At 39.8% G+C, this 1,028,497-nt stretch overlaps 9 protein-coding genes, 2 long non-coding RNA genes and 1 pseudogene across 45 annotated transcripts; 8 read left to right on the top strand and 4 right to left on the bottom strand.

Moving 5' to 3' along the window:
* Positions 1-2,502: 2,502 nt before the first annotated feature.
* Positions 2,503-26,552, top strand: GUCA1C (guanylate cyclase activator 1C). Its single transcript, XM_069592024.1, is given in 6 exon segments — positions 2,503-2,557; positions 2,560-2,617; positions 2,619-2,700; positions 26,431-26,447; positions 26,449-26,487; positions 26,489-26,552. Coding segments are annotated over 6 exon segments (315 nt in total).
* Positions 26,553-90,080: 63,528 nt separating this feature from the next.
* Positions 90,081-137,123, bottom strand: TRAT1 (T cell receptor associated transmembrane adaptor 1). Of its 2 annotated transcripts, XM_069579234.1 has the most exons (6): positions 136,807-137,123; positions 117,609-117,719; positions 109,843-109,879; positions 100,890-100,951; positions 98,463-98,548; positions 90,081-92,423 (listed from the first exon to the last, which is right to left on the bottom strand). In XM_069579234.1, exons 1-6 carry the CDS (start codon positions 136,811-136,813, stop codon positions 92,145-92,147), a joined length of 582 nt encoding a protein of 193 aa, XP_069435335.1. In that variant the 5' UTR covers positions 136,814-137,123; the 3' UTR covers positions 90,081-92,144. The 2 variants fall into 2 exon arrangements, with proteins under 2 accessions (XP_069435335.1, XP_069435345.1); XM_069579244.1 differs by lacking the exon at positions 117,609-117,719 and having other exon boundaries at positions 136,807-137,034.
* Positions 137,124-199,375: 62,252 nt separating this feature from the next.
* Positions 199,376-200,201, top strand: RETNLB (resistin like beta). Its single transcript, XM_069591884.1, has 2 exons — positions 199,376-199,484; positions 200,074-200,201. Exons 1-2 carry the CDS (start codon positions 199,376-199,378, stop codon positions 200,199-200,201), a joined length of 237 nt encoding a protein of 78 aa, XP_069447985.1.
* Positions 200,202-257,373: 57,172 nt separating this feature from the next.
* DZIP3 (DAZ interacting zinc finger protein 3) lies at positions 257,374-376,834 on the bottom strand. Of its 20 annotated transcripts, none has more exons than XM_069552738.1 (33): positions 376,484-376,829; positions 369,989-370,074; positions 360,412-360,513; positions 355,194-355,263; positions 351,107-351,262; positions 345,158-345,274; positions 342,587-342,667; positions 341,237-341,361; positions 338,341-338,455; positions 332,639-332,758; positions 331,081-331,182; positions 329,564-329,656; positions 328,827-328,879; positions 307,283-307,359; positions 305,019-305,636; positions 303,109-303,141; positions 301,909-302,075; positions 301,046-301,090; positions 290,628-290,653; positions 287,327-287,492; positions 285,185-285,304; positions 284,961-285,088; positions 282,254-282,322; positions 279,778-279,874; positions 277,475-277,578; positions 275,561-275,648; positions 273,236-273,337; positions 269,234-269,359; positions 266,766-266,905; positions 265,073-265,193; positions 264,168-264,311; positions 263,987-264,082; positions 258,699-260,426 (listed from the first exon to the last, which is right to left on the bottom strand). In XM_069552738.1, exons 3-33 carry the CDS (start codon positions 360,441-360,443, stop codon positions 260,316-260,318), a joined length of 3,642 nt encoding a protein of 1,213 aa, XP_069408839.1. In that variant the 5' UTR covers positions 360,444-360,513; positions 369,989-370,074; positions 376,484-376,829; the 3' UTR covers positions 258,699-260,315. The 20 variants fall into 20 exon arrangements, with proteins under 20 accessions (XP_069408920.1, XP_069408839.1, XP_069408978.1 ...); XM_069552877.1 differs by having other exon boundaries at positions 305,019-305,180; positions 376,484-376,826; XM_069552747.1 differs by lacking the exons at positions 369,989-370,074; positions 376,484-376,829 and adding exons at positions 361,885-361,950; positions 364,673-365,343.
* CIP2A (cellular inhibitor of PP2A) lies at positions 376,703-402,464 on the top strand. 3 transcript variants are annotated; one of them, XR_011249084.1, is made up of 21 exons: positions 376,703-377,073; positions 378,833-378,980; positions 379,808-379,920; positions 380,768-380,862; positions 382,109-382,205; positions 383,087-383,209; positions 383,357-383,502; positions 383,875-383,950; positions 386,715-386,933; positions 388,346-388,505; positions 389,751-389,892; positions 391,207-391,306; positions 392,758-392,876; positions 393,800-393,995; positions 394,659-394,733; positions 394,828-394,938; positions 396,611-396,807; positions 399,447-399,560; positions 399,799-399,881; positions 400,746-400,966; positions 402,184-402,464. XR_011249084.1 is itself a non-coding variant. In XM_069552913.1 (21 exons), the coding sequence occupies exons 1-21, from the start codon at positions 376,972-376,974 to the stop codon at positions 402,352-402,354; spliced, it is 2,727 nt and encodes a 908-aa protein (XP_069409014.1). In that variant the 5' UTR covers positions 376,703-376,971; the 3' UTR covers positions 402,355-402,464. The 3 variants fall into 3 exon arrangements, 2 of the variants coding, with proteins under 2 accessions (XP_069409014.1, XP_069409027.1); XM_069552913.1 differs by having other exon boundaries at positions 400,827-400,966; XM_069552926.1 differs by lacking the exons at positions 399,447-399,560; positions 399,799-399,881; positions 400,746-400,966; positions 402,184-402,464 and adding an exon at positions 397,808-399,203 and having other exon boundaries at positions 376,708-377,073.
* A 908-nt stretch (positions 402,465-403,372) lies between these two features.
* LOC138419825 (uncharacterized) lies at positions 403,373-405,389 on the top strand. The gene is made up of 2 exons (XR_011249088.1): positions 403,373-405,066; positions 405,108-405,389. It is a non-coding gene; the product is annotated as an uncharacterized lncRNA (long non-coding RNA).
* A 33,782-nt stretch (positions 405,390-439,171) lies between these two features.
* Positions 439,172-447,538, top strand: LOC138441167 (kinesin-like protein KIFC1; annotated as a pseudogene).
* A 1,852-nt stretch (positions 447,539-449,390) lies between these two features.
* On the top strand, positions 449,391-591,513 carry MYH15 (myosin heavy chain 15). The gene is made up of 41 exons (XM_069552446.2): positions 449,391-449,400; positions 449,469-449,575; positions 452,648-452,791; positions 454,432-454,588; positions 455,226-455,253; positions 456,773-456,866; positions 458,754-458,846; positions 461,830-461,893; positions 461,981-462,076; positions 470,397-470,500; positions 471,734-471,872; positions 482,593-482,711; positions 487,386-487,535; positions 488,123-488,293; positions 495,353-495,532; positions 496,634-496,766; positions 500,341-500,408; positions 501,212-501,299; positions 504,828-504,945; positions 505,885-506,008; positions 508,652-508,788; positions 514,112-514,367; positions 523,012-523,254; positions 524,281-524,457; positions 526,354-526,499; positions 529,951-530,041; positions 532,338-532,727; positions 542,982-543,108; positions 554,096-554,214; positions 556,772-556,968; positions 560,362-560,711; positions 562,815-562,939; positions 565,971-566,086; positions 571,983-572,175; positions 572,438-572,641; positions 576,694-576,819; positions 578,939-579,109; positions 581,170-581,274; positions 587,996-588,091; positions 588,934-589,068; positions 591,043-591,513. The coding sequence occupies exons 1-41, from the start codon at positions 449,391-449,393 to the stop codon at positions 591,055-591,057; spliced, it is 5,706 nt and encodes a 1,901-aa protein (XP_069408547.2). The 3' UTR covers positions 591,058-591,513.
* HHLA2 (HHLA2 member of B7 family) lies at positions 591,017-740,835 on the bottom strand. Of its 4 annotated transcripts, XM_069552574.1 has the most exons (12): positions 740,653-740,835; positions 704,160-704,239; positions 703,085-703,139; positions 696,448-696,736; positions 628,839-628,914; positions 608,867-608,956; positions 606,749-607,084; positions 605,497-605,766; positions 599,184-599,501; positions 596,729-596,854; positions 594,650-594,708; positions 591,017-593,899 (listed from the first exon to the last, which is right to left on the bottom strand). In XM_069552574.1, the coding sequence occupies exons 6-12, from the start codon at positions 608,928-608,930 to the stop codon at positions 593,849-593,851; spliced, it is 1,224 nt and encodes a 407-aa protein (XP_069408675.1). In that variant the 5' UTR covers positions 608,931-608,956; positions 628,839-628,914; positions 696,448-696,736; positions 703,085-703,139; positions 704,160-704,239; positions 740,653-740,835; the 3' UTR covers positions 591,017-593,848. The 4 variants fall into 4 exon arrangements, 2 of the variants coding, with proteins under 2 accessions (XP_069408675.1, XP_069408685.1); XM_069552584.1 differs by lacking the exons at positions 696,448-696,736; positions 703,085-703,139; positions 704,160-704,239; positions 740,653-740,835 and having other exon boundaries at positions 593,131-593,899; positions 606,749-606,999; positions 628,839-628,917; XR_011249033.1 differs by lacking the exons at positions 591,017-593,899; positions 594,650-594,708; positions 596,729-596,854; ... (3 more) ...; positions 608,867-608,956; positions 628,839-628,914 and adding an exon at positions 695,583-695,990.
* Positions 740,836-741,020: 185 nt separating this feature from the next.
* On the top strand, positions 741,021-810,657 carry IFT57 (intraflagellar transport 57). Its single transcript, XM_069552659.1, has 11 exons — positions 741,021-741,368; positions 744,467-744,629; positions 745,359-745,477; positions 757,810-757,900; positions 764,357-764,425; positions 779,782-779,904; positions 803,977-804,048; positions 805,312-805,443; positions 806,754-806,816; positions 809,400-809,466; positions 810,460-810,657. Exons 1-11 carry the CDS (start codon positions 741,157-741,159, stop codon positions 810,636-810,638), a joined length of 1,290 nt encoding a protein of 429 aa, XP_069408760.1. The 5' UTR covers positions 741,021-741,156; the 3' UTR covers positions 810,639-810,657.
* A 98,028-nt stretch (positions 810,658-908,685) lies between these two features.
* Positions 908,686-971,511, top strand: CD47 (CD47 molecule). Of its 5 annotated transcripts, XM_069552645.1 has the most exons (12): positions 909,039-909,392; positions 922,139-922,486; positions 932,018-932,107; positions 952,164-952,271; positions 957,214-957,306; positions 958,006-958,098; positions 959,380-959,472; positions 963,481-963,512; positions 965,081-965,105; positions 965,697-965,729; positions 967,169-967,199; positions 967,649-969,648. In XM_069552645.1, coding segments are annotated over exons 1-12 (993 nt in total). In that variant the 5' UTR covers positions 909,039-909,346; the 3' UTR covers positions 967,650-969,648. The 5 variants fall into 5 exon arrangements, with proteins under 5 accessions (XP_069408737.1, XP_069408746.1, XP_069408715.1 ...); XM_069552614.1 differs by lacking the exon at positions 967,169-967,199 and having other exon boundaries at positions 909,076-909,392; positions 967,649-971,511; XM_069552619.1 differs by lacking the exon at positions 965,697-965,729 and having other exon boundaries at positions 909,076-909,392.
* Positions 971,512-980,946: 9,435 nt separating this feature from the next.
* LOC138419751 (uncharacterized) lies at positions 980,947-1,027,829 on the bottom strand. Of its 6 annotated transcripts, none has more exons than XR_011249058.1 (6): positions 1,027,748-1,027,812; positions 1,020,450-1,020,634; positions 996,977-997,113; positions 984,840-985,063; positions 983,263-983,353; positions 980,947-981,530 (listed from the first exon to the last, which is right to left on the bottom strand). It is a non-coding gene; the product is annotated as an uncharacterized lncRNA (long non-coding RNA). The 6 variants fall into 6 exon arrangements; XR_011249061.1 differs by lacking the exons at positions 980,947-981,530; positions 1,027,748-1,027,812 and adding exons at positions 982,993-983,156; positions 1,022,326-1,023,353 and having other exon boundaries at positions 984,878-985,063; XR_011249059.1 differs by lacking the exon at positions 984,840-985,063.
* Positions 1,027,830-1,028,497: the final 668 nt, after the last annotated feature.

The following is a 1,028,497-nucleotide window of genomic DNA, read 5'->3' as shown; positions in this document are numbered from 1 at the left end:
CTTAGAATGAGAATTAGGTTTTCATTCAGTATTTACCCCTCAAATTTTATTGGTATTTTGTTGTGTTTGTAGTAATATTATAGGTTAATATAGGGAGAATTGCTTTTATATATAGATATATCTTTCTACTCAAGACCAGATAGGCTTTTCTGTTATGTTCAAGTCTTCTTCACTAGTAACCTATATTAGAATTTTAAATTTTTCTTCAACTACATCTAGCATATTATAGTTATATTTATTGTAATTAATTAGATTTATTATATGGCCTATTATAAATGAAATGTTTTTCCCCTTTATCTTTTGACTGGTTAATGTTTCTTATAGCAAGATTTTTAGACATAAATGTTATATCCAGTGTAAGAATTCTTTTTATCTCAAGTAATCATTATACAGATTTTTTTAAAGCGTAATTGGTATGACTGAGCACAGTTTCTGGGTCTCAGGTCCTTACATTCTTGATCTCTCCAAAGTTTCCCTTCCATGAGGGATATTCTTGGACCCTTAAACGTCATTATCTTCCTCTGGCATCATCAGTGTCCATTCTTCCTGTAATCTAAGAATTGGTGATTAATAAATGTTAATGGTGAGAAGTCAGTGCCTCTGAGCATTCTTCTGGCAGACATTTAGAAAGAGTCTGAAATGGGACTTCCGTAGAGAATGGTTTTTGAAAATTTTAACAGAGTATTCCTCATATTTCCTAACTGAATAATCCTCAGGGCTGAGTCCTCAGTATCTCAACTTCTTTTTACTCAGCATAAGAAATCTCATCTACTTTAATGGTTTCAAGTAATACTTCCAAATAAGTCCTAAATTTCTATGGCTTTATTGAACACCTATTATCTAACTCTAATTATAAACTAGAAATTTTCTGTTGAAAGTCTACATCGATGTGTTTGAAAGAAAATTAATCATAACCGCCCTGTTCCTGTCAAGACAGTTCATTTAGACTCCAGAGGGGTTTTATAGTGAAGACTAAGGAATAGGGACTAAAGCAGTGACTAGACTTATGAACTGAGTCAGCATGGGGATTGGGGAAATAAAGTGGAGTAAGCTTAGGGGAGGAGATTCATCTTGGTACCAGATGACTCTAGGAGGAAAGAGTGTAATTCTGTTACTCTTAAATATGGGTTGTAGCAAGATGGCTTGGGGACCACAGAGACAATTCACTTCCATTATTAGACCTTGGGTACAGTTTTTAGGCCCATTGGTTCAGCTTTGAAGTCCACTGGCAATTTGGGCTTGACTGGGACCAGATAAGCTCAGGGACCAGATAAGCTCAGGGACCAGAGTGGGATAAAACTAGCAGCAGAGAGTATGGTAGATGCAGGTTTGAGAGACAAAAGAGACAAGAACAGAAAAGAGGGTAGAGGCAGTGGCAAGTACAATGCCGGAAGACACAGCTCAATATCTTCCTTCTTTTGCAGACTACACTTTACAGCGATCACACCCAGAACTCTTCTTACCACTTATTCTTTACTTATTTCCCTCTCTTGTACATAGAATTTCTTTCATTTTAACAATACTCAGAATGTTTCATTTTTCCATGGCTTAAAACACATTCTTCATCTAAATTTATCTTCACAGTATTCAGACGTGAGAAGGAAAACGTGCTGTGTGCTAAGTCGCTCAGTTGTGTCCAACTCTTTGTCACCCCTGAACTGTCCATGAGATTCTCCAGACAAGAATACTGGAGTGGGATGCTGTGTTCTCCTCCAAGGGATCTGCCTGACCCTGGGATCAAACCCGAGGCTCTTTCGTCTCCTGCCTGGGCAGGTGGGCCCTTTACCACTCGTGCCAGCTGAGCACTGGTAGAAAACTGAAAGTGACTTCCCAGCCTGTGCCAGGCCTCGGCAATCCCTCAGTGGTCTCACTCACAGTCAAGAAGGAAAATACCCTTAATACTATTTCACTGATGAGAAACTTTGAGTCTTACCAAAGTAATAGTTCTATGTAGTTAATAGGTGATGAATAAAGCCTAGAACCCACACTTCCTGATTGTAAATTCCTTCCATTAAGCCCCACTCTACTACTCAATAATGTAGGGGTGTGTGTGTGTGTGTGTGTGTACATGCTCATTCATGTCTGACTCTTTGTGACCCCGTGGACTGTGCCCTCTAGGCTCCTCTGTCCATGGAATTTTCCACGCTAGAATACTGGAGTAGGTTGCCATTTCTTTCTCCAAATATAGGCGTAATTTATGGCTAACAATATGGCAAGGATAACCCTCTAAAATATTGTCTCTGTCCTTTACAGAAAAGTATTTATCTGAATGGTAGTAAGCAACAATCCCATCAGATACTAACCGATGACCTTGGTCTTAAGATTGTACAGATGAATTAATTTCACTGGCTTTCTATTCGTATTTAGCCTATAGCTGTAAGAGGTTTGGAGGAGCTTTCTAGGAGCATATGTAAACCTCAAGTTTTAGTGAAGTGTGAGAGACTAAATTCAGAAAGACCTTACATGAAAATAGAGAAAAAGCTATATAGACTGTGGATCAGGATGGGGACTAGCAAATCTGTAGTGGGTGGTGAGACAGCAGTTCCTGCTAATGAGACCTGTGGTACAGAAAACTTACAATGGAATACCCATCCAGTCTGCAAACACTGCCTGAGTTTGACATGCTTGGGTCTGCAAGGTCTGAATCAAAAAGTCAGTCAACATGTTGATCAAGTCTGTAATACCATGGACAAGAACAAGGTAAGAACTTTTACTTATCACTTGGGTATGGTTCTGAATTTCCTCCTTTTTTCAATAAATAAAATAGCCTGAGGTAAAATGTGTGTGTTCCACTGAATTGTGAGGTCTTCAGAGAACCCGCAGCTTGTAGGTAAGTGAGTCATTAAACACATTTAGCATTGCCGGCATGAAAATAATTGGGAACTAGCCTCTCCGCCCTTGGAAATGTTCTGCATGTAGGGAATTATTTTAAAACCAAATTAAATCTCGGCATGGAATTCTGATGCTATCGTTTAAACAAATCTAATAAGTGCAGATTGATTTACAAAGACTGTTTTCAAAGAATTTAATGCATTGGTGACATTTCATAGAAAAGCAAATTACAGGAACCTACTTTTAAAAGTGTGATTACATCTGGATTGGCAGATAAAATCAATACAAATTAGCCAACATGTTGTTCATATTCAAATCAAAAGTTAGAATGCTTCATAATCCTTTCCTTTTTTTTATGTCTGACCAATTTAGTTTGCGGAAAGCCAGAAAAAAAAAATACAGTTTTAAATTCAGATAAATGTTAGTTTCTAAAGATTGTTACTAAACTATTGTCTCAAATTTACACATTCCTGAAGAGATACTGCATATTTAATTATATGTCTTAAAAATAGAAAAATGAGAAGAGAAAAAGCATAGGATAGGAAAAATCAGACAAAAAGTAACAATCTGAAATACTGGGCTAAAGTCTTCCTATCTGCTTTTCCTTGTACATTTCAGTTGTTTTGCCTATAGATTTGTGTATTTCAAAATGTACTGATTCCATCTAGAATAAAAGGCAAGGGAAAATACTACTCATAGAAAAATGGATGACTTTAGAAGACTGTGCATGATAATAGAAGATAAAGAAGGGATAATTAATTCAGTACAGTTAAAGCTACTGGCTGTCCATTAGGATGTATGGAATCAAATACAGCTTTTGGAGCTTTTAAGCCAAAAAAACACAAAAAACAGATGACTTAGATGTAACAGCCAGGAATTTGGGAGTTTTAAACCTGAGTAAAATTAACAGCTATTTCAATCCTTGTGGCAATGACAGAAACAGTTTTTTTTAGGACATTATTGTCCTTTGTTCTTTGTTTTCAAATATGCATTAATGACATGACGTGCTTATCATGACAGTGTTTTCTTCCTCATTAATTTAATTTAGTGTAGATGCAAGCAAACCCAGCTCTACCCCCAAAGAGCTTACAAGTCAGTAGGAAAATGAGGCAGATTGTGCTTTTGTTCTTAACTATGAAAAAGGGTTTTGATATGCTATAGACTGAATGTTTATAATCCCTTCTCAAATCCTATATTGAAACCCCAGACCCCAGTGTGATGGTATTTGGACGTGAGGGATCTTGGGGGTGATTATATCATGAGGGCAGAGCCTCCATGAGTGGGATCCCTTATAGAGAGGCCCCAGAGAGCTCTCAGCCCATTTCTCCATAGGTGGACGTGGTGTGAAGACAGTTGGGTACGAACCAGGAAATGGCCCCTCAGGAGACACTGAGTCTGCCTGTTCCTTTGATCTTGGACTTCCCAGCCTAAGAACTGTGAGGAATACATTTTTGTTTAGACCTTCCTGTCTATGGTATTTTTGTTGTAACAGCCTGTTGTGCCCACTCTTATGTTGTGTCTCTTTGCCTCTGCCTATGTTATGCCTTTCTCTGCATGCTTCTTCATGCGCCCACCCCCCATCATTCTCTGTGTCTAACTCATGTGGCTGTTGCTGACCTACTCCCTGTGCTTGCTGTGAGCTTCCCAGTGGAAGTCTGCTGCTACAGACTAGCTTTTCAGACTCTGACGGTGGTATTCCTGAGAGTTTAGAAAATAAGCTATCAAGTATCAAGTACTTTAGTTATTTTTCAAAGGTGTTGATGTTATGTCCCAGACCAGCAATTTTGTTGTCAGCCCTGTGTTTGTGAAAGCACTGTGGGTGTCAGAGGTTTCTATGCAAGAACAAGAACATGGTGTCAAGAAAGCAGAGGCAGACAGTGGACAAGGTGTCTGGGATGTGTGTGCCACTAGAGTGAGAATCCTGTCAGTGACAATTGTGGAACAGCCATATCAGAGCTCAACTGAAATGACCTGGAACTTCTGCTCTTCGTGATTTATCATCAGTTCAGTTCAGTTGCTCAGTCGTGTCCAACTCTTTGTGACCCCATGAATCGCAGCATGCCAGGCTTCCCTGTCCATCACCAACTCCCGGAGTTCACTCAGACCCATATCCAATGAGTCCGTGATGCCATCCAGCCATCTCATCCTCTGTCGTCCCCTTCTCCTCCTGCCCCCAATCCCTCCCAGCATCAGAGTCTTCTCCAATGAGTCAACTCTTCACATGAGGTGGCCAAAGTACTGGAGCTTCAGCTTTAGCATCATTCCTTCCAAAGAAATCCCAGGGCTGATCTCCTTCAGAATGGACTGGTTGGATCTCCTTGCAGTCCAAGGGACTCTCAAGAGTCTTCTCCAACACCACACTTCAAAAGCATCAATTCTTTGGCACTCAGCCTTCTTCACAGTCCAACTCTCACATCCATACATGACCACAGGAAAAACCATAGCCTTGACTAGATGGACCTTTGTTGGCAAAGTAATGTCTCTGCTTTTGAATATGCTATCTAGGTTGGTCATAACTTTTCTTCCAAGGAGTAAGCGTGTTTTAATTTCATGGCTGAAATCACCATCTTCAGTGATTTTGGAGCCCCCCAAAATAAAGTCTGACACTGTTTCCCCTGTTTCCCCATCTATGTCCCATGAAGTGATGGGACCAGATGCCATGATCATTCCCATGATCTTAGTTTGCTGAATGTTGAGTTTGAAGCCAACTTTTTCACTCTCCTCTTTCACTTTTATCAAGAGGCTCTTTAGTTCTTCACTTTCTGCCATAAGGGTGGTGCCGTCTGCATATCTAAGGTTATTGATATTTCTCCCGGCAATCTTGATTCCAGTTTGTCAGCCCAGCATTTCACATGATGTACTCTGCGTATAAGTTAAATAAGCAGGGTGACAAGTTAAATAAGCATTGATTCACTCCTTTCCCAATTTGGAACCATGTTGTTCCAGTCCAGTTCTAACTGTGGCTTCTTGACCTGCATACAGATTTCTCAAGAGGCAGGTCAGGTGGTCTGGTATTCCCATTTCTTTCAGAACTTCCCATAGTTTGTTTTGATCCACACAGCCAAAGGCTTTGGTGTAGTCAATAAAGCAAAAGTACATGTTTTTCTGGAACTATCTTGCTTTTTCTTTGATCGAATGGATTGATGTCAACTTGATGTCTGGTTCCTCTGCCTTTTCTAAATCCAGCTTGAACATCTGGAAGTTCCCGGTTCACATATTGTTGAAGCCTGTCTTGGAGAATTTTGAGCATTACTTTGCTAGCATGTGAGATGAGTGCAATTGTGCAGTAGTTTGAATGTTCTTTGGCATTGCCTTTCTTTGGGATTGGAATGAAAACTGATCTTTTCCAGTCCTGTGGCCACTGCTGAGTTTTCCAAATTTGCTGGCATATTGAGTGCAGCACTTTCACAGCATCATCTTTTAGGATTTGAAATAGCTCAACTGGAATTCCGTCATCTCCACTAGCTTTGTTTGTAGTGATGCTTCCTAAGGTCCACTTGACTTCACATTCCAGGATGTCTGGCTCTAGGTGAGAGATCACACCATCTTGATTATCTGGGTCATGAAGATCTTTTTTGCATAGTTCTTCTGTGTATTCTTGCCACCTCTTCTTAATATCTTCTGCTTCTGTTAGATCCATACCATTTCTGTCCTTTATTGATTTATCATAAAGATATTTATGATTTCTTTCTCTTTTTATGGTTTATCATAATGATACCATTTTGCTTAGGAAGCAAGTAAACCTACGCAGTGAGGATTAATGCCACAAAAGTTGTGGGGATCTCAACCTAATATCAAGTCATAAAATGAGAATTGTAAGAATTGCTCATTATCACGTGATAGCAAGACATGATATACAGTTATGCATAGGAAAACAAAAAAAGCCATATATTTAATTAGATAAATAAAACTATCAGCTGTCCAGAAACCCAGAGGATTTACTCTTTCAATGGAGCTCCTCTGCAGTTTTACTATTCTGGATGGAAATCATTCTAGAAGACTTCTACTTCCTCAAAGTGCTGGTAAACATTTTCTCGATATTAGCCATTATTATGAACATTGATTGTTACATTTATGAAATGCCAAGAAGTACATACGCCTACTGAAGTTGCTGTGGCTACGTTTCATAATGTCAGAAATCCTGGAAGTACATGCTTTTGTTGTGTTTGCTTTTCTGTCCTTTTCTCTGCTGTCAAACATACCATACCCAGCTTTCTGATTGTTACACTAAAAAGCTTCCAGTCTTTTTCTCTCCTGCCATTTCTGACTGGCTTTGGTATGTACTCAAGCCTGTTAGAATAGTGCTTAGAGTAAATAGATTGAGAAATTTAGAGTATCAGGTTTATTCCTTTGGCTAATCACACTCCCTTGTAGGCTGATATTTGACACTCAGTAAAAATTTTGCGGTTGTGTCTGACTCTGCAGCCCCATGAACTGTAGCCCACCAGGCTTCTCTGTCCGTGGGATTTCCCAGCAAGAATACTGGAGTGGGTTGCCATTTCCTCCTCCAGGGGATTTTCCCAAACCAGGGATTGAATTTTAGTATACCAATGGGCTATGCAGAGAACAAAATTTACCAGAGTCACTAAAATAAAACTTCTGACTTTTATATTAATCTACAATTGTTGAGAGTAATGAGGAAGACTAGTGGTATACTGGGAAATGTTAACAATTAGTGTTCTGGGGGGAAATAGCCCTGGTAACATTTGCTGGTTTCCATGGTATAAATATGCCTACCCTGGCCAATTTCAAGCTAACAATCATTTAATACTTGGCTTGCAAATTTTCTGAAAATTTAACTGTCAGCCCCTACCAGCAGGTACTCCAGCACACCACTGGGATGGGTAGAAGAGTCATAGAGTTAAATCCTTGTCATTTTCTATAACAGGAAGTAAATAAAGTCTAAAATTGATAAATCAAGACATAAGCAGAATAAGTATCTCAATTGTAAACATGTAAATAAAAGGCTAGGAAAAAAAACAAAAAGTTCAAAGTTTTAAAGTATAAGTCTTTTAATTTTAGATATGTACATGTATGATATACATGATAAAAATAAAAAAAGATTTTTAAAATTTTATAACAGAAATGGAATAAAGGTATTATTATATTAGCCAATCTTTGTAGGTGAGGTCAGCGATGGAAATTGCTCTCCTCCAAACTAAGGTCTGTTTCTGTGCAAGGCATGACATAGGTGCCTTCATTTCTACCACTAGGAATTGTCCCTTCCATTATGCAAATCCTATGGATTTGAAGCTGAGGGTGGTGGTGTTCAGTTGCTAAGTCATGTCAGACTCTTTGCAACCCCACGGACTGCAGCACACCAGGCTCCTCTGTCCTTCACTATCTCCTGGAGTTTGCTCAAATTGATGTCCATTGAGTCAGTGATACTCTCAAGCCATCTGTCCTCTGCCTCTCCCTTCTCCTTTTGCCTTCAATTTTCTCCAGCATCAGGGTCTTTTCCAATGAGTTGGCTCTTCTCATCAGGTGACCAGACTACTAGAGCTTTAGCTTCAGCCTGACCCAAACTTGGTAGTGAGTAACTTCATCAAAACATGAAATCTCCATTAAAATATACAACACAGTAAAATAATGTAATAAACCCACATAGGGTGAGACAGCGGGACTTGAAGTTAAGTGGGCTCCAAGGACTGACCAGGGCCACCTCCTTCCCCACATGTACACCATTGATTTGCTAGGGAGAATGAGTCTTTATCTAACAACTCCCTGCCAAAGCAAAAGATGATGGAAGGCTGATGAGAATTTGAGCTGGGTCTGGGCCAGCACCAGTATTCCAAAAACATTATGAAAAATGTTATTGCTGGCTGTCAGTTCCTAAGAGGCTGTGAAAGTGGACACGGCTGCATTGTTCTTACCTGAGTATCCACATGCTTCACCTGGAGATGGATGCAAAAGGTCCAGTTCCCTGGAAACTGCCTCCTAAACTAGACGTGAACCTGCACCCTGGGATCTAAGCATCCAGCGTGGGTGATACTGAACTTCTTAATACTTCTGCTCTGCTGAGGTCCAGGCAGAGCCTGGCAATGAAGGAGAGCTCGGACTGCTATTCTCCTGTACTCCTTTCATTCCAGCTGCACTGCTTTCTCCATGCTGCACCTGCAGTTTGCTCTACTTCATTTCACTGTCCTCTTTTTAGATGCAAGTGATGCATCTATTCATCCTAATGAAACAAAAGTGCAGAAATATGAAGAATAAAAATGAAAAATGAATCATCCCCTTTAAGGCCCACATATTTCCCAAGATGAGGCACCAAGTGCAGTGGCATAAAGTGGATGTTGAACAAACGTTTACTGAGTCATTGAACAAAATAACAAGGGAAGTGACAGCTCTAGAAGCCTTTTATACATGGACCTCTTTCCATTCCTCTCTCTCTCCTTCACCTTCCCCTCTTTCCCCCATATTTATACCAAGGAGGGCTACTGTCTCAATTATCTCACAAATTTTAAATTATTTTTTGTGTAGCTGGTAAGAATTTCAGCTCACACACTCAGACATTTAAAACATGTTGCTTTAGTTTCCCATAATTAAGTTCTATTTTCAGTCCCCATTTTACCTAGAAGATTTCTCCCTCAACTTTTCAGGGTTGCCTATGAACCCCAAGGGTGCCTCTAAAACTCAAGGAATTAACAGAGGGCAGAGGAGCATCTGTCCCACCCTCGTGTTTGCTGAGACAGAATCTCTCCTCATCTCCTGCTTCACGTAGAAGGTCGCTGTCTCCACACGGCTAGGCCTGCTGTGTTGGATTCTCTCCCTTGGCTCGTCTCTACTCTTAGCCATGGAGACCCGTTAGGCTGGCTCGGGATTGTCTGGGCAAACACTCCTCACAGCCTTTCCTCCCAAGCTCAATGTGTTCTACCCAGTAAATCACAGGTGCTTCTGAAACTATTAGGTAGCATTTCAGGGGCTCTGAAGAGCTCTGGTCATTTGTGTCTCGGCACAGAAAGAATTTAGCTGGAAGAAAAGTCATAGACAAGTCATTTATTAGAATAAAGTGAGAGGGTGCTGTCTTGAGTGCTTCATGACTTACATGTTTGTAATCAAAGAAAGTGGGGAGGGGAGAAGACCTTCTTCATCATTCTTGAGTGGACATTACTCTTTCATCATCAGCTTCTCCTCCTGAGCAGGGGAGTTTTCTTGTCCCTATATGGTCAAGCTAGGTTCACAAATTATTTTTTTTTAATTTTATTTTTACTTTATTTTACTTTACAATACTGTATTGGTTTTGCCATACATTGGCATGAATCTGCCACGGGTGTATACAAGCTCCCAATCTGGAATCCCCCTCCCACCTCCCACCCCATATCATCTCTCTGGATCATCCCCGTGCACCAGCCCCAAGCATCCTGTATCTTGTATCGAACATAGACTGGCGCTTTGTTTCTTACATGATAGTATACATGTTTCAATGCCATTCTCCCAAATCATCCCACCCTCTCCCTCACAGTCCAAAAGTCCGTTCTATACATCTGTGTCTCTTTTGCTGTCTCGCATACAGGGTTATCATTACCATCTTTCTAAATTCCATATATATGTGTCAGTATACTGTATTGGTGTTTTTCTTTCTGGCTTACTTCACTCTGTATAATCGGCTCCAGTTTCACCCATCTCATTAGAACTGATTCAAATGTATTCTTTTTAATGGCTGAGTAATACTCCATTGTGTATATGTACCACAGCTTTCTTATCCATTCATCTGCTGATGGATATCTAGGTTGTTTCCATGTCCTGGCTATTATAAACAGTGCTGCAGTGAACACTGGGGTACGTGTGTCTCTTTCAATTCTGGTTTCCTCGGTGTGTATGCCCAGCAGTGGGATTGCTGGGTCATAAGGCAGTTCTATTTGTAGTTTAAGGACTCTCCACACTATTCTCCATAGTGGCTGTACTAGTTTGCATTCCCACCAACAGTATAAGAGGGTTCCCTTTTCTCCACATCCTCTCCAGCATTTATTGCTTGTAGACTCTTGGATCACAGCCATTCTGACTGGTGTGAAATGGTACCTCATTGTGGTCTTGATTTGCCTTTCTCTGATAATGAGTGATGTTGAGCGTCTTTTCATGTGTTTGTTAGCCATCCGTATGTCTTCTTTGGAGAAATGCCTATTTAGTTCTTTGGCCCACTTTTTGATTGGGTCATTTATTTTTCTGGAATTGAGCTACATAAGTTGCTTGTATATTTTTGAGATTAGTTGTTTGTCAGTTGCTTCATTTGCTATTGTTTTCTCCCATTCTGAAGGCTGTCTTTTCACCTTGCTTATATTTTCCTTTGTTGTGCAGAAGCTTTTAATTTTAATTAGATCCCATTTGTTTATTTTTGCTTTTATTTCCAGTATTCTGGGAGGTGGATCATAGAGGATCCTGCTGTGATTTATGTCGGAGAGTGTTTTGCCTATGTTCTCCTCTAGGAGTTTTTATGTGTGCTGAGAATATGTCCTGATTTACTGAGCTCACTGGGCAGGGTGTGGGGCGCATGCTACAATTGTTTTATTGTTTGGGGTCATGTCTCTTGGTTAGGTTACATGGTTCTGTTGCTGAGCAAGCCTGCTTGGTTTAGTGATTAAGCAAACTTTGTTTCTTGAATGATCATTAACTTACAGGTTTTAAAAAACAGAGACATCGCTTTGCCGACAAAGGTCCTTCCAGTAGTTATGTATGGATGTGAGAGTTGGACCATAAAAAAGGCTAAGCACCAAAGAATTGATGCTTTCAAACTGTGGTGCTGGGGAAGACTCTTGAGAGTCCCTGGGATAGCAAGAAGATCAAACTAGTCAGTCCTAAAAGAAATCAACCTGAATATTGATTATTGGATATTGTAAGGAGTGGGGATAGAGCTGAAACTCCAGTGCTTTGGCCACCCTGATGCAAAGAGCCAACTCATTGGAAAAGACCCTGATGCTGGGAAAGACTGATGGCAAGAGGAGAAGACAATGACAGAGGATGAGATGGTTAGATGGCATTACTGACTCAATAGACATGAGTTTGAGCAAACTCAGAGAGATAGTGAATAGGGAAGACTGGCATGCTGCAGCCCATGGCATTGCAAAGAGTTGGACACAACTGAGCAACTGAACAACAACTCATACATTTTCTATTTACAAGCCTCTAATGATTTTAACTATTAATCACCAACATTTAATCACCTACTTTGTTCCTTTATTCCTATTGCTTCTACCCTTACCTCTGCCAACTGCACCTGGTGTGTCTCTCCTCTACCCTTCCAACTAGTCTGCACCCTCACAGAGCAGTGCCTTTCTTCCCACTGTCTTGCAGCTCTCCTTTCCTTCCCTATTTGTCACTTCCCCTGCCTATGGAATTCTTATTTAACTTGAGAGTAGCTAGGAGAAACTAGAGAAACTCACTCTAATTATGTGTTCTTCCAGATCTTTTGTTTATGGCATAAATTTTATGCTTTGAATCCCAAATGGCTTAAATAGTTGAAACTCAAGAGCTAAGAATGACCTCTTGATTTCTGCTTTTCTGCTGCACTGTCTTATCTCTCAGGCAGTGAATGTCTTTACTGAACATGGGAGGGCTGAATGATGGAAGGGATTACCCGGAGCAAAGTCACATCCTTAATACACCATATTATTAACTCACTCTATTTGCAAATATTTTATTGAGCTCCTGGGAGGCGTGATGTAAGGAAGGTAGGCACAAAGATGAGTGGTAATTGGTCCCTGTCCTCAAAGGCGTTTACAATCTAGCCAGATGACAAATGCATCCTCATAAAAATAAAGTTAGTGAATAAAGAATCAAAGATTGAAAGAAAAGCATTATACTTACTCTCTAGCTTCATGGTTCATGATGGGTCTTGGGACTATAGGGCTGCTTTTAAAACTTGTCCAGCCTATTCTTAGGTGACCTGACAGGAAGGGCCAGAGAGCTCTTCAATTCCTTCCCAGTAGTTCAATTAACAGGAGAAAAATCACACTCAAGTTTTGGAAGGTTGTGGAGGTGGGATTGAGTATGTAGGTAGAAGACATGATTTCTGTGCCCTAAAAGAGTTGATAATCTAGTGGATAAAAGTCATGTCAAAATGAAATGCCTTAAGATGAAAATAAGTCAATATAATACAGTAAACTATAGCAGGGCTGTGCTATTCAAGGTACATTTACTGAGATCAGAAAATGCATTGAAAACCAAGTTGTAGAGTTAGTTAGGAAAGATTTTGTGGAGGCATTTTGAGATCTTCAAAGAAATGAAAAGATTGAATTATGCTAATAAAAGCTAATGCTTACTGAACATTTCTGTACAAGTTACTGTCTTAAAACACTTTATTTTATAAAATTCTCACAACAGTAACACAAGAGTAGGTACTATTTTTATCATTCCCATTTTACAGATCAGGACACTGAAGCACAGAGAGGCTAAGTAACTTGCCTAAAACCACACAGCAGAATTGGAATGCTGACAATCTGACACCAAAGGTTGCACTCTAAATTACTCTGGTATTTCCCACCTCTTACAAAATAAGAGAGAAAACAGTTCAACTTAAAGTGTAAGGTAGAAGAGAGATGGGTCAATGAGGACCTCGCTAAAGTAGAGGGTTACTGCGGGAGCATGACTGGGGAGCACACTCTCCAGGCGCCTCACCTCCACCTTGTGCTCCATGCAGACAGCCAGTCAATTTCTGGGACTACACTGATTCTAACATCATGGCTGAGAAATGAGGCACTCAAAGCACCTAAATGCCAGGAGTGATTTGCCTGGAGAATCTCAAAGCAGAAAGCCAGCCCTCAATCCCTGTGGCTCCTGGTCCGCATTCTTGCTGCTGCTGTAACACGTGTGAAGGGCAATGCATAGCCCTCAGGGCCACACCTAGGCATCTGGGTATGAAACCTTGGGCTAAATCCACTTCACCTGCCTTCTCTAATCAAGATCATTTTAAAACTTGCATGTCCTCCGAGGTGCATGTAGCCTCAACAATAAGATGTTTGCCTGAGTTGTTGTCCAGGTTCTTGGAGTCAGATGTGCCTGGTTCAAGCTGAGCCATGAAGATTAGAGAGGACCACTGACCCTCCAACTAGGCATATGTAAGTATCCACTCAGCAACCTTTTGAAGGTGTAGAGGCCCATAGCCTAGTTACGCCTGTGCAGAACGATGATGACGCACTTTTTCCCACTCACCTGTCCCTACTCCCCCACACTCCTCACATCCCAGACCAATGACGTGCTTCTCTAGTCCTCATCCCATAAATACCCCCACCTCTGGCCTTTGAAAGAAAGATTTGAGTTCTGTTTTTCTGTCTCTTTGTTCTGCTCTTTTGCTGCAAATAATTCTGTTTGCCTCAAATCTAGGCATCTTGGCTTGCTGTGCTTAGGTCAAAATAAACCATAGTGGTGCCCACCAAGCAGAATGCCATTTTCAGCTCTCAAACTGAATCTAAGTTTCTCTGAAAGAGATCTTTTGTCAGATACCTTCTTGAGGGCGGGGACGGAGCTGTTATCTAGTAGGGTAACGGAAGTGAGCTAACAGAAGCCTGACTGCTGGTACAGGAGGAATGTGGGGGGAGTGGGAAATGAGCCTAAAAGACTTGTTAGAAGCTTTGTCTCCTGTAAGACCAAGGTCTTACAAGGGAGGTAGAAGAGTTTCTTTGAATTTGGAATTCAAACTGTTACTGAGTCAAAGTTCGTAGGCCTTTCCTGCAAGAAGTTAGGAGATAAGATGTTGAGGCAAGAAATGGTGAGTTTTCAAAAAGCCAACAGATGAAGAAAAGGGTGGGCTAATATTCTAAAGAACTATCCTAATTCAGGCTTCTCTTCTAAGGAAAAAGGGGGAATGGGAAGGGCTTCCAGTAAAGGTAGGAAGGGGATTGCAGACTCTTGGAGCACCACCCCCTCCTCGAAGGAAAGCATCACCTTTTTCCTCTTACTCAGAAGAGCTGGATCACAGAGCTCTGGCAAAAATTCAAGTTGTTAGCAGTTACTTTTATTTTCCCTCTCATCTCTGTTTACATGAAAGCTTTCTAGGCTAGCAGTGAATCTATCTTACAAGTAAGGATCATGGGATGGGAACTTTCTTAAGGGAACTTAAAGAGCTATTTGGGCGCAGGAAAACATCTTTTCTCTAATGCCTAACTCCTGACATGCAGGGCTAAAGTCGTCAAATCCATAAGCTAAAGAATGAGGGAAACCATTTCAATGTGATGTGTATTCTGTTTTGTCTCTGTTCCAAAACTATAAAGTGGTGTCTGAGCCAGATAAACAGTCATCAGCAAAGATAATCAGAACACTAGGATAAAACAGCCAACACCAGTTTTCAGATTATGCAACCTCAAACCAATCCTGGGACTCAAGAGTGAGGGAATAGTGAGGAATTCTGAGAAACATGGGTGATTAACCTGTCCACAGGAAGAAAACGGAGGAAAAAGGGCAAGCTGTGGGACTGAATGATCACAATGTGCGAGTTTACCAATAATATGTATACAATTCAAATCTTTGCTTTAATATCAAAAAGTCCTGACTATTCTCAATGAGCCCTTCTGTGAATCTTCCATCAGCAGCACCTGGGAGGGGGTGGGATTGCCGGACTCTGACCCTACTCTGACCCTTACTGCTGTGTGAATCTTGGACTAGGCTCATGACCTGTGTTAGTATTAAATTCCCAAACAGAAAAAACCTATCCTTCCTATATTATCACTGTGCTTATGTGATAATGTGGGAGAAAACTCTGAAAAAATGTGTAATACAGCTTACAAAGGAGGGTATGCTTATCTGTAAAATGCAGGTGTGCATGCTAAGTCACTTCAGTCGGCTTACTCTTTGCGACCCCTTGGACTGTAGTCTGCCAGGCTCCTCTGTCCATGGGATTTTCCAGGCAAGAATACCGGTGTGGGTTACCATGTCCCCTTGAAGGGGATCTTCCTGACCCAGGGATCAAACCTGAGTATCCTGCATCTCTTGCATTGGCGGGTGGGTTCTTTACCAGTAGCACCACCTGGGAAGCCAGCAAAATGCAGTTAACACTGACCTCAGCCTCCACAGAGATTCTCTCCTTGTTATAGAGCTCAAATTATATTCCCAAATGAGACATGCCTAGAGGTACAGCGGTTGCTTTCCTGCAATTTCTTGTCTTTTATTGATCTGAGTGCATCAGACATTCATTTGTGCTCTTGGGGCAACACTGGCTCCATGCAACGATAGCCAGTCACAGAATGCAGTTAATTACATGGGAATCATCTGATGTTTTACTGTCTTGTCTAACCCAGGATACCTGAAAGGAAGCCCTAGCTCTACTCGAAATTCAGAAGTGACCTTTGGCTGTCTGAGTTCTTAGTCTCTCTTCATGTGAGAGCTCTTAAAAATTGCAGCAAGCAACCTGGCTTTTAACTGTTGTCATAATTGCTGCTGATCATTACTCCCCTGGCTGCCCTGCAGACTATAACACTGTATCTGGTTGTCTGGCCTATAATAAGGTGACCGCAATTACTGCCACTATTCATAAGACATACTTACTTGAAACATGACCATTTATTAGATTGTAAACAATTAGGCCACAATCTCTTAAGGGTGAAAAGACCAAGGCTACTAACTTCAGAACTACGACATAGGCATTCTTAGGAAGCATTTGCTGGGGAATAATAAAAACTCTCATTTGTTTAGTACTTCATAATTTATAAAGCATTTTCATATATACCACCAATTGTCAACATTTTGGCTGAGCCTCTCAGACTTTCACCCGTTAAACTATACCTGCTGAAGTAGATTTAAGCTGTTCTAACTCATATTTTAACAAAACCTGCTGGATCTCAATTCTGGTTAAATAACTAAAGTACAACTGAGTAGGACCCTATGGGACCTTCCCAGGAAAGAGCACCTCATGGCCTCTGCTTATAGAAAACTTACCTTCTGAGGCCTTCCCCAAATTCCAAAGAGCAAATTTAATCAGAAAAGTGAGAAAATGCAGAAACAAAGGAAAACAACCAAGAAAGACAGTAACAATAGCTTAGCCATTAAACACAAGCAAGGACCTTTAGTTCTTCCAGAGTCTCCATACCCTTGAGCTGTTTGCAGATACTGAAACCCCCACCAGGTGGAAGAAGTTAAACTGCATGCTGACCACAAGCCCTTAGATCCCAAATTGGTTGGAACCAGAAGGTTGATGTTGACTCCTGGCTAATTAGACTGTCCATGAGCTGATCACTCACCCTGCAAACCTCTCGCTCACCCTGTCTTTAATAAACCTTTCCCTGAAACCACTGGGGAGTTGGGGTCTTTTGAGCGTTAGAGGCTAATACTCCCTGATCAGCCTTGCAAACACTGCACTTTCCTTCATCACAACCTGGCCTCAGTAGATCAGCTCTACTGTGTGCAGGCGAGTAGACACAAGTTTGATTCGGAACAGAAGCACCTGGGGATATTAATACCAGGGACTGAGTCTCCACCTCAGTCCAACTAAATCAAAATTGTTTATGCTGTAAGATGATTCAAATGTGTAGCCAGCACTGTTATACCAAAAAAAACACAAAGTGACAGAAAACTGGTTTCTTGGCCAATTTCTGCCCCCACCAAAGAACCGTGTACCATGGATACATACAAATGGGGGAGTCTGGGTCCCAAACTAATAATTCAGAAGCAATTCCCCTGACCTTTTAGTTACAATTACAGTAAGAACAAAAAAATGCCCGGAATATACTACATACTTTCACCATCTAGTCTGCCATTGTCTGCATCCCCTATTGCCTCTCCTAGTCATTAACGAGGAGAAGGCAATAGCACCCCACTCCAATACTCTTCCCTGGAAAACCCTGTGGATGGAGGAGCCTGGTAGGCTACAGTCCATGGGGTCGCTAAGAATAGGACAAGACTGGGCGAATTCACTTTCACTTTTCACTTTTATGCATTGGAGAAGGAAATGGCAATCCACTCCAGTGTTCTTGCCTGGAAGATCCCAGGGACGGGGGGCCTGGTGAGCTGCTGTCTATGGGGTCGCACAGAGTCGGACACGACTGAAGTGACTTCAGTTCAGTTCAGTACAGTCACTCAGTCTGACTCTGTGCAACCCCATGAATTTCAGCACTCCAGGCCTCCCTGTTCATCACCAACTCCTGGAGTTCACTCAAACTCACATGCATTTGAGTCAGTGATGCCATCCAGCCATCTCATCCTATGTCGTCCCCTTCTCCTCCTGCCCTCAATCCCTCTCAGCATCAGAGTCTTTTCCAATGAGTCAATTCTTCGCATGAGGTGGCCAAAGTACTGGAGTTTCAGCTTTAGCATCATTCCTTCCAATAACACCCAGGACTGATCTCCTTTAGAATGGATTGGTTGGATCTCCTTGCAGTCCAAGGGACTCTCAAGAGTCTTCTCCAACACCACAGTTCAAAACCATCAATTCTTTGGCGCTCAGCTTTCTTCACAGTCCAACTCTCACATCCATATATAACTACTGGAAAAACCATAGCCTTGACTAGATGGACCTTTGTTGGCAAAGTAACGTCTCTGCTTTTGAATATGCTATCTAGGTTGGTCATAACTTTTCTTCCAAGGAGTAAGTGTCTTTTAATTTCATGGCTGCAATCACCATCTGCAGTGATTTTGGAGCCCCAAAAAATAAAGTCTGACACTGTTTCCACTGTTTCTCCATCTATTTCCCATGAAGTGATGGGACCGGATGCCATGATCTTCATTTTCTGAATGTTGAGCTTTAGGCCAGCTTTTTCACTCTCCTCTTTCACTTTCATCAAGAGGCTTTTTAGTTCCTCTTCACTTCCTGCCATAAGGGTGGTGTCATCTGCATATCTGAGGTTATTGATATTTCTCCCAGCAATCTTGATTTCAGCTTGTGCTTCTTCCAGCCTAGCGTTTCTCATGATGTACTATGCATATAAGTTAAATAAGCAGGGTGACAATATACAGCCTTGATGTACTCCTTTTCCTATTTGGAACCAGTCTGTATCATGTCCAGTTCTAAATGTTGCTTCCTGACCTGTATATAGGTTTCTCAAGTGGTCTGGTATTCCCATCTCTTTCAGAATTTTCCACAGTTTATTGTGATCCACACAGTCAAAGGCTTTGGCATAGTCAAGAAAGAAGAAATAGATGTTTTTCTGGAACTCTCTTGCTTTTTCCATGATCCAGCGGATGTTGGCAATTTGATCTTTGCTTCCTCTGCCTTTTCTAAATCCAGCTTGAACATCTGGATGTTCACTGTTCACGTATTGCTGAATCCTGGCTTGGAGAATTTTGAGCATTACTTTACTAGCATGTGAGATGAGTGCAATTGTGTGGTAGTTTGAGCATTCTTTGACGTTGCCTTTCTTTGGGATTGGAATGAAAACTGACCTTTTCCAGTCCTGTGGCCACTGCTGAGTTTTCCAAATTAGCTGGCATATTGAGTGCAGCACTTTCACATCAGTCCTTAAAGAGCAAATATCCAACTCTTCCAGGAGAAATAATGCAGTCTTGGGAGACAGGCTGACTGAATTAGGGTGAGCCTAGATTTTATCTATTGTAATACGGTTTAAGGAGACATGCTGATAAGAAATCAGGAACTTGAAGTTCCTTGCAAAAGGCAGCTATTATAGTCTGGTATGGGTCTTCCATACTTAGCTCCAGGAGTGATCAAACCTGGACAATGGTCTTGCCTTCCATAAAGTGCATATGAGACCAGCTTCCAAGATATGGTGGGCAGGGCATACTGAGTTGGTGGCTTTCTAGGGGTAGATGGTCAGCTCCTGAATATCCAGGAAGTGAATGAACACGAGGAGCTAGTTTGAGAAGACCTTTGTCCCAGAATCTTCGAATCTTGTACAGTCATGGCCAAGTCAAGAACAACTGAGTCTGACTTGTGTAACAATCACATTATAGAATCCATTTCCCAGCACAGCATATTTTCATTTTAGAGAGGCGAACCTCCTCAGGATGTTCCAGCAATTAATTCCATGGCTGAAAGAGGTTTTGTTTGCTGTTAGAAGTCAGTAGGTGAAAATGAGCTAGGTCGTAAATGCTGAACATTAGGTTTCTCTTACAGATTTAAAAAATTCACAAAAGTATTTTTTAAAGCATTCACAAATACTTGATGTGACAGAGATAGCGCTTATTACCTACTTTCTTTTCAGTTCCTAAAATGCCAATTAAGTATCACTGACAGTTGTTGGTTCACTATATAATGTGCTTATCACTTGCTCTCTGGGTTTCCTTCTGACCATCTGAGGAACCATTTTCAAGCAGAAATTTCAATTCATATGTTGCTACTGACCTGCCACAGCTGGCAAAATGTCACTGAAGTGTCACACGTAAAAGAATGAAAACATCTCAATGTCTCCAGGTTAGGGACTGTGACGATTCACGAATTTCTTAGATAGTGATTCTGTGAAAAATAGTAGAAAGTCAATGCTGTGGGAGGAAATGAGTCTTAATCTGGGCTAAAAGTTTGGATTTTTGCTGGATTTGGATTATTTTCCTGACTACGAGGGTGTATGTGCGAGTGCTGAGTTGCTTCAGTTGGGTCTCTTTGCGACCCCATGGACCATACCTGCCAGGCTATATGGGATTCTCCAGGCAAGAATACTGGAGTGGGTTGCCATGCCCTTCTCCAGGGGAACTTCCTGACCCAGGGATTGAACCTGTATCTCTTGCATCTTGTGCTTTGGTAAGCAGGTTCTTTACCACTGGTGCCATCTGGGAAGCCCACTCAGCTGTGGCTTTATAGCTAGTTATAATAAGTCATTTCTATTTCCATGATAATGTTACTAGAACTCAGATGTTGTACTTCTTGGTTAATACTGTTAGGGCCTTGTTAGGGTTAAATGAGCCCATATGTGTAAAGCACCATCCTAGTCCTAAATGTATAACAAGGATTACATCACACCAACAACTGTCACTGCTGTCATGATTAGTATTACTAGTCCAGCTCATTTATCATCTGAAATGAAGGACTGTTTCCAGAGCTGAAATTTCATGATTTTGAATCAATGAAATGAAGCCAAATTTTTGTAATATTATCCAGCTCATAAATTCATGGTTCTGTCATTGGGACAAAACCCTGAAGAGAATGTCCCTGAAATACATTAAGATAAATTTCAAATCTGTATCTCAAGATCACTGAAGCAAAGAGAGTGATGGGACCATATTGAACCTCTCAGATGATATGGACAGTGAGATTTTATCCAAAAGCTTCAGAAGTTTCCCTGCTGGCTCAGAGAGTAAAGCATCTGCCTGCAAGGCAGAAGACCTGGGTTTGATCCCTGGGTCAGGAAGGTACTCTGGAGAAGGAAATGGCAATCCAGTCCAGTACTCTTGCCTGGAAAACCCCATGGATGGAGAAGCCTGGTGCAGGCTACAGTCCATGGGGTCACAAAGAGTCGTACATGACTGAGCGACTTCACTTTCACTTTAGAAGGTGGGGAGAATGGAGGAGTGAGAGTTTTAATGCAGGTGGGAGGCCCCAAACAGGGGGAAATGATGAGCCAAAGCAAGGAGCAACTCCACAGTCATAAAGGAAGGCTCTAGTTTCCTAGCCAAGAGCGGGGGTGAGGACTAAACAGGGTAAGCTGGAAGAGAACTAGTGTGTGTATTGATTTATCTCATTGGCGCTCCTGGAGGGAGAATATCCCTGGGGGAAGCCATAAGCAATGAGAGACTGTTGTCTATGGGGGTACATATATGTGCGTGCTCACTCAGTCATGTGTGATTCTCTGTGACACCATAGATTGTAGCCTGCCAGGCTCTTCTGTCCATGGAATTCTCCAGGCAAGAATACTGGAGTGAGTTGCCATTTCTTTCTCCAAGGATCTTCCCAACCCAGGGATTGAACCTGTGTCTCCTGCACTGGCAGGCAGATTCTTTACACTGAGCCACCTGGGAAGGCCCTGTTGTCTGTAGGGTGCTCGAGGCTAAACTGTGGGCAAGGAGGGAGGGGCCAAGAATTCCAGAATGGACAGAAGTGTTCATCAAACCTGGATGCAGGAAGGGGCTGAAAGGAGGAAGAACACCTCCTGTCCTGCTTAGCCAGGTGGCTATAGTGGCAGAGTGAGGGAGGGCCCACAGTAGAGGCTCAAGTCTGCCTGAGGCTAAATGGCTTAGAGGACATGGCCAGCTTTACCTTGGGCAGTACCAGGTCTGAAGGAAACAGCACCTTCAGACACTGAGTTACCTGAGATCCCTGGAGAAAGAAATGGCAACTCACTCCAGTATTCTTGCCCGGAGAATTCCATGGACAGAAGAGCCTGGCAGGCTGCAAGTAAGGCTGACTAGATCTTAAATCTTGGACCCACCCACATCCCAGTTTTGCTGATTTAGCTGGTTTACTTAAACTCTGAGCATCAGCTTTCTCTTCTGTAAAATAAGGATAGTGCTACCAGTAAGGCTGTTGTTAGAGTGGGAGAGAACGCATGGAGAGCGACCAGCACAGGGCTTGGGATGCGGGCCTCCCTCGTACCGTTTCCTAAAATATACTAATGGTTGTTCTTTTACTTAATAAGAAACCAGTTATTTTCATGTGCATATCAGCTTTAACTTTCTACCTTCATTTCCAATTGATCCTGCTTTTAAATCAACTGATTTATGGCAGGTCGTGAATATCACCTGGAGATCATATTCCACCTGAGTATTTTCTGTTGAGCAGAAGTTGTACTGCATGACTTTGTTTCCCTTGTTTTTATCATATACTTCTAAAATTTCACCTCCTGGGGGAAAATCTTTTTCTTAAACTTTCTATATAGATGTAAAAACTGTGCCTTAGTTTCTGAGGCACACACATTTTAGAGAGACCTTGAGAAAGCTTAAGTTTCCATGTATTTCTCTTCCCCTCATTTGAACACCCTCTACAAAACAACATAGTAATGAAACCAAACTCCCTCAAGAAACAGAAATTTATGCTTCCATATCTTGACCCCCATTTAACTCTTCCCTGTAATCTACTCCATCCTAAGGACATGATGTATAAATCTATAAATGTTTGGGGAGCAAAATTGTGTATAGGCTCTCAAACTCTCCTGAGGCTCACCAGATGGCTTTGTCTTCATCCAATTTCCAACCCACCCTTCAACCTCAAAGGAAGATCCTTCCCTTACCAAACTCACTTTTTAGAGTTTTGTGATTCAGAATTATGAGAAATTGGAATAAAAGAATGAAATGTTCTCGTGGTAGGGCAGGCATGTGAAGGAATGGGGCAGTGGAGACCGCTGAAGATGGAGCATCAGGATGCATGTAGAGGAGCAGATGGGCGAGGAAGGGGGTGTTGCGCAGAAACCTATAAATGTCTTGCAAGTCACGTTCCAGAAATGAAAGGCTTGCTGTTACTTTGAAATTAATTTTTGGCTAGACTGTACTCATGACTCATTCTGAGGCTGAACCTTGTGGTTCATAATTTTTCTAATTAGTCTGAATAAAGGTTTATAAATTCATGTGAGAGTAAGCCATTACAGAGCCACTTGGAGAGTTGTTAGATAGTAACATTGTCTACAAAGATAGACATGGATAAGAAAAACAGAGTAGGTCCGTAATTCCCAAATCTTAGGATATGTAAGACATCACCTGTGGAACATCTTAAACTGCAGCTTCTTGGACTCCATCCCAAGTAGTTTTGATGCTGTTGTTCAGGTTAGTGTCTAGGAATCTGTATTTTGAGGTCCATACTTGATTCTGACATAGAATTTATGAACCCCATTCTGGCTCAAGGCCAATGTCAGACTTCCTACAGTTCTATGTGCTGTGGGGGCTCCCATAGTTCAACCACAGAAATACAAGTTTTCCTTTGGATTGCCCCAAAGAAAAGCTGGTTTGGACATTCTCTATTGCATGCCTCCTAGTCACATTTGGACAAATATCTTGCCTTTTCTGTCATTCTTTTTTCCCCTCTCACGCATCCTAAATCTATAGATCAATTGCAGACAAGTTTTGTTCTTTTTTACAGAACAAGCATTTTACTTAAAGCCGTCTCCAAGATGAACACAAACTATTAAATTACATTCACCAGAATTGTCTCACCAATGCAAATTTATACAAAATCTTAATGGGATGAAAATTGGAAAGGGATATCTGACTGCAGATTGTGAGGATTAATTTGCCTGACTACATAACAAACAGAATGCTCCAATGAAAACAAGAAATGTTGCTTGCAGGAGCCTTTGAAAGAGGCTGCACTTGTTTAAGTAAAAGGTCTTCTCACCCATAACCATCGACTTTGGCCATAGATGAGCCAAACTGCCCATTTTAAAACCACACAATGAAAATACTTTTGCTTGTCTCCTGGTAAAGGTTGCCTAGAGCTTTAGAAGCCTGAATAAGAAAATGTGTTAGGACCACCTACCCACTGTGCCTTATCATAAAATACCAAATGTTCTAAAGACAACACTGTTCAATCTACCTTGTTGTCATCCATCATGCCGAGTTGACACTGAAAATTGTGGTCACTGAAGCAAGACTCATAAAACGAATCATCACGAAATAAAAAATATAAAGTTTTATGGAAATACTGGAGTATCCACCTTATAACAAACCAGCTCTGTCTTTGCAAGGAAGATGCTTCTGTGACCTTTTGGTAATATACATAATAACTACCCAGGAAATGGCTGTATTGATTGGTCAGCCCTGGAGTCACAGGAACAAGACCTAGAAGCAGATGCACCTGTGGTTAGACATTGTATCACCCACCTTCTATCTTCCACACCTGCCAGTCCTGCTTCTGAAAAATAATGGTTGTGTGTCACCAAAGCTGGAGATGATACCTTGATGTCACCTTACATTTCAACTCTCTAATAATTTCCCTTGTCTCGGCCATAGCTCTGCTAGGGATTAACAAGTGAAGTGGAAGTGAGCAGTAGGAAAAGCTGGTGGAGGAAAGGTAAAACCACTTGATGTTTTGGGTACATTTGAGCTGACTTCTTTTAGGACACTTCTACCACACCCATCTGTTAGCAGAAGTCTTCTCTCTTATAAGACATTCACTATTGATGGGATAAAGATGCCTGCCATTAAAAAATCTAATAACCTAAAGGTAGTGAAATGATTTTTAAATATTTTCTTTTTCTGACTATCCACAGTAAAACTTTAAAGTATAATACATTTTGAAGAAATGCTATAGTGATTAACACACTAGCTTACAACATCTGAGATGTTGTCTTTAAAAAAAAACCAAAACTTAAAAGCCACCAACCAAGATATTGTATATATGTCAGTGCTCCTTTCTCAGTTTTCCTATCCTTTCCTTCCCTATGTTCCTAAGTCTGTTCTCTCCATTCCTTCCCTGCAAATGGGTGCATCAATACCATTTTTTTTTATCTTCTAGTGGGAAGCTGCTAAATAACATAGGGTGCCCAACCTGGCACTCTGTGACAACCTGGTGAGGTAAGATGGGAGGTGGAAGGGAGGCTCAAGAGGGAGGGGATGTATGTATACTTATGGTTGATTCAAGTTGTTGTACAGCAGAAAATAAAACAACATTGTAAAATCAATAATAAAAATGACTGAATTAATTTGAAAAAAAAATTTTTTTAATGTGGGAATCTCAAAAAAGCCATTAACCAGCCAAACAGGTTTTGCTTTACATCCATAAATGCTGGTGGGTTCTCACTTTTCTTAAACTTGGTAGAATTATGTCTCAAGCCTTAAAGACTCAAAACATATCACTTTATAGACCAGTAACCCTAAAGTCCCTTATTTCCAAGGAAAAAGAATACTTTGCAACATCCTGTTTTTGTAAATAGAATTTGACATCCCAAATAGTCCAAAGAAAATCAGCAGATAGCATCTTTTCCTGGGCTGAAGATGCTGCCCATCAGCAGCTGAAAGCACATGGGAAAACAGAATGGTCAGACAGCTCCCCTACAGCTGGCCACCTTTCTTAAAATAGTCGAGCATTTGGCTGAGCAAGGTTTGAAGTATATGATTCTAAGAATGGCACAGGCTGCTTTTCAACTGAGAATGTTTTACCAATTTAAAACAGGATGAGGGGAACAACCTAAACTTGCAACCTTGAATCTTTTCTAAGATTGAACACAACAAAATCTTAAAAAAAATTAATTTTGATTCATACTGAAAATGATGGGATTAAAAGGAAACCTGCAGATTAGCAGTTCAAAAACTTCAACCAGTTTCTCTAAAACAGTATGGAATTTAGCTACATACTGGATGTTTCCCCGTAATTGAAAATTGGTACCTGGTCTTCTCCCTGAGTAGAGGCAAAAACCTGAAGGTATTCAGAATAAACCACTGTAGGGTGTTCTCTGTGAGAACTCAGCCTTCCATCATGGCATTTCAGACTCTTTTTTGTCATAGGAAGTAAACATTTTCAGAACTTTCCTGGTGTTCCAGTGGTTAAGACTCCATGCATCCGCTGCAGCGGGGTACAGGTTCAATCTCTGGTTAGGGAACTAAGATCCCACATGCTGCGCTTGGCCAAAGGAAAGAAAAAGTGTACCTTTTCTCTGAAAATGTACTCACTTATTTATAATTACTTGTCTCTATACACCTTACACCAGTTCTTTTTAATGAAGTGCCAGGGAATAGTTCCATGCCAAAATCTCATGAGTTGTATTCTATTGTACTGAAGGTCCTGCTCATGAATGATGACTTCACAAATAAAAAATAATTGGTCTTCTTAAATATTTATTTCCCTTTCTACCTTGCTTTCCATAGGATGGATTTATTGACTTAAGAGTTTATTGCTGCTGTAAATCCAGTAGTTCAAGAAAAATGAAGCAAAAATTAAGTGGCATTTTGAGCAATATGATGTAGCTGGAAATGGTTCTGTTGACTAAAGGGAACATCTGTGTGGTGAGTGAAGTAGTAAGGCATCCTTTGCAGGAGGACCTTCTAAAGTTAACTCCGTCTTCCTCCCTGTGGAGTCAGTGACAGTTCCCTATGTGGTTGGCTATTCTTGGGACCTGTATTTGGAATGGCTGAAGCAATGTCAGTCTCTATCCTGTTGGTTACTGAATGTGCAACTGCATATCAGCATTTTCTTCTAGGTGCAGTCCACTCTGAAGTTTACAAATTTAGAAGGGTATTGAGGATGAAAAATAAACGTAGGTTGGCTACCTGATGCAAGGGGCCAACTTGTCTTTGGGAAATGACACTGGGAAAGATTGAAGGCAATAGAAGGGGGCAGCAGAGAGATAAAATGGTTAGATGGCATCACTGACTCAATGAACATGAATTTGAGCAAACTCTGGAAGATAATGAAGGACAAGGGAGCCTGGGGTGTTGCAGTCCATATGGTCACAGAGAGTCGGACACAATTTAGTGACTGGATGACAACAACTTACCTTTTTCTCTGTCTCAGTGCAGAAAGTCTCGTGGGGAGCAGCTGAAATATAAGGTGGTTTATATAGCAAGAGACATGGATGAAGAATAAAGGTCCTAAGGAATGAATCTTTCTGGGAACTTGACTAAAGCGTTTTCTAATAGATCGCTCAGGGAGCTCAGATCCTTTCCATCTCTGAAATTCAAGGACTCTCTTTGTAAGTCTTAACCCCCCACTATCTGCTAATGGAGTGAGGATAGTGATTATAATGGTATGAGATGAAATGTATCCCAAGTAAAATTGACTAAATGGGGCATTGTGCCTGAATAAAGATATGAAGCAAAATAAACATTATGAATATTATACACTGAATTTGTGAATGTCAGAACTAGGATCAGATGTCACAGAGATGATATGGTCCAAATCCTCTCATTTATAGATGAAGCTGAGTCACATAATGCACGGTATAAGAGGAAAATTGTGAGGAAAAATCATTGGGTAGAGCTATAATGACTATTTCAACAAAGCTGTTACACTATTTAGTAAATATTAACACATGGGAAGAATTCAAGAGTATGATAATACTAATATTGCTTCTACTTGAATCTCATCAAAAAAAGTACCAAGATATTTTGTAATTGAACTTTGTAATGTTAAAATTCAGAAATTCTGCATACTTTTTACATGTTGCAATATAAAACTGGGAATCTAAAATGTTCTATAGAGTGCCCAACCCAGTATAAATTTTTAAATAACATCTTAAATATACCTATTTTTAAAAAGACTAAGGATATAATACGGCATACAAATACTAGGGGTGCCTCAAAGCAATGCTGCAATCATGACATTTGTATCCTGGGGTCTATGGATCTATGGCCTTCAGGAATCCTTGGCCCCTCTTAGAATCAAGCACAGAATTTTGCACATAATCCACTTTTTTTTTTCCAGGGGAGGTAGGGGGTCAGATTTCCAAAAGAACTAGGAAGAGCAAAAGGATTAACTTTTTGTTGTTGTTGTTCTAAATCTTACAGGAAAGTTTACATAGATTTTCATTAGTTGAAATGTATAACTTAAGTTAGTGAGCCAAGGAAAGAAAAATAGCTAATTTGAGTTTTTCCCTAAAATGTTTAGAAAGAACAAAATGAAAATAGGCAAAATGAAATAATTAGCAAGAGGAAAAATTAATAATTAGATGCTGTTTGTCTCTGATTAATAGACAAACTCTGATAGATACTGATAGATACAGATAGACTCTGATTAATACTTCAAGTGTATAAAATGGTCAAGATGAGGGCTTGGGAGAAGGATTATTGGAGAGGATTTCTCATGTAAGAGCCCTCATGTCAATTGCATGAGGTTTTAGGGAGACCAGGTAAGGTGTGGATGTGCCCTGGAGTTTAGGGAACACACTGTTCCAGTCATACCTGAGAAATCTAAAGAAGCAGACCATGGCAACAGAGTACTGGGGTAAAGTTCAGGATATGTCTGCATTCCTGGAATCTGCTGGGACCAAAAATGCTTGCGGTTTTCCTTGGATCAGATATGGGCCACTGAGAGAGGAAGCTGGTAGAGAGCTTTCTTGGATCTTGTCCAGCTGAGTCACTTGGAGAAGCAAGGAATCCTCAGGAGAAGAGAGGTGGAGAGTGGTTCTCAGCCAGGAGCGGATTTTAGTCTCCTCCCTCAGGGGACAGCTGGCAAAGTCTGGAGACAATTGATGCTCAGCTGGAGAATGGGGGAGGGTGTGGTGTTGCTAGTGTCTTTTGTTTAGAGACCAGGGATGCTGTTAGACATTCTACCATGCATAGGACGACACAGGACAAGAAAGAGTCGAGTCCAAAATGCCAGTGGTGCAGATGTTTAGAATTGGGTTTCTAAAGAAGGAGCCTCAAGGGCTGGAATCAAAGTGCATGAATTCATGTCTAGGGAGTTGCAGGAGAGTCTCAGTAATGAACAGGGGGTGGGAGGCTTCAGAGAAGGAATGGGCTTTAAACGTCTGCTATCCAGAGAGCTCTGCGACCGTGAACATGATGGTATCTGCCAAGTCAAGGCTCTCTTGCTCTCCCTTCATCTCCTCCTCCCTCCTGCTCACAGAGAGGTCAGAGAAAGGGCTTAGCAAGTTGGGGGAGAAACAGACGTACTAAAGGAGGAAGGAAAGAAAACAAACCATGCCTCTTTGCCGCAACCCCCCCATGCTTCTCCTCGAAGAAGAGGGGAAACAGGAGGCACCTGACAACTCCCTCCAAATTATCATCCCCTTAGGCCTTAATCTTCCAGTCAAACCTTCATTCCCACTTATGTTGCCTGGAGTTGGGTGATGGACAAATTCTAAAAATCTCATCATCTCTTACTGTGACTTACACTGTTATGCCCAAGGTCCAAATCCCCAGAACTGAGAGAACAAGACATCCACGGCAATGCAAACACAAAAAGGGAATTTATTGCTAGCTCAAGCCAGGGCCCCGGCCACATCCAACACAGTGGAATAGAGCCAGAGCCCCAAGCCCTGGATTACAGTAGTATTTATAGGTTTAGGACAAAGACAGGGAACTGGCAAGGTTGGATTGGTTACAAGGGTTTCTTTGTATCTACTAATTGGCTAGATTTTCGCGCGTGCGAGCTTTCTTAGGAGATTTCTATCCTCGTCCCGATTGGCACAGACCAGGCTACGGGGAGCATGCTGACAGGCTGAGTCCTCCCATCACCGGTGGGGGTAATTTTGATCCCACCTGGGCAGTGTCTCAGCTGTTTCCAGGGATGCTTGCTACGGCCTATTTTAGTCATGGCCTCTATCAGGCCTCAACAACACATGCAGTCGAACATCACTTCAGGATGTGGGAATACTGGATGCCTCGCCAAAGTTTCGAGGCTTCTGGGGTCTCTGTCAAGACAACTGAGAAATCCTAAATGTTCATCTAATAGGAGACTGACTACATGTATCTTAATCATTGCACTAAATATTATTTAACTGAGATCTCGGCTTGCTGAGGCCAAGAGTGGTGCTTTGCCACTGTTCACTGTGATTATTCCTAGGATTTGAGATTAGTAATGTTTGGGAAGCAGCAAGAGAGAGTCCTATTTGACATACCTCTAACTGAAATGTTGCTAACTGTTTTTCTAAAGATTCTCCTGTTCAATCAAGATAGTTACATTCGAATTCCCAGATGACCAATCCATTCTCTAATTTTATTAATTTCTACATCCAATATGGGTCACTTAATTTAGTCACCTGGGGCAAGAGTCGGGGGAGGGAGAGTGGTTAAATCATCCCTCTAGGAAATCTGGAAATGTCTTTTTCCTTATGTCCCCTGACAGCTTTTATGACAAAAAGATGCTGGCAGACTGAGAGGAATTCAGGATCCTTCCAAGGCATGCATATCTGTCTTCCCAGTTGATAGCTCTGCAAAAAGGCACAAAAAAAGCCAAACATACCAGTGGTAGAAGCCAGTGAGAAAGCATTAGATGCTTATAGAACACCCTTTTATGTTCATCATAAGATCAAAGATAAGTCTAAAACTTGAGAAAACTGTCTTTTCTGGATCCAAAACCACTGTGATATTTTCTCCAGTGGGCTGTTAGTATCTTTTGTTACTTAGTATGTTGAGTGGATCCCTTTGTTCTGTGTAAAATAATACCTTAGACTAAACTCAGTTCATTTAATTTCCAAGTCTCATTACCCAGAACTGACATGCAATCTTTTTATTTGTTTTTGAACTGAAAACAGGTTGAATAGCAAACCTGAAATAAACAATTCCCTCAATTTTGTCACACCGAGGTAAGAAATGTTGCAAAATGCATTTGCTTCCAGAAGAGTTGAACTTAGATTTAGTTTGCAGAAGGTACAAGCCTTCAACCACCAGCAAACTGAGTCCTGAAGAGTTTAACACATTGGTGTTTTGTAAGAGATATAAACAGTGATAAAATAGCCCTTCACCTCAGGCTCACTTTCCTTATTGAGTAGGAGATAGATGATTTAGACAAAACCATGAACCTTTCAGGAAAACGTACTTGTGATATCACTTCAGTTCAGTTCAGTCATTCAGTCATGTCCGACTCTTTGCAACCTCATGAACCACAGCACACCAGGCCTCCCTATCCATCACCAACTACCGCAGTCTACCCAAACCCATGTCCATTGAGTAGATGATGCCATCCAACCATCTCATCCTCTGTCGCCCCCTTTTCCTGCCCTCAATCTTTCCCAGCATCTGGTCTTTTCAAATGAGTCTGCTCTTCACATCAGGTGGCCAAAGTATTGGTGTTTCAGCTTCAACACTTGGGCTTCATAATTTGACCAGCGCAATGTTCTGCAGCTGATACAATTTGACTGAATATATACTGACCCCATGGAGAAGGCAATGGCACCCCACTCCGGTACTCTTGCCTGGAAAATCCCATGGACAGAGGAGCCTGGTGGGCTGCAGTCCATGGGTTCGCTAAGACTTGGACACAACTGAGTAACTTCACTTTCACTTTTCACTTTCATGCATTGGAGAAGGAAATGGCAACCCACTCCAGTGTTCTTGCCTGGAGAATCCCAGGGATAGGGGAGCCTGGTGGGCTGCCGTCTATGGGGTCGCACAGAGTCGGACACGACTGAAGTGACTTAACAGCAGCATACTGACCCCATGGATTGTAGCTCGCCAGGCTCCTCTGTCCATGGGATTCTCCAGGCAAAAATACTGGAGTGAGTTGCCATGCTCCTCTCCAGGGAATCTTCCCAACCCAAGGACTGAACCTGGGTCTCCCACTTTGCAGGCAGATTCTTTACCATCTGAACCACCAGGGAAGCCCATATTGACCATATTTATATTCAATGCATAGTGACTGATACTTTGTATATATAAAGAGTGAAGGGAGATAAAAAGGGGAAAAAGTGGGAGAGTAGGGGATGAAGGACTCTCTGCTCTTTGTTTTTAGCTATGTTTTAGGGCTCAATTTCTTTCTACTGGAGGCTTCTCATCAAATTATGAATAAACTTAAGTTTTCCTTCCTAACTTCAATTATGCCATCTTCTATCAGATTTTTCCTTCTTCTTGATGATACACTTCTGGAAAGAGTTGTCCACACTTGCCTCCATTTCTGCTCTTTCCGTATTTATACTGACTGCTCACTTGTTCATCTCTTTTTTTCTTCCCTAAAACCTGGTTTCCTCTTTATCTCAGAAAAGTTGCCTTTCTTCAGAGGCAGGAACAAGAAGACACAACACAGATATTCCAAGAGAAGGGAGGGGTTTACACCAAATGGATTCAATCAAGGGATGATCGTGAAAAAGTAAGTTTGGAATTGTGGAAAATATGTTAGTAAGAGATGTTAAAAGGGGATCAGGGGAGGGAATAGATATAAGGGATTGAGAACCATGTTTGTCGTCATTCCACAGAATCAACCTACCCACCACGGATCACTTGTAGTGAACACTAGAGGGCAGTAGAGGCTCATGTTGAACGTAGCAGTTTGCTTAATCAAACGTGGCTGCTTACTCTGCAGGACGTGAGGAGGAGGAGGCTGGGAGAGAGTTCAAATGAAAGTGCTGCCATGAGCGATCCAAACATTTGGGCAAGAGTATAAAAATTCTCAGAAAAACAACTTGAAAATGTATCAAGAGCAAAGAGCTTCCTCTTAAGGACCCAGTCCCACATCTACCTCTTAGTCTGACTGACTGGTTTACTAAGATCAAAGTTGGTGTCATCACTTTATATAAGTCTACATGGATGGAGAATAAAGTAAGTCAGTACATGTGAAAGCTGCAAGGAACAATTTTAGATTGCCCAGAGTTGCTAAGGAGGCTAAGTGAAGTTAGAAAAGAACCAGAAAAATGGAAAGCAGAGGACCTGATGAGGCCAGTGAAAACCTTGATCTGAAATATGTACCTGAAATGGTAACCATCAAGCAGGAGAAATGCTGGAGATTGTTTTTTGTTTTAGACTTTAATCCTAGAGGTGCTGCAGGGTGGCAGGGACTGGAGGAGAGAGGGTTAAAACCATTCAACTCAAGGTCAAAATTGTTGATCAAGGGTGAGTGTTCTGAAAGTAGATGGAACATCATGAATACTTAAGACTTGGCATCATAAGTGAATTTCAAAAGGACAGGTCAAGAACGTTTGAAAATATCTATGACTCTGCTTGTAGTGCTGGTGAGGGTGGAGGGGGTATAGGAAACAGTGACTTCCCGTAGAGAGCATGGTGGTATCCTTAAGCAGAGGCTCAGTTTGAAGAGACAGATAACATGTTCCAGAAAACAGAAAATTATGCAGGAGGCATTTACATTTACGTAATCTCCTCAAGAACAAAGAAACAGACATATAGATCAATGGAACAAAATAGAAAGCCCAGAGATAAATCCACACACATATGGACACCTTATCTTTGACAAAGGAGGCAAGAATATACAATGGAGTAAAGACAATCTTTTTAACAAGTGGTGCTGGGAAAACTGGTCAACCACTTGTAAAAGAATGAAACTAGATCACTTTCTAACACCGCACACAAAAATAAACTCAAAATGGATTAAAGATCTAAATGTAAGATCAGAAACTATAAAACTCCTAGAGGAGAACACAGGAAAAACACTCTCAGACATAAATCACAGCAGGATCCTCTATGATCCACCTCCCAGAATTCTGGAAATAAAAGCAAAAATAAACAAATGGGATCTAATTAAAATTAAAAGCTTCTGCACAACAAAGGAAAATATAAGCAAGGTGAAAAGACAGCCTTCTGAATGGGAGAAAATAATAGCAAATGAAGCAACTGACAAACAACTAATCTCAAAAATATACAAGCAACTTCTGCAGCTCAATTCCAGAAAAATAAACGACCCAATCAAAAAATGGGCCAAAGAACTAAATAGACATTTCTCCAAAGAAGACATACGAATGGCTAACAAACACATGAAAAGATGCTCAACATCACTCATTATTAGAGAAATGCAAATCAAAACCACAATGAGGTACCACTTCACACCAGTCAGAATGTCTGCGATCCAAAAATCTGCAAGCAATAAATGCTGGAGAGGGTCTGGAGAAAAGGGAACCCTCCTACACTGTTGGTGGGAATGCAAACTAGTACAGCCACTCTGGAGAACAGTGTGGAGATTCCTTAAAAAATTGCAAATAGAACTACCTTATGACCCAGCAATCCCACTTCTGGGCATACACACCAAGGAAACCAGAATGGAAAGAGACACATGTACCCCAATGTTCATCGTAGCACTGTTTATAATAGCCAGGACATGGAAACAACCTAGATGTCCATCAGCAGATGAATGGATAAGAAAGCTCTGGTACATATACACAATGGAGTATTACTCAGCCATTAAAAAGAATACATTTGAATCAGTTCTGATGAGATGGATGAAACTGGAGCCGATTATACAGAGTGAAGTAAGCCAGAAAGAAAAACACCAATACAGTATACTAACACATATATATGGAATTTAGGAAGATGGCAATGACAACCCTGTATGCAAGACAGGAAAAAAGACACAGATGTGTATAACGGGCTTTTGGACTCAGAGGGAGAGGGAGAGGGTGGGATGATTTGGGAGAATGGCATTCTAACATGTATACTATCATGTAAGAATTGAATCGCCAGTCTATGTCTGACGCAGGATACAGCATGCTTGGGGCTGGTGCATGGGGATGACCCAGAGAGATGTTATGGGGAGGGAGGTGGGAGGGGGCGTCATGTTTGGGAACGCATGTAAGAATTAAAGATTTTAAAGTTTAAAAAATAAAAAACTAAAAAATAATTAAAATTAAAATTAAAAATTAAAAAAAAAATAAAGTGTCAAGCGAGAAAAAAAAAGAGGAAGAGATCCTTCAATATAAATATTCAATCTAAAATAATGAGAACAGGCTAGGACAGTATAGCACATGGCTTAACTAAGCTTTATATAATGAATGAAAGAAACTGAACTAGTTAGCCATAATTTAGGGTAGCTGTGACACTTTGAAATGTACAAAATATACATAATAAGCAGAGGACCATAAAATATTTGAATATTTTCAAAATAATTTCTTTAGTAATAACTGTATGATTTATAATGTTGTCTATGATGCAGACACAATCACTATTAATGTAAAAAAAAAAAAAGAACAAAGAAACAGTAAAATGGGCAGTGTGGTTGGAAAGGGCCTAGAAATAGAGCAGAGCTGAAAAACAATGTAAATCTAGAAGAGAGAAGATGTTGGCTCAGGGAATAACTGAGTTCACCTGCGATTAGGGAACTGGGATTTTGACCTGTAATAATAACTCAGAAGAAAGGGGATACTTTATGGTTTCTGGAACAGCTTACATTTACTCCGATATAAAAACTCATATCTTAAATATCATTGGTGTTTATAAAATGAAGATACCAAACTAGTCACACCTTGTAACAACAATGAACCACTCTTTCTTGGCAAATGCATATACAGAATTAAAACCAATAGAATTTGCTTTTATTTGGAAATTATTGGAGGTGGTTGTATCATCTCAAGGGACAGCTGGGCCATTCCATGCATCAAGATAAAAGTGCTAAAATTGTTGTGCAATGACAGCCCAGTGCACCAAAGGACAAGGAAGAGAAAGTAATGAAGGCATAGATGGTTGATATTTGTTGAAGTATAAAAGGATTTTGCCAGAATTTGACAGAAGAGGATACAGGGCTTCACTCACACCTAAAGGGGAAATGAGTGTCACAGATGAAAATATCATTTGCATTTTTATAAGTTATATATACCTCAAATAAGACTTTTATTATTATCATTGTTATAAAAACATTGGTGTTGGTAGAAATGGAGATGTTTAAATGTAGCAGAATAGTGTTGACCATGTGCCAACATATCTTTTTCTGATTTCTCAAAATAAAAAGTAACAAACACAGCATTTGTATCTGATCCAGTGTATATTGAGGCCAAAGATAAGAAGACTCCAGCACACTCAGATACAACCAAAAAAAGAAAAAGAAAACTTCAGGGATGTATATGAAAAATCCCAATTTAACTGAAAACTGTAAAAGGATGACCAACATCAATTCTGCTGGAACAGAAAAATACAGAATAGATATTTTTAACTCCAGACATAATTATCATTGGAGTTAGCAAATCAAAGTTAGATCAAAAGAGAGGTATAATTTTAGCACTAAGAAAATAAAGCAACAAAGAGCTATAAACTCCATGAGAGCAAGAGGTATTTCTGGGTTTTTATGTACTTTGGTGTTTCTTGTGCTCTCACACTTTCTGACACGTAATAGGTTCTCCATAAATAGTTGTATAATGAGTATCTGATAAGATGTCGTGGAAAACAAAGGAAAAACTAAAGAACGAGTAAGCACAGTATACATTGCTATCTGTAGGAAGAAAGGCATCTAAGAGACAAGTTTAGAAATGAACATATATGAAAATGGGTTTGTTTAGTCACTAAGTTGTATCCAACTCTTTTGCAACCCCATGAACTGTAGCCCGTCAGGCTCCTCTGTCCATGGAATTCTCCAGGCAAGAATATTGGAATGGGTTGCCATTCTCTTCTTCGGGGGATCTTCCCAACCCAGGGATTGAACCAGAGTCTCCTGCATGGCAGGCAGATTCTTTACAGTTGAGCCACCTGGGAAGCCCAAATATGCATTACAAATGTTGTAAGATATAAATACAGATCTATTAGCAGAACTTAATTGCCAATGGAAGGTGCTAACAGACGTGAGGCACAGAGAGAGGTTCAAGGTGGATTCTTTCTTTCATTACACTTCTCTGTAGTATTGGTTTTTTTACCATCAGCATGTATCATTGCTATTACTCAACAAGTTAGCTTATTCTTATATTATGAACAAAAGCATCTAAGAAAGGAGATTTTGAAGAGAATCACAAAGACAGAAAATTGAAGCTCAACATTCAATATCACTGAAGAATGAAAACAGAAGGGACAGCAAGACAAGTCAGGATAAATGATCAAGCAAGGAATTCTGCAGCCTTCACTTCGGGAAGAATAGCAATTGGCATGCCACTGTGTGCCTCTTAGGGCTCATTCTTGATGTGATTTAGGAAGATTTATAGACACTTGTTCACAACCACAAGTGCAGAAACTGTCCAGACAACAAAGTACCAAATAGCCCAGGGATAAAGGAGACTTAAAGAGGCTAATAATAAACTGTGAAAGTGAAAAGAAACAGAATGAAGCCAAAGAGAAAATGAGAGGGTGGTTATTAAGGAGGTAATTTGGGGTAAATAAAAACAGGGACAGAACATGAAGACCTTTTATTGAATGATTAACCAGAAAGCCCAGTTTCTAGACTGGAACACTGGAATCAAACTGGGAAACTGGGAACTACCAGGAAATAATAGGGAAATCAAGTTTCTTTATATGAGACAAAAAAATTGCAGCTTTTTTTTATAACACTCAGCTATAAAACACTACTAAATGCTTCTAGTGCCACCTTGCTAACGAATACAGAACTTGTGTCACTTTTTCTCAGCTCCTGAGACTGCAATTCCATCTTTGCTAATTTCCCAGCCCCAGCACAAAATTTCATGTTCTTATTAGAAAGAATTGGAAAGCAATTCCTTGACACTGGTTGGTTTATTTTCTAACCAACCTGACTTCTTTAGAGGGAAAAAAAAATGCTAATGGGGGCATACTCAGTACATTTTGATATTTTGGAAGGAAGAGGCAGTATGGGGCTTAAGACATTAATGGGAAGAAAGACATGATCCAGAAATACCAGCAAAACAACCAGATTCCAGAAACAAGACTAAATATTCATGGGGCACTGTCCTATCACCAATAAAACCACTGAACCTGGTCATGAGTGATGATGGAAAAGCACCCGTAACACTCACCTTCAGGGTCCCAAACAGCCCTATATAATATGGCTATACATTCTGTGTATTATGTATATTTCAATATATAAAAATTGTGCAATTTCTGAATGATACACCACAAAGATTAATGTGTTTCTAAATAGAAAACAAAAAATAAAAGCTCAAAGCTTTATTTTAGGTCCTGAGTCCCATGAGCTCTGGCTTGGTCATTTCTCATCAACTTAGACTCTTGACTGGTTGATCTTTTGATAGGAAATTTCTGGACCTGCACAGGCAATCCTTTCCAGGGAGACACAGAGCCATCCTTTTACTTCGTTTGGGCATAAATCCACAGACAAATCAAAGAGGACCAGGAAGTAATGTTTGAGAATATCAGATAAAGGAAAGCAATTCCTCAGCTGAGGTTTCCTGAGCACCTCGCATCTTTGCAGCCCTGGCTGGCCATGCTGGTAGAGGCATGCAGTGGAGGAAACGGCAACTGTGGTAAGGCTTGATGAATGTTTGAATGCTGTTTAGGAGGAAAAGAGTGAGGAAAACTTCAAAATAAGTATGCTAGAAATAGTAAATATCATTTAAGTTGCTTTTGGTAGAGGTTGGCTTAATTTGGAAAGGAGAATGTTTTTGGTAAGTGGGTTAGAGAACATGAAAAAAGCAAATATGCAGAATTCATAGGTATTTTGAAAAGCATAACAGCAGTGAAAAATTCCATCTTAAGAGTAAACCTTAAAAGCTGTGACAAGAAAAATTGTTACTACATAAGGTGATAAATATTGACTAAACTTACTTTGTTGCATCAAGTTATATTGCACCCCTTAAGGTAATATGTCAGTTACATTGCAAATTTTTAAAATTCCATAAGTATTTCATCTTTTTTCTCATTTCCACATCAGTAACTTGCATGGCTTTTTAACACATGCTGCCATATCCTGTGTTTAGTTGCTCAGTCTTGTTCAACTTTGCGACCTCATGGCTTCCTCTTATTGCCTACAGTGATAAAGAAGTGTTATTACAGTTGAGTGGTCAAAACAGATTTCAGCTCCCTTATCTCCACTCCCACCTCTCTTGCGGTCATACTGAGCCCCTAGAAATCTGAAAAGTCTTTTGGGTTGTAAACCGAGCAGCTGTGTTTTCCCTTTGCAAAGAAGACATTCTTATTTATGGCCCCCTGCGCTGTGACCACTACATCATGTGACCTTCCCCACTGCACGCTTACTTCTCCTTTCGCGTTTCAGATTTCCTTCCTTTTCTTTGGTTTGTTCCACAGTTGCGCTTTCCTAGGATGCATAGGGAATTCTGATCCTACCTGCTGTTACTGGGATTTTGCACAGACTTCTTTGGCATAAAAAAACATAAAGGAACAAAGATTAGATTTCTCTCTTTAAAGAAACCTTATTTTGCCATGGAAACCAAAAGAAAAGGATCTTATGAAAATGTGATTTATACTTGTTTGTATTTGAGCTACAATTGTGGTCGTTAGATATTTGTCTTCATCCATTAAAGGACAGGTACAGTTGGTGATGGACAGAGAGGCCTGGCGTGCTGTGGACCATAGGGTCGCACAGAGTCGGACACAACTGAGCAACTGAACTGAACAGTTAAACACTTGCTTTCAATATCCTGCTGACTTTCTGCCTCAGGTGCATATTCCCTAGTAAGTTACTCATTGTAACTTCACTTGACTTTGACTGACCTCCCACCAAGACACACACTCTATTAAGATAATCTCCTTGAGATTTGGAAATTCATCTGTGCTTTTTAACCTGAGTATACCCATTAGTGTAATCCAAATGACTTAAGTAGACAGAGAGCCCCTCCTCCACCCCCCACCCCCCAGTGTTGAAAAGTTTGTCTTGTGGGCTGAGGGTGGTGGAAAACACAGCAGCTGGTACACATGGGTATAAGTCAATAGTTTTGTAGCTAAACTGGAAAAGCTGGTCCGCGTAGACCTAAGGTTTAAGTCAAGGTGACACAATGAGAAATATAAAATCAGAAAAGGAGAGAACTACATAACTAGTGAATGAGTAAATGTTTACCCTTCTGTGCAGCTTTGGATAGTCCTTGAAGTCATTTCCTCAGGGAGAAGAATGTTAAAAACAGCCTTGCGAACAGTCATTTCCCTCTGATCTTAGAAATCGGCAGTTTTCACGTCCCTATGACTTGGCCATATCTTCAAGATTCAGTTCAGTTCATTTTAGTCACTCAGTCGTGTCCGACTCTTTGCGACCCCATGGACTGCAGCACGCCAGACCTCCCTGTCCATCACCAGCTCCCGGAGTTTACCCAAACTCATGTCCATTGAGTCAGTGATGCCATCCAACCATCTCATCCTCTGTTGTCCCCTTCTACTCCCACCCTCAATCTTTCCCAGCATCAGGATCTTTTCCAATGAGTCAGCTCTTCATATCAGGTGGCCAAAGTATTGGAGTCTCAGCTTCAACATCAGTCCATCCAATGAACACCCAGAACTGATCTCCTTTAGGATGGACTGGTTAGATCTCCTTGCAGTCCAAGGGACTCTCAAGAGTCTTCTTCAACACCACAGTTCAAAACCATCATTTCTTTGGTGCTCATCTTTCTTTACAGTCCAACTCTCATATCCATACACGACTACTGGAAAAACCATAGCCTTGACTAGATGGACCTTTGCTGGCAAACTAATGTCTCTGCTTTTGAATATGCTGTCTAGGTTGGTCATAACGTTTCTTCCAAGGAGTAAGCGTCTTTTAATTTCATGGCTGCAGTCACCATTTGCAGTGATTTTGGAGTCCAGAAAAATAAAGTCTGACACTGTTTCCACTGTTTCCCCATCTATTTCCCATGAAGTGATGGGACCAGATGCCATGATCTTAGTTTTCTGAATGTTGAACTTGAAGCCAACTTTTTCACTCTCCTCTTTCACTTTCATCCAGAGGCTTTTTAGTTCCTCTTCACTTTCTGCCGTAAAGGTTGTGTCATCTGCATATCTGAGGTTATTGATATTTCTCCCAGAAATCTTGATTCCAGCTTGTGCTTCTTCCAGCCCAGCGTTTCTCATGATGTATTCTGCATAGAAGTTAAATAAGCAGGGTGACAATATACAGCCTTGACATACTCCTTTTCCTATTTGGAACTAGTCTGTTTTTCCATGTCCAGTTCTAACTGTAGCTTCCTGACCTGCATACAGATTTTTCAAGAGGCAGGTCAGATGGTCTAGTATTCCCATCTCTTTAAGAATTTTCCATAGTTTATTGTGATCCACACAGTCAAAGGCTTTGGCATAGTCAATAAAGAAGAAGTAGATGTTTTTCTGGTACTCTCTTGCTTTTTTGATGGTCCAGCAGATGTTGGCAATTTGATCTTTGCCTTTTCTAAAACCAGCTTTAACATCTGGAAGTTCATGGTTCACGTATTGCTGAAGCCTGGCTTGGATAATTTTGAGCATTACTTTGCTAGTGTGTGAGATGAGTGCAATTGTGTGGTAGTGCAGTAGTTTGAGCATTCTTTGGCATTGCCTTTCTTTGGGATTGAAGGTCAAATAATCAATACTGTATAGAGATGTTAAAAAATTCATGTGTGAATGTAGGTATTATATATTACCTGATGTTCTCAACTTGAAAAGAGATTGTCACCTGTATTTTCACCAAACGACCCTAGCATTGAATGCTTTTCTATGGAAGGGTATTCAAGGAATTAAAAGTCTGAGATGAAAGGACCTAAGAATACCAATAAAAATGCCAGTGAATATATAGTATGTTAGTGAGGGGTGTAGACAAAGCCTTTTGCTAATTGTTCTTATTTTCTGGGAGAATTGACTTTAGAAGGATTTATCAATGGCACAGAAAAAGATCAGGGCCTTCTGGAAACTGTTTTCAAGAGCTTCAACTTTTCCAATGTACTGAAAGTAATCTGTGGTGGGAAATAGCCAGACACTGGAGAAAGGCTTCTTCTAAACCAACTGACAAGAATGGTGTAGGGACAGTGAAAGTTGAGAAGCTGTGGAATGGATGCAAAGCAAAGCACTCAGCTTTTGGTGGATTGAAAACTCTCAGCAGAGAAGAAATGTGATTTTCCTGCATGTACCTGCTATTGATTACATGCTTTTATTATCATTGGTATCCGCTTTTGAATACCCCACTTAAGTTCCACAGAGAACTCTCATAAAGATCCTAAAAAGAAGCACTGTTGCTTCTGTTTATACATCAGTCCTCTGTCCACATGTTAGAACATGATTAAACTGAAGGATTGCCTCCATAGCTATCAGTGCATACTAGAGCTTGCATGTCTGTTTTCTTGCTCACCTAAATTAGTCTGCATCTTATAGAACTGGATTATTCAGACAGTGTCTCAACAATTTAACATTCTTAGATTAAATGCACATTTGACAAATGTATTTGCTGCCTCTTGGTTCTTGTTTCATCTGTATATTATAAATGACTGAGTTCTGGTCTGTTGAAAAACTTTTTTTCCTGCCCTTCTTTCTTATTCCTTACCCTAAACACTGTCTTGAATCAGTAATAATGTTCTGCTCCAAAGGAAAAGTCTTAAACTATGTAGTAAAAGGAGAAAATTTCTGACTGGGCAATGAGAATGTTTCCATCTGATTTGTTATAAATCTGGGTCCAGTTGTACATGAAAATTCGATGCATCATCTGTAATTATTATGCCAGTTGGAAGTTTGATCAGAACAGCAGACAGCCAGGCTATGCAACAACAAGCACTTGACATTTTAAATGGTCCTGACATTATAGCTCTGACATTTCATTTTTTATATCCTTTCCCCCAAAATGAAATGATGAATGAGATTTCTTGATGGGCTAGAACTTTTAAAGTTTCGGGTTCTATATCACAGGCCTATTAGTACCTCTGTCAATGGCAGGCTATGCAAACAGTGGAGGTTGAAGAGCAGATGTGAGCTGTCTTTATGTTAAAAACTTCCTAATTACTCTTTCATATTCAAATTTGGGTTAAAAACACACACAGAGTGGACTGTCCCTGTCTCCCTGTAGTTACAGATGTGGATCAAGTATAGAGAGGGATAAATGAGGTGCACACGGCAATAGAAATGAAGTATAAATGGAAGTAGGAAGACTTAGGTAAACAAATTGATGAAGATGCAGTTTAAGGTCATAAAGATGCAGGTAGAAATATTCCGAGTGAGTGATAGCTGCTCAGTTGTGTCTGACTTTTTGGGACCCCAGGCACTGTAGCCCATCAAGCTCCTCTGTCCATAGAATTCTCCAGGCAAGAATACTGGAGTGGATTTTCTAGGATCTTCAAAAGATTGAGATTTACAAAATACATAATGTAATGTGAAATATGTTGAAGTGGAATGATCACGGACAAAGAAAGGCAAGAAAAATCACTGAAGCTGTAAAGCCACAAAATCCTGCTCATTTGCTGATGGTGAGCTACCTGCTGGATTCTGAGCTTCCTAGCAGTAGAAGTGAAAAGGAAAACATCATTACAGTCTTACCCAGCAGCAGCCCCATCCCAGCAATGGCAGTTGATTTCATTTTTTCAACCACATTCCTCTGAGGCACCCAATGACCTTTCCACATAAAACTGGGTCCTAGTTCCCCGCTTCCAAGCTTCTAAGTTCTAATTACCTCAGCCTCTTCCTTTTGTTTCCCTTGCCTAGGATGGGAGCTGCTCCTTGCCATTTCTGTGTTACTTCAGTGTCTTGCTTGACTTTTCCAGTCCTCCAATGTCCTCTTAACCAATTCTTTCTATTAAAGAGAGAATTTAAAATATTGCGTGTGTGTGTATGCGTGCTCAGTCATGTCCAACTCTTTGTGACCCCAAGGACTGGAGCTTGCCAGGCTCCTCTGTCCATGGGATTTCCTAGGCAAGAATACTGGAGTGGGTTGCCATTTCCTCCTCCAGGGTATCTTCCCAACCCAGGGAATCGAACTTGCATCTCCTGCATTGCCAAGTGGATTCCTTATCACTGTGACACTTGGGAAGCCCTTTTCTCTCTATGTACTAAGTCCTTACTATGGAATTGGCTGAGCAGGCTCAGTTAATACTGATGGCCCAGTGATGTGGCTGTTATCCCTGCTTTATGCCTGGTAGCTGAGACTCAAAGAAGTGGTATCATTTTCCCAGATAGCTGCCTGGTAATATCATATCCAGGTTGAGCATAACAGGGAAACAACTGGCAACAGAGCAATGTAGTCAGTAGGACCCCAACCCGGTGTCACAGTGTAAAATATGAAAAGATGGGTTTTGGAGCTGAGGGTTTATAGCTTAATTATCCACACAGATGTAATAGATAGGGTGAGCCAAGTAGACACTTAAGGATACCTCCCTACCCATAGAGACCCTAAGAACATCCGTGCTCTGCTTTATCCCATCTCCCACTTTATGTTTTGAGCCCTAGAGTTCTCAGGTGGCTTCCCAGGCTCCAGCTTCCCTGCTGCCTCCTACCTGGATGACGCTCTTCCACTCATCACCCTCTTTGGAATCGTGACTGCTCTGTCTAGTTTACCAGGCTCGCTTTCAGCTTTTTCCTTGGATGCTGCCTGGTAGGTTTCTAAGCTCTGTTCCATCACTACACCCAACACTCACTCCGGGTCTGCCTCTTCTCAAGTTGCCCCATGGCTTACGGAGAAGGTGAGAGCAGTACTCCGTTCTCTTTTCAAAGTATAGCTTTGCTCATGTGCGAGAATAGCAGACAGAGCACACGCTTGCCAGATTCTTAGGGAAATGGGTTTGTGGGTGCAGTTGAAGGATGTGAAAATGCTGGTTGCTTGTTGTAAGAGAACACATCGTAAAGTAATGTCTACTTCATAGGTTTGCTGAAGGCGGTCCTAAGGAGATGAGATGAAATCTAGGTATACAAGGATTTAGATTAAATCATGTATAGGCGAGGTAGAAAAAGAGGCTGGAAAAGCAGAACCATATTATTTCCTTTGGGACTCTGTCTCTTAATACCACATTCCTCCAAAGTCCTAGTCTTCATCATTTCTTCCGCAACTTAGCATTGTGATGCTGAGTCCAAGGAAACAGTCCTAACTGAGATATGAAGTCATATTACTTTACTTTAAAATATCTCATTCATTAAATTCATCCTTTAGATAAGCTTTAATCAGAGACTTCTGCCTAACGATTTTTTTAAATTTTGAATTTTTATTGTATTTATCAGAATTCCTCAGTTCCTGCTCCTCACCACCCCCACTCCCACCCCCCAGGGTTTTTACAGTAAAATTTCAAGCAAAGAATCCCATGACAAGCAAGACCTGGTTTGTGAAGAACCTCAATAACTTTTAATTAAATGGGAGTGACAGCCTCAGAAAGGGCAGTAGCCCAACCAGAATTATAGCCATCTAACAAGATTCTAGATAGTCCAATATATTTTCCTCTTAAAAAAATAATTCCTTGGCATTTTGAAGGAAAGGAACACTATTTTAAGAAAGATGAAAGGCATTAAAAGATCTAATTTTTACCTTATAAAAAGGACCCCTCCCCTTAAAGAAGGCTGAAATCCTATAACTCACATCTGTCTACATAGTTGAAGACTCACCAGAAGGCAGATGGCCTGATTCTTTGGCTCAATATCAACAAAGAAAGGAAGTGAAAAGGAAAAACAGATTGAGTGGCAGCTGGTCCAGGGTGACGACAGGCTCTGGTGCAATTACTTTCTCCTTGTCAATGGCTTGTGTCTACTGTTCCTTGTTTGGGTTATTTCTGGCAGAGAGAGGATAATCTCCCTAAGAGCAGCTACTGACCTGGAACTGAGGTTGAAAATACAAGAGTAGGCTGTGGAGGGCTCAGAAGAGTGGGCTATTGTTTAGTTGCTAAGTCGTGACCAACTCTTTGGTGACCCACCAGGCTCCTTTAGGTGTGGCAGATATTCCCTTCATTTTTCTTTCCAAAATGTTTTGGAATAAATGTAATGGGGGACTAAATGAGAAAGCAGGGTTTGTTTAAAATTTATGTCTGAGAGGCAAATGAGGAGGCCTAAAGGAAGGTTTGCTGCATGAAAGAAACCAATAGAAAAGAGCCTGCTTCTCTACTCCCTTTCTGCCCACCCCCCCCAAAAAAAATTCATATTAAAATAACCTTTAAAAATGAAAATGAAATACAGGGAAGTCCTGACATTTAAACCAAGCTAGGGTCTTATGCTTTCAAAAACCTAAATCATTAAAACAGTGTGGCCAGGGAATATCTTTCTCAATATTGAGAGTCTGTGAGGACAGTCGTAGGTAGGCAAAACCTGGACATTCATATGAAACCCAGGGAAGGCTAAGTTTATCAGTAGGATGACTGACAGCATTGAGAAAAATATTTCAGGAGGCAGCATTGCTTGGCAGAAAGAGCACTGGACTAAGACTCAGCCCTGGGTTCTTATGACATTGGACAAGTTGTTTATCCCTCAGTGTCTCAGTCCCCTCTGCTCACAAAGGGGTGTGGGTGGGGGCAAACCTCTGAAGTCCCAACTCTAGTTTTCTATGATTCCATGAAGCTTTCATAATGCAGGGAATGATACCTCAGTCCTTCAAAATAATTAGTTGTTTAGAAACACAGTTTAAGACTTGTTTGACACAAATCTCAGGAAGCCCAGATCATTTTAGGCTCAATGGCCAATGAGTTTCAGATTGCTACCCATGGGCTCTATTTCCAGTAATTACTTTGTGTCCTGTCTCTCATTCTGAGATCCTCTCCATTAATGGAAGGGAGGGCCAGTGACAGGCTGCCTACATAGAAGTCACCTGCATATCTTTTCCAAAATAAATGTTTTTATATCCCTGGCGCACCGTTGCAGCCACCTGCACTCCACAAACACATCTATTTCCGCTTTATTGACTATGCCAAAGCCTTTGACTGTGTGGATCACCATAAACTGTGGAAAATTCTGAAAGAGATGGGACTACCAGACCACCTGACCTGCCTCTTGAGAAATCTGTATGCAGGTCAGGAAGAAACAGTTAGAACTGGACATGGAACAACAGACTGGTTCCAAATAGGAAAAGGAGTACATCAAGGCTGTATATTGTCACCCTGCTTATTTAACTTATATGCAGAGTACATCATGAGAAATACTGGGCTGGAGGAAGCACAGGCTGAAATCAAGACTGCCGAGAGAAATATCAATAAGCTCAGATATGCAGATGACACCACCCTTATGGCAGAAAGTGAAGAAGAAATAAAGAGACTCTTGATGAAAGTGAAAGAGGAGAGTGAAAAAGTTGGCTTAAACCTCCGCATTCAGAAAACTAAGATCATGGCATCCAGTCCCATCACTTCATGGCAAACAGATGGGGAAACAGTGGAAACAGTGGCTGACTTTATTTTTATGGGCTCCAAAATTGCTGCAGACGGTGATTTCAGCCATGAAATTAAAAGACGCTTACTCCTTGGAAAGAAAGTTATGACCAACCTAGACAGCATATTAAAAAGCAGAGATATTACTTTGCCAACAAAGGTCCATCTGTTCAAGGCTATAGTTTTTCCAGAAGTCACGTATAGATGTGAGAGTTGGACTATAAAGAAAGCTGTGCGCAGAATTGATGCTTTTGAACTGTGGTGTTGTAGACTCTTGAGAGTCCCTTGGACTGCAAGGAGATCCAACCAGTCCATCCTAAAGGAGATCAGTCCTGGGTGTTCATTGGAAGGACTGATGTTGAAGTTGAAACTCCAATACTTTGGCTACCTGATGTGAAGAGCTGACTCATTTGGAAAGACCCTGATGCTGGGAGGGATTGAGGGCAGGAGGAGAAAGAGACAACAGAGGATGAAATGGTTGGATGGCATCACCGACTCAATGGACATGGGTTTGGGTGGACTCTGGGAGTTGGTGATGGACAGGGAGGCCTGGCGTGCTGCGGTTCATGGGGTTGCAAAGAGTCAGACACGACTGAGCGACTGAACTGAACTGATATTCCTGGTGATTCTAATGCATGACCAGATATGGAAACCACAACTGCTCACATCTGAGAGACCCACCCCCAGGGTCATCCATCCACACTGTCTCCCAGCATTGACCTTTAAGTCCTTTGGAGCCAAGGAGTCCTGCATAATTCATTTATATGATACATACAGCAGAAAAGATCAGTCTTGTATGCATGCATGCAGACTAATTTAACCCTACCGCCTCCATCACTAACTGTATTACCCTTGTCAATACAGGGTATTTCCCTCGGTGAGTCTGTTTCCACACACATGAAATGAGACTAAAAACACTCCAGTGAGTTATGAAGATGTCACAAGAGGCCATATGTAAGCACCTAGCAAAGTGCCTGGCCTACTATATGCTTAGTATGTGCTTGTTCCTCTAACTTCTAGAATATTCAAGGCCTTAGATATATAGAGTTAAGGCTACTTTTTAGGTAATAGATTCCATTTTGGCATAAAGGGACACTATATGCTTTTCCCAGACATTTTTATCCCTTGGTTCTCTAGCTATTAAAGGTATGCAGCTGACAGCCTACCAGGCTCCTCTGTCCATGGGATTTTTCCAGGCAAGAATACTGGAGTGGATTGCCTTTTTCTTCTCCAGGGGATCTTCCTGAACCAGGAATCAAACCCACATCTCCTGCATTGCAGGTGGATTCTTTACTGACTGAGCTATGAGGAAAGCTTTCTCTCTAGCTACATTTACTTGGCCCTTCTAGTGAAGTCTGAGAAAATCATCATCTAAGAACTATTCAGTATTTGGGTAGGCAAAACCTTTAACACATCCACATGGAATGGGTTATCTGTCAGCTGCAAACCTTTAATATTTTGTCCAAGCTCTTCAGATGACAATGAACCTTCATATACATTTTCAGACTAGAGTCTTACAGTTAGACTGTACTCTTGGTCCCTGTTCCAGAACATATGTTCATTCCTTCTGATCATGCACTTTACATTTCTATAACACTATACTTTTATGAGCATTTTAAGAAATATAAATAGCAGTTTAAGAATTTAGATATTACAATTATTTTATGGGCAATAGGATGAGAATATTGAGTAAAAATGTCCAGAACTTGACCCCTTTGCTACCAAGCTCCCACCTCCAATACCACCAACTGCTCTAGGCTACATCATCCCTGGATTATGAGAGTAACCTCCTGAGTAGACTCTCTGCTCCCACGCTTGACCCTCCAAAATCTTTTCTTAAAAAGAGTAGCCAGAGTGCTCCAACTATAGCAAAACACAGAACATGTCAATCCAGATGTTGTGTGGCCTCTGCTGCATGCTAAGCCACTTCAGTCATGTCCAATTCTGTGACCCCATAAGCCGTAGCCTGCCAGGCTCCTCTGTCCATGGGATTCTCCAGGTAAGATTACTGGAGTAGGTTGCTATGCCCTCCTCCAGGGAATCTTTTCCTGACTCAGGGATCTAACCTGTGACTCCTGCATTGCAGGCAGATTCTTTACTTTCTCTTAAAGTGAAAGTTAAAATTCTCTTCTCAGAGTGGTCTTCAGGCCTTTATGTGATCTGCCCTCCTCTCTCCTGTCACCTTTCTCAGCTTCTCTGCTGTTGCTCTTTCTCTCTTTCATCCTCTGCTCAGCCACAGTAGCCACTTTCTCTTCCTAACACATCTCAGGCACCGGCCCTCCCCAGGGACATTCTTCTTCTCTCTGACTGGTATGCTTTTCTCCAGATAGCAACCAGGCTTTTTCTGTCACCTGCTTCAAACTTTAGGCTTGACTGTCACCTTCTCCATAACCACCTGACCACCTGCCTGCTGCTGCTACTGCTAAGTCGCTTCAGTTGTGTCCGACCCTGTGCGACCCCATAGATGGCAGCCCACCAGGCTCCCCCATCCCTGGGATTCTCCAGGCAAGAACACTGGAATGGGTTGCCATTTCCTTCTCCAATGCATGAAAGAGAAAATTGAAAGTGAAGTCGCTCAGTTGTGTCCGACTCTTAGCGACCCCATGGACTGCAGCCTACCAGGCTCCTCCATCCATGGGATTTTCCAGGCAAGAGTACTGGAGTAGAGTGCCATTGCCTTCTCTGATCACCTACCTAAAATTGCAAATATCTTTTCTCTCCACTCTCACACTCCAGAGGCCCCTTGTCTACTTAACTTACATGGAATAAATTTTATCTTCTAACCTACTATCTCCTTGGTTATTTCGTTTCTTGGCCTCTCCCCATTAAAACAAATTCTGCAAGCCAGAGATTGTCAGTTGTTTGGTTTATAACATATCTCTAGCACTTAAGACATAGCCCAACACATAGTAATCACTCAACAAATATTTGTGAATGAGTGGAGGACTAGGAAACTTGCCAATGATTATGCATCTTAATGGTAACTGGTGCTAACAGAGCTCTTCTGAATCTCTCTGCAGAGCCTTTCTTCCACTCCCTGTGTCCTTTTATTATGTCATGGAAGCCAAAATAGGGAATAACTTCTTCCTTCATCCTTCAAATTAACTTCTATATGAGCTCATATAATCCAACTGATGCTGCCTTTTAAAAAATGCTTTTGAAATAGGCTTTTAAGCAGTTTCTTGATCACACAAGAAAATCATAATGTTATCATATTATCACAGCTGGCTAATGCTTTTTTTTTCAGTTTGTTCATTTTCTTACCAAAATGATATTTGTGTATCTATACTCTGGTTACCTCAATTAGCTATGAATGGTTTCTGGCTCTTTTTAGAATTAAAAATATATTCTCAAAGAGTAGAATATGTCACCATTGAGAGCAAAATGGCTCCAAAATGTGAACAGATTTTTAAACAGTTAAAAATTTAAACTATTAGACCAAAAATTTAAAAATAATTAAAATATTTGTACCAGTGTGACAATATACTTAAAATATAAAAGTTCAGACATTTATAGGTAAAACACAAACTCTGAAGATTGAAAGTTATCAAGAAAAAATCTGCAAAGGAGAAAATACAACTGATTACTGATTAACAGACACACATAAAAGCTTTTAAGGTCACAGGTAATAGGAAAAAGCACCACAGATTTGAACAAAACAATTTAACATGTCAAACTTAAAGTTTATTTTAAAAGTCAATCATGAAATGGTAATATTTGGGGATGTGGGCTACTAGATATAAGATAATTCCTTTTGTACTATTTTACAACTTTACTGTAAATCTAAAATTAGCTCAAAGTTTACAAAGAGAATAGATGGCTCTGTTCTGTCTCTATCCCTTCAATGATTTACTCTCAATTACTACAATGTTGTAATAAGTCTTTATGTGGTATTTGCTTTCTTCTTTGCAGTTGTCTCAGCACTCTTTACCCTTTCCCATATATAGTGCAAAATCAGCTGGTCAGCGTAAAATCACTATTGGGATTTTCCACTAGAATTACATTGAACTTACAGGTCAATCTGGGGAGAATGAACTGCAAGATAGGAGATGTGTATGTCTTCCTCTATCAATGCTCCCTGAGCTCCTTTCCCAGGTCCTGCATGTGGAATAAAACTGAATCTGATCAGAGCTTGCATGCCTTGCTCAGTTGCTTCAGTCATGTCCACTCTTTGTGATCCTTCAGGCTATACCCTGCCAGGCTTCTCAGTCCATGTTGTTCTCCAGGTAAGAATACTGGAGTGGGTTGCCATTTTCCCCTCCAGGGGATCTTCCCAACCCAGGGATTGAACCCAGATCTCCTGCATTGCTGGCAGATTCTTTACCACTGAGCCATTGGGAAAGCCCAGTCAGAGCTTAGATCTCTCCAGATTTACTCTCTGGTCTGATGGGTATATTCTTCCACTTGGATTATTACCTTCTGACAAAATTTTAATCTGGTATAGAAAATAAAGCATATTCTTTCTGTTTTCTAAACTAAGTCCTGTTTTAGCAGGTATGTGTATTATGGTTTAGAGTAAATAGATGACCCTACTTACACCACCTTAGGAGTAGAGGATGCTGATTAATTCCAAAGCAGTAGTCAGCAGAAACCTAGCTCAAAATAGCTCAAGTGTTTAATAGAAAAGGGAATCTATTCACACAACAAACATTCAGACAACTAAATATAAGGCTCGAAGAACATGTCAGTTCTCTGGATCTCATGTCCAATTGTCTCTGTACTTGGCCTCATTCTCCCCTCAGGCCACAAATGAACCTAATCTGAATTATTTTTACAACTCTCCATTCCAAAGAAAGAGAGCTTCACAAGTTAAAATGATCTGCTTTGCCTTTCTGGGCATTTAAGTTCAGGGCCACTTCTAGATGCTAAGTCCTCCCTATATAACCTGGGCAAAAGGAATTATTTATGTAAGACAACCTAACTCACTAGAGTTGGGTTCCCCACTGGAATAAAGGCCTCACAGTAACAAGGTGTGTTTTATAAGTCATAGAGATATGCTGCTGCTGCTAAGTCGCTTCAGTTGTGTCCGACTCTGTGCGACCCCATACATGGCAGCCCACCAGGCTCCCCCATCCCTGGGATTCTCCAGGCAAGAACACTGGAGTGGGTTACCATTTCCTTCTCCAATGCATGAAACTGAAAAGTGAAAGTGAAGTCGCTCAGTTGTGTCCAACTCTTAGCAACCCCATGGACTGCAGCCTACCAGGCTCCTCCATCCATGGGATTTTCCAGGCAAGAGTACTGGAGTAGGGTGCCATTGCCTTCTCTGAGAGATATGCTAGGTTCCATATATACAGAGAAATATCAATGCACGTGTTCTTGTGTGTGTGCTAAGTCACTTCAATCATGTCCGACTCTTTGCAACCCCATAAACTGGGGCCCACCAGGCTCCTCTGTCCATGGGATCCTCCAGGCAAGAATACTGGAGTGGGTTGCCATGCCCTCCTCCAGGGGATCTTCCCAACCCAAGGATTGAACCCGTGTCTCTTACATCTCTTGCATTAGGCGCGTTCTTTACCACTAGTGCCACCTAGAAGCCCTAAAGGTTTCCTAAACTCCAAATGCTAACACTGAAACACCTTGTATGCATGTATGTACTTGGAGATATCTTGCCTTTAACAAGAATTTCATGACTATCAAAGAGCCATTAAAGAGGTGGACGCAGAGCTCAATGCTTCGCCACCAAGACAAAATTGCAAAGAATCAGTAATCATGGGGGTGTAGGGAGTGGGAGTCTCTAGTTTTATTTAAAATTCAGGGTGTGGTGGTCATGATGATGTTGCCCAGCTTCCTCCTCAAGGAAAGACTTACTGATCCAGTCACTGAGTATATTATCATTAGACAACCTCCAGCTGTCAGCTCCTTCTGAAACTGTGCCAGCTGCAGAGAGTGGTCTCATTCAAGGTCATACCTTTGGTGGTAGGAGGGGATGGCCCACACAGCATAACTGATAAAGGGCAGGGGAGAAAGCCCTAGCCATTTCAGACCAAGAATAAGCACTCTAGGATCACTTCCACTCAAGAGCAACTCAGTGGGGTCAGACGAGGCTGTTCAGCCTACATCACAGCTGACTTTTCCCTTGCTTTCCGCAGGTGTTGTTTATAGGTGCTCCATAATAAACATTCTGCACACTATCCCATCTCAGAGTCTGCTTTCCAGACAGTCTAACCTGCAACAGTGGTCTTTCTATTGTTGTTTTTCAGTTGCCCAGTTTTCTCCAACTCTTTGCGACCCCATGGATTGTAGTAGGTTAGGCCTCTCTGACCCTCACCATCTCCTGAAGTTTGCCCAAGTTCATATCCATTGCATCGGTGATGCCATCCAGCCATTGCATCCTCTGATGCCCTCTTCTCCTTCTACCGTCAATCTTTCCCAGCATCAGGGACTTTTTCCAGTGAGTCAGCTGTTCACATCAGATGACCAAAATACTGCAGTTTTAGCTTCAGCATCAGTCCTTCCAATGAGTATTCAGGGTTGATTTCCCTTAAGATTGACTGATTTGATGATCTTGCTGTCAAAGAACTCTTAGGAGTCTTCTCCAGCAACATATTTCAAAGAAATCAGTTCTTCAGCACTCCACCTTCTTTATGGTCCAACTCTCACAACTGTTAGTGACCACTGGGATAATCATAGCCTTGACTATAACGGACCTTTATCGGCAAAGTAATATATCTGCTTTTCAACACACTGTCTAGGTTTATCACAGCTTTCCTGCCAAGAAGCAAATGTCTTCTGATTCATGGCTGTAGTCACCATTCGCAGCGATTTTAGAGCCCAAGAAAAGGAAATCTGTCACTACTTCCACCTTTCCCCCTCTATTTGCCATGAAGTAATGGGGCAGGATGTGATAATCTTTGTTTCTTTTAATATTTAGTTTTAAGCCAGCTCTTTCACTCTCCTCCTTCACCCTCAAGAAGCCCAGTTTCTTTTTGCTTTGCTGTTAGAGTGGTATCCTCTGCATATCTGAAGTTGTTGTTTCTCCCACCTATTGTGATTCCAGCCCAGCATTTCTTATGATGGGCTAAGCATATAGATTGAATTAACAGGGTAACAGACAGTCCTGTCACACTCTTTTCTCAATCTTGAACCAATAAGTTGTTCCATACAGGATTCTAACTGTTGCTTCCTTATCTACAGACAGGTTTCTCAGGAGACAGGTAAGATAGTCTGGTATTCCCATCTTTTAAAGAGCTTTCCACAGCTTATTATGGTCCACTCAGCCTAAGACTCTTGCACTCATCTCCCATGCCAGTAGTGTCATGCTTAAAATCTTGCTTGCTAGGCTTCAGCATTTTGTGACTCAACAACTTGCAGATGTCCAAGCTGGATTTAGGAAAGGAAGAGGAACCAAATATCAAATTACCAACATTTGCTGGATCATAGAATAAGCTAGGGAATTCAGAAAACATCTACCTCTGTTTTATAGACTATACCAAAGCCTTTGACTGTGTAGTCTTTCTATTATAAATGTATATAATAGTATATTCTTGAGAAGCCACATGTTCTGCAAAAATTGTGCTTGAAAAATTACCAGGCTTTTGGAAAGTATAGGGCTAGATGGAAAGTATTAAACAATGCTAATATATAAATAGAACACACACATACACAAAACCCAATAAAAATTGTAAGAAAATACTAAACAGTTAAATCTCCAATCACAGTCAGTAGACCCCAATGGCCTTAAACCCCAGCTCAGGTTTCCTCCATCAGTATGCGCACCCCTGACAGCATTTGCTTCTGGCAGAGGCCAACTTCATCAAAATTAAAATGAAAGGGTAGCTTTCATCAATCACCTTTTTTTAACCAAGGAGAGAATACATCTTTCACAGATTCTTTATCTGCACTCACAGCCTCAGCAGATAGCTTAACAGTATGGAAACTGAGGCAGTTCAGCCACTATTTGACTAAAAGAAGACACTCTTACAAGATGTTTATTTTATTTTATTTTTTTTCAGTTAACAGGAACAGGAACGTCGCTCAGTCGTGTCAGACTCTTTGCTATCCCATGGACTGTAGCCTACCAGGCTCCTCTGTCCATGGGATGTTCCAGGCAATAGTACTGGAGTGGATTGCCATTTCCTTCTCCAGTGGATCTTCCCGACCCAGGGATCGAACCCGGGTCTCCCACATTGTAGACAGACGCTTTACCATCTGAGCCACCAGGGAAGTTATTTTCCAGTTAAGGTTTCACATATTGTTAAGGTTTTTTCTTGAATTGTGAAAAAACTTGCCTTGATCACTTCAAAACACTAACAAGATGGAAGATTTCATGTAGGAAGCAAAGCAGTTTCTGTGTTATACTGACATCAATCCCTGACTCATTTCAAATTCAAGACTAGAGATAGACTGTGTCAGATTTTGAAAAAGGAGACTATAATTATGTATTATCTCTATTAAAATTTTAAATGTATCTATATGAAACAGGCATTCTGGAGAAAGGGAAACTAAACATGAGAGATAATTTGGTATAAAATAAGAGTAATAAAACAGACATACAACATGATTTTTTTCAACTTCCCCTGCCTCTTTGGACATTAATCCCTGTAATAAGAACTGTTCTTCACTGTGCATTTGTTGCTTGTAGGTTTACTGATCTACCACCAGCTGAGTTAGTCTTACCCACTGTTCTTGCATTTTCAGTTCATTTGGTGAAAAAGGTACCAGGCAGAGTGAGGATTCCGTTCTCTTAGGCTTCCCAAAGCTACTTCCACATCCCACATTGCTGAACATGATTAAAGGCAGTTTAGTGCAATAGAAATAACCTTGATTTGATGTCAAAAGACTTGGATTCTATTCCTAGCTCTGCCCCCAACAATGTGGCTTCAAAGGTGGAATAAGTCATGGATATAAAATTAGCAAGATTGATGGATGCAACTTTCTGTGCTCCCCTGATCACCTACCACCCTTACTTCTAAAACACCAACCTCACCAAATAGCTTCCAATTATGACTTCTACAGCTAGTTTCCACACTTACTTTCCTAGCACTTAACTGAAAGACAAAGTTAAAAACTGTGCAAGTATGCAGTAGGGACCAACCAGATGTGGACAAAAAAGATGCAGGTACCTACTTTGTGTTTTTGTTGAAATGGTCTGACAGCCAGGTTCAGAAGCAGGGAACAACTTGCCAGTGCTGGCTGACTTACAGTGACTACGGTCAGTTTTGAAAAGGATGATGGTTAGGCTGTTCTACCCTAGTGATCAGTTTATTAGGTTTGAGATGCCTGTGAGAATTGAGCTGTTGGTGGAAAGTTTGTAAAAAAACAACATCCTTGCTGAGTCTTGACATCTAAATAGCTTACAGTGAGAATTCTTAAGTTGATTTGGATTCAGCATTTTTGTTGTCTCTTGCTTATAAAAGTTTATATTTTGAATTTTTTTTCCCCTCAGATAATTTTTCCTCTCCTAAGAGGAAAGAGATTTTTTATTTTAGATAGTAGACATAGGAAATAGAGTGCTGAATTAGCACTGACTATCTCATTGATAGATGTCGCAGAAAGTGAATCTACACAAAAAAAGTCACTAATGAAATAGCAACATGATATTACACATGCACACTCTCCCATTTGTGACAATGTTGATGTATGCATGAACTTAGTCCACAGAGTCAGATATGTGGAGAATGGAATAAACTTTCTGTAACTGGATTTAAGATTACCATTCTTGGTAATGGACATGTAGTCTCCATTTAAAGAGCCTTTCATTCTTTCACCTGAAGTAGGTGAACTTACACTAATGCCACCAACCTTTCCAGTTGGTCCTCTACAAGGGTCCTTCTGTGCAGTATCACTCAAGCAAGTGAAACAAAAGCTTGGTTCAGGAGCAAAGGAAAGTTTCGATAAAAGACTGGAGAGGTACGGACAGACTTGAGCTCCAGAGTACACACTAGCCCAGAGAAAGGCCCTTGGGGTCTACTTGATAAAGCAGGGATCCCATTGGTGAGGAGGGAAAGGATGGGGTTCTCATGGGGCTGGCGCAGCTCAGCTCAGGCTCTAGGTCGCAGTGTGATTACAGCGTCTCTGTACAAGGCCGGCTGCCGCCATCTTGAACCTGCACTTGCTCTGCGAGCTATGTGGGGCACAGCAGCCATTTTACAGGAGGGACCTTGATCTGAAGGGCTGGGTTTGAGGCCGCTACATATGGCTCCCTATGAGCAAGTGAAACTAGACTAAGTGCAAAGGAAAGAAAAAGGTTGACTTTATCACTCAGATTTTATTTTTAGTTCTCAGGATTTGTTAATGGGCTTTGCTGGTGACACTGATGTATTGGAGGGTGGAATCTGGTTTGTGTTGCCGTATGTCCAACTGACTTCTGTAGCGATCAAGGATAATTATAAATACATTAGAAACATTTAAAATAAAATGTCACAGGCACAGACAATCAAAATGGGTGCCTGTAGTAACTAATTAGTACAAATGAATTGCATGTGCTGATGCCCTTGCCTTTTTGGTCTTGGTGAACTCTATTGGTTCACCCAAGTACATAATTTTGTCCCCACAGAAGATTCTTTGCCATGCTTAAGTGCTTCATGGGAGCAGTAAATGTATTATACTATACTCATCTCACTTTGGGCCATAGAAAGTGTCTTCTTTACTGCTCCTTGGAATTATGGGCCTTGCATCTTCATGAATTCTACTCAAGAATTGAAGGAGGAGGCTTGGTGTCAGAGAGTTACCCTGCTCTTGCTTTCCCCTTCCTTGACAAGGTTTGAGTTGTATTTGGACCAGGTTAGAGGCAGGGATCAGGTACGTGAAATAGGCAAAGATAATTTTTAGAAATCCTCAATTTCTAACTTTGTTTCATCTTAAGTTTTTCTAAAGAATCTTTAATAGTAAACAGTGTAACCTGGCTCCTCATATATATTCAAATATACCCAAAATTTTGTTTAGGACAAAAATTTTATGGTCTGAGTCCTTCATGGTTTTTTGCCTTGACTTTTGGCAAACAAAGGTCATTTTTCTATTCTGTTTCCCACCTATTGAGACAATAAATGTTGTCCATTAAACAGAATAAATGTTCATAGCATAATTTAAAAAAAAAAACCTCATAGTGGTAAAACTGATCAGCTACTGCATACCAACCTACCATATCAGCTTCAAGCATCTGATCCATCTGTCAAGTCTCTACATCTCATGCATGGCAACAGGCTTCCTCCTTGAAAGCCCACCCAGCCTTTGGGTCACTCTATTAGGGAGTTATTTGTTGTAATGTTCTGAAATCTGTCTGTATATAACTTTCCAAATTATTTAGGAGAAACCAACCAGTCACTTCGGTATTATCACTTTCTCTAGATCTCTCTTCAGATAATCAGATCTGTTCACCACTTTAATGACCCAAGGGCAGATCCCAACACCAGCACAGAGATGGAAAATTGACTTTTTGGAAACACGCTGTTTTGTGTGGCTTTTCTACCATCTAAATTCCTGCTCCAGATCTCTGCTTCCTGATTAGCAGTATGGGCGATCAGCTCTTTATCAGTATTCCTTATTGTCCAGTGAAAAGAATTCCAAGCCCAGTTGGCCAGTGTGTAATGGAGGTAATTTATCCATCACTGGAATTCAAAAGCTCCACAGGTCATTCATATGAGGCTTTACGATGCTCTGCTTTTTCTGGCTTTGTCTGTGAGCCTCAGTTCACAGTTCGCACTGTTCTGCCTCTGTGCCTTCTCCATACTGGGACTTTGGTCATGTTTCAGCTTCTCTTCAGACCATGCTTCCCCTTGACTTACACAGCCTTTACTTTGTTGTGACTTCTCTTGGAAAAGATGCTGTTCTTTTTTTTTTTTTTCCCCCTATTTATCCAGTACTACTCTCCTTCAGCATTTCAAATGATACATCCTTGAGTAAATGTCCCCAAATTCCCTAACAAGATTCCTTGTTTGTCTTTTTTCAGAGTCATTGATTTATACTCGTTTGTATAATTATTGATTTCCCCCATTCTACCCTCAGGGTTATCACTCAGCTGGCAAATGTCAGTAGTTGCAAAATAGTTCCTGAATGAATAAACAAAAAGTTCATACTTATATGTGAAGCTAAACCTGAGGCCACTGACTCGGCATGTCTTTCTTCACTCTCTCTTTTTATCTTTAAATGTTTCCTTTCCCTCTTTGACTGCAGTGCCTGTTTTGCTGGAAAAATGAAATGGAATAGAAGGTAATAGATGGGTAAATGTGTGTAGTTTTTTTTTTCCTTAAGGCTAATCACAGGCTATGGTGATGATTATCCTATGGAGTCACCAAGACCTCACTCAATGAACAATGTGAATCTATAGGTAAACAGTTTTTCCCACGGTTTGAATTGAATATTGCAGAGAGGTTGGAAAAAGAAAATGGTGAAAAAAAATTTCCAAATGTCATATATGTTGCTTTGTATTATTTATAGTGTATCTTGTCCAGAATTCTGCCTATTAAAGGGTGAAATGGCAGAATCCTCTCATAGTTGATATAACAAAACTCTACTCTTTTTCATATTTCCTATCCAAAATGTAACATATCTTTGGATGTCATTATAAATCCTTTGACATATAATTTCCCTTCAGATGTAGCCCACCAGGTTATACAAAATATTACTGAAATATATCATTTTTCACAGAAATCAGATATGTTAATTTGAACATTTAAAGTAGTCCTAAACAAATTCTTGATTACATTTTTATAACTAGTAATGCTTTCTCCATATGATTTCTTTCCAACAGCAGTTTTAGAAACCTACCAGGCACAATATTCAGGCAATATTATTCTGACCATTTCTTTCTTTAGAAAGATGATAGTAGACATTTTGTTGGCATGATTTTGAATGATAATCTTGTATTTTGGTCACACAATAAATTAAGCCTGGTAAGTGATGGCTATTTGAATAAGAACAGTTTACTGTCAAGCCAATCCAAGCTTAATTTTCTACAGTTATAATTAAAGTTGATAAATTCAGGAATAAGATATATGTTTACAGGAAGATGGCTTAAAGAAAGTTAAAAGTAGCTTATTTGGAACTGAGTAACAAAAAATGAGGCAGATATTTTATGTAAGATGCAGACATCCAGATCAGTTGCATTATCAAGAATCCATACAAGTTTAGATATGGAAAACTCTTCTACAAATAATTCAATTACACAAAAAAGAGTTAAAGACATAAAATCACCACCTGAAGCACTGATCACTTTAATTTTTTTCCAGTGCTATTCATTTGGGGAAGAGACTTCTTTTGGTTTATACTTATGCTTAGCAAAAAATTTATTAAATTTTCATAAAGAATATATGGCAATTTGTTCAGTGAAATGACACTGTTGAAAGTAAGGTAGTTTGAATTCAAAATATTGTTACTTGGATTTTTCCCGAAGTAATCTATAAAGGTAATCTGTGATCCAGCCATGAATTTGGGGGACTTAACTGCATTGCATCATTTTGAAATCCATCCTCCAATTTAATATGAGATGGGCTAGGAAAGGTGAACAAAGTTATAACCAGTAGTAGGAAAGTGTGTTTTTGGAAGTAAGGGAAAACAGGGAGCTGGAGAGTAGACAGAATCAAGATAGTTGCATTGGAAATGCAATACCTACATAAGCTCTAAATTGCTGTTTCTCTCTAGGCAACCCCTCTGAGTCCCTGTTGTGAAAAATGTGAAATTTGTGCAGTACCATTGAATGTCCAACATAATTAACATAACATGGTTAATGCAGTGACCTCTTGGTGTAAAATAATTGGTGTCTATACAAATGAAAATTAGTAGCTCTCTACACTGCCCTCTGTTCTGATTCAAGTTAGGAAATGTATTTTTTTCTATGTAGACTAAGACTCTATCCATTAAATACACACTCTCAGCTTGTTTCCTAATTTGAAAATTATTCAGTATTTTCCAACTACATTCTTCTAAGGCAGAAATATATTTCAACAAAACTAGTGTGATAACAGCTAGTTATACCTTTTTATACTGACTGAAGAGATTAAAATGCTAAAGTCACATCAAGTAACTTAAAAATGTGTGATTTATTTTGGATCATGAAACATTAAAATGCAGATACTATAGTAGAAAATCAATTATTTTTCTCCAGTTTGTTAGGATTTGTTAAGATGAACTTTTGACTGAAGAAGGCATGAGGAAAACCAGACCAATGGTCATATAGCTCAAAGAAAAAGTTCCTAACCAAGTCTAACATCAGCTAGGACTCAAAGAGATTATGCACAAGTATATTATTCTCAACTGAGTGAAAACCAAGGTTTTTTTTTCCTTTATTTATGTAATTGATGTACAATATTATGTTAATTTCAGATGTCAAATTGCTGTATACGTTTTACATTACAAAATGATCACCACACGTCTAGTAAACATCTATTTCACATGAAATTGTTACAGTATTATTGACCACATTCCTTGTTGCATTAATAATTGCATCCTCGTGACTTATCTATTTTATAACTGAAGGTCTGTGCCTCTTACTCTCCTTCACCTATTCCTCCCGCACCCCCACCACCCTTCCCTCTGGGAAGCACCTATTTGTTCTCTGTATCTGTGAGTCTGTTTTTTTAGATTCTGCTTAAGTGAAATCATATGACATTTGTCTTTGACTTATTTCACTTAGTATAAAACCCTCTTGATCTACCATGTTATCACAAATGGCAAGATTTCTTTTCTTAATGGCTGGGTAATACTCCATTGTACTATGGATCCTTGAACAATATGGGTTAGAACTGTGCAAATCCACTTATACACTTTTTTCATTGCTGAATGCATACTTCAGTACTACACAATCTATGGTTGACTGCTGCTGCTAAGTCGCTTCAATCGTGTCCGGCTCTGTGCAAACCCATAGACGGCAGCCCACCAGGCTCTGCCATCCCTGGGATTCTCCAGGCAAGAGCGCTGGAGTGGGTTGCCATTGCCTTCTCCAATGCATGAAAGTGAAAAGTGAAAGGGAAGTCGCTCAGTCGTGTCTGACTCATAGCGACCCCATGGACCGCAGCCTACCAGGCTCCTCCATCCATGGGGTTTTCCAGGCAAGAGTACTGGAGTGGGATGCCATTGTGGATATAGAACCAAGAATACTGAGGGACAACTGAAGTTAGGGTCAGCACCCTTAACCCTCATGTTGTTCTAGGATCAGCTGTGTGTGTATGTATATGCTGTATATGCGTGTATGTATGTATATGTGTATATATATATATACATATATATATACATACATATTTTTTATTAATATCAACAGACACAGGTTGCTTGCTTATCTTAGTTATTGTTAATAATACAGCAGTGAACATTGGGGTGTATATATCTTTGCAAATGAGTTTTTTATTATAAGCAAACACATAGAATTGAATGCTGAATCATATAGTATTTTTCATTTTTGAGGAACCTCTATACTGTTTCTCATAGTGGCTGTACTAGTTTACAGTCCCATCAACAGTGCATGAGGCTTCCCTTTTCTACACATTCCTTTTGTTTCATTTTTTTCAGCCACTTCTTTAGAAGGCAGGAGCAGCAGCCATCACCCCAGGTAGGGCTGGATATCCCTTAAATGTATGAGCTGAAATGAAGGTGCATCTACATTTATCTAACCACAGCCGCCACTGAGCCTACTGCCCAGTGAATTCTCCAGATAGAAAGATAAGTCCATGAGGCTGTTTGCTGCTAAGAGAGTAGAATTGATGAAATGGGCAGAAACAGAAAGAGATGTTCATTAGTTTGTTTAAGTCATAAAATATCTATTGTAGACGCCTTGTCTGTTGGACTCAGAGAGACTACAGAGATAAGAGAACATAAAACCAGATGTGGACCATGCCTTCTTTGAGCTTCCATGCCAGTAGGAGTTATTAACCAAATAAATTACATTAGGAATATAAAACCGCAAGTCTTGAGAAACACTGTGAAAGAAAGCAAGGACAATTCAACTCAGCATTTTACAAATAATGGTAATTCAGTTATTCAGTGGATGTGAAGGGTTTTCATCACACTTTCAGAATAGCTTTTGAGATCTTGGAAGGGGGTTATGTCGTTGACTTTCCCTGTTTCTTTGAAGGATGTGTGGTTGAATTGCTGAAAAAGTACAAGGAGGTGAAATTATGTAGATTTGCTATTAATGTTATCTGGAAGAAAACAAAATTCTCTGGAAATAAATATTTTCATTTTATTTTAAACTAATCAGTCACTACTTGTGCGGGCACAGCATAACTTCTTAAACCTTGGAATCAGATTGGATACCATATTTAATGTTTCCATATTGATTTTCACATAGCAACTTGTTTTTGGTTCAACTTTTATTTCTAGATAATTATAGATTCACATGCAGTTATAAGAAAAAAAATGCAACTTTTTCTGTACCATTACTCAGTTTCCTTAATGGTAACATCTTGTACAACTGTAGTGTAATATCACACCAAGACACTGACACGACAGTCAAGGTACAGAATGTTTGCCTGACCACGGGATCGCTCAGCTTGCACTTTCATAGCCCCATCTTCTTTCCACCTCCCTCTATCCCCCTATTCCCCCAAGCTCCAGTAACCACCAACATTCATTTCTTTAAATTTGGTATTTCAAGAATAATACAAATGAAACCGTGTATGTAACACTTTTGAGCTGGCTTTTTAAGCTCAGCATAATTCTCTGGAGATGCATTCGGGTTGTTGTGTGTGTCAATAGTTTCCTTTGTATTGCTGAGGACTATCCTGGTGGCTCAGTGATAAAGAATCCGCCCGCAATGCAGAAGACCCAGGTTTGATCCCTGGGTCAGGAAGATCTCCTGGAGAAGGAAATGACACCCCACTCCAGTATTCTTGCCTGGGAAATCCCATGGACAGAGGAACCTAGCAGGCTACAGTCCATGGGGTTGCACAGAGTCAGAGAGTACTGAAGTGACTGAGTACGTACATTCTGGAGTATGGACACACTACAGTTTGTTTAACCATCTGAGTTGTTTCTGGATCTTAAAGATTATGTAATAAAGCTGCTAGCTATAAACATTTACATACAGTTCTAGGATAAATGAGCTTCCCTGGTGGCTCAGAGGTTAAAGCGTCTGCCTGCAATGCGGGAGACCTGGGTTCGGTCCCTGGGTCAGGAAGATCCCCTGGAGAAGGAAAAGGCAACCCACTCCAGTATTCTTGCCAGGAGAATCCCATGGACGGAGGAGCCTGGTGGGCTACAGTCCACAGGGTCCCAGAGTCAGACACTACTGAGTGACTTCACTTCACTTCTAGGATAAATATCCAAAGGCGATTGTTGGTTCATACAGTAGTTGCCTTAGTTTTGTTTTGTTTTGTTTTTAAAGGAGTTGCCATATTGTTTTCCAGAGTAGCTGTTCCATTTTGCATTCCCTCCAGCAACACGTGAATAATCCAGTTTTCCCACATTCTCACCAGTGTGTAGATCACCACTATTTTTTATTAAGCCATTCTGATATGTAGTAATATCTTATTATATTTTTTTCCCTTTTCTAATGGACTAGATTTATTAATTTATTTAAGGCAATTAGCATATTAGTTCTCAGGCCAAAGGATTTGTAAAACATTACACCAAAAGGAGAAAACAGGCAGTGAAAAACAGCCCCTCTTGACACGCCCCAGCCCAGTCACCTGGGCACATGCCCCTCCCCAAGAGGCCCAGGAGGAGCAAGGCTCCATCCTTCAGTCTCCCATCTTCCCGGGGCTGTGCCCAAGAGGCTGGCCCAGACTCAGACGCTGAGGTCTACACACGGTCCACAGCAGGTCTAAGGCATGGAGGGAGTGGTGCAGCCCTGGTAAGGACTGAGCCTGGCACCATGAATAAGTTAAATAACAAAGCCCTAAAATCACTAGCAACAGCATCACTGTGCCCTGCCAGAGGCGGCAGAGACCAAAATGCAGTGCCTGGAATACAGAGGAAACCCCACTCCTTATCACCCACCAGGAGGAATACAAAGCAATGTCAGTTACTGCTTTAAGGGACAAAGCAATAGTCCTGTGAGAGGACTGACTTCCTTACAGTTTTGCATTTCCCTAATGGTTAATGATTGAACATCTCTTCACGTGCTTAATTGTCATCTGTATATCCTATTTAGTGGGATGTCTTCTGCCTATTTTCCAACTGGATTTTTTTTTTAATAGTTGACTTTTGAGCTTTCTTTATATATTCTAGATACTCATTTTTTGTCATGTGTATTTTACAAACACTTTGTAGACTATATCTTTTTAATAGGATCTTTCATAGTCCAAAGTTTTTAATTAGATAAAACTAATTTATCAATTTTTCCTTTTATGATCAGTACTTTTGGTGTCATTGAAGAATTCTTTGACTAATTCTATAGCCTAAACATTTTCTCCTATGATTTTTTTTTCTAATGGTTTATGGTATTTAACATTTAAGTCTTATCTGTTTTGAATTAATTTTACATACAATGAGATTTGAGTCAAAGTTCATCTTTGTGCCTACAACTGTCTGTTTGCTCTGGCATGTTGAATTGAAATGGCTGTGTTTCCTGTACTGAATTGCTTTTACAACTTTGTCCAAAAAATAGTTGGATATATTTTGGGTTCCCTATATGTGAGTCTATCTTGAGTAACTTATATGTCTTGAAATTAAGTAAACTGATTGCAATCCCTTCATCTTTTCCAAAATTGTTCCAAATATATTAATAGCTGTAGAAATATTTAGTTTTGTATAAATTTTAGAACATACTTTTTTATATCTAAAAATATTGCAAAGGTCTTTATTTTCCTCATGAACATAGAAACAAAAACCTTGGTAAAATATTAACCAATAGAGTTTGGCAACATAGTAAAAAAATGACAAACCATGAACAAGCATAATTTACTTCAGGGGTGACATTTGTCCAGTGTTCAAAAAAAAATCAATATAATTCACCCTATTAAGGGACTCAAGAAAAATGATCATATAATCACAAGATTGTATCACTGATGCAGAGAAGACATTTGACAAAATTCAACATACAATAATGACATGAATGTCTTTGGGTTTATCCTGTTTAGGGGTTGGTCCATTTTTTGATCATGTAGATTTGTGTCTTGCTAAATTTGGGAAATTTTCTTCAAGTACTTTTTCAGCTCTGCCTTTTTCCTCCTTTTCCATGGAAACACCAATGATATTAATGTTAGATTCTGTTATAATCCTACAGATCCCTGATACTCTATTTTTTTCATTTACTTTCTATTTTTTGTTCAAAAAGTACTGGGTAATTTCTATTCTTCAGTCTTTAGTTCACTGATTCTTTTTCCTGTTCTATCCATTCGACTGTTGAGCCCAACTGCTGAGGTTTCATTTTAAGGTTTCTATTTCTCAATTCCAAAATTTCTCTTTGGTTCTTTGTCTTCTATTTTTTTGCTAAGACTGTGTTTTCATTTGCTTTAAGCATGCTCATAATTTCTCACTGAAGCTTTTTTAAAATCATGGCTGCTCTAAAATCTTTTCACTGTAACACCTGTCATCTCACGGTTGGCACCTACTGATTGTCTTGTCTATTTGAGTGGTCTCATTACTGCTGGGCAATGCTGAGGGTCCTGACTCTCCGCTAAGCCTCCTCTGATGTCCTTGCCTCTACCAAGTGATGAGAAGGGCTCCCTTAAAATGGCTGGATGAAAGGTGGAAGTCCAGGTTCTCCATATGACTTCCACTGACACTGCAGGATGGAGACCTCACAGTGTAGCGGGTGGAAGGGGGATGAAAATCCTGGGTCTCCACTGGCTTCTTTGACACCACCCTAGCAGGGATTTGGGACTATCTCTTACAGCATCAAGGGTGTGGAAGTCTAGGCTTCTCTCTGAGTCTTCACTTGCATGATTGGAGGTGGGGCTACAGTTTTCTCTATGGTATTTGCCTGGAGCTGAGAAGTTATTATCTAAAAGTTTTTTGTTTTGTTAGGTGGCCTCTTTCCTGGCCCTTTAGCTATAGAGAGTAAGCTTTTTTGTTTGTTTGAGCTCATTGGCATTTTCAGGTTGCTTGGCTTCTTTAGTTCCAAATAGGCAAATTCGGGGAGATGGTGAGGAACAGGAAGGCCTGGATTGTTGAAGTCCATGGGGTAGCAAAGAGTTGAACACAACTTGGCAACTGATCAGTAACATGGGACATATGAGATAAAAAGAAAACCCAGAGAACTCATTACTCTGTTTCTTGGATGCTAGGTTTCTAGCTGGTTTGCAGCTTCCCTCAGTCTCTCAAGTTCTTCTGTTTGTCATATATAATGCTCAGGGGTTTTAATTGTACTTAGTGGGAGAAATAGGAAAATTATTTATATTCCATCTTCCTGGAAGCAGATGTCATTTTTTTCAATTAGTGCATTTTCATTCAACAAATGCTTTCTTGAGTTTCATATATAGACAGACCTAAAAAACTCAGAAAGGAACATGAACACTCGCAAAATACACACACAGAATCTAAGAACTCTTCATTGCTGCTACTACTGTGGCTCAAACCATCATCTCCCATCAGAACTATTGCAGTTATCTCAAGGTCACTTGACTGCCTACTATTAAATCTAATATAGCAACTGGGGAGACTCTGTTAAAACATAGACTAATCACTGTGCTCAAAATCTTTCAAGGGTTCCCTGTCACCAAAGACAAATTCCAATGGCCTATATGGTCCCATGCATTCTCCTTCCCTCCCCCTCCATTTACCTCTGACTCCTTTCCTCCTGGTCTCCCCTTATTCACTCTGTTGCTGCCGCAGTGGCCATCACAGCTGGACTGCTCACGTTGGACACAGTTTCTTTCATTGGAACATTCTTGCCCCAGCTCTCCTCATGAGTAGCTCTTTCATCTCCTGCAAATCCCAGATATTACCTTCTTAGGCCTTTCTTGACTACCACACTTAAAACTGTAACTACCCATCACTTCCTCTCGCCGTTACATTCTTCTTTTTGCTCTATTTTCTCTGCAGTTTTCCTTCTAACAATCAGATTATTTACTAATTTGCTTATTCTCTGCCTCTCCCCAATAAAATATAAGCCCCACAAGAGACATGGGGTGTCTTGTCTGCTATTTAACTGCTGCGTTGTCCACATTAAGAACAGTGTCTAGCATATACTAAGTGCTTGTTAAATAGCTGCTTAATGAATAAATGACCTATGTGTCCAAGTTCCAGTGAGACAAATATCTTCATGACACAGCAAATTGCTCTAATCCCCATTGATGGGAGCTCTGGTGATACAAAAGGAATTCTAGTCAACCTTCCTTTAGAGCCCTTATATATAGATCCATGTTCTAATATTCCACCACTGTGTCTCTCAGATCCTCCCTTTGTTTCTTACTATCTGTCTCATTCTAGACCCACTACAAATTTTTTTCAGTAATTACAAGCCTAAAAGAATAACAAGATTGACTTCGGTCCGGTGATATTGTCATCACACCTTAGCTTGAAAGAATCCTTATAACAGATCACATTATAGGTTAGTGGCCAGGGCCTACCTTTGGGTCAATTGTGGGTCAAGTGGTATAGTATGTGGCAACCTCAGCTGGATAAATTGCATTGGGCAGTTCTCTCAAAAGCAGCAAGCAGGCAAGGCAGAGGCCCAGAGAGGAGTAGATTCTTTATTCATATGCTGAACCACTTTGTCGATTTACAAAAATTTGTACAAATTTTAAAATCCTTAAATTCTTTCCTTGACTATTATACCTGTGTACAGGTTAGCCCACACATTAGAGAAAAGAAAACCAGATTATGATTCTGCATTTATCAAAGAGCTCTCTGACCTCTTCGACATTCTGTCTGGTAGAGGACTTTGCCCCTTGAAGAACTTAAGAATCCATGTGCAAGAAATAACAAATAGTGTAACTCAACTTTTATTTTTGAAAGGAAATTGAATTTCAATACAAAACAGAAGAAGGCTTTCCTCTTGAGTTTATGCATTGTCAGAAAAGTGACAACACTCTTTGCTTTGCAGTATATCCTGGAGGGATCCCATAAAACCCTTGAGAGTTACTGGGGGAGGGAGGCGCCATGTTTCAGATCTTATGGCTCCACTACAGTGATTTTGAGCTCTCTGAGCTCTTTGGAAGCATACATAAATAAAGTAGAAATGTCAGAACTAAGTGCTGAGAAGCATGATAGGTAAGGGATGGCAGTCTGGAGTCAGTATGTATTTGGAATTTTTGGCTAAGAATTCTTTTCTGGCTCTACTTGGGCAAAAATTGTTTCCAACACACAGGGCATAATTAGGCTCAGTGTAAAATATCTCACATTTTATGTAATATGAAAACACTTCATATACGAACTGTGCTGTGACAAGCAGCTTTCAAAACACAACAAAAAGATGAAAAAAATATTAAACATATTTTCTTTCCCAGGAAATTTCTATCACCTCCAACAGCTGTTGGTTGGTATGCTGTTTGGTGGGTTTCTTCCCTACCGTCATACCTAATGATGAAAGGAAAAAGCTGTTATGAATAAATCATGATAAAATTATTAAAGCCCAGAGAACCAGTGGGATGATTTAATGAGTATATTTTAGTTTTTGGAAAAATGGGGCTAGTTTCAAATTTTAAGAGACTTTTGTTTTCACTTCAGAATCTTTTCCTTTTCCTTATTGAACACAAGATACTGATTATTAAGCAAACATTTATTTACTTTTCAGTCAACAACCAATTGATTTTGAAAGTAGACTCAGAGTTTGCCTTTTGTTGGTGACACATAAGAAGGTGCTATTAAGCAAAATGCACATACAAATACCTGCTTCTGCTCTCCTACCTTATGGAACACTCCTTTATAATTGAGTAAGCTTTAATTACCCTGATTAGAATGCAACATTACCCAAATTGAAAGGAGGTAGATTAAATAGTAGCATGTCTGAGCTTACATGAATTATCTTCTGATGACATTAGAATGACAAGTGATTACCATGCTTTTTTCATCTTCATTTGCCCAATTATTGTTATTTAATTATCCTGCTTAGAAAGTAAGGCCAATAAAATTTTCAAGACAGAAATTTGTATCACCTTTGTACAGCTTTATATTAATAAACAGCAACCAATAAAATAATCAGGGCACAAAAATGTTAACATTTAAAAAGTCAATTTTATGATATTGCTTTCTTAGCATTTAGTACGCTTACTGTCAGAGCCATCTGAGGAAAGGACAATTATTAAATAAAAGCCTTGAAAGAAGTTGTGCTCCATATTTTTGCCTTTCTGCCTTTTCTCTCGCTGTAGTGCTGTGATTTATTTCTGCAAGAGAAACCCTGTTCATTTGGGTTGGTGTGTCTGAGTAGATCAGACTCTGAAACAAAAGTTAAATTGCTTTTATTGTGAGAATCAAATTAATTCTGGCTTCATTCCTTCAGTTGTTAAAATTGTGCGAAATTCAGTCTGGAGTGTTTTTGGAAACCTCTCTACTTCTCTAGAGGGAATCTTTCATATTGTCTGAACAAGAGGTCCTGCTACCATCTTTGCTCCTGCTGCCTGCGGCTGTTGACCTGTTTCTCATAGGAGTCCTTTCTCTGTTCTGTCTCAGAAATCTTTAACACCACTCTCAAGTGTGTCTGATTCAGAGACTGCTTCCAGGGACATTTCACAGCCAACACCAAATATGGGGCCCCAAGAGTAAGGAAGACACATATATCTGCCCTTTGAACATACCCCCTAAAACCCGCCATCTCCCACATGCCTGCAAAAGCCCTCTGTCTTTTCCTCCTCTCTCTCTCTCTCTCCTCCTTCCTTCCTACCTCCTCCTTGACCACCCGCCTCATTTTTTGGTGTGCTTCATGTCCCAGCAACAACTTATCTCCCCATCTTTATTCTCCTTCAAAAACATTTTGACTACTATTATTTGGCATCTACATTTCTATATAAATATTAGAATCAGCCTTCAACTTTCACAAAAGAGCCTGTTGGAATTTGCATGGAATTACACTATGGCTCAAACAGTAAAGAATTGGCCTGCAATGTGGGAGATGAGGTTCAGGCCATGGGTCAGGAAGATCCCCTGGAGTAGGAAATGGCAACCCACTCCAGTATTCTTGCCTAGAGAATTCCATGGACAGAGGAGCCTGACAGACTCCAGCCCATGGGTTCACAAAAGAATAGGACATGACTGAGCAACTGACACTAATAGATCTCTATTTATACAAATATAAATAAATGTAAAATATGCATATTTTTATTCCTCCAGCCTTGACTGACTTACACAAAAGGCAGCATACATTATACACTATTACAGACTTAAAAAGAAATTTTAACCTATACCCTGAAAGCTTTTTATATCAATGCACAATGTGTCTTCATTCTTCTTTATAGTTGCATAATATTCCATTTAGTGACTATATCAGAATTCACTTAAAAGATTCATATTGCTTTCAGAATTTTACTATTGCAAATATGGCAATAAATTTTGTGTAGAAATATAATTTCAAAGATATCCTAATATGTCCTAATGTACCTGTAGAATGAATGCTTTAAAATGGGGGTGCTATAGCAAAGAGCAAATGAATTCATAATTTTTAAATTTATTGCCAAATTGCCCTCCATTGTGTACTGTATTATATTCTTCACCAGTAGAGGAGGAGAGTACCTGGGCTTCCCTGATGCCTCAGATGGTAAAGAATCTGGCTGCAATATTGGGGACTCAAGTTTGATTTCTGGGTCAGGAAGATCCCCTGGAGCAGGGAATGGCTACCCACTCTAATATTCTTGCTTGAGGAATATCATGGACAGAGGAGCCAGGTGGGCTACAGTCCATGGGATCACAAAGACTCAGACACGACTGAGCGACTAACACATATACAGGAGAATATCTGTTTCCACTAGGAAGATTGTAAAGTATTGAGCCAAATTTTGTAACAATTTTAGAAAATTTTAGTTTTTCTCTTCTTTTCTTTAGTTTTGGTAAATTTGTATTTTTCTAGAAATTTATGCATTTTGTCTAAATGTCTATTCATTTCTGTATATATTTGTTAGTAAGATTCTAATTCAGTTCAGTTCACTGGCTCAGTCATGTCCTACTCTTTGTGACCCCATGGACTGCAGCACACCAGGCTTCCCTGTCCATCACCAACTCCCGGAGCTTACTCAAACTCATGTGCATCGAGCTGGTGATGCCATCCAAAAGTCTCATCCTCTGTCGTCCCCTTCTCCTCCTGCCTTCAATCCTTCCCAGCATCAGGGTCTTTTCAAACAAGTCAGTTCTTCGCATCAGGTGCCCAAAGTATTGAGGTTTCAGCTTCAGCATCAGTCCTTCCAATGAATATTCAGGACTAATTTCCTTTAGGATGGACTGGCTGGATCTTCTAGCAGTCTAACGGACTCTCAAGAGTCTTCTCCACCACAGTTCAAAAGCATCAATTCTTCGGTGCTCAGCTTTCTTTACAGTCCCACTCTCACATCCATACATGACTACTGGAAAAACCATGGCTTTGATTAGATGGACCTTTTTTGGCAAACTAATCTCTCTGCTTTTTACTATGCTATCTAGGTGGGTCATAACTTTTCCTCCAGGGAGCAAGCGTCTTTCAATTTCATGGCTGCAGTCACCATCTGCAGTGAATTTGGAGCCCAAAAAAATGAAGTGTGTCACTATTTCCATATCTATTTGCCATGAAGTGAAAGGACAAGATTCCATGATTTTAGTTTTCTGAATGTTGAATTTTAAGCCAATTTTTTCCACTCTCCTCTTTCACTTTCATCAAGAGGCTCTTTAGTACTTCTTTCCTTTCTGCCATAAGGGTGGTGTCATCTGCATATCTGACGTTACTGATATTTCTCCTAGCCATCCTGATTCCAGCTTGTGCTTCATCCAGCCAGGCAATTTGCATGATATACTCTGCATATAAGTTAAATAAGAAGAGTGATAATATACAGCCTTGATGTACTCCTTTCCCGATTTGAAACCAGTCTGTCGTTCCATGTCCAGTTCTAACTGTTGTTTCTTGACTTGCATACAGGTTTCTCAGGAGGCAGGTAAGGTGGTCTGGTATTCCCATCTCTTTCAGAATTTTCCACTGTTTGTTGTGATATGCATAGTCAAAGGCTTTGGCATAGTCAATAAAGAAGAAGTAAATGTTTTTCTGGACTCTCTTGCTTTTTCGATGATCCAGCTGATGTTGGCAGCTTGATCTCTGGTTCCTCTGCCTTTTCTAAATCCAGCTTGAACACCTGGAAGTTCATGGTTCACATACTGTTGAAGCCTGGCTTGGAGAATTTTGAGCATTACTTTGCTAGCATGTGAGGTGAGTGCAATTGTGTGGTAGTTTGAACTGTGGTGTTGGAGAAGACTCTTGAGAGTCTGTTGCTCTGCAAGGAGATCCAACCAGTTCATTGTAAAGGAAATCAGTCCTGAGTATTCATTGGAAGTACTGATGCTAAAGCTGAAACTCCAATCCTTTGGCCACCTGATATGAAAACTGACTCATTGGAAAAGACCCTGATACTGGGAAAGATTGAAGGCAAGAGGCAAAGGGGATGCCAGAGGATGAGACGGTTGGATGGCATCACTGACACAATGGACATGAGTTTGAGTAGGCTCCAGGAGTTGGTGATGGACAGGGAAGCCTGACGTGCTGCAGTCCATGGGGTCACAAACAGTCTGACACAACTGAGCGACTGAACTGAACTTGAAGATTCTTTGGCATTGCCCTTCTTTGGGATTGGAATGAAAACTGACCTTTTCCAGTCCTGTGGTCACTGCTGAGTTTCCAAATTTGCTGGCATATTCAGTGTATCACTTTCCCAGCATCATCTTTTAGGATTTGAAATGGCTCAGTGGGAATTCCATTACCTCCACTAGCTTTGTTCATAGTGATGCTTCCTAAGGCCCACTTGACTTGGCATTCCAGAATGTCTCACTCTAGGTGAGTGATCACACCATTGTGGTTATCTGGGTCATGAAGATCTTTTTTATATAGTTCTTCTGTGTACTCTTGCCACCTCTTAATATCTTGTGCTTCTGTTAGGTCCCTACCATTTCTGTCCTTTATTGTGCCCGTCTTTGCATGAAATGTTCCCTTGGTATCTCTAATATTCTTGAAGAGATCTCTAGTCTTTCCCATTCTATTGTTTTCCTCTATTTCTTTGCACTGATCATCGAGAAAGGCTTTCTTATCTCTCCTTGCTATTCTTTGGAACTCTGCATTCAAATGGGTATATCTTTCCTTTTCTCCTTCGCCTTTAGCTTGTCTTCTTTTCTTGGGTATTTTTAAGGCCTCCTCAGACAACTATTTGGCATTTTTGCATTTCTTTTTCTTGGGATGGTCTTTATCTCTGCCTCTTGTACAATGTCATGAACCCTCTGTCCATAGTTCTTCAGGCACTCTGTCTATCAGATCTAATCCCTTCAATCTATTTCTCACTTCCACTGTATAATCATAAGGGATTTGATTTAGGTCATACCTGAATGGTCTAGTGCTTTTCCTTTCTTTCTTCAAGTCTGGATTTGGCAATAAGGAGTTCATGATCTGAGCCACAGCTAGCTCCGGGTCTTGTTTTTTTGCTGACTGTATAGAGCTTCTCCATCTTTGGCTGCAAAGAATATAATCAATCTGATTGCAGTATTGACCATCTGGTGATGTCCATATGTAGAGTCTTCTCTTCTTTTGTTGGAAGAGAGTGTTTTCTATGACCAGTGTGTTCTCTTGGCAAACTCTGTTAGCCTTGGACCTGCTTCGTTTTGTCCTCCAAGGCCAAATTTGCCTGTTACTCCAGGTATCTCTTGATATCCTGCTTTTGCATTCCAGTCCACTATAATGAAAAGGACATCTTTTTTGGGTGTTAGACCATACAACTTCAGCTTCTTCAGCATTACTGTTTGGGGCATAGACTTGGATTACTGTGCTATTGAGTGTTTTGCCTTGGAAATGAACAGAAATTATTCTGTCATTTTTGAGATTGCATCCAAGAGTCTTTTGTTTGCTATGATGGTTACTCTATTTCTTCTAAGGGATTCTTGCCCACAGTAGTAGATAGAACTGTCGTCTGAGTTAAATTCACCCATCCAGTACATTTTAGTTCACTGATTCCGAAACTGTCAATGTTCACTCTTGCCATCTCCTGTTTGACCACTTGCAATTTGCCTTGATTCATGGACCTAACATTCTAGGTTCCTATGCAACATTGCTCTTTACAGCATCGGACTTTACTTCCATTACCAGTCACAGCCATAACTGGGTGTTGCTTTTGCTTTGGCTCTGTCTCTTCATTCTTTCTGGAGTTATTTCTCCCCTCTTCTCCAGTAGCATATTGGGCACCTAGTGACCTGGGTATTTCATCTTTCAATGTCCTGTCTTTTTGCCTTTTCTTACTGTTCATGGGATTTCTCAAGGCAAGAATATTGAAGCGGTTTGCCATTCCTTTCTCTAGTGGACCGCATTTTGTCAGAAATCTCCACCATGACCACCATCTTGGGTGGCCTTATGGCATGGCTCATAGTTTCATTGAGTTAGACAAGCCTGTGGTCCATGTGATCAGTTTGTTTAGTTTTCTGTGATTGTGCTTTTCATTCTGTCTGCCCTCTGATGGATAAGGGGTTTATGGAAGCTTCCTGATTGGAGAGACTGACTGAGGGGGAAACAGGGTCTTGTTCTGATGGGTGGGTGCATGCTCAGTTCAGCTCAGTCGCTCAGTCATGTCCAACTCTTTGCGACCCCATGAATCACAGAACGCCAAGCCTCCCTGTCCATCACCATCTCCCGGAGTTTACTCAGACTCACGTCCATCAAGTCCGTGATACCATTCAGCTATCTCATCCTTGATCGTCCCCTTCTCCTCCTGCCCCCAAGCCCTCCCAGCATCCGAGTCTTTTCCAATGAGTCAACTCTTCACATGAGGTGGCCAAAGTACTGGAGTTTCAGCTTTAGCATCATTCCTTCCAAAGAACACCCAGGGCTGATCTCCTTCAGAATGGACTGGTGGTATCTCCTTGCAGTCCAAGGGACTCTCAAGAGTCTTCTCCAATACCACAGTTCAAAAGCATTGGTTCTCAGCCTTCTTCACAGTCCAACTCTCACATCCATACATGACCACAGGAAAAACCATAGCCTTAACTAGATGGACCTTAGTCGGCAAAGTAATATCTCTGCTTTTGAATATACTATCTAGGTTGGTCATAACTTTTCTTCCAAGGAGTAAGCGTCTTTTAATTTCATGGCTGCAGTCACCATCTGCAGTGATTTTGGAGCCCCCCAAAAATAAAGTCTGACACTGTTTCCACTTGTTCCCCATCTATTTCCCATGAAGTGATGGGACTGGATGCCATGATCTTTGTTTTCTGAATGTTGAGCTTTAAGCCAACTTTTTCACTCTCCTCTTTCACTTTCATCAAGAGGCTCTTTAGCTCCTCTTCACTTTCTGCCATAAGGGTGGTGTCATCTGCATATCTGAGGTTATTGATTTTTCTCCCGGCAATCTTGATTCCAGGTTGTGTTTCTTCCAGTCCAGCGTTTCTCATGATGTACTCTGCATAGAAGTTCAATAAGCAGGGTGACAATATACAGCCTTGACATACTCCTTTTCCTATTTGGAACCAGTCTGTTGTTCCACGTCCAGTTCTAAGTGTTGCTTCCTGACCTGCATATAGGTTTCTCAAGAGGCAGGTCAGGTGGTCTGGTATTCCCATCTCTTTCAGAATTTTCCACAGTTTATTGTGATCCACACAGTCAAAGGTTTTGGCCTAGTCAATAAAGCAGAAATAGATGTTTTTCTGGAACTCTCTTGCTTTTTCCATGATCCAGTGGATGTTAGCAATTTGATCTCTGGTTCCTCTGCCTTTTGTAACACCAGCTTGAACATCAGGGAGTTCACGGTTCACATATTGCTGAAGAGAATTTTGAGCATTACTTTACTAACATCTGAGATGAGTGCAATTGTGCGGTAGTTTGAGCATTCTTTGGCATTGCCTTTCTTTGGAATTAGAATGAAAACTGACCTTTTCCAGTCCTGTGGCCACTGCTGAGTTTTCCAAATGTGCTGGCATATTGAGTGCAGCACTTTCACAGCATCATCTTTCAAGCTCAGTAAATCTTTAATCCAATTTTCTGTTGATGGGTGGGGCTGTGTTCCCTCCCTGTTATTTGACCTGAGGCCAAACTATGGTGAAGGTAAGGGAGATAATGGAGACTTCCTTCAAAAGGTTCCATGCAGGCACTGCTGCTCTCAGAGCCCTTGACCCTGCAGCTGGCCACTGTCGACCTCTGCCAGAGATTCCTGGACACTCACGGGCACGTCTGGTTCAGTCTCTTGTGTGGTCACTGCTCCCTTCTCCTGGGTCCTGGTGTGCACAAGATTCTAGTTGTGCCCTCTAAGCATCTGTTTCCCCAGTCCTGTGTAAGTTCTGGCAGCCCTATAGAGCGGTTAATGGCGACCTCCTTCAAGAGGGCTTGTGCCATACCCTGGTCTGCTGTGCCCTGAGCCCCTGCCCCTGATCCTGCGGCAGGCTACTGCTTACCCATATCTTCGCAGAAGACACTGAAACACAGTCTGGCTCAGTCTCTGTGGGGTCTCTGGGTCCTGGTGCTCACAAAGTTTGTTTGAGCCCTCTGAGCATCTCTGGCAGATAAGGGGTTTGATTCTAAATGTGATTTTTCCCCTCCTACCATCTTGCTGGGGCTTCTCCTTTGCCCTTGGATGTGGGGTATCTTTTGTTGGTAGGATCCAATATTCTCCAGTCGACAGTTATTCAGCAGCGAGTTGTAGTTTTGGAGTTCTCACAGGAGAAGATGAGCATACATCCCTCTACCCCTTCATCTTATATCACCAATGTTAAGAGTCTAATTAGCTTAATATTTTTCTATATTTGTGGACATGAGCCCCTTTTCATTCCTAATATTGTGTATTATGGCTTCTCCCTATACTTAATCCATTTAACTGAATAGGATTTCTCAACTTTGACCTTTTGGGTCAATGATTCTTTGTTAATAGGAGCTGTCCTGTGCATTACAGGATTTTAAAAATATATATTTTTTAATGTATTGGCTGTGCTGGGTCTTCACTGCTGCACAGGCTTTTCTCTAGTTTTCGGTGAGTGGGGCTACTCTAGTTGCCGTGTGCAGGCTTCACACTGCAGTAGCTTCTCCTGTGGTAGAGCATGGGCTATAGGTGTTATGCCCAAGTCGTGAAATCTCCCAATGACCACCAGAGAGCTGGTATCCGATGCAAAAGCAAGAAAGTTTTTGTTACCAAGCTCGAGCTGGGGCTCCCACCGTTACCAAGGCAGCAGCTAAGGAGAGGAGCCCTGAACTCTGGGTTACATTGCTTATATACGGTATTCTCATGCGAAAAATTCGAAAAATGGGAGTTTCCAGGTTGGGAGACGTCTAATTGGTTACCTTCTGTGGAAGGGTTAGGTGTTGGGTTCTGATTGGTTTTCATTTCCCTGGCTGGCCACGGGTTCTGATTGATTCCCATTTCCCGGGCTTAATTCGAATTTCCTGGGCAGGTCATAAGTCCTGAACGTAAAGTCAGGAGATCCTGATCTGGGATCTATTGGCTCGCAGGTGGTGGGGTGAGGTCAGGGGATTTCCAAAGACTCTTTCCTCAGAACTCTAAAATGGAGTCTTTTTTTAACAAAATGGGGTGGCTTAGGTTCTTCAGGCACTTGAGCTTCAGTGGTTGTAGCAGTAGTTGGGGCTTGAGACATGAACCTCAGTAGCTGCAGTTTGGACTCTAGAGCCCAGGCTCAATGGTTGTGGCACACTAGTTTAGCTGTGTGGCATGTGGGACTCTTTCGGATCAGGGATTGAACCTGCATTTCCTGCATTGTCAGGCAGATTCTTTGACAATGAGCCACCAGGGAAGCCCACATGCAGGATTTTCAGCATCATCTTTGGACTCTACCCACCATATTCCAGTGACACACTCCACCCCAGGTTGTATTTCCAATCACAGTTTGTCTTCAGTCTTCGCCAGATGTTCCCTGGGGAAGGGTTGGAAGACGAGGAAAGCAAAATTGCTCTCAGTTGCAGATCACTGATATAGAAGCTTGAAAGTATTGACATTATACCTTATCAAAGAATCAATTTTGGCTTTGCAAATTCTATATCTTTTCCTAATGAATTGCTGCTCTGTGTTTACTTCTCTATTTAGACTCTTGTTTATCGCCAACATTTTACAGTTGATATTTAATGCTTGGTTTTCACCCTATTTTTTAACATGAGCTTTTAAGACTACATTTCCTCTATGTCTGACGCAGGATGCAGCATGCTTGGGGCTGGTGCATGGGGATGACCCAGAAAGATGTTATGGGGAGGGAGGTGGGAGGGGGGTTCATGTTTGGGAATGCATGTAAGAATTAAAGATTTTAAAATTTAAAAAATAAAAAACTAAAGTGATGAAAAAAAAAAAAAAGACTACATTTCCTTCTAAGTATCAATTAAAACAACCCAAAAGTAGGTGGAATCATAGTTCAGCTTTACCTCTCAGTTTTAACTTTCATTATTCTTTTATCCATGGGATATTTAAAAATGTGTTTATCATTTCCAAATTTACTTACCTTTTAAACTTATTTTTTAACAAAACAACTTCTTTCTTAATTGTCAAAGAATGTGTCTGTAATTCTGCTTTTTTGACATATACCAAGGCTTAGTTTATGGCTTAGAATGTGGTCAATAATTTTCATAACTGTTCTATGTGTTCCTGAAAATATCTGGTTACTGAATATAGTTTTCTATAAAAGCCCACTTCTCAGTCCCTCAGATGTTTTCATATCATGTATTAGTAGCATAAATGAGTGGGGTTACTTGAGATCAGATGAGACTGGTCTGAGAGGCTCAGGACACCTACTTCAGCACTCCTAGGGCAGAGAGACTTAAGATCTGGACCAAGTTATAACCCTTTCACAGCATAACAGCTTGCCAGAGCACAGCAGCTTATAAGTTTTTCATTGAGTCAATATTAACAATATTTTCTACATCTTCCAAATCCTTATTGATTTCTTTGTGTATTAATCCATAAATTACAGAGAAAATTGTGTTTAAGTTGATGTGGCTCAGGGCAGGTCATGACAAAATATGCCAAAGTGGCATATTGATTATTTTAAAGTTATCTAAGAAACAGCCAGTGCCAGAAGGACACTCTGACCCTCTTTGTCCCCTTCCTTTGTTCCCCTGAAAGTAGGAGATAAATCTCCCATGAGAAAGGTAGCCTCCCTGTAGCAGGATGTAGAGAGACATCCTTATCACCAGAGACAGGGAATTAGGGCTGAGAAGGCTGTGTAAACAAATTCTGTTAGATTCTTCACTAATTAGTACTCAGACCTAAGCTTCTTTGTCTTGTCAGTTCCTCACGAGTTTATTGTTTCTTTGTCTAAAATGTATGAAAGCTTCCTTCTTTGCTTTGGTACCTTCTCTGAGTCTCAGGTTTTGGGGGGACCCCATAGTTACAAAGCTAAATTGACTTTTCTCCTATTAATCTGTCTTATTTCAATTATTACACCAGCCAAAAGAACCAGTAAGAGTAGAGGGAAAATTTCCTCCTCAGGGTCTTACTTTTATACTTTCTCTTTTTGGTTCTGTAAATTTTGGCTTTATGATATTAAGTTCAGTTCAGTTCAGTCGCTCAGTCATGTCTGACTCTTTGTGACCCCATGAACCGCAGCGCGCCAGGCCTCCCTGTCCATCATCAACTCCTGGAGTTCACTCAAACTCACATCCATCGAGTCGGTGATGCCATCCAGCCATCTCAACCTCTGTCATCCCCTTCTCCTCCTGCCTTCAATCTTTCCCAACAACAGGGTCTTTTCGAATGAGTCAGCCCTTCACATCAGGTAGCCAGAGTACTGGAGTTTCAGTTTCAACATCAGTCCTTCCAATGAACACTCAGGACTGATATCCTTTAGGATGGAGAGGTTGGATCTCCTTGCAGTCCAAAGTACTCTCAAGAATCTTCTCCAACACCACAATTCAAAAGCATCAATTCTTCAGTGCTCAGCTTTCTTCACACAAATTAGAAACACTATATATTCTTACTAAATGTTAAGTTTACCAATTGCTGTGCTTTATTATTGCTTTCTGTTGTCATGTCTGTTTTGCCTAACACTATTGTAACTATCAATTTATTTTATGTTATTTGCTTATTACATCTATTTTTAATCTTTATTTTCAACTTTTGTATCCTTTTTTTTTGGATATATTACTTGTAGGACACTTATAGGTGGATTATTCCTCCATTCTCAAAATATTTGTAAAATAATATTCCTCATAAGTTAGTTGACTCAATCTCCTAGTTAAAACAAGAAAAATTGCAGTCATTGGCTTTAAGTTTTTTGATCATGATTGTGACAAAATTGGAAAATGCTAGTGATTATTTCCTGATGTGACTTATTAATATGACAAGTATTTCTTAGGTTGGTACAAAAATAATTGAAGTTTTGGACGTGAATTTTAAATCACAACTAGGTTCAAATACATCTTTACTAATAAAAATAAGGACCGTTGCAATTAACATTTTTGCCAACAAGAAATGTCTGTATATTCCTGTAGTGTAAAAATGCATGCTTCAGGATTTGCTGAACCCTTGGAAAGCATTTTTTGCCTCCTGCTGGTTGTAGAAGCATTTTCCCTACAAAAAGTTGTCAAGATACTTGAAGTGGTACTCGGTTGGCAAGAGGTCAAGTGAATATGGTAGATGAGGCGTAACCCAATTTGTTCAACTTTTGAAGCAATTGTGCAATTGCTTCAATTCTTTGTGCATAATTCTTCAATTCAAAACTTTTGAAGCAATTAGTTGTGTAACCTGTGGTTGGGCATTGTCATGGAAAATAATTGGGTCCTTTCTGTTGACCAATGCTGGCTTCAGGCATTACAGTTTTCAGTGCATTTCATCAATTTGCTGAGTATACTTCTCAGATGTAATGATTTCACCAGGATTCAGAAAGCTGTAGTGGATCAAACCGGCAGCAGACCACCAAACAGTCACCATGATCTTTTCTTGGCACAAGTTTGGCTTTGAGAAGTGAGCTGCTCATTGTTTGTTGATGTATAAAATACACTTTGTCACACAGCAAAATCCAATTGAGAAATGATTCATTGTTGTTGCATAGAATAAGAGAAGATACTTCAAAATGACAATTTTTTAAACTTGCTCATGAGACACCCATTTATTGAGCTTTTTCACCTTTCCAATTTGCTTCAAATGCTGAACAACTCTAGAGTGGTCAACGCTGAGTTCTTCAGCAACTTCTCATGTAGCTCTAAAAGGATCAGCTCCGATGATCCTCTAAGTTGATCATTGTTAACTTCCAATGGCCAGCCACTATGCTCCTCATCTTCAAGCTCTCATTTCCTTTACAAACTTCGTGAACCACCACTGCACTGTACATTCATTTGCAGTTCCAGAGCCAATTGTTGTTGATGTTGATGTTGTTGTTGATGATGTTGCAATTTGTCTCTGCTGCTTTGCAAACCATTTTGAATTCAAATAAGAAAATTGCTCAGATTTGTTTTTTGTCTAACATCATTTTTATAGTCTAGAATAAACAGCAAGTAATAAGTCATTAGCAAAAAAACAAAGTGAGAAATGGGCATTAAAATGATGTATAACATAACCATATTTATTTAAGGATGTATTCCAATATCATTGCAAAGTTCAACAATGCAAAACCACAATTACTTTTGCACCAACCTAATACAATCTTAAAAAACACTGAGAAGACAGTTATAATACTATCAGTTTGGGTAAAATAACTAATCAGAACTGCAGATTTCTTTTGGTTATTGTTATTACAGGGCATGGCAACAATCTCTAAAGTCTTCAAAGTCTTATAAGAATCTTATCTTTAAATGCTGCTTCCAAGGACAAATTTATATTAATAGAACAGTTATGAATATTCACAAATCCCCTTGTTGCACAGGAAACGCGACTGATATTCTTGTGAATACTCTCTATTTAATACTTTATCAAATCAGACTATTTGAATTTGTTTTATGATGTAGAAAGCTCTCTTTCTGTAACTTCAGGAGAGAAGGGACATCATTTCTTTTAGACTCTTGTTAATTGTGAAGACTTCTACTTTTTTAATGCGAGTCTTTGTAAACTGCATTACTTAGCATAAAAAGTAAAAAGCAGGTCTGCGACCTCATTTTTACTTGCAAAAATGGAATAAGAGATGAATGGGATTGTATTTATTAACAGTGAGAGAGGATGCATATAGCATTAATCTTCCACGTTCTGATTCTGCAAATGAGATGTGTGCCGTTCCTCATTGAGTGCAAAGTATGCAAGAACGACAAAATTGACAGGACGATGTCAACAGATCCAGGAAAAGGTATTCCTCTTTTCAGGATAATTAAAGTTTCAAAACTACAGAGCAGAGGACACTGCAGCACTCCTGGCTGGAGGATGAAGGAAACTCGCTTGCCTAAGTGCCCTGCAAGAGGCTGCAGACCTGCCTTCCTCCTTGTTAGAATCTGATCACCTCACATCTCCATTGCTTGCTCTGACCTGTAACAGAGTTGGACTCTGCAGGCCGCTTGATTTACATCTTTGCTGGAACCTTGTCTTTCAGAGCCAGCTAAACTGACTGAATTAGGTCAAACTGATACCAACTCGGGATTTAAAAATACAGCAAATGTTATTGTCCTAACAATTTTATAGTAATATTTAGAGTGAATGAAGTATAATCAGTTAAGAGATAATTGTTGGTCTTTTAAAATTGGTTGTTTTAATATCTATTTAAAATGTCTGTAAATGTCTCGCTGAATTTTCAGTGATCTCCTTAAGGCACAGTTCTTTTGTTTCCTCTGAACTTGTAATAACCAATAAAGGTATGCAAGTGTAGTCTTCAAAATCATATGTAATAGGCTAAATTTAAAAGGAGAAGAAACAAGCTTATGCATATGTGAGGAATTTCAATATGCATTTTTCTTCCTAAAATGTGGCTTTTCTATGATCTCTAAGATTATTCTGAGTAGTATAAAACAGATACTAACCATGAATGTATGTCAATGGATCTCATTTTACAAACTTCCCTGCACCCTAAAGGACACAATTTTAGCATTCCATATTTCATCTTGGAGAAAAGTTAGGTAAAAAGTGAAACCAATGTATTTGTGGATACATGACTTAGATAAGGCCCACCTGGAAGTAAACAGAAAACTCAAAATAGCAATGGCTTAAATAAAACAAATTTCTCTCACTTTAAGAAAGCTGAATATAGTTGGCCCAAGGTTGGAGTGATGCTTCATGTGTTAGAGGCTTACATGCTTCCTGTTGTTTCTCTGCAATCCTTAGCCTGTGGCTGCCATCCTTAGCCTGTGGCATCCATCCTGTGATCTAACATGGCTGTTCAAAATCATCCATCACATCTTTTTAATTGAAGTATAGTTGACCTACAACATTGTGTTAATTTCTGGTGTACAGCAAAGTGATTCAGTTTTATATACACATACATATGTAAATAAATATATATATATACATATTTATACATGATTTTTCATATTTTCTATTATGGTTTATTATAGGTTATTAGATAGTTCCCTGTGCTATACAGTTGTTAACTCCAAATTATACCACCCTCATTCCATTTCCCTTTTGGTAACCATAAGTTTGTTTTCTGTGTCTATGATTGGTTTTGTAAATTTATTTGTATCATATTTTAGATTCCACTTATAAATGATATGGTATGTTAAGTCCTGTTTGCATGTGTGCTCAGCTGTGTCCAACTCTTTGCAACCCCCTGGATTGTAGCCCACCAGGCTCTGTCCATGGAATTCTCCAGGCAAGAATACTGGGATGGGTAGCCATTTCCTCCTCCAGGGGATCTTTCTGTCCCAGGGAATCAAACCTGTGTCTCCTGCTTTGGCAGGCAGATTATTTTACCACTGAGCAAACTGGAAAGCCCTAAGGCCGACTTGGTCCCCAGTTAAAAAATCAAGATTCTGTATCGAGAAAGAATAAATGGGATTATGAAGACTAGAGGACTACTGGCAGTTTGCCTCTGCTGGCTCAATAGCATTCTCTCCGTTCTTTTGAAGAATACAAAAACACAATAATGCTTAGTTCAGAAATTAATTTTTCTGTTGGTAGATTTTCAGATGCTGCTATTGCTTCTGTGATAACAGCCTATATAACACTTACAGTCAGCTGAAATTTGTCCCACCACCATGGTTGTAGACTTCCCAAGAGTCAGTTTAGTTCAGTTCACTCAGTCATGTCCGACTCTTTGCGACCTCATGAACCGCAGCATGCCAGACCTCCCTGTCCCTCACCAACTCCCACAGTTTACCCAAACTCATGTCCATTGAGCCGGTGATGCCATCTAACCATCTCATCCTCTGTCATCCCCTTCTCCTCCTGCCCTCAATCCTTCCCAGCATCAGGGTCTTTTCCAGTGAGTCAGCTCTTCACATCAGGTGGCCAACCTATTGGAGTTTCAGCTTTAACATCAGTCCTTCCAATGAACATCCAGGATTGATTTCCTTTAGGATGTACTGGTTGGATCTCCTTGCAGTCCCAAGGACTCTCAAGAGTCTTCTCCAACACCACACTTCAAAAGCATCAATTCTTCGGCACTCAGCTTTTTTTATAGTCCAAATCTCATGTCCATACATGACCACTGGAAAAACCATAGCCTTGACTAGACAAACATTTGTTGACAAAGTAATGTCTCTGCTTTTTAATATGCTATCTAGGTTGGTCATAACTTTCCTTTCAAGGAGTAAGTGTCTTTTAATTTCATGGCTGCAGTCACCATCTGCAGTGATTTTGGAGCCCAGAAATATAAAGTCAGGCACTGTTTCCACTGTTTCCCTATCTATTTGCCATGAAGTGATGGGACTGGATGCCATGATCTCAGTTTTCTGAATGTTGAGTTTTAAGCCAACTTTTTCACTCTCCTCTTTCGCTTTCATCAAGAAGCTCTTTAGTTCTTCTTCACTTTCTGCCATAAGGGTGATGTCATCTGCATATCTGAGGTTACTGATATTTCTCCTGGCAATCTTGATTCCAGCTTGTGCTTCCTCTAGTCCAGCATTTCTCATGATGTACTCTGCATATAAGTTAAATAAGCAGGGTGACAATATACAACCTTGACGTACTCCTTTTCCTATTTGGAACCAGTCTGTTGTTCCATGTCCAGTTCTAACTGTTGCTTCCTGACCTGCAAGAGTCAGTGATGTTTGTCTTATAAACTTGCTAGCTATACTTGTTATTATAATTACATAAGACAACTATTATGTGTCCTAATGATATATGAGTATGGCTAGAACTTTCTGAATGATAAATAAGCTTACTGTTTTGCAAAGAAAAAAATGTGACTTGCTTAAAAATTGCTGCCAATTTAGATGTGGGTAAAGTTCCCATAAAAATCTTGGAAGAAAAGGTCTAGAGGAATTCTGCACTTTGATTTCATCACAGATGTTTCTTATTTCACTTTAAAGAAACTAAAACTGGGGCTATAGACATTATTTTATGGATAGTGAGATTTATGTAAGAAAGATAGCATGAAACTCCCATCATAGACTTTCTTAAGAAATGGCCTTGGGCCTACATCAAACGTTTAATAAAAGATGTTTATACATTTTAAGTTAAAATGCTGCTGCTGCTAAGTTGCTTCAGTTGTGTCCAACTCTGTGTGACTCCATGGACAGCAGCCCACCAGGCTCCCCCGTCCCTGGGATTCTCCAGGCAAGAATACTGGAGTGGCTTGCCATTTCCTTCTCCAATGCATGAAAGTGAAAAGTGAAAGTGAAGTTACTCAGCCATGTCCAGCTCTAGTGACCCCATGGACTGGAGCCCACCAGGCTCCTCCATCCATGGGATTTTCAGGCAGGAGTACTGGAGTACAGGAGTACTGGGGTGCCATTGCCCTCTCAAGTTAAAATGCTAATAGTACATTTTTATTACTCAACACTTGGACCAGTTTTTTAATCTACTGTCTCAATCAATTTAGATGTAAACCAAACCAAATATCTAATTCTCAAGTTTGGTGATGGATACTGACTTGTTAAGAGAGTTAATTATATCAGAAGTGGCCAAAGATAGTACTGACTGAAACACTTATTCCATTCTTTCCATTTTGGTTTAAATAAAAATTTCTAAATGAGATAGCTTTCCACACCCATGTTCAATATTAGACAAAACTGGGCACAAAACCAGGTGTTGCCTGTAACACTGAAAATTTTCTTGCCAGTTTGTTTTGGGTTTTGTCTTTTATAGGTGTGAATATGACTTTAGCATCCAAAGTCACTAAAGTGATGACCTCTCTTTCCCCTAAAATTGGGATAGAAGACTGTTAAAGGGAAGGCATTTAAAAGCAAGTGGTATTAATAAAATGCTTGCCTGTGAAAACACTTTAATATGAAACTGTAGTGGCAGATGTCTTGGTGTTTATTAAAAGCCACAAACTCTCATTTACATGGATTTATATTTAGATTCATCCTAAATTAGAGACGTTCTTAGTTGGTGAAAACTACAATAGATTTTTACTATTTTTCAACATTTCTAATACTTTTTCTTCAATTTGTCTTAGTTAACCTTTTTTACTTTTAAATATGAGAAACCCAATATATTTAAAGTAGAGATGATTATCGGAGAATGGCACCCCACTCCAGTACTCTTGCCTGGAAAACCCAGTGGATGGGGGAGCCTGGTATGCTGCAGTCCATGGGGTCCCTAAGAGTCGGACACAACTGAGCTGCTTCATTTCACCAAGGACAATCCAAAACTTGGGCCTAAGGTGCTTTTAACCACCTGAAGGGATCAATTTCTCAACTTATCCAGCTCTGCACTTGGACTGCTATTTAAATTCTGAATCTATATTTGTGAAATATTGGGCAAGTTAATCTTTATCAGCCTTGGTTTTCTCATATGTAAGATTATAACAGCATCCATCTTTTACGGTGTTACGTGATTAAATTAGATATGCAGGTAAGTACTTAGCCCAGTGTCTTGCACTTAGTAAGTTCTTAATAAATAAGAGTTGTTATGATTTTCTGATTGATCAGAGTCTTGAATTCCATTCTCTAGCAACAATCTTCTTGTGTTTACTCTTAGTTTCTGCCCCCTTGCAATTGTGTCTTGTTTAATAGCAAATTCTCTTTAATAGCATCCTGTTGGCTCTGCCCCCACTGATGGTGCATCTTCTACACCAATCTGTAGATTAGACAGCTATCTTGATTCAGGTACCCACTTCAGATAGTCAGCCATAACTTAGTAGAAGCTGTGAGTAGGCAGGATGGCTTCTTCAATGAGGTTAAAGGAACACAAGCATCATTACTACTGCATCTGTTGAATTTGTCTTATTATCTTCTGTAAATTTTAATGTTCTTGTTTTTCACTGTCTTAATATAAATTATCAATTCTTTTTATCAAATGAAGACAAAACCTCAGAGATTTAAGTATATGTCAAAACTAATCATACTGCCTTTAATCTGCTAGAAATAAATCCTTTAATACCAAAGGAAAATGAGTTACTGCTCCTACTCTTGAGATTTGAGTTGAACTTTTTGGAACCTTAAGACAGTTTCAGTGAAAATCTTAAGACTGTGGAATTCATCTGGTTTTTGAGTCAAAATGTTCTCTGTTTTCTTTACATTTTTTCAGCTGAAATGTGAAAGTTTATAATGATATGTAATACTAAAATAACAGATTTATAACCAATAATCCAGCCATGAAAATAAAATGGAATCATAAAATACTGATATAATCTAGAAGCTGTCATAAAAAGAAGAAAACAAGAACAGATGAGACAAATAAACATATCAAAACTGTTGCTTTGAACCCAATAATATCAATAACTGCACTAAATGAAAATAAACACCCCAATTAAATGATAGATTTTCAGACTGGATTTTTTTAAAAAAGCAAAACTGTATCTGGCCCACAAAAAGTGCACTTTAAGCGTAAAAGATATAACTAGGTTGAAAAGATATAAAAAGATATCATGTTAACATTAATCAAAAGAGCTAAAATAACAATATTAATACTAGACGCAGTAGATTGCAGAGAAAACAATACTACCAAGGATGAAGATGGTTATATCATAATGATAAAGATTAAATTCATCTCAAATAATGCTCTGAACATGTATGCCCTAATAATAATAGAGCTCTAAAAAGCATGAAGTGATAACTGATAGACTAGTACAGAGAAATAGACAAAAGTACAAATACAGTCAGGTTTCAACAATCTCCTCTCAATAACTGATAGAACACATGGGCAAAATCAGTGAGGCTATGCATGTGTGTGCATGCTCATCCACTTCAGTTGTGCCCAACTGTTTGCCACCCCACAGTCTGTAGCCCACCAGGCTCCTCTGTCCACAGGGTTCTCCCAGCAAGTATACTGGAGTGGGATGCCAGGGCCTCCTCCAGGGGACCTTCCTGACCCAGGGATTGAACCCACAGCTCCTGTGTCTTCTGTATTGGCCGGGCCATTCTTCACCGCTAGTGCCACCTGGAAGACTTGAATAACTCTATCAACCAAATTGACCTAACTGACACTTACAGAACACTCTATCAATAGAACATACATTTTTCAAGTACACACTGTTACCCACCAAGATAGACTGTATTCTGACAGTAAAGCCACAATAAATATAAAAAGATTCAAGTCATATGTTCTATGACCACAATATAATTAATTTAGGAGTCAACGACAGAAATATCGGAAACTATAAAATACATTTATAAGTAACCCATTGCTTAAGAAATCAAAAGGGAAATTGAAAGTATTTGAAATAAATGAGTGTGAAAACATCAAAATTTGTGGGATACAGCAAAACAATATTTTAGAAAGGGGAAAATTTATGAGACTGACTACTTTAGATAAGAAAAGTTTTATATTAATGACCTCAGGTTCCACCTTAAAATGTTTTTTTAAAAAAGAAAAATGAAACATAAAATAGGCAAAAGAAAGGATATAATATAGATCAGAGGGTAAGTCAATGAAACAGAAAATGTAAAAACAATAGGAAATCGAACAAAAACTTTTTCAGGGAATCAAAATTAACAAACCTCTATATGGGTAAAAATTAACAAATTATCAGTATAAAAGAAAAGTCACTACAAATTCTACAGATATTAAAAGAATAATAGTATTTGGACAACTTAATGCTGATAAATTTAACAAATTCCTCAAAAGACACATTCACCAAGATCACACAGTAAGAAATAGGTAACTTAAAGAGCCTTATGTTTATTAAAGAATTTAAATTTGTAGCTAAAAATCTTCCTAATGTGCATCAGATATATCTGGTACATAAAACCTCAAAATATTTTAGAATTCAAATGATATAAACCAGAGGCAAAAAATTCAAATATTTCTAGATGCCAGGTAAATAATACAAGTGAATCCTGTGGAATAGTTATAGGAAAAAATAGTTGCTGTAATCACAATCTAACTTTATTTCTATTGAACTATGGTAATATATAAACATGTAACAACATAAACATGATAGCCAAAATTTTATTTTAAATTAAACATTAAACACAAAGTCAATATGTATTGTTAATTTCATTTCAGTTCTTTGGAATCAGAAACCTGACTTCTTCTGAGCTTAGATATTAATATTTTTTGTCTTTTCTATGGCATTGTGGACAACTTAAAATATTTTATAATCAGCATTTATTTTTCTACAGATTCATAATGGAAAATAATTATTGATAGAAGTAGGCACTTCCAAATAGGGATAGAAGCTTTACACAAAATGTGCTCTTTCTTCCTCCTTTTATGTGGGTGGTTCCTTCTCATTGTGTGTGGTTCCTTCTCATTGTTCAGTTCTCAGAATTAAGATTTCCTTCAGAGATGCCCTCTCGCTGTTATTGTCTCTCATTCATTTCTCTTAATAGTATTTTTTTTTTTACTAGTAGCTAGGCTTCTCTTTAACCTAATACTCATCTTCTATCCTAGCCTAGTTCAGTGGGTGCAGAGTCTGTTTCCATGGTCATTGCCTAACTTATGATATCAACAGCCACGGGAGCTCCACACATAACTGAAGAGTCACTAAAATCTTCTAAGCTCTGGTCAGAGGTCAGGAGCAATAGCTGTCAAGTATAATGTTGTTGTTCAGTGATTTCGACCCAATTGTCTACTCCAAATGGAGCGAGATAGAAAGCATTTTAGAAAAAAAAATTTGGAGAGCAATTTAAGAGCACTTATTAGCATTTAAACAGGGCACACACTTTGACCTAACTCTTAGCCTTTCAGGAATATAATCTATAGAGACTTACGCAATGCACACCTTTTAAAGCAGCAATCCTTTTCCTGGACATTTAGCCACGAGAAGTCAGACAAGTACCAAACATGTGCAAAGATGGATTCTCATTAAAATGTTATTTGTAAAAGCAAAAAATAAACAAACAAACAAAAAAAACCCAGAGACTGGAAATGAGCTAAATGTACTTCAAAATTATTTAAGTTTTGGTACAATCATCAATGAAATACTATGTAGTCATTAAATTAAAATTATTAACTATAGTTAGTTGTAGTTAAAAATAACAGTGGAAAGAAATTTATGATATATTAAGTGAAAAAAGTTTAAATAATATGTGTACAATCATCATTCCCTCTTTTAGTAAATTCAAAAGCTAGTGAGTGGGCCTATATATGGGTATATGTATGGTCATGCCGAGAAAAATATCTAAAAGAATATATAGAAAGTTGATCATGGCAATTATCTCTGGCTAGTAGAATATCTAAATTATTTTTCATACTATTTATTGTTATAAGGAGTATGGATTAATTTTATGATTTCTAGAACTAAAATTTCCATTTGTGGAAAATATTAAGAAGCTTATCCTTTCACTCTTAGAAATAAGTTTAAATGCCTCCTATGCCTTTCAATCAGAAAATTTCTCCAATTATGGGGTATTTCACATTCAGAAAGGAGAACTTTAAAAATATATATTGACTTCTTTCAACATGATCAAGAGCATATACTTAAAACCTTTTTTCGGGGGAGGTTTATGTCACTGAGTATTGTTTTGAAGTTATGGCTTCTATCAGGATCAATCTGTAAACTTGATTTTATTTATATTTTACTACATAGGTGTTTTTTAAGTGAATTCAAATAACTAAATAGCTAATTTGTATGGTATTCCATTTGGCGTGCATAACATAACCTCTGGATAAAAGGTAAGCGACCATCCCACCAACGGGCGATCAGATCATCACCGTGACAAGTCATGCTGTGTCAAATGGGTCTTCATTTCTTTGACAAACATGTCCAGTAAGAGCCAGTTCACTGAGCTAGATCATAGTCTAGTGAGTGTAAATTTTCTTTCTGTGCACGGATCAATCCAAACAGCCTGATGGGATCATCGTGAATGTTTTCCTCTATTTCCTCACTTTCTGGTGGGAAACTGTCCACCAAAGTGGTCTTAGAAAGGCTGATATCCATTGCATGCATCTGCCCCTCTTCATCCTTGTCTGACAAATGAGTTTTCTGTTTCTTGGGCTTTCTTCGCTTCCCCTCATTGTTGTGATCTAATGAGGAATAGCACAACCTTCCTTCAGTTTCCTAAAAGAGAAAGGCATGGTAAGTTTTCACTGTTAGCCATTCTTTTAACTTTGACCTCTGGGAAACCCCAAAGCCTACCAAAAACACACAAGATTGTTTTCTGGTCTTCATGGCCTTATTTGCCAAATTTGTCGATTAGAGTGATAACTACAAATAGTAAATTCAAGATTTTGAAGTGGAAAATGCTTAAAAGAAAACGGTTTTCTTTCTTATACTCAGAATACACATGAACTTTTTAGATGGATTTTTTAAACCAGTTTCTCCCCCTGCATTCACCTCAGGGAGTGCCTGCCCTGTATTTCACCTACCAAGTAACAATATTCTGATTTGTTAAACTGGGAACAAAGCATGACAGGAAGGAATATAACCAATCAGATATGCTTTACATATGTTTAATAATTGGTTATTTGATACCCACAAAAGTCTCTACTTTCTCTACATTTGAGACTCAGAAGTACAAGGTTAACAGGGTTTATTTGTATGACTGTGGCTTCCCTGATGGCTCGGTCAGTAAAGAAGATACTTGCAATGCAGGAGACCCAGCTTTGATTTCTGGGTTGGGAAGATCCCCTGGAGAAACCCACTCCAGTATTCTTGCCTGGGAAATCCCATGGACAGAGGAACCTGTCAGGCTACAGTCCATGGGCTTGCAATGGTTGGACATGGCTTGGCAACTAAACAACCAACAACCATTTACATGACCAGCATTTGGCGAGAGTTGCATTTCCCATTTTCCCCTATTACTTCCTTCTGCCTACCTGTCCTCAGATCCTCTTTGAGCTCATTTAGGTTTATCTTGGATTCATTTGCATCCAAGAAAGCCTGGAGGTCCTCTCTGGCCTAAAGCTGGGTCAGCACTAGATTAAGAAGGGCAGGAGACTAGAGAAACTTGCAGAAAGCAATAAGCCGGAAGACAAGATCTTGAATTTGGTGTTTGAAAGTTTTAAGATTGAATTCCAGCTGTGACATTCTAATCATGGGACCTTGGGCAGTTTTTTGTTTTTGTTTTGTTTGTTTTTTTTAACTATCAATATTTTTAACCTCTTGCTATCAAATGAGAGTACCTATCTTAGGATGTTGGGTGGGAAGTTCTCCTGGAGGAGGGCAACCCATTCCAGTATTCTTGCCAGGAGAATTCCATGGATAGAGGAGCCTGGAGGGCTACAATGCATAGAACTGCAATGAGTTGGACATGACTGCTGTGACTTAACATGCATCTTACAATGTTATTAGCAAATGGAGGTAATTTACATTTGACCCTTGAACAAAGTGGGAGTGAGGGATGCTAACCCCTTGAGCAGGTTAAATATACATATAATTTATATGTAATTTAATATTACATATAATTTTATAGTCTGCCCTCCATATCCACAGTTCTGCACCCACAAACTCAACTAACTCCTTGCTGTATAGCTCTGTAGTATGCATCTAGTGAAAAAAAAACAATGTTTAAGTAGACTGCACAGTTCAAACCTGGTTTTCGAATCAAGATAAGGTCCAAGGTATGGTGGTATTATGGAGCTGTAGGCTAAAACTTTAGAATAGCCATTGAATAAACAAAAATAAAGTTTACCATTCAGCGTAAGCCAAACTTATATCAATTTGTGGGGTTTTGGGTAAAGAAGCAACATTTGGATTAACAACCCCCAGATGCATGGATTAGCTTCTCCCTGTTGGCACTTGTTTTATGCTAAAAGTTAAAAAGTCTTATCTCCTCTACCAGGCAGGGGAATGGTTCTATTTATAACCTCTCTGGTATCTTTGGTCTGACTTCATTTCTAAAATAATTTCTGGATAATTGTAGATAGGTAATGGGTATCATTGCCATCGCATCTCTATACTCTGACAGTTAGCCCATATACTATTTTCAAATTATCTTCCTAAGGCATAACTTATATTTTACCATCCTGGCCCCGAAACTTTAGCCTAGAGTCTGAATTTTATAGCATAACATTCAAGGTTTCCTATGCTCATAATTCACACTTTCTATTTGATTCCCAGTACTCTCCTACATAAACTCTGTATTTCAAGGAAACTGGAAATTTCACTGCTTTCTTAACATAACTCATGTTTTAAAAGCTGGTTTGCCTTTGCCTAGAGAATATGTCAGTGAAGTTAGCAAAATAACCAAAGGGCATTCAGTAATAGAGAGGGGTGGGTAAATTTTTTGACTATCTACCACCTTATTCTATTCTCTTTCTTTAATAAATTCTCCACTTTGTTTTAGGAAATTTCCTTCCTCTATCTGGTCCTGGAGAGCCTGTCAATTACAATGCTGTATTCCATCTCAGCACAGGAATAAGCATTCGACCCAGGCTGGAACCAATTAAACTACCCATCCTCCTGCCAACAGAAGCTGGGCCAAGAGTAGGCATATGACTTCAGCAGAGCCAGTTACTTGGCCTTTTGGGGACTGAGGTACAGATGCAGAAATAGAAAAGATATCTTTCCCTGGATTTGGGAGAAAGAAAATCTGGGTCTCCTGTGGCTTTCCCAGCCTCAATGGAAGAGCCTGTTGGTAATAGAAGAGAATAAAGTCAGTAACAAAGAAGTTGACTTATTGGAAAAGACTCTGATGCTGGGAGAGATTGAGGGCAGGAGGAAAAGGGATGACAGAGGATGAGATGGCTGGATGGCAACACTGATTCGATGGACGTGAGTTTGAGTGAACTCCGGGAGTTGGTGATGGACAGGCAGGCCTGGCGTGCTGCAGTTCATGGGGTCACAAAGAGTCGGACAAAACTGAGCGACTGAACTGAACTGAACTGAACAAAGAACTAGGGAGAAGAAATGGAGGAGCCCTCATATTTAATCATTTCAAAAATAAGATACCCTCATATCTCAGTTAAATGAGCCAGTGATTTCCCTTTTATGATATAGCTTGAATTGAGTTTTTATACTTATTACTGAAAGTATTCCAGATGTTTTTCTGGTCCACAACTGGTCAACATTTATCAAGTCCTGCAGAGTTCAACGAATGTGAGTCTTGAGAAAAGACCACAAATTGTACGTGTAATGGTCATTTGTGATTTACCAAGTATTGTTTCAGTTGAATAGATGGGTGGAAAATACACGTGCATTGCATGCTCATGCATGTTCAGTTGTGTCTGACTCTTTGCAACCCCATGGATTATAGTCCACCAGGCTCCCCATGCATGGAATTTTCCAGGCAAGAATACTGGAGTGAATCACCATTTCATCCTCCAAGGGATCTTCCTGACCCAGGGATCAAACCTGTGTCTCCTGTCTCCTGCATTGGCAGGCGAATTCTTTACCACTGAGTCACCTGGGAGGCCCAGGCAATATATAGACAGGGATAAAAAATACATGTATCTGTGAATATAAACAGAAACTGGAGAAAAGTAAAAACCAGTTTAGGAATTAGAGACAAAAACAGGTTGAAGTAAAAGTTTTGTTGTTTTGTGTTTTTAAATATTGCAGAGATTTGGGTATATTTGTAAGTCAATAATACTTCATTCATTTAAAGAAATGGAGGCAAATAAATTGAAGGTGCAAGATCTTGAAAGAAGTAGAAGAAATAGTCAAGAGTCCAAGTAGGACTATTGGCTTTGGAAAGGGGAGAGGATGCTTCTGACATGGAGGGAAAGGAGGGATGGGTGAGGTTTTGATGTGAGGATAAGAGAAAAATAAGTTCACATTCATGTCCCTACAATTTTTAGGGGACTCTCATGAACCCATTTTGTCACTAAGTTTCCCAGTCAACTGTTCCTAGTTAATAGCAGACTTAGAGACTGAAATTGCAACTTTTGAACTGTACACATCATTTTCAAAGGACAAGGAGCTTTTTCCTGTTTCCAATATTTGATCCATCAAGCTTTTTTTGCATTGCATTTTGGATTCTTCACACTTTTGTAACTGACCAAAGTAACTGAGTACCATGGTAGCTAACTAAGCAGTGTTTTGATGATAATTGTCATTGTGACCCCATGGACTATACAGTTCATAGAATTCTCCAGGCCAGAATACCGGAGTGGGTAGCTGTTCCCGTCTCCAGGGGATCTTCCCAATCCAGGGATCGAACCCAGGTCTCCCACATTGCAGGTGGATTCATTACTAGCTGAGCCAGCAGGGAAGCCCAAGAATACTGGAGTGGGTAGCCTATTCCTTCTCCAGTGGAAATCTCCACCCAGGAATTGAACCACTGTCTCCTGCATTGCAGACGGATTCTTTACCAACTGAGCTTCTAGGGAACCCCTCTAACAAAATGGAATTGAGCAAATATAAGGAGATTGCTTCTGGTGGGATAAATTAGGAAATTGGGATTGATCTATGCACACTGCTTACTATATGTAAAACAGATAGCTAATAAGAACCTACTGTATAGTACAGGGAACTCAACCCAATACTCTGTAATGACCCATATGGGAATAGAATTTATAAAAGAGTGAATATACATATATAGCCGATTCACTTTGATGTACACCTGAAACAATACACAGCATTGTAAATCAACTATACTCCAATAAAAATTAATTTAAAAGTAGAGATTACTTCTAATTTGTGCAATTAAATTTGTGAGAAGGATAAAGACTAATTCCCTTAGAAGTGTCTTTAAATATAGAATTTATAAAATAACAGACTTTTAAAGACACTTTAAGGCTCTGCACAATTTCCTCTTGAGTATAAACCAGATGCAGCATAAATAAGGCCGACCTATTTAATTTACATGTATTAAACAGCAACTTCTATTCAAACAGCAACAGAAGTCTCAGTTCTATTACAACTAGGGTGCTGTGGATCACTGCATTTCCGGTGGTATAGTTATATTTTAACCTTTCTCAAAAGGTTTTCTTTTTATTATCATGAATTTTGCAAATCATATTATAACAAGCAGTTTTTTCATATCTTTTATCTAAAATACATTCAACAATTAATTGAATGTCACATGGCAGATTTGCCCATGAGAGAGTTACTTTACATTCTGCTTAAATCTCACCACATCTTGTTTTCATTAAAAAATTTTTAAGAATTTGATTTTTAGAAGGCTCCTATAAAGAAAAAGGAAATTCTGTCTTAATGGGACGTTTCCAAGTTTTGACCCATCATTGGGAGGAAAATGTTTTCTGTCAAGTGGGATTAACTTTGGATTCTGTTTCCGTACTTGGTTTCTGAGTCTCTAGGGCAAGTTTTATATCATCTCTGTCAAATGGGAATAATCATGCTGCCTCCCTCATAGGAATCTAAAATGCTAATACCTATAAAGCACATAAGACAAGCCTGATGTATAACGAGTACATAGGAAATGCTGGCCCTATGCCTGTTTCTAGGAAATAGCATGAAAGCACATTAAAAACAGGGATGCGATAGGGAAAGAGAAGAAATAACCATTATAACTGAAATTTATAACACTTCAACCACAAATACGCTAAGAATTGTGAACAGTAGTGCTATGTCTGAGGAGGCTGAACTGATGTGGGTAGGAAAAGTATAAACTACTCATTTCTTCTTGGGTTTTTCTATTTCTGCTTATGCTTTAGTCCTGCCTATCCCCAAAAAGCCGTGTGTAAATCTTGCCATAAGACAATAGCCATAGAGCTTGTATTAAATTTACACTCATTTTCCTTATAAAACAGAAGTATGTTCTTTTATAGTTAATTTCTTTTCACTAAGATCTTTCTCTCCCCATCCACCATCCATTCCTGACATGTAGGTCTTCTGAGCATTCTGTATGTGTCACTTTTTATAATTATTTCTTTGATACATGTAACTTTTTTTTGCTCTGAAAGAAAAAAAAGCTTAATTATTTAGGAAGAGAATCCACTTTTCCCTTGAAATCTACTGCGTTTGTAGTTGTACACAATTTTGACTCTTTAAGTGTGGCTCTGAAAACTATTTATTTGCCTTCTGAGTTTTTCATTACAGCTTAGGTGCTAGAATTTGACAGCAGTTCAGAATGCAAAATTTCTAACAGGCTGCTTCTGATGTTTATCAGAATATGCTGCCTTTATGCTCTTGAAACAGGGAGATGTGCCATGACCCAGGCTGCATCTGGCCCTTGATACAGGAAATAAAACTTACCTGCGAAGGTGGGGCGTCTTGCAGTTTGTTCACAGATCTGTCTGGTCGTGCTTTCATCTGTTCATAGCAGTTTTCATCCACTGGTTCTGGGGAGTTGAAAAGAGGTTTACAATGGGAAAATTAAAAAATGCTGGCACAAATCGTAATACATGACCCAAACAACACTTAGCTATAAATGTGAAACCCTTGGGAGTCATTTGATTAGTCTATTTTTGTGGCGCTGCAAAGGTAAGGAGGTACAAACTGCTCTCTACAGATCAGACTGTGGAGAAGCCTGTTGCCCCACAGTATTAACATCTAGACAAAAGATGGTCACTTGGCTATTATTCTTTTTATACCATCGCAGGACATGACAGTCTCTGCTCAAACTACCATTTATATGTTACAGAGATCCTATGAGTTAAAGGCTTGCCTGCACCCTTCTATTTAAGTATGATTACAGATGGTGCAGGTGGCATAAAGCACGGAGCACATATTTTGATGATCAAAATTTGGTAATTTTTTCCATAAGAAATATATTTTACTCAGAGGCCTTTTTAACCCTATACTATTTTTGAAAAAATATATTTTAGATTATGTTTGTTGTCCCACATATCAGTGACAGGACAGTTCATCCAGGCTGTTTTGAGGGGTATACAGTGGGGAATATAATGCTGATACTAAGTTGTTGGGGAGGTTTGGCCATGTCCACCAGCCAGCAGGCATGAACCTATTTCCTTCTGTGGGGGATGCTTACTGAGTCATCCATACCTTTCTTTCCCCAGATACTCTGTTTAAAAGGGAGAGGAAGGAGAGCTAATGACTTGTAGGATGGAGAGTAACGCTGCAGAAATGTTGATTGCACCAATTTGACCCCATAGATGAAAAGATGTGTTTATAATACAAGATACTTTGTAATGCTCCAACCCTTTCTGATAAGCAGTGTAGAGAACTGGCCCGTAATGTTTCTCAAAGCGTAAACCATGGGAAATATGCATTAGAATCACCCAGGGGGCTTGTTAAATAGGAGGTTCCTAAGTCCTGCTGTGGAATTACTAAATCAGAATGCACCTGTGCTCACTGCTCATGAAGACTGCAGATATGGTAGGCTTTGAGCTACCAGGACACAAAAGAAATTAAATCTTCAAATAGTATAAGTGGGCACCACAATTCTGCAAAGGGAAACAGGAAGGAAAATTCTTTAACAGTCTATTCCTGAAAAATAGTTTTGATTCCACAGAGAGCAGAGGATTAAAGGATGCTTTACAATGGTGGCAGGGGGTGGGGAGAGACAAAGATTATTAAAATTCTTGACTTCTATAAAATCTCATGTGTTTAACTTTAGGAGATTTCATACTGTCTTGATATATAGATATTCAGATAAATGTAATTCATTACTGGGAATCTGTGTTTGAGACGCCAGTAACAGGAGTTAACCCCACCTACCCACTCCAATACTCCTGCCTGCAAAATCCCATGGATGGAGGAGCCTGGTGGGCTGCAGTCCATGGGGTCGCTGAGGATCGGACACGACTGAGCGACTTCACTTTCACTTTTCACTTTCATACATTGGAGAAGGAAATGGCAACCCACTCCAGTGTTCTTGCCTGGAGAATCCCAGGGACAGGGGAGCCTGGCGGGCTGCCATCTATGGGGTCACGCAGAGTTGGACATGACTGAAGTGACTTAGCAGCAGCAGCAACCCACCCTCTACCAATCATGAATTAAGTGCTTACAGGGCAGGGATAGAAATAATTGGTAGCCCTTGTCTGACAGCTTCTCTTATCAGAGGGCTGGGATCAGATCACAACTGTTTGTTTTGAGACATTTAGGGGTTTTTTAGTTGTGGGGGAGTAGAACGTTTCAAGGAATAAAGGATTGCTGGGAATTGAAGAGTACTTATTACAAAAGAACAAAACGTGTATAACCCATCACTCATTGATGGTTTGGCTCTTCTCTTTCCTTGCTTGTCATCAGTGTAACCCTATATTCGCTACTTTAAAAGAACCAGTTAAAACAAAGGAAACCAGAGAATCTGTTCTTTTTTCCAAATTATTCACTGTAGATATGCTTTTGTGTACAGAGCATAAAGCACTGTTCCCCTGGGCAATCTTCTGTTCTAGAAATAGCTTTATTTCATAGAAATCTGTGTGTGTCAGAATTCATGGTAATTGAGTCTTCCGGTATTCTCACTACAAACTAGAGTGAAATAAAGAGAATATAGCAAAACAGGATGTTGATTCACACTGAATGTTGCAATACAACTTACAATATGCAGCTTTGAAAATACATAATAAATGATATGCTAAATATACCCGAATGTATGGTTACCATTGAAATATTTAAATATAATTGTGACAAAAAATAAGCTACCTCAAATTATTTGTGGAATTATGTGGGGGTAATTGATTTATAGGTAAATTTAATTTTTGGAAAAATAAAACTTACCTAAGGCCACATTATCTACGTTACCATAAATTGGTGTGTCTTCGAGATCATACTCATCTTCCCTATAAGAAGGAAATAATTTGCCTTGTTAGAATCTACATAGTTCATATCTAATTTCTCAGGTATTTTCAGTATTGAGTAAATTATTGCACATTCTTATCCAGCCTTGACCACCTAAGGTAGATATGCAAGTGAGTCAGTAAATACAAGTGTGCATGCATGTGCGTATGTATGAATTTGAAAAGTATATTCTGGATCTTCTTTTAGTGAATAATAGCAAATACTTATTTAACATTTACTGTGTGTCAGGAGTTACTTGAAGTGCATTATATATATTCATTCTTTTATATTTCTCACAATAATTTAACCAGACAGGCACTATAGCATTTCCACCTTATAGATGAGGAACCTGAGGCACAAATTGGTTATATAATATGCTGAAGATCACAGAACCAGAAAATGGCAGAGCCGGGACTAGAACCTAGATTATCTGTGCACTAAACAAAATCACTGCAGATGGTGACTGCAGCCATGAAATTAAAAGACGCTTACTCCTTGGAAGGAAAGTGATGACCAACCTAGATAGCATAGTCAAAAGCAGAGACATTACTTTGCCAACAAAGGTCTGTCTAGTCAAGGCTATGGTTTTTCCTGTGGTCATGCATGGGTGTGAGTGTTGGACTGTGAAGAAAGCTGAGCACAGAAGAATTGATGCTTTTGAACTGTGGTGTTGAAGAAGACTCTTGAGAGTCCCTTGGACTGCAAGGAGATCCAACCAGTCCATCCTAAAGGAGATCAGTCCTGGGTGTTCATTGGAAGAAATGATGCTAAAGCTGAAACTCCAATACTTTGGCCACCTCATGCGAAGAGTTGACTCATTGAAAAAGACCCTGATGCTGGGAGGGATTGGGGGCAGGAGGAGAAGGGGACGACAGAGGATGAGATGGCTGGATGGCATCATCAACTCGATGGACTTGAGTCTGAGTAAACTCTGGGAGTTGGTGATGGACAGGGAGGCCTGGCGTGCTGCGATTCATGGGGTCGCAAAGAGTTGGACACGACTGAGTGACTGAACTGAACTGAACTGAAACTATACACTGTACTTCTTGTTTGCTTGCTAAGAATATCACTCTGACCCTAACACTGTTTACTAAATATAGAGTGATTAAAAAATAAGAGGCCAGAGTAATATTGTAGACTTAGGCTGGCAGATGCAATAAAATGATTGATTACCTATTACATCCAAATACTGTGCTGTTCTACATACATTATATAAAAAACCCAGGGAAATCCTACAGAAATATTATTTCCCACTTTTCAGATAGATTAACATATTTTCCCTAACCTTATGTGTAATATCAGCAATAAATAGCAAACGTCAAAGCTTTTCTTTATGCCGGTTTTCATTCAACCCTCAGGACAACTGTACGGGATTCATTTATCAAAACTCCCCCTTTGTGCACATAAGGAATTTCCAAGCTATAGAGGCAAATTGCCAAAAGACACATAGTAACTGACAGTGCTAGGATTATAATGCAAGTCTGGCCCTAAAGTTCTAAATATTATTTGCTCTTGATGTCTGATTAAATTTCCTTATTGCTTCATCTGAATAATCCTATTAGGATTACAGTAGACAACTACTATTTTTGCAGGCAGTGACAAGGGCCCTGGTGACCAGCTTTCACAATAGCAGGCTGGCAACAGAAGAACATTTTAGGCAGTGAGTGGCATTTCATAAAATAGCAGCAACTGCTTTAACTTTGAGATTATATATCACCAAGAGCTGGAGGGATTTGCATCAAAGGGAAAAACTCTAATCACAAGGCCTAACACCTATATTAGTCCCATGCTTCTGAAAGAAGACAGTATACTTAAATATCAAGAATGTATCCTTAAAAAAAATCAAATGATACCTGTATGATATTATTTGAAAAGTCCAGTTGCTGGTATGTATTTGCCTTATTTGATAACAAAGAAACTCATCCATACCCTTTCTGTCTATTGGTAATTCACTACAGCTTAATATCGGGATACAAAGTTAAGTCCCTACTAACGGTTTTTTCTAGCTATGCAGAGAATAAAATAGCAAAAGGTGAGGAATTTTTAATAAGACAATCCATCCATTTTCCTAGCACACATGAATAGCAACCTGCAAATGATAAATCATGTCCAAAAAATGAACATCATTTCATTCCCTATGAAGAAAATAGGACGTGATTTATAACGCAGTGGCCTGTGTCTACAGGCAGGTCTCAAATGATTAATCATCACAAATAATCTATTATAAAGAAGCAGTCTAACCAACAAATTAATAAATATATTTTTGCTTGGCAATGCCAAATAGCTCCAGCCTATTGCAAATATCTAAAACTTCAAGCACAAATGTTTGGCAGTGTTTATGTTGAAGACATTACTATTTAGAGTAAATTAATAAATATGCCCAGAGGCTAGTGCACCTCTGAGTTTTGGGCCAGATCAGGTTCTCTATTGTTCTCAACATGTCTGAAATGATCCTCTAACCAATTAGCACATTTACTGACATATCAAAATTTAAAACAATATTGTGATTGTGTTGTTCAGTCACTGTGTCATGCCCAGCTCTTTGTAACACCATGGACTGCAGCATGGCAGGCTTTCCTCTCCTTCACAATCTCCCAGAGTTTGCTCAAACTCATGTCCATTGAGTCAGTGATCAACCATCTCATCCAACCATCCAACCATCTCATCCTCTGCTGCCCTCTTCTTTTGCTTTCAATCTACATCTTAACAGTTCAGATTTTCCACTTTCACGTAAATTTTCTCTAGTGTCTATTTTTAATGTTCTTATTCATATTTTATCATTTTTATTGTGAAGTCCTTTTAAAGAAAATGCCTCTTTATTATTTAAGATTAAATAAGTGAGTTCAATTTTTTTTTAAATCATTACTTTTGCCTGGGTGACTTTGAACATAAATTCCTGAAGTTTTAATTTCCTGATTTAAAAAACAGAAATATTAAATTATTCCCTATGTTGTTCTTTTCAGCTTCCAAATTCTAAGACATAAACGCGGGTTTCAACATCCAAATAAAAATGAAAAACACTTCTGGAAAACTAAATAAAACTGTTTTAAGGGTCTGGAAAGTTGAAAGATTGAGCAAAGAGTGAGCTTAGGGGTCTGTCAGACATTGGTTTTGCTTAACTTTATTTGCTTAATAGATATCTATTTGAAAGTCTTCCCTGGCGGCTCAGATGGTAAAGCGTCTGCCTACAATGTGGGAGACCCAGGTTCAATCCTTGGGTCAGGAAGACCCCCTGGAAAAGGCAATGGCAACCCACTCCAGTACTCTTGCCTGGAAAATCCCATGGATGGAGGTCCTGCTAGGCTACAGGCCATGGGGTCACAAAGAGTCAAACATGACTGAGTGACTTCACTTTTTCTGAACAGGCAGATAAAAGTTTGGGCTTTGCCCAGTGTGTAAATGTTACTTAAAGCCATGAGAGAGGATGAAATTACTAATGACATGAGTGTAGATAGAGAAGGGGTTCACTAGATGAGCCCTAGGCACTCTGTCATCTGTGGTTCAGGAGCCAGCAAAGGAAAAGGAGCTCCAGGTAATTGAGGAAAGCTAAAATGGAGGTGGGCCTCAGAGCCTGGATGAGCAAGTGTCTCAAAATTGGCAGTAGTGGTAAACCCGCCTGTCAGTGCAGGAGACCTAAGAGGTGTGGGTTCAATCCCTGGGTCGGGAAGATCCCCTAGAGGAGGGCATGGCAACTCTCTCCAGTTTTCTTGCCTGGAGAATCGCATGGACAGAGGAGCCTGGTGGGCTCCAGTCCATAGAGTCTCACAGAGTCAGACATGACTAAAGCAACTTAGCATGCACACAAGAAGGAGAGAATGACAATGTGTCATGCTGCAGATGGATCACAGGGCAGACTAAGATTTGCCACACATATTTCACTGGTGACCCTGACAAGAGCTGAGTCAGTGGATTATTGAGGACAGAGAATTGAATAGAGTAGGTTCAAGAAAGGAGAGGAAGAGAAGCTAGCAAATAGGGACAGAATGTACATGGAACTTCCAAGTTTTCCTGTAAAGAGTACAGAACAATGAAGAGGTGACTGCACGCAACCTGCTATAAAGAGGGTCTTTCTTTTCTTAAAGATGTAAGGTGTTACTGTCTCTTTATACACTGATGGGAATCAGACCAAAGAGACCAAAAAAAAAAAAAAAAAGATGCAAGAGAGAAAAGGGGAAGTTGCTGCAGCAATGTGTTCCTCTGTGTATCCTCAATAAATTTTTTCTTTGATAGGGACTGTACCATGAGTATAGGTTTCCTGAACTTGGCATGAGTGAACATCAAAGATAGACACTTGACCCAGGAGAAAAACATAAACCCTAGCAATTTTTGTATGGCTAGGGTTAGCTAAGAACCAGTAGTGTTTCCTATTGAGGAGATATTTTAATAGGGTCTCAGAGATATGACATCTAATACTAAATTTTTATTTTGATCAGTGTTCCAGTGCTCTTCTAATAATGCCCACTTTTTATTTTAGATAAAGTCAAACAGAAGCCTGTATTGCCAATGCTTTGGAGCACTTAAAGGACACTTAAAAAGTGTTTCTTTTTTTTCTCAAAGTTTGAGAGAAGGGAGGCTGAAAAGTTCTGCTATCTTGAAGAACTGTAAAGAGATGGGAAAGAAACCTAGAGCAGTGACATAGAGCTAGGCATGCCCCAAAGACAATCAAGAATAAGATTTTTGAAACCTGTAAGTCCATTTTGGGAGATTCTCACAAAGATTTGGGCAAGGGACGGGACTTCTTGCATTCACACAGGATTGGAGTTTGGATTATGGTTACTTGTACATTAAAACAAACAGAAGGCTGGAGAACATGGAGATGTTTTGGTTCCAAATGCAGCAGTGGTCATAGTGAGGGCCTATTCTGTGTATCTACTTGGAAATCTGATGCTAGGGAAGGCTACCCAAGAGTTCCACTATCATTAGGATGTTCAACCCTGGGAACAGGTGGAGATGACAGCTGAGACTAAAGTCTGTTCCAGGGCATCAGGTCAGTATATTCAGCAAAGATGGGACGTGAAGCGGGGTCCTCAACCTGCAGAGCTCTAGAAATCCAAGAGATCATTTTAGGTAGAAGAATAACTGAGATGAGATACGTTTTGTGATAAAAGCACCTTTCAATGCCATGCAGGAGGAGATCATGCAAAGGTTGCTGGAAATTTGTCCTTAGTCCTTGAGAGAGACTCTGAAAACTGAGTTATAATAAGCTTAATGTAAATCTGAACTGCTTTCCTAATTATCTGAACTGCTTTCTTTAATTAAGGGGTAAATATGCTTTTGAGCTGTGGTGTTGGAGAAGACTCTTGAGAGTCACTTGGACTGCAAGGAGATCCAACCAGTCCATTCTGAAGGAGATCAGCCCTGGGATTTCTTTGGAAGGAATGATGCTAAAGCTGAAACTCCAGTACTCTGGCCACCTCATGCAAAGAGTTCACTCATTGGAAAAGACTCTGATGCTGGGAGGGATTGGGGGCAGGAGGAGAAGGGGATGACAGAGGATGAGATGACTGGATGGCACCACTGACTTGATGGACGTGAATCTGAGTGAACTCCGGGAGTTGGTGATGGACAGGCAGGCCTGGTGTGCTGCGATTCATGGGGTCGCAAAGAGTCGGACACGACTGAGCGACTGAACTGAACTAAACTGAATAATCCAAATGGGTGGGTATTTTCTTAGACCTTAATTTAGACCTATAAAGTAGTCAGCTTTTTTTTTTTACCAGCTACTCTCTGTAAGTGTAGTATTATGTTATGATTCAACTTTAGAAATGCTCATTTCCCCAAGATTACAAACCTAGTAATTGCAAGAGCTGATTAAAATCCAGAACTGTTTGGATCTCAAACCCATGTTTTTCTCACTGCATTATCCCCTTAACATAGATCATAAGACAAGAATTGTGCAGAATTATGTTTAAAGGAAAAATAAAGTACCCTGGGATAAATACCAGGAAGCGGGTATTTAACTTTCTATTAGATGTAGACACTTTCCTGTCCTTTAAGTGATCATGTTCCTGACTTACTAATGCAGAAGCAGAAGATCAGAGAGGCAAATTTCTTTCCCCTCCACATAGCTTCCCACCTAAACCAGTGCTGAGAAGGAGCAGGGAGACAGGCAGCAGGGAACCCAGGGTGGGGTGAGCTTGCCTCCCTTCTCCTGGCCTCAGACCATGTAAGGAACTGTGGAAACATCCACGATTCTAGCCCTACCTAAGAAAGATACCTACCTAAGTCCTACCTAAGAAAAGTCAGTCCTACCTCACAGCCTCTTGATGAAAATCAAAGAGGAGAGTGACAAAGTTGGCTTAAAACTCAATATTCAGAAAATTAAGATCATGGCATCTGGTCCCATCACCTCATGGCAAATAGATGGGGAAACAATGGGAACAGTGACAGCCTTTATTTTGGGGGGCTCCAAAATCACTCTACATGATGACTACAGCCATGAAATTAAGATACTTGCTCCTTGGAAGAAAAGTTATGACCAACCTAGACAGCATATTAAAAAGCAGAGACATTACTTTGTCAACAAAGGTCTGTCTAGTCAAAGCTATGTTTTTTTCAGTAGTCATGTATGGATGTGAGACTTGGACTATAAAGAGAGCTGAGGGCCAAAGAAATGATGCTTCTGAACTGTGGTGTTGGAGAAGACTGTTGAGAGTCCCTTGGACTGCAAGGAGATCCAACCAGTCCATTCTAAAGGAAACCAGTCCTGCATATTCATTGGAAGGATTGATGCTGAAGCTGAAATTCCAATGCTTTGGCCACCTGATGTGAAGAACTGACTCATTGGAGAAGACCCTGATTGATGCTGGGAAAGACTGAAGGTGGGAGGAGAAGGAGGCAGAGGATGAGATGGTTGGATGGCATCACCAACTCAATGGGCATGAGTCTGAACAAGCTCTGGGTGTTGGTGAGGGACAGGGAAGCCAGGCGTGTTACAGTCCGTGGGGTCACAAAGAGTCAGACATGACTGAGCAACTGAGCTGAAAGAAAGATAGCCCTTATTTCCACTTGCTGTTTTAATATTAATGTCTTAATATTAAAGACAGGAGATAATTCATTTGTTTTTTGTTTTTTCCCTGAAGCCTCCATGCTCTCCTATAAAGGTGACTTTGGCTTCCAAACTACATAATCAGAGAAATAGACAAGCTGTGAAGTATATACATAAACTTGTGAATTAATAAGATAGCCTCTTTATAGATATAATCTGCATTGTATATTCAAATTCTGCCCAAATGGAGATTTATTACAGTTGATAACAGATTATTAAATCCTTTTTGGAGGGATCCGCATCTTTTCATCTTTGTATCTCTATTGTCTAACAAATGCTTATTTGTTAAATGAATATTTATTGAAAGAATGAATGTTATAAAAGAATCAGCCTTTTTTCTGAATTTTCCCTGCAGCCAAGAGCTTGCTTGTTTTGAGATGGGTATTTTACCAATTTTCCTTTCTGATTTCTTATCATCCTAATTCAAAAACCACCAGTCCCATCTTTGGTAGAATGATTGTATCATATTACTTTCTATAACAATGCATCTTAACTACCTTTCAAGTGAAGAGTATAAAATCAATTGTCAGATTAAGTTCTGCATGGCTATGTAGGATTCTTTTTGTCACATTTTTTTGTTGTAACTGAATTAGCAAATCACTCTTGATATGAACTAATGACTTAAATTATCTCATGTTGTAAAATGTAATGTTAAAAATAATCATGAAATATAAATTTTCTTTATTGTGTGGGTCTGCCTGTAGCCCAGATCTGAATCTTCCAGACATTTCCACAAGGAGAATAATTTTTTAAAGGACCTTTTTCAGTTCAGTTCAGTCACTCAGTCGTGTCTGACTCTTTGCGACCCCATGAATCGCAGCACACCAGGCCTCCCTGTCCATCACCAACTCCTGGAGTTCACTCAGACTCACATCCATTGAGTCAGTGATGCCATCCAGCCATCTCATCCTCTGTGGTCCCCTTCTCCTCCTGCCCTCAATCCCTCCCAGCATCAGAGTCTTTTCCAGTGAGTCGACTCTTCGCATGAGGTAGCCAAAGTACTGGAGTTTCAGCTTTAGCATCATTCCTTCCAAAGAAATCCCAGGGCTAAGGACCTTTTCAGAGGACAATAAAAGCTTACAGTGTTACCCTATACCAATGAGAAAGCTTTATGTTTTTGAAAGGCATTTTCAACCTTTCAGTTTACCATTTCAAAAAGGTCTTAAAGAATCCTCTAGAAAACTTTCTATATTTAAATTGTTTTGTCCCAAAAGAGAAATTTCCAATTTAATGATACACTTGGGTCAGAATATACTGTCTAAGAAAATGAAACTTCTTTACTGTGACATCATAAACCTTCTCTTAAAAAAGTATTACACAAATTTATCTGCAACTTGCTTAATAAATATGAGATTAAGTTATGTTACATCTATAACTGTATATTATTTAGAGTTTTTTCTTGGCAATACCCTTAAAATGGCACAGCACAAAGCATTCTTGTGTATGTGCATACATATATTAAATTGTATTAGATATTGCCACATTTCCTTCCACCTTGAATTCTTAAGAGCCGCACAATTCTATATTTAATTATTCTACATTCTTACAGTCTGAACTGAATCATAATCTAGGATATCTTCTTCCAAAATTAACGAGGATTCTGTAGATACCAGATTAGTTTCATTTTGTCCTTCATCCAGCTCTCTCATTGACTCAGGGACAGTAAATAACTAGGGTAGATAATGTTATAGCTATTAATCTTCAGATGGAAGTAAAAGTAATTAAAACTCATTTTTTGTTTTAACCCAAGTGAAACATTCCTAAGTCAAACTTATAAAGCAATATAACACTAGTTACTTTCCATATTATTTGGGAATCATAATCCATGACTTATTTTCTACGTACCTGGGAAAGTAGTCGTCAGAGTATGCGCATATTTTTTCTGAAAGATATTCAAAATAGACAAATTAAGAGAAAATTTGACATGTGTTAAACCTTTTAGAGCATGTTCTGAGAGGAGCTTAGTCTCAATGTCAGTTAACATCTTTAATCAAGCCACTTAACTCTCACTTAGGGGTAAAGATATCCTCTGATTTGGGCTAATCACATTCTCTCTTGGTAATCTGGAATGCAAACATAGTACAGCTTGGAAACCACGCAGAGCTCAAGTGAGTGGCCACTTTATGCATGGAAAACACCAAGCTGAGACCAGGGGAACCCTGTGCCTGCCTTTTCTGTGGTTCCAGTCTGTTGTGGGGCACAGCTGTACTTTTCTGCCTTCAGGTTCCACGAAACACCTCTGCTTCTTACTGACAAATTGCCCTCTTTGCCCTTGCAGATTTGAATAGGCTTTTCTTCCTTATCAAAAAACAAACAAACAAAAAAGTCCCTAGAAGACACTTCTATTTACTTATCTAATTTTGGAGTGCTCGTTAACTTTTCTTGGTGTGTGACAATCACATAAAAAAGGTGTTCAGGAACTTCCTTTGTTTATGATTCCATTTCATCCACATGGTACAAATAGAGAGGTTAGAAGAGAAAGGGTTCTAGGAGAGGAAATTCAGAAAAGGTTGACAATGCAGTCTCTAAAGTTGATCAAAAGAGTAGAATAGCTTTTAAACAAAACAGTATGCCGGTCTGCAAAACCAAGCTGGACCAGAGATTTGATGTAAGATTATAAATTCAAGAAAAAATCATGTGTGAAATCTCAAAGTACCCACTGTTGAAAATCAGATGTGGTGGTTCAAAGGCAAATGCAAAGCAATACGTTTACTTTAAATTAGATACATATATTCAAAAAAGGTAAAAGTTTCAAGAAAATTTTAGAAAGGTAATAACTGGCAGAAATTAAGAGAAATTCAGAGTTCAATTTTAATAATTAAGATAAAAATAAACCTGTATTATATGATCATCAATAAAATTTCTTTTAACTGGATAGATATATATAATGTGATATTTATTATATTTTGATTGCATGTTATTAATCTGGCACTAAATCAAAATCAAAATCTTGCAAAGGCTGTCGTATGAAAGTGAACCTAGTATTATCTATCTGACAGTGACTCAGAGACAACTGTATGTTGGTAGCAAACTAACTAACATTTCCAAATAATTGAACAAGTCACCAAACAACTACCAAAATTATTTTTAGTTAGATCTATGTATGACAAAGTTATTATCCAGAGAGGTCATTAAATGTTAAAGAAATATTATTCAATAATGTTTCAAATTATTAAAATCACCATTTGGAGGGTAAAATAGACATGCCACGTGTCAATATATTTGGAAGAATTCTGTGAAAGACCAAATGTGGGAATTTTTTGCAAATCACAAACATCAAGCAGCTATGCGACCAGAAGTGGTGAATGTAACCTATTTGGGATCTGTCACAAATATGCTTCTTTAGCCCACAGTAAATGTCTTACCATGGACTGTATCGGAAAGATGTAGCTGTTTTCGACTACCTTCAGATCAGTCTTGTGAATATGAATGTAACACGGATGCTGGGAGAAGCCTAGAGAAGTCTACTGCTGCACAGTACCCACAAGCTGGAAGCCCAACAAAATGAGAAAGCTTGAGAAAATGTGAATAGGTTCAATAAGCATAGGAATAAAAATTAGTTAATATAGACTAGAAAATTGTTAACTGGAAGATATAAAGTATGTATCGATTTCTTTTTATATGAAGTACATGTTTATACTCAGGTCATTATTATTCAAATTTGTCTGAAATTAAAGTGCATACACAAGAATTTAGTCAAACTGTAGCTTGATGTATTCAGGGTTAAGAATCAGAACTGGATTTGGGTACCAGCTCTTCAATGTATTTCATTGCAGAAGAAAAAGCAAATCATTGTAGAACTCATTCTTGATGTATCAGTAGGGTTAATAATGCCTATATCATGGAGTAGATGTGGGAGATAAACGAGGTAATTTATATAAAAACATTTTAGAAAATGACAAAGTTGGTTATCAATATTATACATTCTAAGTCCACATCCTGTAACAAGCCACATTTAATGAATTTGGGAAGTTTTCAGATTAAATAGATTAGCTGAAAAGTAGCTGATAGAATATAATTTAAATGTTATTTTGAAGACTTATAAATAAATCCTGATTTGAGATGAAATCTTCTTTTAGGAAGAAGATTGTCATCAACTGAGCAGTAAATTCAAAGAAAAGATTAAAACTAAACAAAAATAGTGATAGTACAAGGAAAAGAAATAAGTGTGCAGTAAAAATGTTTCTTCAAACTGACTAATACTTCGTAAAGATGATGTGGGTTTTCCAACTGGAGGTGTTTAGAGCATAAATGATGGTGCCTGGAAAATACACTGCTGTAATATGTAAGAAGGATAGCTCTCTAGAAGGAAAATGTAGTTCAATATATTAGCAGCAGAGAAAAGCAAAACAAAGATTTAGACCAAAAAGTTTTGTGTGAAAAAAGGAAAGAGAAAGGAAGCTAAAACAGTGTGAATAAGAAAATAAGGAATGGGCAAAGGGCTTGGTACATCAGAACACATCATACTGAAGAAGCACCCTGAAGGCAAACATTAAAAGTTCAAGGTCACCATACCACACTACTCTTAAAATTTAGATGTATAATCTGAAGCGAGACCATCAGTACTTATGCCCTTTTAGTCTGACAATGCTTATCATAAGAAGTGTGATAGAATATGATCTCTTTAAATAGGGGTACTACAATCAAAGGTTTAGAGGTTATAGCAAAGGAAAAAGATCAGTAAGTTCAGACTCCTGAAAAGAGCTTGCCCTGTCATAAGTGTATTGGTTTATGTGAAAATAAATGACATGATTTAAAAGCTACTTAAACATTTACGTTATATTTAATAAAACACATTTTTTATTTTATTATAAAGCAGGTATGTTTGCAAGGCTCAGTTTGAGAAAAGCTGGCTGAGTTTTCATAATCCTCTCCTGTGATTCAGATATAAACGCTGTGGTCAGGTTCATGGTTGAAAGGGTGCGAGCTGACATTTGCTTTTGTTTTCCCTTTTGTGGTGTTCACCCTTCCATGTGCAATACAGAACAATAAGAAACAAAGAGTACGTGGCTTAAACTCCATAATACAAATTTTATGATATGTCTTTAGTGTGAAATATGTGCCGTAATTTTCTAGCAAATAGGGGATACACTGATAGGACTTTGATGTATGAGCAAACCATACAGTTGTTTATCCTTCTCAAAACATAGAAGAAAGGTTAAAGAATATTTTTTAGGCTTAAAGGAGGAAAAAGGATGCATTCCTATTAGAAAGAGAAATAAATGTGATCCTCCTAAAGAACATATTTGGACAAAGAATCACATAAAAATGAAAGATTTACTTGGGGGGAAGGGAGAACTCCATTTCAAAGCTTCTACGGAGCCCTGCCTGCTACAGAAAACATCAAGGAGAGGCTTATCTTGTCTATCTGATTGAATTTGTAGATACTGCATTGTTGCTGGAATAGAGATTTTCTTTTGCAAGCTATTTAATACAACCAGAAAAACTTATTCACTAACTGTTCACCAAGGTGGAGTCATATCTTGTAAGTTTCTTAGCTGCAAACAATAGCACAAAGATGTAGAAATAAAAGTTACATGAGGCCAGATGTAGGAGCATTGTGTACACAGACCAAGGGACAGAAAAGCTGGCTAAATAGGATAGAATCACTGATAGTCTGTCTGTCCAGGAGAAACAAGTCAGGGAGAGTCCTCAGGTTGACTGCCAAGGAATCAAACAATTTGCAGGACTAATACCAAATCCACTTGGAATCTCTGAATAAGAAAGAAAGATAGTGTTCTTTGCTCATGTGAAGTGGAAAGGATGGTGATAATTAGTAACACCGCAGTGGTTGAGAATGGGCTACAGAGAGAAAAGGGGGAGATGGGATAAGACCATCCACAAACAGTGTTCCAAGGTTAATCTTAGATCTGCACACCAGTAAAGTGCAAGACCCAGGGTAATGTGCTCCTCCTGAAGAGTGAAGATCGAGTAAAGTCAAAACAAAAAGTCTTTTGTTTTTCCTGGGTCCATGAGCTCAAGGGTGAGCCTGCCTATGACTCAACCCCTGCCCAAGCCCTGGTGGAAGAGGGTGGTACCATAATTTCTAGCAGATTGCAGGTCTAAGGGATTGTGGAGCGGGTGTGGGAGAAAGAGGGTATCTGAGAATGGGAAGGTGCACATAATGGTGTGAGGTAACACCCATGTGTAAATTTGACCCTGTGCTGAAACTTGGGACTCCCCTTCAGAAAACCTCATCCTGCCCGGAGTAGCCAGACAGTCTGGACCTGGCTCAGATCTCGGGAGGGTGCAGAGTCCTTGGCTGGAAGCGATGGGGCACTGCTGCGTTGAGGAGCCTGAGCACCAGGAGCCTGTGGCAGGATTGGGATACTCTGGCACGGCTCCACTCCCCTCCCTCTAGGTGTCTGTTTCTCCCCATCCCCGGGGTCTCTCTTTCTCACCATCCTTAGAAAGGGAGATAAAGGGTCTGCAGCAGGGCAGCACACTGGGCTCACATCTGCAAGCATAAAATCACCATGAAGGAATCGGTGTGGATACAGAAGAGGGATACATTCCAGAAGTCTTTAGCTCTTTACTGCTCAAATAAATTAATTTGAGGCAGGTTGATATTTAGGAGGAATTCTATGAAGCCTACAGAAAATTCTCTAAAATGAACCTGTATGTGATTTGAACAAACTGTTATCACTAAAACTCAGGTCATTGTGCAGACATGTTAAATAAGAGACAGGGAAGGAATTGGGACGAAAGCTGGAGAGTTTGGGGATGGTGGGAGGGGTGACAACGCCAGAGAAATGAATGTTCACTGAACAGAGGAACGGATAAAGAGATGTGGTACACATATACAATGGAATAGTACTCAGTCATGAAAAGGAATGAAATTAGGTCATTTGTAGAGATGTAGATGGACCTAATCTGTCATACAGAATGAAGTAAGTCAGAAAGAGAAAAATATCGTATTAACATGTTATGTGGAAACTACAAAAATGGCACAGAAGAACCTATTTGTAGGGCAGGAATAGATACGCAGATAGAGAGAATGGATTTGTGGGCACAGGAGGGGAGGGAGAGGGTAGGAAGTACTGACAGAGTAGCATCGACATATCTGCCCGTGGGAAGCTGCCTGTAGCACAGGGAACTCAGCTCAGTGCTCTGTGTTGAACTAGAGGGATGGGAGCTCCAAGAGGGAGGGGATATATGTACACACATAAATGATTCTCACTCAGCTGGTAAAGAATCTGCCTGCAATGAGGGAGACCTGGCTTTGATCCCTGGGTTGGGAAGATCCCCTAGACAAGGGCATAGCCACCCACTCCAGTATTCTTGCCTGGGGGATCCCTATGGACAGAGGAGCCTGGCAGGCTACAACCCATGAAGTTACAAACAGTCGGACATGATTGAGCGACTAAGCACAGCACAGCACGTAGCCAACTCACTTCATTGCACAGCAGAAACCAACACAACATTGTAAAGCAACTATACCCAAATAAAACAAGGGGTGACATGAAGCCATAGTAAAACTTTGGCAAACATTTGTGGAAGGAAGGACCAGAGCCACAGAACGGTGGCGTGGGCTGTACCTTGTGCAGGACCCACCTACTAAATCCCCAGGACTGTGCTAAGGAGACTGCATACTTCTCACAGAACCCCACTGTCTAGATAGTATTTCCTACACTTTGGAGATAAAAAATCTGAAACTCAGAAGTTACATTACTCTAACAAGATCTCTCAGGTAAATAGTAGCAGAGTCACCTTGATTTCAAAAGTCATGATTTTAAAAACAATTGAGGGAGCCAAAATTGATTTTTTAAAGTACATTAATGTAATTTACAATTGCCTGTTTTTTTAAAGTGCTCTTCCCCACTCTGCTGATTTTAGGCAAGAGTCATTTATAGCATGCCGGAGGTGATAAGGGATTGTGCAATTATAAGGGGAAAAAAAAATCTGTCTTTTAAAAAACCTGCCTTTTTTTTTTTTTAAGTTTAGGCAACTGTCTTTTGACCATGGCCAACTAATTATCATAAACAACTCCCAAAAAAAGTTTGTATGGTGGGAAAATGGTATGAATATCCAATACTCTTTCCTGGAAAATCCCATGGATGGAGGAGCCTGGTAGGCTGCAGTCCATGGGGTCGCTAAGTCAGACATAACTGAGCAACTTCACTTTCACTTTTCACTTTCATGCATCGGAGAAGGAAATGGCAACCCACTCCAGTGTTCTTGCCTGGAGAATCCCAGGGACGGGGGAGCCTGGTGGGCTGCCGTCTTTAGGGTTGCACAGAGGAGGACACGACTGAAGCGACTTAGCGGCAGCAGCAGCAGCATGCATTAATAAATTCCAACGCACAATCAAAAATGAGAACTGGAAAACCTATTCACATTGTGTTGTAACAGACAAGCACAGCCAAATACTTTTGGGGCAGCAGTAATAGATCGGTAAAATTAGACCAGTCCTGATCTTATCATGTTAATGAAAAGTGATTCTACACATTGATATTCACCATAATTCAATGCAGTCATAGGGCTGAAATAAGGGACTACATGGTTGAAAGTGGGCTTCCCAGGTAGCTCTAGTGGTACAGAACCTGCCTGCCGATGCAGGAGACTCCCTGGAAACTGACCATGGTTCCAAATTAGCTTCATGTACTTTTTCTTGAACACATGTGTCTAACTCGATTTTGTTAACTTTGTTTTATTTATTTTCATCTGTTTAAAGAAACTGTATTTACATTTTCTGTTTATCACTTAAATGTCCCACTTCTAAGAGTTCTTTGGTTCTAGAATATTAAGAGCACTTAGAAATAGCTGAACCTTTATTCCTCCATCCACCCATCCTTGTATTCAACATACATACCTACGCTGAGTGTCTACTGTGTGCAAATGCGACGCCACTTACTAGGCATCACCCTAATTCAATCATGGCCCAAGAGGGTGAAAGCCACATGGTTAAAACTTCTGCCCAGTTTATTGAAAAGAGAGGCTGTCGGTGGCTGACCCTGGGAGTGTTTGATAACAAGACTGTGGTTCAATCTATCGCTTTTCCATTCCCTTCTGATCCTCCATCGAAGCCTGCTGCACTTTAGAGGCCCTGAATAATACTGAGAAGCTTGAGTAGACTTGAGTGGAAACTTAAAGAGCTAAAATTGGGACTCTGTTTACATTTCTAACATGAATATATGCTTAAGCAAACCCTCAGGGTAAAAATGGCATCCCACTCCAGTACTCTTGCCTGGAAAATCCCATGGATGGAGGAGCCTGGTGGGCTGCAGTCCATGGGGTCACTGAGAGTTGGACATGACTCAGTGACTTCACTTTAACTTTTCACTTTCATGCATTGGAGAAGGAAATGGCAACCCACTCCAGTGTTCTTGCCTGGAGAATCCCAGGGATGGGGGAGCCTGGTGGGTTGCCATCTATGGGGTCGCACAGAGTCAGACACGACTGAAGCGACTTAGCAGCAGCAGCAGCAGCAGCAGGGTGAAAAAAATGTATCAAATAGATTTTTCTATAGATAAAAACATATTATGAATAACATTCTATAGATAAAAACATATTATGAATAACATTCTATAAAGTTATTTTATTCTACAGGTTTTCCAGTGACTCCATCTCCATTTAAGCAGATATCATATGGCTATTTCTCAATGTCTTACCTTGTCGCTGCTTTTCCACATAGTGGAAAATGTTGAAGATCAGCGATATAGTCAGAGCTAAGCCCAAGAAGGCTAGAATTGCCCAGACAGAAAAATGGCATTCACCGCTTCCTGCAAATAAAAGCAAACACATGCTTAGTAATACTAGCTTACTCATTTTTTTGGAACTGGGTAGTCCCAAAATCAAAACCACTGTATTTTTTCAGAACGAAGGACAAATCCATCAAGAAATAAGCTAGCATTTGTTAGTCTGCTGCTGCTGCTGCTCCTGCTGCTGCTGCTGCTGCTGCTGCTGCTGCTGCTGCTGCTGCTAAGTCGCTTCAGTCGTGTCCAACTCTGTGAGACCCCATAGACGACAGACCACCAGGCTCCCCCTTCCCTGGGATTCTCCAGGCAAGAACGCTGGAGTGGGTTGCCATTTCCTTCTCCAATGCATGAAAGTGAAAAGTGAAAGTGAAGTCGCTCAGTCGTTCCCGACTCTTCGCGACCCCATGGACTGCAGCCCACCAGGCTCCTCCGTCCATGGGATTTTCCAGGCAAGAGTACTGGAGTGGGGTGCCACTGCCTTCTCTGATTTGTTAGTCTAGCTACTAAAGATTTGGTTCTAAATCAAGAACTTCAAATTATGCAGAATCATAATTGGCTACACTTATCCCCTTTTTTAAATCCTCTGTGTGTAGTCATACATGCTTTCATTTCTGTGGAGAATCACTTATTACCTTCTATTAATCCCAGTACTACAGGACACTGTGTGTTGGGATAAAAACAATAATACTGGAATCAGAGTAACCCGTTTTGTCAAGACTAGTCAGAAGGAATTTTCTCATACTATTTGGAGCCCCAAGAAGAGGTAATGGTGGATTGATTATGGTTCTCCTTCCCCTCTGCAAAGGTCTTTCTTTGTTCCTGAGCTATAAAGGGGGTTTTGTGAGATACTGATCATCAGCTCAGAGAAGGCAATGGCACCCAACTCCAGTACTCGTGCCTGAAAAATCCCATAGGCGGAGGAGCCTGGTAGGCTGCAGTCTATGGGGTTGCAAAGAGTCGGACACAACTGAGCGACTTCACTTTCACTTTTCACTTTCATGCATTGGAGAAGGAAATGGCAACCCATTCCAGTGTTCTTGCCTAGAGAAACCCGAGGACGAGACAGCCTGGTGAGCTGCCGTCTATGGGGTCACACAGAGTGGGACACGACTGAAGCAACTTAGCAGCAGCAGCAGCAGCAGCAGCAGTGACCATCAGCTGCCCTGGATTATTTACGTCAATGTTGACACATAGATGAGTGACTGCTAAGATAATTAGCCTAATTACAAATATATTATAAAATATAAATAAGATATATTTACATACATGTATAAAATTCAACTAATTATCTTAGTTGTCATATACCCATGTGAATGCTGACCCCAGAAAAATAGCATGTGATTCTATAGTACTACATATTTGTGTATTCACTCAATATCAGTTAGACATTTCTTCGTGCCAGGAACTATGCCCTATATTATGGAATCAAAGGTAAAGAAAACAGAATCTTTGTCCTCAAGGAACTCTGTTTAGTTGGGGACATGATTGTGTAAACGCATAATTAGAAATGCAGTGTAAAAAACAATTGCAATAGAGATTATGTTCCTTCATAGCTCCCACTCTCTTTCTCTCTGTGACTCCCTAGAGCATTTTAAGCGCTTTCAGAGAAATCCAAATACCATGATGTTAAACACAATACACAGTAGAGGCAAAAACTTAATAGGAGGAAAATTAGTTCTAGGCCCTTACCCTACCTTTAAACCATCAAATAAAGACCCCCTAGCACAAATGTCCTTTGTGTTGCTCTATTTCAGTTATATTTTGTATCTCAGATTTGACATTCGAATTGTTTAATTTCCTTTAAATTATTGACCTTGCAGTGGTTGTTGAACTGCCTTCTGTGTATTTGAGTTGCTTTATTTATTTATCAGAATCATTTATTTTTAAATGAGCATAGTTAGGCATGCTGCTGCTGCTGCTGCTGCTGCTGCTGCTGCTAAGTCGCTTCAATCGTATCTGACTCTGTGAGACCCCATAGACGGCAGCCCACCAGGCTCCTCCGTCCCTGGGAGGCTCCAGGCAAGGATACTGGAGTGGATTTCCATTTCCCTTTCCAATTCATGCATGCATTCTAAGTTGTTTCAGTCGTGTCCTACTCTGTGCGACCTCATAGACGGCAGCCCACCAGGCTCCTCTGTCCACGGGATTCTCCAGGCAAGAATACTGGAGTAGGTTGCCATTTCCTTCTCCAATAGTTAGGCATAGAGGTGATTAAATATATAAAATATATATTTCTGATATCGATGTACATATACATATAATTTGCATATCATTTATTCATCTATACATTGGTTTTGTTTGAACTCATCTGGGGGTCTTTTTGCACATCAGAAACTCTGTCTACTAATGTCTGTTATCTCTTTAATTTTGTATTAATTAGATGCTCAAAATATTACAAGTCTCACAAAAGAGGGCCATTTCTGTCTTCTGTTCTGCTGTGCCAGACATATAGTACATATAGGATTTATAAAATCTTGTCAAGAATTAATAAATGGGAAAAGTTAACTGATAATGGTAGTGAAATGTGTGGTTTCATTTCCTTTATGGGAATTTTTATATTTCATAAAGTATAAGAAAACTGAGAAGACTTAAAGTCTTCTGCAATAGTTTAATAGAACTGCTGCTGCTGCTGCTAAGTCGCTTCAGTCGTGTCCGACTCTGTGCAACCCCATAGACGGCAGTCCACCAGGCTCCCCTGTCCCTGGGATTCTCCAGGCAAGAACACTGGAGTGGGTTGCCATTTCCTTCTCCAATGCGTGAAAGTGAAAAGTGAAAGTGAAGTCGCTCAGTCGTGTCCGACTCTTCGAAACCTCATGGACTGCAGCCCACCAGGCTCCTCCGTCCATGGGATTTTCCAGGCAAGAGTACCAGAGTCGGGTGCCATTGCCTTCTCCTAGTCTTCTGCAAATTAATTTGGTTTAAAACACTGAGATTTGGAGGGGCCTAATTTATTCATCATACACATAATACCATAAATATTTATAGAATTCTATAACATAGTAAATTATCTTAAATATATTAGAAATTCTAGTTATTTCATGATACTGCATATATTTTTAGAAGTGTTTGATTTTTATGTCTAATTTTTTAAAAAAAAACAAGTGCTTATTGAGTACAAATTTTAAAAAGTCTGACTATCAAAATATAGAATAACATTCAAGGTCCTCTATTAAAAAACAATGGAGAAGGAAATGGCAACCCATTCCAATATTCTTGCCTGGGAAATCTCATCGACAGGGAAGCCTGGCAGGCTACAGTCCAGGAGGTCACAAAGAGGTGAACACGACTAAGCAAATGAACAGCTTTAAAACATAAACAGTGGGCCTCCAAGGTGGCGTTAGCTGTAAAGAACCTGCCTGCCAATGAAGGAGATATGAGATGTGGGTTCAATCCCTGGGTCAGGAGGATCCCCTGGAGTAGTAAATGGCAACCCACTCCAGTATTCTTGCCCGGAAGATTCCATGGATAGAGGAGCCTGTGGGCTACTGTCATGGGGTTGCCAACAGTCAGACATGACTAAGCACACATACATGAAGGACACTAATACGACACTCAGAGAACGAGGATCACGGCATCCGGTCCCATCACTTCACGGGAAATAGATGGGGAAACAGTGGACACAGTGCCCGACTTTATTTTGGGGGGCTCCAAAATCACTGCAGATGGTGATTGCAGCCATGAAATTAAAAGGCGCTTACTCCTTGGAAGGAAAGTGATGACCAACCTAGACAGCATATTGAAAATCAGAGACATTACTTTGCCGACTAAGGTCCGTCTAGCCAAGGCTATGGTTTTTCCTGTGGTCATGTATAGATGAGAGAGTTGGACTGTGAAGAAAGCTGAGAACCAAAGAATTGATGCTTTTGAATTGTGGTATTGGAGAAAACTCTTGAGAGTCCCTTGGACTGCAAGGAGACCCCACCAGTCCATTCTGAAGGAGATCAGCCCTGGGATTTCTTTGGAAGGAATGATGCTAAAGCTGAAACTCCAGTACTTTGGCTACCTCATGCGAAGAGCTGACTCACTGGAAAAGACTCTGATGCTGGGAAGGATTGGGGGCAGGAGGAGAAGGGGATGAGAGAGGATAAGATGGCTGGGTGGCATCACCGACTCGATGGACGTGAGTCTGAGTGAACTCCGGGAGTTGGTGATGGACAGGCAGGCCTGGCGTGCTGCAATTCATGGGGTTGCAAAGAGTCGGAAACGACTGAGCGACTGAACTGACCTGAACTGAGCCTTTTTAAAAAACCTACCAGTGTGTTTGACAGATTTCTACCATGTTAGGATGTTACTTTTAGTGGTTATATGGAATTTCTTAGTGTTGCAGTAATATAAATTACATACCCGATTCTCTAAGACAGACATTCTGATTTTTTAAAAACATTTTTCTTTTATAAACAATAATGCAAGAAACTCTACTAGATGGACATTTTCCACGTACGTGGGCTTATCTGCAGAAAGGTTCCTGGCAGTAGAATTGCTGGATTAGAGCAAATTTTTAAGGCAAACTTTCAGAGCTTAATTGTTCCCCACCTCCTTTTGATAACAACCCCTTTCGGGTGGTTGATTTAACTGTAATGAACAATGGAACCAGCAAGCTCTCTCTTGCCAGATGGCTCTCGTTTTCTTTCTTTGCTGTCATAACGTGTGTGTGTATGTGCTGAGTTGTGTCCGACTCTTTGCAACCCCATAGCCCACTAGGCTCCTCTGTCCATGGGACTTCTCAGGCAAGAATACTGGAATGGGTTGCCATCTTCCCAAGCCGGGATGGAAACCATGTCTCCCGCACTGGCAGGCAGATTCTTCTCCACTGCACCACCTAGGAAGCCCATGCTTTAATTGCCACTGTCACAATACAGGGTTATTAACTTCTGATTTCTGTTATTAATGATTAAACTAATGATTTTTATTATTAAAGATTTTTCTTCCTTTCTTTTCCTTGTATATGTCCCTTTAGGACCACAGTCTAGATACAGTCTCGATTCTTCCACATTTTAAAGCAATTTGAGTGCACACAGTCTTTTCTGTTGCAGTATGTCACAACTATCATTTTAGGTTGTTCACGCAACCAAATGTAGACTCTCATCATCACCCTCTACACTCACTGTGTCTGCTGCTGATGCTGATGCTAAGTCGCTTCAGTCATGTCCGTCTGGTGACACTTAAATAAATGAACTTTAATTGCTACAAAAAAGCCAGGCTTATACAATCATCCATGTTCAAAGTTAAAAACAATTAGTAAACTCAGATAAGCCAAAAAAGGATAAGAATCAGCTATAATCCTACTATCAAGAGACAGTCACTGGGAACACTTTGGTTAATGCACTTTCAAACTTATTTTCTCTGTAGAAGCTGTTTTGGTCATGAGGCATATGATTTAATTATACTGACTATACTGTTATCTGCTTCCCCCTGATAATTATAGAGCATGCTTCTTTTCCTATAAGCTAAATATTCCTTTGTTTCTTTTAGCTGCCCTATATTCCATTGTATGGATTTCCCATAATTTAATTAATCGTTTATTTTTAGACATTTAAATTGCTTCTAATTTTTGTTTATGTAAGAAATTTTGTGATGATTATCTTTAACCAAAACTATACACCCAATCTTAATTTATTTTAAGGTAAAAATTCCTGAAACTGAATTACTGGATCAAAGAATTTTGCCATCTTGATGGCCAGTGTTTGAAAACAGAGTACTAAGCAGACCCTTTTCAGGTCAGTTTGGCCTCTGTTCCTGTTAGTTCAATCGGCCCTGACTTTATGGATCTTTGTGTTAATCCTCGCTCCATCAATCACTACTCTTAACCCAACTACTATCTTTACACACCCTGTTCCCATACACTCCTCTTTTCCAGAATTTCTGGAGAAAGTTTTCCCTTTATTTTTTCTCTGGAGCCTGTGACATAGGTCCTTCAGGAGAAGGTGGCTGATCCTACCTCTGCCCTAAACATAGAGGACATCACACTTTTCTTTGCATATTGTGTGCTCAAAACTCTTTGTGATTCCGTGGACTGTAGCATGCCAGGGTCCTCTGTCAATGGAATTTTCCAGGCAAGAATACTGAAGTGGGTTGCCACTTCTTTCTAAGGGGAACTTCCTGACCCAGGGATTGAACTCGCGTCTCTTGCATTGCAGGCGGATTCTTTACCGCTGGGCCACCTGGGAATCCCTTTTCTTTCTTTACCATGAGTTTTGTCATTGTTGTTGTTCAGTCACTAAGTCATGTCCGACTCTTTGCAAGGTCATGGACTTCAGCCTCACCGACCTCCCAGCCCATCACTGTCTCCTGGAGTTTGCCCAAGTTCATGTCCATTGAGTTGGTGATGCTATCCAACCATCTCATCATTTGTCACCCTCTTCTCCTCCTGCCTTCAATGTTTCCCAGCATCAGGGTCTTTTCCAATGAGCTGGCTTCTTCCCATCAGGTGGCCAAAGTACTGAAGCTTCAGCTTCAGCATCAGTCCTTCCAATGAACATTCAGGGATGATTTCCTTTAGGATTGACTGATTTGATCTCCTTGCTATGCAAGGGGGCTTTAAAGAGTCTCCTCCCAATGCCACAATTTGAGAGCGTCAGTTCTTCAGCACTCAGCCTCCTTTATGGTTCACCTCTCATATCCATACACGACTACTAGAAAGACTTTAGCTTTGACTAAACAGACCTCTGTCAGCAGTTATTTCTACAAAATATTACTTTAAGTTTTCTGTCTGTCTTTCAGGACTTGTCTACTATACACAGTCAATAATAGATGATGCTCCAATCATTCTAAAGCACTTGCAATTTTCAATAGAGACCATACTTTATGTCTGGACATTTGCCTCTTTTCCTGAAATACCTTTCTCCTTGGCCATCTGACAAATTCCTTGTCATCCTTCAAAAGTGCCTTCTCTGAAGCCCTCACGCAGTACTGCCTGTCCCTCACCAAGCAACATCTCATATATCCCTTTACATTTCAACAAACATCAAAGTAATCATTTATGTATAAAAACTCCTCCCTGCTAGACTGAACTTCCCAAAGGAGAGAAAGTCTCTTTTATCTTCACACTTCAATTTCCTCAATGCACCTATTGTTAATAAGACTCATATAAATAGATTTGTGTAATGATGTTTCTCACTAATGCTCAATAAATGGTAGCTATTGCTATTGTTATTACCTTATTACTTTGGTCACCTGATGTGAAGAGCTGACTCATTTAAAAAGACCTTGATGCTGGGAAAGATTAAAGGCAAAAGGAGAAAAGGTCGACAGAGGATGAGATGTTGGATGGTATCACCAGTTCACTGGACATGAACTTGGGCAAACTCCAGGGGACAGTGAGGGACAGGGGGGCCTGGTGTGCTGCAGTCCACAGGGTCACAAAAAGTTGGACATGACTTAGCGACTGAACACACATAATAGTAAGACTCCTACTATTATTTCTATATCCTATTCAGCACAAGTAGGTGCTCACTAATTATGTGTCTGACTAAATGAAGAGTAAAGGGAAGAGGGCAACTTAATAAGCAGGGCCAACAGAAGGGTTCTGCTCAAGTATCAAATATAGACACATCCACAACCCAGGAAAAGACAGACTGAAAATCCTGTTACATATGTCTCTAGGACTATTGAGAAGAAGACCTATTTCCCAGGAGCTAGGAAACAGAACCCCTGAGAAAGGAGTAACTCATTGTCGCTTTGGTGAAGCTACTCATCAATTTACCATCCTAATTCTCTTTGCCCTGAGCCTGTATTTGCCAAAAAAATCTACCTATAAGTTGTATCCTAGGAAACTTGATACAAGTAAGCTAGTGCTAACAGTTGGCTATCTGATTAGATTTATGGGTGGTTACAACTATAAAGGTAAAATTTTATTTTCTTGTTTAAAAAATCAGTCTTTGAGGACTTTGAGTAGTGTCCATTCAAATCTCCTGAAAAAAGGAATTTAGAAAATACCGTTAGCTTAGCTAAGCTGTGAACTCTACTGCAACCCAGGATACATATGCTTGCATAAACCTGGGATGCTTGCGTAAAACACGAGAGTCAGGGTGAGTAGAAACAACTGTCACAGACCACATATCATTTTGAAAAGCATGAAATGGAGATGTGCTTTCATTCTCTTCTCAACCTTTACCTTAAAAAACTCAGGTGTTTACTTCTATGTATCAAATGTACACTTTCCTACTATGAGAACAGAAAAATGGATGTCTTCCTATAAGCTGACAACAAGGTTCTATCTACATAAACCAAGAGTTGCCTCATGAAATAGTTGTTTCAGCTATTCTTTGTCAGAGAATAATGGAAGACTAACTCCTGCATTTAAAACTCAAATAAGTTTTTGGCAAATGTTCTTTATGATTTCTTTTTATTTGGGGCCTAGAAAATAATATAGTGTAGTATAGTATAACTTATCTAAGAATATAGCATATTAACCAAAAAGATGCACTGCCTACAATTAAGAATTTAATAGATATTTTAATAATTTACCTTTGGCCAAATTAGGGGTGACTTGTAGCCTTGCTTGGGCTTCCCCGGTGACTCTGTGATAAAGAATCTGCCTGCAGTGCAGGAGTCTCAAACGCTGTGGGTTCAATCCCTGGGTCAGGGAGATCCCCTGGAAGAGGGCATGGCAACCCACTCCAGTATTCTGGCCTGGAGAATCCCCTGGACAGAGGAGTCTGGCAGGCTACAGTCAACAGGGTCATAAAAAGTCAGACAGGACTGAAGTGACTTAGCACAGCATAGCCTTGCTTTAGAAATGGTCCATCTAGAATTCAGTTCAGTTCAGTCGTTCAGTCATGTCCGACTCTGCAATCCTGCGGATTGCAGCACTCCAGGCTTCCCTGTCCATCACCAACTCCCGGAGCTTACTCAAACTAATGTCCATCGAGTTGGTGATGCATCCAACCATCTCATCCTCTGTCATCCCCTTCTCCTCATGCTTTCAGTCTTTGCCAGCATCAGGGTCTTTTTCAAGGAGTCAGTTCTTCGCATCAGATGGTCAAAGTATCGGAGTTTCAGCTTTAGCATCAGTCCTTCCAACGAATATTCAGGACTGATTTTTTAGAATGGACTGGTTGGATCTCCAGCACTACAGTTCAAAAGCATCAATTCTCTAGCACTGAGCTTTCTTTATAGTCCAGTTCTCACATCTATACATGACTACTGGAAAAACCATAGCTTTGACTAGACAGATCTTTGTTGGCAAGGTAATGTCTCTGCTTTTTAATATACTATCTAGGTTGGTCATAGCTTATCTTCCAAGGACCAAGCGTCTTTTAATTTCACAGCTGCAATCACCATCTGCAGTGACTTTGGAGCCCAAAAAAATTAAGTCTGTCACTGCTTCCATTGTTTCCCCATCTATGCGCCATGAAGTTATGGGACTGGATGCCATGATCTTAGTTTTCTGAATGTTCAGCTTTAAGCCAACTTTTTCACTCTCCTCTTTCGCTTTCATGAAGAGGCTCTTTAGTTCTTCTTCACTTTCTGCCATAAGGGTGGTGTCATCTGCATATCTGAGGTTATTGATATTTCTCCCGGCAATCTCAATTCCAGCTTGTGGTTCATCCAGTATGGCGTTTCTCATGATGTACTCTGCATACAATTTCAATAAGCAGGGTGACAATATACAGCCTTGACGTACTCTTTTTCCTATTTGGAACCAGTCTGTTGTTCCGTGTCCAGTTCTAACTGCTGCTTCTTGACCTGTAAACAGGTCTCAGGAGGCAGGTCAGGTAGTCTGGTATTCCCATCTCTTTCAATATTTTCCACAGTGTGTTGTGATCCAAATAGTCAAAGGCTTCGGCGTAGTCAGTAAAGCAGAAGTAGATGTTTTCCTGGAATTATCTTGCTTTTTTGATGATCCAGCAGATGTTGGCAATTTGATTTCCGATTCCTCTGCCTTTTCTAAATCCAGCTTGAACATCTGGAAGTTCACCATTCATATACCATTGAAGCCTGTCTTGGAGAATTTTGAGCATTACTTTGCTAGCATTTGAGTTGAGTGCAAATGTGCAGTAGCTTGAACATTCTTTGGCACTGATTTTCTTTGGGATTGGAATGAAACCTGACCTTTTAAAGTCCTGTGATCATTGCTAAGTTTTCCAAATTTGCTGGTATATTGAGTGCAGCACTTTCACAGCATCGTCTTTTAGGATTTGAAATAGCTCAGCTGGAATTCCATCACCTCCACTAGCCTTGTTTGTAGTGATGCTTCCTAAGGCCCACTTGACTTCACATTCCAGGATGTCTGGCTCTAGGTGAGTGATGACACCATCGTGGTTTTCTGGGTGATGAAGATCTTTTTTGTACAGTTCTTCTGTGTATTCTTGCCACCTCTTCTTAATATCTTCTGCTTCTGCTAGGTCCATACCATTTCTGTCCTTTATTGTGCCCATCTTTGCATGAAATGTTCCCTTGGTATCTCTAATTTTCTTGAAGAGATCTCTAGTCTTTCCCATTCAATTATTTTCCTCTATTTCTTTGTATTGATCACACTGACCATCTAGAATTACTGCATCTAATCATCGTGTCATATATTTTAGGGATTTGATCATTCATTTATACACATGGTTAAAAGGTGCAAAACAGATTTTGGAAGATTTTTTGACTCTCCCTGCAGATTTCCCCTAGGTCAACCTCTGAATGGAGGCTTTGATTATTTTTACACCAAGACATGTCCTAGTTAAGTTCCCAAGATTTCTTAAGAGAATATAGGACTTGCTTCCATCTCAGCTGATAACCCTGTATAAAATAGCAACAGAGCTAAACTTCAGGTTGTAGTCAGAAAATAAAAATTAACTCTTTATTGCTCTTTTTATTCTCTTCCATTTTCTACATTTTCTGCCTTTGTTATCAGGACAAAATAAAACTTATTTTGAGAAAAAGAACCAACTGTATGAAACTTGCTGTTGAATTTATTAATTATAGAGATGCTATGGACTAGAAGATATTATTTAATACCTCACTGGTATCAAAAATGTCATGAAATACAAAGCTTCTGAATGAAAATCTTCCTACTTGTAACTCAGACCATGTTACAAAATGTATAAGAAGCTGAGGATCTCCTCAAGAAAGGATAAATTTTTACTCTAATAATCCATGTGAATATTGTCACTGGTCAATATTGTCACTGATCGTCTGTCTAACCTTGTATATCATTTGACACGCAATAGGATTATATACTACTCTTGTGAATTAATTGCACCCTTTGCTCCTCTTCTCTTTGTGCTGATTTCTTTGGATCTCCTTTATGTGTACTATTCTATGTATTATTTATGCGTACTGTTCTATGTACTAATACTTCTCTTTCTTGGGGAAGGGTAAGAGAGCAAATAAACAGATAGAAAATATAATAAATCTCTAGAATTTATCATCCTTGGGAGAACTAATAAAATCATCCTTCGGAGAACTAACAAAATCAGTCTCCTTTGTACTTACCTATTTTTCCCTTTCCATTTCCCATAGAATCTAGTATTTAGTATATACTCAATAAATAGTTGTGCTTTGTGTAGATAAAACACAGCAGAGTAGGAAAAGGTGTACGTCAAAGCAGGAAGCAGAAAATCCTAATTTCTTTTTTTTTTTTCAGGACTATTTGCTTTTATTTTTTTTAAATTTTATTTTATTTGTTTAACTTTATTTTACTTTATAGTACTGTATTGGTTTTGGCATACATTGACATGAATCCACCACTGATTCTAGCTATAAATTCTTATCATTCACAAAAGTATATTTCACTTATGAAGTTTCCTTCATCCATTAATTTTTACAAGAAGATAATTTTGCTCTGAGCAGCAAAGAAATAAAGCAATATCAAAAGATTATACTTATACTAAAGGCTTTAGGAAAGCCCTAATAATTTTCATGAAATACATCAGCAACTCCAAGGAAAGAACTTGGACCACACTGTACATCCCTTTAGGGCTGGGTTTTGTCATTTGCTAGGACAGTAAATTTGCTTTATCAGTTACAGACATTTTAAAACAGGCTAAATTCTAATATGTACAGATTTGTTTAACATGGTCTCTAGTTTTCCCCTGATTTTAAGAGTCTATGATTCCTGTGTAACCCTTCTATTTCCCAAGATATTTTTCTTTTGTAATGCAACCAGAGTTAAAAGTAGGAAGGTTTTTATTTGGAAGTTTTGTATTTCATGACACTCTTGATATCTTTCAAAATGGCAATGGCGACCCTGTATGCAAGACAGGAAAAAAGACACAGCTGTGTATAACGGACTTTTGGACTCAGAGGGAGAGGGAGAGGGTGGGATGATTTGGGAGAATAGCATTCTAACATGTATACTATCATATAAGAATTGAATCGCCAGTCTATGTCCAAAGCAGGATACAGCATGCTTGGGGCTGGTACATGGGGATGACCCACAGAGATGTTATGGGGAGGGAGGTGGGAGGGGGGTTCATGTTTGGGAACACATGTAAGAATTAAAGATTTTAAAATTAAAAAAATTAAAAACTAAAAAAAAAAAAAAGAAAAGAAAAAATTTTTGATTGCCAACAATAAATGCCCTATTTTGAAAAGCAAAACAAAAAACACAGAGATGAGAAGATATTGAATAGCTAAATGGTGGAGATTTTTAACTTGAATGGTAGTTTTGTGTAAATGTTCACATATACTGACTCACACATATACTTCGTACCTCCTCTTCCTGAGTTCCTTTCCATATGCAGTACGCCCATGTGGGTGTCTATTCAATACTAACAGTGCCTCTTATAACAGTGGATGTGCAAAGTACCTAAAATTTCTTGCCTGACAAATGCAATCGTTAGTACCACTATTCATGAATTGTAATTACTTTCATATAGCTTTTAAAGAGTACTCTTACACAATTTTAATTTAGTTATCTATACTGTTAAAAAACTGAAAGTTTTTGGATGTTATTAGTGAGGCAATGTCAGGTAGGAAAACTATGACTGAAGTTTCTAACTCGCTTTCAACTACCAGGGGCCAATGTGTGTTTGTGAGTTGCTCAGTGATGTCTGACTCTTTGTGATCCCATGGACTATAGTCCACCAGCCTCCTCTGTCCATGGAATTCTCTAGGCAAGAATACTGGAGTGGGTTGTGATTTCCTTTGCCAGGGGATCTTCCTGACCCACAGATCAAACCTGGGTCTCCGCATTGCAAGCAGATTCTTTACCAGCTGAGCCAGCAGGAAAACCCACCAGGGGCTAATAGTAGTAGTTTAAATATAAGTTGGCTTAAAACTCAACATTCAGAAAACTAAGATCATGGCATCTGGTCCTTTCACTTCATGGCAAATAGATGGGGAAACAGTGGAAACAGTGAGAGATTTTATTTTCTTGGGCTCCAAAATCACTGCAGATGGTGACTGCAGCCGTGAAATTAAAAGATGTTTGCTCCTTGGAAGAAAAGCTATGACCAAACTAGTCAGCATATTAAAAAGCAGAGACATTACTTTGCCAACAAAGGTCTGTGTAGTCAAAGCTATGGTTTTTCTAGCAGTCATGTATGGATGTGAAATTTGGACTATAAAGAAAGCTGAGCACCAAAGAACTGATGCTTTTGAACTGTGGTGTTGGAGAAGTGTCTTGAGAGTCCCTTCGACTGCAAGAAGATCCAACCAGTTCATCCTAAATGAAATCAGTTCCGAATATTCATTGGAAAGACTGATGCTGAAGCTGAAACTTCAATACTTTGGCCACCTGATGCGAAGAACTGACTCCTTGGAAAAGACTCTGATGCTGGGAAAGATTGAAGGCAGGAGGAGAAGGGGATGACAGAGGATGAGATGGTTGGATGGCATCACCAGCTCAATGGACATGAGTTTGAGCATGCTCCAGGAGTTGGTGATGGACAGCGAAGCCTGGCATGCTGCAGTCCATGGGGTTGCAAAGAGTTGGACACGACTGAGCGACTGAACTGAACTGATAGTTCAACATAAAAGTTCTGATATTACAGTCTCCATGGATTCTACTCATGGAATGAACATTTCTTATTGTAGTGATCATTTGGTTGCAAACTAGGCACATTATTGATGACTCTTTGTTGCACGCTGCCACTGTCTACACAGCCTCTGCCACTACTGTCCATATGCATTATCCCATCAGTAAAAGGCATCAGAATCATGGACTGGATCACTGGAAGAGATTCTCAAATCTAGTCCCAGGCTTTCAAGTAAATAAGAAATTTTTTAATGCAAAAATTGAAAACTGCCAAACTTAAATGTGCCTATTATGAATAGGTTATTTGAAAAGTGAATGATACATGTTAGGAAGGGGCCATGATGGGAAGAGGGACATCAGCAATATGAAGCTTTGGAACATCTGTTTTGGAACAGTGTATAGGGAAAGAGGCAGAAGGTGTGACTTTCTGCAGATCACTGACCCTCACCATAAAGTGAAAGTGAAAATTGCTCAGTTGTGTCCGACTCCTTGCAATCCCATGGACTATGCCCTTCATGGAATTGTCCAGGCCAGAACACTGGAGTGGGTAGCTATTACCTTCTCCAAGGGATCTTCCCAACCCAGGGATCAAATCCAGGTTTCCCGCATTGCAGGTGGATTCTTTACCAGCTGAGCCACAAAGGAAGCCCGACTGTCACATTACTGCTGCTGCTAAGTCGCTTCCGTCGTGTCTGACTCTGTGCGACCCCATAGACGGCAGCCCACCAGGCTCCGCCGTCCCTGGGATTCTCCAGGCAAGAACACTGGAGTGGGTTTCCATTTCCTTCTCCAATGCATGAAAGGAAAAAGTGAAAGTGAAGTCGCTCAATCATGTCCGACTCTTCGTGACCCCGTTCGTGCAGCCCATCAAGCTCCTCCGTCCATGGAATTTTCCAGGCAAGAGCACTGGAGCACTAAGCCAACTATAAATATGGTGTTCAGAAACCATCTATGTGACACAAAGGTCCCCTCTTTCTAGTACATCATGATTCCTCTTAACCAATACTTATTGATTTTACCTGAGGAAAGTGTACATAGGGGAGTGAGACGGAGGGTAGATTTTAAGACAGCATGTTATGATTCCTGTAGTATTAGAATCGTCATTTCTTTCATAATTAAACTCTGAACTGGTAAGCTTGGGAAGACCTATTGGGATTCTGAAGTCTGCCAAAATCTCTACTGTAGATGAATCTGTATTTTTCTGTACTTTTAGCTGCTCCATTTTGTATATGTACTTACTGATTCCTGTGGGAGAACCACCTTGGTAAGAGCCTCTGAAGAAGGCATAGGTGTGCGCAACTTCATCCAACAAAATACTGTAACTAGTACATTTCTTTAATGTTTTAAGAAGGCCTGTTAATTGTTTCTTCCCTTTTTAAGTCAGGAATGCTGAGAAAATTAAATGAAAAAAAAATGTCTGGAAAAGAATTCAATATTTATTTATTTATTAACTAGCAATTTGTAGGTATTAATTTCTTAGAGTTGTGAGCTTTACGTGACAATCATTGCTGGGTTAACTGCTCTTAAGATCACTATCAATTATTACCTAATTAAATGACTGTGTTGGACCTATTTTAAAGAACGTCTGGGTTCAAAAGATTCATAAATGCGTCCTATCTAGTCTCTAAAAGAGAAGCTTTCATTGCTCTCAAAAGATGACTGAGACTCAAGGGAAAAGAAACTGAGTAAAGACAATGAAAATCTTTTTTTCCTTCAAAAAACAGCAATGTGTAACTAGAGTGAATCATTGTTTAAATTAAATTAATAGCAGCCCAAAGGAGTTGTTTTTGCCATTTGATTCAGAAAACCCTGATTGTGAGAACACAGGAGCACAGTAGGAACTGGGATGCTGGCACATTTACTGATGCAGGGACTACAAGCCACGTGTGCGGTGATGTACTTGGTCTCTCAGTCGTGTCCGACTCTTTGTGACCTCATGGACCATAGCCTGCTAGGCTCCTCTGTCCCTGGGGATTCTCCAGGCAAGAATACTGGAGAGGGTTACTATGACCTCCTCCAGGCGATCTTCTAGACCCAGCAATTGAACTGGAGTCTCCTGCATTGCAGGCTGATTCTTTACCAACAAGCCTTTTAGGTAGGGGAGAAGGAAAACTTTGGATTTTACTTTTCACACATTGTTTTTACTCAACTAGGAATAATCTCACTTTTCCATTGTGTTCACATTTATTTTCTCCTTTACTTCACCTATCTAATTTAAAAAATACTATACTCTGAGTCTCTCCTTTCATATTAAGCATGTTTCATTTTGTTTCTTGGCTTTTAAGATCTATGATGCTTTAATGGCAAATATTGTACATATTTTATCTTCTATGGAATTTTAGGTCTTAATTGTCAACGGAGGAGCTCCTGAATTACACTAGAAAAATCTAAATCTAAATTATGAAATCCTAAGGAAAAAATTTTATCATCTCCTCCAAATTTAAAATTAATTGATGGGAAATAGTTGAATGTCATATTCACTGCTCTCAGCCTTCCCACACTTGCCAAGTTTCCCATGACTGTCAGTTCATAGCAATTATTCATAGTATTGCTATGTTCATTTCTGCAGGGCATTAGCAAAACTGGTACAATTGTTTTCGTTCTTTGCTAATATATGTACATGTACCTGGGAAAGATAAAGAGAATTGTGAAAATCACATATCAATTTATGTTCCCTGTGGAATAATCTAATCAGTTTTAAAATCCATCAACCAAAACACTGGGAAGCAAATTCACAGATATTATAATATCTATTATCTTCTACAAATGGCTCATACATATTGATATTAAAAATAGTATTAGCACAATTAAAAGCAAAAGATATAATCAGATAATTCACAAGTGTTAGAAGTATAAACAGTTTTAAAACCCATGCAAAAATGTTCATTTTCATTATAATCAGAGTAAGACATATTAAACAATGGCTTAGCATGTTGTTAGTCATAACTTTCCTTCCAAGGAGTAAGCGTCTTTTAATTTCATGGCTGCAATCACCATCTGCAGTGATTTTGGAGCCCCCCAAAATAAAGTCTGACACTGTTTCCACTGTTTCCCCATCTATTTGCCATGAAGTGATGGGACCAGATGCCATGATCTTAGTTTTCTGAATGTTGAGCTTTAAGCCAACTTTTTCACTCTCCTCTTTCCCTTTCATCAAGAGGCTTTTTAGTTCCTCTCCAGGAGTTGGTGATGGACAGGGAGGCCTGGTGTGCTGCAATTCATGGGGTCGCAAGGAGTCGGACACAACTGAGCAACTGAGCTGAACTGAACTAGCATGTTGTGCTTATCAAATTAGTAAAGATGTATAAAACTGAGACCAACTTGTTAAGGAGAAATGCTTCTAGGATGAGAGTGAATTGACAACAACCTTGGAAAAGCAATTTGACAATAATGATACTTAAAATGATCATCACTTCTTATTCAGTAATTCTATGTCTAGGAATCTTTCCTAAGAAAATATCCTTAATATAGAAAAAGCTACAAAGTTGTTCATCCCTCTGTCATTTAAAATATAAAAAGACTGGATGCAACATAAATGTCTAACAATAAACAAATGACTAAGTAAATTATAACTCAACTGGTGTCACTGTACATTCATATAAAACAGCTAAGCAGAAGATACCATGAAGATGGAGATGGTGATAATGTTAGTGAAAAACACTGAACACATGATTTTATAAACACTATTATTTTAGTTATGAAAAGCAAACAGTAGAATAAAAAGAAGCAAAAGTTGGAAGGAAATACAACATAATATTTTCTAAAATGATGGAAACTAAATTTTTTCATTTGTATTCCACACTTCTCCCACTTCATATATTATACATATCTTCTCTTATAATTGGGCTTCTCTGATAGCTCAGCTGGTAAAGAATCTGCCTGCAATGCAGGAGACCCTGGTTCGATTCCAGGGTCGGGAAGATCGGCTGGAGAAGGGATAGGCTACCCAATCCAGTATTCTCGGGCTTTCCTTGTGGCTCAGCTGGTAAAGAATCTGCCCACAATGAGGGAGACCTGGGTTTGATCCCTGGGTTGGGAAGATGCCCTGGAGAAGGGAAAGTCTGTACACTCTAGTATTCTGGCCTGGAGAATTCCATAGAATCGCAAAGAGTTGGACAGGACAGAGAGACTTTCACTTTTCTCTTATAACATTTATTTAAAGAAATTAAAAGTACATTAAAGAATAAAGGAGGAATGATAGTTAACGTGGAGCAAAAATTAGGCTAATAAATGTGGATTCAATGCTTATAGTCCATTCCAAAGGTGATAGTATTTTCACTGGCCTTTGCAAATTGTCATCACTCTGAAAGTTGATGATTGAATTGATTTCTGGGAAGATAATATAATGCCTAAAGTGTAAGGAATTAGAATGTTGTTACTTATGACCTGCTTTTTTTTAACTTTATTTTATATTGGAGTATAGTTAATTAACAATGTTATTAATAGTTTCAGGTGTACAACAAGGTGATTCAGGTATATATATACATGTCTCCGTTCTTTTTCAAATTCCTTTCTTGATTAGGCTGTTATATAACACTGAGCAGGGTCCCCTGTGCTATACAGTAGGTCCTTGTTGGTTATTCATTTTAAATATAGCAGTGCATAAATGTCAATCCCAGAATGCTTTTCTTGCTTTATAATTAAACTATGAAAAGGAATATGCAAAGTCAAGGAGAGATCCTTTAAAAATAACAAGTACTTTAAATGGGAAGATTATCAAGGAACAGGAGCTTCCCCAGTGGCTCAGCAAAAAAGAATCTGCCTGCAATGCAGGAGACCAGGTTCTATCCCCATGTCGGGAAGATTCCCCTGGAGAAGGGAATGGCTACCCGCTCTTGCCTGGAGTATTCTTGCCTGGAGAATTCCATGGACAAAGCAGTCTAGTGGGCTACAGTCTGTGGGATCACAAAGAGTCGGACATGACTGACGCGACTTAGCATGCATCAAGGAACACATACCCAATAGCTACATTTAGCTTTATATTATAAGATACTATCCAACTTTTTAAGACAAAGTAGGCAATTTATGCTCATTGATATACTTCAAATACGTTCTAATTATAAAGTTCATCTCACGCTTTTAAAATAATTGTGTAAACTTAATTACTTTCCAAACCTTTATTAAGTATCTTTTTGCTAGAGGCTTAGACATTATTATGTAAATTCTTAGGCATATGAATTGAGCAAAATTTAAAATGCCACTTACCTGTCATGCTTTTTTTTCTATGAGAAATCCTTATGTAGCCATAAGCAAGTGTATGAATTAAAAATACTCCCGCAAGCTTTTTTTCTAAGTAATGTTGCTCTGTTGTTAGAAGTGTCAGTAAACTTTATCTGTACCTCAGTTTTTTCTCTCTTCTTAAAATCTTCTGCGTGTACTTTGTTCAGTTACAAACAGGAAATGTGGTGATGGAGGCTTGTAGAGTTTTGATCTGAAACCAGTAGGCTGTTAAACTTTTTTGTGAAACGTGAGAAGTAAAATCCCACAAGCCTCTGTACCCTGGCACTTGAACTTTTATCAGTACCTAACTAACGTTAAAACAAATAATAAAATCAATGTGTAAATTAGACCAGGCAGGATGAGATGGTTGGATGGCATCACTGACTCAATGGGCATGAGTTTGAGCAAATTCCAAGAGATAGTGAAGGACAGGGAAGCCTGGCGTGCTGCAGCCCATAGGGTCACAAAGAGTCGGATACAACTTAGCGAGTGAACAACAACAAGGATTCCCCATCTCTCAGGAGAAAATCTAGGGATCTCCTCCCAAGTGAGGTCATATGAAGACAAAATAAAATACACTAAACTGAGGAAGAAATGGTAAGAAGCCTGCAGGCATGCTCAGCTGTCGATTGTGTTATATTTGAGATGTCAGAGGAAAGGAAATTTTGGAACACTTACTTATCAGGTACCTTCTGTACCTAATTCCACTGGGAGATTGGGTGCCTGCCTTCTTTCCTGCCAACCTTGCCCCTGAAACATGAGTCTCTCTAGGGCCACACTGTGACAGGCTCCAGCTCTCTCCTGTCCTGGAGTCACAGTATCAGAAGTCCTTAAGTGTTAGTGTGCATAGTATGTTACATAGCATTAGTTTAACATGCATATTCCTTAGCCCTGCTGAATCAGAATATTTGGAGTGCAAATCTGCATTTTCACAATTACCATTGCTTATTTTAATATAAGTGTTGTGGATAATTCTCTGAGAAATCCATATGTGTGTGTGTGTGTGTGTGTCAATAATAGCATTTTATTTTTAATGTTAGATAAAAAATTGTCTTGGTCATATCTATGTATACAGTTTATAAGTATTTCTGTGTAAATATACCTGCTGCATATTTGCGTATGTGCTTATGCATATTTGCTTATGTACTTTGCCACTTTTCTTTAATTATAAAGTAATGACAAACCTGAATCCAGTTTATTACAAAAAGAGATGTACTTAAAGCTTTAAGAACTAAAACTTAATATAAAATTTAAAATAGGACTTTTGATGCACAAACTCAGAGCAGAGATACTAGGTGACTTGCTTTAGCTTAAGATTCCTGAGGGCAGGGAGAGCACTGATCTTATCTGTCCGTAACACTCCAGCATCTAGAGTAATGACTAGCACATTATAGTCTCAATAAATATTCTCACAATAATTGAATAAATAAAAGAATGTTAGTTTTCTGCTTTCTCCCTGCTCCATCACAGAAAAGAACTTCCCAGTAAACAAAATACAGTGCTTCTCTATTTCTTGGACAGAGTTAACAAAGCCATAACAAATTTTTCTACCTTGATCACTTTTTTCCAAAACACTGAATTGGCCAAAAAGTTCTTGTTAATCTTTGAATCAGAATTGATAAAACTGAAAGAAGTCATGGGGAATCCCTAGCCTAATCTTCTAAAAAAATTTTTCAAAATACGTTTCATAGAACACATTTTGCTCTAGGTTTTCAAGAAATCCTTGGAAAAAATACTCCTTTAACAAATATATTTGGAAAAATTGTATATTTTCATCTCTATAGATGCATATTAGTATATTAAAGTCTTAGATATAATCCTACCAAAAAGGAAACCTGAAAAACATTTTTTAGCAGAGCTTTTTCTAAACTTCTTTGTCCAGAGAACTTTTTGTTCAGCTGCCATCCATTAGTCAGATGGCAGATTGTATGAAATGGGCCTGGATGCCCACAGACAAAGATCTCAAGGAAACAGAAGTCTCAGGTACATGTAGGGACAAAAGAACAACAAAAATCAGAAGGATCCATCCAAGATTAGATAGAACTTAGGAATGGAGACTGAAGAGCTGACCCTCAGATTTCCAGAGAGGTTTGGACATCTGCAATCGAGGAGAAGGCTGGCTCAGGTGGCCATGAGGGGTTACCCTTTGGTCTTAAAACAGGATGATTGGAAAGGAGGCCCAGGTTCAAAAAGGAACTGTATAGATTTCCCAAGCAGGACCTTAGCTTGGGGGCAGAGTATTGATAGATTCCCATTTATACCAACTGGGGCATGCAGAGGACATCGGAGAAAGAGTTTCAAGACTGGACATTGAGGTATGAACATCCCCTTGTTAGAACAAGAACAGTGCTGAGGATGGGAACGAAGGTGCGAAGATGCCCTCATCCTGGCTGGTCCATAAAGCACAATTCTAGAAATGAGAAGGGTGTTCAGTAGTTGGCTTTGGCTGCAGAGAAAGTCAGACTCAGCGATAATGACTCAGATCAAAATGTAGGAATTCCACGGTGTAGCTCAAGAGGTGTAACTCTCAGTACAGACCAACAGGGAAGGAGACAAACGCTGTGGGACAGTGCCTGAAGATGGCTAAGGCTCGCCTGTCTCAAGTTTGCAGCCTCACGAAAACACAAGTCGGCAAAGATCTAGAAAAGACAAGGGCAGAGGAGACAGGCAGGGACTGAGCAAGGGTATACCCCCGACTTTGGGTCAACAAAGGCGGTCTGCGGTACCTACTGAGTGATTGCCTACTGGCTTAAAAGAGTTAACATACGTGATTGTGCATAATCTGCATGACCGACATTTCCAAAATTGTCAAACTTTGGCTAATAAACCCGAACCACTTCACAATTTCTAATTATTGTAATGTTCCTGGAAAATGACCTGCATTACAATGTTCCCCAAGTCATAGACTTACATACTCAGGAGATAGAACAAGATTGTCCAAGGTCATATGGAAAGTCTGTGTCTGTGCATTAGCTAGCTCCACAGATGTTTGAAATCTGCTAGAGAAAAATGATAGCTTTTCATTAAATATAGATGGCTGAGCACATGAAGACATTATCAGAATATAAACACCTACAGATATGCTTGTTATGAAATGCATTAGTGCATTCAGAGATTTGAATCCTGCCTTTATGAGTCATGTTCAAATAATAAATAAACATGAGGCTTCTGTACTACTGTTTAATGAGAAGGGTGATCAAAATGAAGTATAGAAGATAGCTAAACAAAGAAGAAATGTCCTGACAAGATTGAGGCAATTAGATGTGTTGTAGAAAATTTAGGGGAAAGGTGTGGTTTTGATGGGCACCTGTCAAGAAATAAGGACTTTAAGGCCAACAAAATTGAGGTTTTGTTGCCAAAAGAAACTAAAAACCATGTCAAAATGGCAAGAGGTTCCATACTCAGAAAAATGGGTCACAGAATGTAAAAAGAGACCCAGTTTCCAATCTGTATTTTATGGTTATCTATTAGTTTTTAAATTACTTTCTATCACTGTAGTTGTTTATTTATATCTGCATATACACATGCCTATATTATACACACACATATTTAAGGTGTTTCAAAATGTTTTGTTTTTCTCAAGGAGTTCCAAAATGTTAAGAGTAGCTATTAGCAGGGGATTACCAGGGACTTTGACTTTACATTTTACATAGTGATCTATTGTTTTAAATTATTTACAATAACATGTACTACTTTTATAATTGGAATAAAAAATGCTTCGTTATTTAAAGGCTCATTGAAATACCTTGTTTTATAGAATTAGAATTTCTCTCTCTGTGATTTTTTCCTCGTATTCTGGAAAATCATTCTTTAGTAAGACTGAAGCTAGTACAAAGTAAGCAAACAACTTTATGAAAGACAAAATGGAAAGGGCCTCTGTGCTTCCAATTATGCTGTTTTAAAATATGAAATTATTTAGAATTAGAAATTAATTAGAATGTTACAATTGCATCTGATTAAATCATACTGATGATTTATTTTTTCATCAAGTTTATACTATAAGATCCTTCAGAAAACATAATTACTCAGATGGAAAGAAAAAACATTAAAAGCAATAGAATGCTGCATAGATTTGGCCTAAGATTCTCAGATCTTTTTATTACACTTATAATAGCCTTGTAAAACCGAAAATCAAACACTGGAAAATCAAACACTGAAATAAAAGTAGATAAAAAAATTCAGAAATGAAAGAAATTTTCATTTTCTTACATGTAAAAGGCTGAAGCACCCATATTTTCTGGAAGAAAACAGTTTGCCCCATTGCACAAATTTCTACGTGATGTCCTTTAACAAAGTTAAAGTATTCTGAGAAACGTTGCTCTTATTTGAACCACAACTGGGTCAAACAAAGCAAACCAGCTTATCATAAAACTTCTCATAATTTTAGTGAGCTAATATGCAATTTCACTTCTCAGGAGGATATATTATGCAGCGTTTCCAAAACTTATCATATAAGAGAAGCATTCCTTTTTTTAAAAAAGAACATTTTGTGGAACTACTGTTCTGAGGTATGTATTTTAGCAACTTTTTCTTCCTGTTGAACTGGGTCTTACTTTCTGCCCTCGTTCCACATTTGGGGCCTGGTTTACTTGAGGAGTACCATGGAGAGTATCAATTTTACCATCTTTATAGAAATTTCCATTTTGAGATGTTTTGCATGAGATTATAAATGAATAGGCCCTTAAAATTCAAATGCCCCTAGACAGGTAGCAAAATTAGAATTCTCAGTATAGCTTGCACAGTGAGACTAGTTCTAGTGGCTCTTCCTTCAAGCAAGACATACATTACATTAAATTTTGATCAAAATAAGATTTAGGACTCGGACCTTTCTAAGGGAAGGTAAGCTGTAGTTGGAGGACCCTAGGGAGTAGGAACATAGAGTAGAAACAGGAACAACAAGAAGTGATGGGCAGTCAGAGCCCTGGCTGAAAACATATGCACCTTCAAAAGGAGGAGTTGAATGACTTTAATGAAGTGACTGGTGACAAAGGTGCAGTCAGGGCTGATGGAAAGAACAGGACATGGTGAAGCCCTTGCCAGGTAACAACAGAGGGAGTCCGTGACAACTCCTAGGCTTAAAGGTATTAGAGGAGTATCAGTTACTGGAACCAAGTGAGATATACAGCTGTAAGAAAGGGCTGCCAGGCAGGGACTATGGCTTTGTTAGCTCACCCAATGCCCACCCCCACCAAGAAAAACAGCCAGTGCCAGTTATGACCAGGCAAAGGGAAATCTGTGGAAAAAATCCCAATTTTGTTCTCTGCCCTCCAATCTCAGTCTCCTACCCATTTTCCTCATTAAAGCCAGTCAACCCGGGGAAGGCAACCTGCAAAAAACAGTCTATAGAGGTCAGCGTCACATGGTCTGAGAAAGGTGAAGAACAGAGAATAAGTCTGGAGAGAAAATGTGTGAGTAAGTGGCTGAGAATGAATTTAATTTTGATAGGTACTATCTCTCCTGATGGTGCTTCCCTAGCATCACAGATGGTAAAGAATTAGCCTGCATTGCAGGAGACTTAGGTTCAGTCTCTGGGTCAGGAAGATCCCCTGGAGAATGGAATGGTTCCCCACTCCAGTATTCTTGACTGGAGAATCCCATGGGCAGAGGATCCTGGTGGGCTACAGTCCGTGGGTAGCAAAGAGTCAGATAAAGCTAAGAAACTAAGTACGCACAAATATCTCTCTTGACACACATAGACTTTACAATTTTGTGAGTAGACTTATTCTCCAGAGCACAGAAGAGTAAATGAGAGCAATCAATTTTGAAATTTTTAACTAGATTCACCAAGGCAGTTTTATTGACCTTATAATAATAACCTGAGTGAGTGAGTGATAGTTGCTCAGTCGTGTCTGACTCTTTGTGATCCCAGGACTGTAGCCTTCCCATGGACTGCATCCCACCAGGTCCTCTGTCCATGGAATTCTCTAGGCAAGAATACTGGAGTGGGTTGCCACTTCCTTTTCTAAATAATAACCTGAGATTCCAAAAAAATAAGTTGGTTCTGGCACAAGGAAACAAAACGAAGGATAAAATGTATCCCAAGATGATACCAAAATGATGGAAGGGAGTACATAATAAAGGAAACTATATGTGAAAAGTTCCCAGGGTTTAATTGGGACTGGTGCACTGGGATGACCCAGAGAGATGGAATGCGGAGGGAGGTGGGAGGGGGGTTCAGGATTAGGAACACGTGTACACCCGTGGTGGATTCATGTTGATGTATGGCAAAACCAATACAGTATTGTAAAGTAAAATAAAGTTAAAAAAAATTTTTTTTCAAAAAAAAAAAAAAGAAAGAAAAAGAAAAAAATTTTAAGTCAAAAATTCAAAGGCAGTGGGAGGGGAGAGAGACAGTAAAGCCAATATGGCAAATGGTTAAATTTGAGGAATTTAAATGAAAAGTGTATGAGAATACTTTGTATTATTCTTGTAATTGTTTTGTAAAGTCTCAAATCATGTCAAATGTAGAAGCTAATAAATACATGTAAATTACTTAGAAGAGCATATGCTACATATGAATAGTAAGTATAGCATATGCTGCATACGAAACAGTAAGCATATATGTTGATGCTGTCAGTATTAACCTGATAGCAAAATCAGATAAAGACACTAAAAGAAAAGAAAATGACAGAAAAGTTATTCCTCATAAACATACATAGGAAAATTCTTAAAATTTTAGCAAAACTAATCCAGCATTATATTAAAAGGATAATATATTGTGACTAAGTGGGATTTATTCCAGCAACAAAAGATGGTTTAACCTTAGAAAATCAATGTAAATCATCAGGTTAATGACTAAAAAATTCAAAAAACAAAACAACCATGTGATCATTCAATAGAGGCAGAAAGACTACTTGAAAAAAATCTCAACATGCTTTCCTGACTTAAAAAATAAAACTCTCAGGAAAATAGGAATAGAAGGGAGCTTCCTTAACAGAATTAAGATACTTAAAAAAAAAGCCTACAACTTACATCATCCTTAATCATTAAATAGGGGCTTCCCTGGTGCCTCAGACAGTAAAGAATCTGCCTGCAATGTGGGAGACCTGGGTTCGTTCCCTGGACTGGGAAGATACCCTGGAGAAGGGAATGGCTACCAACTCCAGATTTCTTGCCTGAAGAATTCCATGGACAAAGGAGCTGGTGGGATACTGTCCATGGGATCATAAAGAGTTGGATACAACTGAGCGACTAACACTTAATCATTTAGGAGGTCAACCTTGTCAGTTACTGAATGTTTTCCCTCTAATATGGACATAAGGCAAGGATATACACTCTCACCACTTTAATTCAACATTGTACTAGAGGTTCTAGTCCAAGCAATAAGCAAAATAAATGCATCTGGATTGGAAAGCAAGAAGTAAAGTAAGAGGTCTAACCACTGACACGATTTTATGAAAATTACAAAAGCAATCTGCTTCAATTAATTAGAAAGTGTAGCATGGTTTAATAATATAAAATTATATATAAAATTTTATATTTCTAACAAAAAGACATAAATTAAAATAAGAACAGAAATGAGATTAGTATGTTTGGGGGCTAGAAGTTCAAAGAGGAATTGACTGCAAAAGGACAAAAGGGAACTCTTTTGGGAAAATTTAAAGAGGTCTATTTTGACTCATGATAGCACATCATGATGTATGCAGAGTACATCATGAGAAACACTGGGCTGGAAGAAGCACAAGCTGGGATCAAGATTGCCGGGAGAAATATCAATAACCTCAGATATGCAGATGACACCACCCTTATGGCAGAAAGCGAAGAAGAACTAAAGAGCCTCTTGATAAAAGTGAAAGAAGGGAAAGAAAAAGTTGACTTAAAGCTCAACATTCAGAAAACTAAGATCATGGCATCTGGTCCCATCGCTTCAAGGCAAATGGATGGAGAAATAGTGGAAACAGTGACAGACTTTATTTTGGGGGGCTCCAAAATCACTGCAGATGGTGACTACAGCCATGAAATTAAAAGATGCTTACTTCTTGGAAGAAAAGTTATGACCAACCTAGACAGCATATTAAAAAGCAGACACATTACTTTGCCAACAAAGGCCATCTAGTCAAGGCTACAGTTTTTCCAGTGGTCATGTATGGATGTGAGAGTTGGACTGTAAAGAAAGCTGAGTGCCAAAGAATTGATGTTTTGGAACAGTTGTGTCAAGTCCCTCAGACTTCAAGAAGATCCAACCAGTCCATCCTAAAGGAAATCAGTCCTGAATATTCATTGGAAGGACTGATGTTGAAGCTGAAACTCCAATACTTTGGCCACCTGATATGAAGAACTGACTCATTTGAAAAGACCCTGATGCTGGTAAAGATTGAAGGCGGGAGTAGAAGGGTACAACAGAGGATGAGATAGATGGCTGGATGGCATCACCGACTCAATGGACACTGGAGCTGGTGATGGACAGGAAGGCCTGGAGTGCTGCAGTCCATGGGGTCGCAGAGTCAGACACAACTGAGCGACTGAACTGAACTGATTTTGACTCTATGTAAAATTATAATTTGATAAAGCTAACTTCAAAAATTTGGAGACAGGAAAGAAAAGAATCTATAAGTCCATGTTGATAAGTAAAATAAATAAATAAATGATGAATAAGTAGTAAGGGGAGTTTGTTTCTTAAAATAGAATGGAAGGAAAAATGATGGTAGAACATCCAACATTTTGAAACTATCAACTTAGTAACTGATTCAGAGAAGATGGTCAATATGTCCTAAACTAAGTAAATGACCAAATTTTAAGAAATTACAAACTTTGACAAAAGCTCTACAAATTACTTACTATTTTAAAAGGAAAAATATTAGTTTATTGATAGAGAAACCTAGCAGATATAATCTTAGGTAAGTGTTAAAGTTAATGTCATCAATAATGAAAGAAACTAAAGTCATGTATCTACTGATAATGTACACCAAGGTAGACTTGAGAACTGACTGCAACTTTGAAAGTGTTTTTCACACACATAACCTCAATTGGCAACATCTGAGCAAGTCATGGAGAATTAAGGTGTCTGCTCAAATCATTGACTGACCACTAAGTTATGTAGACAGAGCAGCCCAAAAAAGAAACACTAAAAGAAAATGACCAGATACATTCAGTTTCAGAGCTGGTCTGCGGTTTGAGTCCAGGCAGATTACCAAAACAAACAACAGAAACCCACAATACTATGAGCCTTAGAAAAGTAGAATACACAGCTGCTCCAATTTTATCTAAAATTCACAGCTATCTGCCCTGTTACCACCACAACACATCAGTCTCAAAATTCACACATTCATGACAAGACATAAGAAACAGAAGAGTGTGAGCCATATTCAGCAGGCGGGGGAGGGGATGCGGTCAATAGAAATTGACTCTTGAGAACCCAGATGAAATAACCAAATGAAAATTCCAGATCTGGAAAGTACAATAACTGAAATAAAAAATTCACTAGGTAGACTCAACAGCAGATTTTAAATAGCAAAAGTAGAAGATTTTTTAAAAAGGAATGGTTTCAAAGATTTGTAGAACAATTTCAAGAAAGTATGTATTGGGAGTCATAAAAGGAGGAGACATTATATTGAAAATATAGTGGCTATACACTTCCCACTTTAATGAAAACTAAGAAGTTCAATGAACACAGGCAGATATGCAAATAAAGCACAACTAGACAATGGCACCCCACTCCAGTCCTCTCGCCTGGAAAACCCCGTGGACGGAGGAGCCTGGTGGGCTGCAGTCCGTGGGGTCTTGAAGAGTCGGACATGACTGAGCAACTTCCCTTTCACTTTTCACTTTCACGCATTGGAGAAGGAAATGGCAACCCACTTCAGTGTTCTTGCCTGGAGAATCCCAGGGACAGGGGAGCCTGGTGGGCTGCCATCTATGGGGTTGCACAGAGTCGGACACAACTGAAGTGACTTAGCAGCAGTAGCAGCAGCAGACACATCATATTCAGATTCCCAAAATCCAAAAACAAAAAAAAAAAGTCTTGAATGGAGCAAGAGAAAAGCAACTCATATAAAAAGGGACTACAGTATGATTAATATTTAACTTCTCATAAGAAACAATAGAGGCCATAAGAAAGAAATGACATACTCAAAGTACTGAGAGAAAAAAAAAAAATAACGCCACCAAGTAGCCTAGTAAAATTAGCCTTAAAGCAAAATATATTTCTAGATTTAAAAAAAATTAATAGTATTTATTTCTAGGAGACCTGAAAACACAAGGGAAGTTCTTTAGGTTGAAGGAAATGACCCCAGACAGTAATTCCGATCCACAGGAAAAAATGGAGCTCTCCAGAAATATGTAAATAAATAAAAACTATATGCACATATGTATAATGTTTTTCTTCCTTAACTTCTTTAAAGTTAGAAGAGTGTTTAAAATGTCAATTCTAACACAGTATTAGATTTACAGTACATATATGAAGGTTTTATATATATATGTCGACACAAAAAAATAGGGAGAAATGACATAGACCTTTACTAGTATGCTACATTTTAGTTATGTCAGTGCTAACTTTAAGTGAATTGTGAAAGTTAAAAATGAATATTTCGATCCCTAGGGCAGCTAACCACAACACAAAATCCCAAAGAATACAGCAAAAATAACGAACAGAGGAATTTAAATGGTATCAAAAAAGTTTTTGCTTAACAGAAAAGACACAAATTGAGCAATAGAAGACCAAAAGGAAGTGAGATATTAAGAAAACAAATAGCAAAAAGGCAAATATAAATCCAACTATATCAATACTTACAGTAAATATGAATTAGATGAACACTCCACTCTAAATTTAACACTTAGATGAAATGGATAAATTCCTAGAAAGTCACAAAGTACTAAAAACTGACTTGAGAACTAATAGAAAATCTGGATATACATATGCAAAATAATTAAATAGCAATTAAAACTGAGGGAAGAGGGGGCATTCAGAGATGGAGTTTATGAAGCTCTGTATTAGTTCAATCTTTTATAGTAAGAATAGAGTTCTGAATTATCTGTGTGATAATAGAAATGTCAGTTTCCTCCAGTTGTAGTTATTTAGAGTTCAACTTAACAATTAAACTCATAGGACACATCAGACTTCACCCAGCACCAGTGGTTATTTAGTTTTAGGAAAACAAATCGGAAATAACCCAGCATACAACAAAGCTGTGGTCTTGGACCTCCCAATCATAGCTTGCAATGTGCCAGCCATGCTGTTTACAGAACACACATGGTCACAGATATGAAGCTGAAAATACACAGCTCCAACAGCGCAGGGAATCATCAGCTCTGGGGACATGTAAGCTTTAGTCTTCGTCTCTTTGTTCTCATGCGTATGCCATTAGCCCCATATCTCTGCAGCTTCATCTCAAATACCAGTTATTCATCACTCATTCTCAATGATGAAGTATGGTTTGGTCCTCTAGTCCTTGTCCCGATCCTCTTTAAGCATAGAATTGCTCAAGTCCTGTTTCTAAAAATTCTTTCAGTTAAGGAAGGAAGGAAGACTGAACATGGATCAAATCTTCAATCATAAGACTGAACAAAAGTCAAAGAAACAACTGTTAGCTCCTTTTAAAAGGTCTGGACAGATATCACTCAAAGGTTAATAACAGGTGCGTGTTAAGATTACAGGCATTTTTTTTTCTTATTTAAACTTTCACCTCTTTTGTACTTTTACAACAAGCACTAATTAATTCAGAAAAATGAAGCTATTTTCCAAAAAATTTATAACAAATATGTATACTTATGGCTGATGCATGTTGATGTATGGCAGAAAGCAACATAAAATTGTAAAGCAATTAGCCTTCAATTAAAAATAAATTTTAAAACATTTATATGCAATCAAGGGTTTGCTCAGTTGAGGAAATAAACAGTTGACACAGATGGCAAATATTCTTACACTTGCCAATGTTGGAGTGACAATGAATGTCAGTGCTGTGTGGCATCCTTAAAAATTACATTTTAATTTTAACTATTTTTTTTTTTAAATTCAAGCTTCCAAACAAACTTTAAAACTGGAGAAAGGAACCTATTTTGAGTATATCTAATTTCTATTTTTGTAGCAGGTTGGGTTCTCAGGAAGGTGGCTCTGAGATAGGTTTACCAGGAGTGCACTAGGGATCAGGTGAATCTGGAGCAGACAAGAGACTAAAGTAGGGCAAAGGAAAAGGTCAAGGGGCAATACAGTCTCAAGCTTCAGGATCCCCAGCTCTGAAGATAGGATGACCTTTCAGAGCTGTTCTGAGAACGGAGAGGGCTCGGAGGGATAAGTGAAGGGAAAGAGGAAGGGCAGGGCCATGACAAGCCTGTGTTGAAGATAGCCTTGAAGCGGTATATCCTTGGTAAGGTGACTCTCCACGTGAAGAGATACCTGAAGGGAGCTGATAGCTTGAGGCCTGTTTTCCTTCTAGCAAACCTCCCAGAAGCTGGGTAATCAGTCCTAAACAGGCATCTGGGCAGTACATTATAATGTTCACCACAATTAGAAAATGACAAATGAGTTAAGCCGAGTTTGTCTGGTAACACAGTCTGTGCAGCAGACACTATTAGTTGCCTGGTCAAGATCCAGCTTCTCCTTGTGTCTAATTTGTTTGAAGTAGGATGTGCTTAAGTCAGGTGACATAAGAGTGGTATCTAAACCAATTATGAGAATCCTGTTCTCTGCTTCCCGGAGCCTACCCCTACCCTCCCAGCCTCTGCAGCGGTTACTTGTGGTCAGGGGGCCTGATGGTAATAAGATAATGAGACTCAGGGAAATGTCTACAATAGGAATTTTGAAAAATATTTTGTTTTCTTTATTAAAAAGGAACAGACGAAGCTGGCATCCTCTTACCTCTTCCTAATTCCTCTTCCTTTTCTTGTACACAGCTGTGGTACTTACAGATGCAGGAGTTATTTTGCAACTGAGAGGAAAAGAAAGGTCAAGAGAATTTTTGAGTTTGTTCTGACGTTCGTGAGCCACTCAGTAAAGCCACAAACCCATCTCTTGGTTTCTTGCTCTTTGAAGAAAATAACCCCTAATTACTTCAGTAGCTAAAATTGGTTATTTTGCCACTGACAGCAAAGCATAACCCAAACTGACCCAAGTTATATGCTAGAATGATGACTCTTGAAAATATATAGTTGATATACATGTGTGCATGTTTATCAAATTACATGTTTTCAATAAGTTGGAAAACACCAAATATTGTATCATTCTCTGAGACTTCACACTGCATATGAGCATGAATGATATTAATTATTTGCATTAAGTGTTCTGCCAGGGATAAACCTACTTCAACAAAGTTTATGCTACTTAAATATATTTGACCAAAAAATACCCTTTGAAACTTCACCTACTACTATGGAATGGATTGGGAAAACATTATTTAGTATGGGTTCTGATCCATCATGATCCATTAACTTGCTCCCTATTTCTAGGATTATTTTCTGCAGTAATATTCCTTGGAACATCCAGTTAAAGATGAATTAATCAAAAACAGTAAAATATGGTCATATTTTTTCTTATGCTTATGACTAGATTACTCAAGTAAGCAAACTGGCTCAGAAAAATCCATATGCTGAACAGTGTTTTAGGATGTGGTCAGAGCCCAAAAGATAAACATGTGTAGCAGCGCATTTGCAGGTTACAACTAACTTGCAAACTTTGTTTGCTGGTCACAATTAGCATCCTGTGCCTCGCTACCATGGTTATTTTTATCTGCCTGCAGTCAGCCTCCTTTCACTGCTGGGCTGGCTTGCTCATTGACAGTGCAGAAAGAGAAGTGCAGCTTCCCACACTGGAGAAGGAAGTTGCCCTCTATTTTGAGACAGAAAGTAATGATTGTTGTGGCTACTTTAACAAAGGTCCTGAGTAACTTTACAGCCTGGCCTCTATATGTGTGTAATGTATATATATCATGAAGGGCTTTGGTACACTCCCTCCAAAGCCATTCTTAGTGTGAATGACTGCATACTGGCCTTGCCTTTCTCCTTGACCTGAGTCAGCAATGGGCCATTTTCCCTCAATTGTTATTTATTCAGGTATTCTTCTGTAGGATGACTCAGAGTGTCTCATAGACATGTCAAACTAAAACTTTCTGAACCTGAACTTCTGATTTCTTATCCATCTTCCATATTCTGAGAATAGCACTATCACCACCGAGAAACGTAAAGCAAATCAGAAACCTAGAACTCATCCTTGCTGGCTTGACATGCCTCTTACCATCACATCTCATCCATTTTCATGTCCCAAATTGAAGGCTATGAACTCATGCACACCTGTATGAGTGCACCTGGAGGCCAAGCATCTCCACCCCCTGCCCAGACCACCACAAAGTACCTCCCTACTTCTACTCTGATGGTTTTATGATCTATCTGTTCGCTACACATCATCTAGAATATTTTAAAAACTAAATCAAGCAAAGTCACTTCTTTGCTTAGTGGGAACTTTCAATTGCTTTAGATTGCACTAATGATAAAATTCCAGCTTCTTACTATGCCCTCGGCCCCACATAATCTGGACTCTGCAGTGTTTCAATTTCAACACATTTCTTTTGCTCTATAGTCCAGACCACAGCAGGGCTTCCCTCATAGCTGTCAGTAAAGAATCTGCCTGCCATGTAGGAGACCTGGGTTCGATTCCTCGGTCAAAAATATTCCCTGGAGACGGAAATGGCAACCCACTCCAGTATTCTTGCCTGGAGAATCCCATGGACATACGGTCCTTCGGGTCACAAGAGTCAGACACAACTTAACGACTAAACCACCACCACCTCCAGACCACAGCAAACTACAGCCCATAGGCCAAATCTACCCCATTGCCTGTTCTTGCAAAGTTCTATTGGAACACAGCCACACTCACTCATGAACATATATGGCTACTTTTGTGTTATAAAACAGAGTTGAATTTTAACAGACAACACATGTCCTGAAAAGCCTAAAATATTTACTGCCAGACCCTTTAGAGAAAAAATGTGCTCACTCTTCCTCTAGAGTCTCATTAGCTTCCTTCCCCTCCCCTTGATCAAGATAAACTTTTAATTACCTCTAGGCTTTAAACTCATCCTCCTTTCTGCTTGGAGAGAGTAAAATGTTTCTTTACAAAGTTTCTTCCATCTTTTCTTCAATGACTCATCTCAAAACTTAAATATTCAGAAGAGCTTTCCTTTACAACTCTAACTAAAGTAGGGCACCCATCTCCCCAGGTACACTCTACACTATCATATCCTGTTTCCTGCATTACACTTTAAAAGAGAAATTGTCTTGCTCATGTTTTTGTTTGCCTGCTTTCTTCCACAAGACACCAAGCTCCAGGAAGTCAGGTCCCATCTCTGTCTTCCTCAGCACTGCTTCCCCACTGCCTAGAAAGTGACTGCACTTAGGATGTACTCAGCAAATGTTTGTTGATTAAAAAAAAAAAAGAAAAGTAACTAGTATAGCTATCATTGCTAAACAGCATTCAGTCATTTAATTTCACATCTACTATAAATTTTCCACAAGAAGTACTATGCTTCCTCTCCCCTCAAAACAGCCTAGAATACAAGAGAAGTTAACAACAAACACTGTCGTTGTAGCTCGAGCAGTTGTCTACTTGCTCTTTGTATTTATTCACACATGTATTAACCCAGTGAGGCTTCCCTGGTGGCTTAGGGGTAAAAAATCTGCTTGCAGTGCAGGAGACCTGGGTTTGATCCCTGGGTTGGGAATTTCCCTTGGAGGAGGGCATGGCAACCCACTCCAGTACTCTTGCCTGGAGAATTCCATGGACAGAGGATCCTGGTGGACTATGGTCCATAGGGTCACACAGAGTCAGACATGACTAAAGCGACTGAGCAGCAGCAGCAGCATTCATCCAGCCAATATAGACTGATACCACCTGTGGGCTGTGTGAGGCAAGACATGATTCGGTAGACTTGTCCGTTGGGCAGAAGCATGACTATGATTATCTTACTATGACTAAGAGATTTTGAAAATCAAAGGAATGCCTTCTGAGATTTCCCCAATGCACTACCCTACTTATCCTAAACCACCGCCTCAAAGACTCAGCAAGAATTTTTTTGTTAACCCCAGGACAAGAACAGTCAGCATTGATCTTAAAAGCCCCAGTGGAAACTGCTCTGTAGAACTCAGCATGGTCAGATGTAGCTGAAGCATTCTATAGTGGGGATAAAGTAATGGGTATTTCTTCTAGTGGCTGTGAGTCTGAACTAGGAAGAGGGAGAAGCAGGTTGGAATGGAGGACCTTTTTGGAGCTCAGTGAAATTGTACTTGGGCTTCCCTGGTGGCTCAGATGGTAAAGCGTCTGCCTGCAATGTGGGAAACCCAGGTTCAAGCCCTGGGTTGGGAAGATCCCCTATAGAAGAAAATGGCAATCCAATCCAGTACTCTTGCCTGGAAAATCCTACGGATGGAGGAGCCTGGTAGGCTACTGTCCAGCAAAGAGTTGGACACGACTGAACGATTTCACACTCTGCAAAGGAGAGTTTCAGACACTCCATTGTCACTGGGTATTTAAGGAGCTAGACCAAATTTCATCCGACAGCTGAAGATAAGGTGAAGAAAAAAACCAAAAATATAATTGTCCTTTGAATTTGTGTGTGTGCACGCTCGGTCACTCAGTCATGTCTGACACTTTGTGACCTTATGGACTGTAGCCCACCAGGCTCCTCTGTCCATGCGATTCTCCAAGCAAGAATACTGGAGTGGGTTGCCATTTCCTACTGCAGGGATCTTCCTGGGTTGGGTAGATCCCTGCAGTAGGAAATGGCAACCCACATCTCTCACATCTCCTGCACTGGTAGGTAGGTTCTTTACTACTGAGCAAACTAGGAAGCCACCTTGAATATATGACACTGTAAGTCATTTAATCACTTCTCTTTGGCTATGGCCACATCTTGCAGGGACTTACCTTATTTATCTTTACAGCTCTATAATGTCCAACTCAGAGATGTTCACACAGAATTTCTCAGATATTTGCTGAGGTAAATAGCAAGTACATTTTGAGAAAAGAGATTTTCCCTACGATTTCACTGGAAATGAATGCACCAGAAACATTTGCATGTTTTTTGTTTTGTTTTGTTTTGTTTTTACTGCAGTAAGGTTGGTGTTCCATGCTACTAAATCCAAAGTTTCAGTTTCTGAAACTTTCTGTAAATTGTACATACAGATAAATTTGCAGTGACAGTATTAAGGGTTTCTGGTGTTACAAGATAAAGCTGCCTGGCAGTTGTCATCTTGTTTGGAAATGGCAAATGATGGACTTCAGAATGATTAGCAAGCAATGATTTCATTATCCTGCCCTTCAAGTTAGTTTTACCATGACCTGCAAGATGGATATCCTGTGGGAAATTACCGCTCTGCCCCAACCCTCTCTTTCCCACCACAAAGTCTTAACTGACATCATTTTATCATTTTCAAGGAATCATTGCAGAGTTACTAAATAATAACAACGTGATTATTTTTAAGCATCTACACTTCTAGACAAAAAGGGGAAAAGGAAGGAATGTATAAGTGCTATGGACACAGCTGCTATTTGTTTAGTCTTAATGAAGCATTTTGTATATATTGGTACAAATCTTTTCAATTTTAGCCTGTTCTCACTATGGAGAAGATTGTTTTTAAAAGACTCTTTTGGCTATTTTCATTTTCACACTTGAGAGCCTCTCCTTGCTAAATTATTCCAGTAAATATTCATCCATATTTTTCCTATTAGCCACCATCTTTCTTGTATTAGAAACATCAAATTAATTGCTAGCAATGATTATATTAATCCAAGTTAATAATCCTTTTAATCCAAATTAATTAATACAAAAGCTCAATATTGCCCTGTTATTAACAAAAGCAAAATTGTTAGGATGGAAGAGATTATAATGTAGGGATTTCGCTTTGCTTGGAAATCCAGGTCTTTATTTGGATGAAATAAAGCCCAGGCTGAAGCCCTTAAAACCATCCAGATAAAAATAAGAAGCTAATAAATTGTTTTGAGAATTGTGGCCAAGGATAAATTTTTGTATTTCACAGCTTTTTAAGGAATTTTCATGTATTTGAACAACTGTGAATTAATTCTGACCAAAAGGAAAGTGAAAAAAATAGTTTCCAGATAAGGAAATGCAGACAATTTTTTTCTCTTATTTTTTGATAAATTTTTTAAAATAAAAAAATAATAGTATTCTAGCTCAATATCAATTGAGCTATCATGTGGTTGAGAAGAAACAACACTGTAGGCCCCCTTACAGGTGAAACATACAAACTCACTGTCCATCAAAACCTTGCAAGGCAAAGGTCCAATTTATTTCTGACTACTATTATAAAATATCTGAATTTGTAGAAAAGGATAAATGTTGCAAAAGTTGTAGTTAAAAAAACTTCAGGCTGTATTTTGCAATCTTCTTAGGGCAGACTATTTCTTATGCATTTTTGTGATTTTCCATAATGCCTAAAATAGTTCTACAAATATAGGAGATGTTCAATGCTCATTTACTAACAGAATGGAATTAGTGCTAAATCAAACTGGTAAACCTAGACAGTCCTCAATTATACAGTGACTTATCCACACTTTACACTTAAATATTATGAAAAGCCTCAATTTGTCATGTATTTAAAACTTTTTAATCTCTCCTGAAAATTCAAATTCATATCAGCTCAGTTCAGTCGCTCAGTTGTGTCTGATATAAATGGATAAATTAATACCAATTCTTAGTGAACAATAAGCAGATTTTATAGAAGACTAGTTTTTGAATTATTTATTCTATCAGCCTAATATATGGTTATAGTTTATCATTCAGAGTAAGCTAAAGAAATGCTGTGATCTTTAAGATGCACATTTCAGAGCAGCTTTTCTTTCTAATTCAAAGATACTTTATATTGAACTGTCTTGCCTAATTTTTCATTCAAATAATTCATTATCCACCTTTTAAAATAAAGGTGATTTTAGAACACTTTTCAATTCAGTCGCTCAGTTGTGTCCAACTTTTTGCGACCCCGTGGACTGCAGCACACCAGGTTTCCTGTCCATCACCAACTCCTGGAGCTTGCTCAAACTCATGTCCATCATGTCTGTGATGCCATCCAACCATCTCATCCTCTGTCATCCCCTTCTCCTCCAGCCTTCAATCTTTCCCAGCATCAGTCTTTTCCAAGGAGTCAGTTCTTCTCATCAGGTGGCCGAAGTATTGGAGTTTCAGCTTTAGCATCAGAATGAATATTCAGAACTGATTTCCTTTAGAATGGACTGGTTGGATCTCCCTGGAGTCCCAGGGACTCTCAGGAGTTTTCTCCAATGCCACAGTTCAAAAGCATCAATTCTTCGGTGCTCAGCTTTCTTTATAGTCCAACTCTCACATCCATACATGACTATTGGAAAAACCATAGATTTGACTAGATGGACATTTGTTGACAAAGTAATGTCTCTGCTTTTTATATGCTGACTAGGTTTATCATAGCTTTTCTTCCAAGGAGCAAGCATCTTTTAATTTCACAGCTGCAGTCACCATCTGCAGTGATTTTGGAGCCCCCCAAAAATAAAGTCTCTCACTGTTTCCATTGTTTCCCCATCTATTTGCCATGAAGTGAAAGGACTGGATGCCATGATCTTAGTTTTTTGAATGTTGAGTTTTAAGCCAACTTTTTCACTCTCCTCTTTCACTTTCATCAAGATGCTCTTTAGTTTTAGAATTACAGATTTATAATAAAGACAGGACAGAGAGTTCCCATATGCCCCACACCTGATTTCCCCTATTAACATCTTACATTACACTGGTTACACTTATCACAGTTAATGATGTATTTTTTCCTATCCCTTTACTTTTAACCTGTCAGTGTCTTTTATATTTAAAATGATTTCTTGTAAATCAGAAATACTTGGCTATTTTTAATCTATCCTGACAGTCTTCTAATTAATGCATTTAAATTATTCACACTTAGAATGATTATTGATATATTTGGATTAATATCAACCAGTTTTAGAACTTTTAAAATTCATTTTTGATTGGTTTAAAATGTTGTATTGGTTTCTGTCATTCATGAATCAGCCATAGGTATGCCCGTACGCCCTCCCTGATAAACCCCCCTCCCACTTCTCATCCCATCGCCCATCTCTAGGATGTTACAGAGCACCGGGCTGAGCTCCCTGTGTTATACAGCAACTTCCCACTAGCTAGCTCAATTTCCTTTACATATGGTAATGTGTATATTTCAGTGCTACTCTCAATTCGCCCCACCCTCTCCTTCCCCTGCTGTGTCTATAAGTCTGTTTTCTATGCCTGTTTCTCTATTCCTGCCCTGCAAATATGTTCATCAGTTGCCATTTTTCTAGATTCCATATACATATGTTAATATATGATATTTGTTCTTCTCCTTCTGACTGACTTCACTCTGTACAACAGACTCTAGGTTTCTCCACCTCACTACAATCTGACTCAGATTCTGAAGTGTTTTCTATTAGTTGCTAGAAGCTTCTGTTTCTGTCTTCTCTGCTTCAGTCTTTTATAAGATTCCAGTTTCTCTCCTCTCTTAGCATGCCAATTATATTTTATACAAACAAAATTTACTATTTGAGCGAGAGTTTCCAGTATATATTTTTAACTAAGTCAGCCTTCAATAAAACTACTCCACTTTGTGTATAGTACAGGAACTTTCTAACATTCCCCCTCATCCCTTGTGACATTCATTCATTCATTCATCCACTATGTTATAATCACCGTATAGACTATTACTCTTATTGCTCTAAATAGTTACTTTTTAGATCAACTATTTTTTAAATTACTTTACCTACACTTAGTCCTTCTCTAAAATTTGTCTCTTCTTTACCATAAATCTAAGTTTCTGACCTATATCATTTTCCTTTTACCTGAAAAAAGTCTTGACATTTTTTGCACAGTAGGTTGGCTGGTGATGAATTCACCTCATTTCTGTTTGTCTGAGAATGACTTCATTTCTCCTTTACTTTTGAAGGATAATTTCACATAGAATTTCACTATAGAATTCTAGGTTGATAAGCTTTTTTCTTTCAACACTTTAAGTGTTACACTTTCCTCTAGCTTGCTTCTTTTCTGACAAATCTGCTGTAACTCTTACCCTTGTTCTTCCATAGGTAGGTGTTTTTCTTCCCCCCCGCATCCCCCGCCCCCCTAGCTTGACTTCAAGAATTTTCTTTTGACTTTGGTTCCATGCAGTTTGAAGATGATCTATCCAGGCATACTTTTTTGATATTTATTGTATTTTGTGTTCTCTGGACTTCCTGGATTTGTGGCTTGATATTGTCACACTTTTGGAAAGTTCTCAGTGACATTATTTCAAATATTTCTGTTATTCCTTTATTTTCCTTCAGGTATTTCAATTGCATATACATGCACATTGTATTAAAACTGTCTTACAGTTCTACGTTCTGTTCCATTTTCTTTATCCTCTTTGCATTTCAGTTTGGGGATTTTCTCTTGCCCTATCTTTAGGGACACTGATTTTTCAGCCATGTTGAGTTTTTTTTAGCATTTCTTGTTGATTATCTTAGAATTTCTCTCTCTCCTTATAATATCCATCTTTTCTTGCATGTTGTCTATGCTTTCCATTAGAGACCTTGACACATTCATCACAGCTATCCCTTTGTCTGATAATTTCAATGTCTGTGTCATATCTAAGTTGAGTTCTAATGATTTATTTGTTTCTTCAGACTGTTTTTCCTTGCTTTTTGCCACACCTTGTTGATAGCCAGATAAGTTGTATTTGGAAACAGAAAGTCAGATATTAGGTCTCTGGTGTGAGGATTTACATGAATATGGCTAGGAGTTGGGCTGTGTTTAATGTCTGCTGTAGCTATAGGCACAGAGGCCTCAAATTTCTCTAGTGTCCTCATTTTTACCTCCCATCTTACTCTGGGCTTCCTTAAGTATTCCTCTTCAGAGGGAATCAGTGTCCTGTAGGTTTTTCAGAGCTAATCCACCGTGACTGTACTGCTGCTGCTGCTAAGTTGCTTCAATCGGGTCCAACTCTGTGTGACCCCATAGATGGCAGCCCACCAGGCTCCCCCGTCCCTGGGATTCTCCAGGCAAGAACACTGCAGTGGGTTGCCATTTCCTTCTCCAATGCATGAAAGTGAAAAGTGAAAGTGAAGTCGCTCAGTCGTGCCGGACTCTTAGCGATCCCATGGACTCCAGCCCACCAGGCTCCCCCATCCCTGGGATTTTCCAGGCAAGAGTACTGTGACTGTACTAGAACCTCGCTAATTGAGAAGGTGAGGTGTCTATGTGTGTTCATTGCGGAGGTGGGGTTTGAGGCAATTTATACCTTCCCACTAAATCTCAGCCTCTTCATGGGTCTGTGTCACTGGGCTATGACTTTCATAAGGATTTTGTCTTTCATAGCTCTTCCCCACCTCCTTTAGGTGAGGCAGGATGGCTAGATGGGGCTGGAGTAAAGGGAATGCCTTTCTGCCATAGCTCTGGAGCTAGGCTCTGATAAGATCTTTCCCCGTGAGTAGTAAGCCTTTGTTATGGGGGAGGCTTCAGGCAGATGAATTTCACAAGGATTACTCTCCTTCCCCCAAGCAGAGCTAGAAGGAATATATTTTTTATACCATCACCATGAGAACTTGTTGGGTTTCCTGGTGGTAAAGCTGATAAAAAGGGTGGGGTAACCTCTAAAGAATGCTCAGACTACTGCACAATTGCACTCATCTCACAGGCTAGTAAGGTAATGCTCAAAATTCTCCAAGCCAGGCTTCAGCAATACGTAAACCATGAACTTCCAGATGTTCAAGCTGGTTTTAGAAAAGGCAGAGGAACCAGAGATCAAATTGCCAACATCCACTGGATCATTGAAAAAGCAAGAGAGTTCCAGAAAAACATCTATTTCTGCTTTATTGACTATGCCAAAGCCTTTGACTGTGTGGATCACAATAAACTGTGGAAAATTCTGAAAGAGATGGGAATACCAGACCACCCGACCTGTCTCTTGAGAAACCTATTTGCAGGTCAGGAAACAACAGTTAGAACTGGACATGGAACAACAGACTGGTTCCAAATAGGAAAAGGAATCCGTCAAGGCTGTATATTGTCACCCTGCTCATTTAACTTCTACGCAGAGTACATCATGAGAAACACTGGGCTGAAGAAGAAGCACAAGCTGGAATCAAGATTGCTGGGAGAAATATCAATAACCTCAGATATGCAGATGACACCACCCCTATGGCAGAAAGTGAAGAGGAACTAAAAAGGCTCTTGATGAAAGTGAAAGAAGAGAGTGAAGAAGTTGGCTTAAAGCTCAACATTCAGAAAACGAAGATCATGGCATCCGGTCCCATCACTTCATGTCAGATAGATGGGGAAACAGTGGAAACGGTGTCAGACTTTATTTTTTGGGGCTCCAAAATCACTGCAGATGGTGATTGCAGCCATGAAATTAAAAGACACTTACTCCTTGGAAGGAAAGTTATGACCAACCTAGGCAGCATATTGAAAAACAGAGACATTACTTTGCCAACAAAGGTCCGTCTAATCAAGGCTATGGTTTTTCCAGTGGTCATGTATGGATGTGAGAGTTGGACTGTGAAGAAAGCTGAGAGCCAAAGAATTGATGCTTTTGAACTGTGGTGTTGGAGAAGACTCTTGAGAGACCCTTGGACTGCAAGGAGATCCAACCAGTTCATCCTAAAGGAGATCAGTCTTGGGTATTCATTGGAAGGCTGATGCTGAAGCTGAAACTCCAATACTTTGGTCACCTCGTGCAAAGAGTTGACTCATTGGAAAAGACTCTGATGCTGGGAGGGATTAGGGGCAGGAGGAGAAGGGGACGACAGAGGATGAGATGGCTGGATGGCATCACTGACTCAATGGACATGAGTTTGAGTGAACTCCGGGAGTTGGTGATAGACAGGGAGGCCTAGCGTGCAGTGAGTCATGGGGTCACAAAGAGTCGGACACGATTGAGTGACTGAACTGTACTGAACCTCTAAAACTTAGACCCCCCCCCCACCTCCAAGAGTTACTCACTCTTATCCTAATCCATCAGCCATTCATCACAATTACCACTTAAGTTATTTCTACCAGTTTATACCTTCAAGGACTCTGTTCTAGGTAAGCAAATCTCACTGTGATGTTGGATTTACCTATCTCTCCAGATTTCACGGCAGTGTTTTGCACTGGAAACTCAGTTCTCTAATGAATCAAAGAAATGGTGTTGATTTTTAGTTTGCGCAACTTGTTTTTATGGTAAGGACAGGAGTGATGACCTCTAAACGCTTTAAATATTGGAGCTGAAACTTGCATTAACTTTCATTGGCTGTCTTTTGCAGATGAAAATTTCATACTTAAGTCTTAAAAATGTTTGTGCTTTTCTTCTCGACAATATATCAACTTTCATTGATTTAGATTTTTATCACCAGCAATAAAAAGACCACAGACCATTTTATATCTCCTGCTGCATGTTTTGCATCTACGAGGCTTCCTTTTATTTTGCTGAAAATGCCTGGTTTTATATTCTTCAGTCACAAATCTAAACTGTACAAATGAACATAAATTACTAACACATCAAATAGCCCATTTTGATGTACACATTGCAACACCTTATGTTGCACTTTTTACCTTTTTAGTTTGAAATGGATACTTAAAAGAATGCCCAAGACACACATATACAATTTAGAAAATGATTATAAAATCATACCACCCATGTTAAAAACAATATTGCTAGTTAGAAGCTTCTAATACAATGTGAAATAGTTATGGAAATAGTGGGCATTCTTGCCTTGTTACTAATCCTATTGGGAAAGCTTCTGGAGTTTCTCCATTAAATAAAGTGATTACTTTTAAGTACCAAACTATATGCTTTCCATGTTAAGGCTGTATCTCAATTACTATTTTATTCAGTGTTTTTCTCAGAAATGAATGTCCATTTATGTTCAAATATCTCTCAATATGTATGGAGATATTCAAATTACTTTTCTCTTAAGTCTATTAATATGGTGAGTTATATTAACAAATTCCCTCTAATATTGAATAATCCTTATATTCTGGGGGTAAATCCTACTTGGTCATGACTTTTTTTTACTGTGCTGGTAAATTCAAGTTGCTAATAGCCATTTCCTCAATTTTTACAACTATTCATAATTGTTTATTATCAACTCATTGATAATATAGTTTTTATTATGCTAACTATCAAGTTTGTGCTATAGTTTATCAAGTATAAACTCTGGATGTCAGAATTACACTTGCTTTATAAAAGGAAATTTGATAACTTTTTCCTCTTTTCTCTGTACCTGGAGACAGATTCATAGCATTGAAATTATCTGCTCTTTGAAAGGTTTGAACACTCCCTCCTGTGAAACTGTCTGCTCCTGGTATATCTGTGAAGTTGTCCTTTGATAACTTTCTCTATTTCTTCTATGAAAATTGTCCTATTTAAACTCTTAGAAGCAGACAGTAGAATATTTGCAAGGGGCTGACGGGGAAGAAAAAAATCAGGAGTTTCTGTTCAATGGGTATAGAGTTTCAGTCATGTAAGATGGAAAAGCTCTGGAGATCTGTGGTATAACTATGTGTATATAATTAACAATATTGTACACCTAAAATTTTGTTAATAAGGTAAATTTTATCTTATATGACTTTTATCCACAATAAAAATGAGGTTTTTGTCTATTTCTTTTGGCATCTTTTGTTTCTGCTTCATAAAAATTATTGCTATGTTATCTGGCCTATAAATAAATTTGCTGAATCATATTCTTCACCATTATAAAGAATCCATGTATAGCATTTAAATTTGGGGACTGAATTCTATTTTTACCACCACAGCATTTCAAACTGCTTTATTAGTACATATATATAATATACATATATATATATATAATATATAAAACTTGGTAATACTTTGCCTATCTTTTAATTTTTAGCTTTTCTTAATCACTTTCTTTTAAAGGTAGCTTTTATATATGGCACAGGGTTTTACTGGTATTTCAGTCTTATAATCTTTTTGTTTTGATAGAGAATTGAAACAGTTTTGATCTATTGATATCACCAATATGTTTAATTCTTTCATCGGATTTTTATATTTACTCTTTGCAACACATTTATTGTATGTTTTCCCTAAATGATTAGTTTATGTACTTTAAAAAATATCTTTGGGGTTTTAGGAAGTTTTCTTTTTCTAGTGTTTAAATTTATACTTATTCCTTTACGACGTTTTTTTATTTTTCAAAATGCCTTTTGTTTGTACTTTTTGTTTTACCACTTTTAGACGATACACTTTGCGTCTCATTTATTACTTTAGTAGCAATTGGTAAAATCACTCCTCTTCCTCCTTCTCTCTCCCTTCTCCACTCATTTTTTTCCTTGTTATTTTGACACAAGGTTGAATTTTTCAAAGTCTACCTACTACTTTTACACTTTTCCTCTCATGTTGGTGTTTCATGTGGACCTATAATTAAACGTACCTTTTGCTTACCATCAGTTCCTTTGCCAGATTTCCCAGTCATCTTGTTAATGAATAAGGTTAATCCTCTGGTTGATTCTTCAAGTATAGCACCTTAGTACAGTAATTCCTGGATTCTTTTATGTTAAGCCTTGAATGCTTGAAGAAAAGTTTAGTTGAAACTCCTTGGCTACGTTTTTTTTTCCGCTTGTGTTTCTTGAAAATGTTGCTCCTCTGCTAACTTACATATATGTAGCAGTTGAAGATTAATACAAATATGATTTTCTTTCCTTTGTAATTGACTTACACTTCTGTCAGATTCTTTTCTTCATCTTATCTATTTTTTTACTGATTTGTATTATTATACATATCATACATATTATACATATGTATATTTAAGTTATCCAATCTGGGTCAATTTTCTTGGGTACACAGTGTGTCTTTTATTATAATCTTTCTGTTCCATTTTGTCCATGTTTTCCCCCCTCAGTGTTCTTTATTCTTTCATATCTGTCAATGCTTTTTTTTTAAATGTGTTTAATTTAGGTGTACTGTTTTTACCATTTTTTTCTGCTCGTGTTTGTTATTAAGAAATTTTTTCAAAATGAAAGTTTTGATTCTCCTGGCAATGGACTTGGAACTTGAAAGGACCAAAGGTTATTAAGTTGGCAGAAATGGATTTGCTTTCCTCTGCCTGTGGCCTGGGAGCAGAATTACTCTAATTGAAATTTCTTTCAGCTTCTTGGATACATCATAGTATATTCTCTTTATAATATGTTGACATTAGCTTCATAACACAAAAACAATGTTTAAAAAGGTGGCCAGAAGAAAACGAGACTTTTGCACACGTCTTCTTGTCTCACAAGTAAAATGTTGCTGCACTCAGTGGTTCAGCTATTGAAAGCTATGAGTTGAGGAGAGAGAACACTATGTCTGGAGTTTCCCTGGTGGCTCAGCGGTAAAGATCTGACTGCTATGCAGGAGACAAGGGTTCGATCCCTGGGTTGGGAAGATGCCCTGAAGGAGGGCATGGCAACCCACTCCAGTATTCTTGCCTGGAGAATCCCATGGACAAGAGGAGCGTGGTGGGCTACAGTCCGTGGGACCACAAAGAGTCAGAACAGTCCTGAAATGAGTCCTAAGTGATTCCTTTCGCTATCAGCAAAATTCTTACCCACCTCTTAAACATTTCCTTGTTTGCATTTGTCTTGTGCTAATAAATATCCACAGTGTACTCCATATATTATGTGTTGAAGGTTCAGCCCTGAAGAATAATCTGCTAAATAAGCTAATTTATGAGTACAAATTTATTCTCAAAATGGTAAGTAAATTCATATGTTTCCCTATTTTACCCTTTGCCACGGTGGAGTTTTCTTTTATTAATGAAGGAAAAATAGCAATTCAATCTTCAGTTTGAAACTCTGACTAGCAACTTGTCCTGGCTAAGAAAACGTATATCTTTATAGCAAAATACTTTTTTAGAAAGTATTAACTTTTTTAAGAGCTTTCCCAATGGCTCAGTGGGTCAAAGAATCTGCCTGCAGTGCAGGAGACACAGGAGACATGGGTCCAATTCCTGGGTTGGGAAGATCCCCTGGAGAAGGAAATGGCAACCTGTTCCAGTATTCTTGCCGAGAAAATCCCATGGACAGGGGAGGCTGGCTGGCTACAGCCCAAAGCGTCGCAAAGAGTTGGGCATGACTGAATGACTTAACACATGCTCCTCTTTTAAACTGATGATTTTTACCCCTCTCTTGGACATACAAAGGCAGACTTTGAGGCAAAGTGTCTTGCTGCTACATTTGAGAGATTTAGTGGCCATGTGAACATCCACTTTGGGATTCGTGTTTCTTACAGATTTGGCACCAATTTTCCCACCTCTGTACATACATTCCATTCAATAATGGAATGCTTGATAAAACTCTTACTAAAGTTTCATCAGTTGTTTTACCATCAAGTACATGATAAATTAATCTGACATTAGACATTACTGGTATAAATGTAATTAAAAATAAAGTGATCATTCATGTCTGTATTTTCATCCAGCTCAATGATAATCAAGCAAAATTTTAAATCCAACTTTGTCTACAGCACAACGCTTCCTCAGATTGTCTCCTCTTTTACAAGGCCCACCTTCCAAAGCAATCACCAAAACTAAACTTGAGGAAAAATGTCAGGCAATTTTATTCTGCTGCTTGATTGTGCATTTTAGGGTATCATTCCTCATCAAGATTTCTTTTCTTTTTTAGTTTCAGAAAAATAGAAATTTTACTAATGAACAATTGACTAATTCATGAACATTCTCAATTTTCATTCTTAAGGATTCCAAAGATTTTTTTGCATTTTAAGTCATCTCTGGGCCCTCCTTGGTTCTAAAGAAATCAGTAATGAGGAGGGAACAGTGAGAAAGACCAGTGGGAATTCTTCATTGGTGTGTCTAATATGGAATTAAAATGACACTAAGGTTGTGTACATTTGCTCTAAGAATTGGAGGTCAGCGGCAGTTGAGAGAGTTCAGCATAAGAGAAAGAACTGAAGAAAACAGACACTTCTTGGGTGGATGGTAAAAGAGCGTTTTTGAAGATCCTCACCTTGCTTTAGACTTTCCTCTTACAAGGTCCATTGAGAGACTGATTAAATTATCAAATCTTTTAAATTACCGTTTGGCTGCCCAACCAGACAGTGTGAGCTGCTGTATTGGATTAATTTCTATTTACATGACCTCAGGGCTTTTTAATACAAGAATCACAACAAAGAAGAATGACAAAGAACAAACTCTTCCCAAGGATATGATTTGGCTACAGCAATATTTTCTTCACCAGCTTGTTCACCTGTGACTATACCAAACCACCAAACTCCTTACTGTCCCAATAAGAAGATCCATTAGGCTTTCCCTGAAAAGCCTCCTTGGAGAAATCTTAGGAAGAGGTCATCTCAAGTAGGCCTTCCATAAAGCCTTCAGGAACAAAACAATTTCAATCTGTACTTGCTTTTGCTATCACGCTCCCTGTTTAATTTCCTCTTGTTTTGTATCAGTTTCTTCATGGAAATTCCCATCGGTCACCACCATGACAGAGAAGAGAGCTCAGCAGGTAAGCAGGGGGCCCACACCTGGGAACTGGAGAAGACCTGGCAAAGCACAAGTAGCGAAGTTTCTTCCTGCCTGCTGAGAGTGACAAGTCACTTCTCAGAAGCTTCTCCAAACCCAGGGTGCTAGTTCTGACAAGCAAGCATTCAGGAGACAAATTTCCAACCCCACTCCCAGTGCCCCCGTCCTCGGAGAGCAGAATCCAAGCCCAGCACGCCCATAGACAGGCCACGCACTGCCCATTTCCTCCAGTGGGGAGCAGGGAGTTAGGCGTGCAATTGGGCCGGTTCATTCTCAGCTGCACAGACTGACTGGGAAGGGGCGTGGGCGGTGCACCTCAAACCACACTGGCTCATAAAGCCGAGCTGCCTGTGCCTAGAGGCCCAAGTGGCTTGTCTAGATACCGCGTTTTACTCAGGAGTGGAACACCTTACTTTGTGGTTAGGCCTATATATATCCTCTCCCTCAACCCCAATCTTGAAATATCTTCAGTCTACTTTGTTCTCCACTGTTAAGTTGCTTTTAACTTTTCTCTCTGATGCTATTTCCCTCACAGGTGGGAAATGATAGAGCCCTTGAGGTGAGTGTATTGTTTTGAGAAGGAATTAAATCATCTCAGAGTAACGGCTGCTACAGCCTCAAAGGGCCAGCCACCACACAGACTGTGGTTTCCCTCAGCTCCGCTTCACCTCCATTAATGGGCTTTCACAGATGGGAGAGACTATTTCCATTGCTGCCCCCACTTATACTGATAAAGTGGGCTCTACTCGCATTACATTACCACCTTTTCTTTCACCACAGCCACCATGTATTGTGCTAATAATGAGAATACAGAGATGAGATTACTGCTGCCTCTCTGATCTACCAGAACCCAGGCACGAATATAACCAGTCATACTAGAACATGCAGTGAAATAAGTGTAGGACAAAGGCATTTATAAGACGCCATGCTTAATCCAGGTGACAGGAAGACATCAATGAGCATCAGTTGGCATTTGAGAAAGGACTTACAATGAGTAAATGGAGAAGGCAGGAAGGGGCTTTGTCACGGAATGGAACAGTATAACTTAAACCAGAGAGGCATCGAAAAGCATGGCATCTACTTTAAATCACTTGGGTTAACTATTTTTCAAATCCTTTATATCCTTGTTATTGTCATTATCATTATTATTTTATCATTTGAAATGCTAAGCTCTGTAGAGGAGTTTGTCTTCTACTCTATTTTCCCCAATTTTCCTTTTATTTGTATTATTTTTTAAATTTCCTGTATTTTATGCTCTGTTAATCAGGATCTAAACTTTCATCACTATTTTATCTTTTTGATTGATTACATTTTTATTAATAAATTAAATTGTCATCTTTGTCTCATTTAGTGTTTGGAGCTTAAAGTTCTACTTTTTTCTAATGTATTACTTTCATTAAATAAAGTAGTTGAGTCTATAATAAGGGACCTCAATCTTCTGCCTGGAGCTTGAGAAGGAATAAAGCAAAGAGAGATGATCTTAATTTCTGATATTGCAGCCTTGAGGGCAGTGATCAGGAAGACATTGGTTTGGTGTGTAGGAACTTGGGAAATAGCAGAAGAAAATTTTTTAAGAGTTTTGAGTCCTGGACATACACCAAAGCCAATACAGTTAATGTGACATTCATTTCTTTTTGGAAACCCAAACTGACTCCTCCAACTCTTCTCATTTTAAGAGATGTAAGGCTCTATAGACTTGAGTTGTTGTCAGAGAGAAACTATTAATACTTCCTGGATGCCTGGCAACCTGCATGTTCTCTCCAGGGGGAAAAAAATGTTCCTTCAATGAAACCATTCTACCATGGGACTAGAGGTGGAAAAATGGGAGGGAGAGTAGTGGGTTATATTTTTATCTTTGTTCATAAATAAATAAATCAATTTATCATTTTGGTGGAATCACCTGAGCTAAGGAGTGTCATTTAATTCAACTGGGCTGGAAGCCACTAGTCATTTTAACTCCTGTTCAAGAGACTTGGCTAGGAGGGCGATGAGATCCCAGCGAAGTGAGTCTGCAAGAAGCAGACAGCCCAGACAGCCCAGCTGCAGTCTGAGGAGCTCAGAATGGGAGCATGAAGACCCCACCAAGTGCACACAGAGCAAGAGCCAGGTCCAGAGAGGACAAGTGTGTTTAGGACGGCATTAAATGTAAACAGCCTGTCCCATTTTGCCTTTCTCCCTTCCTGCATTGCCACTGCAGAGGGCTTAGGTGAACTTCGGGGGGAGGGCAGAGGTGGGGTGGAGGATGTGGTAGAATAGCTAGAAAGGAGATCTGTTCCCAAGGAGCTGTGCTTAAAGAGCTGCACCCGGAGCTGAGGAGACATCCTCCCCTCACTGGACATAATGACAAGGTCTGGATTTGGGGCTGATGAGACTTTGGAAGTAATTATATGTCACATGTAAGAGTGATGTGAATTGTTGTATCTGGAGACAAGACTGTGACAATTTGTATTTTCCAAGGATGGATGTAACAAGCTCTGTCTTCTTCCTAGGCACCTCTTGCTTCCTTGGTCCAGCCACATGCTCTACTGTAATGTGACCTTGTCACTCCCCATCAGTTTTCCTCTGCTTGAATCTGATTTGACCTTTGTTACTTATTTTCCCAATAGAAGGTGGCAGAAGTGATGTTACACATTGCAGCTTCCTCCTCAGTCTCTTATAATACTTGGTCTTGTGAAACCCTTTTTACAAATCCAGCCGCCATACTGAAGGAAGCCCCAGCTCATGAAAAACACGTTCTGTTGCAGTGAACAGTCCTATTTAAGCTCCTAGCCAATGGCTAGCAATGTGCGTGAGCCCTCGAGACCACCAGCCCAGCTGAGCTGTTAAATGCCAACATCTGGCCATGAGTGCTTGAGTAACCCCAAGTGAGAACCATCCGGCTGAATGTGGAAGATAATAATAAATGTAGCTAGTATTCTTAGATTGTTGTAGTACTGAGCTTGTGGCCCCACAGTTGATGAAACAAGCTGCCTTTCCCTTTCCTTTTATGAAGATCATAGATGCTCAAAATAAAAAAGTTCCATCCCTTTCTGTCCCTCCTTCCTTCCTTAGAAAATTGATTTCTGCTATTCAAAGATTGTTTTCACTATCTGTGGTTTCTATTTACCTTTAGATTCTCGCTTAATTTCACTCTGATTCTAGGAAGTCATTGAAGAAAGATGTCTATTTCAATAAAATTGTATCATATGGTTTTGCAAAGCTCAAGAATTGAGCCTTGAAAACTCACTTACTTGTCAGTAGTGCAAGGATGAAGGGAGAGCAGTTAAGTGGAATTATTTAAGTTGAAGTACTGCTTTTTAACAAAGTTTATAACATCCACTATTTTTTGATAGAATAACAAGCAAAATTTAATCCACTACAAATAATATGCCTATGCATGCACCATTAACTAATCATTCATAGGCTGGAGGAGCCTGGTAGGCTGCAGTCCATGGGGTCACAAAGAGTCAGACGAGACTAAGCGACTTCCCTTTCACTTTCCACTTTCATGCATTGGAGAAGGAAATGGCAACCCACTCCAGCATTCTTGCCTGGAGAATCCCAGGGACAGCGGAGCCTGCTGGGCTGCTGTCTCTGGGGTCGCACAGAGTCGGACATGACTGAAGCGACTTAGCAGTAGCAGCATAGGTTTAATTTAATGTAAAGTACTGCAGTAGTTGCCTCACTCGTCTTACCTTATTTGAAAATCCCTTTTTTAATTTTTATAGTGACAGGTAGAATGTGGGTGACTTTAAAAATCAACTTTGAAGAAATGTTGATTGGCATTTTGAGAAAGCAGTCAAAAGCATATGAATTTTTCAACTAAATCCATCTGGTTGAGTAGTTTTCACGTGGACTTGGGTAAATCACAGAACCCTTTGAGACTGATTCCTCCTTTTTAAAGTGGGGAATGAGGCCAGGCCTACTGTGAGTAATTCACTGAAGTACAAAGCATGCTGCAAGTTGTGAATCCCCAACCCGCCTTACTTAGCTGGATTAGATGTCTCTCTCTGTATTTCCTCAGCCCCTATAACAAACTATTTTCTGGTATTCCAGTTTGTCTGAGTTATTAGCTCTTATGCTCCTCAAAGGCAGGGACAGTATATTGTTCGCCATTATATGCCCAGTTCTTAGACACATTATCTAGGCCACACTGGGCTCTTAGCCAGTGTTTCAGTGAATGAATGAATGAGACATCCAAGCTTGCTCACTTCTCAGAATTTGTGTATTAGTAAAGGTATTTTGGGACATTTCCATCATCCCAGAAACATCTGTTGGATGGTGCTGCAACAAATGCAGTATTAAACAGTAACCAGAAATAGTTTTGAATGAAGAGACTTTTACAGGAACAGTGCAAGACTGCATGTTCTATTTATTTAAATATGTAACAATTATCTTCTGGGCATGTTGCAGACCCATTTATGTGACTTACTTAAATTCACTAACATAATATACAAACCACATCTGTTTAATGCAAGTAACAATAAATTGTCTTTACGGTGAATGTTAAAGAGGCTTCTTAGGTTTATACAGGGCAATATATGTGACCTTACCAGGATTTTCTAGAACAAGTTGAATTGTAATACAGACACAATAGTAAATGTGACTGGGTGATAAGACTGCTCCAGCTGGTCTCCTAGAAAACTCTACTTGTGAATAATTTTAAATCAAGGAGAAGGTTGGCCTAAATCTTCAGTGTCCTTCCTTCTTGGAAAAAAAAAAAAAGATTCTGTGATTATATGAATTAAATGTTTTAATGACAATCCTCAGGAGGATTGTATGATATTTGGCCAAATGAGAGATGCAAAGATGAGGATTTCCCAGTTAGGGAAAGAGATACCAAAATATTTTTCTAGGAGGGGAGGCAGACGTTGAACCTGACCTTCAGATGTCTTGCTCGTGTTTGTTCCTTTTAAGCAGTCAGAAAAGTCTATCCCACAGATTAAAGGATGTGAGAGCATTTGAAACTAATTTAGAATCTTTTTTTAGTTTTTGAGGATACTGTTTGCAACAGAGGGCTCCTAACTGCCCCCTCCTATCTCCTTATATCCCTGTACGAGTGCTGTGCTGTGCTGTCCTTAGTCCTCAGTCGTGTCTGACTCTGCGACCCCATGGACTGTAGTCCGCCAGGCTCCTCTATCCGTGGGTATTCTCCAGACAAGAATACTGGAGTGGGTTGCCATGCCCTCCTCCAGGGGATCTTCCCGACCAAGGGATCGAACCCAGGTCTCCCACATTGCAGGTGACCCCTTTACCATCTGAGCCACGAGAGCTACTTGGGTTGAAATTTACAGACCACCACTTATTAAGCATAAATAGTTCATTATTTTATCTTCTAATTCTTGAAGTAACAGTGAAAGAATGCTTATGTCAGCAAATAAAGCATTATTCTAATTTATTTTTCCATCCCAAAGCAACCACTGTACCCCTTTGGACATCCAGCCTGTTTGCTATTTTTGCTGTCCTGCTCCTGCAATCAGAACAAATCTTTATATATTTTTATTAAAGCACCTCATTAAACTTTTATCACAGTGCATTATGAAAAAAGATGCCTCCTTCAAAATGTTACATACTGAGCTGCTTGCCTGGATGTCTCATCTAATCAATAGTAACTATGAATTTTTAATAAAAACACATTTCCTCCTGCTTTTCCCCAATAAGTTTCATGGACTGAAATCGTATGTTGAAGTACTCAGCCCCCAGGACTTCAGCATGTGACTATATTTGGACACAGGGCCTTGAAAGAGGAACTTATGGTAAAATTAGACTATATGGGACTGGCATCCTTATAAGAAGAGGAGATTAGGCCATAGACATGCCCAAAGGAAAGAACATGTAAGACAGAGGAGAAGATGGCCATCTACCAAGGAAAGAAACCGCAGGAGAAGCCCACCTTTCCTATTACTTTATCACAGACAGCTGGCCTCACACTGTGAGAAAATCATTCTTGTTGTTTAAGCCCTTTGTTATGGCAGCCTGAGCAAACTAATAAAGGCATCAATCAACAGAAACACATTATTTCTGACGGCAGAGCTGAGACCTAGGGTGGAACTAAACATGTGAGCTCGAATGTAAAACCCAAATTCAAACCCAGGAAGCAGACTGAGGACAGTGCATGAGTTTAATATTTTCTCTTCCCCTGTGTTTGCTGCTGTGTCCTCATGACAACGAGGAGTCTCTAAACATAAAGAAATTCATCTGAGAGAAGCAGGAAAGAATAAGACCAAATGAGGAGAGCCTGGTTTTAATTAGGGAGTCTTATGTATAAGACAAAAAGCTAATTTTTAAGGTGACTAGAGCAATGACAGGAAAACTGAAGTAGGAATCAGCTTAATGACTGCCATTTCCAACACTGAATAATGCAGTAAATAATATGTGAGCATGGAGGAAAGAGCTAAAAGCTAAATACGTGACTAGATTCTCCTGTTGTTTACACAGCAAGAATGTAAATACTGGGAACATTTTGCCCTAGCAATAATTTCTGAAACAAAAGACTGTCTTTGAGTATGAGGTTATTATTTCACTATGAGTTTGGGTGTGATTTATTAATTATCTCATGCTTAGAGACATACTAGAATGAAATAACATTTTGAAGCTTCATCTTTCAAACAAAGCTAGCTGCCTTGACAATGAAAAGAATTTGTTTCTCCATGTTCAAAATAAGCCCATTCAGGTTCAACAGCCTATTAAACAATATTTAGATTATTGAAATTTGATTCAGAGGAGAAAAATAATGCACTAATATAATTTATTACTGGACATAATAATAACTAACAAACCACCGTAATTTTGTAAACATAGCCCACTTAATTCTCATCACAGCCCTTGAACCATTGTTTCCCCATTATGGTGAGGAGGAAACTAAGATCCTAAGCAGTTAAGTACCCCTTGTCTCACAGCCAGGAGATTAGGAAGTGATGTTATCTCTTGAGGTTGAATCGAAGGTTATTTTGAGATTTGAGGCAGTGCAGGGAATTTAGGGCAGTCTTGAGGGACATGCCATAATTTACCAGTAAGAAACAACTAAGAGATCCAGGAAGATCAATAAAAGTTATTCAGCTTCAATATTTATTTAGTAGATGAAGCAGCATGTTCTTTTTTCTTCTTTAAATTTTGTCCAAAACTTTCAGCAGCCAGAGAGAGAGACCGAGAAATGCAAGACTAGAAATTGGCTAGGCAGAGAGAATGGCCAGAGTGGGAGGAGAATGATGAGAAAGTATGTAGGAGAATGGGAAACTAGGAAACGAATTGTTTTCATAGAAAGAAGTTTTTGTGAATGTGATATACCGGAAGATATACTGTGATGGCGCAAGAGCATGGCCAAGAGGAGTTACCCCGTGTCCAAGGTAAGGAGCAGCAGCTGCACTTTGGTGGAGCAGCCGTGAAGAGATACCCCACATCCAAGGTAAGAGAAACCCAAGTAAGAGGGTAGGCACTGAAAGAGAGCATCAGAGAGCAGACAGACTGAAACCACAATCACAGGCAACTAGCCAATCTGATCACATGGACCACAGCTTTGTCTAACTCAATGAAACTGAGCCATGCCCTCTGGGGCCACCCAAGACAGACGGGTCATGGTGGAGAGGTCTCACAGAATGTGGTCCACTGGAGAAGGGAATGGCAAACCACTTCAGAATTCTTGCCTTGAGAACCCCATGAACAGTATGAAAAGGCAAAATGATGGGATACTGAAAGATGAACTCCCTGGGTCGATAGGTGCCCAATATGCTACTGGAGATCAGTGGAGAAATAACTCCAGAAAGAATGAAGGGATGGAGCCAAAGCAAAAACAATACCCAGTTGTGTATGGGACTGGTGATAGAAGCAAGGTTCAATGCTGTGAGAGCAATATTGCATAGGAACCTGGAATGTTAGGTCCATGAATGAAGGTAAATTGGAAGTGGTCAAACAGAAAATGGCAAGAGCGAACATCGACATTCTAGGAATAAGCAAACTAAAATGGACTGGAATGGGTGAATTTAACTCAAATGACCATTATATCTACTACCATGGGCAGGAATCCCTTAGAAGAAATGGAGTAGCCATCATAGTCAATAAAGAGTCTGAAATGCAGTACTTGGATGCAATCCCCAAAATGACAGAATGATCTTTGTTCATCTCCAAGGCAAACCATTCAATATCAAGTTAATCCAAGTCTATGCCCCTACAGTAACATGGATGAAGCTGAAGTTGAACCTGTAAGACCTTCTAGAATGAACACCCAAAAAAGATGTCCTTTCCATTATAGGGAACTGGAATGCAAAAGTAGGAAGTCAAGAAACACCTGGAGTAACAGAGAAATTTGGCCTTGGAGCACAGAATGAAGCAGGGCAAAGGCTAATAGAGTTCTGCCAAGAGAATGCATTGGTCATAGCACAGTCTCTTCAACACAAGAGAAGACTCTACACATGGACATCACCAGATGGTCAACACTGAAATCAGATTGATTATTTTGTTTGCAGCCAAAGATGGAGAAGCTCTGTACAGTCAGCAAAAACCAGACAGGGAGCTGACTGTGGCTCAGATCATGAACTCCTTATGGCCAAATTCATACTGAAATTGAAGAAAGTGGGGAAAACCACTGGACCATTCAGGTAGGACCTAAATCAAATCCCTTATGATTATACAATGAAAGTGAGAAATAGACTTAAGGGACTAGATCTGATAGACAGAGTGCCTAATGAACTATGGATGGAGGTTTGTGACATTGTACAGGAGACAGGAATCAAGACCATCCCCAAGAAAAAGAAATGCAAAAAAGCAAAATGGCTGTCTGAGGAGGCCTTACAAATAGCTGTGAAAAGAAGAGAAGTGAAAAGCAAAGGAGAAAAGGAAAGATATACCCATTTGAATACAGAGTTCCAAAGAATAGCAAGGATCTTCCTCAGCAATCAATGCAAAGAAATAGAGGAAAACAACAGAATGAGAAAGAATAGAGATCTCTTCAAGAAAATCAGAGATACCAAGGGAACATTTCATGCAAAGACGGGCTCAATAAAGGACAGAAATGGTAGGGAAGAAATAGTAGGGACCTAACAGAAGCAGAAGATATTAAGAAGAGGTGGCAAGAATACACAGAAGAACTATACAAAAAAGATCTTCACAACCCATGTGATCACTCACCTAGAGCCAGACATCCTGGAATGTGAAGTCAAGTGGGCCTTAGGAAGCATCACTATGAACAAAGCTAGTGGAGGTGATGGAATTCCAGTGGAGCTATTTCAAGTCCTGAAAGATGATGCTGTGAAAGTGCTGCACTCAATATGTGAGCAAATTTGGAAAACTCAGCAGTGGCCACAGGACTGGAAAAGGTCAGTTTTCATTCCAATCCCAAAGAAAGGCAATGCCAAAGAATGCTCAAACTACTACACAATTTAATTCATCTCACACACTAGTAAAATAATGCTCAAAATTCTCCAAGACAGGCTTCAGCAATACATGAACTGTGAGCTTCCAGATGTTCAGGCTGGTTTTAGAAAAGGCAAAGGAACCAGAGATCAAATTGCCAACATCTGCTGGATCATGGAAAAAGCAAGAGAGTTCCAGAAAAACATCTATTTCTGCTTAATTGACTATGTCAAAGCCTTTGACAGTGTGGATCACAATAAACTGTGGAAAATTCTGAAAGAGGTAGGAATATCAGACCACCTGACCTGCCTCTTGAGAAACCTGTATGCAGGTCAGGAAGCAACAGTTAGAACTGGACATGGAACAACAGACTGGTTCCAAATAGGGAAAGGAGTACATCAAGGCTGTATATTATCACTCTGCTTATTTAATTTCTATGCAGAGTACATCATGAGAAATGCTGGGCTGGAAGAAGCACAAGCTGAAATCAAGATTGCCGGGAGAAATATCAGTAACCTCAGATATGCAGATGACACCACCCTTATGGCAGAAAGTGAAGAAGAATTAAAGAGCTTCTTGATGAAAGTGAAAGAGGAGAGTGAAAAAGTTGGCTTAAAGCTCAACATTCAGAAAGCTAAGATCATGGCATCTGGCCCCATCACTTCATGGCAAATACATGGGGAAACAGTGGAAACAGTGTCAGACTTTATTTTTCTGGGCTCCAAAATCACAGCAGATGGTAATTGCAGTCATGAAATTAAAAGATACTTACTCCTTGGAAGGAAATTTATGACCAACCTAGATAGTATATTAAAAAGCAGAGACATTACTTTGTTAACAAAAGTCTGTCTAGTCAAGGCTATGGTTTTTCCAGGAGTCATGTATGGATGTGAGTTTTGGACTATAAAGAAAGCTAAGCACCAAAGAATTGATGCTTTTGAACTGTGGTGTTGGAGAAGACTCTTGAGAATCCCTTGGACTGCAAGGGGATCCAACCAGTTCATCCTAAAGGAGATCACTCCTAGGTGTTCTTTGGAAGGACTGATGTTGAAGCTGAATCTCCAATACTTTGGCCAACTGATGCAAAGAGCTGACTCATTTGCAAAGACCCTGATGCTGGGAAAGATTGAGGGCAGGAGGATAAATGGACAAAAGAGGATGAGATGGTTGGATGGCATCACCGACCCAATGGACATTGGTTTGGGTGAACTCCGGGAGTTGGTGATGGACAGGGAACCCTGGTGTGCTGCAGTTCATGGGGTTGAAAAGAGCTGGACACTACTCAGCAACTGAATTGAACTGATACTGGTAATGAGAGGGATTTAACAGGACAAGAGGAGAATGTGTAGAGATGTTGAGTAAAGAGAAAGGTAAGCGATATACCTACTCTTGTTTCCTATTTCCCACCTCTGAATCTCTGAGTTATTCAAGTTGGGAGAAATTCAGAGTTACTGCTGAGATCCTGGCTTCCCTAGAACTTCAGGGTCTATCTGTGGCCTGAATGAATAAAACACACCTATTTAAGTGTGCGGCAGTCATGAGAAAGCCTTCACAGACCTCCCCTTCCAGAAGTGGAATAGAAGGAGAACCCCATTCACTAAGGGAAATCCATCAGTGTGTCAGAGGTATCCTAAGTCACAGCCACCACCCTCACCCAGCTACTGGTCACCTCCCTGCTTTCTTTCCTCAGGCTTTGCCCCTAATAAAATCCTCGGGACTGTATACAACAAAATGTTTTCTGTTGAGTTCAGTTCAGTCACTCAGTCATGTCTGACTCTTTGCAACCATATGGACTGCAGCATGCCAGGCTTCCTGTCCATAACCAACTCCTGGGGCTTGCTCAAACTCATGTCCATTGAGTCAGTGATGCCATCCAACCATCTCATCCTCTGTCATTCCCTTCTCCTCTTGCCTTCAATCTTTCCCAGCATCAGAGTCTTTTCCAGTGAGTCAGTTCTTCAGATCAGTGGCCAAAGTACTAGAGTTTCAGCTTCACTCTCAGTCCTTCCAATGAATATTCTGGACTGATTTTCTTTAGGATGGACTTGGTTGGATCTCCTTGCAGTCCAAGGGACTCTCAAGAGTCTTCTCCAACACCACAGTTCAAAACCATCAATTCTCCAGTGCTCAGCTTTCTTTATAGTTCAACTCTTACATCCATACATGACTACTGGAAAAACCATAGCTTTGATTAGATGACCTCTGTTGACAAAGTAATGTCTCTGCTTTTGAATATGCTGTCTAGGTTTGTCATAGCTTTTTCTACCAAGGAGCATGTGTCTTTTAATTTGATGGCTGCAATCACCATCTGCAATGATTTTGGAGCCCCAAAATATAAAGTCTCTCATTGTTTCCATTGTTTCCCCATCTATTTGCCATGAAGTGATGGGACTTGATGCTATGATCTTAGTTTTTTCAACGTTGAGTGTTAAGCCAACTTTTTCACTCTCCTCTTTCACTTTCATCAAGAGGCTATTTAGTTCTTCTTCACTTTCTGCCATAAGGGTGGTGTCATCTGCATATTTGAGGTTATTGACATTTTTCCCAGCAATCTTGATTCCAGCATGTGCTTCATCCAGTCTGGCATTTTGCATGCTGTACTCTCATATAAGTTAAATAAGCAGGGTGACAATATACAGCCTTGATGTACTCCTTTCCCGATTAGGAACCAGTCTGCTGTTCTGTGTCCAGTTCTAACTGTTGTTTCCTGACCTGCATACAAGTTTCTCAAGAGGCAGGTCAGGTGGTCTGGTATCCCCATCTCTTTCAGAATTTTCCACAGTTTATTGTGATCCACACTGTCAAAGGCTTTGGCATAGTTAATTAAGCAGAAATAGATGTTTTTCTGGAACTCCTCTTGCTTTTTTGATGATCTGACGGATGTTGGCAATTTGATCTCTGGTTCCTCTGCCTTTTCTAAATCCAGCTTGAACACCTGGAATTTCACAGTTCATGTACTGTTGAAGCCTGTCTTGGAGAATTTGAGCATTACTTTGCTAGCATGTGAGATGAGTGCAATTGTGTGGTAGCTTGAACATTCTTTGGCATTGGTTTTTTTGGGGATTGGAATAAAACCTGACTTTTTCCAGTCCTGTGGCCATTGCTGAGTTTTCCAAATTTTCTGTCATACTGAGTGCAGCACTTTAACCACATCATCTTTTAGGATTTGAAATAGTTAAACCGGAATTCCATCATCTCCTTGGGTGTAATTGCGAAGTGTTTTAGTATTTGTCAAATGCGTAGGGGTAATGATATAACAAACACAAACTCTAAAGGTATCACTAAATTCCTAAGCAGTTTCTGTTATTAATATTATGTATTTAGGTTTGCATCTCATATGTCTGCACTTCTTTCCACCCTCCTGCTCTCACCTTTCTCTGGGCTTCATCTGTCTACAGGGTTACTCATCCTCCTAAGGGTCACCCTCGCTCTTTTCTAAGCCATTCTCTGCGTGGTACCCAGGAAATACTCCTTGAACGCAGATATTTAACAAACAGAATCTTTCCTAATTCTTTTAGTGAATGAGTAGGAGAAGGCAATGGCAACCCACTTCAGTACTCTTGCCTGGAAAATCCCATGGGCGGAGGAGCCTGGTGGGCTGCAGTCCGTGGGGTCACAAAGAGTCGGACACTTACTGAGCGACTTCACTTTCACTTTTCACTTTCTTGCATTGGAGAAGGGAATGGCAACCCACTCCAGTGTTCTTGCCTGGAGAATCCCAGGGACGGCGGAGCCTGATGGGCTGCCGTCTACGGGGTCGGACAGAGTCAGGCACAGCTGGAGCGACTTAGCAGCAGCAGCTGAAGCAGGATTGACAAGCTAAAATCATCATGAAATTCTATTCTTTCTCCTGTGAACAGTCAACTCTGCTTTCTGTGTGTCACTTTCTCCTTGTTAGGAGGAAGTCTCAAGCAGGTCCTGTAGGTTTTCTGGGTACTCTTGAAAAAACCAAATAGGCCCTTTGCTTTGGCATGAAAAATCCAGTTCCAGCCAATGGTTTCCTAACCAGGTGAGTTACATTTGAGTGACTTTCCCTCCCACCCCAGCCTGGCCTTCCCCATGTGGAAATTTCTTGGTGGAGGGGCTGCTTCCTGCTCTGGGCCTTTGCCTTCCCACCTCAGTTCACTCAAGTTCTACTCAGGTCATACAGATGTCATTTCCACAGGGGAGATTCCTCTCTACTTCCTCATCCTGACTCCTAAATGGTGAGTATGTAGTTATTTCTGTGAGTCATTCTTTGATAGTTAATATTTTTATCCCTCACTAGACTATAATGTCTGTGAAGGCAGTTGTTGTTCAGTCAACTCAGTCGTGTCTGACTCTTCGTGACCCCATGGACTGCAACATACCAGGCTTCACATTCCTTCACCATCTCCCAGAGCTTTCTCAAACTCATGCCCATTGAGTTGGTGATGCCATCCAACCATCTCATCCCTTCTTGTTCTCCCCTTCTCCTCCTACCTTCAGTCTTTCCCAGCATCTGGGTCTTTTCTAATGAGTCAGCTGTTCACATCAGGTGGCCAAAATTTTGGAGCTTCAGCATCAGTCCTTCTAATGAATATTCAGGACTGACTTCATTTAAGATTGACTGGTTTGATCTCCGTTCAAGAGTTTTTCCCAACACCACAGTTTGAAAGCATCAATTCTTTGGTGCTCAGCCTTCTTTATGGTTCAACTCTCAAAGACTGTGTTTATTTTGTTGGCAGTCCATTTCCTGGACTCTTAATAGTCTCTCAATACAATATTTTAATAAATGAATACAAAAAGATTTTTTACTGGATACCGGGAAGTCTGACCACTATCATGGAAGTGTAAGTGATATTTTCAAAAGGGCTCCTTTAAAAAATTGTTTGGAAAACCTGTTCTGGTTCCCCTACAGTGGTGACACTAAGGTCAAGCATGGGCTTTCTTACATTATTTCTCTGCCAAGATCAGGCTCAAGCGTGTGACTTGGAGGAAGGATTTGGGGGAGCAAAAATCATAGTATGAAATAGAAGCAGCATTAGAATGTCAGATAGTATTCTGTTTCTCAAATTCTAGTCTTTTATTTAAATAATGAACCATTCCTCAGGAGAAAACCCAGAGGAAAGGATAATGTGTGTCCTGTGTACTCCACCTCATGCTTTGTGAAGAAAAGGGAAAATGAAGACCGAGAAATGCACACCTGAAATGAGCATTTTCCTCTGGGATGAGCTAAGTGGTTGGAGAGAACTCTGGATGGGATTGTCTTTACCTTACCTGGGCTGGAGACCTACAAGGTGCTTCAAGAGGAGATGGGAATCTAGATTTGAAAATAAAATACCCTAGGGTTAAATGTGAACTGATTTAATTTTTTTTTCAAAATGTTGTATAAGCCAAGCTCTTTTGCCAAAATTTGCCTTCTTTATATTATTAGATCTTCTTCATTTGCTCCTAGTCTTATTCTTTTACCCTTCACTTTGTCCCGGGGTCTGCTAAACTGCTGACCTCCTGGGTCCTGACTCTTGCTCTAAATGCCATACATATGGCATTTAGAGCCCTTGACCCTGATGAAAAATCTCTCCAAAAGCAAGGATTAGGTTAGATTAGCAGGTTGCCAGCTCTTAATTCACATATTGCCCAGATCTCCAACCCTAGCCCCAGACCTCCAGGCCAGACCCCACAAAGAGCAAGTGGAAGGGCTCCACACCAACAAAGAGTGACAGCTGCTTCCCCACAATACACACAAATATCCTGGGCCCTTGCCAGATTTATACAAGCATGAACTGTTGTCTTCCTGGCTGGCAGAATAGTGAGATGAGTGAGAAATAAAGGCTGTTAGGAGTAAAGAAATCTCAGACATCACAGAGCTTTGTGCCAAACTTGATGCCAGTAGGGAGTGCTGAGGTCACACCCCAGATGTCTTGGTTGGCATCAGAAAGCTTCAGAAAGAGCCAGTGGCTTAAATTCTTCCCTTAATCCTGGGCCAGAAATTCTTCACACCAGGGAGGAAGTGAAGCAGGAAATAGGAGGGCCCCTCAGCAGAACCAACTCCTTGACTCTAATCTACAGACACAACTGCCAAGTTAGGGCATGGGACAATAGTTCATAGTCCTTATATTTTCTGATATAGCTTTGAAACCTAATGGGCAGGGCTTGGCATGAAAGAAACAAAATGATGATAACGGAAGTTGATAGCAGAAGAATATGTCAGTGAGTGTGACATCCATGAGTATTATGCCTAGGGGAGATGAATGGAGAAAAAACTGAATATTGAAACTAGCAGCTGTCACAATTCTTTTTCCCACATGCCCCTGCTTCGTTTTATAATAAATATCAATTACCCAGTAGGAGAGGAGAGAGACAACATCCATCGCCAGGCATCTGGCTTTGGAAATACTTTGCTGGGAACGCAACCTGTGAAACTGAAGCTGTGCAGCTTCACTTTCTGCTGGTCTCAGGCAGTCTTGCATCCAGAGAAAGAAACCCCTTTGCAATTTTATTTGATGGTTATATTTATAGGACTGCATAATACTTTTTGGCTGCATAACTTTTTGGACCCTCGTCTTTTATGACCTACGATCCCACTGAAATGTGAAATGTTCCTAAAATTAGCAAAGGCCACGTGTTTTATCCTACCTCTCAGATTTCATTGGGCTGGAATAAGTGGGACAACATCATATATGCTTCCCTAGTGGCTCAAACGGTAAAGCATCTGCCCGCAATGCAGGAGACCCGGGTTCGATTCCTGGGTCGGGAAGATCCCCTGGAGAAGGAAATGGCAATCCACTCCAGCACTCTTGCCTGGAAAATCCCATGGACAGAGGAGCCTGATAGGCTACAGTCCATGGGGTCGCAAAGAGTCGGACACAACTGAGAGACTTTACTTACTTACTTATCATATAAACTGTAATGCAGAGGAGCAGAGAGACGGGTTTATTCCCAGCTCTGTGCCTATGAGGTCACTTATTTGTGACCAGAAGTAAGCCACCACTACTGTCTCAGTCTTAGACTGAGCTGTCTTTTGAACAGTGGGGTGAATTTGATCATCTCTAAGGGCCCTGGAGAGGGTATTTATTTCTATCCCTCTGGTGCTGAATTCAGGCTGACTTCTGAGACATTCATTGGCCTCATCCTTGAGTTTTCATTTCTGTAGTGTATGTGGATTACTAGCAGGTGGAGTGTTGGGAAGATATCTTGAAAATTTCCCCAAATAGACATCAGAGGAACTAGGTAACAGAGATCTTTCTATCATTTCTGCTTAGTATTCCTAAGTATTACTATTCCTAAGTAATACTATTCTATTCCCAAGTATTACTATTACTATTCCTAAGTAATACTATTTATTAGTATTCCTATTCGTTTTGCTGGGCAAGAAATAAAGACATTAAGAGTACCTTCAAAAATTGTCCTTCTCTACCCCTGGAGGCTCCAGTAGTTAGAAAGTTCTGAAGGAGACAAGGGAATATGGCCAGACAACCCCTCCAACAGCACCGATAGCTAGGAAGGAGGATCCACGGAGTCAGCTGACAGCCAGACAGAGGTGGGGGAGGAGTTGCAGCGATGGGGGTGGGGGAGGGGTCCTGTCCTGGGCCATCCGCAGGTACCTTGGAGAAAGTGTGCTCTATCAATGAGGAAAAGCTGCACACACAAAAAATCACACTCACTCTTATTTGCTGGCCCATCATAGACCACCATCATCTTTTCTCACCAGACAACCTTTCAAAACACAAGCTGCACATGACTGCCGTGAAGCTTCTATACAAACATCCGAGGTAATATTTTCAGGAAGTTATGGACAACCATAGCCAGCCTCAACTTCCTTTTTAAGATTAATGTTTATGCCGCTGTTTCCGTGACCTCTTTCTGAGTTAACACCCCAACTGGTGCTTGAAACAACAGTATTTTTTATTTCTCACCTTAAGGGGTTGATGGGAAGGCTCTTTTGCCAGACTCACCTGGGCTCAGGCACCCCCCCCCCCACCCCCTCCCGCATTCAGCTGGAGAGTTGACTGGCCTGGAAAGACCGTGATGCCTTTCATGGTGTCTAGCACCTGGTCCTGACTGTTGGCTGGGGTACCTTGGTTCTCTTTTGTGAGTCCTCCTTCCTCCCAGTAGGTTAGACCAACTTCCTTATGTGGTGGTTTCATGGCAGCACTTCAAGGGAACAAAATGGAAGCAACAAAGCTTCTAATGGCCTAGCCCCAAAAGTTGTACAACATTATTTCTGTCACACTCACTGGTCAAATCAAGTCACAAGGTCAGGTTAGATTTAGGAGATGGGGGAATAGACTTTGCTATGTTTCCCATCAGTGAATGGACTCTAAGACACTTATACACAGAAATCAGAGGCCTGATTGAATCCCTCTTCACCTCCATCTGTCATAGACACCGTTTAAATAATAAGAGAATAAACCATTGTAATTGTAGAAAAAGTAGAATATATCAATAATTATAAGGAAGAAAATGTCTGAAATCACCCTTAATACCACCACTCCAAGAGGATGACTGTTAATCTGATCAGCAAAGGCACTCCCAGAATTTTCCTATACCTGTCTATATCGGGTCAAAAAATGCATACTGCGCCCTGATTTTCATAATGTGACAACAGACCCTAAATATAATATCATAATGTATATAATATCTCATGTATATAACATGCTATAATTTATTTAAATATTTCAGATATTTTTACTACTATAAATAGTAATGAACTTTAAAAATATAAATCTTTGTGCATGTCTCTGATTTTTTTTTATTTAAAGCTATGATTTTTTGTTGTTGTTTTTTTTTTAGTTTTTTATTTTTTAAATTTTAAAATCTTTAATTCTTACATGCGTTCCCAAACATGAACCCCCCTCCCACCTCCCTCCCCACAACATCTCTCTGGGTTATCCCCATGCACCAGCCCCAAGCATGCTGCACCCTGCGTCAGACATAGACTAGCAATTCAATTCTTACATGATAGTATACATGTTAGAATGCCATCTCTGATTTTTTTAAAAGATTAAGCCCATAAAGTAGAACTTCTGGGTCAAAAGAAATACATATTTTAAAGCTTTGAGATATTTTGCCAAATGACCTCTCATGAAAATGTATTAATGATTTTATGTTTTCAGCAGGAAAATATCCCAAAGAATTCTTGCTTTCCTTGTTTTCTTAACCCTGGAGAATCTGAGAGGTAAAAACTGATATTGATAGCAATTTCCATTTGTATATCAGTATGAATTAATAATGTTAAACAATTTCTTCACTTTCATCAGCCACTGGCATTCTCTCACCCACTCAGTCTACTGCTTGCCTCTCCCTCTGGAAATATCTGGGAGAGAAAATGGAAAAGAATGTCGTAATGGAATGTCTGTCCTTAATTGTCATTATATTAGTCTCTTTTCCTGTAGACAAGTAGTTAGCTATAAATGTGAGTGTTTAAAAGTGATAACAAGAACTATGGCTCACTAGTCAAAGAGACCAGAATTCATGGGGCAGGGAGAAGAAAGAAAGAAGGAAGGGAGAAAAGTAGGACGGATGGAAGGAAGGGAAATGAAAAGGGAGGGAGGGAAAGGAAAATAAAGAAAAAAAAAGTTATTTTCTCAAGAGAAAATTCAGAGAGAGGTGGAAAAAGAAAGCTAGAATTAATTTTATGAGCAGAGATGGATCTGGGAGGTTAAGAAAATTGCTTGCTAGATTCCTCTGTAGTGCTGGATGAAAATAACATGTGGTATAAAATCAGGGACTCTGGACAACCCATTCATGCATCTGAGGAATGGTGGGGTGGATCCTTTTCAACCCAAAGTTAGTGATTGTCCTTTTAAAAAAATGACAAAATGTATGTTGGTATACTTCAACAGCATGAAAGACTCTAACTTGGCCCTCAAACTGTCTCATGATAGAACCAGGGTCTATGGCCATACCCCCCTGAACACGCCTGATCTCGTCTGATCTTGGAAGCTAAGCAGGGTCAGACCTGGTTAGTACTTGGATGGGAGAACCAGAAAGAAATACATAATAAGTTCTTAGGCCAAAATTCATCGACTTACTCATTCAGCTAACCAACCAACAGCTACTGACATCTGCCATGTGCTAGACCCCGTGAGTAATGGAGACAGAGAATTAAGCAATGATTCTGGCTTTTAAGCAGCTTAAAAATCTAGTAGGTCATCAACATTAGGGAAAAGAAACAAGTGGGCAGGGAAGAAATACCTGATGTCTAATTATTTAGGCTTATGGATCTACTATGTGTTCATCATTAGACCTTTAAACTCATTTGTGGCATTAAGATTGTCTTACCACTAAGAATAAACAAGTCAGAAACATGATTTTGCTCCAAACTATATCTCAAACTTTAGCACCCCCAATCAAGAATCTCCCAAGTTGCTTATTATCAAATCACAGGCAATAAATACCAAAGAGGATTCCAGGCTTTTCCAGAACGAGTTTCAACTGTGAGCCTCTGATCCTTGGTGTGGAGCCCAGGTCATCCAGTCTAGACTCCCTCCTCCTTCCTAATGGGCTCTCATTTGGGATCTTGGTGTCCTTTTGTGTTAACAGAACTCATTCACAGTCATCTGAATCCTCAAACTTTGAGTTAAAAGAATTATCTTAGTCCTAAAAATATGACTCTAGACATAAGGTTATAAAGAATTTGAACTTGAAAGTGAATTGTTAGAGGCCCTATCCCTTTTCTCCCAGTAACCTCTTTGGCCCCTTTATAAACGTGGCTCCCTTCTCCCTGTGACCCACCCAGCTCAGCACTCCAGGAATCCCAAGAAAAGAGTGAGTCAAATCCTAGCCAAATGTTTCCCAATCCCATATTTTATTCCTGGGTACCTGAAGATGATTTATCAGTTAGGTTTAAGCCAGTGATTATGATATGAATTAGAATCTGGTATCAAGGAATGCTATCAACATGGACATTTATTATAGGTGGCCAAATATACAGAAAGTAAAATCATAAACCTGATTGGGCTCTGGAAAACCATATGTGTTAGTCACGTATGCCAGCTCCTTATCATATATGACCAATTACCACGCAGCACAAAATAATAATGTCATTAAAATGCATGTGAATCAATACTGCGGTAGATTTCTCTGTCTTTATATACATATCACTAAAGACAGAGAGAGAGTGAGATACACAGACATACTCAGGCCACCTAGCTTGTCCCTGACCAGCTCTGATCTCCTCCTACACCTTCAAAGAATTAAAGGAAACTTCCTGAGTTATGCTGAATCTACCTTCACCCTAACCCCTATTTTACTGGCAGAACAGCAGCAGCAGTTGGAGAGTCAAATGAGTAAGCATCCACTCGCAGGAATATGGCATGAGTAATCCTACCTTTTGACTTTTTGACAGCCCACTATCTCCTATTGCCTCCACTGAGGAAAGGGGCAGTTCCCACAGCTCTCTCTTCTTTTCAGGGGCTCTTGTTTATCTCCCCCTAGATCTAACTCCTTCCTGAATCAGAGCCCTGGAATCCTCCATTACTTCTCTCTAGCCAACAAACAGACAGAACAAGTGAGGAAGAGAGCCCTGAGCTAGGATGGCTGCCATGGTGCATGGTCCTAAGGCGGATCTGGCCATGCAGACTTAACCTACGTCATCTTTAAACTACTCCAAGAAATGCTGTCTACTTCCAGGAACTCCGTGTGCCTGTACCACTTCTAGCCTCCGCCATGCTCGTCTTCTTTCTTTTGAATTCCTCTTCTCTATTTTCTTCCCTGGATGCTCTTCTTTCATTATTTCCTCCCCTGTGACTCTCTCTGTAATTATTCTCCACTCAGTATCTCTGTCCCTCTGCATAGTTCAGTCTGTTACCTAAGCAATGCCACAACTAACTTGATGATAGATAATGCTAAAAACATACTGTTGCCTTCATCAGAGGGACAACAGCTTTGGAAAAATCAATCCATCCAGCCATTCTAGGATATTTTTACATATTCTTTTTGCCCTCCAGAATACAAATTCTCTTCTTAGGGATGACTTGCACTTGATTGGAACCTTGATGAGAAGAGAAACTTTATGGTTTCACAGCTAATTGGAGGCATCAGCTCATCAAGTTTCACAGAACCAATTTTCCCCCTGCTTAATGATGCAGAACTCTGCAGTCTTAATCAGGTATCTCTGCAACCATTGAGCAGATTCCAAGATCATTTTTGAGGGACATTTTGCCCTATCTGCAAGCAAATCTATGACTAATCTCTATTCACGGTGGGTCAGCCTCTCAATTTTTACCAGCATCTCAGTTTTTAATCTCTAATATTGACTTGACTGATTGATCATGTCATATCTGAAGTATGTGAATTCACAAGATGAAACTGCAGCATTTAAACGCCTCATCAGAGAGCTCTCCAACTCTAGCCAAAAACAGAGCTGAAACTTATCCTTGAGGCCTGCAAGCTTCCTGTGGCTCTTGGTATTGGTATTTTTTGAAAAATACACCATGAGTTTTTAAAAATTAAGCATACATTTAAATGCATTTTAAAACTATAAACACCCAGCAATCCCACTTCTGGGCATACACACCGAGGAAACCAGAATTGAAAGAGACACATGTACCCCAATGTTCATTGCAGCACTGTTTATAATAGCCAGGACATGGAAACAACCTAGATGTCCATCAGCAGATGAATGGATAAGAAAGCTGTGGTACATATACACAATGGAGTATTACTCAGCCGTTAAAAAGAATTCATTTGAATCAGTTCTGATGAGATGGATGAAACTGGAGCCGATTATACAGAGTGAAGTAAGCCAGAAAGAAAAACACCAATACAGTATACTAACACATATATATGGAATTTAGGAAGATGGCAATGACGACCCTGTATGCAAGACAGGGAAAGAGACACAGATGTGTATAACGGACTTTTGGATTCAGAGGGAGAGGGAGAGGGTGGGATGATTTGGGAGAATGACATTCTAACATGTATACTATCATGTGAATTGAATCGCCAGTCTATGTCTGACGCAGGATGCAGCATGCTTGGGGCTGGTGCATGGGGATGACCCAGAAAGATGTTCTGGGGAGGGAGGTGGGAGGGGGGTTCATGTTTGGGAATGCATGTAAGAATTAAAGATTTTAAAATTTAAAAAATAAAAAACTAAAAATTAAAAAAAAAATAAAATAAAAAAATAAAACTATAAACACATAGTAGGATTATTTTTACCCTAAAACATATACAGACTGAAAATGTTAAAGATTGAGAATAAAATAAACATAGAAGCTCCGTTGTTTACTTCTTATAACTCAGTGGGTTATTTGGTATCCCTTTAGGCTTCTATATTCCACTCTGAAAACTCCTGCACCCAGGTGCAAGGGGAGTCATAGGGAATCAGTGCTGTGCCTGAGCCTAACCTATAACAGATGACCCTGTCTCAGCACCATCTCTCCTGCCTTTACTTTTCCCAATTTTCCAGTTACTTTTACTCAGATTTATGCCCCTGTTCTGTGCAGCCTCTGTCCTACGCTACCAACTTTTGCAACTTTTCTTTGCATTCTGTTTCATCTTATGTAAGTTCAGTTCAGTCGCTCTGTCATGTCCAACTCTTTGAGACCCCAAGGACTGCAGCACATCAGGCTTCCCTGTCCACCACCAACTCCTGGAGCTTGCTCAAACTCATGACCACTGAGTCAGTGAAGCCTTCCAACCATCTCATTCTCTGTTGTCCCCTTCTCCTCCTGCCTTCAATCTTTCCCAGATCAGGGTCTTTTCCAATGAGTCTGTTCTTTGCATCAGGTGACCAAGGTATTGGAGTTTCAGCTTCAGAATCAGTCCTTCCAATGAATATTCAGAACAGATTTTCTTTAAGATTGACAGGTTGGATCTCCTTTCAGTCCAAGGGACTCTCAAGAGTCTTCTCCAACACCACAGTTCAAAAGCATCATTTCCTCAGTGCTCAGCTTTCTTTATAGTCCAACTCTCACATCCATACGTGACTACTGGAAAAACAATAGCTTTGACTAGACAGGCCTTTATCATCAAAGTAATGCCTCTGCTTTTTAATATGCTGTCTAGGTTGGTCATAGCTTATCTTCCAAGGAACAAGTGTCTTTTAATTTATGGCTGCAGTCACTACCTGCAGTGATTTTGGAGCCCAAGAAAATAAAGATTCTCACTGTTTCCATTGTTTCCCCATTTATTTGCCATGAAGTGATGTGACTGGATGCCATGATCTTAGTTTCTTGAATGTTGAGTTTTAAGCCAACTTTTTCACTCACCTCTTTTACTTTCATCAAGAGGCTCTTTAGTTCCTCTGCCATAAGGGTGGTGTCATCTGCATATCCAAGGTTACTGATATTTCTCCTGGTAATCTTGATTCCAATTTGTGCTTCATCCAGCCTGTCATTTCACATGATGTATTCTGGATAGAAGTTAAATAAGCAGAGTGACAGTACACAACTCTGACGTACTCGTTTCCCAACTTGGAACCAGCCCATTTTTCCATGTCCAGTTATAACTGTTGCTTCTTGACTTGCAGACAGGTTCCTCATGAGGCAGATAAGGTGGTCTGGTATTCCTTCCTATTTAAGAGTTTCACACAGTTTGTTGTGATCCACACAGTCAAAGACTTTAGCATAGTCAATGAAGCAGAAGTAGATGTTTTTCTGGAATTCTGTTGATTTTTCAATGATCCAGTAGATGTTGGCAATTTGATCTCTGGTTCCTCACCCTTTTCTAAATCCAGCTTGAACATCTGGAAGTTTTCAGATCACATACCATTGAAGCTTCACTTAGAGAAATTTGAGCATTACTTTGCTAGCATATGAGATGAGTGCAATTGTGCACTAGTTTGAACATTCTTTGGTATTGCCTTTTTAAGGGATTGGAATGAAAACTGATCTTGCCAGTCCTATGGACACTGCTGAGTTTTCCAAATTTGCTGGCATATTAAGTGCAGCACTTTCACAGCATCATCTTTTAGGATTTGAAATAGCTCAGCTGGAATTCCATCACCTCCACAGCTTAGTTCGTAAGTGGCACTTCCTAAGGCCCACTTGACTTTGCGGTCTAGGATGCCTGGGTCCAGGTGAGTGATCACACCACCGTGGTTATTTGGGTCATGAAGATCTTTTTTGTATAGTTCTGTGTATTCTTGCCACCTCTTCTTAATATCTTCTGCTTCTGTTAGATCCATACTGTTTCTGTCCTTTATTGTGCCCATCTTTGCGTGAAATGTTCCCTTGGTATCTTGAAGAGATCTTTTTTCTTGAAGTCTTTCCTAGTTCCTAATTTCCTTTTTTCTAGTCTTTCCTATCCTATTGTTTTCCTCTATTTCTTTGCACTGATCACTGAGGAAGGCTTTCTTATCTCTCCTGGCTATTCTTTGGAACTCTGCATTCAGATGGATATATCTTTCCTTTTCTCCTTTGCCTTTAGCTTGTCTTCTTTTCTCAGCTATTTGTAAGCCCTCTTCAGACAACCACCTTGCCTTTTTGCATTTCTTTTTCTTGGAGACGGTCTTTATCCCTGCCTCCTGTACAATGTCAGAAACCTCTGACCATAGTTCTTCAGGCACTCTGCCTATCAGATATAATCCCTTGAATCTATTTCTCACTTCCACTGTATAATCATAAGGGATTTGATTTAGGTCATACCTGAATGGTCTAGCGGTTTTGCCTACTTTCTTCAATTTAAGTCGAATTTGGCAATAAGGAGTTCATGATCTGAGCCATAGTCAGCTCCTGGTCTTGTTTATGCTGACTGTATAGAGATTCTCCATCTTTGGCTACAAAGAATATAATCAATCTGATTTTGGTATTTTATATAAGTAAACAGTGGAAAATTAAATAGATGGGAAAAGCAGATAAGACAGATTAAAAATGTACCTCCACCTTTAAGCCATTGGGAAAGGAGTGCACTCTTAGGAAGAGGGTAGCTCTAAGGAGAAAAAAATATTAAAAGACTCTACTTAGTCTATGGATTTTGAAGGAGCAAAAGCCTTTCTTCTATCCCCTCTGTGTAGCAGCTTCTGACCATTTTCCAAGAATGCTGAAGTGGAAATTCTACCTTGTGGTGGCTGATTACAGGCAGTGTCTTCATACTATTAATATAAGCCATGAGTATCGAAGGTAGAGGCACAGGAAAGAAGCAGGATGCATTGTCTATAGAGAATTTAAAAGCACTAATACATCTCAATAAAAGTCAACTCAGCTTCTGTTATCACCATATACATGCAATTCTAAATAGTCAGTGGTAAAATACTCCTCCTTCAACACATAATTTGTTAGGCTAAACATGTTATGATTATTGTTCCTTTAATAAAATTTATGTAAACTTCAAATTAGCACAGTGTTATTACATATCTTTGAACAAGTGTTGTATTCTACATGGAAGTTAGTTCAGAATACTTCCAATTACATTGTTGGCCCCATGTGTTGATACTAGGCCTCAACTATATGCCTTCATTTTTAAAGTCAATTTGTAACAGTTAAAAAACATTTCAAGTTTGAGTATGTGTCTACAATTCCTATCCTTCTATGTATTCCTGCAGTTAAACAGTAGAATCTAAATAAGCGATGACAGCCTGGTGATTGTTAAGACAAATTAAACAGAACTTGAATTATATCAATTTGGTTATTCTGTATGATTATATTGAGTTTAATTGTGTTTTAAATTTAAATTCAGACAGTGCAAACTGGGAGGTATAATAATTTTGGTAACTACAAATTTTAGTTCACACAAAAGTACATACTGAATTTAAAGCATCTTTAAAACTGACATTTGCTCCTCTTAATAGGTTTTGTTTTAAAACTTTAGAATTGATCAAGAAATAATGATTATTACTGATCATTACATAATTATTACTGGAAGTATTTTTTTTTTATATAATAATGGGAATGTTAAAGAATGATCCCCTATGGAGAAGGGTGTTGGAGGAAGGGCAAATGGGTAAAGGGGTCAATATATGTTGATGAATAAAAAATAGGCTTTTGGTGGTGATCATGCTGTAGCATATTCAGAAGTCAAATTATAATGTCATATACATGAAACTTATATAATGTTATAGACCAATGTTACCTCAAGAAAAGAAACATCTAAACAAGTAATGGATTTCATCCAATCACTGGTAAGTCTTTTAAAAAGTTGTATAGAGGAAGGGGATGGAAACTAGTTATAATGTAATATTTTTCACTATTAAATAAAAGCTTCACTTTATTTTTTTCACTTTAAAATCTATTTTTAATTTAAAAATTGTGATAAGATACACATCACATAAAATCTACCACTTGAACTATCTTTAAGTGTACAGTTCAGTAGTGGTAAGTACATTCACACTGCTATGCAGCCAGTCTCCAGAACACTTTATCTTACAAAACTGAAATTCTATACCCCATTAACAATTTTTAATCTGCCCCTCCTGCTAGCCCCTGACCACTACCCTTCTACTTTCTGTCTCTTAAATTTGACCACTCTACATAGCCCACATAAATGGAATCATGCTGTATTAATACAAGCTTTACTTCTGCATTTTAAAAATGGGTGGTAGGTGTCAAATTGCCAAGACAAATAGATTTCATTGCATATATTTTTAATAAGTGTTTTATTTTAAACTGGTAAATGCTGGACTGGAAGAAACACAAGCTGGAATCAAGATTGCCAGGAGAAATATCAATAACCTCAGATATGCAGATGACACCACCCTTATGGCAGAACGTGAAGAGGAGCTAAAAAGACTCTTGATGAAAGTGAAAGTGGAGAGTGAAAAAGTTGGCTTAAAGCTCAACATTCAGAAAACTAAGATCATGGCATCCAGTCCCATCACTTCATGGGAGATAGATGGGGAAACAGTGGAAACTGTCAGACTTTATCTTTTTGGGTTCCAAAATCACTGCAGATGGTGACTTCAGCCATGAAATTAAAAGACACTTACTCCTTGGAAGAAAAGTTATGACCAACCTAGATAGTATATTCAAAAGCAGAGACATTACTTTGCCGACTAAGGTCCGTCTGGTCAAGGCTATGGTTTTTCCTGTGGTCATGTATGGATGTGAGAGTTGGACTGTGAAGAAGGCTGAGCACCGAAGAATTGATGCTTTTAAACTGTGGTGCTGGAGAAGACTCTTGAGAGTCCCTTGGACTGCAAGGAGATCCAACCAGGCCATTCTGAAGGAGATCAGTCCTGGGATTTCTTTGGAAGGAATGATGCTAAAGCTGAAACTCCAGTCCTTTGGCCACCTCATGCAAAGAGTTGACTCATTGGAAAAGACTCTGATGCTGGGAGGGATTGGGAGCAGGAGGAGAAGGGGACGACTGAGGATGAGATGGCTGGATGGCACCACTGACTCAATGGACGTGAGTCTGGGTGAACTCCAGGAGATGGTGATGGACAGGGAGGCCTGGTGTACTGCAATTCATGAGGCTGCAAAGAGTCAGACATGACTGAGAGACTGAAATGAACTGAACTGAACTGAAGCCTTTTGCTACTATTTACACTGATGACTTACATTTCTGAAAATCAATTCAAAAGGTATAAGGCAATATATAGTTTTCTAAATTTCATTTAGGGAGTATGTGAATAGAAAAGGTGCCCAGTGGTCCTAATTTGGTCTTTTGTGTTATACATGTGAGATTAAATGATTTGCATACAGAGATCTAATGCAGCAGAAGGAATCTAAGACCCCTCACACCTAAGAGCTCCCTGCAAGCCAAGATTCTGTTGTCCACAAATTTTATACATTTGTTTCCATTTTAAGGGCACTATTCACATATAATCTTATTTGTGAATACCTTGAACAGCCAAGAATCTTTTAAAATGAAAAGTACCCTTTATCTTGGATTTCCCTGGTGGCTCAGTGGTAATGAATCACCTGCAACGCAGGAAATGTGGAAATCTTATCTCATTTCCTGGGTTGAGAAGATCTCCTGGAGGAGGAAATGGCAACCCAGTCCAGTATTCTTGCCTTGAAAATCCCATGGACAGAGAAGCCTGGCGGGCTACAGTCCACGGGGTCACAAAGAGTCAGACACAACTTAGTGACTAAACAACAACCCTGTATCTCTAGTATGTTTGATTTTTATATAATAAACACAAATAGATCAACCTATATTTGGTAATATGGTTAATATTTTGTTTCAAGTAATATTAAGTATATTATTCCGCCTCGGTGGTAAAGAAACCACCAGCAATGCAGGAGACTTGACTTGTAGATGTTGGAGAGACCTAGAAGTCAGAAAATTACAGAAGAATACACTAAGGCACCATGCAGTAAATTGCCCCAAATAGCCTTCAGGGAATCCTGACCCATATTAAATATTAAAGACATGAATTCTGTGACTATTCACAAATATTTCTTAGTCTTTTAAAAAGAGATCCTTTAAGAAACTTCAAAATACATGAATGGAATAAAAAATTACTAACTCCTCTGGGTGTCAGATGCACTCGACATGCTGGTGACTGCAAGTGTCGCTCAGCGCGGGTGGTCACTCTCCCTGTCCTCAGGGCTCAGCTTAACCCAAGAGCACTCTCGTGATCCTGGGCTCTCTGTTTTCCTCTGTCACTCTCAACAAACCCACTAGTCAATGCAATTCATATCATTAAATCAATGTTTTTCTGGGCAACCACTTTTCAGTTGCTTTCTTTACCTGATTCCCTCAAAAAAAAAAAAAATCAGATTTCTCTTCTTTCATTAGATTATCTATGGCACTAATGATAAAGAGTCCACCTGCCAGTATAGGAGACACAAGAGATGTGGTTTTGATCCCTAAGTCAGGAAGGATCCCCTGGAGTAGGAAATGGCACCCCACTCCAGTATTCTTGTCTGGAAAATTCAGTGGGCCCAGGAACCTGGCAGGCTACAGTCTATGGGGCAGACATGACTGAGCAACTGAGCACATGCTCTTACATCATCTGTGGACTGATTACGGTCAGATTTGTATTTCTGACTCTCACCTTTCCTCTGAGCCCTAGACTCCTTATATCAGAGCTCCACCTGAGTGTCTAATAGACATATTAAATTGATCTTTTTTTCTTTTTTCAGTCGCTCAGTCGTGTCCGACTCTTTGCAACCCCATGAATCACAGCACACCAGGCCTCCCTGTCCGTCACCAACTCCCGGAGTTCACGCAGACTCATGTCCATCAAGTCAGTGGTGCCATTCAGCCATGTCATCCTCTGTCGTCCCCTTCTCCTCCTGCCCCCAATCCCTCCCAGCATCAGAGTCTTTTCCAATGAGTCAACTCTTCGCATGAGGTGGCCAAAGTACTGGAGTTTCAGCTTTAGCATCATTCCTTCCAAAGAAATCCCAGGGCTGATCTCCTTCAGAATGGACTGATTGGATCTCCTTGCAGTCCAAGGGACTCTCAAGAGTCTTCTCCAACACCATGTGATTGAATGTTCTGCTATACCTACTCTTCCCCCCAGGGATCCTCATGTCAGTCAAAGGTATCACTCTTCAAGAAGCTGTTCAGAACATAATCTTGATCTTTCATGACTCTCTTTCTCCTATTCCTCACACACAGTCCATCAGGAAATCCTAAAGAGCTCAACCTTCTCTGTATAACCAAACCCACCCAATTCTCACTCCTTCCTCAGCCACCATCTGAGTTCTAGAACTCTGCTAAAGCCTCCTGCCTGATCTTGTTTACCTGTTTTTCCTCCAATCTCTTTTCTACAACAATGGCCTTGGAAAGCTTTATAAAACATAAATAAATCACCTTGCACCACTCCCCTGAGTGAAACACTCCAGTAATTTCCTGTCAAATTTACAATGAAACTCAGAGCTCTTACTTTGGCTAAGAAGTGTTGTATGATTGGGACCAGGCTGTGTTTTAGACTCTAATCTGACATTGCTCTCCCTTTATCATTTCACTCTTTTCAGTCACATTTCTTTTACTGTTAATTCCTTCAACGCAACACCCATCGCCCTGCCTTGGGCTCTTGCTTGTCCCTCAGCCTGGAACATTCGTCCCAGCTCTGTCTACGGCTCACCCACACTTCTGTGGGTTTCTGTTTCCTGAGATACTTTGCCTGAACACACTGCATTGTGTACAACAGCACAGAGGCACACTCAATTGTCTTTCTTTCTTTAGTTCTTTATCACAAAAAAATTTCAAGCATATTCAGAAATAAAATAATATCAACATCTAACTTCAGTACTCATCAATACATGACTAATCTTATTCATTCGTATCCATCAGCTCTCTCTTGCCTAATAGATTGTGTGTGCTCAACCCCAGCAGATCATTTTAAAGCAAACCCCTGATATCATATGATGTCGTATTTCAGTGTACATCCCTAAAAGGTCAAACCACTTAAAATGATTACAGTGTCATTATGATACCTAAAATAATACTCATAAATATTAGCAAATATTCAGTCAATATTTCCCTAATAGCCTTCTAAATTTTTAATGGCTTTTTGTTGTTTGAATGAAGATCTATATAGGATCCATATTTTGAGAGTGGTTGAAATTCATTTCTTTTTCTTCAAGGCATTGTCCAATATCTGACATATTATATCTTTACCTCCCGCATTAGAATGTCATCTCAAGAAGGCAAGGACCTCGTCTTCATTGCCCACTGCTGAATCACCAGAGCTAAAGTTGGTACAGAGAAGCTCTATAAATAGTCACTGAATTAACAAATGAGTTAATCTACCCAACTTCAGACCAAATCTAAGCCTGTGCTCTCTCTTGCTCTCTATCACTTTTTCCTTTTCTCAAATTTCTGTCTGGTAATAAGGAAGAATCTCTGCCTCTTGCTGGCATCACTGAGCCCCACGCAAAGTTGCCTGAGAGGGAGAGATAAAGAATAAACAGCTGCTCACTAGAGGGCATCTCTGAGGAAGGGGCAGTGAGGCTGGCCACAGCAGAAGCAGGGCCAGGCTTCCCCACCGGACTGCCTCCAGTAGTTGTCATCCAACAGCCATTGTCTGCTTCTTCATCTTGCTCTTGAATCATGGCATTCCTCACAGTGATCACGTGCCCCACCTTGGAGGATGAATCATAGCACTCCTGCTCCTCCTGGCCATATATATACAAGTCCTCAATCACTATTCCAAAATCTAAAGGGCTCTACAAGCCTAAAGATGTTCCCCTGAGTTTGAGAATAATTCATTTGACAGCAAAACCTGCTATGGCCTGGTGTCAGGCTATTTATGATCTTGTCCCCATGTTTTGTGAATATTCATGTTACTGTAGCAGAATATTAAGATGTTTCATTACAGAATGTTGCCCCAGATCCCTTAGTAATAAGCACAGCATAATATATAGAATTTGTACTCTCTTTCCTTCTAAAATCCGAAATTTTTTGAATTCTGAAACATGTCTGGGGCCCACTGATCTTGGATAAGGGATTGTGGAGCCTTATTCAATTGCTCAGCCACACAGGGTGGGAAGGGATGTCATGTGACCCAGAACTGAAAAAGGAAGTATAACAGGAAATCTGCTTGATCTTCTAGAGGAAATTCTTGCTTCTAAAATGAAGATGGAAAGCCTCCAAAGAGCATAGGCTTACCCTAATCCCTTCTTCCTGCTCTGGGTATCAGTGGAGGAGGTGAGTCCTGCAACTTTATGACCATGAGAAGACAAGATCAAGGATGAAGAGCCAATAAACTGAAGATGGTAGAGAAAAAGGGGGAAAGATCAGTCTGTTAATAACTCTGAGTTTCCTAAAGAACCCTGAACCAAGCACAATGTCTCTGGTTAAGTAAATAATAAATTTCTTGTTTAAAAACCAGTGTTAAGCAGGTTTCCTGTTACTTTCCTACAGATGAGATTAGCCAAGGACAATAAAACAATGTCTAAACAGGTAACAAGTAGGGCCCTCACTTGACAGACCATAAACTTACCACTTCCCAGTGAAGGATTAAACAAGAGGCCTATAATACGGGCCTCTCAACAAAAGGCCCAGGTGCTGGCCTTGTCAGGCTGCTAAGAAGAAAGGAGAAGAAAGAACAGAAAGGCAGGAATTCTTCTCTTGGCAGAGAACCAGCATAAAGGCAGTTATTGCTCACCTTGGGCACACTGAAGTTATCAGTTTGTGTGCCACACCCCAGCAGACAGTTCTTTGAAAATTTACCAGGAAGAGTGCTTGTTTGCGGGTGCAGGCTTGTGTGTTAAGGGGTAACCCAGTCAATACTGCTATGTATAAAACATCCCTGCCTGACCAGCCTTTTCAGAACTTTTCTGACCTTTTTGGTGAGTGAGTCTGCTCTGAAGCTGTGCTCCCTGATTCTCCAACCTGCCTAGAGAGCGCCGGGCTCCTCTATCTTGACACGGACATTCTTCCATCTGTCCTCTCTGGAGACTCCACATTCTCTCCTTCCTTCCTTCACAACCACAGCTCTGAGATCTCAGTTTCTTTCTATCTTTCCTTGCAGCCCCAGGACACTGCCCTTCTACAGGATGAAGCCAACCTCTTGCTTCCTTCTCATCACCATCCCTCTTGAAGTGAAGTGAAGTGAAAGTCGCTCTGTCATGTCCGACTTGCAACCCCATGGACTCTCCATGGAATTCTACAGGCCAGAATACTGGAGTGGGTAGCCGTCCAGGTGATCTTCTCAACCCAGGGATCGAACCCAGGTCTCCCGCATTGCAGGCAGATTCTTTACCAGCTGAGCCACACGGGAAGCCCAAGAACACTGGAGTGGGTAGCCTATCCCTTCTCCATGATAATCCCATGGGGTGCTCCATACTCCTTAGACTGCATTATTGATAAAAAGATAAAAAATCCTCTCATTGGTCTAGGTAACTGACCGGGGTCAGGCAGTCAGAGGGAGGGAATGGGAGAGTAACCCCTGATTATAAACCTTAAAAGTTAGTGGGAGGCCTGATTATGGACACAGTGACACCTCTGGGAAGAAGGGGATTATGGGAGACAGAGATTATGGACAGTATCCCTTCTCTCCTACTCAGAGCTCAAGCCTCTGCCACAGAGAAGATGAGCTCATGTTTCAGTGTCAAGAATTCAGGCAAACTGTCCTCCTGCCCTGCAGGTGAATATCTCTCTGGGGAGGAATGGAGGGTGTGATGCCCCATGCCGTCCCCAGTCCACCCCCAGCACCTACCCCTTCCCCGATCTTGTGTTTCTGATATCCTGGGGCTGAGTCATAACTCAGCTCCCAGAGATCCCTTCCCATTCTCATTTCCTGTGAGGATCCTACTGAGCGGGCTTGGGCATCTGCCCCTTCCCTTCCTGCCTTCCCTTCATGGCAGCTGTACCAGCCCTTCCTCTCTTCAGTGGCCCTGCTATGCTCACGCACTGCCTCTCCCCGGTCTTTTGTCTTCCTTTCCTTGTGCTCCTGCTTTGGTTGTTTAAGGCCAGCACAGAGGTGTCTTTACCACTAAGAAAACAGAAATGCTCAGGCCCCTCACTTTCACAGTCCTAGGCCTAAATTTGTTTTAGTAGTTTTTTTTATTAATATTTTTTTTCTTAAAGAAGACCTTCAAAATTGAATTAGTTCTAGATCCCACAAACCCTAGCTCTACCTCTGGGATGCATACGCATGAAAGGTAATTATGAGTGGCTCTCCCTGCTCTCAAAGCCAAAGAAATCCGATGTCTGTGTCTCATGTGCCCACACAGGGTCTGTTGTCACTGGCTGTGCTTGTGGCTATACCTGTGGCTCCTGGGACATCTGGGGGAAAACCACGTGTCACGGCCAGTGCAGCCCAGTAGACTGGACCACTGCCTGCTGCTGCCATCTGACCTGAGAGGGAGGAGAATGAAAACCTCACTGTTTTGATGGTAATGAAACCATGATCCCAAATAGGACATCTGGGACAACCTGTGATGGACCCTCCAACCCCTAGTTCCCTCATTATTTAATAAAAGGAAAATGACCAAATACTTTGCTTGGACTGGAGGTACAAAGAGATGAAATAACAAATATGTTTTTATGAAGCCCAATGACTAGAATAGTGGCCAGACAGGCTTTCCAGCAAGTAGGCAGGCAAGGACAGCTTTGAAACAATCAGTTTCTACATATACACAATGGAATATTACTAAGCAGTAAAAAAAAAAAAGAGAATGAAATAATGCCATTTGTAGCAACATGGATGGACCAAGAGATTATTGTCTTAAGTGAAAAAAGCCAGGGAAAGACAAATATTATAAGACATTGCTTATATGTTGCTGGGAGCCAGCGGGAGGAACTCTGCCCATGGCAAAGGTCATGAGGAAGGAGACTTGGCATACGCAAAGGCGTGATCAAGCCTCAGGAAACCCCATGTTCCCGAGCATCTATCCCAAAACCAGAGTCTGTTTTATGCTCTCACCTACACCTCTGACTTTACAGGGGGCTCTCCCCCATAACCATTTCTCTCGGAGAAGGAGTTAACTTGCAGCTCCAAGTCAATAAAAATTCCTGGGCATGCCAAGAGTGTTTCAACTTATGGACTCCTCTGAAGGTTATCTAGCCTACCTGTATAGGTTCATCCGGCCACATGTGATTGTTTACAGCCTCCCAATCTGAGAGGCATGAGATGTTTTACACTTATTAAAGGCAAATTCTTCTGGGGAGTTGGAAATTATTAGTACAGTGGGTGGGTCAGGAATTATATTGGTGAAGGGTTTTTCATTTGTTGTCCCAATAATTGCTGCTAATTCCCTGCCCTGGGTGTGACAAGGGTGTCTCAGGTCAAACCTCTCTGCTGACAGACTAGCTTGTGTGACAGGATTATCCATACTCCTGCCACTATACACATGATTGTTTACTACCTCTCAACCATAAACAGCACAGAGAGTTTGGAGTATTTTGAAAGTCTTAATTAGCATAGGGCTTTTCTCATTGTTGAGTCAATGATTGCTGCCAGGCCTCCATATCCTTAGGCACCTGGGAATATATTAATCAATGTATTTGGAATATAGAAAAGGAAATATAGTAGTTTTTAAGGTTAGCAATACTAGATTTTTTGAGTTAATGAATTTTCTCTTTTGTAATAGATCACTGTACTTTGTTATAAATCACTGTGTCCTTGCTATGTAAAAATGTAACCTTATCACTATCTTAAGACTAAATAGATCTTAAGGGGAACATTGTTGAAAGGATTTTCATTTGTTGGGTTGATGTTTGCTGCTAAATCTCCATGTTCCCTGCCCTTATAATGAATATAACTAGCATATAGGAGAAATAAGTATTAACCTTTAAGATTAATCATGTTAACCTTGGGTTAAATAAATTCCTTTCTTGATTGTAACTCACTACACCCTCACCCTATAGGAATGCAACTTTATTTGGAGGGTGGTGCCTGGTTTAAGAAAAAGCACCTTTGGAAGAAATAAGCTTTTTGGTTATCAGAAAGAAAGGATTGTAAAATGTCAGCAGGTCTCATGCCTAGAAGATGATGTAAAATCCCTAAGACCTTTTTATGTGAAGCACCTGATTTTGATAAAGGTCAGGACTGCTGACCTCCACGTGACTCTGTATTCATCCCTATGTGTAACAAAAGGTATATAAGCAAACCCAAAAATAAAGAAATTGGATCAGTTTCCAGAAAGACTGATTCCCCCATGTTGTTTCTTTCTTGCTCCTCGTTTTTCTGGCTGAATTCCCATCTGGAGCATGGATGCTATTCCCCATAAACCAAGTGATACAGCCTCTTTTTCTCCACTAATTTTCCTACTACACTATCCGTTTCTAATCTCTCTATATATCTGTAATTAAATATGTATTTTTCCAAGGACGCCGACTCCGTTCCCACCTTCAAATCACCCTGGATCCACCGGGGCTGGACCCCGGCAGTGGAATCTAAAAAGATAGTACAAATGAATTTATTTACAAACAGAAACAGACCCACAGATATAGAAAATACACTACTTACCAAAGGAGAAACTGGAAGCAAGGAGGGATAAATTAGGAGTTTGGGATGAACATATACACAATGCTATATTCAGAATAGATAACTAAGAAGAACCTACTGTATAGCACAGGGAACTATATTTAATATTTTATAATAACAAATGAAAATAATTTGGAAAATAATATATATATTTCTTCAACTACACGTTAATTTTTAAAAAGGAAAAAGAATCAATTTCTAGATTTTTGGCATGCATGTGTACTCTTTCCTAGATTTACATGCCAGGCATCTGCTTTGTTCATAATAATGATTTGCCATGTCTTACCCCTTGGAAAAGCTATGACCAACCTAGATAGCATATTAAAAAGCAGAGACATTACTTTGCTGATAAAGATCCATCTAGTCAAAGCTATGGTTTTTCCAGTAGTCGTGTATGGATGTGAGATTTGGACTATAAAGAAAGCTGAGTGCCAAAGAATTGATACCTTTAACTGTGGCATTGGAGAAGACTCTTGAGAGTTCCTTGGACTGCAAGAAGATCCAACCTGTCAATCCTAAAGGAAATCAGTCCTGAATAGTCATTGGAAGGACTGATGCTGAAGCTGAAACTCCAACACTCTGGCCACCTGATGTGAAGGACTGACTCATTTGAAAAGACTCTGCTGCTGGGAAAGACTGGAGGCAGGAGGAGAAGGGCATGACAGAGGAAGAGATGGTTGGATGGCATCACTGACTCAATGGACATGAGTTTGAGCAAGTTCTTGGAGTTGGTGATGGACAGGGAAGCATGGCATGCTGCAGTCCATGGGGTGGCAAAGAGTCAGACACGACTGAGTGACTGAACTGAACTGAACTCCCTTGGAACAAAAGAGAAACTCAGCCCTTTCCTGTCATTGAACCATTGCCCTGTAGTTTACACCTTGGTAAACTACACTGGATGTGGCCTCCTCTAAATAGAACCACTATCCTTAAGAGTAGAGTCCTTAAGTCCTAATAGTCATAATAATAGCTGTTTTAATTGTATGAAATACGCATTATTTATGAAGACATTACAAGGATTTACTGATACAACATTTTTTCAGTTGTTCAGTCAATACATTTTTGCTCTTAGTAATAACAGCTAGCTCTTAGTTTTCTCATAGTTTCCCCACCCATTGAATTAATGGAGTCATTTCTTATATTTGAGTCTGAAAGCTGACTTATTTGAATCCCTAGGGAGGAAATAATGTTTAAGATCAGGGTTCTCTGAAAGAAAAAATTTAAACTAAACTCAAATTTTTTCCTTTTAGAAAGAAAGCCAAAGTCTGATACTAGAGTCTTAACAGAAGGTGATGTTCCATGTCTCTGTTCTGCCATGGGAAAATCAAGCAGATACTGGTCTTATGATTTAGGACATTGTCTAGTTTCTGATAACACTGATGTGTAAATCACATCATTCAAAGAACAAAGTTTCCACCAATCAAGTGCCAGTCTTTTCTTACACTGGGAAGAACTAGAGTGTAGGTTTGGGTCTGAGGACATCATCTGAGCGTTATCAGTTGGGGAGAGGAGTTATGACTGACTTCTGGTCTTTGATCTCCTCTCAGATCTTTTAAGGCTTTTGTCCTTCCTTCTCTCTCTCATCTTCTGCACTCCTGACCATTGTCCAATGCCCTCTCCTCACATATCCCTCTCTTCCAGGTTATATTAGAAGTAGAGGGTTTAACCATCATAGAATTATTTCCTCCAAAAACCCAGACAGAAAACTGGAGATCTAATTCTTTAAATAACGTATGTCACTTAACAAGTCAGAACATTCTTCTGGCTGGGAAATAATGACCAACAACAAATTACCTTGGGTTCATGATACATTTGGGGAATTATTAGGAATTTCTTCAGGAAATAAAAATCCTCAGTAAAGTAGGATTTACTTTAGACTGACTTGTGTTTCAAATCTCACCTATACATTTCAGTAATTATAAACATAAATTTTAAACATATGGTTTAAATCTCTATAATGTACTGATTTTGCTAAGGTATCATAGAATGAAGACAGAGGATGAAGATTAAATATGAAAAAGTAAAAGTGAAAAAGGAAACCCAGGAAAGGGGTAAAAATATAGGTGGTACTTCTGGTCTAGATAATATGGCAGGCTTATTTTTTCCTGCTAAGTAAAGATATCAAGTCTGGAAATAATGTAAGAGGCAACTAAAGGAGAGCTCTGAATGGTAGAAGCAGAAACTATGCCATGCCTGTGTGCTTAGTCGTGTCTAACTCCTTGTGACCCTTTGGACTGTAGCCCATCAAGTTCCTCTGTCCATGGGGTTTCCCAGGCAAGAATACTGGAGCAGGTTGCCATTTCCAGGGGATCTTCCTGACCCAGGGATCAAACCCATGTCTCCTGTGTCCCCTGCATTGCAGGCGGATTCTTTACCTGCTAAGCCATTAAGGAAGAGGAAGTCAAAATAGTTAGGAACCCCAGAGCTGGACGAAACACATAGTGGCTGTGTGTCTTACAACTCTCTCCTAACAGAAAGTCATGGAGGTCTGGCATTTTTTAACCTGAACCCAGTGATAGCAGGTGGTCTATGTAGGCTTATTCTTCTCCCCTAAAACTCTGGACAAGCCCAGCATCCTCAGCAAAAGGTATAATTTGGGAACCCCACTGACAGTAAGTAACCAAGGGAAAAACTTCTTTCCCACTGGATCTGAGGTGCCCCATCCCACAGAGAGACATCAGAAAACCAAGCAACAGTAGTAAGAGGGTTCCAGCCACAGGGAGTTCAAATCAAGGCTACTCTGCTACAGTTACAGGCTAAATCAAATGGCTCAGTCGAGAGAAACTCCTTCTGTTCTCTCAGGCAAAACAGGCAGGGACCAGGAGTAGTCCAAGTGGCACCAAATGTGCCAAGCAGACCTAAGCATCACTGTAAAAGCTCTGAAAATTAAATTTCATCAGAATCACAGCCCACAAAATAGGTCAGCATCTGCTTACTAAATGTAAATAGGGAAACTAACTATTATAATGACAGTTTTAAATGATATAGGATTTCTCACCTTAAACCAAGGAGGTCAAAAGGAAGTGTCACATTTTACCAGTGCTGAAAAAAGAGAACTGTCAGCTGCAATTTCTGTATCCAGAGACATTACCCTTGCGGAAACAAAGACGTTCTCAGGTGAAAGAACATAAAAAGAATATAGTACTAGCTGACTACCCTTGAAATAATAGCTAAAGGAAGTTCTTCAAACAAAAGAAAAATGATAAAAAATGAATCTTTAAGCATCAGGAAAGAAGAAAAAAATGGAAAGAGCAGAAATATTGTATATTTAAAATAGACTATTGGAGCCGATTATACAGAGTGAAGTAAGCCAGAAAGAAAAACACCAATACAGTATACTAACACATATATATGGAATTTAGGAAGATGGCAATGACGACCCTGTATGCAAGACAGGGAAAGAGACACAGATGTGTATAACGGACTTTTGGACTCAGAGGGAGAGGGAGAGGGTGGGATGATTTGGGAGAATGACATTCTAACATGTATACTATCATGTGAATTGAATCGCCAGTCTATGTCTGACGCAGGATGCAGCATGCTTGGGGCTGGTGCATGGGGATGACCCAGAAAGATGTTCTGGGGAGGGAGGTGGGAGGGGGGTTCATGTTTGGGAATGCATGTAAGAATTAAAGATTTTAAAATTTAAAAAATAAAAAACTAAAAAAAATTAAAAAAATAAAAAAATAAAATAGACTATCCTGCTCATGAGATTTATAAGTCTTGTTCGGCTAGTAAACAAAAATTATAACACCAATTGATACTTAGAACAATGATATTTTAAAATAAAGGTACTATATGAAAGGTATTCATACTTCATTTATAAAACATTAATGTCAAAAGATTATAATGAATTACAGATATGGTGTAATACCCAGAGCAATCAGTAAGAAACTATGCAAAGAGATACATACAAAAACAATAAATAAAGATAAAATTTTAAAATATATGTTTTAGTAACCAATAGGAAAACAACAAAAGTAAAACCCAAGAACAAAAAATAAGAAAAAACAGTAAATAGTAAAATGGGAAAATTGTGTTAATTAACCACGTATTTACCTTGAATTTCAGTGGTCTAAATATAATTAAAATTAAGACATAATCTCACATAATAAATACAACTCAAATGCTATTTATAAAAAACTTACTTCAAATTCAATGGCATAGGCATCTTAAAAATGTGGATAACAATAAATCATGTAAATACTAATTTTTTAAAGAGAAGCAGTTCAGTTTAGTCACTCAGTCATGTCCTACTCTTTGCGACCCCATGAACTGTAGCACTCCAGGCTTCCTTGCCCATTACTAACTCCCGGAGCTTGCTCAAACACATGTTCATCAAGTTGGTGATGCCATCCAACCATCTCATCCTCTGTCATCCCCTCTCCTCCTGCCCTCAATCTTTCCCAGCATCAGGGTCTTTTCCAATGAGTCAATTCTTTGCATCAGGTGGCCAAAATATTGGAACTTCAGCTTCAACATCAGTCCTTCCAATGAATATTTAGGACTGACTTCCTTTAGGATAGACTGGTTTGATCTCCCTGCAGTCCAAGAGACTCTCAAGACTTATCTCCAATATCACAGTTCAAAAGCAGCAATTTTTCAGTTCTTAGTTTTCTTTATGGTCCAACTCTCACATCTCACAACTCTCACATCTTACATCACATAAAACAGGATAATCTACATTAATATCAAAGTAGAATTTAAAGCAAAGAAAAAAATGTAAAAATGGCCATTCAGTTCAGTTCAGTTTAGTCGTTCAGTCATGTCCGACTCTTTGTCACCCCATGAATTGCAGCATGCCAGGCCTCCCTGTCCATCACCAACTCCTGGAGTTCATTCAGACTCATGTCCATCAAGTCGGTCATGCCATCCAGCCATCTCATCCTCTGTCGTCCCCTTCTCCTCCTGCCCCCAATCCCTCCCACCATCCGGGTCTTTACCAATGAGTCAACTTTTCACATGAGGTGGCCAAAGTATTGGAGTTTCAGCTTCAGCATCAGTCCCTCCAACGAACACTGAGGACTGATCTCCATTAGAATGGACTGGTTGGATTTCCTTGCAGTCCAAGGGACTCTCAAGAGTCTTCTCCAACACCACAGTTCAAAAGCATCAATTCTTCTGTGCTCAGCTTTCTTCACAGTACAACTCTCACATCCATACATGACCACAGGAAAAACCATAGCCTTGACTAGACAGACCTTTGTTGGCAAAGTAATATCTCTGCTTTTTAATATGCTATGTAGGTTGGTCATAACTTTCCTTCCAAGGAGTAAGCATCTTTTAATTTCATGGCTGCAGTCACCATCTACAGTGATTTTGGAGCCCAGAAAAATAAAGTCTGACACTGTTTCCACTGTTTCCGCATCTATTTCCCATGAAGTGATGGGACCAGATGCCATGATCTTAGTTTTCTAAATGTTGGGCTTTAGGCCAACTTTTTCACTTTCCTCTATCACTTTCATCAAGAGGCTGTTTAGTTCTTCTTTGTTTTCTGCCATAAGGGTGGTGTCATCTGCATATCTGAGGTTATTGATATTTCTCCCAGCAATCTTGATTTCAGCTTGTGCTTCTTCCAGCCCAGCGTTTCTCATGATGTACTCTGCATATAAGGTCAATAAGCAGGGTGACAATATACAGCCTTGACGTTCTCCTTTTCCTATTTGGGACCAGTCTGTTGTTCCATGTCCAGTTCTACTGTTGCTTGCCAATCTGCATATAGGTGCCTCAAGAGGCAGGTCAGGTGGTCTGGTATTCCTATCTCTTTCAGAATTTTCCATAGTTTATTGTGATCCACACAGTCAAAGGCTTTGGCATAGTCAATAAAGCAGAAATAGATGTTTTTATGGAACTCTCTTGCTTTTTCCATGATCCAGCAGATGTTGGCAATTTGATCTCTAGTTCCTCTGCCTTTTCTAAGACCAGCTTGAACATCTGGAAGTTCACAGTTCACATATTGCTGAAGCCTGGCTTGGAGAATTTTGAGCATTATTTTACTAACATGTGAGATGACTGCAATTGTGTGGTAGTCTGAGCATTCTTTGTCATTGCCTTTCTTTGTGATTGGAATGAAAACTGACATTTTCCAGTCCTGTGGCCACTGCTGAGTTTTCCAAATGTGCTTGCATATTGAGTGCAGCACTTTCACAGCATCATCTTTCAGGATTTGAAATAGCTCAACTGGCATTCCATCACCTCCACTAGCTTTGTTCATAGTGATGCTTTCTAAGGCTCACTTGACCTTACATGCCAAGATGTCTGGCTCTAGGTGAGTGATCACACCATCGTGATTATCTGGGTTGTGAAGATCTTTTTTGTATAGTTCTTCTGTATATTCTTGCCACCTCTTCTTAATATCTTCTGCTTCTGTTAGACCATTTCTGTCCTTTATCAAGTCCATCTTTGCATGAAATGTTCCCTTGGTATCTCTAATTTTCTTGAAGAGATCTGTAGTCATTCCCATTCTGTTGTTTTCCTCTATTTCTTTGCATTGATCTCTGAGGAAGGCTTTCTTATCTCTCCTTGCTATTCTGTGGAACTCTGCATTCAGATGCTTATATCTTTCCTTTTCTCCTTTGCTTTTCATGTCTCTTCTTTTCACAGCTACTTGTAAGGCCTCCTCGGACAGCCATTTTGCTTTTTTGCATTTCTTTTCCACAGGGATGGTCTTGCTCCCTGTCTCCTGTACAATGTCATGAACCTCTGTCCATAGTTCATCAGGCACTCTGTCTATCAGATCTAGTCCCTTAAATCTATTTGCCACTTCCACTGTATAATCATAAGGGATTTGATTTAGGTCATACCTGAATGGTCTAGTGGTGTTCCCTACTTTCTTCGATTTAAGTCTGAATTTGGCAATAAGGAGTTCATGATCTGAGCCACAGTCAGCTCCTGGTCTTGCTTTTTACATAATGATAAAAGGACCAATTCACCAGGAAGACACTAACTCTGTATATACCAAAAAAAAAAAAAAAAAGCCCTAATATAAAAAGTTCCCTTGGTGTCTCTAATTTTCCTGAATAGATTACATTCTGTTGTTTTCCTCTATTTCTTTGCGTTGATCACTGAAGAAGGCTTTCTTATCTCTTCTTGCTATTCTTTGGAACTCTGCATTCAGATGCTTATATCTTTCCTTTCCTCCTTTGCTTTTCACCTCTCTTCTTTTCACAGCTATTTGTTAGGCCTCCCCAGATAGCCATTTTGCTTTTTTTTTCCCATGAGGATGGTCTTGATCTCTGTCTCCTGTACAATGTCACAAACCTCATTCCATAGTTCATCAGGGACTCTATCAGATCTAGGTCCTTAAATCTATTTCTCACTTCCACTGTATAATCATAAGGGATTTGATTGAGGTCATACCTGAATGGTCTAGCGGTTTTTCCTACTTTCTTCAATTTGAGTCTGAATTTGGCAATAAGGAGTTCATGATTTGAGCCATAGTCAGCTCCTGGTCTGGTTTTTGTTGACTGTATAGAGCTTCCCCATCTTTGGCTGCAAAGAATATAATCAATCTGATTTCGGTGTTGACCATCTGGTGATGTCCATGTGTAGAGTCGTCTCTTGTGTTGTTGGAAGAGGGTGTTTGCTATGACCAGTGCATTTTGTTGGCAAAACACTATTAGTCTTTGCCCTGCTTCATTCTGCATTTCAAGGCCAAATTTGCCTGTTACTCCAGGTGTTTCTTGACTTCCTACTTTTGCATTCCAGTTCCCTATAATGAAAAGGACATCTTTTTTGGGTGTTAGTTCCAAAAGGTCTTGTAGGTCTTCATAGAACCGTTCAACTTCAGTTTCTTCAGTGTTACTGGTTGGGGCATAGACTTGTGATAACTCTGATATTGAATGGTTTGCCTTAGAGATGAACAGAGATCATTCTGTCGTTTTTGAGATTGCATCCAAGTACTGCATTTCGGACTCTTTTGTTGACCATGATGGCTACTCCATTTCATCTGAGGGATTCCTGCCCACAGTAGTAGATATAATGGTCATCTGAGTTAAATTCACCCATTCCAGTCCATTTTAGTTCGCTGATTCCTAGAATGTCGACGTTCACCCTTGCCATCTCTTGTTTGACCACTACCAATTTGCCTTGATTCATGGACCTGACATTCCAGGTTCCTATGCAATATTGCTCTTTACAGTATCGGATCTTGCTTCTATCACCAGTCACATCCACAGCTGGGTATTGTTTTTTCTTTGGCTACATCCCTTCATTCTTTCTGGAGTTATTTCTCCACTGATCTCCAGTAGCATATTGGGCACCTACTGACCTGGGGAGTTCCTCTTTCGGTATCCTATCATTTTGCCTTTTCATACTGTTCATGAGGTTCTCAAGGCAAGAATGCTGAAGTGGCTTGCCATTCCGTTCTCCAGTGGACCACATTCTGTCAGACCTCTCCACCATGACCCACCCATCTTGGGTTGCCCCGTAGGCATGGCTTGGTTTCATTGAGTTAGACAAGGCTGTGGTCCTAGTGTGATTAGATTGACTAGTTTTTTGTGAGTATGGTTTCAGTGTGTCTGCCCTCTGATGCCCTCTTGCAACACTTACCATCTTACTTGGGTTTCTTTTACCTTGAGAGTGGGGTATCTCTTCACAGCTGCTCCAGCAAAGCACAGCCACTGCTCCTTACCTTGGACGAGGGTTATCTCCTTACTGCCGCCGTTCCTGACCTTCAATGTGGGATGGCTCCTCTAGGCCCTCCTGTGCTTGTACAGCCACTGCTCCACCTAACAGAAGCAGAAGATATTAAGAAGAGGTGGCAAGAATACACGGAAGAACTGTACAAAAAAGATCTTCACGACCCAGATAATCATGATGATGTGATCACTAATCTAGAGCCAGACATCTTGGACTGTGAAGTCAAGTGGGCCTTAGAAAGCATCACTACACACAAAGCTAGTGGAGGTGATGGAATTTCAGTTGAGCTATTTCAAATCCTGAAAGATGATGCTGTGAAAGTGCTGCACTCAATATGCCAGCACATTTGTAAAACTCAGCAGTGGCCATAGGACTGGAAAAGGTCAGTTTTCATTCCAATCACAAAGAAAGGCAATGCCAAAGAATGCTCAAACTACCGCACAATTGCACTCATCTCACATGCTAGTAAAGTAATAATCAAAATCCTCCAAGCCAGGCTTCAGCAATACATGAACCGTAAATCCTTGATGTTCAAGCTGGTTTTAGAAAAGGCAGAGGAACCAGAGATCAAATTGCCAACATCCGCTGGATCATCGAAAAAGCAAGAGAGTTCCATTAAAACATCTATTTCTGCTTTATTGACTATGCCAAAGCCTTTGACTGTGTGGATCACAATAAACTGTGGAAAATTCTGAAAGAGATGGGCATACCAGACCACCTGACCTGCCTCTTGAGAAATCTGTATGCAGGTCAGGAAGCAATAGTTAGAACTGGACATGGAACAACAGACTGATTCCAAATAGGAAAAGGAGTACGTCAAGGCTGTATATTGTCACCCTGCTTATTGAACTTATATGCAGAGTACATCATGAGAAACGCTGGACTGGAAGAAACACAAGCTGGAATCAAGATTGCTGGGAGAAATATCAATAACCTCAGATATGCAGATGACACCACCCTTATGGCAGAAAGTGAAGAGGAGCTAAAAAGCCTCTTGATGAAAGTGAAAGAGGAGAGTGAAAAAGTTGGCTTAAAGCTCAACATTCAGAAAACTAAGATCATGGCATCTGGTCCCATCATTTCATGGGAAATAGATGGGGAAACAGTGGAAACAGTGTCAGACTTTATTTTTCTGAGCTCCAAAATCACTGCAGATGGTGACTGCAGCCATGAAATTAAAAGACGCTTACTCCTTGGAAGAAAAGTTATGACCAACCTAGATAGAATGTTCAAAAGCAGAGACATTACTTTGCCGACTAAGGTCTGTCTTGTCAAGGCTATGGTTTTTCCTGTGGTCATGTATGGATGCGACAGTTGGACTGTGAAGAAGGCTGAGCGCAGAAGAATTGATGCTTTTGAACTGTGGTGTTGGAGAAGACTCTTGAGAGTCCCTTGGACTGCAAGGAGATCCAACCAGTCCATTCTGAAGGAGATCAACCCTGGGATTTCTTTGGAAGGAATGATGCTAAAGCTGAAGCTCCAGTACTTTGGCCACCTCATGCGAAGAGTTGACTCATTGGAAAAGACTCTGATGCTGGGAGGGATTGGGGGCAGGAGGAGAAGGGGACGACCAAGGATGAGATGGCTGGATGGCATCACCCACTCGATGGACCTGAGTCTGAGTGAACTCCGGGAGATGGTGTTGGACAGGGAGGCCTGGCGTGCTGCGATTCATGGGGTCGCAAAGAGTCGGACACGACTGAGCGACTGAACTGAACTGAATATAAGAAGTTAAAAATACAGGGGAAATATATCTAAGTATATATCTAAGGCAAATTTTCAAAACCTAGTGTGCATACTCTATACACACAAGTGTTTGTCTTTCTGAAAGTTTAGAAGGGTATAGTCTCCTAAGTTTTGGATTATAATGGGGGCTTCTTTCAGAAGGTACAGGCACCTATTTCTCAGTATAGATACTCAAGAAGTATCAACAGAAGAATGTATTACCCTACTAGAGCCTGCTGCACTTTGACTTGTATATATAACCTCAACTTCAATACTGGCCAACATTATCATGGTAGTAGCCATACCTATGCTTACCCTGCTTGGAAATCTAGCCACTAGTTGATTTTAGCATCTTTTCACCACATAATAGTGATAAGAAGAGTGATTCTTCACCTGTTCAAACAACATTAAGTGTCTGGAAGCTACTTTGAGCAGTAGTATCCAGACCTCCAAGAACTATAAGCAATAATGTTAACCTGAACAATTCTCTACTTGGCATCTCCAGAACATCATGAACTATAGAGTCATATATTAACTCCAGTCTCTAGCTTTACCTTCTTATTTGCTCCCTGGAGTTGAGAAGCCTTAAGAATTTCAATCATTTAGCAGCAACAGATAAAGTACTAAAGAGAGCCCTGATAATTGACCATCCATTGTGAGGTTCTATCTCCAGCTGACACATATGTCTATATTTTAATAAATGTATTTTATGTTAAATATTTCTCTCTTCTTTTTGAAATTATAAATAGATGGAGCTGTTGCTTTATCTTTTGGCAAGTCCTTAAGGAAGTTAATGCACATGGTCTGCAGGGACAAGAATATATATAAGTGACTAAGACCAGGACACAATTCCTTAGGCACTAGTGAGAAATTAGAAGAGAAACCATTGTTTATGATGAGGCTGTTCTCTACAGTTACTGATGAAAGAGGCTACTGAAAAACAGCTCTCCACCTCCACAATGGCAGCTCTTCTCTGAACAAAGATTAGTTCATGATCTTCCTTTAAATGTTCTTATGTTTCATGCTAGGAATACTGCCATTAGTTTAATTTGGCTAGGCCTAGAAGTCTCTGAGCCCTCTTAAATACACATAACTACTTTGAGCCTTATCAAACAATGGGATGTGTATAATAGGAAGGGTAATGGAATGCAACGTGAAAAAAATCATGAAGGTAAATTTTATTTATGTCACTATGTACTCTGTTGTTTGTCATGGAGCTGACCCTAGAGGAGAAAGGGAGAAAAGAAGAAAAATATGTCTATTAGCATAAGCTTCCTAAGAGGAGGTGCTCTAACAAAGGAGTCAATGAGAAGAAAAGTAAGAAAGTAAGGAATTAAGGATGTGTGTACTACGGAAGTAAGGAAGTAAGTAATGCTCGGAGAAAAAGATTGGGGTAGTCAAGGTGCATTTAATGCTCTGGGGGACTGACTGAGACTGAGTGTACATAAATGAATGTACCTAGATGAAAGGGTAGCTTTCCTCTACACACAGGCTGAGGAAAACGCTCTACAGGATATAGTCTGATGAGTGAGACTTATGTGAGGCTATACAAAGCTTGATAAATGATCAAAGTCTATGAAGTCCCAAGTACCATTGGGAAAGACTAGAAATAGTACTCATGGGAGAAGGACCAGTAGAAGCTAAGTCTATACTCATCTTGGAAGTAGACATTTACTGGCAAAGGTTTAAAGTAAAAGTACCCTGGGAGACATGAGAAAATTCAACACTGGAATGGTAATTACTCAGATTCTAAACTAATCATAGAAACGGTGTTTACACCTGATAATCTTCCAACCTAGGTGTGAGGAACTTGCAGCCTTGGAACAATCTTTCACCTTTGGGTTACAAAACTGGGGTCTGGGGTCCATAGTGAGGCAATATGCTTGAGGGCAGGTATTTATTGAGCAAGATAAGGGATTTTCTATTGATACATTCTAAAACATTGACTTTACATGATAACAACAAGGAACATAGAGATTTGTTTTAAATCATAATGCTGTGAAAGCACTGCACTCAATATGTCAACAAATTTGGAAAACTCAGCAGTGGCCACAAGACTGAAAAAGATCATTTTTCATTCTAATTCCAAAGAAAAGAAATGCCAAAGAATGTTTAAACTACTGCAGAATTGCATTTATCTCATACACTAGCACAGAGAAGGCAATGGCAACCCACTGCAGTACTCTTGCCTGGAAAATCCCATGGCGGAGGAGCCTGGTAGGCTGCAGTCCATGGGGGTCACTAAGAGTCGGACATGACTGAGTGTCTTCACTTTCACTTTTCACTTTCATGCATTGGAGAAGGAAATGGCAACCCACTCCAGTGTTCTTGCCTGGAGAATCCCAGGGACGGGAGAGCCTCATGGGCTGCCATCTATGGGGTCACCGAGAGTCAAACACAACTGAAGCAACTTAGCAGCAGCAGCACACACTAGCAAAGTAATGCTCAAAATTCTGCAAGACAGGCTTCAACAATAAGTGAACTGTGAACTTCCAGATGTTCAAGCTGGTTTTAGAAAAGGCAGAGGAACCAGATCAAATTGCCAACATCTGCTGGATTATTGAAAAAGCAAGAGAGTTCCAGAAAAACATCTACTTCTGCTTTATTGACTATGCCAAAGCCATTGACTGTGTGGATCAGAACAAGCTGTGGAAAATTCTTAAAGAGACGGAAATACAAGACCACCCGACATGCCTCCTGAGAAATCTGTATGCAGGTCAAGAAGTCACAGTTAGAACTGGACATGAGACAACAGACTGGTTCCAAATTGGGAAAGGAGTCCGTGAAGGCTGTATATTGTTACCCTGCTTATTTAACTTATATGCAGAGTGCATCATGTGAAATGCCAGGCTGGATGAAGCACATGCTGGAATCAAGATTGCTGGGAGAAATATCAATAACCTCAGATATGCAGATGACACCACCTTTGTGGCAGAAAGTGAAGAACTAAAGAGCCTCTTGATGGAAGTGAAAGAGGAGAGTTAAAAATTTGGCTTAAAACTCAACATTCAGAAAACTAAGATCATGGCATCCAGTCCCATCACTTCATGGCAAATAGATGGGGAAACAGTGAGAAACTATCTTTGGGGCTCCAAAATCACTGCAGATGGCGGCTGATACCACAAAATTAAAAGACACTTGTTCCTTGGAAGAAAAGCTACGGCCAACCTAGACAGCATATTAAAAGACAGAGACATTACTTTGCCAACAAAGGTCTGTCTAGTCAAAGCTGTGGTTCTTCCAGTAGCCATGTATGGATGTGAGAGTTGAACTATAAAGAAAGCTGAGTGCCAAAGAATTGATGCTTTTGAACTGTGGTGTTGGAGAAGACTCTTGAGATTACCCTGGACTGCGAGGAGATCCAACCAGTCCATCCTAAAGGAGATCAGGCCTGGGTGTCCATTGGAAGGACTGATGCTGAAGGTGAAACTCCAATACTTTGGCCACCTGATGCAAAGAACTGACTCACTGCAAAAGTCCCTGATGCTCGGAAAGATTGAAGGTGGGAGAACAAGGGGATGACAGAGGATGAGATGTTTGGATGGCATCACCAACTCGATGGACATGAGTTTGAGTAAGCTCTGGGAGTTGGTAATGGACAGGGAAGCCTGGCGTGCTGCAGTTCCACGGGGTCGCAAAGAGTCAGACACAACTGAGTGGCTGAATTGAACTGAAATGAACTGATCTGTCGGGTAAGATGCAGGATTCATGTGCCCTTCACCTTAGCAAAGAGGAAGCCCTTTTGTACTAGGAGAATCTTGGAGAGATTCAGGTGGGATAGAACTTCTTATACTATCTGCATTCCCCCAAAAAATGCCTATTATTAGGTATCATTAGATTGTCCTTACTTGCCCAGGTGGAGTGAGGATCTGTGTCCTTCCATGGTTCTGACAGGTATACTCACCATTAACAAGTCCATCCCGCCTCTACTGCCTTGTATACAGGAAACATGAAGGGTTTAAAAACTTCATAGAACTTATATATTTTAGATCATCATTCATTTTAGCCCTGACTGCTCTCTCTGTTGATGAAGGCTCATGTTAATATCTTCATTTCTACTCCATTGCCACAAACCAAGCTCAGGCCCTTAATCCTTTGAGGAGAATTAACACTGACTAGCCCCTATATGCCAGATGCTTTGATAGGCATCTTACACATGGCATATCACTGAGTGTTACAAGAAGGGCAAATCCACTCATCTCATTGCTCAGGCCAAATATTTTGGAGTCATTCTTGACCCTTCTTCTTTCATTACCTGGCATACAGGTAGTACTCAAATGTTTTAAAGAAGTCAAATTAATTCTGTGGTAAAGGTGTCATCTACATTTTGCAGAACCAACTGAGCCTGTGGACCACTGAGGATCTTTCCTAAAGTAACACAGTTGAGGAGAGCCAGAGTCGGGGGTCTTTAACTCTGGTTTGTGTTAACTCCAAAGCTATCCTTCCCCAAACCAGGCTACATCCCAATGTGGACCTCTCCATGAGCCTCTGACTGCTCTCTTTCTGACCTGTCCTCACCTGCTGTACCCAACTCCGCTCATCTGTGTAAGTTCTTTCTGAATTTGTCTGTTCAAATCACTCCCCTATGCAAAATTTTCGCTGAACCCATTGCCTACTGAACCCAGCTTACCATCCTCAGCTTTGCCCTGGTGCCCTCCACAATCATTTCCAATCTACCTTCCAACCTTATCCACTGCTGTCCCCCTAGAGGACCTTCATGCCATCATAGGTTCCACTCTCAGTTCCCCTAGTTCACTCTCCGAACTTCCTTTTTCCCTCTGTTTCAATCCATTTCCTCTACCCAAAATGCCAGCCACACAGTTTCCTCCCCATACCCAAGTCCTGCCCATAGAAAGCCTACCTGTCCTTGAAAATCAGAACTAGAAACCCTATCCCCACTGACCAACCTCAGCCCACTGTGACCACAACTTCCTCTTGGCCCCAGTATGTCTACACCTTCATTTCACACTTGCAGGTTTCTTCCTGTGTTGTTGATTATCTCTTTTTGTGTTATGTCTCATTTCTTCTACTAAATTTTAAGTTTTCTTTGCAGCAGAGATTATGTCACATCCATCCTCCAGAGTGCTTAGGAATTTTACATAGCGTAGGAGTTTAATTTCTGCTTCTTGTAAGTATTGCTATGATCTGGCATTTAAATGATATATAATGAGATTCTGGAGTGAATTACTCCATCTTATAGCTTTATTTCAGAGATAAGAAGTCCATGCTGTGTACAGAGCATTGACTTTGTATTAGACAGATGGACCTTCACATCCCCATGCCTTCAAAGTCTGCATTGCATGGTTTTGTCCTCTCTCTTCACGGGATTCATGATGTCTCTAGAATAATCTCAGCCTGAACTCAGTGAGTTCTTACAGGCACTTGAGTAGATGAGGGTCTTTGATTCATCCCTCATTCTTTCCCATATTAGCATCAAAAGTGTGTGTGTGACCCCAAAGTATATCTTTCCCATATTAGCATCAAAAGTCTCAGCAGACTATTCCTCACTGAAAATTTATCTGAAAAACCTCCATCCCCCCAGTTCAGGCTACTATGCCTTCCCCAAGCACCTGTTTCATTGGACACTACATCAGTGATCTGAGTCACTGTCCTTAACTCCTGTCCTCTCACCTTCATTTCCTTGGAGGATGATGCTGATAGATTGCTGGGTGGTATCCCTTTCCTCTCCTGGCTACTAAGGCCTCTTCCATTCTTTCCTTCAAAGATATTTTGCCACTTGCTTATTTACAAGTCCATCCTTTCTGTCCTTTGGCTCCTCCTCACCTGCCTCTTACATGACACTTTCTGAACTCCCAAAGGTTTTGAAAGGATAGTCACAGGGTGAGGAAGGGTGAGCAAGAGTGAGGTGGAGTACGTAGAGTTAAGAATTCCTCCCTTTAGAAATTGAAGGACTCTGTCATTTCTGTCCCACGCAGGGTACCTCATTACTGCTTGTACTTGTGTCTATGACTGTAGTTCTTGAATGTTCTATGGAAAACCATCTGTCACTATTGGTATGCCATCATAGGCTGGATCACTGCTTGCTGCTGTAAAAGAAGAGACCTAAAGAGGTTGCCTTTGTGAGCCCTAAGGAAACCTCAGCCCCAGTCAGGAAACCTCACTGAGTAATCTGTAGTATGTCTTCTCCAGCACAGTTCCCCCTGACAGTGACATCTGTTCCAAGTAATAATGGTCTCTGCACTTCTCTGCCTCTGTGTTTACCATTCCCCTAGGGAATAGTGGTTTAAAAGTGAAATACTTATTTCTATTTTCCCCATGCTTTTCCTCTCCTTTTATTTCAAACTGGTAGCCAAGTTTTACCAATCCTTGCTTCAAGGACTCTGGCTAGACAGAAGTAGTGCCAATCACACAGCTTTTCCTGTGCCTATAGTGGTAATGTGTCATTGATGGGCAGGAGAGAAAGACAGTTTCTGATAGTAAGGACAAGGAGGAGACACTTCCCTGGGCTAGCAATTGGAGAAAAGTTTAAGGGCTCTCATAGTAGCAGGGCTGTTCATACCTCATCTTCATCACTCTATCTGAATGAGGTGAAAATACCTTAGAAGATGAGAACTCCATAGTTCTATATTCCAGCATCCAGAGTGCTCTGAATATAGTAAGGAAAGAGTGGAACTGATGTCCCCAAAAGGGCCATGGAGTTTGGAGAACAGGGATCTCTGGTAAATGACTGATCAAAAGGAATTCTCCTATTCCTTAGCTTTGTATAAGATGCTCATTCTAATGTGGATATCCTCACAAAAGAATGAAGTTGAATTTCCTCAAAGCCTGGAAGAATGGGGACTATGAATCAAAATTCATAAAGACATATGGAACTTCTTACACAGCCCAGCTTGTGATCATGTACAATGCCTCCAACTGCACCTCCTGATGCCCAAGTGCTCTCATCTCATCTCAAAGGATGTTGTGCTGTGAGAGCCAAGACAGACACCAGAATCCCAGTCCCCTCATTATCCCAGAAACCTTTATTGGACTTTGTTCTGAGCACTATCTAGGCTTCAGAGGCATGAAGTGGCATATGAACTAGCCATGCATATTAGGCTCATGAGACTCAGTGCATCAGGACTTGTTTTATCACAGCTTATAGCCTCCTGGTTTTGTTTGTTGCTGGTCACATCTGTGGCCTCATCGTCACTTGCTTCTCTTTTTCAGACAGTCCTGGTCACAGCCTGGCTCATATTCTTCAGGGGAAGTCATTAGCCTGTCATGAGCTCACCAGGTAGCCCTTTGGAAGGCACATAATTCTCATGTTGGGAGGATTTGAAAATGCCAAAAACACACAAGGAAGACTCATCCGCCTCATCCTTAAGGATCAGAGTTTATCGCATGTGTAGGAAGGACAAAAACAATGAAGAGACAGCCAGAAGAAGATGGGTAGCATTTTTATATCCTAGACAAAGAAAAAGTTGACCCAAAACAGAGATTATTTTCCCAAATTTATGTTTTCCTCGTGGGGAATAATTGAAACTTCATCCCAGGAAGCCATCATGAACTTTTAAAAGATTTCTTGATTGAAATATTCCTTAGCAAGCATTAATTTAGCAGCTATGGTGTACTTGACATTTTGGCAAGTTCTAGGTATGCAACTCAGCAGTGGCCATAGGACTGGGAAGGGTGGGACTCATTCCAATCCCAAAGAAAGGCAATGCCAAAGAATGTTCAAACTACTGCACAATTGCATTCATCTCACACACTAGCAAAGTAATGCTCAAAATTCTCCAAGACAGGCTTCAACAGTACATGAACCATGAACTTCCAGATGTTCAAAATGGATTTAGAAAAGGCAGAGGAACCAGAGATCAAATTGCCAACATCTGCTGGATCATCAAAAAAGCAAGAGAGTTCCAGAAAAACATCTACTGCTGCTTTATTGACTACACCAACGCTTTTGACTGTGTGGATCAGAACAAACTGTGGAAAATTCTGAAAGAGATGGGAATACCAGACCACCTGATCTGCCTCCTGAGAAATCTGTATGCAGGTCAAGAAGCCATAGTTAGAACTGGACATGAGACAACAGACTGGTTCCAAACTGGGAAAGGAGTCTGTGAAGGCTGTATATTGTCACCCTGCTTATTTAACTTATATGCAGGGTACATCATGGAAATGGCAACTCACTCCAATAATCTTGCCTGGAGAATTCCATGGACAGAGGAGCCTGGCTAGGTATGACTGAGCAACTGTCACTCACTCACTCACATCATGCGAAATGCTGGGCTGGATGAAGCACAAGATGGAATCAAGATTGCCAGGAGAAATATCAATAACCTCAGATATGCAGATGACACCTCCCTTATGGCAGAAAGCAAAAAAGAACTAAAGAGCCTTTTGATGAAAGTGAAAGAGAAGAGAGAAAAAGTTGGCTTAAAACTCAACATTCAGGGGGGGCGATCCTAAAATGACAGAGGAATAGGATGGGGAGACCACTTTCTCCCTGACAAATTCATTGAAAGATCGTTTGAACGCTGAGCAAATTCTACAGAACAACTTCTGAATGCTGGCAGAGGACACTAGGCACACAGAAAGGCAGCCCACTGTCTTTGAAAGGAGGCAGGACAAAGTATAAAAGATAAAAAAAGAGACAAAAGAGTTAGCGACAGAGACCCGTCCTGGGGAGGAAGTTGTGAAAGAGAAGTTTCCAAACACGAGTAAACCCTCTCACCAGGGGATCTGTGGGGAGTTTTGGAATCTCAGAGGGCAACATACTGGGAGGAAAAAAATAAATAAATAAAACCCACAGATTAGGTGCCTAACCACAACTCCCAGTGGAGAAGTAGCCCAGATGTTTGTATCTGCCACCAGCAAGCGGGGGCTGATCAGGGAGGCATGGGCTGCATTGGTTAGGGTAAGGACCAGCCTGAATGCCCAGAGGACAATCTGAGAGAGCTAACATAATATAGCAACCCAAACTATGAGATAGCCAGAGAGATAGAAAAAAAGAGAGAGAGAGAACTTTCCCGCAAAAAGCTCTAACCTAAGGCACTGCCAGGCCCCCTCACAGAAAAAAGACTGAGTGACCAGAGGAGAGCTAGCTGGCTGCGGACTGGCCCATCCCCCGCCGGAGGCAGAGAGGCAGACAGGCAACAGCCAGAGCTGGAAGGCGAGGGGAAATCTTGGCCCCAGAAATGGCATCCTCCACCAAACTGCGCACAGGCTCCCAGTTGCTAACCAATACTTCCTGGGATCCTGGACCATTGACAACTGCCAGGAGGGTCTCAGCCAGAGATTAGCTCCCCAGAGGAGACATATGGCACACCTGAGATGGCGCTCCCACGCACACCCAGGAAACCCAGAGGCTGGGACCAAGAAAGTGATAAGATGCACCCTCACCTGCGGAGAGTGCGCTCACCAAGCACCAGGTCACCGAAGCTGCTCGGACCTGGGAAGGGCACAAAACGCAGGCCCAACTGAGTCTGTGCCTTTGTGGAGTACCTGAGAACCTGAATCTGGGGGAAGTGCACACAACCCAGGGCCCGCTTTAGACAGTTCCCCTGCAGAGCAACCTGGAGCCTGAGCAGTGTAGACCAGGAAAGCACACATGCCATGAGCGAGGGCAAACCCAGTGTGGCCCAGACACTGTGAGCACTCCCCACTCGCCAGTGATATTTGCTTGCAGTGCACCTCCCTCCCCACAGTGCCACTGAACAAGTGAGCCTAAATAAGTGACCACCTTCGCCCCCTTGTGTCAGGGTGGAAATCAGACACTGAAGAGACTTGCAAACAAAAGAAGCCAAAATAAACAGAGGGAACCACTTTGGAAGTTCCAGGTGCAACAGATTAAAACCCTGTACCAACTACACCTGCACCAACTACATTGGAAGGAGTCTATAGACCTTGAGAAGTATAAGCTGGCACAAAGAACTAACTGAAACTGAACTGACCCCACACTGTCCTCAACAGCTCCAGAGAAATTCCTGGATATATTTTATTATTATCATTTTTTAAATTTAATTTTTTAATTTTTGTTTTTTATTGCTCCTTTAATTTTCATTTTTATAACTTATTACCTTGCAAAAAATACCTTATTTTAAAGAAAATTTCATATATTCTAAAAATAATTTTTGTGATTTTGTTTTGTTTTTTTAATATTGTATTTTTGAGAGTCTAACCTCTACTCTAGATTTTTAATCTTTCCTTTTTGGTATTTGTTATCAGTTTTGTACCTTTAAGAATTGAATCTTCAGTACCCATTTTTACTTGGGAATGTGATTACTGGCTTGATTGCCCTCTCCCCATTTTGACTCTCCTTTTTATCCCCCAGGTCACCTCTATCTCCTCCCTCCCCCTTCTCTTCTCCAACTCTGTGAATCTCTTTGAGTGTTCCAGGCTGTGGAGAACACTTAGGGAACTGATTACTGGCTAGCTCTGTCTCTCTCCTTTTGACTCCCCCTCTTCTCCTCCTGGTCACCTCTATCTCCTTCCTCCCTCTTCTCTTCTCTATGTAACTCTGTGAAACTCTCTGGGTGTTCCAGGCTGTGGAGAGCACATAGAGAATTGATTACTGGCTAGATTGTTCTCTCCCCTTTTGATTCCCCCTCTTCTCCTCCTGTGGAGAAGGCAATGGCACCCCACTCCAGTACCTGGAAAATCCCATGGATGGAGGAGCCTGGTAGGCTGCAGTCCATGGGGTCGTGAAGAGTCGGACATGACTGAGCGACTTCACTTTCATGCACTGCAGAAGGAAATGGTACCCACTCCTGTGTTCTTACCTGGAGAATCCCAGGGACAGCTGGGAGCCCAGAGCCTCATGGGCTGCCATCCATGGGGTCGCACAGAGTCAGACACGACTGAAGCGACTTAGCAGCAGCAGCAGCAGCTTCTCCTCCTGGTCATCTCTATCTTCCTCCTCCCTCTTCTCTTCTCCATGTAACTCTGCAAACCTCTCTGGGTGTCCCTCACTGTGGAGAATCTTTTCTCCATTAACCTAGATATCTTATCACTGGTGTGGTATGGATGGAGAAGTCTTGAGGCTACTGTAAGAATAAGACTGAAAACCAGAAGCAGGAGGCTTAAATCCAAAACTTGAGAACACCAGAAAACTCCTGACTCCAGGGAACACTAAACAACAAGAGCTCATCCAAAAGCCTCCATAACTACACTGAAACCAAGCTCCACCCAAGAGCCAGCAAGTTCCAGAGCAAGACATACCATGCTAATTCTCCGCAACACAGAGGAAAACATAGGCAAAACACTCTCTGACATAAATTACAGCAGGATCCTCTATGACTCACCTCCCAGAGTAATGGAAATAAAAGCAAAAATAAACAAATGGTACCTAATTAAAATTAAAAGCTTTTGCACAATGAAGGAAACTATAAGCAAGGTGAAAAGGCAGCCTTCAGAATGGGAGAAAATAATAGCAAATGAAGCAACTGACAAAGAATTAATCTCAAAAATATACAACCAGCTCCTGCAGCTCAATTCCAGAAAAATAAACCACCCAATCAAAAAAATGGGCCAAAGAACTAAATAGACATTTCTCCAAAGAAGACATATGGATGGCTAACAAACACATGAAAAGATGCTCAACATCACTCATTATCAGAAATGTAAATCAAAACCACAATGAGGTACCATCTTATGCCAATCAGAATGGCTATCAAAAAGTCTGCAAACAATAAATGCTGGAGAGGTTGCAGAGAAAAGGGAACCCTCTTACACTGTTGGTGGGAATGCAAACTAGTACAGCCACTATGGAGAACAGTGTGGACATTCCTTAAAAAACTGGAAATAGAACTTCCATATGACCCAGCAATCCCACTGCTGGGCATACACACTGAGGAAACCAGAATTGAAAGACACACATGTACCCCAATGTTCATCACAGCACTGTTTACGATAGCCAGGGCACGGAAGCAACCTAGATGTCCATCAGCAGATGAATGGATAAGAAAGCTGTGGTACATATATGCAATGGAGTATTACTCAGATATTAAAAACAATGGATTTGAATCAGTTCTAATGAGGTGGATGAAACTGGAGCCTATTATACAGAGTGAAGTAAGTCAGAAAGAAAAACACCAATACAGTATACTAACACATATTTATGGAATTAAGAAAGATGGTAACAATGACCCTACATGCAAGACAGCAAAAGAGACAGAGATGTAAAGAACAGTCTTTGGACTCTGTGGAAGAAGGCGAGGGTGGGATGATTTGAGAGAATAACATTGAAACATGTATATTATCAAATGTGAACTAGACCTCCAGTCCAGGTTCAATGTATGAGACAAGGTGCACAGGGCTGGTGCCCTGGGATAACCCTGAGGGATGGGATGGGGAGGGAGTGGAGGGCGGTGGTTTCAGGATGGGGAATACCTGTACACCCATGGCTGATTCATGTCAGTGTATGGCAAAAACCACTAAAATATAAAGTAATCAGCCTCCAATTAAAATAAATTAATTTTTTTTAAAAAAACTCAACATACAGAAAACTAAGATCATGGCATCTGGTCTCATCAGTTCACGGCAAATAGATGGGGAAACAATGGAAATGGTGAGAGACTTTATTTTGGGGGGCTCCAAAATCACCACAGACGGTGACTGCAGCCATGAAATTAAAAGACGCTTCTTGGAAGAAAAGCTATGACCATCCTAGACAGCATATTAAAAAGCAGAGACATTACTTTACCAATAAAGGTCCATCTAGTCAAAGATATGGTTTCTCCAGTAGTGATGTATGGATGTGAGAGTTGGACTATAAAGAAAGCTGAGCACCAAAGAATTGATACCTTTGAACTGTGGTGTTGGAGAAGGTTCTTAAGAGTCCCTTGGACTGCAAGGAGATCCAACCAGTCGATCCTAAAGGAAGTTAGTCCTGAATATTCATTGGAAGGACTGATGCTGAAGCTGAAGCTCCAATACTCTGGCTACCTGATGCGAAGAACTGTCTCATTGGAAAAGACTCTGATCTGGGAAAGATTGAAGGCGGGAGGAAAAGGGGATGACAGACGATGAGATGGTTGGATGGCATCATCAACACGATGGACGTGAGTTTGAGTAGGCTCCGGGAGTTGGTGATGGAAAGGGAAACCTGTCATGCTGCAGTCCAGGGGGTCACAAAGAGTCGGACATGACTGAATAACTGAACTGACTGACTGAGGTATACAACAATGATAAAGAAATTACTTCTGCTTTTTTTAGTCATCAAGTAGCTGGGAGACATCAATATACTTCCAAAAGAATGCAGTAAATGCTGGGTGGAAGGGGTGCCCCAGGTACAAGGGCAGCAGGATTGCAACATCTAACTCAGCACTGAGTTCACTACCTGAAAGACGTTGTGAGAATGAGAAGCAGTTTAAGTCTAGGGACTGGTATAAAGCCTCTCAGATGGTAGGTAGGTTCTCAGTGGACAGGAACACTTATTTTCTTATCAAATGGGTGGACTTGTGGGCACATGGGCCCAGGTTTCAGATGATACTTGAAAATGGAATTTTTGCTTCCGCTTTCAGTGCCTCTGTTATTCTTTTAAAGTGCTTTTCAAAATATTTGTAAAAGATTTTCTGTTTATTGATGAAAATGTAAATAGTCTCTGTGACACTTGTTTCCAAAGAAATGAGAGCTTTTGCCTTTTCTTGGACATTTTGGGGGATTTTGTGATGAAGTTATAGGCAGGCAAAGGAGAAGAAACCACCATTTGCCTTAATGACCAAGAACTAACCATTTTTCTCTATGCTTTTTCTTATGTTCCTCTGTTCAGCAGTACTACTCAAAACCACTCTATAGCCAATGTGAAGATTAAAAATCAAACATCTAAATGTTAAGAAATAACATAAACATGAGATAGTTGCATAATGTCTCTATGGCTGTCTCATCTAGAAAATAGGCATAATAATAATACACAGCTCAGAAATAAGTTGAAAAAATTAAACTATATGTAAAATACTATGTAAATATTAGCTTTAGTTATTTATATAATTAAATATATTTGAAATAAAAATTTCCAAAGTACCAGTTCAGAGCCTTGTATAGATTAAGTGCTCTAGAGTATTATTTATTTTGCCAAAGGTGTCACTTCTCCTCTGCTACTGACATTAATCTTTTCTTTCTTGTCTGCACCAGATCATTGCTTTTTCTACTACAAACAGTAGTGAATCTGGCAGAATAAGGGTTTCATCAGAAGCAAGGAGATCAAGCAAAGAGATGGGGAGCTGAGCCAGGGATCTGCCAATTTATCACTCTGGTAAAGATAAAGAAGACATTTCTGAAGCATTAACCTATGAGCCTAGAATTCTAAATTATATCACCTATAAATCTAAGCTCCCGCTAAGTGAGACTTATACCTGAGCTTGAGAGCTGAAGAATAATGGTGTTATTTATCTGCTAGGGCCCATTGGCTGGCAGAGATCCCAGAATTAACATTGATAATCAAGACCACTGAAGAAGCCCTGACCACTCTAAATCAGTTCTGAGTGTTTTATATGGTGACAATCTGTTTTAGCATTCAGACAGGAAGCGAGGGTGCCATCGATGGAAAATTCTCTGGTCACAGTCTGTTTGTTGGCTTTGGGTGGTTCTCTGGGGATGAGGGGCAGTTTCAGAGGGGAGTGATTTTTTTTTTTTCTCCCCTCAGGAAAAGTAAGTGTGATTATCAGGATTTTTTTTAACCTCATTGATGATTTTTAACTTTCTCTTTCCTCCTTCTTCAAGAATTTAACATTTCATGGTGGGTTAAAAGTAGGTTCTACTGTGTTAGAAGATTATTGGAGTTGCTTGCTAGTGTTGGTTATGCTACAAAAACAATTTTTTTTTTTCATTTTATTAACAGATTAAGCAGTTAGTGACTGGAAAGGAATGAGGTTTTTGTTTTGTTTTAAAGCCATTGCTCTCTAAGGAGAAATACTATAGACTTTAATGATGGTAAAAGTAAAAATAAAAAAAATCACCAAATGAAGCTCAGAACAAATTGAGTGCACTCCAAGTCACCTAGTGACTATTGAATGCCTCAGCAGAAGGAAAGAGAACTCATTTCCTTTAAATTTTAAAATAAAGCTATGGCATGTAACAAATAATATCCTAATGTTCTGATTAGAGAGGTTCTATGCAATCGACAAGGGCACAAACTCTGAAACAAGATAACTGGAAATGTACCTGACTTTTTATACTTTAAAAAGCAACCAGCTAGGAGATTTGTGAGGGATCTCCCTCTACAGCCAGAGCAGAGGACACACACACAGCGTCCCCCACCCAGGATCCTCCCCCGCCCCGCCCTCGCTCCACTACCAGGCAAGTATTTATCAAAGGTTCTAGCCTGGAATAGCTCATTAGGCACAAGAGAAGGAAGGATCAGCAGAGGACAGCATGATTCCTTTTCTGGATGCACAAAAAATCAGTCCAACGGCAGTAATTACAGTGAAAAATCAAGAGCAAGTTCAGAAATAAAGCCTTCACTTGGGTTCAGATTTGAGGTGACAGATTTTAGGAGGTAACAACAGAGTGGCAGGAAGAGAGAAGACCCAAGTTCTAGCCTCCCACTCTGCCAACTAACTGATTTCTGGCTTTGAGCAAGTTACTTAAACTCCCTGGGCTCCTGGGCTCCGTAGCAGAGGGGAACAAGGTGGGACCGAAGCATGCGCGCACCTAATGAAAGCAAATGCGGTCATCCTGCCGGGTGCCAGGCAACTCTCTCCTGTCTTTTGATGCATTGCAAGCCATCCACACATGACGATATGCATGTCTTAGAACCTGAAAGAAAGCAGGACATTTTGGACATGATGAATAAAGTAAAAATGTCTCACCTAAGAGTCCACTGTCTTGTAGAGAAGAAAAACGGTTAACAGTGAAGCACACTGAAAATGCATAACAAATGTTGAATTGAAAGTTATGTTGCAATTCATGCGAGTTCATTTCTGCTGCAATGGATGTACAAATAAGAATTCTGCAGGACTGACTACAAAATGGAAAAATACCTGCTTTGACAACAGGATTTCAGCCTCACTAGTAATTAAAAGCAAATTAAAGTAAAATTTTGATTTACCAGACTGACAAAGATTAAAAGAATAAGATGATCTGATGTCAGTGTGGTTGTGTAAGGAAACAGGAACCTTCACATAACTGCTATTAGGAGTGGGACTCATTTTGCTTTATCCAAAATAACAGTTTGGCAATTTAAAAAAGCTCTTTAAAAAGAGCTTTAAACCAGCTTATATTCTTATATTCTTTAAACCAGCGATCTCACTTCTAGAAATTTCTCCAGAGGAAAAAATTGGACAAGAGCCTCCAAAAATATGAGATTGTTCCGTAACACTATCTAAGACAGTGGAAAATATAAACCTAAATATCCATTGAAAGATTAGTTAAGTGAATTAAAACCATATAAAAGTTAAATAGCATATAGACACAAAAATAAAATAGTGGAAACCCGGGTGTCTTTGGGTTATGAAATTTGGGGGTGATTATAGATTTTTTTCCTTCTCAATTTTTGAAATTTTCTAGTGGTTGACTGTGATCGATTATTAATCTAACCCCTCAAAGAGCTGTTTGATGGGTAATAATTTAAGGTGAGTGGTATAAAACCTTCCTTGTGGTAGGCTCTCAATTGGCAGGAGCTCTTATGAGCATCTCATCAGTTAGGTGGACTTGAAGGCACATGGGCCAAGGTCTCAAGGGATGATTGAAGATGAAATTTAAGCTTCCACTTTCAGTGTTTCTATTAAAGCATTTAAAAATATTTGTAGAACATATTCTGATTATTGATGGAAATTTAAATAGCCTTAAATGTGATTATTGTTTCAAAGGAAATGAGAGCTTCTGCCACTTCTTGAACTTTTTTTTCTTCTTTCTGCAATGGGCTTATTGCCAGAAAAATGAGAGAAAACCATCATTTGGCTCAGTGACCAAGAAGTAACCATTTTCCTTTGTGTTTTTTCTTATCAGCTCAGAATCACTATCAACAAGTCCTCTCTAGTCAATGTGAGGAGTACAAAGCACACACCTGAATGTTAGGGAAAAGCATGGTATTTGAAACTTACTTCCCTCTGTCTTAGAATTTTTATTAAGAAAGCTAAGAAACCACAAGTTTTTGTGTGATACATGAATCACATTCTAGAAATCCATACTCTTCTGATAAAAGTGGATTCCAGTGATATTTAACAAAGCCAATAGGTCACAGGACCACCATCTTTCTGCCTTCAGCTGAGCTTCTTCAATAATCTGAAGGCAAATTATTATAGACAGGAGTATTAGCTTCATAGTCATTAAGAATCACTATGAGAGGTTGAATCTGTATCATAAGTTTTCAAAGAATTGGATTCTATCCTACATTGCTCTTTCCTTCTTTGATTCTGTTACCTCTTTTCCTTTCTCCCAGCTCCTTCTATTCTCCTGGTAACGTGACCTGCACTTGAGCCTACTTCTTTCTATGCAGTTCACATATACAGTTGTCAGATAAGGATTGCATCATAGGTCATTCTTCATATCTGAGCAGTCCTAGTCCTCCAAAATCACTGCAGATAGAAACTGCAGCCATGAAATTAAAAGACACTTGCTCCTTGGAAGGAAAGCTATGGCTTTTCCAGTAGTCATGTACAGATGTGAAAGTTGGACCATAAAGAAGGGTGAGTGCCAAAGAATTGATTCTTTCCAACTGTAGTGCTGGAGACGACTCTTGTCAGTCCCTTGGACAGCAAAGAGAACAAACCAGTCAGTGCTAAAGGAAATCAACTCTGAATATTCATTGGAAGGACTGAGGCTGAAGCTTCAACATTTTGACCACCTGATGTGAAGAGTCAACTCATTGGAAAAGATCCTGATGTTGGGAAAGACTGAAAGCAAAAGGAGAAGGCAGAAGCAGAGGATAAAATGGTTAGATAGCATTATCGACTCAATGGACATGAATTTGAGCAAACTCTGGGAGTAGTGAAGGACAGGGAAGCCTGGCATGCTGCAGTCCATGGGGTTGCAAAGGACACAACTTAGCAACTAAACAACAACGATTGATATTTTCTTTCCACCCAAGTAAAACACATTGATCATTAAAAAACTACAGTAAAGCAAAAATAGTGAAAATGAAAAGCATCAGTAATCTACCACTCAGAAAACCACAGTTACAGTTCAGAATATATCTTTTCAGTGTTTTGCTATGCATTCAAAAGAAATTTTTTACTAAAACTGGATCATAGTCTTACACAGTTTTCTAACCTGATTGCCTTTTCAATTAGTCACTGTATGAATCTTTCCATGTTAACCAAAATCCTAGGACTTCTTTTTTTCCATTTCAATTTAAGGAACATTTCCTTACAATGATAAACAAGCTTACATTACCTGATGGAGACCAGAGGTGACCAGACAAAGACGACTTTGCTTGCAAGCACAAAACAAGCACAGATCAAGTGAGTGTAGGGAAGGGATGGACAGGGTGTTATAGAAGTAAATACCAGGAAATTAAACTTTAACCAGAGGCTGGGGAAGCGCTCCCAAAGAAGCACATTTGCCTCATAATCAGAATGCAGGTATTCCAGCATATAGATGTACCATAGACTTATCTGCTCATGTTTGAGGTCTTCTCACCTGGCTAGGTCTACCAGGTGTTTACAATGATTAAAAAATTATGCTTCATAAATCCTATTAGCCATCTGGGTGTGGACAGTTTTGCTTCTTTGCTTCTGTCAATCAAGAGGGTATATGCATCAGTGGAAGCCTGGTGTCTCATAAATTCTCCAAGGGTGTCTTCTAGCCTGTGATTAAAAAGGAGTCACTTCAGTTCAGTCACTCAGTTGTGTCCGGCTCTTTGTGACTCCATGGACTGCAGCATGCCAGGCTTCCCTGTCCATCACCAACTTCCAGCGCTGGCTCAAACTCATGCCCATCGAATCGGTGATACCATCCAACCATCTCATCTCTGTCGTCCCCTTCTCCTCCTGCCTTCAGTCTTTCCCAGCATCAGGGTATTTTCCAGTGAGTCCATTCTTTGCATCAGGTGGCCAAAGTATTGGAGTTTCAGCTTCAGCATCAGTCCTTCCAATGAATATTCAATGATTTCCTTTAGAATTGACTGATTTGATCTTCTTGCTGTCCAAGGGACTTTCAAGAGTCTTCTCCAACACCACAGTTCAAAAGCATCAGTGGAAGCCTGGTGTCTTATAAATTCTCCGAGTTCCTAAGTGACTGGTGCTTTCCAGTCACCAAAGTGGTTTCCAGTTGGTTTCCTAGCATCTCTTGATGGTGGTACCACCAACACAACCACCTCAGAGGCATAGGGTCACTCTCCTGTCAGATTCCATACCATTTCCGCCACCTGAAGGTTTTCCTTCTGACAAAGAACACTCAGGATAAAAGCACCAAGTATTCTTGACTTTAAGGAAGCCCTGGAATCCCTTCCCCAAACCAGTTCTTTCACTATATATCCTGTGTGTTCCCTCCCTCTTCTTCCAAAAGAATCCAGGCCCATGATCTCTTTTCTCCATTTCTGCTGTTAGAGGTTGGGGCATCCTGTTTACATTATATATTTTCTCTGACAAAATTTGTCAGAGATACCCTTGCTTTTCTCTGTTTACTAAATATCCATCTTTGGTTTCATATTTAGAGAGAAAGGGTAGAATGGGGAAAAGAGTGATTTGAAATATTCAATTCAGGATAACATTCTGGATACCCAAAATATATAGAAAGTCCCCAGTGAAATATAGGACTTCCCTGGTGGCTCAGACGGTTAAGCATCTGTCTACAATGTGGGAGGTCCAGGTTCAATCCCTGGGTCAGGAAGATCCCCTGGATAAGGAAATGACAATCCACTCCAGTACTATTGCCTGGAAAATCCCATGGACAGAGGAGCCTGGTAGGCTACAGCCCATGGGGTCGCAAAGAGTCAGACACGACTGAGCGACTTTACCTTACAATGAAATATGTGAGCCAACAAATCCTCTTACCTCTTTAAAAGGGAAAGAATATATTTGTAACTGTGATCATTAGAGTAAATGTTTTCCTCCTTTGATATGGAGATTTGGGAAAGCAGAGTAGTTTTAAACGAAGTATTTTCTTGAGCAGCAACCAGCATATGCAACTTATAGTGTGGTGAACTGTCTCTTGATAACCAGCTTTGTGGCTTTTTTTGAGGCTAAGATCTCAATTTCTGGGTCTTGGCGACTTGATCATCACAAATGATCTAAAAATGCACCAAATAATACCTCCCAACATTACAGAAATGTCATGAGACTCACATAATATTTGTGAAGTGAAGTGATGTCGCTCAGTCATGCCCGACTCTTTGCGACCCCGTGGACTGTAGTTTACAAGGCTCCTCTGTCCATGGAATTTTCCAGGCAAGAGTACTGGAGTGGGTTGCCATTTCCTTCTCCAGGGGATTTTCCTGACCCAGGGACTGAACCCAGGTCTCCTACATTGCAGGCAGATGCTTTACTGTCTGAGCCACCAGGGAAGCCCATATATTTGTGAAAGTAACTTACTAGTGTTGAAAGTTCTGCAAAAGTTTATGTAGAACATATTAAAAAGCAGAGACATTACTTTGGCACCAAAGGTCCATCTAGTCAAAGCTATGGTTTTTTCAGTCATCATGTATGCATGTGCTGCTGCTGCTGCTGCTGCTGAGTCACTTCAGTTGTGTCTGACTCTTGCAACCCCATAGATGGCAGCCCATGAGGCTCCCCCATCCCTGGCATTCTCCAGGCAAGAACACTGAAGTGGGTTGCCATTGCCTTCTCCAGTGGATGTGAGAGTTGGACTATAAAGAAAGCTGAGTGCCAAAGAATTGATGCTTTTGAACTGAGGTGTTGGAGAAGACTCTTGAGAGTCCCTGGGACTGTAAGGAGATCCAACCAGTCCATCCTAAAGGAAATCAGTCCTAAGTATTCATTGGAAGGCCTGATGCTGAAGCTGAAACTTCAATACTTCAGCCACCAGGTGTGAAGAATAGACTCATTGGAAAAGACCCTGATGCTGGAAAAGACTGAAGGCAGGAGGAGAAGGGGATGATAGAGGATGAGATGGTTGGATGGCATCACCGATTCAATGGACATGAGTTTGAGCAAGCTCCAGAAGTTGGTGATGGACATGGAAGCCTGGCATGCTGTAGTCCATGGGGTCGCAAAGAGTTGGACAAGACTGAGGGACTGAACTGAACTGATTATTATTATTTTTTAATTTAAATTTATTTAATTGGAGGCTAATTACTTTACAATATTGTATTGGTTTTGCCATACGTCAACATGAATCTTCCACGGGTGTATACATGTTCCCAGTCCTGAACCCCCCTCCCACCTCCCTCCCCATACTATCCCTCAGGGTCATCCCAGTGCACCAGCCCCAAGCATCCTGTATCCTGCTTCGAAACTAGACTGGTGATTCATTTCTTATATGATATTATACATGTTTCAATGCCATTCTCCCAAATCATCCCACCCTCTCCCTCTCCCTCTGAGTCCAAAAGACTGTTCTTTACATCTCCATCTCTTTTGCTGTCTTGCATACAGGGTTATCGTTACCATCTTTCTAAATTCCATATATATGCTTTAGTATACTGTACTGGTGTTTTTCTTTCTGACTTACTTCACTCTGTATAATCAGCTCCAGTTTCATCCACCTCATTAGAACTGATTCAAATGCATTCTTTTTAATGGCTGAGTAATACTCCATTGTGTATACATACCACAGCTTTCTTATCCATTCATCTGCTGATGGACATCTAGGTTGCTTTCATGTCCTGGCTATTATAAACAGTGCTGCGATGAACATTGGGGTACATGTGTCTCGATTCTGGTTTCCTTGGTGTGTATGCCCAGCAGTGGGATTGCTGGGTCATATGGAAGTTCTATTTCCAGGTTTTTAAAGAATCTCCACACTGTTCTCCATAGTGGCTGTACTAGTTTTCATTCCCACCAACAGTGTAGGAGGGTTCCCTTTTCTCCACACCCTCTCCAGCATTTATTGCTTGTAGACTTTTGGATCGCAGCCATTCTGACTGGCGTGAAATGGTACCTCATTGTGGTCTTGATTTGCATTTCTCTGATAATGAGTGATGTTGAGCATCTTTTCATGTGTTTGTTAGCCATCCGTATGTCTTCTTTGGAGAAATGTCTATTTAGTTCTTTGGCCCATTTTTTGATTGGGTGGTTTATTTTTCTGGAATTGAGCTGCAGGAGTTGCTTGTATATTTTTGACATTAGTTGTTTTTCAGTTGTTTCATTTGCTATTATTTTCTCCCATTCAGAAGGCTGTCTTTTCACCTTGATTACAGTTTCTTTTGTTGTGCAGAAGCTTTTAATTTTAATTAGGTCCCATTTGTTTATTTTTGCTTTTATTTGCAGTATTCTGGGAGGTGGGTCATAGAGGGTCCTGCTGTGATTTATGTCGGAGAGTGTTTTGCCTATGTTCTCCTCTAAGAGTTTTATAGTTTCTGGTCTTACATTTAGATCTTTAATCCATTTTGAGTTTATTTTTGTATATGGTGTTAGAAAGTGTTCTAGTTTCATTCTTTTACAAGTGGTTGACCAGTCTTCCTGGCACCACTTGTTAAAGAGATTGTCTTTAATCCATTGTATATTCTTGCCTCCTTTGTCAAAGATAAGATGTCTATAGGTGTGTGGGTTTATCTCTGGGCTTTCTATTTTGTTCCATTGATTTATATTTCTGTCTTTGTGCCAGTACCATACTGTCTTGATGACTGTGTCTTTGTAGTACAGCCTGAAGTCAGGCAGGTTTATTCCCCCAGTTCCATTTTTCTTTCTCAAGATTTCTTTGGCTATTCGAGGCTTTTTGTATTTCCATACAAATTGTGGAATTATTTGTTCTAGTTCTGTGAAAAATACCGTTGGTAGCTTGATAGGGATTGCATTGAATCTGTAGATTGCTTTGGGTAGTCTGCTCATTTTCACTATATTGATTCTTCCGATCCATGAACATGGTATATTTCTCCATCTATTAGTGTCCTCTTTGATTTCTTTCACCAGTGTTTTATAGTTTTCTATATATAGGTCTTTAGTTTCTTTAGGTAGATATATTCCTAAGTATTGTATTCTTTTCATTGCAATGGTGAATGGATGTTTCCTTAATTTCTCTTTCTATTTTCTCATTATTAGTGTATAGGAATGCAAGGGGTTTCTGTGTGTTGATTTTATATCCTGCAACTTTACTATATTCATTGATTAGCTCTAGTAATTTTCTGGTGGAGTCTTTAGGGTTTTCTATGTAGAGGATCATCTGCAAACAGTGAGAGTTTTACTTCTTCTTTTCCAATTTGCATTCCTTTTATTTCTTTTTCTGCTCTGATTGCTGTGGCCAAAACTTCCAGAACTGTGTTGAATAGTAGCAGTGAAAGTGGGCATCCTTGTCTTGTTCCTGACTTTAGGGGAAATGCTTTCAATTTTTCACCATTGAGGATAATGTTTGCTGTGGGTTTGCCATATATAGCTTTTATTATGTTGAGGTATGTTCCTTCTATTCCTGCTTTCTGGAGAGTTTTTATCATAAATGGATGTTGAATTGTGTCAAAGGCTTTCTCTGCATCTATTGAGATAATCATATGACTTTTATTTTTCAATTTGTTAACGTGGTGTATTACATTGATTGATTTGCAGGTATTGAAGAATCTTTGCATTCCTGGGATAAAGCCCACTTGGTCATGGTGTATGATCTTTTTAATGTGTTGTTGGATTCTGATTGCTAGAATTTTGCTAAGGATTTTTGCATCTATATTCATCAGTGATATTGGCCTGTAGTGTTCTTTTTTTATGGCATCTTTGTCAGGTTTTGGTATTAGGGTGATGGTGGCCTCATAGAATGAGTTTGGAAGTTTACCTTCCTCTGCAATTTTCTGGAAGAGTTTGATTAGGATAGGTGTTAGCTCTTCTCTAAATTTTTGGTAAAATTCAGCTGTGAAGCCATCTGGACCTGGGCTTTTGTTTGCTGGAAGATTTCTGATTACAGTTTCAATTTCCGTGCTTGTGATAGGTCTGTTAAGATTTTATATTTCTTCCTGGTTCAGTTTTGGGAAGTTGTACTTTTCTAAGAATTTGTCCATTTCTTCCACGTTGCCCATTTTATTGGCATATAATTGCTAATAGTAGGCTCTTATGATCCTTTGTATTTCTGTGTTGTCTGTTGTGATTGCTCCATTTTTATTTCTGATTTTATTGATTTGATTTTTCTCCCTTTGTTTCTTAATGAGTCTGGCTAATGGTTTGTCAATTTTATTTATCCTTTCAAAGAACCAGCTTTTGGCTTTGTTGATTTTTGCTATGGTCTCTTTTGTTTCTTTTGCATTTATTTCTGCCCTAATTTTTAAGATTTCTTTCCTTCTACTAACCCTGGGGTTCTTCAGTTCTTCCTTTTCTAGTTGCTTTAGGTGTAGAGTTAGGTTATTTATTTAACTTTTTTCTTGTTTCTTGAGGTATGACTGTATTGCTATGAACTTTTCCCTTAGCACTGCTTTTACAGTGTCCCACGAATCAAGATTGCCAGGAGAAATATCAATAACCTCAGATATGCAGATGACACCACCCTTATGGCAGAAAGTAAAGAGGAACTAAAAAGCCTCTCAATGAAAGTGAAAGAGGAGAGTGAAAAAGTTGGCTTAAAGCTCAACATTCAGAAAACGAAGATCATGGCATCTGGTCCCATCACTTCATGGGAAATAGATGGGGAAACAGTGGAAACAGTGTCAGACTATTTTTCTGGGCTCCAAAATCACTGCAGATGGTGATTGCAGCCATGAAATTAAAAGACGCTTACTCCTTGGAAGAAAATTTATGACCAACCTAGATAGTGTACTCAAAAACAGAGACATTACTTTGCTGACTGAAGTCCGTCTAGTCAAGGCTATGGTTTTTCCAGTAGTCATGTATGGATGTGAGAGTTGGACTGTGAAGAAACCTGAGCACCAAAGAATTGATGCTTTTGAACTGTCGTGTTGGAGAAGACTCTTGAGAGTCCCTTGGACTGCAAGGAGATACCACCAGTCCATTCTGAAGGAGATCAGCCCTGGGATTTCTTTGGAAGGATGATGCTAAAGCTGAAACTCCAGTGCTCTGGCCACCTCATGCGAAGAGTTGACTTATTGGAAAAGACTCTGATGCTGGGAGGGATTGGGGGCAGGAGGAGAAGGGGATGACCCAGGATGAGATGGCTGGATGGCATCACTGACTCGATGGGCATGAGTCTGAGTGAACTCTGGGAGTTGGTGATGGACAGGGAGGCCTGGCGTGCTGCGATTCATGGGGTTACAAAGAGTTGGACACGACTGAGCAACTGAACTGAACTGAACAGGTTTTGGGTTGTTGTGTTTTCATTTTCATTCGTTTCTATGCATATTTTGATTTCTTTTTTGATTTCTTCTGTGATTTGTTGGTTATTAAAAAGCATGTTGTTCAGCCTCCATGTGTTGGAATTTTTAATAGCTTTTCTCCTGAAATTGAGATCTAATCTTACTGCGTTATGGTCAGAAAAGATGCTTGGAATGATTTTAATTTTTTTGAATTTACCAAGGCTAGATTCATGGTCCAGGATGTGATCTATCTGCTTTTGAGAAAAAGGTGAAATTCATTGTTTTGGGGTGAAATGTCCTATAGATATCAATTAGGTCTAACTGGTCTATTGTATCATTTAAAGTTTGTGTTTCTTTGCTAATTTTCTGTTTAGTTGATCTGTCCATAGGTGTAGGTGGGGTATTAAAATCTCTCACTATTATTGTGTTATTGTTAATTTCCCTTTTCATACTTGTTAGCATTTGTCTTACATATTGCAGTGCTCCTATGTTGGGTGCATATATATTTATAATTGTTATATCTTCTTCTTTGATTGATCCTTTGATCATCATGTAGTGTCCTTCTTTGTCTCTTTTCACAGCCTTTGTTTTAAAGTCTAGTTTATCTGATATGAGTATTGCTACTCCTGTTTTCTTTTGGTCTCTATTTGCATGGAATATCTTTTTCCATCCCTTTACTTTCAGTCTGTATGTGTCCCTTGTTTTGAGGTGGGTCTCTTGTAGACAATATATATAAGAGTTTTGTTTTCGTATCCATTCAGCCAGTCTTTGTCTTTTGGTTGGGACATTCAACCCATTTACATTTAAGGTAATTATTGATAAGTATGATCCTGTTGCCATTAACTTTATTGTTTTGGGTTCAAGTTTATTCACCCTTTTCGTGTTTCCTGTCTAGAGAATATCCTTTAGCATTTGTTGGAGAGCTGGTTTGGTGGTGCTGAATTCTCTCAGCTTTTGCTTATCTGTGAAGCTTTTGATTTCTCCTTCATATCTGAATGAGATCCTTGCTGGGTACAGTAATCTGGGCTGTAGGCTATTTTCTTTCATCACTTTAAGTATGTCTTGCCATTCCCTCCTGGCCTGAAGAGTTTCTATTGAAAGATCAGCTGTTATTCTCATGTGAATCCCCTTGTGTATTATTTGTTGTTTTTCCCTTGCTGCTTTTAATATTTGTTCTTTGTGTTTTATCTTTGTTAATTTGATTAATATGTGTCTTGGGGTGTTTTGCCTTGGGTTTATCCTGTTTGGGACTCTCTGGGTTTCTTGGACTTGGGTGATTATTTCCTTCCCCATTCTAGGGAAGTTTTCAACTATTGTCTCCTCAAGTATTTTCTCATGGTCTTTCTTTCTGTCTTCTTCTGAGACTCCTGAGATTGTCCTCATTTCTTTTAATTCATTTTTCTTTTTTCCTCTCTGATTCATTTATTTCTACCATTCTATCTTCTACTTCACTAATCCTATCTTCTGCCTCCATTATTCTACTATTTGTTGCCTCCAGAGTGTTTTTGATCTCATTTATTACATTATTCATTATATATTGACTCTTTTTTATTTCTTCTAGGTCCTTGTTAAACCTTTCTTGCATCTTCTCAATCCTTGTCTCCAGGCTGTTTATCTGTGATTCCATTTTGATTTCAAGATTTTGGATCATTTTCACTATCATTATTTGGAATTCTTTATCAGGTAGATTCCCTGTCTCTTCCTCTTTTGTTTGGTTTGGTGGGCATTTATCCTGTTTCTTTACCTGTTGGGTATTCCTCTGTCTCTTCATCTTGTTTATATTGCTGCGTTTGGGGTGGCCTTTCTGTATTCTGGCAGTTTGTGGGGTTCTCTTTATTGTGGAGTTTCCTCACTGTGGGTGGGGTTGTATCGGTGGCTTGTCAAGGTTTCTTGGTTAGGGAAGCTTGTGTCAGTGTTCTGGTGGGTGGAGCTGGATTTTTCTCTCTGGAGTGCAATGAAGTATCCAGTAATGAGTTATGAGATGTCAATGGTTTTGGAGTAATTTTGGGCAGCCTGTATATTGAAGCTCAGGGCTGTGTTCCAGTGTTGCTGGAGAATTTGCATGGTATGTCTTGCTCTGGAACTTGTTGGCCCTTGGGTGGTGCTTGGTTTCAGTATAGGTATGGAGGCATTTGATGAGCTCCTATCGATTAATGTTGCCTGGAGTCAGGAATTCTCTGATGTTCTCAGGATTTGGACTTAAGCCTCCTGCTTCTGGTTTTCAGTCTTATTTTTACAGTAGTCTCAAGACTTCTTCTATACAGCACTGTTGATAAAACATCTAGGTTAAAGATGAAACGTTTCTCCACAGTGAGGGCACCCAGAGAGGTTCACAGAGTTACATGGAGAAGAGAAGAGGGAGGAGAGAGTTAGAGGTGATCCGAATGAGATGAGGTGGAATCAAAAGACAAGAGAGCAAGCTAGCCAGTAATCACTTCCTTATGTGCGCTCCACAGTCTGGACCGCTCAGAGACGTTCACGGAATTATGCAAAGAGAAGAGGGAGGAAGGAGACAGAGGTGGCCAGGAGGATAAAAGGGGGGAATGAAAAGGAGAGAGACAGATCCAGCCAGTAATCAGTTCCCGAAGTGTTCTCCACTGTCTGGAACACACAGAGATTCACAGAGTTGGGTAGAGAAGAGAAGGGGGAGGGAGGAGACAGAGGCGACCTGGTGGAGAAAAAGGAGAGTCCAAAGGAGGAGAGAGCAGTCAAGCCAGTAATCTTGCTCCCAAGTAAAAATGGGTACTGAAGATTGGGTTCTTAAAGGTACAAAATTGATAACAAATACCAAAAAGCAAAGATTAAAAATCTAGAGTAGAGGTTGGATTTTCAAAAATACAATGTTAAAGAAAGGGAGAAGAAGAAAACAAAACAAAAAGTCACAAAAAATATTTTAAATATATATATATATGAAGTTTGCTTTTAAAAATAGGGTCTTTTTTTGAAAAGTAATAGTAGGTTATAAAAATGAAAATTAAAGGAGTAATAGAGGACTTAAAAATTTTTTAAGTTAAAAAAAAGAAAAGAAAAAGGAATGATCATAAAAATAGTAAAAATATATCTAGGACTTTCTCTGGTGTTGTTGTGGGCAGTGTGGGGTCAGTTCATTTAGTTCCTTGGTCCGGCTTTTATTTCTCAAGATCTATAGGCCCCTTCCTATGTAGTCGGTACTAACTACAGGGTTTTAATCTATTGCACCTGTCACTTCCAAGGCAGTTCCCTCTGTTTTAGCTTCTGTTTGCTGGTCTCTTCAGTGTATGATTTCTGCCCTGGCACAAGGGGGCGGTGGTGGACACTTTTTTTAGGCTCACTTGTTCAGTCGCACTGTGGGGAGGGAGGGAGGGACGCTGCAAACAAATAACACTGGCATGTGCTCGCAGTGTCTTAGGCACACTGAGCCTGCCCCCGCTCGCGGCACACACAGCTCAGGCTCTAGGTTGCTCCGCCAGGAACTGTCAGAGGCCGACCCTGGGCTGCATTCACCTCCCAGGTCTAAGCCGCTCAGGTTCAGGCACTCGGGTAGTCTTCAGAGGCGCAGACTCCGTTGGGCCTGTGTTTTGTGCCCTTCCCAGGTCCAAACAGCTCAGGTGATGTGTTTGGCAAGTGCAGTCACTGCGACTTGTCTCCTCTCCTGTCCCTGCTGCTTGGTTTTCTGGGTGTTCAACCAGTGCACCTTCTCAGGTGGATGATGACTGTCCAGAACCCCAAGAAGTCTTAGTTAGCAAACCTGCTTGCAGTTTGGTAGATAATGTCTCTCTGGGGCTGCGATTGCCCCCTTCCAGCTCTGACTGCCTGTCACCGGAGGGGCCTGGTTTGCAGCTGGCTAATTCTGTTCAGTACTTTGTTCTGTGTGTGGTCCTGGCGGTGTCTTAGGTTAGAGCTTTTCGCTGGTAGCTATCCCACAGTCTGGTTTGCTAGCCCAAGTTAGTTCGCTCTGATTACCCTCGGGGCATTCAGGCCCGGTCCTTTCTCTTAGCAATGCAGCCTGCGCCTCCCTGCCCAGCCCCCGCTTACTAGTGGTGGATGCAGGCATCTGCGCTGCTTCTCCACTGGGGGAGTTACCGTTGGGCTCATAATCTGTGGGTTTTAATTATTTATTTTTCCTCCCTGTTATATTGCCCTCTGTGCTTCCAAGGCTCGCCACAGACTCGGCAGTGAGAGTGTTTCCTGCTGTTTGGAAACTTCTCTCTTTTTAAGACTCCCTTCCCAGGATGGAGCTCTGTCCCTACCTCTTTTGTCTCTTTTTCTGTCTTTTATATTTTTTCCTACCTCTTTTCGAAGACAATGGACTGCTTTTCTGGGTGCCTGATGTCCTCTGCCAGCATTCAGAAGTTGTTTTGTGGAATTTACTCAGCATTTAAATGTTCTTTTGATGAATTTGTGGGGGAGAAAGTGGTCTCCCCATCCTATTCCTCCACCATCTTAGGACTGCCTCCCTGATTATTATTTTTTAAATGAGCAGCATCTTAAGTCAGTGGAGGAAATACTGTAAATATTGGGGAAGGAAAACATTTTCCTCCACCCCTTCTGTGTTCTTGTAGCTGGTCTAAGAATTAAATTGCTGTTAGACAGATGGACAGGAAAATATCAAAGTTAGTTATGTATGTACAGGGGTCTGAAAGAAAAAATATGACACACTGGGACAAGTTAGAAAATTGAGGCTTATATGCCATCTGAGAGAAGAAGGGAGTAAGGTACTGGGACTTCAGAGGTGAGGAGGGAAATTCACATGCAGATGGAAAAGCAAGTTTGGTAACAAATATGTGCTGGGACACAGACAGGATTTTGGGCTCTAGGCACTGCTGAGCTCCTCACACCACACGTAGCCCATATTCTTTGTAGGTATCTCTGGGCATAGTACTCCTCCTGGACCAGGCTCTTTGTTTAAATTCTTTTAGGTAGTTAAGGCAGAGGTAATAAGAAAGACCTGCATCTACTGTTCCTTAAAAACTAATCAGTCTAAAATAATCTTCATGCTAGAGAGACATTTTGGGACAGCAACTTTGTTTCTCTAAGTAAGGCTCCCTCCAACAAAAGTAACAAATATTTAGGAAATAAAATATATTCTTTTTGAATTCATTTCATGTATTCCTGTTGCCAATTATTTCTAAGAAGTATATAGTAGTTACAAATTGATTTCACACAATTAGCTAAGAATATTGCAGAGACTTGATTTCACTCATCAATGAAAGAGAGTTTCTGTGGGTTTTTTTTTTTTTTTTAACCTTTCACGTTTTAGCATGAGTACTTCTGATGTTTCTCTGCAGAGTCAAGGCTGGGCACAGAAAGCAGATGGTGGGTACAACTGCTAAGAGCTGAAGTCTGGTGTCAGCAAAGCTGGAGTTATGGTGACGGTTTACTTCCATTGACCTGCAGGTGCTGCACCTGCTTTGTGAAAGCATTGTAGTGGAGCAGGAGGAGCATGAGCGTTTGAGTCAGAGTGACCTGACTTTAAGGATTCGATGAGTCTTTTAACTTTAGTTTTCTTATCTTTAATATGTAGATGGTAATTCCTACCTTGCAGCCTGTTTGAGGACTAAATAAGGTGAAGGATGTTGAATTCTATAACAATCCTGGAACTTGAGAGGTTAAAAAAAAAAAAAAAAGATTCTTCTTCAGCAGATGCTCTGGTGTCTCCAGATGAGTTCCAGGTCACCTTGCTGCAGCAGTGATGGGGCAAGCTGGCACCAAGCTCAGTTGCAGCACATCCTTTCTCAGGAAAGGACCCTGAATTATATGACCATTTCCTAGGTATGGTACTAATTGCTTGGCCTTATGGTATATAGAAAAATGAATTCAAATCTGTGTCTTGATGAATGCCTGCTCATTGAATATGCACCTATTTATCACACGATGGCAATGACAATTTTTTCCACAAAGAAATGTTTCTGATTTACATATGTGTGGCTGATGCATGAAGTGGGTTTTATAAATCACTATGTCATCATCACAAAAAAATGCCCTCTAGCCATATTAAAAAGAGCCCATGACAAGGAGCCTATCAAATTGAATGGAAAGGCCATAAAACCATCAGTTCATTTGACATAAAGCTGATATATTATGTGATAATGCTTCAAGTAGAACCTGGGACCCCATTCATCACACAGGCTGCTCCTCGGCTAGGTTCTGAGCTGTGTGTTAATGAAACCGTCATGCTCGACTCATGCTGCAGATTGCAGTTCCCAATCAGCACTGGAAACCTACACACCAGAAAATGTGCCTGTTGAATACAGGTTTCATTCAGTAATGAACTTTCCCAGCAGAAATTTACATCAGGATAGAGGTCACACAGCTTCCTGGGGGCACAGTGTCCTCAAGTGTAAAAGGTCAGCTGGATCCATTGTCCTTAGTAAGAGAAGCACATAGACTTACCTGGCTGACCTATGCAAGTGCAGGGGCCAGGGCCCCATCCCAGGGCAGGACCTGGGATTCCTCAGCTTTAAAAGATCCTTAGGTGATTCTGATGCTCAGCCAGAGTTCAGCCTCTTTATTCAAAGTGTCATCTGAGGATTAACAGCATCAGCATCACTGAAAGCTTATTAGAAATGCAGAATCTTAAACCTTCAGAATAAGAATCTGAATTTTAACAAGATCCCCAGTGATTCAATGGACATTAACATTTGAGCAGCATTAGAACAGTGTTTCACAAACTTGGCCCCTTCTTAACATCTCTTGGGAAGCTTTTAAATATCCCAGTGCCCGCCTGCACCACAGAGTCAAATCAGAGATTTTAGGGGTAGAACCCAGGCATCACATATTTGGCTACTTTTAAAATCTCCCCAGAAGATTCTAATAAGTAGCAACATATGAGACTCACTAAATTAGAACCTCATTTACAGTTTACACCTGAGGCTTCAGCTGGCGTCCCAAAAGCACGTGATGATACGAGTGCAGAATCACTGGCTTAAGGAGGGGGCTTCAAACAACAGCAGGAAGGCAAGGCATTCTGTATTCACTCCCCTTCTGGCCAGGCACTGTCTCATCTTTTCAAATGTGCCTTCAGGATAACCCTGATAGGTAAGAACTGTTACATATTTTTGAAATGAGAAAACTGCAGTTCAGAGAGATAAATTGATTTGCGTGAGGTGATGTAGCTAGTTCTGGAGGAGGGTGTGGTGACCCACTCCAATATTCTTGCTTGGAGAATCCCCATGGACAGAGAAGTCTGGTGGGCTGCAGTCCATGGGGTCTCAAAGAGTCGGATATGACTGAGCAACTAAGCAGTCATGCATGTAGCTAGTTATGGGGCTTCCCTGGTGGCTCAATGGTAAAGAATTTTCCTGCCAATGCAAGGGACATGGGTTTGATCTGTGGGTTGGGAAGATCCCCTGGAGAAGAAAATGGCAACCCACTCCAGTATTCTTGCCTACAGAAGCTTAGAGAATCCCATTGCAGGAGCCTGGCGGGCTACAGCCCATGTGGTTGCAAAGAGTTGGATACAACTCAGCGCACACACAAGTAGTATGTGTTATCCCACTCTGAAATTCATGCTCTGTTATAGTGCTGCCCGTATCTCAGGTGCCATTGCTGCCACCCCCCGCCCACCCTGCTGTGCCTCCCAGGGTAGATCAGATTTTTTTAAGTGAGAGTAGTGTCAGGAGTGATAGGTAGAAACAGAGTGATTGCCAATCCAGGGTCATTCTACGAGTATATTCAGAAAGAGATGTGAGGGAAAGATCCAGGAAGGCAACATAACCGGGAGAAATAAAAAACCCACAGAAGACACACCTAACTACAACTGCAGAAAGGAGAACTTTCCGATGAAAGGCTCTAACTTAACAACCTAATACATAGCCTGGCCATCTCACAGCACAGACCAAAGGATTGAGCAAATACCAAAGGAGAACTAGCCAGCTGCCTACGGGCTCCTCCCCGCCCAGTCACAGAGAGGCAGGCTTTCAACAGCCAGAGCCAGAAGGCAAGGGACTGCTACTATCTCAGCCCCAGAGAGCGCATCTTCCACCAAACTGGGAGCAGGCTCACAGCTGCTAACCACGTCTTCCTGAGATCCTGGATGGTTGACATCCGCCAGAGGGTTGTAGCCTGAGATCAGCTCTCCAGAGGAGATAAACTACACACCTGAGACAGTGCTCTCATGGCACACCGAGGAAACCAAGCGGCCAGGATTGGGAAGGTGATTAAGATGCACGGTCCACCTGGGACAGTGCGCTTGCCAAGCACCTGGTCACCTGAGCCTGTTCAGACCTGGAAAGGGCACAAAACAAATGCTCAACCCACAGAGACTGCCAGAACTGTATCTGAGTGTCTCCTGTTGAGGTATGGGTCTGCAGTGGCCTGCTGCAGGGGCTCTGGGTGCAACAGACCTGGGTATGGCATAAGCCCTCTTGGAGGAGGTTGCCATTAACCCCACCATAGAACCACCAGAACTTACACAGGACTGGGGAAACAGACTCTTGGAGGGAACAAACAAAACTTTATGCACACCAGGACCCAGGAGATAGATGCAGTGACCCCACAAGAAACTGACCCAGAAGTGCCCATGAGTGTCCAGGAGTCTCCGGTGGAGGCGTGGGTTGGTGATGGCTTGCTTCAGGGTCAGAGGCACTGAGTGTAGCAGTGCATGCATGGGACCATTTGAAGGAGGTCTCCATTATCTTCCTTGAACGTGAACGTGAAGTCACTCAGTCATGTCCAACTCTTTCCAAACCCATGGACTGCAGCCTATGATGGACTACAGCCTATCAATTCTTCTGTCCGTGGGATATTCCAGGAAATAGTACTGGAGTGTATTGCCATTTCCTTCTCCAAGGGATCTCCCCAACCCAGGGATTGAACCTGGGTCTCCCTGATTGTAGACAGACGCTTTACCTGTGTCTGAGCCACCTCCACCATAGTTTGGCCTCAGGTCAAGCAACAGGGAGGAACACAGCCCTGCCCATCAACAGAAAACTGGATTAAAGATTTACTGAACATGGCCTTGCCCATCAGAACAAGACCCAGTTTCTCCCAGTCAGTTTCTCCACCAGGATGACTGATAAGACGCCCATAACCTCTCATCCTTATCCATCAGAGGGCAGACAGAATGAAACCACAATTACAGAAAACTAACCAAACTGATCAAATGGACCACAGCCATGTCTCAGTTCAGTACAGTTCAGTCGCTCAGTCGTGCCCGACTCTTTGCGACCCCATGAATTGCAGCACGCCAGGCCTCCCTGTCTATCACCATCTCCCGGAGTTCACTCAGACTCACGTCCATCGAGTACATGATGCCATCCAGCCATCTCATCCTCGGTCGTCCCCTTCTCCTGCCCCCAATCCCTCCCAGCATCAGAGTATTTTCCAACGAGTCAACTCTTTGCATGAGGTGGCTAAAGTACTGGAGTTTCAGCTTTAGCATCATTCCTTCCAAAGAAATCCCAGGGCTGATCTCCTTCAGAATGGACTGGTTGGAACTCCTTGCAGTCCAAGGGACTCTCCAGAGTCTTCTCCAACACCACAGTTCAAAAGCATCAATTCTTCAGTGCTCAGCCTGCTTCACAGTCCAACTCTCACATCCATACATGACCGCGGGAAAAACAATAGCTTTGACTAGAAGGACCTTAGTCAGCAAAGTAACGTCTCTGCTTTTGAATATACTATCTAGGTTGGTCAAATTTTCTTCCAAGGAGTAAGCGTCTTTTAATTTCATGGCTGCAGTCACCATCTGCAGTGATTTTGGAGCCCAAAAAGATAACGTCTGACACTGTTTCCACTGATTCCCCATCTATTTCCCATGAAGATGGAAGGGGATGCCATGATCTTCGTTTTCTGAATGTTGAGCTTTAAGCCAACTTTTTCACTCTCCTCTTTCACTTTCATCAAGAGGCTTTTTAGCTCCTCTTCACTTTCTGCCATAAAGGTGGTGTCATCTGCATATCTGAGGTTATTGATATTTCTCCCAGCAATCTTGATTCCAGCTTGTGTTTCTTCCAGAGAATAGCAAGAAGAGATAAGAAAGCCTTCTTCAGTGATCAATGCAAAGAAATAGAGGAAAACAACAGAATGGGAAAGACTAGAGATCTCTTCAAGAAAATTAGAGATAACAAGGGAACATTTCATGCAAAGATGGGCTCAATAAAGGACAGAAATGGTCTGGACCTAACAGAAGCAGAAAATAGTAAGAAGAAGTGGCAAGAATACACGGAAGAACTGTACAAAAAAGATCTTCACGACCCAGATAATCATGATGATGTGATCACTAATCTAGAGCCAGACATCTTGGAATGTGAAGTCAAGTGGGCCTTAGAAAGCATCACTATGAACAAAGCTAGTGGAGGTGATGGAATGCCAGTTGAGCTGTTTCAAATCCTGAAAGATGATGCTGTGAAAGTGCTGCACTCAATATGCCAGCAAATGGAAAACTCAGCAGTGGCCATGGGACTGGAAAAGGTCAGTTTTCATTCTAATTCCAAAGAAATGCAATGCCAAAGAATGCTCAAACTACCGCACAATTGCACTCATCTCACATGCTATTAAAGTAATGCTCAAAATTCTCCAAGCCAGGCTTCAGCAATAAGTGAACCGTGAACTTCCAGATGTTCAAACTGGTTTTAGAAAAGGCAGAGGAACCAGAGATCAAATTGCCCACATCCGCTGGATCATGGAAAGAGCAAGAGAGTTCCATAAAAACATCTATTTCTGCTTTCTTAAATATGCCAAAGCCTTTGACTGTGTGGATCACAATAAACTGTGGAAAATTCTGAAAGAGATGGGAATACCAGACCACCTAACTGGCCTCTTGAGAAATCTGTATGCAGGTCAGGAAGCAACAGTTAGAACTGGACATGGAACAACAGACTGCTTCCAAATAGGAAAAGGAGTACGTCAAGGTTGTATATTGTCACCCTGCTTATTTAACTTATATGCAGAGTACATCATAGAAACAGCCATGTCTAGCTCTATGAAACTATGACCCATGCCATGTAGGGCCACCCACGATGGAGGAATCATGGCCGAGAGTGCTGACAAAACGTGGTCCACTGGAGAAGGGAATGGAAAACCACTTCATTGTTCTTGCCTTGAGAACCTCAAGAACCATGTGAAAAGGCAAAAACGTATGACACTGAAAGATGAACTCCCCAGGTTGGTAGGTGCCCAATATACTGCTGGAGAAGAGTGAAGAAACAACTCCAGAAAGAATGAAGAGATGGAGCCAAAGCAAAAACAACACCCAGTTGTGGATGTGACTGGTGATGGAAGTAAAGTTCGATGCTGTAAAGAGCAATATTGCATAGGAACCCGGAATGTTAGGTCCATGAATTAAGGCAAATTGGAAGTGGTCAAACAGATGGCAAGAGTGACCATCGACATTTTAGGAATCAGCAAACTAAAATGGACTGGAGTGGGTGAATTTAATTCAGATGACCATTATATCTACTACTGCAGGCAAGAATCCCTTAGAACAAATGGAGTAGCCATCATAGTCAATAAGAGTCCAAAACGAAGTACTTGGATGCAATCCCCAAAACGACAGAATGATCTCTGTTCGTTTCCAAGGCATACCATTTAATATCACAGTAATCTAAGTCTATGCCCTGACCAGTAATGCTGAAGAAGCTGAAACTAAACGGTTCTATGAAGACCTGCAAGACCTTCTTGAACTAACACCCAAAAAAGATGTCCTCTTCATTATAGGGGACTGGAATGCAAAAGTAGGAAGTCAAGAAATACCTGGAGTAACAGGCAAATTTGGCCTTGGAGTACAGAACGAAGCAGAGCAAAGGCTAATAGAGTTTTGCTAAGAGAACACACTGGTCATAGCAAACATGCTCTTCTGGCAATACAAGAGAAGGCTCTACACATGCACATCACCAGATGGTCAACACTGAAATCAGATTGATTATATACTTTGCAACCAAAGATGGAGAAGTTCTATACAGTCAGCAAAAACAAGACCCAGAGCTAACTGTGGCTCAGATCATGAACTCCTTATGGCCAAATTCAGATTTAAATTGAAGAAAGTAGGGAAAATCACTAGACCATTCAGTTTTGACTTAAATCCCTTACAAATATACAGTGGAAGTGACAAATAGATTCAAGGGATTAGATCTGATAGCGTCTGAAGAACTATGGACAGAGGTTTGTGACATTGTACAGAAGGCAGGGATTGAGACCATCCCCAAGAAAAATAAAAGCAAAAAGGCAAAATGATTGTCTGATGAGGCCTTACAAATAGCTGAGAAAGGAAGTGAAGCTAAAGGCAAAGGAGAAAAGGAAAGATACACCCATTTGAATGCAGAGTTCCAAAGAATATCAAGGAGCAATAAGAAAGCCTTCCTCAGTGATCAGTGCAAAGAAATAGAGGAAAACAACAGAATGGGAAAGACTAGAGATCTCTTCAAGAAAATTAGAGATACCAAGGAAACATTTCATGCAAAGATGAGCACAATAAAGGACAGAAATGGTATGGACCTAACAGAAGCAGAAGATATTAAGAAGAGGTGGCAAGAATACACAGAACTATATGAAAAAGATCTTCAAGACCCAGATAACCACGATGGTGTGATCACTCACCTAGAGCCAGACATCCTGGAATGCAAAGTCAAGTGGGCCTTAGGAAGCATCACTATGAACAAAACTATTGTGGGTGATGGAATTCCAGTTAAGCTATTTCAAATCCTAAAAGATGGTGCTGTGAAAGTGCTGCACTCAATATGCCAGCAAATGGAAAACTCAGCAGTGGCCACAAGACTGGAAAAGATCAGTTGTCATTCCAATCCCAAAGAAAGGCAATGACAAAGAATGTTCAAACTACTGCACAATTGCATTCATCTCACACACTAGTGAAGTAATGCTCAAAATTCTCCAAGCCAGACTTCAACAGTACATGAACTGTGAACTTCCAGATGTTCCAGCTGGATTTAGAAAAGGCAGAGGAACCAGAGATCAAACCAATATCCAGTAAATCATTGAAAAAGCAAGAGAGTTCCAGAAAAACATATACTTCTGCATTTTTGACTATGCCTAAGTCTGTGTGGATCAGAACAAACTGTGGAAAATTCTGAAAGAGATGGGAATACCAGATCACCTGACCTGCCTCCTGAGAAATCTGTATGCAGGTCAAGAAGCAACAGTTAGACCTGGACATGGAACAACAGACTGGTTCCAGATGGAGAAAGGAGTAGGTCAAGGCTGTATATTGTCACCCTGCTTATTTAACTTTTATGCAGAGTACATCATGAGAAATGCTGGATTGGATGATGCACAAGCTGGGATCAAGATTGCTGGGAGAAATATCAATAACCTCAGATATGCAGATGACACCACCCTTCTGGCAGAAAGTGAAGCAGAACTAAAGAGCCTCTTGATGAAAGTGAAAGAGGAGAGTGAAAAAGTTGCCTTCAAACTCAACATTCAGAAAACTAAGATCATGGCTTCTGGTCCCACCACTTCATGGCAAATGTAAGGGGAAACAACAGAAACAGTGAGAGACTTTATTTTTGGGGGCTGCAAAATCACTGCAGATGGTGACTCCAGCCACAAAATTAAAAGACGCTTGCTCCTTGGAAGAAAAGCTATGACCAACCTAGACAGCATATTAAAAAGCAGAGACATTAATTTGCCAACAAAGTCCATCTAGTCAAAGCCATGGTTTTTCCAATAGTCATGTATGGATGTGAGTTGGACTATAAAGAAAGCTGAGTGATGGAGAATTGATGTTTTTGAACTAGGGTGCTGGAGAAGACTCTTGAGAGTTCCTTGGACTGCAAGGAGATCCAACCTGTCAATCCTAAAGGAAAGCAGTCCTGAAGATTTATTAGAAGGATTGATGCTGAAGCTGAAACTCCAATACTGTGGCCACCTAATGCAAAGAACTGACTCATTGAAAAGACCCTGATGCTGGGAAAGGTTGAAGGCGGGAGAAAAAGGGGACAACAGAGGAAGAGATGGTTGGATGGCATCAGCGATGCAATGGACATGAATTTGAATAGGCTCCGGAGTAGGTGGTGGACAGGGAAGCCTGGTATGCTGAAGTCCATGGGGTCGAAGAGTCAGACACAACTGAGCGACTAAACTGAACTGAAGCTTTTTGGGGGAGAACATCAATAGAATATTAGTGGAGCTCAGATCTGCCCAGCTGGGTGGTGGTCCTCGGTGGGTCCTGGTCTTACTGTCTTACTCCAGTTGGCTAAAGCAATCTCCTTAGTATGTAACAACCATAGTACTGTGTGAAATCCAGGACAAAAAAAAAAAAAGAAAAAAAACCCACAAAGCTTAATTGAGATATAATTGACATACAATAAACTGTACGTATTTAAAGCACACAACTTGATAAGTATTGGTATAAATATGCTCTCAGGAAACTATCGTCACAATAATGATCATATTTTCCACCTCCCAAATTTTTCCTTGTGCTCCTTCCTGTTCCTCCCTGCTCCCAGGTAACCACTGATGTGTCTTCTGTCAATATAGATAAGGTTTGGCGGAGGGGGGGTGGGACTTCCCTGGCTGTACAGTGGGTAAGACTCCACGCTTTCAATGCAGGGGGCACGAGTTTGATCCCTGGTGAGGAAACTAAGATCCTGCATTCCACATGGTATGGCCAAAACAAAAAGTAGATGTTTTCGTTTTCTAGAATTTTATAAGAATGGAATCATATAATATGTATTATATTTTTGTCTGGCTTCTTTCAACTAGCAGAATTATTTTGAAATTATCCAAACTGTTGTATGTATCAAAAATTTGTCCTTTTTATTATTTTATTATTTATCTATTTACATAGTAAGGGGTTGTGATATAATGAGATATATATGTTTGGTCTTTGTCTCCAGGTCTACCCTGAGAATTGTCTGAATGATAAGTTTCTCAGCATGCTAATGAGATGACTTGGCTGAGGGGCCCCTAGATAGCTTCAAGATAGGGGCTGGTCACCAGAAAGACATGTTGGAATTCTATGTCCTGATCTCATTTCTTCAAGGATGGGAAAGGGACTGGAGACTGAAGTATTCACCGATAACCAGTGATTTAATTAATCATGCCCATATAAAACCCCTTAAAAAATAGGTTCAGAGAGCTGAGTTAGTGAACACAAGGTGCTAGGAGGGTACCACACCCAGAGAAGGCACAGAAGCTCTGTTCTCCTCCCCCATACCTTGTGCTATTCATCTCTTCCATCTAGCTGTTCCTGAGTTGTACTGCGTATACTAAATGGGTAATAATAGTTAAGGAAAGAGCTTTCCTGAGTTCTGTGAGCCATTCTGGCAATTATGGACCTTGAGGAATTGGGTCATGCAAACCCCCAAATTATAGCCAGTCAGTCAGAAATATGGGAGTCCAGGGACTTGTGACTGGCATCTGAAGTTGGTAGTCAGTGAAGTTGTGGGTCTGAGCCCTTAATCTGTGAGGTCTGTGCTAACCCCAGGTAGTGTCAGAATTGAACTGAACAGTAGGACACCCAGTTGGTGACCAGAGCATTAGAAAACTGTGGTGGGGCAAAACATCCATATATTTGGTGTCAGAAGTGTTGTGAGCAAAATAGCTCAGTGGAAGGTTCGAGTTACTTTCAGTTTAGAGGTAACACAAATAGAGCTTCTACGAACAGTTCTGTACAAGTCTTTGTATGGACTCATGCTTTCATATCTCTTGGATAAATACCTAGGAGTGGAACAGCTGGGTCTATAGACGGTGTATGTTAAACTATACAAAAATTTCAAACTGTTTTCCAAAGTGATGTTTTATATTCCTGAAAGCAGCATATGCAAATTCCATATGCTCCACGTGTTTACCAATACGTGGTAATTTCAACTTTTTTAGACACTCATAAATGCATAGTGGCATCTCATTGTGATTCTCTTTTGCATTTTCCTAATGACTAATGATGTTGAACATCTTTTTGTATATTCATTTTGTAACGAGTATCTGTTCTAATTTGGGGCCCATTTTTTATGGAATTATTTTTCGATTGCATTTTGAAAGTGCTCTATATATACTGGATAAATGTAATTTATGTGATTTAATAATATTTCTCAGTCTATGGCTTGTCTTTTTACTCTATTAACAGGATCTTTTGAAGTGTAGTTCTTTCAGATGAAGTCTGATTTATCAGTTTCTCCTTCTATGGATTGCTGTTTTGGTGTTATATTTAAGGATCCTTTGGTATTTAACCCAAGGACACAGAAAAAATCTGTTCTATATTTTCTTCTAAAACTTGTACAGTTTAAAATATTTCATAGAGATCTATGATCCAATGCAAGGTGCAAGGTATGGATCAAAGCTTATTTTTTATTTGGATATTTAATTGTTCCACTACCATTTGTTGAAAGCACTAGTGTTTTCACTGAATTGCCTTTAAATTTTGGTCAAAACAAGTTGTTCATATATGTAAAGATTTATTTCTGGTCTCTGTTCCCATTAATGGATTTTTCTATTTTGACATACTATATTACCTCACTATCTTGATTACTATAACTGCGAAATTAGTGTAGAATTCAGGTAGTGAAATTTCTTCAGCTTTGTTCTTTGTTTTGCCTATATGTTCAGTTCAGTTCAGTCGCTTAGTCGTGTCCAATTCTTTGCGACCCCATGAATTGCGGCACGCCAGGCCTCCCTGTCCATCACCAACTCCCGGAGTTCACTCAAACTCACATCCATTGAGTCGGTGATGCCATCCAGCCATCTCATCCTCTGTCGTCCCCTTCTCCTCCTGCCCCCAATCCCTCCCAGCATCAGAGTCTTTTCCAACAAGTCAACTCTTAGCATGAGGTGGCCAAAGTACTGGAGTTTCAGCTTAGCATCATTCCCTTTAAAGAACACCCAGGGCTGATCTCCTTCAGAATGGACTGGTTGGATCTCCCTGCAGTCCAAGGGACTCCCAAGAGTCTTCTCCAACAGCACAGTTCAAAAGCATCAATTCTTTGGCGCTCAGCCTTCTTCACAGTCCAACTCTCACATCCATACATGACTACTGGAAAAACCATAGCCTTGACTAGATGGATCTTTGTTGGCAAAGTAATGTCTCTGCTTTTCATTATACTATCTAGGTCGGTCATAACTTTCCTTCCAGGAAGTAAGCGTCTTTTAATTTCATGGCTGCAATCACCATCTGCAGTGATTTTGGAGCCCCCCAAAATAAAATCTGACACTGTCTCCACTGTTTTCCCATCTATTTCCCATGAAGATGGAAGCGGATGCCATGATCTTCGTTTTGTGAATGTTGAGCTTTAAGCCAACTTTTTCACTCTTCTCTTTCACTTTCATCAAGAGGCTTTTTAGTTCCTCTTCACTTTCTGCCATAAGGATGGTGTCATCTGCATATCTGAGGTTATTGATATTTCTCCTGGCAATCTTGATTCCAGTCCTTAGAATTTCCAAATCAAATTTATAATCAGCTTGTAGATTTCTATGAAAAAAGTCTGTTGGGATTTTAACTGGGATTGTGTGGAATTTATAAATCAACTTGGGGAGAACTGAGACCTTGTATCAAGTGTTTCAATCCCTGAAGATGGTAGTTTTTTTCATCTATTTATGTCTGTGTACTAAAAAGGTTTCACTTCTACCTTTCCAAGCTGAATGCCTTTCACTTCTATTTTTAATTTCTCTGGCTAGACCGGTTAATACAATATTAAATTGAAGCTCTGATAGCAGACATTCTTGCCTCATTCCAGAACACAGTGGGAAAGTATTTAGTATTTCACCAGGGGTTTTAAAATAAGGTCATGTGGTGCTTTAGTTGCTCAGTCATGTCTGACTCTATGCGACCCCATGGACTGTACCCCACCAGGCTCCTCTGTCCATGGGGATTCTCCAGGCAAGAATACTGCAGTGGGTTGCCATGCCCTCCTCCAGGGGATCTTCCCAACCGAGGGATTGAACCCAGGTCTCCCACTTTGCAGGCAGATTCTTTACCATCTGAGCCACCAGGGAAGCCCTAAGGTTAGGTTATTTAAGATTATTCTTATTTCCTGAGGTAAGACTGTGTTTGATATAAACTCACAACTAACTGCTTTTGCTGCAACCCATAGGTTTTAGATAACTGGGTTTTTTGTTGTCATTTGTTTCTAGGTCTTTTTAATTCCCTCTTTGATTTCTTCAGTGACCCACTGGTGGTTTAATAGCACATGGTTCAGCCCACATGTTTGTTTTTTACAGTTTTTTCTTGTAGTTGACTTCTAATCTCATAGTCTTGTGATCAGAAAAGATGCTTGATATAATTTCAATTTTCCTAAATTTACCAAGGCTCACGTTGTGGCCCAGTATGCGGTTAGTTTCTGGAGAGTGTTCCATGTGCACTTGAGAATCATGTATATTCTGCTGCTTTTGGATAGAATGCTCTATAAATATCAGTTAAGGTCATCTGGTCTAAGGCATCTTTTAAGGTCTACGTTTCCTTACTCATTTTCTGTCTGGATGATCTGTCCATTGATGAAAATGGGGTGTTACAGTCACCTACTATTATTGTGTTAGTATTGATTTCTCCTTGATGGCTTTTAGCATTTGCCTTTTAAATTGCCATGCTCCTATGGTAGATACATACATATTTACAGCTGTTATATCTTCTTCTTGGATTATTGGTCCCATGATCATTATGTAGTGTCCTTCTTTGTCTGTTAGTCTTTATTTTAAAGTCTATTTTGTCTGATGTGAGTACTGCTACTCCAGCTTTCTTCTGATTTCCATTTGCATGGAATATCTTTTACTCTCCCCTCACTTTCAATCTGTATGTGTCCTTGGATCTGAAGTGGGTCTCTTGTAGACAGCATATATATGGGTCTTGTTTATGTATCCATTCAGCCAATCTGTGTCTTTTGGTTGAAATATTTGATCCATTTTTGTTTAAGGTAATGCCATCTTATTGTTTTGGATTTGTTTTTATAGGTATTTTCTCTTCCCTCCCTCTTCTGTTCTGTTCTCTTGCGATTTGAGGATTATCTGTAGTGTTGTGTTTGGATTGCTTTTTTGTTTTTCATCTATTGTATATTTTTGCTTTGAAGTTACCATAATGTTTTAATGTAGCAGGCTACACACACACACACACACACACACACACACACACACGACTGTTTTAAGTTGATGGTCTTTTAATTTCAAATGCATTTCCAATACCCTGCATTTGCACTCTCTTCTCATGATTGCTGCTTTTTATATCATATTTACGTGTGGATGGTTCCCCACCTGAGAGGCTGTGTGTGTGGATGATTCCTACCTGAGAGGTTCTGTGATAAGAGATTAAGGTATTCCAGGAGCATTTTATAAATGTAGAGGAGTTTTGCTAAATTTTGAATCTGGTAAAAACAAATTAACCATAAAAATAAAATTAATCATCTGTATTAGGACACTGTTGAGAGTAAAAGGGGGCACTATTAATATGTCAGGACAACAGGCATTAATTGAAACCATCCCAAGCAAACCAAGACATCGGAGGGAAAAGTCAAACTTTTCTTACCATACTGTATCACTATTACATATGTTTTTATGTATTCAATACCATGTTCATAGCCCAAAATAATCAGATTTACCATTTGTTTCATTTTATTTTGAAGCATATTATTTAAAATAATATTTGTGCATACACTCAGTCCAGAATGGGGAGACCACTATGAAGCACTGACAGAGAGAACACTAGCTAAGGCACAGAGATTTGCATTCAAATCCCAGAATGCCACTTCACAGCTGTGACCTCAGACAAAGTATACCCTCTTAGTTGAGCCTCAGTTTCACCGTCTGCAAAATAAAGAGGATAGTATCCACTTTCAAGTTATTAGTGGATCAAACAAAGTAACATTTGATCAAGGAAGGTGTCCCATAAAAGCTGGAAAATGTTATTATACACATGGACAATGAATATAAAGGAAAACACTACAAGACATATCTGACAGCAGCTGCAGCGATGTTACATTACAGGAAGTGTACAGATTGTTTATAAAGTAAATATTACTTCTCTCACTGAATTTTTGTGCAGTATGGTATTCTGCATCCTTCAGCAGCCACAGGCATGACAGCAATCATTGTTTATAACAGAATGACCGCTGTGCTGCTGCTGCTGCTGCTAAGTCGCTTCAGTCGTGTCCGACTCTGTGTGACCCCATAGATGGCAGCCCACCAGGCTCCGCCATCCCTGGGATTCTCCAGGCAAGAACACTGGAGTGGGTTGCCATTTCCTTCTCCAATGCATGAAAGTGAAGTCGCTCAGTTGTGTCTGACCCTTAGCGACCCCATGGGCGGCAGCCTACTAGGCTCCTCCATCCATGGGAGTTTCCAGGCAAGAGTACTGGAGTGGGTTGCCATTGCCTTCTCTGAATGACCACTATAGTTGTCTTTATTGTTAAACCTCAAAAAGAAAAACAAATCCCATTACCTTTAGCATCTGCAGAGTTGGACATGACATTCAAGAGCATGTTCCTACTACATTCTCTCTATGTATCAGCTACCCTGTTAAGTTCTCTGGCCCCATCTTTGGAGCTAAGAACAACAGGTCAGCACCAATACAGCCTTGCAGCTTGAGTTTATGGAGGAAACATGTGACTTACTGAGTATCAGGACTCTCTCAAGAATTAGGACTGGCTTAGCCACTATTTAATCACATGATCTAGGGCAAACTGTTCCTATAAAATGAGGCAATAGACCAGAGGATCATTAAAGACCCTATAAACTCTGACATTCTATGATTCTAAGATATTCTTGATATTTTACAAGTATAGATGACTGACTTCTTGGATATTTGCCTCCCCTTTCTCACAAGAGAAGATAAAGTTTAAGCATAATTAAACAGAAAGAGATGTTTGAAAGAGATTTCAAGTAGTTTTAGGATATAGTTACAGCGATAAACACAAATAATAGGCATTCAATTATGAAACATTTATTCTTTCCCACATGAAAGTGTAAATACAATTGTAAACATACACTAAAAAATGTTTTACAAGGTAATCTGCTATATGACCATGATCTTGAGGTGTTAGATGAGATAATTATTAAAGGCCCTGTTCTGAATTGTATAATTCTAAGACTTTTTTGGCACTTAACAAATCTAGATGACTGCCTTCACTTTGGGGTATTTTCTTTCACCTTGTCCAATCTATTCTCATTAGAGAAGAAAACATCATACAATTTCAGAAATAGTAATTTTAAGCAGAGATTTAAAATAACTTCAAGATACATTTATAGTGAAATATAAAGGTAAAATAGTTGCTGAGTCAGGAAACACTTATTCACAGAATGAATTTCATTAATTTATGGAAAATAATATGAACCAAGTAACATTTCTCTTACAAAGTAACTGAATTCTTTTATTAATAATTTTGAAGCTAGAGATATGTATAACACAACATTTACACAGTACTAATTTCAAAATAATATTTTTGACCTCTAAGAATGAAAGTTCTCAATGACAAGCTTTAAATGTGCCACTTAGCTCAGTGGGTGTCAACTCTGTCATAAAAGACAACTACACACAAACAGGACACCACCCATGCATGAGAAAGTGAAATCAGAAACTTTTAAGGCTGAAAAAAGATTCCTCCAAAGCATAAATGATTAAGGTCCAAAGAGCATGTTTACAAGTAAAGGTATTTAAATAAGCAAGTGGCTTAATTTGCATACTAATTTTCTTACTGCTTTCTGATTTCTGATTTGGGGGGCTTTTTATGGTATATCTACTGTGCAAGACATTGAGAACAGTAAGAATCATCAGGCATGGTCCCAGTGGTGTGCTGGTAAATCTTTAATAACAAGCTGTTGGGGGGAAGGGAAAAAAAGCCCTTACCTATAGCATTCACCAATTTCTGTGGTGTAAAATACCAGATTTCAAGCTAATAATAGTTTGAAAAACTGTTTCACAAAATTCCTAAAACTAAGAATTATCTCTCACACACCAGTACAGTATATAAGCCAGCTCCAAGACATCAGTGGTTGGTCCTCAACCTCAAGTAGCTCATAATCTATTCACAGATACATATTTTAGAGAATAGGAAAGAATGGGGAAGATAGAGATAAAACATAAATAAATAACATATATTTTATAAGTAATTTTAAAAGTTAAAAGGAACACTAAAATCTGAGGAATTTTCTTACTCTTGTTTACATTTAGTACAGGAATTAAAGTGTAGCATATTTAGGAGAAAGTAAAGGATGAGTGGAATAAGGAAAAGAGAAGACATCCTAAGATACATGTTAACAGTAATCACGTTTAAGTTGGAAGAAAATATCTACTAAAATAAGGGCAAATCTAATGTAACTTTCAAAATTTTATCTTCTTTAAACCCTTTCAGTTCAGTTCACAGTCCTGAAGATTTGTCCTCTCCTCTTTGGCTGCAGCTTTGATGAGATTAGCTAGCTTATTTTGAATAATACTGAAGAACATACCACTTCACATCACTCATACTATCAGCTCAAATAAGTGGAAAACTAAATTCTGGAGTCTGAAAATTGAACTTCCTTTGCATAGTCACCCTGCTGAATCAGATCTTGGGCAAGTGCCGGCTGGGGTGACCTGGAAATTCTTCTGGTAGCAAAACGTGGAGTCTGCAGGTTGGGCAGGTTCCCTGTTGCATCAACCAAGGTCTAATGCACTAAGGAGCAAAAAGATTCATGTCAGTCACTCAGATTTAGCCTAGCAGAGGCAGGTGTAACTCTATATATCAGGGCTGCCAACCAATATGTCTCCAGATGGATCTTAAGAGCCTTATTTGGTGGATTGCCATGAAAACTGCCGCCATCAAGGCACTTTGTCCATGGTTTGCTGAGCAATATAGTTGGTAACAGGACAACACTTTTCAGCCAGTTCATTTTAATAAGTTCCTTTCTTCAACTCCAATCTTCAGGTAGATTAGCACTTCTTCCTAAAAAGGAGGTTGAGGAAACCTGCTATATTTTTTTCTATTTATTATCTATTATTCTAACTGGTAATCTAGGAAAAGTCATATCTAAATATACAAATGTCACAAATATGTTGTATCAAGTACTTATTTGAAGTACTTGTGTTTGAAGTTAAAATCTTTAGATAATGGGTATACTTTTAAGGTCGCCTTTCTTTGGTGATAATGGTAGTACTTTTTGGCTATGAACTATCTATTAAGTTATTTGCTTGAATACTGACTCTCCAAAAACAAATCATTTTACCTGAATGAATAATGGAGAGCCTAGCCAGATGAGAGAGTATTAAGAGTATGAAGAATAGGCAGCAGACATGAGGCCCATTAACTCTATCCCTAGACAGTAACCAAAATGAATTACTTGCTTTCTATTCAATGAGCAATGGCAAAGAATAAAATAAGTTTGTGCAACATTTATTTTCTAGAGGAAAATCTTTGGGAAAAACAGACTGATTGCAAATAGGAAAAGGAGTACATCAAGGCTGTATATTGGCACCCTGCTTATTTAACTTGTATGCAGAGTACATGAGAAATGCTGGGCTGGATGAAGCACAAGGTGGAATCAAGATTGCTGGGAGAAATATCAATAACCTCAGATATGCAGATGACACCACCCTTATGGCAGAAAACAAAGAAGAACTAAAGAGCCTCTTGATGAAAGTGAAAGAGGAGAGTGAAAAAGTTGGCTTAAAGCTCAACATTCAGAAAATGAAGATCATGGCATCTGGTCCCATCACTTCATGGCAAATAGATGGGGAAACAGTGAGAGACTTTATTTTTTTGGCTCCAAAATCACTGTAGATAGTGACTGCAGCCATGAAATTAAAAGACGCTTACTCCTTGGAAGGAAAGTTATGGCCAACCTAGACAGCAGATTGAAAAGCAGAGACATTACTTTGCCAACAAAGGTCCGTCTAGTCAAGGCTATGGTTTTTCCAGTAGTCATATATGGATGTGAGAGTTGCAGTGTAAAGAAAGCTGAGTGCCAGAGAATTGATGCTTTTGAATTGTGGTGTTGGAAAAGACTCTTGAGAGTCCCTTGGACTGCAAGGAGATCCAACCAGTCCATCCTAAAGAGAGTCCATCCAGGAGATCAGTCCTGGGTGTTCATTGAAAGGACTGATGTTGAAGCTGAAACTCCAATACTTTGGCCACCTGATGTGAAGAGCTGACTCATTTGAAAAGACCCTGATGCTGGGAAAGATTGAAGCTGGGACGAGAAGGGGACAAAAGAGGATGAGATGGCTGGATGGCATCACCGACTCAATGGACATGAGTTTGGGTAAATTCGGGGAGTTGGTGATGGACAGGGAGGCCTGGTGTGCTGCAGTCCATGGGGTCGCAAAAAGTTGGGACATGACTGAGCGACTGAATTGAACTATCTATCTGGAGATCATTTAGGATTAGTCAATGCATATCTCTTAAAAGGGCAGATGAAAAATATAATTTTTACCAGGTATCACATTATCTTTGAAATGATGTTTTACAGATATGGCTTGAACAAGGTGGCTATCGTTTATTTCCCTGAGAAGCCTTTCTTGTGTAAGATTATCTTTTCTTGTGTCATGTTACACTTCCACAACAGAAGACTTGGATCATAAATAGCATACCAATAGCACTTGCACAGCAACAATGTCAGAAGTTAATCTATGTTGCCAACAAGTTAATCTATGTTGTTAATCTATAAATGCCAAGAATTAACAAAAGATATGCCAGCCTCACATTTTTCTAACATCAAAAGAAAACTATAAATGAGATGAAAAGACAACACTCAGAATAGGAGAAAATATTTGCAAATGAAGCAACTGACAAGGGATTAATCTGCACAATGTACAAATAGCTCATGTAGCTCAATATAAAAATAAAACAGCCCAATCAAAAAATGGGTGGAAGATTTAAATAGACATTTTTCCAAAGAAGATATACAGATGGCCAAGAGGCACATGAAAAGATGCTCAACGTCATTAAGTATCAGAGAAATGCAAATCAAAACTACAATGGTGTATCTTATCACCTCACATCAGTCAGAACAGTCATCATCAAAACAACTACAAACAATAAATGCTGGAGAGGGTGTGGAGAAAAGGGAACCCTCTTGCACTATTGGTGGGAATAAAAACTGATAGAGCCACTATGGAGAATAGTATGGTGATTTCTTAAAAATACTAAGAAAAAAAACTACTAGATAACCCAGCAGTTCTCCTGGTATATACCTGGAGAAAACCATAATTTCAAAAGATACATGCATCCAAATGCTTATTGCAGCTCTATTTACAATAGCCAGGATATGGAAGCAACCTTGGTGTCCATCAACAGAGGAATGGATACAGAAGATGTGGTACATACATACAATGGAATATTTCTCAGCCATAGAAAGGAATGAAACTGTGCTATTTGCAGAGACATGGATGGACCCAGAGACTGTCATTCAAGTCAAGTAAGTCAGAGAGAGAGAAATATCGTATATTAATGCGTATATGTGGAATCTAGAAAGATGGTACATGTGAACCTATTTGCAAAGCAGAAACAGAGACGCAGACGTACAGAACAAACGTATGGACACCAAGGGGGGAAGGGAGGGTGGGCTGAATTGGGAGAGTGGGATTGAAATATATACATTACTATGTATGAAATAGATAACTAACGAGAACCTACTGAATAGCACAGGGAACTCTACTCAGTGCTCTGTGGTGACCTAAATGGGAAGGAAATCCAAAAAAGAGGGCATATATGTGTAGCTGATTCAAAGATGTACAACAGAAATTAAAACAACATTGTAAAGCAACTATACTTCAATAAAAATTAGAAACAAAACAAAAAATTCAAGCCTTAGCATCTTCAAAAGCAAATACAGAAGCCCGGACAGACTGTTAAGATAATTCTTCTGTGTTGTAAAAGCAGTTGGCCATCATTAGGTGTAAACAAAGAACACTATTCATAACAAGTCAAGGTGAAGTGTCACTTTGCTAAATGGTCAACTGTCATGTCAATCAACATTCCTTCCAGTTCTGTTCATCTGTTCGAAGGAAATGCCACTCTGCCCGTTAAATTTCATCACTATCCCCTTCTCCTGCTAGGTATATCAAGACCTGAGAAAACACAAGGCAATCCATGGCTACGTATGGAGAAAAACACATAAACGTTATCCATACGTGAATATCCAGTGAAATTCATGACACAGCGGATGATCATACGAGTATATGATTTTAAGAAATGTAGCATGAGTTTCACTTAATTGATTAAACAGAGAAGCTTACCTGAGAATGGAATTTATGTGCGCAAGGCAAAACTGAGAGGTTATCTGGAGACAGATTCTCATGGCAGATCACACAAGGCTCTTCTTCCTCATCATCCTAGGGAAAACATACATATGGTTAAACTCAGCTCATTCTCTCTCCTAAATTTAAATGTATTTAGCATCAACAGTCTCAGCCTTACCAAATGATTGGCTCCTTCCTGTGTGACAGAGCCTTGTGAACCAAGGGGCCTCTGGGCTGGTTTTAAGGGCTGGGTAGCATTAGCCTGTGATGGAGTATGGCTAGGTGAAACACGGTTACCATTTGGCACTAATTTTCCTTTACTCTGAAAATAAGAATATCATACTTATTTTTTTAGAATTCCATAACACAGGAAGGACTGACAAACTACCATAGAATAGGCTACAGTGGAATTTAGCAAAAGGGGAAATCAACCCTGAATTTTCATTGGAAGGACTGATGCTGAAGCTGAGGATGTAATACTTTGGCCACCTGATGCAAAGAGCTGACTCACTAGAAAAAATCCTGATGCTGGGAAAGATTGAGGGCAGGAGAAGGGGGTGCACATAGGATGAGATGGTTGGATGGACCAATGGACAAGAGTTTGAGCAAACTCTGGGAGATAGTGAAAGACAGGGAAGCCTAGTGTGCTGCAGTCTATGGGGTCACAAAGAGTCGGACACAACTGAGCGACTGAACAACAACAAAAAGGTTAATAATCAGGTTCATGAGAAATCTTGAAGCAATTATGGCAATATAAGAACCAAGTAAAAACAAAAGTAACTCTAGGTGCTCTTTTAATTAAAATAAGTCTTTGCAGAAAATTAGAAAAAAAAAAGTTTCCTTTATGAAATATTCAAAATAGTCTAAATTTCAAAAGGCTTAGTTTTATTCTAGAATGTCAGGTGGTGTTTCCAACGCTATCATCAGGTTTAATTGTTTAATGTTAATATATGATTTAATATGATTATAATTGATTTCCCGATCATGTTATGGAGATAATTAGTATAGCTAACTAAAGATAAGGGTCAGGAGATAGTTTTATTTTTTGTTTTCTGTTGTTTAGTTGCTTTTTTTATTTTTTACCTGAGATCTCTTGGGGTCAATAAATTGGGAAATCTTGTGAACAATTTCATCAAATGTCAGTCCAGATAAGGACTTCCCATGAGTATCCTTCAATTTCCGTAAGAAATCTGTAAGCTCCTTTCTGGAAAAGATCAAGGAAAGAGTAGTGGTCATTCTCCTACTGCCTGAAGATGTGCCCTCCAAAGGAGATATAAAACCCTATCATAGGATAATATCCAGCGTACAGACGTGACCCTTTGGATCTCTGATCTAAAAACGCAATCATGGGTCCATCTACATTTATCTTAAACCAGAATGAAAATTCCTGCTAATGTGCTCATTAAGGATACTTAATGTGTTCATGATTGATAAAGTTTAGTATTTATTTTCTTCCCCCAATGAGATTTAACTGTTTATAAAAGCTCACTTGTGAAAATGAAATTTGCTATCTAAATACTTATTTATGTACTGAGCCTCTTTATATTGTACTTCTCAATGTTCTCTTACTCGAGAGAAACTAAAATATTTCTTTTCAATTATGTTACTATCAGTCTCTATCACTGTGCTATCAATTCTACTTTTATAAAATTCATAAACAGAAAATAAAGACTACTCTCTGGGAGAGTAATGGAGAATGACTTCTTTTAGAGGTGATAAAAAGGCTCTGGAATTAAACAGTGGTGACAGTTGCACAGCTTCTACACTTTAGAATGGTTAAAATGATTAATTTTATATGATGTGAATTTTACAAAAAAAAAAGAAAATAAAGATTGAACAGAAAAGGAAAGCAAAGACTAAAAGACACATTATGTGATAAAGAAACCTAGGAGTATTTTAATCGACATGCTATTTTTCAGTTCCCATGGCCCACTGACCCAAAGTCTGTATACACATTTCGGTAGGACAGGGTAGGATGATAAAATATTTTTTCTCAAATGAAATGTCATGTCACCAGCCTTATAAAACTATCTTTGATTTACCATTTATTTTCTATAAACATTTTTTACCACAACTATATTAAAATTCTATTTTCACTTTCTATTCACCATTATGTTTACAAAACCATAATATAACCATGAAACATAAGAGTATACAGTGTTAAATAAAAGCATTGGCCTTCAAATGAAAATGCTGGTGAAAACTAGAATTATTCATTTGACACAAGATTAAAGATAAAAGACAGTTCATTTCTGGAGGAGTAGAATTAAATAGCTTTCTGTGAAAGTCAGAACTGTGAAAAGCACAGTAAAATAATGATTTCTTGCATTTAACTGTGTTCCTTAACAAAGAAACCATAAGAACCTTCAATAAATTAAGGAAATCTGATTATGTTTGCGCTTACATAGCATACAATTCACTTAAAATTCACTTTGGAAATAGGTTATTACGATAATTATTGTAGCTAGTGGCATTAAAACTGGATAGGTTTATAACTAGCTGTACTTTCATTAAACAAGCAAACCTAAATTCGAAAGTTCATTCCCTCGTGACTTTAATAATTTTCGTGGAGAGGTTTAGCATTTATATTGAAAACTATCCCTTCTTAATGAATTTAATTTTCCTTACCAAGGTGATGGTTAGGAAACACCTGTACCTTCTGTGTGTTGGGAGGAGGGAGGGTGAGTGTTATTTCTCTGAAATGTTTAATTGGCGTAATTATGGCTATGGAAACTGTAGTATGATCTGTTCACAACACTAAAAGAGACTAAGCTACCTGGTCTGCTGTGGAAAGGCAGTTTTCAGCCTCTCTGTAATCTTCTCCCAATTCATCATAAGGGGATCACTTCCTAGACTTGCACTGGGAGGCATAGCTTCTCCCACAGGAGCTGGTAGTGTCCAGGCTATGCTAGTCATCTGTAAGAAACACAGTTATGTCATCAGCTTCAATTATGGGGAAGCAAAGTTCCATGTCAACATGACATCTCCATACCTCAGAAAATGGGTACAATAAAGAGGAATATTGACATGCAGTTCCCTTTTTAGAAGTTTTTTTTCCTTAACCAGCACAACAGTATTTCTAATTATTTCTATATGTTTACCTTTATTTTTAAAATGGCACATACTAGTCTCAGTAATTGCAAACATAAACAGAAATACAGAATGTGCATTTCTGACAGCAACCTAGTTTGTTAATAGAGGAATAAGTAAATAAACTGTAGCATATCTAATCAAGTCCTTAAAAATAGATCTATATGTCTGAGCATAAGAGATATCCATAATATATGTAATTTTAAAAAAGTCTATGGCACAGCATTTATGGTAGAACTCATGTTATATTAAAATATTTTTCAAATGTGTATGCATAGAAAAAGGACTGTAAGATATAAAATAACCCTTAAACTGTGATTATTTTCTAGGATTCAACAGCAGGGTAGTTTTGCTTTCTACTGTATATAGTATATATTTTGTATATACTATGTGTATTGTATTTTTCTAATTATAAAAGTAATTAATAAGATCACTAATTACTAATAATATAAGATAAAATTATTAATCAAGCAAATAATAAAGTTTAATTTTCAAACAACTAAATAAAGATGAGAATACTACTAAAATATCTGCCCAATGTCTCAAAACGTCACACAGGTGGTATATGGAAGTTGTAGTGACAACTCAGAGCCATGAAATCATCAAACAAAAATTGCCCTATATTTTATGATAGTTCTTGCTTAGAACCATTAAATTTGCAATATCAATATGTGAATATTTTAAGTGCTTTATCTGATTATTAGGATAATTATAAACAAAGTATCTTCTATCTAAGATTATAGATTATTTTAAAATAGAAGGTTACTACTTATGAAAAATTAGCAACTACTAACAGCCACTGAAATTACTCATACAAAGCCTGGTAAGTTAAAGAGCAGAATATCCCCAGAAATGTGGGTTTGCCTCAGTGTCCAAGCTTTTTCAGAGGAATCAGAAAGTAATCCTATTAGTAGGCCGAGGTACTTTAAAATTTTATAGATCCTCACAGAATGTTGCAGGAGCAAAACACATCAGCAACAATGTAATATCAAGGTGATAAAAAAAATGTAGTGCTTAGTTAACAGGTTAAAGCTTAGATACATATTTGCTTGTAGAGAGGCCTCTATGCTGCTGCTGCTAAGTCGCTTCAGTCGTGTCCGACTCTGTGCGACCCCATAGATGGCAGCCCATCAGGCTCCCCCCGTCCCTGGGATTCTCCAGGCAAGAACACTGGAGTGGGTTGCCATTTCCTTCTCCAATGCATGAAAGTGAAGAGTGAAAGTGAAGTCGCTCAGTCGTGTCCGACTCCCAGTGACCCCATGGACTGCAGCCTACCAGGCTCCTCCGTCCATGGGATTTTCCAGGCAAGAGTACTGGAGTGGGGTGCCATTGCCTCTATACAAGTAAGTAAATCTATTTGACTATACATTTCAAAGACAGTCTGTCAGCAATATACAGGTACAGAATAAACCTCAATTCATTAGAATTCAGTTATGACAAACTTAAGATTAGAGACTTTTTCATTAATTATATTAAACATCAATCTTCTGTGAGGTTTTTTAATAAAAAGTATACCTTGATCAAGATTACAACTAATAATCCTAATCATTTGTGGTGGATTCATGTCAATGTATGGAAAAACCAATACAGTATTGTAAAGTAAAATAAAGTAAAAATAAAAATAAACTTCTCTACTTTTTATTCAGGTTCTGATAAAGCTTATCTGGCTCTTTGTAACTAGGAAAATTTGTAACTTTGCAGTATAATATGTTTCAGGGTGATACTATTTATATTACCTGTTTATAGATAACCAATGTCCTACAATATACACATATGTATCTATGTATAAAAAATTTTTCTTTTGCTTTGTGGCATAATGTGACTTAGCTTCTTTGCTTTCCAACCTACCCAACAACCATGCTAAATATAAACTGTCTCTTAAAAATATCAATCTCACCCTGTTTTAGAAGCAAAACTAAGAATTCTCTACTATAATATCAGATTTATCTTTGTATCTAAAAACTAAACTATTATCACTTAATGAAATAGTTAATATATGTAATGCACTTAACACAGTACCTCATGGACATAGTCATTCAATTATCATCACTATTTACTGTATTAAATAAATGAACAAAGAGAACACATTCATTCTGAGAGTCTACTGTGACAATGGACTAGTTAATGTCTATTCTACCAAGGGGGTTTTTTTACCAAGGGAGATCTAGATGGACCAGTTGCAGAGACAATTCCAGAACAAACGGCAGGCATTTGAGGAACAGTGAGCATGGGTCTAAAGAAAGACTCTTTCACGATGGGTCTTCCCAAGAACTGCTGCATCTAAAATGGAAAAGACAGAAAATAAAAACAAACCCCCCACATAATTATGTAGTCAATAATATAAACTCATAGAACAATGCATTTTTGGGGGGGAGGAAAACTGATCTGAAATCTAGATACAAAGCATATTCGAAACAGTGCTGTTATAACACTAGTTAAATATATGAATATTTGAAAAAAGCAGGGAGCAGTAAAATACACTAGAGAGCACAGAGAGAGAAGAGAAAACTTGATTCTAGTCCTACTTTCTTTCCATCTTGCTGGGTAGCCTTGGATACCAAGTTATTAATCTATAAAATAAGAATTGAGGTTAGATGATCTGCAAAGTTCTCTGCCAAAAGGAATAATACAAAGGACTGTACAAAGGAGTTCCTCAATGAGTACTCTCCATACTGATAAACAATATTGACACTCTGAAATTCACTAAAGAATCAAAGTTGTCTATAGAAAATACTACTTTTGCTATTATGTATTGAAAGGACCTTTTACCACCTGGTGGAGTTCTGAACTTATGTTTAGTTTCAAGGATAGTAGAAAGTTAAAATGGGGTGGGCCAGGGGGATAAACCCTCCTACAGTGACTTTTAGACATGTCTGTGGATGTTACTGAACTTCCCAGGGATTCATAGAAAGCTAGCCCTTCTTAGCACCTACCAATGGGATGGATACCTTATTGGCTGGACTACAAAAGAGGACAAGTTTATGGGACATCTACTATGTGCCAGGTCTAGCACTGGCATAAAGTAGAAGTTCACCTATTTGTTGAATTTAAAAAATTAACATCAGTATAGCGCTTAAGTAATGATACTGAAACCAGAAAGTTGACAATTACTAGGGAACTTTATAATGGAGACAAGAATGACATTTGACTCCTAACATCACTAAATGAGAGGCACTGTGTCTTCTAATGTGCATATACTTCACCACCTATAAGGTACTCTTGCTAAAAATACTGACCCTGATTCTAATTTAACCCTCTAGACCTATGATCAGTTTACAGGAAACAGCAGAACATGTATAATGACATGTACATGTATAAGGATGTAATCAGTTACATCAATAATACAGGAAATTAGTTTTTCAACAAATAAATGATGTGAGTGAGAGAGAGGGTATTGGGTAGCTGTTACAACTTTAAAGAAAAATAATCAGCCAAATGAAATTATAAACCTTGTTTGGATTGCTTTTTTAAAAATAAGGGCTTTTAAAGTAATGGTAATTATAACCAAATTGGAAGTATTGTTAATCTAGTTAAGAAAAAGACATTTTTGAAACAATCTGGGAAATATGAATTCTAATATCAGATATAAAAATTATAATTTTCTTAGGAGAATGGTGGTGTGATTATAGCCAATAAGAGTAAGAGTCTTCATCTTTTAGGAATGCATACTAAAGTATAAATGGATGAAGATTATATGATATATAGGGTTTACTTTAAAATGTCCCAGTGGTGAGGAAGGAAGGAATAACATGAAACAAGATTGATAAAATGTTGATTATGATGTTGAAGATGGCTCTTGGGTTCACAGAGGTTTGTCATTCTACTTTTATGCATGTTTCAATATATTCGTAATATAAAGTTCTTAAATAACAAATGGTGATTCGGAATCAATGATCTTGTTCTTTTTGAGGACAACAACTACCTAATATTACTTTGAGAATTAGACAGCCAGGGTATAAAAATCAAAATATAATGAAACACATAAAAATACTGGGTTAAACTGGGAAGAGTGCCCATTATTCCAGACTTCCCAGGGTAGACCGCTATATTTATTTAAAGCCTGGTGACCATTCTTTATAACACTAGAATTTCAGAGAGACAGACGTTAGTGATCAGATCATCCAGGACAATTTCTTGATTTGTCAATAGGAAAACCAAAGTCTGAGACAGCTGAGTTTCCCCAAACCAACACAGTTCTGCACAGTTAGGACCTGAACCCAGACCTTCAAGTGTATTCCCATTGTACAATACCGCCTCAATTTATACTGAAAGAATGGTCACATTTTTAGCATCTGTGCTTTCAAACTGTTCCACTAATGCTCAGTGGTCACTAATGCCTGTATTTTAACACAACAGTCTTAAAGTGACTCTCTGATCAAGCACAGCAGTGACTCTCCTTAGGAACCACAAAAGATACACGTGCACCTCTTATACGTTTGCAAAGGATGCGTATTAATGTTACTGAGCCTAACTGCCAGTGGGTTTTTGCCCTTGACTAAACCTGGAAAGCCACATCAGACATAAGCAAGTCTCTGAAAGGATGAGGATGTAGAGGTCAAGGTTAGATAATGCTTCTCAGTTACAGTGTCACATATAGCTGTCACAGACAGCTGATGCCAGTCTGATTCCAGAAAACTCCAAAGAACAACTCTGTATCTAGCTTCCAAGTCTCTGGAGCCATTTTATGTTTAGAGTCATGGGAGAGTTTACAGCCTACAGGCGGAAGTTTGAATACAGGCAGAGGGCAACAGGGTTTCTAGAAATCCTACTATGTTTCTTCCCATAGAACTAAAGGGAATCTGGGATTTGTCATCTATGCAACACATTCCTTATCAGAAGAATTGGCAAGGATGTTGTTCAAAGCCTCGAATAAAAATATCCATAATACAAAGCTCCTATAAAACTTGAACTAATCAAAAATATAAAAGGCAATCCTCATTCTAAACTAAAGCCCATGTGTATCATAGAATACTTTCTCAGCTCTAAATTCTGCTTTTGAAACACAGTGTAACTCCACACAATTCACATATTAATAATTTTTAAGTTCTTTGATATACTGAACTAGTATTTGTAAAAATAATATTTTCAAAGTTCTATTACAAGCAGAAATGCTAATGTCAAAAGAGATCTACCCCTAAATATATCACAGCTTTTTTTTTTCCTTATCCTCAGATCTGTTATCATAATAAAAGCTATCATCTAGTGGTTCTGTTCTGAAAGGTCTTTTGGAAAACTGAGTCTACTGGGCTAAGGTATTATGTTTCACTTTTTTCACTTTTCCCCCCACTATGTTTCCCAGAAGGCTAACATAACTAGTATGGCATAGAGATTAGTTTGTCTGAAGAAGACCCATTTATCCCTAGCCACAATCAGGGAAGGGACCTAAATGAAAGCTGTCTTTGATGTTAAAAGGTAAGAATAGAAGATAAAAGTTAAGGAAACAAGGTCTGAAGTAGAAGTGGAGAAGTGAAGTCCAGCCTGATAGGGTATTATGCTGAGAGTTTTCAGTAGTCTAGTGGTAATTTGAGGGCATTTGGGAATTCTGAGCATTCATCAGTTTTCTCCAACCATGTAAATATGATTGACAGGATGAATGAGCATACATTACCTCTTTAGATATCAAATGCATTACTAAAATCCAATCATACAACCTATCTCTTGGCCTCCTCTGAGCCAACAAACTAGTCATACCATTTGTAGATGATACAACAGGAATGGACATAATTACAAATGATATGCACAACATGCGCCCTATCCACTGTGAAGACACATGAATGTACTGCTTATTCAGTGTTTTACAGTTCTCACTTATCAGGATGAGGATGGTGATTGTTCAAAATCTTACGCAACTGATTCTTGAACAACACAGGTCTGAGTTGTGTGGGTCCACTTATATCCCTATTTTTTTTAAACAAATATAGTCCCTGTATTTTCATTTTATAGATCTTTAAATGCAGAGTTTGCATTTGATACATGGAATCAAAAAACTAGGGTTTGAGTCTTGATTCTATCCAAACTGTCTCAGCTTTCTGCTCTTGGGTAGTCATTTATCAAATTCATTGTTTTCGAGTAGAGTAGTATTCAGATTCCTGACGGCATGGGGGGTTCGCACCCCCTCAACCCTTGTGTTGTTCAAGAGTCAACTGTATTTCTTACCAGTATCTCAGGACTGGGAGGTGGTGGAGGAAGATGGATTGGAGGCAGTGTACTCAACGCAAACCCTTGCTTCACCTTGCTAATCTGTTCATTGTATTGTGTCTAATAGAAGAAGAGAAACAATATTTTACAGTAAAATCAACTTCAAAGGAATAGCATATGGAAATACTGGATGTAGTTTTGAATAGTACAATACAGGTTAGTGATTCTCAATCTAGTATGCCAAAAATAATATAAAAATAATTTTTTGACATAAAACAACTCTATACACCACTCTCCATAAATGTAAATATTAATAGTTGTGTCTTTAACAGTGTCTATTGAGTGACAAGGTATAATGACACATAATTCACAGATCTCTGTGAAAATTCCTCAGTGTTTCCATAATTTTTAGCCCCCAAATGGTAACCACTGATTAAAGTAAACAATGTCTAAAGATCAAGATGTAAATAATATACTAGCTGATAAATATGGGGAAAAAGTATTTGTATCAGCTTAACTACTTGTAAATGTTCATTTTAGAAATGGAGGGGAAGGTTTAGAAAAAACTTATTAAGTGTTCACATTTTTTTATCTTAAAAGTTATACCTTTAGCTTTCTCCAGTTCCCCATATAGCTTTGTTTTTCTCCTCTTGGATTTTGCCAAAAGTTAAGACTCCCAACCTTGAAGTTTAAAAACATACTTTCTAGATTATTGGCACTGTCCCCATTTTGCTTTCCATATTACTTTGTAAACAACCCACAAGAGTGGAAAGAAAAAGTCTTAAAACATTTAGAAACTTTCATATACAAGACATGTTCCTAGAAGAAAACAATGATAGATAGAGAACAAAGGGCAGATCTTTTGAGGCCAGAACTTTTAATAAACCCAATAAAATGCTAAGCATCACTAAAAGCTGAGGATGAAAGAATCCAGGAGAGAAACAGGGAAGACCAACAAGGACAAAGCTAGACAAGCAGACAGTGCTTTGAGGCAGCTCTTTATAACTGAATGTCACTTGTTTTCCTGGCAGTATTATGGAATCACAAAACAATCAACATTACATATCAACTTTAATATATAAATATGAAATTATTCTAAAAACAAATGAATAAACTAATAAATATTCAGTGGTTTACCTCTTCACAGATTACCTTTCACACAGTCCTAATTCTATTACATGAATAATTAAGAATTTATTATTTTGCATTAGGGAGTAATTATTCATACATAAAAAGTTTAACATTGAAAACTAATACAGGTATTCTTGGCCTTCCTTTTAACTCTATAAACATATAATTACTCAGATAAAGTTAAAACATTCACTTATGACTGGAACACAGTTAGCTTTGGAATCCTAGGAAAATTAAGTATGAGGCACAATCTTTGAACGTACCATTTACTAAACCAAGAACCTAAAAGAAGACACGTGAGAGTTAGGATGCTATCTACAATCAACCACATGGAAGTAACCAAACCTCAAAAAGGCATATTTTAATAACTGCAGTGAAAAACATGTTTTCCTTAAATTTCTGTTGTCGTTCAGTCATGTTCAACTCTTTGTGACCCCACGGACTGCAGCATGCCAGGCTCCACTGTCCTTCATTATCTCCCAGAGTTTGCTCAAACTCATGTCCATTGAGTCAATGATGACATCCAACTATCTCATCCTCTGCTGCCCCCTTCACTTCCTGCCCTCAATCTTTCCCAGCATCAGGTCTTTTCCAATGAGTTGGCTCTTTGAAACAGGTGGTCAAGATATTGGAGCTTCAGCTTCAGCATCAGTCCTTCCAATGAACATTCAGGGTTGATTTCCTTTAGAATTGACTGATTTGCTCTCCTTGCTGTCCAAGTGACTCTCAAGAGTCTTCTCTAGCACCACAGTTCGAAAGCATCAATTCTTCAGTGCTTGGCCTTCTTTACAGCCCAGCTCTCATATCTGTACAAGGCTACTGGAAAAGTCATAACTTGACTATATGGACCTTTGTTGGCAAAGTGATATCTCTGCTTTTTAATACACTATCTAGGGCCTCCCTCACAGCTCAGTCAGTAAAGAATCTGCCTGCAATGCAGGAGACCCAGGTTCAATTCCTGGGTCTGAAAGATCCCCTGGAGAAGGAAATGGCAATCCACTCCAGTATTCTTGCCTAGAGGATGCCATGGACAGAGGAGCTTGGCAAGCTTTTTCCCATGAGGTCCCAAGAGTCAGACATGACTTACTAACTAAACCACCACCAGGTTTGTCATAGCTTTTCTTCCAATTGTTTTTAATATTAGATTTTGTTTTTTAAGTATATACCATCTATACCACTGAGTCAATTTACTCTAAATACTTCATGACTTACCCTGAGGAATGTGATCTTGTTTCTAACATCTGTCACAATGGCATTCCAACTGTCTACTGCAGCCTTTAATTGGAGTGATTTTAGGTTGCTGGCACAAACATGGAAACACAAAAGAAAGCTCTTTGTATATGCCACTTAAATTTCCAAAAGTTTCTATTATGTTCCCTAGTATTTACGTAAATAAAACAAAACAACAAAATTACCTCTATCACCAGTTGCCTCAAATGGGAAGAAAGTTGTATGGAAGGACTTGTTATTAAAAGTTTTAAGAAAAGACTAGGAAACAAACACAAGATTTCTTTTCTAAACAGTGGATATAACCTCTGCTTCCAGAACACTAAGATTTTTCTATCTTGGCAATATTTTTTAGGACATACTATAAAACCTCTGTACATGAATCCCTCCACTGAAGAAGGCAGGCAAAGAAGACCAAGTAGGGAAATTGCCCTAGCCATCTAGTTTGGTTTCCCAGGTGGGTAAAGAACCCGCCTGCCAATGCAGAAGATGTGAGACGCAGGTTCGATACCTGGGTTGGGAAGATCCCCTGGAGGAGGGGATGGCAACCCACACCAGTATTCTTGCCTGGAGAATCCCATGGACAGAGGAGCCTGGCGGGCTACAGGGCAGAGTCATGGGACATGACTGAAGTGACTTGGAACTCACAAGTGCATCAGTGCACGAGCAATCTCAAAGATGTTGACTCATCTTGGAAGCAGGTTTTGGACCATAAATTGCACAGACACAGAAGCTCTGCCCAGCAGCCCACCAAATGATTTAAGTAAAACAGTTTTAAGGTGTTTAGGGTCTGGTATCTCTAGAAGAGAGATTTCATGTGGCCTTTCAGAAGGTTCTATCTGTTGTAACATCCCCACCCCAGAATCACCCAGCACAATAACTTTAAAAGAGCCTAACAAGTTATCACTGAGATCATCTCATACAAAGAAGCTTGATAATATTCTAATTTATAGAGCATCATTTCCCCTTTGAGGACACAAAGACAGACTGATCACTTATAACAGTGCTTCCCTGACCTGAACGTACATCAGTAGATACTAGAAATCTTGTTAAACATCAGAGATTCTGATTCTTCAGAACTGAAGAATAATGATGATTATATTGAAATAATAATCGTTAAAAATAGTGATGCATTGGTCCCAGAGATTTTCAACTCAATTAATTCCTTAAGGTTAAAGGTGTACCTGGTAAAATTACAAATTGAAGAAGAATCCTATGCAACCCGCCCAAAATTTGAAAACCATTCATTTGTAGCACAGTAGCAAACTGCCTTTAACACAGTTTTAGGTATTAATGCTGATTTTCCCTCAGTGTACTTTTTCTAAAGGCATTTAAAATCAATCATTAAGAGAAAAGAATTATAAAAAGTTTTCAGTTGGAATCCACCTTGTTTTGTAAATATCTGGTGGCTCAGAGGTTAAAGCATCTACCTGCAATGCAGGAGACCTGGGTTTGATCCCTGGGTTGGGAAGTTCCCCTAGAGAAGGAAATGGCAACCCACTCCAGTATTCTTGCCTGGAAAATCCCAAGGACGGAGGAGCCTGGTGGGCTTTAGTCCACAGGGTCGCAAAGAGTCAGACACGACTGAGCGACTTCACTTTCACTTTCACTTTCATGCGTGTCTCTGACTGAGACTTTTAATCTGCTTCATTGTACAGGAAGGGAAAAATCTGCTAGCAGCTATTACTGCACTTAATAGACTTCTCCGTGCTATAGCAGGAGCAACAAAGTAAACACTCAAAGTGATTAAATGACATCTGAGGGTTAAAAAAAAATGGCTTCTTCATTCCAAAGATTCTGATGTCATATATGTAAAACACAACACAGATTATGTTCAACCTTGGAGCCACCTGTGAGATCTCAGTGCTCAAGACACATTAAGGAAGAGGGAGAGGTTACCTTGCTGCCATACGAGTCGCCCTGGCAAGCTGACTGAGACATTCCTTTTCAGTCTGCTCTAGATGAAGCAAACCAAAATCTCTACGACACTGTAAGAAATATACCTACAGATTTTTGAGAGAAAGAGAAAGAAGTGAAAGGTGTCCTTATAGAAGAACACATTTTTCTTCAAACATTTCAAGCAAACTTAAAGCTATTTTAAAAGATCTCTTCTAATAGCACCTGAGTTTCTTTCCTGACCATAACACATTAAAGCTCTTTGATCAATCCTGAAGTTCTACTATTTTTATTCAAAAGTTACATGGTTGGTAAATATTTTAGAACATTAGTTTTCAAACTTGCATATGCAATGGAATCATCTCAGAAACTTTAAAAAATGCTGCTTTGGTTCCAGAGATTTTAATGTAATTGATTCTGGTGAAACCTGGTAAATGGGGTTTTTAAAACCTCTCAGATTATGCAGCAAAGTTTCAGTTCAGTTCAGTTACTCAGTCATGTTTGACTCTTTGTGACCCCATGAACCACAGCATGCCAGGCCTCCCTGTCCATCACCAACTCCCGGAGTTCACTCAAATTCATGTCCATCGAGTCAGTGATGCCATCCAGTCATCTTATCCTCTGTCGTCCCCTTCTCCTCCTGCCCCCAATCCCTCCCAGCATCAGAGTCTTTTCCAACGAGTCAACTCTTTGCATGAGGTGGCCAAAGGACTGGAGTTTCAGCTTTAGCATCAGTCCTTCCAAAGAACACCCAGGACTGATCTCCTTCAGAATGGACTGGTTGGATTTCCTTGCAGTCCAAGGGACTCTCAAGAGTCTTCTCCAACACCACAGTTCAAAAGCATCAAATTTTTTGGTGCTCAGCTTTCTTCACGGTCCAACTCTCACATCCATACATGACCACTGGAAAAACCATAGCCTTGACTAGACAGACCTTTGTTGGCAAAGTAATGTCTCTGCTTTTGAATATGCTATCTAGGTTGGTCATAACTTTCCTTCCAAGGAGTAAGCATCTTTTAATTTCATGGCTGCAGTCACCATCTGCAGTGATTTTGAAGCCCAAAAATATAAAGTCTGACACTGTTTCCCCATCTATCTCCCATGAAGTAATAGGACCAGATGCCATGATCTTCGTTTTCTGAATGTTGAGCTTTAAGCCAACTTTTTCACTCTCCTCTTTCACTTTCATCAAGAGGCTTTTTAGTTCCTCTTCACGTTCTACCATAAGGGTGGTGTCATCTGCAAAGTTTAAGAACACTCAAAAGAAGTCCTGCTATTTGACTTTTAATTGATGAAGGAGTAAGAAAACAATGAGACCATATAGGACTAAGCCACCCAAATGGGGCTTGCAGGTCATCTAGTCTGATGTCTCTCCAAGAATTATTGAAGCATGGTCATTTGGCCTTTGTTTTTTTCTATGGATCACTCAATATTCACTGAAGATAGCTTACTATACTCTTGGACAGCATTAAATGTTTCTAAAATTAAGAAACTGAAGTAGAAACTTTCCAATTAAAAGCAGTGAAGAAGTCTACAAACGAGTTCTTAAGGTAATCTGAGGTTGTTTTCTTTCCCCAGTTAAATTTAATACTCTAATACATCACTCTCCAGGGATTTTTGGTGCAAAGATCAACACTTGATTGTTGAGCTCTGGATTTCAGAGTACTCTGTTAAAAACAGACCTTACCCATGACAAAGGTGAGAAGGTTTGTGATGATTTTAATGTCAATGAGCTCTCCAAAACTTTGAATTTTATTGTACATCAAGATTGGTTATCTACAAATAAAAATTACACACATACATAAAATCACATTTCTTTTGAGAAATCCTAGCTGTGGTGTTCAAAAATAACTTAGGAGAGACTGGATGACTTTCTAGGGGAAGAGGTAAGTTAGTTTTTGACTGGAATGTATGGTGTGTGTGTGGTTTTGAAATATCTATAGTTAAACAGCAAAGAAAGGATTTATTATAGCAGCAGTGAAATATTATTCTTAGACATTTGGCTTAGTCACCTGGTTTAATGAGAATTTTCCAAAATCAGTATGATATATATACTTAAGCAAACCAATTCTTGGAGTCATTTTGGGGAAAACAACGTAAGATCATCAATCTTCAAGTAAATATACAAAACACCAATGAGTCAAAAGAAAAGCACAAGAGTTTGAACTGTTTTTCTGGCTGGTCCTAAGATGTCTCAATTCTGTTTATTCAAAAAAACAATCTTTTCAAAATTCTTAAGTATTTTAGTATTTACTAGTACACAAGTAAAACTTCCCTCCCCAACTCCATCTCTTTTTTTTTTTTACCTCAGCTGTTAAAGCCCTGCTAGTTTCTGCATTCAGTTTGTTTAAGTATGTTTTAATCGTGCTTTCCAGATTATGCTTCTCCATTTCCCACTGAGATCTGAAACATACGATAATTAAAGAGTCAGTAACATTGCAGCAAGGTCAGACTCTTCCACTTTATTCAGGAGGCACACAGATACAAGCTATTCAATGAATAGGAAATGATTTTCTGAAAACTATACGGCACATAGAAGCAAGACGAGACACTGCTTAACCCTTAGTGTTATCCTTTACTATCACGAGTGTGGAAGGTTTAAAGTCGTCAGTACAGAGGTTATGACTTAAAACTTGGCAAAATCAAGCTGTCTGAAGATGAATCTGACCTTCACAACTTATTAAATGTGAAACCATGAACAAGTTACTTCCCTATACCTCAGTTTCCTCATATAGAAAAATGGAGAAAATTATATTCCTTACCTCAAAGAGTTGTTGTGAAACATTCATTCAGATAATATATATTAAGTACTTGCATCTGGCACATATTAAGTACTAAGTAATAAGCTATTATTATTAACAAATTTTACATCAAATAATGGTTCTACCAGCCTTTTTATAACAATAGCAACCATCCCTGTAATAAAGCTACATCACTGTATTAACATATTTTACTGGTTATCTCAGTGCTCATATTCAGCACCTCAGAATGAAAACAATTCCCGTAGGTTGAGAAAGAGAGGAGGAGATGCTGATAAGGATATTATTTATGAAGGACTTTGTGGAAAATGGTTACCTATGAGGTTTCTCTTTTTCCTAACCCATTTCAACTTCCTACACTTAAGCCCCAGAACACTAGACCATACATACCAAATTATATTCCCAATGAAAGCATTTAATTGGACATATAGCATTGTAATAAGAACTTTTTCACAAGGCTTTCCTCAGTGTTTTATTATTAGAAACATCTGGATGCTTGAATACCTGACAATATCTGACAAACATTTATGAGAAGCTTGATAAAACAATATATTGTTAATATCCATTAAGGCCTGAGTATATTGAGGGGAAAAATTATAAAATATGGCAAGAGTCAACAAAAAGGAATTATAATGCCATTGAATGCTGTGAAAATTTTGCCTGTGAGAGAAAAAAATAAATTGGATTTCATCAAACTTAACTGTGCTTCAAAGGACATCATCAAGGAAGTAAAAACACAATCCACAGAATGGAAGAAAATATTTATAAATCATGTATCTGACAAGGAACTTGTGTCCAGAATATACAAAGAACTCTTAAAAGTCAATAGCTATAAGAGAAAAAAGTGAAAGTAAAAGTCATGGTCAAGACCGACTGCGATCCCATGGACTGTAGCCTGCCTGGCTCCTCTGTCCATGGAATTCTCCAGGAAACAGTACTAGAGTGGGTTGCCAGTTTCTTCTCCAGGGGATCTTCCTGACTCAGGGATTGAACCTGGGTCTCCTGCATTGCAGACAGATTCTTTACCAACTTAGCCACTAGGGAAGCCCAGTGAAAGAGAAACAATCTAATATTAAAAATACTCAAAGGAAGTAAATGGACACTTCTCCAAGTAGATGCACAAACAGACAGTAAGCACATGAAAAGATAACTATTAGGAAAATGCAAATAAAAACCACAAAGATATATACCACTTCACAAATACTATGATGGGTGAAACAAAAATAGATAACATAAGTATTGGTGAGAATGTAGAGAATCAAAATACTCATACATTGCTGATGGGATTGTAAAATGGTACAGTCACTTAGAAGACAGTCTGGCAGTTCCTCCAAAAGTTAAACACAGGGCTTACTGCATGTCTTACCAAATCTACTCTTAGGTATATACCCAAGAGAACTAAAAGCATATGTCCACACAAAAAATTTGTATACAAATATTCATAACAGCATTACTGATAATAGTCAAAACTGGAACAAACGAAATGTCCATCAACTGATGAAAAATGTGGTATATCCATATAATGGAATGTTATCTGTCCATTAAAAAGGAATGAGTACTGATAGCTGCTGCAATATGGATGAACCTTGAAAACATCATGTTAAGTGAAAGAAGTTAATCAGAAAAGGCATGTATTATATGACTCCATTTATATGAAATGTCCAGACCAAAAAAAAGACTAGTGGTTGCCAGAAGTTGGGGGAAAAGAGAATCAGTGATTTCTAATGGCTCCAGGGTTTCTTTTTAGGGTGATAAAAATGTCCTAGAATTGGATAGTGGTGATGGTTGTAATCCTCTGTGAATATACTAAAAAACAAGTAATTGTATACTTTAACAATGTGAATCTTCTTCTATATGAACTAGATCTCAAAACAACAATTATAAAAAAATGTATGAATCAGAACAAAACTTAGCCAGTTTCATAAAGCAGTCACAGATAGCAGTAATGATTGCAATAAAGAGAAAAGAACTCATAAGCCCTAGTCTCTGACAGTAGTCTATTGTAGGACCAGCTGTTTGTTACCTTTTCATAGAAAGTTGCTCTTTAAGGTTCTTAATTTCATTATCTTTAGCATGGCTCTGACGCTGTAATCTAAGAAGAAAGAACGCCATAAAATGTTAGAAATCGTTTGTTATTAATAGTCAGAACAATTCTATTTGTAGCTGAGGAGGAACCAAGTATGCCCATCTTTTGTCAGAGTGTAGCACCTGTGTCGGGGGCGGGGGGGTGTGTGGAGCTACTGCTGTTTGGCTAGAGTAAATGTGTAGTGCCAAAAAGGTTTCATGTTATTCTATCTTCCTTTCCCTCATCATTTGGTTAAAGGGAACAGACTTTTCTTGGTGCTTTAGTGCCCCCCTCCCCTGTGCTTACTAGCAATTTCATGTTGGAGGTTTCTGCAGTGCCCTGTCTAGTATACATGGAAGGCAATAAGAAAAATCACTATCACATCATTCTTCAAGTTCCAAGGTTTCTAGACAGTCACCTTTCTTCTTCTACCTTTCAGAGTCTTCCTATGTTCGTTGTGTTCTATCCAGTGTGTTTTAGTTTTAAGGAGGACTTGCAACTCAAGAAGCTACTACCTGTTGGTGAAGTGGTGGTCCCTCTATTGTATGTAATTTTAATCCTCTCATATGAGGCCTAGTGTTCTACTGCAAATTTGGGAGCCTTCATATCGTCCAGCTTTGTTGCATAGATGTCTTGTATTGTGCTTCTTGAAATAATCCTATTCAGTCTTACTCCATCCCCACAGTGACCCTGGGATAGAACTGATGGGATGGTTGAAGGTTTGTGCCCACGGTCTTCTAGATCTTTGTGGAGGAAGAGTTTAAAGCTTAGTTTCATTCAATGATCTCAGAAAAGAAACCCACATGTTAGCATTGTGAAATAGGAAGCATACAGCCATCCACTGATAACAGGACGCAGTGAAGAAGCTTGCAAACTTTATCTGTGTTTGATGTCACATAGTTACGTCATTCGGAGAAGGCAATGGCACCCACTCCAGTCCTCTTGCCTGGAAAATCCCATGGGCAGAGGAGCCTGGTAGGCTGCAGTCCATAGGGTCACTAACAGTCGGACACGACTGAGTGACTTCACTTTCCCTTTTCACGTTCATGCATTGGAGAAGGAAATGGCCACCCACTCCAGTGTTCTTGCCTGGAGAATCCCAGGGACGGGGGAGCCTGGTGGGCTGGCGTCTATGGGGTCACACAGAGTCAGACACAACTGAAGCAACTTAGCAGCAGCAGCAGCAGCATATTAATCTGTATTTTCCACAAGCTCACAGTTAATATCTGATACGTCTTGGCATCTTTTACATGTCCTTGCATAATTGTTTGCACACTGTGGGAACTTGATAAATGTTTGATGTCCTCACACAATGAACACACAAGCTAGAATTTCTTTATGAGAACACCTGATTAGAGAATTTGATGGACTCAGCTTTTTATAACTGGTTGTGTACACTGGGTGAGGTGTCAGGATTGAAGAGGAACATCTCAGATAGTGAAGGAGAAAGGCAGCTGCATGGCTGGCATTGCTTTTCTGACCTCTGCTGCCATGTAACATATTCATGGATCGGTCATTATCTTCCAGGCTAAAAGACAAGGTTTTGAATCCTGAAGTATGGTTTCTTAAGTGATATCAGCCAGTTTAGTTTGCCCCAGCTATCTTAGGTCCACAAACCTGAAAGTGTTTGCAAGTGATATCATGTTGCCAGAGGTATGGCATCCTGTTCTTCCTTAAAACCCCTTCAGGTTGAATGATATGTTATGTGGGAGAAAATTTAAGACCAAAATCTCTGTCAAGCATTTTTCCAATTTTCCAATTGGCATCATGAGTTCCTTACACTGAGGTACTCCCTAGAACCTGTTTTCATTATTAGCAGTCTAGAAACTGCTGCTGCTGCTAAGTCGCTCAGTCGTGTCCGACTCTTCGCGAGCCCATGGACTGCAGCCTGCCAGGCTCCTCCGCCCATGGGATTTTCCAGGCAGGAGAACTGGAGTGGGTTGCCACTGCCTTCTCCGCTAGGAACTGCAGTGGATTTCAAATCAGACATCATGAATGACTGGTATTTTGTGGTATCACTGTTTATCAAAATAATATATTACAAATTATACTGTTATTTCACCCAATAGTGGTTTGAGGCAGTGGCTAGATTAAAAAGAATGGAGCAAGGATACTAATTTTCCATATTAAATCAGAATTTTTAGTCTTAGGCATTTAATACTTAAGGTTGTAAGAGATATGAGATTGATAGGGGAGAGAAGATTCTCCAGGAATTTGATTTGTTTTCAATATCTTGTGCTTAAAACACAAATACTCTCAGAAACCAACATTTTAAAGTATTAAAGTGAGTCAGTGAAAAAATAAATAAATAAATAAAGTGAGTCAGTGATGTATTTGAGGAATGTAATTCTCATATGCTATAAACTAGCCAATCATTAGTCACATTTTTACAAATTAGAGCCATGACCTGAAAGTTGATTATCATTCTCATGCAATTTTATTACCTTCACACTTATTCAGCCAATATATGAAAAGCTTGATATATAGAGTGAGCAGTTGCTTATTTCTCAATCCAGCTGGCAAGGCAAAAAATACAGTGGGTTTTTTAGCAAGTGCAGTCCTTGTGGTTGGCAGTTCCTAATGTGCAGTCACAATGCCACCTAGTGGCTACATAGGGATTATCTTTTAACACAGGATTTTCTTCTATCAACAGATTTGTACTTACTTGGACATCTTACTGATTCCAAAAGCCACTTGTTGGTTAAGAGATGCGATGATTTTATCTTTCTTTTTAATCTGCATTTGGTTTTCTTGCCACCACAAAGTCACTGTTTTCAACTGTCTTTTGAAATCCTGATTGATGAAAAATATTATTTCAACTAATTTTGTTCAAGTCTTCAGAAATTTAAAGAAAAAAATTGGACTCTTCAAAAACTATCTCTCACTTGCCTGAGATCTAAGGGCAGAAGTACTTACTTCACACTGATAGTGCAATTTACAAAGCTGCCGTTGTCGAGCGAGCTTTTCCTTCTCAGTTTCTCCATATTCTGTACTTATCTTGGTTGAGCCCTATTGAGCAAATGGAATATGAATGCTTTATTTTCCTCTTTAAAACAGCACTTAGGGGGCTTCCCCCGTGGCTCAGTGGTAAAGAATCCACCTACCAATGTAAGTGCCACGGGTTCAATCCCTCTCCTGGAAGATCCTATATTCTGTGGAGCAGCTAAGCCTGTGCTCCACAACCAGAGAAGCCACCGCAATGAGATGCATGCATACTGCAACTAGAGAGTAGCCCCCACTTGCCACAGCTACAGAAAAACCCACACAGCAACAAAGACCCAGCACAGACAGAAATAAATAAGTAACTTTAAAAAAAAAGCACTTAATATGACAGTTATTTAAAGGAAAAGCACTACTATTTTAGTTTTTGGTGGGTATTTAAGTTGCTAACTCATGCATTACACTTTCAATGCAATCATTCTCTGATTAGTTTAAATAAATCTACCTCTCTCCAATTACAGCATTCCCTGAACAATACCAGAGTTACTTGTCTGCTGCTGCTACTACTGGATAATGTTAACTGCAAGCTCACCATTTTTAAAGTTTTTTTCGTAATGCTTTTGTTGTCACAAGATCATATGAAGCAGGTACTCGATATTCCTGTTTTAGAGATGATAAAACTAGGTAACTTGCCCAAGGTCACACAGTAAGTGAAAGAGCCAGAATTCTAACTCAGGCAACCTTGATTGCTCAAGTACCTAATTATTACCTCAGGAATTATCACCTTAGGTTAATGTTCAATTTCTCCACTGGATTATAAAAACTATCATCACAGGGACCATATCTTGGCATACCTCTTGACACAAAGTAGGTGCTAAGTGCTTTTTGAATAAATGAATGAATAAACATTTTTCAAAATGTATGTGACATTTTGATTCTATTTTTGAGTTCTCATAGCTGTTGAATGGAAACTAAAGACCCCACATTTAAACCTTAGTGTGACATCTAAAGCCTAGAATATGTCATTTCAGTTAAACTTTATGTATTTTAATTGGAAAGGAGACAGAAAGATATGACAGTCATACTAATGTACTACCAGTCAGAGAATCATTTGCACTGTTTCCTTAGACAATCAATATTATTGATAATATCTACTATATATTATACTTAAACCCTGGAACAGGTTATCATAAAATTATCTCAGTATAAAATTCTCATGGGTAAGTAAATCCTGTGGTTTTTCACTAAAAACAAGCTTTCATAGTTTTGTCTCATTAAGTGCTCTGTTGAGCACATAGATCATGCTCATGTGCACCTTCATATATGTATGTCTTCCCCAGCACTGACTACTAACAGGAAAGGAACCCCCCAAAAGTGTTATTAATATTTTTGTAGATATTTCTTTGTAACACCCAAGTTTAATTATCTAAAAAATGAAAGTAGCTTTGTTTTATAAAGCTATTTTCCTAATGAAATTTAATCCAATGGGATTATCCTAGGGTATTTTTTCTTCCTTGTGTTATTTGAAAACTCTTTGTAAGGTATGCATTTGTAATCAACTCTGACCAATACTTAAAATCAGGAAATGGTTTGAGGACTAAAGTGAAGAGTTTCTAGTTCCTAGAGTTCTTTTTTTTCCACAGAGAAGGCAATGGCACCCCACTCCAGTACTCTTGGAAAATCCCATGGACGGAGGAGCCTGGTGGGCTGCAGTCCATGGGGTCGCTGGGAGTCGGACACGACTGAGCGACTTCTCTTTCACTTTTCACTTTCATGCATTGGAGAAGGAAATGGCAACCCAATCTAGTGTTCTTGCCTGGAGAATCCCAGGGATGGGGGGCCCTGGTGGGCTGCCGTCTATGGGGTTGCACAGAGTTGGACACAACTGAAGCGACTTAGCAGTAGCAGTAGCAGAGTTCTTTTGTATGTCAGCCATCCCTCTGTCCCTCCTTTCCTACTTTTTCTTTTTCCTCACAAACACAACATAAATCACTAGGTTAATATGATGTTCAAAGAGTCATGGGGAGAAAATTGTTAATAATTATTCTAGAAAAAGGAAGGCAGGACTGTACCCTCTCCAATCAGGCTTACCTGCTGTATCATGTCCAGAATATGCAATTCATCCAGACTATAGAACTTGTCTTCAGTTGTAGAATCTTCTTGAATATTGCTTGCATCATCTTTCATAAATCTACTGATTGCATACAGATTTGCTTGTTCTTTCTTCAACTGCTCTTCCTTTCCTATCATATTTGGGCTATAGTGGTGACATAACCAATGTGACCTTTTATAACTGTATAGTGTTTTTCATCTAAGCCATTATTTCCCAAATTAATATTGTACTGGTCTCGTGAGGTGCTTAGATCAGAAAGGTTCAAAGTTTGGACAGTGCCGATACCATGTATTTCTTTTGGAGACTCACAATGAATTTTAGCACATTTGAGATAGCACTCAATTGAGGTACCTATTCTGTTCATAGTAGTGCTTCTAAGAATTATGAGACCATGGAGTTCATTTTTCAAGATATAATTATTAACATCAGTTACTTTGAGAAACAATACTTTGGGAAATATTGACAAGCATTTCCACATCTGCTATATTATTTACTCATTACAGCATTCCTGACAGGCAAGTTGGTTTGATCAACTTCAGTACTTAGGTCTCATCTACATTTAAATAGAGGGTTCTGAATAGTAACATACATAAAGCAGATTTAAGATGGAGGTTTGTTTTGTAACAGGTTTTTGTGTGTTTTTTTGGTAACAAGATTTTATTAAAAAAAAAATTGTAGTGATAATGAATTTCAGTAACTAGAAACCACTGGGAAAAGAAAGGAAATACTATAAGTACAATGGCAATTAACTCATTTTTATACCTATGTCTAAAATTTAAATGCGTGCTAGTATCATTTCAGTTGGCCTACTATTTAATAGTTATGAATTTCCTTCCTAATCTCGCTGAATAATAACAAGAAATAGTACTTTTACATATAGCATGATATAAATTACTTGACTTTATTAGCAAATAGAAAATAGATACAATAGTACTTATTTTAGGTCAATGAGATCTAGAAAAAAGGACATATTATGCTTGTAGAATAACTTGTAAAACACTACAGAACAGTCATTACATATCACTGAAGTATTCTAGACTAACTCAAACATTTTGGAAAGTTCAATGAAATAAATTACTTGTTTAGACCACCATTCCAAAACTCAGTTTTCCATATTACTTCAACAGTTTTTAAAGATTTATATTCTTCCTGAAACCACAACAGATGTAAAAATATGAATTTATACTTCTGAAAAGCTAGAAAAGGTTACTTCTAAATTTTTAAAGTATGATAATAGCATTGTGATAATATAGGGAAATATTCTTCTATCAAAGAGATGTAAACTGAAGCATGTATAGATAAAATTATACAGTTTTGAGACTGAAAACATTCAAAAAATAAATGTGAAGGGAAGAATGAAGCAAATGTGGGAAAACAATGAAAACTGTAAAATCACAACAACTACGGAAAATTCTTAAAGAGGTGGGAATATCAGACCACCTTTCCTGTCTCCTGAGAAACCTGTACGCCAAGAATTAACAGTTAGAACTGGACATGGAACAACTGACTGATTCAAAATTGGGAAAGGAGTACATCAAGGCTGCATATTGTCACCCTGCTTATTTAACTTATGTGCAGAGTATATCATGTGAAATGCCAGGCTGGATGATTACCTGAAATCAAGACTGCCAGGAGAAATACCAACGACCTCATATATGCAGATGATACCACTCTAATGGCAGAAAGTTAGAGGAACTAAAGAGCCTCTTGATGAGGGTGAAAGAGAAGAGTGAAAAGTTGGCTTAAAACCCAACATTCAAAAAACTAAGATCATTGCATCTGGTTACACCACTTCATGGCAAATAGAAGAGGGGAAAGTGAAAGCAGTGACAGACTTTATTTTCTTGGGCTACAAAATCACTGCAGATGGTCCAGTGACTGCAGGCATTAAATTAAAAGATGTTCACTCGTTGGAAGGAAAGCTATGACAAACCTAGACAGCATATTAGAAAGCAGAGACATGAATTTGCCAGCAAAGGTCTGCATAGTTAAAGCTGTGGATTTCCCAGTAGTCATATAAGGATGTGAGACTTGGACTGTAAAGAAGGCTGAGTGCCGAAGAATTGATGTTTTCAAACTGCGGTGTTAGGGAAGACTCTTGATGGTCCCTTGGACTTAAAGAACATCAGATCAGTCAATCCTAAAGAAAATCAACCCTGAATGTTCTTTGGAAGGACTGACATTGAAGTGGAAGCTCCAATACTTCAGCCACCTGATGTGAAGAGCCAACTCATTGGCAAAGGCCCAGACGCTGGGAAAGATTAAAGACAAAAGGAGAAAAGGGCAGCAGAGGATGAGATGGTTAGATACCCTCACTGACTCAATGGACATGAATTTGAGCAAACTCTGGGAGATAGTGAAGGACAGGGAAGCCTGGTGTGCTGCAGTCCATGGGGTCACAAAGAGTCAGACAAGACTTTGTGATTGAACAACAACAGACATAACCTTGAAAAGACACAGACAGACACTATCAGTTCAGTGGCTCAACTTGTTGACAGAGAAAGTGAAAACCCATCTTGGATGATGAACTATTAATGTACCAAGTGGATCATGTCCATTATCAATGAGAAAATATCAACTACAAGATGCTTTAAAGCTAACAAAGTATGTTCTTGTTACCATTTTAAAGATAAGTATGTCCTTACAGAGAGTTCTCTATAGCTACTACTTTTCAGTTAACAAAACTTTTAACTGATCTCTTCATGGGATGTCTCTCCTACTTCCTTCCTCTACTACACGGTCATTAATCATGTTGCTGGAGAATATAGCTCACAATTATCTTCAGGCATTAACAGGTGCTCAGTAAAGGTTCAAAATTCACTGTTAACAACTGGGATCATAAAAAAATAAGACATCTTAGATTAATTAAACAAACCAAACCGCATGAAACTCTTTTCGTAAAAGGGGTTACTGGGACAAAAGATAATCTGTCTTTAAGGTTAAGTTTTATTTCGTCTACATTGGCTAACTATAATATAGACTGTATTTTAAAAGATTTTATGCTGGAAACAAATTTAGTCCTTATTAGCACTGGATGACTCTTGAGTAGCCACACAGAAAAATGGTGAGAGATTCTATTCTCCCAAAACAAGTGATAATTTAACTTTCTGTCACTTTCAATAAAAAACCCCAAAACTTATTAAGATAAAAAAACTGTCTTTTCTTCTCTTAAGAATATTACCATATTCTGAGAATATGTATCAAAGCAAGGTTGTGTCATACTGGTAAAGCACACTTGGAAAGTACTAAGAAAAATTTTTAAATGAAATAAATACTTACACTTGCTCTTCTTTTGATTCCTTATTCTGAAAAATAACATCAAGAATTAGTATTATATATTAACTATGTTGGTACAGTACAGTGATCTAACTAACTTTAGACATTTCTCAAGTTTTGGGGGGATCCTTGATGGCTCAAAGGTAAAGAATATGCCTGCAATGCAGAGGACGTGGGTTTGATTCATGGGTTGGGAAGATCCCCTGAAGAAGCGCATGGCACTCCCACTCTAGTATTGTTGGCCGGGAAATCTCATGAATAGAGGAGCCCAGCAGGCTACAGTCCATGGGGTCACAAAGGCTGGACACAATTTAGTGACTACACCACCACTGCCACCACCACTAAGCTTTCTGACCACAACCAAAATAAATATATTTTACATTATGACTTAAATGCACTTACATAGCTATTTTTATCCACAAGCATAAAACTGAAATATAAGTTCCATGAAACAAACGTTACTCATATTATGTGTGTTATGGACTACATGCTTGTGTGTCTCCAAAATTCTTACACTGAAACCCTAACCCTCAATGTGATGGTAATTGGAGGTATGGCCATTGAGAGGTAATTAGGTTTAGATGATGTGGAACCTTGATGACAGGATCAGTGCCATTATAAGAAGAGATCAGAGAGCCAGCTTGCTTGCTTGTGCATGCTCACTCACTCTCTTTCTTCAATATGTGATAATATAGCAAAAAGGTAGCTGTCTGCATATTAAGAAGAGGGCCTTCACCAGACACTGAATTGGCTAGCACCTTGATCTTAAATTTCTCAGCCTCCAGAACTGTGAACAACAAAAATCTTGTTTAAGCCATCCAATCTATGGTAGTTTGCTACAGCAGCCTAAACTAAGACAATGCATGAGGAACTCTAGAATTTTTTTATTCATACTAATTCTTTTCCTTTTCTAAAATTATAGCCATGGCCTACCAAATCGATTTTGTTATCTAACCACTGAGTCATGAAACACACTCACACACACACACAAATCACTGATTCAGATAATGGAAATGAATGTTGAGGTTGAGTTTGTACCTATTGCTATATCTTAGGACAGGGTATATGTAATTCTTATTTATGAAATCTGACACTAATTACAAGTGTTCTTGAAAAATCTACATGTAAAGAGAAAGCAGACTGATATACTAAGAATCTTACAGGGAAAAAAATGGAAAAGTTAAATAGCCCTAAATTTTATTTTCATGAAAACAAAACTATAAAGGCAACCTATTAAATAAAGGTAATATCAATGGCACAACATATTAATTATTCTTATATATCACCCTTCTATTAAGAGTATCAATTATTGTCATGTAAATTATAGTATTATTTTCTACTATCATCTCTTGTTTACAAAAAAATTCTGGTCTCTTTCCCCACAGATTCTATGATAAACTTACTAATTTGTTTTGCTTTATCATCTGCATACTAAGAGGATTTTTGCATTTCATTGTCTGATCAATGTCCAATGCCAATTTGATTCTACAATTTAAAATTTTCAACTCCTGCCTTGAGTGTACCTGAATAACTAAGTTGAAAAGAGTTTTGGTTGTTCATAATGAATACATCTTGGAAGGAAAGTTATGACCAACCTAGATAACATATTGAAAAGCAGAGATATTATTTTGCCAACAAAGGTCCGTCTAGTCAAGGCTATGGTTTTTCCAGTGGTCATGTATGGATGTGAGAGGTGGACTGTGTAGAAAGCTGAGCACCAAAGAATTGATGCTTTTGAACTGTGGTGTTGGATAAGACTCTTGAGAATCCCTTGGACTGCAAGGAGATCCAACCAGTCCATCCTAAAGGAGATCAGTCCTGGGTGTTCATTGGAAGAACTGATGCTGAAGCTGAAACTCCAGTACTTTGGCCACCTCATGTGAAGAGTTGACCTCTTGGGAAGGACCTTGATGCTGGGAGGGATTGGAGGCAGGAGGAGAAGGCGATGACAGAGGATGAGATGGCTGGATGGCATCACCGACTCGATGGACATGAGTTTGAGTGAACTCTGAGAGTTGGTGATGGACAGGGAGGCCTAGCGTGCTGTGATTCATGGGGTTGCAAAGAGTCGGACACCACTAGGGACTGAACTGAACTGAACTGAATGAATACATCTAATATAGTAAGTTCCCCAGCTACCCAAAAGTACATCATTCTCATGAAACTTTTCCAAAGCTGAAATGGCATGTGTTAGTTGCTTAGTCATGTCCAAATCTTTGCAGCTCCATAGACCGCAGCCCACCAGGCCCCTCTGTCCATGGGATTCTCCAGGCAAGAACACTGGAGTGGGTTGCCATTTCCTTCTCCATAAGGAACTACACAAACCGAAGAAATAATTACAGGCATACCTTAGATGAAATGAAAGTCTGGTTCCAGACAACTTCAATAAGGTGAATATTGCAATAAAGCAAGTCACACAAAGTTTTTGATTTCCTGGTACATATAAAAATTATGTTTATACTACATTGCAGGCAAGTAAGTATGTGATAATCACATTATATCTTAAAAAAGGAATGTGTATAATTTAATTTTAAAATACTTTATTGTTAAAAATGCTAACCATCATCTAAGTTTTCAGCAAACTGCAATCTTTTCTTTGGTAGATGGTCTTGCCTTGATGTTGATGGCTGCTGACTAATCAGGGTGAAGGTTGCTAAAAGCAGCAATGGCTACGCTAATTTCTTAAAATAAGACAACAACAAAGTTTGTCACATTGATCAACTCTTTCTTTCACAAATGATTTCTCTGTAACATACAATGCTGTTTTGATAGCATTTCACCCAGGGTAGATCTTCTTTCAAAATTGGAGTCAGTCCTCTCAAACCCTGCAGTTAAGTTTATGTCATCTTCTAATCCTTTGTTGTCATTTCGACAGTATTTATGGAACTATCACCAGGAGTAGATTTCATCTTAGGAAACTACTTTTTTGCTCATTTATAAGAAGCAACTCTTCACCCATTAAAGTTTTATCATGAGATTGTAGCAATTCAGTCACATCTTCAAGCTCCCCTTCTATTTCTAGTTCTCTTGCTATTTTCACCACATCTGTAATTACTTCCTCTACTGAAGTCTTAAATCAGTGTCATATGAGGGCTGGAATCAGCTTCTTCCAAACTCCTGTTAATGTTGATATTTTTACCTCTTTCCATGAATTATTAATATTTTTAATGGCATCTAGAAAGGTGAATCCTTCCAGAGGTTTTCAATTGACTTTTCACAAATTCATCAAAGGAATCACTATTTATGTCAACCGAAGCCTCTCAAAATTTCAAGTCTTAAATAATTAGACTTGAAAGTTGAAATGACTCCTTCATTCACAGGCTGCAGAATGGATGTTGCGTTAGCAAGCATGAAAACAATATTACTATCATTGTAGATTTCTATCAGAACTCCTGGGTGACCAGATGTACTGTCAATGAGTAGTAATATTTTGAAAGAAATCTTTCCTTCTAAGCAGTAGGTCTCTAGAGTAGGCTTAAAATATTTAGTAACCATGTTGGAAAGAGATGTGTTGTCATCCAGGATATGTTTTTCCATTTCTAGAGGACAGAGCTGATTTAGCATAATTCTTTTTGCTAGGATTTTCAGAATGGTAGAGCACTGGGTTCTACTTAAAATTAGTAGCTACATTAGCCTCCAACAAAAGAGTCAGCCTGTGTCTTGGAGTTTTGAAGACAGGTATTACTTTTCTTCTCTAGCTATGAAAGCCCTACATGGCATCTTCTTCCAACAGAAGGCTGTTTTGACTACACTGAAAATCTGTTGTTTAGCATAGTCACCTACGTTACTTATATTAGCGAGGCCTTCTGGATAACTTTCTGCAGCTTCCACATCAGCACTTGCTGCTTCACCTTATAATCTGAAGTTATAGAGACGGCTTCTTTCCTTGAACCAACCTCTGCTGGCTCCAAACTATTCTCTTGCAGTTTCCTCACCTCTCTCAGCTTTTACAGAACTGAAGTGCCTTCCTCGAGATTAGGCTTCAGTTTAAGGAAATGTTGTGGTTGATTTAAAATTCTATCCAGAACACTAAAATTTTCTCTATATCAGCAAAAAGGCTGTTTCACTTTCTTATCATTCCTGTGTTCACTGGAGTAGCCTTCTAATTTACGTCAAGCACTTTTCCTTTGCATTCACAAGTTGGCCAAGGGTTTGGCTCAAGAGGCCTAGCTTTTGGCCTATCACAGTTTTCAATATAACTTCCTCACTAAGCTTAATAATTTCTAGCTTTTGATTTGCAGTGAGAGACCTGTAATTCTTCCTTTCATTAGAACACTTAGCGGCTATTGCAAGGTTATTAATTGCTCTATTTCAACAACTGTTGCATCTCAGGGAACAGGAAAACCCAAGGAGACGGACAGAGATGAGGGAATAGCTGATTGGTGAGTGAAAGTCGCTCAGTCATGTACAACTGTTTGTGACCCCATGGACTGTACAGTCCATGCAATTCTCCAGGCCAGAATACTGGAGTGGGTAGCTCTTCCCTTCTCCAGGGGATCTTCCCAACCCAGGGATCGATCCCAGGTTTCCCACATTGCATGTGGATTCTTTCCCAGCTGAGCCACCAGGGGGGCCGGTAGAGAAGTCAGAATACACACATTTATATTTTAAGGTCACCATCTTATATGGGCATGATTTGTACCATCCCAAAACAACTGCAATAGTAACATCAAAGCCCACTGATCACCTCAAGTGGTGTTTATCCCAGGGATGAGAGATGGTTCAATATTTACAAATTACTCAATGTAATACACCACAACGACTGAAGAACAATAATCATATGGTCATCTCAATAGAGACAGAGAAAGCTTTTGACAAAATTCAATATCTGTTAATGATAAAATTTCTCCACAAAGTGGGTACCATTTCTGTGCTTTATTGAGCCCATCACTGCATAAAATGTTCCCTTGGTATCTCTAATTTTCTTGAAGAGATCTCTAGTCTTTCCCATTCTTTGGCTACCTGATGCGAAGAGCTGACTTATTTAAAAAAACCCTGACGCTGGGAAAGATTGAGGGCAGGAGGAGAGGGGACGACAGAGGATGAGATGATTGGATGGCATCACCGACACGATGGACATGGGTTTGGGTAGACTCCTGAAGCTGGTGATGGACAGAGAGGCCTGGCGTGCTGCGGTTCATGGGGTCGCAAAGAGTTGGAGTGACTGAACTGAACTGAACTGAAAGTGGGTACACAGGGAACATACCTCACATAATAAAGGCCATATACAAACAGTCTACAGCTATTATCATACTCAATGGTGAAAAGCTGAAAGCATTTCTTTTAAGATCAGGAACAAGACAAGGATACCCACATTATTCAACACAATACTGGAAGTCCTAGCCATAGACAAGAAAAAGAATGAGAAAGAATCCAAACTGGAAGGGAAGAAGTAAAACTGTTACTGTTTGCAGGTAACAAGATACTATACATAGAAAACCCTAAAATGCCACTAAAAAACTGCTGCCGCGCTGCTAAGTTGCTTCAGTCATGTCCGACTCTGTGGCTAGAGCTCATCAATGAATTCAGTAAAGTCACAGGATATAAAATTAATATACAGAAATCTGTTACATTTCTTTATACTAACAAGGAAATATCAGAGAGAAATTAAGAAAACAATCCCATTTACCACTGCATCAAAAAGAATAAAATACCTAGGAATAAATACATGGAGGTAAGGGAATGACGCTGAAGCTGAAACTCCAGTACTTTGGCCACCTCATGGGAAGAGTTCACTCATTGGAAAAGACTCTGATGCTGGGAGGGATTGAGGGCAGGAGGAGAAGGGGACGACAGAGGATGAGATGGCTAGATGGCATCACTGACTCGATGGACATGAGTCTGAGTGAACTCCAGGAGTTGGCGATAGGGAGGCCTGCCGTGCTGCAATTCATGGGGTCGTAAAGAATCAGACACGACTGAGTGACTGAAATGAACTGAACTGAAAAGCCTTGTAGTTGAAACACTATAACCCTAATAAAAGAAACTGGCTAACTTAAAGTGAGGGGCAGATATACCATGTTCGCTGATTGGAAGAATTAATATTGTTAAAATGGCCACACTACCCAAAACACTCTACATGTTTAATGCAATCCATATTAAAATATCAGAAGTATTTTTCACAGAACTAAAACAAATAATTATAAAATTTGTATGGAACTTCAAAGACCTTAAATAGTCAAAGCAATCCTGAGAGAGAAAAAGAGAGCTAGAGGTATCAGGCTCTCTGATTCCAACCTGTACTACAAAGCTACAGTAATCAAAAGAATATGGTACTGGCACAAAAACAGACACATGGATCAAAGGAACAGAGCCAAGAGCCACTCAGGAATAAACTCACACACTTATGGTCAATTAATCTATGACAAACGAGACAGACAAGAATATGCAATGGGGAAAAGACAATCTCTTCAATAAGTGATGCAGGAAAAAACTGAACAGCTACATGTAAAACAAATTAGAATAGTATCTCATATTATATGTAAAAATAAACTAAAAATGGGTTAAAGACCTAAATGTAGGACCAGAAACTATAAAGTCGCTGGAGAAACATTTAGGCAGAACATTTTTTGACATAAATTGCAACATTAATTTTTTGGATCTGTCTCCTAAAGCACAAGAAAGAAAAGCAAAAGTAAACAAATGGGACCTAATTAAATTTAAAAACTTTTACAGAGCAAAGGAAACCACTAACCAAAATGAGAAGATAACTTACTGAATGGGAGAAAATATTTGCAAACAATATGACTAAAAAGGGGCTAATATCCAAAACAAACAGTTCATACAATATTAAAAAAAAAAGAAACCTGACTAAATAATGGGCAGAAGACCTGAATAAACATTTTTCCAAAGAAGATATACAGGTGGCCAAAAGGCACATGAAAAGATGCTCAACACTGATAATCATCACAGAAATGCAAATCAAAACCATAATGAGATCATCCCACATGTAGCAAAATGGCTATGACCAAGAAGACCACAAATATATGTCAGCAAGGATGTGGAGAAAAAGAACACGGTACACCATTGGTGGGAATGGAAGTTGGTGTAGCCACTGTGAAAAACAGTACAGAGGTTCCTCAGGAAACCAACAGTACAATGACCACATGATATAGCAACTCCACTCCTGAGCATGCAGGAAAAGAAAATGAAAACGCTAATTTGAAACTATACATGCACTGCAATGTTCACAGAAACATTATTTATGATAGCCAAGATAGGGAAGCATCCTAAATGTCCATCAACAGATGAATGGATAAAGAAGCCATGGCTTATATACACAATGGAATACTACTCGGCCAGAAAAAAGAATGAAATTTTACATTTGCGAGAACACAGATGTATCTAGAGAGTATTAGGATTAGTGAAAAAAGTCAGAGAAAGACAAATACTATATGTTATCACTTATATATGGAATCTAAAAAGTAAAACAAATGAATAAATATAACAAAATAGAAACAGAGGCAAATATATAGTGGACAAACTAGTTGTTACCAATAGGGATAGGGAAGTGGGGAGGGACACCATAGAAAGAGAGGGTTAAGATATACAAACTACTGTGTATAAAATAAACTACAAGGATATATTATATAGCACAGGGAACACAGCCAATATTTTATAATAACTTTGAATGGAGTATAACCAATAAAAATTTTGAATCACTATGTTATGTACCCCAAAATAATATAATACTGTAAATCAACTATACTTAAAAAAAGATAACTGATCAGAGATCATAATAACAAAATAATACATTTGAATCAGTTCTAATGAGGTGGATGAAACTGGAGCCTATTATACAGAGTGAAGTAAGCCAGAAAGTAAAACGCCAATACAGTACACTAATGCATATATATGGAATTTAGAAAGAAGGTAATGATAACCCTGTATGAGAGACAGCAAAGGAGACACAGATGTATAGAACAGTCTTTTGGACTCTGTGGGAGAGGGAGAGGGTGGGACGATTTGGGAGAATGGCATTGAAACATGTCTAATATCATATATGAAATGAATCGCCAGTCCAGGTTCGATGCAGGATACAGGATGCTTGGGGCTGGTGCACTGGGATGACCCAGAGGGATGGTACGGGGAGGGAGGTGGGAGAGGGATTCCGGATGGGGAACACGTGTATACCTGTGGCGGATTCATGCTGATGTATGGCAAAACCAACACAATATTGTAAAGTAATTAGCCTCCACTTAAAATAGATAAATTTATAATAAAAAAATAAACTCTAATAAATGATAAAAAATAATAATAATTTAAAAGCTTGAAACATTGTGAGAATTACCAAAATGCAACACAGAAACAAAGCGAGTAAATGCCAGCGGGAAAATGGTGCCACTAGATTTTCTTGAGGCAGAGCTGCCACAACCAATTTGTGAAAGATTCAGTATCTGCAAAGTACAATAAAGCAAAGTGCGATAAAATGAAGTAAGCCTGTAAGTTTTTTTGTGTAAGCAAAAATACTCTTCATATTTCTTTTGGTTAGCATAGACAGATATTAATGCGGGTCTTTCATTAAAACAAAGTGGTATAAAGTGAACTTCAGAAAGCAGGAGATACCTGTATTTCTAAAATTCCATTTAAGCTCTTTCCAGGATAACTTCATGCTAACTTTATGTATCAGCCTGTCTTACATGCATCTCAGCAACTTCCCTTTAGAGAGGACATCCACTTGAAGAGCTTATTTCCTGCCATATTTTTTTCCCTCAATGCTTCTATTCTTTTGCCATCTGCTTTACCTTCCTTTTCTACTTCTAATGTCAGTTCCTCTGAGTAGGGAATAAAATTGGAAAGAAAGAAAGAACTAATTAACTCTCAAGAGTTATTTACAATTTACTGCTATACATACTAGTTAGAAGTTATTTTATTATCCCCTCTATTTGCTTTATAAATTGCACTTTTTGTCATCTTCATCCAGAGAATCCCTGATAGGTGTTTTTAGGACCTCAAATATTGTTAGGTAGAATGCTGAAAATGAGATAATTAACAGAGGACATAATTTCATGCATAAGGATTCTACAGTCACTCTGCATCACACAAACTTCTAATGAACTGTTTTAAAAACATAGTTTAATTTTAAAAATTTAATTTTAAGGTAACTTTCCATAAATACGTAAGTGATACTGATATTTTACTGATCAGATTAGAATAAAAATCTTTATCTTGTTTTTGACTTTAATAAGAATTTTGTAAATTTACCTTCATTGTGTAAAATTTCATTTATGACTAAAGTTTGTATATACATAACGTAAATTCATATATAATAAGATGAATTTGCAGTCGGGCAAATACTTTCACTCAGTTTATAATTTAATCTAGACTTTAAATATATGTTTCAAGCCAGAAATAATAAAATCATTTTGAGTCCAAATCTACTGAAATGGACAAGACTGAACCAAATTGTAAAGTGTGGACTTTGGGTAATTATATTATGGATGCAGGCCCATCAGCTGTAACAAATGTAACACCTGCAAGGGGATGTTGGTTGTGAAGAGGCTACATGCATGTCTGGAGTCAGAAAGTATATGGGAGATTCCATACTTTCTCTCAATTTTGCTCTGAACCAAAAAATTGCTCTAAAATTATTAATACAGTCTTGATTTAAAAAATTAAGCCAATAAAAAAATATTCTTGACTTTCTCTCGTAATTTTTCAAGCTATTAAGACACTTTTTGCTAATACTGCTACAGACTATAACTTGCTCATTTTACAACTCTCAAACAACAGGAAGAGGCATAAAAGAAGCTTCTTGGGTTTGTACCATTTTAGTACATTATTGCATAGTTGGCAGAGTCTTAGATACAAAGGAGAAAATCAAGATTTCTTAGGATTTTAAAAATTCTTCTGAACTCATCTATAGAAATATGAAAAGAAGCTGTTTTTAAAAGAGTAGGTATTTTTAAAATGAGAATGGTATGCAGAAATTAATGAAATTTCAAAGTGATTAATTCCATTTCTTTATATATTTAAATGTATATATTATGATTTAGAGAAATAAGGTAGGGCATATTATAAATTTAAATCATTTTCAGAATCTAACATATATAGACTTCTCTATAATCATATATTCAATAAGCTATGAACATTTATAAGTCATTTGTGCTACTTGTCTACTTGGACTAATTTTAAGTTCTATTAACAGTTAAAACACGGCTTTCCTGGTGATTCAGTGGTAAAGAATCTGCCTGCCAATATAGGAGATGCGAGTTTGATTCATGGGTTGGGAAGATCCCCTAGAGAAGGAAATGGCAACCCAGTCAAGCATTATTGCCTGGGAAATCCCATGGACAGAGGAGCCTACAGTCCATGAGGTCAGCAAAATAGTCAGGCACAACTTAGCAACTAAACAACAGTAAAACCATGTATTAAACCTAACTATTCATAATCAGACATTCCTCCATTATAATGCCTCTTACCTTTTTATTCTTGGTCTTTTTCTTTTTCTTTGGTTTACTCTTAACCTGATAGGTAAGAAATACATCTATTTAATATGCAATTCAAACTGCACAATAGATTATTTTGCAAAATATATTTCCTCTAACCACTTGGAATTTTATCTTCTAAAATAGACCATAGTTTCCTCTAGATTCTATGGAACATTAGTGTCATTTTAATTTCAATCTCAGTTTTCTGCTTGAGAAATCACTGATGTATAAAGGAACAATATATAACATCGATGAGTAGGCTACTGAAGAGAGCTCAGAGGTCTTCACTTGCACATGTGCATGTATGACTAACAAAGGTGTGTGTGTGTGCATATATGACTAACAAAGAAGAAGGCACCTTAAAAAAATCAACATATTCAGGTCCATAAGGTGAAAAACCAAGCCTAAAAAGAATTTAGTGACCACATATTAACTGCTACCACCTATCTATAAAGAAATACATCCTAGATGATTTTAATTCAACCTCTGTATATACAGTATTGAAATATCCCTGTTTTCTCTTCCTTTCTCTCTCCTTCTATTCCCTACTATGCTTTCTTCTACTTTCTGCTAACCTTCCACATTCACTCCACCACTTAGGATGAAGAAACATGCTCAGAAATCTAGCACAGTGCCTGGCACATAATAAGTGTTCAATAAATGCTGTCAAAAATACATGATTAAGGCAGGGAACACTGTAGAAGAAAGTACTGGGAAAATTCCAATTCAAGCTCTGTATAAACAGTATGATAATATACAGTAAGACTATCTGGGATGCTTTAAAAACAGAACATGTAACAAACTAAAAGCCTTGATTAAGTTCTTCTAATTCAAATATTAATGAGAGCTTATACTTCCTGGAGATCTTTAATAGATTCTGTTGAAGATTCACTCAGTATCGATGCCCCATCTTTATTCATTTCTGCTAACTGTACTTCAGGGATTGATTTCACATTTATATTGTACTCCATAAGAGGTGGACTTAGTTCTTCTTCATTTTGTAACTCTTCTACTTCAATACCTAAATATTAAAACCAAAACACTCAAAATCTGCATGCACATAATTTTAGCTTTATCAGTATTTTAAATATATTTACTCCTCCCATAACACCATCCCAGAAAAAAAAATAGAAGACATCTTACTCTATTCAAGTACTAAATGAAAATAAAATGTCTATTTATCAATGACCAGATAATAATAGGTACATAGAGTAGCCTGAAACCAATCAGTATGAACACAATCCTAAGATATTTTACTTTTATCTTAAGAAGACTATAGCTATTAGATAATCTAGAACTTAAGTCAACCCTAAATATAAGCTTTTGAGTATCCTGACACTGACCCTGTTAACACTGCAACTAGTATTATTTTAGGGCATAAATTTGAAACATAAAAAAAGAAGGAAAAGTTCTATTTATTTTTTTCCTTTTTCCTTCTTTTTCATAACCAAAGGTTGTTAAAGGGTATCAACCCCCTATTATGTAACTTCTTCTTTGACACCATGCTCCTTGATTGTGCTCCAGAGATCAATCTCTAAACATGTAAACTTCGTTTGACTCATCACAATTGGTTCAAACAAAAGCCATGGTGTTCCTTTCTTAAGTATAATTTTAGCTGCAGAATTTGAATTACATTTAAAAAAACCAACAGTACATAAATGAAAATCAAATAATTAGCAACCCATTACCTGGCAAAAAGTATACAGCTTAACAATGGGTAGTTAACCAAATAAAAGCTACATAAGCTAACGAGTAGCATATATGATCAGGTAGAGCAAGCAAGTACGCATTTTTGCCTGTTGAAGTGTTCTTTGTGTCGGAAGTTAAAATACTCTGTTAGGGTAAACCCCAGGGCACATGTACTAAGCGAAAGGCAGAGTTAAAAGGCTCATACTAGATTCAGTTGATCAGTAGTGATTTGATCATATAATTTCCCAAATATAGTAAACACAGTTTGTCATATAGTTTATTTGACAAAGTAAAAATCTACAGGTACCCCTTAGCTACACAGGGTTGAAAGGTCACTTAGGTATTTGGTTTTTAAACATACTTACGTTGACTGCCTGTTATTGACTGTAGAGCAATTCCTATGATACATAAAGAAAAACTTTAGATGTATAACTGAAAATGCAACCAACAAATATCAGACTAAGAAAAACCAGAAAATAAAGTTTTATATTGCACCAATAAATATTTTAGTTTTATTTTAGTTCTAAATAAAACTAAAAATAACCAACTTCACTCATGAATCCAGTTTAAACAAAGTATAATTTTTATATTAAAACATAAACTTTATGTTAGAACATAAAGCTTATCTAATCCATGATTAGAGAAAGAAAAGTTAAAAAAAAATAGTTCACAATAATGTCTAGAATACCAGTACTTTAAACCAAGAAGCAAATTCTTACAATTGACAGTCTAAGGTCATGAAGTAATAATAGGTAATTATGAAGCAAATCACCATTGTAAGTTTGAGCCTTTTTTTAAGCAAAATCCTGATAAGCAGTCCCTCTCCTTACCCATTAGTATTTATTAAGCACCTATGATATATGAGGCTGTATTAGGCTCTAGAGTTTCAAAGGTGAAGAAAAAAGATAACCTTCATAGAGAGTTAGTGGAGACAATGGATATTAATCAGATACACAAATGAAAACTACAAGTGTAGTAACTACTAGGGAAGAATTATAAGATTCTAGGAAAGCCTCTATTAAGGAGACTTGACCAGTAAGCTCTTCAGACTTCCACAGTGAGAACTGAAATACCTTGAATTTATTGCTCAAAGCTCTTTCCCAAATATTACCTTCATTCTCATGAAATTTTGTTATTTGAAATCTTAACAGAGTAAATGCAAAAAAGAAAAGCCTTTAATTTATAAGTTAATTTACAAGTCAAGGGTTCTTGCCTGACTTTCTTGTATAATCAAACTCAGCATTCTCTTCTTTCATATTCAAGGACAACTCTTAAAGGTTAAGCAGGAAAACACAATGATATCCCAGAGCCTTAGCTAAAGGACTGGGATGGGGTCTAGCAATTATCTCTGAAGAAAATCTGGACCAGGTCAACAATTACTAGACTTGGAAAGTTGTATGTTTAAATAGCATCAGTGTAATCATCAGTTGCTCATCAGGTAGTATGACTAATAACTTGGGACCAGGAAAATGCAGCCAGAATAGCACAGTGAGGGTTTCAGTGATGCTGAAATACCTTCACCTTTACCTTCCATGACAGCTGAGAAGCTATCCCGGAATGTGGAAAGGTGGTCTGAAGTCTCCCATAATGGATAATGTCTGAGCATGGCCACTGTTGACTTTAGACACCTTGCATAAATGTTATCTGATTTTTAAAATTACCTATGACCAATGGAGAGCTAAACCTCTAAACTAAAAGTCATAGTTCTGATAGAAAGGTGAAACATGCACTCATGGTATTTAAAAGAGCATTCTTGAAACACGCAGTACCTGTATTTCACAGTTTTAGGCATTCTTAATTTTGTAGAAGCAATAAAACTCCTCTACTTAAAAATCTTCAACAATTCCTTTATGAAAACACAAACTCCTCAGCATGGCAAGAGAAATCCTCTTGAATTTATTCTATGAACTCTCCCCTACGTTAAACTCAATACTGCCAACCTTTTTGTTCCTTGAATTATATTTCTATGTTTCTATACCTTTGTTCTTGTTTCCTTCTGAAACATCCTTATCCATCTTCTTCATTTGGCTAACTTTTACATTTAAGAATTCCTAAGATATTATATTCTCCAGAAAGCCTTTTTGGATTCTCTTAGACTATAATTTCCCATGGTGTTTTGAAAACATCTCTAGCACTGTAATTACTGTTAATGTCTTGATGAATCTATTCTCTCAAGAATGTGAGCTTACTGCATCTCCTGGCCTTAGCAGTGTGTCTGACACATAGCAGACACTCAGTGCAGGTTTACTAGCTTAGGTAAATAACTAGTTTGTACCTTGTTGATAGCAGGATAGCATCCTCTGGATGATTTCTGGTACGGGTATGCCTAGGTAGATGGACAGCTGATGGTAATCAAGGGAGATATTCTCAATGGGGTTCTCCTTCACTTTGTCAATATCTTCTTTCTTCATCCCAAGGCGCAGAAGAATATCTGAAACTTTTTTCCAAATTGAATTGAATTGTGACTCAGTGAGACCATTCATCAAAATCTCACTAAGGAGGATATCCCTGTATTTGCACAGCCTCAAGACGTCTGCAGACTTAGAGAGATCAGAAGGTGGTGGTTCCATATTCCAGCCTTTTTTGGGTGCAGGGAACACATTCAAATGTTTTATGAGAGCTAATAGGAGATATAAGTCAAACTGTTTGGACTGTGGTAGCTCCTTGTTTGGGGGATAAAGCAGATGCCATGCTCCACCCAAAGGGTGATTGGTCCAAAGATGGTTGTAGTAGGGCTCCAGTACATTCTTGTGTATAAGAAGCTCTTTTTTCAAAAGAGGGGGTGGCAGAGCCTCATCAAATATTTGCCGAACAATGTCAGTACCAGAAACAATAATTATATGAAGCAGATGATAGAAATAATTATAATCAAGTTTGAAGATAGGCATTTCATCTGAAAATGAATTTTGAGAAGTCAAAAGATTCCACATTAATGTTCTTTTTCTATGTGGTTTCAGGTATTACATCCTAAGTTCATGTAGGACAGGCACTATTCCAAAAGAATTAAGTATATAGTACAGAGCTTTGCCACAGCCAGTGCTCGATAAGCATGCTGCTATCTGCCTAGCTGTCAAAAAGTCAAAACAAAAACAGTATGTTCCAAGCAAAAGAAATCACAAAAACTCATCGCCATAGAGGCCTTTCAACCATTCAGTGCTTTGTTCAAATGATTGATCTGTGGCCACCAAATGGCATAAAAGTATTAGGCCTTTGAATATTTTGAAGACTGTCAAGAATGGTAACTGCCAGTGTTTAATTATACTTTATTTAGGCAATTATGTTTTACCTTAATCAGCATTGTCCAATAAAACTTTCTGTGGTGAAAATATTTTAAATTTCTGCTGTCCACTATCCACTGAGAGTGGAAATGCTGCTTGTCTGACATAGGAATTGAATTTGAAACTTCATCCAATTTTAACAAGTTTAAATTTAAATAGCCACATATGGCTAGTGGCTACCTTATTAGAAAATGCAGAACTATATTAAGAAATATAAAGTGATTTAATGCCTTGCTCCTCAAAGTATAGTCCATTGACCAGCAACAGCAACTTCCACATGGGAGCTGGCTAGAAATATAGAATCTCAGGTCTTACCCCAGAGTTACTGAAATGGCACCTACAGCACCTATAATTTAACAAAATCACAGATAATTCAAACATATATTAAAGTTTGAGACACACCAATCTAATGAACCTCTTAGTCTTATCTTACCCCAAAAATAAACTAATCATTAAGTAGGTGTTTCATCAATGAAATGAAATAAGGCATGAGACTGAACTATTTGGTATTTTTCTCTGGTTTAGTAGCACCTCCAAATGATGAAAGCAGACTGAGATGAATTAGAAAGTAATAAGAATTTGGTATATGACAGCATATTGTTAAACTAATAAAGTATTTATCATAAAATGTAGCTTTATGGTTTTATCCTTAATGAGTGTGTGTTTCAAAAGATTTTCAACGTAATATACTCTTGCTTGATATACTTGACATAAACTGTGGAGGCAAGCAAGGTTACAAAGCAAATGACTCAAGGAACTTTCCCTGGGCTGCCAAATAAGAAGCTAGCTAGAATCAGGGACATCCCCAAACAAGAAGGAATGCCACCAGACTACACTTCCCTGGAGCCAGGAGACCTTAAGGTCTCCAAACGCTGAGCAGCTGTCATTTGCTAGCACACTCCTGAAGAGGTGGCACCATTTGGACTTTGAGCCCAAAATGTTCATTCTTTCCATTTCACCCTTTTAACAGGGAATGCAGCAAAGAAGGAGAGGTTGGTAAGGAAGATCAGATGAAGCTCAATCTGTACAGCCACAGTTATGCACTACCTCTCTGTAGAGGCGAGGTAATGTGATATCCATACACCTGATATTTCTGTCAGTGAATTCTAGCCTAGACCAAGTGATGCTTGTTAGTATAAACCCAAGCGCATGAATGACAAACACAAATAAACATATGGTTGTTAATGGCATGATACTTTACACAGAAAGTCAAAATTTTTAACACAATTTTTAATAGCAGACATATGAAAGTAAAATATACCTTTTGTACCAAATTTTAAACTGATCTTCGGTCTTATATCAGTATCAGTTATTTTCAGAGACATCAACTTTTTATAGCTGCAATTGGAAAAAAATAAGTTAAAAAAGTCAGTGAAGATTTTTGATATCAGCATGGCTAAGTCAGTGCACACTTTCTTCTTCTACTCCTGGAAATAATTTAAAAGCGAAGGAGAAAACGGAATGAACAAATAAAAACACCAACAATAACAACCCTACAAGGCCATTTGCATTGGAATTCAGAGGCAAGGAGAATTGTTAGATTTCATACAAAAAGAATCACATGACTAGCTTGTTTGCCAGAAGACTGTATGGTAGCAAAAAAATAGAAGTCTTTGCATTGTAAAAAGTCAGCAAACCTGGAAGTCCTCCCACATCCTCTTCCACCACAGAATCTTCTTACCAATAACTATTCTAAAAAAACTCATTTAATTACTGCATGCATGCTCAGTCGCTCAGTCGTGTCTGACTCTTTGCAACCCTGTGGACTGTAGCCCACCAGGCTGCTCTGTCCATGAGATTTTTCAGGCAGGACTATTGGAATGGGTTGCCATTTCCTCTTCGATGGGTTCTTCCCCAACTAGGGATCGAACTTGTATCTCCTGCATCACTGGCAGATTCTCTACCACTGAGCCACTGGGGAAGTCCCCCTTTTAATGACTAGTGATTAAAAGAGACACAGAGAAAGAAACTGGCATAGTGTCAATACAAATAACTAGAAAAAAAATGAAAGAAAAGTAGCAAGATTTATTAAATAGACTAAGTAAATGCTGCCATGAAACAGATGAAAAAACTTGGCACTTGATGTTGAAAAGAACTCTCCCACAGAAAACAACACCAAAAAAAAAAAGAAAAAAGGGCAACACTAGAATGTACACTTAGCTTAAAGGACAGAGATGTTGGTGGTGGTCGTTACTGATTTTATCTCCAGCACCAGCATAACACTGCCAATCATCTGCTGCATTGAAAACATTTTAAACTCTAACAATATATAGTAACAGCAAAGACACTGAGTAAAAGGAATTCCACACTGCCAGCGAGAGTGTAAACTGGTAAAACCACTGTGGGAAACAGTTCAGCAAAATCTAGTAAAGCTGAAGATATGAATAGATGGCCTAGCAATTATACTCCTAGGAATACACTCTGGAGAATTTTTTGCACACATACACCTGGAGACATATATAAGAATGTTCATCATAGAACTGTTGTTATAGTCTAAAACTGGAAATAACCCATATATCTATCAATGGTAGAACAACTAAAGTGGTATAGCTATCAATGTCTCCACGGGATTCTCCAGGCAAGAATACTGGAACAGCTTGCTATTTCCTTCTCCACAGGATCTTCCCAACCCAGCAATCGAACCCAGGTCTCCAGTACTGCAGGCAGATTCTTTACCAACTGAGCTATGAAGGAAGCCCCATAGCTATAAATGAAATAAACCAATGAAATGAAAAACTGTAATAGGAAAAAAATTTCAATGTCTATTTAAAAGCATAAAAATGAGTGTTCAAATGTATATAAAGTTCAAAACAGAAAAAAATAAACTATACTTATAAGCAACAGTATATTATGGAATTTAGGAAATATGTAGAAGTAAAATATATGATCCACAAAAATGGGAAAAAATCAGACTTATTGTAATGCTCATATACTATATATGATGCATTATTTTAAAATAGATTTTTAAAGGTTAAAAATGTGTATCATCATAATACTGTAAATCAATTATATTGCAATAAAAGAATTTAAAATGTGTACATAGGTTTCAGAGCAGTCACTTAATATAATATAACAAAAATAAATATAATAAATATAACAAAAAAACTGCTATCAGGAAACAAAAAACAAGGGCAGGTGGGAAAAATTGAAAACAACCAAGAATATGGTAGATTTAAATCCAACACAATCAAGAATTACAGCAAATGTATGTGGAAATGATAATCTAATTTAAAGACAGACATTGTCAAACTGGATAAAAAAAAAAACAAAACAAAACAACCAAGACCTATGTTATCTGTAAGAAACCCTCTTTAAAGGTAAAAATATATATGTGCTGTGTGTTAAGTCACTTCAGTCATGTTCAAGTCTTTGCTACCCTATGGACTGTAGCCTGCCAGGCTCCTCTAGCCATGGGATTATATAAATTGAAGTAAATAATTGCAAAAAGCTATGCCACACAAACACTAACTAAAAGCTGGAATAGTTATGCAAATATCAGATAATAAACTTAAAGCAAAAATATTATCAGGGATAATCAGGGATATCCTTTTACATAAGGATAAAGGACTCAAATCATCAAGAAAAAAAGAAAGTAACCCTATATATGTGTGTAGTATTTAATGAAAAGAGTTTAAAAATATACAAATAGGCAATAGAAAAAGACAATATATAGACATCAAACTTCAACATTTCCCTCTTAGTAATTGATAGAAAAAGTAAACAGATAATCAGTAGTGATATAGAAACACTGAAACAAAACTAATAAATCAACTTGGTATATTAATAGAACATGGTACTAAGCAAAGGCAGATACAGTTCAAATGAACATGAGACACTTATCAAAATATACAATATTTAAGTGTCATAAAAGAAATCTCCACAATTTTTAAGGCTATAATGCTTGCAAATACATTCTGTGACCACAGGGAATGAGATTGGGATTCATATCTAGAAACATAGTTGAAATATCCCTAAATATTTGGCAATTACACAACATACTTCCATAGTTATACACATACACAATTAGAAGATAATGTGAGTTAAAAAACCTAAAAACAACTTACAGATTAAAATGGATGGGACACAGCAAAAGCGGTGATGCTAAAGGAAAGCTGGTTTATAAAGAAAAAAAAAATGTCACAAATGAATCATGAAAGCTTTCATATTAAAAAATTAGAAAAATGTGAGAAAGCTGAACCCAAAGCAAGCAGAAGCAAGGATGTATAACAAAGGTAAAAACAGAAAACAATGAACTGAAAACAGAAAAATATTAGAGAAAATCAATGAAATGAACTGATTCTTTGAAAGGATCAACAAAATTGATAAACTTCTAGTCATAATGATCAAGCAAAAAAAGACACAAATTTCCAACATCAGAAATGAAAAGGGTGACATCATTGTAGAATCTACAGACATTAAAAAGGGACCATATGGGAATATTATAAATAACTTTATGCAAAGATACATAACTTGAATGAAACTGACAAATTTCTTGAAAAAGACAAACTATCACAGCTCATTCAAGAAAAAATAATCTTAATAGCTATGTATCTCTTACATAGAACAACTATACAAAAAAGATTTTCATGACCCAGATAACCACAATTGTGTGATCACTCACCTAGAACTAGACATCCTGGAATGTAAAGTCAAGTAAGACTTAAGAAGCGTCACTACTAACAAAGCTAGAGGAGGTGATGGAATTTCAGTTGAGCTACTTCAAATCCTGAAAGATGATGCTGTGAAAGTGTTGCATGCAATATACCAGCAGATTTGGAAAACTTGGCCACAGGACTGGAAAACGTCAGTTTTCATTCCAATCCCAAAGAAAAGCAGTGACAAAGAATGCTTAAACTACCACACAATTGCATTCATCTCACATGCAAGTAAAGTAATGCTCAAAATTCTTCAAGCCAGGCTTCAACAGTACGTGAACTGTGAACTTCCAGATGTTCCAGCTGGATTTAGAAAACACAGAGGAACCAGAGATCAAATTACCAACATTGCTAAATCATTGAGTTCCAGAAAAACATCTACTTCTGCTTCATTGACTATACCAAAGCCTTTGACTGTGTGGATCACAATAAACTGTGGAAAATTCTAAAACAGATAGGAATACCAGACCACCTGACCTGCCTCTTGAAAAACCTATATGCAGGTCCTGAAGCCACAGTTAGAACTGGACATGGAACAACAGACTGGTTCCAAATAGGAAAAGGAGTACTTCAAGGCTGTATATTGTCATCCTGCTTATTTAACTTATATGCAGAGTACATCATGAGAAACGCTGGGCTGGAGGAAGCACAAGCTGGAATCAACACTGCCGAGAGAAATATCAATAACCTCAGATATGCAGATAACACCACCTTTATGGCAGAAAGTGAAGAACTAAAGAGCCTCTTGATGAAAGTGAAAGAGGAGAATGAAAAAGTTGGCTTAAAACTCAACATTCAGAAAACTAAGATCATGGCATCTGGTCCCATCACTTCATGGCAAATAGGTGGAAACAGTGACAGATTTCCACTTCTTGGGCTCTAAAATTATTGCAGATGGTGACTCTAGCCATGAAATTAAAAGACGCTTGCTCCTTGGAAGAAAAGTTATGACCCACCTAGATAGCATACTAAAAAGCAGAGACATTACTTTGCCAACCAAGATCCATCTAGGCAAAGCTACGGTTTTTCCAGTAGTCATGTATGGATGTGAGAGCTGGAGTATAAAGAAAGCTGAGTGCTGAAGAATTGATGCTTTTGAACTGTCGTGTTGGAAAAGACTCTTGAGAGTCCTTTGGACTGCAAGGAGATCCAACCAGTCCATCCTAAGGGAAATCAGTCCTGAATATTCATTGGAAGGACTGATGCTGAAGCTGAAACTCCAATACTTTAGCCACCTGATGCAAAGAACTGACTCATTTGTAAAGACCCTGATGCTGGTAAAGATTGAAGGCGGGAGGAGGAGGAGACAACACAGGATGAGATGGTTACTGACTCAACGGACATGATTTTGAGTAAACTCCGGGAGTTGGTAATGGACAGGGAGGCCTGGCGTGCTGCAGTCCATGGCGTCTCAAAGAGTCAGACACGACTGAGTGACTGAACTGAACTGATCTCTTAAAAAAATTTAATTAATATGTAAAAGAAAATTCCACAAAGAAAATTACAGTCCAGATGGCTTCTCGAGTAAGCATTCAAAACATTTATAAAATTGTTGATGTCCAGTCGCCCAGTTGAGCCTGACTCTTTGTGACCCCATGGACTGCAGCACGCCAGGCCTCCCTGTCCCTCACCATCTCCCAGAGTTTGCCCAAGTTCATACTCATTGCATCGGTGATGCCGTCCAGCCATCTCATCCTCTGCCACTTTCTTCTTCTGCCTTCAATCTTTCCCAGCATCAGGGACTTTTCCAACAAGTTGTCTGTTCACCTCAGATGACCAAAATACTGGAACTTCAGCATCAGCATCAGTCCTTCCAGTGAATATTCAGGGTTAATCTCCCTTAAGATTGACTGGTTTGATTTCCTTGCCATCCAAGGGACTTTTGGAAGTCTTCTAAAGCACCACAGTTAAAAGGCATCAATCAGTGTTCTGCCTTCTTTACAGTCTTGTTCTCAGAACCATATGTGACCACTGGGAAGACCACAACCTTGACTATACAGACCGTTGTCAGCAGAGTAATGTCTCTGCTTTTCAACACACTGTCTAGGTTTGTCATTACTTTCCTGCCAAGAAGCAACTATCTTCTGATTTCATGGCTGCAGTCACTGTCCACAGTGATTTTGGATCCCAAGAAAAGGAAATCTGTCACTACTTCCACCTTTTTCCCCTTCTATTTGCCATGCAGTAATGGGGTCGGATGCCATGATGTTAGTTTTCTTAATATTTAGTTTTAAGCTGGCTTTTTCACTCTCCTCCTTCATCGTCATCTAGAGGCTCTTTAGTTCCTCTTTGCTTCCTGCCATTAGAGTGGTGTCATCCACATATCTGAGATTGTTGGTGTTTCTCCCACCTATCTTGATTCTGGCCTTTAATTCATCTAGCCTGGCATTTCTCATGATGTGCTCAGCACATAGGTTAAACAAACAGGGTGACAGCAGACAGCCCAGTTGTACTCCTTCTCGACCTTGAACCAATCAGTTGTTCCATACAGGGTTCTAACTGTTGCTTCTTGACCCACATACAGGTTTCTCAGGAGACAGGTAGGATGATCTGGTATTCCCATCTCTCTAAGAGCTTTCCACAGTTCATCATGATCCACACAGTCAAAGGCTTTACTGTAGTTGAGGAAACAGAGATAGATGTTTTTCTGAAATTCCCTTGCTTTCTCTATAATCCAGTGAATGTTGGCAATTTGATCTCTAGTTCCTCTTCTTTTTCTAAACCCAGCTTGGACATCTGGAAGTTCTTGGTTTGCATAATGCTGAAGCCGACCATGCAAGATTTTAAGCATGATCTTACTATCATGGGAGATGAGTGGAATTGTCCAATGGTTAGCACAGTCTTTGGTACTATCCTTCTTAGGAACTGGGATAAGGATTGACCTTTCCCAGTCCTGTTGGCCACTGCTGGGTCTTCCAGATTTGCTAACATAATGAATGCAACACCTTGACAAAATTGTCCTTTAGGGATTTGAATTGTTCTAGTGGAATTTCACCATATCCACTAGCTTTATAAACAGTGCTTCTTAAGGCCCACTTGAGTTCACACTCTAGAATGTCTGACTCTGGGTGACTAACCACATCATTGCAGTAATCCAGTTCATTAAGATCTTTTTTTTTATACAGTTCTTCCATGTATTCTTTCCATTTCTTCTTGATCTCTTCAGTATCTGCTAGGTCTCTACCATTTTTATCCTTTATTGTGCCCATCTTACAGAGAAGGCAATGGCACCCCACTCCAGTACTCTTGCCTGGAAAATCCCAGGGATGGAGGAGCCTGGTAGGCTGCAGTCCATGGGGTCGCTAAGAGTAGGGCATGACTGAGCGACTTCACTTTCACTTTTCACTTTCATGCAATGGAGAAGGAAATGGCAACCCACTCCAGTGTTCTTGCCTGGAGAATCCCAGGGATGGGGGAGCCTGGTAGGCTGCTGTCTATGGGGTCGCACAGAGTCGGACACGACTGAAGTGACTTAGCAGCAGCCCATCTTTGGGTGGAATGCTACCTTGATATTTCCAATTTTCCTGAAGATATCTCTAGTCTTTCCCCTTTTGTTGTTTTCTTCTATTATTAAACATCGTTCATTGAAGAAGGCCTTCTTTTCTCTTCTAGCTATTCTTTAAAACTCTGCATTTAATTGGATGTACCTTTCCCTCTTTCCCTTGCTTTTTGCTTGTCTTCATTCTTCCACTATTTGTAAAGCCTCCTCAAATAACCACTTTGCCTTGTTTTTTTTCTTTGGGATGGTTTTGTTCACCACCTCCTGTGCAATATTATGGGCCTCTGGCCATAGTTCTTCAGGCACATTGTTATCTAGATCTAGTCCCTTGAAATAGTCCCTTATCTATTCGTTACCTCTACTGTGAATTCATACAGGATTTAAGTCATACCTGGCTGGAGTTGTATTTTTCCTGGTTTTCTTTAGTTTAAGCCTGAATTTTGCAATGAGGAGCTGCTGATCTGAGCCACAGTCAGCTCCAGGTCTTGTTTTTGCAGACTGTATACAGCTTCTCCATCTTCGGCTACAAAGAATGTAATCAATTTTACTTTGGTATTAACCATTTGGTGATGTCCATGTGTAAAGTTGTCTCTTCTGTTGTTAAAAAAAAGAGTATTTGCTATGACTAGTGCATTCTCTTGGCAGAATTCAGTTAGCCTTTGCCCTGATTCATTTTCTTCTCCAAGGCCAAACTTGCCTGTTACTCCAGGTATATCTTGACTTCCTACTGTCACATTCCAATCCCTGATGATGAACAGAACATCTTTTTTAGGTGTTAGTCCCAGGAGGTCTTCTAGGTCTTCACAGAGCTGATCAACTTCAGCTTCTTTGGCATTGGTGGAAGAGGGATAGACTTGGGTTACTGTGATGTTGCATGTTTTGCCTTGGAAACGAACCAAGATCATTCTGTCATTTTTGAGGCTGCACCCAAGTACTGTATTTCAGACTCTTTTTTTGATTATGAGGTCTACTCCATTTCTTCTATGGGATTCTTGCCCACAGTAGTAGATATAATGGTCATCTGAATTAAATTTGCCCATTCCCATCCATTTTAGTTCGCTGATTCCTAAGATGTTGTTTATTCTTACCATCTCCTGCTTGACCACATCCAATTTTCCTTGATTCATGGACCTAACATTCCAGGTTCCTGTACAATACTTTTCTTTGCAGCACTGGATTTTACTTTCGACAGCAGACACATCAACAACTGAGCGTCATATCCACTTTGGCCCAGCCACTTAATTCATTCTGGGGCTATTGGTGATTCTCTTCCATTCTTCCCCAGTAGCATACAGTACACCTTCAGACCTGGGGGACTCATTTTTTGGTGTCATATCTTTTTGGCCTTTTATACAGTTCAAAGCATTTATATAATAGTATCAAGGCAGCATTCTGACAAAATAAAAGTAGGAAAATTTTCAAATTCATTTTAGGAGGCTAGCATTACACTGATACAAATGTAGACAAAGACATTACAAAAACAAACAAACAAACTTTGGATCAATTTCCCTTAGTTGCAAAGGGCAGGAGGAGAAGGGGACAACAGAGGATGAGATGGCTGGATAGCATCACCAACTCAATGGACATGAATTTGAGTGAACTCTGGGAGTTGGTAATGGACAGGGACACCTGGCATGCTGCAATTCGTGGGGTCGCAGAGTTGGACACGACTGAGCGACTGAACTGAACTGAATATTGATTATCCTGGCCTGACTTTAGCAAGAGTCCTATTAGGTAAGTTTAACAAAGAATTATCCTTGATGATTCTTGGTAATTTTTCATCCACTGACTCCCACTCTCCTCCCTGACTATAAATTCCTACTTGTCCAGTCTCACTCCCTACTACAAAACCCTTAGCAGTAGTCTCTATGCCTCTCATGAAAGTTCTGAATAAAGCCTGCCTTATCATACTAAAACTTATCATGAATAATATTTTTAACAACACCAATGAAATGACATCATCAAGACAGCAACATGAACATTCCAGACTTCAGTTTCCCTCACAAAAAGACTAACGAGTAACTCTCCAGAGACAAGACAACTTAATGAAAATCCAAGAACCCAACTGTGAGGCTGATGCATCTCCCTGGACAACAGAGACAAAGCAGAGCCATCTTAAAAGGATTAGAAAAGCAGTCCTTCTTTGACCACATACCCGTCTCCCAGGCTGGCACAGCACTGAACCAAGAGGGTCTCTCTGGACCTACAGTTTCTCCAGTGAGAAAAGGAAAACTCAAGATAGGCATCTGGCAATCTAGCATTGTGGGAGGCTTACTAGGAGGCTTACATTTGGGTCTTGCCTCATAGGGATCACTGAAGCAAATCTATTGAGCTCAACCATTGGGTATCTGATAATCAGAGAAGAGGGGTAGAAATTACAGCAAGCAGTGCTTGTATCTTGGCAGACTACATTCCTTCTTGCAGTGTCTCCTGAAAAAGGCAAAAAACAAAGAATGTAACAAATAAATAAAGCTCAAGGGATTTATAGGACAATGATAAGAGAAACAATATACTCATATAGTAATCCCAGAAGGAGATGAGAAAGAAAAAGGGACAGAAGAGTATTTGAAAAAAATAATGTCCCTTTCCTAAACTTAAGGCGCAAAATGGACATCCAGATACACAGGGCTCAAAGAATCACAAATGGGTTGAACCTTAAAAAGACTGCACTGAGATGCATTATAGCTTATTTAACAAAAGTGAAAGACAAAGAGAGACCTTTGAAAGCAGAGAGGAAAGCAACATTGCCTTGACATCAGTCTTGGCAATGATTTTCTAATATGACATCAAAAGCACATATAAAAAAGCAAAAATAACTAAGTGGGATTACACCACACTAAAAAGCTTCTGCACACTGAATGAAATAGTCAACAAAATGAAAAGGCAACCTACAGACTGTAAAGAGTCTGCCCGCAATGCAGAAGACCAAGGTTCAATCCCTGGGTTGGAAAGACCCCCTGGAGAAAGAAATGGCAACCCACTCCAGTATTCTTGCCTAGAGAATCCCATGGACGGAGGAGCCTGGCAGGCTACAGTCCATGGGGGTGCAAAGAGTCATTCACGAGTGAGTAATGAACACTTCTTCATTTTATGTGTCCAAAGGCAATACAATTTCTGTCTCAGAGACATCTACATCCCCAAGTTCAATGAAGCATTATTTACAGCAGCCAAAACATGGAAAACAACCTAAGTGTCTGTTAATGGATGAATGGATAAAGAAAATTTGGCATATATATATATATACTATGGAATACTACTCAGCCATAAAAAGAAGGGAATACTGCCATTTGTGATAAATGGGTAAACTTGGAGGGCATTATGCTAAGTGAAATAAGTCCAACAGTGAAAGACAAATACTGTACAATTTCACTTACATGTGGGAGCTGAAAAATCCTGAACTCAAAAACCACCCCTGGTAATTGCCAGGGGTGGGAGTGAAGAGGAAAAGTTAAAATTTTACATAACCTCCTGCTCCTTCTGCTTCTGTAATCCAGGTTGCTCCTTGCAAAGTCTAGATCATGTAGGTTTCAGAAAGTAGGGACTCACAATACTAGGAACTGGAGCTTATCTGACTGACCTTTGTCCTGCTCATTGCAATCGTCCTAGCCCCTGCAAACCCGCAAACCCACTTAATCACGCCTGTTTGGGTATAAAAAACTCTGCAACCTCTTTGTTCAGAGCTCAGAGCTTGGAGTGTTAACTTCTCTGGGCCCCCTAGTATAATAAACTTGAGTTCTCCAACTCTCCGAGTGTGGTACTTCGTTTCTTGAGTACTTGTTACTGCAACATTTCTGGAGGCCCCAGTCAGATTCCAACCACAGTGGCCCCTTGGGCCACTGGACTGGTGGCTCGGCTGGGCTGGAGCCAAGAAACCCAGAGATGAATGAGGAGGTATGCTACCTGACTGTATTCCAGGTTCTCTTTCAGACAGGTGTTCCGAATCTCTGGACGGCCGAGCCCTGACTGGACTCATTGAAGGGACAGACCAACTCACCAGGAAAGGCCACAGGATAAGGTAAGGCTCTGGGGTCAGTCCCCAGGCCAGGTAGAAGAGACTAATCACCTCCTTGGGCTCCCAGGAAGGGAGCACTAGATAGGGAGAACTGGGGACTTGGGAGGAAGGGAAGATTTGTAACTGATAACCTCCTTGGGGCTCCCAGGAAGGGAGCAACAGTTAAGGAAACCTGGGGACTCAGGAGAAGGGAGGCACTGTGATAGCCTCTGAATGATTGTGAGTGCGTGATTGCTGACTGAATGTAGTGAGAGAAACTTTTTTGGGAAACTGCAAAGCCAATTCTTTTTGCATATACAGTTAAAAATAACTAGCTTGTTAAAAGGACTGCCAAGGAAAAAGCTTGAAGTTAACCCTTTCCATGTCTTTGAAATACACAGCCCACTTTGCCTGAGACCTCAGTCTTGGGCAAATTAGAACTTCACACAAAGAAAAAACAAGGAGTCAAAGAGATATTTTAAATCTCAAACAAAAAACTATAAGATCTCTGTCTGTCTGTCTGGATTTATGTATGTCTCAGTGTATGTCCTTTTTTTTTTTTCTGATAATATTGTTGAAGTGGTAAATGCATTCTAATTTAATTGACCTAAAGAGAAGTAAGTGCTTATAAATCAAACAATTCTAAGTACAAGAAAAATTAACCTAAATATATTTCAGATTCACATAAACCAGGAAATATTCAATATTAAATATCTAGTATTAATGTTTGTTTGCTAATCTAATAAGGAAGATGTATGTTTTTAATAAAGAAGATATAAAAAATAAAACTTTATTTTATAAAGGGAAAACAAAGTAGGTCTGACTTACAGGCGGCTATTACAGAAAGTGATTAAAAGGTTTGTGGAAAATGGACCCTAAAATGTTTTGTGCACCTAAATGAGTTTAAAGTCAGCTGGTGCAAAACTTGAACTTGGCCTTTCTCTCTGTTAACAGGACATACTTTCTTCAGATGTTGAACTACTTTCAATAATAGATTTGTTTCTTTACCTCTTAATTGATCTGTTCTAAATTTACCTTTAAAATCTTTTGTTAACTTTGGCTAGTGAATATTATTTCACAGTGACTTATATGATCCTAAACACTTTTGATATTTACTGATAAAACTTCCTAAATAACTTGACTTCTAGCTAACTTTGGGATGCTTCAGAGGGCCCCTGAGACATCCCAAAGAGCTATTAAGCTACCTGGGTTCAGTGGACATGTTAAATTACATGGGAAGTACTGCTGAAGTGACATGAAAGTTGCTCAGTTATATCTGACTCTTTGCGATCCCATGGACTATACAGCCCATGGAATTCTCCAGGCCAGAATACTGGACTGGATAGCCTTTCCCTTCTCCAGGGGATCTTCCCAACCCAGGGATCAAACCCAGATCTCCCGCATTGCAGCCAGATTCTTTACCAGCTGAGCCACAAAGGAAGTACTGTTGAAGGGGTGATAAATCATTTCAGACTATACTGTATGGTTGATATTACTAACATAGGTATCCTAAAATTGTGTAAAATTCATATAGATCTAATATGTCCTGATAAAATATGGTCAATTATAATTCTAGTTATCATATTAAAATGTTATGACCAGGTTTGTCAATTGCTACAGAATCAGATTTTAAACATGCTTTCTATGGTTTTATCCTCATGCCTTTAAAAAAATACTGCTAGTTCTTCAAGATTTATAGAAAAGAGTTTCTAAGATTAAACAAATAAACAAATTTTGTTATTAACAGTAAGCTGGTACCAGACTGGAATTTGGTCTTCTCTCTCTTTAGAGAACAAAGTTCTTGAAATGCAGCTTTCAATAACAGATTATTAATTTCTTTGCCTAAAAATTTAAGTGAGTTACATTTGTTTTTAAAATCTTTTTGTTACTTTTATAAAGTTAGGGTTAGGGTTAGGGTTATCCTGATGTCTTTAAAACATGGCAATAGTCTGCTCCTAAATCAGGAAATCAAAAATAGATAAACAACAGCTGAAAATCAAAGAGCCAGGGCTAGGGGAAATCCAAGATGACTGCTTGGCTTTTCCCAGCTCCCTGACAGACTTCATTTTTATTTGATGGGTTAAAGCCTTACCTGGCTACAGTGTTAATGCCCTCACAGTGAGTTCTCCAAAAAAAAAAAAAAAGAAGAAAAATGTTTCACTGAATATTAAGTCTAGTTTTGTTAATTAAGGTCTGTGCTTCTAAGACTCACTTCTGAGATAGTTCCTTGTTATGTTACACTGCCAAAAGTTTTAATTAAGTTATTAAAAAGGACACTTTAAGATTGTTTCTAAAGCTTATCTCAGTAACCAGTCTTTGCATAAAGGTCAGATGTTCCATAATATACAACCAGGAGATGAAAACTTGGCTATAATCATTTAACTGAGTCAAATGACTTGGGGTACAACAGGTTATACCCAGTGAAAATTCTTGACTTAAATTCTTGCTTGTGACCTTACTAATAACTGCTAACTATATTATTTTCTATGTAGCTTGCTTTAGAAGATTATCTCTTACATTACCAAATGCGTGACTAAGCCTCTGATAAAATGCTGATATGCAGTTTCATATGAGATCAATAATTGTAATAATGTAACTCTAGATATGGGTAGAAGCAACAAGAGGAAATATTTTCCTGGACCAAGAGGCTAGTAAGACAGGTATGGTCCAGAGACTTTTGCTACTTACAAGGCCTTGTCTAGTGACAACACATTGAGTGGCCTGTCAATGGAATCTTTGTTAGATGTGGGAATGAGCCTTCCCAGCACAGTGGGACAGAATGGCCATGAAATGCCCAAAAAATATGGCCAAATATGTGGCTATGAGGGGCCCTGCTGACTGGAAGGTGGCCCTTGCCAGTTGCCTCTACAAAGATTAAATCACGACCACTACAAAATGCTGACCTTCAACACACCCTTGAAAGGAGTTTAGGATGGAGACAAAAAGTAAGGCATTCTATGCTCTGGGAAAAACCAGAAAACAGGTCTTCAGATAAGTCAGATGTTTTTAGGTAAAGATTTTTATGAGTCCAAATTCTTATATTTTCTCATGGCTGCTGCTGCTGCTAAGTCACTTCAGTCGTGTCCGACTCTGTGCGACCGCGTAGACAGCAGCCCAAAAGGTTCCCCCGTCCCAGGGATTCTCCAGGCAAGAACACTGGAGTGGGTTGCCATTTCCCTCTCCAATGCATGAAAGTGAAAAGTGAAAGTGAAGTCGCTCAGTTGTGTCCGGCCCTCAGTGACCCCATGGACTGCAGCCTTCCAGGCTCCTCTATCCATAGGATTTTCCAGGCAAGAATACTGGAGTGGGGTGCCATTGCCTTCTCATGCCTAGAGAAGCACTAATGTCACAAACCAATGTCTGGACCTGGTTCTCCTGGCTAGCCCCACAACAGCTTTCCTACGTATATTAATCTTTGGGCTATATAACTTTAACTTTCTTGTTAAGTTTGTTTCTCCAAGTAGTAATACAACAAGAATATCCATCTGCACAGTCAACACCCAGACAATGCTAGAACAAGCTGCCTTATCATTCTGTGGGCTCTCCTCTTCCTCCATAAATGCACCCTGAGGTCCTCGGGCTATTCTCCCTTTGAGATCTTATACAGGAGACCACCCCCAGTAATAGAAAAGCTCAAGGGAGACCACGAACAACTAGCTGACCTAAGGATGTCCTGACACCTCCAGGCCCTGGAAAAGTCTTCAGCCATATTGCCCAAGAAACCTTAAAAAGGACACCCATTCCTTTGGGCAACTGGGTTTATCCCTATCAGTCAGGAGATGAGATATGGGTTAAAGATTAAAAGAAAGAACCACTTCAGCCAGTTTGAACAGGCCCTCACATGGTCATCCTGGCAACCTTTACTGCTGTTAAAGTTACAGATGTCATCCCTTAGAGTCACCACACCAGAGTTAAGAAATCTGCGGCTTCCTTGATGAGGACACCTGGAAAGCAGTTTGGGACCCCAAAAAACCTCCTCAAGGTCTGGTTCCAAAGGCAATGGCCCTCACCCATGAAGGACGCTAAGCCCTGCTCTAGTCACTCCGGAAGCTGACTAGTCAATGCACAGCAGAAGCTTGACGACTCTTCAGCCTTGCTCCAGCCACACTCTGGCAGCTGGATGGTCAACACATGGCAGAAGTTTGAGGATCCTGCCTTCGAAATATCAATGGATTTTCATTATTAACTCTGGCCTCTATCCCTAATTGGTATTATTGCTGTGCTTTTCATTACAGGACCAACTAGACTTCCTGGCTGAGGTGGTTTTACAGAATAGGAAAGGGCTAGACCTATGACACCACCCTTATGGCAGAAAGTGAAGAGGAACTAAAAAGCCTCTTGATGAAAGTGAAAGACGAAAGTGAAAAAGTTGGCTTAAAGCTCAACGTTCAGAAAACGAAGATCATGGCATCTGGTCCCATCACTTTATGGCAAATAGATGGGGGAACAATGGAAACAGTGTCAGACTTTGTTTTTCTGAGCTCCAAAATCACTGCAGATGGTGATTCCAGGCATGAAATTAAAAGACACTTACTCCTTGGAAGGAAAGTTATGACCAACCTAGACAGCAGATTGAAAAGCAGAGACATTACTTTGCCAACAAAGGTCAGTCTCGTCAAGGCTATGGTTTTTCCAGTGGTCATGTATAGATGTGAGAGTTGGACTGTGAAGAAGGCTGAGCACCGAAGAATTGATGCTTTTGAACTGTGGTGTTGGAGAAGACTCTTGAGAGTCCCTTGGACTGCAAGGAGATCCAACCAGTCCATTCTGAAGGAGATCAGCCCTGGGATTTCTTTGGAAGGACTGATGCCGAAGCTGAAACTCCAATACTTGGGCCACCTCATGTGAAGAGCTGACTCACTGGAAAAGACTCTGATGCTGGGAGGGATTGGAGGCAGGAGGAGAAGGGGATGACAGAGGATGAGATGGCTGGATGGCATCACCAACTCGATGGATGTGAATTTAGGTGAACTCCGGGAGTTGGTGATGGACAGGGAGGCCTGGCATGCTGCGATTCATGGGGTTGCAAAGAGTCGGACACGACTGAGGGACTGAACTGAACTGAACTGAGACCTACTGACAGCTGAAAAGAGAGGACTGTCTCTTCTTAATTGAAGAATGCTGTAAACCAATCAGAAATAGTCAAGGACAAGGCCCAACCACTAAGGGAATAAATCATAAAAAGAGAGAAACTAGCTAATTTCTGGGATAATTAGAACAATATCTGGAGCTGGGCATCATGGCTTCTCCTTTTAACAGGTCCTCTCTTCATGTTCTTTGCAGTGCTCTTGTGTGGTCCTTGTATTCTCATTGTAATTGTCAGTTCATAACCTTTTGAATTAAATCTATAAAGTTACAAATGGTAATAGCTCAATATAGCCCCTAAATGATGGGGAGCTCTGAATGTCCTACCAAAACATGAGATGATGTTTTCTACAATGAGTGATAGAAGCATCAAGAGGGCATAATGAAGAGGAAAAATTAAAATTTTACATAACTTCCTGCTCCTTCTGCATCTGTCTTGCAAAGTCTAGATCATGTAGGTCTCAGAATATAGGGACTCACAATACTAGGAACTGGAGCTTATCTCACTCACCCTTGTTCTGCTCTTTGCAATCGCCCTAGCCCCTGCAAACCCGCAAACCCGTTTAATCATGCCTGTCTGCGTATAAAAAACTCTGTAACCCCTTTGTTTGGGGCTCAGAGTTTGGAGTGTTAACTCCTCTGGGGCCCCCAGCATAATAAACTTGAGTTCTCCAACTCTCTGAGTGTGGTGCTTGGTTTCTCAAGTACTGGTTTCTACAACAGAATGGGTAAATGGGTCAAAAGGTACAAAACAGGGGTCCAAAATACATCATGTGACTATGATTAACAATGCTACAATGTATACTTGAAAGTTGTTAAGACAGTAGATCTTAGGGACTTTCCAGGCAGTCCAGTGATTAAGACTTCATGTTTCCAATGCAGGAGGTACAGGTTTGATCCTGAGTTGAGGAACTAATATTCTACATGCTACAAGGTGCAGCCAAAAAACAAAAGATCTTAAAAATTCCCATTATACAAAAAATCTATATGAGGTGATGGATATATTAACTAACCTTACTATATATAGTGAAGTGAAGTTGCTCAGTCATGTCCGACTCTTTGCAACCCGTGGACTGTAGCCCACCAAGCTCCTCCGTCCATTGGATTCTCCAGGCAAGAATACTGGAGTGGGTTGCCATTTCCTTCTCCAGGGGATCTTCCCGACCCAGGGATCGAACCCGGGTCGCCAACATTGCAGGCAGATGCTTTAACCTCTGCACCACCAGGGAAGCCCCACATTTTATTTCATGTTGCTGCTTGTCTTTTAATTTCTAGCTTTATTGAGCTATAACTGGTATGTTGTATGCACATATGTAGTATTCACATATTATACATATATAAAAGCATCACACTGTATAACTTAAACCTACACAATATTACATACCAGTTATAGCTCAATAAAGCTAGAAATTAAAAGACAAGCAGCAACATAAAATAAAGATCATGACCAATTAACTATGTGCTCCTGGAAAGTACATATGATTCAACATTTGAAAATAAACTGATGTAATTCAACATATTAACAAGAAAGAAGACAAAAACCATATGATTATCTCAATGCATGCTAAAAAGCATTAGTTCATTATTCATTCATTATAAAAATTTTCAGAGAAGTAGCACGAGAAATGAATCTCTTCAACCTAAACAGGAGCATCTGTAAAAATTCTACAGCTAACAGCATACTAAATGGTGAAACACTGAAGCCTTCTTCCTAAGATCTGGAAAAGGCAAAGATGTCTGTCTGGTCTCACAAGTGTATTCAACACTGTACTAGAGAACTTAGCTCATGCAACATGCAAAGAAAAATAAACAAAGAGCTAACAAATTACAAAAATAAATAAAATTGTCGTTATGCACAGGTGGTATAATCATTTATAGAAAACCTCAAAGAATCTACAAATAATATTAGAATTAGTAAGTAGCAAGTCACAGAATACAAGTTTGATAGACACAAACAAATTCTATATAATAGAAATAACTAGAAATTGAAGTTTTATAATTATCATTTACAATAGCATAAAAGTCAAATATACATGGATAGTCTAACAAAACATTTATAAGCCTGTACATAGAAGACTACAAAATATTTCTGAGTTACATCAAAGAAGAATCAATTAAATGAAATTAATTATACACCATCTTCATGGATGGGCATTCTCAATATTGCTAAGATATAAATCATCCCCAAACTGACCTACAAATTCAATGCAATGAAAACCTCAGCAAGAAGTCTACAGAAATTTACAAGGTGTTTCTGAGATTTATCATGTAAGAGCAAAGGATCTAAAATAGAAAACTAGTTTTGAAAATTTAGGTAAATGCAAATTAAAACCACAATAAGATACCATTACATTTCTTTTAACATGGCTGAAGTAGATCTAAATGTAAGACCAGAAACTATAAAACTCCTAGAGGAGAACATAGGCAAAACACTCTCAGACATAAATCACAGCAGGATCCTCTATGATCCACCTCCCAGAATTCTGGAAATAAAAGCAAAAATAAACGACCCAATCAAAAAATGGGCCAAAGAACTAAATAGACATTTCTCCAAAGAAGACACACAGATGGCTAACAAACACATGAAAGGATGCTCAACATCACTCATTATTAGAGAAATGCAAATCAAAACCACAATGAGGTACCACTTCACACCAGTCAGAATGTCTGCGATCCAAAAATCTGCAAGCAATAAATGCTGGAGAGGGTGTGGAGAAAAGGGAACCCTCCTACACTGTTGGTGGGAATGCAAACTAGTACAGCCACTATGGAGAACGGTGTGGAGATTCCTTAAAAAATTGCAAATAGAACTACCTTATGACCCAGCAATCCCACTTCTGGGCATACACACCGAGGAAACCAGAATTGAAAGAGACACATGTACCCCAATGTTCATCGCAGCACTGTTTATAATAGCCAGGACATGGAAACAACCTAGATGTCCATCAGCAGATGAATGGATAAGAAAGCTGTGGTACATATACACAATGGAGTATTACTCAGCTGTTAAAAAGAATTCATTTGAATCAGTTCTGATGAGATGGATGAAACTGGAGCCGATTATACAGAGTGAAGTAAGCCAGAAAGAAAAACACCAATACAGTATACTAACACATAAATATGGAATTTAGGAAGATGGCAATGACGACCCTGTATGCAAGACAGGGAAAGAGACACAGATGTGTATAACGGACTTTTGGACTCAGAGGGAGAGGGAGAGGGTGGGATGATTTGGGAGAATGACATTCTAACATGTTACTATCATGTGAATTGAATCGCCAGTCTATGTCTGACGCAGGATGCAGCATGCTTGGGGCTGGTGCAAGGGGATGACCCAGAAAGTTGTTATGGGGAGGGAGGTGGGAGGGGGGTTCATGTTTGGGAATGCATGTAAGAATTAAAGATTTTAAAATTTAAAAAATAAAAAACTAAAATTAAAAAAAAAAAAGCAAAAATAAACAAATGGGATCTAATTAAAATTAAAAGCTTCTGCACAACAAAGGAAAATATAAGCAAGGTGAAAAGACAGCCTTCTGAATGGGAGAAAATAATAGCAAATGAAGCAACTGACAAACAACTAATCTCAAAAATATACAAGCAACTTATGCAACTCAATTCCAGAAAAATAAACGACCCAATCAAAAAATGGGCCAAAGAACTAAATAGACATTTCTCCAAAGAAGACATACGGATGGCTAACAAACACATGAAAAGATGCTCAACATCACTCATTATTAGAGAAATGCAAATCAAAACCACAATGAGGTACCACTTCACACCAGTCAGAATGGCTGCGATCCAAAAACCTGCAAGCAATAAATGCTGGAGAGGGTCTGGAGAAAAGGGAACCCTCCTACACTGTTGGTGGGAATGCAAACTAGTACAGCCACTATGGAGAACAGTGTGGAGATTCCTTAAAAAATTGCAAATAGAACTACCTTATGACCCAGCAATCCCACTGCTGGGCACACACACCGAGGAAACCAGAATTGAAAGAGACACATGTACCCCAATGTTCATCGCAGCACTGTTTATAATAGCCAGGACATGAAAGCAACCTAGATGTCCATCAGCAGATGAATGGATAAGAAAGCTGTGGTACATATACACAATGGAGTATTACTCAGCCGTAAAAAAGAATTCATTTGAATCAGTTCTGATGAGATGGATGAAACTGGAGCCGATTATACAGAGTGAAGTAAGCCAGAAAGAAAAACACCAATACAGTATACTAACACATATATATGGAATTTAGAAAGATGGCAATGACGACCCTGTATGCAAGACAGGGAAAGAGACACAGATGTGTATAACGGACTTTTGGACTCAGAGGGAGAGGGAGAGGGTGGGATGATTTGGGAGAATGGCATTCTAACATGTATACTATCATGTAAGAATTGAATCGCCAGTCTATGTCTGACGCAGGATGCAGCATGCTTGGGGCTGGTGCATGGGATGACCCACAGAGATGTTATGGGGAGGGAGGTGGGAGGGGGGTTCATGTTTGGGAATGCATGTAAGAATTAAAGATTTTTAAATTAAAAAAATAAAAAACTAAAAAAAAAAAGAATTGCAAGTGGCAAAAAAAAAATTATGTTACAAAAAAAAAAAAGCTATTTTAATGACTCAACAGACAGTTCTATAGACTGTTAAACAGTCAGACTGAAGAAAGGTAAGACTGGAGCCAGAAAGACAAGTTTAGAAGCTATCTCAGAATTCCAAATGAAAAATAACTTTATTTAGCTTAATAGAAGCACAAGGGCAGAAGTAAGGAGGCATGTACAATATATTTAAGAAGCTGAATTAACTGGACCTAAAAAACGTTACACAGCAGTGTTGGGAAGAAATATTGTGAATCTAACTGTGGGCATACTGAACTATAGATCTTTTTGAAAAATAAAAATAGAAGTATTTAGCATTCAGGTAGATAGACCTAGAGGTTTGAGAGTGAGATCTGAAGCAGAGATAAAGATTTGCGTTTCATTAGCTCATAGAGAAAACTGATGCCTTAGGTATTCATGTCTAAGCCTGGTAGATTAAAAAATGGTAGACATTTTAAATAGAAGAAAAGAGAATCAATGAATTAGGATAAGTTTTATATTGAAATTCCTAATTTCAACAGAAACAATTTATAGCTCAATGAATTCCTGCTTATACATGATGTATAACCAGTATATACAGATACAATACAGCTTTCTCATCTAAGAAACAGAATGGCTCTAATTCTCAGATGAGCCTAGGGGCCTGGATGAGTTTTGAAAGCTAGGAGAAAGTTTTTTATAACAACCTAATTTAAATAACTTTAAGAAAAATATGTTTGGTTTTCATAAAGGGATTCTTTTCATACTTAAGGTAAAAGCATCCACATAATTTTCCTTTCTTCTTTAGAATTTAAGTGTCTACAAAAAGGTGGGGAAGGGTAAACAAATTAAATTAAATACAGTTTTTCACACAACTGATATTGTCTTTCAATTTAATGAAGCACCAAAAAGTAACAGAGAACACAGAAAGAAGCAACTGAAAAATACATATATGCTAAAAAAAAAAAAAGTAGAATATTTGATTTCAAACTTACCTTGCTCCTAAATTTTCAATGGTTATATATTCATCCTTTCTCACAACTTCAAACTGCAAGTGATGGGGAAAAAAAAAAAAAAAGCCCTGAAGTAGTTCATTTTTCAAAATTTTTTAGTGTTACTTCTTAGCCTTAATGTTTGAAAGAAGACAGTGAGAATGAAGCTATAGTGAATATACAAAAATAAAACAGAAGAAACAAGTTACAAACAATCTTAGTCAAATAGTAGAGCTGATCTCAAAAACCAGTTCTACTTTATATCACCATAGGATTTAAATGCCAAATCTAAAAGAGAAGATCATACCTAAACATAATAAATATATACATTTTTAAAATTTTGGTTTACTTACTGATAAACTGAAAAATCAAGAAAATATTTTATTAAAATGAAATAGCAAAACCAAGACTAAAAAGGGTTTGGAACACTGAAATTATTTTTAACCATATGTGGAACAGAATTAGATTATCATCCTCTGTGCATGATAGACTTTCCTCACTGGTATAGTCATGGCCTGTTTTGTCAGTTTCTGTGTGTGTGTGTGTGTGTTTTATTTTTTAAATTTTTTTACTCTTAAGTACCACTTATATACTACTTTAGAGAAATCAACACAACAAAATGTTAAACAGCTTAGTCACCATCAAAGAGAATATGACTAGGCTACTATTATTACGATTCCCAAATCTGTTCCAAGTCAAAAACATCATTCCAGTAAGAAAAACAAGAGAAAGATACTCACCAAAATTTTGACAATTCCAGGTACCTCACATTGCAGCATCCTTACCATGTCACCAGTACATCCTTCCTTTAAACATTTTTTTCCACTAAAACTCTATAAATTTTATCAACAGAAAACAATAATAACTTATTAATAGATAAAATAATATGAACAATAAAAATAGAAAAAACCCATTGATGTGCAGAACTGATTATATTTATATAAAGTTAGAAGAAAATATTGCTAGATAGTAAAACAAAAGATGTGAACAAACACTTGAGAGTTAGCTGTTCAAAGACAGTCCATTACTTGTACCAGTGGATTTCTTACTTAAAATGTATAATCACTTTTCCTTCTCATCATTTCTATTAATATTTCAAAATCTTTATATAGTTACATTATAAACTAAAATGAATTTGCTGCTCCCAGTGAAAGCAACTTCAAGCAAAATATACAAACTAAATAAGTACAAAAAGAAATACTGAATTTCTATTAGATAAGTGAAGATTTCAGCAGAAAAGAAAGAATAAAAATTTGAGTCCTCTGATCCTGATCTTGCTATTTCCTCTGGTTAATTTATTCAGTTTTCTTTTACTTGTCTTTCTAAAGTTGAGCAATACCGATTGCCCTAACAATCAAAGAAAGTGAAAAGTATTTACATACTGCTTAAAAAATGAATAACTGTGCCTTATATAATGATTTTTACAATGTACAATACAAGTTTATCTGTTAATCTTCACAACCTTATAAAGTAGGTATTACTATCCTCACTTTATGGCTTAGAAAAATGAGTTTCAGCCTAGTGTAAAAAAAAACTAGTAAGTGGTTCAATCTGGACTTGAACTCAGAACATTCAACTCCGTATACAATTGCTTCATAAGTCTTTTCTGCGGTTTGCACAATGTAAACACTTTAGAATAAAACATTATAGACCCAATATATGGCTGTTACCTCATTAAAGAGTAAACAAGTAACAGACTCAGGCATTCAATTTCTATTTTAATTTCAGTGGAAAAAATTCAATTTAGTTATATGATTTTAGGCAAATATAAATAATACTAATATATTTTGAAGGTTTTCTGTTGTTTTTTTTTTTTCGGCCATACCATGCAGCTTGTGGGAACTTAGTTGCCTAAGCAGAGATTGAAGCCGAGGCCTGGTAGTGAAAGCACCAAGCCCCAAACACCGGACTGCCAGGGAATTCCCAGTAACACAAATATATTTTGGAAGGCTATGAAATGTATCACTGTTCTCTAGCCTTAAAACTACACAGCTGTCCTTTCTTTTTATTAAGCAATTCTATTCTTTGATTTTATGTCCTTTATGTGAATTTACTACAAAGACCTGTTTAATAAATGGTAATGATGACCAAATGGTGAGGAGAAAAGTATCAGAGAGAATAGGGAAAGAAAAATGGAGCGAGAAAGGAAGAGGAAGGATGTAAATAGAAAGAAATGAAGGGGAAAGAATAAAAAAGCAGGAAAGAGTAGAAGAAGATATGCTCTAGTAAAGTTTTAAAGGAAGTATAAATATAATACCTGATCATTTTCACCTGGATATTTTAAATTCTTGAACTTTTTCCAACAAATTTTATGGAAGTAAACACAGCAGCTCTTACTGCACATTAACTGAAAAAATCCCTGGAGGAGAGTAAAAACTGTTGATAAGAGACAATAATCCATGCAGATAAAGAAAATATCACCTTAAGTCACTTTTTATTATTCTATAACTAGATGAGCTTGGCACTGAAAATTTATCAACAGATCACTGGTAATCAAAGAACTATAAAAATCATTTTTATATCATTAAAGACAAAAAATAGGCAGTAATTTGAATAAGTTAATATTTTTCATATGCTGTATACAACAAAATATCAGAAACTCAGTGAGTGACCTTTGTAGATGAACATGCTATCTGTTCATCAGAAGTTTTATATTTCTCTTTTCCTTCAGCCCCAATTCCATAGCATTATTTCATAAAACTGCTTTGTCATCAATCACCAGACCTTAGATTGCTATATTGGTGATAAACAACTCCTGAGCTACTGCACTTGTGAATATTATAAAAGCACTAGCAAAGCCAATTCGTTTTTTAAATTTATTATTGAAGGATAATTGCTTTACAGAATTTTGTTGTTTTCTGTCAAACCTCAACATGAATCAGCCACAGGTATACATATATCCTCTCCCTTTTGAACTTCCTTCCCATCTCCCACCCCATCCCACCCCTTTAGATTGATACAGAGCCCCCGTTTGGGTTTCCTGAGCCATACAGCAGAGTGAAGTAATTCAGAAAGAGAAAGATAAATATCATATTCTAATGCATATATACAGAATCGAGAAAAATGGTACTGAAGAATTTATTTACAGGGCAGCGATGGAGAAACAGACATAGAGAATACTTATGGACATGGGGAGAGGGGAGGAGAGGGTAAGATGTATGGAAAGAGTAACATGGAAACTTACATTACCATACATAACATAGATAGCCAACAGGAATTTGTTGTATGGCTCAGGAAACTCAAACAGGGGTTCTGTGCTAATTCATTTTTTTATTTTTTATTTTTTCCTTTTTTTTTTTTTTCCTTTTTTTTTTTTTAAATCTTTAATTCTTCCATGCGTTCCCAAACATGAACCCCCCTCCCACCTCCCTCCCCATAACATCTCTCTGGGTCATTATTGACTCACAGGATATAAATAATTCCTAATCACAATGAATCTAAGCTTTTGAGATTTTCAAGTCAAACAACTTCTCAGCTGTATTTTGCTGTAATTAAATAAAGTACTTTTTAAAAAAATTAATTTATTTTAATTGGAGGCTAATTACTTTACAACATTGTAGTGGTTTTTGCCATACATTGACATGAATCAGCCATGAAAAGATGCTCAACATCATTCATTATCAGAGAAATGCAAATCAAAACCACAGTGAGGTACCATCTCACGCAGGTCAGAATGGCTGCTATCAAAAAGTCTACAAACAATAAATGAAGTACTTTTTAAAGAGTATTTAGACGAATGATAATATAACAATTTTCACCTGTTTAATTTTACAATTACATTTTTAAAACACTCAGTTGATTGATAATTATAGTACCTTATAATTGGTGTTCTTTAAAACATCAGCTTCACAAGATCGCTCACAATCTAAATAACTGCAAATGGTCTGCTTCATTATATTACCCTCAGTTGTCTTGATGAAATTATTAAGAAGGTCCTAAATTTTAAAAATAAAAAATCTTATGAATCAGCAATAAAAAGACCACACATTTATATTAAGTTACAGGTTCATTTCATGTCCTTTTTTTGAAGGTGTTTTATGTTGTTGTTTTTTTTTTTAATAGGTATAGAACCTATTTCCCTCATTCAACATAAACAATACACAGAAGGGCCCTATACATGAAATACTAAATTTCTTCCTGAATACAAACACAGAGAAAGTGGAAAAAGTCTATATTTGAAGCTATACGTTTATTTTCCATTCTAACTCATAACAGCCAGTGGGTTCCTAACAAGAATTACTTTCTCTGATACAGAGAAACAACAAATTGTTGGCAACCCAGGAGAGTCCTTGCTAGAACTGGCCCCCAAGACACCATGTTGGCAGTGGGACTACTGTAGTGGTGCAACAGGCTGCTCAGCCAAAATGGGCAGTGGCAGGGCCAGAAATATGTTTCCAGTGTTCAGAGTTACAATTTTAAATGCAATTTCCATATTTTAAAAATGCTGGCTAAAGGTTGTGAAACATTATCAAGTCTAAGTTAAACAAGTCCTTAATACTGCCCCTTAGAAAGACATACCCATATATACTGAGGGTATATGACATGATAAAGTAAACCTCTATAGACTATTTTATGCATCAAGTCAGCATTCATAACATTTGTTTAATGATATTCAGAATTTTATGAAGAATAAAAATGTTTTAACCAAATCAACTAGAAATTTTTAAATGTCAAGAAATAAAGAAGCATCATCCAAGGACCTATCCATATGAAAGCAGTATATCCTATGAGGATAGCCAATAGTAAGTGCAGATGCTGAAATAGGACTTATAGTATGTATATAGCTACTGTTGTTTCACATGTCTAATGCTTAATAGTTCAATACTAATCTACTGAGTTGCCCACCAAATCTGTTCCTTGTTCCTTACTTCTTATTTTCTGCCCCAGTCATCGATACTCACTCATTCAACGAACATTTACTCAGTGCCTGTTACAGGCTAGGTTGTTGTGAATGCTAGGAAATGTTAGATGTTAAGGATACTGCAGTGAACTTAGAAGGTCAATATATACTTAGTTCTCATGGAACTTACATCAAGCACATCTACCAAGATCTATTTAATTTTCAACCACCAGGCTTGAAGTCATCCATTCCATAGTTATTCCATCACCCTTTACATGCAATATATTAGCAAATACTGTTGAGACTTCTCCCAAATTACACTGCAAATTTTTCTAATTCTCTCTCCATTAGTACCTGTTCTATGTCTTACCTAGATTACTAACTGTAACAACTGCCTAACTAGTCTCCCTCATCCCTGCCTACTATGCTCCAAAGCACTCTATAAAGAAGCAAAAGATCGTGTCAGTTTCTTGCTTAAAACTCTTCAGTGGCTTCCCACTATCTACCTTCCTACTACTTTCCCACTACCTTATTAAGACTGACTTCAAGGTTCTGCAGAACTTACAGCATCTGAACCCAGTATATGTATCCATCGCTAGCCCATCTCTTCAAATTCATCTCTAGCCTCAATCCCTATAAAATTCACATGGTTTTATACTTCCAGTTCCTCAAACTTTCCCTTCAAGTCCTGAGGGCCTTTTCCTACTCAATTCCATTTACCTAGAAAGTTGTTCCCCTACTCTTTACAGAGTTAGTTTCATTAGCAGTCTTGGGCTTCCAACTTAAATATCACCTCCTGTAAAGGCCTTTTCTAACCACTACACATAGACACACATACACATTTATGCATGCTGCTGCTGCTAAGTCACTTCAGTCGTGTCTGACTTTGTGCAATCCCACAGATGGCAGCCCATTGGGCTCCGCCGTCCCTGGGATTCTCCAAGCAAGAACACTGGAGTGGGTTGCCATTTCCTTCTCCAACGCATGAAAGTGAAAAGTGAAAGTGAAAAGTGAAAGTGAAGTCGCTCAGTCGTGTCCGACTCTTAGCGACCCCATGGACTGCAGCCTACCAGGCTCCTCCATCCATGGGATTTTCCAGGCAAGAGAGCTGGAGTGGGCTGCCACTGCCTTCTCCACATTTATGCATATATACATATAAATATGGATACATGCAGGTATATAAGTCTGTGTCTACATTTCCTCCATTTTCTCTATCCCAGTCCCTTGTTTTTCTTTAAAACACTGATTACAACTTGCAACTATTTTATTAACTCCTCCTTTGTCATAAATACAGAAACTACTCAAAGTCCTAAATTCTATAAACCATACTTTACTATAATTTAATTATAACACTCCAGTGTTTATAAAGCCTTAAATGATCTGGCTAACATTTACCTTTAACATTTACCTCTCAAGTGCAAGAAAAAAGGACAGGATATTATTTTATTTTAAAAAGAACATTCATAACAAGGAAACTCTTGGTAGATGATAGCTGAAATAATCATGGAAATTAAAAATTCAACAGAAGGATAGAAACAAGAATCATGTTTAAAATAATAACAATATGAAGGTCACCACTCTACAAGGGTGCCAGCATCTCTATAAGTATGATCTTCTTTTAATAAGGTAAGTTCATCTCAGGAGACACATGAGGATAGGAGCAACTGGGGCAGGGCAGCCCTCTGGTGGTACTCACCTGGAATTTGTCAATGTCAGATAAAGGGTACAGGCCAGACCTCTAAGTTTCCTTTAGAAACTAATCACAATGTCTGGGAAGTAGGACTTTTGGTGGGCTCACAGGCATAGGTACCAATTAAAACAGATAGGAACATGCTGGCCTAGAGAGAGAGCAGGATCATGGACACACTCTGCTCTCCTGCACACTAAAGCTTTAGTTATTGAATTTTAGAGAAGTACAGGGAGAGAGGGCTGGAAGAGAGTATAGGACATCTGGAATGCAGCTGGTTACCCAAATTATTTTTGAGGCAGAAACTATTTTCCAAGTAGTATGGAAATATTTTAACATTATAATAACTAGTATGATAGCACTAGTGTATACTGGCTGAATACTAGCTCTATGCAAAAAAGATGAAGTTAAGAAAATCTCCTAGAAAGTAGAAAAGACAAAAAATAAAAATTAGCATAGAGATAACAGTCAGAAATTCAGTCCAGGATGTCAAGCAGCTGAATAACAAACATCTCAAAAAGAAAAGAGAAAATGAAGAAGAAATAATCAAATAAAGAAAAAATTAAATGTCCTAGCACCAAAAAAACATAAATTCAGAATACTAGGGATATACAGAATATCCTAAAAATTCCCAGAAAGAAAAAAACAGGTTACAAGCAAAAGATTGAGAATCAGAATGACATAAAATATCTCAAAAGTACTATTATTGGAAGCTAAACAATAATAGAAATATAATTTTAAAAATTAAAGGAAAATTATTTTCAACCTATAATTTGATACCCAGGCAAGATACAAGTAAAGTGTACAAAGGATAAATTATTTTGAGACTTGAAAGGTCTCAAAAAATTTAACTCTCACGTAAATTCCCTTTCTAGGAAGCTGCTGGATGAAAGCTACTCCCCCAAAACAAGGGAGTACATCTAGAAAGAGGAAAACTTAATCCAAGAATAGGGGATTTACACAGGAGAGGGGTAAGGGTCTTCCCAGGAATAAGGGGAAACTCTAAAGCCAATTTAATAAAAACATGTACCTATTAATAGGATGGGGAATGGGAAGTGTCTGTGTGAAGGAGATGTGTAAGGAAATTACTAAACCCTCATCTTCCACAGTAGGAAATCAAAAGATGATGCCTAAGATGGAGAATTTTTTTTTAAATAGTGGTACAGCTTTTTAAAAGTACAGGCTAATATCAAAGGAAAATGCCTAGAGGGTTGAAATAAGTTATCTATATTCAGAAACTACAATTAGAAATGATGAACCACAGACTGTTAAAATCTTTTAATATACTTAAAAAACTGTATACATGTACTAGCTTGCATAAAACAAAAATAAAATTTGGATAAGAAAGAAAAATATTTTAAAAGGAGAAGGAATAGGAGAAAAACAAGCAAGACCAAGTAGGGGCTGCTTCAGGTAAACACAGAAATTCAATATTTTTTTTAAATGCATAAAATTACTACTTAATATATTAAGTCAAAGTTAAAAGACATATGATCATCTCCCCAAACACCAAACATTATCTTACTTATTCTATTGACTACTGAGAGAGGTATATTAAAATATTCCACTGTGACTGGGAAGTCTTCTAGTTCTCCTTTTAGTTCTACCAGTTTTTGTCACAAGTATTTTGAGGCAATATTATTAGGTATATAGAAACTTTGAGTTGTTAAAGATTCCTGGAAAAATTGAATTTCTTATTTTTATGAAACATCCTTCTTTAATCTGAGGAATGTATTTGGCTTTAAAGTCAGCTAAAATGTAAGGATCCAGAAAGGTTTAAAGTAAAAGCTTGGAATAAGATACCTCACTCAAATGTTAACCAAGGGAAGCCTAATGTAGCTATTTTCACATTAAACACCTAAAAAGTGACCAATATGGCTTATTAGATGGGTAAAAATTACCCAAAAGGTAAAGAATATCCAGAGAGTATGGGCTTCCCTGGTGTCTCAGATGATAAAGAATCCACCCGCAATGTGGGAGACCTGGGTTTGATCCCTGGGTTGGGAAGAGCCCCTGGAGGAGGGAACAGCAACCACTCCAGTACTTTTGCCTGGAGAATCCCCATGGACAGAGAAGCCTGGGAAGCTACAGTCAATGGGGTCACAAAGAGTCGGACACAACTGAGCGGCTAAGCACGTGAGGGCAAAAAGCAATTCTTACACTCTGTCTTGAGAATATAAATCTGGACAAACTTTCTGGGAGGAAATGTGGAAATACACATGAATAACTTATACAAGTGTGTAAACCCTTCACAATTCCACCTCTAGAAATTTACACTAAGGCAATGATGTGAGAAATAAAAAAAGATCACATTCTGTAACACTAAAAAACTAGAATGTTTAGGATAAACTAAATGTTCAATACCAGGGAATTGGTTAACCAAATTAAAGCACCGTTTATGATAGACTATGAAAAATTATACTTTCAATATACAATAATCTACTTGCTGACAAATTCACAATAATATATATTTTTATACTATAAATCAATGTATATAACATCACACCAATTTACTAAAAATAAAAAGTGTTTATACATGTGTGTATGGAAATACATAAATGAAAATTCTAACAATAGTTTTGCCATTTGAAGGAATATATGGATGAATTTTACTTTTATCTTTGGCATTTTCACATTTTTCAAGTTTTCTGAAGTGACCATTTAATAGTTTTAAAATTTAAATCAACAACAAAACAATGACAAATATAATTAGAAAAAATAAGTTAACTTATATTTATCTCTAACCATGTGAAGTATTGAACTAGTGCAACTTTTAATCTTCTTGTTATCTGGAAATGCTAACACATCCACTTCACTTCTCTCTACTTGTTGAATCATACTCACATTCTGTACCAGATAATGGAATCAAAGTTTTCTCATACAGAAAGCTAATGTCCAATAAAAGAATATGTTTGCTACAGAATGACATAGCATAAACTGTACTTTATCAAAGATAATTCTGATTAGCCATAGATTAAATAATTTCTTACTTTAAAAGTTGTAGGTAAATCTTCATCTTCTGTAGCCTCTATATCAAACCAATGATCATCTATGTCTCCTATTTCTTGTAAGCTTTTATGAAACTCTAGCAGTCCTCCATTATATCTGCAAAGTATTTTAAAAAGTTAATTTGAACAAGACTCTGTAACTAGCTTACCAATTAGACAACAGGCAACCCATTTGTGTGTGTGTGTGTGTGTGTGTGTGTGTGTGTGTGTAAGTAGGATAATGTCTAGCATGCTACAAAAATACGAATACTAGGACTCTCACCTATAATAGATTGGGATGAAATACAGGTAGAAGGGGAGGTAATAGATTATGTAGTAGCTCAAGCCTGAACAGTATGGGGGCCATGGTAATTAAAGGGGTTGTAGAGTTGGCTGGCTTTTGTTTACTGTCTTGGAAGCCTTGAAGAAAGAGAATGACCAGCACAGGTCAGCCAATGATTGACTCGGGACACAATGAAAGACAGAGGCCTCTGAGGGCAGCATTTAAAGAGACCCTCAGCTCTGACAGCCATAAAGATAATCTGTGCTGAAAATTAGGCCCAGATTTAACCACAAAATGGAAGAAACTGGCTACTACTATCAACTAAGGGTACTCTGTGAAAGTTAAAAGGCCTCTATGGTAACATTTAAAGAAATCTGACCAACTCTAAACATAAAGGCAGACCATGCTGAAAATAAGACCCAGTATTTAATCACAAGGATAGAACAACAGCAAAAACCAAAAGCACAGCCTCCACAAGACTATTATACTATCAGGACTCTGATATGGAACGAGAAGACCATGCAAATATCTGTACATCATCTGAGGTACATGTCCCAAAAGATGATGCTCTTCTTCCTTCTCAAAATCCTCCCCGATCTCTGCTCATTGCCTAAATACTGAAAAACCTAGGATCAGGTACAAGCAAAGCCCAAGTGAAAAAAGAGGAAGAAAAGGCTTGTTCACCATAAGCATTGCAGACTTCACTACTTTCACTACTATGCAGTGGCAGGAACGTGTCTGGGAGTGGATCTTAAGAAAGCTAAACCAATGGTCAAATATATAGCTGGATAGGGAAATGTATACTGATATGGGGCAACTCTCCCATAATTCAGCATTTCCTGAATGTAAGGACGTGAGAAGCCAATCCTAACATGTTGCTGAGGCTACTTGAAGCCGGGACACAACCAATGGCCTCTATAATAGTAAGCGAGATGAAACGTTGAAAATTTCTTGGCAGAGTATTCAAGAAAGCTCAGGGAGGAAAAGATGGTAGAATGGACATAACACCATTGAAGCCACTACCAGACAGGGTAGCCTAGAAAGGTCCAGAGGACATTCCATTTTATTAATGCAGTAAGAAATACAGAGTAAGAAGGACATTTTGAGCAGCTCAGTGGTGGCTGTTCTCTATAGGCCAGGGACAAAAGGAAATGCTGCTGTCAGATGACTGGGTTTTCTAGTGTCAATGATTTGGAAACTGGATTCTCGATGCCCATCAATAAAGAAAACAAACAGTAGTTCACATATCTGAAGGAAGGACAGCAGTCCAGATTCTTTGACTCAGAGCTATGTTAATTCTCTCCACAGTATTAAAGGGATTTTGATTATCCTGACTTTCTGTGAAATATCACAGTGGCAAACTACATTGAGAACATCATGCTAATAAACAGGAAGCAGGACATCTTCTGGATAATAAAAACCAAGCATGCCAGAGGATGGAAGATCAGCCTTTCAAAGAATCAAGGAACTACCATATTAAGTGATGCTTTCAGGGATTCAACAGTTGGGTCCAGCAGTAATCCTTCATAAGGATTTGCATAAGTAAATTTTTTCTAATTCATCTTTCAGACCTCAGCCAAACATTAATTCTTCAAGGAGACTTCTGATTCCCAAGAAACACACTGAAGTTCCAATAAGGACTTTGATTCTTTATTATATTTTTCTTCATAGCTCTTTATCATATTTCATAATTATTTAAATAACTGATTATTTTATTAAGGTCTATAAACCTTCACTATACTGTCAGTTAAACATGAGGAAAGAAACTGTTTTGTAAACCATTTTACCCCTAACACCTAGAGCAGTCTCTAACAAATGCTTAGAAATAAAATGATTGATTCTACAAATGGCTAAGGATATACATATTGGAGGGCTGGAATCTGCCTGTCAAGGAGATTCAAGTTCAATCCCTCAGTTGGGAAGATCCCCTGGAGAAGGAAATAGCAACCCACTGTAGTATTTTTGCCTGGGAAATCCCTTGGACAGAGGAGCCTGGCAGGCTACAGTCCATGGGGTTCCAAAAGAGTTGGATATGACTTAGTGACTAAACAGCATACACATGGGAAGTGAACAGATAGCCCATGTACATTCCTCTGTACCTAACTGTGTAATACCCAATACTCCTGGACTCAGAACTGGGACCCTTTCAATGTGTTATAAGCTCATTTATAACTTAAACAGCCATTCCAAGTGGTAATAATATTAATAACTATAATTATTATTTATTAAGAATAGCATTTTTGTGTCCTGAGCACTGAATTAATTACCTTAATAGGTGGGCACTGTTATTAGTTCCAAAGATTAGGCTTAGCAACATTAAATTTCCTAGGGTCGTATATCAGGTAAGTGATATAAAATGTATTTGAACTGGCCTATCAGACTCCAAAGCCTATGTTCCTAATGCCTATGCTATATCACCTTTTATTGCCATGGCCTATTAAATTTGATATTTAATATTCTCAAGTACATTAATGAAATGATCTACAGAATCAGTGACAGAGAAAAAATCAATAGAGCACAAATGTCATGATCCCTGGTATATTGTGCAAACTTTATTCCCATTACATAATGCTGAAAGTTAACAGGCAAGAACTATCCATTAATTAAAATTCTTACCTCTTCTGAGCACATCGAAGCAAACCACGACCAAAATAAACTAATGACATAAAGTTTTCACAAATTTCATTTTCTTGGATCACCATCTTCATCACTAGAAATTTATTCTCAGCTTCTATATAATCCTGTAGTAACATAAAACTAGGTTTGGCTGATGTAAAAACTATTTTTTCCTTTTACAATGAACAATCATTTGCCAGACTAGAAAAGACAGAGCTGCTTGAATACTGATTCAGTCATTTGGTCATTTATTCACATGTCTGTTTGTGGAGTCTCTGTATATGACCATTAAAAATGTACTCAGTGCTTAATAAAACAGTTACAAAAGAATTTAAGGTCTTTCAGTGTTTCAAAGTGAAACATCAAAATAATAATCTTTATGTCTAAAATTGACAAATATTGCTAGCAAAAATAAGGGCTCTTCTAATGACTATGGGAACATAATTCTTCCTATTTTTTTTCCTAATTGGAGCACAAATCTTCCTAATTTTTAAAATAGGAAATAGGTGACTTTTTGACCACACTTATAGTCTCTTTTGGGGAAGGATCATCTTGATTACAGGCAATATATGTATAGAAGTAAAAGTCTGAATCAGTTCTAATAAATGTTTCAGTTACTATTATTAGAATAGGCACAATAGCCTCAATCTCCGTGAGGGAAAAAAAGTGCTGCATGGCCTCATTTTAAAACATCCTCTAGCACAACACACTTCACAATAATTAGCATTATGTGAAATTATTTAAACTGGAAATGTTTTCAGTTTGGTGCTTATTAAATTCTACTTCACCTAATTAACAAGTTAGACTTCTTTATGAAACCAAGAAGAGAGTATAAATTTAAGAATACAAAAAATAAAAAGAGATATCAAGGCTGAAATTGAGAAATCATTAAAAATAAGCAAAAGAAAATGTTAAATTTGTAAGGACCCTTAGAGATCAGCTAGTTAACTCCTAGATTTTTACTTTTGCACTTCACTTTCTTTGATGAAGAACTGAGGTCAAATTCATATTTTATGTAAGAGGGTAAGATAAAACCCAGAGAGATTAAACTACATACTACACTAGAAAATGGATTAAAATGTATAAATGAAACAAGCGAAACAAAATTTTCTATTTTATACAAATGGTAAGTATTTCAAGGCTATAAGCTTACATTAAGTTTATCTTATCAATATTTTTAGTTTCACAAAACAGTCTCTGGCAGAAAGCTAAATACATGACAGAAAAGTCATGGAATGGTTGCAGTTTTTAGAGAATTTTTTTTTTAAATCAACATTTAAACTTACTAAAATGAAGTCAAAGTATGTGAAAAGATTTATTTGTAATGGACAAATAACACGTGCTACATACCTCTTTCTTTCCTCTTTCAGTGAGTGCTACTCCATACAAAAACAGTAATGTCAGGTAATAACCAATATTAATCTGATGTGCCTAAAAATATAAAATATACCTTAGTTGATTATTTAGACTATGCTACTTCTCAGTATAGAAAGCTTAGTTAAGTACCCTCGGCCTATTTAATAACTATTAAAAGGAGCTAAATTATCGTTTTATTATCAATCATCTAATAATCACTACAGAATTCATTTTGGATGTATTTAATAATTAGACCCAGAAGAAAGACAGTTAATAATATCAAAATAAAACATTAGAGTTTGAGCAAAAAAAAATAAAAGCAAATGCCATCAATATTTATTATACTAAAACTTTCCAAAAAATTCTAATTCTCCATTTTCTCACTGTATTTTAGGTGAAGAACACTCTGTTGTTGTTGTTGTTGTTGTTGTTATGTTAGTCACTCAGTTGTGTCCAGCTTTTTGCAACCCCTGGACTGTAGCCCACCAGGGTCCTCTGTCCATGGATTCTCCAGGCAAGAATACTAGAATGAGTTGCCATTTCCTTCTACAGGGGATCTTCCTGACCCAAGGATTGAACCCATGCCTCCTGCATTACAGGCAGGTTTTCTACCATATGAGCCACCAGGGAAGCCCCTAGAAACACTTTAGATAATACCCAAGTATCTACCATACAGCTTAAAAAGCACAAGGATCTCTTATCGAAGTTTTTTACTGTTCATGGGTGGTTTTGTTATAATACTGGAGTGGGGTGCCATTGCCTTCTCCGTTATAAAACAAAACTTTGTTATAAACAAAGTTTATCACTTATTTAATGAAAAATTGAAACACAAATATTTCCTTCATGTTCTCCTTAAGAGGACCTTCCTGACCCAGAGCTCAAACCCGTGGCTTTTGGCAGGCAGGTTCTTTACCACTAGTGCCATCTGGAAAGCCCTTATTTAAAAACAGCCTAGGCCAAATTAGAGATGGAGAATAGATTGGGGATTAGGAAGAGTGAGGATGGTAAAAGGTATATGTGACTATAAAGGGGCAGCAAAAGATTTTCATGGTGATGATATAGCTCTTTTATCATGATTGCAGCAGTGGTTACAAACATATACACTTGTGACAAAACGGCAGACACCTATACACACCTATACATAAAAAACCTTATCATATCTGGTCTGAGAATGTTATCCTTTGAAAGGCCTGCTTGCAAGTCTGACCCTTGGCTGGTGTCTGGAAATCTGGATTTCAAGAGTGTTCCCATTGTCCTCCAACAGGTGTGGCTCACTGTGCTTAGACTGTGCCAGAGATGCAACTTATGCTGAACATCAGGAAGTTTCTTCTGTGAGTCTGGAATTTTGTTACAGTTTAGACAGAGTATCAGAGAAGGCAATGGTACCCCACTCCAGTACCTTTGCCTGGAAAATACCATGGACGGAGGAGCCTGGTAGGCTGCAGTCCATGGGGTCACTAAGAGTCGGACACAACTGAGCGACTTCACTTTCACTTTTCACTTTCATGTACTGGAGGAGGAAATGGCAACCCACTCCAGTATTCTTGCCTGGAGAACCCCAGGGACGGGGGAGCCTGGTAGGCCGCCGTCTATGGGGTCGCACAGAGTCGGACACGACTGAAGCAACTTAGCAGCAGCAGCAGTATATATATCACCTCTTAGAACATGTCCTGAAAGTCCTAAAACAAAGATCATTTTTCCATCTCTGTGTACACTATTATAATATGGGAGTGGTGTCTCAGGCTGCTTTGTTTGAAGTCTGGGTAGTCCTTGCTTGAAGATAACTCTAATCCATCTTCTACATGTATGCAAAACTTAGTTTACTTTACTGACCCAGTTATTCAAAGAACTGCCTTTTCCTTTTATGTCCTATTCTATTGGTTCTTATTTTTGAAGCAATGTTTACATTTCCTCAGATTTTTTTCTATTTCTAAAGTATCATTTGACCTCAAATGTATGTCTTGTCAATTGTATCTCACATGATTACACAGATAAAAGATGTTCTAATTTTTACAAATACAGAAATATCAGTAGAATTACGTATAGAAAGGATAAACAAAAGTTCCTATTGTATAGTACAAGGAACTGTACTCAATATCCTGAGATAAATCATAACAGAAAAGAATATTAAAAAAGTACATACAACCAAATCATTTTGCTGTACAACAGAAATTAACACACTGTAAAATAACTATACTTCAATTAAAGAAAGAAATATCAGTAAAAAGAGGAGATGTCTATTAATCAGGAGGAAAGGAAGAAGCAGTTTTTGAAGTTCATATCTCATGTCTAATTGGGAAAGCCCATTTACACTAGCTCAAGGTTCTCTATTTAAGATGAACAATTTTATGGTAGGAAAAGAAACTAGAATAGGCTCATTAAAAAGTACATGAGGTCATGAGAAAGTACAAGACAAATGCAAGAAATCAATTTATATGTATTTCTAGAGGTAAGTAAGGAAAATACAAATTGGCCTACACCTTAAAATAAGCATATACTGGATGCTCTCTCATTGAAAAATGTTGTCAAATCCACTATTTCAAACTTCCAAAAGAAAATACTTACAGTATAATTAGTAGCTTGAATGTTCCTAAGTGCTGCTTCCAGTCGTGTTATTAAGAAACGTAAGGTCAAAGCAGGAACAATTTCCTCCCCATTCCGGCTACTGGCTACAACTTCTCTCTGTGAAAAATAATTTGGTCAAAAATTTCCTTAAGTTACAACAAATATCAACATTTATTTTTATTAAACAAATAATATACACTCATCATAGAAAGTCTAAAGAATAAAGAGACCTTAAAAAATCCACACAACCTAGATAAAACTGTTCTTATATTTGTTTGTTTTTAAGGATTTGACAAATCTTTATAACTACTTCCTAAAAATACTAAATACCAACTTTGCAAAAGAATCGGTAATGTCCACTCCTACTTCAGGGGAAAGTCATAATCCCACTTCCTTCTGATACCTTCTATTCTCTAACATAGCTAAAAACTTCTTTCCAGCCCTAAAACTCTAGTATGCAGGAAGGTTGCTTTAAAAATACCAACACCAGGGCAAATCATCTTATGCTGTCATCTAATTGAAACCAAGTTAATATATAAATTATGTACCATAGTTTGTTGCTTACATGGATGAAATAAAGGAAGACCTATGTCTTATCTTTGTGTCCATTCCCCAATGCTTTGTACCCTAAAGTGCTTGGCTTAAATTACATTCTTTGTTTAATGATTTACTACTATCTATGGGGGAAATTTAATCTATACTTTAACTCAGTTTCCAGTTTCCAATATTCTCCTGTTCTCCTAGGTTAACGAGATACTTTACTTCAGTCTCCATAACATTCAATTTGCTCTATCAAAACACATCCCTAGATAAAGTAATACAGCATCATCTTTTTAAATAGCGTCTACACATTGACAGTTTTCAAATTTATATTTTGAGCTCAGAACTATCATCTGAATTTCAGACTCATCTATCCAACCATGTACTCAAGAATATCTCTTGAATCTGAAAAGGTATATAAAATATAACACTGAAGCTCTACCTTTGCCAAACAGTTTACGTAGTTTCACAGCAATACTCTCAATCAGAACTTTAAAAAGCTGGATAAAGTACAATTTTTTTTTTTTTTAATTTTGAAAGCAATGGACTACCAAGGCACGAAAATCTATGGGGCCAATGTGCAAGAGAGGAGGAAGGCCAAGAGACAAGAGACTGATTTTGCAGTCACTTTTTTTTTCTTAATGCAACTGCTGTATTCAGTTGTGGCTGAGAGGTTGAAATGCTAGGCAAAGCTTTCAGCAAAGCTGCAGAGCTGGGAGGGAAATCGGGAGTGTATGACCTACCAAGAACAGGGTCCCTGGTAAACACCTTATTCTTTTGGTTAGAATCCTGAAGAAATTTACCCTTAGAGTAAAAGTGTCTGTTTTGGTTCCAATTGGAAACAGACCCTAACACAAAGATATGCAAGTACTTTATTTGAGAGGTGCAGAGAACAATGGTAGTGGAGTGAAGAAGGGAATCAGGGAAGAGAAAGCAGGCTTTAAATTAACAGTTGTGTTATTAAGCTAGTTACCACAGTGGCTGACTAGGGTTAATACAACAGAAACCATTGAAAAATTCAACCTCAGTGTTATTCAACTTAAGGAGAGAGAGAACTGGGATTTTTTATATAGTAATTCCCAAGGCTTATTGATAGTGTGCTTTCTGAGGTCAGGGAGAGACCTAATTCCTTGAGATCTCTAAAATTCTGTGAGAATTATAGCTTTCTGCAGTTCCAGGTGGCACAGTGGTAAAGAATATTTTTGCCAATGAAGCAGACTCAGGACACGTGGGTTCAATCCCTGGGTGGGTAGATCCTAAGAAATGGCAACCTGCTCACAGTATTCTTCCTGGAAAATCCCATAGACAGATAAGACTGCTGGGCTACAGTCCATGGGGTTGCAAAGAGCTGAACATGACTGAGTGACTAAGCACGCATGCATGCAGTTTCAGGAAAAAAAAAAAAAAAGCCTGAAACATAGAGATGTAGATATTGAAAATTAGAAACTGTCCAGAGTATACTGAAATGATTCAAGGGGCCAAGGAGTATGGGCAGGGCATCTGCCTGTAGTATCTGCTACAAAGGGTAAGCCACAAACAGATACTTCATAGAACAGAAGTTAAACTTCAAATCATCTCAATCCCTAGCTGAATTAAGTGATCTGTAAGAAAAGCACAAATAATCATTACTAAGAAAGATTCTGCCTTGTTTTTCTAGTTCTTCTCAAAAGAAGGCTGCCTGAAACCAACCCAGGCAGCCATTGTAAGTAGCAGAATTCTGTACTGACTTATAATAAACATATTTCAGGTACACAACATAGTGATTTGACATTTATCTTATGACATCCTCATAAAATGATGACTGCAATAACACCAGTTACCATTCATCATTATACCACTCACCATTGTACCAGTTATAAAATTATTGACTATATTCCTTAGGTATATATTATATCCCCTTGACTTATTTATCTTACAGCTGTAAGTCTGTATCTCTTAATCCCCTTCAGACAAAATAGATGGTTATGGAATTTGTATTGAAGCTTTCATGTTCATTTATTTATGAGTTTGGTTATTTTTGCCTTTTTTCTAACATTCTTACCAGGCTTTTGTTTTATTCTATTTCACTAGATTTGTCTATCTTTATTCTTTTTTTAAACTCTGCTTTTAATTTGCTGTTCTTTCTTCAAACTCTTGAACTTTGTTTAGATGACTGGTATTCAACCTTACTTCTTTTTCTACTATATGCATTTCAAGCTACAAATAATCCTTGCAGCACAGCTTTTATCTAATAACACAAAATTATGATACACGTTTTTCATATATTTTAGTTCCAAAATGTATCTAATGTCCAATATGCTGGCTTCCTTGACCCCTAGATTAACTAGATTAGAGGTATATATCTTAATTTAAGAACAATGATTTTCTAGTCTGTGTATCTGTAACTAATTTCTAAATCAATTGTACAAATGTTAGAGAACATGCTCTGCATGTTTTGATTCTTTGAAATTTGAAGAGACTTGCTTTATGAACTAGCACATGGTCAATTTTTATAAATATTCTATGTGTATTTAAAAAGAATATATTTCTTGTCACTGTTGGGTTCAATGTTACATATATATAAATGAATTACACCAAATAAATTAGACTAAGTTTGCTACACAGTTCTACTAGCTTTGTGTTCATGTTCTATCACTTATTAAGACAGCTGTGTTAAAATCTCCCTCTGGGACTGCTGATTGGTTCATTTCCCCTTTAGTATTATCAATTCTTGTTATCTTATACAAAAAATTCCTGAATATATTTGGGTCTACTTCTGGAATTTCTCTTGTATTTTCCAGACTTGTCTGTAGAGTCAAGAGCAAGTAACACAATCTTTTAGTTATTAGAGCTTCATAGTAAGTTAAAACTGGCAAACTCCCAGCCCTTTGTTTCTACAATGCTTTAATAATTTTCTTGGCTATTCTTCCTTTAATTTCTGATTTGAACTTTAGAATTAGCTTTTAGTAAATAGAAAACCCTCTTGTTATTTTTCTCGGAATTTTGTGATATTTGTAAATTTTAATTTCAGGAAAATTGGCATCTCTATCACACCATGTCTTCCTATATCTATTGCTTCCCATTCAGGTCTTCATATCTTACTTTTTAATAGAGTCTTAGACATTTTTACTTATTGTTTTAATACAGTATTTATTTCTAAACTTAAATGTGAAAAAATAGGTGTTTCGGGGTACCTGCTACAATGTAGATTCCCAGAGCTACCCCCAGAGATTTTCATTCTTTGAGACTAGTATGCGGGTCAGAACAGGTTCATATAAGTGGCTTAGAAAAAACTTTGAGAAACACCAATTTATTTCTTGTGTACTTCTTAAGTTTTTTCCTGGGTATTTTATCTTTTTTCTTGCTATCAGAAGTACTTTTCTTTCCTTCTTACCTTCTAATTGGCTATTGTTTATATAATAAAGGCTGCTGCTGCTGCTGCTAAGTCACTTCAGTCGTGTCCAATTCTGTGCGACCCCAGAGACAGCAGCCCACCAGGCTCCCCCGTCCCTGGGATTCTCCAGGCAAGAACACTGCAGTGGGTTGCCATTTCCTTTTCCAATGCATGAAAGTGAAACGTGAAAGTGAAGTCACTCAGTCATGTCCGACTCTTCGCGACCCCAGAGACGGCAGCCCACCAGACTCCTCCATCCATGGAATTTTCCAGGCAAGAGTACTGGAGTGAGGTGCCATTGCTACTGATTTATATTTCATATTGTGGTTTCTAGGTGATTTTCAAAAGATGAGAGGGAAAAAGTGGCATTATTCCATCAATTTCAAACCAGAATTCATATTTGTGGTATATTACCTCAGTTAAGGTTAAAATTATACATAAAGTGTTTGGATATTTTTAGAGCTTTTTTGAATTTTTAATAATAATAGTATTAATTTGTTTCATGGAAATAATTAATAATATATTCTTCCACAGAAAAAGTAAATGTGGCCTTTTTAGGACACCTATGGTGTTCTGTCTCCTTCCCCCAATTAACTGTCACAAAGAAGAGTAGATAATCATTTTCTTTAACTTTGGGAAATTTCATTAATTTACAAACTGATGGCTATCTTGTGTCAAAAGCTTCACAAATTATCTAGAAAAACCATAAGATGCAAATCAACAATCTATTCTCTAGAATATTTATCTCACTAAAAATCCAGAAGCCTTATTATTTTCTTTATATTTTATATTTTTAAAAGCCATCAACATTTTACAAATTTGGAAAACTGAAAGCAGTTCCCTCTTCCAGAAGAGTATGTTGCCCATTATTAGAATTCAACCCTAGACCTTATAAGCTAGTAACAGCTTATAAGCTACTAACCCACATCCTTACTATTATTCTTGAAAGGCTAGCATCAACTTTATTTAATTAATAAAAGTCTAAGCTGAAACCAAAGCCCTTCATAAGGTGTAAGATAGTTTCAAGAACTTAGTGTCATTGTTACGGTAAAGAAAGAAGGAAAGAAAGGGAGGGAAGAGGACGGAAAGAGGAAAGGGAGAGAGAGAATAAGAAAGGACGGGAGAGAGGGAGGAAGGGTCATTGTAAAGTAATAAGAGATACAAATATTGATCTGTCCCCAGTTCCTGCCAATATTTGGTCTTTGACTCTGGTTCTAGGCACACAGCTCCTAAAACCCTTGGAATTTCCTGGATGACAGGGAAGACAATGTCTTTTGTTCTAAAGTGGTAACTCTTGGTGGGCTTCTGGATGGACACTTGGGCACCAGATAGATCAAGCCATGATTAGAAATTTGAAACTTTTAGCACCATACCCCTAAAGAGGGGAGGGAAGCTGGAAGGTAAATTAATAATTAATACATCAACATACCTACATGATGAAGTCCCTATAAAAATTCTAAGACTATGGGGTTTGAAGAACTTCCAGTTTGTACATGCCAGGAGAATGGTGAACCCCAACTCCAAAAGGAGAGAAGTTCCTGAACTTGAGACCCTTCCTTGCCCTATGTACTTCTTCATGTGATTGTTCAGCTGTATCCTCTATAAATCACATCCTTTATCATGTAATTAACTGATAAATGTGTTTCCCTGAGTTTTGTGAGCTGTTCTAGCAAATTACTGCACTCAAAAGGGATCATGGCTAAGAATACAAGTGTTCACTGACTGGCCAATGGATAGCCAGCCAGTCAGAAGTACTGGGAAAATCGAAGACAGGTGATTGGCATCTGAAGGGGAGCAGTCTTAGACTGGGCTCTTAAATTGTGGGATTGGATGCTAACTCTAGGTCAATAGTGTCAGAACTGAAGTGACTTGTAAGACACCCAGAGAATGCTGGAGAATTGATGGGCGTGGGACTAAACCCACACATTTAGTGTCAGAAGTGGTGTGAGTATGACCGTAGTGTGACAGTCAAGGAACACAGTACGTCATATATAGAGAGCTATACTTCTGCCCCAAATACCAAATTATTATCTTACCTGCATAGTTTGGAAGGAAAAATCTTCTTGTAAGAACTTCTTGACGTGAGGAACCACACCTTTTGGTAGAGTGTTAATTGCATTCAATAATTTCTTCACTTCTAATAGTAGGTTAACAGGGACAAGATCAGTAGGTGTGTCCTTTTCCTGTTTGTCCTAGACAACATTTTTTAAATTTACACAATTATTCATGATCTTATTTACTTCAGTATTAAAACCAGTTGACGTATTTTTTTAAAAGTAACTTTCCATGCTCTATGTGATCACTTTGAAAGACCACAGAAAATCCCCATAAGACATTCTCTCTGTTCTCAAGGAATGTAAAACATAGCCAGAAGTTTAAGATCAAAACTCAAGAGGCTTTAATATAGGGAAGGCCATTATAAACACATTTATAAGTTATAAACAAAGCATAGATTCAAAGATGGGAATAATTATATCTTTTTTTATTGTGGCAGGATGGGAAACATGAATGATTTTAGACTTAAATGTGAGTTAAGCCTCAAAAAATGATTGCCCTTGAGAAATACACAACATGTAGTGAATTGGTCCATTTAAAGGCATAAAAAATGCTAAGTTTAAAATATTAAATAGGTTATTCTACAAAATAATATGAAAACTATCTCCGATGATAGTGCTTTTTACATGTGACTAATGATTCAGCTACTACATACAGCAATTTGAAAATGAATGCAGTTGTAATACTTTATAAATAATTAGACTAATATAATCTACACCTAACCTCAATTCAGTCACAGTTGAATAAACAGTAATAATCTTGGGATTTCAGGAACTGATACTTATAGACTTAATAAAGCTGTAATTAACAGTTAACTGATAGCTATATAGTCAAGTCTTGCTGAATTTTCTATTAACATTAATTGTGAGAAACGAGTGGGCAACAGAAATGAATAAATGTCCTGGAACGGATGGATGATGGCCTTCCTTCAAACCTTAACAAGATACCACAGTTCTTACACCCTGCTGAAATTTTGGGATTATGAATATGCAGCCACTGACCTAGGTATATAAAAACATTTTTACTGCAGAGGCCATGTAGAGTCACTGAGAAGGCAAAACAGTCACTGATATGGGGTGACACTGACTGGCAGGTTTCTAACAAACCTGGAACTACCCAGAAAAAAAATAAGGTCCAATGCAGGACTACTCCTCCTCCTCTCCCCTTCTGGGTTTGAGCATTAAGCTGAGATTCCTTCACCACCCACAACACCAAACAAATACGTCTTGCATTTTATGGTACACTTCATTATATTTACATCCAAAAATTTAGGAAATGTCAACAGTTTGTTAAATCTCAGTAAAGAGTATATGTCTTCACTGTATTTTTACAATTTCTTGGTAGGTATGAAATATTTCAAAAAGTAAATTTAAAAAAGCTTCTAAAAAATAACCAAACAAACCTTTACAAAGAATGATCATTGTCAACAGTGCATGTATTTCAAATTAAAGATCAATTCTGCAGTCAAAAGTCATTGCAGAATCATCTAAGACTAATTACCAAATTGGTACACAAGTATGATCATGGCATGAATAAAATTTTTTCAGCAGGAAATACTATAAGCTTCATGTTTGTTAAACAATCTTATTATAAACACAATTATAATTTTTAAGTTGTCAAAATAGTTGGACTCAATCTATTTTTGCAAAATAGATTTACATCTAAGCCTAATTCAACTTAAACTTTCTACCTCCTTTGCCTATGTCTTCAGAAATTTGTATCTAGAAATGGCTCTTCTAGATCAAGTCCCCCTAGTCCAAGTGTACATCCCTTGGTATATTTGCATATGTTGTATTTTCTCTGCAACATTCTTTTAATAACCTTCAGTTCAGTTCAGTTGCTCACTCGTGTCCGACTCTTTGCGACACCATGAATCGCAGCACGCCAGGCCTCCCTGTCCATCACCAACTCCTGCAGTTCACTCAGACTCACATCCATCGAGTCAGTGACGCATCCAGCCATCTCATCCTCTGTCGTCCCCTTCTCCTCCTGCCCCCAATCCCTCCCAGCATCAGAGTCTTTTCCAATGAGTCAACTCTTTGCATGAGGTGACCAAAGTACTGGAGTTTCACCTTTAGCACCATTCCTTCCAAAGAAATCCCAGGGCTGATCTCCTCAGAATGGACTAGGTGGATCTCCTTGCAGTCCAAGGGACTCTCAAGAGTCTTCTCCAACACCACAGTTCAAAAGCATCAATTCTTCGGTTCTCAGCTTTCTTCACAGTCCAACTCTCCCATCCATACATGACTACTGGAAAAACCATAGCCTTGACTAGACGGACCTCTGTTGGCAAAGTAATGCCTCTGCTTTTCAATATGCTATCTAGGTTGGTCATAACTTTTCTTCCAAGGAGTGTCTTTTAATTTCATGGCTGCAGTCATCATCCACAGTGATTTTGGAGCCCAGAAAAATAAAGTCTGACACTGTTTCCACTGTTTCCCCTCTATCTGCCATGAAGTGATGGGACCAGATGCCATGATCTTCATTTTCTGAATGTTGTGCTTTACGCCAACTTTTTCACTCTCCTCTTTCACTTTCATCAAGAGTCTTTTTAGTTCCTCTTCACTTTCTGCCATAAGGGTGGTATAATCTGCATATCTGAGGTTATTGATATTTCTCCCGGCAATGTTGATTCCAGCTTGTGCTTCTTCCAGCCTAGCGTTTCTCATGATGTACTCTGCATATAAGTTAAATAAGCAGGGTGACAATATACAGCCTTGACGTACTCCTTTTCCTATTTGGAACCAGTCTGTTGTTCCATGTCCAGTTCTAACTGTTGCTTCCTGACCTGCATATAGGTTTCTAAAGAGGCAGGTCAGGTACTCTGGTATTCCCATCTCTTTAAGAATTTTCTACAGTTTGTTGTGATCCACACAGTCAAAGGCTTTGGCATAGTCAATAAAGCAGAAGTAGATGTTTTTCTGGAACTCTCTTGCTCTTTCCGTGATCCAGTGGCTGTTGGCAATTTGATCTCTGGTTCCTCTGCCTTTTCTAAACCAGCCTGAACATCTGGAAGTTCACGGTTCACATACTGCTGAAGCCTGGCTTGGAGAATTTTGAGCATTACTTTACTAGTGTGTGAGATGAGTGCAATTGTGCGGTAGTTTGAGCATTCTTTGGCATTGCCTTTCTTTGGGATTGGAACGAAAACTGACCTTTTCCAGTCCTGTGGCCACTGCTGAGTTTTCTAAATTTGCTGGCATATTGAGCACAACAGTTTCACAGCATCATCTTTCAGGATTTGAAATAGCTCAACTGGAATTCCATCACCTCCACTAGCTTTGTTTATAGTGATGCTTCCTAAGGCCCACTTGACTTCACATTCCAGGATGTCTGGCTCTAGGTGAGTGATCACACCATCGTGATTATCTGAGTTGTGAAGATCGTTTTTGTGCAAGTGAATACTATAGTTATGTTAATATATTTTTCTAAGTTATCAGACAACTTTTATAAACTTTATTAACAAGTGGACATCATTCATTGTATAAAGCTATGCAGAAAGTGAAAATTGCATTAAAAAGAATCTATCAAACAAATCTCTCTCATCAAGGTTTCACTAAATATAAATACATATGGCATTCACAAATGTGTCTGTATCTTTTAATCTACTATAAAGTCTATTGTTGCTGGTAACAAGCACTTTATATTAGTGTATCATTAAGTTATTCATTTAGAACTGGAGGTTCTGACAGTAAAAATAAAAACAGGAAAAAGAATTAACTTCCAAAATAAATCAATGAAATTTCTTACTAAATAAAATTCTTTGTGTATGTTTTCTTGCCATGTGTATAGTGTTCATCTTGTTTGAATTTTGCTTAAAAAGATAAATAAGAGATATCTTAAAACTGGTTATTGTGATGTTTCTGGGCAAGTTAATTCACTTATCTACTAATTTAACTTACAGTGAGGATGGATGCTTATAATGATAACTTTGAGACACAAACACCAATTATGAAAAAAAGATTTAGTGATGACCACATAGGTAAGAAAACTTTTAGCAGATAATTAAACTGATTAGATTTAGTATTCTATCCTCATACAACATTGGTTAACTAAATTTTCTCTTACCAGTTGATCAGTTGATTTTTCTATCTTTTTCTTGGTTTCCTCTGTAGCCTGCTCTTCCAGAGGAAGATCCCTATTTTAATTGAAAAAGAAAGGTATATTCAGAGCCATCCCCTTACAAAGAACACAATTTAAAATCTTCGATGAATTTGTGCCTGTATTAGTAAAGACTCTAACATATGAATTTTTGCCTGAAACTTTCAAAAGTGTAAACAATACGTACCAAAGCCTGGCAATAGTGGTAGGTGCTCTCTCTCTTTAGGGACTCATGATAAAGAAAAGAAATTATTCCAAGTCCTTACTGGATGGTGGCAGAGAGAACAGAAAACTGATGTAAAACAAACATACAATAGATCAAAATAATGAGAAAAATTAACTTTATAGCACTGTTTCAGTGTAAAGGAAAAAAAGGCTGAAAAGACTGATATTTTGTGTGTGCATGCCTGTATGTGTTTAAGAAAATAATTAAACTTTGGGAAGTGTCTATCTTACACAGTTCTTTTTTTCCAGCTTCTTAGCATCAAAATTATCTGGTTTTCCAAAGTGGCTTTTGTAACTGAAGTAGAACAGTATCATATTTAGAAATTATTTAACTATTTCTGTAGAAAGAAATAACAAATTTTGCTTTTATCATATGCTTGAAATGTGAACATATGCACTATTGTTTATTGAACCAAAAATTTATTTATAAAATTGCTTTTGCCTACATACAGACAGAACCATGACACAAGATTTGAGAACCATAACATAGGGTCACATATGATTTATATAATTTGCTTAATTCTATATGCTAGCAGAGAGAAAACTGAGGTGATAAACCTATCAACTGATTTATTCAGAATTGTACTTTGTAAATATCCTATTTCACATTTATATACTCATTCGACTGACAATCATTTATCATCTACTATGTGCTAACTGTGTGGATCACAATAAACTGTGGAAAATTCTGAAAGAGATGGGAATACCAGACCACCTGACCTGCCTCTTGAGAAATCTGTATGCAGGTCAGGAAGCAACAGTTAGAACTGGACATGGAACAACAGACTGGTTCCAAATAGGAAAAGGAGTACGTCAAGGCTGTATATTGTCACCCTGCTTATTTAACTTATATGCAGAGTACATCATGAGAAACGCTGGACTGGAAGAAACACAAGCTGGAATCAAGATTGCCAGGAGAAATATCAATAACCTCAGATATGCAGATGACACCACCCTTATGGCAGAAAGTGAAGAGGAACTAAAAAGCCTCTTGATGAAAGTGAAAGAGGAGAGTGAAAAAGTTGGCGTAAAGCACAACATTCAGAAAATGAAGATCATGGCATCTGGTCCCATCACTTCATGGGAAATAGATGGGGAAACAGTGGAAACAGTGTCAGACTTTATTTTTCTGGGCTCCAAAATCACTGTGGATGATGACTGCAGCCAGGAAATTAAAAGACACTTACTTCTTAGAAGAAAAGTTATGACCAACCTAGATAGTATATTCAAAAGCAGAGACATTACTTTGCTGACTAAGGTCCGTCTAGTCAAGGCTATGGTTTTTCCTGTGGTCATGTATGGATGTGAGAGTTGGACTGTGACGAAGGCTGAGTGCCGAAGAATTGATGCTTTTGAACTGTGGTATTGGAGAAGACTCTTGAGAGTCCCTTGGACTGCAAGGAGATCCAACCAGTCCATTCTGAAGGAGATCAGCCCTGGGATTTCTTTGGAAGGAATGATGCTAAAGCTGAAACTCCAGTCCTTTGGCCACCTCATGCAGAGTTGACTCATTGGAAAAGACTCTGATGCTGGGAGGGATGGGGGGCAGGAGGAGAAGGGGACGACAAAGGATGAGATGGCTAGATGGCATCACTGACTCGATGGACGTGAGTCTGAGTGAACTGCAGGAGTTGGTGATGGACAGGGAGGCCTGGCGTGCTGTGATTCATGGGGTTGCAAAGAGTCGGACACGACTGAGCGACTGAACTAAACTGATGTGCTAACTGATTTTGTCAGGGGAAACTGGGACAGATAAACAGTACAGAACTGTCTACACAGTGAACATTACAACAAAAGCTGATTTATACACACAAACAATATTTCACAATAGGAGTCAGTGCCCTTTAAAAATGTCATGGTAAAAAGAAACCTGTTAACTGTTTTTTCCTGCACTTCTAAGCCCCATTCCTAAAAGGAACACAAGGCATCTGTGTTATCAAGGAAGGAAATGGCAACCCACTCTAGTATTCTTGCCTGGGAAACCCCATGGATGGAGGAGCCTGGTGGGCTACAGCCCATGGGGTCGCAAAGAGTCGGACATGACTGAGCAACTTCACTCAAGCAGTCTTCTGAAGCCTGTTACGGTTTGAGAGAGTACAAAATGTTCTCAAAAGGTATATTCTACCTGTTGACTCCACTTTAGGATCATCTACCTCTTAACCCAGTAGTTCTCAGTCCCAGATTTCATGCATATTAAAATTATCTGTGAAGCTTTGGAAACATCCAGATGTCCAAACCCTACTTCAGAACTTCTTAAACGAAAGTGTGGAACATTAGCTTCAATATGTTCCGTAGGTTCCATAACAAATTTTGATGTAAAAACTTGACTAATCTGCACTTTCTCCACAACATTAAAAGTACTCTAATAAAAGTTTGTAATGAAATTCTATCTGCTAGTCCAGTAGCTTTGTCTTGGGTCCTCAATAGTGACCCTTTCTGCATTATTTAACATTATACATCATAGACTCCAACCCTCCTTGAAAACCTCTACACCCTTTGCTGCTATTGTGTCTTCTCCTAGCCCCTCAGCTGTCCACTTATCAGTTTGCACCACTGGCTATCCCTCTTCCTTTCATTTACCTCATTATTATTTTAATAAGATTTACATAGAACTGCATATGTTAACACTATCAAACCATGCTCCCCATGTATTAGATCAGGACGGTACCCAGTGGTCATATATGGCATCTACTTTACTTTATTGATGGGTAAATTAATGCCCAGAGAAGTCATACACTAGAAAGCAGCAAACTAAAACGAAGTGTAAGACTAGTTTTTTCTTTTTTTTTTTTTTTTTGCTATTCTGCTACTTCTACCATCTGTGTACTTTATTCTGCTGCTGGGAAAAGCTGAAGTTTTGCTATGATAATAAACCTGAAATATACATATATAGCATATAGTAATATTCGTCATTTATCCCTCTTTCTTCTTACTATATTTTCTGTTTAAATCTATCTCATTTATGCCCAGGATGAAAAGTGAAAGTGAAGTCGCTCAGTCGTGTCCGACTCTTTGTGACCACGTGCACTGTAGCCTATCAGGCTCCTCTGTCCATGGGATTTTCCAGGCAAGAGTGCTGGAGTGGATTGCCATTTCCTTCTCCAGGGGATCTTCCCGACCCAGGAATCGAACCCGGGTCTCCCGCATCGCAGGCAGACGCTTTGCCATGGAGCCATCAGGGAAGCCCATGAATAAACACCCTCAAATAGGAATTAGGTTCTTCTTATTCACTATTTTTACCTTCAAGTCTCCAGCTCAACATCTGATATAAAGTAGGCACTCAAATATTTACTGAATGTATGAATATACAAACAAATAAATAAGTAAGCAAACTTCCATGAATTCAAATAGTAACCCATTCCAATGATTCACAAATCTGTATCTGCAACCTTAATTGTTCTTTGATGTTACAGCTACATATTTCCATCCACCTATTTAACAATCTCTGTACAACCATCTTAGCGACACCTCAATCTGCTCGTATCTAAAGTTGAACTCATTATCTGTCCTCTCTTACTTTCTCAACACACATTAAAACTGCTCTTTTGTGATCTCCATGTTACTTAACAGTACATATTTCCTTGTGATCATTAGAAACCTTCAACCTATCTCTACTTCTCCTCTGCCCCTTTTCTCATAACTCTGCACAAAACAAAGCTAACTCCTTATCAGGTGTCAAACTCCTCCCCAAGAATTTATCTTAAATACTTTTTTCTTGCTGTTTCCTCAGCTAAACAACCTCCCACGTGCCCTGCTTCTACATTCATCAAAAGCCATCTTTATCCTTTAAAGCTCAGTCTAAATGTCACTTTGTAAAAACCCACTGAACCCCTCAGTCAATAATTAGTGTTTCATTCTATATACAGCCACAGCATTTCTACTATAATACTTATGCATGCATTTTGCCTAAAGATAAGACAATTTTTTATATATCTTCTGACTATATTATAATTCTAAGTTGTTGTTCAATCGCTAAGTCATGTCCAACTCTTTGCAACCCCATGGATTGTAGTACACCAGGCTCCTCTGTCCTCCACTATCTCCAGGAGATTGCTCAAATTCATGTCCACTGAGTCAGCGATGCTATCTAAGTACACATATTTTATTTTAGTCTTATTCCCTAAGTGTCAAGGAGGTAATTAAATAGTTGCAAAACCACCACACTGCTTATTATATAAGATAGGGCAAGGTGGGAAGGAGATCTCCGATACTAACCAGCTCTTTACTATTTTATGGGAAAGGTCTAAGCAGGATGAACTTTCCCTAACAGGAGGGGAGAGACTGACATTTAGCCTAGGTCCAGTTGAACCACTCAGTGGTCTTCTGTGTTATACTAAAGCTACTTTATATAAAATGGAAAAAATAACAGCAGTCCCTCTTAGAGTTGTTATGAGGTTTATATGGGTTAAGGTTTGTAAAAGCATTCAAAACAATGCGTGGCAGAAAGTAAGTCTATTCAGTGTTTCTTGCTCAGTCGTGTCCGACTCTTTGCGACCCCATGGACTATACCCAGCAAGACTTCTCTATTCATGGAATTCTCCAGGTGAGAATACTGGAGTGGGTATCCATTCTCTTCTCCAGGGGATCTTTCTGACCCAGGGATCAAACCCAGGTCTCCCACATTGCAGGCAGATTCTTTACCATCTGAGCCACCAAGGAAGCCCCAAATCTATTTAAGAGCTTGTTAAATGATAAATAAAACATTACTTTGTTGTGAATGTCCCCAGTACGGCAAGCTATAGCACATTAACTCTTAGCTATTGAGTCAGGGTCTAAGTCCTCAGAGAAATTTTCTAAAATTAGATTTTACCCAGTTTACATCCTCTACTAAAAAACTGTTAAGTTGTCTTGAAATATAAGGGTATCTCATTCACACTAGCTTCTCAAAATCTTGTGAGAAAGGCAAATGTGTCTTCAGAATGTAACACCTACAGTCAGTTTTTGTCAGCCCACCCCTTACCTCACGAAAAATTCTTCTGGTAGAGAATCCATACTGCATAATATTCTTATGCAAGTCTTATTCCAAGGCTTGAAGACTGACTTTTATGACTGCTGTTTAAAGCTGTAAGGAAAGTAATGTTTTTAGTAGAAGGGTAGGAGGATTTCATTCTTTTTCCCCACTATTTAAATAGTATAGAATCATTAAAGAAAATTTTGAAACTGCTCTAAAAAGAAAGTGAAATCACATAGTTTCATCATCTAAACATAAATAATATAAATCATTGCCTATGTGTTAATATACTTTGTTCCGAGCATATTTTACCAATTTGTAATCATATTGAATATGGAATACACCATAGTAGCTTCTTCACTGAATTATATCAAAAGCACCTTTCATGTTATTTTATACTCCTAGTAAACATTCTCAATGGCTACATAACAGTTGATTGACTGTGGTTTCCTTAGTCATTTCCTGACAGTCGAACATTTCGTGTTTCCCATTTTTTTCAATATAAGTAATTAGTACTGTGATAAACTCCATTGCCTGTAATGGGATTAGTTCCTTATGATAAATCCTCAGAAATAGATTTCCTAGGTCAAAGACACAAATATTTTAAGCTACTAGGTGCATATTGCTAAATGGCTTCCCAAATGATTTGTAATAATTTATTTCCCAGTTATAAGAAGTACCTCTTTAACACAATCTTTTCTTTTTCTTTAATTGAATGATAACTGCTTTACAGAATCGTGTTGGTTTCTGCCAACCCTCAACATTTCTCTTAGTCTAAAAATAACATTTTGGAGAAGGAAATGGCAACCCACTTTTCTTGCCTGAAAAATCCCATGGATGGAGAAGCCTGGAAAGCTACAGTCCATGGGGTCGCAAAGAGTCAGACACGACTGAGTGATCTCACAGAAAGACAGAAAAAATAACATTTAGCTACTTTTCTTCACAACTGCATGAATCTCCATTAATAGGAGACGAGAGATGTGAAGAACTCTTGCATATTCTCTGATTCAAATATCATTGGATGTTGTGGATGTTTCCTGAAGAAAAAAAAAATAGTGCAGCAATATAAATGAAAACTAAAGGGGAATAAAGTATCATTAGCATATCTACATCCTTTATTATTGCTCTCTAATTTAACTATCCCAAAGCCAATTCTTCTAAAATCAGTCCCATTTGATCTATTTTACTGAGGGTTCAGGTCTCCAAAATATATTGCCATCTGTTATGCTGGCTTCCCTTTCTGGTCCCACTATACACAAGCTGAGTAAAAGTATTACAATAAAAGTATATAAAACTATTGCATGGTTCAGTTCAGTTCAGTTCAGTCCCTCAGTCGAGTCCGACTCTTTGCAACCCCATGAATCGCAGCACACCAGGCCTCCCTGTCCATCACCAACTCCTGGAGATTACTCAGACTCATGTCCATTGAGTCGGTGATGCCATCCAACCACCTCATCCTCTGTTGTCCCCTTCTCCTGTCACCTTCAATTTTTCCCAGCATCAGGGTCTTTTCAAATGAGTCAGTTCTTCGCATCAGAGCATGGTGCTCTGGGACAAAGAAAGAAATGATTCTATCTATATTCTGTATTTGACTTAGCATCCCTGTTCCCTGGTGGCTCAGACGGTAAAGCATCTGCCTACAATGTGGGAGACCTGGGTTCGATCCCTGAGTAGGGAAGGTCCTCTGGAGAAGGAAATGGCAACCCACTCAGGTACTCTTGCCTGGAAAATCCCATGGGAGGAGCCTGGTAGGCTACAGTCCACGGGGTCGTAAAAAGTTGGACACGACCGAGCAACTTTACCTCCTATCGGCTCACATGATAAAGAATTTGCCTACAATGCGGGAAACCCAGGTTCGATCCCTGCATGTGGAAGATCCCCTGGAGAAGGGAATGCCCACTCCAGTATTCTTGCCTGGAAAATCCCATGGACAGAGGAGCCTGGCAGGCTACAGTCCATGGGGCTCCTAAGAGTCAGACACGAATGAGCGAGTAACACATACCAACTCTCAGTTACACAAAAAGGCTTGAGAAACAAGGATAACTGTCTAACAATTCAATGCTAACTGATATTTCTTAATCAACTACAAATGCAAAGATTCACACAGACTTCCACTAAACTTCCTCATTTAAAATGGAGCTTTCTAACACCCATTTCCTGAACATACCTAATAAAACACTTCTTGCTGTCAGTATTTACATAACTTGCCTATACAATATAGTTCTCCTGGATATATTATTTTGTACTTTTAGTCTTATTTCAAAAACTCTGTATACAAAGTCATATGCCTATTAAAATTTGCATTCTCTATTCAAATACAAAGATATAAACTAAAGCCAATAATGAAGCAGAGAAAGGTTAGATAAAACTTGCTATTATTTCACACAAACTCAGATCTGCTTTATCTCTTAATAAAGCTGTACAGAAAAGGACATGGCTTTGAAAATTGTAGGACTGTGACCAAACTGATTTTATGGTTTCTTTACTGCTGCTGCTGCTAAGTCGCTTCAGTCGTGTTCAACTCTGTGCGACCCCATAGATGGCAGCCCACCAGACTCTCCTGTTTCTGGGATTCTCCGGGCAAGAACACTGGAGTGGGTTGCCATTTCCTTCTCCAATGCATGAAAGTGAAAAGTGAAAATGATGCCACTCAGTCGTGTTCAACTCTTAGCGACTCCATGGACTACAGCCTACCCGGCTCCTCCCATGGGGTTTTCCAGGGAAGAGTACTGGAGTGGGTTGCCATTGCCTTCTCCAGTGGTTTCTTTAACTTCCCTGTTATTTTAATTACAAAAAAAAAAAAAAGGAAAAACTGACATTATTTCATAGCCAGAGCATACAAAGTATACCTTTCCCAGAAAAAATAATCCTCTCATTTTCTGAATTTTTTTTTTTTTTTTTTGAGAACAGGGGCTGTTTATTCAGAGTTTACTAGAGCAAGAGATTTCAGCCACCATCATTTGCATTTGGCAGCGACTGAACACAAGCAGAAGAGTCGTAAAACTTTATAATTAAAAAAAAGAGAGAGAGACAACTTCTGGTATGCATTGCTGTCATGCTGGAGTACTCAGGTGACCAGAAGCAGGGAATCCTGTCTGATGGGTTTGAGGATCATATTTGGCTTTCTCTGGTTAATCCTGGGTTTGGGAGAGAGGGCAGAAGTAGAGGAGCTGTCAGTCATTGACCAGGCTTGACCATTTTAGGCTAATTGCTGAAAAGGTTGTGGTTTGGCTTCCTGACTTGTTAGTTGCAGAGGCTGTGGGTCAGAGTTCTGTTGTTATATATGATCCAGTCATTGTGCATTTGTACATTCAGTCTCCCATGTCCTTTCCTAATTTTCTTTTTTTTTTTTTTCAATGTCCAAATGCTTTATTACTTTTTGGCTTCATTTGACAATTCTTCCTTTTTTTTTTTTTCAAAAATTAAGTTATTCACCAGAATTCTTCCCCAACATTTTAAATTGTCCCTTCCTTGTTTTTTGTTTCTTTCTTTTTTTTTTTAATTTTAAAATCTTTAATTCTTACATGCGTTCCCAAACATGACCCCCCCTCCCACCTCCCTCCCCACAACATCTCTCTGGGTCATCCCCATGCACCAGCCCCAAGCATGCTGCACCCTACGTCAGACATGGACTGGCGATTCAATTCTTACATGATAGTATACATGTTAGAATTCCCATTCTCCCAAATCATCCCACCCTCTCCCTCTCCCTCTGAGTCCAAAAGTCCATTATACACATCTGTGTCTTTTTTCCTGTCTTGCATACAGGGTCGTCATTGCCATCTTCCTAAATTCCATATATATGTGTTAGTATACTGTATTGGTGTTTTTCTTTCTGGCTTACTTCACTCTGTATAATTGGCTCCAGTTTCATCCATCTCATCAGAACTGATTCAAATGAATTCTTTTTAACGGCTGAGTAATACTCCATTGTGTATATGTACCACAGCTTTCTTATCCATTCATCTGCTGATGGACATCTAGGTTGTTTCCATGTCCTGGCTATTAGCTCAGGCCTGGATATTCCCCTTTCTGGTAAGCTCTCCTTCAGTTAGTAGCTGTTTGCATAGATCACAGTGAGGCTGAAAAGGAGGAAAATCCTCTGGCAATAAGGCAGAGAGAATGGACGGCCTCTACTAAGCTATTCAGTGTTCAGTTTGAAAGAGAAAACATTATACAATTAATCAATAAATTAAAATGTATTTGGATCCTAAATTAAGAGTTTTAAAAGGCTAATGGCTTTCTGTTTCAGCCTGCTTTAAAATACAACCTGATATCAATCTCTGTGGTAAAAGGTTTTCCAGGAGACAGGGTCTTTCAGTTCAGTTCAGTTGCTCAGTCATGTCCGACTCTTTGCGACCCCATGGACTGCAGCACGCCAGGCATCCCTGTCCCTTCACCAACTCCCGGAAACTACTCAAACTCATGTCCACCACGTCGGTGATGCCATCCAACCATCTCATCCTCTGTCATCCCCTTCTTCTCCCACCTTCAATCTTTCCCAGCATCAGGGTCTTTTCAAATGAGTTGGTTCTTCATCTCAGGTGGCCAAAGTGTTGGAGTTTCAGCTCAGCATCAATCCTTCCAATGAATACTCACGACTGATTTCCTTTAGGATGGACTGGTTGGGTCTCCTCGGAGTCCAAGGATTCTCAAGAGTCATCTCTATCACCACAGTTCAAAAGTATCAATTCTTCATCACTCAGCTTTCTTTATAGTCCAACTCTCACATTCATACATGACTACTGGAAAAACCATAGCTTTGACTAGATGGACATTTGTTAGCAAAGTAATGTTTCTGCTTTGTAATATGCTGTCTAGGTTGGCCATAGCTTTTCTTCTAAGGAGCAAACATCTTTTAATTTCATGGCTGCAGTCACCATCTGCAGTAATTTTGGAGCCCCAAAGATAGTCTCTCACCATTTTCATTGTTTCCCCATCAATTTGCCATGAAGTGATGGAACCAGATGCCATGATCTTAGTTTTCTGAATGCCGAGTTTTAAGCCAACATTTTCACTCTCCTCTTTCACTTTCATCAAGAGGCTCTTTAGTTCTTCTTTGCTTTCTGCTATAAGGGTGTTGTCATCTGCATATCTGAGGTTATTGATATTTCTCCTAGCACTGGCATTTCACATGATGCACTCTGCATATAATAAGTACGGTGACAATATACAGCCTTGATGTTTGATGTACTCCTTTTCTGATTAAGACCCAGTCTGTTGTTCCATGTCCAGTTCTAACTGTGGCTTCTTGACCTGCATACAGATTTCTCAGGAGGCAGGTCAGGTGGTCTGGTATTCCCATCTCTTTCAGAATTTTCCACAGTTAGTTATGATCCACACAATCAAAGACTTTGGCATAGTCAATAAAGCAGAAGTAGATATTTTTCTGGAACTCTTGCTTTTTCGATGATCCAGTGGATGCTGGCAATTTGATCTCTGGTTCCTCTGCCTTTTCTAAATCCAGTTTGAACATTTAGAAGTTTACGGTTCATGTACTGTTGAAGCCTGGCTTAGAGAATTTTTAGCATTACTTTGCTAACGTGTGAGATGAGTGCAATTGTGCGGTAGTTTGAACATTCTTTGGCACTGTCTTTCTTTGGGATTGGAATGAAAACTGACCTTTTCCAGTCCTGTGGCCACTGCGGTTTTCCAGATTTGCTGGCATATTGAGTCAAGCACTTTCACAGCATCATCTTTTAGGATTTGAAATAGCTCAACTGGAATGCCATCACCTCCACTAGCTTTGTTCATAGTGACGCTTCCTAAGGCCCACTTGACTTCACATTCTAGGATGTCTGGCTCTTGATAAGTGATCACACCATTGTGGTTATCTGGGTCATGAAGACCTTTTTTGTATAGTTCTGTGTATTCTTGCCACCTCTTCTTAATTTCTATGGTGAAAGGTTTTCCAGGAGAATTGATCATTAATCCCATCATTTCCCAGGAGCTGAGCTGCCATGTGGGCAAGCCCCACAGGCAACACCAGCAGCAGCAGCACTTTACAGCCTTTCCTGGGAAGGAAGGTATAAATGCCTAGCAACAGAAAGGAAGCAGCCAGCCTGTAAAGTTACCACTGTACTTCTGAAATAATCAAAACTTCTCACTATTCTAGAAGAGGCTAAAGGAAACTTATAAAATCAGGGTTAATATGGGGGAAAGGGTGAATCCAGCTTCCCCATGTGTATTCATTTCAACAGACTTTCCTTGTCAGCAGGAAATGAAACATTTACTCTGCCTTTATGGAATTGAGGAACTGCCCTTCCAACAGGAACTATTCAGTTCTGGGTGGCTGACCACAGGGCAAGCTAAAGTTCAGTGTTGATCTAAAGCACACCTTTATCCACTAACCAAAATGATTTTATCTGCATGTTGCTATACTGGTTGAAAATAAGATATTGCCATCCATATCCTGAGGCAGCAAAATATCTTTTTTACTGTTCCCCCTTTCTGAACTTCCAGTTCCCACTTTTTCTCTCATGGAATTATAACAAGCTTTTTTAAATTTAAGAGTTTCCTTTCCCTATTTTTAAAGCTTTGCTATTCACATCAAAGTAGGTACAACTATTGTTTATAATCTTTTAATCATTCATTTAAACATTTACCTTGTAGCACTGTCAACTCCTTAAACTGTATATACTTACACTGTCTTTATATCCACTTAAATCCACTTAACTCTGTTACTTGACCAAGTTAGAGGCTCCACCTGGCCAACAAGTTTACATTTCAATGTATGGGTGGATGTCCTATGGTCCCATGAATTTGCTAGCCTTGTCAGTTGTGGCACTTACAGATAACACATTGCCAGGTGGGAAAAGTGCGTAAGAACAGCGTAAAAAAAGCAGTAAAAATAAAGTTCATTTTTCTTAATGCTACTAGCTTGAAAAAAAAAAATATTGGGCAGGGTAAATCTTGGTTATGAGAAGCTGTCCTATGCATTTTTAGGATGTTCAGAAACATGCCTAGCTAGCCAGTATATGACAGTAGCAACTCTCTCTCACCTCTCAGCCCCATTGTAGCAATCAAAAACATCACCAAACACTGCCAGATGTCTTTCAGGGACAAAATTGCCCACAGCTCAGAAACTATCTAATTAAATGAATTAATGAAACTATCTAATTAAAAGACTAACTAAATGAACACAGATTGTTCTCAGCAATTAAAAAAAAATCCTGTGATTAGGTATCATGTATGTGTGTGTGTGCTCAGCCACGTCTGACTCTTTATCACCCCATGGAATGTAGCCTGCCAGGCTCTTCTGTCCATGGAATTCTCCAGGCAAGAATACTGAAGAGTGTTGCCCTTTCCTACTCCAGGGGATCTTCTGGACTCAGGTATCATGTATAAACACAACAAATCATTTGTCTACAAGAAGGAGAAATTATAAAGTATCTCATTTAGTTTCCAGCAGTATGAAAAGTTGAGAGGTTGCACAGGATTCGTAGCTAAGAGCACAAGAGACATTGCAGCCAGTTTACAGGAGTATACAAATCAGCTTCAACATGTATTAACCATGAAAACTTAACTGGAATGAACATCTCTGTACTTTAGTTTCCTTATCTGAAAAATAGGGGAAAAGTTGATCCATGATTCACAGGGTGGTTGCAAAGAGTAAATGCTTTAAAGCATGTAACTGAACATAGTAAGGACTGTATTTGCTACTATCATCATCTTCATTTAATTTCATTTAAATTTATGGCAAAATCAGTTCACTTTCCTTCCAATTCTCTACCTTGGAGAAAAGCTATTATATGAAAAGGAATAGTAATAATGAGACTTAAGAAAATGGGTCAAAAACATCTTTCAAATATATCCTACATGATAACAACTGGCAGTTTAATCTGCATATATTTGGCACCTTGCAGTTTTCATATCAACACATATGAATCTGCCATATTCTTTAAACTGCATGATATGCCATTGTATAAATGAATCTATTTACCAGACCACTACTGATAAATACTTCAATTGTATCCAGTTTGTGTTTGTATGTGGGGTTTTGTTGTTGTTGTTGTTGTTTTTTGTATTATAAACAATGCTGCAATAAAGAATCCTGAACATGCAACTTGGTCAAATTTTGAAAGCTACTTTACAAAGCTGGGTTTCTATTTCAGCACTGAAGTAAATGTATTTCAGGTCTGTTACTAAAGCAAATTCTGACAATGCTAGTTATCACTTCTGCTAGACTTTACCAAAAGAATTCTAAAACACTCCTGTAAGTGGAGATGTGAGATGTTCTGGCCACATACAGTACAGTAACCACTCCAAGGCTGAAAAAACTATGAAGAGGACACTTTTTAGGAATAACTCAAGACATTTTTATGGGAGTTTCTTTGAACCAAAATTTTAACTATTATTAATCTATGTCTGCTAGTCAAATAGAAACAGTTATTCTTGGTGGCTTTGGAAAGAGTAAAGCAGGAGTTTTGTGGCTTCAGCACTCTCACGTGAGATAGTAAACAAGAAGGGCTAAAGACATCAGTTTAAACTCAAAGAATAACAGATTGTACAATTAATTTGTTATTAGCTGTCTGAAGAATGGCCAAAATATACTGATTATTTGATTTTCTAATTTTCCATTTATTTCTTCCATTTTGTATTTATTTAGATTCTTGGCAAAGACTCAAAATGAACATCTGCAAAACAAAGAATCCATTGCAATGCTGGAGACCTGGGTTCAATCCCTGGGTTTGGAAGATCGTCTAGAGAAGGGAATGGCTACCCACTCCAGTATTCTGGCCTGGAGAATTCCATGACAGAGGAACCTGGGGGGCTACAGTCCATGGGGTCACAAAGACACAACAGCAACTTTCACTTTGGCAAGGCCTCAAAATGAACATACCTACACAAGGGAAGCCAAAATATCATTTTCCCCCAAGGAAAAAATACATAGTTTGCTTAAGTAAACTCCAAGACTGATTGATGATGGTTGGAAAATCTTTGCAAAAGTTATCAGAAACCAAAGATATTATCTGTCCCAAAAGATCAGGGTACGACTCAGCTCTAGCTATTTAGCAAAGATCATTGTTGGCACTATCTGGCAGATCACACCAGCACACAAGAAAATAGCAATGCACACCCAATGCCCCATCCTTACAAATCTGCCAATATAGGGAACAACCTTGCCAAAATTAGCATCTTGTCTGAAGCCAGTATTTAATTCTCTTCAGACCTATTCAGTCATTTACTCCTGAACTTACACAAGCAAATTTGCAGAATATATATATATATGTTATAAATATTTGGAATGTATCTATTATAAATATGCACAGGTTAGAATTCACCCAAAAAAATCCAAATATTAAACAATCCATCAGTTTCAGGTTATTTACAGGTAGCACTGCGAAAACCATGCTATTCAAAAATGCAGCTAGGACTGTTGGAAGGACCATTTGTTAAGCAAACTCTCCAAAAGTGGGACATTTGCAGTCATTTAAAAATATTACATTGTCATTACAGTTGTTAGACAATAATGGAAAAAAAAGATGTGACAGACTGTTAAGACATGACGCATATGGGGATGACGATCAAGCAGGGAATGGAGAATACAATATATACTTGATTCTCCCACCACCAACGAACCTACCCAAATCTAACTTTATCCTCCATCAAGGTTACAGATTTTGGAGAAGTCTCCAATTTTTCAGATCACATACTTCTAAAGAAGCAAATCTGAAAATACAATGAAAATATATGGCTAGCAACTCATTTATGCTATTAATGCTATTGTAAGTACTACTATAAAATAAGAAGAGTAAGACTAAAATAAGTTAAATAATAACTTTAAAAAGTTCTAATATTTGTTCCCACACTGTACTAGTCAGTTTCACATATCTAAGATGTGCATACTCTACTTTGAACTCCCGTTTCAGAAAATGACTTCACATTTTAATTCAGGAAACAAATATATACCCCTTTCATGATCTTGATAATTTCTAGTTCCTAAAAGAGTAGAAAATTTTAAATGAGATATGCAGAAGACACTGCTCTGCACAGAGGCTTTCAACAAATACTATTTATAATTAAAAGTGATTACTGTAACTTAAAAGTGTGCCATTTCATGTTTACTTATCTATAAAATTAGATTCAGAAACAATGGATAGCACTTTTAAAAAAATCAAAAGTTTTGGGGATATGAAATTAGATGTGAAAATGCGGGACAAAACATTTACCCAAATTATCCATTCCTTGTATTCTTAACTTAGAGTTGAAGTCTGTGAAATGTACATTAAATAAAATCAGGAACTGTTTGAAAAGTGAGAAAGTTAATTTTATGGTTTGGTAAGTCATTTACAGATTAGCTTAATCATATATGGTTGGGAAAGAAACCAGGAAGAAAAATAATTGTAAATGGAGAATAATTTTGGTTTATTTAGGTTTCCTGGCTTTGTGATAGAAGGTAAAAATGAGAGTTGACATTAACTGTACAGACCGTTTTCTGGCTCTGTATAAAGGCTAAAATCAATTTAATATCAATACATATTTGAATTGTTTTAATTGTACTGGGGACATAGTATCCAAATGACCTCATGTCTAGACCTCTGTCAATTTTCTACCATTGATTTCTTTGTCTTGTATCTTTGGAACCTGGGCCAATAGGATTTTTTTCTACCTGCTGTTTATGCCTATTGAATAATCTCTCAGTTTTAGACTTGGCCTCATGCTCTATCATGGAAGTCCCACAGAGTCATAACTTTTTTTTTTTTTCTTTTTCTAAATCCCTTGCTACATCCCCAGTGCCTAGTACCTGGCATACTTCAAGCATTCAATACTGATATAAACAATAAAGAAACCGATCCTTCCTCATACTTCAAGTCCTCTGAAGGCAGAAATAAAGAGTGAAACCTGTATACAGATAAAGACTTCCTTCTCTGTTGACCTCGAGTCCACCTTCACAAGTTGAAAGCAGCCCAAATGCTACAGGTAACAGGAATCCCTAAAGACCACCACAGGGTAAACATAGGTCCCCTGTCCTCTGGCAACTACTTCTCAGTGTTTTTGTTTGTTTTTCCACATCTCTCCAACCTCTAAATATTTTAGTTCTTTGGGGTTCAGTCTTTTCTATCCTACCCACCCCATGCCATTTAGTCTTGAGGCTTTACATTTTTATCTCTGGCCTTGACCACTCCCTTGACTACAAATAATATATTGAACAGCCCACTCAACAGCTTCCAGATGTCTAGTAGATACCTCACCATAACTGAGTTTGAGTTCTGGATATCTCCCCTTCCCTAGAAAACAGCTGAAGTACCCACTCAGCCAAGTCAGGCCTTGATCAGACTAACTGCAGTCAACCCACAGACCAAAAAAGAAACTTTCACGGTTTCAACCACTGAGTTTTGAGGTGATCTGGTGTGCAGCAAATACTGATCAATACTTCACCCTAATTAAAATTGCAATTCTCCATCCTGACTCATATTTCCTATCTCCCTTCTCTTTCTTTTCCTATATAGCACTTATTACTGCTGCTGCTAAGTCGCTTCAGTCATGTCCAAATCCGTGCGAACCCAGACGGCAGCCCACCAGGCTCTGCCGTCCCTGGGATTCTCCAGGCAAGAGTGCTACAGTGGGTTACCATTGCCTTCTCCAATGCATGAAAGTGAAAAGTGAAAGTGAAGTCGCTCAGTCATGTCCGACTCTTAGCGACCCCATGGACTGCAGCCTACCAGGCTCCTCCATCCATGGGATTTTCCAGGCAAGAGTACTAGAGTGGGTTACTTATTACTAACACTCATATATTTTACTTATATCTCTTTTTTCTTCGCTATATCTCCCATTAAAATAAAAGCTCTACTTGGACAGACATTTTTGTTTATTTGATTCACTCCTCTATCCCCAGAACCTAGAAATGTACCTGCTACTCAAGCACTCATTAAATATATGATTAAATGAATTAACTATTAGCTCTGTATTCACACCTCCGATATAATTCCTTTATTACAATATTCAGTACTCTGCACTTTTGTCAAAAAATACAGTTCATATCTCTGTTCAATATGATTCATCTAATACAACTTAAACCCTGGTCATTACATTAAAAATCTCCATTTTACTATTTAGCTTTGAAGATATGCTCTTTAAGTTTTTCCAAAAGATATAAAGGAGTTTCACAGCCCTTGAGTTGCAAGCTTCTAGGCAAGTTTTAACTCCCTTAAATGTGTTTCCTGATCTATAAATTAGGGAAAATATCTACATCAAATACAAAGAACAAACAGCAATACAAATTTATGGAGAGATTTCATGCCAATCCCTGATAAAGGAATTGGATACTTGGTATTTTGCCTTAAAAAATATCCTGTGTTCCTACAGCTTTCTATGTCTCTTGAAAAGCACTTTGAATTTGTCTATTCCGCAAAAGACTCTAAGCTCTTTGCAAAATAACTAGCAACCAGTAAATATTTGATAAATGAATTTAAAAAATATTTTAAAAATACTTACCTGATTAAAATAAACATTTTTAAAGTATAATGCAGACACTCACTTTAGCTAATGACTTTTAAAAATTTTCTAGAATGAATAATCTTTAATAAAAAATACAGTATTGGAAATATACTGAGCCTTCAACTTTACAAAATTAAAAAAAGAATAAAAGAAAAATACATGTGTATGGATGGAATTTTTAAAGAGAAAAGTAAAATTACTGATTCTAAAGGAGAAAAAACCAAGATTAATAAAATCAAAGTTGGTTCTTGAAAAACTGAATAAAATAGACAACCGCCTGGAAAGCCTAAGAAAACAGATAATGTATAATGAAAATGGAAATTTAAATCTACAAAGAATAGATTAAGAGAGTTATTGAATACTGATGCAACTTTACATCAATATATTTTCAAATTTAGAGAAATAGTCAGTATGCTAAAATTTTTATTTCCAAAGTTAACTCAAGAAAAGGTAGAAAAAATTATCAGATCAATAACCATATTATAAATTCAAATGTCTTCTAAAATCTACCACTAAATGAGCTATCGCACTTGATTTTATAGGTTAGTTGTACATAATCTACAAGAATCAGATGATTCCTATGTGACTCTCATTAATCTATAGCAAAGAAAAACAGATGGAAAATTTCCAATTCGTTTTTCAAAAGAAACAACCCAAATTCCAAAAGAGAGAATAAAGAAAAAGCTATCTTAAATTCTCCCAAAAATAAATATAAAACCCTGAATAAAATATCTGCAGCACAACAAATACAAGGTTCGCTACTACTACTTGTGTGATCTTATGCAAATTATTTCACCTCTCTCAAATTTTTCCATCTGATCATAACAGAGATCATAACAGTACGTAAAGCATGATATTATAAAGATCAATTAGCTAAGTTCTTAAAACAGTGGTTGACATATGATAAATGTTCAATATGTGTTAGCTGCTACAATCAACTGCGCTACCATTTTAAAGGGAAAAATAAGATATATAAATATTTGATAACTTTTTAGCAGACATTCTTTAAATAACACTGGTATTGCCTAAACATTTTAAAGAATACTTATCTCTTGGCAACTGTTGCACAAATTATACAAAGCGTTAAAATACTGGTCATTCTCATTCAATGAAGTAACAATGTTCAGTATCATTATGATTATTCCATATTTTAGAAATTACACTGATGAAATAAAGTAAGACAACAAATATTGGAAGGGATTCAATTATTATTTTCAGGTGATACATAGCTAGAAAATTTAAGACAGGAAGCAAAACTGAATCAATAAGGATATTTCAGTCACTAAACTGAGTAAAAGATATACCACAAATCAGTTTCTCTTTTACCAGTAGCAAAAACAAACTAAAAATTTTTAGGGGAAAAAGAGAACCCACTCACAGTAACAAAAATTATATAAGATCCAGGAATAAATTTAATGAGAATGGTACAAGACTACATGATAAGCTATACAATATTTCACCGAACATAAAATACGTGAATACTTAAAATATTGACTACCTCAGCAGTTTCTATATCTTCTCTTCAGCCTGACTAGAAACTTGGAATCCCTTCTAGTTTCATCCCTCTCATTTGTCCATTTGAAATCATTCAGAGTCCTATTTCACTTCATATATATTTCTTAAATTTGTCACCTTTTTGCTAACTCCACTTCAATTATCTCAGCCATCCCTTGGAAAGACTCCAGTAAAATAAATATTCTCCCTACTTCTGGGCTTATCTTCCTCAGAGTGTCAGAGTAATCAATCTAAAACATAAACCTAACTTGCAGGACCCAGTTTGAAACCAGAGATCATCACTTAATTCAAGATAGAGTCCCAGCTCAAAGGCTAGTACAGCCTTCAGTCATCTGGACCCAGCTCCATTTCCTCCTCCTCCTTTTCCCCTTTTTGGGTCTTAAAAATATGGCTGTTTCTCATATTGGGATACACAAGTATCTCTGACAAAAGACATCAGACCTTTTTACAGCTCAATTTCTGGTGAAGATTTTCTTAGAAAGATGTTATTTTACATTAAAATAAATATGGAGATGCAAAATGTGTGTGACTCCTCAAGCTAAAATGCAAGCTTTCAAAGGATAGCACTTTGAGCAAACAGCTTTGACCCTTTCCCTCAGATCTAAATGGGGACAATGGTGAGGCACTTAATCATTATGAATGAAAAGTCTAATGCTGTCAAACTGTTATCACTGTATTGCCAAGGACCTAAGATGTAACTGACACTTGCTGAGAACATAATTATGCCAGACAACTGTTCCTCATTGGTTAGCTCATTTTATAATAACCTGACATGACTTCATCTCTACTACTCTCTCTCACCCTCGCTTTCTACTCCAGCCATAGCAAGGTCCTTGCTTGGCTTGATAATATAAGCTTCCTTATATTATCAGGCTCCATTTCAAAGCTTTTCCCCTTGCTATTCTATCTAGAAATGTTTCCCCTTAGAAAGCACAGGTCTTTTTCGATTCTTCAAGTATTTTTCAAATGAGCTTTCTCTATCCTGACCTCCCATTTCTCTTTTTTAAACCATTAATCTAGAAGAGTAATTCTCTTTTCCTCCATCTCCCTTTCCTTACTGTGCTTATTATTTACTGTTTTTCCCCCCATCAGAATGTAATGGTAGGATTTCTGTTTCATAACAATAGGATTTTTATTAACCGAATCTAGTGCTTAGACCAATGCCTAGCACACTGTAGGCTCCAGCTAGTTATTAAATGAGCAATCTTAGGAAATAGGTGCTACTGTTAGTCAGATTTTACTTCAAGATGAAATCGCAACAGTGAGAATGTGCCTACGGTCACATCGCAAAAGGTAGACCTAGGATTTGTAAGCAAACAGCCTAGCTCCACTCGTTACCATAATCGGATGATGCCTCTAATTGGTGAATTTTGTATGTACTATTATCCAGTACATTTAATTCCTTCCCAGCAGGGTCCCTAACTAGCAGGATTAGCCTACTTTATACACTCGATAATTGTTTACAGAATGAATAAATACATAAACACATTAATTACCCAATGATTTATGCCTCAATTTTTTTAACCTTTCAGAATGAAATTGCTTAATATAAAAATAATTCGTCTTTAAAAATGTAGTGACGCAAAATAGGCTTTCTTTGAATTGACAAAACACAATTTCTGACAAATGGTTTAATAAAAAGGATATATACCCAGTTCTTACAGTTTTCTCCAAACTGGCTTTTAAAGCTTCACTCAATAGCATACATTAAGCAAAAAAGCTCCAGAACCAGTCTGACTCATTTCATGATATTCACATGCATAATACTATTTCTGAACAAAAACCGCAAACAGTGCCATTTCCTTAGACACCAAGATTTATAAAGCAATCAATCACGTCAAATAAAAGCAGACACCTTCACTTACAAAACTGACGCTAATAAGAACAGCCTTCGGAGCAACCCCTGGCACAGGATTCACCTGGGCCAGCTTTCTCAAATAAATTGACAACGACTATCATAAGCGCATGACTAACTTGCCACCGAATCCGAACGGCCACAGGTTTACTCTGAGAAACAAACATTCCTCAGTAGAAGCGGTGGACAAACAAGCGATTTTAAAAACAGGCCTCTCCCGGGCCGCCTCAAAATCTAGAACCCAAGAGTCTCCTCCTCAGAGCTCCTCACCGTGTCTAGACTAGGGGAAAGCGACCATTTCTCAGGTAGAGGATGACGCACAAAGAAAAAACTGGCCACCCACGGTCAAGGCCAAGGAAGTAAACGCAAACAGGGCCCACAGACGAATAGGGACCCCCTGCTACCCAACCGCCCCCTACGCCAGTGGAGCCGCAATTGACTTCTCGCGAGATTTCTCAGCTTCACGGGATCTCGAACTAAAACCTCGCGGCTTTTCAGATCGGGGGTCTAAAAGGACAACTACTAGCCCGCCTCACGGACTCATACTGGGCCTCGACATCCCCCACCTCCATCACTCCGTCCCAGCCCTCCCTTTCCTTCGTAGGGTGCCTTCCTCAAGTTGCCAAGGGACTTCCGGAGCTCAACCGGAATCGGAAGCTTCTGGGAGCGAGGGGGTGGAGAAGAAAAATCAAAAAAAGCGCGGTAAAAGCTGGAGGACGGTGGTGGTACCCGCTCCAAGCGCCCTACGGCGGGTCCGGATGGACTCCACCGCCTGCTTGAAGTCTTTGCTTCTGACCATTAGTCAGTATAAAGCCGTTAAATCCGAGGCAAACACCGCTCAGCTTTTGCGGCACTTGGAGGTAAGTAAGGGACTACGGGGGTGGCGGACGAGACGGACTTCCCTTGTAGCTTTCGTTCACTTGGTATCCGAGATGGTAGCGGTCTCAGCTTCGAAAACAAAGGGCAACTCCTCGCTCCCTCCGCTGTCTTTTTGTATTGCTATAGAAAGCGAGTGATTGTCGCCTTTGAATTCCCACCCAACCCCAAGCCTCTCCGCGTTCAGCTGACTGCAGTGAGGAAAGAGTACTGAAAGCCCTAGGAAGAGGGAGGGTGAGACAAAAGGTGGGGGATTTCAGCGTGTTTGGAGTTGTTAGAGGAAAGAGCTCCGAGCTGTATCTTTTCCTTTGCTTCTTATTTTCGTTCTTCCATTGTAACAGGCCTTTTCAGAGGTACAGCAATTCTCGGAGGTGGAGATGCTAGAGAATAAGGATTAAAATTTGATTTATGTCTTGTCCCTTAGGCAATTTGCAATCTGAACCTGTTGCTTATTGCTTTTATTTGAACTCATGTTGATCTTGAAAATTATTGAAAATTTTTAGCTTGAAAATTATTATTTCAATTTACTCTGGATTGAGGACCAATCTTCTTTACTAGTAATCATAAACCTTTTTTCTGTACCAGAATGTATTGCTCACAGTTTTTCAGTCCTAAAACGCTGAATTGTTGTCACTTTTTCCGTACTTCCTCTAGATGTGCTTATTTTGTGTTAAGAGATAAAATCACAGCTTTCTGTGATCCTGTTTGTTTTTAGACTCTTAAACTCCGGCTGTCATTTGTTATACTTTAATGGAAATCCAGTTAATATTGACATCAGTTTCATAAAAAGTAATTAAGCTCAGTTACTCCTAATTCTGTGTTGCAGCTTCTCAACATAGAATTGAACATAATTTTAAAATATATCCTATTTGTTGTATTAACCCTATGATAAAAGGCTAAATTTGCAAAGATTAGAAACTGCTACAAAGAAGGCTATTGTGAATGGCCCAGCAACATCAGCGTTTGTTCTAACTGGTGTACAACTCTCAAGGTTCTCTGGTGCTCCTCTTCTTACTACTTGAGCTGCCTGTCTCCTAAGAATACTTGTTTTCTTTAAGAATTAAGTTAAGAATTTTAGATTGTAATCTGAAACATTATTTATTTTTGAGAATAAACAGTTATGTTATGAATCTGAAGAGTGTTATCAACTATTGAAAGAGACTTCAAAGAAATTTGAGGCTTAGAGATTGACTTCTATGTACTCTGTTCCCAGGCTTTTCAAGAGGTTTACCAAAAACTCGTCTACCATTTAATTGAAAGATAATACACGTGTATTGCATGAAGTGCGTTAATGTTAAATGAAGAGCTTGGTAGTTTTATTTATTTATTTTTAAACTGAAGTGTACTCTCAAGTAGCTGCGACCTGTTATCATGAGATAGAACATTTCTAGCACTACATAAGTTGTCCCTTACATGGATTGTTCCGATGTCCCTTGTCCAGATAAGTGGATTCATATGTACTTTTTATAATGTCCTATAAGATAGTGAAACAGGCAAACCTAACCTAATTAGTGGAAGAGAATTAGAGAAAGCTTAGTAGAGGAAACAAAACTGAGACTGAAATAATTACATTAGTTAGTGAAGGGATAGGTGATCTTCCATGTAGAGAGAACAGCATGTATGAATTTTCTAAACTGGAAAAGAGTGTGGCAGTACCACTTTGGAAGAACTGAGTTTTTATGTAAAATGGAGAAGTGAAAATTGCCATTTCTTAACTAACACATTTTAATAACTGTTTTCTAGGTAATTTCTGGACAGAAGCTCACTCGATTGTTTACATCAAATCAGATACTACCAAGTGAATGCTTAAGTTGCCTTGTAGAACTACTTGAAGACCCAAACATAAGTGCCCCACTGATCTTAAGTATCATCAATTTGCTATCTCAACTAGGTAATGTATTTAGTTTCTCTTTTATTTTTTAGAAGATTCATGAATTTAGTATTTTCTTAAAGGACAGGTTCCATTACAGAATCTTTTGGAGGATAATTCACATTTGAAAGATTTCTTTAAAAAAAAAAAGATTTCTTAGCTGCAGGATCTCTTGGAACTGTCTTGTTGTGGCTCTCTTGTGAAGGGAATATTATAGGCATCCTTTTTTAAGATTATTGGAACAGAGAATCTGAAGCATATCAAGGGTTCAGTGGTCTACAGAAAAGAATGTACCTTGGGAAATGTGGGCCTACTTTCAAATTTTAAAAATACATGCACAAGTGTCAGTATGAACAGTATTAGAAAATCATAACTAGTGATCAAAATATCATCCTTTTTTTGATAGACTAGACTAAACCTAGAGCTAAAAGCTAAAAATGCAAGTGTTGCTTTTTTTGTTTTTCCCTATCTTGTCTTAGTTTTTAGATTTTAATTCACTGGTTACTTTTTTTCCTGATTTGTGTTTGGGGGTACAAGGGAGATATTTCTGTGTGTGGTTATAAACTTAATACATGCTTATTAAAAAAAATAAACTGATACAAAAGTGGTAACAGGTTATTTTAAATAGATGATAAAAATGTTCTATATCTGTGTTGTCCAGTATAGTACCCACCATGGTTGAAATTCTGAATTGGGAGGTATTTGTAAATAAAATAGCCACATCATATTTTATATTTTTTATATAATGGTAAATTTAATATGAAATAAGTTTTAAATTTTTTGTCTTTTATCCATGAAGGCCATATATAAAGATGATCTACTTCGTGTCATTTTATTTTAATTTACAGCTGTAGACAATGAAACCAGAGACTGTCTTCAGAATACATACAACCTAAATAGTGTGCTGGCAGGAGTGGTTTGTCGGAGTAGTACTTGCCACAGTGATTCAGTGTTTTTGCAGGTATACTCACCTACTTTCCACTTCATGCTTATTCTTCCTTATTTTCAAATCAGAATTAATAGTATCTATTATGAAGTGCTGACATACAGTGCACTACATGCTGGCATTAATACGGCATAGTTAGGCACAGTTCTCACCATCAATAAATTTAAAAACTGGTTAGTCACATGTACTACCACTTAAGAGATTCTAAAGAAGAAAATTTACATCTAGCACTATTATTGAAGGAGAATTCACTTAACTATTTTGACAGATTTATAAATATAGATGTCAGCATTTTGAGGTGTAAGCTGTTTGTATTAAAATTATAATTTAAAGTTAGCATCTAGTCTCATACTGTTGAGGAAACATTCCATAAAACTTGAAGCTATAGATTTAGTCTTCTTTAACATAGGCTGAAAGCTCTTATACCCATATTTCTTTGAACCTAAAATGCCATCAGTTGTAAGAAAGAAAAACATTGCAAATTAAACTGACATGCAGTTTTAAAGATGGTAAAATATGAATAATATATATCTTAGAATTGATATAATATATTCTCAACTTGCATGTAAGTTTAAGATGATTAAGTAAGCCAGGTTGATGACACAATGCTGTGTTTGAGATAGAATGTATAGAAATGTGTGAATCAGGAGGTGAACTTTTAAAGTCTCATTAATTGTGTATGTTTAAGTAAAATCTCATTACTTGCATGTGAAAATAGAACCTTTCTAAGATATGGAAAGATTTTTACTCTAAATGCCTCCTAAAATGGTTACATGCTCAGAAAATGTGTAGGAGTTCATTTTTGTGATCATGCAAATATATTCTTATGTGTTTATATTCATTGCTATTTTCTTACTCTCAGTGCATTCAGCTTCTGCAGAGGTTAACATACAACATCAAAATTTTGCATTCTGGTGCCAATATAGATGAATTAATTACATTCCTGATAGATCATATGTGAGTATGCAACCACACATGTAATCAAATAATCTACTGGTTTATGGTTTGTTTTGTTTTTTTTAATGTAGAAAAACAGTTGATTGCATTATAAGCACTTACACAATTGGTCATTGAGAGTAACAGGCGTGCTCGTGAAACAAGTCACCTAAAATAGAGGTGGTGTCAAACTAGTGGTCAAGGACTACCTCCTTTAAAAAAACAATAACAACTCTTATCCAGGATTAATTTAACTTTAAAAACAAATGCAAGCTATCAATTTTACTAAACAGTCTACCTATGGAATAACAGTCAGGTAAAAACATACATTTGTACAACTTGTAGTCCCAAGTTTTCTTTTTAAAGCCATTTCACAGACAGGAGAAAAATAATGTGAAACCATTCAAGAAATACACTGACAAGCAAAAATGTATAGGGAAATAGGAACACATTGAACACATTGGACTTCCCTGATAGCTCAGTTGGTAAAGAATCCACCTCAATGCAGGAGACCCATGCAGGAGACTCAGTGTTCGTTTCCTAGGCTGGGAAGATCCGCTGGAGAAGGGGTAAGCTACCCACTCCAGTATTCTTGGACTTCCCTTGTGGCTCAGCTGGTAAAGAATCCACCTGCAATGTGGAAGACCTGGGTTCAATCCCTGAGTTGGAAAGATCCCCTGGAGAAGGCTACCCACTCCAGTATTCCTGGCCTGGAGAATTCCATAAGCTGTATAGTCCATGGGGTCACAAAGAGTTGGACGAGACTGAGCAACTTTCACTTTCAGGAACACATTGTGTTGACTTACTGGTTTATTTTTAACTAAAATATAATTCAATTTTTCTTAAATAATTTTTTCCCCTAATTTTTAAACTGAGATAATGATTCCTGTTTACTCATTGGATGATTTCAAGGATCAAATAGTGTAAAACAGCTTCAATTTTTATAACAAACTTATGAAATGAATTAATTGAGACAGAAAAACTTACTGAAACTGAAAATTATGTTTATATTTAATCTTCTTGAAGGAATATACTGATGAGATTGACAGGTTATTTCTGTATTTTTATGCTGAATTGAGCAGGATCATTTACTTTCAAAACATGAAATAAATGATCAATACTATTCAAAACTTGGCAGTCTTCACATGTTAATCAGATTCTTCTTTTTGCTTATAAAAAGGAAGGAATTTAAATGTGTAAATGACTGTTTTTGAGTAATTTAGAAGGAACTTAATATATTTATCTTTTATTATTTTTCTTGAAACAGTCAGTCTTCTGAAGATGAGTTGACAATGCCTTGTCTAGGATTATTGGCAAATCTTTGCCGGCACAATCTTTCTGTTCAAACGCATATAAAGACTTTGGTAAGAAGTTTATAAAATGTTTCTTTTGTTTTGTGGTAGGCTCACCTTTTTCTTTAAAAAGAAATTCAACAAGAATTTGTGTTGTCTAGCTGACTCATCAAAGTTAACAAAGCATCAGATTGATGTAAATAACTTGAAGTACTCTAGCCTTCATATATGTTTAATTAAGAAGAGTTAATACAAATGTTAATTTATATACTAGAAGTTTTTCTTCTGTGGCATCTCATTATTTGTCTTGAAATCTTTGTCTCATATCTTGTTGAATAATATAAGAAATGCTGAGTTTTGTGCTAATAGAGGAGAGACATGCCATTGGCAGTTGCATTTACCTCAGTCTTGTATTTCCTCACAATCAATTACAACTTTCCCAAAAAGATTTATAAGTACGTAGCATCATTACCAGTACTTGTGAGAAGTGAAGGAACGCAAATGAGGTTATCTGAACCACTGTTAGAAATATATTAAATCAGGAAAGTTCATTGATTCTTTAAGTTGCTTTATGAACAGTTCCCTTGCTGTACAATATTCAGTATTACTTGTTTAGTTTTAAATTTAACAATATCTCATTTGTTCATGTGCTGGATTTTTCTGGCCTTGTCCTGTTTTGTTGGTGGAGGTTATTTTGAGCCATGGAACTATTTGAGAAAGGTAAACATTTGCTCATAAACTCGAACTACACACTGCTGTTTACTCAGATTGTACCTGTTCATACTACTGTAAGCAATTTGTGAAAGTACCACTTACACCTTGAATGATCTCTAAGTTGATAATAATATTTAATAAAAATTTACCTATTCTGTGCAGGATAAACTTTCTGAAACAAAATGTAAGACTCATAATTTTTTCATTCTAATCTATTTTTAAATTTTTTTCTTCCTCAGAATAATGTGAAATCTTTTTATCGAACTCTTATAAGCTTCTTGGCCCATAGTAGTTTAACTGTGGTTGTGTTTGCACTTTCAATATTATCCAGTTTGACATTAAACGAAGAGGTTGGGGAAAAGGTAAAAATTTTTTTGCAATTTATGAAACTAATTCTAAAGTTTATATTCTCTGATAATTTAAAAGTTATTGAGACTCTCTGAGTTTTAGTGTGGTGTCAACTTAAACTTCTTTTTTGTATAATATCCTTTTCCTGATTTGTTTTTAAGCTGTTCCATGCACGAAATATTCATCAGACATTTCAGCTAATATTTAATATTCTCATAAATGGGGATGGCACACTGACCAGAAAGTATTCAGTTGATCTACTGGTGGATCTTCTTAAGAATCCTAAAATTGCTGATTATCTTACCAGGTATGGCTGTCTGACACATTTAGGACTTTTATAAACCAAAATGTATTTGTAATAAATAAAACTGCCTTTTTTACACTTAGTAAACTTGGACTCTACTTATTTACAATAGACTAAAATCATAATGTTTTCATGTGCTTGATGTTCCCATTCTTTTTGTTTTTCTGACTTGAAATGTGAAAGTATAACAAGGGTATGTGTGTATTTTTTACTTTGTCTTAGGTAAATAAGGTTGTAGCATTCTCCAGAATATACATATCTTGATTAATCTGTGCAAAACCAGTTTTATATCTGAACAGTATGATTATATATAAATCCTTTTAATGTATCAATTTCATACTTATCATTTGATGTATGTTTTTATTTTAAACCTAGGTATGAGCACTTTTCTTCATGTCTTAATCAAGTATTAGGTCTTCTTAATGGAAAGGATCCTGATTCTTCTTCAAAGGTATATATAGTTGTTTGTTTTTAATGTTTTTAAAAACTACAATATGCAGAAAAATATAAGTGCACAGATCTCTGAATCTTTGCAAAATGAACACAGCCATGTAGCCAAGATCTCAAGCAAGAAACCAGAAATTACCAATATTTAGAAGCCTCCTTGAGTCCTCATAAACTGGCATAATCGTTTTGGGAAACTGTTTTCATGGTGCCTGTTGAACAATGTAAACCCTGTGACACGGATTACACTCCCATCTACATAGTTGAGAGATATGTCAGTAAGCTCACAAAAGACGTAGAAAGTGTTAAATGGACAATGAAAGTTTAAAACTGGTACTATTTACTGATTTTTTTTAATGCAGATGCCTAGGGTATAAACCCAACAAAACATGTACAAGGCCTCTACTCTGATATTACAAAACATTAATAGAAAAAACCTAAATAAACACAGATATAGCAAGTTCATAGATTGGACGAGTGTACCATATTAGAGGTCAGTCAGAATTATAGCAAGCTTTAGGTTTTTGTTTTTTTTTTGGTGTATATGGAAATTGGGAAGCTGATTATAAACTCTATATGGATATGCAAGGGTCTAAAAATAGGCATTCTGAAAAAAGTGAACAAAGCTAGAGGGCTTATAGTACCAGATATTAAAGTGTAATGCAAAGCTCCAGTAATTAAAATAGTGCAGTATTGTCATAAGGATAAACAGCTAGCTCAGTGGAACAGAGTACAATACAGAACAAACCCACAGAATATAGCCTCCTGATTGATAACAGTACACTCTTAAAAATATGATCATTGCAGTAAATGATAACTGGTCAATTGGATATCCATATGGGGAAAAGCTGCATTTTAACCCTTACCTCACACCAGATGCAAAAATCAGTCTTATAAAGATTGTAGCTCTCAATGTGGAAGGAAAATGGTGAACTTTTAAAGATTAAAAGAAACAGCAGAATATCTGCATAGCCTTGGGATGAAGATTTTCTTAAACAGAAAACAAAAACATGACCTATGTAGGAAAAAATGTTGGTAAGTTAGATTACATTATAATTAAGAGCTTTTCGGTTCATGCCACTTCATTTAAAGAGTGAAAAAGATGCTCAACTTTATTAATCTTCAGGGAAATGCCAATTTAAATGGTAATACAATACCATTACACACCCACAAAATGGTTAAAATTTAAAATATGGATACTATCAAACATAGATAATGTAAAGAATGTTGAAATACTCATGGGCTAAAAACTGGTAAAACCTTTTATGAAAATGGTATTATCTACTAACATAGGATACATGTATAAACTATGACCCAGCAATTCCACTCTTTTATTTACCTCAGAGTTGATTACGTGTATTCCCCATGTACAAAACGCAGCAGTGTTGTTAACAATAGCCAGGAATTGTAAACAACCTAAATGCCAACAACAGTGGAATGGGCAAATAAACTGTGGTATGTTTATACACTGAAATACTATATAACAATGAGAATGTGTGAGGTGAAGCTGCATGTGAAAATATAAATGAATCTCACTAACATAATGCTAAGCTAAAACAGATGTAAAAGTGTATACTGTAAGATTGTATTTGTATATAAAGTTCCATGTGAGTTTTTTATATAAAATCGCAAGCTGATTGAAAATTTTATATGGAAATGCAAAGATCCAAGATAATGTCTGGTATCGAAAATCTGATGTCAAAGTAGTGATTGAGGCATTGTCTGGAAGGGGACTCAAGGGAATTCAGGAGTTTTGATGGAATTCTCGTGATCTAGTTGCTAATTCAGGTAATTCACTTTGGGGAAAACATTTAGCTTTGCGTTAACTATTGATGTTTTTATTCCCCTTTATGTTACACTTACAGAGAAATTGTAAATGAGAGTATTTGCTTCTATGTGCAGTACATAATCTCTGGTAAGGTAAATAAGAAACTGGTGATAGTGTCTGTTGCTTCCAGGGAATGTTAGGTAGAGGTCAAGTCAGTACCTTTGACTTTGGAACCAAGTGAATGTATTATCTATTCAAAAACAAGTACTACAATTTGTATTTAAAAGAAAATAAGTCAAAGAGTTTATCATTTGTAACATAGTAAATGCTAATGAGTTGAATTCTATTAAAATCACTGTCAGGTTGATTAAAACACAAATCCCAATTGTATGTCATTTATAAGGAACAGATAAAGGTGGAAATAAGTACACAAAGAGATACCAATACTTTTTTTAAAATAATAAATTGGTAGTATGTTAAATAAGGTAGAATAGCTAATAAACAAGTTGATGTGGAATGTTACGTAATGGCATAAGGCTCAGTTATGAAGCAGAAGTGTGGTAGACCAGGGAACCAGGCTGAGGGGCATATTGCCAGCATTATGTAAACTGTGGAAACAGCCATCCTTAACGTTTTAAAGTTTTGGGATGCCATTTTTAAATATTATCCTAAAGTACACTTCATAGCAGTTCATAAATCTTAGCATGAGACAACATGTTTGTGCTGAAGAAAAATTAAGTACTATGGAAGGTATTTAACATTAGTTGAAGTTGCCCTTCTTCAATTCCCATAGTCCTCTTAACTGAAGTAACTACCATTAACCAGTTTATTTGTAACCTCTGGAACCTGATGACATGTTTTGAGAAACAGTACTCAGAAAAATGGGAAGCAACTTTTAATTTTTATTTTATTTAAAAATAAATATTTCCAACTTCATATTTTGGTTGCTTTGTGCATAGCAATGTAATGAAATAGACCTTAATGAAGACTTTATATTGCACAGGTTTTAGAATTACTTCTTGCCTTCTGTTCAGTGACTCAGCTGCGCCACGTGCTCACACAGATGATATTTGAGCAAACTCCATCTGGCAGCACCATTCTGGGAACCCGTTCTAAGTGTTTAGAACCTACTGTAGCTCTGCTTCGTTGGTCAAGCCAGCCTTTGGATGGATCAGAAAACTGTTCTATTTTAGTGCTGGAGTTGTTCAAGGAAATATTTGAGGTACTAGAGTGACTAACAAATTGACTATTCCATTCTCACGATTCTCATTAGACAGTTTTCTAAAATGTTTATTATATGTTTATAAAAAATTCCAATTGTTCATACCCTTTAGGAAAACTTAGCAATTACTGCACTCCCTGCCTCTAGTAGTAACTCCCTAGTTACTGAAATTCGTTTTTCTGGCCAAGTCCCAAAAATTAGTGAGACTTCTGTGTTTTAACTAAATAACTTACATATACTCCTTTCAGTGTAATAAGTAAAGGTATGACTAAGATTTGTATGGTTTGTTGGTGTATGACTGTACTTGGCAATAGTTATATTCTGTCTCTCCATCTCAGTAGATACTGTCTGCTGTTTTTATTGAGTGGATATATAGGAACACTGAATTAAGTCAGTCAAATGGAGTAGAACATGTCAGGTATTTAAGGATATAAACAAAATTCCTTTACTGGGAATTCCCTTATAGTATAGTGGGTTAGGGCTCTGCTCTTCTGCAGGGGGCATGGGTTGAATCTGGGATCCAGAAACTGATCCCTCATGCCATACAGTGCAGGCTGAAAAACAGTCCTTTTCATAAAGGCCATTAAATTCTGATAGATTCTGTTACCCAGGTCATTGTGTTTTCTCTGCTGTTCCCTGTTTTTGCACCCATTCTGTCTATACCAGCATTTTCCTAGGATGTTTACCCTCTCATGACTGCCATGACTAGATCCTGTGCACAAACCAAAATGTGTATGAGTGATTAAATAATTTGTTAAGGATTATCCACTAATTATTCTTTCTGTTTCGTGTTGATCTTGGCTTAACAATCAGTTTTAGCTTTGGAAAAGCCCTGTGAGATTCCTGATGGGAATTCTTTGTGGTTGTAAAGTGTTAATACCAGTGTCTCTTTGTTATTGTAATTGCATTTAGCATCTTCACGATATTGGTTTTCAGTACATACTTAGAGTAATTTTTAAGTCACAGAGCACACTTTAAAAAGTCTTGTTTGAGACTGGTCCGTTTGATAAAAAAGTCGTCATAGCCCTCAAGACTGGATGAAAGGGTAGATTTTAAATAGACACAGGTCAAGAATATCTGAAGTAATTACAATTGACCCTTGAACAGCATAGGTTTGAACTACTTGGGTCCACTTACATGTAGATTTTTTTTCCCAATAGTGAACACTACAGTACTACACAGTCTGCAAGGCTGAATCCATAGATACAGAATCACAGATACAGGAGGCCAGGGCCAACTAGATTATACTCAGATTTCAGCTACATGGTGAGGTTAGCACCCCTAACCTTCACACTGTCAAGGATCATCTGTATAAGAAATTTAAAGAGAGTTGCAGTTCAGTGATGACTGTGCCTTCTGTATTCTCTCCTTTTTTTTTTTTTTTTAATCTTTGGTGGTGGTGAATTCTCCAGGATGTCATTGATACTGCTAACTGTTCCTCAGCTGATCGTTTTGTGACTCTTCTGCTGCCTACAATCCTTGATCAGCTTCAGTTCACAGAACAAAATCTAGATGAAGCCTTAATAAGGAAAAAATGTGCAAGAATGGTCAAGGCCATTGAAGTTTTGTTAAATATCCTTCAGTTTAACCATGGAAACTAACTGCTTATATTTTTTAGAATTTATTTCCTGCATTTTTACTGTCTTTATGTGTTTATTTATAATATTATACCTCTCATGCTTGAATCTGTACAGAATTACTGAACTCAAGTTTAAATTAAAGAACTGATACTCACGGAAGAGTCTCTTAGAAAAAGTTACCTAGTCTTCCCATTTTTTTCTGTGTAAAACTTTCAGACATTTTCAGAAATGCTTTTTAAGTTTGGTTTGTACATTTTTTTTATCATAATTGGAGGTTAGTAGATATATAAATAACTCTTCTGACATTCTCTTTTGATGCTGATTGCTGCCCCTGGATAATGTATGTTGTGATGGACTATATCAGAGAAGAAAAATATATTGGTAGTTACTATTTTAGCTTAGTTTTTTAGCTTGTCAATAAAGATGACATCACACTTACTTATAAAAAAGATAGCTGTGTATTTCAGAGCAGCAAGAATGCAGTCAGTTTTGTCCTGCCCTATAGCAAACTCAGCATCTTTTTAATTTCTTCTCTGAGCTGCTCCTTCTTAATTTTCTTCTTTGTTGATGGCAGTGATTCTCAATTCTGGCTATGTATGAAAATCATCTGGAGAACATTTAAAAATACTGATGGCTTGACTCCTACTTCCAGAGACTGATTCAGTTAAAATAATGTGGAACCTTGGGATGTGAAGGCATGTTTGTGACTGTTTAAACTATGCAGATGATTCTAACATGCAGCCAAAGTTAAAAACCACTGCTGTAAAGGCAGGATTATTTTGCTTGACCTTGAGATACTCTAAAATATTTAGGCCTCCTCTCATTGAATAGTACCAAACTTAGCCCCTTTTTAATAATAGATATTCAGATTAACTTACAGAGAAATCGAGAAAAAAACAAATGAGAAAATAACTTCCTTTATTTCAACAAGTATTTATTGACCCATTGTGAAACCTGTTAATAAAAAACTAGCATCCAATGAAAAGCAGATCCTTTCTCTGTTTTACTTTTGAGTCAGAAACTTTGGTGGCAGTCCCATCTCTTGCCACTTGTCAGTCATTTTAAATGGCTCTGAGCTCCTAAATTCCTAATCTGTCATTGAGCTAATGTATCATTAATTACACCAAATTTCAGTGACAAGAATAATTTGTTTGAAATCATCCTAAATACTGTAAAGTGCTATATAAATATAAGGGGTTTTTTTGAGAATTTTTTGTTTTTCTTAATAAAACTTAACCTCTGTGTGGAGATGATACTCTAAAAATGCATGTTGCAAAAATTCTTACTACTATCAAGTGTACCACTCTGATAGAACAACAGTTTACATATGGCAAGATTGATATGGGCTTTGGAACAAAGGTAGCAGATTCTGAATTATGGTGAGTATATGAAATACAAATGGCAAAATGGTAAGTCCAAACTTAATAAAAATCAAAAGATGTAGTGATTCTCATTCGTTTTAGAGGATCATCCTTAGGTATGTTTTATTAACTCAAGATACAGAAGAAAATTTTAAATATATTCATAATGAATTTTTTTTTTAATTTGTTTAAGTCATAGATCATGTGCTTCTGAACAGAGATATTAATATCTGTGATTTGTTTTTCATTGTTTACATTTGTTTGTCTTGTTTTAATTTACTGTGATTATCTACAAGTCTTTTATGCTTCAGTGCATTTTTTTTTCTAGAGTTCCTTCCTGACTTTGACTCAGTAATTATTTTATATTTAATTTTATATTTTGAAATGACAAAGCATGAAAAAAACAGACCATTTTTATTTCAAAGAAACCAATCACTGCTGAAAGTTTCTAGTAATAAAGACAACTCTTCTTTAGCATGTTAAGGCTTGCAGTTAAATGTGGATTTTCACTGATAGTAATGAGATTATTTTATCCCTGTCCTCCCCTATGAATTAAGTTCATCTAACAAGTGTTTGTTGAGGACCCACTGAATGCTAAACACTATAATTTGTTCCAATTTTCATAAATGTCATAATTGTCAGTAATTATACTCAAGAATAACAATGATCTCTTTTTACTTTTTTGTACTCCTTTTCAATTAAAAGGCTGTGTAAAACAGCTTGGTATAATTTGTTCAGTAAATGTTAGATACTCTACATTGCTGAAGGTTGCCCTCTTAGGCTTCCCAGGTGGCGCTACTGATAAAGAACCCGCTTGCCAGTGCAGGAGACGTTAGAGATGCCGGTTCAATCCCTGGGTCTGGAAGATCCTCTGGAGGAGATCATGGCAACCCATTCCAGTATTCTTGCCTGGAGAATCCCATGGACAGAAGAGGCTCATGGGCTACAGTCACAGGGTCACAAAGAGTTGGACACACTGAAACGACAGTACCCACACATGCAGAATTGCCCTCTACTGTTACTATTCTAGTGACAAAACTAAGAATTAAATGAGTCCTGTTGCTAATACTACTAGTAATTTCAAGCAAAAGTTGAAACATGTTGGTATTTGAGATTAGAAAAACACTGTCCAAACTTAAACTTAATACCAGTTCTCTTTGGATCTTGGGTTATAAGGATGTTGGTCTCTGATATTTTTACTTTTCATGACAAACAGTGGTTAATTTTGAGGTTTAAGAACAAAGGTTTTGGGTTTTTATTTTCTTTAGATTTATGGACAGAAATAAGCTGTAAGCAGTTTTTGAGTTAGTTAAATATGGCTTATTTTTAAAGCAAACTTGCTGCTGATGTGATTTTGAAAACTCTTGATTTGATGAACAAACTTAAACAATTGGTTCCTGGTATGGAAGTAAGCTTCTACAAAATCCTTCAGGTGAGTTTAAACTCTTAAAATATTGAAGTTGATTTATATATAAATGTTACCTAATAGATGTTTCTGTTTTAATATTCTTAATCTTTAGAAGATTAGTGTTTTTCTTAGAACTGGCCATTGGAAAAAATTTGAAAATTGTTAATTGATATAATATTCTCACTACAGTTATTCTATAGAGTTTCACAAGGATTAAACCTAAGTGCTGCTGATTCTGAAGTATGGGATATTCATGATAGCCGTGCTTCCACAGCTTTTTCCTTTCTTGTGTCATATTTCTGGTTTCTTCATTTGTTTCTGTTGGCTTTATGGTAGGGGGGAGTGGTATTTATTTTGGAGTGTCTGGTTTTTGTTAAGGTTGATGAGGTAGAGTATTAAGGCAGGAAGAAGACATCTGGAAGAAGAGAACTTGATTGTGAGTGATAATTTGATAGGTGTGCAGAAAATAGCTAACTCACCAACTTTATTGACCATAGTAACTAAACACGAGTTCTAGATGTTTTCCTTGATAACCACAAAATTTGGCTTATAACAGATATTTAACAAACGTGTGAATTAAGTTACTATAATAACACAAATGTCTCCAGTGCCTGTATAGACAGGGTAGAAGCCAAAACTGGAACGTACTTGTATACTTTGAGAGCACGGGACTTAAAAGATGGGGTTCAGATTTTGACCCCACCATTTCTTAGTACAGACTTACTTCACCTCTGTGAGCTCGTTTTCTTGACTACAAAGTAGAAATAATGGTCGCCCTTCAAGGAGGAGATATGAAGGGTTACCGTGAGGGTTTTAGAGGTAAAAGCCATCTCCTATGGTTCTGTGGCATTAGATTATATTTGAGTACCTATAAAACACTTAACATTTTAAAATGTTGATAATTATAAAGGATTTATATTGTAATATAATATATATATATAATGTAATATTTTTCTTACTCAAATTTTAAATTGAGTCACAGTGATTTTATGTCAATAAAAATTTTTTCACAATAGATGATTTGAGGCTTAAAGTACTAATGGAAATATTTACTGATATGAAGGACTTATACTTTAAAGTATAACTGTTTCATTCACTAAATTAAAATATTTTATGAAATTAATTTGAATTTTATTTTTTTAATTTGCAAATGATTTACCATTTTTCTTGTAGCCAGTTTTTCTTTTAAATGGTAGCTAGAAAAAGAAAACAGTAACTCAAAACATCAATCAGTTGTAGATGATATTTTAAACAAATCAAAATATTTAAGATATGATATTCTTAGGCACAGTAAAAGGTTTCAAAACTTTTGCCAGATTTTTTTAGACTAACATTAGGTAAAGACTAATAAATACATTCAGACATCAGATAGAAATAGTTTAGAATTTGCCTAGAATTTTTTATGATTTAGGTCTGCTTATTCACCTTACTCTGAAAGACCTGACTTTTTGCTTTCTGGTTTCTGATTTGCATAGGATCCTCGCCTGATCACTCCCTTGGCTTTTGCTTTAACATCAGATAATAGAGAACAAGTGCAGTCTGGATTGGGAATACTATTGGAAGCGTCTCCACTGCCAGATTTTCCTGCATTAGTGTGAGTTATAATCATTTGCAGTGTATCTCTTGTGGTGTTAGAATATCCTACCAATTTCTTTAATAGTCTTCAGTATGGACAAATTGGAAAAGTAGTGAATTGAAGACTTCATTGTAATAGTCATTCCTCAAATAAAAAAAACTTTCGGTTAAAAATGTTTTGATTTCAGCAAATCAGAAGACCAGATGTATACTCATTTAGAAAATAGCTAGATCCATTCAGGTGATTAAATTAATTATTCAGATGCTATACTGTCTCAACACCTCTATTTAATGCAGTAGCTTCTGTACTAAGCTTACATCCTACCAATTTAGTTTCTCCATAGAAAGAGCTTTTCCTTCCCAGCTGTTTGAGTGTTAGAGTATTGCTTTCATTGACTAGATCTGGGTCATTTACCGTGGAAAGGATTCCTAAAGAAAACTTCTGTCATTAAAGAAGGTAGGATAATGGCCAGACAGAATTATCTACTGTACTCATCAGTTTCAGCCATTGAGATGGTATTTTCAGAAGCAGGGGGCAGAATGGTGGTCAGGTTGGTAAGAATAATATTGAGTGAGAAAAGGGAAGAGTGAAGGAAAACTAAAGGCCAGGTGTTATTGCCCATGGTTAGAAGGATGTTCTTACCAATAACAGTAACTTTAATTTTTACAAATAATCCATACTCACAAACTAGTTCTAGAGGCTCCAAACCAGAGGTGGAGTTGTCATTGTAAAGGGCTGCAAATAGAAAAGTTTTCCTCTGGCAAGTTTTAGGTATTTCCCCAAATTCTGCCTCATCATATAGTCCAAGATTATTTCAGAAATATTTGAAGACTTAATTCCCAAAGGACCCATTCTAAATGAGTCCCTGATTCTGTACTAACTCTGCCTTTTGCTCTATTTTCATATAATTATTTCTCTTTTTTACTTTGATTCCCACTCAGACTTGGAGAAAGTATAGCAGCAAACAATGCCTATAGACAACAGGAAACAGAACATATGCCTAGAAGAGTGCCTTTGCAGTCATTAAATCACAGTTTTCCAACATCGGTAAAATGTTTAACTCCTCCACTTTTGAAAGATAGAGTTCCTGGATTGAACATTGAGGAATTAATAGAGAAACTTCAATCTGGAGTTGTGGTGAGTGATAAATAGCCATGAAAAGTGGGATTCTGCCTGGTACATACCAGCTAAGGTGAAAGTGAAAGTCACTCAGTCGTGTCCAACTCTTTGCGACCCCATGGACTATACAGTCCATGGAATTCTCTAAGCCAGAATACTGGAGTGGGTAGCTTTTCCCTTTTCCAAGGGATCTTCCCAACCTAGGGATCAAACCCAGGTCTGCATTGCAGGCAGTTTCTTTACCAGCTGAGCTACAATATACCAACTAAATATCAACTCTTATTATACATTTACTTAACAGCTTTAGATACAGATTTGATCATTGAAACATTTAATATAAAAAGTAGCAATATTCTGGAAAGTTTGGAAAGAGGAAAAACTCAGTCATAAAATTCCAACGTTTTAATACGGCTATCAATTTTCCCTTAGTTTTCTCGTACGAGCCTGCCTTCCTACCCCTGCCCCATCACCCCCAGTTTAAATATACTTTAAATTCCCACAAGCAGATCACCAAGATATTCTGCAATAGTCAAGTTAATGAAATGTTTGTGACCTGCCTCATATGACATCCTTTTTTTCACTTTGTTATTGAGTTTCAATTACTTGGTTTCAGTAGGGTTTTTTCTTTTTCAATTGAGTTCTAATGATTTCTGATTTTTTTTTTTACTTTATTAAAACCAGGTAAAGGATCAGATTAATGATGTGAGACTATCTGACATAATGGATGTGTATGAGATGAAACTATCCACATTAGCTGTGAGTACAACCTTATTTTAATTATGTGTATCAATTAAACCCTAAGAGATATTTTCCAGCAATTGAAGAAGATTTATGGTATGTTTTCTTACAGTCCAAAGAAAGCAGGCTACAGGATCTCTTAGAAGCAAAAGCTCTAGCCCTTGCGCAGGCTGATAGACTGATTGCTCAGTATCGCTGTCAAAGAACTCAAGCTGAGACTGAGGTGTGTACAATATAAAAACATCTGCTGCTGCTGCTGCTGCTGCTAAGTCACTTCAGTCGTGTCCTACTCTGTGCGACCCCATAGACGGCAGCCCACCTGGCTCCCCCATCCCGGGGATTCTCCAGGCAAGAACACTGGAGTGGGTTGCCATTTCCTTCTCCAGTGCATGAAAGTGAAAAGTGAAAGGGAAGTCGCTCAGTTGTGTCTGATTCTTGGCGACCCCATGGACTGCAGCCCACCAGGCTCCTCCATCCATGGGATTTTCCAGGCAAGAGTACTGGAGTGCAGTGCCATCGCCTTCTCCAATAAAGACATCTGATTAGTAGAAAAATAAATAAATAGAACATGTACAAAATATTAGTTTTACCTTCATTACTCTGATTGAAGTAAGTTATCCTTAGCATTTGGCACAACTACTTCCTCTGTCTTAAGACTATCTCCCCTTTAATTTTGGTTACACAGTTATCTTTTTTCTACCTTAATGTATATTCTTTTCCTAAATCTTTTTTTACCTACTACTCACCCTTTAAATGTCGAGTGGGATTATGTTCTAAGCCCTTTTCCTTTATTTAGGTGATTCATGGTTTCTACTTATTACCAGAATGTTTATTCACCACATTTTGTATGCTGAACCAGATCTTTTTCCTTAAGCACTGAGTATCTTCTGTGTAGTTCCATTTAAATACACAGCAAATACTTCAGACTCAATAGAACCAGTAATGAACTCATCACCCTCCCTTTTTAAAAAATGTATTCTTTCTTATGTACTCCCTGTACTGTTCTTAGAGTTCTCCAAACAAGAAATCTGGAAATCACAGTTTACCTTCTACAGTTAGTCATTCATCACATTCAGTTGATTCTACTTTCTACATAATACTTTTTGCCTTGTCTCTGTTCTTCTGGCCATTTGTTACAGGCCAGGTCCTTTTTATTTTTTCACATGAATGACAGCAAAGTCTCTAATTAGTCTTCCTACTTCAGTCTAGGGCCCTCCTCTCATCCACCCTCTACATACAGTAGAGGGCTGTGTTTGGGTCTACCCATCCTCTTTCCTCTTCCTTCACGGTCATACCTGAGGCAGTACTCTGATCCTATTGCTCCTTTGCCGAATATCCTTCAGTGTCTCACCTTTTAGCTCAAAAGAGAATTTAAATTCCTAAGAACTTACTGCACAAGGATTTTAACTACTTCTCATTCCCCATCTCCTTGCACTACTTTGCATTCTTTCCAGGTAAATACATTAGATTGCTTTGCAGTTTCTGAAACTTGGCATACGTCTATGTTTTCCTGCCCTTGCACTTGCTCTTCTGTATCTGGAATACCTTCTCTTCTCTCTGTCTTTTAATAATCCTTTAGATTATTAAATCTATTAAATAAATTAAATCTATTAAAAGCTTCCTCCATTTCCCAGGAAGCTTTTCTCTGGTCTTCTGTTTCCCACACTTTTGGTGACCCTTCCTCCCCATGCTGCCTTCTTTACAGTACTTCTCACACCGTGTGAGAATTGTATGACCCCACTGTCACCCTTGATGTTCGAAAGGAGAATTTTCCCTCTGTCACTCTAGACTGGCCTAATAATTGACAATAAGCAGACTGATTTCATTAATTTTTTAAATTATAGAAACAGCATATTATATAAATGATAGTAGAAAAGTATTCCATTTTCTTTTAGGCTCGGACACTTGCTAATATGTTGAGAGAAGTTGAAAGAAAAAACGAAGAGCTTGCTGTGTTGCTGAAGTCACAGCAGGTTGAATCGGAAAGAGCCCAGAGTGATATTGAGCATCTCTTTCAACATAATAGGAAGTTAGAGTCTGTGGCTGAAGAACACGAAGTTCTGACAAAATCCTACATGGAACTTCTTCAGAGGTAAATTAATAAAGTAAAAATTTCTGTGTAAAGTTAGAATTTAGAATGAACATACGGCATTTCTCTTCTCTGTCCCTAAAGTTCTTTTCTGAACATTCATATGTTCTAATAATACTATTAATATAAGTAGTTAGCAAGAAACTTATGTCATAGTGAAATGAAGTATTGTTTACTCAAATTCAGTACCACAGCTGCAAACAGAATATAAGTGTCTCTTTCCAGTTTCATTTATTCAGTCATCAGTCGTCTGGGATGTTAGCACCACAAGAACAAGTTTCACCTGTTTTATTCCCTGACAGATCTCTAGAGCCTAGAATAGTGCTGGATACATGGTTAGGCACAGTGTAAGTAAATGTTGCATGACCTTAGTTGTCACAGTTCATACTAGGTTGAATCATATGAATTGGCCATTTCTGCAGATCAGAAGTGGTTGAATGTTAACAGTTGCCCTATCATCAGCCTAATAGCATAGAAATTTGGATGTTAGTGTTTTACTCACCTTGGAATTTGTAGTCAGTATTTCTCTTTAAAGTCCTTGAATGTAGTTTACTTATATGTATGACTATCTGCAAGATAAATTATTACAGGTGAATTGCTGGTTTAAAGGCTATATGCTTTTAAATTTTTGATTGATTGTCCAGTTTACCTTCAGAAAGGCTATGCCAATGCCAGTTTATACACTCACGAACAAAGTATGAGATTGATTATTACCCCCTTGTCACTTTTTATCTTTTAAGCCAGTTTTAACTTACTAATTATAAGGAAGATCAATAATAGTTATTTACTTTTGCCAAACAAAAATTACACTGTGGTTAACTTGTTTTTCTTCATATATACTTTAAGATAGGTTAAGACTTGAAAAAGTGTCCTCCTTTCTCTGGTATTAATATAGAGATACAGAAAAACTTAACTTTACAGGTCTGTGTGCTTATTTTTTTAACTTTTTTTTTTTAAGCAAGATAATGTTTCTTTTTATTTTTTATTTTGCCTCACTGTGCAGCATACAGGATCTAATTCCCTGACCAGGAATTGCCCCCCTGCATTGAAAGCACAGGTTCTTTACCACCGTGTCACCTGAGAAGCCCTTATTTTATTTGCCCATCAATAAAAATGAAGGGTGGAAAATGTATAGCATCTACAAAATTTGTGAGGACACAGTGATTTTTAAATAGGATAGTCTCCCCCGGCAACTTTAAGTCTAATTGTTTGAGGCAGCCCTGATAATGTGGACTATTAGTGTTCAGTGACCAACCTAGATAGCATATTCAAAAGCAGAGACTTTACTTTGCCGACTAAGGTCCGTCTAGTCAAGGCTATGGTTTTTCCAGTAGTCACGTATGGATGTGACAGTTGGACTGTGAAGAAGGCTGAGCGCCGAAGAATTGATGCTTTTGAACTGTGGTGTTGGCGAAGACTCTTGAGAGTCCCTTGGACTGCAAGGAGATCCAACCAGTCCATTCTGAAGGAGATCAGCCCTGGGTGTTCTTTGGAAGGAATGATGCTAAAGCTGAAACTCCAGTACTTTGGCCACCTCATGCGAAGAGTTGACTCATTGGAAAAGACTTTGATGCTAGGAGAGATTTGGGGGCAGGAGGAGAAGGGGACGACAGAGGATGAGATGGCTGGATGGCATCACTGACTCAATGGATGTGAATCTGAGTGAACTCCGGGAGTTGGTGATGGACAGGGAGGCCTGGCGTGCTGTGATTCATGGGGTCGCAAAGAGTCAGACACGACTGACCGACTGAACTGAACTGAACTGAGGATGTAAAAGAAAGTAGGCAGTGCTCCAAGAGAAAATAGGCTTTCTAGGATTTGCTTATGTTCCAGATAGTAAGTGAGGAATGGGCCAGAAAGTGAAACTCCAGCCTTGAGGGGCCTGGTGGATAACAAATGAAGCTGGCTGGGAAAGTTTATTTGTAATGGCAGGGATATCTCAAGGCATTCAAATTCAGAATTTTACAAACTCTTTGTGGGGTAAATAAAACTTCTGCTGGCCACATTTGGCCAGTGCCACCATTTTGTTTATCCTCTGAAAGGACATTTTATGCTTAAGATAGTTAGGTGTCAAAGTATCACTTTGGAAAGGATTTTTTATATGTTTACCTTACAGGTAAAATAAGCACAGGACTATATGATGCAGAACTATAAAGAGGCAAGAGAAACTTAAAATCTTCAACCACTTAATTCATTAATTTGATGTTTTTCCTTGAACATGTATTATGCCCACCAGGCTAGTGATGATAGGTGTAAGTTTAATTTTTTTTGTTTTTAATACCTTATCCTTTAAGAGAAACTGTTTCAGTTTCTGGACTTGACTGTAAAGAAAAAGACATGTATTTTAATAGTAAATTTTGTAATGCAGCATTCTGTAAATAAAGCTTTTTATCAATAAATCTGAAGTTAATGTCCCGCATGTTTCCATTTCATAGTATTTTTTTACCTCTTCAGTCAGCCAAAACATACCTTTATTGTCTTTTAGAGTTAACCTAACTCTATATTTATGTCTTGCTTGTTCACATAGCATTCCAACTCTTCCTGTAGTATATGCAGTTTAGTCAGAAGAGGTAGGAAAGAAGACACTCAGTTTCTTTTTCTCTGTGTTTTCCTCTACTAAAAATATCTCCTTGTCTTTTCAGGAGTGAAACTGCTGAAAAGAAGAACAAAGATTTACAGGTCACTTGTGATTCTCTACATAAACAAATTGAGACTGTGAAAAAGCTGAATGAGTCACTCAAGCAACAAAATGAAAAGTAAAATTTACAGTTTTTTACTTTAATTATTTGGATTTTTCAAAAAGAAAATGATTCCCTATATATAGAACATTATGTTTTATATATAAAATTAGTTATTATAGATATAAAGTACATATTTGGCAGAATTTAAGAGTAATTACTAGTCTTAGAAATTTCCTCTTAAAATACTTGTTGGAGAGAAAAAGAAATTATATGGTTCACTAATGTTTTCTTCTGTATTGTCTTATAACTTCAGAACTATTGCCCAATTGATAGAGAAAGAAGAACAGAGAAAAGAAGTACAGAACCAACTAGTAGACAGAGAGTGTAAGCTAGCAAGTAAGTAGCTTGTTTAATCAGTTGTCTATATTTTAATAAATCTTATGTTGGAAGAAAAAGCATGAGTGGTTTTTAGTTTGCTGTTTCATTTTCTACTTCTGTCATTTTTTTTTTAATCCTTAAATCATATCTTAAAAGTTCTCCTTTTCTTGCCACAAAGCAGTTTAGTTAAACTAAAAAAGCAATACATTTTTTTCTGAAATCAGGAGTTATAGGAAATGATTGCCCTTTTTAAAATAAAAAAATTTTTAAAGAAAATAACAGCAGGTGGCAGTGCTAGGTAACTTATAGTTGCTAGCTTCTTAATGGTAGTAACTCTAAAGTGATCTACAAAAATTTTCTGACTCACTTGCCTTAAAGCACAGACATCTACCTATATAATTGTTCATAATTTTCTTTTACCCTTCCTTTTCTAACCCTTAAACTCTATAAGGATTATCTTTCCCCTCATTACTATATCTTGTATTTAGAACAGAGGAAGAGGGAAAGACAGGGACAATTTAGCATTTTCTATAGAATCCTGGGCTTCCCTTTTAGCTCAGTTCGTAAATAATCTGCCTGCAACACAGGAGACCTGGGTTCATTTCCTCGGTTGGGAAGATCCCATAAAGAAGGACATGAAAACCCACTCCAGTATTGCCTGGAGAATCTCATGGACCAGAGGAGTCTGGCAGGCTACTGTGGGGTCACAAGAGTTGGACACAACATAGCGACTAAACCACCACCGTAGAATCCTGGCGTGGGAGGAAAGTTTTGTGATTTTTTTTTAAATTCAGCAAATGCTATATAACTTATATGTAGCAAGATGTTTCTTTTTTCTCTGTAATTGTCTTTTATAACATAATAGGTTCTAAACCTTTTCAGGGTAATGTCGGTATAGGACCTTTGAGTATAAAGCTGACTGTTTTAAGACCTTTGAGTATAAAGCTGACTGTTTGCTTTAAGACCTAGAACAAAAAATAAAAGTACAGGAAGAAAAGATTAAAGTCTTACAAAGAGAAAAAGAAGACAAAGAGGAAACCATTGGTGTCCTTAGAAAAGAATTAAATAGAACAGATCAGATAAGAAAAGAATTGAGCATTAAGGTAAGAATCTATTGCATTCTCATTTGCAATGAAATGATAAAATCTTATTTTGTGAAAAAGGTAAATCTGTATAAATTAGTGTTCTGTTTCTTCAGTAATTTTGCTTAGAAGATACCAGAAGCTCAAATTGATTTGACAGTTGTTTGTTATGAGGGCTCTCACAGTGTGAAAACTTGTATTTTCTAAAATTGTTACACATTGATTAAATGTATACTGTGTTCCAGCACTTGCTGCTTTCAAGAGGGCAAAGAATACAGAAAGAGATTCTCAGTTCATAATGTCACGTACAGATAGCTACCTGTATATATGTATATAACCGCATCTTTTTGCTTACAAGGATGGTGATAATAATAGAAGTTCGCATATATGTAAAATTTCATAATTTACAAAGGACTCTGAAATATTTTTCTTAATCTTCCTCACTTTAATAACTGTACTAATATATAAGTATTTATAAATATTTTCATCCTACAAATGAAACTGAGTCTTAAGTTACTTGCTCAAGTTTGTCATGTAGCTATGTGAAATAGTAGGCATATATTCTAAGTTCATTGCTCTTTCTACATTATCATGATTGCTTCAGTGTGGGCTATTTAGGTGGCTCAGACAGGAAAGAATCTGCCTGCAATGCAGGAGACACAGGTGCAATCCCTGGATCGGGAAAATTCCCTGGAGAAGGGAGTGGCTACCCACTCCAGTATTCTTGCCTGAAAAATCCCATGGACAAAGGAGCCTGGCAGGCTACAGTCCATGGAGTCACAAAGAGTGACACACAACTGAGCAACTAACAATTTCACTGAGTGTGGTAGCTGTGAATAATGCTTTCTGGACCATCTACTTCAAGGAAGATGAGAACAGACCAAGATTAAAAAGACCGAACAACTACAGAATATAAGTGACAGGAGAGGCATACAATTTAGCTTTAATATGTTTACCTTAATATAATTCTAAATAGTAATATGTAGTATTTTCTGCAGAAGTACAGGCTTAAAAAGACAAATTGAATCATGTCTTCCCAATTTGTTTATTCTTGTTTAACAGTTACAGATCTTAAACTTACCATATAATTGTTAAATAAAGTATATTACATTAATGTGCCTTGATATGGTTGTCTTACAAATAAAACATAAGGACAGGTTTCTTAAAGCAGGTTTCTGTGAAGAGAAAACATGCTAAGTTGTTTTCTTCAATTTCTCTCTACCGCCCCCTTTTTTCAGGCTTCCTCCCTGGAAGTTCAAAAGGCTCAATTAGAAGGTCGTTTGGAAGAGAAAGAGTCCCTGGTAAAACTTCAGCAAGAGGAGTTAAACAAACATTCTCACATGATAGCAATGATCCATAGTCTAAGTGGTGGGAAAATAAATCCAGAAACTGTGAATCTCAGTATATAGACACTATATGTTTTATCTACTGGCAGGGTGGGGGAGGAAAGCTAATCTGTGACTCCAAAACAAGAGCAAATTATTATCTAATTATTAATTTAGTAAAGAACCTGATCTGACACGTGTTTTTATTTGGTCTTAAATTTTTTACTTCCTCTTTCTGTATTTTACTGCTTAAAACTTTCTTTAGTTCTTCAGAATATTCTTCTTAACCTTCATTATTTTTTCTAAGGTTTTTTTTTTCCCTCTTCGTTAGTTGCTTTCCACTGTCTTCTGCTTGTTTATTCTCATTTGTGATTAGGTTTTTAAAATCAGGCATCAGTGAACTTTTCTTTCTCCTTTTATTGAAATATAGTTGACACATTTATAAATCATATATAGTTGACACATTGTATAAATTTAAGATAAACAACATAATAATTTGCCTTATGAACTGATGACCATAATAGGTTTAGTGAACATCCATTATCTTATATAAAAACAACATTAAAGAAACAAAAAAGTTGTTTTTCCTTGTGAAGAGAACTCTTAGGATTTACTCTCTTAACAACTTTAATATGTAAGTTAAAGAAAGCAGTGTAAATTCTCTTTATCATGCTGTATGTTACATCTTCAGTACTTACCTACAGCTGGAAATGTATATCCTTTGATCACCTTCGTCTGAGTCTCCCTTCACCCCTATTCAGTGAATTTAAAATAACTTTATTACTGCATTTAAAATGTAGTAAGATACATGGTGTAAGTTCTAAATTTTTTTAAAATACAGTAAATATTTGTAGAAATAATGTATAAATATTTAAAAATAGCTGTTGTATTGTCTATATTGTCACATAAAAACCTGTAGTAACTTACAGAATTATTTATGGATACCTTTAGTTTTATTCTTTAAAATGTCACATGTTCGCCCACCAGTATCATTTTCAGTCAGTTATGAATTTCTTATTAACATACAGATAACTTGGATTCTACCTTTGCCACATATTCAGAAATTTATTGTTAATTCTGATTTAAATTTCATTTAATATGTCATCTTTTATTGAAATAGTTTTACATTAGGCCATTTAATTTTAAAGCGTAACTTTATCCTCATTCATGTATTTCTTTTATACAAGGGAATTTTTTAGTACTCTATTTTGAATTGAATGTTTTAAATAGTCTTTAAGAAGAATTTGTATATTTGTATTTTGGTTGATTTTATTACTATGCTACTACAACCATTGGTTTTACTTGGTGTATTCCTCATTATTTGTACCTCTATTTGACTTAGGTAAACTTAGATTTACTTCTGTTTTTTAACCATAGTATATCTGAATTTTTATTTAGAAAATACATTTTTTGTAATTCACTAGTTACACTAAACAATATCAAACTAATAAGTTTCATATATTTGTATGCATTTTGTATAGTTCTGAAAATTTTTCAAAAAGCATCGTGTCATATATTACATTTTAAATTGCTATGCATTCCTTAAGGGGTATAGTCTATTCAAGATACTGAGCCTAGCCCAGTGCTACCCAGTAGAATTTTTTGTGATGATGGAAATGTTCTTTGTCTGCACTATACAGTACCATAGCCTTTAGCCATGTGTGGTTAATGAGCACTTAAAATGTGTCTAGTGCAGTGGAAGAATTGAATTCTTAATTTTATTTAATTTTAATTGATTGTAACTTTAATTTCCATCCAACCGCACAGTTCAGATATAGACTATTTTTGCAAGTATTTGTTTATTTAAGCCACTCAATTTGCCTATTCTTAAAAACCTGTGTAGGCAGAGACTTCATGTAGTTTTCAGCCTTTTTTTTAATAAAATAGTTTTAATCTGTTAATCTCTTCTCTCTAAAGAAAAAAACCCATATTTCAGATTTAACAGTGAGTACTAATTGTCATCCATCTTCATTTCTGTTTTTTCCTAGTTTTTCTGTCTCTTGTAGCATGTTTCATATTCCTGTTGTTTGTCTTAACCTTAGTATGTTGGGTACTTTTTTTTTTTTTTTTTTTTTTTTGCTTTTTGGTTCTGTATACACCTAAATCAAAAACCAAGTGTGTGTGTTTATGTGTGTATATGTTCTTTTGTAAAAAAGATTAATATTAATCTATCTTAAGCAAATTTGAATCTCTGCTATAGTCAGAGTTTTACAAATGATTCCTATTGTGTATGTTCATTTTCTGATGAAGAATACAAGTAAGTGAATAAATATATCATATTGGAGTTCATATTCTTTAAGAATTTTGCTATGAAGTTTGAATTCAAGTATACATTAACACAATTCCTTGTAACCATTTGCATTTGTTACTTGAACAAATAGAGTTTTCTTAAAATTTGGCTGGTTGGAGTTTATACTATACTGTCACCATTTAATGTCAGGGCAAAAAATAAGTCATGAAAACCTAATGCTCTGTTTTAGAGAAACGTCGTCAGATTGGTATCCTTTTAGTTTCATTTATTGTGTGTTGCAAAAACTAGTTGCCTGTGTTAAAAATATATCGAGGTTCTGTCTTGAGCTAGGACTGTTCATTAAATGAAAATATAACTGAATTTCAACTTCTGCTTGAGGCTTATTCTTACGTTTTTGTTACCTCTAATCAAGGTATATTCCTTAAAATACATAACCTTATTTTACTTTGATTTTTTTCTTTTCCTCTTTTCAAATATCATTAGTTATGAATTGTATTTACCACTTTACTTTTGAGTTGCCTCCTGTTAGATAAAACACATGTCCTGTTTATGACTTAGCAAACATTTTCTGTAAAGGGGCAGGTAGTATATTTTAGACATTCTGAGACATGCAGCCTGGTCTCTTACATCCACTCAAATCTGCAAATGCAGCATGAAAGCAGCCATCCACAGTATGTAAATAAATGTGTGTGGTTCTGTTCTGATAAAATTTTATTTACAAAAACAGTCAAAACTTTGCTACTGAATGTTTTATCTTCTTGAATAATTCGACCCTTTTAGGATTAAGAAATGTATCATTATCTTTGGTGATCTCTGTCTTGATATTAATATAGCCTTTTTATCTATAAAATGCATGACTTGTAGACAGTATATAGTTGGGTCTTGCTTTTTTTTTTCCCCCCTACCTATTTTGACAAATAAGTCCTTAACTGTCAGGTCCACTTGGAGTTAATGTTGTACTACTTAATAGAAAATGTAGAAAGCTTACAACTGTATGGATTCTTTTACTCATTTTAGTTGACACATATATGTACATTACTGACCCCCAAACTTGTATTTTTTTGCTTTAATCAAGTATGTATACATACCCTGGCTTTCAGCATCATAATATATTTACCTCCTTGCACACGGTAATATACACAAGATAGTATCTTCAATGTAGCATTACTATTTGTCCCTCTGAAAATAATTTATTAAGTAATTTATGGGAAGACACTGCAAATACCTGTTTCTTCTAACTTTCATCTACTAGTTTTAGTGTCCTTTGGGATTCCCTGGTGGCTCAGAAATAAGAATGCACCTGCAGGAGACGTGGGTTCAATCCTTGATCCAAGAAAATCCCACATGCCACAGAGTAATTAAAGCCTGTGTGCCACAACAGGCTCTACAGCCTGGGAGCTGCAACTACTGAGCCCATGTGCTGCAACTACTAAAGCGCACATGCCCTAGAGCCCGTGCTTTGCAGCAAGAGAAGCCACTGCAGTGAGAAGCTCAGGCACTACAGTGAGCTTGTCCCTACTTGCTGCAGCTAGAAGAAAAGCCCGCGCAGCGATGAAGACTCAGCACTGCCCCCCAGAAAATACAGAGTCTCACTTCAATCAGTTGTTACTCTGATGGTTGCTGAGTGGTTATTTTCTTTACTATTCTGCTTTTTAAACAGGATAATGAACATTTTGTCTCAGCCATTTGCCTTGGCACTCTCAGTGATCTCCAATAAATAATTGCATATTACCCATAATGATTTTTTTTAAAAGTGTTTTGGATTAAGAAACTGATTGTATATTTTCAGCATTCACTGGGTTTATACTTGATTTTTTTTTTAATTGTACTATGTCTTTGTTGTAGTACGTGGACTTTAGTTGAGCACAGGCTTGTCTTATTGGAGGGCACATCTAAAGCACACAGGCTTAGTAGTTGTACACAGGTGGCGTGTGAGATCTTAGTTCCCAGAAGGATCAAGCCTGCGTCATCTCTGCTGGAAGGTGGATTTTTAACCGCTAGACCATTTGGGAAATCTCAAGACAATAGATTTTTAAAAAACAACTAAGATGAACAGAAAATATGACTTATGCCTTTAAAAGCTAGTTGGTTTTTAGAAAGGCAAGTCATAGAACCAAAGAAAAGCTAGTTAATTTTATTATTATAATACATTATTGATAATGAGCCTGATAAGTACTTGAAGTTGTGAGCCTCTGTAATCCATAAGTTGGGAAGAAACATTATAAAAATTAAAAAAAATCATGGATTCCTTTGAATCTGCAATTTACTTTGAAATCTTTCACAGTCTTCTGCTTAGCATTTTGTAGCTAATTGGCTCTCTTCCTGTCATACAGAAAGGCCTGTTTATGCTTGTTTTTATCTAAGCATTTCAAAAATAACAGAAAAAAAACAATGATCATCATGAATGAAGGAGTACCTTAATTCATAGAACATTGCTCTTTTGTACATCAAGCTTCAAATAACCCTTCATAAAGATACTAAATGTGAAGAGAGAAAATGAGTATCTTTCCTCCCAACTAAATGCACATTTTTTTCCTTAACTTCCTGTCCCTCCCCCACACCTTTCTCCCTGGTAACCATAAGTTCATTCTCTCAAGTCTATGAGTCTGTTTCTGTTTGATAAATATATTTATGCCTTATTACTTTATATTCGGAATATAACTGATAGCTTATACTTCTCTGACTTCACTTGTTATGACAATCTCTAGGTCCATCCATGTTCCTGCAAATGGCATAATTTCATTCTGTTAATGCCTGAGTCATTTGAAAAGACCCTGATGCTGGGAAAGATTGAGGGCAGGAGAAGAAAGGGACGACAGGGTGAGATGTTTGGATGGCATCACCGACTTGATGGACATGGATTTGGGTGGACTCTGGGAGTTGCTGATGGACAGGGAGGCCTGGCGTGCTGCGGTTCATGGGGTCGCAAAGAATTGGACACGACTGAGCAACTGAACTGAACTGAATGGCTGAGTAGTAGTCCATTATGTGTGTGGGTGGTATACCACATCTTTTTCCATTCATCTGTCAAAGGACACTTGGGTTGCTTCCATGTCTTGTCTATTATAAGTAGTGCTGCTATGAACATTTGCAATATGTTCCATAATGCTGCATGTAATAATATGTAAGTTGTTTAATATGGAGTAATATGTAAATAGTGTTGCATTTATCTTTTGAAATTAGAGTTTTCTCTGGATATATGCCCAGGAGTGGGATTGTTAGATCATAGGGTAACTCTGTTTTTAGTTTTTTAAGAAACCTCCATACTGGTTTTCATAGTGGCTGCACCAGTTTACATTCCCACCAATAGTGTAGAGATTTTTCTTTTCTACACACCCTCTCCAACACTTGTTTGTAGACTTTTTTGATGATGGCAGTTCTGACTGGTGTGAAGTGATATCTCATTGTAGTTTTGATTTTAATTTCTTTAATAATCGATGTTGAGCATGTTTTCATGTGCCTGTTGGCCATCTTTATGTCTTCCTTGGAGAAATTTCTGTTTAGGTCTTCTGCCCTTTTTTGATTGGATTGTTTGGTTTCTTGTTACTCAGTTGTATGAGCTGTTTATATAGTTTGGAAATTAAGCCCTTGTTTACAAATATTTTTTCCCATTCTTTGAGTTGTCCTTTTTGTTTATGGTTCCTTTTGGACTTCCCTTGTGGTTCAGCTAGTAAAGAATCCACCTGCAATGCAGGAGAACTGGGTTCGATCCCTGGGTTGGGGTGATCCCCTGAAGAAGGGAAAGCCTACCTATGCCAGTATTATGGCCTGGAGAATTCCCTGGACTGTAGTCCGTGGGGTCTCACAGAGTCGGACACAACTGAACAACTTTCACTTTCATTGGGATTCCCTGGTTCAGATAGTAAAGAGTCTGCAATGCGGGAGACCTGGGTTCAATCCCTGGATAGGGAAGATCCCCTGGAGAAGGAATTGGCAGCCCACTCCAGTACTTTTGCCTAGAAAATTCCAAGGATGGAGGAGCCTGGTGGGCTACAGTCCATGGGGTCACAAAGCTGGACACGACTGAGCAACTTCACTTTTCACTTTACTGTGCAAAAGCTTATGAGTTTGACTAGGTCCCATTTATTTGTTTTTACTTTTATTTTTTTTTTGCCTTAGGAGACTGACCTAAGAAAACATTGCTACAATTTTTGTCAGAGAATGTTTGGCCTATGTTCTCTTCTATGAGTCCTATAGTATCCTACCTTACATTTAACCTATTTTGAGTTCATTTTTGTTTATAATGTGAAGAGTGTATTCTGACTTCATTGATTTACATGCAGCTGTCCAACTTTCCCAATACCAGTTAGTATACAGATTCTTTTCCCTATTGTATATTCTGGCTTCTTTTGTTGAAGATTAACTGACCATAGGTGTGTGGGTTTATTTCTAAGCTCTGTATTCTGTTGCATTGATTCCTATGTCTGCTTATGCCAGTACCACACTGTTTTGATGACTAACTTTGTACTGTTGTCTGAAGTCTTGGAGTTATGCCTCCAGCTTATTCTTTTTCCTCAGATTTGCTTCAACAATTGTGGGTCTTTTGTGACTCCATATAAATTTTAGGGTTATTTGTTCTAGTTCTGTGGAAAATGTAGTGGATATTTTGATAAGGATTGCATTAAATCTGTAGTTTGCTTTGGGCAGTATGGCCATTTTAACAATATTAATTCTTCCAATCCAAGAATTGGGGATATCTTTCCATTTGTTTAAATGGGAAAATTTGCCTTTAATTTTCTTTCAGTTTTCATTTTCAGTTTCCTTTAATCAATGATTTATACTTCTCAGCATATAAGTCTTTCAGATCCTTGGCTCAGTTTATTCCTAAAGGGTTTTGGTGGGGGGGAGCAGGCAGGTGGTGATTTTAAATGAATTTATTTCTTTCTTTCTGATGTCTCATTGTTACTATAAAGAAATGCAACATATTTCTGGATGTTAATCATGTATTCTATTACCTTGTGAATTTATCAGTTTCAGTTTTTGTGTGGGGTCTGTCTTTAAAAGAGTTTCCTATGTATACAAAGGAAACTGTAAGCAAGGTGAAAAGACAGCCTTCTGAATGGAAGTAAATAATAGCAAATGAAGCGACTGACAAACAACTAACCTCAAAAATATACAAGCAACTTATGCAGCTCAATTCCAGAAAAATAAACGACCCAATCAAAAAATGGGCCAAAGAACTAAATAGACATTTCTCCAAAGAAGACATGTAGATGGCTAACAAACACATGAAAAGATGCTCAACATCACTCATTATCAGAGAAATGCAAATCAAGACCACAATGAGGTACCATTTCACACCAGTCAGAATGGCTGCGATCCAAAAGTCTGCAAGCAATAAATGCTGGAGAGGGTGTGGAGAAAAGAGAACCCTCTTACACTTCTGGTGGGAATGCAAACTTGTACAGCCACTATGGAGAACAGTGTGGAGATTCCTTAAAAAATTGCAAATAGAACTACCTTATGACCCAGCAATCCCACTGCTGGGCATACACACCTAGGAAACCAGAATTGAAAGAGACACATGTACCCCAATGTTCATCGCAGCACTGTTTATAATAGCCAGGACATGGAAACAACCTAGATGTCCATCAGCAGATGAATGGATAGGAAAGCTGTGGTAAATATACACAATGGAGTATTACTCAGCCATTAAAAAGAATACATTTGAATCAGTGCTAATGAGATGGATGAAACTGGAGCCAATTATACAGAGTGAAGTAAGCCAGAACGAAAAACACCAATACAGTCTACTAACACATATATATGGAATTTAGAAAGATGGTAATGATAACCCTGTATGCGAGACAGCAAAAGAGACACAGATGTATAGAATGGACTTTTGGACTCTGAGGGAGAGGAAGAGGGTGGGATGATTTGGGAGAATGGCACTGAAACATGTAAACTATCATGTAAGAAACAAATCGCCAGTCTATGTTCGATACAGGATACAGGATGCTTGGGGCTGGTGGCACGGGGATGATCCAGAGAGATGATATGGGGTGGGAGGTGGGAGGGGGGTTCAGGATTGGGAACTCATGTACACTCATGGCGGATTCATGTCAATGTATGGCAAAACCAATACAGTATTGTAAAATAAAGTAAAAATTTTTTTTAAAGTTTCCTATGTATAGTGTCCTCATCTGCATATAATGGCAGTTTTACCTCTTCCCTTCCAATGTGGATACCACAAAGGGCTTTTTATATATAAAGTCTGAACAGTGCTGCCTAAGAGAATGACATTTCACAGTCAGTAGAGTAGGTTGAGGTATAGTTTCATTATGTTATTAAAAACTAATTTTTCACTAAGCAGCTAAGCATTTGGCAGGGATTTAGTAGTGAATGTGATTCTGCCTCTGTTACATTGTCTACATTCTTATTCCAAGAGTTACGTTTCATCTCACTTATCTCAGAAAGCCAAAAGATAACATGTATTAGAGTAGCCTTATTCTTTTCTTAAATTTCAAATAAAAAGACTTGTGATTAGCCTTTAGAAAACACAGCACTGTTCATGTTCATTTAGGCAGGGTTTTCCTTTACCCACCAATAAAGACTAGTATTTACTACTACAAACTAATTAGCTCACAGTTAATCAGCATGTTGGATCTCTGGATTCTTAAAGAACAGTGAGCCCAAACCCTATGAGTTTTACAAAAATGTTTAAGCTTTATATTGCATTTTCAGATAAGAAACCATATGATTCAAACGCAAACTGATATGTAATTTAAAAACACTTATTATGGGCACTTTCACTTCTGGGAATTTATCTTAAGGAAATATAGATGTGCAATAAGGTTTAGATAAAGTAATATTCATTACAGAACTGTTGTGGTAGAAAATTGGAAATAACCAATGTATACAGTTAAAGTACTGTCATTCAATAGAATAATGTATAGCCTTTTTTAAAAAAAAAGTAGAAATATATGAGTACATGGACAGAGATTCCTGTTGTGTTAACTGGAAAACTTAAGTTTTTCCACTTAAGTAGGTTAAGTGGAAAACCTACTGTGGGCAGGAATCCCTTAGAAGAAATGGAGTAGCCATCAACATAAGAGTCAACAAGAGAGTCCAAAATGCAGTACTTGGATGCAATCTCAAAAGCGACAGAATGATCTCTTCATTTCCAAGGCAAACCATTCAATATCACAGTTACCCAAGTCTGTGCCCCAACTAATAACGCTGAAGAAGCTGAAGTTGAACAGTTCTATGAAGACCTACAAGACCTTTTAGAACTAACACCCAAAAAGATGTCCTTTTCATTATAGGGGACTGGAATGCAAAAGTAGGAAGTCAAGAAACACCTGGAGTAACGGAAATTCGCCTTGGAGTACAGAATGAAGCAGGGCAAAGGCTAACAGAGTTCTGCCAAGAGAACGCACTGGTCATAGCAAACACCCTTTTCCAACACAAGAGAAGACTCTACACATGGACATTATCAGATGGTCGACACCGAAATTAGATTGATTATATTCTTTGCAGCCAAAGATGAGGAAGCTCTATACAATCAGCAAAAACAAGACCAGGAGCTGACTGTGGCTTGGATCATGAACTCCTTATTGCCAAATTCAGACTGAAATTAAAGAAAGTGTGGAAAACCACTAGACTATTCAGATATGACCTAAATCAATTCCCTTATGATTATACAGTGAAAGTGAGAAATAGGTTTAAGGGACTAGATCTGATAGAGTCCCTGATGAACTATGGAATGAGGTTCGTGACATTGTACAGGAGACAGGAATCAAGACCCTCCCCAAGAAAAAGAAATCCAAAAAGCAAAATGGCTGTCTGAGGAGGCCTTACAAATAGCTGTGAAAAGAAGGGAGAAGAAAAGGAAAGCTTTACCCATTTGAATGCAGAGTTCCAAAGAATAGCAAGGAGAGATAAGAAAGCCTTCCTCAGTGATCAATGCAAAGAAATAGAGGAAAACAATAGAATGGGAAAGACTAGAGATCTCTTCAAGAAAATTAGAGATAGCAAGAGAACATTTCATGCAAAGATGGGCTCAATAAAGGACAGAAATGGTATGGACCTAAAAGAAGCAGAAGATATTAAGAGGTGGCAAGAATACACAGAAGAACTGTACAAAAAAGATCTTCACGATCCAGATAATCACGATGATGTGATCACTCACCTAGAACCAGACATCCTGGAATGTGAAGTCAAGTGGGCCTTAGGAAGCATCACTATGAACAAAGCTAGTGGAGGTGATGGAATGCCAGTTGAGCTATTTCAAATCCTGAAAGATGATGCTGTGAAAGTGCTGCACTCACTAGATGAGCAAATTTGGAAAACTCAGCGGTGGCCACAGGACTGGAAAAGGTCAGTTTTCATTCCAATCCCAAAGAAAGGCAATGCCAAAGGATGCTCAAACTACTGCACAATTGCACTCATCTCACACACTAGTACGGAGAAGGCAATGGCACCCCACTCCAGAATTCTTGCCTGGAAAATCCCATGGACAGAGGACCCTGGAAGGCTGCAGTCCATGGGGTCACTGAGGGTCAGACACGACTGAGCGACTTCACTTCCACTTTTCACTTTCATGCATTGGAGAAGGAAGTGCAACCCACTCTAGTGTTCTTGCCTGGAGAATCCCAGGGAAGGGGGAGCCTGGTGCGCTGCTGTCTGTGGGGTCGCAGAGTCGAACACGATGGAAGTGACTTAGCAGTAGCACACACTAGTAAAGTAATGCTCAAAATTCTCCAAGCCAGGCTTCAGCAATATGTGAACTGTGAACTTCCAGATGTTCAATCTGGTTTTAGAAAAGGCAGAGGAACCAGAGATCAAATTGCCAACATCCGCTGGATCATGGAAAAAGAAAGAGAGTTCCAGAAAAACATCTACTTCTGCTTTAGTGACTATGCGAAAGCCTTTGACTTTGTGGATCACAATAAAGTGTGGAAAATTCTGAAAGAGATGGAAATAGCAGACCACCTGACCTACCTCTTGAGAAACCTATATGCAGGTCAGGAAACAACAGTTAGAACTGGACATGGAACAACAGACTGGTTCCAAATGGGAAAAGGAGTACGTGAAGGCTGTATTTTGTCACCCTGCTTATTTGACTTCTATGCAGAGTACATCATGAGAAATGCTGGGCTGGAGGAAGCACAAGCTGGAGTCAACATTGCTGGGAGAAATATCAATAACCTCAGATATGCAGATGACACCACCCTCATGGCAGAAAGTGAAGAAGAACTAAAGAGCCTGTTGATGAAAGCGAAAGAGGAGAGTGAAAAAGTTGGCTTAAAGCCCAACATTCAGAAAACAGATCATGGCACCTGGTTCCACCACTTCATGGCAAATAGATGGGGAGACAGTGGCTGACTTTTTCTGGGCTCCAAAGTCACTGCAGATGGTGATTGCAGCCATGAAATTAAAAGACGCTTAACCCTTGGAAGGAAAATTATGACCAACCTAGATAGTATATTAAAAAGCAGAGACATTACTTTGCCAACAAAGGTCCGTCTAGTCAAGGCTATGTTTTTCCATTTGTCATGTATGGATGTGAGCATTGGACTATAAGGAAAACTGAGCACCAAAGAATTGATGCTTTTGAACTGTGGTGTTGGAGAAGACTTGAGAGTCCCTTGGACTGCAAGGAGATCAGTCCTGGGTGTTCATTGGAAGTACTGATGTTGAAGCTGAGACTCCAGTACTTTGGCCACCTGATGCAAAGAGCTGACTCATTTGAAAAGACCTTGAAAAGATGGCAATGACGACCCTGTATGCAAGACAGCAAAAAAGGCACAGATGTGTATAACAGACTTTTGGACTCAGAGGGAGAGGGAGAGGGTGGGATGATTTGGGAGAATGACATTCTAACATGTATACTATTATGTAAGAATCGAATCGCCATTCTGCGTCTGACGCAGGATACAGCATGCTTGGGGCTGGTGCATGGGGATGACCCAGAGAGATGTTATGGGGAGGGAAGTGGGAGGGGGGTTCATGTTTGGGAACGCATGTAAGAATTAAAGATTTTAAAATTTAAAAAAAATAAAAAGAAAAAAAAAGAAAAGACCTTGAAGCTGGGAAAGATTGAGGGCAGGAGGAGAAGGGGATGACAGAGGATGAGATGGTTGGATGGTATCACCTACTCAATGGACATGAGTTTGGGTGGACTCCGGGAGTTGGTGATGGACAGGGAGGCCTGGTGTGCTGCAGTTCATGGGATCGCAAAGAGTCCGACACAATTGAGTGACTGAACTGAAGCCAGGTGACGGAAGGTGAGGGAGGAGCTCCTCTATCAAATCTCAGTTATTTTTCATTTTTCATGTCTTCAGCTTTATAGCATCTGTTAGTCTTCCTCTGTGATACAGGTTTTTTTGTTTCTTTGGCCACATCTCAAGTCCACATCTTTTGGGAAGGAATATAGAGAAGAGTCCATCCTAACCAGTCCATCCTAATGGAAATCAGTCCTGAATATTCATGGAAGGACTGATGCTGAATCTGAAACTCTAATACTTTGGCCACCTGATGTGAATAACTGACTCATTTGAAAAGACCCTGATGCTGGAAAAAATTGAAGACAGGAGGAGAAGAGGACTACAGAGGATGAGATAGTTGGATGGTGTCACCAACTCAATGGACATGAGTTTGAGTGAACTCCATGAGTTGGTGATGGGCAGGGAGGCCTGGTGTTCTGCAGTCCATGGGATCTCAAAGAGTCAGACACAACTGACTAACTGAACTGAACTGATAGAGAAGAGTAGGGAAGTGAGTTGAGGACTGGGAAGCAGAATATCTAAAGACAATTCTTGATGCCAGCTTGTTGATTTAGGTAAATTGCCTGACTTCTCTGGGCAGGAGACATGATACCAGCCTGAGGCAGATCAGGCCCTGTGGAGTGTTCCGCCACATGTTCTCCCCAGTAAATTGGGCATAATGGTTGCTTCCCTTAACCTTCCTTCCAACTGCGACTCACTTAACTGTTTTCATAAATAAAATGTCCTGTAATTGAGAAAACTAATATTACCACTTTGGTTTTATATCATTTGATATTTTCCAAGTATTTTTGCATGTTTCTTTGCACTTGAGATATTAAGTATTTCAGGCAGGGGTACAAAGTATAAAGTGGAACCAAATTGCGTATATTCTCATTCCCACTTTTTTCCACACACACGTTTATTATTACCTTGACCCTATTAAAATCATGAGCTTTATTCCACTTATTCCATCCTTTATTTGTACAAGCAATCACTTCCACAAAAATACTTGTTATGGGTTTCTATTCTGTGCAGTGTATCTGACTGCATGCTGCGTTGAGATACCAAAAGCTACCTGGGTAAGGGGAGTCTCTTGCACTTAATAAATGCTTGAAAGGATTAGAGGTGGGAAAGAAGAATTGGAGAGGAGAGAAAGCCTTCCTGCCTGATGTTCATGGGCCCCACTGCTGAATACAAGAGCTACTTGGCATGTGCAGTTATGAGCACTTGAAATGTGACTCGTCTGAATTGAGATGTGTTATAAGGGTAAAAAACACACCAAATTAGTGTGTGTGTCATTGTATTAAATTGTGAAATTTCTCAGTCATTTTTAGATTGCCTCCGCATTTTGGGTATATGGATTTAAATAAAACATATCACCTGCTTAATTAGTAAAATTAATTTCACCTATTTTTCTTTACCTCTCCTAATGTGGCAACTAGAAAATTTTACATTATTCACATGGCTTGAGTTCCATTGCTGTTAGACAGCACTCCTTCTAGGCATTAATTCACCACCTTCCATTTCCTAAGTTGCTTCTTTCCTTCTCTGTGTCTTTGCACATAACATTTCTCCTGCTTAAATCCATGTCACCTCCTTCATAACTTTGCTTATCAGAGAGTTTGACCTCATTCTGTTAACCAGCTTACACTTAAAACCAAGCACCATCACAATACTAACATTCACACACCATATGAATTCTTCTGTTCCTTATATCTAAAAAGACCCAGTCTTCATGAAGTTTCAAAGATAATGCCATTTATTTACGTTGTTCCAGGATACCTGGTATAGCTCTAATAGTTCATCCAATGGGCTTGAATGCTGTCCTATAGATTTATCAAGTCATCAGCCTAAGAGACAGCACCACTGATCTGCAAATAAACTGCCAGACACACTAGGTACCCTTAGTAACAAAATGTAAACTGAAAAAACGAAACCATCCCCTACCTCTATTTCCACTGCTATTCTTTTAGGCCAAAAATCTCATTTCCCTGTTGTATTACTACAGTTATCTCTCAGATCTTTGCCCCTGATTTCTCCATCAGTTCCATCCTGAATCTCTAGCCATTCAGTCTTCCCAAAATACCACTATTTTCATGTCAAATTTTGTTGAGAAGTCTTCAATGGCTCTGACAGCCCAGAGCAATAATCCTCAAACTGTGCTTCACTGAACTGTATGATTTTACTCATTAGCATTAATATTTCTTACCGGAGCAGCAATTTCTCTATTATCACATTCAGTCTTTCTATTGGTTTCTTGAACATATGGAATACATTACAACAGTTAAATGTTCTTATCTACTCATTTCATCATCCATATCATATCTAGGTCAGTTTTGATTGACTGATTTTTCTTCTCATTTTAAGCTGTATTTTCCTGCTTCTTTGAATGCCTGGTAATTTTTAACTGGATGCCAGAAATTTTAGTTTACTGGTTGCTGGACATATTTATATTGCTATAAATATTTTTGAACTTTGTTCTGGTATACAGTTATTTGGAAACTAATTCATTCAATTCTGAGTTGAAGCTTTGTAGGAAGAGCTAGGCCTAATTTTGTCTACTATGAGGCAAAAATTTTTGAGTGCTCTTCCTTATCTTCCATGAAGTAAGATTTTCCACTCTGACTTGGGAAAACAGGAACTATTTTCCTGTGGGCACTGAGGATTCCCCTCTAGTCCTTTTGGGTGGTTCTTTCTTCACAGACATGTACTGATCACTACTCAGCTGAGGACTTGAGGAAGGTACCCTTTAGGTGCCCAGAACTCTCTCCGAGCAGCTCTGTCCTTTCCAGTGCTTCGTTGTATGAACACTAGCCACCTTGGTCACCTCAGACTCCCAGATCCATCTTCTTAACTCAAGGGTATTGCTAGACTTAGTCTGAGAACTCCCCATGTTCTGGCCTGGCAACACTCCAAGCAGTTGCCTGGGACCATCATGAGGCTCACCTCTGTTTTGTGTTTCAAGGATCATTGCCCTTCCTTGCTTGTTGAATGATGACTAGATAACCACTGAATCACATTTTCTGTGAATATTTTCAGTTGTTTTAGGTGAGAGGGCAGATCTACTCCATCTCTCCATATTGCTGAAGGCATAAGTTTGAGTCAAGATGCTTGCATTGTAGTTTGTTTGAAAAATGTATTTGTCCCTTAAAAGAATATTTTTAAAATCTAGAGTAAAATCTAAACTCCTTAGCCAGAGTGCTAAAACCTTCCACAGTCTGCCCTCAGTCTGAATTTCAAGTGTGTTGTCCTGTTGCAGGCAGAATGACTAAATACAGCTGTGTGTCTCCACCTCTTTATTCACAGGGCTCCCAGGCTGTCAACACATCTCTGTCTTCCTGGCTGTCTTCCTCATGTCTGATCCTCTATTTTGGTCTAGTAATTTTAGTTGCATTTACCTCATCTTACCAATAAGATCATATGCTCTTTTAATATGGGAACTATGTCTGATATTTTTAGATTTTTCCAAAAGCTTAGCACCAAGACTGGGCAGTGAGTGGACATTCAGCATATGTTTGTAATTTGTCTAACTAAATGTTGAATAGCCTGACAGCAGGAACCTAGTTTTGTTCTTGCTAGTCTTAATTTGCAGCACACAAATTACTATATGACAGAATAAAAATAGGCTATGATGTAATTTCTGAGTAATCACGAGATGACATTATAAATGTAATCAGCCTACTTTTAAAAAAATCCAGACAGATGGTGAAACATTCCGTCTGATTTTATTCTATGTGCTCTGTCCAATCTAGCAACAGACAACTTCTCACTTCCCTTTTCTTAGACACCAAGGGTCATGGTGCTGAAATTTTCCACTCTCCTAAGTCTGTTCTCTGTACCTGGTAGGACAGGTATGTGATGTCACCTCTAATTTTCACTGACCCCAAATCTACATGAATCCTAATTATTTACTGAGAGTAGTTGTCACTGGGACCAACCCAGAGACAAGGGACCAGAGGGTAAAGAGTATGGTGACTGGTGTCATCCTGCCTGATGCTTGAGTACTGGTTCTGCTGGATGTTAGCACCGTGACCTTGTGCAGTCATTCCCTCCCCCAGGCTCAATTCCACCCCTATATATAAAACAGGAGATCATACCCAGAGTAGAGAGTCTTGTAGGAACATAGATCTTCCTACCACACTCAGTGGGAGTTTAGTGCTTTTGAAATGAATTGAGACATATGCTCAACATCCTAAACTGGGTCATTGCTCTTTAAGGACAAAATCCCATACCATGTTCAAAACCCATGGTACTGAGTGCAGAAAGTCACAGCCATTATCCCCAATTTTAGTTTGTCTGTGAACTCAACCTCTTTTACCACAAAAACTATTACAAGAAGTTGAAGATCCAAAGAAACTCATTTTATGCCTGCCTTTAGTCTTGCCAGGATATGACCACTCTTAATTAGTGAGAAACAATGAATTCTACTCCTATATGCCCCAATGTAGTTATAGTTCTTTTACTAATATAATGATAATTGCCGCTTATTGAATACCTTCTCTTTTCCATGTACTATTCTGAGGACTTTATAGATAAAATTTTATTTAAAATAAAAACCCTAAGATGTAGGCATAATATGGGTGAGAATACTCAGGCACAGGGAAAATAAAGAACCTGCTCAGTGTCCCCTGGTGAGATAAGTGGAGTTGGCATTCATACTCAGGCAATCTGACTTCAGAGCCCATCAGTTAACCTATAGACTCTCCTGATAAATCAAGACAAGATTTTATGTAAGGTGAGGTATTTGTCAAACCTCAAATTGGCCTGACTAGTGTAGATACTGGGGAGTTCTAAGACATGGTCAACACAATATAGGAATGGTGAAAAATGCATTCCAGACATTACTTGGAGATTGGATGGTGATGATTTAAAAATGAAAATTAAAAGCTACCTAGAATAGCATAAATTCTCTCATAGAACATAGGCTGTGCAGCTGAGAGGCCTTTGCAATGGGAGGTCAAGAAGGATGCTTCCAGGTAGACCTGTGTGGGGGCAGGGCACCCTGGGAGGAAGACTTTCCTCTCTCAGAGTATGTAGAAGTACTAGTGTGTACCACTGTCTTAAGTCACCACAGAGAGGTTAAGTGAGCCTGGTCTTTACAGCTGGTTGAGTGGGCCCTGGTAGGCTAGCAAAATCTCCCCACTTGCTTACTATTGTAGGAAATTCCTTTAGCACAGTTCTCAGAGTGAGGTACCCAGACCAGCAGCATCAGTATCAACTGGAAGCTTCTTTGAATACAAATCCTCAGGCTCCATCTCAGACCTACTGAAGGAGAAATGGGTGATGGCACACAGTAATCTGATTTCTAACAAACCCTCTAGATCATTTTGATAGATACTTCTAGCAGGATACCTTTTGAACTCCCCAATTAAAAATGAGTATTAAGGTGTAAAACCATAGTTGAGAGCTCTTCAGGATGAATTAGTTACAGATAAAGTAAATGAAGTTTAACTCACTGCCTGTGATCTGTTTGACTGAGACAAATACATCAGATAAGTCTAATCCTTACCTCTCTCCTCAATCACATACATGACTAATGTTCCTAACATCAAGGCTTAGGGTTTGTAGCATAGATCAGATAGGCTGGGATTTATGACCAGTGTCAACTAGATGCTTCCATTGGAGAAAACATGTGAGTGATAGCAAGTAATATGTATTTTAAAACCTGTTCTAATTTATATATATATATATATATATATATATATATATATATATTTGTGATATCAAACATTTATATATCACTGATTCTCTGCATATTCTAATTTATATTTTTAAAAGAAAAATCTCTGGAAAACATAAGCACTACAAGTACTATTGTTCTGTTTAAAATAACTTGTAATGAGCCTCACCATAGGGCTGTGCAGTCTTGCTCTGGGGCCTGGGCTCCTGGCCTATTTACCAGTGTTCACCTCGTAACTGGCACATAACCCTATGCCCAATAGCCCAATAATCAGGGCATGAGCTGGATTGACTGGAAATGAGTAAAAAGATCAGAGAACATTACCCTCATAAGTGAGCGGACAGAGATAGGAAGAGGAAGCAGAATGGGGAAAATTTCAGACTTGACAACTTTGCCATCTTCACTTTACTATGAGGATCAATAGAACTGTATGCCTTACAGCTGCAAAATCAGGTAACTCTGATCTGCTTGATTTATAACTTTAACATGTTTGTTGGTGGCATGAATTGATTAATAATAAAGTGCTACTGGAGAGTTTATCGAAGCATCAGTGCCTATATTGGCCCATTTCGTGCATTTGAGTTGAGTTTCAATCACAAGGGAAAAAGTCATACTGTTGAATAACAGATCCAGAAGATTTCAGAGACAGTGGAATTGTAAATGAGCAGCTCAGCACCGGATATTTATTTCTCCTTTTTTCTTTTATTACTATTGGACAGGATCAAAGGATAAAATAGACATATGTCTCCCTGTCATGTGGCTCTAATTCTAATTCCTGACCATATATTTAATAACATATCTTTTAAAATTAGGGACTTGGTTTGTTCAAAAAGTCTGCATGATTTTCAATAGGTAGCAAATGGTGGTGAGATATATTTTGGAATTTATCTCTTAGATTCAAAAGGCAGCCAGATAACAGACCCACATCACAAACCATGGCATCTGTATTGCCTCTATTTCTATTTCTTAAAGATAAAATTTATTACATTCTTTTGCAGTCTTATTAAAAAATAAACTAGACATGAAAGCATCTAAGCAGAAGTTACTCTTTTGAATCGAGCCAGTAGCCACTCATTTTTAAAAACCTGTAGCATTAACCCCCTCTAACTGGAAAATGTTTTTCCTCCCAGTGAATTCTTTCTTTAATCCTTTTTACCAGAGATCAAATTGCTAACATCTGTTGGATCATAGAAAAAGCAAGAGAATTCCAGAAAAACATCTACTTCTGCTTCATTGACTATGCTAAAGCCTTTGAAGTGTGGATCACAACAAACTGTGGAAAATTCTTAAAGAGATGGGAGTATCAGACCACCTTACCTGCCTCCCTGGTGGCTCAGAGGTTGAAGAGTCTTCCTGGAATGTGGGAGACCTGGGTTATCAGACCACCTTACCTGCCTCCCTGGTGGCTCAGAGGTTAAAGAGTCTTCCTGGAATGTGGGAGACCTGGGTTCGATCCCTGGGTCGAGAGGTCCCCTGGAGAAGGAAATGTCAACCCACTCCAGTACGCTTGCCTGGAGAATCCCATGGAGGGAGGAGCCTGTTAGGCTACAGTCCATGGGGTCGCAAAGAGTCGAACATGACTGAGTGACTTTGCTTTCACTTACCTGCCTCCTGAGAAACCTGTATGTAAGTCAAGAAGCAGCAGAACTGGACATTGAACAATGGACTGGTTCCAAATTGGGAAAGGAGTACATCAAGGCTATATACTGTCATCCTGCTTATTTAACTTACATGCAGAGTACATCATGCAAAATGCCAGGCTGGATGAAGCACAAGCTGGAATCAAGATTGCTAGGAGAAATATCAATAATCTCAGATATGCAGATGGATGACACAACCCTTAATGGCAGACGGCAAAGAGGAACTAAAGAATCTCTTGATGAAAGTGAAAGAGGAAAGTGAAAAAGCTGGCTTAAAACTCAACATTCAAAAAACGAAGATCAGGGCATCTGATTCATCACTGGTCCCATCCCATCTGGTCCCATCACTTTATGGAAAATAGATGGGGAAACAATGGAAACAGTGATAGACTTTATATTCTTGTGCTCCAAAATTACTGCAGATGGTGACTTCAGCCATGAAACTGCTCCTAGGAAGAAAAGCTACGACAAACCTAGATAGCATATTAAAAAGCAGAGATACCACTTTGCCAACAAAGGTCTGTCTAGTCAAAGCTATGGTTTTCCCAATAGTTGTGTATGGATGGGAGAGTTGGACCATAGAGAAGGCTGAGCACTGAAGAATTGATGCTTTAGAACTGTAGTGTTGGAGAATACTCTTGAGAGTCCCTTGAACTGCAAAGAGATCAAACCAGTCAATCCTGCATATTCATTGGAAGGACTGATGCTGAAGCTGAATCTCCAATACTTCGGCCGTCTGATGTGAAGAGCTGACATTAGAAAAGACCCTGATGCTGGGAAAAATTGAAGGCAGAGGAGAATGGGACAACAGAGGTTGAGATAGCTGGATGGCATCACCGACTCAATGGACATGAGTTGGAGGACGCTCCAAGAGATGGTAATGGACAGGGAAGCCTGGCATGCTGCAGTAATGGGGTTGCAAAGAGTCAGACCTGACTGAGTGACTGAACAACAACCACCGGACTCATGAAAGAAGTTTCCAGATTCTTGACAGCATTAGGCAATTGATGAACCTGAGCAATAGGTGATTAAAAAAAAAAGTCTTTTTTAGGTAGTGGTGCCTGCTCACTTTTGGTTGATAGCAATTTTCCAAATAAGTAGGCATCATCTGCAATAAAATGTCTATTCCCACTTGGCTAGAGAATAAGATTATTGGAGAGTGGCTATGTTGGAAGAGAGAAGTTCTGCAAAGTAAATGAGCTCTGGAAAAATATTAGAAGTGAATTCATGAATGTATTTACTCATCATTTATGTATCTATTTAGAGTAGTATAAAGTCTTTATAAAAGATATATTTTCCCCAAAATCTCTTAACTAATTGTTTTGAAACTGTTGTAGTGAGCGTTCCCCCATCTTCCAAAGTACTGAGACACCTAGTTTTTGGCTGAGCACGAGGCCACGTGAAGTAAAGACTGTTTCATTGTCTCTCTTCACTCTCCTCTCTTTTTTCCTGAGAAAAAATCCTTAAAGGGCTTGGCCCTTCTTTTTTCCTCCTGTCTTCTGAACTGGAAATGGACAAAATGACTGTATCTCCAACAGAATCTTGAGACATGAGCTGATGTGGGCAATGGAAGCCACACACAAAATATCATCAGGGAAAAGAAACTTGACCCCTTGCGTTGGGATATACATGCAAGCTCTGGATGAACTCCTTGTTAACTTCACTCTATGACAGAAATAAACTTCTATCTTATTTGTCATTATTTTGGAGTTTTCTGTTCCCAACTTGTTCATTTGCAAAGGGCAATTTTGTTATTGTTGTCATTCCCTATGGCAACTAATACCAGGACTACCAAGAAATACTGGCTAAATATAACCATTTATAATCCCCCAAAGCTAGACAAAAATATTGTTAGTTATAAAAAGAAAAGATAGGTATATCTAACTGTATCAAAATATAATACAACTGTTACCACAAACAAATTCAGGAGACAAATGATATGATAAATTATACTGATAATACAGATGGCAGACAAAGGATTAGGATAAAAAATGTACAAAGAACAACTGCAAACTGACAAGAAAAACCAAGTACCCCAAAAATAGGCAAAATAAACAGGCAGAATAAACAACTCAAACAGGCATCAATTCAAATGGCTGATAAGCTTTTGAAAACATGTTCAAGTTATTTGACAGGGGAATGAAATTAAAGTTAAAAATGAGATATTACTTTATACTTGTTGGATTATCAGAAATTAAAAAGAATCAGTACTGTCAAGAGTACTTTCATGCATGCCTGGTGAAATTGTGAAGCATTACTGCCTTTTCAGAAAGCAATCTGGCCATATCTATTACAACTTTAGATGTATTTTCTCTGACTTAATATTCCCACTCCTTGGACACTTTCCCAAAGTAATAAAACTATGCATAAGGACACATGTACAAAGATGCCAATTACAGTATTTTTTATGGTTGCAAAAAAATCTAGAAACTTCAGTAGGCTAACTGCTGAATGGCTCAGAACCCTGGTGGCTCAGATGGTAAAGAATCCACCTGCAATGCAGGAGACCTGGGTTCAATCCCTGGGTTGGGAAGATCCCCTGAAGAAGAGAATGGCTACCCACTCCAGTACTCTTGCCTGGAGAATTCCATGGACAGAGGAACCTGGTGGGCTACAGTCCATGGGGTCATAAAGAATTGGAAACAACTGAGCAACTAACACTTTCACTACTTTCACACCATGGAATAACACAACCGTTAAAATGAGGAATTAGAGTTCCTTTGATTAGTTTAACAGGTTTTCAATGACATTATTAAGTGAAGAAAGCATGACCTAGATACCTGTATATAACTGATCCCATTTTGTTAAACAACCAGGAACAATGTGTGATGTGTTTCCATATCTACATGAGCATATCAGCATGGAGAAAACTCAAATTTTGAATTTTAAATTGTGAACCTGGGTCATTGTATGGGGCGATAGGGAAAAGCAAGAAAAATGATGTGAGTGAAGTATAAGAACATGGATGATACAGATTATGGCAAGAGGCCAAAGGCAAGCCAGAAAAAATTAAAAGTGTATAATATGTTTGACTCATTTATATATTAATTATATGTGTACATGCATATAGTATACATTATATTATGAATATAAAGACATAACCTACTAACAACCCTAATTTACACCCAGAAATACCAGCATCTTATTCTAATTTTTTATTATATAAAAGTGTATGTTTATTATAGAATATTAGAAAATATAGAGATGTAAAATATATTTTTTAAGAATCCATAATCTGACCACCCAGAGACAGCCACTGTTTTTAGATCCATTGAGTAATTTTTTAATATACTATGATACTTTTATAACTCATTCTCATTTAAATGCCACTTCTTTAATAATTATCCTCATAAACTTACAATCTTATTTTCTAACAAATGTGAACATATCATTCTATTTCCACACATCAAGTCCTCTGATAAATGTGCTCATTGTCAAATCACATCGACAGAGTAGGGAAGGGAAAAGATGGGCACCCTGAAAAGGAGAGGACTTGATAATTTTGGTTTTTTTTTTCCTTCTTTTAAATTGCAGCAAACTCCTCTCCATCCTCTCTCCCTAACATACTCTAACATCTTTTATGATATTGACCCTTCTATTTAAGTTAAAAACAGACCAACTTGTTATAAATTGTGATCTCAAATGGTTTAGTAACATCTGTGTAGTCAGTGTTGCAAAACATTTTGTCTTCAGCAATTATTATAGTAAGATTTGATATGTGACTTTTGGGTCTGTATATTAGAGTACTGTGTTGTTGTTTTTCAGTCACTAAGTCATGTCCAACACTCTGTGACCCCACGAAATGCAGCACACCAAGCTTTCCTGTCCTTCACTATCTCCTGGAGTTTGCTTGATCAAGCTACATTTAGAGTATTTGATTAGCTGCATTTTAAGTAGAATGACTTCTTATCATCAGTATACAACAAATCTTCAAAGAGGTTTCTCTGTTGGGAGTACATGGTTACTTTAATGTGATTGTCCAGTCAATTATGTGTGGGGTTTGACCATTTGAATATAGCAGCTGTTGACAGAATTTAACTCTCATCTGCTTTGTTTTTTTAAGATACAACTTACTTTACAAGAAGGCTCTTGTTTTGATCCCCACTCTCTATTTGAGCCAGAGAATCAGCAACCCTGCCTCACTCTCCTGGAATTATCATAATGATATCAGAGCCACGTTTGAATCTCCAGGGCTGGCCTGCCTATCTAACCCTGTAGACCAGTCAATTACCAAATGCCAACTGAGCCAAATCAGCAGTATCCTGATCCTGCCTCTTCTTGGGATTTTTTCCCCAATAGACTGGATCAGAATACTCCCCTCCTCTCAGCATATCCACCTTTGCTCCCCACTGCCTGTCCTCAGAGTCTAGAGGAACTTGCCTCTCCTCCTGACTATTCACTGTTTATTACTTTCAACAGCTGTCTCTTATTTATTCCAGATTAGACCCTCCTGCAAATCCAATCTGGTTAGCTTCTTCTGCATGTGGATATTTTGAAACCTCAGAGCGCCTTAAAATGCACATTAAACTGTTTTGTCCATTTTATCTGGATTGATTCTTCTTTAAATTTCTAAACACAAGAATACACCCCTTTTCTCAAGGCCCAAACACACATGGTAAAGGGCTCCCAGTCTGCCAAAAGCCAAGTAAATACCTTCAATGTCCATGTACTACAGACTGAAAGCCAGCCAGGGTGATATTTCTCTTACTCATCTCATATTGCCTGGGATTCTGTGAGGTTACTGCTGTAGTTTACCCATTCTAATTAAATTGCATTCCTGTAAGAAGTAACAAGGATCATCTCAATTAGGCTGCCACATTCGCTCACTTTAGCATAACTGACTAGCTATAATTATGTAGTACTTGCTGCCGCATTTATTAGTAGTCCATTTCTGCCTGCAACACTGTGTAATAGGCCTCAGCAAAGGTGTCTCTCTACTCTCTTCTCTTTTTTTCCTCAGTGGGAAATGGTGATTAACTGGTTTGGGGTAAGAGTTATGCAGAACTGGCCCATCAGTGCTGAGAACTAATTGCATGAGCTGTTTCCTATAACCTCAGAGAATTCCACTTCTTTACGATACTTCCCAAATTATTTTAAACATAGTTCAGAAAGTCCTTTGCTCCAGGGAGACATTTTCAGGTTTTATAAATGGCTTTCAAGTCCTGGAAAAGTGATTCAAAGCCAAGAGTTTTGTCTAGCTGTTTCCCCTTTATAGCAATCAGCTAGCTGTCTGCTTCACCTAGATACTGAGAGAAAATGTCCTGGCAGTTGGAAGAAGAAGATAGCAATATATCTCCTTGGATAGAAAGGACATTCTGTAGAATTATATTTTGGGGGGGAAGATATTAAAGAACTTTATCAGAATTAAGAATGAATAATTGTATACCGTAATGATTGCGAGAATTGATTTTTGAAGCCGAACATTCTAGGTTCAAATCTCGTCTCCAAAAATTACTAGCTTATCACCTCTGCCTCTGGAGAAGGCAATGACACCCTACTCCAGTACTCTTGCCTGGAAAATCCCATGGATGGAGGAGCCTGGTAAGCTGCAGTCCATGGGGTCGCGAAGAGTTGGACACGACTGAGTGACTTCACTTTCACTTTTCACTTTCATGCACTGGAGAAGGAAATGGCAACCCATTCCAGAGTTCTTGCCTGGAGAATCCCAGGGACGGGGGAGCCTGGTGGGCTGCTGTCTCTGGGGTCGCACAGAGTCGGACACGACTGAAGCGACTTAGCAGCAGCAGCAGCAGCACCTGGGAATAATGAAAGTCCTACCTTTTAGTGTTGATCTGAGGCTTAAATGAATTCATATATCCAGAGTACTTAGGACAGTGCTTAGAATATAGAAACTCATTAATGTGTGTTCTTAGTATTCTTAGAGTGGCCTAAATGAATAGTAGAAAACTATTCCTTAACTGTTAACTTGGAAATGTGAAAAATGTTGAGACCCATAGCTTGATTGTTCAAAGTCACTGGGAGAAATAGCACTAACCCCAAGACTCCAAAATTGATGTCACAAGAGAGGGATATTGCTGCTTCTCTTATTAATATTGTCTAATCCTATTATGCAGCAAGCATTTAAAGAATGAGTTAAATTAGCCTGCGGATTTTGGTTATAGAAATGAAATAGTTTTCTGACATCCTACACCCACACCTCAGAGACATTTGGGGTGCCAAATCCAGATCCATGGGTTCAACTTCTCAAAAACCAGCAGACAAATTTAGAAACAATGGCAAAATTGTCTGAAATTGTCACTGTTGACCTTTACAAAAGTGTATAAAGTCTTGATTCACCACTGGCCTGCTCATTTCCTTTGCTCTTTTCAAGGTAGGTTTTTCTCTTCTTCCTTTTCCACTGGTATGCTGAATGATGAGTATGAAGACAATTTGCTATCTTTACTGCTCTTTTTACCTTGGGCGTTATTCATTATATGAACCGAAATATTTTGAGAAAAAAAAAAAAAAACAATGTGTTTACTGAATAGAATCCTTCTGGGATTAGAATTTTAACAATTTTATTTTCATTATAATCTCTTGGCAAATGTATATTCCTTATTGCATTTATGCTGGAAACAATTTGTTGACAAGTCTTGTCTCCTAGTAGATTTAAATCTTGAGAACAAAAGCCACGTATTAACTGCTCAGGTATCCCAAGTATTTTGCCAATTTTTGTCATGTGCCATGTATTCAAAAAGTATTTGTTGAATTTATTGAACTAGAATACATAATACTCCAGTTTTATTTTAGAGAAGTGTATCTTTGAATATCTATCATGTGAAGATGTTGATTATAATTGGATTATAATTATACATAATTGAAATTCATATAATTATCCTGGGTTAAGGTCATATCATTTAGAAAAATACAAAATCAATGAGAATAATATAAATAACACCTTTGATTTATATTATACATCAACTTTTAGAGTTACTTAAATATTTAATACATATCATTTGGGTAATAATATTACTAGAAATTCTAAACTAGGTGTTAAGCTATTATGCCAATTATTGGTCACTGAACCCAAGGAATATTTTACTAGACTATGACAATGTTCTATTCTATCTATATTTTACTATCTGAGTGTGATTTTAACTAGTGTTCTATGGGAGAATATATTTGCCTTCAACTCTAAAGCACAAAGATACAACCCCTAATCTTAGTTTTCTTTAGGTTCCTCTTCATAGATCTATCATGAGTATTTTTTCTAAACTCTGCTCAGAACTGTCCACACTTTAAGCCTAGCCCCACCGTCACTGGCTGGTGAATTTAGGCCAATTGTTTATTTTATTGGTCCCTTTCATGCTCACCTCTAAATTATGGAGCACTGAGTGAACTGATAATAACTTTTAGTTCTAAAATTCCATTGATTCAAAAATCTTGGAATATAGTTTTGACTTCTTAACAATTATTAATATTTTTCTTTAAAAAATAAGCTATTTATTTAAACCTCTATGGGGTTGCACAGAGTCAGACACGACTGAAGCGACTTAGCAGCAGCAGTAGCTGCAAGTTCAGTTTTTTTAATACAATCAACCAGTTGATTATTATTCCAATTATACTCCTTTTATACCATAGACCTAGATTTTCATTTCTCATCAAAAGTAGAGAATGGGGTGGTGATACTTTTCTAACCAAGAACATGATGCCTCCTAAGCTGAAGCTCAGCGAGAATGCTGTATGGCATCATGCTTAGGAGCATGAGCTCAGGAGTCAGACTGATGGGTCTGATTTGCTTGTTGGTTCACTTCCTAAGCATTTATGAAGGCCCTAGTCTGTGCAGATGTCTGGCATCTGCTCTGAATGGAGCAGACCTACTCCCTGTCCTAAGGTCACTTATGTTTGGTCAGGAAGATAGAATTTCAACAGATAATACAGAATGAAGATTACCATGATACATGTAGTAAAGGGATCTAAGAACATATCTAACAGAGACACAGCCTGGAGAATGCTTCCTGGAGAAACACTGCTTAATGGAGACCCAAAGAGTAATGAGGAACTAGCCAGAGGTAGAGGGGAAGGATTGAGTGCTCCAGCTAAAAGTCACCTCCTGCGTGAATGCCCAGAGATCAGAGAGTACTCCTTGGTGCTTCCTAGGAATACACCAACCAGGGCTTATCTGTCATGAGAGGATGGGAGACAGTTTGGGGACGTCATGCAGGACAAATGCTGGAGAGCTCTGCAAACCCTGTTAATATTTTGGACTTTATCTTAAATTTAAAAAAAAGAAAAAGTGGAAAGGTTTTAAATAAGATAGTAGTATGATTGTGCCCCTGTACATGTGACCTCACTCTGGATTGGCTGCTGTCAAGAGACCAAACCAGAGAGTAAAGCAATAAGCCAAGAGAGAAATGATAATGGCCTTGATTGGGTGCTGGTGGAGAATGGGAAAATATAGATGGTTCTGATCAATATTAAGATAAAGAGTCAACAGAGCTTGCAAATGATTGGATATGAAGGTGAACAGAGAGAGAGGAATCAAGGATGACTTTCGTGTATCCAGATTCCCAACCAGAGACATCACTTACTACCTCTCCAAGTCTGTGTCTTTATAAAATGTGGGTTATTATAAATGTCTTCATAGAACTGCTATGAGATTAAAAGAGTTAATATATGTAAAGCACATAAGCCAGGGCCTGGTGTCCAATCAGTTCAGTTCAGTCACTCAGTCGTGTCTGACTCCTTGCGACCCCATGAAGCGCAGCACGCCAGGCCTTGCTGTCCATCACCAACTCCCGGAGTCCACCCAAACCCATGTCCATTGTGTTAGTGATCCCATCCAACCATCTCATCCTCTGTCGTCCCCGTCTCCTCCTGCCCTCAATCTTTCCCAGCATCAGGGTCTTTTCAAATGAGTCAGCTCTTCGTATCAGGTGGCCAAAGTATTGGAGTTTCAGCTTCAACATCAGGCCCTCCAATGAACACCCAGGACTGATCTCCTTCAGAATGGACTGGTTGGATCTCTTTGCAGTCCAAATGCTCTCAAGAGTCTTCTCCAACACCACAGTTCAAAAGCATCAATTCTTTGGTGCTCAGCTTTCTTTATATCCCAACTCTCACATCCATACATGACAGAATGTTATCCATTGGAGAAGGAATGGCAAACCACTTCAGTATTCTTGGCTTGAGAACCCCATGAACAGTATGAAAAAAAATGGTGTCCAATAAATCCTCAGAAATGGTAGCTATTATTTGCTCTTATAAAATAGTGTTGCTACTGACTCCATGGGTACCATTTTAAGGCCATTTGAGATTCTTGCCTTTGGAAACTTTTATTTTTTAAATACAGTTAGAAGTGAGGGGCATGCTTCCATGGTCTGCATCACCCTGTGTACAGCTCTATCCTAGCATTTTTCATGGGGGATTATAAGAACTGATACATGGCTCTGTAGCCCAGCCCTCAGTTGGATGGGACCTTCTTAAGGTCTTATTACTCTTTTAACACATAGTGCCTAAGAGGGCATACTTGACAATGAATACATAACAGAATTTATTTAGAATTTTTTCCTTTGGGTAAATAGCAAATAGCTGAGTACAGAGAATCAGAATTTTGATCCAAGGTGGAGAGACAGGGAGAAATGAGACAAGGTGGCAAGGTGGCGTTGGACAGGATAGAAGGGGCCCCCAGAAGCTGGGAGGCGCACCAGTGGAAGGGGGGTGCTCAAGAGGAATGTCACTGATAAAAAGCACTGTGTTTGTTGGGGATGGGTCTTTGATTAGTTAATTAGCACAGGGGAAGAGAACAGAAAGAGGAAGGTATCCCAGAACCAGGGAGTAGGATTAGAGACCAAAAAGTACCATTAGGATCTGTTCTTTGAAAGAAGATCATTAGAAAGAACAGTTTCTGTGGCGTGATGGGAGGTGGTAGGCTGGAGAGATACTTGAAGGAGGGAGAGCAGAATGGCAAGTGAGCTCTGGACCACCCAGAGATGTAGAGCTGGAATCCTTATCACTTCTTGGAGTGCTCCAGGTAATAATTTGCGCAACATGCTTGATTTATAATTCAATTCACCTCAATACTTTAACATTTCTCTCCTAAGACCCAGCTTTTTTAGAAAGCTAATCTGCATGTAAATAAATAAAATGTAGGTATTATAACTGGTTAAGGGGTGGTGGATTTATGCATAAAGACGAAGTCATCAGCAGTTTTGTACCAAGTAAACCTGGCTGAGTTGAGGCATGTAACAGGTTATCCCAGCAGCATGAATATTAGGAGATAGCGGCATCTTTGTTTGTCTCTCCAGTCATGCCCCTAATTAAGAGCATCTTGTAGCATTTACCCAGATTTGTGGTGTTCAGTGGGCCTTGTAAGTAAATGTATTTCACTTACTGCCTTGAGACACACGTTCCAGCTTGTTGGGAATCATTTAAGTGCTTGATAATTCTCCCCATCCTCTGTTGACATCCGGATAAATCCATTCTTGTTTGCAGGCACTTTGTCTCCAATTTTAATAACGGAAGAGGCTTTGTTGAGAGATTCTTAGTATTTGTTTACTCAGAGGAATATTAATATTTCTTCTTATTACTTGCATCATGGTTTCCCAGCAGTCGAAGCCTTTGAAAGTAAACACACATAATAACCTAACTTCATGAAGAACTCAAGTGAATTAATCAATTATGATGAAACCAACTTGAAAACTGTTGGGGTTGCTAACACTTTACCTCTTTTAACAAATTACTTAGTAGACATTGAGTTTCTGCTTACAGTGAGGGCAATAAAATGCCAAGGTGGTGAGGATTTCAAAGGAGACAATCTCTGTGTTCCCTCCCTCTAGACATGTATCATCTAACCCTGACTGAAAGAGGAAAGACTGCTGGAAAGACCACCTACTGTGGTCATCCATGAGAGGACTAGAGTCAGTGTGACCTAGTCAGTGTGACCAGAGCACCACCCAAGTAAATGATCCCCTTGTCTCACCTGCATCCACCCAAATACAGCTGCCACTTTGTGAATTTCTGTCCCCCCTCTCTTCTTCCCAAAGGTATTGTCCTTTATTATGGTTTCACACATCTCAGATTCTCTAATCAATTTAGCATTGAAACCCAGAACAAATGCTTGTGAATAGTAATAAGAGTAGTTAACATACACTGAAATTTTACAATGCACCAGACACTGTGCTGACTTTTATTTGTATATAATCTTCACATCATTTTAGGAGATTAAGTAAGAATCTGTATTAGGACAAAGACTGGAACATCATGTCTTCATTAAGAATTTTTGATGGCAAAGCCAGAAGCACTCTTAAGATAATTTAAGGTTGAGTGTAAAGGAAAGAATTAGGGATTTTCTGGAAGGCTATTGAAAGACTTTTTGAAAACCAAAGACAGGGACTGAATCTAGGTCTCAAAATGTCTGTAACTGTGAAAGTTATTTGGCATATAAGCAAGCAGGCTCTCTTTCCCTTTCCTCAGTCCCTTATTGCTGCTTCCCCTCCTTTTTATGATTCCTATGATTCCCTCTCTGTTGAAGCTTCTGCTGATTAGCATGCATGTGGCACCACATGACCACACCACAATGCCCACCTCAACCCCAAAGTCTGCACCACTCAGTTCAAGCAAAGGACCCAGGATGAGAGTGGCATCTAAGTCCTGAATCTGTCTTCCAGGAACAGACACCCTGCTTGGATCGGGCACTCAGACTTAGTGTGTTTGCTGGGCCAGGACAACAGTGTCACCTGACAGACACAACAGCTTGTGTTTTTTTGCCTGTGGATGATGGCAGGAGCTCCTCAGAGCAGTGTGTGGGCTCAGTGGGTATGCAAAATCGTGTCTGCTAAAAGTAGCTAAAAGCTGAATAATTATAGAATCAATAGGACTTGAGGATCAATTGAATGTGGGCCCAAGAGAGAAGAGAAATTGTAAATGACTCACAGGGTTCATTTTGAAAGATGGGAACCCTTCTATTGAAGCAGCAGGCAGGGGATAATTGGGGAGGGATGGGACCTGTCCGAGAACAGTGCCAAGAGCAGCATAACCCAGCCTGAGGTTTTAGCTGAGTGGGAGTCATGGCCACACAAACACCTCTTCCCCTGGCTTCCGCCATCTCCTGGGCTTCTGCTGCATAACCAGCACTACTCCTTCCTGGGATGTGAAGATTTCCTCAGCAAATCTGACTAAGTGTAACCATAATTCAAGACGGAAGGAATACCTTCACCCAACCCTGCCTGACCTAGTTCCAATCTCTAGCTCTAAGAGAGCTAAGAGTGTATTTATCCTGCTCAACCCTGCAGCACCCAAACCTAGTATGGGCAGTTACTGATGGGCAATATGAATATATTGAGTGGAGAATAAATGGATGTTTTCAAAAAGCTATTGACAAAATACCTAGAGAGAGACAGAACCACAGAAAATACCACCAGCAATCATAAAAATAGCTGATTTCCAAACTAGTGGTTTTATTCTTAAAATTACTGGATTACTCTAGACTTAAAAGGAGGGTAACCAACTTTTTCCAACTTACATGGGACTTTCCTGGTTTGAGCACTTCAAGTCCCAAATCCTGGGAGATACTTCAATCCCCAGCCACTCTGGAATGGCTGGTCACTCAAGCTGGTGTCACTTCTCACACAGCTGTTAACTTACCCTCTGCCAAGGGCAGCTAGGTTCTGACCAGCATGATCCTTTCCAGGCTAAGGTGAAAAGCTCACATGTCAACTCTCCTTTCACATAAGGCCTTCCCACTCCTTGTCTTCACTTGGTAACCAAGATGTTTAACTCAGGAAATTGTGTCATGTGAAAGTAAATGGGATCATGGTAGTTTGTATACTTATTTACTCTGTCCCCGAAAAAGTGAAGGCTAGAACAGAGCAGGAATAGTTGTTTGGCTGTACAACAAACGTGTATGAGTATCTAAGGCCTCTCTCTGAGTCTAGCTTTCTGAGAGAAACATTGGCTACTGCTACTACTGCTGCTAAGTCGCTTCAGTCATGTCCAACTCTGTGCGACCCCATTGACGGCAGCCCACCAGGCTTCCCCATCCCTGGGATTCTCCAGGCAAGAACTCTGGAATGGGTTGCCATTTCCTTCTCCAATGCATGAAAGTAAAAAGTGAAAGTGAAATTGCTCAGTCATGTCCGACTCTTCACGACCCCATGGGCTGCAGCCTACCAGGCTCCTCCGTCCATGGGATTTTCCAGGCAAGACTACTGGAGTGGGGTTCAATTGCCTTCTCCCTTCTCTAAGTACTCTGTAAATGGGCTTCCCTGGTAGCTCAAACAGTAAAGAATCTGCCTGCAATGCAGGAGACTTGGGTTTGATCCCCAGGTCAGGAAGATCCCCTAGAGAAGGGAAAGCCAACCCACTCCAGTATTCTTTCCTAAAGAATTCCATACACAGAGGGGACTGGCAGTCCATGGGGTCACAAAGAGCTGGATATGACTGAGTGACTAACACCCCCTGTAAATAATGGATACATATAATGTGGACTTTGTACTCACTTCAAAGGCACTCAGGTGGGTCATCCTCTTGGCTTTAGTTACTTACCTCCAAACAGTTATACTCCTAGCAATGCAGTTTCCTCCTGGATAGGGCTCCTTTCTACATCTTTAATTATGCCAAGTGGTCCAGACTAGGAAAACGATTTACACAGCTATGTGATCTGTATCTTGATGTGAGCTCTTTATCCTTGGTGTTATAATAAGAACTACTTTAAAAAATCTGTTAAATATGAAAGTACATGCACATTCCACAAATTGAAATAGACCAGAATGGTATGAAGTGTGGAGTAACTGTCTCCTCCTCCCACCTATATCCTGTCCCCACTTCCCAGATATCCGTTTCTTAGGTATCTTTCCAGGAAATATGTACATACACACACAAACACACACTCACACTCCAGGAAATTTATGGATTTCTTCCATTTCAAAGTATACTTCCTGAACTCTACTGTCTATTGCATACAAGTCACCAGGAAATCACACATAGTGAGAGGAGGATACGGTTCAGTTCTCTCACAGATACAGACTCACAACTCGTCTCCCTGACTACAGCTTCTCTCTTTTTCAATCCACCCTGAATGTGCTGCCAGAACCATTTTCCTAAAATACTGCTTCCCCTCATGCCCTTGCCCAGAGTTTATGATGTTTCCTAGAGTCTATTCCAAAATTTCTCTGCCTAACTTTCAGAGCTCTCCTTTATCTATTTTATCTATCTCCATTTTATCTATTCAAGTGCTTAATATGTATTATTGTTACAAATCCTGAATCTGAACGCTTACCTGCAGAAAGGTCAATTTTGTCTTTTCCTCCTGGAAAATATCACCCCTGATCCTATCTCTGGGCTTTGGCTCATGGACTTCTGATGAGTACTTCTATCTTGGGAAATTTCCCTACAGATTATGACTAGTCCTTGCATTGTGTAGGGAAGGAAAGTGAACATAGAGAAATTGTGACTTTCTGTTACAGCATAAACTGTATGCTTATATTCTAGCAGCAATAAAACTAACTCTTGGGCTGGACCAGTAGACTTTGCTCTAAACCACACTCCAGAAATGCTGTCATGGATGCACCCAAGTCACCACAAAGCAGAAAATAGATTAAGTGCCATAAAATAAATGATTCAGTTCAGTTCAGTCACTCAGTCATGTCTGACTCTTTGCGACCCCATGAATTGCAGCACACCAGGCCTCCCTGTCCATCACCAACTCCCGGAGTTCACTCAAATTCATGTCCATCGAGTCGGTGATGCCATCCAGCCATCTCATCCTCTGTTGTCCCCTTCTCCTCCCACCTTCAATCTTTCCCAGCATCAGGGTCTTTTCCAATGAGTCAACTCTTTGCATGAGGTGGCCAAAGTATTGGAGTTTCAGCTTTAGCATCAGTCCTTCCAAAGAACACCCAGGATCGATCTCCTTTAGGATAGGCTGGTTGGATCTCCTTGCAGTCCAAGGAACTCTCAAGAGTCTTCTCCAACACCACAGTTCAAAAGCATCAATTCTTTGGCGCTCAGCTTTGTTCACAGTCCAACTCTCACATCCATACATGACCACTGGAAAAACCATAGCCTTGACTAGACAGACCTTTGTTGGCAAAGTAATGTCTCTGCTTTTGAATATGCTATCTAGGTTGGTCATAACTTTCCTTCCAAGGAGCAAGCGTCTTTTAATTTCATGGCTGCAATCACCATCTGCAGTGATTTTGGAGCCCAAAAAATAAAGTCTGACACTGTTTCCACTATTTCCCCATCTATTTGCCATGAAGTGATGGTACTGGATGCCATGACCTTCATTTTCTGAATGTTGAGCTTTAAGCCAACTTTTTCACTCTCCTCTTTCACTTTCATCAAGAGGCTTTTGAGTTCCTCTTCACTTTTCTGCCATAAGGGTGGTGTCATCTGCATATCTGAGGTTATTGATATTTCTCCTGGCAATCTTGATTCCAGCTTGTGCTTCTTCCAGCCCAGCGTTTATCATGATGTATTCTGCATGTAAGTTAAATAAGCAGGGCGACAATATATGATTAGGTTTGTTAATTTTCATGCATGTGTGAAGTAGCAAGTGATTGCAGTTCATTCAGAAGGGAATAGACCATGGAGCTCTTCAGTCATGAGGTAAATCAGAGCTAAGCCACCTTGGAAAGTCCTCTACCTTCTCATCTATAAAACTGGACTACTAAGACTTGCTCATGCAAATGAGTGGAGAGGAAAAAACCTAAGAACTTTTTGGTCCAATTAGAATGACCTCTCATTTGGGATTGTGACAGCCTAGATTTTTTTCTTCTCATTTTCAAATGTGAAGTGTGCAGATTAAAGATAAAATAAGTGAAGTGTAGGGTATAGCGTGAACATGCAATGAATTTAGTCCTGATAATTTGCCCAGCAACCCAGTCCATCCAAGGCTGGACACTGCCTTGCTCGAGCTGATGTACTCCTTACTCTGTTCACTCTGTTCACCACGAAGCCTGCTTCCCTCCTCTGGCACGTGCTGTCCTAGCTGCTGCTGCTGCTGCTGCTGAGTCGCTTCAGTCGTGTCCGACTCTGTGTGACCCCATAGATGGCAGCCCACCAGGCTCCCCCATCCCTGGGATTCTCCAGGCAAGAACACTGGAATGCGTTGCCATTTCCTTCTCCAAGGCATGAAAGTGAAAAGTGAAAGTGAAGTCGCTCGGTCGTGTTCGACTCTTAGCGACCCCATGGACTGCAGCCCACCAGCTCCCTAAATGTCTACCAGCAGTTTCATGTACTGCCTGCTCCCAGACACTCACCTCTGCTGCAGTACTCACCTTTTTATTCCTTATTCACTAATGCTGAGCATTTGTCTGAAAAACATCCCTCTTTGCTGCCATGATCTGGCCACGATGCACCATCTTCCTGGATGTACCTGGATACCTGCAAGCCTTTCCTCTACTCCTACAAGGGCCCTAGTGTCCATAACCCTCTGTTTCTCAGTCTCCTCCATCCCACCACCCACCAGGGTCAGAGCTCTGGGCTTCAGGGTTGCATAATGACTTTTATAGGCTGTGGGCATTTTTGTCTTTGCGGGTTCCTTCCTTCACAAAAAGTACTAGAAATTGGATTTTACAACCGTGTTGGTTGATACAAAGACTGATTAATATAATCCAGGCTGGTTTCATCATCATAGGTCATTAATATTATTTTCACATATTTCTTCTGCTGTTTTTTTTTAAACCATTTTAAAGTCTTTAATTTGTTATAATATTGTTTCCATTTTATGTTTCAGTTTTTTGGCCACAAAGCATGTGGGATCTTAGCTCCCTGACCAGAGGTCAAACCCACACCCCCTGCATTAGGAGGCAAAGTCTTAACCACTAGATCACCAGGGAAGTCCCTTTTTCTTCTGCTTTTAGAAGAAATTAAAATATTTTTGTGGCCCCCTAAAAGCATTGTGGACTCTAGGCATTGAACTTGCTGTGCCACCTGCATAAATGGATCCTGCTAGAGTCAGACTCTTTGTGTACAGCTTCATCATATACTTGAGACATGGCAGAAAGGTAGTTAAAAAGAAAACTCAACCCTTGATTGTCTGTCTATGGTGAATAATTTATCCCCTCAGTTCCTGATGCCTCCTTTCCCCTGGTTCCTTCCTACACCTGTCTTCTGCAGAGTGAATCTTTTCGCCTCACTTTAAGGTCTCAGCCTGACTGGGAGGATCACTTTAAGAAGGATGGACCTGTCGGAGCTTGGTGAGGCTGCGGCCTTCCTCAGGATAAGCAAGGATGAGCTGCTTCTGCTTAAGGCCATGGCCTTCGATGGTAAGTCTTGCGGCAGCTGCTAGCTTCACTTTATTTTACTGCTCCTGGGTGGCAACTGAGATATCAGAGTGGAGGAGCTGTCATTTCTGGAGCCTAACTTATTTGCTTGGAGTGCAGTCTGTCTCTGTGAACCTCTGAGCAATTGAGGAGTTCAGGGTGTGGAGGGTAAAGATGGGGGTTTGTGAGGAAGAGCAGGAGGCCTGTGAGGCAGCCAAGACCCTGGTTCTGGTTGCTATGACAGGTTTTCTCTCTAAGAAAGCACTGTTACAACACAGTAGTAGATATAACGGTTACCTGAGTTAAATTCACCCATTCCAGTCCATTTTAGTTCACTGATTCCTAAAATGTCGGTGTTCACTCTTGCCATCCGTTTTACCACTTCAAATTTTGCCTTGATTCATGGACCTGATATTCCAGGTTCCTATGCAATATTGCTCTTTATAGCATCGGGCTTTACTTCCATCACCGGTCACATCCACAACTGGGTGTTGTTTTCGCTTTGGCTCCTTCTCTTCGTTCTTTCTGGAGTTATTTATTCACTGATCTCCAGTAGCATGTTGGCCTCCTACTGACCTGGGGAGTTCATCTTTCAGTGTCCTATCTTTTTGCCTTTTCACGCTGTTCATGGGGTGCTCAAGGCAAGAATACTGAAGTGGTTTGCCATTCCCTTCTCCAGGGGACCATGTTTTGTCAGAACTCTCCACCATGACCCATCCATCTTGGGTGGCCCTTGGGCATGGCTCAAAGTTTCACTGAGTCAGACAAGTCTGTGGTCCATGTGATCAGTTTGGTTAGTTTTCTGTGACTGTGGTTTTCATTCTGTCTGCCCTCTGATGGCTAAGGATAAGAGGCTTATGGAAGTTTCCTGATGGGAGAGACTGACTGTGGGGGAAACTGAATCTTGTTCTGATGGGAAGGGCTATGCTCAGTAAAACTTTAATCCAATTTTCTGTTGATGGCCAGGGCTGTGTTCCCTCATGTTGTTTGACCTAAGGCCAAAGTATGGTGGAGGTGATGGAGATAATAGAGACCTCCTTCGAAAGTTCCCATGCGTGCACTGCTGCACTCAGTGCCCCGACACTGAAGCAGGACCCTGCCGACCCACCCCTCTACCGGAGACTCCTGGACACTCACGGGCAAGTCTGGGTCAGTCTCTTGTGGGGTCACTCCTCCTTTCTCCTGGATACTGGTGCACACACACAAAGTTTTGTTTGTGTCCTCCAAGAATCTGTTTCCCCAGTTGTGTGTAAGTTCTAAGCTCTATGGTGGGATTAATGGCAACCTCCTCCAAAAGGGCTTATGCCATACCCAGGTCTGCTACATCCAGAGCCCTTGCCACTGTGGCAGGCCACTGCTGATGCATACCTCTGCAGGAGACACTCAAAAACAGTGCTGGCTCAGTCTCTGTGGGCTCTCTGGGTCCTGTTGCACACAAGGTTTGTTTGATCCCTCTGAGCATCTCTGGCGGTTATGAGGTTTGATTCTAAATGTGATTTCCTCCCTCCTACCGTCTTGCAGGGGCTTCTCCTTTGCCCTTGGATGTAGGGTATCTTTTTTTTGGTAGGATCCAACGTTCTCCTGCCGATGGCTCTTCAGCAGCGAATTGTAACTTTGGAGTTCTCTCAGGAGATGAGCGCACACCCTTCTACTCCACCGTCTTATAGATGGGATGACCATTGTATCTACTACTGTGGCGAGAATCCCTGAGAAGAAATGGAGTAGCCATCATAGTCAACAAGAGTCCAAAATGCAGTCCTTGGGTGCAGTCTCAAAAACAACAAAATGATCTCTGTTCATTTCCAAGGCAAACTATTCAATATCACAGCAATCCAAGTCTATGGCCCAACCAGTAATGCTGAAGAAACTGAAGTTGAATGGTTCTATGAAGACCTACAAGACCTTCTAGAACTAACACCTGAAAAAGATGTCCTTTTTATTATAGGGGACTGGCATGCAAAAGTAGAAAGTCAAGAAACACCTGGAGTAATAGGCAAATTTGGCTTTGGACTACAAAATGAAGCAGGTCAAAGGCTAATGGAGTTTTGCCAAAAGAACGCACTGGTCATAGCAAACGCTCTCTGCCAACAACACAAAAGACTCTACACATGGACATAACCAGGTGATCAATACTGAAATCAGATTGATTATATTCTTTTCAGCCAAAGATGGAGAAGCTCTATACAGTCAGCAAAAACAAGACTGGGAACTGACTGTGGCTCAGATCATGAACTCCTTATTGCCAAATTCAGACTTAAATTGAAGAAAGAAGGGAAAACCACTAGACCATTCAGGCATGACCTAAATCAAATCCCTTATGATTATACAGTGGGAGTGACAAATAGATTCAAGGGGTTAGTTTGATAGAGAGAGTGCCTGAAGAACTATGGACAGAGGTTCATGACATTGTACAGAAGGCAGTGATCAAGACCATCCTCAAAAAAAGAAATGCAAAAAGGCAAAATGGTCATCTGAAGAGGTCTTACAAATAGCTGAGAAAAGAAGAGAAGCTAAAGGCAAAGAAGAAAAGGAAAGATATACCCATTTGAATTCAGAGTTCCGTAGAATAGCAAGGACAGATAAGAAAGCCATCCTCAGTGATCAATACAAAGAAACAGAGGAAAACAATAGAATGGGAAAGACTAGAGGTCTCTTCAAGAAAATTAGAAATATAAGGGAACATTTCATGCAAAGATGGGCACAATAAAGGACAGAAATGGTATGGACCTAACAGAAGCAAAAGATATTAGGAAGAGGTGGTAAGAATATACAGAAGAACTATACAAAAAAGACCTTCATGACCCAGATAACCATGATGGTGTGATCACTCACCTAGAGCCAGACATCCTGGAATGCGAAGTCAAGTGGGCCTTAGGAAACATCACTACGAACAAAGCTAGTGAAGGTGATGGCATTCCAGTTGAGCTATTTCAAATCCTAAAAGATGATGCTGTAAAAGTGCTGCACTCAATATGCCAGCAAATTTGGAAAACTCAGCAGTGACCACAGGACTGGAAAAGGTCAGTTTTCATTCCAATCCCAAAAAAAGGCATTGCCAAAGAATGATGAAACTACCAGACAATTGTATTTATCTCACACACTAGCAAAGCACTGCTCAAAATTCTCCAAGCCAGCTTCAACAGAACATGAACCATGAACTTCCAGATAGTCAAGTGGGATTTAGAAAAGGCAGAAGAACCAGAGATCAAATTGTCAACATCTGCTGAATCATCAAAAAAGCAAGAGAGTTCTAGAAAAACATCTTCTTCTGCTTTATTGACTACACCAAAGCCTTTGACTGTATGGATGGATCACAACAAACTGTGGAAAATTCTGAAACAGATTGGAATACCAGACCACCTGACCTGCCTCCTGAGAAATCTATATGCAGGTCAAGAAGCCAAAGTTAGAACTGGACATAGAACAACAGACTAGTTCCAAATTAGGAAAGGAGTACGTCAAGGCTATATATTGTCACCCTGCTTATTGAACTTATATGCAGAGTAAATTATGTGAAATACCAGGCTGGATGAAGACAAGCTGCAATCAAGCTTTGAAGGGAGAAATATCAATAACCTCAGATATGCAGATGACACCACCCTTATGGCAGAAAGCAAAGAACTAAAAAGCCTCTTGATGAAAGTGAAAGAGGAGAGTTAAAAATTTGACTTAAAACTCAACATTCAGAAAACTAAGATCATGGCATCTGGTCCCATCACTTCATGGCAAATAGATGGGGAAACAGTGGAAACATTGTCAGACTTTATTTTGGGGGGCTCCAAAATCACTGCAGATGGTGACTGCAGCCATGAAATTAAAAGACACTTACTCCTTGGAAAAAAAGCTATGACCAACCTAGACAGCATATTCAAAAGCAGAGACATTACTTTGCCAACAAAGGTCGGTCTAGTCAAAGCTAAGGTTTTTCCAGCGGTCATGTATGGATGTGAGAGTTGGACTATAAAGAAAGCTGAGCACCAAAGAATTGATGTTTTTGAACTGTGGTGTTGGAGAAGACTCTTGAGAGTGCCTTGGATTAAGTAGAAATCAAACCAGTCGATCCTAAAGGAAATCAGACCTGGTTATTCATAGGAAGGACTGATGCTAAAGCTGAAGCTCCAATACTTTGACCACCTGATGTGAAGAACTGACTCATTGGAGAAGACCCTGATACTAGGAAAGATTGAAGGTGGGAGGAGGAGGGGATGACAGAGGATGAGATGATTGGATGGCATTACTGACTCGATGGCCATGAATTTGAGTAAACTCCTGAAATTGGTGATGGACAGGGAAGCCTGGCATGCTGCAGTCCATGGGGTCACAAAGAATCAGACACGGCTAAGCTACTGAACTGAACTGATTACAACACAGATATGCCCAGGTGGGCCCTAGATAAAACCTTTCTCAGAAGCCTCTTTGTGTGGTTAAATAGCAGGGTAAAGAGAGGGGCTGAGGTTAGACCTTAGGGGTTGGTGCACTGGGAAGAAGAATAAAGGAAGAGGCTCCAGGAAGGTGGATGAGACAGAAGTTGTCCTGGGCCCTCCTCAGGTTTTGCTGATGCTGGAACTTTGCCCCCTGGCTGTCTTCTAGATCAGGAGGGTCACTCAGCCAACACTAAACAGAAGATAATTGGGAGACTTGCTCTCCCTGATGAATAATTTCTTGGTAGTTACAGCAAGAACAAAGGTTAATGAGGATTTGTCCATAAGATAAAGGCTGAGTACTACATTAAAATCTCTAAATGTTACATCCCCATCCCCCCCGCCTCCGCGCCTTTCTTGACATGTCTGGGTTACATGGTTGTCTTCTGAATTTTGGTTATTTGGAGATTTAGAGTCAGATTCAGAGTGTGATCCAGCATCAAGACACTTATATATCTCAATTCAAAAAAAAAGTGCTCAACAGTGCAGCATAAACCCTGACTGAGAGTCATTCTAGTACTCCGAAGTAGTCAACATTAGAGTTTAATATAACCAATTATAATTCAAGCCAGTTAGGCAGGATATTCTATTTCCATCATAGACCAGTCCTGGATCAGTTCCCAGTTTCCAGTCATTGGGTTTCATTTCTGTGATTGGATTTACAGGAGCTAATTATAATCCATCAAATCATATACAATAACAGAACTACCCCTGAGGTCAGAAGTGGTCATGCAGAAGCTCATCACAGGTAGTTAGATAATGAGGGACAAGATCCTAGTAGTGCCAGGAGAAAGTCAAAATGCCAAAGCATCTGAGATAATTGGATGATACAATTTAGAATCAGCACAGTAAAAATTACTTAAAATATCACAGTCCACACAATTTTTTTTTTTTGGTCAAACAATCCTTTCTCATAGAAATGCACTGGAAGCACAAAGAGAGTCAGCAGAAGTTTTCCATCCCCTTGGACCAGTAGACAATGGAGTATGCTTTTTGAACTCAGGCCAAATGGAAGCAGTGTGATAAGAGTATTTGCCAAGTAGGGCTTACCTGGTGACTCAGACAGTAAAGAATCTTCCTGCAATGCAGGAGACCTGGTACTCCACCCCTGGGTCAGGAAGATCCCTGGAGAAGGAAATGGCAACCCAGTCCAATATTCTTGCCTGGAGAATTCTATGGACAGAGGAGCCTGGCAGGCTACAGTCCATGGGATCACAAAGAGTCAGACACAACTGAGCGACTAACACTTTCAATTTGCTTTCAATCCCCTGTCCTTGATTCTTTCTGGCAGTCTAATTAGAGCAAATCACTTTACCTTACTGAGCCTCAGTTTCCTCATCTTTAAAATGGGACCATCTGTTTTCTCTGCCTACCTTCCTCCATGAGGATCAAATAAAGACAATAATGTGAAAAACAAACAGAACACATTATTATAATACCTGGGAAAGAAAGCCAGAATCACTGGCTATCAGGGAGGAAGTGTGCTTTCAGAAATAGAAACAAAACACCATTTCAAGGTAAAGGCAAGTGATTTTTATAGAAAAAGTAAACTATTTAAATAACTTCAAAACTAAATATAGTGCTACTCCAATTTTAATCAGTATCATAGAAAACAGACTTGAAAAGAATGCTTCAGATAGATAACAGTTGTTATCTCTGAGTTCCATTATGGATGATTATTTAATTTCTTTTTCTTGATACAGTTCTCTACTTTTAAAGCTTTTTTGCAATACACATATGTTCCCTTTATCTTGGAAAAGGTATTTAATCATCTAAAAATGTGAAATCATAGAGATAAAACTCCTGAGTGTTCAGATGAGAAAACTAACGCTCAAAGAGTTGAGACCATTGTCTCACATATTTTTAAGCCAGGCCTAAAATCCAGGCAGCCTGAATCAAAGCCATTGCCCTCTGTTTCCATCCTTGCAATTATTCATGAGAATGCAAAGAAAAGTTGACTGAGTTCATTTACTTCATCTTCAAAACCATCCCGCCCTGAGACTGGGTCTTGGGTAGTTAAGTGCTTCTGAAAATTCTTCTCTTCCACAGTTTCCAGGGCTGATAAAAGAAAGAACTAATCAAGAGGCTGATAAAAGAAAGAACTAATCATGAACCTTATTTTTGAGGGAAAAATTGGAGGGAAAAAAGCCCAGCATATAAGATAGAGGAAGAACGTTTTAGTGGAAAAGTTCTGACTTGGGAGGTAAATGATCTAATTTCTACAGTCATTATTTTAATGACTGCCACTAATTATCTATGTGACTCTGGACAACTTCCTTAATCTCTTGTCCTAGGTTCTTTTTCTAATAAATAACAAAAGGAAAATCTGTGCCAGATGGTACCCCTGTTTCGTTCAAGTAATAACACTTGGTTTATAAACACAGGCGGGGCAGGCAGCTCAGGAGCACGGAGTGTGCATACTCTTGTGTTGCGAGCGCTCAAGCGAACGTGGCTCCCGGGAACCCTGGCTCTGTGTCCTCTTCATTGCGCTTGCCCAGTGTGAGTGGCACCAAGCTGGACATGGAGCCGCAGCAGAGGTCCCCATTGGTGGAAGTGAAGGGGAGAGTAGAGCTGAAGAGACCCCCGCCCAAGGCCACTTCCTGGCTGTCTCTCTTGGGAGGCAGGCTGAAGAGGAGGCCTGACCAGATGGAGGAGGCCTTGAAGCCTGAGAAGAAAATAACAGGAGGCCTGGGCTGCAGTCTGGGAGGCCCCACTGGCTGAGCGGGAAAAATGTCTCCACGGGCTCGAGCCGGCAGTTACATAAGCAACTGCAGGAACTCAAAGGCAACATCTGTGTGTTCTGCCGGGTGCCCCCCATCCTTCCAGGGGAGTCCACCCCACCCCCTGGCTTTCTCCAGTTTCCCTCTGGCCCCTGAGGGCCCTCTGACCCTCCAACCCGCCTCAGCCTCTCCTGGTCTGACAAGCAGTGTGGGACCCTGAGTGGGGCGCCAGCTGCCCCTACCCACCATGACTTCTCCTTTGACCAGGTTTTCCCACCAGGGAGTGGACAGGATGAAGTGTCTGAGGAGATTTCTATGCTTGTCCAGTCAGCCCTGGATGGCTATCCAGTGTGCATCTTTGCCTATGGACAGACAGGCAGTGGTAAAACCTTCACCATGGGGGGTGGGCCTAGGGGAGACCCCCAGATGGAGGGGCTGATCCCTTGGGCCCTGCGGCACCTCTTTTCTGTGGCCCAGGAACTAAGTGGCCAGGGCTGGACCTACAGTTTTGTGGCAAGTTACTTAGATCTACAGCAAGACTATCTGAGACCTACTGGCCACTGGGACCCGGAAGGGCCAAGGAGGTGAATGTGTGATTCACCAGGCAGGGCCAGGCAGTGAGGAGCTTAATGTCACTGACATGCGCTATGTTCCGGTCTCCTGTGAGAGAGAGACTAGCCCACCAGAACTGGGCTGTCGCCCGTACAGTCCAGAAGGAGCGCTCCTCATGTATCACAGCGTGTTCCAGCTGCAGATCTCTGGGGAACATGCTGGCTGAGGCCTGCAGTGTGCAGCCCCCCTCAGCTTTGTGGACTTGGCTGGGAGTGAGCAGCTAGACCCTGGCTTATCCCTTGGCCCTGGGGAGCAGGAACACCTTCGGGAAACGCATGCCATTAATAGCAGCCTGTCCACGCTGGGGCTGGTCACCATGGCCTTGAGCAACAAGGAGTCCCATGGGCCTTACTGAAACAGCAAGCTCACCTACCTGCTTTAGAACTCTCTGGGCGGCAGTGCTAAGATGCTCATGTTTGTGAACATTTCTCCCCTAGAAGATAATGTCTCCAAGTCCCTCAACTCCCTACACTTTGCCTCCTAGGTGAACCAGTGTGTTATTGGTACTGCCCAGGTCAATAAGAAATGAAGATGGATCTAGATTTTGTGTGTGTGTGTGTGTGTATGTGTGAGACACATAGGGGGTGGTGTGGAGGGTGTTTTATTGGGAGAGAGCACTGAGACCTGGGTCTATCAAATAAAGAAGAGAATTTTAAAATACAGTACCTTTCCCTTAAATGCACACAATATATGCAAATGGTGCTTTTCAAAAACAAGCCTATTTTCATAAACACAGTTCAGTTCAGTTGCTCAGTCGTGTCCAACTCTTTGCGACCCCACGGACTGCAACACGCAAGGCCCCCTGTCCATCACCAACTCCCAGAGTTTACCCAAAATCATGTCCATTGAGTCGGTGATGCCATCTAACCATAAACAGAACAAAGCAAAATTAGTTTTTGCAAGAAGATCCAATGATAGATACAATTAAAGGCAGTATTTAAAACGCAAGCAAGTAGAAGCAAATGCAAAATCAACCAGGAAAACAAAAATTCTCTTGCCTAGCAGTTTGAGGAGTGAATTGGTTGTAATCAGGGAAATGAAAAGAGAGTACAGTGGAGGTTGTGACAGCAAGGAAGTAGGAAGCAGAGATTCTTTTCAGAGACAGACGTGATGGCAGAGGGGTGCATGCTGCCCAGTTTCAACTCTTTCTCACACACTCTATCCTCAAGTCCTACCGTTTATCTCTGGGGGGTCGTCTGGTGAAGCTGCCTGTCCTGCAGGAGTGAGGCTTCCTAGCTATTGTGGTTCCTGGGTTGGGGAGATGGGATGGAGTTGACACTACCCTCCAATGCCAAGGCTGCAGTTGCGCCTTCTCTATGCCTCCCACCACCATGGACTTGGATTTTCCTTCTTCCAGCCAAATGCTCTCCTTCCTACCTTTCCCCGTCTACCTGAGCTTCTGATAAGACTCACTGGCATACATACACTATCATGTGTAAGATAGCTGGTGGGAAGGTGCTGCGTAGCACAGGCAGCTCAGTGCTCTGTGTTGACCTAGAGGGGTGTGATGGAGGGAGGCAGGGGATATATGTATACGTATAACTGATTCATGGTGTTGTATGGCAAAAACTAACACTACATTGTAAAGCAATTCTACTCCAATTAAAAATATAAAAACAAAAGATAAATAAAAAATAAAATCCATTAGTTAAAAAAGACTCACTTTCTTTTCAAAGTGTGTTTCTTATTCATCTTCCCTGGCTATCTGCCTCAGGTGGAAGAGGAGCTGAGAAGCATCTCAGTGAGGCCAAGAGAAGCTGCCTCAGCTGCTCGTAAGAATTCTGGCTTGTTTCACCCAGAGCCTCTTGTTGGTTAATCCCTTTGTAGGGCTGCTTTGCTAACGTGTGAGACATGGAGCAGAGGAGGCAGAGAGAAAGAAAAAAAATAATATATGGGGAAAGTATGAATCAGTTAAGATGTATGACAGAAATAACTCATTCTCTCTCCTCAATCATCCCCCGCCTCCAATTCTACCATATAATAGTCTTTATTATTAATGCTTTCATTCCAAAATAAGGTCTAAAGAAACCCTGACAGACAGACATGCACAGTAATCTAAATTTTCACTTAGTTGTAACCAGACTTTTCTTGAGTGATGTTTTTTGGAGAGGAGCTAGAAAGGGTAAGAGCACCAGGCCAATCGCCCAGCACCTGGAGCTGTTAGTGGGAGGTAAATGCTGGGGATGGAGGGGTGGGCAATGGTTGGCACTTAACTGTCACGTAGCAAAATGTTTCCAATCTCCATTGGCTAAAATATTTCTTGTTCCTATACAGTCCTTAAGTGGGTTTATCTTCAGGATGGGCTTTCATGATTTTATCTAACTTTGCAACTTCCTATGTTGGTGACTCCAAGTCAATAAGCACACCCCAGAAATGAGACCATGTCTGTCAGTATGAAACTGTCCAATGTACATTTCCTATAAGAACTGTAGTTAGGAATCCATTTTTTTCCTCTGTAGGGAAGAAAAAGTGCTGGATTCATGATGCGAAGAATGCTTATATTGAGGCTGAGATTAAAGGGAGTGGAGGTGATGGCAGACTACTTGTTGAGACCACAGATGGAAAGGTAAAGAAATCTTTATTTCATCCCTGGGGTGACTAAGTTAGCTGTTCAATAATTAAGTTTTGTTAATAACCTGGGGTAGGAGACGCCACTGACCCACTTTAGAAAACTCATTTATTTTTAAGAAACTCCTCCACTTATTCTCAAAGATTTGATGGTAAACACTGAAGAATCAGAGTAAACCAATTGCTAGTGGTAAATCTCATTGATGCTAGCTAGCATGCACAGCTTTCCCACTTTTTTCGTCATATTTCAAGCTCTTTTTTAAAAGTACCTCTTGGAATAAGTAATAACCTTAGGAAATATTTACTTTGAGTAAATACTGTCCTTCTTAGGAAATATGAAGCAAGCTATGTTAGTAGGATCAGGAAAGAGTGGGATAATTTGAATAAGAATAGAACAGTGTCAGAGGAGCCAAGAAATGGGCAAGGGTCAGTAATATTAAATGCTAGAGAAAGAGATTTAGGGCTTGTGGAAAGCCTTGAACTTCAGAATCAGGAGGTCACCCATGACCTTTGAAAGAGGAACTTAGGTCAAATGTTGGGGCATAAGTTAGATGGTGAGGCATCTTAGAGAGAATGTGTAGTGAGGCTGTAACAGTCCCCAGCCCCTTCTCCCTGTCACTTAGGCACTCAGAACCACAGGCAATAGACAGCCCATTGAACAGACAGCCCATTCTCAGCACCTTTGTCAATATCATTGACCTCAGGTGCCTGCCAGCTCCATGGTGGAGAATTGGGCCTATTTCTGCTCTGACTCAACAAACATATCCTTTTGGATTTTACAGGTGATTTCCTGCCCATATGTAATTCTCCAGTCTCCTTCCAATTCTGCCCATTCCAACTCCATAACAGGCCACATCCTATAACAGACAGTTACAATCATTATCAAGAAAGTTTATCTTTTTCATACCCTTATCTTTGTATTTGTACAGTTTATGATTCAAAGTATCATCATTTGAACTGAAAAATTCTGGAGGCCACTCAAAAACTACCGTTATGGTGTCTTAATATGCCTTCCTTGCAGTGTCTGTACACTTAAAAAAATCACAAATTAGGTAAATTTTATATAACTAATTAATGGAATTAAGGGGAGAGCTTGGTCCTTATCAATAGGAACATACACATGTAGGCAAGGTTAAATTTAGAATGTCTTAAATAAGGAAACAGAAGGATTCAATTATTACCTCCGAATCTGTGTGTTGTCTTTGCACTTTCTTGTGTCTGGTTCAATTTTATTAGGCCTCCAGATGAGAAGTTTGTTCTTCGGAGTACATTTTTTAAAACTGCTGTCTTTTAAAACAGTAGTTAAGGTGATTTATGCATATAATGGGGTTACAACTATGAAAGAAATCATAGGAAGATCAGCATGAAAGCAGTAAATTAATAATGTAAAAAGAGGACTCTAAAGGTAGGTGGTTTGGTTCACCATATAATGGAAGTCTCATTCCCCCAGCCCCACTCTGCATCCCCCTGGCTCCAGGCTTCCTCCTCCTGATATTAGAAGTAACTACACTTCCGGTCACCTTTGGTCTTTGAAACGTTCAGTTCAGTTCAGTCACTCAGTCGTGTCCAACTCTTTGTGAGCCCATGGACTGCAGCACGCCAGGCCTCCCTGTCCATCACCAACTCCTGGGGTCTACTCAAACTCATGTCCATTGGGTTGATGGTGCCATCCAACCATCTCATCTTTGAAACATTAACAAAGGCAATAAAGCCAGTGGGTGGGGAGTAATACTTAAAGTTGGCATTGAAAGAAGAGAGAAAAATTGAATCCGAGCTAAGGGGAGGTTTTTTATGTAAGAGACCTGATGATGTTCTACAAGAGAGAAGGAGTTCATGAAATATGGAAATTGAAAGGGACTCAAAAGAAAAGGGGTTATTGTTTGAACAGTGCCAAAAAAGATTTAATAGGAATGAGATAAAAAAAAATATGAAAAGTGTGGGAGCCTTAGAAGAAGTATTACCAACTGGGATTAAATGGAGCAATTAGCTGATACCAATATGTATTAATCAAGGAAAAGGGGCTACAGGAAATAGGGTTAGGAAACTTATCAGAGTAACTCTAAGCAACAATTTGATAGTTGCAATGCATCGCAATACAATGTTAATCAAGATATCAACACTTCTGAGTACCTTCTATGTCCTTAGCATTGTGATAAGAAGAAGAAACCATCAAGATCCCTTCTTCAGATGCTTATAATCTAGCTGAAAATCATCCGAAGAAGGGATCTTGATGGTTTCTTCTTCTATAGTTATCAAAACCCTTATCACAATGCTAAGGACATTGAAGGTACTCAAGAAGTACTGATGGTATCGCTGGTGGTAAAGAATCTGTCTGCCAGTGCAGGAGACATAAGAGACCTGGGTTCTATCCCTGGGTCAGGAAGATCCCCTGGAGAAGGGAATGGTAACCCACTCCATTATTCTTGCCTGGAAAATCCCATGGACAGAGGAGACTGGCAGGTTACAGTTCATAGGGTTGCAAAGAATTGGACATGACTGAAGCAACTTAGCATGCACACACAGCCAATTATTAAAACACAGACAAGAGTTAATACTATCAAGATAGTACAGGTTGTATATATGGTTAAAAGACTTAAGGATGGAAAAATAATGAGCTGGGGAAGTTGGGGAGAGCTTGAGGAAGAGAGTAGGTCTAAAGTAAGTCTGAAAGGATGAGTCTGTCTGCTTGATCCATTACCCTAAATTCCTCCTTTTAAACATTCAGGATATGCTGAGACATCTAGGGAGGGGCTAGATCAGTGCAATATAATGTGAGTTATCTCAGGGGCAGTCAGTCAGTGGGGAGCCACAGAATCAGGGTGATGCAATTTAGAACATTTTGATTCAACCAAAGCCCTTTTAAAGACTTTATCTTTGGGCAAAGAGAGAACATGAGTAGGAGGAACACCTGTTTCTTGGAAGAAACAGGTTGGCTTAACTTCCTTGGGCTCCGTCCTCTGATGAGGCATCTTTTTCTTAACTCTTTGAATATTCTTCCCAATGCCTGGTAAAAATGAATGCGCACAGAAGCAGTAGGGGAATATATCTTATATTTTTCTCCTCTGTGCAGCATCTGAGTGTCAAGGAGGATGAGATTCAGCAGATGAATGCTCCAGAGTTTGAAATGATTGAAGACATGGCAACACTGACTCACCTCAATGAAGCATCTGTGTTGCATGCCCTGAGGAGGCGCTATGACCATTGGATGATCTATGTACGTGTACGTACCTCTCTGCTGACAGCATGCTGGCATCATATTGGTGATGTCCCAGCCCTCTCTTAGGTGAAAAAAGATATTGAGATAAGCATACTCATATAAGGATAATCTTTGCAAAATGCCCACTGGGGAGGGACCTTACTTTTTTCCAGTTTTATTTTGTTAGTATATATATATATATATATATATATATATATATATCCCTTTCCACAGATATTCATCCTAAAGTAAAGGCCCAAGGCTTAGAGAGTGATAGACCGGTGCCTTTTAAATGCCAACTTGGTCTCTTACTAGTTATTATTATTTTTAAAGTATTTATTTATTTAGGTTGTGCTGGGTCTCAGTGGCAGCACGTAAACAATTAGTTGCGGCATGCAAACTTTTAGCTGCCACATGTGGGATCTAGTTCCCTGACCAAGAATCTAACCTGGGCCCCCAGCATTGGGAGTGCAGAGTTGTAGCCACTGGACCATCAGGGAAGTCCCTAGTTATTTCTTCTTGGAGTGACCTTATCAGTAGTGTGGGACAGTAAAGCCTGTCTCTTCATGGTAGCTTGAAGGATAAAACAAAGAATGTAGGTAAAACATGTAGTTCAGTGCCTGTTATCTAGTTAGTGCTCAATAAATGGAATGATTTTTTTCCCCCATCATCATTGAATTGGGGAGGATTTGTTGCTCAGCTCCTTTAATTCACTCAGGACGCATCCAGCCAAAGCAACAATGAGTGGATTAGGCAAAGATAAAGGCTTTTGGGACCCACTACTGTGGAAGCCTAGCCATGTGACTGGCTTACTCCCGGGCACTCTGATTTGCTGCATGACTGTCTTCGTTTCCCTGGGATGCCGTAACAAAATCACCACCAACAGAGTGGCTTAAAACAAAGGAAATTTATTGTGTCCTAACGCTAGAGGCCAGAGTCCAAGATCAGATAAACAGATCTGAGGCTCTCGCACTCCCGCCAGAGCCTCAAGGGGAGAACCAGTCTTCGCCTGTACTGGTTTCAGGTAGCAAGTGGCTGCGTCACTCCAGTCTCTGCCCCCGTCTCCACGTTGCCTTCTCCTCTGTGTGTCTCTTATGAGGTCTTTAGCTGTTGGATTTAAGGCCCAACCAGATATCATCTTGAGATCTTGCCTCAATTTTACCTGCAAAGATCATTTTTCCAAATAAGATCAAATTTTCTGGTGATTAGGATGTGGACATACCCTTTGGGGAGCCACAATGCAACCACCGCTGCGAGTGACCCACATGAGCTATTCCCCTCAGGGCCTAAAGCATCACGTTCCTAACCCTGCTGAGACACAGATTCCCTTCAGGCCTCAAGGCCTGAGAGTGGGTTCCTCAAATCAGCAGTCCTGCTGTCAGCATCCTCCTTGTCTTTGAAAGGCCTGTGTGTGTGTCAGACAAGTTCGTGGTTGACAGCTCTCCCAGGGAAGAGGTAATCCCAGGTCCCCTGTTACTCTAACCTGGTTCTGTCTCTTTCTGTTCGAAGTCCCTTCTCTGTCAGAATCCAAAAGCCCTTTTCCTCTTCGTTCCTTTGTAAGTAAATATTCGAGCGAATGTTACCCGACAGTGAAAGAGCTGACAGACCTGCAAGTATCCCTAACCTATCTTCAGAAATCTCTTCTGATCTTCCGTCAGACATATTCAGGGCTCTCCTGTGTGAGCATCAACCCTCACAAGCAGCTTCCAGTGTATCACAAAGCAGTGGCGGCAGCCTATAAAGGCAGGAGGCGATCAGACGCTCCCCCTCACATCTTCGCTGTGGCCAGTAATGCCTTTCAGGATATGCTTCACAGTAAGTGTCTGCCCTACAAAATGAAGGGTAAAAATATCTGATCTAGTTTTTGTCCATGTCGCTAAGAGGCAGGTAGGCATTGTGAACGGAGCATGGCCTTTAGAGCTGCCTCGTCACTTGAAGCCCTGTTTCCTTCCAGATGAAACATGGGCAAAATAGGGCCTACCTCCTAGGGTTATGGGGACGATTAGCTCACATGTCAAATTAAGGGAGATAATGCCTTGAAAGTGCTCAGCCCAGTGGCAGGCCCAGAGTGAGCCCCCTGTAGCTGTCAGCTTTTATTACAAAAAGCACCTGCTAGAATGTTTGGCACAAAGAAGTTATTCTGTAGTTATTTTTACACCAGGCTTAATAAAAGCCTTAAAATAGTGATATGTCAACCGTTTGTCATTTATCATTTATATTTGGAGCAAGGAAATGGTGATGGAATTCGTATGTTCTTATGACTGGCCTACATAGGGTCAAGAGAAAAATCTATTTTACTTTGTACCATTTGAATAGTATCTTTTTTCTAACTGTATACTGAGCAAATCCTTCTCCTGTTCTCAAACTGTAACCAAGGAAATTTTGAATAAATTCATACCATACATAGAAATTCTAGCAGAAGAATGTTCTGACATTTTCCTTTCTTTTGTAGGTCGAGAGAATCAGTCTATACTCTTCACGTAAGTGCTTGCTTTTACTTTTTGGCCAGCAGTGAGACTTTCCATCAAAACAGACACCTACATTTCACTGGATATGAAACATAAACTCACTGCCTTTGAATTGTTCTTCAGATACCAGATACAGGCTAGGCAATAGTAAGATACTCAGGAAATTGTCATAACACGTAAGTCAGTGCTTAGCCACATATGGTACCCACTAGGCTGCCTCCCATTTTAGAAGATCCTGTAGAACCTGCAGTGCACACGCTGGTCTTAATCATCTTGATGAAGACAGCTCCCTATCCCAGTGATCATTTTCAGAGTTCCCTGGTTGGCTAATTGGGTTGAAAGACTGGAAGTCCAGTGGGTATGACCACTGAACAGATGACATGCTATTGCGAGCAGCCAGACTAGAGCAGGCCAAGGTGTTTCATGCCTGCATGCTCAGTCTGTCAGTTGTGTCCTACTCTTTGCGACTCCATAGACTGGGGCCTGCCAGGTTCCTCTTTCCATGGAATTTTCCAGGCAAGAATACTGGAGCAGGTTGCCATTTCCCCCTCCAGGAGATTTTCCGGCCCAGGGATCACACCCCACCTCTTGTCTCCTGCACTGGCAGGTGGACTCTTTACTACTGTGCCACCTGGGAAGCCCCGTACATTAGGTAGTGGGAATTGAAGATGCTGCTCAGAGGGGCAAGAAAAGGGAGTGAAGAGGAAGGAAGGAAAGGATTTCACTGAGAACATGTTGTGTGTTAATCTGCAGGGAGGAGCACTGGCTGGCCAGGTGAACTGTCAGCACAGGGACTGAGGCAGAGGCTAGGACTCGAGAGGCAGGGAAATGCTCAAGTTCTTGCTCTTCCTAAGCAATGATGATGCCAGCTCATGTATCTGTTGGCTTTAGTCATCCCTAGAAAAATAATAGGGTCTCAGAAACTTAGAGCCAGAAGAGGGGTTAGAGTTCAATCCTTTGCAGAGAGGACAGACTTATTTTTTAGAGTTTCAGACAGATAAAAGCAGAGCTTAAACCTATGATGCTTTGGGCAATGAGGCTATAAATTCACCACGGTGTTCTCCCCATATTACAAAGCTAGCTGACTGTCAAAGGTAAAAGGGGAGTGTAAAGCTCAACATCCTGGTGGAGTGACTGATTGGTTCTCTTCTGAGGGAGAGGGTTGGACCTGGCCATGTGGTCATAGCCTTCATATGTGACAATCTCTTGAACAGTTGGTAATGAGGAGACCTATCTAATTAGCAAAGATACCCTTAACCTTTTGGTTAACGGGACCAAGAAGGGCAGGCTTCTTATTTTCATAAAAGTCTTTGATCTTTCTCTACTCCAGATTTTTTTGCTAATGCTGCATTTCTAGCCTAAGATATACCCCCCCTCCCAACCAATTAAATGTCTGCCTCTCCTTCAAATTCCCTCTAAAGTTCCACATTTCCATAAAACTGTCCCTCTTAGTTAATGTGGTTAAAATTATTTGTTTTTCATTGCATTTATAATCTGAACCAGTTAACTGTCACTGAATTTCTGATCATAGAGGAGAATCTGGTGCTGGAAAGACAGTGAACACCAAACATATTATCCAGTATTTTGCCACTGTAGCAACCACGGGTGAATCCAAGGAAAAGCTGGTAAGCATTTATGCATATTGGCAGAAAAGGTGAGGTGGCCCTATCCACTAATGATGGAGGCTCTGCCCTGATCACTTATGGGAAGAAAGGAGGGGACAATGCCACAGAACAATTAAAAAATTATGAAAAGTCTTTTTTCCCCATATTTTCCTCTCAGGAAAATCATCAAGTGCTCTGAACCAATCATCCAAAACCATGAAATTACATAATCTGCTTCATATTGCTTCAAGGGGCCCTTATTGGCCTGATCTTTCTTGGTTGGACTCTTTGAGAATTAGGTACTTAAGATCCACACCATCTTCTGCTCAAACTATGGTCACCAGTGCCCTGAATGGCCACTTTTTGTGTTACTATTTCTTAATCCCTTTTGCTACTGTGAGATGTCAGACTTCCTCAAATATGCACTGAGAGAACTCTGCTTCCTTTACCCCTAACTTCTGGTTCAAATTCCAAACGCTCAGTGGATGTACCCTCAACTTTAACCACATTCTAGGTTCTGAAAAACTTTACCTTCTATTTAAATGTTTTTATACTTGGTAATGTTTGCTTTAGCTTACTGGTAATAATCTAAGGATACCTAAACATGATAGTTGGTCTGTAAAATAAGGTTAGATAATGCTGCTGCTGCTGCTAAGTCACTTCAGTCATGTCTGACTGTTAGCAACCCCATGGTCTGTAGCCTACCAGGCTCCTCCGTCCATGGGGTTTTCCAAGCAAGAGTACTGGATTGGGGTGCCAATGCTGAGCAGTGCTCAGAATCAGTGAGCTATTGAGCTGTTGGAGCCTCTCGTCTTTCTATGCCTGAATTTGCTATCTTGCTTTTCGTTTTGATACTGGATGTTTCCTGCTGTTTTTCCAAAGTAAAAGTATGTCAAAATAGCAATCTAGTCCAATTTTCAAACCTTAGAAAGTTTCTTTTCCAGCTACCACATTCCTGAATTTGATTAATTTCTTTGGTTATCACTGAATTCTATTATCCACTATGTGATACTTTATTTTTGTGTACATTTTAGGTTATTTGGTGTGCATTTGTTTGGTCTAACCATTGAGCCCTGTGATAATATGTAACACAATACATAATACAAAAACTTTTATGAAAAATTTTGCTCATATAGCCCAATTACTTAAAGTAAACCGACAATGCATAGAAAGAACATAGTATTTATAAGTCTATAGATTCTGAAATACTACATACTGTGAAATTCTCCTCATACAAAGAGTATTTGGGACTCAGTGGAAAGTTTAGGCAGTGGCAGTTTAGGTGCTAAGTGGTAATTAAGACTCACTCAATGAGGGGAAAAAAGACTTGCCCAAAGTAGATAACCTGCTTTGCCCCATCAGCCTGAGCACATAGGATTTAAACTTAAGACTAATAAATACTGTTTCAAGTCACTTCTTGGCATGAACCTCTAGATTACTTAGGAATAATAGCAAGCAAAAATATAACTGATAATGCCAAGAGTCTGCTGTATTATCTTAGAATAAATTTCTAGGTGTAAGGATTGAATGGGAAGAGCAGCAGATTAGCAATGAGGAGGAGTATATGGAATGAAGTTTGGAAATAGGCTATGGTATTAGTTATTATTTACTTTGGTAAAATATCAACTTTCTTTTCCTACTCATACCAATGCCAACCAAAAAATAAACATGGTAAGTAAATGACCTCCAACCTATAGTCTTAGGGGCATCATATACTGTCAGTCTTTCCTCCATCTATTTTTCTAAGTTCCCATTCCAAAGTAATATTTTATCACCAAATTCAGAAGTGGTTTTTGGCCACTTATTATCAAAACAAGAATGAGATTTGACCTTGGTATGGAGGGCTTGCCACATTACAGAATTCTGCTAAACACTTCATCAGTTGTATTTCTCTTACCTGTATCCAAGGAAACTCTACAAGATCAAATCAAACAAGTGAATCCTGTCTTGGAAGCATTTGGAAATGCCAAAACCCTGAGAAATGACAACTCTTCTCGTTTTGTAAGTAACTGAATTGAGCAGTATATTGGAATCTTTAATTTTTAGCTAATGGTTAACTTCATGCCTGAGCACACAGATCTGAAAAAAATTTTTCTAGAACATCAAAGAAGGTTTTTGATGACTGTACACAATATTGTTAGAGTCCTCAAAAAATTTTACTAGCTTCATCATTAATACAATTAAGATGAGTACCTGAGAAGCTTCTACTAGGTGGTCAATTTCAGGAAGAAAATATGTTAATACTTTAAAATTCCTTACCACTCCCAGTAGGAAAGCTCACTCAGTGAACTCTAATGATGTTTTATATTTTACTACATTTTACAGATTTGAAAGTAATTTCTTCTTTGTAATTTCCTATACTCCTTGTAAAAGTCATTTTGGTAAGCACTTCCGAATTCACTTGCTACAATTATTGTTTCTACTTTTGCCTATGAACCCCCTGCCCCTGGATGTATTTCACTGGAGATTTTTTTTTTTGACAGGGAAAAAAACCACACTTTTTAAAGTATTTTTTGATAACTAACAGTCCCAAGATAAAACGATTTGGGTTAAGGTCACTAACCCATTTTATGCCAAGAATGAGTGTCAGGGAGCCATTATATAATTTACAAGGAAATTTGTAAAAGGCTTCCTTTTGAGTCTCTGCTGCTGCTGCTGCTGAGTCTCTAGGCGTGATTAAATAATAGCCTTCTGCTTATTTGACTGCTTTCCCTCCAAAAACCTTAGAGCTGCCCTGACCACACTTACCTCTGCTTGTGGTATCTGGCTGTGTAGCAGGTACTAATACTGGTCCAGAAAACAATGGATAGATTTGGGATTTGTCAGAATGTGGTGAAAATTGCTGCTTAAATACTAAAGAATAAAACTGGGGGGAGAAAAGGCCAAGAGAGGGAAAAGGGAAGGATGGAAAAGAGGGAGGAGCAAAAGAAGATAAAGAAAAGAGTAGAATAAAAGGAAGAAAGAAGAGAATAGCAAGTGGAAAGAAAAATAAATAAGGAAAGAAAGCAATTGAAAAAGACCAAGAACAAGAAAAACCTTGGAAGGATGGAAGGAAAGAAGTAGCAAAGCGAATTAAACAAAGATGGATGACTGGAAAGAAGGAAGGAAGGACAAGAGAAAGAAAGGGGAGATAGAAAAATCAAGAAATCCAGGTTAAATTCTTTAGATTAATACTCCATACATGAAGTTGGAGACAAGCAGGATACTGGCCCTAGATAGTTAAGGAGCATATCAAAGGAGTAATTTCAGTGAGCCAGACTCTTGCATCTTCCCATAAATAGATAAGCACTAAACTCATTAACTTGAGATGGTCTATTTTCTTTGATTAGCAGCGTCTTTTGATGTTCTGATTACCTGGTTTTTGTTGCAAAGACTCCTGTATACCCAGGCACCTCCCTTACCTCTGTGGAGCAGTCCCTCAGACATATCTGAGAGGCTGTCTTCCGGGCTTAAGTCCTCAGTAAGTCCACTGAATAAACATAATTCTCAACTTTTAGGTTGTGAGTTTTTTTCAGTTGACAGTACATAAATGTATATGTGTGTAAATGCACATACACATACAGGGACACCTATGTTCATGTTTGTGTGTGTATAGGTACAAATGTGTGTTTGTGTGTATGGATCCTGTTAGACTGCATTTTTTAACTTAATGGCTTACTCACCCTGTATGTATGTGGCTGCTCTCCCCTTGCCAGTCTGCATCCTGCTGTGATTCTTTCCTTGCCTGGATTCACCTCCTCCAGGTTGCCTTCCCTTCTGCATTGACTTCCTCATCCTGGGGGCCGTAGCCCACTGGACTGCCTCCTTGACTGTGTCTTGATGCACCTGGGCTCTGTAACCTCTGGGCAGACTTTCTGTCCCATCAGACACTGTCTTATGGTTTTTCATTGACAAGGAAGGAAGGGAGCCTCATATATAATCATGCCAAGGTGATGTTTTGAAACTTAAGTCCCATCATGTTGCTTTTCTGCTTAAAACCTCCCAGTACCTTCTGAGCACACACAAAGTAAAACCCCACTCCTTCCTGTGGCCACATGGCTGACCTAATATGGTGCCTGCTGCCTGCCTACTCTCAGACTCTGCTTTCTTCTCTGCTTTCTCTTACTTGCTGCACTCCTTCACATCTGCCTTTTCTTTTGATTTCAAAACACATCAAAATATTCCTCAGTCAGAGCTGTTGCATTTGCTTCTTACAGCTAGAATTTAGATTTGGGGCACACCTACTTTTCCAATGTGGTATCTCCAGTGTCTAGCAGGTTTTCTGGATCATAGTAGATGTTCAACAAATGTTTCCTGGTAAACGAAAGAATATACCAAGCAGATATTATTTTTCTCATTTTTAGATAAGAACACTGAGACCTGGAGAGATTCTATAATGCACATAAGAATGCACAGCCAAAGGAGAAGGGAGGGATAAATTACAGGTTTGGGGTTAACATGTACACACTATTATATATAAAATAGATAGCCAATGGGGACCTATTGTACAGTGCAGGGACTTATACTCAATGTCTTGTAGTGACCTGTAATGGAAAAAAATCTGAAAAAAATATGTGTATAGGTATATATATGTAAATTATATATAAATAAATTGTTTATATATGAAATTATATATGTTATATAAATAACAATTATACATTTATATATATGAAAATTATACATTTATATATATAAAACTGAATCTCTTTGTACACCTGAAACCAGCACAACAGTGTAAATCAGCTCCTCTTCAATTAAAAATATTAAAAAACAAAAGAATACACAGCCAGTGATAAGCAGATCTGAGGCTAGACTCTGGGCCCACTGTCAGTCCTGATGACACCCTGGCTGCTTCTTGACATTAACTGGTGCCATCACAGCCCATGTGGAAATTTTTTTTTTTTTTAACTTTGGAGGAGTAGTTACTTTGGGAGTGATGTGTATAATGAAACCATTGCAGCTGTTTGACATGTTGAATAGGAGACTGTGTTCTGTGTTCACTCAGGGCAAGTTCATCAGGATGCACTTTTGTGCCAGAGGCAAGCTGTCATCTGCAGATATCGACATCTGTAAGTAGGCACTGCACTGTCTGATCACTTTTCTTCTAAGTTTTGCAAGAACACCTACATTTGAATCTTTACTCATGCCTTATGCAGATTTGCTTGAAAAATCCCGGGTGATTTTCCAGCCGCCCGGAGAGAGGAACTACCACATATTCTATCAAATTCTGTCTGGAAGAAAAGAACTTCGTGGTAAGTGTATTATTCTGGGGCTGAGTGTCATTCTAAAACAAGACAGTTGTCAGATTATCAGACCTGGAAAAGTACTGTTTAATGTCTACTAGCCTGTTTAGAGGGACCTCGGTTTATTTATCCTAAAATGTAAGAAATTGAACCAAATACAGACCCAATGTTCTACAATTTTATATAGGTAGAGAGTAAATGGTAACACTTTTCTTTTTTCAAACACTTTCGGAGGTGGGTAGGATTCCCAGCAGAGGTAAATGAATGTGTATGTGTGTGCACATGTGCACACATGTGTGTGTGTGTGTGTGTAAAAGGCATTAGATAGTTTAAGGCCTTAAATGATTAAAATCACTTATCACTTAAGTGGGTAGTAGAGATGAGGCCAGAGGTGGCAGACATTACTATGGTGTGTAGTGCTCAATGTGAGTTCTATATAGAAGGGAGGATTTGTATTGTGACATGAAGAATGGGAATGGGGTTTAACCAGAGTGATGAGTAGAGGGCATTTCTGGTAGCAGGAATACTGTACACAATGTCAGGAAAAGTCAAAGCAAAATCAGGGAACAGAGAGAGCAGGTGACCTATAGGAAAGTGTTTTCATAGAAGACTAGTAGAGGTCTTATTTGGATGGTTTCTAAACTCAGGAAGTTGAGGGGGTGTTGTATGCATGTGTGTGAGTAAGTGTGTGGGGTGTGGTGTTTTGTGGAGGGGGATGGGGTAATGGGAGGTCATGATCTGTTGATGGCAGTGGCAGTTAAGCTGGTGTGATAGGCAGGATGCTCTGGAGGCAGAAATACTGAGGAAAGTGATTGCAACAGTCCTAGGATAAGACGATGAGACAACAGTCTAAGGGAGGGGTCCCCAGCCTCCAGGCTTCAGACTCGTATCTCCTGTCAGATCAGCAGCAGCATTAGATTAAAAATAAAACGCACAATAAATGTCATGCACCGGAATCATACTGAAATCAACCCCCCAACCTAGTCTGTAGAAAAAATGTCTTCCATGATGCAGGTCACTGGTGCTGAAAAGGTTGGAGACCACTGATCTAAGACACTATGGGCATAGAGGGAAAAGGGGGTGGGCGCATGAAAGAGTAGAAAAGTCTTGGCAATGACTGAACACAAAAATGAGAATGATGAGTCAAAAATACTCCCAAATTCAGTAATTTGACTAGGATAAAAGAAGTGCCATGAATGGAAATAGAAAAGTGACTTATAGGGTAAGAGAATGAATTTCATGTATTCATTCAACAAATAGTTATTGTGGGGTCACCAAGTATACACTGCTTCTTAAAGGATAGGTGATAGGGAAGTAAACAGGGCCCACAGGTCCTGGCCCTCATGAGCTTACATTCCAGTATGAAAGACAATAACAAATAAGTAAACAAAATATATATAATTTCAGACAATGGTAGGTCTACAGAGAAGAATAAGGTGGATGAGGGGATGGAGTGAATTAGGAATTGGTAGGGCAATGAAAGTTCGTATCTTATTTGTTTCTTGCGGGGGCACACCATGTGGCTTGCAGTTCTCCAACCAGGGACTGAAACGGGGCCACATGGCAGTGAAAGCCTGGAATCTCCACAGGTGGTTATATTTTAGATATTAAGAGTCGGGTGAGATCTCTGTAAGGAGGCAATGTTTCGGGAATTCCCTGGCAGTCCAAAGGTTAGGACTTGACACTCTCACTGCTGTGGCCTGGATTTGGTTCCTAGTCAGGGAACTAAGATCTGGCAAGCTGTGCAGTGAAGCCAGAGGGTGGGGGCAGGGGGTGGGGAAGAAGGCTATGCTTTTCCAGTCACTTGAATGAGGGAACAAGTAGGCAAAGACTTCCAGGAAGAGACTTCCTGAGGGAAGAAACAGTGAGCGCAAAGGCCCTGAGGCAGGAGTGTATTTGGTTTATTCTTGGAATAGCATAACAGCCATTGTTGGGGGCAGAGTGGGGGAATAGAGCAGGTAATGTAGGAGCAGACAGGTAGGGCCAGGCCAAGCAGCACCTCGCATGGCATGGCAGAGAGTTTATGTCTCCAGTGCTCTGGAAAGTCACTGGAAGGGAAGAATCACAAGCTGATTGGGTTTCAAAGGTATTACATCTGCCATTGAGGACAACAGTGCTCCCACAGGAGTGACTGTGGGGTGATTGGAGATCCAGGTGAACAAATTGATGGGAAACAATCCCCTCAGACTGTCCTGCTTAGATGAAGTATGGTATGCATCCAGCAGGGTTTTAACTACCTGGTCTCTAACTCCTAAGTGCCCTCAGCAAATAGAGAAAGCTCTACAAACTGGACAGTTATATTTTGCCATAGGTGCAGTTGGTGGTATGAAAGCAGCAGCTGTTCTCCTTACTATCTTCCCTCTATCTCAACCTGGAACAGAATTTTTTTTTTTAGTTTTCCTTTGAGTAGCTCTGCCAGATGACACTCATTTCTATACAATATAGAGCAGCTAACATGTAGGGTCCAGTGTGGATACAGCAGTGACTGCAAGATTTTTTGGAGCATCTCTGTTTGCTAATAGAACAGTCTGAAGACCCTGGGCTGCTATGGAAAATTCCTATCATGAATTCATGAGCTCATGTACTTTGTTGAGTCTGTGGCCTGTTGAGATTGATTAGTGTATAAAGGCTGACATCTGGTGGTTCAGGTTGAGTATTGTTGGTTCACTTGTTTATGACACCAATGATCATTCTTTGGAATATTTAAAAATGTTAAACTGTTTGTATTCATCGCTGCCAAAGAAGAGCTTCTGAGTATCCTGAGGAGGGACACAAGAGGGTAGAGCTTAGCATGTGAAGATTGTGTCCAAATTTCCTAAAATAGGAGCATTTGTGTATGACAAGCAAATCAGGTGTGGAAGATGACAGCAGAGGGTGGAGGCTCTGTGGGAGCAGTCGCTCGTCCCACAGAAGGAGCCAAGGAAATGGAGTGATGTGTCATCCAAAGAGCCAGCCCCATTTTAGCCTCTACCCTGGAAGATTCCTGCTCCTCTTTTTTTTTTTTCAGTTAGTTCTGATTCTTGTTCCAGGCACAGCTAAAACTCACTCCTCTACTTCCCTTAGACATGGCTCCTTAAAATTCTTCAGTTTTGTTTTTTTTTTAATGTGAACCATTTTCAAAGACTTTATTGTATTTGCTACAGTCTGCTTCCGTTTTATGTTTTGGTTTTTGGTCTACAGGCATGTAGGTTTTTAGCTCCCCGACCAGGGATCGAATCCCCACCCCCTGCATTGGAAGGGGAAGTCTTAACCACCAGACCACTAGAGAAGTCCCAAACCCTTTAGTTCTGAATGCCATCTATATAGTTTGGTCTACCACTTATCTTCCTTTTCTCTTCTTTGATTTTTTTCTTTATATTCATTTATTGTGCCCACTCTTGCTATTCAACTGGTGTGTAAACTCCAGAAGGAGAGGTCAGGAAACAAATCTTTGCCTCTTGGAATCCTTGACACTTTGCCTCATGCCCTGAGAACTCCATAAAGTGTGTGACAGTACTACACAGTGGTGGCAGCCAAGAGCTGCCCTTGATCTGTCTACTGGGACCCCGAGTGCCCCTGGAGAAGGGAGTGGTCAGCATCTGGGCCTGTTTTGGAGCTTATTCAGTTTACCCTCTTTACCCATTAGATCTCTCTTGAACTAGCCTCATATCTTCACTCCCTTTCCCCGCATTGGTTATTAGGGGGTGCAAGGTATCTGAATGCTTCCCAACTCCAGAGAATGTTATTCAAATCATAAGCTATGTGAATGACTCTCTTTGGAGCTGGGCAGTGCACGACCTCTTCAGCTGTACATAGCAGCACTGAGGAACAGCTAATGATGGGTGATGGGGCATAAAGGCCTAGCCACAGAACTCGGTTCCTAAGATGATAAACTTCTTTCGGCCCACTGTCAGTTTCACTGTTTTTCATAGTAAACACAATCTTGGAGAACATTCAGCCATTCTGAAAGAAGAATGTGATGATAGGATGACATGTGAAACAATGCCTTGAATGATAAAACACTCACTCTTAATGAGTTCTAGGCATCTCCAACTGGACTCTGGGCTCTAGAAATGAACTGTTGACACCTATACTTTTTGAAAGTGTAAAGCAATTAACTTTTACAGTTAGCATCCTCTCATCCATTCTCTCTCTGCTGCCCCACCTCACCTCCCTCCCATCCCTATCCTCCACATGCCCACAGCCTGGTTAACAATTCTATATGGGACCTTTCTGGCCTAGACAGTCTCTCTGACTCAATAGTGTCTCATGAAATGCATATACTTTTTTTCATTCTCTCAAGGCCATTTCTCATGGTAGAAATGAAATTAATTAAATAAAGGAATCCCTGTTTACAAGATACTCTTCTGAGAAAACCTCAATCCTCAACCCAATTAAAATTTATTGCTCCTTGAAAAGAAGTTTTGATAAGGCCCAGTGGGGAAGATGTTTGAGCTAAAGGCCTTTTTGGCTTCCTCAAACACTTTTGCTTCTCTAGAATGGCCACCTCCTGCCAAGGGCAGCTGCCCCAGGGAATGGTTACTCCAGTGCAGCAGCCATATTTCTGGTTGTAAGGAGATAGAAGAAAAGTCCATTGGGTGTGCTAAATGACTTCTAGAAATGATGCTTCTGGAAGAGGGGAGATTGAGGGAGAATTCACACGTAGCACTTGGGCCCAACATTCTGGCTTATTACCAGCCCCCTCCTGAATCTTGGCTCTTTCCTCCGCCTGGTCTTCCAGTCCTCAGGCACACAGTGTTCTTGCTCTCTGCTCCATCTCCCTCTGTGCTTGTCCAGTGTTGAGCTTGCACAGAAGAAAGACCCTCCTTCTGTCTATGACAAAGGAGGAAATGGAGTCCTGTCATAGTCACTCACACAGGTTGGAGCAGTGGGTGGCATAGTCTAGCAGAAGCACTAGAGACTATGTTCTAAATTCAGTTTTTCATTAATTTGCCTCTGGGCAATTAGGATGCCTTTCTAGCCTTTTATTTTCCTTATATTTAACATGGAGAAAACAATGTCAGATATAGCACATTTGATCATCATGACTAGGATGAAATGATAAAAAATGATATAATAAACACTAGTAAAATAAAAATTCTGTAAAAGGTGGATCTAGAATGATCTAAAAGGTAATCTTGGCAGACCAATCTTGGAAAATAGATTTCGTTTTTAATGTCAGCCAACTAAAACATGCCTCCACCCTAAAGTACAGCATTTTCTTTTTTTTTAAATTTTAATTGTAGGTTAATTACTTTACAATACTGTATTGGTTTTGCCATACATCAACATGAATCTGCCACAGGTATACACGTGTTCCCCATTTTTGTATGGTTTAGGTATATGATTCCTCTAGCCTCCTTGATGGAAAGGACTATTTCAGTTTTGTATCCTTTCCTCCTCCCATAGCATATGCCTACAGTAGAGAAAATAGGTTAAATAAATGCTTTGATTTGAAAGACATGGAGATGATGTCTGCATTTGAGCTGAGTGAAGGGACAAGGCATTGTGGCACCCAGGTGTCTGGCCTGGGTGTGTTGGTGACATTCACTTGCATAAGAAACCACAGAAGAATAGCTTCAGGGCAGACACAGTAAACATCATTGATTCAATTGTGGTAATGCTGGGTTTGAGCTACTTGTGGCCATTCACCTTGAAATGTCTAACAAGAAGTTGGAGATCTAGGTCTGGAGCTCAGAAAATATAGATTTGAGGGTCATCAGTAAAGTCATGAATGAATCTTGCATAAAATACAGAGAGAGTCTTGATAACGTATAGTCAGGACAGTATTTGATACAGTTGATGACTCCCTCTTCCTGAAAATCTTCCCCCTTGGCCTCTCCCCTAAACCTCTGGGCATTGCGTAGCAGGTTGCTCTCTTTCATCCAGCACATGAACTTAGAGGGCCCTGGGGCTCAGTCCTTGGCTTTGTCTTGTGGTGACAGATCATCTAAGGATCATTTCTACCTGATGACTTGCAAAGTTTGATCCTAAGTCTAGACTTTTCTTTAGCATTCCAGACTCACAGATAACAGACTTTTTTATGTCTCCAGTTGGATGTTTAATAGGCGTCTCAAACTTCACATGCCTACAACCTCGTTCCTAAACTCCACCCCACCAGGCTTATTCCCACCACAGTGTTTAGTGGCTCATCTGAAGGCATCTCCATCCTTCTGCTTGCCTGGGCACAAACCCTTGGAGTTATCCTTGATCAGAATTTTCTCCCACATTATTCTCATTTGTTTCATCAGCAAATCCTGTTGACTCTACTCCATTCAAAATCCAAGCTCTGGCTACTTCTTACGATGTCTGCTATCACCCCCAAGTCAAGTACCATTTTTTTCCCTCCTGAATTAACTTTCTTGTTATCCCTGATTCCACCCTCTCCCTCTGTCTTTAACCACAGCCACAGTAAATTTAAAAAAAAAAAAATCAGATGATGTCACTCTTCTGTTCAAAAACCTCTTGCGACTTCCTATCTCACACAGAGCAGAAATGCCCATATCCTCACCATGGCCTGTGAGGCACTATAATCTGGCCTCTGGATGCTTCTTGGACCTCATGGCCTACTCTTTCTTTTACCAACCTTAGCCACTCAAAATTCCAGGCAAGCACCCCACCTCAAGGCCTTTTCATTTGCTTTTTTTCTTCTTAGAAATTTCTTCCTGCACTTATGACTCTCTCCTGTAACTCTCTTTACGCAAATGTCACCTTATGGAGGCCTTCTCTGATCACTGGGTTAAAAATGGAAACTCTGCATATCCAAGACTTTTTCTTCCTTTTCCCTTTTATTTTACTCCTTAGCACTTACTACTGTTTTACATGTCATATTTTTACTAATTTACTTTTAATTCTGTCTTCTGTTGGAATATAAGCTTTATGAGGGCAGGAATGACTTTTTTTTTCACTGATGTATCCATAAAACTTACAATAATTCCTGGCATATTACTGGATCTCTAATAGATATTAATATAAAGTGAGGCATGAGGAATAATATAGGAGATTCCTGAGAAGTATTAACATGTAAAGGACATTTAAATCTCCATTGAAATAAATACTTTAAAAATTATTATGAATTATATTTCTATTTAAACTATATATTATACTTGAATTCAGCCTGATTTCTTTTGGGTTAGCCCAATTACTTTTATCAAATAGCTTTATTGAAGTATTATTGACCTAAGTGTAAACATTGACGTGTGTATCTATAAGGTGAAACCATCATCACAATTGAGATAATGCATATATCCATTCAGAAGTTTTCTGATCTCTTGAAATCCCTCCCTCCTGCCCCTTCTGACTCCTTCAAGCCCTCCTCTCCCAACCCAGTACATAGGCAACCACTAATGTGCTTTGTCACGACAAATTAGTTAATGTTTCTAGAATTTTATAAGATGGAATCTTGCAGTGGATACTCTTTTGTCTGGCTTATTTCACTCAGCAAATTATTTTGAGATGCTTCCATGCTGTAGCACATGTTCATAGTGCATGCTTTTGTTTGCTGAGGAATAATTAATGATGGACGCTTGGATTGTTTCCAAATAGAGCATTTGGAACATTCACATAGTCCAATTTCTTTGTTTCTAACTTCAGGATAATAGAACTTCACTTCATTGAGTGCTAAACAGAAAACTCAGATGGGCTCTACAAAACTTCACTGGGAGCGAGTGTCAGGCTTTAAGAGGTTAATGTGATTTGGCCAAGTTGACTGCAGACATGCTGCTGATGGCCTGCCTTGGCTTCAGCCTGCATTATGCTTCCTGACTAGGTGAATCATGTCAGGAGTCTTAGACATCAGAGGTGCAGCAGTGAACACACTAGCTGATTTATGGATCCCTTGAAAGACAGACTCAGCCTCCTAATAGGGAGGACATGATGTGACAGGGTTATACTGCTAATGTTCCCTGGGTTTTGACCCCAGTTTCTGCCTGCTGCCTAGCTTTTGAAGCTCAGGCCTGTTATACTTAAAATTTTACAAACCATATTTTGTTGTTGTTGTTGTTGTTGTTCTCTGGCCCTCAACCACATATCTAGGCCAAATTCCTGTTTTCAAGTTTTGCCAACATGCATTATCTGTTTTCTTTTTCACACCAATTCAAGTGGCTACAATTGAATCTGCTTTCCGATTTGGCCTGTCTGATCTTCTCTTGGGAGGCATTAGAACATGACTGACAAGTTAATAGAGGGCAGAAATTGATTGCAGAGGTTTGGGTGTAGAATATGGATTTTATTTTGGCTTGTTTACAAGTATGCTGTAAGCCGTAAGAGTAAACTGTGAATATTGGTCAATTATTTTCTGAACCCTTGTGGATTTCTGTAAGCTGTTTAACTGATGGTTTTCCCACTGCAGATATGTGCCTGGTGTCTGAAAATCCCTCTGACTTTCACTTCTGCTCTCATGGAACAGTTGCTGTGGAGAGCTTGGATGATGCTGAAGAACTGCTGGCCACGGATGTAAGGCTTGTTAGTTATCAGAGCAAAGTCTGGTAATGACAATGAGACATGGAAAAAAGCATCTTAGATCTCCTCTCTTCCGAAGGGTCCTGGAGAAGTGACCTTCCTTCCCCTAGGGGTGGAGAGTGGAAGGTGCCCCTACAGGACTGCTTCTGTCCAGAGTTTTATACTTATTTATTTCGTCAGTATTTTTTGATGCATATAGAAAAGTAGGAAGATGCTTCAATGCAATGATAATGACTGTTTTCATTCTTTTATTTTTTTTCTCTTTGGGATTGCTGTTATGTAGTTGTTTTGGTGTTTTTTAAAATCAAGGATCATAATCATTCTACAAATGCTATTTGATATATTGTTTGCTTTTTGATTAACGTTTAGCATTTTCAGTGTTATTACATACTCTTCATAAACATTTAATGGATACTTAATATTTTATCACACATTTGTTCTATAGTTTATTTAACCATTCTCCTATTGTTAGACTCAAGGTTGAGGGTTTTTTTTCCTACTATGGTGAATATCTTTGTAGGTGAGTACATTCCTGTATATCAGATTCATCTTATGCTAGATTTCTAAAAGGTAGGATTATGAAATTTTTATAGTCTCTCGATACATATTCTAAATTAACTACTAGAAGGATTACCAATTTCCACCCTCCTGGAGTGTGTGAGATCACACTTCTTACCATGTGCAGTGGCTTCTTAGGATGCTGTTCTTTGGTGACATAGTTCTTCTTTTCTTAAATACTTCCTTTTGCCAGTTGTTAAAATGAATCTGGAATAAATATGGGAGAACATATGGGATCCCAGAAATAAGCAACCCATCAGATATGGTGCTACTTTATCCCATAACCATGAAGGCAAAATAATTGAGCTCATATAGCCAGTTAATGATAGATTATTGGAAGGGAGAAGAGAGGAATAGGAGAGGAGAAGGCATCTGAGGAGAGTTCTAAAACTACTGAGTTAAACAAGTCAAGTCATATGCCTTCCTAATTCTCTTTTAAAGGGATGAGCAGGCTACAGGTGACCAAGAGCCAACAGGGCACTTTCAAACCAATTTGCATTACTTTGAACAGAACTGTCACACTTCAGGGCTGTGGTAATCCATCTCCTTCCCTCCGGCAGGCAGCCCACGGCCTGCAAGTGGAGGGAGGTGTGATACACAGCAGAGGTGAGGTGCTTACTACAGCTATTAAGCAAATGAATACTTGGCCATCTGCTTCTCTTTTTACAGCAAGCCATGGACATCTTAGGCTTTCTTTCTGATGAGAAGTATGGATCTTATAAACTCACTGGAGCCATCCTGCACTTTGGAAACATGAGATTTAAGCAGAAACCCAGAGAAGACCAAGTGGAAGCAGATGGCACAGAAAGTAAGGATTACTTCTGTAAACAGGGCATACAGGCACTTCAAATCCCTGACCCTAGGTAGACCTACTCCCTTTCCTTGCAGTTAGCCTCACCTCTTAGTTTTTAGGAAATGTTGAAATTAATCAGTGATCTCCCTCAATTGATGCCCCCCGAATATTATATCTTTCAGTCATCATTTCTTTGTAGAGTCCTTGTATCTCAAAATAAGACACATTCCTTAATTAATTATTGATGATGCCAGTAAATTTGCTAAACTTGGGTGATAATAGGATTGACTAAGATTCAGTGTGCCTTCAGGATATAGACTCTGGAGAAAAACAGAAAAAGGAGCCAATCACTATGAGATGTATGAAGTGACATAATGAAGGTGTAAACAAAGATTTTTAGAATTCCAAAGCGGGAGTGTTCACTAAGTTGAAAACAACATGGCTTCTTTTCCCTTTGCTTTTTATTCACATTATAAAAATTTATAGTCATGCCTACTTACCAAAAAGATCTATAGTGAGTGATCTGTCTAGAATGATCATTAAAATAGAAAATTACAATTATGAAAAGGAGGAATAATAGTCATCATGACTTCATTTAATAAAATTCCTGGCATCTGAAACAAAAATAAAAAAGAATATTCACTCAAATCTTTCAACAAATATTTTTTTTTAATTTTGTATTTTCAATTGTGGTAAAATATACACAACATAAAATCTTACCCATTTTTACGTGTTCATATCAGTGGCATTAAGTACTTTCACATTGTTGCGCAACCACCATTGCTGTTAATCACCAGAACTTTTTTGTCATCCCAAACTGAAACTCTGTATAAAGCAATAACTCCCTATTACTCCCTTCCCCTAACCCCTAGAAAACATGATTTTACTTTCTGCCTCTATGAATTTGACTATTATACATACTTTATATAAATGAAATCATACAATGTTTGTCCTTTTGTGTCTGGTCTATTTCACTTAGCATAATGTTTTCAGAACAATGTTGCAGTAAGTGTCAGAATTTCATTCCTTTTTAAAGGCAAAATAATATTCCATCACATGTATATTCCACTTTTTGTTTACCTGTTCATTTGCAGACGTGTGAGTTGCTTCTACTTTTCACTGCTGAGTAATGCTGCTGTTAACATTAGTGTTCACATATCTGTTTGAGCCTATGCATTTATTCTTTTTTGTGTATACCCAGAAGTAGAATTGCTGGATTAAATGATAATTCTATGTTTAATCTTTTGAGGAACCACCATACTGTTTCTCTGTGGTGGCAGCACCATTTCACATTTCCACCAGTGATGCACAAAGGTTCCAATTTTTCTACATCCTCACCAACGCTTGTTGTATTCTGTTTTGTTTTGTTTTGTTTTGTATTTGATAAGAGCCATCTGTATGGGTACACGGTGGTATCTCAGTTGTGCTTTTAGTTTCATTTCCCTAATGATTAGTGATGTTGAGTATCTTTCATGGACTTACTAGACATTTGTATATCTTCTTTGGAGAACTATCTATTCAATTCCTTTGCCTGTTTTTGCATTGGGTTGTTTGTTTTTCTATTGTTTCACAAAAAGTTTTTGAGGCCAGTCTGTGCAGGGATTATACCTGATGCTAGAGATATACCTGTGAACATATCATCTCTGTCTTGACTGTCTAGTGTGAAAGATAGACAATATACACATAAATGGACAAATACATGCATGAAATCAGAATGAAAAGGCAGAATAAAAGAATAAAGAATAATAAGAATTGAAGGTTTTTGTTGATAGGGTGGGCAAAAAGTCCCCTTAGAGAAGAGGAGCCTGGGGCTCAGAGGAGAATGCAGTGAGAGAATGTACTCTGTTGCTCTCGTTGCTCAGTCACTCAGTTGTGTCAATTGTTAGTGCAATATATACATGGTACCAACATATTAATATATACTTCCATGGTCTCTTGTTGCCTTTTTTTGTTATTTTTGTCATTGTTGTTGTTTTTTTGCTTTTCCATGCTTTGAAACAAAGTTTTAGAAATTATTTTTATTACACAAGCAGGATATAATTATTAAGCAGAAAATAAAGATAAGCAAATGAAGCAAGTCATCTCATCCAATCTCCCCGGTGGTTCCTTCTCAGCTTTTTTGCTGGTGTATGCTCATCTTCCTTACTTCTAACTGCTCCAGAATTGCTGGTCTCAACTCTTGACACTTTTCTCTGCTCATTTTTTAGCTGATTATCTCAAACTCAACTCGTATGGAACCGAATTCTCCACCTCTTCCTGCCCCTGCTACCAGCTCTTCATTTCTCAGTCTTCTTGCTAAATGTCACCTGGACTCTCGCAGTTGCCCTGACTCAAATCATGGGTAGCTTAGAGTCATCCTGAACTCCTCTCTTTTTCATTGCCTCTACCTTTAAACATACGTAAAACTCGCAGCCATCCACAGCTATCGTGTTCACTCCCACCACCTAGCCTAAGCCTCCATTTCTTACCAGACAATCCAGAGAGCCTCCTTCCTGATCTCCCTGCCTCCACCCTCACCCCATTACTGCACACAGAGCAGCCAGCAATGACCCTTTCACAGTATAAGCCATCCCATATCCCCTCCTCTCACAAATGGCTCCCATCTTACTCAAATAAGCTCCCAATCCTCAGTATAGCCTCCTTGTCTTCTCTGATATCTCTCCAAATCTCTCTCTAATCCCATCTCCCTATTGTGACCGATAATATGAAATTTATCTTTGGTCTTTGTCCTAGTTTATGGCACAGAGCTTTTAATTTGGAATTTTCTAAGTTATGAGATCAATAAAGGTGCATTTTATGTTAACAAGGTGACTTTTGGACTGTGCCTATAGATGGGGTCTGGTCACCACAAGAACTAACCATGTGATTAGAGAGTTGGAACTTTCAGTCCCATCTCTATCAGGACAGAGGAGAGGGGCTAGAGATGAGGTTCAATCACCAGTGGTCAATGCCTATGTAATGAAGCCTCCATGAAATCTTAAAAGCATAGTGTTCAGAGAGCTTTTGGGTGGCTGAACTTGGGGAAATTTGGCAAGATTGGCATCCTTGGAGAGGGTGTGGAGGCTCTGCACCCTTTCCCCATAACTTTCTCTAGGCATCTTTCCTATTTAGCTATTATTCAATAATAAATCATTGATTTAGTATATAAAGTGTTTTTCTGAGTTCTGTGAGCCTCTAGCAAATTCAGTTCAGTTCAGTCATGTCCGATTCTTTGCGACCCCATGGACCGCAAGACGCCAGGCCTCCCTATCCATCACCAAGTTCCAGAGTTTACTCAAACTCATGTCCATTGAGTCAGTGATGCCATCCAAAACTCTCATCCTCTGTTGTCCCCTTCTCCTCCTGCCTTCCATCTTTCTCAGCATCAGGGTCTTTTCAAATGAGTCAGTTCTTCTCATCAGGTGGCCAAAGTATTGGAGTTTCAGCTTCAGCATCAGTCCTTCCAATGAACACCCAGGACTGATCTCCTTTAGGATGGACTGGTTGGATCTCCTTACAGTCCAGGGGACTCTCAAGAATCTACTCCAACACCACAGTTCAAAAGCATCAATTCTTTGGCACTCAGCTTTCTTTATAGTCCAGCTCTCACAACCATACACGATTACTGCAAAAACCATAGCTTTGACCAGATGGACCTTTGTTGGCAAAGTAATATCTCTGCTTTTTAATATGCTCTCTAGGTTGGTCATAACTTTTCTTCCAAGGAGTAAGCCTCTTTTAATTTCATGGCTGTAGTCACCATCTGCAATGATTTTGGAAATTCTGTCACTGTTTCCACTGTTTCCCCATCTATTTGCCATGAAGTGATGCCATGATCTTAATTTTCTGAATGTTGAGTTTTAAGCAAACTTTTTCACCCTCCTCTTTCACTTTCATCAAGAGGCTCTTTAGTTCTTCTACTTTCTGCCAGAAGGGTTGTGTCATTTGCATATCTGAGGTTATTGTTATTTCTCCCGGCAGTCTTGACTCCAGCATGTGCTTCATCCAGTCCAGCATTTCTCATAATGCACACTACATATGTTAAATAAGCAGGGTGACAATATACAGCCTTGACATACTCCTTTCCCTATTTGGAACCAGTCTGTTGTTCCATGTCCAGTTCTAACTATGGCTTCTTGACCTGCATACAGATTTCTCAGGAGGCAGGTCAGGTGGTCTAGTATTCCCATCTCTTTAAGAATTTTCCACAGTTTGTTGTGATCCACACAGTCAAAGGCTTTGGCATAGTCAATAAAGCAGAAGTAGATGTTTTTCTGGAACTCTCTTGCTTTTTAGATGGTCCAACGGATGTTGGCAATTTGATCTCTGGTTCCTCTGCCTTTTCTAAAACCAGCTTGAACATCTGGAAGTTCACTGTTCATGTACTGTTGAAGCCTGGCTTGGAGAATTTTGAGCATTACTTTACTAGTGTGTGAGATGAGTGCAACTGTGCAATAGTTTGAACATTCTTTGGCATTGCCTTCTTTTGGGATTGGAATAAAGACTGACCTTTTCCAGTCCTGTGGCCACTGCTGAGTTTTCCAAATTTGCTCATCTAGTGAGTGCAGCACTTTCACAGCATTATCTTTTAGGATTGAAATAGCTCAACTGGAATGCCATCACCTCCACTGGTTTTGTTCGTAGTGATGCTTTCTAAGGCCCACTTGACTTCACATTCCAGGATGTCTGGCTCTAGGTGAGTGATCACTCTATCGTGATTATGTGGGTTGTGAAGATCTTTTTTGTATAGTTCTTCTGTATATTCTTGCCACCTCTTCCTAATATCTTCTGCTTCTGTTAGATCCCTACCATTTCTGTCCTTTATTGTGCCCATCTTTGCATGAAATGTTCCCCTGATATCTCTAATTTTCTTGAAGAGATCTCTAGTCTTTCCCATTCTGTTGTCTTCCTTTATTTCTTTGCACTGATCACTGAGGAAGGCTTTCTTATCTCTCCTTGCTATTCTTTGGAACTCTGCATTCAAATGAGTATATCTTTTCTTTCTGTCTCTGGCTTTCACTTCTCTTCTTTTCATAGCTATTCTTAAGGCCTCCTCACACAATCATTTTGCCCTTTTGCATTTCTTTTTTTGGGGATGGTCTTGATCCCTGCCTCCTATACAATGCCACAAACCTCTGTCCATAGTTCTTCAGGTACTCTGTCTATCAGATCCAATCCCTTGAAAATTAAATCTAGCAAATTAGCTGAACCCAAGTAGGGTGTCGTTGGAACCTCCAAACTATAGCTGGTTGGTCAATAGCCTAAGCAACAACCTGGACTTTCATTTGGCTTTTGAAATGGAGGAAGCAGTCTTGTATTAATAGGACTGCACTCAACCTGTGGACTCTGATGCTGTCTCAGGTAGTTGGTGTCAGAATTGTGCTGAACTGTAGGACTTCCATCTGGTGCCACAGAACTGCTTGGTGTGGACGCACCCACCTCCGTGGAATCAGGAGCAGAGCCCTCACCTACCCTTTCCCCAGTCTCTCACTCCTCTCACTCAGTCCACTGATCTCTTGGCTCCGCTGGGAGTATTCGAGCAATCCTGTTGCAGGACTGTTTCACCAGCTCCTCCTCCTCTCTGGAAGTCTTCCTAGGCATCCTCATGGCTCACTCCCTCACTTTGTCAAGGCGCCATCTTGGCTGTCACCTTATCAGGAAACTTCCCTGACGACCCTTACCTCCTTCTTACCATTCTCTGTCTCCTTACTCTGAATATTTTTGTTTGTGTCATTCATAATAGCTGCTCTTTATTGGCTGTCTTACTCCCCAGTCTCCATCAGATGGGCGCTCCAAAAGAGCAGGGGTCTAATTTGGTGTGGCTGCTGTATTTCCAGGCATTAATACAGTGTCTGGCTCTGTATTATAGTAGCATTTACCATAGTAGTAATTAACTATTTGTTAAATGAATCCTACCTACTCAGGAACAGTCAGTTAATACCATAGGACATATCCTTCACTTTTTTTTTTTCTAGTTGAGTGACCTTCTCACTATACTCATCAATATTAGCAGTTGTTTTCCACTTGTCAATTAGCCAGGTTTTATTTTATTTTTATGTATTAATAAAGCTAACATTTGTGTAGGTTATCAACTATTTATATTGTTTCTTTTTTAAATTTTTGTTTCCATCATTAGCCCATTTTTAAAATTGAGGCACAGATTTTTTTCTTATTGATTTCTAAGGGCTCTTAATATATTAAGCCTTGGTAATTTTCTTCCAGTTAATCATTTACAAAATCGTTGAAGGAGTTGGACAGATGGAGAAGAGAGTGAAAAGAGGAAGGGCCCCAAACCAAAGGGGACATTCTTAGCTTTACCTCTTTCTTGAGTTCAAGTCCCACATTTCTAACTTTCTACTGCATGTTCTCCTGCTACTCTAAACTCTGCATGGCGAAAACGCAGTGTATCATCTTCTTCAAGTGATGTCTTGCTGTTGACTCTTCTATTCATATTCACAGTACTGTCCTTCTCTCTGCTTCTCAGACTAGAAACATCTTCATCATGTTTCTCAGGCTTTTGCTGTTTCTTGTTACTAGTTTAGACTTTTCAGCCCCTTGCACTCCCCTGTCCCACAGTAGGTTCACTTTCTATAATTGCCTCCCTCTGGTCTGCTTTGCACACTTCCACAAAATTAATCTTTCTGATTAGTTTGCCATTAATTCACCATACTGATTAAATTGCTGTTCTAATTTGCCACTTCTCTGCCAAATGCCCCTTTAATATATCCCCATTATTTAAATAATACCTTCCAGAAGTATCAGATGTCTCCTGTGGCCACAAGTCACCTGATCTTCTGTTTATCTCACTTTCTAACTTCTTGGTCCAGTCTGCCATCTTTGACCATCACTGCACTGCCCGCCTCTGGGCCTTTAAGTCATGTTGTTCTCTGTCTCAGAAATGCTTGTTCTCCCATATTTGCCCATCAAAACCCTCCTCATCCTTCAAGGCTCAGACCAAATGTTGTTTCTTTCTTGAAATCTTCCCTGTTCATGCAGTCCAAAAGAGATCTTTCTCTCTCTTTCAAACTTTGATGACAGTCATAATTTGTCTCTTTATAACAGTTGTTTTATTGACTTGCTATTTTTGTCTGTTTTATTTACTGTCGTGAATTATAAACTCCTTGCTGTCAAGGATTTTTGTCTTGTTTATCTGTCCTCTTACCATAGCATCTGGTACCAGGCCTTGCACATAGCAAGTGCTCAGAAACTGTTCAATAAATTAAGAAAGGGTGAACAGCTCAGAAACCACATTATAACCTTATATATAAGATGAACTGAAGGTCATTTTCAAAACCCTTTTTCACATTAGCCAGATTGCCATCTGACAAAACTGAATTTTGTTTCTGTCTTTATATCTTGTTATTTATATATCAGACTGTAGTGGGATAGAATTGTCCCTTTGTTTCTCTCTACTTATTTATCTCTTTTCAGGTGCCATCAGAATTCTCTCCATCTTCTAATTATACTTACCAAATCTGGATACCATTCTCTAGAGAGTAGTTCTCAGACTTGGCTGCACATTAGAATCACCGGGAGAGCTTTTCTATTCCTGAAGCTCAGGCCTTACCCAGACCAAAGGAAATCAATCTCTGAGGGTGGATGCAGGCATCAGGGTTTGTGGTTACGACTTGCCAGGTGACCTCAATGTGCAGCCAAGGTTGAGGATTGTTCTCCAACCCTCATACCCTCATGTGTATCAGAATCACCTGGTGAAATGCTAAAAATAAACCCTAACCTCCTCTAGTGGGCAAGTACTTTGTTCTTTTATGAACTCTCCAGGCTATCCTGATCCATACCAGTGACAAGAACCCTTCTAGCTAAACCTCTCCCAGGTAAGATGATACAACCTGGTTAAAATTCATGGTTTTATCCACCAGCTCCTAGAAAATGATGTTTATTTTGGTGGGATTTTTATAAAGCTTCTTCTGGGAATACATCAGGTCACACAATCAACATATGTTTATAGGCAGTGCTGTCTTCATGATGGCGTCTCCTGAATGTTAGAAGGATGTTTTTTCACCAATTTAAACTATTTTCATCTAGGTTGTAACACTATAAACTTTTAATGCAAAGGAAGTAATTTTGAGGAGGGGAACATGACAACTGTTATTTTCTGTTAAAAAAAGAAGATGAGTAAATGTGATGTTTAATGTACGCCTTTGGGATAAATCCAAGGAACACTACTCCCCTGTCTGCAGATCATTGAATGTCTCTGGAGTGGGAAAGAAATAATTCTGCAATGTTGAAGGCTATTTCTGTTAGAGCTTAAGGTGGGATACTACCTTAAGAGAATTTGGGTTTCCTTTGTTCATGGATAAAAATAGACTCAAAGAACTGTCATTAACAGTGGAAAAAGATTGTGTGAAATTGAGACTATTATTACCTACATTGTCCATCTGAATGCTTCCAAAGCATAGAGAGCTGAAGTCCTGTCTATTTTTCCTGGACGGATATTGTGGAATTGTTCATTTTTCACATCATTGGTTACTGTTCAGCTCCACTCGGATTCATCAGGCACATTGCATTTCTCCCTTCCTTTGAAATATTTTCATTTTGGGTTAGATGCTCTTTAAATTCTCCTTTGGCTCAAAAAGTCTTTGATTCCTACCCCTTGGCGTTTCAACTTGAAATAATCAGGCTTTTGTCTCCAAACATGGTGCTCTTAACAAGAATAACTCAGTATAGGATCAGAATGTCTGCTCTACTTTTGATTTTTCCACTTATTTTCCCAAACAGTCTTTGCATTTTGAAAGATTTCATAGCAATGGAGTTCCTAGGCCATTATCACTGATTAGGAGTAGATGTGGAATTTGTAGATACATTTCTAGAATGTATAATATATATTGACTTTGTATACTAAGTCACTTCAGTTGTGTCTGACTCTTTGTGACCCTATGGAATGTAGCTGACCAGGCTCCTCTGTCCATGGGATTCTCTAGACAAGAATACTGGAGTGGGTTGCTATTTCCTTTAGTTAACAATAAATCAAACATTTCAAGCTTTTCTAGTCTTTGTGAAAACTTTAAAGGCCCCACAAAAAGGAAATGGATATTGTTAATACAGATGACATATAGCTATTTAATTGTGTTTTGTTTTTAATTTATTTTCTATTTGTGGTCATTGCTCAGGAAATTTTGTACTTCTTAATGAAGTAAGGAAAGACTGCATTTCCTTCTATTCTAAGACATTAACTTTATTTTTTTATTTTTTTTTTTTTTTTAAGACATTAACTTTATGGAGTGGCTACATCAGATATATATCTCGGGATTCATTTAAAATGGGAGACAGCAGAGAGGTTTCAACTGAGCAAAATATTCCTTTTGTTTGATAACTGAAAAAAAACACGCAGTTTAAAATGTGTTTATAGCTTTTCGCCTGTGGCATTCTTTCGTGTTATTGTCATTTTTTTAACACCTGATGTGATACATGCTTATTTACTTTTCCTTCTGAGAACACTCATTCTTCATTTCTTTCCTTAGAAAATGAAAATACCATTCTATATAAGAATAAGTGTGCGGGTTGTAAGTCTTCTTGTTAGGCAGCAGAGGGCACTGTGGGGCAGAGACTCACAGGAAGAGGAAAGGTGAGAGATACTGGGCAAGTGTTCTGGCTTCTGTTGATAGGTCTTGAATTACCCAAATATATGGTCCAAGTTCTGGTTCCATTGAAAGGAGCTACAAATATATATGTAGAAGGGGAAAATAGGCAAATAATGAAAATATGATTTTCATCCTCTTCCGATGAACAATTCTTTTCAGAAGAGGGGCAATATCAAGAAATGGATTTTTTTTAATTGGGCTATAATTCTCATATTATAAAATTATTCTTTAAAAATATACAGTTCAGTGAGTTTAAGCATATTCAGAAGGTGGTTTGACTAACATGTCATTACTCCCAAAAAGACATCTTGTATACAAAAGTAGTTACTCTCCATTCCTTTTTCCCCTAGCCCCTGGCAACTACAAATCTACTTTCTGTCTCTCTAGATTTACCTATTCTGGACAGTTCATATAAATAAAATCATATAATATATGGCCTTTGTGTCAGGCTTCTTCACTTACTATGATGTTTTTAACACTCAATCATGTTGCAGCATACATCAATACTTTATTCTTTTTTGTAGTTAAAAAAATGTTCTGTGGAATTAATATCCTGCATTTTGTTTATCCATTTATCAGTTGATGAAAATTTGTGTTTTTTTTCCTTTCTTTGACCATTGTGAGTAATGCTGCTAGGAACATTTGTGTACAACTATTTTGTGTGAACATATGTTTTTATTTCTCTTGGATGTATACCTCGGGGTGGAATTGTTGGATCCTGCAGTAACTATGTTTAATTTCTGAGTGGCTGCCAAACAGTTTCCTACAGTGGCTATACCATTTTACATTCTAGGAGTGTATGAAGTTTTCAATTTTTCCACTTCTTCACCAAAACACTCATGTCTTTTTGATTATAGCCATTCTAGTGAGTGTGTAGTGGCATTTCACTGTGATTTTGATTTGCATTTACAAGACATAGAGTCTTTTAGGATCATTTAGGGTCCATGCATTTATTTCAGAACTACAATTTACCTTGCTACATCATTCTAACCACACCATCTTTCCGTCTTCTGGGCTGTCTATTGGGTTCACGTGGAGATTGAATTTTGACAATGTTTTCCTTCTTCTCTCCTCCTCCCTCTTTTCTCTTACTATTTTCTCTCCCCTTCTCTCCCTCTCTCCTTCTCTTCTGCTTTTCCTTCCTTTCTTCTGACCAGATGCTGGCAAGGCTGCTTTCCTCATGGGCATTAACTCCTCTGAGCTGGTGAAGGGCTTGATCCATCCTAGAATCAAAGTTGGTAATGAATATGTTACTAGAAGTCAAAATGTAGAACAGGTAAGTTACTTCCAGAGTATTATGATTCTATCCTCTTGTACTAATTGTACCCAGGTTTTATTTGTGTATTTTTCAACTTCTGATGTCTGTAACAAGGCCTTCTATAAAAAAGTGAAAGAGAATTACTGTGAGGAGTATTCTGTTTTCATCTGTGATGCACCCCACAGTAAATGCTCTTGTGTTAAGAGTCTTTCTAGTCTGAAAGATACCATTTTGACAGTTTCCCCTTAAGCAACAAGCCTCTTCAGATTCAGGGAAGTCCTTTACATTTTATAATAAATATCTTTGTGGTCTAGCTAAGAGGCTCTTAAAAATATAGTTTCTGACATGACTAAAATTGATAAATTGAAATCTATCACCTATTTGGAATATTGACTTTTTAGGCTATCAGATGCATTCATTAAGAAAGGGTTTCAGCACCTATGCTGAAGTTAGCGTTCAAAGAGGGGGAAAAATGAGAACCAAAGTGAGAGATGGAAGGTCATATAGGTTTTGTTCAGTATCCAGGAGAATATTTTAATGATAGAATAATGAGTGCTCTGAGAAGTGTTGGTCCTGAGGCTGTGCAGTAAATAGTCACAGGACAGGCAACTAGTAAGACCATCTAAATATGATAGTGTATTTCAAAATAATAATTGACATCTGGAATGTGCTAGTATGAGACAAGCCCTGCTACAGTAACATGCACACTAAAATCCTAGTGACAATAACATAGGCATTTATGTCTTACTCACACCAGGCCTGATACAGATGAGACCACCTTCTTCAATTTTGTCCTCAGGCCATCTGAAATGCATGGCCTCCAGTGTTGCTGCACAGGGGAAAAAATTATTTGTGAAGAAAGTACACACACTTTAACTGCCTGGGGCTAGGAGTGATATCACTTTTAGTAAGATTCTATCGGTGAAAACTAGTCAAATTCTCTCCTTAGCTACTGTGGGGCTGAGAAGTGTAGTCTTTCTGGAAAGAGAAAGTGGTTTGATCACATATAACATGTAAAAAGCATTCATATTATCTCCTTCCATTCCTACAACAAAACTCAGAGGTAGGTAAGGCAAGGATACCTATGTTTTTTCCAGTTGAGGAAACTGAGGGTTAGGGTACATAAGTAACATTCCAAAGGATACCCAGCTAGTATTCAGGTGACACCTAGACCGTCTTGCTCTGTAGACATCCTAAATCTGAAAATGAGATAGACAAACGTGCAACTTTGTGACAGAAGACAGTTATTTTGACAACAATAAACTCTCTTTCTTTTGATATGTTGGTAGACAGGCATTTGGTGTGACTGTCATTTAAAACATTTCAACAACTAATCAAAATCAATTTCCTAGTTCACCTTACTCTATAACTAAATAAGCTTCTCTCTACCATAATATCAACTCTATGGGAACAGTTTGCCTGCATTTTTGTCCTCCCTGGTGACCTGAGCTCTTGAGGCCATGGACTGTGTCTAATTCATCTTAGTACCCCCAGCATCTAGCACAGTGCCCTGCAAGCAGCAGGTGCTCCATAAATGTTAAAATAAATGAAATATTGGCTGACGTTAAGCCATGCTCAGTGGGACAAGTAGTTGAGCTATTTCTTCATAGTGAGGCTGGAGATGTCTGGCAGCTTCTTGCCTTTTAAGACATTCACCACCACATGCATGCATGACATGCTATGATTATAGAACAAGGACTTGCTCAGTGTAAAACTAATGAGCCCATAGGAGGACTGAAATCAAACCTTCGTCTCTTTAATATTGTGTTCTCGGGGACTGAGTTACCACACCAGCCTCTACTATAATGGAATCAGTGAAGCAAGCTAATATATTATTATTCAACATTAAAAGAAAGAAAACCCTCATCCTCCATGCCCCCCTCCCCTACCCACCTTCTTGCTTGAGCACTCTCTTTTCCTCCATCTCCTGAAAACAGAGTAAGAAAGCACACTGTAAGGCTTTTCTTTTCTTAGGAATTTTACTGACTTTATAGAGACAATTGTCACTGCTAAGAATAGAGATGTATATGCTCTGTTGATGACAATTGCAAAAGATGGCAAAAATTCTTGCAGTGTTAACACTTTATACAAAACTTAGTTCTAGCTCTTATGTTATCTAACTCTGGGACTTTGGTCAAATATTCCATCTCTCTGAGCACCGCAGGAAGAGGTTAAATTCTTCTGTGGGTCTCAGTGGAACAATGATTGGCATCTAAAGGAGATAATTCTTCATGTATGAGAGTGTCCCACACATTGAAGGAGGTTTCTCATTCCTGTTCCCAGGTGCTAACTGCCAGCAACACTCTCAGTCACTGATGATGTGGAAATGCCCATCCTGTTCAAAAGTGCCCCCTTCCCTTGGGTGGGGGGTGTGCCATCTTGAATTGGGAGCCACTATACACGATTATCCCGAGAAGGCAATGGCACCCCACTCCAGCACTCTTGCCTGGAAAATCCCATGGACAGAGGAGCCTGGTGGGCTGCAGTCCATGGGGTCGCCAAGAGTCAGAGACGACTGAGTGACTTTACTTTCACTTTTCACTTTCATGCATTGAAGAAGGAAATGGTAACCCACTCCAGTGTTCTTGCCTGGAGAATCCCAGGGACAGGGGAGCCTGGTGGGCTGCCGTCTGTGGGGTCGCACAGAGTTGGACACAACTGAAGCGACTTAGCAGCAGCAGCATACGTGATTATCAGGAACCAAGGCTCTTCAGGTCTAGTATTTTAAGATTCTAGGAGAGTTCTAACTATGCTTATTAGAAATAGGTTATTTTACTTTGAAAAGATTAATAATGATCAAACAATAATAGTAATCAGTAGCCATTGAATGCTCACTGTGGATGCTGTGCTGTGTGCTTTGTATGCACGGTTCATTCAATCAAGCAGCAGTCTGCAAAGTTGATCTTATTTATGCTTCCATTGTATTAAAAACAGTCAGCTTAGAATGATTAACTGCTGAAAGCAACATGGATAGTAAATACTGGATCAAGGATGAGGAAGTGATAAAAGTGGAGAAGGGATAGGAAAGGGGGAACTAGCATTTATTGGATTGACTCTAAGTGCCAAATACTGTACTATGTATATTTACATCTTCTGTCTCTCTAAATCTCTTCCAACAACCATGAGACAAGCATATTTTAATATTATTTTGCAGATGAGGAAGGCAGGGATCAAGGTGGTTTAAAATACAGCTATTTGACTCCACTCCTTTTCAGTTTTGTTTTTTCTATCCTATATTATTGACCCCCAAGTAATCAAAGTCTTTGAGGTTATTTTTAAAAGAGCTCAGTCATGAGTCTGTTTAACCTCTGCTACAATTTCAGGCTTTCTTCCTGTTTTTCACTACTCCCCAGCTGCAGCCAGTTTCTCTCTCACTCCCACTTCTCAGGTATCTAGGGAATTAATAGGGGGGGAAGCAAGTTAGTCACATTCTTTTTAAACTTTCAAAGTGACTGCTGTAGACATAGAGTGATTTCCTAGATGCTCTGAAGAATAAAAATCATTCTCGGTGCTTTACTTGTGCGTGTCTGCTCTTGATGCCAATAATAAAAAACTGTGATGCCATCCGGCTTATGGATTACTGTGGAAATGACTCAAGATAACTGATCAGGGAGTGGGTGACTCATAACTAAATCACCGCTAGACACCAACTGGCTCCTGCTGTGTGCACTGTCCTGGGCAGCCGAAGGATGGATGTGATAGGCCTATTTTAAATGTTAAGTCGTTGAAGCGCATTCCCCTGCCAGGCTTGGAGACTGTCCAGCTGAAATTCACTCCTCCTTGGAGTCTGTCAGAAAGCTGCTGCGACAGCGGCGCCTGCACGTCACGGCAGCAGGATCTACATCCGCAAAGCAGCAGCATCACACGCAGAGGTTGGAGCTCTCCCCAGTAGGTTAGGAGAGCGCCTTTGACCCGCACCTCCAAGGAGGGGAAATGTGGCCTCAGTTTTACAGTAGAGGACTCTGAGTCAGAACGATGCACTAAATTGCCATTCTCCCTATGCAGAGTTGAGGGCAGCCCTGGGAACTAATAAAATAGGTGGAACCTGAGGCTGGAAAGAATCTTCAAGAGCATAACTCAGGGGAAGACACTGCACCCTAGAGAGATTGGGTCACTTGCCAAAAGTTATGCAATTTATTAGTAGCAGCAGCAGCAGGAAAGAGCTAGAGATTCCATATTCCTAACCTACTCTACCAGCATTTTTGAAACTTTATGGTGCGTGGGAGTCAGAGGGGATTGTGCCAGAGTGCAAATTCTGATTCATAGGTCTGGGATGAGATGCTGGGCATTGGCATCTTTAAAAAGCTCTCACGTGATTCTGATGCTGCAGGTCTTAGGACTACACTCTGAACAGCAAGGTTTTAGAACATGTTGCCACCCTACCCCAGGAGGTTTGGTCCTTTAGTGGTAGGAACATGAATCTCTCACAGGAGTGTTGGGTGGGGAGGCACCAGGCAGCTCACCTCCTTTTCCGTAACTCTCCTCCCTTCTCCTCCTCTCTCCCTTCCTTCTCGCTTTACTCTTGTCCTTGTTTCTTTCTTCCTTTCCCCTTATCTTCAGCATAAAGCTATAACCACAGAAAGCAGATAAATATATGCTGGTTTTACTAGAAGGTGGTTACTGATAGAGAATGCCCAGGGTCAAAATGAACACTGTTGTCAGGCGAAGGACTACTTTTGATGTGATTTTCAGGTGACCTATGCTGTTGGTGCCTTGTCTAAGTCAATCTATGAGAGAATGTTTAAGTGGCTGGTGGCACATATCAACAGGGTCCTGGACGCCAAGCTGTCAAGACAATTCTTCATTGGCATTCTTGACATCACTGGTTTTGAGATGCTTGATGTAAGTATATCTGGTAAGAGTGAAGTTGATGTATATTTACAAGAGGATTAGACTATGTGAATTGAATGCCAGAAGATGTAGTCAGAGCATGATGAGAATCATTCTGTGCTAACTTAAACAGCTACTTTGGTTGGAAAAAGCTGTTATTAATAGTAACAAATAACAATAAAAATCATTATGATTAATAGTGCTAGGAAGTTAATTCAACCTTAGATAAAGGTAAATTAAGACATCTTTTATGATTTTGAATTGTAATATCATTAAATGTTAATTTCCTATCATAATCTTAATTTTCAGATATATATGAAGGAGGTTAAGAATATAATTGAGCAGTTTTTACTTATTGGGTTTATTTGCCAACATATGATAGTGGTTGTGGTTTTCTCTTTATATTTTCCAAGTGAACCTCTATTTTATTTTTTTAATTGAAGTATGTTTGACAATTAAAAATATATATTTAAGCAGAACAACTTGATTCAGTGCACATATACATTGTGAAATAATCTCTACAATTAAGTTAATTAACATATCCATCACCTCCAATAATTACTATTTTCTCAATTTTATTTCTGATCACAACCGTGAAGTATAACAGTCTTGAACAACTTTGCATTAATTTTACCAATGAAAAGTTACAACAGTTCTTCAATCAGCATACGTTGGTTTTGGAGCAAGAGGAATATAGGAGAGAAGGCATTGACTGGGTGTCCATCGACTGTGGCCTGGATTTGCAAGCCTGTGTGGATCTTGTTGAGAAGGTGAGGCATGTTTCTCCCCCATCCATTTTTGTTTAAGGAGAATTGGCCTTGCTTGCTGTGTTGATCCGTGTCAGGACCCTGGCTCTGTCAAGGGGATGGGAAATAGGGTAAAGAGCTCTGCACATATCCTCTTAGTGGTTTTTCTATGCAGCCCTGTGGCATCCTAACTAAACTCCCACATCAGTTACCTACTCCATCATCTCTAACTCACACTGTCGCTACACATTTACTGCTTATGCATGGCCTCCACTGTTAATGCATGAGGAAGCTTGTTGAGATTAAAAATGGTCACGCTCTTGACTGGAAAAACACAGAGCTGAAAATATGACCACTGTAGGGCTTGGCTGATTAACATAAGGTGAATGAGTAGACCCAGAGCAGCTTAACGAAATTTGGCAAATTAGCATGCAAACAAACAACCGCCATAAATCCTCAAGGCCACTACCTTGCAGGATGTAGTTTGTTCATTTAATTGGACAAGTACCAGTTAGTTTAAGTAATTTATGACAATACTTCATGGCTTATTAGTAAATTAGCTGCAGTGTATGGTTTCCAGATTCAGTGATGTTCCCACACTCTGAAATCTTTCCATGTGCTCTAGAAAAGATTAACCAGATTTGCCAGGGGAATTCAATATGGTTTTTCTGTGGCTTTGTCCAAGGGAGCAAGCATGATGAGGTGTGAGCAGCTATGTGGCCTTATCTTTTGCAATAGTTGCGGATTGCAGTGAATTCTGCACTTGTCTGGACAACTATGCTTTGCTCTCACATTTGATTCTTAGCAACCTTGTTTAGAAAGGGGTGAGGATGACTAACCTCTCACTGTCTTTTGTGGGGCCCAGATTTTATCAATCACTGTCCCATCCATTTTACATGTTAGATCTTTAGATGAAACTAAATCTTCTTTGAAAATAGCCATTATTCTTAACAGGAGTGGACATCACATTGATTTTACTTATTTTATAACCACTTCCTGGGGAGGGGATCGGCTGATTCAAAAAATGATGATAATGAACCAACTCTTGAGTTGACTAAAAATAATGATAATAATGACCCGCCCATGATCTGGGAAATGTTTGATGGCATTATTAGAGTTGCAGTTTTCTAATTAGAAACGAAACAAGAGAACTGGAGCTCCTTCAAGGGACAGCTTTAACTTTGGGCAGTTGTCACCTGTAAAATCTACTTACTCTGAATATGATAAAACACTGTATTCAGGCAGGAAGGTGGGATGCAGACATTATTCAACTCCTGATATGCCTGTGAGTGTTACAGATTTGTAGTTGATCTGAAGCCTATTATCTTATTTATGACAATCAAACTTATTCTAAGACACCAGCAACATTGATATAATTTCCTATTGTACTTTCTAGTGATATGATAAAACAAGGGGAAAAATGAGTAAATGATAAAAGGAAAAGATAAGTGTTTGGTTTCCTGTGAGTTATTTCAAAGGTTCAGGTCAGGCAAATGTGGAATACTAAAACCTTTCTTGAACTGATTCTATATTTTGAAAAGATCATTGTGTTTGTTCAGTCTACATGAAGGAAATTTTTAGTAAATATTAATGATCAAACTCTCTCCTTGAAACAGACTGCATCATGGGAACTTTTCAAAGTTTGAAGGAACTAAAATACATCACTACATATAAAATATAGAATGCATCTGTGTGTTTATAAGGAAAAAGTTTTATACATATAAGTTTTGAGTCTTTATATTTTTAAAAAATTTATATCAAGCTAAAAAACACATTTTCATGCCAACCTTGTTAATTTGGTCTTCAAGCATACAGTAACCTCCTTATATAAATGCAATGAACAGATCTATTATAGGATTAACTTACACTTACCTTATTACTTGAATTATTCTAGTTTGTTTAGAACTTGAACATCAGTAATCAACATATTAAATATTAACGTATGATTACATATTTATGATTTTACATAGGTATTGGTAAAGAGATTATTTTTATTTTTTAAACAAATACATCCAAAATTATACATTTAGAAACTGTTGCCCCTGCAGTGGAGTCACCTTGAGAAGCTACATCCTTCTTTCAATAATTCAGCCATCTTGGAAAAAGTCCCTCACAGGATGGGGATTAGGATAAATTGTTAGATTTTTGCTGTCTTCAGGAGAAAATTGACTTCAATACCAATCATCTTAACTGTTTTTGAATCCTAACTGTATTACCTATTTTTCACATAATTTGTCTAACTTAGCTAAATAGCTCATAATTGTTTCTATGCAATAATCCACAGTCAGACTACAGGTCGTTTCCATGTGCCAATAGTCAAAGGTGTCAGATATCCCATAGTAGGTTCTAAAATAATTTTGAATTCTGGTAGCATCTTGGCAACGAGTGTTGCCACTTCCCTAATAGAGTTCTTTAGATAAGCTAATTCTAGTATTTTTGTTATAAAATTAATCACATTAATATCTCATTAGTTATCCCTTGAATGCATATGACTATTTTCTTTAAACATATTGCATTGTGTCTTTTTGCTCACAACTTTTACTTTCTGCCTAACCATTGCCCACAGTAAAGCAGCCCATCCCAAAGCGCAAACCTGTAAGTCTTAGTGTTCACTTATCAATTAATTCCTTTGTTGAGGACCTAGATTTTAGTCACCTCAGGACCTACTCTACTAAGTGTTGGGAGAAATACAAACCAGAGGCATCATCCTGGCACTCAAGGAACTGAGGATATAATTAGCAAGAGGTCTGAAGACCAAAACTTTTACTAGTTTTCAGCTTTTAACAAGTGAGTGTATTTAGCAGCTACTTGTTTTGATCACTTTCTTGTTACCCCAGTGGTGAGGGAGAGATTCCTCTCCTAGGGTTATGGGAATGGCTGACCACAAGACACCTGTCAGTGGACAGATGAGATCGACAGCGGCTTAATAGTCACATATACCCACAGACTGGGGACGAGGACATGCACGCCATATGGGGCTGCACAGCAGTTGCACTTAGGAGCAGAATGAATAACTGAGAGCTGTGGGAAGCAGGCTTTGTGGTAATAATAGGGTGAGGCGACCAGTGATTCCCACTGGAGGATGTGATTGGCTTGTTTAAATAACTCCATGGGCTGGTAGGGAACTGAAGTCCCTTACTCAAGAATCAGCGGGCTCTGTGCCTGTTCCCATGAGGAAGTATGTTGCAACCCTGGAGGACATAACCCACAGGAGCATGTGGGGAGGGGAACCTGTGATTAGTTTCTCTTGGTGTTCCCCAAATGTCAAAGCCCACAAAATGTTGGACCTTAATTTTAGGCCTAATAACTCATTACTATTATAAAAACTTTGAATTAAATGCTGTGTAAAACTTAAGCATTTGTTATAAATAGCACTTGCCCTTAGGACATATGCAGTCAAACAGGAGATTTGTAAGTCTAATAAATGTAAAAATACGTTAGGATAAATGTGGTAAAGGCACAAAGGCTCACAGAACTCAAAAGAGCAGAGGTCACTTCTGCCTGCAGGAATATAGGAAGGCCTGGTGGGAAAGGGGTAAAATTTCAGCTGAGTCTGAAGAAATGGACATGATTTCAACAGGTGAAAAGAAGACGACAGTGAGCATGCGGAGGGATGGGCAAGAGCAAAGGCTTAGAGACAGGAAAGTAATGGATGCATTTAAAAATCTGATGAGAGTTAAAAATAATCAGAGGGAAGGATTTGGAAGTTTGAAAAAAGGGAGTCAGGCTGTGAAGGGATTTTAATGAATTTATAACTTATTTTTAGGTGATGGTGAGCCAGAGAGGATTCCACACTGGGTAATGGGGTAGTCAGAGATGCTTGGGTTTACTCTGGTGGGTTTGTGTATGGGGTCAGGAATGGGAGAAAAGGCTACAGTCAGGGTGATTAAAAAGCTGTTACAGCAAGTGAGAAACAGGCCTTGAATCAGGATAGCGGAAATGGAAATAGCAAGAAAGTGACAGATGTAAAAGAGAGGAGGGCTGAATTGATAATATTTGAAGAGGGAGAGGTTATAGCATTAATGTTCAGAGTCAGGGCAACTGACTCAGACCATTTACTGTGCAATAGAGGACAATTGATGCTATGAGGCAGAACATAATTACTTCTTTCCCTGACCTATTTGGAGATTAATTTGCTAGAGGGCTTCATGTTTATTAGAAGTTTTATACTTCCTAAGCATTGGAGAAATGGAGAAGACCCTGAAGAAATAGAGCTTTTCCCTCCTCAGTGGTTTAATTGTTACATTTTGAGCTGTGATATCTACTTGCTTTGCATAAAGCATCCGTTCATCCCCAAACGGAAGATGGCTTCATTTGAGTCCCAGGGACATGGCAGTCCTCATATATGGGAGGTGGCTCTGCTGGAGATGGGCTGCTGCTTGCTGTGAGGCTTTGGCATGTCCTTCTTGTTAACATGAACTACCCCAGGAGATGCTTACATTTTTTGAACGATTCATTCTAGTTTCTATGAAAGGTTGACTATTTCTGTGGCAGGAAAATATGCAATATGAAATGGAGTCCACACCTCCAAGACTTGGTGACTCGACTATTTAGTGTTATCAGATTTTCCCTCCTTCTTGTCCCCTGCCACATTCATCATTTTGTCAAGAACGCATCAGGTCAATGCTGCCAGGAGCAAGCCTTTGCATATTTGCTCACTGCATCATTCCCCACTTGGGTACTTGGGAGGGAAGAAGACATCTTCCCTGCTGGAGCACAAGAGTTGTACAGTATGTGCCAGATGTCCAAGAGTTGTTGATGGAATGTCGTTGAATGCATTTGCTGTACAATGCAGGTTCTAAGTCTATGAGATTAGACAAAAGAGGTCGAAGACCATAATCCATGCATTAGAACAATAGACTCAGGTGGATCAAAACCATGTTCTTCAAGTATCTAATCATACAAGTTAGACCCATTCGTATGGCTCCAGTGGCATAATTTCAAACAAAGGATTTTAAACTACAAACAATTTTCTTCTTGTATATCACCCAGCCAGAGCCTTAACTTGATGTTGGTGTGTTCTCTTTCCATGAAAATATTAAAGCCTAAGCTAGCCTACTTTTTAGAGGGAAATTGTAAAAGGAATTCAGTGAGCTTTTAGGTGGGTTGGGCGAGGACTGTAAGGTCTCCCCCACATCTGAGAGTTTGTGGTTCTTGGGTAGAATGGGTTGGTAGAGAACCACGAAATTTATGTTGTTGGGCCAAGGGATCATGGTTTTATCTTGGAACTCTCATGACATTTTCTGTTGCTTTAGAGTCTGCTTATTTATTATTATCTGCATGTCTTGTCTGTCCAGTTAGATGCTCTACAGCCAGAGCCCACATCTGATTTTCCTGTTTTAACCGGAAGTGTTTAGTACAGTGATTTGCTCATAGAAGGCATTTCAAAAATATTTGTGGAGATAAACGAACATATAAACACACAAGTAGATTTGCAAATATAAGAATCCTTGATCTTTCCCTTTCCAAAGCTGTTTTTTCCCTATATGTACCCTATGTTGGTGAATGGCAACATCCACTACCCATTTGCTCAAACCAAAACCGCAGTCAGCCTTCCTCTTTCTACTACACCCCACATTCTATCCATCAGCAAGTTGTGACCCAGCTCCACGTGTTAGTTCAGTACGTTCAGTCTCCACGTCACATTTCAGTAACCGTTCACAGTCTCCAACACTATCACTTGTTTAGATCAGGGGTCAGCAAACTGCGGCCCTGCAGGCCAAATCCAGCCTGTAGCCTGTTTTTGGAAACAAAGTTTGAATGCAACATCATCATACTCATTTTATTTACATATTGTCAATTGCTCCTTTTAGGACTGAAATGGCTGAGTTGATGGCAGGGAGCAGCAGAGACTCTATGGCCCACAAAGTCTAAGAGCTTTACTGTAAGGCCCTTAAGAGACAAAGGTTGCTGACTGGGTCCTCGATTTCCTATCACATATCCTTTCTTGTCTGCTTTTTTAAATCAGTTCAGTTCAGTTCAGTCGCTCAGTCATGTCTGACTCTTTGCAACCCCATGAACTGCAGCATGCCAGGCCTCCCTGTCCATCACCAGCTCCCAGAGTTCACTCAGACTGACGTCCATTGAGTCGGTGATGCCATCCAGCCATCTCATCCTCTGTTGTCCCCTTCTCCTCCTGCCCCCAATCCCTCCCAGCATCAGAGTCTTTTCCAATGAGTCAGTTCTTCGCATGAGATGGCCAAAGTACTGGAGTTTCAGCTTTAGCATCATTCCTTCCAAAGAAATCCCAGGACTGATCTCCTTTAGGATGGACTGGTTGGATCTCAAACCATTTTTAGCTCACTGGTTTTCCAACAGAGACCACAGTCAGTATCGGCCAATAGGCTATTCTTTGCCAATCAAAACAAATAATCCTTTTTAAGCATTAATTAAATCATAATCACTTTATTGTAAAACATCTCCAAAGGCCTCTCATTTTAAAATAAAATCCAAATGTCTTACCATGGCCTGGAAAGCCTCTAGGCTCCAGTACTGCATCCCTCTCTTTCCACACGCTATCTCTGACTAGTTCTGCTCAGTCCACATTTGTCTTTGGCAGGACCTCAAACTTGCTAAGAGTGTTCCTGCTTCAGGGCCTCTGCACTCTTCATTTTTCTGCCCAGAATACTTGTATACATGTCTTCTCAGGATTTGCTCTTTTCATTCAGAAGGTTTTACTGAACTCTCCTACTAAAAGAGTTCTCACATAGCCTCTGTCATTCTCTCTCTCTTTACTTTGCATGATTTCTTCAGGGTGCTTATAGCAAACTAAATTATTTATTTAGTGTTTATCTGTCTATTGCCGGTCAGCTCCACTAAAAGGTAAACACCTCGAGGACAGATACTTTGTGTATGTGGCTCATGACTACATTGACAGCTCCTGCTGGTGTCTAGTACCTAGTAGATATTTAATAAATATTTGTTGAATGGATGATGTTCTAGTTATATGTAGTGAAGATCCCTTGTCAACTAATTAGGTTTGTGGGGAAGAATTTACACTCATCCCCTAGTGAAAATACTGTTTATTAGTATTTTTGTTTTGTTTTGTTTTTTCATCTACTGTTCATCTGTATCTCCAAGCAGCCAATGGGCATCTTTTCCATCCTCGAAGAAGAATGCATGTTTCATCAGGCTACAGATGTGACTTTCAAGACCAAACTTTTCGACAACCATTTTGGAAAGTCGGTTCATTTCCAGAAGCCCAAGGCTGACAATAAGGAGAAATATGAAGCTCACTTTGAACTTGTCCATTATGCAGGAGTGGTAAGTTACTTCTAGACCCTCAGCCCTGAATTATCTCGCCTCTATTTCAAATGTACTCAGCCCAAATCTTTAGATAATATATAAGTAAATATATCTGTAAAGTTTAGATTAAATGAAGAAATGAACAAAATAAATCTCAGTTCCCCAAAAAAGTTGGTGTAGACTTTTAGTACTTAGGAAATGAAATACCATACTATAATAACAGAGGTCAAAATTTTCAAAAGTAGACTCTCTCACCCAATTCAAAGTAAGACAGTTTCAGAAAGTCTCAGAGACCATCAAAGGCATGGGCTTTTCCTTATTCATCCTTTCTTTCAACTGCACATTGTGTGAATGAGTGATTTCAACTGATCCTTTCACTGAAGTTTTTTTTTTTTTCATTCTTTCATAAAGAGTCACTATGAGGTAATAGTCTCTAAACTATGACCAACAAAGATTCCTAATGCCCCTCACTCCCTCACCTCATTTCCCCACTGGGGGTATATGTGTGTGTGTGTGTGTGTGTGTGTTCACATACGTGTGTGTGCCTGTGCTCTTTCATTCTGCTTTTGTGATTCTGGTCAGTGATTCTGGGTGGAACAAAGAGAACTGATAAAGGATAAAATAATACTAGACCTAAAAGCGACCTGCCAATTATACCTAGATATGTTTGTAACTCTCTGATATCCTTGAATATTAATTACAACAATATTTACAGTGAAATGCTATAGCATTTATGGAGTGCTCACCTTGTGTCAGAGGCAGTTGTTTTATTTCATCTGCTTTTGCCTATGTGAAGGAGGGCTGATGTGAATTTTTTGTCCTGGAAACACCATCTATTTCTTCCACCCACTCTGGTTTAGTGTTCCTCTCCCTCCCTGCTTCTTCCCTCTCGCTCCCTCCCTCTCTCTTCCTTTTTTTCCACAGTGTAAATGGTAAAGCCTGAGAAGCTCTTTGGGTTGCACACAGGTTTCTGGAGTATTTATTCAGTACTGTTACATTAAACTGATTTAAATTCAAATGACGTACACAATGTATGATTTTTTAAAGAGAATTACATAATTTGCTAAGGAACTTATGCATTCTCCTTTTTTGTTACCTGAACTACATGCCTTTCCAAAGGTGCCTTATAACATCAGTGGCTGGCTTGAAAAGAACAAAGACTTTCTTAATGAAACAGTGGTGGCTATATTTCAGAAGTCATCCAACAGACTCCTGGCAAATCTTTTTGAAAATTACATCAGTACCAACACTGGTGAGTCAGACATTCTTCCTCAATTTTTCAGCCTTAGAATGGAGCCCACGTCTGCCTCAGCGCTTATAAAAATCCTGGCTTCTTTCCTGAGAGATGTGTGTCTGCTCCACGTGGCCTGAGTCGTCCCCTCTTATTAGCCTTTCCATCCTCAGGCTGGTGGTTCTTCGGGGAAACGGTGCTCTAAGGTAGATAGGTTTCAAGGAGACTGCTCCAGCCTGCTTTTATCTTCTACTCAACCAAGTTGCAAAGAGAGAGCAGCAAACCATGTTTTGATGAATGATTTTGCGGAAATAACAGGCTCCTTTAATACATACCCCCCAAATATCTTGGAATTCTCCTTCACAGTGCTTTTATATTGCAGTAATGGAATTTTTATGAGCTTCTTGAGGGCAGAGATTATGTCTCACTTGTTCAAGTGTGGCCTCAAGCATGTAACAGATGCCTGTTTAGCAGGCACTCCATAAATACTTGTTGACCAACTAATAACTAATCTTGTTTAGTAGTTTGTAATTTACAAAGCAGGGCCCCCCAGGTAGCTTAGTGGTAAAGAATGTGCCTGCCAACGCAGGAGACATGGGTTCAATCCCTGGGCTGGGAAGATCCCTTGGAGAAGGAAATGGCAACCCACTCTAGTATTCTTGCCTGGAAAATCCTATGGATGGAGGAGCCTGGCAGATTGCTGTTCATGGTGTTGCAAAAGAATTTGACATGACTTAGTGACTAAACAACAGACAACAGCAGTTTCCAAACACTTCTAGATACGTTATCTTACTCAATCCTTGTCATGACTCTTTCCAGGAAATCTCTCCCTATCTTACAGGAACAAGTACAGAAGAATTAAATAGCACCCCCAGATCTCACAAATCTACTTTGAAAGATAAACCCAGGCATATTAAAATTTTTAAGTGTTTATTTGCGCAAAAAGCTATTTGAATTGGGCAGCACCAAACCAGAATGGGTTAAGGGCATTCCACCCACAGGAGCTCAAGGAGAGACTTTTATAGAGAAAAGGTGGAAGCAAAGTGAGGAAACTAGTGATTAGCTGTATCTAAAGCCCACGTGGCTGTTTGTGATTGGTTGTCCTTAATTTCAGTTTTGTAACCTTGAGGCTTTCAGAGGCATAGAGTTTGGTTGGCTTACACAGGCTGCCACAGCATTGGAGCCGCCTCAGTCTGACAGCCTGCTTGCTTCATTGATTTAACACTATTAAATGGCAAAGCTGAGGTCAGAGACAAAACTTGTGCTTACTAGCCTCATGCTTATTTCACTCTCACTGTCTTCTGGAAACAAAGAAAACAGAGAGATGGACAGACTCCCTGGACTCAGGATCTGATTCAGACCTCTGCAGTGTAACACTAAGCTTTTGAGGACACAAAGCCCAGGTTGCTACCATCAGCCTCACATCTGGACTGCTGCCTGCTGCAGGGGAAAGTGCACCATGGTTCATAGCAGAAGTCCAAATTGGCAGTCCCTGAGCAGAACCTAGAATTCAAACATGGTTGGTCTACACTGGTTTAAAAAAATCAGATGTACACATTTGTATTTCCTTTTTCCTTTGAAAAATGGAAATTATGGGAAAAAAAAATCTGGCCAACCTCGTTTTAGATGCTCTTGTGAAAAAAGAATTGATGCTTTTGAGCTGTGATGTTGAAGACTCTTGAGAGTCGCTTGGGCTGCAAGGAGATCGAACCAGTCAATCCTAAAGGAAATCAACCCTGAATATTCATTAGAAGGACTGATGCTGAAGCTGAAGCTCCAATACTTTGGCCACCTGATGTGAAGAGTCAACCAATTAGAAAAGACCCTGATGCTGGGAAAGACTGAAGGCAGGAGGAGAAGGGGACAACAGAGGACAAGATGGTTGAATGGTTTCACCAACTCGATGGACATGAGTTTGTGCAAGCGCTGGGAGATGGTGAAGGACAGGGAAGCCTGGTGTGGTGCAGTCCATGGGGTCGCAGAGAGTCAGACACAACTGCGTGACTGAACAGCAACAACAACAAAATCTGGCCAACCTGATTTCAAATGCCCTGTGGCAGTGGGGCAAAGTGTTCTTTAAGTGTGGTGTGTCCTCTCACTTTCTGACATTCTCACCCTCCTGTTATCTTACTCCGAGCTTCAATAGGTGCCCCCTGTCACCTGTTTTGGGACTCCTGATCAACTTAGTCAGGGAATGGAGAAATTTAGCACTTCCCGACTCTGAAAGCACATGATGACATAATTTAGGAGCATGTCTGAAGTCCCATGGGCCCACCTCAAGAGGAGACTGAGAAATGGCAGCGATTGTATTTGGACCCTGAAAATCTTCAGGCAGTGCATTTGCCTGATTCTAATAGCTTCTGAAGTACCCCTGAGAAGTTTGATAAATAGTGACCATGTAAATATATGGCTCCCAGATGAGTAATTCTCTGATCATAAGAAATCAGAGAGTGGTTTGAGAGAGGAAATTATCTTCTGACTCTTCAGGTTGTGCTGTGTTCTTTTGAACTAGAAGAGAAGACTTGTCCAGAATATTCTTTTTCATAATTCTTTTAGGACCCTGGAAAACACTTGCCTCCAAGTTTCTGATTCATCCAAACACTGAATTACTCATGATAACCATACTTTCTTCTGGAGAATCCGAGTACTGTAAACCAGCTACAATTCTTTAAAACAATAAATGGAAGGTAGTAGTGTTCCCTTTCCCTGGATAAAAAGTGGAAGTACGAAGAAGTCGAGTAATTCCCTTAGAGGGCATGGAGCATGTCAAGAGGACGTCAGTGATTAAATTCTGATCCTTGCCTCGGCAATTTCATCAGTTTTTTATGCTGTTAGCTGGCCCATTTTTTCCAGATTGCCTATGGGTTTTGTACCTCTTAATGAATTAGCACTACATAAATGTTTGTAAAGCAATTTGGCTTAGCATAGATTTGTTTGCTTCAAGAAAATGGGGATGGATTGTTTTTTTATAAATTACAAAAATAATGCATGAGTGTTGCCCCAAAGACAATATGGAGAAACTAAAAAGAGGAAAATAAAGATTACCTGTAATGTCACAGAGAGAGATAACAATGGCTAACATTTTAGTATACACTGTACCCAACATTTTTTATGTATATAGTCAGCCATAATACAGCTACACTTATATATACATATATATATACACTTAGGATCATAATATACAGATATTTTGTAACCTAATTTTTCCTCTCAAAATAAACCCTAGAAATCTTCCCAGATCAGTAATATGGATCTGCATCATCATTTTAAAAGATCACAGTGTTTCATTGTATGCATACTCTTTTTTTTTTATACTTTAACTAGCCAATCTCTTATTGTTGACATTTAAATTTTTGCTTAATATTTTTGTAATGACTAAACAATGCTTCAGTGAGTATCTTTGCACAGTTGCTTGATATTTCTTTGAGAAAAAGCACAAGAAATAGACTTTTGTTTTGAGACATAAATATTTTTAAAGCTTTTGTAGACATTGCCTTATTGCTTCTAGAACTTTGACACATTTATGCTTTCATCACCAGGGTTTGATAATGTGACAAAAAGGTGCCTTTTTAGTACTTTTTTCTTCTTTTTTTAGCTCTACAGTTTGGGGAGAAGAAACGCAAGAAAGGAGCTTCGTTTCAAATGGTTGCATCTCTGCATAAAGTAATTTTTAATTGTATCTATTCATATATTAGCTACTTCACAATCTGCATATATTATTTGTAATTTTACATCTTCATATGAGGATAAAGTATCTGAAGTTAACCAGGTTGGAAAAGTTGAATATTAACTTGGTATTTATGGATTTTAGTGGACAATGTTTATCTCCTACTTAGATCCCATTTATCAGCCTGGCACTCATCTTACCACTGATGAAAGTATAGGCTCATAACAACTCACAGTTGCCAGATGGAAAGCTAAGTAATCTCCTTTCCTGCCCCTCCAGACTTTGGTCCCTCCCTTGCCTCAGGGAGATACCAACTGTAGTATAATTGGTGCATTTATGCTCAGAGCTTTTGTAGGACTCAGACTAAACTGAGTCCATGCCATTGCTTTTTTCTTCCCCAGCCCTGCTTGGCTTCCCTCCTTCTCCAGATAAATCTCTTGAACCAGAAGCTCCATCTCAGATTCTGCTTCCAGATGAAGATAAAACTTTTACAGATAGAATACTTGAGAAACAATTTCTTTCTTCAAGTTATTTTACTGCCCTTCCATAAATTATTGCTACCAAATTGCTACCAAACAGGTAGATATGATTCACAACAGAACAGTTAGATAAATATTGACTTCTCATAGGAAGAAAATAATGTACTTTGGTAAGCAGGGAAAAATGTTGAATTCATTATTTCTTTGTTGGTTTGTATCTGGTTTTAAGATTAAGTTGATCATCATGGAGACTTGTGAGGTGGATTGGTCTTTTTAGTGATTTCTAAGTGACTTTGTGTTGGTTATGTTCTCCATTTTAGGAAAACCTAAATAAATTAATGACTAACCTGAAATCAACTGCACCTCATTTTGTGAGATGCATAAATCCCAATGTGAACAAAACACCAGGTAAGTAGATTTCTTGTAATCTACACTAGGAAATTCTTTTGATTTAAGCTATGTTGAATGTCTTTCAAAAAAGCATTCACCAGTCTCTTTTATATAAGGGTAGATTTTAATAAAGAAAACTAAAATAAGTTAAAAGTGAGTTTTTCAAAACTTGCTCAAGATTGCCTTTGAATTAAGATTCAGGTGGATATGCAGAAGGATTTCACAAAGCAGACTCAGTTGGGTAACATTAGAATACTTAATATTATCATTTAAATTCCTCCTGGAATTTCATGCTAAAATGTGGATGAGCTTCTATGCCATTGCCTACAAGGGCAAAGTATAAAAAAAAGGGATTGAATAATCAGTTGGGGGATTAAGGTGGCTATTTCAGCAAAAAGGAAATCATTTGGTCTAAATTATCTAAATTGACCATAAAGAGAGATTCTAAATCCATTTCTAATTGTTAAGAACTCCCTCTAGTCTTGCTTTATCATATTACTATCTTCCCTCTCCTTAATAGTACCCATCTCTTTAGTTATGTACTCCGGGGCAGTAGATACTTTTTAAAAAATGTTCTATTTTTTTCTTCTATTTCATTGAGATATAATTAACATGCAGCGCCTACAAATTTAAAGTATACAGCATAATGGTTTGCCTTGTATACATTATGAAATGATTATAGGTTTAATTAACATCCATCATCTCTTATACATTCAAAACAAAGAGAAAAATATTTCTTGTGATGAGAACTCTTAGGATTTACTCTCTTAATAATTTTCGGTATACCATACTGCAATGTTAACTATAGTCATCATGGTGCACATTACACCCCTAAGACTTATTTATCTTAAAAATGGAAGCTCACACCTTTTGATGACCTTTCATCCAATTTCCCCTCCCCTACCCCACTTCCAGTAACCACAAAATTGAATCTCTTTTTTTATACATTTGTTTGTTTGTATTTTTAAGATTTCATGTATAAGTGAGTGATATTTTCACCATAAGCTTCTTTGCTATTAACATCTTTGCACAAGCATTTTTGCAGCAAACTTTCACCTACAGAACCAATTAGCCATCAAGCAATTTTGTCATAAAAGATAAAACAACAACAACAAAAAGAGGGTCATTAAAAGAATATAATTAAACATGAAAAATGAATAACAAAATTAAAAACACTTTATTGTGAAATATGAAATCTTTGAATGTACTTAAAATGTGTATAGATCCATGGCGATACTGCACACATAACTGATTTTACTTTGTGGGTTGAACCTAACCATTTATCTTCCAAGTTTTGTTCATAGTTCATTATACATTTTTTTTGGCTTATTGATTCACCTTTTTGTTCTGCACTACACTTTTTATTTTTTGCAAAAATTTCTTGCCTCAGTGAGAGAGCTGTCACTAAATACAAGTACTAAAATAGATGTTTGTAACTGAGCTTTGTGTCATGTTGTGAAAGCTTTCCACACTACTATTTGTTCTTGGCATATGGTCACATGTCTGTTGGTAGATGTTCTAAGTTCTATGGAAAATCTGGGTTCAACTCTGCACTGTGGAGGCCCTCGGCCTCTTTCAGATTCATGTAATATGAGAATGAGAGTACTGTGTCAATGGAGAAATGAAACCAAACTGTCAGTCAGTTGAAACCAGTTATTTTATCTTTTATGGCAAAATTGCTGCATGGCCAATTAGTTGTGCAATGAAATCACTAGTGGCAAGAAAGCTTTCAGGAAAGACATTTAGGATGAAAATATCTAGAATCATAAATGAGATCATATGGTATTTGTCTTTCTCTGGCTTATTTTGTTTAGCATAATGACCTCAAGGTCCTTTTATGTTTTCATACATGGGAGGATATCTTCCTTTTATATGGCTGAATAACATTCCATTATACATATATACCACATCTCTTTTAGCTGTTCATCCATCAGTGGACACTTAGATTGTTTCCATTTCTTGGCTTTTGTAGTGGACACTTTTTAATGAATGGATAGTACTGGGGTGGGGGTGATGAGAAAGATAGGTGGTGGTGAATTATTTATGTTTTAATTAACAAAGGAAAGTTTCTACAGATATTAATTACAGGGATTGCTTTCCTTACTTCTTGGATTTGAAGATTCCCAGCCTTCTCTTGAATAACTGGCTTTTATGGAGCTTGGTTGGAGGCTGTCAGCCTCGAAGCTGTGTATGTGACAAGCAATTACTATCTTCAGAGCACTAATCATCCTTGGATTAGGTAGCCAAATGTTGCTTTCTGAGGTTCTGTAAAACCTTGCATTTTTATTAACATCCTGTAATTAAGACCCCAATCTTGACAGTCTGTGACCTGTTTGGGGAAAGTGTGATGCTAAACAGTGATGCTGCAGTTTGAGTTTTTGCAATGCAAACACTTCATGTTCATTCACGCTGTATGTTTTTGCCTTATTGTTTCTCATCAGCTGGGTTTCTGAATGCATCTAGGGACACTGCTTCCATCCAGCAAGGAATCTAATTAGCTGCCTCTATTTTGAAGCAAATCTGTTACCTATTAGAGTTGCCTCCCATCGAGCCAGCTCTGATATCAGCAGGTTTTTTTTTTTTAAATTCTGAAGACAAAGTCATAAGAAAAGCTTCATGATCTAATCAGAACAGTTCTTCATATGTCCTTAAAGGGAGTAAGCATGCTTGATGCTATTGTGTCACAGAACTCGGCTTTCTCTCCTTCTCACAGATGATCTGTTTCTGTCTGTGACAGGGATGGGAGTACAGGACTATGGATATATGTCCTACCGTTTATTTCTGTGACCCTGGGCAGAGGCAAAAAATCATCTCTTTCCCATTTTCCTTATAACATTCTAGCAGGTCTTTGTTAGGAGAGTGCCATTTGGCTTCTTCCAGATGCCTTACTGAGAGCCAGATACAATGGCTTATTGGTTGGCTTTTCAAAGGCTTCTATCAGAGACTGCAGCTGCAGCTCTAGTGGGCTTCATCTCAGGAACAAAGGGGTACTAGGAGAAGGCTTATACTTTAGAACACAACTTAAGTTTTCTCAAGATCACCAGAAGAAAGTGTAGGCTGGGTGTGGCCAGTTCTTCCCAAATGCGAAACAGTAAACAGAATTCTGTGGCTGTGCTTACCTTCCCCTTTATTTGCATTCTCCCTTTTTGTAATCCCTTCCCCTTCCTACTTGGAGGTGCCAGTTCTCTTTTGTGTTTTATCCCCACTATATCCCCACTATAGTTGATTTTTGACTGGCAAATGGATGTCATACCAGCCATTTACATTAGGACAAAAATGTATTTTTTCACCTTCTAGGAGTGTTTGCTTATATAATCTTGACTAACTGAGAACTAAAGGATTCATCCCAGGTAAATCCTACTTAGAGACTCCTATATTATAGGTGGGGACTTTGAGAGCCATCAGGCTGACAGTGAATGAATCCTTTTAACTATCATGTAGAGAACAGCAGATTCAGACTCTTTTAACCCAAGATGCAGCAGCTAGGACAAAATCTAGGGTAACCATCATTTTGGACATGGACTCACAGTGAACCTCCTTCTTCAGGTGTAATGGACCCTTATTTGGTTCTACAGCAGCTGCGCTGTAATGGTGTCGTAGAAGGGATCAGGATATGCCGCGAAGGTTTTCCACACCGACTGCTGTATGCTGATTTTAAGCAAAGGTAAACATACATCCTGGGATTCAAGAAGCCTGGAGCATTTCTCTTCCCCCCCTCTCTTTCTGAGTACTTAGGCATGCATTGTTTGTTGGTGGATATCCTCCAGACGACAGATCGATGTGTTTTGGTGGTGGTGAGATATATGATGACAGAGTTCCATTATTATTTCCCCTTAAATCCAACATCCATGTAGCTGTAATATCCTTAAATCTCTATTACTGGATAATAGACCCACATATAGAAGAAATATATAGAGAAGAACGATACAGAGGCTGGATTGAATCTCTGCAATGTTGTTGGTACTTAATCGTAGCTGCCATCCAAGCGGGCTGTTTCTTTCCTAGCAGAGCCTGTGAAAGGCAGAAAGCCAGCAGGGTATGCGGCAGGAGGCAAGACAGGCATTTTTACTTTCTATTTCCTGAATTCTGAAAGTGTCAATTATAAGTCATCAAGCTAATTTGAGCAAAGTAGAGTAGAGTAGAAAGAGTACCTGTGTCAGTATTGAGAAGCATATTTCTAGCTCTCCAGCAACTCACCATTAGGATGAGGGAATCCTGGAAAAGTTCTTTAATGTCTCTGCTTCTCAGTGTCCTTATCTGTACTTAGAGACACTTAAGCCTGTCTCTTTGTCTTTCCTCTGATCCCTACTCCACTCTCCCCCTCCTTCCTCTTGAGCATAAAATCAAGTGAGGTGGTCTTGACAGCACAATTAAAAGTATAAACTATTATACCGAAGGAAAGAATTATTGCTTGTATCCTATTATTATTGCCAAGAGTGTTGTGAAAATTGAACATATTGATAGGAGAGGTGGAAGTGTTTATATATATATATATATATATGTATATATATATATATATATATACACACTTTCCTTTGCCTTACTTGTCCAAATTATTCTTTATTTGCATCCCTGACCTGGATTTGTTTTTTACTTAAATTAGGTACTACATTCTGAACCCAAGGGTGTTTCCAAAGAGCAAATTTGCAAGCAACAGAAAAGCAGCTGAAGAATTACTTGACTCCTTAGAGACAGACCATACCCAGTACCGCTTTGGAATCACTAAGGTAACCAGAGAACCACAAAGAATGCATTTGGAAAAGAGTGGGAGGAAAGTCTGTATATCCTAAAATACCCATGAAAATGCAATTATAAGGCTTTTACAGCTCTTGTGACCACAAATAATACTAACAGAACTCTGTTGAGAGTGAAAACTTTGGCTTTGTTGAGAGAGAAAATTTGAAAGTCAATGCTCTTTGAAACTTAGCCTTGATTACATTTTTTGCTCTATCATGTATATATATATATTTTTTTTAATTGGAGGATAATTGCTTTACAATATTGTGTTGGTTTCTGCCATATATCAACATGAATTGGCCGTCGGTATATGCATGAGATGGTTAGATAGTATCACTCAATGGACATGAATTTGAGCAAACTCTGGGAGATAGTAAAGGACAAGGGAGCCTGGTGTGCTACAAGTCCATGGGGTTGCAAAGAGGCAGACACGACTTAGTGACTGAACACACACATATATACGTCCCCTCCTTCTTGAACCTCCCTCCTGCCTCCTACTCCATCCCACCCTTCTAGGCTGTCGTAGAGAAATATTTCCTTGTGTACAACTTCTTTATTCACCTCTCTGTCAGTGGACATCTAGGTTGCTTCCATGTTCTAGCTATTGTAAATAGTACTGCAATGAACATTGGGATACATGTGTCTTTTTCAATTATGGTTTTCTTAGGGAATATGCCCAGTAGTGGGATTGCTGGGCTATATGATAATTTTATTTCTAGTTTTTTAAGGAATCTCCATACTGTTCTCCATAGTGGCTGTATCAATTTGCATTCCTACCCCAAAAGATGACTCCCTTTTCTCCATACCCTTTCCAGCATTTATTGTTTGTAGATTCTTAATGATGGCCTTGATTATATTTATTAATACATCTTTATAATTACTTATCTAAGCAAGTTTGTGCCAAGATATAAAATAGTGAATCAACTTTAGGGTGATAAAAATTGTTTATACACATCAGAGCTAGACAAAATTGAATCAGCTTACTGGAGATAACTGCCTGTCTGCATGTGAACGGATTCATCCATAAGAACCTTTCAGGAAATTCATTCTGAAAGACTGTCTGAGTAACTAAAAACAGTAAGATCAACCCTACTATCCAAAAAGTTAGTCCAAAGCTAACTTCCTTAAATGTGATTCGCTAAATTCTGCTTCATCTTGGAGATTCTGGCACGATCCACATGTTTTGGGAAACCTCTCTCACATTTGGTTTTCACCTGACAGTATCAGGTTGTTTCTAATGATATCCATGTGTTAAGTTGCTTTAATCATGTTTAACTCTTGCGACCCCATGGCCTGTAGGCCGCCAGCCTTCTCTGTCCGTGGAATTCTCCAGGCAAGAACACTGGAGTGGGTTGCCATTTCCTTCTGGGGATCTTCCTGACCCAGGGATCAAACCCGAGTCTCCTGTGTCTCCTGAATTGCAGGCAGATTCTTTACTGCTGAGCCGCTGGGGAAGCCATATAAGGGCCAGATTACTTAAAGGAGAATTGCAGGATGTATGATAGAGAGCTTACAGAAAGAGAACTCTGTTGGACATGCTTATAAAATGTTACTCAACTCCTACCTTTTGAGTACCTGTTTCTGCTGATTTTCACTCCTGGTACCTTGCTTCCTTGTATGTTTAGTTATTTTTGTTGTGTACCACTTACCTAGGCTAGGACTATTATGAGTTGAGGGGCTTCCCAGGTAGCACTAGTGATAACGAATCCAGCTGCCAATGCAGAAGACTTGAGTTTGGTCCCTGGGTTGGGAAGATCCCTTGGGGAAGGGCATGGCTACCCACTCCAATATTTTTGCCTAGAGAATCCTATGGACAGAGAAGCGTGGTGGTCCATAGGGTCACAAAGAATCACACAACATGAATTGAGAGAGCCTCCTAAAGCACAAAATCTGAGGCAGCACTCACTCGTAGGGTGGTATAAGTACTGACTTGTACAACCCTGAAAGTGGATGCTTCCTTAAAATTTGTGCTTTAAATACCTCACTCACCTCATCTTGACCCTTACTAATGATTCTTTAAAAAAAAAATTGTGTGTATATTTTTTTATTGTCTAAGATGAAGGTGACTTTCTCTAGAGCAGTGGTCAGCAAACTGTGGCCTAAGGGCCATATCAAAGGCCTATTTTTTATATGGCCCCCTTGCTAAAAATGATTTGGCATTTTTAAAGAGGAAGAAAAATAAACGAAGAGGAGTAGGCACAGGTAGAGGAGGCGGGGAGAAGGGAGGGAGTGGTGTGGGAGTAGAGGTTCTACAGAGACTGAGTGTGGCCTGCAAAGCCTAAAAATTTTCACTATCTGGCACTTTACAGATAAAGTGTGCAGACCCCTGCCTGGGCCTAGCTTAAAATTAAAACCAAATTCCTTGAACAACCTAGACATAGCTAATAGATCAGGAGGAAGAGAGTCTAAGTTCTTAAGGAACTAATACAACCACAGGATTAAATGAAGTTTTTTGCTTTGGCAAGCTTTAGGTTTATAAAACCAAACTTTCTAGAATTTACATTTTGCACATTATGAAAAATTAACAAGAAATAGAACTGATCATCAAATACATCAGTTGCTCATATGGCCATTCAGTAGACATTTACTGAATGCCCACTAGGACTGGAACTGACATTTGACATTTCTTTTAGGTGCTTTTAAAAGCTGGTTTTCTGGGCAAACTGGAAGCCATGAGAGACGAGAGATTATCAAAAATCTTCACATTGTTCCAAGCCAGAGTACGGGGAAAACTGATGCAAATGAAATTCCAAAGGATCCTGGAAGAGAGGTATGATATCCAACCCTGCACCCCCACTGCTAGAGCAACAGTGTGCCTCAGTCTAGGCAACTTCTCCCTGCTTTATAATGAGTCAGGGTAAAGAGCTCTGCCGCCTTTGCTTAGTCTGGGACTTAATGTGAAATTTTTAAAATTATGGAACACCAAACAGAGCACAAACAGCTTTTATTTCCCTAACTAAGAATAAGCATAATTCAGATATTTCTTGCATTGCTTCCAGTCTTCCCTTTGGAGGGATTCTTTATAGTTGGCAAAGTGTGGCTCTCTCAGAGTGGTGTGACTCATAATTCAAAACAGAAGCAGACCTAGAAGGGCTGGCAGGCATCTCACAGCCAACTCTGTGGGGAAATCTGCTGTAAAGTAGGTAGGTTTTCTGACCACTTTACAGCATCCCCTGGGTCAGAAACTGACTCTTGGTGACATGTAACCATAACTCTCTTACTTCAATTCGGGCAGGTTCATTAGGGACATTTATCACCACCTCTGGACACTGAGTGTATGTTTTGTTAATCCTTTAATAGAATTATGGAAAAGCAAGCTCCAAACAAAGGGATTTTGAGCAAGGGGTTCTGTGGTTGTCATATTCACTTTTTACTGTAGATAGGTCCACAGGTCTTGGTATGATTTGCATACTTGAAAGTTGTTAATTCCTTCTGTTTCCCCAAAGAAGAGAGAAACCGTTACATTATCAGAGATATCAGAGAGACATCCCCTAAGAGTTTTCCATGACTCCCATATAGTATCCAACATGGTATGGGAGTTTATGAGAATTCAGGGATCAGGAGATATGACTCCTGTGATAGGTTTTGTAAACGTGTATGAGACTCTTAATTTTCTCAGTTCACCTCCTTCATCTCTAAAATGAGGTATTTACTATCCATCCTGTCTAATTGACTTTAGACATTTAAAGAATGACTTTAAAAGAATTATTATGAAATATTTCAAACACATACAATAGAGAAAATACTATAATGTGTACTCATGGAGCTGTCATCAAAGTATATCAATTCCGAACATTTTCTCTGCAATTCCTCACAACTTAAAAATAAATAATTAAATTAATAGACAAAGTAGAAGCCTTCCATGTGTTTCTTCCTTGATCCAGATCCTATTCCTAGCTCCCCAGATCCTGAATTTGTCACTGTTTCATTCATGTTTCACATATAAAACAGAAAAACATATAACATTTTTCTGTACTCACAATATATTCTGAAAAATAAATAAACAGACACAGTTGAAGTCCCTTGTGTATTTCTCCCTTGATCCAAGTTCTACAGAGATATGCAGATATCCTTAAAAGGTTACATGATTCTGCAAGTTTTTAGTCTCCATGGAAACACTGTGTGTGTGTTATCTTAAAATTTGTTCTTTACACTCAGTACTAGTTTTGAAATTAGTTGATATTGATAAATCTATGATAGATTATTGATCTTAACTGTTGGACAGTATTCTGTTGCATGAATATACTACAATTTATTTATTCACTTGCCAGCTCAAGTAAACTTATTTGTTATGTTTTATATTACAAACAATTCTGCAGTGATATTTTTGTAAATGTCTCCCCTGGCACATATGCAAGAGTTTCTTGAGGGTGGTGGTGATGGTGGTAGTGGTGGTGGTTTAGTCACTAAGTTGTGTCCGACTCTTGTGACCCCATGGATAGTAACTCACCAGGCTCCTCTGTCCATGAGGTTCTCCAGGTAAGAATACTGGAGTGGGTTGCCATTTCCTTCTACAGGGGATCTTCCCAACCCAGGAATCAAACCTGGATCCCCTGCATTGCAGGCAGATTCTTTCCCTTATAAGGGAAGCCCTTCTTGAGGGTAGTGTGACTCAAAATGCTGGTGCAATGGCTGATAGTATGTAGGTAGCAGTTGGCCAAGGCTCACACTTTGAGTGGCATTTCTCTAGGTATGAATTATAATATTAGGTTTTAGGCTATACACAGTTCCAGCTTTATGAGATGTTGCCAAAATGCTTTTCATTTTACTCTTTACCAGAAGTTTATGGAAGTCCCATGACTCTATATCCTCACCAACTTGTGGCATTTCAATTTCAAAGACTTTTGCCAGACTGAGTCATATTTCTGACTTTGGGGGAAGATATAATTTTCCTCAATATCATGTTTTCCATATTTTTTTGTAGATATGAAATGTTATATAGAGGACATTTGTGCCATCTTATGTTGTTAATCATGTTTACCAAGAAATGATTAAATTCTTTTTTTGCATCTATGAAATAATTACGTGGTTGGGCTTCCCAGGAGGCACTAGTGGTAAAGAACCAGCTTGCCAGTGCAGGAGACACCAGAGACATGGGTTTGATCCCTGAGTCAGGAAGATCCCATGGAGGGTGGAATGGAAATCCCCTCTAGTTTTCATGCCTGGAGAATCTCAAGGAGAGAGGAGCCTGGTGTACTGCAGTCCACGGGGTCGCAAAGAGTCAGACACGACTGAGCAACTAACACTTTCACTTTCACTCTTTCTCCATTAACTCATAAATGTGTTAAATTAATAGATTAAAAAGTGTTAAACCCACTTTGTTTATGAAATATGATCTTTTTCATACATTGTAGGTTTGGTTATAACATTATAGTATTTCTGCATCAATGTTCATGAATAAGTTTGGCCTGTAATTGTTTCCCCTGCTTTTATCTGACTTTTAATCAAAGTTACCTTAATCTCATAAAAGAATTAGGCAGTGTTTCCTCTTTTCAAAACATGAAATGATTTATTTTGATTATTTATTTTTGAGTTTTTGGTAAAATTTTCCTATGAAACCATCCAGATCTGGTATTTCTTTCATGATAGATTTTACAGATTTGATTTAATTTATTTAATACTTATAAGTCTATTGAGATTTTGTTTTAGATCAGTTTAGATCAATTTCTTTAGAAAAAGAAATTTTACACTTTTAAAAAATCTTCCAATTTGCTAGATTATAATTTTTAATCTCTGTCATATCTACAATTATGTTTCTAGAACATAATCATAGATTATTATATTCTTAGGATTCTTAGGTATTACCATTCCTAATACTATTTGTGCTTTTTATTTTTCTTGATTATTCATGTCTGATGTTTATTTAATTAGATTATTTAAATTTAAGTGAAAGTCTCTAGTCATGTCAAACTCTTTGCAACCCCATGGATTATACAGTCCATGGAATTCTCCAGGCTAGAATACTGGAGTGGGTAGCCTTTTCCTTCTCCAGAGGATCTTCCCAACCCAGGGAATGAACCAAGGTCTCCCAGATTGCAGGCAGACTTTTTACCAGCTAAGCCATAAGGGAAGAAAATAAAAATTTTTGTTTAGTTAAAAATTTAAATACTTTAAAGCATTTAAATTGTTTATCTAAAGAATTAAAATTTTTTGTTTGTTTGTTTTCTAGTTCATTAGTTTCTGATCTCAGCTTTATTCTATCCTTCCTTCCACTTGCTTGGGTTTATTTTAATTCACAATTTTTTTTTCAGTGTGTTTAATCAGCTGCTTAATTCTTCCATTGAGTATTTTATTTCAACAACTATACTTTTCAGTGCTAGACATTTTATGTGGTCCTCTTTCAAATCTGTCTGCCTTTTTCTTTTCATAGTGGCTCATTCTTTTCTTGCTTTGTTTTTTTTCAATTCTGTCTTTTATGTCTTTAAGAACTTTTAGTAATTACTGTATGGTCTCCACTAGATGGTTCCATTTTCTGAAATTCTTGGGGATTTAATTAAATTCTTTATTGTGGGTGTCCACATCAATAACCTCAGATATGCACATGACACCACCCTTATGGCAGAAAGTGAAGAAGATCTAAAGAGCCTCTTGATGAAGGTGAAAGAGGAGAGTGAAAAAGTTGGCTTAAAGCTCAACATGAAGAAAACTAAGATCATGGCATCCGGTGCCATCACTTCATGGCAAATAGATGGGGAAACAGTGGCTGACTATTTTTCGGGGCTCCAAAATTACTGCAGATGGTGATTGCAGCCATGAAATTAAAAGACACTTACTCCTTGGAAGGAAAGTTATGACCAACCTAGACAGCATATTGAAAAGCAGAGACATTACTTTGTCAACAAAGGTCCATCTAGTTAAGGCTATGATTTTTCCAGTGGTCGTGTATGGATGTGAGACTTGGACTATAAAGAAAGCTGAGCGCCGAAGAATTGATGCTTTTGAACTGTGGTGTTGGAGAAGACTCTTGAGAGGCCCTTGGACTGCAAGGAGACCCAGCCAGTTCTTCCTGGCTGGATATTCATTGGAATATTCATTGGAAGGATTGATGCTGAAGCTGAAACTCCAATACTTTGGCCACCTGATGTAAAGAGCTGACTCATTTGAAAAGACCCTGATGCTGGCAAAGATTGAGGGGAGGAGAAGAAGACGATGACAGAGGATGAGATGGCTGGATGGCATCACCGACTCGATGAACATGGGTTTGGGTGGACTCCGGGAGTTGGTGACGGACAGAGAGGCCTGGTGTGCTGTGGTTCATGGGGTCGCCAAGAGTCGGACACGACTGAGCAACTGTGGTTCAATTTTTTTCTATATGTGTTTTGTAATTTTGAATTGTAAGCTAATCTTCAAGGGGACTTTAAGAAAATCTCTAGTGCTTGATTTTAGAGTATTTTCTTCAATGCACTTTTGCATTTTCCCCCCAGGGACCCAAAGGGTATTTATTACCAGTGTAAAAAATGATTATGCTAATTTCTTGGGTATTTCTGCACCAATCAGATTTAAACTTCAAACACTTGAGTGGTGCTGGCTCATAGTTTTAAAAAAAAATTCCTAGTGTAAAAAAAATTTTTTTCACCCTGAGCCCAGACCAAATCAGATGTACTTCTCTTTGACTTCTCTGTGCCAGTGGGTGAATTTTTAAATCCTCCTTTTCATTAAGAGTGAAATTCTTTGAAAATCTCAACCTGTCTCTTTATCCACAAGGATATAAAAATACAAACTCTACAATACCAAGCCTGGCTTCCTCCTTCCGTGAGGATGGTCAGGCTGCACAAGCATTCACTTTTTGCTCCTTTTTTTTTTAAGCTCCCTTTATACTTCTTACCCTCTTTAAGGGTCACCTCTCATTATAGAATGTTTGTAGTGGAAGCATTTTCAGGACACCTAGTCTACAACATTGTTAGCCCCAAAAGTCCCTCAAAGAGTTTTTGCTAGAATCAAACGAGAGCTTGGATGTAGAAGTTCTTTGAAGACTAATGAGAGTTTATGACTCCTAAAAAGATGTGCTTATTAAGGATCTTAATTTGAAAAATAACTCTCTTATAGTCTAGGTTAACTTGCTTTTCTTTTTTTCCCCCAAACCCTCGATTTAGGGATGCACTTCTTTTGATCCAGTGGAACATAAGAGCTTTCATGGCTGTGAAGAGCTGGCCTTGGATGAGGCTCTTCTTCGAGATCAAGCCTCTTGTTAGATCTGCTGGAATGGGAAAGGAGGGAGCTGGACTGAAGGAAGAGTGTATGCAGCTGCAAAAAGCCTTGGAGAAGTCAGAATTTCAGAGGGAGGAGCTGAAATCAAAGCAAGTCTCCCTCCTCCAGGAAAAGAATGACCTGCTTCTTCAGCTGCAGGCTGTGAGTGGCCCCACCATTTCTTCTTCAAATCAAGTTTCTAATTAGATTCCCTTGTTTTGCAGGCAGTGTTGACTTGAAAAAATAGAGACATGTGCTTTTCTAGTACTATAGGATTTCATCCAACACAATGGGAACACTTAACGAGACACCCTGTTTTATAGTGAAGTGATTTCACTGGGAAGATGCCTTTGAAAAGGGGATGGATTTTATTAGATTTTTAACTGTGTAAACATATAAATCTATCTTGGGAGCCAGGAAGCTCTTGATCTTAATTTAAATTCTGTAGGTAGCAGGAAACCCATTAGCAAATCAAAAGGTAGGATTTTAGTAGGTCCTGAGAAAAGCTTTACTGAGATCTTCAGGATTATTGCAGTATGCCTCTAACTGGTTTTCCTGATTTTGATCTCCCTATTTGCCCTTCCCCAGTCCAAATCAGCATTATAATCAGTTGAGTTCTTAAAACGGCAGTGTTCAACCTTGACTTTGCCTCAAACTCATTTGTGAAACACTAGCAGATGACAAACCACTCCAGTGTTCTTGCCTGGAGAATCCCAGGGATGGGGGAGCCTGGTGGGCTGCCATCTATGGGGGAGTCGGACACGACTGAAGCGACCTAGCAGCAGCAGCAGCAATTAAAAGAAAGATTCCTAGACTTGAATCTCAGATATTTGGGTTAAACAGGCCCTGTGTGGGTCTAAATCATCTGTATGGGGGATTCTGATATCCAGTCAGGATTAAGAACCTCTGCCTTGAACAAATATCGTGTTGTTTCCCTGATGAACAAACTTCAGATCAAAGAATATCTGAACTCGGCCTTGGCATCTGAGCCTCCTTCTCCAATCTGATGCTGAAGTGCCATTCAGTTCAGTCACTCAGTCATCTCCAACTCTTTGCAACCCCATAAACTGCAGCACACCAGGCTTCCCTGTCCATCACCAACTCCTGGAGCCTACTCAAACTCATGTTCATTGAGTCGGTGATGCCATCCAACCATCTCACCCTCTGTCATCCCCTTCTCCTCCTACCTTCACTTTTTCCCAGCATCAAGGTCTTTTCAAATGAGTCAGCTCTTTACATCAGGTGGCCAAAGTATTGGAGTTTCAGCTTCAGCATTAGTCCTTCCAATGAATATTCAGGACTGATTGCTTTAGGATTGACTGGTTGGATCTCCTTGCAGTCCAAGGGCCTCTCAAGAGTCTTCTCCAACACCACAGTTCAAAAACATCAATTGTTCAGCACTCAGCTTTTCTTTATAGTCCAGCTCTCACATTCATACATGACTACTGGAAAAACCACAGCTTTGATGAGATGCAACTTTGTTGGTAAAGTGATGTCTGTGCTTTTTAATATGCTGTCTAGGTTTGTCATAGCTTTTCTTCCAAGGAGAAGCATCTTTTAATTTCACGGCTGCAATAACCATCTGCAGTGATTTTGGAGCTCCCTAAAATAAAGTCTGTCACTGTTTCCACTCTTTCCCCATCTATTTCCCATGAAGTGATGGGACCGGATGCCATGATCTTTGTTTTCTTCATGTTGAGCTTTAAGCCAACTTCTTCACTCTCCTCTTTCACCTTCATCAAGAGGCTCTTTAGATCTTCTTCACTTTCTGCCATAAGGGTGGTGTCATCTGCATATCTGAGGTTATTGATATTTCTCCTGGCAGTCTTGATTCCAGCTGGTGCTTCATCTAGCCAGGCATTTCACATGATATACTCTGCATGTAAGTTAAATAAGCACAATGACAATATATAGCCTTGACATACTCCTTTCCTGATTTGGAACTAGTCTGTTATTCCATGTCGAGTTCTAACTGTTGCTTCCTGACCTGCATACAGATTTCTCAGGAGGCAGGTCAGGTGGTCTGGTATTCCCATCTCTTTCAGAATTTTCCACAGTTTGTTGTGATCCACACAGTCAAAGGCTTTGGTGTAGTCAATAATGCAAAAATACATGTTTTTCTGGAACTCTTTTGCTTTTTTGATGATCCAGTGGATGTTGGCAATTCGACCTCTGGTTCCTCTACCTTTTCTAAATCCAGCTTGAACATCTGAAGTTCACAGTACACATACTATTGAAGCCTGGCTTAGAGAATTTTGAGCATTACTTTACTAGCGTGTGAGATGAGTACAATTGTGTGGTAGTTTGAACATTCTTTGGCATTACCTTTCCTTGGGATTGGAATGAAAACTGACCTTTTCCAGTCCTGTGGTCACTGCTGAGTTTTCCAAATTTGGGGGCATATTGAGTGCAGCACTTTCACAGCATCATTTTTCAGGATTTGAAATAGCTCAACTGGAATGCCATCACCTCCACTAGCTTTGTTCGTAGTGATGCTTTCTAAGGCCCACTTGACTTCACATTCCAGGATGTCTGGCTCTAGGTGAGTAATCACACCATTGTGGTTATCTGGGTAGTGAAGATCTTTTTTGTATAGTTCTTCTGTGTGTTCTTGCCACCTCTTCTTAATATCTTCTGCTTCTGTTAGGTCCATACCATTTCTGTCCTTTACTGAGCCCATCTTTGCATGAAATATTCTGTTGGTATCTCTCATTTTCTTGAAGAGATCTCTATCTTTCCCTTTCTATTGTTTTCCTCTATTTCTTTGCATTGATCCCTGAGGAAGGCTTTCTTATCTCTGCCTTGGTATTCTCTGGAACTCTGCGTTCAGTTGGGTATATCTTTCCTTTTCTCCTTTGCCTTGCCCTTGTCCTCTTTTCACAGCTATTTGTAAGGCCTCGTCAGACAATCATTTTGCCTTTTTGCATTTGTTTTTCTTGGGGATGGTCTTGATTACTGCCTCCTGTACAGTGTCACAAACCTCCATCCATAGTTCTTCAGGCACTGTGTCTATCGGATATAATCCTTTGAATCTATTGGTCACTTCCGCTGTATAGTCGTAAGAGATTTGATTTGGGTCATACCCAGATGGTCTAATGGTTTTCCCTACTGTCTTCTATTTAAGTCTGAATTTAAGTCTGAGACAGAACTGTGTTGGGTGTCTCCTGAGGAGATCCGGGTCAGCAGTGGCCCGCTGCAGGGGCAGGGGCTCTGGGTGCAGTAGACCTGGGTATGGCACAAGCCCTCTTGGAGGAGGCTACCATTAACCTACCATAGAGCCTCCAGAACTTACACAGGACTGGGGAAACAGACTCTTGGAGGGCACAAGCAGAACCTTGTGTGCACCAGGACCCAGGAGAAAGGAGCAGTGACCCCACAAGAGACTGACTGAGTCTGACCCATGAGTGTCCAGGAGTCTCTGGCAGAGGCATGGGTCAGTGGTAGCCTGCTGCAGGGTTGGGGGCATTGAGTGTAGCAGTGCATGCATGGGACCTTTCGAAAGAGGTGGACATTATCTTCATTACCTCCACCATAGTTTGGCCTCAGGTCAAATAACAGGGAGGGAACACAGCCCTGCCCTTTAACAGAAAATTGGATTAAAGATTTACTGAGCATGGCTCAATAAAGTAAAATAATGCTCAAAATTCTCCAAGTCAGGCTTCAACAGTACATGAATCCTGAAATTCCAGATGTTCAAGCTGTATTTAGAAAAGGCAGAGGAACCAGAGATAAAATTGCCAACATCCATTGGATCATCAAAAAAGCAAGAGAGTTCCAGAAAAACACCTACTTCTGCTTTATTGACTATGCCAAAGCCTTTGACTGTGTGGATCACAACAAACTGTGGAAAATTCTTCAAGAGATGGGAATACTAGACCATCTGACCTGCCTCCTGAGAAATCTCTTTGCAGGTCAGGAAGCAACAGTTAGAACTGGACATGGAACAACACACTGATTACAAATAGGGAAAGGAGTATACCAAGGCTATATATCGTCACCCTGTTTGACTTCTATGCAGAGTGCATCATGAGAAATGCTGGGCTGGAGGAAGTACAAGATGGAATCAAGATTGCCGGGAGAAATATCAGTAACCTCAGATATGCAGATGATACCACCTTATGGCAGAAAGCAGAAGAACTAAAGAGCCTCTTGATGTAAGTGAAAGAGGAGAGTGAAAAAGTTGGCTTAAAGCTCAACATTCAGAAAACTAAGATCATGGTATCTGGTCTTATCACTTCATGGCAAATAGATGGGGAAAGAGTGGAAACAGTGACAGACTTTATTTTGGGGGGCTCCTGGTGGCTCAGAGGTTAAAGCATCTGCCTGCAATGCAGGAGACCTGGGTTCAATCCCTGGGTCAGGAAGATCCCCTGGAGAAGGAAATGGCAACCCACTCCAGTATTCTTGCCTGGAGAATCCCATGGATAGTGGAGCCTGGTGGGCTACAGTCCACGGGGTCGCAAAGAGTCGGACATGACTGAGCGACCTCACTTTCAAGATCACTGCAGATGGTGGCTGCAGCCATGAAATTAAAAGACCCTTTCTCCTTGGAAGAAAAGTTATGACCCACCTAGACAGCATATTAAAAAGCAGAAACAAAAGTCTGTCTAGTCAAAGCTATGGTTTTTCCAGTGGTCATGTATGTATGTGAGAGTTGGAGTATTAAGAAAGCTGAGCGCCGAAGAATTGATGCTTTTGAACTGTGGTGCTGGAGAAGACTCTTGAGAGGCCTTTGGACTGCAAGGAGATCCAACCAGTCCATTCTAAAGGAGATCAGTCCTGAGTATTCATTGAAAGGACTGATGCTGAAGCTGAAACTCCAATATTTTGGCCACGTGATGTGAAGAACTGACTCATCTGAAAAGACCCTGATGCTGGCAAAGATTGAAGGCAGGAGGAGAAGGGGACGACAGAGGGTGAGATGGTTAAATGACATCACTGACTCAATGAACATGAGTTTGAGTAAACACCAGGAGTTGGTGATAGACAGGGAGGCCTGGTATGCTGCAATCCATGGGGTCACAAAGAATTGGAGATGACTGAGTGACTGAACCAAACTGAACTGAGCATGGCTCTGCCCATCAGAATAAAGCCCAGTTTCCCCCTCAGTCAGTCTCTCCCACCAGGAAGCTTCCACATGTTTCTTATCCTTCTCCATCAGAGGCAGACAGACTGAAAGCCACAATCACAGAAAACTAACCAATCTGATCCCATGGACCAGCCTTGGCTAACTCAGTGGAATTATGAGTGGCCGTGTAGGGCCACCCAAGATGGACGGGTCATGGTGGAGAGTTCTGACAAAATGTGGTCTGCTGGAGAAGGGAATGGCAAACCACTTCAGTATTCTTGCCTTGAGAACCCCATAAACAGTATGAAAAGGCAAAAAGAGGACACTGAAAGATGAACTCCTCAGGTTGGTAGGTGCCTAATATGCTACTGGAAATCAATGGAGAACTAACTCCACAAAGAATGAAGAGACGATGCCAAAGCAAAAACAGCATCCAGTTGTGGATGTGACTGGTGATGGAAGTAAAGTCTGATGGTGTAAAGAGCAATATTGCATAGGAATCTGGAATGTTAGGTCCATGAATCAAGGCAAATTGCAAGTGGTCAGATAGGTGATGGCAAGAGTGAACATCGACATTTTAGGAATCAACGAACTAAAATGGACTGGAATGGGTGAATTTAACTCAGATGACCATTGTATCTACTACTGTGGGCAAGAATCCCTAGAAGAAATAGAGTAGCCACCATGGTCAACAGAAGAGTCTGAAATGCAATACTTGGATGCAGTCTCATAAATGACAGAATGATCTCTGTTTGTTTCCAAGGCAAACCATTCAGTATCACAGTAATCCAAGTTTATGCCTCGACCAGTAATGCTGATGAAGCTTAAGATGAATGGTTCTATGAAGACCTACAAGACCTTCGAGAACTAACACCCAAAAAAGATATCCTCTTCATTATAGGGGACCACAATGGAAAAGTAGGAAGTCAAGAAATACCTAGAGTAACAGGCAAATTTGTCCTTGGAGTACAGAATGAGGCATGGCAAAGGCTAACAGAGTTTTGCCAAGAGAATGCACTGGTCTTAGCAAACACCCTCTGCCCACAACACAGGAGAAGACTCTACACATGGACATCACCAGATGGTCAATACTGAAGTCAGATTGATTATATTCTTTGTAGCCAAAGATGGAGATGCTCTATACTGTCAGCAAAAATAAGACCAGGAGCTGACTGTGGCTCAGATCATGAACTCCTTGTTGCCAAATTCAGATTTAAATTGAAGTGCCATTACTCATCCCCTTTTATTAATATTCCTGTTCTCTAGCTACCCAGACCACTGTTATCCCCAAACATTCCAAAGGCAGGTATGAAATTGTATCCATCTTTATTGTATTCTCCACCCCACTTAGAACAGTACTAAGTTAAAAAAAATACTGGGTTCAAATACAACTATATAAATAGAAGTTTTTCTTGCTGTTTGGACTTATTGAAAACAGAAAATTTAGTAATTTTAGACTAAAAATCATTCTTTTCTTTTGGGGCTGTGCTACCCATTGATGTTTCAATAGGCCATGTTTTATATGAGAATTTACACTCAGACTCACACTTCTGATGCATATTTATCATAACAGTGGTTCTAGAACTTCAGTGTTTATCAGCCTCACCTAGGATTCTTGTTAGAACTACAAATTCCTGGGCCCCACTCAAACCTACATTAAGATCCATACTGTGAGAATCACAGCTTGTAATGTCATATTTTGTCTGGCTTATGAGAAAGGCAGGTTTGAATAAGAGAAATACAGTTTTGAGTAAGAGTAAGGTAAGTTTGAATAGGAGAAAGGCAGGTTTGAATAAGAGAAAGGCAGGTTTGAATAAGACCCAGCCTCCTAGTTTTCATCATTCTTTCTCTCAACAAAGAGTGGCCAGTGCTACTTGGGCTGATGTAGGGATAGAAAAGGACTCGACTTTTGAAGGGAGTGGAGGGTAAAAGTCTGGGATATATGATCAAAGTGCATAGGAAATACATGAAGCCAATTCCAGGGCAAATCCAGGAAGGCTGAGATGGGTTCAAATTGTAATTAATTTAAAAAGCTGAATTGGCTATGAAATATTTTATTATTGTTAATTTTTAAGAAACACAGCTCAATACAGTACAAATCAAGGAAATAAAGATTCTTTTAAAATCATTCACTAACTCAAAACTGAGTGAACCCATTTCAATTAGCACTGCAAGTACGTGAGAAAATTACTACAGGGGAAAGGATGTCCCTGCTGTTAAACTGTTACACCACTGCTTGGCTGGCTTCAGACACGCTGTCATGTTTAATGAGGGATCGATGATGGTCGATTGGATTGTCCTCTTCATTTGGTGATGGTGACAGGTCCTATACACATGCTGAATGGAAGAGAGCAAACAGCTGTTCTACTTGTCAGCTGGGGTGAACTGAGATCAAATGTCCCCCTTGTTGCTCAAGCATTGGAACTTCTCTGATTTGCATAAATCCTTTTGCTTCCATATTTTTGTTTTTACTTAGCCCTTCTCTTGGTCTTCAGTGATGTTGGAGATTCACTACGCTATATGTCTCCCATCTGTGCCTCCTTGAGCCCCACCTGTTGGACAGATAGGATGAGAGATAGCCAGAAAACAGTAGCCTGGATTTTTGTTTTTTTTTTTCTGCTCTTGGTCTAAGTAGATGCAACAATTTATGCCAAGTAACTAGTTAGGTTGGAGAAGGAAATGGCAACCCACTCCAGTGTTCTTGCCTTGAGACTCCCAGGGATGGGGGAGCCTGGTAGGCTGCCGTCTATGGGGTCACACAGAATCGGACACGACTGAAGTGACTTAGCAGCAACTAGTTAGGTGATAGGTTATCAAAATTGTAGAGGATGGATGAGGTCTAGAGATGGAAGATAGAGATAGGAGTGAAGTTATATCTCAATAAGACCTACAGTAATTAAGAACTTGCTCACAGAGAAGAGATTTCATTTAACCTCTAAATGGAGACAAATGAGAGGAGTTCAAAGTTACAAAAGGTGCTTTTGTAGCAAAAGGACTCAGCCCCTTCGTTTTTGACTTAGTCCATAATACTGAAACAGTGGGGCACTCAGCAAGGGTTGGAGGCAGTATGTTTGAAAAGATGAAAGGAAGGAGGATTTTGCACTCTCTGTGTATAACTTGTGGAATTTACTGCTGGCAGAACCATTGAGAAAAAGATTTTAGTTGGAAATAATAGTGAAATCTAGTTAGTGATGTGCAAGAAACGTCATGAATTCTAAATTCAACCTATGAATAATATACAGCCCAGCTCTATTTATTAGAAGATGTTTATATACTAAACAAGTGCATCCGGACCCTTATAATAATATGATAAATATTCTATTGTCTGAGGGGACAGAGCTTTCCTCAAAAAGACTGTATTCTGAGCAGGTACCACCCTCAAACTATATGCCCACAGGGATGCTTCCAGTAGCTGTGATTTAATCAGCACACTGCTGATTTTTGGAGGCATGTTAGCTCCTTTAGGCCACTAGGATTCTATTAAGTGCTTTAGAAGAGGTAATCTAATCTAGTGAATGGCCTGAAAGATTGAAAGCACCTCCAAACACAAGCAACTCCGCCACTTGTCAACAATAGGATTGGGGAACTGGGAATATTATTTCAACTGCTTAGGAAAGATAGGTGAAAGTGCTGGACAGAGGGCAGGCAATTATCTCTTTGCTATGTGTTAAGCAGCATTTCTCCTGGCTGATAAATTACTTCCAGCTGTTGGCAACAATTTTCTCCTCATCATGGCAGGAGCGAGAGACCCTGGCAAATGTTGAAGAGCAGTGCGAGCTGCTGATTAAATCCAAGATCCAGCTGGAGGCCAGCGTCAAGGCGCTGTCTGCGCGGGTGGAGGAAGAAGAGGAGATAAATTCCAAGCTGACTGCCAGGGGGCAGAAACTTGAAGATGAATGTTCTGAGTTGAAGAAAGAAATCGATGACCTGGAAACGCTATTGGCGAAGTCACAGAAGGAGAAGCACGCTACAGAGCTCAAGGTACTTTTCCTACATTGTCAGGAAGGTCTAGCTGCCTCAATTCCAGACTCCCGACTGGGCTCTGGAACCAGGCTTGCTTTGTTTAAATTAATGAACATAGTGGTCTGCAATTTATGGCCCTTGAAGTCAGAACTGGCATCGAATGAGGACCTAATTCAAATTTCCAGCTTGAATTTATGGAACCCTGCTTAATCTCCCAAATGAAACATTTTCATTTGTTCTGATCTTATTGCATCTGAAATCTGATAGAAAGAGTAAAACGGTTTCACTGGGCCTCTAAGAATTATTTTTTGGAAGGAGAGGGAGCAGGATGCAGCTTACTGAAAGGTGGTTTGGTATGTATCTTAGTCCCCACCTCAGTTGTTAACTTGGAGTTTGACCTTCAGATGTCATTTTAATTCCAGCTAAAACTTTTTTCGTTTTCTTTGAGGTTTTTAACTTGTGTATCTGTATATAGACTGAAGTTAGCTAAGGAATCTGTATCAAACATTTGATTGAAAAAAGCATCCAGAATAATAGCGTAATTTTGGCAGATGATTAAATAGCAACTCTTGTACATGGGTCCCTTTCATAAAAAGCCAATGGGCCTGATATAAATGGCTTCCATTTTTGCCTATTTTATCTGCTGGACCTCTTCTCTAACTGCCACTTTCTTAGGATCCTGAGGCATAACAAGATTAATGTGTGCCCTGAATACTTAAAAGAAAGCAAAATTAGTAGTGTTCTTGTTATAGAATGGCATGACACTGAAAACTGGCCGTCCATGGACCTACGCTGATATTTGATTAACCAGAACACCCCATTCCCTGGCTGTGAGAGATAACAGATCATTCGTGTCTGTGTGTAAAAGAAAATGCGAATTTAGAGTTTTAAAACGTCCAACAGAAATTTGGCTACATGTGATTCCTTATGACAGTGGATATGTCATGAGATTTTTGGTCCTAGAAAAGAGAGAAGATGGCCCTTCGCATTTATGCCCCTGCTTCCAGGAGCGGTTCTCATGGAGCTGTTGTTTTCTCCCGGCAGGTCAAGAACCTGACTGAGGAGGTGGAGTCTCTCAATGAGGATGTGAGCAAACTGCATCGAGCAGCCAGGGCTGCACAGGAGACCCACCAGCAGACCCTGGAGGACTTGCACAATGAGGAGGAGAAACTCCACACCCTGAGCAAGGCCAAGTTGACACTGGAGCAGCGAGTGAATGAGGTCAGGAGTGATATGTCTGCCTAGTTAGCTGCCTGTCTACATCTATAGAAACTTTCACTTTTTACTTAGTTAATTTATCTTGACATTTTCATGAAAACTTAGTAGCATGGTTCATTTCCCTCATTTAGAAACAGAGGTGAACCGCTACAGTGGAAGAGAGGCCCTGGTATGTGTTCTGTCTGTTGTTAAATGAAACTTTCGTAACAACCCTGGGCAGTGGGAGATTACTGAGATGAATCGTGAGGCGGGAGCACTCTACATGACTGACTTCCCCACAGAACCTGGTGTTTGGCCCCGCAAATGTGCTGGTGCTCTATCTGACGCTAGCACTGAAGGATTGCTTAAAGGCCCCATGTCTCCAGCAGTGCACTGAGGTTTGTTATAGAAGAAAGATATGTAAGTCGCAAGCTGTGTTCTACCAACGCTATCGGAATATACTTGTGAGATTCTGGAGATGGTGCTTCTGTTCTGCTTCCAAAACCCTGTGAAATAAAGATGTTTCAGACCAGTCTCAGTGGGTAGGTTCATCACTCTTCCTGTCTCCTCCCCAGCTGACAAAGAGTGTATGCATTCACTGTTTTATTAGTCCTCAAAGCTTAGCTTTTATAAAATTGCTGGCAAGTGTGGTTAGATTTTTTTTTATCTGCTTCTTTTTCCTCGTGCCTCTCTATCAATTTTCCTCTGTTACCTATTAGTTGTCTCACTTCTCTTCCTATTTCCATGGATATATATCTTCAGTTCAGTTCAGTCGCTCAGTCGTGTCCGACTCTGCGACGCCATGAATCGCAGCACGCCAGGCCTCCCTGTCCATCACCAACTCCCGGAGTTCACTTAGATTCACGTCTATCGAGTCAGTGATGCCATCCAGCCATCTCATCCTCTGTCGTCCCCTTCTCCTCCTGCCCCCAATCCCTCCCAGCATCAGGGTCTTTTCCAATGAGTCAACTCTTCTCATGAGGGGGCCAAAGTACTGAAACAAAGCCTCAGTATGGGAATTTGCTGGTGTGTGTACACAACACACACACACACTCTCACACATGTATTTTCACACACTTGTTCTCTCCTAGAGTTCATTTATTTTTTGGTTTTGCATACACCTTCCAGAAATTCTCCCTTCTCCCCTATTTGAATTTTATATCTTTCGCTGCTTACAGGAAATAGCTTCTATTATGGCAAAGTTAATATATCAGGGAAAAATAGCCATATTGTAACTATTATTTTGCCTCTTGCTAACTGACCTCAATATCATTGTTGGCAACACTAATTCGGACAGAACTGTAGTATTCTGGCCACCTTGCTGGAGGTACCAGAAGATGACATAATGCTATGGACCAGAGAGGGTACCAGAGTGGTGAAGGAGAGTATGGAAATTATGTTGTGTGAGGTGCATTTGAAATGGTCAGTGATGCTGAGTTAGGAGACTCAGGACAGCTGCCTAATATTCATGAATGGTCACGTGGAGACAGATTTGCTTGGTGTTGCTCCAGGGAGCAGAGCCTAGATTTGTGGGACAGATTTACAGGGACTATTTTGGCCTCTTACAAGGAAGCACTCCTGAGTAAATGGACTTATCCACCCATGAAATGAGCTGCCATGTGAAGAAGTGAGCTTCTCATCAGTGGAAAGCTATCAAACAGGGTCTCACTAGGCATTTATTATTTGTTTTTTCTGTATTCTAGAGCACGTATTCCTTAATCTCTAAAGATTTCCTTTGTCGGTGACTTCTAGATTCTTTTGTAATCCCATTGATGTGTGCAACATTTATTTTAAAATATCTATATGACTGGGCATCATTTGCAGACTCTGCTTATATTTTTCTTTCTTTTTCCAGAAGGTAAGTGGTTAATGAACACATCTGTAAAGTATAAACTTAACCTAAACATCTCCTTTTGTCAGCTTGAGGGTGCCCTTGAGCAGGAGAGCAAAGCGAGAATGAACTGTGAGAAGGAAAAGTGCAAAGTGGAGGGCGAGTTAAAGCTGAACCAGGAGAGCATGGAGGACCTGGAGAGCAGGCAACTGCAACTAGCAGAAAAGCTGAGGAGGTGAGCCACCTTTCTGTGGACACAAGATTCTGGGAGACCTTATATTGAAGGAGACAGTTCTCTCATGGTGTTTATCCCTGTGACCCTAGGGCCAGATATCTCAAGACCTGCAGGGGAGGATAAAAAGGATAACAAGCCTAGGAAGTTGAGGGATTTTTATTTTTTGCTAGACTTTATGATATTACTCTTCTTTTTATAATTATATAATAACCTGCAAGAAAGTGACTGAGAAGTCTGACTAGCAGATGTGAATGAAAGGTGTAAGGCATAGCAGATGCAAATTATTAGAATTTGAAGTTACAAGTCAAAAAATAAAAGAGGCTCACTTCTTTTACTCATGAGATCAATTGCCTAAAGTAAAAAAGTAAATCAAAAGTAAATTCTAATGTGAAGTCCCATATACCCTCTGATCATTTTTAAAAACAAAACAAAACTTATATGCCAGATGTAACTTCATTAGACATTTATACAACTTTTTTGGTCTAGTAATTTATACAACCTTTTTGGTCTAGTAATTTACTTTTAAAGTATTAAACTTTAAAATTGAAAGCATAATCAAAATGAATAGACCTTCAGTTCACGCAGATTCCCAAGGAGCTCAGGGCAAGATGGCCCCCTCAGTTGAACTTCATTATTCATTGAAACAGATTTTCTTACCTTGTCCCTTTTGTCTCCCTCTGTTTAGCTAGACTTTCTTCTAAATCTTCTAGGGATTTTCAAGTTATTTTAAATAAATCAAATAAGAAAGGGAAACAGTGAAATCTAAGAGTAAGATAAGGCTTGTCTGAAGTGGAGAGCATACTGGTGAAGAGAATCAATGAGCAGCTATGAGCTTCTGGTTTTCCCATCTGTGTATACAAGTTTCCATGATGCATGCTTGTGGTCAGACTGGATTAATAGCCTATCAATAAGTTACTAAACTTGATAGGTGTTTGTAGACTTGATTAATAGCTTATTAATAACTTATTGAACTTGGTAGGTGTTTGGAAAAGATGAAATAAGTAACCCTATGAATGTAGTGGAATAGTGAAAGGCAAAATGATGATACAGTTCCTTCGGCATTTAATTTTGAAGATTGTGTTTCAGTTTGACAAAGTGAAATGATACTCCATGTCCTTGTAGGCCACAGGTCAAAGAGCGCTGGCATTTTAGAAACCTGTGTTTTGAGGAAATTATGAATTTATTATACAACCTTTTCTTTAAATGGACCTGTGTATATATTAAAACTTAATATATGAAAATGTGGCATTTTCAAATGATGATGAGAGGATAGAATACTTAATAAATAGTGCCAAGATTATTAGCTATTCATCTTATGAGATAAAAGTTAAATTTCTTCATCATGCTATTCACACACACAATCCAATTGCATTAAAGAATTAAATGCAAAAATAAAGCTATAAAATCATTAGAAGTTGCAGCATTATTCACAATAGCCAAGATGTAGAAACAACCTAAATGCCCATTGATTGAATGAATGAATAAAGAAAATGTGATGTATACATTTAATGGATTATTATTCGGCCACTTTTTAAAGGAATTCCTGCCCTATGTGACAACAGGGATAAACCTGAAGGACTTTATGCTAAATTAAATGTCAGCCACAGAAGGACAAATGCTGCATGATTCCATTTATAGGAGGCATCTAAAAACAGTCAAACTCCTAGAAACAGAGAGTAGAATGGTGGTTGCCAGGGTCTGGGAGGCAAGGGAAATGCAGGGTTGCTGTTCAGTGGTTATAAAGCTTCCATTAGGCAAGATGACGGAGTCCTAGAGATCTGTGTGATGTTCCGCCTATAGTTAATATTGCGCTGCGCACTTAAATATTTGTCGAGAGGGTAGATCTCATGTTAAATGTTCTTCAGTTAAAAAAAAAAAAACAATTAAGACAATATGGGTGGTAAGTCTTAGGAAATTGGCAGGCCAGACTTCCTGAATAAGTCACAAACCCCATCCAAAGGCATAAAAGGACTGTATTGATAAACTTGATGTTAATACATCAGCATTTAAAACATTTAGTGGCAAAAGCCAACATAAATGAAATTGGAACAAATTTGAAGCAGATATCAAAAAATAAATATCAAGAATATTAAAGGAAAATGTGTAATTCAATAATTAGATGAACAACCTAACAGAAAAATGGACAAAGGACACAAGTGAGGTCATTTGTTTTATTGCCCATTTTATTTATTTATTTTTTTAATTGCCCATTTTAAAATCCTCATAGTTGATAACATGCTAGTTACTAGTAAACAAGGACACTTGTTTAAGGACATTCATAATAAAACAAGGACACACTAGAAGTGTGCTAATATTAAATGTGAATGTAGAGAAATAACCTCACACTGCTATTGGAGGCCAAAGTTAACAGTTTTTAGATACATACCTATAACTGACGCAGCAATTCCCTGCTCAGTATCCACTCTAGAAACACTCACATGTACACAAGGGTGCCCCAGATGAACCGCATTATTTGTAAAAGTAAAATTTAGGGGGAAAACTCAGTGCTTATTAATAGGGAAGTAGATAAGAAAACCGCATAATATTTAAGTCATAGACTAGTATTTCACAGTTAACGTCCAAGTGAAGTAATCTACGTGTGTGCTTCTGTGGTGGCTCAGTGGTAAAGAATCTAACGGTCAAGCAGGAGACATGGGCTCGATCCCTGGATCAGGAAGATCTCCTGGAGAAGGAAATGGCAACCTGCCCCAGTTTTCTTGCCTAGGAAAGCCCACGTAGAGAAATAATCTCAGGAGGAGGAGCCTGGCTAGCTGTAGTCTTTGGGGTTACAAAAGAGTCAGACACGACTTAGTGACGAAACAATAACAAATCTATGTGTAGGCCCAAGTGGAAAAATCTCCGTGTGTTATTGGGTTAAAAATGTTGCACAGGGACTTCCCGGGTGGTTTAGTGGTTAAGAATCTGCCTCGCGATACAAGAGATGTGGATTCAATCCCTCGTTGGGGAACTGAGACCCAAATGCCGCAGAGCAACTAAGCCTGGCACCACAGCTGCTGATCCCTGTGCTCTGGAGCCTGTGAGCCACAGCTAGGAAGCTGCACTGCAACAAAAGATTCCTAGTGCCACAACCAAGATTCAGCACAGTCAAATAAATACAATAAATATTAAAAATGTGAAATTATAAATCTAAATGTATGTAATATTATACCATTCACAGTAAAGAAAATGAAACTGTTCCTACTGATACATAAGTACAAACATATGTCAGTACTTAGAAAAATGTCCAGAAGGAGCCACATCAAATTAATTATGGTGGTTACCTCTAGGGAAGGAACAGAGGCTGGGTATAATAGCCAAGGAGACTTCAGCTCTAGATGTAATAGTTGAATTTTTACAATGCATGGCTTCATATATTATTACAATAATTTGAAGACTATTTAAACAAAATGTTATTACTCTGAGCAATTTCATTTGACTCTTTCCCTAACAGGAAAGAATTAGAAATGAATCAGATGAGGTCAAAGGTGGAGAATGAGAAAAACCTGGTGGCTCAGCTTCAGAAGATGGTTAAAGAGTTCCAGGTGATCATTTATCAAATACCTGTGTGCATCTGTAGTTCAATCCCTGGTTGATGACTGGTGCTTCGGTGACAAATGTTCTGCCAAGGTAGCCATAACCCTAGCCAACTATCGACAGAAGCAGGAAAGAACACTGGTTGAGAAGGTAACCTGGCATTCTACAGTTAGGTGACTCTGGGGAATATTACTTAAGCTTAGATTTCCTTATCATGAAGATAATAAAAACAAATAGCTAAGACGTTGAATGTTTGACATAAACTAGGCATTGTACTAAAACACAGGACATCTGTGTTTTTACTCATTAATCTTCCTGACAACGTTTGAACGAAAATGAAACTACATTTAAGTGGTAAGCTCAGTGCCTGACCCATGGTAAGCATTCAGTATTAACAATTTAATTTTTCATGATGATTAGCCTTTGTAATTGTAAGACAGTTACACTGAAAATCTATTTTGTAGCTACTTGTAGCCTCAAAACGTTATTTGATAATGAGCAGCTATTTATAAGTTCAGACTATGTGACTGTTTTATACACAGTCACATAGTGTATATTATATATTACCATATTATGTTGTTCAGTTGCTAAGTCATGTCCAACTCTTTGCAACCCCATGGACTACAGCACACCAGACCTCCCTGTCCTTCACTCTCTCCTGGAGTTTGCTCAAACTCATAGGAAGTTGGTGCTGCTATCCAACCATCTCATCCTCTGTTGCCCTCTTCTCTTCCTGCCCTCAACCGAGTCAGCTCCTTGATTCAGTACTTTGGCCAAAGTATTTGAGCTTTAGCTTCAGCATCAGTCCTACCAATGAATATTCAGGGTTGATTTCCTTTAGGATTGACTGGTTTGATCTCCTTGCAGTCTGAGGGATCCTCAAGAGTCTTTTCCACATTATAAAATAATTTAAACCATATAACTCCTCACATATACATGGAGATGGGTTCTTTTCCTTTGGAGCGAGATAGTTATCTCATTAATGTAACTATTACTCAAAATAATTTTGGAATTTTTTCCTGATTATTACTTTCTGAGACATTTGAGTCAAATACAGCCAGTCTCCCTGCTTTATGGATGTGCTTCCAGACATTATCAATCTTCAAGCAGTTGTCTATCATATTTACCAGACTTCTCTTCAAATGATAGTTGATCCAAAAAAATGTTCAATCAATCCAAAATACAAACTTTCTTACCCTGATGATTTAAAATAATGTTCCAAAGATTATTTCTAAGGAAATGTTTCAGAAATGTTTGACCTGGTTAGAGTATTGTTTGGAATGAAGGTATTGTATCTCAAGATAACTAATTGTAAGGGGATCATGATTAGTTGGGTGTGGAAATCATAAATTTTTTAGCACCTCTGTCACAATTCATCCAGATTAGATAGCCTTATTTATTTGGTTCGGTCTAAAAATTACCTTCCTCTTAGCAATCATACTCTTACTTAATGGAAAGAAAAGTATATTCTAAAATATGTCATTCCTTTTTCCTTCTGCCCTAACCTATGTCCAGTTGTTTAAGGTGATGTTAATGACCATCATCAGTTTTACTGTGCTGTCCCACAATGATGCTACCGAGATTTGTAAAGCTCTTTGCCCTTACACCAAAAGACTTTTGCGCTCTTGAGAATTCCTATCACTGCTTCTTTGTCTTATAATTCTGCTTCTAATAATATCAGGTTACTACCCCAATTAATAATCCCATTCCTCCACCAATTTTAATTTGTTACTTCAACTTTCCTGCTACTTGAAATCACCTTCAGACTAAGAGACAAGTAACCAAGTTTGTCAGAATTTGTATAAAATTAAATTGATGCTGTTTCTTACGAGTTAGCTGCTTGAACTCAGGGGTATTTAATCTATTGATGAGATTTTTGCCCAAGTTGGCAATAGTTAAGGTTTTCAGATAAATTTCAGATAAATGAGGTATTGTATATAAAATTCATCAAGTTATTTTTTATAAGCTTTCCTTAAAGTGTTTCCTTGTAATATGAAAGATGTTTTCTAGTCCTTTGCAAAGTGCTTTTTATTAAAATGTCCTCTTCATGTATATAATCTAATGAGGTTGCTCATCACCATGGTCTGGGAAATTGGGAGGAATTACAAATTTTAATTCTGGTCTCGATACTGCTTTGGAGCAAATTACTTAATTTCTCTGTATTCTGTCTTCTTTAGCTATAAACGAGAACCAAAAGTGTTATGTTGTTTTGCTTAGTTGTGATAAAAAAAAATACAGTAGAGCTCTTGAATATAAAATATGCTGTAAGTGCTTAGTGAAAGTTAAAGTTATTTGCTGCTATAGACTCAGATACAACTTTTGAAAGAAGAATTGGAAGCTGAAAGGACCACTCGAGCCAAGGTAGAGAGGGAGAGAGCTAACCTCATCCGAGAGCTGGAAGACATGAATGAGAGGCTGGAGGAGGCAGGAGGTGTCAGTTCGGCTCAGCTGGAGATAACTAAGAAACAAGAAACAAAATTCCAGAGGCTCCGCCGAGACCTGGAAGAGGCCACACTGCACTTTGAGGCAACCTCTGCCTCTTTGAAGAAGAGACACGCAGATAGCCTGGCTGAGCTGGAGAGCCAGGTAGAAAATTTACAACAGGTCAAGCAGACACTGGAAAAAGACAAGAGTGACCTGCAGCTGGAAGTGAACGATCTCCTGACCCAAGTTGAACAGATGACCAGAGCTAAGGTAAAGAATATTTACAAGCCCTCCTTGAGGATTTAGGACACGGAAGTAAGCAGAGGATAGGAGGGGAGAGAAAGTTAAAGTAAACTGGTGACTCAAAGTACCTGCTAAAGGAAGCTAGACATCTTCAGATTGGCTCAGTTTAGTTTAGTCGCTCAGTCGTGTCTGACTCTATTCGACCCATGAATCACAGCACGCCAGGCCTCCCTGTCCATCACCAACTCCCAAGTTTACTCAAACTCATCTCCATTGAGTTGGTGATGCCATCCAGCCATCTCATCCTCTGTCGTCCCCATCTCCTCCTGCCCCCAATCCCTCCCAGCATCAGGGTCTTTTCCAATGAGTCAACTCTTCACATGAGGTGGCCAAAGTATTGGAGTTTCAGCTTCAGCATCAGTCCTTCCAAAGAACACCCAGGACTGATCTCCTTTAGGATGGACTGCTTGGATCTCCTTGCAGTCCAAGGGATTCTCAAGAGTCTTCTACAACACCACATTTCAAAAGCATCAATTCTTCGGCACTCAGCTTTCTTCACAGTCCAATTCTCACATCCATGCATGACCACTGGAAAAATCATAGCCTTGACTAGACAGACCTTTGTTGGCAAAGTGATCTCTCTGCTTTTGAATATGCCATGTAGGTTGGTCATAACTTTCCTTCTAAGGAGTAAGCGTCTTGTAATTTCATGGCTGCAATCACCATCTGCAGTGATTTTGGAGCCGCCCAAAATAAAGTCTGACACTGTTTCCACTGTTTCCCCATCTATTTCCCATGAAGTGATGGGATGAGATGCCATGATCTTAGTTTTCTAAATGTTGAGCTTTAAGCCAGCTTTTTCACTCTCCTCTTTCACTTTCATCAAAGGGTTTTCAGTTCTTCTTCACTTTCTGCCATAAGGGTGGTATCATCTGCATATCTGAGATTATTGATATTTCTCCTGGCAGTCTTGGTTCCATCTTGTGCTTCTTCCAGCCCAGCATTTCTCATGATGTACTCTGCATATAAGTTAAATAAGCAGGGTGACAATATATAGCCTTGATGTACTCCTTTTCCTATTTGGTACCAATCTGTTGTTCCATGTCCAGTTCTAACTGTTGCTTCCTGACCTGCATATAGGTTTCCCAAGAGGCAGGTCAGATGGTCTGGTATTCCCATCTCTTTCAGAATTTTCCACAGTTTGTTGTGATCCACACAATCAAAGACTTCGGCATAGTCAATAAAGCAGAAATAGATGTTTTTTTTCTGGAATTCCCTTGCTTTTTCCAAGATCCAGCGAATGTTGGTAATTTGATCTCTGGTTCCTCTGCCTTTTCTAAAACCAGCTTGACCATCTGGAAGTTCACGGTTCACGTATTGCTGAAGCCTGGCTTAGAGAATTTTGAGCATTATTTTACTAGTGTGTGCAATGAGTGCAATTGTGTGGTAGTTTGAGCATTCTTTGGCATTGCCTTTCCTTGGGATTGGAATGAACACTGACCTTTTCCAGTCCTGTGGCCACTGCTGCATTTTCCAAATTTGGGGGCATATTGAGTGCAGCACTTTCACAGCATCATCTTTCAGGATTTGAAATACCTCAACTGGAATTCCATCCCCTCCACTAGCTTTGTTCACAGTGATGCTTTCTAGGCCCACTTGACTTCACATTCCAAGATGTCTGAGTGATCACACCATCATGATTATCTGGGTCGTGAAGCTCTTTTTTGTACAGTTCTTCTGTGTATTCTTGCCACCTCTTCTTAATATCTTCTGCTTCTGTTAGGTCCCTACCATTTCTGTCCTTTCTTGAGCCCATCTTTGCATGAAATGTTCCCTGGGATCTTTAATTTTCTTGAAGAGATCTCTAGTCTTTCCCATTCTGTTGATTTCCTCTATTTCTTTGCATTGATCGCTGAGGAAGGCTTTCTTATCTTACCTTGCTATTCTTTGGAACTCTGCATTCAAATGGGTATATCTTTCCTTTTCTCCTTTGCTTTTCACTTCTCTTCTTCTCACAGCTATTTGTAAGGCCTCCTCAGACAGCCATTTTGCTTTTTTACATTTCTTTTCCATGGGGATGGTCTTGATCCCCGTCTCCTGCACAATGTCACGAACCTCCATCCATAGTTCATCAGACAGTCTGTCTATCAGATCTAGTCCCTTAAATCTATTTCTCACTTCCACTGTATAATCATAAGGGATTTGATTTAGGTCATACCTGAATAGTCTAGTGGTTTTCCCCACTTTCTTCAATTTAAGTCTGAATCTGGCAATAAGGAGTTCATGATCTGAGCCACAGTAAGCCCCCGGTCTTGATTTGCTGACTGTATAGAGCTTCTCCATCTTTGGCTGCAAAGAATATAATCAATCTGATTTCGGTGTTGACCATCTGGTGATGTCCATGTGTAGAGTTGTCTCTTGGGTTGTTGGAAGAGGGTGTTTGCCATGACCAGTGCATTCTCTTGGCAAAACTCTATTAGCGTTTGCCCTACTTCATTGTGTACTCCAAGCCCAAATTGCCTGTTACTCCAAGTGTTTCTTGACTTTCTACTTTTGCATTCTAGTCCCCTATAATGAAAAGGACATCTTTTTTGGGTGTTAGTTCTAAAAGGTCTTGTAGGTCTTCAACTTCAGCTTCTTCAGTGTTACTGGTTGGGGCATAGACTTGGATTACAGTGATATTGAATGGTTTGCCTTGGAAATGAACATAGATCATTCTGTCGTTTTTGAGATTGCATCCAAGTACTGCATTTCGGACTCTTTTGTTGACCATGATGGCTACTCCATTTCTTCCAATGGATTCCTGCCCACAGTAGTAGATATAATGGTCAACTGAGTTAAATTCACCCATTCCAGTCCATTTTAGTTCACTGATTCCTAGAATGTCGACTTTCACTCTTGCCATCTCCTGTTTGACCACTTCCAATTTACCTTGATTCATGGGCCTAACATTCCAGCTTCCTATGCAATATTGTTCTTTACAGCATCGGAGCTTACTTCTATCACCCATCACATCCACAACTGGGTATTGTTTTTATTTAGCTCCATCCCTTCATTCTTTCTGGAGGTATTTCTCCACTGATCTCCAGTAGCATATTGGGCACCTACCGACCCAGGGAGTTCCCCTGTCAGTATCCTATCATTTTGTCTCTTCATACTGTTCATGGGGTTCTCAAGGCAAGAATACTGAAGTGGTTTGCCATTCCCTTCTCCAGTGGACCACATTGTGTCAGACCTCTCCACCATGACCCGCCCATCTTGGGTGGCTCCACAGGGCATGGCTTAGTTTCATTGAGTTAGACAAGGCTGCAGCCCATGTGATCAGATTGGGTAGTTTTCTGTGATTATGGTTTCAGTGTGTCTGCCCTCTGATGCCCTCTTGCAACACCTACCATCTTACTTGGGTTTCTCTTACCTTGGACATGGGGTATCTCTTCAAGGCTGCTCCAGCAAAGCACAGCCGCTGCTCCTTACCTTGGACGAGGGGTATCTCCTCACGGCCACGTCTCCTGACCTTGAACGTGGAGTAGCTCCTCTCGGCCCTCCTTTGCCCGCACAGCCGCCGCTCCTTGGATGTGGCATTGTTCCTCTCGACTGCCTCCCCTGACCTCGGGTGTGTGGTAGCTCCTCTCGGCTGCATCCCTGACCTCAGGCATGGAGTAGCTCCTCTAGGCCGCCACCTCTGACCTCGGGCGTGGGGCAGCTCCTCTCTAGATCAGGTCTAAGCTCAGGCATTGCTAAAGTCCCATGACCATCCCCTGAAGGTAGCCTGACAATGGTTTCTGACCTTATTGGAATTCCAGTCTGTGTTCCTTGTGGGTCTTTCTGGTGATGACACAGTAGGTAGGCTGGACAACGGATGCCACTAACTTGTGCATGGTGTGCGTGTGTCTCTCTTTTTTCGATTGGAGGATAGTTGCTTGACAATGTTGTGTTAGCCTCTGCGGTGCAATAACCAGCATCAGCTATAAGTACACGTACGTCCCCTCCCTCTTGTGCCTCCGCCTCCCACCCCATCTCGCTCCTCCTGGTTGTCACAGAGCACTGAGCTAAACTCCCTGAGCCATACAGCGGCTTCCCACTAACTGTCTGTTTTACCCACTGTAGTGTATATGTCAGAGCTGCTCTCTCAGTTCATCCCACCCTCTCCGTTCCCTCCCTGTGACTGTCTACAAGTCTGTTCTCTATGTCTTCATCTCTATTCCTGCTTTGCAAATAGATTCATCAGTGGTGTTTCTCTCTTGAAGGATGGCTTTGAGTTGGGAGCACTCCAAGCGGGGCTCAGGAACTTTAAATCCATCCGAACAAATGGTGGTACAAACAGCTTTGGGGGAAGTTAAGAACTTTTTCTCCTTTGTGTCCTCTGGCATCTCTTTAATAAGCCAACACTAGGAGAATTTTCACATGTTCTTTCTTCACCGAGCCCATTAATCTCTACTCTGCCAGCTCTCATCTCAAATGACTAGTATCAGATCACAGGTAAGAACCTCCTTACCTGCTGGCAGCTGAGAGGAGCCTTGATTGAGGTCATGCAGAGCAAATAACTGGTGCCAGATTCTTCCTGTGAGCAGAATCTGTAGTCATCTGGGAAGACAAACCAACAATAAAGCTTGATCTTTAAGGATGGCAACCATAGAAATGTACAATTTCTTCAGAGATACCGAGTGACTCCTGAAATGTTTAGTATTAATTTCCTTTAAATAGCACATCAATTAGAAAGAAGCACAACTACCCTGCTTTTCCTTCTCTTTTTTCCTCTCCACTGTCCCTGCCATCACACCTTCAATTATCATAAAATATAAATCTAGTGAGGACTTCGGACCTCTCTTCCTCTGTCTCTCCTGTATGCTGCATTTTGTTTGGATTCTGTCTTCAACTCAGCAATGAAAACATTCTCACTCCTTGCCCTTGTAGGCTTTATCTTCCTTTATCAGTCCAAGTGAGCACTAGAAGACCTTACTCTTTGCCTCTCATTCATCCTCAGGAACTCTTCTGTTGCTATATGTTTGAGTAGCAGTCATAAAATCATAAGAGCATTGATAGATTCACCATAAATCCATACTAATTATGTATTAATTTTATACTTACCAGCTTCCTCTGGAATTTCATTGCTGCTCAGAAGTTCTTATTCTTCTAACTTGTTTTATTTTAAAAGAGAAACAAAAATGTTTCCTCAAACTCCAACCCTGCCTTCCTGAATCCATCCTTTTACTAATTTGTTAACACTTAACTGATAAGATTAAGACCATTTATTATAACTTCTCTCTTCACCTTATAAGATATATAAGATATTCACTCAGCCGTTTCTTTCATTCTTGCTCCAAAGAATAAAATATTCTTCCACATAACCATCATTCTCTATTAAAAAAATAAAAACAGACTTTTCCATATTAGGGGTAGTATTTTGAGAGAAAAGCAAAACCTGTCTATGTCTGTCTTAATCTGACTCCTTGACCAAAGAGTAATGTTCTATTTATCTATTGATACGTAGCAAATCACCCTCAAAACCTTGAAGTTAAAACAATAATTTATCATTTTCTCTCTTGGTTCTGGGGCTTGACAGGCTCAGCGCAGATGGTGGTTGAGACTCAAGTCATCTGAAGGTTTATTCACTCGCCTGTCTGGCTCTTGGGCTGGGCTTGCTAGACAGCTGAGGGCTGTTTGGAAATGTCTCTTTCCTTGTGACCTCTCCATGTAAGCTAGCTTGACTTTCCTCACAGCGTGGTAGTCACTGGGGAGTTAGACTTCTTACACGGTAATTCAGGGCATTAAAGGCAAGTATTCCAAGAGACCAGAAACTGCAAAGACTTTTGTGAGGTTGGCTTGCAATATGGTGGAGTGATTCTGTGTAACTCCCAAGAGTGATGAGTCATAGGATAGGTTCTGCACATGGGTGTGGATACTAGAGAGTGTGGCTCATTGGTGTGCCTTGTTTGGAAACTAGCTCCCACAAGTCAGTGTATATCTCACTACCTCCTCTCTCCTTTAACTCCTGCAATGTCTTTTATTTCCCCTGATTGGGCTTCCCTGGTAGCTCAGACAGTAAAGAACTGCCTGCAATGCAGGAGACCTGGATTCCATCCCTGGGTCAGGAAGATCCTCTGGTGAAGGGCATGGCAACCCACTCCAGTATTCTTGCCTGGAGAATCCCCTGGATAGAGGAGCCTGGTGGGCTACAGTCCATGAGGCTGCAAAGAGTCGGACATGACTGAGTGACTAAGCACACATCTCAAAAGTAGTTTCTTTATTGGTTCTTGCAAAGATCAGTAATGTCTCTCTTTCCTCAAAGTAGCATGTCTAAAGCCAGACTTGCCTCTCCTGAAGCTGACATATAATTCCTGTGAATATTTTTGCCACCAGCACCCTGTTTCTTCCATCACCCAGACTCTCAGCCTAGAACTGTTTGTTTGTTTCCTCTCTGTTCTTGGCTTTCCAATCAATGCTTACAGAAGGTCAATTTTGTACTGTCTTGTAATTTTTCATTCCATCCCCACTCATATGTAAAAATTTCATTATCTGTTAACTGGATTATTGCAGTGTTTTCTAAATTATCTTTTTTTCCCCAATCTTTTAAAAATAGTGCCCATATGAATATTTTGAGAGATGCATGGCTCTGTGGAATCATGTCCTTGCTTCAGAGTGAAATCCACACTTCTGCCCTTTAAGGTACCCTGCAGCCCATGATCTGACTCTACTCCTCCCGCCAGTTTTAGATTCTAGAGCTTTGTTTCCTAGACTCCCTACTCCCTCTACTTCAGCCATGCTAGAATGCCTGCCTTCCATCAAATATCCATTTTCCCACCAATATGCCTTTTCCAAACTAAACTGTCTGTCTGGAGTGCTCAAGTTCAACTTCCCTTATTGAAATTTTTACCTGAATTCTTTTCTGAATTCTTGTAGCCCTTTTGCCATCCCCTTTGTATTGCTGCATTGTAATCTTTTCAGTTTGCTTCAGTAGAAGACATCTCTAAGGCAGAAACTAGGTCTTCTTTTACTCATGTTGACTAAGTGCTTTCCGTAATCTGTACACTCAGTTACTAGCATCAGTTTCCTACATATGCCTCTTGGGATTTCTGCGGCTCATAGATTTAATCATTTGTCCAGGGTCACAAAAATTATATGGCGGAGATGGGCCTCAACCCCTAATCCTGTGTATTTCTGTGGGTGATGGCATTCTGTTGCTGCCTTACATATTTCTTGGTGGGATAAATTGATTCTGTTCACTCTCATAGGCATATACATTTTGCTGAACTTTATCTTGAATTGTTTACTTCATCTTTTCCTGAATTATAATGCCAGAAATGCCAATACTCAGTGGTACAGTGGAAACCGAAGCATTTTCAAAAGCATATTAGGCTGACAGAGAGGCCCAGGGCAATTTAGAAGTTATAGGCAATCTCACAATTATCTTGATTATTTTGAATTCCCATTGGTTCCTGAATTTCTAGGAGGCAGCATTTTTATGTGTCATTTTAAGAACCAGCTTCAGAATAAATATGCGTTATTCCATTAACCCCTTCCTTCTTGGTATCAAATTTAGTGTCTATTTTAGGCTGAAACTTGAAGTACTTCTGAGGGTACCACCCTTTGAATGGCATGCCCCTGTCCAGGCCACTTTTAGATAAACAATCACATTGCCTTTGCAGATCCTGCTTATGAAAACACTTTTTCGACTGAAAACACAATACCAATGTTAGTGCCCATGGGTAACTACCATGGCTGTGCCTGAGGGCGAATGTCTTATGCCTGCCCAGTAGCTGCCTACTCTGCAGCTGTGCAGGGCCATGCAGGGCTTAATCACACAGGCTTCTCTTGAAACCAGGGGATTCTCTGGCTCCTTTGCTTGCCATTCCCCCAACACTGACTAAGCTGTCTTATGGAGATCTGTGTTCTTTCACCCTCAGCAAGCAGGTGTGCAGTAGAGCACACTCCTGGTCATAAGCAGAAGTGGCATTTCTCACATCTGGCTGTCTTCCTCCTGATCTAATTCACGGGTCATTTATTATTGGAGAGAACATAAAACAAAAATGGCTCACATAGTCATATTTTTATTCAGTTTCTTCCAGAATCCAGCAGTTGGATCTGGAGTCCAATTTCACACAGGATTCATGACAATTTCAATCAACTAGAATGTTAAGTCAATTAATCCTTAACATTTCCTTTGTTATTACTTCATATAACAGATGCTTAGGAATCTAGTGTCTGACTTTTTCTTTTCTTGCACCAGTTCAAATCCTAAACCCAAGACATACTAGCTGTGTAAATTTGGGCCAGGTATTTAGCCTCTCTGACCATTTCCTCATTTATAAAACAGAGGCAATCTGAATTCCTGAGGAGTACTGTGAGGAAAATGAGTGTGCCAACTTTGACTGTCAGATTACTTTCAGAAGTAGTAAAGCAAACATATTCAACAATCAAAATATTTGAAATTACAGACTATTTAGAAATTGTTGCCTGTGTTGTTTCTATAGCTTCTGGTGATGAGTGGAGATTGTGGGTAGTTGAGTGTGCCTGGCATTGAACATCATTGTTCTAACCTTTGTGATGTACAGAAAGCTGATTGAGTCTCTGCCAGGTCTAGTATCATATCCACCACCAGATATTGCACATGGATGTGCAATATCTGTGAGTAAAATTACTGATATTTCTTGTCAGCCTCCAAATGGCCTCTTCCCTTGTTTGCTAATCAGTGGATAATATACCAACCCAGTTAAAAAAAAACAATTTGGGGGTTGAGGTTTATAGGGAAAGCTTGAATGTAACCTCTAAGTAAACTTTAGTGGGTCTGTTTGCCAACCTCTCACTAAAGTTTGTAGTAATTTGAGTTTCTTATTTTGTGTCAAGCACTGTATTTGGCCTTGGGGATATAAGATGTAATTTAGGAGTCTTCCATAAAAAAAGTTAGAATAGTCATTTCTAACTATAAAATAGAGTAAGTTTACAAAGAACAATCTTCATCACAGCACAGGCTCCAGCTGGAGAGCTCCAAAGTCTTTGCTGACTCAGAAGTTTCCCAAAGGACCAAACCTGGCATCATCCTGGAGATGTTTCTCTTCCTTGGCCATTGCTATATCATAAAAATTAGTTTAACATTGAAGACTATCAGGTTTACCACCAGATTTCACAGTTTTCACCATTTTCTTGAAATGCCACTGATGTGATCTTTTCTTTGTCAAAGTAATCTCCTCATCTCTCCTTCTTCTCTCTTGCTATCCCTTCCCCTACATCTCCCCTCCTTTTTCCATAGCACTATTTCTTTATAGAGACGAAAGTCTCATATGGACTGAGAGTTAATACACATAAAAAACGAAACACAAAACCAGTAATGTAAAATCCATAGAACTGTGAAGTCCCGCCAGTGTCGCTTTATGATTTCCGACCATATTAATGATAAGAATGAAAATTACAGCTATGTAAAGGGGCCAGCACCATCTTACATTTGGAAGCTCTTGGTCCTGAAAATATTGAATTTCAAAGTCATTGGCATTAGTTTTCAGTGTGGCAAAAATTTGATGATTAGATTGGTTACTTAAGCCAGGTAAAAGTGGATAGGTCACTTAGCATATCATTTTCTTTAAACATGAACAACCAATTCTGAGAAGTTGGAGTTTGGGATTGAAATGATAACCCAACAGGGTAATCATGAGCCTACAACCTTAGTGATTGGGAGGGTCCCGTTTTCTCAGTTCAAACTTCTGTTATTACGCTACTGTATCTCAGATTCATCTGCTTTCTCCTATCCTTCTTGGTCAACCCTCTGGACTTCCTTCCTTCCTCCTCCATCCTTCCCATCCTTTCTTTCTCATCCCTCTGAACTACCCTCTTGTTTATTGATCTCCTAGTATGTGTTAGATACTATTCTAGACATAGGGGGTATAATCTGTGATCAGATGGAATCTCTATCCTCATGAAGCTTATAGTCTAGAAGAAAGGAAAGATGGTTAAATATATAATGTCAGGAAGTAATTATGTACTTCATCAGTGTTTGACACATTTCCTTCTTCTGAAAAGCAAAGAATTCTAAGAGACATTCCCCAATACCAGAGACTTGTTTTTCCATTAATACCTATAATTTGAAAAGTTTGGGCCCCTTAGGGGCCCAGACTCTGAGTGTATCGTGCTGTTTAAAATTAGAAGGTATGGTTTTCCAATGCTAGCTGTGACTTTCAGGGCAGAGGAGAGCACAAGGATCCTAGGAACCACCCCTCCCTTCCTTCCTTATGCAGCTAATTCAGCAGGTTCTCTATAAACCATGTCCAACCTTCCCTTCTCAACTTGTAGGCTAATGCTGAGAAGCTCTGTAGTCTGTATGAGGAACGCTTGAAAGAAGCAAATGCAAAACTGGATGAAGTGACTCAATTAGCAAATGACGTGACAGCGCAGAAGACAAAGCTACGGAGTGAGAATGGTAAGGAAACTTCCAGAGTTGCTTCACTTACAAGTCTCAAGCCCAGAAGAACAGTGGAGAAACCACTGAAATGATGAACCAATCACTGAGTCTGGGTGGGAATTTGAAAATTCGAGGGGCGTGGTGAGGCCCTTGATGTTATATTTTCCAAAACATGCTCTTGTTTGGGAAGGATCACCTCTGTGCCACCTTGAAAGGCCTTGCCCAACTCTCTTCCATGAAGGGGAAAAGCAATATGCAGTTGACTGGAATAGCTTTCATGATCCAAGAATGGTAGAGACTATCCGCACAGTCTATAAGACATGCTACTTTATCATGTCCACCTCATTGAAATAGGCATTTCCCCTAATTTTCAATGATGAGCCCACACCTATTTTTTATATTTATATTTTTTAAAAATTGAAGAATAGTTAATTTATAATGTATTGATTTCAAGTGTACAGCAAAGTGATTCAATTACATATATGTATATGTGTATATATTCCTTTTTCAGATTCTTTTGCATGAAAGGTTATTACAAGATATTGAGTATAGTTCCCTATGCTATATAGCAGGTCTTTGATTACCTATTTTATATGCAGTAGTGTGTATATATTAATCCCAAACTCTGAATTTATGTCCTTCTTTGATCCCTGCTCTCCCCTTTGGTAACCACAAGTTTGTTTTCTGTCTATGAGTCTATTTCTGGTTTGTAAATAAGTTCATTTGTATCATTTTTCTTTTTAGATTCCACATATAAGTGGTATCATATGATCAGTCCTGGGTGTTCTTTGGAAGGACTGATGCTAAAGCTGAAACTCCAATACTTTGGCCACCTCATGTGAAGAGTTGACTCATTGGAAAAGACCCTGATGCTGGGAGGGATTGGGGGCAGGAGGAGAAGGGGACAACAGAGGATGAGATGGCTGAATGGCATCACTGACTCGATGGACATGAGTTTGAGTCAACTCTAGGAGTTGGTGATGGACAGGGAGGCCTGGTGTGCTGCAGTTCATGGGGTCGCAAAGAGTCAGACACGACTGAGCGACTGAACTGAAATGAACTGAACTGATATGATGTTTGTCTTTTTCTGTCTGACTTACTTCACTTAATATGATAATCTCTATATCCATCCTTGTTGCTTTTGTTGTTGTTGTTGTTCAGTTGCTTAGTTGTGTCCGACTCTTTGTGACTCCATGGACTCCTGCATGCCAGGCTTCCCTGTCCTTCACCATCTCCTGGAGCTTGCTCAAACTCATGTCCATTAAGTTGGTGATGCCATCCAATCCTCTCATCCTCTGTCGTCCCCTTCTCCTCCTGCCTTCACCTTTCCCAGTATCAGGTCTTTTCTAATGAGTCACCTCTTCACAGCAGGTAGCCAAAATATTGGAGATTCAGCTTCAGCATCAGTCCTTCCAATGAATATTCCAGACTGATTTCCTTTAGGATTGACTGGTTTGATCTCCTTGCAGTCCAAGGGACTCTCAAGAGTCTTCTCCAACATCACAGTTCAAAAGCATCAATTCTTCGGTACTCAGCCTTCTTTATGGTTCAACTCTCACGTCCATACATGAGTATCTCTATATCCATCCAAGTTGCTTAAAGTGGCATTATTTCATTCTTTTTTTATGGCCAAGTAATATATATATGCGGAGAAGGTGATGGCACCCCACTCCAGTACTCTTGCCTGGAAAATCCCATGGACAGAGGAGCCTGGTAGGCTGCAGCCCATGGGGTCGGACACGACTGAGCGACTTCACTTTCACTTTTCACTTTCATGCATTGGAGAAGGAAATGGCAACCCACTCCAGTGTTCTTGACTGGAGAATCCCAGGGACGGAGGAGCCTGGTGGGCTGCCGTCTATGGGGTCACACAGAGTCGGACACAACTCATGTGACTCAGCAAAATATATATATGGGGCTTCCCTTGTGGCTCAGACAATAAAGAATCTCCCTACAATTTGGGAAATCTGGGTTTGATGCCTGGGTTGGGAAGATTCCCTGGAGGAAGAAATGGCAATGCACTCCAGTATTCTTGCCTGGACAGTTCCACGGGCAGAGGAGCCTGGCGGGCTATAGTCCATGGGGTCGCAAAGAGTCAGACACAACTTATATAGTATAGCCTTAAGTCAAAGAGCATGATCCCTCCAGCCCTCTTCTTCTTTCTCAAGATTCTTTTGGCTACTCAGAGTCTTTGGTGTTTCCATACAAATCTTAAAATTTTTTGTTCTGGTTCTGAGGAAAATGCCATTGGTAATTTGATAGGGATTGCATTGAATCTGTAGATGCCTTGGATAGTATGAACCTACTCTCTTTTGACCTCTTTGCTATGTTTTGAAAATACCAGGCATACTCCCACCCTAGTGTCTTGCCCTGACTATTTTTTCTGCCTAGAGTACCCTACTCATCAATAAAAAACTTAAAGATGAGAGTTAATCAAATAGATCTGGGGGAAGTCAGGATAGGCCTTGTTGAGAAGGTGACATTTGAGTACTCTCAACCAGTTTTCTCCATGTGCTTCTTTTTTGATAGAATTTAATACCCTCAAAGAAACTACATGCTTGACATAATAAATAAGTTTGTCTTGTCTCCATCTGCCACAGTGTAAGCTACATGAGGGCAGGGGCCTTTATTATGTTCACTGATATGTTAGTCATCGAGAGCAATGCCTGCCATTTATTGAGGATCCACATTCAACCAGTTAAAATTAGAACAATGTTCCATGGCTTATTCTTAACCATCAACCACTATTAATGAGGTTTTCCCCCTCTATCTTTTACATGATGTCAATCTATTTTCTTTTTCAATTCATCATGAGCTTTTTTGTATCTTGTATAGTCATTATGAGTGTTTCTCATCCATCAATTAGATGGACAATGGTTACTTCATCTTGCCCTGTAACTGGCTTGTCTGCTGTGAACAGCTAGCTGTTTGTCTGTAATTAGAATGATTTTTAGTAATATATTCCCAGAGATAGACTTCCTAGGCCAGTGAAAATAAACAATGTGTTCTTGATACCCAGAGGCACTCACTTTAAAAGGACAGTGAAGGCCATCTATCCTTCCAAATGAAGACCATTTATCATTCTGCCTGTGGACACCTCTGTTTCTAGATGCTAAATCTGGTTGTTGTTGTTAAGTTGCTCAATCATGTCAGACTCTTTGCGACCCCATGGACTGCAGCACGCCAGGCGTCCCTGTCCTTCACTATCTCCTGGAGTTTGCTCAAACTCATGCCCATTGAGTTGATGATGCCATCCAAACTACCGATTTGGAACTCCAAAAGAGGAAAGTGTTTTACATTCTAGCAGCGACACTAAGTAGGACTCTTCTCATGCTGATGACAGGGTGTGTGACACCTGGCCTCAATACAAAACCCCTAATTTGATCTTGGTGCCATTTAGGATATAGTCTGTGTGGGGACCGTGCAGTCTGGAGGCTAAGCTGCAGAATGACTATATGTCTGCTCTGAAGGAAGTGCTATGTACAATTTGTTTGATAGGCATTACCTACCTCCCTCTACTTATTGGTATTAATTTTCTATTCACTTTTTTGATGAGGAAATTGGTGGGTAAGTGAAATGAAATTGGATCTGAGATGATAATTCTGCTTAGGATGCAGGGCATTTTATGTCCTTTATTCTTGGCTTTACCTTTTGGCTCGTGTACGGATTAAATTTTAAGTATATACCTATCCAAACCTCCCCTCCTCTCACTAGGACGATGGTCCAGATTTTTGCTGCTTTTTTCTTTTTAGCTGCTGTTACCAAAGTTTCTTTCTCATGCCCTGTCCTGTCCACTGATTATAGTCTGCTTTCAAAGGAGACCAATAGTAGATGTGATCAGTTAAGCCATGTTAAGTGGATCCTAGTTCTGTAAAATATGTGTTATGTTAGTCTCAGTCCCTTAATGGATTGCCATTTCCTCAGAATACTTTTAAATATGGTGTGTGACCTAGAGTTTCTTAAAGTTTGGCCCATGGAACCCCAGCAATCATCAAGCCTCTTTCAGGGGAACTAAGTGAGAGGTTAGAGCGCTTTCATGCAATACTAAGATGCTGTTTGCTCTTTCAGTTCTTTTGCTGCTGTTCTAGATGGTGCAAAAGCAATGATGATTAAAACTGCTGGAGCCTTATCATAAACCAAGGCAGTAGCACCATGCTGTAGTATTAATCATTGTTTTTGCTGGTATATACTCAAAAGTTTAAAAAAGAGTCAGTTTTACTTAAGAATGTCTTAATGAAACAGTAAAAATTAATTATATATGAACCTCAAGTATAATCTTTTTAATATTCTGTGTAACAAAACAGAAAGTGTGCATAAAGCACTTCTGTTTCATACTAAAGTAGGATGTGTGATTGTTTAAGTTCTGAGCTAAACTAGCAATTTTTCAGGAAGAGTCGTATTTACTTGAAAGAATATTTGACAAACTATGCTTATTCAGTCTTAGATATTTGGCAGATATTTTTGCAAAAATGAACAAAGTGAGCCTGTCACTCTAAGGAAAACTACTGATAATATTTGTTGCCAATAATAAAAGTGGAGCTTTTAGGTAAAAATTAGATTTTGGAAAACATGTGTATGCCATAATGAGCTTGATGGCTCTCAATTCTTGAAGACTCCCCTCCCCCCCTTTTTTTTATTGTGTATAGTATTAGTTTCAGGTATATAATATAGTGATTCAGCATTTCTCTGTATTACAAATTGATCAACACAATAAGCCTAATAACCATCTGTTAACATACAAGATTATTTCAATACCATTGACTGTAACCCTTATGTTATACATCATAGCCCCATATTTTATAACTAAAATAAGAAGTTCATACCTCTTAATCCCCTTAACCTATTTCACTTAACTCCTCCATCCCCTCCCCCTCTGGCAGCTACCAGTTTGTTCTCTGTGTCTGTGAGTCTGTTTCTATATTGTTTTGTTTGTTCTTTTTTTTTTTTTAAGATTCCACATGTAAGTGAAATAATATGTTATTTGTCTTTGTGTCTCCGTGTCTGATAACATTATACCCTCTAGGTTCATCCATGTTAATGCTAATGACACAATTTCATTTTTCATGGCTGAGTAGTATTCCATTACATTCCATTGATCTATGTGTCTATTTTTTACGCCAATATCATAGTTTTCATTGCTATAACTTTGTAGTATAGTTTGAAATCAGGTTGTGTGATACCTCCAGCTTTGTTCTTCTTTCTCATGATTGCTTTGGCTTTTCTGGGACTTCTGTGGTTCTATACAAATTTTAGGGTTATCTGTTCTAGTTTTGAGAACATTTTTGATAAGGGTTACATTGAATCTGTAGATTTCTTTCAGTAGTAATATTTTTTAATGATATTAATTCTTCCAGTCTATGAACATAGAGGATCTTTCCATTTACTTGTATCTTTAATTTCTTTCCTCAATTTCTTAGTCTTCCAAGAACAGGTCTTTTAACCTCTTGGTTACATTTAATCCTAGGTATTTTATACTTGTTGATGTAATTGTAAATGAAATTGTTTTCTTCATTTCTTTTCCTGATAGTTTGTTATTAGTGTACAGAAATGTATCTGATTCTGTATATTGATTTTGCATTTTGCAACTTTATTGAATTCATTTATTAGATCTGATAGTTTTTTGATGGAGGCTTTAGGGTTTTCTATGTATAGTATCATATTATCTGCAAATAGTGAGTTTTTTCCGCCCTTTCCTATGTAGATGTCTTTAAACCCTTTTTCTTTGTAATTGCTGTGGCTAGGACTTCTAGTACTGTGTTGACTAAAAGTGGCAAAAACAGACCTCCTTGTCTTGATTCTGATCTTTGAGAGGTCTGACCGTTGAGTATCAGGTTAACTATAGTTTTGTCATAGATGATATTTATGATGTTTTCTGTCTCTCTCTCCTCCTTCTGCTGCTACTGCTGCTGAGTCGCTTCAGTCGTGTCTGACTCCGTGCGACCCCATAGATGGCAGCCCACCAGGCTCCCCCGTCCCTGGGATTCTCCAGGCAAGAACACTGGAGTGGGTTGCCATTTCCTTCTCCAATGCATGAAAGTGAAAAGTGAAAGTGAAGTCACTCAGTCGTGTCAGACTCGTAGGGACCCCATGGACTGCAGCCCACCAGGCTCCTCCATCCATGGGATTTTCCAGGCAAGAGTACTGGAGTGGGGTGCCATTGCCTTCTCCACTTCTCCTTCTGGGACCTCTCTAATGCTAATGGTAGTATGCCTGATGTCCCAGAGGTCCCTTAAACTAATCTCTGTTAAAAATTCTTATTTCTTTTTTCCTGTTCTCATTGGATGATTTCCAGTTCCTCATCTTCCAGACTGCTGATCTGTTCTGCATCTTTTAATCTGTTGTTGATTCTCTTAGTGTGTACTTTCATATCAGTTATTATAATCTTTGGTTCTGATTGGTTCTTTTTTATATTTTTGTTGAAGTTCTCACGCTGAGTTCATTCAGTCTTCTCCTGAGTTTAGTAAGTATCTTTATGAGTATTACTTTGAATTATTTTCTTACATATTGCTTAGCTCCATTTTATTTAGTTCTTTTTCTGGAGTTTTGTTTTGTTCTTTCATTTAGAAAGTATTCCTTTTTCTCCTCACTTTGCCTAACTCTATGTGTTTGCTTCTATGTATTAGGTAGATCAGCTCCATATCCCAGTCTTGAAAGAGTGACCTTATGTGGAAGGTTTCTGTGGGGCTTAGTGGCACAATTCCCATGGTCACCAGAGCCACTTGTTACTGAGGTTTTCCCTCTTTGGGCTGTGTTCATTTTCTTATTGTGGTTGGGCCACAACTGCTGTGGGCACACTAGTTGGGAGAGCTGGTACCAGGCCTGGCTGGCTACATCGCTTGGTTGTGACTGCTGTAGATGTGCTGTGGATGGAGCTAACCCCCAAGTGGGAGCTCCTTTGAAAGGAGTGCTGATGCTGGCCAAGATGTCCCACCAGGTCATTTGGTGTAAGATCCACTTTGGCAGGGCATTGGTGCAGCTCATGCCGCCTGTTTGGTGGGGCAGTCATGGAGTGGCTTTTGAGGGGTATGCTGATCCTCAGGGGAATGTTGGGGTGGAAGTATACCCTGTTAGCCAGGTTGATTGAAAGTAACAGAAATGGTGCCCACCAGCTCTGGGCCAGCTAGGTGGCAGAAGAGTTAATAAATGAATAAAAATGTGACCACAAGTGCTTCTGCCCCTGGGGAAAGTTCTGCCAGATCCTGCCCTCCTGCATCCTAATAGTAGTCAATACTGGCCATCTCCTTCTTTATGACTCAGGTGTTTTTCAGGCTGTTGCCTCTGCATTGAGACCTGGAGCGAGTCTGTACATGAGCAGTGTTTCAGTTTCCCACTGCCTTTTGGCTTTCCCTGCCCTAAGCCCTGCTGATTTGCACAGCCAGAAATCATGGAAGTTTGTCTTCCCCATGCATGTACACTGGGCTGGGGAGCCTGATGAGGGGCTTGGACCCCTCACTCCCTAGTGGGGACCTCAATAGTTGTGATATCCCTCTCACTTATTAGTGGCCTTAGTGGGGGTGCATGTTCTGACTAGACCATGTCTCTGCCCTCTTCCCCTTCCCCATATGGCCTTTTCTTTATATTCTCAGTTATAGAAAATCTGTTCTGCTAGTCTTTAGGTCATTCTCAGATAGTTGTTCTATATTTAGTTGTAGTTTGGTGTATCTGTGGGAGGAGGTGAGCTCAGGATTTTCCTTCTGCTCCATCTTGATCTGAACCTTAAAGGCTTTTTTAAATAAGATAAGTAGTGATGTTACCAAGTATGATTTTTTTTTTATTGTGTGATGAAATGTGTTAACATTTGAAAAATCTGCATAATTGAGTAAACATATATTTTTCAAATCACCACTACCTGGTGCTGAAAAATGATGTATGGGTAAAAGATCCATTCAAAGTTTAAAACCAATCCATGAATTTTAATGGAACAGAATAAAAAATTTCATTTGTTTGGTTTATACCATTAACCCTTAGGAAACTTCTATTTGTTGAGTTTTGGTATAGCATCAAACAAGCATCACAATTATCTGAAAAAACTATCAAAATACATCTCCCTTTTCTAGCTACTTATGTCTGAGAGGCTGGATTTCTTCATATGCTTCAACCAGAACAGTTGGATTCCTCAACCAACTCACTTTTATTAAGCCAGAGAGTTTTTTAAAATGTAAAATAAGCTGATTTTTCTCACTAATTTTTTGTTTGTTTTGGAATATATAGCTTTGCCTCTAAAAACTGTTACTTCTGTTAACATGTCTTTAAGATTTTTATTATTTTAAAATGAGTAAATACGTATCTTAAATTTCTCTTTTAATTTCAAATACACTGTTAATGTAAAACCCATATACACAATACCTCTGTGGGGTCCTCAGTGATTTTTAAGTGTATAAAGTGTTCCTAAGACTAAAAAGTTTGGCAATTGCAGTTTTAATCCAAACAGAGGCTTTCTTATAATGCTGAGAGTTTTAGAACTTCTTTGTATCAAGAGGAGTGGGAGTCATAAATATTTGAAGCTTTTGTTGTTGGACTAATTACATAATAGAATTAACATTTTTTGTTGAGGATTGGCTCTGCTTTAGTGCCATTTCTAATAACCAAGTCATTTCTCACCTATTATGAAAGAAATAAGCTAAGCTGGGAAGGTAGACTAGAGTGAAATAAAATCTACCCATCTCTTGATCACATTCTCTACTCGTTAATGAAAATTTCTAGTCTTTATTTAGCAATTCAGTCTACAAAGTACATTCACACTCAATTAATTTTCACTAACAATCTTTTATTGTTATCCTCAATTTACAAATGAGGCAAAGAAGTTGTAATTATCTAAAAATTATATGGCCAGAGATTTGTAGAATCATGCATAATAAACAAGAGAGCATGCCACAGAAGAAAGAATGTGTTCTTCAGGATTAAAAGCTTAATTTGACTCTACATCCATTGGTTACTAACTGTGCAGATTTGTGTCTCAATCACATTTAAGTAGGCAGCTGTTTTTTCCCTTCTGAAAAATGGGTAATATAATACCTACATTATCAAATAGTTATGAGAATTAAACTGGATAATATACATAAAATACTTACCCTGTGGAAGATTCTCAATAAATGATACCTACTCATCTCACACGCTAGTAAAGCAATGCTTAAAATTCTCCAAGCCAGGCTTCAGCAATACATGAACCGTGAACTTCCAGATGTTCAGGCTGGTTTTAGAAAAGGCAGAGGAACCAGAGATCAAATTGCCAGCATCCGCTGGATCATCGAAAAAGCAAGAGAATTCCAGAAAAAAACATCTATTTCTGCTTTATTGACTATGCCAAAGCCTTTGACTGCATGGATCACAATAAACTGTGGATAATTCTGAAAGATATGGGAATACCAGACAACCTGAACTGCCTCCTGAGAAACCTGTATGCAGGTCAGGAAGCAACAATTAGAACTGGACATGGAACAACAGACTGGTTCCAAATAGGAAAAGAAGTACATCAAGGCTGTATATTGTCACCCTGCTTATTTAACTTATATGCAGAGTACATCATGAGAAACGCTTGGCTGGAGGAAGCTCAAGCTGGAATCAAGATTGCCGGGAGAAATATCAATAACCTCAGAAATGCAGATGGCACTACCCTTATGGAAGAAAGTGAAGAAGCACTAAAGAGACTCTTGATGAAAGAGGAGAGTGAAAAAGTTGGCTTAAAACTCAACATTCAGAAAAGTAAGATCATGGCATCTGGTCCCATCACTTCATGGGAAATAGATGGGGAAACAGTGGAAACAGTGTCAGACTTTATTTTTCTGGGCTCCAAAATCACTGCAGATGGTGATTGCAGCCATGAAATTAAAAGATGCTTACTCCTTGGAGATCCAACCAGTCCATTCTGAAGGAGATCAGCCCTGGGATTTCTTTGGAGGGAATGATGCTGAAGCTGAAACTCCAATACTTTGGCCACCTCATGTGAAGAGTTGACTCATTGGAAAAGACTCTGATGCTGGGAGGGACTGGGGGCAGAAGGAGAAGGGGACGACCGAGGATGAGATGGCTGGATGGCATCACTGACTCAATGGACATGAGTCTGAGTGAACTCCGGGAGTTGGTGATGGACAGGAACGCCTGGCATGCTGCGATTCATGGGGTCGCAAAGAGTCGGACATGACTGTGTGTCTGAACTGAACTGAACTGGAAGGAAAGTTTTGACCAACCTAGACAGCATATTAAAAAGCAGAGACATCACTTTACCAACAAAGGTACATCTAGTCAAGGCTATGGTTTTCCAGTAGTCATGTATGGATGTGAGAGTTGGACTGTGAAGAAAGCTGAGCACTGAAGAATTGATGCTTTTGAACTGTGGTGTTGGAGAAGACTCTCGAGAGTCCCTTGGACTGCAAGGAGATCCAACCAGTTTATCCTAAAGGAGATCAGTCCTGGGTGTTCAATGGTATTAGTGATATTGAAGCTGAAACTCCAACACTTTGGCCACCTGATGTGAAGAGCAGACTCATTTGAAAAGACCCTGATGCTGGGAAAGATTGAGAGCAGGAGGAGAAGGGGACGACAGAGGATGAGATGGCTAGATGGCATCACCAACTCGATGGACATGGGTTTGGATGGACTCTGGGTGTTGGTGATGGACAGGAAGGCCTGGTGTGCTGCAGTCATGGAGTCGCAAAGAGTTGGACATGACTGAGCAACTGAACTGAACTGAATATTGGGTTGGTCGAAAAGTTCATTCGAGTTTTTCTAGAACATCTTACAGAAAACGTGCACAAGCTTTTTGCCCAACTGAATATTATGTTATCTAGTCATGCTTATTACCAAAAATTAGTTCTTTTTTAGGGCTCTCTTGTGAATTCTGGAAAGGATCATTTTCATGATTTGCTGGTAAGGACTCTTGTACTCTTTTAAATATAAAATATATATAGATCATATTAGTTGCTTTTAAACTCAGTAAGTTAAGTGGGAAAGGGAGTAGGTGAGAAAAAAGACCATGATTAACTTATTTTGTGAAATCTTTTTGTAGGTGAGTTCCGAAAAAGGCTGGAAGAAAAGGAAGCTCTGATAAACCAACTTTCCAGGGAAAAGAGTATCTTCACTCTGCAGATTCAAGACCTGAAAGGGCAACTGGCAGAAGAAACCAAAGTAAGGCATCTATTATTTCTCACCAGGCATTTCACTGTATTTTTTTTTTAATAGGGTTTGCTAGGTTGGCTTGAATATCTTCTTATATAAAAGAAGAAGAGTAAGTGCTGTAGAAGTTAAGGGGAAAAAGACCTGTTGGATCTTGGATATGCTGAAAAGGACTCTGACCACTGAAGGATCATCCTCAGTAATTCAAATTGCTTTTCTAGTTTGTCAGATTTAGAGCAAGGAAAGTATGTGTTTCCCTTTTGCATTATTACTTGAACAGAACGTCAGCAAAGTTCTTTATGGATTTTTGATTCTGAATTGCACAAAGAAGTGGAATTAATTAAAAGACCAGAATAAAATGAATGGGACTGGATTCATTCAATATTACATTTAAATTGTCAAATGAATTATAGATATTAGTTATTTCTTCCCAAGAGAATATATAATGTTGCTAGTAGGTGACCTCGGTGAATGTGATTCTTTAATGTTAAAGCATAGTGACTAAAATGAGAGATGGATTCTTTGAGCCCTGGTTTCCAAGTCTATTCTTATTTCATATTCAAGGCATCTTCTAAGACCCCAAAGGACTTCATTTGTATATAATCTCACTTCAAAGGCATCTAGTCCAAGGGTAAAAGTCATTGACTCTGCAGATTTCTCTTTTTAAATGTTTTCTTTTATCCCCCACATTCTCCTTATTTTCTATATTATATGTCCATTTAAAAATTACTACCATGATTCATGCTTCAGACATCATGCTGGATGCTTCTTTCATGCCATCTGAACCTTCAGATGTTAAGTCATATGAAACTGGTAGAATTAGTTTTGTTTTGTTTTTTACATGAAGTAACCAAGGCTGTGAGAAGACAAATAACTCATCCAAGGTCATGTAGCTAATAGTAGACTGTAGGAAGTTTAGCAGGTTCTGAAATGACTAGATTTACGGTTTAGAAGATCTCTCTGGCTGACTTCTCTGGTATGCCAGGCTTCCAACTGGCATACCAGCCCCCCCTTTCTCAGTCCAAGCCTCCTTCTGTGACCCTACCTCCTATAGCTGCGTCTTGCATTTACTCACTTCTAATCACCCTGGCTGCCTCACTGCCTCTTAAATAAGCCGGCATCATTTGGACTATTCCTACTATTTGAAGGCCCTTCTTGGAGGCCTTTGGGGGATGAGGAGAAGAATCCAAACATGTGTCCTCATGTCAGTCTGTTTTATGATGTCAGCAATTTTATTTATTAATTTTTGTACATACTTGTTTTCATATATCCTCCTCCATTTAGGTTCTTTGGACAAAGGCTTTGTCTCCATTTTATTTACTTTGGTTAACACTATTGCTTAGAACAGGTGTTCACTAAATATATATTAAATGAGAGGAAGGATCACAATTTGAAGTCAAGTTTCCAAGATTCCAATCCCTGTGTCCTTCTCAGTGTTAGTTGCTCAGTCGTGTCTGACTCTTTGTGACCCCAAGGACTATAGCCTGCCAGGCTTCTCTATCCATGGGATTTCCCAGACAAAACCACTACAGTGGGTTGCCATTCCCTTCTCCAGGGAATCTTCCTGACCCAGGGATTGAACCCGGCTCTCCCACATTGCAGGCAGATTCTTTACTGTCTGAGCCACCAAGGAACTGTATATTAATATTATTGCTCCTCATTCATAGCCCCTAGGTGTCTGCCTGAGCCTGCCATTAATCAAGCCTTGTGCTTTCAGAGCTGCATCTCTCTGAGAAGAGGTTTTTTCCTAATTTGTATTAAGGACCCATGAGGACTGGCAGAGACCCTGCTTCTTCCCACTAGACTAGGTTATCTCGTGGGAATGATGTTGCTAGGTTAATCAAACCATGCTTAAGTGACAAATAATTATTAGCTCTACAGTCCAATAAATACAGAAGCCACTACTATGCTACAGGTGGCTACCTGAATTTAAATTGACATTAATTAGAATTAAATAAAATTGAAATTCAGTTGGGCACATTTTGAATGTTTAGCAGCCACATGCCTAGTGGTTACCATATTGGACTATATATACATATAGAGAGAGAGAATATTTTCATCACTGTGGAAACTTCTATTGGATAGCACTGTTTTAAAGTAATAAATATTTTAGAGATTTGCATGTTAAATAAAAGATTTTGTTTTCTTTATCAATGGAATGAAAAGTCTAGACTAAACTCAGTGGTCCTTTCTAGTCCAAACAAGACCAGTGTCTTGTATATTGCTAAATAGAAATCTTACTACCTAAGTGATAGTGAGTGTTCTTACTACCTTTGCATGCTGCTCTATTTCTAGAACTCCAGGCCTGTCTATTATTGAAGCCCACATTGTCAGGCTGGCATTTCCCTAAATAGAACTCTCTTCCTTGTTTTAATGGCAGCAATTAGAGACTCTCTCCTTTCTCTTCTTGTCCCAAATTCTCTCCCGAGTATTAACTAACTAGGTTCAGGTTCAGCTTGCATTTGTGGCAGGCGGTTATTAACCTTATCTAAAAAAGATGATGTCACCTCTAAAGCTTTCATCATTAATGGTGGTGGTGCCTTTTTATACCTGTGTGTGTCCCCTGCAGTCACAGAGTGCCCTGGCCCAGGCTGTGAAGTCGGCCAAGCGTGATTGTGACCTTCTACGAGAGCAGTACGAGGAAGAGCAAGCGGCCAAGGCTGAGCTGCTGCAGGCCCTGCTCAAAGGCAATGCTGAAATGGTGAAGTGGAGGACCAAGTACGAGGATGACACCATCCAGCGTGCTGAGGACTTGGAGGATGCCAAGTGCGTGGGACAGGGCTACCCTGACCCTGGAGTTAGTTATGCAGAGGACTCTGAGAATAGTGGCTTTGTCTTCAAGGTTTCACATGTGCACTTAGCAAGTCCTCACCAACTGTGTGAATAAGCCCAAGACCAAAGCTGAAACAGCCACCACTGGCAAGAAGCACATACTCTAGAAAGGTTCAAAAATTAATATTATAATACAGAGTGACAAACATTAGAGAGAAATCCTGGGGGGAAAGAAGGTTCTTTCTAGAGATAGAAGTCTTCACAGATGTGACTGAGCTATGGTCTGAAAGCAGGCTAACATGTAAAATCCTGGGTTACATTTGGAACACCAGAATAATGGAGTCCATGTCTGTAAACATCTCCATAAAGTTATCGAAAAATGTCTCTGATCTACAACTTGTAGACTACAAAGTCGTCTGTGAAGATGGACAGGGGCAGCTGGAAATGTGTTAGGATCTGTCATCCTGTCTATGGGACAAAGTGTCCTTTGAAAAGAAATCGCCTTTGGGCAACCTCTAAGGTTAGGACATGGGTTTTATAGCCAACACTACATAAAGGCTTTAGAAGTTCTTCCGGGAACTACAGAAGTTTGGGGCCTACGTGAATTAAGACTTAGTCCCAGGATGTAGTTCTAAAGCTTTTTGCTCAGAGGTCAAAGAACTGTCTGTCTTTGAGAAACAGTGTCAAACCAGCATTAAAAGTTGACTCAAAATAGTATGCCCCTGGCTTGGTAGCTTGGCAAAAATCCAGAGCAGATCAATACGTTTCTGTTTAGTATCAACCAAATATATTATTTTTCAGTTCTTCACCTAAATCTTTGAAAGACATTGTTGTACATGTGCTGAACAGCTGCTGTGTTCTCTCCCTAAAGGGGGGATACCAAGAGATCTGTCTCTGTAGCCACAATAACTTTAAAAGGGCTTTGTGATGACAGATACTAAAAATACCCATGGAAAATGTGTTAAAAACTCAGGACCACAGAAAAGTGGGGCCTTGAACTGAAACAGCTCCTCATATCCAAAATATGGCATTTACTTCTAAAGTTTTTTTTTTTTTCTAATTGAAGAATTCCAGTGAAAGTTTCTACCAGTCATTCTGTTTGAAGGTTTCTGAGAGAGAGACAGAAAAGAGAGAAAGTATGTGGGTTGCTTATGACCACATAGATTTGTTTGAACTAACAAATCATGGTCTTATAGTCAACGACAACTAGAAAGAAATGGCAAATGTGATTATATCTGAAGACTTTTTTTTTTTGCTTTAAACTTAAACATCAAATAAATAAAGCATTGTCTCTATTATGCTTTGCCTCTAAATCCCCTCAGGGAGGTGGAATTACAAAAAAATTTAGGATTGTATTTTTTTGTTTTAAATTGTAAAGTTGAAGATCTGTCTGCTTAGATTTCCAGGCTTGGGTTCACACAATGAGTTAGTTTAGTGGAATCAAGCTCCCCCATGAGCCCGTTTAGTGCCTCTGAGCTCTGAGTTTCCCCAAGGAGAGGGATTTGATTTCTTCTTCTCCCACATCTTCTTGCATGTTCTAGGCAACCATGTAGGTGCTTATGGTTGGCAAGTTAAAGACCAAAATGGCAGGTGGCAATAAATGTAGAAAAACATCAGTCAAATGAAGGTGATCAGTTGTCCAGTTTGCCCTGGATTTGCCTGATTTGAGCCCTGATAGCCCTGTGTCCTGGTACAACCCCTCAGTCCCTCAGCAGTTGGTCACCCAAAGGAAAATTCCTATTTTCTGGTTCCAGTTAAGCATTTCTAAAGTAAACATATGTATAATTATTTTACAAGATTCTTGTTTTAGGCAGGATAGAACATCAGAATCTCCTTTTTTTTATCCAGCTTTATAGAAATAAGATTAACATTTGCCATGGTGTAGGGTGTACAGTTAAGGTGTACAATATAATAATTTGAAATATGCACATATTGTGAAATCTTTACCACAGTATGGTTGGTTAATAACTCCTTTACCCCACAGAATTACCATTTTGTTGTTGTTGTTGTTACAGTGAGAAAATTAAAGCTCTATTCTCAGAGCAACTCTCACATATATAATACAATATTATCAACAATAGTCACCATGCAGTACATCAGAGTCTTTTCTTAACAGTTAAGAAGAATGAAGCAAAGACATGAAGTGACTACGGCTAGAAAGCCAGTGAGCAAGGAGTAGTTGTTGGAGCCCAGGTCCTTCCTGGACACTGAGCACAGATTGGTTTTTACAGGATTCTGCCTAAAGGGGGCTTTATGACCACATTGCTCTGTTGTGTTAGTTATGTGGCACATATTACTTCCTGAGGACCATTTTCTGTTTAATAACAGTAGATTGGAAAAAGCTTTGGTACATATAGTACCTTTCATGTAAGAGGTGTGACGAATGAGTAAGAATGGAACTACCAGTGTCCCTGCAGGAGACGTGAACAAGAGAACACATTGCATCCATTAGGGAGCATAAGAGCACTGCATTTTAAGTGTGGTGGAAGGGAAGCATTTTAATAAGCTGCTCCATCTCAGCGTATGCTGAAGGGAGGATAGACAGAGGCTAAAGTGCCCCTAATAGCAGCGGGGCCTGAGAAGTGAGCATACCACTGGGATGGATGTGGGTATACACAGTGGGGAAGAGGAGCCCAGTTGGAGAAGAAATTCAGAGAAGAGAGAATCTGGGCATGTTTAAAAGTCACAAGATGAGAGGGGGAGGCAGTGAGCAGGAGCAAGCTGAAGAAGGCTCTTTGCAAGCAAGGTAGCCAAGGAACTCTTTAGAGACTAGACGTGCACGAAACTTTTAACAATTGCTTATTGCTGGGCGTTCAGTACCATCTTCCTCTTATTCCCATTTCCTGTTCTGGATAATGTCTGTATTGCTTATTTAAGGTTCAGAGGAGGCAGATACTTACAAGGATTCTAAGATTCTGAGTCTCAAGTCCAGGTTGCCAAAGGGTGAAAGTGAAGTGAAGTCACTCAGTCGTATCCGACTCTGCGACCCCATAGACTGTAGCCTACCAGGCTCCTCTGTCCATGGGATTTTCCAGGCAATAGTACTGGAGTGGATTGCCATTTCCTTCTCCAGGGGATCTTCCCAACCCAGGGCTCAAACCCGGGTCTCCCGCATTGCAGACAAATGCTTTACCATCTGAGCCACCAGGGAGAGCCAAAGGGTGGGGGAACATAAAGGACCTGTGGACACAGGAGCCAGAGGGCGGTGGTCAGCAGACATCTGGGTTCTACAGCACAAGGAGGTCTTTTTCAGACACAAGTTACTTCCCTTCATACTATGAAACCACCCTTGGGGGCTCCCCTATTTGTACCTCAGTGCTGTGTTTAATAAGGACACACTGGATGAGAGTTGTGGCTTCACTTGCCCTTTGGGTCTCCTCTTCTCAGGAAGAAGCTGGCACTTCGGTTGCAGGAGGCTGCCGAAGCCATGGGGGTGGCCAATGCCAGAAACGCCTCCCTGGAGAGGGCCAGGCTCCGACTGCAGCTGGAGCTCGGGGACACCCTGTCTGATCTCGGGCAGGCGCAGTCTGCGGCTGCCGCGCTCAACCAGAAGCAGCAGCATTTTGACAAGCGCCTGGACGACTGGAGGCAGAAGCACGAGGAGTCCCAGGCAATGCTGGATGCCTCAAAAAAAGAGGCCCGTGCCCTCAGCATCCAGCTCCTGGAGCTCAGGCACAGCTACGAGGAGAGCACCATGAGCCAGGAGGCCCTGCGGAGGGAGAATAAGCACCTGAAAGGTACATTGCGCTGAGAAGCCCGCGGGGCACCGGAAGTGCACTCGCCCAGGAATTGGCTGCCGCCTCCAGCATAGACGGCTCAGCATTTTCACAGCCCTGCTTGGGTCTTAACTTTGCCATTTGTAATACTTCCTTTAAATTTTGTTTTAATGACAGATACAATTTTCATTAAATGAGTTCTAAAAATAAGACTACATTCCTACCTTCAGCCCCAATTCCCCACAGTAAAGTAAGCCTATTACGAATTTCTTTATATCTCTAGCCTTACCAAGATTTTCCATGCACATATGCAGGCAAGTTTTTTTTTTTTTTTTTACTTAAATTGCAGATTATTCTGTACCTTTTAAAAATTTATTAATATATTTTATCATTTAACAAATACTTCAAAAGCCCATCCTGTGTGCCAGGCACTGTTCTTTATACAAGTATTCATTAAGTCTCAGAACAATCTTATGAGTTAGTTTCTCTGTCTGTAAAATGCAGATTAGATTGAGTCATTTAAGGTTAAGAACTTGGCCAAATTCACATTTGCTAAGTAGCTGATATGAGATTTGAGCCCAGCCAGCTTGATTCTGGCACATACATATTTAACTATGGGCTTTGCTACTGGGCCTGTACCTGGAGGCCTACCACGTGATTGTTATTAGCAACAGAGTGTTTATGATCAGGATAATTAACACATTTCAATAGACCTTAGTCATTTTAGATACAGTTTTCCACAAGTATAAATAATCCTATATTGTACATCCCTGTACATATATTTGTGGACATGTACAAATATTTCAGTAGGATAAAGTCCTAGAAATGAAATTGCTGGGTTAAAGGAATGAATTTTTAAATTTTAAAATACTTCCCAGCAGCTCTTTAAAGAGGGCTGCCAATTTATAGCAGCACCAACAGTGACATGTGTTACAGTCCTGAGGTGCCCTGGGAATAAGTTCATTACTATTGGAGACATAAATAAAACCTGCTTTCTCTGTTGATCTATACAGTCTGTGGATCCGTTCACTGACTGGGCCTGTGAGGGGTGCTGGAACAGTTAGAAAACTTTGATGGTGTCAGAAGCACCCAGAGGGCTTGTTAAAACCCCGTTGGCTGGGCCCCTCCCTCAGAGTTTCTGATCCAGTAAGTCTAGGAGGGGGTCTGAGAATTTGTATTTCTAGTAAGTTCCCAGAAATACAAATGGGGACCTCACTTGGTCTAGGGTGGAGCTTGGGCAGAAGCGTTTTTCAGAAGCTCTGCAAGTAATTCTAAGGTGTGGTCAGAGTAGAGAATCACTGCCTTGAGTTTTCTCTTGGGAGCCTGTCTTCTGGACAGGCTATATCAGACAAGAATCTGTTATTCACATGAGAATTATCGTCTATTGGGTTTGTTTTTGTAACTTAAAACTTCTTGTCCCATCCCGTCTTAAGCTAGGTATCCTGAGAGCCAGAGAAGCAGTCAGGCTCTTGAACGCCTCCCACTGCCTCTGGACTACGGGTAATTTCCCTGAGCGCTTGGCCCTGCTCTGCTCCTTTTGGGTTCCAGAGGCTTCCTTAATGAAAAGGCAGAACTGACAGTAACAGTGTCTGGTGGTGGAGGTTTTACCGCTTCTGGATGCCTTGCTCTGCCAAAGGCTTGTTTTCATGAGAGGGTTCATGCGCTGGCTCCTGGCAGACAATGACGCGCTGTAAGTTCCCAGCCTGGTGTTGCAACCGCTCTCACAACAGCCACCATTATTGGTGTTGATAGCTAAGCTCTTCCACTGAAATAATGATTCCAGGTCTATATCCTAGAGCCCCACCAGGCAATATCTGGTGTGACTCTGACAAGTGGGTTGGCATGTACAGTTGCACAGATTGATGCAAATATTCTAAGAAGCACCATTCTCACCAGTGGTTGTCGACAACTTTCTGGCAGATTCTAAAAGAATATATTGAAAAGGTATTCATTTTTTTCAAATTCAAACAAAGATCCCACAGTGCCAGCAGTGGCCTTGTCATCAAGTTACCGAGAATGGCATGACCAGGGTCCCAGCTGGCCTTCCAGAATAGTCTGTTGTGCCTGATAGCATGGGTCTGAGACTGGTTCCTTTCACTAATTTTGTCTTTCTTTCCTCCCCAGAGGAGATTTCTAATCTGACGAATCAGGTGAGAGAAGGAAAGAAGAACTTAAGTAAAATGGAAAAGGTCAAGAAACAGATTGAACAAGAAAAGACTGAAGTTCAGATGGCACTGGAAGAGGCTGAGGTATTACCTCTGGGGAGCAAAGAAGACTTTTATCATTGTGACAGTGTGGAAGATCTGCATTCTAATAACACCACCACCACAGTGACACTTAAGGCTTAACTGCATGCTTGGAACTATGCCAAGTGCTTTGCATGCACTATTTTATGTAATCACCCTAGCAGACTGTTGTTCTCATTGTGCAAATGAGGAAACTGAGGCTCAGAGAACAGGATAAACAATTGTGATGAAGACTCTTGACTGTAAGGAAAACAGGAACCGCGTGTATCTTGTTCCCTGACTTTTCCCCAGTACCTAGGCCCTTGCTGCTCTAAATGTGGCCTGGGGACCAGTTACATGGGCATCACTGGGGAGCTTGTTAGAAATTCAGACTCTCAGCCCTCTCCCCAGCTCTGTTGAATCAGAATCTGCATTTAAACAAGATTCCTGAGTGGTTCATATTTACCCTCACATTTGAGAGGCACTGGACTAGAACAATGTCTGGTGTATAAGAGAAGTTCAGTAAATATTGTTAGATGTTTCATATCTAAATATCCTCATACCTGACTCTCTCTTTAAATGAAATCAGTCAAAACCTTTTTTTTTTTCCCAAAAAAACTTTGAGTAGTTTCAAAAATGAACTCAAAGCAATGTTCTCATTTGTTGCTGAAAACTCATCTTTGTGAGGGTTGTTTGATAGTGTTTTCAGTGTTATGGATTAAATGTTCAGGAAGAATATCTGGCTTTATCCCTAGGCATGTGCTAGCTAGTAATTGAAGGGGCCTCCGAGAAAACCTTTTTGCCAAAGAGGCTGAATTAGAAGGAAGTTATCCTGCCATGGTCATTAAGTAGTTAACAAGGCCTACAAAGCTTCTGTTCTCACAGTTGAGTTGCATTTTCTTGACCCACCCTTTGACCAAGCACCAGGTAGCATTCAAAATGCACGTCTCTTCCAGTTACCTTCCAACAGAGACAATCAGTTTTAAAAAGGCGTAGCAGTCAGTTTCAGGCACAGGCCTTTTGAAAGGTGCTGTAATGAAAAAATGAGACCCCAAAGGATTGCTCTATGTCAAGCAGTGTCAGTTTATCTCACCATCACATTTCTGTAAGAAATCTGCCAGGCAGATGTGTCAACTGGATGGCTCTTGACAGAGCACTTGCCTTTTTACGCAAATTGTTTTCTGAGATCTACATTGTATATAGAATCCTTTCACTTGGCAGTGTGGTGTCCCATAAAGCGGTTGAACTTTGTTTCATTTACTTGTTTCCTTTGGTTCTCCAGCCACCTTGGCTAGGAACTTTCTAAAGCCACTACCTTAACCTCCAAAAGTAAATTTTGCAGTAGAAATTTCAAGCAACATGAGAAGCCAATGAGAGCTATGATTGGGCAAGGTTAATTTTAGTCTTACATAACATGTAGAAGTCTTTTTAATTAAATTGACTGGCACAATGAAGGGAGATGGTTAAGGCCACAGCGTTCATACCGTTTAGTAGCACTGCTGCTGCTGCTAAGTCACTTCAGTCACGTCCGACTCTGCGACCCCATAGACGGCAGCCCACCAGGCTCCCCCATCCCTGGGATTCTCCAGGCAACAACACTGGAGTGGGTTGCCATTTCCTTCCCCAGTGCATGAAAGTGAAAAGTGAAAGTGAAGTCGCTCAGTCATGTCAGATTCTTAGCGACCCCATGGACTGCAGCCTTCCAGGCTCCTCCATCCATGGGATTTTCCAGGCAAGAGTACTAGAGTGGGGTGCCATTGCCTTCTCCGTTAGTAGCACTAGATGGCATTATATTCTATTCACATTTTCTCAAGTTTTGTCTTCACCTGCATCCATGAATACTTCATCAACTTGGACATGTATTTGTAACACTGAGTTATTTATTTTTCTGGGTGAGCCTTAATGAAAAACATTATCAGATTATTTTTGAAGTCACAAAGCTCAAACTATTGCAGGTCACCTTCAAAGATTCACTTTCTCAGTGCATTCAAAAGGGTTAGAGGTGACAGTTTCCCTTGGAAGGAAAGGCACCATTCCCGCAGAGGAAATTGCTGTCCAAGCATTTTAAAAATTTTCTTCTATATTGAAGTTAGTAGTGTGAGAACAGCAGCAAGGCTTTAAGCCATATTAAATTCCCAACATCTTTCTTATTTTTATTTTGAAACTGCTACTTGGTCTTACTTTCCACTTTTGATATTATGTGCTAAGCATTCCTCAGAAGAGGCTACAAAAGTGACTTCTGCCCTCAGGACTGTCTGCCAGTGGTTAACTGACCAATAGATTGTTGTCACCTCTTGTTCCCTTTATAAACATCCTCCTCTGTCACCTCCAAGTGTTCTGTTTGTTTCTTCTTCTGTATGAAATTTTATCTATGGAACAGACTTTCAAATTTAATCAGACCTACCCTTTTCAACTTGAAACACCTTTATAACCTTTCTGGAAGTAATTGCCTTGCCTGTATTTAACATTCAAAGGAGCAGGAGCCCCCCCTGCCTGTCAGATCAATCCATTTGAAGTAACAGTAATAGTTATGATGATAATGGCTCACACCAAGCATTATGTGTCAGGTACACCCCAGTTTCCTTTATTTGAGCACTCTCCTGTTTCTTGCTCCCCAAATGCTTTCAACTTTTTCTCTATCCCTCTTTGATGCTCAAAATTGAAGTTTCCAAGTAGGAGTTATCACCTTCCTTGTTTTAGCTTTCATACTTTTATTGATTCATCCTAAAGATGGAACCACTAAAAAAAGTCTAGAATAATAAATTTAAAAATTGAAATGTAGTCACAGACAAGATTGAAAATTTTAAAAAAATGCTTGAGATTCTAGTTCTTGAACTACAGCTGAAAGCCCTCTGGATGTCAGAGCTATAAGTAACATGACAAAGAAAGGTAATCACTTGCCTCTCATCCTGTTCCAGTCTTCAGGGACCTGATTTGAACTTTGACTATTCCTAGCAATTCTAAAGAGAGCTCCATTAGTGACATATGTTTAGAGAAAAAAATACTTTTGTCCAAAAGTGGGCTTCATTTAATGCTTTTTAATTGTGTATTTCAGGGAGCTCTGGAGCGTAATGAAAGCAAGGTTCTTCGTTTGCAGCTTGAACTCTCGGAAACTAAAGCAGAACTGGAAAGGAAGCTTTCAGAGAAAGATGAAGAAATAGAAAATTTTAGGTATGTACAATTATTTTGATGAGCAACAATTACATATTTCAGGATCCTTAACTGAACAGGGATTCATTGTGTTTGGCTACTTTTATAATCTTTGTTGGAATATTAGCACAGAGATAGCTGGTCTGACCCAACTCTAGACTCTTCCTAGTCAGCACAGCACTGTTAGTATAAAGGAATACCTCTAACATGATTACTATTAATGTTTATGATTTTCTTATTCAAGCACCTTCTGCTTGCGTACAAAACTCAAGATAATACACAAAAAAAGCCAAAGTATGTGGACAAGAACTGTGTATACTGCCTGGGTCTCCCTACAACAAGCTTCTTTCTTGAGTATTCAAGACACTGACTGATAGTGCCGAACAGTGAAGGAAAAGAACCAAAAAAAAAAAAGTGATGCTGGACATTAAAATTAATGTCAGATCAGAGAGAAGTTTCCACCTCCCCCATGACTGTACCTGTAGCCATTTGTTTGGAGAGGGGCTGAAGCTAAGAGCTAAGCTGCTTATTGAATCCCTGTTGAAGCAGCTGAGTCTTAATAGTCAGGAAACTGAATTAAATAGGAATCCTGGGTTGCAGGATCTTTTCTTAGCTTCATCATAACAAGCTGATGATTTTAAACATCTCACTTCTTAGCTTCTCAGTGAAGTGAGGGGATGAAAGCAGCCCCATCCGTGTCACAGAAGGTGGCAAGGAAGATCAGTAAGCCAATGTTGGCAAAGCACTTCACACTCTATAGATCAAAGGCACCATTATAAACACATGGAATTAGCTATGATTGTATTATCCATCTGATCTGTTCCCTTAAGTCAGTGCCATATGTCAGCAAGGAAAAGCATTTTTGAGTCTGAGGTTCAACTGACAATTTGCTTTCAACATGTTTGTTAAACCATTAAGAGAAAAGGTTACCATGTTCAGTTAAGCTGGCCTGTTCCCCATAGCCCATCTTCAGACAAAACTCCCATGGGGGTCATCTTTTTAATGAGGGTGTCAAGCCAAATTTGGTCTTCTGTATGCTTTGAGTTATCTTTGCTCTCACTCACCGGCACTTTCCTCTATAGGACTGACGGTGGGGATGAAATCTGGTCTACTTAAGAGGCTGTGCCTAAAAGACTTTTTTTTGATAAAGGGCGAAAACATTGGACCTTGATATTTGCCCTACTTCCTTCCACGAGGAACAAAAACGAATGTCTCCTTGTACCATTAAAAAAAAAAAAACCCAAAACTTGTTTCAGGTAACGTCAAACCTGTGCCTATTAATAAACCCAGCTAAGAAAAAATGAGTCCTCAGAGAGTCTGCGTCTTGTCAGGTACCTCTGAATGTCGTAGAGAGAGCTGTTCACCAATTATAATAATTTAAGTGCAAAGGAAGCTGGAGATCCAAACAGCTAGGGCTGGGAGAAGAAGGAATTGAAGCTGAGGCAGGAGCTGTCAAGGGGCTGAAAAAAGAAGGGCGGGCTGGAGGGAGGAGTGAGCGCTTCATGAGTTTTAGTTAATGATTCATAATAACTGTAATAGGTACATCCGTAAAGGAAAGATGAGTATATCTTAACAAAATATCACAAGTATCTTATAGACCCTTTCTGTCTGAGTCCCATGCCAGTGGAGATTGGATCAGAAACCCTTAGTTTAATCAGAGGGTCTAATCTGACTTCAGGGCTAGGAGAGGAAGGGATCTTAAGGAAGAGAACACCAGGGGGAAATACTAGCAAAACATGGGATTTTGAGCAACCAGAGATAAGCCAGGTAAAATCTAGAACTCAAGGGAAATATTGCCTGAGGAAAAGATGAGGCTCAAGGTCCCATTTCACATAATCCTTGGATAGCTCCATAGAAACTGAGGGAGGCATAGGACACAGGACTCAGGATGCTGAAAGGACCAGGAGTACAGGAGAGAGACTCAGAGGCAAAGGTAAAAACCTTGGTATAGCTGCAAACTCTGGTAGTTCATTCACTTCACTGACTCTCTGCCTCCCAGCCAGCTGTTCTTCCATTAGGTGAGGGCTGACCCTGCATGAGCCGGGCTGGAAGCCTGTTGGGGTGAAAGAATGAGTGGCTTGTATGTGCGTTGTATGTTTCACTTGTTCCATAGTATTGAGCACTTCATGTTGGCAACATGCTGTGCCTGCTATTCTAGATAGGGCTTCCCAAACTTTTATGACTCGATACGGCTTTTTTGTTTCCTTACAAATGTTGTAATTAGCAGAGCTAGAGTTAGAGAGGTGATCATGCAGTCACTGATGGATGGAGGGGCTTTGATCCTCGCCCTCCTCTACCAGGAAAGCAAGAGTGATGTCCACGGCCAGCTTGAAGGCCAACTGGTGGCTGTGACTGCCATCTAAGTCAGGCTCTGCTGCAAGGCCCCAGCCAGAGTTGAAAATAAGTTAGGTGTGTGTCCTGAATTTTCCGGGGCCACTGGCTAAGTACATCACCCTCCCAACTCGGTATTCATGAAAATGCTGAAATGTGTGGGGGCTTCTCAGTGGACCAAAACTGGGGTGTCCCAGCATGCATTCTGCTCTCTCCAGACACACCCAGAGAGGTGCTGGGGAAGGAGTTTTGGGGAGTGAGGCACCAAAATTCCCTACGCTATCAAAATGCATTTGTTTGCTTTACTTTGATCACCTATGGAAGGGTTAGGCAAGCTTCTTATTTATGGCATCAGATGGTAAATATTTTTGGCTTTGTGGACCATAGAGTCTCAGTTGCAGCTACTCAAGTCTGTAACCATGGCTTGAAAGCAGCCATAATAAGAGATCAAATGACATGGCCGAATTTGGCCCAGAGCCCATAGTTAGCTCACCCTGGTCTGTGACCTCAGGTTCCTAGTAATGATCCATCATCTTTTCCTTCCATATGGTTCACTCCTCTGAACTTAGTGATACTGAACTTTGCCACACGGTCTTCATCTACATGCACTATCCAACTTAATTTCTTTTATTGTCTGAGTCTCTTCCAGAAGAATATGTTTTTTTTTTTTTCTCATGTCTAAGTAAAATATTTTAGCACAACTTCAAGATGTAGGATCTCAAACTCAGGCATGGCACTTAGCGAAATATCTTGTTAATCATTTTAAAACTGAATCATATGTATTAGAATTAAGGGAAATCTTTCATTTCTGTGATATAGATGAGCAACGTTGCAAGAGAAAAATATTACTGATTGAATTGGCAGTTTAAAATCCTTAGCTTTTTCAAAATTTAAGCTTTTATTCTGATTCTGTTTGCATTTGTTTTCTTTCCTCAAATTATATTTCACAGTTTGGGAAAAATAGAAAAGGAACTTTCACCATATTGCCTTGGTCTTGACTGCTTCATTTTTCTTTAAAAATAAATGTGCTTGAGGAGTTTTCATTTGGAAGATTTCTTGACTCTGCGTGGAATGTGCTGATTGTTTAGTGGCAATTCTCCAAGCCTGTATTATATGGAAGCCTCTTAAACCATAGCACTTTCTACTTGTCTGTAGGTACTCATGAAATTGCATAAACAACTGTGGAAAAAGTACAGTTGAAACATCCATTTTGTCTGCTTAAGTAGATTATATCTCTGTACAGAGGATTTTGACACCAGCCTAGTGATGCTTTAGTGTTCCTGTATAAGTAGAGTCAGTTCAGCAAAAATGAGTTTCCTTACGTAAGACAGAGCTCTCAGTGATGTTGAGTGTGTGTCCCTGTAGTACTTGTGGGCTAGGGCTGCCATAACAAAACAGACTGGGTGGCTTAAATAGCAGAAATTTATTTTCTCACATTTCTGGGGGTTGGAGGTTCAAGATCGAGATGTTCCCCGAGACCTCTCCTTGGTTTGCTGGATCCTCGCATTTTCTTTCCTATGCGCACACTCATCCCTAAAGTTTCTGTGTCCATGTTTCCTATCCTTCTAAAGACATCAGTCAGATTGGATTAGGACCACCTAAGGGTTTCATTTAACTTAATCACCTCTTTAAAGGCCCTGTCATCAAATACACTCACATTCTGAGGTACCAGGGTTTACGGCTTCAAGATATGAGTTTGGTTGGGGTGGGGAGAGAGACACAATTCAGTCATAATAGTCTCTAGTGACTTTATATTCTGGCATCCCTGTGGGATCCTCTTCTGGCAGCCAGACAAAAGCCCAGGACCTAAGGGCAGGCAGGAGAGGCTGACCACAGCATGTGGAGGCCCAGGAGATGTGCTAATTCTGGCCTCTGGGGCCAGGAAGTTTTTTCTCATACATTTGCATAATTACTTCAGAATGCCCCCTCCATCAGTGGGGTGAAGTGTGGTCATGAGAAGTGGCACCTCCACCTGTCACCTAGTTGAAAACTCTGACCACACTCTTACTGCTCTGCAGGCTGTGTGTCTTCCTGATTGGCCTCGGAGCTCAGAACACAGGCTCAGCAATAACTCAGTGTGGAACCTAATTCTGACTCAAAATGAGTATGTGTCTGCTATTTGGGCTGATAGACTCTATGAGTATGTCTTGTTTTATCTGTCCAGTATTAGGCCCTGCTTCACAGGGTGAGCTTAACAGGGCCTGTGTTAGTTATAACAGTTACATTGTTCTGACTCACAACCACCCAGTCTCAATGGCTTAAAAGTGTATTTTTACTTTGTGTCAGAGTCTAGCGTTGGGTAGGATGGCGAGTGGGCCACTATTCTTCCAAGTCATTCAAAAACTCAGGTTCCTTCCATCTTTTGATGCCAGATGGTTCATGTGTGGCCATCAGGTTTGCCATTGATGGGGAAGAGATCACAGAATCATGAGTGAAAAGTTGTGTGTGAGGCTTGGAAACACTTTTGCCCATATCCATTGGTCAGAATTCAGTGACACAGTCCCAGACTTTCTGCAAGAAGGTTGGGAAATGATTTCTCTGGGTTCCCCATATTTTTTCTTTGTCTCCCCAAACTCATATCTATTGTGTAAGCTTCTAGCACTTAGCAAAAATGGTTTCAGCATGGATGTTATAAAGGCATGTTGAAGAAATTCAATATCACACAGCAGTTAGTTTTCTCAGCCTATCCTTGGTTTTACTCCTAAACTCCTGGAGAAAGATAACCATGCTATTCTAGGAGAATTAGGTGTCACAGGCCATTACAGCAGGATTGCTGGTGCAGGACTTGTTTCAACCCGGATGACTGTTTCTTGCTGTCTTCAAACATGTTTCACCATTGAAAGTATTTAAATATTATGCCCATCTGAAAGAGCATCCTCCCTTCACTCTTAGCCACTATAGAGAATCCAGATATTTGCCTTAGACTGTCTTTGAGGAGGTATTAGACAAGGCAAAGTCTGTCCCACAAGAATCTCAAAAATATTCTAGTGCTTTTCTCTTTTAAATTTTATTTATTTTTATTTTTGGCTATGCTGGGTCTTCATTGCTGTGCAGGCTTTTGTCTAGTTGCAGTGAGTGGGGGCTACTCTCTACTTGTGGTGTGCAGGCTTCACATTGTGGTGGCTTCTCTTGTTGTGGAGCATGGGCTCCAGGACACATGGGCTTCAGTAGAAGCGGCAAGTGGGCTATCGAGCACAGGCTCAATTGCGGTGCACAGGCTTAGTTGCTCTGCAGCATGTGGGATCCTACCAAACCAGGGATCAAACCCGTGTCTCCTGCATTGGCAGACAATCTCTTTACCACTGAGCCACCAGCGAAGCCCACTAGTGATTTTCTTGATTTTTCTGGGGCGTTGACATGGAAAACAGTAGATCTGATACGATGTACAAATGCTCACTGATCTAATCAACTCTCCAACCTCCATGGTTCCCAAATGAAGACCCTTTAGACTTACTTTGTTAACTACACAGAATCTGTATTGAATTTTAAGTTTTTCCCTGATTCCTAAACTGCTGTGTGTACACAGAAGGTACCCTTTCTCAACCTGGGTGCATGATTTCCCCCCTGAATGTTATTCTAAAATTAGGAGGAAGCAGCAGTGTGCTATTGACTCCCTGCAGTCGAGTCTGGATTCTGAAGCTCGTTGCAGAATTGAGGCCACCCGGCTGAAGAGGAGCATGGAAGGGGACCTCACTGAGATGGAGCTCCAGCTTAGCTGTGCCAGCCGGCAGGCATCAGAGGCCACCAAGTCCCTGGGCCAGCTCCAAACCCAGATCAAGGTATTTTGAATTGTCACATGGGGATGAAGCAGGGACGCCTCTGCTTATGGGAGCAAACCAAGTAACAGGTTGTGTTCAATAATAAAAGTGAGGACACCAAATCTAGTCCTTCAGGAGACCTTACATTCAATTGGCTTATATTAATATGTGCTTATGTTTAACTGGTTTATGTTATGTTTAACTTTGTTGAGTGTGCACACACAAACTCAGGTCCCATTGAACTCCCAGGGACCCATGCCCAGGCCGGAGTTTTCTCTCCCAGGACCTGCAGGTGCAGGTGGATGACAGCAGATGCCTGAACAGCGAGCTGAAGGAGCAGGTGGCGGTGGCCGAGCGGCGCAATGCTCTTCTCCAGGCTGAAGTTGAGGAGCTAAGGTCCTTGCAGGAGCAGACAGAGCGTAGTCGCAGGCTGGCAGAAGAGGAGCTCCTGGAAGCTACAGAAAAAATCAATCTTTTCCATGCCCAGGTGGGACCCATAAACTCCCCATTAGCCACATCAGCTGGTTGGAGGCAGCAGTTTCCCCATAGTCAGCCTTGGTCTTGAACCATACGCACTTGCCACATGGAGCCTTGGGGGTGTCTGGTGAGACAGGGAGAGCTTTTGGCAGCAGAGTGGTGGCCGCATCCTTCATTTGTCCCCAAATGCATGGGCTCCCTAGGGCTGCAGCAACACAGTCCACAAACTGAGGAGCTTAAAACCACAGAAATGTAACCTCTCACAGTTCTAAAGGCTGGAAGTCTGAAATCAAGGCATTGGCAGGGAGCACTCCCTGTGAACCTCGTAGGGGAATCCTTCCTTGCCTTTTCCCAGCTTCTGGAGGTTTACTGGCTATCTTTGGCGTTCCTTAGCTTGTAGATGCATCACGCCAATTCTCTGCCTTCACATGGCATTTTCTCTGTTTTAACATCATTTTCTCTCTGTATCTGTCATTGTCCAAATTTCCAAATTTTTATGAGGACATCAGTCAGATCTCCTGGAGGAGGGTATAGCAACCCACTCCAGTATTCTTGCCTGGAAAGTCCCATGAAGAGGGTCCTAGTAGGCTACAGTCCATGGGGTCACAAAGAGTTGGACATGACTGACCTCATTTTAACTTGATTGCCTCTGTAAGGAACCTGTTTCCAAGGTCACATTCTGAGAACTGGCGGTTAGGACTTCAACCTATGTTTCTTGTTTGGAGGGACACAATTTGACCCATAACATCAAGCCCTATGAGAAGAATGAACTGTCAGGACACTCACAGCTAGGATGCTGGGGAGAGAGAGCAGGGGCTGGGGGGGAGCCATTCACTAGTGTCCCAGAGTCATTTGCCTGTTCATCCTGTTCCCTCTATGCCATGTGTTCCCTGAGAATCCCAGGATTCAGGAAAAAAAAAAAAAGAGCTGCCTAAGAGCCAAGAGATTTCAAACAATTCTGCGTGGCTCCTGACAGTTTTAGTGAATTGTCAGGAGTCTGGCTTCTCATGGAAGGTTATGTAAGTGACACAAAACAAGAATTTTTAGAATTTTTACTATACTTGTGGAATCAGGAGAAACCATAATGGTTAGACAAATGCATATAGTAAATGGGTCATTCAATAAACATTCTTAGTACATCTACCATAACCTAGACAGGTGTACATGGTATTGTTGTTTAGTCGCTCAGTCATGTCTGACTCTCTGGCGACTCCATGGACTGTAGCCCACCAGGCTCCATTCTGTCCATGAGATTTTCCCAGTAAGAATACTGGAGTGGGTAGCCATTCTCTTTTCCAGGGGATCTTCCTGACCCGGGATCAAATCTGGGTCTCCTGCATTGTCAGGTGGATTCTTAACTACTGAGCCACTGGGGAAGATAGATGCAGATAGATGCAGAGTATCTCCATCATCCTAAAGACGTGACCATCTAAGTAAACAAGCTGCAGCACATTGCCAGGAGTACAGTGACAGAGCAAGGACAGCCCCATAGAAAGCCTCCCTGACGGTCCTACCCTGCAGGGGGTGCACAGTCTGCTTGATCTGAGCTGTGAAGGACACATAAGAAGTCAGCCAAGTAGACAGAAGAGTCAAGGGCAGAGGCATGAGGAGAGGAGGGGATTTAGGACGTTAAGGAAAATTGATATATTTACTGTAGCATACGGTGGGGGCAGGGTGGGAGAAATCAGCCGAATTGATGCTAAGGGAGAGGTGGACAGACCCAGATCCCCAGGGACTTGATTTTGAAACTGATGAAGTTTGAAGTCTGCTGAAGAGTTGTGAGTAACTGGGAGCAAAGTTATTAGGTTTGCATATTCAGAAGTTTACTCTGATGATTGTTGTGAAGGATGGATTCATGCAGCTAGGGGCAGATGTGCCATGCTCGGGGCTATTTAGAAGTAGGATCATTGTGGTTGCCATAGTGACTGGGAAGTGCCACTGACGTTTAGTAGGCACGTTCCAAAGATACTAATGCTCCTGCAAAATACAGGTAATTCGCTATCACAAAGAATCACCCCTCCCGGAATGCCAACTGTAACTGAGAAACACTGGATAAAAGGAAGTATAAGCCAAAGATGCACCAGCTGGAAGGCACTGCATTTAGTTTGTGCCTACAGTCTGACTTTGTGTCCATGTGCATGACATGATCCTATTAGGGTACCACGTGTATAAAACAGGCTATAGGCTCTGCATAATTCCTGACAGGCTAACTCACTTCAGTATTTTCTTTCTCTCTCAGGAAAGCTTAAATAAATAAAATGAGTAGAAGTGTTATAAAGTAGAATATTGAATTTTTAAAAAGTAAATCTGTAGTATTTAATAGCTATTGGTAACAAATCATTTGCCATGCATGGTTATAACTGATGATACACCAGTGGGTCTCCATATGATGATAAAGCACTAGCCTAGAGAGAGAGGAGGACATCAACCAGAGCAAAAGCAGACAGAGAGAGGAGGAGATAGATCTGAAAAACAACAAAAAGAAAATTAGGCCACAGAGACTCGATCTCCAGAGCAGAGTTTCTGAAACTTTATGTGTAAAAGAACAAATAACACAAAAATGTACATTCTCAGGCCTCACCCCAGACCCACTGCAGAATCTCTGCTATAGGAGGAATCAAGCGAGTTTTCAGGATCAAGCGAGTTTTCAGGTGACGCTGCCAGTTCAGAAACTACCCTTGGTGCAGTTCTGATCTAGGTGATCTGTGGCTCACAAGGACTCCTCTCCCTTGTGAGGTCCTACCTTGGGCAAGTAGGACCCCTTGCAATTCCAGGAACACTAGCTATCTTCTGATTGATGTATAGTGAGCATTTTATAGACCTCTAACCTAGACCAGACATATGAGGCCAAAGTTATCCCTGTCTGATTACGTGTCCTTTTGCAAACCTGAGCTGTGACCATCTAGCTTGCCCTTCACAGTACTCCCTCACCCTCTGCTTCCCAAAGAGAACCAATCATTTAGCTTGAAAATACTTTAACCATCAACTCCCTAGTGGATTTTAAGTGATTCTGTGTGTAAATGAATCAAGATTTACACTTGTACCTCTCTTTACAAAGAGTTTCTATGGAGTTTTGTGCTGTGAGCATCCCAACAAACTCCAGGAAATGCCCTCACCCCCACCCCCACCCCCAGGCTACACCCCTGGCAGCAGGAGCCCCTGGGCACACAGAGCCTGTCTCTTGATGAGGACTGAGGATAGCAACCTTGACAAAGATGCTTCCTGCCATTGAGGAAGCGGGACAGAACCTGTGAGGCTGGAATATCTCTCTTCCTGTTCCCAAGGTTTAATCTTGTCACTGAGAGAGGCACTAGCCAGAGGAAAAGTGAACAAACAGAAGAGAAATTAAAAATAGGAAGGCGATGCCTTTTAAATACATTCTCTCTGCTAAGCTTTCACACCCTCAGAAAAGCTGTGCTACAAACACAGACCAAAAAGGAGTTTCAGTTTCTAATGTCACAACCCAGGAAGGAAAGAATTAGGGCAGCACCAGCCAAAGAACACACGTAACCCTCCCGTGTGATGGAGCTTTCTAAGGGCTGGGGGGTGAGGCTCATCAGAATTGCTTTTCCCACCGCTTCTATCAGTGCAGAATTGATAGAAATGGAGGTCGATGATGAGAAAGATTTTTCCCCCTGGAGCAGCATGCAGGAAGCTCATTTTTATTTCCCAGACCCCTGCTTTTCAGATGTCTGCTTTTGACCCTGACTTCTACTCTGGGACACTTGCTGCTTTCCACAGCAAAGAGCAAAAGGCAGAGAAACATACTCCTCAGCAAGGGGAAGACCAAACACGTGTTTGGGACTCGTAGGTTGTCTGGATCCACTGCTCCTTTCGGATTCAGGCTGCCATCTCCCCAGTAGTGGACCACTCATAGATGAAATCCCATGCATTCAGTCTAATGTGGTCTCCTGGCCCTGGAAGTGCTGCTTCACTGAGTATGGCTGCCCAGAGGAAAATGACCTCCTGGCCAGAGCCCCTCCCATTGCATGTCCTGAAGAGACCAGCTTGCGTTTCACCACTGATCTCAACTTGCCTAATGAGGATGCTACTTTTCCTTAGAACACGAGTCTCCTCGGCCAGAAGAAGAAACTGGAGGTGGATGTAGCCAGGATGCAGAAGGAAACTGAGGAGGCGATGCAGGGGTGTCAAAATGCGGAAGAGAAGGCCAAGAAGGCAGCCACCGAGGTGGGCCCATAACTGCATGCTCACTCCTGTCTTCCAGAGCTGACAGGAGCAGTAGCCAAGGGGCAGGGGCAAGGGTGCAGCCAGAAGGGATTCCATTGATTCTCCATACCGCCAGAGGGGAGGTTAACTGACCCCTCTGCCTCTCTGCCCCCACTTTGGAAATTAGGCCAATCAGCTCCTCCCTTCCACCCAAACCACACAATGAAAAGAAGCAGCTGAATCACCATAAGCAAAATCTTCTGAAAGCAAGAGACTTTTTAAGATAGTCAAACCACTTTCCACTTGTGAATCAATATATCTAGTGTCTAGAAACAATTCTTATGTTTCCTTACCCATAGCTATTTTTCCTGGGGCCTGTAATGGCTTCATGACGATGATCTGGCAAGAATGCTTATTTCACTTATTTTTTTACAGCCCATACTGCTGCTTCAATAACAGAATCAGGTTGGTTAGGAAGACCTTCAGGATCGGTGTACCTTCCTTATCTGCAAGTTTAAAGTTGTTGATAGGTGTACTTTTCCTGAATGAGACCAAGCTCAGAGTTGACTGCCAGCCTTGACTATACCTTTGTGGGCACTGAAAAGGGATACCCTCTGGACACGCACTGTGGATAGATGCAGATTTCTCTCAAAAAGCATGGCAAACAGATGACAGTACTCAAAAAAAAAAAAAAAAAAAGGCCATGGAAGGAGGGAGGTGGGAGAAAAGTCTGTGCGTCAAGGCCCCAGCCTTGCAGGACCCAGCATCTGCTGAGCAGAGCTTGGACTTGATTTCACCCTCCACTCACCGCTTCCCCATCAGGTGCTTCTGCACAGTACGTCGGATGCACAAACACTTGGAGCAGCCCAGAGCTTGCCCTGAGAATGAAAGCTGATCCTCTTGCTAACTAGTATATGGGAGCCGAAGAGATAAGATATTCAGTTGGGTTTTACATTAGTCATTTTAAAATTCAGAAGAAGGGGAAAACTTATGTCTGTATCTGTCTGAATCATCAAGCACTTGGGTAGTTAAAACTCTTGCACCAAATCCTAGCTCTAGGTCACTGTAGAATCCAGAAGAATGGGGAAAGCATGCCTAGCATTCAGCCATTTTGTATCAACGCGGATACTCTGCTTTCTGATGGAAAAGACATGTGAGAAAGCTTGAAAGTGTTTGGCCAAGAAAAAATAATATGCTCATTTCAAACATTTATGAAAATCTACACAGAAGTGGGGAAAAAAGAGCTTTTTGCTCCTGCTTGGTAAATTTATGCAGTCACACGTTAGGAAGATTCTATCTGCATAACTTCACCTTTAAAAGATCTTCTTGACAATGTTGAAAAATGAACTCACTACCTCTTCCCCTGCCTTAATTCTCCAGTAGTTCAGCTCTGAGCTCCAGCCCCACATAGCAAAACCTAGAGTTACCTTCATAATTTATTCTTTGCCCTCACCATCTGCACAGACGTCTCACACTTGAATTATGCAGATGGTTGGTAACCTGATAGACAGAGAAACTTTGGCTGAGAGGGCAGTTTTCTTACATTAAAGGCATTGAGAGATTCATGAAACAGTTCTTAATAATGGCAGCAAGACACCAAGCCCCTGTATACATGATCAAAGCCGAGAGCGGGCTTTGCAAGAATTAACCATCTTTGTGCCAGATTATTGGCACCGAGAGCATCAGTTGCTGCCAAATTCCTAGAGCCTAAACTCGTTTGCAGTTGCAAGTCATAGGATTACAGAAGTGAGATGTGAAAAAGATTCTCCTAGGCACACCACACTTTTCCTGGTGCAAGCTGCCACAGGACATGTCCTGTTGCTTTACTGAGTTAAAAACTCTGCCCTCAGCTGGTCATCTTTCTTTGAATAGAGATATTGTGTCGTAATGTTCACATGGTGTTTCATCTCTGGTCTGTTTCCACCACCCATCACCCTGATCTCCAGTAGCTGCTGCTATCTTGATTGCCTTACGGTCACCAAACTCGAGGACCACAGAGGTTAGGGAGAGCATGGTGGGAAGAGATGAAGTACAGAGGTGAGGCATGGCCTTTAGTCACCTCAGGAACTGAAGACTAGGGACAAAAATGTTCAGCTCTGTTGGCTGCCAGATTACCTCGGTCCCTTTCCTTCTCTTCTAGGTAGCAGACATGTCAGAAGCACTGAAGAAGGAGCAGGATACTAATGCCCACTTGGAAAGGATGAGAAAGAACATGGAGCAGACGATTAAAGACTTACAAGAGAGGTTGAATGATGCTGAGCAGACGGCCACAATGGGGAACAGAAAGCAAATCCAGAAACTAGAATCCAGGGTAGGAGTTTGCCTGTGTAATCGTGGGGTCTTGACAACTCCCAGTTCAAAGCCTTATGTCTTGGGATATCACTCAGATAGTCCTGCCTCCCACTTCACTTGGGCTTGTAGCATTTGCAGTCACCTGAGAGTGTCAGATCTCAGTATATTCATTCATTCTTCTTGACTTTGGGCCACTAAACAGGACTCTTCTTGGAGTGGGTGAAACCTGCCTTCCTGCTTAGTAGAATGTATCTCCCCCAGCTTCACCCGCCCCGGCACTAGGCTCCCCATAGCCAGGGGACCCACTGTTTCCAAACATTCTCTCACAGTCTTGATTCCCTGCCTTTGCTCCCACTATCTGCTCTATGGAGAATGCCCATATCCTAACAGCCAGAGAAAGCAGAGGGGAACAAGTAAATCAAGGACCAAAAAGACTTTAGTGCAGATATAGTGAGGACTGACAGAATTGATGTAGTACCTGCCTTCAGGGAGCTTCAAGATAGGAAGACTAGAAAGACCTATCTTGAAAATAGGATTTTTAAAATTATTGAATCAATTTCAGTGACAATTTACTGGTCATGTGACAGATGCTATAAGGATGGAAAGAATATTTGGGATTTTCATGCCTCAGAAGGGCCTCTGAGAAAGTATTGCTATTGCACATTTATGATATATCTATATAATGGAATACCAATACACATTGACAGTATAATCATACTGATTAAAAAGGAGTGAGGAAGAGCGTTGTGATGTCCTGGAGTTCATGCCTAGTAGTATAATGATAATAAAGGCAGAGCAGTGTGGAGAGTATATAACCTTCTGTGCAAGAAAGAGGGAAAATATGAAGACATGTACACATCTGCATATATTTTCAAAAAGAATTGGTGGCAGGATAAAATGAAGACTCATAAAAGCCACTAGTTCCTTGGGCTACAAGGAGGTCCAGCCAGTTCATCCTAAAGGAAATCAGTCTTAAATATTCGTTGGAAGGACTGATGCTGAAGCTGAAATTCCAATACTTTGGCCACCTGATGTGAATAACTGACTCATCTGAAAAGACCCTGATGCTGGGAAAGATTGAAGGTGGGAGGAGAAGGGGATGACAGAGAATGCGCTAGTTAGATGGCATCACCAGCTCAATGGACATGAATTTGAGTAAATTCTGGGAGTTGGTGATGGACAGGGAGGCCTTGGCGTGCTGCAGTCCATGGGGTTGCAAAGAGTCGGACAGGACAGAATGACTGAATAAAAGCCACTATGCATAGGAGGAAAACACAGAGATGAAAGTTAGGCCTTCTGAATGGACCTTGTTTAGTTGGTTTGACTGCAAAATTGTGTGAAAAACACCCTTCCTTATCAACCCCCTACTCCGTGTCCTGCTTTATTTCTCTCCATTCCACTTATCACCATCTAACATAATCTATATTTTACTTTGCTTTGTGTTTCATGCATTAGAATGGATGCTTGTAGAGGGGAGAGGTTTTTGTGTTTTGTTCCCTGCTGTATCCCTGCTGCATAGGAGGCATCATATTCATTGAATGAATGCTATGTTAACCTTGATTGTGTAATTCTATAAGGCTAAGGGCCAGCTGCTCATCTGTACTACAGCTCTCTCACCTAGCAGGGCTGTAGGTGACATGTGTGACATAGACTCAGGGTCTGGTTTCTTTAGAGAAACAGCTGAACATGGAGAATGATGAGGCAGTATATTGGCTGAATCCTTAAAGAGAGCTATATATAGCTTATTCTCTATATATACTTACGTACTTTCTAATACGCACATGTGTATGTACTGTTGTAATCCAAGAGGGCATACTTATCTTCTCTGCATGGATTAGCCTTTCACATCCTTCAGAGTCTAAACAGTCCTTTTATGAACTCACCTAGTTCGACCAGCTCACTTGGCCAGGCAGTTTTCCCAGACAGCTTGTTCTGTTCCACCACTACGGGAACCAGAGTAAACATATCTTCCCTTGATGGTGTCACTCTGTTCCAAGTGATGGTGTCAGTTGGCCACTGCAATACCCTCCTGGCTTGCTGGCTGTCCACCTGTCATCTGAGACCATGGTTTGCTTGCAGGTTCGTGAACTGGAGGCTGAACTGGAGAGTGAAGTCCGACGTAACTTGGAGGCCCAGAGGGGAGCCCACAGGCTTGAGCGGTGCATCAAGGAGCTGACCCGTCAGGTACTCTGAGAAGCCGCTCCCTGCTTGCCTGGCGCACCCTACCTCAGGCGGATGTGCTCCTTCAAGCCTGAAACCACCCCCTAGGACTCCTCTAGTTCTCTCTCCATCCTTCCTCTCCCTCAGCAGGAGACACCAACTTGCCCTTCCAGAGCTCCTCTGCTATTACTGATTTGGGTCGGTCCCTCTTTAGAGCTCTCAGGAAGCACAATGTGAGTGACAAGTTGTAATTAGAAGCGAAGAGCTATTTATACCATCCTTGTTTTTTCTCACGTAATGTCTGCAGCGCTTTTGGAAAGATGCCTTCCTGTGAGAGGCTGAGTGAGAACAATGTGTAAATGAAGTGACTGGCGGAGACCGGGGTGGCGACTCAGCCAGCAGGTTGCATGAGACGCTAGCTAAATTGGAGCAGGGGACGTTTCCACTCTTGTTTTCTGGTCTCACACACTCCAGGCCACCGAGGACTCTATCTGGTGTTGGTGCCAGGTGGAAATACAGCAAATGCTGAGAGGCCCCCTGCAGCTTTCTGACTGTTTTCATGTTTAAGCAAATAATTGAAAAGAAGTGGGCAAACTTGTTACCAGTAACTAATGCATTGCCAGTGTAGCAATCTACTCCTTCACTTGTGTTTTCATTTTCCAGCTTGTCTTACCTTTTCTTCAAACAGAGAAAACCAGATATCTCACAATAGCACATGTCTTGCTCATTCCTCTGGGCCCAGCACCTTCCTGGCACAGAGCAGATGGGTGTGTTTCAGTTAAATACAGATGCCAATGGTTACTCTCTAGCTCTCTCTGCCACACAATATAGCTTGTTCCAGTGAAAAGGCAAACTCACCCTAGGTGCCCACTTTACAGCAACTTAGCACTCAAGCGAGATCTGCCAGTCCTGATAGTGGCCCCCGAGGCTGAGTTGGTGTCAGAGACCTCAAAGTGTTCCTTCGTTGCACTAGGAAGGATGGTATTGTTAAGACAGCAGAGTGCTTCAGAAGCACCATCTTGGGCTAATTAAGATGAAATGAGCTATTTGTACCGTTCTTCTTTGCTGAATAAGTAGTTCTTTCCTAAGGCGAATTAGTCTGACACTTCTTTAGACCATGCTAGGTATTACAATGAAAACCACTGGGGACTGCACTCATGGTATGTGTGGTGGAGGAAGTAAGCGCCTGGGAAACGTGAACGATGTGCTATTCTATGCTTCTTTTGAGCAAGGATAAGAAAACATGAGGAAGCAAAATGCTGCTTGTTAATTATGTCTGCTTTTTTCTTTTTATTTTCCTATGGGTTATTCTTACAGTTTTCTTCTGTAAACAGGTTCATTATACAACAATCCACGAAAGCTATACTTTCTTCATTGTCCCAAGGAATACCGTCTCATTCTGTTGTGCTTTTATCTTTGTTTATTTATAGCAATAATCTGTCTTCCCCTTGTACTAGCATGGAAGTGTATTTTTTAATTTCTTCCAAGTGTCTGCACAATGCTTAGAGTATATCTATTCAATTATGCAATGATTTTCTGCCGTCAACTCAGGTAACACCTATTGAGTACCTTTTATTACAAGATAACAGGCTAGACCCTGTCACTTTAAAGAGACATTAGAGAGCCCTCCATATTCCTTGATATCAGTACCTGGTTTTGAAATATTCAAGGTAGATGTTGAGTCAATTCAATCTGTTCTCCTTTAACATCAAAATAACCATCAGGACCGTGGGGCAGGGTGTTTTGTGATAGTACATCATAGGAGCCATTATAAAATGTCATTTTGAAAGGGATATAAATAGGGTTTTTCTTTCCTAGGAAAAATTCCTCTTGGAAAATCATACTGCATTGGAAAAGGGAACCAAGTGTCACTTCATCCACAAGAGTTTTAAGGCCAGTCCCCCACTGAGAATTTATCTCCCCTCATCTGTCCCTCTAGCATTTGGAAATTCATCCTGTTTTCCTCTCTCCAGTGTCTAGAAATGTATGCTATAAAGCAGGACATAGGATTAGGAACCTGTGTTATTTACGGGAGGTAAAGACAGTTTTCCTCCCCACCACCACCCTCTACCGACCTGCTCTACTTTACATTTGTCTGCCTCCTATATTCAGGGACCTGTGTGTAGGTGTCATTTAATATATTTAGTAATCTAAATACGGATAAAGTATCTTCATTTCAAGGGATAAAAAAAAAAATTTGGTCTCAGGTGGGCTCTCCAGGAACCAGATGACAGGGTGGAGTCAGAAGTATAAGAGATTTATGGGAGGCAACACCTGGGAAAGATAAAGGGGAGAGCAAGCAGCCTGAGGCAGAGAAAGCTTCATGGATTTATTTTTACTTCTACTGCCTTTGCTTTCGGTGTCAAAAAAATTGATCAAGACCAATGTTATGATACTTACCTTCTGTGTTGTCCGCTAGGAGTTTTATGATTTCAGGTCTTAGATTCAAGTTTTGATCCCCATTTTGAGTTCACGTTTACGTATGGTATAAGATAGTGGTCAAATGTCCTTTTTGGCTTGTGGTTGCCCAGTTTTCCCAACACACCTTATTGAAGAACTAGCTGTCTTTTTCCCATTATATATTCTAGCTCCTTGGCATTAATTGGCCATGTATATATATCTGGGCTCTTTATTCCGTTCAGTTGATCTGCCTGTCTGTTTTTATTCCAATATATACTGTTTCAGTGACTGTACCTTTGTAATATGTTTGAAATCAGAAAGCAAGATGTCTTCAGCTTTGTTCTTCTTCCTCAAGATTACTCTGACTACTCAGGGCCTTTTGTGGTTCCATTCTATTTTTGTGAAAAATAGTGAGTGCATTGACTCTGTAGATTGTTTAGAGTAGTATGGACATTTTAACATTAATTCTTCCAAACCACAAGCACAAAACAGCTTTCCACCGATTTGTGTCTTCTTCAGTTTCTCTCATCAGTGCTGTACTGTCGTGTTCTGGGCGCAGGTTGGAAAAGAATTTCCAGACATAAGACAAAACGAGAGGGAAATAAAGTTTATTAGAGTGGGAGACGCTGTTGGAACAGCGGGCCAGCTCAAGGGAAAACTGACGTTGAACAGTGGTCCTTAGTCCACTTTTATACCCAGGCTACAAGGAGTGGGACTGGGGTCTTGTGGCTCATTTGCTGATTGGATGGGGCACAAATACTGGGTGGGGGTAAGAGGAAGGCAAATACCTCCTCCCTGTGGGAGGGCTAGCCTCCCTTTGGGGGGCTTCCTTGATAGCTCAGTTGGTAAAGAATCCGCCTGCAATGCAGGAGACCGTGGTTTGATTCCTGGGTCAGGAAGATCCCCTGGAGAAGGGAAAGGCTACCCACTCCAGTATTCTGGCCTGGAGATTTCCATGGACAGACAGTCCATGGGGTCACAAAGAGTCGTACACGACTGAGTGACTTTCACTTCCACTTATATTGGGGCCCTTGAAACACCGACTTGATGGACATGAGTTTGAGTGAACTCCGGGAGTTGGTGATGGACAGGGTGGCCTGGCATGCTGCGATTCATGGGGTCGCAAAGAGTCGGACATGACTGAGCGACTTCACTTTCACTTTCACGCATTGGAGAAGGAAATGGCAACCCACTCCAGTATTCTTGCCTGGAGAATCCCAGGGATGAGGGAGCCAGGTGGGCTGCCATCTATGGGGTCGCACAGAGTCGGACACGACTGGAGGGACTTAGCAGCAGCAGCATGGGGTAGGAGGGGAGACAAATTATACTGTTTCCATTAATAGTTACAACATGGGGGCGGGAAGGACCATAAGGGTCTGGTTTTTCCATTCCTGCATTCCAAGACTCTCCTTGGTTCTCTCTCTTTCATCCCTGGGCCACCACACACATATAGCTTTCAGTGTGCAAGTTTTCCACCTTCCCTCCTTGGTTAAATTTATTCCTAAGTATTTTATTCTTTTCGATGCAATTATAAATGGGATTGTTTTCTTAATTTCTGATAGTTTATATTAGTATACAGAAACACAACTTATTTTTGTATAATGATTTTGTATCCTAAAAATTTACTTTTCTGCCTCTTTCTCTCTTCTCCTTCTGAGACCCTTGTAATCCAAATGCTGGTCCACTTGATGTTATTCCGTAAGTCCTTTAAGCTGTATTTACTCATTTCCCACCCGCCGCCCCCGCCCCCACCCCCTCCACTTTTATGGGATGAATTCCGCTGCCTTGTCTTGAAGTTCACTGAGCCTTTCTTCTACTTCATCTAGTCTACTGTTGAATGCCTATATTGGAATTTTTGTTCAGATATCTATCTCTGTGATTTCTGCTTGGTACTTTTTTATATTTTCTTTTTGTTGAAATTTTCACTTTGTTCATGCATCGTTCTCCTGAGCTTGGTGAGCAGATTCATGACCATTATTTTGAACCTTTTATCAGGTAAATCATCTACCTTTATCCTTTTCTGGGGTTTTATCATTCCTTCATTTGGAGCATATTACTTTGTTTCTTCAACTTTTGATCTCTGTGTTGTTGTTTATCCATTAGATAAAACAACTCTCCCAATCTTAAATGAATAGTCTCATGTAAAAGAAGACGTTTATTGTTCAATCTACCCTAGCTGTTAGTTGTCTCTGAAATCTTTGTGACTGTCCAAGCAGCCTTCTTTGTTCTTAGGGCTCTTAGTTCAAAAACTGTCTATAATATTGCAAAGGGGAGGATCTCAGTCAGTACTTAGATGCAGGGCTGACTGGAGGCCAGACCCTTAGGCAGGAGCTTTTAAAGTATGCAAATACACCTCTTTCAGGGAATGACGTGCTATGCAGTTAAGAACTCTTTCTCTGTTTGCTATCATCTCATTGAACTTGTGAACACAAGCCCTTGCTTGAACACAAGCCCAGAGACAGAGTAAGAAATTTATCCTCTGGACATCAGCTACAAAATTCAGTACACCAGACCTGTGCAGAAGCTCCTTTATCAGAGATACTGGTAGCCTATGTGGGGCATGTGAAGATGGCACCCACTGGCTTTCCCTGGCATTTCAGTCTTCTGCCAAAGCTGAGGGGAGGAGGTGGTTAAAAACTGTTGCAGTCCTGTAGGACCCATGAATGTAAGTTCTGCTGACCACCAGAGCCAAGCTTGCGAGGGATGTACCCTGGGTGGCAGCCATGAAAGCTGGGCCACCAAACATGTGCTCCTTTCCAAGAGATACCAGAAACCGAGAGTGAGGCAGAGAGTGTATGAAGATGGTGCCACCAGCCTCCCTGGTCTCCAGAGATGTGTGTTAAATTAGAAGACTGCCCCCTTGGGCCGCAGCTACTAAGATAAGCAAATAGGTCTCTTTCAAGGAAACTGAGCATTTCTGTCTGCTGCCTCTGTGCTGTGTCTGGGAGCTAAACATTAAACCTAGCAAGGAGGGAACAAGCAGGAGAACTATAGGGGCATAGGAGATGAGCCTGGTTGGAGTGAAGGTTGTTTATGGGGGGCTGAGGGAGATAAATGGGGAAACTATGAAAGCCACCAAAAAAGCTGATACTTGATGGAATAAGTAAGATGGAGCTAGGAAAAATGTTTGAGCAGTAGGTGTTTGTCTTGGTTAAATCATTCATCTCAACCATCAGTCTAAATACTCTCCTTCAGGGCAGTTCAACAGCTCCAAAGTGGAAGTACTCTAGTTAAAACGGTGTGGTAAAGGGGGTGGTATGCAGAGCCTTCCTGCATGTCTGTCTCTTCCCTCCTTCCTCCTCAGAATACCCAGGACATCACAGAGCATGGTTGAAAAACACTATCTCACTGGATTTCCTTTTCCCAGCCCAAGCCTGGATTTCAAAGGAAGCAATAAGAACACACAAAACAGGGTCCCCATAGCTTATGGAATTTTTCTATCTCTGCTAATGCCCACTCCACAATTCCAGTAAACTTAGTCTTTCTTATAGTTCTGTTGCAGGAAGGGGGACCCCTTCCAGGGCCTGAAGCTGGGTTCTTGTCTAACAATCAGAAATGAATTGTCTGAGGAGACACATGTGCTGACAAAGCAAGAGATTTTATTGGGAAAGGGCACCCGGGTGGAGAGCAGTAGGGTAAGGGAACCCAGGAGAACTGCTCTGCCACATGGCTTGCAGTCTTGGGTTTTATGGTGATGGGATTAGTTTCCGTGTGGTATTTGGCCAGTCATTCTGAGTCTTTCCTGGTGGCGCACGCATCGCTCAGCCAAGATGGATGCTAGCAAGAGGGATTCTGGCAAGTAGACGGACATGCGGTGTCTCCTTTCGCAAACTCTTCCGGTTGGTGGTGGCTTATTAGTTCCGTATTCCTTATCAGGATCTCTTGTCATAAAACAACTCATGTAAATAGTTACTATGGTGCCTGGCCAGGGTGGGCGGTTTCAATCAGTGTGCTTCCCCTAACAGTTCCATTGCCTAAAGCCAAGGGTCAGTTAGAAAGTTCAAGGAAAGAATTGGTTTGATGGGGCGCTGCAGTGCAGGTGGGCACTGAGAAACCACAGGCAGGTGTGGCTTGGCTGGGCTGGGAAGGCTGAAGACCAAATTGAAACTAGTGGCTTTAACTTCCATTTTAACAGAGGCTGGGAGTTCTGTGTCATTGCTCTGAGCTGTGTTTATTAATTTGTTGGACCTTGGGATGAAAAGAGTTAAACTCATTTTTCAAATCATGGCTCTACATACGGTCTTTAATAAATTTTCCTTACTCTCATTTCCTCATGTGAGGCTACACCCAGTGCAAACTGCTGGATCCTTCAAATCACCTTCACATACAAACCTGTACTTTGCAGGTAGAGGAAGATAAGAAAAATATGAGCAGGATGCAGACTCTGATGGATAATCTTCAGCTAAAAGTACAAAGTTACAAGCAGCAAATCGAGGCAGTGGTAAGTACCTGAGGCAGTTGCAGCCTCATGGATTTCCTAGCCATTTACATTTGATTAATGGAGATATGTGGCCCTGAGCTAAACAAGCAGCTTGTCAGAGAGGACCAGCTCAGCTTAAAGTCTGCTCATTCTTTTTTTTTTTTTTTTAATGTGTATGCTAGAATTATCACCTATAGTTAAAATTTGTGCAACTTTTCCCTTCAGGGAGCCAAAGCTCTCTCCCTTGACCTTTGCTTACACCCAAACATATGCATTGCACGATATGAGCCAAATAGGAGCATGGTGTCATGTAGAGATAGAAAATTTTGGTTGGGTAATCATCCTGTGGGGCTTCTCATGTGGCTCAGTGGTAAAGAATCCAGGAAACATCAATGCAGGAGACGTGGGTTCTAACTCTTAGTGGGGAAGATCCCCTGGAGCAGGAAATGGCAATCCACTCCAGTGTTCTTGCCTGGGAAATCCCATGGACAGAGGAGCCTGTTATAAGAGGAGCCTTATAACAGTAAAGACAAACACCCTCTACCCTGAATAGGATGTTAAATTGATTACAAAACAAATTATGGTTAATCTATCACATACCAAATCTGTGAAAGCTAGACTACATCCTATTGGTGGAAAATGCCGACTATGTTCTCAATTTCCAGGGGAAAAAATGTTATAAAATGGATCTGGTGCCTGCTAGGAAGTCTGAATCCATATACATCATACAAAAATATGGTATTTCATTCAACACTCAGAAGTTTAGATTCCTTTCTCACATTTTTCAACTTTCTCACATCAGGGCAGAAAAAAAAATATGATTATATAGGCTCAGGGATTTGTTTCATTTTTTATTTTTATAGGAAGCAGAAGCTAGTCAATACCTTTCCAAGTATAAGAAGCAGCAACACGAGTTGAATGAAGCTAAGGAAAGAGCAGAGATAGCCGAATCTCAAGTTACTAAACTCAAGATGAAAGCAAAAGAATTTGGGAAAAAGGTGCGTCAGGTATTCAGTTCTGCTGTAACTTTTAAAGCGTTGGTGTTTCAGGCTCATGTCATCACATGGAAAAGTGTTTCTTCAGAGGCTTTTAAAAACATTGAAAAACAGCTTCTGATAAAATCTTCCCATGTTTATCAATTCTACTTGCCTGGGTAGTATGAGACAGGAAGCATGTGAGTGGGGTGCGCACTGCATTACGCTTCTCAAATGCTTAATTCTAGGATAATGTGCAGGTTCTGAGCTCCTGGGTCTAGATTCATGTGGGCAGGACAGTCAGGCGTCCAAGGGGAAAAGATGATTAAAGAAGCACAGATGGATCTGCTTGAAAGTCTAGGCAAACTCTTCTGTGGTGGGCAAGTATCACACTGATATGGAGATCCCAGGGGGACAGGTTTAAAGTGGAGGCCATGAAGAACAAATGCAAGAGTCTTGCTTTCTGGTTTTCTTCCCTAAAACAGAGAAGGAACTCTCTACATCTGTGTCCACGAAAATTCTGTTCCAATAGTAGGGGCCACTGCCCTAATTTTCCTGGAAAGTGACAGAGAACATGGAGCTGTAGGCTTGGCAGGGCCAGTATCTTAGTCTGTTCAGAGATGTCATGCCAGAGATGGAGTGGCTTACAAACTGCAAACACTTCTCACAGGCCTGAAGGCTGTGAAGTCCAGGGTCATGGAGCTGGCAGATTTGGAATCAGGTGAGGGCTACTTCCTTATAGACAAGCCTCTTCCCACTGTAACCTCATATGGTAGAAAGAAGGGAAGAAGCTCTCTGGAGTCTTTTTTTCCTTAAGGACATTACTCCCAGGCATGAGGACTCAATCTCATGACCTAATCCCTTCACAAAGGCCTCAGCTCCTAATACCATCACCGTTGGGGTTAGGAATTCAACATGTGAATTTTGTGGGGGGACAGAAACATTCATACTATGTCAGTGAGCTCAGCTTCCTCACTGAGACTGTTACCAGAAACAGTTGTGAAATGAGATTTGGCTTTAGGAGAAGCAAATTTAAAGAGGTTGTATACAATCCATAGAATGCCTACAGAGCACTTAGCACAGGCACCACCATTTCAGTTTTTAAAATGAATTGCTGGTAAACTTTTTTAGTAAAGTTTTTAAAATGAATTACAGGAGGTCAAAGGATCTCTTGAAGAAGAGACTAAAAGTTGGTCATATTGAATATATTTGGATCCAAATATGAAAAATATGAGACTTTTGCGGGCTCTATACATTTCTTATTGATGAGCAAATAGTCTCAGGGAGAAGGCCTATATTGAGAGGTCCAGCTAAGTGGTTTGAACTCTGGCCTCAACGTGCAAAGTGTTATAGCCTGGGATCGGGGTCTTCTGTGTGGAAGCTGCCCAGCAACCCCCTGTGATGGATTTGTTTAGGGAAATGCTTCGCACATGCTACAATTGCACTCAGCTGCATGAGGTCGGAGGGCCTCGGAAACAGATGTAATGCTTTCGACTTTGTCACAGTTATTTCCAACAAAGAATAAAATGAGTGAAGCAGAAATTGCTTCTGAGAGGCCAGAGATGAATAGGAAAATCATCCTTGGCAATGCAATGACTAATTGTTTTCCATTCACAGAAGGAGAGCCTGAACATCTCTCCACTGTCATAAACCAAAGGAAAAAGGTTTTCTGATAGAATTGTGCATCAGGTCTGGGGAGCGAATTGGTGATGCATGTCATCTCTCCCTTCTGGGGTCTTCTCCAGAGGGTGCTGCCTTTACTGGCAATGCAAGGCGGGCAGAAAATTGAGTGACTAAGCACGCCCTTGCGGTGAATTACTGGGGTCTGCTTTCTCTCATGCAGATAATTGCCTCAATTCCCTGCCTCCCTTTGAAGCTAATGAAGAGTTGGCTAAGGCCTGCTTATGACTGGAAAGGCCTGGGCTTCGTTCTGGGTGTATGTCCCACTGATGAAAGTCACAGGAATCTCATAGAACATGCTGATACTCTATTTTTCAGGTCCGTGAAGAATGAGCAGTCCTCGTTTATAAAGGACAGAGGTTGGAAAAGTACAAGGAGGTACTGTTTTCTGACCAGAAACTTACGTTGCATTTGAAATATACACCTTTAGATTGATGTATAGTTGCTTTACAATGTTATATTAGTTTCAAGTGTAATAACATAGTGCTTCAATATTTGTAGATTATACTCGTTAAAATGACTATAAAATACTGGTTATATTCTCTATGGTGCACATTGCATTCTTGTGTCATTTACTTTGTACCTGGTGGTTTGTACCTTTTAATCCGCTTTCCCTCCCTGGTACCCTTCTCCCTACTGGTAACCACTAGTTTGTTCTTATATTTAAAAGTCTCTGTTTTGATGTATCCACTCATTTGGGAAACATTTTAAAAAACATGCTGCATCAAAAGTAGTTTAAACAAGGTGATCAGGAAACGTAATAATAAAAGGAAGTATTGTTGCTTTCAAGTGTAATGGGGAATTTGTTGATCCTCAGATGTAAGTAAGCATTTCACAGGAAAGATTAAATAGATGCAAGAATCTTTTAAATTTTGATGTTAAAAAAAAATACTTTGTCCATATTGCATCTTAGTAATATTCATAGAAGACATGAGCTATGTTATGGTCCCTGGGGAGTTCTGCTTGACTCATTTCTACATCCATGAGTCTGTTTTTAGCCACTGATGGTGGGAGACAACAGGCTAGTCTTACTGATCTACAGTGATTTACCTATAGTCATAGTTAGGCACTTTGTGCAGGAAAACCCTCCTACCTGACACCCATGTAGGCTACATGCTGGTGCAACACTGAAGCACCCTCCCATGCGAGACGCTCAGTTTAGTGATAACTGGTATGCTGTCTGTATTGTACCAATGTGGCTAAGCTGGAGGTACATTTCCTAGAATTCCCTTCTCTGTGTGGTTCTGGATTACAGTTGGTCACAAAAGAAAAGTGCACCCGATTTGAGAGGCAGAAGTGAAGGAGAAGCTGCTTTGTTTTTATGCTCATACGGTCAATGTATGGTCCCAGGTGCAGTGATAGCTGGCAGATATTACTCAAGGCTGAAAGGGTGAGCTAGCTGGGATGGGCCCAGCTCCTGTCAGAGTCCTCGCCAGGCAGGCCTGTGGCTCCTTGGCAGTAGGCGCTGGCCTGTCTTACAGGTCACTCCCAGCATAGATTCTAGAGGCTCCAAGGGACAGCACGGGATCCAGTTTGTTCTTATAAATTCCAGCTCATCCTCACTCCATGTCCAGCTCTCCTTCCTGACGCTGGCACATGTGCCCAACAGCGGCCTCAGGGACAGCACCAGATGTGGAGGGGGCAGCCTGGCGCAGGCTTTTCACCGCTGCCCATGGTGGTACAGTGTTGAACGTCCATAACAATCCTTCTGTCATCCTCAGCAGTCTGCCTCTGCGATCCAACCTGACTCTAAGATTAAGCTCAGCAGTGCTGAAAGACACAGGGTCCTTATCTGCCATCCTCAATGTGTTGGCTTTGGTCTTTAAATTTGTGACCCTCATCACAGTAAGATTAGAACAGTTCTGAGCATGTTCTCCTCACCAAGTGCCCTATGTCCTTTTCTAAAGATTTCTTTATGTGTCCTTCAGTCAGTTCAGTTCAGTCGCTCAGTCGTGTCCGACTCTTTGTGGCTCCATGAACTGCAGCACGCCAGGCCTCCCTGTCCATCGAGTTGGTGATGCCATCCAGCCATCTCATCCTCTGTCGTCCCCTTCTCCTCCTGCCCCCAGTCCCAGGGTCTTTGCCAATGAGTCAGCTCTTTGCCTGTGTGTCCTTAGTACTCTACAATTTGTGATGAACACTGGTCACAACACTGTAGCAAATACCTGAGGTCAACAAAACTCTGTGCAAAACAGACTGTGAAATAAGTCCAGCTGATACAGAAAACTGGACTAGGTGGCATGAATACAAAATTGGGGTTGGTTTTCTCCCATAAACTATAGGCTTAAAAATTTGACTGTCATAAAAGTCCTAGTCAGGCTTTCTTTTTCACACATTGATAATAAAATTAAGGAGAACAGATTATCCAGTCAACTGAGTTATCCATTCTCTCCTTGCATAAAAATATATATGAAAATTTAAATTTATTAGAAATCTGATTAACAAAATGACAACTGAGCCAAAGAGTAAATTATCTTAATAACCGGGGTCATTCAGCTATGAAACCCTGGTGTTGGATAGTACAACCCAACCCCAGGGATGTCAGTTCTTGAGTTGATAGGGCCTTTTGCACCTTGCGTTGTCTTAGAGACACTGACATTCTTACTCTATGGGGTCCCTATGATCCACCATACTAAATCTAGTAGATTAGGCTGATATTAACCATTCATGTAAAACTAGAGTACAATACTTTAGCACATCAATTGCTTTGTTTTCTTGGCCCTGGTTTTTCACCTTTTCACTCAGATGATTTTTGCTTCTACTGCTCACCCATCATTAGTTGATCAGATTTTGAATCATCTCTTAGTGATTTGTTTCTTCTGAGTTCTTGGCAGAAACTTCACTGTAGCCTCCTGGGCTGGTTGCAGCAGGAATGTAAATAAATGAGAGAGTTCTTTTATCCAAGCTGAATTGGAATCCTTGGTATCCAGGCATTTATAATCTTGATGCAGGTGGGGGGCCCGAGAATGATTCTTCGTTTCTGAAGAGACAATGTGACTATTCTCTTTACAGTATCACAGCTTTTTGAAATGGTAGAATTGTCAGGTCATGACAAACCATTGCTGGAATCACAGTGAAGAAAGGGGAGGTGAGGTCATAGGATATTACAGATGTTTGTGTTGTGTTATAAACTTCTGTCTTCACTTTCTGTATTGGGTAGATAGTCTGAAAGAGCCTGGAACCAAGAAACAGGGACTCAGAATAGTTGTTGTTTATGTCAGAATAACCATTTTAGTATTAATGGTGGTAGTGTTTTGTTTTTTTGGAGGGGGGCAATTGTAAGCTACTGTTTGCATCTGTAATCAGAGATCCCTGAGACAGTTATAAGTAGTTATGAAGTTAGATCTTACCAATTTTAATTTCCCTTCTAGATGTTCCTGAGATTTTAACAAGTAGAAAAACAAGTTTATCCCACTCTTTGCTGTTATGTATCCTGATTAGTGGAAGTCATAAATAATAAAAGGTGTGCAGCAAAAAAGTATACAAGCAAGCTATAATTCGTAAGTGCATTATCAGTTCGGAAGGATCCTAGAAGTGGCTGGAAAAGTGTAGAAGGTCAGTAGTCTGAGTCTGGGCAGAAACTGTAGTTTGCTTTTCTCTACTTTATCTGTCTTTCCTTCCACTTCTGTGGAAACCCGTGTTTCCAGCAGAAGAGTAAGCACATTGGTGCATAGTGCCATTTGAGATCTTTACAAGTAACAGTTGGAAATGAGATGAGCAAGCACTTATTTAAGTGACTAGAACCAGTTTAATTACAGACAGTGGAAGAGCCCAAGTGTATTTTTTCCTGTTCTATTATTCTGTAATCCCTCCTGCCTTTTTTCTGTGTAAAAGTCCTGCAAGATAATGTGTGAATCAGTCAAAGGTTCAATTAGCTTTTTACCATAGCATTCTTATAAATAGTTTGATAAAGGAAATGCCTTACCACATTTTCTTCTTCAGTACCAGCACTGCTAGAGTTCTGATTAGTAGGTGGATGCCTTTCTACAGGAAAAAAACAGAACTTAAAAAGACATCTCTTTGCCAAACCCCTATTCTCCCTTATTCCCACCTCAGTAACAACAAATAGTTGCTCAGTCATGTCCACCTCTTTGTGACCCCATGGGCTATAGCCTGCCAGGCTCCTCTGTCCATGGAATTCTCCAGGTAAGCATACTGGAGTGGGTTGCCATTCCCTTCTCCAGGGGATCTTACCAAGCCAGGGATCAAACCCAGGTCTCCTTCATTGCAGGCAGATTCTTTACCATGTGATTCACCAGGGATGCCCCAGCTGAGTATGATTATGTTATTAGAATCACATTAGTTACTCCCCTCTTTGTATCTTTTTCCAACAAACAGCATTAAAAATGTCCTTAATGTAGAAATACTTCATCAGAAACACACAGCAGTAAATTCAGGTGCTCCAAAGCAAGGATAAAGGCAGTTCAAGCAAGCCAGCAGCTCCTGGCTCTCTAAGATGGTTGGCCTGATGCCTACTAACTATAAACAATGGGAAAGAGCCAAGGTGGTGATGGACAGGAAAAGGGGGCATAATGTCATTTCTCGCCGAAGGCTTCAGACCACAAACTATGGAACACACTGTTTTATTTTTTTAAGTGGCCCACACCCCAGTGTGGTTTTTGCTGACATCTGACTGCTCCTCCAGAATCAGAATCCGTCCTGCTCTCTGCCATGGGATGCTGACCTGGGTGGGTTCTACGTGCAGGGCTTCCCTTCCCTCCGCTTTCATCTGGGGTGGAGGTCAGAGGGCAGGAGGGGCAAAATCAGGTGTTTCTTCTCCTAGCTCCTTCCGTGTCAGGCCACCTTAATCTGGCTGTGTGCTCTATGTGAAGGCCACCTTCCTTACAACACAGCTGGTCCTGTGACTCTCTCCTTTCAGGTTTGGGGCACTATTCCTCCTCCTTGTCCCTTTAGATTGAGCGCTTCCAGCAAAGCTCGCAGGGGTGCAGTCTCTTCTATGCTCCCCTTTCTCCAGTTTTGAGTGTGCCAGGTGCTTTGTGTTGGAACTTCACTTGTGCACACTTCCACTATAGAAACTAAACCATCATTCTGGAGTAGTGCCCCCTCTCCTAGAACTTGAACCTAATCTCAAGCACTATGATATTAGGGTTTGCATGTGGAAGACAAACTAGACTACCTGAAACCTCCCATTTTTCCCTACTTCTGGCAGCTAAGGGACAGGAACATCAAGGGCATTGGCCTGCTTATTCACATAGACAATCACAGGGCTGCAACAGATGAAATCCTTGCTCACTATCACCCTTAAAGTACTACCTTCAATAATGGTGTCCACGATGACCAAATAACCCTGACTTCAGCAGGGGAAATAGGCAAATATCAATCAGAAGAAGGGACACTGAATCTGTCTCAACCTCCCAGGACACTGAGAGCTTTCTTAGAGAGATGATGAAATCAGTGAGAGCTCCATGGGGCCGAGATCTACCTCTACCACTAGTTAGCTGGGTCATCTTAGGTGGTGCCTGTAAGTCTGTTTCAGATGCCTATTAGCATTTGCATTAACTTTTTTGATTCTAATTTCCTGGCCTGTAAAATGTGGAAATAAGTAAATCTAAGTTTTTCACAGATCTAAACTTGTTGATAAAAGCAAAGTCTTTTAAGAAGTCCTGTGACCATGGAATCTTAGTATCATGTTGAATTACTACAAGTAATTAAGTTACTGTAAGTAAGTTTTCTAGCAGAAAATTTAGAAAAAGGTTTTTAAAAATTTCACACGATTAAAATAAAATGGCCCTTCAAGGACAATGCTATTTTGAGCAGTAGCAACTATTAACAAGGGTTTCCCTGATGGCTCAGCTGGTAAAGAATCTGCCAGCAATGTGGGAGATCTGGGTTCAATCCCTGGGTTGGGAAGACCTCCTGGAGACAGGAACAGCTACCCACCCCAGTATTCTGGCCTGGAGAATTCCATGGACTCACTTGTCATCTTGGATACACCTCCACCTGAACCCCTGGGCATGAGACCAAAGCCTCCATGAGATGATACCTTTGTGGAAATCGATGCATCTTTGTGATCTAACAGCTCGAGGGGCCACCGACAACAATAAAACTGCCGATATGATGGCCACCAAAACTAGAACAATTATCCCAGCAGGCGCTCTTGGGCTTGCTTCTAAATAAGACAAACAGAGAGTCTATGAGCTGGAAGAAAAGTTACCAGACAACAAAAGAAAATGTATAGCTGGGTGAGTATGTTTATTCAAAGTAGCTATTTCTGCTTTCTGCATGGGAAGCAGATATATTAGTGAAAATGCTTTTCGTAATGAAAAGACCCATTAAAGATACAAACAACAGCCCTGTCTGGATCAGTGTTTTTCATGAGCGTAAATAATACTTCCCAGTTCCCAGGTGGTGGTGCTGCTGCTAAGTCGCTTTAGTCGTGTCCAACTCTGTGCGACCCCATAGATGGCAGCCCACCAGGCTCCCCCGTCCCTGGGATTCTCCAGGCAAGAACACTGGAGTGGGTTGCCATTTCTTTCTCCAATGCATGAAAGTGAAAAGTGAAAGTGAAGTTGCTCAGTTGTGTCCGACTCTTCGTGACCCCATGGACTGCAGCCTACCAGGCTCCTCCATCCATGGGAGGCAAGAGTACTGGAGTGGGGTGCCATCGCCTTCTCCGCCAGGTGGTGCTAGTAGTAAAGAATTCTTCTGCCAATGCAGGAGACATAAGAGATGAATGTTTAATCCTTGGGTCAAGAAGATCCCCCTGGAGGAGGGCATGGCAACTCACTCCAGTATCTTTGCCTGGAGAATCTCATTGACAGAGGAGCCTGGCAGGCTACAGTCCATAGGGTCGAAAAGAGCTGGACATGACTGAGGCAACTTAGCACATCACCCCATCTAATATATATCTATTGGGGGAATCTGTCAAAGCTGATATTAAACAATTTGGGGCATAGTGGGGATGGGAGTCAAGAGAGGAAAAAGTCTGAAAACTTGAGAGGCAATGAGTTTTTCATGCATTTTAAGTCTTTGTTTTATATTGTAATAAGGGAATTAAACATACTTTTGTGTGTGTGTGCTCAGTCGCATCAGTAGTGTCCGACTCTTTTGTGACCCCATGGACTGTAGCCCACTAGGCTCCTCTGTCCATGGGATTCTCCAGGCAAGAATACTAGAAGGGTTGCCATACCCTTTTACAAAGGAGTAATTATGACTACAAACTAACCGCAGCCTAGTGTTTTCCTTGGGGGATGAAGGTAGGGCACAGTGTACCCTTGGCTTGGAAAAGGCAGGATCCTAGAGAAATAGAGATAAGAGGTGCAGAGATGATGAGGAAAGCTGATTAGGAGTCATGATCTTGAGTAAAAAGTGACAGATGACCACCAAGATAACCAATGGTGCTTGGAGTTCCTCAGGAATAACTGGAGCCTAAACTCTTTTCAGCCTCTTGGTTGGAACTAGAATTGTTATAATTTGTATTAAAGGAAGTAACATTCAAAACTAGAATACCAAGAACATTTATAAAACATATGTTCCACTGACTCACTTTAATAAATACAGAGAGGTGCCATGGTCTCCCATGATGTCACCTGCTGAAGGATAAGGGTGATCAGCCCCCCTAGACAGTCAGCTTCATGAGTACACATTCCTTGACTCTATGGATACTGAACTAGAAATATTTTAAACAATGAGTTGTAGCAATTAGCTACCACTAGAGGTAAAAACGGAGAAGGCGATGGCACCCTCCTCCAGTACTCTTGCCTGGAAAATCCCATGGGCGGAGGAGCCTGGTGGGCTGCAGTCCATGGGGTCGCAAAGAGTTGGACATGACTGAGCGACTTCACTTTTACTTTTCACTTTCATGCACTGGAGAAGGAAATGGCAACCCACTCCAGTGTTCTTGCCTGGAGAATCCCAGGGATGGGGGAGCCTGGTGGGCTGCCGTCTATGGGGTTGCACAGAGTCAGACACGACTGAAGCGACTTAGCAGCAGCAGCAGCAGAGGTAAAAAATGAGCCGAATCAGGCACAACCTTAATGTTTCAAATGTCCTCTGATGACTGTTTTCACCAGGTTTACAGACCATGCTTCAATAGCCTGCAGCAGAAGCTTCAATTCTAACTTCCCACCATGTCTGCACAGCTTTCTCTCCCCAAACCCAGACCCTAAGGCACATATCAGCACAATGGTAAGCAGGAATTGAAGATGCTCAGCCCACAGAGTAATAAAACATACAGGTTCCGTCTTCATTTCTGAAACTCGGAAACCCTAAAAGGGAAATCTTCTGGGAGTAATTTCCTTTTATTTTTCAGTGCAAGGCTTTCATGTGGTTGAAGGAAGGAAACTGTCTACCATTTTGACTGGAAGTATCCCTGTAAACAGTATTTTCAGAAATTCTATTCAAAGGTATTCTTGAAATGCCAACCTAATTTCCTATTTGATATTCACAATTTCTACTGCTGTACCTGAAACACATGTCCAGCCCTACTTGTAACTTACCTACATGCAGTATTTGGGTGGTGAGTAAGGTACTTTTGTTTGATGAAATATTGCACAAATACTCCCCACTGTCTGAAAGACGAAGATCCTTCACAGTTAAAGAGAAGTCACGTGAGTTTATCAGCTCTTCTTTCCATGAAAGTCGAGGCTGACTGATTAGTGTTTCTTGTGAGGAGTTCTTAAAGTAAGCCAGGAGCGAGGAACTCCCACTTTCCACTCTGGACCAAGTGACTGTGAAGTCTTGATTTGCTGGGAAAAGACTGTTTTCAGGTTTACACAAGAGTAAAACGTTTTCACTTTGCATTTTATGAAGGACATCTAACAACAGGATAGAAAAGTAAAGATAAATGAAAACATTTGCAAATGAATTTTCTAAGTTATACTTAGAAATATCTTTGAAAAACTTTTTGGAAAGCAGTGAGATATTTGTGCTGTGGAGTTTCTTAAAAGCTTTACACCACTATTTTAAAGTCGCCCACCAAGGTTAAGTTTAGGCTTCAAGGAGGCCCAAGCCTGGGCCAGCTAGGGAGATGACACACCTGGTTTTCAGCTCCTACAACCTGAGCACGATCACTTGAGTGCTGCTACCAGTTACCAGCGTTTTTAACTCAGCAATCTTCTGCTGACCTCTTGAATGCTGGTGTTACCCAGGCTGCCTTCGTGTCACGATGTACGACCTAGTAGTCTCTGCTGCGTCCGTGGTCTCAACCACTTCGTAATCTCTCTTCTGGACAAAGTCTTTTTTCTAGCACATGAGTATATTTCTAACCATGGGCAGGAATTCCCCACTGGACCAATCTTTTAGAGCAGGGAGTCTGCTGGGTATTCTCAGCTTCCCCTCCAGAGTTAGCACCACATTGTCCTTCCTGTTCTGCCAGCTGACTTCTATGGACCCCCATGGATTATCCTCCCTGGTTTTAGACTCACCTACTCTGCAGTCCACCTGCGAGAGAGTGATGCCAAAGCAAGCTATCTAAAACACAACAGTCCACCTGTGAAAGAGTGATACCAGAGAAGCCATCTAAAATACAACTTCCAGTCTCTCCAATGCTTCATATCCTTCTTTGGTGCCGTACTACCTCCAGGCCAGCTCAAGCTCCTTAGCAAGATGAAGGCATTTCACCTGGTTTTTGCCTTCCTCTCTAGGCTTAACTCTTGATACTTCAGTTTCTCTCTCAACCACTTATACTTCCACAAATTGAGGCAATATTTACCTCCATCTCTGCTTCTGCATATAGTGTGTTTTTTACCTGGAATGCCTATGTTCTCCTGAAATTTCCTACTACTACTTTAAAATTTGGCTTGTATGCAACTCCTTAAGCATATATTCTATAACAACCTGATCCATACCCAACCGTAGTGAACAGATTTAATCCCTCTCTTTGTATGCTACTTTCCTGGTTTAGTTTTATTTTTACATGTTTGTACTAGATACTGTGGATCCATAAGTGACTAAGAGTCCACAGCATCTAATATACACCTAGTTCTGAGGTTCACAGGCTGAGTGACAAAGTTTGGCATATAACAGATCCTCAATAAGACAAAACAGCACTAAGCGTAAGGAACCATTGGAACTTCAGGATACTCAGTTCTGAAATAAACAAGAGAAATTATGATTCTCCATATAAAATATTTACAGTTTAATATTTTCAACCCTTTCCCACATTTCCATTGCTACTTGGCTGATGAACAGTGAATATTAGCTGCCCATACTATTGACATCATATAAGGAGAATGAATAATTTTCCCAAATAAGACATACATATGACCAGTAGGTATCTGAAAAGTTCAACATCACTAATCATCAGGGAAATGCAAATCAATGCAACTACAATGAGCTATCATCTCACACCTGTCAGAATCACTATTATCAAACAAGGTGAAGGTGAAGTCGCTCAGTCGTGTCCGACTCTTTGAGACCCCGTGGACTGTAACCTACTAGGCTTCTCCGTCCATGGGATTCTCCAGGCAAGAATACTGGAGTGGAGTGCCAAACAAACAAATAAATAACAACTGTTGGTTAGATGTGGAGAAAAGGGAACCCTTGTGCATGGTTTGGCCCCAGGTAAATAGCAAGGAGGGAACACAGCTCTACCCATCAACAAAAAATTAGATTAAACATTTACTGAGCATGGCCCCACCCATCAGAACAAAACCCAGTTTCCCCCTCAGTCAGTCTCTCCCATCAGGAAGCTTCCATAAGCCTCTTATCCTTCTCCATCAGAGGGCAGACAGACTGAAGAACACAATCACAGAAAACTAACCAATCTAATCACATGGACCACAGCCTTGTCTAACTCAGTGGAACTATGAGCCACGTTGTGTGGGGCCACCCAAGATGGATAGGTCATGGTGGAGAGGTCTGACAAAATGTGGTCCACTGGAGAAGGGAATGGCAAACCACTTCAGTATTCTTGCCTTGAGAACCTCATGAACAGTATGAAAAAGCAAAAAGATAGGATACTGAAAGAGGAACTCCCCCAGTCGGTAGGTGCCCAATAAGCTACTGGAGACCAGTGGAGAAATAACTCCAGAAAGAATGAAGGGATGGAGCCAGAGCAAAAACAACACTCAGTTGTGGATGTGACTGGTGGTGGAAGCAAGGTCCAATGCTGTAAAGAGCAATATTGCACAGGAATCTGGAATGTTAGGTCCATGAATCAAGGTAAATTGGAAGTGGTCAAGCAGGAGATGGCAAGAGTGAACATCGACATTCTAGGAATCGGCAAACTAAGATGGACTGGAATGGATGAATTTAACTCAGATGACCATTATATCTACTACTGTGGGCAGGAATCCCTTATAAGAAATGGAGTAGCCATCATGGTCAAGAAAAGAGTCCAAAATGCAGTACTTGGATGCAATCTCAAAAATGACAGAATGATATCTGTTCGTCTCCAAGGCAAACCATTCAATATCACAGTAATCCAAGTCTATGCCCCAACCAGTAATGCTGAAGAAGTTGAAGTTGAACAGTTCTATGAAGACCTACAAGACCTTTTAGAACTAACACCCAAAAAAGATGTCCTTTCCATTATAGGGGACTGGAATGCAAGAAACACCTGGAGTAACAGTCAAATTTGGCCTTGGAGTACAGAATGAAGCAGGGCAAAGGCTCATAGAGTTTTGCCAAGAGAACGCACTGGTCACAGCAAACACCCTCTTCCAACAACACAAGAGAAGACTCTACACATGGACATCACCAGATGGTCAACACCGAAATCAGATTGATTATATTCTTTGCAGCCAAAGATGGAGAAGCTCTATACAGTCAGCAAAAACAAGACCAGGAGCTGTGGCTCAGATCATGAACTTCTTACTGCCAAATTCAGACTGAAATTGAAGAACGTGGAGAAAACCACTAGACCATTCAGGTATGACCTAAATCAAATACCTTATGACTATACAGTGGAAGTGAGAAATAGATTTAAGGGACTAAATCTGATGGAGTGCCTGATGAACTATGGATGGAGGTTCATGACATTGTACAGGAGACAGGAATTAAGACCATCCCCAAGAAAAAGAAATGCAAAAAAGCAAAGTGGCTGTCTGAGGAGGCCTTACAAATAGCTGTGAAAAGAAGGGAAGTGAAAAGCAAAGGAGAAAAGGAAAGATATACCCATTTGAATGCAGAGTTCCAAAGAATAGCAAGAAGAGATAAGAAAGCCTTCCTCAGTGATCAATGCAAAGAAATAGAGGAAAACAATAGAATGGGAAAGACTAGAGATCTCTTCAAGAAAATTAGAGATACCAAGGGAACATTTCATGCAAAGATGGGCTCGAGAAAGGACAGAAATGGTAGGGACCTAACAGAAGCAGAAGATATTAAGAAGAGGTGGCAAGAATACACAGAAGAACTGTACAAAAAAGATCTTCATGACCTGGATAATCACGATGGTATTATCACTCACCCACAGCCAGACATCCTGGAATGTGAAGTCAAGTGGGCCTTAGAACGCATCACTATGAACAAAGCTAGTGGAGGAGATGGAATTCCAGTTGAGCTAATTCAAATCCTGAAAGATGACACTGTGAAAGTGCTGCACTCAGTATGCCAGCAAATTTGGAAAATGCAGCAGTAGCCACAGGACTGGAAAAGGTCAGTTTTCATTCCAATCCCAAAGAAAGGCAATGCCAAAGAATACTCAAATTACCGCACAATTGCACTCATCTCACATGCTAGTAAAGAAATACTCAAAATTCTCCAAGCCAGGCTTCAGCAATACGTGAACTGTGCACTTCCAGATGTTCAAACTGGTTTTAGAAAAGGCAGAGGAACCAGAGATCAAATTGCCAACATCTGCTGGATCATTGAAAAAGCAAGAGAGTTTCAGAAAAACTCTACACAATAAACTGTGGAAAATTCTGAAGGAGATGGGAATACCAGACCACCTGACCTGCCTCTTGAGAAACCTGCATGTAGGTCAGGAAGCAACAGTTAGAACTGGACATGGAACAACAGACTGGTTCCAAATAAGAAAAAGAGTACGTCAAGACTATATATTGTCACCCTGCTTATTTAACTTATATGTAGAGTACATCAGGAGAAATGCTGGGCTGGAGGAAGCATAAGCTGGAATCAAGATTGCCGGGAGAAATATCAATAACCTCAGATATGCAGATGATACCACCCTTGTGGCAGAAAGTGAAGAAGAACTAAAGAGCCTCTTGATGAAAGTGAAAGAGGAGAGAAAAAAAGTTGGCTTAAAGCTCAACATTCAGAAAATGAAGATCACGGTCCCATCACTTCATGGGAAATAGATGGGGAAACAGTGGAAACAGTGACAGACTTTATTTTTCTGGGTTCCAAAATCACTGCAGATGGTGATTACAGCCATGAAATTAAAAGACGCTTATTCCTTGGAAGGCAAGTTATGACCAACCTAGATAGCATTTTAAAAAGCAGAGACATTACTTTGTCAACAAAAGTCTGTCTAGTCAAGGCTATGGTTTTTCCAGTGGTCATGTATGGATGTGAGTTGGACTATGAAGAAAGGTGAGCACCGAAGAACTGATGATTTTGAACTGTGGTGTTGGAGAAGACTCTTGAAGAGTCCTTTGGACTGCAAGGAGATCCAAGCAGTCCATCCTAAAGGAGATCAGTCCTGGGTGTTCATTGGAAGGACTGATGTTGAAGCTGAAACTCCAATACTTTGGCCACCTGATGTGAAGAGCTGACTCATTTGAAAGGACCCTGATGCTGGGAAAGATTAAGGGCAGGAGGAGAAGGGGACGACAGAGGATGAGATGGCTCAATGGCATCACTGACTCGATGGACGTGAGTCTGAGTGAACTCCGGAAGATGGTGATGGACAGGGAGGCCTGGCGTGCTGTGATTCATAGGGTCGCAAAGAGTCGGACACGACTGAGAGACTGAACTGAACTGATGGTGTGTAATCTATAAATATATCTAATTATTATATTTTATACCTGAAATAATATTGTAAGTCCACTGTACTTCAATATATTTGAAAGTTAAAAAAATTCAGGGGAAGGCCAAAAAAAGATAGCTAACCTCTACACTCCATATATAATGGAGATTCACAGAAAAAATTTGCTTTACTTCTGAGAGATGTTATGGGGAGGGAGGTGGGAGGGGGGTTCATGTTTGGGAACGCATGTAAGAATTAAAGATTTTAAAATTTAAAAAAAAAAAGGGAAAAAATTTGCTTTACTTCTAGTGAACTATAAAACAAATAATTTTCCTCAGTAATAGATAAATGGTGTTAAATTAATTTTTCTTCTCTTTAAACTCTTCTTAAACAGTATGCTATAGATAGATTGGTCAGAGTTTGGGTTTGTTCAGATACAGAGAGGAAGGTGTAGAATTGTTGATAAAGATTAATGGGCTAATGCTACTTAAGGAGACTAAACAGAAGCAATGCTAATTTTTGTTGGTTGAAAAACTGGCAAGAATCAGAGTTTGTGACCTGCTAGTAGATAAGCATCCTTTGCTTCTCCTCTGATCTTTTAAAGTGCAATGGAGGTAGAAAATTCTGTGTAGAAGAACCATAGAGAAATACACTAATACACACAAATATATTTGCTACTTTTCATTTCACACGTGTTTTCCTTTAACTCATAAACACCTTGCAAGGTAAGGATTACTTCCATTTTACCAACAAGGAACCAATACTCACAAATAAAAATGATTGCTTGAGGCAACAGAGCCATTAATATTAGGCCTGGGACTCTGGTCTGGACTTCTGACTGCTGCAAATGCATTTCCGTCCTTTTTGTATTCCTTTCTTATCTGTAAATCAATCCCCATTCCCTCCCATCCTCCGACAGCATGTTCACACAGAAAGCCTACCTTTCATTGTCCATCTCCCTGTCCATGTTTGCTTCAGCAGCGGATTTTCAATTGCACATTGATAAGATGAATTTGATCCTGTAATATTTACTCTGCTGTTTATATGAAAAGGACCCAAAGATCCAACTTCTTTCCCATTGTTTTCAGAGATAAATGTATTATTATCCACTTTCCATGTGATAATTGGATAAGGAAAAACACTTAACACACTGCATATTAAGAAGCTGTTGGTGGTGTTCTTTTCATACTTCATCACAGGTGTGACAAAAGCTATGAGGGAAAAAGACGGGCATGTGAGGAACTCTCATTAGTTTCTTTTTAGGCCACCTGTGCAGAACACTTATTATTTTAATACCTATGAACTGAAAAGCCAAGCTTTGTGAATAAAACTTGGCAGTTTTTGAAAGGAAAAACAACAAAAACTCTGTAGAATCTTAGGATATAGTCTGGTGATCGACAAGAAAAAAAAAAGTATGCATGGCTACACAGCAACTAGCAAGCTCTACTCTCTAGAAAGAATTCTAGAAAAAAAATGGCCTCAGCTAGCAGTTAAAATGTGAGTGTCAGAAGTTGATAAACTGAAGCTCACGCAGCACTCTGTACTCCTCAGGTACTGACTCAGAGGCTTTTTGGTTCTTCATTTACCCATAATTCTTAGATTTCTGAGTCAAGGTTTGAAGCAGCTAAATGGAAGAGGGAGAAAGAACAAAGCCTATTAGAAAACGCCCCTCCCCCCAACAAATAAATGATTCGATAAGCAAAGTGAATAAAGATAGGGGAAAGCATAGAATATTAAAAATAACTTAATTTAGAAAATAGGAAATGTAATTTAAATCAATAATTCAATACTTTTAAGCTATCATATTGGCAGAATTTCTTAAAATTGGTAATATTAGGTGCTGATATAAGACTTAAGGGGAAATGGATACTCTTACGCTGCTGCTATATGTGCCATATTATAATTTTACTCCTGACCCTTTTGTTTCAGACCATTTCCTAGTATTAAATATAAGGATGTTCATCACAACATTTTTTGTAATGTAAAACACTATGAATACCTGAATACCTATTAATGGAATAATGGGTGTATCAATTTTATACCCTAAAATACTATGCATTAAAAATAATGACGTAGTTTGTATATGTTGTCTTAGAAGGAAGTCCACAGCTTATTAAATTAACAAGAAGGCATTCCAGGCAACATAGGATGGTACCACTGTCATGTTTTGTTAGAGCTTACGTGTACACTCACCTCCCACTTTTAGTACTACTTTCTTTGTGACTTTTCCAAGTGATGTTCCCACATAGCATACATAAATTCCTTCATCCTGAAGGGTTAATCTTCTGAAAGTCAGGGAGGCATTCCCATTGTGAATCTCACCACGGAAGAGGGATGTCCTGTTTACATATCTGGGATCTTGGTTTTCCAACTGGTCGCTGTCTTTGTAGTATGAGTAAACACTGGTATCTTGATTCTTCCAGTGAATTACAACATTGGGTCCACTATCAAATGAGCAAGGGAGAATTATATCTTCACCTAGTCGTCCAGTGACGATTTGCTCATTCATACTAACATGACTGAAGGAAGCTAAAAAGGATCCATATAAAAACAAGAGCAGTTATGAAGTGAATTAGTGATGGGTGCTTATCAAGGGTTATATCAGGGCTACCTAGAACTATCCTAGGTCAGCAGCCTGATCATTAACCATCTATCATCTATCATCTATCTATCTATCAAGAACCTTTGCTAGTCTAATTCTCAGAAACAAGCCATGAAGCTCTGTATTTGAGCTGTATTTGAGTGCCTGCAATTTTAATTGAGTATCTTTTGGATTCAATGTAACAATTAGAATTGACAACAGTGTAAAGCATAGAAACCTTGCTTGATGCTTGATCAACAGTCTCATTTCTCCTCTGATCTTGGCCTACACAGTTGCTGGAAATTATATTACATAAATTAAAGATTCCTGTTGATTTTTATCCCTGAACATATACCTTTAATACTTACTATACAATAACAAATTATTAAATAGTTTATTCAGCTTCTGGAGCCAGCAGACTCTTACAGAATAGAAAAATCTTAACTTGGTTGGGTTAAGAAATATTTGGGACATGTAAAGACAATGCTGCATTCAGGGATCTGTTGGGAATATATAGACATTAGTTTCAAGAAATGGCACACAGAGGAGGAGTCCAAAAGGGGACATGAAGTGACTCATTTGTTTTGGCTTTAGGACAACTCACAGGGTATCCTATGAGTCAGTTAAAATACAGTTAAGAAATATTATTCTAAATATAAATGTAGAAGTCCAATCCTCCTAATACATATAAGTTTATATATGTGTTTGAAGTAAAGTTAAAGTGTTAGTCACTCACTCATGTCTGACTCTGACATGTCTGTGACTGCAGCCTGCCAGGATCCTCTGTCCATGGAATTATCCAGGCAAGAATACTGGATGGGTAACCATTCCCTTCTCCAGAGGATCTTCCTAACCCAGGGATCGAACCCGGGTCTCCTGCACTGCAGGCAGATTCTTTACCAGGGAAGCCCATATAAAGTCAACTTCAGAAGGTGATCTTAAAAAGCAAATGGACTCATCACAATCAGGTTTTTGCAAAGAAAATATACTTATTATCTCATAATCACTGCAAGTAGTATCCAATTTTCCCTGAACAAAAAGAAAAGTAGATCATGTGCCCTATCTATGAATTTTGGGATATTTTCACTGGAAAGGACATTATTTTACTTATAATGAAGTAAACTCCATTGACCTTGGCCAAAGCCACCTGAGATGGGAGAATTGGGTGTTCATGTGGCCAGGTCACAAAGCCTTTTTCCTTGGCCCTCTGAGGCTCTTTCCATTCTGCCATGTCTCTCTTTGCCTCAGAGAAACAGTCTATCCAAAGGCTAGAGGAATGTGGCATTAAGCTGAGAGATGTGGAAAGGTGGGAAAGAAAAGGAGTGGTTTTATTGACTTCCCTAATTGTTCTACTAAACATCTCTAATATTTTATTGGGTAATTAAAAATGCCTGTCATAGGACCTAGCAAAGCTGTAGCACCTTTTGTTGTGTCAAGTACCAAGCTAACACTTAAAAACCAATCAACCAACCAATCAAATTTGTCTTTATAGTGATTTTATATCTGGTAGCAGATAACAGATTAGAAAGAGCCTTAATCAGAGTAGACAGAAGAAAACATTTTTAATTTTCATGCAGACTTTCATCTGCTTCCTGTTTATTATTAATTAATCTTTTAGAAAAGTTGACAATGCTATGGCTACAGAAGAAACAGCCCCCTTGTATTGTGGCTCATGTTCTTATCTAATGATACAAACAACTAACACTTGGATTTAGTATAAAGGCTCTTACCTTGAGATCCACATAGAGATGGTATAAGAGTGAAGAAGAAAGACAGCACTGCCTGTGCCTTCATGTCTTGTGGAGATCATATTACTGATACTATCAAAGAGAAGCAAAATATGCAAGTTACAGATTTTAAGTGCAGACAGGAATTGGAAAAGAGAGAATTAATGTCTCTGCCTATAGGAGAATCATTAAATTAACTCTGGTGCATTCACACAAGTGATTCTTCTACAACCATTAAATCTTTAAAATTAAATACTGTAAAAGACAGTTCAATGGTATGGAAAGAAGCTCTTAATGTTATAGGAGAAAAATCAGATTACAAGGCAACTTTTAAGTAGCACAATCCCCTTTTGAAAGTGCACACATTTCTGCACGTAGGAGGCCAACAGGACATATCACTAAATGTATAGCAGGATGTTAATTCTGAAGAAGAGATTTCACATCTAAGGCAGTACCTGCTACATAACAGATTCTGAAAAATGGCTGTTGAATGAATAAAGATTTGGTGTACATTAAATGGTGGTTCTTTGGATATTTGAAGAATAAAAACTGTATGATCATCTCAATAAATGCAGAAACAGCTTTTGACAAAATTCAGAATCCATTTATGATAAAAACTCTCTGGAAACTGGGCATTAAGGGAATATACCACAACATAATAAAGTACATAGATGGCAAACTCACAGTTAGCATCATACTCAACGGTGAAAAGCTGGAAGCCTTTCCTTTGAGATCATGATGCCCACTCCGGCCACTTTTATTCAAGATAGTATTGGAAATTCTAGTCACATCAATCAAACAAGACAAAGAAATAGAATTGAGACCAGAAAGGAAGAAGTAAAACTGTCACTATTTGCTGATGACTTGATATATACATAGAAATCCTAAAGAAGCAACCGGAAAACTACTAGAGCATGTTACAAAATTAATATTCAGAAGTCTGTTGCATTTCTATACACAAATAATGAACTATCAGAAATTAAGGAAACAATCCAATTTACCATTGCATCAAAAAGAATAAAATATTTAGAAACGAACCTACCCAAGGAGGTAAAATACCTGTACATGGCAAACTATAAGACACTAGTGAAAGGAACCGAAGCTGACACAAACAGATGGAAAGATATACAATGTTCATGGGTGGGAAGAACACTGTTAAAATGACCAAATGCAACCCAGAGTCACTGCAATCCCTGTCAAAATGCTGAGGGCATTTTCTCAGAACTAGAACACCTAATTTTAAAATGTGTATGGAAATGTAGAAGACCGTGAGTAGCCAGGATAATCTTGAGAAAGAAGAAAAGGGCTAGAGATATCACGCTCTCTGACTTCAGACCATACAGCCATCAAAGTAGTATGATACTGGCGCTAAATCAGACATGTAGGTCAGTGGGACAGATAGAGAGCCCAGAAACAAAACTACACACATATGGTCAATTAAACTATGACAAAGGAAGAATACACAGTGGAGAAAAGACACACCCTTTAATAAGTGGTGTTGGGAAAACGAGACAGCTACATGTAAAAGAATGAAATCAGAACATTCTCTAATGTCATACATAAAAATAAACTCAAAATGGATTATAGACTTAAATATAAGACCAAGAATCATAAAACTGACCAAAGAAAACATAGGTAGAACACTGACATAAATCATAGCAATAATTTTTAGATGTCTCCTAAAGCAAAGGAAATAAATGCAAAAATGAACATATGGGACCTAATTAAACTTAGAAACTTTTCCACAGCAAAGGAAACTATTGACAAAATGAAAAAACCTATCAAATGGGAGAAAACATTTGCGAGTGATATGACCAATAAGTGTTGATGGGACACTTCTGTACAGGACATTCTCAGGACTTACGCTTTCTCTATACTCACTCCCTTGGTAAGCCTGTTACCCACCAGATCCAGCTGCTCACTGTTTGAAAATCAATACCTGAGAGACAAGTGTTGGTAGAAAAGAAATCTGCTTTTAATTAGAAAGCCATCAATTTGGGAAGAAGGCAGACTCCTATCCCCCCAAAACCAACTCTGAAGATTCTGCTTGGCCCTGAAAATTGTTAAAGGGAAAATGGAAAGTAACAATCTCAGTTAATTATTGAGGTGGGGCCAGAGTCCTCACCATCCCCCACTGTGTGCACTGTGATCTTTATTTAGATGCTATCTTCCTCACACACTTTGTTTATAAGATTACTGAAGGGGAAGCTAGGAAAGAGATCTGGTCATCTGTTACTTATTCTTCATTTCTACTCCTTTGATATCTGGAAAGAAACACCAGGTTAGGCAAGGTGACAAGACCAAGGGGTTTCCTGCTGAGTGTGGTTTCCTGCAAAGAGCTGCTTACAAGTCCTTCTGTCTCATGGCTCTGAATGACATTTGTACACCAAGGATTCTTAGATTTATCTACTGAGTCAAGGTCATATATTCAATTGCCCATTTGACCTGTTCATTTAGATGCCTTATAGGCATCACAGAACAAACATGAGCCTTTGGTTTATGCCTCATTCCCTTTACAGTTGTTCTCTGGTCCACCCTGAACAAAACAACAAAAATTACCCCATTTCTCCTTCAGTTTTTATCTCAATATCCTCCATGCCGGTTAGTCTAGAAACTTAGAAATCAACTTGGATTCTTCCCTTCCCTCATGGTCCCATATCTAATCTACTAATCAGTCTTCTGTTAATGAAATAAAACTCCATTATTTGTGCACTTCTCTCCAACTCTACCATCACCTTCTACCCCAAGGCTATTATCATCTCTTACCTGGATATCAAAAACAGTTATCTGGATGGTTACCACTCTTCTACCCCTGCCTTCTTATAATCTACTGTCATTGCAGCATTCAAGGTCCTATCTTAAAAATATAAATAAGTTTACAATAGCCTTCTAATTAAATCACTTCAGTGACTTCCCATCACACTCAGATCAAATTCTTAACCCTAGCCTATCGAGCCTTGGATGGATTCTCTGGCTCCTGGTCCTGCCTGCCTCTCCAGCCTCTCATATAACAGCCCACAAAATCCATTCCAAAAGACTTGTGAGCACAAATGCTCCAATTCAAGGGTCAGCATGAGCTGAAAATTAGGCCCTTGAAAACTGGTTAATTCATGTCTTTTGGATAAAATGACAAATTGCCATAACTCATTTATCATCTAAGATGAAGTACTATGAATAAAAAAACATACTCAACCTCTTCTACACAAATGCTTGATTTAGCGCTTTTGAAATAAATTCAGCATTCAGCTAAGTGAGGCAGTTAATGAGTATTTGGCCCTATTTTTATGCCTGTTTTATTTTTAGACATTTATTTTCTTCCCCCAAAGCAGTCGAAATCTTCCACCTTGGATTAAACTGAAGCTACCCAAGTTGCAATCAGCACCCTTACAAAATGGCTCAAATGTTAGAAGCGCCTTGTTCTGATACATTGTGGCTGATTTCCAGATGTGGGGGAAGAAGGCAAAGAAGCAGACTCCCTAATGAAACATGGCAAAAAGAAATCCAGATGCTGAGACTAATCAAGACAGAAGAAAAAGCTGAAGCCTTTCTACAAGCATAAAATAAAGAGAACAGAATGGCTACCTCTGTGCTCATCTTAATAGCTACAGACCACACTGACTGAGGGTTTTCCTGGTGGCTCAGATGGTATAGAATCTGCCTGCAATATGGGAGACCTAGGTTCGATCCCTGGGTTGGGAAGCTCCCCTGGAGAAGGGCATGGCAACCCACTCCAGTATTCTGAATCCCATGGACAGAGGAGTCTGGCAGGCTAAGTCCATGGGGTTACAAAGAGTCAGACACGATTGAGCAACTAAGCACAGCACACTGACTGAGGCCTTCAGCACTAACTGTGACAGCAACAGACTCTACTTGTGTTCAGGTCAGGTTCTCCAGCCCACACATCAGTAACATTAAAGACTGGTCTTGGCTCATAACTGCTGGCCTAGATATGACCAGACGCACACAGAAGGTCAGTTGTCTGTTCAATAAACAAGAACGTTTCACATCGTTTGCATCATGCTATTCACATTATGAATTCCTCCAGGAAAAATGGATTCCAGGGAGCTCCACTCTCCTCTGCATTGTTTTAAATTCAGTGCCTCTCACAATGCTCAGGGCACTGTGCCAATTGCGGAAAGAAGTCATAATAAAGGGAAACTCTCTGTAGCATCGTAGGGATTTCTCCTTAGCATCCACTTAGATTTTAATAGGATTGACTTTGTTTAGATAGAAAAAAGAACAAAAGAACAATTTTAGGATTACCCACTCTTTACTCAAAAGAAATCTCCCTTGCTGTTTTACAGTGAAAATCCTCCACTTGAGGATTTACACATTGGGTTTAAATTTTGAATCTCGACATGTACTGTCTTTGCTTCGAGCTCCTTTTTTTAGTACGGGGTGCAGGTAGGTGTAGGGAGTAGCTCTTGGTTTGTTTGGAAACCAGGTTAAAAGTGTGTTCAACACATCTGGGAGGGAGGTGAAGAGGTGCAGCTGCAGAGCAGCAAGAGAGAAGGCAAAGGCGAAGCGAAACAAGAAAGGAAGAAAAACAGGCGTTAGGTGGTGGTTGCCCTACTGGCCTCAGCTTTAGAACAGAACACAAGGCCACCCGCTCACTCATAAGGGACACTCTCCAGGCCTCCTCTGCAGAACCACAGCACCTCAGAACAGTCCATCAGAGGAAGAGAGCAAAAGGGATTCATCGATAGATTTTCTCCATAGGCAAATTTTCCCCATGGGGCTTTAACCCCCATGCTCTTCCTGGTCCCTTTGGGCTACCACTCAGGAAGCCAGACCTTATGCCTCCCAGTATCATACCTTGAATATGGAAATACGGGGCAAAGGAGACCACCATCTCTGGGAGTCTCCTTAGGTCATGTCTGCACCCTGTAATGGTGGCAGCTCTCACTATGGAGGCATCAGTGGGGCACGTGCTGAAGCTGGCCTCCCCAGGGGAGGCTGCTGATGTTTTGGACGCAGTGGCATTGGGGACGGGGCTCTCTTTGTCCAACCAGTTGAAGGCTCAGGAAGTAAGCAAGGCTGAGAAAATCTAGGGAGGCTCATAAATCAGGCCCAATAAAAGTAGCTATATCAAAAATGCCACATATTTAATATCTGATATTTTGTATGTTAGCACAGCTTCCCTGATGGCTTCATGGTAAAGAACCTGTCTGCCAGTGCAGGAGACAGAAGTATAATGGGTCGGGAAGATTCCCTGGAGAGGAAAGTAACAATCCACTCCGGTATTCTTGCCTGGGAAATCCCATGGCCAGAGCAGCAGGGCGGCCTGCAGTCCACCGGGTCACAAAGAATCAGACACAACTTAGCAACTAAACAACAACAACAACAAGACCATTTGGCATTTGCTCAGATCCCCTGGGATCACTTTTAACCATTCAGTTTTCATGCACACGTTGCTCAGTTGGTGCTACCTGTTCACATCACTGCAGCCTTTTCAGAGGCTCGCCCTGAGATAATGGAAGCTGTGGTCTGGGAGTCACACTCCTTCCCTACTCTGTGCCCTAGTGGCGGCCTCAGTTCAGTTCAGTCGCTCAGCCGTGTGTGGTCCAGAGCCCCACTGTGGGAACATGGCTGAGACTCCACCTAAAGCTCTATCCTTGCTTAGCAACTTCTGTCCCATCCTGCTTCCCACACTTCCTCACAGGTGTCTTTTGAAAACACCACCTCATTACTTGTCCACACACCCCCATCTCCAAAGGGTTTGCTCTCCCAGAAGCGGAGCCCTAGACAAAGCACGAGTAAGGGAAACACACTACATCGAAGGGGCCAGGGCACTCACTAACCTTCAAGGGCCATTTTCCAGTTCAGAGTTCTGTCATGGAAATGTTTCTTCTTGCCAAAAGTGCAGATTATAAATCCCCCTAGATTGTGCTCTATACAAAAAAGAATACAGCTGGATTGAGTGGAGTCTTTTGTTTTTAGCAAGAAGGCTGCAAACCCATGACAACAGGCAAAAAAAAAAAGCAGGGTTAACAAGGCAGATAGCAGCTGTTTTGTCAGTCACAGAAAGATAGTAAGCAATTGAACAAGACGCCCTTAAGTAAAATGAGTTTTGAACATGCGCAGACATAAGTCCAAGGACTTCTTGGAAATAGTCACCTCTCCCTCTTTAACAGACCCTGAATAGATGTCCATGACACATCAAAGGCCCTGGGGAGCCAGTTGGCTGTGCCAGTCCACTTCTTCTCCCTTCAGTTCAGAAGGTATGTTGTCATCACTAAACAATCTGACTAAATATTATGTTAATTGACTACATGGGAGGACAAGGCATACTCGGTGTTTCTCCAACAACTAAGGTAAATAAGATGAATGCTTCGGAGAGCTAAATAAAGCACAAAAAAGGAGGCAAGAAAATTCAGCTGTTTGGATTAGGTGTGGGAGAGTCAATAGAGAAAGACTGAAAACAAACTGTAAAGCTCTAGAAGGAGTTGGATTCTTTTTAACAATTTGAATACAAAGTTCTCCAGTCACTTTCAAGAAACAAAAACTGGAAATATCAGATGCTGAGTTTTTATTGATTCGTTTGTGTAAAAAAGATAATATAGAAGATCAAACAGTGGCCCCATACTCAGAGCAAGGCCTTGGTGCCCTCCACTCAAAAAATCTAGAAAATGAATGGACAGCAGTGTATTATTTTAACTTAAAAAAAAATTAAATATGTAATATGGGTATCTCACTTCTTTTTAACTGTACTAACTGCTGGGGTTGATTATGTCCGATGTAAGGATTTCAACTAAATAATGAAAGCTCTAAAATGATACTGTGACTTCTCACCTCAGACAATGTGAGATGACATTTTTATATCAGAGGGGCGGTGACAGCACCTGGAGGTCAAAGAGTCTGGGCTAATCAGTAGAAGGCTTCCTTCCTAATGTTGATTTAGGTTGATCACCCAGGTCTGATATCAGAATCCCATGACGGTCACGGTTGTCATATATAAATATCCTACTGTGTGGGAAATGATATATTCAGTATTCCTTAGAATGAAATTAACTATTCCAACTCAGTCCCTGTGTCACTCTTTCAAATACAGAAGGAAAGAACTCCTCTTTGTATCTACCTGTCAGGGTGTTAGGGCTGAGTGACCTGTAATGAACATAGAGTGACCTGTAATGAGTATCAGAATCCAGGATTTAGTGTGAAGAAGAGGCAAAACCCAGTCAGGACAAGACTCTTAGCTGCCATGTTACTAACACCGTTGCCCCAGAACCTTACCCTGGCTCCTCCCTCCAGTAAACCCACAGAAAACCACAGCTAACCGCACTCTCTGGCTGTGTTCACAGCGCAGGAATAAGACTAACTTGTGTCAGCTGAGTCAGCCTTGAAAGTGGGACGAAGGGCCCTGTGTGTCTCGTTACCATCTCACTGTAACAGTAAGAATGTCTGTGTGCACCAAGATGGTTCAAGCTGCTTCCCAACCAGATGCTAAAGGACCGTACAAGGGTTGAGAAGAGGCGGCATCCCAATTCCAGGAAGAACCCCGCCTATGCCCAGAAATCCAGTGCATACGCCTCCCTCTCATTAGTCCTGCCCTTAAAATCTTAATCGTCCCCCAGGCAAGAAGTTATTTGTGAACAAAGTTTCTGCTTCTGCATTCTCTGGCCACTGAATAAAGCTTGTGCTGCTTTAATCTCAGATTTGATTTTGTTTTTTTGACTGTGTGAACCTGAATGGGAAAAGAACTCTTCTGAATGAGGGAGGGGCCTTGGCTGGGCTAGGGTCCAAGCAGGGGTCCATACGACCTAATTGGGCAAGACTTATTGTTTATTAAGGGATGATTTACAATGCACTGCCTTCTGGCAGATACTTGTGCCCCTATATACCTGAATTGGTGGTTTTCAGTCCTTAGAATTTAAAGCTGTAGCTCACCTGACTAGCTGGTGCAAAAGGAAAGGAAAGACTGCTGGCCCAGTTCTGTGTGCACAGCTCAATGGGTCATTTCGAAAAGTACAGTGGTTATCAGTTTGGCTTTGTATCCATAAGCTCTCTGTACAGCTCAGAGTCAATCCTGCCAAACAACTTTTGTTTGTAAAGCTCTATTGCTTCAGCCCTATCTTTTCCTCACAAACCATTTCTAAATTAAAGTCAGAAACATTAAAATTCTGAGGAGCAAGAGAAAGTGAAATATCTCAAATTTATCCCTACCTTCTAGGTAACAGGACTAGATCTTTCTTTGTAAGGAAACCCAGTCATCCAGCAAGCCTACCATCTTTTTTTGCCATTAAAATACACAATTTGAACATCTCTCCTACATATCACAGGACCTTAAGTCAGACAGTCCCTAATCTCGAAAAGCTTAGTTTGGAACCAAAAAATAAATGGATTATATAAACAAATAAATCCAAATACACAGATACAGGCAGCACTAAGGAATCCCCTGCCCAGGTGCTATGGAAGGACAGAAGGAAAATACTGGAGCTTAAGAGGGAGCAGGGGTTTAAGAAAAGCTTTTTGAAGCATCAGTTTTGAAAGACAAGGAGAAACTGACTTGTAAGGAAGAGTAAAGGGAAGTGGAAGAGGGATGATATTCTAGGCAGACAATAGAACAAAGATGCAGCTGCAAGAGAACACAGAAACCAAACAGGCCACATGGAAGAGAAAATGCTGGAAAGGCATGCAAGGGCTCAATCATGACCATTCTTGTGATCCATATTAAGGAAATGGCAAGTTAATGATGAAGTCAAATTTGTGTTTTAGAAGATAAAGAAGCCAGCTTGTAAACATCAAATAAGTAGATATGACAGAAAACAATTTAAAAGCAAACAGTATGAAATGGATAAAGTGAAAAGGACACTGTGACAGTTACTAGTACCATTTCTCTTTCTTGCTAACTGAACCCCCTCTCTGCCCAGCCCTGTGCAGGATACAACCACTTCTACTGAAAAGGAGAACTGAAAAAGGGTTCAGAAAAAATAAATAAAATGACCATCACAACTCAGCATGGGTTAGGAGTCCTTTATATTTGGAAAAGGAGAAACTAGGGGTGACCACTGTGAAGAGCTGGGCCTATGTCAAGGGTGGAAGCCAGTCAGAACTTTCCAACTTTCTTGCAAACTGAGAGTCCAACAGCGAACCATGCTTACCTCACTCTTGAATACTGAACTCCCAATATATGTTTGTATGTCCACATTTTCCTCCTCCTAGCCCTGAGACTAAAAGACGATGACAAAAGGGTTCTCTGTATCCAAAATTAACTACTAAAATCAAACTGAAAAAAACAAATATTGATACTTTTTTGGACAATGGAACATAAACAAAAGTCTGTTGGGAGAATTTCCATGGAATCCTCATAACAGGGACAGATGCAAGAGCAGAACTTCACAGAAACCCCCTCGCCCCCCTTTCTCTATTTTCTGAGCATTGATTTGATGCCTGGAGCTGCAGCAGCCACCCTATGGATGTGAGGAAACACATGGGAGGACTAAAAAAATCAACAAAATAAGAATAATAGAGCAGGAGGATGGAAAGAATCTAATAGTATTTTTAAGTCCTTATACTTGGCAACCCACTCCAGTGTTCTTGCCTGGAGAATCCCAGGGACAGGGGAGCCTGGTGGGCTGCCATCTATGGGGTCGCACAGAGTCAGACATGACTGAAGTGACTTAGCACTTGCTTGTTATGGATTTTCTATCTTTAGAGTTCCTGTTAATTAAGTTTAAGTTGCTGTTAGTTAGGTCTTCAAATGTCTCTGAACATTCCAAAGTGACACAAAATAAAAATAACTTTTTTTACCTGATGAAGAGCTGCTGACACAGGAAGCAGGCTCCATTTTTGTCTACATAAAGAAAAAAGTCTGTTCTCCCTACATCAAAATACTAAAAGAACTTGTATTCAGTCTTAACAAAGTATAGTTAGAAATATGCATTTTCTTGCTAATGGTAACAAAACCACTTTTAATCTTGAAGCTAAAACAAACATTAGTTATGAGCCATTGGAACTTTGTAGTAAGTTTAATGTGCCTTCAGTTTTTTTTTTTTATAGGAATAGATTTCTATTAGCAGAACCACATTAACCTTAAAATTCCTGTTTCTTTTTAGTGTCAACATTAAAAGGAAAATACTGATTCTCAGCTGAAGCTTTATCTTGCAAATAATGGAAGTTTTCTGTTATACAACTAGAAAGAGTTTGCCTGGCTAATTTCACTCTCTAGGGTTCCTGTTTCTCCTTATTTCTTTCAAACAAAAGGAGTAGATACTTATTTTCAAGAAACCTTTAAAAATAAGTTTATAAAACAGTAAAGTAATTTCACAGTGTATGATACAACAAGGACATGAATATTTATAAAAAGAATACATTGGACACATCATGACATAATTATATGTACTTCTATGTCATAAGTTTATTGTTAAATTTGTAGAGTTAAGAGTAATGAGGGGACAATATAGAAGCTTTAAGTTGGTCTTCAGACTTTTTAAATGCAGAGTACATTCATTTGACTCATCTGGGCACGTGAGTATATTGGTCCCTTACAGACCAAGCTGACTAGGTAATGTGATGACTGAGACAGATCTGGATATTAAATGATGCCTGTGGCAATTCCTAGTAAGAGAATTGCAATAAAAGCTAGATTTTGAAGAAAGGCTTTGCTTCCTTTAGCAAGGGATTTTTCTTTCAGAAATTGTGTCTAGGAGGATCAGATAACACAGATTTTCTGAAGAAGATACTTCAGTTTTAGACTCTACAGATCAGAGATCCAATATCTACCACAATGTAAAAACAAAGCTGAGTACACCTTCCAGCATTCCATCAAGCTCTGAAAGACAAAATAAATTGTACAAGCAGATTGTTTACATGCCCACAGAGCCTACCACACTGCTGTTTCATCCTCAACCAGAGCTTATGGCCTCAAAGAGGGTTCCCTTAACAAGCTGTTGAGTACTAAGGATGGTTGGCTTCCTGGGTGGCCCTAGCAATAAAGAACCTGCCTGCCAATGCTGGAGACATAAGAGACGTGGGTTCGCGCGATCCCTGAGTTGGGAAGATCCCCTGGGGCAGAGCATGGCAACCCACTCCAGTATTCTTGCCTAGCAAATCCCATGGACAGAGGAGCCTGGTGGGCTATAGCCCAGAGGGTTGCAAAGAATCAATTACAACTGAAGTGGCCAAGTATGCGCGCACACACACGCCAAGGATGGTTTTGCAGGAGAAGAGCTGTTGTCCCCTGTGAGTAGGCTCTATAGGTTTAGAGCCCCTGACAGGTAAGCCTGAAGGGCAAGGGAGTAGGGGACAATGTCGCTAGGACATTGAATAGTGCCTAATGTAGCTTTGGCTGAATGAAGAGGAGGCTTTAGGCCAGGCTCTGTACCACGTTTTGGACTTGTTTGTTAAGGCGATGGAAGAAGGCTGATTGGAAGACTGAGGAAATGAAGAGAATACAGAACATTAGGAACGGATCCAGAGCATGAGGCTGATCAGGAGTCTACTGAGCAAGCGTGAAAAAAAGAGGCCAACCTAACCTGATTCCATCGTTACTTATTCATGTAACTGAGAGCCTCTTCTGTGGTGAACCCTTTCTGGTGAGCATTCGCATGGAACCCGAATAAGGCAGCTGTGGCTGTTCCTTTCCTGCATCAAAGCAAACCAGGCTATGCTACAGCTGACTGCCACTGCAGATTGCCACTGAGGACTTCCGGAACACTCCATGTGCCTTTTTTTTATCCCACCTAAATTGGCTATGACGGGAGTTCCTTGATCAGAAACAAAGGCCAGGGACTAATTCAAATGTAACTCCTCCTTTTATGTTCCCTATCAATGAAGTTGTTAACCTTTTAACACGGTGGAGTGGTCTCTAAGAACCTAGCTCAGCAATCTCACAGGGCGTCTTCTTCCACCTTGGAAGTTACTTGACAGAGCTACTTGGCAGAGTACTGGTTAGGCTCTGAACCGTGTGCTAAATAAGGCACTGTCTCCTCATAGTGACAAGATATAGGTCTAAGAACCATAGAGTGTCTAAAAACGATAGCTGATTAACCCACTCTCCTATTTGTAACACACTGTCCCTTTAATGTCCATCCATCCTTTCTTTTAATACTTAAGGGAAGACTTTTACCATGGGACGCAGTTTGGTTCTTCTGAATTGAAGCTAAAACTGGTCATTTGAGCTCTTCATGCCAAGGAAAAAATAGCAGAAAAGTAGGATACTGTCTTGGCTGGGCTGACTGACCATGACTAATAAGATGATTTGCAATTACTGCTGTACAACTGGGAGGAATATGATAGGAACTTAGTGGATCCCTTTCTTTTTTGATATGCTGTGGGTGAGGTTAATGGGGGACTATATAGGGAAGAGCACCAAGAACTGAAACAGCTCAAGAATCAAAGTTCGGGCTACCCTGCTGGGGAAATAGCAGAGGGATGGGCTCAAGGTAAGATCACAGAATGAGTAATAGCAAAAAGAAGGCATGGGTATCAGCTCTGGCTTAGGGACAAGCGGCAGAAAGAATGACCATAGTCTGTGCTGTGACTTAGACTAAAACGTCTTCTCTTCTATCCATACTTTATGCGGTGTGTGCTGCTGGTAGTAAAGCATTTCTTCTGGACCATAGACTGAAACAGAATTTGAAGGGGAATATCCTCTAAAGCAGAGCTACTCAAAGTAGGGGGGTCTGCAGGCTGGTGCCAGTCAGTGAGCTGTTTATTACTGGTTCATAACACCAAAAGTATAGGAATACAGAATAAGTATTTAAAATTACTCTGTCAAATTGGTATCAAAATCTTTATGCCTATTGTATGTAATAATAAAAAATCAGGGCTTACATTTTATGTTCTTTCGAATTTCATTTTTCTAGAAATTCATTTTTATTACATCTTCCCAATGAATTTGTCCATGACAGATTAGAAACAAAACTTTACTGTTCCTTTAACTACAGAGCTGAGAAGCACTGATTTTAATGAGCGCTGGCTTTGTCAAATCTATTACTGCTCCTAGATGCAGCGCCTGTTTAGGGGGAGAAGTCTGGTTCACAGAACTTTAGTCAGTATGCAGAGAGAAGGGGCAGCAAACAGATACGGTTCCAGAAACAACTTGGAAGGTAAAGGTAGCTGGGAACTAGGATCATAAGTAAAGAGAACAATGGGGTCAAGGAATGTTGTTCAGTGTGTTTATAGGCCTGGGGAAAGAGGGAAGGAAGGGTGGCGGTGCATCCATGGAAGGGCGAGGGTCTAGAGGAAGGGCTAGGGTCTAGATCTCTCAAGGTGAGACAAGGAGGAATTACCAGAAGACAGGCTTGCTCAAGATGTGGATAGATGAGAAAATTTCTATTTCTCAAAGGCAGTGGTAGCTAATCTTTGAAGAGTAGGGACTGGAGGCCCATATGAAGAGAAGCAAAACCATCATCCCATAGGGAATCATGCTGGGCCTGGAACTCACCACCTGCACAGATGAGAACATGGGCAAGGATGCCTCACTTTGAAAAACCCTCTTAGTAGTGTTGGTTGGTTGGAGAAGGTGATGGCACCCCACTCCAGTACTCTTGCCTGGAAAATCCCATGGATGGAGGAGCCTGGGAGGCTGTAGTCCATGGGGTCACGAAGAGTCAGACACGACTAAGTGACTTCTCTTTCACTTTTCACTTTCATGCATTGGAGAAGGAAATGGCAACCCACTGCAGTGTTCTTGCCTGGAGAATCCCAGGGACGGGGGAGCCTGGTTGGCTGCCGTCTATGGTGTTGCACGGAGTCAGACACGACTGAATTGACTTAGCAGCAGCAGCAGCAGCAGCGTTGGTTGGTATCTCCCTCTCTCTGCCTGAATTTGCCAGTGTCTATTGAACCCAGAAGCCTCCACAGAAGAAGGAAGTGTTTCATAGACTAAAGTTCTGTGAACCAGACTTCTCCCCCTAAACAGGTGCTGTTTGTTTCTAGCTACAGAAACACAGAAATGAGTAGAGGCTCATCTGCCAGTAAACAACATTTGAACAGCATATGAGAATCACCACCTGAGCAAAGAATGATGTGTTGGGCCGTTTTTCTGGCACCAGCTCCATCCTTTCCATAGGTCACGATCCCATCAGGCAGACCTGTCAAGGTTCCAGCTTCCACAAGGTGACCTCATTCTTGGGATCCCATAGCATCAATTCCTTTCATCATAGAGGTAGCATGCTCCTGTTTCCTAAGTTCCTCACTCTCTTCTCTTTGAGATCTCTACTTTTCTACCACCTGGTTTCTGGGATTAAATACTCTCTGTTGTAAATACTTGAAATGGATGCTATTTTCCCAGAAAGACTGTCTGTGGATCAGATAAGTTCACTCACACTAGTCCCTGGGGTATCTATAATTATCACATTTTCCTCTGAGTATATACCAGAAATGTCTATCTTTGACAACTTTTGGACTCCGAACATCAGCTCTTTGACCTCTTACTTGTAAAGGCCACCTAGAGTAGGAAAGCCAAATGGTAACCATCTGCATACCCTGTACCTTCAAAACAGTTGATCAAAAGTAATATCACATCCTATTTTCAAAGGCTTGAAAGATGTGCCTGTGGATGGTTGTCGTTTAGTTGCTAAGTTGTATCTAACTGTGGGACCCCATGGACTGTATTGTAGCCTGCCAGGCTCCTTTGTCCATGGGATTTCCCAGGCAAGAATACTGGAATGGGTTGCCATTTCCTTCTCCAGGGAATCTTCCTGACCCAGGAATTGAAACTGTGTCTCCTGCATTGACAGGCAGATTATTTACTGCTGAGCCACCAGGGATGCCCATACATGTAGATAGTCACACTTTATTCTCATCTAGTTCCCTAGTTTAGTCATTGCAAACATTGATAACAATTGAATTTTTAAAAAATAACCAAAAAAAAGTTAAAAAAAACAAACAAAAACCTCCAAAAGACAAAAACTAGACTATAAGGGCTGGATCATCAATTTAATTCCTAAAAACTCCATGTTTGATTTGAGCCAAAGATTTCTGCTTGTCTGATATTTCCTGAGCCCTGATTACTGCACTGCCTTTGGATCTCTGACCACACCCACCTGGACTGCAAACACTTGCCTTCAGCGTGATTCTTAACTCTGCTGAGTTTAGGGATCTCATTTTCATTGCAGCTTCTCCGCAGTCTGAGCCTACAAAAACAGTTGCCAATGTGCATTTTTAAAGGAGTCTGCAGCCTGGCTCAGCATTCTGTTTCTTAGGAAAGAAGATTTTTCTGAGCTCCAACAGCAGAACAAAATGAGAGGTAGGTAGGCCAGACACACACATATTCAAACTAATGTTTTTTTCTTTTTAGTTTTTGTAGACATTGACAGCAAAGAAACCCGAGAATGATAAAGAGGAAGGCATTCAGTGTTACCTAGTGTAGGACAGTACTCGGCAATGGTTTGCACTCACCAGGCCATCAAACTTGAAATTAAAGCTGGCTGCGCAGGATAGCTCATTGAATACAGACTACCTGGTGAGGACTGCTGCAATGATTTCAGCAGATCTGAATTTCTTAAATTTCCTCTGAAAATGTTTTCTTCACTGTATCCTCTAAGGCATGTATGTGCTGAATTTAAATTACTTTGTGTTACTCAGAGAACAATGGTGAAAAGAGAGATAAGGTGTTGGGCTGTGTAGGGTTGCCAGATAAAACATAGGACACCCAGTTAAACTTAAATTCAGATAAACAACTAATAATATTTTAGTACAAGTATGTCTGAGGCAATATTTGGGACATACTCATACTCATGCTTAGTTGCTCGGTCATATCCAACTCTTTGTGACCCCATGGACTCTAGCCCACCAGGCTCTGCTGTCCACAGGATTCTCTAGGCAAGAATACTACAGTGGGTTGCCATTTTTTCCTCCAGGGGAGCTTACTAACCCAGGGATCAAACTTGTGTCTCCTACCTCTCCAGCACTGGCAGGTGGATTCTTTACCACTAGCGCCACCTGCGAAGCCTCACTCATACTAAAACAAGTCATTTATTGATTATCTGCAATTCAGATTGAACTGGGAGTCTTGTGTTTCTGTTTGTCAATTCTGGCAACTGTACCATGGGGGCAGCGAGCATTAGCTTCTTTCATATGAAGACAACTTGGCTGCTTTGGCAGGGGCACACACACACATACAGAAGTGGTTAAGAACTAAGGCTAGAGAGTGAGATTGCCTACATTTGAATCGTATCACTTCCACCTAATGCCTCTGATCTTGGATCAGAGCCAGGAACACAATTTGAGTGGTCAGCATGCCTCATCAGCCTCCACTCTCTTAATTTTGGCAACAGCTACCCACACACTCAGCAGTGCCCCCAAGGAGATGCCCAGTTGCCTGACGGGGAAAGGTTAGTGAGACATTTGGCAACCTCTTATCATGAGGTTTCACATTTCTGTCCCAGATCATAGAAGGGAGCTTCCCTGCCTTTTATCCCAGTAAGGGCCCATGGCTAATTCCGAATACCACCTTTCTCTAGGTGTCTGTTGTATGCAACCCACCATCGGGATCAGTTGGGGGGTTTGTTTTTTTATGGAGACATAAAATACAGTATATAAAGGTACCTTATTTATCAGATGATTTTAAATGCTGGATTGATATTTCATCTTATAGGAAGCTCTCCTATGAAATTTATAATGCAAGTCAGGATTTTACCATGATTTCGTTTCTATTTTCAGATTTGAAAAATCTTCCCAAGGAAAAAACTCTGTGAAAAGTAAAAACAATGCGTAACCCTAAGCTAGATGCCTCCCCTCACCCATCCCAGAGGTTGACTCACTGTATCTGGAGTGAGGGCTACATTTTCACAAACACTCCAGAGAGTTCCACCTCAGGTTGCACAGATCACATTTGAGAACAATGTTTTAGATGTTAGTGGAGGATATTGTTTGAAGGATATCCTTCTAATGACTAGGGTCTCCAGGCTTGAAATATTCTAATAAACTCTGAGAGTTAATTTGTTCTGCTAGCAGTCCCTGCCATTGTGTCATTTCTCCAATAGCATCTTTCCCTCCTTGGGGATCTTCTTCCTAATTCACAATATGAGGAGAGATTGAGAGAGGTGACACCCGTCTGGCCCTTGCCTTTCACAGATAGGCACCTGTGTTAGGTCCTAGGCTGCATAACAAACACCACACATTTAATAGCTTAGAACAACACACTTGTATTATCTCACAGTCACAATAGCTTAACAGAATTTTGTGCTCAAGGTATCACCCAGCTGCAGTCCAGGTTGTCAGCAGGGGCTGCTATCTCATCTGAGGCCTGTAGTCATTTTCCAGGATCACTGACTGTCAGTGGAATCTGGTTCCTTGCAGCTGTAGTGCTGACGCCCCCCCACCATCCCCTGGCACATAGTCCTCTCCTCCACAGGGTGGTCTGCTGCTTCAAGGCCAGCAGGAACGTAGCTTCCTGTTTCAAGGTTCTGAGCCTCTGCTAAAGGACTCACTGCTTAGGGTCAGGCCCACTCAGAATTCTGTCTCTTGGTTACCTCAAAATCAACTGCAAATCAAGAAAAATCAACTTTGTCAGGGAGTATATTCTAATCAAGGCTGTGACTACCAAATCATGTTCACAGACCCAGTCCACATTCAAAGGGAATCCTGCAGAGTGTGTATACCAGCAAGCAAAAATCCTGGGGTCATCAGAGAGTTTGACCACTGTGAGAGCCAGCCTTTGAATGGCAACTCAGTGATCAGACTCCAGTATCCTACATTGGACTGGCACACAGGTCTGTCTTCCCAATAGAATACTGCAGAAATGATATGTTCCTAATTGGGTTATAGAACTGTGTCCTCCAGTTTGGTTTCTCTTGCTCCCTGATTGTTCACTCTGGGGGAAGCCAGCTGTCACGCTGTATGAGAAGCCTCTGTGGAGAGATCTATGTGACAAGTAAATGACTCTCCCAACCAGCAACCACAGGAATGAGCCTGGAAGCAGTTTCTCCAGCTTCTTCAGATGACTGCAGCCCTGGCCAACAGTTTACATCTTAACTGCAATCCAATGGGAGACCTGGAGCCAGAAACATCCAGCTAAGCCGCTTCTGGGCTTCCGTTGTGGTTTAGTTGGTAAAGAATCTGCCTGCAACGTGGGAGACCTGGGTTCGATCCTTGGGTTGGGAAGATGCCGTGGAGAAGGGAAGGACTACCCACTCCAGTATTCTGGCCTGGAGAATTCCATGGATTGTATAGGCCATGGGGTCATAAAGAGTCAGACACGACTAAGCGACTTTCACTTTCAAGCTGCTTCTAGATTTCTCACTCTCAGAAACTGTGCAAGATGATAAATGTTTGTTGTTTTAAGCTGCTGAGTTGGGGGATTATTTGTTATGCATCAGTTGGTAACCAATGCAACACTTGTCCCAGGCCTGACTAATCTAGAGAGAGAAACACACCTGTGTTTGTCTTCTCTAATAACACAGGAGCAGCACATATGCGGCAGGAGTTAATAAACCCATAAAAAGAGGAGCAGAGAGCAAAGGTAGGTTGGATGGTGCAAGGTCAGCAGTAGTATCTTTTCAGCCTCTGGATCCAGTCAGGTTTAATTTAGTCCCATGCTTATTATTCTCAGTATTATGAGCCAATGAATTCTTTCTCCTCGCTTTAAGTTCAGAGCCTTCCAAAGTACATTTAGTCCTACTGAAAGTATTTTGGTTCTCTGTCCATCGAATAAATAAGCATAAATTTATACTGATATGCAGTGCAGTCAGCCCAAAGACCATAATTTGTTCCTCTTCCCCATCTCTTGATGGCTATGATTAGACTGAAATCTGGTTTCTGTCACTTGCAACTAGGAGGAGTTCTGATTCAAAAGCCCTCTGTAGGATTAGTTTCACGTGTCACTGTGATCATTTTCTTATTGCATCTTTCCCTCAAAGGTCATATTGGCTGGCCCTGGATCTTATGTTAGGTCATGCTCTTCAGGTTCCTTGAAAATAAGTTCTGTTTTCTTGTGTTTCTAAGAAAGTTCCTATGGCATTTTCTCCCAGGGGAGCCAGAGCATGCTGAGAGTCTAGCAATTTGACTAAATGATCTACATTTATCCAGGATAAATTTCCTCTATAATGTATGGCATCTTGCTTCCTAACTTAGCTAATCAAACACTCTCTGGGTACCAAGCCAACTGTTCATGCTGAAGCAGGCTGAGCAGTCATTGTGAAAAGAAACACAATAAACAAATCCCACGCATGAATCAAGCAAAGATTCTGAGTTCTGAAAGGCAGTTTTTCCATCTAGCCTCAGTGTAAAGGAGTCTACAGAGGCCACACAGTTGACCCACTGTTCATTCTGCTTCCTCCCAACTCTGAACCGTAGCAGTGAGTTTTCACAGAACGAGACTTCTTTAGGGAGTCCCCTCACCCACATAACAATCCTATTGTGATTTTCTTCTTGACACCGGCACTGCTGCCAAAATAACAGATAATGCATTTTAAACTGAAATTTATAATCATTAAACAAAGTCGAGAGGCCGAGTCCTAACTGCCCTTCCCCACATAATTCCTAATTTTGTCATTTCGTAGAATAATGTAGTAGTATAGGCTCTAAATTCACCTCAACAGCATTATTTCTTACCAAATCAATTTCTTTAACTTAGCCTAGTGACCATTCATAAAACCTGCCCTTAGAAAAACTTAAGAAATTCTGTTAATAGTGTTTGCCATTTGGTTCAATACATTTAGCATCCAGGACCTGAGTAAAAGGAGCTCAGAGAAATTGGTACTAACAATACCTGGCAGTTTTTTCCCCTAAAGAAAGTTTTCTATCACATTGGTTAGGATCAGAGACTCTAGAATTAGATTACTCGGATCCAGAGCTCACGTTTTCCATTTAAAGCCATGTATCATTGGCCAAATCACCCAACTCCTCTTTGTCCAATTTTACATCTATAACATAGGGATAATAGTAATATCCATCTTGGAATCATTTTTATAAGAACTATTTAATGATATTCAAAAACACTTATAATACTACCTGGTACACAGTGAAGTATTAAACAAATAGCCAGCACAGACTATACTAAAATCTGATTGTTTATCTCCCAACTTACCACAGAAGATACTTCAGCATCATTCAAAAGAAGTATCACCATCGCATCTTGTGTAGCATTTATACTCTTCTACATGCTGTGGAAGAAATCAGATTAAGGTTGTTTCAGAGTAGTGGTATCCCCATATGAATTAAAAAAAACAAAAAACAAAAAAAAAACCACAAATCTTCTTTACCAGAAGATATTACCCCAAGCTGAAAATCATTTCTACAACATTTTTGCAAATACATTTTCTGGCACACAATAAAAAATAACTAGGCACTCAGAGACAAGATAATAAACAGCAAATAGAACTCACAAGTACCTTAAAGGTTGGAGTTTTTAGACAGAGATGTTAAAATAACCATACTTCCTTAGATTAAGTAGATAGGACAAGATGGAGAATTTTTGTAGAGGGTTAAAAACCATAAATAGAAATTACAAGAACTGGAAAATAATAACCAAAATTAGTGACAATTTCATAAACTGATTTAACACCCATTTAGACAGCCAAAAGGAATTAGTAGCCTGGATACTGACTGGCTTGAAAGAACTATCCCAAATGAAGCAAAGAAAAACAAAAGAGTGAGATTAGAAAGGAAGAAACTGAAGATACAGTGAGAAGGTACCATACAAGTGGAATTCTAGGGAGGGAAAAAGAATGGGCAAGAAGAATTATTTGAAGAGATAATGGATAAAAAGGTTTCCAAAAATGAAAGACATCAATATACAGACTTAGAAGCCAAAACAATTCTAAAAAGAATAAAGAGAAAAACACCAGGGACCCAATTGTGAAATTGTAAAACCCAAAGAAAAAGTTTTAAACCAGCTGGACGTAAACAAAGGCAAACTGCCTTTAAAGGAACAACAATTAGGCAGATAGCTAACTTTTAATAGAGTTAATAAAAACCAGAAAACACAAAATAATACGTTCAAAATATTAAAAGAAAATAACTCCCAACCTAGAATTAAAAGTTTAGCAAAATAATATTTCAATAAGACTGAAATAAATAATTTTAATCAGTAGATCAGAATTCATAGCCAGTTAGATCTGCACTAAACAAGATACTAAAAACATGCTTTGCAGCAGATGGAAAATAGTACCAGGAGACCCAGATTTAGAATGGAATGAAGAGCAATGTAAACATGAATTTAAACAAGTAAACTGATAATGATGATAGTGAACTAAAGGGCATAACAATAATGGCTTAAAATTAAGTTTAGGTGGTGGTGGTTTAGTCACTGAGTCGTGTCTGACTCTTGCAATCCCGTGGACCGTAGTCTGTCAGGCTCCTCTGTCCATGGGATTCTCCAGGCAAGAATACTAGAGTGGGTTGCCATTTCCTTCTCTGGGGGATCTCTCTGACCCAGGAATCGAAGCTGGTCAACTGCATTGCAGGCAGAAAATTTACCAACTGAGCTATGAGGGAAGCCCCAAGAGAGCGGGGCTAATCAGAGGAGATTAGAGTTGATATATCTAAAAGGAGCCTCAGGTTCTTGCACTGCCCATGAAGAAGGTAAATACCAATGAATATAAGGATTTGAAAACCAAAAATGTATGTCACAATTTTATGGTTAACCAGTGTACTGGTGACCAGACTGTGTAACTTTCAAGGCAGTAAAGAAAAGAATGAGTAATAATTTTTTGATAAAGCCAGAAAGAAGAAATTCTTAGAGGGGGGAAAAATAATAAAATAAATGGGACAAATAGCACTAAATATGCCAGACACAAAACAATTCCTGTAAAATCAAGAATTTTAAAATTATTGCTAAATTTTTCATGACTTAAATTGCCTGATATTCTAACCCAGGCAAAAAACTCTAAACATGCAAAACTATAAGGTTTAAGGATTTATACTTAGGTACTAAAACTAAAGGAAAGAGAAGGATATCATAAAAGTTTGGAAGAGGCTTCCTTTGAGGGAGAGAGATGGTAGTAACTTGGAGGGAACAAGAAGGGTTAGGAATGTCTGACTGCTTGGCTAGCCAGGTGGTTGTTACCTGATAGGTTTTTGTTCTCTGCTGATTCACTTAACTATATGCGTGTTTGTGTACTTCCTGGTATTTATTCTATTTCTACAAAAAAATTATAAAAGGATAAGGGAGATCTAAATATGCTGATATGGTATAATCTTCAGAAACACAGTTAAAATAAGGCATATAACAGCATACATATTATGATCTTGTTAGCATAAAAAAGCTCACATACTATATACATGATTATATTCACAGTATGTACATGATTATATTCACCCAGATAATTTTTCAGGACATATATAGTAAATTTAATATGGCCTATTGCCTCTAAGAGGAGAAACTACACTCTGGTGAAGTTTATAGAAGAAAGAGGCTAATTTTCATCTATATGCTTTTATTGTGAACATAACTTCTGAATTTTTTTAATAAAATTCTTTTCTTACCAACCTATAAATCAAATGTGAAGCCAAAGCAAGCTTAGCATTTGATGAGGTCATTTTTTTCCAAATTAACAACTGCATTTTGAAATCTTAATTTAAATCTGGAATGTATAACCAAGAATTTTAAATCATTGCTCAATTTGCTCAAAAGATGGGTCAAATTTTCACAACCACGAAGGCAAGAAATGTGGCTTTCATTTTAAAAAGACATCCATGAATTGATTATCTTTCCACTTCTCTCATGCAAATAGAGAAGACATAGGTATAGATAATTCACTTTCATTTCAACTTGTTTCTAGACTGTTGATAGAAGCCTTCTATCTGCATTACAATGGAGTGCTACCAAGAACAAAAAGCAAACTTAGGGTAGACTGAATGGCTCAATTTAAGAATCTGCCATAAATCACAACACTCTAGGTTTTTAGTCATATGAACACAGGACCTGATCAGAATACAGTAATATGAATAATCTGAGTTATCAGAGCAACTAGAGGTAAACGCAGGATACATTTCAGGAATTCAGCAACAAATGAAAAGAAAATGCCTACTGTCTACAAGTCAAGAAGTGAGCTCCCTGGATTTCTGGGTTAAAACAGCAGTTGAACACGTTTCTAATTTTATATTTTACCTCCTTAGGTAAATAAAAATTTAGGGAACTAATTTTTTTTTTGAGAGAGAGAAAGATACAAATCCAAAAAGCAGAAGAGAGAAAAATGTCATCAAATTTGGAAGCTAGAGAAAGTTGGACAAGTATTAACTTAATATTTGAAATCTATAAGAAATACAAGAAATCTAATCTCTAGCTAGTATTGGAAATGTGTGAAGGCCAGACAATTTATACCACAATGTGCCTAATGGCATGTTGTTGTTGTTTAGTCCTGTGACCCTGTGGATTGCAGCATGCCAGGATTCCCTGTCCTCCACTGTTTGCAAGAGTTTGCTCAAACTCATGTCCACTGAGCTGATGATGCCATCCAATCACCCTGTCCTCTGTCATCCTCTTCTCTTTTTGCCTTCAGTCTTTCCCAGCATCAGGGTCTTTTCTAATGAGTCAGCTCTTTGCATCAGGTGGCCAAAGTATTGGAACTTCAGCTTCAGGATCAGTCCTTCCAATGAATATTCAGGGTTGACACCCTTTAGGATTGGCTGGTTTGATCTGCTTGCAGTCCAAGCAACTCTCAAGAGTCTTCTTCACCACAACCCACACCACAACACAAAGGCATAGGAACTATCTCTGAGACTGATGGGAAAAGAAAGACTAGTTTCTATGAAAGCTATTTCCTGTAGTCATCTAATGCAGTTTGACAGGATCCTTTCTGTTATGGACTGCATGTTTGCATCTCTTCAAAACTCATATGCTGAAACCCTAATACCCAATGAAACGGTATTGGGAGAGAGGGCCCTCCAGATGGGAAGAGCATCCATACAAGACAGCTTGTTTCTCTCTCTGCTCTCCAACATGCAAGGACATAGTGAGAAGACACAAGCTACAAATCAGAAAGTGGGCCCTCACCAGACACTGGATCTGCAAGCACCTTCATCTTGGACTTTCTGGCCTCCAGAACCATAAGAAATACATGTTCACTATTTAAACCACCTTGTGGTTGTTGTTCAGTCACTCAGTTGTGTCTGACTCTTTGCAACCCCATGGACTGAAGCATGCCAGGCTACCCCGTCCTTCACCATCTCCTGGAGCTTACTCAAACTTACTTCCATTGAGTTGCCAATGCCATCCAACTGTCTCATCCTCTGTCGTCCCCTTCTCTTCCTGCCTTCAATCTTTCCCAGCATCATGGTGGCCAAAATATTGGAGCTTTAGCTTCAGCATTAGTCCTTCCAATGAATATTGAGCATTGATTTCTTTTAGGATTGAACTGCTTGGGATTCCCTCTGTTTATTTTAGCTTCTTCTGTCTGCTGGCCTCTTCAGTGTCTAATTTCCACCCTGACTCAAGGGGATGGTGGTGGTCACTTTTTTAGGCTGGATCATTGAAAAAGCAAGAGAGTTCCAGAAAAACATCTATTTATGCTTTATTGACTATGCCAAAGCCTTTGACTGTGTGGATCACAATAAACTGGAAAATCCTGAAAGAGATAGGAATATCAGACCACCTGACCTGCCTCTTGAGAAACCTATATGCAGGTCAGGAAGCAACACTTAGAACTGGACATGGAACAACAGACTGGTTCCAAATAGGAAAAGGAGTCCATCAAGGCTGTATATTGTCACCCTGCTTATTTAACTTCTATGCAGAGTACACCATGAGAAACACTGGGCTGGAAGAAGTATAAGCTGGAATCAAGATTGCCGGGAGAAATATCAATAATCTCAGATATGCAGATGATACCACCCTTATGGCAGAAAGTGAAGAGGAACTAAAAAGCCTCTTGATGAAAGTGAAAGAGGAGAGTGAAAAAGTTGGCTTAAAGCTCAACATTCAGAAAACGAAGATCATGGCATCTGGTCCCATCACTTCATGGGAAATAGATGGGGAAACAGTGGAAACAGTGTCAGGCTTTATTTATTTTTTGGCTGCGAAGTCACTGCAGATGGTGACTGCAGCCATGAAATTAAAAGACGCTTACTCCTTGGAAGAAAAGTTATGACCAACCTAGATAGCATATTGAAAAGCAGAGACATTACTTTGCCAACTAAAGTCTGTCTAGTCAAGGCTATGGTTTTTCCAGTGGTCATGTATAGATGTGAGAGTTGGACTGTGAAGAAAGCTGAGCGCCAAAGAATTGATGCTTCTGAACTGTGGTGTTGGAGAAGACTCTTGAGAGTCCCTTGGACTGCAAGGAGATCCAACCAGTCCATTCTGAAGGAGATCAGCCCTGGGATTTCTTTGGAAGGAATGATGCTAAAGCAGAAACTCCAGTCCTTTGGCCACCTCAGGCGAAGAGTTGACTCACTGGAAAAGACTCTGATGCTGGGAGGGATTGGGGGCAGGAGGAGAAGGGGACAACAGAGGATGAGATGGCTGGATGGGATCACTGACTCAATGGACATGAGTCTGAGTGAACTCCAGGAGTTGGTGATGGACAGGGAAGCCTGGCGTGCTGTGATTCATGGGGTCGCAAAGAGTCAGATACAACTGAGCGACTGAACTGACTGACTGACTGATATAGGAAGGGGCCTGTAGATCTGGAGAAGTATAAGCCAGATCAAGGAACTATCTGAAATGAACTGACCTTACACTGTTCACAACACCACCAGAGAAAGTCCTAGATATATTTTTACTATTATCATTTTTTAAATTAAAAAACAATTTTTAAAATTTGTAAGGCCTCTGATACTCCTTTAATTTTCATTTTTATAACCTACTATTTTGGACACGACTGAGCGACTGAACTGAACTGAACCTTGGGGGAAAAAAAAAGACCCTATTTTTAAAGCAAACTTCATACATACATTTTTTAATTTTTCTGACTTTGTTTTTTTCTTTAATATTGTATTTTTGAGAATCCAACCTCTACTCTAGATTTTTAATCCTTGCTTTTTGGTATTTGTTATCAATTTTGTACCTTTAAGAACCCAATCTTCAGTACCCATTTTTATTTGGGAGCGAGATTACTGGCTGGATTGCTCTCTCCCCCTTTGGACTCTTCTTTTTCTCCACCAGGTTGCCTCTATCTCCTCCCTCCCCCTTCTCTTCTCTACTGAACTCTGTGAATCTCTGTGTGTTCCAAGCTGTGGAAAACATGTAGGAAACTGATTACTGGCTAGATCAGTCTCTCTCCTTTTGATTCTCCCTTTTATCCTCCTGGCCACTTCTCTCCTTCCTCCCTCTTCTCTTCTCTGTGTAACACCTTGAACATCTCTGAGAGATCCAGACTGTGGAGAGCACATACAGAAGTGATTACTGGCTATCTTGTTCTCTCCCCTTTTGATTCCCCCTCTTCTCCTCCTGGTCACCTCTATCTCCCTCTTCCCTCTTCTCTTCTCCATGTAACTCTGTGTACCTCTCCAGGTGTCCCTCACTGTGGAGAAACTTTTCATCATTAACCTAGACGTTTTATCATCGGTGCTGTCTAGATGGAGAAGTCTTGAAGCTACTGTAAGAATAAGACTAAAAACCAGAGGCAGCAGGCTTAAATCCAAATCCTGAGAACACCAGAGAACTCCTGACTCTAGGGAACATTAATCGATAGGAGCTCATCAAATGTCTCCATACCTACACTGAAACCAAGGACCACCCAAGGGCCAACAAGTTCCAGAGAAAGTCTTACCACACAAATTCTCCAGCAACACAGGAACATAGCCCTGAGCTTCAATATACAGGCTGCCCAAAGTTACACCAAATCCACTGACATCTCAAAACTCATTACTGGACACTTCATTGCACTCCAGAGAGAAGAAATCCAGATTCACCCACGAGAACACTGACACAAGCTTCCCTAATCAGGAAACCTTGACAAGCCACCCGTCCAACCCCACCCACAGTGAGGAACCTCCACAATAAAGAGGAATCACAAACTGCCAGAATACGGAAAGGCCACCTCAAACATGGCAGTATAAACAAGATGAAAATACAGAGAAATACCCAAGAGGTAAAGGAACAGGAGAAATGCCCACCAAACCAAACAAAAGAGGAAGAGATAGGGAATCTACCTGATAAAGAATTCCAAATAACGATAGTCAAAATGATCCAAAATCTTGAAATAAAAATGGAATCACAGATAAATAACCTGGAGACAATGATCAAGAAGATGCAAGAAATGTTTAACAAGGACCTAGAAGAAATACAAAAGAATCAATATATAATGAATAATGCATTAAATGAGATAAAAAACACTCTGGAGGGAACTAACACTAGAATAACAGAGGCAGAAGATAGAATAAGTGAGGTAGAATATAGACTGGTAGAAATAAATGAATCAGAGAGGAAAAAAGAATTAAAAGAAATTAGGACAACCTCAGAGACCTCTGGGACAATGCTAAACGCCCCAACATTCAAATCATTGGAGTCCCAGAAGAAGAAGACAAAAAGAAAGACCATGAGAAAATACTTGAGGAGATAATAGTTGAAAACTGCCCTAAAATGGAGAAGGAAATAATCACCCAAGTCCAAGAAATCCAGAGAGCCTCAAACAGGATAAACCCTAGGTGAAACACCCCAAGACATATATTAATCAAATTAACAAAGATCAAACACAAAGAACAAATATTAAAAGCAGCAAGGGGAAAACAACAAATAACACACAAGGGGATTCCCATAAGGATAACAGCTGATCTTTCAATAGAAACTCTTCAGGCCAGAGGAAAAGGCAGGACATGCTTAAAGTGCTAAAAGAAAAAAACCTAAAGCCCAGATTACTGTACCCAGCAAGGATCTCATTCAAATATGAAGGAGAAATCCAAAGCTTTACAGACAAGCAAAAGCTGAGAGAATTCAGCACCACCAAACCAGCTCTCCAACAAATGCTAAAGGATCTTCTCTAGACAGGAAACACAGAAAGGGTGTGTAAACTTGAACCCAAAACAATCAAGTAAATGGCAACAGGACCATACTTAGCAACAATTACCTTAAATGTAAATGGGTTGAATGCCCCAACCAAAAGACAAAGACTGGCTGAATGGATACAAAAAGAAGACCCCTATATATGTTGTCTATGAGAGACCCACCTCAAAACAAGGGATACATACAGACTGAAAGTGAAGGGCTGGAAAAAGATATTCCATGCAAATAGAGACCAAGAGAAAGCAGAGTAGCAATACTCATATCAGATAAACTAGACTTTAAAACAAAGGCTATGAAAAGAGACAAAGAAGGAGGAAACTACATCCAAGAAGAAGATATAACAATTAAAAATATATATGCACCCAACATAGGAGCAATATGTAAGACAAACGCTAACAAGTATGAAAGGGGAAATTAACAATAACACAATAATAGTCGTAGACTTTAATACCCCACTCACACCTATGGATAGATCAACTAAACAGAAAATTAACAAGGAAACACAAACTTTAAATGATACAATAGACCAGTTAGACCTTATTGATATCTATAGGACATTTCACCTCAAAACAATGAATTTCACATTTTCCTCAAGTGCACATGGAAACTTCTCCAGGATGGATCACATCCTGGGCCATAAATCTAGCCTTGGTAAATTCAAAAAATTGAAATCATTCCAAGCATCTTTTCTGACCACAATGCAGTAAGATTAGATGTCAATTACAGGAGAAAAACTATTAAAAATTCCAACATATGGAGGCTGAACAACACCCTGCTGAATAACCAACAAATCACAGAAGAAATCAAAATATGCATAGAAACAAATGAAAATGAAAACACAACAACCCAAAACCTATGGGAAACTGTAAAAGCAGTGCTAAGGGGAAAGTTCATAGCAATACAGGCATACTTCAAGAAACAAGTCATATAAATATCCTAACTCTACACCTAAAGCAACTAGAAAAGGAAGAAATGAGAACCCAGGGTTAGTAGAAGGAAAGAAATCTTAAAAATTAGGGCAGAAATAAATGAAAAAAAAAAAAAAAACAAGCAAAAATCAACAAAGCCAAAAGCTGGTTCTTTGAGAAGATAAATAAAATAGACAAACCATCAGCCAGACTCATCAAGAAACAAAGGGAGAAGAATCAAATCAACAAAATTAGAAATGAAAATGGAGAAATCACAACAGACAACACAGAAATACAAAGGACCATAAGAGACTACTATCAATAACTATATGCCAATAAAATGGACAACGTGGAAGAAATGGACAAATTCTTAGAAAAGTACAACTTCCCAAAACTGAACCAGGAAGAAATAGAAAATCTTAACAGACCCATCACAAGCATGGAAATTGAAACTGTAATCACAAATCTTCCAGCAAACAAAAGCCCAGGACCAGACAGCTTCACAGCTGAATTCTACCAAAAATTTCGAGAAGAGCTAACACCTATCCTACTCAAACTCTTCCAGAAAATTGCAGAGGAAGGTAAACTTCCAAACTCATTCTATGAGGCCACCATCACCCTAATACCAAAACCTGACAAAGATGCCACAAAAAAAGAAAACTATAGGCCAATATCACTGATGAACATTGATGCAAAAATCCTTAACAAAATTCTAGCAAACAAAATCCAACAACATATTAAAAAGATCACACATCATGACCAAGTGGGCTTTATCCCAGGGATGCAAGGATTCTTCAATATCTGCAAATCAATCAAAGTAATATGCCACATTAACAAGTTGAAAAATAAAAACCATATGATTATCTCAATAGATGCAGAGAAAGCCTTTGACAAAATTCAACATCCATTTATGATATTAAAAAAAAAACCCTCCTAGAAAAACAAAACAAAACAAAACCCTCCAGAAAGCAGGACTAGAAGGAACATATCTCAACATAATAAAAGCTATATATGACAAACCCACAGCAAACATTATCCTCAATGGTGAAAAATGGAAAGCATTTCCCTTAAAGTCAGGAACAAGACAAGGGTGCCCACTCTCACCACTATGATTCAACATAGGTTTGGAAGTTTTGGCCACAGCAATCAGAGCAGGAAAAGAAATAAAAGGAATCCAGATTGGGAAAGAAGAAGCAAAACTCTCACTGTTTGCAGATGACATGATCCTCTATACAGAAAACCCTAAAGACTCCACCAGAAAATTACTAGAGCTAATTGATGAATATAGTAAAGTTGCAGGATATAAAATCAACACACAGAAATCCCTTGCATTCCTATACACTAACAATGAGAAAACAGAAAGAGAAATGAAGGAAACAATTCCATTCACAATTACAATGAAAAGAATAAAATACTTAGGAATATATCCATCTAAAGAAACAAAAGACCTATACATAAAAAGCTATAAACCACTGGTGAAAGAAATCAAAGAGGACACAAACAGATAGAGAAATATACCGTGTTCATGGGTTAGAAGAATCAATATAGTGAAAATGCATATACTACCCAAAGCAATCTATAGATTTAATGCAATCCCTATCACACTACCAATGGTATTCTTCACAGAACTGGAACAAATAATTTCACAATTTGTATGGAAATACAAAAAACCTCGAATAGCCAAAGCGGTCTTGAGAAAGAAGAATGGAACTGGAGGAATCAACCTGACTGACTTCAGGCTCCACTACAAACCCAGTCATCAAGACAATATGGTACTGGCACAAAGACAGAAATATAGATCAATGGAACAAAATAGAAAGCCCAGAGGTAAATCCACGCACCTATGGACACCTTATCTTTGACAAAGGAGGCAAGAATATACAATGGAGTAAAGACAATCTCTTTAACATGTGGTGCTGAGAAAACTGGTCAACCACTTGTAAAAGAATGAAACTAGAACACTTTCTAAAACCATACACAAACAAACTCAAAATGGATTAAAGATCTAAAGATAAGAACAGAAACTATAAAAGTCCTAGAGGAAAACATAGGCAAAACACTCTCTGACATAAATCACAACAGGATCCTCTATGACACACCTCCCAGAATATTGGAAATAAAAGCAAAAATAAACAACTGGGACCTAATTAAAATTAACAGCTTCTGCACAACAAAGGAAACTATAAGCAAGGTGAAAAGACAGCCTTCTGAATGGGAGAAAATAATAGCAAATGAAGCATCTGACAAAAAATTAATCTCAAAAATATGCAAGCAACTCTTGCAGCTCAATTCCAGAAAAATAAATGACCCAATCAAAAAATGGGCCAAAGAACTAAACAGACATTTCTCCAAAGAAGACATACAGATGGCTAACAAACACATGAAAAGATACTCATTATTAGAGAAATGCAAATCAAAACCACAATAAGGTACCATTTCATGCCAGTCAGAATGGCTGCTATCCAAAATTCTACAAGCAATAAATACTGGAGAGGGTGTGGAGAAAAGGGAACCCTCTTAAACTGTTGGTGGGAACGCAAACTTGTACAGCCACTATGGAAAACAGTGTGGAGATTCCTTAAAAAACTGGAAATAGAACTGCCATATGACCCAGCAATCCCACTGCTGGGCATACACACCAAGGAAACCAGAATTGAAAGAGACACATGTACCCCAATGTTCATCGCAGCACTGTTTATAATAGCCAGGGCATGGAAGCAACCTAGATGTCCATCAGCAGATGAATGGATAAGAAAGCTGTGGTACATATACATATACTCAGCCATTAAAAACAATACATTTGAATCAGTTCTAATGAGGTGGATGAAACTGGAGCCTATTATACGGAGTGAAGTAGGCCAGAAAGAAAAACACCAATACAGTATACTGAAGCATACATATGCAATTTAGAAATATGGTAATGATAACCCTGTATGTGAGACAGCAAAAGAGACACAGATGTATAGAACAGTCTTTTGGACTCTGTGGGAGAGAGCAAGGGTGGAATGGTTTGGGAGAATGGCATTGAAACATGTATATTATCATATGTGAAATGAATCACCAGTTCAGGTTCAATGCAGGATACAGGATGCTTGGGGCTGGTGCACTGGGACGACCCAGAGGGATGGTACAGGGAGGGAAGTGGGAGGAGGTTCAGGATGGGGAATACGTGTACACCCATGGCAGACTCATGTCAATGTATGGCAAAACCAATATAATATTATAAAGTAATTAGCCTCCAATTAAATAAATTTATATTTTTTAAAAAAAGAAATAAATGTTCACTATTTAAGCCACCTAGTCCATGGTACAGAGAAGGCAATGGCACCCCACTCCAGTACTCTTGCCTGGAAAATCCCATGGATGGAGGAGCTTGGTAGGCTGCAGTCCATGGGGTCGCTAGGAGTTGGACATGACTGAGCGACTTCACTTTCACTTTTCACTTTCATGCATTGGAGAAGCAAATGGCAATCCACTCCAGTATTCTTGCCTGGAGGATCCCAGGGATGGGGAGCCTTGTGGGCTGCCATCTATGAGGTCGCACAGAGTCAGACATGACTGAAGCAACTTGGCGGTGGCAGCAGTCCATGGTAATTTATCATAGCAACCCAAGCACACTAAGATAGCCTCCCAGTTAACAGGTAGGATGTTTAAATTGATACCATGCATATATTTCTCACTCATGAAACTTTCTGGGCAGAACAGGAGAGCACTCAAGCTGGTCTGGAGTTAGCTTGAGTATCTTGAGAATGAGGGTGAGTGGCCTTGGTGTTTATGAAAGAATTCACTCTTGGAGTGGTCTGAACTTCCCTCTAGTGGCAAAGGAAGGAGTATCTTGGGTTTTTTATCAGCTTGTCCAAATAGGGAGCAGAAGGGGAAGGAATGAACTAGAGCTTGAAAGCTTTCAGAAATCAGAAATTTTAAAATATATGGAGTCAGACCCTATTACTCTATTTGAGAAGTTAAACAGTCCAGATTCCCTCCTCTATTCCACTTTGCTAAGTAATAGCCCCTCCAAGAGCAATCTGGAAGCTTGTTCTCTGGAAAAATAAAAGCAAGATGTCTGGAGCGATGATCTTGGCACAGATTATGTTGGGGCTGCTGGGAAGAGGGCAAGAGGGATTCCATCTTAAAGACTGTCAGCCATCTTAAGGCAGGATGTGAACTGGGCCTGAATCCTGTTAACCATCCTTAAAGAAAAACCAGGAACCCCCGTCCTCACAGATGGCAAACAAAGACTGGAAGTAAAGGTCAGGTTGTCTCAGTTAGATTAACAATAGTGCCTATACCTGCAGGTTTTAATTGTTAATTCTTCCACACCTGCATGTTGTAAAACTAATTACTAACATGTAACTAGTCATGCAGTGGGGGTGTGGGAGTGGGAGTGTGAAAGTGAGGTGGGTAAGGAGGTGTGTAAAACTGAGTCCTCCGAAATCATCAGGGTCCTTGTTGGGAACCAGTTCCCCTTGGACCTGCTGACATAATAAACTGTACTCCACCATGTTGAGTGTCCTCTGAGGTGTATTTTATGACTCCGGATTCTACAATTAGAGTTGCATAATGGTTAGCAGTAAGTATCCAATGCATGCCTAATGTTGACTACAGAGATCCTTCCCCACTGCCAATCTATATCATTCTATAGTGAACTCAGTTGATAAGCTTGGCCCATAGTTCAAGTGCTCAGAGCCTCAGATGAGCTTTTTAGATCCCTCTATTCTTAACATTAAACAGAAATTTAGGTATTACCTTATATCTGAGGAAAGCTTCCATCATGAAAGACAGATATTAAAAACAAAAACTGATCTCCATCATAAAAAGGCATCTTGAAGTAAATAGGTAATGCAGGATGGGGAGGAATCTATAAACCAAATGAAATAAAATTATCATCATCCTCAGAAAAATAAGAAAATGCCATAAAAAAGGAACAGGGTGCCATAAAAATTTAGGAGAACAGACAAGAGCTTAGAACCAAAAACATAACAGAAATCAAGTCATTAGTTTAGAAGAATAAGTAGAGGAAACCTAGAAAGTAGATCAAAAAGACACAAAGAGGCAGAAAAGGAAAAAGAAAAACTAGATGACAAACCCAGAAAATTGATGGGGGAAGAAAAAGAGGAAACAGAACAGAAAACAAACCAAAATTATTCATGAAAATTTCCCAGTAGTTTAATCTCTCTTAATCCCCTACCCCTATCTTGCCCTGTTTCCCTTCTCTCTCCTCACTGGTAACCCCTAGTTTGTTCTCTATATATGTGAGTCTCTCTGTTTTGTTATATTCATTTGTTTTATTTTGTAGATTCCACATATAAGTGATGGGTGCAATGCTCAGTCATGTCCAACTCTTTGCAATCCCGTAGACTGTAGCCCACCAGGCTCCTCTGTCCATGAAATTTTCCAAGCAGGAATGCTCGAGTAGCTTGCCATTTCCTACTCCAAACATTGTAAGTCATCTATACTTTAACAAAAAAAGAAAAAGAAAATTTCTCAAAACAATAGAAAGTAAAATGCTATTACTGAAAAAAATCTTACTGAATGCAAATAGTAGATGAAAATTGGGAAAGGAAATGCAAACCCACTCCAGAATTCAACACCTACACAAGGATATCTCAAATTTCAAAGCACTAGAGGAAAAGAAGATTCTATCAACTTCTAGGGAGAAAAAGCTGATCAGAGGGATAAGGAATGATAACGACTTTAGACTTCACAACAGTATCACTGCAAGCAAAAAGAAAATGGAGTTATGTCCAGAATCCTAAAGGAAAATAACTTGCAACCTATAATTACAAATTCTCAAACTTTCTGAGGGTAGAACGATGGTCTCAAAAAATAAATTTACTACCCATTCTGTTCCTCAAGAAGCTACCAGAAATGTGTTCCATCAGAATGAAAGTATAAACCAAGAATAAAACAAGACATGGTACAGGAAAAACAGAGTTCCAAACAGAAGAGGGATGAAGGAATTCCTTGGAGGACAGTGGACAGACATCCCAAGATGCTAGCTGGAAACTAGACCAGACTGGGGCACAATGAGGTAGACCAGAGTCCACACAGACATGCTGCAGGATGTACGACCATGATGCCTACTGCAGTCTTTTCAAAAATTAACACCTGGATAGATGCCCTGGAGAATCGGACCTAGGTAAGGATGCGGTGATCTTGACAATTTGCTGAGAAGTCTGATCTTTCCTTCAGGCCGTGCTGCCTATACTGACTGTGGACATGTGTTTCTTCCCACTGAAGTTTCCTGCCTCTACTTAGTTCTGAGAGCTGAAAGAAGGCCATGGTGAGCCTAGAAGCAAGAAACTCAGGGTAATTCACTTCACTCGCACAGGTCAGATGTTTAGCACCTGTCTTATACTACAGCCCTTCCAAATTCATAGACTGTGGTGAGCCTCAGATTTCCCAGAACTCACACATGGCCTTCTCCCACTGCCTAACCCAGAAGGTGCTCTTGTGAACTCCCAGGAAGCCGAAGTCTAACAGCGAGAGACTACTGGGTTTATCTTGTCTTGGATTCTCTCACACAACTAGCTTTGTATTTGCCCCATGTGGGAAGGGGAGGCATGGTGAGGAAGGTTTCAATGTGACAAACACAGGAGCATTTAAAATTCTCATTTGTAACCTGGGTGGAAGATTCAAAGGTTTTTTTGTTGTTGCTACTTTTTGGATTAAACATTTACTTTATACATGCAGAAAAGAAAGGATAAAGAAATAATACATACAGTAATGGCTGGACTATAAATTAGAACTAACATCCTGGATGACTGTTTGGCAATGAATATCAAAAATCTTAAAGCTGTATGCGTTTTTTGACCCAATAATTCTACTTCCAAAAAAATTCTATGAAAAGATGGACAACGTTCCAAGGTATACATAAAGGCTTTGCTAAATGAGAAACTAACAGTTAAAAATTAGAAATCCAAAACACCAGCTCTTGCAGAACTGATTAAAATAAGTGGGATATTTATGCAAATGACCACTATGCAGTCATTAAATATGATGCATTTACTGATACACTGACATGGGTCAAGTTTACATTACACTGTGATTAGTTTAAAATAATTAAGTATATGGGCTTCCGAAGTGGTGCTAGTGGTAAAGAATTCACCTGCCAATGCAGGAGAAACAAGAGACATGGTTTGATCCCTGGGTCAGAAAGATGCCTTGGAGTAGGAAATGGCAGCCCACTCCAGTACTCTTGCCTGATGAATCCCATGTAGAGGAACCTGGCGGGTGACAGTCTATGGGTCCACAAAGAGTTGGACACGACTGAGCACACTGTTTAAAATAATTAAGCATAGACCATATAATATGCGTATGCATTGGTTTTAATCTACTCCCCAGGGATGGTTAGTTAATAATTTGAGGAACCCTGTTCAATGCAGACACTCCGGGTGCCTGTGCATCAGAAGCAGCTACTGCCAGTGCCTCAACGATAACTAACTCCATCTGCACTGCAGGACATGCCAACTAACATGAGAGATGCTAAAGATATTTATTCATTGGTGAAAGGTACAAGAATATCTGCTGTTGCAAAAACAGGAGGGTAACAGAAGCCTATGCCTTCAAGAACAGTTAGCACTAAAATTTTTCAGTGTCTGCCTCTAATAAACATGTCAGGCAAGAGACTTTGAGTACCTACAGGATCAGGGCTCCAGTACTTCACCAGACTTGCAGGAACAGGTTTTATGACTCTTTATAGTCATTTGCTAAATATCTGTATGAGTTTGAGTACTTCTAAGAAGCAGATGCCAAAAGAGGGTTATTACAGATTTACTCGGTGGGGCACACCCATGAAGGCAAAGGGAGGAGAGCTGGAGAAGGAAGAGGAGACCACATGGTGTTGAAGTTCTGACGCTTGTGTGGAAGAGAGAGAAGGAGACTGAGTGGGAAAAGTTTCAGATTACGGTGGCATTCCAAGAAAGCCTTAACCAGTCTGATTTGAAGTTCTTATGCTAGCCATCCATCTGGGAAGTCACTCGTGTTGCAGCAAAGGGTCTGTGTTAATAACTCCAACCGTGCTCAGTGACTGGGCGCAGCCATGGGAAGCATGATGGCAGTACAAATGAGGTGGTGGATCCAGAGGGGCAACAGCTGGCACTGCCAGGCAGTTACAAGCCCCCACCAGGAGGAGACCTGAGTGTTCTCATGGCTGCCACAGTATATGCAGCAGAATTCAGACAGAAACAAACCATCTAAAAGAGAGGTTGCGAGCGCCACAATGAACAACTAGAAAAAAGAATCCGATGGTTATAAAAAGGTCAAATTTGCTGAAATCTGTTAACAGAGTTAGATGTGTGTATGTGTGGTTTCAAGGTAACCATAGCACGGTCCCACTCTTTATTTTAAAGTCAATTACTGATATATCATATGATGGGGTTTTTTTAAAGTATTTTATTAACTATCACTAGAATTCCTTTAGGGACTTTGCTATCTTCCCATCCAGGTCCTCAGGTCTTTAATCCCACATGTAACCATCTTATCAAGGCCTTTTCCTATGGCACGGTGAGTAAGAAACAGGAATTTTTGGTGTGGGAGGTGTGAAGAAGACAAATGCTAAGAAACAGAGAAAGAGCAAAATATTAATGAGGTGTTCAGAGGTCAGAGGACTTGGTGCTGCCTTATAAGTGACCTTGTATGTCTTTTGGAGAATGAGGAAAAGATGTTGTATGCCCAGTGAAGATGGGGAAAAGTCTACAAGATGAAGAAAGAAATTATAACCAAGGCTGACCAGGTCCCTGAGCAATTCCAGAGATCTTAGGACATGCCCTGAACTTCCTATGTGACCTAGGGGGTGCAGCAGTAGCAGAAGCTAATCTGATGTAGATCATAAGAGGCAGGGTCAGCACAACTGACATCTTAGTTAAGAATATACACAGACACAGAATATATGTAAGTAGAAAATATTTGACAACCTGAATAAAATGCCAGTACTGTTGCTTTACAGGACAGGGATATCAATGATTTTTTTTCTCATCTCTATTTTCTAACTGTTTACAATGAGCATGAATTGGCATACTATGAAGAAAAACATTCCGGGAAAAAATAATTAGAGTAATTATTTATTTCCAGCAATTAGACTGAATATTAGAAAAGTCATTGTTTTCTGCACAGTGGCCAACATAATTGGTCAATTATAAAGGAACTCCACAGAACAGGTTTATTTACCCTGTAATTTATGGATGCATTTTATAGTAAAGTCATCCTGTGAGGCATATTTAGGAGACCATATTAATGAAAGTAGACCTTTTAGTTAAAATTTATCTTCCCGTGGCTATTGATGACAACCAGCTATACCCTCTCCAAAAAACTTTGAAACAGAACCATCTCTATTCACTTTATAATGAGGACTTAAGAAAAATCCTATTCCAATAAGGACTAAATTCCAAGTTGACTGCAGTTAAAGCTAACATTTTTCACAAGAAGCAATCTCCTTGGGTTACAGGCCACCTTACCATCTCAAGGACATGACTCATCAGAATTCTTTTGATAAACTGACATACTATTTATGTAAAATAATAATGTACCTTTATGTATATATGTAAATATACATTAAAAGTATATTTATGCAAAATATATTTATGTGATTTAAATGTAATTATATATTTATGTAATTTTTTAAAAAAGTATATTTATATAAAAAAGTACCTATCTCAATGACTGGGACAGGAAGATATCCCCTTGTTTCCTTACTGCTACTTATATTTCCACTTGTTGGCTTAATTTCTAAAATCTCTAGCTCCATCATTAATTATCATTAACTAGTACTTTCAGTTCAGTCACTCAGTCAATGTCCAACTCTTTGCGACCCCATGGACCGCAGCAAGCCAGATTTCTGTGTCCATCACCAACTCCTGGATTTTAGACCTATACAGACATGAACTTCTTATTCCAAAATTTAGACTTAAATTGAAGAAGGTAGGGAAAACCACTAAGAATACTGGAGTCAGTTGCCATGCACTCTTCCAGGGGACCTTCCCAAACCAGGGATCGAACCCAGGTCTCCCGACTTGCAGGCAGATTCTTTTCTGTCTGAGCCACCAGGAAAGCCCAAGAATACTAGAGTGGGTAGCCAGTCCCTTCTCTAGCAGATCTTCCTGACCCCGTAATCAAACCAGGGTCTCCTGCATTACAGGTGGATTCTTAACCAGCTGAGCTACCAGGGAAGCCCAGGCCACTCAGATATGACCTAAATTAAATCTCTTACGATTACAGAGTAGAAGTGATACATTCAATGGAAGATCTGATAGTTCTTCAGGCACTCTGTCTATGGACAGAAGTTCGTAATACTGTACAGGAGGCAATGATCAAAACCATCCCCAAGAAAAAGAAACACAAAAAGGCAAAATGGTTGTCTGAGGAGGGCTTACAAATAGCTGAGAAAAGAAAAGAAGTGAAAGGCAAAGGAGAAAAGGAAAGATATACCCATCTGAATGCAGAGTTTGAAAGAATAGCAAGGAGAAATGAGAAAGCCTTCCTAAGTAAACAATTCAAAGAAATAGAGGCAAACAATATAATGGAAAAGACTAGAGATCTCTTCAAGAAAATTAGAGATACCAAAGGAACATTTCATGCAAAGATGGGCACAATAAAGGACAGAAATGGCATGAACCTAACAGAAGCAGAAGATATTAAGAAGAGACGGCAAAAATACACAGAACTATACAAAGAAGATCTTCATGACCTGGATAACCATGATGATGTGATTACTTACCTCGAGTGAGACATCCTGGAGTAAAAAGTCAAGTGGGCCTTAGGAAGCATTACTACAAACAAATTTAGTTGGAGGTGATAGAATTTCAGGTGAGCTATTTCAAACCCTAAAAGATAATGCTGTTAAAGTGCTGCACTCAATTCAGTCACTCAGAAGTGCCCAATCCTTTGCAATCCTATGCAGTCCCATGACTGCAGCATGCCAGGCTTCCCTGTCCATCACCAACTCCCAGAGCTTGCTCAAACCATGTTCATTGAGTGGGTGATGCCATCCAACCATCTCATCCTCTGTCATCCCCTTCTCCTCCTGCCTTTGATCTTTCGCAGCATCAGGGTCTTTTCCAATGATTTCTCAGTGTCTAAGCAAATTTGGAAAACTCAACAGTGACCACAGGGCTGGAAAAGGTCAGTTTTCATTGCAATCTCAGAGAAGGGCAATGCCAAAGAATGCTCAAACTAGTGTACAACTGCACTCATTTCACATGCTAGCAAGGTAATGCTCAAAAATCCTGCAAGCTAGGCTTCAACAGTACGAGAACTGAAAACTTCCAGATGTACAAGATGGATTTAGAAAAGGCAGAGGAACCAGAGATCAAATTGCCAACATTGTTGGATCACAGAAAAAGCAAAAAATTCCAGAAAAACATCTACTTCTGCTTCACTGACTACAGTAAAGCCTTTGGCTATGTGGGTATAACAAACTGTGGAAAATTCTTCAAGGGATGGGAATACCAGACCACCTTACTTGCCTCCTGAGAAATCTGTATGCAGGTCGAGAAGCAACAGTTAGAACCAGACATGGAACAACTGACTGGTTCCAAATTGGGAAAGGAGTATGTCAAGGCTGTATATTGTCACCCTGCTTATTTAACTTATACGCAGAGTACACCATGTGAAATACTGGGCTGGATTGCCAGGAGAAATATCAATAACCTCATATATGCAGATGATACCACCCTTCTGGCAGAAAGCAAAGAGGAACTAAAAAGCCTCTTGAAAGTGAAAGAGGAAAGTGAAAAAGCTGACTTAAAACTCAACATTCAAATAACTAATATCATGACATCTGGTCCCATCACTTCATGGCAAATAGATGGAGAAACAATGGAAACAGTGACTGACTTTATTTTCTTAGGCTCCAAAATCACTGCAGATGGTAACTGCAGGCATGAAATGAAAAGATACTTGCTCCTTGGAAGAAAAGTTATGACCAACCAAGACAGCATATTAAAAAGCAGAGACATTACTTTGCTGACAAAAGTCTGTCTAGTCAGAGCTATGGTTTTTCCAGTAGTCATGTATGGATGTGAGAGTTGGACCTTAAAGAAAGCTGAGCACCAAAGAACTGATGCTTTCAAACTGTGATGTTAGAACTGATGCTTTCAAACTGTGATGTTAGAACTGATGCTTTCAAACTGTGATGTAAAGGGACTCTTAAGAGTCCCTTTGTCAGCAAGGAGATCAAACCAGTCAACCTTAAAGGAAATCGATTCTGAATATTCACTGGAAGAGCTGATGCTGAAGCTCCAATACTTTGGCCACCTGATGCAAACAGCCGACTCTTTGGAAAACACATTGATGCTGGGAAAGATTGAAAGCAGGAGAAGGGGAAGACAGAGGATGAGACAGTTGGGTAGCATCACCAACTCAATAGACAAGAGTTTGAGCAAGCTCCAGGAGATGGTGAAGGACAGGGAAGCCTGGCGTGCTGCAGTCCATAGGGTCGCAAAGAGTTGGACGGACACCACTGAACGACTTAACTGAACTGAACTGAGAGGGTACTGAAGAAGAGTTGTACACATTAAAAATATGCATGGCTGAAAGAACATCACAGAGCTAAAGTGCACTCCATTTACAAGCCTGTTAAGTTCTATCCTTGAATCAAACTAGATCACTGGAAGACAAAGGTGAAGAGTGAAGACAAAGGTGAATGTGTATTGCAACTGGCCAGTGTCCTCCTATTGAAAAAAAGAAAAAAGGCTCCCTTTCTTCCAGGAAGACCCTACACTAAACCAGAGTATATGATTTGGGGAGAGGAATGAGGATTAGATTTCAATCTCCACTCATCCCATGAGAGCGATGCCCCAGTACAATGTATTCAAATAACTGTCCAGGGCAGCCATGGCTTATGCGTTTAGAAGACATTACCTTAGCTCTCTGAGAAAATCCTGTCACTGAATCATGCTTCAACTCTAAACATTTATTATCCCTACAGACAACTCACCAGTCATATTTGTTAAGGGTCCTATGCAGACCAATGTTTCCCAGCTTTTTGGATTTCAGGGACCAATTTTCTTTAAAGTTATTTTGGGAACTGATGTAGGGTTGCCAAGTTTTATTTGAAAGAAATAAGACTCAAAGTATGTAATTTACTGAGCACAGTAATTTTAAAATAAAAGCCCAATATTTCTCAAGAAATAAAAGGTATCTACTTGGACCCACATTTTCTCTTTGATAAAGTAAAGCTGAATCAGTGCACTGAGGAACTGCTGACATGCTTGCCACCACCTGCCTTTGAAGTCTCCTCTGCCCCACTTCAGCTTCTCCAGCCCAGCCAGCCTTCTCCTTCTATTCTCTTAACCTGGTTGATGCCTGCTCATCTTTCAGGTCTTAGATTGGAAAATCAGGGAAGAATTATAAGCTAGAGAAATGTAAGTGAATTTAAGAATTAGTGCTGCTTCACTAACTGAGACAAAAGCGTGCGTGCATTCGTGCTCAGTTGTGTCCCACTCCTTGCGACCCCGTGGACTGTAGCCTTCCAGGCTCCCCTGTCCATCGGATTTTCCCAGCAAGAATACTGGAGTACACTGCCATTGAATACCAGAGATTGAATCCACGTTTCTTGTATCTCCTGCTTTGGCAGGTGGATTCTTTACCACTGAGCCACCTGGAAATCCTGATACAAAAGAAAAGTATAATTGGTTATAGATCAATAGGTTTAATATTTACTGACACCCACAGACTGTGAGCTTCATGAAAAGAGCACTAAAAATCTACATAGCTTTGCCCCCAGCTATGTAGACACAGATCTGGCTACATAATAGGTGCTTGAGTATTTACTGAATGGATTAAACCAACATCTCTTATATAATGTGCTCTCGTAGTGATCTGAGTTTTGAACCAGAAGAACTTGTTCTCTTCTTCTGAATATTAAAGATGATATAATTTGCTTCTCACCTTACCCAGATTCTAAGAATCTTAGAGGTTGATATTTCATCACGGCAACTATGTTGACTTTTGTTGTTGGAATATTTACTCTGTTTCCTCTTTTCTATTTTTCATATCATTTTACCCTTTATTATAAGCTGCTCTAAGCTGCTTCAAGTTCCTTTTGAGAAAGATGTGGGGTGTAAATAAATAAATAAATAAAGCTTTACAGTGCAATAGCTCACCTGTTCCTGAAATAAAATGCTGACATTTTAAATGTTCCTTATTGTAAAGGTTAGGTGATTAAATATATTCCTCTTCTGCTCCATCAGATTACCCAAATAAACATCAGCCACATAGAAACCACACAAATAGATCAGGTTTTTGAATGGAGGTAGTTTTCAGGGACAGATATGCACTTGAAAATTAAGAGAAAAGAAAACGCAAGGTATGTCATTCTAGTTTAAAAACAACCAAGCTTAAGAAACCATCACATATATTTATATTTATGCTTATTATGTACCCTTTTAAAACATCAAGAAAAGCCAGCTGCCAGCTGACATACTTTCCAAAGAACCTGAAGAAGCATCAAGACTCTTTCTCCCACAGGGAAAAAAACAGCTTCTGTAGGTCTGCTTTTAACATTCAAAATGATCAGACTAGCCATCTCAAGTTTGGTAAATAGTATTTAAAACTGGGCCAAATATCAATTAATCTTCTAATTCTGCCTCATTTTCTAACAAAAAGCATTTAACCCCAAGCATACATAGGCTAACAATCCCTGGTTGGCTTCATTACTCAGCTAAGGCATCCATTGCCTGTTGTGTCTGGCAGAGCTTTTATTATCTCAGAGCACAACCCCCTGAGCTTCTAGAAGAGAAAGTTCCTGCCTTCAGATAAATCATCTCAGTGTCTCTAATAACTTGCTGACCCAAACAGATTAGAAACCTCAACAGTGAAAGCTTCTCGGAATGCTAGCCAGTCTTGTTCTCTGACATGACGCATGAACTGTAGCAGGAGTTAACAGGCTTGCCCAAGACCACGCAGCGATGAGGACACCTGCAGCCTCTGCAAGAGACACTGACTCACCAGGAGGATGAACTAGAGTGAGGTGATGAAGGGGAGGCCCACAGCTCTGAGGCGGCACGCTGACATGTACCCTGGGCACATGCTTCAGCTCTAGAAGAATGGCACCCCCATTCTATGTAGTAGGAGGAGGCCATGTTCTCTTGCTCACATCTGAGGATTCTCCAATTGCCAACATCCTTGTCTCCAAAGCCACAGCATGCGCTCAGTGTGCAAGGCACTTGTAGGAAATATCCAGGGCTCAGTTCTGATCTCAGACTCTCCTGAGGGTGCAGCAGAATGCACTCCTGGCACACACTTGCTAAGCCACCTTCAATTTAATTCCACAGAGTGAGAGGTTCTGAAGGAAGACTTAATGTGAGTACAAAGGCGCCAGTTATAACCCATCTAGGAAAACAAAGGGCGTTTGTTCTGAAGCGCTAGAAAGGAGTTTTGGCACACTTCTCAGGTAGGCAAGAAATCTTTGTATTCAGATGAGCAAGGGGGACAAGATCCAACTCAGAATGGTGGATTCCTTCCATAGCAGGGGCCACCTGAGTCTTGTTATAATATCAGTAGCTGCTTTAGCAGGAGGCAGGTGAGAGCATGAGTTCTGGAGTTAGTTAGGCTTAGTTTTTTACTTACAGCTCCAAATCTTACTAATTACAGGACTTTGATAATACAACAGTCTTTAAACTCTTCCCTCACCTGTAAAATGGAGGTTGGGTGTAGCAGTGAATAGAAATCCCCACAACATGATGAAGTAAAACGCCTAGCTCTACAGTAGGTACACAAATACTTTTTTCCACATTCTGTCATCCTCTCCTTACCTTCTGTTGCCTTTCCAGCTTGTCTTATGACAGGAAGAAGTTGCAGGAGCCACTGAGGAAAGAGCTGTGGGTATGCCGAAATCTGGGGCCAAGGCAAGCCCCTCCTCTCCTCCTGTCAATCTCCCCAACTCCCAACGGTATTCTTGTTATACATAAAAACTGAGAAGCAGTGATTTTCAAGAACAGGTTCAATAGAAGAAGGAATCCACTAAATGGCAAAGACATTACTTTGCCGACTACGGTCCGTCTAGTCAAGGCTATGGTTTTTCCAGTAGTCATGTATGGATGTGAGAGTTGGACTGTGAAGAAGGCTGAGCGCCGAAGAATTGATGCTTTCGAACTGTGGTGTTGGAGAAGACTCTTGAGAGTCCCTTGGACTGCAAGGAGATCCAACCAGTCCATTCTGAAGGAGATCAACCCTGGGATTTCTTAGAAAGGAATGATGCTAAAGCTGAAACTCCAGTACTTTGGCCACCTCATGCAAAGAGTTGACTCATTGGAAAAGACTCTGATGCTGGGAGGGATTGGGGGTAGGAGAAGAAGGGGACGACCGAGAATAAGATGACTGGATGGCATCACTGACTCAATGGATGTGAATCTGAGTGAACTCCAGGAGTTGGTGATGCACAGGGAGGCCTGGCGTGCTGCGATTCATGGGGTTGCAAAGAGTCAGACACGACTGAGCGACTGAAATGAACTGAACTGAACCGGCAAAAGGCAAGGGTAGGGATGTGGGAGTGGAGAACACTTTTTTTCAGAGAGACAGTAGAGGACCATAGCTTTGCTTTGCTCATGGTGGCAAGATGGTAAAGGCTCGCAAAAATAAGGAGTATGGTTCCATGGTTGCCCTCAAACCTCCTCTACTTTCCCTTCTAGTCTCTTTCTCAGTTTGTACTAGTAGTACCTGTTAGTGTAACAGTTTGACTGTCAACTTACCAGCTTTGTGGGCACAAAGACAAAAATCAACCGGTGTTCCACACTGTACAGTTCAGCAGTAAGGGACATAAACTACACTAAACATGGGACCAGCTAGACTTCTGCTAGGATCAACGTACACTCCCAAGAGAAAATGACACCATTTCTGTGAAGCCATTCATAGCCTCTCAAGTATATTATCTGAATCGTGTCTTGTAACTTAGGGAGAATTTAGCTGGGAGCTTGGGAGAAAAGTCCTGGTGCCTCAGTGGTAAAGGATCTGCCTGCAATGCAGGAGATGCTGGTTCAGTCCCTGGGTTGGGAAGATCCCCTGGAGAAGGAAATGGCAACCCACTCCAGAATTCTTGTCTGGACAATTCTATGGACAGAAGAGCCTGGTGGGCTACACTCCATGGAGTCGAAAAGAATTGGACACAACTTAGCAACTAAAAAACAACAAAATTAGGGAGAATTCAGCTAGGGGCTGGGGAGAAAAGTGAGGGCTAAAACTTTTAAATTCTCTAATGCATTCTTTTCTTATATATTTAAACTCTGAATTCTCCAACAGCTGCAGATTCTTCCAAGACTCCTCCACTTTTTTTTTTTTTTCTTCATTCTTACCAATCTTTACCCTGTTAGGAACTGTAGTGGAAGCTCTGTTCACAATGTCCATTTAACCATCTCAAAAGATTAACTGATTTTCTCCATTTCTTCTATAAAATATACTTTCTCAGGTCAGGTTCCCTAGAAGCACTGCCAGAGATGGAGATTCTCATGCAATCAACTTGCTAAGAGTAATACTTTCAAGAAACAGTTGTAAGGAAGTGAAGGAAGGAGGACAGAGACGGGAAAGGAGCCAAGCAAAGATGGGCATGGCTAAGTCTGACCTCTGACAAGAAACACCAGAAGCACTGGAACATGAATGGCACCACAGTTTTGCTCATTCTTGAGGCAAGGGATCAACATCTTGTATCCTCAGGTCAGTCAGTCGTTTGCTACGGGCCATCCTAGGAAACTAGGCACACGTGCTAGATCGCTTCAGTCCTGTCCGATTTTTTGTCACTCTACTGACTGTAGCCCACAAGGCTCCTGTCCATGGGATTCTCCAGGCAAGGACACTGGAGTGGGTTGCTACGGCCTCCTCCAGAAGATCTTCCCAACCCAGGGATCAAACCCGAGTCTCTTACATCTCCTGCAATGGCAGACAGGTTCCTTACCACTGAACCACCTGAGAATCCACAGGTATCTGTGGGCAAGGGCAATTCTCTGGAGAAGAGTGTATCCGTGAGCTGACAGTAGCCAACACTCATAACAGTCAGAAGTGGGGTTCGCCTGCCTGGCAAACAAGTTATGAGCAGGACATCAACAGGGGCTACCGCTCATACTGACACCTGTCCACTGACAAAGATAGCAATCTATAAGGTCCAGCCAGGAAACAGCAAGCACTGTAGGTAATTCACAAAGAAGAAATCAGTTATGGGGAACTGGCCACATGGGTGATGGGACACCCATGTGGTTCCTTCATGGAAGAGGTGGGAAACAACTGGGATGAAAGAGGAAGTCCAGAGATGAGCAGTAACAAAAAGTTGCTTTAACTTCTAGGACTGGAGGACCAAAGGAAGGTGGTGTTAGCAGTCAGGGGCGTAGGGGCTGGAGTCCCACAGGGAGGCAGAGGAGACACTCCAGGAGGTGAGGATGGGGGAAATAGTCTGGCTTCTCCCCTTTACAGCTTCAGTTTTCTGCCTGTACTTCCTTGTAGTCCAACCTACCAGAAGCCAAAGGGAAAGAGAGCCAGGGAAATGTTGCTCCTGTGATGCAGAGCAGGGGAGGACAGAAAGTGAACAGGAGCCAACAGGCAGGTGACTGATCAGCCAGTAGAGCACACACCACACTTCTGTTCATACCAAGTGAGCTGTAAGTACCAAAACAACTGTATGTCATCCATTTTCTCTGCTATCATATAGAATAAGCCAGTTTTGGTCATAGACATCTCTAGATTTTAGATTAACCTCAAAGTCATAAAATTCATGCCGGGTATTTAGTTGATGAAATGAAATGTACAGTAAGTGCTGTGTTCCAGCTCAGTCTCTAGTTGGAAGAGACCATATCTGATGGCCTCCCAATGTCCATTCCCAGTCCAAAATTAAATTAAATCTAAGCAAAGGGATAGGGACTCATTGGAGCCAACTCACTGGAAAAGACTCTCATGCTGAGAAAGACTGAGGGCAGGAGAAGAAGGGGGCATCAGAAGATGAGATGGCTGGATGGCATCACTGATTCAATGGACATGGGTTTGAGTAGATTCTTGGAGACGGTGAAGGACAGGGAAACCTGGCGTGCTGCAGTCCATAGGGTCGCAAACAGTTTGACACAACTGAGTGACTGAACAAGAAATGATAGGGAAAAGCTGGAAGATTTTGAAGGTAACATTAAGAATTGAGTTCTATTTTATTAACGTTGGCACAGGTTAACTTGGCAGGACTTTCCCTCTGTTAGTATTTCCATTTTCCCCTTTATCCATTCAGTTCAGTTCAGTAAATTATACTTAATATTTGATATTATTTGATATTTTCAAAATGTTAGTCATCATCTGAAGTGTTTTACCATGCAGTAAATAACATAATTAAGCATTAACCCAAGGTCCAAATTTAGTGGGGATATTTACATGTGTCTAATTATTTGTCAATTTATGTCAGTACTTGGGACCACTCAAGAGACAGTTTAGGCAAAGGCTTCCCCTAGGGGCTTAACAAAGTGATTATAGGCTTATTAGAAAACACAGAAAGACAAGCCTCCCAGGTGTTGTTCTCAACCACTTGCAAATCAAATAACTGGAAAAAAATAAAGGTTTGCTAGGAGAGGAACAATTTTCCAAGTATATACACTGTATGCAGATACCTGTTTCCATGTAGTAAACTGAGGAAAATAAATGAGAGGATTTTCTAAGTGTTATCAACTCTATTTAAAATAACCTGGAAGATCTATAAGCTCTAGGCCTCTACTAAATCCATATTGCATTTTGATGAATGGTAAAATCTTACACAAGAAATAGTATTTGTATGTGAGCATATTAGCACACAGTTGCCAAAACTCCATTTGTTAAAATAAGAATGACTAAATATGCCTGTTAAATGTTGCATTAAAATAGTGTATAATACTTGTATACTGGGATAAATGACAGAGACAAATATTTATAATATAATAACACACCAAGTACTCTTATCTTCCTCAAATGCAAATTTTAAATGGTCTCTTAAGCTTTCAAATCAATCTTGAGATGCACCAGTTCTGTATCTGCTGAGATGAGAAATCAAATCTATAATCATAACACACAAGCAAATTCATTCTCATTGCCAATATGGATGTTGGATGCAGTTAATTTCCAGTGATTAACAACTTTTGAGAATCAGAATTCAGACCATTATACTATAAAATGTCTCTTGATAATCCAAATGAATTACTTAGACTTGCCAAGAAATTTCAAAACAATTAAGTCAGCTGACTTTTTCCAACAGGTAAGAGGGGAACACTATGTTATTAACTCCAACACAATTATGATTGATGAAAATAACACAAGCATATTAACTGACACTTTTGACAAATTTTGCATTCTTCAAATATTTTTTTTGTCTGAAAGCAATTTCAAAGATATACAACCACTTTTTATCCATATAAGACCTGCTTTTTCTTATAAACACATATAAAAACTTATGATAAAATATTTTAGTCTATAATTTTTCTCTAGAGAAATATATTTGCTCTATTCTAGGTAAGTATGAATAGTCTAGGGATACAGATTTTGGGGTTGATGAAGAGGGAAAATAAGGTACTAAGTTTAAAAGTGGGAGCATATCAAAGGACCTCAAAGAGTCCCTAATGGGCAAAGCTGGAAAATTTAGGCAGCAAAATAAATATTGAATTGATTGCAACCTCAAATTAAAAAAAAAATTGTGTGTCCATACTGAGGTAAATGGTTGAATAGATAACACTTTTCCTTATCAAAGAGTTCTGAAGACTATATAGTACATACCATCCCCACTTCAGGAGATAAAGCTTAATTCATCTCCCTTTGAGTGTCAGCTGGATTTAGTCAATTACTTGCAACAAACAGAGTCATGTTAAGGAGGAAAACAGGAACTTTACAGTGGAAAATGAGGCAGACATCACCTTAGCCTGGTGAGCAGGTACCAGAATATCATGTACCACTGATATGATAAGAAAGCACTTCATTGGTATAATATTCTGCACAAAATTCACAATCCCAATCAGGAGAGAAACATCAGACAAAGCCAAACTGAGAGAAAGTCAACAAAATATCTGATCATGACACCTCAAAACTCTCAAGGTCACAAAAAGTAAGGAACGAGGGAGACACTGTCACATTACAAAACACTATAGAAGGCATAACTATTAAACGCAAAGTGATATTCTGGGTTGGATGAAACAGAAAATTTAAAGTAGTGGGAAAACTAGTGAAAGTCAAATAAAATTTGTAGTTTAGTTAGTAGTATTTTGCCACTGCTAATTTCTTAGTTTTGACAACTGAACCACAACTACGTAAGATGTTAACACAGGGAAAATTGGGTGAAGGTAAATAAGAACACTAATATTCTTGTAACTTTCCTGTAACTCTCGAATTACACCAAAGTAAAATTTTCATTATAACCAAACAAAAAACTACAACATATATAACATGTGAAAGGCATAAAAGTAGTCAAGAGAAATTTATAGTCATAGATACATTAAAAATGAATATGTTAAACATTTATGAAAGAAACATAAATCCAAGAAATTGGAAACATAGCCAAAGAACAAAGAAAATAACAGGAAAATGGTGGAAATAAATGAAATAGAATGTATAAAACTGAGAAGTAAAAAAACCGATGGATAGATAAATCTAAAAATGAACAACAGACAGACTTCTGGCAAAGTGAAATGAGAAAAAGTATTATGGAAAAGGTGACCTAACTACAAATAAAGCTGAGATTTGAAAAGATAGTATCAGCAACCTGCAAATCAATTTGAAAAGTTTTCCAGGAATTTCTCCTTTAAACAACTGCTACATGCACATACACATACACAGATAGAAAGCTTAAAGAATCCTATAATTAGTAAAAATAAATAAAGAAATAAATAGTACTTTAAATTCTTCCTATACTCTCTCTCTCACTCACTCAGCAGGCCCAGATGGTTTCCTAGATGAATTTACCAAACTTCAAGGACAATATCACCTTGGCATTAAAACCAAGTAAAGACAGCATGAAGAGAAAAATATAATTAACTGAGCTCCCATATGAAAATAGATAGGGAAATCTAGGTAACATGTTAGTACATCAAATCTAACAATGTTTAAACAGGTAACAGAGCATGACTGTACTAATCACATATCCACCAAGAAGCAGACATCACAGTGGGATAATATGAACATGAGGTTTATTGAGGGAAATTCCTGTGGAGGGTAAAGGTGAGCAAACAGAGGCAGCAGAGCTTTCAGACTGGTGTGAAAGAAGGGGAGAAAAGAGGAAATGGAATAAAAAGAACGTCAGACTGCAGTGCTATTCTCAGGAAGTTTTGACAAGGCCATTGAGCAGCCCATAGCCTGTGCTCCAGCTAGTCATCCATCAGAGGACCCTCATGTCCCTCAGGAACAAGCCTGTATCAGTCACCGGCTGAGTCAATAATGGCAGAGTATTCGAAGAGATCAACCACGCCCCATGGTTAGTACGGCCACAACTCAAAGGGTAGCAACTGTGGCTGTCAATCAATTATACTCTGCAAAGCAGGAGATCTGAGCCCTACACTTTCATGGCTGCCTCAGTGATTTCTCCAGGAATCCAAATGTTTAACAGAAGGATCTAAATGTGAAACTCACCACACGTGCTGGACCCAAATCATGTGTGCCTCTTCAGGTCCCCTCAGCTCTAATACTGCAGAGACGTCACCATCACCATTAGGACCTCATTAGTCATTTCCCTAATGAGTACCAGGCCCTCTCTTTTGACTGTCATGCAGAACTGAGCCAGCCAGCCACTTACCAGGATTCTTGACATGTGATTCTAGGTATGAATGAAATGCCATACTCCAGAGCATGGAACCTGGCATCCTGAGCTGCCATCAAAGGGACCAGATGATGGAATTCAGACACATGCTTCATCCTCCTGTGTACTGCTTAGTGACACAGTTCACTGTGCAATCCATTCAGGAAGTTTCTGATGCTGAATGAATGCAACTACCTAGAGACCTGCCAGGTCTCCTTTCTGGCTACTCACGAAGTGATCAACATGGTAATCCAGTCCTTCACAGAGCTTCCCATCTTTCCTTGCCTCCTTTCCAGTTTCCTGCTCTCTCACTACCCTGGGTTTGCATGTCCCAAATAAAGTATCAGCATTTTAATACTTGCTTCAGGTTCTGTTTCCTAGAGAACCCAGGTCAATACAGCACATTAAAGACTGAAGTTAAAAATCCAATCTGAATACATAAAGAAAAACTTGATAGCACACAAAATAATCTAAAAATCTCATTAAATGAGTAAAATATTTTTAATATGATAAAGCATATATCTGAAAAACCCAAACACTACCTTTAAAATCCATTATAAGAATCACACAAATGTGACAATATATTGTGGTGGTCAATAAGAATTTACTAATGAGGTTGTTTACAAAGCTATGGGCAGGGTTAAGGGAAACTACCAAAGATGCTGCTGCACCCCCACGGCTAGCAACAGAGAAGAAAATACTTATTACCTTGGGCTGAAGGAGCCATTTACCAGATCTAGAGAGACTGGGGTCTACCAGACATGCGTGCGTGCATGCTTGCTTGCTTGCTTGCTTAGGCGCTCAGTTGTGCCCAACGCTGTAACCCTTTGGACTGTAGCCCGCTAGGCTCCTCTGTTCATGGGATTGTCCAGGCAAGAATTCTGGAGTGAGTTGCCATTTTCTCCTCCAGGGGATCTTCCTAACCCAGGGATTGAACCAGCATCTCCTGTGTCTCCTGCATTGCAGGCAGATTCTTTACCTGCTGAGCCACTGGGGAAGCCCCTGCAGGACATGGGCTGTGGCCTTTAATAGAAAGGATCCAGCCAACCCTCAGTAACCTCATAGATCTGTGGGTGTATTAACAAAATCTTCAAAGTTCTTTCTAGCATACCTATAGTGGGTTGACCAATGTCCCCACAAAGTTCATGTCTACCATGTGGGTTTATTTGGAAATAGAGTCTCTGCAGATGTAACCAGAGTAAGGATTACGACAAGATCATGTAGGATTAGGTTATGTCCTAAACTCAGATACAGGAAAGGACACAGATATACACATAGGGAAGAAGTCTATGAGAAGATAGAGGCAGAGACTGGAGTTATACTCACAAGCCAAGGAACACAAGCAGTCACCAGAAGCTGGAAGAGGCAGGGCAGGATTCTCCCCTAGAGGTTCTGAAGGAGTGTGGTCTTACAGAAACCCTCATTTCAGACTTCTAGCCTTCAGGATTGTGAGAGAATGTTTTATTATTGTAAGCTACCATGTGGTAATTTGTTAGGAGCCCTAGGAAACAAACCCAAATTTAGAGAGAAACCACTTTTCTCCTTTTTTTCTTGACTAAGGAGTAGTAGGAAAGAAATGCAAACATAAATAATGGAGTTGACTCTATAATAAAAAGAGAGCTTACACAACTATATCTTTAATGGAAAAAACCATCCAAGCTCTCTGACACATTCTCCCTTAGAAAACTACACACACACACACACACACACACACACACACACTTTAATTAACAGATATAAACACTGGAATTGAACATTAAGAAGGTTAAAAGACTTCAGCCCAGGTACCTAAAAAGAACTGCACAAAGCTAAAAGTCTACCTTTGGCTAATAACTCAGACTAAGAAAGTAAGAATAGAATACAAAATACCCAGCCTTCAAAGAGTTCCTTGATGCAAGGTGGTGTCCTGTGATTGTATCATAGATCTTAGATTAAAAAATATATATACATTGAGACTGCATCACATACCAGTTAGAGCAATCTGACTAATCATTAAGCAAAATAAAGAACTGTTACAGTAAATACGTAATATATATCACAGTCCAAGAAGGAGTGGGGGTTCAAGAATAGCATACAAATGACTAAAAGGTAAAGTCCAATCTAAAATAAAACAGTTCAAAGAAGAGAAAGCCTTCACTTATTCAGTTGGTCAAAATGTTCATTTGCCACAACATTGCCAGCAAAATACTGCATGGGCTTCATTCAGCAGAGATTTTTGTTTTTATAGATTAAGTCTTGAATATTGTTCAATAAACTTGTCACGAAATTAAAAAAAAAAAATGTTCATTTGGGTGAAAAACCCAAATGAACGTTTTGGCCAACCCAACATTCAGTCTGTATCTTCTTAAAAGTAATACCCAGAACATGTATGCTGCTGAGTCACTTCAATCGTGTCTGACTCCGTGCGACCCCATAGATGGCAGCCCACCAGGCTCCCCCATCCCTGGGATTCTCCAGGCAAGAACACTGGAGTGGGTTGCCATTTCCTTCTCCAATGCATGAAAGTGAAAAGTGAAAGTGAAGTTGCTCAGTCGTGTCTGACCCTCAGCGACCCCATGGACTGCAGCCTTCCAGGCTCCTCCGTCCATGGGATTTTCCAGGCAAGAGTACTGGAGTGGGGTGCCACTGCCTTCTCCTCAGAACATGTACACAATAAAATAAATACACAGAAAAACAGTATAAATGAAATAATAAGATAAAATGGGATTACAGTTCTAAGGAAATAAAATAAGCATGAAAATTCTGAGAGAGAATAAGAATATAGAACTAACTAAACACAAAAGGTAGAGAAGGAAATGGCAAACCACTTCAGTACCCTTGCCTGGAAAATCCCATGGACAGAGGAACGTGGTGGGCTGTAGTCCATGGTTGCAAAGAATCGGGCAAAACTGAGCAACTCTCACACACACACACAAATATAAAAGGGGCTTTCCCGGTGGCTCAGTGGTAAAGAATTCACCTGCGATTTAGTAGTTACAGGAGATGTGAGTTCGATCCCTGGATTGGGAAGATCCCTTGGAGGAGGGCATGGTAATCCACTTCAGTAGATTCTTTCCTAGAGAATCCCATGAACAGAGGAGCTTGGCAGGCTACAGGCCATGGGGGTCACAAAGAGTCAGACATGACTGAAGTGACTTCACATGCACACACACACAATACAAAAGAGATGCTACTGAAAGTCAATTTTTTTTTTTTTGAAAAGAAAAAAAAAAAAAACAAAACCTACCACTCTTGCCCCTTGTGTCAGGATGGAAATTAGACACTAAAGAGACTGTAAACAGAGAAAGCCAAAATAAACACACAGGGAACCGTTCTGGAAGTGACACGGCAACAGATTAAAACCCTGTAGTTCAGTTCAGTTCAGTCGCTCAGTCGTGTCCGACTCTTTGCGACTCCATGAATTGCAGCATGCTAGGCCTCCCTGTCCATCACCATCTCCCGGAATTCACTCAGACTCACGTCCATCGAGTCCGTGATGCCATCCAGCCATCTCATCCTCTGTCGTCCCCTTCTCCTCCTGCCCCCAATCCCTCCCAGCATCAAAGTATTTTCCAGTGAGTCAAATCTTCACATGAAGTGGCCAAAATACTGGAGCTTTAGCTTCAGCATCATTCCTTCCAAAGAAATCCCAGGGTTGACCTCCTTCAGAATGGACTGGTTGGATCTCCTTGCAGTCCAAGGGATTCTCAAGAGTCTTCTCCAACACCACAGTTCAAAAGCATCAATTCTTCGGCACTCAGCCTTCTTCACAGTCCAACTCTCACATCCATACATGACCACAGGAAAAACCAAAGCCTTGACTGGACGGACCTTAGTCGGCAAAGTAATGTCTCTGCTTTTGAATATGCTATCTAGGTTGCTCATCACTTTTCTTCCAAAGAGTTGCTTTTAATTTCTTGGCTGCAGTCACCATCTGCAGTGATTTTGGAGCCCCCCAAAATTAAGTCTGATACTGTTTCTACTGTTTCCCCATCTATTGCCCATGAAGTGATGGGACCAGATGCCATGATCTTCGTTTTCTGAATGTTGAGCTTGAAGCCAACTTTTTTGCTCTCCTCTTTCACTTTCATCAAGAGGCTTTTTAGCTCCTCTTCACTTTCTGCCATAAGGGTGGTGTCATCTGCATATCTGAGGTTATTGAGATTTCTCCCAGCAATCTTGATTCCAGCTTATGTTTCTTCCAGTCCAGTGTTTCTCATGATGTACTCTGCATAGAAGTTAAATAAGCAGGGTGACAAAATACAGCCTTGACGTACTCCTTTTCCTTTTTGGAACCAGTCTGTTGTTCCATGTCCAGTTCTAACTGTTGCTCCTGGCTTGCATATAGGTTTCTCAAGGTTAGGTGTTCTGGTATTCCCATCTCTTTCAGAATTTTCCACAGTTTATTGTGATCCACAGAGTCAAAGGCTTTGGCATAGTCAATAAAGCAGAAATAGATGTTTTTCTGGAACTCTCTTGCTTTTTCAATGATCCAGTGGATGTTGGCAATTTGATCTCTGCTTCCTCTGCCTTTTCTAAAACCAGCTTGAATATCTGGAAGTTCACGGTTCATGTATTGCTGAAGAGAATTTTGAGCATTACTTTACCAGCATGTGAGATGAGTGCAACTGTGTGGTAGTTTGAGCATTCTTTGGCATTGCCTTTCTTTGGGATTGGGAATGAAAACTGACCTTTTCCAGTCCTGTGGCCACTGCTGAGTTTTCCAAATGTGCTGGCATATTGAGCACAGCACTTTCACAGCATCATCTTTCACGATTTGAAACAGATCAACTGGAATTCCATCACCTCCACTAGCTTTGTTCGTAGTGATGCTTTCTAAGGCCCACTTGACTTCACATTCCAAGATGTCTGGCTCTAGATTAGTGATCACATCATCATGATTATCTGGGTCATGAAGATCTTTTTTGTACAGTTCTTCTGTGTATTCTTGCCACCTCTTCTTAATATCTTCTGCTTCTGTTAGGTCCATACCATTCTGTCCTTTCTTGAGCCCATCTTTGCATGAAATGTTCCCTTGGTATCTCTAATGTTCTTGAAGAGATCTCTAATCTTTCCCATTCTGTTCTTTTCCTCTATTTCTTTGCCTTGATCACTGAAGAAGGCTTTCTTATCTCTTCTTGCTATTCTTTGGAACTCTGCATTCAGATGCTTATATCTTTCCTTTTCTCCTTTGCTTTTCACCTCTCTTCTTTTCACAGCTATTTGTAAGGCCTCCCCAGACAGCCATTTTGCTTTTTTGCATTTCTTTTCCTTGGGGATGGTCTTGATCCCTGTCTCCTGTACAATGTCATGAACCTTATTCCATAGTTCATCAGGCACTCTATGTATCTGACTAAATACTGGAAGGGCCTATAGACCTTGAGAAGAAGTATAAGCTGGAATAAGGAAGTATCAGAAACTGAACTGACCCCACACTGCCCTCAACCACTCCAGAGAAGTTCCTAGATATACTTTTACTATTGTCATTTTTTAATTTTGAAGTTCATTATTACTCCTTTAATCTTAATTTTTATAACCTATTATTACCTTGCAAAAAAAAGAGACCCTATTTTAAAACAAAATTCATATATATTTTTTTAATTTTTGTGATTGAATTTGTTTTGTATTTTTAATATTGTATTTTTCAGGGTCTAATCTCTACTTTAGATTTCTAATCTTTGCTTTTTGGTATTTGTTATCAATTCTGTACCTTTTAATCTAATCTTCAGTAACCATTTCTATTTAGGGGTGTGATTATTGACTTGACTGCTCTCTGCCCTTTTGACTCTCCCTTTTCTCCCACAGGTCACCTCTATCTTCTCCCTTCCCCTTCTCTTCTCTGTTTAACTCTGTGAGTCTCTCCGGGTATTCCAGACTGTGGAGAAAACATAGGGAATTGATTATTGGCTAGATTGCTCTCTCCCCTTTTGATTCCCCCTCTTCTCCTCCTGGTCACCTCTATCTCCCTCACCCCTCTTCTCTTCTCCATGTAACTCTGTGAACCTCTCTGGGTATCCCTGACTGTGGAGAACCTTTTTACCATTAACCTAGATGTTATATCATCTGTGCTGTATGGATGGAGAAGTCTTGAGGGTACTGTAAGATTAAGACCGAAATCCAGGGGCAGGAGACTTAAACCTAAAACTTGAGAACACCAGAAAACTCCTGACTCCAGGAAACATTAATCAACAAGAACTCATCTAAAAGCCTCCATACCTACACTGAAACCAAGCTCCACCAAAGAGCCAACAAGTTCCAGAGCAAGACATACCATGCTAATTCTCCAGCAATGCAGGAACATAGCCCTGAGCATTAAAATACAGGCTGCCCAAAGTCACACCAACCCATAGACATCTCAAAACTCACTAATGGATACTTCATTGCATTCCATAGAGAAGAGATTCAGCTCCACCCACCAGACAACAGATGCAAGCTTCCCTAACCAGGAAACCTTGACAAGCCACTAGTCCAACCCCACCCACAGGGAGAAATCTCCACAATAAAGAGGAATCACAAACTGCCAGCCTACAGAAAGGCCACCCCAAACATAGCAATATAAACAAATGAAAAGGCAGAGAAATATTCAGCAGGTAAAGAAGCATGATAAATGCTCACCAAACCAAACATAAGAGGAGGAGATAGACAGCTTACCTGAAAAAGTATTCAGAATAATGATAGTAAAGATGATTCAAAATCTTGAAAACAAAATGGAGTTACATATAAATAGACTAAAGACAAGGATTGAGAAGAGGCAAGAAATGTTTAACAAGGACCTAAAAGAAATTTTTAAAAGTCAATCAATAATGAATAATGCAATAACTGAGATCAAAAGCACTCGAGGGAACCAACAGTAGAATAACTGAGGCAGAAGATAGGATAAGTGAGGTGGAAGATAGAATAGTGGAAATAAATGACAGAGAGGAAAAAAGAATGAAAAGAAATGAGGACAACCTCAGAGACCTCTGGGACAATGTTAAACACCCCAACATTCGAATCATAGGAGTCCCAGAAGAAGACAAAAAGAAAGGCCATGAGAAAATACTTGAGGAGATAATAGTTGAAAACTTCCGTAAAACGGGAAAGGAAATAACCACCCAAGTCCAAGAAACCCAGAGAGTCTCAAACAGGATAAACCCAAGGCGCAACACCCCAAGACACATATTAATCAAATTAACGAAGATCAAACACAAAGAGCAAATATTAAAAGCAGCAAAGGAAAAGCAACAAATAACATACAAGGGGATTCCCATAAGGATAACAGCTGATCTTTCAATAGAAACTCTTCAGGCCAGAAGGGAATGGCAGGACATACTTAAAGTGATGAAAGAGAAAAACCTACAACCCAGATTACTGTACCCAGCAAGGATCTCATTCAAATATGAAGGAGAAATCAAAAGCTTTACAGACAAGCAAAAGCTGAGAGAATGCAGCACCACCAAACCAGCCCTTCAACAAATGCTAAAGGATCTTCTCTAGACAGGAAACACAGAGAAGGTTTATAAACTTGAACCCAAGACAACAAAGTAAATGGAAATGGGATCATGCTTATCAATAATTATCTTAAATGTAAGTGGGTTGAATGCCCCAACCAAAAGACAAAGACTGGCTGAATGGATACAAAAACAAGACCCTTATATATGCTATCTACAAGAGACCCACCTCAAAACAAGGGACACATACAGACTGAAAGCAAACGGCAGGAAAAAAGATATTTCATCCAAATGGAGAACTAAAGAAAGCAGGAGTAGCAATACTCATGTCAGATAAAATAGACTGAAATAAAGGCCATGAAAAGAGACAAAGAAGGACACTACATAATGATCAAAGGATCAATCCAAGAAGATATAACAATTGTAAATATATATGCACCAACATAGGAGCACCACAATAAGGCAAATGCTAACAAGTATGAAAGGGGAACTTAACAGTAACACAATAATAGTGGGAGATGTTAATACCCCACTCACATCTATGGATAGACCAACCAAACAGAAAATTAGCAAGGAAACACAAACTTTAAGTGATACAATGGACCAGTTAGACCTAATTGATATCTATAGGACATTTCACCCCAAAACAATGAATTTCACCTTTTTCTCAAGTGCACATGGAACATTCTCCAGGATAGATCACATCCTGGGCCATAAATCCAGCCTTGGTAAATTCAAAATAATTGAAATCATTTCAAGCATCTTTTCTGACCATAATGCAATAAGATTAGATGTCATTTACAAGAAAAAAAAACTATTAAAAATACAAACATATGGAGGCTAAACAACACACTTCTGAATAACAAAAAAAATCACAGAAGAAATCAAAATATGCATAGAAACAAATGAAAATGAAAACATGACAACCCAAAACCTATGGGATTCAGTAAAAGCAGTGCTGAGGGGAAGGTTCATAGAAATACAAGTTTACCTCAAGAAACAGGAGAGAAATCAAATAAATAAGCTAACTTTACAGAAATATAGATCAATGGAACAAAATAGAAAGCCCAAAGATAAATCCACGTACCTATGGACACCTTATCTTTGACAAAAGAGGCAAGAATATACAATGGAGAAAATACAATTCTTTAACAAGTGGTGCTGGGAAAACTGGTCAACCACTTGCAAAATAATGAAACTAGAACATTTTCTAACACCATACACAAAAATAAACTAAAAATGGATTAAAGATCTAAATGTAAGACCAGAAACTATAAGACTCCTAGAGGAAAACATAGGCAAAACACTCTCTGACATGAATCACAGCAGGATCTTCTATGACCCACCTCCCAGAGTAATGAAAATAAAAGCAAAAATAAACAAATGGGACCTAATTAAATTTAAAAGCTTTTGCACAATGAAGGAAACTATAAGCAAGGTGAAAAGACAGCCTTCAGAATGGGAGAAAATAATAGCTAATGAAGCAACTGAAAAATAATTAATCTCAAAAGTATACAAGCAGCTCATGTAGCTCAATATCAGAAAAATAACGACCCAATCAAAGAAAGGGCCAAAGAACTAAACAGACATTTCTCCAAAGAAGACATACAGATGGCTAACAAACACATGAAAAGATGCTCAACATCACTCATTATCAGAGAAGTGCAATTCAAAACCACAATGAGGTACCATCTTACGCAGGTTAGAATGACTGCTATCCAAAAGTCTACAAACAATAAATGCTGGAGAGGGTGTGGAGAAAAGGGAACCCTCTTACACTGTTGGTGGGAATGCAAACTCGTACAGTCATTATGGAGAAAAGTGTGAAGATTCCTTAAAAAACTGGAAACAGAACTGCCATATGACTCAGCAATCCCACTGCTGGGCATACACCAAGGAAACCAGAATTGAAAGAGACACGTGTACCCCAATGTTCATCACAGCACTGTTGACAATAGCCAGGACATGGAAGCAACCTAGATGTCCACTGGCAGATGAATGGATAAGAAAGCTGTGGTACATATACACGATGGACTATTGCTCAGCTATTAAAAAGAATACCTCTGAATCAGTTCTAATGAGGTGGATGAAACTGGAGCCTATTATACAGAGTGAAGTCAGAAAGAAAAACACTAATACAGTATATTAATGCATATATATGTAATTTAGAAAGATGATAATGAAGACCCTATATGCAAGACAACAAAAGAGACACAGAGATAAAGAACAGACTTTTGGACTCTGTGGGAGAAGGTGAGGGTGGGATGATTTGAGAGAATAGCACTGAAACATGTATATTACCACATGTGAAATAGATCACTAGTCCAAGTTCGATGCATGAAACGGGGCACTCAGGGCCAGTATACTGGGATGACCCTGAGCAATGGGATGCGGATGGAGGTGGGAAGGGAGCTCAGGATGGGGGACGTGTGTACACCCATGGCTGATTCATGTCAATATTGTAAAGTAATAATAAGCCTCCAATTAAATAATTTTAAAAAAGCAAAAATAAAAAAATCTACAGTTTTCCCCCTGTGCCTTCTTTACTATTCACACAGAAAAGTTTACTGCTGATACTTTTGGTCATTAAATGTGTAGGGGATTTTCCCTCACCAAAGCAATTCTGTTACACCAGCTGGGTACTGTTATGATTTAACTACATTCTAACACTATTTACTGGAGATATTGTCAGATTCCGTAGGTCAAGGACTCATTCAGTCCCACAAGACTGTCCCCTACTTCAGAGGCCAATCTCCAGTAGTAGGTCTCTAAGTTACCCATAAATTCTTGGCTATAAATTGGAGATTCCCATAACCTCCTCCCCACTGGATTTGATTATTTGGTGGAGTAGCTCACAGAACTCAAGGAAACACTCATCTTTGTCAGCTGATGAAAGGATATGATAAAGAACACAGAGTCAGATGAAGAGATACACAGGCAAGGTCTTGGAGGGCCCCAAGTGCAGGAGCTTCTGGGACGTACACATGGAGCTAGGATGTATCACCCCTACTGGTATGTGAATGTGGTCACCCATATGGAAGCTCTCCAATCCCCACAGAATTGGAAATTTTATGGAGGCTTCATTACACAGGTATGATCATTGACTGACTATTTTGGGCCTTTGTCTTTTCTCTCAGTGAAGTGGGGGCCAGGCTTTCTAGTCTTGCTGATCTTTCTGGGGACCAATCCCCACCCAAGAGCCATTTAAGAGTCCACCAAGAGATGCCTTATTAGAACAAAAGACATTCCTAGTATTTTTATTACTCAGGAATCTGCAGGGGTTTCAGGAGCTCTGTGTCAGAAAGGACATCAAAGACAAGTATCAGAACTAGAGATACTCCTAGTATTCCTTTTCCCTAGGAAATTACAAGGGTTTTAGGACTCTGTGCCAGGAATCAGAGGCAGATGACATCATGATTAGAACATTCTCTTATTTCATACCATAGTACAAAAAGACTTCAGATATCCTGATAGATCAAAGAAAAAAACAAAAAAATTCTCTGAAATGAAGACAAAATTGAATTTTGATTAAAAGACCATCCTATGTTCCAGAAATAGTGATACAGAATACTCAGAACCAAGACATACCCTAATTAAACTGCTGCATATTAAAAGGGGAGGGGAGATGAAAGTTTACTTTTTTTTTCCTAAACCAATCAAGCAACCAAGAGACAGGGATAAGGAAAGGAAAAAAGGAGGACTCTAAGTTCACAGAAGACAATAGAGAGTGCGGATTCCATGAGGTTTTCTTTCCTATCAGTTGGTGCTATTTTCCTGCCAATTGGAAGGAAATGGAGCCTCAGAAGGAAAAGTGGAAGAAAAGAACACGTTATCACCTCTTCCTTTCTATTCCCTCTCCCTTCAATTGCAGGACATGCTGTTGCACATTCTCTTCTCAGTTACCAGACTAGGTAAAGGCATTTTCCTCACCTGAGAAAAATCCCTTGCAGAAAGGAAATACTAAGGAAGTGACCACAAAGGAATTGGAGAAAAAAAAAAGCTAATTAAAAAAAAAAATCTATTACTTGCCTTAAACAGAACTGAATGTCTGAAATTGTCTAAATCAAAAAGTCTTCAAGCTGTAAACTGAACAAATCAAAGTAAATTAGCAAGGCATAAAAGTTGGGGGAGATGCAAAATTGTCAATAAAATATTGTCTGTATCAACAAACTGTGTCCAAAATAAAAGCAGATAGCTGGACACATGCACAGAAAAGTATTTAGATTTCAGTTAATCCAGTGCTTATCATTTCAGACCAATTATATACTGATAGAAAATGAAGTGAGAAGGCGATGGCACCCCACTCCAGTACTCTTGCCTGGAAAATCCCATGGACAGAGGAGCCTATAGGCTCCTCTGAAAGTGAAAAGTGAAAGTGAAGTTGCTCAGTGGTGTCCGACCCTCAGAGACCCCATGGACTGCAGCCTTCCAGGCTCCTCCGTCCATGGGATTTTCCAGGCAAGAGTACTGGAGTGGGGTGCCATTGCCTTCTCCGCTGTATAACTAGAAAGTATATATATTCTTGTATGAATTAGATGTGAATATAAAAATCAAGGAATATTTCATGCAAGGATGGGCACAATAAAGGAGAGAATGGGCAAGGACCTAACAGAGCACAGGAACTATGCAAAAAGGTTATAACGATCTGAATAACTGTGATGGTGTGGTCACTCACGTAGAGCCAGACATCCTGGAGTGTGAAGTCAAGCAGGCCTTAGGAAGCATTAACACGAACAAAGCTAGTGCAGGTGATAGAATTCCAGCTGAGCTATTTAAAGTCCTAAAAGATGCTGTTAAAGTGCTGCACTCAACATGTCAGCAAATCTGGAAAACTCAGCAGTAGCCATGGGACTGGAAAAGGTCAGTTTTTATTCCAATCCCAAATAAGGTCAATGCTAAAGAAAGTTCCAAGTACCATAAAATTGCACTCATTTAACATGCCACTCCAGTACTCTTGCCTGGAAAATCCCATGGATGGAGAAGCCTGGTAGGCAGTCCATGGGGTCGCTAAGAGTCGGACACCACTGAGCGACTTCACTTTCACTTTCATGCATTGGAGAAGGAAATGGCAACCCACTCCAGTGTTCTTGCTTGGAGAATCCCAGGGACAGGAGAGCCTGGTAGGCTGCCATCTACAGGGTCGCACAGAGTCGGACACGACTGAAGCAACTTAGCAGCAGCAGCAGCAACATGCTAGTAAGGTAATGCTCAAAATCCTTCAAGCTATGCTTCAGCAGTATGTGAACTTAGAACTTCCAGATGTACAAGCTGGGTTTAGAAAAGCAGAGGAACCAGAGATCAAATTTCCAGCATTTGTTGAATCATGGAGAAATCAAGGGAGTTCCAGAAAAAAACATCAGCTTCTATTTCATTGACTATGCTGACACCTCTGACTGTGTTGATCACAACAAACTGCAGAAAATTCTTAAAGAGATTAGTGTATCAGGCCACCTTACCTGTTTCCTGAGAAACTTGTATGCAAGTCAAGAAGCAACATTAGAACCAGACATGGAACAATGATTTAGTTCAAAATTGGGAAAGGAGTATGACAAGGGTATATATTGTCACAATGTTGTTTAACTTATTATCATGAGAAATATTGGGCTGGATGAATCAGAAGCTGGAATCAAGATTTCCAGGAGAAATATAAACAACCTCAGAAATATAGATGATGCCACTATAATGGCAGAAAGTGAAGAGGAACTAAAGAGCCTCTTGATGAGGGTGAAAAGGAAGAATTAAAAAGATGACTTGAAACTCAACATTAAAAAAACTAAGATCAGTTATACACACTGGGGATTGGTTCAAGATGGCAGAATAAATGGACATGCGTTCATCTCCTCCAGTGAGATGACCAAAATAACAACTAGCTGTTGGACAACTATTGACAGGAGGACACTGGAACCCACCAGAAAAGATATCCCATGTCCAAAGATAAAGGAGAAGCCACAGTGAGATGGTAGGAGGGGTGTAAACAAGATAAAGTCAAATCCCACACCTGCCGGCTGGACGACCCACAAACCGGAGAACAATACCACCAAAGAAATTCTTCCACTGTTGTGAAGGTTCTGAGCCCCACGCATATCAGGCTTCCCAGCCTGAGGATCTGGCAAATGAATTAGGACTCCTCAGGGAATCTGACTTTGAAGGCCAGCAAGATTTGATTATAGGACTTCTACAGGACTAGGGGAAACAGAGACTCCATTCCTGGAAGTCACAAACTAAATCTTGTGCACACCAGGACCCAGGGGAAAGCAGCAGCCCCACAGGAGACTGAACCAGACCCACCTACTAGTGTTGGAAGGTCTTCTGTGGGGGTGCAGGTTGGCATTGGCTCGCCACAGGGACAGGAGCACTGGCAGCAGCAGTCCTGGGAGATGCCTCGTGGCATGAGTCCTCTTGGAGGTCACCATTAAACCTACGGTAGAGCTGTAGATACCAGAGGAGGGTTGCCTCAGGCCAAATAGCTAACAGTGAGAGAGGGCATCACTACCCATCTGCAGACAATCAGAATGAAGTTCTACTGAGCACAGCCCTGCTCACCAGAGCAAGATTCAGGTTTACCCACAGCCAGTCCCTCCCATCAGGAAGCTTACACAAGTCTCTTATCCTCATTCACCAGAGGAGAGGCAGAAGGAGCAAGAAGAACCACAGTCCTGCAGCCACCAGGATGAAAACCACATCACAGAGCGTTAATCAAATAGAAAAGGCAGAGGATTATGTCCCAGATGAAGGGACAAATAAAACCTCACAAAAACAGCTAAACAAAGTGGAGATAGGCAACCTTCCAGAAAAAGAATTCAGAATAATAATAGTGAAGGTGATCCAGGATTTTAAAAAAAGAATGCAAAAGAAGCAAAACTGTTTACTAAAGCCCTAGAAGAAATAAAAACAGACAGGAACAATACACTGGAAGGAATCAATAGCAGAAAAACTGAGGCAGAAGAATGGACTAGTGACCTGGAAGAAAGAATGGTGGAAATCATTGCCATAAAACAAAATATAGAGAAAAGAATGAGAAGAAATGAAGACAGATTAAGAGACCTCTGGGACAACATTAAGTGCACCAATATTTTCATCATAGGGGTCCCAGATGAAGAAAAGAGATAAAATAGACTTGAGAAAATATTTGAAGAGAGAATAGCTGAAAACCTCCCTAACATGAGAAAGGAAACAGTCAACCAAGTCCAGAAAGCAAGCAGGGAGAGTCTCAGGAGGATAAACCCAAGGAGGAACACACTGGGATACATAGTAATGAAAATGACAAAAATTAAAGACCAAGATAAAATAGTAAAAGCAACAAAGGAAAAGCAACAAATAACATATAAGGGAACTCACCTAAGATTATCAGCTGATTTCTAAACAGAAACTCTGCAAGTCAGAAGGGAATGACATGATATATTTAAAGTGATGAAACAGTAGAACCCACAACCAAGAATATTCTACCCAGCAAAATTCTCAATCAGATTTCATGGAGAAAAGCAAAAGCTTTAGAGACAAGCAAAAGTGAAGAGAATGCAACACCATCAAAATAGCTTTACAACAAATACTAAAGGAACTTCTCTAGGCAGGAAACACAAAAGAATGAAAAGATCTATAAAAAATAAACCCAAAACGATTAAGAAAATGGTAATAGAATCATACAGGTCAATAATTACCTTAACTGTAAATGGATTAAATACACCAACCAAAAGACATAGATTGGCTGGGTGGATGAAAAATATGCATATGTGCACTTCCACTTACCACATCTCTCTACTTAACCCCCCAGATTGTATGTAATTATTTTATATTTTAGGCCAATCATGTTTCCATTATGGTTTGCAATTGTAATTATTTTTTATTTTCTGTTTGGCTATTAATCGTGAAAACTGATAAACATCCTCTACTATTATATTTGTGATTATGTAACTATTATCTGTTTTAATGCCATCGTATCATGATTGATCCACAGAAAATAACAGAATTCTGTATCATTAAAACTAACATTTAATAGAAAAACCTATAATCATTTTTTAAAGTCCAGCTGCATATTAGTTATTTTGAATTTTTTGATAAATACAAATGCCCAGATATTGTTTTTTTCTCCAAAACTCCAGATGTGACTTTAATGAGGAGCAATGTTTAAAAAGAACTGGACAAAGGATGATCTTTTACTTTAAAAAGAAAAAGAGAAGGAATACATGCAATCAGAGTTAAAGTCTGAATGAAGCAGCCTAGTGGTATTCCCATACCTGCTGATGTGATTGCTCAGGGGAAGGATAAAACTGTGTTAGTGACGATCCCTGGACCCCCTCCCCATGCCCCCCAAATGAAAATATATACCATGAACTGTTATTCTCGTGAATAGGTTATTCTTGGAAGCCTGACTGTACTGTGGGTTGTCATTCACACCTCAACATTCAAGGATATGCTCCCATTAAAAGAAAAAAATGAAGAAAACTATAGGTGAATCTTCAGCTGGAGAAACCTGAACTGGACCTGAATTCAGGATAACTTCACCTGCCCAGCAAACCAGGCTGTCCTTTCTTAACTTTTCCCTTCTATGGACAAAATTTACCTGTCTGCTAGATTACACAGTGTTGGTAAAAACACAGCTCAAGCCTGAACATAAGTATATGTCAATGTCATGTGGTACTTTATAGTCTCACCCACTTACTGATAGACTGTGACAAGGCTAATGAGAGACTGCTATGTGGACCAACTTCTTGCATTTGAGGAACCCTGCTTATTGGAAAACTCCATCAACTATTGTGAATGGACTGTCCTCTAAAATCTACAACACATTTTTTAAAACAGCCCCTCAATTAGTACATATTATAACTGATGATGCAAACACTACCTCTATGTATCACTTAAGAACCCCTTTCTCTGGATGCCTAACACATGTCGATCTTTTACATTGGAAGGGCATCACCTATTATTCCACCCCACCCCCATGAAAGCTCAGGTGTTATCGACTCTAATGCTATTTCCTACTTTATCTATTCCTGATATTAGCTTTTCTTTAGAACCCCTGTGTAAGATTTTGCAAAGAAACCAAAGTATTACAAAACTACAAAATTACAAAGTATTACAATTACAAAAGGAAAAAACGTAATTGTACCTTCTAGTCAAGGCTATGGTTTTTCCTGTGGTCATGTATGGATGTGAGAGTTGGACTGTGAAGAAAGCTGAGCACCGAAGAATTGATGCTTTTGAACTGTGGTGTTGGAGAAGACTCGAGAGTCCCTTGGACTGCAAGGAGATCCAACCAGTCCATTCTAAAGGAGATCAGCCCCGGGATTTCTTTGGAAGGAATGATGCTAAAGCTGAAACTCCAGTACTTTGGCCACCTCATGCAAAGAGTTGACTCATTGGAAAAGACTTTGATGCTGGGAGGGATTGGGGGAAGGAGGAGAAGGGGACGACGGAGGATGAGATGGTTGGATGGCATCACGGACTCGATGGACGTGAGTCTGAGTGAACTCCGGGAGATGGTGATGGACAGGGAGGCCTGGCGTGCTGCAATTCATGGGGTTGCAAAGAGTTGGACATGACTGAGCGACTGAACTGAACTGAAAACATTCTGTTGTTACTATTATAGCTGATAAGTTAATGGATATAGGAGTTAATGTATAAAAATATACTTCTTATTTATGGTGGGACTTGTTATTTACTACACCCACTACTGCTCAGGAATGGTTTTCTGCATTGTTTACTTCTTTGATTATCTTGTTTCTTTCGACCATCTGGAATTGTTATTTGTCCTATAGAATTAATAAGACTGCTCACGTTACTCATAATCCTTTGCAGAATTCCTATGCTCTTCAGCATAAACAATCATGAGGTCGACTGTTTGGTAAGTTAAAATGGAAGAAGTCTTGGTTCAGACTTCAGAAGCAGGAGAGCAATCCTCTGACCGTGTTTCTTTCCTGCCTGGCCACTGCCCAGATTCCATTGCTGCCTGCAAGGTCAGCAAGTCAGGGAGTACTTTAGATAAGAAAGGAAGTGGGCCATGGAATTCTTAAGACCTTGGAGGCTTGACCAATCACACCAGGGTTTTTACAAAATCCTATGACTCACAAGATAAAATAAACAGCATTGTAAAAATGTTAAAGTAAAACAAGAGCTACATTTTTGTTCAGAAACTGATGATGATATCAGTTTGTGGTTTGGGATTATAAGCAGGAACTTCCCAAAACTGAAGTCTCACTTGTGGACTGAGCACACTGCCTGGGACCTTTTCTTAGCTGGGATTCCAGATTGCTGTTACTCTGGACTTTCCAGCATGCTGCTTAAGTCTGGATGACATTTGGCCCCATTTGGTGATGTATATGCTGTTACTCTTCTCTCTTGTTTCTATTTCTCTTTTCTTTTAATGACTGTATATTGAAATTAAGTTAAATAATCCTCTTGGATATTGACATTGTTAAAATAAAATAAAATCATTGTTTTGGAGGTGCTAGTGGTAAAGACTTCCCTGGTGGCTCAGATGGTAAAGTGTCTGCCTACAATGCGGGAGACCAGAGTTCGATCCCTGGGTCGGGAAGATCTCCTGGAGAAACAATGGCAACCCAGTCTAGTATTCTTGCTTGGAAAATCCCATAGACAGAGGAGCCTCTTAGACTGCACGCCTGCCAATGCAGGAAACATAAGAGACATGGGTTCAATCCCTGGGTCACCAAGATCCCCTGGAGAAGCAAATGGCAACCTACTCCAGTATTGTTGCCTGGAGAATCCTCATGGACAGAGGAGTCTGATGTGCTACAGTCCACAGGGTTGAAAAGAGTAGGATAGGACTGAAGCAACTGAGCATGAAAGATCATGGCATCCAGTCCCATGACTTCATGGCAAACAGAAGGGGGAACAGTGGAAGCAGTGACATATTTTGTTTTCTTGGGCTCCAAAAATCACTGCAGACAGTGACCGTAGTCATAATACTAAAAGACACTTGTTCCTTGGAAGGAAAGCTATGACAAACCTAGACAGCGTATTCAAAAGCAGAGACATCACTTTGCCGACAAAGGTCTGTACAAAGCTATGGTTTTTTCAGTAGTTATGTAGGCATGTGAGATCTGGACCATAAAGAAGGCTGAGTGCCAAAGGAAGAATTGATGCTTTTGAACTGTGATGCTGGAGAAGATTCTTGAGGGTTCTTTGGACTGCAAGCAAATCAAACCTGTCAATCCTAAAGGAAATCAACCCTGAATATTCATTGGAAGGACTGTGGCTGAAGCTCCAATACTTTCGCCACCAGATGCAAAGAGCCTACTCATTGGAAAAGACCCTGCTACTGGGAAAGACTGATGATGAAAGGAGAAAGGGGTGGCAAAGGATGAGCTGGTTAGAAAGCATCACCAATTCAATGGACATGAATGTGAGCAGACTCCAGGAAATAGTGGAGGAGCCTGGTATGCTACATCCATGGGGTCACAAAGAGTAGGGCACAACTTAGGGACTGAACAACAACTACAGCTACAGCATAAACAGTAACACAGAAATCAAACCTCAAATTCTTACTAACGTTATTTCCTAAACCCATAACATATCTCAGCTTTCTTCTAAAATGACAGTACTATCCAAATATCTTGGCTCAGTCACGCAGATTAAATTTGCCTTACCTTTTATAAGGTGCAAGCAACACCAGGACTACTGAGCTCAAGGGAAGCTCTCAGCAAATGAGTCACTCAGATTAAAAACAACTGGAAGCAAAAGAGAAAGACATAAGGCTTAAGGCAGCAGGCAGGAGGAAATGGGAAATAAAATATGCTGATTAGTGCCAAAAAAGAGAAGAGGAGGCAAGATGATCTTAAGGCTGCTTAGCTTTTGTGGGCCACTCTTAAAATGTCCAAAGTTAAAGAGGAGCAATGCAGTCTCTCATGTTAGCCTAAGGAAGAAAGCAAGAAAATAAGAGACAAAGACACTTCAAATAATTGGAGGTGGAGAGAGAAATACAGCCAATGTCAAATGGTGGGAGAAAACTATGGAGAGGGCACTGGATTTGAGTTCCCTCTGTCATACAGCAAATTTCTACTGGCTATCTTTTTACATCTGGTAATATATGTGTTTCAATGTTATTCTCTCAATTTGTCCCACCCACTCCTTCCCTCACTGTGTCCACCCAATACAACATTGTAAAGCCATTATGCTCCAATTTAAAAAAAATTTAAAAAAATACAGGGAGAGAATTTTGAGTTGAACAGGAGGTACCTGAAAGAAGATAGTTGTCAAAGAAAGTAAATGCCCTTAAAAACAACAGATATGCTTAGACTCTTCAGAAAAGTAGAAAAACAAAGCAAGGGCATCTTTGGAATTCAGTGATTTCTGCGATCACATCTTTGGGATTCACAGGGCAGACAAATGAATGGTAAGAGGCCCTTCAGAGACCTATGAATAACTTGCAGAACTATGGCAGTGTATGCAACACTGAAAGCACAGGAACGTACAAAACTTGGAACTGTGATCAATATCCACACTTAGGATAGGGAGTTGTTTTGCACATAAAATAAAAAGCTAAATTCAATGGGGAAAATTGGTTTGGAGGACCTAGGTCAAATTTAAAAAAAAGACAAATTGCAAGACCAGAAGACAAATTAGAAGAGATATTGGTGAATGTATAATTTAATTTCCTTTTTCCTTTTCAATGGGAATGAAAAAATTTTTTTCATTTAATGCTATGAAATATTTCAGCTGTGTCAGAAGACTAACTATGTAATGTCATTAGTCATTTTTGATTACTTTCAATCTCAAGATTAAATTACATTTAGATAAATATGGCACGGTTCTTAAACTGAGAATTGAGAATTCTGTTGCAAGTAATAACAACAACAACAACAAAACTCTGGAACAAACTGGCTTAGAAAACAAAGGAAATTTTCTGAGAAACATAACTGAAAATTCTGGAAAGTGAAAGTGAAAGTCACTCAGTCATGTCTGACTCTGTGACCCCATGGATTGTAGCACTCCAGGCTTCCCTGTCCATCACCAACTCCCAGAACTTGCTCAAACTCATGTCCATTGAGTCGGTGATACCATCCAACCATCTCATCCTCTGTCATCCCCTTCTCCTCTTGCCTTCAATCTTTCCCAGCATCAGGGTCTTTTCAAATGAGTCAGTTCTTTGCATCAGGAGGCCAAAGTACTGGAGTTTCAGCTTCAGCATCAGTCCTTCCAATGAATATTCAGGACTGATCGATTTCCCTTATGATTGACTGGCTGGATCTCCTTGCAGTCCAAGGAACTCACAAGATTCTTCTCCAACACCACAATTCAAAAGCATCAATTCTTTGGTGCTGAGCTTCCTTTATAGTCCAACTCTCACATCCATAATAGACAGACCTTTGTCAGCAAAGTAATGTTTCTGCTTTTTAATATGCTGTCTAGGTTGGTCATAGCTTTTCTTCCAAGGAGCAAGCGTCTTTTAATTTCATGGCTGCAGTCACAATCTGCAGTAATTCTGGAGCCCCAAAAGATAAAGTCTGTCACTGTTTCTATAGTTTCCCCATCTATTTGCCATGAAGTGATGGGACTGGATGCCATCATCTTAGTTTTCAGAATGTTGAGCTTTAAGCCAGCTTTTTCACCCTCCTCTTTCACTTTCATCAAGAGGCTCTTTAGTTCTTTACTTTCTACCATAAGGGCAGTGTCATCTGTATATCTGAGGATATTTATATTTCTCCCAGCAATCTTGATTCCAGTTTGTGCTTCATTCAGCCCAGCATTTCACATGATGTACTCTGCATATATTAAATAAGCAGGGTGACAATATACAGCCTTGAAGTACTCCTTTTCCAATTTGGAACCAGTCAATTGTTCCATGTCCTATTCTAACTGTTGCTTCCTGACCTGCATACAGATTTCTCAGGAGGCAGGTCAGGTGGTCTGGTATTCCCATCTCTTGAAGAATTTTCCACAGTTTGCTGTGATCCACACAGCAAAGGCTTTGGCATAGTCAATAAAGCAGATGTTTTTCTGGACTGTCTTACTTTTTCGATGATCCAACATATGTTGGCAATGTGATCTCTGGTTCCTCTGCCTTTTCTAAATACAGCTTGAACATCTTGAAGTTCTCAGTTAGTTCACTGTTGAAGCCTGGCTTGGAGATTTTTGAACATTACCTTGCTAGTGTGCGAGATGAGTGCAAATTTGCGATACTTTGAACATTCTTTGGCATTGCCTTTCTTTGGGATTGGAGAATGAAAAGCAACCTTTTCCAGTCCTGTGGCTTAGTCCATGGAGTTCTCCAGGGCTGAATACTGGAGTGGGTAGCCCTTCCCTTCTTCAGGGGATCCTTCCACCCAGGGATTGAATCCAGGTCTCCCACATTGCAGGTGGATTCTTTACCATCTGAGCCACAAGGGAAGCCCAAGAATACTGGACTGTAGCCTATCCCTTCTCCAGCAGACCCTCCCAACCCAGGAATCGAACCGAGGTCTCCTTCATTGCAGGTGGATTTTTTACCGACTGAGCTATCAGGGAAGCCTCAGACCAATTTCATCCAAGAATCATGTTACTAAGTCCCATGTCTCTGCTTTGCTCCACATGCAGTCCAGCTTTCTTTGTGGTAATAGTACAGCTGCGGGAGTCTCCTGGGCTTGACTTCCACACACTTTCAAATTCCAGTGAAAATAGTATTTTCAGCCAGCACCTCTTGTTTAGAAATTTCCCAGAAGCCCAAGGCAACTACTTTTTGCATGTCCTAGGCTCACCTGGGTTATGTTCTCATCCCAGCTAGCAGGCTGGCCACCCAACTCCCTAACTGGTTTCTCCTGGGAGTACCATCTTAATTAAGTTATTTGCACCTAAATCTTTACCTAAGCAGCTGCTTGCAGTAGAATATTTCCTAAGACACAAATGAATGTACTGAACCCCCCTGGCAGGTTATCCTTGAAATTCCTGAGTTGTTCTTTTTCATCTTAACAATTCCACAAAAGCTGGCATTTCCCTCTGAACAAGACACTCATCTTCTCACACATTCTCTTTCCTAGGTTCTGTGTTGCTTCTCCTGTCCCAGCCTCCTACTTCACCTGCCCCGCTCAAATCTCTCCCATGTGCCCTCTGAAAACATTATTCCACACTAAACTGCCTTTTCCCTGCCATAACCAGCTGAGATTTCTGCTGTTTCCCAGCCTCAATTGAAACCTGATTCATCCCCAAAGGTTCCATTTCCTTTTCTTCTCTTTTTTTCTTAAGAAAGGGTGACTTTTTCCACCTTCTCTCACATTGAAATCTACAGATAAACCTGGCAACCTCCATTATACAACAATGATCTTTCCAAACCTGTCTTTCCATAGGTACACTCCTTTACCTTTCTCTAGATTTCATTATGAAAATCAAAATTTCTTCTGAAGTGACTCTTGCTCCTACACAGGAGGGCCCCTGGGAAGAGGCAACTATATTAAGTCAAATCTACACACAGATATCACCAGATGATCAATACTGAAATCAGATTGATTATATTCTTTGCAGCCAAAGATGGAGAAGCTCTATACAGTCAGCAAAAACAAGACCGGGAGCTGACTGTGGCTCAGATCATGAATTCCTTATTGCCAAATTCAGACTTAAGCTGAAGAAAGCAGGGAAAACCATTAGACCATTCAGGTATGACCCAAATCAAATCCCTTACGATTATACAGTGGAAGTGAGAAATAGATTCAAGGGATTAGATCTGATAGAATGAGTGCCTGAAGAACTATGGACGGAGGTTGGTGACATTATACAGGAGGCAGGGATCAAGACCATCCCTAAGAAAAAGAAAGGCAAAAAGGCAAAATGGTGGTCTGAGGAGACCTTACAAATAGTTGAGAAAAGAATAGAAGCTAAAGGCAAAGGGGAAAAGGAAAGATATGCCCTTTTGAAAACAGAGTTCCAAAGAATAGCAAGGAGAGATAAGAAAGCCTTCATCAGTGCCAACATCCACTGGATCATCAAAAAAGCAAGAGTTCCAGAAAAACATCTACTTCTGCTTTATTTACTTCTCTATCAAGGTAATGGAGTATAAATCAAAGAAAAGAAAAAATTTCAATAAGAAAATCTATATAAAACCTTAAAGAGATGAGGAGTTAAAGAGGCCTTTTTGATGGAAATAAATCTTTGACAAGATGTTTAAAGGCTGGGTAATTAGTTGTGAACTGTAGCAGTTGCCATTTAAACCCCTATTTGCTCTCCATTTAAAATGAGAATGTGGAGGTTGAGAGAGTAAGCAAACTACTCAAAGTCACAAAGATGTTCAAGCAGTGGACCTGAGCCCCATTCCAAAGCCTGCTCTCCTTCCATTCCATGCTGTGTGCATCATCAAGAGGCTAAGAAGGCAATCGTCTTTTGGGCATGTCCAGGTGTGACTGTTAGGTAGGTAGAACAGGGAAAAGGAGTCCAAAATGGCGGTGGCTAAAAGACAAGGAAGGGAAAAGCCCGCGAAAATAGAACAAAAGAAGGTCCGAGGACCGGAGTGAGGACCTCAGGTAAAACAAACAACACTCCTGGCTGGCCCAATTTACATAGGACAGGCCCAGGGAGAGATAAACATATAAATAGAGGCGCCAAAGCAAGCTCTCTCTCTCCCGCGCGCCGGGGCGCTCTTCTCCTCGTGTCTTAAGATCGACGTGCCCTCACGCCTCGAAGATGGATTCTCCTGCTATCTTCTAAATAAAATAGAGCTGTAACACTGATGTGCCTAAGAGCTATAACACGGTTTGTCCCGAGAGCTGTGACGCGCCAAGGGCTTTAATGTCCGTCACTCCAAATCTTTGCTGTGACGAGACAAAGAATCGAGGAATATACACTCGCGTGACATCACCATCACAGCTACACTTCTTTGGAGAGATACGGTTTCTGGATGTTCTTGCCTTCCGGGTGAACACTCAAACTCAGGCATATAAAGTAAATAAAGTCAACTACAAAAAGTTGATCTTACAAAGCTCTCAGAGGTTTTTTGTTTTTTTTGCTGCCCACAAAGACAGCTTAAGCAAAGAGAAAGACCTCCTTCACCCAGTCACATGAGAAGCTCTGCTGTGGTCCACTTTGTATTTAATAGAAGTCACTCAGTAACTCTTAGGCTTCCCTGATAGCTGTTGGTAAAGAATCCACTTGCAATGCAGGAGATCCCAGGTCAATTCCTGAATTGGGAGGATCCACTGGAGAAAGAATAGGCTACCCACTCCAGTATTCTTGGGCTTCCCTTGTGGCTCAGCTGGTAAAGAATCCACCTGCTATGCGGGAGACCTGGGTTTGATCCCTGGGTTGAAAAGATCCCCTGGAGAAGAGAAGGGCTACCCACTCCAGTATTTCACCCTGGAGAGTTCCATGGACTATATAGTCCATGGGGTCGCAGAGTCAGACGCAACTGAGCAATTTTCACCTTCACTTCACTTTCAGCAACTCTTGGTGATGTGACAGGAAACTTGCTACATATGTTAAAAACATTCCTTTATTTGATCCTAGCAATAACTCTATAAAGTACATACTAATATGACCATTTTATAGATGAGTACACTGTGGGGCAAGGAATTAAATAATTTATTACAAATTCATCACCAATGGCAAGGCCTAAGTATAAAACACACTGCTATTAACCTCAAATCAAGATGGTGGAGTAAAAGGACTTGTGCTCATCTTCTTCTGTGAGAACACCAAAATTTCAACTAGCTGCCGAACAACCATCGACAGGAAGATGATGGAAGCTACCAAAAAAAGAAAACCCATGTCCAAGCACAAAGCAGAAGCCACAAAGAGATGGCAGGAGGGGAAGAACTGCATTACAATCAAATTTCATACCCGTCAGGTGGGCGACCCACAACTGGAAAACAATACTACTAAAGAAGTTCTAACGCTGTTGCAAAGGTTCTAGGCCCCACATCAGACTTCCTGACCTGGGGATCCAGCTAAGGGACTGGGAACCCCCAGGGAATCTAACTTTGAAGGACAGCGGGATTTGATTATAGAACTTTCACAGGACTTGGGGAAGCAGAGACTCTAGGAGGGCACAGACGAAAATTTGTGTGCACCAGGACCCAGGGAAAAGGAGCAGTGACCCCACAAGAGACTGAGTCAGACCTGCCTTGAGTGTCTGGGGGGATTCCTGCGGAGGCATAGGTCAGCAGAGGCCAGCCATGGGGACAGAGACACTGGCAGCAGCAATCTTGGGAGGCATAAATCCTTCTGGAGGGCTGGCCAGAGAGGAAAAAGTGATTTTTGTCCTCGAGCTATTAGGGCCAATCCTTCCAGTTCATTCCCACAAATTCCACAGAAAGAATACCTAAGGAGTTGAGGCAAAAGCCACCAGACAGCCTCCTCTGGTCCACTAAGAGCTAGCACTACCAAAGGAAGAAGCCCATTGCACTTCCAATCTGCCTAGATCCTGTAATCCCTGATCTGTGTCCTCAAAAGCCTCATGGTCACCAGCAATGCCTCTATCTACGTAGATCAGGGGCACAGCCATGACAAAACTCTTTCAGATTGCTGGCCCCTGAGGCAGCCAGCCAAGAGAGTGACCTCTAGCCTGAGAGCCGTTCCTGGAGCTAGAGCTCCACCTCACTCCTGAATGTGCTCTTGTAACTTTCAGCTCCTAGCAAGGCTAGGCACTTCCATACTTGGGGTCTAAGTAAAAGTACACAGTAACAGCATGGATCACAAGTCCCTTGCAAGTGTATGACCTGACAGATTAGGTTAGTAGTTTCAATACTACTTCCCAGACCCTTACGAAGTGGTCAAAGAGACCGGAAAGTTTCACTGAGAAAGGAGAGTTCGGTCCACAGGCTTCATCTATCTCTGGCCGCTCCCCTGGAGGAGACAATGAGTGCCTCTTGACATTAGCAGGTTGGTATAATCCCCTGACAGGGTTTCTGCCATATGAGGTCACCGTGGAACCGCAGATTAGGACACAGCTCTTGCTTTGCACTTGCTCGTGCATCTCTTTCAATCAATCACACACACAGGCACACCGTAGAGTTAGTAAAGTAAAGCAGAAAACACGTTTACTAGGAGAACAAGGAACTAAATCTCGGAGCATCTATACCTTGTCCTGAAGAATTCTGGATGAGCCACCAAGATGAAAGGTTGCTGCTACAAGCCACGATGCTGGGATTCTTGGCTTTTGGAGGAGAGGAATTCAATCCTGGGCCAGTGACGAGGCTTGATTGCTCACAGCTCTTTGTGTAATAAAGCTTTATTAAAGTATTAAAGAGACAGAGAAAGCTTCTGACATAGACATAAGAAGGGGACAGAAAGAGTGCCCCCTTGATAGTTTTTAGCAAGGAGTTATATACCTTTTTGGAGAAGGCAATGGCAACCCATTCCATCACTCTTGCCTGGAGAATCCCAAGGATGGAGGAGCGTTTTAGCAAGCTGCTAGTTAGAGAAAGGAAATGCCTCAAAACTGAGAGAGTTGCACCAGGCCCCTCACCCACAACATGCATTTTGAGATAACATTGGCACAAGGTGAGCCATTCAGGGCCATAAAACAATTGACACGAAACTTGAAGTAAGGCAAATTTCCAAGCAAATACATAGTTCATTAACATAGCTTAAGAAAGATATTTTCAAGAGAAAAATGCATTGGTTAGCTCAAGGTCTGAGTTAAAGTTAAGTTCAGGTGGAGCCAGGTGTCTCCATAACAACACAGGATTAGAAGAGAAAAGGAAAAAAACAAAAAGTTTGCTATTTGCACTTTTATTTCCTCCTGCCCCTCGGGGATCTCAGCATCCCTACTGAGGCTGTTAACATTCTCACTACCAAACAGTCTATAGACTCCTGGACTGAGTACCCTCAGGCCAAACAACTAACAGGGAGAGAGCACAGCCCCACACATCAGCAGAATTTGAATTAAAGGTGTACTGAGCATGGCCCTGCCCACCAAAGCAAGACCTAGTTTCCCCACAGTCAGTCCCTCCCATCAAGAAGCTTGCATAAGCCTCTTAGCCTCATCTACCAGAGGGCAGATAGAAAAAGCAAGAAATATAATCCTATAGCCTCTAGAATGGAAACAACAATCACAGAAAGTGAACCAAAATGATCACATGGATCACAGCTTTGTGCAACTCAAAGAAACTATGAGCCACATGCCCTGTAGGGACACTGAAGAGAGACAGGTCATGATGAAGAGTTCTGACAAAACATGGCCCACTGGAGAAGGGAATGGCGAACCACTTCAGCATTCTTGCCTTCAGAGCCCCATGAACAGTATGAAGAGGCAAAAAAGATATGACACTGGAAGATGAGTCCCCCAGGTTGGTAGGTGTCCAAAATACATATGCTATTGGGGAAGAGCAGACAAATAGCTCCAGAAAGAATGAAGAGACCAGGCCAAAGTGGAAACAACACTCAATTGTAATGAACATACAGTCTGATATGGTAAAGAACAATATTGCATAGGAACCTGGAATGTTAGGTCCATGAATCAAGGTAAATTGAACATGGTCAAGCAGGAGATGGCAAGAGTGAACACTGATATCTTAGGAATCAGTGAAATTAAAATGGACGAGAATGGGTGAATTTACTTCAGATGATCATTAAATCTACTACTATGGGCAAGAATGCCTTAGAAGAAATTGAGTAGTCCATAAAAGAGTCCGAAAAATGGCAGAATGATCTCGGTCTGTTTCCAAGACAAAACATTCAACATCCCAGTAATCCAAGTCTATGCCCTAATCACTAATGCCAAAGAAGCTGTGGTTCTGTGAAGACCTACAAGACCTTCTAAAACTAACACTAAGAAAGGATGCCCTTTTCAACACAGGGGATTAGAATGCAAAAGTAGGAAATCAAGAGACACCTGGAGTAACAGGCAAGTTTGGCCTTGAAGCACAGAATGAAGCAGGGCAAAGACTAAGAGAGTTTTGACAAGAAAACACCCTGGTCATAGCCAACACCCTTTTCCAACAACACAAGAGATGACTTTACACATGAACATCACCAGATGGTCAATACTGAAATCAGATTGATTATATTCTTTGCAACTTAAAATGGAAAAGCTCTTAATATAGTCAGAACAAACAAGACTGGGAGCTGACTGTGGCTCATATCATGAGCTCCTTATTGCATAATTAAGGAAGAAATTGAAGAAAGTAGGGAAAACCACTAGACCATTCAGACATGACCTAAATCAAATCCCTTATGATTATATAGTGGAGATGACAAATAGATTCAAGAGATTCAATCTGGTAGAAAGAGTGAATTCCAATTCCCTGGAGTAACAGGCAAGTTACTTGAAGCACAAAGTGTACACCCACATATGGAGTTTGTACTGGAGGAAGGACAGGCTCTACTGATGAGCATGTATTTAACAATTAAGACAGTTTTGCCAATATACTCCTATTAAAGATGGTTCTTTAAAAGTAATAAAACAAAGAATATCTAAAAGTGAACTGAGGGCCCAAAGAGAACTAGAGTCTTCAATTCCTGGGTGAAACAACACAAGATACAGAAAGATTTGCTTTGCAGTTATAATTATGGAGTCTTTATCAAATTCCAAAGGTTAATCTCACATGCAATCTTTAAACATAATGTACACTGTCAGTGATAAACTTAGCTGCTTGTTTTCCTGAAGTACCCAGACACGCCTGGATGGTGAGTTGGTTATGGAGTAGATTGATACCTATCCTTTTTATATCCATCCTACCCTACTGCTTATTTAATGTATGCATTCTGACTGGATGGTGTCCCCACTAACTGGCTACTGTCCCTGCCTCAAGGGTTTATAAATATTTTGAATATACCCTTGCTTGTGAATAAATATTAAATACATACTGTACAGGTGAAAACTAGAAACAATTATGGCAACTGATTATAGGATAGACCAGTTTGTCACAATATGACCAGTCATCTATATCTGATAATATCTGAGCAGAAGGAATATAAGCACAACATAATTTATCTTATTGAGAAAGACCAAAAAAGATGGCTTAGTTTGAGAAGCTCTCTGATGGCTCAGATGGTAAAGAATCTGCCTGCAATGCAGGAGACCTGGGTTTGATCCCTGGGTCAGAAAGATCTCCTGGAGAAGGGAATGGAGAATTTCACGGACAGTAGAGCCTAGAAGGTTTCCATCCATGGGGTCACAAAGAGTTGGACATGACTGAGCAACTAGCATTTTCACTCTGGGCTTCCCTGGTGGCTCAGATGGTAAAGAATCCTCCTGCAATGCAGGAGACCAGGGTTCAATACCTGGGTTGGGAAGATCCCCTGGAGAAGGGCATGGCAACCCACTCCAGCATTCTTGCCTGGAAAATTCCATGGACAGAGGAGCCTGGCAGGGCACAGGCCATGGGGTTGCAGAGTTGAGCACACCTGAGCAACTGCTGCTGCTGCTGCTGCTGCGTCGCTTCAGTCGTGTCCGACTCTGTGCGACCCCATAGACGGCAGCCCACCAGGCTCCCCCGTCCCTGGGATCCTCCAGGCAAGAACACTGGAATGGGGTGCCATTTTGCCATTTCCTTCTCTAGCGTGTGAAAGTGAAAAGTGAAAGGGAAGTCGCTCAGTCGTGTCCGACTCTGTGCGACCCCATAGACGGAAGCCCACTAGGTTCTTCCATCCATGGGAGTTTCCAGGCAAGAGTACTGGAGTGGGGTGTCATCGCCTTCTCTGCCTGAGCTACTAACACCCTTTAAATAAGGAATAAGATTGTTGGGACACAAATCCCGGCTCTTATACTTGACTCTGTGGCACTGGACAAAAATGGAGAAAATCTCTTAGATGGTTTGGAGGATTAAGCAAATCAATGTGTATAAAAGTATTCAGAACAATGTCTTATATATAGTACACAAATAAGTTTTAACTGTTATTAAAGCCTTGGAATTCAGAAATGAGCCCCAACCCTGCCTTACCAACAATTACCAAATAGAGTTTCAGAAGTTGCCAAAGGCTTTTTTGCCTTATAATCATGAAGGATAAGAGTACTGGGAATAAAAAATACTCATATTTTTATTGTCTAAAGTTTCCACAGGCAAATAAAAGTATTTTAGAGGGAAAAGTTAATAAATAATAATAATAAAAATAAATAAAATAAATAAAAAGCATCTTAGCTCTTAGGACTATTTCAATATACCCCCGAGGAGATGATCTTTCCTGTAACTGACTAGATATAGGATGCTTTTTACAATGTCTTAGCATTTTATGAATTTGAAATTGACTCTAGGGTTATTTATCAACACGTGTGTGCTCAGTTGTCTCCAACTCTTTGCAACCCCATGACTGTAGTCCACCAGGCTCTTCTTTCAATGGAATTTTCCAGGTAAGAACACTGGAGTGAGTTGCCATTTCCTTCTCCAGGGGCTCTTCTTGTTCCAGGGATCAAACCTGAGTCTCCTGCATCTCCTGCATTGGCAGGTGGATTCTTTACCACTTGTGCCACCTGGGAAGCCCAGGGTTATATATGCTCTATATTTATTAAGTCATTGCTTTCAAACAGGTTTTTGCAATATACCTTAGCCGGGTTTGGAAGTGCCTGTCATACTCCAAGACCCACCAGCACTAGATATTTTCAATATTTTGCTAATAAAAAGGGGCATCTTGGTTTTGCATTAATTTACATTTATAATGCTTTAAACAAATGAGACATCTTTGCTAAATATTTTAGCTTGATGCCTATGTTTCTTAGAAACAGCTTGAAAGGATTTGTGCAATTATATCAAAAATTACAGTAAAAATTGCTTACATAATTATAGGTAAAAGATCATTAAATGTTTAGGGTTTTAAAAAATACAGCACAGCTTTAAAAAGGGGTATAGTAAATTCTTTATAGAGATCAAATGATTAGATGAAATGATTCAAAGAATGTATAAATTAAAAAAGTCTATTTTATGTGCTTCTTAAAAATACTTAATGTAGACTGAGGTAGAGCTTGGGTGATATGGGACAGCATGAGAAGGAAGGCCCAGTTTAACCAGACTGGGTTTAAAAGGAAAAATATGGCTAAGGTAGTGCCAAAACAATGAATAAACTTTTAAACATATTACTGGGAAAGAACATTTAGTGAAGTACTCAACTTTGTATAAGACAGTGGTGTTTTTCAAGAGAATACTTACTTCCTTAATGTGAAATGATATTGAACTTTATTATCCAACAGATAAAAATATTACTGAAGTCAGTAACATTGATCTTGTACAAATCAATGAACTGACAGGACATTCTAGTGATTTCAGCTAAGGCAGATAGAAGATGAGGCAGCAAGAGAAAGCTTTTTTCTTTAGAAAGTGACCTCCACACTGCCTCTAATCTATATTAGATAAAAAGAACTCCATTAGCCAAAGATGGTATGTAGAACAGAATTTGGGTGGCCACGGCAAAGACACATATAAAACGGAAAGCATTAAAGTAATAAAGCTGTAAACGTACTTTTACATATCTCTGGTTGTTATCTTAATATCTGGTTGATTGGGAATTCTTAGCCTGAACTCTTAAAAACAGCTGATAAGAAGTGATGTACAATTTATAAAATACAAGGTTCCAAGATCAAAAGCAAAGGAAGAGCAAGCCTCTACTACTCAAAATTTAAAAGTAACCCTCTGAAGGGACATTTAGCAGGCTTTACAGAGAAAAACTCTGAAGAGATGATAAACAGCTGCCCCTTTTAGCTACATCTGATTCTTCAACAGAGAGGAATGCAATAGAGGGCATTATCACAGAGGCCTGATGGAAAGGACTTCAGAGAAAAGCAAGCCTCCAAGGGTAAACTCTACCGCAAAAGAAACAAACACATACATTTTAAAAAATCATGGAGTAAAAGAGACCCTAAAATATTTACTGGAAACTTTGCTTTGGGCCAAATTTGAGGTATTTTGAATGCATTAACACAACTGAATACAAATGAAAGGTGTACATATGTGAGAAAGAGAGTGTGTTGTTAGGAGAACCTAAAGTTAAACAAAGCAAGAATAGCAGGAGTTCTAGGATGACGTATGTTTATAGCTCCAGTTAAGTGGAATGAACTTGGACCCTAGTTTTCTTTCCTAGGAAAGTCAGGTCATAGTCCTAGGGAGTGTACACCCAAGGGCCAGTCTCACCTGGGAGCAGTCTGAGAAAGACTGGAATTTTCCTGAGTAGGCAATTTGGTTTTCCTAGGGCTTAAACCAAATCAAGGAGTGACTGGGCAGTTTGGTAGCCCCCGAACTGCTGTTGGGGAAATCTCTACATGTCTAGAGCTGGAAGTCAGTTACAGATATTCATTTAAAGAGTCCAAGAGGATGCTGTAATGTAATAGTTTAGAACAGTTTCCACTCCTCCAAGTGTCTGGGAATTTCTCATTGACCCAGACACCTATGATTTCCTTACTATACAATGTATACTTAGTTACTGACCACAGCAGGGAGGGGCTGCCCAGGATCCCCAGCTACTGATCAAAACATTCATACAAGGTTGGTCTTGTCTAAGTGTCTGGAAGAAAACTAAATCCAGGAATTGGTGCCTTCTCCAGCACAGACCAGCTGATAGAGCATGCTGAGGTGGGAAAGGGGTGTTGGGGGCGGGGGGCAGACTGAAACTGGGCAGAACTTTCCTCCAAGGAGCCTAATTTAAGTTCAGGATTCTCAGTTTTATGAGAGTATATTAAAATACCATGTTACAATGTGATTAGGAAATTATTTGTCTTATCTCTATTCTGAAATAATAATGATCAATATTTATGGAACACGTTCTACACACCAGGCATGTTGCTAAGCACTTTAAATACAGTTTGTTTCTTCACAGCAAACCTCAGAGGTCCTGTCTACCTCACTTTAAAAATTAAGAAACTGAGGCTCAGCGAAAAATATACAATTGCTTAACGTGGAACTGGTATTCATGTCAAGGATTATTTGCCTCTAGAGAGTATGATCCTAACCACCACGAGTTATTATAACTTTTCATGAAAATTTGCTTATAAATGTAGGAGATGATACCAGTTTACTGTTTAGACAGAAGGATTTCCTCCACATTTTGGGGAAATGTGGAAAATCTAGTTTTCTTTCTCAGGTAGCAGCAACACAAAAACATAAATTATCTTTTAGTATTTTTTTCCCTAATGTCTCAAGTCCCAAACAACATAAATCTAATGAGAATTAAATCTTAATTTGTTGAATCCTTTCTTAGGTATTAAAAAGGCTTTGCTTAATGATTCCCTTGAGACAGTGTAAATAAGTAGCCAACTTCAGCTTCTTCTTTTAGAATTCAAAAGTCACTTGATTCTGCTAGAAAACCATATTTCTTTTTTTTTCCCTTAAGGGAGAAGAGATGTATCCTTGGGTCAGCTAACAAGCCTCTGTAGTGTAACTAGAGGAATGATCAGAGGTGAGAATACACCCTCAATTTCCCTAAATACTTTTCAGAGCAAACATTTCTCATCCCTCCTTCACGACTTTATCAGAAGATTATGATGTCTGTCCTTTGTGTTTTATCATTTTTGCTAAATTATTTGAAATATTTCAGCACGATCCTCCAAGAAAACCTTTTAGTAAGCACATTTTTTACAACTGTAGATATCTGCCTTAAATCAATCTACAATTGACAGTCACAAAAAACAGTCACAATTTTTTATTAACAGAAAAATAATTTTTGTGTCATTCATGCCCTATTTTAAGTTTTAGGTACATACAACTCAGGAAAAAAATCTTACCTTACTTAGAAGTGTAGGCCTTCCAGGTGATCACTAAGCAGTCCATAAGAATACAGATTGAATTCAGTCTGAGTCAGAAAGCAAAGTCTAAGGTATATTTGATTACTTGCCTATGATAGATCAAGGAAACCAATAATGTAACGCAAGACTCCTGACCCTATGCAGATCAGGGTCAATACAGACGTTTAAAGTCCAGAAATCAGGACGCCCAGTTACAGATAGTATAATGGAGCAGCTGGCCTCTTTGGTTTCATGCTTTGCATGCCATCCTTCACCATCAGCAAGACCCAGGCAGCCTCCCTGGGGTGGGACTGCTCTCTGGTCTCCAGGTGCAGAGCAAGCCTGTCTAGTTTGCTAGATTACTACAATCACCTGCTGCTGATTGCAGCGAGTGCTGATGGTGCCATGCAAGAGCCATAGCCTTGCACAGAGTCAGCACATCTGCACCTATAATTCTCACTGCAGTTCTCATTGGGAGCATACTCAAGATGAACAAACTCAGCTTCAGAGAACAGCTTTCTTTGTAAAGACTTCTCTGAACTCCGTGGGGAGACCTTAGCAGTGCATGCCTCTGATTTATGCTATTGCTATTATAATTACTGGGTGTTCACTTTTCTCTCTCACACACACACTCATGCATGTGGAAGACACTAGGCATCATGCTTTACTCACTCCTAGCAATGTGCACAACTAGCAATGTGCCTACTACACACTAGCATGTAGTAGGTGGTCAGTATTTGCTTGTTACTGCACAAGGACATTAGACTCTTTGAAAGGACTTTAGCAGGACTCTCTTGTCTGGATCAAACGGCACACAAACTCCTTGATCCTGTGGCCCTGGCTGACTATCTAGCCTCCGTGCATTACTGCCTGCATCCACTTAGCCTCCTGCCAATGGAGACACTTGGAGGAGAAGGCAGGGTATATTGGGGGGAGGGGGAACTCTTCCCTCTTTCTCTCCCTCCTCCTTCTACTCAGCACTCACCAGTGAGTCTTTTACTACTCCCTGAAAGCTGAACTGGAGGTTGCTGTTCCCCTCCCAGGATCCTCAAAGTCACCCATGCCAACTTTAATCACTATTTAATAAGATTCGTTATGAAATAAGATCAAACAAGGGCTTCCTTTAAAGACGCAGGCAATCCCAACTTTCACCTCTGAGTCCCCAGGGCCACACAGTTCCTCATACATCACAGCCACTCTAATATTAGTTTAAGGAAATAGCTAAGATCCTAAAGCCCACACATGGGGAGAACAGACTTTCATGGAATCTCAAAATAGAAGAACCAGATAGTCTTTGAACAGTTTTGAAGTCTTAAGATGAAATATCATATAGGTATTTATTATGCAGAGACTGTTAAAGCTGAAGTAAAAACAGAATTAAGGTTTTTAAGAATATCAATAGATGAGAGATGAGGGTTGCTCTGAGGTTAATGTCACAGAGAAAGTTACCTCAACATTTATACTACAACTAAAGACCAGATCAACAGCTGTAGGTTATGCACCTTTCCCTTGAGATGGATTTGTCACTACCTCTCCAGGAAGGGGAACATGAAAGGAAGCAGGATGAGCCATTAGGAACTAGATTAGGGAAGCCCACAGGGTCACTGCTTGCAGAGGTTCTATTATTAAACTCTGACAGCTGTTACCAATCCAAGTACATATCAGTTTGGATTCTCCTCTGCCAAGTTCCTCCATAATGTCTTCAAGTTGCTGGGAGGAGAAATGGCATATGGAATATTGTTAACATTGATCGTATCTATCATGCATATGCACCTACTCTAAGGCTCAGAAGAGAATTTAAAGTAACACTGGCATTTAACACTTATTAAATTTGCAAAAGTTCTGAAGAAATAGAAGTATAACTGTCATGTAACTTGAGGATGGGAGAGTAGTTACTGCTGAATCCTCAGAGATCAAATACGGCTGAAATTAATAATGCAACCAGAGTCTTTCAACTGTCAAAACATTGCAGAAGTGAATTTGAGCTCTAAAGTGGAGGGGTAGACAGACATGACTAAAATTTAGACAATCTTCAATTGGTCTGAAAGGCAGACTAGGCATTATGTATTAGGCATTTGCTAAATCAGTTCTATCAATATTTATTTCTAACAAGAAACAATCTCCTAGTACTAGCTAGTAGAAAATTTGATCTGTTAAATTCACACACTTGTTTTCAATGTCTGTCCTCGTTTGTGCATTTCCTCCTGTCCTGGTCCATGGCTGCTACCGAATTGTCACATCGTATGCTGGGGCTTCTCATTCTTCAAGATTCTATCTGTGACCTCCTCTTTGTTCTCTGTTTTCCTTGTATTTTCACACATCTCATGTACAGAACAGCCTCAAAAATTTTCAGTTTTATAGTGTGTTATCATTTAAATTGCTTCCATGTGCAATTCTGTGTGTCTATTCTTCCATTCTGTGTGTCTATCTTGTTCATCCCAGGGATTCTCTGTTTCCTAGAGAGAATCATAAAGGAGAGAAAATTAACACCCTTCAGTGTTCATTTGCAGCCTGGAGGGGTCAAGGTTTTCCTTTCTTCAGGGTCTCTTGTTGACAATTTTGAAAGTTTTCTACACGGTTCCTTAAAACATCCCGCCCCCACCAGGACAAAGCCCCAGCTATCCACGGGAATTGTTAACTCAAGAATGCCCTTGGGTTCGCCCTCCCTCCCTCCCTCCTTCCTTCCTTCACTCTTCTCAGGACCCTCCACCATTTGGGTTCCCTTCCTCAATTCAACTACTTGCATGAAAGACTCAGCTCAGGCTCTGCTTCTTGGAGAAACCCAATTACTTAAGGCCAGGAAAACATTCTTTTGATTTTCTGGTTCATTCTTATTACCCTATCAATCACCAGAGCTAAAACTCAATACTCTTTTCCACTTACAATCACAAAGAACAGCCTCAAGACTTAATATTTGAATATCAAGTATAACTTCCATAAGTTCTATTCAGCCTTGCACACATTAGGTGGTTAATAAGGGAAAATTGTGGCTACTTTTAAGGTAGTGATTACTTAAAAATGATGTATATGTAAATATGAAAAGAAATACATAAATTGCCCTTTTGCAGATGACTTAAAATAGCTAGAAGTAGCTATAACTTCCCAGTGACATTTCTAGGATCAGTTTAGAGAGTTCTACATCTATAAACCTTCCTAGCTGTTTTCTTTTCATCCTATGTTTTCTAAAAAAAGTAAAAACTTAATTCTCATGGCTTCTTATTTTATATATATATTGATGGTTTATAGTCTTACAGAATGGAGAAAACACAATGATGTCCTTAAAGCTTTGAGGTTTATAATAGCAATAATACCAATGCTTATCCACTGTAATTATCTATACATATATGTATTAATGGGGGTTACTTTCATTAATTTTATAAAGATGGAACATGATCATCTTATCTGTTTCTGGTTAAAAAATTAACAAAATCCCTTGGACAAAGTACCATATTGCTATCAGCTTCACATATCAGCACAGTATTAAGAAAACCAATTGCTGAATGTGAAACTATTTTTGATTTGGAAAGGAAAAATCTAAGTATAAGTAGTAGTACCAAAAGGAACAGTTCTATGCAGCTTATGCAGACTATCAGATCAGTTAGCCACAATGCTTCTGATTTAAAAGCCAACAAAGATCATTTTATAATATCTGACAGATACCAGAAATCAAGCAACCTGAATGTAAACATTACTGTGATTGCTTGTCACTAAAGGTTGAGATGCTGTGTATTATGTTATAAATACGAAGCAAAGGAATCAAGACCCAGCTTATGAATCTCAGATACACTGGCTGAAACATTCATCAATGTGGAAAAACTGAATTTTTTCCAGGGTTTTCCAAAAGAACACACAGAGTCAATATAGAGTGGCCGAGGAATCTATTTCTCTCAAAGTCTAAAACAGATATACCTATAAATAGGTATCAGTTACTTCCATGAACACCAGAATTATCCACATAATTAATAATAATACAATTTTTAAAGAACATTTAAAAGTGTAGTTTGCTTGAACATAAAAATAATAACAGGTCATGTCAGTGGAAAAAATAATAAAGTGAAATCTGTTTCCATGACTGCTTTTAATTCCTGAGGAAAAAAAATGTATTGTTTTTGTTGTTCAGTTGCCCAGTCATGTCTGACTCTTTGAAACCCCATGGATAGAAGCACGCCAGGCCTTCCTGACCCTCACTACCTCCGGAAGTTTGCCCAAGTTCATGTCCATTGCATTGGTGATGCACAATTTAAAAAAAATTATTGAAGCTCTAAGTAATTCACTCCTTAGTAAAAAAAAAAAAAAATAGAATATCTTTGTTTCAATAAGCCCATCTTTTCACTTTGTATTCCACTAGAACATAGCTTTCCATAGGTACACTGTCATGGCTTTCCCTATTCTCCAATATTATAATCAAAATTAGATTCATATTTACATGACTGTCTTGGTAAAAACAAAATTATGAAAGTGCTCTGATCAATTTTGCTTAAAATCTTATACTATGTTGACTTGGCCACCATCAGTTGGAGTGCACAGAAAAGAGCCAGATGTTCATAGAACAACAATGACTGAGGATAGTAGACATCACAAACAGCCACTACCAGTGGTCACCTTGTAATGGTGCAAATGGTCAACAAGTTTCAACAGGTTCCACAGCAGAAAAATCTCTCTGGAGCTCATGGTAAGACTAAGGCATCAAATACTGCGAGACAGGACGGACTTTATTGGATATGCATTATGAAGTCGTCACTCTGTAGGAAATTATATACTTGCTCTGGAAACGGGGCAATTACGTGAAATGTTAATGAATACTTTCAGACAAAAGAAGTGTCAAAATAGCAAAGTGGGATTGGATTTTATGAGGAGGTTAATTTCCAAAGTCAGCGTATAAAGCAAAACACTTGCAAAGTCAAAATTATCTCTGAAAGTCCTTACAAAAATCCCTTACCACATAAGAAACAGACAGAAGTATCCCAAGTTTAACAGAAGAGTTTGTCTTTTAGAGTTTTATCATTTAAGCATGGCAACAGACTACTATTTCTTTAGTTCAAAATACTATTTTTCATTTGAGGACCCAATGTAATTGACATGCATTTCAGGTCTATGTGGTACTAAAAATACCTATAGAAGCAATATATTCCTGAAGTGAAGTGCAGTGAAGGTCGCTCAGTCATGTCCGACTCTTTGCAACTTCATGGGATGTAGCCTGCCGGGCTCCTCTGTCCATGGGATTATCCAAGCAAGTATAGTGGAGTGGGCAGCCAGTCCCTTTTCCAGGGGGTATTCCCAACACGGGGATTGAACCCAGGTCTCCCGCATTGCAGGTGGACTCTTTATTAACTGAGCCACCAGAGATATTCTTAATCACTATGAAATAGCTGCACTCAAAACTACACAACATGACTTACAGAAAGTCACAGAACACTGTGTGGTATCAATTACCTTTAAGACATGGTGAGGTAGTTTCACTTCCATATGAAAGCAACAGAACTTGAAGTCACTCCCAACTCTAAGGTATGGGTCTATGAAATAAGTCTTTTCTATAAGAAAGCAGTCAGTTAAGTACTGATCCACAATTAAGAAAATCAGAAAACCCCAGTGCAAAATGCTACCTCTGACCTGTCACCACTAAGCCTCTAGGTCAGCACCCATGTCAATCACCTAAGTCTGAATTCACAGTTTAGATTTTTGACTCAGTGTCAGAATTGATGGCCCTCTGACACAGGACTGTGTCCAAAGGTTGGGTCAGATTTTTAGTCTAAGCTTTAGCAACAGACCTATGTTTGAACCACAGAACCACTTTTGGTGTTGTTTTTTCACTTTTTGAGATAATTACAGATTAATGTACAGTTGTTAAGAAATAATACAAAGAGATCCTAGGTACCCTTTACCCAGTTTCCCTGCAAAACTAGTATAATATTAGAATGAATGTGTTAGTTTCCTTGGACTGCCATAACAAAGTCCCACAGTTTAGGCGGTTTAAACAACTGAAAGCTCTTTTGTCACTGTTCTGAAGGCTTGAAGTCTGAGAACAAGTTGTCAGCAAGGCTGGTTCCTTCTGCGGTCCCTTGACCTCAGAAGCTAAAGTTCAGGTGCACTGAACACCTCAAGGTGTTTGTTGTCAAGGTTGTTGGTTTCTCTTGGCGTGTCCATGGCTGCCTCCCCCCGGGTCTTTATGTCTCCCCTCTGCATGTGTCTTTGTCTGGATTTCTTCTTAAAAGCAAATGACTCATATTGGATTAGGACCCTTTCTAATGACCTCATTTCAATGTAGGAACCTCTTTAAAGACTGAATCTCCAAATATGATTACATTCTGAGATCCTCGTAGTTAGGATTTCAATTATGAATTCTGGTGGGGGAGGTGTAAAATTCAGTCTGTAACAATTAGGGTATTGATATTCATACAGTGAAGATACAGAACATGTCCATCACCACAAGATTAGCTCATATTGACCTTTTTAGGCGCATTTACCTCCCTCCTCTCACCCTACTTAACCCCTTAACACCTGGAATTTATTCATCTTTTCTCCATCTCTATAATTGTGTCATTTTGAGGATGTCTTATAAATGGTACAGATAGTATATTACTTTTAGGGACTGTCTTTTTAAACTCAGCAGAATTCTCTGGTGACTCATGTTGCATGTGTCACTAATGCATTCCTTTTTTAAGACTGAGTAGTATTCTATAGTGTGGGTACTATAGTTTAACCACTCACTAGTTGAAGGACATGAGGGCTGACTTCAGTATTTGGCTGTTATCAGTAAATCTGCCATAAGTATCTATGAACATAAGTATCTATATTTTTTTTAAGAAACTGCTTATTTCCCAGAATAGCTGTACCATTTATATTCCCTCCAGCAGTATGAGTAATTCACTAGCAATGTGAGTGATCCAATTTCTCTGAATCTTCACCAGCATTTGGTGTCACTATTTTTTAATCAGCATGTGGTGCTGTCACCATTTAGCTATTCTGACAGGTAGGCAGTACTGCATTGTGAGTTTATTTTGCATTTCCCTGATACCTAACAATGTTAATATCTTTTCACATGCTAACTTATATACTCCAGTGACATGTCTGTTTATGTTTTTCCTCATTTTCTACTGATTTGCCTATTTATTGTTGAGTTTTAAGCACATTTTATATATTCTAAATACTAGTCCTTTGTCAGACACATGGTTTACAAATATTTTCTGTCTGTAGGTTGTCTTTTCATCCTTCTAACAGAGACTTTTGCAGAGCAACAGTTTTTAGTTTGAGACTTTAGATCGTACTCTTACATTGTATTTTAATTGATTTTTTCTGATACAGATTCAGTGGGGAAAGGTAGGGATGTCATTTCAGGGAGTGTGTAATTTCCTCGGTTCTGTCTCACCGTGGAAAAATTTGAAGTGGTGGACCAGTGTTGCAGCTTGTTTACAGCTCAGTTTTATTTGACAAGCAAAGGAAAATACATCCTCAAGGCGTGAGGGCAGGTTGATCCAAAAAAAGAGAGGGACTTAATTTTGGCTCCTCTTTTTATATATTTTTTTTCTCTTCCCCCTGAGCCTGCCCTATGTAAACTGGGCTAGCCAGGAGGACTGTTTGTTTCACCTGAGGTTCTCACTCCAGTCCTCAGACCTCCCTTTGTTCATTTTGGAGGGCTTTTTCCTTTGTCTTTTAGCCAACACTATTTTGGATTCCTTTTTCCTATTCTAACTACCTAACCCTACTACAGAGTGAGGTGGAACTCCAGGGTCCCACACAGTCTCTGCTGGCACTCGGGGGCAGGCAAAGTTTTCCTTACTGCCTAGGAGGGACAAAAGTCCCAGTTTCCTATTCAGCCTTCTCTCCCACCACCCCTGTAGGGGGGCGTGGCACTTTCTTACAGCCTCTAGAAAATACAAGCCTCAGTTCTCCCACCACCATTTTTCTGTGATGTTTGGTATAAATTGAGAGGCTATTGTCTAAGTTTTCTGTCTTGCTAGGATTTCCCTTTCTGGTTTGTTTAGTAGAGAGAACAGACTTTTGTTTCGGCCCTTTCATCTATGCCTGTGGGTGATTCCAGTTGCCAAAGTCTAGGATTCAAGGGCTTCCCTGGTGGCTCAGGCAGCGAAGAATCTCCCTGTCACGTGGGAGACCTGGGTTTGATCCCTGGGTCAGGAGGAAGGCTAAGAGAAAACCCAAGGAATTCTCTACACTGTATCTCCTTGGGTCCTGGATGTCCTAGTCTGTTGTCCTTTCTCTTTCTACCTTTAAGAGCCTTATATTCTTCTACACACAGTGTTCAGGGTTTTTACTGTATTTAGTGGAATAAAAAAAGACAGGTGCTTCCACTTAGTTGGCCTGGAAGCAGTGATAGGGAAGCCCTTCCCTGTCACTTTAGCTTCTGTGAGATCTGGGAAACATCCACCTCATAGAGTGGTGCAGAAGACGAAACAAGACAATATATAAGGTGCTTGACTCACTGTAGACAGTGCACTACTGAATCGTTCTCTTTGAAATGAAACTATGCCACCAGGCTTCTGATCTTTCCGGTGCATTTTACAAGACTTCCTCTGAATCTTCTAGTTCCAGGGATCAGTATCTGCCAGAACTTTACATCCACTCCATACCAATAAGACTATTCCTGCCTTTCCCCCTTGGAGTTGGCTATTTCATATAGGGATGTGATTTCCTTAACAAAGCCCCTTGTCTATAGCAGACACTCAAGCATCTACTCAAATGAAAGTCCCTCCTGTATCATTGCGAATTTTAGGAGTGCCTTGGAGGCAATTCTCTCACAACAGGGCCATTTCCCTAGTAATAGCATGGGGATGACACCAGGTATTTACCTCATAGGATCAGTGGCTCCACTTGCCAACCTTCTCGTCTGAATGATATCCACACCTTAAAAAAAAAAAAAAAAGGCACACTGCCAGAATAATGCAATAAAATCCTCCCATTATCACTGGTCTTTCCCTGACTTTCCCCCCACCCCCCAGTTCCACCACTGTTCCACAACAGGGGGAAGTAAAATTATAGTAAAGACAGCAAAACGGAAGAGGAGACAGTTCCAGCAGAGTCAAAGACTATTGTGTAAGGGAGTTACATACAGACACCACAAGGGAGGATTCAGGCCTCCCTCCCAGCAGTCACAAACCAGGATTTCCTTCACTGTAGAACAGCAATACAGGGACATAGATAGTGTAATGTACAGATACAGAGTACTATTTCTCCCGAACTAAATTCTTGGATGAGAGCTATGCATAATCAAATTTAACTATAACATTCCAAAAGCACATTATTGGGTGAAGAGCACTTTTAAAATAATTTTACAACTCTAAAACAATGGGCTATGCAATGAGAGTTCCTTTCAGTTATTAAATAGTTATTTAGAGCTGGAGACAATAACCCTGAGGTTAATTGGTTCAGCTTCCAGGTTCTAACAAGTTAAAGTCATCTGAAGGTGAAGATGATCTAATGTGTTTTGAGAAACCTCAGGTACATCAATTTGGTTGCCACTCCAGTGGTCTGTTTAAAACATTTACACTTCCTTAAAAACAATAAATGAACCCATCTAACTTTTTACATGCTCATTTTAAAAGATTTTTCTGAAAGATGTAAATTCAGAATCTCCAACCTACTTTGAAGGAGAGTTGAAGGGAAAAAATTTCTTAGAAGGAGCCTATTTTATTTGAAGATCAGATGTGTGTATATTTCTGGGGAATGGATTTTGTCTCTGCATGTTACACAAGGAAATCCCATCCCCAGAAACAGATTTATCATCTCCAGATGAGTCAGATATGTCCTCATATTTTCTCTCCTATTCATCTGTAGATGTCAAGTTTACCCAAACTTGGATTGTATTTCTTCAGTTACCAGTGGATGTGAAGAATGTTTCAAATGACAAGGAAACTGTTTACTTACCTACATACTTCTTTAAGAGGCTTGAAGACAAGTATCATATTTCTTCACCCTGTCATCCTAGCAACTAGGGTCCTCATTACCTGGAAAGTAATAAGCACTTATTGAACGAAAGGAGTGTGAAAGGAGAAGAAAAACAAAAGGAGTTAACTCAAGCATTTATCTTTAAAACTTATGATGAGTGCTCAAGTTAGTGTTCTAGGGGGAGAAGACACTTAAAAGATTTTTATAGGCTATATTAAGGAAGGTCAATTTCATTATGAAAGTTCTTGAAGGGTATGAGAAAACTGAGGTTGTGTTATTAATAATCACAGAAGAAAATGCAAGGACATCAAGATTGGTTTAGCAGCCGTTGATAGGATGATTTGGTTTAGTAAGAATTGGAGAGGAAATTGAGGCTAAGGTTTTTCAGGGTTCAGTGGAAAATTTTTAGTCTTTCAGAATCTTACACAGGAAAAATAATGTAACTGGGTACCTCAGAAATACATATTTCTACTTTTCAATGGATTGAATGCTGCCTTACAATAAGAGCATTCAAAATAGCCTGTGGGGATAGAAAGGAGAAGATGACAGAAGATCAATAGAAACACGAAGGTTCTAGAAGTACAACAGGTAAACCAGAAAGCAGTAAGTTTTGTTAACAGCAGTTTGTGTTAGATAACAAAGGAAAGCAGCAAGCTGGCTTTAATCAAGGAAATATTTGAGGACAAACAGGTTATTTTCCCTGAACTAGTTAACTTTTTTCCTTCTCCTCCACTGGGAGATTTCCTCCCAGGAGTACTTTTGGGTAAGTTAGATTTTTATTGAATGTTGATTTTATTTAAAGGATCTAATTACCAAAATATGCAATTTGAATAAGAAATATTTGGGGGGAAGTTGGAATTAAAGAAAGTGTATAATAAAGAGCTATCAGTATTTACAGTTTGAGAAGTACGGTAGATTAAATATCCTAAACAACCATTCACAACCTAAGTATTTATGTAAATATTTTAAAAATCTTCTATAAAATGTCAATAGACAAAATTAAGGAACATAAGAAAAAAATTCCCTCAAATTACTTAAAACCAGGAATGTTGGATAAATAGGCACCAAATCCATTTCTTGACCTGTCAGTTTCTGAGGAACCCTAGACAGTCTCAAGGAGATTTTTTGTGAGCTAAAATGAGGAAGAACTAAGTCCTATGTCCCATCTAGTTAGGGAATCTAATAGAACAAGTGTTAGTCAGTCAGTCATGTCCAACTGTTTGAGATCCCATGGACTGCAGTCCACCAGGCTCCTCTGTCCATGGGATTCTCCAGGCAAGAATACTGGAGTGGGTAGCCATTCCTTTCTCTAGGGGATCTTCCTGATCTAGGGATCAAACCTGGGTCTCCTGCACTGTGGGCAGATTCTTTACCTTCTGAGCCACAAGGGAAGCCCTAGTATTCTAACAAAATATACTAATACTCTAACAGAATATCCTGCATAAAATTTTGACTCCTTCAGAAAATAAGGTAAAAAAAGAACATTGCCCCAAAAGATGACATCAAGAAAACATGCCTTTCAAACATGGTGCTAGGTGAAGGGAAAAGAAAACAAATGTCTTCCAGAGAACATATAAACGTCAACTAGCTGTCAAGTTCACTGTCAACACTCAAGCTACCTGTGTAGTCCAAGGAAACCCGAAGCACAGAACTAATTTGCAGTTGTACTGGATTAGTTGTACCTCCAGGATACTAAGATAAGAAAATATCAATCCTCTATAGGAACTTAACGATCACCCAGAACTCTTAAGAGTTCCCACAGATAAAACTCCAAGAAAACTGAGCACCTCCTTACACATACCAAAAGACAAATCACAAAGTAATAATGAAAACGTATTATGAGTAAGAACTGTCAGAAATAGACCCATAAACAGTTCAAATATCAGAACTATCAATGAGAACAAAAAGCAAATATATTTAAAGAAACGAGATCTTTTGAGAATGAGCTAGGAACAAGAGATTTCAAAGAACAAGAACTAAGAGATTTAAAACACAATCAAATAGAATATGTACAAAGGAATATAGTGCATAAAATATAAAGTTCAGAGTATGAATTAAAAAGCTAATTTTATTTGCTCTGTCTACACTGGAAGTATAATTTGAAAAAAAAAATCCAAAATGCATCTTAGAAGGACTGATACAGAAATATACGGGAGACAGCAAGAGACATGGAGAAGAGAACAAACAGAACAGAACAGAACGTCTGACTGGAGTTCCAGAAGGACACGAGAGCCTGAGGGAGAGACGGACCAGTCAGTTCAGCTCAGCCGCTCAGTCGTGTCCGACTTTTGGCGACCCCATGAATCGCAGCACGCCAGGCCTCCCTGTCCATCACCAGCTCCCGGAGTCCACTCAGACTCACGTCCATCGAGTCAGTGATGCCATCCAGCCATCCCATCCTCGGTCATCCCCTTCTCCTCCTGCCCCCAGTCCCTCCCAGCATCAGAGTCTTTTCCAATCAGTCAACTCTTCGCATGAGGTGGCCAAAGTACTGGAGTTTCAGCTTTAGCATCATTCCTTCCAAAGAAATCCCAGGGTTGATCTCCTTCAGAATGGACTGGTTGGATCTCCTTGCAGTCCAGGGGACTCTCAAGAGTCTTCTCCAACACCACAGTTTAAAAGCATAAATTCTTTGGCGCTCAGCTTTCTTCACAGTCCAACTCTCACATCCTAACATGACCACAGGAAAAACCATAGCCTTGACTAGACGGACCTTAGTCGGCAAAGTAATGTCTCTGCTTTAGATGGATAATGGCTGATAATTTTTATAAGTATTAAAATGTCAAGATTTCCTAAAAGTCTGAAGCAGAAAAAAATAAAACCATACACTGACACATCATAAATATTAAAGAAAGGTAGATTATGAAGTTAGTCAGAGAGAAGTTGAAAGACAGCCTATAAAATACAGGCAACAGAACAATGGTTGCACTCTTGAAAGACTATCATGGAAAGTAGAAGATGGAGAAATAATATATGCAAGATAACATCATTGCATGCCTAAAGACATTCTGAAGAAAAAGATATTAAATTATTCTGGTTTTTTACAACCAGAATAAATTCACTAAGTAAATTCTAATGAATGTGATTCGAAAAGAAGGGAAATGATCACAGACAAAAGATCTGAAATGTAAAAAGCAATGTGTAGCCTCTAGCCCACATCTAATTTGGCAGCATAAAAGTACAAAAGCACATTGCTCAGATCTCCCTTTAAGGGAGAACCTATAACAAGGAATACAAGCCACTGACAGTCTCTAGCTGTAGCATCTTCAGGATCTACTGCTGTGTTTGGGCCAAAGACAATCCTCCCCAGACAGCTCCCAGCCAATGACAGAAAAACAGCAGTACTGGAATGTGATTGCTTCTGGCCAATGCCAGCATTCTGTGATGCTGTCTTTGCCCTGGAGCTCTCTGTCAAACTCAAGACACCTTAGCTTCACACTTTTCCTGTCCAATCTAGCCTTCATGCCTGACCTATTTCATAAACGTCAGATTTGCATCATAGTCAGAAGGCTTTCCCTTTTCCTGCTTACTTTCCTCTTTATATTTCACAGGCATTACCAGCAAAAATAAACAAACAACAAAAAAAACCTCATCAGGTCAGGGCTAAGAGTAGGAAAGGCGGGATTAGGGTTTGGCTCATTCATAGCAATGGGGTTCATGGGCAAAAATAGGAGAGAGGTGGTGGTGCTTAAATACCATAAACCAGGGACCCTTAACAACCAGCAAATTTAGAAGGGCAGCTAAGGGGCTTATCCCACAGGGGACTGCAGTGTCCAGAGACAAAACAGACCAGCAGTTAGTAAGGATGTGTTACTACATACAAACAAAATAAGGTAAGAATGGAAAAGCAGAAAGCTGAATGCAGTCATCTCTTTTAAAAGTCACATTCTTCTGTGTAGTTCCCAAACTCAATCAGGTTTTCCTGGAACTTACTGACTGAAAAGGTAGTTGAGTCCTCAGGATGAAGGACTTTTCAAAACCATAGTAGATATGTACTGTAAAGATTCCACTAGTTATTTTCCAAAGAAAATTATGGCCATTTACTTGAACATAGGGGAAAGGAGAATACCCAGATATCCCAAGACTTTGGGGCGTAAGATTTTTATGAACACTGATAATGAGAGAACACAGACAAAGTTCCTCTGTTAGAGGGGGACATGCAAATTCCACATAAGAAATGGATTACACTGACTTATGGTACATCTGCTTGGTCTGCAGAATCACACATCATGGGTTTCTTAGTCCTCAAACAGATAATTAGGATTGACATATTTGTCAGTTAGCATAACCCCTACATCAGGTCCTTGTCCTAGTGGTAGGAGCTACAAGAGGGGGGACGTCTCTGAAATAGTTTTACACTACATATAATAGTAAATATACAACAATATCATATTCCAAAAAGAATACAAGGGTGGTGGTCCCTATTCTATTTCTATTTAATTTGCCACTCTGATCCTAGAGAAATTGAGTGAATCCTAAAGAGTGTCTATAGACCACTGCAAGCTCACCAACTAGTAGCCCCTGTCACAGCCATTGTGCTAAATGTGGTTTCATTGCTGGAGCAGATTAATAAGGCCTCAGGTACATGGCACACAACCAGAGACACAACACTTTTTTTTTCTGATCCAACCAGGAATGAGAATCAGAACACTTGCATTCATGTGAAACAGACAAAATTTCTCTATAATTTTGCCTAAAGGACAGCTAACAATGTCCTCACTTAATAAGGCCCTCTGTCTAAACACAGTCTAAGAGATCTGGACCATCAGCTAGGATTCACCTTACCAGTTACAGCCACAACATCAAATGCAATGGTAAAGCTATGGTTATTCCAAGTCCCCACTCAGGCAGAGAAACCCATGGGAACCCTGGAGAAGCCGTCTCCTGAACAAGTGTGGACTATGACAGCATTGTATAGTTACATTGAAAGTGAAACTCACATAGTCAAGCCCAATTCTTTGCGATCTCATGGACTGTAGCCCAATAGGCTCCTGTGTCAATGGAATTCTCCAGGCAAAAATACTGGAGTGGGTTACCATTCCCTTCTCCAAGGGATCTTCCTGACTCAGGGATAGAACCCAGGTCTCCTGTGTTGAGGGCAGATTTTTCTTTACCATCTGAGCCATCAGGGAAGCCCAAAGTTCCATTAGCACCTGCTGTAAAGAGAAAACCTGCCACAAGGAGTAGAGTTGGCTGACAACTTCCAGGGACTGTGCTTTTGAAATCTACCACAGCACTGAAATCTCCTCAGGCAGGCTGTGCTCAGGCACTCTGGTATAAGATCCTGGCCATTTTTCCTTAAAGGGCATTCCTTAAAGAACATTCTTTGCTCCAGAGCTCCCTGTTAGGTTGACCAAATGACTTCCTCTGAGACTTACCTAGTTTGAAGTGCTTTGTTCTCAATTCTCCTTCTTTTACAAGTATCAGGCCTAGATCACAGTCTAAACACTGTAGTTGACTACACCTGAAGATCCTGTACTTCTTGACATTTGCTTTCCCAGAGGTTCTGAACTAACAGTCAACTATCAATCTGATCCTGCTACATGCAGCACAGCCTCCACTGCTAACAGAAAACATCTAGCACTTTCTATTGATGCTAAAACAATTATGAAATATTGTTATTTTATTCCCTTCATTTTCCTATCTACTGACTTAGCATCCTTAGTCCAAGCAACATGATTAACCTTACCTAATGAAAGACAACCACATGGTTCTTCTTCTATACTTTGAAAAGCATCCATCATAGAACAGATCTTTTGGACATGTCCATATCAGATTCAGACTTTTTAGTTATTGATGTTTTATCTTAAAAGTGAAAGGTAATAATACCAGAATGGTATTGTTGGATAAGCAATTACTCTAGACCCTCTCATAGAACCCAGTCCCTTAAAAGAAGCCAAATCAGCTCAAATAGTTGAACTCGTAGTCATACAAAGGGCATGTTAAATTGCCAATAAATATGATACATACACATTACTGATACGATTTTGGAATAGTTCATTCCAAATAGTTCAGGACTTTGAAATGCTATGGAAACCCTAAGATTTTCTACCTGAGAAAGTTGCTATCATCAAGATAGAAGCCTGTAATTAAAAAGACAGCCATAGTATATCACCATTCTTAATAGGTGGTGTTAACATAAGTCCTAGTACAAATGCACTCTCTCACAGAACAGAAAGGAAAAAACTTATGCAGAAGTTCAAGGAGTCCACAATAGAAGCATAAAGTTAGACCTCAAAATCTGGGCAAAAACAGAAGTCATCACATTTTAAAAGTCATGAAAAATCTGTGAAATCGAGGAAAGATGTCTGGTGTCACCAGATAACTTGCAAAGAACCTTGCTAAAATCCTCCATGATACGGTTAATTATAATTGAGACAAATTGCTTCTGATATTAAATATTAATGGGAAACCTTTTCTAGAAGAGAGGATATGCCCAGTTTATGCTCCAATCTGTAATTAACATAATGCTAAAAAAATGACAAAGGTAATACAGACTGAAACTACAAATGACAGGATTGGTTGAACATCTCCAAACAAATTTTATAAAACAGTTTACCCCATAGGTGAATATGTAGTAGTAGTAATAGAATATTTATTTTCTGGATGGTCAAAGACACAGCAATTGCAGTGAGCATAATTTAAAAAGAGAGACTAAGTTTTCATAACTTCTACCTAGGTCAGCCTAACATTTATCCCCATCCACTGATAGGGAAAGACATTTTGGTGGGGAGCAATTATTCATGGTTTATGAAAGGCTTTGTCCTTAATTCAGAAACTTCATTGTCCTTATTAATCCAAACTCTCTGTAAAAGCGGAAGTATTCTTAACATGTCTAGAAAGTTACAACTACTAGAGACCTTAAAATGACATTCAACTGCAAGTCAACTGCTGATTCAAGATCCTCAGAGGAAGCAGGCAACTGAGTGAAGTCGATATTTTTGCCCCATATCATCTGAATGAGATATCCAGAACCATTACTGGCCTGACTTTACAATGACCAAGAACTGGGCAAACAAAACTGAATAGACTTGGGGACCAACCAGGACAGAACTGTTTCCATTAGCACCTACTATAGACGCCACAGAAAAGGGCGTCAAGTTTCCTTATGTCCAATATTTAAGGTACTACAAAGGCAGGATAGAACTAGGCAAGGGGACTTGGGCTGGCTTCATATTAAAGACAGTGAAACCATCAAGAAGTTGATGTAAACGCACTCTCTTGACAACCATAGATGACAGCCATAGACTGGCCTTGGAGTTCCTTTCCATCTTGGCCCTGGAGATTCCATGACTACTGACCCACTTTATACCACTATGTAGCAGCCTGACTCATAAACTCTATACAACTCTGCCCTGGCACATGCCTACCAGGTGCAAAAACCTCAGTAAGACTTTCAAAAGGAGAGATATAAAGACCAAAGGCATATGTACTAGATTTTCTAAAGATCATAAGATACCTTTTCCTAGCCCCAAAGGCAGGCATGATAGCTGTAACTCCTTAGGCCAAAACATACAAAGCACTTGTTGTTTTTGTTCAGTCGCTGTGTCTGACTCTTTGTGACTCTATGGACTACAGCACAGCAGGATCCTCTGTCTTCCACTGTCTCCCAGAGTTTGCTTAAATTCATGTCCATTAAGTTGGTGATGGCATCCAGCCATCTCATCTTCTGTTGCCCCCTTGGCCCTCTCTAGCCTATCCAGACTTCTTTATCCTCTTCATCCATCTCTCATGCCCTGGCAGTCAGGATGGGTCTGAGACTTAATGCCCAACAAATTTTAAACATGAAGTTGGTATCAGCTCCCTAAGGCTTATGGAAGAGTCTGTTGCCCACCCCCACCCCCAGAGTAGAGGCGCATCATTCATTTTTCTACCTCCCCCAAATCAGTACTTCAAAACATTAGTGTTTAAAATTATTCAAGCATCCCTTGAAAGAACAAAGACACAAAGCTGGAGCCTGCGTAGCCTCAACACAATACCTTGAAAAATTCTGACTACGCAAGCATATCAGAAAAGGACAGGTAAAACCAAGTTACCCATTTATTCTTTCTACCTGTGTAAAAGGATCAGGCAAGAAGGCAAATCATATGAGAAATATCCTCATCTGTAACAATTTGTAACAGGGGGAAACAGATATTCAATATCTTAATATTAGATATTGATGACTTAGATATTTATACTTACTGTTACTTGAACATTATATTGAACTTATATGCAGAGTATATCATGCAAAATGCCAGGCTGGATGAAGCACAAGCTGGAATCAAGATTGCTGGGAGAAATATCAACAACCTCAGATATGCAGATGATACCACCCCTATGGCAGAAAGTGAAGAGGAACTAAAGAGCCTCTTGATGAAAGTGAAAGAGGAGAGTGAAAAAGTTGGCTTAAAACTCAACATTCAAAAAACTAAGATGATGGCATTTGGTCCCATCACTTCATCACAAATAGATGGGAAAACAATGGGAATAGTGAGTGACTTTATTTTGGGGGGGGGGCCTCCAAAATCACTGCAGATGGTGACTGCAGCCATGAAATTAAAAGACGCTTGCTCCTTGTAAGAAAAGCTATGACCAACCTAGACAGCTTATTAAAAAGCAGAAACGTTACTTTGCCAACAAAGGTCCATCTAGTCAAAGCTGTGATTTTTCCAGTAGTCATGTATAGATGTGAGAGTTGGACCATAAAAGGCTGAGTGCCCAAGTATTGATGCTTAGAACTGTGACATTGGAGAAGATTCTTGAGAGGCCCTTGGACTGCAAGGGGATCCAACCAGTCCATCCTAAAGGAAATCAGTCCTGAATATTCATTGGAAAGTTGATGCTGAAACTGAAACTCCAATACTTTGGCCACCTGATGATAAGAACTGATTCACTAGAGAAGACCCTGATGCTGGGAAAGACTGAAGGCAGGAGAAGAAGGGGACGACAGAGGATGAGATGGTTGGATGGCATCACCGACTCGATGAACGTGAGTTTGAGCAAGTTCCGGAAGTTGCTAATGGACAGGGAAGCCTGGTGTCCTGTAGTCCATGAGGCAGCAAAGAGTCAGACACAATTGAGTGGCTGAACTGTATGTTATGTTTGGTAACTGACCTAGAAATATGAACCTAAGGAGAAAATGAACCAATTAATGTTCCCGCCTTCTAATTCAGTATCCAGAGGGAGACAGTCCATTAAGCAGCAGAACCTCAAAGTTACCTGTTACATCAGTCATTCATCTTAGAAGAATGTCCAGATCATTACATAAGAAAGTATTTAGAAAAAGAAATATCACCTAACAAAAATCTCAAATTATTTGGCATTGGACTAGGAGCTAGATAGAAGGAAAATTAACTTTGGTGGCTGAAAGAGTAACAGTCCATATTACACAGCAGTGAAACATTTGGTTAGGTTGTCACCTGTGATGCTTGGAAGGTATGTAATGTACATGCTTGATAAACTTGCATCTCAGAGGGAAGAGGTTAGAAGAGAGAATTTTAATTACCATAGGTTATATCTGCCAACAATAAATAGATGAAATTATTTAACTTGGGAAAAGAGCTAGCTGATTTATAAGAATGAATGAAAGGGAACAGAGCAGATCCAGAAAGTCTAGGACTTGCAGGGTTGAGAAAGGCAATGCTTCTTCCCCAACTGATAAAAGATAAAAATAAGAAGACACCTGATCCAAAAGAAAAGTTTATTAAAATTTAGCCTTATAGCAAGAACTAAATCAAAAGCTTGGCTGAAACTGAAAACTTCTGAAATGTTTATAATGATCAGAAACCATAGATCTATTTAAGGTTGTGGCATCCACTACAACATTTTTAAGAGGACAAAATGATTCAGTGAAAACAGACAAGGCTATGATTCTCCCACCAAACCCTCATAGGTTCAAGCTGTGCACTTAATTGAACTTAGCCTAGCACTGAAAATTATTCTGGACATCTATTGGCACATGCTGCTGAATGGAATCAAACAGATGAGAATTCAATTAAATGTGTAGTTTAGTCCAAAGAACCATAAGACTAGACCAAAATTCAATGATTATTTGAAACTTAAAATGATTCTTGGCCCTAAAGCACAAGCTGAGAAAGCTTCTTCATCTCTAAGGAAGATATATTCTCTAATGCTCTCCTCAAATGTAGCCGCTGAATATAATGGAGAAACTTCCCAGGGCCTAAGCCAAGGACCTTGCAAAAATGAACTTGGAAGTCCTTTCCACAAAGCAAAATTGAGCTCTAATTAGAAATATCCTCAATCCACTGATAAAGAATCGAAACAACACATTCCTAGGGAGATCTTTAAACTGCCATTGACTTTCAAATTTCCCATTCTTTCCCAACCTGAACAGGATTATTTGTTTCAGTTATCCTTTCTTTTTTCCATCAAAGTATGACTGTGTGAGAAATTAATAAATTTTCCTCTTAGTTCATAGGTTTCCAGATAATGAAGGGCCATAACTGGACCTGATGAGAAGAATTCTATTTATTACTTAGAGATTCTGGGCTTTGAGTTTGATGCACTGATTAAAAGTAAACTTTGCACGGTATCTCTCAAGAAAGATGGAATGTGTTTCTGGCTGCAAGAAAGAAAGTGGTGACCTGCATATCTGATGGCCAGAAAGACAGATAATAGAGATTTTTGCTATTTCCATCTTGATTATTTCTCGTAAAAACAGGATTATACTTCCTGGACCTTTTGGAAATGGGTAAATGACCAATGACCAAAAACAAGACCAGGAGCTGACTGTGGCTCAGATCATGAACTCCTTATTGCCAAATTCAGACTTAAATTGAAGAAAGTAGGGAAAACCACTAGACCATTCAAGTAAGACCAAAATCAAATCCCTAACGATGATACAGTAGAAGTGAGAAGTAGATTTAAGGGACTAGATCTGATAGAGTGCCTGATGAACTATGGAATGAAGTTTGTGACATTGTACAGGAGACAGGGAGCAAAACCATCCCCAAGAAAAAGAAATGCAAAAAAGCAAAATGGCAGTCCGAGGAGGCCTTACAAATAGCTGAGAAAAGGAGAGCAGTGAAAGGCAAAGGAGAAAAGGAAAGATATACCCATTTGAATGCAGAGTTCAAAGAATAGCAAGGAGAGATAGGAAAGCCTTCTTCAGCAATCAATGCAAAGCAATACAGGAAAAAGACAGAATGGGAAAGACTACAGAAGACTTCAAGAAAATTCGAGATACCAAGGGAATATTTCATGCAAAGATGGGCACAATAAAGGACAGAAATGGTATGGACCTAACAGAAGCAGAAGATATTAAGAAGAGGTGGCAAGAATGCACAGAAGAACTATACAAAAAAGATCTTCATGATCCAGATAATCACGATGGTGTGATCACTTACCCAGAGCCAGAGATCCTGAAATGAGAAGTCAAGTGGGCTTTAGGAAGCATCACTACAAACAAAGCTAGTGGAGGTGATGGAATTCCAGTTGAGGTATTTCAAATCCTGAAAGATGATGCTGTAAAAGTGCTGCACTCAATATGCCAACAAATTTGGAAAACTCAGCAATGGCCACAGGACTGGAAAAGGTCAGTTTTCATTCCGATGCCAAAGAAAGGCAATGCCAAAGAATGCTCAAACTACCACACAATTGCACTCATCTCACACTCTACCAAAGTAACGCTCAAAATTCTCCAAGACAGGCTTCAACAGTATGTGAACCAAGAATTTCCAGATGTTCAAGCTGGTTTTAGAAAAGGCAGAGGAACCAGAGATCAAATTGCCAACATCTGCTGGATCATCAAAAGAGCAAGAGAGTTCCAGAAAAACATCTATTTCTGCTTTATTGACTCCACCAAAGCCTTTGACTGTGTGGATCAGAACAAACTGGGGAGAATTCTTCAAGAGATGGGAGTCCAGACCACCTTGCCTGCCTCCAGAGAACTCTGTATGCAGGTAAGGAAGCAACAGTTAGAACTGGACATGGAACAGACTGGTTCCAAATAGGAAAAGGAGTAAGTGAATGTTGTATGTTATATTATATTGCGTAACTTATATGCAGAGTACATCCTGAGAAACGCTGGGCTGGAGGAAGCACAGGCTGGAATCAAGATTGCCGGGATATGCAGATGACACTACCCTAATAAGCATAAAGTGAAGAAGAACTAAAGAGCCTCCTGATGAAAGTGAAAGGGGAGAGTGAAAAGGTTGGCTTAAAACTCAGCATTCAGAGAACTAAGATCATGGCATCTGGTCCCATCACTTCATGGGAAATAGATGGGGAAACTGTGTCAGACTTTATTTTGGGGGGCTCCAAAATCACTGCAGATGGTGACTGCAGCCATGAAATTAAAAGATGCTTGCTCCTTGGAAGAAAAGCTATGACCAACTTAGATAGCTTACTAAAAAGCAGAGACATCACTTTGCCAACAAAGGTCCATCTAGTCAAGGCTATGGTTTTTCCAGTAGTCATGTATGGATGTGAGAGTTGGACTATAAGGAAAGCTGAGCACCGAAGAACTGATGCTTTTGAACTGTGATGTTGGAGAAGACTCTTGAGAGTCCCTTGGACAGCAAAGAGATCCAGCCAGTCTATCCTAAAGGAAATCAGTCCTGAATATTCATTAGAAGGACTGATGCTGAAGCTGAAGCTCCAATACTTTGGCCACCTGATGTGAAGAACTGACTAATTTGAAAAGATCCTGATGCTGGGAAAGATTGAAGGCAGGAAGAGAAGGGGATGACAGAGGATGAGATGGTTGGATGGCATCACCGACTCGATGAACATGAGTTTGAGCAAGTTCTGGGCATTGTTGATGGAGGTGGAGGCCTGGCGTGCTTCAGTTCATGAGGCTGCAAAGAGTTGGACATGACTGAGCAACTGAACTAACTAAACTGAAATGACCAACTCCTGGCCAATATTTGTTGGCGCTAAATGCTCCAGAATTCTTTCTTCCTCTTTGTCTCAGCATCCAGCAATGCTGGGGTAGGGTTGGGGGTGTCTGATTGACAGTCCCTCGGTTATTGAGACAAGCAGAAGCCCTCTGGTGATCCACAGTTGACATATTTATTTCTCACTCAGGCATACTGCCTGTTTAAACCAAAAAGATATGGGAATGTACGGTACTGAAACATGATCTAACATATCCTGACTGATAAAAGAACCCATTACTATAATTTTCTTCTTGGTACACTTTGACCAAAAATCATGAAATTTGAGTTTCTAATTTTAGGACCTGGATAGTTAAAGTACTTAAATATGTTCCTCCAAAGAAGTTTGTAGGATCTGAAACAAGAAATTAACATCTAGAATGTACAATAAAGAGACAGGAACACCAAAGAAAAAAGTGCAAACTATATACCCACAAGCTATTTACAGAAAATGCAAAAGCTAGCAACTATATAACAAGGTGCTCAAACTCATTAATAATCAAAGGAATGTAAATTAAGAAAAGATATTATTTTACACCTATTAGCCTGGAAATAGGAAGCTGGATGACTGTCAAATATTGGCAAGAATGTGTGAATATAGGGATCCTCAAGAATGGATCATGGGAAAGTGACGAGTGAAATCTTTCCAGAGGACAGCTGGTTACAACATAGTCAAATTAAAACTCTTTAAAACTAATTCTCGTATGAAATAGAGGAAGATGGATTGAGAAGAACCATTTCTGTAAGTTAATACGTCTGCAAAACAGAACACATTTTGTAAGAACACATTAAAAAATACAGACAGTAAATTGATGAGAATGCTTGCCAATGACAGCAGAGGACTATGGGAATAAAGAATGAGGATGAAGGGAAATAATAAAGGGTTTAATGATAATGAGGCACAAACTGACTACCACCACCCTCTGCACTAGAGATCTCCCTGTAAATAAGTCATTTTGTTTCTTACCTCATCCCAACCAAAAGTGGGTTATGTAAAAGAAGCAAATAATTTTTGTCAGTAGTTGTTATATAGCCAGTGATTGTAAGCCACAGGAAAATACCCCTGAGCACAGGTAGCCAGTGACCACAGCTGGATCATTTCACAGCCTTTGAACAGTAGTATATACTGATGCAAGGTTTAACAATTACTTCTGAAGCAGGGAGTAGGGGCTGAATTTGTAGGGTTTTCTCATTTTTTTGATGTAAATATTGCCATCACAGTTGGTTTCAAACTACTAAGGAATTAACAGACTAATGACAAAACTCCAGAAAATTTAACATTTGGCCCTCACAATCTGGTAGGAGCATGTTCCAGGCAGTACCTATGAGATTCCAGAATTACAGCAAAAGACCCCCTGATTTAAATGTAGATCTTGCCAAGAGGGGCACATAAACACGCAGAGATTTTCTGTTCATAAATACTTAGAAAGCAACACATTTCACCCACACTGAATCTTTAATCTGAGCTAACAGGAACTTCTTCCATCTTTCAATTTGGAATTCTTAATTATTGTACAATCACAGAGCATGTTATTTAACGTGGGTCTCACCAAAGTGAGATCTGAATCAGAGTTTAAACCTTGAGTGGTGTTATTTTGTTCCTACCTAGAGGGAGCAGAGTACAATACTTGTATGTTCTTAACCACTTGAACAAAAGACATTAGCTCAGGTTAAGAGTACAGAGTGCCTGCACTACCATCTCACAAAGGCTATCTCTGTCTTCCAAATCATTGATCTCTCATCTAAAACCCTGCTTAGATGGCAACCTGCTCTATTTCCAACATCCAATTTTCTTTTTATTCCTCTTTTTTTGCAGATTCTGTTTTTCCTTTTTTTTAAATTTAATTAGAGGCTAATTACAATATTGTATTGGTTTTGCCATACATCAACATGAATCTGCCACAGGTATACACGTGTTCCCCATCCTGAACCCCCCTCCCACCTCCCTCCCTGTACCATCCCTCTGGGTCATCCCAGTGCACTAGCCCCGAGCACCCTGTATCACGCATCAAACCTGGACTGGCAATGTTTCACATATGATATTATACATGTTTCAATGTCATTCTCCCAAATCATCCCACCCTCGCCCTCTCCCACAGAGTCCAAAAGACGGTTCTATTCATCTGTGTCTCTTTTGCTGTCTCACATACAGGGTTATCATTACCATCTTTCTAAATTCCATATATATGCATTAGTATACTGTATTGGTGTTTTTCTTTCTGGCTTACTTCACTCTGTATAATAGGCTCCAGTTTCATCCACCTCATTAGACCTGATTCAAATGAATTCTTTTTAATAGCTGAGTAATACTCCATTGTGTATATGTACCACAGCTTTCTTATCATTCATCTGCTGATGGACATCTAGGTTGCTTCCATGTCCTGGCTATTATAAACAGTGCTGCGATGAACATTGGGGTACATGTGTCTCTTTCAATTCTGGTTTCCTTGGTGTGTATGCCCAGCAGTGGGATTGCTGGGTCATAAGGCAGTTCTGTTTCCAGTTTTTTAAGGAATCTCCACACTGTTCTCCATAGTGGCTGTACTAGTCTGCATTTCCACCAACAGTGTAAGAGGGTTCCCTTTTCTCCACACCCTCTCCAGCATTTATTGCTTGTAGACTTTTGGATAGCAGCCATTCTGACTGGCGTGAAATGGTACCTCATTGTGGTCTTGACTTGCATTTCTCTGATAATGAGTGATATTGAGCATCTTTTCATGTGTTTGTTAGCCATCTGTATGTCTTCTTTGGAGAAATGTCTGTTTAGTTCTTTGGCCCATTTCAGATTCTGTTTTTCAACTGAAGTAGGAAGGGAAGTAAAGTGAAAGTCGCTCAGTCATGCCCAAGTCTTTGCAACCCCATGGACTATAGAGTCCATGGAATTCTCTAGGCCAGAATACTGGAGTGGGTAGCCTTTCTTTTCTCCAGGGGATCTTCCCAGGGATCAAAGAGTTACATAATTTCTCATGATCCCAATTTCCTCTACTATTAAGGAGACTTAACTGAGGACAGTGCAACCTCCTCAGAGCTTTTATGGAGATTAGATTTGGAAATATCAAGAGTTCTTGGCACATGAAACTAACACGCTTGCATGTTAGTTTCTTTTACTTCTTGTTTCCCAAGTTGTAATTCAGCTTTATGGGCTAAAAAGCAACAAAAAAATGAGCAAAATTAGTCTCTGACCTAGTTTTCTTCTTTGCTAACAGCCTATTTCCTCCTCAAGTACATTTTCTTCTCTAGGCTCAAGCAGAAGAAACTAACAATATTCCTCATGAAAGGTTAGGAACCATAGATTTAGTTGTGGTTCTCAATAAGGCTGGTACTGTAGGCTAAGGCACATCCTGAAAACATGGGAACATTTTCACTTTCCTGATGACTGTGACAGAGACGCAGAGGCTCTTAGGCAGTTAGGTTAGGGGCCAAGAATTTTAGATGTCCTAAATTAGAAATGACAATTTCACATAGGGAGTATCTTCCTGAACAAAATTTTAATACACCAGATGTCAAACCCACTACAAGCACAAACAAATGATACTTTAGTAGATGAGATACCAAAAAGATTTTTCATATATTTATGCAAAAAGTCAACATAATTTAAGAGAAGGCTGTTATAGAAAGAAAAGCTTAAATGGAACAAAGACTGTTTTCAAACTATTCAATAGTTTACTATCTCTCTACTTTCTATCTACTCACTACTATAAAGCCTTTTTTAATGCATATTAGTTTAAAAATGGTTTCAGCACAGAAATGCAATTTCTGTAAAAACTTTAAAAACAAGGCAGATTGCAAATAAATGATAACTTTGGGATTCCTTTTGTGACTTCATGCCAAGTATTACTACACTAGCATAACACTACATTTCATTATAAAAATATTTTTTAAATTTCACATATCATTTTACATTATATTTCTGTAGTACTGGGACCAAAACTTACATTGTGAAAACAGCATTAAGATTATTTGGGGGTTGCCTGTTTTCAGCTCTTGCTATTCAATACAATATTGTCCCTTAAAAGGTTGATCACATAATTTCTTGTAGCCTCTTAGTCATAGTTTCTTTCCAATCTATAGTCACTGTTCTTATGGAAGAATAGAGCCTCCCAGGTTGTTTTAGCTGAGACTTACCATGTGTTCCAATATATAGAATTTCGAAATGGCAGAACACATGAACTCTGTCACTAACATACCCTATGTCACAATATAGGAAATTTTAACACCACTCTTGTTATAGTGAGCTCATTAGTGAGAATCATATATCCTCATTTGCTTTCACTTCAACAGTCTGTAGTTTATCTCAGCGTGTTATTTCTACTTCAACTGGGGCTGTTCTTTCTCATTACACATAAATAAGTTCTTTTCCAGTTATGCACAAGAGCAAAACTTAACTTATATTCTAGTGTCCATTCATACCATTGCTTTAATTATATGAAATGACTTCTGATTGTCTCACTTATTCAGGAAGAAGGTACTAATACCTGACTACTTATGTTCTAATATAGTTAATGTATTTATGATTGAACATTTATATGCTTGAATACATAATTTTTAATTTTTAAGATTTCTCCTGTATGTAACAGGACATTATACTGATTTTTTGAAACCATGTATTTAGGCTATATTACAGATAATTTCATTTTGGCACAGAAAAGAAAGCATTACAAACATTTGTTGTAAGGGTGCACTGTATCTGACAGGACTGAGAAGCATGGATTTCAGGGAATTTTTATAAACATGAGCTCTCCTGGGTCTTGAAGCAAATTCCTTAGCTGTGAAGCTAGTCTGCATTCAGTAAGGAGGAGGCAAAGTCTACGGTTATCATTGTCTTTTACAGTATCATCTCCTCTAATTAATTCTTCTGCATTGCAAAATAATCTGTCTTCTAGAATATTTTTAAGAATAAAAATATAATTCACTACTACACATTATAATGGTTTAAAAAAAAAAAGCATCCTAATTGCTTGTGAAATTAAAGTACACTTACTCCTTGGAAGGAAAGTTATGGCCAACCTAGACAGCATATTAAAAAGCAGAGACATTACTTTGTCAACAAAGGTCCATCTATGGTTTTTCCAGTAGTTATGTATGGATGTGAGAGTTGGACTACATAGAAAGCTGAGCGCTGAAGAATTGATGCTTTTGAACTGTGGTGTTGGAGAAGACTCTTGAGAGTTCATTGTACTGCAAGGAGATCCAACCAGTCCATCCTAAAGGAAATTAGTCCTGGGTGTTCACCGGAAGGACTGATGTTGAAACTGAAACTCCAATACTTTGGCCACCTGATGTGAAAAGCTGACTCATTTGAGAAGACCCTGATACTGGGAAAGAGTGAGGGCAGGAGGAGAAGGGGACGACAAGAGGATGAGGTGGTTGGATGGCATCACTGACTCAATGGACATGAGTTGGGTGGACTCCGGGAGTTGGTGATAAATAGGGAGACCTAGTGTGCTGTGGTTCATGGGGTCACAAAGAGTCAGACACGACTGAGTGACTGAACTGAACTGAATTGCTCGTGAGCATGCAGAGCAACAGGAACTTTCGTTCACTGCTGATGGCAATGCAAAAAAGGTAAAGTAACTTTAGAAGACAGTGACTTGGAAGTTTTATTATAAAGCTAAACACAGATTTACCATATAGTCCAGCAAGTTTACTTCTAGATATTTACTCAACATAAAAATGTATGTTCATACAAAAATCTGTAATGAATGCTTCTTGTAACGTTATTCATAGTCACAAAAACCTAAAAACCACCAAAATGTTCCTGAATAAGTAAATGGATAAGTAAACGGAGGTACAAATGGAGTATTAGTTGTTAAAAAAAAAAAAAGAAACAAGCTATCAAATCAGGAAAGAGCATGGATTTATTTTAAATGCATAAGACAAAATGAAAGAAGACAGTGACAGTCTGGAAAAGTATAACTGTAGAGACTGTAAAAAGATCAGTGTTTTCCAAGGAGAGGGAAGAGGGAAGGGTGAGTAGGTGAAGCATGGAAGATATTTTTAAGGCGTGCATTTTGTATTATCACTTAGTTGCGGATACATTCAATTATGCATTTGTCAAAAGCAATAGAACTTCATAGCTCAAAGAGCAAACTGTAACGCATGCAAATTTAAAAAATCATTTAGAGGTCAGAGGATTCTAGGATGGAATGCAAACTGTGACAAAACAATCTAATTGTACTACAAATGTATGAGACAACTTTACTTTAAAAGTAGAAGAGGTGCTGAACAAAGTATAACTGTGGAAATTAGTGGACCCTCTAACACTACAGCGAAAGAAACTGTACATAACCACTGTACCCTCACTGATAAAGTTGTTTCCCACTGGGGTACAGATGCACAATTCTGATATCACTATATACATATAGTGGAGTTGAACAATTAAGTAAATAGTTGGCAGATGACGGGAGCCAATTTTCTCATTGTCGGGAATTTACAGATAAGCAAGAGAAGAGAGAGTCCCTAGGACAGCAAAAAGATCAAACCAGTCAATCCTAAAAGAAATCAACCCTGAATACTCATTGGAAGGACTGAGGCTGAAACTCAAATACTTTGGCCACCTGATACAAAGAGCTGACTCACTGGAAAAGACCCTGATGCTAGGAAAGATTGAGGGCAGGAGAAGAGGTTGACAGAGGATGAGATGGTCGGATGGCGTCACCAATTCAATGGACATGAACTTGGGCAAACTCTGGGAGACGGTGAGGGACAGAGGCCTGGCATGTGGCAGTTCATGGGGTCACAAAGAATCGGACATGACTTGGCAACTGAACAAGGGAAGGAAGCTAGAATGATCCACGTGGTAATAGATTAAAGTTGGAGACATCAATATAAACTCAGATTTAGCTTAGTTATAGATACAGACTGTTACATATAAAAATATTTCTAGATATATACATACAAGTTTTAGTGTATGGGTTAGTGTAACATATATTTCTTTGCTCTGTAGGCTAGAATGGTTGATTCTAGGACTAAGGCAGAAAATCAGCCTGAACTTAATAAAATATAAAACTGTAGAACTTTTAGGAAAAAAAAAAAAAGAGAGAGAGAGAGAAAATCTTTAGTAACCAGAGTTGGATGAAAGTTCTGAGATTTGACACTAAATATATGATCCAAAGGAGAAGGCAATGGCATCCCACTCCAGTACTCTGGCCTGGAAAATCTCATGGACGGAGGAGCCTGGTAGACGGCAGTCCATGGGGTCGCAAAGAGTTGGACACTACGGAGTGACTTCACTTTCACTTTTCACTTTCATGCATTGGAGAAGGAAATGGCAACCCACTCCAGTGTTGTTGCCTGGAGAATCCCAGGGATGGAGGAGCCTGGTGGACTGCCGTCTCTGGAGTCGCACAGAGTTGGACACGACTGAAGCGACTTAGCAGCAGCAACAGCAGCAGCATATGATCCAAAATCCTACTTAAATACTTAACATCCAAAAGTTTAAACTTTTACTTTGCAAAAGACTGTTAAGAGAAACAAAACTACAGACTGAGAGAAAATATTTGTAAGCCACATATCTGGCAAAGGACTAGTATCTGAAATATAGGAAGCACTTCCAAAGCACAACAGCAACAAAGCAAAGAATCCAAAAGAAAATGGACAATAGGCATGAAGAGACATTATACCTAAGGAGATACAGAGATAGCAAATAAGCAAATGAAAAGATATTCAGCATCATTAGACACTGGGGAAATGCAAAGTAAAACGACAATGAGATAATCACTACACATCATAAAATTTCTAATTAAAATAAATTTTTTTAAATAATTAAATTTAAAAAGAAATGACTTCCAACACTGATGAGGATGTGGAGAAACTGAATCTCATAACACCGCTGATGGAAACCCAAAATGCACGGCCAGTCCAGAAAACAGCTTGGCAATTAAAAATAAATAAATAAATATGCAACTACCATAGCATTCAACAACTGCACCCCTGAGTATTTATCCCAGAGAAATGAAAACACATTCACACAAAAATCTGTACTATGCATAGTACTTTCATTTGTAACAGTAATAAACTGAAAACAACACAGATATCCTTGTATGAATGGTTAAGCTGTGAATGGCTAAACTGTGGCATGTCTATACCATAGAAAACTACTCAGCAATAACAAAGCACCAACTATAGATACATACAACGACCAGATGAATCTCCAGAAAACTATGCTAAGTTTAAAAAAGCAATTCCAAAAGGCTACACATAGTTTGAGTCTATTTATGTAACATTCTTTAAATGACCAATTACATAAACAGAACAGTTTTACAGACATCAGTGGTTAAGTGAGGTGGGAAGGAGGTGGACCTGGCTATAAAAGTTCAACATGAGAGACCCCTGTGGTAATGTATCTTGACTATGTCAATATCCTGATGATGAGATTGTACCATAGTTTTGTAAGATGACACCACTGGAGTATACAAAGGGTACAAAAGATCTCTCTGGATTATTTCTTACAACTGTGTGAGGATCCACAATTATCTTAAAAGTTTGATTTTTAAAAAGGGCCATGGGAAAGCTTTATTGCATATCCAAATAATTCTGTTAGGGGCTGCTGTATTATCCAAGTACTGTGGAAGAAGCATGGTAATGTTCAATTTGTAGTGGAAAGACTATGCGCTTTGTCATTTGAAACCTTGGGTCAGATACAGTTTACCACATATCAGCTGTGTGACCTTAGACAGTCTGACCTTCAGTGTCTTCTTCTATAAAACACTAGATTCCTTTCGAGGTTTAAGCAAGAACCTTTATAACTGCTAAATTAGATACATAAAACACTGTAAACTTAAAACCTCTGGCATTGTGCCTAACCTCATAGTAGTACTCAAATGCTAGTTATCATGGAGGAGAAAGAATCAGAGCAATTATTTAGCAAGCAATTGTTTCTTCTGTCCCTATGATGTGTCCCTTGATAAGTGATTATTTATTATAAAACAAAGTGTACAAGAGACAAGGAACCCCAACTAAGCAGACATGTTAACAGAAGTGTATATGTAATTTTTTTTAAAAAATGGTCTAATAACATTTCCTTGTTTTTAAAGAGTATATGATTATAGAGACTGAATATTTTAAAAACAGACACAGAAAATGCAATCATCATTATAGAATAACATGATTAATCTTATTTTTATATGCATATATTTTTAGAACACTGTTATTATGTTGCTGATATACAATTTTCAGATCTACTTTTTGATTGCATGAGTATTTTTCCACATCATCAAATATCTTAAAACATCTTTTGCAATGTTATCTAAATTAGAGCCTTAATAGAATGGACATATTATTGATTCCAATTTTTTTCTCCAGTAAAAACTAACAGAAAAATTCAAGTTACATAAAATTGTGTATAAGTTGACTATTGACAAAAGAATACTTTCTATAGAGGGGATATTGAGAAAAAGAATATACAGGTAACCCCCACACACACCTTTTTGAAAATTTGCTTTACACTCCATTTTTACAAATTACCTACATTAGTACCTGTTTTTGCTAACAGAAAGAAAGCCAAAGAGGATTTTTGCTTTTACAAAAAATAGGCAAAAGGCAAAACCTGCATTCAGGGTTTGTTCTGCGGTTGCGCAGTTATAAAGGTGCTGCACGCCCCAAGCAGAGAGAGTGGCACCGCCCAGCTCCTTTCCGGGAACCACACTCAGCCTCTCAGCTTTGAGCTGCCATTGCTTTGAACTGTGTCTATGAGCATGTGTGATTTATCTTGATTTACTTTGTGCATCCGTTAGCAAAATGTGTCCCAAGATGATTGCTTCTTTGCTTTACACCATTTCAGCTTACAAAAAGTTTAATAGGAACATTCTACTTTCAGATAGCGGGGGAAACTTGTACTCTAAAATTCTTGATTTGTGTGACAAATCCTTCTGAAAAGAATGCAGCAGGATTTTCAAGAAGATGCTTTTTTGGAAGTAAGTATTTGTTCCTCTTGAATTAATTTCACTCTGATCAACACACATTAATGCTTTTTGAAGTAGAAGTAATAGAAACTTGGGAAGAAAGTGAAAACAACTCAGAATCTATTACAATTGAAGAAAAGAATGTCAAGTACGTTGTGAAAAGTATACCAGATATTGGGAAAATTTATTTCAAAGCACTTAGATCATTCAAATGCTAGACAGTCTCTTATTCTGAAAAACAGTTCAGGCCTGATAGGAGGCTCAAACTAAACTCTGGAATCATTTAGGAAGTTACAGAGGAAAGAAAAAAGGGAAACACATATATAAATTCAACAACCCAAATTACAGTTTCAGGGAATAGGTATATAATCAAAAACACAGGAAAGGACTGCATTAGGAAGCCAAAATTAAGTTTTCAAAGAAAAAGCAACAAAGACAGGATAGACCCCCTGCTTAAATAGGATTAAAAAACCATCCAGTGAAAAGAAGTAGAATTGCTTAATTTTGTTTTTATTTCTTCTTCATAAAGGATAAAAAAAAATCTTTATTGTATGGTTGAAGAGTACTGATAGAAAGCTGAAGCCCAAATGGATAGAGCAAAATGATAATGTAGGGAGGAAAATTCACATTGCACAATGTCACAGGGTAGTGTAGTCAATCCAACAAGCAGTATTTGTGAAAAAGAAGATAGTTCTGAATTTTTAATCCACAGCAATATGATGTAAGATAGAAGCAGTAACTTTCCTGGGAGGATGATATAGCTAGTAGCTGCATTTCAGATTCAACTGTAGAGAGATTTTAAACACGTAGATATACAGGCTCCGTTCAAATGCAGTAAATCAAAATACCCTTGTTGGCTGGGGGATGGGCATAACTGCTGCTCAGTGAACTAGTCTTTAGTCAACTAGGATCGCCAACCCCATACATTTAGGAAGACTCTCTTTAAATATTACTTTTAGAATCTAAAAGGTTAATCCTCAATTACCTTGACTTTATAGCCAGAAACTGCCAATGACAAGTAGGTATTATATAAAATATATGTCTTACTGGTGCATACTGAATGATACCTTAAGACTCATAAGTTCAATTAATTTCTCAAATGAAAAGAATCTCCTCTCTAGTTCTGTAGCTTTAATTAACATCAAACGTAGGTACCCTACTTCCCCTCTCTCCATGAAACTTACAAATGATCTCTAAACAGGATATAACTACCCAAACAGATTTTTCTGGACTCATGGTACTTTTCATTATTATTTTAAGCTTTCAACCCAGTACTTTAGGCAAGAACAAAGTAAAAGAACTATCCCTCATCTCTATATACATATTTCCTCTTTGATCAAGCCTGTCAGAAGTGAGAAAGAGAGACCATGGAGAAAGCAGTCCGCTTTGTTCTCTGCTAGTCTGACTACAAAAACAAATGGAATGTAGGAAAGATAAAGGTATAATCCTACGCATCTTTAAGAAAGACAGGCCCAAGTGCAATAATTAGATTCCGTACATCTCAAGGGAAACGTACTGCTTCATCAAATCCATAATGAAAAGCAAGGATTGGTAAGAAAACTTTTTCTAATTTCAACGGATCTTTGTTTTCTCTTTAGAACTGTGCAGATTTCTTAAGTTACCATGCTATGCAAATTGTTACAGGCAAAATCAGAATCATAAATAAATGATATCTACTGCCGCACAAAACTAAAATAAGAATTTTATATTTAGTGACAGGTCAGAGCTAAGTTTGCAGTAAGGATTTCATTCGTGATAGAGCTTTGTACTGAGCTTTACTAGTCCTGAAGCCAATTTATTTTAAATGGTGGATTTGCTTATCTTCCTAACTCATTTTAGTTTGGAAAACCCGACTTCTCTCTGATACCTCTGGATTCTCCAAACAATATCACAAATTAGCGAGCTCTTCATGCATAAATCACATAGAGATTAAACAAACTCAGGGGTAATTTGACACAGCCGTAAGATGTAGTTTTGTTTGGTCTCATTTATTTCCCTCTTGCTTCTTCTGTTACTTTGCATTTTAACCACTGTATAGATGGAGATTTAATCCATTTTATTATCTAATATTCTTCATTTACTTTTTGGTAATATTTTTAAAGGGAGACATAGTAGGGGAAGGTTGAAGAATTGTTTGGAATGTCCTTCAGGACAAAGTCCTATCATTCTTCCCACTTCTCTCATAGTTTCCTTACTGTGGTAAACACTGCACTTGAATACACTGAGAAGGTTCTTAAGAAGTCATTAGGCCTATTAAGGCCATTTAATTACCTTTGGATGAGAACTCAGCTCCCTAATTCCCAGTTTAGAAAGGCCATTTCAGGAGGCAAGCTAGGATTTTATTATTTTGGAATTAAATGTCAGACTATGGTTGAATTGTTTATCAACCACCTAAGAAAAAGGAAGAATCTTGAAATAGTTCCCTGCAGTTTTTTATTTGGAAAATTTCTAGTTTTCACCATCCTAGATTTAATTCAGATGAGGAAGAAAAGAAGACTTAACTCTTATTGTACAACTGGAACCACATGAAGTTGTAATTTTATTATCCTACATAGTTTTGCTCCCAAAGCAGGTTTAAGGGAGGAACAGTTAATTGAATGCCTATTAAGCACCTGTGTGCCAGATGCAGAGGAAGATGGAAACAGAAGTAAATGGGCAATTATAACACAAGTGAAGTGTGTTATGATGAACATAAATCCAGGAAGCTAGCAATGGCAAGAAACTAAGCTGCAGGTTTTCTACAGCCTTCCTTGCAGCCCATTGACCTTTTGAGGTGTTCAGGTGCCAGTCCTTTCAGTGAAGTTTTAAGAATTCAGTAATCACAGGTATGCTGGGACATGCCCCAGAGAAGACGCCAAAGCACTATATTTTGTATTCTCTACACAAAGAAGAAAGTGACATATTCCAAACCTGGGAAAATTCACCCCACCCATTTACAGGGTGATATAAAAGGCTTCCAGCTTTGACGGAGGCCCTTGGACTGCACGTCCAGTAAAGTGTGAGCACTTCCACACAGGCTTTCTTCCCTTTAGTCTGCACATAGATCAGTCTTACACCAAGACTGAGTGTTGACCCAGCCTTTGCCAGTTCCCTTCCCATTTTCCAGTCAAGGCATATAGACTAATAAACAAGACTGCCTGTTCAATCACATTTTGGCCTCTGATTCCGTAAAGACTCAAACTAACACAAGTGCTTTAGAGAAGAGTCACCTAAAGAAGAAGGATCCATTGCCATCTTTAAAAAGAAACTCTAGAGGAAACAAAAGGGAGGAACTGAATTTATAGAGTGAGGAGAGGATGGTCACATGGGGTAAGAAACAAGGGGAATATGTATAGCCATTCTCCCCATTCCACCCTCTCAGTCTCAACTGAGAAGAAACTAGAACCATCATTCGGTGTGAGGAAGTTAATCAAAGCATGACTTTGGTGGTACTGACTACAAAGGCAGATAAAGGCAGAAGAGATAGAGGATCTAAACAGCCATGGTTAAAACAGCATTAAGATTGGTGGCTCTCCCAGACAAGAAGACTGATAGATACTTCAACCAGGATGAAGGATCGGTGAAGGATGACATTACTTACTACTGAGGGCAGATGGCTACAATTTCAAATCAGATGGAAGTAATTTAGTAATTATTAAGTAATGCAATTTAGTAATTTAAGGGTTGAACTTGAATCTACTCGAAATAAACCTAGTATGAAAACTATAGCTTAATATTTTCCTTATTGTAGTGACCATCGGAAGGGCTTAAAATCATCTTGTTAAGAACCATCTTTGCCATAGGCAGCCTCTGGGTCTTGAGTTCTAGTGAGATCTCTAAGCTGTAGGGGATCCGAATATGACACATTAAAATATGCTACACTGACTTAAAGATTATTTTGAGTTGAAGACAGCTAAGAAATAGCAGATGCCAAAAAAAGAAAAAAAAACAAAACTAACTCTCTGCCCTCCCCTACATTTGCCTAAAACTAAACTTAGACTCTTCAATCACTGGAGATGCCTTCCAACCTAGAGCCAGCACGGAGAAGAATCTACATGACATGCTTTACCAAAACAATCCTTATCTTCCATTGGTTTCCTCCATATATTTACCTTGGAAGCTTAAAACCCTTTTCCTTTGTCTTATCTCTTCTCAACATATTTACTGTCCTTTGTCAAAAATACTACATGAGCCCAATTCTAACCACCTCTGAGTTACTCATCACTGATTTCTCCTGCATATAAGCTCACCACACATGTTAACAAACTGTTTACTTTTCTTTTGTTAATCTGTCTTGTCAGCAGAGCCTCAGCCAAAGAAGCTAGAAGGGCAGAGGAAAAGTTCTTTTCAACTTCAGCTTACTGGACACTTTATCTTAGTCATTATTTATTGACCTGGTAACCGCAACTCATTTGAGATGATAAATCAATTCCCTTAGTAGAAGCAGATATACTAGGAAATTAGTAAAATTTATGTTCCAAGGAGCAGTGCCCCTTGCGTTATCCCTCCTAAGGCCCTGAGGCTCATTTTTAAATTAAAATTTTATATTTCTTTATATGAGGAAGAATCCCCATCTCCAAATTCCGTAAGCTTCAAGCTTCACAAAGCCCAGATATGCCCCCCGGAGGCTTGTATAGCAGACTAAGAAATGTGGATATTGTCCCAAATGGAGGATCATGTATGGATGTCAGGCAGGACAGTGATATGTCCATATTTGCATTTCAGAAAGATTACTCTAGGAACAATGTGAAAGAGGACCCTATTTGCAGGGAAAATATAAGGAATCTGACATTGTATTCCAAGCAAGAATAAAGACCTTTTTCTTTTTCTTTTGTTAAAAGGACTTGTGTTCCTTTTGAAAGAGCAAGATCCTCTGGCGCATTTCTAATTTTACTTATAAAAGCTCTGGTCTCCCATTTCAGAAGTATTATTCTTCCTCCTAGAAGCTGAGGAGATTCTGATCTTTTGCAGTGTAACAATCCTTCCTCGCCTTCAGAAAGCAAAATATGGAGTTTCCATATTCAACAATGCTAACTTACCAGCATACGGAGAACGGCAAGAATTTATTTTAAAATTACCTGTCAGTTTAAAAATCGAAAATAGAACAGATTTAAATAGAGTATATGCTATATCCCTGGATGATAAACTTAATGTTACAAAAAATATACAAAGAGTACATATTTTAACATTAAATAAATTTAGAGCTCACCTGGAAGAAGAATATATCATAAACAAGAAGAGTGAGCGAGTTAGAGGTGGGTTGTTCTACCTGAGAGTAAATTTAAAGCCACAAAAAACAGGGCTTTTTTCCAAAGGCATGAGAATAAGCAAAGAGAAGTCTGTTTAAAGTCTGAACTTTGAAAATGGACCAAGTATAAACATTCCATGTGAATAGGGTAAGAATGAGCTGGTAGATGGCTAGTCATCTTTGCGCAGTTCTGTGGGATGAAGGGGAAACAATCAATTTTCCCTCCAGGTGGGAGCTGTAGGGAAGGTCTCTCATTCTTCCTGGTGGCTGAGACGACCACACAGTCTATGTACCTCACAACTGTTTATTCTTCCTCAGAAAGCGACTATGACAAATCCACACACTGCCTTGGGGTACTGCCGAGAAGGAAGAAAAGTTTTATACAGAGTTTATGAGTATTCCTCTGCCCTCTATAATTTTTTGCAATGTACATTGGGGCATGCAGATAAAACACAAAAACACACTGAAAATGGTAAGATGTTAGAAAGTCACAAAAAGTTTTTAGTTTATGCTCTTGATTCAGGCCTGGGTCAGATGATAAAGACTCTGCCTGCAATGCAGGTGACCCAGGTTCAATCCCTGGGTCAGGAAGATATCCTGGAGAAGGTCATGGCAACCCACTCCAGTATTCTTGCCTGGAGAATTCCATGGACAGAGGAACCAGGTGGGCTACAGTCCACAGGGTCACAAAGACTAGGACACTAGTGAGTGATTGACACTTTCATATTGGGGTGAGGGCTTTAGAATGCACTTACACACATTTCAGTTTGAATTCTTAGTGAATTGGACATAGGTGCATGTTCTTATTCAGACTGAAAATACCCGACTCTACAGGCAGACCCCTTGCTAAAGTTCCCAAGTAAAAAGAGGCAGGTCAGCCCCTCTGCACCTTTCAGCTAAAGGGCAACACCACCCACAGACCTCTCCAGGCAAGAGATCTACCTCAATTATATAAATTCTCCTACCAATTTCCCCTAAAACTTACAACTCTTCTGAGCCTAGGTTAAAAACAGACCTCCAGAGAAAGTATGTACAGAGGAGACACAAGCAACTCTGCCTTGTGGAGAGGTTTGACAGAAGTCTGGAGAGCCTTTTTCAAAGATACACTCTACTTCTCCATATCCTAGATTGCAGCTCCCAATTTACACATATATCCCACATGAGCGTGTGCGCTGTTTGAGCACAGAGGCCAGGCTCAAAAGTCTTTGTATCACCATGCCCAAGCATGTGCCTAACACATGACACATACTCAAATATTTGCTGTATAAAAATTTAGCAACTACTCTGTCAAAAGCAAAATTCTGATCTCTAGATCAGTTAGTTTGGACTTTCACATTCTTGCCTTCAGAAAGAAAAAAATTCTCTCATTGTCAAAATCTCACTAGATGCAAAAGCAGAATGGATTAGTTGTTCTATTCAGGCAGCAAAATATGTAGGTATGGAGTAGGAAATCGTTTCCACTAAACAGCTAGGAATAAAAATTAGATGTTTGGACTTAATGCTTTAGTATCATGTAATGGTTTGGGCAACGGGTTCCAGAACCTCATGAAAAGGTGCTAATAACTGTTCGACAAACAGCCATCAGAATGGCTGTTGTATTGTGTATTGCAATGCAGAGCTGTACTACTGAAATAGAGTGGGATCCTATGGTCCTGCATCCCTATATCCTCCGTTTGTCTTTGTCTCTGGAAAAATTTTAGCCAGAGAGTAAGTTTAATCAGAGAAGTGAGAAAATGCAGAAACAAAGGTAAACAGTCAAAGAAGATCAAGTAATAATAATGTAAGCATAATCAAGGACCTTTGGTTCCTCCTCAAGGGCTACGGATAATATTCTGAGCCATATTCAGTCTTATAGATACTGAATCCTCCACCAAGTGGTAGAAGTTAACTATATGAAGACCAGACCGTAGCCATGATATAAAGCTGCCACAATTCCAAAAACTCAAAGAAATGGAAACCAACCAGTCCTGGAACTGAAGGTTCATTGTACTTAAAACAATGAAAATAATGCCGGTTAGGCCACTGATGACTAATTTCAAGGTGAAAGTCAGGGCTACTGTGCTGTGTCTGCATGTAACCCCATTCCTCAGCCTATAAAAGCTCTTGCCTGTGGGTTGTCAGTGGGGGAGGGGGGAAGGGGGGTAGGCCTTTGGGCAGGCATCTGCCTTCCACCCTCCATCCCCCACCTGTTGCCAGGATCCAAAATAAAGCAAACCTTCCTTTTCACCAAGCCGGCCTCTTTATTAGCTTTTGAGTGGTGAGCAGCCACTACGGTTACACTATGAAATTGTGGCATCTAGCAGATTTTGCTTTTATTAGGCTCTAGGGACCCCCATTAAGAATGATTTTTTTATGACATTTGCTATTTAATCTCCATCTTGAATTTAATTTTTCCTTGAGGGAAAAGATGCTGTCCCAGACTGTAAAATAAATCGAATCACCTCAATCTAGACCTTAAAGAATAAACCTATTTCTATTTAACCTTCAAAACTCTGACAAATCCAATCAATCCTTCTTGTTAGTACCCAATATACATCAAATTAAGTGTTACTAACATATATGATGCAATAGAAAGCTGTATCAAGAAACTAGAATGAATGTTTCAAGATTTGCAGAGTTACCTATTTTCCCATCTGACAGTATATACTATAGCTGATCAATCTTTAGCAGACTTCAAGAAAAAAAAAGCTTAGGACCATCTTCACTACTTCAGAACCACATAAGAAATTCAGAAATGTTGCATTTTAACGTCAACTATTGCAGTAAAAGTTGCCAGTGCTTGCCCATGTCCCTTTTCACCAGGTTGATAATACATTTCCCAGTTGCTATGAATATTGGGGGCTCAGTGTTCACAGCTGCATTCTTTTCCAGAAAATTACCCTTGCCCACCCCAACAGATGCCACCCCAACCAGAGATGTATGTGGACAGCCTACAGCCAATGAACCAGGGAGGAAAGGGTATAAAGGGCTTTCTTGCCCTACAGTGGATACATCCTATGGTGCCATTTGTGCCCCAGGGAACATACCATGGTGCCCATTACTACGTTTTGTTGAATCTCCTTCCAAATATTTAACTATCATTTTCTCACCATTCTAATTGCCCCTCATCCCAGTTCAGAACCATCTCTCACCTGACTATTCAAATTGCCAAATCAGTAGGCCCTCCTCTACAATATTGCCTGAATACTCGAAGATGCAAATATAATCATCTTCCACACCCCTCCCACAGCACACACGTCTACGTGAAACCCTTCAATAAACACCCCCACCATCTACACAGAGGGAGGAAATGGAACTCAGTTCACCATGCACTTCGTTTCTCCTCCAAGAAAATGAAACCAGGGAGCAAAGTCTTGAAATACATAGAATGTAATCGGATGGCATTTATCTATCTTGAAAGCCAAAGTTAGCTGAAACAGTTAATTATTTATAATCTTGGGGGAGTTAGAAGACTTCCTTCCATTTAGTAGAGAACTAAAAAAAAATGAAGTAAATCCAGGGAAATGCGTTACAAAACTATTCACTTCTAAGCTAGGGAGTTTGTTACAGCAAGTTAGGACTTGGTGTGTCCTATGGTGTTCTGGGCAAGAATCTCTTGTATTTCTGGCCCAGAAATTGGTACACTGGATGGGAAATTTCACAGGTTCAGGTAGGGATGATTAGTTGCCAAGTGGGTAAGCAATGAAGAAAGTCAAACCTACAGTAGTATAATTATGTTAAAAAAATATGTGCTTCTTTGATATTTAAGTATCTAATGTTTGAACGTTTAGCCTGTTAGAGAAACAGACTTGAGATTCTGAGTAATCGATTTAGACTTTTGGTTTACATTGACACCTACCTTTACAAACAGTATTGGAATATTTAATAAAACTTATTTCCCTCCTCTCCCATTTTTTACTTTTAGATTCAGATTTTATAGCATCTGAAATAGTTTGTCAGATAATATCAAAACAATATAATAAGCTTATGTTTCTTATAGTTTAATACCTCTATAGAAATTTAAGTTGTAAATCCCCTCATTAAACTCTGTTGTAACAAACTTACTGTACTTACAAATTGAATAAGATTTGAATATCAAAATAAAAGAGTAAGGCTTCTCATTTTGAAATTTAATGCATTAATAAATCAAATGTATTTAACAACTAATGTAACCCCTGAAATAATATTCTCTGTGTTAGGTCACCCTCAAAATCATTAGGATCTCAGTGACATACAAACCCAAGTTCAGATCCTTGTAAAATCATAAAACACAGCAAAACTGAGCTGAATTCCTATATGACAAAAATGTCCCCTCCTTGAGATGGTTTCTGAGTTTTCTAGCTCACTATCACCATTCCCCATACCACATATACACATCACTCAGCCACTCAGTTACCTTTACCCTCCTGGTTTTTATAAAGGCATTAGCGGCTTCAACCCATGTATCCAGAGAAGTGGTTCTCAGCCAGGGGCCTACTGTCACCCAGGGGCCAGCAGGCAATGTCTAGAGATATTTTTGGCTGTTACAGTTATGCATGGGTGCTACTGGCATCCAGTGGGTAGAGGCCAAGGATGCTGTTAAAATCTTACAGTGTACAGACTAGCTCACAACAACAAAGAGCTGTCCAGCCTAAAATGTCAACCATGCTAAGGTCAAGAAATTCAGACCTAAAAGGATACTTCTAAAACTCTCCAACATGGCACAGAGGCCTTATAATGATCTATCATCTTTGTGTGTCCTTGGAACCAATCCATTGACATTAAATAGATCACAAGTATCTTTATCATTTAGAGTCCTCTTTGGTATTTAATTTCTTAAAATTTGAAGAGTTTCTCATTTATTCTTTATTTCCTTCAAAAAATCCTCCCTTACATTGAAATTATTTTGCTTCCTTCTAACCACCCTACAAGTATTTCACATTTATGTCCTCAGTCCATATGGAATTTATATCCTGGAATTCAGAGATGTAATTTTGTTTCCATATAGATAACCCATAGCTTCAGCAGCATTTATTGAATAGTTTATCTTTTTCCATTAGTTGGTAACACCAACTTTATCATATACTGAATTTTTATATAAACTCACCTGCTTCCAGGCTATTTTCTATTTATTTTTGAGATGCCATTATTTTAAATTATATATTTTATTAGGGAACTTACTATCTGATTTCTTCCTCACACTTCTTTAAATTTACTCTTACGTGAGTTTCAGTATCAGCTCTCATGAAATTTTAGTTGCAACTAAATTCCATAAGCTCCAACTGAGCTTATGGAATAAGTTAAAGATAACTGATTTTTCTTATTGATGAATATTATATTCCTATTTGGATTTTATAAGCCTTTAACAATTACTCTGTAATTATCATGACAAACTTATTCCTGGGTGCTATATATAGTTTGTTTCTGAGGTTTTTGGTTTAAGTAAATTTTCTGATCTCTAGCACAGTTTTGAAGAGGGATATCTTCACTTTGGTTTTGACTTTTAAAGGCTTATCACCTAATGCTTTACATTTAAATGTTACTTTTTTCCTTCTAGATTTTTGGCCAATACTTTCTATCAGGTTAAGAAGTTTTATTCAGTTAATGGCTTTCTAAGTTTTTAACATCCCGAATGGGTGGTACTAAGCCATTTAAAGCAGAGACATTGCTTTGCTGACTAAGGTCCGTCTAGTCAAGGCTATGGTTTTTCCTGTGGTCATGTATGGATGTGAGAGTTGGACTGTGAAGAAGGCTGAGCGCCGAAGAATTGATGCTTTTGAACTGTGGTGTTGGACAAGACTCTTGAGAGTCCCTTGGACTGCAAGGAGATCCAACCAGTCCATTCTGAAGGAGATCAGCCCTGGGATTTCTTTGGAAGGAGTGATGCTAAAGCTGAAACTCCAGTACTTTGGCCACCTCATGCGAAGAGTTGACTCATTGGAAAAGACTCTGATGCTGGGAGGGATTGGGGGCAGGAGGAGAAGGGGACGACAGGGGATGAGATGGCTGGATGGTATCACTGACTCGATGGACATGAGTCTGAGTGGACTCCGGGAGTTGGTGATGGACAGGGAGGCCTGGCGGGCTGCGATTCATTGGGTCGCAAAGAGTCAGACACGACTGAGCGACTGAACTGAACTGAAGCCATTTATAAAACAAAGCAACTTTGTTCTTTAAGTCTGCTGAATCTTCTTGGAAGACTTCTTATATTCGGAGATGCAGCTGGAAAGCATTCCTCCATCTTTGAACCCGCCTCCTTTTCACCCCTAGCTTTGCTCATCTCTCAGGGAAATCCCTTTAGCTTAAATCACCTTTGATTGGAATGCTCTTCAGTTTTCTGAGATTAACCCATTCACAGCAATGTTTTAAGGGCTTTAAAAATTACTTCTATCATTTCACAGGCAGTTTGCAAGAAATAAAATTCAAAGTTAGAAGCCCAGCTCTTAATTGTGGTCAACACATACAACGAAGGATAATTTCTAAGATTCTTGAAGTACTCACATGCTGCAACATCCTATTCTTTCAAGTTCTTATTTAACTCCGCAATCAGTAAGCAGGTCCTGCCAAAATACTAACACAAATGTACCCCAAAACTTCTGGGTGGCTGAGAAAGCTGGAGGAGGATTTGAGTGTGTATTCTCACACACGTGAAGGGAACTACTTCCATCAGGCAAAAGGCCTCTTGAAGTGTTAAACTATTGTGGGTATACAAACATTCAGCAAAAATAATCTCCAGGCCTTATAAAAATGAAATAGTATTTCAGAGTATTCTTTCCTTTCTTTTTTTCCCTGTGGGGAAAATATGCTCAGCCTTGAACAGTTGGTTTTTCCTTTGTTTCATTTTTTTTCTGTGACAGTTACTAGTGGACAGTTTATATTTTAATCTCATTTTTTTAATTCTTCACATAATTAAGGGGGAAATAATTCTTTATACTGGTTTCAAGCCAAAATGTATCAGCATTGTACTTGGGTAGGAAATGGTTAGGTTCTGGGAGAGATTCTCCCCCCGATCCCCATCAAATGTCCCCAATCAAAATACATATGTTGTTGGGGAATTTCTTGTCAGCCAGAAAACAATGTTTGACGGTTTCATTCTGAGTGTTATACATAATTTTCTGAACATGTCAGAATATCTTATGTAAGCAGTCTGCCTTCAAGTGAACATCTCCTTGATTATAATCAATTTACCTGTAAAGTCTGACACTGTTTTGAGAGTCATCTTAAAAAGCCACAGGTTACTTGCTAATCAAGGACCTCAAAGCATATGTGCTGTGTTTAGTCACTCAAGCATATGACTGAGCTTTAACTTTTTTCTTCCAGTCCTAAAAGACTATGCATCTATCTTGTTCTCTGAAAGTTACACAGACATATCACAATATGCCTTACCCACACATGCAGTGATTGCTGTTGGTATATATCGGGGAGAAACACCATTCTAAGAAGGAAAAGAAAAACAATTTGGCAGTGGGCTTTTGGCAGTGGGGTGGAATCAAATCCAAATTTCGCTCTCATTTTTATTAAAAGCCACCATTAATGACCTACAATAGGCAAACAATGCTATTTATTCTTAAAGTGGTCTCCCCCTTTGAGCTATTTTCTATATAAATCAGTTACTTTATGTATTTACTTTCTTCAGTAAGTAGGTAAAGGTATTTGCCTTTCTGATTTTTCATTCTGATCCTTTATAAATCTCAGAAACAAGTTAGGTCTAGACTGATATAAAAATGAGAAGTGCTCGTCTGCCCATTTTTCTAACAAAAAGATACAACAAATAAATTTTAGACTTCAGCTCTGTCAAAAAATGGGCCTCTGTATTTTCCAGTAACAGATAAAAGTAGAGATCAAAAATCACATTAAACACAAACACAGTTGCAACCTCTTGCCAAAAGTTTTCATCTCCCAGGAAACCCCCAGCATCTACCACTTACCTGATTTTTTATATAGCTGGTAGGAAAACTGCTTGATACACAAAAGTTTCTTTTTGAGACCTGTAAAGCAGTCAGTTATGCCCCCTTCCTTGTATTGGTATTTTCCAGGTCAACAGCTGCACAGTACAGTAGTAACATTCTGTCATTAGCCACACTTAGAGCTACAGGGCAGGGAATTCCTCTCAAGATTATCTCCTTTGCTATTTTAACAAGCCACCCCAAAACTTGACACAACATGTAATGGCCTTGATTAAACAGCAGGATGTGAGTTTAGAATTTTTGTTTCTGAGGTACAACAAACACTTTCTTATGCCTCCTTTCTGCTTATCCTCTGCCTTTCTTCTTCCCCTCCCAACCAACAACTTTTCTCATCCCTGGAGTAACAGCAGAGAATTATAATACTTCAAATCTTGCAATATACTGTTAAATCAAATACTGCATTCCCGAATGAGAGAAAGATTAAGAAAAATAAGGAAAATTCTCTTTGGAAAACTCCTTAAGTAAAGGGAAACCGATGATATCGAATATCTTTACAACTGTGAAAACTTTCAATTTGAAAAAGAAAAATTAAAAAGATACCAGTGGGCTATGGTAGCCTTCAATACTGCACGCCTTCCTCTCTCTTTAATCTTTTTATCTGCTACCAGCTGACTCAGACGCCGACTCAGGGGCTCTTGATGACTGTTCCAAGTCTCCTAGAGCCTCCTAAGGACCATCAAGAAAGCACAACAGAAACGCCCGCAGACCCTCCCTCTTTAAAATGAAGCGGTAGGAGGCGTGGCCCAACGTGACTAGGAGAATGCCACGCCTATGGGGCGGGGCTGCTTCAGCCTCCGCCTCTCCAGAGGCGGGGGAAGGGGCGGGGGAAGGGGGCAGGAGCCAGACGTGACGCCCGCAAGGAAGCCCTCCCTGGTTGGAGGGAATTTAGAACGTTGGAGCGGGGGAACGGGGCGGAGTCTAATTTTCCTGTTGGTGTGCCCGGGTCGCCTGGGTAACCGGCCTCGCTGGTCCTGGCTGCGCCAGCGCAGGCCGCGGAGGTCTGTGGGTCAGACCTCGCGCTGGGCTCTTTCGGTCTGTTCCGTGATGGCAGCCGCCGCCGCAGTGGTCACCCCGTCGGGTTTGGAGGATGAGGTGTCTCGGTCCCGCGGCGAAGGAGCGGGGGAGGTGGTCGTGGAGAGGGGCCCCGGCGCGGCCTACCACATGTTTGTGGTGATGGAGGACCTGGTGGAGAAGCTGAAGTTGCTCCGCTATGAGGAGGATCTCCTCCGGAAGAACAACCTGAAGCCCCCGTCCAGGTGGGTGCCCTCGTCCCCCGAGCGCCTGGAAGCCGACTGGGCCCTGGGGAGAAGCCTTCCTCTGGCCTTTGGGGGAACTCCGAGCGCGGGTTACCAAGCACTTGCCTCTGTCTTCCTACGCAGGAAAGAGCACTTCACCCCAAACTTGGCGACGTAGGGCCGGACTGCTCACGGAGTTTAGACTTGGTATTTTTGTAGCGAGAGTAAAGTTTTGGAACTTCAAATAGGACTGGAAGGCAGCTTGCCTAGAGCACTCACGCAGCTCCATAAAACGCAAACTTTTTTTTTTTCCTGATTGTAAACATAATAAAACAACCTCTTAGAAAACTCAGAAAACTTACAATGTGTAAAGTACTGCAGTCACTCATGATCTCATCCTCAAAGATGAATGCCATAATCAGTTTAGCTCTGTTTCTAGTTTTTGTTTTCCTTTTCGAGAATTTGTCCCTACAACTTGTAACTTTTGTACCGGACACCTACTTGTGCATTTTATAAGTGGTTAGTAAACTTGTTCACTAATTGCTATCTTTTAAAAGATTTCTGTCTTTGCAGTAACAGTACTTTTGGAAACTGAGAAGTGAACCAGACAAATGAAGTGACAATGGAATTGTCTCTTTTCATAGAACCTGAAGTTCTGCTCTATTCTGTTGGGGGGAAAGTCCATCATATTCTGAAGCCGCGGCTGGTATTACTTGCTGAGGATGATGGACAGCCAGCACTTTCTCTTTAAATTAGTGTAGCCTAGTGATAGGCCTCATAAACTTTGTAGATTTCCTTCACATTAATACTTTTTTTTTGTATTAAATTTTTGTGTTTGTTTAATTGTGTAAGAGGCAATTTAGTTTAAGAATCTGTAGTACTTTCTCTAAATGACTATACCTAGGCTCAAATTATTTTCAAATTATTTACCTTGACAGTTTAAATTTAATTCCTTACTCTCTTCCAGTAACTTCCATTAGAAGATAATGTTGGCTCCATGTAAACTGCCCATATTGCTAAGCCAGTCCATAATAGAAAAGTTAGAGGAAGAAATAATGTTGTTTGATCCATGATATAAATTGCAAGATTGGAAGTTATTACTTAAATGAATAGGGTAATTTATAAACAGTCAACATTTTCTGTCAATAAAAATGTGGTTTTTTTCTCCAAGTATATTTTTCAAACAAAAATAAATTGGCTTTAAGATTCTGTTGATAACAATCTCTGTTATTTCCTCAGAAGTTCAGGAGGGTACTTTGAGTCATGGATTTGCATGGAAATATCCTAGTCTAAAGGTTCTCAGAGTATGGTCAACAGATTAGCAACATCAGCATCACCTGGGAACTTATTAGAAGTGTAATCCTACAGGCCCTTTCCTGAGTCCAGTATATCAGAAATCCTAGAGGATGAGGTGTAGAAGTCTGCTTTTGCAACAAGCCTTCCAGGTGATTCTGATACCCACTTAAGTTTGAGAACCACTAACCTAAACAGCATATTAAAAAGCAGAGACATTACTTTGCCAACAAAGGTCTGTCCAGTCAAGGCTATGGCTTTTCCAGTAGTCATGTATGGATGTGAGAGTTGAACTATAAAGAAAGCTGAGCGCTGAAGAATTGATGCTTTTGTACTGTGGTATTGGAGAAGACTCTTGAGAGTCCCTTGGACTGCAAGGAGATCCATCCAGTACATCCTAAAGGAGATCAGTCCTGGGTGTTCATTGGAAGGACTGATGTTGAAGCTCCAATACTTTGGCTATCTGATGTGAAGAACTGACTCATTTGAAAATACCCTGATGCTGGGAAAAGATTGAAGGTGGGAGGAGAAGGGGATGACAGAGAATGCGCTAGTTAGATGGCATCACCAACTCAATGGACATGAGTTTAAGTTAACTCCGGGAGTTGGTGATGGACCGGGAAGCCTGGTGTGCTGCAGTCCATGGGGTCACAAAGAGTCAGACACGACTGAGCTATTGAACTGAACTGAACTGTCTTGGGTCTCCAGTATCTATCAGTATCCATTCCTCTGTCCTGGAGTTGTTATCAGCTAATAAGGAAAAAAAAAAAAAGAATTATTAGTAGTGGGTGAACATATACCTATTTGGAAGGACTTTATAGCCTTTTTTTCCCTCCCAGCTGTTATTTTCCAGAACATTTAAACTATCCTGCAAGAGAAAAATTGGGAAGGAAAAAAAAACTGGAAAAAAATCAGAAAGGAGTAGATTGCTGATTCTTATGAAAAATAGTTATAGTATCTATAAATCTAATTATAAACAATAGTAATAGCTTCACATAAAAGCAAAATAAGGTCTTTGATCAAAGTAAAAAATGCTGTGGCTTACAGGTTTTATTCCTTAAAAGTTTAGGTGTGAATCATGTTGGTTCTCATAGGGCTATTTTTAAGAGGCTAGGGGCTTTAACCTAAAGTCCACAAATGTTTGTTAGACTGGGATATACACAGGCAGTGGTTCTTAATCCTGGCTGAACCTTAGAACTATCTAGGAAGCTTTTGAAACATATCTACTCTGGACTTCACTCCCCAAAGTTTTGATTTAATTTGTGAGGTAAGAAACAATGTTTAGTCAGGTAGCAGTAGTTTAACAAGCTCTTCAAGTGATTCAGCCAATTGAGAACAGTATACAGTATACAGCCAACTTGAGAACAACTGTTTAACGTGATGGATAGGTTAGAAACAGTAAGTAAAGATTAACAGTGACACTGTATTAAAAAAGTAAAAATGCTTAGTAAATAATCATTACGATCTCTATTTTAAACTCCAAGAGTCTCTTAAATTTCAAATTACCATTTCAGGAGATACTCTCATTAATTATCCTGACACATGATTTTGTTCAGAGTTCTACACTCATCAGTGCATTTTCTGGGTCAAAGTCTTTGAACTAATATTTTGTGTCCAGTAGAAATTGCCCTTATCCTGTTGATTAAAATCTTTAATATAAGAGTGTGGTGGGTTACTGGAAACCTCAGAATGAATTGTCAGTGTCTTTTGATGTTAAAGTCATTGGGACAAAAAATCCTTCGGCAGTTTCGGATTTTGTTCGTTTAGCTACCATGGACTTGTTTGCAATAGTTCATATTCTGTTCTCCTCCTTTGTTTTGGAACAGACACTATTTTGCACTGCCTACCAATCCCGGGGAACAGTTCTACATGTTTTGTACCCTTGCTGCTTGGTTGATTAACAAAGCAGGACGCCCCTTTGAGCAGCCTCAAGAATATGATGACCCTAATGCAATAATATCTAGCATATTATCTGAGCTTCGATCATTTGTAAGTATAAACAACTCCCTTCTCTCTGCATGTTTGTAGTTAGGACATTTTTAATATTGATAATTCAGCAACATAAATGCCAGCCTTTTAGAAGAATTCTCTGTGGATAACTGTCTATGTGTGTATGTTCAGTGTGTGTTCATTATTAATGTTGATATATCTCAAGAGATGAATTTATGTATACTTAGTTCACCTTCTGAAAAATGATTAAAAACTAGAAAGCTGAAACACTGTATTTTGGAAAGAAACTTTGATTTAATAGACCATGATAGCAGTGGTACTTTTCATTTCTGACTTTTCCTGGGGACAAGCAGTAAGAATTTTTGGCACACACATTATTAATTTTTGACAAGTGAATCACTTCATCGTTTACATAGTTGTTTAACAGTATGATACCAACCTAGTGGTTTTACTGATTTTTCACCCTAATCACATCAGTGATTTGTTCTGCTTTCATGAGGTTATTGCCTTTTAATTTGATACTATTGCCTTTTAATTTGATACTTTTGACAGTAAAACATCTTCATTTTCTTTTTGTATTTATATACCAATGGATTTTTAAAAGAAGACTAAAGAGGTGGATTTCTGAGAAGCAATGTAATTACAGTTATTTTAAATCATTTGAAGAATCGAGAAGTGATACATTTATTCAACAGTACTTTGCTTAAAATATTTTGACATTTGCAATATAAATAACAAATAATACCCAGTTTATCTTTTGTATTTCAGGGAAGAACTGCAGATTTTCCTCCTTCAAAATTAAAGTCGGGTTATGGAGAGCATGTATGCTATGTTCTTGACTGTTTAGCTGAAGAAGCATTAAAATATATTGGTTTCACTTGGAAAAGGTAAAAATTACCCAACCTGGAAATAGTAATTTTATGTGCATAGCTTTTTCTTCTAACTGTTAAGAGCTATTTAACTGAACTGATAAGAAATATTTCCTCTTGACCATTAAACTGAAAATGCCACAGGTAATTAGAAAAGTCAGTACAAACAAAATTGGAGATATCTAGTCATTGGAGATAGTCTTCCCGATTCAAATATGTAGTTAGTAAAGATTTAACTGTAACTATATCCTAGTCAGTTGAGTATATTTTTTGAAGTTTCTTTGAATATATTTATTTATACAAACAAAGATAGTATATACATGGGAAGTAACTGATAGCCTACAAATTTAAGGAAAAATGGAAATTAATAAAGTATTTCAAGTGGGATTTTTTCCTTTGTTTATAGTGATGAGGCAAGAATAATACTGAAGAAGACACTCTGTTAGATATTGTTCATTACTTCTTTCTCTGACCTATGATTTGTTTATATTTCTGTTGCCATATCTTTCCCATGGTATTAAAGTCATTTGTTTACAGGTCTTTCTTTCTAGAAATTATGAAATTTTTGTATGGCAGTTAGCATAGCATTTGGTATATCATAGATACTCAATAAATGTTGACCACATGGATGAGGAAATAAAATATTTAGAAACTGTCAATTTGTGTAGGTTATAATTAGAAAATATATAAATTTTGTCTTTTGGAGATTGAGATTATTGATAGGTTAAAAATTGTGGAAGGCATTATTTAGGTAAAAACATGAGCAAACAGTGATATTGAATTAGAACTAATTTCTTGGAAAGGTATATATATTATTTCTATATTTTAATGTATTAGAGAAGGAAATGGCAACCCACTCCAGTATTCTTGCCTAGGAAATCCCTTGGATAGAGGAGCCTGGCAGGCTACAGTTTATGAGACTGCAAAAGAGTTGGGCACAATTTAGTAACTAAACAACAACAACAAATTTTAATGTATATTCAGTTACATTCTCTCAGGAAAACAATCTACTCTCTATTAATGAATACTTTTAAAAACTTACTTGACTTAGGTTATCATGTTGAACCATATGAAATTACAGATATTCATCTATTTTTTAATTAAAAAAGAGTGGCAATTGCATATGCTCCAACTCAAACATTACGACTTAGTACAGTATGGAGAATGAGTATATGATCCACATTACTTCCTTATTAGATTCTATGAAAAGTTATGAGATATCCTACATTTGTAATTTTTAGAAATTTTTAAATTTTTTGCCCAGTGAATTCTAAATTCAGGAACTATTAGTATTTCAGCTACTGTTTAATTTGTTACTTCCTTTGTTTCTTAGTATATCTTATTCTTGGCCACGTATTGTAATTTGGATAATTTATAGGGACCTTATATACACTGAGAGGGAAGGAGGAGGGAACATTGAAAATCAGATTAGAAAAACATTGAAAATCAAAATTACATATCAGCTATGTGATATATAAGTGAGAAAGAAGCTACATGTTTGTATATGCTTATTTTATATATTTAAATATGCTAAAATAAACCCTAGAAAACATAGAAATCCTAGGAAAACATTGCTTTTAAGATATAATCTAATTCTAATTAGTAAAAACAAAAATAGGAAATTTATCCTTTAAGATTAATTTGGTGTATAGTACTTTCCTTCCTTAATATTAAATGTCAATTTTTGTTTTTTGTTAACCTTTCTGAGGTATGGATTTTTATAAGTTTCCAGAAATAAATGCAAATACTTCTGAATATTTTTAATATGAGAAATATGTGTCATTAATCTTTTTTTTAAAGCATTAAAAATTTCAGTATCTAATAAGGATTATTTAACTTAATTTCAATATACAGTCATTAAAAGGAAAGAGAAATAGAAACAATAAAGAAGCATAATAGCACATACATCACCAAATTAGGCCAACCAACATCCAGAACTTAAGCAGCATGCTGGGAAGCTCCAAATAATAGCAGTCTGGAGTCCCAGTTGGGAAAAGTATGTCCACGCCACAAATGAGACTTCAAATTGCAGTTTCAGGGGCTTTTGCTTATAATCCTAGGGTGCAGACTACTATTATCATTGGTTTGTGTGCAAAAATGAAGCTTTGATTTTATGTTAACACTTTTACAATGCTGTTTGTTTTATCTTACGAGTCATAGGATTCCATTAAATCCTGGGCAGAGTTGGCCAGGCCTCCAGGAGCTCAAGAATTCCAGGCCCACTCCCTTTTTTATTTAAAGTGCTGCCTGACTAGCTGTGCTTGCAGACAACCATGGAATATTCTGTGGCCAGGCACATCAGAAGCAAGGTCAGAGACCCGCTCTCTCGTGCTTCTGAAGCCTGAACCAAAGCTTCCTCCATTTTAATTTCCATAATAGCCTCAGGATTATTTATACTTAAGAGCATAGGAGTAAGGCAAAATAACATGAACAATCTTGTTAATTCTATAGGTCAATTAACAATTCCAAACAGTCAAAAGAAACAAAATAAAAAACAGTGAGTTAAACAATGGAAAAAACCCATTTCTGAGTGATAGGGGATGTAGTAAAGGAAAAGTCCCACCAGGAATGAGAGGTATGTTTTTGTACATTAACTCCTATATCTATTAACTTATCAGCTATGATAATAGTAAAACAGTAAACTATTCTATCAAGATACAATTGTGTTTTCCTATGCTCAGATGGCAGTGGCACCCCACTCCAGTCCTCTTGCCTGGAAAATCCCATGGATGGAGGAGTCTGGAGGGCTACAGTCCATGGGGTCGCTAAGAGTCAGTCACGACTGAGCGACTTCACTTTCACTTTTCACTTTCATGCACTGGAGAAGGAAATGGCAACCCACTCTAGTGTTCTTGCCTAGAGAATCCCAGGGACGGGGAGCCTGGTGGGCTGCCATCTTTGGGGTCGCACAGAGTTGGACACGACTGAAGCGACTTAGCAGCAGCAGCATGCTCAGATGGTAAAGAATCTGCCTGCAATGTAGGAGACCTGGGTTCTGTCCCTGGGTTGTGAAGATCCCCTGGAGGAGGGCATGGCAGCCTGGAGAATCCCCATGGACAGAGGAGCCTGGTGGGCTATATTCCATGGGGTTACAAAAAGTCAGACACTACTGAGTGACTAACCACAGCATATGAAATATTTTAATACTTTGATTCCTTGCAAAATCTTATGTAGGGGTTCTAAGAAAAAGCTACTATTACGAACAAAGTAGGAAATAACATTGAAGTCGATAACACCTGAATTTTCATGGTGGAGGAGTGAAATAATAATAGATGGTCCTCTTCCAATATAAAAGATTAACATGTATTAAGCATCCAGAGAAAGGGATTCCTAAGTGATACCTGGAGCTAATGTTTACATCATCAGTTATAATACTTACTAATTGAGGAGTGCTTTCAAAAAACATATTGTAGGTTTTAGGGGAAACTGTCCATTCACAATAGTTGATGGAGTTTTCCAGTATGCAGGGTTCCCCAAATGCAAGAAGCTGTTCCACATCACAGTCAGTCTATCATAGCCTTGTCACAATCTATCAGTAAGTAGGTGCAACTGTTAAAGTAACACATGACATTGGCATATAATCGTTGTGTTCAAGGCTTGAGCTGTATCTTTATCAATGGGATATGATCTAGCAGACAGATAAATTTTGTCCATAGAAAGGCAAAATTAAGAAAGGACAGGCCTTGTTTGCTGAACAAGTGAAGTTATCCTGAGTTCAGGTCCAGCTCAGGTTTCTCCAGCTGAAGATTATCCTATAGCTTTCTTCATATTTTCTTTTAATCGAGGCATATCCTTGAAGGTTGAGGCGTGAATGACAACCCACAGTACAGTCAAGCTTCCAAGAATAACCTATTCATGAGATTAACAGTGGTTTAAATGGCATGTTTTTCTTGTCTGGGGATCATCACTAATACAGTATTATCCTTCCCCTGAGCAATCACATCAGCAGGTGTGGGAGGACCACTAGGCTGCGTTACTCAGACTTCAGCTCCAATTGCATGTATTTCTTTTTTTTTTTTTTTTAAGATCATTATATAGTCCAGTTGTTTTCAAACATGACTGCTCATTAGAATCACATCTGGAACTTTGGAGAAAAAACAATAGCTGGGCATTTCTATTTTTTAAAAAAAATTCCAAGATCATTCTAATGTGCATCTGGATTTTAAAAAGTGATTACAGGTTTTCCTATTAAATGGTAGTTTTAGTGATATAGAATTCTGTTATTTTCTGTTGACCAATCATGATGCAGTGGTATTAAAAGGGATAATAGTTAAATAATCACAATCACAATAGTAGATGACTTTTATCAGTTTTCATAATCAATATCCAGACAAAAAATAAAAGATAATTACAATTGCAAGCCATAATGGAAACATGATTAACCTAACATATAATAATTACATACGATCTAGAGGGTTAAGTAGACTGATGAGGTAAGTGGAAGTGCAAACATGCCCATGTTTTCATCCACCAGCCAGTCTATATATTTTGGTATTTAATCCATTTACATTTAAGATAATTTAAGATAATGATCCTGTTACTATTTTCTTAATTGTTTTGGGTTTATTTTTTATAGATCTTTTCCTTCTTCTGTGTTTCCTTCCTAGAGAAGTTCCTTTAGCAGTTGTTGTAAATAAAGCTAGATTGATGGTGCTGAATTCTCTTCACTTTTGCTTGTCTGTAAAGCTTTTGAGTTCTCCATCAAATCTGAATGAGAATCTTGCTGGGTAGAGTATTCTTGGTTGTAAGTTCTCTTCTGTTTTAGCACTTTAAATATATATGCCGAAAAAAATATGTTACTCCTTTCTGTCTTGTAGAGTTTCTGTTTAGAAATCAGCTGATAACCTTATGGGAGTTTGCTTGTAAGTAATTTGTCGCTTTTCCCTTGTTGCTTTTAATAGTTTATCTTTGCCTTAATTTTTTGTCTTTTTGATTACTGTGTGTCTTGGTGTGTTCCTCCTTGGGTTTATTGTGCCTGAGACTTTCTGTGCTTGCTTCCTGGACTTGTTTGACCATTTCCTTTCCTATGTTAGGGAAGTTTTCAGCTATTATCTCTTCAAATATTTCCTTGAGTCTTCTCTCTCTCTCTTCTCCTTCTGGGACCCCTATAATGTGAATATTGGTGCATTTAATGTTGTCCCAGAAGTCTCTTAGGCTGTCTTCATGTATTTTCATTCTTTTTTCTATATTCTGTTTTATGGCAGTAATTTCCGCCATTCTTTCCTCCAGGTCACTTATCCATTCTCCTGCCTCAGTTATTCTGCTGTTGATTCTTTCTAGTGTATTGTTCATCTCTGTTCATTTGTTCTTTAGTTCTTCTAGGGCTTCGACAAACATTTCTTGCATCTTCATTCTTTTTCTGAGATCTTCCTAGATCATCTCTATCATTACTCTGAATTCATTTTCTGGAAAGTTGCATATCTCTACTTCATTTAGTTTTTCTGGGGTTTTGTCTGGTCCCTTCTTCTGGGACATAACCTTCTGCCTTTCCATTTTGATTAACTTTCTGTTATGTGGTTTTCATCCTGGTAGATGCAGGATTGTAGTTCTTCTTGCTTCTTCTGTTTGCTCTCTGGTGGATGAGGCTAAGAGGCTTGTGTGAGGTTCCTGATGGGAGGGACTGGCAGTGGGAAAAATTGGGTCTTACTCTGGTGGACAGGGCCCAGCTCAGTAGAACTTTGATTGATTGTCTGCTGATGGGTGCATTCCCTCTCTGTTAATTGTTTGGCCTGAGGCAACCCAGGCCTGGAGTCTGTAGGCTCTATGTTAGGGTTAATGGAGATCTCCAAGAAGACTGACCCAAGGGGCACCTCCCATGACTGCTGCTGCCAGTCCCCCTGTCCCCACAGTGAGCCACTGCTGACATACGCCTCCAAAGAAGACACTCGAACACTAGCAGATACGTCTATTTCAGTCTCCATGGGGTTACTACTCCTTTCCCCTGGGTCCTGGTCTGCATAGGGTTTTGTTTCTGTTTTCCAACAGTAGAGTCTCTATTTTACCTGCTCCTGTGAAAGTCCTATAATCAAATTGTGCTGGTCCTCAAAGTCAGATTGCCTGGGGATTCCTAATCCCTTTGCTGGGTCCCCAGGCTGGGAAGCCTGCCTTGGGGCTCAGAACTTTCACAAAAGTAGGAGAACTTCTTCGGTATTATTGTTCTTCAGTTTGTGCGTTACCCACCCAGCAGTTATAGGATCTTATTTTATCATTATTACACCCCTCCTACCATCTTGTTGTGGCTTCTTTTTCTTTGGATGTGGGGTGTCTTTTTCTGGTGGGTTCCAGCATTCTGTTGATGGTAGTTTAAGAGCTAGTTCTGATTTTGGTGCCCTCGCAGGATGAGATAACTGCACATCCTGTTACTCTGGCATCTTGATCCAGTACCCTGTGTGTCAGTGATCTTGGTGGAGAAATAAGTGTTCAATACTTACTTTTACTTTCCAACACAAGAGATGACTCTACACATGGACGTCACCAGGTGGTCGATACCAAATCAGATTGGTTATATTCTTTGTAGCCAAATATGGAGAAGCTCTGGACAGTTAGCAAAACAAGACCAGGAGCTGACTGTGGCTCAGATCATGAGCTCCTTATTGCCAAATTCAGACTTAAGCTGAAGAAAGTAGGGAAAACCACTAGACATTCACATTTGACCTAAGTCAAATCCCTTATGATTATACGGTGAAAGTGACAGATAGATTCAAGGGATTAGATCTGATAGAGTGCCTGAAAAACTATGGATGGAGGTTCATGACATTGTATAGGAGGCAATGATCAAGACCATCCCCAAGAAAAAGAAATGCAAAAAGGCAAAATGGTTGTCTGAAGAGGCCTTACAAATAGCTGAGAAAAGGAGAGAAATTAAAGGCAAAGGAGAAAAGGAAAGATATACCTGTCTGAAAGCAGAGTTCCAAAGAATAGCAAGGAGAGATAAGAAAGCCTTCTTCAGTGATCAGTGCGCAGAAATAGAGGAAAACAATAGAATAGTAAAGACTAGATATCTCTTCAAGAAAAAAGATCTCTTCAAGATACCAAGGGAATATTTCATGCAAAGATGGGCACAATAAAGGACAGAAATGGTAGGGACCTAACAGAAGCAGAAGCTATTAAGAAGAGGTGGAAAGAATACCCGGAACTATACAAAAAAGATCTTGATGACTCAGATAAGCACGATGGCATGATCACTCACCTGGAGCCAGACATCCTGGAATGCGAAGTCAAGTGCACCTTAGGAAGCATCACTACGAACAAAGCTAGTGGAGGTGATGGAATTCCAGTTGAACTATTTCAAATCCTGAAAGATGATGCTGTGAAAGTGCTGCACCCAATATGCCAACAAATTTGGAAAACTCAGCAGTGGCCACAGGACTGGAAAAGGTCAGTTTTCATCCCAATCCCAAAGAAAGGCACTGCCAAAGAATGCTCAAACTACCACACAATTGCACTCATCTCACACACTAGCAAAGTAATGCTCAAAATTCTCCAAGCCAGGCTTCAAGGGTACATGAACCGAGAACTTCCAGATATTCAAGTTGGATTTAGAAAAGGCAGAGGAACCAGAGATCAAATTGCCAACATGTGTTGGATCATCAAAAAAGCAAGAGAGTTCCAGAAAAACATCTATTTCTGCTTTATTGACTCCACCAAAGCCTTTGACTGTGTGGATCACAACAAACTGGAAAATTCTTAAAGAGATGGGATATCTTACCTTATCAGACCACCTTACCTGCCTCGAGAAACCTGTATGCAGGTCAAGAAGCAACAGTGAGAACTGGACATGGAACAAGAGACTGGTTCCAAATTGGGAAAGAAGTACATCAAGGCTATATATTGTCACCTTGCTTATTTAACTTACATGCAGAGTACATCATGTGAAATGTTGGGCTGGATGAAGCACAAGCTGGAATCAAGTTTCCTGGGAGAAATATCAATCACCTCAGATAAGCAGATGACACCACCCTTATGGCAGAAAGTGAAGAAGAACTAAAGAGAAAAGTGATGAAAGTGAAAGAAGAAAGTGAAAAAGTTGGCTTAAAACTCAGCATTCAGGAAACAAACATCATGGCCTTCAGTCCTGCCACTTCATGGCAGATAGACAGGGAAGCAACGGAAACAGAGACTTTATTTTGGGGGGCTCCAAAATCACTGCAAATGGTGACTGCAGCCATGCAATTGAAAGACCCTTGCTCCTTGGAAGAAAAGCTATGACCAACCTAGTCAGCATATTAAAAAGCAGAGACATTACTTTGCCGACAAAGGCCCGTCTAGTCATAGTCAAAGCTATGGTTTTTCCAGTAGGCAAGTATGGATGTGAGGGTTGGAATATAAAGAAAGCTGAGTGCCTAAGAATTGATGCTTTTGAACTGTGGTGTTGGAGAAGACTCTTGAGAGTCCCTTGGACTGCAAGGAGATCCAACCAGTCCATCCTAAAGGAGATCAGTCCTGAGTGTTCACTGGGAGGACTGATGCTGAAGCTGAAGCTCTGATACTTTGGCCACCAGATGCGAAGAACTTACTCATTAGAAAGACCCTGATGCTGGGAAAGATTGAAGGTGGGAGGAGAAGAGGCCAACAGAGGATGAGATGGTTGAATGACATCACCGACTCAGTGGACATGAGTTTGAGCAAGCTCCAGGGGTTGGTGATGGACAGGGAAGCTTGGCCTGCTGCAGTCCATGGGGTCACAAACACAACTGAGTGACTGAACTGAACCAAACTCTGCATATAAGTTAAATAATCAGAAGCAGATATTTTTCTGGAACTCCTTTGCTTTCTCCATTCTTCACTATCCAGCAAGTGTTGGCAATTTGATCTCTCGTTCCTCTGCCCCTTTTGAAATCTAGTGTATTCGTCTGTAAGTTTTTGATTCACATATTGCTAAAGCCTAGGTTGAAATATTTTGAGCATTATCTTTCTAGCATGTGAAATGAGTGCAGTTGTATGGTAGTTTGATCACATACATGTAAAATGAGCATAGTTTTACAGTAGTTGTACGGCATTGCCCTTCTTAGGGATTGGAATGAAAACTGACCTTTTCTTGTCCTGTGCCCATTGCTGAGTTTTCCAAATTTGTTGACGTGTGGAGTGCAGCACTTTAACAGCATCATGTTTTAGGATTTTAAGTAGCTAACAGGCATTCTATCACCTCCACCAGCTTTGTTAATAGTAACGCTTTCTAAGATTCGCTTGACTTCACACTCAGGTTTTGTGGCTCTAGGTGAGTGACTGCACCATCCATGGTTACCTGGATCATTAGGACCTTTTTGTATAGTTCTTCTGTGTATTTTTACCATATCTTAGTATCTTCTGCTTTTGTTAGGTCCTTACCTTTTCTGTCCTGTATTGCTTCATCCTTGTATGATTTGTTTTCTTGATATCTCCAGTTTTCTTGAAGAGATTTCTAGTCTTACCCATTCTATTGTTTTCCCCTCTTTCTTTTCACTGTTCACTTAAGAAGGACTTCATATTTCTCCCTGATACTCTCTGGAACTCTGTGTTCAAAGATATACTCTGTTGGGTATATCTTTCCCTTTCTTCCTTGCTTTCACTTCTCTTCTTTCCTCAGCTATTTGTAAAGCCTCCTCAACCACTTTGCTTTTTTTCTTTTCTTTTTCTTCGGGGTGGTTTTGGTCACTGCCTCCTGCACAGTGTCACAAATTTCCATCCATAGTTCTTCAGGTACTCTGTATATCAGATCTAATCTCTTGAATCTATTTATCACCTCTGCTGTACAAACAAGGGATTTGATTTACCTGAACAGCCTAGTGGTTTTCCCTACTTTCTTCTATTTAAGTCTGACTTTTGCAGTAAGGAGCTCATGATCTGAGCCACAGTCAGCTCCAGGTCTTGTTTTTACTAACTGTATAGAGCTCCTCCATCTTTGGCTGCAAAGAACAGCCAGAATCATCTCTTATATTGTTGGAAAAGGGTGTTTGCTATGACCAGCATATTTTCTTGACAAAACTCTGTTAGCCTTTGTTCTGCTTCATTTTGAACTCCAAGGCCATGCTTGCCTATTATTCTGGGTATGTCTTGACTTCCTACTTTGCATTTCAATCCCCTATGATGAATAAGATAACTTTTTTGGTGTTCCAGAAGGTGTTGTAGGTCTTCATAGAGCAGGTCAACTTCTTTAGCATCAGTGGTTGGGGCATAAACTTGGATTACTGTAATGTTGAATGGCTTGCCTTGAAAACAAATTTATAACATTCTGTTTTTGAGTTTGTACCCAAGTGTTACATTTCGAACTCTTGTTGACTATAAAGGCTACTCCATTTCTTCTAAGGAATTATTGCCCGCAATGGTAGATATAATGATCCTCTGTATTAAAGTCACTTATTCCTATCCATTTTAGTCACTGATTCCTGAGATGTAGATGTTCAATCTTGCCGTCTCCTACCTGACCACACAAGATGGTAAGTTGACCATGACCAATTTACCATGATTCATGACACTAACATTTCAGGTTCCTATCAATATTGTTCTTTACAGCATCAGACTTTACTTTTACCACCAGACATAATTACAATTATCCACAATTAACATCGTTTTTGCTTTGGCCCAGCCACTTCCCTCTTTTGGAGCTAAAAGTAATTGCCCTGCTTTCTTCCCCAGTAGCATAATGGATACCTTCTCACCTGGAGGCTTCATCTTTCAGTGTCCTATCTTTTTGCCTTTTCACACCGTTCATGGGGTCTCAAGGCAAGAATACTGGAGTGGTTTGTCATTTCCTCCTCCAGTGGACCACATCTTCTCAGAACTCTCCATTTTGACCTGTCCATCTTGGGTGGCCCTGCAGGGCATAATTCATAGCTTCTTTGAGTTATGCAAGCCCCTTTGTCACAGCAAGACTGTGATCCATGAAGGGATGTTAGATATATGATGTGAAAAGTAGGATTCATGCAAGAAAATGTTGTGAAGTCTATGTAATAATAAACAGTCCTGAATAGCTAATATTTAGGTAATAAGCTAAGAAAAATATCTTAACAGGGTAAGTGTTAGTCACTCAGTCGTGCCCGACTCTTTGCAACCCCATGGACTACAGCCCACCAGGCTCCTCTGTCCATGAGATTTTCCAGGCAAGGATACTGGAGCGGGTTGCCATTTCCTTCTCCAGGGGACCTTCCAAACCCAGGGGTCAAACCCAGGTCTTCTACACTGCAGGCAGATTCTTTACCAACTGAGCTACAAGGGAAGTGCCTAACAGGGTTAGGCAGAGTATTAATTTTCTTAATATACACAAAAGCAGAGGGCATTGATAGGCATTTCACTGAAAAACACATAACCAGTTAAAACATGAGAAGGCATTCAACCACTCTCATGTGAAAGAAATGCTATTAGGGATTTTTTTCCCTTAGATGATAGACAAAAATTGAAGCTTATTTACCATATTGGCAAATGTATGGAAAAGGCATCACTGCTATTGGGAGTTTAAATTAGGGTGACATTTTGGAAGTTGTTTTTAGTAATATTGAACAAAACAACAAAATAGACATAGTTGTTGGCCCAGCATTTATACTTGATGTATAAGAATGATCTTTGCAGCATTATCTAATAAGGAAATGAAAAATAATCTTAATGTTCATCCATAGGTTGCTAGTTACATTGCTATGGTACTGCTGTTTGATCGAAAACAGTGCAGGTATGTTGAGAGAGAGAGCTAGCATGAGGGCAAGAGAGAGGGATGAGGAGGGAGAGAGAGAGAGACGCACAATTGACCTTTTAACAGTGCAGGGGTTAAGGATGTGGAAAATCCACATGTAACTTAGTGTGCTTGTGCTTGTACTCAGGCACTCAGTCGTGTCTTTGTGACCCCATGAACTGTAGCCCACCAGTCTTCTCTGTCCTTTGGATTTTTGAAGAATCCTGGAGTGGGTAGGGCTTCCTTATAAGCTGTTCCGCCGTATCCACAGTTCCACATCTATAGATTCAACCTACCAAGAATCATGTAATAGTTAGTATTTACTATAGATTTAAAAAAAAATCTCTGTGTTAAATAGACCCACACAGTTCAAACCTATGCTCTTCAAGGGTCAACTGTGTATGTACTTAAATATGATATGTTAGTAAGTGAAGAAAGTTGGTTGGCTAATAGTATGCATGGTACCTTCCCATTCATGTATTACTACTTAAATCTGCAAGTTTAGAAATAAACATTTTTGCTTCTTTACATAGAGAGTTTCAGGAAGGATACATGAAACATTTAACTGATTATGGGAAGAGGGGCAGGTGAAAAAGAACCAGAACTGGCGTAGAGTGGGGAGGATCCTTAATACTCACATTGTACCTTTTTGCCCTGCTGAAATGTTCTGTTTTTCCCTCTCATCTCATGTAAAGCTCTATTATTTTAGACCAGCATACCCAGTGGAAGAATTAGATGAAGAGACTGTTGCAGAAGATGATGCAGAATTAACATTGAATAAAGTGGATGAAGAATTTGTGGTATGTGTGTTGCTGAACTTTTTTGTCCATTTTCACCTTTGGATTCATTTCCCTTCTCTTAATTCCCCTAGACTTCCATTTTCTGGAATATAGTTTATTTCATTGTTTGTAGATTTAAAAAACAAAACCAGCTTTTGAATATAGTGCCAAATACCAGTAATTTAAACCTTTGGTTAAATTAATTCTCATGTTCATTAATGATTATGGTGTGAATTTAGCAGAGGTTCTTCGAATATAGACAGAAAATAGTCGACCACTAGTTATATAGGTAAACAGTTTGTTAACCATTCATGATCTTAAATAGACCGTAAATAATAGAGAATTTAGAAGACAGCAATAGACTTTTGAATTAATACAGTCTGCTTCATAAGAATAGCATTCATTTCTCAGGAACTCCTTTATGCTTCTGAAATTAAGATGATTACTACCCTACCCTGCAGGAACATTAAAAAATACTTATAAATATCAACATTATTTAAGTTGTTTGGCAACCTCTGGGCATATCCTCATTCTTAAAATTCTGTCTATAGTGTGAAATTAAATGATCATGTCTTTATAACAGACTGGACTAGGAGAATGCTAGAGAAGAAGAGTTCTTCCTCAGAATCAGAGATGAGTTGACACTAGTATTTTAGAAAGTGTATATATGATTTAAAATGAAAATGGTGGAGAAGGAAAATGTTGCAGTATATTTTACTGTCATAGACCAATTACATTTTTCAGGTGATTTTTAAAAAATCAGTAGATGATACATACATTCTGTAAATAACTTAACAGTAATATATTTTGCTACTGTGGGCTCCAAAAATCACTGCAGATGGTGACTGCAACCATGAAATTAAAAGACGCTTACTCCTTGGAAGAAAAGTTATGACCAACCTAGATAGCATATTCAAAAGCAGAGACATTACTTTGCCAACAGAGGTCCATCTAGTCAAGGCTGTGGTTTTTCCAGTGGTCACGTATGGATGTGAGAGTTGGACTGTGAAGAAGGCTGAGCGCCGAAGAATTGATGCTTTTGAACTGTGGTGTTGGAGAAGACTCTTGAGAGTCCCTCGGACTGCAAGGAGATCCAACCAGTCCATTCTGAAGGAGATCAGCCCTGGAATTTCTTTGGAAGGAATGATGCTAGAGCTGAAACTCCAGTACTTTGGCCACCTCATGCAAAGAGTTGACTCCTTGGAAAAGACTCTGATGCTGGGAGGGATCAGGGACAGGAGGAGAAGGGGACGACAGAGGATGAGATGGCTGGATGGCATCACTGACTCGATGGACGTGAGTCTGAGTGAACTCTGGGAGTTGGTGATGGACCGGGAGGCCTGGCGTGCTGCTATTCATGGGGTCGCAAAGAGTCGGACACGACTGAGCGACTGAACTGAACTGAACTGATAGGCTGCAAAGATATTAATCACTGCATTATTTTATAGTGAATGCTGAAAATAACCATTAAATAAATTAGACATATCCATATGGTAGAATGTCACATAGCCATTAAAAGAAATGTTTACAAAGAAATGTGAGTGACATTTGATGATAACATACTATATGCACAAACTCAACTATGTAAAATACACAGAAAAACAGTTAACACCAATATATTTATATTAGTTATATGTGGGTAGAAGGATTATGGATGATTATTTTCCCTTCTGTCTTTAAAGTTTTTAATGTATTTTATCAGTAGTATAAATATTTTAAACCATATGTGTAAAAAAGATGACTGCTGTTGTAACAGCAGTGAACATTGGGGTACACGTGTCTCTTTCAGTTCTGGTTTCCTCAGTGTGTTTGCCCAGCAGTGGGATTTCTGGGTCATAAGGCAGTTCTGTTTCCAGTTTTTTAAGGAATCTCCACACTTTTCTCCATAGTGGCTGTACTAGTTTGATTTCCCACCAATAATGTAAGAGGGTTCCCTTTTCTCCGTACGCTCTCCAGCATTTATTGTTTGTAGACTTTTGGATAGCAGCCATTCTGACTGGCGTGAGATGGTACCTAATTGTGGTTTTGATTTGCATTTCTCTGATAATGAGTAATGTTGAGCATCTTTTCATGTGTTTGTTAACCATCTGTATGTCTTCTTTGGAGAAATGTCTTTTTAGTTGTTTGGCTCATTTTTTGATTGGGTCGCTTATTTTTCTGATATTGAGCTGCATGAGCTGCTTGTATATTTTTAAGATTAATTCTTTTTCAGTTGCCTCATTTGCTATTATTTTCTCCCATTCTGAAGGCTGTCTTTTCACCTTGCTTATAGTTTCCTTCATTATGTAAAAGCTTTTAAGTTTAATTAGGTCCCATTTGTTTATTTTTGCTTTTATTTTCATTACTTTGGGAGGTGGGTCATTGAGAATCCTGCTGTGATTCATGTCAGATAGTTTCTGGTCTTACATTTAGATCTTTAATCCGTTTTGAGTTTATTTTTGTATATGGTGTTAGAAAGTGTTCTAGTTTCATTCTTTTACAGGTGGTTGACCAGTTTTCCCAGCACCACTTGTTAAACAGATTGACTTTTCTCCATTGTATATTCTTGCCTCCTTTGTCAAATATAAGGCATCCTTAGGTGTGTGGATCCATCTGTGGGCTTTCCATTTTGTTCCATTTGTTTATATTTCTGTCTTTGTGCCAGTACCATACTGTCTTGATGACTGTAGCTTTGTAGTAGAGCCTGAAGTCAGGCAGGTTGATTCCTCCAGTTCCATTCTTCTTTCTCAAGATTGCTTAGGCTACTTGAGGTTTTTTTGTATTTCCATACAAATAGGACATGGAGACAACATAGATGTCCATCAGTAGACAAATGGATAAGAAAGTTGTGGTACATAAACACGACGGAATATTACTCAGCTATTAGAAAGAATGCATTTGAATAAGTTCTAACGAGGTGGATGAAACTGGAGCCTATTATACAAAGTGAAGTAAGTCAGAAAGAAAAACACTGATACAGTTTCTTAATGCATATATATGGAATTTAGAAAGATGGTAACAATGACCCTATATGCGAGACAGCAAAAGAGACAGATATAAAGAAAAGACTTTTTGACTCAATGGGAGAAGAGAAGGGTGGGATGATTTGAGAGAATAGCATTGAAACATGTATATTACCATATGTGAAACAGATGACCAGTCCAGGTTCAATGTGTGAAACAAGGCACTCAAAGCTGGTGCACGGGGACAACCCAGAGGGATGGGATGGGGAGGGAGGTGGCGGGGGGGTTCGGGTTGGGGGACACATGTACACCCATGGCTGATTCATGTCAATGTATGGCAAAAACCACCAAGTATTGTATAGTAATTAGCCTCCAGTTAAATAAATTGATTTTTTTTTTAAGATGACTACTATCTATAGAAAGAAAAAGACCATTGTAAAACCAATCAGTTTAAAAGATATCTTTCTTCATGTGATAAATTTTTAAAGTTAAAGTAAAAATGTAGTCATTCATGTGTTTATTGAGCACCTGTTATGTAGTAAGCACTGGGCAAGACCCTGGTGGAGCTGCATGTACAAAAACTCGGAGGAAGGAAGATGCTTACCATGATCAAGGAACTGAGAGAAAACCATTGCGGCTGGCTCTTCTGAGTGAGGAGGAGAGTGACTTCAGATTGTGCATGTTAGTTGCCCAGTCTTATATGGCTGTTTGGGACCCCATGGACTATAGCCTGCCAGGGTCCTCTGCCCGTGGACTTCTCCAGGCGAGAATACTGGAGTGGGTTGCCATTCCCGTCTCCAGGGTTAACTGGGAAGAAAGACCAGGTCCAGATCATTTTGGTCATTTTAGGGAGTTTAGACTTTATTCTTTGTGTAATAAATCTTTCCATTCAGGCTTAGAAAATTTTAAGTCCTCATATAGTCCCTGTTGTTAATCTCACTTATTTTCCTCAGATATTTCCTCATCTTGTTTCTTAGTTACTGTTTATTATTAGTAGTAAATAGTTTATCTACAGATACCTGGTCCTAATGCATCAGTATTTAGCTTCAAAGACCTATAACTCAAAACAGCTAGTCAGGGGAAAAAAGGACAAAAACCAACTAATCAGAAGGAAAACTCCATGAGGGCATAAACCAATTTTGCACATTTTTTGTCTCCAGTTTATTATGCAATGCCTGGTGCATAGTAGTTGTTCATTAAATATTTGACAAAAAAATCATCTGTCAGCATATTGCTTGTAACTTTTAGAAAATAGGGTTTTTTTTTTCTTTTTCTGAGAACCATTTAATGTTCAAAGCAGCATTGCTGTTTGTATAAATTAGAGAAACAAACTAGAAAGCATCCTCTTCACACATTTCTTGCCAACTGTGAAGTAAAGACCTGCTGTCATAAGACCAAGCTGAAGCCTTCCTCAAAGGGTTGTGTCTGAGGCTCTTAGTTCCCTTACATCATGTCTCTTGAATTTTTTTCCTTTTCCTTCTTCCTTGTTATTATATTACTCTAAGGAGGCCTTTTACCGTTCTCATTCTTCTTAGTAAGGAGAGCTGGGTCAGTGCCAAAAGCCTCTGGATGGTGGTATATTACTTTGTTTTGTTGCCAGAGTTTGTAGGATAGCTCATAGATGGCAAAGATTATTTCTGACAAAGTAAAGTTCTTCTGTGATCAACAAGAAACTCAAAAGCTTCCATTTTGGACTGGTCACATCAAGTTAGGACACATTGATAACTGAAAAGTGAGAGAGAGGGATAGGGGAAGGAGGGAGGGAGGGCAGCCTAGAGGGAAGAAGGAAGGATTAGGATCATGACACAGAATATTCTCACAGAATGTCCTCACAGTATATAATCATATCCTTAGTAATTGGCAGTAAGAGAATGAAGACACATATTAGACAAAGAAATGACAGGAAATTGAGTACCTTTTAAATTACTGAGATTAAAATCCTCAATTTAAAGCTATTTTTTGAGTCTGTTTATATTCAAATTCATTTTGAATGCTTTCTTAATAATTTTTAATAACTTAAATTCTTTTTCTAGTACCTACTCTTAAAGCTTTTTGCCTAATAGTGTTCAGTCGACCACAGTTCAACAAGTACTTATTGATCACCTATGTAAACAGTACCGATTAGGTTATTATAAAAGCATTATAAACTCATCTCTTCTCCCATCGGCACTGAGTCATTGGCGTCTGTCATTTGCTCTGGTTAAGTACACCATCATTAGTGCAAACACAGGATAGACTGAGCTGTTTCTCAGAGATGTGTATCTGCATGTATGCTTAGGATTTAAGGTGTAAACACATCAGTTTTGTCTACACATCTAGGCCCCACTGCCTCCATCCCTAAAAAAGTGAACGTTATTTGGTTGTACATTATCTGTGTTTATATTGTTTCATAGTTTACTATAATCTTTCTAATTTCTCAAAGATTAACATAGTTCTAATGTCTCAGCTTAGTGGCCCCACTCCTAGGAGTTTCTTTGTAGATCTGGGATGGTTAGATCACATTGTCACAAGCTCCCAGGTGATACTAATGCTGCTGATCTAAGAACCACATTTTGAGAACAACTGTCTTACATACTTCTAAGTGCTTAAAGATAAGGGTTATCTTTGAAATCAACTACTGTAGCTTTTGTGCAGCTCTGCATATGAAAGTGTCCACCAAACAACTCTCACTTTTTTGTTGTTGTTTTTCTTTACAAGACTTTAGTAGCAAGCTCCATTGGCCTCATTATCATGTCTTTAAGCTTTGGATATTCTTGTTAAAATTGCTTCACCCACTTTGTCACTTGTCACCAGAAAGGCATTTTAACGTTTTGTCCTACCTGCTTATACAGCCTGCTCAAACTCTGTATTTACTGTGTATTGGGAAGGAGATTGCTTGTCAAAGGGTCTCTTCTGACCCTGTCCCCCGCATCAGTTGGGCTCAGAATCAGGACCAGCTTGGAATCTACCTGAATTATCCTTTTATTAGATAGTGAATATCTAAGATACAAGGTTAATATCTAAGATACAAGGTTAATATCTTACATCCTTATATAGAATTAATATTTAATATGTTTAAACTTAAGCATATAGGAGATGAGATGTCAAAAATACACATTACTGTGATTGGTCCCTGGAGTAGGTGAGAGTATTCCATATCTATCAACCTCTCATTTTTGTCCATTTTAGTCATCTTAGTCAAAATTTCCATTAACTGTTGCTTATTCTGTTCTTATGTTTATCCCTAGTTTCACAGCTCTTTTTTATTCTTAAGTGATTGTAAAAAAAGCAGGTCCTATTTTTAAATGGCATCATCAAAACCTCAAAAAACAGATAACATAATGCCCTACTTTATGCACACTACTAGGCTTTTAAATGTCCCTTCTTTGTTAGTCTTCCTGTCAAGCTTAGCATAAGTGTTTGGAATTGACATGTATACATTGCTATATTTAAAATATATAACCAACAAGGACCTACTGTAAAAAAAATCTGGAAATATATTTTTTAATTACAACTTTTATAATTATTAACTTTTAAACTCTTTTATTTTCCTAAGGAAGAGGAGACAGACAATGAAGAAAACTTTATTGATCTCAACGTTTTGAAGGCCCAGACCTATCGCTTGGTGAGTTACATGGGATACAGGCAGGACCAATGAGCAGTCAGTACATGTATTCTGCTGGGAATGGAAGCAAGTAGAAATCATTGTTATGGCCATTGTTGTGTGTGTCATTTGAAAAGTAGCTCTTGAAATTATTTTCCTATACATAAAATGTTATAGCAGATATAAAACTCAGAGGAGCAAGTGGAACAGCCTCTGGTCTATATTATGAAATATCAACTCAGGGTCAATTTCAAGTTATTTTCCATTATAATGGCCTGTAATGGTCTTCATTATAGGAAAATACTTAAATTCTAGGTAATTCTTTGAAATAAAATGGATTATGTTAAGACTGGTATATGAATAAATGGTCAGTTGCTTCAATTCATTTTTTGCTTTATTTTAATTAGGAAATAAGCCCAGTCTATAAAAGAGAACCCACTCAATGAAATAATTTCAAAGTACAGTTGGGATTTTTGTTTTTTCCTATATGTATTTTGTATTTCAATAAAGTGATACTTATCGCATGCCACAAAAAATACATATGAAACAAAATCTTATTTGTCCTTTATTTAATTTTTCTTATCTTAATTCTGCAAATAATTTTGGACCTAGTTTTGGGTACATATCATGAAGACTTCCTTGGCCACCTCACCCCAAGGTGGTCTCTTCACTTATCATTCACTGCCGTAGTATTATTAGCATTTGTAACTATTATTAACAATATGTGTGTGTTTTCTGCCCAGCTTGAGGTGTATGTAATATAATGTGGCTAACTTGACTGACTGTGTGAGTTGTCTTTGAGATTTTTCCATACTTACTAGGTGTTTGACTTTGAGTAGGTTTCCAATCTTCTTGCGTCATATCTTCATCATCCATAAAATCAGAATAAAACTATTACCTTTAACAAAGATTTTTTTAAAGATTGAAAGAGTTACTGCACATAAAGCATTTATACGATGTCTGTCTGGCACATAGAAAGTACTTACAAGTTATTGGCAAAAACCAAAACCACACCTCCCCCCACATTCCTTCTCTTAAATCTGACTTGTATAAGCTCCTTGGTAACAGGAATAACTATCATTTTTCATATTCTCCATAGTGTAATACAAAAGGTACTGACTAAATGCTTCTTAAATGAACAAATAAATTTTTGTTGCTTAATTGAAAATTATTTCAAAATAATATGTTAACATTTAAATACAGGCAAGCTTCCGTTATAACAATATACTTGCCAGTCACTACAGTTTTCAAAGTACTTTAAAACACATCCTTTCTTGACCTTTTAAGGTATTTGAGAAGATGTTACCTCCGTTTTATAGATACACAAACTGAAATTTCTAACCTTGAGACAGTTTAATCTTTTAAAAAGCAAATAAATTGCAGTGCCATAATTTTAGCTCAGTTTCTTCAAACTCCCAAGTCTATTTTTTTCTCCTTTACCTTATAACAAAGAGTTCAGTGGCATAGATTCCTAACTTAAGCAAGGATGCTTTGGTGCTTGGTGTTCTTGTGATGAAGATGTGATGACAGAGTTCTAAAGTGTGAAGAAAAAAACAAAAGGAGAGTTGCATACACAGTTATTCTTATAAAGAAGTTGTTATTTGTACTATTCATTCTTATATTGATGGTGTAAATAGAAGCCTGTGCAGGCCACCTGTGATTCCGTCTAGACTACGTAGTTTGAGTATTGGGAAGGAGCAAAGTAATTTAACTTGCCTCTACCATGACTCTAAGTCCCTGTTGGTCCTAATTTCAATTTTTCACCTCCATTAAACTGTGTAAGGATGGGTTTTTGCTCTACCAGTGACTTTAAAAATGATCTAAGCATTAGATCCTTTGGTCAATAGTTATTCATATATAACCTATACTTTTTTTGAGCTAAGACTGTATGGTTGCATTTTCACAAGAGGAAAAAGTCTGAACACCAGGTGTTTGTGGATGGTCAGCCATGAAGTACTAATGAGGCAGAAAACCCTTTTATATTTTAAAAAATCTGGCAAGTTTATGATGTTGCCCACTAAAGCCATCTGCCTGAGACAGCTGTATCTGACTAGAGCTTTCAGTGGCTCAGGCTGCTCTTTCCCTAAGACAGAACTGCTGTATAGTTAGTAACACAGATTTGAGATTTTATGTTTCATGAAACAGGTGGGCTCACAATGCAGAAGAAATATTATCTCACTCAAGTTGATGTGATGAATTCATCGCTAGAGCAAGAATGGTGGATTCTATCTAGGAAATTGATTTCCTAAATGTATACGTGACTGTGCCAGCCCAGCAGCATGTGGCATACAGTCCCCTCTAACTGTGGTTTTGAAACATTAGATGCTTCTCCAGTCATTCTTTGTCTCCTTCCTCAGCTTTATGGTTCTTCACAGGCTCTGGCATCATACTCATCTGATTTGTTTATTGTCTGTCTCAACCAGTAGAACACAAACTCCTCTAGAGCAGAAACTTTTTAAACTCTTTTTCACCTACCTGTGCCTGTTGTGTAGAATGTGCTCGATATTGAATAATATTGAATGAAAACACGTATGAATGGATGCTATTTTATATATAATTTTATGAGAAAGTATAGTTTAATCTTCATAGAGAAGAGAATCTCTCAGCAGTAATTCGGTTCTCTTCTATGTACCATGTAGGATCATGCAAGGAGAAATTTGCTTATATTCCTTTCTTTGATTTAATAAAGCATAGTGTAGACCCTGAGAAGTTTGCTCTTAAGGATGGTGGTAACTGAAGAAGCTGGGTCTACATGAGCATTTTCCTGAGACCTGTGGTAGGAACAAGAGAGAAGGCAAATGAGACAGACATACGTTGTAGGTCGTGTTCTCTGGAAGAAGACACTGAGACATTTTGGGATGCAAGATGTTCATGTTGAAAAGACAGGGTGAGAGAGCGGTATTGTGCTGAGGGGGGATGGAACTGTGAGTCAGGCCTGATAAAGCCTTGGCCAGCCTACTGAGAAGCTGTGGAGAAGTGCTGCCTGCTGGGCTTGATCTCTGGAGGCCGGCTGCTCTGGGAAGGAGGCAACCCCCAGGATCGGTAGCTCTGCACGTGGGACAGAGCCCGAGGGAGCTGACAGCAGGAAAGCCACTTGCTGCCCAGCTGAGCACAAGTCCTTCCTTGAAAGAAATCCAAGAGACCGAGCATCCTTACTCCCACTAAATAGCTGAAGCCTATAACTGCTAATTTGAGGAATTTGTAAAGAGAGGCTGTGTGCCCATTGGCTAAACTTTGCAATGTCTTCCTAATCAGAGTGTGATGCAGCAGCAGCATTTCATGAACACTGAAACCGGGGTTCTAAGGAAATGGTGCTTCCTATCAGTCATGAACGCTTGCAGTGATGGCATTGGCTTGTGGGGAAGCAGGTGTTTTTCAGAATAGTTATCTACTTTGAGGTTTAAAAAATATACTTTGAAGCCATTTTTGCTGTGATTCCCTCCTCCAGTCTCTTAATGCATTATAGTTTTACCAATAACACAGGTATACCTCATCTTGTGATACTTCACTTCATTGTGCTTTGCAGGATACTGCATTTTGCAGATACTGCTTTTTTTTTTTTTAACAAATCAAAGATTTGTGGCAACCCTGCATTGAGCAAGTCTGCTGATGTTATTTTTCCAACAGTATTTTCTCACTTGATCTCTGTGTCATATTTTGATAATTCTAGAAATGTTTCAGACTTTTCCATAATTATTATATTTGTTATGATTTTTTTATCAATGATCTTGATATTACCACTATAACTTGCTAAAGGCTCGGATGACAGCATTTTTATTGATAAAATCTTTTTTAATTAAAGCATGTACATTATTTTTTAGACATAATGCTGTTGCACACTTAACAGACTACAGTGTATTGTAAACATATCTCTTACGTGCACTGGGAAACCGAAACAGTTGTGTGATTTGCTTTATTGTGGTATTCACTTTACTGAAGTGGTCTGAAGCCAAACCTGCAACATCGCTGAGGTTTATGCCCATACTGTGCAAGAAACCAATTCCTGCAACTAGTGAGGGATTGCTTTATTTTTCCAGAGTTTGATTTGCAGGCTATTTGTTTAAATTTTGAATTTTTTCTTAGAAAAAAATGCTAGCCCCCAGAGTTCCACATTCTTTTAGTCCCTCTGGTTTCCGAATGTTTTCCAAGTCTGAAATTGAGTTAAAAGCGTCTGTGAGATTGGCCATGGGGTGGGGGACACTAGCGGGGAATGAAGCTCTGACAGTTGGGCAGAGCCTGTGAGGGTTAGTGATGTGGTAGAGTGTTCAAAGATGTGAGGAGTGGGAGCAGGGAAAGAAGCAAGGTGTTCGGCAGGTGTTCTGGTTATTACCATTTGAAATTTGAGCATGCTGATTGGAAACTGCCCGCATGTTCACGGTAACTAGGCTGTAATTATGAGTGGTCTCTGAAAAACCTCTCCATTCTGAAGCTCAACAGAATCTCAGCAGTAGCGATCTGGCAGCATAATGCAGATGTCTCATTCTTCTCCCCCAGCAAAAAAAAAAAAAAAATGGGAGGGAAGCTGCACACTCTCTGAATTCTATTTTTAAATGCCCATCACTTCATTTCAAAACATTTTTTTCAAACAAGCCATAGACACCATTCTTCCTTGAGATGCTAAATTTAAGGTTTTAGAAACCAAATCCTAAGTTATACTGCACAAAACCAACTGTCTGAAAAGGTTTAAACACAATTGGTTTTTAATTACTTAGCAAAAAATTCATTGTAGCAAGAATGAGAGAATTTTTAGCTTAAAAGGCAAAAGCTGTAAGGAAGTAAAACTCTGGGCTTAGGATAAAAATCATTTCAGTTGTAGTTTAGGGTGTCATTGTGGCAAGTCTGCAATATTGCAATAAAAAAGGGGAAGAAGATGGATCTACTTTGATTAATAGCTTAAATACTTTACATTTTCTTCACTTTACATATGGTTTACACTTTACTGTTCAACAAAGTATCTTTCTGAGTAATACAAGGGGAAATATACCATGCTACAACATGGTATATTTGATAAACTATGATAAACTATGCCCCATAGTTTATCCCTGGTTCTGATTCCTGCTTGAGGAAAATGTTCTTTCTTCTCCTTTCCTAAAACAATGGGGTGTGAGTTCTCCTCTCTGTGCTGTGACTGTACTCTATCATTGGTACTTCACAGAAGAAACAATTAAAACGCCACATGTTTTGAGTGTGATGGAATGCGTTATGGCTGAGCAAATGCTTTTATTTCTCTGTTAACTAACCCGTACCACCCCAGCAGTTTCACATCTGGAGGTGAATAGGAAATGTAGGTTAGAGAAAAAAGCTGCACCCCTCACTGCTCAGAGGAGACTCAAATGGCAGTTCTTGCTGGGTTTAAAAGAGAGTTTTGCTTGATCTTTAGCATTGCTTTTGAATCCACATTTGAAATAGGAAAGATCCTCATCTTCATCCTGGTTTTATTGTGAGGAAGCAAGGACTTTTCAAGGTCTCTTCCAACTCTGAGTCCATACCTTTAAGGCCAGTGCTACAGTGGAAAAGCAGCATTAGATGGAAAATCCTGACCACATGGCCATGATTTATCCTCTCTCTAACTCAATTTCTTATCTTTAGGTGGGGACACAATTCAACCCAGAGTTGTTTTAAGATTAATAGAACTTGGGGACCACACCTAGCATGGTGCTGGCAGAGAGTATATGTTTGATGAGTTTCTTATTTTGTATAATTTCTACCTCTCCTAGAGATTGGAATTAGTTATAAACATTCTTAGTTGTTATAGAAGAATAGAAAAAAGTCCCAATCTCACAATACAAATTTCTAGACCACCATGAATATTGAGTAAGAAGCTTACATAGCATGTAAGTTATAAGGAAGATTGCATTTTGATGTAAATTAGGAAGCTCTGGTGATAGCATGGCTTTAATTTCGTTATCTGTTGCTGGATTATTATTGAAGGCCCTTTGGACTCAGTCTGCTGTCGCATAGGATCTCCTCTATAAGGATGACTAAGGGGAATCTAATGAAAAGTACTGTAGTTTTAGGGTCTTTTCTAGGAATCATTTGAAAGCTGTCATTTTATGAATGGATGGGTTTTACTTCCTTAATCAACACTAATAGCATGTAATTTATTATAAAATTCAGTACATTAGATGTTTACCCGGAATGTGCACTCTTCTATAAACCTATATTCTTAAAAACCCTCACCTGCACCCATCTACCCCTCACAGTGTTAGTGCTTTGAATATCTGACAACTGATTCATTTTCATCCAGGACGTGTAGTTAGTTACTAAGACCTGTAGATGGTGCCTTTGAAATCCCTCTCATATTCACCTTCCCCAACTCTACCCTTTGCTGAAATTTTTTTCCTCTTATTCCTTAATCTTTTTTTTTTTTCCCCCCATGTTGTGGGATCCTAGTTCCCTGATCAGAGACTGAACCTGGGCCCTCGACAGTGAAAGCATGGAGTCCTAACCACTGGACCACTAGAGAATATCCTCTTACTCTTTGATATTACTCCCCCAAACATGACTTTTGCCAGATCATTCTGAATCCAGTAACTTTTATTGGCTTTTCATTGCCTACAGCTAAGTTTAGACAGATAACAAAGCAATACATTTTTGGTCTGGCTTTCAAAACCCTTAGCAATTTGACAACTGTCTATATAGCCAACTTTATTTTCTTTTTCTGGGATAACTTTTCCAGGTAGACTCATGAGGTTTCAAGGTAACCTCATGAGTATATCTGCTCTCATCTCATCCTCTTTTGTCTCTTACCTAAAATGCCTTCCCATCATCTCTCTACCTGACCCTTCAATGTTTAAGGTTCAGCTCAAATCCTGCCTCCTTAGTGATACCTTTCCTTATCACCCCAGCTCCATTTAATCCTATGATTCACAAATATACAACCTATAAATTTTCATAAAACAAAACTAAAATATTCTTTTATGAGGATTTTTATCATTTTGTTCACTATCCCTGGAGTAGAACAGTACCTGGTATTTAGTAGGTACTAAATAAAGATTTGTTAGGTTAGATTATTTTACCTTGTTTGTAACTTTTCTTTGTCCTCTGAGTTAGAGGACAGAATTCACATTCCTCAGCCTGGCCTCTGAGGTCTTCACGATATATTCAATTTTCTTTTGCTTCCTAATTTTTAGCTTTTTAATCTCCTAGTCTCTCATCTCATATGATCTTCACAAGCTATGTTCATTCCATATTTCATATTTGGCTTATGATGCTTTCCTGCCTATGTAAACGCTTGACTTGCCTCTTCTGCCTGTTTACATCCCAGACTTCCTTGTAAAGCTAAACTTAAATTTCACCATTCCCATTAAAATGCACTTCTCTCTATTATTCAGACTTCTAGAGCATTTACCACCCCTGTACCAGCTAGTGTTTGGAAGTTAATCAAACTTACATTTTTACTTGTTTTTATTGAAAAAACTTTATTCTTTTTAAAGGTAAAATATATTCCTTGTTTATTTTAAATGAAAGCCCAAAAGAATACAAAGAAAAAAATTAAAAATTTCTTCAGATCTCAGCACCTGCATATAAACATTGTATCCCTTTACACATAATTGCCCTGAGGTCAAGTGAGACGCTAACATTTAATGAATCTGGATGAAGGGTATATGTGAATTTTTAATGCTATTTGTGTAATTTTTTATAAGTCTGAAAAAAATTATACTGATGCAAAAATAGATTACTGAAGTAGTACAGAGTTAAAAAAATAATCCACATATATGGTTATATTAGTATATGAAGAAATGCAAATCAATCAGAGATTCAATTAAATGGTGATGAGATAACAAGCTGTTCATTTGGAGAAAAAAGATGGATTCCTCCCTCATATCTTACACCCAAATAAACCTCATATGGATCAACAAATTAAAAACTGATGAGGCCCAAGGATATGAGTGGGAAGTGTAATACTCATGGGTTGAAATAGGCATGATAAAGCATGGCGAGAAAACTAAAAACCGTAAAGAAAGAGTACTGATAAATCTGAATGCATAAAAATTAAAACCTTATATATGGAGGGATGGGGAATACCATACAGTTAAAAGACAAGTAAGAAACTGGACAAATAGAGTTGTAACTTATATGACAAAGGATTGATAGCCGTTTAGTAAGGTGCCTCAGAGCTTGTGCCCTAGGGTGGCCTTGCCTGGGCCTTGCCACTTACTGATGATGTGACATTGGGAAAATTGCATAACTACTCTCTACCTCATTTTTCTTATTCGAAAAAATGGGAATAAGCCTCCTTTGATTCATGCTCTTATTATTGGGCATTTAACCTGTGTGTAAAAGCATTTAATACCATGCTTGGCATATAATAATGGTAATGGTAATTATAACTACTAACATATATTGGGGGCTTATTATGTATCAAATATTATGAAAGCCTTTCAAACACATCATTTAATTTAATCCCTGTAACAACACTTTCAGTGTGGAGAGGGTACAATTATTACTTCCATTTTACAGATGGGGACCCTGAGATTTAATGACTAGCAACTAGTTAAGTGATAAAGGTGGAATTTGACCAGAGATGGAATGCCTGACTCATTGTCTTAACATTTACATCATACTGTAGTGAGTCTTAAGACAACTTGGTTCCCTGAGTCCTGGGAATATTTAATCTTGACAATTAATTGGATGTTAATATTCCTCTCAGTAGGTATGAATTGAGCTCTTCAAATGTATTTGAGTGCTGGTATATCCATGTGGTTGCAGTCTCAAAAGAAACCTTATAGAAATTCCTGCCATAAAAAGTTAGATTTATTTTGCATACTCTGCAACACCTAGTATTGGGGCATTGATATATCCATGTTGTTGCCATCTCAAAGAAAAGAAGCCTTACAGATATTTATGGCATAAAAAGTTAGACTTATTTTACATACTCTGCAACACCAAGTATAATGTCTACATTATTTCCTCCAGATGCACTTCCTGTGTTACTTTCTTTGGTTTTAGTTTGAGAAAACTAAATAGTCTATGGAAATGATTTTATCTTAGCACTTAGTGTACCAGTGTAGTAGCTAAAGTAGTTAAAGTAGCAAAGGTCATTTGATGTGTTAAATAGAAATAATATTGGAGGTTAAATTCTCATTCAAAAACAATATCAGATCTTTTATTAGAAAATTAAATTTATTTTGTGTTAATTTGGGGAGCTTTCTTTTTACCTTTTTTGGTATATGGTAACAAAATTTGTTCAAGTCTTGATTCACATTATAACTCAATAAAATTTCTTTTGATAGTCTTAAAATTGAACTTAAAACTTTTGTGAACTTCATATATTTCAAGACAGAGGCTACCATCTATCTATTTCTTTCGATAGATTAGCCAGGGTTTAGTTTGGTTATTCAGAGCAAATTTGAAGATACTTTTTGTATGGTATTAAACATTCTTCTTCACAGTAATATAGTGTTAAATCATGTAAAACCTAATTTGGAAAGAAAATAATGAATTAGATTCACATTTTGTGCTGCTTTAATCATGGAGAAGAATTGACTTGTAGCGACATGAATGGTTTTATCTCTGCCTTAAATATAATTTGTTAAAATCATTAGATTTTGAGGGAATACTCTGATTGAAATATCAATAACTTATTTACCCCTTTCTCTAGCTTTATTGATAGATGGGAAAGAAGGGCACTAGATACCCGTACCCTTAGGAGAAACCCTGTTTAATCCATAGTAATACTATATATACTCTATTAGCCTTCTGGCCATCTAGCCTATCTTGGAAATGCAGCAAATGAGGCAGAATTCAAAAAAGACTGCTGAACAACCAAAATAAGAATAAACACTTTCATCTAAAATTTTTCTGTGAAGAGTCCTAACCTCACTGCCCTCCATCCCTGAATGCTCACTTTTTTCTCTTGTATTCTTGTGCTCAGTTGCTCAGTCATGCCCAACTCTGTAACCCCATGGACTGTAGCTTGCCAGGCTCTTCTGTCCATGGGATTTCCCAGGCAAGAATACTAGAGTGGGTTGTCATTTCTTTCTCCAGGGGATCTTCCTGACCCAGGGATCAAACCCTTGTCTCTTGAGTCTCCTGCATTGGCAGGTGGATTCTTTACCACTGCACCACCTGGGAAGTCCAACTTTGCCTAAATTCTAACAAGGTTGGTTATTAGGTTTCTAAATCCGCAGCAGCTTAGGAGAAGGAAGAGGTGCTACAGACAAGCAGGAAGACAGCCACAGGTGATCACTGGCATCATAATAATAAACACAGCTCTAGGAACGATTTAAAAGCAGACATTAGAAAGCAAAACTTATAGTTATCTGGGATCGTTTAGTGTGGGATCAGTCATATCCAGATTTCTCCGCTTTTAAGGCATCGTTGTATTACAGCATAGTACAATAAGAGACGTCAAAAAGATTAAGTTATAGCCAGTAAGTGTCAGCATTCCCCGTATCTGAAATCCATTCTAACAGTGGTGTTTGATCTTCCTCAGAGGCAGGGATTTGGGCTTGGTAGTTGCAGGCTTAAGCACCTCCCCTTGCTCTTGTTTCACTACTAGTTATGTGTTGGGATCTTCTAAATCTCCCTTCATCTCCCATTTTCACCTGGAAGTCGGTGAGTCCAGTTTCTGCCCAGGCCTTCATGATCTAGGTCCTCCCAGCAGGCTCCAGTCTGAATTTATGATCTCTCTGTGGTGTCCAACCTGAGGTATCCGTTATCAGAAATGTGTTCTCATGGGTGCCTGAGCCTTGAGCTTCACTCTTGGGTCTACCCATCCAACGGCTTTATTTACCCTCATGTGATCTCCCTTTCTGATATGCAGGGTCTTTCCTTATTACCTCTCTATCATCATAAGACCAAAACCACATCTCATTGTGTATATTTATGTGTGTGTGTGTGTGTGTGTGTGTGTGTGTGTGTACATAAATGCACACACAGAGAACATAGCATTTCTTCAGATGCTAAACTATCCCATTCATATTTCCTGGGAAAAGGGGAGACTACTTTCTGGAATAGGATTCTGAGCAGGCTAGTACCATTGCATGTTTGATCCTTGAACTGACCTTGGGTAATATGCATCAAGGTTACATTATGGGATGGCTTAGCCTTTGGCAGTCTTAGGGTCAGTTCTCATCAGTTTCTCTTTCTTAGGACCAATTATTACCTGCATTAACTAGCCTCAGATGCTTTCTAATAAGCTATAAACTCTTTACAGGCAAGAATTAAATCCTTTTGTCATCCCATACTAAGCACAGTGTCTGGATTCTTACCTTGCATGTTATAGAAGCTTAACAGATAGCTTATTGGTAAATTAATTAATTATAAATGAGACTTCAGGATAGTCTGTGTATTATTGAGCTTCTAATTGTTTCTTCAGCAACATTAACTAGAAAATGCAATTTCCCAAGAGGCATCCTTTATCTTAGTTAATGCTGTTTCGGAGAGGGACTTCGTCATGATGATATAAAATTTTGATTAAGTGGAAACAGCAGTTTATTTCTCTTTACTAATAGCTTCACATAAAACACCATTTGTTATCAGAGAAACAATTAGAAAGGAAAGATTTTCTCAAAGTATTATCACCAAGGCGTGGTTAAAATGATTTGTACTTCATATATAGGGCTTGCTCAGTGAATGTATCCACTTATTAGACATTAGGAAGTTTTGAGTGAGGAACAAAGTTATGAAACTTATGTGCAAAGATGGAAGTAGAAAGAGACTGTACAGTTTGAATACATTAATGCTGCTCTACCAAATCTAATGTGCCTTTTTTTTTTTCTTTGCCTTGTCTTCATTTAGTAACCTAGGTTATTTCCCCCAGTATAAGTGAAAACTATTAGTACTATAGCCCAGTACTAAGTGAAAACTTTACAAGCTACTACATTAAATCATTTCAGGACATTGGGAGTAGGAATTAGCAAATCATTGCTTACCAGAACCAAATAATAAGCTAAGAAGGGTAAATGCAGCTTACTAAAGGGCTCAGTATAAAAATAAATAGTGGCTCATGCACTGGAGTATCTTGATATAGTGTGTGATCTCCATATATTCTGTTAACTCTTGGATTCTGAGTCTGTTTCAGACAGGGCCAATGCTAACCCATTCGCCTTTGTGAAAATCAGAAAAATGTGCCCTTCCTTGAGTAAAAATTTTAAGTATGTTATGCATGACTTGAATAATCCTATGTTCAGGCCTGAAGAAAGTGGGAATGTGGATGGCTTTGGTGATTCTGGGCTCCACCCTCCTGTAAGGAAAGGAGGAAGGGGGGCATGGGGATAAGAGGATGGTCTTGGGTAGCAATGGCTCAGGTATTTCATCAAGAATACCAATTTCAGTTCACTCAGACAGTGGGTCTGTAAAGCAACTGATTTTTAAATCAGTGATTAGACCATCTATGTTCTATTAAGAATCATAGAAAAACTGCTGCTTCAGAGGACATGTCCCTTTTTGACTCAGCCTGGCTCTGCAGGGTTGGGACGTGGGGGGCTCGTAATCCTGGCAGGAGCAAGCCTGTGTATGTACCATACACATGCCCCAGATGTCAGGGCTCAAATCCCACTGGCACTGCATCCACCCTCCCACCCTCACCCTCATCCTCATCAGACCTCACCCTGGTTGTTATAGACAATGAGTTCATCAGAATTGGGCTTCCTAGAGCCAGGGAGGGGAACTGGGATGTGCCAGTGAGTGTGCAAGTGTATGAATGTTAATGAGTATCTGTGTGGAGCTACATGACTGAGAACATTCCCCGTGGCTTTACATTTCCCCTGGGAGATCCAGTATCTCTTCTCATGCCATCACATGCATCCTTATATAACTTCACACATGTCTGGTGAATACACCACTGCTTCCCAGTTTTGATGCTGTGTGTTATCTTGGGTTCAGTTTATACAGATACATAGCATTATATTAGGTGCGCAATATGAGCACTTTAATGTTTCAAATAGGATCTTGAACATTTTGCACTTATGAGTTTCCACATTTTACTTTTCTTAATGTAATCCTTGTATTTTTTTCATACTTCTTGGTTTTTAAAAAATAGAATGTAACTGAATAAATTCAGACCACATATTGTGAAATGAAAAAGCATATATTAGTTACTCATCCTCTAACTGCATGGTTAGAACTGTATAGCCCCCAGAATTTCTGAACAAAAAGCAGTATATGCTCCTTTTAAGGCTCTGAGCCTATTTCGAACTTGCTGATATGAACTGGGAGGTAGGAGAGGAAGACAGGCTTGTGTTAGCAGCAGTGCCCTAGAGACTCAGTCAGGAATGAGTTCAGAGCCCCTAAAGACCTCAAGCTCCCCATAAAATCAAATCCCGATATAAGGTTATTCTTATACTTGGTGTTAGATAGATAAAAATATCTTTTAGTGACATAAATTCACATTGAGTGTAATTTCACCATGAGGTTGTTTATATAGTCTTTTATTTTAAATGTTGTATTTTGGGAAATATCAAACATATACACAATTAGAATGAGATAATGAAGCCTTAGGCAGTAGTAGCCAGTTTAACAGTTAACATTTGGTTGATTGTGTTTCCTTTGAAGCCCCTGCCTCTTTTTTTCTTTGCCCCATAGTGTTTTAAAGTAAATTTCAGATATTACATCAATTCACTTGTAAATATTTCAGCTGCTGCTGCTGCTGCTGCTGCTAAGTCGCTTCAGTCGTGTCTGACTCTGTGCGACCCCATAGACGGCAGCCCACCAGGCTCCCCCGTCCCTGGGATTCTCCAGGCAACAACACTGGAGTGGGTTGCCATTTCCTTCCCCAATGCATGAAAGCAGAAAGTGAAAGTGAAGTCGCTCAGTTGTGTCCGACTCTTAGCGACCCTATGGACTGCAGCCCACCAGGCTCCTTTGTCCATGGGATTTTCCAGGCAAGAGTACTGGAGTGGGGTGCCATTGCCCTCTCCAAATATTTCAGCACTTATCTCTAGTTTATAAGTCTTTTTTAAAACATATCCACCATGCTATTTTCATACCTATAAAATTAATAATAATTCCTTAATATCATCTAATACTCTTCCACATTCCAATTTCCCTGATTGTCTCAAAAACATCCTTTTACAGATTATTTAAATTAGAATCCATAGAAGGTCTATACATTGTATTTGGCTGTTTATGTCCCTCAAGTTTCTTTTTTTCTACATTAGTATTTTTCTTTACTTTAAAAATAAATTTTCAAGGGAGCATAAAAGGAAAAATACTACCAAAATTAACATATTAAGCTTTATGTTTTGTCGTTGTTCAGTCGCTCAGTCATGTCGGATTTTTTCTGACCCCATGAATTGTAGCATGCCAGGCTTCCCCATCATCGTTCACCATCTCCCGGAGTTTGCTCTAACTCGTGTCCATTGAGTCAGTGATGCCACCCAACTGTCTCATCCTCTGTCCCCCCTTCTCCTCCTGCCCTCAGTCTTTCCCAGCATCAGGGTGTTTTCCAATGAGTTGGCTCTACATATCAGGTGGCCAAAGTGTTGGAGCATCAACTTCAGTTCTTCCAATGAATATTCAGAACTAGTTTCCTTTTGCATTGACTGATTTGATCTCCTTGCTTTCCAGGGGACTCTCAAGAGTCTTCTCCAACACCACAATTTGAAAGCATCAATTCTTCAGTGCTCAGCCTTTGTTATGGTCCAACTCTCACATCTGTACATGATTACTGGAAAAGCCATAGCTTTGACTAAGCTTTATATTTAAATCATTGATTTTTATGTTCTGTATGTTTTCAGATCCATACATACTTAATGCTGAAGTGTATAAGGCTAGGAAAATGGTGGTGGGGGGGAGTTTTCCTTTCCTGATTTGAAAACAGGCATGAATTGATCTTATTACTCAACAGCAGAAATCAAATGCAGAAAGTTAACCCTATTTGAGTTCAAATAGGTCTGCATCAAATCACATTTTTAAGCTTTATTATGGTTTAACCTAACCAAAATATCACCTTATAAATACAAAATTTGTAAATGAAGTGCCCTTTGCTTCTGGAATTTTATCTTTTTGGTTTCTCAGATTTGGGGTTTGTATTTCAGTACAGTGAGTTCAATCTAAGACAGTGTTTTCTTACCAAACGTGAGTGTTTGTATCTTCTTAGCTGTTATTAACATACCTAAATGGCTTGTCCATTTGACAGTATTCCTATTGAGTTCACTCTGATATCTCAGAAGCCTTATTCTTTATAAAAAAACAATAGTTACATCACAAATTTGCTTCTTTATCATTCTAAATACTTATTTTGCTATTCTACCAGCTTGGTGCATTATCTTCTTTCAACATGGATAGGAGGACAGAAAAGAATTTCTGCTGCTGCTATAATTTTAACACTACCGTGCTTGATATAAATTGTGCAGTGCTGCTAAAATGCCTCAAAATTTTACCATTTCTTTTTATAAACTCTCAATCCTGTGATATCTTTCCTTTCTTAGGATATGAACGAGTCTGCCAAACAAGAAGATATTTTGGAATCTACAACAGATGCTGCGGAATGGAGTCTGGAAGTAGAACGTGTGCTACCACAACTGAAAGTCACGATCAGGACTGACAATAAGGTATAGAAGGGAGAACACGCTTTGGTCAGATAGATTTTTACATGGCCGCTTAGGATCAAGGGTACTCCCGCTCATACAAGTGATTTCAGAAGGGATTCAGTTTCCAGTGTTTTATTTTAGTAGAGATTTAGTAAACTGTTGTTGAATGAATATATAACATTATATGGTCCACAAATCAAGGAATATATCTTTAAACTGATTTGGAATATATCACATTTCCCTGGGAGTAAGGTGTATTTTCTCGATATATTTTGATATATTTTCTTGGCAGTCATATTTTGTCTAGGTGAATAGTGAATGAAATTGGAATTCTATGACTCTTATTGAATAGAGTTAAAAGTGGTTTTAGATCCCTGCTAGATGGCAAAACAAGACATCCTGGAAGTTACCTTACATAATCTATTCAGTACATGTGACTAAAAGTTAAATATTAAGAAAATCATCAAGAAATCATATGCAAAAAATATTTGGAGATTAGGCCAAATGAACCAGCCCATTTAATAAAGTTTCTGCTTTTTTACCTACAATTTATGAGTAAAAACTTCAGAATAAGCTAACAAGTGACTAGACAATCCTATTCTTTAGACAATACTATATACTAGACAATACTATATAGTAATCTCTAAAAAGAGCTAGAGAGACATCTAGGTTAAAAAAAATAAAAAAGAATGAAAGGATTTTCATCTTTGGAACCTGAGACAAGCTTCAGAATTATGGAACAAGGTTCCAGGGAAACTTGTCATTCTGCAAATGTGGTTGTGTGTCTATCTCCAAAGTAGAAGCCTTGCAAAGACTGCTGTTCTCATTTTCTGGGAAGCTAATTCATACTAGATTGTCTGGATTTGGGCTTGTAGAGTTGAATCCTGGAGAAGGTAAGACTTGGCCTAGGGCCAGTCCACTCCTAGGACAGTCTTAAAATAAGGACCTCAGAGGTCTTCCGAGACTGTGGACGGCTGTGGAACAAGCTTTCTCTAGAGTAGATAGGCAAATCCTGCACTCTCTTTACCATATGTTTACTCAGTCATTATGGAGGACAGTTATTATTTGAATACATTGGGGGTAAATTCCTATTTATATATCTCATATATAAATATATATTAATAAGTATTTCTTTCCTGATTTGATCTCTGCTGAAAGTCATAATTTGCAAAAATGTAATTTTTTCTTAAAATGTAATTTCTCATTTTTATAGTTTTGTCAGAACAAATTCTGTTCATAAAATTAAAGATCACTACTATTGTGACTGTAGTTAGAACGTGTTAAAATAACTGTTTAGTTGGGAGCTCTCAAGCACATTTTAGTTCCATAAGTAAGCAAGTTTAATTTGTTTACTTTCAAGGTAAGTAAACTCTTGAAATCAAACATCTCACAATAGGATGTTTGATAGGATAATAATAGGACCACACGAATGGTCTTGATCACTATATAATAGAAGTAATTGAATAAAAAATGAGAGAATATAAATGTAACTGCTAACCTATACGGTTTTATAAACCAGTATAGCAGTAATCAAAATCCTGGATTCTTACAAAATCGGGGAAGAATTAACTAGTTCAGGGTTGAACTGAGTCTCATGCCATTCATTACCAGCCTTGACCTTACGAGGATATACTGTGTCAGATTAGCTATACAATCCCTGTGTTACAGGCAGTACTCGAAAAAGTTTTTAGGGGGGTTGGTATTTTTTAGAATATGTGAATATCATTTTGAGTTTAGATTTTTGTGGTAAAAGATAGTGATGTAAAATCATGTTTGATTGCTTTTTCTGAATTCTTCTCTAGATAATTTGGTCTTTGTGTCCAGTAGTTAGTTCATAAATCCTTTTTTTCCCCTAAATATTTCAGCTGTAGCAAATGGGAATTGCAGCTTTAAGGTCAATTCTTTATTCAGCTCACTTAAGGAAAATAAAATTATACATTGATTTGAGAAAATAAGGTGCTAATGAATAGAGAAATGTTTTTCATGTCTCAGAAGTAAAGAAATCTGGTAATATATGTGGTTTCTCACGGACTCATTATCCTCCTTCATCAGGAGAGGTTGACTCCAGCATCATGGTAGATCTCTTTCTTCCTCAACTCCTGACTAAACCAAAACCTCCCCTTTACTTTTGGACAAAGCAATAACCTTTCACTCATCTGCAGGCTGTTTAGGACCTCTTAAAGATTTCAACTTCATGTTTCGGGGGGTGGTGAAAAATTAATTACTTTCAGATCAATGTGTTTTACTGATCACTGTTAGATTAAGTTTTAAGTAGCATAGAGATGTAGGAGATAAGTAATGCAGAGTTTCCATTATTTAAAACCATTATAAATTTCTTTAAAATGACCTGGTGGTATAAGTAAAAAAGCTGCATATTTATTTGGTACCAGATCAAGCATTTGTTTTGCTTTTTTTCTTACAAGTTCAGTTTATTCCTTGTATGCTTCCCAACTGCAAAAACAGTAAATCTTCTTTTCTGTTCTTTTTGCATATTATAGTCTGTATGCTTGATGAGATCCTGTCATACACCAATATTTTATTTTGTATATGCATCATCTTGTAATCAGGTTTTTATTGCAAGGCTAGCTTATCCTTGTTTCTGGCACTACTTGTTACTATTGCCAGTTCCCAAAGAAAGCAAATAAATTTTAATATTAGCTTAAACAAATTACAATTGGGAAAATAAGTATGTTGCCAAAACTACAAATAATACATTCCACAACTGAAGATAAAAGATTTTGTCATATGCTGGCTTGAATGGACTGTATGAGCTGTTTCCCTTTTTAGAGCTAGATACAGAGAATGCTCCTGGTGATTACTTCCAGAGTAGCTGTATATCCATCTCAGATCTACCTCAACTTGGAATAATATGTCTGAAGACACAGTCAGAAGTTCTGCCAAGAGTGTCAATAAATTCAGCCAAATCCTGGGTCGTTCAGCCCTAGTTAATGCTTCATTTAGGGCCAAGTGTGTAAGGCTAGGGTGTCAGTTCCTTAGAAGGACAGTCTGAGGACACTTAAGCTAGAGTAGATGTTGGTGCCACCTAATAAAATTATCTACAGCTATTAGTTTGCAACTCTACATCTTGTTCTTTTTTTCCTCTTTATTTCTCTAATCTTTCCTTTCTGCTGTGTTTTTTTTTGTTGTTGTTGTTGTTGTTCTTTATTGGGCTTCTCTGATAGCTCAGTCAATAAAGAATCTGCCTGCAATGCAGGAGACCCAGGTTCAGTTCCTGGGTCAGGAAGATTCCCTGGAAAAGGAAATGGCAACCCATTCCAGTATTCTTGTCTGGAGTATCCCATGGACAGAGGAGCCTGGCAGGCTACAGTCCATGGGGTCACAAGAGTTGGACATGACTTAGCCACTAAGCCACCATTGTTCTTTATTAGATCCAATAGTAAGTGCCCACAACTGTTACACACCTACTTGGATGGAATGTAAAACTTCAAGAGCAAACATCTGTGATTATACTCAGACTAGATTTAAATCTGTAACTGCTCAAGAATTATCCTAATCTCTGAGTCTTTTTAAAATAAAATTTTGTTTTTAATTATATAAGTAACAGAAATAATATTTCAAGGGGAAAGGAGGCAAGCAGTGTACTGTGAATTAGAAGCTAGGGAGAACACATTTAGTCCCACCATCAAATCCTGTTTTATTGAACAAAGTTTCAGAAACTTAATAGAACTGTGGTAGTTATAAAGACCCAGGGAAGATGGAGCCTATCTCACACACCTTCCGTGGGCACCTGAAATTCATATTTCTACCACTTAACTAGCTGTGTGATCCAGGGCAAGCTACTGTACCTCTCTGTTCCTCCTTTCCTTATCTCTAAAAAGGGACTAATTATATTACTTACCTTGTGGAGTTGTTGTAAAGCACCAAGAATATTATCTGACTGATAGTTATTGCCTAATGAATATTGATTATTTTTATGTTACAGCATTGTTTTGTAATATTACTGTGTTCTATCATAGCCCTCTTTGTGTCTTTATCAGTGTTCAGGAGGAGTTTACAAAATTTCTGCACTAATGCTTCCAACATTTAAGGAATATTGATTACTGTCAGCCTTGTATTTTTTAATAGGGTATAGTTGGATTCATATACATAATATTTTTGTAATATTTCTAGTTTTTTCCCTAGTAAAGGTATGTATAATATCATAAAAATAGTAGTAAATGATATTTGTTCAGTGTTTGCTTTGTGCCACGTGCTGTTCTTAGCACTTCACATACGGTAACTCATTTAATCCCTTCCCCTGCCCTATGATATGCAGGTTCCTTTTAATACAGATGAGGAAACTGAAACAGGGAGAAGTTATTTGCCTCTGCCTAGTAGGTGGCAGACACGATATTTGAGCCTCCAGCCTGGGTTCTGACCTGTTAAATTAATGACTATATAGCACACTGGTTTAAAAGCACAAATTCTGAATCCAGGATGCTTTAATAATAGTCTTGACTCTAACACTTATTAGTGGTTGGACCCTGTGGGTAGGTTACTTAACCACTCTATGCCTCAGTTTCCTGGTCTGTAAAATGGAATTCATTATAAAGCCTACCTTAAGTTATTAAAAGTATTAAATGAATTAACATATCTAAAGCACTTAGAATGGTGCCAGAAGAATCACTTAATATATGTTGCTGTGTGCTTTTGTGTATAGTGTTGAAATTATACCTCTTTTTTTCACCTAACATTTCATCGTGAGTATTTCCACATATTCTTAAAAATTATAAAGCATAACTTTAGATGACTGTCTGTAGTGCTAGACGGTTACCGTCATTCTCCAGCTAAGCACAGGTAGTGAGATGTCTTGGCCAAGTTTAGCAGGTTGGGATCAAACCAGGAGGTCTAAGATCTGGGTGGAGAAATGACAGGGCAGTGTCACACAAGAGCTAGTGGTTAGGATATGGGCAAGCCTAAGGACCATAAGATCTGAGAACACAATCCAGTAGCTGGAAGTGGATTGGCTAGTGAGTCATTTTAGAGAACAAGTGGTTGTTGCATAAGAAAATCCAGTTGAAAGAGAAAGCTTGGAGAAGAGAAAGCCAGTGATGATTAAATAGAAAATGAAATTAGAAATCTTACATAATTACTTATTGGTGCAAGAATGTACAGTCAGAAAAGCCTGTGGGTTGTAACTGCTGTTGTCTGTTTTTAACTGTGTGAGGGGCTCTTCTCCAGGTTACTTTATGATGATTATTGAAGGATAATATTTCCTACTTGATCAAAATATTTTAATTTCTATGATAATTTTTAAACTTTTTAAAATTTTTATTTATTTTAATTGGTGGATAATTACAGTATTGTGATGGTTTTTGCCATAGTGAATCAGTTGACAGTTGTTGGGTTAAATAATAAAATGATTGAAGCTGAGATGCCAAAGAATTCTACATGTCCTCTATTTCTGGGAAAATAGAAAATGTGAGTGCATATTCATATAGATTTCACTTTGTGTATTTTTGATTAATTTTGATTGCTAAAGAAATACTTAAATGCCATTTCTTAAGGAGAGTTATTCTTTTTTAGTTTTCTTTTTACTATAGAAAAGCAAGCCTTTATTTGACTTCATGAAAATAAACAGAGCCCACCGAAATGAGAGCAAGTCTATTTATTCAGAGCTTGCTATAGCAAGGAATCAGCCACCACCACTTGCATTTGGCAGAGAATTTAAGGCATGCAGGAATACTTAAAAGAATTATAATAGAAAAAAGGAAAGGCTTCAAGTGTTCAGATGTGACTGGAAGTTTAGAGGCAGGCTCACTAGAAACAGGGCCTCTCATGATCGGTTAGGGGTGGATATTTGGCTTTGTCTGATTGGTCCTACATTAGAAATGGGGTGGCAGCAGGGGCTAAAAATTGGAGAAGCCGACAGTTATTAAGTGCTGACCATTTTGGTCACTTGCTGCACAGGTCATGGCTTGGCTTCCTGAAGTAGTCGCCACAGATTGTGGGTCAGAATTCTCTTCTGAGTAATGGTCTAGCTATCTGTTGTCCATTTGTATGTTCAGTTTCTCAACTTTAGTCATTGAATCGAAGGGAAATGTCTTCTTAAAATGATCAATCTTACTAATCTTTATCAGGAGAATGATTTTTTCAAGTCAAGGGTTTTTACATAGAAGCCAAGTAATCATTGATAATATTTATTTCACAAATAAGGAAGAGCACCAAGTGTGAGATCAGTTTTCAACTAAACCTTACACAGATTTTTTTTTTCAATTATGCAGTATTTATTCCTAAAAGATTGTATATTAGAATGATTTAATATTAGGTATTTAATGCAGTGAACAAATGTTCTATCGTGCTTTAATGCCCTATGGATATTGTAATTAGAATTTTGATTAATGACTTAAATAGACTTTTTTCCAAATTATAATTAAATGTTTCTTGCTTTGTTGCTTTAAAAGATAGTTGGAAAAAAAAAAAAAAAGATAGTTGGCTAGGTACCCCTTCTTTCCACCAAAATGTCTTTAGTCATTATGTAAATCTTCAGGTTCATTACAAGGAATTCAGATAAAGAGATGATTTTTTACTTAAAGCTTAGGTAGTACTGCGGCATGTGTTTCTAATTATTTCAAGCCTTTCATTCACTGAACTGCTTTTTTACATCCTTACTTGTTCTTCAGAGTTCAGCTTTGTCAGGTTGCACTTGTAAAAAGAACCTTAAACTTTAAATTTCAACTCCAAGCAATTGGGTTTTGTTTTAATGTAAACAAACCATACGGGTGTTGCCTTGGGTAATTCACAACAAGAAACCTTTTGGGAAGTATTTGTGCTAAGGGTGTAATCATTACAATAGTCTTGAGCCCTTGGGCTCTTCAGTCACTGTGCTAGCTAAAACCTAAAAGGGAATAGAGAGGCCTTCATTAATCAGAAGGTGGAATTCCATTTAAATGAACCTGAAGAAACCACAGAATTGCTGTATTATTTCTAAGTCTCTTCATATTGTAAGCCAAATCCTGCAGAAGTGTACAATGCTAGGCTTTCTCTTTTTACTCTTGTAGACAGATCTGTACCAGGAAGCAATAGAGGGTATTTTTTCCATTCCAAAGCAGTGGAAGATCAACTTGCTTTGATCTTCTGCCATCAGTGTGTTGAAGAGTGTTAGTAAAATTTAGCTTTCTAAATATTTCTTACCTATATGGATTTATCAATTATTACAGTTCTGGAATAAAGAGCATTTCTTAAGACTTGTTCTCTGGTTGCTGGATAGGCTATATTGATAGGATCCTTGTTCAGTTCAGTTCAGTCATTCAGTCATGTCCAACTCTTTGCGACCCCATGAATCTCAGCACACCAGGACTCCCTGTCCATCACCAGTACCTGGAGTCCACCCAAACTCGTATCCATTGAGTCAGTGATGCCATCCAACCATCTCATTCTGTGTCGTCCCCTTCTCCTCCTGCCCTCAATCTTTCCCAGCATCAGGGTCTTCTCAAACGAGTCAGCTCTTCTCATCAGGTGGCCAAGTATTGGAGTATCACCTTCACCATCAGTCCTTCCAATGAACACCCAGGGCTGACCTCCTTCAGAATGGACTGGTTGGATCTCCTGCAGTCCAAGGGACTCTCAAGAGTCTTCTCCAGCACCACAGTTCAAAAGCATCAATTCCTCAGTGCTCAGCTTTCTTTATAGTCCAACTCTCACTTCCATACATGACCACTGGGAAAACCATAGCCTAGACGGACCTTTGTTGACAAAGTAATGTCTGCTTTTTACTATGCTGTCTAGGTTGGTCATAACTTTCCTTCCAAGAAGTAAGCGTCTTTTAATTTCATGGCTGGAATCGCCATCTGCAGTGATTTTGGAGCCCAAAAAAATAAAGTCTGACACTGTTTCCACTGTTTCCCCGTCTATTTCCCATGAAGTGATGGGACCGGATGCCACGATCTTCGTTTTCTGAATGTTGAGCTTTAAGCCAACTTTTTCAATATCACGGTAATCCAAGTCTATGCCCTGACCAGTAACACTGAAGAAACTGAAGTTGAACGGTTCCATGAAGACCTACAAGACCTTCTAGAACTAACACGCAAAAAAGATGTGCTTTTCATTATAGGGGACTGGAATGCAAAAGTAGGAAGTCAGGAAACACCTGGAGTAACAGGCAAATTTGGCCTTGGAGTACAGAATGAAGCAAGGCGAAGGCTAATAGAGTTCTGCCAAGAGAACACACTGGTCAAAGCAAACACCCTCTTCTGACAACACAAGAGAAGACTCTACACATGGACATCATCAGATGGTCAAAACCAAAATCAGATTGATTATATTCTTTGCAGATAGAGAAGCTCTATACAGTCAGCAAAAACAAGACCGGGAACTGACTGTGGCTCAGATCATGAACTCCTCATTGCCAACTTCAGACTTAAATTGAAGAAAGTAGGGAAAACCACTAGACCATTCAGGTATGACCTAAATCAAATCCCTTATGACTATACAGTGGAAGTGAGAAATAGATTTAAGGGACTAGATCTGATAGACAGAGTGCCTGATGAACTATGGACAGAGGTTCATGACATCGTACAGGAGACAGGGATCAAGACCATCCCTGAGGGAAAAAAAAAATGCAAAAAAGCAAAATGGCTGTCTGAGGAGCCTTACAAATAGCTGTGAAAAGAGAAGCGAAAAAACAAAGGAAAAAAGGGAAGATATACACATTTGGAAACAGAGTTCCAAAGAATAGCAAGGAGAGATAAGAAAGCCTTCTCCAGTGATTAATGCAAAGAAATAGAGGAAAACAGTAGAATGGGAAAGACTAGAGATCTCTTCAAGAAAATTAGAGATACCAAAGGAACATTTCTTGCAAAGATGGGCTCGATAAAGGACAGAAATGGAATGGACCTAACAGAAGCAGAAGATATGAAGACAAGGTGACAAGAATACACAGAAGAACTGTACTAAAAAGATCTTCATGACCCAGATAATCACAATGGTATGATCACTCACACTCACGTAGAGCCAGACATGGTGGAATGTGAAGTCAGTTGAGCCTTAGGAAGCATCATATGAACAAAGCTACTGGAGGTGATGGAATTCCAGTTGAGCTATTTCAAATCCTGAAAGTTGACATTGTGAAAGTGCTGCACTCAATATGCCAGCAAATTTGGAAAACTCAGCAGTGGCCACAGGACTGGAAAAGGTCAGTTTTCATTCCAATCCCAAAGAAAGGCAATGCCAAAGAACGCTCAAACTACTGCACAATTGCACTCATCTCCCACATTAGTAAAGTAATGCTCAAAATTCTCCAAGCCAGGCAATATGTGAACCGTGAACTTCCAGATGTTCAAGCTGGTTTTAGAAAAGGCAGAGGAACCAGAGATCAGATTGCTAATATCCGGTGGATCATTGAGAAAGCAGGAGAGTTCCAGAAAAACATCTTTTTCTGCTTTATTGACTATGCCAAAGCCTTTGACTCTGTCGATCACAATAAACTAAGGAAAATTCTGAAAGAATTTCAGAATACCAGACCACCTGACCTGTCTCTTGAGAAACCTGTATGCAGGTCAGGAAGCAACAGTTAGAACTGGACATGGAACAATAGACTGGTTCCAAATAGGAAAATGAGTACGTCAAGGGTGTATATTGTCACCCTGCTTATTTAACTTATATGCAGAGTGCATCATGAGAAACGCTGGGCTGGAGGAAGCACAAGCTGGAATCAAGATTGCTGGGAGAAATCTCAATAACCTCAGATATGCAGATGACACCACCCTTATGGCAGAAAGTGAAGAACTAAAGAGCCTCTTGGTGAAAGTGAAAGAGAGTGAAAAAGTTGGCTTAAAGCTCAACATTCAGAAAGGATCCTTGTAGACATGAGCAAAAATATATTATATATTTTGTGGGCTCTGCTTAGTCCAGTTCAGTCACTCAGTCATGTCTGACTCTGCGACCCCTTGGACTGCATAATGCCAGGCTTCCCTATCTATCAACAGCTCCTGGAGCTTGCTCAAGCTCACGTCCATCAAGTTGGTGATGCCATCCAACCATCTCATCCTCTGTCGGCCCCTTCTCCTGCCTTCAATCTTTCCCAGCATCAGGGTCTTTTCCCAGCATAAGGAGTCAGTTCTTCGCATCAGGTGGCCAAAGTATTGGAGTTTCAGCTTCAGGATCAGTCCTTCCAATGAATATTCCAGGCTGATTTCCTTTAGGATTGACCAGTTTGATCTCCTTGCAGTCCAAGGGACTCTCAAGAGTTTTCTCCTGCACCACAGTTGAAAAGCATCAATTCTTTGGCGCTTAGCTCTATGGTCCAACTCTCACATCCATACATGACTACTAGAAAAACCATAGCTTTAACTATACAGACATTTGTCAGCAATGTAATGTCTCTGCTTTTTAATATGCTGTCTAGGTTGGTCATAGCTTTTCTTCCAAGGAGTAAGCGTCTTTTAATTTCATGGCCGCAGCCACCATCTGCAGTGATTTTGGAGCCCAAGAAAGTAAAGTCTGTCACTGTTTACATTGTTTCCCCATCTGTTTGCCTTGAAGTGATGGTATTGGATGCCATCATATTAGTTTTTTGAATGTTTAGTTTTAAGTCAACTTTTTCACTCCCCTCTTTCACTTTCATCAAGAGGCTCCTCAGTTCCTCTTTGCTTTCTGCCATAAGGACGGTGTCATCTGCATATCTGAGGTTATTGATATTTCTCCTGGAAATCGTGATTCCAGCTTGTGCTTCATCCAGCCCGGCATTTCACGTGATGTACTCTGCATATACGTTAAATAAGCAGGGTTACAGTATACAGCCTTGACATACTCCTCTCCCAATTTGGAACCAGTCCGTTGTCCCATGTCCAGTTCTGACTGTTGCTTCTTGACCTGCGTACATATTTCTCGGGGGGCAGGTCACGTGGCCTGGTATTCCCATCTCTTTAAGAATTTCCCACCGTTTGTTGTGATCCACACAGTCAAATTTTTAGTGTAATCAAATGAATGAAGCAGAAATTGATGTTTTTCTGGAATTCTCTTGCTTTTTCTATGATCCAGGATGTTGGTAGTTTGATCTCTGATTCCTCTGCGTTTTCTAAATCCATCTTGAACAGTCTGTGGGCTGTGATACAGGAATACATTTTACGTACATATTAGTCAGAAGATGGGATTCTGCCTGTTATTTGAATAATGGAGAAACTACAGTTGTAATTCTTACAGATTTTCTGGTAGACCTTTTGTTGAAAAATATTCACAAAAGTTTTAAAAAATAAGGCACCAGATTTTGCAGTTACCAGTAGCACATGTAAATACAGGTGGCAGTCAGTTGATCTCCATGAGGCTCCGTGCAGGAGTAATAGCTCCAATTACTGTCACAAAGGTTTGTAATTGTGTCTATTGCTGCCAGACAATAAATGCTTTTTAATATAGTAAGGCCATAAATGTACACGCTGCTGTTGTTTAAACAAAATACAATTTTCAGCAAATTTATCGTTGAAACACCTGCTATAATCAAAAAGAGGTGAATGCTATCAAAATAAACTGCCTAAATTAACTAGACACACATACATTTTTAGAGCAGCCGGTGTGATTACTCAACTGCAGGTTGTCTCAGAGAATGAGAGGAAATATTCACTGACGGACTTTTACAGGCACACTTTCTTTAAGGGAGACTGCACGAAAGAGTACTGTTTTGGATTTTTGTATTGTTTTAAAAAAATGGTGTCATTTAGTGGACTTTAAGTTGCATTCTCAAGGTCAGCTGTATTTTTTTTTTCTTTTCTTTGTAGCTTGTGGATCATGGGCGGGGTTGTAGGAAAGTATACTAGGCATAATTACGCATTTGAAAATACTACAAAGGGGCGAAGGAAAATCCAGCCATCCTTAGGCACCTGGAAATGATTTTTAGCTGCTTCTGTCAGTGCTGAGTGTTCAGGATATTCTGTGTTTAAACTTGGTTGAAGATGCTTTCCTTCCTATTTACCCTGAGTGTGATAAATGTTTCAATTGGATCCGGAAAGGTTTCATTTATCACAAGTTGGAACAGTTTTTGCTTTAAGAGATTACAATCAGCTCTAACATCAACAGTGGTAGATTTTTAAGGAAATAACCAATAAAGATTACATGTTATGTAAATGCTGTAGAGGAAAGTGATTCATGCCTCATGGCAGATATACCTCAGGTAGACATTTGTGATTGAGAGCGTGGAGTTAATACACATTAATTATAACTGAAATTTCTAGACTGCCTAAATATTTCATTATTGCAAAGTATAATTTCATGCTTCCTTTTAATTACTTAATATAAAATATGAATTGAAGCAGAAACCATTTATCATATGGACCTCTCTATGAAATGCACTTTGTAATTGCCTTGCCTCATTTTTCCAATCAATAGAGCAGTTCTCTAAACCATCAGAATGTTTTATTACAAATTTCTTAACATTTGTACAGATTGTTACCCCATAGTCTTTATCCCATTGTATGTGGTTGTTTCTTTATGCCATGGTAACGATTTATGTTTCTTAGTTCTTCAGATATGTAGATGACTTCCATTTTTGTTTTTTGAGTATCAGTATGAGATCAAAGTTTTGATGATTAATTCTTGAGGTTGAGAGGGACTCGCAAGGTCATCCCTTCTGACCCTCCACCATGATTCCTCAGCGTCATGTGAAAAAATGACATTCTGAGTCAGCCTGAGAGTGTTCCTGCATTTTCAGAAGAGCCCTTTTCTCTGCCTTACCAAATCTCTTCTCAAGGCTCATGACTCTAACTAAAATTTGGAAGCCCTCACTCAGAAGATTTGGACTTTTAAAAGGGTTGTGGATAGAGAAAGCATGAATAATAAGATGGAGTCAACATATGAAAATGCTTAGTAGCAGATGGTAATCAGTATAGATAATCTCTGAGCACACATTAGAAATGTTATTTTTTAACTAACAAGGTATTTTATGGAGAGATTATGGATCTCTACTTTCAGTTCAATTACAGTCAGATGTGAGGATCCCAGGGATTGTTATGATAGCCTTTGCTTACCCTTTATATGCACGTCTTATTTTTCTGTACAAGAGGAATGTCTAGGAAGCAAGAACTTTCCCGAGGAAATACATATTTCTAGCATGATTCCCACACCCCCTGCAACATATAGCATACACCGAACCTACATACTGGACTCTGCCTAAGTCATATGGTTAGTTCTTTGAACACTTAGAAAGAAAAATCCTGCTTCCAGAAGCTTTAAGCTGCTGACAATTAAAGAAAAATCTCCCATTTAAAAATTCAAAGCAACCACATTCTGCAATTATCCTGCAACCTGGTGGGCATTTTTCATTAAGGAAGTAATTTAATCTCGTGAAAAAATTATTTAATTTAATGCACAGTCTCTCTCTTTTTCTCTCTCACTCACATACACAAAAATGTGAGCAGTGATGAAGCTGAAAATTAATGTAACAATTAGGACAGGAAGAAGCGATTGCAAAACTGCTTGTGCAGAGTGACAAAAAGCGAGAATACAGATAATGTTCCGTCATTAGAGTGGGCAGTGTTCTGGGTGGAGGAGGGAAATATGCTACTCATATCCTTGCAGAGAGTATGATAAATTATTGACCTATTCCAAAAATATTTGCTACAGTGAACTTAGCCATATGCAGCTCCTTCTGTCAAGCTGTCTTCCCTGCCTCTTTCATTTAACCTGATTTCCTGCCATCAGATTACCAGAGAATTTTGTCATTGACTGTGGATGGGATATTAAACATGTCATAGGAACATCAGTATTGCAGAGCGAAATCTTGAGACTGATCACTTTGGGACCGCAGCTCACCCTTGGCCCTATCTCTGTATGACTGCAACAACAGTTATCATTTTAATAACTAGGTCTGTCTCCCTCTGGCTAAAACACAAATGAGTTGTCCGGGTCCCCTTCCAAGCAAGGCCTTGCTGCCCAACTTCAGAGAGTGCTGTCTGCAGACAACCTCCAGCTATCAGCTCCTTCTTTACAGAGCTGCCTAACCCAAGCTCATGCCTGCCAGGGTAACCCACATCTGGCTTATGTGAGTTGTTTATAGTTTGTGACTTACATACATAACGCTGATTTGAAAATTCTTGAATATGTCATTTGGGAAACATAAGTACACATTTCTCTTACAGTTTCTACTAAGAGTGGAATTGCTGGGTCATAGTGTCTGCGTATGTTCACCTTTAGCAGACCCTGCCAGATACTGATCATTTTTGAAAGTAATTATATAAATTTATACTCTTCCTGCCTTGTCTGAAAGTTCCAGTTTCTCCCCATTTTCTTCAGCATTTAGTATAGTTTTAGTCTTTTTTATTTTAATAATCATGGTGGGTTTCTTGTGATGTCTCATTGTCATTTTAATTTGCTTTTTCCTGATGCCTGATGAAGTTGTGCCTGTTTCCATATGTTTATTTGGCAATTGTGTATTCCCTTTTGTCTTTTGCTATTGGGTTACCTGCTTTTTCTTTTGATTTAAAGAAGTTTTTTTTTAATACCCTGGACATGAGTCCTTTGTCAGATATATTAATATGTATTGTAAATATCTACCTTTTGGCTCTCTTTTCACTCTTATGGGTGTACTGTGATAAAATGGCTTAATTGTAATATACACAAAATGATCTGTTTTGGAGAGAGTGGAATATGGCTGATAGTTATGTTTTAATCTTTGTTTCAATAGTCTTTATTTAAATCTAGGTTTAAGAATCTTTGCTTCCCAGTGTTAACAAAGATAATCTCCTGTTTTCCTCTTGATGCTGTATTGTTTTACCTTTTTCATTGAGATCTGCAGTCCATCTAACATTTATTCTTATATACAGTGTGAGGGTATAAGGCAGAACTCAAGATTTATTTGGTTTTCATATGTTTATGCAATTGACCCAATTTATTTTCAAAAATTTTCTTTTTACCAGTGTTCTGCTTTGTCATAAAAAGAGAACATGTTTTTGTGGGTCTGTAACTGGACATTCTGTTTTATTTCATTGGTCTGTTTGTTTCAGTAGTATCTCTTAGATTTTATTTTCTGTTTATTTGTTTCTGCTATTTAAAAATACATTTATCTGTGTATGTGTGTATTTGTACACATCTCCAGCAAACTTGCTAAACTCACTTATTCATTCTAACTGTGGGCCTATAGACTTTTGCATTTTCTGTATATACAATTATATTATCTGCAAATAACATCCATCTTATTTCTTTCTTTATAAGCCTTATCCCTTTTATTTCCTTTGTCTTGTCTGAAATATACTGATTAAGAATCCTAGTCTATGTTGGATATACATGGCATTAGTAAGGAGAAAGCTTTAAATATTTCAGTTTTACCATTAAGGATGATGTTAGCTTTATGACTTTTATAAATATCATAAGATGGGTTAAGGAACTTACTTTTTTGTTCCTAGTTTGTTGAGTTGTTATTATGAATGGATGTTAAATTTTTTCAAGTGATATTTTTCTTTATTCATCTATTGAAATGACCATTTGATTTGTCTCTTCTTGTTTTCTCTCATGTTATAATGGTTTATTGAGTATTTAACCTTGCATTTTGGAATTAATGTACCTTAATCATGTTATATTGTCTTTTTGTATGTTACTGGATTCTGTTGGCTGTTAGGTTTTTATATCCCTACAAAAGATACTGATCTGTATTTTTTTTTCTTGTTTTTTAAATATCTTTGTCAGGTTTTCATGTGATGTTCTGAAGTTCTTATAAAGCAAGTTGGCAGTTGCTATCCCTTTTTCTTCTATTTTCTGGTAGAGTTCACATAAGGTTGTTGTTATTTCTTACTTACATGTTTGAGAAAACTCACTGATAATGCCATATAGGTATAGGAATTCCCTGGTTGCCCAGCTTCCACTGCTGAGGGCGCAGAGTCAATCCCTGACTGAGGAACTAAGCTCCCACAGGCCATACAGCATGGCCAAAAACAAAACGAGACACACAGGTAAAGCATGTAGGTGTGGCTGTTTCTTTGTGAAAAAGTTTTTAATTACATATGTTTATTGTAAAATGTTTCATATTTTTTCATTATACTATTGATGTATAAATACATTCTTATAAAAATTTGAATATTAGAGGTAAAACTAAAGACTCCTTTAACCATCACCCCATAAAATTTTTAGTTATGCTTTACTGCATTTCATCAGGGAAAGGACGTGATATCCTGTGCTGGTCTTTGCAGGTTTAGGCTCTACCCAATTTGCCTGCGTGAGCTTGGGCAGCCTACTTTGAAGCAGCCACATCTCAATATCCTCATGAAGTTTTTAAGAGAATCATATGTGATGATTTTAGAAACAATATTTAACATAGTGCCTGACACATATAACGCATTCCTTGAATATTAACATTGAATTTGCTATTATTAGGCTTAAAAAGATCTCAGAATGGATGTAAGGTACATAGGATTTCCTCCCCAGAGTGATTTTTTAAAATTCCCAGAGGTTGAAACAAAGGTTTAAAAAGAAAAAATGGGTTAGGCACTTTTCATGGAGGGAACCCGTAAAAGCTATTGTAAATGGTTTTATATTCATTAAAATAAAACTACAAAAACAGAACAATGAATGAAGATTCCATCACTAATTATTCATAACAGAATTGAGGGAGGAACAATAAGAATAGAGGGAAAAGGTGGGACATACAGCAGAAGTAACATTCTGTGACGGAAAGCAGTTCAAGACATCAGGGCCTTGGGACCCTGCCCCTGCCCTTGGGGGCTGGAGCCAAAGGCGCCCATAGATCAGTCAGCTGTGCCCTGGCATGGACTTTTCCTGAGCCTGTAAGAAAACCATCCCAGTACACACGAAGGTGCCTTCCTCAGCTTTTCTATATCAAGAGTCTTTGGCACAATGCCTTTCCACACATAAAGAAGCTCAAACTTGGGTGGAAAAAAAAAACTGAGAATTTGACATTTCACAAGTTGTAAATTAGTAGAACTTATACACAGATAAAAGTTCCATTTGCCATCCCTAGCTCATGTTTCAGACTCACTTTTCCCTGCTATTTCAGAGAGGCGCTTTAAGCACTAAGTTGGGAAAAAACAAAATGTCTCTGTGTATGCAAAGGAAATTGTTCAGGTGTTGTTCTGTTGAAGTAAAACCCAAAGATCTGTAGTCTTCCAGTCACCTTAACTTTTGTAACTAGATCTCATACATTTTGATTTTATGGTATACTATGAATCACCATCTGCAGAGATGTTATCACAGTTCTCCAGTTTCTGAAAAAGGGAGATATATAATTTGGTACTCAAGAATTTGGAACAGGGAGGAGGATTATAGTTTCAACAATACCTTTGCCATCTACCTCACAGTGACAGAACTACACACAAGATTTTGTATGAAAGGATTTGTAAAATAGAAGGAAAGTCTAAAGAAATGATATTCTCTATCATTATTAGTTTTCTCATTCCATAGAGAGAAGAAATGTGCTAGATTAGATGAAAAGGTCACCTTCAATAGTTATGATAAATGATGCTTAATAGACACACGTGGAGCACTTTGGAATAGGTGACCAGTAACCTCTCGTAGTCCCTGTGATCTCACTTGACACGTAATAAAAAGAAATCTTGGTTTACCGTAAGTACTCTCTGGTAGTTCATTTTATGACAAAGAAAAGCAGCATATAGTATGTGGAAGAGGCACCAGGGTGGAATGATTTCCACTTTCCAGACATGAAACTTCGGAAAGGTCGTTTAACCTGATTCTTTTCTTCCCTATAAATTATGTATATATAGTCAGATTTCTGTATCACAAACCACCCCCAAATCACAGTGGTTTACAACAATAATAACATACATTTATTCTCATTCAAGATACGCATTTGCCGATGTGTGCTCAGCTGTGGCTTTGCTCCAGCTGCTTTCCATGTTTCTTATTCCCAGACCTATAGGATAAACCCTTTGTGGGGCTTGCCTATTATCATGGCTGAAAGAAAGGGCAAGTGAGTTGACACTACCTCTTACAGCTTCTGCACAGTCTGGCATAGGCCCTGTCCGTCATCATTCCACTGGCCAAAGAGAATCACGTGGCCAAGGCCAGCATGACTGGAGCAGTGAAGTGCACTTCTCCCGCAACCAGCAGCAAGTCACATAACCCTATTACAGGGACGGATAGCGGTGAAAAAGAAGGGACAAGGAATATCTACTAGTGCTCTCAAGCGTTGTGAGTCTCAGACAAGAGAAGTGTTTAAAAGTGCCTCATAACCGAATGGATTCTCTCTTTCTTAAGAATTGTTGTTCTTGTTTAACAGTTCTTCTTACTGTTCCTTATTTGGAGGATCAGATCCTAACATATCATTGAAACCTATACTCTCCATTCTTACCACTAGCCTTTCTAAAGTTTTTACTCTCTCAGTTGTAGTTTTTTAAAGCTATGTATTCATGATTTGGGACCTCCCAGATGGCTCAGTAGTGACAAATCCGCCTGCAACTTAGGAGACACAGGTTCAATTCCTCAGTTGGGAAGATCCCCTGAGAAGAAAATGGCAACCCACTTCAGTATTCTTGCCTGGGAAATCCCATGGACAGAGGAGCCTGGTGGGCTACAATCCATGGGGTAAAAGAGTTGGATACAACTTAGCAACTAAACAAGAACATTCATGTTTTTAAAATGTTACAAGTACAATTATTTATATCCTCTATTATAGCTATATTAAACCCCTTTCAGAAATGTCTTTGGGCACCCAGGAGGTTTTTGACATTTTTTCCCCTGATGATTAGAAGTGACAAGATTCTGTTATAGGAAATTGGGAAAGTGTTATTAGAATGAGGAAGAAATTTAAAATACCAATATTCAAATCCTGTCTTAAACACATAAAATTATACACAGATATTAATTTTTACTAGGTGGACAACTAATGAATATACTCTATTGGCAGTGTTTTTCTACCTTACTGTATGCTACATGTGTGTAAAACAGGCTTTTTTTTCTATGAAATATTTTTGATATGAATTTAACATTTTAATATACAATATTATATATTGACTATGAAATCATATGGAATTTTAAAATCCAGTGATAAGCACTTATGAACCCAGTACCCAACCTGAAAGAGAACTGGATCATTACAATACCCTGGAAGTTGTCCATGTGCTGCCCTGCTGCTGCCCCTCCCCACCCCCTGACCCGTAGGTAATCACTGTCCTCTGATTTGAGTACTGCCAGTAGCTGCTGCTGCCTCTTTTTTTTTTTTCCTTTTTGGTGTTTTCACATATGTGTGTGTCCTTCCCAGGTGGCTCAGTAAAGAATCTACCTGCAATATAGGAGACCCAGCTTCGATCCCTGGGTAGGGAAGATTACCTGAAGAAGGCAATGGCAACCCCACTCTAGTATTTTTGTATAGAGAATTCCACAGACAGAGGAGCCTGGTGGGCTACAGTCCATGGGATCACATAGAGTCGGGCATGACTTGGTGACTAACACAACATGTGTGTACATCTCCAAATAGTGCATCCTTGATTTTTGCTTTGAGCTTTCTAAAAACGTTATCTTACTACATTGTTTTTAGGAATGAAATATATGTTGCAGAATTAGTTTAAATCATCCTCTACTGTTAGATATTTAGAGAGTGTTCTGCTATTTTACCCAGAGCTTATACATTGGCCTTTGTGTGTATCCCCAATTACTTCCTTGGGAATAATTTCTAGAGGTGAAATTGCTGGGTTAAAGTGTAAGAACACTTTTATAAGGCTTTTATAAAAATAGTTGTATGTCAGGAAATGTGTCTATCTCAAAGATCTTAAGAAAACAAGCATTCAAATTTGCCTGGCAGATAATTATAGATCATTACTAGTTTTCCACTTTAAAAGGCAATAAGAATACACAAATGTCCCATTGGCTTATCAAATTAGAAAGTCCAAAACCAAATTCTTCAGTATTTCTGACCCCCTGAAATCCATTCTGTTCTTGTCACACTGTGATTGTACTATGCTCTCAGTTCCTAAGACTAGAAACCTTGCAGACATCTGTCTACTTCCCCCCCACCTCTTCAGCCACCTCACACTTCCCCTGAGTCAGTAATCAAATACTTGTAGTCTGTCTCTGCAATGTCCCTGGAATCCACCCCTTCCCTTCCATTCTTACAAACACTGCTCTGATAAACCCCTGCTAATCTGTCAGTGAGCTTCCCACAGCCTCTTAATTGGCCTGCTGCTGCTGCTGCTGCTAAGTCGCTTCAGTCGTGTCTGACTCTGTGCGACCCCATAGATGGCAGCCCACCAGGCTCCCCCATCCCTGGGATTCTCTAGGCGAGAACACTGGAGTGGGTTGCCATTTCCTCCTCCAATGCATGAAAGTGAAAAGTGAAAGTGAAGTCTCCCAGTCGTGTCAGACTCTTCGTGACTCTATAGACTGCAGCCTACCAGGCTCCTACGTCCATGGGATTTTCCAGGCAAGAGTACTGGAGTGGGTTGCCATTGCCTTCTCCAATTGGTCTGCTACCAGCCTTCAATCTCTTACCTTTCTAATTAGTCCCTCACTCTGTTACTTTCTCAAAACACAGACTTGTCTTTAAAACTGAAATCAAAACTCTTTGATAGCTCTCCATTATCTCTACAAGATAAAATCCACACTCCTTAATTAAAGCCCTTGATCTAATTTAACCTACCATCTCCAGCTTTGTTTCCTTGTGATTCAACCACCCCACCCCACCCCACCCTAAGAACTTTGTGTGTTATATTCTAGCCAGCCTGGCCTACTGTTCTCTATGTATTTTCCTGTTTTCCCTTGTTCTTGTTACTCCCTCAGCCTAAAATACTGTTCCTCTCCCCCTCCTTTTCAGCAAGTTGAAATGCTAGTACTCGTGTTTCAAGGTTCCAATGAATTGCCAGCTCCTCCATGGAGCTTAACATCAATGTAAGTTGTCATCGTTATGCACAGATGAGTCAGGCATGTTTGCTTCTCTCAAAATACTTTGAAAATCAAAACATGAAAAAAATGCATGTTTTAAACATTTGCTGGATAGAAAACAATGCTAGGTAGAAAAAAGTAGAAGAGAAAAGTATTTTAAACACCAGTTACACTAAATTTTAAATATGTATAAATATATGTGTATGTTTATACATTTATATATATATATATATACACACATATACATATATATCTATTGACAGAGACAGAGACTGATAGGAATACTTGAGCTTGATGTTTATTAAGCTTCTAACTTTTTTTTAATCAGGCAGGATGAGTACTTTACAAAATTATTATAATGATACTTGTTAGGTTCATTATCTTTCATCAAAATGCTTGCTTGAGCTTAACAGGTTTCCATTTTAAAACTTAACCATATTAGGTCTAGTTGCAGGAGGTCAGCCAGTTGATTCTCTTTTCCTGTGTTTTCTGGCTTAGTTGGAGGGGCCTGTTTCCTGGTCACATCTGTCTAACCATAGTCATAGGTCATCAGCAGTCCCCTCAAGTATAAAATGAAGGCATTGCTCTAGATGACTATTAGATGGGTGAATCGATCTTCAAGGTTCTTTCCACGCTCTGTATTCTGAGCTACTTTCCACTCATGAGACAGAAAAAGTGTTTAAGGACACAGCAAAGTGCTGTTTGTTCTCTGCTCTAGAGTTTCCCTGGTGGCTCAGGCAGTAAAGAATCTGTCTGTAATGCAAGAGACCCAGGTTTGATCCCTGGATCAGGAAGATCTCCTGGAGAAGGGACTGGCTTCCCACTCTAGTATCCTTGCCTGAGGAGCCTGGCAGGCTGCAGTCCATGGGGTTGCAGAGTTGGACACAGCTAAGCGACAAACAGTTCTTTGACTAGCACCGCCACTGGTGTCAAGCAGCCAGTTTCTCCTTTTATTAACTCTGAACCGCCAAAAGATACTGTGTGGGGATTAGCACCCTGGGCTTCTGATCCACAGGCACCACTACCTCTGGGGCCTTGGACGTGGCCCTTTCTGTCCCTGAGCATCTGTTTGCCTATCTGTGAAATGATGAAGGTCAGGCTAGATGCTCTTTGAGCTTCTTTGCAGATGTAATGTAGTTTCATGATTGATATGTGTGAAATATCCAAGGATTTTTTTACCATATAATCACAGACACATGTTTCAAAGTTAAGAAATCATTAGAATAGAACTATTCACAAAAGAATTTTTCCTTCATAAAGTGGTGTAGATATAAAATGGGAGCAGGAAGGGAGAAAATGCAGAAAGGTATGTGTGATTGAGGGATAGCCTGGCCCCATCACTTACTTCAACTCACCTTAATATTTTTTCTCATCTGATGAATATTTTTCAAGTCTTAAAGTTGTTACCTTTAGTAATATAAATCAAAAATTTTGAGAATCTCTTCTAGGAAATTAAAATGTTGTGATAGATTTTAAATATGCACATTTAGATCAGTCTAGAAGTAGTAGAATATGTCTCAAATATATGAACTCTAATAATCATTACAGAGATTTCTTAAGAGAGAGACTCTGAAGTCTAAACAAGAGAGCCCCATTTTAATTTCAAGGGACAAACTAATATTTGATATATGATACAAGTTCAGACTACCTTACAGTTGTGCTCGTTTCACATGCTAGCAAGGTAATGCTTAAAATCCTTCAAGCTAGGCTTCAGCAGTATGTGAACCAACAACTTCCAGGTGTACAAGCTGGATTTACAAAAGGCAGAGGAACTAGAGGTTAAATTGCCAACATCCATTGGATCATAGAAGAAGCAAGAGAATTCCAGAAAAACATCTGCTTCATTTACTACACTAAAGCCTTTGGCTGTGTGCGTATAACAAACTGTGGAAAATTTTGAAAGAGATGGGAATACCAGACTACCTTACCTGCCTCCTGAGAAACTTGTATGCAGGTCAAGAAGCAACAGTTAGAACCAGACAGGAAACAACGGACTGTTTCAAAGTTGGGAAAGGAATATGTCAAGGCTGTATATTGTCACCTTGCTTATTTAACTTATATGCAGAGTACATCATGTGAAATGCTGGAATGGATATATCTATCACAAGCTGGAATCAAGACTGCCGGAAGAAATATCAACAACCTCAGATACATAGATGATACTCCCCTAATGACAGAAAACAAAGAGGAACTAAAGAGCCTCTTGATGAAGGTAAAAGAGGAGAGTGAGAAAGCTGACTTAAAACTCAAGAAAGAAAAGAACTTAAGAAAACTAAGATCATGCCATTCAGTCCTGTCACTTCATGACAAATAGATGGGGAAACAATGAGAGACTTTATTTTCTTGGGCTCCGAAATCACTGCAGATGGTGATTGCAGCCATGAAATTAGGACACTTCTTCCTTGGAAGAAAAGCTATGACAAACCTAGCTGCTGCTGCTGCTAAGTCACTTCAGTTGTTGCTGACAAGTCACTTCAGTTATTGCTGACAAACGTACATCTAGTCAAAGCTGTGATTTTTTCCAGTAGTCATGTACAGTTGTGAGAGTTTGACCATGAAGAATGCTGACTGCCAAAGAATTGGTGCTTTTGAACTGTGGTGCTGGAGAGAACTCTTGAGAGTCCTTGCACTGCAAGGAGATCCAACCAGTCAATCCTAAAGGAAATCAACCCTGAATATTCTTTGGAAGGACTGATGCTGAAGCTGAAGCTCCAATACTTTGGCCACCTGATGTGAAGAGCCAATTAATTGTACAAAACCCTGATGCTGGAAAAGATTGAAGGCAAGAGGAGAAGGGGGCAATAGAGGACAAGACGGTTCCATGGCATCACCGACTCAATGGACATAAGTTTGAGCAGACTCTGGGAGATGGTGAAGGATGGGGAAGCCTGGGGTGCTGTAGTCCATGGAGTCACAAAAAGTTGGACATGACTTAGCAACTGAATAAAAACTTGATTCCAGAGTTGCTTCTGTTATATATAATTGTTACTGTTTAAACAAGTATTTCTTTTCTAGTAATTAGGGTGTTTTTTCCGTTTTGATGGGTAGTCATAAATATTAACCACCAGCAGTGCAGGGATAATTTATATTCAAATTGTTAGACATCACTCTGTGAACACATAAAATAATTTAAATTTATTTAGAACCTTTTATCCTGAAGTGCTCTACACATATTTCTTTATAATCTGATTGCAAGCTATATATAGGCCTCTCCTACCTGAAACAGAGCAGCAACCAAAGTAATTAAAGAATACAGCTTCAAAAAAGTAGAAGAAAGAAGGAAATGTATTTTTCACTTGTTCCTCTATGCTCTTATCCCTATAGGATTGGAGAATCCATGTTGACCAAATGCACCAGCACAAAAGTGGGATTGAATCTGCTCTAAAGGAAACCAAGGTATGTGAATTACTTCAGATGAGTCCGTAAGTCCATTTATTCATCTATGAAGTACCTGTTAAGGGAAGACATGAAAGAAAAACGGCCCAGTCCTTACCCTTGAGTAGTTTACTGATCAAATATACCATATTATATTTCAACAGCCCTAAGATTTAAACCAACTAAAGAAAGGTAACTATTTAAAATGTGTGTTATGTATATATATATATAGTTTATTGCATACTTTAGATACAGTTTATTTATATATGTAGGTGTGTTAGAATCATTTCATCATTCTTTCCTCTTTGAATCCCAAAGAATAACAGAGCACTAGGCCAGCAATGCCTAGAACCTACAGCTTCCAGGCTTGCTGCCCTGCCAGTAATAGGGACTTTTGGAGACTACCACAAGGAAGCCAAGCTGCAGTAAGGTTCTGGTTCCCTAACTGGAGCTATAAGTTTGGTTTGGTTTGGTTTGAACAGTATAAGTTAATTTTCCCACAGCTCCAGAGGCTAGAAGTCTGATATCAGGATGCCAGCGTGACCAGGCTGTGGGAGGGCTCTCTTCCTGGCTCACATGCAGCCACTTACTCTCTGTGTCCTCACATGGGGAAAGAGAGCTATGATGTCTCTTCCTCATATTATAACAACACCAGTTCCGTGAGCTCCACTCTGATGACCTCATTTAATCAAAATCACCTCCTAAAAGGCTCCAGTACAGTCACTTGAGGGAAGATGGGGGAAAGGAAGGCATCAACATATTAATTTCGGAAAACAAAATTCAATCATAGCAAGATTGCTCATGCCAAAGTATGAATCTGCTATAGAACCCCTTTTTCCCCCTGGATACCACTCAAAACTGGCATCTTTTTTTGTGCCACCCAGTGATGTCACTGCAGACTAGAGCGATAAGTTTAATGATCTACTTCCAGCTGCAATATTCCAGTCATCTTTGAATTGTGCTTATAAGAAAATTATGTTATTCCCTTACCTACTTTGATTGTGAACTTTAAAGCAAATTCCACTCACACACATTTTGGATTTGCATAAGGACAAATAAATCAACTAACACTACCAGGTGCTTTTTAATTTTAACATTCTGCAAAGTGTGACTAAAATAATTCTCCTTGCAGACTTTTTTGTTACTGAAAATTTCAAACTGTTTCGTCTTTTTCATTTGTAACTAAGAATTTGTGGGCTGAACGGAGGTTTAACCCATTTAGAACTACTTTAGAAAAACATATTTGTGCATTCTTTGCCTATTAAAATTTTATGAAATTTCTAGGGATTTTTGGACAGACTTCATAATGAAATTAGTAGGACTCTGGAAAAGATTGGCAGCCGAGAAAAGTACATCAACAATCAGCTCGAGCACTTGGTTCAGGAGTATCGCGCGGCTCAAGCCCAGCTGAGTGAGGTAACTGAAGAGTGACACCTGGGGCTCATTCCAGGTCATGACTCTAATCCCTAAACTTGGCACAGCACTTCTCTTCTAGAGGGTCATGCAGTACTTTTCACAGACAGCAGCACAATAATTCTCTGCCCGCATTCGGAAGCAAATGGAACTTGTCATCTCCATTTTAGAGTGATAGAAATGACATCCTAGGAGTCTTTAAAATGCATTTCTTCATCTGATTGAAGTAAAAGAAGTCATGTATTCCTTAGAAAAGGAACAGAGTGTCAGGACACCTGGTTTTGTTTCTAAGTCTGCTGTTAATTTACTGTCTGAGTAGGAGGAAGTAAGAGTATGCATTTACATGTGTCAGGGAGAAAAGACAGCCTTGCCATAATGGCTTACAACCACATAATCAGGGATATGAAAGTGAGACACATTCAAAGACAGCAGTTTAATTAATTAAATGAGCACATTTTTTGATCCTTGCAACGTTTTAGAATTTCAACCAAAAATAAAAACCTTCATCCTTTGAAAGCAGCCGCGCTTTGTTCCAGCGGTAGGGATCTAAAGGCTTTTTTCTCTGGGATTTATGCTCCCCACTTTCCTGATGTTGAGGAAGACCACTAAGAGCACTTACTGATGTCAGTTGAAGGCAGACAAAGTTAGAAGGAGAAAAGAATGGGAATAAACTGGAGATACTTCTGTATGAATACTTTTAGGAGTTCTCAAAGACGAAGCAGATACTAACCTTCACATTTTTTATTGTTTGTTTAATTAACTGTTCACAGATATACACATGAATTTATGGATATTTTTACTTTTAAAATGCTGTAAAAAGTCTCTGATTAAAGCCACCCTGTATTTCTCAAATACCGACACTAAATAATTGTTAAATAAGTTCCCAAGAACACATTCTATATTGTCATACTGCCTGTTAAATCTTACTAATTACTGATTCTGATGTTCTGTTGTTTTTGAGAATGAGTTTTCTCTGCATAGCAGGCAGATTAGATCAACCAAGAGCATTGTCTAAACTGTTTAGGAATGGCTGAGGACAGATTTTTATTGTGAATTGTGGCCCTGTGTGTTACACAGTCAGTATATGGTGATTGAGGTAGTTCACCCTTATATAGTGTTTTCATTAACTACATGGTGCCCGTTAGGGACATTCAAATAGCTGCTGTTAAAATGTCACTTTTCACAAATGTATTCACCGACAAGAAAGGGGGTTGTCATAAAATGATATGCAGAAGTTGTGAATACAAACAGGTCATATTTAAGTAATCTGCTTGTTTTGATTTTGCCATTAAACAAAATGTTTTCTCCCTCAGGCAAGGGAGCGTTACCAGCAGGGAAACGGTGGAGTAACTGAAAGGACCAGAATCCTGTCTGAGGTACACACTGTGTTCACCCAAATTCTCACCTGTCAGCAGGGCCCTGCTGTTGACAGCCATGGATGGTTTAATACTGCTACAGCCATGGTTGTTTTCTTTAGTAATTGCTTCCTGTGGCTCTAAATCCTTTTCTTCAGGAGAAAAACCCCTAAATTTTCTTTTCAATGAATCAGTTAGGTATTTATATACCTACTTATTTCCACAAAATGCCTAAAATTGTTTCACTAAATGTAACGTAAAACATGCTAATGATATTAGCATGTTTATAACCTTCCTTAATCTTTTTAAAAACATAATAATTATAATTAATATATAGAAGAGTAAGTAAAGTATTTACTTAAATGTCTATAAAGGTGACAGTCATGTCCGACTCTTTGTGACCCTGTGGACTGTAACCTACTAGGCTTCTCCGTCCATGGGATTCTCCAGGCAAGAATACTGGAGTGGATTGCCATTTCCTTCTCCAGGGGATCTTCCCGACCCAGAGATTGAACCCCGGTCTCCCGCATTAGAGGCAGACACTTTAACCTCTGAGCTACTGTAGTAAATTTTAATGTTAGTATTTAAGATATAATTTTTTTAATGATTGTTGTTGATAACTTGTATGTGATCCTATTTGCCTGTCCAGAAACTGAGACAGGCATTTAACCCTTTCCCTTCTAAAGGGATTTTTAGACTATTTTTAGAATAGTATAAAAAGAAGAGTTTTTAGAATGTTTACATACATTGTTGTATTTACTTTCATCATTTTGCAAGAGACAGAAGACCTAATATATATTAGTTATAATAATAATACATGTATTATATTTTATGTATTAGGTCTTACATTTAAATATGTGTATGTATGTGTGTATATATATATATATATAAATAATATATATATATATATAAATAATATATACTCCTGCTTCTCACTGAAGAGCTGAGAGGAAAAAAGGCCTGACAAGATCAGTAGCCAGTGTGGGACTAAAGTCTAAGACTATCTTTGGATACATTCAAGTATAATTGTTACAAACTTTTCTGCATAGTGGGCTTCCTAGATGGCTCAGTGGTAAAGAATCCACCTGCCAGTGCAGGAGACACAGGAGATGTGGGTTCAATCCCTGGGTCAGGAAGATCCCCTGGAGAAGGAAATGACAACCCACTTCCATGTTCTTGCCTGGAGAATCCCATGGACGGAGGTGGGCTACAGTCCACGGGGTCACAAAGAGTCTGACGTGACTGAGCAAACAGCATACACACATTCTATGCAGTAGAATTAAGCTTTTTTCCTGGAGATTATTTGAGGAGTAAATAGTTATTTTAAAATAATAAGAATATTACTTTAGAAATATTTAGACTCTAGTCCTGTGGTGCTTCTAGGCAGATAAAACATTATACAGAACTAAAGTGCTCACTTACATTAGGTAAATTAACACTGAAAGGGAGTCCAGGGAACCATTTAGTTCTTTCGGAGTATGTAGTTATCCCCAGTTGTAACATTTCAGATGCCTGAACAAAATTAATTTGCTTTACTTGGATGTGCACTTTATTCCCAGGGAAGTTTTTACTCACCAGTATGATAAAAAATAAAGACTACTAAGTTATAATAATTATGGTTTGGTTCTGCTGCTGCTAAGTCACTTCAGTCATGTTTGACTCTTTGTGACCCCATAGACGGCAGCCCACCAGACTCCCCCGTCCCTGGGATTCTCCAGGCAAGAACACTGGAGTGGGTTGCCATTTGCTTCTCCAATGCATGAAAGTGAGAAGTGAAAGTGAAGTCACTCAGTCATGTCCGACTCTTCGCGACCCCATGGACCGCAGCCTACCAGGCTCCTCTGTCCATGGGATTTTCCAGGCAAGAGTACTGGAGTGGGGTGCCATCGCCTTCTCCATGGTTTGGTTCTAGATTGTATCAAAATTTTTTCAGTTTTTTAAAGGTGATAACTTTCTACCAATATTAATGCTAGTTTGGAATTTTGCTAATAACAGAGACTATAGTACAATTGTGAGTATGATGTAGAGTATATATAAGGGCCAGTATAACAGCACAGTATGCCTCTTGGAGTTCATGGTTTGGATAAAGCAGTTAGAATATTTTTACATATAGCCATATGGCATATATGTTATTTTTAGTGTCCTATAGTGGAAGAGGTGGCATATTCTGTTACAAAATTATAATATTAAGAAAGATACCTAGTAAATCTTTAGAATTAGCAGAGCCTTTAGGATGTTTATGGTATTTTAATTAATAACTAGTCATTAGAGACTTGCATGGTAGATGCTGTGAGATAACTGCAAAGCTTGAGTGCCTAATGCCTAAAAAAAAAAAAAAAAAACTTAGATCTGTTACAACCTGAGACAGTTAATGAGAAAGTAATTTGGGGACGTTTAACAATAGGAGCACGCTTAGAAGATAAAAAGCTTAGCATGTCTGCATACTTTATCTTATTGTTCAAATTATGTCCAGGATACTGCTAATATCTTTGTATCCCTTTGTGTGTGTATTATGTCTGAATTATTTGTCTTAGTACATCATTCAAAAATTTGGAAGTTTCTTTAAAATCCAGCGCTCATGAGAACTTTTGTTTACAATGAAAGGTTACAGAAGAGCTAGAGAAGGTGAAACAAGAAATGGAAGAAAAAGGCAGCAGTATGACTGACGGTGGTAAGTACACACTAATTTTAAGAAGAAAATGAGCAAAAGAAGTGTCTCTGCTTAAGAAATGTATTTTTAAGAAGGTATTAATAAATAGGAAGTCTCCTTTTTAAAATGAATTTGTTTGAAGGAGGGGGTACATGGTACGAAAGTGGTGTCTGATAATCAGTATACTATCTTCCTTATAAATGAGCTGAGAAGAGTCATTTTTACTGTCATTCAGGATTTTATTCAAACTATATCTGTTCAGAAATAGGGTAGAAAATATTTAAATATACACTTTGATATGCCTGTTTAAAAACGTAATATTTTGTTCTGTTTTCATCCAGTGAGATTCATCATTCCATTTTATTGTACAAAAACACTCAGTGTAGGTGGTGATGTGATGACTCCTTTTTCACTCACCCCCAGTAGGCCTGATGGGCAAGGGTCAGACAGGGAAGAATTAATATTCCGACAGTAATCATCCTCCATTGTGAGCTAGTTACTTTGACATGGCCTGGTGGTGATTGCCCAAAGGCCTTTCTATGTTCTAGAAAGATTTTAGAGTTCTAATGGTATATACTGAGTAATCTTTCAAAAGGTAATGTATAGAGGGTTTGCAGTATGTTTGAATGAGCCCATTAGCTCTGTCTCAAAGTAATTCTTTCTTCCCTTTGTATCCCTTTTTTAATCTCCTTTCTCCCATAGTATCCTTTTTTCCTTAGACAGATATACTAGCCCATTAAAAAATACTGAAGAAATCATTATATACCCCTTTAGCAACTCTTCCTCTAGAAAAGAAGTTCAGCCTCAGTATATCAAATGCTACATCATTTCCCAGCCTAGAAATTTCAGGTGTTTAAAATGCCACAGCAAAACTGTGTGAATGTCAGTAAATTGTTGGCTATGTTTTTAACCCTATTTTTGGCTTAAGACAAAGTGAGGAAAATGTCATACCATTTTGTAATAAACTGATACTCCAAATGAAAATTTTCACTCCATGTTATTTTCATTCTGCAGCTCCTCTGGTGAAGATTAAACAGAGCTTAACGAAGCTGAAGCAAGAAACCGTTCAGATGGACATTAGAATCGGTGTTGTGGAACACACATTACTCCAGTCGAAACTGAAGGAAAAGTCCAACATGACAAGAGACATGCATGCCACCGTCATTCCAGAATCTGCAATAGGCTCTTATTAAAACATACCATTTTTCATGCTTCTGATTATTGGTTTTTTATAGAAAATCATATTTCATGTTGCATAGATTACAAAGCACAGTTATTCCTCTTCAAGCATGTTGATGGGTATTTTTTAACATATATACACACATATTGTATCATGATGATTATGGATGGTCAAAACTTTTAAATTGAATATAATATTTAATAAAGTAATTTAAAATTCTCACTTTGAAAGCAGCTTTCACTAATCATTACATATAGTAAAGCCCTGACCTGGCGGCTCCCTGTTCTTATGGTTCCTTGCGTTTGAGGGCGAGGAACGTGGTGCAGAGTGGGTAGGACCCATGCTTTCTGCAGGTGCTGCTGCTGCTGTCAGCACAGGGACCTTTGGCATAAGCCGGCCCCTGCCATTTGATACACGCTCAGTGTGTATCACAAGTGTTTTCTGCTCCCAGATGCAGCCAGCAATGGCTGGGAATTCTTTCCAAAATTCCAAACTGCCCTTACCTCAACTTTATGGTTACCTAAAATTACATTTTTTTTAAAAAGCATAAGAATAAAACTTTAGTATCTTTATTAACATTTGAAGTTTATTACTTACCATGACCATTTCATGACTAAACTGATTTTATATCTACTATGATCTAAGGTTCCCTGATAGAAAATAAAATTTCAGTCATGTTTGATTATGTTCCTGTAGTGAATAAAGAGGTGTATACATTTCTCAGTTCTACTTTTTTCTGTGGTATCAGATATACTAAAGAATCATTTTGTAGCAGAAGGAAGGATATCAAGTCATGTCACAATCAGCCTCCTGGTACTGGTGGTCTTTATTTACACATATTACTGAGCAACTTTCTCATCTGGGATTTTTAAGTTGGTGACATAAGCAATATGAGAGTGACCAGACTTGGAACTGGGGGAAACTGATGAAATGTGCTCAAACCAGAAGATAGTCCACACTTATTTTTTTAATAAGGGGGAAACAAGGATCTAGTGATAAATTTTGATTAGAATACTATATTTGTGTGTGTGTGTGTGTATATATGTGTATATATATATATATGACAGAAAAAATAAAATCCCCTTCTTATTTTTCATTTGATTATTTTATTTCCACCCTGCTTTGTTTTAGCTTTTACTTTCCATATATATACCCTCACACACACAAATCTTTTTCTTTCAAACTTTCTAGTTTAAGATTACATTTAGATAAATCAGTATGCATAAACTATTCTTTTACTCAAGGGTGAAAGTGAAAGTCCTGTCTGACTCTTTGTGACCCCATGGACTGTACACTCCATGGAATTCTCCAGGCCAGAATACTGGAGTGGGTAGCCTTTCCCTCCTCCAGGGGATCTTCCCAACCCAGGGATCAAACCCAGGTCTCCCACATTGCAGGCAGATTCTTTACCAGCTGAGTTATCAGGGAAGCCCATTACTCAAGAGGTGGCAATCAATACAATGGCAAAGTCAGTTTATTTAATTTGCGATAATAGGTAGTTTGAAATGAAGTCCCACATTTTTCCCTTCCTTTATGGTCATTGGGAGGCACAGAACAGAAAGACCAAAACCTAACTTTTGGACCCACAAACTTAACAGCAGTTTCCCTAGAACTTATTTGCATAGGTGTTGTCATGGTTCAGACGGTCAAGCGTCTGTCTACAATGCGGGAGACACAGGTTTGAGCCCTGGGTTGGGAAGATCCCCTGGGGGAGGAAGTGGCCATCCACTCCAGTACTATTGCCTGGAAAATCCCATGGACAGAGGAGCCTGGTAGGCTACAGTCTGAGCAACTTCACTTTTCACTTTCACTATTGTCATGGGATGAGAGCTCTCCATAAAATGTACTGTTACTCAGAAACAAAGTGCACTCTTCATGCAAATACAATAATCTAAGAACTCTTCCAATAACTAGTGTAAGCAACCTATTTTCACTTCCTTTGAAATAATCCAATTTACTCAGGTTGGGCAAGGTGGTCCTCCTTTCGGTTCCCATAGAGCCCTGTGAATAACAGAACTTGTTGTACTATATTGTCATTATTTTTTCCTCCATCCTCTCTAATAGATTGAGCAGCTTGAAGATAAAGAGAAAATCTTCTTTTTTCTGTGTTCCTAACTAGGTCCTAGCACATAGGGTGTGAGTTAGTAAGTGAATGGGTAGATGTAGTGTGCAGCTCCAGAGTATATCGCAGGTCCTATTCTACAGCAGATTAATTTAATGTTATCAAGTCTGATATCTGACAGTTTCAAGATAGTAATTATAAATCATAGGTCCAGAATTGGAATTGGCAGCATTAGGATGAACTCAGGGGTTTTTCAGTTAGATTAATTGAAAATATAAATATTTATAGATATAGAAATACAAACACTTTTATACATGTGTTTACTAGTTCTGTCCTCTAAGATTGTCTAGAAACAGTGACTGCTGCTGCTGCGTCGCTTCAGTCGTGTCCGACTCTGTGCGACCCCATAGACGGCAGCCCACCTGGCTCCCCCATCCCTGGGATTCTCCAGGCAAGAGTACTGGAGTGGGGTACCATTGCCTTCTCCAGTAGATAGCAATGAGAATACCTAGCACTCAGATCTTGCTTTCTAAATTTTCTACTTAACAACAACAACAACAACAAAATAGGTTTCTTAGAAAAATTACTAATTCCTGGGCTGGGGCAGAGAAAGCACAGATGAGCCTGGAATTCTTTGCCAGATAGTAAGGACATGTACAAAGAAATGATGGGGATATGGCTAAAGGACATAGACTGTAGAATATCATACTAGCCAATCTGGGACAACTGAGCATCAAAATAAATAATTATAATAATAAATTATAACCCAGAAAATAAAACAACAAACTATGAGTCCATACAGGTAGAGATAAATGAATCAATGGCAGAAGAGAAGGGTCCTCCTTATAGTACAATAACAGCTAAAGTAAAAGAAATATAGCATTTAGAAATCACCATCTGGCGACGGCCATGCAGGTGTATCTTACAGATACTGTAGGTTCAATCCCAGGCTACCACCATAAAGCAAATAATAAAGTATATCACATGAATTTTTTAGTTTCCAAGAGCATGTAAAGGTTATGTTCACAATAAACTGTGGTCTCTATTGTCTGCAATAACATTGTCTTTTAAAACTATATTGTACTATATTCAAAAAAAACCTATTGTATATATTTTAATTAAAAAATACTTTATTGCTTAAAACTGCTAACCATCATCTGAGGTTTACAAGTCATAGTAATAGAATCAAGGCCCACTCATTAAGTTGTGAGCAAGAAGTTTAACTGTGAATAAATTGTGTTCCTTCCCAGGTTGGTTGAGAAAGGATAGACAGGAAGGAGGGGAGAAGAAAGGTCTCCACTTCTGCTGGGACTTTTTAAATAGTCAAGAAGGAAAGTACTCTTCAAGCAGAAAATTGAGAGACAAATTTGGATAACAGCTAATTATCATTCAATGATATCTTGAGTAGCAAATAAGGAATTTGATGGAGGAAAAAAAGATCACTAATCAGGGAATTTCCTGGTGTTCCAGTGATTAGGATTCCATGCTTCCACTGCAGAGGGCATGGGCTTAATGCCTGGTCAAGAACCAAGATCCCAAATGCCACATGGCATGGCCAAAAAGGAAAAAAAAAAAAAAGGTCACTGATCATATAATAATAATAGTAAACATTTGAAGAATTAACTTTTCTTAACAACTACCCAAATGAAGCACAGAGAATGAAATAAGCATTTCCAAAGCATGTTGGGAAAATGGCACAATATTACTGGTAATCTGAACTGGCCTCAATGTACTTCTTTATGTACGTTGTTGTCTAGTTGCTAAGTTGTGTCCAACTCTTTGTGACCCCATGGACTGCAGTCCACCTGGCTCCTCTGTCCATGGAATCTTCCAGGCACAAATACTGGAGTAGGTTGCCATTTCTTGACAAATGCTAAAACTAGTAGGTAAAAGTTTAATGAAAAACTGAGTATTTACATAATCTCAAAGCCCATGAGATATTCTACAGAGAGAAAAATCATAACTTAACGGTGGAGAAACCTGGTATATATCACTTTAAGGGATCAGAAGTTAACAGTGAAACAGATAGCATGTTTCTCCTGAAAAGAGCACACATTCCTGAAAGTGTATGACTTGACTCTGTTAATAGTCATGAGAAAACATCAGACAAATCCAATAGAGGAAAGTTTTACAAAATGGCCTCTGTTCTTTTAAAAAGTGTACTTGTGGCTGACTCACACTGCTGTATGGCAGAAGCCAGCACAATATGGTGGAGCAATTATCCTCCAATTGAAAATAAATTTTAAAAAAATCAAGAGAGGCTGTGAAATTTTAAAAAATTACAAGGTCATGAAAAACACTGAGGAATTACTCCAGATTAAAGGAGGTGAAAGAGACATAATGCAACAAACAATTCAAGACTTAATAGTGGGCAAAAAAAAATAAGCCTTTATTTGTTAGAAAAGGTAAGATTTTCTGAGACAGGTAAGATTAAGATCTATAGACTGGATAATTATGTTAAATCAACATTTTTTTAAATATTTGTACTGGAGTTATACAAAAGGATGTCCTTTGCTTTAGCAATACACACAAGTATTTGGAGGCAAAGAAGCATCATGTCAGCAACTTGCTCTCAAATGGTTCAGGGGAAAAAATGTATACTTGTGTGTGTGTTTATATATTCACAGACGTATAGAGAAAAAAATGATTTTTAAAATATGGTTAACTGTTAACATTTTGAGATTTGAGAGAATAATATATAAAAATATATAGAAATCCACTGTACATTTTTAGAACTTTTCTATAAATCTGAAATTATTTCAAAGTAGAAAGCTAAAAAAATGATGGTTCTTGGAAACGATATGCTTTGTATAAAGTAAGTCTCCCTTTGATTCAAATAGGCAACTTGTGTGAATCATATGACCTCTCCAAGAAAATTATATGGCCCAATAAATATGTCTTAAACTTACATAATCATTTATTTATTGATGAAGTAGGAACAACTTTCTGACACCTCTAAGGAACTATTTCTCTACTGCCCTCTTAATTAACCTAGGTCAGCATTTCCCATGAGTTTAAACATAAGCAAATGTTTCTATAACCAGTAAATTTGAAAAACATTAAACATCATTTCCTTCAGGACTTCTCATCTGCACTGTGAATCTGCAAGCAGCAAATGTAGTTCCCTTTCTTTTCCTTTTCACAAAGATTGTAACAGCAGACCCTCTTCACCGAGAATGCCCTTTAAGAATGTAGATTTAGGTAAACGGGTATGAAAAATCAGTGTTCAGTTCTTAGATTATTTTCCAGCCTTTTATTAGAACAGATGGGTCTGTGAAGGAAGATGAGAAAACATGTAATTCTCTGATTCAAAACTCTTCTGCATGACATGGATGGTTAACAAACATGGGTTTGAATGCTGAGGGTCAGTAGACTTTAAGGATTTAGGAACCATTGTAGAGAACCTAGGATTAAATGCCCAAATGCTTTTCTTCTTAAAACTTTTCTGCCAGCCTGAAATGCTTTTTGTGTTTTCTTTAAAGCAGTCTTCATTATAACAATGTGATTGAAGTAGTTAGAGAGGATCCTCTCCATTTTGTAGTCAAATAGCAATCATTGTCAAAGCTTTACCTTTTTAAAAACTGAATGCACCCAACAACCAAGTCATAATTCCTAAAACTTTATATTTGAAAAGGTGGCATAGTCTTTTAAAGGGTAAAATCAATTTTGGATTCACTAGTTTGTTTTCGTTTGACAGGTCTTTTTACAAATACAGGAAAGAAGAGGGCAAGAACCATCTTAATGTGTTCATGTTAACATGTTCTAAAGAAAACATCTTAAGCATTAGATTTCCATAATTGGGTGTTTTCGATACAGACATGCAAAGTTCAAACCTGTGATTTGCTGAGTCACCATTAGTATTTTATTTCAGGCCACCTTGGTCCACTCCATACTTTGTCCTTGCCCCTTTGAGAACTACAGTGACACTTTCCAGTTGCTCCTCAATAGTGCCCTAGAGCTCATCATCTGCTTTTTTCCATCCCCTATTTGAGAAATTATTGGATAAAATCTTTGTACATAGCCCCTACTCTATGGGTCAGTAGTCAACAGCAAGTTATCACTTCCTTACCCTACACAGCATTCTCTAGGTTGGAAACCTCTGAAGTTCCCAACTCTAGTATGGAATCAAGTAGGCAACTTCTAAAAAAAAAAAATCCAATTTCCCAGCCCTCCTCTCCCTCAGTTCTTATCTCACAGGTCTTAGGTGGAACCTTGGGTGATCAGAAAGTTTAAAAAGCTCCTCAGTTGCCTTTGATGCAGCTAATCTAAGAACTCTTTTAAGGAATTAGCACTCTAAAAATGTTTCCTGGCTATGAGTAAACAGATAAACTACCTTAGATCCAAAAGTGTCTTCAAAGAGGATCTAAATTAGTGCTTCTTCTGTGAGCTATCTTAAAATTAACCCCATCTGAAATGATTTTTAATAAAGTACCCTAGATTATTTACCACTAGAGTTTAAGACATACTAATATTAAAAACTGTCTTTAAAAAATAGTAAAACCAAAGCCATAAAGGTTTAAGTGCCCTGCCTATTTAACAAACCAAGATTACAAAGTGCAGAGTTTCCTAATCTGAGGGAGCTTCATGTTCATAGCCCATCACCCATCCTGTCCCATCTATAGCCCAACACACAATTATACAGTCAGATTTCCATTCATAGCCCAAAACTACTTTTTTCTCTACTCCCTATATAAAGGCTTTGGCATAGAACACTGCATGGGGAGTCCAGACACCTTGATTCCAATCCCAACTTTTCTAGTAATTTTCTGCATGACTTTAAGGATATTACTTATCTTCAGCATTAATTTTCTTCTTCTGAAAAGTTAGGAGTAGGACTAACATATTCTGGATGCTTCTAGTCCTAAGACTGCATGATTTTAAATTTTAATAGGCTCACCTCCACTGTAGTAGCTTGCAATGGTGTGTGTACCAGCCCCTAAGAGCTCATTGTCAGAGATTCGGAAATTTTGAGAGTGGTTATTAAACTGTTGTAGCTTAAAATCAGCCATCAATGGGAGTATTTACACCATAGAAATAGGACTAAAAATTGTAGCTTTAAAAAACAAAAAGACAAGAGGAGAACATGATGACAGAGGAATAGGTGGATGTGGAGTACATCTCCCTTCATAGATACATCAAGAATACACCTTCAGACACAGAAGTGCGTGCAGAACACCAGCTGAGCGCAGACAGGAGGACCTGATCAGTGGAAAAGAATATATAGAACCACGCAAAACTCAGTAGGACAAAGGAACTAGGGGGGAAAAACAGGAGTGTTAGTAGGACTGGACTGGCCCTCAGTGGGTGGGGGAACTGAAGCAGGGGTCTGATCCCCAAATCAGGGCAATTGTCTGAGTCAGAGGAGAAACAGTTAAGGCTAAAAGTAAAACAGCTGATCTGTGGCAGCCTAAATGGAATGAGAATCAGACAGTCCTTGCCATAGCCATACATACCCCAGACAGAGACGCTGGTCCCCTGAAAGGAGCAGCAGCTTGGAGCTGGAGTTTAGGGACTGTGGAGCAACCCCAGGGCCAGGGATGCTGCTGACTGTGGAGAGACAGATCAAGGAGATGTGAGGGAGGAGGTCATGGTGGGAATTGCCTATGGAGGAAAGCCAGGCAGCCACGGAGGCAAGGAGAACTACCTGAAAAAGAATACAGAAAATGACAGTACAAATGATCAAAACCCTTGAAAACAAAACGGAGAAAAAGCAAGAATCAATTAACAAAGACCTAGAAGAATTAAAGAATAAACATACAGAGACAAACAACACAATTACTAAAACTAAAAATACTCTACAAGGAATCAATAGCAGAATATCTGAAGTAGAAGAACAAATCAGTGAGCTGGAAGGTAAAATGGTGGAAATAACGTCTGAAGAGCAGAATAAAGTAAAAAGAATGAAAAGAACTGAGGACAGTCTCAGAGATCTCTGGGACCATATCAAATGCACCAACATTCAAATTATAGGGGTCCCAGAAGAAGAAGAGAAAAAGAAAGGGTATGAGAAAATTTTTGAAGAGGTTATAGTTGAAAATTTCCCCAAAATGGAAAAGGAAATAGTCAATCAAGTCCAAGAGGCACAGAGAATCCCATACAGGATAAACTCAAGGAGAAACATGCTAATCAAACTAACAAAGACTAAACACAAAGAAAGAGTATTAAAAGCAGCAAGGGAGAAGCATCAAATAACATACAAGGGAAACCCCATATGTTTAATAGCTGATCTTTCAGCAGAAACTGCAGGCCAGAAGGGAATGGCAGGATATATTTAAAGTACAGAAAGGAGAAAATCTACAACCAAGACAAATGTACCCAACAAGGATCTCATTCAAAATTGTTGGAAAAATAAAAAGCTTTTCAGACAAGCAAAAGTTAAAAGAATTCAGTACCACCAAACCAACTTTACAACAAATGTTAAAGGGTCTTATATAGTCAAGAAGTACAAGAGAAGAAAAGAGATCTACAAAATCAACCCCAAACAATTAAGAAAATGGCAATGGGAACATATATACCAATAATTACTTTAAATGAAAATGGATTAAATACTCCAACCAAAAGACACAGATTGGCTGAATGGACACAAAAAACAAGACCCATATATACGCTGTCTATAAGAAACCCACTTCAGATCTCAAGACACATATAGACTGAAAGTGAGAGGATGGAAAAAATATATTCCATGCAAATGGGAAGCAAAAGAAAGCTAGAGTAGCAATCCTCATATCAGACAAAATAGACCTTAAAATAAAGTAGATTTCAAGAGATAAGAAAGGACACTACATAATGATCAAGGGATCAATCCATGAGGAAGACATAACATTTGTAAATATCTATGCACCCAAGATAGCAGCACCTCAATACATAAACACTAACAGACGTAAAAGGAGAAATTGACAGTAACACAATAATAGTAGGAGACTTTAACACCCCACTCACACTAATGGATAGATCATCAAAAAAAATTAATAAGGAAACACAAGTCTTAAATGATACATTAGATGAGATGGATCTCATTGATATCTTCAGGACATTCTATCCAAATGCAGAAGAGTACACCTTTTTCTCAAGTGCACACGGAACATTCTCTAGGATAGACCACATTTTGGGCCATAAATCAAACCTCAGTAAATTTAAGAAAATTGAAATCATATCAAGCATCTTCTCCTACCACAATGCTATGAGACATCAATTACAAGAAAAAAAACCATGAGAAACACAAACACATAGAGATTAAACAACATGTTTCTAAATAACCAACAGGTTACTGAAGAAATCAAAATGGAAATAAAAAAATTTCTAGAAACAAATGACAATGAAAACATGACAACTCAAAACCTATGGGATGCAGCAAAAGCAGTTCTAAGAGGGAAGTTAACAGCAATACAATCCTACCTCAAGAAACAAGAAAAACATTGAAAAGACAACCTAACTTTACACCTAAAACTGGAAAAAGAAGAACAAAAAACCTGGAAATTAGTAGAAGAAAAGAAATCACAATGATCTGAGCAGAAAAAACAAATGAAAGAAACAATAGTAAAGATGAATAAAACTAAAATCTGGTTCTTTGAGAAGATAAACAAAATTGACAAGCCTTTAGTCAGACTCATCAAGAAAAAAAGAGAGAAGAATCAAATCAACAAAATTAGAAATGAAAAAGGAGAGGTTACAACAAACAATGCAGAAATACAAAGGATTATAAGAGATTATTATGAACAATTATATGGCAATAAAATGGATAACCTGGAAGAAATGGACAGATTCTTAGAAAAGTTCAATCTTCCAAGACTGAACCAGGAAGAAATAGAATTTATGAACAACCCAATTACAAGCACTGAAATTGAAGCTGTGATCAAAAATCTCCCCAAAAAACAAAAGCCCAGGACCAGATGGCTTCACAGGAGAATTCTATCAAACTTTTAGAGATGAGCTAATGCCTATCCTTCTAACACTCTTTCCAAAAAATTACAGAGGAAGGAACACTTCCAAACTCATTCTACAAGGCCACCATCACCCTGATACCAAAACCAGACAAAGACAGCACAAAAAAGAAAACTACAGGCCAATATCACTGATGAACATAGATGCAAAATTCCTCAACAAAATTTTAGCAAACAGAATTCAGCAACACATCAAAAAGCTCATGCACCATGATCAAACTGGGTTTATTCCAGGGATGCAAGGATTCTTCAATATATACAAATCAATCAATGTGATATACCATATTAACAAATTGAAAAATAAAAACCATACGATCATCTCAATAGATGCAGAAAAAGCCTCTGACAAAATTCAGCACCGATTTATGATTAAAACTCTTCAAAAAATGGGCATAGAAGGAACCTACCTCAACATAGTAAAGGCCATATATGATAAACCTACAGCAAAGATTATTCTCAATGGTGAATAACTGAAAGCATTCCCCCTAAGATCAGGAACAAGACAAGGGTGTCCACTTTTGCCACTATATTCAACATAGTTCTGGGAGTTCTAGCTATAGCAATCAGAGAAGAAAAAGAAATGAAAGGAATCCAGATTGGAAAAGAAGTAAAGCTCTCACTGTCTGCAGATGACATGATACTATACATAGAAAACTCTACAGTTAGTATCAGAAAATTACTAGAACTAATCAGTGAATTTAGCAAAGTTGCAGGATCAAAACCAGTACACAGAAATCCCTTGAATTTCTACATACTAACAATGAAAAATCTGAAAGAGAAATTCAGGAATCAATCCCATTCACCATTGCAACAAAAAGAATTAAATATCTAGGAATAAACTTACTTAAGGAGACAAAAGAATGGTACACAGAAAATTATAAGACACTAATAAAAGAAATAAAAGATGACATAACAGATGGAGAGATATTCCTTGTTCCTAACTAGGAAGAATCAATATTGTGAAAATGACTATACTGCCAAACACAATCTACAGATTCAATGCGATCCCTATCTAATTACCAATGGCAATTTTCACAGAACTGGAACAAAAGATTTCATAATTCATATGGAAGCACAAAAAACCCTGAATAGCCAAAGCAGTCTTGAGAAAGAAAAATGGAACTGGAGGAATCAACCTTCCTGACTTCAGATTATACTACAAAGCTAGAGTCATCAAGACAGTATGGTACTGGCACAAAAAACAGAAATATAGACCAATGGAACAAGATATAAAGCCCAGAAATAAACCCATGCATCTATGGGGTACCCTATTTTTGACAAAGGAGGCAAAAATTTACAATGGGACAAAGACATCCTCTTCAATAAATGGTGCTAGGAAAACTGGACAGCTACATGTAAAAGAATGAAATTAGAACACCTCCTAACACCATACACAAATATAAAGTCAAAATGGATTAAACACCTAAATGTAAGACCAGAAACTATAAAACTCTTAGAGGAAAACATAGGCAGAACATTCGATGACATAAATCAAAGCAAGATCCTCTATGACCCACCTCCTAGAGTAACAGTAATAAAAACAAAAGTAAACAAGTGGGACCTGATTAAACTTAAAAGCTTTTGCCCAGCAAAGGAAATTCTAAGCAAGGTGAAAAGACAACCCTCAGAATGGGAGAAAATAATAGCAAATTAAACAACTGACAAAGAATTAATTTCCAAAATATACAAGCAGCTCATACAACCCAATACCAGACAAACAAACAACCCAATCAAAAAGTGGGGAAAAGACCTAAACAGACATTTCTCCAATGAAGACATACAGATGGCTAACAAACACATGAAAGGATGCTCAACATCGCTCATTATCAGGGAAATGCAAATTAAAACTACAATGAGTTATCACCTCATACCGATCAGAATGGCCCTCATCAAAAAGTACAAACAATAGATGCTGGAAAGGGTGTGGAGAAAAGGGAACACTCTTGCACTGTTGGTGGGAATGTAAATTGATACAGCCACTGTGGAAGACAGTATGGAGATTCTTAAAAAACTAGGAATAAAACCACTATATGACCCAGCAATCCCACTCCTAGGCATATCCCCTGAGGAAACCAAAATTGAAAGAGACACATGTATCCTGTTGTTCATTGCAGCACTACTTACAATAGCTAGAACATGGAAGCAACCTAGATGTCCATCCACAAATGAATGGATAAAGAAGTTGTGGTACATATACACAATGGAATATTACTCAGCCATAAAAAGGATCACATTTGAGTCAGTTCTAATGAGGTGGATGAACCTAGAACCTATTATACAGAGTGAAGTGAGTTAGAAAGAGAAAGATAAATACCGTATTCTAATGCATATATACAGAATCCAGAAAAATGGTACCGAAGAAGTTATTTACAGGGCAATAATGGAGAAACAGACATAGAGAATAAACTTATGGACATGGGGAGGGGGAGGAGAGGGTGAAATGTATGGAAATAGTAACATGGAAACTTACATTACCATTTGTAAAATAGCCAACGGGAACTCGCTGTATGGCTCAGGAAACTCAAACAGGGGCTCTGTATCAACCTAGAGGGGTGGGATGAGGAGGGAGATGGGAGGGAGGTTCAAAAGGGAGAGGACATGGGTACACCTATGGCTGATTCATATTGAGGCTTGACAGAAAACAGCAAAATTCTGTAAAGCAATTATCCTTCAATAAAAATAGACAGATTTTTTTTAAGTTAAAAAAAAAAAAGAAAACAGAACAGAGAGGCAGTTTACTAGCATGCCATGAATAGTAATGTTCCATAGACCAGAACCAAATGCAGTAAATATACAGCAGAACATTCCACCATATTTTAAGGTATATTATAATAGGTACTAACTGAATTAGACCAGATTCGGAAACTGTTCTCAAAAACCACCATCCCCATAAACCTACTAAGCATGTGGAACGTGCATCCCCTGCACCACTTTACCGATGCTATTTCACTGTCTTCCTAACCAGACCCAGTTCCTTTTACTGCTTCTCAAATCAATAAGCTACAGCAGCCCAAGCATCTCCTTACACAATACATTCAAAGATCACGCTTGTACTACTAAAAATATGTAGACTGCACAACCAGTTCAATTACCTGGCTATAAAAAAACAACTAATTCAGTTCACTGCATCATTGATCCATTTAATTGTAGAGCAGCTTCCTATTGATAACAGGAAATGTCCCTGACCTAATCATGCTGAGCCTGAAACTGGCCAGTTTTCCACAAGCATACATTTCAATAAGGATCATTCATAATACATAGGAACTACGACCACAGCCAGAGTTTATTAGATTTTTTTCTTAGTTTTACTGACTTATTGCCCTTGCATGTGACCCAATTTCTTTTATGTTTCCTGGTCTTTGTTGGTCATTATGTTAGCCTATATTTATGTTCATCACTGGATATTTTATCTCAGATAGCCCCTGTGATACATTTTAAACCATCTATTCATCTGGTTCTTGGAAACTATTCAGGAACCCATGAGCTTTACAGAAGGTAGTGCTGATTCAGAAGTGCCACCTTCAGTCGTATATCTTACCTCTTGGTTTAGGCAGATGCTTTTCTGGCGCATTTATATAGGACAAATACAACAAAAAATTTGACAAATTGTTTCTCTATTTTGAGCACAGTATTAGGTACTGAGAGAAATAGATAAGACATTATCCTTCCCTCCAAGAGTTCACATTCTAATGGGAAAGATAGATGCATATAATTAAAATGTTATAATGCCAAGTTTCCTAAGAGAGAAATAAACAGTATTATTGAAGCTGGGTGAAAGAGTAATTCTAACTTAGAGGAAACAGAGAATTCATAGAGTTGGTCCCTGGTGAATGAGTAAGAGTCCAGTTGCAAAGAAAAATAGGAAAACTCATTCCAGCAGAAGGAAAGACAGTCATGGGAGTGTGTTATGATATGAAGGGATCAGATGGTCCAGAGGAAGTATTAGAGGAACACTGGGAAAAAAGAAAGCTAAAGTGGAGCATTCTGAATACCAGGATGAGTCCAGGAGGAAAAGTGGCAAATCAACATACATAATGCAATAAACTGTAATAATAAGCCTGGGTGCAATGAGACATGGTTGAGAAAAGATGACTCCAGTGGGAAAAAGGGTATTTTAGCTAGGTCTTCTAGAATTTTGCAAAATGAAAAGGAGGATAATCAGCATTCTAAGAGAAGACTAACATGAGCGAAGGCACAAAAGATAGTGATAATGCTGATTGTGGCTCTGTATGCCAGGCACAGTGCTAAGCATTTTATCTATATGATCAGATTTCATGTTGCAACTGAGGGAGGTATTATTTCCATTTTAGAGATGTGAAGCTGAGATTCAGAGGAGTCACATGCCCAAGGCCCCACAATTGTGTATTTGAGCCCATTATGCTGTGATACATTCAATCTAAATGCAAAGATATACAACATAAGAGGACAGCGGTAAGTCAAGCTGATAATAGTGCAGTACAGTTTTTAGATTATAACAGTCCTTTATGGAACAGCTACTACTCTGAAAGCAATTTAATGTATGTACAAACATACCCTTGCAATACTGTGGTTCAGTTCCTAACCACTGCAATAAATCAAGTCACAGAAATTTTTTTGGTTTCCCAGTGCATATAAAAGCTGTATTTATACTATACTGTAGTCTATTAAGTGTGCAGTAACATTATGCCTAAAAAACAGTTGACATATTTTAATTTTAAATACTTTATTGCTGAAATATGTTAACCATAATCTGACCCTTCAAAGGGTCATCCTCTTTTGGCTTTGATGTTGATGGCTGCTGACTAATCAAGGTGGTAGTTGCTGAAGGTTAGGATGGCTCTGGCCATTTCTTAAAAGAGGACAAAAGTAGTTTGCTGCACCCATTGATTCTTCCTTTCCTGAGTGATTTCCCTGCAGTGTGCAAGGTTGTTGAATAGCATTTTACCTGAAGTGGAACTTCTTTAAAAATTGAAGTCAGTTCTCTCAAGCCCTTCCCCTGCTTTATCAACTAAAGTTTTTGTCTTATTCTAAATCCTTTGTTGTCATTTCAACATCATCACAGCATCTTCACTAGTAGTAGATTATCTCAAGAAACCACTTTCTCCGCTCAACTATAAGAAGCAACTCATCTGTTCAAGTTTTATCACGAGATTGCAGCAATTCAGCCACATCTTCAGGCCCCACTTCTAATTTTAGTTCCCTTGCTATTTCCACCACCTCTGCAGTTACATCCTCTGCAGAAGTCTTGAACCCCTCAAAGTCATCCATGAGGGTTGGAATCAACTTCTTCCAAACTGCGGTTAATGTTGACATTTTGCTCTCTTCCCATGAGTCTCAAATGTTCTTAATGGCGTCTGGAGTGGTGAATTCTTTCCAGAACGTTTTCACTTTTCTTTGTCCAGATTCATAAGAGCAATCACTCCCTAAGGCAGTTACATCCTTACGGAATGTATTTCCTTAGTATTTAGATGAGGCCTTACAAACAGCTGAGAAAAGAAGAGAAACTAAAAGCAAAGGAGAAAAGGAAAGATATACATATTTGAATGCAGAGTTCCAAAGAATAGCAAGGAGAGATAAGAAAGCCTTCCTCAGTGGTCAATGCAAAGAAATAGAGGAAAACAATGAAATGGGAAAGACTAGAGATCTCTTTAAGAAAATTAGAGATACCAAAGGAACATTTCACACAAATATGGGCTCAATAAAGGACAGAAATGGTATGGACCTAACAGAAAGAGAAGATATTAAGAAGAGGTGACAAGAATACACAGAAGAACTATACAAAAAAGATCTTCATGACCCAGATAATCACAATGGTGTGATCACTCACCTAGAGCCAGACATTCTGGAATGTGAAGTCAAGTGGGCCTTAGGAAGCATCACTACAAACAAAGCTACTGGAGGTGATGGAATTCCAGTTGAGCTATTTCAAATCGTAAAAGATGATGCTGTGAAAGTGCTGCACTCAATATGCCAGCAAATCTGGAAAACTCAGCAGTGGCCACAGGACTGGAAAAGGTCAGTTTTCACTCCAATCCCAAAGAAAGGCAATGCCAAAGAATGCTCAAACTACTGCACAATTGCACTCATCTCACAAGCTAGCAAAGTAATGCTCAAAATTCTCCAAGCCAGCCTTCAGCAGTACATGAACTGTGAACTTCCAGATGTTCAAGCTAGATTCAGAAAAGGCAGAGAAACCAGAGATCAAATTGCCAACATCTGTTGGATCATTGAAAAAGCAAGAGAGTTCCAGAAAAACATCTACTTCTGCTTTATTGATTATGCCAAAGCCTTTGACTGTGTGGATTACAACAAACTGTGGAAAATTCTTCAAGAGATGGGAATACCAGACCACCTGACCTGCCCCCTGAGAAATCTTTATGTGGTTCAAGAAGCAACAGTTAGAACTGGACACGGAATAACAGACTGGTTCCAAATAGTGAAAAGAGTTCATCAAGGCTGCATATTGTCACCCTGCTTGTTTGACTTATAAGCAAAAGGCAATGGCACCCCACTTCAGTACTCTTCCCTAGAAAATCCCATGGATGGAGGAGCCTGGTAGGCTGCAGTCTATAGAGTCACGAAGAGTCTGACATGACTGGGAGACTTCACTTTCACTTTTCACTTTCATGCATTGGAAGAGGAAATGGCAACCCACTCCAGTGTTCTTGCCTGGAGAATCCCAGGGACGGGGGAGCCTGGTGGGCTGCCTTCTGTGGGGTCACACAGAGTCAGACACGACTGAAGTGAACTTAGCAGCAACAGCAGCAGCAGAGTACATCATGTGAACCGCCCTGCTGGATGAAGCACAAGCTGAATCAAGATTGCCGGGAGAAATATCAATAACCTCAGATACGCAGATGACACCACCTCTATGGTAGAAAGCGAAGAACTAAAGAGCCTCTTAATGAAAATGAAAGAGGACAGTGAAAAAGTTGCCTAAAAACTCAACATTCAGAAAACAGATCATGGCATTGGTCCAATCACTTCATGGCTAATAGATAGGGAAACAGTGGAAACAGTGACAGACTGTATTTTTTTGGGCTCCAAAACCACTGCAGATGGTGACCACAGCCATGAAATGAAAAGATGTTGCTCCTTGGAAGAAAAGCTATGACCAACTTAGACAGCACATTAAAAAGCAGAGATGTTACTTTGCCAACAATGGTCCGTCTAATCAAAGCTATGGTTTTCCCAGTAGTCATGTATGCATGTGAGAGTTGGACTATAAAGAAAGCTGAGCACTGAAGAATTGATGATTTTGAACTGTGCTGCTGGAGAAGACTCTTGAGAGTCCCTTGGACTGCAAGGAGATCCAACCAGTCAATCCTAAAGGAAATCAGTCCTGAATATCCATTGGAAGGACTGATGCTGAAGCTGAAGCTCCAATACTTTGGCCACCTGATGCAAAGAACTGACTCATTGGAAAAGACCCTGATGCTGGAAAAGATTGAAGGCGGGAGGAGAAGGGGACCACAGGGGATGAGATGGTTGGATGGCATCAGCAACATGATGGACATGAGTTTGAGTAGGCTCCAGGAGTTGGTGATGGACAGGGAAGCCTGGCATGCTGCAGCCCACGGAGTCACAAAGAGTCAGACGTGACTCAGCGACTGAACTGAACTGAGGACTTAAAAGTTGAAGTGACTCATTGATCCATGAGCTACAGAATGAATGTGTTAGCAGGCATGAAAACAAGATATATCTCCATCAGAGCTCTTGGATGACCAGGTGCATTGTCAATAAGTGGTAATATTTTGCAAAGAATCTTGTTTCTGATCAGTGAATCTCAACAATGGGCTTATAGTCCATAAGCCATGTTGTAAAAAGATATGCCGTCATCCAGATTTTGTTGTTCCATTTTTAGAGCACAGGCAGAGTAGATATAGCATAATTCTTAAGGGCCCTAGAATTTTCAGAATGGTAAATGAACACTGGCTTTGACCTAAAGTCACCAGCTGCATTAGACCCTGACAAGAGAGTCACCTTGTCATTTGAAGATGTGAGGTGAGGCATTGACTTCTCTCTCACTATGAAAGTTCTAGCTGGCATCTTCCTCCAGTGTAAGACTTTCTTCTATTTTGAAAAAAATCTGTTGTTTCATGCAGTCATTTTCATGGATTACCTGAACTAGATATCCTGGATAACCTGCACTTGCTGTTTCCCTTTATACTTTGATGTTATGGAGGCAGCTTTCCTTAAACCTCATGAACCAACCTCTGCTGACTTCAAGCTTTTCTTCTGCTGCTTCCTCATCTCTCTCAGCCTTCACAGAATTTAAGAGAGTCAGGGCCTCTTTTAGGGTTATGCTTTGGCTTAAGGGAATGTTATAGCTGGTTTGATCTTCTATCCAAACCACCAACACTTTCTCCATATCATCAGTAAGGCTCTTTCTTACCATTCATGTGTCCACTGGAGTAGCACTTTGATTTCCTTCAAGAACTTTGCCTTTGCATCCACAGCCTGGTCAACTGTTTGGAAAAGAGCCCAAGCTTTTGGCCTTTCTCAGCTTTCGACATGCCTTTTTCACTAACCTTGATCATTCCTAGCTTCTGAATTAAAGTGACAGATGTGTAGCCCTTCCTTTCATTTAAACACTTAGAGGTCATCATGGGGCTATTAATTGGCATATTTTCAATGTTATTGTGTTTTAGGGAGTAGAGAGGCCCAAGGAGGGGGAGAGTTGGGGAACAGTCAGTGGCACAGTCAGAACACACACATTTATCCTTAAGTTTGCTGTCTTAGATGGACATGGTTCATGATGCCCCAAAAGGATGACAGTTGTCACAGGAAAGATCACTGATCACAGATCCCCATAACAACTATAGGAATAGTAATAAAACTCAAAATGTTATGAGAATTACCAGTATGTGACACAGACACGAAGGGGGCAAACTCTGTTGGAAAACTAGTGCTGATAGACCTGTTCAATGCAGGGTTCCCGCAAACTTTGAATTTGTTAAAAAAAAACAAAAAACAAAAAACCCCACTATATCTGTGAAGCACAGTAAGGTACAATAAAACAAGGTATGCCTATATTAAATTTCCAGAACAGCTTGAAGAAAAATATTGACCAAGGCACCCCGTTAGTGGCAAAGTTGCACAAGAACGGCAGGGGGAGATGAGTAGGGGAGGAAGAGAAGACACATGACTTTCTAGAGAGGTATCAATAGAAAAAAGTGAGAAGTTGGGGCAGCTATGGATGACAGCTATACTATGCTACGCCACATATGCTATGCCATTGACTCTTCTTCCATATGAACATAAAGAAGGATCCAGAGTCACGGTCAGGAGAAACCCGATTTTATTTAAGTCTTGAGGGATCTGAAGCATGTTGAAAACATATATGTGGATACATTCAAATAGACAGCTGCTGGTGCTGTCAGTCAGTAGTTGGTATGGGAGAGGGTGGAGGAACCTGACTCCAAAGTTAAATGGAGAATGAGAAAATGAACCAAGCTTCTGTTCCTCAGAGGAGACCAGTATGGGAAGACCAACTCTGCCAGGGGATGTCAGGATTTAGTCCAGTTTGGAATCTGCTAAGTCGCTTCAGTCATGTCCGACTCTGTGAGACCCCATAGATGGCAGCTCACCAGGCTCCCCCCTCCCTGGGATTCCCCAGGCAAGAACACTGGAGTGGGTTGCCATTTCCTTCTCCAATGCATGAAAGTGAAAAGTGAAAGTGAAGTCGCTCAGTCGTGTCTGACTCTTTGCGGACCCCATGGACTGCGCCCTACCAGGCTCCTCCATCCATGGGATTTTCCAGGCAAGAGTGCTGGAGTGGGGTGCCATTGTCTTCTCCAGTTTGGAATCAGGAAGTGGCAAATCCTGGAGTTTCAATCCAGGGGCAAGGGTCAGAGCAGAGTGGGTATGACACTACATGCCAAACCAGGTAAGGCCAGATTGTGAAAAATGAGAGGAAGAGCTGGTCTTCCCAAGCCTTGGGGATGGTAGGAAAATAGGATTTGGAGGGATAATGGATGGGTGTCCTCCTGCGATGAACCTGCCTGGGAGGGGATCTAAAATGTCCAGAAAGTTTTATGGCCCTAGAAATCTGCTCAGCCCCAATATTTCCAGAGGGTGCTGTTGATCCAAGGTGTCCCCTTCAGTCAGATTCCTGACCTCTTGGTTTAAGCAGATGCACTTTGGTCCTACCTTCTCTCACTAGGATTCTGGAAAGGGCTGGAGTTAACTCTGTCCCTCCCTCCCTCAACACATACATATACCCATTACCCATAAACAGTTCAGCCCTGCTCATTTATATGTACAGGGAGCTGGGAGCAAGCAAGGCTGACACATGTCTTGAATTAGGACAGAACTGGGAGTAGAGATGGGAGTCATCTTCCAGAGGCTATAACTCAAGCCTGGAGTGGATAAGATCTTTCAGAAATAGAAACTGGGATAAGAACCAAAGGTTGGAAGTGCTTCCCTTTAAGGACTGTCCACTGGGAGGAAAGGAGGAAAGATTAATCAAGTTAAGTTAAAGGAAAGTGAGGAGGAGGCAGCTTCTAATGTTTCTCTTCTTTCCCTCCTCCTCCTTTCCTGTGTATCGCTTCTATTTTTCACTTTGATTTCTAATTAGAATCGTCCAAAAAAAAAAAAAAACAACTTGTTTCATTATAAAATGAAGGTAAGGATTTCTGCCTCTGGGGAAGCTGTGAGTATTAATCAGGATCATGGATGTGACTGCATTTCCGGGTGTTCAATGTGTTGATTTTCACCACGTGTGGCACCAGTGCCTGCCCTCCTGCTTCCCTGGGGTTGTCTGCCTCAGCTTATAAATCCCTTGATCTCATCATCAAAATGGAAACAGGTGTGCTTAAATTAGGTGTGGCTGATTTCTACATGCAGGCTTAATAGCAAAAGAAAAGAATCAAGCCTTTGGTTTCCAAATGAGAATTCACAGCGTATTGAAAACATGTTCTTTGCTACACCCTTTAATGGGTGAGAAAATTGAAATAATCAGCTGAATAGAAGTACTCTATCCAAATTCATAGTTCTAGTCTGTGCCCTGGCAGATACTTTCTTGCCTGTCACTTAGCACTTGGGAAATTGCAGGGAGTGAAAAGAAGGAAGACAATAAATCATTGGGAAGTACTTACCTTTCCAATTCTGGAGCAAACAATTCCCCAGAATTACTTTACAGGAGGTCTGCAGCTTAGTTCTTACATTTCAGCTCTGCTGTTTTGCAAGAGCAAAGGGCAATCATCAGCCTGTTTACCTTTTCCCTTTATTAGAAATAGCCAGTGTTTATGACTATAGGAATGACCAAGTTCCATTTACCGGACCCACCTTTCCTGTAATATTCAATACAATTCATATTGTTTTCCTTCAGTTCAGTTCAGTTCAGTCACTCAGTCGTGTCCGACTCTTTGCGACCCCTTGAATCGCAGCATGCCAGGCCTCCCTGTCCGTCACCATCTCCCGGAGTTCACTCAGACTCACGTCCATCGATCCGGTGATGCCATCCAGCCATCTCATCCTCGGTCGTTCCCTTCTCCTCCTGCCCCCAATCCCTCCCAGCATCAGAGTCTTTTCCAGTGAGTCAACTCTTCGCATGAGGTGGCCAAAGTACTGGAGCTTCAGCTTTAGCATCATTCCTTCCAAAGAAATCCCAGGGTTGATCTCCTTCAGAATGGACTGGTTGGATCTCCTTGCAGTCCAAGGGACTCAAGAGTCTTCTCCAACAACACAGTTCAAAAGCATCAATTATTTGGTGCTCAGCCTTCTTCACAGTCCAACTCTCACATCCATATATGACCACAGGAAAAACCATAGCCTTGACTAGACAGACTTTAGTCAGCAAAATAATGTCTCTGCTTTTGAATATGCTATCTAGGTTGGTCATAACTTTTCTTCCAAGGAGTAAGCGTCTTTTAATTTCATAGCTGCAGTCACCATCTGCAGTGATTTTGGAGCCCCCCAAAATAAAGTCTGACACTGTTTCCACTGTTTCCCCATCTATTTCCCATGAAGTGATGGGACCAGATGCCATGATCTTCGTTTTCTGAATGTTGAGCTTTAAGCCAACTTTTTCGCTCTCCTCTTTCACTTTCATCAAGAGGCTTTTTAGCTCCTCTTCACTTTCTGCCATAAGGGTGGTGTCATCTGCATATCTGAGGTTATTGAGATTTCTCCCGGCAATCTCGATTCCAGCTTGTGTTTCTTCCAGCCCAGCGTTTCTCATGATGTACTCTGCATATAAGTTAAATAAGCAAGGTGACAATATACAGCCTTGACGTACTCCTTTTCCTATTTGGAACCAGTGTGTTGTTCCATGTCCAGTTCTAACTGTTGCTTCCTGACCTGCATATAGATTTCTCAAGAGGCAGGTTAGGTGGTCTGGGATTCCCATCTCTTTCAAAATTTTCCACAGTTTATTGGGATCCACACAGTCAAAGGCTTTGGCATAGTCAAGAAAGCAGAAGTAGATGTTTTTCTGGAACTCTCTTGCTTTTTCCATGATCCAGAGTATGTTGGCAATTTGATCTCTGGTTTCTCTGCCTTTTCTAAAACCAGCTTGAACATCAGGGAGTTCACGGTTCATGTATTGCTGAAGCCTGGCTTGGAGAATTTTGAGCATTACTTTACTAGCATGTGAGATGAGTGCAATTGTGTGGTAGTTTGAGCATTCTTTTGCATTGCCTTTCTTTTGGATTGGAATGAAAACTGACCTTTTCCAGTCCTGTGGCCACTGCTGAGTTTTCCAAATTTGCTGGCATATTGAGTGCAGCACTTTCACAGCATCATCTTTCAGGATTTGAAACAGCTCAACTGGAATTCCATCACCTCCACTAGCTTTGTTCATAGTGATGCTTTCTAAGGCCCACTTGACTTCACATTCCAAGATGTCTGGCTCTAGATTAGTGATCACATCATCATGATTATCTGGGTCGTGAAGATCTTTTTCGTACATTTCTTTCGTGTATTCTTGCCACCTCTTCTTACTATCTTCTGCTTCTGTTAGGTCCAGACCATTTCTGTCCTTTATCAAGCCCATCTTTGCATGAAACGTTCCCTTGGTATCTCTAATTTTCTTAAAGAGATCTCTAGTCTTTCCCATTCTGTTCTTTTCCTCTGTCTCTTTGCATTGATCTCTGAAGAAGGCTTTCTTATCTCTTCTTGCTGTTCTTAGGAAACCATATAGCTGTCAAAGAATAGTGCCACTGTCTGCACATTAATTCTCCTATGGCCAGGGAAATGCATGATCCTGGACAAACTAAATGGGAAATTTGAACAGTTGTAAAGTAACCTTCCTCAACTGCCAGTCCCTAGATAGTTGATGATTGCTTCTGCCATAGCCCAGCAGCCTCTCAATCCTTGGAGCTTGGGCTGAGCTCCAGAAGAAAACTTGTTATGGTTGAGTTATAGTCATGTCTACTGCCTAACATCATCAACTCCTCTCCATCACCGAAGGGTCCAGGTATCCCCAGGAGACTACCCCAGGTTGTATCACATAATGATCTGTGCGTGTATATATGAGTATATATGTATACAGATAGAATAATGTCACAGAAGATTCAGATTTAGGCCTCAACTAAAAATCAAAGGATGCTACAACATGAAGCCTCCATTCCCATCTGGGACACCAATCAAGAGGAGTGATGCTGTCTGTTGAACCATAGTCTTCCTAGATATTCCTGAAATGTGCTCAGTTGCAGTTCTGAATATGAAATGTAATGATGCTGGATTAAAAGAATTCTTATATTGGCTGCTTCACTCTTCTGCGTTATCTGCTTAGTCCAATACACATTTAAGTGAATTCTCGCTGCCTGCTAAACTCTAATCACCACCATGGGTACCAGCATCACCAGCCTCCAGTTAGCTGTCCACTTTTTAAAAAATCAAAACAAAATCAACAGTGTTCCCCCCGCCCTTTCACTGAGTCCCCAGGGCTCCTGGAATGGAGTCTGTACCAAGCTCCTATGGGTATTCAAAGGACATGGGCCTGTTCCCAGGTCTGGAATGTGGGCTGGCAGGGTATGAGCTGACTGAAAGAGAAATCCTTTTTCTATTGTTGCTGCCATTGAAGTATTGCTTTCCCTATATTTTATATCGATATATGCATATTTGGGGCCTTTCCTAGTAGCTCAGCTGGTAAAGAATCCTTCTGCAATGCAGGAAACCCCAGTTTGATTCCTGGGTTGGGAAGATCCCCTGGAGAAGGGATAGGCTACCCACTCCAGTATTCTTGGGCTTCCCTCATGGTTCAGATGGTAAAGAATTCACCAGCAGTGTGGGAAACCTGAGTTCAATCCCTGGGTTGAGAAGATCCCTTGGAGGAGGGTATGGCAACCTATTCCAGTATTCTTGGCCTGGAGAATCCCCAAGGACAAAGGAACCTGGTGGGCTGAAGTCCATGGGGTCATGAAAAGTCTGACATGACTTAGCGATTAAACAACAAAATGCATATTTTACATATATTTTGTTTACATATTTTACACATATATAGACCTGTATAATTTTGATATATCAGAGTAGAAATCTTAGATATGTTACTGGTCTATAGTTCAGCTGAGGTAGAGAAGCCCGAGTCTAAAGTGTGTGGCCCTTGTTTCCTGACATCTTGGTTTTCTTTGCTAAAGTATGAGTACCCTGCATAGACATTAATAGAGTAATCTTTTATGGACCTTATCCTACTAAATGGGCTTCCCTGGTGGCTCAGCTGTAAAGAACCCGCCTGCCAATACAGAAGATATGGGTTCAGTCCTTGGGTTGGGAAGATCCCCTGGAGAAGGAAATGGCAACCCACTCTAGTACTCTTGCCTGAGAAATCCTATGGGCAGAAGGGCCTGGCAGGCTACAGTCCATGGGATCACAAAAGAGTCACACAATCTTAGCAACTAAACAACAACAACATCCTACTAAGCTACCTGCCCATCCATTCTCACTGAGCTTTCCCGTTCATCCACAGAGACACACAAGGCAGCAATCATTACCCTGATTTGATGAAAAGGAAGCTGAGGCTCAAGTGAAGTGGCTGCCCACGACCATTTAGGTGGTTAGGGAGGAGTCAGAGCAAAGTCGTTTCCCAGCTGGCAGCCCAGGGCCCTTTTTGAGACTGAAGGTTACACAGAATCCAGTGAACATTTGAAACATATCTAGGGATTGATTAAGGGCTTCCCAGTAGCTCAGCTGGTAAAGAATCTGCCTGCAATGCAGGAGACCCTGGTTCAATTCCTGGGTTGAGAAGTTCCCCTTGGGACTATTCTTGGGCTTCCCTGGTGGCTCAGATAGTAAAGAAACACCACCTGCAATGCGGGAGACTCGGGTTCGATCCCTGGTTCGGGAAGATCCCCTGGAGGAGGGCATGGCAACCCACTCCAGTATTCTTGCCTGGAGAACCCCCATGGACAGAGGAGCTCATGGGGTTGGAAAGAGCTGAACATGACTGAGAGACTAAGCACAGCACAGCATAGCACAGTGACTGGCTAAACTACCCACAGTCCCTGGCAGTTAGTAAGTACATAAGAAGATAAAGCCAAGTATTAAAAATATATATGCACTGTACTGAAAGTTCTTAGGTATTGTACTGGAGTTCCAGGCTTAAAGCAGTTGTCAGGTATTCTATAATGAAAAATGGTCATGGTTGGAATGTGCTTCTTTATCTCACTAATTCTATAACCAGTTTTTATCAAGAACCTCAGGGCTGAAGAGCTCAAACTGAATTTTGAAGCTTGTCTTATTAATATTCACCACCACATTCTCAGTGGGTGCAGGGCGTGTATCATTATTTTCATGTTTCCTGTGGAAACATGGCAGTGAAAAGAAGCATAGCCATGTGTGTCTGGGTTAAGGATTCAGAGACCATTTTCTTTTAGCACCATCATCCACGTCCAATTCAGCTCTGCCCTCCCCTGTAAGAAGCAACACTGAGATAAACCAACTGTCATTTCAGCCTGATGGCCCCGGTGTCACAGTCTGACCAAAATAATAAGATCGAAGCCCCAAGGCTATGATGAAAATAAAAGGCTATGATGAAGCAAGATCAGCAAAGAACCCTGGGTACTCAATTGTCCTTAGAAAATAAGTAAAAATATAGATGTGTATTATGTGATACAGTGGCCATTAAAACCTATACATCACAGTGAAAACAGCTTAGCCATCCAAGCAATGGCCACACAGAGCTGGGGGTTTTTAGATTTGATTCTGCAGTGATGTTTCAGCCTGGTCTTGAGCATCCATGTGACAATTTCATTGCTTCCCAATCCTTCTCACTATTCCTCATTCCACAAAACTCTGTTTTTCTTTTTTAATCAGGCTAAAGACACCTGGCATCAACACTGACTACTGAAAAAAACATAACAAATGTCATGTAGGGGCAGGTCAGTGGTCCATTTGATCAAGAATCTTGTCACCAAAAACCAACTACGTAGTCATTAATGACATTGGCTGAATAAATTAAGGCACAGCCACACAATGGAATATAACTCAGCTCTATAACTCTATAAAAGGATGAAGAAGATCTTTATGTACACATAAGGAAAGATCTTGAGGACATATTTTCAAATAAATAAAGCAAGATGCAACAAGCAATTATGGGGGTAAATATATTTGATCATGTAGTATATATTTATTGAATACTTTCAATGTCCCAGGGACTCTTATAGACTCTGAGGATATGACAACAAACCAAACCAACTAAACTCCCTGCCTTCATGGAATTTATTCTTATTTGTCTACATATGCAGTTTTAAAAATAGAAGATACAAGAAGTCCATAGTAGTGATTAACTGTTGGGAGATGCAAGGGCTGGGCAAACATAGAACAGCTGCAAGAGAACAAGTTTTCACTGTAGGCCTTTTGTATTTCCCAAATACTTATATAAAAATGAATAATGGACAAGGAAATCTTAAACATCTTTCATTAATGATACGATATAGATTTGTACTCAGTAATGTCTTCAAACCTGTCTTGAACCTCTTTATGTATTTAGCCTACGTATTACACCCTGTTAGCAGAGACTCCTCCATATATTTACTTGTCGAATTAAATAAAATAGCATTCCTTTCATTTATACTATAAACATTTCTTTCTCGGTTGAAAAACCAACCCCTTTCATCTAATATGCCTAGATTAAATCAATGTATTTATGTTTATTGTCCCCCAAACCATTCATTAATCTATAAACCTTAATGAAATCTTCCCATTATCTTTTGCCTTTTCTCACTGAAGAGTTCTCATTCCTGCTAATAAATTTCTTAGTTCTCTTCGGTTAATTACATAAATCAGCTTCTCTGCTCATAATTGAAGTGACTGGGATTCCATTTCGTCTCCCTACGGGAACCACCAGCCACCAGCCTCATCCCTCTCCTGACTATCTTTCACCTTCATTTTCATCCATGAACTCTTTTCCATCAGAAAACATCCAAAAATGATTCTTATGGAGCACAGATTTTTTTAAAATCCTTTCAGTAAATTCATCTCTTCCTGTCCCCCACCACTCCTCTGCCTCCCAGGTTTCTTGTTCCCTGTCCGCCCTCGCCCATGGAGGATGCAGTGCTCTGAGGCCATTGTTGGGTTTCATGTCATACCACTGTGTTTCTGCTCCTCTTTTTTCACCCATGCCTTTCACAGCCAAAGTAAAAGATATTTCCCCACTCTGATCATCCTCAGCCCTTCTACAGAGTTTAAAACAGTTTGAAATCATTTATACTCATCATAGCTTACAGGATCTTATCATTAAGAGGGTTTCTGGCTGCTGGTTGACCTCCAGCATCCCTGGTCTCTGACAGAGGTGCCTCTGGAGAGTCCTGTGGGCCCCACTTTCTCCAGTTTAGAGATATCCATAGGCTCTGCCCGCATCCCCTAGGATCCCTTTCTAGGGTGGCCAACTAACAGGTTGGCTTGACTTGCCTAGAACGGAGAAAGTTCCTGAGATGTGGGACTTTCCATTTTGAATGCAGTCCTTGGTAAGCTGGAATGAACAGGTCACTCTCTTTTCTAATTTACACATCTGCTTCTGTGTTGGTCTTCACTCTTGGTGCCTGTGTCTACTTGCTGAAGAGCTACTCTCACGCTGCTAACCTCCCCTAACCTCCCCACGATCCCCCAGAGAGCCAGAAAAGAAAGAAAGTGAAGTTGCTCAGTTGTGTCTGACTCTTTTTGACCCCATGGACTTGTAGCTTACCAGGCTCCTCCATCCATAGAATTTTCCAGGCAAGAGTACTGGAGTGGGTTGCCATTTCCTCCTCCAGGGGATCTTCCCAACCCAGGGATGTAACCTGGGTCTTCCACATTGCGGCTAGACACTTTACCATCTGAGCAGCTCTTAACCAATGACTGAAATGTAAAGGAGTTTAGACATGCCAGCATTTTTGACCCTGAAGGGGACAACGCTGCATTAAGACTTTCACTGTCTCCAGTGCTCCTTGCAAGATTAGGTCAAACTTACCTTCCATGGGACTTTGTTTGGTGCTACATCCTTGCCTGGTTGTCTCTCCTTTGCTGTCCCGCTTCCTCATTCACCTCTAGTGTTCCCAGGAATGCCTCCTAATAAATCACTTCTGTATCTCAAAGTCTACTTCTGAGGAGTCCAAATATTTTAGTTGTCTATTGCTGTGTGTAAAACCATCCCAAAGTGTAGTGGCTAAAACAACCATATTATTATCTCTCACAGTACAATGGGACTGGCTCAGGTAAGTGGTTCCTCTAGCCTGTGTAATCACAGAGGGGCTGCAGTCATCTGGGGGCTTTCCTGGGCTGGACTGTCCAAGGTGCCCCATGCTGTGGAACCTCACGTGTCTGAGGTCCCTTGACAGTTCTGCTTGTCACACCTGGGGTCTCCCATGTCTGTGGTCTGATGGAGGCTGGGGCTAGAGTCACCTGGAGAACCCACATGATTACTGGATACCTGGTCTTCGCACCCTTTCCATGTCATTCCAAGGCTGCTTCACTTGTATTCATTTCCTAGGGCTGCTGAAACAAAGTACCACAAACTGGTGGCTTAAAACAACACATATGTATTCTCTCACAGTTCTGGTGGCTGGAAGTCAAAGCCAAGGTGTCAGCAGGGCCATGCTCCTTCTGACGGCTCCAGGGAAGAATTCTTTGTCACTCTTTCTAGCTTCTGGCAGTTGCTCTCAATCTTTGAGGTGCCCGGGCTTGTAGCTGTATCATTATAATCTCTGCCTCTGTCATCACATGGCCTTTGCCCGATGTGTGCCTGTGGACTTACATGGCCTTCTTATGTCAGATGGTAAAGAATCCGCCTGCAATGCGGTAGACCTGGTTCAATCCCTGGGTCAGGAAGATCCCCTGGAGAAGGGGATGGTAACTCCCTCCAGTATTTTTGTCTAGAGAATTCCATGGACAGAGAAGCCTAGCCGCTTATAGTACATGGGGTTGCAAAGCTTCAGACAAGACTGGACAACAAACACTTTCACTTTTTCACTTTCTTGTGAGCATACCAGCTATTGGCTCTAAGTTTCATCTAATCCATATGATCTCATTTTAATGTAGTTCTGCCTGCAAAGACCCTATTTCCAAGTAAGGTCTCACCTACAGTTTTCAACTGGGCACACAGTCTCTCTACGTGGCCTCTCTATCAGAGTAGCCAGACTTCTCAGAGGCAGCTCAAGGTTCCCAGAAACGCAGAAGTAGAAGCTACCAGGGCTTCTTAAGACTTATCAGTCATTTGCAGTGTGCCTGGCACTGTTTTAAATGTTAAGGTTACAATAAAGAACAAGACGGGAGAGGTGCCTGTAGTCATACAATCTCCACTGTAGTGGAGAGAACATCACTAACCATTTCCCTTCCCTAGAACTCTTAGAGTTAGCATGTTGCGATAAAATGGGGGAAGAATTAATAAACTACATCTGGACTCTAGCTGAGCTTTGGGTTCCAGACAGAATAAAAGATAAGGGAGCCTGTCCCAGGGCTCAATCACATAACATCCCTGGGCCTCCACTGCCTCATCTAAATAGTGGGAGTCTGAACCCGATGACCTGACAGCCTATCAGACAACCTACCAGTCTTCCAACTGAGGTCTCCATAATTGATGCCACAGCTCTCTTTTGCTCAGACAAATTTCCAGCCTTCATCTCCTTCATGGGCTTTAGAAGTAGCTAATGCTTTAAGGTCGGAGAAATCAATGGCAACCCACTGCATTACTCTTGCCTGGAAAATCCCAGAGACAGAGGAGCCTGGTAGGCTGCAGTCCATGGGGTTGAGAAGAATCAGACACAACTGAGTGACTTCACTTTCACTTTTCACTTTCATGCATTGGAGAAGGAAATGGCAACCCACTCCAGTGTTCTTGTCTGGAGAATCCCAGGGACGGGGGAGCCTGGTGGGCTGCTGTCTATGGGGTCGCACAGAGTAGGACAAGACTGAAGCGACTTGCAGCAGCAGCAGCAGCAGCAGCAGCAGCAGCAATGCTTTATGGTAAAAAAGTAAGGGTGGAATGAGAGCTTATAAAGAGGAAGAAAGAAAATGAGGTTCCTGGGCAATTGGTAATCGCCTCTCCCACTTCACAAGACAGCCCATCTTCTTGCACTCTTTCCTTTAAATTATGACTCTCCCCTAAATTATTAACACACATCTGCTCAAATTGTGGTTTCCATCTCAACTGACCCATTTGGCAGGAGTAACAGGCTGCAAATTGTGATCTGGGCCAACATCATCTGATTTTTTACCATTGCTATCTTGAGCATACACCTGTTACAGAGAACGCCAGGTGTGCAGCAACAGATGTGCCTGGGATTCACAAAGAAAAACAGGTAGCTGCTCCTCTATGTTTCTAAGCATAAAAACACGGTGATACCCATTACTCTATTTAATAGAAGGGACCCGAGGATCAGCCCACTGGTGAAATATAGGTATCTTGATCCAAGCAAGTCAGCAGAGCTGAGAATATGGGCTTTTTTTGAAAATAAGTGTTAACAGCACTCTGAATAAAAGGTGACTCTGTGCCAGTGTTGTTTCAAAGTGCAGTACAGGGACCACATGTATCAAAATTACTTGGGCTGCATATAAAGGTGCAGATTTCCTGGACCAATTTCAGAGACTCAGAGTTAGTAGATCTGGCACTTAATCATTTCCCCAAAGCACACTGAAAATATTGAATCCTATTAGTATCTCATCCTCTCATGCAGTTCTCATCATTCTGTGTTCTTTCGTCTAGGCTGTTTGGATTCTAGGTCAGATCTTCTCAAATAACCCTCCTGCCAGGGACCTGGAATGAGCCCAATCATCAATACCCTCTCTCCTACCCTCTCTTCCTTCTACCCTCAGCTCTGCACTCTCCACTTCTGCTGAAGCTGTAGGGACACAAAATCCAAGGGTGGAACTAAAAATAGAATCACCCCAACCGAGAGCCAGCCATAGGCTCTGACCTGAAGGCAGAGTAGCTGGGGAACCCAGAAAGTTGGCGATGCAAGGACGTCTGGTGAGTGTGGTAGAAAGGGGAACAGCCAGGCAGTATCCCAAAGCAGCACGCTCTGACTGCCACACACTACAGTGAGGTCAAGTTTCAAAACCCAGGGGTGGAAAAGACTAGATATTGTCATATGTCACTGAGAAACTTAAAAGGATTATACAATGAAATATTCAGAGTGTGGCAAGAAGCTCACACCAGAAGAAGAGAGTTTTGATTCAAAAAATTTTAACTACCTTAAAGTTTAACACATTCCCTATCATTCAACAGAGATTTAGTTCTTGCCATTTAATCTGTTGCATTCAAAATTAATTCTGTTGTGTTATAAAAGTCATTCATCTCATATTGATTCCATGAATATTTATCAATGCCTGCAGGGGATACAATGGTCAGCAAAAACTAACTTGGTCCTTGCCCTTTGGGAGTTTATATTCTACCAGAGGAAGAAAGTCGTTGAGTAAATAAACACAGAAACAAAGGCATTATGACAAACTGAGCAAGTTATGACAATGAGGTTCAGGGTGTTACAAAGATATATTCCAGGAGACCTGTCCCAGTCTGGTAAGGTGGGGAGTGGAGGAGCAGCGAGAAGGTGTCCCTGAAGAAGTGACATGTGGGCCAAGAGTAAAGAATGAGTAAGTTAACCAAACTGGGGGTGGTGGTGGAGGGGAGAGCGTTTCGGAGCAGTAGGATGAAGATACCCACGTGCAAGCAAGCAAGTGGTCCTGACTGCAGACAGCAGAGAGAAGGGGGTCGACATGAGGCTAGATTTTCTAGTCCTGTTAAGTAGGTAGTTCTTTATCTAAGAACAATGAGAGCCATGAAAGCAGGAGATAATATGGTCAGCTTGCACTTTAAAGGGTCTCTTATCCAGCAGATGAAGAGGGCCAAGGCTGGAAGTGAGGACACTGCTCAGGGGCCTACGGCAATAGGTCAGATGAGTGGGGACAGGGGCTTGGGCAAAGCGGGTGGCCATGGAGATGGGGAGGAGAGGATCTGAGACATATTTCAAAGGCATCGATGACAGGGCTTAATCATGGATTGGATATAGGATTGAAGGAGAGGGGAGGGATGAGTCAGGAATGATGTCCAGGTGTCTGGCTCACACCACCAAATGGGAGACTCTGTCTTTTCCTGAGGGAGGAAACACTGAAGAGGATGGGATTTGTGTGGGGGGTGGGGGGTGGGGGGTAGATAATTACATAAACTTTTGGGTATATTTAGTTTGAAGTGTCTTTGAGATATCCCAAATGGAGATCTAGAGGGAGGTACCTGAAGTCCAGGAGTCATCATGCTTGGATGGCAACTGCATTCACAGGTGTGAATGAGGTCGCCTAGAGATTCCATACACCCTATGTTAACACAGAGTGGCGGTTGAGGGCAGGAGTCCTGGAGTAGAATTGCCTGGATTTGCATCCCAGCTCAGTTACCTCCTAGCTGTGCAACCATGAGAAAATGACTCAAATACTCCAAACCAAATTTTCCTATCTATAATACAGAGACAATAGCACTTCTTATCTTACAGCCCTGTTGGGAATATAAAGAGGCAGAAAGTATTTAAAACTCTGAGTGTGGTTCTCAGAATCTAGTAACAATTTTGTTAACTAGTGTGGACTTTCCTTCCTCCAGAGTGAGTAAGTAGGACCCAGGGCTAAGCCTTGTGGAAATCCAATGTTTAATGACTGGATAAAGAATGAAGAGCAACCACATTATGGTCTGAATCTGTGCTGTCCGAATCCACCCACCAGAGAAACTAGGTCAGCAGCTGTATCTGGAGTCTGCTAGGGTGGGTTATCCCTTTTCAGGCAGATAGAAAGGGAGGCAAGAGTTCTTGAAGGGAGCTCCAAATCAAAGGCCTAGTTCAAGGAATAAAGGGAAATAGAGTAGGGGATGATAAAGCAGAGTTCAGGAACAGGCTAGAAATAGCCCAGGAGCAGATCAGAAATGAAAGAGCAAAAGACTAGGAAATGCTTGCTAACTATGAGATTCCCAGAGCATCCTCCTGAAGGTAGGGGGACAAGATGGGAGAAGCCACAGGATTTCATACCGTCCTCAGAGAGATCGAGGCCTGCTGCTCAGAACCACTTACCCTGAAAATAGTTAAAATGGTTCTATACATAAACAGGGGGCTTCCCAAGTGGCTCAGTGATAAATAATCTGCCTGCCAATGCAGGAGATTCAGGAGTTGCAGGTTCAATACTTGGTTTGAAAAGACCCCCTGGAGAAGGAACTGGAAACCCACTCTCATATTCTTACCTGTAGAATCCCGTGGAGAGAGGAGCCTGGTGGGCTTCAGTCCATAGGGTCACAAAGAGTCAAACATGACAGTGACTGAGCATGCGTGCATGCATTCATAAACAATGAAATAACAGAACTTGGTAGCCCTCCTAGTTTAAGAGCTAAAGAGCATCCTATGTTATATAAACTTAGGCAGGACACAGTACGAAATTTTGATACATATGTATTATGTTAATATGTTACTTTTAAAAGACATTGCCATTTTCAACTAGTGTTATTGTTTGGGGCTATAATATATCAGACAAGAGTTATTTGCTTTATCCAAAAACCCGATTGAGAGCCACATTGAAAATGTTGTAAAAATGCTTATCAAGATGATGATAATGATGATAGTAATAGTGATATCTTCCATGGCATCACCAATGTTGTTCAGAGACAGTGAGATCTGGTCAAATGTGACACCTGTGCTATGAAAAAAATTATATATATATATATTAATGTGTGTGTGTGTGTGTGTGTGTGTGTGTGTGTGTGTGTGTGTGTGGAGAGAGAGAGGGAGGACAAGAGGCATATGCATGGCAAGAAAACTTAATTAAAAGCAAATTTGGATTGAAACCAAATATATAGCAGTAGAATTTGCATTATTAAAGTATTGATATTGGCTTCTGCTCCCAAAAGTCTATTCTCATTATTAGGATAGCTTCTATTTCTCCCATTAGATTGATGAATTGCTGAAGGAAGCAAAAAGCGAATTCCTCTCAGTAAGTGAAAATCATTTCATTGAGCATGAATTTCTTTTGGTCCAGCCCCAATACTAAAATAGTCACAGGATGAATATCAAATGGTCTCCAGTCCAATCTATTTTCAGTCAAAGGCAAACATGCAATGCAGTTGAAAGGAAGAAACATTATTACTTGAAATTTAATAGAGACCTTGGGAAATGTTTAAACAGACTAAATCTACCACTCCCCCAACTTCCGCCCCTGCCCCCCACCCGCCCCCCACCCTCGCGTAGAAGTGTTGTTCTGAAAGGTCTCGAGTTGACACGGTCTGTTTACTTATTGATTGCATGTTTCCCACTGTGCCGACAGCCTTATAGTCCCCGGGATCATTTTTGAAGGTAGCTTTTTAGTTTTTTAAATCAGGGCATTGTAACGTATTAAAGACGGGCAGAATGAAAAGCAGCTCTTTCTCCACACACACCCACAGGCATACACGCGCCTCCGCGACACGCTCCCCACCTGTCTCCTTGCTGCCCTGCCTCTCTGCTGGGATCCTCCCGTTTTACTGGAGTTGGAGTAAAAATCACTCAAACAATCCTCACCTTCCGATTCCAAGCAGTTAAGAACCTGGCAAAAGAAGCAAGTGGGGGATCAAAGCACGGTATCAGCACTAGCAGCAGTAAAGCTGGATAGAATTAAACGGCGCAGACCTAGCACCGGATCCGATGTCTGTTACCAGCCAGAGAACACTCGGCTTTTGGTTAACCTGTGCGGAAGTACAGCCCGGACCTATTAGTTCTCTGCTCAGTAACTTTATACCTGGGAACCTACTGGACCGTGACTTATTAGCCATCTGCAAGTGGAGAAGCCAGAACGAGTGACTTTGCTGGACCCATCAGTGACAGGCTAACCGCTTGGAGACCTGAGACAGGCAAGTGCAGCTCCTAGGAGCACTTGGGTCTAAGTAGCCAGGAGAAAAAGAACCGTGACCTACCAGCACTTACACTTCGACCAATGAAGAAATGTGTCCCTCCTCACATCAATCAGAAGACCGTCTTCCTTCAAGAGAACAGGGAAAGGGGGAAAGGGCAGTGCCGGAGCGCATTTCCCACCAGGGCCACTGGCCATTCCGGATACATGTAGAGAAACTGATGCTTTTCACTATTTTCCCGATGGAAATAATGCACAAAAATACTTTTTCCTTTCATATCAAGCACTGGCTATTGATGACCCAGAAATACTAGGACAGAAAAAAGTTTATTGAGGCCAAGTTTAATTATTCATGTTCACCATTTTGATGATTATTAATCCCCTTTTTCAACTGGCAGCAAAGGATTTCTGGAGATCAGCTAATTTGGTGTCTCTGAAGAAGCTGATACAGTTTGTTGTTAAATGTGTTTTGCTTCACAGACAATAGTGCTGTGATGGAATGGTTTGGCCATGAATCTGCAAATAAATGAATAAATCACACACCTGTTAAATTGTGTGCTGCACATAATGAAGGGGTTGTGATGTGATTTTTTTTTAAAGAAAAAAATGTTACTTCTCTCCATTTGCTCCTCCTAAACAATTTCTAAATGTAATGTCTTGTATATCTCCCCTCTTAGTGATACTCAAAGCACTCATGGTGTCACTATATATGAATTTTAATTCTATTTATTCTCTCCATCAACTTTCGGAGTTGCAAATATAAACACTGTGATTTGGCCTATGAGCAAATTAAAATATACCAAGACGCTGATCCTGTTCTAGGTCATACTGTAAGGCAAGTAAGAAGTAGGAGGGATAGACCCTGAACTGGTGCCAGAGCATGCCACTCACCTGGCCAGGTGGCCTGTGGAAGGGTGGAAGGTGTGCAGAATCCTGCAGGAACTCACCTAAACCTTGGAGCCTCAAGGCACCCATTCAGGAATACCTACAATGGGTGAGATCAGCATGCCAGGAGCGTGGCCATTTTATCCACTGGCCCAGGCTAAAGGAAGTAGGAAACCATGAAGAAGCTGGGTTGAAAACTTACTCATGGATAGTTTCTGAGTCTTCAGTTGTATCTTGCAGCTTTAAAACAATTTCATCTTCAAGAACAGAGGAATGTATTCCCTATGAAAGAGGATGAGTGAGTGAGTGAAGTCGCTCAGTCGTGTCCGACTCTTTGCGACCCCATGGACTATAGCCCACCAGGCTCTTCCCCCATGGGATTCTCCAAGCAAGCGTACTGGAGTGGGTTGCCATTTCCTTCTCCATGAAAGAGGATATTGCATCTTTATCTAAGCTAAATGATAATGGTAACACTGAATTTGTGTTACTTTGTACCTGTTATCTCCCAAGATGGGCAGGAAAAAGAGTAAAGGCATTGGAGCCAGAAAAGCTGGCTTTAAATTCATGTTCCATGTTTCTAGTTGTCATTGACTGAGTTACTTAAGTTACTGATTTGTTCATTCTTCTCAAAATAGGCATTTTTAAGATTCCAAATGAAATAGAATCTAGAATCTAAAAAATACAACAGACTAGTGAATATAATGAAAATAGAGGCAGATTCACAGAGATAAAGCATAAACTAGTGGTTACTAGCGAAGAGCAGGGAACAGGAGAGGGACAACATAGCAGATTAAGGCGCACAAACTATTAGATATAAAATAAGTTATAAGAATATGCTACATAACATAAGGAATATAGTCAGTATTTTATAATAACTATAAATGAAGTGCATGCTAAGTTGCTTCATTTGTGTCCAACTCTTTGCAACCCTATGGACCGTAACCCTCCAGGCTCCTCTGTCTATGGGATTCTCCAGGCAAAAATACTGGAGTGGGTGGCCATGCCCTTCTCCAGGGAATCGTCCCAAACCAGGGATAGAACCCAGGTTTCCTGCATTGCGGGTGGATTCTTTACCAGCTGGGCAACCAGGGCAACCATAAATGGAGTATAACCTTTAAAAATTATGAATCACTATATTGTTCACCTATAACATATAATATTGTACATCAACTATATTTCAATGGAAAGTTTTTTAAGAGGCAATAAATTATTATACAGTAAGGCTCTTGGGGGAATTAAATGAGACTGTGTAAATGTGTAAAACAAACATTCAGACTGAAATAGACGTGTAGAGGTTAGATGGTTTTACTGTGTTTTGGCTACTTTATGTATTAACTTCTTGGTTCACCTGTTCCTTATATATGTATCTATAACAGCATCAAAGAGGTTCTCTAGCTTGAAATATCATAAAGACAAAGGGATGTGAAACTGATAGAAAAAAAATAATTGTAAATGATTGAATGCTGTATTACTGAGAGCTACATGCAGTTGACTTAGCTGTAATTGTGCTAATAAACTATATGTTCCATATAGTGGAGTTTTGATATAACTTACAATTCCTGCTCACTGAGAACTGAAGCCTCCCACGGGAAAGACTAATAGTCTCTGACTTGGGGTAAACTTTTCCTTTCTTCTTTGTATTATTAGTTCAGCTAAGCCTTTCCTCGGAGAAGGCAATGGCACCCTGCTCCAGCACTCTTGCCTGGAAAATCCCATGGACAGAGGAGTCTGGTAGGCTGCAGTCCATGGGGTCGCTGAGGGTCGGACACAACTGAGCAACTTCACTTTCACTTTTCACTTTCATGCATTGGAGAAGAAAATGGCAACCCACTCCAGTGTTCTTGCCTGGAGAATCCCAGGGACGGGGGAGCCTGGTGGGCTGCCGTCTATGTCATCACACAGAGTCAGACACAACTGAAGCGACTTAGCAGCAGCAGCAGCAAGACTTTCCTGCTTGCCTTGAGATTTGCAGCCTAGTTGGCCAGCTCTTATCACTCCTGATAAGAGTATTCATTGGTATTGATAAGGAAGGTCTCATTCTCTCCAGTGACTGAGTCAAAATGTTAGCCACAGTTTACTTGGGATATTGAAATAGTCCTTTTTATTTTTGTTTCCCTAAAAGCTTCCTTCCCTTTTTTATCTGACTAGAGTAGCCCCCTGCCCTTATCCATAGGCCATACATTTCAAGACCCTCCATGGATGCCTGAAAGCAGAGATAGTACCAAACTCTACATACATTAATATTAGGTTTTTTCCCTGTATGTACATAGCTATGATAAAGTTTAATTTATAAACTAGGAGATTTCATTTAATTTATAAACAGTAAGAGATGGACAACAATAATGGATAATAAAATAGAATTGTAATGATACACTGTAATAATAGTTATGTGAATATGGTCTCTCTCTCTCAAAGTATCTTCTTGTACAGATTAAAAAAATTTTCCATATTAACTGACTACTTCAGTTCAGTTCAGTTCAGTCGCTCAGTCGTGTCCAACTCTTTGCGACCCCATGAATTGCAGCACGCCAGGCCTCCCTGTCCGTCACCATTTCCCAGAGATCACTCAGACTCACGTCCATCGAGTCAGTGATGCAATCCAGCCATCTCATCCTCTGTCGTCCCCTTCTCCTCCTGTCCCCAATCCCTCCCAGCATCAGAGTCTTTTCCAATGAGTCAACTCTTCGCATGAGGTGGCCAAAGTACTGGAGCTTCAGCTTTAGCATCATTCCTTCCAAAGAAATCCCAGGGTTGATCTCCTTCAGAATGGACTGGTTGGATCTCCTTGCAGTCCAAAGGACTCTCAAGAGGCTTCTCTAACACCACAGTTCAAAAGCATCAATTCTTCGGTGCTCAGCCTTCTTCACAGTCCAACTCTCACATCCATACATGACCACAGGAAAAACCATAGCCTTGACTAGACAGACTTTAGTCAGCAAAGTAATGTCTCTGCTTTTGAATATACTATCTAGGTTGGTCATCACTTTTCTTCCAAGGAGTAAGCGTCTTTTAATTTCATAGCTGCAGTCACCATCTGCAGTGATTTTGGAGCCCCCAAAATAAAGTCTGACACTGTTTCCACTGTTTCCCCATCTATTTCCCATGAAGTGATGGGACCAGATGCCATGATCTTCGTTTTCTGAATGTTGAGCTTTAAGCCAACTTTTTCCCTCTCCTCTTTCACTTTCATCAAGAGGCTTTTTAGTTCCTCTTTACTTTCTGCCATAAGGGTGGTATCATCTGCATATCTGAGGTTATTGAGATTTCTCCCAGCAATCTTGATTCCAGCTTGTGTTTCTTCTAGCCCAGCGTTTCTCATGATGTACTCTGCATATAAGTTAAATAAGCAAGGTGACAATATACAGCCTTGACGTACTCCTTTTCCTATTTGGAACCAGTCTGTTGTTCCATGTCCAGTTCTAACTGTTGCTTCCTGACCTGCATACAGATTTCTCAAGAGGCAGGTTAGGTGGTCTGGTATTCCCATCTCTTTCAGAATTTTCCACAGTTTATTGTGATCCACACAGTCAAAGGCTTTGGCATAGTCAATAAAGCAGAAGTAGATGTTTTTCTGGAACTCTCTTGCTTTTTCCATGATCCAGAGTATGTTGGCAATTTGATCTCTGGTTTCTCTGCCTTTTCTAATTCCAGCTTGAACATCAGCGAGTTCACGGTTCACGTATTGCAGAAGCCTGGCTTGGAAAATTTTGAGCATTACTTTACTAGCATGTGAGATGAGTGCAACTGTGTGGTAGTTTGAGCATTCTTTGGCATTGCCTTTCTTTGGAATTGGAGTGAAAACTGACCTTTTCCAGTCCTGTGGCCACTGCTGAGTTTTCCAAATTTGCTGGCGTATTGAGTGCAGCACTTTCACAGCATCATCTTTCAGGGTTTGAAATAGCTCCACTGGAATTCCATCACTTCCACTAGCTTTGTTTGTAGTGATGTTTTCTAAGGCCCACTTGACTTCACATTCCAAGATGTCTGGCTCTAGATTAGTGATCACATCATCATGATTATCTGGGTCGTGAAGATCTTTTTTGTACAGTTCTTCCGTGTATTCTTGCCACCTCTTCTTACTATCTTCTGCTTCTGTTATGTCCAGACCATTTCTGTCCTTTCTTGAGCCCATCTTTGCATGAAATGTTCCCTTGGTATCTCTAATTTTCTTAAAGAGATCTCTAGTCTTTCCCATTCTGTTGTTTTCCTCTATTTCTTTGCATTCACTACTTAAGCCCCGTGTCAAATTTGAATTTCTTTGTCCTTCTTTACAATTTCACAAAAAGAAGATTAATTATTACCATATATTTTGGTAACCACAGAGAACCATTTCTTTCTTTTTTTATTAAGTCAAGAACTTTCACCTTTTCATTTAAAGTTGGAAAGCACTTTACAGTTCCTTTTTAGATATCCAAATTGCCAGCATCATTACATTGAGGCCATTTTTAAGTAAAATAAGGGTTACCTGAAAACAAGCGGTGTGATAAGGCAACAGTTGGTCTGATAACCTAAAGGACTACCTGGCGGAATACACTCAACAAGGGGATGATTCACCTCCTGGGAGGGATGGAGCGAGATTTCATCATGCTATTCAGAACAACATGCAACTTGTGTGTCTGTGTGTGTTCAGTTGCTTAGTCACATCTGACTCTTTGCAACCCCATGGACTGCAACCCGCCAGACTCCTCTGTCCATGAGATTCTCCAGGCAAGAATACTGGAGTGGGTTGCCACTCCTTCTCCACAACACGCAACATAAAATGTTGCATTCAGAAATGTTTATTTCTGAAATTTTCTATTTAATCCTCTCTGACCAAGGTTGACTGTGTTTGACTGAAATCTCAGAAACCAGAACAACTTTTAAGGAGGGTCTTACTGCATTCTATATCATACTGGAGAGATTTTACTTTTGTTTTTCTTCTCATTTTCTCCTGCTACTGATGGAAAGGGAAATTTTCCTGAACAATGAATTTCCTCATTGAGTAAAACATGGCTGCCACAATACTTTCTGTGTAATTTGTGCACCTGAACTGTACTGTAGGGCTGTAGGCTGTAGTTACTCCTTAACTAACCATTTACATCTGATGCTGAATGGGCTTCCAAAGCACATAAAGTGATACTGAAATCTATGTCTGCTATCTTCAAGTGCCATTTTCAGCAGTTTGTCAGCAGGGCCTTCTAGCCTCATAAAATGACTAAGTAGAAGGCATAAGTGAAAACCATCTGGCTTCCAAAATGCTGCTCTCCTCTCTCCCCGCTTTTCTATAGCCTCTGAAATTCTTAGCACTGTTCATTCATTCTTCAACCCACAAAGTGTATATTGAGGTCCTCCAAGGATTTCTTCACAGAACTAGGTAGAAACTCATATAGCAGTATATGTATATCAATACATGGGGCTGCAGCACACACAGAACTCACAGTGGGTACAGGAGGGGGACAATTAAGCAATTATTACAATTAGGGTGCTCAGTGCCATGGCAGGAAAAGCACAGTTCTCTTGTGAACCTTTCTAGAAACGTTTAGCCTGTGGGGGTGGAGGAGGCAGGAGATGCTTCCTGGAGGAAGTGGGATTTTAACAATCCTATGACACCATTCTTCTGAACTAAGGCATTTCTTTTAACCTTTGTTAAACGACTCAGTGGTAAAGATTTCACCTGCAATGCAGAGACGCAGGAGATATGGGTTCCTTCTCTGCGTGGGAAAGATCCCCTGGAGGAGGAAATGGCAACTCACTCACTCCAGCAATCTTGCCTGGACAATCTCATGGACAGAGGAGCCTGGGGGGTTACAGCCCGTGGGATTGCAAGGGGTAGGACACAACAGAACTACAGAGCACGCACCATCACCATAGCAAAATGCAAACCACTTACTTGAAAGAAAAACACTTTTAGATCGTAAGAACTATGGGAACTAGTTCAAACTAGTGTTCACAAACTGCGGCCCTGAGGAAATAAATATTTGAATTGTTAACTACTGGAAGGTGGCAGAAGGGAAGTCAAGCCTCAGGTGGCATTGTTTAAAGAGCTGGGAGCCACTTCTGTGGAGGATTTTGTGTCTGCAGAGATTTGAGGCAGCCGGGTGGGGGTGAGGTAGGAATAGGGCTTGGGGCTCAAGACCTTGAAACAAGATGCAGCTGCAGCAATCATTTCCTCCACATTTAGTTTTGCCTACAGCCTTCTCCACTCTTGAGCTAGTCCTTACAGGTCCCACTCGATGAGGAAAATGCCCCAACTTGGCTTCTAGATCGTGAAAGTGAAGTGTGAGAGGAAAAATATCTTTAAAATATCTGACAATATGTCTAAGGTATCTGAGAGCCAAGACAAGTTTGGCTGGAAAAATCCATCTTGTTTTCCTGTAGGTTATCTCTGTGACCCCTCCTTCTATGTACATTGTTTTATAACTGTGTGATTCTATAACTCAACATAAAAATTGCTCGTTCATTATTTGGTTACATTATATGAACATGATCTGGCATCTCCATCTTCCTCATCCCTATAACATTTCAGAAATGCCAGTAAGTGAATCTCCTTTTTATTATTTAGAAAAACTTTCAGCCAAACATAATTGCAACATAATTTACACAGGCACTCTGGATATAATAAAAAAAATCCTTCACCTTAATCTCAATTTGTGTCCTTTTTGAGTCCACCCAAGCCCATGTCCATCGAGTTGGTGATGACATCCAACCATGTCATCCCCTTCTCCTCCTGCTCTCAATCTTTCCCTGCATCAGGGTCTTTTCCAATGAGTCAGCTCTTTGCATCAGTTAGCCAAAGTACTGGAGCTTCAGCTTCAACATCAGTACTGCCAATGAACACCCAGGACTGATCTCCTTTAGTATGGACTGGTTGGATCTCTTTGCAGTCCAAGGGACTCTCAAGAGTCTTCTCCAACACCACAGTTCATAAGCATCAATTCTTTGATGCTCACCTTTCTTCACAGTCCGACTCTCACATCCATACATGACCATTGGAAAAACCATAGCCTTGACTAGACAGACCTTTGTTAGCAAAGCAACGTCTTTGCTTTTCAATATGCTGTCTAGGTTGGTCATAACTCTCCTTCCAAGGAGTAAGTGTCTTTTAATCGATGGACAGGAAGCCCTGGCGTGCTGCGGTTCATGGGGTCGCAAAGAGTTGGACACGACTGAACGACTGAACTGAGCTGAGTCCAACTCAAAACATTTATCAAATGATTTGCTTTCTTCTATTAAGTGACTCAGTGGTAAAGAATCCACCTGCCAATGAAGGACACATGGTTTGATCCCTGGGTTGGTAAGATCCCCCAGAGAAGGAAATGACAACCCACTCCAGAATTCTTGCCTGGGAAATCCCATAGACAGAGGAGCTTGGAGGGCTACAATCCATGGGGTAACAAAGAGTTGGACATGACCGGGCGACTAAACAACAGCAACATTAGGGAAATAATAGGAATGGTTTGCCTATGAAAATGAAGAGAGTTCACAAGTTATTGTCAACTAGGCAACTGGGAATTTTGTCTCTATTCCTCTTCCTGCTGCGAGAGATGTAAACTCTGAACCAGGAGCCCTACCGCTCCTCCTGATAGCAGGATGTGTGTGTGTGTGTGTGTGTGTTAAGTTGTTTAATTTATTTGATTTGTTTATTCATGCAAAAATGTCATAAAATTATTATAGAGTTAATAATTGGGGGAATTAAGTGAGATTGTGTGTGTATGTGTGTATATGTGTGTAAATAAAACATGTACCATACCCAGGCTGAAATAGATAGGTAGAAGTTGGATATTTTTATTGGGTTTTAGCCACTCGATGTCCTGACTCCTCTATTGGTCCTTCTAGTCCATATAGGTATTGATCTATAAAAGCATCACAAGGTTCTTCTATTTGAAATATCATAAAGACAGAGGCAGGTAAAATATACAGAGAAAAAGAGAGAAGAAAGAGAAGAGAAAGGAAAAAAGAAAACTAGATGACTGCACACACGTTCATATGTTTGAGGGGCTGCACTTGGAGTTTCTGCTTTTGCCACAGGACGAAGATCTGCACCTGTTGTCCCAACATGGAAGTGTGGAAATGGGACACATTTCATGGAAATGATAACAAAGATCTGAATAACATGTCATAGTTTCACTTTCACTTTATTCTAACAACAAACCTGTGAAGAAAGTAGATTAGTTAGTCACTCTTTGCTTGCCCACTTTCAACCTATGGATGTGCTCATATAAAAACAAAACTCTCCTGTAAGAACACACTGCATGGTAGCAGCAGATGATGTTGGAACGTGGGATGCTGCCTTTTGGACTCTGAAACCACATTGCTTGCCCTCAGTGCATTTTGCTGTGTTTGTGTTTATTTTAAGACATTTCCCCAAACATTATTATCCACATCAGGTCCAGTAAGTCCAAGAGCATAAGAGTGCTAGAAGTCTTTGTCAAGATATACAATCACCACGGAAACAGAAGAGATTTTTAAAATTTTTACACTGGTGAAAAAAGGAGGAATATTTCGTGTGAATATAAAATGAATTATTCAAAGTAGAAATGACTCTGAAGGACAAAGAGCAAGTCAAGCAACATAAAAATGCTGTGCATGGTCCAACGGACAATATCATCAAGAGAAAGGAAGAGGGACACAGTGGAACACTATTTGAGTGCATGTTTAGACACGGGCTGGGTAGAAGCCTTGTGTAATTCTAAGCATTGGAGAAGTTTAAAGATGAGCTGATGTGGCCCTACTCCTGAAACTCTTGTCTCTTGCCAAAGAGAAAGTCTTTTCCAGTCTGCCTTACATCCACACAAGAGCGAAGATGGTGAGAAGGGGGACTAGCTGCAAAGGGACAGTGAAGGACCTGGGAGATTCCCAAGAAGAGCAGTAATCTGCCTGAACAGACTTCCACTAGATGCACACAAGGTGATTTGGAGAAAATATATCATTCACTCACTCAAAATATATTTATTCAATGCATTCTGCATGCCAAGCTCTAATGTCTCAGGTAGACATTCATGGTAGAGCACATGTATGAACAAGACCAGCCTTAATTAAAAGTTTACAAAACTGATTCATTCTCCTGTTGCTAGCAATGCACTTGGGACTGGAAGTTTAGTCATTTTGAAAGTGAAAGAAAGAAAGAAAGTGAAGTCGCTCTGTAGTGTCCAACTCTTTATGACTCCATGGACTGTAGCCCACCAGGCTCCTCTGTCCATAGGATTTTCCAAGCAAGAGTACTGGAGTGGGTTGCCATTTCCTTCTTCAGGGGATCTTCCCAACCCAGGGATCAAAACCAGGTGTCCCACATTGCAGGCAGACGCTTTACCATCTGAGCCACCAGGGAACTTTCCAATAAATGGATTTACTTCCAACCAGTCCATTCTGAAAGAGATCAGCCCTGGGATTTCTTTGGAAGGAATGATGCTAAAGCTGAAACTCCAGTACTTTGGCCACCTCATGCGAAAAGTTGACTCATTGGAAAAGACTCTGATGCTGGGAGGGATTGGAGGCAGGAGGAGAAAGGGACGACAGAGGATGAGATGGCTGGATGGCATCACTGACTCGATGGACGTGAGTCTGAGTGAACTCCGGGAGTTGGTGATGGACAGGGAGGCCTGGCGTGCTGCGATTCCTGGGGTCGCAAAGAGTCGGACACGATTGAGCGACTGAACTGAACTGAACTGAACAACTTGATTGTAAGTAGAGTTTCTGTATTAACATGTGGTCTACTGATGAGGAAAGTGGGGTTTGGAGAAGTTAAGAGATTTGCCCTCAAGTAGTCAGAACTGGAATGAAAATTCAAATCCCAGAGTTGACTTCAAAACAATTCTCTCTTCTGTGCTGTACTTAGTCACTCAGTCATGTCCAACTCTTTGCAACCCCATGGACAATAGCCAGCCAGGCTCCTCTGTCCACCAGATTTTCCAGGCAAGAATACCAGAGTGGGTTACCAAGCCTTCCTCCAGGGGATCTTCCCAACCCAGGGATTGAACCCAGATCTCCTTCATTGCAGGCAGATTCTTTACTGTCTGAGTCACCAGGGGAGAAGTTCTCTCTTCTACATCATGATTCTTTAAAATAGGGTTCAACATATTATGCAAAACAGGACCAAAATTTAATCCCTAAAATTTCCTTCCTCCAGTTCTTGGAAGCAAATGACATAAGATGCCTTAGACTTTCTTTTTTTTTTTTTTACATATGATGAGATCTTCTTTTTAATAATCAACAAATTATGTTACTAAGAATTACTAAAATACTGTATTAGAGTTTACCAAGGACTTACTCCTATATTCTCTTTGAAGACTGAACAGCACCAAAGGATTGTCAATTTTGGCCTATGACCTACTAAAATGCATGGAGATCGTTTGGAACTTCTGCGATTTTGAGTAAATACACTCTACATTTTTAGTGTTGCCATTATGAGTGGACTGGAGATTTCAACTTCTGCCACCATTATCTTTCCTTATAACTCATTGCTAATTTAATTTTAGAATTCTCTTAGTTTGCAGTGAGTTGTTAGGTTAATCTTATAGTGAATAGTGAATTATCAATAATATTTGGGGTCAAAATTATCTAATGACTAGACTTTAAGACATAGGTTCTTTGAAGCTCAAAATAAGCATTTATTTTGCTGAAGCACATATATGTAGAATCCACCCTCAGCCAACAAAAGTACTGATACATGGACACTTCATTTGGAAAGTGGAAATGAATAGAAGAGTGAACAGTATTTTCCGCCTGTGCTCAAGAATATCTGAGAGTCACTTTAATCTATGAATAAGTGAAAGAAAAGTCAAAGTGTAGTCGTTCAGTCCTGTCTGACTCTGTGATCCCAGGAACTGTAGGCGGCCAGGCTCCTCTGTCCATGGTGTTCTCTAGGCAAGAATAGTGGAGTGGATTGCCATTCCATCTCCAGGAAATCTTCCTGACCCAGGGGTTGAATCCCCGTTTACCACATTGCAGGCAGATTCTTTACCATCTACTACTATCCTCTAGGTGGCACTAGTGGTAAAGAACCCGCATGCCAATGCAGGAGACAAGACATGGGTTCGATCCCTGGGTGGAGAGGATCCCCTGGAGATGGAAATGGCAACCCACTCCAATATTCTTGCCTGGAGAATCCCATGGACAGAGGAGCTCGGTGGGCTGCAGTCCACGGGGTCACAAAAGAGTCAGACAAGACTGAGCAACTAACACTACTGCTGCTGCTGAGTCACTTCAGTCGTGTCCGACTCTGTGCGACCCCATAGACGGCAGCCCACCAGGCTCCCCCGTCCCTGGGATTCTCCAGGCAAGAACACTGCAATGAATTGCCATTTCCTTCTCCAGTGCATGAAAGCGAAAAGTGAAAGTGAAGTCCCTCAGTCGTAACCGACTCTTAGTGACCCCATGGACTGCAGCCTACCAGGCTTCTGCATCCATGGGATTTTGCAGGCAAGAGTAATGGAGTGAAGTGCCATTGCCTTCTAACACACATGCACGCATGCGCGCACACACACGCACACACGCACACGCGCGCGTGCGCGCACACACACACACGGTGTATCATTTACTGTTGGTTAGCTGAGAAGGCAATGGCACCCCACTCCAGTACTCTTGCCTGGAAAATCCCATGGAGGGAGGAGCCTGGTAGGCTGCAGTCCATGGGGTTGCTAAGAGTCGGACACGACTGAGCGACTTCACTTTCACTTTTCACTTTCATGCATTGGAGAAGGAAATGGCAACCCACTCCGGTGTTCTTGCCTGGAGAATCCCAGGGACAGGGGAGCCTGGTGGGCTGCCATCTATGGGGTCTCACAGAGTTGGACACGACTGAAGTGACTCAGCAGCAGCTATTCAAGAACTGCTCCCAATCCTTTCTCTCTTTCCACCTCACACTATTGATGTTGGAAAACAAAACCTGTGCTTTCCTCATTTTTCTTGAAGCTAGAGACAAGCTTCTCTGGCCTATGAGATGTAAATGGAAGTGTTTTAGGGGAGGTTTCTTAGCGAGCTTCTTTTTTTTCTGGTGAATCAGAGAACCCTCACTTCCAAATTTTTCTACTATTGAAAGCAACACCCAGAACAAAAACAACTGTTTGTAACTATGAGGAAAGTAGCAACAGATTCACAGGGATGCACTGTTAAAACCCTGAGCTTATGCTGGCAGTTGCCTATCTACAAATTTCTTATTATGGGAGAAAAAGTAAATCCCTATTCGATAAGGTCAATGAGTTTTGAGTCTTAGGATCCAAAAGCATCTCTATTAATAGTTATGAATGAGAAAATAAGAATTCATGTGCTGACTTTTGTATATAGTTCTTATTTATAACATTGCTTCCAAAAGCACAAAGTGTCCTGGGTTCAGACTTTGTTTTAAAATGTTTTAAACTCTTTTTAAACTGATGCAACACGGTAAATCAACTGTACTTCAATGAAAATGTTTTTTCACAAAGTTTTTGAACTTAAGGCCCAAACTGCTAAGCAGGTTCAAGTGTTCATCTTCATTACATCTCCCTCAACTTGATGTTCTCACTAACCCACACACACATTTGTGCACAGACACCTACTCAAAGACCTATATTTGCCCCTATTACCTAGTGCCAGGATGATAAATTGTTTTCATCTCAGATGCCAACATTGATAGATTGGTAGTGGCTGTGCAGATCACTATGCTGAGAATAATTCTGAGGCAGACAACACAACTCAAGAGGAAGAGTTGATCAATCGGCCAAGGCCGCCATACAATGTGAAAAATGGAGTGGCGGCACCTGTGTTTTTTGTAACAGTTGACCTGATCCAGTGTATCAGATTTTAATTGCTCAACCTAGTGTAATCCTTTTCTTCTCTCAACTTCCGTAGGTAGGAATTCAGTATTTTCAAACTAGGATGTTTAGTCCTCAAAGTATCGCAAATAAAACAATAGCTAGCTAGTGTACTTGAACTGGAATTGCAGAGAAAATATCATATCTTAAGTAACATACAATATTTGCTGTACTGACCATGGGGTGCACCACTTGCCTCTCCCCTTGAAGAAGACGCTCAGCTACAAGATGTGCAACGAACTGATAACATCCAGATGCAGAGCCTGCAGAATCCGCTCCAACGTGCAAGCCGAGGACACATACTTCTTGAGCTCTCAGACACTGATTAGCAAGGTGAGGGGTCAGAGCCTCACCATTTCCACCCAGTATGGGGCTTCACTACTCTTCGCTCTGAGATTCCCCTTGTGTTGGTCAAGACTTCATTAGATCTGTATCATTGTCTGAGGCACTCAGAGCTTGATTCCGCTTCCTCCTGCCTTTCCTTTCACTAGGGGGGAAGGCCAGTTCAGCACTGCTGCCACATCCTCCTCCCTCCTTCTTTGTCCTTCCCGTGTGGTACTCCCTTCTCCTCCTGTACTCCTAACTCCATCGACTGTTGGCTGCCTGGAGGCCCCAAACAAACACACAGACCTAGTATGGATATGTATATGCTCAGTTGTTAAGCGTGTCGGAATCTTTGCGACCCTATGGACGTAGCCTGCCAGGCTCCTCTGTCTATGGAATTTTCAAGGCAAGAATACTGAAGTAGGTTGCCGTTTCCTTCTCCAGGACATCTTCCTGACCCAGGGATTGAACCTGTGTCTCTTTGCATTTCCTGAGTTGGCAGGCAGATTCTTTACCACTGAGCCACCTGGGATGATGCTAGTATGCTAGTATCGATATGGCTACTTACGTTTACAGGGCTTCCCTGGTGGCTCAGTAGTAAAGAATCCGCTTGCCAATGCAGGACACTCAGGTTTGATCCCTGGGTCAGGAAGATCCCCTGGAGGAAGAAACGGCAATCCACTCTAGTATTCTCGCCTGGAGAGTCCCGTGGACAGAGGAGCCTGGCATGCTGCAGTCCATGGGATTGCAAAGAGTCAGACACGACTTAGCAGCTAAACAAAAACAACTTACATTTACAGGACTTTTACATTAAGTGTACAACATTCCAAAAGAGGCAAAGTCCTACATTGGCTTCAGCATCCAAAAATATGGATTAAAATCTCAGACTGCTGCTGCTGCTGCTAAATTGCTTCAGTCATGTCTGACTCTGTGTGACCCCATAGACGGCCGCCCACCAGTCTCCGCCATCCCTGGGATTCTCCAGGCAAGAACACTGCAGTGGGTTTCCATTTCCTTCTCCAATGCATGAAAGTGAAAAGTGAAAGTGAAGTCGCTCAGCCGTGTCTGACTCTTCGCAATCCCATGGACTGCAGCTTACCAGGCTCCTCCATTCATGGGATTTTCCAGGCAAGAGTACTGGAGTGGCGTGCCATTGCCTTCTCCAAAATCCCAGACATTTACCATCAAATGGCATTAAACTGGTGTCCTTATCTTTAAAAGGAGGTTACTAATGGTGATAACTGCTGGGGCCGTGTGAGGACTGAATGATATAATATCCATGAAATTGATTTCTAAACTATTAAGCCCTACATTTCCCAACTTCCTTGGTGGCTCAGATGGTAAAGAATCTGCCTGTAATGCAGGAGACCCGGGTTTGATCTCTAGGTGGGAAATATCCCCTGGAGAAGGAAATGGCTGCCCACTCCAGTATTCTTGCCTGGAGAATTCCATGGACAGAGGAGCCTAGGCACAGTTCATGGGGTCACAAGGAGTGGGACATGACTGAGTGACTTAAAAAAAAAATCCTGCATAAATTTTGCTTATCACTACTATTTATTACCGGGCTTCCCTGATAGCTCATTTGGTAAAGAATTTGCCTGCAATGTGGGCGATCCCAGTTCAATTCCTGGGCTGGGATGATTCCCTGCAGAAGGGATAGGCTACCCACTCCAGTGTTCTTGGGCTTCCTTTGTGGCTCCAAGTGATCTTAAAAAACAACTACTGGCAGATCAATTAGCATTCCTTTACAAATATTGATTGTGCCTTTACCAGGACACTGGTGCTGATCTAGGAAACGAGGTCAGCAAAGTCCCTGCCCTGGTGAAGCTTACATTTTCTACGCTAACCAAGTCAATATGAGTTTCATCTTAAAAATACTAATTAGTTGGCAACAGGTCACTAACAGTGGAGGCTGTATCTCTGGCTTGTGTTCTTAGTCGCTCAGTTGTGTCCAGCTCTTTGTGACCCTGTGGACTGCAGCCCGCCAGGCTCCTCTGTCCATGGGGATTCTCCAGGTAAGAATACTGGAGTGGGTTGCCATGCCCTCTTCGTCTCTGTCTTGGTTCAAGTGTAATCCCAATTTGTTCTTGTCCCAGGCTTTGTCTTCGTCCATCTTTCCTGCTGAACTGCCTTTTCTTGCTTTTAGTTCCACCATCCTTGATGCTGTGAATCCTGCAGGGGGCTAACAGACTAGAGCGGTAACTTCTTACTACACTGTGGTGCAGCTGGCCTGCTGCTTGCCTCACACATTTTTTTCTCTCTCTTTGCCTTTCTTTCTCTCCTTGGTCACCCTACCCCCTCTTTTCCTGAACATCTGCACATCTCACTTCTCTGGCCCCTATTTCCCTGTCTTCACTTTGGCACTTCTTTTTTTCTGCCACCCTCAGTGGGAGTTGTTCACTCTCTGTCTTCAGACGGCCTTGTTATTTTGGCAGGAAAAAACAAACTTCCTGGCAGAAAACAACAGAAGACACACCTCTCAGGAAATTAGACCTCTGTTTCTAACACTTCTTGGCACATTGTAGCCACAGGAATCAACATACATCTCTAAGAGGTTTAGTCACTTCAGATGAACTCAGGCCTCAGCAAGATAGAAAGGAATGCAGCCATGCCTTACAGACTGTGATCGGGGTCAGCTGGTCACCATTCACCAAGAGGTTGGCTGGGATGAAGTCACTGTGTGGAGTATACAGTATCAAATGTCTGCAGAAACCTCTGGTCCAAAATATTTTATCACATTATACACCCAATTTTTAAATTGGCTTTTAAAATTTTTATACTCATGTCTGCTGCTGCTGCTGCCAAGTCACTTCAGTTGTGTCCGACTCTGTGCGACCCCATAGACGGCCGCCCACCAGGCTCCCCCGTCCTTGGGATTCTCCAGGCAAGAACACTGGAGTGGGTTGCCATTTCCTTCTCCAATGCATGAAAGTGAAAAGTGAAAGTGAAGTCGCTCAGTCGTGTCTGACTCTTCACTCTTCGCGACCCCATTGGCTGTAGCCTACCAGGTCTAGAAGCCAATAAATTAGTGGTTATCAAACTTTTGGACCACATTCTACTGTTAGAAATAAATATGTGTGCAAGTTAAGTCACTTCAGTTGTGTCTGACTCTTTGCAACACTGTGGACCATAGTCCTCCAGGCTCCTCTGTCCATGGGATTCTCTAGGCAAGAATACTGGAGTGGGCTGCCATTTCCTTCTCCAGGGGATCTTCTTGAACCAGTATCTCTTATGTCTCCTGCCTTAGCAGGCAGGTTGAGAACTGTGCTCGATCTCTGTGCTAGAAAGATTCCCTTGGAGAAGGAAATGGCAACCCACTCCAGTATTCTTGCCAGTATTCTGGCCTGGAGAATACTTCATGGACTGTAGCCCAACCGGCTCCTCTGTCCATGGAATCACAAAGGGCTGGACATGACTGAGTGACTAACATTTTCACTTCAGTTTTTTTACCACTAGCACCCCTGGGAAGCCCAGAAATAAATATGTATATGTATAAATACATGCATTTGCTTATACATATGTGCATTTGTACACATATGTATTTTCATATATCTGAAACTAAAATTTCACAAAACAATATCACCTTTATTATGTGTGGAGCTCAAATTGTTCTTTTTCTTTTTAATCTAGTCAATCAACAATAACTTTTTAAATATATTGGCGTTGATCTTGGGATTTTTAATTTTTTTTTGATGCCATTTCTACTCAGTGTGGTAAAACTGATGGATTCCCTTCTTGGACTAATGTTTTTTAATATGCAAAACAAAACTCATAGGATTACAAAGGAAACCAACTGTATTGAAACAGTCTTATCTTTGGACTTCTGTGGGGAAAAAGGGCCACATACATGGACCCAAGTTAAGAACCCCTGCCTGACTAAACTGATCTAACAACCGTTTGCAAGCCACAACCTGCAGTATGGAAATGATGGCTGTAGACAAAGGCTCAGAACACTCTGTAGTAATTCAATATTTCAGATGCTTTTTATCCTCTCATGGTTTTGTCATTCTCTTCTCCCTCCCTTTCCCCACACTTCCTTTGCAGTGACAGCCCCTCCCTTGTGTGCGTGCGCACGTGAGCACACACACAGAGCCAGGTCTTAGGTCACATATCTAAAGTGAGACAAGACCTTGGACTACTGTGTCTGGCCCCCTTATGTCCCCACTCCCACTCCCAGACTTCGCCTGGGTCCCAGCCCCTCTGGCTCCCACGGCAGATCTATTTCATTGGCTTATTATCTCTGCAAGCCAGTGCTCACCACTGTGGTGTTCTTGGTTTCCTACATGGCACTATATTCTGATAAACACCTTCTAACCAGAATAATGGTGGAGCTCAGAGTCCCGGTCGTTTATCTCTCAAGTTTCAGTGACCCCTCTGCGACAGGTGTTTCCGTTAGGTCTGTAGCTGAGCCTCCACCACACTACAGGAAGCCTCTCCTAGTCACTCCCATGTTGACATCGCTGACGCCCCAACCTGGCCCCGCTGCCATACAGAGCACATGTCGACCCCAGCAGTGAACAGCTCAGCGTGGGCCCTAGGGAGGAACTGGGGTCACGGGCCACACTGAACTGCACAGGTGCTGTCTTGAATGGTTTGTGGCTAGGATTTGCCACAATAATTTGCACCCTCCCCTAAACAAAGAAGGAAACAGGAAAAAGAACAGTCTGCTTCCTGTTTGGCCTGCGAATGGGCAGGCAGCTCTAGAATCATTATACAGGCCAATAGAACTTCCTGGTCTAAAATATGAAACAGTTCAGTCACTCAGTTGTGTCAGACTCTGTGCAACCCCATGGACTGCAGCATGCCAGGCCTCCCTATCCGTCACCAGCTCTGGGAGTTTACTAAAACTCATGTCAATCAAATAGGGGATGACATCCAATTATCTCATCTTCTGTCCTCCCCTTCTCCTCCTGCCATTTTTCCCAACATCAGGGTCTTTTCCAATGAGTCAACTCTTCCCATTAGGTGGCCAAAATATTGGAGTTTCAGCTTCAAGATAAGTCCTTCCAATGAACATTCAGGACTGATTTCCTTTAGGATGGACTGGCTGGATCTCCTTGCAGTCCAAGGGACTCTCAACAGTCTTCTCTAACACCACAGTTCAGAAGCATCAATTCTTTGACGCTCAGCTTTCTTTACAGTCCAACTCTCACATCCATACATGACTACTGGAAAAACCATAGCTTTGACTAGATGGACCTTTGTTGGCAAAGTAATGTCTCTGCTTTTTTTTTTTAATTTAAATTTTATTTTTTTACTTTACAATACTGTATTGGTTTTGCCATATATTGACATGAATCCACCACAGATGTACATGAGTTCCCAACCTTGAACCCCCCTCCCACCACCCTCCCCATATCATCTCCCTGGGTCATCCCAGTGCACCAGCCCCAAGCATCCTGTATCAAACCTGCTTTTTAATATGCTGTTTAGGTTGGTCATAGCTTTTCTTCCAAGGAGCAAGTGTCTTTTAATTTCATGGCTGCAGTCACCATCTGCAGTGATTTTGGAACCCCCAAAATAAAGTCTGTCACTGTTTCCACTGTTTCTCCATCTATTTGCCATGAAATGATGGGACTGGATGCCATGATCTTAGTTTTCTGAATGTTGAGTTTTAAGCCAACTTTTTCCACTCTCCTCTTTCACTTTCATCAAGAGGCTCTTTAGTTTTTCCTTGCTTTATGTTATAAGGGTGGTGTCATTTGCATATCTGTGATTATTGATATTTCTCCCAGCAATCTTGATTCCAGCTTGTACTTCCTCCAGCCCAGCATTTCTCATGATGTATTCTGCATATAAGTTAAATAAGCTTAAGGTGGCAATATACAGCCTGTATAAGGTGACAATATACAGCCTGGTGTACTCCTTTCCCGATTTGGAACCAGTCAGTTGTTCCATGTCCAGTTCTAACTGTTGCTTCTTGACCTGCATATAGATTTCTCAAGGAGGCAGGTCAGGTGGTCTGGTATTCCCATCTCTTTAAGAATTTTCCAAGCAACACATTAGGAAGGCTTTTTTCTTGCCTTGAGTCAAATCCTATTTCTGTTGGTATTGCTCTGTGCTTCTGGGCTCAGGAAAGCAAGTCCAGCCTTTCAGTTGATAATGGCAGAGCCCAGGGAAAAGGAAGTAACTCAGTTCTCTATGGACTTCACAGTGAAGGGTTTTAGTACAGTGTTGACTTAATCATCACAGTAACTTCTGAGGTAGGTATTATTAGTATTATTATCAATATTAATATTAATGTTAATATTATTACCTAGTGTTATTAGGTTTAGTAAACAAACTAGAGAATGCACAGTTGAATTCAAATTTCAGATAAAAGCAAATAATTTTTAATATAAAAATGCCTCTTCCCCTCTCCCCAGATTGTGACATGAATGTGTGCATAGAGAACAGCTACCAATTTGTCGTGGATTTTACTGGCATCCCTATTGTTATCTCCATTTTGGAGCTGAGGAAACTAAGGTTGAGAGTCTGGCAAGAAGCAGAACTGGAATCCAAGCTCAGGTCTTTGGTTTTAAAGTTCAGTTGTTTTTTCTTTTCTTTCAACACATGATACAATTACATAGTATCTCCCTCTGACCCACTCCAAGCAAAATGTGAACTTCCTTGGTGGTCCTGTGGTTAAGATTTCCCCTTCCGGTGCAAAGGGTAAGGATTGAGTCGCTGATAGGGGAGTTAAGATCCCCCATGCCTCATGGCCAAAAAACCAAAACATAAGACAGAAACAATATTGTAACAAATTCAATGTTGTGTTGTTGTTTTCATGGGCTCCTCAAGTGGTGCTGGTGGTAAGAAACCCATCTGCCAATGCAGGAACTATGAGAGATCAGGGTTCTATCCCTGGGTCAGAAAGATCCCCTGGAGAAGAGAATGGCAATCTGTTCCAGTATACATGCCTGGAAAATTCCGTGGGCAGAAGAACCTGGAGAGCTACAGTCCATAGGATTGCAAAGGGTCAGACACAACTCAAGTGACTGAGCATGCACACAGAGAACTACCAAAGCAGTTAAAACAAACAAGTAAACATCGAGCCAGAAAATAGCAAACAAGGGAATCAAGCATATTTTCAACTAAGAGAAAACAATCCAGGGTGAAACTACTGCTCTGTTTACTTAACATTGTGGGCAGAATTCCTGGTGAGAAACCAGCAAGAGCTTTAGCTTGGCATGAACACTGGAGGTGTTTGGTGACCCTGAGAACAGAAGAGAACTGTGGGCCGGAAGCCCCTTCCATACAGAGCTGTTTCCAGGGCCTCTGGAAAGCACCCTCCTTTATCACAGAAGTGGAGGGAAAGGGGAGGTTGGACTGCTGATGCACTCCTTTCCACCTGGTGTCAATGGAACCTGATGTCCTAATCATATTTCCCTGTCACCTCTCAGCACTGATTTATTTTCTCTTCCCATTCTCCATGCGGCAGAACTAATTGCCTGCCTAATTGCCAAAACTAATTGCGGTGACATTCATTGTTCATCTGCTCTCTTCTCTGGCTGGAGCTCAGGCAGGTGGCTCACGCAAAGGCAAGGATGGAATTATTTCTGGGTTGCTTCAGGGACACGGTGCTTCAGAGCAGTGTCCCAGCAATAGCTTTGGTCATGGAGGTGGATCAAGGAAATAGCTTCCTTGCTGTGGAGAAGATGGTGGTTCCTGGCAGGGTTTCACCTTCTTCTGGCTTGAAATGGGATTGATTTGACAGATTTTGAGTCCATTAAATTATACTTCTCTGGAGTCCTTTTCTGGAGAAGGCAATGGCACCCCACTCCAGTGTTCTTGCCTGGAAAATCCCAGGGACAGGGGAGCCTGGTGGGCTGCCATCTATGGGGTCGCACAGAGTCAGACACGACTGAAGTGACTTAGCAGTAGCAGGTGTCCCTTTCTCCCATTTAGAGATTAGAATTAGACTTGTTGATTAAAAAATTGAGAGAGATGCGCCTGCTTCTCTCTGGCCCCATGGTTGGTTACAGGCAGAGCTTAGATCCGGTACCATGATGCTCCTTACTGTTACTCTTGCACTAGTTTTCTTTTACATTTCCTTATACATTTTTATTAAAACACTATCAAGTAATTTCCTCATCAGTAGCTAGAATAACAGTTGTTAATATTTCCTGAGTTGTTATGAACATAAAGCGCTTTCCATACATTTTTTCATTTAATCCTCAAAAACAGCAGCATGAAGAGGTGCTATCAGCATCCTTAATTTACAAACGCAAGGAGAGGTTATAGTTTGCTTTGGTTTAATCCGCTGGCCAATACAAAGTCATGTACAGGATCCTTATGATCATTTCTGGATTCTGATAGATGAAAGAACTTCCAAAGATGGATTGAAGGTGGTGGTTGGAGCAGTTTGAAACGAATCAGCCAAATCATGCAAATCATTATGTAAATTTATTGTTGACGCAGGAGTCACGACATCCTCTTTTCTTCCATATTGCTGACACAAACACAAATGGACTGCAATCCTGGTTTGGAGTTTAGCTCAACGAGTTCAGGAGGAATTCCAGGGACTTATCATACAAAGGACAAAAAGACAGTGTGTTGAGAGTTGGAGGCCCGAGTATCTGCCTCTAGCAAGCTATGTGGGATGACCTGTTACCTCAGTTTCTTCTGTGAAATGACAGGATTTGACTCCACGGTCTAGTAGACCAAGGTCATTGCCATTCTATGTGTCTTAGATGGCACGTCCAAGATGGAACCACACAATGGCAGAGGCCTGTGATAACTTTCAAGACAGCTCTCCAGTTACTGTAAATAAAAGTCTTATTGTTTGGTTCTTGATCTTGTCCCCACTCAGTGACAGGAAGAATAATAAAAGCAATGTCACTATTGTGTGAAATGAGAGATTTCTCATCCAGAAGAGAACCATGACATATACAATAGCAAACTATTTGGAAGCTGAGAAAATAATTATATAATTGATTAAACAGGGTAGAAAAAATGAATTGTGATAAGGGAAAAGGACTAACAGCTAAAAAAGTTTTGGAATTTTGTTTGCTAAAAAGGAAGTATTGTAAGGTGACTAATGTATAGAAAGAAAGAACTATTTCAAAGAATTTTTAAGAGGAAGATCTAAACACATTAGAAGAAAATCAGGAGAGAAAAAAGAAAATTTTAATTTTATCTGATGGAAAAGAAAGCTGTCTTCATGAAAAACAGAGATTTTGAAATGAAGAATTCTGTCTTCAATTGCCTTTTTAGAATTCCTCTGGGTAATTTTATGAGGCCCTTGTGATCTTGCAACATCCAAATGCTTGTTTGAGGGAAATGTAGTAAGGCATGAATTTAAAAATGAATTTTATAGTAGAACACTCAAACCTGGTAGAAAGACCTCCAGAGAAGAGGGCAGAATTTGAGTTCTTAATTCGATCCTTCTTGCTGTGTGACCTTCGGCAAGTCCCACCGTCTCTGAGGGCCTCATGTCCTCCGATTTGCATGAAGTCGTCGGATTGAGTGCCTCCAAGGCCCTATTCTGTATGTTTCCATTGCTCATTGTAGATCATACTTGAAAAACCATTTGGTAGTCATAGGTCTATAGACCATACGCATTAGGATAAAACCCAGAAAATGTATTTTTGAAATTCACATCTGGGCCGGATGAAACACAAGCTGGAATCAAGATTGCTGGGAGAAATATCGATAACCTCAGATATGCAGATGACACCACCCTTACGGAAGAAAGTGAGGAGAAACTAAAGAGCCTCTTGAAGGTGAAAGAGGAGAGTGGAAGGACTCCAAAATGGACATAACAATAGGGATGCCAGTAAAATGCATGACACTTTGGTAGCTGTTCTCTATGCACACATTAATGTCACAATTTGGGGAGAGGGGAAGAGGCGTTTTATATTAAAAATTATTTGCTTTTATCTGAAATTTGAATTCAACTGTGCATTCTCCAAAAGCAGAGACTTTATTTTGCTGATTTAGGTCCGTCTAGTCAAGGCTATGGTTTTTCCTGTGGTCATGTATGGATGTGAGAGTTGGACTGTGAAGAAGGCTGAGCACCGAAGAATTGATGCTTTGAACTGTGGTGTTGGAGAAGACTCTTGAGAGTCCCTTGGACTGCAAGGAGATCCAACCAGTCCATTCTGAAGGAGATCAACCCTGGGATTTCTTTGGAAGAAATGATGCTAAAGCTGAAGCTCCAGTACTTCGGCCGCCTCATGCGAAGAGTTGACTCATTGGAAAAGACTTTGATGCTGGGAGGTATTGGGGGCAGGAGGAGAAGGGGATGACAGAGGATGAGATGGCTGGATGGCATCACTGACTCGATGGACGTGAGTCTGAGTGAACTCCGGGAGTTGGTGATGGACAGGGAGGCCTGGCGTGCTGCGATTCAAGGGGTCACAAAGAGTCGGACACGACTGAGCGACTGAACTGAACTGAACTGTGCATTCTCTAGTTTGTTTACTAAACCTAATAACACTAGGTAATAATACTAATAATACCTACCTCAGAGAGTTACTGTGATGATTAAGTCAACACTGTACTAAAACCCTTCACTGTGAAGTCCATAGAGAACTGAGTTACTTCCTTTTCCCTGGGCTCTGCCATTATCAACTGAAAGGCTGGACTTGTTTTCCTGAGCCCAGAAGCACAGAGCAATACCAACAGAAATAGGATTTGACTCAAGGCAAGAAAAAAGCCTTCCTAATGTGTTGCTTGGAAAATTCTTAAAGAGATGGGAATACCAGACCACCTGACCTGCCTCCTTGAGAAATCTATATGCAGATCAAGAAGCAACAGTTAGAACTGGACATGGAACAATTGGCTGGTTCCAAATCGGGAAAGGAGTACACCAAGGCTGTATATTGTCACCCTGCTTTTTAACTTAAATGCAGAATACATCATGAGAAATGCTGGGCTGGAGGAAGCACAAGCTGGAATCAAGATTGCCGGGAGAAATCTCAATAACCTCAGATATACAGATGACACCACCCGTATTACAGAAAGCAAAGAAGAACTAAAGAGCCTCTTGATGAAAGTGAAAGAGGAGAGTGGAAAAAGTTGGCTTAAAACTCAACATTCAGAAAACTAAGATCATGGCATCCAGTCCCATTATTTCATGGCAAATAGATGGGGAAACAATGGAAACAGTGACAGACTTTATTTTTGGGGTTCCAAAATCACTGCAGATGGTGACTGCAACCGTGAAATTAAAAGACACTTGCTCCTTGGAAAAAAAGCTATGACCAACCTAAACAGCATATTAAAAAGCAGAGACATTACTTTGCCAACAAAAGTCCATCTAGTCAAAGCTATGGTTTTTCCAGTAGTTGTATATGGATGTGAGAGTTGGACTGTAAAGAAAGCTGAGTGCCGAAGAATTGATGCTTCTGAACTGTGGTGTTGGAGAAGACTGTTGTGAGTCCCTTAGACTGCAAGGAGATCCAGCCAGTCCATCCTAAAGGAAATCAACCCTGAATATTCATTGGAAGGACTAATACTGAAGCTCCAATACTTTGGCCACCTGATGCGAATAACTGAGTCATTGGGAAAGATCCTGATCCTGGGAAAGATTGAAGGCAGGAGGAGAAGGGGACAACAGAGGATGAGATGGTTGGATGACATCACCGACGTGATGGACATGAGTTTGAGTAAACTCTGGGAGTTGGTGATGGATAGGGAAGCCTGGTGTGCTGCAGTCCGTGGAGTCACAAGGAGTCAGACACGACTGAGCATCTGAACAGAACCGAGCTGAATGTGTTGCTTCTGGCTATGGGTTGCAGCTCAGGCTCAGAAAGGCTGAAGAGGAGAATGGAACATCAGAGGAGTGACTGAACTTTGCCCTCAGGTAGGTCCCTTCCCTGGGCTTCCCTAGTGCTCAGTGGTAAAGAATCTGCCTGCAATTCAGGAGCCGCAGGAGACCTAAGTTCGATCCCTGGTTTGGGATAATCCCCTGGAGGAGGACATGGCTACCCATTCCAGTATTCTTGCCTGGAGGATTCCATGGAGAAAGAAGCCTGGAGTACTACACCCCATGGGGTCACAAAAGAGTTAGACATGGCTGAAGCAACTTAGCATGCATGCACAGGTCCCTTCCCTACCCTGAGATTCTGAACTGGTATTTTGAGCTGCTTTTCCCATGAAGAAGAACTGAAAACCCCTTAGGAGGAGACAGGTGGAATCAGGAGTATGGTGACACAACACACCAGCACTTTCTCAGTGGTTTTTAGGAAAAGTCAGGGATGGAATCTGGTGGCTGACTTCACACTTGGCGGTCTTCAGTGGACCTTCTGAGGACCCACATAATCAAAGGCACCTTCAAAGTCTGTGAGCATGAAGCTTCTATAATTACAAGAGCCCTCTTTAAGTAAAAAAAATCGCAGATTTACAAATACAAAATTAGGCATGGAAGTGAGATATTTACTTCAAATAAGAAAATAGATTATGACAGATTTCAGGATCACTGAAGAATTAGGTCCCTTTCTTCTGAAATCTCGTCAGGCAATTTACCAGAAACACTTCTGATTGTCAAGCTGCTCCTCTTTCCACCTGGAACGCTCTGCAGTGCTCAGCAACTCAGACCCCTGTGGGGCTAGATAAGTGAGGGGATCTGCTGCGTACACTTTACTAGGCTCATGATTTACCTTCTCCTGCACCCAACTGAAACTTTTATGTGTATGTTAGTCACTCAGTCGTGTCCGACGCTTTGTGACCCCATGGGCTGTAGCCCACCAGGCTCCTCTGTCTATGAAATTCTCCAGGCAAGAATACTAGAGTGGGTTGTCACGCCCTCCTCCAGGGGATCTTCCCATCCCAGGGATCAAACCCAGGTCTCCCGCACTGCAGGCAGATTCTTTACCATTTGAGCCACTCGGGATAATAGAATACTTTTATAATTGTAGTTATTATATATAATATATATATAACTGTACAGTTATAATATATACAAGTGATATTGCAAGAGTGTCAATGGAGAACTAAAAAAAAAAAAACAGTGGGGGGAACTTTAATAATCCCACCATCTTAACCAACCATCTTTTTCCTTTGTCCATGTTCCCTTTTCAGTCCACGGGCATAACATGTGTGTTTGAAATCATGGTACAGATACAGTTTCATATTCCTTTTCTCTTAACATGCCATCACTTCCCTATGGTGCTCTATTGTTTTTATCAACTTGGTATTTCTAGGATGTACAGTTATCCACTCTCCTGCCATTATCAGAAATTTATATTATACAAAAAAGAATGATGAAGATGAGAATGGAGTTACCCTGGCTATGGACGGTTCTAGGCTTCCCGGGTGGCACAGTGGTAAACAGTCCACCTGCCAATGTAGGAGACTCAAGAGACTCGAGTTCAACTCTTGGGTGGGGAAGACCCCACAGAGGAGGAAATGGCAACCCACTCTGGCGTTCTTGCCTGAGAAATTCCATGGACAGGGTCCTGGCAGGCTACAGTTCATGGGGTTGTAAAGAATCAGACTTGACTGAGCATACGCAGACAGCATGGACAGTTCTAACATGCAAAAAAAATTTTTTTGAAGAAAGACCCTAGTAACATTTTAATTCACAGAGGCATAAATAATCTGTCAATTTAAAGAGAAAAATCAGTCAAAACAATTATTAGGTGTGGGCAAATAAAGAAACCATCAGCAGGTTGGATTTCTACTTTTCAAGTAATTTCTTCAGGTAAGCAATTGAAAATCCAGTGCAAATGACCCTTCTCATGAGGTTATTGAACAGAATAAACAGAGATTGCCATCTGACTGAGTACTACCGGGGACATTTTTTTTTTCTTAAGGAGCATTTCCTAAAGGAAAGTATTTCTACCAAAGTCACCCCTTGTCAATTTTAGAGAAGTAATTTAATTATGCCATTTAGAATAGAAATTATTCCACAGAACACTGTGAGGACCCTCTCTCTGAGAAAATCTGAACAAAACATTTCCATAGGCTCAGTAGTTCTGCCTTCCTGGGTAGAAATTAGTTGCTGAGCAAAATGATTCATAACTTCATGGAACAGTTGCTGTGGGTGGACTCATGTCACTCACGTCCCCCTTTACGCCCATGGCTACACCTTCTAACCTTTTACTTTCTCAGCTTCTCAATGTGGTGCAGCAACCAAACCACCCTGGACGGGTTGGCTTTTTTAAAATTCCACTATTAAAAAAACGTGGGTAATGAAGACGTGGCAAAAGAATCAAAAATCTCTTATTCTAAATCCTCTGATGTCCAACCGCCGGCAAGATCAGGGTTTGAAATGGTTGTTTCTGGGATTTGAAACTGTCTCCACAGTGCAGTCAATTCATAAGCAAAGTGATTACAGCTCCTCACAAGTCACTGACAGCTTTACATCTAAGATGGGTCCAAGCTACTAAAATTATGCCTAAGTCATTTTTGGAATGAATCTAAACCTTAATTGGCTTGATTCACTTTATTTGGGAGGTTCCTAATATGTCAAAGGTTGTCGCAAAAGACCTGTATGAGAATTTAAATCTCGTGCGCTCATGTGAAGGGCAGACAGGGGTCTGAGAGTGTCTTAGCAGAGGCCAGGTGTCTATTTCAGCTGAAGATATCTTGGATGTTATGACAGTGTTGAGGCTTAGACCCTCCCCAAACTTCAACCTGTAACCTCTCTTCAAGCTTTATGGCTTTATTGCTTTATAACGAAAGGCAAGATTTGGGGTTAACTACAAAGAACTGGTTCCACAGAATCTCCTAAGGTATTAATCTCCCTCCTGCATCAGTGACTCATTTGATGTCACAGGGATGGCGATGATCAAAGGATTTCTGCCTGGCAAAGACAAAAATGTGTACATTCCATTTTTTTTTTAATTTTATAAAAGCCAGTGTCTCTGTGAACCAAAAACAGGGACTGACATTGTGACCAGCCAATTTTCTCCCTGATGCTTTTGTAAAATGAAATTTTCTTTGCTTCCTATTTTTATTCTGTCTTATAGTGTTGCTGGCATGGGTAACAATCACACTTGGCGCTTCTGTCATGCTTTTCATCCAAAGATTTCAAAGTGCTCCCCAACAGGATTTCATCTTCACTGCAGGGCAGGGAGGAAGGTCAGCTCTATTTTGCCTAGTGAGCAGATGGAATGCTGAGAGGTGACATGACTTATAAGCCTGCCCTGCAAAGCGGCAGGGGCAGAACCAAGTTAGAGCCCAAGCTTCCCAATTTCTAACTCCATCTGCCGTTCACTTGTCCAAACTGACGTGGCCTCTTCTTCGAAGGGCTTGAACAGTCAGACCCAGCAACACATGTTACAAACAGCTTGTTAAGTGTTTTCCTTGGAAAGTCACCATGCCAAGGTGAACTGACCTCTGGGAGACACTAGAAGCCCCAATCCAAAGAGGTTGGATTTGTTTTGAGAACTAGTTTTCAGACTTTAGGAGCTTGGAAAAATACGCCTAAAAAGTGAGTGCAAATCTTCTGAGTGAAAAATGGCTACCAGATTTCAATACTTGAAAATATCAAAGTATTGGCAAGGAAGTCAAGCAACAAAAAATCTTATACTCTGCATTTGGGAATGTAATTAGTACCACCACACAGGAAAACAATTTAGCAATAGCTTATTAAGTTGAACATGAACATGCACTTCAACTCAGTCATTCCATATCTGTGTATTGATATACACATGTATGTATAGGTATACCTGGGCTTCCTTGGTGGCTCAAAGAATCTGCCTGCAATGCAGGAGACTCGAGTTTGATCCCTGGGTTGGGAAGATCCTCTGGAGAAGGGAATGGCTACCCACACTAGTATTCTTTCCTGGGAAATCCCATGCACAGAGGAGCCTGGGCTTGCAAAAGAGTCGAACATGACTTAGCAACTAAACAACAATAAATGTGCTGTGTGCTATGCTCAGTTGCTCAGCTGTATCTGGCTCTGTGACCTCATGGACTACAGTCTGCCAGTCTCCTCTGTCCATGATATTTTCCAGGCAGGAATATTGGAGTGGATTGCCATTTAAACAACAACAAATACGTATATATAAAATATATATAATTCATGAGGTGAAATACTATCCAGGGGTGAAGATGAATAAATCATATATTCACATAAAATATGGATAAATCTTATCTATAGTACTTAACAGGAAAAAAGCAAGACTGAGTAGATGAGCTAAAAACTGAATCTATTTTTGTAAAGCTCAAAAATATGAGAACTAAACATATGCTTAGAGGCACAAACATATACAGGACAAAACTATTTTTTAAAAGATAAGGGGATGATAAAGACAAAAGGACGTGGTACATCTACATCTTGGGAAAGACAGGAATCTTAGATTGGGGAGCATATTAGTCAAGGTTCTCCAGACAATCAGAGCCAATAATATATGTATAGGTAGAGATCCATTATAAGGAATTGGCTCATGAGATTATGGAGGCTGGGAAGTCCCACAACCTGCCATCTGCCAGTTGGAGGCCCTGTATTGCAGATGGTACAGTTCTGGTCCAAAGGCCCCAGAGTCAGTGAAGCCTATTGAGGAGATCCCAGTCCAAGGGCAGGAGATGACCAACATTTCAGCTCAACAGGCAGGAAGCAAAAAGGGCAAATTTTTCCTTCTTCTACATTTTTGTTTTATTCAGGCCCTGAACAGGTTGGATTACTTTGCCAACAAAGGTCCATCTAGTCAAAGCTATGGTTTTTTCAGTAGTCAAATGTGGATTTGAGAGTTGGACTGTAAAGAAAGCTGAGTGCCAAAGAATTTATGCTTTTGAACTGTGGTGTTGGAAAGACTCTTGAGTGTCCCTTGGACAGCAAGAAAATCAAACCAGTCAATCCTAAAGAAAATCAGTCCTGAATATTCATTGGAAGGACTGATGCTGGAGATGAAACTCCAATACTTTGGCCACCTGATACAAAGAACTTATTCACTGGAAAAGACCCTGATGCTGGGAAAGATTGAAGGCAGGAGGAGAAGGGGACGACAGAGGATGAGATGGTTGAACGGCATCACCAACTCGATGGACAGTTTGAGCAAGTTCTGGGAGTTGGTGATGGATAGGGAAGCCTGGAATGCTGCAGTCCATGGGGTTGCAAAGAGTTGGACACGACTGAGTAACTGAACTGATTGACTGAAACAGGTTGAATAATTCCCACCCATACAGAAGAAGGCAATCTACTAAGCCCACCAACTGGAATGCCATCTCATCTAGAGAAGCACCTTCACAGATATACCTGGGTATAATGTTTAATCTGGGTCACAGTCATGTTGACACACAAAATTAGCTATCACAAGGAGGAACACTGAGTCATTAGTAGGCTTCAGTTCTTAGGTTAAGTGGTTAATTCATGTGATTTTGGTTTACCATTTTTCTTAAAAATGACACATATATATTACACATATTATTTTCAAATATTACAGAACAATTTAAAATCTGATAAACAAAGAGTTTAAAAAAATTGACTTTTAGAGGTCTATATACCTCTGCCAAGGATTATATGTATGTGCTTGTATGTAATCAGAGTTTGATATGCTGCATAAAGGTCATAAACATCCAAGGTTTTTAAGGGTATTTTAAAAACAGAAGGAGGAGAGTGAAAAGTTGGCTTAAAGCTCAACATTCAGAAAACGAAGATCATGGCATCTGGTCCCATCACTTCATGGGCAATAGATGGGGAAACAGTGGAAACAGTGTCAGACTTTATTTTGGGGGGCTCCAAAATCACTGCAGATGGTGATTGCAGCCATGAAATTAAAAGACGCTTACTCCTTGGAAGGAAAGTTATGACCTAGATAGCATATTGAAAAGCAGAGACATTACTTTGCTAACAAAGGTCCGTCTAGTCAAGGCTATGGTTTTTCCTGTGGTCATGTATGGATGTGAGAGTTGGACTGTGAAGAAAGGTGAGCGTTAAAGAATTGATGCTTTTGAACTGTGGTGTTGGAGAAGACCCTTGAGAGTCTCTTGGATGGCAAGGAGATCCAACCAGTCCATCCTAAAGGAGATAAGCCCTTGGTGTTCATTGGAAGGACTGATGCTGAAGCTGAAACTCCAATACTTTGGCCGCCTCATGTGAAGAGTTGACTCATTGGAAAAGACCCTAATGCTGGGAAGGATTAGGGGCAGAAGGAGAAGGGGACAACAGAGGATGAGATGGCTGGATGGCATCACCGACTTGATGGACATGGGTTTGGGTAGACTCTGGGAGTTGGTGATGGACAGGGAGGCCTGGTGTGCTGAGATCCATGGGGTCGCAAAGAGTCGGACACGACTGAGCGACTGAACTGAACTGATCCAATAATTAATCAGGAAAAATATCTGAAGCAAGTATAACATAAAAGAGTTATTATAGTTAGTCTATAAAGAGTTCATATAAACTGAGAAACAAGATATTAAATATAAAATCTGAGAAAGTATATGAACAAACAATTTACAGAAAAATTCACATGAGAAAGATATGAAAGAGGTTTAAGCTTTATTCACAAACATAAAATGCAGATTGGTTAGGGTAACTTTTTAAAAATTTGTAACATTGATGAAGATTGAAAAAATCCTTAGCGCTGGCAAGAGGTCAGTGGAGCAGGCATAAACACTGCTGATGTACATTTTCTAGAAGCATTTTAGAGATAGAATTCAGTAGCTTTAACTAAGCCCATAATTTTTCACCCAATTCAGTCCTGGAAACCTTTCCAAAAGAAATCATTAGAAACTGAAAGTAACATGTTCAAGGCAACATTATCTTTAACAGGAAAAAATCTGTGAAAATGCTGAACAATAGGAGAATGGTTAAATAAAGGGTAGCAATCCTCAACGGAAAGCATACAACCATTAGTAATGGTGTTTTTAAAAAAGTATTTATTGATATGGAGGCACACTCATGCTAAGTGAAAATCAGGATACAGAACTATTCGTACAGCACAATTTAGATTTGTAAAATACATGTACACACATACACTCACACACACACCCACCCAAAGGAAAATGCATGGTAGTTGCCAAAATGTTTAAATAGTGATCACTGCATTATGGACTTGTGTGGTTTTCAGTTTCTCCTGTATTTATTTCCATGGTTTCTAAATTTTCTAGTTTAATAATAAAATATAATATTTTTGAGATAAAAGCATACACAATAAACAGGCGTTTCCTGTAACACAATAGTGATGGGTCATAAAGTGTCTACTGTAGGGTGATGGACTCACATGTTTTAACAAACAGAATATCACATCCTGGGAGCCCTCTCAGCCCAGGCAAAAGCAGGACAGTTGGTCATCCTATCTTTTGGCTTGAAAAAAATCAATGGAGTGGAAAGATTTCCCAACTGTGAATTGCAAAAGCAGTCAAAAAAGATTTCTTGAGTCTCCTTATAGATAGAAGTGGCTATTTTGACCTTGCAGATTTTTATCAAGAGTTTTAAACAAGTCATGCCTTGAAGAGTTTGTTGAAAGCAGGGCAGATTGCATCAATGCTACATTAAGGCTGGTTAAGCTACATTACACAAGCTCTGAAAGCATACCCAAATAGGTCAGGACACAACTATGTCTTTCTTGTCTTTGAGATGAGAAGCCTATTTTATTTATCTCTCTTTTCATTTTTTTGTGCTGAGCATATTCTTTCCTTTTGCAAGAGTGGGAGTGTCAGGTGTAACATGTAACCAGAGGAAAACTGAGCTCAGCTTAGAGGAGCTAAGGGGAGTCAGCTCAGAGGGTGAAGTGAACTTCCAGTTAGGGCTAAAGCCCTCTGGAAAAACAAGGATTCAGGTTAGACTGCCTTGACCTGCCTTTCTTGAACCATCAGGACAAATCCCCTCCCATGCTACATCAACAGGGAGTTTTTCTAAATCTTTGCTTAGGAAGTATCTGGGAAAAATGATAGAGTTAACATACAGTGTGTGCCAAGAGCCATCTCTTATCACAGAGGAGAGCCACTTGTGGCAGACCAGGAAGCGAAGGGCTGTCCCTTGTCTGTGTTTCAGTTCAGTTCAGTTCAGTTGCTCAGTCGTGTCCAACTCTTTGCAACCCATGAATCGCAGCAGACCAGGGCTCCACGTCCACACCAACTCCCAGAGTTCAATCAGACTCACGACCATCGAGTCAGTGATGCCATCCAGCCATCTCATCCTCTGTCATCCCCTTCACCTCCTGCTCTCAATCTTTCCCAACATCAGGGTCTTTCCAACGAGTCAACTCTTCGCATGACGTGGCCAAAGTATTGGAGTTTCAGCTTCAGCATCATTCCTTTCAATGAACACCCAGGACTGATCTCCTTTAGGATGGACTGGTTGGATCTCCTTGCAGTCCAAGGGACTCTCAAGAGTCTTCTACAACACCACATTTCAAAAGCATCAATTCTTTGACACTCAGTTTTCTTCACAGTCCAACTCTCACATCCATACATGACCACAGGAAAAACCATAGCCTTGACTAGACGGACCTTTGTTAGCAAAGTAATGTCTCTGCTTTTCAATATGCTATCTAGGTTGGTCATAACTTTCCTTCCAAGGAGCAAGCGTCTTTTAATTTCATGGCTGCAATCACCATCTGCAGTGATTTTGGAGCCCCCCCAAAAAAAGTCTGACACTGTTTCCACTGTTTCCCCATCTATTGCCCATGAAGTGATGGGACCAGATGCCATGATCTTCGTTTTCTGAATGTTGAGCTTTAAGCCAACTTTTCACTCTCTACTTTCATTTTCATCAAGAGGCTTTTGAGTTCCTCTTCACTTTCTGCCATAAGGGTGGTGTCATCTGCATATCTGAGGTTATTGAGATTTCTCCCGGCAATCTTGATTCCTGCTTGTGCTTCCTCCAGCCCAGTGTTTCTCATAAATGTCCTCTGCATAAAAGTTAAATAAGCAGGGTGACAATATACAGCCTTGATGTACTCCTTTTCCGATTTGGAACCAATCTATTGTTCCATGTCCAGTTCTAACTGTTGCTTCCTGACCTGCATATAGGTTTCTCAAGAGGCAGGTTAGGTGGTCTGGTATTCTCATCTCTCTCAGAATTTTCCACAGTTTATTGGGATCCACACAGTCAAAGGCTTTGGCATAGTCAATAAAGCAGAAACGGATGTGTTTCTGGAACTCTCTTGCTTTTTCCATGATCCAGCGGATGTTGGCAATTTGATCTCTGGTTCCTCTGCCTTTTCTAAAACCAGCTTGAACATCTGGAAGTTCATGGTTCACGTATTGCTGAAGCCTGGCTTGGAGAATTTTGAGCATTACTTTACTAACATATGAGATGAGTGCAATTGTGTGGTAGTTTGAGCATTCTTTGGCATTGCCTTTCTTTGGAATTGGAATGAAAACTGACCTTTTCCAGTCCTGTGGCCACTGCTGAGTTTTCCAAATTTGCTGGCATATTGAGTGTAACACTTTCACAGCATCATCTTTCAGGATTTGAAGCAGCTCCACTGAAATTCCATCACCTCCACTAGCTTTGTTCATAGTGATGCTTTCTAAGGCCCACTTGACTTCACATTCCAGGATGTCTGGCTCTAGATGGGTGATCACACCATTGTGATTATCTGGGTCATGAAGCTCTTTTTTGTACAGTTCTTCTGTGTATTCTTGCCACCTCTTCTTAATATCTTCTGCTTCTGTTAGGTCCAGACCATTTCTGTCCTTTATCGAGCCCATCTTTGCATGAAATGTTCCCTTGGTATCTCTAATTTTCTTGAAGAGATCTCTAGTTTCCCTATTCTGTTGTTTGCCTCTATTTCTTTGCGTTGATCACTGAAGAAGGCTTTCTTATCTCTCCTTGCTATTCTTTGGAACTCTGCATTCAAATGCTTATATCTTTCCTTTTCTCCTTTGCTTTTTGCTTCTCTTCTTTTCACAGCTATTTGTAAGGCCCTCCCAGACAACCATTTTGCTTTTTTTGCATTTCTTTTCCATGGGGATGGTCTTGATCCCTGTCTCCTGTACAATGTCACAAACCTCATTCCATAGTTCATCAGGCACTCTGTCTATCAGATCTAGTCCCTTAAATCTATTTCTCACTTCCACTGTATAATCATAAGGGATTTGATTTAGGTCATGCCTGAATGGTCTAGCGGTTTTCCCTACTTTCTTCAATTTAAGTCTGAATTTGGCAATAGGGAGTTCATGATCTGAGCCACAGTCAGCTCCCGGTCTTGTTTTTGCTGACTGTGTGGAGCTTCTCCATTTTTGGCTGCAAAGAATATAATCAATCTGATTTTGGTGTTGACCATCTGGTGATGTCCATGTGTAGAGTTGTCTCTTGTGTTGTTGGAAGAGGGTGTTTGCTATGACCAGTGTGTTCTCTTGGCAAAACTTTATTAGCCTTTGCCCTGCTTCATTCTGTACTCCAAGGCCAAATTTCCCTGTTACTCCAGGTGTTTCTTGACTTCCTACTTATGCATTTCAGTCCCCTATAATGAAAAGAACATCTTTTTTTGTTTGCGTAATCATTTAGTCACTCTGTGTCTTCATGTCCTCACATATAAAATAGCTAATAGCACCTACATCATATCATTTGAGCTGTGCTTGGAGGTGGGTATGCAGGGCCTTCCCTGGTGGCTCATGCATTAAAAACCTGCCTGCAGTACAGGAGACCCTGGTTTGATCCCTGGGTTGGGAAGATTCCCTAGAGAACAGAATGGCTACCCACTCCAGTAGTCTCGCCTGGAGAACCTAATGGACAGAGGAACCTGGCAGGCTACAGTCCACGGGGTTGCAAAGAGTTGGATATGACTTAGTGACTAACACTTTCACTTTCACAGCATTTGCGGATCACATACCTTCATAGCTAATATGTTGTGCTTGGAACAGAGCTTGGAGATGGGTGTGTGGGAGTTTATTAGGGAATGTGCCTTAAATTCTCAACAAGTGTAGCTAAAGGAAGGAGGAAGGATTGAGCAGAGCCGGACATTGTGATGAAATCTTAATAAAGCCTCTGTGGGAACCGCCCCTGAGTTGGGGTGGGAGGTCAGTGGTCTTGGGATCCCAACACCCAATCAGGTGAGGACCACCCTGGGAAGAGGGAATGACTCTGGTATGGCAGCCTGTGTCCCCTCTCAGGTCTCCTCTCACAGACCCGGGGCTGGGATCTGAAATCCATCCTTGTGTTTGGGTCAGCAGGGACACTGATCTGACAACTAACTTTGTCTGGAGAAATCCCCCATGGCTTTGCTGAAGCCTCGTGAGGTTTCCCAGAGTCCCAGAAGCTTCCACCCAGCTTTTTGTCCCCCTCTCCTGTACTCAGGATCTGATTTCTTCAAATCTATGGTGAACCCTGTGATGTGCTGCTCCAATCCCCCTTTAGGAGCAAATTTTAAAGTTAACTTTTAAAAAATCCTCTTTAATTTTACTTTTTGAATATGTAAAACAATGTGATTCAAAAGGCAACACTTATAATACTAAACAAACAAAAACAAGGTGCATATTTAGATAATTCAGATGTCCACCCCCAAAGGCAGAAAACAGGATAGAGAAATTGTTCAAGACTAAAAGAGACCAAAGAAACATGGTGACTAATTGGTTGAGGGGACAGAAATCTATGGAGCTATAGCTAGATACAAAAAAAAAAACACAAAAACACTGTGACAAAATTCTGGTAATTGTTGATCTAGGTAAAGTACATTGTATGTATTAGTCTTTGAGTCTTTCTGCAGACTTTGACATTTTCAAAACTATAAATCCAGGGGAAAAGTAAGAAATCTTTTCTTGTTGAAGTGTCTGGCACTTGGCTTCTTATTTATCTGCAAACCTGTTAAAACAGAAAAGATGAACAACATGGCCTGAATGGGAACAAATAAGTCAAACCCTAAAAATACACCTTAATTTTTTATAAGTCAACCAGGAATTAGTAGCAGGAGATCTCTGGGTTTTAATATAAAGTGAAGTTGCTCAGTTGTGTCCGACTCTTTGAAACCCCTTGGAGTGTAGCTTACCAGGCTCCTCTGTCCATGGGATTTTCCAGGCAAGAGTACTGGAGTGGACTGCCATTGAAGCACCACCAATATTCAATGAAATTTTAGAGGAATTAAATACATGATGTGTCAGCACTTAGGACAAAAACAACCATTAGGAGATGACATGTTATGAAGAATTTTTGCTGTTCATCTGTTAAGTCATGTACAACTCTTTGTGACTCCATGGACTGCAGCGTGGCAGGCTTCCCTGTCCTTCACCATCTCCTGGAGTTTGCTCAGATTCATGTCCATTGAGTCGCTGATGCTATCTAACCATCTCATCCTCTGCCATCTTCTCCTTTTGTATTCAATTTTTCCCACATCAGGTTCCCCCCCCCCCCCCCCCCCCCGCAATGAGTTGGCTCTTTGCATCAGGTGGCCAAAGTGTTAGAACTTCAGCTTTAGCATCAGTCCTTTCAGTAAAAATTCAGGGTTGTTTTCCTTTAGGATTTACTGGTTTGATTTCCTTGCAGTCCAAGAGACTCTCAAGAGTCTTCTCCAGCACCATAATTCAAAGGCATCAATTCTTCAGTGCTCAGCCTTCTTTATGATCCAGTTCTCACATCTGTACATGACTACTAGAAAAACCATGCCTTTGACTATATGGACCTTTGTTGGCAAAATGATGTGTTTGCTTTTTAATATGTTGTCTATGTTTTCTATGAAGAATAGTCATGCAAAACACCTTTCCCAGAGGGGCATCAAAGATACAATTTAATTGCAACAGAGTATTTGAAAAAGTCAATCATATCGGTATTGTGATTAAAATGGAAAATATAAAGTGGATGATTAGCTGAGTTTTCCTTCCCATTCTTCATTCCTTCATCCCTTTACTCATTCATTCAGTATTAATCATGCGTTCAGCACTGCAGAGACAACCACCCTATTAGAATGAAGGAACACATTACTGTCAACTCAGGCCTAAAGGAAATTTCTAAGTTTCTAAAGTGTGCTCTAGGACCAAATCATCAGGATCACATGCGGCGCTTGTTAGACATGCACATCTGAAGTCCCATCCCACACTTACTGAGTCAAAATTTGCAGAAATGAGACTTGGCAATGTGCATGTTTAACAAATGTTCCAGATAATTCTTTTGTACACTAAAATCTGAGAGCCACACCTAAGTTCTCTGCTCTCTTTTCTGAAATCTTAAATATATTAATCAGTAAGTTAGGTGGATTCCAAGTTGGAGTAAAAATTGATAAACCATATTAAAGAATCAAACTTGAAAAAGACCTTGACAAAGCAGAAAGGTGAAATGAAATTAATGATATACAACTTAATAGGGTTAAATGTTAAGTTCTGCATCTAAGTTCAAAGAATCAACTACTTAAATACAAGGTGGAAAAGCTCTGGACTGACAGCAGTTCACTAGAAAAGATATAAAGTTCAATGAGAGTCAAAATGTGGTATTATTTTTTTAAAAAACTAATACAAATTTTAGTATGCATTAATAGAAATTGAAATTAAGGAAGGGAGGGGGAGGGTTACACTCATATTTTGCGTTGGCAAAGCACATCAATTTCAAGATATTTAAACACCTGTTTTTTAAAAAGTCATTGTCAAACTGGAGTTTGCCCAAGGGAAGGTGACTAGGTTGTAAAGAGTCTTAAGATCACATCAGTGAAGACTCAAGAAGTAGAATGTACCTCATATAGAAAAGTGAAGATTTACTTCTTCATGATAGCTAACTTTGTGGGGTTGGAAAGCTATCAGGTGAGGAAAGAATTGATTTTTTTCTGTATGATTCTACAGGAAAAACCTGGGAACATTGGGGCAAAGTTATAGAAAAGCTATTTTTGGTATAATGTGAGAAAGAATTATCTAAGAGTTGGAGGGCTCTATATACGGTATTAGCTGTTCCCTTTAGAGATAGTGAGTTTCCAAAGTAGGTTAAAGCATCTGTCACAGACATTGTGGAGAGGATTCCAATTAACCAATAAATCAATCAAGGGAGGTCTTGCTCAGACCAATAGTGCTGGTGGGCTGGGAACTAAGGGGTATGGTTAACTCAACCCTCTATAACTAAAATACAAAAAAAAAAAATTTAATAAATAAGAAAGAATACCTGCATTACCTAGGTGGTCTCTTCAAACAATGTTTCTGTTTTTTTAAATTTCTGTATAAGTTTATCAAGAAGAATGTGTCAATGAACAGGCTTCAGACCTTTATCTTGTTTTATCAGCTGCTAATCCTTCCAAAGACATCCATTTCTGATATCTTTTACGGAACCTGTTTTGGAAAAGGCAAGAGTCAGAATGCCCACAACATACTTCCATGGTCTCCTGCAGAGGAAACCTGACCCTGGTCAACTGACATGCTTTTAATCCATAAACTGTTACTCCCCTGACACAACAACAGACAGCCTCCCCAGAAGTGGGAGCTGAACTTGACATGTAAGCTGGCTGGTACTCTATGGGGCAACTTGGCACAAAATCTGTATTAAAATAGGGTTAATATGATAGTAATTAATTGAAAGAATTATGTTCCCTCTTTCAAAGAGTTTCTCATGTAGTACACAAATTAGTTTGAGCATTTGGAAGATGGAACACAAGAAAAGATACCCTGGAAGAAAATGGACTATCAGTTCAGTTCAATTCAGTCGCTCAGTCGTGTCCAACTCTTTGCGACCCAATGAATCACAGCACACCAGGCCTCCGTGTCCATCACCAACTCCCGGAGTTCACTCAGATTCACGTCCATTGAGTCAGTGATGCCATCCAGCCATCTCATCCTCGGTCGTCCCCTTCTCCTCCTGCCCCCAATCCCTCCCAGCATCAGAGTCTTTTCCAATGAGTCAACTCTTCCCATGAGGTGGCCAAAGTACTGGAATTTCAGCTTCAGCATCATTCCTTCCAATGAACACCCAGGACTGATCTCCTTTAGAATGGACTGGTTGGATCTCCTTGCAGTCCAAGGGACTCTCAAGAGTCTTCTCCAACACCACACTTCAAAAGCATCAATTCTTTGATGCTCACCTTTCTTCATAGTCCAACTCTCACATCCATACATGACTACTGGAAAAACCATAGCCTTGACTAGACAGACCTTTGTTGGCAAAGTAATGTCTCTGCTTTTCAATATGCTATCTAGGTTGGTCATAACTTCCCTTCCAAGGAGTAAGCGTCTTTTAATTTCATGGCTGGAGTCACCATCTGCAGTGATTTTGGAGCCCCCCAAAATAAAGTCTGACACTGTTTCCACTGTTTCCCCATCTATTTCCCATGAAGTGAAATGGACTATAAAGGATATGAAAGACCGCTGGATATACTGAAATTATTAGAGAAACCAACAGATATATAAAGGAAAGAAGAAACCAAAAGATATACAAGAGAGTGGAGAGGGTGGCTGGCTGGTGGGAGTAAGGACTGTTAAAGTAGTCCTTCAGTGTTATGTTATGGGCAGAGGATGAAAGATTCTACTGCTGAGGTGATGTCAAGATAATTCATTTGCTAGAGCCATCCTGGGCTTTTTTCAGGCTCACTCTGTTTTTTGAACAATATTCCAATCTCCAACAAAACTGTTGTGAAGCTCTTGAGTTTGTCCTTATTTGTGTGTGAATCCTAAGCAATACTTCTCTGACCTTTCCACTTAACCAAAGGAAAGAAGAGCCTGTGTACTACCAGCAGCCTGGGATGGAGTCTGTGCAGCTGATGACAAGTTCAGCGTTTCTTTGGGGTCTCTTGTTTTCTTTATCTTTAAAATTTCATGAGAAATTTGCATTCTCCTCCTTAATAGAACTGTACTGATTTTTACATAAATATGATGTTCAACCCATTAATTTAAATTAATATCTTAGGGAGAGATGCCACCTATTTTTTCAGTTGTTTCCCGTAACTCCTGGCCAGTAACTCTTATAATCCTTGGAAGTGTGGCGACCTCAGTTGGAGAAACATGGTTGCATGTTACCTGAGGTTATCTGAGTGACTGGTCCCTGAAGATTCTAATACACGCTTTCAGGGAGGGTTTTTCTTTTTAATTGACAGTGAAAGTTTGCAATTTACTATTTAAGCTTTGTTGCTAAGAACATCAGTTTGCAACTGGATTTGGTTTGGTTTGATTTTTGCTTTATTTACTTATTTAATTGAAGTAATAGTTGATTTATAGTGGTTCAGGTACACAACAAAATGATTCAGTTATATATGTACTATATATATAACTATATATGTATATATTTATGCCATATGCTCAGTCATGTCCAGCTCTTTGCAACCCTGTGGACTGTAGACATGGAATTTTCCAGGCAAGCATACTCGAGTAGGTTGCCATTTCCTCTTTCAGGGGATCCTCCTGACCCAGGGATCAAGCCCGCATCTCCTGTGTCTCCTGCATTGCAGGTGGAATCTTTACCCACTGAGCCATCAGGGAAGCTACAAACACACACACACACACACACACACATATTCTTTTCCAGATTCTTTTCTATTTTAGGTTATTAGAAAATAATGAATCTAGTTTCCTGTGTTATAAAGTAGGTCCTTGTTGGTTATCTATTGATATTTTATATACAGTAGTGTGTTTCTGTTAATTAAATGCTTTAAGAGATATTAATATGAAAGTGTGTGTGTGTGTGTGGGTGTGGGTGTGTGGGTGTGTGGGTGTGTGTGTGTATGCCCCAAAGCACGAGAACCTCTTCTGAATCACAAAAGCCAGGAAGACAGCATTGTAGATATTTTAAATGCATGTTAATTTATAATAAAATTAACCACAGGCTACAGAGAAATGGAATTTAATGTTTAAATATAAAAATGTTTATTTGCAGAAATTTTTATACCTTCCTATATATTAAAATTACTATATATTTTTTTCCTTTAGTCATTGTTGTTTTCCCCTGCTTTATTGCCCCCGCTAGGTGTGAAAAAGTCCATCTTCTTTCACATGAACCTTACTGAAGAAATAATAGGGGGAAGAAAGAGAGAGAAAGCTGTAGAATGAGCAATACAAAGAGACAAGGATAGGATTAGACCTAAAACTTGTTCAAGGTGTAGAGCTGCATATAGAGTACTTTTTCTATTACATTTTATTAAAAATTAATTATGTTAAAAATTATGTGCTTTATTTGGTAAAATATCATTGACAGTTATTTCATGTTATTTATTAAAACCCTTATAAGAATTAAAATTTTAAATTAAATATTGACTCCCAATAAACTAAACTTAATAAGTAAGCCTAATATTAATGGTGAAGGATTACAGGAGAAGAAGACATTCATTAAAAGTTTTATACATAAATAATATGTTCAAAGATTATGATTTTCCAAGCAATTTTTTTTTCCCATTTCTAGTGTTTACATTGGAGAAGGCAACGGCACCCCACTCCAGTACTCTTGCCTGGAAAATCCCATGAACAGAGGAGCCTGGTAGGCTGCAGTCCATGGGGTCACAAAGAGTCGGACACAACTGAGTGACTTCCCTTTCACTTTTCACTTTCATGCACTGGAGAAGGAAATGGCAACCCACTCCAGTGTTCTTGCCTGGAGAATCCCAGGGACGGGGGAGCCTGGTGGGCTGCCGTCTATGGGGCTGCACAGAGTTGGACACGACACTGAAGCGACTTAGCAGCAGCAGCAGCAGTGTTTGCATTCTCTAGAAACTGATGTGTTCTTCCCAGGCACTATTATGTCCAGTAACATTTACTGAGAACTGACGAGTGATTGTACTCAACAGTTTAGTTCAGAACCCCTTACTGGATAGTTATATCTACCTGACATAATAACACTAAGACTGGCCCTGCCTGCAGGAGCCCACAACCTGGAAAGAGGGAGGGGTGTAGAAACACGTCATTGCAATGAAGCCTGGTACATGCTAGAGGAGAATGTGTACAGGCATCGAGACAGGAGGCTCAGGAGAGTGTCCACAGATACAAGGGTCCCTGGGTAGAATTCTGACGTAATTCTGACTAGGCAGGACTTGGACAGCTGAATATCAGAGAAGAGGAGTCCAAGCAGAAGTATGCAGTGTACACAGATGTGTGAAGCAGCATGGGGTGTTAAGGAGCAGCCATTGTTTCAGTGTGACTCCAGTGGCCATGTATTGATGCGAGAGTTGGGCTGTGAAGAAACGTGAACACTGAAGAACTGATGCTTTTGAACTGTGGTGCTGGAGAAGACTCTTGAGAGTCCCTTGCACTGCAAGGGGATCCAACCAGTCCATCCTAAAGGAGATCAGTCCTGGGTGTTCATTGGAAGGAATGATGCTGAAGCTGAAACTCCAATACTTTGGCCACCTCATGTGAACAGTTGACTCATTGGAAAAGACCCTGATGCTGGGAGGGATTGGGGGCGGGAGGAGAAGGGGACGACCGAGGATGAGATGGCTGGATGGCATCACCGACTCGATGGACGTGAGTTTGAGTGAACTCCGGGAGTTGGTGATGGACAGGGAGGCCTGGCATGCTGCAGTTCAAGGGGTCGCAAAGAGTTGGACATGATTGAGTGACTGAACGGAACTGAACTGGGAGAGGTTAGAGGAAGTGAATTACAGAGTGAAAAAGAAAGGAAATGGGATCCGGGCTAGATTGTCATTCCTTCTCTCTATGTCACCATAGGCATGTGACCTGATCTCTCTCTACAAGCTTCAATTTTCTCATTTATGAAATTTTTTCATATAAAATCAAATAAGATAAAGCAATTTGGCAAGGACTGGTTCCAAGCTCTCAAAGTAGACCAGTTGTTCTTGGTGTTTGTGGAGATTGATACAACTGAACACAAAAAAGGGAACGCCAGGCCCACGACCTCACAGGGACCACCTCAACCTCACTGCCATGCCAATGTCTGTAAACTGGCAACAACACAAAGACAGGACTCTGGTGTGTGTGTGTGTTTGTATGTGTGTGTGTATGTTGACAGACAAAGACACAAACAGAAAGACAAACAGAGGTTGACCCTGGGAAGCAGGAATTATAATTCTACCTGTGTCTTCTACAGGCTTCCCTGGTGGTACAAACGGTAAAGAATCTGCCTGAAATGCAGGAGATCGGGTTCAATCCATGGCTCAGAAAGATCCACTGGAGAAGGAAATGGCAACCCACTCCACTATTCTTGCCTGGAGAATTCTTCTATGGACAGAGGAGCCTGGAAGGCTACAGTCCATGGGATCGTGAGGAATCTCTGACACCTCCCATATGATCGCAATACTTCATCCACTTTCATAATAAAATAAATATGTTGTACTGCCCCTTTTATTTTCATTGTCACAGCTGGCCTGGACAACCACGGAGCTTGTAGGAACTGCACATGTTCCTCTCCACTCCCTGTGTGACAGATGAACTCCTACAAAAGTGATGCCTATTAGAGTGAAATACAATATGCTTCTTTAAAGACCATTTGATTGAAGTATGATTGACATACAAAGAGCTCTACGTGGTTTGTGTACATCACTTTATGAGTTGGAGATATGTATATATCCATGAAACCATCACCAAAATCTATGCCATAAATATCAAGATATTTATCATCTCTAAAATTTTTCTACTGCCTTCTCACTATTTTTAACTTTTTGTAATAGCATATAACAGCTACCATCTTAGAAAACTTTTAAGTATATAAGATAGTATCATAAACTATAAGCACTTTGCTTGTAGTAGTAGATCTCTAGGACTTATTTACCTTGTATAACTGAAACTTTGTCAGTTCAGTTCAGCTCAGTCGCTCAGTCTTGTCCAACTCTTTGCAACCCCATGGACACACCAGGCTTCCTGGTCCATCACCAACTCCTGGAGCTTTCTCAAACTCATGTCCATCGAGTTGATGATGCCATCCAACCATCTCATCCTCTGTCTTCCCCTTCTCCTCCTGCCTTCAATCTTTTCCAGCATCAGGGTCTTTTCTGATGAGTCGGTTCTTCACATCAGGTGGCCAAAGCATTGGAGCTTCAGCTTTAGCATCAGTCCTTCCAATGAATATTCAAGGTTGATTTCCTTTAGATTGACTGGTTGGATCTCCTTGAAGTCCAAGGGACTCTCTTTGTACCCTTAGACAAATAACTTCCCCATTTCTGCCTCCCCTTAGCCCCAGCAACCCCCATTCTACTCTCTGCTCTGTGAGTTTGACTATTTTAGATTCCTCATATAAATGGTATGCGTTGTCCTACTGTGTCTGGCTTATTTCACTTAGCATAACATCTTCCTGGTTCATCCATACTGTCACAAATGGCAGGATTCTCTTCTTTTTTGAGGCTGAAAAATGTTCCATTGTAGGTACATACCATATTTCCTTTACCTATTCATCTGTTGATGGACATTTACATTGTATTTGCATTGCACCCATCCCTCGGCTATTGTAAATAACACTGCAATGAGCATGGGAGTGCAGATATCTCTTTGAGATCCTGATCTTAATTCCTTTGAGAATATATTCAGATGTGGGATTGCTGGATCATATAGTATTTTTTTCCTACTTTTTGAGGAACCTTCAAACTAATTTCCATAGTGGTTATGAAAATTCACATTTCTTTCAACAGTGTACAGAGTTCTTTTCCTCCATGATATACTCAATAAAAGTCCTCACATCAAAGTTCAACTGGACATCTTTCTAGTTTTTGATTGGGAAGACACTTGGAATTCATTTATCTGAAGGTCAGTTTCCCTAAACATTGCCCTCAAACCTGTATATCCTTCTCTGCTCCCAATGCTAGTCAATAATAGCACCATTATACACCCAGAGCTCATGCCAGCAGCATAGAAGTCATTCTTGATCCTTCCTGTCTTTTACTCCCCATGTTCAATCAGTCGTCAAGTCCCAGTAAATCTAACTTCAAATCATCAAACCTGTCTTCTTCGTTCCACTTCTGCTTTGGCTTCCTCAGTTCAGGTCCTTATTTTTGTTATGTTCTCACGGGACTTATTTGTGAAAGCCCTTCTCATGACTTCCTACATCCGACAGAGCCGTCACCCATAGTGGCAGAGATGTAACCTTACACAGCTCTGCTTAACGCCCTTTCAGGGCACTCTACTGTCTACAAAGTGAGGTCAAGACAGCGTGGCCATGGTCCCACCTGCTCTGACCCTGCCTCCCTCTTTATTTCCCACCTCACAACCCTCTATATTTTGTGCTCTGATTATACCAAGTTCCTGATTGTTTCCCAGAAAAACTCTTCCAAGACTTCATACCTTTGCACCTACGATTTTCTATACTTTGCCACTCAAAGTATGGACCATGGACCAGCAGCATCAACACCATCCAAGAGCTTATTACCGAATCAGAATCCATGTGTTAACAAAATCTCCAGGTGATTCTGTTCACGTTAAAATTTTAGAGTACTGCCTAGAATGCTTTTTCCACCTACTTTGCCCAAGTCACTGGTTCTCACCCTAGAGATGAAATGCCCCCATTTTATATATTTTTTAAAGGTATTCTGCTTTTTACTATCTTGCAACAAATGCTGTAGATAATGTATCTACACTCATAGTTTTTAAAAATCCAAAATAATACTTTAACTGTAATAGGAAAAAAATGCAAGTAGTATGGAATAAAATGGATGTTTCTGCACGTATATGCTTGGGCACAGCTACATTCAAAGACATAACAAATGTTTGCCTAGAACCACAGGGGACTGATGGGTACAAATGAACCGATTCACGTGTATTGTTTCAGAGACACAAATGCCAAGAGCAATGAGACAGTCAGTGGTATGATTTTTCAGGCTGGTGAATGACTCTTGGCAAAATTCCAAAAAGAACAGAACACAGTCTTTCTTTGACTCATAAGGGAGTTGTATTCCTGGAAATGCACTTTTTATTAAAACTGGGTAAAGCATACTTTGTGTTTACATGTGACATGAGTTGGATATTAGGCTCAGACAATTGTAACCAAATTTTCACCCAGACAAATGTCTGGTGGGACACTCAAATGTCCTGTTGGATGCAGGATGAGTCCTTGTGAGTAGGATCAAATCATGCATAGCAGAACATCTAGCATTTCTGGCCTTCATCCACTAAATGCCTCCTATCAGTGACCAATGGCAACACCCCCTAAGGTTCTCAAACTCTTGGAGGGAGCAATATCTGTTCTGCTGAGAACTTTTAGTCAACTTGACCAACTCTAGAGCTTCCTTCAAGCTTTGATCATTCTCACCATAGTCTCCTTCCCCAGCCCTGGTACTTCCTGGCTCTTTCCTTCCACAGCCCTTAGCTCTCTTGATGGTAGTGCTGGCCCAACCTCCTGTAGTGTGGGAGGGCATGTGTATAGGGCAGGAATGCCTATCAATCACCTTCATACTTGCCCAGGGAATCACACAATCTGAAATTGAATAAATGTTCAAAAACATTGCTGAATAAATGACTTTAAAAACAAAAAGCAAAAATAAAAAGGACAATAGAGCTCTAAGAGCATGTAGATTGAAGATTAGAGATATAGTCATCCATAACAACGAAGTGTTACCTAATATATCTACTTTATCCTGACACGATAAAAATAACACGCTTCTCAAAAAGGCAATTTGAAATTAATATCATGGTTTTTTTTTCACACTAATGTATTGAGCATAACACTTGGACCCTCAGGAAATTTACCACTAAAAAATACACTCCTTTATATAGTTCAAATAGTGTATAGAATAGGTCTTAAATATATTTTTACTTTTAGGGTGGGTTGTGGAGATGGTGGTAAAAAATTAAAATGAAAATACTTCTGACAGCTGTAATATTTAGGAATTACAACAAGGCATACATCTGCCTGGTTCACTGTCCCGGCACATGCCATGGCTCCTGGCATGTCCAGGCATGTAGTAAGTGCTTGTGGAATGAATTAATGCATGCATACATAAATGCATTAATTTGGTCTCTATTTCCATTTGCTCCAAGGCTTGGAATTTCTATTAAAATTACTAAGCTTTAAGGAAATAAAACGTATTAAGGAAAACAACAGAGAAGGGTTTTCCTTCCCATTCTGTAGTGAATGCAGCCTTTGAGGCACTGAGGACACCCGGTCAGGGAACGCTGTGACCTCTGGAACCCAGCACAAAGGTGGCCTTTTTTGTTTTCCTCCTGTTCATTGGTTTCAGAAGCTGGTGCCAGCTGAGTTTAGATGGTGCGAGCTTTACACTTGAATGAAATACTCCCTGCCCTCCGTTCTGGGAGCTCCACTCTGCTGCCTCCATCTGCTGCTCTGATAAATGCTCATATTTTAAATATATTACTATCAGCTCACTCTCAAAGTGGTTTGCCAGCTCCCCACACAGCAAACAACCCCACTGGCACCGAGCCACTTCTTGGGTGGAAAGAATTTGGGCAGACAGAGGATACATCTCCCAGGGAGAAGAGAAAAGAGGGAGGAAATTGCCTGCAGAAGCTAGTGGCGAAGACCACGTCTGTGTCCTGAGGGTCCCCAGGGGCCATCGGGATCAGCGCCCGGCTCCCTGGTGTCTATGCAGAGGGTGAGTGGGTCTGAAGTGTGGCCATTCTGAGAGCGGAGCCGAGGTGAAGTCGAAGAAGATGTTTTGCTTTTTCTCTGAAAACAAATTGAACATTCTTAGCCTGGTCGGCTGACAACCCTCCATTATGAGTAACCTCCAGGAAACTAAGATACACAGGAATCTGCCTCCAGCTCTCAAAGCCTCCTCAGCACGCACACCATTCATGCTACTCTTCCAAGTGCTCCTGCTAGTTTCAGCTGGCAGTTGCTCCCTTTCAGTGTGCCTGCCTTCCAGCAACTGATCTCTAGCTAGCATAATCACCAATTGCATTTGGGAAAGTGGAGTAATGCAGAGTGGAAGGTCTCTCTGCATAATTACCATAGAAGCCACTAGGGTAGCTGTTTATTCTATCACAGTTGTGGAATCATAGAATATGAGGACTGGACGGAGAGTTAGAGGGAACTGAAGGCCCAATTTCTTTATCCTAAAGGCATCTTGCATTTTCACTTCCCAAACTGACTTCTGATACCCTCCTCTCAGTCCTACACCAAACCTCCCCACTGGGTTTACTCCCCTTATTTCAGTAGTGGTAACTCTGTTTATTCAGTTGCTCAAGCAAAATGACTTAGAGTCATCTTTGGTTTCTCTCATCACTTTCCTTGGTTTCTCTCATCACTTTGATTGGTTTCTCTCACACCCCACATCTGGCCTGACAGCAAGTCCTGAGGGTACTAGCTTCAGAATGTAGCCAATATCTGATCTAACTTCACTGCTTCAACCTGGTCCAATCCACCTTCATCTCTCCTGTGCATTATTGCAACAACACAAGGATCAAGTCACTCCAGTAGTGTCCGACTCTGTGCGACCCCATAGACGGCAGCCCACCAGGCTCCCCCGTCCCTGGGATTCTCCAGGCAAGAACACTGGAGTGGGTTGCCATTTCCTTCTCCAATGCATGAAAGTGGAAAGTGAAAGTGAAGTCGTTCAGTCGTGTCTGACCCTCAGCAACCCCATGGACTGCAGCCTACCAGGCTCCTCCATCCATGGGATTTTCCAGGCAAGAGTACTGGAGTGGGGTGCCATTGCCTTCTCCACCCCTACCCCCCGCCCTTCCTCAAATAAGCCAGAGAGATTCCTGATGCAGGATTTTGCATTTTTTCACTCTCCCCTCTGCTGGAAATGATCTCCTCATGGACACCTGTGGGGTTTCCTTACTCCTCACTCAAGTGTCACCTCCAGTGAGCCGTCTCTGACCATCTTATTTAAAATGGTGATTCCTCCCCAGCCCCTCGCTGCTTTCTTCTTCTCCAGAGCTCCTGTCAGCATTTAACCTACCATGCTTCCCTTATGCATTTTGTCTGTTGTCTCTCCCCACACCGCATACCCCTTCTCACTAAAATGCAAGCTCTTTAAGGTCTCAGTTCCGTCCCATCTGCTGCTCTCATACACTCACAGTGGCTAGGCATGTACTAGATATTCAATAAATATCTGTGAATAGCTAAATAAATCCCTGGAAATAGTGATGCTACAGCAAATGTGAAATGTACCAGTGTCTCAGCATTGTTTCTACAAACACACCTGCCTGAGAAAGAATCTCTAGGAGAAGATGGCTGAAATGACCTGTGGACTTGGGAGGCCACCTTATTTCCCATGCTCCTTTTTTCCATCTTGTTTCTTACCATGTAAATAATGTCCTCATGCTATTCCTTGAGCCTATGGCTATAGTTCCTGTAATATTTTCATTCTCATTCTGTCTTCCCTGGTGGCTCAGATAGTAAAGAATCTGCCTGCAATTCAGGAAACCAGAGTTTGATCCCTGGGTTGGGAAGATCCCCTAGAGAAGTGAATGGCAACCCACTCCAGTATTCTTACCTGGAAAATCCCATGGACAGAGGAGCCTGACGGGCTATAGTCCATGGGGTCACCGAGTTGGACATGACTGAGAGGCTTTCACTTTCACTATAGTCTTTTCCACCTATTGTTATTAAAACATATCTCTCTGGCTTCTATTACCAAAAGACTCTGGCCTGTTCTTTTCTAAGCTGATAAACTCATTAAAGCCCAAATATTAATGAATAATAATGTTTCTACCACCTAGAAAATAATTTGCATTTAAACAGCTTTCAGTGCCTGAATCCCAAAACGCCAGTGATGTGGGAATTCCCAGCAAGCAAAAGGTCTGGGCCATCTGGGGTCGTCACAGAGAGGACTCTAGAGCAAAATCAAATCCCAGCCCATGGGCAGCTGTCCACTTACCTCTACAGGGTGAATCCAGCTGTGTATATCCCCATCAGAGTGTGTGTGTGTGTGTGTGTGTGTGTGTGAGACACACAGATAGGCAGGGCATCAATTAGATGCACTGAGAATATCTTAACTTGCATGGAAACGAGCCTGTCATTTGTGATATATACCCACACTTACACATATTACTATTGATTCCTTCCCTTCGTGCTTTGATAGCTTTTCATCTAGCTTACAGTTCCACTGGCACAAAGCCACTTCTTGGGAAGGGAAAAGAATCTGGATAAGCATAGACTCAACTCCCCAAAGAGGGGAAACGGGGAAAGGCGAGATGACTTTTAGAGCACAAATGACAAGCATGTTCAGTTGGCCTTCTGGGGCTGAATCTACCATGCTCCAAAACAGAGTGAGAGTTCTAAGAGTGGAAGGAGGAAGAGCATGAGAAACACAATCTTTTCACCAAAAAGTCACAAAAAATGGAATTCCTAGTTCACAAGATTTTGTGCTGTGCCAGGAAATCAGCAGTTTCTCTGGCATTCCAGTACTGCCAATAAAATTAAGAGAACCATCAAACAACTGGAGGGGAACATGAAAGCGAAAGTGAAGTCACTCAGTTGTGTCCGACTCGTTGTGACCCCATGGACTGTAGCCTTCCAGGCTCCTCTGTCCATGGGATTTTCCAGGGAATAGTACTGGAGTGGATTGCCATTTCCTTCTCCAGGGATCTTCCCGACCCAGGGATTGAACCCAGGTCTCCCACATTGTAGACAGACGCTTTACTGTCTGAGCCACCAGGGAACGTACCCATTAGCAAATCTAACTGATTCATCTGTCTAGAGCCTTTCTCTTGCCTCCAGAGGCATACCCCCTGGACAAAAATGTCACTTACCCCTTAGTGATAGAGAGGGTTAAGGCGCGCCCTGTACCTTAGTTTCCAGAACCTGCTCCAGGTGGTCTAGCCAGTGTAGTTGTTGAACATGAATACCTCATTTTCTTTTGAATTATGATAGAGTATGATTTTTTTTCTCTTCTACTTTACATGCTGCCCTGTGGTACCTCTGAATTTGTCATCTGATGTAAAGGGTACTGATGTGTCCTTCCTCCAGGGAATCCCCCCGTTTTATTCACTTCATTTTCTAGGCAAAGAAGCACAATTATGTAACCATATGGAAATTTTCTGCATTTTTATCAAAACGGCATCTTGTATGTGGAAACTCAGAAGAGATTAGCACAGATTTCAGGTCCTAAGTACCCTGATGGACACACAGGAAAGGCCATTGGTAAACTACAACAAAACCAGTTTCTAAATTCACTCAATCTAGCACTAAAGAGATCCTCAAGCTACTTGGAAGTATACATCTGTTTCTTTCGGAAAGGGGCAGAGTATGAGCTCCTTCACCATGAGACATCAGAGAAAGCCTGCTCCCAAGGTGAGAGACACTTCTCTTGTGGCTGCGGTGCTTCTGTCTCCAGGGCACCACCGCAGCCCAGCTACACTTGTGACCTACTGCCTGGTGGCCGGGAGATAACCTGGGGCACTTTGCATTTGCTGTAGGCTACCTGCATTAGTGCAGGGGATTCTCCGCTGCACTACATGTGGGACTTCCCACCAAATCAAAGGGGACAGAGGAGCTGATGATGTTTTTACCAAGACGGATGACCTCCTAGGCAGGCCACCCGACTTCTGAGATCAAGCCCCAAGCTGGTGGCTCTCAGATTCTCACATGCACCAGCACCTCCTTGAAGACTCCCCAAAACACAGATTCCTAGGCCTCACACCAGAGTTTCTGGGGTAAGGTCCAAGAATTTGCATTTCAACCAGTTCCCAAGTGTGGCGGCAGCTGCTGATCCAGATACCAAGCTTGGAGAACTGTCCTTCTAAGCACAGTGTTTTGATAACTTTTACTTTTTCTCCTGCTATTGGGGTTCATGGAACCTGTGATTGGGGGAAAGCAATAGAAATTTCAGCTGCAGCAGCAGGGGGCATGTGGTGCCTTCAAGTCCAGGCTGCCATTCAAGACACACGGATAAGTGAGAGTGAAAGCACATGGAATTAGCCAACCTATCTCATGATCCCAAATATATACATCTGTCTTGTCTGGCAGTCTGATCCTAGTTTATCCACTTCACTTTTAAAGCTCATCTGATGATAGTTTGAGTCTCTGATCCATGCCCATAGCAGTTAGGCCAGTATTAGAGAAAAGCAGGTTGGCATACAAGTAGAACTCATGTAGCATCAATGAGCAAACTTCACGAGGCACGAGAGTCTTGAGTCATTTTGTGTCATGGTTGTGGTAGGGCTGGGAAGAGCGCACTGAGGGAGTCCTGGTTTTGGTGGAGAACAAAGGTTCCTCAGCAGACATTCCTAGCTGCTGCAGGTGGGGAACTCTTCTGAAACTGGAGGTGAGACTGTCAGCCTGAAATGTACACAGTTCCTCTGCAGCTAATTTCAAAGAACACCCATGCGCTCTAGCCTTCATTCTTTTTTTTTTTTCTTTTCTTTCTAGAAAACTTGCTCCTCTAAGGATACAAAAGGCTGTCTTTAAAATCTTTCTCTTGGGACTTCCCTGGTGGCCTAGCAGTTAAGGATACACCTTGCAATACAGGGGATGTCATTTCAACCCCTGGTGGGAAACTAAGAACCCATGTGCTGCAGAGCAATTAAGTCTGTGACTACTGAACTCCAGAGCCTGCATGCTGCAACTAGAGAGTCCATGAGCTGGAATGAAGATTCTGTGTGCCATAACTAAGACACAATGCAGCCAAATACATAAATAAATAAAATATAAGATAAATAAATAAAATATAAGATAAATAAAACATAAATAAATAAAATATAAAATAAATAGATAAAATAAAACCTTTCTCTTTTTACACCTTGGCCCCCAAAGAGGAAGGATAAGCAGTAAAATGTTGCCAGTGGAGTTGGGACTAACAGGAACAGTGAGCCTGCAAAAGTCCTTTTGGGTAATGCCAGTATTCAAGGGTGTTCTTTATTAGGTAAGGTAGGGAATGGGGGAGCCGCATTAGCTGCTGGAAATATCTGTGAAGGGCTTGACGGTGTCATTAAACCCTTCAGATGTGATCCCTTCTGGAGAGATGACACATTTATTTCTATTCTTATTGTGCTTCCTTTGTAGATCAGCTGGGGCATCACTCTGCCGCATCTTCACTCCGGGACCCAGGCTGAGGGAGCAGCCACTGTCTGGAGGGCTGCTGATTGCCCTGGGGGAGGGGAAGAGAGAGTGGCAAATCCCATGCTCAGATCTGACACGCTTTACTGGCTCTAGTGAGTTGAACAGTGCCTGCATGCGTGCTCACTAGTTCAGTCCTGTCCGACTCTTTGGGATCCCATGGTATCCCCTCCCAATTCATGTCCCCTCCCGGTACCTCAGAATGTGCCCTTATTCGGAAGTAAGGCCTTTTCATATGTATTCAGTTAAGAATCTGGAGATGACATCATACTAAATTTAGGTTAGGCCCTGAATCTAACAATTGGTGTCCTCATAAGAAGAGAGGGCACAGACAGAGCGGAAGACCACGTGAGGATGGAGGCAGAGAGTGAAGTGTTGCCACCAATAGTGGCAGGGTCTACCAGAAGCTTTCCTGGTATCTCAGCTGGTAAAGAATCTGCCTGCAATGCAAGAGACCCTGGTTCGATTCCTGGGTCAGAAAGATCCACTGGAGAAAGGAAAGGCTACCCACTCCAGTATTCCGGCCTGGAGAATCCCACGGACTGTATAGTCCACGGGGTCATGAAGAGTCAGACACAACTGAGCGACTTTCACTTTCACCAGAAGCTAGGAAGAGGCAAGAGACGATTCTTCTCTAGAGCCATCAGAGGGAGCGTGGCTCTGCTGACACCTTGGCTTCAGATTTCTAGAATATATTTCTCTTGTTTTAAGTCCCCTATTAATGGTAATTTCTTAGGGCAGCCCTAGGAAACTAAGACTCTGGGCAAAGTCAGTCTCAGCCAGTTTCAGGGGAATGGAGAGGGATAGTCCTGCTGTGCTGAATATTCTCTCTCAGACCAACTCTCCACCCTTTCATACTATGCAGAGCCTAGAAAATGGAACTTCAGGAACTGCCTGTGCTGACCTCTCCCCCTGTGGATTCTGGCTGAGAACTGCCCATGGCAGGAATTTAGAGGATGGGAATGAGGACTTACTCTGACATCTTTTTCTCTGCCATGCTGGTAGTGGCTGTGTTCCCCTATCAAAGGCCACCAGCTCTTGCCCAGAAGCCCTCCTTCAGTTTCTCCTTTCTCTTTCTCATAATCACTTCCTCCTCTTGCACCTCCAGACCTAGGGACCTGGGAGCAATAGCTATTGCTGGTTAAGAGCCCCTCTTCTTTCCTTGTTGGTTTCTTTTAACCCCACCCACATCCTTGTAAACAGTCCTTTAACCAGTCTCTTCTAAATCATTCATTTGAGTGTGCCACCTGTTTTCTGCTGATGCCCAGTGGATACACTTCTCTGGGACCCAGGAGAAGAACCGAAAACTTGCTGGACACAATGGTGACTACTTCACTTAGTTGAGAAACGGCACTAGCAAAACAATAGTGGGGACCACAGGGACGGTAACAGATCATACAATTGCCTTGCTCCCACTGTTCCTTTTCCCTAGCAGAGGAAGGGGTGTGAGCTCTGAAGCAAGATTCAAGCTCCAATTCTACTATCTCTTACCCATGATATAAACCTCTCTGAGCCTCAGTTTCTACACATACCCAATGGGTATAATCATGCTTTCTTTATTGGACTGTGATGAGGATTGAGGGACATAAATAGGAAAGAGCTTGACTGTGGTAGGCAGAATAATGCCTCCCAAAGATTTCAGCCTCTAATCGCTGGGAGTCAGTGACTACATTACTTTACATGGCGAAAGAGACTTTGTGGATGTGATTAAGGCTACAGACCTTAAAATAGGGAGCTTATCCTGGATTACCCAAGGGGCCCAATCTAATCACTTGAGCACTTAAAAGAAGAGGAAGGCAGAAGAGTTAGTCCTAGAAATGTGGCAGAAGGTGAGAAGGCAGAAAAAGTATGACAACAAAAGAAGGATTTTGGGTACTGTTGCTAGTTCTGACATGTTTTGAGACCATGTGCAACTATTCGCAATGACCCCAAAGAGGCCTAGGTGCTAAAGAGCCCCCTAGAAGGCAGCAGGCAAAGAAATATGGACATCAGTCCTATAGCTACTGAATTCTGCCAACCACGGGAGTGATGCTGGAAACGGATTCTCCTCTAGTGCCTCCAGGAGTGAAAGGAGCCCAGTCGACACCTTGATCTTGGCCTTGTGAGACCAGAAGCTGAGAAATCAGCTGAGCCACTGGACTTCTGACCTACAAAACTGTGAGATAATAAATGGGTGTTATTTTAAGTCCCTACATTAGTGGTAATTTGTTCCTGCAGCAATAGAATCTGCCTGCAATGCAAGAGGCTCAGAAGATGTGGGTTCAATCCCTGGGTTGATGAGATCCCCTGGAGGAGAAAATGGCAATCCACTCCAGTATTCTTGCCTGGAGAAACCCATGGATAGAGAAGCCCTGTGGGCTACTGTCCATGGGGTCGCAAAGAGTCAGACATAGCTGAGCAGGCCCGCATCACCCTCAATGATAGAAAATAACACACTAGCATGGAAACATCTGCTACCTAAGGTGACCCCCGATACATATGTTCCCTGCCCTCAAAGAGGAGAGGTAGGCAAGATACAAGGGGCCTTCCCAGGACCCCAAAAGTCATGTGCTCTTAAAGAAATAAGCCTGTGGCAATTTTGCAGCCTAATGTGCAGGCCGTCTTTTTCTAGCACTTTCCAGCTGTCATGAGGATGGGCCTCCTACAGGAGTAAGCTCCAGCAGCAGCAGCAGGAAGAGCAGGACACGTTGTGCTTCCTTGTGACCCAAGCAAGACAGGCCTGTGCACCTCTGACACCTGCAGGGAAATGCACACCAGAGCAGGTTGTCAGCTCTCTGGTAGGATATCTCTTACTGGAAACCTTTAGTCCTGCTACCATCCTCCTCCAGGGAGGCAGCTTCTATTTCCAGTATTCACCTCTAACTGAAACACAGGTGAGGAAGAAGACCGTTTCCTGCTGCTGGAGCCTTCCTTCTATCTCCCTCACCAAATCCATCTCCCCAGCCACACATGGGTATTTTTCAGCTGCCAAATGAAACAAACCCAGAGAACACGGACCCTCATTGCTACCCAGCTTTATTCAATGACTAGGACTCCTATGCTTTCCTGGTGGCTCAGTAGGTAAAGGATCTGCCTGCAAAATAGGAGACCTGGGTTTGATCCCCGGGTTGAGAAGATCCCCTAGAGAAGGAAATGGCAACCCACTCTAGTATTCTTGCCTGGAGGATCCCATGGACAGAGGAGCCTGGTGGGCTACAGTCCATAGGTCACAAGACCCATGGACTGTAGCAACTAAACCACCACCTGTGCTTTAATAACTGGGTCAAATTGAAGTAACATCCTAGGACGCTGGTAACATCCTAGGAAGTCAAATTGAAGTAACATCCTAGGATCCTGAGCTAGATGAGAGAGACAAGGGTTCCTCAGCATTCAATCACCAACACAGTGCGCAGAAGAGCAGGAGGATTAAGGACTTCCCACTGGGCTAGCTTAAGTCAAAATTGTAGACAGTTCACCAACTACAGTGCTTTCTCAAGGCTCCAAATCAGCGGTTGGGGATCCTTTTGAAACACTTTTCACTGCCCTTCTAGGAGACCCATCTCACTCTGCTGCTGCTGCTGCTAAGTCGCTTCAGTTGTGTCCGACTCTGTGCGACCCCATAGACGGCAGCCCACCAGGCTCACCCGTCCCTGGGATTCTCCAGGCAAGAACACTGGAGTGGGTTGCCATCTCACTATAAGAAGATTGTAATCCTAAGAGCTGATACTGATTGTGTGATTGTTGTATACACAGCTCTATGTAACTATAAAAGTGTTAACTTTCTAAATTCTCAAGGCAACTTGAAGAGTTAATTTCTATTATTTTTATCAGTTTGTCATCTAACTTTTAAAATGAGGAAAGGAAAATAGAACTCAGAAAGATTATATAACTTGTCCAAGGTTGGCTGGTGGTACCTGGCTATAATTCAGGCTAATGTGTTTCAGTATGCTATGGGGTGTTTCTGTACGCACATGGCACACGTGATTGGTTTAACATACGCAGAGCCCTTAGAACTCAACCAGGTACTGTGCCAGACCCTGGAGATACAAATAGACCCAGAAACATTTCATTTTTTTCATTGATAACATGATAGAAGAGGACAGGTATATAGAAAGAAATATATATTGACACATTTTACTGTGTCATGAATACAACTGTTTCATACCACAATGTTTATTGAGGCATGAACAAAGTGTAATAGAAGAGGTCATTAGACCTTAAAAGTGGTAGAGAGAGTTAAGAGAAAAAGGAAAAATAAGGTTGAGAAAAGCTACGTAGAAGAGGTAAAATTTGATCTTAGTCTTGAAGGATGAGTTGGAATTCTTTGGCTTGAAGAGAGAGGGGAAAAAATGTGGGGGACGACACATGAGGCAGAGGGAACAGCATGACTGAAGTACAGAAGCTTGAAAATAGAATAGTCCCAGCAAGGAAAAGTCCATTGTTACAAGTGTAAAATGCTTGACCGGGGCATGAAAATTAGCTAGGATCACATTGGCCAGAACTGTTAAAAATACAAGAATCTTCATTACAAATAGCACCTCCCTCAAATTATATTCAGAAACACTAAGAGAGATAATACTCATCATGTACTGCAACTAACTTGATGACTGATAAGCCCCAAAATGGAACTTAATGGTGATAAAAGTCTCTTATGTACCAGAAAACCATCAGGGTTAGCTCATTAGTGCAGTTCATGGAGCATCCCCTTTTGATGGATACTTTGCCAGACAATCATAGCAAATAGAGTTCCTGGCCTTGAGAGGTTGTTGATCATTCTTTCATTCATCATCTTAATGACCGATTTTTGATTACCTCTTGTGTGCCAGGCAATGGGGCTAGCAGAGAACAAGACTCATGTGGCCTCTCCCCTCATTGGGCTTAGGAAGGAGTTACTATTGAACAGGAAGAAAGCAACACAAACAGGTATGTTTTAACATAACAAAGTAACTGATATGTACCAAACAACGGAAAATACAGAGAAGGGGCCCTGAACTTACAGTGGGGGAATCCTGGGCTTTGGTCTACTGTGGGATCATTCGATGTAGGTTCACTTACATCAAAAGGTGTATCTGGCCCTCCACAAAGCGTAGGCCTTGCACAGTTAGGCAGGTACAGTTCTGAGCTAACTCTCCAGAGTATCAAGGATCATGCATGGCACACCAACATGGGAAGAAAAAAAGGTTCCAGTTGAATGAAAAATTGTGGTAAGGACACAACTGTATCAACATAAATTTTTAGATAATACCCTAACAATATGGGCCACGTGGTAGGATGTAGATACAGTTTGGGGAGAAAGATAGAAGTAGGTGTGCTGTTGAGACAGAACCGGAAAGAAAGGGGAGCTGATCATGACTTGAGAAGGGACGCTTGTGAACATTTTCGCCGGCCTTGGAGTCAGACTAACCACCATCCCCTCCCTGAGCAAAGTTCACCTTCCTTATCTGTAAGGGTAATGATGATGGGAAAGGGTAGCAATTGTTTGGGCTTGTGAGTTTATTTATCTACAAAGGGGAAACTATAACATCTTTGATGTTACAGAGTGAAAAGAGAAAGTAGGAAAAAGAGGGCAAATGAGTTAGACACAAAGGACCATAGACAATGTGCTCATCATCCCTCTTTCCCTTTGCTTCTTTGTCACTGAAATGAAGATCCTAAAACCCGTTCCAAGGTTGTTGTGAAGATTTAGGTAATATACCTAATGTGTATTACCTCTGTTCAAAATATTCTATGCATTATTCTTTTGCTTTCTATCCAAGAAAACTCCTTACGTAAAGATAAGATGAGCTCAAAACCCACCCCCGCCCCACAAAATGCTTGCAAATGTTAAAAGGGAAACCACAAAAATGAGGTGCTTAGATACTTGAGAAAGGAGCCCAAGTTATCTCAAAGAGAAAATCATCAAACCTAGGTAGGTTGCTTTGGATCGTCTCTCCCAGAACAGGCCTCCTCATGCCCCACCATCAAAACATATCCTGGTCAGATTCCCAAGGCAGAGGTGGTCACCCAGGTGGCCTCTCATTCACCTGGCTTAAGCTATTCCATTTTCTTCACAAACTACCTTAAGCACATGATGTCAGCAGTTCCCACAATAAAACAGAGCATCACTGATCTCCACCTCTGAAGGTTAGGGACAGTCCTCCCCAGTCATTCTTCAGCTTTAGGGGGGTTGGTGGATCTCAGGGACAGCTGACAGCCTTATTTAGCCAACCAGCTGCTCTGTGATACACAATGTCCCGAATGCTCAAAGTCTGATGGATGATTCTTTTGTATCCACAGAAGCAGCAGTTGGAGGAGAATCCATCAGTCCCTTTGGTAGCCTCAGGGTGTCAAAGCTGTCATTCAAATCATTACCATCATAATTATTAACCATTGTTTTAGTAAGATATCTGCCAGGCAATTGTTTTTTCTTTCTTTCATTCTTTTTTTAATCATTAAAAAACAATCAAATTTCACTGGAGCAATGCTTGCCTCAAGTCACATCTACACGTTTATTAAAACCCCTTCTGTTTGCCTAGTTCAACAGGAAGTCTTGGAGAAGGGAATACTTAATATTCCCTCTCTGATTGTAAAAAATGGATAATGCTGTGGGGAAGAGATTTACACCCACACACACACACACACAATCAAAGGGAAAGTTATGCAGTATATATAATACAATGCCACAGAAGGTCAGAGAGTGGTAATTTTATTTCCTGGATTTTATTACTAAGGGGATGCAATGAAAGAGACACCATGGGTAGAGGATTTGGAGGACTGGAATATTGTGGTGGGAAGATTTTTTGTTTTCCACCAGATGAGTGAAAAACAACCAAGGGAGCAGTGGATATTGAGAAATGGAATACTTCCAACCATGTTGGTACATAAGGATGTCACAATCATCAGCGATTGCACCCATCTGGTGTGAGCAGGTGAGCCCTAAGGGAACTTAGGTAGAAGAATACCTGCTATCTAGCAGCCAGCATAATAGCCAAACTCTGTTATGAGCCCTGGGGAAAGAAAGCTCAAGAGTGAAAACACAGGATGCTGGCCAGGTAGCTGAGATACCTATAAAAGGAATGATTTCAATGAGCCCAGACTCTTGCATCTTCCCATACACAGTTGTTACGGTTTAGTCACTAAGTTGTGTCTGACTCTTTGCTACCTAACCCCACGGACTGCAGCCCAGCAGGTTCTTCTGTCCATGGGAATTTCCCAGGCAAGGATACTGGGAACCAGTTGCCATTTCCTTCTCCAGGGGATCCTCCCCACCCACTGATTAAAACCACAGATTGCACCCCCGTTTCCTGCACTGGTAGGAAAATTGTTTACCTCTGAACCACCAGGGAAGTCCCTTCCATACATAGAAAAGTACTAAATTCCTTAACTTGGGATATCTGGGTTTCTTTAATTAACAATAACCTTCTCATGTTCAGATTACCTGCCCTTTGTTGCAAAGCTTCTATGTAACCTGGCTCCTCCCCCCTTACCTTTTTGGAGCAGTTCTCTCAGGGTTATTTGAGAGGTTCCCTCCCTGGCTTACCTTCTAAAAATTCTGCTGAATAAAACCTAATGCTCAACATTTAGATTGCATGTAATTTTTAAGTTGATAATATGCATGCCAATACAGCAGTCACGAAGCATGACTTTTCAGCAAGCATTTTCATCATTTAGGGTAAATGTTAAAGGGAGTTCTAAAAGGGAATTTGCTTCTGTATAAATGATGTGGTCTGTGTGATTCAGAGAGCTAATCAAAGAACTTGTCCACACTGTGGCTTGGAGACATACTTTGAACCCATTTTTTAAGCAAGGTAAACTCAAACAGCATAGAAGAGGGACCACTGCGAGGGAACTAACCAGGCCCAATGACTTTGCAGGAAGGGGCATCGTGGATACTTCTGCTAACCGTTGCGACCACCCCTGATGGTTGCTAGGGTTTCAGCATCAGGACTTAGAAACTGAACAACAACAAAGTGTTCACCACCACGAATGGAATTTGAGTAATCCCTTTCAAAGGTTGAAAACACAACAGAACTAGGCGAGAAAAAGAATGGAGGATCTGAGAGCGGCCGGGAAAACCAAAGCAGACGGGACGCGGTGAACCCCGGAGGGCCCGGCAGCCCACGAGCAGCGAGTGGAAGTTCCCAGAGGACACGCGACCGCCTGCGACCTGTCCTAGGCGTGGTCCCTCCGGGCTCGCTGCCGGCGGGGGAAGCGTTGAGATGCCCCCACACGGTGAGCGCTCCCACTGCAGGCGGCCGAGCTCCGGGGGAAATGGAGAGGGGTGAGAAGTGTGGAGCCGCGGAGGTCCCATCGCGCGGGAGGACGTTGGATGGAGGGAGAGGCGAGCCACTGTGGGGTCCAGAGGGAAGTGGGCTCCGAGGGAGCGCCACGGAGCAGCGCCTGGGGAGGGGGTTCCTGAAGCGTGAGGCTGGGCGTGAACGCAGGAGAGGACCAGTGGAGATAAGACAGGGGGTCCCCAGGGAGGTAAAAGGGAACAGCAGACAGGGACAGGTGCAGTGAGGTCCCCGGTGAGCGGGAGAACACACACTCAGCCTCCAGCGGGTAGCGGGGGCGGTGTGCGGACATTGACGTGAGAGGAGGCGGCCAGGGGCCGCGGGGCGTGACCGGGAAGCCCCGCGCGCGCCACCGCCAGGGAGCAGGCGGGAGCGGGAACTGGAAGCTGCGAGTCTGGAGGGCGCGGCGTCAACAGCCACCGAGGCGGGGCTGAGGGGAGGCCGAGTGCGCGTGCGCGGCCCGCGCGGGCGTCGGAAGGGGGGGCGTCGGGAGCGCGCGCGCGCGCGCGGCCAGGCAGCCTGGGCAGCGGGTCCTGCCTGTGACAGAAGGTGGCGGCGGGTCCTCTCTGTGTCTGCTGCGGCGCCTGCTCTAGACGCCTGCGGCGGCTGCGGCGACCCAGCGGCGGGCGCGGAGATGTGGCCCCTGGTAGTGGTTCTGCTGCTGGCCTCGGTGCGCTGCGGTGAGTGGTGACTAGCTCTTGGTTCTACAGCTTGTGTCTCGGCGCCCCCGCGGGTGTGTGGGCTGCGCCCGGCTGGCCCGGCGGCTCCCTGGAGAGGGTGGCCGGGGCGCGGGACGAGCGGGCCCTTGCACGGGTGCAAGGCCCCGGGTGCAGACGCGGGAGGGCCCAGCGGGTGATCGGCACCCCCTTCCTTTCTTCCTTTCCTTCCTCTTCCTCTTCCCCCTGGGTGAGAGCGGGGCACATCTTCCCCTGTTTGCCACCACCGAGGAAGACTCCAACCGTGCACCTCGCGCAAAAATTAGCTCTGGAGAGAAGGGGCGCGATCGGAGGCGAGGGGTTGGCAGCTGTTAGGGTATCCCTCTTTCGTACCCCTGTCCCTCCCCGTGCTTTAAACGTTTTGGGGGTTGAAGGAAGGAGAGTAGGAGGGCCCCAGCCTCTTGTGATGCAAGTACGCATTTTGGCAAAGTCTGCTAGAAGGGGTTTCCTCCGTTTGCCCTACCACACGAACATAGGAGTTAAGAGGACGTAAAGGACACAAATAAGTTTCATTTACAACCCAGCGTTTAATCAGAAGATTCTCTGGCTGTTTTTTTTTTTTTCTTTCTTTCTTTTTTTTAACCCTAGAAATATAGCTTACTGGGTGGAAACTACCCCCACGCCCCACCACCATCAGCCACTTCAATACAGTCTAAATTGCGCGTTCAAGTTTTCCTACGTTATTTAGGGGAACCGTTTTAAAAGTAATCCAGATTTCGCTTTAAGTATGAAGATAGTAACCTCTAGTCAAAACACATTTGCGGTAGAGTGGGATTTGGTGTCTTTCAACGCCAAAGGCGTTTTGGCCCCCCAAGCTTTTGGAATCCATTTCGCTTTTTTAGAACGTGTGCTTCGCCTGTAAAAACTGAGGAAGGAATAGGAATTTTCGAGGCTCTATAGTGCCTGTCACACTTCACATCTATACATTCTGTTGTGAACTTTTTGTAAAATTCAGAATTGAGTTAGAGTAGTAGTATCAAGCAGTTGTTACATTTAATTCTGGAATGCTAGATTAATTAGATTTTAAATGGGTTATTAGCCTCACTCTACCATTTGTGAAGGCTTGTGACTTCAAGCTGTTTACAAAATGCCCTTATGTCCCGACTTAGCTCCTTTCCCCCTCTGTGAAATCTCCTGGGATTTTGGAGCTCTTAATAATCAATCTCTGTTATCTAAAGGGTTGATACTAGATAGGGTAGTGTTTTCTGTTATCATCCTTAACATCTCGTTGCCCGTTACCGTCATAGCTCAGATAAATACTGCTTTCAGAAACCTGTTGTATGATCGGAAAGCCTTACACTGAACCCGGTTATGAATTTGTAATAAAATATTACTAAATCAGACCGGTGGTCTCAAAGCTAGTTTGAAGCATAAAAAAATGTGAATCATGCACTGTTTTAAAAACAAGGGTCCTATTTTCAAGTAGATTAGAAAGAACTGCTGGAATGGTACTTTTGAGGATAGAAATGGTTAGGCCTCCTTTAGTAATAGGTATGATCACGTATGATTAGCATTTATTTACATACAGTATTAATATGCTTAAGTCCCTACAGAGTCTTAGAATTCAGAATTCATGGTCTTTTATTGTACTTAGTTAATAATGACCTTAAAAAAAGGCCAAAACAGAGATATTATACGTTTGAGTTGTTAAGTGTTGAATATAAAACAGGAAGGGATAGTGTTTGTCATAAGCTATAATGTATTTTTGTACATGTGTGTTTAATATGTAGTTTTAAAAGAGCATGTAGGAAGAAATGTTTCAGAACACAAGTAGTTGTAAACCCAAGTATCTGCAAGGCTGACTTTAGATTCTCGAATGAGTAAGGAAGTCATGGATTTGTACGTTTATTTGTACTCAGGTTTGATTTTGCTTTCAGTTTCATTTATAAATGATTAGTGGTCAAAGGCTATTTCCTGGTAACCTCTACAGATTCAGTTGATCTTCATAGTAAAGAAAGTTATCCAAAATGCCCATTCCTTTTAATTACAGGCAAAATACAGTTTTCTGTATTGATTTACAAGATGCAGAATGAATTATTACTATTCTCCTTTCCTCCTCCCTCCTCCATATGTCCAATTATACGTTGTTTGAAAGTACATCATCAGTTTCAGTGATATTCACTAACTGGTAAATAAAAGGTTACTCAGATAATGACACTGATTAAGAACTGTCTTTTCAGTAATTGAATGATTTTTCTTTATTTAAAGTGAGTTTTTAGAATCACGGGTACACGTGATTTTAAAGCATTTTTATTGTCTAAGTCTAGTAGTAATTTAGCTGGCTTAAACAAAAATGTTTTCTTTTCTCCTAACAGATATATTATTTTGAACCACAATTTGCCATTTTAAGGAAGTAAACGCCTCTTTAAATGTACTTATTTCCGGGGCCGCCCAGCAGTCTAGAGGCAGGGTGCTAAACCATTGCCCTAAATGCCTACTATTAGGACACTTTCTCATGCTGTCATCTGTATTTTGGCAGATGTTTTATGTTTGCCACTGAGTTGTTGATGAAGATTTGAAAGGCCAGGTTCTAAAGTAGAGAAATAGGTGGTTTCCCCCAAATGGATAAACATTGTAAATCCAAAATGCATTATTAAAACTAAGTTTGCATTCCTTAATATTAAGTCAACTCTAGCTAGAATAGGCGTCATTTTTTTTAATACATTCATCTTCTTTTAGAGACATAGTTTTCATGTAACCATTTTACCCCTCTTTTAGCTTATTTTGCTGTCATACCTTTTTATACAAGATAAAAATTTCTGTAGTTTTGTATCTTGTAGCTCAGCCTAATATAATGCACTCTTGGGCTGTGATAAAGCAAATTTCACTCTGTGTACTAGTGCTGATATTTCTTCTATGATAAAAGAACAAGAATGATAGTGTAGGATCAGTTTTGCTAAACACATTGTAGTACTAAAGTGAAAAAAGGTATAGAGCACTCAGGAAATTTGATTGTGGTATACCTAGACTAAGACAGTAGAATCTGGATTTTCATTCTCTGTGGTTACATGGAGTTGAAACAGGAATTAGAAGCTGCTCTGAATATTTTATTCCATCTTCATGGTGTGTGTGCTCAGTTGCTCATTTGTGTCCTACTTTTTGCGACCCTATGGACTGTCGTCTACCAGGCTCCTCCATCCATGGGATTTTTCAGGCAGGAATACTGGAGTGGATTGCTATTTCCTCCTCCAGGGTATTTTCTGGACCCAGGGATTGAACCCTCATCTCCTGTGTCTTCTGCATTGCAGGCTGATTACTTAACACTGAGCCATCAGAATCTGGTCAATCCCAGGGTTTGAGATTAAAATTAGGATTTAAATTAAGTGCATATTTGAACTAAATGGCTCAAATGGTAAAGAATCTGCCTGCAATGTGGGAGACCTGGGTTCAGTCGCTGGTTTGGGAAGATCCCTTGGAGAAGGGAAGGGCAGTCCACTCCGGTATTCCTGCCTGGAGAATTACATGGACAGAGGGGCCTGGTGGGCTACAGTCCATGGGATTGCAAAAAGTCAGACACGACTGAGCGACTAACACACACACACATACACACACACACACACACACACACAAGGGATTGGGTAAGTGCAGGGTCTGTCAACATTGCTTATTCTATTTCAAGTAAGTATGAACCCATGCTATGCTTTAAGCTTTTTGCAAGGCCTTCTGGGGCATACAGACAAATTTCAGACTGTGTGCCTCTTAATAACTTAAAGTGTAGTTTATAAAGAGAAGGGATTTTTTGTTTTTATACCTCAGTAGTACTTAATATATTTTAAGTGCTTGAAAAGGCTATAATTGTGGATGTTACTGCCTTTAAACTGCCCTGGGCCTTATAACTCTAAGTTGACTACTTCTGTTCTTATAGGGACCATTTAAAACCCCAGTGGGAGATCAGTTTGAGTCAGAACTAAACACCTGTGAACACCTGCCTTTTTACCAGCCTTTTTTGGTCTCTGTTGAGGAGAGATCTGACTAAATCCTCGCTTTGACCCTAATTTTAACCTCATTCAGTTTGAGACTGCAGTTCTTCATACCAGAACCCAAGCCTGATGGCAGAAATTAAATGGATTCATTTCTAGCAGGTATCTTGACTCATGGGCTTTGCTTCATTTACCTTAGTGACTGCTGGGGCTTCTTATCCCATTCCTGATCATCCATCCTGAACAAATAATTAACTTCCTACTCTGCTGCAGAAAATAGTGATGTGTGGTGTGGACTCTTTCAACTTCCTACCCACCATTACTAAACTTGTCTATAATATCTTAGGCAACATTCATTTCATTCTCCTCCTTCACCCAGTGTCAGAAGTGTTCCTATTCACCTTTCCAAGGAAAGACCCCCCTGTCTACAGGTCTTTCACTTCCACCATCTTGGAGACCTGCCTAATCACCTTAATCCTTCAGTCTTGTACCTTAGATCTTTCCCTCTTCATTGATTCCTTCATCTTAGTTTGAAGACATGCTCAAGTTTGACTCCATATTAAAAACAAGCAAGAAGAGCGGTTCCACGCTCTTTCCATTGTTGCCTTCTTTCTCTGCTCTCTTGTGTGTGTTACTGACTCAGTTGTGTCCGACTCTGCAACCCCACGGACAATAGCCCACCAGGCTCCTCTGTCCATGGGATTCTCCAGGCAAGAATCCTGGAGTGGGTTGCCATTCCCTTCTCCAGGGGATCTTCCTGATCTAGGGATTGAACCTGGGTCTCCCACATTGCAGGCAGATTCTTTACCATCTGAGCCAGCAAGGAGGCCCGCAAAAGTGAAAGTGAAAGTCGTTCATTCCTGTCCGACTCTGCGACTCCATGGACTAAACAGTCCATGGAATTCTCCAGGCCAGAATACTGGAGTGGGTAGCCTTTCCCTTCTCCAGGGCATCTTCCCAACCCTGGTCTCCTGCATTGCAGGCAGATTCTTTACCAGCTGAGCCACGAAGGAAGCCTGCTTTCTTATTCTGCCAAATTTATTCATAGAGAATCACTGCCTCCTCTTTCTCCCCTCCCCTTCACTTCCCAAATGCAGTCTGACTCCAGTCCCCTCATCTGCTGACATCGCTGCAGATAAAGAAGCTAAGAATGAAAATTTAAATCTAGAGGTTTGTTTTTTTTTTTTACTCATCCTGCTTAACATCTATTTTGTCCATAGTTAAGACCCTTCCATTGTGTCTGCAGTGGTGGTCTTTGCCCCCTCACCTACTTCACCTCTTTTCTCACATCCTTAGTTTGTTCCTCTTTAACTGTTTGGTCCATAAATATTGATATTCCCCACCATTTTATTCTCTGGTACCTGCTCTGTTTGCAAGGACTCTCTGAGTAATCTTGTTTATGCTCACAGTTTCAGTTACCAGCTATATTCTTGGTAATTCCCAAGTCTCTGTAGCTCAGACCTTTCTTCTTAAGTCCACATTGACATATCCTGGGATCTACTGGACATCTCCATTTCAGTGTGCCACTGGTACTTTTAATACTCAGCCTATTGAATATTGAAAGAATATTTACTGCTGAATCTCTTAAGTATCTTTGAGAGACAGACAGTGCACTAAGTCGTGTCCGACTCTTGTGACCCCCGCATGGACTATAGCCTGCCAGGCTCCTCTGTCTATGGGATTCTCCAGACAAGAACGCTGGAGTGGGTTGCCATTTCCTTCTCCTTTACTAGTACTAGTACTAAGTCGCTTCAGTCGTGTCCGACTCTGTGCGACCCCAGAGACAGCAGTCCACCAGGCTCCACCGTTCCTGGGATTCTCCAGGCAAGAACACTGGAGTGGGTTGCCATTTCCTTCTCCAGTGCATGAAAGTGAAAAGTGAAAGTGAAGTCGCTCAGTCGTCTCCGACTCCCAGCGACCCCATGGACTGTAGCCCACCAGGCTCCTCCGTCCATGGGATCCTCCAGGCAAGAGTACTGGAGTGGGGTGCCATTGCCTTCTCCTTCTTCTCCTTTACTCTATAGTTAATCCACAATCTAACTGGTTATACATGCTATTTTAGTTAATAACTGTAATTCTTCTTGCTTCTCCTTTACCTCTCACATCTGACTTATGTCCATATGCTTTTTTCATTCTTTCACTATTACTTTTGGCCTTCTCTTCACTTGTCATTTTCCTGGATTATTGCAGCCATCTCTTAATGAATCTCCTTTCCCAAAGCTCTTCCTATCCTTAATTCACCCTTCATACTGCTGTGTTATTATTATTTTTTTAATGTAATTAAGTCTGAGTGGTTTGTCATTACTTAGGTTATCAGCTCCAGACTTCCCACAATGACATTCAAGGAAGCCTTTACAATAAGTCCTAATCATCTTTTCCAGCCCCTTTTCCTGGAGTTCACTTGAATAATCATTGGCCTTTGGGTATTCTTTCTTTATTCCTCTGAACTTGCTGTGGCCTGAAAAGCCCTTCCTTTTCTAGGACACTGCAACTCATCCAGTTTAAACACTGCCCGGTAGGAGGAGCATTCTTAGAGACATCAAGTAATTTTAAAGAAACTGTTCCATCTAATCTGCATCCGACTTGGTTTAGATTTTTCATTAAAATATGTAGCCTCATGATACCATAATCAGGGCTATAGAAGTAAGAAACAGTGGAGGAGTCTCTTGAAATATGGAAGAAGAGTGAATCTTCCCTGATATGATATTTAGATTTTCTTTTCATGGGATTCATACTTTAAATTTTTACATTCAGGAGGAATGTATTGAGCCCTACTGGCTGGACCCTGAATTAGATCCATAGGATATCAAATGAATGCATTGTCCTTGTGTTTCTCCCTTTTTATCCTAATGGAGAAATCAGTAGAGTAAAACAGTAGTTACAAGATTTGGAACTGAGCGACAGCGCTTGAATGGGGGGAATAGGAGCAGTTAGGAGGGACGAATAGAGTTGAGTAGTAGCAACGACGGGGACAGGATTGAATATCTCAGCTGTGCCTTCAGGAAGAGCCAAAGTTAGTGAATTGTAGCTGCCATTTATGGAACGTTTGCTGTGTAAGTGAAAGGCATTTCAATAGGAACTCCATGTTCATTATCTTGTTAAATCTCAACAAAATTTCTATGAGGTGTACATGATCACTGGTCACATTTTATAGGTGAGGAAACCGAGATACAGAAATTAAGTAACTTGCCTAAGCTTATACACCTAGCAAGCGCTAAGTGTTGAGCCAAGTGTGTGCCCTTACCTGTACCTCCAGTGAAAGGTATGGGCCTCCTTAGGCTGGGTAACAGCTCGTGTGAGTGGGGAAAGGCCTGGAGATGAGAGTACATTTGCATATCCAGGGAATTGCTAGAAGGTCATTATGACTGAAGCTTACTTGGGAAATAAGAGAGTGTAGGAGGTGAGGATGGACAGGATCCTGAAGGACCTGGTTTGTATTCCGTGCTCATGCACTTGAATTTAGCCTGAAAGTGGGGGAAGGGGTGCTGTTAAAGTATATTATGCAAAGGAGTGCACATTTGTGTTTGGAACAGTTATTTTGGGAACTGTGCAAAATGCATGACTGGGATGGGAAACTTTGAGGCTGAAGGCAGGGAGCTAGTTAGGGGTTGCAGCAATAGTTCAAGGCAGAAATGATGAATGTCTAGTTAATTCACGTAGCAGCCATTGGCTTTAGGAACAGTCACGTAGGTTGAGCCTACCCAGAACTCGCCTGGCTGAGGAGAGAGCAGAATCTAGCATGATTCTTAGGTCTAGGTCTGGTTGACTGGTAGATAATAAAAAGTACTTTAGGGAGGTGAGGATTTGGGATGAACGTAGGCAGAAGGTAGATAGATTTTTGATCATGTTGACTCTGAAGTAACTGTCGTATATCCAAGTGGAAACGCATAGCACATGGCTGGCTTCCCAAGCTCTGCAGCTAAGGAGAAAGGGGGAACCTAGTTAAATAAAATGTGTGGGTAGTTAAAACCTGGAGTAAGGGAGAATGCTGGAGTGGGGAGGGGTGGGGGTCAAGGCTGGGTAGGAAGTCCTTAGCAACCTAATGTGTACTGTGAGTCAAGGAGTGGATTTCAGTAAAGCAAGCAAGCTGCAATGAGGTGGAGAAAGCACTAGAAGGAAATTCAGAGATACAGAAGCCAAGAGACAAGAAAGGGGCTCCCCACAGGCTCAAGAACTGTAGAGAAGTCAAGATGGAGAGCGAACCATGTGCATTCCATTTTCACGGGATGATCGCCAACTTTGGCAAGAGCCATTGCAGTGAAGAAGGCAAGGTGGAGGCCAGGTAGCAGGGATGTAGGAAGTAAGAGATGAAGAAATGCATTTAGATTGTCTTTCTAGATGCTAGGAAAGAGAGAGACAAGTACAAGGGATTTTTTTTTTTTTCCCCAGTTGGCTAATGTTCAAGTATTTAAAAAAAATTTTTTTAAACCTATTGTAAATGAACTTGGGGGATGTCAGAGGTCGGTAAACAACTAGGGGAAGTCCTTGATATTGATGAGTGTGGAGACAGAAATGGAAACTAGCTCTCAAGCGAAGGAGTTCATTTCTGAAGCAGAGGAAGTGAGGGGAGAGAGGTGTGGATAGGTGGGGCAGCAGGAGAATGTCTAGGGGGAAGTATTGGAAGCTTCTGGTTTCTTATCTGGAGGACTCAATTTGAAGTAATTAGGAAGGGAGGGCTCCTTTGGAGAGTATTGGATAAGCTCTTACAAAAGGACAGTATTTTCAGTGTTGTTCTAAAGGAGAGAAATCTTCCATGGAACATGTGAAAACGTAAAAGAATGAAGGCCTAAATAAATGAGCAGAGTCTATGATAGTCTTCTGTTTTTCCTGTAGTAGCAACAAGCATTTTCCTAGAAGTCTAAAGACTGGTTACTCTCTTGCCCATCCATAGCACTTTGTTCATGTAGGAAAGAAAGCACTTGCGACCTTGGGTTATAAAAAGTATGTATCAGTCCCCCAGGCTTCCCTTGTAAAGGCTCAGCTGGTAAAGAATATGCCTGCACTGCGGGAGACCTCGGTTTGATTCTTGGGTTGGCAGGATCCCCTGGAAAAGGGAACGGCTACCCAGTCCAGTATTCTGGCCTGGAGAATTCCACGGTCTGTATAGTCCATGGGGTCACAAAGAGTGGGACACGACTGAGTGACTTTTACTTTCACTTTCATTAGTCCCCCAGGTGAGAATTCTAAGTTTTTTAAAGATGATTCCTACATTTTTTTTCATTATTGTATACGCACCTCCTGTTAAGTGTTTCAGATCAGATGAGATGGTTTGAACTGGTAGTCTGTATTCACAGAAATTGTAAGGTCCCATATTTTTGGCATTTGATATAAGTTAATTTTCCCATTTCATTTGTTAATTTATCTGTAACTCCAGCATCACGGATGGTTATACTTATCAATTCCTATCTGATTAGACTGCTGTAGGCATTTCTTGATTATTCAGAATTTACTTATTCATGGTAATTATCTATATGATCCTTTATTTGCTCTGAATATTTTAGGTCCTTTCTTCACTTTGCTGTTTCATCAGAAGGCAGTAGGCAAAATAGAGAAAAACCAAATCAAATAATTTCGCTGCTTAGTAAATGTTTGTAGAGGGTGAAGTAGTTAACAGCTGATGAAGCAACATTTTTGGATTGTATTTATTAATTGTTAGTGCAAGGGTTATTCAAATTATAGTTGATCTAGGTCAATTTCACTTTGAATTTTATTGACAGCATTTGTTCAACTTAAATTGCTTCAGCTATAAAAATGGCTATATTGATATTACAACAAATACTGCAGTGGAATCAGTGCTTTCTGTATTCTTTAGAAAATTCATTTTCTAAACACAAGTTATAAAGTCGCTGAGTGCTTGCTGACCACTTTGTACTCACTTGGAGGCTTCTAAAAAAGTTTGCTGAGGTAACTTAGCTCTTCACTTGTATCTCTTTAATTAACAATTAAATAAAATAATTAATTAGATTATTTAAATAAATAAATAATTAAAATTTAATAATTTTTAGGAGGTATAGTTTGACTCAAACAAATATGAAATGCTCACGTGTCAAAGTTTTTATTTCACACATTAATTAACAAGCAAACCAACAACACAGTACAGCCATCTTGGTTTTAAATGAGAATTGGAAGGACTTCCCTGGCAGTCCAGTGGCTAAGACTCTGCACTCCCAGTGCAGGGGGCCCAGGTTTAATCTCTGGTCAGGGAACTAGATCCCATATGCCACAACTGAGAATCTGCACACCACAATTAAAGATCCTGCATGCTGTGGCTAAGGATCCAATGTAGCCAAATAACTGTTGATTAAAAAAAAGAGAATTGGAAGAATAGACACATGTACATATAGGCAGTCAGGAATGGTGAAATGAATCTGTGGATAGATACAAAGTTGGCCAGTGTCCTCAGGGCAATAAAATCTTTTTTTTTTTTTTTTTGGCCCTGCTGTGTGGCATGTAGTTTCCAATCAGGGATCAAACCCATGCCCCCTTCAGTGAAGCGCTGTCTTAACCACTGGACTGCCAGGGAAGTCCCTAAAATGTAGTTTTTTAAAAAAAATTCCTCTCTTCCAACAGGTCCAAATCAAGTGCAGAACAAAGTTTGTTTGTATCTCTATGGATATGAATCGTTTGCATTACCATCAGTTTTCTACATCTTACAAAAGTATAAAAACAACCTAGTCTTGGCAGGAGGCCCAGGCTGCTATAGAGTTATTCCAAAAGGATCTGTCCGATAAGGCCCAGCACCCCATTGAAGGGACTCCTGGTAATCTTTTAGTCCATTTCAAAATCGTTGACCATAGTTTCTGACACTTTCCTTCCTTTCTAGTTCCAGCATCATAACCACTTTCTTCTGTCCTTGTACACTCTGTAGTCTCCACCCAGTGCTTATTTCTCAGGGGAAGTAATTCATAACTCCAGCGTTTTGAAGAATGCAGTTGGAAGTCCAGGTTTGGCCTGGAGCTTCCTGATATTTAGGTGGCTAGAAATGGAGAGAACTGGGGGAAGGTGAGCTGTGGATGACCGCAGGGCTGATTTAGACTGCAATTCCCAGAAATAACAGTTCCGACCTGCCAGTCAGAGAAGGTCCAGAGCATTACCTTAAGATGCTGGAGTGCCTAGTTTTTATAGTATGACCTTACATATTTATAGCACAGTACAGAGCACTTACCAATATGTTTTCTCCATTGATGCCAACCACAATTCCGTGAGGGGCTTCCCAGGTGGCGCTAGTAAAGAACCTTTACTATACACTTTCTCCTTTCCCATGCAGTAAAGAACCTGCATGCCACTGCAGGAGACACAAGAGATGCAGGTTTGATCCCTGAGTCAGGAAGATCCCCTGGAGAAGGGCGTGGCAACCCACTCCAGGATTCTTGCCTGGAGAAATCCTGTGGACATAGGAGCCTGGCAAGCTACAGTCCATAGGGTCACAGAAAGTCAGACATGACTGAAGCAACTTAGCGTGCACAATTCTGTGAAGCAGCCCAGTGTTCATTTTTTGATCATCTTACTTATAGAGAGTAAACCAAGGCATAGAAAGTTAAGCGAATTGCTTAAGGTTGCACCCTGAAAAGTGACAGAGATGGGATTTGTTCTCAGGCTTCTGAACATTGTTCAGTTCATATTCGATGCTGCAGCCCAGCATTCAATTCAGTGGGCATTTATTGACGAGTAATTATGTTCCTAGAGTAATAATATGCCCTTGATGCCCCTGATAAAGGAAAAATCTTAAAAATGAACAATTAAACCTAAGGTTTTATTTGTATCTGTCAATCCTTTTTTTAAAGGAAACACCAACTCACTGCTTACATGAAAGAAGTGATGAGTGGCTGAAGAATATGGAGGACAACTACAGTTTGTCCACATTTTTGCACATTCCACATGAAAGAAGACCCATTTCTCAACCTCTCTTTATAAGGCAACAACCAGTAGTTTATACTATTGAAAAGAGTTGATCGGATACGTGCTACTTATTAATAGTATCTGCTCTTGGTTTCAGCTTGCATCTTAGCTTTCTTTTGGGCGGTTTATGGTTTCTAGAAGAAAGGGCCACCTGTAATATATATTTGGAAGTTGTTCCTTAGTTTCAGTGAAATGTGGGAGTGGGAAAATGCCATTCAGTTGTGTATAATCCTTTATGATACTTGCATACCGAATGTCTGTTGCTGTCTGTATTTTGCAATGGAAAAATAGCTGTAGAGAATTATTTTTTTTTAATCCTTAGCATTCTAAGGCTTACCATCCTAGTAGAAAGATGTGATGTGATTCATGTGATTTACTTTTTATATTTAAGTACAGTAGAGCCTGCTACCTTTTTTGGAAATGTAACCTAGGGATAGAAATAAACTTCCTATCAGTTTAGCAAGTTCTATTTGGAGAAAGTGTATAGAAGTTGAGACTGAATATATTATTTGGTTTTACTTTCAATTTAAAAATTTTCTCATAGTAAATTCAGTATTGTTCTTTAAATATCAGAAGACACAAGCTTCAGAGTTTCCAAAGCCAGATACTACATCTGTATGTTCTAACACAGTTGCTGGTTTATTCCCAGGATTCATGAGAATGTATATTTTGTGTTAGTGAGAATGAATAAAGAAGAGGTACAGTGTTGTCTATCAGCTGAGCACATTAATATTAAAATAATTTGTTCTTTTCACTTCACCCATCTTCTCTATAGTTGCTTACTTGCTTAAGTGAACAATAGAAGCACTTCTCTTTATCTTAATAATTTGTAACATACCTAAGATCTCATAGTATTCTGTATGAAATAACAATTTTATTTCTCTTTTCCAGGTTCAGCTCAACTAATATTTAATGTAATCAAATCTGTAGAATATACCCTTTGCAATCAAACCGTTGTCATCCCATGTTTTGTTAACAATGTGGAGACGAAGAACATTACTGAATTGTATGTCAGATGGAAATTTAAAGGAGAAAACATTTTCATCTTTGATGGAAGTAAGCGGATGTCCAAGCCCAGCAGTAACTTTTCTAGTGCAAAAATCACACCACCAGAATTACTACGTGGCATTGCCTCTTTGAAGATGGATAAGAGTGATGCCGTCGTAGGAAACTACACTTGCGAAGTAACGGAATTGAGCAGAGAAGGAGAAACCATCATAGAACTAAAATATCGTGTTGGTAAGACTTCTATAAAGTTTCTCTGTTATTTCTTCTGCAGCAACATGATCCTGTTAAAGAAGGGTAAAATGGGGCTAGGAACTTCTCTGAATCAAAAAACATTCTATTAATACTAAATGTTGGAGTGTTTAGCAGCATTAAGATCATGAGTTTTATTTTATTTGCTCTTCTGCTTTTCTCAATAAATCTCCTTTGTTGGTTGATAATTTGTGCATTGTGTGGTCCTCAAACTTTAGGTCTGAGGGCTGTGATGTTTGCAGGGAGCAGTTCAGGGATCATCTCCTCACGGTTCTGTTTGCTGCCATCAGATGTACTCTCTTTCATGTGATTAATTTTCAAGCCTTTTTCCCAATTATTTCACCTTTTTTTTAACCTTACACTTTGATCAAGGGTTGCCAAGTCCCAAACATGCTTCCTCTAGAAATAACAAATTAGGAGAAGAATAAGAATGTTAAAAATCATGTTATCATAGCTGATTCCTTGAGATTTCCTGTGCTTAGCCTTGCTCTGGTGTTGTTCCCCCACCCCCACTTTAGCTAAGATGTGGGAGAGCTAGGGATTCAATTTAATATATTTAAATTCAGCTTTGATTATAGTAGCACTATCCTGCCCTTTCTGAGTTGGTGAGTTGCATAAAGCAGTAAAGTGAGCTGAGTAAAAAGTTTTCATTTCTTTCTTATTCCTTGCAGTGCCAGCTAAGTTCTTCAGCCACACAGAGGTACATTTTGGCTTTCTGTTTTGAAATCTCTGTTTAGAATTGCTAGCTATATTACGGATCTCAGGATTAGACCATACTTTGAGAACCTGCTCTTTTCGTGGACTCAGATCGGTTCCATTGGATCCACTATTTGCCTCTGTTCTTCTTGCATTTACCATTAATAAATGTCTGTTACCACACTGGGAATGAGGTGCTTGGGTTGATGGAATACTTTGACATTGCTTAGTATTAGGAAATCAGCAGATCTGGGTTATATCCCCTATTCTGCAACTTAACTGTTCACCTTTATGCTATTGAGAAGTTACTTTGCCAAGTCAAGTTACCTCATCTCCTACATGGGATGAAGAAAGCTTCCTGCCTTTATGTCTTATCCTGACAGTCTAATGAGCACCAAATGAGGTCGCTTGTGTACAAGCACTCTGTGAACTGAAGTGCTTTACAGGTGTGAATTGTGTTCTTGGGATGTTTGTTTTGTGAAGGATGGTGTCAAGTTGTGAAGCCGGCCTGTGGTTGTGAGAGGGATTCTTGCACCATGCGGAGAGGCTGAGAGATGGCTTAGAGTAGGCTAGGAGAATCTGGAAGGCTTTTCTGCTCAGAAATCTCTCTTACATTGTAACTTGTATTAATTTGTACTAATTTAGGCTGAAGAGCTTTTTTTGTTTTGTTTATTTTAAAGTGTGCCTTTCAACAGGGGGTCAAATCTGGAATTGCATAATCTAATATCTAGTTGAAATTTTTTCTTAAGGAATGTACAGTTTCATTGGAATGAAAAAACAAGACATAGGGATCAATTGTTTGGTAGTTGTATAGGTCACTGAGAGGTAATCTCAAGATATGAGGCTCAAAAGGCCAGGAGATGGAATGAAAATGAATGGGAAAGGAATACCAGCATCTGGAGATGAAGAGAAAGTTTATAATTTTGTGTGTCTGTGATTGTTTTGTTTTTCTTTATTTTCAAAGTACCCTATAAAAATATGAACTATGTTTACTTTGGGACCATTCAAATGAGGAAGTATTGTTTCATTGGAGAGAATGTAGAAAATTCTACCAGAGGTCTCAGACATTTGGCTTTGCACTCATTGTTTATTTTTTGAAATAACTATAGACTCACAGGAAGTTCACAGAAATAAAAGATTCACAAAAATAAAACAGAACAGTGCTGGGTGCTGTGTACTCTTTGCTCAGTTACTCCTAATGCTTAAATCTTGTGTAACTTAAAAAAAAAAACAAAACTGGGATGCTGACAGTGGTACAATGTATGTATATTTCTTTGTCATTTTGTGATATGTATATTTGTGTAGCTACCACTGCAGTTAGGATATAGAACTATTTCATTAGCACAAAGCTCTCCCTCATGCTAACCTGGCAAGTACTAATTTGTTCCCCTTGTCCATAGTTTTGTCATTTTAGCACTGTTATGTAAATGGAATCATACAGTGTGTAATCTTTTGAGACTGGCTTTTTTCGATCAGCACAGTGCCCTTGAGATCTAACCAAGTTGTTGCCTGCATCAGTTTGTTCTCTTTCTGTGGTTTTTGGCTGAGTAATATTCCATGGTATGGGCATATGACAGCTTGTTTAATTGTTTGCCTGTTTTAGGACGTCTTGAGTGTTTCCAGTTTTTGGCTATTACAGTTGAAGTTGCAGTGAATTAATCATGTAGAGGTTTTCTAGGTGGACACAGTGTTCACCTCTCTGAGTAAGGACAGATTATTTGGCTCTCTGCATGTGTATGCTTAGTTTGTAAGGGAACTGTCGAACTGTTTTCCAGAGTGGTTGGTCCATTTGACATCCCCATCAGCAGCATATGAATGATCCCATTTCTTCACATCCTTGCTAGCATCTGCTGTTGTCATATCATTGTTTTGCATCCATTTTTTACTGGGGGAGGAGGGGAAGAAAAAGAACCTTCTTCCAACGAAAAGTTAATTGGAGCAGGACTGTTACAGTGGAATACAAATGTATTGTGATAATGGAACTTGCCCATCATATGGACATTGGGGATTTAGGCAATAGAAACCAATTTTTTAGACATAGATGAGGAACTGAAATTGTGTCATAGAGAATTATACTTAGTAGAATGTGAACTAAAGGCCATTCTTTGTGCCATTCTTTTAAGTGCAGTATTTTAGAGATACTGTCAAATATATATATAATCTTTTTTTTTTTTTTAGTTTTTTATTTTTAAAATTTTAAAACCTTTAATTCTTACATGCGTTCCCAAACATGAACCCCCCTCCCCATAACATCTCTCTGGGTCATCCCCATGCACCAGCCCCAAGCATGCTGCATCCTGCGTCAGACATAGACTGGCAATTCAATTCTTACATGATAGTATACATGTTAGAATGTCATTCTCCCAAATCATCCCACCCTCTCCCTCTCCCTCTGAGTCCAAAAGTCCGTTATACACATCTGTGTCTCTTTCCCTGTCTTGCATACAGGGTCGTCATTGCCATCTTCCTAAATTCCATATATATGTGTCAGTATACTGTATTGGTGTTTTTCTTTCTGGCTTACTTCACTCTGTATAATCGGCTCCAGTTTCATCCATCTCATCAGAACTGATTCAAACAAATGGGATCTAATTAAAATTAAAAGCTTCTGCACAACAAAGGAAAATATAAGCAAGGTGAAAAGACAGCCTTCTGAATGGGAGAAAATAATAGCAAATGAAGCAACTGACAAACAACTAATCTCAAAAATATACAAGCAACTTATGCAGCTCAATTCCAGAAAAATAAATGACCCAATCAAAAAATGGGCCAAAGAACTATATATAATCTTTTATATAGAGAGGTTTTATATACCTCTGGTGCCTATGTATAGTATGGTACCATGGACAGAGCACAGGACTTGAATTTAGAAAGCTTTTTACATACATTTTTATTTTCTAGTTTAAGAAAATTTGGATAAGAAAGTCAACCTGTCAGGCCCTCTGTTTTTACCCGCTAAATGCGGACCATTTCATCAAAGTCTTGCTCAAAATGTCTTGCTTACTTAACCAGAGATTTACTGAGCAGCTACTATGTGCTGGGCAGTATCCTGGGCACAGTGGATTCAGTGATGACTAAGGCATAATCCCTGATTTCAGGGAAGTGATAGTACAGTATCATGGTAAAATAATCTTACATTTATAAGGGCACATACCAACTAGTTTATGCTTATTGTGTCTTTAATTTAAGAACTCTGGGAGTTAGTTATCAGTCTTACTATTTAACACATGCTGGGCAGTGTCCTGGGCACAGTGGATTCAGTGATGACTAAGTCATAATCCCTGATTTCAGGGAAGTGATAGTACAGTACCATGGTAAAATAATCTTACATTTATAAGGGCACATACCAAGTAGTTTATGTTTATTGTGTCTTTAATTTAAGAACTCTGGGAGTACTAACAAGAGTTATCAGTCTTGTTATTTAACACATGAAGTAAGAGAGATTTAGAGTACTTGTTCAGAATCATTGTCGTAGCCAGAATTTTAACCTAGTTTTGTCTTTCTTTAAAACAAGTATGTTAAAATAAATAAATAAATAAATAAAACCAGTATGTTTACTACCACTGTATATGGTTGCTATGAAAACATCTTGTAAACAACCAAATTATTAAATGTAAATAAAAATAGTTATACAATGTGTTATTCTTATCTGTATTTATAGTATAGTGATTCAAAAACTTAGAAGCTTAAATTTTTACCTTTTTCTGAGTAAGCTCTTAGGGTTTTGTTTTAAAAGGTCTATTCAAGTTTAGAAAAGTTGCCGTTTCCGTTATTACCAACATGAAATATGTTATGTTCCTAATGTTGACATGAAGGCATTTTGAGACCCTTGTGTTGGTTTTCTAGTGCATGTGCAAACAACCACAAATGCAGCAGCTTTAAACTGCACTCATTTATTAGCTCACCACTTTGTAGATCACAGTTGTGGTCATGGTATAACTAGGTTCTCCATTCAGTCTTATGAGGCTAAAATCAAGGTGTTTGCAGTCTGTGTTCTCATCAGAAGCTCAGGGTCTTGTTCCAAGCACACATGGTTGTGGGAAAATTACTTTCCTTATGGTTGTAGAACTGAGGTCCCTGTTTCTTTGCTAGATGTCTGATGAGGGCTTCTCTTAGTTCCTAGAGGTTGCTCCATTCTTGTTCCAGAACCTCTTCCATATTTAAAGTCAGCTAAGAATAATCTTCTTCTTGTTGATTCCTTTGCACATGTTGATTTTTTTTTTTTTTTTTTGGCTAGAACAATCCCAGATCCTTTTAAGGTCTTAATTAGGTTTGCCTCCTCTCCCTCAAGAATAATCACTCTTTTTCAAAGTCAGCTGATTGGGGACCTTAATTTACAGTCAGCACAATCCCTTTTGCCATGTGACACAACATAATCATGGGAATGAAATCCATCATGTTCACAGGCCCATCCCTCCCTTAAGGGGAAGGAGTTAAAAAAAGAAAGGCTTGCAGGGGGCAGGGTTTGGGAACCACCTTAGAATTCTGGCTTTAATTAAATAACTAGGGATTATATCTTAGCCAAGTTAATACATCAAAAAAACCCTTCACAATCCTAAAGCATCAGTAAAAATGTGGCTTGAATTTTATTGTTAGAAATTTCATTGTGATCTTCTTTTATGGAAATATGTTCTTTGTGCATGGATGTGTACCTTGTATATATTTGAAGGAGTTGTTGTTTAGTCACTAAGTTGCATCCAACTCTTTTGCAACCCCATGGACTGTATAGCCCATGGAATTCTCCAGGCCAGAATACTGGAATGGGTAGCCTTTTCCTTCTCCAGGGGATCTTCCCAACCCAGGGATCAAACCCAGGTCTCCTGCAGTGTAGGTGGATTCTTTACCAGCTGAGCCACAAGGGAGGCCCAAGAATACTGGAGTGGGTAGCCTATCCCTTCTCCAGCGATCTTCCCAACCCAGGAATGGAACCGGGGGCTCCTGCATTGCAGGCAGATTCTTTACCAGCTGAGCTATGAGGGAATCCCTGGAGAGTATGTGATGTTTGGATAAACCCCAGGTGGTTTTGATAAGTTTCAGTTAAGAATCACTTAGTCAATAATGTTATTTATTCATAATCCTACCCCCATCTTTGAAATAGCTCTTACACATATTTCTGCCTAGAGGTGTAGGGTCAGCTGTTAGTTATCTAATCTGTTTCCCCATCTAATTCATGATTTCCTTCTGTCACACCCTAAGTAGTTGGTCATTCAGACTTTTTACGTAAATGTTTGACATGAGGAGGCTGTTACTTCCCAGAGGATTTTAGTCTATTATTAGGCAGTTCTAATTCTTCCTGAAGTCAAACTAAAGCTTGCAACCCTACAATTTCTCACTCACTAGGAGGGCTGTGGTATTTCTCACCCAAGTTTCTTCCTCTCTAAGGTAAAAATCCCCAGTTCCTTCAGTCATTGCTCTTAGTTTCAGCATCCCCATTCTACCTACTTTCCTTTCCTCTACCAAGGAAGATTTTAAGTAAATCATTTTTCTCCCCTGTTTGAGGATTTCCAATAACTTTTCATTGCTTGTAGAATAAAATCCAAACTTCCTTAACAAGCTAATAAGACCCGGCATGATGTTAATCCCAGCAAACTCTTCCCGTCTCATTGTGTATCATTAAATTTTAGTCACACTGGCCATCATTTAGTTGCTCAAACTTGCTGTTCCTTTGGTGTATCTTCTCCCCTGTCTGGAAATGGCAGGCTATTTCCAGTCCAAGGTTTGGGGCCAATTCCTCTCCCCAAAGGCCTTTCCTTACTCCCCACAAGAGTCTTATCCCTCAGCCCCTCCCCCTCCTCAAGTCTATGGCTCCCCCTAGTTTGTTCACTGCTGAATCGCAGATACCTGGAAGAAATTCTATCCATGCCTGCATTCTCAGTTGCTCAGTTGTGTCCAGCTCTTTGTGACAATATGGACTGTAGCTTGGCAGACTCCTCCCTCCATGGGATTTTCCTGGCAAGAATGCTGGAGTTGGTTGCCGTTCCCTTCTCCAGGAGGCCTTCGCAGTCAAGGAACTGAACCACATCTCCTTTGTCTCCTGCATTACAGTCAGGTTGCTTACCACTGCACTGCTGGGGAAGCCCACCCTGCCCATGGTGGGCTTTTAATAAATGATTGTGTGATAAATGAAAAACGAGCGGTCAGACCAGGTCAAACATCCTTCTTATATTCACCGGTAGATTTTCTGTTAATAAATGCCAAGAATGTTGAATATCGTTCTGTTGTGTAGGCAGGGAGGCCTGTGAAATAACGTTTCCTTCTCAGCCCATCTTGAACGTGAGATCAAATACTGGCTGTGTCTTGAAAGCAGCAACCACAGGATTTACTGTCAGACCAGAAGTAGGGTATGAGAGAAACCATGGAGTCAAGGATGATTCCAAGGCTTTTAGCTTGAGCAACTGGAGAAATGGGGTCACCACTACTGAAATGGGGAAACTGAGAGGGTAGGTTTGGTGAAGGAGTAGGGGGAACTTGTGTCAGAAGTCAGTTGCTTAATTATCTGGGCCTCAGTTTCCCATATGATAAGGAGGGGTTAATTAATTGTGAGGATTTGGTGAGTTAATGATATACACAACTCAAAACAAAATAATAAAGGAAGTAGAGAAAAATAAGTCAATTAAGAATAATCATTAAATCATAGAGCTTCTACCAAATCCTTTGGGCATTTAAATGTGAAAACCTAGGGATAATTCATAAAGGTTTCTCTTGGTAGGATTTTAGACTGAATTGAAATGGATTTTCCTTGGTAAAGGAAGATGCTCAGTCATTGTTGGAAATTAAGGTATTAATTCAGAAGACATCTGTCTCTTGGTAGAGACCTGCAACCATGAGAGCATCCACCCCTCACCCAAAAAAATCTGTCTTTCATTCACTCACTATTTTTTGACTGTTGGGACCTTCAGCAACAAACCAATTGAGTCTTTGCATGTGTAGGGCAAAATGTTAGATTATGGAAAGCAAATATCTGTGACATAGAGTTTATAACATTATTATATTCTGTGGATTATTAACATCTACCAGAGCTTAACATTATAAGCTAACGTGGGAAATGGCATAGTTAGCATTACTGTATGAAAGCCAAATAGTTTCCTTACATGCCGATAAAGAGGCAGAACAGTGGAAGATTTGAAAGAGTTAATTTTAGAAGAACATGAGTGCTTGCTTTGGATAAAATTAGCATTTCCCTCTATACAGACAAACTTGGAAACACTTTCAGTGCATTTACTTTGCTTTGTTGTTAGAGAAGAAATTTCACAGGTAAAATTACAGTCTTAAAAGTTAATAAGATGCAACTAAACTTAATTTTTTAAAAGGTCTCAACAAACCGTCTTTGAAGACTTAACTTCACAATTTCTCTTATATAGAATGTATCATTTTATAATATCGTTCTCTAGATAACTTGTAACACACTTAATTGTTGTTGTCGTTCAGTCACCAAGTAGTATCCGACTCTTTGTGATCCCATGGACTGCAGCAGGCCAGGCTTCCCTGTCTTCCACTATCTCCCAGAGTTTGCTCAAGTTCATGTCCATTGAGTCCGTAATGCTGTCTAACCATCTCATCCTCTGCTGTCCTCTTCTTTTGTCTTAATCTTTCCCAGCATCAGGATCTTTTTTAATGAGTCGGCTCTTTGCACACTTAATAGAAGCTTCCTTAATAGCTTAGTTGGTAAAGAATCCACTACAATGCAGGAGACCCATGTTCGATTCCTGGGTTGGGAAGATCCCCTGGAGAAGGGATAGGCCAACCCACTCCGGTATTCTTGGGCTTCCCTTGTGGCTCAGCTGGTAAAGAATCCGTCTGCAATGCGGGAGACCTGGGTTTGATCAGTGGGTTGGGAAAATCCCCTGGAGAAGGGAAAGGCTACCCACTCCAGTATTCTGGCCTGGAGAATTCCATGGACTGTAAAGTCCATGGGGTTGCAAAGAGTCAGACACTACTGAGTGACTTTCACTTCCCTTCACTTAATACCTACAGCCCCTCATGTTACTTTACACATAAACAATCATTTGAGGCCTAATTATTCATAAATGCATCTTCTAATCTAGAGTAAGTTTGAGAAAAGTTAGGGTTCACATCTGTCTTGGTTTTAGTCAGAGTAAGGTGAAGGTACCCCGGAGTACAGCTTCCTCACTTCGATACCCTGAGTCAGTCTTTACAGAAAGGCGTCACTGTTGGCTTAAGATAAATTCTTGGCAATGACACCTAACAGGTATTCATTGTTGGAGTGCATAATTATAATTGTAGTTAATGTTTACTGAGCACTTGATAAGCGCCAAGGTTTTTTATATATTAACTTTGTTAAGTCACAATAGTCCAGTGTAACAATGTAACAGTGTAACAGTCCAACAGTAACAGTCTAATAGTCCAACAGTGTAACAGTGTAACAGCCACAACAGTCTAGTATAACAATGTAACAGTGTAATAGTCCAGTGTAACAATGAGGACACTGAAGAACAAGAGGGGTTAAGACTTTGTTCAAGGTCACAGAGACTGTAAATTAGCGTTGCGTTTCAAAGCCAGACACTGTGGCTGTAGAACCTTGTTTTAAATTCCTGTGCCATTATGCTTCCTTCTAGAAGTCACAGGTTAGGGAAAATGTGGTGAAAAGCACTTGCATAAATAGTTTTCTGTTTCATAAGTAAAATTTGTTGTATAAGTAAATTATATGTGTAGTTTGTTTATTTTAAAGCTGAACTTTTAGTTCAATTATTTTTATTTTCCATCTCCACAATAATATATATTGTTGACTAATCACAGTTAGGAGTTAAAGTGACTATAGTAAGTGTTAATTGTGATTTTTGTTTTCTTTCTTCCCAGTTTCATGGTTTTCTCCAAATGAAAATATCCTCATTGTTATTTTCCCAGTTTTGGCTATACTTCTGTTCTGGGGACAGTTTGGTATTGTGAGTAAGTATTTATTTCGATTTTTCATTTATGTTTTAGTGGTTAAATTGTTATTTCTGGGAGGCAATGTTGGCAAAATTTTAATTTAGCCAAACTGTATTAGCAAGTATGATATTGGGATAAGTAAGAATGTACAATAAATATTAATATTCTCCTTGAAGTCTATATTGTCCTTCATAGTTTACTTCGGATCACTTTTAATTCCACCAAAGGTCTTCATTTTTTAACTTCTTAAGAATTAACATTGTGAGTCCTGAAAATAACAGTACCTTTGACTCAGCTGGCTTGAATGTTTACAGAACATTTATGCATATATTATTTTCTTTGGTAAAGATATGGTTGCAGTCTACATTGGTGATAGATAGGATTTTGTAGAAGAAGAAATTAAGATGGCAGCATATGAACACCCTGAGCTTACAGCCTCCCCTGGCACATCAGAGTTATAATGCAACTGTTTTCAGAGCATCTGTCTCCGAGAATGACCCAAAGACTGATAGACAACATATTCTACAACTGTAAAGAGGAAAACACAACCAGATGAGTAGGAGGGGCAGAGATATGGTCTGGTCAGAACCCACACTTGGGGTCCTTAAGTGGGAGGAAAATCACAGCAGTGGAGATCCTCCCAGAGGGGTCAAGCTCCACATCTGGCTCCCCATCCTGGAGGTCCTAAACCAAGTGTGTGTGTGTGTGTGTGTGTGCATGCGTGCGCGTGTGTGCACACACGCACATGCATTCGGTCATGTCCAACTCTTTGTGACCCCATGGACTGTAGCCCACCAGGCTTCTCTGTCCATAAAACTTTCCAGGCAAGAACAGTGCAGTTCAAGTGCCCAAAGTATCTGACCTTGAATACCGGTGGGACTTAGGTTTGAACCAGAAGACTGTGGTATACCAAGAGTTTGCTCTTAAAGGGTGTGTCCAAAAGCATACTTGCTTCAGGTCCCAGCACAGAGGCAGCACTTGACAGCTGTCTGGGTCAGACCCAGTGACTTTTCATGGAGAGCCTTGCTAGAAGACGATAGGCAGCTGGGATTCCTGCCAGAACTGAGATGCTGGTGGCAGCCATTTTTGTGATCTTGTACTATCACTCTTGATGCCTGACCTGGTGGGCACCATGTTGGAATTGTCTCTCTCACATATTAGCACCTAGGGCTGGCACATCCCACCAGCAGTCATGAGACTTATAATAGTTGTAGACTGACAGGTTGCTCAGCCAGCAGTGTTGGGAAGTCTATTGTGCCTACCAGTGTCCCTGTAGGAGTCAGCCTCACCACAATAGAAGAGCTTATGTAGGAGATACTTCTGATGCATCTGGCTCTGGTGGCCGTAGAGAACCTTGATGCTGGGCTCCATAAGACATCTCCCACATAAGGCCACTTATCTAGGATTAGGAGATGTAATGGACCTACCTAATATCTAGAAATAAACACAGAGAATTAGGCAATGAGGAGACAGAGGAATATGTTTCAAATGAAAAAAACAAGAGAAACTCTCAGAAAAAGAGCTAAATGAAACAAATAAGCAATTTGCCTGATAAAGTATTTAAGATAATCATCATAAAGATGCTTACTAGGCTGGAGAAGAATAGATGAAAACAGTGAAAACTTCAACAAGGAGTTAGAGTATAGAAGAAAAGAATCCATCAGAACTGAAGAATACAATAACTGAAGTCAAAAGTACAGTCAGTTCACTCTTTCAATCATGTCCATCTCTTTGTGATCCCATGGACTGCGGCACACCAGGCTTCCCTGCCCATCACCATCTCCTGGAACTTGCTCAAACTCATGCCCGAGTCAGTGATGCCATCATCTATCTTGTCCTCGGTCATCCTCTAAGTGGCAAAGGATTGTCACTTAAAAAGTGAAGGTTAAATGACAAAAAATAATTTTTGTAAAATGATTATAAAATCAAATGTAACTATATACAGTGAGTGTTATTTGTGTGTACAGAATAGAAAGATACAAATATGACATCAAAAACATAAAATATGGTTTGAGAGTAGGGAGGAGTAAAAACAGTTTCAGAATGTATTTGAACTTCAGTCTGCTGATAGATTCATATATGTAAACTTCGTGATAACCACAAACCAAAAGCCTATAATATATACACAAAAAGTAAAGGAGAAGGAGCCCAAACACAAAGCTAAAAATCATCAAACCATGAGGAAAGAAACTAAAAGAAGAAAGAAACAGAAAAGAACTACAAAAGCAACCAGAAAATAATTAACAAAATGGCAATAAAAGTGCATTCCTATCAGTAATCACTTTAAATGTAAATGGATTAAATGCTCTAACCAAGAGACACAGGATGGCAGATTGGACACAAAAACAAGACCCATCTATGTGCTGCCTACAAAAGACTCACTTCAAACCCAAAGACATACATGGTCTGGAAATGAAAGGCTGGGAAAATATGTTTGATGCAAATGGAAACAAAAAGAAAGCTGAATAGCTGTACCCACATCAACCCAAACAGACTTTAAAACAAAGACTTTAATAGAAGACAAAAAAGAAAAGGTGTTACATAAGGATAAAGGGCTCAATCCAAGAAGAGGATATAACATTCAAAAGTATTTGTGTATCCAACAAAGGAGCACCTAATGTATATAAAGCAAGTATTAACAAATAATAGGAAAATTGACAGTAATACAGTACTTGGTTACTTTGATACTCCACTTACATCAGTGAATAGATCATCTGCACAGAAAATTACTTGTCAGGCTTGATGTAATTTATATATACATACAGATGACTCTTGAGAGTCCCTTGGACTGCAAGGAGATCCAACCAGTCCATCCTAAAGGAGATCAGTCCTGGGTGTTCATTGGAAGGACTGATGCTGAAGCTGAAACTCCAATACTTTGGCCACCTCACGTGAAGAGTTGACTCATTGGAAAAGACTCTGATGCTGGGAGGGATTGGGGGCAGGAGAAGAAGGAGACGACAGAGGATGAGATGGCTGGATAGCATCACCGACTCGACAGACATGAGTTTGAGTGAACTCTGGGAGTTGGTGATGGACAGGGAGGCCTGGCATGCTGCGATTCATGGGGTCACAAAGAGTCAGACACGACTGAGTGACTGAACTGAACTGAACAGATACACACACACACATATATATATGACTGCACACACACACACACACAGAGATATATGAGCATACACACATACATAGGATATTCCATTCAAAACCAACAGAGTACACACTCTTTTCAAGTACACAGGGAATATGCTCCAAGATAGATAATGTGCTGGGCCACAAAACAGTCTCAATAAATTTTATAAGATTTACAGACAAGCAAAAGCTGAGACAATTCAGCACCACCAAACCAGCTCTTCAACAAATGCTAAAGGATCTTCTTTGGACAGGGAACACAGAAAAAGTTTATAAAAATGAACATAAAACAACAAAGTAAATGGCAAAGGGATCATACTTACAAATACTTTAAATGTAACTGGGTTAAATGCCCCAACCAAAAGACAAAGACTGGCTGCTGCTAAGTCACGTCAGTTGTGTCCGACTCTGTGTGACCCCATAGATGGCACCCAACAGGCTCCTCTGTCCCTGGGATTCTCCAGGCAAGAATACTAGCCTGGGTTGCCGTTTCCTTCTCCAATGCATGAAAGTGAAAAGTGAAAGTGAAGTTGCTCAGTCGTGTCTGACTCTTAGCGACCCCATGGACTGCAGCCTACTATGCTCCTCCATCCATGGGATTCTCCAGGCAAGAGCACTGGAGTGGGTTGCCATTGCCTTCTCTGAAAGACTGGCTGAATGGATATAAAAACAAGACCCCTGTATATGCTGTCTATAAGAGACCCACCTCACACCTAGGGACACATACAGACAGAAAGTGAAGGTCTGAAAAAAGATATTTTAGGCAAATGGAGACCAAAAGAAAGCAGGAGTAGCAATACTCATACCAGAAAATAGACTTTGAAATAAAGACCATAATAAAAGACAAAGAAGGACAGTACATAGTGATCAATGGCTCAATCCAAGAAGAAGATAAAACAATTATATATGTACCCAGCATAGGAGCAACTCAATATGTAAGGCAAATGCTAATAAGTATGAGAGGGGAAATTAACAGCAACACAATAATAGTGGGGGCCTTTAGTACCCCACTCACACCTACGGATAGATCAACCAAATAGAAAATTATCAAGGAACACAAACTTTAAATGATACAGTGGACCAGTTAAACCTAATTGATATCTGCATTTCACCCAAAAACAATGGATTTCAACCTTTTCTCAAGTGCACATGGAACAGATAGATCACATCCTGGGTCATATATCTAGCCTTGGTAAATTTTATAAAATTGAAATAATGTCAAGCATCTTTTCTGATCACAATGCAGTAAGATTAGATGTCAGCGACAGCAAAAGAAATACTATTAAAAACACAAACATACGGAGGCTATACAACATGCTTCTGAATAACCAACAGATCACTATGGAAGAAATAAAAAAGGAAATCAAGATATGCATAGAAACAAGTGAAAATGAAAACATGACAACCCAAAACCTATGGGATTCCATAAAAGCAGTGCTTAGAGGGAGATTCATAGCAATAGAAGCCTATCTTAGAAACAAGAGAAACATCAAATAGACAACCTAACTTTATACCTAAAGCAACTAGAAAAAGAAGAGTAGAACCCCAAAGTTAGTAGAAGGAAAGAAATCATAAAAATCAGACCAGAAATAAATGAAAAAGAAATGAAGGAGACTGTAGCAAAAATCAATGAAACTAAAAGCTGGTTCTTTGAGAAGATAAATGAAATAGACAAACCATTAGCCGTACTCATTAAGGGAAAAAGGGAGAAGAATCAAATCAGCAAAATTAGAAATGAAAATGGAGAAATCACAACAGACAATACAGAAATACAAAAGGTCATAAGAGACTACTATGAGCAATTATATGCCAATAAAATGGACAACTTGGAAGAAACAGACAAATTCTTTGTAAAGTATATCCCTCCAAAACTTAACCAGGAAGAAATAGAAAATCTGAACAGACCCATCACAAGCATGGAAATTGAAACTGTAATCAAAAATCTTCCAACAAACAAAAAAAGCCCAGGACCAGATGGCTTCACAGGTGAACTCTACCAAAAATTTAGAGAAGAGCTAACACCTGTCCTACTCCCAAAGTCATTCTGTGAGACCACCATCACTCTAATACCAAAAGCAGACAAAGATGCCACAAAAAAAGAGAAAACTACAGGCCAATATCACTGATGAACATAGATGCAAAAATCTTCAACAAAATTCTAGCAAATGGAATCCAACAGTGTGTTAAAAAGATCATACATCATGACCAAGTGGTCTTTATCCCAGGGATGCAAGGATTCTTCAGTATTCACAAGTCAGTTAATGTGATACACCATATTAACAAATTGAAAGATAAAAACCATATAATTATCTCAATAGATGTGGAGAAACTTTTGACAAAAATGAATTTTTGTCATTTATGATAAAAAAAAAAAACCTCTCCAGAAAGCAGGCATAGAAGGAACATACCTCGACATAATAAAAGCTTTATGCAACACACCTACAGCAAACATCCTCAATGGTGAAAAATTGAAAGTATTTCCCCTAAAATTAGCAACCAGACAAGGGTACCCACTCTCACCATTACTATTCAACATAGTTTTAGAAGTCCTAGCCACAGCAATCAGAGAAGGAAAAGAAATAAAAGGAATCCAGATTGGAAAAGAAGAAGTAAAACTCCCACTGTTTGCAGATGACATGATTTTCTATATAGAAAACCCTAAAGATACCACCAGAAATTTACTAGAGCTAATCAATTAATATAGTAAAATTGCGATATATAAAACCAGCACACTGAAATCCCTTGCATTCCTATACACTAACGATGAAAAAACAGAAATTAAGGAAACAATCCCATTCACCATTGCAACAAAAAGAATAAAATACTTAGGAATAAATTTACCTACAGAAACAAAAGACCTATATATGGAAAACTATAAAACACTGATGAAATAAATCAAAGATGACACAAATAGATGGAGAAATATACCATGTTTGTGGATTGGAAGAATCAATGTAGTGAAAATGAGTACACCAATCAAAGCAATCTGTAGATTCAACACAATCCCTATCAAGCTGCCCATGGTATTTTTCATGGAACTAGAACAAATAATTTCACAATTTGTATGGAAACACAAAAGACCTTGAATAGCCAAAGCAATCTTTAGAAAGAATAGAACTGGAGGAATCAATCTGCCTGACTTCAGACGACACTATAAAGCTACAGTCATCAAGATAGTATGGGGCTGGCAATAAGACAGAAATACTGATCACTGGAACAAAACAGAAAGCCCAGAGATAAATCCACACATCTATGGACTCCTTATCTTTGACAAAGGAGGCAAAGAGATACAATGGAGAAAAGACAATCTCTTTAACAAGTGGTGCTGGGAAAACTGGTCAACCACCTGTAAAAGAATAAAACTAGAATACTTTCTAACACCATACACAAAAATAAACAAAATGGATTAAAGGTCTAAATGTAAGACTAGAAACTGTGAACCTCTTAGAGGAAAACATAGGTAGAACACTCTCTGACATAAATCACAGCAAGATCCTTTATGACCCACCTCCCAGAATAATGGAAATAAAAACAAAAACAAACAAATGGGACCTAATTAAAAGCTTTTGCACAATGAAGGAAACTATAATCAATGTGAAAAGGCAGCCTTCAGATTGGGAGAAACTAATAGCAAATGAAACAACTGAGAAGGTATTAATCTCCAAAATATACAAGCAGCTCATGAAGCTCAGTTCCAGAAAAATGAACAATCCAATCAAAAAGCGGGCCAAAGAACTAAACAGACATTTGTCCAAAGAAGACATACAGATGGCTAACAAACACATGAAAAGATGCTCAACATTACTTATTATTAGAAAACACAAATCAAAACCACAGTGAGGTACCCATCTCATCCCGGTCAGAATGGCTGCCATCAAAAAGTCTACAAACAATAAATGCTGGAGAGAGTGTGGAGAAAAGGGAACCCTCTAACACTGTTGTTGGGAATGCAAACTAGTACAGCCACTATGGAGAACAGTGTGGAAATTCTTTAAAAAAATGCTTATAGAACTGTCATATGACCCAACAATCCCAGTGCTGGGCATACACACTGAGGAAATCAAAATTGAAAGAGACACATGTATCCCAGTGTTCACTATAGCACTGTTTACAGTAGCTAGGACATGGAAACAACCTCAATGTCCACCAGCAGAAGAATGGATAAGGAAGTTGTGGTACATATACACAATGGAATAATACTCAGCTATAAAAAAAAAACAGCACACATTTGAATCAGTTCGAATGAAGTGGATGAAACTGGAGCTTGTTATACAGAGTGAAGTAAGTCAGAAAGAGAAACACCAATATTGTATATTAAAACATATGTATGGAATTTAGAGAGATGGTAACAATGATCCTATATGCAAGATAGCAAAAGAGACACAGATGTAAAGGACAGACTTCTGGACTATGTGGGAGAAGTTGAGAGTGGCATGGTTTGAGAGAATAGCATTGAAATATGTATATTACCATGTGTAAAATAGATGACCAGTGCAAGTTTGATGTATGAAGCAGGGCACTCAAAGCTGATGCTCTGGGACAACTCAGAGGCATAGTGTGGGGAGGGAGGTGGCAGGGGATGTGGGGACGCATGTATACCCATGGCTGATTCATGTTGATATATGACAAAAACCGCCACAATATTGTAAAATAATTAGCCCCCAATCATAAATAAATTAATTAAGAGATTTAAATCATAATGAGCATCTTTTCCTATTACAACAGTATGAAACTAGAAATCAATTACAAGAAGAAAAATGGAAAAAACACAAACAAGTGGAGGCTAAACAACTTCCTACTAAACAAATATTGGGTCACTTGAAGAAATCAAGGAGGAATTTAAAAATACCTCGGAACAAATGAAACTGGAATCCCAATGACCTAAAATCTTTGCATTGCCGCAAAAGCAATTCTGAGAGGGAATCTTGTGGTGATACAGGCATATGTCAAGAAGTAAGAAAAATCACAAACAGTATAACCTTATATCTAAAGGAACTGGAAAAGAGGAATCAGCAAAGCTCAAAATTAGTAGAAAGAAGAAAATAGTAAAGATCAGATCAAAAATAAATGAAAAAGAGACTTTAAAAACAATAAAAAAGATAAGTAAAACTAAGAGCTAGTTTTTTTAAAAGATAAAATTTATGAACCTTTAAGCCAGACTCATCAAGAAAAAGAGAAAGGACCCAAACAGAATAAGAAATGAAAGAGAAGTTATAGCTTATACCACAAGAATACAAAGGACCATAAGAGATTACTAAGAACAATTATACACCAGCAAATTAGACAACTTAGAAGAGATACATAAATTCTTAAAAACATACAATCTTCTAAGACTGAATTAAGAAAATAGAAAATCTGAACAGTCCAATTACTAGAAATGTAATTGTATTGTGTGCTAAGTTGTTTCAGTCATGTCCAACTCTTTGCGACCCCATGGACCATAGCTCACCAGGCTCCTCTGTCCATGGGATTCTCCAGGCAGGAATACTGAAGTGGGTTGCAGTGCCCTTTTCCAGGGGATCTTCTTGACCCAGGGATTGAACCTGGGTCTCCTGCATTGCAGGCAGGTTTTTTTTTTGTTTTTTTTTTGTTGTTGTTTTTGTTTTTACCATCTGAGCCACCAGGGCAAAAAAATCTGAACAGACGAAAGTCTAGGAGCAGATAGCCTCACAGGTGACTCTACTAACATTTAAAGGAGAGTTATTAGCTATCCTTATAAAAAAATTTCCAAAAAATTGAAGTGAGAACACCCTCAAACTTGTTCTATGAAACTAGATTTATCCTGATTCTAAAACCAGACAAACACACTAGAAGAAAAGAAAATTACAAGCCAATATCCCTGATGAACATAGATGCAAAAATCCTTAACAAAATGGTAGCAAAATAAGTTCAACAATACATTAAAAGGATCATGTACCCTGATCACGTGGAATTTACCCCAGAAATGAAAGGATGGTTTAGTATCCACAAATTAATTTAATATGATACACCACATTAGTAGGAGGAAAGATACAAATCATTTGATCATCTCAGTTGATGCAGAAAGAGTAGTTGACAAAATCCAACATCCAGTTATGATAAACACTCAACAAAGTGGATATATCCAACATAATAAAGGCTATGTATAACAAACCCACAGCTATTAATAACATCATATTCAGTGAAGAACTGAAGGCTTTTCCTTTAAGATCAGAAGTAAGACAGGATGCTCACTCTCACAACTTTTATTCAACATTGTATTGGAATGACTGCCACAGCAGTCAGACAGGAAAAGAAGATAAAAGGCATCCAAATTGAAGAGGAAAAAGTAGAACTGTCATATTTACAGATAACATGATAATGCATTTAGAAAACTCTAAAGACAAAGACATTGGTGAAAGAAATTGAAAGCAACACAGAACCCTGAATTTTCATTGGAAGGACTAATGCTGAAGCTGGAGCTCCAATACTTTGACCACCTGATGCGAAGAGCTGACTCATTTGAAAAGACCCCGATGCCGGGAAAGATTGAGGGCAGGAGGAGAAGGGAGCAATAGAAGATGAGATGGTTGGATGGCATCACCGACTTGATGGACATGAGTTTGAGCAAACTCTGGGGGATAGTGAAAGACAGGGAAGCCAGTCCATGGGGTTGCAAAGAGTTGGACACAACTAAGCGACTGAGCAACAGCAACAAAATGGAAAGATATTCTGTGCTTATATATTGAAAGAATTAATATTTTTAAATATCCGTATTGCCCGCAGCAATCTTTAGATGTAATGAATCTCTATTAAAGTATCAGTGGCATTTTTTACAGAACTGGAACAAATAATCCTAAAATTTGCATGGAAACATAAAAGACTCTGAATATACAATCTTAAGAAAGAACAAAGATACCATATGGTTTCAGTATCTGTGGAATCTAGAAAACAAAACAAATGAACAAACAAAACAAAATAGAAACAGACTCATAAATACAGTAGTCATCAAAAGGGAGGGGATTTGAGGGGAATGGGAAAAATGGGTGAAGAGGATTTAGGAGCACAGTCTTTCAGTTAGAAAATAAATAAGTCATGGGGGGTGTAATGTGCAGCATGGAAAATATAGTCTAACTTTGTGTGGTAACATGTTTACTAGATTTACAGTGATCAATTTGTAGTGTATGTAAATGTTGATTCCCTATGTTGTACACTGAAATGAATATAATGTGTCAACTATACTTCAGTTTGAAAAAAAAAAGGATGTTGTTCTTTTGAGTATTAATTATTTCCCTCTCTTTATTTTTCCAGTTTGAACTTCCCAGGAAAATACATGTGCTTGGAAAAGCCCAATTTAAGCCATATTTTGTCATCCTTTCTATACAGTTCTACAACCTCTAAGAAAGTAGCCATAGAAAGTGATGTTATTTGATCATATTTTACTGTGATAATCATGTGACTGAACTTCTCAGGTCACAAATCTTGCTGTATCAGATTTAGCATCAGCAATGTAGAATTGTCATTAGTAGTTAAAAAATGGTATTTTGCATTTTGGTTGATATTTATATTCAACTGTACCAGTTTGGTAAAGGAAATTTACTAAATTAGTAAAGTTCTGAGATGATAGTCTAAACTTTTAAACTTTAAGAGATCTTTCTCATCTCCTTATAGCACAGTGAAATAAGTTAGTCATTGAAGGCCAGCAAGGAAAGGAAAGGAAAAAAGTACATTAAAATAAGGCAAGAAGTGACTAATGGGTGATTTAATTTACTTATTTTATTCTGCAGCCTTTATAAAAAGAAAGCTAGTAAAATATTGTAGCAGATTACCTATTATGGGATTCCCTGGTGGCTTAGATGGTAAAGAGTCTGCTTGTAATGTGGGAGACCCAGATTTGATCCCTGGGTCAGGAAGATCCCCTGGAGAAGGGAATGGTAACCCACTTCAGTGTTCTTGCCTGGAAAATGCCATGGATGAAGGAGCCTGGAAGGCTACAGTCTGTGGGGTTGCAGAGTTGGACACGACTGAGCAACTTCACTTTCCTTTTTTTTTCAGTCATGTGTATCTAAAGTGATACATAAAAGTAGAAGTGAGATGACTGATTATAAATGTTTTGTGATTCCAAAGCTTTTCTCAGCTTTTGTCTAAAAAGCAAAAAAGACAAAGAAAGGGCTAAGAAAGACAACTGTCAAGACATTTCACAACTCTTTCAAAACAGTGTCTGAAATTCTTATGGCAATTTCTTAGAGTTTCAGTAAGCTTTTTATATTAAGAAAATAACTAGTATAGCATCAACACCTTGTCCACTGACATCAGAGATCACCTTTAACCCTATTGGCAGACTCAGGTGTTAAGGCCTGTGTGTTATGATTTAGGTGGGAAATAGTCTTTTTCTAAGATCATGAAATCACTTAACAAAAGTGTGACTTGTTGCATTTGGATTGATTGAACTGTGCTGATCATAGCGTTATCATTAGTCGACTGAACCAGGAGTGTGTTCACTATCAGCCATATTTTTACAAAAATAAGCTTTACCATTGTTTTTCTGAATTAAAAAAGTAATATATACCACTTTAGGATACCTTATGCAACATAGGAAGTGTAAAGAAAAGACAAATATCATCTAGAGTCTCAGAGCCTAGAAATAAACTATTGAGGTATTCTGGAGAATTTCCCACTTCTCTGTCTTTTTTTTCTTAAAAAAGGAAAACCCATAAATGGACTCATGTAGCTTATACACTTGTGAATGCTGATTTTCCTCGTGTGTTTTCAGAAATCTTTTTATAGGTGCCTGTGCTCTACTTTTATGGATGTACTGTAATTTACTTAGCTCTCATCTTGATGGATATTAAGGATGTTTCCAAATTTTCTTGATGTTATGAAAGTAAGTGTTCTAAAGATATGTAACACTTGAAAAGGCAGAGAAGGTATTTTAAGGTTTATGATATTAATACATATTGCCAACATGTTTTCCAGCACCATTTTATCAATTATTGCTGCAGGTGAGAACACCCATCTTCCACCTCACAAACTTGACATCATTATAATTCTAAAATCTTTGGTAATTCAATGGTTGAAAAAAACATCATCTTAATTTTCATTTTTGTGTTAGTGAGGGTAATTCTTTTTTATATTTATTCTGTTGGTCTTTTTTTTTTTTTTTGCCATGCCTTGTGGGATCTTAGTTCCCTAACCAGGGACCGAACCCCTGCCCCTGGCAGTCAAGGCACAGAATCCTAACCACTGGACTACCAGGGAATTCCCTTTTGTTGGTCATATTTTAACAAATGTGATCATAAACCTAAAAAAAAAATTGTGGCAATTTTTATTTAGACGCTTTCAGTACTCTTTGTGGGAGACATCCTGTTTCTGACCTGGGGATTCCACCCAAGGAAAACCCCTTTGTTTTGCACTTGCTGCCTGGTTATGCATTTTTTAGAGTGCAGAATCTTACAGCCTCTACAGTATTAATAGTGACTCAGACCCATGTCTTTCCCTTTCCAGATTTTCAGTTTCTTTTAACATTTCCTGATTATCATTTATAGTCTTTCATTTATATCACTTATACACAGGGGATTTCTCTCTGGTTTATCTAGCTCTGTGTGTCATTCTTTTTGGTCACCCAAAATAAAACCTAGACTTTCCATCAGCTAAACATCCAGTAAAGACATCAGATTACACTTTCACTTTGAGGAGAAAGTTTCTTTATACCAGAACTGTGTTTTGAACTCTGTCTCAGGATGCCATCGATCTTACTGAGAAAGAAGCTTTGAGACCTCTAAACTCTGGAAACCAAGCCAAGGACTCCCAAATATGGTGAGCCCTAGCTCATGTTTCGACCACAAAGGTCTCTCACAGGGAAATACCTTTGCCTTCAGCTCTAACTTAAAAATGTCTAAACAGAATCTTATGGTAAACCAACTGCTCAGAGAATCCTAGAATCAAACACCAAGCCTTCTGCTAACCGAGTTACTTTGACTAACAAATTATAGATTTGCTGGCCGAAGTAATGAATCTCTAATAGGATTTTGTTTCAGGTATTTTGTTTTTGTTCTGAAAACTGTACAAACTCAGTTTCCCACTGCACTGACAGTTATGTTCCTGGCTGATTTTCAGGATTGTCCTTCCTTACTCAGTGTCAATATGACAGGTATTTTCCATCATTTAGATGTGTAATGAATGATTTCAAGTGCTTCTCACCAGGACATCCAGTTTGTATAGGATTAATGTTTAACTCCGTGTTGAGAACTGGATAACATGTTGAAATTCTTTGTGATATGATTGCTTGTTCTTATTTTTTCTTCTTTAGAACTTTTGTTATTTTCAGTGAATCCCTGCTTTACAAAGAACTGCAGGACTATAAACATGACCATATAAGCTGAAACTGCAAAGCAATCTTATAATAAATGCCAAAACTACTGTTGTTCCATGACCTTTAAATTTTTGTCAAAACATTAAAAACTCTCTTATTGTCAATAATAAATGTATTAGGAAGTGAAAAAAGAGTAAATTTAATATTTAGTACATGATAAGTTAAAACCTTAAAAACATTGAGAATTGGTGAATTTTATCAAGAGCACGTGGAAAAATGCTTGCCTTTTCTTGTTATATAACTTTGAATACAGAGCATGCATCTTGTCTACGCCTTGGTGAATTGTCATACTCCTTTCTAAGATCTAATCAGCTCCCAGCACTTCCATGTCTTGAACTATCCTTTATGCATATATTGTCATGAACTGTCTCCAAGAGTTGCTTTCATATGAAGTTTTTTTTTTGCCAGTCACTTCTGGGACATCTTCATTTTTGTCACAGCCACCTCATTGTCCTCATGTATGCCAATAAGTTCACTTTTCCTGAGTTCTTCTGACTGTATATCTAGAGTCTCTTGAATGGCAGTAGTATTTACATTCCACAGTTAGCTATTCTATAATGCCAGTCACCGTCTATTGGAATTTCGTTTCCAGCATTATCACATCTCGTTTCTTTGCTCCTTCATCTTTATTGCCGAGTTTCCTCTTTTGATTATCCATTGTAAAATGTCACAGTGGTTTATGATTGGGAGACAGGAGGTAGCACAACATATGTTTTGCTGTCTGTGTGTGAACTGAATAACAGCTGTGCAGTGAGCAGTCACCAACAGTCTTTGAAATGGGTGACATGATTGGTCACTGATGGTAATGCACATCTCTTATTTATGTAGTGATTTGTGGATTGAAGAGATAACAGTGAAGTTTACACTTTATGCAATTACTCAGTTACTATATTGAGGTCGTGGAAATTTGAACTGTGTTTTGGGAGGACTTGTGTTATTTAACTAAATGATGATAACTGATGCATGTCAGAACTAGGGAGGGAGAGGGACAGCTGTAATTTCAAATTTGTTCGTTCTAGGCATCTTTCATTTTGTTTTCTAACTTTCTAGTCCTTGCTCAAGATTATTCCACAGTGATTTTGGTTACTGCTCAGAGGTTTCTGGCTGGAGGCCTCTATTGAAATCAGAAAATTCAAAGAAAAAATTTCTCCATCACAACACCCTTGAGATCCTGCTAAGTTCTTGAGTCCAATCTTGAGGACTAGCTTAATTTTGAAAGTGATTAGGCCATGAAACCACATTTAAAGAAGTAATGAAACAGAATTTCTTTGTATATTAGAAAAATCATTCTGAAGAAATAAAGACATATATGGGCTTCCCGGGCGGCACTACAGGTAAAGAATCCACCTGCCAGTGCAGGAGACACAAGAGACTTGGGTTTGATCCTCAGGTTGGGAAGATGCCCTGGAGAAGGAGATGGCAACCTGCTCCAGTATTCTTGCCTGGGAAATTCTGTGGACAGAAAAACCTGGCAGGTTATAGTCCATGGGACTGCAAAGAGTAGACATGACTGAACAACTAGACACACATGCACACACACAAAAACATACTAACTGTACTAGGAAACTTCTATCCAGGAAGGCAAAGCATCATCATAGTAAATATTATTGCTAAGATCCTATTAAATAATCTTGAACTCCCATTGCTTTTCCTTGGTCCTGTCCACATAATTATCCAATTCTGCTTATTAAAACGTGTTTTTATATACTGATTTTATTGTGGAAGGAACTGAACAAACCTACAGCTTAGCAATATACTGTTTTGTAGAAATACAGTTGCTGTTACTTTGACTCTTTTCCAAATTCAAACGTCCCACCTTCCTGCCTCTATTCTGAAGGTGTGGCATGGTCCATAAGACCAAGAATGTTTGGAACTAAGGAAAAGAAATTAGTATGTTAGGCGTTGCCTGCTTTTATCTTTTATATTCAAAGCACTTCAAAGCCCAGACTTCATGAAACTTGGACTCTTTTATTTCTCTGTCCTGTAGACTAGGAATGTGATTTCTCATCCGTCTTCATTTTGACAAAATTGTTTCATCAAAGAGTGTTGGATAGTGCATGGCATTCATTATAAAATTATTTTACTTGCCTTCTGGCAAGTAATCAGTTTGTTATTGACATTCTTATTCATTTTTATCTAGTACCAGTTTCACAAAGCCTTCTTTTTTTTAATGTGTGTTAAATATTTTTAAAATAGTAATTTTAATATAATTAAATAAAAATTTTGAAGTTGCCATCTTTTTTAAAACCTACCAGATGTCCTTTATCCTTAATCAGGGAGAGTACCAATGTGCAGCTCAACTGATAAAAAAACATCCTAAAATTACTTTCTGAGAGTTATCAGAAGATAGCACTGTAATAATAAAATCAAGTGTATGTCTTTTCTTCATGATTTATTCTTTATTTGATGTATCTTTTACCTCACTGGTTAACCTTCTATCTCACCAGTAAACTCACTAATCACTTAGGGATCATTTAATTGTCATGCAGTTAGAACAGGCATTGAATTCATGAATTCTGGGGTTTTGTTAGCTGGACTTCAGCCTGTGGTGGATCTTTATGGGCTTATTGTATCCCATCTTTGGGATGTCATGAAAACTAAGATGATAGCTTTATTTGATCTCCAGGTTGTACCTGGTAATTTCACAAGACTTCTTCACCCACAGCCTGCATTGCTGTATATGTCCTTTACATCAGTGACAAAGACACAAAAAAAGCCTTAATGGAGTATCTATCAATAGTATTAGCCACATTTCTTCAGGTGGCTAGAGGGACATGTCATTTCTCTGTTCACATGAATTTGAAAGCTTAAATATGTAATAGGGCCTGCTTAGGCTAGACTGACATCTTTTACTTAACTGGAGGAGGATATCTGGGAGTAACACTTTCCATCACTCATTCCCCGCCACCAACACACACACACACACACACACACACACACACACACACTCATTCATACATTAGAATATAAGGAGCATTGAGGCAGAATTATTTATTGGTTCACTGCCAGCACTTAGAATAGTGATTGCCACATAGTAGGTGCGTGATCAATTATTATTATTGAATAAAGTAACTTCTACTTGTGCCTCAATTTGGTTGATGTGACTTGGGCTAATAAATGGGCCCAGTACATGGTAGGCACACAGTAACGATAGAACAAATGAATGAGCTCCCCATCTCATCTCTGAGAAGTAGCTAGCTAGATTTAATTACTTGATAGAAGGTATAAAAGGGAAACTTGAAATTCCTAATTTGTTGAAAAAAACTTGACATTGTCTCCCTGTATATTTGGTGTTCCTGTGTTAGGGAGCACTACGTTTATAGGTTTTTCTTAAAAACATAAGTTTTGACCACACCAAATGTTGGTCAGAGTGTGGAGCAAGAAGAACTCTCATTCATTGCTGGTGGGAATGCAAAATGATACAGCTACTTTGGAATACAGTTTGGTGGTTTCATATAAAGCTAAATGTACTCTTATCCTATGATCCAGTAATAGTTGTTGTTTAGTTGCTAAGTTGTGTCCGACTCTTTTTGCAACCCCATGGACTGTAGCCCACCAGGCTCCTCTGTCCATAAGATTTCCCAAGCAGGAATACTGGAAGGGTTGCCATTTCCTTCTCAAGGGGAATCTTCCCAACTCAGGAACCAAATCCTCATTTCCTGCATTGCAGGTGAATTCTTTACCACTGAGCCACCAGGGAAGCCCTACTCCTTGGGATTTACCCAGATGGAGTTGAAAACTGAAGTCCACACAGAAATCTACACATGGATGCTTATCGCAACTTTGTTCACCATTGCAAAACTTTGGAAGCAACCAAGATATTCTTCAATAGGAGAATGGATAAACTGTGTTACATCCAGACCATGGAATATTACTCAGCACTAAAAACAAATGAGCTGTCAATCATTAAAAGATATGAAGGAACCTTAAATATATATTCCTAAGTGAAAGAAGTCAATCTGAGAAGGCTACATGCTATGTGATTCCAACTCTAAAACAACAGAGCCTAACAACAAGATACTCTACAGACTTGCTATGGGACCTGCTAAAACATGGCCATTGTGAGTCAAAAGAAACCCTTTTTAAGGTTCACTAAAGAAAACATGGACATAATCTTTCATTGCCTGTGATTACTTAAGTAGACTCTACTAATATATTTATTGGAAATTGCTGCTTAAATTTGAGGAATAGTTTAGATAGCCTTGAAAATTAGTAGTTGAACCAATCAGCAGAAATGAAAGCTACATCCAAAAGGTTTTAAAAAGACCATTCTATGGTAAAGCACTGTCAGTAATAGCATTTTGTGACATTTTATTTTTGTTTCTATTGTTGACATTATTTTTTTCCTGTAGCTCTGGTAAGCCTGAAGAGATTGAATTTTATATGCAGTTCAAACTCTTATTTTTCTTAAGAATGGTATAAGTCAGCCATTTTTCATGTACTTACATTGGACTCTGGGCTTCCTTTGTGGCTCAGCTGGTAAAGAATCCACCTGCAATGTTGGAGACCTGGGTTCGATCCCTAGGTTGGGGAGATCCTCTAGAGAAGGGAAAGGCTACCCACGCCAGTATTCTGGCCTGGAGAACTCTGTGGACTGTATAGTCCATGGGGTTTCACAGAGTCAGACATGACTGAGCAACTTTCACATACTGGACTCTAGGGTGAAGTCTTGCTGCTTGATCTTTGTAGCTCTTTGATGTGCTGAGTTAAACCTAGGAGTGTATCTTATGAATATTTGTTTGATTGTGAGGTAATTTGAAACAGCTTCTATTTTAGAAGCCTTTTGCAGACATTTCGAACTCTCTTTAGTTAATAGTATACATGGGATTGGGGCTTCCCAGGTGGCACAGTGGTACAGAATCTGCCTGCCGATACAGGAGACCTAGGTTTGATCCCTGGGTTGGGAAGATCCCCTGGAGGAGGGCATGGCAACCCACTCCAATATTCTTGCCTGGGAAATCCCATGGACAGAGGAGCCTGGCAGGCTACAGACTGAGGGGTCGCAGAGAATTAGACACAACTGAGTGGCTGAGCACACATATATGGAATGAAAATGAAAACCTTGCCGTATGTCCAATATTGTAAAGCATTTATCCTCCAATTAAAAGTAAAATTTTGAAAAAAAAATTAAAAAGAGAAGGTTTCTTTTTCTGTCTTTATCTGTGCCTTTTGTAACATATGCACTGAATTTTTATCATCATAGCCAGTGTTTGAAACTAGAAAGTAGGCTTATAGGAAAAAGTCTATGCCCTATAAGAAGGCAGGGATATGATTGAGTCATAGTCACATAAGTTCCAAGGCTGGATAGATCAAACGAAGGCTTGGCAAGCTTATTGTTTCTTACTTTTTTCTGATTAATGTGAATTTCACTTTTCAGCTTCAGGATTAATTACGATTAGCCCTCCATCCCCCTAAAGAGGACAAAGTTGAGGTTACAGTCTAAAGTATGAGTAGAGATTTTAAAAGGTAATTATACCTTTTAAATGCTTAGCCATAGGTTATAATCTAACTCTAGTTATAATACCTTAAACATGGATTTTATCATGTTCATTTAGGAGTTTATTAGTTGTTCTTACTGTAATTTATCTGTCATTTTACTAGATGAAAATTAAATGCTAAATATAAAATTACTGAAAAAATTCTCCTCAAGACAACTGCCCATTGGTAAATAACATGGAGAGAATCATGTATGGATGAAATGGCTGAATTTCAATCACACACCCTTTCTCTCTGCTACTCAGTGTGCTTTTAGGGTACTTTTAGCAACTTTCTTGGTGAAACATTAATTTTAATGTTAACCAAAACAAAACTGGAAGGGTAAATACCTGATAAAAATAACATTTTTAGGTTTATGCATTATATCATTCTTTTATGGAAGCTGGATTCTTGACAACAGAGCTAGCATCAAAAGTGTAACATATATATTAAAACCTGTGGAGTATTTGTAGTTTATTTGTATGAAATTATTTTAATTAAACAATATAAGCACGTCCCCCACCTCAGGATTTCAAGACGGTGGGATTTGTCCAATGTATACTTTTTCAAAACAAAATATCTGGATTTCCAGATGTTCTACTAATTTTATATAAGGTATTACAAATTTCTCTTTTTCTTGATATAACTGATTAGCCAGTTATTTTTCCTCAGCAGTGTGTCTGTCAGTCATAAATAGACATGACAGTTCTGTTCCTCAGGGAACAATGTCTGGAGATATTTTTAATTGACACAGTTTGGGGGTTATTACTGGTATGAGGTGTGCAGAGGTCAGGGATGGTACTAAACATTCTGTTGTGTGTGGAGCAGTGCCTAACAGCAGCAACTTACCTGACCTAAAATATTAATAATGCTATGATTAAGAAAGCCTGGTATATATAACTTCATTTTAGGGGAATAAAGTATCACCTATAAAGTCAGCATCCATATTTATATTGCCATGATACCATTTAGCCATTGACTCATTATGAAAGAGATTTGAAGTGGCTTGACATGATGTGGAGTTTTGTTCCTCAAAGGTTATTCAATTATAGTAAGTTACCAGTTTAATCTTTGCACCTTGTAAGTTCCATTTCTTTCTTGTGATTGAGTTCATGTAATTCTTTGTGTTTTTTTAAGCGCTTAAATATAAGTCCAATTATACGAAGGAGAAAGCCATTTTTCTATTAGTTGCTGGACTACTGCTCACTGTCCTTGTCATTGTTGGAGCCTTTCTTTTCATCCCAGGTAAGATATACAGTTATTATGAGGGAAAGGAGGATTGATAAGGTTGAGGACATTTCTGGAGAGGTGCATGTTAGTTTCCTAGGGCTGTTGTTAACAAATTACCACAAACTGGGTATCTTAAGACAATAGAAATTCTCTCACCGTTCTGGAGGTCATAAATCTGAAATACAGGTGTTACCAGGGCCTTCCACCCTCCTGACACTCTAGGGAAGAATCCATTCCAAGCTCTCCTAGCTTCTGCTCTTTGCTGGCCATCTGTGCATCTCCTTGGCTTGTGGTAGCGTAGTTCCCAACTTGCTCCGTGGTCGTGTGGCCTCCTCCCATCTGTGTCTCCGTTAATTTCCTGCTGCTTCTCTGTTACAAAGCTACCTGTAGCTGCATTCAGGACCCACCTGGGAAACCCAGCGTATATTCCTTCTTTCAGATCCTTATCTTCATCATGTATTTTACTATATGTTAATATTCACAGATTTGGAGTATTTGGGAGGTGGACATATCTTTAGGGCAGCTATTAGGCCACTACAGAGGCACACTTTATTAGCCAAGACTTGGAAGGTGGATTGAACTTGGGAACCCAAATGGGTCTGAAATTGCAGTTGCCCATGAAGGATGGCAGTGTGAGTTGGGGGGAAGGGTCTGCAGCACATGAAAAGAGCAGCAGAGACAGGCTGGGACTCACAAGTGCAAACTGGAAGAAGCCTTGTGTTTTGAGCAGAATATACTATAGGCATAATGTTTAGGAATATCAGTTTGGTAGCTGTTTGCGATTGGAGTTAGTAAAGACAGGGGAAGTTCAGCTCACTTCAGTTCAGTCACTCAGTCGGGTCCAACTCAGTGACACCATGGACTGCAGCACGCCAGGCTTCCCTGTCCATCACCAAAGTCTGGAGCTTACTCAAACTCATGTCCATTAAGCCAGTGATGCCATCCAACCATCTCATCCTCTGTCGTACCCTTCTCCTCTCACCTTCAATCCTTCCCAGCATCAGGGTCTTTTCCAATGAGTCAGTTATTCACATCAGGTGGCCAAAATATTGGAGTATCAGCTTCAACATCAGTCCTCCCAATGAACACTCAGGACTGATCTCCTTTAGGATGGACTGGCTAGATCTCCTTGCAGCCCAAGGGACTCTCGAGTCTTCTCCAACACCACAGTTCAAAAACATCAGTTATTCGGGCTCAGCTTTCTTTAAAGTCCAACTCCATACATGACTACTGGAAAAACCATAGCTTTGACTAGACAGACCTTTGTTAGCAAAGTAATATCTCTGGTTTTTAATATGCTGTCTAGGTTGGTCATAACTTTTCTTCCAAGGAGCAAGTGTCATTTAATTTCATGGCTGGAGTCACCATCTGCAGTGATTTTGGAGCACCCCAAAATAAAATGTCACTGTTTCCATTGTTTCTCCATCTATTTGCCAGGAAGTGATGGAACAGGATGGCATGATCTTAGTTTTCTGAATGTTGAATTTTAAGTCAGCTTTTTCACTCTCCTCTTTCACTTTCTTCAAGACGTTCTTCAGTTCCTCTTCACTTTCTTCCATAAGGGTGGTGTCATCTGCATCTCTGAGGTTATTGATATTGCTCCTGGCAATCTTGATTCCAGCTTGTGCTTTAAGACAAACCATTCAATATCATGGGAATCCAAGTCTATGCCCCGACCAGTAATGCTGAAGAAGCTGAAGTTGAACACTACTATGAAGACCTACAAAACCTTTTAAAACTAACACCCCAAAAAGGATGTTTTTTTCATTATAGGGGACTGGAGACAAAAGTAGGAAGTTAAGAAACACCTGGAGTAACAGGCAAATTGGGCCTTGGAGTACAGAATGAAGCAGGGCAAAGGCTAATAGAATTTTGCCAAAAGAACGCACTGCTCATAACAAACACCTTCTTGCAACAACACAAGAGCAGACTCTACACACGGACATCACCAGATGGTCAACACCGAAATCAGATTGATTATATTCTTTGCAGCCAAAGATAGAGAAGCTCTGTACAGTCAGAAAAAAAAGACCAGGAGCTGACTGTGGCTCAGATCATGAACTCCTCACTGCCAAATTCAGACTTAAATTGAAAAAAGCAGGGAAAACCACTAGACCATTCAGGTATGACCTAAATCATATATCTTATGATTATACAGTGGAAGTGAGAAATAGATTTAAGGGACTAGATCTGATAGACAGAGTACCTGAAGAACTATGGACGGAGGTTCATGACATTGTACAGGAGACAGGGAGCAAGACCATTTCCAACAAAAAGAAATCAAAAAAGCAAAATGGCTCTCTGAGGAGGCCTTACAAATAGCTGTGAAAAGAAGAGAAGCTAAAAGCAAAAGAGAAAAGGAAAGATATACCCATTTGAATGCAGAGTTCCAAAGAACAGCAAAGAGAGATAAGAAAGCCTTCCTCAGTGATCATTGCAAAGAAATAGAGGAAACAATAGAATAGAAAAGACTAGACATCTCTTCAAGAAAATTAGAGATATCAAGGGAACATTTCATGCAAAGATGGGTTCAATAAAGGACAGAAATGGTATGGATGGACCTAACAGAAGCAGAAAATATTAAGAAGAGGTGGCAAGAATACACAGAAGAACTGTACAAAAAAGATATTCACAACCCAGATAATCACGATGGTGTGTGATCACTCACCTAGAGCCAGACATCCTGGAATGTGAAGTCAAGTGGGCCTTAGGAAGCATCACTATGAACAAAGCTAGTGGAGGTGATGGAATTCCTGTTGGGCTATTTCAAATCCTAAAAGATGATGCTGTGAAAGTGCTGCACTCAATATGCCAGCATTTTTGGAAAACCCAGCAGTAGCCACAGGACTGGAAAAGGTCAGTTTTCATTCCAATGCCAAAAAAAGGCACTGCCAAAGAATGCTTAAACTACTGCACAATTGCACTCATCTCACACACTAGTAAAGTAATGTTCTAAATTCTCCAAGCCAGGCTTAAACAGTATGTGAACCATGTTCAAGCTGGTTTTAGGAAAGGCGGAGGAACCAGAGGTCAAATTGCCAACATCTGCTGGATCATCACAAAGAGAGTTTCAGAAAAACATCCATTTCTGCTTTATTGACTATGCCAAAGCCTTTGTGTGGATCACCACAAACTGTGGGAAATTCTGAAAGAGATGGGAATAGCAGACCACTTGACCTGCCTCTTGAAAAATCTGTATGCAGGTCAGGAATCAACAGTTAGAACTGGACATGGAACAACAGACTGGTTCCAAATAGGAAAAGGAGTATGTCTAGCCTGTATATTGTCACCCTGCTTATTTAACTTATATGCAGAGTACATCATGGAAAATGCTGGGCTGGATGAAGCACAAGCTGGAATGAAGATTGCTGGGAGAAATATCAATAACCTCAGATAAGCAGATGACACAACCTTATGGAAGAAAGCGAAGAAGAACTAAAGAGCCTCTTGATGAAAGTGAAAGAGGAGAGTGAAAAAGTTGGCTTAAAGCTCAACATTCGGAAAACTAAGATCATGCCATCCTTTCCCATCACTTCATGGCAAATAGATGGAAACACGATGGAAATAGTGGCTGACTTTATTTTGGGGGGCTCCAAAATCACTGCAGATGGTGATTGCAGCCATCAATTTAAAAGATCCTTACTCCTCAGAAGGAAAGTTATGACCAACCTAGATAGCATGTTAAAAAGCAGAGACATTACTTTGCCAACAAAGATCCATCTCGTCAAGGCTATGGTTTTTCCAGTAGTCATGTATGGATGTGAGAGTTGGACTATAAAAAATGCTGAGTGCCAAAGAATTGATGCTTTTGAACTGTGGTGTTGGAGAAGACTCTTGAGAGTCCCTTGGATTGCAAGGAGATCCAGCCGGTCCATCCTAAAGGAGATCAGTCCTGAGTGTTCATTGGGAGGACTGATGTTGAAGCTGATACTCCAGTACTTTGGCCACCTGATGCAAATAACTGACTCACTGGAAAAGACTCTGATGCTGGGAAAGATTGAAGGTGAGAAAAGAAGGGTATGACAGAGGATGAGATGGTTGGATGGCATCACTGGCTCAATGGACATGAGTTTGAGTAAACTCCAGGGGTTGGTGATGGACAGGTATGCCTGGGCTGCTGCAGTCCATGGGATCACAAGGAGTCCAACATGACTGAGCGATGGAACTGAACTCTGCATATAAGTTAAATAATCAGGGTGACAGTATTTAGTCTTGACATAATCTTTTCCCAATTTGGAACCAGGCTGTTGTTCCATGTCCAGTTCAAACTGTTGCTTCTTGATCTACCTACAGATTTCTCTGGCGGCAGGTCAGATGGTCTGGTATTCCCATTTCTTTAAGAATTTTCCACAATTTATTGTGATCCACACAGTCAAAGACTTAGGTGTAATCAGTAAAGCAGAAGTATATGTTTTTCTGGAACTCTCTTGCTTTTTCGATGATCCAACAGATGTTAGTAATTTGATCTCTGGTTCCTCTGCCTTTTCTAAATCCAGCTTAAACCTCTGAAAGTTTGTGATTCATGTACTGTTGAAGCCTGACTTGTAGAATTTTGAGCACTACTTTAACAGGGGGAGGAAGGAGATTAATTTAGAAGACAATTTGAAAGAACAATTGCTTTGACTTTGGGACAGGTTGAGTATAGCAAGTGAAGGGAATGGTAAGAGATCCCAGAGTTTCTCATTGTACTTATGTGAAGTAGTTAATAAGGAGGCAGAGCCAACTCAAGGTTTGACGTCTTCAAACTTATGTGTTGACATTTACGTGTTTTAAATTTGGTCTAGAATAATTAAAAAAATAGTCATTTATTTTGTGTGAAGTTTTGGAGGAAATATTTTTAAACCTTTTGTAGTTTGTAAGAGCGGTAGAGATTAATACATTTAATAAATTAAGTAATGATTTGTAAGAGTAGGGGGTTTGTAGGAAAATATTAATTATTATGTTTCATTATTAACAGGTGAATATTCAACAAAGAATGCTTCAGGACTTGGTTTAATTGTACTTCCTACAGTAATATTAATATTACTTCATTACTGTGTATTTATGATAGGTGAGTATTGATGTAATGATTTTGCTCTCCTTTTTCTTTTAAAGAACAGCATTTTTGGTTAAAATATTCTTGTATTTTTTTTAACTACTCAATAGAAGTTGCTTTATTAACAGATTTCCCAGGCTATTCTTAGTGATATTTTACCCATATGGAATTATTTTAAAGTTGGCTTGGGTTTTCAAGGCATTCAGTTATCTTGTAAAAAATTATTTTTATGTATTTTTGATATCAGTATATTTTTAAAGTTATGCTATATAATTTCCTAATGATTATCATCATATTTTTATTTCAGGTTTTAGCTAGTTCTACAAAATAGAATTATAAATAAGAAAGACTAGCTCTTTTTTTAGTTATGGCAAATCTTAACTTGTAGATATCCAACCTGTAATTGGTATCATTTTAACTGCACTTTAGGAGTAAATCACTAACGTTTTTGTTAATATTAGAATCTATTTTTTTTTTAGTTACCCATGTGACTCTCAGCCTTAGAGCCTATCTCTGGCCTATAATTGGAAAAGTATTGATTTGTTATAAAATTACAGATCTAGACATAGAAGATAGGTCACTGGGAAAGAATTTACCGTCTGACAAGAACTCCAGAGGCAGTCTTTGGTCATAGGCTGTTATTCTCGATTGCACAAAATACAAGCAGGACTGACTGCTTTTTAAATGCCCTCAACACACTTTTCCTCCGTCCAGCTATGGGGATGTCCTCCTACACCATCAGCATACTGATCCTTCAGATACTGGGCTATGTGCTCTCTGTGGTTGGATTCAGCCTCTGTGTCTCAGGTAAGAGTCTCAGCCTTCTCTAGTCTCGCCTTGTCTTAGTAGGGTTCTCTTTCTTTTTCTTCTTGCTTTTATTTTGTAGACTTCATTTTTTTTAGAGCAGTTTCTGGTTCACAGCAAACTTGAGTAAAACGTACTGAGTTCCCATATACCCCCATAGCAACCTCTTCCACTATCAACATCCCCCGCCAGAGTGATAAATGCATTATAGTCATTGAACCAACATTGACATATTATCACCCCAAGTGTATAATTTACATGAGGGTTCATTCTTAGTGTTGTATATGCTATGATTTTGATACATGTATAATGATATGGATCATAGTCAGAGATATGATATCATTCAGTTCAGTTTCATTGCCCTAAAAAATCCTCTCTTCTGCCTGTTTATCTTCCCTCTCCCTAATTACCCCAGCAGCCACCAGTGTTTTTAACGTGTCCATAGTATGTTGCCTTTTCAAATTAACTTCTTTTACTTCGTAATATTCATTTAAGATTTCTCTTTATGTGGCTTGATAGCTTGTTTCTTTTTAGCACTGAATAACATTCCATTGTATTGTATACTACAGTTTGTTTATCCATTCACTTATTGAAGGACATCTTGGTTGCTTCCAGTTTGCGACAATTAAGAATAAAGTTGCTCTAAACATCCACGTGCAGGTCTTTGTGTGGACATAAGTTTCAACTCCAGTGGAATGCAGTGGAGTATGTTGTGTTGTATGTTTAGAACATGTTTAGTTTTTCAGCAAACTGCCACACTGTCTTCCAAGGTGGCTATACCATGTTGCATTACCACCAGCAATGGATGAAAGTTCCTGTTGCTCCACATCCTTGCTGGCGTTTAGTGTCATGTGCTCCCCGCACTGAGGATAGTGCTTTCCACATTGCGGATAGTGCTTTCCACATTGCTATGAGTATACTGGCTGTTTATGGCTTGTGGGTTGATTCTTTCAGCAGCCAGACTGCTCTGCCTATATCTGTGAGAGAGCTTTTAAAATAACTAGGCTCCATCCAGTGGGTTGGGGCCTTAGGCTTTACACACTATTTCCCATTAGTCTTGATGTGATAAGGTACATACTATACAGACAAAGGATTTTTTCTTTTAATAATTTGAAGTCATTTCATTGACTGACTTAATAGTGATGAACAAATGTAGATAATTTTTGTTTCTTGATAAAAGGACAATTTCTTAAAACTCAATATTATTGCTGTCATTGCTAGTTCTTTTAAAAAATCAATCATTTCATATGAATTTCTAATATAGAACTTCATTTGTCTTTACAGAATGTATCCCAGTGCATGGTCCTCTTCTGATTTCAGGTTTGGGTATTATAGCTCTAGCAGAATTACTTGGATTAGTTTATATGAAATGTGTTGGTAAGTCAGCCTTATTTTTGTTAGCCTATGCGAGGAATTTCAAATATAGAATGTGGATAATGCTTTTGGCTGATTCTTACTGTCTAGGACAAAAGAAGTGCATGAGTAATTCCAAAAATGAGAAAATACAGCAAATGCCACTGTATTTTTTAAATAATTAATTTGAAATCATTTGTGCTGTGCCTTGTGCTAAGTTGCTCAGTTGTGTCCAACTCTTTGTGACCTTGTGGACTGTAGTCCTCTAGGTTCCTCTGTCCATGAGCATTCTTCAGGCAAGAATATTGGTGTGGGTTGTCATTTCCTTTTCCAGGGCATCTTCCTGACCCAGGGATCGAACCTGTGTCTCCTGCATTGGCAGGCGGGTGCTTTACCACTGAGCCATTAGGGAAGTCCCTGGTTTATATTAGCTCCCTTTAAGCTTCCCTGGTGTCTCATAAAGTGTCTGCCTACAAGGTGGAAGACCTGGGTTCAGTCCCTGAGACCTGGGTTTGACTTTTTAATCACCATTTGTCTGGTTCTTGAAGATGACTCTGCCAATGATGTTGCTCCCTATTAATACTTGAGAACAGTATGTGACCTGCAGTACCCATGCAGCTGATGTAGTATTAGGGATCTTTGACTGGTGGTCAGCTCTTTGTTCTTTTTTTTTCCCCTCATTATCTGGATTTCCCTCCCTTTTATTCCCATGCTCCCTCTTGCCTTCCCTGTCTGATGACCAGCAGGTCTGGAGATACTGACTCAATGGGAACAGGCGTCTTCTAGCTGCTGCCCCCTTAATGTTGCTCTCTCCCCTTTTCCACCACTACACCCCTGAGAAGCCTGTGAAACCATTATCATTACAAACGTATTATTCTCACATTAAATTCAAAGTGAAACTGAATTCCTAGCAAGTTCCTCAAACTGTTTTTTCTTTATGGTAGTTTTATAAGTATATGTAAGTGAAGAATTAAGTTAGCTTTTATTTACATTTTGAGACTTTTCTAAATTAACTTTTCAAATCAACTTGTCTGATACCAGAGTTCAGAGAAATGCCTTTGGTCAGTTGAAGGACAAGAAGAGAAAAGGTACAGGGAAGTAGCTCTTTAGATAATGTGGTAGACTAGAAAAGTTGATGTATTTTCCATATATAACTGAATATGTAAATATGAGTATATATAACATTTAAGGTTGCAAATTTGAGCATTTGTATTAGGAAGTAAAATTGTAAATGCTTTCAGTGTAACTTTTACTTGTTGCTGATGTTCTATTTTGGAAAAGTCTAAAGAATGTGTCTTGACTTTTAAATCCAAACTGTTTATGTCCCTGTGAGAGATTTAACTTTCATTATTTTCATTATTTCCCAGTTTAAATTTGTAGCCTTAAATATTATTTAAAGAGTAGGTTTTTAAATTTCATTTTCTATGTTATTTTTTAACTGTGTTGGAGTTTGTTTACTGAAACATTTGTTTCATAAAATGAAATCAAGGGTTGAGAACAATAACAATATGAGAAAATATAGAAGATTAAAAAGAACTAACTAAACTCAGCAATGAAGTTGGGTGTATTACCTATGTAGGGTGCTTATGTTCATTCTTCATAAGGGTCATTACTTGTTAATTTTCTTAAGCCATTACTATTTAATTCTGTATAAGGGAATATAGTAATGTTTTGATACAAATCAGCCTCCTAACAGTCAGGAACCACATTGACCACATCTCATCTCACATATTTTAGAAAGACACAGAATCGATATGTAAAATTCAGTGAAATTTTCTTGCCCATTGTTGGGGAGAGGTGAATCTGGTATCAAAAGATAAAGTTGTCCCTGAAAATTCAAAACCTGGAAATATATTTACTCCTTGTATCAAGTGTTTTTGGTAGAGAAGAAGCTTGGCAAGTGAGCTTACATGAAATGCTTAAGGCTTGTGATTTATACACACACCCCCACTCACATATCACAATCATTCTTTAGTCACATAGGTCATATGCCTATTAGAGAGGATTAACTCAAGCTAAATTCACTTCTGCATTGTTTGGTCTTATATTAGAGGGGTCACAGCTGACTGGTGCCCTTTGGATCAATGTTCTTTATAGAGCTCTTTGTTTCAGAATGGGCTAGCCAAATATGATGCTCCTTGGACCTGAGAATTAGAACTCAGAAACTTCTTCACACTTTTTTAAGACTATTAAAAGAGTTGCTTGGCAGTTCTTAATACTAATTCTAACAATTTATGAGGTCAAAAATATAGCTTTAAAATCTTACCTCTGACCCTTCACATTACATGGCTGCTAAGTTCTCTTCCTAGATAGAACATGGACATGGGGCATGGTTTAGCTGAAGTAAGTTGTATATATGTATAACTACCATGATTGTCCCAAATAAAGTTCTATAACTCTGTTTGGTTTATTTCAGAGGTTGCTAATTGTGATTGCCCATATTCCCAACACATTTTATTCCGTAGTACTTTAAAAAGACATTTCTTCTTGTTTGGTCTCAAGGACCAAACCACTTTCAAATGCCTCCAGTAAAGGAGATTTACTTTAAAACCACACATGGCACTAACAGAGATTGGAATTGCGTGAAAGCAGATACATAACTGATCCTCACAGAGAGTGGAACAACTAAGTGCTTTAGGAATTGGAAGAATCCAACACATCTCTGAAGTCTGAGTCATGATTTGCCCTCTCAGTAGCAAGAGTTAGCAGATGCCCTCTGCCAGTGTACTTACTCTCTCTCTCTCTCTTTGGTTCTTTACCTGCTAGCCAGATAGCTCATCCTCTCCTTAATGTTTTTTTTTTTTTTAATCCTATTCATGTCTTCTCACTGGTCTGTATTCTTACCTTTGGCTCTGAGCTTTGAGCTTCTCCTTGCTTACTTTCTGTCTCCTTTTCACCTTTCTTTCCCTTCATCAGCTTTCTCGTCTTCTTTCTTCTCCTCTCCAGGTTCCAGTGGGAAAGAAACTTTTCAGGCCAGTCAGTTACCATTTTCCCTTTTGGAACAAGTCTGACCAAGCTTCTGACTTGTCTGTAGATTGGCTTCCCTTGGCTCAGGTCTTACCCCCATTTCCCATCAGCTTTGGAAGCTTGATAGAGAAGGCATGGAGAAGTGGTAGGAAACACTGAGCACAGAAGACCAGAGCAGTTCTAGGGGCCTGCCTCATTCTTCTCATAAATAAATCAGTGCCATCATCCAGTCCAGAGATCAGTGGAATTGACCATCCAGTAGCATCCTCTTCCTACAGAATGACCCACAGGGTGTTGCCCCTTGATGCTTTTGCATCTGTAGGACTCTGATTCTGTATTTAAGACCAGTTTTAGCTGCTCCTGGACCTTCTTACTTGGTTTTTATAAGGAGCATTTCTCTTCTTCCCTGTGCAACTAGAGCCGTTCTTGTGTCACTTTCTTCATCCCCTTATTTCTTCATCTTCATTAACCAATCCACTGAGAGGCAGTGAAGGGTAACTTGAAAAGCTAGGGAGGAATACAGACAGAGAAGGGCTTGATTGTAGCTAAAACTAGCTGGCCTCAAATAATTCTCTAAACTCAGAGGGATCTGATATTTTCTTTAGTTTGTTAGCTAGCTGGAGCTTTGAAAACTGGAAAGAGGGAAAAAGAAAAAAAAAGAGGATGGGCTGCAGGAACAACAGCAGTGAGCTAAGGGTGGGCAATTCCACATTCCAGCTGGGTTGAGTAGGGAGGGGTGTAAAGCCTACAGCAGGGGTGAGTAGATGACTGTTTTTCCACCACGAAGTATAAAAAGTGACTGATTTTGAGGGACATATGACATGTACAAATGAGAGTGTGTATGTGTTTATTATTTGATTGGGGTGGATTATTTGCATCATTTTTTTCTGTCAGTGTATATGATTGAGTGTTCTGTACCTTTAGTCTATCAAAGCCAAACTCTTTCAGTGGAGTTTCTGACATGTTTAGTTTTAGCCCTAAATGTTTTATCTTAAAATTAAACATAATATTGCCTTAATTGCTTTCATTTATTAAATTAATTTTCTTATTTTTTAATGTGATCAGCTTCCAATCACAGGACTATACAACCTCCTAAGGTAAGTTAAAATTTCTTAAATGAATTGGGTGTGATACTTGGTGGTTTAGTCTGAGGAATGGTAATTGAGATATTGAACCCCATTGCTCACTGTTCACCAAGACATCAAATTAAGAGAACACTGAAGTTATTTCAGGGTTTCCGAGGTTGCACTGGTGGTAAAGAACCCACCTGCCAATGAACGAGACATAAGAGACGTGGGTTTGATCCCTGGGTCAGGAAGATCCCCTGGAAGAGGGCATGACAAGCCACTCTAGTATTCTTGTCTGGAGAATCCTATGGACAGAGGAGCCTGGCAGGCTGCAGTCCACAGGGTCGCAAATAGTCAGACACAACTGAAGCAACTTAGCACACACGTATGAAGTCACTTTATGACCTTTGCATGGATAGATCCAATCTATTTTAAAACTTGGTCATTTACTAGCAATGGGTTAGAATAAACAATTCCTTAAGATTGTGCTGTTTTCTCATGCCCAGAACTGGAAAGTTTGTAGGAATAATGGTCATTATCTGCTGAAAGAATCTGATTCCAATATATTGCCTCACCTGTTAGACACATGTGAAGTGCATATACAGAATGATATTTCAGGCTTAAAAATGAGGAGAGAAGTTCATATTAAATTGATTTCATTAAAAACAATAATCTATAAAATAAATGGAACTATGGCCAAAAAACAGCTGTTCTGAATTGATTCATTTCCCTCTTTCCCCCATTTTATAAGCATTTTTCTTCCTCCAAATTGCACTGTGGTTTTTCTGTATCATAAGCTACCTGAGAAAATTCCAAGAAAAGAAGCAATTGAGGAGGTAAACTGAAAGGGATAAATGGTGGGGGATGAAAAAAGCCATTTTTTCATCATGGTGACAGGGACAGGAACTACTTTATGGAAATAAGATCTGGAAGGGCCATATTGTATTCATCTTCCTAAAAAGGATTAAGGATTAGTAATAGCTCTGTCTGGGATGCCAAAAGCGAGACTGTCCTGTCTGTGGCAGGAAGGGGTGATTACACATGCCCGTAAAGCTGATAAGCCTCCACAGATATTCCGGAGAGGTGAGGGAAGTGGGGGTGCACGTTACCCCACGTGTTCATTCTAAAAAGATTGATACCATAGCTACCCAGGTCCCAAACAGCTACAAGTTTTAAAAGTGCCTCTGTTAAAGATAATTCGGCCATTAGACCCATCAATCCTAACACTTGTCTTTCCTGTTACCAAGTTCAGTTTGCATGACTTGAAAATGATTGCTCTCATATCTGACTTAACTGTATTGCTTATTATGTTGCTATCTGTGTTTGTGTTCTGTAGTTAGGATTTCTTGAACAGAGAGAGGTAGGGTAGGGTGGGAAGTTCTGCACAGAAAGTATTAAGAGAATGATTCTGTTATTATCAAACTATTAGCTAAATTTGGCAAGCTTTGTCTTCCTAACCTTTATTGCCTTACTTTGTCTTTTGGCTGTAGGATTCACTGTTTATACATACAGTTTAAATGTTAGCATATATAAATTATAGTATGAAAGAACATGAAATAAATTCTATTTTATGTAAATATATTTTAAATATTTTCCAGAAAGCTGTAGAGGAACCTCTTAATGGTATGTGGTTATTACAAATTTATATGTTCTTCTTGATCCGTTACCAGATCATCATAAATTGAATTAGGCCCCAAAGCAGTTAGAATGCTCTCTGTGCCTTGAGAAGAATCTAGTTTCTTTTCTTTTTTTTAATTGCCTAACCTCTCTTTTCTTGATTATTCATCAAGAATTAAGAGTATTGCTTTTGTAGTGTTGTCACCTCTGAGAGAAAAATGCACTGTTCTGTGTCTCTCGAGCCAAGTGATTTGGGGTGGGGGGACTCTCTTGCCTTTTTAATTGGCCAAGATGAAATGTAACACCCCCAGTAGAGAAGGATCTCAGTTAGTTTCAATTTTTAATTATAAATTTCAGATATAGACTGTCATCATGGAGTGAGACCGAAGTATCTCACTTCTCCCCAAATCTAGATCTGTATTCCCAACGACTTTGTGTCCTTTGTGGAGCCTGTGGGTATGACCCACAAGAAGGCTTTTGTAACTAAATAGTAATCTTAAAATTAACTGGGCATGATATTACCGCATATTTGTTTGTCTAGAAATGATTTCTAATTGTAGAATCTTACTAACTGCTTGGCTTATTACTAATTCTTAGCATTTAAAGAATCAAAAGGGATGATGAATGATGGTAAGTATAAAATGCACCTGCAATTATAGCTTGGTTAAAATATGGACATTGAAAAGAAGTAAAATTGCTTCTTGAAAGTGTGGGTTTTTTTTTCTTTTAAGGGACACTGTCAAATCATAAAGGCCTACATTTCTTAGTTTATAAAACTTACTTACTCTGTTACAAGTTGCAAAACTAATAATATAAAAGCTGTAGGGTATCACTAATCAGACTCTCCAGTCATATTGCTCATAACAAAGAAAAATAACTGCTTTAAAAAATAAACAAACATTTTTCAGATGCAGTGTCTGATGACTGAAACTTTAAATGCTCTTTGTAAGACGCTTAGATAATTTGGCACAAATCTTTATCGTCTTGACAGGGTTTCTTCTGTGCTCATGTTTGGTGATTTTGTTGCATTTGGCTCATGGAGACTTAATATCTCAGCTTTTTAAAGCAAGGATTGGATTCTAACCTTTTGGGAGAGGATTGAAAAAGACATGTTTAGTCACTCCAGCTTTTTGAAGGGGGGACTCTGGGCTAATAATTTTTAATTTTTAATGACTGTTTCAAAGACCTATATTTATTAGTTCTTAAAGCTAATTAAGTATGAGATATTGAGTTCTGTAAGCATTCGTTTTAATTTTACCTTAGCATATTCTGATATTTGAGTTCTGTTAACATTTGAATAATTATGTTTTCATTTTATTGAAACTTTCTTCATACCTTTGATATTTATAATCATTCCTTGATCATGTAAATAGTCTGCTTTCAGTTTATTGTTCTAAACTCTGTGACATACATGCTCACCTCTACAGCAAAATGCAGCAGTTAACTCAAGAGGCTATATTCCCCTGAGTGCAATTAGTTTTTGCATAAGATTAAAAACACACCAGTTGTGTTTGGTGAGCTAAGTTTAAAACAGTGCCTGGACTGTGTTCAGTAAGCAGTCACAGAATGATGCCCCCTTTGCAAATTTGTGTCACAGCCTTTATTATGAAAAATGCATGCTCTGCTAACCACTGCACCCCCAGAAAAAAACAGGATCAGAAGGAAAACATTAAATGACATTTAAAAAAGAACTGATACCTGAAAGTGTGGCATGGCTTGTCTGTGTTTGCATTCTCGTGTTCTGTTGTTGTTTTTTTGTTTTTGTTTTTTTAATTTCATTGTTTTTCTCCTTTTCCTACTGTGGTGTCATTCTTCTGTAGTTGTATGAAGAGACTAAACTCTTCCCCATTTTCAGAAAACCAGAAGAGCCTTGAGTGCCTCTTCCGTTATTAATTCTCCTTAAGATATGACTTTTTGGGCACCATTGTAGAGACAGCAGATTTTGTATTTTCACAGCACATGATAACTATACCAACCTTTGAAATTCCCTTAATTTTGCTAATTTTAGCTGTTCAGAATTTGTTGGGTTTTTTCCAAATGTCTGTGTGGTGGGCTCTTCCTACTGACAGGTCACAAGGCCCATGTGTATCTGCCTTTTTGGTAAGTGAGGTACCGGGTGCCCTCTTGGGACCACAGTCCCATTTCCTCTTTCACTTAACACCTGATCTCAATTTCATTTTCTTACATTAAATGAATGGTGTCAATCTAAAATGAAAGTGATAGCATATTATTCTAAGATCAATGTCTTTTACTTTGGAAAAATCAACATCTCTTGACTTCTTCTCAGCTAACCCAGCAAACGGAGATTATCAGGTTTTGTTGATTTACATTTCCATTTGGCATTGGCCTTTTGCTTACTGCAGCTAAAAAGGCTAATGGATTGTCTAGTTTATGTCTGTGACCTTTGGAAATCTAAGATTAAATAATTTTTCTTTATTTTTAGATACCATATATCTGAAACAATTTTCAGTTTTTAAAATATATCAACTTGTTAAGGCATAGAAAATAGACATGCATAGCAATTATATATCCATTTTTCAATTTTCCAGAGTAACTGAAGTGGAGTGATGGACTCTGATTTGGAGAGTAGTATGACATGAAAGAAGTACACTTGTGTTTAAGCACCATGGCCTTGATTCATTGTCCTGGAGAAGAAAACAAGAACAGTAACTGGTTTCCATCTATGGGAGAAAGTAAATAATTGACCTTTAAATGATTGTTACAGTTAAGTTTTTATTCAAAGCATTTTTAAATTTAATTAATAAATGAATTATGATCTGTGTTGTGTGCCCAATTGATAATCCAGGTTTTTGTTGTTATTTTTATTCAATTAGGGGCAAAAGTAGAGTGGGCAACTTCCAAGAATGATGCCTTCCAGATCCTGGGGCCTCTTAACTCTAGGTCACCAACTTAAATTGGTTCAAGGTGAAAATTTCCTGGCACTACCCTGGTTACCCAGAGCTATCTATGAAAACAGAGGCTTCCATCAAACCTTAGCGAACTTTGGCACAGCCACTTTGGCTGTTATGGTGTTAACTGAATAATGTCTGCCTCTTCTGGGTCAGGGGCATAATGTTAAGTACAGACTAGAAATTCATTTAGGAACATCTTGTTGGCTGCCTACATGGGGTGTGATACTGCTGAGGATCATGGTCTTCATTCTTGGGGGTTGCCACTCACACGTTATCCCCTCAACATACAGTGTACCAGACCCTTTCCAGATTGAGGGTAATTTTGTTGATGTATGTTTTCTTCCTTTTTCTCACATGACCCTTTACATGCTGTCTTGTCCTCCTGTTATTTGCTTCTGCTGTATGAGATGTAGCACTTTTTCTCCTCTTTGAACATGGTCCAGTGACACAGTAGCATCACTTCAGAAAGGAGCCAGACTTATTCTCAAAGAACTATGTTCACACGTTTCAGCAGAAATAGCGATGGTTGTAACATATGTATTCCCTTCCTTGGATTTGAAGGCACAATCTACAGTGTTTCTTCGCTTCTTTTCTGATCTGGGGCATGAAAAACCAAGATTGAGATTTGAACTATGAGTCTCCTGCATGGCAACATAATGTGTGTCACCGTCAGGCCACAGGCCAGCCCTGAACGGGTGGTTTTATTACTGTTGCATCTGTGTTGCATGATAAACACTCATCATCTCCTCCTGTAGTCCTGCCTCATATTCACTTTACCCTAAGATTGAAAAGTAAAGCAACCCCCCCCCACGTTTCCTACCCCCCATTAGAAGAAGATTAACATTCTGACAGTCGTGATCGCCTGGAGTGCTTTTAGATTATTAGATTTTCTTCCCTTGCGGGTGTGTGTTTGTGTGTGCACATGTATAAGATAGGCACGTACCTCTTCTGTATGGACAAAGGTGAGGTACCTATGGGAGAGCAAATGTTAATTTCATGCTTCTAGTGAGAACATTTAAAAACAAAGATCTTTATTGGGTGGACTTCTATTTGATGTGAATAATCGATCACTTAAAATGTTTAAGAAGTTCTAGGTAATTTGCCAAGCTTTTTGACTGCTCACCAGTGCCCTCTAAAAATACTGGTTTTTCTTCCTGTTTGTGTAAGAAGACATTGCTATTTGTAGTTGCATTATTAATAGTTATTGCTTAGTCCACTGAATGTTCCCATGTACCTCGTTTATGCCAAATTACTTGTCATATTTTACGTTGGGACCAAGTGGTTTGCCCATGGCAAACCAAAATTTATAACCTGCTGATGCCTCTTAGAAAAGTGAACATACTATGAAAACAGTTCTTTTTGAAAAAAAGAAAAATATATGTTCTTCCCTAATTGTGTTCCTGTCCAAAGTATTAACATGTAGAGGAAGCTGTATTCCTTTATACAAATTTGATGGCTTCCACTGCTCTTCTTCCTTCGGAAAACATTTGTATTTTACGAATATAGTTTGTTAATTTAGAAATCAATTCTGATGAAAGGAGGAAAAAAGCAGGTGGACTTGAAAAACATCCAAACTCCTGTTCTCTATATGAAATCTTATAATAAACTTTTTAATGAACCAGATTTGTACCTTTTAATATGTAGTCAGCTCTCATTTATTTGGGGCTTCATCTTGGGACTTATCCGTCCTTTGTGTTCTCTTTAACACTACCTGTCTTTGGAGGCAGTCCCTGCCCTAGACAGCACACAGAGGTGGCAGGAGAAAGGCCAATGTTACTGTTACCCTTGCTGTTACTTGCCAACTTCTCTGGAAGAGGGACCACAGCAGCAGGCGCCCTCTTCCTTGGGCATCGTTGGGCCAGTTCATTCTCTTTAAATTAGACTTCTAATGACAGGAAGTTTTCTGTCACACCAAATTAAAGTTCTCAGCTGTTTTGAGTATCAGTATTATCTGTTACCCCCATAATATGCTTTTTTAATCAGTGATCCCAATTTTTGCCATCGACTTCAGTTTAATTTACTGTATGTTCTCAGAGTGACAACATTTGTCATTTTGGCAACAAATCAAATTCTCTCTCCTTCAAAACATTATCCTCCCACCCTTCTGCCCCTTCTGGCTCTCCTTTGCGGTCTGTGCCTATCTCACTGCCTCTCATCTCTTACTTACCTTTCCTAGTACTTTGTGTGTCTCTGCTTAGCTCTGCTGGGTTTTTGTCTTGCTCCTCTCATTCAGTTTTAAAAATTCCACCATAAAGCAAGAGCCTTTTTTCCCCTTCCTTTCTCTTCCTGCAGTGTTTGCATACATTAGAGGCTCACTCTGTAAATCTGATGATTGAGTAGGCTGTATTTCAGTTTCCCCATATTGTTAATAGAGTGAGCCAGAGATATTTCTTTTTAGACAAATTTCACATGCTCTGAAAACCTTCAAAGGTGATAGTTTTTTCACCTGGAAACCCTAGGTCCAATCTGTTAATTTTCTGAGAATGTCAGAATGAAAATAATAGGATTATCCCATACTTGAGAATATTGTTCTTTTCAGGATGTTGTAGTTATTTTAGTAAGTGACCAACCAAATTGTGATTTGAGTTATAATAAAGCTGGAAAAGTTGTGAATTTATGCTTCCTTCTCGTTAATAAGAATTAAGCTCTGTATCACCTAGATTTCTTTTGTCCTAACATGGGTATTCAAAAACAGACATCTGTGGTGTATGTATGGAATGGCACACCCCTTTTTTACCTGTTATTGGAAACTAGAGAAGTGATTGTTGGGCAACCCTTTATCATTATATTGTGTTTAATTTGATGAAGATTCTGTTTAGAAACCGTCTTTCACGTGTCATGTTTTCAGCCACCAACTGCCATCACTCACTGGGGTCCTTTGTTAAGTCATCTTCCATGGCTAATAGGGATAATCCAGGTAACTTTTCAGAGATGAGCAGTGAACAGGAAGCTTTCCTGCCTTTGGCTTTTGACAGCCTTTCCTTAATATTTAAGAACAGCTTTCCCATAAATTTAGCCTTTTGAAAAGAAGAGAGCATCTGTAATGAACTTCTCTGTCAGGCAATATCAGTGGAATCTTAAATGTTGTTATCAGGGTGAGAGACGGAAGCATTTTTGTTTTTATTAAACAGAGCATTATTTACAAAGAGCCATTGTTGAGAATTAGATTCCACACGGTATAAATATCCATTAACCATTCTAAATAAAGGAAACTCTGATGTTGCTATGTGTGAGATCCTCTCCTGGGGGCTTTTTTCCATAGCAATTAAAGGTGTGCTATTTGTCAGTAGCCATTTTTTGCAGTGATTTAAAGACCAAAGTTGTTTTACAGCTGTGTTACTGTTAAAGGTTTTCTTTTTATATGTATTAAATCAATTTATCACTGTTTGAAGCTTTGAATATCTGCAATCTTTGCCAAGATACTTTTTTATTTAAAAAAACATAACTTTGTAAATATTGCCCTGTAATATTATATATACTTAATAAAACATTTTAAGCTATTTTTGTTGAGCTTATTTCTATTGCTGCCTCAGCAGGCCACAAGTGCATTACTGAGAAATTTTAGTTTATCAATGTATTTTCAGGTCCATATCCGACATACAAATGTAAATGATGACTTAAAATATTAATTTATAAGTTCTTTTTTTAAAGTATAACAATATCCAATAAGTAAATGTTTGATCAGAGCAGAGTTTTAATTGAAAGTTCCAGGTAAGTCCAATGTATTAGTTTTCCCCATGGTAGAGTAAATACTTCTTTTTCCTAGTCCTGGGTATACATACTCTGGACTAGCAGAGGACCTCAGCAAGCCAACTTACTTGCCTGTGTCCCGCCTTATCTGTAGAATCAGATCAGCCTCTTTAAGACTGAAATGCAAATTGAAATGGTTCTTCATGTTAATTGGTTATCTGCTAGGTCTAGTTTGATTGCAAGTGAAAAGTGAAAGTGATCGCTCAGTCGTGTCTGACTCTTTGCGACCCTGTGGACTGTAGCCTACCAGGCTCCTCTGTCCATGGGATTCTCCAGGCAAGAATATTAGAGTGGGTTGCCATTCCCTTCTCCAGAGGATCTTCCCGACCCAGGGATGGAACCCAGGTCTCCCGCATTTCAGGCAGAAGCTTTAACCTCTGAGCCACCAAGCATTGCAAGTGAAAGTAAAACTAAATCTAAGAAAAGTGGGATTTATTGGCTCATATAACTGAAAATTCACATGTCCAGCTGGAGAGGGCCTCCCAGCAGTGTCCTCAGGATCAGAGTCTCCAACTTTCGGCTTCAGTCTCCTTCCTGTTGACTTCTTCAGAGCGTGTGTGTGATGGCAGAATGCCTGACTACAATCCAATATCCACCTTCTCCTGAGTTCAGGGAGGGAAGAGGGGAGAAAAAAAGAGTGTCTCTCCCTTTCTGAATAGTCCCATCCACCCAAGATTGCAGCTCAGAGCTCTGCCTGGGCCAGGGGCCTCTCAATCACTGGGGCCCAGCATCTCTGACTCCCAGGTTGGGCCAGCCTGAACCTCATGCCTGTCTGGCCTGGAGGGAATGGAGTTGTGGACTCCATCCGGGGTAGGGGTTGGGGACAGAGCGGGAGTAAACTGAAGCAAAGTCGAGATTTTAACCAAATTAAGATGGCATTAGATTTTAGGCCTGTTTCTTGCAGGTATGTACTGTGATTCTGCATTGTATGTGTGACTGTAAACCATTTGAATGGAAAATAATATTTGGCAGCAAAGTACCATCTCACTCCTTACCTCATAGGCAATTTAATTTTTATGCATTTATGAGGACTTTTTTCACTCAGCAGGAGTAACTAATGGAGTTCAGAAAGCATTTAATAGCCTGCCTCCTGTACAGAAAGCTGTTCTGTGCAGCACAGAACAGTGCTTAACTTCTTTCAAACTCCCACGGAGGTGTAGGCTTCCAGATGCAACTGGATTTCGTTTTTGTGTGGCAACCCTTCCAGCTCAAGGCCTCAAGTCTGACAGCTTTAGAAAACAATGTATTATGGTAACACCATCCATGTAGGACATGATTTCACCAGTAACTCAGAGATTTCCACACAATTGACAGAGTTGGGTGTTTGAAGTGAGACTGTGCTGGGACTTGACCCCTGGTGTTTATTTTGAATATTTAAGTTTCATGCTCAAGTACCCATCCATCAAATCAGAGGGAAATGAAGTATTTAAGTTATGGATAATTGGATTGATTATTTAATGCCAAAGACAGCACTGCAGACTGCATAGAAGTGATCGTGGATTAAATGATTAGAACTCCAATTTTATTCAGCATTTATTTATTTAGTCATTTTGCGATAAGACAGCAGCTTTTCAACTCTGTTCATAGTCACTTGTGGAAGATCAGGTATGTCTTCCCAGCTTGGAGGATGAGAAATATTTGGTAAAGAGCCTGGTTTGGAGAGAAATGATTTATATGTCGGAAGACCCATCCGATGTCAATCTGGAGGCCAGATAGCAGGCAAATCTGATGGATTCATGAACCTGCTGCTGCTTTTCCCTTACAGATGTTGCAACAGCATGCACGGTACTGGGCGCCCAGATCCTCCTCTTAAAATGACCTTATTTAATCATAGACTTGTCTTCCAAAAAAAGAACCACTATCGTTTGCTTCCTAATATTCTTTGAATTGCCTGCTACATTCTTCAAGGTCAAACTGACAATGTAAAATCTTGTGGACTTCCATTCTAAACAAATGTATTGTTTTCAGAGTTAAAGTGTATTTGTTTAAAACGTGGATTATATCTTCCCTGGATATACTCTCTACTTATTAATTTCTTAAATAAATGATAATTAAGCTTTTTAAACCAGTCCATAAAGGCCTCTTGAGTCATTTTTATTTAAAAGGTGTTTGTCTTAGGGGTGCTGTGGTTAGGTTGCATTATGGGTGAAGTTTTCGGGTACATAGCAATCATTGTGTAAATTCTGTGAGGTAATTTTTCTCTCACGCACTCATACTGAGGGCAACCAGAGAGCACTGAAAACTGCTACATCTCTTTCTCCAACAGTTGTAGCAGTAGCTTCCCCACTGCCCTCAGGTAAGCCCTGTGCTGGAATGACGCACCGCCCAGGTAAGTCGTTCTAGGAATGCTGCTCACTCTCCAGGGAGTCTCCACCCCCAGCTCCACCAGACATTTTTAGAATGTAATGTTCATAAACCTCTTTGCAAGTTAGAGGATGCATATATTTGGTTACCCCAAGAAACGTTTCTTTATTTCAGTGTTAACAGTCATTTAATTCTTGCAGTTGAATTGGTAGGTATATATGTTGGGGTTTTTTAAGTTTTATTATCCTTGATTCAATAGAACTCATACCTCCTCATATCTTTAACTATATGCCTAACTATCAACTGGGGTTATTGCTTAACAACTATCACTATGTGGAATAGAAAATACTACTCTGGGTCCTGTGCAGCGATGTATTTGAAAGTATCAACAAATATCAGTTGTTCTTACCCCCATTCAAGGGAAGCTGTTAAAAAAATTATAGAAGCTTTATTCTTTTAGCTGATTGGCAGTCTGTGGTTTATTTATTAATGGCTTAAAATCATTGTGCTTGAAATTACACAAAACATTTTTTCAGCTTTTTCAAAAGCAACAAGTTTGGTAAAATTAAACACTCATATTATTTTATGCCTCTGAAAAAGTCATGGATGCAATCTCCCGGAAAACATTTGGTTGAAATGTTTGGCTGGAATATTTACCAAATCTCATCCTTGGGCCTTCCGGCTGGAATCGTTTACTTTACTGTGTGAATAGACTAGACTTAGTAAAGAGAGACCAACCAGCTGTTTGTCTCCCTCCTCAAAGGCACCAGGGATTCTCCAAAGGAGTCATAATATAAAGTGATAACATGGTTTCAGAACAAATTTTTCCTGAGTGACTGGGTCCTCCGAGAGGCCACTCAGTGGCTTTAACACACGTTAATGAGGCCCGTGATCCCCCACCTGAGCCAGCTTCATATTTGTGTGGCTTTTCTTGCTCCTCAAAGGATTTAGAGTGCCCCCATTTGGGTCAGATAGCTGCTTTCCATGATCACAACCACTCAAGCGTGGTTGCAAATCAGCGTGAGTGTGGAGAGCAGTGCAGCACTGGGTAAACAGTAAAGCCTAAACGCCTTGCTCAAAGTGAGCTTGCATGAGGCCAAGAGATTCATTTGTTCATATAAAAAGCAGTTTTATATTTTTCCCCCTGAGGAGCAAAGCCACTACCATAATTTTCACATATATGTAGGAAATTTATATTTAAAACATTCCAATAGCCTGGATGCTATCCAAGTGAGCCTCTCAAAGACGCAGGTGCTGATAGAAACGACATTTGATGACGATACCTTCTCTGGTCCTCCTGGGGTCTTCAAATTGGAGATAAAAATAAGATTTGATCTCTCAAGGTGAGGAGAGAGACGGTAGTGTGTGTTCTTCAAAAGACTCAAATAGATAATAGATTTTTTTAAAAGCTGTAGCTGAGTGTAACTTATAGCTTCAAAGGGCTTTTTTAAAATGAAATCTTTACAAGCAATAGTAAAGAAATCTAGAACCCCCTGGGGTGGTGGTTAGAATCCTGTCAGGGATTTAGATCTAATTATTAGCCTGAAAGTAAAGAAGAGAAAGAACCAGCCAAGTGTCAGCCTGGAAAACAATAATAGCTCGTGGAGTTCAGCAGCCCAGTCATTAGTGCCTTAAAGGAGAATTCAGCAAATTTATTCTTATCCTGGAAAGAAGGCCACAGCGGTTGCAGTGTTTTCTGACAACAGTTCCTTTTTCTTTGGAGTAGAGATGCTGCCTACACTTCTAGATTTCATCTCTTCCTATCACCTAGTAAACCTTAGAGCCGGCTCCCCATGCAGGTGCTTAAAGGAGAGGCGGTTCGCACGGAGTCAGAGTGCCTTCACCAGCTGTGTGGCCCTGGGCCAGTAACCTAACTTCTTTGGGCCCTCTGTGTCTCCCTTTTACACATGGAGATGAAATAAGATAATGCATGTGAAGTATTTAGCACAGTACCTGGCCCATGGTAGGTGCTCAGGAACTGTCAACTATTTCTCTTTTTCCCCATCTTATTAAACTTTGGCCGGGGAGGAAAAAACTTAGCATGATAGTCTAGAGATGAGCACAACGTATACTGGAATTCATACTTACCTATGTTGGGTTACTGCCAAAGAAGCAAATCAAACATACACTGACTCGGCATATAAAGTCACACGACAAGCACCGCTACACTGCAGACCCGATCCATCCAAACACGGTGTTCTTGTTAGGTATACCCTCTGGTTCCCTCAGGGCATCCCAGGTGGCGCTAGTGGTAAAGAACTTGCCTGCCAATGCAGGAGAGGTAAGAACCACAGGTTCCACTCCTGGGTTGGCAAGATCCCCTGGAGAAGGAGCATGGCAACCATTCCAGTATACTTGCCTGGAGAATCCCATGGACAGAGCCTGGAGGGCTATAGTCCATAGGGTTGCAAAAAGTTGAATACAACTGAAGCGACTTAGCAAGCACGCATGCATGCTGGTTCCCTCAGTGAAACCAGAGGATGGCAAGTGAGAAAGAGAAAGGCATCGGAAGATCTGATTCGCCCTTTCCTGGAATGGAGACGGGAGCTTGTCCTCATAAACACAGGGAGGGTCTTTAGAACTCACTTTGCCTGCCAGCAATACTCAACTCACCCATTTATTCATTCATATCAGAGCCTGATGCTCAAGACGCTAAAAGTGTGCTAAGAGCAGACCCTCAAATCACTGTAGATTCACGGGAGAACTCAGAGCTGCCTTGAGGCTAATAACTAGCAGAGACTAAAGCCAAATATTGATACATGGGAATGGAGGTGTTTGTTGAAAATATAGAGGTCTGGTAAATATTATTTCACCAATGAAAGTATTTCAGTCGGGGGTTTTAATAAGGCTTAGGTGATATGTAACCAGCTCACTCTCTTCTCTCAAATGATGAGCGTCTCTGCTCTACCAGTGCTCCTGGGTGTCTGCAGAGAGCAAAAAAGGCAGCTGGAGACATGCTGTGAATTGGAAGTGACTTCTATTTACTTCTTCTCCGCCTACTCATATGGCCACGGATGATGCCCAGTTCAAGGGGGAATCAAAAGCCAAGTGGGGCTGTCTGGCTGCAGTCCTTTGAGTGGAGTACAAAACGTGCTTCAGAGAGTGCTTGATTAAAGGCCCCCAATTCGTTTGAAGGCTTGGTTTTCTATTACGCCTTGGATGCTTAGACTGTTAGGTACTTTCCCCAGAGACAGAATCTGGGCCATCCTCGTATGTTGTTTCAGCTCCTGACTCCCGACTTGGCCAGATGTGCATAGTGAATCAGTATGTCACAGTCTGTTAAGGTGTTTTACTGTTTATGTTTGTTGGGTGTTTAGAGATGCAGTAACTATAGGAGTCTTTTCTTAGTCTGCATCTGCATCTGAAGAAAGAGAGAGTAATGCAGAAAGCCAATCACAGCACCATAATTATATCCAAAAGTAGGCACTTGTGTCCTTCATCAGGGACATTTCCAACCCATGCTACCCAATGAAACGTCTTTTATAGACACCTCTCTCTCATTTCTTCCTCCAAACTGATTCCTCACTTTCTTCCATCCAAAATAAAAATATACTGTGAGTCACGGCATTATTGATGAATGTTCAGTAGGGAGGATGTTAGGAGCAGTGAAAAATATAAATAATTGGTTCTACACTGGAATATAATTGGTTCTACACTGGAATTAATGGTAAAGCCAGGAAGATAAATACAGCACAATTAATTGCATTCAAGCAAGATTAACAAGAGTATTGTTCTATGGAAAGAAAAAATCAACAGCGTTAATGAAAATTCAGCAATATCTTAGTGGAACTAGTAAATAAATAAATATATCTCTATATGTTTAATTAAAAGCAAGACTCAATTATGTCTCGTTTCTTACTGAGCTGCTTAATTCAAGAAAGTCTAATGTTAAACGAGAAAATCAACTCAGGACACCTTTTCATCTGCATTTAATTAAGACTTCTGTGTCTCAGACAAGCTTTTGAGACAGGTAGTGGCAAGTGTGTACTTAAGAATCTCGAATGAACTCGCTTCAGCTTCCAGTTTACAGGTCTTTAGATTTCCTGTTTGGGTACAGAAATCTCCTAATAGTATTGCAACTGTAAAGCCCCTTCCTCTATTACCTTCATTTTGTTATTTTGATTAAAAGATACCATTTCAGACTTAAAAAAGTAAAGCTTAAAGCTATGGATAAAATTTTTAGTATGTTCTTTTTTTTTCTAATAATAAAAGCAACACAGAAATGTTCAGCAATGCGTTTACATGAGGTTTTGCTTCAGTTCAACTCAATTTCCTGCAATGTTTTAGGTCTTACAGAAAGCATTAAAGATCAGATTTTGGGAAGAAGATCTGGGAGGTCATTTTTCATCTGTGTTGTTCCCATTCTCTGGGATGTAAGGCCAGATAATCTGAGATGGAGCCTGATGTAATAATGACAGAAGCAAAGTGCACAAAAAAATGTAGTGTGCTTGAATCGTTCCAAAGATCAATCCCCCACCCCCACCCAGTCCATGGAAAAATTGTCTTCCACAAAACTGGTCCCTGCTGCCAAAAAGTTTGGAGACTGCTGGTAAACACTTCTCTACAGTCAATTCTTATAAGTTGTTTTCTCTGTACCTGCTAAGAGTCCAAAGGGAATTCGAGTTATTCCTCTTTGCTGAGTTCATCTCCAAGGTGATGGAATGGAATAGGGGGCAGAAGTCCCTCTCCGGAGAGGTACTGAAGAGGGGGTGCCCTGAAGATTCCAGTGGGGCTGGAAGGCATGCACACAGAGCAGGAAGTAACTGTGTCTGGCCCTGGGGCTCTGTGTGTGGTCCTTTCTAAATCATTCTGTGCTTCATGTCCTCTCACTTGGCAAGAATATTGCCAGGACTGGTGAAGAGACAAGTGAGATAACTGTCAAATACCTCAAAATCCTTGGAAGAGAGATGCTGTGGTATAAATCAAAGTCATTTCTCATTTCAGTATTAATTATGCAAACCTCTTTCTTTTCTTCACCCTACAAGGTCTTTTTTCATCTTTCGTGAAGGTCTCATTGCTCACCGGTTGCCACAGGGGAAATAACATTATTGGCAACTCTACTGAGCACTTGCTCCCGGCCAGGCACCATGCAAAGGCCTAAGGATACAGCTGCAATGACAGACACAATCCTCCAAGCTGGGCTATATATTTAGTAAGTTTCTTACTTTCTCTGAGCCGTGATCCCTTTATTTGTAACGTAGAAAAAAAAAAATTTTTTTTAGGTAGGTATCATGCCTTCCAGAAATTTTTTGAGGATTACTTGAGATAATGTATATAAAATTGTCTAGTGGAATATAACTAAGAGTTTAATCATGTTACTTCCCCCAACCCCATCATAAGCAAGAAAAGGAAAAAAAACTAAATTCACACATTTCCCCATTTCTAAACAATTTTTTAAAAAATAGATTGTTGTTTAATAGAAAGTTCAAGGTCTTCATTTAAAAGAATATGTCGTTTAGAATGAAACAGCAGATCACAGGTTAGAGATCACAGGACCAGAATCTTTAAGCCACTCTTTCCCTCCCAGGATACATTCTATCAGAAAAAGCAAATCATTCGCCTGAGTCAGAAGTGTGTGGTTTTTCATCTCAAGATAGTGGAGACCCCTGAGCTGAAAGGATGGAGGGAGAGACCTTGGGAGGTTGAGCCAGAGTCTCTGCAGAGCCAGTGCCCGGCTCCTTGGCTGACCTGGGGGAGCAACTCTGTGAACTGGGGAGACCAGCTCTGCCAGGGTGGCCTGCAAGTTGAACTTGCCTGGCAAGACCTACTGGTGTTCCCACGCTCTGGGGACAAAATAAGCAAGAAGCCTTTTTTGGAGAGATGTCAGGAAAATTTTGTTCACTTCCAGGAGAGAATATTTCAAAGTTCCTCCCCACCTCTGTTTCCCTTTGGCCTTCCTCACTATTCCCAGCCTCTGCTCTGAAGTTTGCAATTTATGCAGCTCCAATCTGGTTTCCCCAATGGCTCAGTGGTAAAGAATCATCCTGCAGTGCAGGAGTCACACGAGATGAGAGTTGATCCCTGGGCTGGGAAGATCCCCTGGAGGAGGGCATGACAATCCACTCCAATATTCTTGTCTGGAGAATTCTATGGACAGAGGAGCCTGGTGGGCTACAGTCCATGGGATGGCCAAGAGTCAGACATGACTGAAACTACTCTGCATGCACGCAATGCCCACAACCTCCAGAGAAGGCCTGGAGGGCTAAGTGTGCCCTGTGTGGGCAGGCGCAGCAGGAGATAGTAAACAGTGCTGGGCAGTGAGGCAGGAGTCCTGGGATTCATCCCTCAGCTGTTATCCACAAGCTGTGGGCCCGCAGAGGTGTTGGGAGATTTCTGCATCTCTTCATCCTCATGTGTAAAGTGAGGGGCTTGGCCTCCATGCCTGAAGGGCTCTCCCTAGCACTACTGGTCTGACATCTCTGCCAGGAAGTCAGTGCAAATAGCAAAGCAGTGTTCCTCTTTTAGTATCCATCATACGAGAAGCCAGGAGGTGGCCCACAGAAGGAACCAATGCCTCAGGGTGATAGAAAGACCCCAGGAAAGAAATTCTGCTGTGTAAAGGAGACTGTACCTCTGTCCAGCCCATGCCAGCCCCTGACATCTCCTAAGGACGTGAGGCCCAAGTCAAGGTCAAAGACAAGCTTCCCTTAGTCAATGAGGATTCCCAAAGCTCCCAACTTCCCAGCTGCAAGAGGAGGCGCACGTGGAATGCTAAATTAGGAATAATTTAGCAAGAACACTTCAACATTCAGAGTACCATGCAGAAGGTGGGATACAAACAGACCACAGACGGATAGGTTTTATGTGGTGTACACAAAGATTTAAACAACATGTGCACTATTAAAAGAAAAGAAGAAAAGGAAACTGTGAAAACAGGAGGCTCTCCATTAAAAAAAAAAAAATCTATATTTCCAGCATTTGTTAAATAAACACAGTAGAAGATCTGGCCACACTGGTTCCCATGCCCAACCCCCAACAAAGGGCTCGGTGGCACAGCTCCTGGGTTTCGATAAGGTGCAATGTGATCCTGTAGTTTAGAATTTGTTTGCACTAGAGGAATAATTTCCCTGTGAGCACAAATTCACGAAAAATGAGAAAACAAAACATATACATAGAGGACCATTTGTTTTACCAGCAAGTAGAAAAAGCATCATTGTGAAAGTAGGGGAGGTAGTTAATGCTTACTATGCAGACCCCAAGCATACTCCATTCATTTCCGCTACCTGCCTAACTCACAAAGACAGTGAATTTCTTCTCCTCTCCCTGGAAAACCTGGAAGATGGAAATCTGCAGACAGTCTGCAGCTTTCTTCCAGACCTTCCTCTTCCAGCGGTGTATAAGGTCGTGATGGGGTGGGCTTGGCACCTAACCTTGGCAGGAGTCCTCTTATCTTAAGCCTTTGCTTTGTCATCATCTGCAGCAAACTTGACAAGTCTCATCCATCAGCCTTTGGCCAGGTAGGAATCTAGGAAATTAATCCATAGTTCATTTGCTTGATACTAATAACAGGGCTTTCTCTGATGACTTTCTCCACCTTTCACACAAATGAGGAAATTTAGGCTCAGACAGGTATCATACCCCAAGGGTGGCATCCCAGTATCAGCTGGTCTAGAAAGGGGAGAAGGGAACTTATCCTTGCCCTTTCCCTGGGGACAGTGAGGTACCCTTCCAACCCAGCCCTTCCTTGTTCTCCCAGCTCAAAGGCAACATGAACATATGCATATTGTAAGGCTGTAAGCTGGCCAGCTCCTCCCATCCTCTCCTGGTGTCACCCTCACTGAGCAGATGGGGTGGTGCCGGGAGAGGAGCCAGCTGGTCTGCATGCTGTGGACCTACTGCCCATGGGGTGGCCACTGCCAGCTGCCACCACCTGAAGCTGAGTGCTGAGAGCCAGGGGCTGGAGTCCTCAGCAGGCATGGACAAGGATAGGCCATAAGCTCACCCAGGTTTCTAGGTAGGGCTACTTGGTGCTGCCTGGACCCCAGTCTAGAGGGCATTGGGAAGGGAGTAAATATTTATCCCAGCTCTGAAATGGAACTGAGAGCAAAAGCCAAATCAGCGCAGTCATGATGCACAGAGGGTATATAAACATCCTAGCAAAAGAGCAACCCAGTAGCACTGGTGTGGGTGCAGCAACATTATAGCCCCAAATGTGGACTCTGGGTGGCCTTGCCTCAGTGGTAATCATCTACTCAATCCCTATCTGATGAGTGCCTACTCTGTGCTGGGTACCCAGAAAATACACAGTCCTCAGCATCCCTGGATGAGGCCACAGGAGCCACAGAGGAGCTTGTTAGTTGACCATGGGCCAGATCTGAAGAAAGTTCCAAGGCTTTTATGTCTGAAGTTCCAGGTCAGTGTGGAAGCAGCCGATTCACTTCCTATGGACTGAACGTGTCTCCCCCAAAATTGTATGTTGAAGCCTTGATCCCCCTATAATGGTATTTGGAGGTGGGGCCTTGGGAGGCAGCTAGAATTAGATTAGATAACGAGGATGGGGCCCTTATGATGGGATTAGTGCCTTCAAAAGAGGGGAAGGTCAGTGTAGGCCTCAGCAAACCAGGAAGCTGGGTCTCACCAGACATCAGATCTGGGAAATCTGCTGGATCCCAGACCTTGGACTTCAGAACCATAAGAAGCAGATGTTTGTTATTTAAACTACCCAGTTGTGGTATTTTTGTTATGGCAGCCTGAGCTAAGATACCTCCCAAATTGAATTCTTCAGCAACAAATCCACCAAATGATGGTTTTGCAGAATGACTACTTAACCTGTGAGCACCAGTCAGAAGGCTGGGCTAACATCTTCCATCCAGAGTATACAGGGGCCTGACCAGGAAAATGGTCAGAACTTGAGTTTCTAACTTCTAATACTGCATAGGTGTTCTTCTATATGTTGTCATTCTATTTATTTCCAGAACTCAACAGTAGTTTCTCCAGACATTTTATTCCTGAGGCATGTGAGGCTCGGAGAGGGTGAGATACACATCCAAGGTCACTCAGTCGCTAACTGATAATCCATCCAGGATTCAGCCCAGTTCCTTCTGGCTCAAAGCTCCCTCTGTTCTCTGCAGCTGTGCCTGCAAAGATGGTGCTGTGGAAACATTTTTTGGTCTCATACTGTTGAATTCACCTTGAATTCTTGGAAGAGTTTTAAACCAACTGCAAACACAATTTCGAAAGAATGTACCCATACTTACTCCTTGTGTTGATATCTTCTTCCAGATGACTGAGACATGTCTGATAAGACCAGATTAACCTATTTGAACTTCATGGCTGGATTCTGACACACTATGGGGAAGGAAATATATAAAGGACAAAAACCTTCAGTTACACTGAACACAGTAATGTTTCCTCTTAGGAAATCTTCAGGTTGTACAACCAAATATTTCCTTAGAACTGAAAGAAAGTAAGAATCACCATCCTTCCTTGATTCCAAGATAGGTAGTTTGGGAAGTCTGAAAGCTGGGTGTCTCAAAGTCAATATGTCTTTTCTCCTCCCCACTCCAAGTGGACTTTGACCTTAAATCAAGAGATATCATAAGCTGCAGTAAAAATAACTGTGTGTTTTAAAACCAATGGTATCTTAGAAATAGGAAATATGAAATGATGATAAGTCTAGCCAGAACACTAATTTGTTTCTATATCCCCAATATATAGTGGGCAGTATGATTTCAATATGTTTGTGAAAAGGACGAATATCTCAACAAAATAGACACTGACTTTTTTTTAATTAGAAAAAGTTTCAAACGTATACCAAAGTAGATAGTGTACTCTAGTGAACTCCCATCATCCAGTGTCAGGATTTTCAACTCAGATGATTTTGTTTCCTCTTCCATTCCCTCCCCGACCCAGGTCATTTTGAAGAAAATCACAGATGTCAGGGTATTTCACTGATAAATGTATCTGTATATATTTGTAAACAACCAAGACTTATGCTTTTAAAAAGCAATGATGACAGGATCATCACACTTCCTAAAATCACTACTAACAATTCCTGAATATCATCACATATCTATTTAGTGTCTACAGTTCCCTGTTGTTGTTTAGTCACTAAGTCGTGTCCTACTCTTTGTGACCCCATGGACTGTAGCCTGCTAGGCTCCTCTGTCCATAGGATTTCCCAGGCAAGAATACTGGAGCAGGTTGCCATTTGCTACTCCAGGGGATATTCCAGAGCCAGGGGTTGAATCTATGTCTTCTGCATTGCAGGCAAATTTTTTAATGCTGAGAGTCCCTCTCCCTTTTCCTTTTGTGGTAGTTTATTTGCCCCAAGATCCAAATAAGGTTTATACTTTTTTTTCTGTTGGTTGTGTTGTTATTGTTGAAGAACCCAGGTCTTTTGTCTGGTTGAATTCCTTACAGTTTGGCTCTGTGGGTGGCATGCCTGTGATGTTGTTTAATAGGCTTTCTTTTCTCCCCAATTTCTTATAAAGTGGTGTTCAGAGTTGGAGGTTTGTGCAGACTTAGTTTGGGGCTTGTAGTATTTCCATCATGAGGTTCATCATCTCTGATTGTCTATCTTTGGGTGTCATGAGCTATGATGATAATTGCTTAAGTCATATCATCACTTTTGAGATGACTTTCTCATTTACTAGAACTACCCCCAAAAACATACATCAAAAATCAAGAATCTGAGACATTGGATATGTTACTATTGAGTCAAAGATCCTGTCGGTTACTAGTCAGAGTGACTCCCTTGGCTTGGCCCAAATAACAGGGGCTCCAGGACAACTGTCTGCAAGGATATGAGAGCTGTGTACCTGGGCAACCTCACCTTAACAAAAACAGCATCATACAAACTTGCATTCTTACAAAAGAGAGAGAGGAGGAATGGGGGCTGTCGTTGTTGTTGTTGTTCAGTCGCTAAGTCGTGTCCAGCTTTTTGTGACTCCCATGGACTGCAGCATGCCAGGCCTTCCTGTCCTTCACCATCTCCCAGATAGCATCACCAATTCAATGGACATGAACTTGGGTGAACTCCAAGGGTTGTAGGAATTGCTGTAAAATAATCATTGCTATAGTTTCATGTGTGCTGCTAGAATACTTCAATGTACACGTGAACATGCAGTGTGAGAGTCCCTCTAGCTCTTGCTCGAGGACCACGTGTTATGTGCTCAACAGGGCATTTCTTATGCATTTTCATTACTTTGAGCAGCACAAAGAGTGGTGACCTCAAGCAGCAGGTCTTTCCCTCTGCCCCAGCAAGCTACTTTTATACTGGGTGTAAGCTCATTTCCCCTAGTTAATCAATCATATTAAGTCCCATTTGCTCTTTGAAAACTCACTCTGTGTGCACACAGAGCAACAGGGGAAACGGGGCTCTCACAGGTACCCGGCACCCTGGTAAAGAGTCCAGTGGGTGAATAGACCTCCTGGAAACCTCGACAGGGTCCAGGGCAGCTGCCCAGACCAGAGCAGTCACTATCAGCGTGCCTCTGCACCATAGTTCTTTCTGTCCATTTCTCTTTCCCAGTGTAGACTAGCTTTGACATGCTTGTAGATGCTCTACCCTGCATCTCTCTGTGGGTGAAATAGGCATTCAAATGTCTAACACAGTCAGCAAATGCTTTCAAGCTTTTTTGGCCATTGTTTAATAGATTTTCACAAACATGCAGATGTGGAGGTGAATGTACATGCTGTAATATAGATATATAGTTATGCACACAACTAATCTTTCAAACTAAATGTCATCTAACTAAACACCATCATCTTACTTTGTGTGATATATTTTGATATTTTCTTTTCTATTCTTTTATTTAAAAAAAAAACCCATACATTACTGTAAAGTAAAATTTTTTAAAAAGTTTAAAAAAAGTGCTGATTATAATCCACTAATGGCTTCCCAGGTAGCACTGAGTGGTAAAGAACTCACTTGACAATACAGGAGACTGAGAGACTTGAGTTTGATCCTTGCGTCAGGAAGATCCCCTGGAGAAGGGCATGGTAGTCTTCCTGGGCACAGAAGCAGGCTAGAGTCAGTCCATAGGGTCACAAAGAGTGGGACATGACTGAAGCAATTTAGCATGCACATGTGCAATACACTAAATTTATTTCAAAACCTGTTGATGGGTCATAAATTTCATCTCGAAAACCATCCCCTACTGGGAAGGTAGAGATCAAAGGCATCAGAGTAAAGTTCTCGGGAGCTTGACTGATTTATTATTACACTGTGAATTAAATCAGAAATTAGAACCTGTTTAGATTTGTCACGTAATAGCACATTACAAGCTCCATGTTAGGTGACCAGACGGCCCTTTGGCTGTACTTTGTGATCAGGTTAATCTGGGGAATGGATCTATCAGGGAGAGAGAAGCCCTGCAGGCCTGTGAGCTGCCCGGAAGCCCTGCCTCTCCCATTGTTACCGTGATGGATCTGCACTTCCAAACAGTAATCACCCATCACATGAACCCAATTCTATTTTTCTAGCTCAACAGGGCTCAGTGCGCTCTCTGAAGCTACAAAGGGGAGAAAATACTCCCTCCAATCTTTCTGCATGATGAATTCTTCCACCTCTACATAAAGCCGTGCTTACAGGCCTGTCTTATGGGCTTTTTGAATGTCCCAACAATGACAAAAAAAGAAAGAAAAAAAAAACTGGGTAGGAGAACAATAATGCTGTGCTGCAGCCAGCTCATATTGCCTTACATTTTTCACCTCTTTCCTTATAAGAGCTCTCAGCTCTAGGGCCAAAAAAAAGATAAGAGGAAAGAAAAACCTACACGGTATCAATAAGTTTACCCTTGAGATTAAGTCACTTTCTCAGATGGCGTTTTCACAACATAAATGTTTTATGCATTTGTGCTTAGATTTTCAGATATTAGATAAGAAATCAAATTTCCCTCCAGCTTTTATTCAGCACCATCCCCTCACATACAAACTCACGCACACACACATGGAAACTGGTTCCTAATGTCAGAGTTAATTTCTCATTTACCAGGAGCATGGAGCTTTTTCTACAGAGTGTGATCAACTTAGAGGTATTGGTGTGTGAATTTAATAATATTTTTGATAACTAGAAAGGAAGAAATAACCCATGAGTTATGAAAAACCTGAAAAGATTATTCCGATGTTTGTTTATCTTGAACTAAATTTGCAAGGAAATAAAATTTCTCTGGTAGCTAAGACTGCACACTCACATTCTTTTGTTTGAATTAATTATACTTAACTGCTCTATAATGTCCTGATTAGTTATTTCCTGTTCCAGTCAATTGATTGTGCATTTTTGATATGAAACTTGCATCATGATGAGAATCTTGGACCTATTTCTCATCTTGCTTGAGGGCTCCCATAGAGCTGATCTGAATGACTAGCTTCAAAGGAAGCTGGCGTCTCCACCAGCACCCTAGGAGGGCTGTGTCACGGCACAAGCAGTGACAGGGCAACTGCATTTTTGGCCCAGAGCATGGACTCAACACTTATGCATGGGCAGCAGTAAACCAGAGCTTTAAATGCTGTACCATTTGTGAGAAGGATAACCCCCACTCGGCGCAGGCACTGTGTGTCTTGTCTCCCATCAGCAGGCTCTCCAGAGTGAGGGGCTCTACATAGGAGGGTGGACATGACTAGATACGTCCTGGAGACAGGAGAAGCTGAACGTATCATTTTTTTATCACAGCTATAACAGATTACCACTGAAGGAGGAAACAGAACAGGCTCCTTCTTGAAAGCAGGACTCCATCTTGGGCCAGACTGTGGACTTTGAGCTATATGCCCAGTATCTATGGAAACGACATACCAACTGGAAAACCAGGCCCCCTGGATGGAACCCCAGGGTTCATAGCTAGACTCTGTTGCCTAAAAGAATGCCCTAATTATCTGTGTAACCGAATAGAGTCATAAATTCTATTATGCTTATTGGGGTATGACCACAGGCCTATTGATAACTGTCCACTGTTAACTACCTAGGCTTAAGGCATATGCATCACGGGTTAACTTGGATTGTATCTTTCTTTTCCTTTGTTCAGACTAGTTTCAGGGAATTTGGGGAGGTGGGTTTGGGCAGGTACACTTAGGGTATATAAAGTTTTCAGAAAAACTGGTCAGGGTCCTTGGCTAAGAGGAGACTCTGCCTTGGGCCGGCCAGTGTAATAAACCGCACTCCTCTATCTGCATTGTCCTTCTGAGTGAGTTTGTTTCCCGGAACACGTGACTACAACATTTGGTGCATGGGCTGGGAAATTCCTCACTTTGAGGAGACAAGTCCCATTTGGGACTACTCCAAGGCCTTGTGGCTCGAATCTTCTAGAGAGGGGAAGGCGCCCCACCCTTATGGAAGGATTTTGCTTCTCAATGCCTGGACCTTTCACGTTAGCAGGTAGTGGACGGCAGCAAGGAACTGAGCGCTCAGGTGAGGAGGAACCCACCCAGTAGGGTGGAAGAGGGGGCCTGATCACCCCCCTGGGAGGGATTAGAAGGGGCACAGACCCACAGGAGCCTGGATTTGGCAGGTGGCAATGATTGCTTGGTACACAGGTTGACGAGTGTGTTAGCATTTAGGAAGGAAATTTGTGAAGGTCATTTAGGAGGTGGTGTCCACGCTGTCTTGGGGAAAATTATTACCAAGCAATTGCCAGGGGATTTTTAGGAGAAGAAACTTGGGTTTTGTGTGCTCGTATTCTGCTCTCACCAAAGAGGTGTCCCATCTGCTGTGAAATTCTTTACCCCCTCGGAATTGTCAGGCTAGAAGGAGGGGGATACATAAGTGAGTATGAATCGGCTTTTCCGGAGATGGCCTGGACGTGGGATATTTAACCCATCTGTATTTTCATCCGTACCTAATCAAGCCCACCAAGGCAGAATGGACTTTAAAAGTTAAGGGAGAAACAGTCTTGGACCACTCGGTGTTCTGGTTTGGCCGTGCTGACCAGCAGGTGAAGACATGCAGATCCCCCTTCTCCCTCTGGGATCTGGCAGGTAAGGCTCTTCTCACCCCAATTAGGGGGAGGCAGAATGGCAATTTAAGCGTCATGGAGCGGAAATATCAGAAGTACATAGGGTGCTGAGAACTTTGCAGACAGAACGAAAAGGAAAAGTAGAAGAAGGTCCGAGAAGGTAAGCAAGATGGGGGGAAGTGAATCTAAGGCAACTGTATTGGAGTGCATGATTAAAATTTAAAGAAGGGATTTGGAGGAGACTATGGGGTGAAGATGAAGCCTAACTGCCTCCACATACTCTGTGAGGTCAAATGGCCCCCTGTGGGAGCAGGATGGCCACCAGAGAACACCATGAACTTAAGAATAGTGGAAGCAGTCTACAGTAGTCACAGGAGAGCCAGGACACCTGGATCAATATCCATATATTGACCCATAGCTAGGGTTAGCTCAACACCCTCCTACTTGGACAAGGTTCTGTGTCCAGAAGGAAAAGGGGGAAAAAATGGCACAAAAATTGACTGATGATAAAAAAGGAAATTCTACAGGATTTGGGCGGGGATGACCTGACCCCTCCCCCATACTGGACAATGGCGCGCCTGCCTCCCAGGGCTCCACCAGGACCGGAGGTCACCTTAATGCCCAGTCCAGGGCCAGGTGAAGTTCCTGCAGCAGCCACTACTCTTTCGCCCACTCTCCCGGAGTTCGTAGAGCCGCCGTTTTGGCAGGCTCCAATCCCATCAGTGGAGACCTCTGATCAATGCCCCCAGAATTCCGCCTCAGCTGGACCTTCTAGATTGTATCCACCTCTCCCGGTGAGTACTGATGGGAAAGGGGAAGAAAACACAGCAATTAGACAGAGGCTGTGCTCCGCCAAGGAACAGGGGGAAAGAATCCCACTACAGATGCCCCTCAGAGAGCTACAACAGCCTCAAGTTCAAGACGCATGGGGCACTACCATATAGGCCCCCTGTAGCCTATTATTACCAGCCATTTTCCTCTACGGATATATTAAACTGGCAGAGACACGCTCCACCATACTTGGGGGAGCCACAAGCCATGATTAGGCTAATGGAGACTATTAGCCTGCATGGGATGACATAATCCAACTATTAGTCTCCCTTTTCAGCACTGAGGAAAGACACAGGATCCTAATGAAGCCCAGAAAATAGTTAAAAGAAATGGCACCTGAGGGTACTGCAAACCCACAGCGGTGGGCAGAACTAGCCACCCCTGATGAGAGGCCCAGTGGGGACTGTAACACAGAGGAAGGGAGGGGCCACTTGGAGAGATATCAGGTGACTATTTTACAAGGTCTCAAGAGGGGGGCCCAAAAAGCTATGAGTATCGCAAAACCCTCCAAAGTGATTCAAAGGGAAAGTAAATCACCCTCTGAGTTCTGCAAAAGACTGTGCGAGGCCTATAGACTTTATATGCCAATAGACCCAGCCAGAGGCTGTTGGGTCTCAGATGATGATAATTGCAGCCTCTGTGTCTTTAGCCTACCCTGAAAATGTCAGGTGAGGGGACACCAAGTGACTCATGAATTTTTATACATCCCTGAATGCCCAGTACCTTTGTTAGGCAGAAACTTGCTGTCTAAATTGGGGGCACAAGTGACCTTTCCCCCCATGAAAGACCCACTGTTCAAGTGGGCTCAACCACCTATTTACTCTTCCTCTTAGTAACCCCTCAAGATGAATGGAGGTTATACAGTCTCCCGGCAAGGAAACCAGATGGGCTAAACAGTCAAGAGAGAGAGAGTTAACTCAACAATTCCCTGAGGTCTGGGTGGAAGACAACCCCCCCACCCACACTCCCTGCCCCAAGCTTGCAAAACAAGTCCCACTAGTAATAGAACTCAAACCCAGTACAATTACGTCAGCATGCACCTTGGGCCTGCCAGACCTTGCTAAGCCATTTACTGTTTATGTCACTGAAAAGGACAAGGTGGCTGTGGGAGTGTTGTCTCAGATTATGGGGACATGGGACAGACCAGTGACTTATCTCTAATCAGCTGGACAATGTTGTCACTGGGTGGCTGGGATGCTTACAAGCAGTTGCTGCAGTTGCCTTACTGGTCTGGGAGGCAACTGACCTGACTTTGGGCCAAGATTTGTTCATAAAAGTCCTGCATGAGGTCAACACTCTCCTGCGAGGGGACCCCCAAAAATGGCTGTCAACATCCCGGATTACTCAATACCAGGGACTGTTATGTGAGAACCCCCATGTTACTACTGAGCCTTGTCGGGTTCTGAATCTGGCCACTCTCTTTCGTGTGGGAGAAGGTGGGTCCTCACATGATTGCAAGGAAATATGCCAGCAGGCCTGACTTGAGAGACCAGACAATCCCGGACCCAGATTTGGTCCTATACACCAATGGCACCAGCCTGGTGAAACAAGGACAATAACTGTTGGGATATGCAGTAGTCATGGAAGAAACCATCGTTGAAGGTAGCTCTCTGCCATCACACTGGTCCGCTCAACAGGCCGAACTATATGCTCTAATCCAGGCCCTCCAGCTGTCAAAAGGACAAAATCTCAGAACTGCACTGCCTGCTCACAGGTCAATGCTGCCTCTCGGCACAGACAGAAACCTTCAGGGATTCAGGTAGAAGGCACGCTGCCCTTTGAACACCTGGAAGTGGACTTCACTGAAATGAAACCTCACCGACACTACCCCTACCTGCTGGTCATAGTATGAACGTTCTTGGGATGGGTAGAAGCTTTTCCTATCCGGACTGAAAGAGCATCAGAAGTAGCTCAGCTTAGGGAGATCCCAGATTTGGATTTCCTACCAGCATTGGGTCGGACAATGGCCCAGCTTTCATAGCTGATTTAGTATAACAAGTAAGCAAAACTTTAAGGTGAAGGTGAAGGTGAAGTCGCTCAGTCGTGTCCGACTCTGCGACCCCGTGGACTGTAACCTACTAGGCTTCTCCGTCCATGGGATTCTCCAGGCAAGAATACTGGAGTGGATTGCCATTTCCTTCTCCAGGGGATCTTCCCGACCCAAGGATTGAACCCGGGTCTCCCGCATTGGAGGCAGATGCTTTAACCTCTGAGCCACCAGGGAAGCCCAAAACTTTAAACATCAAGTGGAAATTACATATAGTATATAGGCCCCAGAGTTCTGGGATGGTGGAAGGAACCAACCGGACACTTAAAGAGACACTCTCCAAGTGGATCTTAGAGACTGACTGTTCCTGGGTGGACTTGTTTCCGACAGCTCTGCTCAGACTCAGGATGACCCTACAGTCCCATGGCTCTTCTCCATACAAAATTGTATATGGGAGACCCCCTCCCATAATAAGACAGGTGTCAACAAATTTGCCTCAAGTAAGGGGAGATGAGATTTCAAAGCAGATGGAATAACTGGGTAAGGTAATAAATCAGGTAACTAAGTTTGTACAAGAAAGGGTGCCATTCCCCCTTGGGGAACAGATTCATGAATTTGTGACTGGGGATCAGGTGTGGTCAAGGACTGGAAACACGACTCCTTGGACCCACATTGGAAGGGTCCATATGCTGTTGTCCTAACCAGCCCTACTGCAGTTAAAGTTGCAGGTGTCACCCCCTGGATCCACCACACCAGGGTGAGGCGAGCATACCACGCAGACCTGGAGGACGCCGAGCGGACTACACAAAAGGACCCCACTGGGCCCCGTGAAACCAAGATCGTCTTAAAGAAGAAATAGAGATGAAGCTCTACAATCAACTGCTGCTACAAGGACTTGCTGGTGTTATCTTGAGACCAACCGTAGTTTCAGTACAAAGACGGACCTGTGCTATAATTAAAGTTGAATGTTGTGTATATATTCCTCATTTATCTGCCTATATATCAGCCACCCTAGATGACATGAAAGGTTAGGTAAAAGTTATGTCTGATGATAATCTTCCTTTTTGGACTTCAGTCCTATCTTGGGTAAAGTGTGATTGGTGGAAAACTATATTTACCATTGTTATAGTTGCCCTGATAGATCTGCTTTGTGGACCCTTATTTTACAATGTATTATGAACTTTGCAACCAACCCAAAGGTTGATGTCATTCTCCCAAACTGGAGGTCGGAGAGTCAGGGTGCAATATATCCCTATGAATGATGCTCATACTATGAGTTAAGAGCATCAAGAGGGGGCAATGAAGGAGGAAACAGACAGAACAGGCTCCATCTTGAAAGCAGGACTCCATCTTGGGCCAGACTGTGGACTTTGAGCTATATGCCCAGTATCTATGGAAACGACATACCAACTGGAAAACCAGGCCCCCTGGATGGAACCCCAGGGTTCATAGCTAGATTCTGTTGCCTAAAAGAATACCCTAATTATCTGTGTAACCGAATAGAGTCATAAATTCTATTATGCTTATTGGGGTATGACCACAGGCCTATTGATAACTGTCCACTGTTAACTACCTAGGCTTAAGGCATATGCATCACGGGTTAACTTGGATTGTATCTTTCTTTTCCTTTGTTCAGACTAGTTTCAGGGAATTTGGGGAGGTGGGTTTGGGCAGGTACACTTAGGGTATATAAAGTTTTCAGAAAAACTGGTCAGGGTCCTTGGCTAAGAGGAGACTCTGCCTTGGGCCGGCCGGTGTAATAAACCGCATTCCACTATCTGCATTGTCCTTCTGAGTGAGTTTGTTTCCCAGAATGCGTGGCTATAACACCACCAGCTTAGTGATGTCATAGCACGCAAACTTACCATCTTAGAGTTCTCCTTTTTAGAAATCCTGTGTCAGGATGGGAGTAGGGTTGCATTTCTTCTAAGTGCTCTAGGGCACAGTCCATTGTTTTGCTCTCTCCAGCTTCTAGGGGCTCCTGTCTCCTCCCTCCCAGAAAAGCCAGCAGAGAAGCATCTTCTAATCTCTTTCTCTGACCTCTTGCTTCTGTCATTTTAACTCTTTCTCTCACTCTCCTGCCTCCCTGCTTTTCTTCTAAGAAGCTTTGTGATTATATTGGGTTCAGATAATCCCCAATAATCTTCCATCTCAAGATTCTTAACCACATCAGTCCCTTGGTACATAGTCACAGATTCAGAGATTAGGATGTGGACTTCTTTTGGGGGGGACACTCTTCTACCTTTTGCATGAAGTATCCAGATCGAAAAAAAGCCAGTGTAGGTCAGGCCTGAGCTGCCCCAGTGGCAAGGCATGTTTAACTAGTCCTGACCAGGCACCGGGGAGAGAGGCTAGAGTAGAAGTCAGGAGGTGTAAGTTCTATTCTTGGTAAGAGGACTTAAAGTATATCCCAAGGCCTACTTGCTTTTTACCTTGGTTAAAAGTTGATTTGCATTCATCATGCCCTAAAAACATTCATGTAGCAATTACTACAATGGCCCAAGATACCAAATTAGCTTGTACACGTGCACTGAAAGACAGCAGAGAGGTGACACAGAGGACCTGAACACTGGGAGTGCCCCTGGCATGAAATGACTACCCTCAACAGCATAGTTGATTGAACACAGGGATGCAGTAAGCAGTTTCTCCCAAGCTACAGTTAACATTCACACATTCCAAGGAAGACTGTCAGAGTGGGGAAGGTTAACAAGCTTTGGAGTGGAGAGGTGCAAAGAGGTCAGGGTGGGCTGGGCCCTCACCACCTCTCTTTCCCCTGACAAATCCACTGAGCTCATCCCCGACAAGAGATGGACACATCAGACACATAGCCTGAGGTCCTGAAGTCCTTGGGTCGTGTAACTAACTGCTCTTTCCTCTGATTCCAGGTTTGCCATGAAACCCTGGGATAATTGGGCTTCCCAGGGAGGCCCCCATGCAGGGAGAGGGACGAGCTGTCAATCTTTGGTCTGCTTGACAGGTCGACTCTGTTTCTCATAGAAAATTAACAAACCAGAGTACGGACTTGCATATATTAATGCCTTGAGAGTTTAGTTGGCATGAGTCAGCACCTCAAAGCTGTCAATCTCTGGTCTGTGTGAAGGATACATACTCTAATTTCTCATAAAAATTAGCAACCAGTTATGCTTGTTTATATTTATTAATGCCTTAGGAGTTTCTTTAAGATGAGTCAGTGTCTAAACACTGATCAGTTCTGAGGTACCTCCCCTCATCTGTCCCCCGCCGCCGCCCCAGCACATGTCCCAGCCCTCACTGTGGGCCACGTCCTCGCACATCTCCTCTCATTCACACAGAGCACACCATACAAGGTGACTTTGGAGCCAGACAGCCCTGCAGCATTGCCCTGGGTCACCCCCAAGCATTCTTCAGGGTGTCGCTTAACTGCTGCTTCTTTTAGAAGCTTTTTGTAACCCTTCAGCATTCTTCAGACATCCCTGCTTTTTGTTTGAAGAATCCTGCACTTTGCTCTCTTCACCCTCATTTGGCATCTTTCCCACCACAAGAGGAACCAGGGGAGTTTTACTCATTTTTAGATGCCCAGTGCCTAGCATAATAACCGGCACAAAGTAGGTACTCAATGAATATTGAACAAATGAGTAAGTGGACACTCACCCCTGATGCTTCTTTTCATCCACTAGAGAGTGGAAAACAGATGCTAACACACCAAAAGATTCAAGGGTAGATAGTATAAATTAAAAGAAAGGTCACATTCAAGATAGCAGAGATGCCTTTGTGGAGCTAACAGGAGGCTGTCTTCCCAGGGGCCTTGGAGAGATAGCCCGTGATGGTGACTGCCCGATGGTAACAGGACAAGATGCTGCAGTGACAGGGCAGCAACAGGCGTCCCTAACAAACAGTCAGACGTTTCTATCTGACTGTCCTGACAATACCACAACTCTACAGGTCCCAAAGCAAGCTCACAGTCTTTTTTAATCTCTGTGACCTCCAAGTGTTCTTATTTCTGGGTGTTTCCCAGCATCCTAACTTTGGAGTTAAGATTTCTCTGTCTTAAGTTCATACCAATTGATAAAGCAAACACTGAGATGGGTTTCTCATGTTACTGCTGCCTGAATTCCAAGTCACATCAAGTCCCCGACCTGGGCGACTGCAAAAAGTGTCGAGTTACCTTCCAGTTTCTGGCCTCTCACTTTTTCTTACCTAGGCGTGCATGTGCCCAGTTGCTTTAGTCGTATCCAATTCTTTATGACGCCATGAACTGTAGCCCGCCAGTCTCCTCTGTCCATGGGATTCTCCAGGCGAGAACACTGGAGTGGGTTGCTATTCCCTACTCAGGGGATCTTCTCCACCCAGGGATTAAATCCTCGTCTCCTGTGTCTCCTGCCTTGCAGGCAGATTTTTTTTACTGCTGAGCCGCAGGGGAAGCACTTTTCATGTCTATACTGAAGCTCAAACACTTTTCTTCAAAAACAAATAACTGGGGTCCTAGGAGGTACAATGGTTAAGATTTCCAGCTTCTAATGCAGGGGACGTGGGTTTGATCTTTGGTCAGGGAACTAAGATCCCACATGCTCGCCACATAGTGCAGCTTAAAAAAAAAAAGAAAAAGAAAAACACCCAAATACCACTTATTATTATTATTATTTTTTTTTTGGCCACACCAAGTGGCATGAAGGGTCTTAGTTCCCTACTAGGGATCAAATCTTTGCTCCCTGCAGTGGAAGCTCAGAATCTTAACCACTGGACCGCCAGGGAAGTCCCAGTATCACGTTTATAATCTCATCTCCTTCCTTTTCTGAAACCCTTCCAGCACACTGTTAGCAGAGGGGCTTAGCCCCGCACCGCTGCCCTGTCTCATCCACCGTGTCTCCTTCAGCTTCACATCCAACCCCTGACACTCTCCCAGGCCATTTCTCCTCCTCCTCCAGGGGAGGCAAATCCTACCCTCTCCTTCCAGATGCCCAAGCCCTCCAGCCTCTTCCCTTGTCTTTCTCCTGTTTGACCTCTTCTATACTTCACAGCTCAGCTTAAGTCTCAAGGCTTTCATAAAAATCCCTTAATTATCTCAGCACACAGAGCAGACTGGGTGTTGAAAGGACTTAGACTTCAGAACGCAGCCCTCTTCGCAGCTCAGGAAAATGAGGCTGATGGACAGAGACCCAGCTCCCTTCCTGAAGCTGTCACTTTTCCTTAACGGTTTGTCACGGTGCTTAGTCATTATCCCACCTGTGTTCTCACTGCTTCCCGTCTTCCCGACCAAGCAGCCTGGCTCCAAGAGGATAAGGAGATCTATGAGGCTTCTTCTGTCACAACCTCAACTTCTCACTCTGTGGCAGGTTTAAAGGGTTCTCAGTAAATGACTCCTATTGAAAGAAACCCAGAGAAAGTGGGTCACAGCGAGCGTAAGGTAATGAAAGACCAGGAGAAAGAATTTGACTGCGAGTCTTTCCAATCACTGACAGGTAACAAGTGGCCTAATTTTCAGTGACCCATCCCAACTTTCAACCATCAGGCAACCTGGTCTAACAGAACACTCCTACAGGCAGGTTCCTTGGCCCCTGAAGGAGCTGACGGCCAGAGGCTATTTGCTGAGCATACTCCTCATAGCTATACAGTGCAACAGGGTGAATAATGGTCCCACGAAGTAAGAACATCCACCTCCTAAATCCATAGTTATGACTTTTTTCAGAAAAAGGATATCACAGATGTAATTAAGGATCATGATAGGAGATCATCCTGGATTATGCAGGTTGGTCTTAAATCTGATGACATGTCCATATAAGGGACAGAAGGGCAGACAAGACAGCAATGAGAAGGCCACGTGAAGATAAACACACAGATTGGAGTTATGCAGACACAAGCCTGGAGCCAACAGCAGCTGGAAGAGGCCTGGATGGATTCCACCTATAGCCGTCAGAGGGCATGTTGTCCTGCTGACACCTTGATTTCAGAATTCTGGCCTCCAGAACTCTGAGAGAATACATTCCTATTGATTTAAGTTACCTCTTTCCTGGGACTTTGTTTCAGCAGCCTTAGGACAGTCTTGCAAACAGCAAGTGCTTCCTGGAAGAAAGACCTGGGAAGCCCATTGGTCTTCATCCGCACTATCCACAAAGACGTTCATGGAGCCATCAAGCATTAACAGGTCTGGGTAACCCGACAGTCTGGGTGTTGGGAGAGTGTTCGCAGGATGCAGGGTGTACCCAGAGGAGAAACTCTCGTCCAGTCAGTGTCAGAATGGGGGTGGGGGCAAGAGGAAAGGGGCAAAGAGAAGCAAGGGAAGTGTTCAAGGAAGGCTTCTGGGGGGAAAAGACTCTGCAGGGAGCAGTTGGCTGGGTGAGGGGTTGGAAGAGCTGTCACACAGGTGGCGGAGCACAGCAGTCACTGTTAACAGAGAACCAAGTGTGTGGTAAGGAGGCCAGGAGTCTAGGTACAGGTCGGGTCTCTGGGGGCTTTGTAGACCATGGTAAGAAGTACAGACTTTTTTCTTCGAGATTGTCAGCTGGGGAAGTAGCGGCGCATGTCTGGGCATGTGTATTTGCATTTCTTGGTTGCCACTGTAAATGAGAAAGACTCTTTCTTTCTTCCCTTCTAGGTTCTTTGGCTGGCCTAATAGTTAAATTGACATACGATAGATCAACAGGACTAAAACCTAATTTAATTGCACATATGTACAGAAACTCATAAAAGTATGAGATTCAAAGAACTGACCAAAGCAGGCAGCTTTCGTATCTTTTAGACAAAGAAACAATAAATTTGTGAGGAGCTGACAAGGCAAAGGGATTCGGGCTTGGGATCAATTCAGTTTAGTTCAGACCTTCAGTCATGTCCCACCCTTTGCAACCCACGGACTGCAGCACGCCAGGCTTCCCTGTCCGTCACCAACTCCCAGAGCTTGCTCAAACTCTTATCCATTGACTTGGCGATGTCATCCAACATCTCATCCTCTGTTATCACCTTCTCCTCCTGCCTTCAATCTTTCCCAGCATCAGGGTCTTTTCCAATGAGTTAGTTCTTGGCATCAGTGGTCAAAGTATTTGAGCTTCAGCTTCAGTATCAGTCCTTCCAATGAATATTCAGGACTGATTTCCTTTAGGATTGACTGGTTGGATCTTCTTGCAGTCCAAGGGGCTCTCAACAGTCTTCCCAAAACCAAGTTCAAAAGCATCAATTCTTCGGCTCTCAGCTTTCTTTACAGTCCAACTCTCACATCCATATATGACTACTGGAAAAACCATAGTTTTGACTAGATGGACTTTTGCTGGTAAAGTGATGTCTCTGCTTTTTAATATGCTGTCTAGGTTTGTCATAGCTTATCTTCCAACAAGCAAGTGTCTTTTATTTCTTGGCTACAATCATCATATGCAGTGATTTTGGAGCCCTAGAAAAAGTTTGTCACTGTTTCCATTGTTTCCCCATCTATTTGCCCTGAAGTGATGAGACCGGATGTCTCGATCTTAGTCTCTTGAATGTTCCGTTTTAAGCCAACTTTTTCACTCTCCTGTTTCACTTTCATCAAGAGGCTCTTTAGTTCCTCTTCACTTTCTGCCATAAAGGTATATACCTATTTATATACCTGCATATCTGAGGTTATTGCTATTTCTCCCACAGTCTTGATTCCAGTCTGTGCTTCATCCAACCCAGAATTAGGCATGATGTACTCTGCATATACGTGGAAGTGAGAAATAGATTCAATGGGTTAGATCTGATAGACAGAGTGCCTGAAGAACTATGGATGGAGGTTCATGACACTGTACAGGAGACAGGGATCAAGACCAAGAAAAAGAAATGCAAAAAAGCAAAATGGTTGTCTGAGGAGCCCTTACAAATAGCTGTGAAAAGAAGAGAAGTGAAAGGCAAAGGAGAAAAGGAAAGCTATACCCATTTGAATACAGAGTTCCAAATAGCAAGGAGAGATAAGAAAGTGTTCCTCAGTGATCAATGCAAAAAAAATAGAAGAAAACAAGTAAATGGGAAAGACTAGGGATCTCTTCAAGAAAATCAGAGATACCAGGGGAACATATCATACAAAGATGGGCTCAATAAAGGACAGAAATGGTATGGACCTAACAGAAGCAGAAGATATTTAGAAGAGGTGGCAAGAATACACAGAAGAACTATACAAAAAAGATTTTCATGACCCAGATGATCATGATGGTGTGATCACTGACCTAGAGCCAGACATCCTGGAATGTGAAGTCAAGTGGGCCTTAGGAAGCATCACTACAAGCAAAGCTAGTGGAGGTGGTGGAATTCCAGTTGAGCCATTTCAAATCCTAAAAGATGATGCTGTGAAAGTGCTGTACTGAATATGCCAGCAAATCTGGAAAACTCAGCAGTGGCCACAAGACTGGAAAAGGTCAGTTTTCATTCCAATCCCAGAGAAAGGCAATGCCAAAGAATGCTCAAACCACACATGCTAGCATGTGCACTCATCTCACATGCTAGCAAACTAATGCTCAAAATTCTCCAAGCCAGGCTTCAACAGGACATGAACCATGAACTTCCAGATCTTCAAGCTTGATTTAGAAAAAACAGAGGGATGAGAGATCAAATTGCCAACATCTGCTGGATCATCCAAAAAGCAAGATTTCCAAAAAAAATCTACTTCTGCTTTATTGACTATGCCAAAGCCTTTGACTCTGTGGATAACAGTAAACTGTGGGAAATTCTTCAAGAGATGGGAATAACAGACCATCTGACCTGCCTCTTGAGAAATCTCTATGCAGGTCAAAGAGCAACAGTTAGAACTGGACATGGAACAACAGACTGGTTCCAAATAGGAAAAGGAGTATGTCAAGGCTTTATATTGTCACCCTGCTTATTTAACTTATATGCAGAGTACATCATGAGAAATGCTGGGCTGAAAGAAGCACAAGCTGGAATCAAGATTGCCAGGAGAAATATCAATAACCTCAGATATGCAGATGAAACCACTCTTGTGGCAGAAAGTGAAGAACTAAAGAGCCTCTTGATGAAAGTGAAAGTGGAGAGCAAAAAAGTTGACTTGAAGAGCAACATTCAGAAAACTAACATCATGGCAACTGGTCCCATCACTTCATGGCAAATAGATGAGGAAACAGTGGCTGACCTTATTTTTCTGGTCTCCAAAATCACTGCAGATATTGACTGCAGCCATGAAATGAAAAGACTTTTGCTCCTTGGAAGAAAAGCTATGACCAACCTAGACAGCATATTAAAAAGCAGAGACATTACTTTACCAACAAAAGTCCATCTAGTCAAAGCTATGGTTTTTCCAGTAGTCATGCATGGATGTGAGTGTTGGAGTATAAAGAAAGCTGAGTGTCAAAGAATTGATGCTTTTGAGCTGTGGTGTTGGAGAAGACTCTTGAGAGTCCCTTGGACTGCAAGGAGATCCAACCAGTCCATCCTAAAGGAAATCAGTCCTGAATATTCATTGGAAAGACTTATGTTGAAGCTGAAACTCCAATACTTTGGCCGCCTGTTGTGAAGAACTAACTCACTGGAAAAGACCCTGATGCTGGGAAAGATTGATAGCGGGAGAAGGGGATGACAGAGGATGAGATGGTTGGATGGCATCACTGACTCAATGGACATGAGTTTGAGTAGGCTCTGGGTGTGGGTGATGGACAAGGAAGCCTGGAGTGCTGCAATCCATGGGGTCTCAAAGAGCAACTGAACTGAACTCTGTGTATTCTTGCCACTTCCTCTTAATATCTTCTGTTTCTGTTAGGTCCATACCATTTTTGTCCTATATTGTGCCCATCTTTGCATGAAAGGTTCTCTTTTTATCTCTAATTATCTTGAAGAGATGTCTAGTCTTTCTCATTCTAATGTTTTCCTCCATTTCTTTGCACTGATCACTGAGGAATGATTTCTTATCTCTCCTTGATATTCTTCGGAACTCTGCATTCAAATGGGTATATCTTTCCTTTTCTCCTTTGCCTTTCAATTCTCTTTTCTCAGCTATTTGTAAGTCTTCCTCAGACAACCATTTTGCCTTTTTGCATTTCTTTTTCTTGAGGATGGTTTTGATCACTGCCTCCTGTACAATGTTATGAACCTCCATCCATAGTTCTTCAGGCACTCTGTCTATCAGATCTAGTTCCTTGAATTTATTTTTCACTTCCACTGTATAATCATAAGGGATTTGATTTAGGTCATACCTGAATGGCCTAGCAGTTTTCCCTACTTTCTTCAATTTAAGTCTGTATTTGGCAATAAGGAGTTCATGATCTGAGCCACACTCATCTCCCAGTCTTGTTTTTTCCTGACTGTACAGAGCTTCTCCATCTTCGGTTGCAAAGAATATCATCAATCTGATTTCAGTATTGACCATCTATGTGTAGAGTCATCTCTTGTGTTGTTGGAAGAGAGTGTTTGCTATGACCTGTGTGTTCTCTTGGCAAAAACTCTGTTAGCCTTTGTCCTCCTTCATTTTGTATTCCAAGCCCAGATTTGCCTGTTACTCCAGGTATCTCTTGACTTCCTACTTTTGCATTCCATTCTCCTATGATGAAAAGGACATCTTTTTTTGGTGTTAGTTCTAGAAAGCCTTGTAGGTCATCATAGAGCCGTTCAACTTCATCTTCTTTGGCATTAGTGGTTGAGGCATAGATTTGTCATATTGAATGGCTTGCCTTGGAAACAAACAGAGATCATTCTGTTGTTTTTGAGATTGTACACAAGTAATGCATTTCAGTTTCTTTTGTTGCCTATGAGGTCTACTGCATTTCTTCTAAGATTCTTGCCCACAGTAGTAGATATAATGGTCATCTGAATTAAATTTGCCCATCCCAGTCCATTTAAGTTTACTGATTCCTAAAATGTCAATGTTCATTCTTGCAATCTCCTGTTTCACCACTTCCAATTTACCTTGATTCATGGACCTAATATTCCAGGTTCCTATGCAATACTGCTCTTTACAGCATAGGGCTTTACTTTCATCACCAGTCACATTCACAACTGTGTGTTGTTTTAACTTGGCTCAGCCTCTTCATTTTTTCTGGAGCTATTTCTCCACTCTTCTCTAGTAATGTATTGGGCACCTACCAACCTGGGAATTTCATCTTTCAGTATCATATCTTTCTCTTTTCATACTGCTCATGGGATTCTCAAGGCAAGAATAGTGAAGTGGTTTGCCATTCCCTCTTCCAGTGGACCATGTTTTGTGATCCAAACATGGATTGCAAACTGATAAATAAATGAGAATTCTTGTTTATATAGCTTTCTTGGCCCTAAACTTCCTATGTCTGGTATAAAGATAACTTTCTTCCTCCTGGTCCAGGGAGGGTACATTTTAAGGGGACTATTTATTACCTGTTGTCAGGGGAACAAAAGAGAGTCAGAATGTCCTTCTTGCACTGGTGTTTACAAAACAAATTTAATTCGATTAATCAATGTGCCAAAATGGTGTATTGTGTTCTGCCCCTCCTTAAATGGAGCAGAACGCTGTGGGGCCCTTCAGGTACAAATTCTCTCTATGTCCCCTGCTTATTGTTTGTAGGAAACACACTCCATTCAGCCTCCTTGAACTTCCCTGATTTTCACAGGGCAGATTCAAAGGGTTGCTTATCAGGGGAGAGAGAGAATACAAAAACTAAGGAGGAGCAGTCAAGAAACAATAATGCTGCCCAGGGATAGGACCCTGGCTCCTCCTCAAGAAGTATATGTATTTATTATGTATATATATGTGTATATATATATATATATATATATATATATATATATATATATATATATGCGTGTGTGTGTGTATAATATAAAACCTTTGAATTCTTTGTAGGAACCAAGGCCCCCACCCAGATTAAGGGTGGTAATTCCAGACTGAGCACAAGATTGCTGGAGCACCACCCTGTTACCTCACCACCGACCAATCAGAAGAAAGTCTGCATACCGTGTAAGATAAAGAAGATGCTGACCTCCTCCCTAAATGATCCTCTATTTAAAAACTTTTATGGTTGATTGAAATCTTTGGAGTTGGTTTTTGAACACAAGTCCGCCATCTCCCCATGTCACTGGCCTTCAGAGTAAAGCAACCATTCCATTCCTACCAGCACTTACCTCTTGAGCACTGGCTTTCATACTTGAGCATCTAGCTGAATTACAGTTCAGTAAAAGACGCTTACTCCTTGGAAGAAAAGTTATGACCAATCTAGATAGCATATTCAAAAGCAGAGACATTACTTTGCCGACTAAAGTCCATCTAGTCAAGGCTATGGTTTTTCCTGTGGTCATGTATGGATGTGAGAGTTGGACTGTGAAAAAGGCTGAGCACCGAAAAATTGATGCTTTTGAACTGTGGTGTTGGAGAAGACTCTTGAGAGTCCCTTGGACTGCAAGGAGATCCAACCAGTCCATTCTGAAGGAGATCAGCCTTGGGATTTCTTTGGAAGGAATGATGCTAAAGCTGAAACTCCAGTACTTTGGCCACCTCATGTGAAGAGTTGACTCATTGAAGAAGATTCTGATGCTGGGAGGGATTAGGGGCAGGAGGAGAAGGGGATGACAGAGGATGAGATGGCTGGATGGCATCACTGACTCGATGGATGTGAATCTGAGTGAACTCCGGGAGCTGGTGATGGACAGGGAGGCCTGGCGTGCTGTGATTCATGGGGTCGCAAAGAGTTGGACATGACTGAGCTACTGAACTGAACTGTACTGTAGGGGTTTAAACATGGAACTGACAAAACTGGGAAGTGCAGACAGATGGCTGTGGTACAATGGGAGTGTAAGATTCAGAAAGACAGAGGTAACGTGTTAAGAAAAATTAGGAGGCCACAGTTCAAGTACGATGAAAGTGTGAAAAAGATGAAAACTTGAGCCAGCTGGGAAGGACGGATGGCAGGAGAAAGAGTGGGGGAGGGGATTGGGAGGCAAATTCAGCAGATATTTGGGTTAAAAATGCATGAATTTGCATTTGAATAAGAGATTGCATCTCAAATTTCTAGTACAGAGGTGTCACTAACAGATATGAATGAAAAAGGAGTTATCAGATCATAATTCAATTTGGGGATTGTTGATATGCCTATGAGACAGCTAAACAGAAATGCCCATTAGGCAGTTGAAATCTACTAACATTTAAAAGACAGTGTGAATATTGTAATCTCTAAGGAGAGTATTTTCAAGCGACCAGCAGAAGATGTTTTCCTTAAATGGACAATTTGAAGCCTGGAAAATAATGGATTGGGTGCTTATAATTTAGTGTAAACTACACACTGGTTGAAATCAGAAGGCTGATGGTTGAGATCCCTGGAATTTCACCCTGTTACCTCATCACCAGCCAATCACACATCTTGCAGTCCTCCCCCAAATTTTGCCTTTAAAAATTCTTCCTGGAAGACTTTGAGGGAGTTTGGGTGTTTGGGGCATAAGCCATCCATTCACTCTGTGGTTTCTTTAAATAAAACACTGAAGAAACTCTTGAACTTTAAAAGAAGGGCTTTGTTTGCACTCAGATTAGTTCACAAAGCAAGATAACTGCTCAGGTGCTCAGGGTTCTGCCTCTTGACTAATAAGAAACTAGATTGTTCTTATGAAACAGTCAGAGAAACACAAAGCATTGGAGTATTTAGACAACTAAGACTGGAATAGATTGACTCTTGGCCTTCAAAAGAAGAATCTAGCCCAAAGAAGATGGTATTTTATTTTCAAAATATTTTTCTTCACTCTAGTTACTACCCAGAGTACTTGAGATATTTCTATTATCTTATCCTTGATTGTAAAAATATCTTCAGTATTTTGCTTCAGTTTAGTGGGCTAAATTTTCTCATACTGTTCATTTTCTTCAACTATTTCCCATCCATGAAAGATCCCAAAAGTTCTAAGAACTTGTTCTCACTTCTTAATTTGGTAACTTTATGTAAAATCCATGGAGACAAAGATCAAATCTGCTTGGTTCACACTGAATCCCCAATAGCCAGCACACTATCATGCATGTAGTAGGCATGAAAATGCACAGGAACCTGTGGGGCCCTCCCACGTACAAAAGCCTTTCTATGTCCCTCATTTCTTGTTTGTATGAAAAAGGCTTCAGTCCCACACCTTCCTCGAATTAAACAGTTACTAATTAGGGAAGTGAGGAGTGCAAAGACAAAGGAAAAGCACTCAATAAAAAATAGCACAAAAGTAAAAAGTTCCAGCTCCTGCTCAAGGGATAAACACAGCAATCTGACACATATCTCTGAGTCTTACAGGAACTAAGGCACCTACCCAGGATGGGTAACTTCCACCTGAGAACAAGCACATTGGAAACCCCAAACTGGTTGAAACCAGAACGTTGATAGTTGAGATTCTTGGAATTTCACCCTGTTACTTCATCACCAGCCTATAGCCCTCCCTGCAAGTTTTGCCTTTAAAAACTCCTCCCTGAAGACTATGAGGGAGTTTGGGTATTTGGGGGCACAAACCACACATTCTCCTTCCTTGGTTTCATAATAAGTTTTTCTCTCTCCAACCTCCTTTGTTTTGGTTTATTTGACCTCTGTGTATTGAGCACAGAACCTTGAGTATGACAACAGGCACCCAATAAGAGTTCCAAAGAATAGCAAGGAGAAATAAGAAAGGCTTCCTTGATGGTCAATGCAAAGAAATAGAGGAAAACAATAGAATGGGAAAGAGTGGAGATCTCTTCAAGAAAATTAGAGATATCAAGGGAATATTTCATGCAAAGATGGGCTCAATAAAGGACAGAAATAGTAGGGATCTAACAGAAGCAAAGATATTAAGAAGAGGTGGCAAGAATACACAGAAGAACTGTACAAAAAAGATCTTCATGACCCAGATAATCACGATGGTGTGATCACTCACCTAGAGCCAGACATCCTGGAATATGAAGTCAAGTGGGCCTTAAGAAGCATCACTACAAACAAAGCTAGTGGAGGTGATGGAATTCCAGTAGAGCTATTTCAAATCCTGAAAGATGATGCTGTGAAAGTGCTGCACTCAGTATGCCAGCACATTTGGAAAACTCAGCAGTGGCCACAGGACTGGAAAAGGTCCGCTTTCATTCCAGTCTCAAAGAAAGACAATGCCAAAGAATGCTCAAACTACCGCACAATTGCACTCATCTCACACGCTAGTAAAGTGATGCTTAAAATTCTCCAAGCCAGGCTTCAGCAATATGTGAACTGTGAACTTCCAGATCTTCAAGCTGGTTTTAGAAAAGACAGAGGAACCAGAGATCAAATTGCCAACATCTGCTGGATCATCAAAAAAGCAAGAGAGTTCCAGAAAAACATCTATTTCTGTTTTCTTGACTATGCCTAAGCCTTTGACTGTGTGGATCACAATAAACTGTGGAAAATTCTGAAAGAGATGGGAATACGAGACCACCTGACCTGCCTCTTGAGAAACCTGTCTGCAAGTCAAGAAGCAACAGTTAGAACTGGACACGGAACAACAGACTGGTTCCAAATCGGGAAAGGAGTACATCAAGGCTGTATATTGTCAATGTGCTTATGTAACTTGTATGCAGAGTACATCATGAGAAACGCTGGGCTGGAGGAAGCACAAGCTGGAATCAAGATTGCCAGGAGAAATATCAATAACCTCAGATATGCAGATGACACCACCCTTATGGCAGAAAGTAAAGAAGAACTAAAGAGCCCCTTGATAAAAGTGAAAGAGGAGAGTGAAATAGTTGGCTTAAAGCTCAAGATTCAGAAAACGAGGATCATGGCATCTGGTCCCATCACTTCATGGGAAATAGATGGGGAAACAGTGGAAACAGTGTCAAACTTTATTTTGGGGGGCTCCAAAATCACTGCAGATGGTGATTGCAGCCATGAAATTAGAAGACACTTACTCCTTGGAAGGAAAGTTATGAGCAACCTAGATAGTATATTGAAAAGCAGAGACATTACTTTGTCAACAAAGGTCCGTCTAGTCAAGGCTATGAGTTTTCCAGTAGTCATGTATGGATGTGACAGTTGGACTATAAAGAAAATTGAGCACCAAAGAATTGATGTTTTGAGCTGTGGTGTTGGAGAAGACTCTTGAGAGTCCCTTGGACTGCAAGGAGATCCAACCAGTCCATCCTAAAGGAAATCATTCCTGAATATTCATTGGAAGGACTGATGTTGAAGCTGAAACCCCAATACTTTGGCCACCTGATGTGAAGAGCTGACTCATTGGAAAAGACCCTGATGCTGGGAATGATTGAGGGCAGGAGGAGAAGGGGCCAGCAGAGGATAAGATGGTTGGATGGTATCACTGACTCAATATACATTGGTTTGAGTGAACTCCAGGAGTTGGTGATAGACAGGGAGGCCTGGCATGCTGGGGTTCATGAGGTCACAATAAGTCAGACATGACTGAGCAACTGAACTAAACTGAACCCAATAAGAAAATGATTTCTAAAAAACACTTTCGTTCCAGTAAGTGAGAGAGGTGGATGTTAATCAACTAACGATAGCAATAAACCCTGAATTGCTTTTTGATGAAGTCTTCCAAGGGGAGGTTGCTATGAGAAGGGACAACCATAGGATTGATCTTTTTCTTCCAACAACACAAGAGAAGACTCTACACATGGACATCACCAGATGGTCAACACCGAAATCAGATTGACTCTATTCTTTGCAACCAAACATGGAGAAGCTCTATATAGTCAGGAAAAAACAAGACCAGGAGCTGACTGTGGCTCAGATCAGGAATTCCTTATTGCCAAATTCAGACTTAAATTGAAGAAAATAGGGAAAACCGCTGGACCATTCAGGTATGACCTAAATCAAATCCCTTATGATTATACAGTGGAAGTGAGAAATAGATTTAAGGGCCTAGATCTGATGGATAGAGTCCCTAATGAACTATGGAATGAGGTTCATGACATTGTACAGGAGACAGGGATCAAGACCATCCCCATGGAAAAGAAATGCAAAAAAGCAAAATGGCTGTCTGGGGAGGCCTTACAAATAGCTGTGAAAAGAAGAAAGGCAAAAAGCAAAGGAGAAAAGGGAAGATATAAGCAGCTGAATGCAGAGTTCCAAAGAATAGCAAGAAGAGATAAGAAAGCCTTCTTCAGCGATCAGTGCAAAGAAATAGAGGAAAAGAACAGAATGGGAAAGACTAGAGATCTCTTCAAGAAAATTAGAGATACCAAGGGAACATTTCATGCAAAGATGGGCTTGAGAAAGGACAGAAATGGTCTGGACCTAACAGAAGCAGAAGATATTTAGAAGAGGTGGCAAGAATATACGGAAGAACTGTACAAAAAAGATCTTTACAACCCAGATAATCATGATGATGTGATCACTAATCTAGAGCCAGACAAGTGGGCCTTAGAAAGCATCACTACGAACAAAGCTAGTGGATGTGATAGAATCCAGTGGAGCTGTTTCAAATCCTCAAAGATGATGCTGTGAAAGGGCTGCACTCAATATGCCAGCACATTTGGAAAACTCAGCAGTGGCCACAGGACTGGAAAAGGTCAGTGTTCATTCCAATCCCAAAGAAAGGCAGTGACAAAGAATGCTCAAACTATTGCGCAATTGCACTCATCTCATATGCTAGTAAAGTAATGCTCAAAATTCTCCAAGCCAGGTTTCAGCAATACGTGAACTGTGAACTCTCTGGTGTGCAAGCTGGTTTTCGAAAAGGCAGAGGAACCAGAGATCAAACTGCCAACATCCGCCGGATCATGGAAAAAGCAAGAGAGTTCCAGAAAAACATCTATTTCTCCTTTATTGACTATGCCAAAGCCTTTGACTGTGTGGATCACAATAAACTGTGGAAAATTCTGAAAGAGATGGGAATACCAGACCACCTGATCTGCCTCTTGAGAAATCTGTATGCAGGTCAGGAAGCAACAGTTAGAACTGGACACGGAACAACAGACTGGTTCCAAATAGGAAAGGAGTACATCAAGGCTGTATATTGTCACCCTGCTTATTTAACTTGTATGCAGAGTACATCATGAGAAATGCTGGACTGGAAGAATCACAAGCTGGAATCAAGATTGCCAGGAGAAATCTCAATAACCTCAGATATGCAGATGACACCACCCTTATGGCAGAAAGTGAAGAGGAGCTAAAAAGCCTCTTGATGAAAGTGAAAGGGGAGAGCGAAAAAGTTGGCTTAAAGCTCAAGATTCAGAAAACGAGGATCATGGCATCTGGTCCCATCACTTCATGGGAAATAGATGGGGAAACAGTGGAAACAGTGTCAAACTTTATTTTGGGGGGTTCCAAAATCACTGCAGATGGTGATTGCAGCCATGAAATTAGAAGACACTTACTCCTTGGAAGGAAAGTTATGAGCAACCTAGATAGTATATTCAAAAGCAGAGACATTACTTTGCTGACTAAGGTCTGTCTAGTCAAGGCTATGGTTTTTCCTGTGGTCATGTATGGATGTGAGAGTTGGACTGTGAAGAAGGCTGAGTGCCAAAAAATTGATGTTTTTGAACTGTGGTGTTGGAGAAGACTCTTGAGAGTCCCTTGGACTGCAAGGAGATCCAACCAGTCCATTCTGAAGGAGATCAACCCTGGGATTTCTTTGGAAGGAATGATGCTAAAGCTGAAACTCCAGTACTTTGGCCACCTCATGGGAAGAGTTGACTCATTGGAAAAGACTCTGATGCTGGGAGGGATTGGGGGCAGGAGGAGAAGGGGCGACCGAGGATGAGATGGCTGGATGTCATCACTGACTCGATGGACGTGAGTCTGAGTGAACTCCGGGAGTTGGTGATGGACAGGGAGGCCTGGCATGCTGTGATTCATGGGGTCTCAATGAGTCAGACACGGCTGAGCGACTGAACTGAACTGGGGTGAGTAAGGCTGAGGAAGAATCATTTGAACTGAAATCTAAAGGTTAAAATGAATAGTTGTTAAGACAGGAAGCAGGAGGACAGAGGCAGTGATAGGTAAGGGTTATGACGGATGGTACAGATGTGTGACATAAATAGGAGATTAGGAAAGAGAAAGAGGCTTGACTCTGTCAGCCTCAATTTTATGAGTTGTAAAGAGGAGCTGCACTCTGAGATCTAAGCTCTTTGACTATGTGGGGTTGAAACAATCAAGAGAAGCTGTATGAAGGCCTTGGACTGAGTCTGGGTTGTGAAAATAATAAATGAGGCCTAAAAGGAAAGCGGGAATGAGAGGAGGGAAGACTTACTTAGGTGGAAACACTCTGAGCAAAGTTAAAGGAGCAGGAAGGAGCATGGACCTTCTGGAGAGAGAGGGATACAATTTGCCTGTTCAGCAAGGGGAGGAGAAATTTAGGAATAAAGGAAGACAAAGATATATGGTAGAAGTTATTAGGCCAAATCATTTACTGAGCCAGGAATAGGTGATCTCATACAATATCACAAAACTCTCTGAGACCAGGACTGTACTCTTATGGCCCTAATTTTACAACTGAGAACATTGAGGCACAAAGAAATGGAAGAACATGTCCAGAGACATATAACAATTGAGTGATGGGGCCAGGAATGCCATGTGGGAGATCCCACTCCCCAGAAACCCCTGGGAGGACAGGGGCAGGGGGCACGCAAAACCTGTGTGGTGCATTTCTTATCACAGTCCTCAACAGGTACTTCCCAACATGACAAAGATCTTAATCTCCTTTCTCCCCAGTAAGTTTATAAGCCCTCTGAGCACAAGAAGAAAGATCTCATCAAGTTTCTTATAATTTATTATAGTTGTAAAGCCTGGACAAGGACTCAAACCTAAATTATTTACTGGAGAGAAGTCTAGAAATCTGTTCCTTCCCTATGAAGTGAAACCAAACAGGACTCTCTGGGGCTCCTGGACACAGAAGCCTTTCTGTGTCCCCTGAGAAATCTGTATGCAAGTCAAGAAGCAACAGTTAGAACTGGACATGGAACAACAGACTGGTTCCAAATCGGGAAAGGAGTACAACAAGGCTGCATACTGTCACTCTGCTTATTTAACTTATATGCAGATCACATCATGCAAAATGCTGGGCTGTGGATGAAGCAAAAGCTGGAATCAAGATTTCTGGGAGAAATATCAATAACCTCAGATACGCAGATGACATCGCCCTTATGGCAGAAAGTGAAGAAGAACTAAAGAGCCTCTTGATGAAAGTGAAAGAGGAGATTGAAAAAGTTGGCTTAAAACTCCATTCAGAAAACTAAGATCATGCCATCCGGTCCCATCATTTCATGGCAAACAGATGGGAAACAATGGAAACAGTGAGAGACTTTATTTTCTTGGGCTCCAAAATCACTGCAGATGGTGACTGACAGCCAAGAAATTAAAAGATGCTTGCTCCTTGGAAGAAAAGCTATGACCAACCTAGACAGCATATTAAAAAGCAGAGACATTAGTTTACCAACAAAGGTCCACCTAGTCAAGGCTATGGTTTTTCCAGTAGTCATGTATGGATGTGAGCGTTGGACTATAAAGAAAGCTGAGCGCAGAAGAATTGATGCTTTTGAACTGTGGAGTTGGAGAAGACTCTTGAGAGTCCCTTGGACTGCAAGGAGATCCAACCAGTCCATCTTAAAGGAAATCATTCCTGAATATTCATTGGAAGGACTGATGCTGAAGCTGAAACGTCAATACTTTGGCCACCTGATGCAAAGAACTGACTCATTTGAAAAGACCCTGATGCTGGGAAAGATTGAAAGCGGGAGGAGAAGGTGATGACAGAGAATGAGATGGTTGAATGGCATCACCGACTCGAGGGACATGAGTTTGAGTAAGCTCCAGGAGTTTGTGATGGACAGGGAACCCTGGCATGCTGCAGGCCATGGGGTCGCAAAGAGTCGAACACGACTGAACGACTGAACTGAATTGGACTATACAGTCGATGGAGTTTTCCAGGCCAGAATACTGGAAGTTCAGTTCAGTTCAGTTCAGTTCAGTTCAGTTCAGTTGCTCAGTCGTGTCTGACTCTTTGCACCCCAGGAATCGCAGCACGCCAGGCCTCCCTGTCCATCACCAACTCCCGGAGTTCACTCAGACTCATGTCCATTGAGTCAGTGATGCCATACAGCCATCTCATCCTCTGTCGGCCCCTTCTCCTCCTGCCCTCAATCCCTCCCAGCATCAGAGTCTTTTCTAATGAGTCAATGCTTCGCATGAGGTGGCCAAAGTACTGGAGTTTTAGCTTTAGCATCATTCCCTCCAAAGAAATCCCAGGGCTGATCTCTTTCAGAATGGACTGGTTGGATCTCCTTGCAGTCCAAGGGACTCTCAAGAGTCTTCTCCAACACCACAGTTCAAAAGCATCAATTCTTCGGCGCTCAGCCTTCTTCACAGTCCAACTCTCACATCCATACATGATCACTGGAAAAAAAATAGCCTAGACTGGACGCACCTTAGTCGGCAAAGTAATGTCTCTGCTTTTGAATATACTATCTAGGTTGCTCATAACTTTTCTTCCAAGGAGTAAGCGTCTTTTAATTTCATGGCTGCAGTCACCATCTGCAGTGATTTTGGAGCCAAGGAAGTTCCAAAGCCCAGGTTCAGTTGCTTTTCAGGAAAGGGAGGAGAAGCAGAGATAAAGGGGGAACAGTCAAGAGACAATAGTACAGCCTTGGGACAGGATCCTGGTTCCCTTTCAAGGAAAGCATACACATAACAATATCGTTGATCACTTCTGCAGAATTAAAACTCCCAATGAATGGATGATGTTAACTACTTGAGGAAGGTTTCTTCAATCCAGAGAGCAGGTCACAGTTTGATAAATTTGGAAACCACAGGAACTCCTCAGGAGAACACCTGAGTCCAGATTAAAGGAACTGGAGGCCCTGCACACGCCCTGGTGTTTATCAGCAGCCCCACCTTTGAACTATTTCTATATAACACCTTGTCAGATCCCTTGTGGGTTGGGATAAACAGTTTTGGCAGTTACGATCTCACAGTATCCCCATTTGCCTGGCAAAGCAATAAAGCTATTCTTTTTCAACTTCACTGGAAATTATGTGTCTGAAAGACACTTGGGCACCAGCATGCAGAGGCTGCTTCAAGACCCCCTTCTGCTCATGTGCCCCTGCCAGCCTGGCAAGAAGTGGACACTTGAGTCAGGGTCAGCCTATGACCTTGAGACTAATTATTGATGGGGTTCTTCCTAACAAAAATGATCTCTGTTAGACAGTATCCATGTCAACATTATCAGACTCTGTCTTGTGTAGGGTCTGAAAATGAGATATTCAGAAAAAATCATCAGTCAGCAGCAAGACAGAGGCCAATGACATTCAGAAAGAAGGCAGTAAGCAGAAACTGTAAATCAGAAAAAGAGAATAGAGTCAAATATTTGACCAAATATTTGACCAAAAAGTCAAATAAGGAGATGATGAAGCAGGAATAACTGAGTCAGCTGGTGGAATATACTAGGATAGAGATGGTGTGGCTTCTGGCAGGATGGGTTTTGTGGATGTGTGACCCATGTAGTCTCTCAGTCCTGAGCTCAGAGAACCTCCCACAGGCTATCATCACCTTAAACTTTTTGATAACTTTTAAAAGAAGGGCTCCACACTTTCATTTTGTACAGGGCCCTGCAAATTATAATAACAAAAGTGATTACAATGACAACAGTGATTACTATTTAAAAAACGAAAACAAAAACAAAAAACAGAGCTGAGGACTTGGGCAGACTTGAAAACTGAGGAATGTCAGTATTGTCTTCTCCTCCATCCCCTCCATCCTCAGTTCTCCAGACCCTCCAATCGAGGCCCATGTAGCACTCTGTCCATTGCCTCCAGGATAGTCTGTTTAGAACACAGGCCACACCACTCCATTTAAAACTCTCCAGTGGCTCCCAATGTCCTCAGGTAAATGCCACAAATGTGCATGAACTTGACATTCTCCAATTCATCCATCCTTGTCTCAGAGACAAGTTCAAGACCAGCTTGCAACAATTCCATTGGAGAAACCTCTGTGAGAGATACCAAAATACAACCTGGAACCAAACTGTCACCAGAGAGGGAGGGGATTGGTGTATGCATATAGCTGATTCACTTTGCTGTACAGCAGAAACTGAGGCAACGTTGTAAAGCAACTATTAATTCTCGTTGTTGTTCAGTCGCCCAGTCATGTCCAACTCTTTGCTGGCCCCATGGACTACAGCACACCAGGCCTCCCTGTCCCTCACCATCTCCCGAAGTTTGCCTAAGTTCATGTCCAAAGCAACTATACTCCAGTTGAGGAAACAAACAACACACACACACAGAAGTATCTGCTCAGGGATTACTACAAGGAAATGACAACCCACTCCAGTGTTCTTGCCTGGAGAATCCCATGGACAGAGGAGCCTGGCAGGCTACAGTCCATGGGGTCGCAAGAGTTGAACACAACTTAGCGAGTAAACCACCACCATATAGCTTAAGACCTTTGAGGGTGGGAGCAGGGAAATCACGACTCTCAAGGGTGATAGGAGAGGATAAGACTACCCAAAGGGGATTCCGTAGGAAAAGAGCTGATGGCTAGAATGAGATCTGAGGTTGGTTGAGAGGTACAGTATGAAGATGGAAGAGCCTAGTAACCACAGAACCTCTGCTTGGCTGAGTTGTCTGTGAAGCCTGAGGTCAGAGCTAAATTAAGACTGTGAAATAAATGAGCACAGCTTCCTCTTCTGCCTTTTTCCCAGGCAGCACTCAGCCTCTCATGTAAATAAATGTTGAGTAAATGTTTAAAGAACAAAGCTTTAAAGGGTGCCAAGTTATTGAACTACAAAGCTGGGCATGTTCCAGGCCAGTCATGCATACCCCTCGCTCCTCCTTCTCTGCTGGCTGGCTGTCTCTCTTTCTCTGCACACCTTCCTTTTCTGAGTCCCTGGAAAAAGTTACCGCAGGGACTTCTCAGAAGCTCTTTTCTTCTGCCTAGAAAGTGCAGTCCTTCAGCATTTGTGGTCCAATCAGCTGTGGACACGATGGCAGATTCAGGTGGACAGAAAGAGTTGTAGGGGTGACAGGTACAAGGCAGGATGAATTTCTCTCCAATTCCAAAAGGAAGCCCCCAAAACTGCAGAGAGGTATAAAAAATATGATGGAGTCTGGGTTCGTGCTCTGAGACATCTATATGGACCGTGTGCTTGTAAGTGATGGAGATGGGGTCTCCATCAGACATGTAGAGTTAGGAATAAAATAAAAAAGCTAGAAATGATCAGACCTGTTCACTCTCCTCTTTATCTTATATTATATCTTATCTTATAGCTCTCTCTCTGCCCTCCCATTCCCAGCAGTGGCCAGCTGCACAGACGGAAGCACTGGATTTCCCTGTTGGATTCCTGGCCTCACCACTCAATGTTTATGTGTCCCTGGGCATGGCTCTGTTTCTTTTTTAAAAATTCATCCCTGTGCCTGGCTTCTCATCCATAAAGTTAGGATAACAATAGTACAATATCAACATTAGAGCTGATAATATTAAATGAGATAATTCAGCACCATACTTACATAAACATTTTGATTATTAATACAATGTCTAATACCTGCTATTCCTTTGAATCACTCAACTCAATAATTACCTTGTAGCTGTTCCTTGCATTGAATTGGATTGAATGCTGAGTCCCCAAAGGCTCCTTTCACTGTGTCCTCACACCTCTCTAATTTCATTCCCTCCCTTGCCAGAGCTACCTGAAGTCAAGATAAGAACAAAAGGAATAATCCAACTTCTCCATTCTTAGATCCCCAAAGATATTTTGAATTACAAACAGAAGCAGAATGTTTTCTGATGGAATAGTCTATTATATTGTTCTGAAAGGTTCTGTAGCAGTAAAAAGGAAAAAATAAAAAGAGAGAGAGAGAGGGAAATGAGTTTTTTTTTTTTTCCTTTCCTTTTCCTGAGGACAAGGAAGATAAAGAGAAGAGTGAACAGGCCTGATCATTTCTAGCTTTTTTATTTTATTCCTAACTCTACATGTCTGTAACTAAGTTTGCTTTTCTGCCCCCTTGACTCTGCAGGAGCTACATTTTGTAGAGCCAGACATCCTAGAATGTGAAATCAAGTGGGCCTTAGAAAGCATCACTACGAACAAAGCTAGTGGAGGTGATGGAATTCCAGAGGAGCTGTTTCAAATCCTGAAAGATGATGCTGTGAAAGTGCTGCACTCAATATGCCAGCAAATTTGGAAAACTCAGCAGTGGCCACAGGACTGGAAAAGGTCCGTTTTCATTCCAATTCCAAAGAAAGGCAATGACAAAGAATGCTCAAACTACCGCACAATTGCACTCATCTCACATGCTAGTAAAATAATGCTCAAAATTCTCCAAGCCAGGCTTCAGCAATACGTGAACCATGAACTTCCAGATGTTCAAGCTGGTTTTAGAAAAGACAGAGGAACCAGAGATCAAATTGCCCACATCCTCTGGATCATAGAAAAAGCAAGAGAGTTCCAGAAAAACATCTATTTTTGCTTTATTGACTATGCCAAAGCCTTTGACTGTGTGGATCACAATAAACTGTGGAAAATTCTGAAAGAGATGGGAATACCAGACCACCTGACTTGCCTCTTAAGAAATCTGTACGCAGGTCAGGAAGCAACAGTTAGAACTGGACATGGAACAACAGATTGGTTCCAAATAGGAAAAGGAGTACGTCAAGGCTGTATATTGTCAATGTGCTTATTTAACTTGTATGCAGAGTACATCATGAGAAACGCTGGACTGGAAGAATCACAAGCTGGAATCAAGATTGCTGGGAGAAATATCAATAACCTCAGATATGCAGATGACACCACCCTTATGGCAGAAAGTGAAGAGGAGCTAAAAAGCTTCTTGATGAAAGTGAAAGAGGAGAGCGAAAAAGTTGGCTTCAAGCTCAACATTCAGAAAACAAAGATCATGGCATCCGGTGCCATCACTTCATGGGAAATAGATGGGGAAACAGTGGAAACTGTGTCAAACTTTATCTTGGGGGGCTCCAAAATCACTGCAGATGGTGATTGCAGCCATGAAATTAAAAGACGCTTACTCCTTGGAAGAAAAGTTATGAGCAACCTAGATAGTATATTCAAAAGCAGAGACATTACTTTGCCGACTAAGGTGCGTCTAGTCAAGGCTATGGTTTTTCCTGTGGTCATGTATGGATGTGAGAGTTGGACTGTGAAGAAGACTGAGCACCGAAGAACTGATGCTTTTGAACTGTGGTGTTGGAGAAGACTCTTGAGAGTCCCTTGGACTGCAAGGAGATCCACCCAGTCCATTCTGAAGGAGATGAGCCCTGGGATTTCTTTTTAAGGAATGATGCTAAAGCTGAAACTTCAGTACTTTGGCCACCTCATGCGAAGAGTTGACTCCTTGGAAAAGACTCTGATGCTGGGAGGGATTGAGGTCAGGAGAAGAGGATGACAGAGGATGAGATGGCTGGATGTCATCACTGACTCGATGGACGTGAGTCTGAGTGAACTCCGGGAGTTGGTGATGGACAGGGATGCCTGGCGTGCTGCAATTCATGGGGTCGCAAAGAGTTGGACACGACTGAGCGACTGAACTGAACTGAACTGAACTGTGTTAAATACATCCCGTATCTGGTGTTTACCCTTACAACACTCTTCCCCTTACAGTTCTTCTTTTTTTTTCAAATCAAAAAGAAGGCCACAGAGCCACTGAACTGCCAGACCCAATTACTGGGTTACCGATGCCATCCTATGACTGTCTTTGAAACAAAGTTAGAGGAAGAAATCAAGATCCTAACACCTTTGTTCATCATTAGTGACTCCTGACTTTCAGCCTTCATGTTACATAAGCCCCAAGACTCCTCATAAAGGGAGGGCATGGAAAGGTATTCCCATTTCTACCAGCTGACAATTCAAGCTACCTTTCTGTTACCTCCAAACTCTGTCTCTGTACTTTTTATTTGGCTTCAGTGGGCAGAGAAAGCCAAGGTTTTGGCCAGCAACAGATCTGAAAATATTCATCCACCACCATACTTCGTAAAAGAGGTCCAGTTTGCAAAGCAGGTCAAAGATACTATGAAGTTCTGTGGTAAGCAGAAGAGCGTCAGTTTGTGGGAATTTATCATATGCAGTTAACAAGGCCCCGGGGCTGTGATGTTGCCATTTAAACATTTGCAGGAATAGCACGGAGAGCAAAGTTGACATCTGTAAGAATAAGTGGCCCCGGTGCTGCCTTTTTGTTTGCCTGGAAAGATCACAGCATATTAATCAGAACTTCTCCTAATTCTTCCTTAGCGGCTGCCACAACTGTCTGAATACACCAGCCTTCCGGTCCTCTGGATGGTTTATATAGTGATAATGGAGTGAATTTTAATAGGGTCCCTCCTTCCTTCCTGGGCTTCCCTGGTGGCTCAGCTGGTAAAGAATCCACCTGCAATGTGGGAGACCTGAATTCCATCCCTGGGTTGGGAAGATCCTCTGGAAAAGGGAAAGGCTACCTACTCCAGTATTCTGGCCTGGAGAATTTCACAGACTGTACAGTCCGTGGGGTTGCAAAGAGTCGGACACAACTGAATGATTTTCACTTTCACTTTCACTTTCCTTCCTACCTCCCCTCCCTCCTGTCTTTTCCCCTCCCTTCCTTTCCCCTTTCCGCTATTAGTTTACTCAAGAATATGCAAGCCCTTGCTTCCCTGATAGCTCAGTTGGTAAAGAATCCGCCTGCAATGCAGGAGATGCTGGTTTGATTCCTGGGTTGGGAAGATCCCCTGGAGAAGGAAAGGCTACCCACTCCAGTATTCTGGCCTGGAGAATTCCATGGACTGTACAAGACACGACTGAGCAACTTTCACTGTCATGCAAGCCCATCAATCAAGAGCCAGGCTGTAATTTGATCTGATATCCTCCTGGCACTTGCAGTCTAGCAAGGAATGTAGGCATTGAGTGCTAGTGAACTAGAAATGGCCTTGACAGTGAGAAGATATTGGACCCAACCTGGTGAGAGAAAGCCTCCTGGAAAAAATAATTTTCCTCTGAAATTCGAAAGTTGACCAACCAGAAGAAACAACTGGGGAGGGTGGGGTGGGGGGGGGGGTCAGCAGGGTAGTGGGAGAGGGCCATGGGCCCTGCTGAGCTAGAGAGCATGAGGTCCCCATGGCCTAAAACGCAGCTGCCCCAGGGACGCTCACGGCCCTTCCCTCCTCTGTGTCTGTGCTGGGAATGACTGCTGTCAGGTGAAATCAGCCCTCCCGGTGTGATGTGAGGGGACACTACCCTCCTCTCCATCTCAGTAAGGGTCGGTGACCCCCTCCAGCTTGCACAGGCATCTCCAAGAAGCGCAGAAACTTGCTTCAGGCTCATTGTTCTTGTGTCGCAATTACTGAAGCCCGCCTGCCCGAGAGTCTGGGCTTCACAACAACAGAAGCCACTGCAGGGAGAAGCCCTTGAACCTCATGGAAAACCCAGTGTAGCCGAAATAAATAATAAACTAATAATTAAAAAACAAAATCAAAAGGCTGAGCTGGAGCTGAAGCTCAGGACTGCTTGGTGTTTCTAAAATATGTGCCCAGAGGGAGGCTCAAGAGGGAGGGATATATATATATATATGTATGTGTATATATATACATATATATATATATAATTATGACTGATTCACATTCTTGTATAGCAGAAACCAACACAACACTGTAAAGCAATTATCATCTGATTAAAAAATGAAATAAATTAAATATGCACCCATTCCATCTGCACACTAATGTCTGCAATTCCTCCACCAGAAAGGAGTTAATACCTAAGAAACAAAAGACAGCTTCTTTCCTCATGCCCCTCTTTTATAAACAAACACTGAGCAAGCTTTGGAATGTTGAAAAATGCTCATGACAAAGAAAAGGGAACCAGACACCTCTTATTTTGTCCTTACCATTTAAATCATGCATACTTCCATATCTTGAGTTCTTTTATACTTTAAACAAATACATAATAAACATTTTAAAATTCTCCGGGGCTTCCCTGGTGGTCCAGTGGCTAAGAGTCCGCACTCTCAATGCAGGTTAGATCTCCAGTCAGAGAACTGCGTTCCAAGTGCTGTAACTCAGAGCTTGTACGCTGCAAATAATGAAAGCAAAGAAAATCAAAGATCCTGCATGCCGCAACTAAACAAAAAAATTTTTTTTAATTTTAAAAAGCAGATACTCCTTGGTAGAGGTCACCTATGAAATCAGTAATACTTAGGAGTGTATGTATTTATCAGGAAATTTTCATTCGGACAAGAAAAATGAGGGCAGCACATAAATTATGGGTGCCCACCAAAGTTTGAGATACAGAGGCAGAGCTCATAGTACTAAATATAATTGTCACGGTCTTCAGGATTTCACCTTGTGCCAACTCTTCCAAGTTATTATTAAATACTCTTCTCTTCTGCTGGACATTAGCTCCAAGTCTTCCCTTTGGGTGGAATATCTTCTAACCCTTTTCTATAGATTTTACCTCCCTGGGGGAAACTGCGTAGATCTCCTTAGTCAGAAATCACCTATATCCTTTATTTTTCTCTTACCACGTGGTGATGTCTCTACTATTAAGCCCTTATTGCATTAGTATTTGTTCTAAAGTTAATTAGGCATTCACTTGACTCCCCTTCTAAGCTGAGAATACTCAGGAATCACAGCTCATTAATCTGTGCATTTCCTATAATGTCCTGCTTAATACTGTGTACATAGTAGGGGCTTAATACATCTTTAAAGACTTGAAAGAAAAATATGTTCTTTCTGGCTTGAGTAAAACTTTAGTAGGAATTTCTCCATAAATATCCATAATGAAGAGTTTTTCAGCTTGAGACATTTGCAGGATTGCTTTGGCCTTGATGAATTTTCTTTGATAAGAAAAAAAAAAAAAAAGTAACCTGAATACTCTTTCCTGCGATAAGAGTCATAATTTTGAGAGACAGAGCTGTTCAGAGGAAAACATTTTGAATTCTGTACCATGTTCTGAGCCAATTAGAAGCAATTGGGTTTATGAATTTTTTATTTTCCTGATTGATTTTCTATTTAGTTTCTCCTGAATAAGTACTTAAAAATCTTTCCATAACATTCACCCTTTCCGTTGATTTCTAGCCTTACAGAACTTACCTTTCAGCAATTATATAGGCCCTTCACACATTTTTTCTTTTTTGCATTCCACTTCTTTTAAAGTAGTTTATTGAAATCCTCTCCAGATAAAAACCTTGAAATCATTAAGCAGATCACTGTTCAGAACCACATTAATTCTTCTATTTTTCTCCTTAAAGGAGATGACTGGTGGACAGCTCAGAATAGCAATGAGGAATGGTATTTATCTATAATACCTCTTCCATGATGAATAACTAATTTATTCAAAATCCCATTACTCGGAACACTTCAATCATGGTAGAATGAGGTCTCTGATTTGGGTTCTGGTTAGTTTAGAAATGGCCTCTTTCCCTGGGGATGTTGAGAGATGCTAAGGCCAGCTGGTGGTACAGACTGAATGTGAACACTGCAACGCTGGGAATTTGAGCAACAGCTTCTTAATTCCTGGCTCAGAATAGCCTGCGAGGTCTGGGGCCTTGCCCACCTCCATTTCCTCCAGGAATTTCAGCCCTCATTGCAAGGATCCTCTCCCTGCCCTAAACATTGCCACAGCTGTCCTGATGGCCTGGCTATCTACAGGGATTGGACTTTGTCAGCACTCAGAACTACTGAAGCATGAAGCACTCAGACTTCAGGTACCCCCACCCAGAGCACAACCTTAAAGCTCCAAGAAGCTGTGTTCTTAAAACTTACCACAGCATCAGCCACTGCTTCCTAACTCACAGGGGAAGAGCCATGGGTCCTGGCGGTGGCCATGTCCTTGGAGAGCACCCACTCAGGGATTTTAGCTCCAGACCCTTTTCCTCAAATGAAATCATATGTGGACACCCCATAAGACAGAAGAAACAGAGCTACTCAGGCTGGATGGGAGTGCAGATCACAGCCACTCATTCTGTCTTGTGCTGTGATTTTATTACAGAACGGATGTCTAAATACACGGCTGCAGCTACTGCTAAGTCACTTCAGTCGTGTCCGACTCTGTGCAACCCCATGGACCACAGCCCACCAGGCTCCTCCGTCCATGGGATTTTCCAGACAAGAGTACTGGAGTGGGGTGCCATTGCCTTCTCCTAAATACATGGCATTTTGATTAAATTATGCTTGTAGCATAGGCTTTAATTCTTATCTGTGACATGGAGCCTCAGTACCCAGCAAATCCCCCTTTCCAGGCACCCCTTCCCCTAATAATCTTGGAAGTCTCCAGAGAGCTTCTCTGATTAGCTCATGAATGAAATCATTCAGTTCCCCACACAGGTGTTCTGTGTGGTCTCCACTCTGTTCCCCCGCTCTCTCTGCCCTTGCTGCTCTCCTGGCTCCATGCAGGATGCTCCTAACTCCCACAGGCTCTGCTGCTGCCTTTGCTGGGCACAGCTGCCACCCTTTGCAGGCACAGCTCAGCTAGTACAGTAAACATGGGGGGACCCTGATGTTGACCAGTCTCTTTTACGCATTCCTTCTCCTCAAAGGATACCAATGCAAGCTCTTTTCTGAGAGAATCATTCATGAAAATAGCCCTCTTATGTTTACATCCTTACAGACTTCTTTCTCCCAGGACCTGAAAATTGAGTCAATATAAGGTTGGGAGCTGAGCGCCGAAGAATTGATGCTTTTGAACTGTGGGGTTGCAAGGAGATCCAACCAGTCCATCCCAAAGGAGATCAGTCCTGGGTGTTCACTGGAAGGACTGATGTTGAAGCTGAAACTCCAATACTTCGGCCACCTGATACGAAGAACTGACTCATTGGAAAAGACTCTGATGCTGGGAAAGATTGAGGGCAGGAGGAGAAGGGGCTGACAGAGGATGAGATGGCTGGATGGCATCACCAACTCAATGGACATGGGTTTGGGTGGACTTCAAGAGTTGGTGATGGACAGGGAGGCCTGCTGCGGTTCATGGGGTCGCAAAGAGTTGGACACTACTGATCGACTGAACTGAACTGAACTGAAGGTTGGGATAAAGACCCATCTTTACTGAGAACTGAAGTTTTAGACTTGGCTCTGGTGAGTCAGCTGTGCTATGCCCTCTGTGAGGAGTTCCCATCTTCCGGCTCTTCAGTTTCTCAGAAAAACCGTTTCTTCTGGCAGTCTGCTAGGTGATAGCCTTCAGCGGCAGTTCAGACATAAGCAGGGCTATCTCCTTGACCTGATCCTGGACTCACCCGAAATCACTTCTGTCTTTAAACACACAGTAGAGAAAAAGGTTGTAAGTAACTCAATTTAAACTGATTGATTCTTACCAAAATGAGAGAGCAGGGTATTTTGAGAAAATACAAGTTTCTATTGGCAAAAATAATGAAAATTGTATTGATCATAACTGTGCCTCAGTGAGAACTGATACTTGACCAATTAATTTAAAATTTGATAAAGCAAACCAATAATCATGCAGGATCTGAAGCGAGCACAAGGATAAAGCTAGTCACTAAGAAATGCGGGAACCACACACACACACACACACACACACATACACCCACACACTCGTGCACATACACACATACTTCCCTAAACCAGAGAGAAAAGGAGGGATCTTTCCCATTCCCATTTTCTCCCTTTAGAATTGACTTAAGGCTTGGCGACTTGTGAAACAGCAAGAAACTTATACATTGGTCTCTGCTCCACCCCCACCCCCTACCCTCCCAACTCCATCCCCATCTCGGTTCCCGACATGGAGCTTCTGAAACTCATAAATGCTTACGTGATAGGAGTATTAGGAGCTTCTTTGTTCTAATGAAGAGACTGAGTGGGCTCCCCAAAGGACACTGGTCACCAGAAAGACTCAGTCATGACTAGAAGCTTGAAATCTTCAGCCCCACCTTCCCATCTCCAGAGAGGGGAAGGGGCTGGAAATGGAGTTAATAACTGATTATGCCAATGTGATAAAGTTTCCATAAGAAGCCTCAAAATATAGGATTCGGGGAGCTTCCAGGTTGGTGAACATATCCACATATGCAGGGGGTGGGTGGGTGATGCACCTCAACTCCATGTGGAAAGAAGTGCCTGTACTCGGGACCCTTCTGCACACCTCTCCCCATGTCTCTCTTCATCTGACTGTTCATATGCATTCTTTATCACATCTTTTAATAAATTGGTAAACATAAGGCTTCCCAGGTGGCACAGTGGTGAAGAATCCACCTGCCAGTGCAGAAGATTCAGGTTCAGTCCCTGGGGAAGATCCTTGGAGAAGGAAATGGCAACTCAACTCTAATATTCTTGCCTGAGAAATCTAACGGACAGAGGATCCCAGTGGGCTACAGTCCATGGGGTCGCAAAGAGTCAGACACGGCTGAGTGGCTGAGCACACATACACACACACACAAGCATAAATGTTTCTCTCAGTTCTCTGAGCTATTTGCAAAAACATTGAATCCAAGGGGAAGGAGCTCAGGGGAACCTTCAATTTGTAGACCAGTTGGACAGAAGTTGTGGGTGACCTGGAGACCTGCCACTTGTGATCCAAATCCAAAGTTGGGGCAGGAGGGCCATCTCATGGAACTGGGCTCTTAACCTGGTGGGGGCCTGATGCTATGTCCTGGTTGATAGTGTCAGAATTCTGCTGAATCGCAGGACACCTAGCTGGTGTCACAGAATTGCTTGGTGTGGGGTAAACTCACACATATGATGTCAGAAATGTTTTGAATGTGCTAGGAGTGTAAGGGTAAAAGAGAAACATGGGAGGAGGACTGAAGGCTTTTTCAACGTACAGTTCAAAATTCCATCCAGAGACCAGCCACACACCAGCATGACCTGGGAGCGTATTGGAGATGTAGAATCTTAGCCCCACTCCAGGGCCGCTGATCCAGACTCTGCAGCTTAGCGCTGCGGGAGATGCAGACACACTTGAACTCTGTGAAGCACTCTTCTGTGCTGCGCGGTGCTGCGTCTCACTCAGTTGTGTCCGGCTCTTTTCCACCCCATGGACTGTAGCCCACCAGGCTCCTCTGTCCTTGGGCTTCTCCAGGCCAGAACACTGGAGTGGGTTGCTGCGCCCTTCTCCGAAGTGCTCTTGTACATAATATCAACCACTTACATGCACAGAATATATGTCTCAGATCCTCCCAGAGCTCACATGTGGCTGCAGTACAGGAAGAAAGAAGTGTCTGAGAACTCGGTGAGCACTAAAGACAAAAGTGTTTAAGAGGAATACTGGGAATATTCTAGGGGGAAAAAAAAAGCTTCATACTTCTCTGCTTTGCCAAAGATTGGCTCTGGGCAGCAGCCTTTATAGTCGAAGCCAAGAGAAACATCATCCAAGTGTAAAATTCAAATAGGAGCTGCAAGGTTTCCTCCAACTCCAGTGCTAGGCAGAGATCAGGAGCAGACCAGGACCCCCAGCTTCCCTGTTCCTGACTGATTACATTCCTAGAAGAATTGTTTAAGAAATGGATAACCAGCTTGGCAAAAATAAGACATATTCACTGTTGCATTCCCCTTGAATGGAGTCAGTAAATGCTCTGCCTCAAGATTAATTTCCAGCCCCTGACAGCAATGTCCAAGACATGCAGATGGGGTGAGCAAATCCTAACTCTAAGTAGGGAATAGGGATACAATGCAAGTTTCTTTTTGTTTAAAGCTCCTCATGCTGAGGTGGTTGGAGAGCTGCAGAATGGAGAGAAGGGCATGGCTCCCAAAACAATGCTTTCTCATTTGCAGAAGACAGGTGAAGGTCAGCAGAACATCTCAAAGTGACACACATCTCTCTTCTGGGTGCTTCCAGGCGTCCTGATGATGAATTTCTCCCTGGGAAAGCACCAGACAGTGGCGTTGCAGGAAGTGGGGGGTGGGGGAGACGGGCACGGGTGAGCCTTGTCTGCGCTCTACTGTGTCCCGTCAGAGAGAGGAGCAGAGCCACGCCTGCTCCTTGGGCTCACACCCTGCTCTGGGTGCGTGCCATTGCCCTGGCTTTCTTTCCTTTTCCACTCAGAGAATCGGGTTTGGTGACCCAGGAAATCCAGGGCTTGCAGCCAGACTCTGTGCTGTGAACATTGTGCCTCTGCTTGGCCAAACAGCTGCCTGTAACAACACAGAATTCAAAGTGGAGCTGGGGCGATCCGTCACACGCCACTCTCAGACAGGCTGCTATTAATCACGCCGGCCACATCCATCAGGCTCTTCTCCTTTGGCCACGGCTCATAGTCACAGAAGTGCAGCCAGGGTCTCCTGATAAATCAAACCCATCAATTCTATGATAAGGATGATACAGGTGAATGGGGGACAAAAGTGTACAGTCTTAGCCATGTATCCACAAAATTAAAAAAGTGGAGGACAGAAATGACTGCTGACTGCCAAGAGCCAGAGACTGACTTTCTTCTCTCTTTTCTTCGTTTTTCCTTCCTTCCTTCCTTCCTTCGTCTCTCTCTCTCTCTTTCTATTTATAACCTTCTTAAACCTCCATCATGTGTGGGAGTTAGTATTACCACTGTGCTCAGCTGAAGAAATCAAAGCCCAGAGAGGCTGAGAAATGTGCACAAGATCACACAGATACTACAGTGGCAAAGCTAGTAGTGAAATTCAGGTCTAGGTGAGTGGCAGAAATAATTAGAATAGAGAGGAAAATAAATTGTAAGGAGCTGAGTCAGGGGCATAGAGAAGATGAGAAGGAACAGAAGAAAAATGAGAAAAAAGAATAAGAGGAAAAGTCCAGGAGCAGAAAGCAAACTGCCTTCACAACCAAGTTCCTCTGCTGGACTCAGCTTTGCCACCTGCAGCCTGGTGGCTCAGGACAAATCCTAATACCACAGCCTCTTCACCTGTGCAATGCGACCAGGGCCAGCCAGCCAGCTGTGACACTGGTTTGTTTTTAGGATCAAAAGACGCTGTGGGAAGTTCTGCATCACTGGGCACGCTGTACACATGGGAGCTCTTCAGCTGGTGTTTAGAGGATGGATGAGACTCGGAAGGCCAGGCCCCCAAGAGATAGGGAATGAGAACATGCACCAAATGGTGAACAGAGCTGTGAAGCCAATTTGGATAACCACCTGCAGGTCTGCTTCAAACCAGAATCGACCCCAACAGTGGAGGTGAGTCCACTGACCCAGGCACTTACCCCAGGTCTTGAGGTTTCAGAAAAAAGGAAACCCCTTCTCCCAAATGTGTATGGGAATCGAGAGGGATCACTCACTTTCTTTCTGGACCAGGAGCATGTTGTTGAGTTGTCATCATTAATAGCTGCTGGGGAAGACAGTCAGAAGTGAAAATGTGGTGAATACTGGGTGGAGAGGGGATGGGTGGAGATGTGGGAGGAAGGAAGCTGGGAGTTTAGCCAATCCTACATGAAGGGTTCATGTGACTTGATTCAGCAATCAAGAAGAGGGTACTGAAGAGGCTTTTTAGTGAAATAAATCTGAAAAGAAGAAACCGGAGGACAGGAATTTAGTTGGAGAACTTTCTCTTCCTTTTCTGTGCCGAGCAGAAGGCCAGAAAGGAGAAAGGTTAATGTGAGCAGTTTCTTTGAGATGAGAACCATAAAGGAATTTTTGACTCCCGAGGCTGGGGAGTTCCAGAGAGTGCTACCTGGCTTGGGCTGGAAATGCGAAGGCCTGGCTGAGTCTATTCATGGTGCTCAACTAACAAGACTGCAAGGCTGTGTCAGTGAGTATCCTCCTGTTTGGTATGCGCCTCCAGGTTCCTGACTTTTCTGTAGCTTGGCCCAGAAGGTGGAGGAAGATGCTGCAGGATGAGGGAGCAAGGCCCAGATCCCAGGATGTGCTCCCAAGAGGAGGAGTCAGAAAGCTCCTCTGTGCGTCAGCCTACCTCCCCTGGGAGGGAGGTGAGGGGGGCTGAATGGTGCCCCCAAAGATATGACCACGGGCTAATGTATGGAACCTGTGAATGTTACCTGATGCAGAAAGTGGGCCCTTGTGAAGAGGGT

Source organism: Ovis canadensis, chromosome 1 (genome assembly GCF_042477335.2).
Source record: "Ovis canadensis isolate MfBH-ARS-UI-01 breed Bighorn chromosome 1, ARS-UI_OviCan_v2, whole genome shotgun sequence".
In the NCBI taxonomy this organism is placed as follows: domain Eukaryota; kingdom Metazoa; phylum Chordata; class Mammalia; order Artiodactyla; family Bovidae; genus Ovis; species Ovis canadensis.
Note: the sequence above shows the minus strand (reverse complement) of the source record. Positions and strands in the feature narration are given on the sequence as shown.

Coding starts and splice junctions, on each gene's coding strand:
- TRAT1 (XM_069579234.1), bottom strand. Junction 109,880..117,608: donor TGTGGAAAAGCAGCGACAAG/GTAAGACATTGA, acceptor AATATCTTTCAG/AAAAAATATGCGCATACTCT. Junction 100,952..109,842: donor TCTGACGACTACTTTCCCAG/GTACGTAGAAAA, acceptor TCCTTCTTATAG/GGAAGATGAGTATGATCTCG.
- RETNLB (XM_069591884.1), top strand. CDS start 199,376: ATGGACAGTATCCCTTCTCTCCTACTCAGAGCTCAAGCCTCTGCCACA. Junction 199,485..200,073: donor ACTGTCCTCCTGCCCTGCAG/GTGAATATCTCT, acceptor GTGCCCACACAG/GGTCTGTTGTCACTGGCTGT.
- DZIP3 (XM_069552738.1), bottom strand. CDS start 360,443: ATGGATTCTCTACCAGAAGAATTTTTCGTGAG. Junction 287,493..290,627: donor GAATCAAAAGAAGAGCAAGT/GTAAGTATTTAT, acceptor TCACCACTATAG/CCCAAATATGATAGGAAAGG. Junction 273,338..275,560: donor ACAAGATCACATTCCTCAGG/GTAAGTCATGAA, acceptor TTCTTCTATTAG/ACACAATACAATGAACAGAT.
- CIP2A (XM_069552913.1), top strand. CDS start 376,972: ATGGACTCCACCGCCTGCTTGAAGTCTTTGCTTCTGACCATTAGTCAG. Junction 382,206..383,086: donor AAACGCATATAAAGACTTTG/GTAAGAAGTTTA, acceptor TTTCTTCCTCAG/AATAATGTGAAATCTTTTTA. Junction 400,967..402,183: donor GAAAAGAATTGAGCATTAAG/GTAAGAATCTAT, acceptor CCCTTTTTTCAG/GCTTCCTCCCTGGAAGTTCA.
- MYH15 (XM_069552446.2), top strand. Junction 458,847..461,829: donor ATGACAACTCTTCTCGTTTT/GTAAGTAACTGA, acceptor GTGTTCACTCAG/GGCAAGTTCATCAGGATGCA. Junction 532,728..542,981: donor AACAGATGACCAGAGCTAAG/GTAAAGAATATT, acceptor CTCAACTTGTAG/GCTAATGCTGAGAAGCTCTG.
- HHLA2 (XM_069552574.1), bottom strand. CDS start 608,930: ATGAAGGCACAGGCAGTGCTGTCTTTCTTCTTCACTCTTATACCATCT. Junction 605,767..606,748: donor AGTAGTACTAAAAGTGGGAG/GTGAGTGTACAC, acceptor TTTCCCTCATAG/CTTTTGTCACACCTGTGATG. Junction 594,709..596,728: donor ATGCATCGATTTCCACAAAG/GTATCATCTCAT, acceptor TTTTTCCTGTAG/AAAGGCATCCACCTACTAAT.
- IFT57 (XM_069552659.1), top strand. CDS start 741,157: ATGGCAGCCGCCGCCGCAGTGGTCACCCCGTCGGGTTTGGAGGATGAG. Junction 764,426..779,781: donor AGGCCCAGACCTATCGCTTG/GTGAGTTACATG, acceptor TTCCTTTCTTAG/GATATGAACGAGTCTGCCAA. Junction 806,817..809,399: donor GGACCAGAATCCTGTCTGAG/GTACACACTGTG, acceptor TTACAATGAAAG/GTTACAGAAGAGCTAGAGAA.
- CD47 (XM_069552645.1), top strand. CDS start 909,347: ATGTGGCCCCTGGTAGTGGTTCTGCTGCTGGCCTCGGTGCGCTGCG. Junction 922,487..932,017: donor AGAACTAAAATATCGTGTTG/GTAAGACTTCTA, acceptor CTTTCTTCCCAG/TTTCATGGTTTTCTCCAAAT. Junction 952,272..957,213: donor AGCCTTTCTTTTCATCCCAG/GTAAGATATACA, acceptor CATTATTAACAG/GTGAATATTCAACAAAGAAT.